Genomic DNA, 1,085,288 nt, shown 5'->3' on the forward strand with positions numbered 1-1,085,288 from the left:
CGCTGCGGAGCTGGTGTCAGCACCAGGAAAATGGAGGCACAGATGGAAGTGCCGGGCTGGGGCTGCTGGTTTTTATTCCGGCTGGGTGCGGTGGGCGCGGGGTGCGGGATGCTGTTGCCTGCCCCCAGCACGGCGGAGGCCCCGTGTCACCGGGGGCTCCTGCCCCTCCGCGGGGGCGGTGACCCTGGGCCAGCAGGTGGCACCTTTAACGGGGCGGGGGGGACACGGGACGGAAAAGGTTGTGGGACGCGCCTCGCCTTCAACAGTAACGTCGTGCAGGAGAGCGGCTTTATGGGGGGAGGGGGAAGGCAAAGGCGAGCTTCCAGCCGCGGGGCAAGCCAGCACCCCTTTTCCTGGGGACGGGGGGTTGGGGCTGCCAAACCCCCGCCAAAGGTCGCCTTCCCAAGGCGCGGCGAGCCGCCTCCTCCCGGCTCCCCGCCCGCTGCCGAGTAACCGCTGCAGGAGGAACGGGAGACACCGGGTAACGAGACCGCCCGCCCCGGGCTGCCCACGCGTGGGGCAGGGGCGGCCGCGGCCCCGCCCCCTCCTGGCGGCGGCGCGCGGGGGAGGCGGGGCTGCCGCGGCCCCCGCCCCCCGCCCCGCCTCCCGCCTCGCCGAGCGCAGCGCCCCGAGCATGGAGCCCGCCTGAGCCGCGCCGAGGGCTCCGGCAGCTGCTGCGGCGGCACAACATGGAGGCGGCCGCCCCGCCGCTCCCGCTGCTGCTGCTGCTGCGGCTCCTGGCCGCCTCGGTGCTGCGGTGCGAGCCGGGCTCGGCCGGCGGTAAGCGAGCGGCGGCGGCGGCGCGGGGCCCGGGGCGGCGGGGAGGCGAGCGCCCGGCGCCCTTTTGTTGTGGGACTTGGGCAAACTTTCCCCCGCGCTCCGCCGGGAGGGCTGCGGGGGGGCCGGGGGGCGCGCACATGGACGGGCCGGGGCGAGAGGCTGGCCGCGCCGGCTGCCTGCCCCCGCCGCCCCCCGCCCCCCGCGGCGAGTCCTCCTCGCCCGGTTCTGCTGGCGGGGGGCGCGGGAGGAGGCGGCCCGCCGCGGGGCTGGGGCGCGCTCCCCCGGGCGGCTCAGGTAAACGCGCACGGCCGCGCCGAGGGAGACAAAAGTCGCCCCCCCCGCCCCGTCCCCGCTCCCGCTCCCGTCCTTCCGCGGTCCCGGGCAGGGACTTCTCGGGGAGGCGGGTGTCGGGTGTCGCTCATCGAACTCTTGCCAGGGCTGGGGAGGGGGTGGGGTGGGGGGCAGGGTGTCCCCCCCGCCTCAGCTCCTCTTGAAGGCTGTAGGCGGCCCGTGGGTGCGGGGGTGGCGGCGCTGCGGCGGGAGGAACCGGCCCGGCCCGGGTGAGGGGTGCGGGGCCCGCTTGGGGCCCGGCGCGGCTGAGGGGCCCGGTTGCGTTCTTGCCCGGGGGAGGGGTGCGGGGGTCGAGTTGCGGGGCCCGGCCCGGGTGAGGGGTGCAGGCCTGGGGTGCGGACCCCGCTAACCCGCGCTCGGTCGGGGCACGGAGCCCGCCCTTTGCAACACCGTTTTGAAGTGAACGCGTTAATTCTTTAAAAGCACAAACGGCCCGTGGTGCGGCCCCAGCCCCGCCGCCCCCCCCCCCCCCCCCCCGCGCCTGTGTGGGACCGGGTGCTCGGGGAGCACCGGCCCGGCGCTGCGGCCGCTGGAGCTGCTGTGATGTTTGCGGCAGTTTGGCAGACTGGGCGGTGTGGCCAAGGCTGTCAGAACATCACCTCGGGGCCTCTTTTATTAGGCCACCCACCTTTTCAAACCGTTTGCAATTCTTAGGACTGTCATTTAGAGCAAGGGAACTGACTGTTTTCTGCTGGCATCGTCGTGCTGTAGGTTTAGTTGGCGCCCTGTGAAAGTGTGTATTATGTATTGCTTATTCTGTCAGGATTCTGTGAGAAAGATGCCCTTTGCGTCTCAGGAGGCACCTTCTCCGTGCGCATTGCCTCAGCCTTTTCAAAATGTTTCAGAAATCCTGAAGTGCATCTTGTTCCTTTCTGAACATTGACGTTTGTGTAAAGATGTTTGTGTTCCTACTTGACTGAAAGAAACTATATGTAACTTGGGGGGGGGGAGGATATCAACTTATAGGAGTCTTAAATGAGGAGAGAACAGCTGGTAGTGTTCCTTGAGGGTTTCCTTACATTTACTTAACAGCCTCCAACAGAAAGGAATAATTTTAAAAAGAGATAACTTTGCATTTGCAACTCTTAGGAAGATAAGAGTTCACAATGAAACTGAGGAATAAGTCATAACTTGGAGTTTTGGTTTTTCTTCACCTAACTTTAGAGACGGTGATTCTTTTAATATAGTGTATGTTCTGTATTGCTTTCCTTAACATGCATGGAAAAACTCTTCTACAAATGTGCCAGTTTCTAGCAATTAGCTAAAGAGTCTTGGTTATAAATCTTAATGACATTGCTTTTGTTCTGCCTACTTAGTAGGAAGGTATGTGATTCTTTTGTTAGGTTGGTCTGGATGGCACTTTCAAGGACAGCTCAACTGTCCCTTTAGAAGGAGCATGGGTGTACTACTATGAGAGGCTCTCCATGGGTTTAGTTCCATTCCTGAGAACCCCCACTCTGTAAGCAGATGCCTGACTTTAAGGGACTTTTACCTCTTAAAAGTATTTTGATGTGCTTATCTTACAAATATATAAATAAATCTCTGCAAGATTGGGGATGTGCTGGAACTGGAACTTCTGTGGTGTTAAAGCTTCTGCAAAGTTTGGCATGTTGTAATAGATCCTGAATACTTTGGCTGTGAACTGATTGTGCTGTGGAGCCAAGTCCTTGCTCTCTGTGTGGCGGTGTCAGGACCGGTTTTATTTATGTGGCTTGAAATAATGATAAACGTGTTTCAGATATGGAAGGACAGTCAAGTACAACCCATGGGGGCAAGACAAAATGATAGTTGCATTTGGTGCTTCCTTGAAGCAAGGAATCTCTTGCCTGTGCAAAGTATTCAGGAACAAGATGGTTATGATGACAGCATGTTTTTCTTTGAAAATATCATACGTTCTGAATGTTTAATACGGCACAGCAGGTTTTTTATGTGTGGCTCTTGAAACCTGGAAGTAGTTGAGATCATTCTTATTTAAGTTCATGTTTAAGAATAGTCTCAAGCAGGAGTTACTTTTAGTTAAACTCACAAAAGCTTGGTTAGCTGTACCTTGTCATGTACAAGAATGTTTCCCAAAATTGTGAGACTGTGTCTTAGATTTTTTAAATGGAATGACTATTTGCCTCATGTTAAGAAACACAAGATAAAGAAAGGTGAATAGAGGAGTGTGGCAGGATGGTTACAAAAGTTTGAAGCTGGGGGTGCAGCATGAAATAAAAAATACATTTGAGCACAACCCTAAAATGACTTTTAATTCCTGCCGTTTTGCCTGAGATAACCTAAAGCTAATGAAACTTATCACTGTTTAAATGTAGAATGTAGCAGGAAAGAACACTTGTTAATTTTATGACGGGGAAATGTGCTATGTAGGAGTCCTCAACTGCATTTCAGTGCCATTTCAGTCAGTCCGTCATTGATTTAGGGGGCTATTTTCCTAGTAACTACTACTAGCATGATGTGAGGGTCTGTCACAAAGTATGGTCATAAATCCTCTTGAAATAGTGAGGAAATACTGAAACTCCAAACTGAAGTTTAAATCGATACTTTCAAAGCACAGAACCTTCTCTTCCCAGGAAAAGGACCACGGCTTTAACTGTCTTTTAGGTATGGTATGTGAATTCGTTTGTTAGTATTTAATTTTAAATCAGTTAGTTTCATTTTAAATTAGTTTTAAAGCACACAGAGATGCTTTAAAATTACCCCTAGAGTAGATATGTCTGTAAGACATAAATCAGCATAACACAGAAAGTCAGTACTTTGGAAGAGTGTGAATGTATTTAATCAATAGCCTGATGTAAATTCCACCATTGCCTCATGCTGTTTCTGAACCTTTTTTTTTTTAATCTTGGCTGCTTTAACTTTTATCTTAAGGGTTGGTTTTTTTTTTTTTTTACTTGTTTATAAGGTAGTAGTTAATAAAATAAGCCGTGGTTTTTGTTGCAGCTGTAAATTTTCTCGGTGCTGCATGTTTCTTGAATAACACAAGCCAAGGTAACTTTTTAGGAAACACAAGGATTGTTTCTGGGAGCAGTGCTCTGGGATAACAATCCTGTTACCCTTTATTGTTATGGTAAGGTCTGGCAGCATAACAACAAATAAAGGTTACAAAACCTCTCCTGGAATATAGATGCATGTGACTTAATAAAGAAGGTCTAACGTAGGTTTGCTCCTATTTAAAATTTAGTCAGTGACGTAGTTAAAAGTAGTTTTCTCTTTTGTCAAAGCAGAAAGAAATGTCACTATTTGTGGTGCTCAAAAATAGCTTTAATGACCAGGTTTAGTTTCATGTTAGATCAGTATTTTTTGTGAACATACTGTATTGTATGAAAAGAACCTGCCATCTTGAGGTTGAGAACAATAAGTAAGTTTAAGTTCCTTGTTAGAAAGAAGCTATTGTAGGTAACTCTATTTCTCTTCATTCTAAGGAATCCTTTCAAGTTTTCCTTACATCTTTAACCCAAGAGCTATTAAAGATGCAAAATGTTTGCCTTTTGTAAGTTCAGTATTTCTTGTGGGGGTTGATATGGCTGAAAAAACATCACCACTAAGGAACACTTGATGGAAATAGTTGTTATATTCTGCTCCAGGCCTTTGTGAAGAACTCAGATATTGACCTGAGCCTTGAGAGAAGAACACAGTAGAATAAGTACACATACACACCCCCCACCCCCACCCCCCAGTTTATGGCACAGGCCAGCAACGATGCAATTTGACTGTGCACAAAGGAGTCGACATTTTGTTTAGCGATTTGGAGGCTTGTGAATTATTCTCCTTTTTCACTATGTTGCTTTCCAACAGGACATGTCCAAGAACACTGCAAGTTCACTGAGGGCAGGAGCAAATCATTAGGGTATTGGCTGCGGACGCTGGCTGGCCAAAGCCACGTGCTGTTTTGGATTCTTGGGACTTCCTTGAAGAAGTCAAAGATGTGCCATCTCCTGACAGCCCACAGCTGGAACTTCTGAGCTGGATAAAATACTTCTGGATAGTCCTACCCCCGTTAAGTTAGCCCATGGAAGATCTCATGATAACGCCAAAGGATATTTTGAGCAGTTCTTGAGATTTTGGGTGATTAAACAGTTGTGGTGAGAGGAGGAGAGAAATTGGGAAATATGTCCCACAAAGTATTGTTCAGTACAGGTTTTTGTTAGGAGTCTGTGGGCCAACAATTCTTTTGGTTCCCTCTCCCTTTCAGAAAAATCAGAATGTGAAGCTCACCAGTGTTTCATCTTTGTGGTTTCTGTTTACTAAAAATTGAAAATGCCTCTTAAGCCACAACATTCTACTGAGAAGCTCCGAAGAGTGTGAAGAATGCACGGTGATGGGTTGGTAAGGGGGTTGAGGGTCCATGTAATAAAGAGGATTTTTAATTTAGCTGTTGTTTCCTTGACTCTTGCTTGACTCGCGCTTTGCCTGCCAGCATAGGCAGATGTGAGGGGTCATTCTGTATTGAATGTTAAATCCATGGGCGACTTTTGGAAGGATGCCAGTAAATAGGCACACGCTTGATTTAAATTGCTTCATTTGCTGGATGGTAAAAAGGGTTAAAGCAACCAAACCCAATAAATACTTTATAGGAGTGTGTTGTGTTGATTAGCTTAATAGGGACAGTCTGCTGGGAGAAGGAATGTCTTGATTGTGAATCAGCTGCAGAATTGTCTTCATTTCACAGTACGAAGGTTTATTGCTCTTGCAATAAACAGCACTGACAGCAGATGCAGTACTAAGTTCCTGGTGTGATTGTCAATGGTCCGAGAACCTCCCTGCTTAATGTCCCTGCTTAATAACATAATAGCTGTTGAATACTCTTTGGCACTTTGGCTTTCTGAAGTGTGGTATGTGTGTTAGCTTATTCTGAATATTCTGCTAACATAGCATCTATGATTTATCTTTTATACTTAAGGACGTTGAACTTGCCCAGTGTAGGTTGACTTCCTTTAAGCAGTACTAGCAGTCTTTGTGGCAGGCAGAATCAAGGGTTTTGGCCTCTGGTTGGTTGGTCGATGAAACTATGAAGCGTGCTGTTCCTGAGCTAGGGTGAAAAATGATGCAATTGGAGAAACGAAGTTGCAAGTGTGTTTGGTTATAACTCTCCCCTCTGCTATGAAAAGCGGAATTTCTGTCTTCTGTGTGGTTCCACAAAGGGCTTGGTTTTCAGTTTTTTCTCATGGGTTCTTATTAAAAGGGCACGTGGTGCCCTGTGAAAGTGCAGTGCTCTGAATTTGGTGGTTGCGTCCTTCTTACGGGATCCCTGTTGGCCTGAGTTTTGTCTGCGAGGGAGAGGAATGCCCAAGTTCCTTACCTTGACATCTCTTTGCCTTGGGATTTGACAACATGTTGTGATTCCCGAGGTTCTCTGTTGTCCTTCCTTCAGGTTGCTTTGAGCGTATATTGACTTTAATTTCAGTGTGTTGTTGCATTAAACGTGATTCATTAAACATTTATTAATAATTCTTTCTGGAAGTGGCTCGTTACATGTAGTAGTCAAGTTGATAAATTGGCCCTGTGGGACTCTTGATGCTCAGCCTGCAAGAATTAGATCGGAGGTAGGAGGTGGCAGTAAGCGACGACAGGAGTTTGACCTCTTCTTTCTGCGGTGTTTAAGAGTCCAAACAAAAACCAGAGTGTGAGCAAGTGTTGTCTGCTTTGTGTTTCTAAACGTCTTGGTGGATGAGGAGGAGTTGTGGATTGAGTGGACCTGCTTAGTGAATTTCTTGGTTTTGGGGTTTGGGGATCAAATAGTATTACTGTAATGTGATTTTGTAGATGCTCTTTTTCTTTTCTGCTATTCAGTGCTGGGTTTAACTGAATCCAAAAGGAAAAGGAGTGGAGCATCTGAGAAAATGTGATGAAAATGTACAGTGCTGCTATAATCTATGGGTTATGGATATGTCATTTGAGAAGTTTTATTGAATACCGTATGTACTTACGGCTTAAGCCATATACTTCGGGTTTTGAATTAGGCACAGATTATGCTGAATGGCAGTAATGCACTTAAATCCTTGTCAATAATTTCAGCATATCTTCTGTGGAAATTCCAGTTTTACTTGGATTCTGGATTCATGGATGCGTTGTCCAGTCCTTGTATTTTTTTTTCATTCATTTTGCATGAACGCATTCTTTTCTGTTTTTCCAAATTAAAACTATTCTAGCTGGACTTCAGAAGGGAAAAAAAAAAGTTTAGAAGAGCAGATTTTTTTTTTTTTTTTAATGCAAAACTTCAGTATGGCTGTCAAGAAGGTGGGAGTGTTTCCTTTTACATCTTTATAAATTGAGAGGGAGACATACCCCTAAGCCTGCCGTGTGTACATATCTTTATGTGAATTAAATAGCCAACAGCACAAGTGACAGTGTTTCTTGTGGATCAACCAAAACAAAATGCTTTTGTGAGAGTTGTCCTGACCTACAGCTGCACACCGTTATGCCACACTTATGCCATTCTTTTTTCTCTAGATAAGTCTTAAATAAAGATTTGCATGTGGCCTTGCTGTAAGAGTTGATATGCTTTTTCAGTGGACTCGCTATGACAGTGGCAGTCAGAAGTACCCTGTTTCTGTTTTGTATGTGCTCCTGAAGTAAAGATCTGGATTGTGCATGGTGTAGGTAAGTGTTCTGCAGGTTTCCCACTGTGATGCATCTCTGGGAGCTTTCTGGAGTAGTTGGCTTGTGCCACCTGAAGCTTTATATCTGTGTAGTGTGGATTTTTGTTTGTTTGGGTTTTTTTCTTGTTTCTCAGACTTCCTAAATAACGTATTCTTTACGTCTGGTTCTTCAGGTAAGACTGAAGGGTATGTTTTGTGACACTAAGTGGTCTGCCATCTACTTTCTTGTTAGGAGGTTTTGCTCTTTCTTGCACCCTGTGGGATGCCTGGGCACTTTGTCAGGTCCTTTCCATCAGCCCATCATTTCTAGGGTGCTATGTAAGCCATAGCATATTCCTGCGTAACCAGATTTTGTCTGACGAGGCTGTTGAGGGTCACATTTTAGAAAAACTTCTAACCTGGCTTCTCTAGCTTTAGTTTTAAAAATGGTACATACCTGATATGAGGCAATGTGAAAGGCCTTCTGTCTTTATTATTATTATTGTTCAAGGATTATGTCCAAATAACTGGTAAGGAACGGTTTCTACAAGGTCTTGAGCAGATAGAAAAATAAGTTTTCTGGGGCAAAGGATGGTTGCTTTGAAAGAACAATCACAAACAAAGCCATGGCATTTGCAATAACCTAGGAAGTCTTGCTGCTGTGTATCCATCTTCAAATACCGTTTTTAGTTCAATCACTTAGACCAGTGTATTGGTGACGCCATGAAAATATATACTGAAATAGAAGTATATGTGTATCTGGTTTACACTTCGTTATGGAGGAAGAGGAAAAAGCAAGAGTTTGGCTCTTGGAGAACAAGCTGTCCTGGCTGATGACAGTGAATAATTCAAGGAGGAGAAGGAATGAAATGTTATCAGATTTATTCTTTGACGTATCACTATAGGGGATGTCAATACATCGTACTTAAGGTTCTTTCTTAGCACTTCTACCTTAATACAAAAGCAAGAATACTGTTTCTTGAACTCGTCAAAGCAGCAGAATTTAAAAACCAAAATCTTACTCTTTGTTTTATAGAAAGTGTCACCTTTGACCACTGAATCATAAATTACCCAGTGTTAGGTCTATATTGATCACTACTTATATCGTGCATATAGTTTAAAGGAGCTTTGGAGGCTTTAATTTACATAACTAGTTATTTAAAATGAAGTGTGGCTGACTTACGAATTCTGTCCCATTTAAGGAAGGTCATTCATGGCCACCAAGTTCCCTGTTTTCTCTGTCACACTTTGTTTTCATTTCAGTCATTGAAAAATTTCTGGTTCTAGAACAATTGAGAAGCTCAGAATAGATTGCCTGCCTTATAGGAATGAATTTTGACATAAAATATGATATAAATAGTCTTTCTCTTTGGATATTTCTCTGATTGCTTCCCCTGCTTGAGAGTTGGCAGCTTGAAAGTATAATGCGTTTAACTTTTTTTTTTTTATTATTTTTTTTTATTTCTAGGGGCAAAAGTTTTTAGCCTCAGAAATCTGTACTGGTGACTTACCTGGATATGTCTTTTGCAAAAGATATGAAAGCAAATTAAACTGATGCGTTAGTATTCATGTTCTCAGGTCAGAGCCAGGAGGATGAAAGTGCACATGGGTAGCATTTTCCACTTAGAAGGTCTGCCCTGCTGTGGGCGATTAAAATTAAAAAAAAACCAACTATACGTTAGCTGCATCTTCAAAAGCTGAGTAAAAGAACTCTGTAGTTACAGAGAATTTTTGTCTGTCTGGGGTTTAATAGCGTATTTTTTACTGTCTGGATGAAGTTGACTATTACTTACCCACGTTCTAAAATTCAAGTTTGCAGGTGTTCAGGTGCTGGGAAGGGTATACCCAGAGTTACACATCTGGACTGACTTAGGCAAGCTGCATAGTGAGAGTTAGGTAGGGTGTGGCTAATGCAGGCAAAACTATAGTGAAGCCTCAAGAAATTGGACTTTAATCATTGGCCCCAAAAACCTGTATGAACCTGGATTTTCATCTCGTCTAATATTTCTTCAACACCCACCCCACCTTGAGCCACAAAACCCTACTACGCTCTGTGTCAGCTGTGACTTTGGAATCTGTGCACAGGAGGAGGTGGTTTTCTGTGATGCCATTTAAAAAGGTGTATTTTTTGGTTGCGTAAGTCAGGTATGGTGACTACCAGAAGGAACCACGCATCCTGTAAAGAGTGGGGGAATATTCCCTGAGGCTTCTTTTGAACAGAGTAAATGAACTCTTAAGGGAGCTCAAAACTTAAGTTTCTGTGAACATCGTAGCTAATGGTAAAATTGGGAGAAATGCTGATGTGTGCGCAAAAATTTAAGCGCGTGTTGGATGATATTTGCAGTAAATAAACCATTATCTGCAGGTGTTCTGTAAGAGTTGCAGACAGATAACTGAGGTGAGCTCGGTAGCTTGTGTGCAGAACTAATCCATACCATTCAAACTTTGAATGGTGTGCTTGACACTTAGTAAGTGTATTAACAGGCTGCTGCTAGATCTTATTTGCCTAATAAACTTTGACAAACAGGTTCTACGGATGGTTAATGTTCGGAGGAATTGCTTTCTGTTCACAGCCAGTTTCTGGCCAAAAATGTGATCTGGGTTCTGATTGATTTTCTAAAATGTTTTTATGGCTGTGGTCATTCTGCTTGTTATGATCACATCTGGTTGCAGCTGAAAAATGAAATGCTCAGCTATGAAGATTATTAGTTTAAATTTAAAGAGAAGAGAGTTGACCACGGAGTTATCCTGGCTACTCTTGAACTCCATTCCTCTGTCAAAGCAACAGAAAACAATGTGTTTGTCAGGATTTGGGGGGGGGGGTGGTAATCCTACTACTTGAAAGAACCCTGGATGGTTGTGACAAAATCCCTGTGTTAAATGCCTGTTAATGCCAAGGTCATTCTGCTGTTTGCAAATTTTAGTGTTTTTTTAAAGAGTCTTCAAGACATTAGTGAAAAGTGAAGCCAGGTTGCATGAGCCAGAGAACTGGAAAATGCCTGGATTTTACTTAGTGACTGGTAGTTCCTTACTGATTAAATATGCTACTAGGCCATTCACTTTACTGGATCAAAGACAGATTTGCTCGTAGATCATGGAGTGCTGACCTAGGCAGAAGTAATCCAGAAGTAACCTCTTACTAGCTAGGTTATGCTGAAGTATGTACATGTGGAAGGGTGCGAGAGATGGTTTTTTTTTTTTGGGGGGGGGGGGGGGGGGGGGAGGGCAGTATTCCATATAGATATGTGCGTGTGTATATAATACGTATGAATGTTCTTATGTGCTTAAACACTTGGTTAACCAGTTTCTCCTGCTCTTCCCCCCCCTTTTCATTCTAATGATTGTGTTATTCAATAATCTTCCATCTCTGAAAAAAAACCCTGCTTTTTATGTAAACACCTGATGTTAGATCTCAATACATAATTTTAAGGAGGAAAGTTTCACAGTTGCTAGGTATGGGACTTGGATTTGGTTTTGGTGGTGTTACTGAAGCATGCCCTTACATCTGTGAACTCTTGTTTTTCATCTGAGAAAAGGTGACAGGGAACCTGTTTGATTCTATTGCATTACTCTCGCAATGACTGGTGTTTCGTTAGAAAGGAAGCTGCAAGCTAACAGAATGATAGGTACAAGCTAATAGAATGATAGGTAAAGTATCCCTGAAAAGGTAGGGTGATGTGTATTTTATTAATCAAAATTGTATGCCTGATCAATTTTGTGCACCTAAACCTTTGATCTTGAATAACCGCTTTCCCATACCATTTGCAGGCTTTATTTTACAATTTCTGCATGTTGTGGCCTTCTCCCGTGTTGGTAGTATGTCTTCTCATCTTGAAAGCTCTTCTTTTGTTTTTACCTGCTTGCTTTGTGTTGTGTTTCCCCCCTCCACGTCTGAAGAACCAAGATTGTTAAAGGCTGGAATGTCTGTAGGTGGGTAATTAAAAACAGTGGTCAAGAGAGCTGTTGGAAACTTGTTGGGTTACTTCTCTAAGTAGGATGATGAGGCAGCATCATTGAATGGAAGGGGGAAAAAAACCCAACAAAAACAACCCAGACAACAACAAAAAAAACCCAATCCCAAACCACCCTCCTATTTCTGGCAGTTTGAGGAGGCTGTCTGCTATCCCCTTAGTGTGTGGCTCCACGAACACTGTCTGCCCATGCCAGAATTGGTAAAACTGGAGAAGCTGCGACTCGGGCTGTGTTTGAGGTTTGCTGCTTGGCATTCAGCCTAGTGCACAATGGAGAGAAGATGAGCAGGTAGAAGTACTTTCCGCTTGTGACCTCTGTTCCATATCATCCCTCAACTTGCACGGTGCAAATTAAGGTCTGCATTGTTATCTGCAAAAGACTTAAGTGAGCTGGGATTCATTTACCTTGGGGATTACCACCTTGACACATCTAGCCATTCTCCATCCTGCTACAGTAATTACAGCTTATGGAAAATAACTCTGGTTGCTGATCCCCAGGGTGTGGATCTCCTGGCATCTGGAGATAGAACACATCTGGTGCTGGTCCTCAGAGGCAGAATTCAGCCAGCCCAAAGCTTATTGCATGTGGGGAATGATGCAAGTGACTTGTTTTCTCTGAACAATGGCTATGGGATCTTTGTGAGCATTGGCCTCTCGCCTGGTTATTCTGAGTTGGTTTTTTTTTTTGGTCGTTCCCCCCGCCTCCCCCCTTCCAAGGAAGTCTGTGTGCAGGGAGGGAGGATGTGGAGTACTGGAAGTTCTCGATACAGCTGACTCAGTTCTCCAGGCTGTACTTGCTCCTTGAGACTCGTGCTCTTGCGTGTACAGAATGCATGTGTAAAAGCTGCTGTGCCCATCCAGGAGGCACTTGGTAGATCAGGTAAAGATTCTGGCTGGCTTTTTTGTGCTTTTCCTCGGGTTCTGTGGAGTCAGTGTTGCAGGGACATGGAAGAAACTTTTTTCCAAAAGGAGATGTACTGCAGTGCCCAACTCTGAGGAGTGTTCTTGGGACTTGTTCATATCACCTTCCTCGTACAGATTATAAGGCTCTTGTAGGGTAAAAAAACTTGAGGGTTTTTTTGAGATTTTAAAACCTACCAGCTATTCTACAATTGGTTCCCCAAGGGTGCTTGTATTTTGGAATGGTTTCCCCAAGAAGATCTGTTGTGGAATACTTTGTTACAGTCCTTTCTCAGTCTCATCCATGGAGCTCATTTCCTCCTGGATGGATTTGGGACTGTGTAACAGGCTCATGTTACTGACTCTGAGCATCTGCTCGTCACGTCTTGATATAAACTGATCCATTATCATGGTGGTTTATAACATGACACCTGTCCATATGCTTGTTGACAGCTTGTTAGGACCTTCTTGTCCACTAATGCTAGTTTCTGAGGGAGAATGCCTTCTTTTAGGTATTCCTGCTCTTAACATGTTGCCAAGAGCCTACGAGAACATTTCGAGTCTTGTGGCAAGCCTGTCTTCCAGATGTGTTCTTGGCCCTTGATTGGCAATGAGCCACAGGTAGGTCGGAGGACCTCTTGGAATGGACGACAAGAAAAGTAACGATCTGCTTGGGAGCCTGCAATGCAGGACAGGTACCCTCAAACCGGTGTACTGCTATGGGGTAGGAATTTGTTCTTTTACTTGCAAATTCTGCTGTACTTTTTTAATTGCTGGTAAATTCTCCAACTGTTTAGTTCCCTGGCCATTAATTGGGAGGAAACTGCTTTACACATTCTTTCCTATGCTCATTTTGAGACTCGAGAAGCAGTTCTTTTTATATATATATTTATTTTTTTTTAATAAAGAAAATCTTGGTCTGTGTTGGAAACTAAAATGACTTCAGGTCTGTCTTCCCTGCTGTGTGACTGTCACTGCTGTCGCAAACCACTGTGTTGACAGGAACTCATCACTGGCTCAGTAAAGCTTCATAGCAATCAAGAGACTATGTACCAGTGCTAATGAAAAGCCTGTGCGTGGTTTCTGGAGGCTTGGGCATCAACAGGCACGTGGAGGGGTTGCAGGGATAAAAATATAACTTGTCAGCTGCTGTGCTCTGAATTACAGCTGCATGCAATGCTTTTTCTTGTATAACTTAACTGCCACTTTATTGTGAGGCAGAAGGAATATACTAAATTCTACAAAACCCTCCTGTTTTTCTGCAGGAACTAGAATTTTGATAACTTTTTTCTTTTAAACTGAAACGTTTGTATGCAAGAATAGAGCTGTCAAGCACAGTGGGAGATGGGTAAGCATTATGTGCACACACTGATGAGTGCAAAAAGAAACTTTAGCACCAGTTTGTTATTATAAAGTCTGAACTAATGTTGGCTGTTTATAAAAAGGAATGGACTTTGCAGGGTTATTTTCCTATTTAAATGTCAGGACGCTGGGAACAAATTACTGTGAGTGTTTGAGTAAGTTGTGTTTACTTAGTGTGCTTGGCAACGTTTCTTTCAATGAAAGTTTTAATTTTTAAGCCATTCAAGTTCAATTTCAAAAAAGTGGCCTTCATCAGCAAGGTAAGATGGCTGGAAAAAAAAAATCAGTGGGTTTTTTTTTTTGCAGTTAGTGTTGTGTACGTTGGCAGTTGTCAGATCACTGTTGTGTATGTGGCCAGAAGTTAGTGTGTTTTATTATATTTATTTAGAAAGACTTGGAAGCATGAAACGGTAATTTATTCAAAGTCCTGTCATAAGTATTGCTTATTCCTAAGAGGATCATTTTTGCTGGGAAAACATTAACAAATAGATCAGTCTACAGCTGATAGCGTTTTGTGCCTTTCTCCCACGTTTGGCTGAGCAGGTGCCAAATGTACCATCGGACTCTTCTGCTGGATACTGCAGATCTTCCAGCTTCAACTCCACCTGTTGCACTGGCTTCAGCAGTGCAGCGGCAAAACAGTGATGATTTCAGAATTCTGCCCGCTGTCTGAAATGGCATGGAACTTCCTGGTTCTGAGAGCTGTAAATTCATGTTAAAAAACAAGAATCCCTAAAACTTGTCTATTAGCAACCTCAAAGCATGTCTTTCCGTACAGTTGTAAAATTGGCACTAACAAAAAAGGTGTTATTTGAATAGTATGCAAAAGTTTACATGCAAACCCCCAATAGCCCCAATTTTGGTTTATCTGCAGCTTACTGTTTAGATTATAACTACTCCCCCCCCCCCGAGGCTGATTTGTTACTTAAATTGAACTCAGGAGAAGTTGGTTTTGGGTTGACTGGTTCCCCCCCCCTTTTTTAGTAGTTTTAGTTTTTCTTTGTAAACAATATTTAGGCACAGGACTGCAAATGAAGTTGCAACTGTGTTATGCCTTTCAGTGGATTTATTAATTTTAAGCGTTCTAGAGTTTGCTGGCAACCTTTTCGTAACTAATGGTATCGCTTTAAGCCTGAACAAAAAGGAATTTGTTTGCAAACACCTGCTGTAGATTAGGAAGAGACTGTGTTTCAAAGAGAGTGTTTTGGCCAGTGTTTTTAGTTGAAGCAGCAGTCACCTTCCATACCATGCCACAGCCAGGGACAGCACAAAAATGCGTGGCCAAGTAGTAAACTAGGTTAGAGGACTGGGCTGAAAGTAACCTCCTTAGTTACCTTTTGTTTTGTAGGAACTCTTTTTCCTTGCTCAATTATTTATTATTTCATTTTTTTCTCTCCTCTCCCCTCCCTCATCAAATGTGTTATTACTAAATACCTGCATCAGTGAGGAGAAAGAGAGAGTCTGCTATATGATATAGGGTAAAATATGATTTTAAATCAGTTTTTCTCTAGTCTAATAAAACTGTTGATACTGCAAGATCAAGGATTTGATGGGTCTAACATATTCAGCTTTGAAAGAAGGATGCCATATGTTTCTGTGCAATTCAGATGTTATGCAGCCTATGATGGTGTGTTCTCTGTATTATTTTATTTTTTTTAATAAATAAAATCTAAACTCCAGTGTGTTACTTTTGCAAGTCTTTAATTGTGCTGCACCTCATTAGTGACAAAAATAGCATCTTGGAGAATCTTCTGAGCAGCAGAGCATGTGTTCGTATTTATAATGTGATGTGATAGAGGGTTAATTGTATGGATTAAGTGTTCTGTAGGAGTAGATAGATGTTTTCTCCTTTGATGTGCTGTTTTGCGGTGTCCTTGGACATTATTGCAAGAGATGAAATTTTCAGGTGGAAAGCTTCCACTTCAGAAGTGTTTGGTGTCACTTCATGTCAATTCTTGTTATCTTACTAAGTGTGTGTATATATGTGTATATATAAAGATACCCTGCATTCTAGGGTTTTATAAAAGAAACAACATGATGCTGTAATCAGTGGAGTACATTCTTGAGAGGTTTTGGAATGCCCTAGTGTTCTGCAAGTTGAGTTGATGATTTTCACATGTTGATAACATAGGGGAAATAAAGCCCACCTTCTCGCTTCAGAGCCTCCTGGTGCAATTACTGAGAAGTAGTAGCGGATGGATGATAATGACTTCTAGTTACCGGCTCCTCAGTGACTTTTCTAAAATGAGTTGGGTTTGAATCTCATTTGTGCTGAGTATGTGTATCGCACAGTGCTGCTCTACATTGCAAGTATTAGGCACAGCAGAGGGGACAAAACCCCTGAATTGTCCCTCAAAAGTGAATTACTTTGTCACCCAGGTGAGGTCTGTTGATGGCAAGGTTGACCCATGTTGCACGTGGCAATTAATAGAAGACTGACATGAACAGGGGGTTCCAGATTTCAGGTCCCTTTTTAAAGGAGAAAGAAGTCTTTGTTTTTATTTGTGTCTTCTGTAGTTAATTTCTGCACTAGATGAGCTTGATAAAGGAGTTACCTGTTTCCATTTTGTACTACTTTTATTGTAATGTTATAATGCCTTCTGTAAGTAGAAAGTAAAGGTTGCCTTAAGTCTGAGTAAGTATTTAGTTACAAAGTAAGGTGCCCAAGTTTGGTATAGAAGTGAAAGGCTTCTGTCAGCTATGCTTCAAGTTAGTGCTGCTTTGGTGTGGGTTTGGGGTTTTTGTTGGTTGGCTTTTTTGGTTGTTTTGGAGGAGAGAGCTTTTCGTAAGAAGCAAGTGCTTTTGTGGTCTAGTTTACATCTAGTTTTTAGAAAAGGTAGGTTTTTCTTCTAGTTTAACAATACTCTGGTTGTTCAGCCTTCTCTTTCAGTCAGTGCTTCAAAGGCTAGGTGGATGTGGGCACTGTGTTCAATTTTCTTGCAATTCACTAATGAAATTTAAGATTCCTTCTGTTTGTTTCTTAAACTGTTCACATAAGACTTGGAGCATAATATATATATGTATGTTAAAGGAAGACTTCCATCTTTAGTATGTAGGAAAAACAGCCTTTGCGTGTAAATGTGGATTAAATTGGGTTCGTAAACCCCTGTGATACAGAAGCAGGCACCTACCCTCTTAAAGTATTAGTCATTATTGTTCATACCTGGAAGAAGTCACTTAAATGCACATGTTCATATCTTGCATGTATTTCATGTAACAGTTTGCTGCAGGGTCTTCACAAAAAGTTAAAATGCCATTTCTAATTGCTGTTGGAGTGCTAGTGTCTGGCATGTTGAATGTGCCACATTTGTCATGTTTCTGGATTGGAAATGTGGTTTTAGGCTGTGTGTCGTAGCTTTTCATATTAACATTTGTATTTTGCAGTGTTTTTAATAAGTAGAAAAAATGCATATGTATAATAGGGAGGGCAGAGTCCAGGACACGCAAACTCCAAAACAGTCTGCAAGAAGTGGAAACAGAAAAGGTGTAAACATTGGTTGTAATAAGCTTACTGTGCTTAGAAGGCGTTCTCCAGAGAGGGCACACATGGCACTAATACTCAGTCCAGCTATGAATGTGTTAAATGCTGGGCAGTGCGTTGCAGTAGTGAATGCATTTTGCCTTGGTCAGGCTCCCAGTCTGGCTCCTGAAGGACGGCAATATTTATTTCTTTTTCTCAACTCTATCATAGGATTGGGATAGTTGTTTGGAGTATCATTACATCTGAAATGCCCTGGATGTTTTCCAGACTCAAAGGGGAGAAGGCTTCCTGCTCTGGAAGGTCTGGGTTGTGTCTTCATTGCTGAAACAGGTGTAATTACTGTACTGATCTTGCCATCTTGACGTAAAAATCCAGATAGAGTCAGTGCAGCTCCCTGCAGCTGATGAAATCTCAGGTGAGGAGTGAAATGATGACTCTGACATTCTCCTTGATGTAAAAGTTTCCTTTTCTGTGCTGGCATTTCTACATTGAAATGGCTATCTCAATGTAATAATTACACCTTTCTCTTTAGCAGTGAGGACACAGCCAAATGAAGGGCGGAGGAAGGATAATCGGATCAGTGATGTCCACACATAGCTTGAGTTAGTTTTGTTTTAGTATAAACAAATGCACTTCGTTCTACCCTCCATGATGCTGCTTCCTTCTGTAACGCTAATAGGCTTGTACCCTTCCTTCTGCAGAAATAAGGGGTAGGTTTTGGACAAAATTATATAAATTAAAACCCCCATGAATATATTGTCACTGGTGTTCTATAAGCAATTTTAGAATTTCTATGGTTTTGATTTATATGTGGGGAAAAATGTGTGCATTCCTGCTTTACTGTCTACCCTTCCGGCAGTGTGCTGCTTATACTTGTGGCCCTCTGATTTTGGAGATGAGCTATGTGTCTTTTGACTCATAGAAATGGCAGCTAGGATTTCCTTTGAACTGGCACTGTGGTGTTTGTGTCTTTTTTTAATTTTTCTTCTTTTTTTCCTCCTTCCCCCCCCCCCCCCCCCCTTTTTTTTTTTTTCTTCTGTATTTGAACCATTTGCACTGTAGCGTAGCCCTGGAATTACTTCTTTTGGCACTTAAATTTGCTGAATGGAGAAGATGGAAAAAACATTTAGTCACACTTCTCAAGATGTGTTGTATATCAAGAGTCTAGTGGGCTGCCAAAGGGATGGGAGAGTTGGGGTGGCTGAGATAGTTTCTGAACTGTTTGCCATAGTAAGATGTATGCCTTTTTTTTTAACTCCTAAAATTTCTAAGGTAGCTTGACAGTATAAAAAGTTTCTAAGTTACTCTCTCTGGGAAGAAGCACTGGTTATGGTTCCACTTAGCATGCTGGGTTTGCTCCTTGACTCTGCCATGGACATGCTGGATGTGCTGGCCACGGGCGAGACCCTTAAGTCTGTGGGCTTCTTTTCATTCTTTGCCTTGTGTATTTAGCAGCAAATTCTTCAGGTGTGACAGTCCTTCACAGTGGGTCTTTCAGGTGCAGATCTCAATTCTGGCTTCTGTGTGTTACTGTAATGTGAATGATGACAGTTCGTGTTGTGTAAAGCTTGCAGCCCCTCCCCCCCCATTTAATTTGTAGGGAACAGATTGGCTTCCTTCTGATTTTGGACCCCTTTTTATGAGGAACTGAAAGCTTTTTAGACATTTCCTTTTTTGTTTGGGAAAGGCAGATATGTGTTGGGTTAAAACAATGATTAGGTGTGGCTGTTTGTACAGGCAGGGAAACCATGGGTAGTAGAAAACTGAAGAATTTAAGTCTTAAGAGTGAACTGAGAAGAAACGAATAATAGGGTTTGTTTTGTTTTGCTTTGACCTGCTGCTGAAGTTGAGGTGCACCGTAATTTTCTAGTACTTCTACTTTGTGTTTCTCCAATATGAGAGTTTTTGACAACGTTGTGGCAGCTTCTCTTGCATATGCGTTGCAGTTAATTTCTTATGCCAGTGGGATGTTACTGAGACTCAAACGAAAATTTCAAGAGGTTAGTAAGCCTAACTCAAAGATGACTGATAATTTGTTGTAGCTCTGCATGAAAATATTTTGAAATCTTAAATTTGTGGGTGGCTAGGTCTACGCTGAAAGCATATGAGTAAAGCAAATATATACATGCCACTGTATTATATCTTTAAACACAAAACCACCTTTAAAGTTTTCCTTCCCCTGGGCATCATGTGTGCAAGATCCAGCAGCACAGAGACAGTGCTCTGCAAGTCCCCAGCCAGACAGTACGCTGGCTGCAGCTGAGCTGGGCAAAGAAGTTGCCTTAGCGGTTTTTTTTTTGTTTTTGGTTTTTTTTTTTTTTAATCTGTTTGCCTTTTTAAAGTGAGATCCTTTTGAGGGGATCGGCTCAGGGAAAGCAGCATGTGTGCAGTCATGCTGGCAGATCTCAGGGCACTAACGAGGCTCAGCTTCAGGCAGAACAAAACACACCTGAGCCAGCCCAATACAAAGGGCATATTTACATCAGGATCCCTCCTAACACAGTGTAGCTGGTGCTTGATTTGCACGGTGTATGGTTTGGCCTGGAACACTGCGTTTGTTGGGGGGAAGGTACTGCACCCTCTGCTGCTCCAGGAGTTTGGGGGCACCTCCAGCTGCTCTGCCTTTGGCAGTCCTACACCCTTCCCTCAGTGCAGAGCATCACTACTTCTTTAACGTTGTTTTTAGTCTCCTTTATTGGGATCTTTATCCTTGATTACGTATCACGCTATCACATATGTGCATATCATGCAATACTGCAAACACCAGAATTCCAACAGGCACCAAGGAGAGTGACCCAGTTAATAACCTGAGCAGTACCTGGTCAGCTGCAAAACCAACAGAACCAAAAATGTTAAACAGCTGCTATGTAACTCACCTTTTAAGGCCCCAAATTTCCATTCTCTCCCAGATTTTCTTCAGTTTAAAATAATTATCTAGACTCAAAACCTTTTCCAAGAAAGCAAATGAGGCATTCTGGGGCTGAATTCCAAACCCCATTTCCCTTCTTGCATACACAAGCTACCAGCCTATAAAAATAGGTACACGGAGTCTGATACAGCCTGCTTTCTTTTCAGTATTACCAACCCAGGTCCAAATGTGGAGAGCCTCTTTTGTTCTGGAACTTTGGTAGTGACAACTGTTTTTTTTCTGGAAGTGTCCTTAAATTTCACATTGTGGAGGGATGAATAGCGTGGATGATTATTTTATGTTTCTTCAGCTAGGCTGGCATGTGTACTTTATCGTGCTCTGTTAGGGACCCTTAGCACACTTTGATAAAGGAAAGAACAATTTTTGCCAGTTTATGGTCTTCACTAATTTGAGATACAGCAGAATTATGAACAAGCCACATGCACTTCCAATTTAAAGGGGAAATAATTTTATGGCGAAAACGTCATTCAAGCTCTTTTCCATCAGTCACATACTGCCAAATCTTACTGTGGTACTAAGGGTCCTTGGGACCTAGTAAATACAGTCACCAGTAGACAACCTTACCAGAAAGTTTTTGGACCCAGGGATAAAAATGTATTGCAGTTGCAGGTGATGGCTGTCAGGTAAATGATAATAGAATGTGGTCTGCCCTCTAAAGCAAGAATATCATCAGTTGATGAGCAATATTCACTTAGCTGCTGTACTTGGACAGATCAATTCGAGCTAACAATGTGCTTTGCAGGTATGTGAACTGCAATGCCATTAAAGATAATGCTGGCATTGATTTGTATTCACAGCAGAGTGCAGGCATGCCCCAAAGAGTGTAGGATCCTATTCCATTATGTCCATAACAATCATACACTGATCACCAAAGACACATGAAATCAATTTATCAAAACAGCTGCATCTAGTGGTGTCATGAAACCTCTTTAGTTAACACTTCAGACCTTGGACGAGTTGAATCTTTGACTCAATTTGCAATGTACTGTGATCATTTTAACCCAAAAATAAAGCAAGTCAGATTTATTTTCTTTTTCCTGACCCTTGGCTGACTTCTGACAAAAAAATGGACAAAAAGTTAGTGAAATCCTGAACATGCTCTCTCTTCCAGCAAATCCACTGTTTTTGAACAGATGTTTGAGAAAAAGCTGAATTATCAGAAGTGCCATGTCTTTGCCTCCACAATACTGAAAAACAGATTTTCTGCTCTCTTGTTTATTCTTCTTCTATAAATCTTCCTTCCTGAATTTCCGGCAGGACAAACACTCCAGATAACTTGCAGGACAATTGCTGACCTTAGAGAGACAAAAGTAGCCATAAGGAATGAATTTAGATTAATCAATGTTCTTGGCTAAGGCAGAGCCATCTCCAGCAAGGAGTGATTTGCAGAGGTTGGAGCAGAGTACTGTATGTATGTGCTACACTGGAGGAGGCAAATTAAGTATTATCAGCTATATAAATACAGGCACAATATTATAGATTCAGTTATCTTAAATAATCCTTTTCACCTCATCATCTTTTTTGCTATCCTTCCTAACAAGCTGTCACAAACCCAAAAGTTTGAATATTTGGAAGACAGTCATGGGACTTGCATAAAAGTCAGAAGTCCTGTTCACAACCTGGAACTAAAAACTTCTCTCAGCTTTACGCCTTCTAAAGCCCAGTATCATGTGGCAGGTTCCCTGCAACAAGATGGTTTTATTTGGGAAGATTTTTAGCTGTTAGAAGAAAACCATGTCAGATTGTGGCACCTATGTTTGAGCCTTCCACATCTGACTTGACTGCACTTTTGTTCCAGTGAACAATGTCTGCCAGCAGCTGAATCTAGTACATGCTATTTCTGGGTAGTTTTCTGTATTTTAGAAATATATTACATTTTCAAGGGTACATATCGTATGTTTGGAGATAGAAGTGAAATGTCTTTTTCCAGCTTTCCCAAGATTTGTGTGTTTTGGAGTTAACGTAACATCTGGAAATGGAACCAGAAATTGGAAACAATTCAGATCAGAAACAAGCATACCTTTGTCAAGCCTATATTTGTTCAAGTCCTGGAGAAAATTTGCAAGCCAAATTTTCCAGATTATGTAGCGCCACTGTTTTATTTGTTAAAAGTTTGGAACCATCATCGCTGCATGATCTACTATTATTGGCCAGACAGCTGTCTGCCAAACCAAGGAGGAGTAAAATAAACTGAAAAAAAACCCCCAACAAAACCAAACCCAGAAAAGAACCTTGCTCCCATTGGCATCCAAAATCTAAAAAGGGGACACTGCAGGGTTTTTTTTTTTTTTCCATTCATGGATTGACCTGAACTGTTAATCACAAAAGCCACGTTTAGACGTTCAGGGAAGTCACCATTTTGTCTGCATTCTTCTAAACCAGTTTATGCAGAAGTAGGACAAATCTTCAGTTTCCTTTGCAGTTTCAAAACTCCACCGAGCAGAGCAAAGAGGTGGGGGGAAAATCCATGCCTACTTCATCTAAAATAACAGCAGTAAAATTATTGCCATGTACTCTGCATCACAGAATGTGAAACATCCAAGTATGTGTTTTTCCTGCCACATCCCCCATCCCTATTTTTAAGCACTGCCTTTGCCCTTACCCATTTTGGCAAAGCCCAACGGCAATACCATGTAAGAGATCACTTCAATGCCACTTCTGCTTATTCTAAAAGCAGAAAATACCAGAAATCTCAATGGACAGGCTGTTTCCAATTTTTGTGGGTACAAGTGGAGTGCCATGTTAATTCTCACAAAGAAAACCATCACAAGTCAGCTGACAGATAGCTCCAGTGTGGTTTGAATACGGTAAATGCTGTGACAGAATTGCAACTAGTATTAGACAAAGCAAAAGTTTGTACTTTAAAGAATCTTTAATCAAAATAGAAACCTTCTCACTGACAAGACAATGAAAGTGTTTGGGATTACTGAATCAGTGCAAAGAGGAGTGATATTTGAACAGGGTGGTTTGGTAGAATGGAAATCAAATCCTCGTTCTGCCAAGCTCCTTCCTGGTACTGCCACCCCACAAACATCCATTTCTAACTCTGCTGTCTGGGTCCAACGTAGGTACACAGTCTGGTAAGGAATTCATGCATAATCCACCTCCTTGCAAAGAGAGGGTGACGGGGTGGATGTTGCTGGCACGGTGCGCACGGACGCCACTACTCGCATCGAGTTGAAGCCATCCATTCATCCACCTCGGAGTAGGTCAATGCAAACATGCTGTCTGAGCAGGCAATAAACACATTTGTGTTTCAGTTAACCAGCCAAGATGTGCAACAGGCTGAGGAGAGAAGTAAAGTATTTTTGTTTAGTATCTGAACAGCTATGGGTAACACAAGTCGGAGTATTTATTTAGCAGACGCTGTGAGTAGTGCTGCAGTGGTGATGCCAGTGCATTCTCAGAAAAGGGCCGTGGACGGACCTGCCTTTGACCTTAATGTGCCTGCCATAAGCAGCTGTATTTGTATGATATCTTCGTGGTGACTTGCCTCAGGATGTGGTCCTCAGAGACTTCTGAACTGAGGTGGGGTTGCTGCCGGCTTTTTCGTGAGAGAGACTATAAAACAATACTCCTTTTCCCCTAGCGCAAGTAATTTGTCATTAAAGATTGCCTGTCCAATTAGTTTTTTGGATACGGGGTTGCAAATTGTTAAGTGCTTACAACATCTTTCAGTCTTACGGACAGCAGTGTGAGGACCATAGCTTTGTATAGCTGGGGAGGGTGGTCTGTGATGGATCTGGAAGAGTTTGCACATTGCATGAGGCTTGTGACAGCTTTCTTTGTGTCACACCGTTCTTAATTTAACGTAGATGAGATCTGAAGGCTGGCTGTGGTGCTGGTTGGTGGGTCACCCACTGCTGTCCAGTTCCTCCTATTGCTCTGCCCAGTTGTTCTTAAAGAGTAGGAAGGTTTTCACCTGCCTTGTGGGGTTACTGTCTAGACTTGGACTGGGATTTTCAGTGGACCTTGGGGGCTTTGGCTATCATCACTGAAGTCTGATGGAAGCTCAGTGCAGGTTCTGATCTCCACCTGGCACTGAACTCAGAAGTCAATTTAAGACTGGAGGATGCGCAGCTCAACAGCAGTTTTCAAAGTGCTCCTTTTCAAAGCTTGTTGTTGGTGTCTCTCTGGAGCCAAAATGCCCTAATCCCCAACGGACGGTAGACTTGTGTTTAAGCTGTCGTGTGCGTTGTGGTTCTTGAGTAGCAAATTGCAGCAGAATCCTCAGAAGAATAAGCAAAGCGTTGTGAACTGTATACTGCTTTGGGGAAAATCCCGTGTATATTTTAACCTCTGTAAAATGCTGGGGTGGGAACTCGAGGTCAGGAAGAGGTGGGGGTTCAGACTGCAGAGATACTATCTGTTTAGCATCAGCGAGTCAGGATCGCATGAGGCTGCAGTCCTCACAACTGTTTGGCTGAGCACCAGTTGCGCATTGCACAGGGAGGGATTGCCAAGAGCTAGTTTTGCAATAATGTTTAGAAATTTCCTCTAACAAAACAGACCAGATGAAAATTACTTTATGCTCTAGTGAATCTGTGTTCTCTTCTAAATAAAATGGTTAAAGTGCTTGCAAATCTTATCTAATGAGTATCTCAGCAACTTTAAGTACGTGTCCCCAAATCATGGCTAATATTCTGGGTTTTGTTTAGTTTTTCAGCGGCTCTCTAAATACGTTCTGTGTGCTGCTTGGTGGTCCGTGTAGTGTTGGCTGCTTGCATGGACTTGGCTGTCCTCCTTTCCAGCTGCTAAACTGTGTTAAAAGAAGATGAAATATGCTGTTCCATGGAACCAATTCCAGTATTTGCTACAGGGGTATTAAGGACAGTCTGAGAGAGCCGTAGCCTGGTGCACCAGGAGGGGAGTTCATGTGGTGTGCTTAATGGGTGGTCTGTGGGAAAAGACAGAAAAGTTTGACGAACCCTCCTTTAAAATAATGTGTCCGTAGAAAAGGGATCTTGAACACACGTAGCTTGCTTCCAGCTTCTGCAGAGATGGAGGTACACTAAATTATGCACACTGAGTCCATTAACTTGGCTTTTCTGGTATGTGAAGATTTTTGCTTGAAGTAGGTAATGTAGCTAGAAGCAGGACAAAACAATAATGAGTGAGTTCACAGTGGGCTGTTGGAGAGTTTTAAGACGTTTTATTGCCATCCCAGACAATCTGAACAAATCCTAAATGTCATAATTTGCATAAAGCACCTTTGCTGGACTTCTTCAGAGCATGCTCTTTAAAGAGACGCTTTGGCATCTCATGACCAAGGGAAATGAACAAATGCAGTCCAATGAAGATGAAATGGTATATAATCAGTGCTATATTTTGTTGTTACTGCTAACATTACGATTTAAAAACCGTAGGCTGCCAAACAAAACCAACAGTCTGAAGTAAATCTCCTGTCTTCCTGAAACCCTGTCATTATTGGAGGGGAGCCCTACACAATCTAGAAAATATCACAAGATCCTCAAAAAGCTTACTGCTTGTTTATTTAAAAAAATAAAAGGTAGCTAGAAGTTTATCTAGCAATATTTTAATGTTAGTATTTGATAAAGCTACTAAATTCATCTGCTTCAGGAGGGCAACAGAAACAGTGATGTATTGTGTTACTGGCAGAGTTTGTAAAACTGTTTTGTGTAAAACCAAACATAAACACAAGCAACCCCACACCCTTGTAATCAAGATTTTCAGTGAAACGGTATGGGAGGAGTTCAGGCCACTGAGCTGTTTGGGTTTTTTTGTCTTCGATTTCAAGACATGCAGGTGAAACTCTTGCCGAGGCAGGAGCTAATTGTACGAAAGCCATACTTGGGGAATAGCTATCCAGCTGCTATTAAAAATCACCTGTTACAAGCAATTCTGCAGCTTCTGTAGCGTGCTCCACTACCTTCAGAGCACATTTCTCTCTGCATCATCTCTGTATCCTCTTCTGTATCGAGGAAACCACAAAGCCTGACCTGATCTAATTTCTGGCTGGGAATCTATGCTCTTCAGCCTCTCTTAACAGCGTTTACAGGTTGGACTGTTGTTTTACTCTTCTGTATCTCACTGCTTTCCCAGCTCCTCGCCTAGATATTTTCTAAGCCCATTTAAGATTTTTTTTTAATATACTTTTCTATGGAGCCTTTCCAGCTTGCCGCTGGTAAACCAGATGTCATTTAAACTTATATCATGTATTTACATTAACCCCACTCCCTACCCCCAGTATTTGTGGTTAAAGCCATGTCAGTTCTTGTAGGTACATTGATGGGTAAACAGCCTTCCTTTCACTGTAGCCTGATGGCAAATAAATCACTGAGATCCTGGCCGTCTTCTGTTATTCAGCTGTGATGCTCAAGATAATACTTAGCTCATATAAAGAAAACTGGCACCAAATATATTTCATAATATTGGATGCTAGTGTGGATTGCATTGCTTTGCACTGGTTTATGCCTGGTGTGACTGTGTAAGCAATTTAATATATAGTCTGGTAAGGAGTAAAATTTACAAAAATTGACTGACATCTGTTGCACACAATGTGTATAAATGTGGGATATTCTTAGTGGTGTAAAATAACATTTCTGTCTTCTGTTGAATTTCAGACCTTGATTCTACCTAAAATATGAGAAAATTGGTATGATATGATGTGATAAAATGGATTTGATAAAATGGAAATGAATCCTTCTCGCTTGGTAACCAGAATGCTTTCTTTCATGGTTTGGAGAGGGAGGTTACTGTCTAGCTGGAAGGTTAGAGGAATGGGATGGAATTTGGGGAAGCAGTATATTTTCCTTTTAAGGTAGCAGAATAAACCAACCATCCCTGAGTAGCCGTTCCTTCACAGCTCACTGACCCACGCTCACTCCCAGATTCACAGAGAGAAGCCTTAGCTGTGTCAGGAAAAGTTGAGTGCATCGTGGAGCCTTCTGCTGAAAGATCTTCAAGTGCCTTGCTCAAGCATGACTAGGCTTCACGGCAGCCCTTTGAGATAATTAACAGCAGAAGGAAGGGTATGTTTGTAGTGAGTGGAATGATTTTTACAAATCATTGGGCTGAAGCACCTGCTCAAGGTCACTAAGGGGCTATATGTGGGAGTGAAACCAAGGAGCCTGATTTTTTTCAGTCCTGTGCTCTACAAACTGCTACCACCTACCTCTGTGTTGCAGCAGGAATATTCTACAATTCAGTAATTAACACTGGGAATTCACCTTATCTACAATAACATGTTTTCAGGATGAAAGCAATAGCACTCTATTCTTTGGAGGACTGTACCTGGCAAGTTTAAACTCGGGTTGAGTATGTGCAGTTAGTACAGGAAGATCAACATTTATCTGTCTTTGAAGTTGGTGATTTCAGATTCTCTGCAGCAGCAGCTGCCAGTAAAAAGGACCAGGGTCCAGAATGCCAAGCTTAGAGTATTTAAGAAAGAAGCATTTTTTTTCCCTGCTAAATATGTAACAGTTGCATTGACAGAGTAAAATAAACTTAAGTGTCTGTGGGATTTGTACATGCTACATTCCCTTCTTGCCTAGCAAGGTGTCAGGCTGTTTTTTTCTTTTTTTTCAGTTGTGCTTGACTTTAGGAGATAGGTTTGGCTAAACTCTTGATTACCTTCCTTTCTCGTCCGTGCCTGAATCTCTCTCCTTTTTACCTTCTTTCTTGTGTTTTTATGGCTCCGGTAGTGCCTGTGTGTTCTGGCACGTGAGCTCCCTGCTGCCACCAGCTGCTGTCTCCCTCCCCTTGAGCTAAGCCATGAAAAATGGGGATGACGCCCAAAGGGTGACAGCATGTGGAATAACTGCCTTCCCTAAATGTTTGGAAGGAGCCTTATGCTACACATCAAAGGTCTAAGTCGTCTTATGCTCCAAAAGGGTTAGAGCTGGATGAGAGGGATCACGTTGTGCTGTAGAAAGGGCTTCTCTGGTGAATTTATGGCTGCTAGGACCCTACCTAGATGGTCTTGTTTCTGCATAGCAGCTAATTGAAGTGTAGGAGGCTGGTGCTTACTCCCTGTCCTGTCTTAGAGTTTCCGTAAGACTGTACATCTTTGGGTGCAGAAGTTTTGACATGTTTGTTTTTTACCATCTTGTGCGCCTGCAGCAGGGACTGGGGGAGTTGTTTTTGTTCCTTGGTAATGAATGTTTTTGCGGTTTGGGACATTGACTGCAGCAAGAATTATATGCTGTTCTCTCAGTCCAGCAGTACAGATGGCCTAACCACAGAAGTCCCCAATGCATTTGTCCTGTTAAGGATTGAAATAATATTTAAAATGTAAGTTGTTGCACATACTGTAATTTTGGATGGCTATTTTAGCTTGTATGCTTATTAAAATGAGATCTTCATTTTATATGGCGTACTAGGCTCCCAAAATCCTTGGTCGCTTTTCTTAAAAGCACAGTTAAACCTTTCCATGACCTTTAGCCTAGTTAACTGGTTTAAGAATTGTTCAGTAAGGCTTTTCTCCTGTGCTATACATAGGATTTGTGTGTGTTCTGCACTTCTGGTGCTTCCAAGAGAAGGAATCATGCACGTGCCCCAGTATTCTTGTGTCTTTTTATTTCGGCCTTAAGGGGAAGGATACAAAATGTAGGCATGTCAACAAGTATGAAGCAGTAGTATAAATATAACTTTTTAAAACCCACTTGCTCAGCTTGTCTTAGAACTGTTGCAGCTTTGCAGCTAACCAGCAACTGATGACAAATGCTCCGTTGACTATATTTCACGATCATCTTAGTCTTAATATCTAAATGAATTGAGCCTTGTCAAAGTGGTTTTCAGAACTGTTACTGAAACTAATAACAAAGATCGTATAGTGCAATTTTTAGTTGTTTGTCCCATGTCACTTTGCTGGGGCTAATGGGTGTCCATGAAACACTTCATAAAATTGAAGTGCTGTAGATGGGATTGGTACAATTAAAACAAGAAATGAAAGTTAATGGCTGGATTCAGAAGCAACACACTGGCCTGTTCTGTTGGAAGGTGATTACGGCTGGGCAGATGGCAGTAGATGTGCCACACTTTATAGAGCTCATGTTTTCAACAGAGGTGGATGGAAGGCAGAGAAAAAGAAGGATTATTACTGCCTTTTTATGTGTGGTGAAGTGCAGAGGAACCTAAGCTTCAGTGCATTTAAAAAAAAAATGCTTTTTTGTATAGCTTATGAATGTGACAGAGATGGTGGTAAGGGAACTGGTAGATGTGCTAAAACTGATCCTGTTTATCATTCATTTAGCTGATGACTATATATAAAGTGTACAAATCCTCCAGCACAAGACAGCTTTCCTGATGTAAGTATAGCAATGAAAATTCAGTAATTAAATGCAGACAAGGAAGAGAAGATTTGCCCAAGAGCCTTCAGGAGATCAAGAGCAAAGCTGGAAGCTGAGCCCATGCTTGATTCCTAACCAGCTTGATCAGGAGTGTTTGCTTTTCTCCAGTTCATACGCTGATGAGAAGTTCTGTTCACACACTGTTGTGCAATAAGCCTCCTGTAGGTAGTGTGTTTTCCAGTTAGCAAAAAGCCACTGGAAAACTGGTGGATTTTTCAACAGAAATAATACATCTTTCTAGAATGAAGTCTTGTTGGTCAAGTACTGCATGATCCAAATGAGATCGTAGACTTCTTGCAGCAATTCTGTAACTCTCTACAGTTCAGGCTGTTACCTGTTTAGAGTTCATTTGATAATTTGTGAGATTTCAGGTTCTTTTTTTGCTTTGTCAGAGAACTGTGAACTCCAGCTATGTACAGAGGTTTTAAATATTGCCTATTATGGAAAAATATGAACTGTTCTAATTTTACTGAAGAAGAATATGGCGCTTTTTTTTTTTTTTTTTTTTGTAACTACGTTGAAATGTCGTCCTTTCAATTGGGTGGTAATAGACTGGATATAAACAGTTTGTCCTCCACATTCATCCTGTTGCTGTTTATTCTTTTCTCTTTTAAAAATAGAAGCTGGTGTTTCCCTTTTCAAGCAATTCACAGTTGTCCGGGGCATTGCTGATCGAAACAGAGCATAATGCTAAGTGTTCCTTTGAGAGTCTCCTTACTTTCTAACCATGGAATAACTTCTCAAGCAAGGGATATTGCCTCTTGTGGTGTAACAGATAAGCTCATTTGAAAGTCAACGGTAATCAAAGTTGTCACTAGTTTTTTCGGGTCTCCCCCCAGCCCTCTCCTCAGAAACCGCTGGTCACTGGCCTCCCAGTTTGCCTTGTCAGGCACTGTGCAGCAAAGAATTAAATGCACTAAGGATAAGAATGTTCTCTGGACCTTCAAGCCCAGTTCAGGACTGAGAAGACAGCATGATTGGAAAGGAGATTAGTCTGCATGTTCTTGGAAATGAACCCTTGATTCTACATACACGTGGGAGTCAAAATAAATCAACTTGCACTGTGCATCAGTGGGATGATCTTGAATCTCTAGGATGGTTTGTTGCTGGCACAGCAAATCAGGTTTTGATCAGTGCCATTTGTTTTGTTGCTTTTTGAGCTTTCTTTGTTTCTCGTTCTAACAGCTTTAAAAACCCCTTGGTTATAATCACAGAGCGTGACTGTGTCTTTTGAATGGCTAAACTGTTGAGTTTAGTAATTCTGTGAAACTACATGCCATGCGTCTGTCCTTCTGGAAAGACATCTGCTTTCTTGGTTGCTGCTTACTAACTGGGAAAGTGGGAAATTTGAAAAGTTCTGTGACCTTTTCTTGGGACATCTTGGAGGTTGTGTTTAGTCAAAGCTGCAGTGATACCAGAGCTAGCTTTGCCTGCTGGAGAGCCATCACATTCTGATCTGATGTGATAAATGCAAGGCCATGGAAACAAAGCATTTAGCTGCACTTCTGACTTTTGAGTTAAGTTGGGAGACAGTGTGTTTCTTCAGCAGCATTCCAGTCAAGAATCAGTGTTGAGAACCAGTTACTTGTTTTGATCACTGGGGTTTTTTTGTTGGGTTTTTGTTTCTCATACCAGTAATGCTCCAAAAGGGCTGTGCAACCATTTTTTATAAAATTTGGACTGAATGAAATAGGCTGGTGTGGAGGAGCAGAGAAGTGAATGTGGTTTTCAGAGTCAGAGTTCTGCCTTACCTCTTTATTTTATCCAAAGAAAATGGAATACTCATTTGTTCTCAAGAGGGATAAACTCTGGCCATTTTCAGTAATCAATCAGTTTACATCAGTGTATAAACGCAGTATCATTTTAACATAATTGCAAGTAGGGCAGTGTGATTTCCCCGCTGGGTGTTCGTAGCCAACACAATGCGGCTGCACTTCAATCAGGACAACTCTGAAGCACAGAAGTGACAGAGAACAGAGTGGTTAGTGTGTTATCTGTATGCTGTTGCCCTACTGTGTGCATCAGTGGGGAAGAAATCTCTTGAAAGGGATGGGGAGCTGGGATAATATTGATACTGATTGGATTAGACATTGTTCATGTCTGATCTTTAGTTAAGAAGCTGTTGAGCCACTCTGCTGTTGATCGGACTTGATATTTCAGGTTCCTTTTTTCTTTGTAGTAGTATTAATAATGGCCTTAGCATGGAAATGTCTAGATGAAAATCCATCTATTCATATCGCTCAAAACACATTTTTGGGACAATATTTTTTTAAAAATTTGTAAGTCGACATTTTAGAGCTTTGATCTTTGCCTGGACCTGGGGCTGGTTTTGTGAGGCAGTGTGTCTAACTTGAGCAGCTCTCTGCCCCAATGAACTTGTGACTTAATCAGAGCCCGCTAACATCAAACTTTCCAAGTGCTCAGATGGTTTGGTACAGTGCCACTTAAAATAGACATGGTTATGGGGAACCAATGAGTTGCAGAGAAGAAAACAAGCACTTTGCATTCTAGACATTTTTTCTTCTGTTTTCAATAACTAACCTGTCAGGCTTTTGTGATTCCATTTCAAGTGTTTTTAAAGATGACAGAGAGGAGGACTTGGCAAGTTAGGAAATGAGATAGGAGTGATACTGAGACATCATTTATTAATAAATAATTCTCTTCAAGCTGTATAAACTTCCTTGAATTAAATATTGCAGAAAACAAAGATACTACATTTTCAGTGAAACATTCATGATAACAATTGTCTGTGCCTTTGCTGTCTGAGATCCACCAGCTGATTTAAATTGTCTTTATTACTTTCATCAGCGTAGACTTCCTCCAAAAAGAAAAATCAAGCCATCTCTTTCCTGACTTGGGGCGGGCGGGCTATGCAGAATAATGATAAAAACACTGAGTTTGTATGTGTGTTTTTAAGCTCAGCTGAAGCAGAGTTGTAGATTGTAGCTGAGGTCCTTACAACACGTAAGCCGTTGCCAGAGGAGTGCTTCGCTTTGTCCCGTGCAGTGGCACACACTGCAGCGAGCGTGTAGCTGGAGCCAGAGTTCGTGAACAAGACACCAGCGTGTGGCAGGGCTGCAACTTGGACCTTGTGTCAACTGTTGTCTTTTAAAAGTGCAGGAGGAATTGAGTTGGAAAGACACTATCGAGAGCTAGCTCTCATATTTTGTATACAGTAAGATGAATTCAGAACTGAAGGTGTATATATCACCGGCTTGAGGCAATAGAAGATGAAGCAACATGCTGCTCTGTTCTGTGTGTTGTTCTTTGAGTTGAGTGGCAAGTGTTTAGACCTCTGCTGAGCGTGCATTGGAAGCAGCAGCAGCAAGAGGAGAGACTGTGTATGAAGCTAGGTGTCGGTCATAAGGTTGGGGTAGAACTCTGGCAGCTGCCGCTAGAGTTAGAGCTGGGGGGAGGAGTGGTGGGGATGCAGGGGCTCGAGGTGACAGACAGTAGGGGCAAATGGTAATAGCTGTTCGTTTGATAACACAAGATCTCTACCAGACTTTGGCAATCAGGGGAAAAGCTGAGGGACCTCCATCACTTCCAGCATCTAGTGGCTTTTCCTGAAATACTGGCATTCTCCTTAGCTGCCAGTGACGTTCACAGCTGTGGACAGTATGGTGGCATCATTGTACTTGGCCGCTGCCTTCCCAGCCATCTCTGCCGATAACTGTTTTTCTTGCTTACCGCTGGATGAAGAAGCAAGCCTGCAATTTCAGAAGAGAAATGAAGTGGTTAATTTGGCCATCAGGCTGGCTGGTATGGTTGGGAAGGAAGGTTCTGCACTATGTCTACTTAATATTCTTTTCTGGAAGAAGCAGTTGGGTCGAATCATGGCTTTGTCTCTGACCAGATCATGCCTCCTCCCGCCATGGTGGGTCCTTCGGAGGATTTTTACAATCTCCCGCTGCTAGGGTTTTGTAATATTTTGTGTGGGGAGCTGAAGGACGAGTTGTAGGGCTCAGACCTTCACACCTTTCTCTCCCTCTCAGAGCGTGGAGAGACAGTCTCAATTGCAAGCACAGATTTATCTCTCTGAGTATAATGGCAGGTGAGATGTGGTGTGACAGAAAAGTCATCTTGTCCTTGCTAAGATCTCTGCCGGTGTTACTGCTGTTTCTGTATGTCTTACTGTCAGATCCAACTCAACGAGGTTAATTTCCTTGCCTTCTGTGAGTCTGTCTCCCATCTCCTTTCTGTCTGAATGCCAGCACCATCCACCAAGGTCATGTCATTGTCCAACTGAACCTTGCACACAAGAGCTCGAGAACTCGTGCAGGTACTGCTGGGCTATCTCTACGGCCGTCGTTTTGACTTGTCTTTAGAGCTTTCCATCCCTTTTGCATCAATCGTAAGTTAGCTCCCCTTTGGAAGCCTATTCCCAGTCATTCAGCACTAGGACACCAGCTTCCACCACCCCCTTAGAGCTTCAAACAGCAAGAACCTTTCTGCTTTTGCTCTGGCTGCCTGTTCCAGCTAATGGTAGTCCCCACAAACTTCCACGACACACATCATCATCCCCCTTCAAGCTCTTTCTTGAGTTTCTCTCTCGTGGTGGTGGTGCAGGGGAGAAGACAGTAGTTCAGAACCTCTGTCATGGTTTTTGCTATCTGGGAGGGCTCTGGGTAGGAGCATTTCAGGGTGTTGTCTCTAGCACTGTTAGCTTCCAGCCCGCTACTAAAAAGCGTCAGAACTTGCTGTCTGTGTGTTGTTACTACTTCAGCTGGTGAGCCAAGGTTTTAAGCCATGAAGGTGTAATTTGTTCTAAACCCAGGTTGTCAGAAGGTACTGTTGAAGGAAGGGCCTCAGTTTGGACTCTTTAACTGTTGAAGATGCTATCCATATGCCATAGATACAGAATTGAGCCTGCTCTTCCCTCTGGCTTTTACTCCTTCATCTGACATGTGGAAGGAAGAGGGTTTTATGTAGTGTGCGTTTTTCTCTCGTGTGAAACTTCTACGTTCCTTCTGCTGTGCTGCCTGCCCTGCTGATGTGGGTAAAGAGATCCTCCTCTGCTATGTTCATGTGCAGCGCTTTTACATCTGTAGATGCCAATAATACTAACATGTTTTCATTTTTTCCTTCTGTAGCATCTCCCTTTCTGCTTTTTGCCAACCGGCGGGATGTTCGACTGGTGGATGCTGGAGGCACGAAGCTGGAGTCCACTGTGGTGGTCAGTGGTTTAGAGGATGCTGCTGCGGTTGACTTCCAGTATTCGCAAGGCATCGTTTTCTGGACAGATGTGAGTGAAGAAGCCATCAAGCAAACTTACATTAACCAAACTGGGAATGTGGTGCAGAATGTCATCATTTCTGGTCTGGTTTCCCCGGATGGCCTGGCATGTGATTGGATTGGGAAAAAACTTTACTGGACGGATTCAGAAACCAATAGGATAGAAGTAGCTAATCTCAATGGAACATCTAGAAAAGTCCTCTTCTGGCAAGACCTTGATCAGCCCAGGGCAATAGCTTTGGATCCTGCTCATGGGTAAATATTAATTTGACTTAAATGCTTAAATGGATACAGTGGTGATTTATGTTGAGGTTTTAGTTCTGAAAAAGAAACATAGCCTTTTGTTTCGGTTTACATTTTCCCAAGGTATTTTTCTCGAGATCCGTAGCTGAACATATGTTTGAGCTTAAATATTTCGTGGCAAGAAATGACAGCCCAGACTTAGAGCCAAAAAGAAAAATACAGCTGTTCTTAGGTGCCAAGCCAAATATTCAACCCGTATGATTGCTTAACTTATTCCATTGCACTTCTGAAAAGTAATTAATTTTCCAAGCCTTTTATATTGTTGTTCTCTCAGTTATCTTGTCTGGTAAGTTAATTTTCATTTGATATGTGATGTCTATTTAATGTATCTAGACAGCGAGGTGTGTAAATCTGCATGAGTCAAAACAGGAATTCCCACTTGCTATGCTGTGGTAAACAAAATCAGGGTATTTTTAAAGTGGTGATGTTGAATAATCATGTCTGTGCCAGCAAGCAAAAGAATCCAGGTGAAACCGGGGCTCTGAATGCTGTAAGGTGGCCAGGTTAGGAAGTAGTAGGGGAACAGGCTGGGTGTGTCACTTCTAGTGCTCTTGAAAGCTGCTGTTTTCACAATGCTTTCGCAGGGATCACTTTATCTTCCTCTTCTGTACAGGATGTGCATGTAGGTTTCTTATCAATAAGAAAAATCTGTCATCAGCTCACATTTTCACTGAGTCCAGCCTCTTTTGCAAATGGTTGCTGAGTTAATGCAAGGGCTTAGGATAAATCGCAAATATAAAGTAGTTTGCGGTTTAACCTGCACCGGGAGATGGACAGTCTCTTGAGAAACCACCTTCTTCAGGTGTGTGAGAAGTGAAAATTGAAACCAAGCAACAGAGAGCAACTTCAGATTGCCATGTCAGCAACTGCCATGCTACAGACTGGAGCTTCGTTGGGTTGTTTTTGCAGTGGTTCCTGCGTAAGGCTTCCCAGATGAATGCGAAGAATGATGGGTACATTTACGGTTAATACATAAAGGAGTGTCCTGGCTTCAGCTGGGATAGAGTTAATTTTTTTTCCTAGTAGCTGGTACAGCGCTGTGTTTTGGATTTAGTACGAGAATAATGTTGCGAACACACTGATGTTTTAGTTGTTGCTAAGTCGTGCTTACCCTGAGTCAAGGACTTTTCAGTTTCTCACGCTCTGCCAGTGAGGAGGCGCACAAGGAGCGGGCAGGGGACACAGCCAGGACTCCTAGCTGACTCGAACTAGCCAAAGGGATATTCCGTACCGTAGAACATCATGCTCCATAGATAAAGCTGGGGGGGGGGGGGGATTGGCCAGGGCTGGCCGATCGCTGCTTGGGAACTGGCTGGGCATCGGTCCGTGGGTAATGAGCAGTTGTATTGTGCGTCACTTGTCTGTCTTGGGTTTTGTTGTCTCCCTTTTCATTACAGTTATTCTTACTGTGAAAATGTGTGTACCCAAAGAAACGAAATCCTTAGGTTTTCTGACATGTCAAATGCTGGAGCTGCCTGTATCCACCACTAACTGGTGGAAAGGTATAGTTGTCTTCAGTAAAAGGGAAAGTGGAGTGACTTTTTGGACCAGAGGACTTTTCCAGAGGGGACGGTGTCCATTTAATCCTGACTTCACTACAGATGCCTTTAGGTGAAAGGCGTTCTTCGCATAGCAAATTGCTGTTTGGAATGATTTTAAATAAATTAGCAGGAATCCTGTGTGTATCCTGACAGCAAGTAATCTATGCAGAATTCATCAATGCGGAAGATTAACTGTAGATCTAGAGTTCATTAGTATAATTTAGAGAGGGAATATGATGTTTAATTGAGTATTTTATAATGTGGTAGATCGGAGAGTGGAATGGCACTTTGCATGGAATATCAGGCGGGCCAAGCTGGTATCTCGAAGTGGATGCAGTTCCTTGCCTTTAGACTGGTTTCTTTATGGTAGCTTAAATATTGGTTGTGGCGATACATTTCATGCCGTATTATGTGTGTGCTTTTTGACTCTCCTGTTCTGCAAAACTAAAGGGGTTAACTGGGGATTTCTGGTAGTGTATCGCTTCTGCACTACAGGAATTGTGAAATTATTATTTTTAATGAAAATAATTAGTTGATTAGAACAACTGGGTGAGAAATTATTGTTGGTACGGGTCAAAAGGAGAGCTTTTTCAAAATCATCAGTGGTGATGGTGAAGTTGTGTTTCTGCAGACCTAATCCTTGTTTGTGTTTGGAAGGAGATGGGATGCAGGAATCGTTTATTTTGCTTGACTGTGAGAGGCAGTTCTTTGCAGCAGTGCTCTGTGCAGAACAGATGTGTACCATTTCTTAAATATACACAAAATCCAGTAAGCATAACAACAGAAGGCACCCTTCTGGTGTATGCTGGGTATCCTCCCTTGGGTTTGCCTTTCTGTACGTCTGTGGTAGCCTATTCTTTCTTGGAGGACTTCTCTGCTTATAAATATCTTGCATTTAGTCCTCCAGGGAAAGTGTGCGAGTAGGAACAGTTACTGGGGAACGGGCAAATACAAGGAACAAGATGTATTTGCCAAAAATGTAGGTGTCTGCGTGTGAGCTGGTCACCTTGAGACTTTCTGGTATTGATCAACACAATTGCTTGAGAGGAGGAGAGAATGACAGTTGTTCTGACTTTTGCTCAGATCAGTTCCTTGGGTTGCCGGTGCTGCTGTCCTGAACATCAGTTCAGGCTACAGTTGAGTTTGCTTCCAGTGGGAGCAGCAGCTTTATGTGAAACACTGCAATCGGTTTTAACTTGTGGCAGACATTTCTAATGCTTAGCCTGTTTGATTTGTGTATTAATCCAATGCAACAAAGCAACAGAAATAAATGGTCTGTGAAAGTGCATTATGAAGATAACACGTGTCCTTTGTAATTAACCAATTCATTCCCACTATGGCATATTAAAATCAGCCTCCACAGAGCTGGTCTTCTGGGTAAAAGTGACAAAGTCCAGTATTGCAGAAGGGTCCTATTGAATTAAAGGCAGGTTTGCCCAAATAACTGGCTAATGTAGTAAACTTAATAAACCAGAAAATCATACATTATGTATATTTGTGGGATAAAACATTCAAAATCAATTTTTGCCTTTACAACCACTTCATTTCATGTGGTAGTTCTGCAATGTTTCGTGGGTGCATCTATGAAGTAGTGATCATGATACTTGCTTTAGGCACAGCAGGCTCTGGGTTTGAGCACCCCTAGAATCTGTCGTTCCTTGTTTACTGGTGTTTTCTGGGGAAGGAAGGTGGATGACAGGGGGGGGGAAAAAGGAACTTTCTAGTACCTTTTCATTTGTCTTTTTTGTTAATAAGTTTTTGTGAGCTGTTGGCTAATGCAGTTGCTACAACTGACAGTGAGAATTTGTGCTAAAAATCAGGTTAATTAGAGTACTTGAGTAAGTTTGGGGGGGTGTTTTTTTTATGGATCATGAAATGTGATTAAATTTAGACTAGGGTTCTTAGAACTGGTCGATGCAGTCTTTTAAGTTACTAGACATTTGCTTTCAGTCAGAAGTCACGTTCCATAGATGTGACTTTGCCCTTTTAGCAGTTTCTTCTAGAGAAGTGGGGAGAAGCTTAGAAAATAAGGCAGAAAACTTCATTAGGTATAGGCCAGTCAACTTCAGTCTCCAGAAGAAAAATGGGACAACTAAACAGTTTGTAAATGCCTATCTAATACTAGTAGTACTCAAACGTGGGTTTGTCAGGAATGCTCTATCTCAAACAAGTCCCAGTTTCCTTCTGTTGACAAAATAACGTGTCCTTGTGCAGATTTGTGACGCTTTCTCTTGGCTTTAGTAAGGCTGTTCTGCAGAGATGGATGGAGGATTCCATGTTGCGGTGTTCACAGTGCGATGTTATGCCCAGTCTGTCGTTTTATTCCATTTTGAATGTGATTCTTCAAGGCATAGACTAGTTGAAGATAATAGAGGAGGACATATTGAATCTACAGCGATCATCTCTCAGGAACGTCACAGGCGTTATGACCAAGCCTTAGGGTGCAGGAGATGGGCTAGTTGACTTCTAGAGAATCCTTTCGAAGCCCGTTTTTCTGTGATTTCCAGCTGACATTCAAAAGTATGAGGGTTTTTTTGGGGGGACACGTTTTGGCGAGCGTGCAGAATAGTAAACGGGATGTTTTTGTCATAATGGCATTTTTAGAGAACTTCATCATTTCCACACTCAACCTACCTTCTTTAAAGGCAATGCTTATCTGAAGGTTATAACTTGAAAGAGAGATGCCCTTGTCATCTCCCCAACATTTGTTCAGAGCATTTCTAAAATTTCTTTCTTTTAAGGCAAGATGTGAGAGACTGTTGGAGATCATCTGTGGGTCTCTACTCTTCCCAGGGCTAGTGAAAGTCATTAATTGCACAGATTTTCTGATGCTCTAAGGCAGCATCATAATTAACAGGCAGCTGCTTAATATGTACCATGGCATTCTTTCCCATATACCTTAAAGCTTTCTTGCTGGATCCGCTATATATTCTAGGCAACAAAGGAAGCAGATTAAGTGGTAAACCAACTATTCTGCTTCCCTGAAATTGCAGATAAACTAAGCAGACAGAGGAGAGTACAAAACATGTTTCAGCAATTTCACTGTCATTTTGCTTCAAACATCCGGATCCCAGACCTGGTGTAGGTTATGTGAAGCTGAGTTTATTTCATGAAAGACATTAGACTGAAATTCTTGGCACTGTTTTGGAGAACATTAGCATTTGTGCATGTTCTTGCTAGGTGGACCGCTGATGCGAGATTCAGTAGTGTTGGTGTTTTAGTGAGTCTGAGTTTGCAGCTTTTGCGTAAGTGTTTCTGTATTTTCAGGACAGCAGCTTCTAACAAAACTTAAGTTAGCGTATGAAAGATTTTACTCATGCCCAACTAAAGGCATAGTTTAAATTCTGTGCTATGCACTGAAAAGAACCTAAATATCATGAACATTGTGTGAAGAAGCAGGAATGCATTTCAGAAACGAGTCCTTATCTTTGTTGAGGCAAGCAAACTGCAGTTTCCTGAAAATAAATTTTCAAAAGAATGTGTGAGTGCATAGCCAAAACAAATGAATAAATTCTCAGTCCTGTAGGCAGGGTTTTAGATCTGAACAGCCTAGAATGCGTGTTGGCAAGGGTCATTAAATCTAGGCTCTCTTAGTTCTCAAGGCTTGCTGCCTTCCAACTTGTAACACAGGGCTCCGCTTCTGAGAAGCTGTAGCATATCCATAATCCTTATATCTGATTTTCAGCACTAAGTGCTTAAGGAAGTTCACATTCTTAAAGCCTACATTGTATTAGAAACATCTACTGCGGTTAATATAAATCTTGAATTTGTTCCTAGTTGTGTGATAGCTGCTGTGATATCTTCTGGAGCAAGGTTACTGTTCCAGTCTGTGCTGTGTGTTCTGCACCTTGGCTTCTTCAGCAGACAGTACCGCTTGAGAAGTTTCTGCCCACCCTGTTTGCTGAAGCGTGAAGAGCTGCATCAGACATCTGTGAAACGGTTATTTTAAAGGAAAATAAAATATTGCCTCCAAGAAAACCATGGTGTCTTGTGAGGTGTTTTGTATGTATATAGCAGCAGTCTTCACTTGGTGTAGTCACTGGGGTGGTTGAACTGGCCACACCTGAGCTGGCGTGCTGACTCAGGTGGGATCTGGAGGAAGGATGTTCATGGAGGAGAAAAGTGAAGACCTTTGGATGGGTTTGACTGGCTGAAGGGAAGCTGCAAACCTCTTTCTGCATTTCTTCCCTCATTTTAGTTCTTAAAATGTCTTTTGTGAGGTGGTGTGTGTCTGTTGGGCAGTGGCAGTGCCAGAAGACTTAGTGCAGGACCTGACTTTTGTGGAGCAGTCTTCCCCTTTTGGAACAGCGGGGCTTTGGGGGAAGGATATAAGATGCAAATTGGAAAACATCAATTAAAAAAATTAAGTACAAAGGGTAAAGCTATTAATCAGCAGTTTTAGCATTCTGCAGAATGGCCTTTAGAGGTTAAAACAAATCTAACTGGGTTCTGCAGAAAATGCGTGCCATAGCCCTGCCTAACTGTCGCTTCTGGTTGCTTATGGCAAGTTAGCCAAAATCTGCAAGCAAAGACTGTCATTGACCTAAGGTGTATTTGGCACTGAAGGAAGGAAAAGATGGGATGACTAAATGTGGCAAGTGAGATATTAAAAAATGCATTTAGAAGGGACAGCTATCAAGACTAGAAAGCTCTCAGTTCAGAGTCTAACATTCAAAGCTTCAGACGTGCCTAGTTGTTAATCCAGTGCGTCCTCAGTGTCACAGCAAACCCCTGAACCAGACCTATAGCATCTCACAGCTGTGTTTATAGCAGCACTTAAATAAAGCTGCTGTCGTGTTCACTGCCGATTCACCAGGACCTCGGTCCCACCCAACAGCATGTTGTGTACATAAGGTTACTGAATGTGTAACATTAAGGTTAAGCGCGTTGGCTTTCCGTGTGGAGATCACGGGGACTGTATGCTGCAGCCTGGTCGGTATGCACTGCAGTAGAGTGAGGCTTTAAATAGTCTGATATAAAGGACTATGAATGGTGAAATGTTTTTAAGAGTGTATCATCTGATCTTATCTCCTCTGGAATAGTTGAGAGGAAGGGGAATATTAAATAAAAACTTAACTGTTGCAAATACCAGAGAAGAAAAACACCACACACAGTATGGGTAAAGATTATGCTTTTTAGCAACTCTTAGTCACTCATGGCTACTTAGTTAAAATGCAGAAGATGCCCTGGTTCTGTGTGAAACATGATTATTGCTGCCTTGAAAGGTAACAATTACTTTATATCCTCTGTGTCTCTATTTAGTAATTAATTTCAAGTCTATAATTATTTTGAAGCTTTTGGTTAATTGTTTGAAACACTGGAATGAGAATGAATATACGAGTAGCACAGTTCTTTTCTTAGAATGTAAGAAAAGTACTCAAACATAAAAATGTCTTGTAAGTCATATCCAGTATCTTGGTATGGCTGTGGTTTCTGGGAGCTGGAAAGCTGTTGATATGTGGCCAAATAGCTGCAAATAGTCTCATGCATGAGAAACTTGAAGTTCTTGTGGGCAGCATTACTTACTTTAGTTTTGAGATGGATGCCCTTGATGGTGACAGCCTTTCCATAAATGTTTCATTGGTCTCTTTTGCTTGTTTCTCCCTTTTCCAGCTCATAGACATGACCACAGGGCACAAATTATTTAAAGACCATTTGCTTCGTTTGAGTGCAGAGCTGCCTGTTCAGAGATGGCAGAAAAAAGTGATTTACTCCCTCCCAGCTGAAATCACATGGGGAAGAGGTGGAAATGTGTAGACTTCCTTAATAACCCAGTTGAACCCACTGCCCTGCTAGCTCTTTTTGTGTTGCAAGTTCTGTGATTCCTCATACCCTGAGTCCCAGAGACAGGCTTTTTTGCCCTCTACACGTTTAGTCCTCCAAAGTAGTTTGGGAATCATGGTAATTCTTATGTTTTTAATTTCTACACCGTGTCTTAAGGGAACAGCAGGACGGCTTTGGCTGTCTCAGTGCCAGCGTGGGTTGCATTTGTTTCTCAGGTGAAGTCAGGAATGTGGCTTTGGTCTTGTAGCTTTGGCTCGGCCAAACTGGTGGTGGAAGTTGAGATTCTCTTTCATTAGAGCACTTGATGGGTGCAGTTTACCGCTGCACAGAGGCAGTGTGGATATCATGGCATATACGGCGTGTTGGTCTGGTTGGACTGGCACCAGTCTGTTTGTCATGAATGGGTGACTTTGGTTTAACTCAAAACACATTTCTAATTTTTTCATAAAAACCCAAAGTGAACTGTACATAACTATAAGCTGAAGTCAGGATTTTTCACACATAGCCTGTGGAATGTGTGCTTGAAAGGATTTGTTTGTTAAATTGTGTTTAAGGTGATAAGCGAGAAAATGAAACGCTGAGATTGCATGCCTTGACAAAGCAGTGGCTGGCGTTTGAGTGTACTGTTTTCTCAAACTGCATCGGCACGCTGAAATAGAGAAAAAGACCTCATGAGGTACTTTCCCTACCTCATTTTCTGCGACTTCCCTGACCACCCTAGAGAGGTGGTATATCATCCTGAGTTGCTTGTGGGGGGCTTTCAACACAAAATAATTTCTTGATATATATAGTATTTCTTCATCTCTTCTCAGAAGTGTCTGAGAAGAAAAAGTTAATGTTGTGTTGTCTTTTGTACCTTATCTAGTTACCATGAGGAGCAGTTGCGAGGGCTCATTTTGTCGTCTTATGGTTGTTTCTGTAGAGATTTTGCATACAAATATGCTGGAAATTCTTTTAGAGGGAAAGAGCATGTGCAACTCTTCCTCCCGCCCCATCCTACCAGCGCAGTTTCTTTTTCTCAACAGATCGGAGGTATTTGCGGTAATATTGCATTCCAAGCTGAAAATTCTCTTCCTAACCCCTTGAGTAGTGTTGCGGGTATCTCCTTACTGCTGTCCTCCTTCTGTAACTTTGTGTGTTTGGAAATCTTCTTGAATCCCTCTCTCGGAGGATTCTTCAGCTTCACGGTATCACATAACCTGGCTTTACCACAGGCTAGTGAAGCTGCATTGAATGTCTGCTTGTTTACCTTGGAGAAATCACTCGGTTGTCTTCTTCCCGTATGGGTGAGCAAGGTGCTCTGTCGTTGCAACCATTTCAATGCAATAATATTTGAGCATCCATCAGTTGACAGGCAGTTACGTTTTTCCTCTTTGCTTTCAGTTCCTAATTGGTATACCAGACCTATATGTAATGTATACAGTTTAAAACAATAAACCTGTCAGAATAAAAGATATTGTAGGAAAACGGTAGTGGAGAAGGGTAGTTCTGGGTGGTTTTGTTGGCTTTGCTTTAAATACATGTCTTTGAACTAGGTGTGATTAGTTGTGATGGTTACCTGCTGTGGCATATCTTTGGGTTTGATGTAAGGTTTTTTGTCAAGAACATCCAGGTCTTGTGGTTTCAGTGCTTGAAAAATTAACAAAAGAGGTAATTTGAGTAGGTAATTTGCAGCTTAATGATATGCAAGATAGCCGTTCTTTTCCCTTCTGTAAACAATTGGTGCTATTTAATTTTGCAGTTGTGTTTTTGTAACTTTAGAGGTGGGATGGGGGAAATAAGTCTTAAATGTGCAGGAATCTAAACTTCATAGCAATTTCCTGTAAACTCCTGTTTTGTGCCCTGGGCTTGTAAAAGTTCAAGAACATTGTTGAAATTGGAGAAGCTTGTGCTGATTTACATCATCTGTACAACTGGCCCCTTTTGTGTAAGCATGTTATGTAAGGGTTGGCAACCGTACCGCATTTTGGGAGGTGGAAAAAGCATTTGGGCAGTGTTGTCCACATTTTATTCCGTCCGTGATACCTTCCAGCTCAGATGGCTGAGCGGCTGCTCTTTGAGGGCACGGACGTGATTTCTAATCTTTGCAAAAATGATGACAAGAGAGATGAAGCGCCAGGAAATAAGAAATGACCTGCGGCTTTAAAACTGAGGGGAAATATGGCCTTCATCCTGTTTTTGCTCCTGCACCTGGAATTTTAAAATGAGTTAAGCAAGGGGTGGGAGAAAAGAAGAGAAAAAAAAAAAAGACTGTTGTGGTGCAGTTTACCAACTTGAAAATGTGTTTATTTTTGCAAGGTGGCTTTCAGTCTCGTTCTTCTGATAATGCTGAAGCATCATTTTTAAGGCCTGATTCAATGTGGTAATTAAGTACATGCGATAAGCACAGTGAGTTTCTGACTGCAGTTGAAGTGCGTTTGTTTAATTGCCTCCTGGCTGGAAAGCTTGGTAGCGAAGCCAGCAGCTGCTGTGCTTACTAACAGTAGTAAATGAATTTCACAAACTGTTGAGCTCGGTACTTCTAGCTACTGGATGATGGACTGTGTGGACTGTTAGTGGTTGTGTGTTGACAAAGTAGTATACGTTTGCATCTTCTCCCTGATGAAGCTTTGGCTTTTGCTGTGCTTTTTTCCTGCTGGTTTCTTTGGTGTAGTAAAGTGCAATTCAGTTTAGGGACAGAATTAGTGCAATTGTTGCAAAATTATTATTAGATGTTAATCACTTCTCTCCCTTGCTCCCCCTTCTTTTTTGCTTTGAAAGTCTGGAGTTAAAGGTTAAAACCCAGTAAGAAAGAAGATGCTTAAGCATCTCTGAAGAATTGAATAAAGTAACCCAAGAGTTTTTCCCAGGGCTGCTTTTTGTTCAGTTCTTCTCTAGTGCTGCTTGATTAGGTTTTTGAAGAGTATCGATTTGTGATAGTTGCTTGGCAGGGATTTTTTTTGTCGTTGCTTGTTTTGTTTATTAGCTCATTAGGAATTGACGTTTTCATTTTCATTTATAGCTTTAGTAGTTTTACACTTTTATTGACCTGTTGCAACACAGGTGGGATACAAAATTCCTGGCATGCCAAATCTCGGTCCTAAATATGTGATCAATCTAATGTGTACCAAGATACCAGATACTTGTTTTGATATTTTTAGCTCCTTACGGTTGTTACTGTATGCCCTGGATCAGGGCTATTTAAAACCATTACAGTTAAAAACACCACCCCCCGCAAAATCAACCGAACAAGAAACTACCTAAATAGGTGCATTAGGATCTTCATTAGTGTTCGTTGTGTATCTTTTCAACAGGCTTCCAAAAGAGCACAGGTGTAATAGCACAGGCAGTACTGGATTGAGATTCTTTGCATAGTCTACTGAATTTTCCCTGAAACATTATCTGGGCTAAACAGCCACATTTTTAATTAGCCACATTTTTAATAGTGACATGAAAATGATAGGGGTTGCTAATGTACTGAATGCCAGCAAAAAAGTTTCTATTTGAAAAACAAGCAAAAAAAAAATCAATCCCGAACTGTCAGCTGTCCCAGAAACATTGGTGATGCCTAGACTGTTTGCCAGCGCTTGGTTTTTGTTGAGGTCAGTAAGAAATGTGGACTACTGAGCATGTGTGGTTTTGTTTTTATTTTAAAAAAAGGCCCCTTTTTTTTTTCTCTTTTTTTTTTATTCAGAAATAATGTGTCAGTTACCACTCCACATTCTTGAACTAGGTAATCTTGACAGGTTTAAAGTCTATTAATTAAAGTGAATTTAAATCAGGTTGATTTAAATAACTTCCTGACATATAAACTGTTAAGGTGTGAAGACTGTTTTTTTTCTCTAAGAAACTACTTTGAGCTTTTTGCCATTTTCTCCCCCTGCCCAAAAAGCCCCAGCCAAAAATATCTGCTGTTTGTGTAAGAACTGACCCTGTGTCCTGAGGGCATTTGGAAAATATGTGAAGTGTAAGACATAATGGCTACTACTGGACATAACTAAAATACTTAATTTCTCCGCTGCTTTTCCTGTATGGCGCTTTCTCTTACGAACCTGGCTAATGCAAGCAGCTTGCTGTAGTTCTTACAGAAGGCATTTTTGTAAACATTATTTCAAGGGTAGGTATGAAGTCTTTGCCTTTCTCTTGATGACTAATCACATCAAGGAAGCTGCTTCCCCTGAAAGGTTTCTCTTGTGGTGTTACTGTGCCAGTTCGGTTTGCAGTGCTGCTTTAGCTAAGCTTGTGTCACTCCATAATAATTGTGCATTTTTATTATTTTTTTCCTCTAGGATTTATAACTCGGCCAAAAAAATCCTGGTTTCAGCTGAATCTCAGTGTAGGTGTCTCAGCCAGGACGCTGTTTGTATTTAATTTGGGTTGTACTAGCTTTGTCACTCAAAATAAAATAAATAAATAAATAAAATCAAAAAGTTAAAAAAAGGAAAGCTTACACTTTGTGCGTTCTTGAAAATCCCAGACCGGCTTGCATTTAAACGATGGCATTTTGTGGCCTGTTAGAGTCTGATGGCCAATGCTGTGTTGTGCCTCGTGTCGAACGAAAAATACATCAAACCAGCCTAGATGTTAACAGTTGGAGAAAGAGGGATGAGGAGAAGTGTCCTAGCTAATTGTAGAGTCCAAGGCCCTAATTTCTAAGTGACTTATGTAGGGGGCAGTTGGAGAGCAATGCCATTTTCTCGGGGGAAGTTTCCTAGGTGACTTCAGCTGTGTGGCTGCTGCCTTTATTGTCCCTTCTGCTGAAGCACCACTGCTATGGGACCATTGGTCAGACTGGTCATTTGCTAAGATAACTGAAAGTTTTGGTTGGTTTGTTGGTGGTTTTTTTGGGGCTTTTTGTTTGTTTGGTTTTATTTTGTGTTTTTTTTCTTGTAGGGTGCTCTATCAGCAGCAGGAGTAGGGGCAGAACTGCTCCATTTGGCAGCAGCATGTTTTTTAAATAGGCTCACCTAGACCAGAGGCTCCCTGTTCTGCTGCAGAAACAGCTGGTCTCCTACAGTGATATCCAAACTCCCGGCCTCTTGATGTGTTAAGAGATCCCCAAACCAGAGCAGATTTTGTGTAATTCATGGCAATTCAGCACCTGCTGCCTGCCAAAAGGGTAGAAACCTGTTGGAAAAGGGGAGGAGGTTAAATGGAGACAAGAATTGCTTTTGCCTTTCTGTTGCCTGGCATGCTTTCCTGTGATGGACCATGGGGGTGCTTTGTGGCACATGGAGGGAACGAAACCATTATTTCAGTAGGTGCTTGATTACTGCAGAGTTGTGATATATTCTGAAAAGTTCACCAGGAAGATCAGCTTTATGGTACGGCATTGCAGAGATGCCTACAATCAGGGTGAGGTGGTGACAGGGTAATAATAGTCTTTTATATGTTGCATTTAAAAGTCCAGCTGGGAGAGAAGTGCTTTGAAAGAGCTCTGTCTGCGTTCAGATCATTCTGCATGTTGTCTAAATGCACCTTCATCCTGCTAGCCTTCCTTTGCGGTACAGTTACGTTGCTAATACTGTGTAGCCTTAGACCTTTGAATGATACGGGCATTGATGGGGACTGAGGTTGGTACCTGTTAAAGAGTGAAAATGTCAGGATATCATTTTCCTGTGGCAAATTAATGTGTGTAGTTGAAAGTACTCCTTTTGTTCAGCCGTCTCTGTGTGGCCAAGGAGAAACACACATCACGGATGAAATTAGGCAACAGGTTTTTTTTGAGGGGAGAGGCTCTTGAGCTGAAGCTCCTTTAACAGCATAGAAAAGCCGTGAGGGCCCCTTGGCTTACAGACTTCTCTTCACCCCCCCCCCCCCCCCCCCCCCCCCTTTTCTTCATCTGAATGCTTTGAGCTTCAGGGCAGGCTGCAATTTTAATGGGAGGCTTGAGGAGAGGAATTTTGCTCAAGGGTAATTTTGGGGATATTTTTTCATCCTTTTCATGTTAACCTGCTTTTAAGGTTTAATTGGTTGTAGTTAGTTTTGTCTCCTTTGTTTTTGCTTTTAAATAACTGTTGTGGGATTTCAGATTTTGGTCTAAGCTCATTTTTAACCTGTATTTATATAGCTCAGTGTGTGTATATATATATATATGATTAAGTGTGGGACTGTCAGCCATATATATATATATATATATATGTATATATGTATATATATATATATATATGTATACAGCCCAAAGTCACCTTTAATGGCCAGGTTTTTAGGTTTTTCTTAATTCAACAGTCCATCCTTTGTCCATCTTCATTGCTGTAGAGGTGGCTCAAGGCATCGTTTGAATGCTTCAGGTTAGTGCAGGTAAGCCGGATCAGAAAACGTGATTTGACCTGACCAAAACTGAGTATTTGACCTGATCAGTTTCACAGTCTGATCCACCAGCTGGTTGTGTAGACAGTTTCTTTTATGTCTGATTTTCTCTGGCTTCCGTTGTTTGTCAATAGCTGCTTCCCCACACAGTTTGAGCTGCCACAAATTACAGCCTGACTTGTTAAGGAAAACCAAAATTAGCAGCAATTTACATTCATAGGTTGTCCTGTGAACTGGGGCAGCTCAGCTACTGCTGCTGCTTTTTCAGGAGCAGTCAGTCTGTCCTGGCTGCTGGAGCTGAGACCTTTTGGGGAAGGCATCTGGAGACATGAGTCTGCTGCGGCCTCTCTGAGGTTGAGCTGTCTCAGGAGCCTGAGGACTCATCTGCATGGAATCTTTACCATTTCAACTAGAAAACTCCTTGCTTTACCCTCCTGCACTGAAGTGTATGTGTATTGTGATAAAAGTGATTCATTTCCATCTGTCTATTTGTCTATATTGATAGACACACATATATATGTATCAGTGGGATATGAACAGTGTGATCAGAATGGTCCAAATAGATGCTGTGACTGCACTGGAACTGGAGGTGCGGCTGAATCAGGTGCGGTATGCACATGGAGGTCAGAGCATTTTCAGCCTAAGTGAGTTGCGATGGACGTGCTGGCAGTAACCGTACGGGAGCATCTTCTGTGGCAGAGGGGAGAACATCCTGCTTAGGAACATGATGGCAATTACAAATGTAGTCCCTGCTTTGTTCCTAAAGTAGACAGCATTCTCCTTCGTAAAATAAACTGTTAAGCTTTTTCCCTCCGTGCGTGTTCACGGTGCACGTTTACTTCCTTTGTGGTTCCTGGCGTGGTTGCACAGCCAGTGCTGTCGTGTTCAGGGGACCTGAGGGTCTGAGATCATCCAGGTTATGAAGAGTCTGGCTAAGCAAGGGCTCTGCAAGACTGAATAGATGCCTCTTTACCATGCTTTGCTGGAGCTCCAGTGGTAGCAGGACTTAAGTTAGGGGTAGCTCAGCATTTACTCAGCTGGTGCCCATCCAGCACTGCTGTTGATCTAATATAGCGGTGAGTGTCCAGTGCACAGACACCTCGTTTTGTTTGGAGGGCTCACTCAGGTCAAAGGCTTCCTGACACTGCCCATGCCAGGAATGGCTGTATTGGCCTTGGGAAGGCAACATCGTTTCTCTGACTGGCCTGAGGTAGCTGTGCAAGGGGCGTTTGCACCCCTGGCATGCCAAATTTGCAACCTGGATGTATTACGCTGGGTAGCATTTACCAGCTGGGAACTGACTGGCCTCTTCTGATCAGACAATTTCTCTCCTAACTGTACAGTCTCAGCTTTTTATGCAGATGTTGTGCGATTTGACACGTTTTGATCTGGTCCTTTCCAACTGGTAAGTGCTGTTAATGTGTCTGTTCAGGCTGTTTAAGTTGCCCATAGGTGGAGGGACCAGGAAACCGGGACATGGATGGGAGGGGGGGAAAAGCATCCAAATATTTAATCCGATGTCACTCTAGGTCTGCACTGACTCATGCTTGCTTTATTGAAGAAACAAACTTCAGGGCACTTGATTTATTCTTTTCTGTTTACAGACTGCAAGAGGAAGGTCTGCTTGGGTAGGTCATGAGTTGCTTCAGAATGTGATTTAGGATATTAACTTGAAATAACTGTTCACACGAGGGTGATGCTCAGTTGTAAATGCATATGGCAATCAGGTGCTGCCCGGTGGTGAAAGAGAATGGTGATACATTATACAGAGGCGGTGCTTGTGGGAGATGCTCTCATGCAGATGCTCTCTCATGTTTTGCACCCTTTGGAACTGTGGTTTGATTTATGCTAATAAGTATGTTGATCAGTATGGTAAAGTTTTGGGAATATACATTTGTGTGTATACACCACTCTATGTATATACATTTATGGGCTTTGCGAATTGCTGCTGTCCCTTCTGTTCCTAAAGCTAACCAGCATGTATTGTCATTTAATTTGTGTGCATCTCTGCTTCCTTTTTCAGCTACATGTATTGGACTGACTGGGGTGAAACTCCCAGAATAGAACGGGCAGGAATGGACAGCAGCACGCGAAAAATAATTGTCGATTCAGATATTTATTGGCCCAATGGACTCACGATAGATCTGGATGAGCAGAAACTTTACTGGGCTGATGCAAAACTGAGTTTCATTCACAGGGCAAATCTGGATGGTTCCTTCAGGTAAGTTTCCTTTAGTCAGTGATATGGTGTGTGTTATTTCTTGCCTCCTGCATTCATTTTGAATTGAGGCATTTTTTCTCAGTAACCTAGAATAATGCCAAAACTTACTGTTCTTTTTTAAATGCAATTGTTAATAGCCTTGCAAAAAGTAAAATAGTCTCAGATCCTATAAAACTGGTTTTAAAAGTAAGACTATTTATATCGGTATTTTACTATGGACTGTTAAGATTCTGTGTTCTGGTCTGGTGTTGGTTTTCAGATAGTTGAAAATGACATTTTCATTTCCATTATTGCATAACATTTTGAAAGTCTTGTGTTATGAAATCATTTTGCTTTGGTAAGAAGTTGGAGTTGAGTTTTACGCTTATCTGTGGAATAGAGTAACATGCGCGCACATACACATACCCTCCCCCAAAACCACTGCATTTTCCATGGTGTTTTTCAATTTTTTTCAATATATATATTTTTTTTTTACCAAGGCGCATTCTGTGCCTAATTTTCACACTCATAAAAGAGGAATAACAATATTGACATCCTTTAGAAAACACTCTTAAGTTCCTTTGAGAGCACTATACAAGAGCTAGATAATGGTGGCATTGTAGTAAGTGACAAGTGCTGACTGGCAGTCAGAAGTACAGACAAGGGAAAAGGCCGTTACGGAAGGGAGTGGTAGCTCAAAGGCTGGGTGCAGGTTTGTAGACAGAAAGAAAGTGCTCTCTCAAAATTCAGAGTCTAAGAGAGATTTTCATACAATAAGACATGAATATATTTCTCCGCTTTAGGGGCAAGCGGCAGAGGGTAAGGTTTGCAGGCTGATTCTGCAGTTACGCACATACAAATTTATAAACTTTACACGCATGTCTGTGTAAAAACTTAAAGCTGTAATTGGTAAGTAAAATTTATTTTGCTCTTTTTAAGGCAGAGGAATGCCACTTGAAAGGGAGCAAGCCTTTGAATACGCTAATTCCAGCAATCTGTCCAAATTACTTTGTGATAATTAATGCGTGTCCACAACCTCCCAAGCAGTTTTCTCTTGAACCATAAATGAAACAGTATTTTAGGAAAAAAATAGTTTTGCATTAAAAAAAAAAAAAAAAAGGCAGCTCACTGGTGTACACTTCTTACATATTTTACTCAAGGTGTAAATGGGACACTCGAGGTCAGGATACTCCAATGCAGGGTGCAGTCTGGAAGTTCCTTGTGTCAAACAGCACATGGACTTTTAGGCTTCGTCCGGTATAATAGCTTGATGTCAATTAGCTGTGTATAATTTATATTGTTACCGTATGATAAAGCTTCCTTCTTAAAATGTTAGACATATTAATAAAACACCATGAATATTGATCTTAATTTAAACTCCATTAAAATGAAATTTTTATTCTTTTTTTCCCCTTCCACTGATCAATGTTGAAGCAGAGATCTGTGAAGCCAGGACTCTTAGGTGCTGGTGTCAAGGTAGACTTCAATAATGGTTCAAACTAGATAATAACTTTGGGGGTTCCTTAAAGGTAGAGCAAAGTGAGTTTCACTCAGACTTGTCAGTAAAGAAATCTTAAGGTGTTTCAAATGTTTCTACCCCTCCCATCCCGGAATTACTTCAAAATTAAAAAAAAAAAAAAAAAAAAAAAAGGAAATGTGCATTCTGCATGGTGGATTAATGTTACTGGAGCAATCTGCCTGTTGGATCTTAGTGGGAAACAGCTGCTACAATACGAGGATACAGCCAGTGCTTTACTACTAAAGAAGCAACAGAAAAAGTAAGAGTGGAAAGAGAAGTGAAATCAGTATTTCTGTTTATCGTGTTTTGTGGTGAGAGAAGTAGTGATAATTTGAAGGTCAGAAATTTTAGAGCAGATTCAGTTTTACCTCTAGAACAGAAAGAATAATAACTTTGTTTTCTTTTCCCCACGTGACCTGCTTTGTACATGTATATGCAAGTACTTGTTTGCATGTGTCAGTCTGTTTTAAACTTGTCCGTGTTTGAATACATATAAAGAATTTTGGGGGTGCTTTTTATATTCCCCCAACCCTGGAAAATGCAAATGCTACCTATGCTGCTCAAAATGAAATAGAATCCTTCCCCTGCCAAGTGTTAGCTGTTGTTGTTGGTTTTTTTCTTTAATCTCTTCAGTGGAAACAATTGAACTGCAGATCTGAATATAGGTATAACAAAAATGTATCCCTCACTTTCCTTCAGGATGATGCTGAGACTTCAGCTTTCTTAAAGTTGTACGGTGAAAAATGTTGAATACTGGTTTGCTGTGTCAGGACAATGGTCTGGAAGGTGTGTGTAAGCTTTTGTGTTTGTGCATACACAAAATGCATGAATTTTGTGAAAACTGTGTTCATATTGTTTTGACTGAGGAACTGTCAAGTAAGTTTTGACTGACTTAGTGTGTGTCTGCAAACTACTGAATCTAAATTATACAAATTTATTGCAGTATGTATACATTGAGGATCATACGAGTTTAGAAAATGTGTTGGATATGTCATGTGTTTTGTGACTTTGAGTTCAGCTAGTAACCTATATGGAAATGTATGCATCCCCAGAAGAGGTGTGGCTGAATGAGGTCAATAGTAAACATCTGAAATGTTTCTGATTTTTATTAATTATAAGTATTCAGTCTTAGAAAAAATATAACTGACTCTTGCTCTGCATTTAAAAAGGTAATCTGAAAAATATTTGTTTCTGCTGGTAAGTTAAGAGGGGTGATTTAAAGAGACACTCAGGTTGTTTCTTTTTTTTTTTTTTTTACTGCTACAAGAAAGGACTGAGTGCAGCTGAAGTCCTGGGCAAAGATGACATATACTGCATAGGGGGATAAAACCAGTAAGGTTTTTATTGGAGGAGCACTCTTCAGACCTGTATTTCCTCCAAAAGGGAGTTGAGTTTTGGGTATTTGCACAGACCTGTTAAGGAACTTTGGTGTGGCCTTTCAGAAATCAGCGTGCAGCTAAATTGGATACTGTGTCGCTATAAACCCCAGAAAATTTGTCTCCTTATTGCTGTGAACGGGCAAAGTCTTGTTGTACATTTTTCAGTCTGTCACTTTTATCACCAGGTGAATCTCTTGCTCCAGTGAATTGGTTAAAAGACGACGATTCCTTATATGAGTTTCTACAACGGCAGGTTTTGCTCTGTGTGCTAACAAGTGGAAGCAATGCAGTTTTAATCCTTGCTCTCCCTCTTTCGTTTAGGCAAAAAGTTGTTGAAGGTAGCCTTACCCATCCCTTTGCACTGACGTTGTCCGGGGACACTTTGTATTGGACAGACTGGCAAACGCGCTCCATTCATGCCTGTAACAAAAGGACAGGAGAGAAAAGGAGAGAAATACTGTCTGCCCTATATTCACCGATGGACATCCAGGTCTTAAGTCCAGACCGGCAGCCATACTGTATGTTTTACTTTTCCCTGAAACTTTTTTGTGTGACTGTTACTTATCAGGAAAAATGTTAAATCATAAAAATGGTTAGTGTGAAGTCGTAAAGGTCTTAAACACTTGTCAGGGGATGGGTTGCTGAGGGTCTGAGTACCCAAATCCTGTTGTAACTGTCTTTGAAAATTGGTATGAGCTCACTCATCATCCCAGTTGGTAACAAAATCCAAAATCCAGGGCAGTACTTCACTGACATCTTTTGGAATATCTAACTGAGAATGATAAAGACTCACCTGGCATCTTCTTAACATGATTATTTTAAAGACAATTGAAAAAAATGCCTATCATTAGGGTTTGGGTTTTTTTAATAAGTAGAATTACCACAAAATATGTTGTACCTAGAAGTGTGATTTTTGCAGTCCAGACTTGGATCATGTTTATCCCCAATATGTAACAAATAGTTTATGAATGTTTCAGTGTGGAAAGGATTTAGTTCTGAGCTTTTATATGAATCATATACATGCCTCTTTTTTTAAGTATGATGCTGCTTCAAAGGAAGGCTGGCGTAGAGAATTGAGAATTGAATGAGGCTGTATATATTTTGTATATGCTTGTGACTCCTTGTGACAGTTGGTCTAGGGGTTTTTTTAGGATTGTGAGAATAGGACTTAAAAGCAATGGTGTGGAAATGTATGTAATTGAGCAGCTATGGGAAGAATCATCTCTGGCCTAGCAGAGAGACTCATGCCATTTGGATCGGCTTCTTTATTTATGCCAACTGTAAAGTCTGATTCCCTAAAGGTAATGTTTGTTAAACAAATTCCAGTAAAGCTTATAGGATGTCAGTGAACACGCTTGAAAGCAAAAGGAGTTCGGAGATCATCTTGATGATGAAACCTGGGCAAGTTTTTTTTCATTGAGGTTGTTGGGTATGCACAGCACCCTGGTTTATCTCACAGCTCCAGAGAAGAGTTTGTCTGTGCTGAATTCTTGTCATTGCTTTTAGCTCAGGGAATGTCCCAGCCTTGGGTCATAGTATTTCTGGGTCAGTCTCAAAGAAAATACGGCACATAGGGAAATAGCATATGCTTAAAATAGCTCAGATGCTGTTGACTTCATTAAGATCAGGCTTGTATTCCTTCCTCTCCCTTTTTTTCCTCTTTGTGACCATCAGTGTAAGTAAAACAAGCCAAATTAGCGGGAAATTTTGTGGTTTTGTATTAAAGCAGTTTAGATGCTTATTCAAACTGTGACGGATTTCAGAGAGATCTTGCAGAACTTGCAATATTTTTAAATCTTTCCTAACAGCTGGCAATATTCCCCATAATTATTTATGCTTAGAGTTTCATCTCCTGCTGCCACTTTTTCCCCCATGTAAATGAGATAGGTGCATTCAGTTGTTGTGTGTCTGTCCCTGTTCTGTGCCGTGTGTCCCATCCCCCCATTTTTTTTGTTTATTTTCTGATTTTCAAAATCACTGACTTTACATGTTGCTCCTCTGGATTTCCTGATGCTTCAGGGATATGTCTTGCTGTGAAAGCTTTGCAGTAGAAAAAATAATTTCCAACATGTGACACTAATGTAGGAACTGTACAAATTGTTAGGTTTTCCTTTATTTCATAGAACTGGTCCCCCCAACCCCCACCATCATCCCAGCCCTGTTTTTTCATGATGCTCAGCAGACCCGGCATCCACAAAGTAACTGATGTCCAAAGCTCTTAGCTGTGTTCAGCTTTAGAAACATTGAAAGAACTGTACAGTGAGAATGTGCTGAGCTGTCATCTCTTTCAAAATCAGCTTTTGCATGCATCTCAGATCAGGTGCCCCTAGAAGGAAGACGCCGGGGAGGGGGAAATCAAATACTTTGTACTGCGGTTCCTCTGTCTTATAGCATGAAAGCTTGTGCCAGTCAGTTGGGATCTAGAACTTCTTCCTCATGGCTTTAGGGGTTCTAGAAAAATGAAAATAAATCTGTTTGGTTTCTTGAAGTTCACACTCCATGTGAAGAAAACAACGGTGGTTGCTCCCATCTGTGTCTGCTGTCTCCAAGAGACCCCTTCTACAGCTGTGCCTGTCCCACTGGTGTGCAGCTAGAAGACGATGGCAGGACATGCAAATCAGGTAGGAGCTTGGCTTTTCTACAGTCACAGTGTTGAGTTGGTTTGGGTTTGCTGCTTAGAAGTTGAACCTTGAAGAAGTGAGTTGAGAGGAACTACCTGATACGCTGAAATCTCACTCTTGTCCTGATGAAGATGGCAGAAATTGTGCACCCAAATCTTCTGCCCAGCTACCAGAGGTGGTGATTTTTATGAACTAAAGTAATCCCTTGCATCAGAAATCAGACAATTTTGACTGCATTTTGTGTTTTTGACTGTATTTTGTGTTGCCAGTTCTCTGTAGGAATGAAGTAGTATGTGAAGCCCATTGCAGAAGAATTTTATTAGAAGTAGGCTGTTGTAGGACGTCTTTCGATTTGGACAGTGGACCATGGACAGGCGTCTCCTCCCTCTCATTCATAACCCAGTAGTGGTCAATGATGCAGTAGTGGTGGCTGAGCTGTTGCCTTTCAGTTGCATCTCAAAATTAGCAATATGCTCGAGACACGTTCTGTATACAGATATGCCAAGAATTTGTTCAAGGCCATGTCCACGTGCCCATGCACTATTTTAGAGATAACCTAGTGACTTGCCCCTGCTTTGATTAGTTTTATAATAATCTGTACAGAAAAATTCAAAGTAAAGATTTAAACTAAAAATACTGTTTCTCTGGCTCTGAAGATTAATTATCCCTTTGTGTCCCTTTGGGCTGCTCTGTCGGAAGGATTTATGAGAAAATTGCACCAGGAATATTTCTTCCTGGGTCTAGTTTGTGGTTTTTGGACATTAATTTTAAAAAGTGAGGCAAAGCTTTGTGTGAAAAGGTTTATAAAGTTTGCTGCTTGAGATAATTGAGCTAGAGAAAAAAAAATGTTCTGGGTGGTTTTTCCATGTCACTGAGAAGTAGGAGGAGAGGCTTGTGTATTACCAGTAGAAGCTGTTTAGAGAACAGCTAGACTGTATGCTTTAGTTGAAAAGTATAACTAGATGTGTAGTTTGTGTCTGTAAGCTGAGTGACTCCAGTGGCGTACTTTGAAAGCTTGGTTTTATCATTGATCAGGAAGCCTCTTTTAAAAATGCATCTTACCAAAGCAGGTAGTTAACACTGATACGGCAGTAGGACACTTGGAGGTGAGGTTCTGGAGAATGTTCTGCTGACGGACTGAAAGACACTCTACTGCCTGTCTCCGATGCGTTTTCAACAAGTCTAGTCAAAGAGTATAGTTATTTTCTGATGTGGCTTGATTCCTCCGAGTCCTAAAGCAAGCATAATAGGTTCTTTTCATTTGTGAACTTGAAGCAGAATTTGAACACTGAACCTCCAGGGTTTAAGGGCCAGCTTTATTAGCTCATCCTGCTGCAATTGAAAGGCTTATAAGGTAGTTCTTGCAGCTGCTGAAAGACCTTTCTCTTTCCTCCTTCCAGCTTTGGAAAGTTTCCCTTTCACAGCTTTTAAAAAAACATTGCTGAATGCCCAGGACAACCTTTTTAGACGTTCATATTGACCTCATGTTTTTGGCAGTGGGAATGAAGGTCAGCCTGCTTTTGGCGTTTTGGCAGATAGCGCAAGCAGGAGTGACTGCTTATACTGTGCTTTCACCTTTCCATTGTCAGGCCAGACAATCTGTCAAGGGTGTTCTGTCAAAGGAGGGCAAAAAAGTGGGATGGGAACAGGAAATCTTGCTTTGCATAAGAATGTGGCCTTTTGGTTCACTTTTATGGATTATTTCTTTCCCAAGCTCCACATCTTTTGTTGTCCTGTCTGCCTTATGCCAACATCCATGTCCTTCTTTTTCCCCTCTTATTAATTAACTCCTTGGTTGCAAGGAACTGACTTTTTGTTCTTGGCAAAAGTCCTTTGTAGTAGAGTTGTATCAGGAACTACGGATACAACAGTGTTGACCACCTCTCCATTTTGTTCCCTGTTGGCTTGGGCAGAAGTGCAGAAGTACAAAGTCACTTGGGCACATCGGCTTCTTTGACATTCGGCTTTTAAGGGAATTACACAGATGCTGCTGGGGATTTGTCTGCAAGACCAAAAAGCATTCTGTTCTCAAAAACCTGTGTCCACTTGAGGAGTTTACTGGTGCAGATGTAACTATGTCATGTTACTGTGTATCTCTGTCAGAAAGTATTCCCGTGCAGAAAAGCCCTGAGGCTCTTAGACTGTTTCGGCTCTCTTGGATATTGAAGAATACATATATTGGTAACGTACAGGTATGAGAGCTCTTTACAAAGAGTGTTGGATAGCAGTGAGCCTAGGAAATTAAGAAAACATGAATTCAAGGATAGGCTGTGCCACTGTTTGCTTTGCTGTAGGTTATGTCTGTATGCATTGAAACTCTGAAACTGGATGTTTACACTTCTTCTAAACATGTAACTGTCAATATGCTGAAGCTGTAAGTATTGTGTTTATGTTCAAAGGATTGTTCATTATTCTGTAGTTTTGGCTTTTAGTGTTGATTCATTCTTGCTTTCTCTCTGGTTCTAAGCAGTTGCTCTGAATAAATTAAAAAAAAATGAGCTCTACAGTAGATATTCATCACTAATAATGGATATTAAATATATGGATAGGTTGCAGCTGGCATCAAGGGTAAGTTCCTTGCTGGGAAAGTGTACTTGTTTTGTGCAGGTAGATGTTTTGTGTTGCTTTCCTCCAGGTGTGTGATATTAAGTCTTTTTTCCTCTGTTGGCTGTGAAAATGCTCTGGACTTGCTTGAAGTTCCCCTATAAACAAGCAAGAGGGGTCATAAATTTGGAAAGTAAATCAGCTGCAGCTGCCCGTGTACTCTTAGCAAAGTGTACATTCAAGCTATGGTCTTCGGAATTCCTTAAGAAGTTGTGTTGGACCACTACTGTCTTGGTGGATGTGTCCAAATCCACAGTTTTAGATGGGTATCCGAACCCAGCCTTGCCTGTGTAGAAGATAATGAAGTCACAGATTGTAGTGCCCATCAGAGCCCGATGGCTCAGGCCTGAAGGGCTTTGTGGAGGGTGGCCTGGTCAGTAGTCATTCTTGGTACCTTGTAACTTCCAGGAATGACTAACCTCTGAAATTTCATGTTTCAAAGCAGAGCTTCCTTTCTTAGACCAGGTGGCTTGCTTTATTTGTGGTTTTATTGTGGGGTTTTTTGTTGTTTTGGTTTGGAGGTTTTTTGTTTGGGATGGTGGTTTTTTTTGAAAGTGGTTGTGGTTTTTTTTTTTTTTTGCTTGTTTGTTTGTTTGAAAGTCTTCTCTAAGCCTACTTGAGCAGTGGCATGAATGTTTGAGAAAGGAACGAAGGTTTGGTTGCAGTCGTTTAAAAGGGATATGTAATTCTACTAATTAGCCCTTTATTCATGCAGTCATAAAATTGTAAGGCTGCTTTAGTTAATCTTCAGTTTCATGCTTTAGATGCTTTCTGATGCAAATAATCAAAGTCTTTAAGACCACAGTAAAAATTGTGTTCCATGCGTATTTTCAGGGAAGATTGGACCGATCAGCAATGGACAAACAAATAGGTTGGTTTAGAAAGCAGAGCAAAAGTGTGGCAATTCTAAAAGCTTGGGGACCTCCTTTCAGTCATTTTGCTGGCTTAGGGCTGTCCTGAGGTTGGTGTTTCTCTCTTTGTTTAAGGATCACGTTAATGTTCTTGATGGACAGAATTATTTTGATTCATGAGTCTTTTGTTTGTCTGTGAGGGCTCCTTTCAGGAAGCTGTTCCTTCGCCTTCGGTCCTGAGGTTCCTTTCCTAGCACTTAGGGAGTTCTGTTGTTGGGCTAGTAGTAGTTTGAAGCGTTGTGAGAAAGATAAATGAGTTAATAGCTAGTGTCACATCTCCGACAGCAAACCATTTGAACCTTTCTTACCTAGCAAGGCAGTCTTCGGGTGACAGCTGCATTTCATCTTCTTCGAGCAGCTTCTCCTTCCTCGTGCTTCTCATTCTTGCTTTCCTTGGTGCACAGTGAGTAACAGGAATTTATCTGTTTCTGTCTACAGCTCTGGTGCACTTTCGGTATAGTTTGCAAGACTTAATGTATTTCCACAAGGGCAAATTGGAGCCAGGATCTTCCCATCCTCTTGTGCTTTCATGGAGCAGGCTTTGCTCTGCTGGTGAAGGTGCAGTCTTGAAATGTGGGATGATTCCCCCTGCTTTTTCCTTCCCTCTTTGCCTTGACCATGTGGTTCGGTTTAATCACATTCAAGCAAATCTAGAGGTTTGTTGTACATCTCATCAGCTAATTGTGAGTAACCCCTGATCCCAGCTTCTCGTACAACAGCCGTCTGTATGCAGCCTTCTAAGATTGAGCCGGTTTCTGTGAACAGCATTCAGCAGCCTGTTTCTCTTATGTTTCTGGAAAATATATAATTTTTTTCTGCTCTATTCACTGTTGCTGGCATACAGCTATTGCTGCAGGCCATCTAAAAGAATGTCAAAAGCCTCATCTTTCTTCTTAGAAGTGGATGTATTTCGCTGTAAGTGGTCACTCCGATTTCTGAAGTTCCCTCTCCTGTTAGTGTTTCGTTCCCAAAGGATCTTACTTTCATAGCACATCATTTTCCGATATCATGGTAACAAGTAAGACAATTAGATATGAAGAAAGAATTTTAAAACTTATCATCCATGGCTAATACCACAAAATATTTTGAGTGAAAGCTCAAATACTCTCCATCTCGCCCTCCCAAGTTTTTACTAGCTTGGCTCTGTAGCTATGGAGCTGTAATAAGTAGGATAAACTAGGACTTCCATGAATGTTCTTTTTTATTTTATATTTTTTAACTTCAGCAAGGGCACTCAGAGCTATGCAATGTCAGAAATAGTCCAGATCCATGCAGGTTCTGGAAGCTGCATACCCTAAGGTTTAAAAAACTATTTTCCAGTTTTGTTTCTCATTAAATGTAATGCTTTGCTGCAGTATATGGATAAAATATTTCAGTAAAAGCTACAGAATTTTACTCTGCTCATTACAAAGCTTCACTGCAGCACTTTCACTTGGCCTTGGCAAGTGATCCATTTTTTTTGATCCATTTTGATCCATTTTACTAAAATCACTGTACTGGTTTGGACTGGGATGGAGTTAATTTTCTTCATAGCAGCTGGTAAGGTGCTATGTATTGGATTTGTGACCAAAACAGTGTCGATGCCACAGGGATTTTTTTAGTGAGTGCTGAACAGTGCTTGCAGTGTCCGGGCTTTGTTCCTTACCCAGCGCGGCCAGCGAGCAGGCTGGGGGGCATAGGGAGTCGGGAGGGGACACGGCCAGGACAGCTGACCCCAGCTGCCCAAGGGATATTCCAGACCATACAGCATCATGCCCAGCACATAAAGCTGAGGTAAAGAAGGGGGAAGGGAGGGCAATTTACATTACAGCATTTGACTTCCCAAATTTTGACTTCCCAATTGGAGCCCTGCTTCTCTGGCATGGCCAAACACCTGCCTGCCCGTGGGAGGTGCTGAATGAATTCCTTGTTTTGCTTTGCTTGCTCGTACAGCTTTACCTGTTAAACTGTCTTTCAACCCATGAGTTTTCTCCCTTTTACCCTTCCCGTCCTCCCCCATCCTGCTGTGGGGAGCAAGTGGGTGGCTGCATGGGGCTGGGCTGCCCACCAGGGTTAAACCATGACCATTGTGCAAACAGTAGCTCTGTTTTCTTGATCTTCTCTGGAGTTTAGAGGGGAAGCTATTAATTTCTGTAAAGTCTTCCTTTTAATTTTGCATTCTGTGTTTTGCTCTCTAATATAAGGGAAATTCCCCGATGATATTTTATCTGTTCATTATGTGCTGGGTGATTTCTCTGTTTCCTCTGTAAACTGTGGCAGATGTGCTTTGAATAAATCAGACATTCCTGAGCGTTACACGCATTTATTATATTTAAATTCCTCTCCAGTGAAATTTAAGTCTCCATTAAGAGGAGTCCTTTTGTGCTTGCTTCCCCAGAGAAACCTCAAATTTCCCCTGTGCATTTCTGTAGGCATTGTCTACACTGAAATCTCTTGGAGACTTAATTTTACGCTGATTTATTTTCTTTCTATTTGTTGGGAAAGATGATGAGTCTGTTCCTGTTCTTGTACTTCAAGATGAGAGACCTCTTGGTAGGAAGGCACGTGGGTGGTTGAGATATAGGTGTATTTGCATGCCATGCAAACCATAGGTGACAAATGTGACATCAAGTGCAACTTAAGCAAGTATTTGGCAGGGGGAAGCGTTTAGTGGCAAACTGCATCAGCAGTCTTCCGTCATAGCTAGACTACTCCTATTTTCTAGTACTAAATCCAGGCTGTGATCGTTAACACCAGCAAGGGCTTGATGTCCATCTATACGAGATGTCCCTACTCTGCCCACGACCTCCAAGTCTGCCATACTGGGGAAAATGCTCTTGGTATTTTGACACTTGCACAAAGGAGCAATACCTGGAACCAAGGGCAGTGCCAGCTAAAGTGCATTCTTTAATGTGCTGAGCATTGCTCAGTATAGATTTAAGTCAAGGAGCACCTGGATGATGCTCTTACTCCTATGGTTTACTTTTAGGTAGTCCTGCAAGGAATAAGGAGTTGGTCTCGATGATCCTTACAGGTCCCTTCCAACTTGAGATATTCTCTGTGTTTAAGTAGACTGAGCACGCCATCTGCAGCAAGGGCTATAAAAAAGTTAAATGATTTTCTGCAATAACTAAGACAAGGAATTTGGCTGAAAAAGCAACGATATAGTAACAGTACCTTAGCTTCTGCTTACCTTGGTATTACTGCTGAACTAGGAAAATGTAAATGCCCATATCCTGCAGGCAGCTTTGTGAGCTTGGTGCCATATTTGCAATGCTCAGTAACAGATTACTTCTATCAGGAGTCTCCCTAAAGGCTGTGTAAAAAGATTCAGCTGGTTAATATGCTAAGGATAACTGTCCGAGATAACATTTAGTCCTACTAGTGACTTGCTTTAAGATTTGACAGAGGGGAAAGTTTAAAGCAGAAATGAAGGAGGTTTGGTTATTTGCATTCCTCTAAAGAGCAGTACCTGTTAGGTACTGCGGCTGAATACAGATAGAGAAAGTCCTCTGATACGATGGCAAGTGCCTGCTTGGTCCCCTACACAGATAAATGACACTACTTTGGTTGTTAACACATCTTTTTTCTTCTGTGACTTCTTGTTCTTTCTGGTTTCCTCTTCTCAGGTGCTTTTAGATGTATTCATACATAAATGTGAGATTTTAAAAAGGCTTTCAAGTTTAAATTTGTCATTCTTAAGCTGGAGATAATCTCAGGGTGAGTTGATAAATCTGAAACGTGATTTGTCCGTTTCATGATGGCAGTTAAACCTGGCCCTACCCAGATCCCAGGAAGGCTCCTGTAGGTTTCCCTGGGACCAGGGTTTGCATCTGAGATCATCTCTAGGTATTGCTTGATGCCCTTTAACAACCCTGAAGTGTTTGTAATCGTTATTTTATATTTTAAATTCCTTACATCATCTGGAACGAAGAGGGATCAGCCATATTGTCTTGGAATAAATCGGCTTACAAGTTAGGGTATGAATGTTTGTTAATTGTTTGGTTGTTTTTTTTAAATGTATACACTTAGTGGGTGCTGTAAACGCTCAAGTGCAGGAACTTGTAGCGTTTGTATGTCACAGGTTACCTGTGAATGGCCTGCTGTAGTTGGCAGGTTTGACGTTGAAACAGGTTCCTGAATTCTCAGTTACATCAGTGGCTTCTTTACCCCAGCAAATCTGCCCTTACAGAAGAGAGGGTTTATCCTACTTGAGATGTGGAAATTAAACTTACTGTACATCAGTGTGAGCATCTCTTAAAGCCAGCATAAGAGCACTGCCACCTCTTTAAATGTAGTATGAGTCAAACTAAAAAAGTTAACTCATTTTCAGAACCTTCTTTTAGTTAAGCAGTAGCAGAGCGTTGGTTGTTTTAAAGCACTAACAAGGAGGATTTCTTCCCTCTTCTGCTTCTCCTGCCTCCCCCAAATGGGTGATGGGTACTTTCTAGAAATCTGCTTCCTTTAAGGTATCTCAGTCTAGGTGTTTAACTAGCCAGTTGGTTCTGCAGTAATCTTGTCCCTGATGTGTCAGAATGTAAGTGGTCATTTGAGATATGGCATGTTGACCTCAACTCGCCAGAGGTGCGTTTCTCCAGTTGGTGACTTTTTTTGCCTGAAAGTGGGGGAACTTTGGCCGTTGAGTCAATCTGACATGGTGGTAGGAGCTGTAGGGTTTCTGCTGGGAAGTTATGACAGCTACAGTTTCACAAATGAACTAGGAAATTCTGTTTTCTCAAATGAAAACCAGAATTTTATAAATTTTTTTTGTTATAATTGGAAAAGGTGGCACTAGCTTCAGGCATTTGAAGAGTCAGCTTCCTTTATTTATCCTTGCTCATGTTGTTGAAGCAGTTAATCAGGGTTGGGTAATATTCCCAGTGTCTCGTTTCTCCTTGCCATTCTTCACAATGCAAAGCAGAAAACAATGTTTTTGGAACCTGCTGGCTAATGCCACAGGGCTCTTATTGTTTTGTATGCAGGAGATAGAAGAGTACTGAAGGAAGAAGTGTTAAAGCCCTTCTTTCTCCTCTCTTGTGTGTTTCTTTATGCACATGGTGTGTTTTGAAAGTTTTGTGTCTGCAGTTCCTTGGCTCAGTAATCATCAACTTACTTGAGCAACTAAGCCTCCAAGCAAGACAAGCAGGCAGATGAATACCTCCATTGCAAAGTATTTCTTCTCATGCAATTTCACCACCAGAGAAGAAGGTCCCTTTGCTAACACATCTTTCTGATTAATAAAGAGAAACTGTATGGACTAATCCAGAATTTCTGATTAAGTAGATCAACTGCTAATTAGAGATGAACAGCCTCTTTGCAAAAGGGAAGGGTTAGGGAGACATTTGTTGTTTGGGATAATTGCTGTTAATCAGCTCTTTCAAGTACCTGTGAAAGCTTCAGCGGGCATTCTGTGAATAACCTAAAATAACTTTCAGACAGAGTCTTCTAGCACCTGGAAGATGCTGGGAGAGAAATCTTGTATATCAGTAGATAATCTGACGATGATCTAGCATTGATTTGGGGCTGTATTGGGAAGGAGCACTCAAGTCCCAGTTTGTCACGAGGAAAAAAAACAAAAGGAAAATTCTATTTTACCTTATTTCCTAGAGCCTTGACAGCTGCCTGCATGCCTGGCTGTGCCCCTTGCCCACTCTGTGATTGAAATGCAACTGCGGAAAACAACAATCTTTTGGTTGCAAGATGCTTTTGACTTCATAGATGTCTTCTGTCCTGTGCCTGATGTCTGACTACCATAGGCAGATGTTATCCAGAAATTCTGGAGGACTTTTTCCTCATTCCCCCCTCCCTCCTATGCTCCCAAAGGTATATCACGCTTCCTTTGCTTATCAAGGAATTGTTGATGTCATGTTTTTCTTTGTTAGGCTGAGTTGGGGCTTCTTAAAGATTAATGTGATCCTTCTCTCAAGGGGGAATTTGTGTAATTGGCATCTTCCTCAATGCCTGCAACCACGTTAGTTCCTTAATCATAGTGATGTCTTCCCTCCAGCCAGCAGATGATCTGCTGAAAGGATCTGGGGGTGTTTTGCAGTAGGTGAGAGGGGAAGTTTGGATAACAGATCAAATGTACGAGTAGTCTACAGTGGTTCCTGCAAGGTGAGGAATTATCCAGATTCCAGACTATGAAAGTGAGCTGCCGTGGGCTGAAGGAGGAAATAGCATTTCACTCTGCGTTGGGACCCAGGTTATACACTTACCCCAAACACGTTCTCTTGATTCTTTAGCACTAAAGCAATGGGCTAGGGTGTTATTTGCTCAGTAGCAGATACTATTAGGGAAACTATATTTCACTGAGATACCTTTGCGATACACCGGGCAGGGCTGTGAAAACTGTTCAGGAATGGATACTTGACAATCTAGGAAATCTAGAGGCTACTGTTTCTATTTCTACTCTATTTTATAAAAATTTCATGAGTGATTTTTTTCTTTCATTCATGTGTAGATCTTGTTTGTTCTGAGTCTCGCTTTTGTTAGCGTTATGTTTATGATTTTATTTGATCTGTATGAAAACATTACAGTACTTTCTATTCACAGCAACTTTTATCCTCCTAAATGGGGAGCACTTTGTGTAGCAACGAAATGAAATGGCCTTGTTTATAATTTCATTGGATGAAAGCCATTAGAAACATGCTGTAAGGAAGAAACCTTGAAGGGAGCGAGGAGCGGTCTGGAAGATCTGCCATACCGTCTTCTAGCTCTGTTGTCAGTGGTTTTGCTGGGATAGTGAATGAAACTTTCTTTTTGGGCTTTGGTGCATGTTTCAGATTGATGACTACTTTCCAGGACTCTGAAACACTGTCTAGTTAGAGATGGTAACTAGCTCATTTCGTGTGTGGTTAGGAGGTTTGGGGTTTGTGTGTGTGCGTATACGAAGGAAAAAGCGACGCTCTCCCTTTCCAGCCCTGTTGAGTCTCTGGATTGATTCTGGTTTTAAGCTGCAGGAGAACCACACCCTGGGTCTGCGCTGGAAAGGTTCGTGTGTAAACTTCGTTATCTTGTGTTCACCATGGGCTAGGTACACGCATGGAGCTACCAAGACCCAGGGATGACTCGTTAAGCTGTGTAGTTTGACCGCCTCTTCAAACGTTGGGTGGCTGAGCTCTATTTTACTGCATTGGTACAGCAACAAGAAGGTTGAAGGCGTTCCCTAGATTTGCAAACCCTAATTTACAGTTGTTAATAACTTTTTTTTTCCATGATGTTTACCCTTTGGCAGATGATTGTGTTAGCTCAGAATTGGATTTTCTGTGGCTCCATCATACTTGGAGCACAATAAATAACGGTTAAACTTCAAAGCTTTATACAGCTATCAGCCTCAGAGGGGGCCTGTGGGATGTAAAGTATTTATTTCTCTTTGTGTAAAGGAGTGCAGCAGTGCAGGGAAACTAGTATGGTCAGGGTCTCATGGTGGGTAGGAAATGTCTGCAATTAGAAATCAACAGAAGTGGGATTGTAGAAAGACTATGGTAAGTGTATTTCTTATTATATATGTTAAGTATATTTCTGTTCAGTATTTTTTTTTTTTAAATATTAATTGTGTATCTTGTTGGGTTGTAGTGAATTTTTGATGATTGTCCGTGTAATTGAAGGTGTCACCGCCAAAACTCTGTTTAAAAGAAACTAGGTGGAAAAATGGCTGTCACATCTAAAGTCAGGGATGCCTTACTCTGAGCCACTGGGGTTGTGTGTCTCCAACAGAGAATAGGTGCATTTAAACTCAAAACCCACGCTTTGCAAGGAAATACCAGAATCGAAAGACTGTACCCTTTTTCTAGCGGTGGAGATTTCTGACAGACTTTTTCTTGGCCCATCCTTTTTCCTATGGCTTGCAATGAACTGTTAGTAAGAATTCTGTGCAAAGGAATGTTTGGGGCTTGCTTTTTTTTTGGTGGTTTTTTTTTTTTTTTTTTTTTTGATAAAAAGTAGAAGCTGAGACTATGATATCTGTAAGCTAACATTCAGATTTACTGTTTCCAACTTTCTCTTTCTTTAAGGCCCAGACAGTACAGACAGACCTCAGAGGGGCAAGGGGTAAGAGTTAGTTGTTCAGGTGCTGTGGGTGAAACCTGTGTGTAAGGGCAGGTTCTTTGCTGGGTACAGTGACAGCCAGACAGTTGTGCTGCTCCGATTCTGGTTACTACCAATGCAGTTACAACTGTTATTTTATACTAATGCCGTTTTGAGTAAGTCTTCGTAAGAGTTATCTAGTCCTCTGTCAGTAGTAACTTTACAAAGCTTTGTGCTCACCACCGTAGTACTGGTTATGTACAAACTTAAGGTGGCTCACAGAAACTCAGTCCTAAATCAGAGCAGGGTAACGATGACCTCTGTGTTGCTGGACTTTCTCTGGAAGAAACATGACTTTTGTCTTAGGCAGCTGTTTTGCTGATGATCTTATCGGCTGTGGCTGTATGAGTGTGTCAAAACTGAATTGTAGGGGTTTTTTTTTCCTGGTTCAGGCAAAGTAACTGTTAAAAGTCTGCTACTGAGATAATGGAAGAAACAGTAGACAATAGCTTTTCGCTGCAACGCACAGACAGATGTGATGTAATTTATGAGTTACGTGAGTGCCCTGGTATTTCCTTTCTTTGTGACAAGTGTTAGTTTTCCCTATGCCTGCTTACCTTTCAATTAAATCAAGTCCTGCCTGAATGTGGGCACTCAAAACGTTCTTTCAAAGAAACCTTTCCTGTTTCTATCGTGCTGGTTGGGTACTCCTGTGCAACTCTTGGTATTAAATTGGTAAACCTGGTGTGTGTTGCGTGCTCTCCCCAGTCGGCAGCGTCAAGTACATCGCCAGCTTTCCCCAGCCCACCGCCATCACACAGTACCAAGCGGTGCGCTCTCCCTCTCAGACTGGAAGATAAATAAAGACCTGAACTGAGACACATAGTGCGTGTTGCAGCTGGCTCTGTGAAGGTACCCAAGGAAAATATATAAAAAGAATTTCCATTTATTTCTAGGTATGACAAAAATTTGATTCAACTCCTTAAAGATTTTTATTTTCTATGGATGTTGAATAGCCGGAATGTGGTTTTACCGAGTGTTGTTGATTTAAACCTTCCATAGTGAGTTTCATTACATCATTTTTCCTGTGGGGTGAAGAGCAGCTAATGCTAAACCCTTGTGCAAGATACTGTAATTGTCAAGAATATTGGCAAGCTTATTAAACAGCATGGCCACATTGCCTGTTTTCATACACTCCATACAGAATAATGAAGTCGTCCCTGTGTCTTGTTCCCCCCCTTTTTGCCATACACTGAAACTTTGCCAGGTGATTCGCTATTACAGCAACTAGCAAAATCCCTTGCTTTTCTGATAAATCTTTTTCGTTTATCAAGAGTGCTGAGATAGCTGTACTCAAACAGCTTGTAAGAGAGTTGCCTGCAGTCAAAGTACTTCTAACGCACTCTTTTCAAAAAGTGCTTACTGTTTTGTTCTTCGGAGAAGAGCTAAACGCTTTCCCATTTTTTTTTCCAGTTTATCTGATTTTTTCACCACAAATATAGAGATTTCCAAAGTTGCCTGTAAATAGACTGGAGTCTATACATGCAGATGCATGCACATGCACATACATAAAACTGGGGGAAGAGTCCCACAATGGAGCATTGTTCTAACCTAATTAGCAGACAGACAAATGGGAAAGGAATAGCGTGGTGTTTTCTGGCATAGATTAGCAGAGGCAGCCACTGCAGTCTACATTTGTTTAGGTTGGGTGAATAAATTGGAGCATTTGTTACTGTATTATAGATGTCTTGTCACTTGTCAAATGTGAAGTGGGCCAAGGGAAGAATAAAAAAGGCTCTTGACAAGCTGGTGAGATGGCCTGCTTCACTGCTGTCAGCTCTGATTGCGGTTAATTTTTCAAATAGAATACAGTTGCCATTTCCAGCACTGAAGCATGAATTTTTAATAACGAGAGCACAAACCAACCAAATCACAGCGAACACTGTACCTAGCGTGGATATTAAAAATAATTGATTACTGGGTATGGGAGGAAAGCGTCACATGCGGGAGCAGGAAAAAAAAAAGTCTCTTAACCTGTTTCTATAGGATTTCTTGATTACAAAGGGAGTGAGAATAACTGTGTTGAATGGTATTATTGTTTTCTGTTCTGTTTGTTTTTTAAATTCAGATATTGTTCTGCATGTTAACCAGAACAGTTCATCGGCTTTTATGGATATTAGACCTACTGAAAAGTTCTGTGGAAAGTCTGCAGAAAGCTTCTGCTGAATAAAAAAAAAAAAGACTAGAGAAAAATAAACAGTTCAAAGTTTAAACCAGTTGGAAAAATAAAACGATGATTTGAACTTGGGTCTTAAAATGCTTTCTAAATGGTAACCTTAGAGGGACCTAATTCCTTCTGTTTTTCTGATCTATGGTTTGTATAGAGGACTTTACATAAACTTCTGCAGAAGCGTTTGGTGGCTGCAGTTGTGATGTTGGAATAGCTTGCATTCCCCGCTCCCCCCCAAAAAAGGCTTTTGTTCATTGTATGGTGTTATATGTGACCATGTTATAACAGTTAGCAATTCTGCTGGGAATCTCTTTATCATGTGATTACAAAAATGACTGCGGCGAGAGAGGTTTTTTGAAGACGAATTTAATTAAATAAATGCCACAGCACTTTAGCACTAGGGAAATAGCTGGCTGTAACGTATTAGGTTCTAGGGTATCTCGGATAGCGCTAGGCAAGTCACAGCATAACACTCCTGTAGCCTTGAAAACATTCCTAGCAACATTAATAATCAAAATACCTTCGTGATACAGATAAAAATAATGAGCCAGACAAGCGTGTTTGTCCAGGTTTTTAGAGAGAACCAATGTCAAGTTCTCATGTCTCAGCGGTGTGTTCAGAGCCTGCTGCCAGCTCTTTTTTCCCCTAATAGAAATTTGTTAATATGAGTCAAATACGGTTATAACCAACACTGATTTTAAGTTATGTGTTAATAAAAGCCAGGATTTTTGAACTTATCAAAACCTACCCGTGATAATGATCTTTTACCCAACGTTCAAGCGGGGGGCAGAGTGTGGTGAAATATACTGTGAGAACATTTTCTCTGTTCACATGTTTTTTTTAATGTCTAAAGATGTAGATGCATGTCTGTCAAGAGTCTCATTGTGTGATCATTTGACTTAGTTTTAAGCATCTCTACAGCAGAAATCGCCGAGCAGCCAGAACTTGGCTACAGACCAAGTAGCTCATTGCCCTTATTTCTTTTTCCCATAAGTCTCAGTTAGAAGTATGTTAGAAATTAGAAGAATTTCTCAGGAAACATCTAGTTCAACTACCAGCAAACTGTCCCTGTTGTCAGCTGACGTGCAGATTTTTACTTTTTTCTGGTCTGCTAGGTCATCTTCTCCCTGTTTGTTTTTAGCCATGTATGTCCGTGGGACAGAACTAAGGTTGGGAATATTTCTGCAGTAGCGTTTGCCTGCAGAATAAGCCAGAGCAGCTGAATATGTCAGAAACAGGATTATTTTCTTCCCCTTGCAAGAAGGTCGTATTCCTGTAATTGCTGGTTCAAGGGGTCCTGGCTGTCCTGTTCCTGCTCAAAATACTCTTTTGTATGCAAGTGAATGTGTGCTAATACACACGGGCGAACGCGTGGCAGAGCTGGGTGAGATAAAATCGAGTGCGATCCTTGCTGCTGTGAGGAACTGCAGACTGGTTTGGTATTGCTGTATTACTTGTGGCTTTTAGGGGAGTATTGAGCGTCTTTCAGCCTGTTGCCTAGCCAGCATCTCTAGGTATAATTTAGGGCTTAGGCTGCTGGTTCCTTCCTCTGGTACTTTCAACTCTGACCTTGTTCACAGTGAACCAAGGTGAAGCTGCAATCAGTTGTGTGAAGAGGGAAAATGTATGCATCTGATTCTTATCTGTCTGTTCCCATGCAATGATGATTGTAATGTTGGTTGCCTGAGAAATACATGTAATATTGGTAATTGCTCTGTTATCACTTGCTAGGCATTTATTTGATGCTCCTCTACTTCACGCTACTCCCACTTTAATATTAAGATTATGATTTCAGACACATTAATATAGTAGAAATCCAGAAGTTAAGATGGATATGAAAGAGTGCTGTGGGTGGCTGAGCAGCTGCTGTGCTGCTCACTTTTTGAGACAGTTGAGCTAAAATAATTTAAAATTAATTTATGATTTTAAACTTTTCTGTGTCTGTAGAGCACTTGGATGACCAGATGCATCCTGCTTTCTGTGTTGAGTTTCGAGGCCTGAATTTTTACTTAACTTGCACTAAACAAGGTTTTATTTTGACTCCAAGTGGAATATTTCAGAAACACAGAAGCAAGACATAAAACTTTGTTGTTTTTGCAATAAACAATTTTTGCAATAAAACAGTTGTAGATCGGTGTCCTGGTGTGCAGGTGCTCTCTGTAACAGTGATTCCCCCCCTTTGGCTTTTAAGGTGAGATTTTAATTTGCATTAGAATATCAAACGTTTTCTGTGTGTTTGAATGTATTAAGAAATAGGAAATTTTGGAAATTTTTCCTGTAAGGAGGCTCTGTGGTGGTGGACAATCTGTGTTGTTGGAGGTAATATGGAGGTAACATTAATCCATATATAACGTTACCTGGGTTCCTTCTCATTTCTGCTGCTGTCAAGCTAACTGGACAAACCAGTGTCTGTCTGGTGACACTGTAAGTTCTTCGGAGATGGTAAAGTTGGAAAAAACCAAGTATGTGTAATACTTAGCACCATGGGACTTAGTACCTGTTAAGTTCTTCCAGCAAAATGTCAACACGATTAAGTTAACGAAACAGAAGTGATCTAAAAGCCTTCCTATTTGAACAGGCTCCATAAAAATGCCATTTTTAGCACTGCACAGTTTTGAATGCAACCCTTTTACTGTTTTGAAGATCCTCCCTTCCTGCTTGAAGTGGATTCTCTGCATATTGTCTTGGTTTTGACCTGTTTCCTAAGCAAGAGGTGTCAGTGTAGCCCCAAGGCTGCTGTTCCTGGGGTAATCCGTGATGCAGAGAGCAAGAACAGAGTCACAGGCGACGGGCTGCTTCTGTTCCCAGAGAGCTCTTTAAAATAGCTGCCTGGGCACATCCCGCATGCGATGTACTCTTGAGTGGTTACAGTGGAGGGGTTGACAGTGTCACCTTTCGTTCATGCTGTTTGCCGTTAGATGTAGTTAATATTTCAAGGATGTTTTTTTCAGAATATACATCTAGCAAAGAAGCATGGTAGAAGAGGAGGTATAAGCTGTGTATTGGCCTTCTGTCCACCGTGGTCTTTTTTTAAGAAAGCAGTCGATTGATTGATTTTTCACTGCTTAGGAAGTAAACCCACACTTTTAACCTCAATGATTCTGTGATTCTGTTGCCTTAAAATTAGTTTTGCGTCAGCTTTGGCCAGATGAGAAATACTTGCAGTAGTTGCAGTTTGCTTTCTTGTTGGGCTGTCTGGAGCAAATCATTAATGTAATTTGTTTACAAAATTCTCAAGTCTTCTGTTTGCCCTTGTCATTTATTAAGTAGGGCTTTTGCGTGAAAACCGCATCTAATGCACTGATACAGCTAGTGGGAAACTGGGCTGAGCTGGGGGATTCTATATACCGTGATGAAATATTTGGGCCTACCCCTACCAAATTGTTGAATTTAATTTTTTTTTAGGTTCTAGATCGAGATTGCTATGTTCCATATTAGCTTAGGAGGCTGGGAGAAGGATGTTGTCATTGTGAAATAAGAGTGCCAGCACAAGTAGCTAGTTGAGAAGAACTGATGAGGAATAAGTCCCTGCTCACAGAAGTCTGTATTTCAGTGAAAGCTTGATGGCGTTTTCTTAAGGAAATCTCTTCTTGTGACAGTGGCAGCTCACAGCCTGCTGGGCTGTATTGAAGTGTTTGCATCCATAGCAAAGGAAATGATACACCGTGAATGGTTTTCTCCCCAGGTGCTGAAGAAGTCTTGCTGCTCGCCAGAAGGACTGACTTGAGGAGGATTTCCCTGGACATGCCGGATTTCACTGACATTATTCTGCAGATAGACAATATCAGACATGCAATTGCCATAGACTACGATCCTGTGGAAGGCTACATCTACTGGACTGACGATGATGTCCGGGCAATTCGTCGGGCGTACCTTGATGGCTCTGGAGCACAGACTTTGGTAACCACAGAAATCAACCATCCAGATGGTATTGCTGTGGATTGGGTGGCAAGGAACCTGTACTGGACTGATACTGGAACAGACCGCATTGAAGTGACACGGTTGAATGGGACCTCGAGAAAGATTCTTATCTCAGAAAACCTAGACGAACCTCGAGCAATAGTGCTCAATCCTGTAATGGGGTAAGTTTTGTGTTTATTGGCAGTCCTGTGATAGGTCTTTGGATCCAGGTTATGGTCTCCTGAAACTGAAAATCTGCGGATTGTGAGACAATGTGTGTATTATTTGTCAAATGTTCTGGAAATAACTGGCTTTTCCTTGCTTCATCCCTTTAATGCTGTGCATGTAAAAGGTAATTTCTAAATACAGTGTTCTCCAGTGAACCTATACATAGTGTGTGTGGTTGAATTTTCTTTTTTCTGCTTCTTCAGTGTTATCATAACTATGAAAGAACTGGGCCACTGCACATTTCTAATAGTTTAGTTTATTTAATGCTTAAACTTTGTATTGTCATCACTGATTACAGTTTGAGTTGACTTGTTCGCTGCGGTTGAGGAAGCAGAAAGTTAGGAAGTTCTTTCAGAAGAAGAACAGATCTTGGCACTATTTTGTCTTGCATGTCTTGCATTGACTGTTTCTCCTCTTTGTTTTTTACAGCTATATGTATTGGACAGACTGGGGGGAAAGTCCAAAGATAGAATGTGCTTATTTGGACGGCTCAGAAAGACGAGTTCTGGTGAATACGTCCCTAGGTTGGCCTAATGGCTTGGCACTGGATCTTGAGAAAGACAAGCTTTACTGGGGAGATGCAAAAACAGATAAAATTGAGGTGAGTAGTAGAGCCATACTTGGGTGCATTCTTAGAAAACGAGTGAGTGCTGTTCTCAGGTGCTGCTTTGTGTCTTGGATACATTTACCCATTTTTTGAGGAGTCAGTTGTTTCATTAATACTAACATGATGTTTAGCGTAACAAGACATACTTGAGTAGAAAGGAAATATATTCATGTGGTTCAGAAAACTTTTGCAAGAAGTGTTATGTTTGTTATGTCTCCGTTGCTACAAGTGTAATTTAATTGCTTGAAATCTCAAGTTTTACCTGAGGCTTTTGCAACAAATTGGGACACTCAGGTGCAACCTCTTGAAAAGATGTTTTGACTTGTCTGTGGTGCTTGGAACTAGTATCTTAGGATTGCTGCGTGCAAAAGACTTGATGCAAGGTTCGTGTACAGAAGGTGGATGTGGGGCTCTAGAGAGCTGTGTTTCAGGACCTTAATCTTTATGTGGTGTCCAGATGCATGGGCAAGAAGTAATTTTTAATGTACCACCTAGACATCTCGAAATTTCAGAAAAATCCTCTTCACAATGTTGTATAAACATTTATGAAAATGTTTCATATTCTTAGTTGTTGAAAGAATGCCTGATAGAACATGGTGTGATTCTCCTATGCCCCGTTTCTTTGGGGAAGAATTTTCTTGAACATGTGAAGGATTCATCCTGTGTACCTATTGCTCAAACAGTAGACGAAGTTGGACAAACTTTCTGCTCATTTATTATGATGTGCTCCCGGGAGTAAGGTAGTGAAGTGTCTCTGGAGATTCCCTGCTTTACATTTTACATATGGCCAAAGCAGACAGCTGTACTGGTCTAGTCATAGACATTGACAATTGTACTGGGGAGGCCCGAGACGTTTCGAGAGACGTTCATCTAAAGGAGATGCCTTCCCCCCCCCCCCCCATTGTTTTTGCATTAGTATCCCGTGATTAAATCTTAATCTAAAAGAATAATTGTACTGCCACAGAAGTGAAACAAGTCTTAGCAGAGAACTTGAGTCGCAAAGTAGTTTCACTCCGAGCAGAAAGTGGTAAATAACTGAAAGAGAGTGGAGGTTTGGGGCAAGGTTTTTTTGGGCTTCTGAGCATGCCTTCATGAGATTCTGAGGCTTCAGTGAATTATTAACAACAGTATTCAACTGAGAGGAAATTCAACAAATTGATAGAGCTTGAAAATGGGATGTAGAAGGGCAGATGGGTTTTGTGTAATCTTAAGAATATGGAACAGTCATTTTATACGTATGTTGTGGATGTGTCCGTGGGGTTGCTGAAGGCCTGTATATAGTAGTGGGCTTGCTTGCATGAGTGTGTCCGTTTAATTTGAGACAGCTGAGGATATGGATAGAGAATATGGATACAGCCAGATGTGGTGAGGAAGTCTCAGTTGCTTAAGATCCTGTTGTGTTCCCCTCCACCCTCAATGCTTAGTTTTTAAATGAAATAGTTAAGTAGTGCATCTGGTTACTGGCCAGTTGTGTTCATATTTCTATGAAGGAAAAACTGGGTTTTGAACCTCAGTCTAAAGTTGTTATAGAAGGTTATGATTAACCCCAGGGTTTGGATGAAAACATGAGACGTGACCTGAGATCATGCAAATTCAAAAGTTCCTACTCTGTTATCTTTAGACCATTACATTTCTCAGCCAGACAAATGCTCTTTTTAAATATCTTGAGCTCCAGGTGACTGGTGACCATAGGTCCCTTGATCTGGTTGTGGTACATTCTTAGTGTGAAGTAGTTGTTTATCTTCCACAAAGATGTTGGTAGAACAGTTGAAGAATTAAAGGTGCTAAATAATTAGTTCTGAGTATTTTAATTTGAAGAGAATTCTCCAAGGAATTTGAATGAGCTTCAAAGTAAGATGAGGGGAATAGCTAGCTAATTGAAATCTATTCATAAAACCAATTATCAAACCAGAATGTGATGTGAGACTAAAACACTCCAAAAAAGGTTTTTTCTCTTTAAAACAATAATTAAAAATTTTCTTCCTACGTGTAAGATAGTTTGCTGAAGTCATGTTTTGACTATACTGTTACAACCGTCTATTTCTGTACTAATACCGAAGAAAAGCAATATGGAAACTTTTCACTTGGTGATGGCCTGTGAAGCTGACTGAGTTTTCACGTCGTTTGGGGGAGTAGCAGATGAAGTATTTTTAATTAAATCGATTTTGAGGAACGGCTGTGCTCTCTAGAGGTTTTGCCCTCAGGAAGAGGGGAAGCAAGAATGTCTGCTAGCTCCAGAAATGTAACTTCAGTGTTTGGCAGTAGCTGAGTACTGGGCTTAATGACTGTTGGAGAGATCCTGTCCCCCCTTACCTTGCAGCCTGCAGGACATGGAAAATTCCAGATGCCACCTTTTATAGCTGGGACCATAGCTGTGCAATGTGTTTCACGGGTTTAAGCAGTCCATTCGGTCTGTCTCACTTCATTGTAAGGCAGTGAAGCCAGTGATGCTGTTTAGTTTGGCATTAAAGTTTAGGAAAATCAGGGAAGCCAAAGTAAGGGCTTTTTATTCCCTCAGTTTTTCTTTTGCTTATTGTACTTACCTCTTTTGGTTCTGCACTGTTTGCAAAAGTAGAGAGAAGAGGGTGGTTCACTTGGTCCTGCACACAGATGACGTTCTTTATGTGAAGTGCATTGTGGCATCTGTAGATATGTTGATTCCTATATATTGTGCAACCCTGTTTTCATTGTTAGCACAAAGAATGAAATCTCCATGCTCCTAGCAATGAATTCTGTATTTTCTTAGATTAAAACAAGTGTAAATATTCTCATTTTAAGTTGTCCACACACCCTTCCCCCCCCCCTTTTTTTTTCTCTTTTTAGCACTTTTTCTCTTTATGCTTGGAGTTTACTTTTCTTATCTCACAGACAGACTCCTTCTGAGGCTGTATTTACAAATATCTGAATAGGCCCATTTAAGATATGATGGGGGGGGGGGGGGCGGGAAATCATGTGTGTTTCCCACAGATCTGAATCATGCTGTGGAGGAGTCTGTCATGGTCTGTTTTGGACTAGCATGAGTTAAAACAGCACTGGCACGTTATCAGTAGAAAAGGCTCTTAGTCATCTATTGCAGAACTTTCATTAGAAAACGATCTCCAATTTCCAGTTTGGAAGATGTGCTGGACACGTTTGTATATTCTGCTCACTTGGGAAAGAGCTGTGTGACTTAACCAGCCACTGGCACGGCTCAGATACTGGCCAGTTTGAGATCGGGCTGTAATAGAGCTTCTTTTCATTAATACTCCTCTACAAGATGAAAAAAGTGTGCTAAGAAAATATTTTAGAATGGAAGCAAATTGATCCGATGGATTGTATTTCATGTTTGCTGCTCATCTTGCTGTATCTGTAACCTAACAGTCCTTTCTGCAAGTTTTCACCGTTGGAGAGGTTCTGTTGATACCCTAGGTTGTCCCAGTAAGCCATGGTTTGTGCTGCTCTGCTGGCCCGAGCACGTGTGAAACCTCGCTGTACAGTGTACGAGGCAGGGCATTTCCACTCCTGCTTGCTGTTGGAGTTACTCAGCGTGAACTCATTCTCTCATGCGTGTTCCGTTGCCAAGAGCATGCCATTTCAGTGCCTTGCCAACGCAGCTGGTGTCCCGTTGATTTGTTCGGTATGTGTGTGTATGTCTGTTGCATCCACAGCTTGTCAGGAGCAAAAACCAGCTGACTGCAAGTTGAAGACACCCGGTTGTATTTTATGTTATATTTGACCTAGCTGAGCATTAGGATTTTTCTCTTTCCCAGTAGGCACCTGAAACTACCTTTAAACATGTTACTGGATAAATGTGGTTTGTTAACACCAAGAACCGGCATAGGTGGGATAGTAGATAGTAAGCTGTAGCTCTGATTTGTAACTCAATAGATGGGGGGGGGTGGGGGGGAAAGGCCGATGAAGTTTTGGGTGGTTTACTCTGTTGCTGCACTGCCAGGAGATTCATCTCAATGCTTCGTCTGAAAGGACATTCATGCGTATGACTGCATCAAGGACATTCAGGGTTGTGTTGAGCACGCTTGGAGGAGGAAGACTTCAGCCAACTGGAGGGCCCCTGCGTGGTCCAGAAAGTGGCACTCTGCTGCAGAAGGCAAAGGTGGCACGTGGGTGGCTGCGTGCTGCCTTGTACGTGCTGAAGGTGCGAGGCCAAAGAGCTGTTAGATGATAGTGGAGCAGGGCAGTGGCTGGGCCAATATATTGCTCTGCACTGGGGAGTTGCATCCTCTACTCCCATCAGTGTCATTTTAGGGCAATTAGTTTCTCTTGGGCTTTTGCGCTGTTGTCACTTGGCAGTTTTCTCATCTGAAAACTGCAGTCCCAGACTTCCTGAAGCAGCTAGAAATTTTCCAGATGCCAGAGATCTGCAGAAGGCATAAGGTAAAGGAGAAATTCCCATCTCCACTCTTTTCCTCTATCCATCTACTTTCACGGGCCTCAGAATGTCCCGGCTCACCGTGTAGAAACTGCAAAGTAGAATAAACCGCAACCATTATCTCTCATACTGAGCAGAGCATGGTTGGACTTAAAGCTTGTTGAGAAGGAAGTATTAAGGCTGATGCCCAGCCATGTAAAAAGTGCTGTGTGGGCTCCTCTGTAGCTTTCTACAAACTGCTTGTAGACGAGAATTGCTTTCACTGCAGAGCGTGCCTTCAGCTGCTTTCCATGTAGGAAAAAAAAAAAACCAAGAGTGAATATAGCTTGTGCATATTTGTGCGTATCTCTGCTTGGTATTCTGCTCTGGTTTCTGGTATTTTACATCTGCAGGGAGTCATCTTACTCTCTCTGGGACGGCCTGTTCATAAACGAAGTTCTTAAACAGTGCCTGAACTTTGTACAGCTTGGAAATTTGATAAGCTGAAGACATCTGTCCTGGTTTTGCTGGGCCTGGGGTTTGAAACGTCCTGTAAATGTCTCTGGTATGGCTTGTTTGTTTGTTTGGGGGTGCGGGGTGGCTTTGTTTGGTTTTGGTAACACATTTTGACATTACTTTTGGGGTGCGCTCTTCCGCAACGAGAAAAGAAATGCTGCAGAGGTGTCGAGGGGACCGAGCAGCGTCCTATACCAGGAGAGTGCCTTCTTATTTATGCGTGTAAAACTTCACGGGGTGAGAACAGCAGTTACCCTTTCCTGGCCAAACCCCTTCCCTAACCTTCCCATCTGCAGCGCTCAGCTGCGACACAAAGGGCTCAGTCACTTCACAAGCCGTTTGCATCCTGTAGAAACCATTTGGCAAGGCTCGTCAAAATTTTGCGTGACAGGAGCCTATGGGGCTTTCACTGCAAATTTGGCACCCTGTGGTAACATTGTTCCCAGCTTTTTTATTTTATTTTATTTTATTTTATTTTATTTTATTTTTTTAATTGGTTTGGCAAAGTATACAGCAAGGAAAAATATGTAGCACATTTTGAGTCGTGTCTGTCGAAATCGTGTGTTTGTCCGCAGGGCTTCAGCTATGAGTAAGGGGCATGGATTAATCCAACTGAACGGTGGATTTTACTGACAGAGAAAAGGTACTTTCCAGGAACGAACAGCAGATTAATAAGGATTACAGGGTTCCAGCAGAGAGAGAAGCAAAGACCCAATGGCATCCACGTGTAGAGTTTCCTAATTCTCCTTAAAAACAATTTTGTGGTTAGCCAGGTTTTCCCATGTATTATTTCTTCAGCATTTGCTTAAAGTGCCTAAGGTATAATTGCATAATGAGCAATTACTGAATTCTCAGGTGCCTGTTATTATGTATGCGTTCTACTTAAGTTTGTGCAATATTCTTGGAATAAATGTTACGTAGACTATCCCTTCTGGCAGCTTCCCCGCACCCCCCACCCCCACCCCTCCCCTCCCCTTTATTGACAAATGTCCTTCATTTGTCTTTGCAGAAGACATAATTATGTACAGTAATTCTTTGCAAGTTCGTAGGGTGTTTAAGTTTAAAGTGTAAGTCAGCACCAGGTGACGACCCTCAAAAAATTTTCCAGGATGCAGTTATGTGGCTGTCCTTGAAATTTAAGGAAACAACCTTTATAATTAGTTTGTTGTTGATTACGTTCTGCATAAATAGTGTAAAACGACATTTGGAACAATTTGCAACTGAAGTGGGAGTAGGCTTTGCAGAAGTCACTTGTACTGGGGAGAAAAACTAACACCTAAACTAATTTAAGGCTGCTTTTTTCTGAACAAGTCCCAAGTATATTTCACATATTACACTTTGCTTTCCAGTTGTTTGACCTAAAAAATGCAATATTTAATTTATACATGAGACATTTTCTCGTAACCGATAATTTCTCTGTGTGTTTCTTCGCATTGGCATTTTTTCACTGAAGGATTAGCAAGATTATGTAGTGTAATAAACTACTTGGGAGATATTCTGGACTGATTTATGGAAACAGGCAAATCTCACAGAGAGAACAACTAATTTAAACTTATTGCCACATGCTAATTAGATATTAAATAAACAAAGCATAATTTTTCTATAAATGTATTTCAGAAGACCCGTTTTATATTAATGTAAATAATCCTTACACTGCATATTTGTATTAACGTGTGAGAACAGAAAAGCGAAATGGATATAGAGATAAGAAATATGGATCTTCTTGATCTAAAGAATAGATACCAATCTAGGTAGACAGCTGCAGTAATAAACCGCTTAAATCAATAGTAGTGAGGGAGACTTAATTTCAGTGACTTTTTTTTTTGGAAACTTCTCAGTTTGATTTGATTTAGAACTGTGGCAGAGAAATGTCAGCTAATGTGATTGTTTGGAAAGTTATTGCAGCTTATACTATGGTCCCTAGATAAGGCACATATACGCTATATCCTATGCTTTTTGCTCCTGATGCATTTGTAAATTATATCCTTTCTAGATGCAAGTGCTGCATACCTAGAGTGATACATATCATGTTATGTTGACACATAATATGTTAATATTGAATAGCACATGTCAGAATTGGGCTGGCAAACTATGCATACATCCCTGCCGTTCCTATAGCTCTTTTCAGCGTATTCCTGCGACCCGGGCTGCTCCTTTGAATGCTGCCATTTGTGCCACTTCCAGTTTTTTCTTTTTGCGACGTACCACTCTCCTGCTTAGGATTAAGCTGAGTTGTTGGGGGAGTGACACATGTACGTGTTTGTGGCCGTTGGGTATGTTTTTTGTTGGAGGTTGTGTATGTGGTTTGTGAGCATTCCATACCACTGTGCTTTTATTCTAAATAGCCTCTGTGTTGCTGTGTGTTCTGCTTGAAGAACCAGCAAGCGTGAATGCTGGTGTAGGTGGCTGGGTGGGTTTATTTAACTGACAGGAGCTGCTCAGCAAATACTGTTGGGTGAGAGCTGTATTTGTAGCAGTGTCCAAAGACCGGGCATGTAACTATCTTCTAAGGTTTTGAAGGGGAATAATCTCTAGCAGTGAGCTTGGGACCAGATTTTTACTGAAAGCCGGATAATTGTTGTAGAATGGATAGGAGGAGTCATTTGGAGGAAGAAGTGTATTAAAATGTTGTCACAGAGTTCTGGCAGTTCTTGGACTTTGTTAAGATCGGTGACAAATTAGTTATGATGGCTTTTCCCAGAGGGGACACTGCTGGGATGGAGCACGGGCTTTCTTGAGGGGGAAGAGAGCTGTGTCTGACTTCAGTGCTTTAACGATGACAATTATAAATATCTGTGGAGGGCTGCATGGAGAATAAACCAGGTCCTCAGTAATTCTACAAAATTATATAAAGCCTGGCACGGTCCTTCAGTGAGAAGGGGGTGTGCACCTTCAGGAGGAGGAAGGAGACTTGTCAGCTGGGGAAGAGGGTCCTTTATTCTCTCCTCTTCAGGAATGTCCACTCACATCTGCCTGTTGGCTGCGTTGTGCTTGCACCATCAGACTCATCACCAGGTGTGGAGCCAAGAATAAGCACCCCAGTTCAGAGTTAGTGGCGTCTCAACCGCCTTATGTCTAAACTCAAGCAAAGCAGCATATTAAAATAGTAGATGGAAATATAGCACTCCGCAGTAAAAAAAAACAAAAGGGAGTGATTATGAGCAGGAACCTTGGCTCTATTGACTTTTTTTTAAAATAAAACAGAAAACAGCATCATGTTTTCTGTTTTGGCTGAAAGAATCTAGAATTTTCTGCTCAGGCATATTTAAAATGATCTTTCTTTCTTCAATTAGTTTGCTACCATAGAAATGATGTTGCAGTCGGTCCAGCCTTGTACATGCCAGCCTGCAGCGGGGAGCGGAGACCGCTGACACGACATAGGAACATCTGTAATGTTCAACAGACTGCTGAGTGATTTCAGATCCTAATGGTTTCTTATGAATTTAAATTCTTCTGGCTGTGTTACATTTCTAAACCCTCAACTCCGGTTCAGGATTTCCTGGTGTGAGACCACCTCTTTCTGGAGCGCAGAAATACAGCCAGCCTCTACCGGCTAGTACACAATGTCCATCGCCTGTTCAGGAGCAGAGAGCCTTCTAGCTCCACTCTTGTAATTACAAGATCAGGTTGTCTATATTTTGCTTACTGCTTAATTAGGCATTTCAGTACGTTATTTTATGCCTTGCACCCCATGGGTTTTGTTTGCTTTTAAGAGGGCTGTTAGCAAGTGTGGGAGCTGCTGAGGAAAGTCAGACTCAGGTTCACAAAATGAGATGCTTTGGCTGATCAGAACGTAAGTGTTGCACCTCTCTGCTCTGAGCTATGCAGTAAGGAGGTACTCACAGAGCAGGAGACTCGTTGGCCGAAGGGTAGAAGATAAACTTACCTAGGTGAATTCCCTGCTGTCCCTTTGTGTCCTTTACAGCATTCTGAGTTCGCTGCCAGGTGAACTTGCATCTGAGCCCTGAGCAAGAGGAAGGTTTGACAATGTTGAAGAGGAAAGTGTTTGGTGTAAGGGACACATCTGAAACTCAGCCAGTTCCATCCTGTGTTCAGCAGTGCTCTTGGAGATACATATAATTTTCCAGTCTTCAGCAGTCTTGAGTAAAACTTTTTCTGCCATTCTGGATGGGTTGGGATGGGGGGTGCCTCTGCAGGTGGGTGATGACCCAGCCTCAATTAGTCTTGTCTTTATCACCTTTCGGCTGAAATGCAGCAGCCCGGTAGGCAGGGGTATGGAGGCTTCAGTCCTCAAGGCAAACATTATGGACCAAAGCTATTGTACCGTGTCTCCTCAGCAGCACATGATGCCGTGAGCACATTCTTAGTTCTTTTAAGCTGAGATTTCCCCGATAACCTCAAATCAAATTCAAAACTCCAGTTCTCTTCTTCACAGTCTAGGCCATGCATATGGAAAAGATAGCTACATGTCTGAAGCGAAGACTGCTGTCTGGGGTACTTGGGCAGAAATGGATTTTCCACAATAAAGGCAAATCTTTTCTGTAGTAAAGAGAATTTTTTCGTAAGGGTTGTGCTGAGGTACTGGATTAACCTCTCCTCCTCCTCCCTTTTCCCAATTTCCAGGAACTAAAAAACATTGAAAAGTTCAGTGCTCTCTGTTCCAAGATCATAGTAGTTGACCTTGCCTTTAGCGTCATAAATTACCAGAGTTGTTTGTAAAGAAGCAGAGCCAAACCAGCCTTGCAGCAAACCCCCATTGTGTGGAAGCAGTCGCAGCGTGGGCTTCTTGTCCCAAGTAGAGGATACAGGAGATGGTGCAGCCCGTGTTAGCCATGCCGCTTCATGCACTAGGAGAAAACCCTCAAATAATGATTTGATTGAATGACCCTCCCTTGGAATGCTCTTGATCAGGGATTCTCCTAAACTTTTATACGCCCAACTTGATACTGCATCCATTAGCTTCAGAGTGAAAAAATCTGCAAATACTGGCAGCTGACAGTTTAGATATCCCTTTGAGTCTTTACGCAGTGGAATTTGTAGCAGTATGAGCTTATTTTCATCTACAACCATTCATGATTTATTAGGGTTGCTGTATAGTCATAAAGACCTCTAAATCTTGTTGATTTTCAAGGGACTAAATTGTTTTGTACTACTTTTTAAAAGGGGTGACTTAAAAAGCGAGCAGCTGACAGACAGCTTCTAAATTTGGTCTTTGTGAAGTGCTCAGGAATTACTTCTGTATGTGCAGCTTTTGCTATATTTATCAAGAGGAAATCCTGAGGATGTATTAAACTACAAAGCTGAAGAATTATTTGAGTTTTACATGCTTGAGGCTCTCCTTTCTCCCTGAAGAATTGTTTTAGGCTATGTGATATCAAATCACCCTTTTCCGCTTGCTAGGGAGAGAATTCTGCTTTACTTCCCTTGCTGGGATCAGCTTCCTGTATTTAAAAGAGGGATTTTGTATTTAGCAGTCCGAAGGCTTCTGTGCCTATGAAGTGTGGAAATGGGCCCCCCTTTATGAGAACCTGATGTCTTTTCTGGCGCAAATAAGTATTTCTTTTTCCAGTTCCTGAGAAAAAGGTGGCTTCTGTGGAAGCTGGAGTCACGTGGAGCTCTTTGTCAGACTGGCAGGTAGGATAGCTAAGAGAGTTTTTAACTCGGTAACCTTCTCAAAGTTACTTGCCAGTAGAATTTTCCTTCAACGCTATTCCCCTTTTTGCTTTTGTTTTCCTACTTTCTCCTGTTCTCTCCCAAGCCTAACACTGAGCTTTGACATACAGCTTACCTCTGACCTAGAGGGAATGTGGTTTGTGCTGCCCAGGAGATGCGATCCCGTTAATATTGTCCTACGGCGCTGTCGAAAGAGCCTTGTTTCCCCGATGCTTGGGGGACAGTTGTGTCAGTGGGCACAGCGTACCCTGTCAGGCACATTGGTTTGTCACCGTAAGCTGAGAACTCTCTTTTCACTGGGAAGAAGTCCTTCCCCAGCTCTTTCTTATTTTCCTATGGCTGTTTGGAAGGGAAGTATTGGAGATACTTGACCTTTCGGTGTCTGGAACTCTCCTTCCCGTATGTGATCCTTTAAACACACTGGGGAGGATGCTGCACCCTTCTTGGTGTTTAGTGACCTTAGGTGCGAGCTTTTTAAGTCATCTCTTTTAAAAAGCCAAAACACCACAGAAGAATTAGAAAATGAAGAAACAAACCACCAACACAAATTCTATCCACCTTTTATTTCAGCTCTGTTAGGTTTTTTCAGGGTTCTGCGTTGGGATTTCACAGCACCACAGAAGACAATTTTGGAACGCGTGAGCTGGATTGTTGTGAGCGATGCTGGCAGGGCAGGTGGTGGTACCAAGTGTGCTGGTGTGAACCGGGATGCTGTCAGAAAACAGGCGACCTGACATGGTGGGCTGGCCTGGTGGGGTTCCTCTGTTTCTGAAGAACTCACGCTAAAAATAGAGGTGTAGAACTTGGTTTTCACGCCACATCTTATTAGTGAAATTTTGCAAGCTGGCCATACTGTTTTTAGACTGGTATCATCTGGCCCTAACAAGAAAGAAACCTAACAGACATACATGACAGCCACCACCAGCCTACCCTAGCTGTCCCAAGACTGTCTGCAACGGTGGGAATTTTTTCTGAGAAATGTCGGTAGCGTAGATGAGACAGACCAAAGGTTTTTGTGTCTATTTAGCCTTTCTAAAAATTCTTCAGTGCGCTGACGGGATAGCAGTCACTCAAAGGAAGACTTCCTTTGCTTGGCTTGATTGACCAGAGTCATTCTGTGGGAAAGGATGCTAACTTATTCTAAACTGAAGGTGACCCTTGCCTTTTTGTGAGCAATAAAGACATAATAGAGGCCCAGTTAGGGTTCAGCAGAACCCCCACAGCCATCTGCACACTTCATTGGCAGAAGTGGCTTTCACTTGAACTTGCATTTGACAAGTGTTTTCTGTCTCTTTCTCATTCAGAAGGGTCCTTCAAAGCCAAGTAATTGAAATGCTTTCACCCCTCGCTCCTTTTCCTCCTTCCCCCAGACTCGCTGAAATTGCAGGGCAACTGGTATTCAGTGTTAATGAGTAAAAATGCATGCACTTCCAAAGCTCACACTTTTTTTCCTTCCCATAAGGAAGGTTCTAAAAAACCCCCCTCTTTTCCACACTGTCCAGCACCAGCTTTATGAAGGAGAAGTTGGGGGGAAAAAAAAGTTTCTGTTGGCATTGCTGTTTCTCTCGCTCCCTCCTCCCCCCTCCCCCCCCCCCCCCCCCCTTTTTTTTTTTTTTTTTTTTTTTTAAATCGGGCTGGACTTTTTGAAATGAAACACAAATCAGGTCTCTGGAATAAAAGGTGGCGAGTATGCCTTGTGGCATTTGGAATGAGACTATTCACTGCCTGAATGACTATAAATAGAAAGCAAGGAGCTGCGTATTTCTCACTTCAGACTCCCTGCAAAGAAGCGCCCTTCCCAGTTAAAGGGTGACTTTTTGAAAGAAACCTTGTTCCCTGTGCTGAATTGAACTGCTCCAGGAATTCTTCTCCTTGCAGCTTGCATAAAAAGGCATTAATCTCTAATTTATTTCTCCTTTTAAAAGGTAGTGTCTTCCATCATAAATGTATATTCGTAGCCATGTCACCAAAGATGCCCATCTTGTCTGCACAGAGTTGCATGTAAAAAAAAATAAATTTCTGAGTGCAGAGCAAACATTGTTCTCAGCAATTTTTGTGCCTGAAAGCTTTCTTTTTGGCTCTGGGCCAGCTGTCGGCTTCCTTTTTATCTGGTATTCATTCTTCAGTGAGAAGGCTAAATTAGCAGCACTCGGGGGTTTTGGGGGTTTCTTTTTTTTTTTATTTTATTTTTTTTTTTATAGGGACTAAGGAACAGAATGGGAATTGTGATTGATTTTTTTATAATAAAAGATTTGATTCTTCCAACACACTTGTGATGTTGCCGACGGTAAGAACCCCAATAGCTTACTGTTGCAGTTCTGCAGACAATTTGTTTGGCTGATTTGGCTGTTAAAAAATGCTCATAAATCTCCCGTGTTGTGCAGTTATGCAAATGTAGTGCAATCATTTTTCTTTCACCTCCCCTTTTCAGAAGGGCTGTAGCATAGTAGATGGGAGGAAAGTGTTTGAGGGGTTTGTGGGTTGGCAATGTTAAAGATCCTAGCAGTCAAACTGTTGGATTGGGGTTTTTTTCTCTTTTTTTTTTTTCCCCCTTTTTTCCTTTTATTCACCCGCTCCCTTCTCCCTCCCCTTCCCCTTTTTGCCTCCCCTTCCCCTTTTCCCCTCCTAACACAGTGGTGTTTTGTGTGGTGTTATTTTGAAAGCTGCTTCTAATTTTCTCCTCAGACCTTTTGTTTCACATTTTTTTTTCTGCCTTCAAAAAGCTAGCAAGGGCAGCCTTCTTCACAGAATCTTATTTTCACTGTTCATAGTTTCTAAATAATGTAAAGTCTATAGATTCCTTGCATTGCTCTTTCCATAACTGTTGGATTCCTAGTTGTGTGGGTTGTGGGTTTTTTGTTTGTTTGTTTGACAGAGGAATTAAAAGGTTGACAAATGCCCACTGTGATTTTTTTAAGCTTAGCCAGTGCGGGGTTTGCAGTGTTTTTTGCATTAGTGCTAATGTAAAAACGAGAGCAACAGCGAACGGACAGGAAATAAAGGAAGTAATATAAGGTTGCTGTTCGTATTTCTAATAAAAGGGGGGGAAAGCAGGAAAAGTTATGTGCTCTTCAGCAAGCCCAGGAAAGCAGGTTTTAAGAGGTTGCCAAGCAGGCTAAGGAGAGAAGAGATTTTATGATGGTCGGTGTCACTCTTAATAGGATTTTTCATAGCTGGAAACTTAGTAGAAAAATGTATTTGAGTCGGTCGTTTCCTTCTCTTGATCCTGACTATTGGAACATCTTGATTATCCTTGTCATTTTCCATTTTGTCCGTGTGCTAGTTTCTGTCTGGGGCGCCACATGTTTCCCTTGTCACCTTTGTGTGATGACTTCACCTTCGACGGGCCCCTGCTGCCCGTTGCCATTTGCAGCTAGCGTAGGTATTCCTGTCCTTTGCCCGTTCCCTCGGGAGCCTCATGTGAGCCATTGTACGAGCACGTGGGGCTCTTTTTCATCTTGCCTGGTCTCCAGTGACTTTTGTCCACATTTAAAGCCACTTTGTAGATGTCATCTACCATCCACTCACAGCTGTAAAATTCGCCTGCTGCTATTTCCATCTTAGCTCATATTTTTACAGTAATTTTTTTTTTCCTGGCTCTTAATTTATAGTGAATTTGCTTCATGGGATGTTTTACCTTTATAAATCTCCTTGAGCAGAGCTCTTAGTTTAGACAGACAAGTAATTGCTCTGATTATATATTGCCAGTCATTAATCTAAGTTGCTTTTGAGTTCTTCACTTGACTTAAATTTTCTTTCTAGCTTAAAAAAACCCGACACATGCATTTTTTCTTAAATATTGCATTGGCTTATTTTTAATTATTTTGCCCACTAGTTCATGATTATATGAAATTTGGGGTTCATGTGCTTTTTAAAGTTATCAGTAAGATCTTTTTGTATATAGTTTTTATATAATATATATCAAAATATTAAACATACATATCCTGTTGAAGAGTAAAATGTTACAATTTGTAAAATGGGTGGCAAGCACAAAGTGCACCTTTCTTCTAGCTAAGGGTCTGGTTTTACTCCCTGTTAAAATATCAAACATTTTTGGCTAATTTAAGGCAAGATGAAATTTTCCAGGAAGGACATCATTAGAACCTGGTTAGTTGCTTCTGACACAAAACTCTCCTCCTTTTTGAATTATTCTATGTATTATTAACATTTTAGTCCATTGTGGTGTAACCCCAGCCAGTGGCTCAGCCCCACGCAGCTGCCGGCTCCCTTGCTCGTGGTGGACGTGGGAGAATCGGAAAGGTAAAAGTGAGAAGACTCATGGGTGGAGAGGAGGACAGTTCAACAGGTACAGCAGAAGCTGTACATGCGAGCAAAGCAAAACAAGGAGTTCAGTCCCCACTGCCCACGGGCAGGCACGTGTTCAGCCATCTCCAGGGGAGCCGGGCTCCACCACACCTAACGGTGACTTGGGAAGATGAATGCCATAACGGCAGGTGTCCCCCTTCTTCTCCCAGCTGGTGTTGGTGAGCATGACATCATCTGATATGCAATATCCCCTGGGTCAGCTGGGGCCAGCTGTGTCCCCTCCTGACTCCTTGTGCCCCCCAGCCTGCTCGCTGGTGGGGAGCAGAAAAGGACTTGACCCTTGTAAGTGGTGCCCAGCAGCAATGAAGACATCCCTGCGTTATCAACGCTGTTTTCAGCACAAATCCAAACCCCCACACTAGCAACTGAGAAGAAAGGTAACTCTATCCCAGCCAAAACCAGCACAGTCTTACTCTCGGTGCCTGACAACCCCGTTGCTCTTGCCCAGCAGGTGAAGCCCAGGAGAGCCCCTCTGCTTTAGAAACCACTAGTCCTGAGAGCTGTGTACTGGGAGAGCCGGCAGGTGAGATGGACCTCTAGGAGAGCACAGCTGGTTGTTGCTTCCCTCCCCTGGGGTTTCTCCTTATCAAGCTGGTTAAAGCAGCATGGCTGTAGAGCCAGCTGCTCTGTCGTCATCTTCCGTTCCTATCGCAAGTCCTGGTTTAGCCCCAAGCAGTTAGATAGAGGTACATGAGGAACGTCCCACTCAAACCTCTTGTTTCTTGAAAACATCTCAGAATGGATCTTCAGTGTATCAGGTAGTTACGAAGAGTTAACAAACTCAATGCATTAATTTCACCAGTGTTTGTGGTGAAAGATTTGCTTTGGTTTGTGGCCTCCCTCCCCTTACGTAGCAATAAGGAAAGTTTTACAGGTTGTGCTCAAAGAGTGTGGGTAGTCAATCTTCTGGTTTACCTTCTCGGCTTCATAGAATCACAGAATCATTTAGGTTGGAAAAGACCATGAAGATCATCAAGTCCAACCGATAACCCAGGGCTGCCAAGTCCGTCCCTAAACCATGTCCCTCAGCACCGCATCTACATGTTTTTTGAACACTTCCAGGGATGGTGACTCCACCACCTCCCCGGGCAGCCTGTTCCAGGGCTTGACCGCCCTTTCAGTGAAGAAATTTTTCCTAATATCCAACCTAAACCTGCCCTGGTGCCACTTGAGACTGTTTCCTTTTGTCCTGTCGCTTGTTACTTGGGAGAAAAGACCGACCCCCACCTGCCTGCAGCCCTTGTCAGGCAGCTGTAGGGAGCGATAAGGTATTCCCCACCCCCACCCTCCCCCCAAGTCTTCTCCAGACTCAACACCCCCAGTTCCCTCAGCCGCTCCTCACAAGACCTGTTCTCCAGCCCCTTCCCCAGCTCCATTGCCCGTCTCTGGACGCGCTCCAGCACCTCAGTGTCTGTCTTGCAGTGAGGGGCCCAAAACTGAACCCAGGATTCGAGGTGCGGCCTCACCAGTGCTGAGCACAGGGGCACGGTCGCTGCCCTGGTCCTGCTGGCCACGCTGTTACTGTTACAAGCCAGGATACTGTTGGCCACCATGGCCACCTGGGCACACTGCTGGCTCATGTTCAGCTGGCTGTTCACCAGCACCCCCAGGTCCTTTCCCACCAGGCAGCTTCCCAGCCGCTCTGCCCCAAGCCTGTAGCGCTGTGTGGGGTTGCTGTGACCCAAGAGCAGGACCCAGCACTTCTCCTGGTTGAACCCCATACTATTGGCCTTGGCCCATCGGCCCAGCCTGCCCAGACCCCCCTGCAGAGCCTGCCTGCCTCCAGCAAGTGTCATCTGCAAAGGTACCGAGGGAGCACTCGATCCCCTCGCCCAGATCATCGATAAAGGCATTAAGCAGGACCGGCCCCAGCACCGAGCCCTGGGGACGCCGCTTGTGCCCGGTGCCAGCGGGGTGTAACTCCATTCCCCGCCGCGCTCTGGGCTCGGTGTCCAGCCAGCTTCCAGCCCAGCGCAGAGCACACCCCTCCCAGCCATTCCTCTCTGCTCTTGTCGTAGAAGTTTTTCCTAACCCAGAAGCAATGGATGTTTGTCTCATCCAAATTCCGTGCTATGTGCGAACAATAATACCTATGTAAGTGCTTTTTCCAGTGATGTGAGAAATAGCTTTTACTTTGATACTGCTTTTACTGGACTCTTCTGTATGTTCCTTTTGTTTTTTCTTCGCTTATATCAGTCTAACCTCACGACGTGGCATTATTGTGAACTCTCATGGCTCAGGACTCCAGGCGCATGCCTGTAGGGGTCAGATTTCTGTATAACTGAGAAGACCTATTCACCTTGGCCACATCTGGAGGCATGACACTGAATCAGTGGTCTGAGGTGGTGCAGGAGATCCTTTCTTAAGAGGTACTTGGTGTGCCTAGTGTATATGTGCAGAGTCGTAAGGATCTGGGGTTAGGAAGTATTCTCTAGAACTTGCTGTCCAGCCTGATAAATGATGCTCTTACTCTTACTGCTGTCTAGAAGTGGGTGCCGTGTGTCTTTGTGGCTGCATTGGTGTCGTCTACTTCTCATGTGGCATGCTGATTAGTCATCTTCAGCGCAGCTAAAGGGAGCTCAGTATGGAGACGTGTATGAATTTAAGTAGACCCTCTTTTCTTAAAGAGGTTTGAGATTGAATTCTACGAACCATTTAATGAGTTGGTGATTTTAGGGGGGGTGTGGTGTGGTGTTTTTTCTTTGGAAGGCAAAGCAGTTACGTTTCTTTTTGGCAAAAGTAGTTCTCAACTTTCCACTGATAATTGGTGTCATCATATAGCAGCACAGGATAATCTACATATTCTCTGTTCTCATTGTATAACAGTCTCGGAACACTGGATTTGCTGGTGCAGATTCATACTTGCTGGAAATAATACAACTGCCCAAGTCTGTTGTCAGAACGGAATATTACTGGGTGGCATATTATTAAATTAATAAAAATGCTTAAAAGAGAAGCTGCAACCAGCAGCTGAATGTAGAGCCGGTACTACCTGCGTGTAGCAACATGAAGCGGGACCTGGACTGAAAGCAGAGAATGTACGTCTTTGTTAAAGTGTAACTGAAATATTTGTCATGAGCATTAAAATGAGAATCGCTTGGGTTTGTTTACACAGTTCTCACAAAAATAATGTCAGCTTAAGCAAATTTTCGACACCCAACTTGTTTGTACCTGTGACAGCTTGTGTAGAAATCACTGCAGCTGGGAAATCTCATGCCTGTGATTTTATGCTTAGATTGGAAGTTACTCCTGGAGACGGTGCCGTGCTTCAGAGGTACTGTTCTCGCCAGTGCCAAGTGGTACAAGACATACTTTGCCCTGCTCAACTCCTGCTCTGAAATGGCAAGGGCCAGCCTAAGGTATTATCTTAGTGATTCAGAAATGTTGGGCACAAGATGAGTGAGCAATTAATGCCAGGTTCCATGGGGAATCTGGGAGGTGACAGAGGTCAGAACCAGGACATTCTGAGGATTCTTCCGGAGTAGTAATTACAAAACTCCTGGGTTTGGTTTTGGGTTTTGGTTTGGTGGTTTTTTTGTTTTGTTGTTTGTTGTTTTTTTTTTTTAAAGGCTGCTTGCGTTCTGATGGCCCAGCAGAGGTTTGGTAAGGCCCAGCCTGGGGCTTGCTCCCCGAGGGACTAACTGTATTTTGCAGCAGCTTTCCAAGAGCATCCAGTGCGGCGGTGGAACATAAGTACTTTTCTTTTAGAGAAGGATTAAACTCCATGCCACCCACTTCTAGAAAGTTGAAGATCTCTTGTAGGTAGGGGAGCATCATTACCCTTCACGTTACAGGTGATGAAATTGAGACACGTTTCAGTGAAGTGAACTGCCTAGAGGCGGTTGGATTTGGGACTCGGGCCAGGTCTAAGAGTTGGGAGGGTGAGGAGTGTGGAAGGAGTCATGCCCCTCAGCCTTTGCTACAGCTGGGAAGGTCATTTGCTCAGAGTGCTTATGTCACCCAGAGAACACCAGCACTCTCTCCTTCAGTGTAAGTTCCTCTGCTAGTGGGCGTTTCTGGCAGAGTTTTACTGGGGAAATCTTCCAGAATAAAGTAGATCCCCAGGGGACAGAAGGAGGTGGTACTCGTACTGACTTGCTGCAAGACCTTGGGTTGGGTGTTTCAGTGTCATGTGCCCCTGCAATGGAGGTAGGTTAGTGTTTTCCAGCTTGTTGAAGCATTACTAATTTAAGGTTTGTAAAATGCTACATAAATGCAAACTTACTGATGCCAGGAAATGGGGAAATTCAAGGCATCTTTGCGGAGTGCCGCTGCCTCTCCTTTGGCCTCTGCTCTTTCCTCCCTATGGTTTGTCTTATGGTTTTAATGTTCTGTTCTCGTGAATCCGCCTTTGAGGATTCAGTGGCAGACCAAATGTCAAAATTCTTGGTACAAGCATTTGCCTTTCAGCTTGTTTTATCAACAGGCTTCTGGCATGGCCATACAGGCAGCAAAAGGAACATCTCCTCCTTGTCTTTTGACACTTTGCATCCGTACTGTTATGGAGTGGGGGTCTGGACACTGCGTATGGTGCTTATGCATTAACAGGATCTCCTTTTAGAGTGAGCTTAATGCCCTCACAACAGTTGTACCTTGTCTGTCACCTGGTTGTGCCTGGACGGTTCACAGGGAGGAAGAATCCCATTTGTTCCACAGAACCAGTGCACTTGATGCCACCCTTGTGCAGTCAAGAGCTTCTCAACCATGTTTCTTGTTGTCTTCTATATCTGAGACGGGAAGGAGCTACAAGATAACTGGCCTTTTTTACCTTCCTTTTCATGGTTACCAATAACTAAGTATGGAAATCGATGCTGGCTGTTAACCATTTTTAAGAACAAAGTAAAGGTTGCATCAGTTTGTGCCTTCATCACCTGTCCTCTGGCTTTTGCGAGTTTGAACTTGTGATTGTAATAGGGCACCCGGTAACACAGGGCAGCTTTGTCAACGCAAAGTTAAAGTTGATTTTGTTGGTGAATGTCCCGGCTTGCTTAAATCTTGTGAAAGAAGTTGAAAACGCATAGCAAATGTTTTTCAAAAGAGAAAAGATTTGCCAGTGAGGTTTGGGAGGCGAAAGATGGGGTGAGATCAAAAGATAATTTGCTGCTACAGACTGATAATAAAACACAAATCATTTGGTTTTGGAGCAACAGACTAAGTTTTTAAACATGTCAGCTCAATTGAATCTCCAAAGTGGAGTGGGATGTCTTATGCTATGAATGAATGAATGCTGGAACAGCTGAGGTAATTTATTTTTCTCTGAATTAAACTTGGTACAAATGTGCTTTGTTTTTCGGTGCTGAAGCAAGCATTTCAGGAGAGGCATAGACAGAGTGAAGACGTCCGATGTATCTATATACTGACATTTGACAAGTTTATGTCGGCAGATGAGGCTCAGACAGTTTATTCTGGTAACGTCCAGGTCTTTGCCCTTGAGTTCCTGAGCAACTAATCCATTGGTAAATCAACTTGAGAACCGCTGTCTTCTTCAGCCTTGGTGCTTTAACGTAAGTGGACTCGAGTTTCTCCGTTAGAGACCCCAGCAAAGAGTGAAATGAAATTCATTTCAATATGTTGTCAGATTTCTTCTGCTTTGAAGGGGTGAGTACTAGACAAGCCAAAGGCATGTTGCTTGTCAGCTTCTCACCCTGGTATCTTTCCAAATAAGTTGGTGAAAGTTTTCACCCTAGCTTTTTGCAAGGTTTTTTTTTTCTCCATGTTGGACTGGTTTGGACAGTGTCCTTAGGGAACCAACAGAGTAGGCAGTGCTAGCTGTTCACGGTCAAGGGGCAGGTAAAGGTCTCTTGTGTTGAATATACACTTGGAACTCACACATGGGCATTAAGATACAGGCAGTGGAAGGTCATGGGAAGTCTCCCAGTTCTGATCAAACCAGCTCCAGCTTCCTTTTTGAGAGGAAATTCCTCTGAGTATCTAATAGTTTACTATAGAACAGCTGCATAGTCCAGGCAGTTCCAAAATTTGAAGTCTTTTTTTGTATGGAAATGACCAATTCTTTTAAAAAAAGACTTGGGATTGGCTGTACTGAACAAATTCACCACAGGCAGTGTTTGGGTGAATTAGTTGATTTTTTTAACTCACAATTGGCATAAAATTGACAAATATTAACGCTGTGATCCCAGTCAGGAAACTGCCTTATCCCTAATACAAACAAACCAACCAACCTTCCCTCTATACAGAGAAACCTCTCAGACGATAAGCCATCAAGTCTAAATATGGTCCCAAATTTAAACAGGAAACTGATATTTTTGTAGTCACAGTGGCTGCCTCCTCCCATGTCCTCAGGCTCAAAAAAAGCATGTTTCCAGTAGACATACGGAACAGCTGTTAGAAATGCTGTTCTTTTATGTCAGCCCAGTAACTCAGAGTAGAAAATTAATTATTTTGTTCTGGTTTGGATTGCTGTCTCTGGCTTTCAGCCTTGTTTAATAAAGTCAGGGGGAGAGGTCCTCCGTGACCCTGTACCTCTGGTGATGCACGGGGTTCTCTGCAGCGTCCGTGTGACCTGGCCTCAGACCATTCTCTGTAACAGGTGAGACCCTGTGTGCTCAGCTGGGGTTATGGCAGTGCCAGGCATGCCCCAGGCTGGGTGTGTGTCCACCTGCCCTTACCCTCTGCTCCAGGGAGGTGCAGCGCCACCTCATCTTGGTCAGTTGGGTCATAGGAGAATGATAGCTTAGTCCTGTCCAGCAGCAGTGCTGGGAGATTTTATGCAGATGGAGTTTGCATTCTTCAAATAAATGAGCAATTGCAGCAGCTTTCTTAGCATCTGAAGAGTGCTTAGAATATGTGCCACTCTGGGTCAGAGAAAAGCTCCAGTTTTCTCCCACACCGGTGAGTGCAAAGTAGTTCTGGTGGCCCGGAGCATCCAGGTTCTCTGTGTATGAACTATGAGCCCTCTTCCTTCTGTAGTTCTGCAGTGAATCTGCAGTGAAAAGTCTGTAAAAGTGCCTTTTCTACCAGATCTGGAGTGTCGTAACGCTGTCATTATCCTTCCCTTCCACTTTCACCCTCATAATTTGTTCCGCTAGAACATTACAATAATCATAAGCAATTAAATCAGTCAAAACAAAACACTGAATAAATATGTTGAGACAAAGATATACCCCAAACAGAAGTTTCATTCTGAAAAGGAAGCTCCAGAGAGTCCACAAAGTACTCGGGAAAGTTCTTGCATTCCAAGTGGTCAGATACTGTAATTTTAAAAGATCCTCATCTTAAAATTAAGTGTTTAAATGAGGCTAAGAGGAATTGTTGAAACTGAAATGATAAAAGCCCCTGGAGCACTCTCAAAATGGCAACTGGGAGGCAAAACTCACTTTGGCAAGAGAGATTTATTTTCCAGGCTTTCTTGCAGTAAAAGTTGGTACTCAGGTTTTAATTTACAGTGAAGTGAGCTGTGCCAGAAACTTCGTTTAACGATGGGTTTTTTTGGTTTGGTTTTTTTTTCCCCCCAGAACAGTCATCTCCGTCTTGGGTACTAAGTACTTGACCTTGGACATCAGCAATGAGATACCATTTTTCTGCATTGTAGAGGTGCAGTTTCATTCTTGCCTCTGGCTTAAATACCTAATTTCAGGAGTCTGTAATAATTTGTACGTGGACGTCGAGCTTCTGAAGGGACAGAACTGTAGTGCTGTAGTTTGTGGTCTCAGCATTTGGAAGTAGGAGGAGTAACGGGAGCCATACGTATTCCCCTGGTTATTTGTATTCCCTTTCAAAATGTCTGCAGCCAAACCTTCCACTCAACTTCAGTCGTTCTGCCGCCTTATCCACTGCCTGTCAGGGGTGTGAAAATGACGGATCCTTATTTCTGGTAGTTCCTGTGTGTTTTTTCAAATTGTGTGGGTGGCAGCGTCAGTCTGGAGGCAGCAGTGGGTCCTGTGACTCTACTAATGCTGCGTTAACCATCCGTGTGGCCTACAGCAGTGCGTGGCAGTGGCCTCACTCAGTTTCCTTGCGTGCGAGGTGGGGAGGACTGATAGCATTCTCTACAAAGCATCTGAATCCGTGGATGGAAAGAGCTGAAAGAGCCTAAGCACTGTAGTTTGCGAGTGGAAAATTGACCTCTAGTTAGCCTCCCCCTTCTTCTAAGTATACACTCTGTGTGTTTGATAGTGGAAATCTAATCCTTTGGGAAGCCCAGATTCCTTTTAACAGCTCTGATATGTATAAATAAAAACATATTCCTCATTACAAACAACATCAAAGCAATCGCAATATGGATTAAAATACACCCCCCTCTCCATACTAATATGCAGCAACGCAGAGTTCAAATGAAGCCATTAGCAGTATCTGCAAGTATTTGGCAAAAGCAACCACACTTGTGTAGCTACAGGCGATGAAAGTCCCTACTACGAAAAGGGAGGGACAGGGGGAGTAGCCTGCATTGATCTAATTAGTCAATGAGGCACAAAGTATGTAAAATCTCATTATATATCTCCAGGACAATTTGGCTGCAGAAGTGAAGAATATGTAACTGATTTGTCCATGGGTGGATTATTCACGTCTTTGAATCTTCCAACAGGAAACAGGATTTCTGAAAACATATTAGAAACACACACACAGGCACTTCCACGCACACACACAAATATATATGTGTGCATATCTGTCCGTGTTTGTACATATGCACACGCATACATGTAGCCAGACCCTGAAACTCTTCCTCGGCCCTTACTCAAGGTGTGCTTTCATGAGAAAGTTCCTGACGGGGACAAAGTGAAGATTATTTTTTTGATTCCCGATGAAGACTGTGAATCTTGCTAATGCCAGTCACAGCCTGAAAACAGCGTGTGGCTGTTCCAGTATTACTAAACCCAGACTATGGGTTTGTCCCATTGCCCCAGGCACTGCAGCTCATGCGTGAAACAGCTCTTCTCCCTAAAGAAGATCTGCTTAAAAGTGGGGACTCTAAAATGACTCTTTATAACTTGCCTTTTGCCCTTTTCTTTTAAGCCTGTCAGGGTTTTATGTTACATTTTAAAATTTTCTCTGAAACCCAGAACATGAAACATTCATATTAGAATTTAAGCCAAGACTCCCACCCAGTCAGTGTCTCTCAAGAGCTGAAGATTTAAGTAAAATGCCAAATATAAGTTACAACACACACCCCCTAAAAAAACCCCAACAAAACAACAACCCAACAACCAAAACCACAACACCCAAGGAGCCACCCACCAAGCCCCAAAGCCAAATAGACAAAGCAAAAGGGGAGAGGGAGAGACAGAAGCACTGAAATGAAGAGACTAGTTCAGTCTTGCAGGTGGCCAGTAGCAGGGGAAAAAAAAAAAAAAAGGAAGAAGGCTTCCCACTCTAGCATCCCATTTCTTCCACACGTGGAGTAAAACAGAACGTTTGTGAGCCTCCAGAGGTTGATAGAATCAGGAGGGATGGGATTTGGAGCAAGCGGTGAGTGTTATCACTGCAGGTGCAATTAGCGATTTAGCTCTTGTTTGCAGGTTTCTTTAATAAATATTTAATGTTGGCTGTGTTCCAACCGCGTTCTGTTCTGCCCTTTCCTCCACTTTTCCATGCTGACAGGATCATTTCTTTAATCCCCTTCTTGAAGAAGTTGTTCTCATTCTTTAATTTAGATGTTAAAACCTGTGTTGTCCTAGTCAGGTTCTTCTTTATCAGAACAAAGCAGGGGTCATTCTTCTTCCTTGCTTGCTTTCTCAGCTTTCCAGTGCGTCTCTTAAATATGGGGAATTTGGATGTATCTGACATGCTTCCCCTTTTGTCCTTGATTTCTACCTACCCTGCTTCAATAAACAAACATTCTGCAAGTGACATAGCAGCGCCCTGGGAAATTGGGGGGTTTTGTTCCCTTTTTGATAAGTGAAGACCAAGGGCAGAAACTTCCCCCAGTCCCCAGCTCACAGGTAGGTCGGGCGCTGATGATTTCAGTTCCGTGCTGCAGGATCGGGGGACACGTTAGTGGTCTCGGCAGCGGTGTGTGCAGGCATCCTGGGAAGCAGAAGAGGGAATTATGCATGTTTAAAGTGCGTTTCATCACAATTTATGAAAGAACTCTCAGAAAAATTACGAACACTGTCATTTCCTTGCTCCAGCTACACGAAGCTTGCCTCCCCAGCTGCTCTGGGTGCCTGTCCTCTGAGCAGACAGGAACCTTCCAGCTTAGAGAGTACGTACAGCCTCTGTGTTACTGATCCTCGCCCTTGTCGGTTAAAGATGGCCTTACCTTTCCCACCAGGTCGGTAAACTATTTTCAGAGAAGCAGACCCTTTTTGTCCTGTTACACAGCCCATTCTTCGGGAGATGGCATCTTCTGAAAGGCAGCTCCAGTAGGTGTACTGGTCCCCAAACTAGGCAGAACTGGAGCTGCCTAGCATATGGCAGTCTGCCTTCTCTGCCCCAGCCAGACTAGTGCGCTCATTTTTGTTGGCTGCCGTCGCATCTGTCGCTCTGGTTCTGCTTTGCTTCCCTACATTGAGCTCTGCTAGGACACAAGTTCTCCACCCAACAACTTATTTAACTCTAGTTGAGGAGGTAATGTCGATCCTGGTCACATCAGAAGTGACTTGATGAAGAGGAGAAATATCTTGTAGCTCTCAGAAATTGAGGTGAGCACAGTCAGATCCCACAGTTCTGACTGGGTGTTTCTTGCAGTAAACTGGCAAAAAAACCCTCTTTACTCCCCAAAAGAAGCAGCACCTATCTGCTGGTCCCTCTAAGAGACTACAAACTAAACAGGTCCCATCTTGAGCTTTTCCTGAGCCATGATGGCAGCTTGCCATGTTAGAAGCTAGAAGAGAAGGGAACTGTGTTGCTCGGGTTTAAATTTGAGCCTGGATCTGCAGAAAGAAAAAAGAATTAAGTATCTGTGCCACTGACAACAGCACCAAACTACCCAGGGGTTGGTTATTGATGCTTTGCAGCTGTGGTGGGGATTTTCTGCTCTATGGGGAAGGACACACCAGGACACAGAGGAACTGCAGTGCAAGATATTTCCTGTTTTCTGGGACTAAATCCCTGGTTGGCAGTTGCCATGTCACCCGTGCCTACCTGCAGGTTGTTCCCATGTGACGTGGGACAGCCATGTTTCAAATGCATTTACTAGCAGAAAGCATCTTAAGTGTCTGCTCCCACACACGTGTGGCTCTAATTGTTCGTTCCTTCTGAACATAAAGGTCAGCTTCCTCTTTCCAAAATTCAGATTGAAGTTAAGTATCACGGTGGAAATGACTTACGCTGGCTTTTTTCCGTCTGTGTCAGAGTAGAAATCTGTCAGGTGCTCTCTGGCTTGCAGCTCCCCATTGTCATTGTTCTATCAGTGATGGTGAAGACTTCAGCGGTGGAAAATACTGCTTCAGGTAAAGGTAATTGCTGGAAGCCTACATGATAGGGTGACTCCTTTTTTAAGAAGGAATTCTGATGTTGACGTGTATCACTGTTGAAGCTTACATCACAGATTAATTACTGATAACTTGTTTTCTCTCTGTAAGTGGTGCTAAGCAGAACTATACCAAGATGCAGCTGACTGTAGGTTTTTTTACTTCCCATAGGGTATTGGAGGCTTTAGAAACTGGATTTTATCCTTAGCTATTTAGAGAAGGTTGCTTTTTTTTTTTTTTTCTCTTCCTTCTCCCCAGAGAGCCGTCTGAATGGTTTGTCTGATTAGAGAATGCCTTCATGGCCACTTTATTGCACTTTAGAGTGTGTGGGTTTTGGGTTTGCAGCTATTTGGTTTTGTAGCTCTTTCAGAGTGTTTTGCAATGGAGTGGTAAGCCACTACTGGCAAAATGGTGTACAGAAATTAATCCCTTTTAGCTAATTATAAATAAATAATAATAAATAAATAAATAACCCCACGAAAAACAGATGTGCGGGTGGACATCCAAGGACTTAGCTTTTTGATGAGCCTTGTCTCATCCCTGAAACTCTCGCATATTTCATCCTGTGCATTCCACTGAACGGTACAGCAACCTTAAAGCCAGAAGCGCTGTGCAAGGTATGAGATCAAAAGGACAGCTGGAGCTAAAGCAGGAATGCTGACCCCTTTTTGGAACAGGGTAGAATCCTTCACAAGTGTTGGAGCCCTGCGCTTTGAGCCAAACTTGACATCTAACTTTAGAAAAGAGGTTGAATATTTGTGTCCATCGAAGCTGAACCCAGGTCTTTTTGCAGGCCTGCAGACTCGGTGCAGATTGTCATGAAAACAAAAATGCACGGGCAGTTCCTGAGGTTGCTAAACGAGTGGTTACTGCCATGTGGGGTTGGCAGAGATCTCTGGTAAAGGGAAGAGGGGGTGGCTCCACAGCCTGGTAATGTATTTCAGCTGGTACTGGGAGCCTTATACCTCGAGCGCCGCAGGTGGCATGTTTCCTGAGCGGTGGACCTTGGCCAGCATTCTCTGGAGCTGGACTTGACCCTTGCGTGAGAGGCTGGAGGGGATGATTTATGTGCATAAAGTATGAATGCGGCACGGCGTCTCGTTCTGAGTAGCTGATGTGCTTTTGCAGCAGACTCCTTAAATGAAAAGGCAGAAGGTAGCTGAAACAGACTGTCTAGCCTTTTTATGAGCTGCTTTGTTTTAGAGTTGGCTGAAGCAACGAGTGGAATATTAGCTGTGGTATGTTGAGGAAGGCTGTATCTTAGCTAAACCGAAAAAAGGAGCTGGGATAATCACTCAGTACAGTTTACAAAGCGAACATGGCAAGCGCAACGCCAAAATCAGATGTTACACTGGTGGGTTTTTTTAGTATGTTTGTTCCCTTGTAAAAAACAGACCTCTTCTTAGAGGAGAAACACTTCTGCGTTGTACACAAGTGCATGCATAAAGTGAGCCTGCAGAGACTGGGGAAAAGAAGTTCTGTCTTGCAGTGAACAGGGCACTGGGAGCCACTGAAACCATGGTCTTGTGTTAGCCAGCATCCTCCAGCATCAGTCGGGTGCTTGTTCTATCATCCGGATCACAGGGCATCTCAGTCACGTGCTTCCATTAACCACAAGCTCTAAGAAGGGCAAACTTACAGTATGCAAGTGCTTTCCTGAAATTAATAAATGCTAAGAGGGGGGGCAGTGATATATCTGAGAAATTTTGTTTAGTTAATAGCCTGTTCTCTGAGCTGCCAAAAGCTGGGTCTGATACCCATGTCTCTAACAAAGATCAAGTCTCCTGAGCCCACGCGGTGCTAAGAGGAGCATGTTTGGGTTTCTCTTTGGTACCAATCTGTTGTTTCAAGAGGTTTTTCATTACAATGGCAAAATGACTTTTAGATCCAGGGCATCATTGGTATGAGATACCCTGCTAGTCTGACACATGGCACACAGGTCTGCCCAGCTACATCAGTAAATCCTGACATTTTCCCAATGTGATAAAGGCGAGTTTTTTAATTTAATGGGACATAAATCTGACAAAAAGGAAGTCTTGATTAAATACTGCAGAGGTTCTGCCTCTTCTACTACTAATTGGCTCATCGAGTGTATGAAAAGGTCAGGCACCGTGAAGGAAAAAAAGATTTCACAAGTGGGTGTGTCATCTATTATGGGATTATTACTTCAAAATACGCGTACAAACACGATCTAGAAAGGTGCAGCTTCTGGCTACGTATGAGGGACTTTACACCTATGGGATGGTAATAACCTATCGATAGCAAAACCAAACAGATGTAGTACATTGTTAACAATACATATGTTTTAAACAATGCCCAGAAATGTATCTGAAATCTAATTTTACCTTATAAAACTAGGGTTTAGAAGATTTTTTTAATCTATAAGAAAAAATTAACTTAACTTACCAAGGTGCAGCTTCTTTTTTTTTTTAATTGTTATTAAGCTAATAAATCAATGTTAAGAAAAAGAAAATGCAGAGAAATTTGCTGTTGTTGTCGTTATGGTTATGTTTGAGGCTTATTAACATAATCGCACCAAAACTGGGATTGAAGTTTCTTGTTTTATGGCAGCCTTGCGGTTCTCAGTTGCCACCACAGCTGGTTGCCTGTTCACAATGCATTCCATATGAGCTGGAGACCACAACGTGGAGGGCTTTAAAGGGTGCAGGCTGGAGTACAAATAATGGAGGTGGGAAGCACTCCTCTCTGCTTGTTTTTTAGAATAAAGAGGCTTCAAAAGAGAGCCGTCACACAGAATCACAGAATGGTTGAGCTGGGAAGGGACCTCTGGAGGTCGTCGTGTCCAGCCCCCATGCTCAAGTAGGGCCACCTGGAGCTGGTTTCCCAGGACAGTGACTTTTTGGTTGCACAGGACTAGATGACTTCTGAATACCTCCAAGGATGGAGACTCCACAGCCACTCTCTGGGCAGCCTGTGCTTGTATACCCTCGCAGTGAAAAAGTATTTCCTGATGTTCAAAGGGAACCTTCTGTGTTTCCATTTGTGCCCACTGCCTCTGGTCCTGTCACGGGGTACCACTGAAAAGAGCCTGGCTCCATCTTTTTTACAGCCTTCCTGCACATACATTCACGATGTTTCCCCCTGAGCCTTCTCTTGCCCAGGCTGAACAGGCCCAGCTCTCTCAGCCTGTCCTCCTAAGAGAGATGCTCCAGTCCCTTCATCACCTTTGTAGTCCGTTGTGGACTCACAGGGACATACCCACATCTCTCTGGTGCTGAGGAGCCAGGAACTGGACGCAGCGCTCCAGGTGCAGCCTCACCAGTGCTGAGCAGAGGAGAAGGATCACCTTCTTCCACCTGCTGGCCACACACCTCCTAGGGCAGCCCAGAATACCTTCTTTGCAGCGAGGTCACGTTGCTGGCTCACGTGTCCGGCAGGTCCCCGAGGTCCTTTTTGACCAAGCTGGGTGGCCCCCAGCATGTGTAGGTGCTGTGATGGTCCTTTCCAGGTGCGGGACTTCGCAGTCCTCCCTGTTGAGCTTTGTGCGGTTCCTCTTTGTGCGGAGCCTCTTTCTGCAGCCATCACGTACAACCTTGGAATGAACATCCAAACACAATTTAGTTTCAGCAAAGGGATCACAGGATTGGCAGAAGGTGTTGAAGAAACTGTAGGTGATACGTTGGTATGTGCGATGGAGAATTGTGTTTAAGGTAACACGGGGGTCACCATGTCATTGCGTTACTGCAGAAAAGGCTAAATAGAAGAGTAGTATTATGTGTGCTTCAGGTTCTGTATGACTGTTTTGTCCAAGAAAATAAAGAAAAATATATTTATATGATGTAGAGTGCATTACACCCCCAAAAATAAACTAGTGGTCAATATAGATGTAGTTCTTTCCTGTATTTCTAGCAATTTAAGCAGTTCACAGCACCCGTTTTTTTTGACAGGCTGAAGCTGGAACACAGGAGCTGAGTGTGCCATTCACGTGTCTCAGAGTGGTTCGCTCTTAGGTTTCCTTGCTACCTACAGCTTTAAGGTGTTTCTTCAGCTGGACATTAATCCCACAGGTCACCCGGCACATACCTCCTGGGGCAGGCAGGAGTGCCCTGCTCCGCACGCATCGCCCAGAGCACGCAGCGCTGGTGTCAATTCCTTCCTCCGGCAGCGGTGGGAAGGCAGCACGTGGTGTGGTATAAAACTCCCTGATCCAAACCTAGCTCTTCAGTGCGTTCTGGCTAAAATTGGTGGGGAAAAAACTGGCTTTGCTTCAGGTGGCCATAGCAGTTGTGATTTGGAGATGAAAGTCTTCAGATTTACGCTGAAGCGTTGAGATTGGTTTGAGTCAGCACGATAGCTGAGAGGAGAGGAAAAGAAGTTGGTTTTACCCTGGATCAAATCCTTGGTCTGGCTGAACGTACCGGCACAGAAATGCATCTGCTGGTGTAGAAGCAAATGAAAATGAGCTGCAAAGGCTCATGTAGGAGAGGTTCTGGGACCATCTCTTCCAGAGCCTTAAAATGGTCATGGAGTTGCAGGGCTGTTGTGTAACAAAATTGCAGTTCAGAGAGGTAAATGAGCATCTTAAACCTTTACCTCTGGCTTCCGTTTTCTGTTACATGAGACAAGCATTCACCTGAGGGAGAAAAGAGCTAACCCTTCTCATGGGATCCCCATCAAACGGCACTCGCTTTTGTAGCTCTTGGTGCAAAGCAAGAGGAGAACCGGATTGAAGAACTTCTTCCTAGGAAGCACGTCAAATAGTTTTGTGCTGGTAGCATGAGACCAGGAGAACCAGCGTTCTGCCTTCACGTACCTCTGAAAGAAGTAAGCAAAGGGAACTGGAGATCTTAATACACGTTTCTAGGGGTACTAACTTGAGAAGAAACAATACCATTTGAATTACCATACGTCAGTTTTTCTCGCCTGGAAAATGGTAAGGTTTTTATTTTTATATAAAAATATTTTCAGAAAACATTGTTGAGTTATGTGGCTGCTTTCACAGAAGCAGCTTTTAGATTCATTTCCCAGTAGAACATGATTTCTTTTCTAAGATTAGCTACCTGCTTCCTAAATGGACTTCCACGAATACCCCTGCAACGTATTTCAGTTGCGCCACTGACCTTGTCTGAGCTGAGAATGGGCTTCTCTCTAATTCCTTGTTGCAAAAATGAAAAAAAAGTTTGTATTGCCTTCATTCGCTGCACTGAGATGAGCTGCTGCTTTCTTTTTGAAGCCTTAGCGGAGGCAAGGCTGACGTCGGTTGGGACCGAGCCCGGGAGAGGTGAACACTTCTGTGTTAATCAACCATGATCAGGAGTGATCCAGCCCTCCCCACAGAACGACTTATTATAGTGTCCATCCCTCCAGACCAGATCAACGTTTTAGAGCTTGAGGAACCAGCCTGGCAGTTAAATTAGCTGGGGATTTCTATGAAATGTTAGTAAAGGCTGTCATTTCCCAATTAAAGCTAAATCCCTGATCTCATTCAGGTTAATGGACAAGACCGGCAAAATAGCCTGAGTTTAAAACAGCCTCACGCTTTTTTGACTTGCTATAGTTTATGATTTTGAGTACGTGAAATTTGACTATTTTAACAAGGTTAAAATTGTTATCTGTAATGTACATTGAATAAATTGCCTTTAGGATTAAATCGAATTAGCATGGGTTTTTTGCAAACCTTTGTGGCTTGAATCCTTGTTCAGAAATAGCCTTTTTTTGGTGATTGTTCACTATTTTTGTTTCAAAATAAGTGTTTATTTCAGGAATTTCATGCAGAATTTTAGATTTTTTGTGTGTTTTCATAGGCAGCTTACCAATGATTCCTTTAAACTGTTTTTATTGTTGTCAGAAATTCCAGCAGGTTTAAATAAAGCTTAGGCATGTGTTTCTGGTTAATTTGTAAGCTTTCTTTAGGAATATTGGAAAGTAGACCGATAATATGGCTGCAAATATTTTTGTTTCATTTAGAATACATGCTTTTATGCTGCTTAAAAAAACAAAAAAGCAAGCAGTGTAGTGGCATATATACCTAAAGATACTCACACAAACAAGGGCTGTAGTAGGGCTATGCCTTTATGTTACGGTAACAGATAAAATTTGCATCGAAGTCGAATGCTGTTGTGCTCGCTGCTGTACGTGCGTATCATATTTAGCAGAGTGCGTCCAAAGCCTTTGATATTGTACAGGATTTGCATTTGTCTCCGGTTCTCCCTTCCTTTCCACCTCTTTTTTTGTGTGTTTATTTGAAAGGATTATGAACCAGAAATGTCACGTCCAGTCTGGATGCAAACTCTGCCTACTACTGAGAGACGCATCTTTGGGTTTGCATTTATCAGTCCCAGCTACCGATCTCTTTTCTTGTACTTGAGAGTTGCATTGTTTGAAGAGGCATTAATAAAATCTTAGCCAGGAGAAGTGTGTGCAGCTGGTTATCTTGTGTGAGCCCTCTCTTTTATTTGAGAGCGTGAGCACTGCTGAAATCATACTTGAGCTCAGGGCAGAGAGGATTCTGCTTTGGAGATTCTTCCCTTCCTAATCAGGATCACTTTGCTCAGATGATAATTTCTAGTCTTTCGAAGTCAACTTTTACTTCTTGTCCTTTCCTATTACATTATTGAGTTAGAATTTATAAAAGGGCATCTGGGGTCAGGCCAAAGTCCGCATATCCCTGTGTCTGACGCCAGCGGCGAGCCAAAGCAGCTATCTACAGGACAGGGAAAGCTGGGTGCGCAGACACTCTTCACCTGAACTACTCTCTCATCTTTCAAATATTTTGAAGCTCCAGGGTTTTCCCATGACATGGCAGGGCAACGTTTGATCCATATAGTTTTGGGTGCCTGGGAGCTAAGAGTTCAGTGACCAGCATTTCTGTGTTTGCCCGTTAGCTACGTTAAAATGGCCTGTTGGAGGGCGGTATTCGTGGCTCTCGTTAAACACTTAATTTTTTGATCTACTACTCCATCACTGTTCTAGCCTGTTGGGCTGCCAGTTGCTTGGGTTGCAGTTGCTTGTATGCTACAGAAACAACTATTTTAGAAATAACCATACTTCTGAAAACAAGCCCTCCAATCCAAAACCATAAAAATGCAGTTACTGCTGTGTCATCGTCCTTTTCTTGTAAGCCCAGTCTCCTGTAACATCAGGTTCCAGTTGTGCTGGCCTTCAGAGAGGGAAATGCTGTCATTAATGATTATTTTTTTTATTTATAATTCAAATTCATATAGATCTCCCTCTCCACCCCTTTAAAATTGAATCCTGTTTTTCTGCTGAACCTTTCTAGGCTTACAAGCACCCCTTGCAATCTCTGTTTGGAAAGATGAGGTTTTGCCCCAGTCCGATGTTTACAAGGTCAAGGGAATACGGGGCAGAAGGAGAAATCTTGGCGTGCAAGCAGGTGGAACCCTTGCCTCCCCTGCAAGTTTAGGCTGAAAAAACTGTGCTCTTTTCCCCTGTCATCAGGCTCCTCACGTTTCACAGATAATTTGAAAGTGAGCCTGGAGTTTTGGATTTCAGTTGTGGTGGGAGAGAGTCATTAGTGGGCAAATTACAGGTGAGAGGTGGTGGTGGGTCAGTTGTTACTACTTGGCGCTGCAGACATGTCCTGCGGGTGACTCGGTCGCCTGTGCAGATTGTGTTTGGCCCCTTGGACCTGGGATCAAGTGTCTTCAAATAGTGCTGGTTTCACATTAAATATGAGCTTTTGGGGCATTAGCATAGGAATAAGAGAGCACAAGCTTTATTATTTGTTTCTAATTAACTGTCAGCCCTCCAAGGTAAAATTACCAACTATATAACATACCAGTCTTCAATTATTTAATGTATGTATTATTTTAGGATATGTCCTCCAATTAATTTTAAGTATCAAGTCGCTCCTGTTTCAGAAGGAAATAACTTCTTTTGTTACCCGGTGAGGCACATTAGAAAGACATACTTTCCCCGTGGGTCTACTACCTCGCTGAAGATGGTGTTACACCAGTTCTTTGCACCAGTGCCTGCAGGCGGTCCCTGCCCTCCCTCTCTCATAGCATCCCCCTGCTCTGTTCTGGCTGGCACCACAGTCTGCAGCCACGTGGAAAACCAGAGCAGGGAGCAGATCCAGCTGAAAAATAACCAGCCAAAAAGGTTTAGATTTTTCAGTCTGATACGTTTTCTACCACACAAGTAGTTGTGCTGACATGGCAAGAAGGTGTCAGTGTGAATAGGGGAATGGGGTGCCAGAGGCTCTGCTCGAACTGGCCTGAGCAGCACTGCCTGCCAAATTTTAAGCTGCGCTCTGAAAGATGTATCAGCTTGGCTCCACTTTTTGGTATTGAGAAGCAGTTTGAGCAGACAAGGCAGGGTTCAGAAAGAGGAAGGCTTTTTATCCATGTTATGCACGTGGAGAAATAATGTTTGGAGAGATTTGGTGACCTGCTTGAGGTTACACGCTGGGATCCGTATTTGCCTGATGTCTGAGCCGTAAAACCAAACCATCCCCCCAATACCCATGTTAACTGCTCAGCCTTCAATAGAAGGGGCTCTCTGGTACTTTTGGAGTTCTTAATTATGATCTTAGACCAGCCTGGTAAAGGCAGAGAAGAAGCTTGCAAGCTGCAGTTGACTGTAGCTGACTTCCTGAAGACGTGGTGTATGTCTGCTCTCCTAAATACACCTCTTTTTTTTTTTTTTCCTTATACCGGGGTACAGGGAATCATACCCTAAAGTATCTGTCTTGTAGGTCAAAAGGACATCCTAAATTTCAGCTAAACTCTTGTCTCCACTATTTCATATTGGTTTGATGTAGGAAGCTCTTGATGAACGACCTTACTTAGATCTACTCTCAGGAGCCTTCTATACATTTCTGAGCTTCCGAACATCCTCTGAGGGTCTGTCTGTCCTGCCAGGCTTGGGCCTGAGAAGGAAAGGTAGCTTTATTTGAAAACTGATCAGGATTGTGCTTTGTTTTGCCTTTTTAACCATTTGCAGGGACTGGAGACCACCTGGTGACTACATTTTGTTGGTAAACTGAACGTTCCGTGCGTAACTTACCAATACTAATAGTGTCTCAAATAAGTATAATTGATAGTATTGCTTACCCCAAGTAATAGTGGAGTGTGAGCATCTTACCAAGGCAGGAGGAGTCTTGCCGTGCTCTGCTCCTTCAGCAGATACATCTCAGCTGCGAGAGGGCTTGCAGGTGTCAGAGCTTGCTGTGCCGAGGTACCTGGCTTAGTGCTGCAGGAGCTGGTGATATAGTTGTGTTCGCACCGTTTCTTAGCCAGGGCTCCGTCCAGCTGTTGATGCTCCAGCTGGCTGTGGACAGCCTAGGTTAGGTTTCTGGGCATGGCTTTTACTTGTGCCTTGTTGACGTACACCCTACACAGTGGTGGGTAAGACTGGATTGATTGGATTAGTCTAATGCAGCGTTTCTAGAAATGGTACCAAATAGAAGGGAATTGTGATCAGAATCTGCTGTTTGCTTGGCCCAGGAGCCTTCGTGAGATCAGGAACTGAATGAGTATTTGTATATGCTTACAGGAGTCCTTAGACTTTCATTGCCTCCCTCTAAGGAGGATTGTATGCCCACTGCCTTTGGTTGCATTTGTATTGGATTCGTTTTTCATCTGTCTCCCTCTGATAGCAATAATTGTTTAATGAGAGAACTTTGATTCAATTTCTGACTAAGGGAAGTACATGAGACTTGGCTAATCCATTATTAAGTGAGGATAAAGCATCCATTCTAGTGCTGTGGAATAGATGGACGTTTCAACTTGATCTAGAGTCTATTCTTTCAACCTTCGACTTCAGTGGAATTTCCGTATGACACTTTTGGTGACTTGGAGCGTAAGGGTTTCGTTGTCTGGCTCTCTGAAGCGTTGTACTTGCTTGTCACAGGATGAGGAGGATGTGAAGGGCTACAAGTGGCTTCTGTTAATTGCACTGTGGTGAGGTTAAAAAAATGAAAATGTTATGATTCCCCAAGGCAAGACTAAGAAGGCTGAGTTCTGAGCAAGAGGTCCCACTGTGCTGGACAAAACACTTCTACCTTAGTCTTAGTTTACTGTGGACAGAGGTTGATGGCATGAGACCCGGCACTGGGTGTAAAATGCTAGAAAGACCCCAAGAGGGGGTCATGGCTAGGCTGGTGTTTCTCAATCACTTGTTCTTGGACCTCTCATTGTATGTAAAATAAAAGATGATTTAAAAAAAAAAAAAAAAGGCCACGTATATTTGGGTAAACAAACAAAAAGGAGAAAAATAGGAGTAGTAAACACTACACCTAACTTAATTTTTACTTCATTGCAAGTCTGTGTGAGCATGATAACATTGGACAGGGGGCAAGTCTTTCCTTGGGAAACGTTGACCAGCAGTGGTGCCGTTTCCTACTGCAAGTAGCTGCTATTCTTGACATCCTTTTGACTTTTTAAGGAATTGTAGTTGGCTACTGAAATTGCTGCTTCATTTTTTGGACTCAAAAGTTTACCAATCAATCTCATTATTTTTTTGTCTTTCCTTCATGTTGTACGTATAGTTTATAAACGTGCTTGCAGTACCGGCTTCATCAGCAGGAGGATAACACAGTAAATATTTGTATGATGTGCTATTTCCACAGATGTTTAGCAGTCTTTAGAGTTGGGAATATGTTTGGATCTGGAAAGGAGAAGGTAAAGATCTTACAAGATTATTGATATCCCTTTGAAGAAAAGGGAAATCAGGAGAGAAGTGAGAAAATGAAGATGTGTGCATTGTAAAAATATTATTATATAAGAAATTTAGATTCTTCTTCACCTGTCCCAGACTAGTTAACTAGAAGTTGAAAAGGTGTATTGTTTTCATAATGGAGGTTAGCTAAAATTCAGAGGTGTCGCATGCCCCTTTGAACTTAACTCATGGTGGTCAGCACCACAGAATGAAAAAAGCATTTGCAGAAGGTAAAATTCCCCTGAAGTGTATCAAATAAGCAACTTCTACCTAAAAATAAAACTGAAGTATTAATTCAGTAGATCCTCTATGCTTTAGGATCTAGCCAACAGTTGCCATAAATTATTTTGAGAATGTTTGTGTTTAATTTTTTCCCCTTTTAAGGAGTTTCGAAGCATGCCGTCATGTCCCTGCTTATGAGAGATAAGTTGCAGAATTGACCAGCTGCACCCTTAATCCTTTGATATCCTGTAAGCAGAACAAAGTTCTGGAAATGTCAGGCTGATGTAACTCATCTGGAGAACATTAACTGCTCCTAGATGAGGTTTATAAATAAGCGGGTTCAAAATCACAATCATGTTAACACAACCTTTCCAACAAGAAGAAATTCATCCATCGATCTGTGTCTGTTAGAGCTTATTACATGTGTTCGTGTTTTGAAAAGTCTGTCTGAAAGTGCAACACTGTCTCTGGAACTAATAAGATTTTGTGAAGTCCTAGGAGAGAATCAGGGGTGGTGGTGATTTGATCTGGAAAAATATGAACAGATCAACACTGCAAATAAATAACCACTTCACATGGTGATAATATGAGCAGAAGGATAAGAACGTATTTTGTTTATATTAATCCCAGAGAAAGTGGGAGATCGCTATAAACTCCTGCTTTTCATAATGTAAATTTATACTCTGTTGCATTTGGCATCTCTGTAGATGGCTGGTTCAGGGTTTTTTTAACAAGTCACTACTTAACCGTCTTACGTTAATTTGTAAGCGTAGATTTTTATTTGTGTGAAACAGAACAAATTGATAAAGAAAACGTGCTAGAGTCGTTGCATCTGGAACAAACAGCTTTGGAGCATCCCGCCAGGAAGCCGACATTGCGAGGTTGTTGAGAATTGTGTGTGTGGGGGGGAGACTATCAGGAAAAGTTTGAGCGTGGGCTCTTTTACCAGGCTCTTAGAGAAAGGAAAAGAACATGTAAGAAAAGGGGGGTGGTGTGTCACCGTGTATTTGCAAACAGCAAACGGTTACCCACAGTTCAGAAATTTGTTTAATTCATGATACTGTAGAAATTCATTCTCCGTGCTCTCGTGGTTCGTGGCTTATTCTAAATGTAGGTGGGTGCTTATAGTTTGCAGTTGGCCCTGAACACTAACGCCTAAGCAATGTGAGAGTTCAGAAAACAATAACAAAAATGTACATCAACATCAAAACCTACCTGAAATGAGGATGATCTGAAAGAAGAGCTACAATAGTACATGTAGGATTAATCCATGAAATGTAATGACAGTAGAAACCTCATGAGTTTTGTTTATGAAGCAGCTTTTACCAGGTAGCCTAGATATTGCCAAGGTGGATAGAAATTACTGACAACACCGAGGAACTGCTTTCGAAATTCTCGAGTGTTATTCAACTGTTTGAGGCAACAGATTGTTGAGAGACTCAAGCAGTATTTTTCTTTTTATTTTGTGGAAATTGGCCAGATATGTCTGTTGTCCATCCATCCCCACCCTTTTTTGATATGTGGGTTCTGGTACTGTTTGTCTTAATGTTATTCTCCTTTCTGCTTACCAGTGTCTGCCAATACATGCCTGGCATTAAGCCCCTTCAGACCAGGAAAAAAAAAAAAAAAAAAAGTTTGCTTTTATCCCAAAGCATTGATGAAAGGTGGTTGTGTTTCAGCTGTTGGAAATGTTAATGAATAGCTTATACTCAGCTGAATATAGGCTGTGGTACAGACTGCTCACAGCTGCTTCGCTCTTCTGGGGCAGGCTTCTTTACTCTCCAGAATTTTCCACTTCTCTTTTTTTTGTCTCTTTCTTTCCCTGTTGACGGCCACTCATGTCCTTTGTCTCACAAGTTCTTTCTCCAGCCAAAGACGACTGGGCATTGTTCACTCAAGATGCCTTTTCAGAGTCTTCTGGTGAGAATCGATAAAAGCCATTCACAGAGTCACAGGCTGGTTGAGGTTGGAAGGAACCTCTGGAGATCATCTGGTCCAACCCTCCTGCTCAAGCTGGGCCACCTATGGCCAGTTGCCCAGGCTTTTGAGTATCCCCAAGGATGGAGACTCCACAGCTTCCCTGGGTAACCTGTCCCGGTGCTTGGTCACCCTCACAGCAAAAGACTCTCCTCTCCAGCAGGGGAAGAGGAGTAGATCCACAGGAGAAGAGTCATAGACCCACAGGCCTACCACTCTCCCAGTAATGGAGAGTCTCCCAACAATACAGCAGTCCTGTTGTTTTACCATTGCCAGCCTGCCATGTCTCCTTCCTGCTCATGCAGTGATTTAGCTCAGCCCCCCAGGAATGATTTTCCATTTGACTTCACCACTGACGACATCCATTTGTCTGTAGCAACTGAACAAATTCTGTTTTATCTTAATGAATTAAATATAGGAGCAAGGCATCTTGAGTTCTCTTTGTTGTTCTGTCAAAAGACATCCTATATATATGCTGAATAGTTGTTTTTTTCACAGATGCACCTGAAATATAACTTGACTACATGAATCACACTGATGTGTAGAATTTAATTGCATTGTTTTACTTTAATCTTCTTCAAAGAGCTGAGAGCTTTTGAGTGTTATATTTGGAAATATTTATTAAATCATTTTGCATACACTGCAGCAGCATCTAAAAAAAAAAAAATAATCACACCTTATCACCTTATTGTGTTTTTTGTGTAGTTCAGTTCATTAAGGCGTTTGATGTTGATTCCATTTTGTCCACAACAGATTTTAGCCGAGCTTGGCGATGCCTCATTAGGAGATTTGTCATTGAAGTCTTAAGACTAATCAGGGGCTTTTAGTGTGTGCCTCTGTTCAAGGGGGGCTTCAGTGTTTTGTGTGGAAGGCACGGCAGATTTAGTGTTGCATTTGTCCTTCGACCCAAGTCGAGATCCATTTACCAGTTGCAGAAAGAGAACGAAAACCCTGAGTAGAAAAAAGCCTGTTCTGGTCTCTGTGCTAAATGCTAAGGAATGCACCGTAACGGCTTCCCTTCGGCTGCAGTCAACAGGCGACGCACCGTTTCAGATGTGGAATGATGGGTTAATACGGTATTTAATTAGCTGAGCCATTTTAATGAAAGGAGTTGTGCTTTTGGCCAGATTGTGAGGCCTGTTTGTAGATGTTTATTTTGCATCTTCATGGTTTCAGTTAATACGCTAGAGTAGAGGTGGGTCCCCGCGAGGATGGATGGCAGCAAAATTTGAGGTGGAGTTTGGTACGTGCCTGTTGAACCGCATGTGACGGCGGGTGGCGCAGGCTTTGCCCCGGCTGCCACTAGAAGGTGGCGTCACACTTAATTAGTGTGTCCTGCCTGCTGCCACCAATTAGCTACTGCTGAGGGGGCTTGATAATAGCCCACGGCACGGGAGGATCCTCCAAGTCAGAGCTGTCCTCCTGCATCCCAGGGAAGCCTGCTTGGATTCATAGGAGTTCTGCCCACAGGACCAGGGGGAGGGATGGTTGGGAGAGGGCAAGCAAACGCTTACTCCATCACCTTCTTAGCCAAAATATAAGCCATTAAGCGTTTTATTGCTGTCTGATCCCAGCATTTTGGATCTCCGTCCCCACTGTGCTTGAACAGTCGTATAATGTAGGAAGGCGGCTGTCAGGTCTCCCCGGAGCCTTCTCTGCTCCAGGCTGGACAGCCCCAGCTCTCCCAGCTGCCCTCACCGAGCGGGGCTCCAGCCTCTGCCCATCTCTGTGGCCCCTCTGGCCCCGCTCCAACAGGCCCATGTCTCTCCTGTGCTGAGGACCCCAGAGCTGGACGCAGCGCTGCAGGGGGGTCTCACCAGAGCGGAGAGGAGGGGCAGCATCCCCCCCTCGCCCTGCTGCCCACGCTGCTGGTGACGCAGCCCAGGGCGCGGGTGGCTTTCTGGGCTGCGAGCGCACGTTGCTGGCTCACGCCCAGTTTCCACCCACCAGCACCCCCAAGTCCCTCTCCGCAGGGCTGCTCTCCATCCTTCACCCAGTATCCATACTGGGGGCTGCCCCGACCCCGGTGCAGGGCCTGGCACTTGGCTTTGCTGAACTTCATGAGGTTCATAAAGTTCAATGGCTTGGAGTCATCTGCAACGATCCACAGAGGCACATGGAATTGAAATAATGGGTGTTCCTGCATCCTTGGATCCAGCCTTCATCTGGTGTGACTTAGTCAGCACCTCTTGTGTTTGGACCATTCCACTGCTCGTCTGCAACAGTAGTTGGAAACGTGGCTGCTCGATGCCCACCCTGCTCGCCCTGTTGTGAAAGAAATGGCATCTTGGTGACTTGGTGTGGCACCACTGTGGTCGTCCAAAACCTAAGTATGCATCGTGAACTTTTGAACCTGTAGTATCGCCTGTGGGATTGATGCTGTTTTAAATTAGCGAGCATTTGGGGGTTGCCTGGACATGATGTAATGAGATAATTGCAGAACCATTTGGCTTTTAGCTGCAAACATAGCCTTTTTTTTTTTTCTTTTAATGTACTCTGTTTAGCTTAACAAAATAAAAAGACATTAATTTTCAGTGTCTGCTACTTCATCAAGTAGTAGAAGAACCATAGGTTGATGGGCTGAGGCAAAACGTAGTTTTCAGGAATTCTGGTGGTGGTTTTGACTGTGTCCAGCAGGAGGCTTTTTGTGGCAGGAATCCAGAGGTTTACATTGTAGCATGAGTTCAAATCCACCGGAGGTGCTCGGTGGTCTTAAAGTTCTGGTGAAGTTGTTCTCCTCCGCTGCTGAAGACTTCCACGCTGCAGCGTGCCAGGACGGACCATGTTGCAGTGGTGGTTCCTGTGTGCGGCACAGGTGGGTACGGAGGCACCGCTCGCCCCCGCGGTTTGGCTGGTGATGGCTGGGAGGTCTAGCGTGTGTCCCATGCTGTGGTGGGCTGACCATGGCTGGGTGCTGGGTGCCCACCCAGCCGCTCTGTCACTGCCCTCGGCTGGGCAGGGCAGGGGAAATACAGTGGGTGACGAGAAGGGGAGATCGCTGAGCAACTACCGTCACGGGCAAAACGGAGTCTGCTCAGAGAAATTAATTTATTGCCAATCAATTCAGAGTAGGGTAATGAGAAACCTAAATGTTAAAACACCTTCCCCCCACCCCTCCCTTCGTCCCAGGCTCAGCTCCACTCCTGATTTCTCCCCCTCCTCCCGCAGCAACGCAGGGGAACAGGGAAGGGGGGTCGTGGTCGGCTCATCACACGTGCCTTTGCCGCTCATTCCTCCTCTCTCTGCCCCTGCTCCAGCGGGGGGCCCTCCCCTGGGAGACAGTTCTCCACGAATTTCTCCAGCCTGGCTCCTTCCCACGGGCTGAGGTTCCGCACAAACTGCTTGTGACCCACAGGGTCCCCACGTGTCCCCAGCCCGGGCTCCTCTCCCCGTGGGGCCACAGATCCTGCCAGTGCCATGGAAGAAATGCACGTTCTTTTCACAAATTTGTAAAGTTTGATAAGATTTCAAAGCGGAGATTTCATTTTTTAATTTATTTGGGTAGCTACCGTGGATGTGCATGAACATGCTGAAATTCACATGTTAATTTAGTCAGAGGTAGAAATTGTTGTTGGTCACGTTACAAAAAGACATTATAGGTGCTTTGCTGCTTACCACGTATGGATGGAGCCGTACAACGTACGGTTTTATAATATCTGCATTAAAAAGTGGTAAAACTGATGGTTCATTTTGACAGCCCACAATATTGTTAGTCATTAAATGGTTTAATATTACGTTGCGTTTTAAGTTATAGACTTTTAAAATAAGAAATAAATATTGCTTAAATACTTAAGAGTTTAAGTGCCAGGGGAACGCAGTGCTGAAATGACCAGAGCTGTCTTTAAATCACAAGAAAACAGAAGCATTGCATGGTGAAGGCAACGCAATCATCTACAAGGTACAGGCGAAGTATTTTGAGTCTGGAAAAACAAATATTTTCTAAATAATAATAGAGATGAGACTTCTTAAAAACTCACAAGCCGTGGGAGCCTAAATTAAAGCACAGCAGTTGTCCACTGGTGAAGCATTTCTAGCAACAAGTGGAGATTTGCTTGAATCACAGTGGAAAATAAATTGTCTTAAGTTGTGGTCTTTTGTTTTGGTTTTAATATGATACTGAACTTGATGCTGCTCACTGCATGAATTTTCATGTAACACCTTAAAAATATTGTGGTTATATTGCGGCTACCAGTTGCAAGAAGGAGGATGGGGAGGAATCTGGGGATTTGTCAGATAAATATTTTGCCTGAGTCCTATAAATGTACGCCCTTTGCCATGGGTAAGGGATGTCTGGATGATTGAAAGGATGCTGGCAGTTCGTGTAGTAGGTGGAGGTGACTTTAGGCACGTGGCGTGGGGAATTGTATGTGGACGTCTTGATTCCCTGTCTTGCCCAACGATCAGGGTCAGACTATATGACAAAGCAGTATATGACAAAGCAGGGTAGCACGAGATCATTGCAGTAATTGGTTATGAAATAATTAACCAATAGCACACACACACACACGTATTATATATATGTATGTATGTATGTATCTGTGGGGCTTATCCCATCTCCAGTGTTCTCCAATATTATTTTGCTTTCTCTGCAGTTTTAGGAATACAAGTTAATATGTCGATAAGTCAGTATTTATTCCACATCTTAAAGACCTTGTGAGAAAAACTTACCTCTTTCATGGTAAAAAAACCCCAAAATTTCAGGACGTGCAGATTCTACATGACCTTGTTACGGCCTGAAGGAGTTCTGATGGCCTCTCTTCCCTGCGATTGAACGCCAAAGGTCACTCCAAAGTGTCACCCCCTTGTTTCTGGGGAGAGAGTTCAGTAGTGAGACCAAGACATGAATGGAAATTAAAAATCTCCTGAAGCTCACTCTCACCCCCAAAACCACTCCTGTTGTGGTGGTCTTTGCAGATTTGAACTGATGCAAGTTAAATTCATGCTGCTTAGGATTTTCAGTGGAGAAGGGGTGAGAGAATCCGCTTTCAGTCTTGTCATTCCAATATATTTCTCTTTCAACAATCCTAGAGGTACGTTTTTCTGAAGAAGCATGCTGTGGATTTCAGGAGGTTCTTGCATAAAAATAGAGAAGTTTTCAAAATATGCTTGATGCTGCCATTTTACTTGTACCTGCATTAGAAAAGATTATTTTTTTCCTTTTTTTTTTTTTTTTCCCCCCTCTCATGCTTCCCACAGGTCATCAATGTTGATGGAACAATGAGGAAAACCCTTCTAGAAGATAAGCTTCCACATATATTCGGGTTCACGCTGCTGGGAGATTACATCTACTGGACCGACTGGCAGCGGCGAAGTATTGAAAGAGTTCACAAGATAAAGGCTAGCAGAGACATCATTATCGATCAGCTGCCAGATTTAATGGGCCTTAAAGCAACAAGTGTTACCAAAGTGTTTGGTAAGCATGAGGAGTCACAGGATGGACTTGCAGTAGTTTCTAGATGAGCTTGCTTTCATTAAGCAACTCTTGATTGCTTGTAATGAGAATAACTATGGTCTCCTGTGTTTGCATCATTTTAAAGGGAAACTGCACTTAATATAGAGTTGGGAAAATACTGTGCTGCAAAAGGAATAATGGGCTTCCGGTTTTTAGTGGCATTTGGCATGTCTTCCACAGCTTCCACTACACTCTTTAAATTTTTGCGAGGAGAGTTTTATTCCTGCCCCCAATCTATAGGAGTCCTTACTTCTGGTGCTTACAGAACTGCTCAATTTTCTGCTGCTCTTTTCTTCCAGAACAAAGTCCCAGTGATGTTCAGTTACCAAAATGCTCTTTGCTATGTCGGGTGGTATAGGCAGAGTTAGTGGCTATTACGACATTGCCTCCGAGAACGTGACACTTGAATATTCAACTTTTAACACCTAAATTGTGCTTAAATCTAACAGTTGAAGTGTGCCCCTTAGCATGGGATCAGCAGGTGGAGCTCGGGGTTCTTCCACCGCGTCCGCTGGAAGGTGCAGGCAGTGTTTAGGCCCTGCCGGCGTTCTGCAGCGGCGTACGTCGCAGGACCTCCTGGCTTCAGCAGTAACTCGTGAGAGGCACGTGTTCACCACGTGTCTGTCTGCTGCCTGCAACACTGGAGCCTGGGCACAGCAGTGAACAGATTCGTTGGTCAACTATTAAAATTACTGAGAGTAGGTGCAACAGAATCACGTGAAGTAGGTTGACACGTTACCCCCTGCCAATACACAGATCTCCAGCCTTTCAGGAAGCTTTACTTGAAGGATAATCAAGTCCTCAAGCTGCAAGTTACAGCAGCAGTCTGAACTAAGCATGCCCTAAAAAAGGGAAAATGAAAAGAAACCTGGTTGAGACTGATCTTGGAGATTTTTTTGTGTGGCAACAGTCTAAAAATACCTAAATCTTTGGTTCCAGCAAATGGAGGGAGGCACTCATTTATCTTCTGGTCCTTACTTTCCCCTGCAGATTCCCTCCCCATCTGGTCATGGTTGTTCGCATGGAAAAATAAGTGTGGGATTGTGGTGGTCTTGTCGAAGCTGCTTCTGCTAAGGAACCTTCTCAGCTTTAAACTAAACAGCTGGGAAAGAACTGCAGTTGTCCAGCTCTTTTCTCACCATTTTGTATCATTGAATATTCGTAAAACTGGTCATTTCAAAGAGATACAATGATGGGGTATTTGGCCAAAAATAACCAGACTGAACATGTGTGTAATTATGTGCCTTCAGTGAAGGAATTTAATCTTTGGGGAAACTGGGAGGATATGTTTGTAGCTGTTATTTGTACTACAGGAGGGATAGGGCCAGCTTCCTAATCCGTTGGTAGCGGGAAAGAAACAGTTTTGAATGTTTGGGGTTTTTCAGAATTCTCTGCTGAGAACATAGTGTTAACTTATTTTGAAAAAATTATAATTACACTGTTTCCACCTAGCCTCTCCCCCCTCCCCTTTCCCCCCTACCTCCACAGTGCACCAATATCTGTTGTGTTTTGGGTTTTTTTTAAGGAACTAATTCATGTGCAGAGAACAACGGAGGCTGCAGCCATCTGTGTTTCTTTACACCCCAGGAGGCCAGGTGTGCCTGTCCCATTGGCCTTGAGCTGCTGAGTGACATGAAGACTTGCATCATTCCTGAAGCCTTCTTAGTTTTCACAAGCAGAGCAGCAATTCATAGGATTTCCCTTGAAACCAACAATAACGATGTTGCTATTCCTCTGACTGGAGTCAAAGAAGCATCTGCCCTGGATTTTGATGTCTCTGATAACCGAATCTATTGGACTGATGTTAGTTTGAAGGTATTACTGATGTGTGAATTCCCTGAATATAAAGCCACAGAGCAGTTGCTTTGATCTAACAAAGGTCTCTGTTACACGATCTGTCCTGCAGTTGCTAATGTTGTTATTGAATTGCGTCCAAGGAGACTCTTGGAGATGGAGACAGTTGCATTGTTGAATGCACAGTTGGGTGACAGGCATCTTCCCGCTTCAAATAAAAATCCAAAGCGGTGTCTGCTCATACCGAATGCCTAAGTCTTGGATGCTGCATGTGTTGCATCCATATATGTATCCGTTGTAGAAAAGCTGTTTGCATGTCACATGGCAGAGTAAACGTCGAGCTTGGCAACCCACTGAGCTCTCTAGTCTCTTCCAGTTTTGACTTGGAAGGCAATTTTACTCAATAGCAACATTTGGCAAGTGAACTTCAGATTGGTTGTCGTCGGTCTGTGGCTCCAGCTTGGCAGAGGAAAGGCCAGGGAACTTGTCCAGTCCCCTCCACGCTGTGAGAAGCCCCCACCTGCCCCCAGTTCTGTCTCAGTGTTCCCCGGAGTTTGACATTTCCCGTGACGTGCTTGGTTCCCATCCAGGTGCATGCTAAAGCACGTTCAGTGTTCATCAGCGTCACTTTGCTTTTTCAAGTGAATTAAGTAATGGTAGAAAATGACACATTTCACTTCTGGAGCTGAATTCCTCTGTTTAGCATCTTAATAGGTTTTCCAAGAGCAATCAAAGTTTCCTTGCCAGTGTGCCTGAGCCATAATAGGGAAAAGCTCGCCCCTGGTGCCTGCAGGGCACGTGCACTTTCCATAGCCTCTCTGCGAAGGCTAATGAGCGTCGTGCTTCAGCATTACCAGTGCTGCTGGCGCTGGGGATACCTTGCCTTCAGGAACAGTGCCAGTGCAATAAATTAGCGTACTGCAGACACAGTTGCTAAATAAATCTCACGCAAGAACGTGGAGAGCTGGAGCTGTGGTCGTCTTAACCATTTGTAGTGGGAAATGTGTTATGTCACTGGCAGCAGTGTGTAGATCTCTGGGCAGAACTGGAGAACATTTTACTTGCTTGTGACCTCCTGAATTATCCACGGTCTGTATTTTCACATGTGTCTCAGTGTATGTTTCGGCACGTCTGGGTTTTCATTTCCCCCTGCCCCCCCACCTCCCGCAGCAGGTAGGGTACCTTCCGAGCCCATGGGCATCTCCCTTTCCTTTGGTGACCACCACTGCCCTCACCTCTTTGTGCCTCTGGTTATGCGAGGACTTGTTTTCCAAAAGGGATTATACTTCTGAGGTGTGGGTTATACCTGTAAAAATATACTACATGATTTCTGGTTTTGACGTTGTCCTGTAAAAATAGAAAATCTCATATCTAAATTAAATAATAAATAAAATATGTACATATGTAAAATATATTTCTAAAGAAATACAAATTATAAAATATATATTTTTATATATGTAAAATGTATTTCTAAAGAAATACAAATCATAAAATATATATTTATATATATGTAAAATATATTTCTAAAGAAATACCAATTATAAAATATATATTTCTATATAAGTAAAATAATAAGATCGTTTATCAAATTATTAAGAAATTAATAGCTGGAATATTAGCAGGCACGTGGAGTGGTCGCTTAGTGTTGGTAGCAAGGGTGGGTAATTGTTCGTTGGTCCTGGACGTTACCGGTGATTTATCAGGGGTTGTTTCAGTGCTCCTTTTTAGGGGTGGCTTCCTTATGTACAGAATATCTACACAGTCCTTGTATGTGTTTTCTTCCCAACACGCTTGCTGAGTGCGCATAACTCAAATGTAGGTGGGATCAGCAAACTTGCTCCAGGTGACTGATCATGAGAAACAATTTCATTCAGATTTCTCTGAATCGAGATGTGTTTCTGAGACTTAAAACATTACAACAAATAAAGAAATTTTTTAAAAGCAAGCTTTTTTGTGTGCAAATAGAGGAGAGGGAGAAAGGGCAAGGAAGAATCTGCAGATACATAGTGCTTTCTGAAAATCGTACTCTTTTAAGATGTCTTGGACTGGTCATCAGAAACTGCTACCTTTCTGAAAATTCAGGTCTTTTTATCCGGTGGATTGCTATATCTTTTTTTTTGACAACAGAAATATATTTAAAAAACGTAATGCTAGCTGATTTTTTTCTTACTCGTTTCTGTTTGCACACTAAACTTCATAATGATTATTCCTTTTATTTCAGTGGGTTGTCCGTAAACGCTCTAATATTTTCACACACTTGTTTTCCAGACCATAAGCCGAGCTTTCATGAATGGGAGCTCTGTTGAACATGTGATTGAGTTTGGGCTGGATTATCCTGAGGGAATGGCTGTAGACTGGATGGGAAAGAACCTCTACTGGGCAGATACTGGAACGAATCGCATTGAAGTGGCCCGTCTGGATGGGCAGTACAGGCAGGTCCTGGTGTGGAAGGACTTGGACAACCCAAGGTCTCTGGCTCTTGATCCTACCAAAGGGTAAGGGACAGTGGCGTTCGTCCGAGCTTTGTGTGCGTGTTCTTGTACGTGACAAGCCAATGGGCAGTTTGTATAGCCCCATTTCTCCAGCGTCTTCCCAAAGATAAGTGCTCCACAACCCTGTGGTTACAATGAAAAATTAAGAATTGCCAATCATATTTTTCTGCCTTTGTCTAAAAAAGGAGTACTGTGATACTGCACATAACCACATGCATTATCCCTATTTTTTCCTTTTAAAGAACTGAAAATAAATTTAGAAAAATTAAGGCGTGCAGCTGAACACAGTCTTGCCTACTGATGTACTCTTCTTGTTCTTCTCGTGGCAGATACATGTACTGGACTGAGTGGGGAGGCAAACCGAGGATTGTGCGAGCCTACATGGACGGAACAAACAGCATCACTTTGGTGGACAAAGTGGGTCGTGCCAATGACCTCACTATTGATTATGCGGACCAAAGGCTATATTGGACTGACTTAGACACAAGCATGATTGAGTCATCAAATATGCTAGGTAATCTAGTGTTAATTACGCCAGCCAGTACAGAAATAGGCATTGGCCGTAGTAAAACGATTGAATAATATGAAATTGGAATAATATAATCGATATTAAATCCGTATTTTTTAATGAGAATAAATTGAGAATTAAATGTTTAGGGAGATTAAAATAAACTTCCTAAATTAATAACCGTATGATGATTTATGAAGATGGTGAGAAATGTTCTAATTCCTCTGTATTGATATGAAACAGGCCATGTTTTACCAAAGCAGAGGTGACCGCTGAGTTTCTCAAGGTGGGAACAACTTAGAGGTCCGCTGTAAAGCACCCCTGACTTTTCAGTCTAGACATTAATTTTCTCCTGAAGTATTATCTCTGTCTCCAGCTTCAGGAAAGTTGTATTAGTTCAAAACCAAAACACTGCTTGTGTTTCCTGCACTCTGAAAGGCGGTGCAGCTACTTCTGCAGCGTATCCTAATGTGTTTTGGGCACAACTCTACACGTTTTCATATCTTCCATTGGCATTTTTTTATATGTACAAGGGGTGTGCTAGGATTCACTAACATTCACGGTGGTATTGACATGGTAAGTAACTGGGCAAAAGAAGGGAGTTGTGTTTACTGCAGATGACGTAGAGCTTTTGTGTCATCCAGATGTTTTGCAAATGTTAAATGGTCTTAAAGGTTTTAGTTGGCGCAGATAGGAATTCCTTCTTGAGAAAGCAGGGTTTGCGTGAGTTTCCAAATGCCACGCAGTGAATCGATGATAGGATCAGAAATGGAATCCAGAAGTTCCTGACCTGACATCCTATCCCTGTTCCATTTCCAAGGAGAGACCTCTGTGAGATGGGAATTAATGCCTCTGGAATTCCAGTGTAAAAATCAAGGTTTATGTGGCAGAACATATGGTATATAAGCAAACTCTTACAGGATTGTTACAGCAATGCTCTGATTGATGATATGTGCCATTTCCCTGCAAGTTTTTTGGGGTTTGGTTTGGTTTGTTTTTTTTAATCTGTGAAAGCTACCATTAGGGTGAGAAAAATTTTTTTACGGTGTTACTGTCTGTCCATATCTTCAGAATATAGAGAACCTACTAAGCTCAGGAAAACAGGAAGTGTGATACAGTTTTGGATTCTGAGGCTATCACTGATTTTTCATTTCTCGTATTTGTTGCTTTGGGATGACAACCAGTGAATGAATGGTTAGAAATTGCGGTAAGATTGTTTCTGTGTCTAGAGCTGGGATTTTTCCCTCCAAAGTGCCTGGTCTATCAAAGCTCTCGCTAAGCTGCTGCATTATGCTTAGGAGAAACCAAATAGCCAGAGGCGAGCTTGAACTAGAAACTGATTGTGGCATTGAGAAGAAATGCAATATTTAAATCATCTGTGGTAAATCAAACTGGTTCTAAAGCTGAACCTACTGTTAAGATGTATTTGTGGTGCGGAAGCAGAAGGACGAGTGCTGAAGACAGTGTTGTATGCTGTCTTTTTAGTTGGCAGATTTTTACGAAGACTCAGGCAGACTCCAAGCAGGTGGGCTTGTTGGGAAAGGAGATGCTGCTGGGCTTGGCCTGCATTGGGCAGTTGCCAGGAGAGGTCTGAATGTGCATGGCTGATCGAAGCGTCTGCCCCACCAGCAAGGAACAGAACACTCGAAGTGGATGAATGAATGCTGTCCCAGCTTAATCTTGGGCGTTATAAATGTTACCTGGCAGGAAAAAAATCACTCTATAGGGAGATTTTCCTGCATCTGCCAACTGTCAGAATTCAATTAGACAGCTTATCTGCTTTCTTCGAAAGAACCTATACCCTGAATTCATCACTGTGGACCAGAATTGCTCTAAGAAGTACCTGAGAGTGTGCAGGATATCTGTGCCCCTAACCTGGACACTTTAGGTGCCTAAAAGTAGTTGGGAAGGTTGCCTCTATCCAGATTTCGTTCTGGTGGCTTATAGGGAAATGACTTCATGTTCTAGTTTTTGGGGTTTTCATTCCCTCTGCAGTAGTCTTGGCTAAATGGGACAGGGCACGATGGAAAGTAGAGCAGGGGAATCTGAACGAGGCGTTCTGTAGAATCTAGCGTTGGACATTTGTTTGAGGCAGAAGGGGATGATGCTGATGAAGGCTACATCTTCATTTCATGTAAAGTGGCAGAGATTCGTAGTTTTGTACTTGAAAACATTTAGGAAGGTGATTTACAATAAGACTTTATCTACTTTAGTGTATTGCATCTCTGGCGCAGGCCATCTAACGTTCTAGAAGGTGTTAAATCTGCTATGAATGTTGCTAACTGAGCCACCGAACGTGGGAGTATTAGGACTGCTGCCAGACAAATGGTTTCCTAATCTCTTGGGGGAGCTGACTGTTGAATTGCACTGCAAAACGTTTGTGTTTCTTGAGTGAAACACCCTGATTTCTCATAGCTGTGTCACTGTGAATCTCAAGTTTGCTGTACGTTGTTGCTTTCGTGTATATTAATTGGGTTTTTTACTGGCCTAAGTGATTCCTGGAGCTGATGGTATTCTTGAATATGTTTTCCAATATCTATTTGGGCTGATAAGCATGAGACATACAGAGTATTTATTATTTAAACGACGATACACTGGCACAGTTTCAAATTGCTTAATAGGCAAGAGGGTATCAGGGTGAGTTTTTTGAATGCATCTGTTTAGATTACCTTGTGAGCATAATGAATTAATAATGAATTCCATGGTGCTGACTTGAGAAATGAGGTTTTATTTTAAAAAGAGAAGAAACTTTTTCTTGGTGCCAGTCACACTCTTCATTTCATGACTTGGGAATTGTCCTTTAGTTGATAACCCTTATTTTTGCAGGACAAGAACGCGAAATCATAGCAGATGATCTACCTCATCCATTCGGATTAACCCAATACAGCGATTACATCTACTGGACAGACTGGAATCTTCACAGTATAGAAAGAGCAGACAAGACCAGTGGGAAGAACAGGACACTTATCCAGGGCCATCTGGATTTTGTGATGGATATACTGGTCTTCCATTCTTCACGTCAGGACGGCTTGAATGATTGTGTGCAGAACAATGGCCATTGCGGTCACTTGTGCCTTGCCATACCGAATGGGTTTAGGTGTGGCTGTGCTGCTCATTATACCTTGGATCCCAACAGCCGGAACTGTAGTTGTAAGCCTCTTGGTTTGCTATTCTATTCTTCAGCGCTTGTGGCTCCCGGGTGCTTGTGATCCCTTTCAGAACAAAGAGGGAAGGGGTATCACAAGTCCATTTCAATGGTTCTGGCTTTAAAGGTGACCTTTAAATTTGAGGACGGAGGATGGAGTTTTACACCCGTTTTTGTGACATGCATTAGGGCTGACGATTTGTATTTCAAATCTTAGAAATAACAGCGCTGTCAAGTCTAGTCTTTTTTGGTTTACTGGGCTTTCTAGGTGATCCAGCTGATTGAAACTTTCCCAATCCTTACCTAAGTGTGTAGGTGGGTGGCAGAGAAATTCTAAACAAAAAATATCTTTTTCTCTGAAGTGTTTAATGAAGTCAGCATCCCAAATAGTGCAGTGGCACTTGCAATTCCTGCGTTTTTCCCCTGCCTGTGATGATACAGGCCTGCCGGGTCACTCGTCCGTTAAGAATTTAAGTTTCTAGTAAAAACAGCAGATGAATGGAAAATGGACTGTTGACTTGAAAAAATAAACCAACAAAGCTTCAGGTATCCTGGCACAGTAGCATATAAGGAAATTTTAACTGGATGAAAGGATGGGCTTAGGAAAGGCAGGTCCTGCTTGACTGACCTGATCTCCTTCTGTGACAAGATGACCCGCTTAGTGGACGAGGGAAAGGCTGTGGATGTTGCCTGTCTGGACCTTAGTAAAGCCTTCGGCACCGTCTCCCACAGCATCTCCTGGAGAAAGTGGCTGCTCATGGCTTGGGCAGGTGTACTCTACACTGGGTGAAAAACTGAACGCAGTTACACCCTGCTGGCACCGGGCACAAGCGGCGTCCCCAGGGCTCGGTGCTGGGGCCGGTCCTGCTTAATGCCTTTATCGATGATCTGGGCGAGGGGATCGAGTGCTCCCTCGGTACCTTTGCAGATGACACCGAGCTGGGGGGTTGTTGATCCGCTGGAGGGAGGCAGGCTCTGCGGAGGGATGTGGTTTAGTGGTGAAATTGGCAGTGCTGGGTTAATGGTTGGACTCCATGATCATAAAAGTCTTTTCCAACCTAAATGGTTCTGTGATAATACAGGAAAACCTGTGACTGTGTATTGCCACTGTCACTGATGTTACTTAAATTCCACATGAGGAACATAGTTACTTTATAACATGAAAAAGGAATACTTCCTGGGTGGGAGTGTGCCCGCTTACCCTCCAGAAGTACACAAAGACACATTTTCAACGTAAAAGCAAAAATCTCCGATTATGAATGACTTTATTTTTCATTGTGACTATAATTGTCCCTCTGGGATTTTGTCCTACATATTGTCTTCTGTGTGAATGTATTTTTGACCGTGTGAGTTGCATTTTCTTACGCATTCCGTTTCGGCTTGTTTCAGCACCTGCCAGCTTCCTGTTGTTTAGCCAAAAATCTGCAATCAGCCGGATGATCCCAGATGATCAACAAAGCCCAGACATCATCCTGCCCATGCACGGTCTGAGGAATGTCAAAGCTATTGATTATGATCCCTTAGATAAATTGATCTACTGGGTGGATGGACGTCAGAATATTATAAAAAGAGCCAAAGACGATGGCACACAGGCAAGTTTATACGGTGCATATGGGTTTGTATCTGTCTTGTAGTGTGCTTTGTACTTTACGCTTGACTTTCCTCTTCTGCCCCCTGTACCAAGGAATCATCGGTTTAAACTTTACTCTTGCCAGTACTTCTTCATGTATATTCTATTTATACGTGAAAATTACTGAAGGCTTTTAGGGTAGTGGTTTTAATTTATACACAAAGAAATATCATAGAATGTAGCACCTCATATGTATCTGAAACTGCAAGCCTTGAATTGCAGTCTTAGGAATGGGCACTGAAGTGAGGCAGACTCACTGTTCATACTCAGGAGAGATAAATTGTATTCTAAAATCAATATTGTGCATGCCAGTCGTGTGGTGATATTGTCATCATTGTAAAGCGCTCTCAAAATGAAAACTCTCAGCTGTCCAAGCTGTAGTTAAGCCCTGAGTGAATGTAGGGTTGATTGCTTTACCAGATAGGGATAGGCTCATCCACATGCTTAATTGTTTTACAGGGTTGGGGACGTTATTCTTTTATGCTAGTTATTCACACAACAGTGGAAAGAAGTGTACTGTTCTTCCCGGCAGTGCTATGTGTTAACATAGCTGAACTCCCAGGTCAAGATAACAGACTCTTTAAGAACTGTGGTTTGAATAAGAATATAAAATGAAATGGAGAATGGCCAAGGTGTATTTTCCTAGAGCTGGGGCAGTCCTATCTAAATGATACGACGTGGTATCAGTGGAAATGGACAGGTCTGTTCATGCATCAAGGCACTCAGATTTTATTGTTTCCTTTAAAGGAAGAGATGACGATTTTATTTTTTTGCCATTTCTTTTAAGATTGGGAGGAGGCATGTTGGGATGAGCAGCTAGCTGGGTTGTGGATGAATTTTGAAGAAGTTTTGCTCTTGCTCTTTGGGATTATGCTAGGTGCTAATTGTTGTAATCTAGCTTCTCTTTGGTACTTGCTAGGTGCAAATTGCAATGGAGATTCATTTGCTCTGTGTTTTTCTCTACCTTGGTCACACAGCTTTGAAGATGCAGATCCCCGACAAATTTTGACTTCCCAATTTTCACTAACTGTATTTACTTACTTTTGCTAAATTGTGCTGTTTGCAAATGATGCATATGAATTTCGTACCTGGGTAATGCTACCTTTGATTTCAGGAGAAGAATTATTTCTTTTTATTTCTAGGCATGCTGTCAAGACAAAATAGGGATAAAAGCTTGTATATCACTATGCAGAACTTGGATGCTTTAAACCAAATTGTGGAAATACAACTTTCACAAGGAATGCTCTGTTGGGTAATTAATTTGACTTAAGCTGAGCATGGAACGGTGTCTTCAGCTTTCTTGACCTGTGGGAGCTTTTTCTGGTGCTGTTTTTGTGTTTGGATGGGGAGCACTGCATTAGGACACTTAAAGAAGCCACCGCTTTCCCCTCACTGTTATCATGTCACCAGAAGAGTCACCTCTGAGGGCTGCTTTGATGCTGGAAGTCCTGCCAGCAGTATTGTATTCCTGCCCCAATGGCACTGGTATTGGCTGTATGCTAGTGGAGCCTGTGTCATGTGAAACAAACAGAAATAGTATTTTACTTCAGAGGTTTTTTCGTATGCTCTAGTGCTCTTCACAGAAGTACCGAAGTCTATGTTAGTATTCAACATAGAGTTAAAAAGTGTAGTAAATAGCGTGTTAGTTAGATTGGATGGGGTTGAGGGTGATGATTCTGTGAAGTTGGCCGTAGTGTCAGGGTTCGTAAGGGCCATCATACAGACAGGAGGGTGACAGCAAGGGAACGTTGTTCTTATGGGTACGAGGCAGAGCTATAGCCGTCTGACATGCAGGCAAACAGAACCTAGTTTCATTAAAATATTTTAGTTTTTAAGAGAAGCCAGGACTTAAAGAAAATCAGTACCTACTACACTACAAATAATAAAGCAGGGAGACTTCGGCCAGAGGCAGAGATTTGTTCAGCTGCCTGTGTAACAGTGCAGGGCTGGCCCCAAGGCTGCCTTCTGTCTTGCATTGTTTCATTCAAGATGGTTCCATGCATAAACATTCGCTATTGTTTTCTTCCATCTCCTGCTAATGAATTCTACTTACAGGAGGTGCCACAACTGCTTTCTGGGGAGTTTTGCATAATCTTAACAAATTTTGTCCAGATGTTTTTCCTCTGATTCACAGTTCGAATCAAATCTTTTTTTTATTGAGCTTTATCGTATTTCTTGTATCGGTTGTTTCCTTGTGGGGAGGTTTAGGTGTTTCTGGACCGTCAGGTAAACCATGCTTTCAGTGTTCTTCAGTCCGTAAGCAGAATAATGACTGGAAATGGTTTCCTATATGTTGCCTTGCAGCCCTTCACGGTCATGAGTACTCCAAACCAAAGCCAGAACCCAGAGAAGCAGCCACATGATCTCAGCATCGATATATACAGCCATACCTTGTACTGGACCTGTGAGGCCACAAATTCAGTCAACGTCCACAGGCTGAACGGCGAGTCAATCGGGATGGTGCTGCGAGGGGATCACGACAAGCCCAGAGCCATTGTAGTGAACGCAGAGCGAGGGTGAGGTTCCTTCCTGTACCTTGTACAGAGCGCTCTTGCAATGTGTGTCAGCTATGCGTGTGAATCAAATTTTTGCAGATTTGATTGTTCAGGATGTAGGTGACTGCTTGTCCGATTCTGGCTTTTAAAGGTATCCAGCTTTCTCTTGCTGTTCTCTCCTTTGCTGCCTCCTCTGGTGTGCCGATGAGGTGTTCCCACAGCCATGTGGTTGGTTGTCGTGAAGATCTAACCCAGGCAGTGAATGCAAAGCAAAACCAACTTGTCCTGTGTGCTGTTTGAGTACACAGCCCCGCCAGCTAAGAGGAAAACCAAGAGAGTTTGCACTGTGCTTATATCAGCTGGGGATCTGGCTCATAAATGTTTGGACATCATAAAATAAATGTTTCCAGGATAAAAAAAAAGGAATCTCTCATATGACACAACTATTCCTGATGATGTAATAGTATAAAGTTAAAAAAAATAAAAACAAACCCCTTATGTCCTATACATTTTTAAGTTAGTTCTGCCTTGAGTATCTCAAAAACGTCTGAAATGAATTAGAACAGATAGGATGTACTAGAGTGATTTCCCACAGGAAGAAAACATGTTGTTTTGCTGCAAAGCAGTTTTTGGTTAGATTCAGCAGACCCCGTCTCCACTTGAGGTGGTTAGTAGCTTCATTCTTAGAGGTCAAAGATGGTCCTTTACTGTTCTCTTTAGTAAGTTAGATGCTTAAATCCCAATTTACTACTAAGTGGCTTACCATGTGCTTGACAGATGTCAAATTACAGTATTTCGTAACTGTGTGGATACAGTAGTACCCAGAGACTCTTATCTGGAGCATGTATTGGATTGGTATTTTATACAACACTCAGTGTACTTTGCACAGTACAAAAGCTGCTGTGGGGAGAGGAGGATTAGAGGAAAGATTCTAATCTCATTGGGACTAAGTCACTTGGACATAGTTTGTATTTATAAAAGCTTATCTGCTTTCTCCATTAAAATAGGAGTTTGGGTTTGTTGATCTCTAAAACTCTCAACTTCTCTAGTCAGGTTTTCAAATGATTGCAAGATAAATCTGTTTTTAAATTAAAGGAGAAAAAGATGGGGGAGAGACCGTGCCTGAACACTGTGACTACCTGGGAGAGCTGTATGAGTGATCCGTGTACTGAGCTTCTGCCTTAGTTCCAGAAGTTCTCCCTCCCACCTCTCCCTTCTGCCTTTCCTTGTTGCACCGCTGTGAAAGGCTGTGAGCAGCGTAGCCCCCTGCATTTCGGGAGTTTGCCCGTGTTACCCTCCAGTGACAAAACAGTGCCCTTTTCCCTGAGGGAGCTCTCAGTTCATCAGCTGGGTGCACAAGCCCCTATTTTCTCTGTGCAGAGGGAGGGCAGAGGCTGAGACAGCAGGGTACGTGCCATCCTCGGTGGTTCTTCCTTCTCTGATCTTTGCTCCTCTCAGGTTTCATAGGCCCTCCCGGGTTCTGTAGGACCTTCTGCTTGCTGAGAAAGAAGTTAACCCGGAAGGAGAGGAGGTGACGGTTAGTGCTGCTCGTCAGAAAGAGCCGCTGGGCTTTGATTCACAGGTGGGGCCAGGGATAGCTGCAGGACGGCTGTGCTGGGCTCTTACAGCCGCCCCCTCCGCCGCAGGACCGGTGCCGAGGTCTGAGGTGTTCCATGGCCCGGTGTGTGAAGGACAAATGCCGTTAATGCCAGGCTATCTCAATATGCCAGTTAGCAAATGTCTGGGGCTCTGCAGCTGACCGATCTGGATCTTTGCAGCTGGGAGCAGCAGCCAGCGCGGTCATCCCTGTGTAAGCCATTCCCAGTGCCCACGCAGAACGTGCGTGCCTCCCTTCCGAAGCTCTCCGTTAAGCAGCTGGTATCTTTGTTCTCAGGTACATGTACTTCACCAACATGCAGGAGCGAGCTCCCAAGATTGAGCGTGCGGCCCTGGATGGCACAGAGAGAGAAGTGCTTTTTACAACTGGCTTGATCCGACCGGTAGCACTGGTGATTGACAACAAACTTGGAAAGCTTTTCTGGGTGGATGCAGATCTGAAGCGCATCGAAAGCTGTGACTTGTCAGGTATGTGGTATGCACGTATTAAACGTCTGGAGCGCAATATGTGTATGTATAGGACCTCATTCCCTCTTTGATGCTGACCCCAGTAGCTTCCATCTCCGCTGCTGCCAGTTCTGTGTAGGCAGTCACAGATAACAATTGCTGGTGGGCTTCCATCTTTGATGTGATCGGAATAAACGTGTCTGTAATGATTGGCACCTTCCAAGAGAGCCATTTGACTTCTGCTATGTTCTGAAAGCAGCTCTTGAAAGAGCACATATAAGTAGGTGTTGCCAGTCATGGAACCCTTAAATCACCTCCCCCCTGCCCTTTTTTTTCCCTTATGATTCGAAAAGTTTGCCCAGCTCATCAATTTTTCTTTCTCTAGAGTTTACAGCTTAGTAAATCAAGGTAGCTTGAAAAACAAACAGAAGGAGGGGGAAGGAGGAGAAGAAGGAAGAAGGCGGAGAAGGGCAAAACAGTGGACAGAGGTCAATTCAGTGCAGTTTTTCTGTATGAGTAAAATAAAGCGTTACTCCATGGCCATAGCAATAGCATCAGCATCACGTGGATCTTGGAGCACGCTGTTCATCACTGACGTTTAAAAGCACTTGGTGCTAAAGAAGTGCAGAAATGGGCTCGCTTATCTGGTGAGCGGTGTGGCGTAGAGGATCCGGTGGCCCTACTTTCTGACTCATGACTCATTCTCTCATTGTCATCATCTGTGTATCAAGAAATGAAACTCCTAAAGGAAGGGCAGAGAGAAGCAGCCTAGCATGAGGGGGTGGAAGCTGGGCTGTTCGAGTGATTGGCATCTGCCGTAAAAGGTTTTTGGTGGCTCCTTTCTTCAGGCCATCTAGTCACATCCTTCCCCTGTGTTGTAGCGAGGCAATGAACTAAAATGGGAGAAAACTGTTCACTTTTTTACGAGGACGGTTTGGTTTTGAGCACCTAAAACTGACTCAAGGTCAGACTCGGGTCTCTTCTGCCAGAGAGGGGATAAAAACATGAAGCTGAGGCTGGGACGGCAAAGCAGCCAGTGTCTTTCATCCGTTTCCAAACTGGATAGGGGAGTATTGTCAAACTGCCTGTCTAGCCACAAAATGTCCCATCCAGGACAGGTGTCAGAGGACTTACAAGAATTTGTAGGAGAAAAGAAGATAGGAGGGAGACAAGATTTGACCTATGAAACAACCCATGTTTGAGAAGAGAAGACCGACATAGTAGGATACATAACAGAAAACGCATCAGAGATACTGAGGTGTTGTCTAGTGATGAAAGGAGAAGTGCTGTAGGAGCAAATGCAAAAGTAAAATGACAGGACCAAAAAGGTTCATGTCACGCAGATGTTGTGGCTGAAGTGGTATCCACAAACGCAAGAGAGAGGAGAGGCACTAAACACAATTATGTGGAAATCATATGGTTTGGGAGAGGGGGGTGTACCAGGGACGAGTTAAATGAATTGATCCCTCTCTCCCTTCTCAATAACTAGTGCTGCTACTGATAAAAGGGTGGCCCCCGCGTAATAGGAAGCCGCATTACTTAACGAAGCTGTAGCATACCGTGGCCCTGGCTATGCCTGGGTCTTCTACTTTGTATGTACATCATCATCCTTTTAGATTTAGCACACGTGCCAGGCTGTGACTCAGCAGATGGGCACGGGCAGGGGCCGGGTGCTTCTCGCTTTCATGGTACAGGTCGGAAAATGGACGGTGTTCTCCCACAGTACAGCACAAAATGCAGAGGAGTCTGTTTATTACTGCTTTAGAGCTAAGTCCCGAATGACTAAGACCTGACAGTAGGACTTAGGTAAACATATATGAGTAAATCAGCAGCTAGGCCATCACGTGGTGGTAGCCGTGTCCTGTGATTGCATCTTCCTTTGCATTCTTCCTTTCTGTGACAGTAAAACTCCACGTAAGCATGTGTTTGCATACTGGATATTTATTTTAATCTGATTCTTTGGATCTTTTTACAGGGGAAACTCAACTTTTTGTGTTTAAAATTGAACCAAAGCTTTTAGTGTGTGTTTGATGGGGTCACAGCTAAAGATTCAGACCCTATGGGTAAGATGGATGCAGGGGGAAGCTACAGGATTAGCAGAAAACAATGTTTATTAGCTAGCAGACATGTATCCTGTAGCCAGAAAACTGTGGTTGGATTTGATCCAGCTGAGCTGTAATTTGATTCACAGAGCTGTTGATTTTTTAAATGAGTTAACAGCATTTTTTTAAAAAAAAAATATTTTACAGTCTTGCATCACAACTTCAGAAGAAATTTGGCAGCCAAACTTATGTTGGGTTTAATTAGTTCCTCTAAAAAGTATTTTTCCGAGCAAAACACTTTAAAATGGGCATATATTAGCAAAAGGATTTTAGCATAAGCTGAGGCTGCTGCATAAAATGGCCCAAAATTGTGTCTAGCATCCTTCATGCCAGTTAGACTGGTCTAGACAACCTTATTCCCCCGTAGAACTGGGGACGTGACGTGGTCATGGAGGTTTCTGAAGCTTGCGCTACACCCTGATTAACAGCATCCTGCTAAATCATGGAATAAACTGGGATGTCCAATGCCTAACTTTCAGAGGGGGATGAAAACTATAAACCAGACTGATGGTTTTCTTTATGAGGTTCTTGAATTTTTCTGTTGGAGTTGTTGATGCTTTTTAGACGTTCATAAACCATTTGCAAATAGCTTGTCTGCCACCCCAGTCAATTAAAAAGTAGTGGTTTATATTATTGTTGGAGTGACTGGAAAAAGCATAAAATTGCTGTGGTGAAAACATGCTTTGTTTTCAATTAGACTTTAAATAGAGGAATTGTGTGTCCTTCCAGCTTAATGTTCTTCACATTTAACTACACATTTCCCTCTTGAAAAGACTATACATCTGTTTCATTCTGGGTATCAGAGTATTTAATTACTATGGGAATTCAACACTTCTCCACTTGTAACATGTTTTCTTTTTTTCTTACCATATCTGTTGAAAATAGTTTATTTATTCAGATGGAATTTTTCATTTTGATCATTCTTCTGAACAGCAATTTAATGGTGTCATCCAGTGCTGTGTGCCCTTTGCCTCTCCTTTTAAAATTATTCATTTAGGACTGTTACTTAGTCGAGATCAAATCCAATGTACTTATAGTAGAGATTAATCACCTTATCCAGTGCTGCCTCCAGCAGCTTCCCGAATCACCAATGTTCAGCTTTTTGCAGATGAAGGGGGGGGAGGAAAGATGATGCTTGATGTACACCCCCAGCACCCATTACCTGGAGCCTGGTTTAGGCCTGGATTTGGGAGGCTGCTCAAACAGGCTAGGATTCTAGCAGGACTGCTCACTTGTGAGTGTCCCCCGACACTTCAGGTATTCCCGATTTCAGAATGCCTTCAGGATATCCTTCGGGAAACCAGTTTACCTTTTATTTCTAAATGGATGAGCAACGTAGCACTTAAAAAACATAATGAAAGCAGAAGGAGCTTTCTTGATACCGAGTTGAAATGAGGCTTTCGTATTCTTGTGGTATCTTGAATGCAGCTGAAAACTGTGCTTTTGGGTCAAAATGTGAGGCTTAGTCTGGCAAAAGAACAGTCGTCTTTGAAAATGCGATGACACTGAAGTTATTAAGAGCTCAAGGTTCTCAGCAGGTTGCCGGGCAAATGACCAAAGCGCCCTGTGCTTTGTTCACCGAGAACCTTATGTCAAAATGTTTCCTGGTGTTTCGAAATGTTAAGACCTGTTTAGGAGAAGACAGAGAGCATCTCAGGAACTGCGCTGCTGGAGTAGTACTGAGGGCCAGGTTTAGTGCCCACGTAGTGAAATCCGTGTAGGAGCCTCTATTCTGTTCTGTTGCTCTTCGCAAGAGTAAAATCCAGCGGTACCTTGGAAGCGTGTCCAATAATAGACACATCAGATTACAGCCAGGACTGTACTGTCACATACAGTTCATGCGTGTTTCTTCCGAAAATGGAATGAAACAAAGACGTCTTCCTCATTGGTTTGGAAACAAAAAGAAACTCAGGGCTAAAGAACTAAAACCCAATTGTAAGTCCAAGAATTTCGGATCTCTCTACAACTCAATTTGATTTGAATGCATGCTGGTTGTCATAACAGTCAAGCAAGAGTCGTTGCAGGTGGTGATCTTATGTGCAAAACTAATAGAATCTGTTATTGAAATAAATGTTACATTCTTATGCTTGGCTGAGCTCTACATAATTTATGCGGCAAATTAGTTGAATTCAGCGCTCATAGCATTTTTATAAGGTACTCAGATTCTATAATTAATTTTGTGTAGATAGTCAAAACTTAAGTTTTTTAAATGCAAGCAGACATAAGGTCTTTATTCCAAAATGACATAAGAGAGCAGAAGCACCAAGTTATGAATTTAGTTTGATCTCTCATTCTTAAAATCAAATATATCCAGTATACATAGGCATACACAGGCTCAAAATGGTTTCTTAATAGAATAATTTGAATCTCTTGTACACCGTAGACAGGCATAACAAGCAACAATTAAATGCCACTAAGTGTACGGTAGTGCACAGTAGAAGACTGCAAGTGATTAAAGTTAAAAGCAGTCATAAATGCAATTTTTCTTAACCTGATTTTTACACGTTGGCTGAGAGCAGATTTGTACACATTTATGTAGAGCAGGAAACCTGACCGTTGGGTAGTGTTTCTGTTTAAGAGCGTACTGATTTGCTTGGAGTTTGGGTTTTCTGGTTGGTTACTGAAGAAAAAAGAGAAGGTGAAGAAAATGTGAAGCTGTTAAAATACGAGCTTTTGTTTTGTGATCATGTCTCGGTGGTTGTGCTGTAGCATATGAAAGGGTTTGTGTACTTGCCTCTTGCTTTGCATGTTGAATGTTTTATTTGAGTAATGACAGTGGAGCTAATTGGTTGTATTTCACTCTAGCTTGTAGATTCCAACAAAATGTACTGCTCGGTGTATGAATGTGTTGTAAAAAATCTGGCGCAAAGAGCTGAGTCTCTGTGGGTGACACGGGTTTTTTGGGACTGGACGCAGTTACACGTAACAGCGGGTGTCAGCTCGAGGCTGATCACGGCTGGCTGGCTGGCCAGTGTGTGTGTGTGTGGGGGGGGGGGGGGGGGGGGGGCTGTGTGCCATACTGTGTTTGCTTGCCTTTGTGACATGGCAGCTGGCTGCATTTACCTGAGATGAGGCTGAACCAGCAGAGCCTTGGTCTGCATCGACAAATAAAGCCAGTGACCTTACAGCTAACTATGTTCAGGGTTGGGTTTGGTTTGGGTTTGGTTGGGTTTCTTTTTTTAAGAAATGAGTTAAAAGTCGACCGACGTGAAACTGTTCTGGTTTTTTTTGATCTCAGGTGCTAACCGTGTGACCCTGGAGGACTCCAACATCCTTCAGCCGATGGGACTCACTGTGCTGGGGAATCACTTGTACTGGATTGATCGTCAGCAGCAGATGATTGAGAGAGTGGAGAAAATGAACGGGTACAAAAGGACTAGAATTCAAGGCCGCATTGCTCACCTGACAGGCATTCATGCTGTGGAAGAGCTTGATATGGAGGAATTCTGTGAGTTTCTTTGGATAATGTGATGTCTCTCGATTTTGGCCACTGTCTCTCAAAGTCCTCAACCAGCTAAATAGTGTAATAACATTGCCTAGTGGGCTTCAAGTAAGCCATGGAGTACTTCCAGCTTGGCCAGTCGGGATACTAGAAGAGGAGGAGAAACAAGTTCCTTGTTCTTGTCGAGGAGTATTTCTGCAGAGCTAGAACATGTGATTTTGTGGCACTTAGTTACCTGCTTTGTTCAAGCTCACGTGATACTGAATTTGCTGTAAAAGCTACTTATTATTATGGTGGTTAATTTTTAAGTACAGCCCAGTAATAAGACTTGGAAAAACCTTTAAAAAGAATGAAAAGGATTGTACTTACCTCTTCTCCAGGTCTGAAACCCCAGTGTGAAGCATGACTGGTTTGCCTCAGCACAGTCAATGATGTAAAAGTCTCCAGGGAGAATGGGCAGGAAGCTCCTACAGTGAATTATTGTGGATGTGGAATTTCTCTCCCATCAGAGGTGGACCCATTTTAGGTGCTGCCTTCTGAAAGGGGTCATGCATACAGGACCTGTTTTTTCTGAATTGGTGGCCCAAGTGTAGTCTGAGGGAGAGTGCAAAAAACTCTTAAAAGTAGTCACTCCTCAAAGTGACAACACTACAGCTCCTCCTGCTCAACAAGAATATAAAAGAACGTAAAAGCACAAAGAAGAGGTGGGAAACAGAGGGCTGATGACAGTGGCCTCTCTAAACTTTGTTGCCTGTGATGAGTTGTCTTCTATAGGGAGGGTACATTTGTGTAAAATGCTTTCATTTTCACAAAAAAATACTCCACAACCCTCTGTGCCCTGTACATTAGTTTCTGTGATAGCGGAGAGTATTTTCAAACTTGCATATGTGGGCAAGCTGTTTAAAATAAGGTAGCAGAAGTATTTAAACTGTAGTAGATTCTATGTGCTGATCCTCATCCAGATGTTCTTTTTTCTTTCGCAATACCCAGTTTTTCTTCTTCTCTGCCATTTCTTGTATTTTTAGTGTGTTTCAAAGGTAATACTGAACAATGCAAAAATAATTTTGTCTTTAATTCTTAGCACTGTTAAAAAAAGAGATTATATCTCATCTGTGCTTTAAAATTATTTTTTTTTTTATGGCAAGAGTACTGTTTCTTTTAAGTCATGCTGAAAGGAACCACCTTTTGCAGCTGAAAACTGTCCTACATAGGTGACTTCTGTTACAACGGGGGAGTAAAAATACATATGTACATCTGTGCATGCCCGCACAAGTATACATGCATGCACTTTTTCTGCTAGCAACCCACGCCTCAAACAGTAGCGTGTCCAACACTGTATTAAGTTAATTAATTTGTTAAAGGTGGAAGCAGGTTGCTGAGAAGCCTGGTCAGATCGAGAACAACTTTGGCACAGAAACTATGACATCCATACCGTTTCTTTCCTGATGACATTCTTGGTCTTTACCAGTAGTAAAGAATTGTTCAGCAGCATCACAAATATCACGGGCTATAGCCCCACAGATTGCTCCAGCAAGTGCTCAGCTGTCAGCTTGAACGAGCAGGCAGGAGACTGGGTCTGTTCTGACTCTGGGCTGGGGTCCTCACAGTGACCTCACTTCTCTGCACCTGTTTCTTACCCACCTAATATGCATTTAGAGTGATTCTATTAGGAGCTCTCAGGTATTCAGTGCTTCTGGGTAACTAATTTGGGAACACATCAATGTAGCTTCCTATCTTAAAAAAAATAAGTAAATCAATTGTGCGTGCTTATATATCATATATTATGATATAATATTATATATTCTTGTGAGAACAGTGAAGTGGAGGGACTAGATATTACAAGCTCTTTAAGGTTGAAGGAGAATTCCTGAGGGTTTGGGGGGCTGGCATTCTGCAGTGACGTGTTAATTCTTCATGCCTGGCTACCCTAGAAATGTAGTTGAGATGTCTAGGTACCGCTGTACATGCAACCTTCTCCAATCTGTCTTCTCATCCCTCCTCACCTGAGGTCTCAAATTCTTTTTAGAACTCCTTTAAAGGTCTCCATATCACTGTGACTGAGAGAAATATATTCCTCATGAAATAGTGAATCAGCTTTTGAGCACTGAACTGAAAGATCCTACATTTATCTTCCAGTTAGTTCGTAGCGAAATCCTGGTTACTCGAACAGAAATGGTTTGTGAGTGTGGTTTTGTGAGTTTGCCTTAGCTAGGGGTAGTTATGATTTCTTTTATGCTGTTGAATATTCTTTCTCCTGTGTTTCTCCAGCTGTGCATCCATGCTCCCGTGACAATGGTGGGTGTTCACATATCTGCATTGCCAAAGGGGATGGGACTCCAAGGTGTTCATGCCCCGAGCACCTTGTGCTTCTACAGAACCTCTTAACATGCGGAGGTGAGTTCTGTTTAACAGTACTGCTCGGCAGGTTACATCAAAAAAGATGGGGGTCAAGGTTGCATTCCAAGGCAAAATGTGGATTTACACAGTGTTTTCCTACACATGGTGTGTTGCATCATGTGTTAAATTGACCTTTGCTTCTTCTACCAGCTGTTTTCTGCTTCAGTTTCTGGACATATGTGACCTTTCATTGCAAGCCAAATATTTTTGTTTGACCTTAAAATACTTGCATCTTCTACTGAGATTTTTGTAATTGTATGATGTGACAGCTTTAAACAAATGCTTGTAAGATGATGGTGAATCAACCCGTGATGACCTAGCAGCAGAAATTGTGCGTATGATTTCCACAGTGTGATACTCCAGTCTTTCAGATGAATTTGGCCTCATAATGTGAAACACTGGACTGCCTGGGTAGGGAATGTAGGCCAAAAGCTCCATTGCAATCATTTTTAATTGAGGTAGCTCTCCTTTTTCCACATGGTAGACTTTTCCTTTAGACTTCCCTTTTACAATCCTACGATTTTTGAAAATTGTTACATTACACTTGCAGAGGAGGTTACAAACAAAACAAAACCCCATTGTTTCTTTTTGGAAGGCATCATATCTTAAATCATTTGGCTCTGTTGGTCCTCTTGACTTCCTTTTATGTATTCATTTTGCTGTGGGTTTCATTTTCTGGCTGAACTTTGACCTCCCATGGGACAGTCATTGCCATTATAAACTGTTTTCTTTCCCATGACCACAACACGCTATGTGGTTTTAGAGTAGTGGTGGTTACATCTGCGGGGGGGGGGAAATGAATCTACTTATATTTCTTGCTGCACTGTTGTTGCACAACGTGGCCAACAAGAGATTCTTATGTCTCACTCCTTTGTTATCTTTAGCTATAAATCTAAAAATTAAGGGGCCTCCATTTCAGTGTCTGGGGTTTTTTTTATTCTAATCCTTCACTAAGCTTGCAACAACTTTTTAACCTATTTTGTCTGCCATAGTAGCTGCCAATAGCCTGCTTCAAAATAGATTAATAGCTGTTTTGGCTGGAGAACATTTGTCTGTGTACCCTTATGAATGCTCTTGACAAGTTTTAAAATGCAAACTTCTGCCTGCCAAGTGCAACCATAATGCAAGATTAAATGAGGTTCTAAATGCAGTAGTAGTATTCTGTCTGTTGAATTATCTCAACAGCACACTTGTATCAAAATTTAATTCAAAAATTGTCTTAGTATGTGTATCTAGCGTCCTTATCTTAACCTACAGCTGTCAGGTCACTGGCTACATTTGTAATTCTTATATTGCTACACCAAATAATCATAAATCAGAAAGTTAAAAATTGTTAAGTTTTAAAAAATCAAATGCATTTAGATTTTTATTTGCATTTTGTTTGTCAAGCTCTTGATTATATTTGAGTCACATTCTTGAACACTTCTCCTTAAGGAAGGAAGGACAGCAGTACTTAAAAATGGTTTGCATGTATTTGCATAGCTCTAGGATCTGTAACACCACCTTCAGGAGAAGAATACTCGCACAAAAGTTGTGTCATTCATTACAACTGAGCAGTTTTCCTTATGCTGGGTTGTGAAGTCCACTCCTGAGCCTGAACATTAATAAAAGCTCACTGGATTTCCAGAGGAGTGTTACTACCCAGAGCACACCTCCAGCTTGCTCAATATTGTGCTCGTAGACAGGGTGCTGCGGTCATACACACGTGGTACTCTGTTAATCCAGGTGGTAAAGCATCTACTTAGGGCATTAGCTGGCAACAGCAGCTGTGGGGACTCATGTCTGCTTCTGTAAACCGATAGAATTACCTTACAGGGATTTGACCCATCAACTTTCGAAATCAGTGGAAATGTATCCGTTTGCTGCAGCGGTATTTTGGGATGGCCCCCTCATTTCAAACATAACTGCTACTGATAGCAACTGAAGGGACTTAGATGTTGACTCTTTCTTTGATACTAATGGTGAAAAACTGTGCGCTAATCTGCTATGTGTAAGAATTAAAAGCATTTTTTTTAATAGATTCTTGATCTGGATTGTCTTTGTCTTTTGACATTCTGAAGAAAGCAGCTATGGATGGCTTACTACAGCGTAATTGTTGCATCTCCACTTGAGGTTGTAGCTGCTTAACGCTATCAGTGTGTAACTGCAATTTGCGCCACAGTATGGATGTGGGATGGATTGATGCCAGGATCTTGGGGTCCACAAAAAGTCAAATTTGAAGGAAGTCCCAGCTTTCTTAGGTAGAACAAACACAGAAACGCACAAGGTGCAGTGTTCCGTCTCTGCCCACAGTGACAGTGTCAGCTCAGGGCAGGCCGGCAGTGCTCCTCAGACTGCTCCGAACCGCCGCTGACCTGCAGCCCGGAGACTTCCCAGCAGGAGGGCTTAGCTTAATGTTTAACAGGCCTTTAGAGATATTTCTTCTCTATTCATATTTTTCAATTCATATCTGACTTGGAAATTCCTTTGTGGAGAAACCACTGGAAAAACAGAAAATCAGATATCATAGAAGCAGATGCTGTATGTTTTAGGTGTATTCATTGCCAATTAAAATGTACCAGGTTATTTTAGGAAGTATTGTTCCAGGCTAATGTGACTGCAGGGATTAGAATTGTGAAGAATGTGGTTTGCAATCAGAAATTGAGTATGCATTTTAATTTATGTGTATGACAGTGTCTTCCAAAAGGTGGATGTTAGAGCCGAAGTATTTGTAATTCCTGGCCTTAGTTCAGTGCTCTCCTGCTGGAGCAAGCTTCTTCAGTCAGCATGCATCCAGGTTTTGTTACGAAGTTGGCAAAATCCCATTCCCTATGCAAAATCATGTTTTCCTCTTTGCTAGAATCTTAAGTCACAGAAGAACTTTAGTCCAGACATAAATGTGTTTTTCTTGAAAAAGTCGGTCACATTTTTACTCTGTTGTAAGAGCTAAAATTGAATATACGGATCTGATTTGTTTTCTCTTTCTCCAGAACCTCCAACTTGTTCCCCAGACCAGTTTACTTGTGCAACTGGAGAGATTGACTGTATCCCAATGGCATGGCGATGTGACGGATTTCCAGAGTGTGATGACCAGAGTGATGAAGATAGTTGCCCCATATGCTCTGCATCCCAGTTCCAGTGTGAGAAAGGGCAGTGTATCGATGCACACTTGCGATGTAATGGAGAAATTGACTGCCAAGATAAATCAGATGAAGCAGATTGTGATAGTAAGATTAATTTTCCTGAACTCCTGGTTCTAACATAAGCATCCATTTGGGATTCTAACTGTTCTTGAGATAACTGTAGATATAGATATATGATTTTTAGTTCCAAATGGGGAAGAACAGCCTTAACCATAAGCCTAACTAAGCTGAGTAGGATGTATAACAACAAGAAGGAAGAATCAGAGGAACGCAGGCTTGCGCTTTACCCACAGCAGCCAAGCAGGTGTTCTGGTGCCTATCTAGTCATAATATAAAATGCACTGTGGCTTCATCTCTCACTTCTTTTGGTTTTCTTAAGATGCTCGAATGCTCCCACGCAAGCAGTACTCAATCTTTTCTTTCTTTCTGTGCAGCAATTTGTCTGCCCAATCAATTCCGATGTGCAAGCGGCCAGTGCATCCTCCTGAAGCAACAGTGTGACTCCTTTCCGGATTGCATTGACGGTTCCGATGAGCTTATGTGTGGTGAGATGCCTTTCCTTGAGATGCAAGTGCTGTGCTCAGGCGTAATGTCCCGTGTCCCTCTGCGGAGCCCCAGTCTTTGCATAGTAATACTCTTTCAGGGAAGCCCAGTGAATCTCTCGCAGGTGTATTTGGCTGCTAGATGCAGTCATGCTCTTCCATTGGTGTGTGCAGCAAAAGAGCACGAGCTTGCAGCATGGTGTAGCAAATCTGCAGCGCTGCCATTGCAGGTACTGCAGGAGCAGCAGTGGTGAAGATGAGCTGAATTCCCAGTGTTACTTCAAGCTAGTTCTAAAATGCTGTGTGGGATACAAGACTGCCTTGTTTAGGTGGGCTCCAGATCTGTATGCCCAGGGGGACCCAATTCTGCTATGCTCAGTACCTTGGAACTTGCAGAGCTGCTGCTAAGCTTGGGGTGGCTTTTAAAAATGCACGGCCCTATCCACTGCAATTAGAGGATCAAGCTGGAGGGTAATTATGTGGAGGAACTAGCATGCAATGAGCAAGTGTCCACAAGAGACCACAAGCTGGTCTCCTAAAGTGCAGTTACGAAAGGAATATAAGGAAAGACCTTGATTTTTCTGGGCAAAATGTTACTTTGAATTCTCACGGCAGGAGGTATATGCGGATTACAGGCATGCTGGTGGCAGTTGCTCTGTTGGTCCTTAGTGGGGTCTGTCGTTTTGCAGTCCAAAGGGGACAATAAAATTCACTCACTCGTGCTCTGCTTGCAATTTCCCTCTTTTTGCACCATCAGGATGACTAGTACATGAAGTTTTCAGGCAACGGGGTAGATAAAGGGAGCATTTAGTAACTCACAAGTGGTTTAGCAAAATAATTGGAAAACAGCATTTTAGAACAAAAGCAATGAGATGTGCTGATCTGTTGGTAATTCATTGGGGAAAAAATACCTTGTGTTGGGTTGGTGTAGAGAAATGCTGCACTTTGCTTAATAACGTTGCCTACAGGATCTTGGCTAATTGTGAGGGGTTTAATATCTTACAAGTCTTGTCAGGTTTTGAAGCACCAGTTGTCAGAAGCTGTGCCATTGCTGGAGTGAGAGACGGGGGCACAAGGTCTGGTCAGGTTAACCTTGTTTCTTCCTTCCGTCCTCATGGGGGTACAGCAAGGAAAAGTGTATTTCATGAGTAAGAGTGGTGAGAGGAGCCCAAGTGGTGAATGGAAGAAAAGGCTAAAAGAATGGCAACAAAGACTGTTAGCAATCCTGTTGTAGGTTTCAGACTGAATGTGCTTCTCATGGTTCTCCCGCATCTTCCGTTTATCTCTCAGCTCTCACCCAGTTCCTCCAATTCCCTGGATAATGCAGAGCCACTTCTTCCATTTTCCTATTTTATTTTCTTTGTGCATTTGGCAAATTTTGGTGCTGCCAAGTTAATGCAGCTGTTTTCTGTTTGCACTTTGGGTCCAGTCCTGCAATTAGGTCTTAACTGATTTAAATGTGTCTTTATGTAGACATAAGACTGTCTCCTCTGGAGTCTCTTTGTGGAGCAGAGATTTCTGTGGTTTCTTGCTTGACTGAGGGAAAGAACTCAAGTAGGGAATAAAAATGATTGCTACCTTCTAGATAAGGATCTTGCATTCAAAAGAAGCTAGGTTTAACCAAAATGAGAATTGTGTGTTTAAAATTACCTAATTTGGAAACGTTTTAACTTTGGCTTTGCTTTTTTCCAGTATCGTATCAGAACTAATCTGACTGTTTGAAAGTTAGGGCCTTAGCTGACATAAAAGCTGTCATGCACTAATAAGTGTGAAAATCAGATAAAAACTAAAGATGATAAAAAATTTGATAAAGACAAAAATGGATTCTTGATGCTGAACTGTTAAGAGTTTATTGGTAGATCTTTGTATTTCCTTTATCTTCTCAAATTTCAGTTGTTTTTCATTCCCTTCCACTGAAGGGAATGAAATCAGAACCACTGGAGAAAAATTCTATGAAGTGAAGGCTTGAATCTTACATGAACCATTTCACTTCCTACAACTTCATTAAGGGGGGAAGAGGTCTGACTGTGTAAAATTGGCTTTGGCCAAGTTTACTTTTTTTTTTTTTTTCGCTTTATGAACACATATGTTTGTGTATGTAAAAAAGTAAAATTATAAATGTTGTGTGAATCACATGGAAAAAATCAGTCATTTTCACTGAGGAATGTCACATAGGCAAAAGCCATAGAGGTGTTGGGTTTATTTGGCAAGAATTTTGAATGTGTTACCCATAATCAGGGGGAGGTACGATACGTAGCTTGTCTCAAATACTGCAGCACCTGTTATTATTTAACATTGGGCTATATAGGAGGAAAATAAATAAGAAATAAAGTATTTGATATATTCTGGATTGTCTTCCTTTCAATTTGTAAGGATTTATTTTTAGAAAGCAACTCATATTTTAGGAAGGAGAAGTGTTCTATTTTAAGGCCTATATTAGCTGGGAAGACATCCACTGTTTAATACGATCTTAGTAAAATCTTCCAATTTCTTGATGTTATTGCTAGCCCAAATGGCTTGTGAGAGAGCAGATTCCTCTCTGATTAAGGACTTTGTGTTTATAAGTGTCCTATATACTTAACCCGTAGACTTTGGGAGGGAAGAAAAGTAAAACTTTCCAGACCGTTGTTACATAAAGATGATCAGTAATCCTGTTACAAGATGAATTGCTAGACAGACAGATCCTTGGTAATGCTGCTTGATGGGGGAAAGAGGAGGTATGAAGTTTTGTGCATAGAATCAGACTATATGGAGTTATAGATGCCTGAGTTTGATGCAGATACTTTCAAAACTGTGGATGATGATGAGCTGACTGTCCCGCTGCATGAGCTCTAGCACAGCAACATACATACTGCCCCACATTTAATGACGTTCTTTATTTTTTCTCCTCTCTTTCCAGAAAAAACAAAGCCAGCCTCAGATGAGTCACAGCCACACAGTAGTGCCATCGGTCCTGTCATTGGTATAATACTGTCCCTTTTTGTCATGGGAGGAATGTACTTTGTTTGCCAGCGAGTGGTGTGCCAGCGCTATGCCGGGCCCAATAGTCCTTTTCCACATGAGTATGTCAGTGGCACCCCTCATGTCCCTCTTAATTTTATTGCTCCGGGAAGTTCTCAACACGGCACTTTTACTGGTAAGGACGATAAGGACCTTGCGTCTAATCGGTACCGTTACATTGCCTGGATTTGGAGTTTTACAGGTTATTAAGAGTGCTGGATGCGGAGTTTTCAAAGAGCAGAAATTAGATGGTGTTGATCTGCTCAGTGGTTTTGGTATAAATCTGTCATTTTGGATCAAATATGCAAAAACTATTAGCTACATTCCATTAGGCATCTTGCCAGATTTTCAAAAGTGGTTTTTGTGCTAGGCTGCATCTGCATAGATATCTATCTTTCTGATAGAAAATCTACAGTATTTTGCCAGTGAAAGCATGGTCTTTAAATAGGTTACTTCTGGTGTATGTAATAAAGCCTGGGTTTTGAACAGTACTTCTTACCTAAGGCCTGCAAAATACTATGAAGAGTAGTGAACCACGTGCAGTATTGGAAACTCAGAAAGCATGTGCCACTCAGCATTCTAGTGAGAGCTCTGCTGAGCTGCTCTGTGTCTTGTACTCAGGTGTCCTTGTGTCTGTCCTATCCATCAAAGGTCTTTAGACAGTTTTCTCCTGTCCGCTCAGGACAGGTTTTTCCACAGTGGAAGGAAGCAGAAGTGAAGCAGCTTAGTTTACTATGATACAGAAAAGCAGGAGATAAACCTCCCTCACCAAAGTTAGAACAGCAAATGGGGAAGAACACAAGCAGTCTGGCTTTGGTTTTGTAGTCGCTGCTCATTGCCTGAAGCGTAATGAAAACATCCCCTTTGGTTTAGCCCATCTCTGAGAGAGCTTTCCTGTTTGCTTTTGGACACAGTATTCTCTCTGTGTCTCAGTCCTTCATCTGTAAAACAGCAAACTTCTCTACCTCACAAAGGGCTCAAAGCATCCATCCGGAGAAGTGCATGCAGCTCCAACGCTAAGATTGAAGGAGGACTTGAAGTACACATAAAAGCATAAAAGGATATTCAGCTAATACATAAGAACCCAGAAACCTGATACAGACATCAAAGTAAACACTTAAATGATGTACCTCAAATTATTTTACAAATGTAAAATACACTTTTCATAGAAGAAATAGCAAATTCTTGACTACAAAGCCCTGAGAAGAAAGAATATCTCTTCGTATTGTTTAGGAAGCTGGAAAGTAAATGTTTGCCTGTAAACCTGCTGGACAGGGTCAGAATACAAGAAATTCATACTTTGGAGTGATAGGAGTCTGCTTTTCATGTCAGCTGAAAATAAGACAGATGATAACTTAAAGACAAATGAAAAGATGTGGCACTTCTTCATATTAAACACATTTTTAAGATGTGCTCATTGTTGTTTTCTTCTAGCCATGACTTTGAAGACAGCCGGATACAACTTAGATTTAGCCTTTCTTGCACTTTAATGACTTTGGTCAGCTGTTCCTGATTAAATTATGTTTTCATGGTTATCAAGAGGTTTTTGTGGTAGGAAATAAAATTTGAGGATGAAATCATTGCAGGTAAAACCTTTGAAGTGGTGTTTTAAATTGGACTTCACACTAAAGCTTTTGTAATTAAAGCAAGTATCGGTAGGTTTCATCTGTACCTCTGTAGGTGTTAAACTAAGCTGTCATTCTGATTCTCATTCGTATTTGTTTGGTTTTTCAAATCCAGAGTGCTGTGACAGGTTACAACAGCTGAAAATACTACCATTGATGTTAATTCTAAAGAAAAGACACAGGTTCCTAATACCGTGGCATTTCCAAAAAAGATAAATAGTTGTGAATGATGATTACAAATAAAGTCACTCTGCTTGTATTGAATGTTTCCTGCATCTGAAAAATTTCTGAAACCTTCCCAAACTAAACTTTTCCATTAGCACTGAATAGTCTGACAGGAAGAAGCTGAAAATGTATTGTCTGATTTAAGTGTATATTGGAGTAAAACAGATGGAGGAATGTTGTCTTCCCTTTTCCTGTCACCTAGGTTTCTTTCCCTTTGTCTCTGCTGATTTTCAGTTTAAGCAGTGATTTTTTTTTTCATTAAAACTGAATATTTTTTTTTGCTGCTGTTTGTGTACTTGCAATTGAATTTCTTTGGATGGAAATGAAATTTTTTGAGGTCTCTAGCTTGTTTGTCTTGGGCAGTATATAACATTTGTTTTGCAAATGTCTGAGTTTGTTTAATTGGAAAATTTCTTAATTAACAGTTTGAGTGAAAAGTTTGTTTCAGCTGTTCTGGAGATTCCTTTCTCAGCAGACTGTGAGAGCAGGTTGCGAGTTCAGTGCTGCAGTGAGACAATAGGTGGTCTGGGGGTGAGAAGATAAGTTTACAAAATGTGTTGCTCCTTGTAATCCAGAAGTTTTTACATAAAACACTGTTCCCAAAGTGACAAGCAGTAGCATTGCACGGGTTTGCCAAGCTGTGGATTTGTTTTCTGTTTTGCATTGGTAGATAAAATTGTGGTTTACGTAACTTTGTTTTCCTCTCTGTCTCACTGCAGGCATCTCTTGTGGAAAGTCCATGATTAGCTCCATGAGTCTCATGGGAGGAAGCAGTGGTGCCCCCTTATATGACAGAAACCATGTTACTGGAGCCTCTTCAAGTAGTTCATCCAGCACTAAAGCCACTTTCTACCCACAGGTAATGTCTTGAAAATACACCTCTCTGTTAAGTATCTCCCAGTTCTGAAGGAAAGAAAGATGAAAATGTATGTTACTGAATAGAGTGTTAATAACGGTTGGTCTTGGGTGTTAATAGTTTATGATATACAGGCCAAGTTGGACACATCACAAAATCACTTTGTTGTAGTCCATCAAGATTACACAATGCTTTATGATGTCTAAAATGTTTTGTTATTAGAGTGATACTCAGCTGGGTTGTTCCTGGGTACTTCTGTTCTTCTGTCTTGACTCCCTTGGAGATGCCACCTCCTTTGTTCTTTGTAAACTCTGATGTCAGTGGCCCAGTGATATTTTGCACTGCATAATGCTGCAGGCACACATGGAATAAAAAGACAAACAAGATGTGACAGGACTGGAATGCAGACGCCTAAGAAATAAGCTCAGCTTGCTGTTTAGATGAAGTGTCAATTGTTATTTCAGAAAACCAAGTGCGTGCACTGGGAGAAAACATTGGTACCCGGCAGAGGTTGCTCTGCTTGGGTTTTTTCAGCTGTAATTTAGCTTCGTTTCTGGCTTTAATTGTTGGAAGTGACAGAATTTTAGTCCCCTTATCAAGAGCTTCATGAATTCAAAGATGTATACTAAAAATGGCCATGATTCTCTAAGAATATGTAGGAGAGACTGTTTGCCAGCATTTTGTCATATGAGTTTTCTCCCATAGTGTTTCTGAGCAATACATACGTTCATTCTTCTGTTCACACAAGCTTGCAGAGTCAATCTGCTGGCTAGTGAGGCAATTCTTCTGTAGTATTTAATCAGGAGACCACATACTGTGTGGGTATATATGCATTTGTGTTAACATATAAACCGTTATGCTACGTATGGGCATTTTGATTTGTGTTTGACCAGTGACAAATGTGCCCTCTCTCCCCTTGAGGAGGACAAAGATGAAAAAGAGAGGCTTGTGGGCTTATCTATTGGTAAGGTAAAATCGGTTACCTGTTCCTCGCATTACTTTCTCAATGAAGCCATCAGGAAGCTAGTCACAGCTAGCAGATGTTTGGAACTCAGCAGCCCTCCTAATTTAGCTTGTCCCGTGCTTCACCGGTGTCTCTGTAACACGCTGAACAATGTCATGCTGGTACCTGATTGATGGGTCAGTGCCACACTAAAATGGATGAACAGAAAAAACTTAGCTGAATTTATATAAAAAACCCTTACTTAAATAAGTCTTGAAAGAGGCCCAAGAGCTGATCTGCCTGTGCCATTCTGTATCTGTGTCAGCCAAAAGATCAACTCTTCTGCTGGACTTCTGGCATAAGCTAATCTGGGAATTCTTCATCCACACTTCCCATTCCAGGCTATGTCAGTCAGAACCTGCAGGGGTGATGCCAGCCTTTCCTTCCCGAAGGACGTGCTGGATTCTTAGAAGAAAGCTGTTGCAAGGGCTTAGTAACGTGACAGTTACTGCTTAATCCAAATATTTGGGTCAGTTCTACCTGGTAGCTCATTATGCAGCTTTAGGTTAATAATAAAAAGGAGAGATCTGAGCATGGAGTTGTGTTGCCTTTTTTGTTTTGTTTTGCTTAACGTAGTTGTACTGAGAGATGGTCCAGTGAATAGAGGCTAGGAAGGAATTGGTATTGGTGGAGTTAGGCCGGTTATACCTGAGAGTCTGGCCACGGGCATCCTGGCTGACACTGGTATTTTAATCTGAACGTTAAGTGGTGTTGATGCAGTTCAGGGTGCTAGTAGAAGAGAATCCAGAAGCAGCATGCAGTGCTCCTCCAAGGAAGAGGATTTCTGGAAGATACTCTTAGGGCAATTACTTACCGTTCCCCACAGCTAGCAATGAGTGATATTCAAGCTTGTCTCACCTCACATGAATCTGAATGCAGGGCTTGTTAGTGTTTGTACTAATGAGCTCAACTCAGTGGCCGAGGATCATTTTGCTAGGCGCTGCGCAGTGAAGTTCAAACCAATGATCTCCACTGCCGTGATTTTACAGTAGTATTATGAGGGAAGAGCAGGGGCAGAGGAAGGATACTATCATGGTCGCTGTGGCAGGCCATGGCTTGGCAGAATGCCCAGGACAGGCTGTGTACAAGATGCTGACATCAGTAGCAAGGCCCTACCATCAAGGGCAATGCTGTAATTTTCCACGCTGGAAGGGATGAAGTGCTCTTCTTGTTTTTAGGCCGATATCCTGCCGGCCATGTCAGGGGTTCTGCTTCCTGCTAGGGGAAGAATCCTAAAGGATTCTGAAGCATAATAAACTGTTTTCCTAGCACGAGGGTTACCAGCCACCGTGTATATGCACACACAGGCTAGGGCAGGCTATAACAATTTTGTAGCTCTTAGGCTCTTTGCATTGTGAACTGTGCCAAAGTGACATGTTTACAGAACAGCAGTAAAAAGGTAGTATTCAGGGAAGCATGGAGTTGTATTAGTTACAGTAAAGGAACTTTGGCCTCCTGACCCTACTGTTGACTGGGAGTATGTTTAGGGGCTGGAACAGACAGTTTCCCATTAGCATCTGCTGAGGCTGATATTGGTCGTTATGTCCAAGGAAGTGCACTGAGATTCAGCAAAACTGGCTCTAATTTCCAGCTTTACCCCAACCTTCCAGCGTGATAACAGATGCAGCAAGGAAGAAAATTCCCTGTACTGTGAGAGCTTTGAAGGCCTGCAGTGTAAGTAAGCCCAGTGTAAAGTCTCATAATAAACTTCTGTGATCTTTGAAAATATATTAACCCACCCAAGTGGCAAGGAGAGGAAACTAAAATAAGGATGAGTGACAAGCTGAAGGTGTAAATATTTTCAAAATAATTAGAGTTGTATTATTAACCCAGACTTTTGCACTGCTTTTTCCTGTTCTTCCTAGATTTTGAACCCACCTCCTTCCCCAGCTACCGATCGCTCCCTGTATAATGCGGAGATGTTTTATTCCTCAAACATTCCTTCAACCACGAGATCTTACAGGTACAGCTCAGATAAGAAGGTTTGACAAATCTTCTATTGATTTGGCCTTTCGTTTTGGATCTTAAGCAAAATGTTCTTGTTCCACTTTACCTTGTTTAAAAAAACTCTTTCCCTCTCTTAATAAATGACCATGCAAATGGGGGTTATGCCAGGTTTGATGTTAAGCATTGACTTTTTGTTCTTACTTTTGTACAACAGGGTTTAGCACCTTTCAATACAGTGTTGCTGTGTAACAATGCAATATATATAGGTTATATTACTATGTAACAGTCACTTAGCATCCTCTATAGAGAAGGTTCCTGTTTTCTCTTCAGTTCCTCAAGCTTATCATAAAACCCTTTGATGAGTCAACCTATCTGTTAGTGACGAGGCTAAATGGTCATGGTGGTCTCCTCTGGCTGGTCAGGGGCTGGAAGAAAGCACGGCCAGCTGAGGGTAGTTGTGCCGTTCAGATTTAACACAGTTCAGGTACTTTTTTGTTGGGTTCCTATGAAAACCTGAATTAAGGCTCATATAGTATTAATGAGCAGGCATCTTGACCAAGGACACAGAGCTGTTCATTTTCGTATCACTCTCTTTGTCTTTCTTTTTCCCCCCAATTAATGCATGTGCTTTTTGTTTTGGTTTGGTTTTTTTGCAGGCCATACCTTATACGAGGGATAGCTCCACCCACAACCCCATGCAGCACAGATGTTTGTGACAGTGACTATACTACTAGTCGATGGAAGGCCAACAAATACTATATAGATTTAAATTCAGACTCAGACCCTTATCCCCCTCCACCCACGCCTCGCAGTCAGTACATGTCGGCAGAAGAAAGTTGCCCTCCGTCTCCTGCCACGGAACGAAGCTATTTTCACCTCTATCCCCCTCCACCCTCTCCTTGTACAGATTCCTCGTGACCTCAACAGAAGGAACTTTTCCTGTAAATATTTTAAAATATGAACAGATTTAAAATATATATTTTATGATTTAAAAATAAATCGGGGTGGGAATTCAAAAAAGAAATGTGAATAAAAATGGGTGGGAGGGACGGGGCTGTGAAAAATTGTACAGAGGAAGAATATTTATAAAATTGATTTTTTTAACTTAATTTCCATTCTTTTGTGCCATATTTGCCTTTTTGAAGTCATGAAAATGACTCGGTCTCCAAAGGATTTGGGGAGGGAATGTTGAGCCTTTTTGCATTTTTAAGTCACCTTTTTACATGCAAAGTGTATGTAATTCTTTCTGTTAATGTGAGACGAGAAAGCGAAGTGGCTTGTGGGAGAAGTCTAAAGAAAGATGTAAGTTTATTTGCAGACAAGAAAAGCGTGTTTAAATACCACTGTCAGTATCTCATCCCTTCACCACCACTGGGAGAAAATGTGCAAAGATCGCAACCCGTAGATGTTCCTGTTGGCACGTAAGCTGAATGCTTCCCGGCAGAACTTGTGTGCTGAGACCTGGATTTCAAACCTCCCTCTCCATTTGCTTAGCGTTGAACTGGAACAACACTTCTTTTGTCCAAATCTTCCAGCTTAGCTAGGCCCACAGGCACCATGCTCCGCTTCATGTCAGTGCCGCTCTGCCCATGGCCAGTTCTGGAACCGATTCAAGAAATAACCAGCCCTGAAGAACTTGGTTTAGCTCCAGTCAGTTCCCCACTTGACTGGGTGAATGGTAGCAGAAGCAGTTGTATTGACCTGTGGTCAGACTCACCATTTTAATTGCGATGAAACCAAGCTTCTTCGTCCTTCCTTGTGAGGCTTTGATGACTGGGAAGATGCTGTCAGCTCCTTCTCAAAATGCAGTGCTAGTTCTCTTTTCCCCAAGTCCAGTAATTCACTGTGCCAGGTCTCTGAGATCTTCACCTGTGTTGATTTGATCAGAGAATTGCTTCATCTCTAATGTTTGTTTTCCAAAGTGGAATGATATTGGAATCACTTGTATACCTTTAAATGAGGAAAGTTCTTTGGTTTTTAATCAGTGTTTGTAGAAAATGGTGTCTGCATAGCTCAAAACAAAAACATCTGCCATTCAAACAGTTTAGTCATATCTCATAAAAATTCAAACAAAATTAGTTCAGGTTTAGAAATAGACAGAAAATCACGGGGGAGGAAGGAAAGGAGACAAATACTTCTTTCTAATTGTGTTGCAATGAAAAAGATAAACTCTCATGCAAACTGCTGTAACCTAGGGACATCATGATCAGCAAAGTATTTATGTTCCAACTCCTACCCAAAAAAAACGCTTTGGGGTGGGGGGCTAGGATCAGTCCCTTTCAAAATACAGAAGGTAAATTTGTGCTTTGATGGCTCTCTTGCTGTAACAAAAGGGATTGTGTATTGTATGGCACTTTATAAATTCAGCTCTGGTGATGATGATGTGAGTGCCTGCTTGGGACATCTGAGGGAGGTTCTGCATATGCAGAGTGACTCACACCTGTTTTCTGTATTCTGCAGCTGCTGAATAATAGATGTGCTGAGCCTTTGATAGCCTTAATATTGGTGGTAACAATGAAAACTTTTTTCTTGTTTGAACTTAAATTGTACTTGATTTGGGGTCTTTTTAACAAGTTCTTTGAGAGCACATCAGAGGAACCCTACAACTCTGGGTTAGAGGTTTTTGTTGTGGTGGTGGAGGGGTTAGGACCACAGTGTTCTGATCCAGTTTGTGTTTTCAGATTTATTAGTCCAGATCTGTTCTTTCTATCTATATTGGTCAAGGATAGGATTTGTATTGTCGCAGGTGTGTTACTAAAACTCTTAAAGTAGCTTTTATTACTGTCATGTCTAAATTTTCACTTGACAGATTGAGCACAAAGAAGATGCCCACTGGTTTTCTTGGAGAAAGATTATAGAATTGGAGAGTACAGCACTGGAGTTTAAGAGTAGGTTCTTTCCCAATGCCCTATCAACATTAGTAGTTCTGTAGTATGCTAAGAGGGACAAGGTTATATTTACTCTTGGAGTGTCTTGGCAGATCTCTGAACAAGTGTTAATGGTTTGGTGAAACAAAGCAATTGTCAGGTGATCATGTTTCAGTGAACTAAATCAGGAATATAGATCCACAGGATATTTTATGTACCACGTCAATCATATAAAGGAGTACTTGTTCTGCATTACAGCAGTTGGTAGTCCAGTTTCATATCATATGTCATTTTGTGCCTGATAACTATTCACCATTTATAATGAATTCATTAGTTTAGTTGTTTCATGTTACAGTTCTAGCTTAGAGACATACTACATTAATTTTCCTGTATAACTGTAATGCAAAATTACATTGATTATTTTTTTTCCCATTAAACCACTGTTCTTTTTTAAGAGCCACAACTATAACAACCCTAACCACTTCATCTGAAAACTTGTATCCTATTACAAAGTTTGGGGTTGAGTCCAAGAAAATTAGCATTCTTGCTGAGAGCTAAACTGTCTTAAGAGTCAAATTCTTTTGGAGCTTAGGTATTCAGAAGGAAGGAACCACTTGCTGAATGGGGTGGATTAAACAGAGCCTCATACTGCAGATGTTTGGTGAGAAATTGCCTCTTCTGAGGCACTTAAAGTTTGGTGGTCAGAATCTAAGCCCCACATTGCTCCACAATACCGACTTTAAAACTAAAAAGAATTTCTATACAAATTTAGCATCTTAAGATTTAAATACTAAATATCATTTTTGTTTGCTGTAGACTATATACTTTAAAGCATTACTGCACTCCTGGTGCTAGAGAAGACCAGAAAGAAAATTTGACTGACAGGAGCTACTTGTCTCCAGAAATATCCTCAGTGTGCTCTTAGTGGTTTCCATCCTGTAAACTTTCAGGCTAAAACATAAAAAACAGTTGCTATTTTTGTCTAGATCAGGATGGGAGAAAGAGTTGCAGGGGTTTAGTGAATGCATATGACAAGTTGTGGCAGTTTGGGGCTGAATGGAAAATAAGTGGAGGTTTTGGTGAGGTTTAGGCATAGTTTCAATAGTGCAGAAGTTTTCTATGAGAAAGCTGACTGAAATATTAGAAGAGTTCTCCCCTGAGAAGCTGCAGGGGGATGCATGTGATTGGACTACCTGTGTGAGCTTGTGAGTACTTGAATCGGTGTTTTCAATCATGTTTTCCAAGCCCATTATGACTGCATATTAGCACTTGAAAGAGCTCAGGGTGTAATATAGAACTGTGTCTGAAGAGCAGCTAGTAATAGGCAAATGATATGGTTGATTTTGTGTTACATTTAAAGGACAGATGTCCTAGCAGAGAGCAGCTTACCGGCTTCCAGCACAGTCATGAAAGCAGCTACTCGGGTCATCTTCTCATCTGTAGAATTTGTCCTCTCTGCAGGACAGATGTAGCAGCGGTGTGAAGCTGTAAGGTAAATGGACAAGTTGTGATCTTTGACAGCAGTATTCTTTAATTTCAAGTAAATGTTTTGTGTAAATTATAGCTTGACTTTACTTCAGCTAGACTGGTCAACAGCCAGTGCACCCTGAAATTTGCAATGGAAGTAGTTAATTTGTTTGATGTTGCTGGATGATTTTGAGGAAACTTTGTTAGCACTATCCCAACGGTCTTACTGGTTCCGTTTTCTTCTGTCTGGACAGATCACTAAAGAGCACTTGGGCTACAATTAAGCTAAATCTGTATGTATGACAAAAAATGTTTCCTTTAGGATAGTGTCATAGTACAAAATGCCTCATGTCTAAAAATGAGACTGTGCCATTATTGGCGTGTTCTAAAGAGAAAGGTAGAAATGAGAGGAAACAAGTTTCTATTGGAATGATGGGTTTGATTTTCTGTAATAAACCTTCATCTCTCTAGTTTGAAAAGGGCGCAAGCACTTCCCTAAAAGTTCTGATTCTTTTCAAAGTAACAACAAAACAGTTTCTTCCCTCAACACCTGTTCTGCACACCTAGAATGGGCCTTCTGGAAATCTCCGGGCCTATTTATCCTAGATCTATTTTCCATCTGATATCTAGAAGATAAGATGCTAGATGTAGGACTCGTCACGTTCTCCCTATTTTTATGCCAACTGGTGCCTCTTGGATTCTGGGGCTTTTGAAATATTGAAGCTCTGTGCACAGCAGTGAAAAAGGATTTGGAAGCAGGAGCATTCAGTAAGGGCTGGTCACACCAGGCTGATGTGCCAGCAACAAGGACGTTCCTCCATTGCCTGCAGGGTCAGATCCCTTTGCTAGGAAGAGCTCCTCTGCTACCCTTCATCAGAGCCTCTGGAGCATGTTGTACTACTTTATGAGTATGGTCAGTCACACTTCACAGAAGTTGTGTGTCCTTGTTTGCTTCGTTTTCGGAAGCAGATCTTTTCTGATGTCAGACATTTTGTTGGGGTAATACGTTGAGCTGGTCCAAATGAGTAGCTGTGCCTATAATTGTACTACAAGTGATAGCCATTAATGTCAGGAAATGAAAACAGAAGGCAAGCATGTTCCCAGTAATTAATAACACACGAGAGTGCCTGGCATGGAGCCCTGAATTAGAAGTAACACTTTTGCTGTTACGGTGCTGAAGGACATTTTATAAATGTCCATGTTTGGACAGAGCCTTAGACAAGCCACAGTCAAAGATGACAGTTGTTTACAGATCAGTTATTCAGTTGTTTCTATGTTTTTATTATGCCTTCATTATGAATTATGAGTCCAGTCCTCACGATAAATTGGGTTGTCTCTAGAAGATTCAGGGAAGGCCAAATCCTAAGTTCTGAGAGGTATCCTGGTTTTGCTGCTGTTCCCTTAGGTATTGCAGCACTTTATGTTCATCATTAAATGTAGAAAAACCCCTTTCTACAGCTATTGTAAGTTTAGCTAAACAGCATAAGGTATTTACCACACGTTAAAAGAAATATTAATATACATAGATAATTTCAATCCTGTCAAGTCTTCTAGCTCTCTTTCCTGAGAACACTTACTCTAGTTTTTGTAAAGGGTATTTTTCTTTAATTTGCTTGAGGTTGCCAACTACACTGTGGGCCTTTCCACATAAGATTGTACTCCCTGGAGGGAAAAAAGGAAAAATTGGTTTTAGATCAATGTTAAGCATGCTGATAGGAATGATGGAAACCAGTCTGATACAAATGGCTTCTGCATTCCACAACAAAATACTTCAAAGTGCCATGTCCTGACATACTGACAGTGCTCCCGGCCTCCCATGACAGCAAGCTGCCACGTCCTGGCTGTTCCCAGCGTGAACCACGGCCCTTGTCGCAGCCCACCTCTGGAGTCAGGGGCTGGGTTCTCTCCAGCCAACACAGAACCCTGGTGGATGGAAGACCACAATGGCAATTCCTAAATGAGTCATTTTATATTGATAAAATACGTGCATACAGTGTGCTTAGAAGGACTTTTCAGAGGGGAAAAGCAAGTTTGGCAGCTACAGTAAGTGACAGACGAATTCACTGGCGTTCACATTTTGAAAAGCAAGTACTCCTGTTGATGCACCTTTCTCTAAATACGAATGTCGCTATTCCTGTGGCAGCATTCCCAGGGTCGCTCTTTTTGACAGAGGGAGCAATATTCCAGTTTGATTTGTACAGAGATCCTGCACTAAGTAAGTAAGTACAGAAGTATTTTGGTTGCAACTACAAATACAATATTTGTAAATGGAATTCATCAGCCTGTGGAGATAAAACAAAAGCTGCTGAAAATGGGAGGACTGCTTTGCTGTTTTATGCGAAATTCGGAGGGCGTCACACACAAAACCCTTAACCCAGACTGCTTTCTTACTTACCTAATTGTATCGCAATTGCTGCTATTGTAAATGTACGTGAGTATACAAAGAGTACCAAGAATTTTTATGATAAAACCCCCACACAATCTTTTTTATATTAAAATGTGTATTCTGCAAACAGCCTAATAATTACAGCTTTATATTTTGTATCATTTTGTAGCATTTATTACTACAAAAGACAACCAAACCCAATACTTCAGTGCCTTGTGTATTTTAAACACTTCGGCATATTAACTGGGGAAAAAGAAAAGCCTTAATTCACAAGTGCCCTCAAGAATCATATGTAGGTTTTACTCCACTGGTTTTAACAAAGCTTTGTATCATTTTTAGGGTTCTCTTCAGTTAAAATACATCATCCACAAGTTTTGGAACTAACTGAAGGCAGACAACTTCTGAATTTTTTTAAAGCATGCATCTCTTGAATTCATAATATATTGCAATTTCTCTCAAATGCATTATTTCAAGTGAAGTTTGATTTATATATTCTTACCTATTTCAACAGAAACCTGTCAAAAATACCTAATATTAGAAAAAAAAATAATGCCAGTAACCAATGCTTATGTATTTGGGGATTAAATTGATGCTATTATCAGATTGTCACTACAGTACTTCTCATTAAAGCCATTAAATCTTTCTTGTGTTACAGAAAGTCTTTACCAATTATTTTTCCAAGCATGGCCTTCTAGCATACAAACAAACTTGGTAATACTGACCTAAGAAAAACTTCTTTGAGGCTTTCATCACTTCAGGCCTTTATATGTTAACAGTTTTCTGGACATGAAACTGCAATGTTTCTTTATGTTAACAAAACCAAAGTCTTGTTTGAAGTAACTGGTATTTTGTATAAATATCTGTACAGATAACAGACTCTGCATTGGTACTATAGATTATGTGGATTTTGTTTTATAATAAATACTTTTAAAAGATTTGATTAGCAGCCCTTTTTATGAGCGAAGCTGTTTCATCATGTACAGTAGAGACAACCAGCCAGTATCACAATTGTTTTAGATACTATTTAAGATAAGGGTAGTGTTGCTGTCTCCTTGTTTTTAACGTTAAAATATTCGACAGCAAGAGCAATGAGGTGAACAGGTTGATTGGAAAATGGATCGCCTTTAAAATTGCAATTGTTAGCTAGCTATAGAACTTACCACAAGTTTGTCAGCATTATGAATTTATCAAAAATATTACACTGCATAAGAATAATCTCTGTGTTTTGACTAGACTAGATCAGATCCGTTTGGTTTTGGTTTTTTTTTAATTGTATGGTATCTTAAATTGATGCTATAGGATGTCAAAGTAAATCTTTTAACTAATGACTGTTTTATGGTGAACATACTTGAAAATTAGTCCCATTGAGTCTAGTTTGGTCTTGATTTCTGCAGTCAGTATTGGTGGTCTCAGATTTGTGAAATTTACCGTATTAACCTGAAAGTCAAAATAATCTTTAGTTGAGATATTCTTTCTCCTGCACGCTGGTTAGATGAAACTCAGAATGAAGGAAGTCTTTCTGAGCAGTCGTTAGCAGTCCTGGTGATGCCCAGTTCCATTTATTTGGATTTTTCCAGGGCAGAAAAAAAATACAGCATACGAACTCAGGAGACACGCTTCTGTTTCCTACAAAGCTATTTCAGGTTTTGTATTGTACTGAACCAGAAAACATTCACAAAAAATTTCCTCTTAGCCACACTACCCTTGCTTAATATGCTTGATGCTTAATATAAATGGACCCTGGACCAGCCATGTGATGACTGCCTAACCCTAGTGATTTATTCTATTACTATGATTAAGATACCGTTGTAATTTGAGGAAAAATACTGAAGGATCTGGACTTCTGGTGTGGTGCACAGCCTGGAAGAGGCCATCCATCATCCTATTGTGTTAGAAAAGTTGGACCAAATCACCCAAAAAACCAGAAAGCTTTTTAAGCTATCCAATGGCATGGAGTGGCCCCACTCTTCCTTCCAGACCTCCTAGCTGTGGCTGGGCTTTCACACCTGAGAAGATGCACAAGGTCTTCATTTCCTGGAGTGGACCCTGCCTGACATGGTGGCTGGTTGCGGGTAGGTGTTTGACACATGTATCTCACACAAGGCATACAGATTTCCTCATGGCATTCATACCTATCATTCCTCCTCCCCTGGTGCCTGAATCACAGATGTTTCAGGGTCTCTCTTGAAAGTGGAGGAGACAGTATTTTTTTTTTTTCCTCCAGAAAACCTTGCTCAGCTGTCTGACTAGATCTTTGTAGTCTTACACTCCCACAGCTTACAGATTCCTTAATTGGGAAATACAGTTCTGTTATATCATTTGTCCCAATGAAATCTGAACTATGTTCCCAGGACCAAACCTGTGCTCACAGGGAAGAATACCTAATCCTAAATCCACTGGTCCTGATCTTTCACAAAACTGCCTCTGCTGTTTACTGTCCAGGGCAGGGCAGGTCAAGGTGTTTGGCTGATTCACTGCAACATCACTGTGGATTCAAGTGGGTAACAAATTGCATCTGGATATGCTAGGAAGTGGCTGAAGTGGTCAAAATGTGTTCTGCCAGAGCGTGGGTGACCCACAGCAGTGCTGAGGAAAAGCCTGATCCCAAATTACACAGGTATCTGGATCTCTTTCCATAGTTCATGCCAGTCCCAAAGCAACTAAGAATGAAATGCTGCTGAACAGAGCAGTGTTGAAGCTATGTTATAGACCCTAAAAAGGTAATTAATTAAGCATGAGTGTGGTGGGTTGACCTTGACTGGATGCCAGGTACCCACCAAGCCACTCTATCACTCCCCCTACTCAGCAGGACAGTGGGGAGAAAATGAGATGGAAAAAAACAGTCATAGGTGAAGATAAAGGCAGTTTAATGAAGCAAAAGCAAAGGTTGTGCTCCCAGAAGCAAAGGAAAACAAAAGATTAATTCTCTACTTCCCTTCAGCAGGCGATGTCCGGCCACTTTCTGGGAAGCAGGGCTTTAGTATGTGTAGCGGTTGTTCTGGAAGACAAACATTGTAAATAACGAATGCCCTCTCCTTCCTCCTCCTTTCTCTTAGCTTTTATTGCTGAGCAGATATCTTGCAGTATGGAATATTCCTTTGGTCAGTTTGGGTCAGCTGTCCTGGCTATGTCCTCTCCCAAGATCTTGCCCGTCCCCAGCCTACTGGGGTGGGGGGAGTGTTGGAGAGACGTCCCCGATGCTGTGCCAGCAGCCAGGACGCTGGCTGTTACCTGCACCTTTCTGCTAGCAATACAGAGCTGTGAGGGCAGCGATGGGGAAAATTAGCCCCATCTCAGCCAGACCCAATACAGCGAGGTAAGTGTGGCCACCTGCTGCCAAAAAGCCCACGCAGACTTACAAGAAGTTCTTCATGTGAAAATAATGCTTTTTAGGCCAGGTATTTCCGAGGTACATTTCACCTGGGGCAGGGATGCTCTGAGGAGGTAAGTGGGAGGCCAGGGGATGGGGGTGCGACCTTCTAGGCAGCGCATGTTGCTGTGGACAGCAGGGTGGAGGGAAGGCGGTGAAGGGTGCGTGCTCTACAGCTTCCACAATAGCAACTGACCCCGGCAGGCTGCCCACAGCCCTGCGTACCACAACCTTTCTCTGAAGAGTCCAGGTGGTTGCTGGAATCTGCTCGGAAAGCACAGATAGGAACTGCGCTGGTATGCGCAGGAGCCAATGCTGTTGTGGTTTTAGGCAGTATGAAAGGGACCCTGCCTATAATTAAGATTGGAGACAAAGCTAGTGTTTGGGAAATGAAGGCTTGATGAGCCAGGCCAATTGCTGGACTCTGAATATATTGCAGAAATGAGATGAGGATAGTAACTGCAAGGGGTAGTGCCAGATCAGCTGGCTAAGATCATAGCTGCAGTGACAATTAGGACAAGAAATTTACTTGTGTCTGCCCGGTTTGGGTTTTTGGTGCATTCCTCATGGAACACAAGAATTGGAAGAGGGGTGGCAGGGGCAGGATAAGGTCTTGAATTTCCTCTTACAATTAGTGATTGGTCTCGTGCCTGTAATTAACATGAATAGTAGGCTTGAGGCTAGAGTTGGCTTTTGGGATAGGAAGATACCAACAGCTTACACATATTCTGGACAGCCTGCTAAGACAGGATCTGGGCTTGCCCTAATTGAGGTTAATGCCTTCTGTTACAATTTCCTGAAGGGAGAACTACTTTGAGAATAAATCTGATTTAAGGGACAGCAACAGCTTTAACAATCTATTACTTGGGGAGCAATGTTTGTTATTGAACTTTGCATGGCCTAGAAGGGTATGAGAAGGACTCATGAGAACATGGCAAATGCTTTCTCTTGTATTTTAATTTAGCTCATTAGGCTATCATTACAGGTTTGATTAAGGCTTAATTCTTAGACTCTCACACTCACTTTTTTAGAGATCTGAATTCCTCCTAAGTTGTAGGGCAATAGATTTATTGTTTACATTCATTTTACTGTAGCCATTTAGTGACACCAGTCACTAAAATTTAGAAGCATTCAAACAGGAATCTGGAAATCTCAGGCTCCAGAAGTTACAGTCCCTAGATGATACGCCTGCAGCATTAGGAAGGGTCGGTATCCTTGCCTTCTCTTTTCTATAGTAGGTTATAATATAAAAAGCCCATTTGTGTATTAGGAACAACAGTGGCAAACGTTCAGTTGCTAGGTTCCCTGAAGCTAGAATTGGGAGAAATGCTCATGTTGGTGAGATTGTGCCCTCAGCTTCTCTTGTACAGATGTGTATCCTTTGCCTGTAATTACAGGGAATTGAGCATGTTTAGGGATTAAAAGAATAAACCTGTTTGATTCAGCAGAATCCTGGAGCCATGAAGGGTGCTGACTGATAGTGGCAAGTAACTAGCCTAGCCCTACACTAACCTAACTACTGAGAACTGATCACAGCCGGGGGGGGGGGGGGGGGGGAGGAAACAAAAACCAACCCACCCACCCACCCACAAAAACCCACCAAACACCACAAGAAAATAGCTCCCATTCAGTTCAATCCTTCTTTTTAACTCCTGATATACTACAGGAGCCAGCAATAAACTGAAACCCAGGTGTTCTACATTTCTCAACCTGAACACTAACCCTGTCCCTTGCAGGAAGGCTGATGAGGGATCCTGGCAGAGAGGGGAACATCTCATAGGCTGTAGCCCTCATCCTTGCCCCTTTTCTCTGCACTTCTGGAAGGTTTATCCAGGAAATATTGAAGTATAAAGTTACGGGAGAAGTATGCAGGCTTCAGAGGACCTGTTTGTGACACAGTTCTACCCAGCTCCTGGGGAACAATGTTTCCTGTGTCTGTTCACATATAGCATTCATCCCACAGGTAGAATTAAATAGGGTTAGGGAAAGTTCAAAGTTTGGGAATCCAAAATAGTGTACTGCTGCGTCTGTACAGGATCAGGCAGTACACTTTAGACTAGACTGAATGGGAACCCACTTCCTACTAGTAGACCTGCTTGTAGGCTCAGACCTGAAAAATCAGGAATTGATGATGAAAGAGATTGAGGAGTATGTGCATTCTGGAGCCCACTGTCCTAACCTGGGCCTTGTGAGAGACAGTGTTCAGCTGGGACAAGTATTTTTTCTCTTTTTGTAAGTTGATATCTTTTTATCCACCTACAACTAAGGCTAGGTTTTGTGAACGGAGCACTTGAAGAGTCTAGTTTATTTCCGGATCCTGCTGGATTTCTAGAGATGCAACCAACAAGGAAACACTTGGAATCCTTGGGACCCTGTCTTCAATCTTGCTCCAGAAGTGCTCCTCAGAGGTCAGAGATTGTAAAGACAGCAACAGATGTAGGGACAAAATCTTCTCAGTCTTACAACAGGAGATTAGATTTCATTGCCCTAACTTCAGTAATACTTATGATTGCAGTTAAGGCTGCGGAAGAAGGACGTGAAGAGGTATAGGATGGTTTTCCAGCTTGCTCACAAAACAACGAAGGCGGCAGGTGTGAAAGGGACATCTTTTTTCTGAATTCTACTAAAAGGTAATTTTTCCTCTGGTTAAAGAAAAAATAAGTGATGGTAGTTTTAAAAGGAATTTTCACTTCCTTCTTATGTTCTGTGTCATTCAAGGTTGTTTCAAACCCTTTGAATTACTTTTGAAGATGGATTAGTGATTTATTTATTTATTTTAATTGGAGTGGCATATTCTCTCCCACATTCTTATGTAAACCACTTTGATTTTAGGAACCTGTCAAATTTTATTTCTTAAGATTTACAACCAGAAAGGATTATTCTGCAGCCTGTAACGTAAAAGATCAGACAATTCATACTTCCCTACCACATGCATGAAACATCCATCTTCCAAGAATCAATCTTTGGTATCTAGAAAGCCTGAAATCCTCAGTATTACCAACAGTTTGTCTCATTTAAGTGAAGCAGCTTAGTTGGAATCAGCCTAAGTTGTATATAGCTGGCCTCTTGCCTTGTTTGTCCCCTTTCCATCTTTGTTACAGAGCCAGTGTCTATCAGTGAAGTGGCACTGAAAGTCTGTCTGGTAAGCTTTGACATGGTAACACTGAGTTCTCAGTATTAAAGATCGTCTGTTTTCTAAAGGTCTCAGTGCATCTCTGATTTAATAGAAAAAAGATTAAGGATTTGTGAGAATAATGGAGTAAGGGAGAACTGACTGTAGAACAAAGCCTAAGGAGAAGACATGATCGAAAAGGATAAGGAAAGACCCTGGGTGTCCATAAGACAGGTTCCTCAAAGACCAGTCAGGTAAGTCAACAGGCTGCAGAGAGCAGACAGTCCCTCAAGAAAGGCAAATAACACCCGTCTGAGATCAAAGCCTGCAGTTACGGCAGAATTGTTCGCTAAAAAAGACCTAACTTCTCCCATTTCAAAGACTGGGATCACGCAGCCAAAATACCAACTTAAATCTGCTTACAAGCATTTAACATTTTAGATAGCGAGCTTCTTAGTAGAGTGATTTCTTCCTCTCCATCTTTGAAAGAACACTCACAGATTAACATTATTCTGGAGTAAAAATAGCTTGTATCTCCTCAGAAGTCAATTGTTCTAACACCAAATGATGTAAGGTCTCTAGGTATCAGCAATATTTGGAGTTACAGAGATGAGAATCTAGATTTGGGTTTTTAAAATTGCCATCATGAAAACCGATGCTTGGAGATAGAAAAGTTACTTAAAAGGCTGGGGAGGGGGATGAAACTTGAGTAGGAAAGAACAATTTTATTTTTTTTTTCTTTTTAACAAAAAATGAAGTTACAGGCATCAAAAGGGCAAAACCTATCTAGGTCAGAAGACTACAGCCACCCACCCATGGAACAAATGTGGTAGTTCAGCAGGTGTAGGAGATCTGGCCTGAGCCGTGTACAGGTATACAGAGATTCAATGACTTGCCCAAGTTCAGATAAAAGAGGAAGAACTGGAAGAGAATCTAATCTCCAGGGTCCTGGTGCAGAAACAAAATTGTTTCTCCTTTTGCTTAAAGGTTGCATCAGCCTTGTTTGAAGGACCATTTCATATTGGCACAAGCAGCAGAGGTAAACTTGTGATGACCACAGAAGGCGTCCACTGGTGGGATTTAAACCCCAAAAGTTGTTCCAAGTGATCTTTGATAAAACTTCCAGTGTGGCTTTCAGTCTGGAGGACAGTGGGAGGAAACTAGCTGTGTGAACTCCTAGGAGATGTCAACAACTGTCAGTGGGAGTCCAACTTAAAGTGGAAATTTCATCAATAAATTCTGTAAATCTTTAAACATCACAAGACATGGGAGGTTCGAAATACATCACCCTTTAAAGTCTCAGCTGCAGTGGGACAGATATATTCAAAGGTCAGTGCACAGCTTTTCTCCTGCCTGGCTGTGACACCTGGTGGCATCTGTGGATATTGTGCAGGTTTTTTCCTTCCTAAAGTTAGCCAATCAGAATGAAGAATTTCCCCCTTCTATTAGGGAAGTGTAGGAGTAATTTTGTTTGTTTATATTTTAGCTTTTTTGTTTGCTGTTCTCACTATCTGTAATCAAAGCTGTGAGGGGCAGCTAAGCCCTCTGCTCATTATCTGGCTGCTTAGGTACCTAAAAAACAACAAAAAGGAGTTAACGGCAGTTTAATTTCTCCTACCAGTCTTATGTGTGTTAACACTACTTAGGACAAACCAGTAGGACATTTCAGAGAGCAGAAACTGCTCTTTGAGCATTCAGTACCATTTGGTAGCACTGCAAGCTGAGACCGTGTGGGTTTTTTTCATTTTGCAGTTGATCTGGATCTGTGACCTTACTTCACAGGTTGCAGCACTCCTGTGTTTCTGCTGGCCCTTCTTCCCTTCATCTGACAGGGAGACAGGGCAGACCGCCTTTATCTGTACACCGGGACTGGTCCCAGAGACCCTCCCCTTTAAGCTCAAGGCCACCAACACAGATGCTGGCCTTTTCTTCCTAGGGCTAGCTCTCCATCTGCGCCCTCCTCAGAAGCAGCAGGATCCAGCTGGCACAGGCAGGTTGGGCATCAAGGATGCACCTACTTAAGGAAAAGCAGCATAGAGATCATTTGTGATGCCAAGGTGCCAGTTTTAGGTGACTTCTATTATAAAACAACTGCAGTGACCAAAGATGGTTGGACCCTGAGGATTTCAGGTTAACAATTACCAAGAATAAACTACCATGCCTCCAGTGTAGCAGACAGCTACTCACTTAAAAGTGTTTGCCTCTCCGTTTAGGCCAGTACTTTGAGTTGGGCATACAAGCAGACTAACATGGGACAGCAGGAGCAACAAGTGTTATTAGAGCCGACTCTTGACTCCTACTGCCTTTCTCATGGTACTACTGGGCATTTTTTTCTTGCTGTTTCACGAGATCCTGGCATTTACAGGACACCCATGACAAAAACCATCAATAAATACTTCAGAGTTTAACACTAACCAAAGCCACAAGGTGGCACAGTCAGTCACCTGTCGTGAAGCATTGCTCACCAAACTTCATTTCCTAAAGGAAATGCAGCTCCAGGGCTGCCCTTTTCAACGGGGAATTACCTTCTCTCCTCCCCTTGAACTAGGTTTCATAGAGTAAACACTAATAGTGGGTGGAGCTTTTCTCAGAGTGAGATTTTTATTAAAACATAAAGCCCTACCATGGAAATAATTACATGGCAATAAACATTTTGCTGCTATTGCTAATTTTCCTCAGCCCTAGAAAATCTGTAACAGTAAATCCCCCTTTTTTTGCTGGTGGAAGGGGCATCTCTGCTAGGCAGCTTTATCTGTGTAGCTATAGCAGCAATTTGGCCCCTGACTTCAGCTTTAATATCATGAGACCTGTGCAGGTCTTTAGAACTAAGTTAATCAATCTGTCTCCTTCTTTTTCTTCTTTGGAGGGAAACATGGAAGGTATGGAAATCCAGAGATGAGAATCGGGAAAAGGCAAATGCCCAGAAGGATCAAAGCATCTTTTGGGAAAAAAAAGAGGCTGTCCTTACATGCTTGCAGAGACACCTGCATGGAGCAGGAGCATGGGGAGGATTTAGCATCATCAGGAAGAAACAATACAGCAGAGAATCATCAGCATGCCTATCTTTCCCTCTGTTCTTCTCACCAACCATAGGGTAAGTGCAGATACTTGGAGCTACTTTTGCTAGCAGGCTGCTTGCTGTCTGACAGCAGGTGGAAATAATTTCTCTCGTGTAGACTGTTTTTGCTTATCTCTAACAGCAAATACACCAGTGCTCAACCTGCCCACAGACAGCCTGTTCCTTTGGCCTGAAGCAGCCCATGTTTTGCTGTTCACTTCTAACAGAAAGACACCCAGGAATGATGTGTCTCTTGACAGGTGCTCGGTGTTTAAACAGTTCTGACAACTGATCCATTGGTGGTGTTCAAAATAGATATCTGACTGTACGTAGATAAATATACACACACATTTGCTTCCCTGTCCCTTTTTTGAGGTTATATATACAATATCTCTACATATATTGTATCTCTCTAGATATACATTTATAATTTCTACATATGCTTAGATGTGAGTACTTGGGAATCCTGGGGAATAAACTAAATACCCTTGACTCTGTCCAATTGAAACCCACTCCTGCATGTACACCAAGCCAGATTCCCAGGAACAAAAAAAAAATAAATGGACATTTATTCCTTTGTCCATCACTTCTGTACTGTCCCTTTTTTGAGCTTTGCTCCATGCCATAGGCTTAAAGGGCTGTGCTGGGCTTCCTGTCCTTTGTGAAGGCTTCATGCATGAGGCAGATCAAACCTGAGGGACAGGAGTATGATTCTGTGGGGACCCAAGGCTGCAGCAGGAGCTGGCAGAGCTGGGGAGAGCCAAACTCAGGGCTGGGTGCTTGCAAATAGCCTGTCCACGCAAAGCCTGCTCTAGACTGTGCTGTTTATCATGCAGTTGTGTAAGCCCAGAGTTTATTTCAAGAAGAATGACATCAAATTTCTGGAGCTGCTTTGTTTCTCCTGTCCAGAGGGCAGGGATTTGCTTTGAGTGGCCTTTCTTTTTCTAATAAGGAAATAACTGGAGAGTTCCTCCTCCTTGTATAGGAAATCAGAACTTGAAATGCCTGTGAACTCACACCCCATACATGAAGCATATGGGGATGCAGCGTCCAACTCACTACTTACATGAAAACTCATAAGTAATCAGAGCCCAGTGCCTACTCCTGGTCCCTATTGTTATTTCCTTCTGTATGCTGTGTGGGCTTTCACCACCAAACCTCACCCAAGATCTAGAAAGCAACAGCAGTGTGTCAGCAGGGGCAAATTCCAATGGCAAAATCGGTAGTTCTCACTCCATCCCACAAGCTGAGGTGCCTCAGCACCTTCATCTGGGCTGCTTCAAGGGGAAACACTACCCTTCCCCTGCTGTTGGACCATCACTAACAAGATGAGGCAGAACTTTCAGCCAGAATTGACCTTTTCAGTGGCAAATTGAAGTTATGGTAAAAAAATTAGTGAAAGGGCATCTCTACTGCATTCGTTCTTTCCCAATCCTCGTGTATCTTTCCCTGCCCCCCAGTCTGAGACAGAGCACTTACATTCTTGATCCAAACATGCCACCTGCTGTTTATCAGAAGGGAGATACTGTATAGTCAATAAAGCCAGTGCATAAATTAACCAAACTAGAAGCATACATTATATAGACAATAAAGCCAGTGCAAAATTAACAAAACTAGAAGTACATTTGCATTGCAAAACCAGCCAAAGGAACTGGGTACCACAAGTTAAAGTCTGCTTTCCACCACTGTGCAAGTCACCCTGCAACACCATGCTCTTGACCTGTAAATGCTGTGGGGCGGCAAGGCCAGAGCCTGGACAACCTTACGGACTACCACCACACCGCCCAGAGCCAAGGCACCTAACTGGCACTGCCTGAAAAAGCTGCAACACAAGCCAACACCACTGCTGCCTCCTGCTAAGGGTTTCTAACACAGGGCATGGAAGGAGCTAGCAGGGACAGGAGAAACTGTTGCTGGATTGCAAGGCAACACCCAAGGGCTGCTTCATAAGCACGGTGATAGCAGAGGAGGCCTTAGGGAGGAAGCAGTGCCTCTGTAAAAGGGAAAATGCTGAATGGAGAGACTAACATACTTTAACTTCTGGTCAGCACCGAAGTGGTCAGGCAGTTGGACTAGACAATTGTTGTAGGTCCCACCCAACTGAACTATTCTGTTCTATTCATAAGAAGCAGGATGAATATTTGGTTTTTACCCCACGGGTGCTGCTGACCAGATCACTGCTGAGCAAACGCAGCATCCCTGTTCAGCATGGGGAAAGGGTGCCCAGGAAGTCTGTGGGGAAGCAAGTCTCTCTCAACACTGGGCCCAGGAACCTCTGCTCAGGCAGAGGCTGTCTGAGGGTCAGGGGTTTATCTGAACGAGGCAAGGAGAGCCCCTTCCCTCATTCCCAGGCTGCAGCCCTCTGTTCCTCCAGTTCCTCTGCCACCTCTCCTAACAGGCAATGGCTTTGGTGCAGGGGGTCTGGGTGGTGAAGGAGGGAGGGAGCAGCAAGGCCCTCCCTGCAATGCTCTCCCAGTCTGGTGGGCAGCCAGGTGAGCCCCAGGGCTCCCACCTTGTTGCTGCAGCCCTATCACTGCTCCTGGCTGAGCTGGGCCCAGGAGGGACCAACGGCTGTTGTCCAGATCCCCCAGGAAACTTGTCCAGTGATGCTGCAGAGAGCAGCAGGAGGTCTAGCTGGGTCAAGGTGCCTCAGGACTTTCCAGCTGGTACCTGGTTCCTGATGGCTTTGGGGATGCTTCTGGGGTAATCTTCTGTGGCACAGAGGCAGAACCACAACCCTCTTTGATGTCCTGTGTGCACCCCACTTCAGCACTGCCTCCTGGATGATCTGCCTGTTGTTGCAGAGGGGTGCCCCCAGTCCTACAGCAGTCTGCAGGACAGCCACAGCTTCCAGGAAGGGCTGGGAGAGAGCAGATGCTCTGCAGAGAGGGAGGGAGGGAATAAGGGGTTAAGGGAAAGAGGGAGGGATGGGCTACAGTTAGCAGATGTCCAGGGCTGAAAAGTAGGTCACCTATTTCTGCCTGAGGTGAGGGGGAAGAGGTGGGGGTGGATTTGAAAATCGACACTCCATCAATGCATAAACAAAGCCAAGTAATACAGCAAGGAATAAAACTGAGCTTCAGAAGCCTGACAGAAAACCTGCAAGTGCACACAGCTCCTCTAACGCACGTACACATCTACTAATTAAGACTGTCTAATTAAAAAAATGTATTTTACCTGCATATACATATATAGGCACATAAGAGGAAAGGTTAATGAAAAGAAGTAAAATTAAAAAAAGAGTTTCAAAACCTACAAACCCAAGAAAAGCAGAAATTCTCTTATTACCCATGTACAAGGCTGGGACAGATATGAACTTCATTCCAGGTTTTTCTCAGCATCCTTAGGCACATTACTTAGGCCTAGACTCTCAAGGCTAAGTACTAATTCCTGTTGATGCTTTTGTGAGTCCTTGAAGGACAGATGTTTGCAAATACGACTGAGGTTGTGGTCCTTGGTGTGCCTGTGTCTCTCAATATAAAAAGGGTTAAATAGCATCACCCAAGCAGGTCATGAGGTCTCTGCAAGGCATTCCCTATCTCAGAAGTTGAAAGACAGGAACAGTTAATTGCAATAATGTACACTTTTTAGGTCCCTAATCCCTTTGACTGGCATTCCTCACATTTGCATACATGTACCATGTTATGGGGGCAGCAGCTCAGGAGAGATGGGAAGACAGGGAGACAAGATTAAGTTAGGTGGGTTTCTCTGGCCAGGTCGGGGTAGAGTCATTCAGTAAGTATTTATAATCATTAATTTATTCAGAAAAAATAAATTTTAGGACTGAGTCTGATTTACATAAAAGCAGCCTCTAGCACATAGCAATGATTCCTAACACCTAACACCACATTATCACCAAAGGATGAGATACTCGATTCACTGCAACACAAAAGATCTTCCAGGTAAAAAAAAAAAAAAAAAAAAAAAACCCACAAAAAAAACCCCCTCTCATTACTTTGTACCATTTCTTCAGAAAACAGAATATTTCTTAACTTCCACAGATTTTTAAAAGCAGCCTGGGCATTAACGACAAACTTCTGAAATATGTTAAATGCTGCAGAAGACATGTGAGTGAGGTTTTTTGTTTGTTGGGGTGAGGGGGTAGTGTTACAGAACGGTTATCAGGTACCCTTTAGAGCTCTGCTGCAGAATGTTCCAAGCCTATTTTTTTCACACCAATAGCCAAATAACTCTTGGGAAAGAAGCTGTCAGATTAAATCCTCAAACACAAGGGATTAAATCCACTACCTAAAGCCTAGACTGAGGTGGGGGGCAGGGGAAGTGTTTCACATTTGATACAAGTCAATTCCTTACTGAGATCAGTTGAGTTTGGAGATACTTAGATATTTGCTCATGCGAATCTCAAGCAGGGGCTGGAAAATTACCCCTTGCATTCTGGTGTCTGTCTCGATCTATCCCAAGGCTAACTCCAGCTCTCTTCAGCCTGGACATGGCATCCTTTGCGTGCCTGTGCCTCTTTCCTAACCTAAAAAGGGTTAAATAGCATTGCCCAAGTGGGTCAGGAGGTCTCTCCAAGGCATTTCTTACCTCAAAGGTTGGAACTACCTGTAAAGTTAATTGCAATCACTTACACTTTTTAGGAGCCTAATCCCTTTGACCTGACACTTCTCATGTTTACATACATGTACATTACTATCAGGGCAGCAGATTCGGAGAGACAGGAAGAAAAAGGGCCTGAGACAGAGAAAGCACCTCCATTTTCCTAGAAGTACAGTGAACATAATTTCTTCACCTTGTTTTTCCTGTAGTTATTCAATCATTTTAGCTACCAAAAGATGGGCTAGCCGATCTTAGCAGTCCTTTCTGGCCTTCAAACAGGAAAACATCTTCTCTTTCCTCTGGTGCTTCCTACCCAGTAGAACAAGGGGGTAAAATCAGAGTTTGGCTCTTTATTTCAAGGTTGCAGTACTTAAACTCTGTACAAGTTTAAGTTTACATCTTGAACGATTTGAGGAATGACACACCCTCTTCTGTGGTGGAAAGAAAGAGAAGGGAGAGGAAAGCTGAAAGCAAAAATAAATTGCAACTGCTGCTTAAGACGCGCACCTGATGAGATGACTGTTCCCTATGTTCACAAGTTTGCTCAGGTAATTCAGCTTGTTTCTATTATCTCTTTCAGTCCTGTGCTACAGTTCCAGAGAAATGTGAACTCCATAGTTACTAGGCAGCTACATCTTGGCTGGTTGGGAAATGACACATGATACATGCACTTTGCACACTTGGAAAGCACGTTAATTTTCCTAGGAGAAGTGCCACGAAGGTAATTTCTCTAACTTGTTTTTCCTCTGTGCTAGTTTAATCAGCTTAGCTATTAAAAGATAACATGGGTTTAGGACTATCATTAGCCCAAAGTGGTCATGTGGTTATGCTGGTAATTAGCACTGCTGTTGAACTCAGTGTTACAGTTTTTTTAATCGGTAACTACATAACAAAACCAGTACCCACCGCACATCTAAGGAGGAATTAACACTCTCACTCCCTGAATCTGTATTCAGTTGTTTGTTTAGCAGCTTTCTTCCCTTTTTTCTCCTCTGTTATACTAGCATCTATATCCAAAGCATTTAACTGCTTGAAATGGGATTAAGACACTCCAGTCTAAAACTGCAATCCTGCAATCCTCCTGCTCAGCTGCTCTGCAAGCTCTAAGGTCTCAGAAATCCCTGGGAGGTCTCCGAGAGGGCCAAGCAGCTCACATCCAAATCGTGATGCAGAAACTCTGTATTGCTTGTCCTGTGTCCCCAAGAGTTCAGTTTGGTCAGCATCCAAAGTCCTAGGCATGCTTCCAGGATACTGGACTCTTCACAACTCACAGTCCCTGACTATATTTTCTTTTGAAGTACAGCCAGAGGGAGAAGAAATTGAGATGGGTGCTCCTTACATACAACAGCCTAGGGCTTAGCCCACTTAATGAGGCTGCAGGATACCAAGCTCCCATTCCCTTCTTTGCCTGTGGAAATTTCAACCTGCACTTCCCAAGTGTATCTATAACCACCAGATTACAAGGTTTCCTGGGGTGGTAACATGCTGCCAACCTCTCCTCAGGCCAGTAGGACCTGACAAAGGTGAGTGCTGCTGTAGTGCAGTCATCAAAGGCAACTTCTCTGTGTCTGCTTTGGGTGCTGCAAGTGTGTTTTGTCTGGTGTTTCCTGGATATTTAATTAACTGCTGCTCACCTTTACCTCTAGACTTCAGTTTGAGTCTCAGATGTTTTTTTTGGAAACTATACCTCATTATTTTTTCTGCTTACGGTACAACTTGTTTTATTATTAGAACATTATTTTGTTTTGATATTAATAATTGATGTAACCAGGTCTTCCCCTGTTCCCCATGATTTCTAATTAACAGCGTTATGTTTGGATGGGAGAAAAAATGTAAACATCCAACCCTTTTATCTGGACAAAAAGAACACAGGTCATTGCTCAAGGGAAACCACCCTGACATATACATGGGATCAGTGGTAGCACCAGGGAGCAATGTTCAGGATCAGCAGGCTTCCATTCCTGCATCTATTTCACCACATCATAAGGTACAAGGAGTCTCCATCCATTTCACCACATCATAAGGTACAAGGAGTCTCCAACAAACTATGTCGAGTTGCCTTGTGGTGCATATAACCATGTTTCCTACTTGTGCAATACAGGCAGTAAAGAACACATATACATATGTGCATATGACACAGCATGGAAACACTAAGATACCTCAGAGAGCTCAAACCATTTTAAAGGACCGTATACTACACACGTGGCAATAGGAGAGTCAAGCCCAACAGATTCCTCACAGCTCTTTACTACAGTCAAATTCACTGTTCTTAACACATCGTGCAAGCCCTTAAACTTACTAGATAGAAGACATTGCAGTCTCTGGTCCTCTGAGGATTTTCTACATGCGGATAAAACATACTGATACTTGCAGGCATTTCTCAGTGGCAACGTAATTGCTGTCCATCTGAGCGCAGCTAGAGAAGGGGGTGAAACACAAGTTTGAACAGCCCTTTAGCTCCTGGTTTAGGGGTTTCTTGCCTCTGTGGAGATGACAGTCCTGTTTTGTAGCTCAGTAGTTTTTCCTGTATTCTTCACAGGTAACAAACATTGTATCTATTTCCTCTCCTACAGGGCTCACTGGAAGACTTTGATGCTAAAACAGGGATTTGTTTCTCCTAATACACTTGTGAATCTTTTTCACTCTCTCCTGCCAAAGCAGCCCCCTTGATCACCGCAATGCTTTTTTGAGAGAGAGGCAGCCAGCACTTTCTACTTCCACATGTGCTGCTCATCTATGAGAAAGTTTCCTCCCTACCCTGAGCCCATGCAATAAATTCCTCTTGATGACTTCACAGCATTTGGAGCCTTAAGGAGAATCTGCCTCAAGCTCATTTATCCTCTCAATAAATCTCAACTGCCAGCTTCACCAGTCCTTCAGTGATTTCCAGTCTTTCTGTTTGCAAAACCACCTAAAGAGAGGGCATACGTTCCCACCCACCTTATGCAGGCAACACAGCCTTGTCCAGTCACATCCCAGATGCAAGGAACCTGTAATTCCTGTAGGTTATTTTCTTTTTAGCTTCCTTCCACACCAATCTCTTTGTAATTAGGCTTTACTGCCTCAGGAGTCTCCTCGCTGCTGCTCCCTTACTTGTTCCTCAAAACTGCCTTTTTCTATCCCCAGACCCAACATCTCCTCTAAGGAGGAACAGCACAGAGCTCACGTTAGTGAGTCCAGTTGAGCTCACTAGGGATGTGCTCAGTGCCTTGCCCATACCACTGACACACCTCACACTCCAGCGTACTCGGAGAAACTGTGAGACCCATCCTGCCAAGACAGGCAGTTGTCCTGTGGGGCCACCCAGCAGGCTCACACAGCCCATCAGTCTGCATGCTGCGCCCACACTGCGTGCCTTGCTGGTAGATCACCAGAGTTAACAAGTTATGTTTGATTTCTGCTCTGGGGGATGTGACATGATTGCTAGTGCCGGACAGGTGGGAGAAAGCATGTGATGAGAGAGGAGGATGACCAATACTGATATAAATCCTTCCATGGTGATTGAAGGGGGATGGCTAAAGCACTCAAGGTTCAGGTGAAAATCAAATGAGTTGGTGCCAAAGCTTCTCTCCTTGTGTTACTCTTTCCAGCAGGACCAGGGGATGGTGTGGAAGTCCCACCCTACTCCCCAGCAGTTTTGCCTTAGAAATGCTAATAAGGAAGTGCTGGGAATGAGATAAAAAAACTGAATTTGAATGTTTTGTTTCAACTAAATGGATTAACTTGTGGGTTTGGTACAGCCAAACATCACATCTACCCTCAGGAGTATAACCATGAAGTCATTGTTCAGAAATTCTCCTCTCTTCTTAAAACTACTTAGTTTTCACAGTTCTAATAAGATGTTGGGCTAATATTAAGTCATTAAAATTCTTTAAAGGGCTTTATTCTTTCCTGAACTATGAGGGGGATAAAGGATTTTGTAAGGGCTATGGTTAAATCAGAGGTGTTTGTGTCTCAGCTGACCTTATTCTACAAACACTCATTTTGTGTTAATGCAGCTGAGTACTCTGGTGCAAGGCACCCAATTGTCCCACTTTTTCTAGGTCTGTTTCTTAAGTGTAACTTGTCAGTGCTCAGAAGAGTTAACTACAATCAGATTAAAACCAGTTTAGACTCTGGCTTCATTTTATGCCTGAGGTGCTTAAACAGCCAGATGTCACCAGTGAAAAGGTTTGACTCCAGACCTGACCACAGGTGCTCTCACTGCCTTGCAGGTGCTGGTGTTTCATTCCTGCTCCTGCAGGGAAACTCAAATCTGCAAGCCGGGCAAACTGGAAGCAAATAATTCTTCATAAGGTCCCTCAGCTAGGTGCTTCCCTGCCCTGGAGGGGCAAAGGGAAAGCAGCACATTGGTAGGGACAGGACCATGGTCATTCTGGCAGAGCTGAAGCAGTAGCACACCCCACATGCTCACAGTCTCACATGGCTATGCAGACGCAGCTATGGTGAAATGCTGCTGAAAGGGTACAGACCTGCCTCCTCTGCTCTGGTGTCACATCTAGCAATTGCCGAGCCACGGGATGAGCTGGCTGGGCAGGCTATGCCACTGCTTGGGAAGACAAACTTGTTCTCCAAGGTGTGGCAGAACTGCTGAGCCACAGTAGCCCCTAGCAAATGCTCCCCCTGGCACCTGTGCAGTGGGGCCCACCAGCTTCAGGAGGTGGTAGCAGCTACAGCTGAGTGGTTAACGGTGCACAGTGAGGAAACATGCTCAGCATTGGTTGATGGGGTGATGGTGACCGAGCAGGCTGGTTTGGTTTTTTTTTTTATTTGCACACACTTAATGTTGAGGAAGTGACTGACTCAAATGCCTAGAGGAACCCGTCAGAGGTGGCTGTCTCTGGAAGTGTCCCAGGCAGCAGCCATCACAAAATTGAGATACTGACATTTACAATACTAGCAACAACCCACTTAGTAAAACACTATCAAGCTTCTGGTCACAGACCATGCCTATAAGTTCTCCGTTTCCCTGCCAGCAATTAAATACTACAGCCATCCAAAGCAAGCTAGGGTGGTGGTTTTTTTCTGATTTGCCTGTAAACATAGGTATAGGAATGGTGTGGAGATCTTCAGATTTGCACACAAGTCCCAGGCATAAAGGACTGGGATTTCAGTATCTTGCCTCTGGTTCAGCTTGCCCTGTGACATCTGGCAAGCCACATAACCTCCTCACTTCCCCTACCTGTTTAGCAGTGCTCTAAGATCCTCCTTGTAGACATGAAGTGTTCCTACCTTGAGGTAGTAGCACCCTAGCATTATCAACTTATACGGTAATGGTACTGTCACCTGGACAGCTGTAGTTTTAAAAAAATAATTACACAAAATTAAGATTTAGAAATATATTGACAGGAATTCCATAAGATGAAAACAGTGCCTGTCATATCCCAAACTTTTCCAGAATTGAGATGGCGGTGATAATGCCCTTGAAAATCAGGTGTGTGCCAGTACACACATCATCCTGTCCCTTCTGAGTTGAGATATATTGCTTATATCCAAGCCACACTTGCTCAGGACACAGGATGTGTCAACAGCAGCACAGTTTACCACTACTTTGTTGTGAAGACAAGCTTTATGCTTAGGCAAACTACGCTAGGTAGTTAACTATGTCACTGTAGTAGCTGTTCTACACTCAAACTATTAATCCCCTCTCCAGACACTGCCTGAGGTTATAATCTCATCATCCTTTTAACAATCTAGTTGCTTGTCCTGAGAAAGCTACTTAACATTGTACTCACATTTATCCATTATTTAAACCCATAGACCATTCTTTCCTGTTATCCCCCTGCTCACAGTTTCCACTGTAACATCCTTCGTACAGACTATCGCTGACAACTGGCAGTACAACCAGAACTGCCTCGATACACTTTATATTGTGAAATCTCCATTTGCTGCAATCAGTGCAGGTACTCACTGCTAGAACAGGCAAGTAGTATGACATAAAAAAAAAACAAAAAACCAAAAACCAGACACAGTGAAAGAAAAGAAAAAGGAGATAGCTAAATAAATGTGGAACAAATACAGTCTAGCAAGGTTTCTGGACTGAGCACCAGCTGAAATAATGAAAAAAGAAACAACCTCCCATTTCATGTTGATTGTTTTGAGGATAAACTTTTTTTTTTGGTACATTTTACTAAATAAATCTGCTTGCATGAGAAAGAAAACAAAAACAGGCTTTATACTCAGAGACCTAACTGTGCAACTCTGTGGATCAGCAAATACATTTCATGCTGCTGCATTTTTACCATGTGTTTGCAACACATTAAGATCACATGCGTTCATAATTGCTGCAGCTCCACTAACTTACTCAGGCAGAATAAGATGATCATGTGTCTGAGCTGGCAGCCAACAATCTTCTTCTAATGGAAGCAACCCACTGGGCCCACAGCTTGGGGGGGGCTTCTGTTCACAGAGGTTTTGTGAAATAAGGGTGTGCCATCATATGCTGAAGGGTAACATGAGCAAGGATGGCTTTTAGTAGGTAAAGCATACTGTCACTCAGTCTTTGGGAGAACCAGTAATGCCTACAGAAAGCACAGGAACCAAAGCTTGGTCAACTGGTAGGAAAGACATAGGAACAAAAAGAATACTGTCCAGCCTTTTATGCAATGGGCATTATGTAACCAAGCACCTGAGCAGCTGGCACGAGTTTCTGCCTGGACAAAGCACAAAGGCCAGGACATGTTAGCCTTTTGGCAGCTATTATAAATCTGATAGCTACCTTTTCCTTAGAAGCGTGCATCTTACCCTACCCTTCTGTATTTAAAGTGATAAAAAACAGAGGAACCCCAGGCAGCCTATATCCTACTTCAAAGTTTCTGAACACAATAGCAGTGTGAAGTGTAAGACATGGACTCCCTCTGATCTGCAGGGATCAGTCCTTACTCTGAAAAGGAATGTACACACAGAAGGATAAGCACAGATTTACCTATTACATCTTCCCTCTGTCCACAAAACAACTTGAAGATGTTTTATGCAGAGACAGGCAAAAGACCCTACTTTTGTAGCCCAAGATTTGAGCCCATTTCTAGCTTGACCTGTTGTTTCTCTCCTGAAAGAGACATTGCTTGCTGCAGCAGCACCCTCAATATTTATGTCTCTTTGCAATATCAATAATTTTGTTTTAATGGGCTGAGTTGGTCATTGATTTGTAGTAAGATGTAAGTACAGCTGTACTGAGCTTAACTTTGTATGTCAGATGAGCGTGAAAGATGTGAAGATACATTATTCAAAGTGGAGTTGCTTTATCCTAGACTGCTGATTCATGATGAAGTAAAAAAAAAAAAAAGTATTGTTTTCCCCTTCCTTTGGTATACAAAATAAACCCAGTGATCTGTGCTACCCTTCAGTTTTCATGTGTTCTACATGAGGTGCCCTACTCTACCTCTAAGCTATCTCTTCAGCTCTGTTGTTTCTTCCCCCATTGTAAATAAATAAGTCATTGCCTTAACCATAATATACCTGTTTCTTTTTTTAAACATATTGTGACCAGTAACTTTCAAAACAAATATACATAGATACAATATATTTATATAATTATGTATAGAAAACATACAAAAAGAAAAATCACCTCACGTATGATTCATACTAACTCATAATAAAACAGAGCTCTCTGCCACCATTCACAGGAAGCACATGGTGCCCTCATGATGGGCAAGGCAAACACTAGCAGGATGGAAGATGGAAGATCAGCTCTGGCGAGCCATGAGTGCACATACCCCCTCCTTCAGCTACTTGCTTTCACACGTTGATGAAGAGCCACTAACAGCAGCACGCTGCCCTGGTGCCACAGCGCCCTGATGGAGCAAGCCTCGAGAAAGGGGGTGTTTTACAAGTTGATGTCAATTGATAAGAAAAGCAGGCTTTCCTGGCTCTGCTACTGTATTGGGAAGAGACACTGAGAAGCTGGGAGGTGCGGGAGCTGGGACTGGGGGCCGAGCTGTGTGCCTTTGCTGTAGGTGATTCCGTGCTCTGCGCAGCGGCCCTTCCATGCACCCCTGCTCACAGGCAGGCAGCCATTTTGTATGCATAAACATCATCACCTCAACTCTTTCAAAAATACCCAAACACACAAAATGTCAAGGGCAGAACTGCCATGCTGGGCCAGGCAGGGGTGATCAGGCCCAGCTGAGCCCCTTCCCTTCCAGGAAAACTGAGGTGCATCCAGGGAGGAGGAATAGAAACAGCCCCAGGGAGCAGCTGGCATTTTTGGCACCCGGTGTCTTGTGGGGGCCGCCTCTGGTGAGCACACCCCCTCTCTCCCTCCCTCCCTCCCTCCCCAGCTCTTCAAGAGCCACACACAGTGAAAAAACAGTCCAAACCACACTGAAACCAGACAACCCCCCAGTGAACCCAGGCAAAAGCACACTACAGACAGATGGGACAGTTGGTTACCTGACAGTTGCCCTGCTCCCACAGGGGAAGCGCTGCTGACCATGGCGGGTGGTGGCCTCTGGGGACAGGGCTGTCGCCCTGCCAGCGGCATTTCAGAACTCAGTGCTGCTCTGAGGGGTGAAGGGGCAGGAACTGCAGGGGTCACCACCACCTCAGGTGAAGCCGATTTGGGAGCCTTTGTGAGGGAAGACCCCAGGTGACCTGGCTGGCCACAACGTGTTCCCGCCTCTGAGACACAGATGGCAAATCACTGCATCTCAAGCCGGTTTTTTGCCAGCTGTGGGGCAAAAGAGTCTGCCTGTGCAGCTCTCCGTGACCTCAGCTTCACAAGCAGAGGTCCTCGCCAGAAGCACTTGGCCAAGCAGGCACTGGGAAGCTGCCGCCTCTGCCCGCAGCACAGTGGGCAGCAGGCAGGAAGGGTTGCCAGGGCCGGGGCACAGCACCTCCCCTGCTTTCCACACACGTTTATACTGGTACACTGGGGTTAAAATATACTGCCAGTTCTTGGGTGGAGCTGGAAGTCCCACGGGAGTTGAAAAAAAAAGACAGGCCCTACTCGTGGAGGGCAAGGGGGGGGATCGATCTTACGACCTCCCGCACATTGAGCGAGGGCGCTGCCGAATGAGCTAATTCCCCGCCACACCAGTGCCGCCCCCACACCCCCTCCGGGCGCGCCACCGACTTGTTGTCAGGCAGTTTGGCGCCCGTGTCCACCCTGGGGGGCGTGGCCCCGCGCCCTGACCAATGGTGAGGCGCAGGGGGTAAGGCTACGGGGAGATAGCCACCGCAGGCGCCCACCCCTCCCGCCGTGGCCTCCTGCCGGGTCTGAGCGCCTCAGCTCTGGATTGGACTGAAAGGGTTATTTTTAAAAGGAACCTGCTTTTTCTATTGGGCGAGGCAAACGCCTGTCAGGCTGACGTTTCGTTGTTGCTGAGCGGGGAAGGTGGGAAGCAAGATGCACCCGCCCCATGCGATGATTGGTCAAGAAGAAGCCCAGAGCCCTCCTCCACCCCCGCTCGACCCTGTTGCAGTGGCGTAGCGGGGTGACTGACACCCGCCAGAACGCCAGTGAGACGCCGCGCTCCGCACACCGCCCAATAGAAAAGGCGCAACCGAGGAGGGGGGGTGGTGCCGGGGCGGTATGATTGGCAGGCGGGGTGGAGGGAGAGGAGGGCTCGCAGGAGCTGATATGTCCGCCATCTTGGAGCGTCGGTGATGGTGGCAAGCGGTGGCTTTCCCGCCTGAGCGGAGGCAGCCTGGGGCCTGTGGTGGGGGGACGCGCTTCCCGAGGTATGGGCGGTATAATGGCGAGCTCTACCTGCCGCCGCTCCCAGTGGACGGGCGCTCCGGCAGCGGCTCTTCCGCGGTGGCGCGGGACTGGCGCCTGCTCCCCTCGGCGCTGGGGGCTCCGGGCGCTCCTCACGCGCCGCCGGGCCGGAGCCTGGCGGGGCCGCTGGGGCCTGGCGCGTGCGGCGGGCGCCCCCGCGCCCCGCGGAGCCTGGCGCGCCCGGACCAGGCGCGGCGAGCCACGGCGCGGCCGCGGGGTGCCGCGGGCCTGGGCGCGGCGGGGAAGGCCCGGTCCGCCCGCCGCTTCTTTCTTCCCGTAGCCGTGACACCGGTTCCTTCAGCAGCCGACCCGGGGCTGCTCCATGGCGTCCGGGGCGCCTCATGCCGCGCGGGGGGGCCGGCCGGCCGTTCCTCGGGCGCGGAGCGCTGGCGGCCTGGTGCGGAGCGGGCCGGGGCGCGGTGGGCGGCGCATTGTTCCCGGCGAACCGGCGGGGTTCTGAGCGGGGTGAAGTGTTTTATCTAAACGGGGGACGCTGCCTGCCCGGCTCCTTCCCTTGGCAGCCGCTTGTGCTGTAACTTACAGAACTTTATTACTCTTCTAGCTTCACTCTTATTTCTCGCATAATAAAACAGATAAGCCTTGCTGATAGCTGATTTTGTTTTCCTACTTTAAAATTAGTGCCTCACTGTTCCTGTGAGGACGCTGCCTTTTTTTGGTGTTTGGTGTTTTGTTTTGTTTTTTGTTGGAGGGTGTAGGTGTAGTGCGTTGTTTTTGTGTTTTTTGATGTTGTTTGTGTGGTTTTTTTTTTTAATAAGGCAGCTTCTTTCACTTAGAATTTTTTAACAGTGTAGCAGTGTTTGGGTAAACTTTAACTGCTGTTAAATATACTTGGCAAAATCTGACTTTGAACCTGCCAGTTCTTTTGGGTTTGTTTTGCTTTAGTTGCTTAGAGCCTCTGAAAAGTGTAAGAGGGAATTAGTGTTACAGTCTTGTGTCTTGTACAATATAACTGCAATTGAGGCTAAAGATAATCTCTGTCAGGATAGATGTTATTTAAGTTAGAACAGTAGGATACTTTGAATAGGTGTGTTGCTATTTTAGAAAAGTGTTCTGAGTATAAGAGTACAGAAAACTTATGAATGGGTGGATAGCTCTAGGAAGTGTTCCCTGTAAGGTGGTGACAACTTAAAAATGAAAAGTTGTGTTACTGCTAGTGATGTTACTTAGGTTTCAAATCTCATTCAGTGGAAGGAGCCTAAACGTACAGTAGCAATGTGATGTGTGTTGGGTTTGGTTTGGGGCTTGGTTTTGGTGATTGGGTTTTTTTGTATTTTAACTGATTAATATTAATCTGGGTTAAGAACTCCAGATAGTCTATAAAGTAGCTTGTGAGCTGCACAAATACATGTGTGCTTTTTTTTTTTGCGTGCTGAAAGCTGGAAAGTCTGCCCATTTCAGTGTTCCAAATAGATTACTGCAGTGTGTGTTTTCAGTATAACATACATTCTAGTAAGAGTCTGTGATTACTTAGTTCTGTGTTATTTATTTATGTTTTGAGCAGTGAGGTATGGACTAAGTGTAGCTTACAAGAGCCTTTATTATACAAATATAAAGGAACGCTACAGAATTATCTTTTAATATATAACTTGTTGATGAGACTACACAAATGTGGTATCCACTCTGCATGTTTATTTCTTGACAGTTTGTAGCTCTAAGTACTCACTTAAGTTCACTTTAGTTAAGTTTCCTACATCTGTGATACTGCTTGAACATAGGTGATACTTATTTTTCTATGTGAAAAGCAGAATGCATATTTAGTGTTGAGTTCTGTATTTTTTGAGTTACTGAAGGAACTTATCATCTAATAATACTGGAACATTTTGTTTTGGCCTGAACAGCCGAAGAGGTCTGTTTACAATGAACTTAAGGAAAACACTGAGCTAAAGTGAAAGTTGTAGTTCAGAAATTCAAGAAAAGCAGCCTGTTTAACAGGAATTTATAGCTTCTTTGCAAGCAAGTTAGATTTATATCTGCTGTGACTGTAATATCTTTGGATTCTTCTAAATATAAATCGATAGCCATTATTGCTCCCTTATGGAATTAAAGGTACTAAATAGTTTGTGTGTCTCTTCACAACACTGCCTGCAAACTGTTCGCTCTGATTCTGTTGACTTGCTGAAGTGGGAAAATGTGACTGTTTCCTTGAGAACCCTTCTCTCTTGCACCTAACAGGTGATGCTATATAGCCTGTATACCCATCAGATGATTTTCTAAGAGTGAAATTCGAGTGAATTAATAGAATGGAATCTGAATGTAACAGTATTAAACCATGAAATCTTGTGTGTAGTTTTTAGTATTAGCAGATTGTTAGAGATTGAAGTCTATTGCTGTGGCTCAAGAGCTTTGCTTCTCTACTCAGGTTAAGCTTGAAATGCATGTACTATGAAATGCTAAAGAGCTGGCTCAAAAGCAACCAGTATGGGATTGAAACAGTCAGGAGGGAGAAATGCTTTGAAGAACTGTCGGGTCCACTCTCCCTCCATTGATACCCTCTTTTTGCCTGAGTGCTCAAAAATCCTTGAAATACTTGACTCTGCAGTTGGTTAAGATCACTCTATATCAGTATATTGAAATAAGACTTTTTCTAGCTTCAGTGTTCCAGCATACTGTGCAACGCCTTTGTAGATTGGAGGCTTGCATATTCACTTCTCAGATATAGCTGGGTTAATTTATGGCCTTTGGAAGTTATGATGGAAACCATGGCTTTTTGGCTTGGGCGAAGAAGTACTAGTATGAGCGTAGTGATCAGTTTCTGTAGTAAGGTAGGATCTGAAGTGTATATTGTCTGCCATCTAAATTTGGCTCTCATAGTAGCACCGTCATCTGTGACCCTTAAGATCGCTGTGTAGCCTATGTTATTTTGTATGCCAGGTTTACGAATAGCATTTTATCTCAAAGTAGACACCACATCCAAATTCCAGAAGACCAGGTGCCTGGTTGGATTATCCTAAGAGCAAGATGTGGAGCCATTGTTTTTGGCAAAACTTTCCACAATAATAAAACAAGTAGAGATAAATGAGAATATCTTGCTTGTGTCCTTTTGTCACGTTGGAGGAAGAGAGCAAAGAACTTGGGGAAACTAGTGATCATGTTTGATCCTAATATTGTCAGGGTGGGAAGAAAGCCTGAAAGATCAATCAGAAAATACAGAGAGAATATGAACATAATGTTGAAGGCTTTGTGTAGCTTGGTTAACTGTTTTTGTGGTATGTCAGGGTGCCAGCATCTGTTTTAGAAACGTTACGCTACTAAGCAACCAAAGTAAAACGTTTTTCTACTTTTGGATATTATATGCAGCTGTATAGCTAGTTTGGGATACTTCTTGGGAAATGGGATAGACTGAATTGATAGGATTGGGAAGACATTTGGTATAAGCAACAGCTTGCTTGTTTATGGAACAGTTCTTCACACAATATCGGGGAAAAATCTGTTACTGTAAAATACAAGATACTTCATGACCTGTGTTCATTTAATATCTTCAAACATACTTCTTGGCACTTGATGGGAGTGATATATGTGATTTGGAGTGGATGAAAAAGTTCCTGACTAACCCTTTGACTGTTCGTTCTTCTCGCCGTTACTCTGTACGGTCATCCCCTAATCCTGTTAAATGGGTGTATCTTTTTCTCCTCCATGGGACTTGAAAACTCAGAATGCTCAGTGACAAGTTCTGTGCAATGTGTTGCATGCCACCAGTAGAGAAGAATACCAGAAGAACCTCAGCGTACTACTGCATGGAACTGTGAAGCTGTAATACAATCTACTGAAGTGATACATGTTGTTAGGCATGTTGGCAAAGTGGTTAAGATCACCTAGGAAATTCGTAGTGAGGGTTTGGTTAAAGATGCGAAGGTAGGCAGAACTGAGTAAAAGATGTGTATGTATGCACAAGCGGAAACTGCCCCATAGTGAGATTTGAGGGTTAGTTAGTTTTTCTTAAAGGAGGTTTTTGAGAACACTTCTATTTTATTGTGAATTACTCGATGCAAAGCATTATATACGGTCTTAAGATGAGCATCTGCAAGGAGATGGAGCATATGGCCTAGGGGGCACGTCCTGTGTCTGCTGGGTCCCCTGGAAAATAAGCACTGAAAGACCACGGGCCAGCTCTGTGCCAAAAGATACTTTTAAACATGAAGAAAATTCTGAAGCCTTTTTATGATGATCAAGCAGGTCCTGAGTGAGGCTTGTGAAAGGGCCGTGTGATTTCCCATTTGGTGACAAAACATACTTGGGACTGAGGATGGAAACTTCCAATTTTTTGTAGTAAAAACTAGTAACTTGTTTCTGAGATTGAGTATGTTCTAGAATATAACAGTTCCAGTACTGAAAGCATTCTTGTTGTTAGTTTGTATCAAGTGAATCCCAGGCTGCTTTTGTCCCTGCTAGCCAGTAGCACAGTCTGCACCTTCAATGACCATAGGCAGAATTTCTAACTGGATCTGAGTATGTAAAGTAAGATTCTATTGTGCAGACTAACTTCTGCTAGTAGCAGAGAGAAAGATGCTTTCTGCAAATGTAATGCTTTTCTAGAAGAGTGAAGAGTGAGACCCTAGTCCCCAGTTAGGTGATTGATGCACATTCCTCACTTGTAGTGCCCTAATTCATGGATAAATCAAAGCAAGTTAATAAAAATTTCAAGCAGTGCTTTATACAGTGGGTGTAGGAATGCTAGTACAGATGTGATTACATTTTTTTTCTTCTTCATTTTACTGTAACTGGTTTGAGTTGGCTGAGTTGGAGCATAAAGCAAAGAGGTAATAGCCATTGCTAAAGGCTTGGTTTGTGACAAAGTGGTATTACTTCAATGTTACTTGCATTGTGAAAGGAGTATCAGCTGCTGTCTCCACAGGGCAGACTTTTTTCATCTTTAGGAGTGGTTATATAGTTAGTGTTTCCCATAGCATTGCATTTTTACTGTTTCTATTTGCTGTTATTTTGTGTAAGTGTAGTGGAAAAAGTCTTGTGGTTTTGTGTAGGGTTTTTTCAGTAGGGCAGAAATTATAGGTAAGGTCTTAAATGAAAAAAACTTTCTGTGAAACACACTGTAGCTTTACCTTTAAAGCAGACATAGGGCTCTCTTCATATTCTGTTCTTACTTACCATGTACAGTCTCCAATCTAAAGAGTTCAACTAGAAATTTTAGAACTGCTTTGAACTACACTAATTTGCATTACTACTTCTGTTACTGGTCTGACAGACTTGCTAGGTATCCAACTATACCTATGGAAGCTAACTCTATTAGAAAACAATTAGTAGATTACATCGTTTCAGAAGTTTAGCTGCTGTCACCAAACATCTTGGAAAAAGGATGGGAAGTCTAGGGACAGCTAAAACAAAGCTGTAGTGGTGGCAGGAACAGACCCACATCTGAGTGGGTGGGTTGCGTCTACAGGAAACCACCTTCCATGTCATGTTGATACTGGTCAGCATGCATTCCAGATGGAAGGTCAGTGTGAAAAATGCAACAGCATAGGGGTTTTGTTCCCATCTTCCATGTTAGCATTTGTGCTCTTTCTGGCTCTTACAAGGTTTGTTACTGCTCATGGCAATTCTGAGGGCTAACAGCATTTTGGTGAATGTTTGGGGTCCCGTCCCCCCCACCTGTGAGTGACAGCTGTAGAAGTTAGACTGAACTGGCTGTGAAGTCAGTTCTTCCTTTTGGCTGTGACAAGCAAGCATTCATCAAAGGACCCTTCTATGTGTGTACTTGATGCAGATAATGGGCTCTTTGTTACAGTGACATGCTTACATTTAATGTAAAAAGGTATTGTACACTGAAACTGTATTTAGATGAAATTTGTCTGATGGAGGAGATGGTAAAGATAACATTTGTGAGGTCTGCATTTCTTAATGGTCAACATAAAAAACTTAGATGTGTCTCTTCATGCTGCTTGCCTTTCTTGTAGTGATTAGTGTGCTGGTTTTGTTTTAACAAGTGGTGCTTCAAAAAAGGGAATGGAGGAAGATTTAAAGGCAATGCAGGTAGAAATCCAGTAGTTGATGAAAGGTGGTGTAAGATCACTGCACAGCTTGTTGAGATCTGCAGGTTATAATTGCTGTCGTGGCTGTGAGTTGATAATAGCATTTGGTGCTTAATTTTAATTAACTGTTAGATACTTGCAAAACTTCACAATTCCTTCTGACATGACTGAGTCCTTCCTGTTGCTTTACTAGTGGTGTTACTGGATGCCCTTTCCTCATTTAAAAGGGATCTACTTTGCCATCAGGTTATGAAGCTGTGTCTGCAATTCTGTAGCTTTATTGGGTTTTTTTGGGGGGGGGGAGGGGGGGGGGCTAAGACTCTCTTCTAGAGTCACTTATAATCCAAAAGCTTAAAAAAATTTGCTGTGAAGACCAGTAATGTGTGATTGGGGACTGAACTTGCAACTTTGTCTCAACCCATTATAAGTGTTTGATTGCTTTTATTTCTCAGTGGCTGTGCCAGGTACGGTTGTCTTAATGATTTCAGTCATAGATAGGCACACTGATGTGGTTTTGTTTTTTTTTTGTGGCTGGCTGTTCTAGTATCCTCTCCTGCTGTATTTCAGTATTCTTTAATTTGTTTTGAGAGCCAAAAAAACCCTAAATGAACCTTGCCATGGCTGCAGTGTACCAGCCACACTTGGATTGGATAGTCTGCTTCAAAAATGCAATTTATAAATACAAATTAGTCCCTAACTCTCCAGTTGCTGAATAGTTGCCTGGATTTGAGTTGAAAAGATAGGTGGGCTTTTTTTGTCTGCCTTCAATATCCTGAATCTCTTACATATATGTGTGTCTGTGAAAAAAGATTCAAAGTCTGAAAAAACGCACAGGTTGTTTGGTACCTTTTGTAATATAGGAAACACCTGTTGGATGTTTTGTCTTTTTTCATTATAGGAAACTGGCTTCCTTTTAGGGCATAACAGAAAGCAATGATGTTAATGCTTATAGAGTAGCTTTTTTAAATTTGCTGGTCCAATCCTTCTCTTATTTGGACATGGGAGTTCTGAAGTTTTGCTTGCATTCCTCAGAAGGATATGCTAGCCATAAAGCTGAAGACAAGAATGCAGTGGGGTTGCTTTTTTCCCTCCCATGTTGAAATCGTAGCCCCATGCAGTAAAGAACAACATTATTAATTAATAAAATAGAAACTTTTTAGCTATGATACTGGTCTCACCCGTATCAGAGGGAGGGATTAAAGATCATCTCAATGTCTATAACTTTTTTTAAATTTATTGGAGACTGTAAAGATTATATGTGAACGTTAAGGTCTTCTCTGGAAATGTGAGTTGGTAACTCTGATATTACATAGTGGAAATACTAAGCAGAGGAACGAAAGTAGAAATGATAAATGTGTTTGACTGCTAAATGGATTCTTTTTTTAGAGAGAGAAAATGATCTCAAATTTTTTATTATAGAAAAAACTGCAAGCAGCAGACAGTGAATGCATCCCCCTCCAAACTAAAAGCAAACTGGCAGTTGAAAATAAAGAAGGGAAAGTTGGAGAAGGAAAGAGATCAAGCTATTTTTTTAATGGCAATTAAACCGCCTGTGAAGTTTTGTTTCCAGACTTCCAAGCATTTCAAACTAATTTAATTTCTATGCCACTTGCCACAGCAGTGGCTTGACTCTATGGGCTGATAATAAGACTTGACAAAATTTGTGTGGAACCCTTAATATTACTTAAAAGGATAGAAGACTTTTAGTAAGCTGATCTCTACATGTCTGCTCTGCAGGGTATTGCTGTTTAGGGCTATATCATGTAAATGCTGTTAGAAATACTTCATAATTTTAAGTTCTGAGCTAGCATTTTAAATTACTTGCTTTCTTTGAAACTTTATTCTTCAGATCCCTTGAGTAGACATACAGCACAGAAGTATCAATGTAGTTTTTAGTAACTAAGTATCAGTGCAGTTTTGGTAACTATTTGTCTTGCATTTGGAATAATTATAACATTATTACTTTAGCAGTTCCTAGTTAGTAAAGTAAAACTTCTTGGTGGGAGTTCAGACCCCTTGCAGTGGGAGAATACTGTTGGCAGATGTATTGATAGCTAGAGAAGAGACTTGTAGGAAGGAATGGATGCTAGAAGTATTTTGGTGTATTACTGTGATGTAGCCCTGTCTTGAAAGGGCGTGAAGAAATTGAGAGAGGAAGCATAGCCAGTCGAAATAATGGCTATTCCAAAATGACATTGGCATGTTGTTTGGCTTTTTAAAACTCTGTTTGCATGTGTATATTGGTGCACTTACAATATTGCACAGCTGATGATCACTTCAGTGTAAAGACTTAGAATATGAAAGTAATCTCCCTTTGAAAACAGCATTTCTTAAGAAAACTACTGAATCTTTGAGGCAGATTTGCCCAGTAGTTTGTCACTTGCAACTATGATAGCTTTGGAAGAGGCTGTATAACAAATGTACTCCTTTTCTGATACTCCAGAGAGAAGCATTGAAGTAAACTTGAAAAAGATTATTTTGAAGATTACAGAGAAAACAGAGTAGGTTTGACGTTTCCATATAAAACTTTGGCTTTTCCTTCATAAGTAGGGCACATGTTGCATTTGGAAGAAGGCGGCTTACTCTGTAGGCAGTCTTGATTTTTCTAGTGTTGTCCATCAAAATAGAAGAGTTCTGTGGTGTAGGCATATTTCTGTTCAGTGGAGGCACCACAGGCAGCTCTGCCTTAAAAACACAGTATAACTGCAATATGCATGGCTTGTAAAAGTACGACATAGCAAAACTGATTACAGGCATGACTTGCTCCGTAACATACATTGCCTGGGGCATGGGGGAAGGAGGAAGAAAGATAATATTAACTTAATAGTCACTTCAGACTTTACCTGCAAAATGCCTTCTCAGTAATCTTTCATTATTTTGCTGGGTTTCTAATTTCTCTTCCAGAACTTTTTTGCACATAACAAAATTAAGATTTATAGTCATTTATTAAACTTATGTAGGTGAGACTTGGGTGAAATCTTCTCATTTAAAGCAATTTTTTCTTAGTTTTATAAGCAGAGTCTCTCAGAAAAGCTGGTCATTCCTCTATCTGTATTTTCACTATGTAATGCTAAGGTGCTCAGTGTTTAAATAATATGGGGCAGGGGGCTTTCTAGCACTTGATTACCAAAAATGGTGGGGAAATGCTTGTGGAGGATACTGAATCTCTATTCAGTTGTCTTAGCCCTTGATAAGGTAACCCAACTGTTTGGCATTCAGTTCTTAATTGACATTCCGTATGTATTAAAATATTGTTCTCTTTTAATTACTTAACTTCATCCTCAGGATATCTGCAGAGTTGGGGAAAAGTTGTATAGGTTATTGTCCCAAATATATGGATTATGTTCTGTGAAGGAAAGGAGGGCTCAACTACAGCCGTAACATCACCACTAAACTAGGGAAGATTCCAGATGGCACTAAAGCATTTGTCTAAATGCAGATACCAACATTTATGGTATAATAAGTATGGTAAAGTGGCATAATTTCCCTTGTGTCCAGGTGCTGCTGCTGTGTTTTATTTCTCTTGCTTGACACTGGAATAACTTTCCTACTTTTGTGCTAGGGCTTGCACTGATAAATGTGAAAATTAAGGGAATGTAGAAGTAAGTAGAGATGGGGTTTATGCTTTGTAGCAACCGAAGTCAGATTAATTATTTTTCCCCAAGAGTAAATCAAAATAAAAGATGAATTTTAACCTGCTTAAAGATTAAAATAAGAAATACCTTCATTTTTTCTTTTTGTGCTGGCAAGCCTGCACACTCTTTGAAGAGATTCCAACTTCTAGTTTGAAACACAAAATGTGTTTGTGATACTGTCATGTTAGGGGAGTATTCATCTGTGTATGCATGCAGGGTGGGTTGATCAGTTCTGTCGGTTTTTGCAGGATACGGTAGCAGAGAAATCATGGGTAGTATACTTAGTGTCTCAGTTCTTGATATCCTAATTAAAAGGGCAGTCTCGCCTGACATATTGAAAATGTGCAGCTGTCAAAACTTATTTTAATTGCTCTGTAAACCTGAGTATGAAGAAAAGCAGGAAGATAACCTTGTCCACAGCCTTGAACCAGTGAAGTTCAGGCAACCCTCAATGAAGATGCAGGTTACCTGAATAAAAGGACCAGGGAACCTCTAATGAAAGTGAAGAGTCAAGCAAGAAGTGACCAACAGCTTTGAATTTAATTTTGGAGTTGCTATCTTAACACAAGTGGCCACTCTAATTCTGGCAGCAGCTATAGCTGAGTGGAGCTTCAGGAGGCAAAACATTGGCAGGCTCCTAGGGGCTGCTGGCTTCTGTTTCTGAACTGCTAATGTTCTTAAGTACTTCTTTTAACAAGAGTAAGGTTTTTGCATACAAAAGAAAGCTCATGACAGACATGAATGTACTGTCTATACAGAAAGAACACTCTGGTATCCTGGTTAGAGGTTGCCAAAGTAAGCAGCTTTCTCCTACCTCCATATATTTTCATGCACACCAAAATTTGATATACAACCAACTTCCAAGGTCTAACCAGCTAGGTAAAAAGGAGGATGAACTTGTTCAGCTGAACAGTTAAAGGTTGATCAGAGAAAATGGATATGGTTACATGATAACTACAGTGCCTTTCTAGAAATGTCCAAGCCAGTTATGCCTATATGGTTTTGTTTAGTGTGCCATGCCAAGTAGAGATTTGCGTTCAAAATCCATGTGGCCGGTTGGCTTGCTGTTGTACTCAGGTTAATTAAGGGAAGTGAGAGACGGGGCAGAGTAGCTGTGAACAGCAAAGTGTCCGATACTAGAAGGCAACACAGCTGTAGCACTGCTTCTGGTATGACCTTAGGGGACTCTATCATGCTATTACCAAATACTGGTAGGCGTGTTAAAAACGGTAGTCTTCTCACCTCTTGCCTGCTATTTTTCACTAGTGTCCAGTCGAGGTGGGCAGAGTGGGGCAGGTTGAGCGAAATGCTAAAAATTGAAGCTGTGGTTCAAGTCATGCAAAGCACCAGTGCAGCCATGGTAACTATATCTCTGATCTGATGGTAGTGTCTTGAAAAAAAATATTCAAACCCACACACTTTTTGAGAGTACTAACTGGAACAGAATAGAATATAAATGCTTAAGAAAAAGAAACCCCTGCTAAAATTCATACATCTAACCTTAAAGCTGTCATGTTAAGTTCAACTAGTTTTTCCTTAAATGTTCGGACACAAAAAGAAAACTGTACTGCTGAAGCAGTCAGCATTGCTGATTTATACATTTCCAGAGCAGTAGTACAGGAATTCAGGACTCATTTACACTTGCAGATTATCAGGTGGTTGAGCCAATTGTGGATTTGTCCAAATTCATCTTGTCTTGTTATTTATCATCGGATTCAGTAGAACTTTTACTCTGCATTTAGGCTTAAGGTGATGTGATTTGGGGCAAAGATGGAAGAGACAGATTCTGGTTGCCCTGTCCCTCTTGGTGTATTCCCTCGTCCTTGGCCACGCTGGCTGTGGTGATTGGCAGACCCTTTGAGCTGCTTCAGCATGGGGACTTGGCAGAAACTCCTTCCCCTCATCCACCAACTGCATGTCACTTCAAGTACATTTGTCACTAGGAAATGACTTGGCAGAAGTTTGACCAGTGTCAGGGAGCCAACAGGGGGAGACTGCACAGCAAGGGGTAGTGCAGAGCTGCTTTGCGTATAGCCTCCTATAGCACTCCTGTCAGACTGGATGGCATTTCAATCCTGGTTCTCATTCTGAGCGCAGATGGTGCTGTTTCAGGATACAAATGTGCCCTCTAAGCAAGGTGCTTGGAACAGATAGCCAGAGCATTCAGAGTTCAAGTCTTAGCGTAAGTGAGCCACTTCTACAGTGTGTAAAAGTTGACTTGTCACACGGATTTTATAATAAAATTCACTAGTTCACAAATTAGAATCCTGGACTGGATCTAGATCAGATGCATGGTTTTCTCTGCCCTTCAGCTGTCTCCACCCTACCGAATTAGTGGTGGTAGACAACATTTTAAGGCCAAGTTTCTTTTCTTTGAAGACCATCTCTTCAAGGGGTTGCTTAAATAAAAGTTTTTGGGAAGAGATGTTCCTCATTAACTTCTGTAGTTAAGCCCAGAGTGTTCTAAGAACATGTTATTATTTCTGTCTTTCCTACTAGACATTTGGAGAGGTGCAGTAAGGACCAGTGATGAATCTTAAATCATTCCAGTGCTCTGCCTTGAGCCTTAACATTAAATGGTTATGTATTGCTAGACTGTAACTTCACTGGGGACTCTTTCTGGGCCATTAAGCCAGTAGAAAAAAAAAGTGTGTGTGTGGTTTTTTTGTTTTTTGTTTTTTGTTTTTTTTTTTACTTAAGCACAGTGTTGTATAAAAACACTTGTGCTTGTTTTGAGTACAGTATGGCCCAAAGAGGGAATAGAAGTAAACAATGTAGTGGCTTATATTTTCCATTATTAATTGCAGTCCAGGCACCTTTATTGTCCCTGAAGAGATGCTAGTGTTTTGCTAGTGGCTTTGTCAAACTGATTGCCCCCATGGTGGGGGTGTGTGGGCTACAAAGTGAAACTGGAATTTTTTCATGGAGGTTTTTTACATTGAAAAACCCCCTCATCTTGTGTAGCAGCTTTATTTCAGTTACATTAGTTCATATAACTTACTGTTTTGAATGCATTGAATGAATTACTGTATGAGCAGCGCTATTCAGTAGCTTGTAGCCCTTGTACTTTTTTTACCAGGATGCACAAATGTTGCATTGGTTTCTAAAAGGAGAGACACCTGTTTAGTTTCAGTGCTTAGGCCGGCCGATAGTGATGCATGGGAATGGTTTTAAAGCAGATGTGTCCCTGTCCATGCAGCAATAATAAAATTTGTTTAGTCTTGTTTATGGCAGCTGATCACATAGTGGTTAACTTTTCTATTAAAAAGAAGCGTGAATGAAGTTCATCAGGTAATACTTTAGAACCAGGTTTACCATGCTGTTGCACATCATGTGAAGATGGGTGCTGTGCTGGATAGTTGTGCCTTGCTTTATTTTTCTGGTATATTGGATAAACATGTGAACATGGATATGTTCTAGTGATAATGAGCTGTCAGTTTTATATTTGAATGTAGTATGTGTACATGACAATACTTCCATCCTGCCTGGTCCCACTTGGCCTTGACAGGAGTACCATGTTGGTGTGGCTGATCTGTTGCTGGATATAAGCCATCCCTGGATGTAGGAAAGCCAGATTTAAATAGACTTGAATGTCATCCAGTCAGTTAATTCTTTTTTTTTTATTATTTTAAGGAAAGAACTCCTGTTGGTGTGGTTTTCCCCCCCCCCCCCCCGCCTCCATTATCCATACTGCAGTCCCTTTCAGTACCTCATCTGTGCTGCAGAGAGGAACAGTCTGACCCAATATACCATCTGTACCACTGAGTGGAAGTCATTCTTCTTCTAGATTCTGAGGTAGACTGAAAAAGTCCTGATTGACCAGAGCAGGCTTCTGGTGGAACAGCCTTCCCAGGGTATGCTGTAATACTTGCTCTGTTAGTGTCTTGTTAATTTTGATTACACTGTAGTGTGTTTATTATCCTACTGTATTTAATTCAGAAGCTGGCTGTTCTGGTGCTAAACAATGGGATTTAGACACTGAAGTTTTCTTTTCAAAAAGAAAGAGGAATAGAAATGTCAGAAAGACATCCTTGTAAGGGGATGAATAATAGTGGCTTTCATTTGGGCAGTTTAACTGGCAATCAAAATATCTATGAACAGTATCTTTAAGAATTTGTAAACTCTTCTGAAAGTGCATTAAGCTAAGCAGGCTTCCTGTTTTGCTTCCGCATGACATCATTGAGGAAGTAATGTTCTCTCCCTTCTTGGAGCAATATTTCTGAACGTAGGTGTGCATTTGAAATGCAGAAATGATAACCGATGAAACTTCAGTAAACTAAACTAAGTCCAGGTCGAGTACACTTGTTTACTTTTTCAGCTCCAGTTAGTCACTTGACTCACAAAGGGTTGACACATCTACCAGACATGCAGACCTGAAGGTCTATGGATGAAAACACATGTGACCTTTGAAAGTACTACGGCCAATCAATGTATTACATTGACCTTCAGTTCACGTATATGTTGGTTATTAAAACAGCCTTAGAGAAAGTTGTATTTAGTGTTTGTGTGCATTAAGGCTTGAAGCCTTTGTGCCGTTGTGAGTAAAACGCAGATGTGGTGGCTTTTGGTTCCAGAACTGTTGGAGATAACATGATATTTCAAGCCACAAAAGTTACTAGCCCTAAGAAAGCTAAGAAAAAACACTTTCATTGAGTGATTGCTTAACTAGAATGCCAGAGTTGCTTTTCATCTGAGAGGTATTTATTTGTAGTATATATCTTTTGGTTGACAGAGGCATTAGGTTATCTGCAAAGATCAAGAAACAGCATTGAAGACACAGCTTATCTTTAACATGGGAGGTGTAAAGTTAAATTGTTCTTCTCTTTAGCAGAATACCTGAAATGCATTTGAGGTGCATGATTTGGCGGGTTTTTTTAGCTGACAATATGTTTGCGACATACTGATAGCAGAGCTTTTCAGCCAAATACTAGGTAGTCACTGTCATGAGTTAACATACTACTGTATTTGCAACCCTTCTTAGTTGCTAGTACTTCTACTTTTTTTTTCCATGAACAATATTACCCATGTTTCCAAATGAAACAAAAGTCTGGTCTTGCTTGAAATCTGTGTTACAAAGCAAACTAAAAAAGCCCTTTAACTGATGGAAAGGGAAGGTGAATTTTTTGTATTGGAAATTCATCTTAGAACTACTAGAAACAGCTACATCAGAAAGAAGCATCAATTGATAGGATGCTTTTTTCTTGCCTATTTGGTGTTGACCAAAGCACAGGCAGGTAAGTGTCACTTGGAAGTCAGTTATGGATACCTCATTAAACTCTTTAATGTTTCTTTGGTTTATATTGAAAGAATTACACTGTTGAAAGCAGAGGTTGTCTTAGCCATGAAATTTAGGTGACAGAATACAGTCTTAAAACAGCTGGTTGCTTTGTAAGTCTGTATGTGGACTGTGTCATTTTTTTCAAGTTAAACTGATTTCAGGTTGAAACTGGCTGAATTGTTCATACAGACTTACGCCAAAATAACTGGCATTCTTAATGCTGTACATTTATTTCTGTGCAGGTTTGTGGATAAATCAGGTGTTAATACAATGAGAATAATTATGAGGATAGAAAAAGACTGCTGCAGAAAACTAGTAATGGATGTTTCAGGTCTTCTGGATCTGAAGGTGTTACTTCATATGACATTGCTAATAGTTTGTAAAAAAGAAGTCTGCATTTGTATTAAGTTCCACAGTCAAGTGCAGATTCTAAAGTCAGTTTTATTTCAGCGAGGCAAAGAAATTTCTTCCTTTATCTCCCAAAAGTAAAGGGGGGTGTTTGTTTAAAGTTGGTTTAAAAGTCTTTCAGATGACAAGCTGCTTTTGAATTTATTCTCAAGAGTATGCTGCACCCAGCAGACACTTTTCTTCCTAGCATGTTGTTTCCTTCTTCAGTTCGTATGTCTTATTCCTTGCAAAGCAATGCTTAGTATTTGTGCAGTTATTATAAATAGTTTAGCTATTTAGTAGAACGTGTTACCAGTATTAAATTATAAAATGTTTTTTTTGTCGTTGTAGGAAGAAATCTGCTTCATCTAATTCAATCCTAATTCAGTCCTGCTAATCTGCTAATACTGTAGATTGAAAGATTTTTTTGCTGTTGCCAGGATACCCTGTAATGGGCAAGAAGCCTGAGAAAATAGAAATCGTTCTGTTTTTTTAACTTTTAAAAAATTTTTGTTTAACAGGTAAGAAACTATTAAACTTCACCTACAGCAGTAGTTTTAGCTTCTGCATCTATAAAGCCTTATCTTAAGTGGTTCCTGAATGTGTTAAGTTTTTCATGTCCCTGATGTCCACTAAAGACTTATTTACCTGATTTCTGTAGGTTCAGATTTACCACCTTCTAAGCTGCTTTTCCTTCTGCAGTTCAGACTTTGTGTGGCCGTTTCTTCCCTTCTCTTGCAGCTTTTTTCTGACTGCTTTCTAGCTGGTTGTTTTGGCCGTTTCTTCCCTTCTCTTGCAGCTTTTTTCTGACTGCTTTCTAGCTGGTTGTTTCTGTCTTTTAACCCACCCTGCTGTTGCACTATCTTCTTTCTCTGCCCCACTTTGTTCTTACAATGAGAATCAAGGGTCATCTAGACACACTGTTGTGGTTATTCTATTTGTTTTACAGGGAGCATGTTTTAAAGTGTTTTGGTTTTGTGCCAGGAGGTGTATCTGCTGCCCAGCCTCCAATTCTTTGGAAGAGTTTCAAAGCAAATGTGTTCATGAACTGACATATATTAGGTATGAATGATGTTTAGCATTATAGGTTATTACATTGAAATATGGTAATACTGCCTTCTGCAACTGAACCTTTGATACTAAACTGCATGCTTCCGTTTAAAATTCTCTTCTGGGTAGCTATGCATTGTTTACCTAAATTTTTTGTATTATTATGGAACAGTCTGCTTTTCTCAGTACATGGGATATCTTCTTTTCAGTTTTGAAGATAACTGAGAGAACTTAAAATATGAAGAATCTGTAGGAATTCTGTGACCAATTAATATTTTAAATGTGTAAATGTAAATCCACTTTAACAGCCAAAATAGAAAAGGATTTGTCTTTCCTACTTGAGCGGGGGAGATGAATGTCTAACTCCTAATTATTGTAGGTACTAGAGTTGTGTATTTATTAATACTTATTAACCTGTGGGTTGAGATAGAGTTTAGGAGTTTACAAGGATACACCTGTTGCTTGGTATAAAATTGCTCTTGTAACTTCATTGCAAACTAGATTTCAGCTGGTTTTTGTATGTTTGCTGGATGGTTATGACCTTGAATTTTGAGGGATTGGTGTCTTTCAGTAAACATTAATTAGTTTTGACTTGCGTACTTCAGTGTGTCAAAGCAATTGATCATTGGGGCATTCACTCATAATGAAGGGGGATTATATGTGCACATGATGGATATAATCTATATAATGTAAAAAAATGATGTATTTATAGTTCTGATGTAGGTAAAAGTGCAGCTAGTGTGTATAAATAAGGGAAGCTAGTGTGATAAGTAAAGGTCAAAGTGGTTTCACTTCTGTCTCAGTTGTCAGCTGTTCTGCAACCTGCTTCTTCCCTTGCCAGATAGGGGAGTGGAAGTCCCTATTTATTAGATAATTTGCTGCATTAGGAGGAGGTGGCAGTAGCTGTTAGAGGATGTTATGGAAACTCCTGTGTCCTCATACAGTTTTCTGACACCTTTCTCTCCCAGTCAAGAAAGGACTGCTACCTGGGGTCTTTTGCCTGCATTTCACTGGGGTATGTAGTTGCCCTCTGAAAGTATAGGAGTTAGCTGAGGCGAGGAGCGTATGTGCCGTAAATGAGTGTAACGGCTGGAAGGAATTGTATCTGTAGTACAAGCTTAAATTGTACAATAGGCCGTGAACATGCTGAATTGTTTGTCTTGTATTCAAAACATGTGGTTACCCAGGAATTCTTGGCATTTGGGAGAAGGTGCAGTGTTTTGGTTTTTTGGTATGTAAGTGAAATTTTACCTGCAAATAGTTCAAAACACTGAAATGTTGCTTAGGTTAATTATGAGGAGTGCTCCCCCACAGTTCTTGAATCTTACAAATTAATGATAATAAGCATCTAGATGCCCTGCTGGCGGAGAAGGAAGGTGAGGCTAGCCTGTGCAAGGTTTCCCAGCACTCTGTGAAAGAGTTGGTTGGTTTTGTTTCCCTTCCAGTATCTTTTCCAGTTTGCTGTGTCCTCTTGTAAATGGAATAGGACTGTGCGCAGTATTTGAAATATGGGTGCAATATGTATTGAATTGTTGAGGTAAAGGTGTTTGTAGTTTGTGTTCTGTTTTGTTCTTTCTAGTTTCAAAAGGTCTGTTGGCTCCCTCCTCCACAAAGTTTCTTGGAAACTTCACTAACTTATGAAAGTCTAAATGTTAGTCTAAGTAGTGGAGTATTTCTCAAAAAATGATTTCCACTAGGGTTCACATCTGAGGCCTAAGCAGTCTGTTCTGATACTGAAGAGACCACTACATTTTACTTGGTGTTCACATGAGATTTTTACCCTATATAAAGTGAACCTTGCATTTTGTTTAAGAAATGGAAACTGTGCCATGAAAACTCTCCTGTATTACTGTTTTTTTTAATTTGTGGTTACTGGCTTTAATGTAATGTATTTAAAGCTAGGGACTTGGAACAATAGCTTGTATCTTTCAAGCTAATAACAGAACAAACCTCACTGCTTTAGTTGAAAATAGAGGTTATTGGGTAAGTATGGTCTTTATTGTACTCAAAGTATTTAGAAATAAAACTGAAGAATAGTTAAGAGCAGAGTTTTGAACGCTATTTAAAACCCATACTATTCTAATGGGATAGAAGACAAAGAATTCTGTAATGTTTTTTCTCCCTGAACTTTCAGTGTAGAAGCAGCAGTGTAAGTGCATTGCCATATAGGAGGGATTACTTCTTGCATTCTTAAAGTGGAGAATTCAGTTATGGCATAACTGTGTATTGCTATAAATTAACATTATTTTACAGCAAAGGACTGTTTTGGTCCAGATAAACAAGCTACAAGTTCAGTTGCTGTACTGTTTTTCTTCAAATTGCCCTTGATTCCAGACTAAATGCATAAATGCTCAATTTTCCCACTTAATAGGTTCTGGGATATTTAACGCCTTGAGGAATTGTGCCCCAGCCTGCAAAGGACAGGCAGTTGTAGACACCAGGTTTACAAGGAGTGATGCTCTGGCAGTGAAATAGGCTGTTTAAAAAGTAGCCACTGGAATATCTTTTCTGTCAGCTTGAGTGACTGGTAATTCTGTTTAGCACTAAAATTTTTCCAGATATGCACTCAGGCTTAGCTTTGTTTTCCATTATCAGTGTCAGAATAAGCACTTTTAAATGCTAGCATGGTGTCTAATTACTGTCCGTTGTTTGGAGAAAGGAGAGAAAAAAAACCCACCCCCAACCCCCGAACTGGAAACTAACTAAATGTGGCTAGGGACTAACTGCGGTTATGGGAAACTGGTGGAGGGCATGCTTAGTGTTTTGAAGAAATCACTGAATGCATTTAAAGGTGTTAATGTTGGTAGATTCTCTTTTAATGATAAAAGCATAAGAATTTATCTTCATTACTTTGTCTTCTCCAAACCTACCTACCTACTTAGTTTTCAGAAGGCAATGGATTATTTGCTTTGGAAATGCTTTTATCATTAAGAAATATGACCTTGAAAGCCTGTGGTGGCACCGTAGACTCCTTTGGTGGCTGCTCTCCTTGCATCCAACAACTAAGCTGTCTTTTGCTAGTTGCTATACAGGAATTGTAAAAACCTGTTTTGCTGAAGCAGTCTACATAATTTAGGATGTATTTCAATCATGGAAAAGTTGTTGGTGTACAAGTAACTTGGTTTTTTTTTCATCTGTGCATTTGACCCCTATAGTGAGAAAACATGATGGTACATAACTTCCAATTTTCTTTTAGTTTATAATGCAGTTCTTGTTATAACTCTCTATGTAGCGTTTCTCACTTTCATATATTACAGAATCTTCAGCTTGACACTGTTAAACTTTTTAAAAAATTTCTCTTGCTTGAAAAATGAAACTGGGTATTGCTGTACAATCTGTGAAGTTCCTACTGGAAGCTCTGTGTATGTGCTTTGACCATCCAGTTGTCAGGTAACAGCCTTCAGCTGGTTCGCTGAGGCCCTTCCAGTTTGCTTTCTGCACTGGTCTGGATCCCTGTATCTGCTTGTAGCTACCAATACTCAACTGTTAGGAAGAAGTGTGAGGTACCAGGTTGAAAGTACCTCCTTGCAAAGTATGTTTCTCATGTTTTGCTGAAGCGTGATGCTTAGAAGTTAAACTTAAATGAGCCGCTTATGTGTAATAGTTTTCATATTTATTAAAGGGACTTCTCGATGCTTGAATGTAACAACTGTTTTTTAAAAGGTTCAGTATAGGAGGCGTTGTCTGAAATGAAGCTTGTTTGACTGGAATTCACGTTTTTGTCCTGTAGCTTGAAAACTTGAATGTCTCTTATCTGCTAAAGGTGTTTGACAGCTACATGTCCAGTCAAAGCTACAGAGAAACTTACTGATACACTTGTTACCAATTTTTTTTTTTGATGGAGATGGCAGTTAAGCATTTGGTCTTTAGAAAGAACCACATAGTAGTTACTGTTAAACAAAATACACAGTGTAGTTTTCTTCAGCTGTAGTAGGCGAATAGACTTCAGATGTTTTTCTGGTCTGAAAGGATAGCTTCACAGCTTTATTTCTTCCCTTTAGCAAACAATTTAAGTGAGGATTTCATTACCTGTATCTCAGAGCAGTTGATAGGCCTCTTTGTTTTGATGGACTGCTTGCTTTCTGTTCACATTTGCGTTAAAAGTTTACTGTATGGAATGTTATTTCAGCTTTCATTCAGAGAAGAATCTGTTAACAATATTAACCAAGAAGACAAAGCAATGTGTTTCTGAAAGCTAGGTGTTCCTTAGGATCTTGAATTGTCCTAACTTGTACATGAGCAAGCTGATGTAAACTTTCAGAAGTACTAAATTTACATGAATTGGTAGTCTTAGTCTTGCTTTCTGGGAACTTTCAGAGATTATGGAAAGCTAACTCAAGTTACAAAAGACAGTCAAATATCTGCAGCAGCTTTACCAACTTTTAACACATTTTTTTCTTTCCATATCTGAGTGTGTTCAGTATTATCTTGGATCATTCTGCTTCTTCTGGTATCTAATCTTGAGTGTGTCGTGTATTTGGCAGTCTTTTGCATTCAATCCAAATGTTGTGATTTTTCTGCCTATATTGGCAATGGAGTTGAACATTGGGACTAACGCAACCCAGTTGACCTGCGGAATTTATCATAAATTTGCAGATAGTGAAATATTGGGAGGAGTACTCCTGATCTGTGGACGTAAAGTGTAATTCTGACAGTGTTAGTGGGACTGAAATGTGAAAAAAAATATGAAAATAATTCAAAACTTCAGAATGGGTAGGTTTTGGGAGGGAGGATAGAACAGTAGACTGTGGGAAAAATAACAATAGCTTCTTGTTTTTAAACCTTCAATTCAGGACTATGGTAGGCTGATTCTAGATTATCACCAGTGATAAAGCCTAAGAAAATTCTCTTCTCTTCAGGGTTCCTGGACTTCCTCTTTGGCACGTTTTATGTTGTTTATTTTTCCTTACTTCAAAGGACCTGGGCTCCTGTTGAAAAGTGATGGAATAATCTCTGGCCGCCACCTGACATGTTGAGGGAGCACCCCCTAAAAGAGCTTGCCTGGGCGACAGTTTGTGAAATAACACAGTAACATGTTTGCAGTAGTATGCCTTTTTTTTTTTTTTGATGCTATTTTCCGTTGTTGAATTTCTCTTGAAATAAGTAACTGAGAAATATGTTGAAGCTACTGAAATGAGCTTTAATCGCTGCAGAGGGATTTACATCTGGAATTAGCATTGATTGTGGTTACTTGCAACGATGCTCCTTTCACTAACTGGGGCAAGGGGAGGGATTTGATCTACTTTGTAGAGGCTTAAAAAAAAATAAATCCTTTGACTTTAACAATGCACTAGTTTCACTTGCTTACAGTAAGTCTGTTTGTAGCCTGAATACCCACAAGCTGGTATTTTCAATAACTTTGTATAAGCTAATTTGTGAGATCAAGTCTTTTGAACCCTGCTTGTAAGTTTACTAATACTTTTAGTATAAAAGATTGTTTTTCTGTTTAACCACTTAATCCTTGTATAGGATCTCAGATGATTATAAGTACTGATACCGCAATTAAAATTTTCTGTACCTTTTCCGATATGGGAGTCAAACAGAATCAGAAAGCTGTGTAATCTGGGGGCAGTTACGTATGCTTACAACTTCTGACAACTCCATAATGAGTATACCAGGCTTTTCGATATTTAGGCCAAATACTGGAAGTCTTGCTAATGGAGAGTCATAAGGGTTCTGCTGGATCCTTGGACTTGTATCTGTTTTCTAAAAACTGCTCAAGTACTAAATTTGACACTTCACCATTCTAAGTAGCTGTAGTTGCATGCTGAATCCATTTTAACTTGGAAATAAATGTTTAAAGCTGTCTACCACCTCAGTTTGCATAAGAATTAGATGTTTTGGTGATTTTAGGTCTTTATAAGAGTGTATGTCAAAAGCATAGTTTGATTATTGTCTTTAAGCTTGCTCCTGCATACAGCCTGCAGCTTACAGATATTTTCTTGCTGAAACGGTAAAATTCACCTACATTCTCTGCAGTAACTACATGTCCTCACAGCTGATGTTGCTAATGTACAGCAGCAATGTATTGAATTAATCCTTCACACTTGGAAGGCAGTTACTAAAGGAGCAAAAGGAGTGTTTCTTTCCTTATTTGAATGAGTACTGCTCAAACCGTGCTGCTTCCAATTGTAAGGAAGGAAAAGTTTCTTACTGTTCTCCACTATCTGTAGTATCTCTTTCAATCCACTTGAATTCTACATTGCTATAAGACCAGCTGATACTATGCCAGAGGTTAAATGTCATGTAAAAGCCCTGTTCTGGAGAGGGGGGAGTGGAGCAAATACCCGTATTGAGCTTAATGAGAGGTGAAAGCAGGAGTTTATTGGATCTATTGTAGGCTGAATCTTTTCTGCTGGCACAGTTGTCTCAGTAGCAGCTGCTTGCAAAGGTGTCTTGAGGCAACAGCGTTAACATGGAGGTGCTGTAGCATTTTGTAAGGGGAGATGAAGTTGCTCATCCTTACGCATTTGTTACGGCCTGTTACAGTATTTCAGTGGTTGGGGCCACTGCCCTTTCACATCTTAGTGTAAGATATTTTATTGTCCCTTGTTCTTCCTCCTGTGTTGAGTTTATGGAGGGAGGTACAGTGAGAGAGTAGGTCCAGTGTTGAAATTGGCTCCAGCACTTTGTTGCCTGCAAGTTAAAATTACTAAAATTCCTCTACCTTCATAGGCATTTTCTTCAATGGTAGAGGTGGTACTCTAGTGCATTAATGCAGTGCCCGTTTTATCTTCCCTAGCTCTTAATTGCTGAGCAAGTTGTTCTGAATCCAAGACACAGTGGATAGATTAAAAATAGAAGTTGGGAAGAGTGAATTCAGTAAATTGGAAATCAAAGTTACCCTTTTTCTTTAGTGGAGATTAGCATGTTCCTTTCATGTAAGTAAAACCCTGGAGCTGCCTAACTTAATCTTTGGAAGATAGAATATTGGCTATTGCTAAAGGTACAAAAATTACTACATAGTATTCAGTCATCTTTAATCAAGCCTGATTTTGTAACTCTTTTGATCATCAGCATCTACTGTTGTCTCGTGAGTTCTAGAAAATGTCTGTGTGCAGATACTTCTGGGCTTAAAAGCTATGAAGTACTACTATGAAGTGATACTACAAATAATACTACTGCTTAAATAGATTTGTAAACTTAATGCTTTATGTGTATTCTTCTTATCCAGACCAGCATGTTTTGGAAATTTGATCTCCATTCGTCATCCCACATAGATACACTTCTAGAGAGAGAAGATGTAACACTGAAGGAATTGATGGATGAAGAAGATGTTCTGCAAGAGTGCAAGGCTCAGAATCGCAAACTTATAGAGTTTCTGCTGAAGTCAGAATGTTTGGAAGACTTAGTTTCATTTATAATTGAAGAGCCACCTCAAGACATGGATGAAAAAATTCGATATAAGTAGGAAAACTCTTGGGGGTGGGGGAAATTTGGGAAGGTGGAAAGAAGGGTAACTTCAGTTAATTTGATAGTGTGTTTTGAATCCCTGCATGCTGGTGTGTAGTACAATACTGGTATCTTTATAGAGTAAGTTTGTCGTCAGTGGGCTTTGTAGAACTTTTAAATAAATCGTTCTATGTATTTGCATATTTTCGAAACGAAAGCCTCTTACCTACAAATGCTTCCAAACCCCAGTTGCTGTTTAAAGGACGCTTAAAAAAAATAATCAGAACTCATATGAAGAATCTTGTAGTTGTGTTTCGTAAGAAAATAGTTGAATGAAAAACCTTATTTGGGTAGTACAGTTAGTTAAGTGCTTAGCTTTTATTGATGACCGGTACGATGTTTTGAAGATGCTTATTCAAAAGCATATGTAGCACTCCTTGAAAGAATGTACTTAATGTCTTAATTGCTGGTGTTTTCCTTTGTAGACCTAGAACTGAAAGAATTTGGTATGGCCATGAGTTCAGCTACCTTGCTGGGAAGGTTCAAACTCAAAAGTCAACCTAGCAATTCATATAAAAGCACTTCTGCCATTTTTGGCCTACTTTAAAGTTGCCCATGCAGAAGGCTGCTTTTTTTCTTAAAACAGTATGTTAAAAAAAAGTGAAATAAGCTATACTCTTAGTTGCAGCACTTAATTTCTGGTAAACCAAACCTCCTCCTGTAAGTGTTACTAGTAGAGTTTGTAACTGAAGCATCTTTCACTTGGAGTAAGCTGCTGATGCTGTCAGTTAACTTTAGTGTGAGTGTGTGATAGTGCTGTCAAGTGCAGGAAATTACTGGTCTTGATGACACCTTGGTTTAATTACTCAGTGTTCTGAACTGTAGTACTGCTTCATGACACTGAGTCAGAAATAGCTAGTTTTGCAGGCTTTGTCAGACTTAGCTTACTGAGTTTCTACATAATTGAGATATATATATATATATATATATAAATAATCCTAAAGCTATTCCTTTGACCTTTTTAACATAATCAGTGTTACGTTAGAAAGGGGCAAACACACTGCTCCTTCCCCAGTATTGGTGCAGTACTATCAGTCTGCTTAATTTCTTGGTAATTAACTTTTTTTCCCTTCAGAAAATGAAGTGGCTTCTGAAATGAGATCGGTATTTGAACAGATGGATTTAACAATAGATCTTAAAATAAAAGCATGCCCTTTCTTTTCCTCACTTCCCTAGTGTTGTCCCGTTGGCCTACTCTGATCTTCAGTAGCATTTCTTAAGTGAAGAAACAGAGCTTGTAGGCTAAATGTGCAATTATGTTACCTTGCAATAGTTTGCCACTTTAATTAGTGCAGACCAACCCTGCTTGAAAACTTGGTCAAAAGCCTTACCAGGTTTTGAATTCAGAGCTGGAAATATGACAGCTTTGAAGTATAAGTGGTGGATAATTTTATTTTCTTTTCCCCAGGTATCCAAACATATCCTGTGAGCTGCTTACATCGGATGTCTCACAGATCAACGATAGGCTGGGAGAAGAAGAATCCTTACTTATGAAACTGTACAGCTTCCTCTTAAATGAATCTCCTCTAAACCCTTTACTGGCCAGTTTCTTCAGCAAGGTGCTAAGTATTCTTATAAGCAGAAAACCAGAACAGGTAAATATTTACAAGCTTTCCAGTGTAACAAGTGTTCTAATAAAGTTGTACTACTTAGTAGTGCTGCTTTAAGACTGTGTGTTTGAGGGGTAGCAGCAGGGTCAAAAAAGTGTTCCAACTTCCATACTAGCTGAAGATGCTAACTTCTTTTACGGTATGCACATGATTAAGAAATAATCTGGATGAGTAACATGTATTTGGTTCAGATTTGCCTCTGAGCTATTTGTGCGATCAGTGTGTGTGTTTACTTTTTGGCTTAGCTTAGTTCAGTATGTTATGTGGCGATATTTGCATTAATTGCTGTTAGAGGTGAAGGTAGCTGAATTGAATCAGTGGGAGTGGGTCCGATTTGGTGTGAAGAATTCTTACTAAATAAGACCAGACATATTGAGTCCTTGTTCAGAAACATTGTTGTAGTCTCTTCATGTGGCCCAGTCCTGCCATCAGCTGCAATGACTGGTGCTCATACCTGGATGAATTAAGTTTTGACTGTTTTGTATCTTTAATAGAAACAAATACAGAGCTTGCTTGATTATGTTAAAGTTTTGCTGTGTTGAGCTTTGCTCACTAAGCAGGAATGAGAGTAATTCATACCAAAAGGAAAACTGACTGTGCATTGGGGTATAAGTAGTTCATGGTCAGCAAGCTGGGTGTGGAAGGAGGACCAAGACATACCGCATATAGTATGAATCTGTTCTGTGCCACTTTTGCTACTCTACACGTGTGTATTATTTTATCTCACCTTGTACTGCAGCTTTAAGTGGCAAAAGCATTTAAGATGTTCTCGTTTACTTTCTCAGTTTGGTAGGAGAGAGAACCAAAACTGGTTGGTGTGATTTACCATGTAAAATCCAGATAAGCAAATGTAAACTGGCTTCTTAATTTCTAGATTGTGGATTTTTTAAAGAGGAAGCATGATTTTGTAGACCTCATTATTAAGCACATAGGGACCTCTGCAATCATGGACTTGTTGCTCAGACTACTGACTTGCATAGAACCTCCACAGCCCCGGCAAGAAGTGTTAAATGTAAGTAAAATGTCTTGAAAGACTTTGGTTTGATGTGTGAACTGTAAAGTGGCTTATCTTCTGCTGGTTTTACAAAGCTTATTTCTTAGACGTGTGGGGTTCTTTCTGCTTCAAGCTGCCAATACTTTGGTTCTAAGCTGTCCCCACAAATGCTCTGGCTCCACTACAAGAGTGGCTAGTCTCTTCCTCTCGTCTTCAGTATCTAATTTAACACTGCTAGATGCAGTTTTAAAAATGTTTTGGACCTTACTGAACACTTTTTGGCATCAGAAAGTTTATTTTAAAATTATACATAAGGCTTTCTTTTTTACAGTTGCTCAGAAACAGTGATTTTACTTTTTTCCTGTCTTCTGAAGTATTGTTAGTCCTTTTTTAGAAATATCAACAGTATGACTTGTGATAATTGTCAAACAACTAGTTTTGGTTAGTTTCTATCCATTTAGTTTGTTCACTTGGATGACATTGTTACTAACGCCCACAAAAACTTTTCAGTGGCTAAATGAGGAGAGAATTATCCAGCGGCTTGTGGAAATAGTACATCCATCTCAAGATGAAGATGTAAGTATTGGTCTGACACTGTTCTGGGTCTGTCTGTTCAGCAAGTTGTACAACGTAATGTGAAAACTTCTTAGTTTCACTGTTTTCTGCTTGCTCATTTCAGCAGTTTAGGTGTGGATCATTTGAGGGAGGATGTATAGGGTTTTTTCACCCACTGCCCCCCGCCCCCATCAGATCCTGGTCAAAGCTTTATGCATGTGCAGTGCTGTTTGAAGATTAAACTCTAGTGTTTTGCTATCTTAATACTGGAAATAGATTCTTGCCCCATGCATCAAGGGTTTTTTGTCTTGTTGAGTCTTAATTATGGCATGAAGCTATTGCTTGAATATTTTGGGGTAGGAGAGACTCTTTCGGAGTTGAATCTTTCACGGTTTTTCATTGAAGAATTAGTCCAGTATGTTATTACTTTACAGTGAAAAGCTATGTTTTTCTGTTCCAGAGGCATTCAAATGCATCACAGTCACTCTGTGAAATTATTCGTCTAAGCAGAGATCAGATGTTACAAGTACAGAACAGTTCAGAACCAGATCCACTGCTTGCCAGTCTAGAGAAGTAAGTTGGTTTGAATTTCTGATTTTATTTTCAGTTCATAAAAATTATGGGGTTTAACTTTTGACCTTGAAAACCTTTAGAAATGGAGAGCCCCGCTTTTCAGGTGAATTTTCTTGGCTACCTGTCATCTGTGTGATTTAAAATAAATACTTTAAAAAAATATTAATAAAAATACTCTGCAAGTAAGGAGAGTCCACATGGAGGACTTCATGGGGGGGAGGGTGGGGATTGTCTCATTAAAATATTTCCTGCGCTGCCAAGTGGGATCAGATGTGTAGAGGTCAGTTTGATACTGTGCAGTGTACGCATGGGAGACTTTGGCTTTGATCACTTACTTGTTTTCAGTTAATCTAGGTGTGTGTTTCTGCCAGAGGAGGTGCTTCTGTATTCTCTTTTGGTTATAGGTTTTAGGCTTGTGTGGCTGTTCCGGCAAGCTGAATTGGGTTTTTGATCTGGCTTTTCCAACCTAAATGATTCTGTGATCTTAATAGGAGAATATCATTGTGGCAGTGAGGATGGGAGTGATTGTCCTAGCGGTACCTGCTAGCTTGAAATAGCTACTGGCTTTCTTTTTATTATCCCTTTATTAATTTTACATAGGTAAATGGTAGCTACTTCTGTTAACAGCTCTGTCTTGAAGTAGTGTTGTATCTGATACCAATGCTTTTCTTTTCAGACAAGAAATCATAGAGCAGCTGCTGTCTAATATTTTTCATAAAGAAAAAAATGAATCTGCAATAGTCAGTGCAATCCAAATACTCTTGACCTTACTTGAGACACGACGACAGACGTAAGTCTTTTATTTGGCTTAAATTATGCCTGTGTAATTTAATTAAACTACTGCTCAACATTACCAAGTGTCTTCCGTACGCTTATGACTGAACTACTTCTGTGGTCTGTCGTGTAAGTAGAAGGAAACTAAGTGATTGCAGTTGGCATTGCTACAATTTCACCAAGTGACTGGTCTTTTCTGCAGGCCAGTTAACTGTCATGTGACAGATCAGACTAACTGCATTTCATCAATTTGTTTCTGCATACAAGGAATAGAGTAAATATGTACAGTGCAACGAATGGGTTCTAGCTTTTTAAATTCAGAGTTTTATTACAACTTCATTTTGAGAAACCGCTGAACAGATCTCTGGTACATTCAACTTGTTTGTTCAGGATAGATGAATGAAGCTCTTGATCTGCTTCAAAAGAGGAAAAAACAGCTGTAGTGTTTAATCTCAAAACTATATCAGTGATTTCAAGCACAATAAACCAAAAAATACTAGAGATGGTGTTTAGAAAAGTCTTGCTCAACCATTAATTCACACTTAATTTGTATTTGTAACGTGATCTTTTTGCTGGCCTCCTCTTTTCACGTGCCTTCAGAACTGTGACACTCTCAAAATCATACCTTAAAGATGCTTTACAATTAGTTTTGATATTAATTATCAGATTTTGCTTGTGTGTGTTAGATTTGAAGGCCATATAGAGATCTGTCCTCCAGGCATGAGCAATTCAACATATTCAGTCAACAAAAGTGTTTTAGAAGCCATAAAAGCACGACTTTCATCCTTCCATGAACTCTTACTTGAGCCTCCAAAAGTAAGTGAAACCTAACTTTACCAAATTAATTGAAACAAGACTGTTGCTATATGACTGTATTTTAGGCAGGTTATAACAACAGACAAAATGCAGTTTGACAACGTCTGGGCAAGTACCCAGCCTCCTTCCCAGCCTCTTGTGAGCTTTGCTGCTCATTAGTGTCCCTGAACCAATGTGTTGTGCTACTTGATAGGGTTTTCCAGCTTAAACTTTGTTTAATTGGCAGAATAGCCTTGAAGCAATTCATACTTTTTGAAAGCAATGAAAAGGGATTTGCTAAATATTCTTAGGGTGGGTCCTCTCTCCCCCCACCCCCACCCCCACCCCGCTTGGAAATCCTGGCAGAATAGGAAACACAGACTATGGATGCTTCAGTTGTCTGGAACTTCAGCATGGCCCACGTTTCTCTAGACTTGCCCAGGACACAAGTAGACCAGCTCCACAGCATGCACCTGGCACTCCAGGCATGTTAAATTCTTTGGGCTTTTCAACTGATTTAAGCAACTTACCTGTGTCAGGCTGTTGCAAAAAGATAAATAGAAGATGTATAAATAGGGGGGTTACCTATGATCCTTTCATATTTTTCCACTCAAATTTTCACTGGCAGAATTTCAGCTGGGGCGCTGCACCCTGAACAGAGTGCCATGGTCCATAAGAAAGAAGGACCTGTGGGCCAAAGTGGAAATAAAGACCTGAGGTGTATGAAATACCAGATGTGTAGGGAGTTAAGGTGGTGTTACAGTGTATTTTAGCTGGGAGAAGATGAGACCTCAGGATTTCCAAATGCAGAAAGATAATGCAAAGAAACTCTTTTGCTTATTGCAACAATGTGGCAAGGTACAGGTCTATATTACAGTAAAAGCAGGGTCACAGAGGGTACTTGAGTATTTTCTGATGATTAGACATACTTAGCATTTGAGTAAGTCATCTAGTGGAGTTAGAGTTACTGAATCTGATCGTTTTAAGCACTAGTTAAATGACCATCCTTAGATCATTGCTTTATGTAAGGAATGGAGAAATGAGCTAGCAGGTTGTCACTTATCTTTTCTGATGCAAGGGTGGTGCTGGTCAGGCAAAAGTGACATTCAGTGTTACAGAAGGCAGTAGTGGTCTCTTCATGAAAACCTGTTTGTGCCTTAAGGTTGGAAGACATTTTCATTATGAATTCTCCTGCTCCTAGCATATTTGCTACTAGATTTTTAGCTTTTACAGTAGCTAACACAAGATTTCTCTTATTGGCTGGCACTTAGTTACGTGACATCAGTTCCAATTTGTTAACCAGCTAAAATTAGAATAAGATACTAGAGAAGCCTGTTGCTTAATGAAGTTGTTTTCAGGTACGTGAAGGTCGGGTGGTTGAGGCATTAAATATTTAGAAACTGTCTACCTAGCTGTTTTGTGTATATTGGAACAATGTAGACTATGGCTGGCTTCACCAGGGAGAAGCACTTCCCAAGTAGTATCTCCTGATTAATTTCAAGATTGGGTAGAATGCGCATCTACTTTGAGGTCCTGTCTGTAGTTAACCATCGGTTTTTACAATGTCACTGGTTTCGTGTGGCTGTTTTTATTATTTCCTGTCTATGGAGTTAAAATAAGCTATAGTGTTCAGAACTGAAAATTGCTTTTTTGCACAGTGAAGGTAAGACTGCTGCTCAAGGATTGATTGTATTGTATTTTTAAGCACTGCTCTTACCATTGTGCATAGTAATGAGCTGGTTTTTAAAAGCTTATTTTATGTATTTTAATGGGGTCTGTTATATCCTTGTTTCATTTTCAGAAAGGTGTCATGAAGACAACTTGGGGTGTATTGGATCCACCTGTGGGAAACACGCGTTTAAACGTGATTAGATTAATATCTAGCCTTTTACAGACGAATACAAGCAGTGTGAATCAGGAGCTTATAGAGCTTAACAGCATAGGAGTAATACTGGTAAGAAGTTTATGCTGCTGCCTTTATTTTTAGGGATTGTTATTAAGATCTTGTCAGGTTTTTTCTGTCACTGCAGAAAATTTGTCGTGTATTTCCTACCTTAACTTTTTTGCATATCTGTGGTGTGGCTTCTGTTGCACTGTTTAAGAACTTTTAGCATTGGGCTTTGTTGACTTCAGACTATCAATTTAACAGTATTTTCCTCTGCTCGCTGGTTTCTTTCTTATTTACACCTCTAGAAATACATGAAGTGGTTTTCTGAACAAGCTTATTTTTTCATCTGTATGTTCTCAAGTATTCAGCTGTGTTCAAGGCTTTCCCGCTGTTTTCATTCTTTTCCCAAGTTGTTCCTTTAAAACCCCTTTGTCTCTCATGTGGTACACCAAATGGTATCTCGGTACTGGCCTATAAAGGGGCAGTTATTCTTGGTAGCTCGTGTGCCTTCAAACACCTGAAAGCAAAATGTTGCACAACAAACTTTCAGTTGACTCTCTGCTTTTTGCTAATGTGGAATGTATACTTCGAGTGTTTCCTGCCTCGTATTTCAACTATAGTAGGACATACTCTTTGTGTTTAGCTTGACCAAAAAAAATTCAAGTATCGGTTAAAAAATAACTATCAAAACATGAGGGAACTTACACTGCAGTTTCCGAGTACAACACAAAGCTTCTGCTTCTAAGAAGGCGGTTGCAAACTTGAAGTATAAATATTTTCTCTGCCCTAAATTCTGTTAGTCTAAAAGCCCTTTTTCCTTTGACTAATCAATGCAGCTGCATTTGTAATATCTTCATCTCAGTTTCTCTGCACAACTTGGGTTTGCAGATACCTGTTTTCATACAAGTTAGCACCTAACCTCACTGTAACTGAAGTTTTTTCTGGATGTGTTGTCCAAGGGAACGTACGTGCTATGAACACTGGCATATTCTTAAGTATATTGTTTTGTAAACTAAATCCCATGAATTTTGAACATGCTTTTCTGTTGCCGGTTTTACATACGGAGGAAAAGTTATTACAGCCGTATAAACTTACCGGTGCTTTGTGCTGTTTGCTGAAACAGCACATGCTTTACTGTGCGTACTTAACTTAGGAAAAGCAGCTGTCTAGTTCTGGTAGAGTATCTTTACGGGAGGATGTCATTAGAAGGAAAACTGAAGATCTTTAGCTGGTTTTTGAATGAGACTTAAATTATTTAATACTGTTCCAATCACTGCACTCATTTCCATAACTAATTTCATTTTACCAGTGACAGCAATCATTTGAATTTTGCAGTAAGTAGTCTAAAAACTCAACATAAAGCTTAAAAAAAAGTCTTTACTGTGTTTAAAAGGAAAAACGTGGAGAACTGGGAACATGACTAAATGACTAAACATATCCAAACTCATTATTTTTCTCTACTGTGTAAGGCATTTAATCTTAAACTGCAGCTAGATTATCTGGGGTAGCATGCTGTAATAGAATAAAATTAGTAGATGACTGGTTCAAAACAGGTCAATACGACTTTGTAAGGAATCTCACGGAAATGAGGAGCACAGTATAATGGTATTGTAGATGCTAGAAGGTAAAGTGGAAAAAGAAACATGTCAAGGGCTACTGAGGTCATAAATAACCCTTCTGACTCTGGGACCCTCTGGGCTGTAGCTGGCGGAAAGAGTGGAAGTGGGGAGTGTCGTTCCTCCCTTTGTCCTTTGAAAGTGTGTTATTGTTTACCCCCAGGATAAATCCAGTTACAGCTGAGTTCTTGTTCTGATCCAGTATGATAGTGTGGTGCTTGTGTTCAGGTAACAGCCAGCACAAGAATTAACTTTTTTGTAGGTCACAAATTTTGCTTGCACAGTAATACTTATTGTAAAACTCAAAGAATTTATTCTAGCGTGGTCATTAAGATAACTTGTTGGGGTGAGTCTACTGGTTATGTTTAATGAAACATCCTTGGTTTCTGTAAACCTTGTTGAATTTGTTTTTCAGGACATGTTCTTTAAGTATACGTGGAACAACTTCTTGCATACTCAAGTAGAAATCTGTATTGCATTGATTCTTGCAAGTCCTCTTGAAAGCACAGAAAATGGCACAATTACAGATCAGGATTCCACTGGGGACAATCTCTTACTGAAGCATGTAAGTTGTGGGGTTTTTGGGAATCTCCTGAGTTCTCCTGTGTTCAGGCTATCGTAGCAGTTACTCTTACATAAAGTATACCCCAATTTTACTTGAGTTATGTGTATGATGAACAAGAATTTTTTTTTTTTTAAGTTTTGTTGTCCCAAAGTGAGCACGCGTGCAGAGCTGCAAGTATTTAGTTTCCTTGAAGTTGTTCCTCTTAAGTATTAAAATTGCATTGTTAAGAATTAAAATTGCTATTTCAATAGCGTCATGCTACTACAACTCAGCAGCTATAAGGAGAAGTAGAATTAATACAGGTTTAGCTTTTAGGTTTCTGGTTGGGATCTGACTGCTGCTTCTGAACTTTAAACCCTTTAATAATGAAAGGACTTATCCTGAACCTGGAACTGGTTGTCTTGTAAGACTTTAGTATTTGTTAGAATCAATTGTAAAATGAGTAAGTGTTCCACTTTACTGCTGCTAAGCATGTTTTGCTTCTTTGACAGCTCTTCCTTAAGTGCCAATTAATAGAACGAATACTTGAAGCATGGGAGATGAATGAGAAGAAACAGTGAGTAACTAGTTTTCTCATTCCCTGCAATTACCTGCATAAGACTTGAATTGTGAAATGAATGTATGGCCAATTCGTAACTCATCTGACCAGTCCTAAAAACACATCTATGTTAATATTTGGATTAAAGTGCTCTCTTGTACTGCTTTTGGTAGCATTCTAATGCTTTTTCTCATGACTATTTGAGAATACAGTAGTTTGTCACTCTTGCCATGTATAAGATATTACTGTGATCTTTGAAGTCTACCCATCATCAAGTACAGAAACATACCCTAAGTTTTGAGAGGACAGGCAGTACTTCTCTCCAGTAAGCAACGGAAAACTTAGGAACACATCAAGGCACGTTACGTACTGGGGAGCAACAGACTCCTAAGTAGTAAAAGCCAAGTCCGCAGCACGGACTAACTTTTTAAAGTGTGTGTGTTTGTGAAAGGATGGAAATTTCAGAAGCTAACATTATCTGTATTCACAACAAGAGCAAAAAAAAGTCAGTCTTCACCTGGGGTGGTAAAACAGCTTTCAGAAAGCTCCTTTGGCTCAGGAGATACTGAACAGTAAATGTTAGCTCTGACCTGTCAAAATACTGAGTTAGGTGACTTGAGATAGTGTTGCTGGTTTGCTAGTGTGTTATTTGAGACAGTTCTACTCCCCAGAATACTCCTCTTCCTATTTGTTGTGAATCAGGTAGTAAATATGTGGCTAATGTAACTGACCTGAAAATAAGGGTGTTGAAGTAGGTGAAGAGGATGGTATGAAGCAAGGGAATGTGGCTTAATTTATTAACTATAGAAAACATGTGTTCCCAAATGTGTTCTATCATATTCTCCTGAGGTTAGAGAACTGCCAAGTTTAACAGGATCTAGACTCTCATAGGAGAGACGTATGGAAGGCTATTTCCGTAGATCCAACCTAAAACTATTCTTTGGTTGGATAAGAATGTTTTTGATCAAGTGCTTATTATATGGGTGAATTAGACATGTAGTGTCACATTTGCAAATACTAATATGGAAAATATTGTAGTAAACCTCAGATGGTGCTTTTATCTGGAAAGAATTGATTTTTATTGGCGAGAAACAATCAGGCTAAGTAATTCACCCCTTAATCCAATTTTTTGTGGGTATGACTCCAAATATAAAAGATAAGTCTTTAAGATAAAAATACTTTTACCTTCGCTGCTTCAGGAAATGGAGTTTTCTAAAATGCTTTCTGCTGGTAAAAACCTGACATAGTAAAAAGCTGTTTGATGCAGTGGGATTAATAAGTGTTTGCTAACAGAGGATACAATCATATTCTAGACTTTCTGGCTAGGCAGTGACTATTCAATTCACTTTGTCAAATACAAATGTTCTTTATGGTATATCCTGTATTAGAAATAACCTTTGCCATCATCATGTGTTGCTTGTTTTGAATGGACTTGTTGCTTAAGCAGTCAAGGAAACAAGACTGGAATCTCTTTGTCAATTTGTTCCTGTGAGCAATGTGATACTGTTTCATTCGTGACATCTAGCACTGATATAATTTTAGTTACCTCTGTGTGAGATGGTGATGATGGTGGTGGAAGATCAAGTAATGTGATTTGTGTTTGCATAGCATAAGCTACTTGCTGAACTGCTGCCAATTTACAAAAAATTCAGTCATGGGGTTTTTGTCTAGCCAATTGAGTGGGTCTTACTTGATTTTTATCTTATTTTATATTAAAAGCACATAACCTTGAAAAGCTGACGCGCAAATATCTGGTTAACTTGCAGCTAAATGCTAGAAATTCAGTCCAGGTTGGAGCTCTCACTTTAGCTCTTTGGTCAGATCTAGAACAGTTCCAGTTGATCATAGCAACTCCTAAGTACTCTAAAAACTGGTAGCTCCTGTTTCTACAAAGCAGTTCTGTTATATCTTTGTATGCAAGGAAAAAAAAAAATAAATCTTTGAATTGCCTTGTAATTGTATCTTTGGTGTTCACTTAAATGTCACTCCTAAACGTCAGGAAAGCAATGATCCTAACTTAAATTTCAGTTGTTCATGCCATTTCAGCTCTGTATGCTAAATGTAATGTTAAGAAACTCTGCAATAGTAGAGCGTGCTTAGGATTTAAGAATTTAACTTTTGATCATATGCTCAAAGCTCTGAGAGACCATTCAGTGTAATTTGAGTTTTGAGAAATGCTCTCAGCAACAGAAATTTCCTAAAAATTGTGGATCTGTTAATTTTGTCATTATCTTGGTAATGCTGTATGCTTTTCTTTCTACCCACACACACAAATGTGAAAGCAGAAATAACCTGTTCAGAAACTCTGCACTTCCTTCTTGGTAGTTTACATGCTTGTTAAGTCTTTGAAGCTGGCTCAATGTAGCCAAACCAGTTGGATTCTTAAATTCTTGAGTATTTTTGTGAACCTCTTGGTTTTAGGATGCAAGTGTTCTGCTTAAGAACACCTACTCTATTTGTCTTCTCTAACTTCTTGACTCTGGCAGGTTTTATAACGAAATATGATAGCACAGTTGCTCTGAGTGCAGGCAGTTAAATTCCTTTTGTTTCTTGCAGGGCTGAAGGAGGAAGACGGCATGGCTATATGGGTCATCTGACAAGGATAGCAAACTGTATTGTGCATAGTACAGATAAGGGGCCAAACAGTACGCTAGTACAACAGCTCATTAAAGGTAATGTTAATGGTCTTAAGTTTGCCTAATGGCTTTCTTTACCAAATTCTGAGGAAATGAATTTGCAGAAAGTTCAGTAAAGGCCAGTGTGAGGTCTTGCACCTAGGGAGGAACAACCTTATGCAGTAAGACTAGGGCTGGTGACCTGCAGGAAGGCAGCTCTGCAGAGAAAGGCTGGGAGTTCTGGTGGGCAGCAAGTTGCCCATGGGCCAGCAGGGCATGCCCATGTGGCCAAGGTGGCCAGTGGGATCCTGAGGGGCATCAGGAGCGTGGCCAGCAGGTCGAGGGGGGTGATCCTTCCCCTCTGCTCTCCCCTGGTGAGGCCACATCTGGGTGCCACGTCCAGTGCTGGGCTCCCCAGTTCCAGAGGGACAAGGAACTGCTGGAGAGGGGCTGGCAGAGGATGCAGAGATGAGGGGATGGAGCATCTCCCTTATGGTGAAGGGCTGAGGGAGTGTCATGGTTTAACCCCGGCTGGCAACCAAGCACCACGCAGCCACTTGCTCACACCACCCCCGCCCCCACCCAGAGGGATGGGAAGGAGGATTGGAAAGCAATGTGAAACTCAGGGGTTGAGATAAGAACAATTTAATAGGTAGAGCAAAACCCGCACACACAAGCAAAGCAAGGAATTCGTTCCCTACCTCCCACGGGCAGGCAGGTGTTCAGCCATCCCCAGGGCAGCAGGGCTCCATGCGTAATGGTTACTCGGGAAGACAAAGGCCATAATGCCAGATGTCTCCCCCTTCCTCCTTCTTCCCCCAGTTTATATACTCAGCATGATGTCATATGGTGTGGAATATCCCTTTGGCTAGTCTGGGTCAGCTGTCCTGGCTGGGTCCCCTCCTGATTTCTTGTGCCCCCCAGCCCTCTGGCTGGCAGGGCCCAAGAAACTGGAAAGTCCTTCACTTAGTATAAACACCACCCAGCAACAACCAAAAACATCAGTGTGCTATCAGCGTTGTTCTCGCATCAAAGCCAAAACACAGCACTGCACCAGCTACTAAGAATAAAATAATCTCTGTCCCAGCTGAAAGCAGGACAGAGCGCTGGGCCTGCCCAGCCTGGGGAAGGGAAGGCTGAGAGGGGGTCTCATCGATGCACACACATCTCTCCAGGGCGAGTGCTGAGAGGACAGGGCCAGGCTCTTTGCAGCGGTGCCCAGCAATAGGATGAGGGGCAGTGGGCACAGACTGAAACACAAGAAGTTCCTTCTGAATCAGAGGAAAGAATTCTTTACCTTGTGGGTGATGGAGCACTGAAACAGGCTGCCTGGAGAGGCTGTGGAGTCTCCTTCCCTGGAGACATTCAAAACCTGCCTAGATGTGACTCTGTAGCCTGCTCTAGGTGAACCTGCCTTAGCAGGGGGCTTGGGCTAGGCTATCTCCAGAGGTCCCTTCCAACCCTGACCATTTGTGGTTCTGTAAATCAAACTTAAATTAAAAGGTAGCTGTTGGATAAAAGAAGAAAATATTATTGATGTATTCAATTTAAAACCTACCATCCTTAAACCTTTGCTGAAGTCTCTCTGAAATAAATGTGAAAAGATACATACCTGCTTAATTTGGACTTGTTTGGTAGATGGAGTAATCATGGATTTAGGAGGGATGTGTATGCTCTTTGCAGTACTTCTGGTAGAGCAGAAGAGAACAATTAAAAACTAAGTGATGCTCTGTTGTCAATAGTATCAAATTGGGATTTTTTTGTTTCCTGTGCTAGAGCTTCCTGAGGAGGTCAGAGAGCGATGGGAGACATTCTGCACAAGCTCGTTAGGAGAGACTAACAAGAGGAATACAGTGGACCTGGTAAGTAGCAGTGGGTAAGGTAGCAAAATTGTTGCAGTTTACTTGGGCCCTTGTTTCTTGTCAGCAGCACAGCCAGTCTTCCCAACTACGATGTTCTTGTGTTAGTAGGTGCGTCTAGCTGCTGAGCTGTGGAACTAGAAATTCTTTAGTTTACACTTCAGCTAAAGCCATATCATTAATATCTTGTACGGGATTCTTGCAGTAGTTCAGTTTGTATAGCTCATCCCAGATGATCATCAAGAAGGAAGATTTCTTTACAACCTCAAGTTGGTGTCTTTGAAAGCTCCTGTCTGCTTGAAAACTGCAAACTAAAACTGCAGGAGGTGGTGTTAGTTGCTCTATCTACTGCATGTAAATAAGCATATACGTTTAATGGGAGAATGCTACCTGCATCCCACTGCACGTGTTAGTGACGTTGCCTAAGTAACTTTGTGGGCTTTGTAGTGCACATGTGCTATTTCTCCTGCACACAGCAGTAGTGGTAATAGTTATGGAAAAGAAGCTTTAAACTTAAGTAGAAGTATGAAGAGGTTTTGTGCAATCATGAGCAACATGCAGTTTAAGAGTAATCACTGGGAGACTTTAATAAGCAGAGACTGTTTCCAATGTCAAGGACGGTTAATGAATTTGAATATACCTGTCTTCTCCAGGAATGCTTTGCACGTGGCTTCATTAGCTTCATTCCTATATTAATTGGGTTGTAAGGCTGATAGATGGTTAAATTTACTATTTCAACATAATATAGCAACTGGAACATAGTGCTAACATGATGTGTGTGGCAACAGAAGCGATAGGAGATTAATCTGGAACTGTGCAACTTGTGGGCAAGACCAAATCATGTACAAATAGTAGTTTTTCCATGAGGCTCTGAATGCAAATTTGTTCATAGTGCTTGCACAATAGTGTGTTCCTCTTGTTAGAAACTACTTCTTGGTCAAGAGCAAGAGAAGAGTCATCTAAAGAGGTGGAATTTTAAGGTGATTTTTAACTTTGTAAGATAATTAGCTCTCTAGATACACGGTCATTTACTTGGATGTACTTGATGTAACAACAGTAAAAACTTCATTTAAAACATCTCCAAACTCAACAATACTCAGATGAATAGAAATAAGGATTATTAAAACAAATTCTTATATCTAAAATGCCATCTGGAAAATACTGTGTCTTTGAATATCTAAACCTATAGACTTTGTTCCTGCTTGCATGATCAAGTCTCATGAGCCTTGGATTAGTAGAATGATAAACAGTAGTGGGTAGTACGGTGTGGCGTAGGAGATACTAAAAGACAGATCTCTTGGAAAACTCAGCTTGTTGTTTTACTGAGTCAAGTTTAAGTTATGGTTATTGTATGGATATGTCCTGAAAGCATAACCCCACAGTACTTGCAGTTATACTGTCCCGTATTTTCTTGCTTTTGATCTGTGCTTTGGTCTCCACAGACCTGTTCTCTCTATCTGGAAACCTGGACAGTTTGGTATGTTGGAGAGTTTGAGCTCTTCTGTAAGCTGATGAAAGCATCCTGGGTTAAAACAGCTTACCAGAACTAATGTTTATACCTGAAAAATTATATACCTTTTTTAAAGTGTGGGTGTTCGATATCCTAAGCACACCTTTCTTAATATATGGCTAATCTATAGAAAATTTATTGCTGGGTAGATGAGCAGACTTATTTACGTGGTTCATGGTTTTTCTGTCCTAAGCAAGCTGCTGTTGAGCAGGATCTAGTCATGGGTGACAAAATAGTTGAGCGCCCGGTTCCTGACCTGAATGACAGAACTGTGGTTTACTGTTACACTTTATCATCTTCAGTCAACTTACTGGATTTGCTAAGCTGAGATGATCTGGTCTTTATGTGTATGCATACTCTTAGGATGTGAAGGTCATTAAAAAAAATGTAAATAAGTTAGCTGTGTGAAGGCTGTGGAAATAACTGATCTTGTGAGTACTTCCAATGCTTCAGTCATTTGGTGCTCAGCAAAGCTCTTTTACTGTAACAGAGCAAGGTGTGGGTCCTGGGCTCTCATGTGTTATTGAACTGCTGCTGCTGCCATGAGACTATTCTTTGTCAGTTTTACATCAGGGATGTTGATTGTAAATGTGTCAACACTCTATTCCTTTCGTTCTTTTTCTCCTTTTCTGTCTTTCAAAAACGTTCTTGGTATGTTTTGTAAAACAACATTCACGGCAGACTTGGAGGTAAGCATGTAGCAGAACTATCTCAGTTTCCCCAAAACACTTTAGAGACTTCACAGGAAGCTTATTTTTGTTTTTATACTGCTAATTGTCCTTTTAGTAGAAGGCAGGCAGTACTTGGCTAAGCTTTACCCGCTTACATTTACCTAGCTGAAGATTAAACAAGTGTGGAGTAATTGTTCATTTTCTCTTTAGACAGGGCGCATTAATGATGCTAGTACTGTGAAGAATGCTATACAATTTATGTTAGATTTGTACAGGAGACTTTATGACTTCAAATGTATCTTTGTGGCATCCTTCCAATACTAGTAATGATATTAAATGTTCATGAGGTATACTTAAAGACCAGGTGAGGATAATAAGCCACCACTAAGCCTAAAAGTAAGTCTAGAGGACTAATCATTCACGGTTGCCTTAAAAATCACCATGTAGTTCCTTTCTCTTCAGAAGATTCTTCTCAGTGTTACCAGGAAATGAGGCAAAAAAGCCACGTATTAGATAGAATGAATTATTTGTGACAAGTGCCTGTGCCACGTGTGGGTGTTCGAAAGCAACTGTTCTCAATAGGGAGAGCTTTAAGTAAAGAACTAATTGCTGCAATTTTCAGTGGTCACTCCCACTCCCTTCCCTGGCACAACTCTGCTATTTATTAGGGAGGAGTAGCGCTAGTTCCTCCTTCCAGGTTTATGCTTTAACTACAGCGGCTGTCAGAAAACAAGAGCAGTTACTTGGGCCTTGTGTCCTGTTGGCTCCGAAACAGAGAGTTTGGGGCGGAAGATGCTATGTCTAGTTAAGAGTCCTGGGCTTGTTTCTGGTACAGCAGTAAGGGCAGGATTTCTACTGAGGATTAACCTGTTCATTAGTAGTAACCAAAGCTAAATAATTTTGGGTTTGGGTGTCCTTTTCACAACAAGTTGTAGTTGTAAATGATTAAGTATACTAACTTCCGTTGTTTCAAACTATGCCCACATGAAAGGGGGTGGTGTGTAGGGCTGCACGGGCTGTGATACGGAGTGCGGAGTGCCTTGTAACTACGGCATGCCTTGTGGCTACGTCGAAGCATTGTTGTGGCTTAACCCCAGCCGGCGACCAAGCACCACGCAGCCACTTGCTCACTCCCCCTCACCCAGAGGGGTGGGAAGGAGGATTGGAAAGCAATGTGAAACTCAGGGGTTGAGATAAGAACAATTTAATAGGTAGAGCAAAACCCGCACACACAAGCAAAGCAAGGAATTCGTTCCCTACCTCCCACGGGCAGGCAGGTGTTCAGCCATCCCCAGGGCAGCAGGGCTCCATGCGTAATGGTTACTCGGGAAGACAAAGGCCATAATGCCAGATGTCTCCCCCTTCCTCCTTCTTCCCCCAGTTTATATACTCAGCATGATGTCATATGGTGTGGAATATCCCTTTGGCTAGTCTGGGTCAGCTGTCCTGGCTGGGTCCCCTCCTGATTTCTTGTGCCCCCCAGCCCTCTGGCTGGCAGGGCCCAAGAAACTGGAAAGTCCTTCACTTAGTATAAACACCACCCAGCAACAACCAAAAACATCAGTGTGCTATCAGCGTTGTTCTCTCATCAAAGCCAAAACACAGCACTGCACCAGCTACTAAGAATAAAATAATCTCTGTCCCAGCTGAAAGCAGGACAAGCATGCAGGCTTTGCGAGAATGTTTTCATAAATATACAGTGAGTTACAGTGAGCACACTAACCTTCAATGGAGTTGGTCTGTCATTTGATATACATTATCTGATGTCTTCCATCAGTATGTCATTGGACTTCTCCAGACACAACAAGCCCAGAGAGAGAATTTGGTTTATTACTATTTTTCCCACTTGCTGACAGCTTTAGTGTTAATGGGTCAGGTTTCCTTCAGAAATTCAATAACTTTAAGTCGGGGCACTTCTGGTATGCAAAGTGCAGTGCAGGACTGAATGGTAGATGTACAAGAATAAAGCAGTTCCAGTTTTTTTTTTTTAACTCTTACACCAACAGAAGAAAAAGCATAAAAGCACAACATACCTGAGGTAACGGCTTTAATTTCTCTTGCACATGTGTCCCGACTGTAGCACAGAAATGTGGCAGTCTTGTATGAAGCCTTATATGCGTTTCTGTACTCCTTTTGTATAGACTTTTTTTTTAAGAAAACACAAGGAATTCACGAACTGCTTGACTTCACTTGAGAATATGTAACATGGAATTGTAGGAGTGTGTAGAATAATGCAATATATTATCGTATAGTAAAAATTGTCATTTGTAGGTTTGCTTTATACTAGTGATCCTTCATAGAATAGGTCTTAAGGGTCAGCTGTTGCTACTGTTATTAACTAATTGCTGTCTCAGCTAAAATTACTTTGGAGTGCTGTACCGATTGAAGATGAGTACTTCCAAGAGCACGTTGCTTAGATGGTAGTCACTGAACAAACTAGTGCCACTAGTTCTATGTCAGATAATAAAATAATAAAAAAAAAATCTTCTTTCAAGCTAATGTTTTAAACAGCAGTTGCTGTGGCAACGACTCCATGTTTGCTTCCGCAAGTACACGTTGGTTATGGATTTCTGAAGTTTAATTCTTTTGTCTTTTTGTAAATCCTGTAGATCTACTTAGACAGTTTTCCTTGAATTTTTTAATATATTTTATATATGGGAAAGGAGGAGGATCTCTGTAAATAACATAGTGTTTTGGTGACAACTGATTCGCTTGCTATTTGATATGTTCCATGCAGTACAAAGACATGACATGAGTTTAGTCTCATGTTTGAGACAACTGTCAGCTGTAAGACTGGCTTTTCTGTGTTAAATAGTCATTCTGCAGTGGCCAAAAGCCTTGGCTTTTTTGGGGTATCTAATGCTCGTGCATATGTTAATGCTATTGAAATACTCCAGGGAATTTTATGTGGTATAGCAGTCGGGGAAATCTAAAAATAAATCAGTTTCTTGTTTTGATATGAAACTGAAGATCCAGGCAGATAATGCCAGTACACTCATCATATACTATGCAAATGACTGAATTCCTTTGTATAGGTTACTACCTGCCACATTCATTCTTCCAGTGATGATGAAATTGACTTTAAAGAAACTGGCTTCTCACAGGATTCTTCTTTGCAGCAGGTGAGTTGAATTCTTTAAACAGCATAATTTACTTTTTCTGTACATATAAATACAATTTTTTTAAAAAAAGCAGCAGAGCTTGTATTTCTATGGCAAGCAAATACAAACCTAGAAATTTTAGAATAAAACTTAGGCGTGTGCATGCACACAACTGCCTTATCAAACCCACAGGTATGGCTTTTTAACGAGTCATGCTATCTTGGTGTGCCTTCCAGTTTTTGGTCTTTGATCATTCTGTGTATGTCACTATACCCAAGAGCATGTTTTATGTGCCAGATGTCTGACTAAGTTGAACGCAGTTTCTGTGTTAACTTTAGTTCTTACTAGATACTGCGTTTGAAATGGTGGCTTCTAATTGTGTTCTCTGGCAAGTGTGAATTGCTATGAAAGCAAATAAGAGTTTGTTTGGTTTTGCTAATAGATTTTTTTTTTTAATGTTGACCCTTATTTTGATGAGGAAACAAGGATGATTCGTTACTTATAGTTTTTGGCAAAATATCAAATTCTACGGCTGTCACAACAATACATAGAGCTAAGTATGGCCCTGTGACAGGTTGTACCCAGCAGTTCAAATGTTTTTAACTTTATAGACCCTTAATACCTGACAAGTGTGCATAGCCAGATCTTCCTGAAATAAATTTCCAATGAACTTGGTCACTCATTTTTAAATTCAGTGTATGCTTTTGACAACTCATTTGTGAGTGTTTCGAAGATAATTATCAATTGGTTTAATGAGAGAAAAAAAAGGTGAATGTCTAGAGAATTTTCAGATCAACCAGACTGAAACCTTCAGTCAAAGCTGTGTCCACCTTGACATTTCAATGCTTTCATAGCTGACTAATTGATAACGATACAGTGTTTAAATCGCTATAGTATTAGAATATCTTTGCAGTGACTGATTATGGCGAACGTTGGTGCCATTTTAAAGAACAGTGACAGCATCTCTGTAATAGTACTGTCCTACCTGCAATATGTGTATCTTCTAGTTCTTTCACTGGTGGTGGAAGTGGGAGCCATGCAGCGCAAGACTGCCAGTAGATCCCTTATACAGAACACATTATTTACCTGGGTTATTAAAACCCTGATAAATCTTCCAGCTCACACACTAGATAATCTTAAGACTGGCTTTGTTACTTTATGCGTCTTCTATAGCTCTTACTTATGGTAATTGTTTGTTGAAGTTGAAAATGTGGGTGGTGGCTTAAGTTCTAAGAATATGATGCATTTCTATCTGATTCAGTGATTTTGTGCATGTAAAGTACACCTGAATACAAACTCTAAGTAAGCTGGGTGCTATCTAGTAGCAGCTCTAGTGAGAAAGTAAGATCTTTAAATATCTCTGCTCTTCTAATGCATCCCCCCCTTAGTGACCTGCTGTGCTTAGGCGATCCCTGGGTACTTGATCTGTAGAAATGTGGTTTAGTGCTGTTTCTTTCAAGTTTGTCACAATTTTCTTAATCTTTTTGTTATTTCACTAGCTTAGCTTGGGGAGAAAATACCTTTTAAAGTAATCTTCTGAGGAAAGCATACTAGACAAGATAAATCACTTGGAGGGAATGCTTTGAAGTTACTCAAAGCATTCTCCAGCTGCACACTTTTAATTCATAAAGGTGTCTCTGGCTTCAGCTAGAATACCCTGTTCTAGATCAATAGTTAAAGAAGGGAACAAAGTTATTTTCCAAAAGTAGAGGGTGGACCCATTAGGAATTCGGAGGAGGGAGGAAAATACTAAGGAACCTATTCCTCTTTGATTTATTTTTGCCAAATTTAATTCTGCTTGTGCTATGACTTCTTTCTTCTGGCACCCAAATACAGTTCAATACTATGTTCTTCTAATGAAGACCCTTTGTTCCAGAAGGGAAAATTTCTTTTCCCCCACCAGCCTTTTTCACAGAAATGCTTTTTTATGAAAGTTTGAGTAACACTTCAAAACTGAAACGTTTTGAAAAAGTGTTCTGTCACCTGGGCCTGGGTTGTAAGGTTTCTTGTGCCAGCAGTACTTAATCTGCTCTCTTGCTGTGGCTCTGGAAACTTTCCCTTCGGGAAGGCATTGTTTCATTCTCTGCCAGCTTAGTACCACTTTTTGTCTCTTTAAGCATACTGGAAGTACTAGAGACTGGCATAAAACTGTCTAGGGTCTGAGAGATGCTAGCAATTTAACTGCATTTTATATACTTTTTGCAGAAAATTTTGAGGTAGAGATAAGATTTCACACTAGTTTCATAACTAGCTGATGTCACAAACCTCCTGTCTTTTCTGTTTATTTTGGCAAGTGGTGTTCTTAATGGTTGCACCTTTTGTAAAACAGGAGGAGTCTGTTTACTTCAGTTTTTTTTCTTTTCATGAAGTTAATTCACTAATGTCTTTCAGTCACATCTGCATTTTAATATCTGTAATAGTGGAAATACTTTACAGGAAAGGAGAGCTCGGTAGCCGTTGTAAAGCAGAGTTAATTGTTTCATAGGGAGGACAGTCAGTACTTGATTGTCTACCTGTGTAATGTTGATATACTAATTGTGTTGGTATCAAATCCTAAAGTTTCTCAGAACTATCTATCAGATTTTAGAACTTAGAATCAAAATGCAAAACAGTTTTTGCTTTGGCCTGGCTTAGCATAGTGACCGTATCAGTCAGAGGGTTTTTTAGACCCATTTCCAGCCCTGATACTGTCTTGTCATATACCTCATCCTTCTGCATCTCCTTTTTTCTCCAGTTTTCATAATGCCTTAATCCAGACTTGCTGCTTTGACCATTCTCTTCTTGTTTGCTTTCCATATTCACTTGTTCAGCTTTATCACCTTCCTCAAAGGTTTTGTCTGTATAGTGTGTCCCTTTAGCTACTTGGGCAAGAAACCAAGGGAGTTGACATGACAGCTGTTTCCTGGAGTATCTTGGCTTTTTTTTGATTTTACACAGGGAAATGACACTATCAAAAGTCCCTAGAGAATGTGTGGTAGTTTAATTATAGTCCCAGGAAATAAGAGACAAAACCTGTTTTTATGGATGGAAGAATGTGTATATATTAATATGTATGTATTAATGTGTATATACCCATCTGCTGGCAGTTGACACTGGCATGTTCATTTAAAAATCAAAAAAAAAAAAAAAGCACAGTTGAGTCAGTGACACTGCATTGAGATGGAATATGTTGAATAGTTCCTTCTTCTAGATGTTGAATACATGCTGCTGGTATGTGTGCCTGAGACTAGTATTTCTAGTGATAACTACATGATAAATATGCAACTGTGCTTCAGTATCTATATATAACGTACTTTTCTGGTTCTTATAACTTATAATTTCCTGTTAGTTTGTATAAAGACAGCTTTTTCTTTTAATTAGTATACTGTGGTGTTTCACCGTTTCTGTGGGGTGCATTTGGAAGGGTGCTGATTAACACGTGCTTAAACTAGAGGTTTAACTTTCTTATTGAGAGCTGCTATTAAACTGGCTTTCAGGTCAGTACATGTAAACAGGTGTGCAGTCAGTGTTACCATTTAAAAGTCAGAGGTTAAGACAAATCCTTTCCCTGTCCTTTATGTTTAAATTAGTCTTTTGTTTCTTTGGAGCAAAATGGGCAAATAGGATTTAGAGTATTATTAGAATCATTATATCACTGTCGTTGGTCCTGGGGTTGCCAGGCCTTTTCTGATTATCAGATGCAACAAATGACGTCCAATTTTATTGACCAGTTTGGCTTCAACGATGAGAAGTTTGCTGATCAAGATGACATCGGCAAGTGAGTATAACATTATACTGGCTTTGAATATAATCTCAGGCATTTCCTTATTGTGCATTTCACTGTGGTTTTGCTGATGCTAAGTACAAGCCTTTACTGATGTGAGGCAGTTGCCAGTCACGTGTCTTTTTGTACCATCTATGTGCATTGATAGAAACCTCCCTTTACAGTTCCTAGGGGAAAGCAACAGCTTATCTTCCGTTTCTAACGTCCTGGTTGTGCCAACATGAGAACGCAGTGCTTGGAATGAATAACTAAATTGTAACTCTGCTTTTGAAAGCTGTGTCTGTCCAATGACATGGCATTGCTGGGAGTGCTTTCACTTTCCCTGTGCCTCAAAGTGATTTCCTCCCCCGCCCCTCACTGAATCTATGTACCAGACCAGATGAATAGCCCTATTTTTAAGTTTTCCTGGAAAAGATGACAGGAACAACATGTCTGTGACTGTACTTTTCTGTAGGGCACAGTAAAAGGAAGGGCATCATAAATCTACCTTTGTTTTCAAGGTTAAGGTAGTTAAGATGCATTTCAACAAATAGGGTAAGTGATGAGGAAATGAGAACAGTCTCGGTCAGATTTAAAAAAAAAAAAACAAAAAAAAACCCACACCACTGAAAAAAACCCACCCCAAACACAACAAAAACACTCCATGCACCATACCCAAACTGATCGCTTCAGTTTGAAGTAAACTGATGCCATAATGGAAAAGGGAACAATGGGAGTTCTTGCTAAGAATCAATTTGATCTTGATTTTTGTAAGAATTCATGGCTTGGGATGTGGAACCATGCAGATAAAGTAATGAGTGTTACTTGAAGATGGTTTCTAGAAGGGCAAAAGACAGTAAAACGTGTTGGTGCTCTTCTGTAAGATGTTAAGTGATAGTTGATCGAAGCTTGACTGAAGCTGCCTTTTTACCCCACGTAATCTGCTGAGATTATAGATTAAGGTAGGAGAGTGGAAGCAACTGAGGTTACTCGCTAACTTTCTTAGAAGCAAGTGGATTTTGGCAAGGATAGATGTCGAAATTCCTTTAAAAATCATGCCTTTGGTAGTGTACAGTCTTGGTGGAAAGATGACTACTTGTGTAAGCAGATCTCTTGAGATTTGTGATAGATATACTGATAAATTGAATTAAGATGTAGACAAAATTACTTTGAAGCTATGGCTTTTGTGTAAGAATCAATTGCAGTTTAAATTACCTGCTTACTGTTGTGCAGTAATACGGTCACACTTAGAACTAATGTTCCTGTAGACCACTTACCTTGCTCCCTGCTTCGAAATGCAGTGAGGGTTAGAGGAAAAGTAGTACATGCTCTGCTGAATGCACTGCTATATGTGGCTAGAGAAAGAATGTATTAACTCTTCTGAAAGTCTGGAAGAATTTCCCATCTTTTCCTCCCCTCTCTTTTTGCTTCCCCTGGAGATTTAGTTTGCCTAATGCTATTTTTAGTCTAAGACACGTTTGTAATTACTTCAATGAAACTGCTTGATAGCTTAATATGTGAAGATGTGTAAAGCCTAATTAGCGTATAGTTTGGGAAAAAACCTTCAGTGACTGGTTTAAAAAAAAAAGATTACTTTTTTCTTTAGGAAGCAGAAGTTGATATTATGCTTTTTGCTTTCTCTTTTCCTGTTGAGAAGGTCTTTGTGTAGAGTGGTGAAATCAGAAGGTGTAAGAATTGCTAACACAGATCTCTGCAGGATTTTGAGCTGCATCATGGTACACCAGTCAGATTAGGCGTTGTTTAGGCCTAGTTTTTTTTCCTACAGTATTTGAGGTTTGCGTATATCTGCTCAGTTATGCTTCCTTAGGCTTGATGCATCTTCACAGTTAACTATGGAGTAGAGACAATATTGTTCTGTATTTTCATTGAAAATATTTCACAGTAAGAAAAATCACGTGAATGCCAGGCCTCCTTAATGTGGAATTTGACTGTTTTATGCTGGAAACTACTTTGTTTTTTAATCTTACGTTTTTGAATTACTGGAAAATGAGAAACATAAGAGAAATGAAATGTCTTCATGACACAATACAACATCTTGTTTTATTGCATACATCTGTATTTTGTTGTAGTGTTTCTTTTGATCGGGTCTCAGACATCAACTTTACCCTCAATACGAATGAAAGTGTAAGTATGTGTTCTTGTACCATCGGAAAAATTGCTGTCTTTGAAACTTCGGCATGATCTCAGAGTTTTGGTGGTGGTTGTTACATCTACTCCTCTGATGTGTAATCTTTAGAGAAGAACTACTCTACCTTGTTCCTGTATCATGAGATTTTTTTTCTAATTGGAAGACACCGTTGTTCTTTGACCAGTATTAAACAGAATTGCTTCTAATTTATATGGCCAGGTTCAAGAACAGGTTTGGATCTGACCTGTGTGTATTGCACACTTGTGTTTTATGGGTAGAAACTATTTCAGTCTTGCAACGAGATTGTGGTGACAGGGAAGTAAGGACAGTCTTTAACCCTAGATGTTACTTGTCAGTTGAGCTGAAACGAACCTCACTAAGGAAAATAAAGCTGGAGCACTTGGTGGTCTGAAAAGCTCTTCAGTGTCATTCCTGCATGCCATCCTTAAACGCGATGGAAACTCCTAGCCGTTCTTTGTCAGCCCACTCGGCTTGTTAGCAGCTGAGGAAAACAAGCACTGAGTAAAACAAGAACTGAGTATTTCCTTGATAAGCTTTAAGTTGTTAAGATATTATGGTTTTCTGCTGCTTTTAGAGAATTATTTCCCACACACACACACACACGCTGGTTTAAGATTCTATTCAGAATAGTCATGTATTTCCAAAATGTTTACTGATGTAACTAGGACGATTAATCATAAATACAGATTTTATACTTTTGCTGTGTTTAGGGCAATATAGCCTTGTTTGAGGCATGCTGTAAGGAGCGGATACAGCAGTTTGATGATGGTGGCTCTGATGAAGAAGACATTTGGGAAGAAAAACATATTGCCTTTACACCAGAGTCCCAGAGGCGTTCCAGGTAGGAAATGCGGTTTTCATCCAAGTAGCGGTATAGTGAGCCCTCAGTACTGAGCCCATGTCTTCTGCTTCAGGCTGACTGTTAGTACAGGCTGTCCAGCATAACTGGCAATTTCCATTCTGTGGAGAAATGAGTAGGGGCATGGCTGTAGTGTCTGTCATCCCATAATCTGCAGAAGATGGCAACAGCTCTCCTGCCTACTCGGCTTTTTCTGCACTTGAGCTTTTGTAGCTTACTCTTTTCCCGATGCTTACTCTTTTCCTCTGCTTTTAAACCTGCTCAGCCATTCTTCCCTTGGGCAAGGCAGTCCGGCTCCACACCTCTGTAGACCTTGTTGTGCTCTCTACAGTACCAGTGTGGCTGTGGGGAAAACTGCACAGGGAGCTGCTCTGAGGGGAAGGGCCATCTGGTCCCCAAAACTCTCAGGGCTGTGCTTGGTGCTGAACTTTGTCCCAGGGTAGTCTTGGTTTCTCTGACCTTCTTGTGGCTTGAGTCACAAACTTGATCGCTTCTTCCCTTCCAACCTTCAAAATGCTTGTTGCTAATACCTTCTGTACAAACAATTATTTTGCCTGATGGTGTTGTGGTTACTTAATGGGATGTGTTTCAGGGATAGCCTTACCTTCTTACAACACCTTGGGGTTTTTTGTTAGTTGCACTTACCAGGAAGGGAGAGGTGCCCATAGGGTTTAAAGCGTGTATGTAGTTAGAAGATGGACTGGAATACTGTTGGGGAGATTACTTTAAAATAGGCTTGTTGCTGGGGTTTAATATAAATCAAGTTCTGTCTTGTTAAATCAGTGTTGAAGAGTTTGTATTTCAGCACTTCCGTTTAGTGTGAAGAGACCAAATAGGCCAGCAATCTCTGTACGCAAATCTGATTCCTTACTTTCCTTTTTTGCTCCCTTTTGCATGTCAAGAATAAAACTAATTTTTGTCTCTTGCCTGCAGATGGGGGGGAAGAGATAGCCTCTTTACATGATCAAGTGAGAAACCTTAAACCTTGGGGTTTTGAGAGCAATGAGAATACTAACAGCCAACAAATTATACCTCAGTTAATCCAACAGAAATGATAGCTGTTGTAATTCTCTGTAGCCTCAAACTCTCCAGTATTGTGCCCAGGGTCTGACACTGAACACAGAATGTAAACTATCTCTTTGTATTTTAAGTTCGGGCAGTACAGACAGTGAAGAAAGCACGGATTCTGAAGAAGAGGATGGAACAAAACAAGACTTGTTTGAATCTCACACCAATACAGAGGACAAAATGGAAGTAGACTTAAGTGAACGTACGTAGCATCTTTCCAGCTGCTTTGAGTTATAGGAAGGCGTTAGATCTAGCAGTCTTATTTTGTAGGAGTTCTCTTCATTTACTATTTTTATTCCAACTGTCTTAATAAAGTAGTCTTTCTCACTGTAAAGACTGCTTGCCACAGAGCATGCAAATAAATGTTGGGAAGTTAGAATTCCTTACGTGTCTTGAGTTAAGTTACTTAATCTCTCTAAAATTCATGTTTCTACTTTTCAAGAGGAAAAAAAAGGAAGAGGAATCAGAAAGGGAAGGATGCAATGTAATAATATATACATCTTGAATGCCTGCAAAAGTAATAGGTGGTTAATCTCCGAATCTAAAATATGGTTATTTTTACTGGAAGCCTTTCAGACCACATTTTCAACTAACAATGCTCTTGTTTTAAAAGAAGAAAGCAAAGAAGCCAGGTGAATTTGCATTGGTCTGGTTTCATGTGTGAATAAAAGATGTGCATCAGTAGACTCTTACGTGGAGGCGTAACTGATGTAATTGGTTTAAAAATTTTCACGTTCAAGTCACAGTAGACTAAACTGGCTTTAGTTAAACTAAAGTGGCAATATCTGTAGGTAAAAGCCCTGTGTTATCTAGACTGTAAGGAATTACATTAAAATAGAAGAAGTTAAGGGTTTTCTTTTCTTTTGTCAGATTGGTGTCGTTGGCATCTGTGTGTCAAACAAGTTTTGATCCATGTGGGTCTCCTCCCATATCTGCCTGGGTTGGAATTTCTAATTGCTAGTCAGAGCTTCCTTTTCAGCCTGTTTTTTTGTATGTAAGTGTTAATGAAAAACGTATTTCCCTTGGGTAGGTGAAGTATTTTGAATTGACCTATCCTAAATTAGATGCTGTTAAGTCACAGTTGCTCTAAAATTTAAAATCCTGATAAATATTTTAAGTTGTAAAAAGCCTTAAACTTTTCTGAAACTTAGCAGTGGTGTTAGTGCATGAGAACTTTAGACTGCCCATACCTTAGTTGACATGCTCCTTTTCTGTGTTCAGAAAAATGTGCATAGGAAACTGAAAAAGGGATTAAAATTCTTTTAAGTTTTTTTTTACTATTGTAGAAATTAGTCTTGAAAAAATAAAAACATTATGTTTGTTTAAAGAATGAAGCGGGATTGTGCTTGTGATGTAGTATGGTTTGTTGTTTTTGTTCTTCAGATTTTTTTTTATTATTATTAGCAGGATACTTGAGTTACTGTTTTTAAAATTCTGCTTTACTAGCAGAATTTCTGGTTTAGGGAATGCTTTTGTTTTTTTAACAGTTTATAGAGGATTCTTCCGCATGTGCTTTAAAGTCTAGTTATGAATTTTTATACTTTTTGGAATGTACATGTAGAGAATCAGTGCGTTAGGCATATGTGCACTTGTGTTCTTTTATTTAGATTTGTTCCTAATGAACTTGTTGATGGTTTTTCAGCACCGAACTGGTCAGCTAACTTTGATGTACCCATGGAGACGGCACATGGTGCCAATCTGGATTCTGTTGGGTCTGATGTGTGGAGTACGGAAGAACCTATGCCGGCAAAAGAAACTGGCTGGGCTTCCTTTTCTGAGTTCACGTCCTCTTTGAGGTAAGAATGTTGCAATTCAGGACAACCTTTGTTTCCTTTACCCAAGACTGTTGGTATTGTTCTGATGGAATAAAAAGTGTAGTGTCAAAAGGCCCCCCCCCCCAGTGTTTTATAACAGCATGTCTGTATGATCTATGTCATAGCAGGCTTCTGTAGGATGGATGGACCCTAGTGTGTCGTTGGCTTAGAGGGTGTTTGAAGAATAATTGCATTTTTTAATATTGTCGTGACCAGGATTTGGGCAGTGATTTTTCTTATTTTTGTAGTGTAGACTGAACCTAGCGAAGAGTTGAATTCATCAACTGTTGAATTTAAAGGTCGTAATGTCTATGACGTTTCTGTTTCATGGATGTTATAAAACAAGTGGGTTTGGCGCTTTGTGAGTTTTTTGAAAACTCACATGGTTATGTAGCTGTGATATCTAGGTTAGGTAGTTCTGTGCTATTTTGAGAATGCCAGAAGTACAGCTCCCTTTCTTGGCTTGAATGCTACACGAAAAAATAGCTGAAGTCTTCTGTGTAAGTACCTAATTGTATAGATGTAAATTCTGAGTTGCCAAATACTAGCAGTCAAGAACTGATTCATTCTTCAGTCAGACTCTTCCTTTTATACATCTGGCTTTCAGTTGTCTGTCTGGCGCTAAACAGCTTGGGTATAAAGTACAGTTTTTCCAACACAAACCAGCATATTGTTTCATGCTTGAGGCAGATAAGTTGATGATAATTACGGGTTTAGAAAATGAAGACTTGGAGTTGCCACATTAGTGGGTAGAAAAGACATAAATGGTGAGAAGTGAAAAAGCTCAGAACTAAACCCATGTAGTTATACTGTATATACAACTAAGTAGTAAAGTCACTTCTGTAGTCGATGGTGAGGACTGCGTTGGCGGTCTCAGCAGGGAACCATTTTTCAAGTTGCAAAGAGTGCATTTACAAAGTCAGTTAATGTCGGAAGCGGAAGGAGCCAGGGGTACTCGTATGCCTGATTTACGAGGGACATGTCCACTACTACTTGTAATCAAACCAAATAAAACAAGTAAATATAAACCCACCACCAACAGTTCTGGTGGATTTTGCATCACTAAACTGTTTAGCGTGTCTTCCAAGACTCCTACAAATAAGCCTGCTGTCATTCAGGTTTCAGTAGACTTCTAGGCCATTTAGCTTTGCTACAGAACTAAAAATCCTGTTGTAAGAACATTTCATTCTGCTATTCAGAAACGTTACTGAAGCTTTTTTACTTTGTATTTGAAGCTCAAAGGATTCCTTAAGAAGTAACTCTCCTGTGGAAATGGAAACAAACACAGACCCAGTTGATCCCTTGAGTGCAAATGTAACTGCTCTTGCAACACAGCTGGAGAGTAAGTACGCTGCATTCAGAAATGCAAACAAATGGCTTTTAATAGTTTTACCTGAGAAAGATCTCCCTGAACTTGAAAATTCAGGTTTCCAGAGACCTCATCTGGCTTGCTCTGTTCTGCCAGGTAATGAAAATGATTTGTCAAAAGAATGTGTGCACTACTATAGTTTTCTATTTAAAACAGGGGGCAGCATTATCATTAGCTCTGAAAAGCGGGCGCATCGTGAAGAGAAAAGCATTATAAGGAAGCCAAGTGTGTTCTGTTAGAGGAGCCACACCTGTGGCAACGCTTTGCTGAGCTGGTTTAGCCTCCAGCCTCTTCTGATGCGGCCATAGGCCAGTAGCCTCAACATGTTCAGATTTTCCCCTTCTGCTCATTCCTTTCCAAGTCACCTTCACTATGCATGCGCTAATTCTTTCTTCTACATGTATGAACTGAATAAATGCCAAAGGTGCTAATTAGCTCTTTGTATATACAATTAACAGACAGAACAAGAAGTGCGGAGAAGTCCAGGGAGAATGGACTTCCCAAAGGCTTGTCTGTACTTGGAAACTTACTGTCAAGTTTTTGTGCTCTGTGGGCTTGTGTTATAAACTTGACTGTACAGAAAAAGCAATATGTGACAGTAATCGGACTGAAGTCTTGTTCAGGCAAGCCTGATGCAGTAACCATTGTCAATCTAAACCACCGTGTGGCTTGCAAATGGAAAAAAAAATTGGAGAACGTGACTTTTCCTTAAGCCGTCTGTAAGAAGCGGTTACGCTCTGTATGTATGTATAGTGGGCATCGCGGCAAGGTGTCTTTGCAAAAGTGTGCGCAAAACTGCGGCAATAGCGTGGTGGTTGTATTGGCTGGTATGCTTGCTCATGGAGTTCAAATGTAAGCAGCCGTGTGCTCACTCTCTTCTGTATATCTAGCCCCAGGTAGCGTTGCTATGGAGGCCAGCTCTGATGGGGAGGACGATGCAGAAAATGCGGACAAGGTAACGGAAACGGTGATGAACGGCAGCATGAAGGAGACGCTGAGCCTTACCGTAGATGCTAAAACTGAAACGGCTGTGTTCAAAAGGTGAGAATACCAGTTGTCTTCCCACCCTTGTAAAATAAGCACTGTTGATGGAACACTGTCGTCAGAGTTCTTTGCAAGTGACAGTTCCTGGGAACTTAAACTAGAAACCTTCTTCCAAAGTCATTGTTTCGAAATTTTACTTCCAGTTAGTTACCGTGACATACAACTTCGCATATGAGCCTGCCTTTCAGCAGAGGATTATTAGTGGAAGACTGGCGCGATAACTTTTGACCCGGATGCGCATTATTATGTATTTTTAATGTACAGTTATTCTTTACTGTACAGTTAATTGCATGTCAAAGCTAAGCTTTTTAGATTTTGCACAGAATTGTTAGATTCGGGTTGGAATTCCATCCCTCATCCAGGATGGTGGAGGACAGGAGGTGAGGGCCAGCCAGGCACTGCTCTTGGGAATAATTCGTCCGACACTTGGGGTGATCACTCTTGGTGGTATGAATGAGGGAGTCGGATCTGTTCTGGACTACAGGTGGCACACAGCATCCTAGAATAGCCAGAAGAACAAACTCCTTAATGTTGTTACCTTCTGATACCGTGTGTTTGACTGGGGAATAGCTGTCTTTCAGTATGGTTACATTCCATATTGCATACATCAACACCGTAACCCTTTTATAGGGATAAAGCACACTTCCATTTCATCTACTTCAGATCTCGTCTACTGAGATCTTGGTGTACTGTATTTAGTATCAAGTGTTTACGCAGGGAAGTTAAGGGCTACAAACAGTCTGACCTGCAAAAATAATTCTGGGTTTATTAACGGAAGCTGGTGTGTGTTCTCTTTCCCCCACCCCCCTCCCCCACCATCTTGACAAAGCAGAACATCCTAAACATCGTACTGGCATTTTGACATGCAACTCTCTTATTATTCTTTTAGAAGAATTTTCTAGTGTCTGTCACTGTTCTAACTTTGAATATTGAAAAGAATTGGCCGTGTATCTTGGAAATTGCTTAAAAAAAAAAAATCCCCGTCCATTTCAGTAGGAAAAGCTTTCCTGTGTTAGTCCTTTCGCTGCTCTTTTAAATTCGTTCTGCTTTGTCCTGTTAGTGGTAGAGTAGGTAAGTGCTCTTCATTTTGGATGGTTTGGAAATTGAAACGTAACAGCTTTCAGTCACTCTTGCTTCCATCCTTTTGGGTATCGAAGCAATAATTAACAACTCTGATCGCTTTCGGCACCTGACCTCTGATGTTCAGTAGGGAGGAGGGAGCATTTGGGACTGCACAGCACTTGTGAATCAAGCGGCACGGTTAGAGGAACTGAGCCAAAGCAGCGCAGAGCAGGATTGGGACTCGGTGCAGACTGCTGTGGCGTGGAAACCACAGTGCCTTGCTGACCCAGGAAGTGATGCAGCTCCTCTCCAGTTTATTCTGTATTTTGGGGAATGCTTTTACATGGTCTGCGCTCCTGTTGTGTTAACGTTTACAGTTGGATTTAGTTATCCACAGTGGTCTTACGTTTCTCCTTACACTGCTGTAGTTCACATGCGCTTGAAAATTCTGTGACTTCTGATACCGGTACGAAAGCTAGTAAGAGGCAGCAGCATGTGGCGGAGGTTCCTGCCCGCCTTCAGGGAGTTACCTGCTTGAGCTGTGGAGTAAGTACCTCAGTTCTTGTAGTTAAAAGGGCACAGAGGTGCGAAGGGACACAGTATCGTAGAATCGCCCAGGTCAGAAGGGTCTTCAGAGATCATCTGGTCCAGTTTTTTGTGGGAATGAGGTTACCTAGCACTCTGGCCAGTCACATCTTAGAAACCGCTTAGCAGTGGGGGTGCTGGGATCTCGATTTAGACGGGGGAGATTAAGGAAGTAGAGGAGGAGGCTGAAAGGTGAGGTCTTTAATGCAGAGGCTGTTCTACTCTGATAAAGGTGTGTGGCCTCATACTGAGTCACTGCTCACGCAGGTGTCTTAAAGCCAATTCTTAAATGTGCCAAAACGACAAATGGGAGAGTAAAGTAGTAATTCCTTTGGAATAAATACCTAAAGCAATGCTGGGGAAAAAAAAGGTCTGGATTAAGGGACATTTAGAGTAGTGAGAGGAGGTCCTACTCTGCCCTGTATACCTGGCGAAGTGGATTCTTCCAGACCTAAGTTTCATATAGTCCGCTGCCAGTGGAAAACTGACGGTGGCGAAGTCGGCATTGAGGGGAGGAAGACCATCAGAAGCGCAGTGTTGAATTTTTGAAGAACTGTGAAGGACAAAAATGTGGTTTCTGAACTTAGTTCAAAACTGAGAATGAGAAGGGAAGAATGACAGCAGAGACTGCCCCTTTTACACATTTAAAACATTAGAAGGCCAGTTCTGATTGTGATGGTGACTATTTTATTTTGAACTAATACAGAGAGCATCAAGGCAAATGAGATGTGGAGATCAGGTGAGGAAAACTGGATCTTGGTGAGCGATGGCAATGCAAAAGCCATTATTTTTAGAGGCTCTGCAGATATAAGGAGGCATGGGGCGAAAGAGAAGGATTTGTTGAAATGTAACGGATCCATTGAAAGATGGACTGTAAAAATGGGAAGAAAAATCAGCAGTGGCTTTAAAATGTTCCTGACTTCTTGGATAGATTTGTTGCCAAAGAGGTGCAAGATGTTTGTCTGCTTCAAAGCTACCTTATAACTATCTCTTGCAGGTATATGGTCAAATTTGTATTCCGGTGCACTCATGGTGGTGTGGCTGAGGTGGGAGAGGGTGGAATAGAGAGGCAGAAAAGCTTTAATTTGGAGGCAAACAAGTATTTGTTCACCAATGACTTTTGAGGCTGCCTAGTTATGTGGTAATGTCTTACGCAGTGAGTGTACTGCTCTTCCACCAACCTATGGTTTTGTCTGAGACGAAGTTCATGAAGTAGATTGGGCTGCAGTCTTAGTCCTGCGGAACCCACACATTGTATTTCACTGTGGAGTTATGAGGGAGTTCAATAAAAACGGTGGTGAGTTTATGATTCTGCTGATGTTTCATGGACAGACTATTAATGCCAGTTTCTGAGGAATCTTGAACTTCTCTTATACTTTCTTCCATTTTTGCATACTTCTGGCTTCAGAGTGTTGAAATCCTATCGGTATGTATAGTCGAGGATCATGACTGTGATTGTTACCACTCCAGGCATCACACGCATTCCTTATTTCCTTTCCGATCTTATTTGTAACCACTGTGTTTCCTGCTCTTTTACCCAGTTGAGTTTTATGGGATGTAACCACCGGTGCATTATTAGGCATTTGTGAAGTCTAGAGCCATGTGCTTGATCTTCATGTTGCAATCATAACTTAAAATCCATTTGCATGTGAAATATGGACCCATCCCCGTTTTCTCCTGTTGCTTGAAATTTCACTGTAAGTAAGCTTAAGAATTAAATAACTTCTTTGCTTTTTTCTTTTCAAGTGAGGAAGGAAAACTGTCTACCTCACAGGATGCTTCTTGTAAATATGTAGTAGAAGAGAATGCAGAGGTTGCAGAAGAGGCTCCTTCAGCTCTGCAGCCTGCTAACAGCAGTCCAGAACAGAGGTAACTGCGTTCAAGGATGCTTTCAATCCTCTAAATAGCAGTTTGCGTGTTTTCCTAATTGGATTGATCTGAAGAGATTAATGAATTCCAGTTATCGGGTCTGCGTTCAGATCAATCAAAACATGTGCTTGCATCTGTTTTTTAAAATTCAAACAAGTTACGGTTTCTGTTGATTCTAAGACCGAGTTGTCAAAAACTTATTTGCCTTTACTACTTGTCTTGCCAGGTGTTGTAAAATACTCCCTTTGTTTTGTAATATGTCATCAAGCTAGAGTAGTGAATTGATACGCTTACAAAAACGATGATTAAAAAAAAAAGTTAGGGGAATAAGTTTGTCCTGCACACTTACGTAAGTTGGGTCTACCAGTTTTTCATTGTGTACTGCAGAACTGTTCGTAGGGCGTCCGCTAGTGCAGTTGTACAGAAGGGAAATGGTGTCTTAAGTCACGCTGGATTGATTGTGAATCTGTTACTACTTGCACTCTTGTCTTCATCTGGTATTAATCTGAATGCTTGCAGATTTGGAGATCTTTTCGAAGTACATAAATAATTCGCTTCAAATAAAACTTGCCTGAAATACGGAGCAGCCTGGATTGCTCAGCATGCTTACTGGAGGAAATGAGGCATTTTTCCTTAGCAGCTTGGCTACTAGCGCAGTGTTGGAGACTAGTAATTCAAGATTCAGTTGAGGGAAGAGCTACTAAAGCAAGCTGCTTTTGCATAAATTTGTTTCTTTTAAATTGTCAGGTAGTGCTGCTTTCTCAAAAAAAAAAAAAAAAAAAAAAAGGCATTTCGACAGTATTTCTCCTGTTTCATTTCCTGCTAAAGTACTTGTTTGGGGCTTTTTTTTTTTTGCCTCCCAAGTTACATTGGTGTAGCAACATGCACAATCAACTCTTGTCTAGTATGGCTTCACCGGAATGAAATGCATGTAGGGTGACATAAATCACCAAATGTTAGAAATGCTTAATGCAGATGTCTCCCATCAGCTGGGTTCCAGACTTGAATCGGAGGATTCTTCTTGATCTTAAAAGTCCAAAACCAATGAAGAGCTTAAAGTAGGTGAGAAGATTTCCACCTTTGAAGGCAGTAGTCAGTGAAGCCCTTGTCTAGAACTGAAGCGTTCGTAAGTGCTTTAAGATCAATGCCTAGGCAAGAGTTCACTGGTTTCCTAGCAGAACCGATGGCTTGTTGAACATCAGGTCCAACCTCACCGGCTCGCTTCTCGGTGTGACAGCTAAGGGTGGGTTGCTGCCATTCCCTTTTCCAGACTTAATTCAAGGGTGCCCAGAAGAACTGTGCTGTCTCAAAGAAAATCCCTGTAAAAGGACAACCTAAGTCTGTATTTACTAAACACTGAGTTAATCAGTAGGGTCTGCTCCCCTTCCTGCAGAGCAGGGCTTGGGTGGGCAGTGCTGTGTATGCTGCCTTCCTGTGTGGGGAGCAGAGTGTGTTCCGAATGGGAGCATGTTCTGAAGAGGGCGAGAGGATTTTGCTTAATTAAAAGGAATTCCAGGAGTCACTTTTGCCTTGCAGTATAAACAGGGCTCTGATTCTGAAAACCAGAATTCAGACTGTGTACACACACACACATACTTTCTGAATCTGTATTAAACTAGTTTTAATAGTTTAAAAGCTGTTGGGTTTCTTGACTTTAATAGATTTTAAACTATAATTGGAGAAAGGTGGTATTCCTCACACGAATCCTGTGGAAAAAGTAATAATTCTTTTTATAAGAATTTATATATATATTTTTATAAGCTATAATACATTAATAAACCACTTTGTGGGTGCTATTGAAGACAAAACTGAAATGCTTTTCCAAGGAAAGACTGAGTATAGCTCTGCGCCCAGCACCCAGCGCTGCCGCTGCGTGTCCTGATCGCAGCGTATGCAGACTAAGAAGGATGCAAGCATGTTTGATAAATTTAGATTCTGGTTTTCAGACTTGTTTGAGCTAGAATGTCTTAACCTCTGTGGTACTGGGTGCTACGCTAAAACACGGCTGCCTTTTCCTGTAAGCCAGAACCTTCTGCTCTGCATAAATCCCATGAATTTAATCAAGAAGTGGCTTCTCATCGGGAAAAACCCAATCGTCTATGCTGTAGTTCCTGGGTTTCCCCCTTTAAGTGTCTTTCACAGCCTCTTCTTTCCCTGGAGGTACCGGGTTTTATCCCAACAGTGTTTTTAATGCCGGTAAGCGTTGAACTGCAGGGAAGGCTCTGGGTACCAGGCGGTTGCCTGTTCGGTAATGATGCTTGTCAAAGCCAACAGAGGGCTCCGGCAGCTCGCCGTTGGTGGTCCGGGACATCGGAGGAGCTCCTTCCACTGCCTCCGGCTGGCTTCAGCCAAGCTCGGCACTTTCTCTAAAGGTGGCTGTCACAGCAGATCCTCGTATAAGCGCAGTGTAAATGTCAAGATAAACCTAATTGTGCTTCTGGGGCTCCATGCATGTATGACTAGTGGGAGGAGTCCCCTAGGTAGGTCTTTGGCTGGTGGCCAGCAGCAGTCATCTCTGCCAGGAGCCCTCTTCTGTCACGGATTTTTTTTTTTTCCCCACTTAATAAGTGACTTACTGCCGTGTGACCTGTCAGGCTTGCTCTCCAATGCAGCGCTTGTTTCTTACCTTCCAGGTTGCTCTAAAAAGTGTTTGATTTAGTCTAGTGGTGTCTGTCTTTTGTCTAATGTGTACGTATTTTTTTTAAAAAGTGTTTTTAGAGCTTAGCAGCCAAAGCCTTAGCTAGGGGACTCCTGCTGGTCATGTGCATGTAGAGCACGGACCCAAGAGTGGCTTCTCTGTGATGTACACCATCAGAGAACAGGAGTTACAGGTAACGTTTCTCATGTGTAGTTCCAAACAGTGTTTATATTCTTTAAGGGAATCTTCAAATGTGCTCAGACTCGCACTGAATGGAAGTTGAGATATTTTTTTTTTGTCACTTGCAATTCTTAACGTTCTCGTGCTCCACTGATTTGATCTCTACATGTGTTAGTCCTGAGCAATTGAGCCTGTGTTTACTCTAAAGTTCTTACCTAGAAATGTATATACGTTGCTGTTTTCACTTTTGCAGGTTTGCTCCTTATTTCCCTCCATGCTTCCAGACCTTTTCATGCTAATGGACTGACATCAAAGTATTGGTGAAATGGCAGTTTGTAATTAGATTAGTAACTAAAGTAGTTTTTTTAAGACACTGCTGTTTTTTCCTGTTGCGTCTTAGCTGATGCACCCTTAAATACTCCTGGCATCACATTTTGCCTCACAGAGTGAGATTTGGAGAGGCATCAGAAATGCACTTCTTATTGGTGATTCTCCTGGGGTGATACCACATCTCTCTGGATCACTTAGTAGCTCACTTAATACAGATCAAACACTCCTCAGCCGTGTGGTCAGTTAAAGTGCCATGCTTGATTAGACAATAAGGACTCCAGAAAATAAATGGGATGAGCCTGTTACAGCTTGTATCTCCTCTCTTCGACTCTGGGGTCGTGCTGTACAGGACCTGGGGTTGTTGGTTTTCTGGGTGCGTGTTGTGGTGGTGTGTGGGTTTTTGTTTGGGTGTGTGGTTTTTTGTTGGTGGTTTGTTTCGGTTTTTTTTTTTTTTTGCACCTACCCGAATTTGGGTTTTACCCTTTGTGTTTCTTGTCTCCTTACGTGTCTCTTTTTGGCCTCTTAGGACTGATCAACACACCCATTTAGGAGAGGCGTCTGTTAATGGCCCTGTATGATATGTGATGTCTGCTACCTTGGCTGAAGAAAATGAACTGATATCCAGGTGTTTGAGTGTTTCTTGAGGATTTCATCTAGACCCTGTTGAAGCCAGTCACTGCTGCACTAATTTCGCAAGGGATCAGGACCAGCAACATTTATATTCTAGATTTTAAGACATTGTACAGAAATTCATAAGTGTAAAAATATTGCACATTGAGAAATACCAATAATTTTTGCGTATGTTTATATTGTATTGTTCTAAATAATGGGTGGCCTGTGAAATAAGATCCTGCTACCCATGTAATGATGATAGTAGTGTTACTATAGTTAAAATGGCTGTAAGAATAGTTTTATAAAAAAGTGAATACACAAATCTAATGTATTTGAGACATAACTATTTGATGATTAGTGTGACCAAAGTATTTAGCAGTTTTCATACATTTTTCACCTTGTAAAAAGAAAAGAAAAAAATGAATTCATGTTTCTTCTGAAACTGAAATGCCCTATAAATGTTATTTTGGTTGGTTTAGCTTACAAAAGTGATTTAAATAAGAATTTTTTGGTGTTCAACATTTTACAACAGGTTTTTTAATTGGTAATTGTTTTTTCTGTATTGTTCAAAACGGATCAAAAAATGTAAGTCTATTGGTAGAGATTTTAAGTATTTATTGCTACAACTTAGTTGACAAATTGATGTTCCTGTAAAGCCATATGTTCTGTTAAGTCTTGTTTGCTTGAAACAATACCTTCCAGGTGAAACACTAGACTATTTGAAGTGCACATGGCTTGTTGTGTTTAAGTGATTCACCTGCCTTTTAACCCATTCACCAAGATTTAGCTTAATACCGAGCATTATACAATGGAACATTTCAGAACAATCTGCGTATTTAAAACGCTATAATCCTTTTAGACAAGTCAAGTAAATGAAATGCCCGTGCTGCTAATGTAATTACAGTACCTGCATTTTAAAAGTACATAGTGTTTTTAATACAAACTTTGGCAGCAGAGCATGTTAATTGTTACTTTCACTGTACTGATCTGTGTGAGGCTTTCATTTGTATGTTCGAAACCAGTTTTTTCACAGCTGGTTTGTGTATATATATATAGTGATTATGGAAACTAATTCTGTGTAATTTATAATTTTCTATGTCAGTGTAAAATTCCAACAGCCTTCTCAAACAGAAGCAATATACTGTATATTGCCACAGCGTCTGGTGAAAGGGTTAAAGTACTTCACCTCCTGCACTTTTAGGTGCATATCCATTTTTGTTTCTGTAATAGTTACACTCATTTATTTTTTACATCCTATGTTTTCCTGACCAGTATTTAAAGCCAAAAGGATACTCTAAACAATGGCCAATGATTTATTTTAGAAGGCGTCCCAAGCAACGTGCCTAAACATTACATTGCATACAGAAATAAAAAAACCCGACACGTACAATGGCATTGCCCTTATTGCTTCCTCTCTTGCATCTTCTGCAGCAAATCTCAGTGGCGTTCATCATTGCGAATTGTTACGGACTGATCTGTGGTCTTGAAAACTGAGGGAGGGGGAAAACCACAGTATTGTAGCTGGAGTTGGTAGCTACTCTTGCCCTTTTATTTGTACTTTGTAAATGCTGGAATCCAGGGGGTTTCTAGGTTGTTCAGTTCAACATTGCTTCTGAATCAGCTTGACCAAAAAGAGTTTGCATATTAGCTTTAAGGCTGGCGGCTGTCCTCTTCCCATGTTCTGATCTGTTAATGAACAAGCAGCTGTGGAAAGAAACCCACATGCTTCAATACATGAATTGCAATCCAAGTAGAAATGCCAAATACAGGAGAGCAGCGTGCTGGCTTACATTAGTTTGATGTTTCTAAGGAATAAAACTTTTGTCCTTTCCAGCAGAGCTTTGTCCCTTGCTGACAAGTTGAATTAACAAGCTACGTAGCCGTGAAGGAGATACTGGCAGCAAAGCAGTTGAAACTACTTCAGCCCTGTTGCCGGCAGTTTGGCAAAGTCCTCTAGCAGTTGCCCTTCCTTCTGTTAATGACCTGTCGCAGCGGTCCCCAGCCCCTTCACACCGAGCTCAAAACTGAAGAGCAGTGTTTTGTCTCCCCTCCATCCCTGATGGGTGGGATCAGTTGAGTGGAGGTATGGGAGGTGATCAGCAGAATTAACCCCTCGGTGTAGTTTGCCGTTTAATTAAAGGGGGGTGGTAGAGCTAAGCTAGGCTGGCTTACCTAATGCTGACGCCGGATTTAAGGGCTCTTCCCTGTTGCTGTGTTTAGTGTTAACAGCTTGTCTGGGAGGCGAGTTAAGCCCGGGATTTGACGGAGACGTGATGTAGTGTCAGCTTGTGCTGGGGAGGCGTAGGGTTTGTTTTACCCATGAACTGTAATACGTGTCCAAGGAATCCTGAACTTGAAGGGAAGGCTTCGGAGGTGTGTTTCTGGGGGGAGCGTATGGGCGCGTGTACACACCCACACACCTTTAGCTGTATTTTCCCAGCGCTGCTCACATAGGCTTACGAAGGTTTGAACACACTAGGAGAGTTCCTCTGAGTGGCTGCGTTGCCCAACCTGTTTAATCAAATTTAATTGTCGTGAAGTGGAGTTTGTCACCTCTGTTAAGAGATGGACTGAACTAATATCCTTGTACAGCTTTGACTTCCTGCAGTGCATTTAGCAGCAGTGAGGATGAAATAAGCGTGCTTTGAATGTCCTGCACTATCTGCGTTGCCACGTTTCACAGAGCTCTTTCAAAGGGCTAAAGGCTCAGTCACTTGAAACTGAGGAATAGTGATGTCAGTTGATAGCAAAGGGCAATGGATGTAACCCTTCGGACTGCTCTGGTAAAGGATTTTTACTCGAGCAACGGTGTGTTGCACAAGTGGCTGGACCAGCAGGATGTGCAGTAGCTTGCTGCCTCGTCAGGCCTCTGCGTTACCTGGCAGAGTGGATGAATCGCACCTTCTCGGCTCGTTAAACCCATTATTTTTAAGTGTAAGCCTTGTACTAGATTTTCTAGGAAGACTAAGTTAAATTATAAGCTGTGGTCTTGACTGTTTTTAGGAAAGCCTTCCCTCTGTTCAGTGAGTTGTCAGGTGCTTGCTGAGAAGAACGCAGGATAGTTGAAACAATCTCCTAAGCGTTGTAACTGCAACCCTGTGTGACCGTGCTCTTGACTGGAACCTCCCTTTGTGCTCCTGGTCAGCCTCCTCGCTACCTCTGGGAAACAGTGCGTTCGTGCTGATGCCTGCATACTCCTGTGGGAACTTGCTATGATACTAATTCTGCGCGTGAAATCCACTGAGGAGTTATGAAAGACTTACAAGGAAGATAAATCAGGTCGTTACTATTGTTCATTATGAACCTATTTTTCTGTTGTAATTAGCTTTAAATTTGTTTTCAGACATGCATCTTACACAGTTATATCAGGAAGTATTTATTGTATATAACTGATGGCTCTATTAATATACTTGAACAATCACTTCTGACTGTCTCAGAATAAATAGTGCTTTCTCCGGTGTAGTAGAAGTGCTTCAAGTTTCGTTATGAAAGTGTCTGTGTTGTTTCCCAAACCAGGATGGAGGATGGCAGTTACTGCAGCAGCAAGCCTTTTTTGGTTTTAACTTCTGTCTTTCTGCAGCTTACTTCCTAACAGGTAAGGATTTGGCATCCTTCTGTTCCATTATTATTTGAATATGTAAGGTTACAGCGTGGAGGAAGACTAAGGCAATAAAATAAAAAAATTAAAATACTCTTAGCATAAATACAGAGGCATCTTCCTACCTGCTTTTCATGAAATCTTTTGGACTTGCCCAGACCTGGCTTGGCTTTCTGGTTCAGATTGTTCCCAGCCTGTGATTTGCCCTGTGCTTAGCCTTGGCTAATGACTCGTGTGTAATTACGCTTCTCTTAACGATACCTCAGGGAAGTCGGCGTATGCTTCTTACTCTTCTGCTATAAGCTGAAGCAGTAATGACAAGTGAACTTTACGCTGTGTTTTGCTAGTAGTGTCTTTCAGAATTTCTCTCTCGTAGACGAATCTGGCCTTAGTGTTTGATGCATCTTTTTTCCTTGGAGAGGAGAACTTTTTCTGCATTTTTCTTCTGTAAATCGGTAAGTACCTTGCAAAATGCAGTAGGATTCCCTTCAGTGCATCTTTCTGGCTGTAGCTGAAGTACTGCAATTCTGATTCTAGGCCCTTCTGTAGCAGTGTTTTCCTTTCTCCCTCTGGATCTATGGTGTGGGTGTTCTCTGTGTCCCAAAACATGGATTCTGAAGGCTGTAACTGGGATCGTCTGTTGGCGTAGGGTCATCCAGAGAGCCAGATCTTGCCTAGTTGAATAGTTCTGTCGCTCGTCTCTCACGAGATTCACCTTGCGTTTTTGCTCAGGTAAAGTTTATCTGGTTGACTTACTGCTTCAGCCTGTGGATGATAATTAGGTAGGTTGGTGATTGATTCTCAAGGCACAACACTTATTTTTTTTCCCATGGAGCCTGGACCTGTTCCAGATCTGTTGCAACTGCTTTTGAGCTCCGCTATGTGCTGTCCTTCCCGTCTGTCTGAACTGGGGGAGGGTTCTTCCCCTCTTACCTACGCCAGCGTATGTCAGATGTTGTCACTTTTGTCTTGGGTCATAGACTAGCCTGGTTCTTTTGTCAGGGCACCAAGGCTGAATGTGTACACCGCAAATAAAACATGTGTTTCCTTACACCAAACAGAATTAAGTGTTTAGAAAATCCCTCTGCTTTCATTTTTAAATGAAAGACAGGAGCTGCTGACTGCCTTTTACGGTTCTTCTATCAGACAGTGGCATCAGATGGCTAAGATAAACCTAGAGACTGCTAAAGCTCAGGTGACATTGTTTCTGTCTTTGCTCTCCAGGGCACCTTTCCTGCTGCACCTTTACAGAAGCGCTTGTTAACGCCGTGTCGGTTAAAAAGGCTTGTGCTGTCGGCGGTGCTAAACCCTTGTTCCGACGCGTGCTTTGGGCTTTGCAGCGAGCCGTGGTGGACTGTGCACGTTCACCAGCCAGCACTCCGATGAGAAGAGGTAGTAGCTGGGGCTTGGTGGGGCCTGGCCCTTCGCCGCGCTCCCTTCAGAATTAAGCGGCTTGGGAAGATAACGGGGCTGAGGAAGGTTTTGTTGTGCCGGTACTGTGCGTGTCGAGTTTGAAGTACTAGTCTTGAAGACAAGTCTTTGAACTCGGGAACCGGTGGGTGGCTTCCTTGTAACCACATTGTTTTAAAGTGTTATTTACGTGATTCCTACGTAATGCACATTGATTGCTATATGTAGGCACCCAAGACAATTTTTAACTAAGCCGTATAAATATATAGGTAGCTCCACACTTGCGTGCATGCACATCAGTGGGTAGGGAATGTTCTTTTAACATAGCTAGCTGCAGTGTATGTGGTGCATTTCCTAAACGCGCTGAACTGTAGAATAGTAAGAAGAAAGAGGTACCTGGGCATATGGTACAGCCCATTCTGAAACACTTCAGTAAACAGAAAATGTTTTTAAGCTCCCGGCTCTGCGCGCGTAGACACGATCAGTGGTCTCCATCCAGCTGAGCGGAGTTTGGTGAGATTGGTGAAGGCCAACTTCAGCTTGTGTCAAAGATTCCTCTGCGTCTTGTCGCAGTCCAGCTACTTGAGGCATTTGAGCCTTTTTGCTGACAGGTTTATAGCTTCCCAGAAACCGAGGCAAGAATTCGTATTTGTGATCGTTGAATCGGCGCTCTCTGCTTCCTCCAAAAGTGGTTCATCCGTGAACTTGCACTGATGCTGTTAATCTGTTATATATATATGATAAAAATATATTATTTTATATATATATATTTATATATATATAACTGCTGTGGTTCTGCATGATGCATTAAATTCTCCTCGATGCAGTGGTGACAGGTGAACACTGCTACTTCTGACAGACTTCACTGCGTGTTGTCCTAACAAAAAGGCTTTGTTAACCTCAGAGTGGAAAGGGTAATGGGGAAAGAACTTTTTTTTTTTTTTTTTTTTTTATAAACAATGTATGGCTTCGTGTGCTACAAACCTCTAAGAATGTTTCAGAAACTCAACAATAAGCATAAGCTTTTCTGTTAGCTACAGTTTTTCCGTTGAGGAGGAATGAAGGTAATGATGTTTACTACTAAGCTGACACGCATCTATTAGGTCTTCAGCTTACTGTCTGTGAGGATTGCTCACTGCTTTTCTGCGAGGGAATTGATGAAACACCACAGTAACTATACCGCATGTATAGTACCTGGACTCTGAAACAGCTCTTACTCCAAGAAGTGAAGGAGCGAGCAGAATCTGTGTCCTTTAATACCCTTTAATAATAAGGGAGTTGTATCCCCTTTGCGTTAACAGCTTCATCATCAGGGTAATTTCTTGCAGAACTTAAGCAAAAGGAACAGTGCTAGAGATGAAGGGGGGTGGGGGTGGGGTTGTACGCTCAAAACCCGGCAGTTACAAATGAGGTGACAGAGAAATTATTCCAATTTTGAACTCTTTTTACAGTACAAGTAGCCCTTGCTTTCTGTGCATTCTATACGCAAGAATCGCGGCAGCATTGTATTTGGCATTCTCTTTTGCCAGATGTCTCATGGAAGATTTCACAGAAGTGAGATCTGGGGCCATGCAAAGTTAGAACTGCAAAAATCACATACTCGAGACAGGTATTTATGAAGTAAATGTTCCCTTTTCATAGCTGGTAGAAGCTCAACAGAGCTGAAAGCTGACAAGTACAAGCATGTGTGTCTGAAGCAGGAGGACGCGATTCAGAACATCTCTTCTGCAGCTCTGTGTGACAATAAAGAAGGAAAAGCTGGACAATTTAATATAAGAAAAGTTTTTAAAACTCTTTACAAAGAAGTATGCCAGAATTATCTTACTAGTGTATTAAAAAAAAAAAACTCAAAACCAATAAAAATTGCCAGTCTTGGCTGTAGTACTGGAATTCTGTCAGGGAATTCGTAATGTTCCCCATGCCCTTAAAATAAATCTCTAACAAGTCACTAAACTGAGATTTAGCCAGAACTGGTCACTTTTGCATTTTCTACAGCAAATGTTTCACCAACACGTTTGAATTGAAGACCAAGATAACACTTTTTTTGTCAATTACTGGTGGTGTGTTGTTGGCCTAAGACTAGCGTTACTAGTTGGTGTAAGACTAGGTTGCGTTTTTAGCATCTAAAACTTAATTAGCTGTACCCATCTATTAATACCTTCTCATATTTCTTTAGTCTGAAAGAAGTGACTTGTTTTTTGTATTTGAGAAGGCAGCGTTCCTGAGCTGCAATAGGTAGATCCAGAGTGTTCCTCTAGAGGAGCCTGCCTCTCCAGTGATTGTCGGGAAAGCCCAGGGAAATAGCTGCCTCATTTAGCCATATAGTTAATTAACTAAAACTGAATGGTACAGGTAGGCCTTTATCATAAACAGTTTGGGTCTTCTTTCCCTAAAATACCCCTTACTCCCACTGCATCAGCCTTTTATGATAGACTGACTTGGTATCTGTGTTGGGGAAGGGGAAAGAGACCAGCTTCACAGTTACACTTGCAAATTTCTTGCTTACTAGTCAGAAGAATAAATAGAAATAAAATTTACGTGATGTTCTTTGACATTAGACAGCAGTTACATAGGCAGCAGTGTATTGTGTTTCTTAGGCAGGTCAACTTGCGGCTTACTGGTTGACTTACCTGGCAGAGCAGTAAATGATGTAAAATCCAAAGTGAAGACAAGAACCATAAAGCTTTTGAATGACAAAAAGACAAATCTTCAAACCGAGAAGGGTACCGTGAAGAAGCAGTGACAAGAAAAATGCTAAGGAATTAAGTAACTTGTGACTTCAAGTGGCACCATACAAATCAAGTGCCTCAGATGCGCATAAATTCTGATCAGTAATTTTAAAAACGTGAATTTAAAAGTGTGTTCCATTGCTATCGTCGGGGCTAGCTCTCTAGGGTGCAACCCCATTTGTAACACTGTCTCACAGACTTGTGAGGCATGGCTTCCCTATAACTGTCCATGTTTGCCAAAAAGATCGTATTTGTTGACTTATTTTCTAATTTTATTCCTTTCTACAATCCACGTTTGCTTGTTACTAGCTTGGTCTCTTTAAAAACACCTAAAAATAGGCCTTACATTTTTAATTTTCTACTTCTCTAGTACAAAGCAGCATTTATCATCTAGTACCAAGAACAGTTATTCTCTATCCTGCCCTGGATTGGCAGCACTGATGTCAGGACTTCTCCCTTGCGTGAGCCTCTGGGAGGCGAGCACAACGATGTGAGCATCGCTGTACTGGCCGCTGCAGAGCCTCCACCCAAAATCCCCGAGGGCAAACACAAGAAACTTATTTTATTGCTGTCCCTCCTTTGGTTGCAAGCTAAAATGGTTTCTCCTCAGAAGCAGCTCATGAGGTCTCAGTATCTTTTTTTGTGGTTGCATCATACTTCATCATACCCACTCACTCCATCTCTTTTCAGAAGCATTTTGTGACTCACGTGGCAGGACACAACCCCCCTGTTGCTGCACCGGCCATGTGTGGTGGTCTGCTGCTGTGACCGAGGTGGCCCAGCACCGACACTTGGGTTCTGAAGCCTTCGGTTCTGGAACTTTCTTGCCACGCTGCTGCACCCAGTCATCCACACGCTAGGAGTCCTGACGGCGCGCCCTGGGCAGAGTTTGTCGGTAGCTGGGCTCTCTGTATTGGATAGAAAGGATGAACCATTTTTTATTGGTGGTGATGACCTCTAAAATCAGACACATAGTACTCCTGGGTATACACACGTAAAAGCTTGGGGCTTTTTTTTAGCGATTTCACAGACGTGGGTTAGTGATTTCATGTGCACAAGCAGACAGGGTGACTGTTTCTTACAAACGCACGTGCTGCTGCCATTACAAAGGAGTTGGGTACTTGTAAAGCTATCTCAGCTGTCCAAAATTAAACATCTCCAGAGTCTGTTTGGGCCACTTTGGCTGCTCAGAAACGGGAACGTTTTGCCAACTAAGCTATCTAAAAGTTAAAGAAAATTTTCTGAAATTACAAGTTAAGAGAAAAGCATACGTAAAAGAGAGCCGATATGGTAACGGTTCTCCAAGCTCACAAACGAGTTGCTCAGATCTTTTAGATGACACGGCAAAGTGTGTGTTGCCAGCCGATGCAGTGAAAGTGAATACCTGCAGCTCTAGGTACGATTTCAGATTTGTATCTTTGATTCTTACTGGATCGCTCTCAAAAAAACAACAAGCCAAAACCATTTGTGGTCTATGTATGCAAAAACAATCAAAGAAATTGAATCGTATTAAGAATTTGATGCTTTGATATGAGCAAGGATCAGGCTTTTTATATCTTTACAATTAAGTTATTTTGTGAAACGTAAGACTATTCTGTGAAAGAGTGAGGGCACTGACATTAATGTCACATTAGCCACAGAGGTGGGTCATAGTGATGTATGTCATTCATATGAGTGCTTTCATGGCAAATTCCAAAATGACGAGGATTTTAACGAGCTGATTTGGAACTTAGTCTTAGAAAATGAAGAATGATGAAAAAAAAGTCATGATGTGATCAGACTCTGAAATGGCCTAATAAAAAATTGTGAGCAACCAGGTAATTTTTTGAGTGATAGACACATACCTGAAACACAATGTGGGAAAAGCTAAATTGCTGTAAAACAAAAAGGGGTCACCAGAGTTGCTGAAAGCAGATGTTCCCTTTATTTTTATCTGTGCATCTCTGTGTGTAAGTTGGGATCAGTCGGTTTGCCTTTACTGATCTTGAGATGATACGATAGCTTTGTGCTTTCACGTAGTCAGCGAAGCTGTGAGGCATAAGGCCAAACATCAGCTGAATATAAATCAGTAATTCCAAATGTCTGGATAAAAGCAAACTGAGTGGTGTAGTAAACAGAGTAACACATGAAATAGTTACTCCGTCCAGCATGGGCAAAAAGCCTCAGCGGGAGAACTTGGGAACACCTTTTATGCTTCTAGAAGAATGTACCCATTTAGACAGAGAACATAGACACGTGAACCAGAGAGGTCTAGTAAATGTAACTTACGTAAAATACTTGTAGAGATTATTGGTTAGCTGTTGGAAAAGTGAAGGGAGAAGGAAATCTTCAAATAGGAAAGAAAACAAAGTAGTAAAATGTGGTCTTTAAAGCTGCATTTTCAGCCACTTGATTCTTGATAATTTAACGTCTGCCCTTTTGGACTGACACAGCAAATAACTGTTGCTCTACTTACAGCTAAGAAATTGGCTATGATAAATGGTGCAAAAGCCTGGATAGTTTATCTTCCTGATAATAATTTCTTGCAAATTCCCAAAACAAATACAAAATGGATCTTCTGACTCATCTGTTTTACTGTGAAATACAACTTGCAGTCAGTCTAAATTGATTAGATGAATGTTCTGTTGCAAATAATCTACATCCTGTTGAAGGGGCTATTGGACTATATGCAAAAGCAATGCGGATTTATTAATTTAGCAGAAATCAAACACTTATTTCAGAATAAGTGACTTGGAAATGCTTCATTACTTCAAGAGGGATGTAGAGGTGCTGGAGCGTGTCCAGAGAAGGGCGATGGAGCCGGGGAAGGGGCTGGAGCACAGCTAGTGTGAAGAGCAGCTGAGGGCACTGGGGGTGTTGAGTCTGGAGGAGACTGGGGGGGGGGACACACACCTTACTGCTTTCTACAACTACCTGGAAGGTTGCAGGCAGGTGGGGGTCGGTCTCTTCTCCCAGGTAACAAGTGACAGGACAAGAGGAAACAGCCTCAAGCTATGCCAGGGGAGATTTAGATTGGATATTGGGAGAAATTCCTTTACTGAAGGGTTGGTCAAGCCCTGGCCCAGGCTGCCCGGGGAGGTGGTGGAGTCACCATCCCTGGAGGGGTTTAAAAACTGCGTAGCCATGGTGCCTTGGGACGTGGTTTAGGGATGGACTTGGCAGCCCTGGGTTAACAGGTGGACTTGGTGATCTCAGAGGTCTTTTCCAACCTAAATGATTCTGTGATATCTTGTTCTCTATTGTGCAGTTCTTTGTTTGAAAAAGAAAATCAACTTTTCTATTATCTATTGTAGTAAAAGAATCTCTGATATAATAATATAGGAAAGAACACCAATGCAGACAACAGACAAGTGATTCAAAACAGATGTGAAATTCCCTCCATGTAGAAAATTATAGGCACTGGTGATGACATTAGATGCATATGACTAATCACAGTTAATGCTTGCTGTTGCCAATTAGCTTTATTAGCACAAGCAATTTGAGCACAGGATGACATTACTTTAATTACTGTAAGCAGCTTGTTCATTTATTGAGTAGTATGCATTTAGAAAAGGGTTATTCTATCTGCAAATTAATCATAACCCTTTTATCATTAGAATTCAGGAACACTGAGGAACAAAGACTTTACCATGCAAATAGAAAAAAATGGGTGATGAAAGTCTGGCAGTAATTTTAGTATTTTACTATTTTATTTTTTGATAAAAAAAGACAAAAGCTATTGTATGATTCCTGTCTGAAAGCTGTACATGAGTGAGACAAAATTGCTACCATTAGAGTTCAGGCGCAAGACATTATGACCATTAGGTGGTAGCAATGCAAAAAAAAAGTAATCTTGTGAAGGTGTACAGTAAAAAGAAGGCTAAAGGTATCTAGAAAAATCAACAACCCACACTCCAAGCTGCACAGGAAACAGAACTTATTTTTCCTTCTTTATCATATGAAGATATGTTTGTTGGTCTGTGGCACAGGTATCAGTTTTTCACACAAATTCACATATGAGAATACAATCTTCGAAGAGTTAAATACGCATAATTTCATTAGCAAAATGCAGAAAGAGTCATTGTGCCAGTATGTTTACTCAGAATGCTATAGCAAATGAAACAAGCTGCAACTGTGAGCTTATTTCATTTGCACCACCATGCTGGCTCACAAAACTATTGCTGCAGAAATGTCAGATTCATGTTGATGTTTTGGAAACAAGAATTCAAAATAAGGTTTTCTTTTCTTTGTGGGTTTCTCCTAAGTCTTTGTTACATACCAGAAATTGTTAGTTCATAATTCAAAAGATCAAACTTATTTTTTCTATATTTTAAGTCTGTAGATAATTTGGGCTTGAATCAGGCATCGTATTCTCCTGATATATTTTACAATAGCTATTTGCAATTTTTCTTTTCAGCCATCTGTTGCAAATCTTGTTTTGAACAAGATATCCACTGTTCAAAACTGAATGTTTGTCTTTATAAAAAAGTGACAGTCTTTAGCAGTTGTTGACTTCTGCGCTATTGTTATTCTTCTCTTTTGTTCATCCAGAATTCCTGTAGAAGCCACAGTGCTAGAAAAAGTAGCCCGTCTGTGGCTTGTCTTACGTGGGCTCCTGTGGCAAGGCTGTGGACTCTGCTGTACGCAGGCTTTTAGGGAGTGTGAATCCCTGCTGTGGGGTAAAAATAGTTCGTAAAGGCCAGCAAGGCTGGTAACGCTGGCTTGCCCTTGGCAGCACAACCAGCTAAGGCTGCTGAGACGCTGGACAAAGTTGCACAGAGATGTGGAAGTGTCAGGTTGGACAGAGGAAGGTGTCCCTGCCCGGGGCAGGGGTGGTTGGAGCTAGGTGTTCTTGAAAGGTCCTCTCGAACCCAAACCACTCTGTGATTTGATGAATCAAAGGTTCATCCCTGTCTCCTTTTGCATGTAAGCTGTTTCTGGAAGTCTCCTTCTCCTTAAGGTAATACACGTGCCTTGCAGGCGTCTAAGCAACTTCAATGTTAAATGATTTTACTAAGCACAATGTTGGCTAAGGCAGGTTGGGTGACTTAACGCTTCGGTTTCCCTGTTGCCTGCGGCCACGAACGTTCCGTGAACTGTCCTTAAAATGAAGGCATACACAGGCCACACCACCGTTGTGTGCTGCATCAGCTGTGTTCAGTGTCCTGTCTCCATCTTGCAGTCCCAGGACATCTGCAGCTGGCTTCTGACAAAACTGGGTTTGCCAGCCTAAGTTTCTTTTCAGTAGCGTAGACGGCTTGCTTATACTGGGATGAGAGTTTAACTCTCCTGATGTACCTCTGTCCACAGAAGAAGAATTTTGCTGGTAGAGCATACTGGTAGTGTGTACTGCTGCCCTTTGCTGTAAGCCGTTACACTAAGCAGGCTGATCAATCATCGCCCGAAGGATCTAGCCTTCAAGCCTACCTTTGACAACAGTCATCAATGACAGAACATGAATTGTTTAAAATACACTTAATTTTTTTCAAACTTACCATAGTTGAAAAATATCTTCTTTCTCCATAATCTTAGTATCATTTTCCATGTGTGATTCAATTCAAGTCTGCAGCGTGCACAAACTCCTATAAAGTATCTCCCTGAAAAACAACAAACCCTTAATTCTCTTCTAGCTTTACAACCATTTTCTACTTCCCTGGATGCATTCAGCATTCAAAAGCTTTGTAAATACAGAGGTTGCATCCGAGTTCTTTGGGCAGCATGCTCTGCACTTCCAGAACGCCAAAGGTGTCGATACTGAAACTGCTGAAGGCAGGGGGGCAGTAGGTTTGAAGCGTGCAGGCTTCATGGCAAGCACCTTAGTAGCCCCAGCATCTGAATCAACCGAAGAAGATACACTTCAAGTAGAATTCAGATATGCTGCCCCAAAATAAACACAATAAAAGAATTTAAATTATTAAATGGCTGTATGAATGTTCAGCTTTGTGATGTTTTTGATCTCATACTGTATTTTGTTTGTTGTCTTCTTGGCATGGAATGAACTTTTTTTCTTCTTTCTGGAGCAACAGTTGTCCATGGCAGACTGTCACAGCTTATTCCCCGGATGACGACAGTTCTGTTCAGAATGGAGCTCCCTTCTGACTCCTGTGCTGACGGTGATGCTGCGGAGCTCTCTAGCAATACACACACACGTATGAAAGGGCAGAGGTATGTATATAGGCAGCAATGGTCCAAGGGAAATCTTAGGACTTCAGAAAATGAGAGCATTTGGCAACTTGTGTCTGGCTTGTGTGGTGCTTCCTGATTTTTTTATGTTTGTTTTAGGGGGGAGGATTTTTTTTGGTTGTTGTTCATTAAGGTTACAATTTGAAAGTTTCTTTCCTTTGGGTGCAATATTGGCTGAAAAGTTATGGTGCTTGTCAAAGACTGGGATTACAGCATCATTCTGTAAGAACGTCATTAAAATAGTTGGGAGACAGGGATGAGATTATCCCTTTAGCGTGCAAATACCTACATTTTCATTCAACAAAAAAAATTACTATCAATAATACTTTTCACATTTCCATCTATGTGATACAACCACTACAGAAGTAATATATGTCGATGTGCAATTGACATGTAATATTTCTTTATTATTATGATATACTAAATTGCCAGGCATTGTTACGGAGAGTACCCTGCTGTAATTAATATTTACCTACATCCTAGGAATAACTATAGTTTATGAAGATAAACCCACAGAGTGGAAGGCATTGCCAGAAGTTTTATTTAAGTACTCTATCCCTTTTTCTAGAAGCTGTTTCCGGGGAGTAGGAAGTATCTGTGAGGGCTGAGGACCGGGCAGCAGGCCTAGTTCTTCGACATCCATCCTGCATTCAGGACAATGCAAAGATTAACGTTCTTGTTAATTAAATTATTGGCCGCCTTTTTTTTATTGCATCTATATATGCTGTGTAACTTTGAGTAAGTGAAAGTGTAGCCGTAAAAAATGTTTCTGGGAAACTTGGCATCATTCATTGAAATGTCTGTAAGTCTTTAGGACATAACTACGGAATAAAAGGAAAATTTACAGCTACAGCAGAATAGGAAATTGGGTATCCAGAGCACGTTTGTCACAGATGACAGCTAAACAAAAAGGCAGGCTAGGTCAGGATATGACCTGCAGTCTGGAAAGTGCTGGAATCAGCTGAGGAAAAAGGCAGGCAGGCAGGCAGGAAAGAGGGAAGGGAGGAAGAGAGGAATGCAGGAAGCCACTTGTATCATCTTAAAGTCAAGGATGGCAATCCGCTGGATTCTGGCAATCGCTTTTAAAAAAAGGAGTACCACTAGGATCCCTTTTTTTTTTTTTCTTCTTAAGAATTACCTGAGCCCAAAATACTGTGTTTTCATCCTTAAGCCAGGTGGTGGAAGTACACTCATTTGATAAACTATTTAAAGAAATACATATTTAGTATTGACTGAAAGGCAACAGACACAACACAACCTATTTACCAGTTTTACAGAACTTCAACAGAGGTAGCCAGGCCCTTTGGTCTTTAAGCGATCATCACCTAAAGGGGCTGACAAGGCTGGAGAGGGACCTTTTACAAGGGCAGGTAGTGACAGGACAAGGGGTAACAGTTTTAAACTGAAAGAGGGCGGATTTACATTAGATATTAGGAAGAAATAGCTCCCTGTGAGGGTGACGAGACACTGGCCCAGGCTGCCCAGAGCAGCTGTGGGTGCCCCATCCCTGGCAGTGCCCAAGGCCAGGCTGGACGGGGCTGGGAGCAACCTGGGCTGGTGGGAGGGGGCCCTGCCCGTGGTGAGGGGGTGGGACTGGGTGATCTTTAAGGTCCCTTCCGACCTAAATTGTTCTGTGATTTTGTGATCACACACAGAAGAATCATTGCCTGGTTCTGTGGACGCAGTTCTGCTAGAAGAGGTGAATTGTAAATGCTAGCAAAAAGCTGTAGCAGCAGTTGGGTTGCTAAGCATTTAAGAACTGTCCTGGGGGGTGGGGGTGGTACTAAAAATCAGATACACATCACATAGGGTCACGAACTGGAGGAAAGAGTCTTACCAGCCTACAAAAAAAAAAAAAAAAAATCAGGTTTGGAGAGGGAATAATGACCAACTAGCAGCCATCAATAGCATGGAACTGGTCACTGGACAACTGCTCATCACGAGCTGCAAGAAGTAGCTCAGGATCAGAGCCACAACATTTTCTCTAATTGCATAAGCCGTCCAACAGGCATGCCATGAAATGGAGGATACTGAGGCTGGAATAATTGCATTTCCAGATTTCTGTGTGAACAGATCTGGGACTAGGCACAACAGTGTTGGGGATGGGCGTTAGCAGAGCTGAGCCTTAAAGCTGTCGTCTGTTACTTTTTCTGTACCTGAATGGCAGACATACGTCATGGAACAGTACCAACGCTGTAGATTTTTCTCTCTGCTGAAGCTCACTCATGGAAAACGGAGATCAAGCTAAGCCATCACCTTGGTCAGTAGTATTTCTTACAGGCTAATGTGGATGGACAATATTGCCTCTTAGAACTGATAGCAGCGAGGAGTCAGCCTGGTTTGTGTTACAAATTGCAGGAATTCAGATGAAGACAAAGGAGAGTTCAGTACTGGTGCCAAGGATTGCTCACTTTTACGTCCCAAGATATTTCTCAAAAATGTATTGCTGGATGTATACCAAAGACATTTTAATTATTTCCTGGGATTTACAGCACCTGAAGGGCATCTGAATCCAAATCCTTACTTATACAACACAAAGAGTGAAAACGAACCTCTGTGATAGGAATATGCCCGTAACAGAATGGGCAAAGCTTGAAGACGTGTATAGGAAACGGGAAAGTCACCAAGCAAAAGACAAAATTAAAAATCAAAACTGGGAAAGAAATTACATCTAGCAAAAAATTATAGAGTAGGAGAAAACTGGCATGGGAGACAAGCTAGAGGCTTGCTGTCAATTTTGTAGGAGAAAAGATGGTAAAAACAAAAGGTGTAGGGTGAAGGCAGTTTTAAGGGAAAGTCTGGAATGCAGCCGAATGCCTGACTCAGGACCCTACAGCCTGCACAATGGCTGTTATTCGGAGCACGTGGAGAGGCACAGCTTCACACCTAACCCCCACCGCTAAGGTAAAAAAGCTACTGCTCTGCCTGCTGGAGAGCGGATACGCATCCAGCAGGCACGTGAAAGGGGCAGCTCATGCAGGTGTGCTCCTGAATGAGCTGTTCTGTGTGCCTGCACTCATCGCACAAATACACCATCCACGTCTGTGTTGTGCTCAAGGGCCAGTCTGAGTAATTAGCGTCTATCCCACTTTTTCTGCACAGTTTCTACTCAGATATAGTTGTTGATAGTATAATTAAGAGTATGAAACGATGTGCATTTATGCATGTGCTGCATCGAAGTGAAGGGCATGGTTGAAAAACTGAATACAATTTATAACATGTAACTACATGGGGAACTGGATCCCCACTGGGTTTGCCACCTTAAAAAGCTCTGCAGCGGGGAAAAGTGAGGAAGAACGGGAGGATCTCACCATCGCCTTCCTTCCAAAGCCCTGCTTAGGGAAGGAACAGCAATCACTTGGTTTTGCTTAGACCTGACTGTAATAGTTGTAAATTACATGAACTATAAATGCTGATCAGTGTTACAAGGTAAAACTGCTTGGAGAGGTTTCCTAAATCAGGTTGGATATATGTTGAAGGTTTGGATTTTTTTTAGTCTCACCCTGACTAATTACAGAACCACAAACAATAAGCACCACAAATTTATGTAGACATAACAGTACAGGCAAATGGAGACAGAAGAGGCTAAATTAGAATTTACAGGTAATCACATATTAAGGTATCCAAATACAGAGTTAGAACCCGAAATTTAGGGTGTGGGTTTGGTTTTTTGGGTTTTTTTTTTTGTTGTTTTTTTGGGTTTTTTTGTTTTTAGTTTAAGATTTAAACACTGCTTAATAAATAAGGAAGCTTGGCAGTTAACACCTCCCCATACTGCATTTTGTATAAGGGCGATGCTTATTTAAAAAGAACTGCTGTATGACTGGGACAACAGTTCCACACCCCCCACCCCTAACCAGCGTTAATACAGTCTTGGTCCAAGTCCTGCTGAATTCCCTCGAGCTTTATGAACAGTTTCATTGGCAGGGCAGGGTTGAGGGGTGGAAAGGGAAAAGTTCAAAACAAATACAAGATGGGAAAAAAAAAAAAAAAAAAAAGCGAGGAACCGGAACTCTTTCAGCAAAATTCAATATGGAGAATATCCAAGGAACCTGACTAAGCAACAAAACAGTGTCTGGAAAACAGAACAATAAGGATACGTGGAAGTGCACACAAACAAATGTAATTCACATTGCTTACAGTGGAATTATTTTGCTGATGAGAAGACTGTTTTACTATTTAATATTTTTCTGAATAGTTTACGAATTAGTACTTTCTTTAAAAATGCTATCTTGAGAAAAGATGAGTCTGCTTCTTTATAGCCCTGAATGACTCACAAGGCTTCATGGCTGACACCAATTGCATTTTAAAGGTCTTCATTTACAGAAGCTAATAAAAAATATTTTGGACACCTCTAAATATTGAAATGGCTTTCAAAGCATTAAAATTTCCCTAAATATCACATACATTATTCAAATATGAGTTAATGCAGGAATAAAATGCAAATAAAATAAGCAAGCTAACCATAAATATACACAAAATGAGTAAATTTCATTTATATAAACTATGAATGTCATTTCTAACTGTAGGCCATACAGTGATAGCTGACAGAAAAAATGTGATGCTCTTCAGAGATATGGTAACAATTTCTGAAACCAAGAGCAAGATCTCAGTGGTGACAGAAAGCATGGAAAAGAAATTATCTAGCCATGTCTAATTCTTGAGGTTCGGATCAGAAAAAAGTAGAACTTCCACTTCAAAGGGTTTTTTTCTCAATCTTCAAAAACTGCAGTCGTTACTAGTACTACGCACACAGGATCTATAGGACCTTTGCAATAAAAGAAACTTAACTATAATACATAGCAAGTTATGCTGGTTTATGATTCTTCCAGCATTTTCTGTTTCATTAGCTGACTTGTTTATACCTGGGTTACAAGTGAAAAAGGGAAACATCGTATTTAGCAAGCACAGTTTGAAATTTGAAACCAAGTTCATAAACAATTAATTGAAACCTTAGGACAAGACAAAATCAGGTTTTTCTACATCATGGTTAGTTTATTTTGTTAACAAGCCGATTTTGCTCATGTTGAAAAATTAGGATTTAATCAAGAGTGACATTCTTCAGAATTAGTTTGCAAAGGTGTTACTTCTTGTTGCAGTTTCAGTTAACTTGCATGGTAAATCAATAAAATAAGGAAAAAATAATCAGTTATAATGTCAAATCAAAGACATACAAGCCATTCAACAGACAGGACTGATCATTCTTTCCTTCTGTTCCTCTTCTTGAGGTGTTTCGATTTTTCCCTGTGAAAACCTGGCACGTCGGTTTATCTGAAGAGGTGCAAACGAAAAGCATGGCTCATTTTTACTTTGCAGCTAGGTCAAAGAAAGTTCTCCGACACATTCAGATGTCTGCTGCTAAAGGCGGCAGCAAAAGCATTTGCATCATTTCCCCACATTATACAATGAAATCTTCCAACCACTTAGCTCCAAGTTCAGCTCTTAAAATGCCAAGGATTTCAGCAAGCCTTTACCCGCCGTTTGCCAGTGGGACTCTAGGTACTGTTTTAATGTTAATACCTAAAACTTGAAAGATCATAACCTGAACTGTGAAAATACCCTTTGCAGATTTCTTACTTCGTTCCACTCATCATCTTTTTCCCCATTAAGCTGAGGTCCAATTTCATCAGTGAGAACAAATGCCTACTTACAAAACATACAGTCTACTTCCTACAGCAGTTGACTGCTGTACTAATTATTATTTACATATATATATATATATAAAATTCTATGTATTACCAACAGGGTAATATACAGGACCAGAACGTCAATTCCCAGCAGAAATTTTTGAAAGCAGGCCACATTTATGTGAACTAAACAAACTTTCTGACCAAGTCATTTTGGAAGCCTGTGCAGACAGTCTGCCGCACCAGTCAGATATTAAGAATAAATGAACATATTGAAAATATATTGAAGTTGGGGACAGCTGTCCCTGCTGTGTCCCCTCACAACTTCTTGTACACCCCCATGGGGCACCGTGAGAAGTAAAGCCTTGATGCTGTGCAAACGCTGTTTAGCAAGAGCTGAAACATTGGTGTGTTACCAACCCTATGAACCGCTGCAAAGAAAATTAAATCTATGCCAGCCAAAACCAGGACACTGATAAAGGTGAAACAAGTCACAGCAGGCTACTGAACGCTGGTGGAGCACTGAAATCCTCCCCTTATAAACAAGCACTGTATTCTCATTTTCCTTCGAGTAACGAGATTTAGCATGTTGGAAGACAGAATTTTGACCATTTGGTAAATAACTTCCCATGCCCACAGTGTAGGTGTTTACACAACAACTAGTTGTTCCAAGTTGCCATTATAGTTGAAAGACAGCTCATCAATGGAGTCCAGAAAACGACCTATCTCACCTTAAAATTAGCTACAGGTAGCCGTAGTTGCACTCTTAAGTTCCAACAGCCCACGCTGTCTCTTGACTCTAACGGAGCTAATATAACTGACTAGCTCACGTGCAGCCGCCTAAAAGTAAGGAAGCAAAATAAATCCTACCCCCATTTTTTTCCACATATTTTGACAAAGGAAATTTTAAAATGTATTTTGCTTTAGCCTAGAAAGACGTTTACAAGTAAAAAGAGATTTTTTTTCATTCCCCCCCCCCCATGAATCCACCTTTCTCAGTTAGCTGTTGTTTCTAATGAAAATACTCTATAAAATCTTTTAAATCCCCAGTAATTTAAAACTTCCTTTTGGGAGAACACTCCCCTTCCCATAGAATAACATCTTGTAACTCGGGCATCTGTCAAAGTGTGTAGTTTTTCAGTATTGTACTGGGGCTTTGATTATGAAACACTTCCTTTTCGCCTTCACCAGGGTCTGCATTTACGACTTTCAAGGACTAGAATAAGGTAAGACATTTTGATTAGCACATGCCAGACGGGGAAGCAAGGCTCTATTTTTATGCATGTGTGCGTATCTTTACCCGGTAGTGGAGGCAGTCCTTTTGGCTACCCACGCTATTTCCTCTGTTTGTTAAATTGTAACACAAGGGTCATGCCAGATTCTTCAGCTACTGGTATCAATTCTTTTTACAAAGATTTATTCATGCTACCCAGGACATATAGAGAAAAATAAACTGGAAACAGTGTAATTACCCCTATTGTCATCATGCTAGCAAAATCTGCCTTAACACAAGTGTTTACTACAGAAACGTTGATGAAAGTGCTTGTTTTCTTCTTGAAGTGCTAAATGCACACAGTTTACTTTTTCAAGACAGTAGATATCTAATGAAAAACAGGCATAAGCATTTTAACAGTCTATAATGTTTCTTTGTTTTTTCAGTATATACAAAGCTTATTTGATAAATATTATTCAATTATACAAGAAAACTAGTAAACTAGCTGTCTGCCAGGCATATTTCTGCTTTTTTTCTGGCTTATTTAATTTGCTTTATTTGATTATTTAGGGAAAATGGAGCCTGTAAATTTTCAGTAATAATTGAACTGCTGTGGTGTAAGAAAGAAAGAGAAAGAAGGAATAAACACAGAGAGAAGTATCTCACCACTGAATTAATCTGAAGGAAAACTACCGATTTGTTTTACCTCAGCATTTGTACATTTAGAGGATTAAAATTTCAGATGAAGGATGATTTTTTTGTATTCTATATAAAAAGAAAAAAGTACAATGAGGTACTAGTTAAAAAGTACAGGCAGAAGTTAAAAGAAAGTAAGAGAACATACTTACATGAACATAGGAAATTCAGTCTGGACTGATCTATAGACTTAATGCAAGTATTACAGATCTTTAATGCTGAAGATTTTGCAAGTAGATTAGAAAAAAAGATAACATTAGCAATTGCATCGTGTATGATACCTTTAGTATCACATATATACGCATATAGTGTAGTTTTCAACCACACATGAGAAAATACGCATACTTAGGTGTATCATAATAGATCTAAAAAAGGTAAATGCAGGAAACGTTTGCAACATGCAGCTATTAAAACCAAGGAAGGGCATAATAAGGATTTCCTTCAGTTTCTTGTATGCCTCTGAATTATCCGTACTGTCAGTTGGTTTGATAACTAAGCCGATAATGTTAAAAGCTGAATGAATATTCACTGTATATCTGACTGGATCAGTAGGACTTAATTGCTGCTTGTAAGTGACAGCAGTGACCACCCTTCCCAAAGAAGGAAATGGGGTGCTCTCATTAAAAATATCCCTTAAAACAACCTGAGTCTGCTTCCTTGGGTTTTGCTTTGTGGAATCTTCTCATACTGAAGCAAGGATTGATTGGCAAGAAAACAACATTTCTCAGAACAAAATACTACATAGGAAATCTTTTTGTCTTAAACAATTAGTTGGATTAGTGTTGTAAGTACAAGAAACTGTAAATACTCTGTGTTGAAGAGAAGGACAGATGGACTCCAGTGAGGAAAGTTTAGAGAACAGATTGGGGAAGAGCTAGAAACATAACTTCTTCCCATTAAATGTATCATTAGCAAAGGTTTAAACTATACCTCCTGCAATTTTATTAGTAATGATAAGCAAACTAAAATAATGATAGAAACTAATAGATCTAAAATGGAGAGATCATGTAGTTGAAGTGCTACTCTTCTGGAGTATTAAGTGTACCTGCATTATTCCTGGCATGTTCACTGAACCCATTCTCTAGAGAAGCCGCCACATTAATCCTCTACCATTGTATTTCTTATTACATTCTTTTTCTAACCATATAGTTAGAAAGTTTTTCCGAACAACTAACCTCAACACATTTTCTTGCATATTAATCCAGCTCTATCTTCTTCTACCCTCATTAGGTATGGATAACAACTGATCACCATTTTCTAACTTTTTTTATTGTTTGACAAATTGTCATCACGGCTGGAATTATTTGCCAGTAATGTAGGTCCCTACAGGTGAGCTACATGTTAAAGGTTCTGTAACAATCAATGGACAGGTAGCCAAAAGAGTCACTGGAATCTAGACCGCCACTCAACTAACAACATGTAGGTACTTAATTATCTAAAGTGGAGTCATTCTTGACCATATCGATTCCCTCTCCACCGACTATCACGGGAGCTTGACACCTTACACATAACTTGCTAGAGCCAAGAAGCTGAATCCCATCCCATGTGTCCCTCTTCTTCATTCTCAAGCTTTTTCTTGTGGGGTGGGGATTACCTCAACCCTGTATTTATTTTCTGTAAATAGGAAACCTGGGGGCCAAGAAGCACTGCTAAGGAACCGAAAGGAGTTTGGTAGGAAGTAGCGCCCCTCCACAGCCGTGCACACCTGCCAGAGAGAATGCTGTTCTCTGCCCGCCCCGATTTATTTCCATTTTGCCAGGACTATTGAGGGATTCTTGGGGATTTTTTTCATTTGCTTGTTTTTAAAGCTAGTATTTCAGCAGGTTGTGTGAGCCCTCTCTGCACCTTAATGGCCTTTCATTTGTGGTTTTAGCTTGCCAAGAAACCTTCAGCCTTCTCTTATTGCCCCAAAATGCAAATAGCCTGGCTATTTGCATATTCTAAATCCCAGTCTAAATTAAGAGCATGAACTCCCTCTGTAGACAGTGGAAACAACAGGCAGTTTACAGGGCAAAAAATCTGCACACAAACAGCATGTAAACTGTTTTTGTTATACTGAATTCATAAATACTCGTTTTCCAGCAATACACCACCATTGCACAGGCATCTTATTTAGCTTATCTTGTGCATGACGTCATCGGCATTTTTGTTCTGCAAAGCTGTGGAAAAGGTCAGATACAGCACAGACATACCGACTTTTCTCCCCCTTATTCCAACGAAAATACTAAAACACATTAACGAAAGATTTTCAAATAAAAAAAATGCCAATACACCCACATTTGTATGTCAGAAAATATTGATGGAAAGTAGGATCTTGAGAGATGTTAAGCACTTCTAATTCCACTGAGAATCAGAAATGTTGTGAATGTTCAGCACACATCAGGATCTCGCTATATATCCGTCCAAATACAACAGAAGTTTTGCCTTCATATGAATCACAGGTGTGAGCAAAGATAACTTTAATTTTTAGCTTCACGCAATCTCTTCCAAACTGTATGTCTCAACATGTCATAACATTCTTGTTTTCTATCAGAGCTGAAATTCCACATTGGAAAGCTGGACCACTGAGAATTGTTTTTAGCCTGAGATCAAATTATTTTGGTCTTGGAGGGGGTTTTTTTTGCTTGTTTTGGTTTTTGGAATGTTGGGGTTTTTTTTCTTGGGGAGAACAACTTCTGCCTCATAGTTACTACTAGTGTATTCTTATCACCAGGGCATCAGGTGAAAAAGACTTCTAGAGAAGAACAAAAGAAAGGTTTTTCCCTATTTATTCTTCTGTTGGGAAGATGTGGGAGAAAGTCTGTTCAGCTAGCACTGCCCGTCTGCCTTGCAAGAGATCAAATGTGCTCAAGCCATTCCATTTCTGGAATACAGTGCAAAACACCACATTTTCCCTAACCTGTTTTCAAATTACAGTGAGCCTGTAAGATGGAATGGGTTATTTCTTATCAAAGCAGAAAAAGACTAATTGGGTGCATTTACAGTAGGATAATGAAGGCTGTGTAATATCATCCTCTTAATGCCATTTTGTGTTTTAACAAAATAAAAACCAGTAACAGCAAAGATACAAAATTGTATTTTGTAACCGAGTATCTATCTTTTAACATTCCGCCTAATTGTCTTATACTTTAATGAACTTAATATAAAAATATTTTTGGAAAGTATTTGATGTAAGTATTATTCTGTAGCTCCTTTCTGCATTACTACGGATGTATTTTATGTCTGAAATGCCTACTTGTGAGGCTTTTTGTGTTACAATATTGCAACATACTTGTTAATGAAGCAATTGGCATTGTGTCCCGTTAAAAAATAAAAGCCATGAAAGCACTGACCTCTTTTCCTACGGGTCCCCTTATTTTAGTACACATAATTTGATGACTCACTTATTGTAATTTAGAAATAAGATTTTAAGTGGATAATAGAACATAGAACAGCCCAGGTTGGAAGGGACCTTCAAAAATCATCTGGTTCAACCTGTTATCTAGCACCCCGTCCACTCGAGACTTCAAAACCTCAGTGATGGGGACTCCACTAAGTCCCTGGGAGACTGACGGTTTCACTGCCGAATATTTCTTTTATCAAGATGAAACCTCTCCCAGTGCAGCTTGTACCCTTTGCCCCTTGTCCTCTCCACGTGGCTCCTTGTGAAGAGACAGCCTCCACCCTCTTTGTAGCTGCCTTTTAGGTACTGGAAAGCTGTGATGAGATCCCCCCGAGCCTTCTCTTCTCCAGGGTGAAAAGACCTAACTCCTTCAGTCCCTCCTCACAGAACAGGTTCTCCAGCTCTTCGATCCTCTTTGTGGCCCTCCTTTGGACCCTCTCCAGCCTGTGTCTTTTTTGAATTGCACAGACTAGGACTGGGCACAGTACTCCAGGTGTGACCTGACAAACGCTGGCTAGACCAGGATGATCACAACTCTGTTTCTGCTAGTAGAATGCATCTGTAGTAGATGCATCTGTGTAGAGCTATTAACACATGTACCCTCAGTAATAAAAATAAGAAACAATATAATAGGCATCATTTCACACTAGGCAGGAGGTTGAGGCAAAATACTTCAGATCTCTGTTGCCTATAAATAAGAAAAGCTTCTCAGCTTTTGGCAACGTTAGAAGTTGCTCACCAGGAGACAGGTAACTGTCATCAGCAGCTCCTCACATCATTTCTCATCAGTGGGTAAGCAGTAATTCCTCCTGAGATCTTGCAGGAGCAGAAACAGCTCCCTTGCATTTGGTAGGTGTGAGCTTCCACTGAGCTGACCGTTCAAAAGAGGAGGTAATTGGTGACTTAGGAATTAAATGGAAACATAAGCCAAGAACCAACCTCCTTCAGGCAAGCATCAGAACTTGGGAAAAGAGCCTCTGCATTTACAAGTCCTGGACCTGCCCTCTGAGTCAGAGGTTCCCAGCTGTGCAGGACTCTGCCAGAGTTGCTGCTTCCCAAAAAGCTGAGCTCTAACCTCATCAGGAGCTGAAAGCCAAGCTCTGTTGCCTCTTACAGAGCTGAGGTACGTATTTGCTTCTGAGAGAGGCGGCGGCTGCAAAGCCATCCTCCTCCTTGGCCCACGGAAAATATTGCTGGAGCCGTGGGTCTCCTGGAATTTCAATGAGGCTTTGGCGTGTAGCCACTCTGCCCGAAGAGCCGTGGACTGGGGAGGCGTAAGACTAGAAATGGCAGTAGGGTGTGCAGTCTGTATTGATCCACTACTAGCAGAACTGGACACCCTTGCAAATGGTATTTCTTAGATTATTTCAAATCCTCAGTGCTTTTCTCAGATAAACCCTCATCAAGAGGACCTCTGCTTTAACCAGACTTGTTTCGGATATGAAGCTGATCTGATTGTACTGGCTAGCAACCTGTCCTTGATACAATTAGCCATTAGGTTAACATCTAACCAAATAGCACAGATACATTATTCTCCTGTCAGTTTTACAAAGCAAGAATCAAAACAAAGTGTTCTTTATAATTTCTCACAACTCTGATGGGTATATTAATCAACTTTCAGAATTTTTCTCTGAAGATTTTACTCTGTTTTTTCCTTTTTTATACACAACTAGTCTAAAAAATCAATGTGCTGCTTGAACCAAAAAACATTTTTAAAAGATGTAAGATGATCTAACATGTGGTAGTCACAGTTTTGTTACAGTGTTATATGTTGTGTGAATAATAGCTCTGGCAGCAGACATTGATGTAATAACAGGAAATTATTAGTTGATATCAGTGTAATTCAGAACAGAAAACAGCCCTTCATTCAGAAGGTATCTATAATATTTAGCTCTGTTTGATACTGAGCTGCAGGTGGTAAAAATGGCCGAAAGATTCACTCAGTGAAAATTGCCTACATTGTACAGAAATTACAAAATGGGAAAATGATAGAGAACAATAGCAAAGAATTTTGAAGGATGAAGAAAATGACTCTTCTCTTACTACTTTTATTAAAAGGAAAAAAAAATGTTCTCTGTTCTACATCCATTAAAGAAGAAACAAGTTCTACATATATAAGGGAAAAAATAATCAAGAGGTTTCTCGAAGACTTAAAGAGCAAACTACTTTCAAAATTCTAGTTGCATGTTAAAGTTCTGTCATCTTCAGATAAATGCAGTGTCATCTTCAAATGATCTCTGCTTACCTTAACACTGAGCAGCTGACATGCAAGTATTTAAGGGTGGGGTGATAATGTTGAACAGAAAGAAAAACCCTAAGTAACTTTTCAACTCTGTGACAGTGTACTCATGTAAATATCACCAAAACAGCATTAAATCTTTAGATCAGTGAAGCAATCCACAGCCTTGTTAGCAACTGGAACGTCTCATTGCTTCTGGATACTCAGATCTGTCCCTGTCCATACTCTGTTCCAAAGAAGTTTGTGCCTTTCCCACCCAGAATTAGGTTTAGCCACAGAAAACCTTGCATTTTGTCATCTCCATGCTCAATTATGGTAAATCTCCATATTCGAGGTTAAAACACTGATCTCAAAAATCTAAAATTGTTTCCAGTGCAGGAAAAACAGAAACACGTTACTGGTGTCACTGATAAATACTGAATCAGACTCAAAGATGGACATCTTCAACTAGTTAGCTGGATGATAACAGTCCCCCAATAAAGCATTTGCTTTCTGTAACGTCGGTGTTTCAGTGGAATTACTCCAATGTACAGGAGACAAATTTTCCTGGTAACTTATATCTCAAGCCTAGAATTCACTGCCGTTGCTCATATAATATCCAAAGATTTTCTGTATGTACTTGAGGATGGTCTTAAACAACATATGCATAGTGATTTTAACTGGGAAGCAGGAACAAACCCCACCTATTTTTCATGCAGATGGACATGACTCTGTGAATGGAGTGGGGTTTAATATTCGATTTTAATATTCATTGGTAAGTTGCTGAAACCAAACCCGGCTATGCAACTTCAACACAGAAATTGCAGAAACACCTTTTCCTGCTTTATTCATTACCTCTCAGTAAGCTTGATCATGAAGGGAGCCACTGTACCTCCAGACCCTTCCAAAATATACTGCAAAATCCACTTTAATTCATTTTTTTTCCCTGAATATTATACAAAGTAGCCATTCTTGGTGGTTTGTGGCTTTTGTTAAATAAAAATAAAATAGGCTATCCTATCTCATTAATTGTATATAATGGAAATTTCTACCATTAAACACATAGTAGAATCCTTAGGATTTACTACTTGTTCTCAGAATTAAATCTCCAGTGACAAAAATGCAATTAATTTTCCCTCCAAGCCCAATGTTCTTATTTGTTTAGTCCACATTATCATTTCCTTAAAAACTCAAAACTTTTTACTCTGGCTGAAAATGGTATTCTCTCTTGTGCTTTCATTTTATTATTATGAAATGCAGTTACAATTACAGACCAGAGTACATGCTGTTGTGTGAGACAGCCAATGATAATCTTGTCACGTATCAATTTAGAGGCATTAGAGACAGTTTTGTTATAAATGCTTATTGTTCTTTTGACTTGAGCAAATTTCAGATGAACTTCACTGTGAGTTTGTCTGATGGTGAACCTCTCGTGAGGACTAGGCATAACCTAACAGCCACTGCAAATTGCGTTAAGCCTTGACAATTAGCCAAACAACAAATGAATCAATGGAGGAATGAGTACATTGAAGGGTCACCTCAATAAGAAAATAAACCATGTAGTCACAGAGATGGCCATTTTTCAAGCTAAGCTAGAAAAGGCGGCTTCAGACTAATTCTAATTCTTCTGTCTGAGCAGTGCGATTTAAAATTCCTATGGAATAAAAAACGAGTAATAGCATTCTTGACAAGGAAAATTGAGGGAATGAGAGCATCAATTGTAAGAATGACTGATAAAATTATTTAATTGACACTAACCTAAAGATAGATTTAGGCACAAAGTATGATGGGCAAGTGATGGATTAAGCCTTTGAGTATAGAAAGAGGCTTTATTTTGCATCTGACTCTAGCTGAGATGAAGAGATCATTTTACTAGTCATTTGACAAGGAGATGCAAGTATTGTGGGGAAAAATTGGAAGAGAGATTGCAGGTTAAAATACACCTTTTCAAACACTTTTAACAAGAACCTGAAGAACAAACTGCAGTCAAAGATAACAGAACTTACACATTTTTGTAATATTGCTTGAATACAAATTTTGACATCTCTTGATATAACTTCAGTGGTTTTGAGTAACACAAAAAAACCCATTTTGTGTCACAGAGAAGCTTCAAGTTTCAAAAATGACTTTTGGGGAGCTATCAGTTGAAAGCTAGGATATTTCAGCCAGAAATGCATTTTTGGTAAGGTAAAGGGAAACAACACTTTGCAAAAATCATATTGCTATTTTCCAGATCTGTCTGGTCTGAATTGTGAGGATCATGCAGTGGCTGACAGAACATCCTCAGCAAATGACACAAAGCATCAGATGAAATCTGCAAAGTTGAGCTTCCCGTTTGTGCACATTAGCATTTAAGAACTGTATAAAATAAACTTCATTCAAGCAGTTTTAGATCAGAGAACCTACAACACGTCCAGACACCCTACTGCTCCTGACAAAAGGGGGTAGGAAAGAGACCTACAAGACAGAGCCCCTGCTTCTAGCCTGGATTAAGAACCTTACGCTACATTAAAGAAAAAAAAAAATCGTTTGCTTTTAAACTGGTGCATGATATGTGTATTGCATCGATCCATAGCCATGTCGGCTCTCCATTCAAGCTCACATACACACTGTGTGAAAGTTTGCAGACAACCTTAAGCAGCTTCAGAAAATGGAGCTGGAAGCACAGCTTAGTCTGTGCAACTTCTGTGATGTTTTTCCTACTGAAAGGTGGATCTGAGGGACTTGTAGTGAATAAACTCAGAGAAAATACAATTTGGTGGGGAATCTCTGCCTTGTAATTCAATGTTGCACATCCCAATGCCAGCTGTAACCACAGCTAAGGTAAGTAAATAAGTGAAACTTCACGGCTGTAAATTAACAAACAGGTAGTTTGAAAAAGGGGCTAGTCTAATCGCTGGGGAGAGGTACATCCCTAGCCTTTCACACATAACCTTAAAAAAAGAAAGGCCAATAAAGAAAAGAAAAGAAAGCGCAAAAAAAAATAAGGGGGGAAGCGCAGGAAAGGAAGGGCAAAAAAAAGAGAGAGAGAGAAAGGAAGGGCAAAAAAAAGAGAAAGGAAAGGCAAAAAAAGAGAGAGAGAGAAAGGAAGGGCAAAAAAAGAGAGAGAGAGAAAGGAAGGGCAAAAAAAGAGAGAGAGAGAAAGGAAGGGCAAAAAAAGAGAGAGAGAGAAAGGAAGGGCAAAAAAAAGAGAGAGAGAGAAAGGAAGGGCAAAAAAAAGAGAGAGAGAGAAAGGAAGGGCAAAAAAAAAGAGAGAGAGAAAGGAAGGGCAAAAAAAAAGAGAGAGAGAAAGGAAGGGCAAAAAAAAAGAGAGAGAAAGGAAGGGCAAAAAAAAAGAGAGAGAAAGGAAGGGCAAAAAAAAAGAGAGAGAAAGGAAGGGCAAAAAAAAAGAGAGAAAGAAAGGAAGGGGAGAAAAAAGAGAGAAAGAGAAAGGAAGGGGGGAAAAAGAGAGAAAGAGAAAGGAAGGGGGAAAAAAGAGAGAAAGACAAAGGAAGGGGGAAAAAGAGAGAAAGAGAAAGGAAGGGGAAAAAAGAGAGAAAGAGAAAGGAAGGGGGAAAAAAGAGAGAAAGAGAAAGGAAGGGGGAAAAAAGAGAGAAAGAGAAAGGAAGGGGGAAAAAAGAGAGAAAGAGAAAGGAAGGGGGAAAAAAGAGAGAGAGAGAAAGGAAGGGGGAAAAAGAGAGAGAGAGAAAGGAAGGGGGGAAAAAGAGAGAGAGAGAAAGGAAGGGGGGAAAAAGAGAGAGAGAGAAAGGAAGGGGGGAAAAAGAGAGAGAGAGAAAGGAAGGGGGGGGGAAAGAGAGAGAGAGAAAGGAAAAAAAAGGAGAAAGGAAGGGAAAAAAGTGCTATCTCGGATAGAAAGCAGCAGGGGAGTACAGTAACAGGGGTTTAACTCGGCTCCTTCGGCTGCGGTGCTGGAGCGAAGGGCACGACTCCAAGGGACTGCAAGGGGGGCTCCAGGGCCGGCAGGCACAGCGGGGGTCTCAGCCCTCACCGTTCCCAAACACAAAGCCCGCACCACACCAGCCGCACTTGGCTCCGCTCCCGTACCTGAGTGCCTGAAGTGACGCGTGTCCGCCTCAGGGCGCTTTATCCCGGCCGAGACCCTGCAGGCGCAGGGGGAGGCACCGCCAGCACCCCCGGCGGCACGGCGCGGCACGGCCCCGGCCATTACCGGTGCGCCCGCGGCGGCCCCCCCGTACCTCTAATGGAATCGCTGGAAGTTCACCCCTCCTCACGCGGCGGGCCGGCGGGGGGGAGCTGCCCGCCCCCGGCCCCTCCCGCGCGGTGCTGCCGCAGCCCATAAAGAGCGGAGCGCAGGGCGGCCGGGCAGCTCTGCCTCGCGGCCATGCACTGAGGGACGGGCCGCCCGCCGCCGTGGGACCGGACCGGACCTCAGAGCGCAGGCTCCTCACGGCGCCGCGGGGCGCGCGCGTCTCCTCACGGCGCCTCCCGCGTCCCGCCGCCTCCCGCGTCCCGCCGCCGGCCCCGCGCGCGGCAGTGGCGCCCCGGCTGAAGGTACGGCCCGGTGGCGGGGCCGGGGGCTGCCGGCGGAGGGCAGCGCGGTAACGGAGGCCGTTTGCCGTCTCTTTGCAGATGCAGAGGTGCGCTGGCTTCCTCCTGCTGTCTGCCGTCTGCTGCGCCGCCCTGTCGGAAACGCTGGGGCTGGTTCTCTCGGTGAGTAGCGGGCTGACCCCGGCCCCCTGCGGCGAGCCCCGGGCGGTGAGGGGGGGGGGGGTTAGTTACAAACCTGGGGGGCTGTCACAAGCTGCCCGGTCACAAATAAGGTGGCCGAGGGGGGAAGAAGAGCGTCTCGCTCATAGACCCAAAGCTGGCGCGGGAAAGGGACGCGTGGGCTCTTGTAGAGAGGTGGGTAGGTAAGTGCAAGCAATTAAAAGAAAACACTGCTCTTTAATAAGGTGGTGGTCAGGTTGTGATAGTAAGGTGGAGTGTAAAGCCAACATCTCTGCCTCCAAAGTGCGATTTGCAGTTTCCCTTATATATGAACTCTTCAGATAGAAGGGATGTCAGCAGCGGAACTACTGGCTTAGGCAGAGAGAATTCCCCTTTAATATTTGCTTCAATATTACTGGCTTTCATTTTTTACAATATTGCTTCATTTCAAGCCTTTAGAAGATGCTTTCTGCTAAGAGAAAGTATGTTTGGGTGCTGTTAGCTTGGGCTTCAGAAAGCACAGTGTAGTTTGTGCAATAACACACTTGCATTATTTAAGGCAAAAGAAAAAAGGGGCTGGACTTTGAACAGTGCTGGTTACCTACTTGGGCCACGTAAGTCAAGCACTTTTTTAAATTTCTCATTATTTCAAAATGCAGAAAGCTTTTTTTCTTTTCTTGTAAACCAGTCTGCTGTAGTGTGCTAGGCACTTCTCTGATGTAATTCTGTCTAAACCTGCAAGACTGAACATTCTCCCAAACGAGTTTCTTTAGCTATTTGTTACATGCCTACTATATAATTGCGTTGTCTTAGACTGTAACTGTTATTTTCTAAAGCAGAATCGTGGTGAGGCTTTATATCCGCAAGCACATCTGGTCATGTTCTGCTTTCAAACTGTAACTTTCATATGACAAATACTTTCCCCCCCTCTGGTAGTGTTACAAAAGGTTATAATGCCTTAGATACCAAGAGAAGAATAATGTAATGTGACATTTTGGCACTTCTCAATGTATTTCAGGTTACACCTTTAAATCTATTTGAAAATGGCTTTGCTCCCTGGCTTTATTGTAGTACTTTTTTTTTTTTTTTTTTCCGAATAAAACAAAATCAATTAAAATAATAACATGCAAACTAATGACTGTAAACATTAATGGTTCACTGTGTGAAAAGTATTTAATGTACAGGTGTTCAAAGTATAGGAACACACTGGTTTACAAAGTGGAAAATCACAAATGTAGATTATAAGAAAAGTGAAATGCAGTGATAAGCTGTCTGTTGTCTGTACTCTTACTACTATTTCTTGTTAACATAATAATACTCATTATCAATGTTTCTTTGTTTTCAGTCTTGGTAATAGATGACAAATACTACAGATGCTTACTGTAATTCTATTTAACCTTAAGGATACCTAAATAAAAAATAATGCATCTTAAATGTATTAACTGGTTCTGTAAATGTCTGGAAGTATATTTGCCCTGAAGCATAGCGAACCAAATTGGTGAAGATACTGTGGGGAAATGTACTTGTGCCATTTTATCTAAGACTGGATAATAGGAATCATCCTTTGCTGCAGGTTGTATTATCAGCTTTTACTGATAAAGGAATAGCCCTTTGCAAGGGGGACAGAAGAGGCAGCAGGGGTATGTAAGATAGTTTACACGAATAGTTTTTTGGAGGCTGTTTGCAGTTTTCCTTTAAGCAAACTAATTGGCAACATTTTCTAAAACCAGAAAAAAAAATAGTAGTAAAAACAGCTTCCCAAATTATAAGCGGATGTACAAACTTACATTTTCTTTGACTTCCTCTGAATTCAGTAAAAGCTTCAGCAAGTATGTTGTACAGGACTGGATCTGTAAATGCCGTAAATCCTAAGTGCAAATTCAGAAGAAAAGTTATTTAGCAACACGTTAGTTGCTTCTCTGTCATTTTGTATATCAAAAGTGCCCTTCATGGTCTTATCTTTGAAAACTATGAAAAGCAAGCAATATACAAAGGTTAAGTCAATTAACTCCTCTGATTTTTAATTTATTTATCAGATGCAGTAGATAACCACAGATCTTTTAATGAGAAACATGGTTTCACTGGTAAACGTGAAATACAGCCTGATGAGGATATTAAAGCAGGTAATGAAATTCTGAAAGCCGGTGTTGTTGGTCTGAGGGGGTTTTTTTTCTGTTTAGCAATTTATTTTGTTATTGAGTTAATTACCTAGATACAAGGCTATTCCTGCACTTCAACAGAAATCCTAGTAAACATATGAAAGGAAGAAGAATTCAATTTGGCCATTCAGTGTACTCTGTATACACAGTCATAAAGTTTAAAACATCTTGGTGCCTAGGGAAGAGTACCATAATTATGTTGTTTTAAAAGTATAATAGATCATATTGCTTTGAATAAACCTAGCTTTTTTTTTTCCATAGGGCATATATGTATTTCAAATGTCACCCTAGACAATCAAGAGTTCCTTCTTTGCAGCAAAGAAGTGAGCCCCTAAAGGAATCTTTCAGTAGGGAAAGCTATAGAAATTGGCAAATATTTTTTTTTTTCTATTCGGATACTCCAGAGCTGAAACTAGACCTCAGAAGTTTATGGCACTGTTTGTAAGAGTCTTTAGTATTAAAAAAAATAATGAAATTCCATGTTAAGTCTTGCAGTATTTCCCATATTTAAGCAAGATAGATTATCTTCATTAAAAGTCTCAGCCCCAGAGCTCTCACAGGCTATTGTAAATCCACCCAGCACCATGCAAATGTAACTAACACTAAATAAGTTCATAAATAAAGGAAATGTGGTTAATTACAATTTCATGGACATAATTACTTTGTAAATAGAACAGTAACGTTAATACATTTCTTAGTTGTTACATTCTCAGAAAGGCTGCCAGTTTAGTCCTGATGGTGTAGTTACATAGTGAGGTTTTGTGTGGGTGGTTGTTTTTTGGGGGGCTTGTTGAGTTTTTGTTTGTGGGGCTTTTTTGTGGTTGGTGTGGTGGTCCCCCTGCCCCTTTCTTTAAAATAACCTACCTCCTCAAACAGTGGTGTAGAAATAGTATTTTGCTAGTTAGAAACAATGTGAAATTAAGACTTTTGTAATCTAACAATGAGGCTCACATTGTATCAAATGCATTGCCGGTTGTGGGTATAACACTGGGTCATCTACAGGAATATGATTTTTAAGAGTTATGGAACTCTTTTGTCTGGTAATGCTGCACCTTCACCATTACAAGTAAACCCAACCAAACCCCTCTGGAGGGGGTCTGAAAATTATGTAACTGCCTCTGTTCCAAACCTAATCTTAGAAGCTCTTCTTTCATCAAAAGTTATTTATAGAGTTTATAATAACTTATTTATAAAGTTTCTAATAAAGTTCCTATCCAAAGGAGATCTGATTATAGAAAATGAAGAAGGTAGTCGGAATTCTTATTTTAATTGAAAATGAAGGAATCTTTTAAGTTCTGATTATTTACAGAAGTATCTTAAAATGGCAATATACTTACGTATTATTGTGAAAATTCATGCAAAGGACTGCTTTCTCTCCTTGAAGGAATGCTGCAAAATTCACAAGCTCTCTAGATAACTAGATGAACTTGTAAGCTGTATTAGTTACATAACACTGGGTCCAGGAGGATAAAAACCCAAACCAACCCATGAGCATAATTAGGAAAATCTTTAGAGTCTGCAAGTAATTGGCTATACAGATTTAAGGTCAACATATCAGAGTATATAGAAATATACATGTATGGTATGCTCAGGTCACTAAAGAAAAATACTTATCTAATAAATATAACATTTGTAATAAAATCTGGATCAATAAACTACTAATATAATAATGATTAATCATAACAAATCTGTAACAGGTTAGGTGGGAATAAAATTTTGTTTTCATTAATTTAATTAACACAAGTATTATTAATCTAAGTAATAACAGCATCTTTGCTGGAAGACAGGATTTTTAGATGTAAATTTCTTAAATGCTGACACTAAATACCGGAAACCTCTGTGTCCCTTACAACTCCTCATCAATATTCTTTTAATTTGTGCTACAGAGCTCAGTCTGCCGCCTTACCTGTATGCCACTAGAGGCATAAATATTCTCTTTGATCGTGGAAGAAGTCCCCCCAAACACCTGCTGCAAAGTCAGTCTTCAAGGCTGTGTTCTGAGATTAAATGTCCCTATGATAACATTAAGGGACAGTGTTTTCAATGATGTAATAATGGGTTGCTAGTCAGATACTGGTGCTTATCTGTTCTGGATGCAGAGAACTGAAAATCTTAGGGAAATTGCCTACCACTCTCCATCCTGTTGATAAAAAGCAAGATATGTCTGTGGGGCTTTTCTTTTTTTATTTATTTATTTTTATTTAAAAAAGACACACAAAGTGTACTTCTCAGCCTCCTAAAGTGCAATAACAAGCTCCCGGGGAGCTTGATAAATTGGGCCACTTAAAAAGCATCAAAAGGCCTACTTCCACAAGATCAGATCAGTATGTTTTATTAGAGATACAGGCAAAAACATACCTTTCTGAGCTTTTAGTGAAGTCCCAGGCCTAGCTTTTAGGCAACGTATCACTTCTGTATCACTTGAGCGCTTTATTTGGAACAAAGTCAGGCCACTTGGAGAACTTTTAACTGTTTTGCAAAGCTGTTGAACTTATTTGCCAAATTTGCCTTTGCCTTCAACCTCAGGCTAGTGGATACAAAGCAGAGAGCTGAGAACAGAGGATAACTCATCTGCAGCAGAACTGTGACCATTAAGGTGTCAAAGCAGCTCCTATGCAGCAATAGCTACGCAGCTGGGCCACTTTGATCCTGAGAACTGGACTTGCCTACCTTACACCGGCTTTGCTCTTCCATGAAAAAAGATTTTCCATTAATGATTTTAAAGAAAAAGTTCAAATAGCTTTGAGTACTCTCTACTACATAAGCTCTACTCTATACATATACATATACTCTACTACATGCAATAGATTTTTATACCTCATTAATGTTAAGTAACAACCAACTTGTTTTATAGGGGATCTTGGAAGACCGCTGGCTGATGAAAACATTGTGCGCACAGTAATTGAATTTTTGACTTACTTGCATCTTAAAGGTTAGTGAACACCTTTTCATCTGTCACTTTCTGGTGTGAAATTTACTGAGAAGATAGGACTATCCTTGAAGGTACAAGTCAGTGACAGATTTGAGCATGCAAGACTTTGAACAATATTTCTGGTGGGGGGAAGGAACTGTCAATTCCATTTTAGTGCGCTTGGGGAATAGGCCTGATTTAGAGACTGCAGGTAGTCCTGCCAAACTGCAGATGATGGATGTCCAACACAGCAGGGTTCTAATACCATTGGATTACTCCAGGCACTGTGAAAATAATAACAGCTGCTACTAGAATTGTATGGATCCAGCTTTTAGAAGAATTGAAAACAAACTATATACAGTCTGATTACATGGGAGTTCATTTAAACCAATTCAATAACAAATAAGACCTCAGTTTAATGACAAGAACTGTTGGTTGAAATTCTGAGACACTTGTTAGCGCCAAAGAACTACATCTCCCTTTCTGCATACCTTCAACAATAAAGTCACATCATAAATTGCAACACTAAGCTGAATGTTGGCAAATAGCTCAAAATGCTGCTAGTAAAAACTCTGCAGTCTCAAAATTGTGACAAGAACTGTAAAACTGAGCTTACAGCTGATTCTGTAAGAACGGTAATTTTATTATAGCATTAGGTAAAGAAGAAATCTGGCTGCTTCTGAGTTAGGCTTTTTAAAAAAAACCAACCACTACCACAATTCCAAGTTTTTATAAACCTCTTCAGCCCTTCTAAACTGTCTACAAAGTGGTCAAAACCATAATATGTACCTGAGAAGAAAACAACAGAAGGAAGACGGTTATTTTTACTGCAAATGTTTGAGGAATCCTCTGTCTCAGAAAGCAGGCAACTCAACAAATCTATATTCATACCTTTGTATACATCAAATTATAAGCAATTTTGTGGCAAGTGTATGCTGTGGAATAGTAACAAAGAACTGTGTGTGACATTTGTATTTTGATTTAATTATTAAAAGAGACTTTCAAGAGATCTATTCATTTTCTGCATATCTAGGAAACAAAATTCAAAATCCCTTTGGCATCATCTTCTGAATGGTTTGTATCCACTCAAGCAAAATAATTCTCACCACTGAAAATAGCAACCCAGAGCTTATTGAGTCAACTTTGTGTTTGAAACAAATTCTTTATGGTTAGTACTAAGGTGCAGAGATAAATATATATTTAAAGTAGATTATTAGCATGTGTATTTACTCTGGCCAAAGTAGTAGCTTGCTGCTTGTGCCACTGTGAAGAAGGAGCCCTGAACACTCCTTTACCCTAGGAACCAAAAACTGGGTGCAACAGAAAGGGTGTGAAACACGCTGAGCTCAAGCATGATGAGTAGACTAAGAGCTGCTAAGTTAGGCAAGAAAATTAAAATGCATCTTGTAGAAATATAAGTTACTGCTTCCCTGGGACAAATGAGCAAAAAAGGCTGTATTGTAACACTATGTAACAAGTCCTTGTTTAGGACAGTGATGGTATCATTTGTTATTATAAAAAGGAATCTCTAGATCATATAAAATGTTTTTTCCCTGAGATTGATGTACTCCCAGGTTTCAAAAGACATCTAGATCATACTATCCCTTAACAATATTTATTGGCAAGGCCTAATACAAGCTCTTAGACAAAATCAGAGCTGTAGATTTAGATGGGGGAAAAACATACTTTATGGTAGGAATGTTTAACGTTTTTGCCACATTAAAGATATTGGTTTAGGTATGTTCCTGACTCCTGCTCATAGGATTCAGATTCAGGGAATGGCTATTCAGGTTAGACATACATGTCAATCTGCAAGATAAAGTGAATATTTTAACTGTTCAGTAATATCTTGGCAATAACTAAAAGTGGCCTTCAGCTCTTTCTCTTGAAAAGTGTTTCCTCCAACTTTAAAGGCTTTTCATATAGAGCAGGCTGTAGCGTGGCAGCCATAATTGCATAATATTAAAATTTTTGAGATGCTGGGTTCTAGTAAAGTTAATTGACATAATAAAATTGATATAATTTCACTGTCATTCTGTCACTGCTGTTTCTAAAGTGGTGAAATTATAGTAGGGTGGTATTAACACTCACAAGAAAAAACCAATAGTTCATAAAATAGCATATGAAAAGTTCAACGATTTGATCTCACAGTTAAGAGAAGAAAAATATGGAAATGTATACTACTGAAATTGGATTTCATTATTTGCTACGAATAATATGCATAATGACACATGTGTTAATTCTCTTGGTTTTTACCTTTTTGCAGAGGTGGGAGCACTTGACAAACTACCTTCACCAGACGAAATGAACCAGTCTTGAAGAAGAATGCATTTTTATTTGGTTGTAGTGTAGATTTAGATTGAATTCTAAACAAAAGATCCAAATGGGCTGAAGATGAGAAGGATTGTTTGCATTAATCTGATAAATGGTAAACAGCATTCTGCCCTCTATTGGTTGTTTTTTGTTTGTTTGGTTGGTTTTTTTTTTGTTTGGGGTTTTTTTTTTCCCTCTCCTGTGATGTTACAGTGTAAAGCTTTGCCTTGGTAAAACTTTTCTGTAGGTATATGATAAAATAAAAATAAAGAGCAACTACATTGTTTCATTTTAAAATTATAATACATACCAGCACACAATACATCCTATACAAACCCAGGTTAAATTGTAAGATTTCACTGTATCTGTACTCTGCACAATTGCAGTAAAATAAAACATAAATGCTACATATTAGGTACTTCAGCTAACTGAGAAAAAGCACAGTGACTTCAAACTGCTGCCATACTTTTTAGTCTTTTTAGGTCACAGATCTGTTTGTACTGCTGCACTTCATGAAAGCCTTACCTCCTGTTCATATTTTCACAGACATGAAATAAACTCATGTTCATTTTAAATTTTGTATGCTTTACCTGTAATACAGCTGCCCACTGAGTGAAGCATACCTTCATGCGCTACACATTTAACTGTTCCGTACAAGCGGTAGGTTTACACAAATCCTCTGTGTAGAGTTCCTACTCCTATGTTGTCAAGAATACTGGATCTGTATTCTTTAATGAAGAAACTCTCCTGTCTGCTCCAAGATTTAAAAAGTATTTTATGAGATGCTTTAGTGAGAGTCTGGCAAAATGCTTGGATATATGCTTAATCCCTAGGGAAAAGCTTTAATGCACTGGGACCAGAATGAGGAGAATGAGGAAAGGTTTAAGAGGAAAATCCTAGAGTGAGGAAAGGTTTGAGCCTTTCCTTTTGGAAAGGCTTCTCATATTCAGATAACTTTCACTCTCTGCATAGTGCAATGAACTACCATCCTTTCAAAATGATGCTGTGCACTAGTGCACACAAATTGACAGGTTATTACGCGGCCTGTTTCTCACTTTTAGCATGGCAGTGTACATGCTAGGTGCCAAGCCACTAGTGTCTGGTTTGAACCCCCAGGGCTATCTCACCTTGTCAATCAGCCTGTGCTCTTCCTCTGGTCATAACTCAGCCTCTGATCTAATAATGCCTGATGTTCACTTTCCAAAGCATACAAAATATACTTTTTGTCAGACCCAATGAACTTTTGAGCAAGCCCTTCAGACAATGTTTTATCGTTCTTTTCTCTTTTTTTTTTTGAGTAATAAAAAAGTATACACTGCTAATATACATGCTGCTAGTTCAACATTATTTCGTAAATTTATGGGCTTCCAAAAATGTGAAAGAAAAAAAAAAAAAAGACTGAAATTTAACTTCTGTACATTAGTATAGTTCAGTAATTCCAAACTCTCATTTTCACTAGTAATGCCTGTATTTCCCATCACAAACTTGAAGCAGAGCTCTAAAATTAAGAGGCATTCTTTCACTGAATTCCATGGGCTTTGGTTCCTTGACTGCTAAGAACTACTACCCATCTGCAGAGCTCAGTAACAAGCCATCTGCCTAGGGCAAAACAGCTGAATCTATGATCAAATAAAAAGAATGTAAACTTAGCATTGATTTTTTTTCTTTTGAAATAGGATAAGAAATTGACTTCAAAATCAGAAAACAGTTATTACTTAGATCAAATTAGCACATTGTCAGCTCATTAAAGTTGAAATGGCCTTGCTAGACTGTTTATTTGAAATTCTGAAATTTGAGATTATTTGAAATACTGAAAACCTCACAGGATCAAGTTCCCTGGAAGATTTATATCTCTGTCTAAGCAGGGAGGCCCACAAGTTTTTATTGTGCTGCACTTCTGTATGCATATATTATCAAAAACACAAAGGGTCATTATAATCTAATTATCAAAAGCAGTCCACATACTTTCACTTGATAATTACTGCATTCAAACACGTACTGGTAATATTTCAAAATACAGAGAGGTAAAATTTTTGGACTGTTTCTTCACCCTCTACAGCTCTTACCTTTGCAAAAACAAAGGGGCAAAACAAAATAAAGGGGCATTCTCCTGGATCAATTTCAGTAACGTTCTTACTTTATTTAAAGCATGTGTGACATCTCAGACATAAATTCTGCAAATATTTGGAATGACATCTCCATAATCAGCCCCTCAGACAAATACCTGATAAAAGATGGCCTTTAAGCCACAATGTGAAAGCAATCCGTTTCAACGGGGCAAAGAGACAATAAAAAGATGTGACAAGTTTCAGTAGAAAATTTTTAAAAATCCCTATTTCCTCCTCATCGTTTCGTTTATTTGTTAATTTGCATACATTGTATCCCACTTTTGTGTAAGATTAGATCAAATATATATCTGCACTAAAGACAAAATCCAAAGTCTATTAGAAAAAACTTTTTTGCAAAGTTTGCCAGTGATATGAAATTACCCAGCATACAAGTTTAATTCTGACAATGGAGAGAAGGCTTGCATGATGCTGAACGACTGGACAATAAAATGGCAGATGAAATTAAATGCTGATGCAAGCAAAGTAATATACACAGCAAAAACCAACTCTAATTTTGCGTACACATAATGATGGTCTTAAATTATCTATGGAAAAATAGCTTAGACTCATTGCACACAGTCCTCTAAAAAACGTCATTTTAAACCTCAGCAGCAGTTAGAAAGGCAAATGGAGTGTTAGGAATTATAATAAAAGTAGCCAAAACCAAACCAGAAAACATCATTATGCCACCATACACCCAACTTTGAACCAGCTGCAGTCCTGGTCAGCTCATTGTAAAAACTAAGCACTGTAGAACCAGAAAAGTTATAGAGAAAAGTGACAAATACCTTCAGCAACAGGGAACGAATTCTATACACAGAGAGACTAAGCAGATTGTGACTTAGCTAGGGAAAGAGGCTAGGAAGGAGAGAGATGACAGTCTTAAATGCCGTGGCAAAAGTGCTTAGTGAATTCACTTCTTGTAACCCAGGATTTAATGATTACCCAATAAAATGATCAAGTAATATATTTAAACCCCACCCCCAGAAAAAGTCCTTTTCCATACATCTCATGATGAAATTGTGGCACTGACAGGCACAGGACATTATGGAGGCTATAGGTGCCAAAGGGGAACAGTTATATTCACAGAAGAAAAGTCCTTCAAGGTCCAGATGAAACCACTACCTCAAAAAGTCCAATTAAATTGTTTCTTAGAACAGATTACGGACATGTGTGCACAGAGCTATAAAGCAACCCTTACAACCTGATCCATAATTCAGCAATTAATTAAGACAGGGCTTCCTCACCTGCACAGCACCTGATGCCAATTTACAAAAGAAAGTTGGAAATGACACATTTTTGGCTAAAATTTGCAGCAATTAATACTACCCACAACCAAAAAGGTATAATTTTATACAGTGCTTCACCTGCCAGGTAATCTCACTACGACTTTTTTAAATGCAGATCAATTCAGCACAAAAGAGGGAGTTTCTGGTGGCACGGCTGACATAAAGCAGTCTAACCAATTTAGGAAGTCATTAGCCAGCTGACAGGATACAAGTAGCTTCCCACCTGTCTACTTACGTAAAGGTCAACCTCCAAAATTAACATAAAAGAATTGGGTACAACTCAGAATACTGATGACATTTGAGGGGGGTTGATATAATTCTGCTTTCAAATTTAATGTTATCATAGCTAAAACCACTACAGCCCTTCTTGCTGAACTAGTGCACTCCCTAAGGTAACAGAGGAGCTTGGTGTGAGTTAGTTTACAAAAGATTCTGACAATTTCTTAGCTTTTCAAGAGGCATGATATGAGATAGTATATGAAGCGACACATGAATAACTCACAGAAAAAGTGATGAAAATTTTATACATGATTAAAGAAAAAGCAACAAGTTAGAAATGGATACCAGAAATACTTTGTAATTGGTCCAGGATACAAATTACCTCAGAAGATCTCTAAGGCATATATAGGATTAAAAGAAAGTTTAGAACTGAGTTTTATTAGCAGAACAAATGATTTTTCACCTATTAACAAAGTACATTAACACTGCAGTGCTTCTGTTACTACTTTGTGTTCTATGATTTATTTTTAAATAAACACAAATAATGATTCTGATCCTTAATTTTGTGAGGACTGAGCATGACATGGGCCAGCCATAGGAAACTGCAACTCACAGATCACTCTAGTACTTACATTCGGTAGTTGGGGGTAGTTGGGGGTATACAAATGCCAGTTGCTAAGATTTTTAATACCTGATAGCACAGGGTATTTGTCAATTCATGTGCCACACAGCATCTCCCAGAAACAAGCTTTAAAAAGCCAGAGTTGAGCTGTAGATGAGAATTATCTCCTTGCTTCTAAGGCACTACATTATTCCCAAATACTTGATCAAATCCCCTTGACATTCGACTCCCATATGTTCCATTATCTGTGGTATTTCTAATTGAATTGATCTCCACAGATTTTCCACTAATTAAGTACATATAAATCATACAAACTTTCTGTGTGCGGGGAGACGAGTCTCATATGGAAGGGCTGTCCAAGGGGAAATTCTAAAATACCAGAATACAATCTCTCTCAAACCAGAATAAAATGTTACCATTCAGTTTGCAATTTTTTTTCCTTTGATACATTTTCTAATATAAATTTTGACTATTTATGATTTTAAAATGCTTAAATAACTCATATATATATATATATAAACAACTCATATAAATATATAAAAAAATAACTTAAGTCATTCAGAATGAATTGCTTCCATAATTTCCCCTTCAGAATGTTTATAATGTCTTATGTTTCCTTGAAATCATTTATGGCATTAAACGTCACTCTATCAGAAAATAATTGATCTGATCTGATGAATGTTATGGCTATTATTTACATTTATCAATATTAAAGGTGGTATTTCTTGACCAGATTTTAAACTGAGGCTCTGATTATTTCCATCAACATAAGTTCCTATGTCGTATTTGTAGAATGCGTATTCTTTGCTTACTATTTATTCAGATGTCAGTGCAGGGGAAATCACACCCCGCTTCCCCAAGCCCTTCCTGCAGTTTCATAGGGTTTCCTATCCTTCTTGAACTCCTAATTTAAAAGATCATAGATTTAGGAATCATTAGCTTTCTGGTGGTTTTCACATCTACTATTCTCTGCAGCTATTAAAACTCTACTCAAAGTAGTCTGCAAAGATTGGTGTGAGAATTTGAAGCATCTCTTCAAAACAGTTTGGGGACACTTCTGTTGGGTAACTTCTTTTAGGAGTCTTCACAGAAGCCTTAGGTACTTGAACTAAAGAGGGCAGCTCTCTAAGTGAAGGTCTGAATCATCTTCTGCTCTCTGCTAGCTAGAGAGCAAGCCCCAGCTCTGAACCTGGAGTAACCTTTCAAATTAGGTATTTTGGTTTGCTGCTTCAAATCAAGCAGAATGAACACAGGCCCTAAGACTTTGAGAACGTGGGAGCAGACAGGAAAAATAACCATGTTTTTACAGCTGTTACATTTTTGCACCACTTTTCAGATCACAGTTTTACAAATTCCGCCTGCTTGGCTTTCATGCTGGTTACATACTTAGTCACTGTTTCGAGATACAAGTCTTCAAAGACAACGTGAGGGCCAAATCCTGACCTATGAAACACAGTATAGTGGTACTGATGACCTTGAAAGTAAGTTTCTTTGTATCAGTTAAGATCTGACCTTCTCCAGTGGGACAACATTATAAAAAAACCCCTCATTTTAATAATATCAGCTTTTATGCTAAATATAATTTCAGAAATAAAAGCTACAGTCACCCTTATTCCATAAAAAATACTCATCCTTCCCACCTGCTGCAAAGTACATTGTTCATTAAATCCTTCTGTCGCTTTGCTTTTTTTCCCCAAAATATTTACATTTTTCACTGCCTTTTTGTCCATTTTTGTTGAATTCCTTTTTCAGTGCACAGTACAGACACTATTTTACCTCTCACCACAGTCCTGAAACATCCATTTCCAAATCTCAGTTTGATTAAACATAATAGTTTTGTTGTGTTAATCATTACTCTGGTATTCCTCTCCCCACTCTAGCTATCTATTAGCATAAAACACAGTAATTACCAATAATTCATATTTGTAACAGTGTTGACAAGCCAGATATTCTTGGCTGGGTAAAGGGAAACAGATGTAACACATTTTTTTCCCTTCTACGATCTGTAGTAGGTATTGTGCATATGCATTATTTTTTGCCTCAGCCAGACTGAAAGGATGCTTTCCTTTTGGGGGAAAAAATATCCTTTTTACCACACTACCTTTTGTGAATTCAGAGTGGAATCGCATCTGTGGACAGACTTGAGATATATTTTTCAGAAGAATCAAAGCAATAACAGATTCTAATCCCCTATTTTCAAAAGTGATTTAAGGACAGGTTTTTGGAGGCATTAATTTATTTCGAGATGCAGAAACACACTTTGCTGGATTTATGGGAGCATGCAAGGATGTCAGATGTTGAACTACCAACAAGATTTGAAATTTTAATTATTTCTATGCAATACCTGAACCATTATTAAAGCAAGAACTTGTGTACACTTACAAAACCAATGCAATACTCATCTGAATCTTAGGATGCCAAAATACATTCGAAGCCCTGGCCACTTATAGGTGAAAGCCTGGAGAACACTACTAACTTGTGCTAGCAAAAATTGGTCTTTGTTAATACTAGTTTACATATTCCTAAGCACAAATGTGATGTTAGCCAGCAAATAAAACAATGTCACCAACATCTCAAGGTCAAAAAACTGCTAGAAAAATGTAAAGGTAAATACATAGCTACGTTGTAAGTACAGGCTCTGGAGCCACGTGTAACATGGGTTATATCCTTTGCTTAGACGACACAGAACACCCTGCACCAGCAAATACCGCCTGTCAAGCGTGCGCAAGCTATGACAGTGTCTGGGTCCCTGCAGCTGAAACCTGACAGAGGCTTGGCTGGATGGATTTTATGATGCAGACATCACCTAAATTCCCTCTGAAAGATTATAAGACTTTGGCACCATAACGCTTAAAATTGTGCTAGAAAATGGGACTTGTACCTCCTTCTGAAAACTGTACCCTTATGCTATGCAATCTCGGAAAAATTTCTGCAAAACTTCCAAATCAGTTTAGAATTAGTAATAATAAAAACACATAAAACTTTAAAACTATGGCTTGCAGCAGGAAAGGCCTTTCTTTACAAGAAGGAACAGATAAATAAAAACATGAACACTGAATATACGTTCATGTTATGACAAAAGCCAGAAAGCCCTGAATGCACAGCCCTGTGTATGCAAACCCTTCATCCTTACCTGTTATCATGGCACTTCCCTTCTGAGCTCCCTAGTGAAACTTCCAAGCAAAATCACAACCAGAGGGGCCACGTCCTGTATGTTCTCCAGGATCATTTTCTGTTCGGTTGCACCAGCCCTGAAGCAATAACAGCAGTTAGGGTTCTAACTCAGCCGCAAGTTGCTCACACATCTTAACACCATTGCAGGTACAAAGCTTTAAAAGTTTCGAAGGCTGCATGATTTTTGTTGACTTGCTAAATTAGGAATTCTTAATTGTAAAAGACCTTGGTAGAATTGGAATTATAGCCTCATAGAATATTTTGAGTTGGAAGGGATCCATAAGGATCACCAAGTCCAACTCCCTGCTCCTCACAGGACTAACTAAAACTAAACCGTATGACTAAGAGCATCAAACAGACACTCCTGGAACTCAGACGGGCTCGGTGCCCTGACCACCTCCCTGGAGAGCCTGTTCCAGTGGCCAGCCACATTTTCAGTGAAGAACTTTTTCCTAATGTCCAGTCTGAACCTCCCCTGGCACAGCTTCGTTCCATTCCCTCCATTCCTATCGCGGGTCACCAGAGAGGGGAGACCAGCACCTCCCACCCCCCTGCGCCCGCCTGAACAAGTTGTAGACTGCAATGAGAGGAGGCCACCCCTCGGCCTTCCCCTCTCCAAGCTGAACGAACCAAATGCCCTCAGCTGCTCCTTACAAGTCGTGCCCTCGCTGGGGCTGCTCTCCAGCCTCTCGTCCCCTGGGTTGTATGGACAGCCAGGGTTCCCCATCCCAGCTGCAGAACCTGGCACTTGCTCCTGTTACGTTCTGTACGGCTGGTGCCTGCCCAGCTCTCTGTCTATCCAGGTCTCTCTGTAGGCCTCTCTACCCTTGAGGGAGTCCACAGCTCCTCCTCATTTAGGATCATCAGCAAAGTTACTTCAGGTACGTTTGACTCCTGCGTCCAGGTCCTCCACAAAAACATTCAAGAGCGCTGGCTCCAAAATGGGCCCTGGGAGCCTCGCTGGTGACTGGCTGCCAGGCCGGTGTAACCCCATCTGTTAATGACCCTTGGAACCTGACCCGTCAGCCACTTGCTCCCCCAGCACATTATGGACTTGTCCAGCCGTGTGCTGGGCAGTTTGTCCAGAAGGATGCTGTGAAGACCCTTGGAAGCTTTGCTAAACCCCCAAACCCCACATCTACTGGCTTCTCTTCATCAGCCAGGTGGGTGACCTTGTCATAAAAGGAAATCAAGGTAGTTTAAACAGGATTTTCCCCTCATGAACCGGTGCTGGCCGTGACCAGTGACTGAATTGCCTCTCAATTGTTTTTCAATAACTCCCAGAATAACCTTCTCCATGATTTTGTCAGGCACTGACGCGAGACTGACAGGCCTGTAGTTACCAGGGTCTCCCTTCTTGCCCTTCTTGAAAACTGGGATAACATTTGCCAGCTTCCGGTTGACCGGGACCTCCCCAGATTCCCCAGACCACTGAGAAGTAACGGAGAGGTGTTCCGTGATAACATCTGCCATCTCTTTTAGTATCCTGGGGTGAATCCCACCGGGCCCCGTAGCAGCATAGTGTACCTCCAGCAGCAGCAGCAAGCCTCAAACCAGTTCAGAGTCAGCTGGGAGTTTATCATCCCCCCAGTCAGAGCCTTCCAGCGCAGGGCTCTGGGGGTCCCAGGGCCATTTATCGGTGTTAAAGACAGAGGTGAAGGCGGCATTGAACGTCCCTGCTTTGTCTTTGTCCCTGTTTGTGAGGAGCCCTTTTTGCTGTCCTTCAGTGCTGGCTAGCTTGAACTGCAAAACACCATCTCTGTAGTCCTCCCATGTCACTCGTCCTTGCTTCCAATGTCCATACACTTTCCTTTTCTACCTCAGTTCTAGAAGAAGATCCCTGCTCAGCCAAACCAGCCTTCTGCCCACTTGCTTGGTAGCTTAACTATTGCTGAGCTAGAATGCCACTGCCTGGCACGGTACAAACTGAAATCATTCGTTGGATTCTGGGAAACAACATGGACTTCTAGTAGTTGAAACACCAGCCTGAAGTGGTAATGTAAGAGCAGATGTTCGAACAACTGTTAAATAGGATGACTTCATGTTGCTATTTGGATTATTTGTTTCTTTGGGGGTTCCTCAACAGAGGCAGGCCACTTTTGGGAACTGGTTGATTTGGGGGAATCAACAGCAGTAGGTGGTCATGCATATAGTTTCTGGATGTTTTTTTCAATGACAAAGTTACATATAGTTTTTAAATGGCAAGATTTGTGAGTAAGTGTATATCAGCAGGGACTCAACCTTGTGCTAACCTCAGGGCTGACAATTTTTTTTAAGTGAGCAAAGGAGAAATCTTGAAGATTGATGCTGGTGTTGGAGAGATACATAGTGAGTGCAGCTACTAAACATGTGTCAAGAGATGGTTTCTATGGCTCTAACAAGCAAGAAGATGGGCTCTGATAACTCTTTCTTGTAGCTTTGGTAGTTGCAGCTTTATTAATTTATACAAGAAAAAAGAAGAAATCTAAGGATAAATTCTAGAAAAGACATTTTTATTCAGAAGCCAGTTCTTACATGACAAGAAGTTATTCTGTCATTGTATCCTTTCCTAACATAAATAATCAAGCCACCCAATCTACCCAGGAAATACCAGAAATTCCTGACAGAGGGACTTCTTTTCCCACTTGCAAGTCCAATAATTCTTCAGTTCATAGAGTTGTTGGACAGGAAAAAAATGCAAGAGGTCATCTAAATCATTCTCTGGTTCACAGCCAGGCCAGCTGCTCACAAACCGTACCTGAAGAGTGCTTGTGTTTAAGACCTCCAGGTCTCCATGATCCCTCCAACCAACTAGTCAGTGAGCACTTCACTGTCCTCTACTGTTAGAAAGCATTTCCTGATAGAGAATTGAAAATTTCTTTCTGCCTTTTCTGCCAAGCACTTACTCTATTGACCATGGACACGGGAATAATTTATCCTTTTGCTGTTATTAAACCGGTATGTTTCAAGACAGAGACACTACACCCTCTCTTACAACCCTTTCGGATTCTTTTCCTGAAGGTAAACTACCCACAACTTGCTAAGCTTTGAGGGAAACATGGTAAGGGTTTCCAGAAGAAAAGATTCAAGTATTTGCAGGATCAAGGTTTATAGCTATTTTTTCTGTTAAAGAAATGGTTTTGATTTTAAAATAATATGCAGAACATATTAGGGTTGTTTGTTCTTAATGCTTCAGTTCTTTAATTCTTGTGCATCCAGGTGAAAGCAAAGGACACCATAAAGCAGAGAAGGCTGCCCATTTAGAAGACTGCTGTATACGCAAGTCCTATTCTTCTGAGCGTAATGATAGACAGCCTAAATGGCCACAAGGTGGTAATAGTGCTCTATATGAAAGAAAAAGCACGAGTACATTTAACAAATTTAAATCCATACAAATGTCTGATTTACCTAGACTCACAATTACAACAAAAAGTAGAGCCTTCAGAAATGAGGAAGCGAAAACAACTAATAAAACACTGTGTGCTGGCTAAAAGAGAGAAATGCAGTGGCTAAATGATACATACAGTAAAATGTTATTTAAAAAATGTCCTTGTATTAGCATGACAAAAATCAAGAACATCATTGGAGTAAAGCCAGGTAATAAAACACACAAGAGTCTTGTGGAGTGGTTGTCTGGATGCTTTACCAACGTTTTAGTGAGAGGTAACGGGGAAAAAACACTCATGAGTTTTACACTATGAATAGGGAAGATTACAGTACAGTCCTCTCTTTGGAAATCAATCTTGTCAAGAAGTAATAGGACAGCTTCCAAAGTATGTCTTTCCATTAGTGCAAATTTCACATTGCAAAGAAGTTTTCCTGTAAATCTGTCATCAAATGACTGCATAAGAATATTTCCTTTATCTTAGTTATCTGAGGGAGCTACACTATCTTGCTAGTCAGAGCACCAGCTTAAATACAGAAAAAGGAATCACACAGAGAAAATAAAAATTATTCCTTTTCTGGATCTGACAAGTGTCACACTAAGTGACTGTGATCATTATTAATGTCGAGATAGTTGCAACAGCTTGGAGCTGTAAATGCCAATATCACTTTGGAGGCAACTGCCCATTTAGAGGTGGGCTCCTTTGCAAGGTCAACGTAAAATCTTATATGTGGAACTTCGGGGGTCACTGTCACAGATGCTACAAGGGAAGAAATAACTGCTCAGGAATGTACAATTTCCAGGACCGTGCTGAAACAAGATTTCAACAGAGACATTCCAATACTGAAAATGCATTTGTATTTCATTAAAACAACAACAAAAAAAAGTGTAGTACATGGCAGAGAACAGTCACAAGCCTCCAAAGTGGTAAGTGAGCATGGTCTGGGAAGGAAAGGGAAAACATGCATCTGCTTTCTACCCCTGTGTTTCTCATTACTTAGCTACTTGCAACCAAATCTTATTCAGAGCCAAACAGCATCCCATAAGCTACTGTGCTAGCTCACCTGAACTGCTCTGGGGTTCCCCTCTCTCTGAAAACGTCGTGAGTGCAGCCAACAACCCCAGGCTGCATCTGAACAGGGCAGTCTATTGGCAGCTGAATGTGGGGCTGGTGATTGGGATCAGACAGAGCACCTCTGCATTTAGGCAACATTTTTATGACAGTCAGACCCTTGGCACTTGTTCTCTGGATTCTGTGGCTTACTGTTCTCCATACTAAGGATTGCCAGACTTGCTTTCGTGGACTAACACCACAGATACTGACCAAGGTTCACAGCTGAGTGTTTGCAATAAAAGGCTTGTTTCAGGGACCCAGTCTGCACACACTGCTCTCTGGTAACCACTGATCTGCAAGAAGATTTGGGGTTGCAGATAGGTTTCAAAAGGGAATTACTATATCAATGCTCAGAGCATACAGAGCTATATAAAACAAGGTGGTTTTGAAGATATGAAAACCAGGGATGTCCGCAAGAGAGGATATCCCAGTGTGGACAGACCTGGCCTGTATTGCTCTGGGGTGTTAGGAGTTCCAGAGCAGGACTGACGCATGATGAAATAAGGAGACAGGATAGATGTGATACTGCTGCAGACAGACACACTACAGCTCTGTCCCAGCTGAATCTAGCATTACTTTCCTATCTGCAGAAAGTGGGTTTGACACATTATCGAGGAAAAAGGAGGGATGAAAGAGTTTGGTCTCTAAAAGTGCCTTTAAATGCTTTCTCAAAAAAATTAGTTACGAATAACAGTAACATGACACTTGTAATCACACAGCATGAACATCACTTTCAGTATGGTAGGTAACTGTACTTAAAAAGAAATTATGAGCTTTGAAAACAAAGACAGAGAAATAACATGGGCCACTGTACCATTAACTTACATAACTAGTGAAAATAAGCAGAAAACATGCCACCTGAAATTTCATTCAAGCTATGGATTGTTGATCTCTTAAGTGCAAACCTAGACCTAAATCTACCCACTAGCCAGAAGCACAAACTACTGTTTGACTTAGAGATCTTTCTTAACAACCCTTTCTCTAGTACCCCACTGATTGCAGTGGGCTGTTTGATGTCTGCAAAGAAAGTTAGGACTACTCATTGAATGTGAAGAATCATAGTCACTACTGTTATAGGTACAGGTCTCAGAAAAGGCAATCTCAGCACAGAGTCCAAAGAAGAAGCAGGGATCAAGAGGTCCTCGCTCATTTTAACAGGTGATCCTGCAGGTCTCATTTATGAATCTGGAAGCTGCATGATTGCAGTCAGTGCCAGGAAACTATAAGGCAAAGATGCCAGGCTTTAGCTTTTGTGTTTTGGTCTGACCTTTTCTGGCTGTGTCTCAAGGCTTCATAAATCCTCTAATTTAGTGATTAAGACATGATGTGACTGTAGCATTCAGACAGCACACAGGTCATAACCAAACAGAGCCAAGAGATAAAGATCATCCTGCTTGCTTACTCACGACAGCCTAATGCCTTAAAGACATACTGGTGACTCCGAGTTACCTGACCTGGAACAAGTACACTCTCACTTTTAGAGGCCTCAAACCTGAAATACATGATATCAGACACTGGTTGTACAAAAACCTGATGGAGCTAAAGGAGGGAAAGGCTTCTGAAGAGTAATTTTTCTGTACTTCAAATCACAGAGGGATACTGACCCCCAAAACTGTGGTAGAATAGTGGAGGGAATGACAATCAGAAATTCATCAAGAGCGAATTAAGTCAATCACAATCAGAGATACTGGTAAAAGAGACAGACAGGTTTATATACTGTGATTTGTTATATGTAAGAAAAGAACTATCTAAAGCAAATCCTGACTATGAGATTTCATCCTAGTTGCTTAGTGCAACTTTCATCCAAAGAAAAGAAAAATTAATGACTCGTCATTGAGTGAGATCATAAACACAGAGTTACTTTCTCTCACCTGAGAGAAAAGAAACCCATCAGTTTTATGTCGCTATATTTACCTATCCTAGCAAGGCAATATTAAGTAGCAGCCTTTGATTCAAGGCTGCTGCTTATGTCACCCGCCAAGTGAAACTGCAAAGGAAAGCAAAGCCTGCATAGACATTTCATTCCAAAAATATAGTCAGTCTTTGGAACTGTATCGCCATACCTTGAGGGGACACCAGTTTTTCCAAATCTTTGGGATGCTATCATTAGTTTTGTTGTTTCTAGCATGCTGTTTAAAGTTCTGGGTACTGAAGTCATATGACAGTGTGAGAATTTCATCCTGTAATAATAAATAATGCAAAATCTTTGTAATCTTAGTGGTCAGAAGAAAAAAAAAAAAAGCATACTTTCAGTGCTCAAGAGCACTAGAAAATATTCCAATATATATATATATTATTTTAAGACAAATGTATTAATTTAGAGAGCTTGAAATATGCATACTTGGATTTGGAGACTGTATCAGTCCTGGGAAGAAGTCAATTGTCTGATCATTCAGATAAATCAACAGAAACATGTTTTTAAAAAATTGTGTGTGTCTATGGACTCCAAAGAACACATTGGTGTTAAAGCTGTGTGGGAATTTCCAGAAGATGGAGGCGTGTTATATTTATGCAGAATAAAGGCTACGAAACACATAAAATGACACTTCAATTCCAATCATGCAGCTCAGCAATTATTCTGCAGGGAAACACTTTTATTACTAGGTTTACTGACCATAAGCTGATACTTGAAAAAACAGTATTGCAATTTAAAATTTATTTCAGATCAATGGAGACAACCATGTGGGAATTTGGATCTGTAATTCTCCCATTCCACTCAAAAACCGCTATCCATGGCAGATTTTGCAGCCTACAGTGTTCTACACGGGCTGTTCTGTGTGAAAAATGGAAAATAATGAATTTAAATTTTATCAGAGTGAATCATTCATCACTTCTGAGTCCAGACTTGGAAATCATCCCTGTAAAGTCAAGGCACTATTTGCACAATTAGAGATGAGCCCCACTAAAAGTATCAGAATCAGGCCTTTTGTCCTTGACCAAGTGAAGTAGAATGATTGCATCAATTGTCTGTGATAATTAGATGATTGAATCATGTGAACAATAGTTCACTCGTCTTCTAGCTATCTAATTCATGGTTAATGAGTGCTCTTCATGCACTGTTCACCATAAGGACTCAAGTCATAAATCACTCCCTATTCATGCAGGAGTTCAGTCTGAAGAAACAGACTATGTAATGATGTGATTTTGATGCTTGTCATCTCTTCAGAAGGTAGCAGGTCAGTGGAAAAAAAAATCATACTACCTTGCTCCACAGCAATTTCCTTTTGTCTTGGTACCAAGAGATTCCCACTTCAGTGTAAAACAGGAGAACGCCTAGTCCACATTTCCACAAGACTTTCTGGTATTTTCCCCTCCTCTCCTTAAAAAGAGTTCACATATATTTTTTTATCTTCAATCATATTTTTCTCGTTTAAGATTTAATCATCATTCTGTAACTTCATTGTTTCCCTTCTCCTGACCTCACTGACCCATTTAACGATCTTAGTTGGAACCACTCTAAGGTTTACCGTACCTCTCTCTGTAAAAGAGGTAACGATGCAGTAGCCTTCATGCAGGTGAACAGGGAGAAACTAGATTACCTATGGGGTGCCCAACACTTGGATTTAGACTTCATGACTGATTCTCAGAACAACCTCCTCTCATTCTCACCAGAGCCATTGCAGCATGTACAAGAACCTATCATTTCTCACAGATCCCAGGATATGTAATATCAAGTATTCAGAGTAACGCACTGTAAAAAAATAAACAATAAAACAGCTTTTAGAATAAAGAATAAAACGGCTTTTAGATAGGCCAAGGCCAAGTCAGACATGGGCAATGAGCATGCAGAATTGCACAGCAAGGTTAAAGGGTTTGCTTTCGGGGATGGTAGAAATGGGCCCACCACATTCAGTTCTTTGCTATCACTGTTAACCAGTTTATATAAACCCTTTCCTACACAGCAAAGTATCAGGTGCTTGTTAATAAGATGGATTTTTTCCTAGTGTATGGAGACACTGTTGGGGTAAGTAAAATCTTGTCATGTTGCAAAATTACTCACTTTCCAACAGCTCTGTGATGGAGAAGCAAGGGCAGGCCAAGCCTCAGGGGAATCCAGCTGGGAGCTGAGGGTGATGAGGCAGCAGGCAGCAGCAGTGTCCACACTGAAAACAGCACAGTCCCGCAGTACCTGAGCAAGAAAGGCAGGGAAGGTACAGTGAAGGCAACCAGGTTCAGCCAACAGTCCACACTGCCAGGCAAGCTCAGAGCAATGAAGCAGGTCTGAGATCAAGCCAGGAAGTCAGGATCATGTGTCAAAATCAGGGCCTGTATCAGCCAGGCATAGGAATGGCTCGAACAGAGATTACGCAAAGATGATGCATGAGAGCCTCAGCTGAAAAGCTACTACAGAGCAAAGAGTACCTGCCCCACATTTAGGCTGCTTTCAGCCCAAACAGCCAAATCCACAGGGTAAGGGGTGTGCGCTTTGAACCCTGACACTCCGAAAGCATCTTGACCTCCTGTTGTACTCCAGTTTGTCTGCACTATACAGTGAAGTGCTGTGCAGAGACACCTGCTCCTCACAGGTGAATTGGCCCTGCTGCTCAGCCCGAGGGGTTCAGTGTGCTAAGCAGCACGAAGTAGAATGAGCATGCCCCAGGAAGCAGTGCTGTACACAGATGAACGCAGAATCTAGATGGATAGAGCTGCCTACATATTATTCCTCACTACGGCTATACATACTCAGGATAGGTTACCTGGGAAAGGTTAAATCAAACAACAGCTCTGCAGAGTTCAGTCCAGACGTGACATTTCTGACAGACACCAAAGGGGATGTGGGTGCTCTCAGCTCTTTCTTTATAAAAGCATATGCTGCATAGGCAAAAGCTGTGCCTTTCTTCTGCACAGTGAATACATTTGTTATTGTGTTACATTATGCTATTAGAGTTTTTATATAGTCCCTCAATTGTCATCACAGTACAGATGTTCTGAAGTAGCTAGTTCACAGAAACCAACCTAAAAAGTTACATCTTCCTTTGTCATAACTCATCTGATGTTCCTTTTTGGATTCATCATAGAAAGATAATCAAAATCCTTTCAATCCAGCATTAAGAGTATCAAAAGAGGACTAACCTGAACAAGGCAGAAAAGAATTTATGAGTGGATACCGGGGAAAATCCTGCCAATTTCCTTTAACAATTAGGCTACTATTAGTGTGTGGGGTGCACGGATGTGAATAGGATTCAATTTTTAATAAATTATCAAAGCTTTGACTAAAATGATATTAAGGGAGCTTGCTTGGGCAAATTGTTACAGATTGCTACAGTTTGTTTAGAAAAAGATGGGGAAAAAAAGAGGTTTTGGACTGTTTGTAACAGCAGTGTATTTATTCTGTCCTGAACCGCGTGAGGAGGTGAGTGGAAAACTTGTTTAAAACATGCATAGGAAGATAAAAGGAGCAGTGATATGACAGGATACTTATTCAAAAACTCTTGCTCAGGGAGAGGGGGCTTTCTGCAGTACCACACTGTGGTGGGTTGACCTTGGCTGGCTGCCAGGTGCCCACCAAGTTGCTCTATCCTTTCCCCTTCTCATAAGGCTGGAAGAGAAAAACAGGATGAAAAGCTTGTGGGTCGATAAGGATAGGGACACCACTCCCCCGTTATCATCACAGGTAAAACAGACTTGGCTTAGAGAAATTAACTTATTGCCAACCAATCAGAGTAGGATAATGAGAAATACGAATAAATCTAAAATCCCCTTCACCCACCCCTCCCTTCTTCCCAGGTCCTACTTCACTCTCAGCTCTTCTGCCTCCTCCCCCCAACAGCAGTGCAGGGGTGGGGAGTGGGGGTTGTGGACAGCTCGTAATGCTTTGCCTCTGCACCTCCTTCCTCCTCATACTCTTCAGCATGGGGGTTCCTCCGTGTCAAGTGGGGGAGCCCAAGCTCCCCATGCCAAGGAGGCATTCCTTCAGGAATGGACTGCTCAGCAAGGGTCCCCCATGGGGTCATATCTTTCCTGTTGGCCCCTTTAGGTACCGGGAGGCTGCAGTAAGGTCTCCCCGGAGCCTTCTCTGCTCCAGGCTGAACAGCCCCAGCTCTCCCAGCTGCCCTCACAGAGCGGGGCTCCAGCCTCTGCCCATCTCTGTGGCCCCTCTGGACTTGCTCCAGCAGTTCCATGTCCTCCTTGTGCTGGGGGGAGCCCAGAGCTGGACGCAGCACTGCAGGGGGGGTGTGTGTGTCTTATGGGAGTGGAGGGGCAGCATCCCCCCCTCGCCCTGCTGCCCACGCTGCTGGTGACGCAGCCCAGGGCACGGTTGGCTTCCTGGGCTGTGAGCGCACGTTGCTGAGCCCTGTTGAGCTTCTCATCCACCAGCACCCCCAAGTCCTTCTCCTCAGGCTGCTCTCCATCCATACTCTGCCTAGTTTGTATGGATACCAGGGGCTGCCCCATCCCAGGTGCAGGACCTTGCACTTGGCCTTGTCGAATTTCACGACGTTTGCTCAGGCCCACCTCTCAAGCCTGTCAAGGTCCCTCTGGATGGCATCCCTTCCCTCCAGTGGGGGTTCAATGGTACTTCAAGTGTTTACTCTTTGTTTGAAGGGATAAGTTGAAAGTTCCATACTTGTTGGGGTTTTTTCCTTGCACAGTTTTCCATAAATACCTGCAACTAGCCATTGTAAAACACATCTTGCGTGCAAGATGGATGACTCAGAATTGCTGCCCTGAGAATACAAGAGTCAAAGTTTTGCATGAAATATAAAAGCAACTCTGATTTAAGTTCAGCAATTTGCGTATGTTTAAGGTAGTACTTGTAGTTGCAAAGAAAACACCTTAATCTACATAACTTTAAAATTTTAAGGTAAGAGGTGAAGCCATAAAGCAATCAGATATTTTCAAATTAAATCATTGGTTTGAAGCAGTAAATAGTTGTACATTTGTTGTACAACTCTACACATTCGTCTTGGAACAGTTTCAGTAAGTTATTTATCACACAGTGGATAATAACTCTGAGACTATAATTGAGCACATGTAATAAAGAAAATGATTTGGTTAAAGCTAAAAAGCACTATAATTACTGGAACACAAAATTAACATCAGCTGTAATTTGCTAAAATACTACCAGTTTGAGAATGAAAGAACACATGTATCGATACATTTAGTCTTTGAACAGATACAGATTTGAAAATAACACTCCCCTGCCTCACAAGAAATTATATTTAAACCGTCTTTCTGCTGCATAGGGATATATCCGCCCGTAATTTCTGGACCTGGAGAACGGATGAGAGAGCCAGCAAAAGAAAAGGAACAGACAGCTAGCTCAAGTCCACATTTCAAGAGTCTCTATGTGGAAGTTCAAGAAACCTGTTGGTTGCTAAACACAAACTCTGGGGCAGTTCACTGAGTTCTATCCAGGTCATGTGGACACAAAAGCCACTGACTCAGCCGCAGAGTAGGGGCACAGGTGCTACTGAAGTTTCTGGGTTGGCACCCCTCTGCTTGCAGCTGCAGTGAACTCTACTTGCTGAATCTGCTTACCTCATCTCTCTCTCTCCTTCATTGTCCTGAACAATGGGATCCAATACAGGCAAAAGACAGTGCTGAGCAGAGAAATGCCTAAATACCAAGCACATCGAGACTTCATGTAGTTTCTCTATCTGTATCTAGTCACAAACACACTGAATCTCTAAGTTCATTGTTGATGAGCTACTGCTTGGTAACACAGCTTCTGAGATCCTAGGGCTCTATCTCAGCATTGGTTTCCCAAAGGCACAGAACGGGTTACTTCAATACTGTGTGCAACTCAAAATTTAGACCAAAAATTGGCCTGTCTTCCCTTTAATCTTTCTGACCTTTCCTAAATTCCATTTAACTACAACAGGAACTTGCAACTCTGAAAAAGGAACACAAAACCAGATTATATCTTCTTATAATAAAAACAGGTCTTCAAACAATTTTGGTACCACAAAAAGTTAAAAAGAGGGAATTGAAACTTACATCCATCGGGAAGCCCTTTGTAAGGTCAGAAAGTGCCCTTCCTGTAAATGAGGCATAGGCAATGGTGTTTAACATCTGGAGAACTGGAGAAAAAAGATGTTCATGCAGTCATAAACAAATCTTATTCTTTCAGGCTGTGCTTCTAAATACACTGAACAGCAAAGCAGAAATCTTGGAGATACTATAGCTTCCTTGTCCCTTAGTTGTATTTTACTCTGGACGAAATATTTTGCTATAAATTTTAGCTTCATTTTCATATATGTGTGTACAAAAAAAGGACCTTTTCTTCTGTGGTTGAAACACATTTTAATTTTGGAGTGTTCTGTATGAGTAAGATGTTAAATAACGTTTTGCTTTTTTTTCATCTCATTGTTATTAAATCTAGAAATCATAACAATAACAGTGCAGTTACCATTATTGATCCTATGTGATCAGTGGGGCCACTTTTAACAGGAACAAGCTACTTTCCTAATGAATTCTACCATCATAATAGTCACTGAAATATATACAGTCATTGCTTTTGCAATGAAATTATTAAAGGCCTGAAACAGGAATATTAAAAAAGTGACCTAAGAATGTATTTTTATATAACAAGCCAGGGAGTAATATAAACATAAATAATGGCTGCAATGAATGCATGGAAAAATACTTGAAAGTAAAATAAATTCTTTACAGATACATGAACGCTATGACACTGCGTAACTTACAGAAACTGAAAATAAGAACATGACAGAAAAACACACACATAATAAATGGAGTCAGTTAAGAAAGGAGACTTTTTTCAAAAAATCTTCTTACAGTCTGTTGTTTGTTTTTGTAGAAGACAGGACTGATGATGAAGATTACATGTGTGCACCTCCTACTAAGAATGCCTGACATTTAGTCAACTTCTGTGTTGTGGGTTTTTTCTTTCAGGTACAGGTTGTTTCCAGATCTCCTGGGGCCAACTACCATTAACTACTCTGATATAAAAGAGCCTGACACATAATTTTCTAGCTTTAATCACAAAAGAAAGTGAATACTTTATACCTAATTCTCACAAACTAATCTGCATGCAAACATTGTTGGCTATAAGACAGATGCCTGGAAAGGACCACGATCAACTGAACCAAGATTTGTATTATTTCATGATCTTCAGCTACCTGAAACTTTTACTTGCAAAGAGCTGAAAGCAAATCTTTGACGGTATTTTGATGATAGATGGGAGTAACAGCAGATGTGACAGAATGGTAAAGACTACAGTGTATGCATGCAGCTGTTTATCATATCACTGCTCCTTTGTGCTAAGTGTATCAGGAAAAAAATATAATTACTGTTTTTTTCTTTCAGAAAACTAACATTGCTGTGCTTTATGGCTGTGCCATCTTCATGGGTTTTGTTATAGTTGAAACCAGGCGCGCTCCAAAGGTAAACATTGTGTTAAAAATGTCATTATCATATGAAAGCGTTCATTTCTGGTGAAATAATACCTACTTTCTCTCTGTAACTCACAGAGTAAAGCCATACTGAGAAGCTGGGGCCCACAATCAATGCTATACCTCAAAAGATGTTGTAAGTTATATTAAAAAACTTCTCCTATAAACAAGGAAGATCTATACTTATTTGGACTAAGATGTTAAAAACATTAATAGATATTTAAACTACACAGAAAAACAAAGCATGTTAATAAAATTGGTTATGATATGACAGCTGTGCTAAATGAAGTAATGCAAATCAATAAATTATATCAGGAAATAGCCATAAGAAAGTTCTGTTAAGCATATTTGTATTATGTATAATATCTTTTAGCAAAATTTTTTTTATGTTTATGGCATAATACTTTATTCAGGTACACATTTATTTCACATGTGTTTCTCACAGAGAAACTGTCCAGCAGTATTTGCACGATTACAGGTTTCTTAATTCATGCGGTAGTTTGATGGCACATGGTTAAAACATACCTTTTATCTTATATTTCTGCTTGTATTCAAGCTTTCAAAAATCAACAAACATAACGACCTGTCCTTCTACCTGCAAACTGAACTATGCATCTTATTGCAGGGTTTTAAACTCCAGTTCTGATGATTTTTAGGGCTAGCTAGTAAATAGGTGGTTTACTTTTTGCTGATACTAGAGGAATCTACATGGTATGCAATCACCTTATTAGATTAAATAACTGGAAAAAGACAAGCGCTTGTGAGTAATGATTGTGGAACGTGAAGTTTGCTTCTGTTTAACAACAGAATGTCACTGAGTAGGCAGCCCCTCTACAAGTATCTTTGAAAACAAGACATTTGAATTAATAAGGTACTTAACAGAGAAGGGTACACCTACTCAGTGTCTTCAGATATTTTTTAGGTGGCATTTGCTCTAGAGGTTGTGGAGTACATCTGGCCTACTCCTGCCTTAAAGATTTAGGTGCAGTATCTCAGGAACAATTTAAAAGAGTGATTGATGAGCCATGAGTCATTGCTATAATCCTATATGCCCTCTGGTATCTAATTTCTGAAGTCAGTCTTGCCCAAGAAGTTTTATTGTAGGTTGAGACATTACTAGAATGATCTTGGAGGGGTTCAACTTGAAATCAAAATATTCTGGAGGTGCATACACAACAGGCCTGAGGTGAATTTAACCAGTCACAGGTTTATTCTTCAAAATAGGATAAACTTTGGCTAGCACTGAGATGTCATTATTGCTGTATTTCAGTTGCCCCTCTCTCATTGAAACAGTGAAAGGCAAGATGAGTAGCAAATGATTCTTCCACAGTTATTCCAGGTGCCAGAGTAGCTTTACGGAATTGCAGCAAGTTATATCTTCTCCACACTTTCGAATCTATGCTGGTAGAAAACTAGTGCAGGCCAACAGCAGCGAGTCCATACTCAAAGGAAGAAGAAGACAGACTAAAAACTACTTTTGCTTTTCTAGTCTATCTAGTTTGCATTAGATTTGCTGCTGAACCCCAGCATTGGGCCCACTGAAACAAAACAGTGAAGGCCGTGATGTAAAATCTTGTCACACTCATGTCTTGGAATAAAAGGACCATGCTTGAAGAAGTACAACCATATAGACTTCTCCAGCAATATTAGTACTTCTTTCCTAGTGTAAGTAGTTCTAACTCCATGGGATTATTTAAACTACAGAGGATCCATTCCTTAGTTTGGCACACCAACTGACATCTAACAGAAAACAGGTGGAGGACAGGACTTTTCTCTCTCTTTTGAGGACTGCCTGTTACTGCTTTTGACAGTATGTACATCTTAATAGGCTTCTTAACAAGACACAAGAAAAAAGATAGGCAATGAAATGAGGCTGGATTAATCATATGAAAATGTGAAAAAAATACAAATTTGGACAGCTTCCTACTGAAGTTGCTTTCCATTGTCTTCAGTCCTGTTGGTATGTAGCAGAAAAATAAGTATTTTCTTCCTTAATTTCTCTTCTTGCAAAATAGATATTTTTAAAGTTGTTACTCTGATCCCATAAGATTTCTCATTTCTAGACATTTTAAAGGAACTGCTTTGCTCACCATAAATATTGTTAACAAATGGAAGCTATACACAACATTTACTTAGGCCCTTGCATCAAAGGGACTTAGCTTAACCTGACACTTGACTTTCTCATACTCTGCTATGTTAATTGAACAATCCATACTCAGTTCCTGGGTTTTGCCTTTGTAATTAAAGCAATTTGGAGCACCATATTATCCTTATCAGTTTTATATATCATCTATTGCAAGAAATATACCACAAGTGAACATTTCTTTCCTCCTCCAGGGCCATCAGCTTGCACTCAGCAATTCAAACATGGCACATTAATGCAACACATTTTCATCAGCCCACACTCAAACACTAACTGCCACTCTGACATGACCTATTAGCACCCTCTGGCTATGAATTTTGACAATCCATAATACCTGTGAAGACACTGGCTTTTCAGTATCCCTTCTAGACTATCTAGTATTGAACTACTTGCTGAGATTACAGCCTGTCTGTTCTTCCTCAGCTGTTGTATTAAACATCTAACATTGTATTAAAGAAAATGAAATGTCAGTTTTCCCTCAAAGACACAACGAAAGGTGAAAATTTGAACACAAATCAAATTATATAGCATGCAGACTAATTAGAAGCCGACCCTGGTATTCAGGAGGTTTGCCATATGAACAAAGGCATACTTATTTACTTCAGTATAAAAATAAATCCATACCAGCATCTCCAGACAATTCAATTCAAAGAAAAGTGCACCTTCTGCATAATAATTCTACTTCAAAGACAAACATCTACTACTTTCAAAACACAGAACACAATCTCATTCACCTATTTCAAATACATTTCCTCTATACTTGTTAAGGGATCTAAATGCAAAAGACCTTTTTTTCCCCTTTATGGACTAGGAATTTGTAGCTTCAAACTATGATTTTGTTTCCATGCTCCTTTTTTCAGATATGAAAACTTCTCCTATGCCATACAGAATCATAGCATGGTTTGGGTTGGAAGGGACCTTAAAGATCACCCAGTTACACCCCCCTGCCACGGGCAGGGCCCCCTCCCACCAGCCCAGGTTGCCCCCAGCCCCGTCCAGCCTGGCTTTGGGCACTGCCAGGGATGGGGCACCCACAGCTGCTCTGGGCAGCCTGGGCCAGCACCTTGCCGCCCTCATGGGGAAGAATTTCTTCCTAATACCTGATGTAAATCCGCCCTCTTTCAGTTTAAAGCCATCCCCCTTGTCCCGTCGCTACCTGCCCTTGTAAAAAGCCCCTCTCCAGCTTTTCTGTCGGCCCCTTTAGGTGCTGGAAGGCGGCTGTCAGGTCTCCCCGGAGCCTTCTCTGCTCCAGGCTGAACAGCCCCAGCTCTCCCAGCTGCCCTCACAGAGCGGGGCTCCAGCCCTCTGACCATCTTCATGGCCTCCTCTGGACTTGCTCCAACAAGTCCATGTTCTTCTTATGTTCAATAATATAATTATACCTTAATGTTTCTCTTGTTACAAAGAATTGAGGCATTACATTGCCTTTTACCAGCTTTCTAGCTAGGATAGAATACAGAGGGATGTGTTTCTAGCTACAGTAATTACCTTAATTTCGTAGGAACATAAGATTGCTGTGTAATCGGCTATTACTAATGCAATTACTCTGAAGAAATGGCTCACAAAGAGACGTGTCAGGGGTGCTTCTACATCAGCACAGATTGAAGTAATTTAATAATGAGTCATATTTGGTCTCTGAAGTGGGTAATACTGAATGCCAAATATCCACACTATAATGAAGATTTATGAAAGCATTATTTGTGATATTCTTATAGGATGGCTACTGGATTTTGCAAATTTACCATATACCTCTTCTTTTCCCAAGCATGTTAGCAGTATTTCTTAGTTTATGTTATAGTCGAGGACCCAGCTGGGATCAGAGGCCCGTTCTATTAGGTACCTGCTCAGGGTCTGATACTCCTTATGCTTTCTAAAGGCCTGACTCAGAGCTTGCTGAAGTAAATGGAGAGTCTTTGGATGGGTTATGGACTGAGCACTAAATAACTGGCAGACTAAAGGAAAACAGGGGAGAAGGAGGTGTCTGTCATCCCACTTCCAAGAGTCCTAATACAAAAAGGTCTTTGACAACATGCATGACTTTATTATGCAGTATTCACTCAAATATTTTCCTGAATCACGACCATGGAAATTCAGTGAATCTCTCAGCCAGGAAGCATGTAGCAGAGCTAAGATATGAATGAACTCAGGCCTCTGAAGTCCCCCTTTAGTTCCTTAGCTACAAACTACATAATTTCTGTAAACAGGGCATTGACTATGACTGTAAAAAAAAAAAAAGAACTATAATGAGTAAACAACGTAAAGTATGCCACAGCAGGCTGCCATACTGCATCAGTTGGAATGAAGACCATTTGTCTACAGTTCCCTATGTGCTCTGTTAATTGATCACAGGTAGCTCTACCAAATGAGCTGGCTTACCATTGCTTTACACCAGAAGCAGAAATACCAACATGCCCAAAGCACCGAACATACGGAGATCTGTCACTACCTCAGGTATAGTAATTTTTTTTCTATTCTATTTTTTATCCCTGCAACTGAAAAATGTAAACCAAAATCACCTAAACACAGGGTTTAAATGATGACAGTAGAGTTTTCTCATCCAATAAGAAATGACTGCTACCACTATCAATCAGTGCAGTAAAACAGAACGCAATGGATATATAATAATTTTATGTCAGTACAAAGTTCATCACTTTCAGTAATACTCATTAATTGTTAAGGTATGCATACAGAAAGCCAGACCTGGCCAGGGTTAACCCAACCCAATGGAAAGGAATAAATCAGCTGGCCAAACTTAATCTGGGGCTAAATTAATATGACAGTTAACAGGAGAAATTTCTAGATATAAAATACTGAAAAGGCAGTACCCAGAACTCCCTTTGGGTGAAGACTGTAAAGACAGTGAAAAAGGCATGTGTTGACTTACTGGGGTCACTGACAAAGGCTGAAACTACCAAACAAGGATGCACCTCTCTGCTCCTCAAACAAAAAAACAAAACTCAAACCCCAAAGCCTAATAGAACTGGGAACAATGGTAGAAGTGTAAAATGGGGACGAGCTGTTTATCTAAGAGGGAGAAAAAGGGGTACCTGCTTTACAGGTCTCTGCCTAATGAACAGAACCTGGAGCAGCCCAGTAAACCTGTTGTTCTGACCCTACGCTCAGGACCCCAAGGCACCAACAGATTCTGCAACCTCTTCCTCTGCCTGTAGGGGTCTGGCTGCCTGGGCTGGAGGCCAGCTCTGATACAGCGCAGCTGTAGCCTTGGATCAGACTTGTGTGAGAAGGAGCTGCAAGAAGTCTTGTTGAGGACCTCCCCCCTTCACTCATGAGCTGCATTTAAGCTTAGGCCTTGCTCCCTGCTGAGCTACTTCCTAGGTATATCTGCGCCTGGTTATACACCCTGCTGATCCTCACTGATTTCAGTTCTTGGTTTGACGTTGTATTTAACTTGTCATTATGGACTTGTCTGGCAACAAGCAGACTGTAGGGTGATTTCATTACAATCAGCCGAGCTCTTCTGTTCTTCTTGCTCAGGCACCATGCACTTCATTGACGTGGAATTTAGGCACACAGGGTCGGATCTTCAAACCCAGTCCTTTGTTGATGATAAGCAACATCTGTGTCCAGTTTAGAAGGGACTACAGAACATCTACTTCACATGCCCCAAACACTTCCCACCACTTTCTTGTATATTTCACACATGACTCAGGAGATTCAAAACAATACTGTGCTACAGAAAGAATCAGAAACTAAGAGCATCAACATCAAGGAGATCTAGATGATGCTTATAGAGGATCCTAAAAAAATTCTCTACCTCATGTAGTTGAAAATTCTTTCATGATCCCAAAGTAAGTTTGATCATTTCACACCTGAGCATTGAAACAGGGCAACTGAATATCTCTGGGAAGACAGACACACACTGCCTGCATTTTGCCTCAGCATCTGTTGCTGTTCAGTACTTCGGGGTTCTCAGAATGACATATCAAGGAGAAGAAATATTTTTCTGGGTACCAATAGGTGACTAGCAAAAGCCCTGAAGTATGAGATTCATGAAAGGAAAATATGGTATAATCTACTGTCTTTCCTTTCAAAATCCCTTGAATATGACAATATATAGGCACCCAAAGCCTTGTACCACAGACCTTGTACCTTGATGTCTCCAGGAAATCTGTTTTCTTTACGTAATTTTTGAAGTTCCATTTTTAAATAGGTTCCTTGCTCACACTATCCTATCTGGAAGAACATTTCAGAACCTTACTCTTTGAATGGCTAGGAAAAGTTACTTTCCATTCCAGATTTAAGTGATAGGTATACTTTAACAGCTTCTATCCCTCTTCGATATATATTCCCTGAATTTATTTAATAAAGAGGAATTTTATTTCCTTTTAGCCTAGACTAAATCAAACTCCTTTGTTCTCTCCATCTGAAGACATTCCATTCTCTCATTCATCCCAGGAGCCTTTCTGAGAACTGCATCTGTTCCAAATTAAGGTTATATTTCTTGAACACAGATGACCAGAACTGTACACAATATTCTAAATGAAGATTTAGCAGCATTGTATGAAATAATATAAATATTTCCCTCTCTCTACTAAAAATATCTTTTCCAATATTCACTAGAACAGTATTAACATTAGCATTTCATAGCTATATGAAATGAATAAATACTGGTAGCTTAGAGTCATCTTTTGATTCACCATATAATTCTCATCTTTCTTTTTTCCTCCCCTAGCCTCAAACTGATGCAAAACAAACTGAGAATTAGAAGCTATTTCTTACACCTTGCTACTTTGCTCCAGCTGACATTCTTTCAAAGGTGTGTCATACCTCCATTTGCTTTCATGTTCCTCTGCATCCTGCTCTCTATTAAATTTGGGGCTCTTTTGACATTTACCCCTTTCTTGTTCTGTCCATATATGTCAGCTTCTCAAATGGACCAAGTAGTCTAAAAAAGAGAAGGGGTCTCCAGTCAGAATGTTTTACAAATTTTTATATCTGTACATTGAAAGGGAAACATTTAATTCCCAAGAACAGCTGACTAAATTTGATGACAACTGCTTTAATCAAACAGGGACAGACTCCAAACCTAACTAACAGGGAACGCATCGAATAGCAACTTTCAATTTTTATGTAAAGATTGTGTTTCGCTTCTCTCATCCAACATGTGAGAAACTGAATTTCTCATATACATATATATATATATATATTACAAAAGAAATATTCTGTACCAATCCATACCTCTAAATAAGATCTCACACACTACATTACAATATCCTTCAGCTGAACAACATGATTATGAGCCAAGAGAGTCCTCTTAGAAGTGTCTGGACTGCTAAATTTCAGAGACCTTTCTGAAATATTTTAATGTGTTGACCCCTGGTCTCTGCGCTGAAGATCTTGACAGTTTACCAAGCCTTCAGAGTACTGTCTGATATACCCGTAGGTAAAAAACTGAAACAAATAAATAAAAAAGACATTTTATGAGAAAGTTTGCTTTAAGTCACTTTGCAATTGTACCCATCAAAATAATCTCTACCTTCACCTGTTTTTAAAAGATGACTATTGTTATTTTCAGATGAGACTGACACACTGCCAGTTTCAAAAAGGTCTTCGTGTTTTATCGGCAAGATTAAATTTTAAATAGTTCACGCAGTTATGAATCCATGGGTTTGCTTGTTTTTTTATTCCTGCTTGTTTCGTCAGAAACATGTATATTGTGCATTTCTGATATATAATTTCATATTTAGAAATCGAACAAATTATAAAATACTATAAAAAAAAGAGATACATTACCAAGAACATCACAACAGGTGATACAAGGAGAGCTATCCATGCTTCATCTCTTACCTATCTCTTCCTTGTTATTCATTTATTTGCTGGGGCCAAAGTTTCTTTTGTTAGATGAAGCAGCAGTGACTGAAGGCAAATCAACTTAGTTCTTCTCGTTCATGTAAAGCCATTTGAAGAAGTTCCATGCATTACTATCTAATTTCTAAGATCCTTATATGAAACAAAAAGGCAAATTATCAACTTATTTGAAAAGCTGTTTTCCCTCTAATACAGTACCCACGTGTTCTGATTCTGTTCAGTTGAATTTTTTCTTCCCAGTCTTTCCTGTACAGCTGTCAACCCCTTGACCTACTCAGGACTGGATTTCTGGTGCCCTTTCCCCCCAGTTTTCACCTTTGCTATAAAAGCAAACCTTTCTCTGGTACAAAAAGGACTACTTAGTTAAGAAAACCGATACGTATTTCCTACTTAAATGTTTCAGGAAGAAATCTGTGGCTGTGTCCATGCTGTTCTCAAATAATTCCATCACTGACTGCAAAAAGCATTACTTGTAAGACCACAAAGCTAGTTTTAGCTTTCTTTATTGAATACATAACCCTCTTTGACAGTTTTTCTGTTTGTTAACAATTATAGAAATTGCTTCTGCTAGGCTTGTCTATTACATTACATATAACCAGCTACTGCTTTGTATTTATTTTTTGTTTTCAGAATATAATTACAATCCTAGTCACCACAGAGGCTGGGAGTGTTTTTACAGACTGATTTTATAGCATCTGTAATATAAAAAAATATTAACTCAAACCAGGTTTACCTCTCTATAATTAAAAAGATAATTATATTTCAGCTCTTTGCATCTAGTAATTGCTTTTTTGTTGGTTCTGTGTAAACTCTTACTGATTCTAGTGCCTTGTATTTTTTTTCAATTGATATTAATCTCATTCATGCCCATCTCATTTATACGGTGACTTAAAAATTTTATGCAGAACAAGCAGAAACCTTCCCTCAAGGTTTCTTAGCTAGCAACCTGGGTGAAAGTCTTAGCATTTTATACATCATTTTTATCAGAGGCAAAAGCCTGGGCATGTTACTCAAAGCCGTAGTTCACATCTTCATTTATTTCCCTTCTTATGCTATTTGTATCTCTCCCCTGTACTCCTACCCTTTACTTTTGATGGTAGAATTTTCTTATCTTTCCCACTCTAATTCCATTTTAAGTGTCTGTATTATTTCTTTAAAATTTTCCCTGTTAATTTTTTCCTTTTTCTTTATTATTTTTCAACCTCTTGACTAGTCAAAATGTTATGATTTTTCCTCCTGATGGTTTTTTCCCCATCATTTGAGCTCACCCCTCTTTTACGCTTAATAACTTGTCATTTTATATTATGGCATTGCCTCCCTGTTGTGTATATTCAAATTAAGATCCATCTGAAGATGCGACTCTATTACACTACATTAAGTTTTTCAAGGATTCTAATAGTTCCTCTTACAATGTATTTAACTTTTTCTACTCCTCTCCATAATTTTTAATTTTATTTTGCATTTCTATTCCTAATTGCTATTTTTAATCTATACTTTCATCACTGGTCCTAACCCAAGTTTCTTGTTTATTAGGGTTAATCATACTGAACCTCACTTCCACTGGGAATTTTAGTGAGTTTATTTCTGAGATCTGATTTCAAGGCATGATTTAGCAATAAAGACTGGTTTCTTATCTTCTTCAAGCTTTGCTTCCTTATGGAGTGTCTACTGACTCTACAGCCCTTGTGTGCTCTTCTGATTTATGACCTCACAGTAACTCTATCTGGGGACAAATACTTTTTAAGATAAAGCCTTTATGTTGGTATTAATTCCAAATCCAAGAGAAATCATCTTAGCAATTGAAGGACCCAAAAGGGGTGAAATGTACCGATGGTGCCATTATCACTTACAGAGCACTTTGAGAATCCATTTTCTCCTGTGACCTTCAGCAGTCTCCAGCAGCAGTTGTTAAAAACAAAGATGTAAAATGCAATACTTTCACAGATCAACCACCACTAAAAAAAACGCCCTCCCTCTTATTAAAGAAAATTTTTAAATAGCATGCAGTCTTACCTGCTGTTCTGGCAAGAATTTTTCATGAATCAACAGGACATAGAGAATATTTTTTTAAAATATAAATGCCAAAAACATCTAAGCACATATTATTAACTTAGCATAGATTTTTTCCAGAATCTACATGACATGGAGAATATCTTTATTTTTTTTAAGCATAAGCGCCAAAAATATCTAAGCATGTATTATTAACTTGGCACAAAATGTCTAAAAACAAAGACCATTTTTATATAATCTGTCAATTCATTTAGATGACAATTAAAAAAAAAATTTCTTTCCCAGAAACATGGCAGCAAATAGGTTACTTCTGTTACAGAAAATGAAATCTACTATCCCAACAGTGAGAATGAGAAGAGAAAAAAATGTCACAGAGAAAACGTCCACATAAGAAAAACGAATAATTAAACAAATGCTACACCAGGCTTTAAAGGAAACTGGATTGCAAATGTAGGATTCAGCAAATTTCAATCCTAAACCCTACGTACATAAAAGATTTTCCCATCACAAACTCTAGCACTTTACAATAGGAGTAAAAAGGAGGTCATCTTCCTCCTACTCTTTATGAGGCTCATCTGCCTAACAAATCTGACGTTGAACAAAGTCTAGTGTGGGTTTTTTTCCCCAAAGTAAATACCAAACCTACTGACAACACTGCTCTGTTTTCCAAAAATGGTAGACCTGCAGACACAAAAAATAAGTTACCAAAACAGAGAAGAATCAAAGCTAAACTTAGTCACCTTGCCTACTACCACTGAAAATAGAACTGTTTCACAATTCATAAAATAACCAAACTAAGACAGCAAATTCTTACTGCATCTCAACTCACATAAACATCCAATAAAGTAATTTAAAGATAAATTTACTTTTTATAAGAGTGTAGGTAAAGACTGAGAACCAGCTCAGAAAGCCCTAACTACAGAGAAAACCTGTTCTAGTAGGAAACTTACTTAGCAGCTTACTACAGTATTAAGTTACTTGGAAAAATGCTGGATGTGGTGCTAGTTTCACTTACACCAGCATAATTCAGAAGGAATTCAGCTGAACTGAATGAAATTATTCCTATGAAAGATCAAAGAAAGATCATTAAGCAGCAAAATTGTGGAGACTATGGCAACATATCAATATTAATAGTTATTGGCTTTATATTACATTGAATATTATTCAAATTTCAGTCCTTTAGATTTTAATTATGTACGTAGGATCTGGGATAAGCATCTCCCAAATTCCTCCATGATCACACGCTCAGCTAGACAGACAGAATAATTTCTATTTTCTGCCTCTTCAGCTTGCACCAGGAGACAAGAACATACTGCTTTCACTTCTTCCCAAGATATACGTACAGCTGGTTGCCTGACCGGGGGAAAAGAAAGGAAATACCTCCATTTTAAATACAGAAAATAATTTAAAAGACAAATTGTGAAACTCAGTTAAGAGCTGGAATGCACAAAGCTGAATCCAAGTAGCTGCACTGTTACTGTAAGATACATCCTTTTAGGAATTTCATTCTTCTACACTGAATAGCTTGTGCTTGTAACAGATTGCTTCTGAGATTTTCTATTTTATCACACAGGAGACTGTTCACACAATGTAATCGATCTATGAAAATGCTGCCCAACAGGTGCAGACAGAGAAAGTTTATACAAGTCTCTTCCTGCCTCAAGTACAAGGAAATGTGTTAAAAAGGCTTAGCCAAGGTCGAGGAAGTATGAAATGTAAATTCAGTTTACTCCTGTTGAAGGAAACAGCACCAAGTCCCTCAAGGATCCCTGAATGGCACCTTAGCAGCTTTGCATTGAACAAACTCTTGAAACTACTAGCTGTTAACATCATAACTCATTCTACTATATTAATAATGTAACTCAACCTCCTGTGTGATTCAAGCAAAAGCATAACTTGGCATGATCTACCCCATCAATACACTACCAAGACCAGAGATTACTAAAATATTTTTTAAATAGATCATCAGAAAGTATTTTAAAAACAAAATTAAGATAAGAATTTCAAGGTTGATGCAAAGGAGCGAAGAAATGATGTATGCAAACTCTAAGTTTTAGAGCCTAGAGTAAAGCTCCCTAAAATCAACTAAGAGGTGGTTTAATGAATTTTAATTATTAACAGCTCTTTCTATTTAGTAGGCAAATGACTATAAACCAACCAAAACCAAAGGTTAGGCTACTACTATATTAGAAATTATTACAACATCAGGATAGTACAACCACCTTAGACTATTTCACAATCCAAATTGCTAACACAACTAAAATTGAGAGGAGGTGGATCAAAGGAAGAAGAGATGGGAAAGAAGCAGTGATGCAAACATGCTTATTAATTGAATATCACAAACATATCAACAACATAATTTTCTTATCAGTTCTTTGGTCAAGGTTTTATTAGAAATGAATGCTTGAACATAGAAAAATTTAAGAACAGAGAAACTGAAGGAACAAGATAAAGTAGCTAAGGGGAAAAATGTTGAGAGAATGAAATATATCATCGATACATAAATAACTGCTGTTTTGTAAGTAGAACTAATACATATATCCTTAAACTCTGTACACTACATCCTTAATGGATAGTTATAGGCCATCCTTTGGATATTTTTTCATTTATAGAAACAGGATGGCAAATGCTATGTGAAGTGATGCCTTGTATACAAGCCATCTGTCATTCTAGTCATTATTTCTTAAATAACTATGATAATGGTAACATGAAAAATGAATGAAGTCAGACCAATGAATTATGCATTTCTATTTCCAAATATTCACCTGTCTGTCTTCAATTTTGGTAACGTTTTGAATGTTGATGTTAAAACTGGGCTGTTTCCTTCATTATATCTAATGTCCACGTAGTTTAGCATATTCAGCTGGGGTTTCTCATCTGGACTTTCTTCATAATTTTTGCAACCAATGCATTTGCAAATAGAGGAACACATAATTTTAGCCTGAAAATATAGAATATTTAGAATAAAAATTGTATAAATCTTAAATTAAACATACATTTGAGCAACCATTCCAACTATATCACTAGGGACTTATTCTAGCTGTGCTGATCTTGGCTAGTTCCCGAGTGAGACCATCAGTATGAAAAGAGTAAGGAAGCAGGAGGTTGATGCTCTGTACATCAACAAATCACTTCTCCCCTCAATTTTTGGATAACTTGGCAAGATAAAAAAATACCACAGATGCAAAGAAACTACCAGGATTAGAAGAAAACCATTCCTCATTTCTTGTGGAGCAAGGCATTGGCCAAGAGCTCCTGATGCTGAAATTTAGCTGACCAACTTCAGACAAATTCAGTTCTTTAAAGACATTACAACAAAGAGACTGTGCTCCTATGCTGAAAATTTATGGTGAAAAATGCAAAGAAAAAGTGATTATTTTTAGAAACTACCAGTTGCAGAATATACTCAACATTAAGGTAGTAACTGATAAGAGGAAAGTTCAAAGTTCACCTGACTCACCTCAAAGCACTCACAATAATTCTTGAGGCATTCTGAGCGCTTGCAATTACATCCTCTGTTATGGTGAAGTTTCATTTCTCCTAGTTTACTTTTCCCAATCTTTGGTAAGAAAGCTTCTGGGTTTCTATCAAGACAGGCCTAAAACAAGAATTGCTAGATTATGACAAGTTCAAAGAAGTGGTTTTAAACACCTGAATGACTGTGACCCAATGTTTAACAAAGAAGTTCTTACTTCCCACTCTCATTATTGGTGGTATGAAGCCCAAGGATAAAGGAGTCTTTCATGACATATGAGAGCAGGAATTTAAAGATTCCAGAACATTAAGCTGACTTGGCTCTACCACAGAAAGCAATTTACATTGTTTCTATGGAATAACATAAATAACCCATCAGCTATTCTCTTGGAGCTTGTTTTCTTTCACTGCTGATACTACTTTCACCAGAAATAAAAAATTACCAGTGAAGAAAAAACCCTTGCATACATAGTTACATACATCTCAGAATTTTGAAACTTGTTTTATTAGTGGCCCAATAGAAAGTCCATTCACTGAAATCAGCATTGGATTGCAACAGCAGATTTTCATTAGGTCCCAAGACCTCGCAATGCCACAGACTACTAAAAGGCAGGTTAAAGGGGTTATATATGCCCTTTATGTACAATATTATGGATAGCACAGGTATGCTTTCATCAGTGACAAACAAGATCTATCACGCTCTACCAGGTGCTATCTACAGCAGTGAAAGGAGTGCTTAGACATCAACAACCCCATCAGCTGAACCACAGACAAGCATCTGATTTTAAAACTGGCTGTTGCATATTGACAGCAAAAAATGCTGTGGCTTGACCGGTTGGATGTGGCAAAGCTCTAACTTTAATTAGATCAATGTCTTGTACAAGACAATTTTATTATTATTATGTGAATGATACAAAAAGAGTTCTGGAGAGTTGTATACAAGCAGCAGAAAGCCATTAATATATATCCTTAAAGCATCAGCAGTAGAATAAGACTTTTCACTATCACTTTAAAACTTAGATAACATAACATGCATATGAGATCAAATTATTGCTCAGATTGTGCAGTTTGATATACACACAAAAATTAGGCCACATGTTGTTCTCTATTCTACTAATAAAATCAGTCTCCAAATGTAGAAGCAACCTGCTTCTCACTAGTGCAGGGTTCAGTGTCACTGTCATGAGAGCCAACTTGGCATCGCTGCATGGGTCAGCCAGAAAGACTAACACAGACAACTGCAGAAGATCTGTCAATGAGAGTAATAATTTAGATAGTAATAATTTGTTTTCCTTTAACTACTGTCTGACTTTGGGATACAAAAAATTTTCCTTCAAGTGAAAAAGTCTTCCAAAATTAAATTCAGGTTTGAATACTTCTTTCTAAGAATAAGAGTTATCATTCAGTTAACCCATCGCTGGTTTTAATTCAAAGTATCAGAAGGTCCATAAAAGGAAGGAAAGAAGAATAATACAGAAGCAACACTTAGCTTTATTTAGATTAAAAAAAACATATTCCAAATACTATAACTAGTGGAAAAAAACAATACTGCTGTATTTTCATACGTGAAGCTGATACTAATGTGTACTATACTTTTTTTTCTTTTTTTACCTTAATGGCTTTCGATCGCTCAGTTTCATGAAGTTGATTGTTGTAACAATTATTGCAGTTGCAGTTGTTGCAAAAATCACTACTGGCAAAGCAATCACAATATCTATGATTAACACGTAAAATAACATAAGAAATGAAAAGAGTAACTGGTTTAAGAGTAAATTTTTTAATTAAATCCTACTTCTAGGCAGAATTTCCTGTTTCTACTCATAAATGTTTCTTCCTTTGTAATTTAATCACATCCTAACCTAGACAAAGAGCTTCTCTCTCTTTCTTACATTTTGTAAAATACATCCAGTCCATCAATGACTCAAATCAAAAATGTGTATACATCTCTGTGCATATTGATTATATATGTAAGCAGCAGCAAGACAGAGAAATTATATTTTAGTATACAGCATTTGCATTCTACATAGGATTTTCCAGATAGGATCTGAACAATTCTTCTAGCTTCTTTTTATTTTTCATACTTCGGATTATATTCAGTCATCTACACCTCTGCATCAAAATTCCAGCTTGTGTGACACTAGTTTACAACAACTGTGGATCTTTTTAACTCCATAACAGACGAGCAATTTTTGACATGTATGTGCGGTTCATTTTAAAGCACAAATTTCTTGTATGTTTGTCTTTTCATCTATACACTGTTACTAGCATTTTATTAAATATTGATAAATGATTACTTACAATTTAAGACACTGAGATTTTGCACAGTTACACGGTTTCTTAGGCTTTATAATCCCTGAACCAAAAGGCAAGCTACACAGGTTGAAAAAAGAAAAAAAATCAGAAGAAAATATGCAAATACAACTAAAATGAAAACTAATTTTTCTATAGTTTTGAAACGATAAATACTGATTTTAATTTTTTGCGCTACTTAATAAGTGTTGCCTTACAGCATGCATGAGAAAAAGGATAAGCAATGTGTAACCTCCCTCTACCCACCAGCTGTCACCTACTTGGGACAGGTCTGCCCTTAGTCATATAACCTGTGCAGGGCTGTGCAGCTACAAAGCACTCTCACCTTTCACACTGGGGTTGCAGCTGCCTCTTCCTTAAAAATGATCTACAATTAAATATAATTAAAATAATTCCATTAGTGTTAGAAATACAGGCTAAACACCTACTAATTTGATTTGGAAATATATCAATTAACTCCGAAAATTAAATGCTTTTTCAGGCAAACTGACAGCACCGTTGCATTGATCCTAAGAAAACCTGAAACCACACTACGTAGTTTTGACTACCAGCAACTGGCATCATGATACCAAGATACATACACAATGTGTTCTTACCGAACAGCATTTTTGTTACAAGAGAGAAGCAGCTATGCAACACGAAAACGTCTAGGAGTCATTGCCAGTTTAAAATTCAGAAGTCATCATGGATGTAAGATATTCCACGCATCTTACCCCTCTGAGGTCATTCTCACTGGCCTGTGCAGATTTGATTGTAGATGGAACATGGCAGTGCTAGCTGCTGGTTGTAACGGTCCACTTTCACACTGTCCAAGACAAAATGGATATGTCCTGTTTATGTTAACTTCTAAAAAATACGCTTGTAAGTTAACAGATAAAAAGTAACAAAGAAAATGTTTCAGGATAATCTAATTACTAAGGTTACTGATAAAAACTCACGGAAGTAGAAAGTGAGAAATGAAAATGGCATGCATCTTTTCTCGGAAACCGTTCAGTATGTCAGGAATCTCATTTCTCCCAGTACAAAGAACCAAGAACAGCTTTCAGTGTTGCAGTGTTGGCACACTATTTTCAATTTACAGATCATTCCAGATTCAGTTGCTTTTAATTCCAGTAGTCAGTTGAAACTGGTTAGTGACTTCATGATTTAAATATCTGCAGTATCACATCTAATTTGTTGAAGTCTAAGCAAAATTTTAGAAAAAGAATCAGTCCACAGGCCAAGAAAACACACTGCAGATCTGTTGTCTCTTCAGACACATGATTAATAAGGGCCTGGTTTTCGAGAGAGACAAGGGAATAACAATTAGGATTACACTGATATTACCAGTAATGGAAGGACAGTGAATAATTGTAAACCACTGTTATTGTAACAGGTGATGAATCTAGGTGACCATAAAGAAGAGGAAAATGAACATATTTAAAGCAAGAGAAGAAATCTAGGAAACAACTAATTTGGGATAAAGTTAGGGAAGAATTACAAGCCTCACTGCTCCAGAACGTTTAGGCACCAATTTGCAGATACACTGCCTCTAGAGATGAAAGACTCCCTAGGTTGTTGTTTGATCTCACCCTGGGGTATTTTCTTCCTTTTTTTATCACAGTGGCTGCTATCCACAAACCATTTGCTGTGTTTGTACCCACATGACATATGCACTTCACACAAATCAGAAGTTAACTATAAAAAATTTGCAGTGATTTTTACTACCAACTCTGTTGGAAGTAACACATAAGACAACAAGCATCTTCAGATTTTTAGTCTTCTGTTCAATTTTCATCCAAAAAAGAAAAAATCAACAACATTTATAAAGACTTAATGACTGTTAAATCCTAATCAAGAGAAAAAGGTGAAAAAAAAATCCTACTGGGGGAAAATATACCGCTTCTTATGGTAAAAATCAGTGTGCTCTCCTTCACCCCAGAAAAATCTTAAAATGGTTCTCACAATAGCATAATCTATATATTACCAAATTCAAGGTTTCAAAACTGGAATATATTTTTCTTACGGAAATCTGTATCTTTAATTTTGGTATTACTTCTAGAAGATGTTGAAATCAGAAACCTTTATATGCATAAAGTATACTAAGTGCAGAACTAATCTGTCCAAACTAGCTAAATTGTTACTTCCCCGCATAGAATTAACAACCCATTTTAAGAAAAGGAAAAAGAGCGTATATTGTACTTAACAAGTTTAAAGGCTAAAGCTTCTTTACCTCTTGTTCATTCAGAACCGGTTCACCTGGAACAGGCAAAAACTGCTCCAGTACAGCTGTTACAGGGTTGTCCACATCTGAAAAGGCAACATTTACCTGAAGACAGCAGAACTACTCACAATGTATAAAGTTTAATTTATCCATAAGTATTTATTGAATTAAGCATACAGGCAAACTGGTATCTTAATTTGTTAATAAAAAAAATCACCTGGGGCTGGCTGTCCTCTGTCAGCACTTTCTCCTACAATTCAGTTTTTAATTCAGGCTTACTCTGCAGTAAATAGTGTCAATGAAGTACCTAGAAGTTTTCTCTCTAGAAATGTTTTTCTCATTGCAAAATAAGAATAAAAACCTGAATACACAAAAATACCCATGAGAGAAGAACCCACCACCAATTTGTCAGCTAGGAATTTGAACATAGATTGTTTACTCTAAGACATCAAGGACAGTCAAATTCAAATGCCATAGACTTAAAATATTTTGCTAAAATATGAAAACTGTGAGAAACAACTAAATCTATTTGTCCCGAGTTCTTAGTTTACAAATTTCCAGAGTTCTGAGAGCACATTTGGAACGGAAGTCTTTAGCTTATGAAAAAAGTTACTAAAAACCATGGAGAAAACAACAGGTGTAAGAGTAAGCGTAAGTCCTGGTGAAGAACTGCATATAAATACATGAGCATCCTAGCCTACGTAAAAAAAAGTAAACATCAGTCACAGTAAGATTACAAGATAAATCTTATACCTGTACTTACTTACTTCACATCTAAAAAAAAGGAAAAAAGAAAAAAAGAAAAGAAAAAAAAAAAGGGAGCCAACAGACAGCTTAATTAAAAAGTGGAAGAGATTAGTCCCTACAAACTTTTAGATGTAATTTCTGGACCTAATTCTTTTACTTCCTATGAAAGACAAGTAAACCAGAAAAAAGCTCAAGCAAATAACTAAAAAAGATATGTTAGCACACTTTTCCTCAGCCTTTTTTCCCCTGCTATTACAGTGAAGGAATGAGAATTTGAATTCTATAAAGGAACATGGCCTTTAACTTGAATGTGCCTGGTTTACTCTTCTGATGGCTTCTGACAAATACAAGTAAACAGGTTCCATAGCTGGAGCACCTGCTGAGAGATGCTCACACTCAGCACCTATTGGTATTGAGAGCAATACCTGTGTTTGCATGGTGCCTAATATTAAAAGGCTTTGCTTTCACATTGCCATCAAAATTCACCACTGTAATAAAATTATAATAATAAATAACAAAAAAAAAGTTAATAACGTTTTTGAGGAAGCTATAGTTAGGTAAAGATTTATTTAAATTAAACTACACTTGAATACTTAGTTGCTGCTCAGATGAAAATGTTTTGCTCCATCTAAATAGCATTAACTTTAGGGCCTCAGAAACCACTTTAAAAACTGATGACATTTCAAGTTCACATAATAATGTAAGTACTCGTGAGACATTCTGAATCCCAAGGCTAAAGCACACCCATTGCCCTCACGGCTGCTCTTCATTTCTAGAGACACAGTGACACCTGGTGGCAAGATGGGGTAAATGCAAATGGATGCGGGTGCTTAAGCTAAATGTGCTTTAAATATATGGAAATTAATCTGTGTATAGAGTTTCAATAAATTCATCATATCCATTACATCATTCTTATTATACCGAAGCGCCTAGCAATTTTTCAGTTATAAAATAAAGTAAAATGATAACTGGTATTAGCTACATCAGCTTCGGCTCATCTCCCCGCGTTGCTGCTTAAGAACGTAAACACGTGGAGTTGCACGTTAACAATCTGTGATACACTATCTGACAGACTAGAGACAATTTTCGGTTTTATTGTACCTGATTGAAGATAATTACGTTGGTCATGGTGATGAACAGGTTTTAGTTCTTGTGTACCACAACTATTTACATGGAGTATTTTAGTACCTCCTTCCAACTGACAGATAACCTGCAATGAAAACTAATGATTACCTTTCATCTAAGAAATTGTAATTCTAAGCACATAGATATAAAGGTTTTCATAAGAGTACCACCTGTCTTATAAAGCGTTATAATCACAGACTGGAATCTCTCAAACAAATGGATCATTACGCATTAAGATGTTTGCTTTTTGACCCTTAATTTTAATTAATTTTGGAAGCAGCTATTGAGATCTAAAAAAAGTAGCTCCTCAGCCTAGGTGATGTGGATTCCTGATTCTCTAAATTGCTCCATGGGGCTTTGTAGAGCATATACTAGCTATTTACTAGTGTGCTGGCTTCAGATTCAGTTCCCTAACCAGAATATGTCATTGTACATGTTTCATTTTATTTATTTAGCTGTGATTTTAAATCAAGACTTCTCCTCTGGATGAAGAAAGGGACTGACTTATTATTCTTGATACACCACTTACTAAGTGGGACTTCCTGCTGCTAGTGTGGTACAAATAATTTAATTTTCTCTAGCATATAATTTTGCTGTCAATTACAGGATATAATTACCATAGGATTGGAATCATTTCTCTGTGAACATCTGGATTCCTCTGCTACATTGTGCAACGCCACTACCTTGCAGCCAGACTCACCAACATTTGGACTCTGAAAAATTGCTCTGTCTTGGTGATTCTCGATAACATTACTAACTGCCTCTCTTACCTCAGCCTGAAATATAAGTTTTAAATCTTAACAGGCATGCTTTAAAATCTACTTTAAATTCCAAGCAAATGCAACAAATTAGAATATTCATCTGCATAAATCATATATTCTAAAGCAAGCATTGTTTTCAAATGTAATACTGAGAACAGTTAATTTACTCCACAATAGCAGCAAGATTTTTGCTTATATATCAAGTAAAAATATTCCTGAAGAATAACAATGAACAGTAACATACTTCACAGTAACAATGGTGTTCAGTGTCTCCAACATCATGAAGCATCAACTCATTTCTAAATTGCCTTGGAGAAGTTAGGCAACAGTCACAGCAAATTATGCGAACCAAGAATTAATCCTGAAATGTATAAATTCGCTGGGGATCATTGGGATTTAATCTAAGTAAGAAGTACTCATCTGAGACCAGACTGCAAATCCAGTTATAACTATAAATCAGATTGTTCCAAAATAAATTTTTGTTATGGTGATCAACTAGTGTGTGTCATGGCACTCCATCACAGATGTGGTGCTGCTTGCATTTGTTGAAAACCGATTTACCACCTGTCTTGCTGATCCTTTAACTTATTACAGTGTCATCTTCGCATAAGTCACACTTCCAGATGAAGCTTTGCCCTCTCAGTACACACTTTAAAACACCGAATGGATAACCTTGAAAAACCTGGCTACAAAATCCCAGTAATTTTCAGACATCTCCCTTTCATGAAATACCTGAATTTCTATAGTTAGTCTAGTACATATCTAGGAAATTATATTTGAAAAATTGAAGCATTTTAAGAGAATCATTAAGTTGCAAAAAACATCTCTCCATAGAAGGAAGGCTAATGTTAAAGCCAGATTTTCAGCCTCAGCTCTGTTCCTGCACGTGGGTAACAGCTAAAATACATAACTGCTGTTTGAGGGTATGTGGCAGAGTCCCACTGGGCAGTTTGTGTTCAGGTGGCCTTAGGAGAAGCTCCCTCCCTAACTGGCCTGAAATGGAACCAGAATGTGCAGGTGGCAAACAGGAGCCACCTAGACTTGAGCCAATAGGAACAGAAACAGGAGAAAAATCCAGATGCTAATCTTCCTTCCTCCACAATGTAGCAGCGTAGGAAATCTACAAAGCAACACTTTTCTTTCCCTCTTTTTTGGAGCAGATCAGATAGGACAGTGTTTGAAAGAACCTTTCACCCTCTAGCACTCAGAATAAATCTCATTTTAGACATTCAACACTCACACAGATTCTTCCAATAATAATAAAATCTTGTATGCATACTTACTATTTTGTCATAGACAGAAGCACTAGTCTGAGGTAGGCCACAGGCACCACTGGAAGATTCTAGTACATAAAATAAAGCACGTTTTATTTACAAAAGATCAAGCGTTCTATATCAAGAACTCCTTTACAGCATCATTAGAAGAGATTTTGATGTCACTACAGCATTACATTCTGGTGAAAAAAATGTTTCATATTCTTTTCTAACAGACTTGCTGGAAAAAACAAACTTCAGTTTGCGCCTTTTTGATATCTTTAAAAGGTTTATTGTGCCCATTTGGTAAAATTCATTTAGCTTCAAAATAAACTGCCTTGTAAGATCAAATCCAGCAGTCAGGGTAACCCTGAGCAGGACTGTGAACAGGTTATGGGCAGAACACAACTGTTCACGTGCTTACTGTCATCAGCAGTACCAGTGCTAACCACCTAACTTTCATAACCTGTGGTCAAACTTTGAAGTGAAATAAAAACATGGTTAAACTCAAAAAAAAAAATTTTAAAAAAATTTAATTGTGCTGCAAGGAGTATCTTCTTCACAGTCCCCTGAAGGAATCTGGAGATGATATGAGAGGAAAGGAAACTCAAAAGTAAGACTGAACTGTGACTGAAGCAACATGAACATACCTGAACAGAGGTCCATTCTCCTTTCAAACATTCTTAGTTACATTAACATTATCAAAAAAGGTTCACACTGCAATTTGCCAAATCCAGAATATTTTTTTTTTAGCTATTTAACACCTTCCCTTATAAGAGGAGACAAAAAAAAAGATCCCCCTCAATTACTTGGGGCGCTTACATTTAAGCAATTCGTCACATTTTGTAACTGTATAGTACTGTTTTGGATTCCTTTAAATCGATCATAACAAATAGATTCATTCTCACCTGCAACTGGAAGTGGGAATGACCTGAATACCTGAAGAAAGAATGTTTTATTTACAACTATTTTATGCATTAAACTATTCACTTTTAAAAAGCCAAATAAATAAACAAAAAACTGACCTAAAGTAACCTTAAAAATGGGGTTATTTACAGTTTCATACAATGACATAATTAAGCACAGAAATGCTGCAGCCTATTCAGCATTACCAGACGCTGTTATCTACCTTGAACAATATTTCTGCTTTTTCTGCTCAACATGTACCTGTTGTTCAGATCTAATGCATTTACAACTATAACGGCATCATATTTAATACCTACATTTATATTTTCAAAACCAAACCAAATGAATGGAAAATGGAGCAAAACCAAAAACCAATGAATTTGTAGTTTCAAATGAGAATTAAGTTTGATTTAGCTAGACAACCTGCTCGCACTGTGCACTGTTCTTCCTCTTAATATAGACAGCAGTTTAGGAGGGTAAACAACAATCCGCTTTACTTCAATATAACCTGATTGGAATTTTGTTCTAATACCTTCGAGAAACAGGGTAGATTAAAGAAACATGCCAATTTAGTGCAATAAACTGTAAGGACACTAGGAAGAGAGCTGGTCAGCAATATTTTTTTCTAAATCTCATTTTTATCTCCCTGTACAGAGACTAACAAATTTTCATTATCTTCAACTGCACTTTGAATAAAGCAATTGTTACACCTTAATCACATCTTTATCTTCTAGAGCCTTTTGCATCTTATTAATGGTTCAAAAGACTGACAGTTAAAATTCTTAAAGAACTACTGGTAATACTGAACATGTGTGTAAACAACTTTCCAAGCCAGAGATACTTTTAAACTATAACCGTAACCTGAAATCAGAAAGAAAACCAAAACACCTAAGGTAATTGTCACAGTAGACCTCAAGCATTTCAGGATGAGATGCCAGTGGGAAACACACTGGGCTGGGTAGTGTCAGCAGTGATTTCTGTGACAGAAGGTTTCCTGCGCAGACAGCCCCCCAGCTGCCCCCTGGCTTCAGCCTGGCACCTCAGTGGGATACCACAAAGGGAAATCAGACCTTGTTTTCAACCAAGCGATTTTTTGTGAGTTCTAGGGGCTTTAAAAAAATTATTTTAATTTTTGTATCTGAGAATAGCATGGTTTATCAAAAAATTCAACTGTTATGCTTACTTACTTCAACATAGCTTCTCAAAGGAAACCTCAGTGCCCATCTAGAAACAGCCACAGTGTAAACTTAAAATTTCAAGATTTCTTCCCTGATATTCTACATCCATAAACAAAGACGCAAGGACACATAAGTATTCTACATATGAATAGTCTGCATTAAGCAGATGGATTTGGTCCTGTGAGCATCACAAGAAATGTTATGCTGTGTACTTTTCTAGATAGTAATTGATCCAACACAGAAAACATAACTTCAAACTGTACAGAAAAAGCTGCCAAACGTACTAAGCAATAGGAAACCCTTCTCTCCTACACAACTACTTTTGCCATGGAGATTTAACAATACAGGCTACAGTTTACTGCTGTGAATAAATAACTTTTTAACTCCTTTTGACTAAAAAAAAATATGATTACAAGTATGTCACCTGTGGAACTAAAGAACAAAACTTAACATCCTATTTTTATGTACTTTGCACAATTATCTAATAGTTGCTAATACAAATGGTAGTATTTAAAAACATAGTGGGTATATTTTTGACATGGTAAGATTTTTGTTAATGATCAAAATAACTACCCAGCTATTTATAAATATGGCTTATAACATGGACAAAAAAGAACAGCAGTCAGAACCGTATGTTCACACTGCATGCTATTTCTGGCAATGTACAACATTTATTTCTCTGTTTGCTACTAAGTTTTTTCTAGTATAAAATTTATGACATAACTTTAAATGTTATGTGAATCCCATGGAAATGTTATGTGGCAATTCCCCACATTTATGTCACAATATATAAAAATTTCTGTTTCACTTAATCTTACTGGTACTGTTCTGACATTTTGATTGACTGTTCCTTCTGGAGAGAAAACGCTTGACGTTGGACCACTGCAATTTTTAAGCTGCATTGCTACAGAAGAAAGGAGGTGGACACCATCTGAAGGCAGATAAGGTGAATGCATGTGATAAGCTTCTTCTGGAAAACCTAATTCCTTGTATTGTTCAAAATCTTCACCATTGCAGCTGTTGTTTCCATGTGGGTGGGGTTCCAGTTTTACTATGGTATTTTGCTTGTCAATGGTAAATGGATACTTGAAGTGATCTAACGAAGTCTCCTCTGCTTTTACAGTGCATAAACGATTGTCTTGCCTAGAGAGCAATCCTCCTTCATTGGGATTATTAATTACTGCAGTTTCCAGATTGAAGTTTTCAGAACAAACAGGTCTATTTTGATTAAATGTTTCAGTTACAAGACCGCTATCAATTACTGATCCTGTATCAAGCAATATCTGATTCTCCATAGTCGTGGACCGTCAGCTGCTTCGTATTTACTTTTTTCATTGAAGATAAATAAATTTTCTGTTTCGCTATTCTTCCGAACAGTTTCTCTATCTAGAAGTGAATGAAATAGTCTTAGCCAAACACGTATCTATAATACTGAAGTTTAACCCAACTAACATGTAACTATGAAACTTAAAAACATAATGCTGGAAGAGGTTGCTGGGGTTCTGAATCTAGCTTATAGAAAACACAGGCCACCATGCCAACACAAAACTAGCTGCTTTTACCTTAAGAACACATTATTTGTTAACTCTTAATAATGTTAACAGCATCCAGACTTCCGAAGTTTTGCTACTCAGCCTTAGTAGTCAAAAAAAGCAATCAAATTTGACTTAGTACACTTATTAGGCAGCTATAATTACACTGTTTGAAGTTTGTGTCAGCAAGTAGCACGTTAAGACTGAACCTTATCTGTACTTTCCACGTCGCTGCTGCCAGTTACCAACCACACAAGCCAAAGCACCTCTACCCACATGATCGCCAGGCCAGCATTGAAAAGACATAAGCCAAGATGCACCTGCGCTGCCATCACTATTATTTCTGCACTTAGAGTAAGGCAATGTGGGGAGGGCCAAGCGACCCGTGTCCCCCTGACTGGACTGGGAGCCATCGAGGGCCAAGCACCCCTCATCCCCCTGAGTGGACTGGAAACCATCGAGGGCCGAGCAACCCGCGTCCCCCTGACTTGTCTGGGAACTGTTACCGGCTCTGAGGCGCCGCGGGGCAAGGTAGGGAGACCCCCCTGCCCCGGAGCCCGGCCCACCCCCCCCACCACCACCCCGCTTTCCCGGGCAGGGGCAGGCGGCCAGGCCGCACCTGCAGCCCGCGCCCCCTCCCTCAGGCGCCGCCGCGGCCGTTGGCACTGGGAGCGCGCCAGAGCGCCGCCCGCCCCGCTCCCCCTCCTCCCCCCCGCCCCCCCCGGCAGCCTGGGCGCCGCCGCGCTTCTCCCCTCCGTTTATGTGTCAAGCATAATTTCCCCTTGGAAATCACCTCGAGTTACAAAGAGGCAAAGATTAACCCGGTCCCTGGCACCGAGTAAGGGGCGATTTGTTACAAGCCGTGTGGAAGAGCGGTAAGGCCGACGCTAGAGGGCTGTGGGTGGTTCGGGGGTCCCCAGCACAAGGGGCACAGGGAACCACCGGAGGGGGTCCAGCAAAAGGCCGTGGTGATGAGGAAGGGCCCTGGAGACGATGAAGGAAGGGCCCGAAGCACATCTCCTGTGAGGAAAGGAGGCCTGTTGAGCCTGGAGCCATAAAGTGGAAGGGAAAATGCAAAGGAGACGGAGCCTGGCTCTTTCCAAAACTAGTCCCCAGTTTTAATGCCATTTCAAAGGAGTCTGCAGGTACTGGGAATCTTCAGATAAAGCAAATAACATTATAACAACGTTAACTTTCTGTGCCCACACTAGTTCTCCACTGCCTTACCATTCACATTCTATGGGTTATTCACTGTAAAGATCAAACCAGCGCTACCCACTAGCTTGCAGACGGTTTCACAGAAACATCCCAGCAGTTATTTGGATCTCAGGAATAAAGCTCATCTAAAGCAAACCCTAAGTTGTTTCTTCTTTCTACTGAACCTGAAAAAGAAAAATTCTTCATTATCACATTCCTTATGAACTAGCAAGACATGTATAAAACACTGCTAAATAGTCTGCTACTGCCATTCCTAACTGGATTTAATAGCAATGATTTCACAAGTCCAGAAACAGCAGCAAGGGAGATGGGAAGAAGATACAAAAGATATTAAACATTGTACTAAAGTAGTGGTAATTGTGAAATTTTATTTTATTTTTTGAAATCACAGAAGAGGGTAGAAAATAGAGACAAACTATTGAATGTAAATAACCAACCATAGATGCAGAGTAAATGAACAAGATTTTAAAAAAATATCTAGCTTAAATTAATATCTTTTATATGAGAAAACAATTGGTACAAGGGCTGAATTAGAACCACAATTTTCAGTCAGACACACACTTCCTTAGTCCCTCAAAAAAACCCAAGCCTTAAAAGAATATTTAGTTTGGAATGGTGTTAATGCTGGACAATGGTTGCCTCTAATTTGCCACTGGACAATGGTTGCCACTTAATGCTCTTCTAATTTCTGGCATGAAATAGCTGAGATAAGTAATTTGGAATATGTACACTTGAGGTATTCCATCAGTTCCACACTGCTGTTTATTAAACAGGTCAATTCACCATCATCCAACCTGACTTCTACTACCTACTCGACCCTTCGATCTCTTAAACCAGTAACTAAATGATTCAAGGTTTTAGTAACAAATTAATAATTTTCCTGGAATATGAACATTTTACCTTGTAATAAAGAACAGTGTACTAGATGGTTCATTCATATCTAGGTAATTTCAGTTACATTCCTAAGGCTTTTCAGGAAAAAAGCAAGCAGTTTTACTGTATGTACAGAATATTGAATATCAAGATTTAAATTAATTATTTATTAATAACCTACATTCACTGTGGATTTTCAAGATTTACATCCAAAAGGCATATTTTATTTACATGCTGTTGACATTTTAACAAAAATGAAATAAAATCTTATCTGTTTAGTAGTTATGATCTATCCCAAATTAAAAAAGGTACATTTAACACCACAAAAATGTTTAAAACATTTACAATAAAAAAACAGCTTTCTGTGCCAATTATACTTACTCTCTAAGAATGTAAAATTGCATTGATAACTGCAGTAACTACAATTAGACTTGAAACATTTAAAACCTGAGAGTCAAATCTAAACATTTTTCGTTCTAAAGAAAATCCTACAAGCCAATATGCCCCAATTAGTTAATTTAAGCACAGACTGGTCAGTGGTCAATAAAAGAAAAACTAAACAGTGCATTATTTCTGCAGCTCCAAAAGACTAGATCAGTATAAAATTGTTGCAGTATGATAAATGACAGGCCTGCCACCTGCAGTAAGGCTTATTTCAAAGTGTTCCTTTCCCACATACCGTACTCTAATCAAATGCTGAGTGTCTTTGGCCAATTTCTGTGAGTGCTCCTACATTTATTTAAGCATGCATTTGCTTAAGAATGCATGTGGGAGCTTTGAGGTTTCCCCCTTCGAATGCACATACACATGTGTTTTAATAGCTAGATCAGAGTAAAAACAACATGAAGAGGCATAGAAAGTTAGAAATACTGGCCAGAAAACATTCAAAGTTTAATGGGAAGTATTCGATCGACCCCAAAGGACTTTTTAAAATCAGCATAGCTCTGGAGCAGCATTCACTGTATTACTAGACACCATGTACCTTACGTTTAAAAAAAAAATAAATTGCTGTGCTAACAGGTTCACTTTAATGCACTGCAGAATGTAAGAAGTAACCACACCTGTAAAGCCTGGGGAAGAGAAGCATCACGCACAAGGTTACTCTTTGTAGTAGCCATTTTATTTCTGCACTTGGAAACATGCTCCTTTTTGAGTGAAATAGCTCCCCCCCCCCCGATCCTTCAGAAACTGTGCTTGACCAAGAGCATCTCCCAAAAGGGGTTTGAGAAGGCCAGGATTTTCCCATTCTGGAGCTATTTTCCACAGCTTTAATAGTTTGCCTCTCTCACACAGATGGTTGGCAATGTAGTAGCGGTCCTTCCAGGCTGAAAGCAGGCAAACTGCAACTCAGCAGCCACCGCAGGCAGCCTTGCTTCATAGACTATCCAACAGGTTGCATTTAACTGAGACCCAGAAACTCAAATGACCGCCAATACCATTCACCAAAAGAAACACATGAGCATCTGTAGCTCTGCAACAAAGTTACTCCTGCATTTGGTAGGGACTCATCTTTGCCATTTAAGATGGGAACATTTCTCCTTAGAGCTTTAAACCTAACTGCACCATATGGCAACATATTGAAGTCTACTTCTGCAACATCAACCTAACAATTTGAAAACTAGATCTTCATTACTACTACTTCACCTCCTTTACCACTAAGACAATGTAAAACCAACTCCCAGCATAAGATTTTTTCCTGGGTTTAGGATCTTTCTTTTTCTAAGGCACTCTCATGAACAAGCACACAGGTCCATTTCTTTATGTGGAAATAAAGTCAATGATGTGGGCAAACATGCTTGTAAGTAGTAAGAAAAATGTGATACCTGCTAGTTAGGTGACACCCAATGTAGCACTACCCAATGGTGGTTGCTGGTTTTTCTTAAAAAAAAATATTCCACTATTTGATATGTTACAGTGTGTTATATCAGGGAATTATTGGGGTTTTTTTATGTTTTACAGCAATTACCTTTTAAAAAGCCAAAAGAAGCGATGAAGGTATAACAGCTACAAGTTTTGTCATTCATTGACATAAAGCAGCAGATACATTGAAGAAGATTCTGCTATTAATACATAGCAAATTGAACTTTCTCTAGTATTTGAGTTTAAAGACTGTGTGCTTTATCCCTTTGATTCTGGAATACAAGTAGACTAATTTTAAGTAAAAAAAGAGCAAGCATATACAAATTAAGAGAAAACTGCAGGAGTTACAATATACATGGCTTCATGCAATGATACTATACTTCATCCCTAAAAACATACAAGATTCCAAGTCATCCTTTGTGGAAATGAACTCTTTAAAACTACTGAAAAAAGTATGAAACATTCAATACACTGCTAAGGTTTTCATAGGTGATCAAGATGATGTTGACTTAATTTCTTCGCCAGCTACTGTTTGACAAACCTTGCTCTCATTCACTGTGCAGAAGAGTTCTCATCCCGACAACAGGAGATTGCTTGGTACCAATAAGGCAATTTACTTGGTACAGTTTTTACTAAGGTTAAATAAACCCATGATGTCAACCATTGCTTTTTGGATGTTTTTTCCAAAACGATGAGAATCCTTTAAAAAAAACAAAAAACAAAACCAAAGACTTACACTGTCAATCAACAGTTAACTTTTATGCAAAAGGAGGAACCTTTTAACATCTTGTAATTTTAGAGGTTACAGAATTAGGGCACGTATTTCACCATAAAATGAGGAATTTAAACCACAAAAGTTTTAATGTTATACACATTAATCCAGTTTTATGCTATTACTAAGTAGTTCTTCATTATGCATTTACTTTCCTACAGACAGAACTGAGATCATCTCCTTTTGAGATCAGATTAATCTATAGCTTTCTGTTACTTTAAAACAGCTGGATTTTGGTACTGTTTTTTTTAATATAAGATTTTGCAAAAGCTAATTTTCAGAAAACAAAAGAATGTTCAGAATGTGTATGACTAATTATGTAGAAGTACTGAAAGAACAGGAAAACATTTTGTATCTGAGCTCCCATCAGCCACCTGAATCGTTTGCCACTGAAAAATTATATGAAATACTGAAAATGAAAATTTAATTGTAAACAAACTATGACCTTGTTCTGTCCATTTTAAGTGTCAGATGAATGGAAGTACAAGGAAGAAATTAAGATTACATATATAAATAATTAGCTACATTACAGGACCTACTGCGAAGACCCTACTAATATCAAGGCCATGCACATGAAATGCTGCTTTTTCTGTATGGACCTTTGACTTGACTAATAGGTAAAAAACAGGGAAATTTAAAGTACAAGCTAACAGGCACCTGAAGAACAATCTGAACGATGAAAAAAACTAAGTTTTATTTCCTAATCTTTAATGATTAACCAAAGGTACCAAGATCTCTCGGGCAAGTTAAGGTCAAAAGAAGAAAAATAGTTCAGCAATGTAATCCTGAGCAAACTCAGTATGTTTAATGAAGTCATAAAAATCTAAATGGGAAGGATGAATTTGAAGCTCACTTAAAGCATGCCTCTGCAATGGCAGGATATTGAATTCATAGCATCTACTACATTCTGATAAATTTTTGATTAATTATGTTTCTCAAGCACAGATTACAATTTATGGGCCAGCTTCTTTCAGTATTATCTAAATCAAGAAGATTTAAAGAACATCGAGCGTACATTTTACAATGTCTTTACAACTGCAGCCAGAGACAAATCAAAGCAAAACTGTAATAACAAAAAGCAGGAGACAGCCATCTTACTGTTTATGGGACAGGTAAGAGTCATTTTACATGAGTTCCAGGGAACTACACATGTAAAGATGACCTTGGGCCATATGCTTTCACTATGCTTGAAATCATAAGTAAAATAGAACGCTGCTTCCTTGGTTTGTAAAGCTATTAAATGTATGGAAGAAGAGGAAAAAAACCCCCAAACAAAACCACGTATGCTGAGAAAAAAACCACCCCACATTATAACTGTATGTTGAAAATCGTACTAAATTTTTTTAGACAATGAGCAGAACAGTTTTATAAAGCAGATATCAAAAGAGATTTATTAGACCATAGGAAAGGACTGACTCTTACCGTCTCAGAACAAGATATTTTGCTGGAGACATGGAAATGAATGGAATTTTCATCCAAGATAATATAAGAAACACCATAACCATCATCAGCCACCTAAGGGAAGACAGAAGAGAAAAACAAGTTCTAAACCTTTCTTTTTCCTTCCATTTCCGAATTATCTTATATGTAATTATGCAATTCTTACCATACACTTTTAAAAATCAGCTGCAATTTCTCCTTGAGCAAAATTTAAGCTCCCACATTTAATGCATCATTTCTGAAGACTGATTCCGCTTAAAGAAACAGTTCTAGTCTCATCTGAAGTGCATGGAATTAATGTTTTCTAAATATGCACTAAGTCTGAATAGTGTCTGTAATATTTCCCAGCTCTAGTATTTTTAAGTAGAATGACTGTTTAAAGACCTTCTTCTATCGAGGTCTGGTCCTAAGCAGCTATACAGCTTCAGTGCTTAAGTAGAAAGGAATAAAATAGTTCAGTTGTATGCTTAAACATCCTGTTTCATGGGATCACTCTGCGGATGTAAACACACACAGAACATAAATATTGAGTAAACAAACCTTGTGTTATGAAAACTTGCCCAAAAGCAAAGTCATCTGACTCTACAGCAAAGATACAATTTTGAAGACCTATATCACGAGCAGAGCTCTGGTCTGGTTTCAACATCAGCAGCATTAACTGTCCCAAGCCTCAGTTTGATGTTACATTTAAAGTGTGCGTAGTAAAATGACTGTCCTACTGCCACCCTCCTTCATCTCTTTCTTAGAGGATCACAGCCTTCAAGCTCTTTGCTGCCACTGCTGCTAAGCAGCCCAATAGCAATTTCTCCATTAGTGTTACAGGGCTACATTCTACAGAATGCTTAAAAAAAAACAACCCAAAACCCAAACCAAACCCCCAAACCAACAAACACACACACGGAAAGCCTTATGTACTGAATCTCTGGGCTACTTCAGCAAGCCAAAGGACAGTTTTTGTAAGGATACAAGACATGATGAAAAGAAATGTAAGCAGGGTTATTTGGAGAGGCAGACAACTGAAGGAAGGAAATTAAAGGAATGAAAAAATAATAAGAAGGAGCAGTTAAAGTAGCATTAGAAAAAAACAAAAAAAAAAAAAGGAAAAAAGCATTAGAAATTCCTGCAGCCAAAACCCTATTTTATTGTCAGACCACACCTTTTGGGGGGTTCTACATACAGGCTTTACAATCTGCTGGAGCAAGCCAGTTTTTCATGAATGAGCAACACTGCAATAGCTAGACTTCCTTGATACTGCAATTTAAACTCATTCCAATTTCAATAACTACCAAAAGCTGTATCAGAAACACAAATAAATTAATAGCCACAAAACCCCAACTTCCACTTGACAAACCAGTCAAAATAAACTGTACTTGTCATCCTAATTTCTGTATGGCAAAGAGCAGCGCTGTGATCCCTCTCATTGTTCTTTCGCTGGAAACAGATTAACCTAGTGTATAGCCCCATAAAGTCTGCCTGCCCGATCTTGTTAACAACAATATCATCGTCAATGTTCATGTTCAAATCCCAGTAAAATACTACAGCAAGTAAAATCTCTAACAATACACTAGTTCCTTGAAAGGTTACAGAAGCTGTAGAGCATGGTTTTATTCTTGACTCTAGCCACTGTTCACACTTCGGAAGGCAAGCAGAACACTGTGAGCAGCTTAATTTGGAGGAAAGCACAGACATTTTTTTAATTAATCAGGAACTATAAAGAACAAGGACAATTACTTTTACAAATCGCAATCTTAAAATCTAGTTTAAGTAATAAGGCATTTGTCACTGTAATAATAGCCTGATGTACACAAGCTCTGGGCACAGGTAATGTGATAAAAGCCCCCACTTTATTAGATTTCTCTGCCATGAAGCCATGTACCACATTTGACAACTGTGTATTTCCTTAAGAATAATTTATTCTTGCAGCAGGATATGAGAAAAAGGAGATATAGATTTTTCTGAGCACATCCGCATCATGGGAAAGCATTAGATGCATGCATTTAAAAGCACGTGTTGCACCTTTGATGTGCAACATTAAGGTACTACAGATTTGAAATTTTTAGACTCATTTTAAAAAGGTACCTATATTTAGCAAACATACCGGTCCAAACCCTCCACCACAGGATAACATCTCAGGGTTCTTCTTTAGATCAATATGTTGCTGTGGTGTTTGACTCGTTGACAGCCTCCAAGGCTCTGACAAAACCTTTAGACACGAAAGAGATGCAAACAAGTATAACACACTGTTTAATAACATGCAAACTTTCTCAAAAACTAGCCAAGGTAAGTTAGAAAGCACTCAATAAAGCAATACTAAGGATAAGTCCAGTTCCTATTTCAATGGAATAAACAATTAAGAAGGTTAAAAGAAACAGCTAAACTTGTCCTGATGTGCAAACCATTAACATATGAGGTCACAACATCAATTCCTCAAAGAGAATAAAAGTTCTTCCTATAGAAATGCTATTTCAAAATAGATTAACCTAGTCTATAATGTGGTGAATTCTGCATAACAAGTCTTGTCAACAACAAGATCATTAATGGCCATATTCAAATCCCAGTAAGATACTACATCAAGTTAAAAGCTTGTAAAAACCTCTAACAATGCACTAGTCTCTTGAAAGTCTGCAGAAGCTGTAGAAAGTTGTTTTACTCTTCACTTAGCCACTACTCATATTTAGGGGGGCAAGCAGACAAATGCAAGTAGCTTAATTTGAAGACAAACTGGAACACACTTTTTTATTAATCAGAAAGCATGAACAAGTGCAATATAATTACTTCGATAAAACCCAATTTAAAACCTAGGTTAAGTAATAAAGCATTTGTCACTGTAATAAACAGTGACATTAATGTTGTGCATTAAAAAACAAATTGCAGTATACAGCTCCTTTGACTTGCAGTAACTTAAAAAGAAAGTGATTTTGTTAACAGTGCAAAAAAATTCTTGAGAGAAAACTCACAGGCTCTGTTGTGCTGTCTTGAAAAATATGCAAAAACCACTAACAACCAGTATTTTTTTATAGTACTGACTATATCTCTCTTATAATGCTTAATAACACGTATTACACTACAAAGCTCACAGAAAGCGTTACTGTAGGTATATTATTAAGTGTATACATAAAGCAAAATGAAAGTAATTTGCAATCTACCTGCAGATGTTAGGCAAAGCTAGCTAAACTTTTACATTTTTTCTTAGGAAAACCAGATTTCTACAAGTACACAGGCAGATATCACAAAACACTAAAAAAAGGATTATTATTGATAACTGTTAATTACAGTAAAAAGTCACTTACTTCCTTTAGGAAAGGAGAATCTACAGCAAGGTACTTGGACACAACATAAAGGCAGAACAGATGGCGGTCAATGCCAGCACCAGTCATGGCAAGACGATACAAGTGCTGATGTTTGGCAGCAGCAATTCGAAAGAACTTCAGCTTATTTTCACTCTAACAATTTAAAACAGGTGAAGAAAAATCAGTTAAGTAAACTGGGTTGAGGATGGAGGTGAAGAAACTGATGTACAGCAACGGTTCTCAAGCCTAAAGCACTTAAGACAATGCACGCAACTAACACCAAATACTAGTATCCTCCATTTTTTTCAGCTTCATGTATTTAACTTCAGGTATTAGCAAGTGTCAGCTATTACCTGCTATAAACAGTGCATAATGAGAACAATGTGATCTAACCCCATAAACAAACATGATTACAACTCAAGTTTACTACATTGTTGTATAGTTTCTAGACACACTGGTCTTAAAAGGTTTGAAGTGTAAATCTCAACATGATTTAAGAAAAGGTGGAACTGCAACAGCCATTTTAGAAGGCAAACTGACAAAACTGCAAGTATTGGGGTCCATGAACGCTGGTCATTTTTTAAAAGCCTTCTTTAAGAGCTCAGGAGCGGGCAATTCCAAAGTGTTGGAAGGACAGCAAAAAGGGCTCCTCACAAACAGGGACAAAGACAAAGTAGGGACGTTCAATGCCGCCTTCACCTCTGTCTTTAACACCAATAAATGGCCCTGGGACCCCCAGAGCCCTGCGCTGGAAGACTCTGACTGGGGGGATGATAAACTCCCAGCTGACTCTGAACTGGTTTGAGGCTTGCTGCTGCTGCTGGAGGTACACTATGCTGCTACGGGGCCCGGTGGGATTCACCCCAGGATACTAAAAGAGATGGCAGATGTTATCACGGAACACCTCTCCGTTACTTCTCAGTGGTCTGGGGAATCTGGGGAGGTCCCGGTCAACCGGAAGCTGGCAAATGTTATCCCAGTTTTCAAGAAGGGCAAGAAGGGAGACCCTGGTAACTACAGGCCTGTCAGTCTCGCGTCAGTGCCTGACAAAATCATGGAGAAGGTTATTCTGGGAGTTATTGAAAAACAATTGAGAGGCAATTCAGTCACTGGTCACGGCCAGCACCGGTTCATGAGGGGAAAATCCTGTTTAAACTACCTTGATTTCCTTTTATGACAAGGTCACCCACCTGGCTGATGAAGAGAAGCCAGTAGATGTGGGGTTTGGGGGTTTAGCAAAGCTTCCAAGGGTCTTCACAGCATCCTTCTGGACAAACTGCCCAGCACACGGCTGGACAAGTCCATAATGTGCTGGGGGAGCAAGTGGCTGACGGGTCAGGTTCCAAGGGTCATTAACAGATGGGGTTACACCGGCCTGGCAGCCAGTCACCAGCGAGGCTCCCAGGGCCCATTTTGGAGCCAGCGCTCTTGAATGTTTTTGTGGAGGACCTGGACGCAGGAGTCAAACGTACCTGAAGTAACTTTGCTGATGTTCCTAAATGAGGAGGAGCTGTGGACTCCCTCAAGGGTAGAGAGGCCTGCAGAGAGACCTGGATAGACAGAGAGCTGGGCAGGCACCAGCCGTACAGAACGTAACAGGAGCAAGTGCCAGGTTCTGCAGCTGGGATGGGGAACCCTGGCTGTCCATACAACCCAGGGGACGAGAGGCTGGAGAGCAGCCCCAGCGAGGGCACGACTTGTAAGGAGCAGCTGAGGGCATTTGGTTCGTTCAGCTTGGAGAGGGGAAGGCCGAGGGGTGGCCTCCTCTCATTGCAGTCTACAACTTGTTCGGGCGGGCGCAGGGGGGTGGGAGGTGCTGGTCTCCCCTCTCTGGTGACCCGTGATAGGAATGGAGGGAATGGAACAAAGCTGTGCCAGGGGAGGTTCAGACTGGACATGAGGAAAAAGTTCTTCACTGAAAATGTGGCTGGCCACTGGAACAGGCTCTCCAGGGAGGTGGTCAGGGCACCGAGCCCGTCTGAGTTCCAGGAGTGTCTGTTTGATGCTCTTAGTCATACGGTTTAGTTTTAGTTAGTCCTGTGAGGAGCAGGGAGTTGGACTTGGTGATCCTTATGGATCCCTTCCAACTCAAAATATTCTATGAGGCCATGAACACGATGAATGTTGCAAGGGCAGAAAGAGTGTGTCTGTTCAAAACATGACAAATACCCTGTTAAGATTTTATAATGTGGAATGCAACACACTGAGTATATGGCAATTTGTCTCTTTTTATCTCCAGCGTCACTTCATTTTACACCATTTAACTGGGACAAAGTGAGCAGCCTGTTTGCCTCCAGCATGAGAAACTAATAAATCACTAGTAGTCATGCTAGGCATGCCTACTATTGGCAGTCAGGAGCAAAGCTTTGTGGATAGTCCACGGAGGATAGAAGTGCTCAGCAAAAATTCTAAGGAAAAAGCTTGAGAATAGTAGAAGCAAGGAGTAAAGGCAGGCAACTCTTACTAAAATAATATATAGATGTCTATAATATAACCTTCATGACACACAAAACCTAAAAATTTCATTATGAAGTCAGAGTTCCTCTGCTCTGTGGCCGATCATTCCAGATGAAGGGCGGTAATGAATCAACAAGTCTAAAAGAATCCTGTTTGTAGTAGCCATAAAAAAAAAATAAATATGTGAGCAGAACGAAGCCTGAGATATATAGATAAATACATACATATGATCTTGTCATGTATGGGCCTTCTTATTCCTTCAATATATACGTTAATGTTAACTGCAGAGATGTAATAGCTGTAACGTCAGAAATAGGTGCTATGCCAAAATTACTTTCTATACACAGGGTAGTTGTATATAGTAAGCTGTGGCACATTATGTATCACATGTCAACACAGCTGGATTTTCACTTGCACTGGTCTGATCACAGCTGCCAGCAGAGCACACTGAGAAATCCAAAGGGATTTTACATACACAGAACTTCCAGAAAGAGGAGGGAGAAAAAAGTATCTCTCTTTCTCTGTGCACCTGTTTTCTTGAAGTAACATTTAATCATAGAATCATGGGGTTCTTTCTTTCTAAAGAACAAACCTCAACTGTTCATGTGCTTAGACCTCTTTGCCCTAAGATGTGATCAACTAAAACTTTTCTGAATGACCCATTATGTAACTTTTAAAGCTTTTCCAAACGAAAAAATAAGCTCCCAAGTAAGCAAGCTGTTTCAGGCTTCTCACTATTTCCTTCCTTACCTATTCTACTTACCAGCAGAAAATGTTTCCCTAATGTGTTTCTTTCTGAAATTTAAGTCTATTACTTCTTGGGACAGAGGACAGATTGTTCCCATCATCTCTGCACCAGCCTTTTTATCCTCTTGAGCACAACCTGACTCCCAACCTCTTCCAGTGTTCTTTCTTCTTTAGACTAGGCAAGAATAATTAAGTTCAAACTCTCCTCACAGATCCTCTTAAGAGGTTTATAACCATCCTTCTTGCTCTTCTTTAAACTCTTTCCAGTCCATCCATACCTCAAATGTGGTATCCAAAACTGCACACATCACCCTAGCTAATGCTGCACTAGAAAAGAAGTGCAGTAACAAAAGACTATTAAAAATTAAAGGGCAAGACTAAAGCGAGTGCTCCAGTTTTCCCAGTGGTATGGCACTGAATGTCAGTGTTCAGTTACTGATTGTTACAGTCCATCTTTTTCATGAGAACTTCTACCTGTGCAGCTGTTACTCAGGCCTGGATGCAAAACCTTTAGTACATTCATATTTAAGAAAAAAATCTGCTTTTCCAGTGAAACCTGTAATTATTTATTTCATCAACTGTATCTGCGAAAACTGTGGCTAGCGGTGAATTAAAGAACAAAGAGCCCTCACGACAACTGTCCTCCACCCTTCCATTTTGACAGCAAACATTTTGACCAGTACTGTCCAAGATTTCCAAGCCAAGAAGTTTTCCCCTAGGCCATGCTTCCTTTGTTTACTAATCAGAACATTACAAGAAAGATTAAAAAGCCCACCGAAGTCAACATAGAAGAGCAACTACTTATTTCCTGAGAATAACACTTGCTTCCCTATCAGGAAGGAAAGCCTAACTAGTATGACCTTATTTGATTTACAAATCTATGCTTGAGTTCTAGAAGTTACAAAAATTTCACAAGCCATCTCAGTTTTCTGAAGCTTAGGAACTGTAAGAAATGGCATATTTAGCTAAGTTACTGCCGTTCTCTTTTGGTATAGCCTTGGATTTCTACCATATTGACAGAAAATGTGGACAATTACCTTATGCTGCACCTCATTCCTAAAAAACAAAGGCATCACTCTAAGCGTTTAAAAAATAATTTGGGAACTTTTACAGATATCTAGTGATAACTCACATGCCTTATGGATTGTATAAGGCAACAACAACATGAACTTACACTTTCGGTTGGGTCTTCCATGGTTCGAACAAAATTACATGATTCAACAGTACACGAACGAACAGTTTCAGTCCTGCCTTCTCTGAACAAGCGTGTCATAGAGGCTTCATATGTTAAAGAAAATTTTCCCATGTCCTTGAAAAGGGAAAAATAAGAATTTAAAGGTTTAGACAGACTTAGTCCCACTTTCTTAATCAACAGTTCAAGGTAAGCACACAGGATATGAATCACTCCACAAATTAAACTCAGCATTAAGTCTTTAGTAGCCCACCATTAGCAGTCTTACCTAAAGAAAAAAGTCAAACAAGATGAGAGGCTGGATTTGACAAATGCTAATAGAACAACCAGGCTCACAAGCACTTCCCTCTGCATTTTATATTCGGTCGCCTTCAGCTTATAAACAGAAGCTGATTCAAAGACTATCAGAAAACTATTTCAGTGGCTTCCTAATTAACACAGCTGTGGTAAGCAATCGAGAAAACTAATATCCTTGAAAGTATTTTTAATTAAAAGTTTAATAGCATGGAGGTGCATGCCAGCGTGGGGATTTTCAAGAGTGTGAGAACTGAAAATAGTCTGCAAAATCCAGAAAGCAGGGCTTCTGTATTTCCTGTAGATGTGCACAATCTACAGATTAAAGGTTGCCAAATGATAGAAGTTTATCTAACACCTTCACAGCTCTACCTGTCTAAAATACACATCAGAACAGATCGTGAAAGTCTGTTCAGTTTTAGATTGAGGATGGGTGTTCAAAATAGAGGAGCTAGGTAAGTAACTAGAGTATTTGCCATGTAGCTAGCCTAAACAAAGGTAAGAAGGACTGTAGGTGCTGAAAACAGCAAGGAAATCTGGATGCTTTGAAAAAACATTTGGAATCACTTTTCTTTAAAAAAAAAAAAAAAAAAAAAAAAGAACGCTATTTCAACCGTGACAGCTAGAAGCCAAAATGAAAAACATGCATGTTGCTACACTGGTGTTTTCTGAAAGCACATTATAGAAAAGGTGAACTAATAGAAGAAAACACAGGTAGGCCTTTCAGTTAATCCTGTTTGGGAGTGTTCATGACCACTGAATTAAGGGTGACCCCAAACTGAAAGTGTAACATCATTTAGAGTGTAACATTGGCTACTAGAAGTTTCATGGCTACTTCTTTCAAGTCCAAAATGCCCAGGGATAGACCAACTAAGCAGAAGAGAAAAAAAAGTTACACGGGTGTCAATACACCAAGCTTTGGACAATTAATTTCTAGCTAGTAATTTCCATTGAATGTCTTTAATAACTTTGCACAAGGAGTCAAAGATCACTCTAAAGTAGTTTACACAGTCACGTTTTAATTACAAACATGCTATACCAAATTCAACGAGATTCTATAAGCCAGAAACAGTCTGTTCTTCTTACCCGATAGTGAGCAAGCTGCAGGGCGAGCTGCACGAAGGCATCAGGGCTGGTTTTTGCTTTCTTTATCAATCCCTTCCCAAAAGCATCAAAGAAAAATGAGTAGAAGTCCACATCATCTGCTAAAGCTATGGCAGTGCTCAGAGACCTCTCAATCACTTCTTGACACTAAAATAAATAAATAAATAAATGCATATATGCCTATACATACATTCGATGGCATTCGAGAACTGTTGAAAAAGTGCAAGTATTTTTAATTGATAAATAAGAAATGTTGTCTTTATGCATGCCAGAAACATCATTATCTAAACAAACTCCCTTTGGAGAAAGAGAAGCTATGTTTGCCAAAAAGTTAAAGTTTTAAGCCAATACACATCTGGAGTCCAAAAATTATATTTAAAAAGACCCACCAGCATTAAGACCATTCAGATCACTTGAACATACCAGAATGATCCACAGAGAAAGAATGGCAATAGCTGTGTGGCTTCCAATCTGTCATACATGTTTAATTAAACATATCACCAACCATCACCTTTTTATTCAAAATTAAAATCTAAATAGGCGGTGGCAGTTTCTCTTGAACTCAGGCAAAACTATCAAATCTTATTAGACATGTATGCAGAATTTTGAACACAAAAAAGACAGCCAGTCTCCAGGAAGTGTTACACAAAGGCACTTGTTGTGACAACAGTAATGAAACCCCAGCAACATAAACTTTATTTGAATACAGTTACTATTTAAATTAGGTGGTCACTTATTTTAATATAGTTGATAATTAAAATAAGTGCCCACTTATTTTCTTGGTTGCCAACCAAGAAAGTTTCTAATAAAAAAATTGGCATTTCCTGGCCAGAATTTTTTAAGAATGATGTTAGAAAACCCTGATATCTTTTTAAGTAAACTGAGTAATGTCCACACATGAAATACACGTCTTACAGGACTCAAAGAAATTTTAAGCTGATTTATAGGGTTATCAATAATTACTTAAATGATTTGACACTGAGGAAGAGGAGCATCTTCCTCAAATCACTAGCTGTTCTGTACTTACTTCTGCTGGGATTTCCCACTGTAGTTTGGTAGGAATAGGAATATTTTGATTGATATCTCCTTTGCAATGCCCATCTTCCGAATAGCCCAGTTCAAGGTACTCAGTTGCCATGACATTCTGCAAAAAATGACACTTCATCAGAATTACAACACATTACATATTGCTGTGGAATTAGGGTTTCATTGTGAAAGCAATATAAGCCATTTTCAGTACACAGTGAAATAAATATACAATCCATTTCTAAATACTGAAAGGGCCTGCCAGCGAAGCCCTCTGTTTTACTTGTGTTCTGAGTGGGAAGAATACCAGATATGCACAAACATCTACTCAATTACACTCAAAATGCACCACGTTTTGTTAGGTGCTACTGAATTAATCAAAACGTTTCAATTAAAAACGCACCTCAAACTTAGTAATAGTAAAAACTACTCAGCCTTAGATTTCACAACCTTTGTTCAATTTAGGTTCTAGAGAATTTCTTCGAGTTTGTTATTTGTCAAAACTTGTTCATCAAGAAACAGTTTATTTCAGAGTAACTGCACATCCCTGCATGAATGTAATCATTTTAAAGATTCGTATCCCACTCAAAATTGCCATTTATTTTATACGTGCACTAGAGCTCTTGGGTGGGGAAGTAGACTGTTTTCAAGATGAACAGAGCATGAACCACAGACAAAAAAAAAGGCTCTGTCTTACAAGATTTCAAACATCCTCCTCAGTGTAAAGAAAAAAAACCCAAAACCAACCCAAAACAAACAAAACACCCAAACAAAAACCAACCCAGAATTATCAACAGATTGGAATCTGCTCAATATGGAAAGAAAAAATTGACAAAAATCTTTTGCGTATTCTACATATATATTTCTGATCTCTTAATTTAATTTTTTCACTTAGTAGTCAGAACATGCCATTTATGAAATAAAGTTTAATCCATTTTATTCTAAAAATAGACAGTCTATAAAGAGCTAACAACAACAGGTCATTTTTTAAGAAATTAAATCCTGCTTAGTTTATTTTAGTCATCTTAATTCTTAGCAGAAAAATGAACCAACTAATAGTAAACACAGAGATATGAACTAAAGCATATAACATTATTCAATAAAAGAAAACAAAGTAACTTTGCCATTGAGCTAGTCCAAGCTGCGCTGTCAAGTCAACCTCAAATCAACTTGGCCTTCTTTCTTCCCTGGTTAGAGAATGCAATGAGTATTTTTTGTTCTTACGCACATGGAAACTTTCGTACAATAAAATAAGGAAGTTACTTGGGGCACCAGTCAGACCTGAGACCCATTTGCACAAATATATAATGAAACCAGAATTAGCTAAAGTTTATGAAATAGTTTTGAGTTATTAAGTTATGCAACTGTTCATGGCTTTACGCTTTAAAAAGAAGAAAAAAATCAAGTAGGATTCCAAGTAATAAATTAAGCTTATGATGAACAGACCTGACAAAAAGTCCATTTATTCCATTCATTTCAAATAAATACAAGAGATAATTGAAACAGCGTTTCAATCTGCATCTCGCCAAACAATAGCTTAAAGGAAAAGGCAAACTCTGTACCATTTCTTTAAATTTTGAAATTAAGTGCGACTCTTATAGCACAAGAAAGCTTAAGTGCTTCAAAGGCATATATACATATATATGCAAAATAAAAGAGTCAACCTATTGATTTAGAATATTATGAACAAGGTAGATGGGAGCTGTATCATTTTTCTCTGAAGTCATCCATGCTCATTAAAAATGCAACAAAGACATTAAATTTAAAGGACAGCAACTTTTAAGTAAGGGTTTGCTGTTTGGTTGGTTGGGTTTGGGTGTTTTTTTTAATTCTACAGTCGCTGTGGGAACAGGCCCATAATCACTCATCAGAAACATGAATGCAAGAGATTGAAAGTAGCTGCTGAACTTCAGGACTGTTGCACGGACCGTATCACATTATCTTCTGCATTAACTTTTTGCACTAAACACCTACCTCCCACAGGTGTCCAACAATAGGAGCATCTGCCCAAGAATGTTCTGCATTCAGACCTATTCTGCCATTTTTGAATACTATCAGAGTGAATGTTTTGTCAAACCACCTACAAAAGAAATTAAGATCTCCTTATGATTTTGTACATTTCAAAAGCATTTTTATTATTGTAACTTCATCTCTCTCAAAAATTCCAGTACTAGTTCTCAGTGTCTTTTTAAAAAAAAAAAAAAAAAAAAAGTATATTTAAATAAAAAGACATAAATTTGAACCTCATGAAATTCAACAAGGCCAAGCATGCAAGGTCCTGCACCTGAGTCAGGGCAATCCCCAGTACCAACAGACCGGGGGACGAACAGATTGAGCAGCCCTTGCTGAGAAGGACTTGGGAGCACTGGTTGATAAAAAACTGGATATGAGCTGGCAACGTGTGCTTGCAGCCCAGAAATCCAATCATATCCTTGGCTGCATGAGCAGCAGTGTGCCTGGCAGGTTGAAGAGAGGTTGTTCTCACCCTCTACTTTGTTCTTATGAGATTCCACCTGGAGTACCGCATCCAGCCCTGAGGTCCCCGGTACAAGATGGATGTGGACCCGTTAGAGTGAGTCCAAGGAAGTACCATGAAAATAGAGGGCTGGAATGCCTCTCCCATGAGGAAAGGCTGAGAGTTAGGGTTGTTCAGTCTGGAGAAGAGTTTGCAGCCTTTCAATACATAAAGAAGGTTTAGAAAACTGAAAAAGGCTTTTTACTACAGCCCATACCGATAGGGCAAGGGGCAATGGTTATAAACAGAGAAAAGGTAGTTTTAGATTCACCACAAGGGAGAAATAATTTTTACGATGAGGGTAGTGAGGCACTGGGACAGGTTTGCCAGAGAAGCTGTGGGTGCCCCATCATTGGGAGCGTGCAAAGTCAGGTTGGAAAGGACTTTCAGCAATCTGATGTAGTTGAAAGATGTCCTGCCTGTGGCAAGGTGGGTGGACTAGATTATCTTTGAAGGTCCCTTCCAACCCAAACCATTCTGTGATTCCATGAAATTCATCAGCTTAAATCACTCATTCATATGTATTAGTGTAACTCTAAAAAAGAAAAGGTGTTTTCCACAGAATCAATACTGTACCTGTCATAACATCTGCCATGTATTAAGGATTTTGCATATGCATCCAGTGACTTGACCGGATCGTCTTTCCTGTACCCTTGCTCAATGTCATCCAATGTCACAAAAAATGCTGCTTTCTCAACAGCATCTAAGGACTGCTTGTTCTTTCCACGGCTAAAATAAGCCTGTCGAGCTTTAGCCCATGGCACTCTGCAAAAAGAATTTGGGTTACAGCCAGATTATGTGATTTTGTCAATGTTTTATCACCCTTAAAGATCACTGAAACATTCCTCCTTTTATCGAATTTGAAGCAACTACTTTCACTGCATTTAAACTACATCTGCAGTGAAAAGTTCTGAAAACACACATACAATGTAACCCTAGGAACCAATTTAACATATCATCACGTGTGAAGCTTAAGCCTCAGAAATCCAACATTTCTGCAGCATGAAATACTTACAGCATAGATCATCTGTGTTTATAACTGAACAAAAGAAAATATCTATTATATGGAAAAAGAATATAGTAATAATAATGAAAACAATCAACAGATCTCTATGTCCATTACTGTAACATCCAAATCTAAGAGTCTGGACAGTTGTCAATAAAAAGTTCCATGGTAAAGGTCTGAAACAGATCTGAAGTTAAAGAAGTCCTAGACATTGTAATTTCTGTATGATTGTGCCACAAGTATTTAGACATTTATGTGGTTTTCCCAATTTAAAAAGTTTGTTTTAAAGAAGAAATTGAGAAAAAGGATGGACTGCTAATAAGAAAGTATATTAAAATCCACAGCTCTTTCTCTCCCTTACCCAGAGACAACTAGACAGATTGAACTAAGTTTGTCACAATTTAATTGAATTAAATGATTTTGCACCTGTAACTGAGTACACACTGCTTTATTTTGTAGGTGCACATCATGAATATGGAGTAACACTTACTGAATTCACTTTCTCAACCTAAATTGTTAAGACATTCTTTAAAATGACAGCAAACCCCAGAGTAGATATAAAACTCAAATTGTTCAATGTTTAAATCTGTAAAGCTTCCAACTCCCACTCTTACGATAAACCACAAATAAAACAAACTTCTCCAGCTAGGTACGGGTAACCTGTATAAAGGGTTGCCACTGCAAAATTACTTTTAACTCTGCCTAGTCAGAAACGACTGAAAAGCTGTTACATGATACTAACATAGAACATCAGTGATCAAGCTGAAAGCAACAGACCACAGACCATTTTAAAATTCCAAAGCCAGTATTCAAATTATGTTACACAAATATTTCTAAACGTTAAAATGAATTAACAAAAAATAATAACCAACATACCTATCTCCTGCAGTAAGAGCTGCTAGTTTCTCTTCACCAGCCTGAGGTTCTGAATCATCATTAAGAATTCTTTGAATCTGCTGTTCAATTTCTCGGGGTTTCAACAGTCTACCATCGTGGTACAGCCACACTTTGAAGTAACGGCCCTTATGATACACAACAATGTGTTTGCTGTCTTTCACATGCTGGAGAACATCTAGAATTGCAATCACTTATATGAAAACAAAGCTGAAGTCTCAAAACACTAAATAATATCAAATGCCTACTGCATGCACTACCAGTTAGCCACAGCTTATCTATTTTAACAAAGCAATAAACAGTGTGGAATAAAACGCTCACCCATGTTATTTCAGCACGGATTTCTGCATGAAACAGTCAAAATATCCAGATTTGATAGTCATTTGCATGTTCAGCACTACCAGTTTCCACACTGGAAGCCAATATTAAGCAACTGAATCTATTTCTGCATCTGAAAAGTGAGCGCTAGTAGTGTAGTCTGACTGAGCAGTCATCAAAAGAACACACTAGATGAATCTGAGGAAGGGTACTTCTAAATCATCCGCATTCAAGTGCGAGACCACTCACGGTACAATCTGCAGGGAGCCTTAAGAAAGACCAAATTTAGTACCATAAGCTTTTGTTCACATTTATCCTGGTAGATGCACAGTGAATACTCCATCTATGGCCAAAAAGTAGTGTTGTGGAAGTCAGCAAAGCAGAAACCTAAGCCACAAATTTTTCCTCACTTCATTACTTAATGGCTCAATTGGGGTAAGTCTGAACTTAAGTCACGAGGGCATCGTATCAAACTGCAGATGAAAGTCTCTACAGCAGCCAGGAAAACCCCTCAACTGATGAAAACTGTTAATTGAATTCCCTCACTACCCCAAAGAACTGATATATTCCTATTAATTTGAAACAGCCCATTACAGAGATGGTAAGAAAGATGTCAAAAATGAGGGCTGAGCCTAAAAGTCACGAGTCTGAAAGATCTGAGGAACATTTTACCAGGGAAGAGTTCTATACTTTGGGTGCTCTCAGCTACCCATAAAGTTTTGGTAGGTATGCTCCACCTACTGATCAGGAACAGCTTTATGCTAATGGTGCCTCTGGGCCATCCACTTTGCAAGTCTGCCAAAGATAGGATGCCTGTGGGGAAAGTGCTAGGATTGGCAGAAGCATCACTCCAACTGTCAAGTTCATTAATACAGTGGGTTGTGAATTAAGAAGAAACCCCAGAGAGGTGGAAAAGGCGCAGCAAAGTAATCAGCTAGTGAGGTAACGTTTTTTCTATAATCCTGACCTGAGTCAGGACACCCCAAGTATTTGTCTCATGTACATGATGCGTGTGTACAAAAGACAACCCCTCTTCAGTGTAAAAAGCAAAAGCGAGATCATTAGTCATCTACATCAACAACTGACGTGACAACAGTCAGTTGCTGAGCCCTGGCAATTACCTTTCAGTCACCTTACTTATGGACCTAAACACAGATTTATGCACCTGGAGTACAGATTTTTTTTTTAATACAAAAAAATCCTTCCTTTTTCTTGCCACTCCAAGAAGCCATTTATGTACAACTGAAGATGCATGTAACATGCTGCATGGATTTCCTATTAAAAAACAAACGGGAATGGAAAGACATAAAGGCTCTTCCCTGCTTAAAAGAAGTGATTCACTTCATAGTGTGTTTTGTTAAAAGACCCAAAGATTAAACAACTGCTCAAGTGAAAGGATACTGTATCTGTTAAGATTTTACTAGCAATTAATATGAAGATATGCCAAAGAATTTTCTTTTTTTTTTTTTTTAAATATGCTGCTCCTGTAGGAATTGTAACATAAATAAAATAATTGAAATCAGGCTGCAAGAAATCAAGCTACTCATGAGAACCTGGGAAAAATATAACTCACTTATCTACATAAGAAATATCAAAAATTTAGAAAAATACAAACAATGAAAAACATAAAAAGTAAAACAGGAAAAGTGAAGTGTTTAGGAGGAAAATAAGGTAGTGTTATGATGCTGACTGTACTTTAATTTGAAAAACTTTAAGTAGGAGAAACTGAGGAGAACTAATAAGATATACAGGATATATTTTAATCAGGTGTTACAGTTAGAATGGGCCACTTCCACAATTCTGCGAAAAACTCATTTTACACTAAGGGAACACCAAATTAAAAGCTAAATGCAAACAGTTCACACCTTTTACTTTATTGAGGACAGGGAAGGGGCAAGGGTTGCACTCTCAGTACTTGAATTATTCTAAATAGCAATAGCTCATACACTACAGTTGTCTATTAATAGAGATTTTAAAACTTGCTAGTTTACTTGAGGTACTGGTTCATGCTCAGGAAGTAATCACATCAGGGATATGTTTTTCTCCATTTTGCAGATAAAGGAAGCTGAGGCATAGCTGGGAAATAATTTCTCAATAATCTACTAAAGGCCAGCAGCGGAAGTGCGAGTAAAATCCTTATCTGACCCAAGCACCTACTGCTTTATCCACTAGCCAATGCCAGTTCCCCCCCTTATTCAACTTCATACAATAAAGCAAGCGTCAAACCTCCAGCAGGGAAGAGCAGGCACTTACTGGCACCTATTTAGAATCTCTTAGGTTTTTATTCTGTAGTTGAGTGGGACTAACATGCTTAAAGGCAGCTTGAAACGTAAGAGTGAGTTACGGATATCAAAGTTAAAAAAAAAAAAAAAAATATCCTGTCTTCAAGTGACAGCCTATACATACATTCCCAATGGAAGTGACTAAGCAATAACCCCTTGCATTCCGAATTCCTAGTGATTGTCCTCTGCACCAATCATGACTGTTAGGATAACTCTGCCAAATCCTGTATTTCATTCTGGTGTTAACAATGCAGTGTGGGATACACATTTGAACTCAGTTCTAAAAGGTTCTTCAGCATATAACCAGATCAAAGATGCTTAGATACAGCTTAAGCTTTTGTAGATAACACAACAACAGATGCCTCCACTTACATTTGCTGGGAAATTATTACTTCTCAAAGAATGAGAAAATGGATAGCAACATTTTCTTACACCTGTTGACTACAAATGTTAGTATTTCTAGATGCGCTCTGCCTCCTTTTAAAGTGGGGGGGGGGAACAAGCTAAGAAGCCACTTAATTTTAAAGATCATAAAAACCAGCTTGAGCCTGGAAAAATTTAGGCTACGCTAATGGAGATCTTTGGAGGCTACCTTGGGGAGAAACACATGATGAACATAGGGATACATTACTTTAAGAAAATCAATACCATACAGAGAAAAATCAGCTTCAAGATCTTGGATAACGTATTGACCATCAAAAAAATATGATATTTTTATGTTGAGATACAACAACAATTCAGTCAGTTGCAAGTCTCTGATAAAGTGAAATGCTTTTATGTCTGTAGACAGTGTTAATGAATGCATGCAATGAGAGCGTATGTACACCTACAGTGAGAAAGCATATATGAACTATCACTTATAGACACAATTTTTTTTGCCTGAGCTAATGTGATTGCTTATGATCATGTAAACATATCCTTAGTCTCCAACAACAAGCAGAAGCTGCAAGAACACTCAGGTGAAAATGACCCTGCTATATGCCACCAGGTATACCCCTCCATTCAACATTAAGATGTGGAAACATAGCTCAGGATAACCAGACCATTGCTGGGAGTTAGGGCAGGGCAGAAACTAACCAAACCCAGTTACAGAGAAAGTTTTGGACACAGTCCTTATGACAGGTGATTTCACTTAGCTGCTGTCTTACAGTGCATACAAAAGGTCAAGGTAACAGTAGCTATGAAAACCTTGAGAGAACTAAGACAGTACCTGCCTCTGAACCAGGTGAACAACTAGTGTTAAATGTATGTTCATACTGAGAAGAACACATTGGGATGTTAGGACTCATAAGCTGAAAAAGGGAAAGCCAAGCCAGCAAAAGATTTTAAAATGGTTGAGATAAGAGAACACAAGATCTACAAAGATAAAATCAAGGATATCAAAGGATCCTGAAAGAGTAGAATGGAAAAAGGTAAAGGTTATTTGTACATTAAAAGCACAGGGCAGACAACAGGTTCTTGAAAGTAGTTCTTAAATTTAAGGAAGGCAGAAAAAACACTGCAGAAGTCTAAAAATCACCCTAAAAGGGAAAACATCTATGCATTCTATAGCAATTAATTACTTCCCGAGTACTAGAACACAGTATTGGAGTGTCATTGTGTCTGTCAAATCCTTACCTGGAAAAACAGGATTTTAGCAGAAAATACCCCAAAACCTGAATCCCATCAAAACGTTTATTCTCCTTGGCTGGCCCTGCTTACCTGATTCCACTCCTGGGATACGCGAGGTATTAAACATCCGTTCCCACTGAGCTGAGCAGAGTGGAACAGTAGATCCCATCAGAAGAATCTGTGTCACAAATGTTCATTAAAATTTAGTTTTGCATATACAATTAGCAAATTAAAAAAGAAAGAAAAAAAAGATGATCTGGTTAAAGACAGGCTGTAGAACAGTAATATTTATAATACCTCAGCTCAGGTTCCACCCCTGCCCTGCCCTGTTCATTGTCTTTCCTTGAACTACATGTGGAAGATTCCACTGACATTTCAGTAACTGTATTTTTTTCCTCTCCTACCAAAAGCCCACCCTTCAGAAGGGATCACTGAAGCTAGCTAGCATCTGAAATCCATAGAGCTCTCAATGCCCAGTCTAGATACAAAACTTAAACATGCAGTATGCACTACCCCTTAATTTCTTCTTCTAAAGCTATTTCTGGCTGTGTAGGAACAAAAGTTCACATTCCTCAGATTTGTAACTACATACAACTAACCACATCCCTGCCATGACTTTTGACAAAACTGCTTAATTATTTCAATATTTGTTTGCTACAACAGTCAGTCACTGGACAGAACAAACTCTGAATGGTATTCACATTGCCTATCTTCGCTACCTAGAAATTAGTGCAACACGAAACTTTACCATCTATACAGAGGCTGCCACTGTCCCACCTACCCCTGTACTCACTCTACACGATGCCACAGATTTTTCAGACTTCAGTGGCTCAAAGGTACCATTACATGCTTCGCATATACCAACAGCATCTGCTATACAGAATACTTAAACATATGCAAGTACAAGCCTCTATTTGTCTTTTGGCCAAACACACACGTTCATTTCAAATACTGCAATTAGTTGGCATGAGATAACCAAGATGTTTGGGACCACATATTTAGTTACATCTTACATGTAGTTCTGACAATAACACATTCCTCTGCTCTCCCCTTCTGAAAACTTATCAGCTTCTTACAGACTGGAAAAAGATCAAAAGCCATTTAAACTGATATACATACTGGCTTGATTTCTTGCCTGTCCAGTTTTTTCCGATAGAGAAGGATGGCATGGATAACATTACCAGCTCTAGCTGCTTGCAGGGTTGTGGGAGATAAATAAAGGAAGTCCTATAAAGTACGTAAGAATCATAAGTTAATGATTACCAGACTACATTTTAAAAGAATACTGACAGTAACTTCTCATCCATATTCTTCAAGTTTATTCTGGTCAGGATAGAAAATGCATTAAAACATACAAAGTGCACTAGTGCAGTGAGTTGGTGTCTTGAAACTTAATTTCTTTAGCAGTAACAACCTCCTTAAAAAGCATCAGTCTTAAAACATACATGATAGCTGTTAATCAGCCCAGTAGAAAAGACAATGCTACTTAAAACTTGAATCCAAGACTACTGCATTTCCTCTTTTTGCATTTAATTTTAGGGTCTTTTACAATTTCATTTCCCATACCAACATTTGCGAATAGGAGCACACACCTTGTTGAATTTTGTTACCCAAGAAGTTTTACATAGAGCTTCTGAAAGATTGTTTGTTGCAGTAAAAACAAAACCGTAAGTCATTACTGCATGAGTGTCCTCAGTGGCAGATGTGCTAAGTTTATTATTAAGATAGCACTGTACTTGAAGACATTGGCTACAGGTTATACTAGAAGAAAAACAAAGGTCACAGTGGCAATGGATTTCTGAACAGAAGGATATAATGAACTTTTACATAGAGCTTTTGAAAGATAGTTTTGTGTTTATTGCAACAAGCAAAGTCATTACTGCATGAGTGTGCCTCAGTGGCAGATGTGCTAACTTTATTATTAGGGTAGCACCATACTTGAAGATACTGGCCGCAGGTTATACTAGAAGAAAGAAAAACAAAGGTCACATACTCTGTAGCAATGGATTTCTAAAAAGAAAGGTATCATGAAGATACCTGGCAAAAAATGTACAGTGCTTTTTTGACACACAAGGAGTTTATAGTATTTACTTACCATTGCAAAATAGTTACTATTAACCATAATTGGTCCACGTCCTCTAAGGTAGATATATTCTTCCCACCAATCACTAACCTGTAGCAGGAAGGAAAACAAATGCAGTAAGATCTCATGATTTCCACAGTTTGTTTTCTGTGTTAATGACTCCACAACATTCCATACAGAAGCAGGAAGGAAACGGCTAGCTTGCCCCCCTAATTAAAAACAACCAAAAAAACCCACCTAACTTGTGTTAGTCTTTAGGGAAAACAGGAAAAGAAAAAAAAAAATGATGAGACAAATTAAATTCAGCTATAGCTCTGATAATCTTCTGAAGAAGTCATCATCATCAGATGATAATACTTAAAATACCAGATCTCCTGCATGTTTTGCAGCCTTTGCCAGGAAAGCTTAGGCTACCGGGTACACCTATATGTTAGATAATATATCAGGGAAGAATTATATTACAGTTCTCACTATGACGTTGGAGTTTTGTTTTTACCAAAAAGAAAACCCAACAACAAGAAACTAACACCACCACCCAAAATTCTTGTTACAATTCTTTATTCCTCTTCTATATGCTTTAGCTGTTCTATATAAAAACGTTGTCTTACATTACCCTTTACAACTACCTGGGTAGCCAGGCCCATTGTTGAGTAATCAAGCTTAACAAGCAATCACAACAGCAAAAGCCAAATCACCTGCTCCAGAATAAGAAAACAAAACAAGGATTCATTCTTTCAAGTTCCATTCACCACACTGTTCATTTACCAAATCACACAAATTATTTCTGTGCAAATCAGGTGACCTCCCATGCACTTTACAAAAATATTAGTCAGTTGCCTTTTTACATTTAAGGAAGAATAAAAGTTAAGCCAAAACCCGCATAAGGGAACATATTAAGTTATGACATTTGAATGATTGAGCCTCCTATTTATCTACTCACATAGTTTGTGGCCCACCAGGATTTTAGCTTCAAATACCACTGAAGCCTTGGTCCCAAATTAAATGCAAAATCTTTGGCAAGACCCTCCATTCTTCTGAACTCTTCATCATCCATAAGTGGCCGAACTGATTCCAGATACTAGAATATAGGAAAAAAATCAGCATCAGTGTAGTAACTAATATGTAGCTTCTTGACATTCCCACACAAGGCATTTGAAGAGTAGACAAAGATTATCCAGACACAATTCATAACTATGCTGTTAAAATAAAGAGTATACACTATTCTAAACACCCATCTTCAAACTACAAAAATGAGATCTTTTTTTCAAGACATTTGTCAGCAAAACACAAGTGGAAGAGGTTACTTTTCTAAGGATACATCTTCCACTCAAAAGGAACTTTTTTCCACACACTGCTCCTTCAGTATCAGGCAGGCAGATTTTTCTCATCTCTAAAAAACAAATCTTCGGTTTCTGCGACTACTGTCCTACTTCACACTTTGCAATAACGTTTTGTGTCATAAAACACACATTTATATATTCAAGCTGTGGAAGATAACAAAACCAGCATGTTTCAAAAGCCCTGGAAATTATACTTTGCCATACAGTCCTACATAAACAGACATAACGTCATCCAATCCAAATTACGATGGCTTCAAATTACCACTAACTTTTCAAACTGTCACCAGTTTCACTGGTTTGTCACAGCCTTTACTTTAATTTCTACGTAGAAGTTTTAACCCATTAAACCATATTAATGCCACCACGCAACACTACTTACAAGACATAGCAAACACACCCACAATGGCATCCAAATAGGGATTCAATGTTACTGAAGGAAACTAATTAATGAATGTACACACCCTATTGACTGTGTCATTAACAGCTGGAACTGGCAATCGTGGTAAAGATGTCTGGAAACTGTACAACATGGGTTTACGTCCTGAGAAGAGTTTTACAAGTGCCTGAGCAAAAACAAAATACACACCACAAATTACTACATTCAACAAAAGAAAAACGACAGAGTAATGAAGTGTAACGTAACTCAGTTCTTTTCACTGGTAAATTATACTGCACTAACTTTAGCAATGTATTGTTTATCACCATTTCACAAATAAAAAAGGCACTGACATAAACTAACTTCCTAAAGGTTAAACAACATGTCAGTGGAAGGGAAAGACCGTCATAGCCGTTCTTGACTTCCCAGACAAGCTTCTAGTTACTAGGCAATGTTGTTTATTAATGGCACACCTTGATCTCAACAGAAAATACAGACAGTTACTCAGCACTTTTTTTCTTCATACATTTCCCTCCGCAAAGATTAAAAAAATAAGTCTACCAGTTGATCTTTTACTATATAGTAGATATTACTGTATCTACTATATCTCTATAGTGTTTCAGAACAGGAATCATTATCAAGCCCGTCACTCAGCTAAGGATCCCAGATAATTATAGCCACCTTTAAAAATAGTAACTATGCTTTGGAATCATGGTTCAATATTTTCCAAAGTTACAGCTCCACATCAATACTGTTACTGATGTTACAGAGAGTCTTTTCAAGCATGAGTCTGCATGATTTGAACATACCAAATTGTGCAAGCATGCCAGTGTTATACGCAGTGCTTGTGTTACAAGAAAACAGCCATGAAACAAAAAAGCTAGGTATGACAGTTCCCACCTTAGCTTCAGATATTACAGCATCTCCTGTTTTCTATGGGAGACTGAAAACAGAAGCAGCATTTCTGTCTACAACTGTTTCTCAGCTGCAACATGCACTAGGCTGGAAGTCTAGACCATGCAACTTCCAGGCTACACATGAAAGGATTTTGACATTATCACTCTATTTCAGCATGAAAGTAAGGTCAAATATTACACCGACAATCCAGTGGAACCTTTATTATCAAAGTCCACTCCAGGTCCAATATACTATACCATAGATTGCATGCAGGCCAATAGATTAAAGACAGAAGATAACAGAGGATGTAATTTCAACAATAAATTCCTAGAACTTCTCCTGTCTCTGCCCCCCGGCAACCGATAAAATGCCTTGTTAAAATGTAGTTTCCTCTTCCCCCTACCCCCACCCCACAATTGCCTTGGTCAGTACAGCTTAGAGGAGGTTGTTTTAGGCAGGAAAAATCTGCTAAGAATTGCAGAGTATTACCAGCAACAAAGACCACCCTGCAAATCGATCTCTATCAGAGTTGTCAGAGGTACGTGGATGCACCACAGTGATCAGCCCAATGAAATTCAGGTGTGCTTCATGACAAGAGAAATTTGAAGCCAGGCAAGTAAAAAAAAAAAAACAACGAAACAAAACAAAACAAAAACCTCAGCTTTTTATAAGAAAATCTAATTCCATACTTGGAGGCAATTTTATTCCAGAACTCTTAAGCCAGGAAAGGCTGAACTTATCTTCAGAGTACCTGCTCAACCGACAGAGACAGCAAACATCTCACAGTATTTATCTCTTAGGTAAACTTGTAGTAGAGAATTTATAACAGTTTAAGACCATTCAAGTGATCTGATGGACACGCATACTTAATTACATCTCTGATTTCATATGCAGATGCAGCAAGTGATCTCATTCTAGCATGCGTTGCATCTGTTCACAGATTATTATTTTTAACTTACTTTTTAAAACTGCAACTAATACTTGGATTTTTCCCCTAATCCTGTTACAGAAAATTTAACTTTAGAAGATGAAGTATGTTCATTACAAGTGCCACCAGGCTCTCAACCAGCCTGAAAATCACTTTGTACTGTGATTGAAATCAGAGCTCAGGTTTTTGATCTATGTGACTATTTAAACAGAAGACAGTATATTCATGACAGCATTTTTCATGCAACAGCATAAAAAACATCCAAGGAAAACCCCTTCAGAAAATTACACATATTAAAAGGATAATAAAAATATAGATAGCTAAGTAAAGTTGACACTGTTTTACTAAGGAAACCGCTCTTCTCTTTTCTTGGGACTGGCTAAAGAACGAACAAGTTATTGAAATAGAGCTTCACATTAAGTATGGATGAGTCTCTGTTGGGCATACACCTCTATAGTGTTTCGTATTTTAAAACATATATCATACACAAAATATAATGCACAACAAAATACATATGCAACATAGAATAGACAAATATTTATAAATACAATACACAACAAAGCATGGTAAGTAGCATTACAGTTCATACTGTTTGAGGTTGATAAGGCAATATTAACAGCTTTTAATTATCTATCTGGTAGGACATGCTGAAAACCCAGACAGCTACAGCTTCAAGCAATTGACAGAAAGCCTTACCATTCAGAGCCTGTACTGTACAAATTCGAGTCATGAGGCTCCTGATACCGCTTCCAGGAGAAACTATCAATCAGAAATTTGATTTGTAACAGATGAATATTAAATTCTATTTTAGTGTACCATTCTGGAAACCTGTTCTTGAACATACTTCATAATAAATCATGAAATGTTGTTAGTCTAACACAAATTAGTTAATTTTTTGAGGCTGCAGAGACTAATTTTACCCTATAGGGAACTGAAGTGACAACTTCTACAATATGGGCAAAAGTGACTCAAAACAACAGAGTCCAAGTAACAAAAACCCACTTCATCTCTTGGAGCACCTGTCCTCACTTTATACCTATCACATCCTTTAAGGATCCTTTTCCATAGCACGAAAATAATCAACAGGAGCCAGATCACTCTCATCCTTACATGAAAACTGCATGACAAGCTACCTTATTTACACTGTTTGTCCAACTCATTTTGGAGGCATATCACTAAATCAATGGAAAGGACGTTCAATATCATTTCTTCAAGCATAAGATTAATTTTAGAGTAGAGCACCCAACATTTCAACAAAGATTTTGGGTAGCACTTTCTGGGGAGGACAGCAGTTCTTTGGTACTGCAGTCCAAGTTCTTTAAGCTGTACTTGCATACAGAGAAAAAGTAGGTATTTGAGTCACACAGTCCCAAGGCATTAGCAAATTTAGAAGTTATTCTTGAAGCGTTTACTCTTACTTCTACAAGGCCATCCTGTATAGTTTAATTATAGCATCAGAAGGATGACAGTTATTAGTAGAAATATCTACCTAAGAGCTTCCTGTCCCATGACACAGAAAACACAAGCAAGGAAAAACCTACAAAGTTTTCTTTCAGGGCTTTGAATATAGATCAGCTAGAAGTTAAGATGAAACAGGAAGACAATATATCCTTACCATCCAAAACTTGGTGCCTGCAGAAAGTTTGCCATGTTCAGCAAACATCCAACCGTGATAGGAAAGCAACATTTTTAGAGAGTAGCGCATCGTGACAATAAGGGCAACCCAAAGCCCTGTGCCAAAAAGTACTCCGCTCACAATGTTCTGTGTTTGGTTTGACATATAGCCGCTGTTTAAAACAAAAGCCAGCATATGCCAGTTAATGTCAGTTTAAGTTCTAAAGAGAACGTAATATTGCAAACTTAAGTCTAAAAGTAATTACACAAGCTTCATTCCAGTTTAGCCCTTTTTCATAAACTCTTTTCCAAACACCCTCTCATGCAGCAACGTCAAAGGCCACAGAAGTTGCCCAATGTGCTTCCCAAATACTCAGAAAACAATGTAGTAATACTTGTCTAACAACCTACCCTACCTCTTTCATACATCTGCTTAATTGAGGTTACTCTGTCACAACCATACTGTTCAAAACCTGATACACTTTAACAGGATTAGCTTTAAAAGTAGCTACAAATAAAACTGATTTCCTTTAGAGGAACAGTAACTTTTCAGTCTACTTACGTTGTATCAAGTGTTCGGTTGATTTTAGCTATTATTCCTAAAGAAGGATCAATTTTGGCATACATTGTTGACATCACACCCACAACTACAATAAGCCAGCTAGATGGGCTAGCAGGATAAACGCCAGTGATAATTCCATTCTGGAAAGAAAAGCCTTCACATAATTTTTTCATACCAAAGTGGTTGACTTCATATTACCATGGAAAGAAACACAAATCAACACATTTAAGTCAAGATTATCCAACATTTTCTTATGTATGCTTAACTCAGGAGTACGGGATGGATTTAGTTAAGTTTGACAGCTACAGAAAATCATCACAATGATATCAAGAATTAAAGGCACTTAAAGTTTTTTTGTAGACAACGTTGAGCCTGCTGCCAGTATTACTAAAAATACTGAAATCAGCAGACAGCTTTGGAACAAACGACCCTTCAATAATACCCACCCACACTGAGTTCGGCCTCTCTAAATGAATACATGGCAAAAATATTTTATTGAACAAGACACTGAAAACTGGAATCAAGGGGGGTTTATATCATGTAACTAGTCCTTCTCATAGTTTTATAAAATATTATTGACTACTGTTAAAAATGAGGTTTTGACAGAGGTATTGAAGATAGCTTGTACCTTAGCTAGTTTGCTACTAATAAAATAGATATTTACCATTTCTGATCCCATGAACAAAACAAATTCACAACAATCTGCATCAAATACTTCATCAGAAACATTACAACTTAGCATAACTTGTACAAGACATGTTCAGGTAACTTTTTGAAAACAGCAAACATTCTACTTAATTTGAAAATTTAATTTTGGCAAAGAATATATAAAAACCAAGAGTGTAGTCTTTTACCACTAAGTGATATGACATTAAAAATCACCACTAGTTATATTTCTGACTAGTGCTAAAAGATTACATAATCATACGATGCGTTATGAAGACAATGAAGGAAATTAAACCAACTGTTAATTCCAATGTCTGTTTCATCTTGCTTCCATGGAATAAATCAAAAAGATGTATCCTTTCAGTCTTTACAGCATCACCCAGTGCTACCTTCCTCAGCATCCCTTGTCTCAACTAAAACCCACAGAAGTCTTTCACAATAAGGAACTTTGCCACAATGGGGAAAAAAAGTTTTCCCTGGACAAAACTTGAATAAATCTATAAAATATTACATTGGACTTGACTGATTTAAAATACCTTGAATCTGATGAACTTTTTCTTCCATGAATGGACACCAGATAAGTAAATTTGTTTGAGTGCCTCATGGCTCATTCGCAGGTCAATCCCATCTGGAGTTACTGTAAATTGAAAAGCTACTGCTTGATGAGCTTCTGCCATTTTCAGAGAGAATTCTGTCAAAAAGCAAAGTTAAAAAATTATTTCCTTTTTGTTCAAAGGAACTAGGAGATAGTCCATTTCTAGCAAGGTATTTTCTACATAGTAATTTTGGGAAATATTTCAAAGTATGCCAAATTTACGTATGATACTTGCCTCTTCCTTACAGGCTACGCTTGCACTTCAGTCTGAGCGTCTGGTATGTTAATTAAGGTATCTCCTCTAACCACAACAGCTGAAAATGGAAGCAAAACACTCTCATGTAACTTAGGCCCTTTGGCAGTACTGTAGCAAGCTGAGTATCATACATACATGCAATATATAAAAATTCAAAGCAGAGCAGAAAATTAAATCTGTTAACATTTAGAAAAGCATACTGCAGGTATATCACTCTGTAATGATAAAGGAGGTCCAGAAAGTGTTTTGTTCATCATTTTGAATCAAAAGGTATTTAAAGTCTTCACCTCTGCTAGCAAAGCTGCTTCTGACCATATCTCCCTCTGAATTTTTTTTTTCGTATCTTAATTTCAAGATGATTAGCCACAGCAATAAGGCACTACAGCCCGTGTGGCTCCAAGTTCCGACTGGCAAACAATTGCAAAAATCAAAACTAAGCAGAGCTGAGGAAACCAAACCTTCACATAAACAAACATGAAATTAAGAGCAAGTTTAATTGAACTGCAGCTCAGTTTAACTACTCAAATAAGTATCAACAACAGTTCCAATATAAACAAAATACCATCATAATGGGCAGGTATAACAGGCTCAAATAAAAACATTGTGGCATTTAAAACAGAAATATCACTGTGATTCTATTTACATATTAATGTCTTGACTCCTGTCTGAGGATACAGGCAATTCAAATTGAACTGTATGCTCTTATTTACCAGCTCATCTTCATAGCTTCTTTCTTTCTGTAATCAGCATTTCTATATAAATATCTCGGAAGTTACTCCTACTTATCATTACCTCAGACTAATGTTGTTAGAGCACCTACAATCAGAACATACATTTTTGCAGATAGGCTGCAGAATGTGTAACATTGAAATGGTCCGAACTACATATTCCCGAGGAGACCACCATGGTTCCAAAGTCTTTTGTCCACATTCATTTATTAGTTTACTAAAACTTCTGCGCATAATCCTAAAAACAACCCTCAGAAGTGTGGCAAAAAAGTAGAGGAATCCACAATCCCATCTGTAGGTCAGGTTTCAAGGGCAAGCTTTAATTTCATGTTTTTACTAGGACAACAGGCAATGATATCAATACCAAGCGCTTTAAGGTGGCACTGGCATTTGTTTAAGCAAAATCAAAAGAAAGTACAACTACTTCATGCCTTTGGAATCGTAAAAGCTGAAAATGTACACATCTTTTGCAAACCTGAAGCTTAGACTTCGTAATTAAATTCTGGTAGACATTTATCCTCTGTTTGAACAGCATGTGAGGGCTAACCAGTGCAGTTTAGCTGGGTACTTCAAAAGCAGTTTATTACAACTGTAGTGCTGCTCCTCTAGTCTGTAAATATTTTACTATGTCAAAGTCATCTGGAGCACAAAGAAGGGGCACAAAGGCGTATGAGTAGACAACTAGGGAATATAAGCCCTGGGAAGGTTGCAGTAATGGCAGGCTTAGGAAATAAATACACCCTATAGGGAAAGGAGCATTAGGCAGAGATGAACAAGGCTTAAGAAATAAATACAGACTATAGGAAGAGAAGGAGCATTAGGCAGAGGTGAATAGAACTGCTGTTGTGCAGTATCTAGTAGGGTTGCTGACCAATAGGTAGTGACTGTTTGCAATATTTAAAGCGCCTACCTCTAGACCAGCCTGCAATGATCAACCTCTGCAATACAGCTACTGCTACAGTGGCTGATGGTAATTCACAGATCTTCCAAATCCATCAGCCACTACTCAGGTTTTAAAGGCTGAGTCCTGGGTAACTCAGCCTTCTGGGTTACTGGAAGAGTAGCTAAAGCTCACAGTGTTATACTGATAGTGTGCAATTTGACCTATGTACCTACAGTGTCTGATTAGGACAACAAAGAAATCAGATCAGCTTTGATCACTGGTTTCAAAACCTTTAACACAAGCCCCATATGCCCTAGGAACAACTGCAATTTGTAGTACTTAATGACTCAGTGACTAACAACTGTTTATTCACCGGGGCCTTGCTGTAGACAAGTATCAGGAAGTCAAAGTCAGCTGTCCATTCATTCATTCAAATCGTGCATCACCAAGCCATAAAACAGGCAGCAGTAATACATGCTGTACCCTGGACTCAACAGCATTTGCAAAAGGGGAAACCACTCAAAGTTAAGAATCCATCAAACGTTTAGCAGTACTATTAAGACCAGGATTGGGAAAAAAAAACAAAAACAAAACAACAAAAAACACAAACAAAACAACTATAGCCTCATATAAAGAATCAGGCACCTACATTTGTCTCATAAAGGGCCAAGAGGTTTTCGAGTTCATTCATGGAATTTTGTATTCTGGAATGCTAGTGTCTGAACTACCAGGTCAACTAATTTCTATTTCTCTTCAACTCCCCCGTGATTTCTCAGCCTGGGAATTTGTAACTATTCTCTCTTCTCTGTTTCTGAAGTAAAATTATTTCAGAAACCCTTCCCTCTTTAGGCACAAGCATTTTTACTGTCCAAGGCATAAAAAGATTATAAATAGCATTAATCAAAACAGTCAACCTGATATTTTAATGAATTAATAACTTGGCACGATCACGAAATTAAATAAGCTTCACTAAGGAAAATATTCCTTATTCTCAAATGAAGAAATATTAATCCAGCAAGAATGAATTCTGAATCAAGCAAACAAGCCCTGAAACCAAAGAGAAGTCTAGTTCTAGGACCGTATTACTTAATCCTAAGATGTAAAACAAATTATTTGTTTCCTTTCATATCCTTTTCCTTTACTTAAGAAAACTGTAAGCCTTTAAGGCTGTTTGGAGTGATGATGGCTGAACACCAAAGACTTCCTGAAGTCCCTTTCTTTGAACACTTATTTTCCTCCTTAAAGGCCAATTTAATCATAAGCTGCTGTACACTTCCCCTCCTTTGCATTCCTCTGCTGTCACGTGCTCGCTAGCAAAGTAGGTAAAAGGGCACAGGCCAGCGGAGCATGCGTAAAACTCATAAACTTGACTGCCAATGTTAGTAAGGCAGCACCTCCATCAATCAGCTAACACACACTGAAGCAATAACTTCTTCTAACTTCAGGCATTTCGGTCAGCAAAACATTTCTGTAAAGCATATACTAATTAATCTTTCCCAACAGAGAGCCTTAAACAACAGCTTTTTACTTTCTTAGCAGTTTGGCCAAGTCTTACTTAAAGGGATGGGGGGGAAGAGCAGAATAATTTCTAAAAGTAATCTGAAATGACTATTTTCATTCCTTTCAGTGTTCTCCCAAAATACTGATGTCTTAAAAAACATACTTTGTTTTGTGGTTTTGTTTTTTTTCTTTTAAAGGCAAAAAGCTGCCTGCTCATTGCTCTTTTCAGGTTTTACTTCAATTCAAACATGCTAGAACAGCTGCAGATGTTTCTCCTCTTTCCTCTTTCTCCCCTTCCCTTCTCATACCTCTGCTTGAGCCAACCAAAACGTACCACAATGTTTTTCCATTGTTATAAACAAGCACTGCTAGGTTGGATGTCACTTCTAAGTCAATAAAACACACAGCACACTAGGAGGCCTAAGCCCCAGTAGACATGAAGGTCTGAAAAACCATGCTGCTATGCCTACTATTCATAAAGTGTCCTCAGATTGTCCTTCCTGCAGTTTCAGAATATTTACACTACAAAGACCAAGGTTTAACTCCAACTGCTCGCAGACCTTATGATTTCAGGTTGCAAACACCGAACAGTCAACTCTGTATTAGGGCTTACATGTTCCTACAGCCACAGAAGGAGATGAGGGCCTCAGCTCTGTAAATCTAAAGCTAAAAGAGATCCCATGTGCAGGATTCTTCTATTTAGTCAGGCATGCAAGAAGTCAGTTGTGGTTGGTAAAGTCTCTCTGAAGCACATAATGCAGAGCACAACGTCTAAAAGACAGTGAAAGAATTAACATGCGCATCTTAAAAAGCACCAAGCCACAATACAAGAGTTAAAAGTATTACAGTATTGCACAAAACAAGGTACTAATTCCTGAAGCAGTTACTTTTGGAAATGCTGTTGAGTATGAACCTTGATTTCATGAGCTCTATATGGATAAAATGATAGTGCTAAAAAAAAAAAAAGTTAAAGTTACCACCTCTACCTCAAAAAAAGCAACTCCTCTGCTCTAAGGGGATGTCACCTCTTACCTCAGAACTCATCTTAGCCCATACATTACTTGGCTCATGCAATCCATTTCCCCCCCCCCCCCCCCCCCTTCATGTCCTATTCCTCTTGGAATAGGGAAAACCCTGCCATTTCTCCTTGGCAGGAGTCCAAACATCCACTGGAAAGAGACATACTATTTAAATGTAGTTTTCACATCTATAGCTCCTTTTCCTGCAAAGGAAGCAAGTTAATAAATGCAGAGGAAAACTGGAGAGAAGTATTCACATGACCATGAATAGCTAAAACCTTGGTGAAAGACTTAATTCTATGACTCTCGCTTGCCAGCTACCCCAACAATTTAGTTCAATGCTCTCCTCACAGATTTCTGACATCTATTTATAGATTAGCTCTTGTATACAGGGCATACACCTGTCAGTAACCAAACTAAGCTCACAAAACAATTCTCTCCTATTATTCTGCTGCGACAATCAAAGGTTGACAGTTTTTTTGGTAAAGCAGTGACTACTGCATGCAGTTTCTCCAAGTACATTGCTACATACCACCCCACAGCACTCAAACCGCAGGTTATTCATAGATGGACAGACTTGCAGCATTACATGTCCCTATGCTAAAAGCTAGAACATGATGCATCTTGAAGTATGATGGCAGTTCTGAATTCAGAGGCGCCTGGAAGCCCTCATAACTTCATGCACAGGCATGGTACCAACAATAAAGCAATGAGAAGCACCTTATCACATAGGTAGTGTCTCCGACTCCTGCCAAGTTCCTTCCAGCACGTAAAAAAACCCAACAAAACATCCACAAAACAAAAAACCTCACACAAAACAACCACCAAAAACCTCAACAACCAGAAACCTGACCTTGAAGAATTCATCGCTACTTTCTTAAAATAAACTAACAACTTGAAAATTTAGCTTACTGCTAAGGTTTCAAATAGAAATAGAGACTGGTGAGAAGAGTGTGATACTAAATCATTTACAATTACATTGTTTAAAGAAGTTTTCAAGATGGAATGTTGAGAGCTACCAGTTGAAAGTATATCAAACCAAATTTTAGTTAGGAAATAAGATTCCCATTTAAAGCTGGACACCTTGAACTCTGAAGGTCTTGCAAAACCAGGCAAGTGCCCCAATGTCTTTGTCTGTCCCCAAAACAGGTGGGTTTTTTTTCCAAAGAGAAGCAGGGCAAGGGGGAATTCCATTTCTATCAACAAGCAAAGGTATTAAGAATTACTGTTTGAATGTTAAAAGCAGACATACAGAACAGGAAAAAATTCCGGAGCTCTCAAGTTCTCTTAAAAGACTTAATTCTGAAACTTAAGTATTGGAACCATTGAAGAAGTTTTCTGCAGTATGTCATTGTCCACACATCAGATCTCCCTTCAGGAAATCAGTTTGCTTCAGCTTTTGGAAGAAAACAGACATTCAAAAAGTTTCATTTCTATGTTCATTTGTTAACGTATTTTGACACTTGAGGATAGACCACCAAATTCCATCAGTCTGAGGACAGACTTAACGAAATCAGAGTCAGTAATAAAACACTAGAACACCTGCACTGTGTTTGTGCTGAGACAGTGATCAAGTATCAAGTATTTTCTCTCAGCTTTTGACGTTATTACTATAGAAATTTGCATCTTCTACTCTCCTAGAAAGCCAAAACTATGAATGCATTGTTTTACACAGATTAATGAATAATTGTTGATGCTCAAATCTGTTGATTTCACACCAGATACTAAACTAAAAGCAAGAGAATTCCAAACACCAAGATGTGCACCCAAGTCTCTTCATGCATTATTCTGAATTTTAAATTGCTGTTACTGATGCTCCCGTCAGTACAAGCCTTCAGTACCACATACACAAAGTAATTCCGACCACCCTATGGCAGCTAATTTTGCTTAGAAAGTGCGCTTGCGATGAAGTGGTAGGTAGTGAAGTACAGCAAAGCCAGTGCCAACATCCTAAAATAACTTGCTAGCACGTCAATTTACTTCCACGCTTTGCCACCAGCTACGGTTTAATGGCAACACTGATCTGTACAGCCATCCCAGAAGTAGATGCAATCTACAGATAATCAAGGTTGCTTGATTTTTTGGGGTTTGTTGACAAAGACTCATGCAAATATGGTTCTTCAAACCAAAAAGTGTACTAAACACTTATATCAAGCGGCAAGATATCATCTTACACAAATGGAAAGGGTTAGAGTCTTTAAAAAAATTTTTTTAAGAGTAGTTGTCTTTGTAACATTCATCAAGTCTTCACCTGTCTGAATTCTGCAGAGGCTCTGAAGCCTATCAATTTGACACCCTTCCAGATGTTTGATGCACAAGCAGTAGCTGTAAATCATATTTTAAAAGTTGAAGACAGTAAAAAAGAACCAAACTGCAGATGGATTTACAGGTACAGGGACTGAAACAGACAGGAGCGGCTAGGGATAGACCAGAGGATTTCACTGCCATCCAGACGGACCTTGACAGGCTGGAGAAATAGGCAGGCTGAAACATTATTCAGTTCAACAAAGAACTGGAAAGTCCTGCACCATACACCAGTACACACTGGAGACTGACTGGCTGGAGAGCAGCTTCACACAAGCCAGCAAGATGTCCTTGCCGCAAAGGCGGCTAACAGAATCCCGGGGTGCACTAGGAGGAATGTTGCCACCAGGTTGAGGGAGGTGACTCTTCCCTTCCGCTCAGCACTGGTGAGGCTCCATCTTGAATACTGTGTCCAGTACTGGGCTCCCCAGTAAGAGAAATGAAACTACTAGAGAGAGAGTCTAGTGAAGAGCCACTAGGAGGATTAAGGGCTTGAGGCATCAAACCTATATTTTTTTTTACACAGTTTGAACAGTATACATAGCAGAGATGCTTTAGGAAATTTAATGTAGCAGTTTTCATAATAGATCTGCTTCAAAAAATAAACTTACTTTACAACAGTTAAGGCCTGAACAAGAAATCCTGTGCTTCAATTGCTTTAAATGAATGGCACACCTTGGAAGCCAAACTGGTAGTAGCAGTCAGACATTCAAAAGGAGCTAATTTTCTGCAACTGACAAAAATGTACTGTTAGTTTGGAGGGGAAAAGAGGGTAGATTTTGCAGCAGTAGAATTTTTACAGATTTTGCATAAACTTTTCAGACAATGATTCATCTGAATTTTTTAACATTGTTCTGGTAATGTTGCTCTCACTGAAGAGCACTAGTATGTCATTATACAAGGTTTTTAAATGTACACTGGTATTTTAAATACCAATACACCGTCCAATGAGACTCTGCTAGTCTTAAGGCAGCAGGTAGATTTCGGGAGCTGAACTTAAGTGCCACGTATACTGCAGTGACACAGTGGGAAACAGTACAAACTCCTGATAAAAAATAAGCCCTTGGAATTGAATGTTACAGGTATACATGTCTATCTAGAGGAAACATTGACCTTTCCTATCAAATTAAGAAAGCCCATATTATCAACAATAAACCAAGTGTGACTTCAGTTAAGTGTTTTCATGAAGTTTTCTATAAATGCAATAGTTCCACACACTCAAGTATATGCTGTACAGCAGCATCCAGCACTGACTCAGGAACTCAAGGTCCCATCCACTCTTACGTGAGTGACTGCTTCCCCACCACTATCTGACATAGATACCAGAATTCTGCCTAATGCTAGCGGGTCAATTCAGTAAGGCAGCTAACCAGAGAATGCTAGAAGGATGCCAAAAACACTTTCCGTCATGTTCATCTGGTGGTCCTTTGATACACAGCTAAAACTAAAGCTAAAGCTTTTGCTTTAACAGAAATCCAAACAAAGATCAAAGTTGTCTAGAGTTCTATGCCTTTGAAAGCACATTAAGGTTTTGATTGAAAAAAATTTGATTGAAAGTAAGCAGTATAAAAGACCTCTCTCCTGTTCCGTTTCTTGCATATTCTACCAGCTAATGTCACATTCCTGCAGCGTATACTGCTCTTCTGTAAAAAGGAAACAAGATATCAAAGCCTCAGAAAGAGTAGAGAGCTTATTCATCGTTCATGTGATATTCTGCAAGGTACTGACTTCTGAACCTGCTATAAAGATGAACCAGATACTGTTCTTGAGAATTTCTATTTCTAAATAGCTTCCTTGCATACTAACTTTCAATAACATCTAAACATGCTTCAGCATATCAAAAGACACTGATACTTGCTGGTCTCAAGTCTTAACAATAACTCAGCTACCTTATAATGACTAATAATGTTCTACAGACACAAAATCATTAAGACAAATCTGAGAGGAGTGAAGCCAAATCATTTCTGTGCGATAGCCACGTGGATTAAATTCACACAACAGGGCTTCTCAGATGAACCTAATGACTACGACATAGAAATAAAAGAGAAACCAAAGAACAGCTCTCCTTTAAAACTTGAATTAATATACCATTCATTCAATTATAATCTCTTCTGACAAACACAAAGTTAAACGGACAGGTTCTCTCATGCCATTTTAGTTGTGACTGACACATGCTAAAACCAGTTTAAGCCTCCTAAAAGCCGAACCTGTTGTTCACGAGGCAGTTCCCTCTCATATGGTCTCCAAAGTAAAATTACTATGCCACGACTGAAGCAGCTTGAAGAGACAGAAGCCTCTCCTCCAACAGCCGCCATTTGACATTAAATTTCAAGTTCTTGTCTTTGGTTACTGCTAATCATCAGCTCCAATCTTTCCCAGCCTCACCTGCAACTGACAGCTGTGGTCCTTTGGAACTGCAAATGTCTTAAAGGATTCCTCACATCTGAAAAAATGAACAAATCCTGTGGTTCAAGCCAAGGTGGTGAACTGAATACAAGTATTTACCCAGGTACAGCAACACTGGGACCTACTGCAAACTTCACCCACAGCAGACAGTTGGAAATCAGAACAACTACAGGGTTTGCAGTAACTTGCTGTCCCACTAACAAACGTACCAACTTGTGTCCTGTCCTCAGCAATTTTCCAAGATCACCTGTGGGTGAATATCAGCTAGCCTCTGCAGGCACTTCCTTTGGAATCTTGGGCCAATCTCTTTATCCCCTTCCCAAGGGGTAAGCTGGAACAACAGGTATGTATGGAAGTGAAGAGAGAAAACAAACAGACTAATGAAATAAACATAAGTATACCTGAACAGCTGTCTTCCTTCAACAGCAGACTTGAGATCTAGTTGTCACACAGAGATCTTCTGTCCTGCAAGCTCACTGCTGCTGGGATCTTGAATAGGTTAGGACACACTGAGAGACAGATTCATTTCAATGCTGCTAGCTCCTAACAGACATTACACTACCGCAATGGCAAGCAGTCAGTTGTAGCTCTGAAACAGAAAGAAAAACAGTTTGAGCTTTGATTCACACACAGCTTTCAGCTGCTCAGAAGGGACTGGATCAGACTGGAACCATTTTAGAAAAACCGATGGCAATGGAAAGATTAGTCACAAACAGCAGTCTGAAACACTTTTTTCCGTTACACTGGGTGAATGTATTATCTGCATCTATGTCTTCATTTAACAGGTCTGAGATGGCAAAGAACTGTGGAGCAAAAGAAAGTTCCTTTGCTACCCACTGAGTCCTTTCTGAGGGCTCAAACTAGCAATTGCTAACTAGTGTGATAAACATGGTGATCTCAGGGGAGAAACTCCAACGCTAGTTTCAGCTTAAGACATCCAAGTGTTTTCCTGCAGGCTTTTAACTGCCTTACACTCAACACAGGTGCCATCAAGATTTCTTGGAGAGATATTCACCGAACAGGCTGTTTTCTCTGGCACTTCCAGAAGAAAAGCCACAGTGAGTTGTCTTCTCACCTGATCAAACTGGCAACAGCCAGGCAGAGAAGTAGAGCAGACCAGCTCTAGCAGACGACATGCTAATTACTAGGCTAACAGTAAGGAATATTAATCTCTACAGTTTCTGGATCATACAGCCTCTCTCCTCTTCCAAACAGCATGCTTCTCTAAAAGATGGTTCCCAAAAGGTACACTTCCAAAAAAAACCCAAACAAAACAGTGACGTGTATCCACAACTGTAATCAAAACAGAAACATTTACAACTGTCATTATTTACAGTTATTTCCCTTATACAGGGTAGGACACACTATACTGTTCCTAGACCTTTTAGAGTATTCTAGTTTCTACTGCAATACATGTTATATTGTAACTTCCCCACAAGCTACCTCCTCTGACCTTCTAGAAATTCAGAATAAGCTTGCTGAGTAAGAGACAAGCATACAAAACTAAAACACTGCACCGTTATCATACCATGCAGAAAACTCCCCACCCCCCAAAAACTAGGCTCTAGATCTGGGTCATTTCTTTTTAACACTGCTATAAAAGACATACACCTAGGCATTTAGATTATACAGGTTTTATCCTTCTCCCTCCCTTTGCACTAATGAGATTCTATGTTCATGCAGTAAAGAAGAACTATAATCTTCTCTGTAACAACAAACATTTCTGGAATGGCAGGACTCTTATGAGGCATGCAAGATGTCACATCGTAGGACTCAAGATCCTGGAAGATGGAAACAATGTTTGGTGGCTGAAGGCAAACTGAATGGATTGCTCTCTCGGTAGTTCAATGATCATTTACTGTACAAGGATGAAAGACCCGAACAAGGTCTTTCAGCCTGTTTAAGGTCGAAAGACTGAAGAACCAGTTCCAAACATTTTGCAAATATTTAAATTGACCATCCAAACTAAAGTTAACCTAGGCATAGAAAAAGAGGGATGATTTTCAGTCGTTTAGAGCTTGTTTTTCTGAACATGCGGAGTTCAGGACTGTGATGCAGCACGCTGCAGGACAAAGACAATAGGGCTGGAATATAAAATAAATCACAGGTTTGGGGTTTTCTTGTTTGTTTGTTGGGTTTTTGTTTTTTTTTTTTTAATGCAAGCATTCATTGAAGTCGCTTTTTACCCAGGATTTCCCAAAAGCAGTCGGGCTGGGGGTCCGACATTGCGAGCCGCCCGCGGGCAGAAACACACACACCCACCCCCCCCAGCCAGGCGCCCATCGCCCCACACCTCGCATCCGTTTGCGTTTGCGGGTGCTGCCCCCGCCGCGGGGTCAGAAGGCGGGAGGCGCGGGGCACCCCCGGCGCCCGCCCCCCCGCGCGCCCACGTGACCGCTCCCGGGAAGTGGGTGAAAGGTCGCGCCGCCGCAGCGCCGCGCAGGCCAGCGGCAGCGCGGAGGCGGGGGCGGCCCTGCCGGGAAGGCGCTGCCCGCCCCGCGCTAGGGCTGCCGTAGAGGAAGGCAAAGCGATGAAGGCAGCAGAGTGTATGGCAGAGGTAGCAGAGAAAAGGGGCGTATTCGCTTGTGCAGCTCGGCGGTTTCTGTTCTGCTTCTCCGGGCTAAAGAGCCTCGGCTGTTTGATGTCCCGGTTTTCTTTACCCAAAAGTAACGTTTTCTTCCTGGAAGAAGCTCTTGAAGCAAGGCTACAACACCTCAAAACTCTAAACAGCCCTCAGATCAACTTCTCTTTCACAGCAAGTCACGGCTATGACAGAGCCCCAATACCTGCATAATCATGCTAAATTACATTTATACAGATCCACACCACACTCACCTACGTTATCGCCTGTGCCACTACAAATTAATAATTACCACTTTATATCGATAGGCTTACAACAGGAAGAGAACCTGCCAATTACCACTGAGGACTACAATACTTTTTTTTATATAACACCCGTTCATAATGGTCAGAAATCACATAGCACAGCTTGTAGATCTGGAAATTGAAGAGGTCAGACACTCAGGAAAATGTAATTGTTTAAGGAAAGGAAAACAAAAGGATGAGACCTTCCTCGTTCTCAGTGCTTACATTCCTATAAACTGTGATAAGGAAGCGAGCAGGTTTCTGAACAGTAATCTTTGCTAAACTTGCAATTTCAATACAATTGTCCTTTAAGTGCTGACAAATTGCCAGGTAAGAGGAAGAATGAGATATTTGTCTTGATCCTGCTTTGCACCTTTCTCTTTCCAAAAAAAGCTGCTTCCCATTACAGTTCCATCAACACTAGTATAGAACTGTTATAACCAGAGTCATATTTTAGTTCGATTTTTTTTTTTCTGGCCTCGACCAGAAAACATAGCACAAAACACGAAAGCTGTACGAAAATGAGGCAAGAAAATGAAAGTTCCAAGATGCTGCAACGATCTTAACCTTTTGCAACAAGTCTGATCTGCATCCTCATTCGGTAAACCTGCCAGGCCATGAACAAAGCGTAACGTTTTCCATCTGTGTTTATCTCAAGAGCAGTTTGCAGGGACTGCGGCTGCTATAGGTGTCACCGCCTGCAGTCACACGAGCACAGGGACTAGTGTCTCACACGCACCGGTCAGGACGTAGGCGCCCCGACCCCACCGCCACAGCCGGGGCTCGTACCGCCGGTGGGTCGGTGCAGCGGGTCACCCAAGCCACCGTGCTTCAGGCGGCGTAGCTGCAGCGAGCGCCCCCGTGTCACTGCGTGCCACCGCTCCCCGCCGCCACCCCCGCCCCGCTCTGCGGCACTACCGAACCCCGAGGCCGGGGACAGACGCCAGCGGGACGCCGCGGGCACCGTGCCTTCCCGGGGCGCTCCCGGCCCCCTCCGGCCGCCCCCCCCGGCGGCTGCACCCTTCCCTCCAGCCCCGCGCAGGGGGCAGCACCCACCGCACTCGCACATTTACCACAGAACTTCGCGCTCGCCCAATGAAAATAATTATTAAGCTAAAAACAGACCGAGCGAGCCCGGTCTCGCCGTCCCTCAGCGCCCAGGCGCAGGGTGGCGGGGAAGGGGCGGAGCGGCAGCCCGCAGTGAATCAGCCGGACACGGAGGAAACCACGGCCCGTCGCTGCCCCCTACCCCGTTCCCCCGGAGCCCCCCGCCTGCAGACGGCGGAGCTAAGCCGAGCCGCGCTGGGAAAGCCGGCGATGGAGGACTTGCGCCCCGCAGCCGCCCGCCGCCACCCACCTGCCGAGAGAATGGCGGTAACCGGCGCTCAGGCGGGGCGGGCCGGGCCGGAGCGAGCAGAGCGGCGAGTGAGGCGCGGCCGCTCCCTCGCGCAGCCTGCCAGAGCCGGGCTTGCCGCCCGCGCCCCCATTGGCTGTCGGCGGAAGGGGGGCGGGGCCGGGACGGGGCCGCAGGAGCGGCCCGTGTGGGCGGAACGGAGGCGGGAAGGGAGGTGGGCTCTGATAGGCGGGGAGGGCGGGGCGCGCTGCGTGATTGGTGGGGAGCCCGGGGCGGGGCCGAGGGGCGTCTTGCGGGGAGCTGAGGGGATGTGGGCTGGGGGCTGCGGGAGTGGGCTGGGACGCGGGCGCCGTGGGGAAGGGGGCTCCGGGGCTGCGAGGAGAGGCCCTGGGGGTGCAAATGTGTGGGGGGAAAGGTGCACGGTGGGAAACGGGGCGCGGGGGGGCTCTGCTTGGTGGCGCCGTGAAGGGGCTGCCGAGAAAAAACGACTTTACGAACAGCTTTCGGTCCCCCTTCTGTGTGGGAGCCCTAGGCGATGGCTCCTTCAAGAGCTCCTTCAAGATGGGCTCTGGCAAGGCTGAGAGTCAGGTGTCAGCGCAGGTGCGGAGCGGCAGGGTTGGTGGGGCTGGGAAGGGGTTTCCAAGGGGAGGTGAGGCCCGACGATGACTCTCACTCCTGGCCCCCTCTGCAAGGGAGCCCTCACTGGCGCCTTTCTGTCGAACCTGGGCTCTGGCTACAGTGAGGCGACAGGCGAGCGAGGTTCTTAGGGGGCAGCACAAATGCAGAGCTCCCGTGTTGGTGGGGCTGGGTTGGGGCTGCCCAGGGAAGGTGTGGGCCAGCAACAGCTTTCAGTGCTAGCCCCTCAGCAGGGGAACCCTGAGCTGGAGGTTCGGGGTGCAGCCGTGGAGCCAAGACAGCCTCCCTGGGAAGGCCCAGCCAGTCTGCTCTGCTCCAGCAGATACTGGGATTTGAAGGAAATGAGTACACTCAATACATGTCAGCAAAAATAATTCTATTCTTTAAAAAAATGCAGAATCATGCAAGTAATTCAAATGAAAGCATGCATGTTAGTCTCTGGGCAGAATGGCACTCAGCTGGAAATGAGTAATTTTTAATAAAAAATTTTAATGGGCTGGTCACTTTCAAGAGCTCACAGCTTGAATATCTGATGCTCTGTTTAATTTCAGTATGATAACAGCAGGAAGACTGCTCTGTCCCAAAAGGAGGTCATGGCCTGTCAGACTGCAGCGGTGCCAGTATGAAGTCTCTTCTTTGAGCTAGTACGCGTTGGGATTCATCCATTTTTCCTTTGTGGGCAGACCCACCCAGCCACACACTCCTGCCTGCTGCAATTTCCTGGATGTGTCTGAAGGCTCCAAAAGACACAAACATATGACCAAATCCAGAAGCACGGACACTACAGACACTAAGGCTCTCCCTTACCCTTAAGGTCATGCAATGTCAATGGAAAGAAAACCCCACTTCTGGTCAGAATTTTCCCTTCTAGTGTTCTGTGCCTAATGATGCAATTTTAAGATGTTATTGTTTCAGAAGGACACATAGAAGAAAGCAAGAGAAGGAGGAGGAAAAGAAGAGGGATTTAGGTCTGTTAGTATTAGCAAGGGGAGAAACAGGACAAAAGAATAAATCAATACAAACCCAGCTACATGCCCACATTTGGTAGCATTCACATTTACATATTTTTAGCAATAGCAGATAGGAATTAATTTGTAAAGTTGCAAGAAGGTAATTAATAGCTTAAAAAGAAAAAAACATCTGCAAGTTTTTCATCATGCACAAAGGCAACCTAAAATGTCTTGTCAGGTCTTGAGTTTTATCTTCCAGGTACCTTTTACCTTTCAAATATTGAAAAAATAAACCAAATCTGCTCGTGTTTGTTTTACCAGGAGTTTCATCCATATCTTAATTCCCCAGCCAACATTTTCATCTACACAGCAAATCAGTCAGAGGGGAACACGTGTTGGTGTTAATTGCTTTGATTTCCCAATAATTGTGCAAGCATTCATGAATTAGGGAGCACCCAGATAGAGTGCTTACTTTAACATAACTTCCAAACCCCCTGCAGCTAACCTTAGTAAAGACATGACAAGTATTGCGTTAGGTACGGCTGTAATTATTGTAACTTAGCCAAACCTGACATGGCTCTATTTAGCTGGCAAATGTAAACCTTACAGAAGGAAATCCTGTGAGCAGCTCCCAGTGGTCCTGACGCTGACACCTAGGTCAGGCTCCATTCATGCATTAACCCACAAGGAGCAAGTTAGATGCTTCTGTGAGACCATCCTGTGTGTGTCTTCACTGTGCCAAAGTGCTCTGTCTTCTCTGATAACCATGTTTCTTCAGCTAGGGGTGTAGGGTGATTCTGCCTCTCATGGCTGTAACTGCAGTTATCTGCAGGCCTGCAGTGTGGCCTGTGCTTCTGTAGCAAAGTTGCACAGCTCAGCAAAAGTCAGTCAATTTTTCTTCTGTAAATTATGTATTTTTAATTTTGAAAAAATTATGAGTACGATCAGCACAGAGAACATGTGCTTGGTGCTGTAAGACCTCCCTAGTAGATTAATTTTGACTCTTGTAATCCAAAGAAATCAAACTAATCAATGACAGGCCACATTTATCTGTACTGCAGCAGACTGAAATAATGTCAGTTTACCACGATGGATATGTAGCTCTTGGATTAAATACATTTGGTTATCTTACCCCAGGCATTCAAGACTTCCTGGCTTCTGTACATGCAGCACAGCTTATCTGTAGCAGCTTTTCTTAACCGCTACACCAATCTTTCGTTATATTTACACTTGTCTATTTTTGAACAGATTTTAATGATGACAAACTACTATGGCTTTAACATGGATCTGGTCTGGAAACCTGGCTATCTCCAGTGAAATTTTGTGTTGTTCTGTTTTGGTGTATATTTTTGAATTAATTTGGTTTCTCAAGTTGCTTAAGTCACGCAGTTTTAATATAGACAAGCAATTCTCTTTGTTGTCTTGAAACAGAATTATTCTGCTTATTGAAATTGAATTATTCAAGACCTTCAGAGCACAAATTTACCGGGTGCAGTCTTAGTTGCTTGGGCAGATATTTTCCCAGTCTGCTTGCTAGTCAAAACACCACTGCAGTTTCATTTTAAACAGAACCAAGACCATTTGGGTTTTTTCCTTCCTGTTATCTCCCATGATACTTGAAAATGAAGGTTTCCACTTCATAGTTAGGATGTAAGCACAGGGCAAGTCAGTGTCTCAGACCAACTTACTGTTGATAGCCTGAGTGGCAAACCAAATCTGTTGTAAGTGAAGTGTAGAACAGCCCCATAATGTAACTTTTTGTAGGTAAGTGTGTGCAGGGCACCTTCCCATGGCACCTGAACAAGGTGAGCAAGACAGGTCTGGTGACAACAAACAGGGTTGGCCAGATCATTAGATCTTCAGTGATGAGGCAAGTCCAGGATTGTCAAGCTGGAAAACTGTCGGGATTAGGGTTTGGATCAGCAGGGAGCACAGCCAAGTGCAAGACAGCTGCAGGAAGGCACCGAGGGTGAGAACCTCAGCTTAAAAGCTACTCCAAAGCGAAGCGGGGAGCCCCACTGGGACCTTGCAGCGCAGCTTCCCCCAACAGCTCATTTCAAGACACCTGCACCCAGTGTCTAAACAGGCCCAGAGGTCTGGCAGCCAAAAGCCCAGGAGGGGTGGAGGGCAGATAACCCCAGGGCCTCGACAGCGTACACACATACACGTGTGCAGACTCACAAAATGACCACATTTACCTTTCTGCGAGATGATGCAGGAAAAGTGAAGATCCTTCCAAAATGCAGTGTCCAAAAGGGTATGGGATTTTTAGTCAAGGGCAAGATGTTGCAAAACTGCGTAGTGCGCATTACTGATGAGTGAAAATCACTGAGTGATTTCACATACCACGAATAATGCCCACACCTTGCCTCCTTTTCTTAGGTGTTCCAGACCACTCCTGTTTCCCAAGCCCTCACTGCTATGATTCAATCGTCTCAGCCACCGGTGTTATACCAAGCAATACCGAGCTCTGCCAGCACAGTTATGTCTCAGACTTTGATCCGGCTTGACCTTTGTTCATTCTTAAATACTTTCTCGTGATGATACAGTAGCAATTCAATATATATTTAACCAGAACAGAATGAGTTGCTATGTCTTGCCCTGCTTTTTTTAGACCAGATAAAATGGATATTACTAACCTCACTTGACTGAGTTGTCAACAGGTTTGTCACCCCATCCTGTGGCAGCCAGAGCTAGCAGAGAACATACAGTGAGCATCTGTGAGACATTTTGGGAAAAGAAATATGCCCCTCTTCTAAGCAATATCCTTTTTAGAACTGATTATTCACTTTCAGTGTCTTAATGAGTGTTTTGTGTTTGAATTCATTGATTAAGGAATTGCAGAATGATCACTCAAAACATGTTACAGGTTTTGCTCAGCGTTTATAAATCGAAAGCAAGTGAACTTTTTCAGTGCTCTGTCAAACTAGCTAGACTTTACGATCTCCTTGGAAAGTGAACACTTGTAGATGCCATCTAGCCAGTACGTAATGCATTATTGCTTCAGAAATGACACAATGACAAATTTGCAGGTGGTGAAAACCCACCTAAATTCCATAGATCTGATCTAAGAATTCTCCGTGGCCAGGGTTATGCTCCCAGGGCCTGGTATTACTATTTTGTACCCCTGAGAGAGTCTTACCTATTGTAACATCACCTCCAAAGAGAGGACCAGGGGACCAAGTGAACACAAGCACTGATCAATATCCATTGAGATGAGGATAGGTATAGATCTAATACGCTGCTGACCAAAACGTCCATAAATTTAGCAGGTGACCTAAGTTTTTCCGGAAAAGTTAAATTTATAGCCAAGTAATTCTGGATAAATCCTACTGAGATTTTCTAAAAGTGCCTGAGCATCTGTGGCAGAAAAGTCCAAAAGAAATTAAATGACATCTGCGTACTCAAAACACCGCATTTTAAACAATTCACTGTCTTTCCAAATTATTTTTGATACATATTGACCAGTAAGAGCCAAATGAATAGTACTGCCATGGCATACAGATGAGATTGCCCAGCAAGTGATGGATATGCCCCACACACAGATTTTTAGATCTCCTGGTTTTAGTTTCTCTCCTGATGTTTCACTTCTTTTCTCTTACTTTGTATGTTTATGACTCCTGGCTTTGTCTTTCACAGTCACATTGGGTGAGGAATATGGATCTCCCTATGCCATCCTGGATGTGAGAAGGTGGATGACATCCCATGTATGAAGGACATTACTTAAGCCTCGCAGCATGTGCCTAAGGTTATGTTAACAGTAGCAAAATGGATCCTGGCCAAGCTTTGAAAGGGAAGTATGGAGCAGGGAGTTTTCTAAGGTAAGGGAACAAGTCAAAAATACAATACTAAAGGTCATGGTATGTTAGAAAAAGCCACAGTGAATGTCGCAACCTAATAGTGCTTGTGTTTGTGACACTCCCTAAACTCTGCAAAAGAAAGAAAACTCTCTGACCTGAAAATACACACCATAATTTCTAGCATAGAGTAGAGGTTTCTTTAGAGAGCATTTGGAAGGTTATTTAGAGGCTGGTTTGTTCATATTACGGAATCTAGGAGATACTTTTGGGAAGACACTGTTACATCCATTTATAAAATATTTTTTTTTATTGTCAATAGAAAATCTGTCCCTCAGACCAACAGTAGCTCACAAATTGATAGCATTGTTTTCCTGAACAGTTTCAAATTCAAGGCATAACTAAAGGGGTTAAGTACTGCAGATTGTTTTGCTCTTTGGGCATCAGATACTGTATGTACTACTTCCTATTGCAATCTACCAGATGGAAGCAGAGCTGTTTGTTTACTACCCACACAGGCCTGCAAGGGCAACGGTATTAACTAGCTGTGTTTATTTGATTTCTAGTATAACAATTATGTGCCTTACAGTAATTCTTAGACTGTGTGCAGAGATTGAAGGAGATGGAACTGCTGTTTAGAGGCTAAGCCTAAAATGAAGGAAGTGAGTTCAATTCCTTGCTACTCTAGGGACAAAGTGAGGTCCTCAATGGTGGTCATCGTTCAAGACAAGCAGAGTACGTGGGAAGTCCATGCAGAAACCAATCTGTGCAGGTGGGGAGTTAGGAGGAGAAACTTCCCTTAATTTCACGTGATTTTGCCATTTTAGACAGAATGCAAAATGCACAGGAAAGACTACATGCCTCCTCCAGCTGAGAGGATTGGAAGATTCCCCTTCCACTTCTTTCATATCTTTTGAACAAATAAAATATAACTCCAAAGCATCGCAACGCTCACTAGAACTGCTGTCGGTTACGTAGCATTGCTGTGTCAGTGTAGACTTTTCCCTTCAAATGCCAGCAGTTCATCCATAGGTGACTGAAGCACATCCACACTTCATGATGGCATTTTACTTATTAATTGTCATGTTCACTCAGATATGCCTTCTTTAGTGACAAGTACAGCTGTGTGACGACATATTCTTCCATTCTGCCTAGTGCTTTGTGATTTTCTTGCTCTACATTTCAGAGTATCTCCCAGAAAACACAGGGAATTTGGGTCAGACCAACCCTGCCCTTCTTCTCTTGGCATCTAGTATCAGTGCCAGAGCTATTTCCAAAGCGAGCCAGATGAAGTATCCAGTGCTGAACACCATAGCCACAGCAATCAAAATGAGATCCATAGTGCTACTTTTTACAAAGACTTCCTTACCACCATTTCAGGAAAGAAAAGGATATTGTAACTACGCAACATCCTGAAAGAGGACTCATTTTCATTGTAACGTTCATGCCCATGTGTCTGTGCTGTAGTTGCTCCCTTATCAACACCAGCAGATTTCCATAAACAGACTGCAATATGAGCTCAGTTTCATAGACTTTGTTTCAGATGTATAATGCATAACCAAGAGATTTGAAGGCCCTGTAGTCTGCAGCATATGCAAGTCTCGTCTTCAGTCAAAGCTGAGTGCACACTCACAATTAAAATCTACCTTTGTACCTTTTCTATTTAATTTCCTTATCTTTCTATATCTGCAGCCATAATAAAGCATAATTTATTTGCAATGTGTTTCCTTTAGTTTCTGTAGTACAGCCAACTCAAGTGAGGCAGAGTGCTGAGTGAGTAAAAAGAGGAAAAAAATCCTCCAGGAACTGGAGCAGGACAGGAGAAAGCAAGTGTGAAGCTTGGGCATGGACAACGATTGCACTGGAAGAAAAGCAGTTTCCAATCTCCCTGCATAGCTATACTGCACATCCAGGTTACTGATGCGACTCCTCACCTGCAGCAGTGGTGTGCAGGCTGCTGCTGGGGGCAGGTCCTCTATGGCATGGTGCTCTGTGTGTCATCCTTGCTACAGTTGCTGGGCCTCAGCACCCTCCGCACCCTCAGCACCTGATCATCTTCCTCATCAGATACTCTGGTATGCTTGTGTGCTTGCTGTGGCAGCAAATATCACAGCTCTTCTGTGGATTCATGGTGCTAACCCTTGCATAAAGATATTTAGTTCCTCACTCTGCCTGTATGAATTCTGTTGCAGGATTCTGGGCATCCACTTTCTTCCCCTTCAGCTCCTGCTGTGCCCTGTTGCCTTTGCTGGCCCTGATGACACTTGGAATCTTCTTGCATCCTTACCGGGAAGAGATGAAACATGCATTTAAAAGGCAAGCAAACATTGCCATAACCTCTCAAGTGGTCTCTAGGAACACTGTGGGGGTAAGGGGGGAAGCACAGACATCAAAGCAGTGCCAGATATTCATAAATAGTACCCAAATTGGGCAGTACCCACAGTTATGCTGAGATTTTTTAACTGCCCAAGACAGCTATGATGCAGTGGGAACATTCTGATACCAGCCCTGGTTCTCCAAGAGTGAAGCAGCACAGGGTGATGAACCAGTTAGCAGACTGTCCAATACTGTGCTTTAAATACAGGGTTACAAAGATGGATCCCAACTATAAAGTTCAAAGCTGCAGCTGCAAAACCAGGATCTTAGTTAATGTTCATAAATGTTTAAATTAGAAGCCCAAATTTTCCATTCATCTGCCATGAAACCTCTGTCGTCAAGCTAGGGGTTTGGAGGTTTTTTTGCCTTTTTTTTTCCCCATCAGAAACTGATGTCAACACCAACAAAGTCAATGGCCAGTTTTTACCACTAATGCCTTACTAGGGAGGAAAATTATTTAAAGACTGGAGAACTGCCAGGTTCAAAAGCTAGTTAGGTAATTGTTTTATTCTACAGTTTTCTGTTCTCCTGTTCCATTTATTCTCCTCCCTGCATGAGGAAGCCCCTTCCAGAACAAGCCATTTGTCACGTTGATCTTTCTTCCTCACTTAATTGGCAAAACTTATTGCCTTTATATATTTATAATTTAATATTTCCTGAGCACATTGATGTATCTACATATATAAAGGCAAAGCAAGTCTGGAAAATATGCTTTACACTTGGTGCAGTGGAGTTTATGGCACTCTTCACCTAAATATAAGCAGGTTAAAGATTGGCTCTGTGGGTAAGTAGCTAAGAAAATCACTACAATATTTTTCAGTTTCTGGAGAAATTGAAGCATTTAGTCATGTTTAACAGAGACCATCCTAATAAGCAATAAAAATTGTTACAGACAGCAAAATGTTTGACTAACCTATTTACCAACATTAACTTCAGCTCCTATCAAGGTGGGCAGCAGAAAGTAAACCAAGCAGCGCACAGGTACTTTTGTCCTGTTTGGCTGACTCTTTGTAGTGATGTAAGCATGCAGCGGACTTTGTCCATATTTTTGACTGAATAGTTAAATTCAGTGTAATTCTGCTCAGTTTTGTGGTTGTACAGCAAGGACAAGTTCTACCCATACATATCTAAAACATACATCACAACCACATGAAGAGCTGAGAACAGATAAGAAAAGGTGCCTGGAAGCACAGTTTGCCGAAGTATTTCGCAAACAAGTTTTCCAGGACCTAAAAAAAAATAATACACATGACTTTGTGGGCTATTTACTAACCTGTAGGCAGGTCAGCTTCCTTGCCATATCTGCCAGGCTGCCTCTCAAAATGCTGGCAGCCAGGGAATGACTATTGCAAAGCCCCACGTTCTACCTGCTGGAGCTTTACACTCCTGTTGTCTGTAAGTCTAAGGCTACTTTGCATTTGTGCCTGGTAAGCTAATGAGTTTAAGAATTACATGGACGACCTGCTGGCTGACTAGAATACCACTACCTAGAAATATGTTCCTGCAGTTTAATGAAGGAAGAGAAGGATCATGGGAAAAATAGCTAAGACAAGAAAGCCATCAGTATGTGGAATTATTAAAAGCATCTAGGGCTGAAAAGTCTCCGTGTTCTGTATGACAGTATAGGATGAACTAACTGGTCAGAGAAGGAACTGAAATTGCACCTCTCCTTCAAAGACTATACTTTTCTGAATGATTTAAAATGAATAGTGAGGAAAAGCAATATTGTGAAACATCACGGAGTGCAAGGGGAGACTGCTTTCTTCCAAAGCTCATGAAAACAGTAAACAGTTGTTTCTCAGGATATAGTAATGCAGGCCTAATGTTTGTAGCAAAGTGTTAGTGATTGCCAGTAAGTGATTTTATGTGACTTTCCTAGGAAGCTAATACGATTTGAATCATGAACTTGATGCAGGCAGATTTTGGTTTTTGAAACAAATACATGAAAATGACTTTGTGGAGAGAATACCCGTGGGAAAATCACATGCCCTAGAATAATGCCATTTGTAAAAGGCCATAATAATTGGTCCCTAATAGATGTCCTTATTTTCATGAACACTGAATTTGATTCAGTATCTCAAAATGATCTTAACTTCGAAGGCTTGGTGAGGTATTGCATTGCTTCACATTAGGTCCTTAGTGTGCAAATATCAGCTGCATACACTACTGAACAAGCACTTTGTGCAACACGTTCGGAACCTAAACGAAAAAAATAATTCCTTCGGTAGAAAACAGGGCTTACTGCCCTCGTGTGGCGATTGCTAAAATTAAAAAAAAAAAAAAAAAAAAAGAAAAAAACCCAAGACCTTGGAATACTTATGCCTCGGGATTTAACCTAACGTAACTACCAAGAACAGGCACAGAGCGCAGACTGCGCATTTTTCTTGTGAGACTTTCTCATCTTTGAAGCAGCCGTGACTTGTCATACCCCAGCACTTGACCAGATGACCCAGCCATCTTATATTTTCCGCCTATTCCTTCCAAGTGTGAGAAGGTGGTTTAGCTCTTCTGTTTGGAAACAGGAAGTTATGGATTCATTTTTTCATCCTGTAATTTTTGTGACTGATCTTTTTTTATTTCTTATCTTTCTCAGGAGCATAGGATTACTTGCATGGAGGTCAGTGGTCTTCTTAAAAACGCAGCATGAAATGTGTTTCGATAGTTTTTGGTTACTGCATTTGAGAAATTAGCTAAATGCAGAGTTTTTCTACATACTTTCTCAGAGTGTACTTCTATGAAGCCCCTTTGAAAGTCTGTTTGTTTTTATCTTCGTAAAAACTCTCAGACACTGCAGGCTCCTCACAGATATCTCGCCCCTCTCGTGGGATTTGAGCTGGACATAGCTTCCAAAAAGAGAAGTGTGCAGTTTTGCTGGGCTTCTTCTGAAAGTGTGCAAAATGCATGAATATAGATGCAAATATAATTGGACTGTTTGGAGATTAGCTAACATCACTCACCCTTACATCACTAGCTTTTGCAGAGGAGCTGCTGGCTCTATCCATCACTACTTTTCAGCAGCTATAATAATAATGCAACACAGATGAACTTGCACAATCTCTGGGGTTTTTTTTCCACAGGGTACATGCCTTCATAATCCTCCTCTAATGCCTGGTGATTACACTGATAACATTATTAGCCCTGCCAGCTCATGACGGACCTTCCCACATTTAACTGCAGCCTTCAAATGGCAATGTCACTCTCTGCTGTAACGAGGTGCCAGCATTGCATGGAAGGCCATTACTCACCGAAGATGTCCTTGCCTGGAGTTTCGTGTGTAGGATGCTGTCAGTTGGCCACGCTCCTTGTTTGAACCGGGCATGTTAATTAATGTATATGATACATGCAGGTGTATGTGACATGCATACGGCAGTATATCTGCAGGGTAAATATCAGATATATGACCTGACTTTACTGGGAAAATTTAGACGTGTTCTCTGTTCCTGCCCTTCCCTCCCAGACATTCTTGCTGCAGTCAAGAGACAGTGGAGACCTTTGAATCTGCCTTTAAAAACAAGTGCTGGGGACAAATAGAGTGAGTCTTTCTCAAACAGCCTCTCCTTTCAAAAGAAGGCCACAGGCATGAAAACACTTGGCACCCTTGCCCAAAATGGACTCTTGAACTGGACAAAATATATGGTTTGAGGTTTAGCAACTTATTTATTTCTCTCTGTAAATACTGGTGCTAGGACACTATCACCTACTCTGGTGTTTACACTCCAGCCTGCTGACAGACAAGGTGGACAAACGTGGCTCAAACACATCTTGTTCAGCAGAATCCCACCAAATACTAACCAGACGTGGTGGAAATGGTTTAATAACTGATCATGTTGTTCACACGAACCAAAAGAAGAAGAAAACCAAGCAACATGCTTGGTTGCTAGCACTAGTAGAGAGAGCATCCTTGCTGGTGCCCCAGGTCTCAGGGGCTCTCCAGGGTGGCACAGGATTTTCGCTTGGCCCCAGACCTTAGTCTGCGCTGGTTAAGCAGGGCACTGATGGTTTCGTGTACATGGGGAGTTTATGATTTCTACCATGGAAGGAGAAAGCGCAGGTTATTCAGCAGGCTAAAGTGGGAAGTGTAATAAAAAGAAGGGGACGTAAAACCAAGGATGTGTTTTTTAGGCCCAGCAACCCAGCTTAATGAAAATTCTTCATCATCCAGGCAGTTGCCCCAACTAAATCTGCCATCGAGACAAGTTCATCTTACTTTATGGTGGCTCTCTGACAGTTGGCTAAGTCTGATCCCAGGTCCCTCTCTGTGAGCAGTGGCAACATATCCTCTTCCAGGCAGCTGAAGCACAGCCCATGGGCATTGCCATCACTCCAGGGCTAAGAAAGGAGCCCACAGCACTATCTTACACTTAGGTAATTCTTAGACACCTAAAACTAAATGAGATGGATTCCTCTGCAAATAAGTTGGTCCAGTGATGTTTATTTACAGCCAGCTCCCATTGATGACCACCGTACTGTACAGTTAACACCATTTCTTCCAATGTGAATGAAGTGTGAGGCTGGGGGAGTTAGAGCTACAAATCTGGTCCCCTGACTAGAATCTGTGTTGTATCTGTATAGCAACTGGAACAATGAAACATTTAATTTGAAAAGGAAGCGATACAAAACATGAACTTGAAAGGGAAGTATTTTAACTTAATGAAGCAAGACAGTTGCTGTGACTTATTTTAGCGTCATCAGAAATGACAGGGCGTCCCAAGAGATACAGGCACTTTGAAATCCAACCCAGTTCACTTATTTCTCTTGGTTACAGCCACAGCGTGACAATGCCTGGAAGCCTAGGGTAAACTTTTCACGTGACACACTCTATGACAGGCATTGGCTTGCTGGGGGAAGAAGCTGCAGAAAGATTTGTGCCCACACTGAGACTGCTAATTTAGCCTGCTGAGATCCTGATTGCCTTGACTATTTCAAGTGGCTCATTCAAGCCCATGCACGCTCTTCTAGGCTACAGCTCGTAGCACACACACCCCCTATAAGAATCTGCAGCGTTTCAGTAAAATTACTAGTTGCACTTGTTGCACCTGCATCCTGGGTACATTTAAATAAACATCGTCCTGGCTGAACTTTGGGGCAGGCCCTCACCATTTGTAATGATGGATCCTTATCGAGAACAGAACCAAAGTGCAGATCCTCCCTCTTCCCAAGAAAGGTCACTACCCTGAGATGTGGAGTCCCTGGCTTCAATCCAGCAAAGCACTTGAACCATTTACGTGTGCATTTGGTGACAGCGTGCATGGGCTCGAAGACGAACCTCCGTTTCGATAGCTGCTGGAGAGTACACCAAGTCTGTAACATGCTGTGTCATATGCAACACCAAGAGCAGCGTTAGTACAAAATACGGTATTGGAACTTCTCACTTTTCAGGTTTTCAGGCCTTCCATCTAAGTGACAGTGCTGAACCTTATCAGTGCTCAAACAACTACATTCAGCAGTGATTTTTATATTAAAGTCTGGTTTTGCAGTCTAGGTTGTTCCACAGCCACAGCGAATGGGACCTGGGGTTCAACTTCCAAGACCTCTAATCCCACTAACGGGAGTGACAAATAGGACAGAAATGTTGAAGAATATGTATTTTTGGTGCATGTTCGGTATTTGAAATCCATTCTCTGCTAGATGCCACCACCAGTTGAATTTCAGAAATCATTTTCACAAAAATATAGATATTTAAGATACATGAATAAGGAGTAACACAGTGTGAAGTACAGAACAAGTTGCTGTGAGACATGCAGACTCAGCACCAAAGGCACAAAATCGTACAGGAATCTCCTGTAACTGAGAACTTATTAAACTAAGGTGTGCTTATGGACTACAGGGGTTGGTTAGGTATCTACTTCCTGAAAGTTCTTAAGTGTTCCCAGAAATATTCAGTTCACTTTAACTGAACAAAGTTGACTATAACACAGAAAAATCCCACAGGTCAAAGACAAAACCTGGCAAGGTTTAAAAAAGGGGAGAACAACACTGGTACGTGAAGTAAATCTCTAGAGCAAACTTCCGGGACAATCTCAAGTTGTGATTTATTTGCTGCATGCCTGGCTTGTCTTCACAAGCAGCCCAAGCTCTTGGTGCTTTCTATTCAACAACCTTGTCCTGTGAAAACTCCATTGCGCTTGGATAAATTGGAAGCTCAGACAGAAGGGGAGACTTTAGAAAGCAAGCTAAAGAAAACAAGGGAATTGTGAGCACAACAGCAAAGTCTGGACACCTGGATGCCCTAGAAAATGATGGAAAGAAAAGAAGACAATTGCAAGCAGAACTGGAAAGTCTGTAGAACCAGATGAACTGGGATAAACTGGAAACCCAAGTACAGAGGGACATGCTGGAGATCCAGGTACGTGCAGTTAGGAAGCTAGGGCGTAGCGTCTGTACTGGACAATGGAGCCATGGGGGTCATGTACTTACCTAGCCCAGCAAATACTAGGATGGAATCAGCTGGGATTCCTCTACCCACCTATGAACTGAATGTCCATGTGAGGACAAAAATGGTGCAGCACCCCCCATACGCTCCTTGCGCAGAAGGTGGCGGACTTGTCTTGGCAGCTCAAGCTGCAGGAAGCTGACACTGGCAGCAGCAGCTGTTGCCACATGCTGAGAGGAGTGCAAGGCTTGGGAGGTCCCCAGGGGTGACTGAGGAGGTTTCTGGGCCCCAAGCACCCTAGGGCTGTATGTGTGTAGGGACCAATCAGGGACAGGTGAGAACTGAGCGGTGCCGGGGGCCCCCATGGCCAGTTCAGACCATGGAAGGTGCATAGAAGTGGCCCCTAGGAAGAGGCAGTGGCCAGGAGCGCTGTGGGGAGGACATGGCATCAGCAGTTTGCACAGGTTGTGTGTGAGATCTCTTTGATAATACAATTAGATTCCTACCCAACTTTTACAGCAAAAGTATCCAAATATATGATTTGTTGGAAGGTAAAACTTCCGTGATGATGGGAGAACTACTCTTTTGTGATTCGTACTATGACTGCAAAAATGTTGCGATGGCTCCCGTTGTTTTGGGCACCCTGCGTTAGATCCAGCTAAAGCTTCCTTTGGCATTGGAACAGCTAAGGAACCACAGGAGCAACGGGCATTCTCAGGGGTGTCAGCAATGGGCCTGCACGGGTCTGCTCCAGGGGTATCTGCATCGATTAGCCACGGGCTGGTAGCCCAGCATGTGGAAGACTGCAGTATTTCCTTACATCATAAATTGGGGCGGTGGGGGGGTCGGGGGAACCCACCCTGTGCACAGTGCATCACTGGTCTCTGCTGAGATCTTGGCCTAAGGGTCAGGGCTTCCAAACTCTTAATTCTGGAACATTGTGCTAATATCCCTAAATATGTTCTGCAAAATTGAATTGACAGAAAATGGGGAATTCAGTTTGTGTTGCAGAATGTGCCTGTTGATACCCCACTGGCCAAGTGTCACAGCTGCACTAGCCCAAAGCGGTGTCTGATCTGTATACTACTACAAACTCGGGTTTGAACCCCCACCTGTCCAGCATATGACAGACTCTCTTCAGGGCCCACCAGTGTTGTCCGCCTGGATTCTTCCAAGCACCCTCTGAGGCCATTCAGCATCCTCCTGGTGCCTCCCTGTGGGATCTGGGGGCTCCCAGTGCCTTTCAGTGCACTCCAGTGGCTTCTGAGTACGCTTGGTGCTGGCAGAGTGTTGTGGGTTTCTGTGCATCTGAGGGTCCCCCTGAATCCCTTTTCCTATAGCACCCGTTTCCTTTCTGTGCTGTCTATGGTCATCTGAATATCTCCCATCCTGGATTTAGATCCACAATGGATCTAAATTGTGGACAATTTAGGGATGTGGGATTCCCAGGTGACAAGGTACTTGGGCATGGTGCCCAAGCGTGGCAGCAGCACCGTGCGGAAGAGGCGATGGGCAGTCGTGTGGGTGAGCACAGAGGGCAGGAGCTCACTCGAGGAAGGTGGTGCAGGGGGGTGGGGGATGTCAGCAGCTCTGGAGGACGCTTCTGCAGGGTGCAGTCAGTGTAGCAGTGTGCTGTGAATGCTGTGCCTGTGAGCCAGCTCGGGCTGGAAGGGGATGGAGCGGGGCTGTGCAGATGCTGACGCTCTAGAGAACAGAACTGTGTCCAGGTTCCGCTGCTGTTTGGAGAGGGGGGGCTGCCTTTCAAAGCTTCAGATTTAATTTTTTGTTTGTGACGGCTGTGGGTGAGATAATAACAAAGCAACCTTGTTCAAGGGGGTTTTAGCAGGCAGGGAGGTCAGGGTCTGTGTAAGTCCAGGACATTTTTCCCTTGGGGATATGCTGACATCCGAACACTGGAGTAGTTTGGCTTTACCAGGATGAAGGGTGTATGCACTGTTGTGGGGGGAGGAAGAGCAGCGGGCTGTCAGGTTTTGGAGGGGATGGGGATGTTCACAGTGTGCTGAGGGCACCAGGGCTGAGAAAATGCCCGCAAAGAGCCCCGGCCTCCGCTGCACCTCTTGAGGCGTCTTTCACATCACTACTGTGGCACTCTGCCACCCGGCTGTGATCCTAAAGCTGACGGGAGGGCAGAATAAAGGTGCACCGGCACGGCACGGCACAGCCTGGCAGCAAGCAGGGCCGCCTGACCTCCCTGGGCCAGCCCGCGGGGGTGCTGGGTGCCCGTTGCCCAAGGCTGGGCGCATGGAGGCACCCGGGCTCTGGGCCCTACCTCCAGCAGGCACTGCGCCCTCCGGCCACACCGCTCCTCTAGCCTCACCAGCCGCTCTGCTGCGTCTCCTACCTTTGGGTCTTGTCTCTCATACAGCAGACAGCCCAAAAGAGCCCCGATACGTTATCCTCTGTCTAGGATGTTATCAAGGAGTGGTGAATTCTCTTCCTCTCACTGTTACAGGGAAGGACTTGGCTGTCTTTTGGGGAGATGTTCAGAGGTAGCCAAGGGGAAATGCAGTGTCCTGAAAAAGATCTGGGAGATTGGGTTAGGTAATTTAACGGTTCCCCAGGCTTTAAACTCTCTACTCAGGAGCACATCTGCCATCAGTTGTCAGGGTTTACGGAGGATCAGTATTAGATCCCCAGTGATGCCCGACTGCTATTCAAACTGAAGTTGCCGTGTTCTGTTTGGATCAAGCTCTAGCTCTGGCTGCAAGGTCAAGGGAGAGCTGGGGGACAGGTCCGGAACATCACGGCTCACACACTGAAGCTCTGTTGCAACACGCATGCTCCAAAGCCACTGAATATGCTGCCTGCAGACAGCAGGGATGTGCAGGTAAGCCCTTCTTTTAAGAAAGGGAAACAGGATGGAGAATAGAAAACTGGATCTTAAGCTTTCTTATTGCCTTCCCTGCTCACCCAAGTGACTTTCTGGATAAAGCAGCTGTCGCTGTTGGACAGGAGCTTTGGCAAGGCCAAGGTAAGCTTTCTAGCCGATAGCAATACCTCATGACAGAAACCATAAGGATGTAGTTACAGTGTAAATAAGGGAAAACAGCTGTAGCTGTAAAAAAACATCTTAAAGAGTGGTGGGGAAAGCCACTCGTCAGGGAGAGCACAGGGCCTCGGTCATCAGTGCTTTGTCACATTAGGAAGCTGAAGATCATAGTCTAGAGAGCTACTCTGTGAGCATGCAAGAAACCACTGGTAGGAATGGCTCCAGGGGAAGGATGTCACCCCAGGCTGAGGTAGAGCTCTTGCACCGTGAAGGCTGGGCTGTTTCTCTCTCGGCATCTAAGTATTTTCATCTGCTGAAATTCACAGGCCACAAATAAGCCCAGCGAGACTTGTGTTAATACCTGTTTGAAGTTACCCCTTCTCCGTTACTAGCAGAGCTTGGACCTGAATGACCGACAAAGCAGGCGGTGCAGCCCTCCTGAACAGACAGCCGCTGGATCGATACATGGAGCAGGCAGAGCACTAACCCCTGGAGACTTACGTGGGCTTCGGTACGATCAGGAAAAGAGGGGCAGTGGCACTACTAATGGTGTAGAGACCCTGCGCAGCAGGAAAAGTTCTTGACCCTTAAAAATGAAGTAATTTGACAGTAACTGTATTGTAACCCTTTTGCTCCTGACCTCTTCTACCAGCATGAAGGCACAGGTGAGCTAGTGCTACCCACAGCGCTCTCCAATTTAGACCCGAATGGAGCCTGTTTGGGATTTAACTGAACATTAGAAAACAGCCTAAGCATTCGAGAAGACTCCACTTTAGAATTCAGTAGGGTTTATTCTACAAATCTTAGATCAATGCCAATGATACAAGTTTTATGAATTCTCATTAAAAATACAAGTCAGTATAAAGATTCCAATAGTAATATAATGCATGATGATTCTGTTTCAAAACTTAAGGAATGAATCTGGGTTTTGGACCATGCTACAGAAAAGGGGAACACAATGTAGAAAGAATATTTAGTTTACCTCCCTTACTCCAGGAGGGGCCTGTGCCTTATTGCCACAATACCTGAAAAAGCAATATGAAGTGCATAGCAGCCTTGCCTGCTCTAGGCAAAACTGGTGAATTTAATATCATAGTCCTCTTCCCGTCCCCAGTCCTATTAATTAAGGTACATTTTGATAGCCTGATATCGCTATAATAACTTAAAGCTATTGCAACACCATCCCCCATAATGACTATAAACAACAGTCCTTTGAACTGTAAAATGCTCTTATAGCGCACTGAAACTTTGCCACCACGCTAGCCGTTTTGCCCAGTCTTTCCAGGAACACTAAAATACTGATTCAAATCAAAGGTGAATTAGTTCCCCATTTGAAACTCTCATGTCTATGATTTTTTTTTTTTTTAATGAAGTCTCAGTGCAGCCTAATACTTAAATATGTTGTTCATAGCATCAGGCACAGTTAAGAGTATAAATCAGACATTTTCTTGAACCCAGCCCTCTGATATGATGAAAGGTGTTACAGCTTTCACTAAACAGTTGAAATTTGGCCACAAAATTGCTAGATCAAATGCTTTGGAGTGGGGGAAGACCAAAACTACCCTTTCTTTCAGGGAGCTGCCTGCGCTTACAAGAGGATTAGGCTTAATAAAGCCATACCCTACGCCTACATTTTAGGAAAAGTTTATCACAAGAGGTAACTCTTGACAAGATGTGCACCTCATCCCCCAAATGCTGTATGTACGGCTGTTGATTCCTAATGACATTTTCACCCTGCCAAAAATAACGGGTGTCTCTCTTACTGAGCCCAGTCATTTCTTGTAGCAGAACCACATTAACATCACGGAGCAGGTATCATGCATCTATCTGCGAAAGCAGACAGGGAAACTAGACTTAACAATACACATACATTTCCAAACAGAATTTTGGTGCAGACAGTGACATTTTAACTGAAACTCAGCTTTTAACAACATGTTAGCATAATACAAAAATTTAAAAAAAAAAAAAAAAAGGGGGGGGGGGGGGCAGGGAAAGCTGCTGACTTCCATGCACCAGTGAAAGAAATAAACCCTCTTGCATAAATGGAGCAGCAGCACAGAACAAGCACAGACTTGGCTATACAAATACATCTTTTCTTCTGTAGGAATTTGCCAGAATTATCCACCCAACATCACACTGTCATGTCTCAGCACCATGCCACCGGCGGGAAAACCTAGCATCAGGCCATCATGCAGGCAAATGGGAATTTCTTCTGCCGTTCTGAACATGGCTGTGCTTGCTTTGAATACGTATCATCACTCTGATTTGTCTTTGTAGTAAATGCATCTTAAACTCTTAACAGTCACGTTTAGTCAGAAGTAAAAAAAAAGTTCAGCAGCCCATACCAGGCTTCAGTACAGTCAAGATGACTACAAAATACAAGGATGTCATTAAACTGCATATATTATAGAGAACAGGTTTACTTTGCATTTAAGTCACATTTAATACAAGTTGGTCTGAAACTGTGAACGGATTCTATTTGGAACAAAGTATGGCACAGATTCCCAATATCTATGGACACTGTCAATAATACGTTTTTCTCTTTGCAATGATTATCAATTCGCCAAAAATAGTGTAACAGTCCAAAGGGAAGAGTGAAGGAAAACAGATTTAGGAGAAGAAATAAAAAGTGTCTAAGAATTGAAAATAAATGACTTCTTTTGTAAGAAACTTTATTTAAATTCATTTTTAAAAATGCATTCTCTCCTCAGAACAAATGCCACCGTAAAAAAGAAGATTGCAGTAGCACACACTTGCACTCAAAGGAAAACATGCAAAACTGATGGCTGAAAAAATTCTGCATAAAACTCCAAGACTTCAGCCAAAAGTTTGCCCCCGCGTGCCTTTAGCGGCCCCGGACCAGAAACAGCTTTCAGTGCAATGTCTCTTGCTTCCAATTGGTGGGAAAACATATGGCAGAAGCTTGTCTTCCGACAGTTACACTCTCCCAGATGTTTGAAGCAAAAACAGTCTCGGCTATATTTTAAAATATCACTGTTAAACTGTTGCAGAAAGTACAAACAGAATTCAATAAAACGTCAGAATCCAGTGAAGAAAAACTTTTGAGTTCTACCCTGTGCCATACACTTCTTTAAAAAAAAATTAGACAGAAAAACAGATTTTATTAATACACCCTCTTTAAATTTATTTCTGAAAGCAGCTCTTTATGCAAATCAAAAGCAGTTCCTGAGTAACTGCAGTAAACAGTGTCTTTTAAATATTTTTGCACCTCAGCTCTTCTGTTTTGGTTCTTCCTTGTTTTTCTCCCTAGTTTTCAAGTTTAATTTCAGTTCTTTTTCAGAAATGTGCAAGTTGAATTAGCATCGTTTCCAGAAGTCCACAGCTTGCAGGTCTTCCTGCAACAACTATAAGATCTGCACATACGCTAGGTTGTACTCCTATACCTATTGCAGATTTTGCTCTCAAACCTGTACAGCATGCATTTTCACGTCTTCTTCAGCATACGCCGGGACTGCCATGTATGGAACTTATTGTAGGCCGTCTGCAGCATCTCTTCTATATGACTTACCAACTGCAACATTAAAAGGGAGAAAAAAAAAAAAAAAAAAAAAAAAAAAATCACTTTCCCAGCTACTGGAAAACAGATCCCCTCCCCTCCCTTCAATCTGCTATTCAATTGGATTCTTCCTTTTATTCACTAGGAGTCACCTCACTAAAATCAGAGGCATACCAGATCAAGAAACAAAGAAATAACTTAAGGACCCTGAGGCTCTGCTGCAAAGTGTCTGGAGAGGGAGCAGTTCAGAGGGTTACTAAGCTGAGAAGGTCACAGGGGACGCCACTCGATTGTGCCCTCTGTTCCAGTACTTGGTCTGTGACCACTTCAAGTCTGACATGGTGGGAGGCAGTTTGGAAGTTGTTAAAGTTCCACTTCATGGTGGAAGTGAAAAATGAAACATGACTTCCCTTTTTTGTTGTCTCACTCAGGTAATTTCAAATTACAGTTCTTGACAGTAATTCTGTTACAAACCCTGCCTTGTGAAACAGCGATTCTGGTATTAGCAAGTTACAGAGGGAGAGACGACATGCTTAACTGTGTACCCCGCTCCCCTCTGCCCATTTCCTAGTTAACCAACAAAAAAGCCCTAGGATAAGAATTCACAAAGCTACCATCCTCTGAGAATTACGATTCAAATTATTAGTATTGCACCCACATAATTAAAGAGATTTTTTTTCCCCCTTACATTTGTGCTTAAATACTGTCTCCGAATCTTTTCTTGGAATGGGCAGAGCTTTGTAACCTGAAATCTTTCCAAGTTGCTCCTCATTTTCACAACCTGAGAGAGACAAAAACCAGTATTACAATCACTTGCACCTAAGTTTCACTTCCTTTAATAAATTGTTCTCCAACAAAACACCTTGGAACTAACTCTGGGGACTACTTTAAGTATGTCTAGTTTGAGAAAGGAAAGTTATTAAAGTATCAGTCTCTAATGATTCCTGAGTGCGGTTTACTTTTGAGGGAAGTGCAATATGACCGAACATGCAGTATGCCACTATGATCACTATTCATTTGTCAGTAAATACTATAGATGCAATATTCACAAAAACATCTTTTTTTTTTTTTTTTTTGCTTCAGGCAAGGACTGTACCAAGGACTTTCAGGCCACGTTTTGCAGCAGAAAATCCAACATATCTGACTGTGATTTTTTTTACCTTTGTGATCCATGCGAGAAAGAAAAGCAACAGGAAAAAAAAGTTACAATCATATACCTGGTTGTAGACAGACGCATCTTCTTGAAGAACACTTTGCTCTAAATAACAGTGTACGTTTTGAAGCTACGATTGACTGATTTTTGCAATGGATAGAATAAGGCAAACTGTAACTGTCACTGCAGAGATTATGTCTTGGAGTTGGGGAAAGGGGGCTTTAGTCTGTGTTTTACACTGACAATGAGAAATCTGCAGCTGGAATATAGCTGACCATTCTGATCAAAACTACCTTACAGCGACTGCTCCTGAAGGGGATTAACAAGCAGGGAGGGACAAGGATGATTTAACCAACAGCATGAGCAGAATTGCTGAAAAAGTAGTGTTTTACATTGTTTTGTGACCTTCAGTTCTACAGATGAGTAAGCACTGGACTGATTTAAAGCAGGTGTATTAGTTCTATACTCAAGTTAACGACAAACATTCTAAACCATGATCCAGCCACATCACAACCAGGGCCTCACTAGGCGGCTCCACCTTACCTTCTCTTCTAGGAATGGCGTGTTAACAGGAAAGCAGGACCAGAAGTGTCGTAGCAGTTCCCCTACTGCCACATACAAGTGTTTTAGTTCAGACTGAACGTCATTTGGCACCATCTCTGCAAGAGGAAAAAGCTTTTGTCACATCACTCAAAACTACCGTATGAAAAATGACAACGTAAGGCTGACGAATGTATATTCAGCCAATACACGTTTCTACTAGAATCCCAGAAAGGTCGGCTGGGGGGGTGGAACACGGAGGTGCCTCCCTCCTGAAGGAGGACTGTCAGCAGTATTAGATCAGGTCAGCCGCTACTTACAGCTACATACGTGGAAGCTTCTATATTTTATAGAGAGACTATGCCAGGCAAAGAACGGACACCAACTTAATCCATACTAGAAGCAGCGTATTTGTGGTGTTCTAGCAGTGTGGCAGCACTGCTTCTGGGACCAGCACCTTGTTCTCTCAACAGCACAGCGCTAAATATTGTGTGGTGGATACTGCAAGCTTATCCCTCTCTCTTACGCTGGCAACGAGAATACAGCCACAGCATGCAGAAGGTGAAAAATGCAGGCAGAAACAACGAACTGTATCCCAGATACTCTTAAAGAAGAAAGGGCGTCAAGGTTCAAGAACAGGGAAGGAACGACAATCATAAAATCCAAAGACAAAAAGCGCCAAGAGGTCATTAAGGATGAGAGGAGCACAACAAACTGAATAGTGGGTAGCCACTCTAGGATGAGACTGTTTGAAAAACAAACAAATTAAAAAAAAACCCACCACCCAACCAAAAAACCAAAACAAAACCAACAAGAACAGCAGTGGCCGGGGTGTAGCACTCAGTATGTCAAATGGGATGGGTAGGAAAGCCTCAGTCCTGCCTGCCGACTCCTTTTCTCTCAGTACTACTCAGCTATCTACATTAGTTCATGCTGCTCTTCAGACCACAGAACAAGCCAAACTGTTATAAACCCTGCCTTGTGAGAACAGGGATTCATCTGCTGCGAGACTGAAGAGAAGTGAACTTAAACTGGCAGGAATGTGCCAACAGGAAAGGGGTGGTTGAACGGAGGTGTGAGAAGGAAGGGTAGTCTGTTTTGCCCTTGCAGTCTACCAGAAAGCTGTCCTTTTCCACAGCGGCAAGCTGTGGATCTTAAAGGCAGGCTGCAGAAAACCTAGTTCCAGACAATTATCTAGACCTCATCTCCTTAAAGCTTTCCCAGAGTACGCCTTTATTTTCTGAAATCCAGAAGGAAAAAAAAAAAAACCCAAACCACCCCAATCAGAAAAATGCTGAACAAGCAAAACCCATGATCTGTAACAGGACTTGGTATCAAGCACATCCTTCATCACTTGCTCTGCAAAACTTTTCTCATTCATTTGCCTCAGCACTGGTGCAGCCAGTGCCACCCTCACGGTGTGGCTGGGTCGCTCTTTTTTTGCTGCTGTAACTCAGTATTACTCCAGCTACATGTTTCCATAAATTTCCTTCATCATTGAAACATATTCTAAGAGACAGATGAAAGAGCAAGCCAGGTACTGCTGTATAATGCAGTAAGATACAACTGAAGTATTATATATCCTAAATCCTTACGGTTTATGGCTTGCTGTGTTCCACCCTGCATAAGTGCTCCTCCAGGTGACAGGACTGCAATAGTGCTAGTAGCATCACCACTTGAAAGAACCTGAAGGGAGAGAGGGAGCAAATATCTCAGATCACTTCTTCCAACAAAATCTTTTTAACCTAAGTTGTATTTGAACTCCAATGGCAAAGACACAGTTGAGCAGATACAAGGGAAGTTCTGATGAAGACTCTGCTCCTCTCCAGAATTAGATACAGTGCCTTTAAGTGCTATAGCTTACGTTTTCACTGAAAGCTTTCCAATTAATTACGGCCAAACAAACTTCTTCTTTACCTGGTACAGGAACTGGCTGTGCAGCTACTTTAAAGTGAGACAGAGAACTACTGTACAGAAATGTGGCACATTCACAGTTGTGGCTGCTTTATACTTAGGGCCAAATCTAGGTTTACTAACAGAGGAAGTTCAGATACTAGCTGGGGAGACTGGCTACACAGCTACGCTGCCCTCCAGTTGCCAAGACAGAGCTTCTGTGCAGCCCACAGTGAGATCTACACCCTGCCTAAGTGTGCTTAGGACCAAAAGACCTGTTCAGTTATAAACCTGCTTACTGGGGCCTCCTCAGATCACTACATCCTGAATTTCAGGGTGCGGCATCAATAATACTGGTCTGTGCTTCAGGTTGCACAGCCATCCTGCTTTACTACTTCATACTTTTACCATTTCCTCAACAGAACATGGTAACAGTAGAATATAACTCTGAGTATCAGCAATGACTCAGTTGACTATTGTTTAGTTTGTAAACACAACAGCTCAAAAGGTATTGCCTGAAGTTGTAAAATAAACTGAATAACAGAAAACTATTGGAGATAATTAAGTTCACTCTCAAAAATTAAAATTCCAGTAGACATGAGACACAAAATTATATAGAGAGCAAGATGCTAACATCAAGAAGGGAATTTTTTTGAATGTTCTTTCATACCTGAGTTAGTTTGGGTACATATGCTTCCATTTCTTGCTTAATACTATTAAAAGAATTAATTATATCCTGACTGGTTGCATATTGCTGTGATTGAATTGGAGTTGGACCATGATAATACCTGTGAAGTGAGAAAAGAGAAAAGTGTATTAATATGAACAGTTGTTCAGATGTTTCCAATTATAGACGCTTTGCAACTGTTGACACTATCTAAATCTTATTTACTGACGCAGTAAGTGCGCTGCCGCATGGGAAGAGGTTGGATTAGGGATGGTATGGCAGCAAACTAAGAGAAAAGCTTCTATTGTTGAATCTGTGAGCATCATTTTGCTAATGAGAAGCTATCTGTGCCACCTAGTTCTGGGAATATCTCTAGAATGGAAGAATTCACTCCACTTCTGATTGAAACTAAGCTAAATTAAGTTAGGTGCACACTTAGAATCGTTCTCTTCCCTGTGGTCTCACTCCTTTTCTGAAATTACATCTACTTATTTTGAAGTTACAAAAATACTAGACCAGGGAACAGTCCAAACTATCCCGACTGCACTTTTTTTTGCCTGGGAGCGGACTTTCCTCAGAATCATCTATTTCCACATGTAACACATTTTTCCACTGTAAGCTGCAACAAAGTGGTGAACTGTGAATACAGGTCTGTTTGACTTCCACAGAAATGACACGTCAAAGCCCTTCAGCTAGGCTTACCAAAACTTACCTTGCTGAAAAGCAAGATGAAATCAAAATACAAATATAAATGGGAATTATTTGGAAGCTGGTTTATGCAGGAGGTCATGTTAGGTTCCTAAACGTAGCCTAAACACACTTGAGTGTGGCACAGTAGAGACTAAATCATCCAAATCAAAAATTCTGTGCAGGCTGTGATGAGAGACCTGCTGGACTGAACATACTGACATAGCTGCGTGCATTTTGTTAACTTACCTATCGGACTTCTTTAAGTTTAGTGCAATAGTTTTAGTGCTATTATTCTTTGCTAAATCTTCATATTCAATGGACTCCTGCAGTTTCACCTAAAGTAAGTCAAATAATTACAAACATTACTAATGAGGACACAATTCAATGCATCTAGCGCTTTTTTTTCAGTTCACTGAGTGAGCAGAAGGGTTACTAAAACCTTTAGAAAGAGGAAAGTGTGGAACGGTTCACGTCTCCCTCCAGAGGGAGCAGTGCCCAATACTTTTTAAAATGTGCAATTTGGAAGTCTCGGCACTACTGCTTTTTCTGCAGATTCTGGCCAAAACTTGCAGTCTCTGCCACATCCAAAAAGTGTTCTGCTATACATAGATCATTCTTTGTACTCTCTATTTATGTCCATCCATATCCAGACTGGCAGAAAACAGATTTCATAGCTGGCGTACTGGAGCGTAAGACCAAAACCACAGTAATTACCCAAGCTATCTGATGACAGCAGAGCTAGAGCATCAGCGGTGAGAGGTTACAGCACAGTGATACCAGACTTTGTACAATGAGAAAACTACTTCTGAAGTCTCCTACTCTCATGCTATTCTCTCCCTTCTCTCTTCATCGCATTTATTCTAGACCTGGTATATAATTTTCTCCACAGTAGAAATTGCAGCTTTTCAGGAAAGTCAAAGCTGTTGACTACCTCCACATTAAACAACATGTGTATTCTACAACCTTTTCTCGCAATATATGCAGGTTTCGAGTCCCCTTAGCATTTTCTATTTAGGCTGGCAACTCTTGCAAGAGTATTCAATTCAGCTGCAGTTTTGTAGCAGTATCTCTTCCACTTTGTGAGCTCTATGGTTAGTCTAGAACAGGCTGCTGCCCTGTATTTCAGAGCACCAGGCAGCACTATGCTTTCAGCTTAACCCCACTTCAGCTTCTGACCTCAAGATGAAGGATGCCAGGTGCCAGTTTGTCATCTCCTCTACAGACAATACACTTGATAGGTCAATACTGGTGCTTGAACACCAATATCCCTTTCAGATGGATGTTCTCTACAAGTTTTCAGGCATTTGGAGGAAAAAGAAGGGGGGGGCAGGCAGGGGGCAAAAAATAAAACTAGACTGAAAGGAAAGAAGCAGATTTCTGGGTCCAATCAGAAGCATGTTGGAAATTTTTATTTTCACTGAGCACTACTGAAGAGATAAACAGAGCAGTTCATCAATGTGTAATTTATTTGTGGTTAATAAAGAGGTACAAAGCCTCTGACAGGCCCTCAGCTTTGCTCAGAAGTATATAGAATGAGAACCTAAGTATCACTTCAGATGCATCATAAAACAAGTAAGGAACTTTCAGCAATCTTTTGAGAGACAGAGCTTCCAGTTCCATTCAATTAGAATTGCATCAGCTAACTTTATACCTTTTTCAGTGGTGGCTGAAAGAAATCTGAATCCCTGGAGTTTCCATCCGTACTGCTGGTCTCACTGTAATGGTCATTTTGTGCTTCTCTTAAAATAGAGAAACAGCATTAAGAAGAATTCACCTCACAGGAAACATAAGATACAAGCTAGAGACAAAGTAAATACATCCGTTTCAAAAACTTTATATGCACGTTCACATACTGTACGTCAACTTTTTTCCCCTCACATCTTCATTTCTAGCAGTTGACCTAGATAGAAGGAACCAACTCCTCAAATAACTGTGTTTGTCAAGGAGGAAATTCGACAGCAGGGGAGGGTGCTTCCCCCTCTCTTCAGAAAGATCAGCTTGCCAACGACTCCAGTGGGACACAGCGAAATCATGACTACATTAGAAACACTTTGCATACACGCTTACGCCAATCAGGTGTTAGCAAAACGACGGGAGCCCTGAGATACTACTGTTTCAGAATGAGAGCTATTGTTTGGTCTCTTTCTGTACTGAGAAACAGAAACACACATTACCCAGCAGAGATTGTTTAAGGTCCAGTGTTCGATTTGTGCAAGACTGAAGAACATCACGAGGGAGCGCAGCTACGCAGAAGAAAGTATTTAACTCAGATCTCTCACGCTTAAGGCCTGTAGGATTTGGGTAGAGTAGCAATCCTTTGGTGGTTCTCTAGAAACCAGTCGTAAAGCAGACTTCACATCAAACCCATTTCATATTTCTTTTAAGAAGTTTCATTTGTAAAGTTCACTGTAAATATATGGGACGGCCCGATACATTTTATTTTTGGATCAGGGGCAGGGTACTGCACCAGAGGAATCTTTCATTTGATCCACTTTGCTTCCTCATGTACCTAAGCATGCACCCTACTACAGGAAGCCCCAGCGGACCTGCTCCTGGAAGGCAGGCAACACGAACTGCCTGCACCACACCTCACCTCCACACGGCCAACAGAACACTGCTGCTGCAGCCTTCACCAGGGCCGGAGAGCTAAGGCAGAAACAGCCTTGCCTTTACCTGCTTTGTATGATCACTCAGCTAAAAATAGCATTTTTCATCTCAGGCAGCTCTGAAGAACTTTCATAAAGTAAAATGGAACCTAAAGGTATTTTCCTTTCCAGAACAAAATATTTCATTCATAAAAAATTTAAAAAAAAAAAAAAAAAGTTGAATGAGTAATTGAAGATGTATTTTTATTTTGGAAATTCCTTAAATTTGTTACAAAAAAGCTTTTGCACAACACTGAAACTTACTGTTTCCTGAGGCCAGCTGCAAGGACCATGGCACTGTGATGATTAAAGCGTTTTATAATGGCAGCGTTGCTACTTTCTCTGGCAGATTTTGAGGTGTTTGATGTAGAGGCCACAGAAGCAACACCATAGCCCTACGAAGAAAACAACATTAGCTACCTCCTGCCCAAAACCAGAAGGACAATTCCCTGTTTTCCATTGAGTCAGGAAGCCTGCCACCTCCTCTGAACTCTAATGAGAGCTACTGCATCATCACCTGAAGCAGTATTTTCCTACCCTGCCCCACCATTACCTTATGTACTTCAAAATAATCTCCACAGACTGTTTTATTCTGCTAACCCCTGGCAGTTTAGAGGTGTCTGAGAGAAGAAAAAAAATTTGTAACAGATCACTTACTTTGTAAGACCATGATCTGTTATAAGTAAAAAGAGAACTGGCTTTAAAAAAAATTTAAACAGATGGCCATTGATGGCAAGGAAGAGCCAGCAATTGTTGCACTGACCTCTTTTTAACGTCTGGTGGGACACCAGCAGCCCACAGGCTACATGACACCGGTCAGAAGGATGTGATACCAGTAGGAATTCAAAACACCTCAAGCCTTAATGTCAGCAGTGTCCCCAGTTACCAGGTCACTGAAGGCAACTCACTTGACCCCACATGCAGTTTCACGCTTGCAACTGCAAACCTCAAAAGCAAACCAGTGCATGCCTCAGATGTACCTATCCTGAACTCCTAGTCCACTTTCAGACTCTTGGCTTCATATTTCACTCACAAAAAAAACCCCAAAAAACAAACAACCCCAAAAGTTTAAGTTAAATCAACAGCAGGAAAGTGCATCTTTTTGTAGTTATTTTAACAGAAGGATCCACTTTCTCCTTACACAAAACTAAGCTCAGGGTGGGTGTTTGTTTTTTCTTTTTGCCAACTACTTACTTCATCTAATGTCTTATCTTCCAAAGCTGTTAAATCTATCAGGGGGTTTTTTACTCCTTGAGACACCATTGTTTTCAGCCCTGTATGGAACAGAAAAACACAAGAAAAACTGTATCTAAACAAATAGAAATAACTGTGGAATAAATAGATTTAAGCTTTAAAAGGAGCAGACAAAGGTTCTGCAGATGCCCAAGTACCACCGTGACTAAAACTTTCAACCCTTTTCAAATTACCATTTAAAATAAGCAATAAACTTGGAAAGTTATTGTAAAAGATCACTCTATGTGGATAACTGGCTAGCTGAAAAGGGTCACATAGACATAGTCCAGCTGGCTGAACAAAAATGCACATCGCTCTCAGCTTATCTGAAGTAAAGCAAAATACACTGTCTTTGGCTGTCCTTGTTACACAATAACAGGAAGATTTTGGTGGGAAAAGAATGTTGCAGGTGGGAACAGATAACTACAGGAGAGAAACAAGGGGCAGGCTTGGTATTTAGGCAACTAACCAATAATGAGCTTAACTTTTGTAATATGTATGAGCTAATTATAAGAAGGCATAAAAGGTGACTGTAAGAGACAATAAACGAAGTCTGCTGATCACTCATATTGAGTGACTGTGTCTTCCCTCCGTCGCAACAACTCTACTCATTAGTGCAGTCTTCATCAGCTTCTACACGTCACTGAATATTGTTTGGTAAAAAAGAAATGAAAATTTAAGATGCAGTTACATTAGCAGTATTAGTGGGAGCCGGGAAGCCGTAATTGTGCGCTGCTTTTAATTTTGGCGCTGTTTTTCTGCCCTGTCTTGAGTCGAATGGCAATTTATCTGATGATAGCTTGTGAAGTGTTGTGGATTCCTAATAGAATGCTTTCATTAGAATACATATTAAAGAATAGTGTTAAGTGATCTCAGCCCTCCACACTTCTGTATCATCACAAACCTATCTCAAAAGTTCAATAAAAACTCAAGTTAGGTAGTATTTAAGATTTCACATTAAACATGTTGACAGAGAACAGGGATGGCAACTCCTCTGGAAAATCTTAAACAAGATCCATATCAGTCTATTACTGAAAACTGATCCATAACAAAAACTATACCTGTTGTAAATTACGCACTAACCACAACATGAAGCTTCATGTAAACAAAGTTATTCCATAGTAATAATAACATAGCATAATCAATCTAGCATGACAGCATATTATGGAATTTATCACAGATTTGTTATTGCATGGGTTGCAATAAAGCTTATTCCTAGTGCTACCACCTCCCAAAGGCTAATTTATTTCAAGAAACGCACTCACTATGAACCATGCCAAGAACAGTAAAGCTATAGCTAATTTTCAATGACAAAGTGTAGCTTTCACTTTACAGTTTGACAAACAAGATGCTGAGTAAACAAACATAAGCAACTTCAGCTCTGACTTCAGCTTTGCTAGGTTTACTACATATACATCTTGAGTGTTGTGCTCTATGATGTAACTAAGACCGTAGCATGGCCTAGTGCAGAAACAAAATCAAAAAGCTTACCTTTTTCATCCAGTTTGGCACATTCCGCAAAGAGGTCTTTTGAGCCTGTATTGAGCCTGTCCCGATGGAAATAATGAGACTGAAAAAATCGTGTCCAGAATTCCTTCTCTGTCATGTTATGTGGAACATTTTCTGCATATTTCATTTTTACTGTGAAGAGAAAACATAATGATTACAAACTGTTCCTCAAATCTTAACATGGTATTTTACGTTAAAATGTCCTTGCTTGCTGCCTTGCTTTCTAACGCCGCCTTCATTCATGTTGACGTAAAGGAATGCAGTAGCTAAGCAAGAGCAAACAGGTACTCCTTTATGCCCTGCAATGCTAGCCACTGCTTTGAAAAGAAATGCATGTAACAGTGGTCTGAATACTCTAATTTGAATTGCACACACACACACACAAGAAGTCTGATTTGCCAGAGTTCTTGTTATTCTCAGAATGAATCTAGTCTTCTTAACTAGGGGCCAAAATTAACTAGTGTCAGTGTTCAATACAGTGCAGAGGCATGACGAAAATCAGATTCTTTTCCTCTCAAAGGTGATTTCATGAAAAGTAACAATTAATCAAAATGCTGAGTAGTATCTATCAAGTATCTACACACAAATATATTAAAAAAAAAAAGGGGGGGGGGGGGGGCTGTCAATGTAACAAGTTACAACGTTTTCATTTCAAAAGTCTGTTTTAACACATGCTTCTTCCCATCCCTCAAATGAGGCCAGGAAAGAAATCCAGAAGACTGAAGATAGGGTCTTGTATAATTCCAGGCTCAGACTAACATTCTAGTCTTCCCACAGAAAGATAATAAACCCTAAATCTTAAATACATCTATTTGTTATGTAAAGTACTATTCTTACCTGCAGGATATGTTCGGAATATGGATTCAATGATATCTGAAGTCAAATTATACCTCAGACCATTGCAGCCATCTGTTTGAGGCCGTACATCAGCCTAAGAAAAAGCACAGGGGGAGGAAAACCAGTCATGTCTGAATGCCTTCTGTAACTGAAGAAGGAAAAGATCTGGCATCTTGCAATCAAATTCTGCTGCAGAGAAAACAAGCTTCTCGTTCCAATAATCCATGGCATATTTGATCATAAATAGGTATTTTTAGAATGAGAATTGAAAGAGCATGCATTACTTGCTTTATTATACTCGCCACTTCAAGGAAGATACAACAAGTAGACTGTAAGCTTTAGAAGATGGAAAGCAAAGACCACTGTAAGTCAAAAGCTGTGCTTAGTTTAATATATCCTTGTTTCAAAGTAAAAATAGGCATGTTTACTGTATACGCCTAATCTTTTATTGCTTGTTCAACAATTCAGTTAGTGAATAATCAGCGATGACAATGAAATGACAGAAAAGGATTTATGGCTCTTATACCTTATTTCCTTACACAGTAAAAGCATCTCAGTATAACTGGTAAATAACATTGAACTTAAAAATTGAGCGTAAGCGTTAGTCAGAACTTGCAAGTTAAATCTCAGTGATCTCTTTGTGAAGTTCTGGAGCAAGCAAGTGCTCAGTCCAATTCTCAGCAACAGGAAGAAGTGTATGATCGCATATGCGGCATTCTTTTCCTCATCGTCCTATACACCCAAATTCTAGCTTTTGTACCGCCTTCTTCATTCTGAGCAGGGTCGGACAGTTACTTAACTGGGAAGTAGGGCACAAATACCTGAAATTTTCTTCTTCACAAATACAGAGTGCCACAACCAGTTATTTTAAGAAAGCTTCAGTTTTGAAGGTTTAGGGGTTTTTGGTTTGTGGTGGTGGGTTTTTTCAATGTTAAATTGTAAGAATAATGGGAGACAGGGAATCAGAGCAAACAAGGTCATTTGGTAACTGGTTTGGTCTTTCTAGGGGGGGAAAGCAAGTGTTTGTACAGTGGCTAAGTCATAAACCAATTCCCACCTCCTCTTCCCCTCCCAAACTCTTGATGTGTGTACAGTCATTACCAAGGTGGAAATGGGATTCCAGCTAAAGAGTCATAATTGGTATGAATTTTGTTGCAGAAGCAGAAATGTGTCTCTGTGGGAGGAACCTGGATCGTATCTAGATTACTTTTAGACTGCACTCATATGGAAGCATGGTTTCTGCAAATGGTTAACAATTGAAAGCTGGGGAAAGAGAGAGATAAAACAAGCCTTCAGATACACATGTTGTTCTTCAAGTAGCTGAAAGCATGTACTGGTTTTAAAAAATTGCAAGGGAATACAACCTTTTGCATGGAAAGTCTTGCAGCTTCACCTATGCATGTCAATGCTGCAACAGATACCCTTTTTAACTTACTGAGTTAATACACTGTAATCTAGTGACTGTAAGTTTGCCATTATTCCTGTTTTACGGAAAGTAGAGCAGCAGTATAAACATCAGCCTACTGTTAATATGAACTTTGAGCATCTTACATTGACAAAATTTTGAGGTTGCAGATTTGCGTAAAACCTTTGCTTTCTGCTCCTCTGCCCTGCCCCCTGTACACTTGCCATAGTCTAACTAGCACGTGGACAGATGTTAAGCTGAGGAACCAGGAAAGAACAGCATCAAACTATATGGGAATAAAGTACATGAGCAAACTCTCCCCAATTTGTTTGCCTAAAATCCTTTTAAGTTAGAAGCTCAACATACCAGAAATGCTGCAGAGATGCCCACATCCTGCTTACTAGGTGCTGCTGAATTATCCCCTGCATTCAGGCTTAGACGGTTGGCCCAGAATTCTTCAGCGCTGATTACTTGGCTCACAACAAGGTCTTTATAGAGCTGAAACAAAACAGGATCTTCTTGCAGCATTCTGGTAAAAGAATGTATTAAATAGAATTGAAATGCTGCAGAATAAATCACTAGGATTTCCATAAACAACGTGAGATCACAAAAGGAACAGAAACCAACTTTTCTTTCAAAATGCTGTGCATTTCTTAAAAAGATTGTCTAAACAACCAACCTCAATAGCTGTATTTGTCTCAAAAGACTTACAAAATGACTAAACAAAAAGTTTAAGGAATAGCATTAAATGCTAGAAAACAGCAATGCCTAAGAAAAAGCTAATGTGGGATTAACGTCTTGCCCTAAAATAGTCTGTTGTGCTCTCGTGTCTTTGCACATCCAGGACTGGAGTCTCCTGAACTGTAAAAGCACAATGAATTTTCTTGAACTTCCGTAACAAATGTCTCATGGGGCAGGAAGGAGATTTCAGCATTATTCAATTCCTGTTAAAGATCTTAAAATTCAGTAGTTATGGGTCTCTGTTCTAGTGCAGAATAGATTACAAAATAGGCATGGGATAAGATACCTTGAAACACACGTTACCTTGAGCTGTTTGTTCATTTATGTTTCTGCTGGTGACAGTAGGATCTTCATCCCTTAACTATCACATGCAGCACAAGCGCTACAGAAACGTTCAGTGTCACCACTTCCACCAGGGAATAACATTTACAAAAATTATCATCCAAATAGCAACTATCAACCTCACTATCCAACATGCAAAGAATGTATGCACCTGAAACTTCAGTTAATTAATGTTTAAGCAGCTTTCCATATAGCTGTGTACCTAATTTGAAATCCACTAGGCTATTCTCAGGGAAACGCACACACAAGTTCACAATCTGCCAATAACCTCAACAATCTAGCATGTACTTCAGTCTTGGATCATTTGCAAACAAGCAAAACAAAAAAAAAAGAATCTTATAAATACACAGTACACGGTCTAGGGAAGAACACAGATAAACTGCATTCTGGCCTGAATGAAAGTCTGTAGCTGCTCTAAGGATGAAGTAGGATGAAGTGGAAGTGAAAACTTTGTGGTAGGGCAACCCCATTATGTTTTAACCACCAAGTTTTTTCCTGTTTTGCTTCTTGGTACAAATATGGATTAGTGGCAATTCTTACAAACTTGTGCAGCAGAAAGCAGTCTGTCATTTTAATTATTCCATTAAAACCTGCAGGTTTGGTATATACCTGACCCCCACCTCTCAAAAAATGGAGGAAGTGCCACAGGGACTCTGGATGTAGCACCCTTCCAGAACAGGTGGAAACTTTTTTTTTTTTTTTGCCTCATCTGTTGCAAATTAAGCTAATGAAGCCCCATCACTAGACTTGGACTTACAATAATCAAAAGAACACTATGACTGATTCTGGCTTTTCTGTAACTAGAAAAGCTCTTAATGCCACAAGGCATAATACAGTAAAACTCCATTTAAGGATACAAAGACTCAAAGCTAAGACTGCCCACATACTCAGTATTAATACCGTTAGAAATACAGCACACAGCATAAACAAACAAGTATGGTAACAGTGCCAAAGCAGCTTGCACTGCTGTAGACCTTAGTGGTCACTGCAGTACTGGAAGCAGTTAATCCTGGATGTGTCAGAGCTCTAGCACAAGGGCTCTTGCCCTTCTGCTGGGAAATCTCCTTGTGAAGATCCAATCTGCCCAATGAGGCAACGCTCCTATGTTTTGAAAAAAATCTACCTTTAACTTACCTAAGTTCAAAGCTAGAACAGTCTTTGGAAACAGAAGCTAGTAGATACAGGATTCACAGCAGATGCTAGAATGAAGTGAAACTCATCTGGGGGGATGAAGAGAAGGGCGCCCTATGGCTCCAAGGACCGGTTTAACACAGATATTTTAAAGGAATGAAAGCATATCTCAAAATCCCTTTTGGGAAGAGGGCTTAGGTCCTGAACATCTTCTCAAAGCATTTTTTAGAATAAACATCCTGTATTCCAAATAACAAACTATTGCATCTCACTTGAGATGCATGAAAATACCTAGCAATTTAGAAGAGTATATAAAACACCAGGAAAGATTTGAGGGGGAAGAGGTTACACAGGAAGGGAAAAAAAACACCACAACCCACACCCCCCCAAAAAGAAAAAAAAAAAAAAAAATGAATCAAGGAAGGTGAGAACTTCTTGAAAAGAAAAAAAAATATCTTTCAAGCAGCTTCTATAACTGATACATACATACTTAAGAAGACTAAAGAGACAGACTGCCAGTTGGGTGCTTTCATCTCATATCCATGGATAACAAAGACTGGGTGGCAGCTGGGCTGGCTGCCTTTACACCTCAAGAACGTGTCACTCAGAACACAAGTACAGTCTCAACATGTTACAGTTACGTAAGTCTCAAGGAACTGCCTCTAAACTGAAAGTGGAGAGATTTTTACTAGGGAAACACATGTATATCACCAACGATGTTGAAATAACAACTGTTAGCAGAAATACACTACAGTTAGGTAACAATTAAAAAAAGAAAACAAAAACCCCAAGAAACCAACAAAAAAAACCCCTTAAGGCTTCTTTGCCTTTACCTGTTCTTCTCCTCAAGTTCTTTATTAGCTTTCCTTTTGAACTTGGGCAACAGTTGTTGAAGAAGATCCTTTACTGCATCTCGCTCCTTCACTGCTGTGCTTTCATTGGAGAAGTGAAAGTTGGTTGTGTCCCCTGCGTGCAATACTAGCTGAAGCTGAATTTTAGCTTTACCTTCTGGACTGATTTTCTGGCCTAGATTACACAGAGAGTATTAATTAGCAACAGACAGTAAGCTTATACAAGAAACTCTCTACCCTAGAGTATTTGCTTATAAGTGGTTAGCCTCATCATCCCATTTTATCATTATCCTGTGTGTGATTTTCAGCCATGAAAGGGGAACACACTGTCTTCCCCTTAAATTGGTTTGAAGCCTCCACTTTGTTCTCTCTAAAACACAGACACCAGTAGCCTGTTGCTCAGTATCCTTCAGCTACTGCTCAGCAGACCTGATTCATCCTTGCATTCCCCACATCCTCTATTAGAAAACTGCTGCAAATTAGATTGTCATCACCTGGGCACTTTAACCTGGTACCGATCCAGGCTGCTGCCAGAAGGTGACAACCTCAATCCCCCTTTCCACTTCTTCCTGCTGCCTTTCTCGTACAACTGTCAGTGCCCCTGCAGCAAGCTGAACCAAGGAACTGATCCACTGAAAAGGAACCCCCTTCTGTTTTCCAGCCAGACCAGTTCCCACAGAAGAGTGGTAAGAAAGCAGATGCAGGCTGGGGGAACAGCAAAGGTACGCTGGTTTCAGGTGGTGTGGGCAAGCACATTTAGCCACTAGTACTCCTAAAGTCGATCACCAGTGCCTCCAAGGTGCTATTACACCCCATGACTCATAAGAAAAACCTAACTCCTGCTTCTTTTCTTGTAACCAGAGGGAGCAGAAGCTAGAACGAATACGTTTATGGACTGTTCAGCTATACTGACTTCAGTGGAGCAGTGCAAATGGCACTAACCTAGCTTTGAATCTTACCCCTTTCTCCAGTGCAAGTGGGAGACGGGAACCAGATGTCATCACTAAATCATCATCTCCATTGTAAAATTACAAGTACCACCCCCCCACCCCCCATTTTATTTTTTATTTTAGATGACATAAAAGAGCATCTTTCATCGAAGTTACAAAGGCTTGTACGTGTAAATAGTTAAAATATAAGCTCTGCTTAATTGTAAGTAAATAGCTAAATAAAACCTTCATGAAATTGGTAATTATAGGTGAACAGAGCTTTTAAACGCCTTATCACAGCGTATCGGTTCTGATCCATCACACACTTTTGACTATGCTGCAGTACTCATATGTGACTTTAATCAGCAATAATCACAAAACCTTTACCAAGTGACGTATACAACCTTCTTTTTATTCCTTCTTTGGCATTACAGCACATGGAATATGAGCACTAACTAGAGCCAGAAAGACAGCATGCTACAGACATCTACTGTTTAGTTCTGACTTGCGAGTACTCTGCTGTTGCAACAGCAAACACTTATTCAGAATGTTACTAGTTAGGCCAAACTACAGAAGCTAGTGCTTCTGAAGCTATGGTCTGCTGGATGAAAATAAAAAGCGAGGTTCCTTTTATATGAAAATTGAAACAGCTTTAGATGCATAGTTTAATAGATGACATGCCAGGTAGTCTCTGTGTCAGATCCTGAAAATCCTACACTCTTCCTCAGCCGTCCTCCCACAACGGCATGGCATAGATCATTTTTCTGTTCGATTCATTGCAGAAGTTTACGAGAAGTTAATAGTAAATGCAGTCTAACTTAAACATCTGAAGACTACAGAAGTTCTGCAGTGGCATCCTTAATAAACTGGTGACACTTCACTATGGTCCTGATCCTACATAAGATAACCAGCTCAAAGATCCAGACCCCTGCAACCTTCCCAACTTACCTATGAGTGTCTTATGGCAAATAACCTTTGGGTTGTATTTAAATGTTTATCGAAATACGGCTTACTGAAGCTGGAATAGGAAAAGCATTCACTTACATTTTATGTCTGCATACATATGGCTGACTGTGAAACGGTCTTTGCCTTCGGGTGCCCATGCTATCCTTTCAGCCATAAGGTAGAGAGCTCCATCCTGCTTCTTCTGACGTACCTTCTTTACGATCAGTAACACTTCTTCAGATGACGTTGCCATTGTGGTTATAAGGAACTATTAAAAACATGCAGTTGAGCTGATCAGTATAATTATTTTTGCAGTAACTCTTTCACTACTCCTATCTACATCAAAGTATTACAACCCATATTTACTTATTAACGCCCACATTCTTGAAACATTCCAGATAAACGTGGTCCCCTCTGTCAGTGCAATCAGCGAATTTACTTACAGAAAGTACCAAAATAATTCATCTATTTAGACTGCTGATACTGCTTCTGCTCCAGTAAAAGACCCGCAAATCTTACATTTAAACTGATAACCAAACTTTCTTGTTTTAATGTTCCTTTACTGGCTTTTTTTCCAAGTTCAGAAAAATACGGAATCCAAGCAATGACAAATTCCAAATCTCCTCTGGCATTTGGCAGCCATTCTCTCCTTCAGTGCGAATGGCAGATGTTAAGTCATTTCAGAAAAGGGAAGGATACAAGGTATGTGAAAAATCACGGATTTTCAGTTGTTGGTGCTAGATACAGTAGCCCAGTTACACTCCTGTTCTTATTGTGGTGGTTTTCGCCCAAGCCTTGAACAATGTTTTTTACACTCAATTCCAGCTGGCCAGTTTCCTGTCCCTCTCCCGCAAAGTCCAAGGGACTAATGCTATAGTACTTCAATACAATGGCAATCTTGTCAGCAGTCTCACATCAACAAGCCTTTTGATACTTGCTGCATTCTTCTCCCCAGCAGTCACTACCATTCCCCTCTACAGGTTCACCCTACAGCCTTAAATGTCTGAAGAGATTAAGGAAGCTGCAAGTATGACTACGTTCTACCAACAGACTGTTGTCCACCTGTCACGAAATTAAAACTTTGATATATTTGCCATCAATGTGTAGTCTGTCCAATTGCTGTATTTTGTACATCATAAACTTCACTATTGATATGTAGAATAGTATTTTCAAATGCCGATATGCATGTTTCACATGTTTTAGAATAGCTGTAATATTTGCTGGGGCCATAGCAACCTGTATCAGCTGTCACACTAATAGTAGGTATCACAAAATGGTAATTCTAAGCATTTAAATTCACATTCATATTCTTTTCTAAAAAAACCCCCAGCATCAAGATAGGATATTTCACTCTGATAATCTGGACAGTAGCATAGCATTCTCTTCAGCAAAACTCTTACAAGCCCATCTCCAAAATGAGTTAACGAAAATACTAAACGGAAAGACTTAATGGAAAAAGGGCTCTGCACTTAAGCTTTTCATTTCAGTCATCCAAAGCTTGGCCAAAAACTTCAGTGATGCTGAGCTGAACGTGGGGTTTCACATCAGCACCACTGCAGCAGTCACTGGAACACGCTGTGCCACATTGAGAGCAGCCCTGCTAATACTTCTCTCCCAAAGAAAACTGCATGGCATGATTTCAGGACCGTTTCCTAGCATAATCCATTACAGTCTCCCCAGCAGCAGCATTATTCTCTTTCACTGCTATCCGCACTACCATTTTATGCAGTTTCCTGTTGCAGGTCTGTAGTCTCTCATCAGCACCTTATCCTTACCGGAAAAAGGCAGCTGGCCACAGACTCACTAGAAACCTCAACACATGCAAGACTAAGGATTTTGACTTTCCCCCGCCCCCTTCATTACTTTACAGTCCTTTAAGGTCATTATCATCCAATGCAGTAAAGACAAAGCCACAGAATGCAAAGGAATTAAACCTGTACTGAACAGAAAGAAAAAGGCAGGCATCTCCATAGCCAGGCTCATTCTGATGCAAGATGCTTTGCTTTTCTACCACGGTGTTTCACCCACCTACAACCAGTCTTTCAACTATGGAAGAAAATGATCAGCAGCTAGCAACTTCTGCTTTACAACCGCAGCGTTTCTAGCACAGTGCCCTGCAGTGTGCAAACTGTGAATGCACAATTATCCCACAAGTGGCTCATTCTACCTTCTGGGAGGGTGAACACACTAGCTCACTGCTGTTCTTATTTATGTCATTGCTGTGCTTCCTTTTTCATGCAGTGATTTACGGTGGCAGTAGGATGATACAACTCACAGGCACAGCAAGCAATACCCAAAATGGAGAAAACCTCGAGCTGCCTTTTGAACAGTAAATCAGAAAGAATAAAAAAATATTAATTATCAGGATTTAGGAAAGTTACCATCTTCCACTAATGAAAGCAAGATGGCTTCTTGTTACAAGAAGTACAGGACAAATTCTAAAATAGAAATCTCGCCTAGCTGCTAGAAAAGCATGAGGATGGACTCCTACAGACTGCAGAGGGGAAGGCTACGTCCTCGCTATGCACACACAGTATACAAGTAATTTTCTTTTCTTTTTGGAACACTTAAGGCTTACTCTACAGAAAGGTAAGAGCCATCAATGATCTGTGCCTGCCCAAATCTCATAACCTCTATATTTAACAACTGAAGTTTCCAGGAATCGGTACTGCAGATGATGACACGGCTGCTCAAAGGGACAAGAACTGCAACATGCATGCGGCGAAATTCTGTTATTTTACAGCTTTAAACGATAATTTTAATCTGCTGCTAAAAGAAACAGCATCAGAGTTCTTCAGCTGCAGATTTTGGAAGACAGATATTTCTCTGGTTCAAGTATCTTCCAGAACAGGAAGGTCAGGCATGGTTTATTTTAAATTCTTCAGCAGCAGAGCTTTTGAAGTGATGGTTAGTATTTCCGAGAAGCATTTTGATCCATCAGTAGCACTAACGCACAGGGTATGACCTGCCATCAGGCCTGTCTTGAGGATGGGAATTTCAGCTGCAGTTTACAACTGGAAAGGTCTATCAGGAAGCTTCAGTGATGGCATTAAAAAAAAAAAAAAGTCCTGTTCTCTTATCCACCTATAACCCCTCCCAGCTCTGTGGGAGTGAACGCAGCTTCTGGAAATGCCATCAAATTCCAACAGCTATCCTTCCTCCCACACAGCAACTCTTCCTAACCACCTTATAAAACCAAGTGCCTCTCCGCTCCGCACACCGCCTGCCCCGAAGGCTCTCCGTTACCTGCACATCGCTCCAGTCTCTTCCCATGGGGTTGGCCAAGTTCTGAGGAGAAATGCGGGAAACCCTCCCACATGCCACTAGCCCCGGCCGGGTGCGGGGCTGGCAGAGCCGCTGCAGGCCCTGCCGCCAGCCCCCCGCAGCGGGGCAGCCCCCCGAGGGGCAGCGCCAGAGCCGGCAGCGGCGGCGGCACAGCGGGGAGCTGCGACAAGTGCCACCTGCCCGGGCCGCCGCCGAGCTGAGGGGACCCACCGCACGGCCCTCAGCCCGCCGCCAGGCTCGGCCCGGCCCAGCCTTCCCCTGCCCGGCTCCGGGGGCCCCGGCCCGCTACTGCCAGGGCCCCCCTTTGTCTGCGGCCCGACCCCGGCACCCAGCCCTGGGGTGAAGCCCGGCGCCCCCCTCCCCGGGGGGTGCGGACCGGCGGCTGCCGCCGCGCCTCTCGCCACCTCCCCTCCCGGCCCCGCCGCCGTTACACGCCCGCCGGCTGCGAGGGGGCAGGGGCGGGGAGCGGGAGGCCAAAGGCCACGGCGGCAGCGCGCCCCGCTCCCGCTCCCCCGCCGCCCCCGCGGAGGGAATCACTGGGGCGGCGCGGCCGGGAGGCGGATCGGGCCCCGCCGTCGTCCCCCCCGGTACAGGCACAGTCGCCTCCGCCGCCTCCCCGTCCGCCGCGGCGCCGGGCTCCTTACCGTGCGGGCGGCGGCGACGGCTCCAGGCTGCTGCCGGCGGGAGGGGCCCGGGGCGGGAGCGGGCGCTACGGGGGTCGGGCCGCCGCCGGGGCCATGGGGCGGGCAGGGGGCGGGCACGTGACCGGAACAAGCCGCGGGGCGGGCGGGGGAAGAGGACGGGAGGGGGGGACGGCGCCCGCCTCACGTGACAGGGGAACGGGCCGCCGCCGAGCCTCCCCAGCGGTCACGTGGTGCGGGCCGGCTCCCCTCCCGCCCCCTCCCCGCTCACGTGACGGCCCCTCCCCCGTCGCCATGACAGTAGCGGGCGGAGGGGGGAGCAACGGGGCGGTTAAACGGCGCCGCCGCCCTCCACCCCCACCGCCCGCCTATCCCCGCCGCCCCCCGGCCCTCCCGGTCCCCCGCCGTCACCCGGCCCCGCGGGCCCCGTTCGGCGCCCGCCATCGGCCCCAGCAGGCCCGGCTGCTCCGCTCCCAGGTCGGCGGCGCCGCCGCCACCGCGCCGCGGGGGAGGGGCCTCCCCTCAGCAACGGCCCGCTGGCGGGAGGGGGGCGCCGCGCGTCAGCGTCACGTGGCCGGGGCAGGCGGGCGGGTGCGCGTGACGCAGCTTCCTCCGGCACCGGCGCGTCCGGCGTGACGCTGCACGGAGGGGCCGCGCGCCCCGCCCCGCCCGCCCTCGCTCGCTCTCGCGGCGCGCCGGGGGCGGGGCCAGCGGCCTGAGGCGCCCGCACCGGGGCTGAGGCGGCGGCCGGTGGAGAGCGGCTCTTCTCGGCTGTTCGTCTGCCCGGGGTTCGGCGCCTTACCCGCCGGCCGGGGGCTGCGCTGTGCTCGTCCGGGAGGGTCTGGGCTCGGCTCTCGCCGCCGGGGGCAGGTCGGTGCCCGGCAGCGGTGAGTGCCAGTGGGAGGGGAGGCCGGCGCGGCCCCGGGGAGCCGTGGCCGGCCCTGTGGTTTCCCCAGTGCCGGTTCGGGACGCGCGGAGCGCTGGTGTCTCCCGCCGGGGCGGGACGCGCTCGATTTGCTGCTGCTGGTGCGCGCAGGGTCCGGTGCGCGCGGGGCCGGCCGGTTCTGGGGGAGCGGGCGCGGCTGTGCCCGGCCCTTGTGGTGCTCCGCGTACCTCGGCGGAACCCCGGCGGGTCGGCCGCCGTTCTCCTCAGCGGGGGGCCGGCCCGGGGCAGCGTGCTGGGTAGGCCGGCCGCCCGGTTCCCCAGGGCAGGCTGCCGGGGCAGGGGGTCCCGGGGGCTGCCCAGGTGATATGCCGCCTGCCGCAGGGCACAGCACGTCACACGGGCCTTGGGGTGACCTTCTGCACCAAATACTCTGATCTAGAACAGAACAATCCTTTTGTCAGTCCTCTGAGGCGTTCTATCTTTATCTCTCGGTGGAGTCGTTCTCAACTCCCAAACAAAACAAAAAAAATCCAGGGTTTTTAAGACATTTGAGAAAGCTGAAATAATTTTTACCCTCTCTGGCTAAACATCTATCTTCCCTTTTCCTAGTTCCTGGTGAGAGTAAGCGTTCCCTTGTAAGGAAATGTGACGCTGTCTCTGGGAGGGAGTAAATTAATCAGATTGCATGCTGAACATTATTTAGAAAATCAGAGACTTGAGTGTGGAGCGTAACAGGCTGTGGGGTTTTTTAAGCAACATGGGTTTAAACTTTAAACATTCCTCCACAGCAGGTTCTTTTAAAGTATGTGCTGTTTAGGAAAAACATGTGAGGTTGCATCTTTGATAACTATTTAATTCCTTTTTTTTTTAATGCTGTATTATCTATCTTGTGTGCTGAAAAGGGGGTATTGTGGAAAGGAGAGTTTATACGTGTTTATGTATAGTTGTATTAAAAATGCACAAATGCAGGCAGTTCTAACTTTGGTATCAGTTGAGGATAATACTCCTTGAATTTAGTTTTGGGGGAGATGATGATGATGTAGGTATAAAACACTAATGCTAAATGTTAACCATGAGAAAATTGGTTTCAAATCAAATATGCATGTTGTGGGGAGAAGTGCATTTTACCATAAACCAAGGCTTTTTCCATAGGTAGACGGAACTTGTTTTATAGGTGATGCAAATAGTTCTTGTAGCTATAATTCAACTGTTTCCAAGGGTGGTATCTGATAGGTTAAGTTTTCTGAAATAAACTTCAACAAAAACTTCTCATGAATGAAGCAGGGGTCTAATTTTGCAGCCCTTGGGCCTTTTTAGCAAATTTAAATCTGATGTTCTTTGAACAGGAAGAAGTTCAGGATTTCTTTAAGTGCAGGAAAACAGATGTAATAGTAAAAAGTGAACTGATCAAGAACTTACTTTATTTTTGGCAGGTACAGCTAAAAGCTGAAGCCATAATGCACCCGTGAGCGAGTAGCGCCAGTAATGTACATCAATGGCTTCTGTGCCAGTAATTCCAGACTCTTACAACCATGTGCTGGCAGAGTTTGAATGTTTGGATCCATTGCTTTCTGCACTCAGGTTGGATTCTTGTCGTCTGAAGGTGAGTTTGTGGTGTTTGGTTTTTTTTGTGGGATGTTGGTTTTGTTTTTTTAAATTCTACTAATGACATTATTTGGTTTATTATCTGATTAACTCACAGGACTCATTCTTTTTGGGTGTGTGCATGCTAGCTTGTTGGGGGGGAACACTTTGGGAAGAAGAAGCAGTGAAGACAAAGGATCCTATTACTCTATATGTGCATTTTCTGAATGCAGCTGTGGGATAAATAATACAGACTTAGACGGTTGCTGTCTTACACTGTTTGCTTGAAGCACAGAGAGTCCAATTCTAGTATCTCTGACTGTGCTGCCAGTGTTTCAGGAGGGGTACACACAGCTGGCCAACAATGAAGCCTTTAAAAAAAACATAATAATTTAAGAAAAAGATCCTGTTGTTAGTACTTAGTAGCAGCTGTGTTGTGCATTATGGTTTTTATTCTTTCAGTGCACGTGTATAGCTGTGTCGAAGAGATGGCTAGCTCTGGGCAGTTCGGGAGGAGGACTGAATCTTATACAGAAAGATGGTTGGAAGCAAAGACTCTTTCTCACTCATAAGGTAAGGGTAAAGAATCCTTTAAAAAAATTTCCAGGGAAAATGGGACTGCAGAAGAGAGATTGTTTCAGGTTGACTTTTATTAAGAGTCAACAGGCGTTTTCAGCTTGCTGAATTGTCCAAGTAAGGTGAAGTTTTGGACAGCTCCATTTGAAAAACGGTTGTGGTACTGGAGTGTATCCCCAGAGTGTGTGGTGTCATAGATTTCATGAGGTGTGAAAGAAATTGCTTGAGGGGGTCAGGCCTTTGTTTTTCAAATTCTTTTAACAGCAGCAACAAAGTCACCTGAATCTTTAAGAACGAGAAGAAAACTTTGAATATGAAGCCAGAGCAACTCCCGTGTAGATAACTACCAGTGTTTGAATGTCCACACTATGAACTACCTGGATAAGCAAAGGGAAGATAAGCTGGCTTGCCTTTGTTGAAAGAGATCATGTAGCAGGGATTACTGTTTTTACAGCCAGATGCTATTTCCTTCATTTCTCTTGATGTTGTCAGCTGCATCTTTTTAGAGTAAGCTCACTGTTTGTAAAAAAACAAAAAACAAAAAACAAAAAAACCAAAAAACCCCCACACAAACAAAAAAACAACAAAAAAAAACCCCACTGAAGAAACCACATCACAGCAAAGTGATAGCAGCTGTTGATGTGAATCTGGTTTATGTCTTAAAAGATAAAAGTTGCATAGTGGTGAAGGCAGTACAAGAACAACTTTCACCTGCGCTTACTCCCATCCTTGCTTTCAGGAAGGTGCCATTTCCCGGGTTGCCTGTTGTTTGCATGATGAAGACTATGTTGCTGTTGCCACCAGGTGAGTGATGCACTCACAAACCTAAATGCTGGATAAACATTTTAAAGTAGCTTCAAAGGTTCAGATTTGAACATCTGCTGAGAACTTGGAGTTGGGCAAGGTATTAACCAGTAGAGGCCCCTACGGAATAATTGTCTGCACAGACAGCTTGTGTAAATTTTTTTTCTGGAATAATTGTTCCAGAATAAGTATCATTTCTGTAACAGAACATCTATGGGAGAGCTAATGCATATGATGTTATGACGATAAATGTGTTTCTGAGACCTTTCAGCATCAAAAGAAGTATCTTCATTAACTTGCCAGAGTGAGATTGGTAGTTAATACCACTTAGGTTGTTCAAAATCCATTTGGATGCTTGTTTTTCTGCATCCTCACTGCAATTCCAGTAATTGAGAGCACCCTTCCAAACAAAACTACTGGTGCATCGTAATGCAAGGAAGGACACATTCTTCTTCAGAATGAAGAACGTGAAACTTCTTGAAAGCATGCAACCTCAAACACAACCAACTCTGAAATGTACTACTTTGCTTAGATTTTCTGCTTCTTTGGAGCAATGCATCTTTATCACTGATAAAACCTTAGAAAACTTACTCTCAAATTGTGTTTTCTTTTTTCAATTGTTGCAGCCAAGGTCTTGTAGTAGTCTGGGAGCTGAATCAGGAGCGTCGTGGGAAGCCAGAACGCATTTATGTTTCCTCTGAGCATAAGGGCAGAAAAATCACAGCTCTATGTTGGGATACAGCTGCCCTTCGTGTTTTTGTAGGAGATCATGTGGGAAAAGTATCAGCCATCAAGATTAACACATCGAAACAAGGGAAGGTAAAATGTCACATACTTTGTTTGAGATGAAGAGGTTCACAGGGGATGTGTGGAATCTTTTTCTTTAGTAAAGCAAAGCAGAGGAGGACTTGCCAGCTGATGAAGTTCTGGTAGCTTTGACTGCTGGGATGAAGAAACAGTCTCTTGACACAACGATAGAAATCCTGATCTGAGAACCTCTCTCATCCCCTATTTTAGCTATTTTAGTAATGCAACATAAAAATGCTTTCAAACATACAGAATTAAAAACTGGCCGAGCTTCTTCCTCTTGGAATTTACAAGTATCCAGGGCCAGGGTCTTGGTGGTTTGGAGCCTGTTGGAGTCCACGGGCTCCAACTGCAGGTTCAGCTGTGTGTTTTAGTCCTCAGCTGAGCTGTCAGTCTGAGAAAGGCCATCCCAGACTCTGGGTTTGCTTGGCTCTGTCTGGGTGCTCTCGTTCTTAAAGTTAGTTCTTAGTTAAAATAAATGGTAGGTGTACATCAAGCTTTCATCCATTACATTTTGCGCAAAGGACACATGTGTAAATGATATCAGCCTGATTTCTAGTCCTTGAGTGTTCCTTAACTTTTTACCATTAGTAGGTTCTTTCCTTCTCTTTTTAATCTGTGAGAAGGAGCACAGCCTGGAAATAGGTGTCTTCCTCCAGGTCCTTTCTCACCCTTATGAAAGATTTTGACAGAAAATTGACTTTAAAGTAGCAAGACTATTGCATGTAAAGAAATATGTGGCTAATAGAAGGTCAGTCTATTATTTTAAATTCAGACAAAATATGTAAATATCTATAATGAAAAAAGAAAAAAAAAATGAAAACCAGATGATGTTACAAGTACTTGACAAGACATGGCCTTGGGAGAGAGAATAGACACCATAAATGTGTCAAGCTGGGACATAACAAGATAAGCTCAAGGAGAACCAAATGCTTAATGAGATCAAACAGAAAATTACTCAAACTGTGTGTAAGCTGTCCTAATTAGTACACTAAAAGATCCACCCTGGAGCAAAGGAAGCCCCCTACTAACAAAGCCCCCTCCCCTCAGAACAGGAGATGAAAGGAAAGAACACTGTGCCTTTAAATGGAGGAGAGGCTGGTAAGAACCAATGAGAAACATAATTGCAAACAATTGTTCAAAAGTATCTAAAATATATTACCCTGTGTTAAGAGATGTGCTAGCTTTGTGGATTTACCATCTAGCACCCCTCATGCAATGATGCATGCAGACATGCAATAAATAGATCTCTTGGCTTTGTGTGTGAGATGGGCTGTTTTTATACCAGGTAAGGAGCATTTGTACGACAACAGAAAGAGCAAAAAATTCAACTGCGGAAAGAAAGGGAAAATGAGAGAAGGGCAAGGACCATGGAATATGTTTCTGCTCTGCCTGTTAAAGGAATTGGGCTGTAGAATCTCTCATCTAATGCGTTGTCACATTCCTAACAAAAAAAACAGCTTTAAGCTGTCAAAAATGGTGACTGTCTGCTGGAAATTGGAGTGCAGTTCTCAGTAGCTTCTTCTTCATAGGAAGTCCGTCTGTCTGTCACTTTGTTCTGCCACCCATGCAAACTGAGACATTTGCATAATAAATAGCATTTGGGTAATTTGCTGCAGGGTAATGGAGAAAGTGAGTTTATGTAAACCACCTACATCAGATGGTTTAAAGTGGTGTAGTGTTTTTTGTATCAAGTAATCCCTCAGGTGTCTCTCCATAAAACTGTTTGCTGGCTGAAAGTACCCATGGGGAGAATTGAGAGGATTGACAAAAGTACAAAGCTTACAAAAGCAAAAGTAAACCCCCCTCTTAATATTACAGAAAACACACCCTTTTTATAAAGAAATGTCAGGATGCTACAGGGATAAGATGATTTTTTTTTCTTAAATCTTCAACAATGGTTTTGTGAAAAGGAGGATTAAGTCTTCTATGCCTCTAAGCATTGAAACCTTGTTTTGTGAAAGAGAAGAAACCAACTGTTCTGTTTTATGCTCTGTATTTGTAGCATATATGAGTCTTTTCTGGATTTTGCAATCTTAAGTTAATGAAAGAATCTTTACTTTGAACTGATGACCAGTATGTTTTCTTTTTTTTCCTTTCTAACTGTAGGCTGCTGCTACTTTTGTGATGTTTCCTGTTCAGATTATAACCACTGTAGATTCTCGGGTTGTTCAGCTTGATTATTTGGATGGAAGACTGCTCATATCTTCACTTACACGCACGTATTTGTGTGACACAGAGAGGTAAGTTACGTTTTACTCGTAAAATATTGGGCTTTACTGAGTCACACAGAGGTTTTTGAAGTGACGTCTGGAAATCGTACAGTCCAATATTCCTGCTCGAAGGAGAGTTGTGTAGAGTAGATTGTGTGGGACTGTTCCCAGTTAGGTTCTGAGGATCTCCAAGGATGGAGACTCGACAAACTCTCTGGGCAACGTTTGCCAGTGGTTCACCACCCTCACAATAATAGAGCTTTTTGTTATGTTGAAATGGAATTTCCTGTATTTCCATTTGTGCCCATTGCTGCTTGTCCTTTCACTGGGCACCACTGGGAGTAGTCTGGCTCTCTCTTTTTACTCCCTCATCCGGTATTGATACATGTGGGATCAGATGGATTCCCTTCTGAGCCTTCTCTGTTCCAGGCTGACCAGCCCAGCTCTCTCAGCCTTTTACAGGACAGGTGCTGTGATCCCTTAGTCATTTTTGTGGCCTGTTGTTGGAGCTGCTCCAGTATGTCCCTGTCTGTCTCTTACTGGGGAGCCTGGGACTGGACCCAGCACCTAGATATCTCGCTAGTGCTGTGAAGAGGGGAAAGACCATCGCCTTTGACCTGCTGGCAGCGCTTTTAATGCAGCCCACGAGGCTGTTGGCTGCCTTTGCCAAAAGGGTTTGTTGCTGCCTCATGGTCAGCTGCTTGCTCACCAGGACCCCTGGGCCCTTCTCTACAAAACTGCTTTCCAGCCAGTTGGCCTGTACTGGTGCCTGGGGTTGTTCCTCCCTCAGTGCAGGACTTCATGTTTATTGATGTCTGTTATCTAGCCCATGCTCCCTCAGTTTGTCTGTGAAGACGTTAGCAGGGGCGATGTCAAAAGCCTTACTGAAGTCAAGGTAAAGAACATCCACTGCTGTCATCTGTCAAGCTAGTCAGTCTGTGGTAGAGGGCTGTTAACGTGCTTTCCCCTTCATAAATCCATGCTGACTATTCATAATGACAGTCTTATCTTTTTAGGGGTTGGAAATGGTTTCTGGGATCACTTTTGCACAATCACCTTTCCCTTACCAAGTTATTTCTGCACCTCGTATTTTATAAACTTTATGCAGGCTTTATAATATGCGTTACAGATATTATTATATTTAAGCACCAAGTCCAATTGAGCAACTAGGATTTAGTATTTTTATTCTTCAAGAAAAGCATAAATTAATTAGAGCCTTTACTAATGCTGCCTTGAGTATGTTTTGGGTTTTTTTCCCCCACTAGAGAGAAGTTCTGGAAAATTGGTAATAAGGAGAGAGATGGAGAATTTGGAGCATGTTTCTTCCCTGTTGGAAAAAACAGTGGGAATCAGCAGCCATTAATATATTGTGCTCGTCCTGGCTCAAGGATGTGGGAGGTGAACTTTGACGGGGAAGTGCAAAGCACACATCAGTTCAAGCATCTGCTCTCATCACCGCCTCTCCCTGTTGTTTCTCTCAGGTAGAAGCATGAGTGTTATCTGTGATAAACTTGCTTGGGGCTTCTAGACTAGCTGAAAAGAACTGCATTAAGGCTGAGAAGATTAAATAAACTCCTAGTGCAGTCAAATGTTAATCCTAGCTGTCATCTTAATAAGTTTTCCTCTAATAACAGAAGCCAGTAGTTATCAAAAATGCCTTGCTTCTGTGGTATGTCTGTGTGACTGACAATGAATGCTGCTGTCATAAGACTCTATTTAAGCCAGCCTTGTATTTAAGGGGTTAAGAATATTATGTTAATAAAGTGACATTATTGTAGTTATGCTTGTAATGGATAATAATTTATTTTACAGGCAGGATCCTCATTATACTAGTTCCAGCTGCGCTCCACAATCTTTATCTTTCCCCAAGCTACTGTATTTGACGTGAGTATTTGTCAGCGTAGCTTCCTGTTGATAAAGTAGACTTAAAAATAAAGAAGTTGTATATTCTCCTAATTTATATTACCAACTTCTTTTTGCCTAAGAGTTTTCCAAGTATCATGCTAAACAGCTGTCTCACTTCTTGCTTGCTATAGTTAAGCCAGAGCCATCCCTGCATATTTACAGCAACTACCACAATTAACTGTTGCGCCATTAACATCTGCTTTGCTTGCAGTGAGCACTGTGTGATGACCTGGACAGAAAGAGGCATATATATTTTTCTTCCACAAAGTGTTCAAGTCTTACTCTGGAGTGAAGTAAAAGGTAAACTTTTAAGAATCTTTGGTTTGTAATGTTGTCTGTTACGTTTGTCACTTCTGAAGCCCTTGCCTAACATGGAGGCTTTTCCAGCTCACTTTCTGTAGCTGGATTGCAGAACATTGATCAGAAAACCTTTTCCTTTTCATCTGCCAGGTATATCCTTGAATATTAACTCTCTCCCTGCCTTCTCCAGTCATCCTCTCTCTCCAGACTTCTGAATACATGCTTGAGAAACAAAACATTGTGTAGAGTGGATTGTAAAATATGGTAGTAATCAAATAGTGAGAGGTAGTAACCTTCAATGTTAGTGGGGTAAAACCTGCGCTATTCTTTTCTCATTTCTGTTTATTCAGGTTTGTCATGTGTCCTGTGAAGGATAATCTAGCTGCTGAAAGCTTAAAACCTGTTTTTTTTTCTAACACCTGTCTAAATAGGAGCTAGGGGATGTACTTATTTGACAGAAGAGTGAACCCTCATAAACGGTTTTGTGTGTATGGTTATAAGCATAGTCCTAGAATGGTTAGTCATTGTCAATCTTTCCTTTCCCCTTCTCTCCTCAGCTTTTGGCGTTAAGTTTCCAATGACTGTCACAGAGTGTTTGCATACAGCATAACTATTTCATTTGGCTGAAAGGTCAAAGCGTTTTTCTACCATCTAGCAAATGTTCTCCTACTGTTTCAAAGCTAACAATGATGTATTTCTCATCTTTATCAGTCTTTAGTTTTTCACGCCTGTTCAGAAGAAAAGGAAATTTCAATAACTTGAGTGAACTTCTTGAATACTTTCCAGAAACACAACTCTGGAAAGTTTTGATACCTCATCCATGCTTTATAGTTGTTAGATGCTAGCTTCAGTGGTTGTTTTCCCTGTTCTACTTCTGTTACAGCGTATTAGGCTTTTGCATGCATTTGCAGTCAGGTGGGAAAGAAGTTTTCACCTTCTTTCAGGAACAGAAAGGAATGTTGACTAATGATTTCAGTCTTTTAGGTATTTCTGTGCATCTGGTTTTGCAGATATTCAGGATATTGCAGTTTACAAAAGTGAGTTGTTCTGTCTCCATACAAATGGAAAAGTTGGACACCTCTCCCTTCTGCTGGTAGACCGCTGCATAGACCGTCTGATAAGAAGAGGGTTCTGGAGCCTTGCTGCCAGGGTCTGTTGCCTCTTCCAAAATTCAATTATTTCTTGCAGAGTAAGTAAATACCTCTTTGTAAGTGAGCAATGCAACTTCGCTGTTTCCTGTCCCCCTCTTCCATTAAATTCCATGGGTTTCTGAGACGCATATTCTTGGGAGTTTTTAAAAAGTCTTCTAAACGTTATACTTCTAGGATTAAAATTAGCCTGCATATATGGTACCTTTTGCTTTTCACATGTGCATTAGAAATAATAATGCTTCTGTTTCACTGTGTACTTTCAGGCAAGAAAAAATTTGTCTTTAGACAAGCTGGAGCACTTGAAGTCTCAGCTGGATGCCTCAACTCAGCAAGATCTCATGACACAACTGGAAGAACTAATTTCTAAGTTGGAACCTATGGATTCTGCATGCAGCAGTAGAAGGAGTAGTATTTCATCTCATGTATGTGTACTGGTAGTGCCAAAAATGATACCTGCAGTTTTTATCTTTGAGGCTTAAAATCACCTCGTTGCACACTTTGAAGATGAGACTTTAGTTTTACCATGTCCACTATGGCTGATAATGCTACTTGGTAAAATTAGGTGGGGTATAGAGACATAAAGTACTACTACTTGCTTTCTTCAGGCTCTTGGACCTCTGCCTTTTTTCCGTACTTTTTTTGTGTCTAATGATTGAGATGTGGATAACGGTTGATGTGAAGAAGGCTTTCTCCACAGATGTGTCGGTGTCTCAATAAGCTTCAGTAAAGGTCATCTTGATTGCTACTGTAGTTTTATGTGGTGAAAACTGAACATCTGAATGCTCAGAAATAACCTAGCCCTGTTCAGAAAAAGATTTTCCACTCTATGAAGCTCAACCAGAAAGCTCTAAGGAAAGAAAAAACCCAAAGCATATTTCTAATACTCGTTTACATGTACAGCTGCTTGGTATTGTCTTGGCTTCCCAGCAGCTTTTCAAGAAAGGGGAAATATTTCGTAGTTAATGCAGTATCAGTTGCTGCTTTCACTCTAACAATGTTTAAAAAGTAAAGGTTAAAAAAACAAACTAATGTAAATTTCATCTTGATATGGTAGACAAGTATTTTCCTTAGGAGATGGGAAAGTAAACTACATAGACTGACCATGAGGAAAAGAATGTACATGTATCCTGGATCTAAATAGTTGTGCAGGGTCTGTGGTTAACCAGCAAAAAGAGTATGGACTCTTGGGTACAAAGGGGTGAAGCGACAGTCTCAGATGCAGGACTAAAGCAGAGATGGTTTTTATCTGGTACTAGGTACACCAGTTGTTCCACAGGCTGCTTTCCTAAAAGCAATTGCAGCATATACATCTTTATGAAGTCACTGGACTGCACATTTGCTGGTATCTGTGTACTTTTCTGTTCTGGATATGTCAAAAAATGCTGTTACGTGGGTTTTTCCAGACAGTGAATTTTGGAGTGCTGTGAGGTTATTTGTATGGGTATGATTGTTTAGTTCATTGCAGGAAGTTTAACAAGGAAGTACAACTCATGCAACATCTAACTCCCCTCGCTTGTCTGACAGGAAAGCTTCAGTGTCTTAGACTCTGGAATATATCGTGTTATCAGTCGAAGAGGCAGTCAGTCAGATGAAGATTCATGTTCTCTCCACAGCCAAACTTTCTCAGAAGATGAGAGACTTAAAGAATTTCCTGCCCACCAGGAAGATGAGCAAGTAGAACTTGGTAATGTGTCTTAATGAAAATATGTTGTTCAGATGCATTTTTTTCTTATATTTTTTCTACAAGAATTTGGTTGGGTTGGCTCAGTGCTCTTATTTTCCACTATCAAGTTACCCATGGTTAAGTCCTCTAATTTGATCAGTGGGAGCACAATCACCCCACCTTTGAGTCAAACTCCTTCTTGAAACATTGGAGTATTATGCTGGCTCCGCAGAAGTTCAAGCTTAAAAGCAAACAAAACCCAGAGCAGCAAAACAAAATGTCTGGAGGGCTTTTACCAAGCTAGGACTTCACTCAAGCCCCCCCCCCCCCCCCCCCCGCCCCCATGTGCAATTCTGTATTAATGCTAGGATTCTCTCAGCTGATGATGCCAGTTAATTGAGCTTCAAATGAGATTTGTTTGCTGCTGCTATACTTCCAGTAATACCTGTTCTAGGAAAGATGTTCCTAATCTTGATTCTGGCTTTATATGTCTTCAGCAGCAACCAGTAGGCTTATGATGTGTTTTCAACTTTCTTGCAGGGTTTCATTCTCTTAAGCGTATATACATTAGCACGGGGATGATAGAGCTGTTAACAACTAACACTGAGGTCATCCAGGGAACATTTTTATTTCCTAACAAATACCTGTCACTGGATGAAAGCTTAAGTGAGACAATAATAGGTCCTGTTCTCTGCACTGGTTGGGATCAGGAAGGGATGCAGAAATCCAGGATGATGAGAAGCTGGCTTAGTTCCAGGTATGGTAGAGAGGCTTTCCAGTAGAAAGGCTGCTTTTTAGCTTTTGCATAGACTAGATGCCAGTTGAGGATGGAGAGTATTTTGATGCTTTGGAGAAAACCACAGTGGGGAAGAAGAGTCTAGGAATTAGTATTTGCTCCCCTATTTAGTAGGACAACACTACTGATGACTAAGCCACATGCTGTTTGTAGCACCTAATGTTTATATGTGCGTCTTTACCTACATCACCATAAAAACAAGAAGTGAGCAGACTTGGAAGGAAGTGTATCATTTCCAATATTAAAACTCTGAAGTGAAGGGAAGTAGGTCTTGAATGTCAGAAGATAAAAAAGTTCTATCTGTTCAACAAGAGATAACCAATTTACTGATTATTTCAAAATAGAGAAGTTCTAGATGCTTCTTGAAGCATGTGTACTTAACTTGGTATTTAAGAGAAATGGACTTTGTGTTTCCCTGCTCACATTTGTAAGATGTCATAAATTTTTTAGGTTTCTAATCTGCGTAATGAACAAAAGCAGCCTTATTTACAAGCAATCATAAAATCAATTGTGACCTTTAGGCACTATCTAGAGAGACTGTGGATTCTGAGTGTAGGGTTTCTGTAACAGCACAGCATCTTTTCCTCTCAACAGTGCAGATAGTGCTGACTTGCAAAATGCAGTGATCCTTACTTGAAAGGATTCTTTTTTCTTATTTACGTCACTTAAAGATACAGTATGCATTTGTACCTGGAAATGATTACTCAAAACACATTGCAGATAGTTAGGGATATAAGAGTGAAAAGGAAATAGTCACTGTCTCTGTATTTCCTGTGATTCTTATCAGAAGCCAGTTCAATTATACTTTTAAGTCCATTCAAATAAAAGGGTGATTTATGCCTTAACCATGGTTTATATGTTTCTGTATCTTCATGTGTGCTTTAGACTTCAGGAAATCATGCAATATAAAATGATGTATGCCACAGTACCTAATTTTCCTAGATGTTAAAGTAACTGTCAGTGGATTAAATCAAGGTGTTTGGCCCCTAAATGGACTGTGAGTCTACTTTTAGAAGATAGTTTTCATACAGTTGTTGATCACCATTTGCCTTGTTACAGAGCCAAAAGACTATGAGCAAAACAGAATTATTAGGTTCAAAGTCAGTAATGAAATGGCCCTTGAAACCAAGTGGCACTTCCTTGGCTCCCCACATTCTTGAAAATTGAGCAGAAAAATATTGCTTGCAGGTTATCCATTAATGAATTAGTGACTTAGAGTTTGTTTCACTGTTCCATTTTTGCCAGGCCACTGTTTCATGACTCTTTATTTCAATTCCATTTGTTAGACAACGTATCTCATGCATCTGTGACGGTTGAGGCTGACCGGAATGAGACATTTCTCCCATTCAGTATTCCTTTGTCATTTCGTTCCCCATCTCCTCTCGTCTCTCTCCAAGCTGTCAAAGAAAGGTAAAAGTTGCAGCAGGTTCATTCATCCATTACATCTTTCCCTTTTCTGTCCTCTGAATTTGTAGCATTGTCTGGTTTAGTTCATACTCTGTGCTGCAAAAACGTAACATCTGAACTGAAATGCTGGAGATTCAGTTAAGTTTGCTAGGCAATTTAAAGCTTCCATCTTGACTCTAATGAAGACACGAAGAGCTGCTGTTAACTTCAGTGGAGCCAAGACTTCTGCCTCAGTTTTTAAGTGGCTAAGAATGCTTAACATTTGCCCTGTAAGCTGCAGTTGTGGTTTGTATTCAAAGCAAACTGCCTGAATATTGTTTTGGAATCTTGTTTTTCTGGTCCTTAGATTTCTGAAGAATGAGTGAAGGCTTCCTATGTTGCTTGGGAACAGACAGTAGAATATTCAAAGCATGCTAGATATTGTTAAAAAACACTTGCAAAGTGTACAGTGTGGTCTGCCATCTCCCCACACACACCTTCCAGTTGAATGTAATCAATTCCCCAAGTGTTTATGGAATAATGGTAGCTTATACCTGCTGCAAGTAAATATGGTCCGTTTTATGCAGAAATCAAATCGGTATTTTAAAACTCCCTTTGAAAACAGGGACACACAAACACAAATGTAAAGGAATGGTGTTAAATACTTGAAAATTTGGAAAAAATTGTGTATGTTAGTTTCTTGTCTATAATGTTGCTGGCCCATAACAATGGTCTGAAAAATTGTGTAGCCTTCCCTTGATCACTTCGGTATGTGAATAATGTCCTGCCACAAAAAATTGTAGCTGATATCATGAATAACCCTCAGAATTACATGCAACGTTTTGAATTATTTATAAACCATAAGGAGTTTTTAGGACTTCGCTAGTAATAAGTGTTACTTGAAAATTTAGTTCTCATTATTAGTAGAATTTGCTGCATTAAATTTATAATTAAATAAAATACTATCATATTTACAGTTAACTTTTAAAAGCTTACCTTTAATCCTTCCATACATCAAAGTCCAATTGTTTTGCTACATTTGAATCTTTTCTCTTTTCTGCCGCAACTTTCAACTTTTGCTTCAACCTCGGTATAGTAAAAGATGCTATATTCTCTGGAGAGCGAGTAAAAGGGTTGCTTTTTTCTTTTTTTCATGATGCTTTCAAACTAGTTCTTGGCCAGAAAGCAAGAAGCTGATTTTCTTTTCAACTCCTGCTGACATGGTTTTCTTGATGGCAGTGGTAGAAATAATTGGGGTTTGGTATGTTCACTGGGCTTTCTCTTCTGTAAAGTATCCGAAGGGATAGAGACTGATGAAATGAAAAGGACATTTTTAACGAACTTTGTAATCTGAAGAATTAATTTGGAGTATCGTAAAGTCATTTTTTCCCACCAGGGAAGGACATAATTTCCTAATTATGTGTTCTGGTTTTAAGCTTTCAAATGCAGTGTAGCCAGCCTGCATTTATTTGCCTACAAATACTTGTCAAAATCTAAGTGTTAATGTTAGTGTGTGCTCCTGTTACTCCAGCAGCAAAAAACCCAAGTCTTAAAGGCTTCAGGTTTTTATTCTGTACTGAAAGTATGGACCATGACTGAAGTATGAATTTTGAGCAGCTGCTTAGTGAGTTTTGCTCTGATTGGCCATTGCTGCTTTCATGCTTTTCTCAAAAGTTCTTCAGGTTATGGAGTTTTCAGAAATCATGGCTTGAATGGAAAGAAAGTACTAGATTTGTTCAGTTTTTAACTTCTAACCTTAAACGTTTGAACTTCTGACTCCTAGTGTTTCCAGCTTTGTACGCAAAACTACTGAAAAGATTGGCACACTTCATATAAGTCCTGATACTAGAGGGAGGCAAGAAGTAAAGGATGATGAGCAGCTGCAGGAGTTGACTGTTAACCTGGCAGCATCTCCCCAGGAAGAAAAAGAGTGAGTGCAAAATCATATTTTCTTAGCAATTGCATTTGCTGAATGTTCTGAGGATAACAACCTAAAGAAAAATGACTGTTTCAAGTGGAATGAGGAGCTCAGCATTAGTTTTTTTCTAGCTGTCTTCATTACTATGGTGAGTGTCACTGGTTCTCCCTGACTCCTTCCCTAAAAGCTGATGAGGCAATGAACAATTCTGGGTGGTGGAGCATGCAGTCTCCACAGCTCTGTAATGCCTGAAGAGCAAGGATGTAGCGTATTCCACAGGTCTCACATAGTGTGTCTGCGATGCTTGCTATAGTTATGGACAGGAGCCCAACAGTTCACTTTCTTGCTTGCTGAGTAAACACTATTATCTCCCTAAAAATATTATTTTATTTTTTTTTCTTTTGGGTTGTGTGGGTTACGTGTGCCTGGGGGGGGTGTTGGTTGTTTGTTTGTTTGTTTGTTTGTTTTATTAATAGAAGCAATAAAACATGGAACAACTTCAATGGTTGTCCATTTACTACAGAGGTAAGTTACTTCATATTCCAGTGTCTTGCTAATTTAACATATTTTTTTCCCAGTACCTGCAGAAATCTACTGTAGTTGGAGTAGAAGCCATTATAAAAGGTCACAAAGTAGTACTACTGGTTGCTCTTCATGCCCAGTTAATCTATAATTTCTGCTGAACTGTTCCTTCTTTAGAAATGAAAGCTTTGTATTTTTTTTTAATAAAGGAATTGATGTTGTTTCCTCACAGATTTGAGGAAATTTGTGAGGAAATCCGCATGTAAACTAAAGGTAATACCGCAGATAAGGCTAAAATGAATGTTTTTTTCTAGGTTAGAACCACAGAGCTGCCAGCTTCCAGAGGAAGACTGTCTAGGAGATCTCAAGGCTGCAACAGCAGAAGCTATGTAAGCAGGGAAACTTTTTAGTGTATAGATTATTGGGCTTTGGTAGAAAAAATTACATTTATTGTTATTATTCTTCTTTATGTACATGTAAAAGCAATGCTCTGAATATCTACTAACATGATCTGAAAAGGATCTCGTCTGGTTAATGATTTGATTCCCATATTTAAAACCAAGCAAAATCAACTAAGAGCTTATTTAGGTACTTTAGCATTACCCTTTTGTCCTAATTACAGGCATAGTTTTAAAACAAACAAAATAATACACACCCCCTAAAACTACCTAACAAATAAAATTCCATTCTGAAAGTAATCTTGGGGAACTCTGATTGTACTAAGATCAAATGTAGACAGCATTAGTAGTCTAAATTCCATTTACGCTCAAAACCACAAAAACCAGCCTGACCGTAAGTCAAGTTCAGGAGTATACTTCTGAGTTGCACAAGACATACATAATACTTCTCTTGTGGCGTCTTATAACTCTTAAGCAACTTAGCAAAGTTCTTTTTTTATGCTGCAGAGCCAAACTCCAGGATCCCCTGGTTTTGTTAGAACCACCGTGTATGAGGAGGGTTTTACGGGAATGGCTAGTCCATCTAGAAGAAAAGTTTGGCAGCAAAGAGCCTTCAGCTTCCCCTATTAAGAAAAGCAAGACTGTGTGCGCTGAAGAACAGGGGGCAGTCCTGGAGGAAAACCTACAATTGGATCCAACTCATGAAGACTCAGTAGACAAAGAACATGGTAGTATCGTGGAAGACTGCACTAAAAAGGAAAATACTGATGAAACCTGTGAAAGCAAAACCACATGTGAAAATAGTACTGACTTGAAGGGACCTTTGGACTGCGGCTTTCAAGTGTCTTCTCCATGTGTCATAGAAGTGGATGTTCAGAAAGATCTCGTTGAATTGACAACACTGTGTTTTGAGCTGTGTGTCTTTACTTGTGGAAATGGTGATGCTGAGGAAAGCTCTGATGGAAGTCTGCCACTAGCAGCTTCGTCGACCTTGGCTTGTAGGTTTATGCGAAGCTACTTCTTTCTTTTGGATTTAAAAAGACTAAAGCAGTGTATTATAACCATGTATGCAACCAGTCCTAATGTGTGGGAAACGTACATTGCAGGACTAAAAGGTAACTAATGAAAAATTTATTACTAGGAAACTGAAAGTAAGATTGGGGAAAAAAAAAGGAAAAAAACTTGAAGACCCTCAGTTTTGTGTCTGCAAATTCTGCTTCTGCAGGTGTAGTGTGGGAGGGGGAGGATGGTTGGTGTCTGGGAGTTTTTGTTCCGTTTTTGGGTGGGTTAGTTGGTTTTCCCACAAAGGCTAATTCAGGAAGAACTGCTGGCTCCTTGGAGAGACTGTTCCTCCCGTCCCCCCAGCTTTGCAATTCTGATCCTTTGATTTGTATGGAGTTTGATTGAACACTGTAGTGATTACAGACCAGATCTATTTAAAAACATATATATTACTTCAGAGAGCAAAAGCATCATAATTGGAATCGTATGTGTATAGAAACAAGGCAAAAGCTATTCAGTATTTGCACTGGAAACAGAAGATTTGACTTGTAGAGAAATGTGGTTAATGTGAAACAAAACTGAATGGTGGTTCCATGCAAATGACTGACTTGTGATCACTTCAGACTTCCTTTTTCCACAGAAATACTTTTTGATCTTTTTGGTGCCTCTTTAGCCTTACTGAACTAAAGCTTCCCAATTATGTTGGAGAACAGAACTTCATCTGTTCCGTGCGTTCAGCTTCTGCTTTATGCATTTCTTTTTAAGAATGAATTAAAGTCTTAGCATTGACTTGGTGTCAACAGAGAGTAGTCAAACAACAGAATCTTGCTTTGAGTGTTGGTACATGGCATTTGGGGTTTTGGGGATCTGTTTGGATTTTGAATCTTACTTGAATTTTGGGAATCGCTCATTTGGATTCTAAGAGCCTTAGAAGTGAAAGTAATATATGCGTTCCTAGTTTGTCCTCAGTTGGACAGCACTTGGGCCTGTAGGTTAGTACTCACATTTCATCAGGATCGATGTTTGTGTTGAATTCTGCATTCTGTGAAGTCAGTGCCCAAGCTGAAGGTTTTATTTATTAATAGAAGCAAATAGTAATATATGAAAACTGATGCAGATCTGCATTGTATTCAGCAAACCGTATCTCCTGCAGTGGGCTATCTTTTTTTTTCACAAGAGGAAAAATCACCTCCTCAGAAGTGTAAAGAAAAGGAGAATAGATCAAGAATATTATTCCATGCCTTAGCTGTATCGTTTTATAACTGTAATTTGCTGTAAGTACAGATTAGTGATGTTGATGTCTATGAAATGAGAAGTAGGATCTGTTCACTTGTCACTACCGTTAGCTGCAGAGTTCCATGAAATTAGTGGTAACTCTTGTCCTTACACTTAACAACAGCTGTCTGTGAGTGTTAAAAGAAATAATTGCTCCTATCTTGTAACTTATGTGATGATTTATTTTTAGAACTAACTTGTCACAGTCCAGTGGCTTTAGCAATGGAAAGTGAAGATATGTTGAAAATGCTGAAACAGCTGCATGACCTGGGGCCTTGGGATGATAGCCCGCTGTTATTGGTACATGCTCAAAGGTTTGTAGCCTAGTCCTTGGTTTTTTCTCTTCAGTGTTGTTAACTTGCTACCAGGACTTGGTTCACTTAATGTTTCATAAAGCTTTCTGAGAATCTTGTAAAGAGATCACCTTTCAGTACTCTCTTGAACTTGCAAGAGATCTTGGAAAAAAGGTAGTTTTGCTGTTTAATACTGAAAACAGTTTTTATCCTCTCTTTCCAGGCTTTATGAAAAATTTGGGGAAACAGCCCTTCGGCCCTTGATCAAGTTCCACCCCTCTATTTTGCCTTCTGATATCAAACAGCTTTGCAGGAATGATCCAGCTCACTTTTTAGCATATTTAGATAGTCTGGTGAAATCAAAGCCAGAGGATAAAAGGTAAAGAGAATATAGGCTGTCTTTTATCTGTCTGCTTTCTTCAAAGTGCAGCTGTGTGCAGATTTTTTGTTTTGGCTTTTGCGGGCTTTTTGTACTGTTTCTATATCTATCTGCTTGGTGTTCTTTAGCATTAAGTTCCAACTCAGTCTCCCTGTTTTAGCTGGTCTCAGACTGGATTTTGTTTGTTAGATGCTAGTTTTAGAAGGGTTTTTCGAATTAATACTTTTAAGTGGAACTGACTATTTTTGTTGCTGTGCCTGCAGTTCAGTATACCAAGGTTAGATAACTTTAAAAAAAAAAAAAAAAAAAAAAAAAAACCAAAACAAAACTGTGAGAACCCAGCCTGCAAACTTGACAGTTTTCTGTGATCCTTCAGTTTCTAGAAACAGAAATCATTCTAGGCTTTGCAATACTTAATTTTAAGCCTTTTTTTTTTTTTTTTTTCCTTTCGTCCACACACCATCTCTGCTTCTCCATGTGTGGTATATTTAAAACTGGTAGGTTTTTTTGTGTGTTTCATTTTCTAGGTCATCTCTCCTTAGATCTCTTCTGCAGCCTGAATCTGTACGACTGGATTGGTTGTGTTTGGCAGTTTCTCATGATGCACCACAAAGAGCAAATACTGTGGATGCAGAAGGAAATCCCAGGTAAAGTAGGGTTCACCCAAAATCCTGAGTGCAGCAAAAAGCTTTAACGGGTCTGTAGGCTTTTGGCTTAGATTTTGTGTGACAGTTGGGATGTCACTGAGTCCTTGGTGCAATTTTGCATATTGCAGAGTTCAGCAGAAGCAATCAAAGGGTTAAGTAACTTAATCTGTAGTGCTTTCCAGAGTGATGGCTCTACTGAGACTGCACACAGTGTTTCATTTGTTTTTCCTTCTCTTGTTTCATAAGCCTTTCCTGTTGAAGAAGTTCTGAAGAAAATCATTGGTGCTTTAAAACTGAATTTCTCATCTTCTAGGCCACGATCGCATTTGTTTACTTGGGGCTACAGCCAGCTCATTTTGCTTTTGATTAAACTCCCAGCTGACTTTGTTACAAAAGAGAAGATGGCTGACATCTGTAAATCACACGGGTAAGAAGAAAACTTGGTGATTCTTGGTTAGTAGGTATTCTGACCCCAAAAGGATGGAAGTGAAAATGACCCATCTGCTGCTTACTTGGACAGGCTTTATTTTAAAACCTTTCCTGTTTTGAGGATGAGTATTGAGTGTCTGATGTAATGTACCAAGTACCCATTTTGATTAAGGGGTATTCCCTGTGTCCCCATTCCACAGTGATTTCTGGCATTCAAGAAATTCAGTTGCTTCTGATCGTTTAAATGAATATTTAATTATTGTTGACTTCAGTTTAGACTGAGTATTTGATTCCTGGAAATCTTTACTCTTTCATTCTAGATTTTGGCCTGGGTATCTTTTTCTCTGTCTGGAGCTGGATAGAAGAGCAGAAGCCTTTACTAATATTGCTCATTTGGATGATTTGAGCCTGTTGAATGGAGAAGATGGTTAGTGAGTCTTAAGCTGTGTAAACACGTTTCTGTAATTCAGGAGCTGCCCTTATTATATACTGATTTGTCCAAAGTTGAGTTGAACTTCCGTTTCTTAAGTCTTTTGGTAGCACTAACTGTGTGCAGTGCAGCACATTTGAAACAATAAAAGGGGGTTAGGCTCTTGTATCTTCACATTGTGCTTTGTGAAATCTGTTGTGCTAGAAGGTGCTTAAAAATTCAAGAATGTAGGTTTGTTTAACAGTTGGGAGTAAAAGCTAAACTTGGTGTTGCAGGTAGAGGAATAGCTAGCCTGCCTGCACACATACAAAGTTACAATGAGCAAAGCATTGTACCGTATGGCAGAACTTAGAATTCCTAGTAGCCCTAAGAAGGACAAAACATTTCTTTCTCTCTTTACTTAATCCAAAGCCTTAAATAGTGAACTGTTGTGAAGCTTTGTGTAGATCACCACCAAATTTTTACACTGAGTCTGTCATAGCAGTACACTTCTGTATACAATTTGCTTGTTGATGCTTGGTTTTCTTAAATCTCCACAGAGGAAACCAGAATAGCTAGCTTCCCTTTTAAGTACAGATCTATTTGAAATAGTAGGCTTAGAATAACCCTTGTTTTACAAATAATGTAACAAACTCATTTTACATCTAGGTTCCATTCCAGAGACCATAGAAGAATGGAAGTTTCTTCTGCATCTTGCACAAAAACACAGCACAGCTTTCCACCACCATGACTCACAGAATGGGAATGCTGTCAGCAATGGTAGTCTGAGCTGCCCAGATTGCATCACCGTGGAAAACGTAGCACTCTTACTGGCCAAGGCTATTGGCCCAAATCGTGCCTTGCCTCTCCTGCAGGAGTGTGGCTTGATGCTAGAATTGTCTGAGAGGTTTACTGGTGTCTGCGAGATACTGAGAATTGCTGAGAAAAGGCAAAGGTAAGATGGAACCTCAACAGGAGATCCACAGTATTCATTTTGGATCTTCTTGGTACTTTAAACTTTCTTTTCAGTTCATAAAAAGAAAAAGTACTTCACACTTTTACCTCAGATTTTAAACTCAACTAAAAGCTCTTCCATTATTTAAGAGCTATGTATTGTGCAATATATGCATTATTTTAAAATGGAAAGTGGGGAAACAGGAAATCATACATTAATGATGTATGTGAAGGAGATTCTCTGAAGGAGATAATGTATCTTGCTGAGTCCTGCACAAACTTTGATCTCTCCTATCCCTTCCAGAGGAGGCATGCGTGGTGATGTCATGATATTACTTCTGAAATACAGTATCATTTTTGACAAAGTTTTCTTTAAAAATCAAACCTAAGTTCTGTTGTTCTTTCTATTGTTAGCTTTTTCTACTGTTTGACTACTTTTTTTTTTTTTCCCTCCCTCCCCTTTGCTTTAATTACAGAGCGCTGATTCAGTCCATGTTGGAAAGGTGTGACCGGTTTTTGTGGTCTCAGCAAGCATAGAAAACAACTTGGAAAACCTTGGGACCATTTTTTACTATAATGTTTGTATATTAAAGTGCCTCTCAAACATAACAGACTCTTAAAGAAATGAACTGTCTAAAAGTTCAGTTATATTAAGCCAGTCTCTATCTGGCAGGTATCTGACCAGGAACTGTTGACAATTCTTCCTTATTCCTTTGGAGATGAGTTTTGAACTGTAGAACTTAAATCCAGACAATCCAGTATTTATCGGGATGTTAAGCTGATATGTATCTGAAGTGAAAATTCCTGAATTTATTTTCCAAGTCAATATGACTTAAGTGTTAAGGGTATGAGCCCCCAGGTATTAAATTATGGTATTTAAGATGTTTGTTGCACACATAAGAAGCCATTCCTCAGAAATATCTAAGCCTGTACTTGTTTAGTTTTCCTGTAAATAACATCAACTTTTTCAAATTACTGTAGAAGTGCTTTGTACGATACCTTTTATTTTCTCTCTTAAATTACATCACCTGGTCTTGCACATTTGAAATGCATTAATCAAGCCAAGTCTTAAAATGGGAGGGAAATACTTTCAAGAGTGGATTAATGGTTAAGAAGGCTGACAAACAACAGAAATTGTTACATGAACTCACTGTTAAACTGTAACTGTGGTACTTCTAAATTGCCATGACTGTAGATATCAGTTGTAATATTTCAACAAACCTTCAGAACAGTGGGATTCCTATAATCATAGAACTGTTTAGTTGGGAAAAGACCTCTTAAGTTCATTAAGTCCAACCATAAACCTACCACTGCCAAGTCCACCACTAAACCATATCCCCAAGCGCCACGTCTGCGCAGCTTTTAAATACCTCCAGGGATGGTGACTCCACCACCTCCCCAGGCAGCCTGTGCCAGGGCTTGACCGCCCTTTCAGTGAGGAAATTTTTTCCCAATATCCAACCTAAACCTGCCCTGGTGCCAGTTGAGGCCATTTTCTCTCGTCCTGTCGCTCGTTACCTGGGAAGAGAGACCGACCCCCGCCTGTCCACAGCCTCCTGTCAGGGAGCCGTAGAGAGCGATCGTCTGCCCCGAGCCTCCTTTTCTCCAGACTCAACACCCCCAGTTCCCTCAGCCGCTCCTCACAAGACCTGCCCTCCAGACCCCTCACCAGCTCTGTTGCCCGTCTCTGGACGCGCTCCAGCACCTCAGTGTCTGTCTTGCAGTGAGGGGCCCAAAACTGAACCCAGGATTCGAGGTGCGGCCTCACCAGTGCTGAGCACAGGGGCACGGTCGCTGCCCTGGTCCTGCTGGCCACGCTGTTACTGTTACAAGCCAGGATACTGTTGGCCACCATGGTCCTGCTGGCCACGCTATTACTGTTACAAGCCAGGATACTGTTGGCCACCATGGCCACCTGGGCACACTGCTGGCTCATGTTCAGCCGGCCACCAGCCAGCACTCTGAAGTCCTTTCCCACCAGGCAGCTTCCCAGCCGCTCTGCCCCAAGCCTGTAGCGCTGTGTGGGGTTGTTGTGACCCAAGTTCAGGATCCAGCACTTCTCCTGGCTGAACCTCATACAATTGGCCTCAGCCCAGCCTGCCCAGACCCCTCTGCAGAGCCTGCCTGCCTCCAGCAGATCAACACATCCCCCAACTTGGTGCTGCAAACATACTGAGGGTGCACTCGATCCCTTCATCCACATCATTGATAAAGATACTAAGCAGGACCGGCCCCAGCACTGAGCCCTGGGGACGCCGCTTGTGCCTGGTGCCAGCGGGGTGTAACTCCATTCCCCGCCGTGCCTTGGGCTGGGCCAGCCAGCTGCTTACCCAGCAAAACAAACACCCCTCCAAGCCATAAGCAGTCAGTTTCTCCAGTATGCTGTGGGAAACAGTTGTCTGCGAAACGCTTTACTAAAGTTCAGGTAAACTGGTAATTCCACAAGGAATTTTGACATTGTGGAAGGGGAGGAGGGCTGCATGTCTTATTTTAATAATCTTTTTTTTTTTTTTAATAGCTGAAGGTTTAGAGAGGTGTTTTTAGATGGATGCTGTCAAGGAAGAAGTCCCTTTAAATATCTGCTAGAATATGAAGATTGATAAAATCACTTGGATTTTATCTCTCATTACAGAACTATGCTTCGTACCGGTGCTCTTCCTGCATGTGATGTTTTTGAACAAGTTTCTTTTTAGGCTTCTTAGTTTCAGCCCTCTTCACTGTCAGACACTCACATTTTTAGTAGAAGGTCACAGCATCTGGTCAGTATTTGATTTTCACAAATATTATTTAAAGAAAAAATTAACACATGCATTGAAACTAAATTTTATGAAAATCTGTAATTTTATCATTAAATTACTTGAAAATATTTCTTTATATAGCATCTTTTTATGTAGTCTTTGCAGCTTTGTGCTGGAAAATAATGCTTTTTGGCAAAATAGGACTTAATACAGCTTTCAGACTTTTGAGGGGTGCAGTCTGACTCTACATCTCAATTGCAAGAAAGACTTTATTGTGGAGCGTTGGTTACTTCGCTAGAGGAAATGAAGTTACAGGGAGACAATTAATGGTAGGCTTTCAGCTGTTAATAGTGTCACTTGTGAAACAGCTAATATAGTAGTACGTCTAAAAAAGAAAATGTTAAATCCTTTAGGGTTTAGACCTTGACATCAGAAACACCCCAAGGCCTTACAGTAAAACTTGGAATAGGAGCCAGGCTGCTGCAGCGTGTGATGAGGTTACACGGATGCCGTGGCGCTGGTGCCTGTTCTCTTGCCTGCCCAGTGAGCATGCTGCTACCTCAGTGGCTGTTGCATTTAACTAACTCCATTTTGTACAGTGTGTCAGTGTAGTATAGCTTCAGCTGAGTACTTGTGTTGCCCATCTTAGAGGAAGTTGGCTGACTTTCCTGGGATGTACCTGCCTTATATCTGTATGTAACAGTTCCATTTTATACGCTCTGTGTGTTTTGTGTACACAACAGTGTGTGTCTTGCTTCAGTGGGACTTTTGTATGCTTGGTTAACTTTGACTGAGGGCTGGGGCTTTTTTGGGTGGTTCTGTTTTGGTTTGGTTTTTTTTTTTTTTGCAATAAATCATAACTTTCCATTCAGAATTGTTGGGGTTTTTTTTAATTTTGTGTTGGAACAGTTACGTAGCTAACATAATGGGAAGTGTTTGTTCAAATTTGGTGTCTAAAGTGAGCTTGTGTTGATGGTTTCAATTCATTTGGCTGTCAATAAAGAGTAAGAATTTACTCTTTGAAGACTTGGAAAATCAGTTTCTTGTTCTTGATCTGTGTGTTTTCATCTCGTATGGGTAAGGTGAAGGGACTGTGAAAAGAAATGGTGCCCTGTTCAGAAGTCACAGCTGTAGAGAGCAATGCTGTCATCCTAAAGCTACAGCCCCTGCCAGCTCCTGTCAGCCAGCTCAGCGTGCACTGCTAATACTTTAAGCCAACCAGTGCTGAAGCAGATGAGCTGTGGCTCATCTTTGGTTTTGGTGACTGTTGGAAAGGGAAAAGCAGAGGTGAATAAAGGGGGCTCTGCCCGGAGCAACTTTAAATGGAAGCTGTGGTGGTGGTGGTTGGGTGGCTTTTCCAAAAAATATATATAAAAGCTTCATCCCTGCCTCAACTATTTAACTGTTAAAATCATAATAAAAACCTATGGGGAAAGCAATGTTATTTAAAATAAATATTTGCATATGCAGTCTGTTTCTTGAAGAGGGGCCAAGTTTGCAGTCATTCTACGCGTCTATAAGCCTGAGGCCAATGCTAGTAAATATTCCATATACCAGCGTGGCAAAACTCCTGAGGTGAACTATTGCTTGTGTAAACTTAGATAAGGTGCTGTTGCTTCCCAGAGTAAGGAATTACTGGATCTATTATTGTGCCTAAGCTGGGAATTCACCTCATCCCCTTTCTCAATCTGAGACTTAGATTACAAAATGTCTACATTGCAGAATGTTTGCAGGGTGTAGCTTGCATTTATAGGTATTTAGAACTACAGGGCAACCATTTTGAGGTTGCTTTTTATCCTAACTACATCAGAATGTACAAACCCAGAAAACAATCTTCCAGGTGCCTCTGTACGTGTATGTTTACCCAGCGTGCGTGTGCAGCCTGTGTTTTAGTGCTAGGCCAGAAAGGAATATTCTGTTCAAACCCTTCAGCACACTCGGGGGCAGCTTGCCTGTTTCTGTTGCAAAAGCAACAGTTTTGGCTGCAGCTTGTTTCCGTGGGCCAAGGGCTGTGACCTGGAAAGCAGGCCAAGAGGGTATGGGAAATTAGTGCTCAGGCTGTTAGCTGCCCTCCTTGTCGGAGACAAGTCAAGGGGCTGCAATCCAAGAGGTTCTAAAGATCCCCTCCAGCACCTACCTTCTTGCAATTATCCTCACGCCTGTGCTTTTTGCAGAAAATTTTGGTTTGAAAAGAGTGTAAAACACAGCAGACCACAGCGGAAGACTCACAGATATCCTCTGTGGCCCAAAATGTTTGAACTCTTGTAGGGAAAAGTTCTGCTAAGTCACTTTTGAAGGTAATGCTCTGTTCTAGGTCCCTGGGCACAACGGCATGTTAGTGAGCCTGTACCCCAACTTACAGGGATAATTTTCCAGTCTTTTTTTTTCTTTTTTCTTTTAAATCGAAACCAAAACGGTGACAGACAGGGCTACTTGTGGCCAGCAGAGAAGGCACTTGAGCTGACAAGTACTCTAAAGGTGTAAGTCATCACTAGGATGCAGAGTTGCAGCAAAACACGGTCTCTGCAGTTACTGAGCTGTTAAGTATCAGGTTCAGGGGTGGCAGGGGACAAAATCATGTGTCTCACCCCCTGATTTTTGGAAGGTTTCCTTGTCCATTAGGTTAGGGTTTAGATTCTCATCTCAAATTGTTCTGTTCAGAGATGCAGTTTGCTAAAGAATATCTGTCCTGCCATGCCAGGCCTGTCTGTGGAAAATGTCTCGTCTTCCCTTAAGCTAAATTCTTTGAAGTTCAGTGATGCCCAAGGAAGTTAGCTGCTGGCATTTGTTATTGCACCTCTTTTATCTCATGCCTCTGCCCTTCAGCTCTAGTGGCTGTTTCAAGCGACAGAGTTGTGAATGAGGTGTCTACGCATACCTCTTCTGCAAAGAATTTAAAGAAGCTCTCTTAGACTTGTTAAGTTATGTAAGAGACCACTCAATGGGGAGACATTCTGCATGTTCATTCTGCAGTGCATCTGCACTCAAACCTAGAGCTTTCTGCAGGGATAACAGTTGTGTCAGTTGTTAACAAAGGGAAGCATGCAGGCTTCTATGCAGAGAGAGCACAGTGGGTGCTGAAGCTGTGAACCATGCCAAAAGGGCCTGACAGTTAATATATTGATCTTAAAATCTAGTAGATTTGTATCCGTATGGATCTGAACTTCTCCTTAGGTAAAATGTTTATTGCTGCATCAAAAACTCTCCTTAGTTTAGCCCACTTGAGCCCCACTGAGCCGCTGTTGCAGCGGGAGGGCTGGAAGTCCCTCAAGAAGGATCTGTGAGAGCAAGCAAAGGCAGGATGAAGCAGCCATTCACACCCTCGTATGTGCAAAGTATGACCAGCAGGGATGGAGGTGTACGCAGTTTGCTTTGCAATGGAGTTAAGAGCAGTGCTTCAAGTTTTCCATTCCATCAACTCTGGAATCCATCTTGTCATCCCAGCATGCATGGAAATTTCATTTAGCAGTTCTTGCAGCCAACCTGGTAATGCAGCTGTCCATTCCTTATGCACTGGCACAGACCTGACTTTTTGTTTCAACATACAGTGTGGGCTGTCGGCTACCTTCTCCTCCAAGCTCTGTCCAGCACAAGAGCCGAACAAAAGTGTCACCCTGAAACCAGCTATAACACTTCAAGTGTGCAAAACACTTCAGTCTTCTAGGCAGTTTCTCACAGCCTGCTTGTTCTGAGGAGCAAATAGTCTCATGGACAGCTGAGGAAGCACCACATACTTTCTAAACAATTCCGTAACAGGAGCAATGAACTTTCAGTAAGGACAAGGACAGGCTTACCGTAATGCTTTCTGTGTTGGAAGTGGAGTGGTGGTGGGGAATTCCCAGAAATGGATATCCTTTCCAGGTTCCTGTTTTGAGGGGTTTGAATTGCTTATAAATACCCTCTCTGAGCCTGAGAGCAGAAAAGACAAGCTCCATCTCCTTTGGCTTTGCCTTTTTTCAGCGGTGAGTGATACTCTGAGCTATATGTGAGCTGTATGTGATAGGTTTAGCTGGCGTTCAGGAGCAGGACTAATGCTTTAGCACGTGGGGCTTCCCTGTACTTACGATAGCCGCAGCAGGGAATGCTAAAATGCAGGTTTCTCGAGTCCATCTGCCTCTGTTGCTGAGTGCTTGGCTAAGCTTGTGGTCAGGCAGAGGGTGTCACTCCTTGTGGAGGGAGAAGCGGGCTCCTGGGCTACAGCCATCAGCGCTGGGGCAGCTGCCCGGGCACAGCTATGGGTGTGATGGGTGCCCTGTCGGCAGTCTCTCAGAGGTGATCCAGAGCTGCTCATCTCTCTTGATTGTCTTGCAGCTCCGTGTCAGGCTCGGGCTGGGAACCATGAGGCTCTGTGTCTGCCTTGTGTTGCTCTCCTTTATTGTATGCGCAAATGCTGACATACCAGGAATACGCGAAAGTGGACGATTTGTCTGGGATGCAGTGGGAGGTAAGCCGCTGTTAGCTTTCCCTCAGGAACCCCCTCCCCGAGCACAGGTTACTGGTGGTATGGACGCAGCCCTCGGAGCTGGGGGGTCCGCTGCTCCCCGTGAGGGACCTCACTGTGTCCTGCTGCTGGAAGAGGGCCTTGATCAGCCCCTGTCGGCCCCTCCCGTGGGCTCAGCCCTGTGCAAGGGCTGATGTGGGGAAGCACCTCCCGGTGTTACTGCTCCTTGGGCCTTCCAGCTCCTGGCTGAAATGGTGCTTGACTCTTTCTGGGATGACTCTTTAGTCATCACCTCTGTTTCTCTTCTTTCTTCAGGGGCATGGGATATGTACAGGGCATACCGGGACATGCGCGAAGCAAATTATATAGGTGCTGACAAATATTTCCATGCTCGTGGGAATTATGAAGCTGCCCAAAGAGGACCTGGTGGTGCTTGGGCTGCTAGAGTGATCAGGTAATGGATGCTATTTGACTTGTTAACAATGAGTAGCTAGGGATCCAGCATTCTGGTGGGAGTGAAGTCCTTTTTCTTGTACCGAGCTTTTGGCCTAGAAGGGCAGTGGTGGGGGAGCCGTTTGTGTCTGAGCAGCCTGTCGCTGTAGGAATGGTGCCTCTCCTCCCACATCAGTGTGAGCCTTTCCTCTTATCCTCCTGAGGAGGCAGATTCCCTGCCTCTCCGTTCCTGGCGATAAGGAGCTCTCCCTGTAACAGTTCTGGATTCCACAGTGGTTCCCAGACAACTGAATCTCACCCCGAGGAGTCCTGTGGAAAAGTTAGTTTTGCAGGAGTGAGGAAACCAACACCGAGTGGAGTTAAATGCTGCTTAGTTCAGGTGGCCTTTTCTCCTCCTGCTAGCGATGCCCGGGAGAAATGGCAAAGCGACTTGAGCGGCCGAGGCGCAGAGGACACCCAGGCGGACCAGGAGGCGAACAAGTGGGGCAGGAGCGGCGGGGACCCCAACCGCTACCGGCCCGCCGGGCTGCCCAGCAAGTACTGACGCTGCTCCGCTGCGACACCTCCCCCGTGCAGTCGAATAAAGGAATTCTGCCGAACGCTGCTCGCCTGGCTGCTGGCTGTGCTCCCGGGGGGACTGCGGCCGGGCGGGGCGGGGGGCTTGCGGGCCCGGCAGCCCAGGGGGGTCCGCAGCGGCTGCCGAGATCCATGGGCTCCCCGCCGGCAGGGGGCGCGGGGGGGCGCCGCGGGGCGCCGCTCTGGCCGCCGCCTCGTTGGTGCCGGGGAGGCGGTGGGCCGCCATGGACCGTAACCCGTCGCCGCCCTCCAGCGAGGCGGAGGAAGAGGAGGGTGACGCGGTGGGGAACACGGTGTACAGCAAGCACTGGCTGTTCAGCATCCTCAGCCGCCTCATCGAGGTGCGGGGCTGGAGGGGGCGGGGGAGCACCGGGAGGGAAGAGGCGGGCGGGCCCGGTGAGCGCCCAGCGCCTCACGGCTGGCGGGCCCGGTAGGATCCCAGCGCCTCACGGGGGGCGGGAGCGCCCTGAGGGAGGAGGCGGGCGGGCCCGGTGAGCGCCCAGCGCCTCAGGGCGGGCGGGAGCACCGGGAAGGAGGGAAGATGCGGGCGGGCCCGGTAGGTTCCCAGCGCCTCACGGCTGGCGGGCCCGGTGAGCGCCCAGCGCCTCAGGGGGGCGGGAGCGCCGTGAGGGAGGGAAGATGCGGGCGGGCCCGGTAGGTTCCCAACTCCTCACGGGGGGCGGGAGCGCTCTGAGGGGAGGCGGGCGGCCCGGTGAGCGCCCTGAGAGAAGATGCGGGCGGGCCCGGTAGGTTCCCAGCGCCTCACGGGGGGCGGGAGCGCCGTGAGGGAGGGAAGAGGCGGGCGGGCCCGGTGAGCGCCCAGTGCCTCACGGCTGCTGGGGGCCGCTCCCGGGGCCGCTCGGCACGCTGAGTTCCTGCTTGTGTGTGTTTGTTTTGACGCTGTGACAAGCGACAGGTGGTTGTTAGCGTTTGATGGCATCTGTCGGTGGTAGCTCACGTAACGCCGTACCCCTGTGTGCCCCCCACCCCTTCGCACCAGGTTATTAGCCCCGAGAAGACAGAGCCCACTGTAAGCCCCGAGGAAACCCAGACGGAGCTGGACGAAGAGATGGAGAATGACATTTGCAAAGTGTGGGACATGTCCATGGATGAGGTAGGAGCGGTGTGTGGGAATTGGACCCAGAGGGTGGTTCACAGCTACGGGCATTTCTGCCCTGTGTGTTGTCAGGATCCTTCTGGAAGCGGGCGAAGACACAGAATTATGTGGACTCGGTCAGCTTCTGGTTGTACTGATTACTCTATGGTTTGGCTGACAGTGCCCTGAGAGTCCTTAGGCAGGGCAGGTGTGGTGAATTGGCATCACGCAGGCACATCAGGAAGGCTACCTTTCAAAATGAGCAAGAATGTTGTGTGCACTCTTAAGCCTGGACTAGTTTGCAAAAGCACTCCTAGCTGCTGGGCCCCATGCTGCTGCTTGAGGATGTAAAGCAGAACAGTGTATGAATGTAAAAGAAACGAGGTGGTCTGCCCGACCGTCCCTCCAGCTGGCTGAAGGATTGTGGGGTGCTGTTGCTTTGAGTCAGCTGACACTAATGGGGCCGTATGCACACCTGTTGGTTTTCTGTATTATATGCAGGAGGTGAACCAAAGCTCAGAGTTACTAGAAGACAGCACCTTAGCTATAGCTGAATTTAACCCAGGTGCATAGCCTGTATCTTCAGCAGTTTGATTATGGAGATAATATTGATGCCATCTCTAAATAGGCATATTTCCCTCTAGCATTTGTAATGCATCCTGGTGGGAAGTGTAGTTTTCTCTGATAGATCAACAACCTTTTAAAGTTTAGCTACAGACCTGCAGTCAATGTCACATAGCTTTTTTGGTATTTTTCTCAACATTCTCAAATTGCTGGAACAAATATTCAAGTAAGAGGTATTTTTTTATTGCTACTATTATATTCCTTGGCTGTTTATTTAGGTATTTTAAATAAACATAGAAGATGTGTCCTTTACTTCCCAAATAGAGAACTAATCTTGTGTTTCAGTGTGGTAAAATGAGGAGATTTTTTCTTTTCATAGAATGGTCGACTTGTAGAATCATAGAATGGTTGGTTGGAAGGCGCCTTAAAGATCACCCAGTTCCAGCCCCCTGCCATGGGCAGGGATGTCTTCAACTACATCAGGTTGCTCAGAGCCCCATCCAGCCTGGCCTTGAACACTGCCAGGGATGGGGCACCCACAGCTGCTCTGGGCAGCCTGTACCAGTGCCTCACCACCCTCACAGTAAAGAATTTCTTCCTAATATCTAATGTAAATCCACCCTCTCTTAGTTTAAAACCGTTTCCTCTTGACCTGTCACTACATGGCCTTGTAAAAAGCCCCTCTCCAGCTTTCCTGTCGGCCCCTTTAGGTACTGGGAGGCTGCTGTAAGGTCTCCCTGGAGCCTTCTCTTCTCGAGGCTGAACAACCCCAACTCTCTCAGCCTATCTTCACAGCAGAGGTGCTCCAGCCCTCTGACCATCTTAGTGGCCTCCTCTGGACTTCCTCCAGCAGTTCTTTGTCCTGCCTGTGCTGGGAGCCCCAGAGCAGTAATACAGGTGGGGTCTCAGGAGAGCCGACTAGAGGGGGAGAATCACCTCCTTCAGCCTGCTAGCCCACAATTCTTTTGATGCAGCCCAGGATTCGGTTGGCTTTCTGGGCTGCAAGTGCACATTTCCAGGCCATATTGAGCTTCTTAACCACCAACACCCCCACTTCCTTCTCCTCAGGGCTGCTCTTGTTCTTTCTCCGTACAGCCTGTATTTGTGCTTGGGATGGCCCCCACCCACAGGCATGACCTCACACTTGGCTGTGTTGAACTTCACAAGGTTTGCACAGGCCTACCTCAAGCCTGTCAAGGTCCTTCTGGATGGCATCCCTTCCCTCCAGCATGCTGACCTCACCACACAGGTTGGTGTCATTGGCAGACTTGCTGAGGGTGCAGTCGATCCCATGCCTGTGTTGCCAACAAAAATGTTGAGGAGCGCTGGTGCCAGTAGCGACCCCTGAGGAATGCCACTTGTCACTGGTCTCCGCTTGGAGCTGGTGACCACAACTCTTTGAGTGTGATCATCTAGCCAGTGCCTTATCCACCCAGCAGTCCATCTGTCATATCCATGTGTATCCAGTTTAGAGATGAGGATGTTGTGCAGGATAGTGTCAGATGCTTTGTACAAGTCCAGGTAGGTGACATCAGTTGCTCTTCCCTCATTGACCAACGCTGTAACCCCATCACAGAAGGCCACTAAATTTGTCAGGTGCAATTTGCCCTTAGTGAAGCCATGTTGGCTGTCACCAATCACCTCCTTATTTTCCCTGTGCCTTAGCACAGATTCCAGGAGGATCTGCTCCATGATTTTTGCCAGGGACAGAGGTGAGTCTGACCAGCCTGCAGTTTCCTGGGTCTTACTTATTTCCTTTTTTAAAACTGGGGGTTAAATTTCCTCTTTTCCAATCAGTGGGAACTACAGTGGATTGCCATGACTTATCAAATATGATGGATAGTGGCTTAGCCACTTACATTCGCCAGTTCTGTCAGTACTCATGGATGCATCTTATCAGGTCCCATGGACTTGTGCACCTTCAGGTTTCTTAGATGGTCTCAGGCGATCCTTTCCTACAGTGAGCAGTTCATTCTCCCAGTCCCTGCCTTTGCCTTCTGCGACTTGGGCAGTGTGGCCAGAGCACTTGCTGTTGAAGACCGAGGCAGAAAAGTCATTGAGTACATCAGCCTTCTCCATGTCCTGGATAACTAGGTCTCCCATTTTCTTCTGGAGAGTGCCCACATTTTCCCTAGTCTTCCTTTTATCACCAGTGTACCTATAGAAGCATTCCTTGTTGCCCTTGGCATCCCTGGCCAGCTTTAATTCTATCAGTCTGATAGAATTAATAAATCTGGTCCCTGGCTATGTGGACAGTTTCTCTGTATTCATCCCAGCTACCTGTCCTTGCTTTCACCCTTTGTGTTTGATTTTGTCCAGGAGCTCCTTGTTCATCCATGCAGGCCTCCTGGGGTTTTGCCCAACTTCTTTGTTGGGATGCATCCCTCCTGAGCTTGGAGGAGGTGATCCTTGAATATCAGCCAGCTTTCTTGGGCCTCTTTTCCCTCCAGGGCTCTATCCCATGGCATCCTACCAAGCAGATCCCTGAAGAGGCCTGTCCTTGTTTTGGTTGGGATAGAGTTACTTTTTCTTCTCAGTAACTGGTACAGTGCTGTGTTTTGGATGTGGTGTGAGAATCATGTTGATAACACACTGATATTTTCAGTAGTGTTTATACTAAGTCAAGGACTTTTCCGTTTCTGAGACCCTGCCGGTGAGAGGGCTGGAGTGGCAGGCATAAGAAGCTGGGAGGGGACACAGCCAGGACAGCTGACCCAAACTAGCCAAAGGGATATTCCATACCAGTATATAAACTGGGGGGAGTTGGCTGGGGCCAGCCATCACTGCTTAGGGACTGGCTTGGCATCAGTCAGCAGGGGGTGAGCAATTGTATTGTGCATCACTTGGGGTTTTTTCCCCTTCCCTTTGGATTTTATTCCTCTCCCCTTCTCTCTCTCCTTTTCGTTATTGTTATTTTTATTTTATTTTATGTCAATTATTAAATTGTTTTTATCTCAGCCTTTGAGTTTTACCTTTTTCCCAGTTCTCCTCCCCAGTGCTGCTGAGGGGATGGCGAGTGAGACGTGAGCGAGCAGCTGCGTAGTACTTAGTTGCTGGCTGGGGTTAAACCATGACAAGGCCAAAGTCAGCTCTCCTGAAGTCCAGGGTAGCGATCTCGCTGTGCACCCTCCTCACTGCCCTAAGGATCTTGAACTCCACCATTTTGTGGTCACTGCAGCCAAGGCTGTCCTTGAGCTTCACATTCCCCACCAGCCCCTTCTTGTTGGTGAGAACAAGGTCCAGCATGGCACCTCTCCTCGTTGGCTGCTCTAGCATTTGGAGAAGGAAGTTATTGTCCATGTGTTCCAGGAATCTCCTGGATTGCCTATGCCCTGCTGTGTCCCTCTAACGGATATCGGGGTGGTTGCAGTCCCCCATGAGGACCAGGGCTTGTGAACATGAGGCAGCTCCTGTCTGCCTCCAGAAGGCCTCATTCGCTCCATCTGCCTGGTTGGGCTGGCTGTAGTGGACCCCCACTGTAATAGCACGTGTCCCTGCCCTCCCTTTAACCCTGACCATTTGTGTGGTCTGATCAGGGGCTAATGGTAATCCTTTCCTTTGTTTCTTTTTGTATGTCAGGGTGATGCCACTGAAAACACGTATTGGCTGGACTCTGACTTAGTGTCTCTGAGCCTCTGTTGAGACCGAAAAAGAAACTAAGTGTGACTTTGGGGCTCATTGTATAGCAAATCACTGGCATCCTGAATCACTACAGGGGCTTGCTGATCTTTCATTGAAAAACAAGGAGTGTTGGTATTAACCGATCTCTTGTAGTGAGTTTGACATCTCTTTGGTTCAGTCCTTGTGCTTTGAGAACAAATTTGATTTTGTGTTTTGGTAATTGTAGAGGTCCATTTACTTGGCCATTCGTTTCTTCCACAGGATGTCGCTTTATTTCTTCAGGAGTTCAACGCCCCCGATATATTCATGGGAGTTTTTGCCAAGTCAAAATGTCCTCGCCTTACTGTAAGTAGGAGCTGTCAAAAAGCCGTCACATATTAATAGCAATAGTAGATAGCTCTGTACATGGGTTTGCACGTATCTCTCTCATTCTGTCGCATGTTTGAATACATTAGGGGAACAAGGAGAAAGCGCAAAATCAAATTTTGAGATGCTTTTTCGTAGTGTTTTTAATAGTCTAGTCAGTAACTATTTCAGTGATGTTGAAGCTGATATATGTCATTAATGATGAAGGACTAAGTTTATCAAACCTTGTTATAAGGCTTGTTATAAAACCCCGTAAAGACTGGCCTTTTTTTTTCTCATTACTTATTTCATGATTACTGAACAGAAATGTCATGAATTTTGTTTAGTCAGACATACCAAAGTGTGGTGGGTTGACCTTGGCTGGAGGCCAGGTGCCCACCAAACTGCTTTATCACTCTGCCCCTCCTCAGCTGGACAGCAGGAGAAAAAGATGACAAAAGGCTTATGAGTTGAGATAGGGGCAGGGAGATCACTCAGCAATTACTATCATGGGCAAAACAGACTTGACTTGGGGAAATTAGTTTGATTTATTACTAATCAAATCAGAGTAGGGTAATGAGAAATAAAACCTGAATCTTAAAATGCCTTCTGCCCACCCCTCCCTTCTTCCCAGGCTCAACTTCACTCCTAATTTCTCTGTCTCCTCCCCTGAGTGGCGCAGGGGGACAGGGAATGGGAGTTATGGTTGGTTCATCACACGCTGTCTCTGCCACTCATTCCTCCTCACTCTCTGCCCCTGTTCCAGTGTGGTGTCCTTCCCATGGGGCACAGCCCCTCAGACACAGACCATTTTGTGTGAGTCCCCGCAGGGTCACAAGCCTTGCCAGCAGCCCTGCCCCAGCCCAGGCTCCAATCCCCGTGGGACCATTGGATGGGGATCTGCTCCACTGTGAATCTCCATGGGCCGAGGGGGACAGCCTGCCTTGCCATGGGCTTCCCCTCGGGTTGCCAGGGAATCTGCTCTGGCACCTGGAGATACTCCTGCACTGACCTGGGTGTCTACAGGGCTGTTGCTCTTACATAGTCTCACTCCTCTCTCTGGCTGCAGTTGCTGTTGTGGTGGTTTTTTGCCCCTTTTTAAACATGTTGTCCCAGGGGCGCTACCGCCATCACTGGGCTTAGTGATGGCTTAGCCTTGGCCAGCAGTGGGTCTGTTTAAGAGCCAGCTGGCATTGGCTCCATTGGACATGGTGGAAACTTCTGGCAGCTTCTCACAGAAACCACCCCTGTATCTGCCCTGCTACAAAACTTTGCCATGCAAACGCAATACAAAAGCTAATCTTGGCAGTTAAGAACTCCTAGACACCAATGTGTAATACTTTTTTGTTTGTTTGTTTTTCCTTCTTCCTTTGTTTTGATGTCATTGCTTTGCAGCTATACTGTAATTCAGTATAGGTTTTCAAAGGTATTCAGTGTTGGTATGACTTCCCTTTCTCTGAAGTTACCGGACACTTTACTTCAGGAGATCAGTAGAAACACACAGTTGAAAGTTCAGTACTTTATCTTTTGAAGAGACAACCAAAATATGGAAGCGAGTGCAAATTGTCCGTCACAGCTGCTTTCTTGAAATAGTGTCTTCTAGAGTGTCTGCTGTAATGTAGCAGAGGTAATAGCATGTTAATTATTAAGAAAATAATCTTGAACAGCCAGAGTTGATTACAAACTTTAAATTGCTGAAAATGAATGATTCCCAGGGCATTCTCTGTTAGCACGAGTTACCCGCAGGTATTTCAGAGCTCTTATAGAAGTATGCATCCTTTCAATGATTGTTTAGCTGTGAACATCCTAATGGGATGCACTGCTTTTGGCTTTGTTTTGGTTTGGTGGTTTGTTTTTGGTTTGGTTGGTTTTTTAGATCTCTGCAATCAGAAAATGGGCTTTGCTGGAAGCTTGTATTAAGACCCGTTTCTTTTGGCAGGAGATGAATATCTGTGAGGGTTACACTTACATGGCAATAGTTTTGTTCTTGAGATTCTTTACTGTTTTAATAATAGGGATGCCAGATTAGCTTCGAAACAGTATATGTAGAATATGCAAGCAAAGTTGATTTCAAGATATATTTGCTTTTATGGAACACCTTAGCACCTAAATATCTGAATAGTACCTGTCATGAGTATATTTCAACCTAGTCTAATAGCATTCTGTAGAAAAATCAGTATCTCTGTCCTGAAATTGGTGGGTCATAAGAACTTGGAGACCAAACTGGAAAATGTCTGAAAATTTCTTACTTTTGTCTTACGGGTGTGGAAATAAAATTGTGAACTACGTTGCAGTTGCCTCATTATACTGTATTTTGGCTTTTCAGGAAATCTGTGTGGGAATATTAGGAAATATGGCCTGTTTCCAAGACATATGCATGTCCATTAGTAAAGATGAGAATCTTGGGTAAGTGCGTATGTGCTTTATACACTCACGACTACTGCTCTTCTGGACTCAAAATCATGAAATAGATGTTCAGAAGGAACTAAGTTTGCCTGCCATGCCTCATCTTCATTCACACCTTTCTGGCTGACTGTATGTGTGGGAAGTGTTCAGTGAAGGAAAGAAACAATACAGAGCACAGTTATTTTTGTTTTTTTCATCACCCAAGTTCTTGAATCTTTTATTTCTAAGTTTGGCAATCTTGAAACACTGGAAATGCATGCACAGTCAGAAGAAGCTGGTTTTAATCTCAGAACATGGCTACAGTTATGAAATCAACCTTTTTATAATTATTGTCTTAAGCAAAGATAGATTTTATTAACTTTTATTTTGCATTTTCTCCTTAAAGCCAAGTGTTACTGCAACGTTTGTGTGATTCAGACTCCCCGACTCTTCTGGAAACGAGCAGGTAGGACATCTCAGAAATTTATGCATCATTAGTGTAGTTCTGCTATGTTCTGAGGCCTGGGAAGAAAACTGACAAGTGGGTTCACTGTTTTATTATCCTTTCTTTTCCTGTCCTTTTTATCATTTCCACATAGTTCTGGAATCAGTTCGCTGTGAGCTAACTTCCTGTTTCTGTCACATCATTCTCATTATTTTGGATTTACACTTGTACAATTAAAATGAATGAATTGGCTTCTGATTTGTTTAATGGGCAATTCTTGTCTAGGTTGTTGTTAACTTGCCTCTCCCAGCCTGAGGTTGCTAATGTCTGGGTTGAGAGAATCCGAGAAAACCCTTCCGTGTATGACTGTGTGTGCTTTATCATGTCCAGCTCTACAAATGGTAAGTTGCCAAAACAAGTTGGGAATTGGTGGGTGTTTGCAGAAAAAAATGAGAACTGAAGTATGCCATTTCAAAGACAAATATTTTCAATTGGAAGTACAGAATTGCTCTAAAATAAAGCAAACCTCATGAATTTAAAGGTTGCCAAAATAAACCTGTTCTGCCTTTGCAGGTTTATAAATGTATGTAAAACCAACCAGAAAAGTGGCCACAGTAGAAGAAAGCTTTGTGGGGGAGTCAAAATAAGTTGAATAGAAAAAATTGTTATTTGGCACAGCAAGGGAAAGGAATAGTCCTCATTCAGGCCTATACACGTGTTATTTTTGGTCCTTGAAACAAGACCTCATTTACATATTTTTTTTTCAAATCAGATAGGTATTTTCCATTTCTAAAAAAAAACATTCTTGTGGAATGCGAACTGGAGGAATGATTCAGTTATTCTGAACGGCAGCTGAATACTGCACAGGGTTTGCATATGCAGTCAGTAGCACACAAATCTCTCTTAGCACTAATTTAGTAAAAAACACACTAAGCACCTATTAATGGAAATATTTTGAATAGCATTTACGTTTCACGTCCGACTCAATTGTAATAGCAGTTATGATTTGTCTAGGAATCCTAATAATTTAGCTTTTTCAACTTGGTTGGGTGTCTGGGTTTTTTTAATGACAGTGCTCAAAATTCCTGCTCTGTCCAATTAAAATCACAGATCTACTTCAGTGAAATGCAGATTGGCAGATGTAAGGTTAGCAGAGTGCTGCATGTTTAGGGACAAATCTTAGAAAGTTTCATTTCAGAAGCAGAAGATGAGACTTTTCAGGAATGTGAAGTCTCTTTGCAGAATAAAGTTTGTGCTTCATAAGTGGCATGATAAAGTGTCGGTGGCCTTTCGAACAACCCGGTTTATCAAGCTCTTCACCTGATCTATGCCACAAAAAGGAATTAAACATATTAACCCTTAGTAGGTCATGAACGAAACTAACATATTTCAGCACTGCATTTACTCTGAATATTTCTATATATTAGCATTTTGTGAGCTAAGTTTTGCTCTTCAGTTTTAGTCTTGTTGAAATTTATACGTTCTCTCTTGTGCAGTTGAATTGCTGGTAAAAGTGGGTGAAGTGGTGGACAAACTCTTTGATCTAGATGAAGAGCTAATGTTAAACTGGATTAAAAATGGTACTTGTCGGTCTGTGGGACCATCTGTAGATGATTCCCCTGAAGAACTTCCAGATTTCAAGATTGTGCCTTGTATACTTGAAGCAGCCAAACAAGTCCGGTATGTCAGATTTCTTTTTGGTTTCATGGTTGGGGAGACTCCTCTTAACCTTGTTGAGACCTGTGTCTGAACATTTTAATTTCAGTGGGAGCTGCATAGTTTGACGGACCACTAGAATACATTTTGCTGTACTTGTAATTTGAAATGAGTCAACTAGTTTGTTAGCAAAGAGAGTGGCAGTGATTGCTGATAGTCTTCTGTGTGTCCAGAACACACAGAATATAAACTCAGCAATCAGATCTTTAATAAGTCTTTGGTTTTTGTTTGTTTTGTGTAGATCAGATAATCCGGAAGGACTTGATGTTTATATGCATATCTTGCAGCTTCTGACCACGGTGGATGAGGGTATTCAGGCTATTGGTAAGACACTTGATGGCACCAAGAACGGCAGTAACGTCTGGATCATCAGATATTTAATGGGGAGAAAAATAATTCATGTACCTAGAATAAATTTGTTGGGTTGGTGGGTTCTCTTTATTTCTTTCTCAAGTGCAGGCTCCTGATGGAGGAAAAGAGACTTGGAGTTTGCTTTATGACCTCGTTTGCCATGAACTTTGCCAGCCAGATGACCCACCGATCATTGTGCAGGAGCAGAAGACTGTGTTGGCCTCTATTTTGTCCGTGCTGTCTGCTATGTTTGCTTCACAGACAGAACAAGAATACACCAAGATGAGGAAAAGCAAGTTGTGCTTTTTTCTGGGTTTTTTGTTTGTTTTTTTTTAAGTTATTTTCACAGTTGACTTTGTGTACATGAGGTGAAAGGTGATTAATTTATTACTGTTTATTAGAGATCGGTTCAGAACACAGAATTCAGTTACATGTTTGAATACCGTAAGACTTTTTACTGGTGACTCTTAAAAATCACAGCTAGCTCAAAGTTCAGTTACTGGATATCTCTGAAGAGTTACAGTAATAGAATTTACAGATTCTGTTCAGTCTTCTGCACTGGGTAAATTAATGAAAATTGCACAATTCATCTTTGCTAAAATACGAGGTCTTGATAGTAATACTTTTGTTTTTTAGTAGAGGGAGATTCTGCACTTTCTTAAATCCTTCTTTATCACTTGTTACTTTTCAGTCCATTGACAAGTCTTTAGAATTAAAAAGCCTGCCTTGGGAAGGTCAGAGTCATCTGCAGCAGAAAGATGTTATATTGGTTTGGTTTATCAGATAGGATATCTGGATGCAAATTTGACATACCAGCCTCTCGTGAGACATTTTCCTTCTCATGTTTCTTACCACTGGCATATACTTTCTATAGATACAGGGTAACTTGCAGAAAAAATGGTTTGGGTTTTAGATTACATTTCCATTGCTACTTGCTCCTTTAAAACAGTCTTTGACAAAACAACACTGTCAGAATGTACATACCTAGAGCTTTTGTGTGAAATCTGGCAGTGTTTTCAGAATTCTCACACCTTGAAAGGATGGAGAAGAATTTTGAGTGTTAAACTTCCATTTTCTTGTTACTTTGTTAGATATGCCTCTGATTGGGAGCTTGATTCGTATCTTACAATACATGGAGGGCTGTGGGAAGAGAGCTGTTGATAACTCAAAGGAATCCGAACAAGAAGACACTGGAGGGGCTGATATTAATGAGGAAGATTTCCATTTAAAAATTTTGAAGGATATTTGCTGTGAATTACTTTCCAATATGCTTCAAGAACTGACAAAGGTAAGAATAAACAAAATTCTAAGAGAGGGATTTCTGCAGAACAGGTAAGAAAACAGACATTGCTATTAATGTGGTCATCTTTCTGTGTCAGTGAAGGTGCATGCTGGACATTCATTAGAGAATCAATCAGAAATTGAGTAGCAACATGTGTGTTAGATGGCAGGGAGAGATTTTCTGAGGTGTGTGCCTCCAGGGTCAAGATTCTGTGTGATAAATTCTTTAGGTGTATGTCACCATTTCTTTTGAATGAAAGCCAATTTATTTAAGAAAACAAAAGAATATTAATATATGAACTCACCTTCTTAGCTGGGCTCCCTTATTAGGGGAGCATTCAGATTAAAAGACTTGTGTGTGAGCTTTCACACTGTTATGTATTAGCTACATCTGGCATTCGCTGAGAACTGTAAGTTCTGGTTGTTTTACCCATTTTTGAGAACAAAGTGCATACTGCAGACAGTGCAGAAAGTTTTGAGTTGGTTCTTCAACAGCTGTTCATGATGTGCAAGCTGTATTTCTCATTTTATTTTCCAGGAAAATACATTAGAAGGACTACACCAGGGACATTTAAATGAACAGACATGTTCCTGTGCATTTCAGAACCTCTTACCTCTGTATTTTGCATCAGTGAGTATGTTGCAAGGTCTTTAATATAGCTGAAAAAATACTATTCAGGTGGCAAGACCTTTGAGAGTCAGAGACAGAAATAGGTCAGAATTGCTCAGACACAGGTAATACGCCATTCCAGACAGTCTTTACTCTGTCTGTTCTGGCTTACTTCAGCCAGAGCTTTGCCTAAATCATCAGCTGATATAAGGATCAAACTGTGCTGAGATGAGTGGATGTCTGCAAATTTATGATAGTTGAAAATGTGTCCTGTATATTTTTATAGAATAATTACTCTAAAGATTTTTCATAGGGAGCTTTTCTTTATGTACTTTTAATCAATAAAATAAGCATTTGGGGAAGGTGATAATGTTTCAGAATTGAGGCCAACTGAAACGGTGGGGATTAGGAGAAAGGTATGTACAGTGTTGTCTGCTGCTGGTGGGCAGGTACAGAAGTAGAAAGGCCCCCTATACCAAGCGTAGGAATTCTGTGTTCCGTGCAAGCTGTTTTGTTTTGTTATTTTCTTTTTGTGTGTGCGTGTGTTTATGATTTCATTTCTAGGTGGAGAGTTTCCTTGAAGTTCTGCGTGAGGCTGATCAGACACTTGCTGACAATTTAGAAAAATGTTTCCCAAGCCTGAAGGTTCATGCCTGAGAATATACATGAAATATTTTCCTTCTTTGGAGTGAAGATTTTTGACTGTTTCATTACAGTGTTTCAGAAATCAGGTTCAGAAAATGCAGGAGAACGAGGCAACCTCCTTACCAACAGGTGGCTTTTAAGAAATTTTCCAGGTTAATCTGATCTGCCTGGGGAAGGAAATTGGTGTAAATTCAGTTCTGCATCTTCCATCCTGTTGGCTCTGGTGATGAGAGACTGTTGATTTCTAATTGCTTCTCTGCAGTGTAGTTTTCTTGGAAAAACTCTTGATTCTGTCCTTTTCAATTTAAGTTGAAACAGCAAAATCAATGAAATGCACTAAATAGTTTTTTATGATGCTGGTTTCTTCCACTTTGCTGTTGGCAAAAAGAGGATTGATCAATAGGAAATCCCAGATGTCCTCTGCCTGAAGACCTTCAAGTACCTGATAAAAACAGAGTTAAATTACACAGTTGTTTGTGTTTGGTTTTGGTTTTTTTTCTCTTTGAGATTGTATGAGTACCTTGAGCAGGTATGGCAACAGAAACGTTTCATCCTGCTTCTTTAAAATCTTCATACTTCTTACACTGAAGTGTCTTCTGCACCTCAGCTCTGAGTTGTGGCGTCTAGGTCCTGTGCAGTTTAAAGGATTTGAGAGCATGGTTACCAGTGGTCTGTGCTGCAGCTTCCAACCATTGCAGCCAGTTATCCAGAGTTAGAGTTGCAGGGCAGGTTTGGATTTTATTTGTGGCATACTTGCAAACTTTCTGCTTTTGTAAAGCAGTCTCCGCTTCCTTTTAGGAATGTAATGTGTATCGGACCGTTCTTTCCTCATTTGTGTGTCTTAAGAATTATCTGTGAATGACATTAGAAATGCCGTGTTAGCCTTGCTTTTTCAGGGGACCTTGAGGTGTTAGGTCACTTACAGTAAATTCAGTCTTCTAAAAATCCCCTTTTTAATTTCATTATGTTTTAACTGCATTAGATTTTTAGATCATGTGCCTGCATGCAGTACAGCTAACATATTCAGTGTCTGAAAAGACAGTATAACAACACATCAGCTTCACTGTTCTTATAAATGAGAGTAAAAAACAATTGGTCTTTGTTAGGTTTGAGATGTAAAAGAAAATGGGAACCAGAGCATAGAGAATAACTTTCTACTATATACACACATTCCCTGGCTCTCCAGGTTTTTATAGACTTTAAGTATTGTGCTGGGCCATGTTTTGTTTGCCTCGAGTTACCTATACATGTGGTAAAATACGGTATGTGTATATGTATATAGCTTTCTCATCCAAACTTCCAGTTCTCAAAAACTGTGCAATTTAATCATTCCCTTGGGCTGCCAGCAGCATCTTGGTTGTCAGCAGGGGATTTGAAATTACAGATATCTGACTTGTGTCACCAAAAAGAATTGTCATGGTTTCTATCAGTTTTTGTATGCTATGTTTATTGGAGAAAGCTGGTAACTGTGAATAGGATGACAGCATTTTTCATACTACTTTGACAGTTTTGGGATATTTTCTTAAACCTATAGATTTGTAATAAACTTTCTTTTAAAAAAACCCTGTACGCTCTCCTTCATTCTAAGTGTCAGTTAGACTTGTTTTCTGAGCCACTGGAAATCTCTGTTACTCTGAAATATGTCATTTGTCAGAGGAAAATTGAACCTCTTTGTAATGTCTCAATGTCCTGTAAAATACGTTGTTGATCACTGGATATTCATTTGGACTCTCTTTGGCTTTCTTTGCTTAGTCATTTTTATGGTCTGGAAGTTAATCTGTCTTTCATGTAGTTGTTAACATTTTTCTGAGCTTAATTTGTCCCCAGATGTATTCTAAGTATCTCCGTGATAGCCCACTATAGTTAGAATTATTTCTGGTTTGTGTCTCTTGAAATTTGTTGGAGTCATTGAAATTTTGTAGTAGTTGTTTAATGTAACATACAAAAACCCTGAGACAGGATCTGTTGTTTTATTTTGTTCCTTGTTCTTTCCAATACGCAAATACCCAGTATTGCTGCTTAATTGTTAAATGTGGTATCACTAATTACAGTGAGTAGATGAGATATATAATTTCCCTGATATAATTGTTGCCTAAGTGGGATGATACCCAATGCCTGTCGTGCTAGAAAAAATGGCCAGTGGCAGTAAGTGGGAAAAGAGCTGGGTCTCATCCTGCAAGAAGCTGTAGAAATGGGTCAGTCAGCCTTGCTTCAGCAGAATGCTAGTTAGGTGTGCTGGGTGTTTTTATCCTTGGTAAGCCTGGTGAAATGGAGACTGAATTCCCCCTTTACCCCGCCGAACCGCTGCCTTTGTGCAGGCTGCGCTGCGTTGGCTTTGGGAGCCAGAGGCTGGTGTCAAATGGAATGCGAGCTAACCCTGCGGTGGGTTTGGCGTTCGCGTCACGGGAGAAAGGTGCGGTTGAACGTGGTGCGCCTGTATTTCAGCACCTTGCCAGCAGGGATCTCCCTTAGCCTGTGCTTCATGAGCATCATGTGCCTGGGTTTTTGGTAGTGTTGGGGGTTTTTTGAGGGGCAGGGTTGGGGGTGTGTTTGGGTTTAGGGTTCTTTGGTGTTGGTTTTTTTTTTTTGTTGTTTTTTTTTTTTTGTTCCCTCCCCTAGCCATTCTCTGACACCAGCTGGCAAGCCAGATCTCTCGGGGCCAGTTGATGCAGAATGGACATCTATCTACAAGTAGCTTTCTTCCAGACCAAAGATCTGATTACCTCCGTAACATCCTCCTTTGGGGAAAAATCAGAAGTACTTGTCACTGCTTTGTGCAGAGGTCTGAATAAAATGTGGGTGTCTGAAGCATTGAACTAAAGTAACCGGAACTGGGTCCTGCTCAGCCAGGGCTGGATGTGAACTGTGGCATGAGAACACCTAGAAAATAAGGGGCAGAAATCGTACTGGAAGGCCTAATTTTAAATTAGGCTTAATAGATCCATCTAATTTCATTCAAAGACAGGATTCTAACTTTCTTTTGACTCGCACTTTATGTACGTTTGGCATCTTTAATCCCAATAGTAACTTTTTCCTGCAGGGGCAAAGCCCATAAAACCAAAGACACTGGATATGTGGGGAAAACCCCAATGATATTAGAGCGCTTCATCTGCTCCCTTGATGTGAGGAGGTGGTTGCTGCTTTTGATAGCCTAATGCTTGCCCAGCGTTCATGTCACAAACCTGTCCTTTCTGTTATAAACCTAATGTGCTGGGGAGTTCTTTTCTATGCTTCCCCATATTCAGGTCACGCTGCTTTCTTAATTTTCTGTCATTGATTTTTTTAGTTCGTATTTTCTTCCAACTGCCATGGTGATTCCTTTTTCTGTAAGATTATATGTTAGAGTTGACCTGTAACAACTGTATAACTACCTTTTCCTGTAACTAAGCTGACTGCAAAAAAAAAAAAACGATTTAAAAACCCCCTGTATTTGTAAGTCAACTATCTTTGTAGTTTGTTACACCGGTATGAAAAGGTACGGAAACATTACTATGGTTGTGCTTGTTTGTTGTGAAAATCTGTCCTCTTTCCAACAGCCTTATTTTGGCTGTTACTGAGCGTTACAAAAGCAGCAGCATCTCTGTTACCTTTTCCACTCAAGAATTTGCTTTTGTTTCTAGAGCAGAGCCTCTTGGTCACAGCAGTTCCTTAGCATATCCTTTATTTTCCCCTCAAAATTAAATGTTGTTCGTTCTTCCTTTTTAATGCTTGCAGTTTACTTTTGGTTTTTTTGGTTGTTCTAGAAAATGATGAAATTCATGTGCTGTGACAAACTCAATGAGAAAGGAAGAACCTGCTACACCTGAGGCAAGTACGTCTGCTGTAATATATACAATTTCTCAAAAATCATGTGAAGGCAAATAAAAGCAGTGAGCAGCTGTGCGTTTGCTCCCCATTTACTCATGGCCATGTGCGTCAGTCATGCAGTTGGCGTGCCCCTCAGTTGGAGCCGACAAGGCGTGTGCTAAGTGAATCTGACATCACGAGGCTGGTAAAATAAACCAGGTTATTTCCAACAGCTACTGATGGAGGTTTAGCAATGGGAAATATTTCTCCTATTCCTCCTTCTATTTGCCTGTTTACCTCTTTTAAAAAAAAAAAATGGTTTCATAATGCAAGGAGCTGACATCTAAGATTGGTAAGAGAAGGGGTTTGCATCTGAGTTGTTACTGTGAAGAAAATTAACAAACCAAGGGAAAATCCACTGGGGGGGTTCTGTTTGCTTTCGTTTTTCCAGTTCATGTTTTCGGGGGTTAGCTGTATGTCTTAATGACTTCTCAGAGAAGTCCGAGAGCTGAATTTTTTACAAAGACTAGTGTAAAGAAGAATGCTTGACAAAGTGACAGCGGTAGGATGCTGTGAAGTAAGGCAGTACTACTGGAGAAAGAAAAAGAGGTGAAGAAGGGATACTGGAGAAAGAAAGAAAACAGGAAAAAACCTGGAAGAATTGTGACAAAAGGGATAGATAGTGAGTAAGTGTGATATTGAAGGAGAAAAGCATTAAGTATCAGTTAACAGTGTTGGCATTCTAGGTCTGTCCAGGTGGAATAGCTTATGTGTGGTCACATATCAAAAAGGTGTAATGTTGATTATGTTTTCTATTTTCAAAGCTGAATCTCCTTTGTAGTTTTTCTTGCTCTTAAGGTGAAGGTAGGGTCTTAAAAAGCGCAGCGGGTGGGCAAACCAATATTGCTTGATATTTAAAATTTTCTTTAGTTATTATTCACCACCCCATTTTAGCAGGCTGGCTGAGGCACCAGGGAGCTGTTTCACGATGGGGGTGAGGCAGTTTCAGGTGTTGCACGCCCTTGCCTTGCACGGGGCTTGGACCTGCCGGAGGTGAGAAGTGATGGCAGAATCCTGAAGGGCTGGTGCTTGTGTTGCACAGTGGCCTGAGATGAGCACAGCTGACCGCAGTGTGCTCCTGGTTCAGAGAACTGGTTAGGTAATGAGGGGGAGGGGCCTGCTTGATGCCTGCATATTTTTACTCAAGGAGAACAAAATCCTGCTCAGTCTGTAATAGCGATCGGTATGAGTAAGAATCTACAACCTTGAATTTGACTTGAGCATTTTTATATGAAAACTATATATATATATATGAATTTTTATATGAATCTTTTCATTTCCCTAAAATGAAAAAATTGTGTGATTAATGTATTCTGTTAGTAGTGAGATTAAAATCCAAGCCTTGGTGTAACAGTCGTACATCCATAGTAGTTTCTTCATATGTGTGGAGTAGGCATGGTGACTGACTGCATGTTTGCACCTCTAATAACTGAAGTGCCATGTTGCTGACACTTCCCCAATTTATGTCACTTTATCCAGTTCCCAAGGAAACCTTAGAAAAGCAAATGGACCCTGATATTCTGTGTTGCAATGGTGACAGTTATTTATTCTGTGTTTTAGTTATGCAAAGCCCATTTTAATTTTGCGGTGAGCTTGTATCAATATTATTTTTGTTGTCATGCACATTGTTTTTGGTGACAGCTCTGTTTAAAGAAGTTGTAACTTTAACAAGCCATCTGTTAACCTTATGTAGAAAGGAAACGCTTTTGTCAATTACTCTAATGAAATCACAAAAATCATTTCCTGGTTTCCAGTTGTAGACCAGTCATCCTATCTTCTGTCAATAGGAGGATATTGAAACACAAAGGAAAATACGTGTGCACTTCTATCCTGCCCTGCAATATCGCTACAGTGTTGCATTTTAGTGCAGCAAATTGTAATTGGCCAGTGATGTCATAAGGTTTTCTTTTCCATTAAAAATTCTCTGTAGCGAACAAACTCTCTTTATTCAATATCAGAGAGCTTCCTCATTAGTCGGGTAGGAAAACTGCACACAGGAACCATGGGAAGACATTTTGAGTTTATGGCAGCTTGATAAGTAAAGATATTGATTTCATGAATTAAGAGAGTAGGAAGGAAAGAGAAACACTTCAGCTTAGATGGGAATAAACAAAATTGTAGAAATAACTCCATTTTGTTGCTTGGGATGAGGCCATTAGAATGGCTGAATGGAAAAAGGAGAAACAGGGTAGAAAAGGCTGGAGTAGTGAGAAAGGGAAAAATGAATGGTGAAAACACGGAAGAGCAAGGAAGGGCTCTGACACTGTGAGCTTTTTAGAAGGAAGACTTTTAAGAGGGATTGAAAGAAACATGGGAAATTGCCTGTGAGCTGGCAAATAACATGGGTCCACGAAAAGTCTCCAAGGGACCCAAATGTGTTGGCACTGTGCAGTGTGAGCTGTTCATGTGGCAAAGTCCGAAGCCCAAACAAAGAGAAGATTTGTCCTTTTCCTCCTCTTGGAGAGGTTCTGACAACTCCTAAAAGGAGGTGGGAGATAGATGCAGAAGATACCGGCGTGGAGTTATTCTGGAGCAAGTTTGGGGTTGCCCAGGCTGATTCCTGCACTGGGCATGTGTTTGTGGGACAAACCCAGCAAAAGCGGCTGCGTGTAGCCCCAAGACGCAAACTTTTTGTAGCCTTTCTGCTCCTCCAGCCTTTCTGGATGCTGGAGTAGGTGGGTAAGGACAGTGTCCAGCACTGCATTGGGGCAGCATCAGCATCTGTGTGAGCGCATCTTGGAGCCCACCCAGCTCGCTTCCCTCTTGACCAGGGCTCTCAGTGATGAACTTGGGGATTAGATTCAATTGTTCATTGCAGTGTTGTCACTAACTTTCATGAATGGATCTAGAGCCAACCCTCGAGGTGGAAGTGTTGAAAATAATCACAGCTCTGCTCCACAGCTGCCATCTTCTGCATTAGAAGAGCTCTTAATCCTGCAGTACCCTCTGTGTGGTAGGCTTAGTTTTGGTCCATGGTGTAAAGGCTGAGCGTGCTTTTTTGGAAGCACTTGCTGAACGCAGCACAGCATGATGTGGGTGCCCTCACAGGGTAGAGCAACTGCTGTCATGATTTAATTAACTAGTTGTTCTGCTGATCCCCGAGTTTACTCAGGCTTGAAAGAAGTAAACTTAATTAAATTAAACAAAGCTTTTTCCTTCCCACACATCCTCTGGGCCCTTTGGTTTCTTCCGAGAGATAACAAAAAGCTTATAAATAACAGGTGCAGTCTGTTGTTGTTGACCTGTTGCAGAAGGCTAGCAGGAGAGAGATTATGCACAGGTGCAGTATGTGCATAGCATCAGAGGAAGAGGGGTTTTAAATGTTTGGTTTGGGTTTTTTTTAATTTAAATTCCTGTGTTAGGTTGGCAAAAGGATAAAAACGTTGAGGTTTCAGTGTTGCCTGTTGCAGGTCAAGATAATTTTGACAAGAAGTAATGTTCGAGTTGAAACCTTATCAAAACAGAGGGAAGAGATAAAAGAGGTTTGAATTCAGTTCTCAGCTTATCCAAAGGCTTTCTGTATTGAACCGCCTTAAGCTGCGTAACCCCTTTGCTGCCTTGCCATGTGATTCAGCAGCAGAGCTGGATTAAGTGTTTTCTGCCAGCCAGAAGGGACTGCCTGTTCAGTTGTACTGCTCAACCGTCTGCCTGCGCGTTTTCGAGAGCACGGTCACAAACTGAAAGCAGTTTCTTTGTCAGGGCACAGGTGGAGCATGTTGTGTTAAAAGCCCATCATTGTCCAAACGTGGCCTCTTCCTCCTCTCCAGTGGAGCTTCCCTTGACTGCAGTTTACGCCTGCCCTCTCCTAACACTGCATCTTCTTTGCTAGTCTTGAGAATGTGCTGGAGAGGTTTATAGAGGGAGATGTAATCACAGGAAAGGCAATTCCCTTTTATTCTACTACATGCATTTATGTCATGTTTTGTCATTTGCCAATGATACAGCGTGTGTCTATGCAGATGTCGGTTATGGAGGGCTATGCCCTATTTACCAGCAAATCCCTGATAACTACTTTTACCAAGTGCTTTTTCAGGTGAATTTGCACCTGCCTATCAGGAAATTCATTCTAGAATTCTTGACTGCTTGTACTAACAAGGTAAGAAAAAGTGGGTGGGGTGAAAAAGCTTAATAAAAGCAGGAAATACCGAATCTATTTAATCCCCTTTGTCCTCTGGAGCAATTCTCCCATCAATTGAAAACAAAGTTGATCAAACACAATCTGTTCTTGCCTAAAAACAGGTTTTAAAATAAGCAAATATTTTGCCGAGGTAGTTTGCCAGATATTAAAAATTAGCTTGACTAATCCAGAATGAACTTTTTTTCATCTTTTCTTTCTAAAAATTAGTACTGTCTTTTCCCATCCCTAGTACTTTTCCATTTAATTCCTAAAAGCGCCGTGAGTAGATGGAAGGTTAGTTCACTACGTACACTGGTGTGAACTGTACCAAGCTCTGCTTGCACAAATGCGTCTTCCTTACATCTTCCTTAACCTGTTCTGGTCTCGGCTCGCATCCTTTTGTCAATATTCAGTTACACATCTGCTCACAGTTTGCCACCTTAATCTTTTATCCATTATCCTGGTTACTGTTTAGCTAATGCTTTTAGCCTTGAATATTCTTATAATGTTGTATTTCTCTGAAACAAAATTTGGTACCAAGCGTTACTAAAAGCAAAGCCCTCTAATCAGGCAGATGAAACTCATTAGCGTTACATTTCAAGGAGCCTTTCTTTGATGCAAACTAATTAATTTTGCTCCATTGCAAAATTGTCCTAACTATAATGGGAGCTAAAATCTAATAAGATAAAAGAAACTCAGAGGGGGGAAAACATGTCTGTCATGAGAACACAGCGAGATGAACAGCTTTTGCCAGTCTTGGAAATGATGATGTCTTTTACAGCTCTGAGGCTGAATGTTCTGCAATTGCTGGCGTGTTTAAAGTCCCTACTGTGAATTGATGGATTGACATTGCTTGCTGGTTTTCATCCTTACAGCGGAAAGTAACTATGATTTAATTTACTTTGTTCATTTGTTCATGCTGACCAGTGGTCAGTGTTAGCTCCTGGACCAGAAGCTGCCCTCGTTACCGAAATCTCAGGATAAAGAACTTATCAACACCAATGTGATGCAGATAAGCAGACACTTTTTTATTAATGGCCGGGTGCGTGAGTGAGTCCTCTCACTGTCAATGCACACCAAGTTTCAAAGTCATATACCTTATATAGAAATCATCCATACATATTCATTAAATATTCATGCATAAACATAGTATTTCCCAAAAATCATTAACGTGCTCTCCTCCCATATCCAATTCTGCGCAGTAAAGGTTAGAAAGGTCTGGAAATGGGTCTGGGGTATTATTTGGGTAGGTGGTACATGAGTCGGTGGTCGCAATCTCCCCCTGCCGGAATTACCTTTTACTTAAGGTAACTGTTTCTTGGCAGGTGACTACAAGTTGCTTCACTTGACTCTCCCCAGTTCCCATTAATTCTACATTTTGACATTTTAGTACATTCTCCTAGGTTACATATAAACAGTCATCTTGAATCTTAAGTCTGTTATCTAAGTTCTAAACATTCCTACTAGGTGATTTTGACCAATTCCTCCGGCCTTGGTACTGGGCTGTACAGAGGATTTCATAGCAGCTGTTGCTGTACAAATACAAATTTCATTAAAATATTTCTTATAACTCTATATTCCTATTAGAATAACTCTATAAATTCTATAAAATCAAATGTGTTTCTACAAAATCAAATGTGGTTAATTGATTCTAACTAATAACAAATCTGTAACACCCTCAGCAGCCTGTTTTGCCATGTGAGCACCAGGATTTCAGCAGATGGGGCGGTGTGTCAGTGTGTCTGAAGTCTTCAAGCTGAGAACGGTCCTCCAAGCTCATTTCACTTTGAAACACTATGGGATGTAACAGATTGACTAGGAACGAAAAACTGGCCACATCCTCCGTTTCGGAAAGACTGATCGTCTCCAGTGTGGAGGTAAAACAGGTAGAAAACCCCTGCTGTAACAGGCAGACCCAGTGTCTTCTGTGGTTGGTTGGACTTCTAGAGTCAGCTCTTGATTTCCCTTGGCCTTGCTGTTTTCCCGTGTGTGAAATACATTGAATGTAGTCTTTTGGCTTCTTATGTTCAACAAATCTAGTGTCATACACTCCCTAGATGTATGTGAATATGGTAGAGGCTGGTTCCTGGCGCACGCTTGTGTAAGGCTCTGCCTGAAAAGCTCTTGTTCTCTTTTCTGAGTGGATCAAAGTCGGCTGAATCGCTTTCTGAGCTGCACTTACTCATATCATTAGCAAGTACAAAGCTTTCTCCTTTGTTTAGCTTGTTCCACCTCACTTTGAATACAAAATATGCTGCTGTTAGACTAATTAGGGCAACAGGCTGAAGTTAACAAAGAGTCACTTCTATTGGCAAGCTTATTTATGCATTTGACTATTTTGCTTTGTGTTTGCCTATGATGTGAAAGAACTGGATAATTCTTGAGGTTTTTAAATAGAAATGATAATGCAGTAGAAATAGTACTAACAGAGTGGTTCCTCAGTTAATGGAGTCCACTTCTACGCACTTTCTGCTTAAGGGATGCAGAAGTATCTGGGTCTGGTCAGAAGTAATCCCTGGTTTTGGGATCCCATGTTACTCTGAATGCCGAGAGTGGCTGTTTTCAGTGCTGGTGGCTGAGGTTGCCTGTGGCTCTCAGACACTGTTCTCTTTTTGAATGCTTTGCCTTTCATGTTCAAGTTAAGCATTTTGCGCCCTGTACTCTGAGCTCCCTGCAGCTGACAGCAAGGGCAGCTTTGGTGCCAGAGCCCTCAGCACCAAGCAGCTTCTTAGCCTCTCTCCCCTTGCCCGGGCTGTGGGGCCGATGGCCCGGAGCGGTGCTGTGCAGCTGTGTAACCTCAGCTCAGGCTGCTGTCAAAACGTCAGCTGTCAGCCTGCCCTTCACCCCTGCCTGAGCTACGCGGCGGGTACGCTGTGCCTGCTCATGTCCCTCACTCAGCCCGGCTTGATGACTTGACTTCCCAGCTTGACCTCAGACCTGCCTACCACTGGGGACTTGTCCGGAGATGTGCTGGCTGTGCCCGGGTGCCACCCCTGGGCAGCCCTGCCTCCCCTTGCTGGGCCGCAGCCCCGCTGCCCACCTGCCCCGCCGTCATCTTCGTACACGCAGCCGTGAGCAGGGCTGCAGGATCCTGCAGCAGGAGGGAGGTGGATGTGTGACCTTCTGCTTTACCATCTGGGTAAGCGTTCGACCATCCTGCCGGGAGGGCAGGAGTGGTGCACAAGCCCGAGCAGAACGGTGTTTGTGAGACTCAGGCTGTGCTAATGGAAGTGCAGTATTTCCTTGTCCTCTCTAAGCTGCACTGTGTTTCCAGGCAGTGGGTAGTTTGTCAAGCTTTCTGCTTGGCTTTCCCCACCCTGGCTGATACTTGTTGCTGGACTAAGTCCCGATTACTGCAGTAACACAAGGAAATTTTGCTGATTGGTGCAGGACCAGAGCTCTGCGGCTTCCTGCAGCTTTAACTTGAGGTGACTTGGCCAACGCTGGGCATGTAAGACAAAAAAAAGTTGCAGTTGACACTTCTGTACCCACTAATTCCAGAGTAGCTGGAGCAAAGAGCTCTTTCAGGACTTTGGTTCCCAGTCAGACAGCAGTTTCGCTTGAAATGCAGCTGATAATAAATTTGTTGTGTTGTGAAAACCCATCAGAGGATGATTTCTCCCTTGCCTCTGCAGCATCTTCACTAACCTTTCGTAAAAAGCTTGCAAAAGTGTTGCTAGGAAGAAGTACACCTTGTTTGCTCTGAGCAGCATGTCACTCATGATTTTATCTAGCTTTTATGAAAACAAAAATATTACCTGCCTCAGGTGAAAGGGCTAATATTATTTCTTTAAACAATCCAAAGCAAATATACGAGCAGTGAATGGTTGTTGGCTGGATGTGCTACAGTAGATTTACACAGCATCTCTGGCTTTTCAAAATAAGCGTGCTTTTGAAGGCTATTGATACTTCAGCTGGCTGAATCATGGAGTGGGTAATTTGCCTGATTGGTTCTTGCACTTCTCATTGGAAAAAGATATTTGTAAATGTTTTCAAAAATAGCGTAATTTAAATTCCCCTTCTGTTGGTTATTAACTGCTTGTGAATCAAATACTTCGTAATTCAGCAACTATTCAGAAATGTGGGGAGTTAACTGATTGTGAAACCACCCTCGTGGGGATGTGGTCTTCTTCCTAGTAGCTGAGGTATTGCACCGAGACTTCTAGGTGTTTCTCTGGGTACAGAGCATGACACTGTTGTGGCCTCACGCTGGTGAAAGGTGGGGTGAATAGCCCTGGGAAGTGTTTGCTGGAAGAATGGTAGTTCACAGGAGAAGGGAGCAAACGGAAGAACTCCTTTGTTGAAAGTCATGGATTTGAGATCTGTACATTTTCAGAAAATTTGAAAAGCTTTTGGATTTGGAGCTGTTCAACTCCCAGCGTTTAAGTAAATGACCTAAACCACAATGATAGGATATCTCCTTTGAGAGTAGTCAAGGGTTGAGAGAATGAAGATTAAAAAGGGAATGGAAGCAAATGCTGCTGCTTTGGTGGTGTTACAATCAATGCTGTATAAATCTTAAAAATCAGGAGATGAAAATGAGAGTTTCAGACTAGCAGCTTTTCAGGCAACAGTATATGAAGGCACCCATATGATGGAAGCAGAATACAGGGAAGATCTGTAAAACGTGTACTGGAAAACAAGCTGTTCAGAGGGCTGTATGATGTTCATCTTCACTCTTGTCTGCAGCTTCCATAGTGCTTGCCTAAGTGCCATGCAATTCTTAAAGGCATAACTTGTCTGCAGCAATTAATTAACAGAAAGGCAGAGGGCTGTGATTAGAATTTGCAGTGGTCTATTCTGGAGAAGGTAATTACCATTAGAGCAGATTTAGTATTAAGTCGTATTAAAGCTGTTTTGTTTAGGGATTTAACGCCTCATACCTTTTTCTGACAAAAGCTTTAAGTGGCCGCGTTGCCTCAGGCAGTTGCTCCTGGTCGGAAAGGCAGATGGCTGGGCCAGATGAAGTCCAAGGGACTGCGAGGAGGTTTACAACCCAGAAGCGATGTTGTGAAATCACCTCATTGGAGATTAGAGCACTTTCTCCTCCCACATGGGGAGAAGGGGTAATTCACACTGATGACCTTGATGGGATTGAGAAGACTTCAGGGTTGACAGATTCTCTCCTTCGGTCTTGCTGTGTTCAGATAGTTAATCTTATCTTTCAGCAGAAGACTATGGCCCTGCAGGTCATTCCTAACCTGCCTTTCCATGTTCTTGCCTCATCAGTTGTCACCAGTTGAACAAAATCACTCTCAGACTCTGTCTCTCATGCAGTGCAGGAAGCACTTGGGAGCCCCTGTACTACACTGATTTTTCTTTTTTCTGGTTTTTTGGGGGTTGGTTTGGGTTTTTGTTTGTTTGTTTGTTTGTTTGTTTTTGGCAGAGCAGCTTCCTCCAAGTGTTGGTGGATATAAGACTCGTGCTGTGTCTGGAAAGATGTGCCAAGTTAGTTGAGTCCCTACATACTTTACCCCTATGACCTGTGGAGAGCAAAATTTCCCAGAGTTGCGAGGAAGAGGAGATATAGGGTGGAAGGTTTATGTTGTTCTGTTTCACAGACAGCAAAAAGTGAGTCCCTTTACTGTGTGGCTCTCTAGGGAGGGGTAGATCTAGAAGTTTGACTGTTTTTAATCCTTTTCAGCCTAAAAAATTCCAGAGCTTTATCTACAAATATGTGCCCACAAGTGTCTGGTTGCATACTCTGCTGTCAAGTTCCTGCTTTGAAGAATAAAACAGAACCCCCCAAAAAACTAGAGAAGAAGAGTCACCTCTGAGTTAGCAGCTGGGAGGCAGGAATAGAGCTGTGGCCTCCTCTGGAGACACTTTATGTTCCTGGAGCTACTCCAGCAAAGGGCCCAGAAAACACGGGACTTCTCAGTCTGACACTACCCTCTTAATTGCATCTGGAGGCTGCTGAGAAGAGGATTCATTTAACGAGGAATTAGGAGGGAGTAACGTAACTGAAAGTCAGCTCTTGCAGCCTTCATGGTGAGTGCTATCACAATTGCTCTGTGCCGGTGCAACAGGTTTCGTGGCAGCTGCACGTGGCAAAGCGATGTTTTGCAAAACGCACGGGCAGCTTGACCCACTTTGGAGCAGGGTCAGACCTGTACTCAATCCTCAGGTGCTGATAATCTGTCTGGAGGGCTCTGTCTGTATGACAGGCTGTACGTGAGAAATCTCCCGTGGGCTTTAAATAATAATAAAAAAGTCACTGTATTGCCTCATCTCTCATGAGATAAGGAGAGGCCTGTTTCCCTATGGTGTTGATGCCCCAGGTTGTTCTTCACAGCTCCTTCTCACCTCAAAGTCTATGTGGCCTCCTGATGTCCCACTGGAAACTTTTGGCCTCTGCCTGAGTGCTCTGGCAGACCAGCTCTGTGACAATTCAGACATTTTCTGGGTCAGCCTTTGCGTCCTTTCCCAGAAGGAGCGGAGCAGCACCTGTGAACGGTGCTGGCCCATTTGCGTTGCAATCCATAGCTGACTGCTCGTAGTTTTGCTGTGTCATATTGCGATTTTCTGTGGTGAGGGCCCCAAACCACTGTTCTTAAATGGTAAGATATGCAGCCAGCTTTTGGGACAAGATAGAAGTGTCCCACCGTCTGTGAGAACCCAAAGCAGCAGTTGTGCTCGTGACAGAGTGATGGTTTTCTTAAACCCTGCAACCCAAAAACTGTCAAGATTCAGCTTTTGGATGAAACTTTTTAAACAGTTCTCCTGTAAAACCATCTGCAGATTCACAGGAGCTGGAAACCCTGCGTGAAGGGGAGCAGAGCAGGCTCCAGCGAGCACCCAGTGAAAACAGGCTGTAATCCAGTCAGTTCATGCTTTGTGGTTCTGCTTTTTCAGACTACAGGGCATTGGCTGTGGTGAACAAGCACTTCTTACTAAACCAGTGAATTGGCTTTAATCTGCTCCCCAAAATTCTGGGCCGCTCCTCTTAGCTCTTTATGTAACTAATTTCATATTAGGTTAAATTTCCTTGGCTGTTACCGTACTGCTTGCGTTGTATTAGCAGCTGTAGGCCAAGCTGGCTACAGGCTCTGAAGTGTCAGGTATGAGGAGGGGGATGACAGTGTCCCGGAAAGCTCCTGCTCAAATTGGAAGTGACAGGGGTAGGATGGGAGGCAGGAGCACTCCTGTTTGTCAGACTGGGGCCTCGGAGGCGGGAAGTGCCTCTGGCATAGCTGGCAGCTCAGTTTGTACCCCTTCCATGGCTCCTGTGTGCCATGAAGCTCGTGTGCTTCTACTGAGCTCAGCTTCACCGTCTTGTGTCCCCTTGGACCGTCCTGTGCCCTTCCCTGTGCTTCGTGCCTTGAGGTACCCATGGGTGCTTACCAAACCACTGCTTCTGTTGTCTCCTGGGGAGAGAGGCTCCAAAGCAGGTTTTCACAAGCGTTTGAGTGACTAACTCTTCTTTGATCATCTTTACAGGTCTGGGCTGTAGGGGAGGACGTCCATGTCCTTTACCACTAGAATAATCTATATGTAGACACCAAGAAGAAACTCCTTTTCTGACTGTATCTTGTGAAAGCTTATAGCCTTTGAAGGAGAGGGCAAGATAGGTCTGAGTAAAAGTAAAAAAAACCCAGGAAGATAAAAACCCCCAAATCCTTCATTCACAACTAAAGTAACCTGAACTCAGCAGTTTTCTGACACCTGAGGAAGTGTGAGTGGGAGCTGTATCTTGAGTTTTCTTTCAAATTTTATCCAGGATGAGCACAACACTTTAACAGAAAAGAAAGCACGGGAATTTCACCCTGGTTGCTATCAGGGAGTACTGGAAACCCAGCCTGAGCCCAGATTTCCAAATAAAAGACGCTTACCTGCAATGGGTGAGCTTCTGGAGGGCTACCTAGGGAGTAATTAAAAAACATAATTATATGCAGAACGACATGTTAGTTCTTATTATTGCTGCATTTGAGCTGGGGAATACTGATAGCTTAGTCATATTCTGTCATAAATATCTTACTGTGCCTGTGTTTACAGATTCTTTATTAACATCAGGCTCTCATATGCTTAAGATTCTGCGTAAAGATCCTATGAATTGTTTGCTTTTTGAGTCAGCTCTGATGGGGAGATCTATTCTGCAAGAAGGAAGTGAAATGTCTGTTGTAGAGCCTAAGACATACGGTGAACAGATACTGTGTTTTCTTCACGGAGGGAAAAATTGAAGCATCTGCTCACGAAATATATGTCATTAGCAAACTGGAACAAACAGGCTTTTCTTAACACTTGACAGCCATGGTCTCGCAATCCCGTGCTGTGTGTGACGGGCAGAGCCAGTCACCCTCGGGTCTCTGAGAAACAGGATTGTTTGAAGTTCAGTGTCTTCTAGGAAGATGGAAGACACTGCTATCATGGGCGATGCCAGTGCAAGCATGATGGCGTCTGCCTCAGCTGCACGTTCGCCGGCGTATTGGCTTCATCAGCGTAATTTATCATTTGCGTTACACCAGTGTCTGAGAGATCCAGCTGGAATCAAAGTTTCAGTATTTTAGGCACTGAAGGGAAAAATACTGGAGAAATTTTAAGACGCTTTGAATACATTAGGGTAAAACTGGTCGCTGGTTTTGAGCATTTCTTTGAAAGGTCAGTTTGTTAGGAACAAAATGAAAACCCAGAATGTGTGTTTTCGGACAGCCCCGTCCCCACCACAAAATAATCAATCTCTCCTCGCATTCCCTGATTCCTCTCGCAGACCCCTAAAGCCTCCCAGGGAATAGGTTCCTGGGGAACGCTTTGCCTCTCCTGCTGTGTGCCACACATCCCCTTAACGCTGCTGCCGAGCGTGCCCTGAGACGGGATGCTGAGGACGGGGCGTATTGGGGTCTAAAAAGCATGACAGCTTCTAAAATGGAACGTGTGTCTGGCTCTGCACAGAAGGTGAATGACGCTGTGTATAAGAGATGAAGACAGATAGTGTCCCGACAGCTGAAACGTAGCGATTCTTGCTGTACGCGCAGGGTTTACCGTGCGGCCGTGCGGGGATTGCGAGCCCCGTTTCCCTGCGCGGCGGCCCGGGGCAGCGCCCGCTCCCCGTGGCTTACGCCACCCCCTCCGGGGCAACCCGTGTCCTTCACCCCCCCACCCCGTGACTGCGGGGCGCCCCCCAGCCGCCCGGGCGCCGCTTCGGCCCCGCTCCTCCCCGCGCCTCCCCCCTACGGCTGGGGGCGGCTCCGGCCCCTTCATAAGGCGGCGGGCCCGGCCACGCACCGGCGGCACGGCCATGCAGCCCGCGGCGCGGCGGGGGGCCCCGCCGGAGGCGGCCGGCCAGGTGAGGGGCTCGGCGGGATGGGGGGTGCGTGGCCCCGGGGGCTTGCGGAGCGGTGGCGCCGGGCTGAGGGGACCGCGCTGCCTGCGCACGGCGGCGGGATAAAGAAGCGATTCGAAGTGGAAGGCGAGCGGGTGAAGTGACGGCGGCACGGGAGCCCCTGCGGTGCAGCCCCGCGGGGGGGGCGCGGGGGGTGTCCTGGGGTGCCCCGGGGTCGGGCAGGGCCGGCGCGGGGGGCTGCGGGCACCGGCGCTGCGCCCTTCGTGCAGCCGGTGACATTGCCGGTGAGAACACGAACGCTGGCTGTCCCGGGGTGAAGTGTCACAAAAAAAAGATGGGCTTGGCGTGTCCCTCACATCTTCGGACGGTAAATGAGCTCCGCAGCGCAGGTTCGGGGCTGGTGCCCGAGGAGCGAGGCGAGGGGGACCCTCGGTGCGGCTGGAATGCCGCCGTAAGGCGGCACCTAGCCTGGGACACTCGTAAGATCGTGTCCCCATCCTTTCCTACTGAGTGTGTCAAAAGAAAGTAAGCGGCTACTTGAAGAGGGAGTAGGATATAAAATGCCTGTAGGGACTTTTTATCAAGTACAATTAATCTGCATCAAACACTTTTTGTTAAAAGATTGTTTTTAGTCTTTCATTTACAGCTCCCTAAATGTAATTTCCTTTAGCTGAGTATCTTTGGATAATTTTACATCTGTGCTATCCATTCATATAAAGAATTAAAGCACAAAATATGCACCCTCAAATATCTGTCTGACAGGGAATGTTCTGTGGGGAGGGGGAGAAGGAGGAGGTGATGGCTACAGGCTCCAAAGGGAGCGATCTTCAACCAGGAGACACCTAGATATCTCCAGAAGTGTGTTAGACTGTCCTTGTATTTGTGTATTTTCATGAAGACTTGAGTAATGATTTGCATCATTAATAACAAGCATCAATAGAATATTAATATGCACACTCCCCCCAAAAAACCCACCTCAAATGTCTTACTGTGCAAAGGACAAATCTAATCAGATTTGATGAGAGCTGAGTTCCTGATACAGAATAAAACAAAAGTGAAGGTGCAACTGTTGAAGGAGGGGGATTGATTTTGCATCACTCTTTTGTCTTGCACCAAAACTTAATGCTGTGTTTTTGCAGACCTGCCTTCAGTCCATTTTTTAATTGAAAGTGAAAGATTAACTTTGGTTTAGGGTTAAAGATATAAGTGGTGTTCGCTTGGCATTGTAGGCATCTGAATTAGTCTTCTGCAACTTTTTCAAATTCTTAAGTTACAGGTCTTTTTTAGAACTTAATGTAAGGACATACTGCATTTTGTTGTATTTTCTTCGCTGGTCTCTGCCATGTTACTTTTATGAATGTAGGCACCCGATGCGTTGTCACCACAACGTTAGCTGAACTAGCAAAATAAAAAATAAGAACATGAGTCTTCAACGCATTCCGTTTGTCCTAGCTGTGCACCTTATAATATCGCATGCAAGTATGCCAAATCTCATAAGCTGATCTTAAGTCAATGATCCTGAATGTGGAATTAAGCCAACGTGCTGCATAAAAGCCACATATATCAAACAGCCCAACAGTTTTTGCCTTCAGAGAACACCGTCTAACTCTGCTTGTAACGGGGACTTCTCTGCATCCAGCTTCTTCTACAGCAGTGGCATCTGAATAGGATCTGGCTTACACAAATGGCAATCTCTGCACTCAAGAAAATGACCAATAACCTATACGTAATTGTGGAGTTATTAGATTTTTCTTTTCTGCTTGGAGCACCCTTGGCCAGTGCCTGTTCCTAGCCCTTGTGATCCTGATGTGACACTCTGAAGCGAGCTGTGAAACCTGCAGGCTGCTCAGCGGAGCCTGGATTGGGCCCCATCACTCACTTTTAGCTGGGAATCTGATGTCTGGACTCAAGCTGACGGACATCAGTGCCTTTGCTGGATGAGAAACAGTGTGATGGACTGACACTGTTGTCCAGGCTCATCATGTAGTGACAACTCATTAGAGGTGGGAATCCGGTCAGAAATCCAGCTCTTTCCAGGGGCATCAGTGGGTTTGGAGCAAGACCTCTCCTGTGGGGTGCCACCTCAGCACCCCAAAGAGCTCACGTCTAGTAACCTTCTTGAAACCTTTCTTAGGGCAGCATCAAATATTGGCTTTGCTGTAAACCACTCAATTTCAAATGAAACCAATTTCACTATTTTGTTAGGCAGATTACCTTCTTAACCTGAAAGAAGGTTTGATAAAAGATAGGTAAAATCTGGTTTTTTATTTTTAAATGAATCTATTATAGATAGGAATACTTAGCTGTTCAGCATAATCCATTTTAAAGAGGTGGAAACTGGAGAGACTGTGGAAGGGAATCAATGGAACTGCTGCATTTTGAGTGCATTTTTATTTTTGCTCTTTCCATTCTCAAAAATATCACCAAATGATTGTATCTTTAAAAGCTGTGTCAGATGAAAAAGGCATTGCAAACAGCAGTAACATGCCTTTGTTGTTCCTCTCCTGTTTCTCACTGGCTCCTTCAGAAACTTCACCTTTTTTGTTCCTTTTTGCAAGGTTTGAAGACATGAGAGACGCAGCCTCTGCTTCTAAGCCTTGTATTTTTTCTTTACTTTGCGTTTTCCACATTCTAAGTAGTTTTGATGTTCTCTTTCTTTATGGCCTGGCTACATGTAACTAAGAATATGGTCTGTGATATCCAGTGATTTCAACACAGGAGTGTGATCACTAGTAAAAGGTACAAACCCACCTAGTTCTGCATTGTGTGATGTTTGACATTTTTTTTGGTGTGTGATTTGGGTGATTATGATAAGGGTTTGGCATGTGAACTGGGGGACCTGACAGATGGAATAGCTTGGTTGTGGTTCATCAGGGTGGGACTGTTTCTGTAGTCAAGAGGTTGTGGTCAGCGTAACATTTTAATGCCTTAGGTTTTGTCTCCTTTAACTGTAAAGCACTGCTTTTACAGAGATATAGTGAGAGGAAGACCGTAATTTTTCAGTTCTGATCTACTAAATCCTGATCCATCTTTTCCTACCTATATCCAACAGGTTTTGGATTATTCCCTTTACCAATGTTCATTGAATTTGCTAACAAGTATTTTGTTCAGCTTACTATTTCTGCTAACGTCTTATAGCTCCCCCCCTCCCCGAAATACCAACGCTAATTGTAAACTATACGTTGAAAAACATCTTCTGCATCCTAGAGAATGACTAAAGATGTCTATAAAATCAGTCAACTGAAAAAAAGAAATCTCGGTATTTCATCCTCAGCTCTCACAGATTCTAAGTGTGCCTAACTCCGTGCCTGTTATTGTGTAATGATTTAATTGGCACCTTTCCTTTTGTCCTTTTGATCCATCAAAGCACAGTATTACCCCAAGACCAACTGAGGTGTAAAGTGTTACACTTTTTGCACTGCTAGCCATTTGAAATAACCACCCCTTGTTATTTGTTTGCATTTAGTTAAATAAATCAAACTACATGATGATTGATGATAATAAAGAGAATGAAGACCACGCGTCTGAAAGAGGAGGAACAGCCATCATTTTTTCCTTGAAGAATGAAGTAGGGGGACTTGTAAAAGCATTAAAACTCTTTCAGGTAATAATCATTGCTACAGCAGCTCTGTGTTTTTAAGTTTTAAGGGTGGTTTTGGAACACGCTAGAATTAATCACACCCATTTATTAAGGTTGTGATTCCTAACCTGGCTCCCATTTTGCACCCAAAATTACCCACGAAGGCAAATTTATGCTTCAGAAAGTAGATGCAGGTTGGCTAGAAATCTTCACAAAATGCATCATCTGCACGGACTAAAGACTGAGAGAGTTTTGTCTTTTCCCCTCATGAAAAGGGCATTGGCCCTCATTGTTTCTGCTGCCTGTAAGAGGTGTCTGAAGCTCCTGCTGATGGCAGGTAGGTGCTTGGGCTGCTGACCTGCACTGGGCTGAGGCCAGTGCCTGTGTCACCCTGCCTAGCCAGACTGAGGGTGACGAGGAATTGCAATTGCACACCTGCCCTCCTCCGAGTACTGGGCAGGCATTGTACAAAGGGCACGTGCAGTGCCACCCTGCTCTGTCGTCTGGCCCTGCGTGTCTTAACCTGGCGTTTTCTCTGTGTTCCTGATACAAGACATATGATTAAATCATTTTTTCAAATAACATAAAAGTGCAATTTATGCCCTGAAAACTACTGCTTTTAAATCCCTCACTTGCTTGTGAGATAATTACGTGGTGATTTGATTGGCATTTTGGTGAATTTCCCCAGACCAGTTGCTAACCAGCTTCCTATGGGGGTGATGAAAGAAAAAGGTCTATGAATTTAAATCTCACTGTGTCTTTCTGTGCTTCCTGAATGTAAAGGAAATTGAAAGAACACAGGTTGTCTTTCATTTTCTTCTGAATGGGAGGCTTTTAAAAATCAAACCATGCCCTTCCCCCTCCAATAATCAAGAGATCCAATGAACTAAAATAGCTTCACAAAGGTGGTAAGTAGTCCGTGGCAGTAGAATATTACCTTGAAAAACAGATTTTAGATTTAGGCAATCTGTTTGAAAACATTCCTTCTTGCAAAACAGGAGAAGCATGTAAATCTGGTACACATTGAGTCACGGAAGTCCAAGAGACGAAATTCTGAATTTGAGATCTTTGTGGACTGTGACAGTAACAGGGAACAACTGAATGAGATGTTCCAGCTCCTGAAATCCCACGTCAACGTTGTCTCCATGAACCCGACAGAGCATTTCAATGTCCAGCAAGATGGTAAGTACAAAAGGCATTTCTGATGAAAATGTACTTCCCGATGTGTTGATTTGAGATCTTTTCATGGTGTCCACATCTGCATTTGTGAGGGGTTTCCAGCCAGCAGCTGCCAGGTTTGTGCTTCCCTGTTGTGAGTGTAGGCTGGTTGATACGAGCAGGGCTGCATTGGCTGGTGTCTCCTGGGAAGACAGGCTGTTTCAGGGTGCAGATTGCCTGTCTGTTGTCTGTGCTCCCGTCCCTTCTCCGTACAGCACAGGTGGCGTCGATGGGAATCCCTGCACCCATGCAGGCCAGTGCGACCAAGGTCTGGATGCAGGGCTTGGCTGGGGACTGTACAGTGTGGGGACAGAGGTGGTAACACCTGCTGGATCCCAGTTCAGTTCAGGTACTGGTAAGAGTAGGAGATGCATTCTGCACTATCCCCATGTAGCTCTTGATTTAAATCTTTTAAAACCAGTTTTCATCATAACCAGTTACTTACATTAGTGTGGAAGCGGTGCTTTTTAACTTTAGGATGCTTCACATGCCATTTACCTTTGCCTCTAGTTAGAGCCATAAAGTTCAGGGCAGCAGGAGATTGGTCCCAGGTATTTCTCAGCCACTGTGCTTGGCACAGGCTGGCAACTAGGGGCAAGTGATCTGGTGTTCTTGGATGAAAACGGCTTACTGTGGCCCTAAATAAGGGGAATGTCAATACAGACACCTGCCCTGTCCGTTTTAAGAAAACTGGAGAACATCAGGGCAGAAACCCAGTGTATTTGCAGCTCTACCAAGAGCTTGGCTAAAGACTCTCCTAGAGTAAAACCAGAAATAGTCAATAGCAAAACTGCAATGAAGCATCTCTCTGAAGCTGCAGGGCCTCCTTCTCCACCTTCCCTCACAAACTGTCAGCAAAGCTGGGTGCTTCTGAGGTCCATGACCGCAGAGTAACGTTTATTTCCCGTGGTCATTAAAACAGGACGGGAGGACTCAGACCTGCTTCCGCTCTGCCCAGGAAGCACGGGCAGATCACTTACCTGCTCCTTTGGGAGCACGGGCAGATCACTTACCTGCTCCTTTGGGAGCACGGGCAGATCACTTACCTGCTCCTTTGCACGCTTTGAGCCTTAGAGGATTCACAGCAGCGCCTCAGTGGGAGCCTCTAGATGCTACCCTAACAGTAAGAACAGTTAAGGGCCACAGAAAACCCATATTAACTGTTTCCTCCCCAGATGCTTTGAAGCTGGCTGTGCTCCGTAGGCAGCCTGTGGCAGTGACAGAGGAGGAAGTGTGAGCTGTAGGCTGGTGCCAGATAGGCAGTGGACTCCCTTGTCTTATTCATGCCCTTCTAATTTATAGATTTCACTTGTAACCACCATAGCCATACTTGAAAGTAGCATTTCCTCCCTCAGCATGCTCGGCGTTATTAATAACTTTGTGGATTCCATGCATTCCCTAGACATGGAGAATGTTCCCTGGTTTCCAAAGAAGATCTCAGATTTGGATAAGTGTGCAAACCGAGTGCTGATGTACGGGTCTGATTTGGATGCTGACCATCCAGTAAGTATTTTTTCCTCCGTACACCCAATCCTTAATGAAAACATACTTTGTGGAGCTTACTTTAAAAAATTGCAGCTTTTCCTCCTCCCTCTCCTTCCTCTCAACCGTGTCTCTGTGGGTCTAAGCACCTTCTCTTGGGGGTGTCACGTCTTTTTCCTAGTTCAGGGAAGGCCATTACTGGATTCAGCTGCCACACCTTTCTGCAAGGATTACTCGTGCGAGGACTCCAGGTCTGGGCCACGAGTGGTCGCATACAAATAAAAAAAAAAAAAAAAAAAAGAAGTGCTGTTCTGAAGGCCGGCTTTGTTCCTCCTCTTTCTTTCTTCCTTCCTTCCTATAATTGGAGCAAACAAATTGGTACTTGGGCAGTGCAAATGGGTAATTTGTTCTGTAATTTAGAATAATCAAGCAAGTAACAAAGTTTGTATAAATATTGATATGACTAAATGAATCCTTGTCTACTGAATGTATAGTTGCATACATAAACCCGCTGATTCTTACTTCAAATTGGAATATTTGTTTAAGTCACAGGTATTACATGTTTCAGACTACAGCCATGAGGTTCCTGCCCTGTCCTTTCATTCTTACACAGCGTACTTTTGTATTTCCCAACTGAAGAAATTTCAGGTGTCTTGTTTTAAATTATTTACCACAGCTTGAAAACTCATTAACTTTGTTTTTTCTCCTTCCTCCCACCAGGGTTTCAAAGACAATGTCTATCGCAAGAGGAGAAAGTATTTTGCAGACCTGGCTATGAACTACAAACAGTAAGCTTGACTTTTTCGGGAATAAGCCTTCTGGGTGCCTTGAAATAACAGCAGAGTGGACTGGCAGGAGCTTACCTTCCCTGGGCTCGGATCGCACTGAGACATGCTTGGCTCGGGAATCAGAGCCAAGGGGGTAAACCAAAGAGAGATATAAGACAAGATTAAAAGGTAGATCTAGGTCATTTACAGCTCCGTAGGCCTGTGATCAGTCTGAGGCTGTGGTTGCTCAGCCATTACGGCATCTGCAGCAGCGCCGATCCTCAGATGGGCAGCGATGCCAGCGTGGGCTTCCTGCAGCGTGGGGCATTTGTGCTCTGTGGTCCCTCCCCACCTCTCTGGAAACGGGTGCAACAGAGGAAGAGGGTGGACAACGCATACTGCACAGCTGCCTGTGCCAAGGCGTACTGGCTTGACTAGGGCAGATTGGTCTTTGCGAAGGAGAGGGAGGGGAGGCAAAACCCGCTGACCACCGAGCGTAAACTCTCTGGGCAACTGTTAGTACTTCCGTGTTCTTTCCTGGTTCAAACTAGTGCATGTGATGTATAGATAAGAAGTTTTCTGTGAACAGAAGCTCTTCAAGTTTCTTGCTTGGGGGAGGGAGCTCTTAAAGGAGTAAGAGTTTCATAGCCCAGTGCTGTAAATTCTTTCTAAATATGACTTCCATGTTGCTGTTGCCTGCTTGAATTTTGATGCCGAGTTCCTCAGTTGGAAATTACCTAGAAATGGTGGGTATCTAGAGGTGTATTGCACGGTGTATCAATGCAACTGGTTACCACAGCACAGAGCTGGTTACTAACAGAGATTCCCTTGGGAAAGAAAGCATTTGCCACGCTAGTTGCCTGGCTGGCAGTGGAAGCTCAGTGTAACACTCCCATTGCTTTCAGAGGACTTTAGGTCACATCCTTGCTATAATCCACTTTAATATGATCCTGAGGGCTGACTAGGAGAGATGGACTACACTTAATATGTTCAGACAGATGCTTGTCTACTCTGCATAGAACTATGATTTGTACCGAATGTGGGTATTTAGCTGCTTCTACACAAAGGAGTTGTTAATTTAAGGAATTCTTTTTTTCTAAAACAAATCAAAGAGGTAGTAGAAAGTAATTGCAGACAGTGAAGTCTAGGGAAAAAAGATGCGTTCTGAGCTCCTGAAGCTGTAAAGGTTGTGCAGGTACTTTACATGTTACTCTCAAAGAAACTGTTTACAGAACCAAAGATTTCAGGCTCCAGTGAGGTCAATGCAAAGATTTTTGTCAGTTGGTTTAGGTGGAAGAGAGAGCAGGCCCTTAGACTGAAAGCTGGCCAGGGCATAGACCAGATCTCACTGTGTATTTGGCAGTGTCTGATGTGCCCTGACCAGGTTTCACAGCCGTATAGGTGTTTAATAATAGTAGGTAAATGAGTCGCCTGTTACTAACCATTTATTAAGGAATGCCCTTTCTCCCTCTTCTCCTTGTAGTGGTGACCCAATTCCCAAGATTGAATTCACCGACGAGGAGATTGAGACTTGGGGGACTGTATATCGAGAGCTTAACAAGCTTTACCCAACTCATGCCTGCAGAGAGTACCTTAAAAACTTACCCTTGCTCACCAAATACTGTGGGTACAGGGAAGACAATATCCCCCAGCTGGAAGATGTGTCCCGCTTCCTGAAAGGTAACATGCTAATTTTCATACACAAAGAGGAATAAGGTCCATTGCAAACCACGCTGCTATTTTGTGGGCACAAGAAAACATCCTTGGTCGCTTTTGCTTGTATTGGTTCTGGCCTTTTGGCCATCCCTGTTTGTAATGTATTGTGCTTTGAGTATATCCAAACAGCAACATTTGAGGGGCAATGCTTAAAGAGACCGTTAGGATTGGGTAAAGAGATTTTTATTTATTTGAATTATATATTTAAAGCTGTACTGTGTTGGCTTTAGACAGGGAATCATAGGAAGTCCGCAGACACAGAGGTAGGTAGTGCTGTGGCTTTTACCCCAGCTGTAGCAGGAAAGGTGATAAAGTTGTGTAATTCTACACTGATGTACAATTTCTCCATTTCTTTTCAGAGCGCACAGGTTTTACCATTCGCCCCGTTGCTGGATATCTGTCACCCAGAGACTTCTTGGCAGGATTAGCCTTTAGAGTTTTTCACTGCACTCAATATGTTAGACACAGCTCGGACCCTCTCTATACGCCAGAGCCGTGAGTCATTTAATCTTGGTGTAGAAATTTGTGAGAGAGAGGGAATTTTGAATCTCACTGCCCAGTGCCAAGCTACTTAAAACCTGTTGAAGAACACGAGTAAGATAACTTACTTTTAAGGTGTTGAAGACTCAGCCTTTGCGCTGAATGTAACGAAGTTTTAGCATGCTCAAGTGCCACCTTCATAAGCACAGGATTTTTGAAGTACAGCATGTTACTGGAGAGCTCTTACTGATGTCATTGTGCACAGAGTTAATCTGATATTCAATTGCATTATAAGTGTGGAGCTCAGATCTTAATTTTAGACAGCTTCATTTGAAAATCTAAGTTTAAGTACTTATGTAGAATTGTTATGACCTGCTCAGTTGCTTTCAGCTAAACATGATTGACAATCTTCTGCCTTTTGTATATTAAAGAGTTTAATGCAAGGTATTGTATCTGTTCAGTGGTGCTTCTTCTTCACTCTACCACAAAGACAGATCATGAGATTTCTTATTTTGTATCTTTTTCCAGTGATACATGCCATGAGCTCCTAGGCCACGTCCCTCTTTTGGCTGAACCCAGTTTTGCCCAGTTCTCCCAGGAAATTGGTCTTGCGTCACTTGGAGCATCAGATGAGGCTATCCAAAAATTGGCAACAGTGAGTGTTTGAGTGCCTGGTGATGCCACTGAAAGCTTCATGCTTTGCTAGGCTAATCCTACATCATCGAATAAATCTGGAGCTTCATGTCAACATCAGCCACACCAGCTGCTAGATCCATGTGTTTCACTGGTCCTTGGCTTTCAGGTCATATAACCGTTCTCCATGCTAGGATAAAAATACATTTTAAGGTTGATGTGATTGGTATTTTTCTTCACTTGGCTGTCAAGCATCTATCTTCTGGTGGTAGATCACTTCTTCCAGATTGAAATTCTGTGGTCTATTCCTTCCAAACAAGATCTTCTTTTGGGAATACAATTCAATGATTTTAAAAGTAATCTTATTTCTTTAATGCGTAGAATGAATTGCAATGATATGGTGCTTTCATTGAATGTGGTAAGCACTAGATGTGTGGTAAGCACATTAGATACTTTTCAGCCAAGAAATTCACATAATATAAATTAATCTTATTTTCTGGATATCAGTTTCTGGATGCTTTGGCAAAAATAGTTTAAGATGAAAATTCAATTTAGATGAAAAAGAATTGATGCCAGTTATGAAAGAACTTGTTTGCTTGTTGTTTTTTTTTTTAAATTTACACACACACCTCCCCCCCCCGGTGTAGCTAGTGGTAAAATTTCTACTACCAGCAGTGAGAGCAGCACTAAGCCATCTATGAAAGTAGCGTTCCTCCCCATATACCTGCCAAAATCCTGAAATCCAGCAAACTTAACATCTTTAATTTTACAAGCCACTAAGCAAATGAGAGACAAACTGTAGTGGGCTGATGTTTTCACTCAGAGGTCATCTTCATCTAGTGTTTCTTTTAAGCTGAAGCATGTCATGTCATGACAGTAATTCTTATAACAGATTTACATCTGGGTGTTGCTACTGACATTCTCAGCTTCTAACCTAGCTGGGTGATCTATAATATCAATGTTTCTTGTGAGAAACATGCAATCCTGTGGTTCTTCACCCTTCCATTCTGGCTTCCCTCCTCTTTAAGTATCTGAGAATAACTGCATGATGATTGATATTTGCAACCATTTCACACTACCTACAGACAAAAGTGCCCCTGTCTAGTTCACCACAGCATCTTTGCTGAAGACTGAATAATTTTACTCCCTTCTGTGTTTCAGTGCTACTTCTTTACTGTAGAGTTTGGTTTGTGCAAGCAAGAGGGACAGCTACGAGTTTATGGGGCTGGCTTGCTCTCTTCGATTAGTGAGCTCACGGTAAGAATATCTACTGCTTATTTACCTCTCTTCTTTGTACCCGATTGTTATTGTCACTGTTTTGCCCTGGTTCTTATGAAGTATAATTCTAAATTCACTGTGGCAATAATTACTGGACAGTTCCTTTTGGGTGTATGCTGAGCAGCTCCCATGTCTTTCGCAGGAATCATTACATAGTTGGTATTTCTTAGCGTTAGGTTCCAAGTAACTGTTTTCAGAATAAAGCTCTACTGGTTTAACCAGATTCTGAAAATACTGCTTTTCTTTACACATGAGCCTCGTGCCTGAGGAATCCCTTTTTTCACCCAGGTTGGCAGAATATGACCGTTCAGAGTTATTCCATTCAATAAGTTTTAACCACTGTTCAACAGCAGATAAAAGATTTTAAGAAACAATGCACTAAATATCGTTTCACTTCATCTTTTTTTATTCACTTTACCTCATGCCATCTTCTTTGTGGATTCTTTGGGTGATGATGTCCCTCTGACACATGATAACACATTATATTACCAGCACTCACTCTCTGGCAGTGCCAAAGTCAAGCCTTTTGATCCGAAGGTCACCTGCAAGCAAGAATGCCTCATTACAACTTTCCAGGAGGTTTACTTTGTTTCTGAAAGTTTTGAAGAAGCAAAGGAAAAGATGAGGTACAGATTTTTCCCCCTGTTTTATAAAAGCGGGTTTGATTTCATGCATCTTTCTGTAGCAGCACCAAACCCTTTTATTCTTATCACAGTTTTATAATTGTCTTTCATGGGGTTGCAAAGCCGAGATTTGTATTCGCTTGGTCTTCCAGGTACTGGGTGGGAAAGACGATGAACCGTATAACAATTACAACTATTTTTAAGAAAGTAATCAGTTTAGAAAAGTGGCTATTGAAGCTGACTGCATACAGAAGATGCATTTGTGGTTTATAACTACCTCTCTTTTTTGTTTTAACTTGAACAGAGAGTTTGCAAAAACCATCAAGCGCCCATTTGGTGTGAAGTACAATCCATATACTCAAAGTGTGCAGATCCTGAAAGACACAAAGAGCATCGCCAGCGTGGTGAACGAGCTACGTCACGAGCTGGACATTGTCAGCGATGCCCTCAGCAAGATGGGCAAGCAGCTGGAAGTTTAACGCCCCTGTCAGCAGTGTGGTGCACTTGGCAACTTTTTTCTTTTCCCTACTGATTTCTTTCTAGGAATGTAATGTGTTGTGTGCAGAACTCTCTCCTTTATAAATGGAAGAGTGAATGGCCCATAAGGATAACAACTTTATCTTGTTTCTGTGTGAAGTCCCTTAAAGAACGTATTCCTCCATGCCCCTTGGATAAAAAAGGCTGGAGTTGCCTTTGAGAAGCTGGTGGGGGAGTAGAGAAATTGCTAGACTGGAGCAAAAGTGTGGTCAGTGGATTAGGGCTGGGGTCAGATGCTGCAGGAGATGGCTTCTGAGGCAATAACGGAGTAATTTGCCATAGGAAAATGTCTGTTTCTGACTCTAGTAGTCTATGCTACTAATTTTATAGCATTGCGGACTTCATAGCGTGGAAGCGATAGTAACCAGTGCCTCTAAGTCTGTGCTACTGAGTTTAAAACTTGAATGATTACAATGCAGGCATCAGGACACAAATAGCTGCAGGCTCACCATGATTAAATTGAGGGGTCAAATTGGGCTTTCAAAGGGGTCATTCTTGCCCCCAAAGAACTGCACATGTGCCATTTGGCATGCTTCTAGTATAAGGCAGAGATACAGAGCTGTTGCATGAAATCCCAATCCTGTTTATTTTAAAAGATTTACTATTGGCTCAGTGTGTCAGGTTTTTTGTTCTTGACCTTGATATTGCCCCCAAGGGAAGATCTTTCTTTACAGAAATACCATTTGCCTTTTTCCTGATTGAATTAATTTAGCAAAAAAGTATAGCAAGCTGTCAGGTACTGATTTGGCACAAAGCTTAAAACCGCTTCCAAATTACAATTTAATATTTGAAATAGTTTCATTGGTTCTAAAAGAACACCAAAGTTTAACGTAACAGCCAAAGGTCATAGTCTAGTCTGCTTTTCGTAAGAGTAAGCATCCTATTGATTGCTCAGTCACTTTATTGACCTGCACAAAGATGTATTTTGTTTCTTCTTTACTAGGCCTGAACACCTTCCTTCCCTATCAAGCGAAAGATAACTAGAAGGTCCCAGCATTTCATAGGAATTCCCCGGCTGTGAATGCAACAAGCTACCTTGTAGCATAAAATATATATAATTCCAAAGAGCACTTTACAAGTGGTGGGAAGCACTATCCTGCTGAATTGTCCGTGTCACCTAGTAGCAAACTTCCCTGTTTCCAGGGCTCCATGATTTCAAGTATCCTGCACAGCTGCACAAAGCTGTGCCAGCTGCTGTTTCTGCCGCCCCTGCCCACGAAATGCGTAGAAGATACACGAGACACTTGAGTGGAAGATCTGTGATGTGTTTAATAGCATGCTAGGCACTGATTCTTCATAGGCAGAGCTTATCGGGAAATCCGGAATTTGTAGCTGTGCAGCTCACTGGAAAAAACGATTGAAATCTTAAATACACTGGAAATAGTAGCCCAGGATTTTGAGAGCTTGAAAGGACTTTCATCAACCTTTTGTGCTTGAAAATCAGTTTGAGTTTTGTATGCTTTCTAGTAGGCCACATCTACTCCATAAGCAATCGCTGGCTCAATCTTTCCAAGTGTATTCACTGTTTAAATCAATCTACATATTTTTTTCTGTGACTATTAACCCACTATAACCTTTTTATTATTTAAAGAACATGTAAGATGTAGAAATAATGGTCTACGACATTTATGGCTTACATTACACTTCAAAATAGATTTTAGGAGCTTTGTCATTCTAAAGAAGAAACCTCACACGCATATAGTAAGGGAGGATCTATTTTGTCTGCTTCTGTGATAACAGTTAATATTCAGCTGCATTTTTATAAATGTTGAGATTATTATGTTGTTGAAAAACACATAGATCTGTGTTACTTCAAACCTTTATCTCAACTATGTATGCGTTTCAAGTAGGAAACCTTATACTTGATAAATTAGCACCTAATTTTGAACACTTTGGAAAAACAGCAATTGTATCTTTATTTGCACTTGTGTAGCAAAAAGATTTAAGTAAACTGCTGGAAGTAATAGGGAGATCATTTCCACAGCATTAGTAACACATATGCTTGGCTTCACACATCCAAACCTTCTGGCTATGTAGAACAGTAATAACTTAAATATTTTAAACTATTACGGAGGCTTTAAATGTCAATGAAATAAATGACTTTTTGGTAATTATTAGAAGAAAAAACCCCAACCCTTGACTTCAGCACTGTAGCAATAAACATGAAGCACTCACTTCTGACCAAGGGTTTGTATGTTTGATGTTACGGTTCAGATACTCCGCATATGTGACTTACAGTTCTGAGTGGAATTATGTGTGTGTTTGAGGGGTGGCTTGTCTTCCCCTCATTTTTTAAAGGCTTTGCCTTTTTTCCCCTGTCGAAAGGGGTGAGTTGAGGAGGAGTTCGGCCGGCCTGGGCCCTGGGGGGTGCCCCCCTGCTGTCAGCCCAGCAGGACCGGGCACTGCAGGACCAGGCAGTGGGGCTTTTGGGGAGGTCCTTGGTGGAAGCCGAAACCTTTTGCCACAGGTGCCCCCGAGGGTTGTGGCGGGGGCCGGCCGGCGGCTCCTTGCCCTTTCCCGCTCCTGGCACAGCCCTCCTCAGGCGACGTCGTGTGATGGCTGCCCTGAGGTGCCAGCCACCCTGAGGTGACAGCGGCCCTGAGGTGATGGCTGCCTGGTGGCCGCCCTGAGGTGACGGCCGTCCTGAGGTGAGGGCTGCCCTGAGGTGACGGCCGCCCTGAGGTGAGGGCTGCCTGGCGGCCACCCCGTGAGATGACGGCCGCCCTGAGGTAACTGCCGCGCTCCCCACAGAGCCCCGGGCGCGGCGGCGCGGTGTGAGGCGGGGCCCGCCGGAGCCCGCCCCCGGCCCGCCTCTTCCTCCTCGGCCTGCGGCGCGGCGGGAAGGGCTGCCGGCCGCCGGCCCCATGGAGCCCGTGCTCTTCGCGTGGGTAAGCAGGTGCTCGGCACTGTGAGGGAGACCGGGGGGAGCCGGGGCCTCCTTCTGCCCCGCAGGCGCTCGGTCCCCGGGGGCGACGGGCGGGACGCGGAGCCCAGCTGCTCGCCCTCCAGTGGGCTGCTGCAGGGGTCGGGGGGGCCGGGGCCGTGCGCGTTGCCCCGGGGAAGGGCGGACCAAGGTTCCCCCTCCCAGAAAAAAACCCCGGCAGAATAAAGCTGTGGTAAAGTTGTGGCGAGTTGCCCTTATCGCGGTTCACGGACCCCCTGTTCCTGGCGAGGCGGCGGGAAGCCGGGGGCCGGCAGGGTCGGCGGCCCCGCGCTGAGGGGGCGGCCCCGGGCCGGGCTGTGTCCCGCTGCGGCCGGGGCCCAGCACCCCGCGCTTCGACAGAAATAGCGCTTTTATTTATTTATTTTCCATGATTTAGCAGAACTGTGATTTTACCTGGGGAGCAAAGGAGGTCCTAGAGCCATTAAATGGGCATCTCCCCTCCTTGGGAGCTCGTTTTGCTCTGTGGCGGTCGTGTCTGGTAAAAATAACCTGTCAGCCTTGGAAGTGGAGCTGGGGCAGGCCCCTGGGGCTCTCAGTTCCTCAGGCACCTGTTTTCTTTCTGCACCTTATCTCAGCTTGCCTGCTTTTGAAGACTTGAAAATTCATTGCAAGTTATAGGCTAAAATGAGAGCTTGTGACATACCTTCTCAAAAGAATTATGTCGGTGAAGTAGTAACACTCTAGAAGTGTCTGCTGGTAGTAGTGGCTGTGAGACAGTTCGATCTGCCTGTTGAGCTCAAATCCTGACACCTCATCCACCTGTTAACTATGGGATGAGGCGAGCAGCTTTAGCTTTAGTTTAAAATGCCGTTGTTTTTGTAGGTACAAAATGGTTTTTTTGTTAAATATGTCCTTGTAAGATACACCAGGTGCTCCATCTTGGGGGGGGGGGGGGGGGCGGGCACAAGTGAGGTAGGGAAGGCCCCCCTGGGGATCACTAGCTGGGAGCAGCGTGGATGTTGAGTGTTGCTGTTACTGCAGTGTGTGGGCTACAGAATTTACTGAACCCACCTTTGTGAATTAAAGTTGCTGTTCAAACAGTTGGATGCTTAATAGAGCTTAAATTGGCTAAGAAAATCCCTGACGCCCTTACCATGTTGTTAGCGTTTGCTTTCTAGGATTAGTTTAGTGGCTATAGTTTTATACTTATAAATTTATAGTAACTATAATTGGTATGTTTTCATTTTGACCGCTTTAAGTTAAAAAACTTAGATAATGAGGGATAAGTGTTTCTGCTTTACTTGTTTAGGTTCCAGAACAAGGTTATGTGTCTTTCTGATCTCGTTTTGGACATGGACTGCCAGAAAGCATTGGCATGAATACGATCTTAGTGATGAGCGGGAATCTGCTAGTAATCATCCTGATAACTCTTAGTGTGCAGTTAGTCTTACTCCAGGATATATTCCAGTATGTTTCTTAAAATACTGGAGTTGCAAAGGCAGTCTTAATGACAGGAAATTTAGGATAGTCCTGGTCTGTAATTCTAGGGGTCCTGTGTGACAGCAGTAAGAATGAAGATTGCCATTTTGGGGGATTTTCAGGGGCAAATACTGGCAGGTTAACCTGTGACCTAAGAGCTTGTTTGCTCTTAGGAGCAGATGTGCATCTTTTTTTGTTCTTAAAAAATGTGTTATTTTTCTCTGTGTATTTGAAGGGTGCAAACAGCTATGGACAACTTGGTCTTGGTCATAAAGAGGATGTGCTGGTACCTCAGTCACTGAAAGATGTTTCCTGCAAATGTCAAGACGTTAAAAGCATTACTGGAGGAGGGGGACATTCTGCAGTTATCACTGGTAAAAACATTGCACTTTGTAAGGAGTGTGTGACTTCTAAACACTTTTTTTTTTTCCGCGTTTCCCTGTTGATTTGATGCTGCCACCTATCTGTGGCTTGTGTTTCTGAGCAAGTACGAGTCTTAATTGCGAAACAGGTTCCTCTTGTGCCAATTAACTCAGTATTTTGGGAAATTTCCCGGTTTGTGTATCTTGTGTGGTTACTGTATGGCTATGTGAGGGCTGTTTCTTAACCTGTTTCATATAGCAGCTTTTCATACAAAGCGGTCAGTTTTTCTGTATTGAGGATGGGAGGGTGGGACAGAGGGAGGAATCAGGTGGCAGGCTGTTCAATCTTGAGAAGTTTTAAGGTATGGAGCAAAAATAGCATCTGGTTTTGTAAGGTATGCTGTATGCCATAACTTATTATGGGAAAGGAGGGATACAGACAGATGTGAATATGATAAAAAAAAAGGCTTCATCTTGCATCTTAGTGAGAGGTGCCTGTCTTACCATATGGATTGTCTCCCTTGACAAACCTAATTCTCCATAGCTGTACTTAATCAGAGATGTTTCTGATGCATCAGAAATAATTTTCTCTTTCTTTTTACTTGATTGCAGCGCCTAAAATAACACGCAATCGCTGTCCTTCTTTGACACAGGATCTCATGGATGTACACTTATCTCTTTAGTCTGTGAAGTACAACATGATTTTTTTGTTGTTGTTGTTTTTTGTTTTGCTTTTTTTTCTTTCAGGTTCAGGAGGACTCTTTGTATGTGGCCATAACAAAGATGGGCAGTTGGGATTGAATCACACAGAGGATGTACTGTGTTTTACTTTGTGCACTGCCCTGTCTGGCTTTTGTGTAAAACAAGTTGCCTGTGGCTGGGATTTTACAATCATATTAGTAGGTAAGTTTGTCCCTGTGAGCTGAATAAATAACTTGATGGTAGAGAGCATGCTGAAAGTTCCACATTACTCTTGCTTGTGTGATACATAGGTGCTCGCAGGTTTTAAGCTACTTGCCTTGCAAACTAAATTGCTCCATGTTCCTTGTATCCGAGCGAACTTCAGACCTTTATTGAACATGGTGTGGAAGACCAGAAGCCTATAGCCTCAGGAGCTTTGGGACAGGACACATTAGGTCCTTTTTTGAGCTACTTGGCTGTGGTACTTTGCTTGTTAGAATGTAACATTGGTTTGCTTTTGCTTAGGGATTTACTGATTGGGCTCTAATGCTTCATTTTGCAGGATCTGGTCTAGTTCTGTCCTGTGGGTCTAACAATTTTGGACAATTAGGAGTTCCTCAAATTTCAGGTCCGTGCTTGATTCCACAAAAGATTGAGGTAAACATGTAAAAGGAATTGTGCTTTAGAGCTCTGTGCTTCATATTGTTTCCAGTAACTTATGAAGGTCACCTGACCTCAGTGGGCTTTAAAGCCAGGCTTTTCAACTCTTTTTATAAAGCCTGTTACAGTAAACTTAAAAAGTAAAGGACTAAAAATGGTCATTGACCCAGAAATGAGGAGGTAAGGCTGCTTTTCTTGTTGTGTGCAGTTGCTCACTTCTAGAAGAAAGTTTATCTCTCTCACTATGGCTTATAGTGTTTCGTAATGTATTTTGGTAACATCTGCAGAATGAGCCTGATGCTCAGGTGATGTAAAAGTGATCCTAAAGGCAGTGAAACTCCAGATTTACTCCAGCTGAAGTTTTGCCTCAAGTTGGTAAGATACTAGATAATTTTGCTATGTGAAGGGTATGTGCATTCACTGTACCTTGTCAGGCATTTGTGCTTAATAGTTCAAAACAACAATAATCCACCCCTGAAAAAATCAAGCTGCATGATGGAGTTCAACGAAGTTAACTATGCCATTTCTTTTGATCTATTGCTCTTGTCACACCAGAAGCACAGTTCTGTGTTTTTAAGCATGTGTTGGGTTTTGGAGTGTATTTATGACTTGGAGTTTCTTCCCCCAAAACAAGGACTGTGATAGTATTTCTTGGCTGTAAAAACAGTTAGATAAATATAAGCTTGGTCACCCCCAAAATAATAGTGGTGTGAGAAAGTATGTAGCTGCAGGAAAGCTAGACCTCAGAGAATACGTTTTAATTTTATCAGTTTTGAGATTAAAATTATTTTTACTTTTTCATGTAAAGGAACTGACAAGTACATTGACTTGCTTATCTGACCGCCAGTATCATGTTTCCAAGGAAATAGGATGAAAAAGTTAGATAACAATTTCCCTGTGGTCTGGTACCTTCAGTTGTAAATGCTAAAGGCTGGACTCGGACTCATGTCGTTCTTGTAAGCCATGTGGAAATGTGTGGTGATGTTTGCAGGTGAGGCCCTGCTGAGTCTTGAGTGGGGAGCTCGGAACAGCTCCAAATTAATTGCTTTACAATGTTTTAACTGGTAGGTACTGAGGCTTCTGTAACATCAGAAAAGCTTTCCTGTTGTTGGCTGTAAGCTTAACAGTTTAAACAAATTTCTCACAAGAGTTCTAATTAATCCCTAATTTACACTGTATTTTCTTATTTAGCGAACAGTAATGAAATTCTTTTCCATCCATGTGACCTCTTATGTCTAATGAAAGCAGTAACTTCAGAGCAGGAAGGGTTCTCGGACAAGAAATTTAGCTTCATGACTCCTGCCAGATACTCCTTTGTTGCTTTGTTAATGTAGGAGTAGGAGGACAGCTGGTAACCCCTGTTCACTAGGGGTTACCTAGGTTAACTCATCTGATGTTTCTTGGGAGCACCATTCCAGTATGGTGCCTTAGAAAGGCTGGTATTGACAGTGCTAACTTGAGTCTGGCTCCTCCCTGACCATGTACACCATGCATTCATTTGGGGTGTTTTCTCTTTTGCTTTGTATCCTGTTAAATGCTTGAGCTTGACGCCATCTATTTTAAATAGCGTTACATCTGTGAGAAGAAGTGCCAGAATTGAAGTACCTTGTGCAAACTTAACTTGCTAATTTTATGCATGCATGACTTGCTCATGCGGAAGAAGACTGTACCATATTGGGCAGCCTTTAGGGTGTAGGTGGTACTATTGGTGGTATTGTCTGTGATTGCAGGACTTGGTAAGACTGAACAGCTTGATGGAACTTTTATTACTGCTTGTCACCAGTATTTGTTATGGAGGTTCTGGTGTAATTCTTGAGGAACACGGAGTTTATATGTATTGCCAAGGTTCCATCTTTCATGTGAAGATTTTGACTGTGACTTTTGTTTTATTGCCACAAAGCTGTACATCCAGTTGCTTTGCTTGATTTTTTTTTTTTTATTATTTATTTTTGTTGGCCCAAGTTTACTTCCTTTGTGATACAGAATGTTGATATGCATTGTGACATGCAGGCTGGAATTGAGAGCTATTTTTGTAGTGTTCCACTTCTGTTGGTATATTTTGCTTTTAGAGGCACTAAATGCAAAAAGCAACTAAAATATATTTTTCTTTTATTTGAGTAGTCTCTCAAAGAGAAGGTGGTGGATGTTGCTGCAGGACTGAGACATGCCCTTGCTGCTACAGGTAAATCTGTCATAATTTTAGTATCATTTTGGTAACAAATGAAATGGATTTTTAATGGCTTGGAGGGGGAGAGGGAGGGAAACGAGATGAAATTTATCTTAGCTTCTCTTTATTTTAAATATCACAGGGAAAGTACTCCTGAAAGTCTTGTACTAAGATGTTGGTACAAATTAACGTGAATAATAAACACACTAGAAACGTCTTCCTGCAGTTGGTGGTGAAGAATCATTCTCCAGGAATTCAGAGGGAGAGTTAATTAACAAAGTCAAAAACTTACTGTTTTGTTTTCTCCCGTTCTGAAACAAAACATGATGAGTGTTTTTCTGGAAAAAAATTCTGGTCAATCAAAATACGTTCTTAGGATTTTTAATTCATTATAATATGCAAAATAATGGATTTAGATTTGTATAAGATACTTCAAAATGGAACTGCACATGAAATGGGCTTTTTTAATGATGAATTTGACACCTAGAAAAATCACAAGAATGAAACTTTTATTGGGGAGGAGAATCTACTTGGAGTTAATTTCATTCACACACCTTTGAAAATCATGTCCTCTTGATTCTTTCTCCCACTGTCTTCTGTGTGTGTATCTGGGAGTGTCATAATGTCTAAATATTTTTCCTGGTATTCTTAGAGACTTTGAGTTTGTTTATGGAATAACTAGAAATCAAAACCTTCCAATTGACATGGTTGTGTTTAAAATTGAGGAATAGCAAACTACATGTGCTTTTTTATTTTGCTTAGTTTTGCATGAACTTTAGTATGGCTTCCAGGTAGTGGAGTCTAGCTGAAGATGCAAAGGAGACGCTTGGAAGAAGAGTGGGATCTCTGGTGCTTGTGTGAATACTGGGAATTAAGCTTCCCTGAGCTCTGCACTCAGTGAACATCTTGATTCAGAGCTAGGTGAAGTTTATGAAAGCTCCTGAGGAAAGGACAAGTGACTGCAGTCCCTCTCTGCTGGACTGCACAAACAAATTAGCATGCAGAGAAAGTACAATAAACTTACAGTAATAAATACATTGTGTCCAGTCCTGAGGTGTTAGAGCTATGGGTCTTCTGTCACTGAGTCCTCAATAACATCCTAATATAGGCCTCAGAGCTGAGACAGGTTGCTTAGTATCATCTTTATTTTCTTCCATGTATTGTAAGACTGCTTGTTTGTTGCTTGATGACTTCATAAGGCTTATCTGTATGTTTTTGGCATAAAGGTCTTTTAAAAGTATTAATTTGAATCAGTGAAAACGAAATGTATGTACCTTTAAAACTTATTAATGAGTTAAGTGATTTTGTTGGTGGTTGATGTTTTAATCTCTTCTATCTGTGTTTACTCTGGAAAGAGAGCGGTTTGGTTCTTCAGTGGGGCACTGGCATGGCGTCTCAGGCAAAGCGTGCAAACCAAGGAAAAACCCTCCCTCTGTTCTTGACAGCAAAGGAACCCTGCAAAGTAACAGGTATTTCAGGAATCTGATTCCTTCGTAAAGGTGGGTAGAGCAGAAATGTGATTTGGAGTGATATGTAGCATCCTCTTTATTATAAAGCCACTTGTTATTATCAACATGTAGTGCAGCATCTGAAGGACAGAATGGGCCTGCAAGGTCATAAGCTGTGGGGGAAAATGATAGTCTTGCAATGTCGATGGCCCAAAAGCAAAGGCTTTTCTTAAAAAATTCTTCATCATCCTGTTACAGTTGTGTGCATGTCTATGCATGAAATGGTACCTGCTGTACAAATTTTATGAGATTAATTTTTCTGTAGGCCTGGAAGATGTGAAGGTGAAGACAGTTGCTGCAAGCTCCTATCATTCGGTGTTACTCACAGGTAGGCCTTGGGTACAGAAGTGAAAGTCCTTATCTGAGCCTATAAAGGTTTTATGCTTTGGAAACATTTTGGTTAATTTTGGTGAGACCAGTAAAATGTGATCTGACTTAGTACTGGTTAATTGTTCAGTAATAGTTTTGGATTCTGAGAACTTTTCTTTTTCTTAAGAGCTAGATTCCTGTTTTCAGTTCTGTGAATCCTGTGTGTTTTTTCTTGGGGTCACGTGTGACTTAGAGCCCAGACCCTTACGTACTCATAAGGGCTTTATTTAATGGTTAGAAACTCTGAAAGGATTTGTGGAGGCACATGGTTGGGTAAGTCTCTATATTGCAGATTGGGTAGCTCTGGATGGTTGAGTGCTGGAACCAGTGCAACCCTTTGTCCATGGAGAAAGGGTATGTTCGCTGGGTGTCCCAGGAAGGGCTGCTGTGGCTCTCCTGCTTCTGCTATGTGAGCTAATGCCTTTGCACAGCGCTCTGCTGTGCAGTGACGTGAGGTGGTCTGGAGCTATCTTAGGTGGCTCTAATATAACAGCGTGCAGATCTGTGTGCGGTAGTGTAAGAGCAGAAGGCTTATTTAAAGCAGTAGGAAGTTGCTTTAATCACTTAGGCACTTCCATAATGTCTAGCATTTGTTCTTTGATCTTTAGGTAGTGCTCCCATGCTGGAGAATTAGTATCCACTAATGAAAGCCTAATAAAGACTTTTTTTTTTTTTAAACAGACTGAGAGAAGGGGAAACAGAATAGCTTTTCATGCTGTAATCTTACAGTTTTGAAGTGTGGAAAATATATTGAACCTTATGAAGATAAGTCTTTGCCAATCTTCATAGGAACAAGTTCTTAGCAAATATGCAGCCATCTGGTACCTCTGTCATCATTAAAGGAGTATTTGCTTATGCAGATCTACAGAGATTTAGTTGTATAGGGAGATGATCCAAAATGTAAATTATATTGAATTCTGAAATGCAAAGTGTGTGTGTGATTAGTGAAGAACAACTGTAAGGACAAACAGGGTCTACTTTACCTGATTAGCACTCTGTATTCAGAGAGTGAACAGATTATTCTGTCATGCTTTTGCTTGTTATTTAAGAGAGTAGTCTATTTGGCAGCAGGGGTACCAAGATTAACAAAGTACATGTCAAAGGCTTTAATAATGTGATGCTGCTGCTGCCCTTCATCCTGCAAGATACTTGTTATTGCTTAAAATACGTTGTGTTTTAAAGATAATCGATACAGGAAAGATACTGCTGCAGGGTGTAGTATGTAAATGGGGATTCTTTTTTTCTAGGAATCTTTCATGCTGTGATACCATTTTCTTTGGCTCTGTTTCATGAGCCACCTGCTGGTATGATACCAAACACCTGCAGTCAGGCAGGCTTTTGATACAACTGTGGAAGTGGGTTGCTGCAAACATAACTGGTGGCTTCTTTATATAAAAGGATGGTAGTCTACCTGTATCCAAACTGGTCTGAACCCTCCAGTGATGGGAATATGGTGCTAAGTCTTAGTGTCTTAAGTTTTTGTTAAAACCTACTGAAGAAATGAGATGAGGGTTGAGCATGTGACATTTCCCAGGATAAAGCAAACTCAGCTGGAGAAGAAAAGGAGGTGACAGAGGCAGTGCATATTAGTTGTGGAAACAAGAGTGACAAACGATGTTTTACTTTGTTGAAACAAGCTGTTTCTGTCACCTCTTCACCTCTCCCCTCCTTTTTTTGGTCTCTCTCTCTCCAGAAGTTGTATGTATTTCATTCTGGGAAAGAATTTATCAATTTTAGTGGAGAATTCGAATGAAACAGTTGCTTTATTTGTTTTTAATTTTCATTTCAGTCGTGTTGTTTTAATGAGGAGTGCATGAAGTCCTGTGGATGGCTGTCAGTAATATGTAACTTGACAAATACTGGCTTCCCCTCACCCCCCTTCTATCTTTTTGCCAGCATGTGTATGGTGGAATTTTCCTGGTTTGTTCTTTCTGTTACTGTTGCCAAACTTGGGTTATTAAATATATTGTAGCCTAAGTCCTACTTCCCTGCCTGCCCCCCCCTCCCCCTGCCAAAGATTAACTTCTGTCATGGTGCTTGTGCTGGCCTGAGAGTTCCAGGAGCCTCGAGTGTTGCGGACATGTGCTCTGAACAATTCCATGTTGCAAATTGTATGGCTTCTGGTCTTCTTGGGCCCATGATTATGTACTTTGTGTGTGTAAGACTTATTTCTTACGCTTGCAGCTTGTATAGGGTGGCAAAGGACTTCAGGAGGCCTGATGCAGCTTGTGTTCTATTGAGTGTTTCTTGTGGATTATATTTTTTTTTTTAACATGGAGGCCTAGAACCTGGGCAGAATGTCATCTGAACAGTCATCTTGTTACTGTCAATTCGTTGTTAGGCTGTGAGCAACTCCAACATGCACCAGAGAAAGGTACAAAGCAATGTGGATGTTCCTGTAAATACAATTATACCTGTGGGTGGAATTTTGGAGTGTGCACTTGCTCAAATGCTTATTCTAGAAAAGGAGTGGGGAAAACAAGCGGTTACTTACAGAAGTCTCTCACTAGTTGTCTAGCACTGTTTTGAGGCATGATAATATTTTTAATTTTGCCTTGTGTGGCAGGGTGGTACCTGCTTTGGTTGCATGTTCATGGCTGTGTCTCCAATTCGTCTAGGAAGTGACTGTGCAAGGTGAGGCAGGGAGCATTAAACTGTCCCTGCTTTAGGGATTTACTGAATTAGCTCAAGCTGAAGAAGACGGGAGATTTACGAGCAGAGTTAGGAGTTTGTAGCTCTTGTAGAGAGGCTGGAAGACTGTAAAGCAAAGCAGGAGCAGCCAGCCAGGCTTTGAAGAGTCCCAGGTACTGGAGGGGAGTTAAATTATTTGCTGCAATTCAGAAAGTTGTTTACTGGACTGAATCAAAGCTTTGGGGTGGAGGTGAAAGCTGGCCTGCAAGAACAGTGTGGGCTGAGAGGGGCTGCTCAGTGAGTGTCCCCAGGATGCTTTGATTTTTTTATTTTTATTTTGTCTCAGAAAAGTCGACTACTGTGGTTAGTTTTCTAATAAAAACTGGCCTTTGCTATAAACGTCTTTCAGTCCTCTTTGAGAGGCTCGCAGTAGAAATGAAGTCTAGGCAGTCTGACCTGAATGAAAGCTCTGGTTGTTTCAGGAGTCGGTGTAGCCCTCAAAACAGGTCGTTAGGCCCTTGGTTTCTGATATCGTAGTTACAGTGTGCATGCCCGTGGTAAAGAATGGTAGGAGAAAGCATACCGTGAAAACACAATGTGAATGAAGCCTTGTTCTTTCCTCAACATCACTGAGTTGAGACAGAGCCTGTATCTGGTGGTGTTCTATGTATATCACTGTCAACAAATTTTACTTCTCTGTCTATTGTAGATGAAGGACACCTGTATGTCTGGGGTAGCAACAAACATGGGCAGCTAGTGAGCAAAGAGATCTTTCTTACTGAGCCCAAGAAGATTGAGACTCATTTTTTCTCGCATGAAAAGATTGGAGCAGTTTGGAGTGGCTGGACCCACTTGGTGGCACAAACAGGTAGGATACTTAAAAAGCAGTAACATGGCACCAAAACAGTAAATTGCCTTTATTTCACGTATAGAGTGTTCTTTCTCATTAATAGTGGTTGGATGCACAGTTTTGCCATTTCACCAGAGCAGTGGTTGTCTCTTGAAAATGGTGAGGACAGACATCCTTTGGCTTCTGTCCCTGAAGTATTGTGCTTGTAGATGAGAGGGCCTAGCATCTTCGTAAATGCAGTAGCACCTACGTGTATACACCAGAAGGATGCAGCTTCTCTGCATCATCAGGTTACTGGTATACCAGAATATAGATGAGCCTCTAAAGATCATTCTGCAGGGTGAGTTATGACATCTTCTTGGAGAGAAAAGAATTTGGTGGAAAACTTCCTTCAGAAAATAGGGAGTTAGGAAAATATGGCTGCAGCTTTCAAGATATGGGACGGTATTTGGCAGGAAGATACGGGCAAACTCTCAGGGCACAGGAATTTGGGGGGTGGGGAAGATAATCCTGAGCAAGTGCCTGTCTGAAAGGCATGGGGGCATAGTAAGTATCATTCCTAGGTTACCTGAGTGTTAGCTATGGATCTTAAGAACAGTGTAGCAGAGAACCCTCTGCTTCTGCCATCCCATCTGAGATAACCTGGTCTCATTGCAAGTGAAACAAATTACATGGTTTTGCACAACTGTACTGACATTTCTGTACTTCAGGAGTGAGCCTAGCTTTTTTTTTGTGTGCTGCTCTTTACTAAATGTTTTAGGCACAAATGAAATGATGTGTTCAGAAGAAAGTCAATAAACTAAAATAAGCAGGCTTGTATGTGTGTGTTTGTGGTCAAACCTAGAAAATGTTTAGAAAAGACTGGTAAAAAGAGATATCATTAGACTTGAAAAGCTCTCCCTGAAGATGGAACGAAAGAAGATTAAATGTTGAAGCTGTACCAGTGAGGACAGCATGAACGCTTGACACATGTGGAGGGCTGTAGGGTTAGATTCTTAGAAGAGACAAGAGGAAGGTTACGTAGTAATGACACTCGTGTGCAAAAGGGTGATCGATCTGATGAAAGTCATCTGAATGCATTTGTATTGTTGCTCTGTTGTGAAATGCGAAGGCAGGAGAGAAAGGTATATGAGTTGGAAAGGTAAGACAGGCATCAAACTATTTTTTGGTGTTCACGTGTGAATAGTCTGTGCTATTCACTTCTGTTGCATTGTGGTGTGATAGTTAAGACTAACAAGAGGATGGAAGTCTTCCACAGAACAAACAAAACAGCAAGAGTTATATTAGCAGGGGTAGCTTACATGCATTTCTACTTTTGCTTTGTATAAACTGCCAGGTGAGGAAATGAAGAGCAGATGAGAGCATTTTGCCTAGGGTCACACTGGAGATTGCAGAGCCTATTGGTCTTTTGGCATGTGGCCTGTTTGTTAGGAAAACTGCAAAAGGGGCCACAGATGTGTTGTTGCTGATATTCACTGGGTTCTGAAGGTATGGGTACTGGTTCAAGGAGTGCTTAGCCTTCAGCATGGATAGTTTTATTTAGATAGAGTTCTTACATGCCCAGGGATCAGCATGTGCTTAAGGGTTCTATTAAATTTGTGCTGTAAATCCTGAAATGGTTATGCAGTAATGTCCCTTGCTTTGTGAGAAAAGTGTCGTTTTAATTACGATATACTGTGAGCTCTTGGTGCTAGATATTGGAGGGGTGTCATGCATAACTAGAAAAACAAATCAGTTGTGTTCTGTTTCATAGCATTCATTGTTTGACATCAAAGTATATGAAAGAAATGTCATGTAAAAACTTGTGTTACTCTAGTTGCTCTCTTAGCTATTTAAAGGAAATGTTTAACTCTGCCTTTTAGAGGATGCTGTACTGAATTTCAGAGCTGTAATCGATGCTATGTGCTGCTTCAAAACTTTTCAGGTGGAGTAAAGGAATTTATCTCAATGTATTATTCTTGAATAAAGTGCTTAGTGTCATTCTCACTGGAACAGAAATGGTAGAAAAAAAGACATTAGTCAGGATAACTTCATGTTGACAAGACTCTTCAAAAATTGTTTGCATTGCTTCACTATTTCTTAATAATGCATACCGACGAAGTAAAACTTCCCCAAAGTTTTGGTAACCTTACTGTTTCATTTAGTTGATAGTAATCCATGGCCATTACAGCACTGACGTGAGTATTTTAGTAGGTGATTTTTAACAAGAAGAAAAAGAAGTGTCTAGTGACTAGCAGGGATATTCCACACCCCCCCCACACCCCCCCCCCCATTAATGTTTGAAAGGAACTTAAATAAAAATGAGCTGACTTTTTATATCTGCATTAGAAAACTGGCCAAGCGATGCAGTGGCATAAGTTATTGCTGAAACTGAATTTTATGTATTTAGAATTTTAAATCTCTTTAAGGTTCAGGTCCATTGACTTTCAATCATCCAGAATAAGATTTTGAATGGCCTTTGGCAGCCTCTAGATACCAGTCAGAATCTCATGGGATTTTCAAGAGTTGCTCAACTACTAGACATAGTGTGAGCCAAACACTTAACTGTTTCTGAAAGATCACTCACTGCCTGTGATTAAACTTGCAGCTAAATAACTGAAAAATGCAGCCTACTTGAAAACTTTTTCTTGCATGCAGTTCTCCCTCTGTTATTTTTACCTCTTCCTAGCAAAGGAGGAAATGCTGTTTCAGCTTCCTGGTGCTGAAGTCATGTAAACCAGTAGTCTCCAGACTCTATTGATTGTGCAGCCCTATTAGTAAAATTTTTTTTGAGCATGCACACCTAATATATTTGTACTTATTCCTGCTCTCCAGTGGATTGTCTTACATGTCCCCTGGGCTGCATGCACTCCGCTTTGGAGACTACTGATATAAACAATTCCTGCTCACTTTACTCTGGAGAATTACACAGTTAGTGGGAACAAAATGGAGTGATTTTTGGACACAGGAAAAAGGAAGGGATATTGTATGATGCTTCTCTCTGTTCCTACCTTCCACAGTGAACATACTTTGGAAAGACATTGCAGTGTATAGGGATTTTGCTGTGTGAAAGGATGGGTAATATTTTTAATTAATGGTTTCCCCGTGATGCAAAAATTAATGGTTTTAACATATATTTAACATATATTTTACTGTATCTGAAGTCTAGTGTTGTGTTCTGCACAGAAGGTAGTGGAATTTTAAGAGGCCATTGCAAATACTTAGAGTTCTGTTCGGATTTTTTTTCCCAGAACATTAATCCTGGTCAGAGTAGTAATAATAAAACATTCTTAACTGCAGCTGTCTTGACAGTAAATTAAAACTTTTCTAATTGGAAAGACTCAGGAAGAAACTGGATGGATAAAAGCTGGACACTGTTCATGCATAAAATCACAAATTCTGCCATTTCAAAATGACATTTTGATCTTTATCTGCCAGATAAGCAGTGCTTGACTGCAGAACTAATGAACACTGGGAAGTAAATGAGACAGTGATGATGTTAAAAGCAACCATCTGGAGGAGTAGTGGGCAGTTTCATGGATGCAGTGGCTTGACACTTTTAAAGTCATTCAAAGCAAGTTATCAATTTTTTTATCAGAAAAGAAGGAACAGAGCATAAATATTTTCCTCTTCTGTGTTAACTTTTCCTCTTACATAAACTAGCCTGTTTACAAGACTTGCTTTGTTTTTCCTTCATTCTGTTGGCAAAATTTTGCGTTGTAACTTAAGCAAAAGGCCCATCTTCATTTCTTCCCCACGCTCCTTTAAAGGGATTCTAATTGCACCTGAAATCACTTTAATACCTGCATCTCTTTCATATATTATATTCTCCTTCATTCAGCAGCTGTTTTGGAAGTCCTGTTTCCTGTCACTTCCCTTTACAGTCTGGCCAACTCCTTTCATTTGCTGCTATTTCTATCAAAGCAGTTCGGATTCAGGAAGTTAATTCCCCAGAAATGAATTGCTTGACTTAAAGACGTTAAAGAACGTTTTCATAGGATGTTGTGGTTTTCATCCTCATCAGCTACAATTCTTTATTCTTTTTGATCATAGAGATGTCTTTTGGACTATTCCCATTGTACATAACCGTACTGTAAAATAACTCACAAAATCCTTCAAGGCAGGCAACTACTTCTTTTTCTGCCTTGATTACTTATTCCTACAGAGGAAAGAAACCCAGTTAAGCTTTGCAGCACCACTAGTACACTTTCAAAATAAGTTACGTTATTTCGTTACTAGTGATGGTCCTTGTCAATGATGGTTAATCCAGAAAGATGAAGATTGAGCGACCCTGGTTGTTTTTTGATCAGGTCTCTGATGATAAGATGGGAACTTGTTAGTGTCTTTGGTTTGGTTACTATTTTCTGTATGAATGCTTGTATCAAGTGACTTTCAGGCATGCTTTTTGATTACGGCAGGGCAGTACTGTTATTGCTCTGTGTGAAGGGCAGACCAGGTGGATTCTTCTGGCCTTGGACTCCAAGTGCAAGCATTATTCTCCTCAGGCCACTGCTCTGTAGAATGGTTTGCTTCCTTTCCAGCACTCCACTTAATGGCACAAGGAGCACCACTGCAGTAGAGGTGATATTATTTTTGAATAATAAGAAGCAGCTGTCTTGCATCGCTCTGCTTAACAATGTCAACTTTAATTTGTGGTACTTCTCAAGTTGCTACAAACCCTTTGAGGGTAACTACTGAAAGAGAAGTTATTACTTAGATCGTTTCAAAGAGAGCTAAGTTGTGGCCTGTAATGCTAGAGATGTAAATTAGGCTACTTGGAGAAATGATAGAACTGATCTGACTTGAAGGCAAATCTAAATATAGCAGGAGAAGGTCTTTTAAAGGCTTAGAGGAAAATCGCCAATTTCAATTCAAAACAAGTTATTTTCTTTTTAACTGGGTTGCCTAATAAATAAAGTTTTTCTGGCCTGTTTTATTATCTATTTATTTATTTATTTATATATATTTATTTATTTATATATTATATATAATATCTATTTATTATCTATTTATTATCTTTATTCACTAATCTATTTTTCATGTACCGACACATGAAATTATGCCTTGCTTAAGCTCAGATGAAGAATTCCGAGCTCTTTTGTCCAGAAGGAGGTACCTTAAAAACGCAGTTAAAATGGTATTTCTGCTGCCTATGCAAAACTGCCTACAGCTAAAAAGGCCTTGGAAGAACAAAATGCCGTGACATAGTTTGAATAATATTCTGAATCGCCCTTCCAAACGTGCATCTGGATTTGTGCGCCTTGCAGTGTCCCTGGACACGTCAGACCCTTCAGGGTGGTTTTGTGGGGGTTAGATGACCACAGACCGAGGTGGTAAGGCAGAACCCAGCTCCTGGTGGTGCCCCCGCAGCAGACAGACCGTTGTCGTCCCCCGTCCCGTCCCCCGTGTCCCGTTCCCCCCCCCCCCCCCGCCTCCCGAGCGCTGGGCCGGCCGCAGCGCCGCTCCGGAGCGGCTGGCCCGGGGGCGACCTGCCGGCGGGGCGGGCCCGGCGGGTGGGGTGGGGGCTGCAGTCCCGCTTCGGCCCGCTAGGGGGCCTCGGCCGCTCGTTTGAGTCGGGGTCCGGCTACCGCCGCATGCCGGCTCCGCTCGCCTCACCTCCCGCTTGCCAGCAGCTCCCTAGGACAGCAAATACTCGTTATTTATTTTTTTTTTTTTTTTAATGCTTGTCTGTGATACCGATAAGGCATCTTTTTTATGGGGACTTCCCTCTTTTTACCTACTATAGCTGACAGTCAAACAAGTTTGATGAAACTGGAGCCCCTGAGATTCTTTTTAACGTGAGGTAGCTGTGTTCTGTGTGGTACGATGCTGGGTTTTGGGAAATGGGCTAAATCAAAACCTGCAAATTGGTAGGAATCCCTCAACCCCTGTGAAGGGGAACCTGCAAAATGAGTGTTTAAGAAAGAAAAGCCTTTGTTCATCTGCCTCAGGCTAAGTAAAATCTAACTAAAATCTGGTAAATGCATTTGATTTTCTGTGGTCTTGGTTTTATGTGTTTGTGGTGTCTGGTTGTTCTTCCCTCCTTCTTACAATGCTGTAGCTTGGTGTTACGAAGCAGTGGGAGCTTAAGCTTCAGAGCCTTCCTGTTACGTTCCCTGTTGTCATAATAAATCCTGTCAGTATTGTGCATGGTAAGAGTAAGCAACAAAGAATATCAGTTGAACATGCATAGATTTTAAAGCAGAAATATCTGCTATGGGGCAGATCATACGAATTATTCCAAAGTATACTGTTGAATTCAGACTGTATGCCCCAGTGCAAAGCTCAGTAATGTTTGCTTGACCAAAGCGTAACCTCTAGAAGACATACACCTGATGGTAGTGTTGTGGGTTGTTTTTTTCCCTTCTTTTTTTAAAAGATGCTTGGTTGCAGGTGACTGCATTGGAGTGCCGCTGGAACCACTGTAGTTACGTGGTTTGCACTTACACTGGGGTGGGTGGGCAAGCCAGTATTCTTCTGACTTTGGTCCAAGCAGATGTGGCAGCTCTGCTAGGATACTTTGAGAGTGGAAGATTTGCCTCTGCTGTCGATGCTTTATTCTAATGCTGAGAGGCGAGCTTAAGACTACAAAGAAAAATAGCAAAGTGAACAGGAGAGGCAAGGAGAAAGCTGAGTTGAAATAATGAATAGAATCTAACTGGAAAATGTTGCCACCGTTGAGCCCTTGTGGCACTTCATGTATTTGTTCTAGGGCTTCTTAGGAGCACTTACAGAACCCAAGTGGGAAGGTCTATTCATTACCAAAATTGCTCAAGTTAGAAGGAGCAGAATGTAACTTTGGCCCCTGAAAACTGTGAAGCTTGAGGGAGGGAGAAGTAGTAGATCATGAAATAAGTTTTCAGTGCATATATTGGGTGTGTTTTCCGTTGTCATCACTTTCTAAGTTTACACTGGTGATGTGGTTAGCTTACAACATCTGCATCTCACAGTCTGATAGTGGAATATTTGGTTACATGAAAGAAATGACTTCAGCTGCATCTGTTTTTCACTGGCAAGTTTTAAAACCTCAGGGCCTATCATGCAGGTCTTGCATCTGATTATAAAGGGTAGAGCGTGGAAAGAGGAGAGAAAGAAATGCACAAGCTTCTTTAATTCAGAAATTAAAGGTTTGCAGAAATTACTATGGGATCTGTGGGAAACTTAGTGTACAATAACAGGATTAAAGATTCTAGATGTGTATGGAAATTGCCTTATTTTCTGCATTGTCTTCAAAGCTGGCTTCTTGTTCCATCACATCTCTCACTGCTGTTTCAATTTTCATGATGATAATTTTTGAGCAAAGTTTGTACAAGCCACTGAAGTAGGGGTTGATGGGAACTGTGCAGTATGTTACTCAAGAAATCTGTTCCTGTGTGGCAGCCTGCTGGGGGACAGGGAATGTACTAGCTCTTCCAAGATTTGGGATGAAATTTGTGGCAGATTTGCACCCTGTGGATACTCTGGAAACTGTAAGGTGTCTGGGAGAGCACGTGTCTAAAATAAAAATGAGCATTCGCTTAACATTGTATGGATACATACAAGAATTTACAGGTGTGGAATTGGTGTTTAAGTCTGTTCAAGATGTTCGACATAGCTTAATCTTAGGTGTGTTGAGTTCACATTCTGATACGGATTTATTTTATGTTTTTTCTATAGAGACACGTAAGTAAGTACTTAAGCTCTGCAAAATACATGTGTAAAACTACAAAGTGTTCTGGAAATTTGTGGTAATATAATATTTGTTTTCTGTGAATACATCGATGTGAGGAGTTGATTTTTATTAAGTAATTTGTATGAAAGGAATCTCTTCTTTGGACAGAAAGTCCCTTTCCAGTCATGAATCATCCAATTAATGCAAAAGCTTTGGGGAAGACACAGTAATGCTGATCAATCGGTGCATAAATGTTTTTATTTGTTCTCAAGCACTACAGTTTGGGCAGCCTTGTGGTACCTTTTTCTTCCTGTTTGAGGAGAGAATGTCCTCACTAGAAGGAGCTCCTCTTTAGGTTAATGCTGTGCTTTTGAGAGCTTTGAAGGCAGATGTCCAGATTCCTTATACAGTCTTCAACCATTTCTATAGCAATCCAGAATTCTGCTCTGCTGAGATCTGGTTTCTGTTGTTGCAGTTTGGTTGAGTCTGCTTTGTCTACAGGAAGAGTTACATTAAATCCTCTTTACTCTTTGCTGGTGGGAACAAACCTTGATTTCCCCCTCCCTTCTTCCTGAGCTGGGGAGATTCCATGGCATCATTCTTTCATAGGTGCCCGGGAAATACGGCCAAGAATGAAAAGCATTAGTGACGTATGGAAGCTCAGTTTTCCTGTTTCTGGCATCACTTTCCCTGCTTTTTGTTCGACCGTGACACAGCCTGTATCCCTGTAGCCCCAGCCTGGAGGGAGTTGTCGAGGCCTGTTGTGTACAGATTCAGCCAGTCCTCAGGAGGGAACCCTCAGTGGAAGGGAAGACTGTTGCAGAGATTAACTTTGGAAACGTGCTGTTATGGAGTCGGGCTGCAACGTCCCCCTTTCCTCAGTATTTATCAATGTTTAACCTCCTTGCCTTCAGCAAGTTACAGTAAGATCCTTTGCCTCCTCTGTGATCTTGTGCTGTTGGGCTGTCTAGATGGAACATTTTCGTTTTAATTGAAGGACCTGTTAGAATATGCTGTGCTTTACTTGGCCTTGGCAGTTGGGCTGGAGGTTGAGCAGGTACCCTGGCCTGGAAAAATGTCAGTACTATCTTTGTACTCTGGTGGGTGAGGTTTATTGTGTTTTCATGTGAGTCAATCTCCTTTCTTTACTTGTTTTGGACCTTATTTTGTTCATGGGATCAGAGAGATGGTCATTCTGGTAGAATAAGTCAAGAATTAACTGAAGTAGAATATACTGGAGAGGAAAAACCAAGGAAACCTAGAAAACCTGAGCTAGTGACCTGAAGAGCCTTATTCCTCAGCAATTTATGAAGTTTACCATGTTGTTATCTGTTCCTGGGGTTTTGGTGGGAATTCTTTCTTCAAGCTGCAAGGAACTGAAATTTGCAGACAGTTTATGGAAGGTATCTTCAAGTGAGACTTAAGCAGCCAAATCCTATACCATTTTGTCTTTGGGAAGGATCGGGGAGGGGCGGGGTTGTGTGTGTAATCTTGTCAGGGCTACTATAGAAGATTATTCTTTTAACTGCCAGATTGACACTGAATCTCAGGGAAGATTTTCTGCCAGCAGATAGATCTCAGTAAGTGGTGGTTCTTCTGTGTGTGCTCTTTTGAGGCACAGCAGGTTTTTGTCTCCGGCAGCTATGGCTCACCAGCACAACGGGAGCCTTGTATTACATCCTACTCTGTATCAGCCCCTGTTGTTTAGTTCTGTCTTACAACACAAACATGTTTCTTATATATTTTGTTCTTCCTTTAACAAGAATTGAATAAACAAAACCTGTGGGCTGACTCTGGCTTATAGAGTCTCTTGTTTTTCCTTGCTTTTCAGTTTCAGCTTTTGTTACCAAGTTAATGTATTTATAGCTCACTGAACATTAAGTCACCCTGGATTTTATCTTCAAAATTGTATGGATTTGAGTTCTAGATAGCTCTAAATAGCTAGAAGGGGTTGGCAATTTCTTTGGTTTCATGGTCTGGCATAATTCCTTGACTTTATTTTTAAAGTTACAAAGTTAGAGAGTGTGTGTGTCTGTATATTGCTTTGTGATTCTACACTCCTATTTCTGCTGCTCCCTGCTGGGAGTTACTTCTATATGACTTTGGTAAAAGTCTGGAATAAATTCTTTCTATGGATGGTTGCGGAGGAGGTGAGGTTCGATTTGATCTAAAGGTACATTCTGAAAAGTTAGTATGAAGTGTTCGAAGTTCATATACAAAGATTTCTCACAAAAGCTTGCTAACAATATCTTTTGAGTAATTGTGTTGTTTCTTTGGTCCCTATCCCTGTTCTTACCAACTTTCAGTTGGTCAGTAAGTAGTTGTGCATGCCATGCCATATTATATCTTTTGTATGTCAAGAGAGAGGTATCAGGAAGATGCTAAACTGTCACTAATTTTGATGGAAGCTATTCATTGTAAAATAGAAATATTAGTGATCGGCATTAAGGACAAAGAAAACTATCTCAATATTTACTTGAAATTCCCCTTTGTAAGCTATACTGCGAGTACATTAGCAAATGGAGACTCGGGTGGTCTACGGAGAGTAGGATTTAAATGGATTTTTGTTAAATTTAGCTCATGATAAATGCTGAACGTTTTTAGGAAGAATTGTGAAACGGGAGGGAAACAGCTATGACAAACTTCGCAGATATTTTCTGCTCATCTTATGTGTGTGGCAGCCCATAGAATGCCCCTCCCCCAGTAGCAGGGGAAGACACAGTGCATAGGGCTAGCCTGTCCAGATTCCCTGGCTATGACATGCTTTTATGCTTGCTTAGTCCTGTCGAGATGTGTTTTACTAAGCACTCCATGATAGGACAAGTTGGGAGAATGAGTCAGCTGTCATTCAACTTTACACTCTGGGGCTTTTCAAGCATAGACCACATGTGTGGGAAGAGGGGCTATAATATATTGATTTTCTCTTCTTTTTTTTTTTTTTTTTTTAATATCCTTTCCTTTGCTGTTGGAAGTAGTGATGTTGTGGACCTAAGTAATATGAGTGTCTGTCCTAACTGGAAGGAACTTTGCCCTTTAAAAAGCTTTCAGAAAAATGAACCTTTAAAACGTGGATGTGGTATAGATTTTGTTCAGATCATTAGTGTGTGAGATAAGGGATTCATTACTCTCTCTATTCCACCCCTCACCCCCCTTGTTTTTTTTTTTTTTTGGGTTTCTGTGGTTGAATTGCTGCAGTTTATGGCTAGCCATATATTTAGCAAACGTAATAAACAAGGTTGGATACATTAGCAAGTATGTGGAAGATTATAGAGAATAAAGTTCTAACGGGACCTCACCAACAACATATGATGGCGCTAAGCAGTGAAGGATACCAAGAAAAACAGGCTGAGAACTGTAGATTAAGTTGAATTTATGAAAGAATACGAAAGCTAAAAGGGAAACCTCTCATCCCTGGCTGTTGGAAGACAGGCTTAACTGATCACGAAAAGGTAATTACTTGTTTGACAGTGGCTTTGGTTGCCTGTACTCCCGACCATTCCTATCAGGAAAGCAAAAAATCTCTTCATAGTTATGTGCAGGCTGTGTCTGGGTTCTGTTTCTGCTGAAAGGCTTTCACCTGGACTCTCTTGGCAGTGGTAGCTTCCTTTTGTGTTACGAAGCAATACCTTCTTACGGTGCTTGTATACAGGAGACCTGTAAACGGGGTGCTGTTCTGTTTTCAATATGCTGTACCACTAGAACCAATTTAAAAGAAGTTGTAGTTTTTCGGGGCTGAGAAGGGCAGCTAGTTAGCTAGGAGATCTTTCTTGAGTTTTTCAATTACTCATTCTTTTTCCCTTAAAGCAAATTAAATTGTTGAAATCATGATGATGATAATTCTCTTGGCCACGCTTACCTTTTCACAGCCATTGTGTAACCAGGGTACAAAGCTGACACAAATTTCCTTTGAAGAGGAGGAATCGGACCAGAAGTGTCCTTGTCTTTCTGGTTCTTCTGTGTACCTGTAGCTGGAACTTTTGGCACCGAGACACTTGCTCTCTCATTAAACTATTTCTGTTTTCCTGTGTTAAACCATTTCTCCTGAATCATACTGAAATCACTTCACTTGCATTATACTAACGTCTCAGTCCTGTTTGAAGCGGAAAAGAAGCAAAGGTAAAGGCAAGAGAAAATCAACACTAACTTCTGTCATAAGCAGCCTCCAGCTTCCACATTCATTGATATTACTAGAAAAAGATCCAAATGTGGAATAAGTAACTTGCAAGACTGCTGTTGTTTGGTTGCTGCTCTGACAGACTGGGCCAGAGATTGTATAACTTGAGTCATGTCCTTTCTGCCTCTCAGCTTTTGATTCAACTTACAGACTCTGGTGTGTTGTGGGTCCCAGCAGCCATCCACAGTGATGCTTCTTTATCAGACTCTGTTATTCAGCAAAAAGCTGAATAGGTTCCTCCCTACATCCTCTTTCAGCTGGGAGATCTGGAAAAAATGGCTATTTAATTGAGGGTTGAATGTTATTACATCACATGACATAGTTGCACATAATGGAATGGTGATAGGATTGATTGAAATTTTGGCAACTCAAACCCCTTAGTAGTGTAAAGAATTGATGTGAAACAGGCAAACGGTGAGAGTTTGCACTTGAGAAATTTTGCAGTTAGGCAAAGTGGATAGAAGGTGGTCTCGGACAAACAGTTCAAATACTTAGTAAGTGTATTGTGAGCTTTGCGCTCACTTTGCATAGAATAAAAAGCTGGAAGTTGAAACCAATCATTACATAATAGTTAACTAATCGGTATGGCAACTAGTGGCTAAACACAATGTATATTTAATCTCCCCTCAGTTTTGTTGGTCTTTGGACATGTGTACAATAGCTATCGCATTTTCAAATAATTTTATTTGAAGCACTTACTAAGCTCAAGTTCTGAAAGAAGCTGCCTATGTATACATGGTCTGTGCAGGTACATGCATTGATCTAGAGATCTCATTTAACCCTAGCAGCCTTTTAAGACTGTTAAATACTCCTTTTCATAACCTTTGAATGACATTTCCTGATTAGTAATTGAGTATTCAGGCTTTATGCTCACTAATGAATCTTACTATTTGAACACAAAAGAGCTTAGTGGCAATTGAGTGCTTCTGCAAAACAGTGCCTTTTGGGACTTTTTTTTCTTAAAAAACAGAAAGCAAACAGGAAAAATCCCATATCTGGCTTCTTCTTTTCTGGTTACCTTGAAGTACTTTTCAAAAAGTGAAGTTGAGGTAAGATGTTACAAGATACAGGGGAGATATCAACAGCTGTGAATTTTGAGTACCAGATTTATAGTCTTGTAGAAGGGCTTTTTCCCCTTCTTTGATACTTGGGAAGTATGAGATCTGCCAGGAGATTTTATCCACTTGTTTTATTTGGTAGGCTGGTGGCCTTTATTCTTTGAATCGTTCCACTTGTGAGGAGCCATAAAACAATCTTGTAACACAAGTCTGATGAAAAATTTCAGTTGGTCATATGTACTTGTTACATAGGGTTTACATAGTTTGAGTGCTAGGAATGACTCTAACATGAAGTTGTATCTCTGTCTTAAAGTATCTGCAATGGGGTATTTTCTAGTACGTGGGGGTTTTGTGTATTTTTAAGCATTCAGCTGACTTAGCCGGATTTTTGAGTGCTCTGAAAATACTGTGACTGACATCTATGTTTTAGCACTTAAGCCTAGTACATGCACAAGTGTGGTTAGCAACTGATACCCTTTAACATTTGTTGTGTTTCTTAAGCAAAAGCAGTTTTCTGGTTTTTTTCTCTGCTGTTCTGTGGCTTGACTTCCTTAAATAAAAGATTAATGATTTTTTAATACAGCCCATGAAAAATACTGCTTTGCTTGTAAATATTGTTGAAATCAAACCTTATGATTAATTCCTCCTATATAGTAGGAATGTATATAGGGTTTGTTTGACTTTGAATTATGTTGGTGTTGATCTCCAGATCTGTTCTTGTTTTGGCAGTATATTTTGGATACTCATTTTTTTACTAATTAAATGCATGGAAGCACAGAGGGCGCCAACACCATGTAGCAAGGTCAGCCTGCTACCTGGACAAACTTGCAGCCAAGAGCTGAAGATGGCCAAGCCAACAAACTTGGAAGTCCTGTAAACCGGAACAGTTGTCAGTGGGCAGTGGAGGTACCTGCGCGGACCTGGAGCCAGCCCCCAGCAGCTGTGCAGCAAGCTTTTGTTGGTAGGTGAGGCTCAGGCTCGATATTACTGAAGAACAAACCAAACCTACCCCAAGGAAAATTTTAAAGGGGAATTTGCAGGCTTTTTCACACAGTTGTGTGGGTTTTTAAGTCCCCTTCTGTATAGGAGGAGAAGGAGCTTTTCCAAGCCTAATTGGTGAAGTTCAGGTGCAGCTCCCTCTGATTTTTGTAGTTGCTGTCTGAACTTAAGTGCAAAGGCTGTCTCTCAGTGTAGGTACATATATTCGGTGTGGATCCCAAAGATCAGAGATCTGCATATGAAGGGGAATTGCATTTATCTGTGTCCCTTAGGATGCACTCAAAGTTTTGGGTATGTTCTGCTGGATTTAAGAGCTTGCTTGGCTCAGGTCTGCTTTATTCTCTGCCCAATATTATGAGGAACACAGTATATAATAATAATAAAATAATCACGGTAACTTTCAGTTTACTTTTTTGGGACAAAGACCTGGATGATAAGAAGGTATTAGCATCTGATTGATGCAGAAGATAAACCCTAGGAGTGGTGGCATTTCCTTAGGTAATCATTCTCACTTGTACTCAGTGTCATTTAATTAAAAGAAAAATTGTATAAAACATTGTGAAGGCAAAGATTTATTCAGGGACAGTGTTTTATGTCAGCTTTATTAAGATCTTTTTATCACGAATATAGAAAATGTTATTTTTCTAGAATTTCTAAGAACTTACCTTTACAAAGCCACCCCAAAAAATATGTATAGAAACTCCTTTAGGGAGTATGTCTTCTTACTTGTCCTTCCCACCCCAAAATAGCAAGCAAATTGAAAATCAGTTTGGTTTTTTTTCATCTTGAGTTTTGGACTTTATAACAGCCAATGGTGGTTTTGTAGGAATTTGCCTGCACACAAACATCATCTTTCAGGCTTGTCCCTGGGAGTGACGCAGTTGACTAGAGCTGAATTAGTTCATTTGAAAGAAAATGGATGATGGAACTGCCAGAAGAGAAGGTCAGGCTATGGGGACACTATAAGGGTGGCAGTGTGGATTACTAGAAGTTCATCTGGTTTGAAGAATCATCCTGGCAAGTCACAGAGCACATAGAAGGGTGTTAAATCCTTTTGTGTTTGTCTCCTCTTGCTTGCTCACTTTGCTAGAGACTAAAAAAAGCCACCACCAAACAAAGCCAAAACATCATGAGCATGCACACAGGCAGAAGCTGATAGTTGAAATGTGACAAACAGCTGATGTGTCTGATTTTAAAATCTAGGGTGGTTTGTTTAGGGTAGTTGTTGGAGCAGTGTTAGTCAAAATCGTGTTGCTCCATGCCCTTGGGATTCAAGTCTTTGTCGTGAGCTGATCCTCTGTAGACACAAACTTGACATGTAAAATCGTTTTCTGAGTGTCTGATTTTTAAGCTTTTCACTTTGGAGCAAAGAAATTATTCTTCCCCACCTGGCCGCCTGCTTTAGAGCAGGAGAAAACGTATGGTATATTTACTAGCTGTCCTATCTTACTGTATTCTGTGAAGCATGAACGGGAGGGTACTGCTTCTTTCAGTCAACATTCTTTTTAATGTCAGGGAAAAGAAGGCCGTGAAAAGCCAGGAACTTTTTGTTCTTATCTTCATTGCTGTTTCCTCCTGACTCCTAAGGATAAAAGTAGAAAAGTTATCTTCTTATTTCTTCCCTCTCTTGCTTTCAAACCTAAACCCCCTCTTATTAACAGGCAGCATAGCACAGCACATCAATACTTAGATTACAATGCTGTTCCTGTACACGCTTGGGTAATTCTTAAACAGATGTGCTGGCACTGCAAGCAAATACAGATGCTATAGCTATACAGAGGTGGTTGTGCACAGCTATCGCATCATTTAGTGATTATTTACTTTTGATGTTTACCAAAAGTAAAGAATTAAAGATGTAAATAGATCACTAGTATAATTCCCTCTTCGCAGGGAATTTCAGATTTCCTTACAGGAGGGACTTGCATAGCATTCATTGTATTTACGTAGGAAGTAACACTTGTAAAATGTTTCGAAATTTGTAGACTTCCAAATCGCAACTTTCGCCTCGTACTCTGTGTTCTGTAGCTTTGAAATGCTGAAAATGTCTCACAGTCAGTCTCTTAATATACAAATTCTAACGAGTTAGAGGTCTGAACTGGAATGAGAAGGCAGGAGTCAAAGGGAACTCTGCTAGCTCGATAGCATGCTCTTCTATAGATGATGGAATTTTTTCAGGGCATAAATGTCATTTAGATACTTTCACGACTATGCAGCTATTTATACCTTTGTCCCCTCTTTCCCTGCAGTCTCCTTGATGTTAAGCGTCTTGCCCGTACATTGTTTAAAATGGCATCTTGTGGGTTTTTGTTGTCCATCCGTGTCCCCCATCCCCCTTAAAGTCAGTCTTTCTTTGGGGGTAGGAAAGAATGGGGATAAAATACCTCATCACTCATTATTTATCTCTTGAGTTCAAAGGGCATGAATTTTCCTTCCCATCCTCGTTTAGACTGTTTTGTTCCTCGTGTCAGTGAGAATGTTGCAGTTACAGCTGCTTGCTATTTGAGGTGATCACATTAGTCAATTGTAGTTGCTGTTCTAATGGTTCTGACTCTGAAAAAGTGGGGTGATCTCCTGGGAGGCTCTGGAGGTGCCATTGTTGGTTTTGTGATACTGTTCTGTTCATTGTACTTTATTTCTTAAGAACACCACATAGAGTTGAACTCCATTGGATGTAGAACTCGGCTGCTTGTGGAGCTGTTGAGAAAATTAAAGCCACTTAGCAAGTCTTGGAATTGGTCATCTAACACTTCATTTTAGTAATGCTGCTTCTTCCTTTGTAGATGTTGTGACTCTTACTCTTCATAATCATGAGTGCCTGAGGCTTGTTATCTAATGAAATCTCTGTGCAAATGGTCCCTGAATATTTGTTCTTGGGAATGCGTATTGTGAGCAACAGCAAAAAAAGCCCAGTTGTTCAGACTGCCATTCCAGAGCATTTCTTATGATATTTCTGTGTCTGTCTTTCGACAAGGTAAATATTAATGCTGGGAACTTAATTACCTTCATTTTATCTCTTGTAGACAGATGCCTGTTCCTTCTTAGGCTCAGATGACAATGGGATATTGAGCATAGCAGGATCACTTGCATTTTCCAAATTAGACAGATTCACAAATGTTTGCAAGATTGGTGCTATAGGTAATGATTTCCATAAAATAATCTAGAAAACATGAATATATTGTAATTCGTAATCTCTGAATAAGATTTTCTGTAGCACTGTACTGTGTTAAATCAAATGAAATGAGACCTGGACCTTGCCTTAAAGGGGATAAACGCCTGAGCATTCTGTTCACAGACAGAATAGGAAATAAGACACAAGAAAGTAATTGTGAACAAATACAAGCATATGCCTTGTATTCTAATAGTTCAAGGGTGTTACAGCTTCAAAATGGTGTCCAGAAAGAATTGACTAACTGCTTAGAGAGAAATATCTATTCAGCTTTCTGGGGAATGTTAGAGGAAGAGATGCTCAACTGCAGAAGAAAGGAAATTCCAGGTTAGGGAGGCCTGTATGGAAGAAAGTGTATAACAGTGCAGAAGGGCATGGAGATATAAATATAGAATGTCAGTAGAAGTGTGTGACTCATACTGCTGTAGTAGCATAGTGCAGAATTTATTTGCAGAAGTACAGAACAAAAACCCTATGGTATGCTATGATGCATTTGCAGATAGTTTTCCATGGCTGGTTAATGTTTTATGCATCCTGCTTTTTTAGAGACATCACTAAACTGTGCTTTGATTTTCTTTTTATTTTTTTTTCTTTCTTCTTGTTAGGACTTTGTTTTTAGATTAAGAGTTAAGTCCTCTATTGAACCTTGAATTGCAGCAGTTCTGTTTGCTGGGTAGGAATTAGTTAGATTTGTTTCTAATCATGTAACTAAATTTAGCCAGCAATCTGCATTTTAAGGCATTGCTATTAAAAGTCTAAAAGTGAGATATGTATCGCAGTTTGAATTTAAAATGAGCCAGAGGCACAGCTGGTGAGGCAGTGATGACTCTCTAATCATGAGTGGAAAGAAATGAGAAGGGAATTTTCTCATCTTGCACGTTGAATGCAAAGCGTGATAGATTCTTCAGCATTGATTCCTGCCCCCACCCCTCTTCCCCAGCTTTGTTTCATGGTTGCATGGACTTCATGACATCCTCCTGCATTTTATTTTTTGAGCCAAGTTCATATATGTGTTTGATATCAGCAGTATGAACACAACTTTACAAGCATTTAACTTACATTTAAATTTTTCTTTCAGTTTGTTCAGAGCTTTGTATGGAACTTCATGTTTCCAGCCTCCTAAAAGCAAAACAGCTGTTATTCCTCTAAAACCCAAACCCACAGGCAGGACTTTCCAGGTACCTGGAGAGTTGTGGAATTTGCCATACTCACAAGTTATTTCTGTCCAATCTTTCAAAGCAGTGAAGCATGCTATTAAGTGTGTGAATAATCCCATTAACTGAATGTTGCCCGTCTTGAAACATAACTTGGTATAGATATGGAAACAAAAAAGAAAAAGCGTTACCTGTTTTTTAATGAATGAAAGTTAAAGCTGTTTAGATGTTTGATGGTGTTAACAGTCTGATAAAGATGGATCTGTTGGTAAAGCGCACGATAACTTGCAGTTTCACATGATGTACTGACTTTATCTCTAGCCTATCATACAGAATATTAAATTGACTTAATACAGCACTGCCTTTAGCAATATTTGCTGTTGCCAGCTCCCAGTTCCCAAGAGTGTTCTTCAGCCAGGTCAATTCCTTGGCTTGGGTTACTTTCCCTGTCACAAATAGTTTTAGCACAATGAAGACTGGTGGCCTAGGAATGGGAACAACTATTTGGGTCTGAAGTTTTTCAGGCTGTCTTGGTTGTTGCTGAAGGAATTCTCAGTCTGCGCTTTGAACATTTTAGTCAGTGCTAAAAGGCAGTCACAGTCCTGGTGTCTTCTCTTGGAGGGTCTCCCACATCCTCATGGCTTTACCTGCCTCAGCAAGTATTTTCCATTACATCACATTATCATACAGGTAACTGGATTTTTAATGTTTTGATGTCTCCAGGAGGTTCTGAAAGAAGAATGGATGATGCAGCTGTATCCCTTATGCTCTATCTGTTTACGTTAATGTCATGCAACAGAGTTCCCCCTGGTTGGATGAATTTTCTTTTGTGATGCATAATTTTCTAGGTTGATTTCTTAAATTTCCTTTTTTTTTTTTTTTTTTTAGCAGTAGGAACGGGTCACAGAAGCCAGTTGTTTGCTGGATCATAGATAAGCCACTGATTGCAGTGGTGTGAAATCCCTTAGGCGTCTTGTTCATCTGTCTTGCACATGTGCTTGTTATTAAATTGGTCACCAGATTTGGGGACATCAGATGTAGCTCAGAATTGCAGAAAATTTTGGCTCACTTGAGTATAGGTGGTATAACTGACAAATCAATAGCTATTGCAGGACGACTGGTGATGCCTTTATGGTTCTTTTCCTGTGGCATTTGTGGCCTTTTGTTGCAGGTTTAATCCTATTTACAGGGTGCTCGAAAACCCTTGTGAACTACTGCATGTTGAGTAGGTGCTTTGTGGACTGTTCTGAGCTAGCTATGTATTGCAACCTGTGACAGCAGAAGGCTGAAAATGGCAACTGAAATGATTTCTAGTTTTCTGTTGCTAACATCCCTGAAATATCCCTGCTTTATCTGAACTTTCCTGAGGAGGCATGACCTCAATACTATGCATAAATTTGTGTTTAAGTGAGTACCTTTTTAATAGCTATTATAAATGACTATGGAAAAAAATAATTGGGAGCATACCCTATTATGTAAAGTTGCAGAAGTCTGTAAGGAGGTCACAGAAAATGTGTTAAGAGATGTGGGTACCTCTCACAAACGGAACTCCTGTGTAAGAGGATGAAGGGGCCATTTAAACCTTTGTCAGAGCAGATAATCCTGTTTTGTACTGACACCGTGCACAGGTACAGATGTTACGCAGATGAAGAAGTTTCTTGGAATGGTTAAAAGACATCAGTGATTGCTCTGAAGGACAACAGAGATCTGTGGTTGGGGGAGAAGCATTGTTTTGCCTTGTGTGGGGCAGGGAGGAGGCAGAGGCAGCCTCTGTCAATTTTTAATACCTGCTCCTGTGAATTTTCATGTGAAAGGAGGCATTAGGACTTTTATATAAAGCTTCCTATTTCAAGTCTGAATGAGATTAAGCATTCAGTGCGAATATCCAGAGTTCATTTGAAAAGTAATTGTTAATGCAACCATGAACTGAGATAGCCAAGATGAACTCTTTCATCTAGTATTTATGAAAGGATAGTTCCGAGCTTGCCTGGATACCAAATAGAAACTTCAAGGAGATAACAGTAGTGCAGTCATGATATTATCTTCAAACAGGAAAATTGATATAAAGATGTATCTGAATCTAGTGAAAATAAGTACACTTTAATGTTGCTATTTTTTGTGTTCTACTGAGAAACCAACCTGTTTCTAAAACTAAAAAGCATTTTTTCTAAATTGTTAATTTAATTCCCTCCAAATACTTAGGTGGCTGAGCAGATTAAGAAAGTGGTAAGACGGGAAAAATGACATGCTCTATAGCCTCAGCAGCACCATAAAGCAGCACAGTAAGAGCTACAGTGTCAGACAGGAAGCAACTAAAGCGTTTCATGCAATGCTGCTGGATTTGCGATACTCCAAAGGTTGTGAACTTGTAATTCTAAGGCCATTCTCAACCGCCTACGCCTTGTGATAGCATAAGGACAGAATCACGATGTGAAGAAAACACAGAGTAGCCTTTCTGATGGTGGACTGCTAGTGCAGTACTGCAAGCACTTCAATACTTACCTACTCTCATCCGTATTCTGAGGGGCATGAGAATGTGTTTCAGATTATGTGCTGCTGTATGTACGCTGAGGCAGATTGCTGTGTTTACAGTTCAGAAAGCAGGAGGAAACTAGGTCTGTATGACCATGTAAAATCTCAAATGGTGTAACATACTATTGTATGTGCTGTTTACTTAAAGCGCTGTTGGGAAGGTTTTCCTAAAAATCTTCTGACCTCTGTCCTTCTAGCTCTCAGAACTCCTGTACTGTGTTTCATTCAGGTTGGACGCTGGAATGACACAATGTACATCAATTATATCTGTTACTCCTGAATACCAAATGGTATTGGGCCCTCTGGCCTTTGTTTGATGTAGCATTTGTCTGCTGAAAAGAGGAAGAGTTGCAATGAAGTAATTTGGGACAATGTGGATATTCACAGTTGAGGAGTTTGCTTTTTGGAACTGGAGCCACTGTGCTCAGAACATGGCAGGATCAAGGTCTTAGGAAGCATTGTTAGTATCTTAGAAGAACTGGAAAAGCTTTCCACCATTGTATGCTTCTTTCTTTCACACAAATTGTAGAAACACCTCCTGCCTTTTGTGCCCTTTTACTGTATAGAGTCTGGTATGAAATATCTCATTTTCTGATGCCTCAGCCACTTCCATGGTTGATGTACTCTGTCCAGTTGACTCATCGCTGTGTATGTTTTCTTGACTTCTAATTAAATTCTGTTCTATTCTAATATTAGACCAACACTCCTTGTTATATCACCCCTCATTCTTAAGTAATTCATCCTCCAACCTCCTTACTCTGTGTGACTAATGTCTTTTTCTCAAATATTCTTAGAACATTTTAAAATACCATCTATATTATAAGCAGCACAGTAGCAATATTTCTCATTACAATTGCTTAACACTTTCTGTCATAACTCAGTGCTTTCTGTTGCTTAGGATTTTGACAAGACTTTAACCTTTTTGGCGGAATTTTCCATGCATTGATGTTTGCCTTGGTCTGAAATTTCCACTTGAGACTTGATTTTGTTGTTGTTTTGTTTGTTGAAAATATAATCAGTATTTCATAGAGAAGATACTTCTAAATCAACTTCTGTTGTTAGGTTCTCTCACAGAAAAGACAGATTAAAGTATCCTAGGAAGTGTTTGGCTGAAAAATAGGAATGATTGCCCATTAGCAGGAGATAGAGCTTGGGGAAGGGGAATGCTCACTAAACAGGAGCAGGTCTGGGCAATGAATTTCTGCTGATTAGAAGTGAGAACTGAATCCGTGAGCACTGAGAAGGAACTGGCTGCTTACCTAATATTTGGGCATTCAAGAAGTTCATCCTAAAAGCAAAAGTTAATTTATCTGGCTTTAATGGATGTTCTCTGCTTGCCTACAAATAACCACCTGAAACTTTTTTCCTTTTTGCCACTATAAAGGAAATAAGTTTATTACAATTATTTCTGTTTGTAAACAGAAACAGCTTATGTTCTCCTAAAGCTTGTTTAGTTTTGCATGTGTAAGAAATTCTGTGCTTGCTTGTCCAGTGGAAGAAAATAGAATCTGTGGATGGAAGATGTTTTGTTGCAGCTAAGCAATATTGCTGTCTGGTTTTAATCCTTCATATATGCTTGCATTCCTCATTTACACTGAATTTACTGAAATAATTTGCAATAAGAGATGAACATGCTTCAATGCCTTTGTACAGCTGAGTAAAACCACTGGGATCATACTGTTTCCAGTTCTATTACTTCCATCTCAGCTTGGTTTTACTGTTGAAATTTCAGTGTAGGGCCTCAAAAATGGATGCGGTAACAGAATTGCAGAGTGAACGTTAAGATCATCAATATCCCCAGTGTAGAAGAAAAAAAGACCAAACTTGTATGGACACTGGCACATGGAAAAGATACTTGATAGTGGAGAGAGGAGCTTTTCCCCGTCATGGATAAAGGCACAATCACCAGCTGATAGCAACTGTAGTTAGACAAATTAATCCTGTTGCAGATGATGAACTTGCTACCCCTTAATTCACAAGGGGAAATAATGTATGCAGTTTACTTTGACTTCAGGGTAGTTGGTTGTGGTGTCTTGCTCTGGTCTTACAGTTGGGGAAGCTGTAGATGACTGCACTTTTCTCCACCTCTCACAGGCCTTTGGCAGAGGGGAACATAATTGCTTGCTTTACACAGAACTTCCTCTAGCAGTTTGTCATCAAGATGGTGATTGTGTCAGCTGCTCCCTGGTTTCTGCTGGTCACTGGCAGGGTGGGAAGACTATGATCTTGGTAACTAGTCAGGTGTGTGTCAGGATTTCAGATTGTCTTCATCTGAACCCAGATACCAGCAGCAGACAAGACTTGAGACAAGGTGCAGTGGTACCCTGATGTGATGATGCAAAGGATCATTTTTGTTATATGAGGGGCTGTTGTTTCTTGTTCATGTCTGAGTGCAGACTGAGCACCATATTGGGCTGGAGAATTCTGCCCCTGACCTCCCCCCCCCCCCCCCAGAAGTCAGACTTGAGAGGAGCTTCTACAGCCCATGTGTACAGGATAGTGCTAGTCTGCATATGAGGATCTGTGTCTGTATTACCAAAGATACTGCTTGCTTTTCCAGAGGCCTTGTGGGTTGCTGATGGTTTTGCCAGTGGCATTTGATCCTGTTTTAGCTTCTGAGAGCTGAAATGCTTTAGTTAAATTATGGTCCTTGGGATCAATACAGCAATGTCTGGGTAGTGCTTGAGAGCCTGTGGTATATTAATGATCTAACTGGACTTTAAATTTCATAAAACTCAGCTTCAGTTCTTGTAGTTGATACAAAATAGAGCAGCCTGCCTGTCCTTTTTCAGCCCACTCATAGGGTTCTGGATAGGCGCAGTAACCTGGTGTGATATAAAAGCCTGAAGCTTAGTCTACATTTACATTTGCTATGTAACATACTGATGTAGGAGTCTCCTTGCAACATTTTTGCCGCTGCAGATGTTGTTAGCAGAGATCTATACAAATTACAAAGTAAATACGCTACCTCTAGAACAAGCATGTTTTTTAAACTGTAAACTGTTTTTTTAATCTGTGTAAGATACACTGGTGTTTCTCTTAATGAAACTTGTTATAATGCTTTAACCTAACAAAATGCAACTACTATGTTGAAAGACCTCACTTGTATTGAAAGTAGTGTATGACTGGTTTCAACTTTTCCCTGAATTGCTAGGAAGTTCCAAAGGAAGAAAATCATTGTGCCCCTGAGAGAAAAGGACAACTAATTTTATCATTTAATTCAGGGGAAGCATTATCAGTGAACTGAGAGAACACACCTGAAAAACTTCCAGTGATCAGAGTAAAAACTACCACTGCTGGCAGATTTCCAAGGGAAATGCATATACTTCTCATGTATTCAAATCTATGAAGTTAGTTTCCAGTTTCTGAGATGCATTGTCAGCTTAAACTCTGCAAACCAGCAGCGCTCACCTGGGTCTCCTTCAAGACAATTTAACAGCGCCCAAAGGAAAAGGAAGGTGTTCAGATTTCGGAAGGTTTGTGTTATGGGATGTGTTAAGAAAACCATCAGCTGTCATCTTTGGGCGATGTGACCAGTACCGCCTGCTCCCAGCCCCTCTATGGGATATGCCTGTACTGACTGACAAGGGGAGAAGTGCGTGTGTTTAAGCTGTCTTGCTTCACTTGATGGTGTTTTCCTCAGAGTCACTTAATTTGGCTTGTGACTTGGTGACTTGAGTTGAGTTCTGGAGAGGAGATTGAGGCTTGGCTGTAGTGCATCTGTAACTCAAGGTCATTGCAGGCTTCCTTCTAGGTTGGAAAGTGGGTTGCTGCTTTGCGTTAAAACAGAGTTGAGAACATAGTGTTACGCTGTGTGTATATAACATTTTTAATTGGGAGTCCAGAAAGGGACAGCTTTTCATCACTTACCTGCAGAGATTTCATTAAGAAAATAAAGCTGTCACTTAGTATGATTTCATAATTATTATTTTTTTTAATATTGGGAACTGAAGGTAAAAGGATTGCTTTATGGATGTTACCCATATTTGAGAGTGGACTTCTGGGTGTCAGTCCCACTGCAGTGAACCTGGTAGAATATGTGGAGGGAAGGATGATCCATATACTGCTGATTTCATTTAGTTACTTGCCTTGGCCAACATGTGATTCCTGTGAAAAGAAACTGGTGCAATTCCAATGCTTAATGACAGCTGTGGTGGTCCTGACTAACTGGTTTCTGTCCTGAGGGCTGTTACTTTGCTCACGGGAGCTGTGACAGAAGATAACTTTTATCAGGAAAACATAAACTGTATGTTAAATACAGGACGTGTGATGGATGTCTCAATGGCAAAGACTGGGAATAGAGAAGAATCTTTTATGTTTCAGAATAAGCTGTTTTGTGTGCTTCTGTAAGCTAAAAATATGCCCTTTGTATAACTAAAGTATATATTTTGTGCAGAATGTCCAGGTTAAGCCCCTTTACTGACGTGGTTTCATTTATAGCCCAGGTCACCCTACAGCTGTTGTTCTGCCAGAAAACACGTTAATGAGGTTTGAGTAACTGCATAGAAGTACATCGTAATATGTCTTTAGGTAGTTTTAATTTTTTTCTTCTGTTTCCATAAGTAGTTTTCACTAGGTTTTTGGAGGTTTAGATAAGATGTATTACGAAGTGTTCTAGTTGTCAGTTGGTATCCAGATGTTCCTGGAACCTGGTAAATATGTAATCTTGAAATGTCTTTTGTGTTTAGATACTGGCAAGGTATTCACCTGGGGCAGAGCGGACTATGGGCAACTTGGAAGGCATGTAGTGGTTCCCGATGGGCAGGAGGCATGCACAGCATCTGAACAGCACTTGGAGCTGTTGGGTAACATCCCTGTTTCAGTGCCTTGCCTAAATGGAGCATCTCAGGTAAAGATGAAAATTACTGCTTTTTTCCCAGGGTGGTGGGTTTTTTTGTGTGTGTACATGTGCATTAAAACAATCAGTACAATTTCCTAACAGAACGCTTTCAAATGCTGCAGTACAAGCCCTTGCTGCTCTTCCTGTGAGCTCATAATATGATTAAATTTTTTCAAATTTCTTAAAAGGCTTTTGCATTCAGGAACTGATTTTTCATTGGTGGAACCAGACTTACCATTAGCAGTAGCTGCCAAGTTCTCTCAGCTCCCAGCGTGTGCAAGAGATTGTTGCATCTGCAACACAGCCTAACGTATGAGGTGGCACCCCGTCCAGCTGCAGCACTACTTTTGTCTGAAGCCCTCTGTAACAGTTTAGCCAGTGGCCTTTCTCTAGCTGGTCAGTGCTACAGCCTCTCGCTCAGGGTCTCTAAGCATATAAAGAGTATTTCTCTACCTTATAACATCCTTGAGTGGTGTTGAAGGTTTTTTCATATGGCTAATTTGATACAAAATTATTTATCCTCAAGCGTAAAGATGATCAGAAAGAAAACTTTACTCAGGTTTGCTGTAGTCTAACAGAACATGCAACCTGTACTACCTGTACAAACAGTTTTCTTGGCTTTTTAGTGGCTATAGCAGCACATGGCACTTGGCTGGCAATGTGTGTGGGTCCCAGCTGAGCAGATAACCAGACAAAAGGTATGCATCTCCCTGGGGGGTAGCTGGCTGGTAGCTTCCAGTCAAAATGGAAGTATAAGCTGACAGTTTCAGCTGCAATGTCCGTACTGCACCTCTGCCTCCTGGTAGTCTCCCATGGTGAGACTTTTGTTAGAAGAGTTAGCCTCTGCCCTTTCTCGCTGTCAGTGTTCTGTGGTTGTGCACGCTCACAGCTGTGAAGCGGAGCATCAGAGCCCAGGATGCTGCACTGAAGAATAATTTGTTTAGTCAGTGTTGACTCCACTGAGCCTCAAACAGCTTTCTTAGTAATTTTGAGATGGGTGCCCCTGCTTTTGTTGTTAGATATCTATAGAGAACACCATTGTTGAATCTGTTTCACGCTGTTTTTCCATCTGTGCTTTGGGCAATGCTTCAAGTACGTAATTTTGTTTTTTCTTGTACAGTACAAAGCTAAGGCAGCTGTAGATTTTGCACAGGGGAACTTATGCTTGGCAGAATGAGTGATCCATGAAAGTGAAGGGATGCATTCAGAGATATTCCTTGAAAAGGAAGAGGAAACAATCTTTTTGTTCTGCTGCCCTCAGCACTGTTCCCCCTTATAGACCTATGAGAGACCTGGTTTGAGTGATTAGCGATGGCAGTGTCCTGGAGCAGACATCGTTCTTTGCAGAGCTAACAAGAAGATGATTTAAGAAGATTGTGATCAACAGCTAGCACCTTTTGTACCCTAAGAGGAGCTGTGTTGATGAGAAAAGGAAAAAGCAGATAAGAGCCTAAATTGCTTCACTTTCAAGATTACAAAATAATGCCGGAGCTAGATTTTAGACTTAAACATGCATTAAACTGCAGTATGTAGGCTATGTAGAGGGCAAGCTGTTTTTTGTTTACACACAAGCTATCCCTTTTTCCATTGGTGGTCATGTGGAGACAAGGTTTGATTTGAGAGCTCAATTAAAAGGAATATAAAGAAGATGAGTTCTTTTCCATGTTTCCCTTGAATTAACAATTCCAATTTACATGTTCAATGCAGAGAGCCAGTGTAACAGTTAAGGATTACAACTAATGATTTTTATCTATGGTCTATTTTTGTAAATTGCTTTTCATGATTCAGCTGAATTTTTGGCAAAGTTGTGGTCTGCTGATTGCCTCTGCACTTCAGTTAATATTGTTAAAACCAGAGCTGAGAAACTAATCTAAGGATTAGAGGACAGTGTAAAAGACACACTAGTTTACCTCAAGGACAGCACAGTAGATTTAACTTCCTGTGCTGCTCCTTGTGTCCATGCCCATGATTTCCCTGCTTTCTCCACCAAAGACCAGGGATTCTCCTTTCTTTGTGCTGAAATAGATACGTCTGTGTCTGTCTATTACTCAAAAACCTGATTTTGGAAGTGTTGAGTGATCCATTGTGAATTTGACTTATTTCCCAAACACTTTTGGAAACGTTGACCTTGAGAAACGTGAGCGCTTCTTTCTTTCAACTGGAAGAGTGGAAGAACAAAAGCCTGAGTTTTAGATAATTGCCTACTAATCTGAGTATGTCTTCCTGGCAGTTTTAAAAGGGTGCGGGGACATCAGGTTCCTGGAGTCTCATGTGTTTAAACTTTTTGAATTATGTGACTGCAGGTCTATTTATTATTTTCTTCTCAGTGCTTTGGTGCATAACCACCATGGAATAGGATGAGGCACTGAAAAGGAACTTTAGGCTGTAGCTGAAGTCAGTTGTGCAAGACATTATGCATGCAGTGCTCTTGTGTTGTGGGGTGTCCTTGATTGGACCTCTTCAGAACATCTGACTCATATGCTGCCTGATGCGCATTCATATCCACTGCTCTTCAGATGAAAGGACAATTAAATACAAATGGCCTGAAAGATGATGAGCCTTTGTATTTAGCAAATGCTACAAAGACCTGGTTTAATGTTTCCTCCTTGTCAAAAATGCTTTTCCAGTCCGTTTGATATTTTTGTTTTTAATAGCTATTTTTTTACTGTTTGTGGTATGTTCAGCATGTCATTCACGTTGCAGCAAACATTTGCTGCAGCAATAAACAAGTGAGAAGTCACTGTGCAGTGCTGAACGTTTCTTGCTAAACGGGATGGAAGGGCGGGCTACAGTCGTTCTGGATATGCAGCACTGCTCATGTGGAGCCATGTTTTCATCATATCCTTTCTCTACTTAAAACAGGCTGTGCTAGATTACAGTTTTCTCAGGAGGGATCTCTGAAATTTCAGTTAGGAAATAAAAAAAATATCTGTGCCACACTGACAGTTTTCGGTTTTCTTGGGCTTAATTCCTTCCTCAGTTTTACCATCACCCAGCTTAAATCTTGATGATGGATCTAGAGGCCAATTGTTTCAGGGAATTGAAAATAACTGATGGACTTGTGATGACCTGTATCTGCTGTGTTTATCCCGATCCTGTTGTGGCCCGTAATTCCAGAGTGTATGTTTATCCCAGCGTGTATGTTTGTCCTGTGCAATATAGACTGGCTTGGATCCTTTGCGCATGGTTCCTTTTTTCAGGGAATGCCATCATGAATACACATGCTCTCATGGCCCTTTGACTGCAAAGTATATTGCTGCTTTTTTCCATGGTGGTTACAGTAACATCACTGTTACCGCTTTTGTTTAAACGTTGCAAAGATAGCTTTGTTTTTAGTATATTCTTGGGTTTCCCCCCCCTCCCCCATGTTGCAAAATATTAAGCATCTACCTACAAGACAAATCTATCTGCTATGATGATATAGTTGATTGTTATATGTCTGATAGGCTAAAGTATAAGCATTGTTACTACCTTAACATATAGACACAGTAATGGAAATTGTTGAAACGTTGAAAATGGAACCTTTTGGATTAAAAAAAATTGTGATTGTTTTTATATTTTTTGACTTGGTGAAAATTATTAGAGGCCTCTTTGTAAGTAAAGCTGTCGTTGAGACTTTAAAGGGTATTTAAAGAAATAACCTGATAGTATTAAAGCATATACATCATCTCTGTGCTATGTGCATGGCTTGTATACTTAGTTATTTGTTGGTACTGTAAATATTTGTGGCTATGTTTTTTATTTTGAATGCTCAAAACAAAAGGCTTTTATTTTGCTGGGGGAGAAACAACAAACTGAAGTTTCCTAAACCAGAGTTTACTGCTCAGTTTGAGAATATATGTGTAGTAACTGATTCAATAAGCTGCTTAAAAACCCCATTTTGAATATTAGGGAAAGAGGTAAATGCAAAAAAAAAAAAAAAAAAATTCCCCCTACTTTTCCAAGCTCAATAATTTTTAGATAATCTAAGGATATAGTTCAATAGAAGTGGTGGTGTGAAAAATGAAGTTTCAGTAAACTCTGTTCCTTGTTCTTTGATTTGCCAGCTTGCCTCCAAACTCATAACTGCCACAGAAACAGATGTGGGCCCTGGAAAAACTTATAGTAAAAGGTGGTTTTTACTTAGCAATGCTTACAGCTGACAATGAAAACAAGCAGGGCATGGGAGTGGAAACGGAGAAAGGACATAGCTTCAGGTGCAACAGCAAGGCAGCTGTAAAGCTGAGAAGGCAACCTACATAATACATATTCCACTCCAGCCCTTTACTCGTTAAGCTTTCTCTCTTGTGATATGGTGAGAAGCGAAAGTTACCTGATATCTGCATGCTCCAAACAGGTCGGATTACTAGTTGTGTTATATTTCAGTTAGTATGTGTGGCTTTCCCTGGATGTTTGTTTAATGTTGTTACATCTGTCCATCTAGTGATCCTTCATGAGGAGAGACCCCCATAGAAGGAGAGGTTAAAGGCCAACTCATTTTTTACTGAGGGGTTTCTGAGGTCCTTCTGGACCAATTAGTTAAAAATATTCTCATTTTTAAGTTGAAGTGATGTGGAGTTTCTTGCTTGGTAAGCAAGTAGTGCAGTGGGGGTTTTTTTGTCATGAATTGGTGTCTTTAACAAGTTGGTCTTGATCTGTGTTCTTTGAGAAATGGCATTGTTGAATTTTCCTTCGTTGGTGCAGGTTGGTTTTGTTACGCTGTTTTAGAGATGCAGGGATAAAAATGGTAATGTAGAGATGGCCCTTTAATATTCTTGCAAGAGTGGAAATCAAGTTCTTGGCTTATTAATTTTAAGTGACAGTCAGGAAAAAGGGCATGGAGAAGTGGGTTCTGGGTAAAATTCTGTGCAAATGAGAATTTGCAATTAAGGATGAAAATGGAGGCCAAATTGTTGAAATTATCACTGGGGGGGAAAAAACCCAAACAGGATGTATTAGAGGAATGAAACTGCAGTCTGCATACAAAATACATAAAGTCAGTGTTAGATGAGGTGCGTTTGTGTGATCTGCACGCCCTGTGTAGGAGAGTAACACTGATCTTGGCAATGCTGCAAGAATATTGAGAGGAGTTTACAGTTATATTGCAGGCAATGAGGAGGCAGGATTTACTACTTAGATCAGTTGGTTCTCCCTGTCATTCTCCGAGCAAGAAGCTGAGAGCCGTAACAAACTTGAAGTTCAAATGCAACGTTTTGGCTAGGTAGCAGTTCTGTTTATTCTGTGCTTTTCTTATCCCATTAAGACATGACCATGGCTTGTAAAGACTAGCTTACGGCCTGGGTAGAGAGATTCTGGAAATTAGGAATACCATGTGTTAAGCAACGGAAGTTACTCGGGAAATATTAGGCTGCTCCATGAAAACCATAACCTAGCTGTAATTTTGTGGTAAATGATTTGGTGAAGTGAAGCTCAACTATTTAACACTAGGTGAAAGGGTGGGGATCTTTGCTTTCCTCTTCTCCTTGTGGTTATAAGCAGAGCCTAGATCACCCAACGTCTAGGTGTGTAATTTTTGGCAAGCAAAGAGGAGATGATGTTGGTTCCCAGCACCTATACCAATTTCTCTGCTGCTGGCATTGCAAAAGGGGAAATGGGAAATCAAATTCACACCAAGCAAATAACAAAGGAGAGCTCCTGCACTGCCTTTGCATGCCAGACAACATGTGATGTGTGACTACAAGCTAGAGGTTTTCCAGTTATCACTTTTGCAGATGAGGGTTGGCTTAAAATGACCAAAATGGCTCTGCTGGGGTTGTGCTGTAGCACTGAGGTGGCAGCCAGGGGTCAGGCTGCTTCGTAGTCTGTATGGGAGACCAGCAAAGGTTGATGTGCCTCCAGCATGGGTGAAGTAGGAGAGGACTGACATGGCATCAAGTCAGGAGTTGGTGACCCACCCAGCATGTGATGGATGGGATGTTATAAATGTGAGTGTGGGCAAAGCCTTAATCTTTATAATTCATAAATTCATTTTCCACCTGATAGTGTGTTGCAGTTCGAATTCCAAATTAATCCTTCACTAAAACTACTTGCAGCAGTAGCCATAGCTTGTGCAGGCGTGCATCAGCTGACCAAATTGGCAAATGTGTTTAATGAGTCTGTTAGTAGAAAAATGACTAAGTTACCTTGTTTGTGACTCTGACCTGCATATGCTCATGCTATGTTCTTTAAATTAAAAATACTGACCGGGTCCCATTCTTCTGCATGGCTTGTTCTAATAACAGTGCACCATGACTGCAACTCACCCTGAACTCAGAGACAACTTCTAATCCAGCTCAGTACTCCTCTGAAATATTTCTTTGCACCAACAAATGCCATGAACATTCACTGGTGTCATTCACATGCATGATGTAGTAAATGCCTGCTAATTATCTATGGGAAATGCTGCAAAATAACTAAAAAAATGTACTTGGTGTTAAGGCAAATTCTGTGTGAACAGCCACCTTGGAAGGTGACCACCATTAGTGCAGAAATCCAGTTCAGCCTCACTGACATGGTTTCGGTTCCCTTGTTTATCCATGAGGAGCCTAAACAGAAAGGCTTCAATGTAAAATGTAAAAGGTATCTGTCCTACTTTAAGGTCAGCCAAGCCTAGCCCAGGGGTATGTGCATGGGTATGTTCCAAATCCAAGTGAAAATATGGTTGGAAGCAAGAAGCTGGTGGAAAAGGCCCTAAAGCATGCAGGTTTTCATTCTCAATTTGTCATTAGAACTGTTAGAGGGAAGGGATGAACAAATCAATGCAGGCTAGAATGAGAGAAAATCAATAAGAAACTGCAGTGAACTGGAACAAAGCTATCAATTTACCACATTCTCTGCAAAAAAATCTTATCTGTACCTCCTCTTATGGATGGAAAAATAATGCAACAATGATGATTTGGGGCAAGATTAATTGTTTTTTACCTGGCTCACCCTGGAACTTCAGCTCGAGAAAGTTCTGGTTACACATTTTGGTGTAAGCGCTACTTATGTTTTCTTTTTCTGTTGTGTTGCTGAATTTTATTGGCAGGTTCTGTTACAGTGGAATCTTAAAAGAAGAAAAGTAGTCGAGGAGAAATACATCATTTAAGTTACCCCCGTAGGAATTTGACGGAATACTCTCTGTAATTGTTTACTTTTGGGTATTAGTAGAAGTGACTTAATTAGTGCTTCATTGTTTTGCTGTCAACTTTTTTTAAGAAGAGTGTTACTCCTTAATAGGTAGTATGCTTGATGTAGCTGGGAAATACACTGGGCTACTGAGTAGCATACTACAGATACATGAGGTGGGAGAGATCTTTGTGGTTCCAACGCTGCCTGTTTATTGAGTTGTTCCACTGGGCCTTTCAAACTCATTTGTCACTGTGGGGCCATAAACTCACCAAGGCAGTGCTGTTCTGGCCAGCACACAGACTGCTTCTCCCTGCTTTTAATTTAAAGAGTCTGGATTTGCCTTGAACTTGGGTTATGCTTGTAGTTTTATGCTAGTGATGGTGTTTGTTTTCATTTGTCTGATCTCTCCAGCTTTCACTTATCAGTGAGTTATTTAAGCTGTGAGCTCTGTCAGTCTTTCTGGCCTTTGTGCTTATGTTGTAAGTTACTGTAAAGCTACTGTTTAACAGAAGATTCGGAAAAGAGAGAAACTCATGTTTCTGCTGTGATGCTTAAAAGCTGTTGCTATGCCATGGCACACACCAAGTTTCAGAGACTGAGTTACTGGGTCACCTCCTAAATGACAGGTACCTGTTTGTCCTCCTGCCTGACAGCTCATCTCCTTTGTCTGTTGGCTGCCTTGCCTCCTGATTTAAACTGAGGTTGTCAAAGGTAGAAGCTACCTCTGAACTCTGTGTCTGTTTTCTATGTGGTCTAACATCACCTGTGCCTTTGCCCCAGCATTCCACCAACAGAACTTGTTCGTGAAAGGGGGAGGAAAAGAAGTAGTAAAAATGCTGCATCTGATCCTTTGAGGACAAAAATGCTGAACTGTCTCCTGTTTTAAAACCTGCCTAAGGGTTTATTCTTAGTCTCCTGGCAGTTGATTGCTGAGGGCTCTGTAAATTCAGTGGATATTGTGTATAATTACATACCAGCAAAGATTGCTAAGACCTATGCTCCTGTTGATGTCTTTCAGATGTTTATTTTAATCATAGAAAAAGCAAATAAAAACTCTATAAAGAAATTTTTTTTCTTTATCAGGGAGAAAAAGATTTTGATAGTTCCTTAGAGGTATGGTTCTGAAAATGTCACCTCCTACATGTTGCTACTTTAGCTCCCATTTTCCCATTCCTCCTCCTCTTCCCAGGTGTAGAGTGAAAGTAAACAGTCCCTTCCTTGGTACCAAGTGCTTAGGGAGCCAGTAAGGAGTTCTTACGGTGTGATCGTTTTTCCAGCACATTGTTTGACATACTATTTGTGCTCTTAAGTGTTACATTAACAAGCATTAAATAGCCAGTTTTCCTACTGGTAATGGCTTCAGTGGAAATCCCTTTTGTCCAGTTTTTTTAAGTTGCAAAGGTTTGCCTGCAGCTTCTGCTGTTAGTTGACTTCGTACTTTGAAAGTGTGAACCCATTCAAAGCCTTAAAACTCTGAGACCTTGGTTTATTTCTCTAGATAGAAAAAGAGAAAAAAACCCCAAAAAGCTAGCCAGGCTCAGTGGGAGCTCACAAGAGACTGGCGGGGGAAGGGGGAATGAAAACCATCTAAAAAAACCTGATCTGACAGATTCCAGCCACTTTAATCCAGACAGAGATACTATGGTGTCTAACATTTGATTAAGTGCTGTGGCAGGATACCTTGCAGGTGTATATAACTGTGCAATTCCTTTATTGCTTTTGTATATGCCAAGATGAGGTACTTGGGTGTTTTTAAGTTCTTTGTTCTCTGTAAAGATGCAAACATAGGATATGACTTATAATTATTGAATCTTACTTCCTTCTCTTGTCTTCTCTGTTTGGTCCCCTATTTTGATTTTTCATGGTTTTCTGGTGTGGTTGATTGCTGCTGCTGCTTTTTTTTTTTTTTTTTTAAGTGTCTGAATGGAGGAAAACCCTTTTTCTTTGATTGTTTTGGGAAAGGGTTTTTGACTTCAATGCACAAAAATAAATTCCAGAAATAGCAAACAGTTGATTTTTTTTCATTGACTTCTTGATCTGTTGCTGCTCCCTTTTTAGCATTTAACCACTACAAAGAAAAGATGAAGGTATCCTGATTTTCCTAAAGGTGCATTACTCACTGTGGTAATGCAGCTAAAAAGAAAAAAGGAGCAGCCAATGTTTGAGCAAATAGCTGTGTATTTATAAAAATATAGACAATAATTGGCCTACAGTTATAAAAAAAAAACTTCATGGATTTTGGGAGTGAAGTTACAAGGAGGAAGTTTTTGAGGAAATAAGAATGGGAAGTGAGATAGAAAGCATGACAAAGTTTTTAATTACTGTGGCTGTTTCAAATTCTTGGTTTAAATGCATTTCTTCCTTACCGTGAAAACTGCATAGAGAGATGACTCTTCTCCAGTGCATGTCAGTGAAGTCTTTGCAGTTCGCTCAGTGGATTGAATCATTGAGGCTGCTGCAGTACAGGGAACTACAGGCCTGTCAGCCTGACCTCAGTGCCAGGGAAGGTTCTGGAGCAGACCATCCTGAGTACCATCATGTGGCACGTGCGGGACAGCCGGGGGGTCAGGCCCAGCCAGCACAGGTTTAGGAAAGGCAGTTCCTCCTTGAGGAACCTGATCTCCTTCTATGCCAAGGTGACCTGCCCAGTGGACGAGGGAAAGGCTGTGGATGTTGCCTGTCTGGACCTTAGTAAAGCCTTCGGCACCGTCTCCCACAGCATCTCCTGGAGAAAGCGGCTGCCCACGGCTGGGAGGGGTGTGCTCTGCGCTGGGTTGGAAGCTGGCTGGACACCGAGCCCAGAGCGCGGCGGGGAATGGAGTTACACCCCGCTGGCACCGGGCACAAGCGGCGTCCCCAGGGCTCGGTGCTGGGGCCGGTCCTGCTTAATGCCTTTATCGATGATCTGGGCGAGGGGATCGAGTGCTCCCTCGATACGTTTGTGGATGACACCGAGCTGGGGGGTTGTTGATCTGCCGGAGGCCAGGCAGGCTCTGCGGAGGAGTCTGGGCAGGCTGGGCCGATGGGCCAAGGCCAATTTTATGGGGTTCAACCAGGAGAAGTGCCGGGTCCTGCTCTTGGGTCACAACAACCTCATGCAACGCTATGGGCTTGGGGCAGAGCGGCTGGGAAGCACCAGGGGGTGCTGGTTGATGGCTGGCTGAACATGAGCCAGCAGCGTGCTGAGGTGTCCAGCAGCACCCTGGCTTGTAACAGAAGTAGTGTGGTCAGCAGGACAAGGGCAGTGATTGTCCTCCTGTAGTTGGCACTGGTGAGGCTACACCTTGAATATTCTGTTTGATTTTTGGGCCCCTCACTTCAAGAGGCATGTTACAGGTGCTGGAGCATGTCCAGAGAAGGGCAACGGAGCTGGTGAAGGGTCTAGAGAACAAGTGGTATAAAGGGTGACTGAGGGAACTGGGGTTGTTGGGTCTGGAGGAGGCTCGGGGGGACGTTATCGCTCCCTACAGCTATGTGACAGGAGGCTGCAGGCAGGTGGGGGTCAGTCTTTTCTCCCAAGTCACAAGCGACAGGACAAGAGGAAACAACCTCAAGTTACGCCAGGGAGGTTTAGGCTGGTTATTGGGAAAATAATTTTCACTGAAAGGGTGGTCAAGCACTGGAACAGGCTGCCCGGGGAGATGGTAGAATCACCATCCCTGGAGTTTTTTCAAAAACTGTGTAGATGCGGTGCTGAGGGACATGGTTTAGGGATGGACTTGACAGCCCTGGGTTAACGGTTGGATTTGATGATCTCAATTGTCTTTTCCATCCTAAATGATTCTATGATTCTGTGATGCCAGCAAGCAGAAGCTTTTCACTTGGCTGCATACAAGCATGCTATCAAGCAACGTTTGTGGCACTATATGAGCCTTTAAGCCCTGCTATTTGCCTTTACCTGGCAGGAAGAATAGTTTGGCCTCTGCCGTTGTACTTGAGGTGCCAAGTTCAACGCATCAGACTGGTGAGCAATGTTCTGTAGTTGCTTTCGTGCTATCAGAATGCCTTGAAAACTCAGTGGATGAGAAATGTAAGTGAAATTAATGTGTTTGCTGGAAGGCAGAGGTATCGCCTTGATTCTTCATCTTCTGTGGTTGTCAAATAAATGCACAAGCTGTGCAAAATCAGCTTCTTAATCTGGTCCAGTTTGCAGTTTAGCATACAGCTGTGGTTCGTGACGGTGCTTTGGGGCCTGCACAAAGGTACAAGTGGTAGAAGTGTTTCTGAATTGGAAGTCTGGAAAGCTCTACAGTTATTTCGCATGCTGACTGGTGGCAGCTTGGTCAGATACACAGGATTCATGCACTGTGTCACTGCAATTTATCACTGATGGCACTGAGACTACCTGGCTTAATACACTGTGTGATCTGTAATGGATTCTGCTGTGGATTTGTAAGGCAAATCTTTCTTAGCACCTTACATTTAAAAAAGTTGGCAAATCATTTTCACCTGAAGTGGTCTGTCTTGAATATTGGTATGAAGAACTGATTTGGGTCCGAAGCCTTTATTTTACCCTACCCTTTGTTTCAAGTTCTTGAATGGATTGTTGGACAAGGACAGCATTTATTAAAAGAATTCTTATTTCCAACGCTGATATGGGTATTTGAGAGTATGTGTCTTGTTATCAGTGATCTTACAATGAGCTAGTAGGTGTCAACTTGTCTTTTAAAAATTTAAATTTGTCATTTTGAAAGGATTACTTGGAAACTGCATGCAAGTTTCCTAAGAATACACAGACTGATTTTTGGTTCACAGTGAATCTAATGTTTTCATTGGGAATGCAAGTCACAGGTTGTAGTGGGAGGGGATGTTGTCAGTCTTCAGAAAACAAAATTCATGATCTTATCTTTTGCTGGCACCTGTTGTGGTTAGCTTCTTCTGTTTTTAAAGAATGCGAAATATTATTTCGTTGTTATTACACCATGTGGAAATAGAAGTAACTTTAATTGTGAAAATGGAAATCTGTGATGACAGTCACTTTTTAAGTTTCACTGCATATCTCCAACACTTCTTCCTATTTGATATTGCTGATTCTACTCAGTATTTGTGTGTGGAACCTCCATTACACAGAGTTTGAGGCTAAGAAAAGTGGAGACTTGTAGAAATGCATTTACATGGTCAGGTGTAAGACTTCCCATGGAGCTTTTTTTTTGTTCAGTTTAGATACTAGATCAAACCCTCTAAAAATATAGTGTTGAGGTTTGCAGCTTCAGAAAATGAGAGAATACTAGGAGCAGAGTAATAGAAGGCGCCCTTTTGGTTCAGCAGTTGGCATTGTCTTACAGGATTAGTTTGCTGTCTGTGGTTTTCCTTGCCACAGCAAGTCTGAAATCCAGAGTGCTTGGAGGGGCATGAAAAGGAAAATGCTTATATCTTTTTACTTAAAAAGATTAAGATGGAATTTGTGAATTACAGTGATGCTATTAAATTATCTTAAGATACAATTGTTTTAGCTTAGCTGAGAAGCTGTTCAGAAATACGAAGTAGGCTATGATGTAAATTTAATGTCTTTCGTGTTGGAGAGACAACGTGTCCCACCCCCACCTCCTCAACAAATGAGGACAGTAAAGTATCCTGTTTGCTTTTCTGCATGGTACCTGGAGACATCTGCCGTGTCTTGTGGCCAAATGAGTTAGGAGTGCACCAAGACTGACGGTGTTCGGGGTCTTTAAAGATGACTGGTTTTGCATGCGAGGCCTCCATTTGCAGTCAGATTGGCAGAAAGCCAGTGAGAAAAGAGCATTTATTCACTTGTGTTGAGTTCGTGCTCAGCTTGACATGCCACAGAGGTCTAATGAAGTAATTTTGTCTGAGGACTTCAAATTTAGTGATGCTAAGTACGTGAGGGACTACTGACGTACCACTACTGAAATTAAATGTATGTTCTGGATTGCCCTTTCAACCTTTTTTTTCCCCTTTACTCTTCCCTTTACTATTTACTTACTGACAGCTCCTTTTAGATACCCGTGTTACTACATGGATTTCAAATGATGCTGCTGCTTACTGTCTTTTTCGCAACAGGTAACATGCTTCAGAAACATCTCTTCGCATTCGGTGAGACTGCATGTGCTTTCTCGTTGAGTCCTCTGACTGACAGAAACACTTTGCTTTTTCTTTTGTTATTATGGGTGTAAGCACTCTGTTTTGATAAGTTTGAGAAATCAGAACCAAATTCTGAAATCCTTTTATTCATGTTAGATAAGTGCAATTCGCTGTGATACACTAGTATTGTATGCTTATACATTTGCTGAGAGAAATGTATAATATACCAAATAATACTCATGCTTGGAATCCATCTACCTTTCTTATTTTCTTTTGTGTTCAATACTATATCTTGGCTGTTATTCAGGGAGAAAAATAATCAAAAATGATTAAAAAACTTGGAATGATGATGCTAAATTAGTCATGTTTGTGCTAACAAAAATGAATCTGAATTCTGGATTTGCTGTTCAGTGAGGCTATTTTAATGTTGTTCACTTAGTAATTTTTAATTAAATTAATGGTAAAACAGATGTTAGAAGTAGTAAAATTACAGGTGTTGTGCTTGTGGTGTTATATGTAATTTAGATATACCTAGGTATAATTTAAGAGGAGTACTTTAATTTTAGAGAACTGGTATTGGAAAACCCATGGCTGTTAAATTTGTTGGAGTTGCACCTCCCAACAATTCAGGTAATTTGCTTTCACTCCTAATTTATTTAACAAATATCTCTCATGCAGGATCATAATCATTACACGTGCCTTAGCTGAAGCTTCCTGGTGAGATACTTGGCTTCTGTGCTCTTTACCCTGTTTCTTTCTCTTGCTGTCTTGCCCAAGAGAGTTGTTCTTGTGTAGACCTACTGAGAGCCATCTGGTGTGACTGCTGGGATGCCAGTGCTGCACACCTAAACAAGCCTGTCACACTTTTCACGTTTGTCGTAGCGCTGGACCTGCGTCTGTGAGAGATGGTCTGCAGAGACAGCTTTGTTACCTGTTTTTAAAATGTGTGTTTGGTCATAAACTTTTGAGTACTTCATTGCGTTATTTCTCAGAGAAAAGACTTTCTCCAAACTCTGGGGAAAAGGAGTGCTCACGTGGCTATAAGCAGGTATCCTTAGCATTTGAAAGTTCTTTAAGGTCTGTAGCCTGTTCGGACCTTCTTGGGAATAGCATTTGGGCCTGCTAATCACTATTTCAAGGACACTTTGGTTTTTTTCTGTGTACTATTCATCCTCCTGGTTTTGGAGAGAAGAAACTTCTGAACTGCAGAAACCTGAAGGTATGGCTTTTTATCCATCCTTTTTTTTCATTTAAGGACAATACCTCAAGGTGAGATGCAGTAGCGCTTTATTTCCCCTGGATCAGTGTCAAACTTTTTAGCTGAATTTTGGAGCTGACCTGCCTGATCTTTAAATAATCTCTTCCTTCCCTTGGCAATGTAGCAGCACACTTCCCCCACTCCCCCCACCAGCAGATTCTGTTGCCAGAGTTGCTGAAATGAGTAAAAGACTTAGTGGTCAATAGTTGTGTTCTACACCACCTTCTCAAGAAAAAATCCAAATGTTTCTCTCCAGTCTTTCTGTCTGAAGTAAGGCTCTTCAAATCTGGCATTACTGGATGGAGATGTGTGAAGAATTGAAGACCAGCACATTGCCAATCATAGCAAGGCAAACTCCATGATCCTGGGAGAGCAAAAGGAATGCACCAGTGGTTTTAGACGACTATACAAAATTATTTTATTAGCTGAGTGTGCAGTAAGCCCAACTGCATCTTCCCATCTAGAAGCTGCAAAGAATCTGTTATTCTTATTTCATTGCCATGCTAAAATCAGAAAGCATTGTGCACCTGCCTTCTGCCCTGAGTCCTGTCCTGGTGGGCAGGGTTTTCAAACGGTCTTTGCAGGTGAGCTCTCTTGGAACAGCAGCATAGCTCAAAGCATGTCTTAAGAAAACAGCTTACACAAGAAAGAGGGGTAACTACCCCATGTAGTTAAATAGAAGCAAGCAGCAACACTTAGGTCTCTGATGGACAGAGTAAAATAAAAGGGATAAGAAAAAAACAGCAAGTGTTCCTATGTGTAGTATAACTCTTCATAGTAAATCTTCTGTATAGAATCCTTTGCTATTTGTTTGCAGACAACCCAGCTCTATAGTACTCTTGACTGGAGACCCAAAATGCAGCAGGAGTTTCTGGGTCGAGTCCAGTGTTGAGGTAGAGAGGTGTGCTGGAGTCGGTGGAGCTCTACAGTATCCAGTGGAGTTGTCCTCCACGTTGTAAAGCCATGTGATCGCTCCATTTCTGGTGACACTCATAAATTAGTGATATAAAAGCTGTATATCAGATTCATTTAAAGTAGTGATGATGGGGATCATCTGTGGGAGGCTGAGTACTGTGTGTGTTAAGACAAGCATTTTTGGAAAGTCTTGTGATAATTTTGCATGTTTTTTTAATATATCTTGAAATCTCGTTTTTGAAATATATTGAAAACCTGAAGTTTCAGGTTTTAATACCGAAGTGAAATAGCAAGATTGCAGTCCTGTGTTGTCTATTAAGAAAACCCCAAATAACTCTTGTTTTTAAACTACCTTCGCAATACTGTTGCAGCTTCAACCAAGTTTGTGAAATGTTTTTGGATAATAATATTCTAGGTGTCATTTCAGAAACACCTAGTTTTATGTTTAGCTATGCAGAGTATGCTTGATTAGGTCTATTGATTTGAGAAGTAAGGAAAAGCTGAAGATGATTGTGTAACAAATTCTAACTCAATGCAAATGTTTTTAAGCAATTAAACATTTACAAGCAAGAATAAGCGTATTGGCTTTGTCTCTAAGGAATAAGTCAATTGTCTAGTAACATGGTCAGTGAAATGGTGAGAGAAGTAAACGTTTGTTGTCTGTCTTTATGTAGTTGAACACAAAAAATGAAGACAGTTTTAAAATGTGCTGCTGTATTGCTATGTGTATGTCTTGTTGCAGCTTACAGTTCACGTGGTATGGTGTGAGTTATTAACAGCTGCTCGGGCTAACATGTTTTTTTTTTTGCATTGGATTTGAGAAATCTTCTGGAATTGGGCCAGAAAGCTATGCATTCCAATAAATGACTAAAAGTGAAATTATGTCTAAATGACTCTTTCACGAAGCCACTGGAATATGTGTTATCATAGTGACTGAAAAATTACTTAATCATTTCAGAGAGCTGTATTTTAGTTAATGTAACCCTCTTTGTTCTAATACTGGTTTGGTCTCTGATCTATTTGATTCAGTAAGTATTTGAAGTTTGAATTTCCCATGACCTATGTCATGTTAATGTGTCTTTAATGCTTGGAAAGTGTAATTTGTTCTTGTGAAGGTTTGCAGAGTAATAGCACATAGTTCCTTAGAGAAGAGTGAACTTGAACAGCAGTATTATGAACCTAACCCAGGATATTTTAATGTTGCTGTAGCTGCTGTGTATGAAGGCAGCATAGCATTTTCTGTTTGGCTGCTCAAATGTATTAATTTGCCACTCAGGAGAGAAACTTCTGTCTTAGCCTTCTTGTCTGTTTGAATTGGCTTTATTTTGAAACAGTGACCAAAATGAACCATTCCTCCTTAAACTGTAGATGTGTTCTGCCCTTGAGTGGTGCCGATGATGTTGAAATGTAAGATGGGTTGTTCTGCATAAATACTTACAGAAAAGCAAACTTACCTCAGAAAAATCAGAATTCAAAAGTCCACTTCTGATCACATGATTGTGGTTTCTTTGGAGACAACATATTTGTTTTAAGAGCTGAAAGTTTTTTTTATTGTTGGTTTTTTTTTTTCCTGAGGTGGTAACTGTCTCAGTACCTTGTTTACTGTTTACTGGAATTAAAACCTCATAATTAAGATCTTATTAGGCTTATTCAGCATGGAGAACAGAAGATTTCAAGGGCACATGGCAGCAACCTTCCAGTACTTACAAGGAGTTTCATCAAGAAGATGGAATTGGGCAGGAGGACGAGAAACAAAGGACACAAATTATAATGCAAGGTGCAGATTTCATGTAAGGAAAACATTTTTCACTGTGAGGCAATCAAGCAGTGGACAGGCTGCCCAGGGAGGTTGTACCATTTCTGTTCTTACAAAACTGAAGAGACTCGTCTGGATAAAGCCCAAGCAATCTGGTCAAGTCTCAGCTGATCTAGCTGTAAGCAGGAGGTTAGACTAGAAACCTCCTGAGGTCCTATCAAACCTGAATTATTCTGTGATCCTATAATCTTGTTTCTGCCCTCAGAACTGTTTCCACACATGCTCAAAATTCAGAATTCTGAAGCTTCAGCCCAGTGCTGTGATATAACAAGCTGTCAGAGGGATGAGTTTTCAAGTTACTTGTTAAAATGCACTGGGCAAGGCTCAAATCAAGTTCAGTTTGCCGAAGCGGTGCTTCTTACTAGGAAGGCAACCAAGGAGAGAGAAGGAGATTAAAGAAATCATGCTGTTTTTTTCCTGTCAGCTAGAATACATGTTTTGGGTATAGCAAAATGTATAGAAGCATTGCGTAAGTAGTTTAGAGCTCTCGGTGTGCCCCTCTGGATAAAACAGAGTGCTTGCACTACTCCAATAGGGTAGAAGCTGGCATCTTCTTTCCAGTACTGGCTTGTGGAGAGGAAGACTGTAACTGAAATAGCAACTTGGAAAAAACTGCTTCATGGTTCAGCGGTTCTTTGTTGTTACATTGTTTTAGCCCAGAAGCACTAAAATTAGCTGTCCTCTCCTCTTTGTTCTTGTTTTCTTCATGCTCCAAAGTTCGCCGAGTAGTAAATGTGTTCAGAAGCAGCTCTGCAGTTTAACTCTCCATACATTGAAGATCAGAGCCCTTGATCTGGATGCTAAAAATGACAGTTTGATTTTCAGGGTTTGTTCTGCTGTTTCTCTAGTTATGTGCAATTTTCTAGGATAAATTGCACTTTGGTCATATTGGTTTATGCTGGCAGTTTTGCTCTGAATTTATAAGAATAATTTTAATGCTGTGCCCTTCTCACTGTCCTCTGTTTTCTTTTGAGTAGTAATAGATGTACACTCTGTGTGACAGTTATGCTATTGACATTAGTTCACTAAAAGCAGAGATGCTGCTCTTCAGAAAATTAAAAAATCCGATGTCTGCAACGTTGTGTTCTTCTGCAAGGGTCAACAGAAAACTGAAAGGAGACAGAGTTGCTTAGAGGTGACACAGATATGACTTTGTAATTGCTAAAATGCTTCTCGGAAAAGACTGTCCTGATGCATAAGAATAATTTTTATTTTAGCGTTTTTTCTAAGATACAGTATTATCATCTAGAATCACATATGCTGTCTGCAGGTTTTTGTAAGCATCTTTGCTTGTTGAAGAAGTTCCCTTTATTTTTATTCTTTCTCAGAGTGGTACATGTGAACCTGTAAACACAAAGCTGATTTTTTCACCTCAGTTACTCTTGACATGTTAAGTCAGCTTGATCCAAAGATAACTGTGCTAGAAATAAGGCTTTTGTTTTTCATTTATTTATTTTCTAATTATGCCTGGACTTTCTGTTTTGGGTTTGAATTAAGGCCTCGCAATCAATTTTGTGGAAAACCAGGGTATAGTCAAAGATTTTACTTTTCTTTGAAATCTGCAGGACCAGCTACAAGGAGCCTTTCCCGTTCTTTCTAAAAGCAGCAATGCTGCTGCTGTTATAAACGATGTTGCTTGTGGGTCTAGTTTTGGCATGATGAAATCAGTGGAGTTTGAAGAGCTCATCATGTATAGTTGATATTTACTTTTATTTCTGAATATTTAATTTCCACCTGCAGAAGAGGATAAGAAATGGAAGTGCACTTGATAGTTTTTTCTTATGGCAGGTAAAGCACTTTTGTGGGGGCACTTGGGTACTTTGTGTGAGCGGTGGTATGAAAGTGACTGGAATAGAATTTGTGCTGTGGAAGGTTACAAAATAAAGCTCAAGGAAGCCAAGTCTGATTAATGATGCAGATTATTGGTGTTGAATAGAAGAATCTCATTTTCTTGGCGTTTCTAGTCTGTAGCAATTTAAAATAAGTTGTCTTTAGTTTGTGTTCTCCCGGTGGCTTGGGAGGCCTAGAATACGATCTTCTTACACTTGACAGGGCACAGATGCAAACAAAAATACTATTTCTTAGGGTCTACAGGCGAAGCATATAGAGATGCTTGCAGGCAGGGCATGGGAAGGAAACAACACCATTGCCGTTTAGCATGGTTTGCATTCTACATGAGGTGTGCATTATTGCCTCCTTTTTCCCCCCCCTGTTTGTAGGTATCGTAACAGTGGTAAAATTTTAGGAGAAGTATTTTCATGTTTGAGTGTATATAGAAGGCTTTAAAAAAAACTGGGTAGTGTTTTGGTTGAAACATGGGTAGGTAGAGGGAGGGTCTAACTACTGTGTGTGTGTAGAGTAAGTGTCAGTCTTGAGGTGGGCTCACTGTTGGTGAGGATACCGTCCTGTGGTTCTGACTAGGGAGACAGCTTTATTGAAGACTGATGTAGTAAGGTCAGCATCACTTCCAGGTGTGGGAAGTCCTCGTTGTTGATTCTTTCAGTGCTGGTAGCACAGATGGTGACTGCTGGTGTTGCATGCTCTGAAGCCAGTTAGAAATCTGAACAGCTCTAAGCCCTGAAGTGATACATCCTACACATGCAGCCGGAAATCTGAAGGCAGTGAAAGGGTGCCACAGAGGAGTGAGATTGTTTGAAGTGTTTGAAAAAGTTTGAGATTGTTAAAAGGCAAAAATAGTGTGAAAGGACTTTTATGGATGCATCGGACATGTAATTCCCCATGATAATTATTTATCTGAATTTCTGTATAACAGCAATACACCAGTTTGGGACAAGTAAGAATGTGCAAAATTGCTATCTTTTCATATGTAAAATCTAGCACTACAAAGGCTGTCTCTTACAGGTTCGTAACTTTTCCAGAGTTCTCTGTAGCTGCTGGAGCTCGAGCGGGTTGATACTTGTAGTTAGTAATATCATTATGTGTGTAAGAACTGTGGGATGGGCAAAGGAGAAACACTAAAAAAAACCCCAAATTTTTTAGTATGTAAAAAGTATTTTAGAAATCACACTAGTTACCTAAAAGCTTTAAAACCAATAATTATTCATGTAGAGATGGTAATTCTTGGTGGCTACCAACATGATCTAATTTCACATTGAGTTCAAAGTATGCATGTCTTTCTAATGCTGAATGAAATTTGCAGAGAGTTGTTGATATCTCTGCAGTATATGTAAGGTACCTTTGAAATACATAATATTGATAAGTTTGGCAGGATTTATAAACTTTTCTGGTGCTGATAAAACAGTCATTCTTTCCTGTTCCAAGAGGAAGTCCAAAAATAAGCACCTCAATTTATGATAAATAACCTGTGCATTAGATGTTTTGAAGGCTCTTGAGTTAAAAATGCTTGAAATATTTAGATCAGGCTTGTTTTGAGATATGATGTGCCAAAATAGTGGGAAAATTTTGACAATGGTATTGCACTTTTTCGTTCTTTCAGTCATAGCACTGAACAGACCTGTACTCAGTTATCCTCCTGGCCCTTCTTTGAACCTACTGCTTGGTAAGGGTAGCTGTAGAAGGAGGGGGAAAAAATTGTTGAAAGGACTGTTTTGTATCTGTCCCCCTAAAAGCTTGCACATCTGAGTTAATTTTCCTTGTAACAGTAGTACTGCAGCTCTGTAGGAGCATGCTGTGGTTGGGAGCCTCTCTGGCAGCTTGCTTTCGCATCTGCAGCTTGGCTTGTTTCATGCACAAACAATTCTGCTGAAAATTATCTGGGCATAAGGGTGTCGGCATTTTAGTTGCTGCTGTTCTAGAAAAGGAGTCACAAGCTGGGAAAAGGAAAAGTTTTCCAGTGGCAGCTTTATTAGATGCTATGGCTGTAAAAAAAACAAACCCCAAACTCCTCCAGAGGGAAATGTCTTTAGAAACCTGCAGAAATTTTCTGCGGAGTTGCATGCTAAGTTTCTGGTAGGGAGTCCTAGATGGCAAGCTTTCACTCTTACAGTTTGATTGTCAGTGAGTTCTGCTCACCTTTATATATGGCTGACAGGTAATAAAATTAGACAGCTTTTCACCATTCTGTCCTCAACCAGAAACTGAGAAACAAAACTGAAATGAAGCTCTAAGGATAAGACACCGTCACTTCTTCGTAAGTGATTTTACACCCAAAGTCAGCGTTCAGAATTTTGACACCCTGACCAGGGATGGTTCTGTTCTCTTGCACAAATATGCTGTGAGTCTGATCCTGGAGGGCAGCAAATTTGTTCTGTTATGGGAAGGCAGGTTTATAGCAGTGCAGTTCTGAAATCAGAAATATGCTATGAGGCTGGGAGTCAACTTGAAGGCAGAGCATCATGTCCTCCCTGAAAAGTTATAAACACATCCGCTGGGTGAACTAAAAATGTGTATTTGATAGGCAGCTTTTGGTTTGGAAAACTAACATGGGTATTGAGTGAGTTTTTGTGGTTTGTGTTGCATCGCTTGTCAAGTGGTATTGGTTATACAAGTATCATTCTAGTGCTCCGCTGTCCCGAGAAGAAAGAAAAGAGGAATTTAAGGCGTGTGTGAACTTTCCTGTCTCACTGTCAGTTCTCATCACTTGCTAAGAGAGGATGACTCGGCAAGCTACAGAACCCCTTATTAAGGACTTGGATTTTTGAGCTGTGTACTTCTAAAGATGCTATCGCCTATCCTCTGAAGTTTGAGACTAGTGCATACTGCTCAAATTGGTAGCTAGACTGTCTGGGTGACATCCTCAGCCGTGCTGCAGTCCGCTTTGAATTGAGAGAGCTGGAGCAGTTTTGAGCATCCCCAAAAGCCCTGAGTTTGACTGCAGGCTGGAGGGGGGACCCCTGAGAGCCCCAGGCTCTGGGGTACAGAGGTCAGTGCTGCCATCAGGAAGGCCTCTGGCATGCAAAGCTCGGGGGACTGTGAGGCTGGTCTGGGGTATGTCTGTGTGCTGTTATCCTAGGAAAAGGATGGGGAGAAGCAGCACAGATCAGTTTGTGCTGAGGTCCGTGCTAATCGAGTGAGGGATGTGCTGACGTCGGAGCTAGCTGGAGCGGAGCCAGGTCTCTGCGAGGCTCTGAGGGCTCCTGAGCTCCAGTACGGAGCTACAGTAACGCAGCACAAGCTTCCAGGCTGCGCTGGGCTGGCGTGTGATCTCGGTGTGTGGGGGTCAGTCTGTGCCTCTTTGCGCAGGCCTGCTCTGTGGCTGTGGCCAGCACCCAAACCAGGTGGTTTGACAGCAGCCTGGCTATCCTGCGCTACACAGTCACCCCTGTGACTGCAGTGCAGACGTTTGCAGGGTTCTGCTCCGGGGTGGGGGTGGGGGTTTGGCCTCTGCAACCAAGATTTGGAGGGTGCAGAAGCTGAATAAAGTTGTGCTTGGGCTGCAGCTTTTGCTCCGCACCTCTCAGAGCACCAAAATAAAATCTCTCCTCCTCATATCCACAAAAAGCTCTGGAGAACCAAAATTGGATGAGAAACAGAACAACCTAATGCATTCTGAGAAAGAAATTAAGACAACTGTTAGAAATAGTGTTTTATGCCTCTAAACTATTTATAGTGTAGTCATGATGTCTCCAAAGAGAGCAATACTATATCACCAACATTTGATAGTGGTGCTTTGAATAGAGAACAGAATGCAAGACAGTACAGATGGCTGACAGACTGCAGCAAATTCCAGCTAATGAAGAAATGCAGTATGTTTGTTTACATGCAAGTTGAAACAGTTGGCTGTTAAAATTGGTTTTAAATCCAGCTCTGAGCTGTGTAAACATAGATCACCCTTATACAACTAATAATAATAAAATACATTTTTGCATTTTTAATAAAATGCTTCCCTTTCAACGTTATTGCTGCAGTTTGATAACTTGGCTGTTCTGTATTCAATGATCTTCAGTCCACGTGCAAATTAATGCTGTGAGAAACAGCACCAGTTTACTGAGTGAATTTATATATAGCTTCAAATCATGAATCTATATCCATGAGGTGTAGTTTTTATGATTATGTTCTGGGAAAGAGATATGGTTTGGGTAAATTTTGTAATGCCGTGGACATATAATTCAAACAGAGGAAACAGTGAAGAGCCGGGCACTCTGCTGAACTACTTCATCCAGTGGACTGGGTTATAATTTTGCTAGCAGTTTACATTGTCAGTTATCGGGGAGGGGGGAGCAGGCTGAGTCATGAATTTTACCAGTGAATTTCTGATCATAGTAGTTGTCTCCCTGCCTCCTTTAAAAAGTGGTAATTTTGAGCCAGCAAATCTGTTGTTATTTAATATTAGCACAGTGATGCCATACAGTAAGAATACTGCAATCTCTTGTGTATCAGGGAGAGACAGAAAGAATAAAATGAGGAATTATTAATACACTATTTTCTGTAATATATTTCCGAAGTGCATGATTTGCTTGTCAGAGTATTTCCGAGAATAAGTGCCATTTTAGTAGGGCAGCATTCATCTCATTTGCTATCGTGTTTAGAAGTATTATATGTATTATAGAGAAATGTTAAAATTCCGGAGCACGTTTCAGGAAGATGTTTCAAATGTAACTTATTTGCTTCTTGTTTTCCTTGCTGATGAGTGTTTAGCATGCATTTGCTGGTAAGCATTATCTGAAAAGGCAGCTGTAGCTTGCTCTTCAGCAGCAGGCAAACAGGCAGTTGTTCTGCAGTTGACCACAGTGTACCAGGAGTTGCCTGTTAACGGGGAGAAAGCAGTAAATAGGATGGGTTGATGTTTTGTCCTTTACCGTGACATTTAAAAATCTTACAATGCAAGTAATGTACTGCCATTGTCAAAGTATTGTGTGGCTGCAGAAGGCTAGAGAAGTCACTCTGTTCTGTGGTTGGCTTTAAGGAGCATATACGTGCCTGTCTGTCCAAATGGCAATCCTCTCGCGTGGGCTATATAGAGCGAGACCAAAAGGTTCTCTCTGATGTATACACACGTATATGCATATAGTTTATGCTGATGAGGTGGGTTTTTCACTTCACAGATTGTAGTGTGATGGACAGTTGCTGATTCATGGAGAAAAACAATCTTCCTGCCAAGAACTGGAAATCTGCCATGATGCTAAATGATCTGAGATCCCACTCCCATGGGCATGTGTGGATTTGCAAATCAACCAGGAGTCAGCCTACTAAACACAGTAACATTGAAAGTAACCATTGAAACCAATGTGTCTTTTTGTGGGTTTTCTCCTCCTCTGACTCCATACTCTGGGACTAAGAAGCAATTTAATGATTGCATCTTAGATTATACACCCCTAAGTGCTTGCTTGATTTGTCAGGTATCTATTAGTTACATAGTTTTCTCTGTAAACCAGAATCTGTTCTACTTTGACTGACAGAACTTTTTTTTAACAGATGTTCAAGGAGTAACAATTCAGATGAGAGCCTTGGATTCCTCGAGAGCTTTTGTTTGATTAAAAAACAAAACCAAAGCCAACAATAACAATTGCTGTTGAGAAGGAAAGACATCATAGCAGGGTTCAATGAATGTTTGGATGCTAATATTGAGAATTTCCAAGTTCACATAGACAAAGTATGCAAAAGTCTATAGTGTCTTGAAACGATATAAACTTTTATGGACCCTAAAAATAGGATTTGTAGTTTATTCTGTAACTTACCAGTGAGAGTTTCTGTTATGTGTTTATGAAACACCTGTCACTGGAGCGGGCTGATCCTGTATAGTAATTAATTTGCTTTTCCTAAACCCCCAGGCCTCACTAAGTATTCTTCGCTTGAATTGAGTAGACATGAGGTTAGAGAAGTGACTTGCAAAGGTCTAGGTGTAGTTTTGTGGTCTATGGCTCAGTAAGCCAAAATTGAATGAGATGTGAAATTTAATCCTGGGGGAAAAATTGTCAAGAGGATCTCTGCTTTGCCAGACTCTGCCCTGGGACTGCCCTGAGCATGATACTGTTATCTCTTTAATAAAGAGTAAGGCAGCAAAATAACCTCTTAGTTTTGTTATGGAGGTTTGTCCACAGGTAGCAACAAAGAAGCTATGTACCTCCTAAATACCTTCTTCGCTAGGTCCCTGTGAGCTGCGGTAGATCTGTCCTACCTGTGTCCTTCCTAAGGAGTCCTGTTTGAATTCTGTCTGCTTGTCTCTGGTTTAAATGTGAAATACTTGGTGTGAGTGAAGAGTATGTTATCTAGCCCAAGGCTGAGGATTCTAGTCTAAGAGACAGGCTGCTTATTGTTGCTGGTGGTATAGGTCACTGATGGATAAAAGGTAAAGTCTATAGTATGTTTACAATGTTGAGTTTCTTCTCTCCACACAGCTGCTAGTCTAAGGGTGCTGCTTTATGTAAGCTGTGCTTCTTGCAGAGTTCCTTAGTCATAAAAATGCAAGTCTGGATTGCATCTTCCATCTGAAGATGAGAGGTCCTCCTTGGGTCAAGGTAATGAGTGATGAAATATAATTACCTTGTACATTATTATAATGACTCATATATTTGGAGGTGCCTGTGGTATGAAATTTGGATGAATTGCACATTCTGATGGATGTTTAATTTTGTTTTCTCTTGCTGTTGGCTGGTGTCTCCCCGCTTAATGGATAATCAGACGACTTGTTGCAGAGATTTTACATAAGCACTTTGGGGTCCATTTTTGGGAATCTTTAGTTAATCCAGTAAATTAGGGTGATTATGATAGTGAAAGTGCAAAAAACTGTCAGTTTGTGCAGCATGTGCCAAGCTACAAGAACTTTTTAGTAATAGTTCTCGTTCCCCAGCAAAACTGGCCATATTGCACGTGAATAAACTCCTGCAAAGGCTTGAATCTGTGGTTGTCTGCAGTGTACGCTGGGACTCCTTTGTGAAGAACTGTTGCTTGTGCTCCTTCCCTTACACAATATTCTCTGTGATCCACGTCTGAAAGACATTTGTTGCCCCAGTGTGTCTTTTATGAACCATTTGATATTGCCGTATTTAATTTTCCACTGCTGTGTTTCTTTTATGTATCATCAATGCTAAACACAAGTTTGTGCTGTTTTTAGAATGTTTCAAATTCGGTGTTTCTAATCTTAAGATGAATAGTTTTAAATGTTTTGGTGTAGTGATTCTGAATAAACTCTCAAAACTTGTTTTTGATAAGGACCTGAGTTTTGCAAATACAAAAACATTCCACTGAATAGAAACAGTGTCTTGCCAAAGAGAGAGTTGGTAAGACCCTTACATATTTCGTATCACAGTGTTTTCTACATGCAAAATATTGGCAACACACTTCACGTGCATATGGTGCGCCTGCATTGGCTGTGCTCACTACAGAACTCTACAGTTACCTTAAGTGCCCACAAAGGAAGTATAGGTTCACCATATGGTGAATTACTACCATATGACCTATGAGCTTGGCAATTGGGTTTTTTAACTGAGGCCCAGGTTGTGGCCATTTGTTACAGTATTTCCCTATAAAGGAAGAGAAATGACTGGGGTTTTGTTGTTGTTGTTGTTGCTGGGTTTTTTGTTGTGTGGGTTTTTTTCTTCTTTTCTAATAAATGGAATATGATCAACCTTCAATTACTTGGGCTCAGAGATATCCACATATTAGATCTCAACTTCAGAGCCAGAACAGTCCCAGCTGTCTGTTATAATGGTGAATGTCCCAAACCAAATTTTACCCTCACATGTGTATGTGCAAGTAAAATCTGAAGTGAATTGCAGGTGGCTGTGTCTGAAGGGGGAGGTTAGTTCTAGTCCATGTAAGAAGGTAATTTTATTAGCTATAGTGAGATTAAGTTTACAGTCTTGCTGGACATTAAGGTGTGGAGTCCTCCTTTAGTAAGGAATAAATGACAGTGGGAGGAATTGTGGCAGGTTTTAAGTGGTGCAAGTTGTGAGATTGATTAGATAATCCTGAGAAAAGGTGCTAGCTCTAATAGCTTTCTCCTTTTGCAGGCCCTGAGTAGAAAAGATCTTTTGGATTTACTTTATGCCTAGCAGATTTGGTAGATTTAAAATAAGAAGCCATCTTTTAAATATCTGATTTTTAAAAAACCACAACACTTTTTTTGTTGTTGTTGCATTTGACGTAAGTTTATGAAAATGACTTCAGTTTAATTAGGCTTCGTTGATACAGTACTTTTCCACTGAATTTACTAGGAGCTTGCGAATGTGTTGTAACGAACTGCACTGCAGGCTGCAGTATCTGATTGTCATGCCAGGAGCATCACTAGCGTAGAGCTAAATAGAGATTGGTGAGGAAAGTGGGTCAGGAAACAGGCTTACTGTACCTGCAGAGACTGCAGAGTGCAGTAGCAGGGGAGCAGAGTGTCCACGGCATGGCACTGTCTTACAAAACATGAAGAGGAGACTGGCTGAGGATGTGGTTATGATAGTGGGCTTGTCTGGGAGCTAGAGATGCTGCTGCTCCTTTTATTCTCCCTTCTCTCCCCCATACACTCACTTGTTTTCCTGGGCAGTTTTAGCAATGCCCATTTTACTTTTTCTTTCTCTGCACAAAGATGTCTGCAAAAACATTGTTTTACCTTTAGAGCTCAAAACCCTCCTGTCCTGTGAGATAGAGTGCTAGAGACATGCTTGCTGTTTCGTGTGAGACGGTGTTAAATGGTGCGAAGGAATCTTTCAGACACTTGTCAGATGCAGGAGAGAAAAAGGCACGTAGCGTGCTGCTCTGTAGACCTTGGCGAGGTTGTTTAAAAAGGCTTTTCTGAGCATATCTTGCTTCACTTGCAAATCTAGTCTTGCTGGTGGTGATATTCAGAATGAAATTACAGTATGGACTGAAAAGGAGCAATAAAAAACAAAGCATCTCTAAGCAACCAGTGGGACCTGCCAAAATTACCCAAAAAGTGGAAACCACATAGATTGAATGACAAACATGGAAGAAGGGAAGAACAAAAATCCCAAAAGAGTGGTTATAAGAATTTCTCAAGTGAAGAGGGAATGGTGAAAGGAATCAAAAAAAGATAATTTTAAAGTTCTTCTGTTTCCCCTGCTGCCTGCCTTTGTCTCTGTGGAGCTTAATTACTTTGGCTCAAAATACCCCCTTTTATGTCTTTCAGCGTACTGTTTGCTCTGTCATGGCTGTAAGAGATCTAAATCAGGGGGCATTATTTGAATAGAAAAAACCAAATGCATATTTTATCCTTAGGCATAATTTTTTTGATTATATTTGGTTTGTGCAGGAAGGAATACCTTTCATTTTGTTTTGTTCTTGATATTTACTTGAGACCTAAGAGTAGGAAGGACAGACAGATAGTTGTTATTCAGTTGGGAAAGGTCCATACTAAAAGGGAGTGTTTTTCAGAAATCTTTTGGAGCATGAATCCATTATATATTAATACAGAAAAAGGAAGAGGATTGGGTTCATAGGCCTTCAGGCTTCAGGTGCCAAAGCTTGCAAGGTTCCTATGTTCTCAGCTTCCACTGCATTGGTGGAGGGTATAAATCCAAACACTTGTTGACTTAAGTGTAAGGATTGCCATTGATTAGCTTAAAATAAAAAAATGGAGGATAAAGAAGGTAGCTTATGACTTGCTTTTCTGTCTGCCTTTAAGCTTTTGATCTCTGAGACGTGATGAAAGAGGGAGACGGGACACTTGCAGCCATTTTGTGCTAAGAAAAGCAGAACAATGCAGAGGGCATGTTCATATAACTTCAATCTACTTTGATCAATTTTGGCTTGAATTGTTATGCAGAAGTAATGCATCCACACTAGTACAGCATGAAGACAGGGCAACAGGGCAAGAGACTACTCTGCCAGTAACTCATCGTGACTGCAGGCAAATCAGTTGTGTGGAGTGCTTAGACCGCTGAAGAGTCTGTGTATTATTTTGAGATGCATGTAGAATGCTATTGAAAAAATGCTTTTGAAAACAAGGCTTTGGTTTGTAAGCAACTTGGATACTCAAAAAAAGCCATCCTCAGTGCCATAACTCCCAGGCTTTGTAATACATGAATGGTAACATTAATAGCATTTTGAAGACTGGAGAACAAATGCCTCAGACTGAGACACCTTCATAGTGGCATAAACACTCTAAGGAACTGAATATATAAAAAATCATGGGAACAGTCCTACTGTGATAATTTGGCAGAGTAATCAAAACCCCCCCCCCAAAAACCCCCAAAAAACAAAAAAAACCGAACTCCCTTCCCAACCATGGTCATTGCAGATAAATCTGATGAATTTCCCAGTGCAGATTACTGAAACGGGCAATGCTCTGTGTCAGTGCTGCTTTACAGAACCAGCTGCTTTGGGACTTGATTAAACATCTCACGGTTCACATTCTGCCCTGCTTTCACGTATTGCGTTAAACAGATTTTTCTAACCTATCTGATTCTGCATTTATATTGTGCTGTAAGCTATTCCAGCTCACAAGCCTCGAAACAGCAAGCATGAACACAGTGGGGTAAGCAAGTGCATGCTGACTGTGGCAATGACAGCATTCCCTGGCTTTCACTCTAGAGGGAAATGACTTCACCTCCAGAAGACAATTTACAGCATGTACCACAGGCACTGGACAAGATCACATAGTGTGTTACGTGCTATTTATGCTTAAACACCAAGTAACGGTATTACTAAGCCGTCAAGGCTGCTCTTCTTAGTTCCTGTTTTGTTTTGCTTTTAATTGTGGATGGGGAGTTAATGTGGTAACCAAAGCAGAAGGTGAGACTGCATGTGGTCTTTGCCCACTTTCTGGACTTTGGCTGCTTGTCCTGTCTTGTTCCTGAGGCCTGTGTTGTGTCACTCATTAAGCAGAGTTTTTCCTGAGCGGTGTTGTGCTTATCATGATTACTAGCTTGGTCAAACACTTCTGAACAGAAGTTTTGGTTTAAAATACCGCTGTTATAATGGAGGCACCCAAATCCCATCACACTTGCGCAGTGCGTTGTTGACAGTCTGGATAAGAATGAGCAGGTAGTAGCCCAGGTTTTTAAAACTCTGGCTTAAATCATACTCCATTGTACTCCTTTAGACACTTAAAGAAGCTGATTTTTAAGGATGCTGCTTGTCTTGCGATTTCCACTTACCATCATTTCTAGAAGTAGGCTATTTGAGCTCCTGGATATGTTATTTAACTGTGTTAAATTTTAATCAGACCTCATTTAAAAAAAAATAATCATCTTTGGCTCTGGCTCTGGAAAGACTAGATCCCTTGACAATACTGCAGGCAGACCTGTAGAACAACTCTGTATCTTTTGAGACGTGGGGTTTTGGTGGTTTGGTGTGGGGTTTTTGTTTTTAATTGATATCTCCAGGCTTGCCATGGAGGTGAGTGGTGTGTTCATCTTGTTGGGTCCTGACTGCTCGTGGGTGTTGCCCATAAGGAGAGAGACTGACTGATCCTCTGGCTTTCCTTTTGGCAACCTGCTGCAAGGTTGCACATCTGGAGCTGAAGCTTGAGGCTGCATAGCATGCCTCAGTTGCTGCATCTGGGTCTCCTGAGGCTCAGCCACCAGCCCTTAGGAGAAACCTAGGCTTCATTGAAATGTGCTGCCTGGGACTGGGGTGACAAAGATTGCATAATACAGATGTGAATGTAAGAATGATGATACACCCTTCTGATTGCTGAGAGAAATGCTCTCGGTAGTCTTTCATATATTAGTGTGCCACAAGAACTTGCCTTATACAATAAATTTTCAGATTCATTTTATCTAAAAAAACCCCAAACAAAACAAAGCCAAAGACTTTCGATGTCTGGCTTTGGAAATTCTTCTGCTAAAGCCAACTGTAAACTCAAGATTTTTAGTTTAAAGACTGTGCTTGCATGCTGGATTATGCAGATTCCTTCCTTGCTTTCCTTATTGTAGTAGAAAATGGGTTTTTCACAGAATTTATCTTATTTTTATCTTTTTTAATTACAAAAATATCAATTTATTAACTGCTGTCTTTCAGTTTAAAAAGGTACAATATTGGTGACTTAAAGACCACCCCCAAAAACTTAAAAAATCCAAGCTAAAAATAGAAATCCCTCAAGAAATTTCGTATCAGTTTGAAATCAGAGATGCAAACCCTTGTTCTCAGCAAAAACTTGTCTTAAGTTTGCCAACCACAACACTGTGCTGGCCAAGAATATCTTTCAACTTTAGTTACTAATGGAGATGATGGTGTTCCCAGTGCTTCGGACGTTCTGTACTTGGTGTTGCTGACCTTGCAGCGAAAAGAGTCTGAAAAGCTGTATGGTCAATCTCAAATTTTTCTAATGTAATTCCTAATTTGAGGCCCTATGGACATAGAATTTCTCCCACAACTAACATTCAATTTCTAATGTAATTCCTAATTTGAGGCCCTATGGACATAGAATTTCTCCCACAACTAACATTCAATTTCTAATGTAATTCCTAATTTGAGGCCCTATGGACATAGAATTTCTCCCACAACTAACATTCAACTCTTTCCCCTGTGATTTTGGATGAGAACTCTTACTCTTCAAAACACTTGTGTTAAGTTGTATCAGCAGTACTTGATCACCTTTTCATTTGGACACTTTATTAACAAGTAGGTGGCTTTCACAGATCGTGGGACAGTTGCGTTGTTAGACTACATTTTCCCTTGTGCCTTGTGTGCTACCACTTCTGATTACTTGACTTGTGTCCTTAATATCCTTATCGTTGTTTTAAATTCTACTACCCTTATGCTCAACCCTGGTGCTATAAATATGTGAGTAGGAGTGGCAGACTTCTGTTACAAGCTAACATTTCTCTTCCTTGTATTTTGCTTTTAGGATGTGTGTTTGAGTGATGAGGAACATTGTCTTATTTAGACAAGAGGCAAAAGACTTCCAGACAGTCCTAAACCTTGGTCAGAAGTTCAGCTAGGAGAAGGGATTCAAGCTACGACTTCTTTTCTCTCAGAAGAAAAGAGTTTTTAATACACCCAGATTTAAATGCAGTCGATAACTTAATATGCAAATCCCTTGTTTAATGATTTTGCATTTATTGTTAATACTCTACAGAATTTGAAATAAGGTAAGGCTATTCCTGTTACAATTGGAAATCACAACAATCCTTTCAAATTGAGTTAGTTCTGCAGAGGTGTTGATGATAAGAAATGATGAGTTGGTTTTCTTTTTTTTCCTTCCCCACAAATTGAATTTGTATTTTTCTCGTGCTCCTGGTGTAAAGGCCACTGTAAATGCACATAACAAAAGGCTACCGTCTTCCCCTTCTCCCAGCCCTGCCGAGAGTTAGCTTCTGCCCACATCACACAGTTTTTGCTTTGTCTCCTCCCAGTTTCATTCGTTAAAGATGTCTTCCATTGTCAGAGGTAGGTTATTTTTTCCATGGTAAGCCTTAAGTCAAAATCTCAGTGTCTGTGATTTTTAAAACGGCAACAGAAACAAACCAAGCTATCCTGAAGCTTTGTATTTGATTTTATACTGAGCTCATTTTTGACAATGCACAAAAACTTGCAGATAGCAAAGAAGTGGAAACACAAACATGATCCTTTAACAAAGGTTGTTAATAACCACGTTTCAAATATTGATGTTGCAAATAGCTCATTTAAAATTCATTCAACAGCTTATGGGTTGGTTTTTTTTTTTTTGCTTGTTTGGGTTTTTTTCAGGTCTGATTTTTTGGTTTGGTGTTCCCCCCCCCAAACTGGGTGAAACATTGTCAGTTTGGAGAAGCTTGTGAGATGGGTGAAGTGGTGATCGTGAGAAGATACTTTGCGAAGAGGGACCCTGGAGGTTGCTGCCTTTGATGTAGACTGGAATTGCAAGTGAATTATAAGGCCTCAATCAAAACAACTGGCAGTTTTGAAAGTGGGTATTACTTCAGCATAATTTTCTGGAATGATAATGAAAAAGCCTTAAACCTTACCACCTCTTCACCTCTATCTCTGTAAATGGCTGAAAACATTAAAAAATGTTTGGTTCCATAAAAAAAAATATAAAAAAGCAATGTTATTAAGCAATTGATTAGGTCCTTTGGAATGCATGTTTAGAAATTAATCGCTCCTGATCTGGATAAGTGGTTCTTTGGTGACCACCGTGACACTGCCCCAGTGCCTTGGATGGAGATGCGTAAGAAGCTGGGCTGGTGGATTTCCACAGCCATGGAGCACAGGCACCAGCCTGGCTGGTTTACCTGAGCTAATGCTGCACTCTGGCTGATCTGGGACAAGAGCTGCTGCCTTTGAATTGCAGTCCCAGGCATTTTCTGTGAGATCATCCTTCCCTTTTGCATGAAGTTCTTGCTCCTTTGGTTTGGAGCATCCCAAGAAAGCTGGTTTGACATGAGAAATTATAGAATGTGGACACCTGTCTGATTTATCCCAGGAGAGTCTGGAATAGTTACTCTTGTTAGGCAGCTCTGAGGGCTGGGGATCTGTTGCAGAACCCACTTTGAAAGACACCAGGAAAAGCAACAAGCTACATCTTTTAAGAGAAAGAAAATAGTAATTCTTTCCTAAATTCCCCAGAAAGCTCCTGCCAGCTAGGTGAAGAGAGGCTCTTAAAGCAGTTGTTTTGTGTGTCCTTTTCTAGAGTTGCTTCTGAATTTTGGTTCTATCTGATGCTGCTGTGTATGTCAAGTTTTTAAATGCACAGGGACAAGTGTGATTATCTAGTGACATTTCTTAATTCGAACTGGAGACTTTCACCCATATTATTCCTGCAACAGAAATAGGTTGGTTTGTTTTAAGTGATGGCATCTCCTTTTGGGTACCCAGTCATGACTTTATATGGTGGAGAATTTGGTTTGCTTCTGTTTAAATTACTGCAGTAGCTCCTTTTGTCTTATGTTTGCCTGTTCTGCCAGAGGTAAAGTTAGTATCTATTTTGCAATATCCTTTATTAGCAGAGGGCTAAGAAATCTGAAGGTTTTCTACAACTCATCAGAGCTAACATAATTCTTTTCCCCAAACTGTCAAGATTGGGATGTATAATTGCGTCTCTACAGCTCTCAATAGCAGACGGTTTCTGATCTGCTTGTCTTCTACTGGAGCCTGAAGCATTCTTTTCTGATGAAGCTATCTGGTATGGTGTGACAGCCGTTTGGTTGGAACTATATATATATATATACACACTCAGCGCTGAAATTATCTATTGTCATCAAGGTGTATTTCAAGAACATACTGTTGTCTTTATGGATAGCAAGGCATAAATTTAGAAACAGTCCCATTAAATTTGATTAGTTTTGGTTCTTTGCCAACTTCTTCCTTTGGGGATATTTGTGTCCTGTGGACAAGTTGTGAAACAGTTCTGTCTTGCTGTTTGATTATGGGGGAGTTACTTTTGCGGCTCTCTAGTCAAAAGAGATTGTGTGTCAAAAACTTGAAAAGGCCGAAGTTTAAAATTTTTTCCTCCTTGAAGTAGAAAGAGCTGTTGAGGAAGTCTTTTCTTGAGTGGTGTTCGGTTTATGTTCTGAACAAGCCCTTATTTTTTATTTGTTGTTTGGGAGTGACAATTAATCACAGCTTAAATGTTTGTGAGAGAAGCATCTGGGGGGGGGGGGGGGGAATTAACGTGTTTTTTCTTTATCTGAAAAACCTGGGGGATCAAATGAAACAAGGTAAAACTAACTCATTGGTGATGTTTAAACTTGCAAATTACTCAAGTGATTTTTTTTTTTGTCACCAATTCTTTTTCAAGGCATATGCTGCACCATGTATTTTCACTGCCTTATAATGGCACTAGAAGGATAAAAGTATGTGTAAAAATAAGCATGTAAAAATAATTTTTATTTTTCACTTTGGATGTTTTTTTGAGGTGGTGATCGGTATTAGGAACTTAAGTCTCATTGCAGAGAAAAATTGTTGCAGAGACATGCTGTAGATCTTTATTTAAAGCTAGTAGTTTTTAAGAAAACAAACGAAAGACTAAAGAACATTTGATTACAACAGATCAGTTTTATTCTGTTGTGAGGTGACAATCCATTAGCTTGCAAGCTGTTGCTGTCAGATGGTGTGCTGGGTGGCTTAAGAGCCCAGTTCCCTGGTAGATGTGTGGACTGCCGTATTCTTCCGTACGGTGTGGCCATCGCATCGTTTCATGCAGGCATGTTCGAGACAGATGCAAGATGTTGTCTCATCCATACAGATCTTTGTGCTAAGTGGTAATCTGAAAGTAACCTTAGTAGAAAGCCAGAAGCTTTACTGAAACATTTCCCTGTGATGCTGTTGCTAGGGCAACTGTGTCTCTTGTGTGTGTGCACTGTGTGCCTTTAGCAGAGTCTGGCTCCTGGATACTGCAGTGAGGAAAAGCATTGCCTTGAATGTGCCTCCCTTCCCCCACCTTTGGTAGATCTGAAGGCAGCAAAGGCTGATAAGGCCTCCCTTATCAAACTCATCCTTCCTATTTTTCTTTTTGGTTTGCTACTAGTTTAGGCATCTTAATAAGACAGAATCGTGCTGAAAATGAAAGGGATGCTGATGTCTTGCTGCAGCTCAGACTCTCTGTTGCTTTGTAGTGATAATCCAGGATGATTTGCAGAGGCAGGTGGCAACGTAACAGTAGGGCAGGCTATGTCCTGCTTCTTGCTCTGCAGAGGGAGAGGAGCCTTTTTTCTGTGGCAGTGAGGCGGCAGTGATGAGCAGTGGAAGAAGACTGGAAAAGATGTATGCTGCACAGTGGGGGAGTGCTCGGAAAAGGAGCACACAAGGGATGCCAGAAAGGTGGGCTGAATAGACAGTTAATCAGCAGGAGCCCTAATCCATGCCCCTGGGCAGTGAGCTGGCTGGCTGTTCTTGATGTGAAACCATAAAATGGCAACATTTTCTTAATTATTATTATCATTAAGCACCTCCTTCATATTGAGCATCTGCTTGATGGTGCTGTTTCTGCTACTCTAAGAGGGTGCTGGGGGGTGTCTCCATCAACCAGAATCCCCTTCTGCAATTTCATCTGAATAAGGATGTGGGGGTTTTTCCCCTTCGTGTATATTCTGCAGAACAGCTTGAGGTATGTGCACTCCTATTCTGCGCTGGCTGTTTTTTAGTGGCAGATGACTGAGGTAGACCAATATTGTGCATTTAAAAAGGCCGGAGAAGCAAAAAAATTCATTGATGTGGAAGTGGGAAATAATTTTCTGTAATTAATCTAAAATGTATTAGGTTGATGAAATGAATTTCAGATTCAGCATTTCCTTTCCTCCATTGCACTGTCTTCCTGTGGGAACATGCAGACTCAGTAGGCTGGTCAGCCCCTCTCACCATGGATAACAAACATGTCCTGCTTTGTAAGTGAATGTGAGAGAGTCATATGCCTCAGTTTGATGTAAGCTTTCACCTCCCCTACGTTCTGTAGTTCACATTGGGCTTTAAAAATTATGTATGAATCAAGAAGGCCCAGTTCTTACTGCTGGCTACTGGGTTAATATTGCTGAATCCTAGAATAGGGCTCTGTATATTTTGATCTGTAGGTTATCTGAGTGAGAGAATGAAGGTGACATGAGGAAATGCAAGCAACATGCCAAACAATGAAGCTGTGCTTGGACAGCATCTGAATGGAAGCCAGGGAAATAATTTTAATGCATTTGCCTAGCTACTCATTTTTTTCCCTCCAAAAGAGTCTTTTGTTATCCAAGTGTATTTTTAGTCTTTTTTTCAATCTGGTCAACATTTCATTCATGTTTGTGTTGAATACATTGTTCCTTCAGTTTTCAAGAGACTGACGCCCGTAGAGATGGAAACAATTTCCTTAATTGCTGAGGGGAATGTTATTACCCTTCATGCTGACCTGAAAGAACCTTTTTCTTCAGGCAGTCTCATGAACAATTTAGCCTTTGATGTTTCTTAGCTCCCTTTCAGTCAAGAAAGGGATCTTGTCTAGAAAAGCATGTGGGGAATCATTCCTTTAAAAATTATTTCAAGAAGCATGATTTGTGCACTCTGTAGATCATAGTCATATACTTAATTTTTTTTCTTTTTAAAGGTGCAACGTGGTTCTGAGCTTGTTCTTATTTCTGTTTGTTTTAAAATTAGCAGTGCCTTCTGCACTCAGGAAGGTCCAAAATAGAAACTAAGCTTCTAAGTATGGGCTTATATACGTTCCTAATAATGATAGATTTAAGGATATGCTAAATATGTTCCTCTGTATGGGTAAATTAGCAGTTGTACTCTGGTTTCTTCTGCATACAAGATTTGTTGGTCTTTAATGGGGGGGAGGAAGGAAAAATGGGGCAACATTATATGCAGAGTTTTAAAAAGCCTGATAATTTTCAAAGGTATGAGGGAAAAAGAAATGGTAACAGCATGGCAGGCATGCTGTATAGATGCCTGCTCCATTAGGAGGAAGGAGCTTCAATCTGGAGCGGATAGTGGTGAGGCTGGGCAAAGGATGAAATGCTAAAGCCTCTGTGGTCAGTGGACACTGAAGAGAATATGATCTCCAGCTAGTACTCTGTGTCTGGGAATAGTATGTTGGCCAGAGAGTCCTGAAGTCCAGAAGGGCAAAAACTTTGGCTACTGGCAGAATCAGACACTTGTGATGTTTGCCAACGAGTAAGTGTCATGTATCAGTATGAGTATATACATTTCATGTCCTCCACAGGATGCTTCAGCAGTAGTTGTCAATCTTTCATGCACAGTGACCTTCACTGTGAGAGTAAAGCACGCCTGAGGTTGATGGCCTGAAAGCTCAAGGTAGATGAAGTAGGTTTTATCTGTTATGCAGTGATGCTTCAGTTTCATCAGGTTTGAGAATATCCAGGAAGGGTTTTCCTTGTTGTTGTTGTCGTTGTTAGCTGGGCTGCATATGTTGCTTTAGGTTAAATGAGTTCACCAGGCTTCTGAAAGGTTCTGAAATAGGGAGAATTGTTGCCTTTAACTTCCATCTAAAGAGGGATGCCGCTTTGAATTACTAATGCATGAGGGGTGGGTGTGTTTTGTAATTAGTGAAGTCTGGTGGGCTGCTGACTTTAATATAACCTGTAGTACTTTACATCTGTTGCAAAAATGCTGCTACTTCAATAAAAGATGTTAAAACTCCATTCCTAAGAGATTCTATAATTTTGTATTCTACCTAGTGGCATAGACTTGTGTCAGGTGAAGGTGGAATTTTAAAAATGCATATTATTTAAGCAATATTTTATAAATGGAAAAGAAAACAGAAATCTTCTAAAAGGATTTCTGATCAGTGTATTTCACAGTGACTCTCTAGATGTATTAATTAAAGAACGTGTTCCTGTCTTCAGGAGTTATTTTTAAGTGTTGATTCTTTTTTGTAATGAGAATATAGCACCGCTCATAAAATGTTGGTTGAAAAATGGTCTTGTCTCTCTTGATGATTCCTGTGCGCTGTTACAGAGCCACCCTGTGAGAATGAAATGAAAAATGTGATTTAGAAGTAGGAGGATGGGAGCCTGACTTCTGTGCGTGTGGGAATGTTGTAATCTCACAGAGTAGCAGGAAGATAGATGAACTAATGCAGGAAGTCACCAACAGTGCTTCTGGGCTCCACGCCTTGTTTAGGTTAGTCAACTCCCTTGTAGTCTGTATCAAAGAATAAAATACTCTTCTTGAAACAGTGTTGCAACAAAATATTTCAGTATGAACCTTATGGAAAAATTGTGTGATTGCAACGTTAATGTGTATGGCTACAATTTATTTAGGAAGAGTCGAGTAGGCTCATAGGAGTGAAAGGGGCATTTTATATTACAAGCTGCATTAGCTGTTCCTCAGCTAATTATCCAACTTGATAATTCCAACATTATCAAGTTGGAAATAAAGAGGTCTTAAGGAGGGGTGTCCAACAAGTGGGAATTCCCTGAAACAAAACATAGGGCACTGATTGCAGCCTGCCCCGAGCTGCTACATCACAGGATGACCAGCTCCATTAATAGGGATAGGAGAAGAGCTGGGATAATGTCGGTAAATTTGCCTCAAAGGTGAATACAGGAGACTCTGCACTGTCAATACTGAAATTTCTTAAATATGTCTATTGGCAAAGCATCAAACCTTGGCAAGGCAGATTTTACATTAGTAGTAATTTCTATTTTTCATTTGGGGAAAAAGCATAAGTATTGTTCAGTGATGAGATTACGTTCTCTGTACCAGCATTTAGTCAGCCTCTAGAGGTAGAATTTTAAAAATCAAGGCTGAAATGTTTCCATTGCAGAGTTTTAAGAGAGATGGCCAAAGTGCTCTCTAGGTTGTTGATGTTGGTGATATTTTTTTTTTTCCGGAACATCAGGGAAGTTTTAGGAGACTGGTTGAAAGACAATGCCTTGCCAATATTTTAAAAGGTTGAACAAGAGGACTGAAATAATTATAGGCCTGTCAGCCTGGCATTTGCCTTGGCCAAAATAATGGCATGGCTGACATGAATTTTGATCAATAAAGGTTTAAAGGATGATAATATAGTTGCTTGCAGTGAGTATGTGGCTATGGAAAATATATCTTGTCAAACTAATGTGATACCTTTTTTTTTTTTTCTTATCAGATGAAAGTTTGATAAATGTGTCAGTGTCAAAGGCTGATGTAACATACTTAGATTTTCAGATGGCAGTGTAATATATTTGGATTTCTGTTTACGCAGTTGACTAGACAGTGCATGACATTCTGGTCAGGAAGTTATAAAGATACAAAATGACAGTAACAACCAGGAAAAAATGAAAAAGCCATTAAAAAATTATAAACTGGCTGCAAGAGGGCTTAGAAATATCACTGTAAACTGAAGTCTTTATTAAATATGTGTGTTCCTAATAGAGTCATTAGTATTAAAAAAACCCCAAAACCACACCACCAAGAAAACTGGGCTGTTTGTTTGCTTTGGGAGGGCAGCTGCAAGGCAATTTCTGTGGTTTAGCCCTAACCAGCAACTCAGCCCCACACAGGCGCTCGCTCACTCCCCCTCCAGTGGGATGGGTTAGAGAAGCAGAAGGGTTAAAGCAAGAAAGCTTGTGGGTAGAGAGGAAAACAGCTTAATTGTGAAGGTAAAAGCCATGCATGCAAGCAAAGCAAAACAAGGAATTCATTCGTGTTCAGCCACCTCCAGGGAAGCAGGGCTCCAGCATGCCTAACATTACTTGGGAAGACAGATGCCATCCCTCCAGATGTCACCCCTCCCTTTCTTCTTCTTCTCCCAGTGTTATATACTGAGCATGACATCGTATGGTCTGGAATATCCCTTGGGTCAGTTGGGGCCAGCTGTCCTGGCTGTGTCCCATCCTGACTCCTTGTGTCCCCCAGCCTGCTTGCTGGACACAGCCCCATATCACTACTGTGAAGAAAATTAACTCTATCCCAGCCAAAACCAGCACAGCAGGTCAGCTTTGCCAAATGTAAGGTCACATACATATTGGGAGCAAGAATGCAGGTTGTAGCAACAGGAGGAGAGATTCACCTCTTCCCAGGCAGGAGAATCTTTGGAATATGCGAGGACTGGGGTGGACATCATCTGAGTTTAGTTTGTGGTGTTATGGTATGTACCAGAAAGGTTAATTCTGTTCTCAAGTGTCTGAACTAGTTGAGTGAGTGTCAGGAAGGTGGGCGGGGGGCATCAGCCTCTGCTGCTTTTATATTGTGTCCAGTATTGGATTGATGTGAACAATTCAAGAACAGCAAGAAGAAACAGCGTGAAACCTATGAAAAAAGATTAAAACATTGGAGAAAAACCAGAAACTTGAGCTCAAATATGGAAGGAATGTAATCTAGCCTCAGGAAGTTAAGGCCTAAGGCTTGTCTTGATTTGTATTGAAAAGTAATTAAAGGAGGAATAGATACAATGGACTCACAACGTGAATGAGTAAGAAGATCAAGACAGAGAAGGGGGAGCTCATATATACACAGAGTAATCAAAATCATGGGAAGTTGTTCTGGGTGCTTAGAGTTTTGATTTTGGGGAATTTTGTTTGTTTGTTTTAAATAGATGGAAATATCTAAATCAAAATATCCTGTATTTAAAAAAGTGTCTCTTCTAGATGAGACATGTTTTCTTCACATTAGAAAACCAACAGATGTGCGACTGTCTCCTCTTTGTCATGGTAGATTTTTAAGTTAACGTTTCAGTAAGACCTGTAACGCTTTGTGTGCAAAGTAAATCAGCTCTCATGTCTTTCCTTTGGTGAAGCAGGATATCTCAGCATGACAGAGAAGAGTTTTGCTTCTAGGGGGGAAAAAAAGAAAGAAAGAAAGAAAGAAAAATATAATGACGTGTCATCCCCTTATTGCTTACTTGGTTCCAAAATACTTTTTTTGGGGTGGGACAGGGATGGAGGGACAGATGGGACAGTGTTGCTTCAGTCTGTCATAGTGCCGTGGAGCCTTCTTAGCAGAATCTCTTCTATCCTAGTAGTATGAGAAGAGAATGGGCATGATGGAATTAGGTTGCTGGATAGGGTAGTAGTGAGTTGAGATGAAGTTGTCTTCCAAGGATGAAGAGGAGTCATTTTGCTATTGCTAGGAACAGTCATATAAATAACTCCTAACTAGGATTTTGTATAAGGTTTGATTTTGATATACTGGTACTCTGTTATTGTTTCCTCTGTTTTGAGGAATAGGTAATTTGGTCTTTGGCAGGATTGGGGCTTGTTTTCACATGTTCCTATTGCTTTTGTTAGGTCAAGATGTGGTTTTTCTTTTTATGCGTACTCGTCCCTTTCTCCTGATAGTAACAGAATTAAACTATATAATGTAATTACATCTGCATGAAAAGATGACGGTATCATTTCCCTCTCTAAACCAGTCTAATTTCTTGCTTTCTGTGTTGCTGTTATACATTGAACGGAGATTTCTGGTGAGTTGTCCACAGTGATGCTAGACAGTTCCCCTGAGAGGTTCCAGCTAATTTAGAATCTAGCTGTATATGTGAACAGTCTAGATTTATTCTTTTTGGTATCCAGAAAGATTTATTATGCTGTACCTGACCACAGTACATTTTATCTGTCTAAGTCTTGCCTGTTTATCAAGTTGTATTAGCTTCTTCTGGAGTTTTGATGCGTTCACAACCCCTTAATTTCAGGAACCCTAAATGAGTTCTCATTGCAGGACCTTCACTGTCCATCTTATTTCCTTTGTAGGTGGTTTTCAATAATGTGTGTGATGTCTTTAATGCAGACAGAGCAAGGAATTCCATTAGGTTGAAAATAGGACCCCTCCTCAAAAAACAAGGATTGCGATATAGTAAATGACATGTTTGCAGTCAGTGTGCAAGTGGGTGTGAGCAATGAAAGCTTATACAAATTTGTTCTATTAAAGCTGGTTTTTATTCCAGAAGGTATAGCTGTATCTCTGGCAGTATTTGGAAATAAAAGGAAGAAATAATTACTGGTCATAAGTCCCTGGCAGCAAATGCATCCATCTATAATTGTAGTAGGGAGACCAGAATAAAATTCTGGTGAGTGGTGGTAGTTCACAGATTAAGATACTTACTTGTTCATGCCGATTAGGCGCTGTCATGCAATAATGCTGTAATAGGTTTATTCACTTAACTTTAAGAAAATGTAAAAATACAGATTTTGTGTGGACTTAAGGCAACAGGTTCTTAGAAATTTAAGCTTGTTAGTTTTGATAGGGTCTCATACAGAAGAAAAATGTTTGCCAGACCTTTTTGCCAAAATGCCATATTTGAGTTTAGCTGTCATAACCACAGTTCTTCAGAAACTGAGCTTCATGTGTCTCAGACTGTTTGTGGGGTTTTATCTCTGTTCCTTTCGTTGTGGTAGAAAACTCCTGACTTGTGGGAGTGGGCTTATTAGAACAAGTGCATTCTCAATTTGTTAACGGTTCCAAGACTATAGTCTATTTATACTGTAACTGGTTAAAGCCTTTACACTTAACAGTTCTGCAGCAACACCTTATCTGCTGGCTTCTTAATCAAGGAAGTATTTGCTCCTGAGAAAGACCAACTTGGTTTTTAGCCTGTGGAGGCATAAAAAAAATTGCTAGTGAGTGCTTAGTGCTCCTGTGGCATCAACTGCAGATGAGCAGTGTTGGTTGATATCCATTCCCAGTGAAGGATTACTGAGCAGAGGGTGTTACTGCACAAGATTTTCGGGAGGAAACGTTGTTTCCTTTTGTTTGCCTCTAGGCGCTGGCCACAACATACATAGGCAAGTTCTGTGGATAAATTAGTATGCGTTTAGTTGGTATTGTGAAACCATTCTTTCCACAATTAGACTTGAATGGTATTGTAGTGGTTATATTATCTGTTTCGTTCTTTCAAACTTCAAAAATGCTGTTGTTTAGAAATTGGACAAGAAAAATTGTTCCATAATGTGAATTAAATGACCAGTCTGTGCATCCCTTGACTTGTGAGGTGGGACACATCTCTTGGCTTATTCTGCCTCTGCAGCATTTGGTCCACTGGCAAGAACTGGGAGCCTTTGAAGCTGAGCAGGCTGATGTGCTCCCTGAGAAAAGAAGAGAAGAAAAGGTCATTCGAAACTGTGCTAGTACTGGTGTGAAAGAACCATACCTCAAAAGTAACGAAGACTGAAAGACAGAAGGGGGTGGATGTTGTGTGAGAGAGATGGTGGATAATAGAAATCTCTTGTAATTGGGCAGCTGCTAGGTCAAAATAAACTGGAATGAATGTGTGGTTTTAAAGAATAAACTAGCAGAGATGAATGAATTGTTCTGCTGAATGTGAATAGCTGGAGGTCTGTTGGTGGGCTGCCTGGCTCGCCTGGTGTTGGCCAGGAGCAGTTTATTTACCAGCCTTGGCAAGAACAGATCTGTTCTGACCTCACTTCAGTGGAGCAACAGTAAGGATCTGTGACTCTCTTCGGTCTACTCTTGTCCTGCAGGGGCCAGGGCAGCAACCGTGCCCCTGTGCTCAGCACTGGTGAGGCCGCACCTCGAATCCTGGGTTCAGTTTTGGGCCCCTCACTGCAAGACAGACACTGAGGTGCTGGAGCGCGTCCAGAGATGGGCAACAGAGCTGGTGAGGGGTCTGGAGGGCAGGTCTTGTGAGGAGCGGCTGAGGGAACGGGGGTTGTTCAGCCTGGAGAAAAGGAGGCTTGGGGCAGACGATTGCTCTCTACGGCTCCCTGACAGGAGGCTGTGGACAGGCGGGGGTCGGTCTCTCTTCCCAGGTAACGAGCGACAGGACGAGAGGAAATGGCCTCAACTGGCACCAGGGCAGGTTTAGGTTGGATATTGGGAAAAGTTTCCTCACTGAAAGGGTGGTCAAGCCCTGGCACAGGCTGCCCGGGGAGGTGGTGGAGTCACCATCCCTGGAGGTATTTAAAAGCTGCGCAGACGTGGCGCTTGGGGATATGGTTTAGTGGTGGGCTTGGCAGTGGTAGGTTTATGGTTGGATTCAATGATCTTAGAGGTCCTTTCCCAACTAAGCAATTCTGTGATTCTATAATTTAGCTTTTTAATAAAAATGCCTTTTTATCAGCTGTGTAGAATCGCTTCAGATAGTTTTTCCCCCTAATTCTCCTTTTGTGACTCTGATTAAGGCTCAGTCTCTTTTTCAGTCCTTAGAAATGGTATCCTTATTTATCAAGAAGAGGTTTTCTTTTCATTTTTGCATCGGGGTCTTAGAAGTTTACACTTTATTTATTTCCAGCAAGTTTGCTGCAGGGAGCTGTACTGTTACTAAGTGGTGCAGAAACAGAGAATCCAATGTTGAAGAGCAGAGTTACATGACGCCCTAAAGGCATAAGCACCATTTATATGGAGAGGTAAAGGAGCGGACAGTCAGCAAAATTCAGGGCTTGATGTTTTATACAAGGCTAACCCTTATGGAAGCTGCATGCTGGCAGCTCTGCTGGAGAGTAAATGAACCACGAAAATTCTGTCCTCAAGCTGAGGTAGTTGGTGTACGAAAAATGTTTCGATTTTGGTTTTTTTTTTTCCCCTCTAATGTTTATTTTGTCATATTTTAGGAGGATTTAACGTGCTGGTGTTTTTTGACGACAAATTAATTTGATAACATCTTTATTTTTACGTGCATGTATGTGGGCGGGAGACAGACAGTGAAGATTGTGCCGGAATCAGGCAAAGATTTACATTCTTGAACAGCTGATAGTTACCTTAATACTTCTCAAAGGCATTGAGTCCAGTGAAGGACGTTTCAAATGATATTATGCAGTAGTGGTTCTGTATTTCCAGTAACCTGCTCATTTGTTTCAAAAAACGTAAAATGTTTTGGAGATTAAGTAGGTTTTTTTTATTCTCTTCAGTGACAGTGTATTTGTGTACTGCCAGTTTATGCAAGTAACAGTCCTCACTGAGGTCAACAGGGCTAGCAGCAAAATGGAAGGTCAGTCCAGTTGTGCATCAGTGTTTACTTGAATGTTTAGTAATTCATCTGAAAATTAGTCTTCCCGCATCCTGATGCTGGGTGTTGAATAACTGAGACATTCAAAATTCTATCGTAAATTGGGATTTATTACTGGAAGAAGCACTTTTAAATAAGAGAAGTATTCTTTAATGACATCATCGATTATATTCTTTTGGTAATACTTCCAGGTGTTTCGGATGCAATTTTAAAGCAAGGATAGCGTAGGTGAAAAGCATGGAAAAGAAAAAAATACTATAAGGATGTTCCAAAAGCCCCCATATGCTAGAAATCAAGAGGTATAGGGCATCAACAATGTTGGGCATCAACAATGTCAGGTCTCACACTGGTGGGGCCAGTTCCCTCTGGGCAGTGGGGCTGGACCACCGGGCTCGTCAAGTGATGGCCTCTTGTCTTGCAGCGGTATGGCCCCATGCTACAGCACTTACCTCCTTTAAGAGGGTCTTCTAGGGACAGTGTCAGCCTGTTCACAATACCTAAATAGAATACCCAGTCAATTGTTTGAGGGTATGAACTTTGTAAGAATGCTATTTTTTCCTTCAGTTCTACAAAAATGCAAGGCTTTGTGCTATTGTGTAATCTTGCAGACTGTGTGTGCCGAGTTCTCTGCATTAATTTTTTTATGTAAAAGAACTGTAGTGAGATTGCTTGTAATAATACCGCAGTTTAGGGGAGAGCTCAGTTCCCAGGGGAGCTGAGTTCCCCCAATATGTACATTTGACTGCTTGTGATTCTCTCCAGCTTTACTGAATATTCCAGAAAATATTCCAAATGCATTAAAAACGATGGACTGTTTTGCCACAAGGAGAGATGTGAAGCCCAGATTCTGTTGAAAACCTTAAAACTGCAGTTGTACGTCCACAGAAGGACCTTGGAAATAGTTGTTAAGTAGAATTCGATGTTTTGTTGCCAAATAATACTTGCTGTCATGACTTTTATTCTGAACCTATAAAATGTTGGATAATGATGTGTACTTCGACAGAATGTTTGCCTGCAATCATTGTTTAATAGAACCATTCATTTCATTAAGTTCACAGTACCAGAAATTAGCACATTCAGATAGGTAATGATGACATTTATGTGCTGTAATAAACACTTAACTTTTTGCTGTTTGCATGTAAAATAACATAGGAACAAAAGGCAGATACTAAGTTTTTTTGGCATGCTTGCAAGCTACAATTTTTGACCTGAAAATATCAGAATAATCTGATGGTAAGGATGTGTGTGTTGATGGTACAGTCAGATCAGTGTATAAAGAGATTTTTAAACTTTTTTTTTTCTATTGCCTTGCTTTCTTTCATTTCTTCTGTCGAAGTGGTGTTTGTGGCCTCAAATAAAGGGCAGACTAGTTGTACTCCCCAAAGCAAGCCCAAATAGATTGTCAGGTATTCATCTTAGTGCTTCTTATTTAACTTAGGAGAGACGGGCACTGAAACTGAAAGGAGCTGGTAATTTTGGATGAAATAAACTAAACCAAAATAATTTTGAGAAAAATGGTGAAGAACTTCCCTTGGGTAAAACTGAATGGGGAGTTTGTTACAGGAAACAAACTGGGATTGAATTACTGTGACTTGTTTAATTTTAAAAATGATGAAAGGATAAACAAGAATTGGTTTGTGGTTCAGGTCTTGATTGCAGAAATGGAAAATTTTGCCAGACTGAGGCTGAGGGATATGAAAGTGACAGAGCTTGATTTTCCTGGAACTAAAGATGCTAATGCTTCCTGAACCCCAAGGAAGAAAGGGGGCTGTCTGGAGAAGGATACGTGAACTAATTGAAAAATCTTCAGACAACAGAGAAGAACCAGTTGACCTTGCTGACTTGTAAAGATTTTATCACTCTTGTCTAGGCTACATTTTTGTCATTTTACTAAAAAGTAATCCCATTGTCTGTTCTTACTGGGATCTCAGCAACTTCTGTATTGTCCCAGAGTCATCTGATGAAGAGGATTTTTTGTTGGTGGACATGGATCTTATTTGTCTTGACATCTCCATCCATCCTTAATTTGAGGCGCACAGTACATATCTAAGTTTTTCAATATGACCACACTTGTCTTATAAGTAGACTTTGTGGGTGCACACGAGTTGCTGTGATATAAACATTCCATGGAAATGTTGACTGCTTTAACAGTTACCTCTTTTCCTCTGTTTACTTTCATCCCCTATGCCTGATCTCTTTAATGATAGCTTTATGCGGTTGTGGTGCTTCCTACCTGATACTAAAAGTTTGTCTGGGTTTTGGTATGTGTGTTGGGTTTTTTTGTGTGTGTATTTTTCTTTGTGTGTTTTGGTGGGCTTTTTGCTTTGAAACGAACAACTGTTTCCATCTCTCAGAGGCACTTGGGACCCAAGCTGCACAGTTGAATCAGAGAAGTATAACTATGCTCTGTTAGCTGCAAGAAGCTGTTCCTGGAGGAGTCGATAGATAGCATAGCTGTTTTTCATGTATGTTTAAGTGTCAGAGAGAGGGAATGCATGCAGAAACTTACACTGGCATGGAGGGTGTAAAGGCAAGCCCTTGGGTTTGGCCAGCTGGCTCTTTGGTGACTGTAAGAAAGACAACTGCCATGCCAGGATTGTCAGTGATTGGAGATGGGACTCTGAAACAGTGAGTGGAGAATCAAGGGAAGTGCTGCATGGGGGAAAAAGCGTTTTGTGTCTTGCCTTACAAGTGAGGAGGCTTGGGATTAGTTTCAGGCAGGGCGGGCATAAATCATACCTCTGGAAGCTATAGAGAGCTATAAAATCTGTGTTTTGAAAGCTTACTGTATCCTGCCAAGGTCTTAATGCTTCCTCTCTTCCTCTGTGCCTGCAAAGGTCCGCTGACATGGCACGTTAGCTTTTGGTCAGGTGTGTATTGAGGAGGAACGTTTTCTTCTGGACTTTAGTACACAGGCTTCAGTTTAAATTCTGTTGCAATTTTTCTTGCTGTAGCAGAAAGCAAAACTGTATACAAACCAAAAAGCCACTCATTCAACAACAAAAAGTCCACCTTAATAGAAAATTAGATTATTAGACTGACGAATGTAAAATTTCTAGTGCGCTATAGGACACTGGGCCTCTCATTTTTCAACTGATACAGCCAACAGCTAGGAATAGATTAAATGTGCTGCTCTTGGTGAGGTTGCACTGGTTTGCTGCTATGTGTCGCATTAAACTGCACTTAATCTTGTGCTTGCCAAGGAATGTGACTAGGTTAGCAGGTTGCTTTCTTATCAGTCAGGAGTCAAATGATCCAGAAGAAGAACACAGAGTTCCCAGTGAAGGCTTATTGGAAGCAGGACAACTTTGCTAATTAGATTTCTTTTAATTTTATTTTATTTTTTCACATCAATAGAATTCTACATAGAAATGTAGTTGGGCAGAGTGTGTCAAACAGTACAAATCATTGTTACGATGCATTAATCAAGGGCATGGAAGAACAGCTCTGGGAGAGAAGATTCCACTGTCTTATGTAAGCTTTGATCTGCAGTCCCTTGGTCACCTCGTCTCCTTCCATTAGGGCTTCTGATCCCAGAAGGAATAAAATTTGCTACCTTCTGGCCCTGGCTATTTCCTTACAGTGAAATTTGCCAAAAGATGTAGATGGCATGGCTAAAGTCCTGAATAAAAGTACTTATGTGCACACCCTTTTAATGGTCTCCTTCCCTTGCGCACCCCCCCCCCCCCCCAAAAAAAAAAAAAAAAAAAAAGTGCTATGTTTTTGTGCAATTAAAGCGTTAGAATCTGGATACAACTTAAATGTTGTATCTGTATCTTCAGTCATCCTTGGAAATCTATTTTGTATGTCATGCTTTTATCTTTGAGAAGTGATAGAAGCCTCCATATCCTTGAATACTTTGGGACATAATTGCCCTGTAGGAATGAACATGCACTTGTAGGGCAGTGAACCAAAAAATGGCACTGAGGTTCTTTTGTTGTTCTAGCTAAGCATCCCGATGTTTGGATGCTTGTGACTTTTCATTCTGCAATCCCGCTTGTTCTGCAGTTCTGACTTGATCTTTTTCCTGATGGGTTGCACAACAGATCCTCAGTGCCAGCCCTGGGAGTTCAGACAGAAAAGAAAGAATAGCCTTGTGGTCAAGCTACTAGCCTGAAACTTGGGGGTTTTTATACACTTTGTCAGACTTGCTCTGTTATAGTGGTCGGAAGTCCCTTAGGGGATGGCTGACAAAAGTTATGTTGTCCCTTTTGAAATCAATGGGAGGTTGTATGTCTAAATATCCGCATGCATGTTGTATGTATGTATGTTTACTGTTTCCAAAGGAGAGAACAATACTTGCCTCGTAGGACTGTGGGGGAGCAATGGGAGGGATAGCTCTTCTTCAGGAAGATCTCTATCCCCGATATAAATGGAGGTGCTCCCTATTTACCCTCACCTTCCTCCCTGATAATATCTTCTAGAGTAGGTAACCTCTTCCTAATGTGCATACATAAATGTTTTTATATATTTATATGCACCATATATATAGGAATGTATATGTAACATACAAAACATTATTATTTATATACTTAATATAGTATTTTTAATATATGAAGTATTTTCATCTTAAGTGAAATACTTCATTTTGTGTAACCCACTGCTTTTACATTCAATCAGTTAATTCTTGTTAGGGCTGGGGCATAAGCATATCTGCAAGCTGCAGAAATATGTTGGTGTTTTGTCCAGAGCTAGTGGTTGCTGTGCGAAGGTCTTTCCTCACCGTCCATGCAACTGATGTCCTGACTACTTAGGATTCATAAAAAGTTGGTCCCACAGCTGCTTCTCACCACAGGTCTTAAAGCTGGATGGATGGATCTGAACTGCAACCATTGCTAGGTAGAAGACAGCTTGCTAGCACACGATTTAAGGGGAGAAACAAACCATTTACATATAGTTGAAAGGGCGCAGATAATAAGGTAAGTTCTGAGTAATATGGTCCCTAAGCATTCTTTTCCTGCCTCATGGGTGTTTGTAAAGTGCTTTGAGATCATTTATGTAAACATCACAATATCCTTGCACAACTCCGCTCAAATCTTCCTCCAAACAGTGAAGAAACTTCAATATGAATTGTTTCTGTGTAGAGGGTCATGTTCCTTAGGCTCATAGAAGGCTTCGCTGTCTAGCAGTCACTCTGATTTGTCTTTAGTGAGGCTTTTTTTCCCTTCAATTAAAACAGAATGTAAAAATATTGCCCAATTAGAAAGTATTATTGTGTGTTTATGAGTACCCTTGAATGTACTTATCCACTGGGAGCACGCAGATGTCTGTTGGAATTTAATTCCTCTGCAGCATGTTGGGGGTGGGGACAGAAGAGAAGTAGCCAGAAAATCATGGTTGCTGCAGTAAATACCAGACTTCTCCCAGTGACCTGCTCTGACTGCACAGCTTCTTACATCTAATGTAAGCATAAAACATCTGTTCAGCAAGGCTGTTTTCTGACTGGTCTGTATTTGTACCAGCAAATTATGCATTCTTGGCTGATTGTTGCCTGTTGTGGGGAGTGATGAAGAAAAGGGGGTGTCACATTTTAAAGCTTATTGTAAAAAAGCTGTTATGAAATAGCTGCAAGGCAGTGCTTGCTTATTAAGCAGTGGCAACCTTGTTTCCCCTCTGAGCTCCCAGTCACAGGTGTGCAGGCCAGCCGGGATGCTGTGGATGCTGTGGGTGGATGGTGTGGCCTAGGGCAAACCCCACGGACAGGGAAGGAGGTTCTTGTTTCAGACAGCTACCTTCAGACTGCCCGAAGGACGTGTTTTCTCTGGGGATTCCTACCAAGTCAGCCTGTTTCAGGTGGTGACACCCTGCGATAAGGCAAAGGTGTGAGCCTTGTGCTCTCGATCTCGGGAATTCTTCTTTGGAGCACAGTACTGCTGCTGGTGCGTGTCCTGGCTATGGGCTGTGGAAGGTGAATCCAGGGCACCACCTTTGGCAGCTTGTGGTTGTCTTTGATTTCAGGCATTGTTAAGCAAAGCTGGCACTTCCACTGAGGGGGCTTTTACCAGACGGAAAGGTGTGCAGCAGCACTAGTAATTTGTGCTTTGCAGTAGCTACAGAGCTGCAGCGAGTGCATCTGCACGCTGTGCTGGTGCTGAGCACCTGTCGTGGGGGAAACTGGCAAGTCTAGATGATGGAGCAATTCCTGGTCCGGTTGTACCCAGTGTGGTTTGATTGACTCCCTTACAACCTGATAAGCTGGCTAAGGGGTGGCTGTGAATGGTGGGCAGAGTCACAGCTACATGAATAGAGTACAAGGCTGTTGGAGGTCACCAGCATTCTTTTAGCTACTGACAGAGTAGTGCAGGAAGAAGATGCTTCCTTGTCAGGGGATGTTTTACATTCTAAACAATACCTTGTTTGGGTGGGGGTTTTTTTTGGGTGAGTTTTTTTTTTTTAATGTAGTGTTTCTGAGGGGCATCCTGGCAATAAGTGTCAGCCACCAGCCTGAGCAGTTCTTTTGTACAAATGCTTTTGAATCTGTGCCTTGTGCCTGTGTTAGTGTATTTTCTGGAGAAGTAACAGAGATTGGATTATTCACACCTCAGATAAAATTTATTTTATTAGCAGCAGCTTCAGTATCTCCAATTTTCAGCACTTAGTGAAGATGCAGAATTTGCTTTTTTTTTTTTTGCTAGGAAGCCTTTGCCTGTGTTTCCTTGCGTGGATCTTGTTTCCATGGCATCAACCTTTAAGCTCGAGAAGCATAGGTGGAAGCATTAGCCAGTGAATAGGCATTAGGAACCAGCCCTGCTCCAGTGTAGGGCTCTGACTTGTGGTGAGGATAATGATACAGGGTGTGATGATGATTTATGCATGTAAACAGTCAGGGCTTAACACTTTGTCTGTCTGCAATATTGTGGAATAGAAGACTTGATGCAGTCCTGCTAAGTGCTCTTGTAAAATCATTGCTTTTCCTGCTGCTTTGTCTTGATTTTTCTGAAGATGAGGCTGTGCTGGAGTGTGCTGTGACTTGAATTATTTTTCTTGCCCCTTTTTCCCAAATGCTTTAATGTCTTGGCTAAGCACCTCTGTCCTAAAGAGTCTGTTTTGTCTTCCTTACCATTATTGTGTTGGAATGGCATTGACAAAATATTTTCATGTCATAGTTACGGTGCAGGTACATTACGAGTAGTGGTGATTGCAGTGTTTATTTGTAACGCAATTGCTCAAGCTAGTCTGTGTGTCAGTCTTGGGTTTCTCTTTTCCAGTAAATGCTCAAGCACAGTGAGCTGAGTACAAGGACTGTTTTGTTAATTCTGTAGTTTTATGTTATGCAGACATTGAGGTGACTGTAGCAGTTTTTTCTGGCCGTGAAAACTATAAAGGTATGCATGCATAAAACCATATAAAATTTTGATGGTATGGACGTCTCTTTTTTTATTATTATTGAGCATACACTTCTCTTTGATATTCTGTCATTGAAAATGTACTTTTAAGAAGCAGAACAACATGCTTATTAATTTTCTCCAGCTCAGTAGTAAGTGTAATGGGCAAGTAGGTGCAAGACAATGAACCAGATACAGGATTTTGGGGGGATCACTTGTCCTGAAGTTTTAAATCAAAACACATTTAGCAGAATAACCTTGTGTAAGATGATGTCTGTATTACATCAGACAATTATACCAGCACTGACATTGCAAAAAAATTCAATGGGACAGACAAGCCCTTGCAGTAGGGCAGCAGGCTGTTCTCGGTGCTTGTGTTGTCACCATTTGTGAAGAACTTGTGAAAGCTTAATGAATGATATATGCCAAAGCAACTTAAACATCTGACATGTTCACAGCAGCTGCAAAGGGCTGCAAAGAATAAAGAAAAATACACTTTGAGTTTGCTTTGAAAAGAAATTCATAGCTGATTTCCATCACAAATGAGCCTGGGAGAAAACATTTGCAGTGGTTTCTTTGGTTTTTTTCTCCGCAGCTTTTAAAAATTAAACCTGCCTGCTGCTAATAGAAGAGTTGAGTACTATGGTATTTTTTTGTGCATTCCAGGCAAATGACCATAGGGATCATATCAATGCAGGTTTATCGCGCTGAGCCTGTATACTGTGAAGTTCTTCAGGGATCAGCTGGAAAAACAGTATAGATAAGAGGAGTGGAGATCTTCATCACGCTTTTGATTCCCAGCTGCCTCTGTATGGCTCTGATCTTGCAAAAGTTTAATCTGCATTTCCTCTACGCCCATGAATAGTCTTGCTGGATCCAGTGGATGTTGCCAAGGGGGTGATGTTTTTGCAGAATTGTGGCCAGTCTTACTCCTAAGGATTGAAATGTCAGTGGTGAATGCATTTTGAAAAGAAATGCCTGTTTATTAACAAAACCAACAAACAAACATAACCCCCTGCCACTAAGCCCTTAGGTGAGATTACAAATGAAATTTTGTTTAAAAGCGAGAGCACTTCAACCTTGATTTTTGCATCCTACAAACAGTAGCTGTTTGTTTCAGGTTAATTTTTAATTTGCTGTCATAATAGTGGTTGTTTTCCTACTGGTAAGCGGGTTCTCTTTTATTCATTCATACTTCTTTTCCAGATCGCATGTGGCTCAGAGCATAATCTGGCAGTGGTTGGTAAGTATCTTGATTTTATATTAAATCCTCTCACCTCTTTTTCATTTGTAAGTAGCACAAGATGAAAAAAACCCGTGCACATCAAACATATTGAGCGATTGAGGGCATGGTGTGCAGCTGAAAGGAGGAAAGTAACATAAATGTGGAGGAAAGAAGAGGAGAAACTGGTAGCGTAAGTGGTGATGGTGAGAAGGTGCCCTTGTAGACTAGCTGCTGTAAGGAGGGGAGGGGCTGATGGGTGTAATAGCAAAATACACTTGCAAAGTGCTACAGCCTGTTTCGGAATAGAACCATCGCAAGAATTCAAGCTGCAGATTCAGAGTAGCACCTAAGCTTGAAGCTGGTCAAAAGTGTCTTTAACATGGGAACTTTCAATGAAAAAAAATAAAATATCCTACATCTTTTGTTGTTCAAAATGTCAGTCAGCGATAGTCAGGTTCCTTAGTGCACCTTAGTATAATGCAGCTGTTGTAATAATGATGGAAGTACTAGGAAGCTAATGTCAGTGGAAAAATTGAATTATGTGTACTAATTCCAAGAACAAGCAGATTCTTGCTTTTTTGTGATGAATCAATAATTAAAGTTTGATACATGATTGTTATTATACATATATATGATATATATTATATCATATATATGATATATATTATATCACATATATGATGTTTATAATTACAAGTTTAAGAACATTTTAAACTGTAGATTTTCAGGTGTTATATAAAGGAGGTCAGCATAATTATCCCCATTAATACACAGGATGAGAGAAGAAAGGAATTCTATGCTAATCAGAACTGGAAGTGAAGCAGTCTTCTAACTTTCAGTCCAGCACTCCATCCACATAGATATTTTTGATTGCCATGACTGCGTTGAGGTGTTGAGTGAAGAATTTTCTTCTGTGGTGTGATGGTTGTGGAGAAAGCATCTATTCGGTATCCAACCTGCATTCCATCTCCTAATTTTTAAAGGAATTTATTTTAGCTTTGTGTCTTATCAGTTTCTTTAAGTGGCCACAGAGGTGGTGTTCTGTGTACGTAATATATTTCCATAGGTACTGTAGTATATTTTCTAATTATCCTTCTAGAATTAAACCTTGTAGCGAACTTGTTAAGTTCTACTTAATCTATGGTTGGCTTAAAGAAAAGATTTCCCCTTTATATTCTCCCTACTTGTTCAGTATCACATGCCTGTATTAATTGTCAGGCTGGTGCTTCTGAATGTCAACTAAAGAGCAATCTAAAGAATCACATTGTGTTTCTCGCTGAACTGATGAAGTAAAAGTGTACCGCTAGCAGATTCCTCCGGTGTGCGCCGGTGTGCGTGAAAGGAAAGCATTGGGTTTGAACAACCTTCTCTCTCCTTATGTCCTTTTAAGCTTTCTGCCTTCTAGGCAGAAATCTCTGGCAAAAATGGGTAGGGGAAAGAAATTCTAGAAGTTACAATAAACTAAGAACTTTGCATATGTGAAGAACATCATATGCCTGTCTAAGCTGTATGCTACGCTCATTGAATTCCATAGGAAATTTATCAGTGCTGGAAGCTAGTAGATTTTTATTTTAAGGACAAGAGAGATGTGATGTTACTTTTTTTTTTTTTTTAACTAAAGAACTGTGATAGATTTTATTCCTGGAATGAATTTTTACATGTGCTTTTAAAAAGTTGACTTTTTAGAACATTTTGTGGTAGGATTTCTCTGATCACTTGTCACTCTTAGTTCAGAGCTGTCAACTGTTATATTCCTTAAAGATATCACACAGATTTCTGTAAATATGTCTACGTGATTGTACAATTTTCCAATAACTTATCATTCAAGTAGAGTTTATTTAGGACAACTATATCACCAGTTTCCTTCTTAAATAGTAAATGCTTGGATGATTGGCTTCTAGACTAGAATAGCTCAAGTTCAATATGAAAGGTAAACTGTAAAGCAAATCTTTGACAGTATAACATTCAAGTCACTCTTTCCGGTTGTATATACAGATGTTTCTATTTAAAAGATCATGCAACAAAAAAGCACAAACATTTTTAAGACAGAGAGGCTAGATTTAGGATTCATTTCACAAATGCTGAAGCTGTTCCAGTCATCTTGCTGAGGGTACCAACTGATTTGTAGGGCTAACAAGCAAGTTTTTCATGTTGCTTTATATAGTCTGCATCCATTTGTATGGTTCAGTTATTTGAATTCTTTTTCCTTGCTTTCTTCTACTGAAGTCAGTACAAAATTTGGCTGTTCTCTTCACTGTGATGGCACCGAGTCTTTTCCCATGGGTAAATTTGTAAGAAATTCAGTGTTTGTTCGATCATGAAGCAAAAGTTTGATATAAAGGAAAAGGAGGTATGGAATGTCCCCAAATATAGCTGCATTTCTAAGTTAAAAGTAATAATTAGTATATGAAAAAGTGAAAACGCCTTCACTTTTAGCTCTTGGTAAAAACACTTACATTTTTGTTCTGGTTTGATGTTGTCCTGTGACGCTAATTCTAAAATTTGCATGTATTTTAATATTTTTCGTTTTTTTATGACCTTTCACTTGAAAGTCCCTGCCTAAATCTTTCACTTTTGACCTCAACCAAGGATTAAGCATCATGGGAACCAGCCTATTTTTGATAAGAAAACCTGAATAGTTATTAAGTAAATGTTGTATAACATATCTGAAAAACATCTTCCAACACTGAAAACTGTGTTTGTACTTACTGAGCACAAAAAAGGCTGGCTTCTCAACCCGAGTGTGATAGCCGCACTGTGTAGCACTGAACTTCATGATACTAAGACAGAATCTTTGAGTGACTGAAATACATAATGGAACGAAATCACTGCGACAAAGTTGAGCTTTTCCAGCTCTGGGGGTCTATAGTGTTTTGAACACGGAAAAAGTAAGGAGGTTTAATTCTTACCTTGAAAAGCATGTGATTAAAAATTATTTTTATAGAGAAGGCTCTTATAAGGTTCCTGCCCACTTCCCACTAAGACTTTGATGCTTGTTTTGTTAAAAACAGACTACTTATCCTTTAAAACAACGCTCAGCATGTCATGTGCAGCTCATGCAATGCTACAACTTAAACAATCAAACAATTTTAACTATGCAGAAGTAGAGTTGCTCTAAAACATATGCATGCATGTCTTGGTCTTGACTGTCCTGCAGCCACAGGGCGCAGAACAGAATGCCTTGAAGAGCCTCCAAATGGAAACGTCTCATTTTAGTAAAAGTTAAACCCAGGAATTTTATTGAAGCCCCCTTGAAGTAGTAAAAAAAAAAAAAAAGTAAAGCATTACAAGGATGACACTTCTGTAGTGTTGCTTTTTGGTCTTACTTGTAGTCATTTTCTCAACCTGTATAAACCAATAAAAATCTTCTGAAAGATAGATACTGGAGGATGTGTAGGGAGTATTTTAAAACAGTTTTAAAAGCTTCAGTTGCAGTCCTTCTTTAAAGCAGACTTCAAAGGGGAATTTGGGTCCCCTTGGCTGTGTGTTTATTAGAGCAGTTACCTGGTCTGTGCGTGCTTTGCAGTAGTGCAGTGACTGACCCTAACTCTAATTGGTGATTTTTTTGCTAACGTAATGGGTACCTTAGACACTTTAAATGTTTTTGTGTGTTTGGAAGAGAGAGACATGGACCTTTCAAGTAAACATTCTCTGGTATGGTGGTTTGAAAGGAAAAAGTGTTTGGATGTGTGGCTGCTTCAACAAGTCCAAATAGCTTTTCCTTGTGCTTTCAGCCAGGGTGGTCAATTCTGGCTGCTGCGCAGGGCTATGTTGTTTTTCTTGTGTGGAGGATAAAAAACCTTTTTCAGTGAGATAGTTCACAAATCTTGGCTGTAATACTGTTGTGTAGTGACCCACACCGCAGAGGCACTGTGGGTGCAGGGGACAGTGGTACAGCAGCGTTCACAAGAAGAAATTGGGCTTTGTAATCAGTTTTGGGCTTTATGCAGTTATTCCCTTGATACTTGTTTCTCTGTCTTTTAGACTTTCTTCGGGTTAGCTACTTAGCACTGCTTTTTCCCTGTGAGTCATGGTAGTGGAGAGGGTACTGTGGAATTAATGTTACAACAAAAAACCCCAAACCAAAATGTCCATGCTGACCGCCCAACCATAAGCGTGTTTCGCACATGGAAGCACAAGTGACATATGAGGAGACGAATCCCTGTCTGATAATGTTGAGCCCCATTTCAGCATGTTAAATGCAACAGCATTTTCATACGTTTTTGAAGTCACTTCCCGACTTTCTGATAAATAATAGGCCCTCCCAAAAAAGGGTTAGTTTTGTCTCCTGCTACCTTTTTTGTTTGCTGTATTTTAGAACGTGTGATATGTTTGAAGATTCTGTCTTCTCTGTGGCTCATGTGCAACCATTGCTGTAAGTATCACGACATAAGCATTCACATCCTTCTGAAGCTGCAATTCATCCAGTCGGAGAGTAAACAGTGATACTAGATTAGATGGAAGAATAGTCTTTGTAGAGGAAATTAGGATAAAACATCCCTCCACTCAAATGGCAGGTCACGCTTCAAATGCTGTGAACTAAAGCGTGCAGTAGTGTTAGAGGCGCAGAAAAAGAATTATTATTCCATGATCTGTAAAAAATTTGCTCTTTATGTTCTTATACTGGAAGAACATAGCAATTATGAGCTGGAAAACAAATGTGATGAAAGTGATCCCAAACCTAGGAAGCTGGTGGTAGACATCCTAAAATGGTCATGGTGTTAATGGCACCCCAAACACGTTGGTGCCATGTTTTGTAATAAGGAAGCTGAAGGGTTTTTATGGGGAGCCACTACCTCTTAATTAACAAGGACGTGTTCTTTTAGTGAAGTTCATGATTCCAACCAAATTATTGTATAAAGCATCAGTTGAAGAAGTGCTGTAACAGATTATGAAAGGCATATTTTTATGGCAGAGTGAGCACCAATGGGGAGAGGAAACTGCAGGCTGATGGATGGATCTCTCCGTTATGCTGACAGTGTTATTTAGATGTTTGCAGCAGCCCTACGAAGCGGCAGACGTAGTCATGTGTCTGACATTTGGTGCCGGGGGACTCGGCAGCCTGTCATAAAGAGAAAAAATCATGAATTCTCTCTCTTGATTTTCATATTGCTGTAGTATCTGGAGGAATCTTCAGCTTACGCAGTGGAGGGCACTGGTGTTCAGCAAGGAGCCTGGGGCTGCTAGTCAATTGCTTTATTTATTATTCATGAAAACTCCCAGTGCGGCCAGGGCCTCTATTGTAAAGGTTTCCTGGCAGACCAGCATGGAGTCATGTTGCAACATGCTGACTCTTTGCATTGCAACACTAGTCTCATTCTCTGCTTATTAAAGGGCACCTGGCAGGACTTTGAGTAACCATCACTGTTGTCATTTTCATGGGCGTTATGTGTCGGCCTTCTAAATTTGTTCTCTGGCACAGCCATTTTGTATGTCATGTAGCTCTTAACGTGGCTTCGACTGTTAAATAGCTCTTTGGAATATAAACTGCTTTGGTTATATTCGTTGTAAAAAAAGCAGCCTTGCTCCTATCGTTAACTGAGCACCTGTGTCTGAGTGCTTCCTACATAGCGAGATACAGATCTGACATCACAGGTTTCCTGTCATGGTTAGATACAGTGAACCCTAACAGTGCTCTTCAGATGTCTTTTTACTTTGTGTTTCTTTTCCGCAGACTGTTTCATGCTCCAGGCAAACTAATTCTTTCTCTGGTAAGATAGAAGCTGAAAGTTAATTCCAGATGTCTGAGGTTTTGGGTGTTTTTGTTTTCAGCAAGTTACCCTCGCAAAATCTGATCCTCTGATGTCTCTGAGCTTCTTTTGGAAGGCCAAGCTGCCAACTGTTTTATGAATTTGTGAGTGCAAGGTGATCAGGAGAGAAATGAGGGAATGCTAATTTGAGCATTTGGAAAAGTCTCTTGATGGGGGCTAAAAAAAGTTTTGTATCAGCCATATTGTCTAAAGCCAGTGGGCCACTGGTTATAGGAAAGGGAGGATATTTTTCTGTGAAAACCTGACTACATCCACAAGAAAAAAATGGTTTGTGTTGACCTCCTAGAAAGAAACTCCAGAGTCAGAGAATTAGATCTGGTGTACTGCATCTTCTTTGAAATGCAGTCTAGATTTTACAGCTACCTTCCAGGCCTTGTCACTGTATTGATGCATGTTTGGGGCAATTGGACTCTGCAGAATGCTTTGTTCATCTTCCTCTTTTCTCTGTGTGGCTTGTCAATTTAGATTGTGAAGTCTTCGGAATTAAGAATACTTCTTAGTGTGTTTTAGCACTGCCTAACACAATGGGACCTGATTTTTTTTTTTTTTTCCTAATACTGAGTCACAACTAATAATAGTTGCAATTACTTTCCTTCCCCTCAGAGAGGCAATTTTAAAATATATTTAATCTTGGCCTTTGTGTCTTTATCTTAATTTATATCATTTAGCATATAAACAGGTAATAATGCAGTGCTTGTCATATTGTTTAGTGTGGTTTCCTGTCATTAACAGATACAGAGCTAGTTAGGCTCTTAAGATACAGGCTGTTATTTTTTTAAAAAGCTCACAGTTCTTGAAAAAAAATTTCATTGAACTTTATGTATCACTGTGGTGTCAGCTTATAGTTTGTCTGCAGTTGAGCTTTTGTGCACTTACTGTCATTGTTTCCTGCGAGAGACCATATCACGTCTACAGGAATAATTCTGCTGCGTCAAGAACCCTACAAAAGATGGTAAGAGGCAAGCATGCAATATTAACCTCTGGTGACAGCTGAAACCATCAAGCTGAAACTGTGAGTGGCAGTTAGGGGAGATAATTGTCATAGGAAGCTAGCAAACAACCAGCAAATGCTATCAAGCAAGAATGCTGCTTGAAGCAGAAAGCGTGGAGAGCTCTTGCTTGCAGGTATGGATGAAAAGGAAAAGTGATTCCACCTGGTTTTAGAAAACTATAGCGGATGAGAAGACTTAAGAGTAAGGAGCTGCAGTACAGATGCATGCAATCCTTTGTTAGAGGGTTCACTGCATGGATACTAAGTATTCAGAAAACAGATTTTATCATTTGTGTACTCGCAGGCTTTAAGTGGAGCAATTACTTCAAAGTAGAAGAAAAATATACACAACATATCTAAGGCATATTTATCTTAATTTTTAAGAAAGTCAACAGGAGTAATAAAAATAGTCACCCTTGCTCACCAAAGAGAGATTAAACGTTTGTTTGCTATAAAATGAAATAAAAGGAGGGACAAATGTCTAGCTTCAGGGAGTCATTTAGAGCATGTAGGAGAGATGCTCACCAAAGTAAAAGCCACAAGGCTTTTACTGCACAAAGCAGCTGGAAGCACTTGGAAGTGCAACAAATTAAGGTTTCTGTACTGTCCTGTGCAGTGATGCCTAAGTAAATGATGCTGGTGATTCTGGGTTCTGTACATGTAACAACCTCAACATTTAAAACTTCCAACTATACCACTGAGAAGAAATTTTGCAATGTGACAGGAGGAAAAGGTGATGTATATTTAGAAAGCAGGCATGAGTTGTGCCCTCCAGGAGTGAATATCTTGCTGTACAAACTTAGGTTGACACCCACATTCACTATCCAGCTCCTTTATGGAGCACTAAGAAGTTTTTCTGCCAGTGCACAAATAAATATGTGTAACCTAGATTACTTAGTTATACTTTATAAGTTAATCATCTCTGAGGCTTTTTTCCTTCTGGTATTTATTTGCGTGTGTCTTACCAACACCATCTTTAGTACTCTAGGTAGCTTTCTGCTTAATAAAAAAACTCTGAAGTAGGAATTTTTTGAACTTTTGAGGTTGGCATGACCATGAGTTGGGGGTTTCCACAAATGCATGTTTCAAAGTTGTCTTTGCCTGGTTTTTGGATTTTACGATGTGTTTTGGTCACTTTCTTCAACTGCTCTGTCTTAGTTATGAAGGTTAGAAAAATCTTTTGAAAACTAAAGCTGAAGGCAGAGATGCTGACAGTGACATAGGTCTGAGACATGATGCTGTAAGGATGCACATGAAATATTGCAAGGCTGGTGATGGAATGGAGACGCTTCTGGGACAATACAGGTATTCCTCACATGGCTGTAATTGGGCAGGACTGAGCACATGCATCAAAGTGGGCTTCTTAAAGCTTTTGTAAACCAAGGTGGATGGGGAATTGTTCTTCCACCTTTCCATAAGGGCAGATCCTCTTTTCCCACTGTAGGAATTAGGACTTTGAACTTGAAGGTAGTAGAAATCGTAGTGAAGCAAATCTGGAGGTATTAGCTGGCAAGCAAGATTATTTTACTTACTAATAACAAAGAAGAAACCATTTAAACTTGCAAGCCTGTAGCAAACTTTCAGGGTAAAAATAATAGCCTTTTATAAAAAAACATTTGCTTTAGAGAGGTGAATATTTAAAAAAATATTAGGGCAGAAAAGTCAACCAGAGATGAAAAGTTGGCATATTTGTAAAAACTACCCTTTACTTGTCCTTGCTTTTTGAACTTGTTTCACTCCTTTATGGAAGGGAGGTAACAAAGTAATTAACATAAAAAATGCTTTTGAGATTGGTTTCACTATTTTCTGTGCGTTTTGCCAGAGCCTCTGAGGAGCAACCAGGCTAAACTGGGACTTTTATATTTCTGAGAAATGTCTCCGCCTCATTTTATTTTTAGATTGTTGGGCTTATTTGAAAAGTGAGAAAGCGAGGAGGACTGAAAGCTATACTGAGCAGGGCTTTAAGAGACATTTAACGCAGCACACATAACATTTCTTGTGGAGCAGTGAGAAGGGTTGATATATTCGTGCTGATCAAGTAAATCAAACGGGAATCAGGTCAAACATGTTATAGTTGTTTATGGCATGGTTTCAAACATAACTGTAGTTAGCAGGAGGCTGAATGAAGTGAGAGACTACTGCTATGTTTAAATGCTATGCTACGTGAGCGTGAGGAACCAAGTGCCTCTTACCTGTGTATTTGATTGTGATAGCTGTAAATGTGCTAAAGATGATAGCACACCTGTCAGTGTTCTTACAAACAAATAAACCCAACCAACAACAAGAGCAGCAACCCAACCCCCCCACCCCCCCAAACTGTAGTGATTTTAAAAAACAGTATGCTAAGTCCTCCTTGATAGATTTTTTTTTTTTTTTTTTTTTTTTTTTTTTGTGTGTGTGTGTCAGATGAGACAGTGACGTTTACACTAGCTTATAGTGTTCTGGCCTATATACTCCTGCCCTCTACAAATCTAGTGGAATAATTACCTTGACAAGAAAAATATGATGTATTGATTCTGGCTTAAATATTCCTTGTATATATTATAGCATTGATTTGCTAAATTAAATGTTTTCTAGGAAGGCCTTCATGTGATGCCAGGAATCCATGTTATGGACTTAGCACTCTTCTCTCTCCCTTCTGTGTGGATTTAGCAGCATCTTGTATTCTTGTTCTGCAGCCTTGTATTGGAACAAATTGCTAGATTACTATAAAGTGATTATGAAGGGGAGGGCTAGCACAAGACAATGGGTGGAAGAGGTGAAACTACCCTATCAGCTGGGACAAAATCCAATGCTTAACTCCGTACTTACACATAGGGAATATTCACTTGCTGTTTGTTTTTCTGGGGGCTGTTCTGCGAATGTGAGGTTAACACCCAGGGAGCCTGGCAACGATATTTGCTCTTTTGTACACCTTTTTTTGAAATGTCTTCAGCCAGCTCATGTGATGCTGTACCACAGTGAAATTTCTGATGCTTATACCAGCTGTGAGAGTGACCTCCAGTGTTCCCTATGGCCCTTCCTTTGGCCTTCCCAGACCTGTGTTCCTCTGAGGAACCTAGCAAAATGTAGCAGATTATTAGAGTTTTGATATTATGTGACCTGCAGTGCTAGTGACTTAAAAATCTGTAAGCTGTTCACAAATCTCCTCTTATTCCTTGTAAAAGAGAATCAGGGTCTCCTGTATCCCCCATAGTACCACTGCCAATGAGATGTTTTGTAGTGCAAGACAATCCTTTTCTGATTAATGAAGAATATACATGCCTAGAAGTTTGCGGTTTCTGTTTGTTCTCAGTAGGAAAGAATTTCTGTCACTCATGAACTTTGAATAGAAAGGATTCTGAATTTGATGAGTTTTGGTCTTTTTTCCTTGTGGATGATGCTTAGAACAACACTTTAATAAAACATGGGTAAATTCTTCTATTAGGATACATCATTAATCATCTTCTCTTTCCCTTGTTTAGAAATTTTGCTATTAAATTTTGAAAATATTTAACCCATTGTGACCTTGGTGACAAACTTGAGTTGCCAAGAGAATGAACAAGCAAGCAGATGCTTTGCTGTGAATATCGAAGGTATTGAACTGGAGGTTGTCTTCTCCGTGCCTTTGGTTTTCAGTGACACCAGCTGCTGTCTTGCTGAGTTGGGACATCTCAGATAATGGGCAAGATGACAAGCAGCAGAAATCCATATAATAGTTTAATTCTGAGTAGGGAACTCACTTGGCTTGAAAGGTACGTATGCTTTGGCTTACAAACTTCCTATTTTTTTCCCTGGACTGTTTCTCCCTGCGTGCTTTCTCTTGTACTGTGGGTGGCTTGGTGTTTTTTTGTTGGTTTTTTTTTCCAGTTCCAAACATTTCAAGGTATTTTAAAATTGAATGAGATGAAAGGTTTATCTCTTAAAGCCCTGCAACTTCTAAAAGAACACATGGGGCACTTAGTGTGTGATGTGTCAATGGTGAAAGATGTATGTATGCTCGAAGGGTAAGGGATGTTTTGCAGTGTAGCCTGTGGAATTTCATTGTATGAAGAGTATCTTGGTAGCTGCCAATGTGTATTTTTTTGTGCTACTGATTTAATGCTTACGTGCAACTCCTGGAAAATAAATCGTTCCCTAGTTTTGATAGGAATAATTCATAATTTGTTATTGTTCCCTGCTGATGTAATACAGTGAATCACATCCGTGACCTTTATTTCAAGGGGAATTCTGTAACTGAGCCCTCCAAATGGGATTATTTCAGAAATTGGTTGCGTATGAAATAATCATGTTAATGTGTGCTTTGCATTGGATGTGCAGGATGATGTGTTATGTGTGACAAATCTGTAGCACTCACTGGTTCTCTGTGACATAGACCCAGTGCATGGGTCATGTGGACCTTTTCCTAGAAGTAGATGTTGGCTTAGGCAAGAAAAGTAAGTACTTTGTTATTCTTGTACAGAGGAGGGGAAGTCTCACTAGTGTCTGTGCTCTACCATGAGTACCTGAGAAGCTCTTGAGACGTCCCTCTCCATCTGATTTGTGGTCACCGAATGTGACTTCAGTCTCCTCTACTACAGGACCTCTGGGGTAGTGGAAGGATTCATACTGAAGGCAACTTTTAGACATGATTATTTAACCTGGAGTCTTCCTTTATTCCCAGTAGTCCAATTCTCCTGTTCCTCTTCTATAGAGGAAGGCCAGGCAGGAACAAGGCAGCGGCGAGTCTCCCTGTGCCAGAATGGAGACTAATCAGGGTTGTTTAATTTTTTTACTAATACTAATGGAGTAATCAGGGTTGTTAGTCAATGCTGCTTTTTTGAGTGCACCTGGCCAGTCATAACCTGAATGCTCATGTGGAGTTTTTCTGTAGGCTCAAAAGAGAAAAAATGTTAAAGGTATCAGGACTGGGTTTGATATCCTTGCTGTCCTTGCTGTTCTAAGCCCACTCACCCTATTTTTAATTTTTTTTTCTTTTCTTGGCCATGAGACTTGTTTTACCAGCTACTAATGAAAGGAGGCAGGAATCCAAATGTATTCTGCTTACATGCAAGTCTTGTGTTGCCTGCCATTAACAGCAGGAATCGTATGATTCTTCGCTGTCATGCAGAGGTCACTTTGATTCCTTCAGTCTCAATAGTATACTGTTGATGAAGTTAACTGCAAGGCAAGATTCTTCCTAGGTAAATTCTGGTTACCTTAAAATTTAAAAAAGCCTGAATGCTACTGTATAGCCCTTGTAGATTTGTTGAATAAAGAAGCAGACGCTTTCATTTTTTTTTTTTTTAAGCACTGTAGTAAAGAAATCTTGTTCTGTTGACTCAGCATGAGTCTTGTGTAATACTTCTCTGTCTGCTTGGATCCTCCTCCTTCTCCCATCTGCCACCTTCTCACTCTAAGGAAAGGAAACTCCATTCTGTCAAAGCAAAGTGCCAATGAAAAATGGGGAAAGACTTAAGAACAGCTTCTGGATGAGACCATTCACCGAAACCAAATATAATCACAGCTCACTATGGTTTTGCCCTGTGTACCTAGCAGAGGGTTAAGGCTAACACATAGTAAGATGTGGTCTCCCCAGTGAAGGATGTGCAGCTCAAAAAGGTAAAAGAAAAAAGAGGAAGCAGACAGGCAGAATCACTTACTAATTCCTGTGATTGGTGCTCTATGGCAACATGTTCCTTGCAAGGAAAATAGCATAAATACCTGTTAAGCAAAGGGATTCCCCAGCAAGCAAATAAAAGCCAGGAAACAAACAGGAGCGTGGGATTTTTGGGTATTTTTACTCTCTAGGTAATTAGGGTAGCTACCATTAAAGTATCATAATTGAAACAGATGCTGTAGAACTCTTCTGAAGTATGAGATGTACCTCATTTTGAAGTATCTCCCTTCAGAGGCTGTGTATTTCTGTATGTTTACAGTTAGTGGCTTGCTTACGCTTTTTGAAGCTGTTGCTTTCTAACTTTAAGGATTATTTCCCTCTTTAAAGATCTTTTGGTTGCTTCTGCCTGATGCTGACTTGCGAATTCAGTGTGAGCAGTTAAAGCCTAAGAACAATAAACTTGTATTATTACAGAGACTTTGTGCATTCATGTAAGTCCCCAGGACTGGAGCTCAAAGCTGGTAATTGTCTTGTCTGGAAATGAATATGCTGGGTTTCACCCTAATGCTTAGGTCCACACCTGGTGATCTCTGTCCATAAAAGTTAAGGATTAGAAAATTTTAGGACTGTGTCTGATAGTTCAGCTTGAGATATCAAAATACAGCAGTGCAGTCACCTACAGTAAATGTGCTTATGCTTTCTTTGTGCCTGGAATTTGGTTGGGAAATAGTTGGATATTTGGGGCAAGGGCAGCAGAAGTCAACAGGATTTTGTCTGCTGGAGATGCTGTGCCTGAATTAAGTGTGGTGGGTCTGAGGGAACTAAAACGGTGAGGATCTGCTTGAGTCACCATGTCACACTCCCTGTTGCTGTGGGTACTCCATCTTGCTCTCATCACACATTTGTTGTGGTCCGTGTGGCAGTGAATTAGATGGATTTCATTTCCTCTGTTACTAGTGTGTTCTAGGTCTACACACCTTGGCTGGCTGAAAGCTTGTTTTACTGTCCAGGGTAAAGTTTTAGGTTACGTGCTTCTCCTACCAACACTAAAACCTAATCAGAAATTATACAGGTGAGAATTCTGTAGAACTTGTCTGAAGTGCAGTTTCTCTGCTTTATCCAGCGGGGTGACTTGTTTTCTTGTGTACTGGCTCCACAGAAATAAAAGCTAGGCATTAAGCAAGTATTTTGTCCTGTGGTGAGCTGGTTCCCAGTCTGTTATATATCACTGTGAAATAGTCTACTAAGCCACGTTAGAGTTGGATAGAAGAATCAAGCTTGTAGTCAAATTTGAATAATGTTGTAAGCTGTTAAACACCTGGCCAAGACAGTAAAATGCTGATGGTGCTACAGTACTGCAAAGCTGTAACTTGATGAGTAAATGCCTTTTGTAGTTTAATACGCCCCCATCTGGTGTTCTGTACATGACGTCCAGAAATGAAAGGCACTTCTAGATGCAGAAGTTCAAAAAACAAGGTGTTTTTCCCCTTAATTTAAGCAAGCTTATGTTAAATGGAAATTGCTTCCATCTAATTAAATTTTTCCCCCTCAGCTTGGGGTACATCTAACAGGTACATTCTGTATCCCTAAATATAGAGAAACTACGCTGAAGGAAATTGCTGACAAAACAATGCAAAAACATGTGGTACATTAGTATGCAATGGGAAAGTTAAGTTTGGATTGCATGGTGCGATGATATGTCTGTGGTTTTTTAATTTTTTTTTGGAAGCTGCTCCGTGGCTCAGAAGAGCTGGAGTTCAGCTATTACATTGTCCCTAGCAAAAGCAATAGCTAAAAAGCCCCCGTGGAACTCTTTCCAAATCAGTCTTTCTGGAAATGAAATTCACTCACTTCTAACCTAGTAGGTTGCCATCAGCAATTCATAACTGTAAGTATAACTGTAAGGCTTGATCTCTTTCAAAACTCATGAACCTGTGACTGGCAGCTTAAAAACATGGATGGTTGTTAGTTGTCTTACTGCTCTGGAATGTTGCTGGTGTACGTTTTCATGGTAACTGAGGTGCGTGACACTTGAGTGGAATCTGAGTGATTTCAGCCAAGTTTTTTAGAGTTACAGATTATTCATTTTTTGTACACACATCTTTGGGGGCCCAACTTCTTCAGTTCCTAAGGCAGTCTGAATTCCATCACAGTGGATGATAATTAGGCTTGTTATGGTGCAACATGTTGATTGCTTGCTTTGGTATTCCTTTTCAAATTTTTGCTGTTTTCATATTCTGGTGATGGAGGATGATTACATGGTAAAACTCCTCAACTGCTTCTTACTTTCAGATTGTGGCCCCTTCATTACAGAATTGTAAAATATTTATGATAATTCTAATGTCAAAACCAGACAGTTTTGACTGTCTGGGCAGTTGCCTTATTACTTTAACCCCGAGAGGAAATAACTGGATCATTTTGTGGATGTGCTTGATGTATTGACCCAGATTTGTGGGCCATCTACATACATCTCTGTATGTGTACAAAGGTGTGAAAAAAGATGTACATGAATAACTTTTGGATGTCATTTATCTCTTTCATTTGTGTTCCAAGACGCCAGTGCAACAACTTAGTTTTTTTTTCTCTTAATGCTACAATAATTTAAAATAGTGAATTAATGTGAATTAAAATCATGTTAATTCCCCTTTTAATGGAAGGCCAAGCAGTGGCTGTTAGTCTAGAATATAGTTGAAAGTATGAGTATTCTGGGTCTAGTTCTGAGATTCCACCAATTTGTAGCTGTTTTAAAGAGGGGGTAAAATAGCTTTTAGTTGTCTGACTCCCTATTGCTCTTGATCAGAAGGGTCTTGAGGGATCCTCGAAGTAAGAGAGATTTTAGAGTCCTTTCTTAGTGTTGGACTCTAAAGGAACTGCTAAATAACTTCAACCTCCCTGTACTCTTTAATCTTGGTGCTACTTATGCACCCTGCTCACCAAAAAGTCTGGAGTGTAGCTGTATTCGATGCTCTTCCGAGTTTTGTCAGTTGTGATTCACTGTTGAAAAGTTCCATGCATTATTCTGTGTATGCTGGCTGGACAGAGCAACAGAGAAATGACAGGGAAGTTCATACTGGTGTTGGTAAGAAACTGTTCAGTGACAAATGAGCTGCAGCAAGATGGGTCACTTCTGAATAGAGGGGGAGCAGATCTTCTGCAGGGCACTATAGAACGGTCTTGAGGTTCTGATTAAGGAGGGCGATAGCCTTTATGGAAGGCATAAGATGACCCATTTGATTACTTCAGTAAAAGATAAGCTGAGCTTTTGATCTGGATGTTAAGCAATTAATTTATTTTTGTGAGGGTAATAGTAGTAATCGAGCATTCCGTTAAAACTCATCTTGTCTGCCGCTTGTGAATTTGGTGTCGTCTTCTCTGCGACCTTGTTTGTGTTTTCCCCAAACTCTTTTAGTTTTATATTAGCATTGTTTGGATGCCTTCTTAAACCTGAGCGTCTCTTGCTGTTCAGGATCATTTGTGGTTCTTTTCCAGATGTAGATTGGCACTTCACATAGAATATTTAGCCATGTTGTTATTATGATAAAGCAAAGTAATCTTAAGGGAAGCCTCAGCTTTTCTGTCATGCTTTGCTGCTGCTGCTGTTCTTTATGATAATCAAACTGGAACGACTGGCTGTCTTGTGCAAGTCAATGCCCAACAAAAAGAGGATGGGGTCTGTAGTTATTGGGAGTAGTGGATGTTTCTTCAGAGTACCGCAGGCTGCGTTGCACAAAAGGAGCAGTGGTCTGTGATTAAGTAAAAGACTTCAGCCTTCAGCACGCACAAATCTTCTGTCTTCATTCAGTCTGTCTTCATTCAGTGGGTTGGTTCAGAACAGCAGCAACAAAGGAGAAGGGGGAAACAGGTTTGTAAAAAGCACAAGATTGCTTTACTTTTCTGATATACCAGCAACACATTTCTCCTGCTATCTTTGTCACATGAAGTTGAAGTAAGCATCATAAAGATGACCAAGAAGAGGGAAATACACTGGCTTTGTGTCTGAAACATGTAAAAACTTTGTGTAAATGTGAGAGCTGAAAACAGCGCTTTTTTCTGGGTAAAGAGGTGGAACGTGTAATTTCCAAGAGGCAGATACTTTGCGTATCGCTGCCAGATTCAAGACAAATAGCTGAAGTGACATAGAGAGGTTTCCGGCATGCATTTTATAATCCTGAGAATGAGGAACATTTACATGAGCACTTAAGCAGTGTATGCAAATCCTGGTTATTCTCCAGCCCTTCAAATCCATTCTTGCATAGCTTCTTGCTTCTGGGACGGCCATACCCAAATGTGAACTAGCAAATGAGTGACACGGACTACACCAAAAGTGTAGTGCCTTAAATGTTGTCTTAAACCAAGGCTCTCCTTCAACCCTGAATGTGTAATAAGTGGATTTCGGTGATAATCCTGCTTATTTTTGACCTGGTTTAGAAGTATTTCTGCTCTTCAAATGCTATATTGAAGTGCAGTGGTGAAACTAAAAAGGTGAAATATGTTACAGTGGCCAGAACATCCTCTCAGAAGTGACTGTGAAAAACTGCTTCAGTGGCAAGTTTTGATTTGATCATCCGTGTTATGCTGTGGTCCAAATGCCAGTTCCTGTGTTGTCCTGGATGTAGCAATATCCAAAACCCAGTGTTGTTTCATGTTTACAGTTTGTATTTATGATTTCAGTTTAGATTGAGTCTGGGTGCAAACCTTGCACTGGGTTTGCTCCCTGCACAGAAGGTATAGCCTCAGGGGTTAGTGCAGCCCTGAAGGTTACCATCGTTGGCTGCAGGGCAGCAGGAGAATTTCCACTCCGCAATCCATAGCCCTGTCTGTGTCTGGGCTCTTCACAGACCTGGCAGGCATCCAGTTTGAAGGGGCACGTTGTCAATGGCCGCTCCTCAGCTATGTCTGAATATTCAAGCCTTTGCTAGGGTGTAATGCCACATAAGATGATTAAACGTACCTGTGAGTGTGTAGATCAACTTAAGCTATGCCTGATGCTTTTCTGTTTAACAGCATGTAATTCTGTGTATTTTGGAAACATGTTTATCCAAAGGCCTCCAGAGATGCTTTTCATGGCTGTATGCGGATAATTGGAGGTTGGCTGTTTTCCTGCTCCTGGATGTCAGGTAGCCTTTCAGTGAACTTGGCCCTTTCATTGGTGTCTGTTCCCTGTGGCACAGTGGTGGGAAGCTGTAGCTCAGAATTTGGAAATTTCTGTCACACTGATGACTTTTTACCATGCCAAGGATTGATTTAAGAGACCTGGCTTGCAGCCCCAAGAGGCAGAACTGACCTTGGATTACCCGAGGTTTGATTATGTGGCTAATTAGTAATAGAGAAAATCTGACAAATATGTGACTAATGCACTGGGATTCATGTAATGAAAGTAGCACCTTCTATTTCCAAATAGCTCTCTTGCAACATCTAGCTACATAGCTACTACTGCTGTTTTGTCAATGAAGCAAGCAAATTCCTTCAGCAGTCTCTGTGCATGTTCATCACCCTGTGTTTGGCTCACAAAACAAGAATTATATTTAGTGGTTTTATAGACAACATAACAGCAAAAATGCATGTGGTCCATAGGTAATAATGCTGCTACACTAGATAAAATGTAATTTGTCGTTCTTGCAGAAGTCTCCTTCTCTGTGGACTGAAAGTATCTTGTAAATGGTGGGGTTTGCCAGGAAGTAACCAGAAGCAGGAGAGTAAATTCTACAGTAATGCTGTTCCATTCCTTATTGACCATGTCTTTCTGAAGTCATGAGAGGGCAATGATGGGGTATAATTGTGATACCTGATAAAATAATTTCATTTGGTCAGGGTGAGAAACAATTTTTAGGAGCGGAAAATTCTACTTTAAGTGATTGCACTGCTTGCAGTTAACAAGGAATTCATCCTAAAGAGCCAAATAAGCATACTGTTTTGTCGTGGCTAGTCAGATTTTCCATGTAAATTTAAAAGGAGGGTAATTTTCTTGTTTCTATTTTAGAATGATCCTTATTCTGCCTTTATAATTTTGTCCGTTTCCTCATTAGCACTCCTTTCAGAGACCAAACATGTCAACAGTGACACCATTATCAGCCTGAAATAAATGAACAAACATTCTCATCTTCACTTGCAGTTTGCCGATGACAGCTATTTTAAATTTTGCAGCTGCTGGAGACTAAGGCAAATGAAATGGATTTGCAACTGATGATTTGGCACCTATATCATACAGCTAGTTTACAAGTGTTCTCATAGGTGTTAGGAAATGTAGGGGTTGCCAAGGGGTCTCTTCACTGAAGTAGTGCTTCTGGAGAGAGAGAATGAGGCAAAACACTGATAACAGAAGGAGGTATCCTGCTGGTTTAGCATTTGTTTGCAGATGTTCAAAATGGAGTGTGAGTTGGCAGCAAATTATTTTTTCACCAAGTGTGAATATGAGCTGACAGCCTCATGCATGTTTCTGTAGATTCTGAGCAGTGCTGGTTCCAGGAGGTCCTCAACCTCGAGGATTTTTCTTTCCTGGAAGAGCAGGTGGTGAGACTTTTTGGCCACAGGGAGCAACTTCTGTTCTTCCCAGCCTTGACCCCTGTTTCAAAATCAGCTTCACAACTCAAGAGTTGAAGATCAAACTACAGAATACCCAAGTGCTGCAGTGACCTGTGCCTGGGTTTACACGGACATTCAGGCAGGTCAGCTTAGGTGCCCACTACTTGTAAAAGTAACCAAGTGTGGAAGGCACCATGGGGTGTGGGTGTAAAAACACCTGACCGAGTTAGGTACCCACATGCCATTTCATCTAACCCGAGTGCTTGTTCAGGTCTCAGAGTGCTTCTTTTGTCTCTGTGCCAATATTTCTGTAATTTGCAATTCACTGGGATAGAAGTTAAGATATGCTAGTTCATTTAATTAGTACCTCTGAGTGGTGTGGGCTTAATAGATGGTGGTAACAGTCCTAAATTTTCTTAGGTGCTGAAACACAAAATTCTCGATTCTGCAGCTCCCCATAGTCAGAAGACAGTGGCATGCAGAGTTCAGCCTAAACAATTAACTGGTTGAATTTTTAAATGGTAAATTGTAGGTTTGGGGCTGAAATATATTTTGAAAAATCTTACTTAGTTTCATTTTGTCTTTGAGCTTTAGCCCAAAATGGATTACATATTTCCTACTATTTCCCCAAAAATTCAGCGGCAGTGGTGCATGTGTTGTTTCCACTCCAGGCACTTGGCAAGTGGCACAGATTTTATCTTAATGATCCATAAAGAACAGTTTAGCTATCTGTTGGAAGACTTCAGAACTTTGTAAACTATCATCCTTGGTTTTGCTTTGGCAAGTACTCAGTTGGTTTGCAAACTTATGCTGAATTTTGACATGCAACATGTGATAACTGTAGTCAAGAAGGTTCAGATACGTCCACACTGCTGACCATACTGTTAATTAGGTAGTTAAATACCTGTGCAAATGATCTCTTAGCTTCATGTGCTATGATTGTAGAAAAGTGGCTCAAGTAGTTTATTTTTGCTTGTATTGAGCATCATTGCTTGAGTACTGTTATTATCTTGCTTAACTAACAGGAATGTCAGCTAAGTTAGTATATCTGACCCGCTGAATAATCTATTATTTGACCTTAGAGTATTTTGATTGTATCTCTGAGAATAGTCTTTTCTATAAATGGGACTTCTAATAGAGAAAGGTGCTGTACAGCAGAAATATTACTGGGACAGTTCAAAAAGAATGATGTAACCTATCTTTGAAGTGCAGAGACTGCATTAAAAGTGTTCCAACTTAAGTCTCTTTTTTCAGTCTCATAAGAAATAAAAAGGCAGTTACTGCTATAGCGTCTCGGAGGATCTAAAGGTCTAAGAGAACATCCTGTTGAGAGGACTCATTAGTTATGCAGGCTAAAACTGTGAAACATATTTACTCTCATAAAAAGCAATGAGGAGTCCATGTCTTGACTCTGTAAATAACTTAATAGCCACCTCTTGCATTCTGGTGACTAACAGGCCTTTCAGAAAAGAACGTTCCTTTAAGAGCTGTCCACATATGCCAGGTATTTCCAGTGTGTCACCTGTACCCTATGACTTGATGATACTGAAATGGGTAATATACCTTTGAGAAAAATATATATCAATATATATTCACCTTGACTTAGTAGCTAGAAATAAGAAAATATTATCTTTTTATTATGATTATTATTTTTTAATCCATAGTAAAACCCTAGCAAGATGTTGAAAATCTGGAGCTCAGGATTATCAGAGAGGCAGACCCAGGCTGCTTTGCTGTATGTATTCTGTGAGTCTTCAAGTAATGGGAAATTGCACCCTAGCTGGCAAGGCCGGTTCCCTCTTCCTTCTCTGAGCACACTTCATATACTGCTGCTAAGAGGCTGTGTGATTCCCCTTGCAGTGATGGGCTGCATTTATTTCAGCTGGGGAGGACATGGGTTTCTCACAAGTTGTGACCCACAGTGCCTCTGAACATCTCAGTAAATGACACCTGCTGAAATTCAGGCAAAGCTGAAACTGTTTTGTCCCCTGAAGATGTTGGATTTTCTCTCTGAACAATAAACCCTCGATTTGGCAGATGTTGTCTTTAGAATAGCAGGATTGGTTTCATAACCAAATAACAATAAAGTTAAGTTAATGAGGCCACGAATCATTTGAATAGTTCAGCTCTGTGTGCATCTGCTGCATATTAAGAAATTCCCAACAGAATTTGCAGTGATTTAAGCAAAAACCTGACACCGAGTAACTCGGTTGTCTTTGATCTTTGTGTTTGGTTTTTGGTGGTGTGTGCTTAAGATTGGGAAGCTGTTGGAGTAATGAAATGAAGATGTGATAATAGCCCTGGGTAGCATGCTTATCCTCGTCTTTTTCTGTCTACCTCAAAGTAGCAAGGACATAACATATTCTGTGTTTGCTCAGTATTAAGCACGAAGTGGTCGATAATACCTATTTCAGTCTCCTGCTTAGGATGCTGTAATAAGTTCTTGCTCTGTCAAATTCATGCCGTCGTCGTCTTCTCTCTCTTAAGTAGTGTTGTGTTTGGTCTAGATTTGCGAGCTGGCTTCATGGTATGATAATCTTGAGATGCTTTGGATTAAGAATTACAAATACAGGGGCTTGGCCTTTTGAAAGAAGGTTTTGTCTTTTTAACTCGGAAAATTTTGACTCGTTCACTGTCTCCTGCTTTCTTAGACTTATCTCGGTGAGGGGGCTTAATGAGAGAGATTTGGCTGTTGTTCCTGTTAGATATTTTGTCGATAGAGATCATTAGGGCTGCTATTCCATCACTTGTAATATTGAATGCCTTTGAAAACATATTTTGCAAGAAAAACATATTGTAAGTATGGGCAAATGGGAAGCCAAGCCAAGTATTTATATGTTTATATTCACAATGCAATATAAATAATTGGGTTTGGGCTGAAACTGCATTGCAGAAAATATTTCACTCCTTCTAGGCAAAATGATTTGTGTCTGTCTTTTTATCCATATGAGAAGACTGGCTGCATCCCTGGCAGTGAATAACTTAACCTACTTAGTGTTTTGTGTGTAGGCAGCATGCAGTTCTGTGAGATTGTAGTGGGCAATGAAGCAGCAGAATTCAATTTGCAGCAGTGACCTAAGAGGGACTATTTTTAGTAATAAAATAGGTCAGGGGATGTGGTATTGCAGACTGATAAATGAGCAGACTTCCCCTTCACTTGTGGGGCTTGTTTTTGTTCCCCAATCTAAAAGCTCTGTGGGAGGGGGAAATGAGATTCAATACTGTCACGTGATTAGTGTTAGAATTATTTTTATTGTGAAGCAATCTCAGGAAAAGTACTAAGCTTTATTTCAGTGAAGAAACAATATTAACTAACTACTTTGCTTAGGGATTCATGAAAGGCAAAACCAACTAGGGAGCAGGGTGTTTTGAAGCCATTGCTCACAGCTGGTTTTAGCACTGCTGGGGATCTTATGTTGCAGTGTTGTCCGTGTGACAAATACTTCTTGCACTCTTTTTGTTTCTATTCTACTAGCAGTTCTTAAACGCTTTTTTAGCTTGTTTCTGTTAACGGTTTTCTTTCTCTGTGATTTATGCAGATGAGTGCTTCCTCTCAGGGTGTCAAAGATGAAGCGTGGCTTTATTCTGTTCCCTTGAGTTTATGGGCACTTGGAGAAAGCTTGCGAAGGACCTGTTCGGCCAGTTCTTGTGATGCAGAGCAGTCCAAGTCTCTTTTTGGTGTTAGATTACTTGTCCTTGGTATTTTCTCGCTTCTCTGGAACCTGGAAAGCACCTCTTACCAGTTTGCTGACACAAACTGGTGTTAATTAGCAGTGTGGCAAAGTCCCTATAAGCTCTAGTCACAGAGCAGTGTGTGTTGATGCCGTCTAAACAGCAGAAAAACCGTAGCTTTGGCCCTAAAGCCTTTTTTTCACTTTGGAAAAAGAATGCTTAGCAGGAGGCAGCCATCTCCCCTCCTGGCTGTAGCAGGATCTGTATTACTGTGTCACATCATGTAACAAAGTACAGTTGTGGGATGCTTAGGCTGTTGCTGAAGCTATCTTCAGGAGTTAATGAGCCCTAATGAGCCCTGGTGAGATGCACTGGGGTGCCCAATTCTCCTGCTTTGAAACTAAGCAGATACTTCCCCAGGGGCTGCTTAATGTTGTGTGAATGCACATGCCTGTGCTGGTACTCATTTGTCCATCCCTGCCTTACGCTGTGCTGTGAAGCACAGATATGGTTGTATGACACGGGAGGGAGATGCCCTTAAAATTTCACTTGCTTTATCTCCTGTTCTAGCAAAGTGTGTTTAATATTCTGACCTGTCTAGTTAGGACTATGCTGGAGTACCATCTAGCAGAGTTTTTATGGTGCTTAAAAATCGTTGAATAATATCACTTTGATATCATATTTATAAGGAAATTAAGCTAAGCAGTAATCGCTAGCATAAAAATTGTAAGCTCAGAATATTCTTGGCCCCCTTTTTTTTTAAGATTGCAGTTATTTGTGTGTCATTCTCTAGAATAAAAAAGGTTAATAAACAGCTAAGTAATTTGCATTTCTGACTTCTGTCTTTTTCTACAGAGGAGCTCTGTTTCTGTATTGTAAATAAGCACTGCATACCTCAGATAACCCATAAAGAGCCATGTCACTTGATACTTGAAATGCATGTTAAAAAAAAAAAAAAAAAGAGGAAAAAAAAAAAAAGACTTCCAGTGTGATCAATACAGCAGAGATATTCTCAGCAACAGTAAGAAACTTGAGGGGGCTTTTGAGTATGTTCTGTAATAAGTGTAATTTAATGTGCTTCTAAGGGACATCTTTTAGTAAGAATACACTATCTTGCACTTTCTACAGAAATGGACAATGATTTTTCTTTTTACTTTTTTCTTTTTTTTTCCCCTCATTAACCTGGTTTTGCAAAAGAAACCTTGACGTTATCATTGAATATAAAGTCAGTCTTTCTGTCCACCTTACTCATCGTGGGAGCTGGCATTTCATGCCAATTCACAGTCTGTTCACTGCAGGCAAGTGAGCCAACTCAGAGGAGCAGAACACACCAAGCCAGGAGCTCATTTGTTAGGTGTGCAAGGGGAGAAATCCACAAATACAGCTTTTCTTCTTGAAGAGTTTCTAACACCAGAGTCCACGCTCCTATCTTCACCCACCCTGTAGATTACTGGCCTGACCAGTATCTGATGTGCTATGCTATGTTCCCGAATGTAAATATCATAAAATCGAAAGCGTGCACTCAAAAGGTAGCTGGGCCCATCTTTTTGTTACTAGCATTTAATGGTGTTTTTAGCAGAAGTCTTTTGCTCTCCATTAGAAACTAATTTATTTTAATTAGATTTTGAGAACTCTTGCTTTTCTTTATTTCCTTGTGTTTTCTCAGCATGACTAAATGAAAAACCAGTCTGTGCCAAAATAATAAGTTGGGAAGATGGCTTGCTTTCTCTACTGTGAAATCATGTTTAGTGCGGGTGTTCCTAGTCAGATTGTGTGTTGTGTGTTACAGTGGCTTGCTCTGGAAATTATTTTCTGCTTATTGCAGGGGTATGGAGGCTGGCAGGGAGAGATGAACTGCAATGTCTGACAATACGACAGTAGAAGGTTTGGTGGGAGAGTTAGTGATTCTGTGACAATGCTTGGTGTCTCTTCAGATTATGAGTAATTCCAGCTTCTTTCTGCTTTATAAACAGGTGTGAAGTACAGTTTTAAATTTTGAATTGTCTCCTTTAACCGTGTGGTTCCTGTACACAGGAAACAAAACTGGCCATGAGGTGGGCTTTTTGGCCCGATATAAAAGGGAATACCTTTGTGGCAGAGGTGGGTTTTTTTGTGTGTTTTTCTTTTTAACCCAGATACACATGCTTGCAAACCATGCTAACGATGCTGCCAGCTGCCCACCCAGCCACCTTCTGCTTCCCCCCACGCCTCAACAGGATGGGGAGAAAAAATGAGATGAAAGAGCTCGTGTGTTGATGTCAAGATGAGGAGACCACTCTCCAGTTACCATCACGGACAAATCAGACTTGGCTTAGGGGAAACTAATGTAATTGTTGCCAGTTAAAATAGTGCTGGATGGTGAGAAACAAAGGCAAAACCTAAACCATCTCCCACCCCCACCCCTTTTCACCCCAAGCTCAACTTGCACCTTCATTCCCAACTGCTCTGCTGGATGGGGGCAGGGGGATGGAGAGTGGGGCTGAGTAAGGGTCCCTCTGCCCTCCCTCCTCCTCACGCCTGTGCCCACAGCCTGAGAGGAATGGCCGCTCTGGCAGCCAGGGTCCCTCTGCCCTCCCTCCTCCTCACCCTGTCTGGGCAGCCTGAGGGGAATGGCTGGCCCTCCTCTCCGGAGGGAAATGGCAGCTACGGCAGCCTGAGCCCCTCCGGCCTGGCAGCTGGCCATGCAGTCCCTCACACCTCATCCCTCACTCCTCGCTGCTGGTGCATGGCTGTGCGCCCTGTCCGGAGTGCACCTTCCCCGGCTGCCGCCTGCGGGCTGGGCTGGGCGGGCGCTGAGGGAGCGGCCGGAACCGGCTGGAACCGGCTGGCCCCTCTCCTCAGAGCGGCTGCTCCCGCCAAAACCCAGGCACAGGGGCAGCTCCCTGAAGCTCTGAGACACCAGCAACCGCAAGAGGTAAGAGAGGCGGTGTTTGAGGTGCAGTTATGTGGATCTTTAGAAGGGTGACGGTGTTTGAGGTGCGGTTTTGTAGATCTTTAGAAGGGTGGCACGATGGTTTAACCCCGGCTGGTAACAGAGTGCCACACAGCAGCTCGCTCGCCCCCCTGCCCCCAGAGGGATGGGGATGAGAATCGCAAAGTAATGTAAAACCTGAGGGCTGGGAAAAGAACAATTTAGTAATTGAAATAAAATAGACTTAAACTAATAATAATAGATCTAATGAAAGGGAGAGAGAAGGGGAGAGGAATGAAATCTAAAAGGAAGGGAGAAAAGGAAACAAGTGATGCATGGTGCAGCTGCTCACCCCCCACTCACTAATGCCCACCCAGTCCCAGCCAAACTCATTTGAAAAAATGGAGATAATGATACATGATCTCCTTTGGGGGCTTCAGGGGGGAGCATATATATTCATCAACCCCAAACTTCTAATCTACACTCCCCAAAGTAAGCTTTTCATGGGAAATTTCTGGACTGGCCTTGACCTGGATTGTGTAAAAGTTGCTGTGTGATTTGCTCTGACTTTATGCTGTTCAAAATAAAACCCCTGGCTTTCTGTATTATAGAAAAGCTTTTCTGCTTTTCTAGATGTCTTTCCAGCCAAAAAGCTGAGTGAAAAAAATAAGACTTTTGTCATCACCGAAAATCCCAGGCCTCTTTGAGCATAAGGCCTTCCCAGAATAAGTAGCTCCAAAGTTTACTGGAACAATGTGATTGTAATGCAGAGGCAGAAAACAGGGTTTTCACACTAGGTATGTCCAAAGCCAGTTTGTACTTCAACAGCCTTTCCCCCCCACCACCCCCTTCCACTTTATGTGCATGCATACAGATTTGAGCAGTGGGGAAACTGAGGCATGGAAAGAGGATGAGATCTACATATGTCACCTATTGGTAGCTCAGCAGGAATGCCAGGAATAAAAAACATGTCTCTGAGTTTCAGGTCAAGTGACAAATAAAACTTTGCTCCCTGCCTCTCCCTTATTTGCTGCTTTTTCAGCTGTTTTGTGTAGTGACTGCCCATATTTACTGGGATGCCTGTGTCCTAGCCCTCTCCCTCATAATATGGTCACAGGCAGGTGAATGGTCAGAGGAGGGAGGAAGCACAATGTGGCATGAACAGTGGATTCAGAGCATTGCTGGTAGTGTGAGAGGACCTGCAACATTAATATGCTAGCTGGAAAATACAAAATGTATCTCTGTTTCTCCTTTAGGCTCCGATTCTTCTCAGGGCAAAGTGATGCCTGCAAATAAGTGTTTCTGGTGTTGCATGTCCCTCCTAGGTATATTGCCTGAAGGAGGCACTTGTCTGAGAAAGACATGAATAGCGTGTGGCTGCAAGCGGTAGCGGACTCTGTCCTCCCAGCAAAGTCACAGTGTCCTGAGGGGACCCGTATAACTGATGTTTTTTGCTGTGTCTAAACTAAGAAATTCTGTTGTGAACTCCAAGGCAGATGTAGGTGGATTTGCTTGTTCTGAAGGCATTTTGGAGAACAGCTGCACCTAGGGTGAGGGCAGATCGTTGTTTCTGCTGCATGGGGAGCAGGCTGCCTGCAACTGTGCAACTGTTGCTAGGGTCAAAATATACAGGGCAAATTCTACTGGAGCAGTAAGCTAATTGACTTGCCTAACGTAAGTGTTTTACAAAATAATCACTGTTGGGGGTTTCCCTCCCTTCCCCCACCTCTAGTTATATTTCATTACTTTTAATTCCTACTGTTCTGATCTGGCCTGATGAATTGAGGTTGTTAGGGCTTTTTTGAACAAAAGTAGTACTTTGTGCTTTAGTGGACTCTTCCTGCTCTCTTGCCTGCTGCCCTGCTGATCTGCAGGGCCTACCAGAGCTAGCAGGAGCCAGGCCCAGTGCTCCAAGCTGCCATTCACCATCCTCCCAGGAGAAGTTTGAATTAGAAAAGGGAAAAGCTGTTTTTGTGTTTTAACTTAATTGATGAGTATTGGGAGTTTTTCCAGTGTATGTGAAGTTGCCTTGCTGCTACTTTAATGTGTGTAGTTAATGTCTGGGTTTTATTGTGGGTCTGCTGATTTATCTGTTTCAAGATACCTGGAAATTTTTTTGTTTCAAAATCTATCTTATGTCTTCAGGCCAAAATTCATGTCAGTAATATCACAGGCAAGATTTTAAAAGACTCCGTGGGGTGCTGCGTTTGCATTTAGACCTGATTTTTGATCACTTGATGCTCAAATTCACATACCCCTGAGTGTACCTGCTACACATGACGTTATACTCCAGTACAGATATGTCCCCTTTATAGTTCTTATGTCTGGGCTTCTTGGGGCAGAGAGCATGCGCGCCGCCCCCAACCCCACCCCCCTGTATTTGTACAGGGCCTATTGTGGTAGGGTCCTGGTTCACGTTTGTGTTTGTAGGTGCTGGCGTGCGGTACTAATAAATGTTGGATAAGTGTGGACTGAAAAAGTTGATTGCAGCAGTATATGCATGCAGGTGAAAACCACCTTTTGAAAATTTGGCTCAGAAATGATGTATCACTTACAAATGAGAGTACATGTGCATTTTGTTGCATGCAGGGAAGGTTTTGGCTATTGCTGAAGCTGTTTGGGAGGAGGAAAATTGGTTTTATTCCCAGGTTTGGAGGTGACTCTGAAGGATTTATGTCAAATTTAAGATCTTGCTGTGCAGAGACTTCGATTAAGATGTTCACTCAGGAATCATAGCTGCAATATTGTAATTGGAGGCAGGGTTTTGATCATGAGTCACCTTGTAGGGGCTGTCCTCACTGCCCTCCTTGAGAAAGTGGAGGTCTGGAAGAGAGGAATTTGTGTGCCCTTTCATTACCAAGCTGGCAGTAGAAATTGGCACTAGCTAAACCCTGCTGTTGGAAAAGGCCTGGAGAATCAGCACAGTCCTTTATGCTCAGTTGGTGCTAGTTTAGGTCACAGGTGTGTAGAATTTGTATCCAAAGGGAAAAAAGCAGAACAGTAAACATGATTTCAGCAGGAAGGAGTGTGGTAGAAACAAGAAGGCCAGGGTCTGTCAGGCAGCTTTGTTCTTCGGTGGAGCCCTGGATTCCAAAAGTTTTGAGTGGGAACGTTGTGGGAACATCACTTGCAGCTTGCAGAGAATCCAGTCTTACTAGGGGAACAGTCTTGGCTTTTGCCTCTTCTACCTAAATTTGATGATGGGTTTCTATGAAGAGCGCACACACCTCCTGCACTGAAGGATGCAGTTGCAGAGTTCAACAGAAGCAGTATCTGGATGTTGCTAATTTTTTGGTAAAAACTGGATGAAAATGAAGTAACTGTTGGGGCATATCAGGTCAGCTTTAGGGAGAAAGATGCTTGCAACTGAAAGGCAAAGGAAGCTTGACTCATTTTTTTCAGTCAAGTCAGCTAGTTCAAGCTGCTGTTTCTTTTCTCAATAGTCCCTTGCTTTGAGCTTCTCCAGCATTACTGTCTTTTAATTTAGTCCATTGTTGCATGTCACATTAATAGACAGTTTGAAAATTTTCATTTACTTTGACAAAACTTTAAGAAGTTATCTTTGAGTCTATAACCCAAGGGATCCCTGGGGATCCCTGATGGAAAGAAAGTGAGAGAGCTTCAGGCAGTGATAACTTCCTCAACGTCTGGTGTCTGTTTTTACCAAGTTTAACCAACATAGGGGAGAGCTAGGACCCTTTCTGGAAAGTTAGTTATCCATGCACTAACGACTTGCTGAATATTTGCAGGCTTTTTTTGACTCATAAAGTTATCTTCTGATATTAATTTCATTCAGAATTAGAAACCTGGAAAGAACAATATGTTCTTAAACAGTGTTCTTGAAGGACACTTAAATAACATTAAACTACATTGTAAATGGTTAAGAATTAAAGAAAAAAAAATTGGTAATGTAGGCCTTGAGCAAAGTGCAATATAAGAAGCACTGAAAAATGTTTCTCTGCATTATTAAGAGAGTCTAGTTTGCTGGTTTGATTTATTGGCTGGCTGAATGAATTCATTAATTGTGTGTGACTACTTTTGCTTTTAGTTGGTCATTTTTCATTTCAGATTTAATTACTGGATGAGCTTTTCCTAGGGATGTTCTTATCATCCAAAATTAAATACATGAAAATATTAGGGAGCCTCAGCCCTCCTTTTTGATATTTTTCATGCTATGATTTTACAAACTGCAGAAAAATTCACTTAGGCCGCAATAATCTAGGTTTTCTCTGCATGTGCTCATTACTTGGACACAAAAAGATTTCTTCTTATTGCAATATATGCCATATTCCATGTAATGTTTTTCAAAATAGTGGTGTGGAACCAGAAAACCTCTTTTTTAATTACATGGTGAAGAATGAGGCAGAGACTTGTTTCTGAAACATTTTGAATGTATACAAAGCACTTAACAGTCAAACACCATTGTAACTGCATTTGTTGAATGAGGGGTCTAGATATGCAGATCAGTGAGAGGTAAGGATAGATAACATTTTTAAGAAATCAAATGACTTAGGAGAGATGCTGAACATCTTGGCTTGTAGTTTGAACACTGTTTTTTATAGGAAAGACTCATTTCCTGGACAGCTTGCAAACAGTATGGTCTGCAAACACTCCTCTCTTAAGGATCTTTATGCTTTCAGCTGTGTGAAGAAGCAGCGCTTAAAGCAGTGTTTAATACCTCTGTTGCCTACCGCTGAAGATGCTGTTCCAGGGTATGGTCAGTGGAGCAGAACTCTGTGGCCTTGCTGGTCCTTCTAGCCAGCGGGCAGTGGTCCCTGGATGGGCTCTGGGTCTGTAAGAACAATGCTGTGGGTATAGCCCTTAGGAATTTATTTCATTCTGAAGTATGCTTCTAAAAGTGAGAAGAAAAGAGAGTACAGAAATTCTTATGTGCTTCCTTTTCTTTCTTAGCCCCTGTCTTTGGGTTGTGCATCTGCAAGTAGAAGGCAGAGCTGTTTAACAGACTTGTAAGACTACAGAATGAGGACTATGTCATATGTCATCCCTTCTCTCCCCCTCCATTTTGGCTTATGCTAACCCCTGATACTGTCATTGTGTAGCGGATGGGTGGGTGAATCCCCAAGTCAACTTCGTAGCTGAAAAGGCTACTGTGCTATTTTGAGAAGTGGGTTCTTGCTTGTGGGCTCTGACACTTCCAGTATTACTTAACGTGTTTTCTGTGAGAACAATCTCTGCCTATGTGAAACAAAATAAAGGTGTTGTGAGGAAAGGTGGATGAAGGAACTCTTACCCTCCCATAAACATATGGATGTGATGGGCAGGAGCTTGGGTAGGAAGCATTGGTCCTGCCAGCTGACCTGGTTCTATTCCATGCCAGCAAGCTGTAATTTGTAATCTCTCATGATCCCTCTTACACGTTTTGGTTTTTTTTTTTTTTCCTCTACTTTCTACCCTATTGATCCGTATCTGCAATGTCAAACTAATTTACACCTGCTGTCCAAAATTGGAATAACGGCCCATGTGCCTCTTTGTCAGTCTCTCTACGAATACCGACTGTAGAGAGCGCCCTCTAGTGAAATAAGATTATTGCTGTAGATACGCGTGTCTACGGATAGTTTACAGAAGAAAAAACTGTAGCAAAAAGTGTGAGATTTGCATATTGCTTTGTTTCTAAAGACTTTGTCTGATGATTTGTAGTATTTTAAAACTTTCAGGTACATTAACTTTTACCTTGGTAATCATATACTTGGATAACAAAACATAGCAAAGACACATAAAGGTTGAAACTGATCTGAACCTAGCTGATAAATACAGTGACAATGCCATCCTATTTTTATCCAGAGTTTCATCCCACTCCAGGATCTAAGTGACCTTCACTCCATAATTTAGAAGGCATACTAATTTGGAGAGAGGCAGGAATGACTTTCACTGGTGTAGGACTAATCAGACTGCGTTTGAGTCAAACCAGTTGTCCTCCGAGCAAATAGATGTATGAAAAGTTAGTTTCAGCAGATGAGCTTAGCAGTTGGCCTTGAAGACAGTGATATTTGTCCTGTTTCTGGATGAGAGGATTAAGGCTGGAAATATAAAAGCTTCTTTTGGGGGGCATGTTTAGCATGTATGTGAGTATGTATGTGTGCATGCATATAACTTACACAGGTGCATACATGCACACAAGAAGGCTCAGATTCATGAGATCTAGGATGTAATTTCTGGTTTTTTATTAGTATTTGTTCAGCTTCATATCTGAATACTCTGCTGTTCCTAACTGTCTTTTCTCTGTCTAACCTGAGATGAGATCTTAATTGCAACATATGAGGTCCCTGTGGCCCCTTGATGCCTCTGGCTTGGAGCAGTGCTGGAGCGTAGCAGCAAGGGATGGATGTCCCTGCTGTTCCCCAGCTGCTGCCTTAGTTACCCTGGCCTCTGGCTGTTTTTTTGCTGAGAAGTGTTTGGTTGCTGGTTTGGGGTGAACTAGAAGGATACTAGTAAAAGAACATGGCTTTCAGTCCAGGGAAGACAGAATATGAGAAATTTGGACATTCATCATTTTCTGCAGCTCAGTCTTGATATGACCTCACTTGCCCTTAGCAACCAAAAGCCCTGTTTAATGCCTTTTATTTTCCACTATTCTCCTAGCAGCTGTCTTGACCCCCTGAAGAGTATCAGCCACCTTCCTAAGGACTCAAGAACACAGATTAAATTATCTCAGTTCTAGGTGATGTATTTGTACAGTGAGGTGCTTGACTGCCTTAGGAACATCTGTAGAAACTTGGACATCTTTAAGGATATGGGGGTCCTGCAGCCAGAATGTGGTGAGTCAGCACTAAGGATAGCAGAGGTTTAGTTACTTCCTCCACTGCAATTGCAGCATGTCACTACATACATTCTCCTCCTGTTCAGTAGGTTCTGATGTAAGTTACTTCAGTATTTATGTAGTTGGGAGCTGTCTGTAATTTTGGACTGCTTATGAGGCTTTTTTCTTAATATCGTCATACTAGAGGGACTGCAGAAATGGTAAAGATGTAGGTCTTGGAATAATGCCTTGACTTCTAGGGTGTGTAGTGATGTCAGGAGAGCTGTGCCCCCTTGAAGTCAGTGTACTGTAAGGAAAAAGATGACAGGGAAAAACAGGACAGATTCTCTTCACAATTGCCAAAATCAGTGAAGAACAGGGCTTTCAAAAATATTTGCCATATAAGGAATAGTTTTGGAGCTACTTTGGATTGTTTCTGGCTAACTTATCACCTAATCCTGTGTGAAAAAGGGAGAGAGACTGGGCTCAACTTCAATTCCTTTGCATAGAGGGGTAACTTAATGACAGTGTGCTTTGTGTTTGTGGGAGGTAAGCCAGATTTATCATGTTGGGTTTTTTGTAATTGAAATTTCTGCTATGGTCTCTCTTTATCCACTCCAAAAAAAATGAGTAGCCTTTATTAAAAACAAAACAAACAAACAGAAATCCCCTGCTCCATGTTGAAAATGATACATTTTAGAAAGAACTCATGTTTCTACTCCTCTTTCTATTCCTTTGTTCCAATATTGTGTTTATTCAAGTAGAAGGAAGTTCCTAGGCAAGCCAGATATTGTGATGGCTTTGTGTTGCTGTTACTGGATTTCACTCCAGGAAAACTGCTGACACAAGGATCTATCCCTTCTGTAGGCAGGTAGGAACACACAAGCCACATGCCGACTGCTCCAGGAGGGCTGGGTTACAGCCAGTGCTGCTCAGTGGTGAGTCCAGGATGTTGACAGCCTATGGGACAAGATGAGAACGAGCTCTGATCTTGTGTTCCCAAAGCTCAGGGCAGAGCTTGCTTCATCTGGGGAACTTCTGCAGAGTGACAGGAGGACCTAAGGGAGGAGGATCAAAGAGGAGTTGAGACCATTACCTAAAATTACCTTAGATTTTTAATTATGGAAATTTTAGGGTGGCGATTTCCATGAAATTTCCATGAAAAAAGAAACTATACTATTAACAATCTCTTAATCGTTAAAACCACGTTAAAATGTGGTGACCACTTGTGGGATTCTCTGCATCTATACAGAGATAGGTTTAAAATCTCTAAGAAATTTTTTTGCAAACCTGTAAGTAAGGCTAAACTATGGAGTGTCCCCAGTGTGGAAGCCCGTTCGTTCTATGCTCATCGTAACAGTTAAAGCTCTGTCCTGCCCGTTTGTAATTTTTAAACGGGGGCTGCACCACACTTTCAAATGCTTAGGTTATAGGTTCCCATGCAATTTTCATAAAAAATCCTGTCAACACGCAAAGGCCTGTTCAGGGTGCTGCAGGTGAGTTAGCAGCAGTCAGGTTTTGTTTGGGAGCACAATGCTACAACATCTGCAGATGGTGAAGCAGCAAATGATACCACTCAGGAGTCAGAACAAATAGCTCACGAACAGGAGTCGATCCCTCCACTGTGCAGTCAGCTTGATCAAGTAGAATAGTTGCTGCCAACAGCAGTTAAAAATGGGTGATGAAGGTTTAACGCAGTGTGGCCTTCCACTCTATCCTGAAAGTGTGTTGAGGGGAAAGGAGAGGGAAAAGAGAATTGCCTTCAAGTCAGCTGAAATAAGCTATGTGTCTTTGAATTGACAAAAGCTCAACATCTGAGATACAACACGGAGCAGTAACAATGAAATATCCCAAGTTAACACTTGCAGGGCATTAACAATACTGAGTGCCTGCTCAGTAATTGCACTGAGTCTCACAATTGATTTTCTTTATGTGAACCTAAATATTTTAACTGTATCACTTCATTTTCCTACCAGTCTTGAATCTGAAACTTAGGAGCATTTTCTACTCTTTCACACAATCTCTTAGGAGATTAATGGCCACAGCATATTGATCATCACTGTTTCATTGGGACTTGCCTCTTCTCTCTTGTTCTGCTCCTTCTTGGGCAGCTTTCATCATGTTCATGCAGCCAGGTTAGTGGTCCAGGAACCCAGTACAAGTTCCTAGAGAAGCCTCCTAGGTTTTTACAGGTCTCAAGTAGTTACCCAATATGACTGAATGTTGCTGTATCTCCAAGACCAAATATGCCTCCTTAATTGAAAATGGTGGCTTTGACTGGATGGGAATAACAAGTGAACAAAATAATAATGAAAACTCATGCTACCATTACAAGTAGCTCCCTGTTTACAAGCTGAGCTTTATTCTTTCATCAGGTGGTGGTTCTCAGAAGTCACGAACAGTTTTGGAAATCCCTTGGGTTTTGGTTACAAGTGTTAGTAATGGGCAATGAAGGTACCTGATTTCAGGGAGTAGGAGGGGCCTATCCTAAAGGTGTAATCCTTTAACGAGCCTCAAACTGAGCACCAAGAAATAGCTAGTTAATTTTTAAATGTTCACTTGACCCTGGCTGCATCTAATTCTGAACTCAAATGAGGCATTTATCTATGTACTGTTTTTCATGCACACGTGAATCAACACAAGTTTTATTTTTGCATGCATGTAGACCACTGAACGGTCACACTTCCTCATGGGGATGAATTATTACACATTCCCAGCAAACTGTATTCTAGTTCCTTTTCCCGTGTTTAGTTATGGTGTTTCTGTTTCCAAAGACACTAATGAAGATAAAGAGGTTTTTCCTTCTGTTTTATAAGTGGAATGGTTTCCATTTCCAATGTGGCTCACTTACTAATATGATACACTTTGAGGACAATAGCTTTTCTTCGTTTCCATTTCAGTTAGTTTCATGGGCTAATGTAACTGGTGTATTTATAGGTAAGGTAATATTTTAAATGGCCCATAAGGAGATTACATTAATGATTTTTTAGCATATGAATCCCCTTTTTCTGGTTTTCATTTTGAAATGGTACTTGTGCTTGCAAACCCTTAGTTGCCAATTTTGGTTTCAGGATTTGTATAAATGTGAAGTGTGCTTCTTTGGTTACTTAACTGTGAAGGCTAACTTTCTAGCTCAGATTCAAAACAGTTTATCCAAGGAAAAAAAATATCCCTTGTTATCTTGCCACTGTCTGTAGGCCTCATTAGTTCTCTGTGTATGTAGCAGCTCTGCGTTTGGTAAGATGTTCCTGAGTGACTGGTTTGTCGAGGAAAAAAATGCTGCTTGAAAATATTCTGTGTATGTAAAGAAAGATTTTCCTGAAAATCCAAAGGCAAACTCAAACCTGTCTAAAATGAGACTAGGAAGCTAGCAAAGAAGATTGACAAAAGGCTCAGAGGGTGTGGAGGTTGCAGAAGCCAGACCTTAGTTTTGTAGAGACTTTTCTATACTGCCAAAAGGAAAAAAGCAGGAGCATGATTGTTTCTATTTGGCCTCTTTTTAAAAGAGACTTCTTTGGGAACCGATTCTGACACACATTTAAAGTGAAACTTGCTCTCTCAAGCTCATGGCAGAACAAAGGCCAACAGAAGTAATTACTGAATTCTTGAGATTCAACTCTTGGAGAAATTGCCAAAGTTAGCAAGGGTGGTAGATTTAATTGCTTGTCAGGGTTATAGGGGTGCTTCTCAGATTGGAAGGCTGGAATTCAATTTAGAGTGATGCAGAATGTTACCTTGCAAAACTTTCACTAAAAATTACTGATAGGCATGTGAGGATATGGCTCATGAACAGCCTCCCTGCCTTGTCAATGGGGAGTCAAATTTAGCATGTTGGTTGCAAAATGTAGGTGTTCAGGTAGAAATCGGGCTGCCAGGGAAGGGTGCAGGATGATTGTATTTTACCACATGTTATGATAATATTTGATGGTAATCACTTTGGCTAAATCCTTCAGATATAAAGGACAAATGATCACTCCATCCTAATGGACTTGCAGAGGAAACAAATGGGAACGGCGATGGAGGAGTATGGAAGTCCTTCACGTTCCTGCCCACTGGCCACTGGGAGGGCAGTGTGAGGCCTGGGGGAAGGAGTGTGTCGTGGTGGCTTTTTTTTTCCTTTTTCGGAGGACCCCGGGGTTGTGTTTTGTGCCCCAGCATACCAGAGAATATCCCAGCTGTTGGTAGGGTGGGGTGAAGTTGAAGGACTAGGTTGTCTAGTGTGTCTCACTGTTCAGAAGCTGAGATGATATCTGCATTTAGTAGAGTCCTCTCTATTCAGTTACAGCTGTAATTCCTGGTTTTCAGTTTTTCCTCTGTGCTTTCCATGTTAAATTACCCTTGCCCTTGAAATTTCTTGAATGGGTAGCCATTTTTGTCTTCTTCCTTCTTTGGAAAGGTTATCGTTCCTCATTAGCTCTCTCAAGCTAGCTTCTAGCTTGTATGCAGGGCACCTTGCTAGATTGCTGTAAATTTTTTACAAGACCACCGCTGTTTTCTGTGAGCCAGAAAAGTGTAAATAACTAAACAGGACTCTTCAAAGATTCTCTGTTAACGTCTGACTTGACAGGTTGTTTTTGGTTTTTTCTCTTACCATCATTTTTACCTTTCATGTTGTGCTTCTCTGCTTTCAGATTTTGTTTGGAGACCCTCTCATTTCCCCCTTAGAAATCTGATTCACTTAGACAACCCTAAACAAGGAAACACCTGACCTGCAATTGCCTGTATTTAGAGATATGGTTGTGTTTATCAAATCTAGCCAACCCTACTTTCTCTGGTATTTTTCCTTTCCTTCCTCTGTCTCTTCAGATTTGCTATCATCAAGAGTTTTTAAAATACATTCACATTTTAGGCTTAAATAAAAACTTAGATTAACTACCATTTAATTAAGATAACATCATCAGGATAATTAAACTTCCTAAGATGGAACAACTAAGCCCTTGTGATTTACAGCCTATGCCTTGTGATTTTTTGTTCTTTGCTGTGTACCCGTGCGTTGAGTGACATCAGCTTTGAGAGGGCACACTGCTAAATGCCGTGCCTGATCACAGCGCAACCACCAGCCTGGCTTAGTGGTGGGAGAGACATGGGGCTGGGCTGGCTGAGGCTGAAGGCTCTCAAGGCAGAGGTGATGGTGGCAGAGGGAAGTATCCTGAAGAGTCTTGCACACTCCTTTTATGAAGAATATGCTGCAAGATCTGACCAGAACTTCGGTGTGCAATGAACTGTTTTGGGGTTCCTTGCGGATGCAGTGCTTTTGCCTAGGAGTGCACAGGGATGACATGCTCTGACCATCCCAGCTGGCTGGGAGACTGCCCTGCCTTTGATGTCCTTGTCACCTTTCAGCTGTAATGCAAATGATGGGAAGTAGCAGGGTGTGGAATGGGCCATGCACAGAAACTGCCAGCTGCCAACTCCATAACACAGCTCTTCCAGGGTAGCTCACCTGGGCTGCAGGTTGCTCTCTGCATTGCACTTTCACAGCATTTTGAAGTGGATTTGAGGGTTGAACGTCATTGTCAGGCCTGTTGGGATGTAGGAGAGCGCTTTAGAACATAGGAATGGGGTTGAGCATCTCTGTATCTCTGATGCAAGAGAATCTTCTGTAGCTGGGGTAAAACTTGGCTGCATGGGACACAGTGCACAGTGCTTTTTTGGGGCTACCGTAAGCTGTGAGCTAAAGGCTCATAAATGTTGTTATTTTCCAGTCTGGCTGTCAAGGAAAAAAAAAAAAAAAAGAAAATGTGCCTTATATTTTATTTGTGTTGCTTCCTAAGCTCCTAAAGAGCTCTTTGGATACCTCCATTTTGAGTTCAGCAAGGTTACCTATGCAGAAGAAAACACAACTTTGTATGCATTCCACAGAGATTCGCTCCTGGCAGACTTTGAAACCACTTATTAAAATAAGTATTTCCGCACTTGTAACTAATTGTATAGGAAACAGACTTTAGTTAGCAAATGTGTTTTTATGAGGACAAGCTGATTCATACTTTTCTTTCTACTTCATAATCTATGCAGATGAAAATTACTCTTATCCTTTCTCTGAAGCTCTTTTAGAAATCTTTTCTAGTCAGATAAAATAATTTTATTCAAAAGTAAGAGTAAATTGAGTCAGTGGCTTAAAAATTAATAAATCTTGAATAAAATGTTGCATGAGGAAATGAAAAACCAAGATTCGTAAGAATTATTTTGCTAATAGAGTGGCTAAGGGTTGGCTGATTGAAAAATTCTGTATTTTAAATTAAAAATATTCATTTAAATACATTAGCCATAGAAGAAATGGTTAGGCAGATGGATGTTTAGTGTATGTGGATTGGATTTTTCTGGAGTTCTTGATTTAGCAGATGTACAGATGAAGTCTGTAAGATGATAGTGCTGAGCCAAGGCAAAGTTGCTGAGTACAGTGCTTTTCTTTTTAACTTATGACTCATGGGTGAATCTAAACTAGAACTATGTTTAATATTAATAGGAAATTCAAAAGACTGCTTTCATGGTAGACACTGGAAATACATCTTTGGATGATCTTAAAACAAGTTTTCTTTCCTCCTCGTAGTTCTCTGGACATTCAAACAAAATACATTTTGTAGTGGAAAGGTAACTTTAAAACAGACTTGACACAGTGTACCATATTTTTGGCATCCTTGTATGTAATCAACAACTTGCTGCATTTGCTTTGGTTGCCTCATCATACCCAGTTCCCACCAGTTCTTCAGTATTCAGTGCCAGGTAGGAATTTTAGTTTGCGTTTCCAAATCCTCAGCATGTTTTTTGTTCCACTGGGCAAAAGTCTCCCTGCTTAGGTCAATACTTTACCTCTCTGTGCTGCTCTGTCCTCAGCAGCCTGCAATGCCTTCATACCCTGAGAGGTGCTGAACGCTTAGGGGTAGTGCAAACAAGGCAACTCTCATCTGTCTGGCTGTTTGTAAAGCACTCCCAGCTGGGTACAGTCAGTGCTACTCTGTGTTGTGTTCATCTGTGCTTGTTCTAGATAACTCTGATACTGCTGCATGCTTGTTCTTTGCAGGAAAATAGTAGAAATTCCCATGAGCAGATCTGCAAGTTATCAGAGTGGTACCTGGACAGGGCAGTAATTGTTTTGAGTAAGCTTTTCTGTTCCAGCTCTTTTCATTGCTGGGGAAGTAAAATTGAGGAGAGTATAATGGAAGGTTTGGGTTTTCTATTAAGGTTCTTGTTTGGAGCTGGCATGTAAAGATGCAGTTTTAGCTGTTTGGAATAATTAACTGCCGAAACATAGGGGTGGTATTTGTGGTTAAGGAGCTGTGACTTGATAGCTTTTTTTTATTGCCTCCTTCCATGAGGAAGCTAATCTCAGTAGCTAAACTAAAACAAGGCCAGGACTGAAACCCTAGCTGTACTGCAGCTTTTTCATTAAGATCCATTCACCCAAATTTGATGAGCTTCTAAAATAATCCTGATGCGTTCTGGAATTTGCTGTGCAGGCTCCATCAGTGCCTTTGAGAAGGAGATGAGGTCTGCAATGTTTCCAGAGCTCTGCCAATGCAGTCTGTGTAACAGCTTTGTTGAAGTCATTCAGGTACCTGAGCAGAGCTGGTTCCAAGCAGGTATAAGTAGAATTCAAGGACAGAATATGAGTGCATCCTGAGCCCTTGTAACTGGTGACTTGAGCTGATAACTACTAAACAGCAAGTTTTAGGGAGTGGTAGTTGCTGTTAATTATTATTACTTCTGTTGTTGTTACTTTATGTAGTTTTTCGCAGCAAAAGGCTGCAACTCCCTCCCAGAGTCCTGTGCAAGAGTTGGGATGTATTGATGCCCTCCTGCAGTCCCTGCAAAATGCAGCAGCTGATACGCTTCAGCTGTGAGCACCTCAGGCTTGTGCAAGGTGTGTTTGTGCCTAAAGCATTTGGTGTTACCTGTTTGGGGAGCATGTGTAAGTGGCACAGTTCGCTTGACACCAAGAGTTGGTTCTGAGACAGGGAGGTATAACGGGAGAAGAGCGCTTTCTGTGAAGATGCTTCCTCAGGCTAAACAAATGCTATCCTGTGTACTTCACAGCTGAGGCTTAAAATAGAGATAATAAGTTGATACATGTTGTGTTTTGTTTTTAAGCTGGTCTTCAGTCTCCAGATTGGCTTTTAAGTATCTTGTTGCTATGGAGAAAGAACAACTCCTATGCAGTGGGTGCGGAGAGCAGCACTCCTCACAGCATGGTGTGGTGCTGCCTCTTCATCCTGTAGCTTTTTTTCCCAAGGAAATAATGGCTGTTACTGGTATGCTGCCGTTTGATCTTGTCTGTACTTGTGATTGACTTCCTTCTCCCTTTCCCTGTTGCCCTTTATGAATGGCTTTTCACCATCTCTGATTTTATCTGTTTCTCCTCTGCCTTTTTTCTCATTGAGGGCTCCCTTCACTTCCAAATGAAAATTAGGCTGTTAGAGAGATGATAAGGCTATGCTCTCAGATCATTTCTTTTCTGTATTTGTGGTCAGTGAGAGGTACCAGATTTGCAGTAGGTACAGCAAAATATTTTGCTACCAATACATCAATTTCTCTCTCTTCCTTTTTCTAAAGTAAAGGAGCCTGGACTCTGGTACTACATATACAGCAGAGAAAAGGCTGTTTCTGGAGATTGCAGCAATGTTATGCATCGGTTGGTGAGCCCTTACTGCAACAGAGAGAGTATATGTCTTGACATCCAGGCATGTCAATAGCTGTACATGTCTGTTGTTTGTGTAGCTTTGTTCCATGTAGTTTCCCTCACCTTGGGCTCGGTTCCCAGCCAATGCAGGCTGCAATGCAGTTTGCACACAGGTCATATCTCCAATGATGAGATGATGTCTGTGCTTGGGGGAGTGAGGAGAAAGGCCAGGCCAGTGTATGGGTAGGGAATACAAATGTATAGACCAATGTACCCTATTGTCCTTGAATGTCAAGGGAAGCAGCAGGCTTTGTCAGGTCTGATGTGTCAGAGCCCTGGAGCTGTAGATTCAGATGCGTTTCTGAAGCTGAATTACTGAGTGCTTTTGTTTGTACTCTTTTCCTCCTCTGCTACTAACTGCAAGACCAGTTACGAAAAAAAAAATGGTATTTTAATTGAAGATATACAAATGAGCAGGGAAAACTTGGAATGAACCAGAGGAAATGCTGTGAAAGCAAATTCACCTCTTTTGCTGCTGGTTGCTTGATAGCTAGAGACTGTTCCAGTTATTTTGAAAGGGCTCAGCTCCCACTGGGGCTTTCAAGTGAAGAGGCCATTTTTTCAAGGCCATCTGCTTAGCTTCTGGGTGCTGCTAATTTCTGGAGACCTCTTGAAATGTAGAAATCTTGTTGTCTACTTCTTTTTTAATGAGAATGCCATGTGCATACCAGATTGACCCCAATTTTTCTCTTGATTTCCCTTTAATTTACTATATTAAATTGAATCTGTCTGTTTTCTGAATTATCTCTGATCCCCTGCAGTGTGAAGAAAGCCTGCTCATCTCCTGCTGCTGCTCTTAGCTGATATTATGTTGTTAAACTTCTGCTTGCTCATTGTCAGTCCTGTGCATGTCTGCCTCGAGCAAGCAAGGTCTAATTGGGAAGCTGCTCTGGCTGCCCCTAATCCTTCAGTGCTTGTATTTGTCTGCCTCCCCTTGTGTTGTCTTGTCTCCTTTGGGTTTGGCCATCTTGGATTATATTTCTTCACGTTCTCTGTGTAGCCCCAAAGCAGTTCCAAGACTGAGGCTCGAATTTACCATAGAAAGGTAAGTTAGGAACGGCAGCAACGCCTGGAGCATAAGACAGTGCACAAGGCAGCAAAAGATCCTGTGGTAAACTAGCTCTCTGGAGAAACATGACACTGTTCTCGAAGTGATCTCCACTTGGTCTGAGCCTTCTGGCAACCCACCCCTTATGTCAGTGTGGAGTGCAGTGGCTTTCTTTGCTGTATTAATGTGAAAGTGGATTCTGAATTAATAATGATCAGCTTTTGCCATTATTATTCAGTTACATTCTACTAATGTGTATTTGGAACACAGGGCAGGACAATGTCTGGTATTCCTGCCAGCGTCCTTTTGATACTACCAAAAGAGAAATAGTGTTGGTAACGTTCTGGTATGACCTTTAGGTCACAATAAATTGGGACTGCATGAGCTGTCTGCTATCATGGTCAGTTTAGGAGCTGAGAGCTCAGTGATCAAAATGTAAAATGTGCCAGTGCAGTCTTGGAGGCTTTGCCAGGTTTCTCTGCTTATGCTTCTATGCTGATACTTCCACAAATTGCTGGGCTACTTTTTTTGGGAAACGACCTGCTTGTTCCTGAAACAGTTATATTCAGTGATGCCTCCAATGAGCAGAGTCCACTACTTGACTCTTTACAAAGCTGGAAAGGGAGAAGGGAAGAGGAAGAATTCACAGTTTAGCTGTCAAATAGTAGCTGCTAGAAAAGGAACTGCATACGTAGGAAAATTTTTGTTCTGCATTTGAGCAGACTTAAGTACTCCAGAACTAACCTTAGAAAAAAGGTGTATATATACATAGCATAAAAATAATTGGTGTATTTCTGTAAAAAAACAGAAACCTGCTTATCTGATGAAGGGAATTATGGAATGCAAATGCTAATCTGGCAAGATCAACCCAAACATGAGGCTGGAGGTTGTCAGGCCCTTTTGTTCCTGGGAAACAAATTGACATGATAAAATTGAGCCTAAAATGGCACAGATAATGCAGCTGTGAAGAATTTCTAGTTTCTTTTAAGGTAAATAAGATGCTATACCAAGGAATAACAGTTTGATAAATCAATATTTTGATTTAAACCTATATATATGTGTGTGTGTGTTTTGTATATGTGTGTATGTATGGACGAGTTAGCAGGTTATCCCTTTTGAACTTGTTCCTTTTCCTGTTTGAGATGACAGAGATGTTTGTTACTGTGTTTCGCAGGTGCCAGTCCCAAGGTCTTCATGGGACCTACATATGTGTTGTGATGTGTGCTGGCAGCTTGGTCACCAGATGTTTTTTCTCTTAGGATCACAGCTTGAGCAATAAGGTCATGAAGGGCCTGCTGTACCCTGAGTGATGGACAGAGCACCAAGGCCAGAGCTTCCCTAGAGCACCAGGCCAGAGCTTCCCCACACACATGTGCGTAAGCTAGTTAAGCTGGAGAAAGCAAACTGTATCCTATCATACAGTAAAGTCTGGGATTGTTCCTCCATGAGAGCCCAGGAGATGATTCTCTAGGCTATTTGTAATGGTACCAAATCCCTTTTAACTCACTTAACAATTAATTACTGAATTGGGTAAAGGGCAAATGGCTTATTTTGACAAGGACTGTAGCCTTTATTTCTGTGGGTTTTCCTCTCTCTCAACATAAACTCATTTTTACAGACTTGCATGTTTGTAAATTGCATTTGTTTAGCAAATACATACAGTGTAAGCTGCAGCAGTTTCATCATCAGTGGGCAGCCTGTAATTGGGAAGAGAAGGAAAATACCTTGAAGGACTGTCTTCTAGTGGTTCTTTGCTGGTGCATTTTGAGGCCATAACCTGATGGCTCAGCAGCTAGTGGGCTTGGTCCCTCATGCCGTGGTCTGTGTCAGCAGGGTGTTTAATATGACAGGACTTTTTGTGATACGAGCTGCTGACTTCTGGGACTACCAAACAGATGGTGACTACGTGAGAACACATGTAAGTGGCTGACACTGTAGATCTTGTTTTCCCCAGTTGTCGCACTGTTCAGGATGCAGTGTTTAAGACCAGAATCAGCATAAAGGTTTCTTTCCTTAAGAAAGAAAGGTAAAATAACCACTCCCAAACCAAATCCAAACACACTGAGGCCTCATGGTTCCAATGCCCTGAGCTATAGGGAGCTTGTCAAATCTTCCTGTTTGCCAAGTCTGCCAGATTTGAGAGAAGGCAAAAACAACACTGCAGAGTTTTGTTGCCTGGGTGGAGTTAAGTGGTATGGCACTATTGCATTATATTACTATAAGCAGTAAACAAATGTGAATCTGTGTGAAAAGAGTACTTTGAAAATGAAAATGAAGACAAAGGGGCCCGATGTGTATATATAAATGAGTTTGCTATTTCTTACATTTTCCAGCAAGGATAAAGGAAATGGCAGTATAGTGTCTCCTCATGATCATTTGAAAGCTGCACTGTACTGTTGGGATTCCTCTCTGGCAATCTTTTCTTACTCAAGTGACTGAAATCTGTCAAATTCCAATAGAAAGAAACAGAACTTGATTTCAAAGTGTGCTGTCGACCTTCTTCCAAGATGGATCTCAGAATAGATCAACCTTCTGACGTTTGTTCTTATATCAGCATATCTGTAGCTTGTGGAAATTTAAATATTAAGGCGTAACATCTGAATCATAGCAACCTTTCAGTGTCCAATGAGAAAGCCAATCTGCCTGGTTCATGTGGTACGTTTTACTCCATCTGCAGAAATTAGCTTTGCCTGTGTTTTTTAAATAAAAAAAAAAAAAGCTGAAAACCCAACCTGCTGCAATACAATTTGGGAGCTGGCTAGTATGTAGGATTTTTTTGCAGAGTCACATTGAGTTTCTCAGCAAAGAAAGAGGATTGTTGTCTGCAGAGAAGTGCTGGTGGAGGAAAAGCAAGATCCTATGAGCCTGGAAAAATGGGAAATTTGGTAGAGATGAACAAACATTAAGCTGCCTGACATTATGCAGTTGGACCCAGCAGTTTCTCTGCATACAGTGCCTGGTGCAGAGTGTATCATAGCAGTGCAGTAAGTTCAAGGGATAAGAGTAGTGTAGTTGTGAGCATTCAAGCACAGACCTGGAGCAGGTAATCTCCAAAGGTCCAGCCTAAATTATTCCATGTCCTGAGGCTGTTTTCTGTCTGGGATCCATGAAAATTCTGAACAAAAGTTGGCTTTAAAATACAGACATAGAAAAAAGGAGAACAGTGAGGCCACATGCTGGCTCTTAGGCAGTAAAAGCCATATGAATTAGCTAAAATATCATGACTAAAATGAAGCTTTCCTGAGGAAGGAGGCATGGGGCACTCTGCTCCAAATGTCACTGTCAATCTCTCTTCTCTGTAAGCTGTTTGTCTCCAAAATTTTCTGTTGAAAGCCAGAGCTAGTGCTGTTGCATCTGAAGCATTTGGTTTATGATTGGTAACTGTGGCTGAGACTCAGGAGAGAGATGCCTGGATGGAAGGACATTTGAAAATCATTTCGTAGCCAGCACAGATGCCCAGGGAGCAGCCAAGCCCTTAAAACTAACATGAATGAAACGCTGTGCTGTTAACCCTCTGAGCTGGTATTGCTCAGGGGGGAATGATATTGCTGAGTTCTTGGGTTTTTCTATTGCTGAAGGGGTAAATTAACCTACTTCTTTAGCAAAATACTCAGAGATTTGATTGTATTTTACCCTGCGCATAAAACTGGATAGTAATTGTTTTCAGGGCTTTTTTTGCCTGATTGGGGAAGGAACAATATCTGTGTGGCTTGTGTGAATCTTTCCAGACAGTGTGTGACACTGTCCCAACCTGCTGTCCCTAGTATAAGATGTCTCCTAAGAGAAGGTAGTTACATAATGCTGGCATTGTATGACATGAGGTTTGTAGTGTGAGTAAATATCTATTTAGTGGTAAGCAAATAAGTCCTTTTAAATATCACAGTGGATACCATAGGGGAAGAAACATTTGCATTGAAAATAAAAGCAACGGGAAAATGTTCCAGCCTTTAAAAAACATAATCAAGATTTTAAAAAAACTTTTTTGTCATTTCACTCTTCTCTTAAAAAAAAATGCTGACTATTCCGTGATACATAAAAAATATGTCTATACGCAAAACCAGGACTATTTAGGATGGAAAAATCAAAACAATTTTACATCCTTCAAATTCCTGGATAAATATATTCTAGCAAGTTTATTCTGAGGAATTTTAATGGAATACATTTTTATGAGCCCAGATGAAATAAGATTTACGAAGTTAAATTGTCCTCACTCACTGTCCCTCTGATATTATATGTTCTGTTACAAAAAAAAAAGAAAAAAAAATCAGAAAGGATTTCTGAATGTGCTAAGCATTCCCAAGGTGGGCAAAGTGCAATTACTTATCTTTTTGGAAATACTGGTGCTATAAGGTTTTGTATTTTTTCAAATACTTTAGTGTTCTCATGAAAAATGGAAGTATCTCCAACTTCAGCTGCGAACTGAAGCTATGTATATAGTTACTGCGTAATGCCTACGCAGTGGGATCCTGGTTTGGAGGAAGGTTGTGCCTGCAATTATGATGTCTTCATATTAATTACAAAGCCAGGAAGAGGAAATGAGAGTGTTGTTCCTCTTCTTTGAGGAAATCGGTGTATTTCAAGTTTAATTTAAAAATAACAAACATCTTTAATCTTGTACAGTTGAACAGAGGATTTGTGTCAGGGTTTTTCTAGACAACTTCAAGCCTGAATAAACCAGCCAGTAAGAGAGACTGCCATACTCTTGAAAGTGCTGGTGTACTCTGGGAGCAGAGCGTGGAAAATCACCCCCACTCTAAACCTCTGAAGCTGAAACCAGATAAGTGTGTCCTCTTTAAAGGACATATTGCCACTGTTATCACTCATATCTCTTCTGACGTTAGTATTTCTAATCTTCAGATTCAAGATCTCAGTACAGTAAAGATTTGTGGTTGGTAGGATAGGATTTGATTTTCTTTCTGTCAGAATGGACCACTAGAGTTTTTCTGCCAGGAATACTGAAACAGAAATATTGTACACATTAATAGAAATGGAAATTAAAAAAAAATAATCACTTATGACTACTGTCCTGGTTTTGGCTGGGATAGTTAATTTTCTTCCTAGTAGCTGGTACAGTGCTGTGTTTTGGATTTAGGATGGGAATAATGTTGATAACACCCTGATGTTTTAGTTGTTGTTGATCAGTGTGTACACCAAGTCAGGGACTTCTCAGCTTCTCGTACTGCCCTGCCAGCAAGGAGGATGGGGTGCACAAGAAGTTGAGAAGGGACACGGCCAGGACAGCTGGTCCAAACTGGCCCAAGGGGTATTCTGTACATAGGATGTCAGGCTGAACAAAAAAGCTAGGGGGGGAGTTGGCCAGGGGGTGGCAGCCCACTGTTTCTGGACTGGCTTGGACATCAGTCAGTGGGTGGTGAGCAATTGTATTGTGCATCACTTAATCACTTATTTTGTGTATTCTTTCATCATTATTTTCTCTTCCTTTTCTGTCCTGTTAAACTTGTCTTTATCTCAACCCACGAGTTTGGTTTTTTTTTTGGTTTTTTTGTTGTTTTTTTTTTAGTTCTTTCCCCCATCCCACTGGAGGGGAGTGAGCGAGTGGCTCTGGAGTATTTAGTTACCTGCTGGGTTAAACCACAATTACATTAAAAAAAGCACAACCAGAACTGCCATGCACCTCTTTTGTTCACAGTATGGATTTCTTGTCTTTTCAGCTTTGCTTTACTGTTATGTGATCCAGAATACAAAGCTTGTTAACTGTTTATTAGCATGCTCTGATATCTTAACATTGTACTTCGTTATTTATAAAGAATGAGTTAATAGATTAGTAAATAGTGTTAACAAAGCCTTGCTTATTGGTTTCCCAAGGTAATGACAAATAGGTGTACCAACATAATTAACTGTACAGATAATGAATGGCTGCATGTTTGGAGCCGGACTAGCGGCTGTTGTAATGGTGAAGGAAGTGGAGTTTTGCCAGCAAATAACTTGGCCTGTTTTCTGTTTGTCTGGAAATGCATTTTTTTCTTCCTAAGCCCCAGTGTTTTAGAAGGTCTGTCTGCAGGTAAAGCATAGTAAGATGGAAACTATCATTTCTAGGAAATAGCTTCTCTACCTGAACATCTGCTGATGAGTGGTATCTCCAGTACTGGGGTGATTGTCACATTATCAGTGGGCATATCCCTCAGCGATGGCCTTAAGCCCATATTTGCGGCGAATGAAGAGATGGGACGCAGCTTGATGCAAGCAAGTTGTCCATTTATTAGTGATTTTCTTACAAATATATATGTTTCTACCTTCTACATATTACACACTGATTGGTTAAATCTTAAGCGTAAAAAACACTGATTGGTTGATATTTAAGGCACACCGTTAGAACAATAGGAACTTACTAGTTTATCTTGACATAGCAATAATTTCTATTCCAAAGTTAGGGAGTTTCTTTCTGCGCGGCTTTCTTGATTACATATTGGCGCCATCTGTTCCCTTATCTGGCTACTTGTTTCTCTGTCCGTCTGGTTGCCTCCTCAACTGTAACGGCTCAGGGGTCTGCAGTTAGCTTGTTCCTTTGTTCCCAGGGCTTGTGCCCTACAAGTTCTAACAAGTCTCTATTTATCAGGCTATCAGTACTTGGACTGTTGTCCTTGAGGCCTTGTCCTACACATATTAGCCGAAGAGTTAATTTGCTTTGTTAGTTTGTTTTTTGAAGGGGGAGAAATAGCGCACCAATTGGTAAATTAAACCCCACATTCCTACATGCACAAGACTTTAAATTGGGAAGCTAGTATCTGTGGCTGGGTGGAATAATCATTTTAAGTAGCTGAACTAGATTAAGTGTATGTTGACATTTTTGTTTGTGCATAAATTCATTCTTAATGTTGTAGGGCATAGTTGGATGCAGGGAACATTAAAAGAGCTTGACAATGTCAGAAGCAAGATTCTGGTGTCAAACAGGAGGTGAAATTAACTTTATTCTAATTATTGATTAAAGTTTTATTAGCAGACTTTAAAGATATTGGTTGGGCAGCTCTTCAGGGATGAGCAACCTAAACATGTGTCTTCCTGTTTCCATAGCAACACATCTTTTTCATCCTTTCCAGGCAGCCTAGATTGCATTTTGAACTGCAAGAGTATTAGATTCCGAAGAGCTATATTAGCAGCTCAGTAGTTTTCCCTAAACCTTACTATTAAAATATTTTTGTTTTGGTTGATCATTAGAACAAAAAAGTGGTTAAGATTATTGTGCTTTTTTAGCAAAATAAATCATGTCAGCAGAGCTAAAAATGAGAAATAATTGGCAACCAGGATGAAGTGTTTTGGTCCGATTCATTGTCTGCTAAAGTATCTATTCCTGTGACCACACAAATGCGCTTTGTCAGTAAGGTCAAGATTTTAGCAGGAATAGTTCTCGGTCCAGTGGTTATTGTAAACATCTTTTTTTATGTTTTTAATTCATATTGTTTGAGCTGTTGGAGAGTGTTGAAGTAATGTAGTAAAGGTTAAGGTTATAAATGGTGGCTATTAGCAAGGATCAAATCTCCACACTGTGGATCAGGGCCTTGGAAGCATGTTTAGAGATGGCATTTTCAAGCTCAACATAAGCAATTTGGTAGTTTTCCAGTATACTTGAGGCCATTTCAGACTGGGATTTTCATATTTTGCTGCAAGCTTGAAACTGTTTTATTGGATTTGGAATGTCAAACTTGTCTATCAAGTCACAGATTTCTAAGACTGGGACAGAGCATCCCAGTATCATTTTCACACAGTTCTCAGCTGCTGTGAGCACAGGAAACTCCTTTTAAAAGTGTATCCTTTGGATAGAGAAATATCTTTTAGAAAGATGCATCTTTTTTCTTGCCTGTGAGAAATGAATAATTCAGTATATCCCTATGCAAATGTTTATTACTCTCTATGAAAAAAAATGTGTGCACCTTATTTCTTCTCACCATTTATGTAGTGTCACTTTCCCAATGATGAATCTTTGTCAAACATAGCAATGTGCTACAGTGTTTCCTGAGCTGATTGCATGCATATCTTCTGGTTTGGCATTGTGGAGGCTCAAATTACTGTTTAAATTATGTTTTAAAATGCTATTTTAATGTTACCACTATACAGTAAAAGAAGCAAATTACCATGGGGGAAGTATTTAAGCAATGCATAAAGATGCAGATCACCACAATATTTTCCTTTGGCCTTCAGGATGTTTAATTTTCTGTTTCTCCATTTGTATAAATTTTTCCATGAGGTTGTGTGAGGCATGTCAATAAAGACTGAGAACTTTGACGGTAGTGGTCGCTATAGTTACATGGTGCAACTGTTAGCCTCCTGCACAGAAAGTAAACCACCTGCAATTCCATAAAATCCTTTATTGGCAGAGAGAGATTGAAAGAGACAGTACTGGTGTGCAGGTACAGAGCAAATTCTAGGTTGCTCTGATATCCTTGCAGCTAATGCTGTCTTTATTCCAAGGTCTGCAGAAATGCTTTATGCATGAGAACAGCATGGAAAGGGGACAAAAGACATTTTTATTTGGAGTAAAAAGGTGCTGGATGCAGAAAATGGAAGCTAAGAAATAAGTACCAAAAGGAACCAAAAAGAATCTGAGTTCATAGCATAACAGCTCCAGGAAAAGAGGGACTAAATTGCCTTTTAAAGCCTTCTGAGTTGTACCCTTCCATGCAGACAGAAATGCGATGCCCACAGAATGCTGCTATTCTCCTGCCTCTGGAATTCAGTATTTAACTTAATCCTCAGAGTCTGTACAGCACACATGTTGAAATCAACACTGACTCTTAGGAATCGTTTTTTGACTCAATGGATTTCATATGTGTTCAGGAACCCTAAAATGGCTCTTGACATGGCTTCTCTGTACTGAACTTCTGAATTCTACTTTCATTACATATTTTCTTTTCTATATGACCATTCATTTAAGGATTTGTTATGAATTACTGCTACAAACCATAGACATTTAAAATCTTCCCTGGGATGGACAAATGTCTCTGGTCGGTAGATCAGGAAACAAAAGCACTGAGGAGCATTTTCCTATTTCCTGTGGAATCACTCTGTAAAGCAGGCCTATAAAAAGTCACCTTTACCTTCATGGTTCCCTTCCTTGAGTTCTTTTTATGACTGAATACAGTAGAACAGGTTTATTTCATATCAGTCACCATCTGAGAAAGGACAGTTAAGTGAGTGCATGATGTATGATGTTACGTTAAATGTGAATGTTCAGTTTTCAAGTATGTTCTAAATGTACAGATGAGCCAAGATTGCAAGACCCAATAATGCCTCCACTGGTTTTACTCACTTTTTTCTTAAATTCCAGGCTTACAGAGCAATGTGAATCTAATCCCATGGATGATTAAATAAACCAGGGATTTTTAGAGTTGTTTTCATTATTTATTTTCATTACACAACATCCACAGGCTCAAGGAGTTCAGACCACGTAGTAGAGGACGTGGTGAAAGATGTCCCCTGGCCTAAAGAGGTAACAATATAAATAGCTAGAATAGGCAAGATGAGGTCAGAGAGAAAATGTAGAAACAGCAGAACTGGTGAGTAGCCGTTGGCCATTAATGCGGGCAGCACGCAGCGGTTTAGTCCCCTGCTGTCTACTTGTGGTGGTTTCTGCCATTTCTCGAGAGGGAAGGTCTGACCAGATCACTTCAGAGCTCAGGAAGGAGGATTATATTTTTGCTTTGTGCGGGGTAATTCTCCCTTTTATAATGAGAAGGTTTAGAGTCACAGAGCTAAGAGGAGCAAAGCGCTAGTAATGTAAACTGATAGCTGGAAATGAAGGAATTATTCATGAGTTAGGCTTTTGCGCTCAACTGCAGTCAAACCTTTTTCCTCATGGCTTCTTTTCTCACTTCAAGGGGAAGCAATTGGTCCCCTTGCCATTCCCATCAAACCTTGCCTTCACTCCTTAAATCCTGTTAAGACCTTTGCTGATTCTGAGTTGGAGAAGCAGCTTTGAATCCATTCATGTAGTCAGCCTGAAGGAGAACTGGTTACCTAATCACATTGTCAGCTAAGTAATTTTTGCACCTCCTGGGACTTGGGTCTAACCAGTGCATACTGACATGAGGCCGAACTTGACTTACATTGCCTTGTGGGTGGAAAGTTGTGGTCAGTATCATGTTAGTCAAATGAAATTTTCAGAAGTAGAATTATGCTTTGGAATGAAAACAGAGTCATTGTTTAATTGTTCTCTGGAGAGCTAAAAAAATTCTCAGTAGCAAAAGCATCCAGAAACCATCTCTTGTAGAGAGAGAAATAAATTTTTGCCTGCAAGAGCTTTGGGAACTTTCTAAAACAAACAAAAAAACCCCAGCCAAACAAAAAGCTGCACAACCGAATTAAAAAAAAAAAAAAAAAAAAGGACATAAAGTGGTGTGGGAACTGTAGACTAATTAATTAGAATGATCTCCTATGAAATTTCTGAAAAAGATAGCCTTTCATGCTGGAAAGTAGACAGTTCCATCAGCAACCTTTCAGCGTGACACATTGAATAGGAGAGGTGGTGTTGAAAATCAGAGCCGCTGAAATTAGCGGAACCATGTTTCAACAGAGTGATTTAAAGACAGTTCTAAACAATGAAGAGCTGCTACTCAGACATAAAAATGATTCCTGTTTCCAAAGAAATTACTGAAGTGTAATGTTTTTCCTTCATAGTAATAGGTGTTCTCATGCAGAAATTAGGAACAAACATAATCCATCAGGTAGCTGAATAAACCTATGAAGTCCCTTTTAAATTTAATCATACACAACTGCCTTTGAATAAAGACGTTACTACTTTTCCTATCTAGTTGATAGGAAAGGAAGTTTTAGGTGGTCTAATTGCTTCTTTCCTTTCCTTTCCTTTCTAGTTGAAGCAACTAGATACCAAAGATGCAGTAAAGCTATAGAGCATGGTGTTTACCCAAGGCAGTGCTGATCATCATGCTATAGAAGGTTTTGTTTATACAGCTTCTTGAGTTGTCTGTGTATACGTGGCATTTTGGAAGATTAGTTTACATCTGTCTTCTCAAATTTGATTAAACTTTTTTGGGGACACTTGAAATCTCGGTGGGTTTCTGATTTGGTGTTTGAAGTATCTGATTTTTCAGAAAGCTCGATATCTTCTGACAACAAGTTTATAAATATAAAGCAGCTTGGGCTGGGCAGCTAGGGCAAGATTTGTCTGCCTTGGTTTTTAACTGAGCTAGTCAGATGTCTTGTAGGGTGAAGAGGAAGAGATGGGTAAAAGGGCGGTAGAAGGATTCTTCTGACTTCAGGTATTTGCCTTCAATAAGGTGAACCCCACCCTGAAAGTGCCTGTTTGTCACGAGTATGAAATGAATTAGGTGCCTAGGTGGAGGATGGATATGTGCATATGTATGTACATACATGTGAATAGATGCACCATAGATGTTTTGGGCTTAGGCAAATTGAATCCCACTTACAGAAACTGAGGCACTCAAATCAAGCGTGATCAACTGCAGAGGGATGTGTGCAGAAAAAAACCCTGTATTGTGCATTGCTACTAATGCAAGGTCCAAAAGCACAAAATCTGTTAAGCAAAGAGTTCTGTAAAAGGTAGCCAGGCCTGAGGCAGGCATTGCTGACTGTGAGGGGTGATGGAGTGACATGTGAGCAGGTGGCAAATGGGCAGTGCATCTTTCAGTTGCAAAGTTATGTCACTTCACAGCTGAAAACAGCTTTTTACACTTTGGACTTAACTCTCTGTAACAGCCAAGATGCTGGCTGCTACATCTGCCTATGCAGATACTAGATAAGTCTCTTCTGTTTTCTCTGCAAGATGTATAATTATAAGTATGTTTTCTGTAGAATACATGTCTGCATGTGTGTACACATACATACAAATATTTTACGAACACAAATTTGAAGTGTAGTATTGCCAGTTGTGTTGTAATTCTTCTTCCTCTCTTTTTTTGGACAATAAATTGATGAAGAGAAAGGGTGGCTGTGGCCATCCTAAAATACCTTGACCTTGTTTGTTCTTGTATCCTTTGTAGTATTTTTAAATAACAATTATGGTCTTTATTTTTAACCTTTCTGTATCAAAAGTTATATGGAGAGCTTTAAAATGCTGTTAATAATAATTTAAAAAGGCTCTAATTTAGGGAAAGCTAGCATTTTTAAGTGTGTGAATTATTTGGGAACATGAGTCATCTCTGCAAAGTTGGCTGGAAACTGCAAGTTCTTACTTTTTTCTTTGTCTATTCCTGGGTAGATTTAAGAGGCCTCCAAAGTCAAGAGAATGGCATATTGGTTCACGCATGAATAGAGATAGTTCTTTTTGTAAGTGATCTTGAAGAGCAAAGGTGTCTTGGCTGAACTGTACAACAAATATTTTCATTATTGGTGTTCAGCAGGCTCTTAAGTTGTCACAAGACCTTTGAAGCAGAAAACAGTTTTAAAGTTATTTAAGGAGACATCTCAACATTGTCTTTTGTCATCTACATATTTGGTTTTTCTGTTTACCAGCAATTTAAAGAGTAAGTTCAGTTTCTCTCATATTCCTGTTGCATGTTTGTATACTACTTTATATAGCATTCATTTGTGTTTGTTATATATATATAGTCTTGTGGACATGCAAGCGTAGTATGTTTGTTTTTCTTGCTGCAAACTGAAGCTTGGTGTTTCACCAGAAGTTAGGGCTGATTTGGTTTTAGTCTTTTACTCTGTTCTCTCAGTAGTATTATCCATAGCTTAAGTCTTTCATGCTATTATTTTTTCTTTGGGAGTAATGATAAATATTTGCCATAGTGCCAAATGTGGCCTTAAAAGCTAGCTATTTATTTTCTGTCTAGTTTACTTTCTAGGTTGCTTTCTATAGGTGCTTCTGCTTTGTGATTAGCCTAGTGCCAACTGTAAGATGGAAGAAACTGGCTTTCTGCGTGGACACAGGAAAGAACAGCGAGGCTAATGCATGAAGGAAGCCCCATATTTCCAGTGTTTCTGCTTCCTCCAAAGTGAGGAGGGATGAAGCTCTTGAATTCTTAATGTGGTCAAATATTCTTTCAGAGGTAGAGTTGGGGTTTATTTGGGTGTTTAGGTTTTGGGGTTTTTTTCTGAAGAATATTTTGTTACCCTAGATCTCTGGCAGATACAGTCCTTCCAAAATGGTGCCAGATACTCTGGTCTTGATTCCAGCTAGTTTCTTCTCCCTGAGGTTATGCAGAGAATCAGATGGGACAGCACCAAACAGCATCTCAGGGACCCAGCTTGCATTGTCCATTCTGGTCCTCTGACCTTCTGGTGCTGGCATGGTGCCTCTGAATCTCTCTGTCCATCAGCTGTTCTTCCTGTCACTCTGCCAAAGACAGATTTTACTTTCCAGCCTCAGATCCATGCACCTGATGCATGAATGCTGTTTTCACTGTGGCTGTTGTGCTACGATCCAAAAAAATTGTGCTACAGCAGAAACTTTCAGAAAATATCTCTGCAGTATTAAATTGCAGGAGGTTTTCATCTTGGGATTATTTTGTGCTTGGCTTCTTCCAGGGACTGACTTGATACATTCCCCCTACTTAAGGAGATGCCCCCCATTCAGAATTTACGTGCATCCTATACTGATGGAGGCCAAGTGATGAGTTGTCCCCAAAATGTACCTTGAACCCTGTGTGGCAGAGATGTTGTTTGCTGTTCCTAATCAGAACAGCTGAAATGGTGTCACTTGGCAGCCAGTGGCATCCCAGATTCTGCCTGCATTTCTTTTCCAGTCTTGCTCACGTCTTGGGAAGACGAGGCAAGAGTGGTGTGAAGAGTAAGCGTATGGGCATCTGACCCACAGGGGAGGCTGAAGTAGGAAAGTGGAGAAGCCATGCTGCAGCAGGGTTATTCCCTGACTAAATGACCTGAGCTTCTAAAAGGTGTGTTTGCACACCCATATGTACACAGTTCCGCTTCAGGAATTGCTTGAAAGGCTTGTGTTTTGCCAGGTCAGTGTTGAAACTCAACAATGTTTTCAGGTTGTTGGTTTTTTTTTTTTTTTTTTTTTAACAAGAATTAGGGGTTTATAATTGAATAGTTTAGTGAATGAAAGTAAAAAAGAATAGAGTGAAATTTGTCCATACAGATATAAAAGGTAAAAGTTAGTGAGGTGTGCTTTACAACTTGCCTAAAATCTCTCTTCTGCACCAGAAAAATACATATGTCAAAATGTGTTTTTATCTAAGCAAACTAGTCTTTGCTTTTAACAGATATTGATGGCAGAACTCTTCCTTTGCTTAATATCAACAAGCGATTCCTTCAGACTTCACTCAACAGTCATGTATGGTTTTGAACTGAAGTCTGGAGAAATGGATCCAATCCTGCCTTCTGGGCACACACTTTTTTTTGAAGCTGTCCACTTTGATTCTCTTCCTGACCATTTTTAATTCTTATGGTATGGTGCTTATTTTTAATTATACCTAGCAAAATCTATTCTCCCACTACTACTTATATATCCAGTATTGATCATTTGCTTATTTTTTCCCAGAACACTTACTAAAATATAAAATATTGTTCTAAAAGTACAGCTAAAAAAATAGAGGTGTTATTTCTAAAGTCCTGGTCTTCCTGGCTATTGGTTAGTTGGGAAAGGAAATTTGTGTCTCCCTGCTGGTAAACGTTTGGCTTATTACTTTGCATGAATATCTTGACTGGATAATATAGCTAAAGTTTCTGATCTTTTCCTAATTCTTAAGGAATGAGAAGAGCTAGAACAATTCAGTTCTACTTTACAGTAGACCCTGAGAACCCTCTCTGAAATCAGAGAAAAAGCTTAGGCATGTAGTAGACGGCACTAAGGGTGCAGTTTGCGGTGGTATTACTTTGCAGTTTGTTTAGCTTTTTGTTGTTTTGGTTTTGTTTTGTGGGTTTTTGAAAGGTTTTTTCTTCAGTGTTCAGCTGCTGTTTTATTTGCAATTGAACATTTAACATAAGCCCAGCCCTGCAGAGTCAATGTAGGGTAAAAGCATTGTTTGTCCCTTTGAGCAAATGTGATTTACCTTTGGTGCACACACTTGAAGTAAACCTCTTTGAGGTCTGTGTTTGAAGTCTGTATTGTGGGATTTTTTTACGTTTTTTTTTACTTTCATCTTTTGTCACAGCTTGTCAACTGTGTCTCTTCTTTGAAAAGGATGGCATTCATTCACAGAACGATGTTATATGAGATGGAGGGGAATGATGGGTTTAAGTGGCAGCAATGTTAACATGGGGATGTTACCAAGTAATTTAGTTTTTGCTCTTTTTCTGAGTGTTCAAATGACCCAATCATTGGTGTATCTGAGTAGATCTCGAGTTACCCCATTTTGACGCCAACACAGTGGCGAGTATAAGGATTCCTATCACAATAGGCATATCCTGGTTTTGGTTGGGGTAGAGTTAATTTCTTCTTAGTAGCTGGTGCAGTGCTGTGTTTTTGATGTGAGAACTATGTGTTTTGGTGATTTGGTGTGAGAATAAAGTTGATAACACACTGATTTTTTTTAGTTGTTGCTAAGTTACGTTTATACTATGTCAAGGACTTTTCAGGAGGAGGAAGGGGGGGACATTTGGAGTGATGGTGTTTGTCATCCCAAGTCACAGTTGGGTGTGGTGGAGCCCTGCTTTCCTGGAGATGGCTGAACACTTGCCCGCCCATGGGAACTGGTGAATGAAGTCCTTGTTTTGCTTTGCTTGCATGTGTGGTTTTTGCTTTAACAGTTAAACTGTCTTTAATTCAAACCGTGAGTTGTCTCACTTCTACTCTTCTGATCCTCTCCCCCCATCCTGACATGGTGAGGGTGAGCAAGTGGCTGTGTGGTGCTTAGCTGCTGGCTGGGGTTAAACCACATCAAGGCACAAAAACTGAGACAGACAGACAAGGCACATGACCCATGGGAGTTTTATTAGATGTGCGCTTGCACTACAGTACAGTGTGGTATAGGCACACTTGAACCAGATACAAGTAGGTTAACTCAAGTACAACGGTTGCAGCACAGAGGAAACATAATCCACAAATCCTGCCCAGAAGGGAGGGTTAGTTCATCCTGAACTCTTTCCGACTACAGCTATGCTATAGCTTTTATCAAGCTAGGTATTTTAAAGCTCTCATGGGTACACATGTACTGCAGTGCTGTGACTGTTAAAACTGCACTGCGACGCTTGCAGGGGAGCCATCATCTGAGCCATTGTGTTATGCTAAGATTACAACTTGAAACTTTGCAAAGTAAGGCATCCTAATAACGTCATTGCTGAGTTGGAATTACTTTTGTTCTGAGGCAATGTTTGTGTAGCTGTGAGAAAATATACTAGTTCAGTCGGAAAGAAGGAAACCAAGAAACTCTGACTTTGTTTCTTTGATTTTTCTCCTTGCATTTCTAACACTTCAGCTTATGACTTCCGGACTTCAGATTGCTTGTTAAGCATGGGAAAAAAGCCCTCACTTTAATATCAACAAATGGGTTTTTTTAGGCTTCACTCAACAGTAATGCACATTCATATGATTTGTCTTGAAACTTGACCAAAAGCAGCTTTGCAATTGGTAAGGGAAAATGGAAGGGGAAAAGGCCAAACTAAAGCCCATTTAAAACACAAAGCTATTTTACAGAAGATGTCCATATGGAAGGGTTACACGTTTCACTACTTGGTTCTGAGTTAGAGAATTGTGTTCTGCAGAAAAGGACACCTTCAGAGATAAACCCCAGAATGCTCACTTTTGTTCAGTGCAAACAGCCCTTCAGAGGAAGAGAATAGCAGTCAGGTAAGAAGACATTGTAGGTAAATGTGACCATATGGAATATCTTCTTACCTTTTGTTGAATCGTAAGTATTTTTAAGAAGCTGCCAAGGACTGACAGCCATATAGAGCCTGGTCTGCATGATCACCATAAAACTACGTACTTGTAAATAGACCAATGTATGATACAAAGAGTTACTTTATAAAATGTGTTAAGCACCGAAGCGTTTCCAAAATATTCTTTTCCAACCTAGCTGCTCTTTGAGGAGAGAGTTCCCGAGAGCCCAGTGGGGTCTCTTGTTTCTGACTTGAGCCAACGAAGTAGGAGGAAGCACCATTTCATCTGCATGCTGCTGCTCATCTTGCCATCTGTACCTTCTCTTGCTCTATGATTTGCTTAGTGCTTTGGAAGCTACATGTAGTACTGTAATGCAGTTTGAGGGGTTTGTCAGATTCCTGCTTCTGCATTCATCACTGAACTTTTCCTAGGCCTGTGCTGAAGGTGGCCTTCAATTCTGGGTCTTGAATATGATGTTCTAGGTCAGAATGAATCGCAGCTGTCCCCTCTTTTTCTTTCTGTAATCATTGAGATCAGTTTAAAGTGTATGTATGTTTGAAATGGTAATGCTTTATAGCCAGAATACCATGGGTGCAAATGGCCACGGCACCATATGGTCCCATGGGACACTTGAATGACTCCCACCCTTCTATGTGTGCTTTGACATACAGCTTCAATTTATTTTGCATGGACGACCTCTTACTAAGCACTTAGTATAAGGTTATTTTTTTATGTTCTGTTTCATACCATACAGAGAATCATGAGACTGCAGTCTCTGGCTCTGTGATGAGATCTTGATTGTCTAGTTTTGGTCATACAAAGTTAAAGCACTGTGACACATTTAATGCCTGTCATCTTGAGAGGCAGGGCTGTAAGTTCTGAATGAATGTCACTTTCTGCCATGCCTGATATTCTGATGGAGCAGACATTGGTGCCATGTTAAGAGCCTGAAGACAAATCTCTCCATTAACTAATTCCTGTCAGGTGTTTTTGTCCTGTACTTGAGAGCAAAATTTAAAGATTTTCTTGTCTTCTACAGGTGTAAAAAAAAGCATCTTTAATGCTTAATCCTCTCTGCACTGCAGCTGCTTCATGAATGATATAATCCTCATGTATTGTCAGTGGACCAGATACGTTCAGTCTTGCACAAAGTCGTGAGCCCAGGTTTTGTTCTGTGTTGAGTTGGAGATGCTTTCCTGTTGGGAAAGAATTGACATGTTTGAGTAAAACCAAAAGGAAAACCTTGTGCAGCACCCATGAGCTTTAGCCATGTTAAGTACTATTTGTGTTTCCCTGTGGAAACAGAAATGTGAACAGTTAATCCTTGTGACAGATTTGCTGCGTGTAGGTAGCAACGAGAGAAAGCAAACATCACCATCTTACAGGACTTCAGTTTTGCCACAGAAGCTGTAAAGGTGCAGCAGCCCAGCAGCAGCCCAAGAAATCTGTAGTTGCAAGTATGTTGTTTTTAAATCCTAGGAAATAGTTTTGTGAATTTCTTCCTCATGTTTTTGTCTTCAAAATGGCAAATGAGAAGGAAAAATGAAGTCATGAACTAGCCTGAATGGCAACCTAAACCATGGCTTGTTTGGTATAACATGGAATGATTCTTTTAAATAGATGCATATTAATTTGTGGTGTGAGCCATTCAGCTTCTGCTTTGAAGTGCCTTGTGAGAAAAGAACAAAATTTCTGTTGTTAGCAAGACAGCAGTACCTCTAGTGAACAGGCTTAGTTGTTTGCCTGATGCTTAAAAGACTGCATAGGAAAATGCACAGCAAGTTTGCATGAAACTGCTAAGGCTTTTCTTGGTAACTGCTGTTTTTACTGTATCTTTCCCTACTTTTCTGCATGGCTGTATGTTGGACTCCCTTCCCACGTGCAGTTTTCAGACCATGCCAGGTGTGCTACACTGCCCTTCACTGCATGCTTGGAAATTATATTATCATAAACATGATTCTTTCCCCTTCCCATTGTGTAACTCATCTATTTATATGCTATGGAAATGAGGACAGAAGAGATTAGATGTGCTCTGTACTGCTCTTCTGTTTGCCATTTGTGGGATAGTCACTGATATTGCAGGAGAAACTAGAAATTAGACTTTCCCAAATGAAATTAATTTCAAAGATGTGTGTGTAGCCTTATTGCTTCATGTTACAGTACTCCACATACCACTGGCTCCCTGTGCTGTACTAGGCATGTTGTATACTCAAGCTGATTTTCTGACTCTCTTCAGTAGTTGGTTGTATATTGTAATTGGGTATTTTGACAGTTGGCCTTGAGGCCCTGACCCAGTTTGAAGTCCCCGCTGTATTACACAATATGTAAGTATAGGCAGAGAGAAGGTCCAACTAAGAAGACAGTACTTCTGCTGTAAAAAAACACGAGTAGTAGCTGTTTGAGGCCATTGGAAGTTGTTCTTTCCAGGTACCAGGATGAACCACAGACACATGACCTGAAGTCATCAGATTTTTCACTTGTGTAAAACTGCTGCTGAGGAGGGGACTGTGTGACCTAGGTCCACTGCCTGGGGAGAGCTGCTAATGATGTAAAGTTGGAGTGAGGACAGGTTGTTGACTGGAGGCTAACTTTGAAATCAGCATGTCTTTAGCACTATGACTTTGTACTTGATATCAAAAATGTATGTTGTTTCCTATCTGTATCTTGTATTAGCACTGCAATGCCTGTGGTTTTTTGTATCCAGCTTACTCAGTGTAAAGTCAGATACACGTTTCTAAGGATTGTGGTCCCAAGCAACTCCAGCAGCAAGTGGATGGGCTGTCTGGTGCACATGACAGCTTACTTTAAAATGTGGGTATAGATGTAGCTGCATAATGAAACTGGCACTATATGAATAAAAAATTAGTTGTTTTCTGCTTTTGGAAGTACCATATAATGTCTCAGGATCATGTTATGTTATATTCCACTTCCCAAACTTTGCCTTTAATATTTTGCCAAATACTTAACTTCCCTTCTAAGTTACTAATACGTTTTCATGTTTATCTGCAGAAAACAATTGGTATCAACCCTGTTTCATATATTCTAAAACAGCAAATCTTTTGTGCTAGTGACAGAATTGTTGCTAACAAAATTACAAAAGTTTAGAGGGATATTTCTTTGTTCCTTTTATTTTACATGACGCTCTGGGTTGTCAAATGTCCTGAAAAAACAGGAAGACTTGTTCACTTGGCAGTTTACAACTCCTCGGGAGAAGTATGATCTGAATCTCCTTCTGTGTAGCGTTACATTGTTCCCTGTGGGCTTTTAAATGCTTTCAAGTAGTCAAGGGGAGATAGCTGAGATAGCTGAATTTTGTTCATCTGCTGGCTCTGATGCTGTTTAAAGTCATGTGACTTGTCCTGAGCTGATTTCTTGCCTACTCTAAGTTCATCTATAAGCACCTGTAGAGTAGCACTGATTTAAGGTTAAAAAAAAATAGAGCTATTGTGGAGTAGTGCTAAGAGCACAGAGCCTATACAACAGAGCTGTACTAAAACATTTTAATGGATCCTTAAAATATGAAGCTGTCTGATGAATAGCTTAACTTCAAGACACTTGGCTTGTCTTTAAAGCCAGTTTCTGTGTGTTTGTGCAGTTGGAAGAGTGGGAGAGGAGAAGCAGAAAAGAAACAAGCTTTTAAAGGTTTCGGTGATAAGCCTCTAGGGCACAGGCTGGTTTAGAAAGCAGACTGTTTGTAGCCTGAAACTAGACTGCAGTGATATTTCTAGCTTCCTTTTTTTCCAGTTTTCCTTCCTTTACCTTCAGATCAATTGTAAGGATATAATATATCCTCATATACCTGTCTTGAGCTGTTTGAAACTGATATGCCTAGTCTAAGACAATCATTTGGTCTCCCTCGATAGTCACCAGTGAGAGAGATTTGATTTTGACACCAGTCTTTAAGTAAGATGAATTGCCTGTTGGAGAGATATAGACGACTGCATTGGTTCTTGAGGAAAACTAAAGGATAACGATCTATAGCTAATTTGTGGCTGAAGTTAAGTGCGGTGAATCTCGCCCAGACCCAGAGCATCTTATTTGCTAATATTGATTCTTCTCATCTGAGGAACAGAGTACTCAGCAATGAGGAGCAACTCTGAATAATCCTCTACTTTCCCCACAGTCCTGTCCTCTGTGTGTGATTGTGAACTCCAGTGAAATTCTCTTGTGGTTATGCTGCATTGCCATGTGAGTCCTGTGGTTTCATTTGTACTTCAAGTATTTATGTTTTAAAAGGGAAAAGGTGAATGCAATGTTTTAAGCTGTTTCATTTAACCAGTGACACAGAGCAACTTTCCCTCCTTGCCTCACCATACACAAATCATTTGGTTTGAGAACAAGCTACAGTGCTTGTTTTAAATATAGTTAGAGACAATTGGTAGCTGCATTAATACACATCATTCTAATGGTCTTTCAGCCTGGAAGACCTGGTACAGGCATAAAAATTGAGTTTTCTTGTGAAAGCCTGTAAGGCTGTTGGGGCTGCGTTGAGGTTATCAGCCATAAACTGTGAATAGAAGCAATCAAAAAGAAAACAAGCAAAAATAAAAAAGTGTGTGTGTGTGGAATGTGAGGGAAGGAAAGAGAATTTAAATGAAGTCGTGCCTTTTGTCCAGAGGCTAGCCATTAGTCCCCCTTAATGAAGGCCTTTCCTTAACTCTGCATACATTCCTTCTATGTCATGTTTTTTTTAATAGTTGCTTCATTATCTTCAGCCTTCATTGACTTACACGTCTATGCCAGTGACTCACATAGCTGCTTGTTCTCTCCTGGCCGGTGTCACCACAGTCATTTAGCTCAGCCCTCCTCCAAGTTTTGTTAATATATTATTACCAAAAAATAGACTCTGTGTTTTCTGCAAATTCTGTTTTCTCTGACACAAATCTAGCATCTGATTTCTTGTAAATGTACAAACCTTTCTTTAGGTCTTCTGCAGGCAGATGTGGTTTAATATACCTTTTATTTTCACAACAATAGTTCTCTGCCTTTTAGCTTTCCTGACCTGACTGGTGATGAGAATAATTTTTGTGGCCTGTCATTCTGTATCTGTCAGCTGCTCTTTCATCCCTTCAGGTTTCTGCCTGGCTTTTCATAGATGTACAAGACATTTTTGTATAAGACCATTCATAAATCCTAGTTCCTATTTTTCTTTTGCCGCTTTTTACTCTTGGCCCATTTCAGTAACCTTGGAGCTCACTGCAGTCATGTAGAAAGATTTGTTTGGTGGCCTTTCTGCATGCTTGGAGAAGTAAAAGCTGGAAAAGACTCTGATCCTTATTTTACGGGAGATGTTCTGGTCTGGGGGTTTCCTAGCTTTTAAATTTTTCTGTGATATTTTTTCAGATGATGTTTGACTAGATATATTTATCAATTTGAGAGGTTAATGTCCTACTGTACTGTTTCTTTGAATATTTATTATGCCATTAATGTTCCATCAAGCAGCTTGTAATTCAAGGTGACCAAAACCTTTCTGGCTTCCTCTCTCTTGTCCTGGTGGGATGGCATGGAAAAAAAAAATTGCTTTATTCAGATGTAGTGACTTTCCATACAAACATGCAAGTTGTTGTATTAGTTGGTAGTGGTCTAGTAACAAAAAGCTCGCCACAGTCATCTTCATGTAAAGACATTATATACCCTTTTCATTAAACTTGGAAGTTTTCCTACTGCAACTAGGTTTATTCTGCAGGTTTCATGTATTGACTGTGCAAAAGAATGCCTTTTTGTAGGTGCATCTGGCTTTTGTGCTTTGAATTTTGTTCCCTGAATAATTGTTCTGTGATGATGTGTCTTTAGTCTCAGTTTGTGATGTCTTTTTCCCACTTGCTAAATATTTACATAACTATTTTTACCTGCAACTTTTAAAAAAAAATAAAATCCAATTAACCTCTTAGATGTTCTGATCTGTTGATAATTAGATGGGATATGTTGCGTGTTTACTACTTGGTACTTTCCTGCAGTACATGTATGTGCATTTGTGATGTAGGTTGGGCTGTTAATATTGTGCATCCATAGTCATGAGAAAATCTGCTGCCTTCTATGAGAAAAATAACACAACTGCTGTATTAGGTGAGATGTTTATAGCCTACTGTGATAATCTAGTGACATTTTGTTGGGTTCTATTGCCTTAAAAGATTGTCAAGACAACTAGAAGTCATTGTTTAAATACATCTGGTTTCAGTAATGTTTACACTTAATGACAGAAGAGAACTTTAATATACTAATATGTAAAGAAAACAGATGACAATGAAATGTTACTGGAGTTGCAGGAGAGAAAGATGGTCCTGCTAGCTTTGCAATAATCTGTTTCTGAATTTTCACAAATTTAATTTAGAATTATGATTGGGATTAGATTTTTGTGAATTCTGGCACTTTTCTTCTCATTATTTGGACTCCAGAGTAGTACTTCATGCTGTTATACCTGCTGCTTTTCAAAAATAACAATGGCATCAGAAACGTGATTATATTGCAGGATGGCTTTCTTTTTTATTACAGATACACACGGGCAGTCTGTGACAACCAAATAAAGAAAAGAAAATAAGGAAAAAGAAGAAACATCTCTTGTAATTCAGAATAAGAGGGGTTTTTTTGTGGATTTTTTGTTGCCAGCCATTTATAGAACAAAATTTACATACTGTGCTTCAAGAAAGAGTACTATGATGTAATAATAATAATACTACACTGGTGGTGATTTGGGATATAAATGAGTAGATGCTACAAAAAATAAATAATAATGAGGGAAGATCAGGACAGTAAAAGCAGTGAAATGATGTCAAAGCAAGCAGAAGAGGTAGGATGATTAAGAGTAAGGCGAGTTGTCAGAGACTTGTATTTAAAGGAAAAAGATGAGACGAACTTGTAAGTAGGAATGAAATGCAATTTGGCCGCTCTGCGACTCTGTGTTCCCTAGTCCTACAGGGAACGCTGTGAGTGACTGAATTCATTGGGCTTGGTTTGTGATAGTTTTGCTTACTAGGGGGAACTTGAAAGACATGGATTCCACGTCATTCGGGGGATGCGGATTTCTGTGGGCTCTGTATAAATACTGAGTATCACATGAAAGTGATTTCCGAATGTCTTTGTATTTTAATCTCTATTATGTAGGTAACAATATGAAACAAGGTGGAGAATAATTGATTTGGGTTTATTTACATTTTCAAAAATATGTAAATATTTTTGAAAATAAATTTTCAAAACCAAACCTGCTCCCCAAAACTAGCAAAAGCTCTTGTGTTTGTTTCTGTGGTCTTTATTATGTATTTTGTATCCTCTCTTTCAGGTGGCCAGTGCTTCTCTTGGGGATGGAACGAACATGGGATGTGTGGTGATGGTACAGAAGCAAATGTTCATGTCCCAAAGCCAGTCAAAGCTCTTGGTTACACAAACCAGATGTTAATTGGATGTGGGGCAGGACACTCCATGGCCCTTTGTCAAACTCCATATTAGACTCAGCACACCTGAAATCATAGCATCATGGATGGGGGTGGACATCTTCGGACTGCATAGCTCGGAAGTGCTGCAAGAGGACTGACCATGATTAACACAGTAGTTGGAAAGTGCAAAAGATTTTTTTTCCTAAGACTAAAAGGCATGAGTATGCATGGAAGACCATAATTTAAAAATTGTTTCATGAGTCCTTTTCACAGAAATTGACTTTCTTACCCACAGATAGAATGACAAACAATTTGCCTTACTGCAATACTGTTGAAGAAAGAATGACTTTTTCTTGTTCTTCTGAGAAGTCTTTGAGGAAGAAAGCAATTGCTTAATTGCTTATCATTGGTGTATAAATTCAGTCTGAGGAAATGGTCTGAGAAGGTGGAGACATAGGGCCTCCTCTGGTCTTTTATTATTGTATCTTTATGTCATGATGAGCATGTGTTGCACCTGCCAGTTCCTACTGAATGAAGTTGTGAGCTCCCAGCATCACAGAAAATCCAGTTTGTGTCACAGAAATGCCAGTAAACATTAACAGATACATAGACAAATTTTAAACAGAAGATTAGGACTTAAAAGGCAGCTGGCAAAAGAGGAAAATGAGCCCCTTCTCAACTAGCTATATCTTGATTAAACTGTGAAAGGAACATTATTTCTGAGGAATTATCTTCTGTGCCAGGCATCAGTTTATTCCAGATTTACAGGGATGCAGGTCCGCATAAATTATCATCAACTTGTAAATCAAGTGTGAGATTTCTGAAGCTGCTGCTTAGGGAAGAAGTTCTAAGAGCCCTTGGAAACAATAGAAAAGTTCTTGTCAAAGGGTGTAAGTCAGTTGTAGCTGTTGATCCAACGTAGCTCCTGTGCTTCTAGCTGCCTTTGAATAGGAAGACATCAAAATCTAAACAGGAAGTTTTACAAGTTCTCCAGCCTGAGGCAGACCAGAGCGCTGCTGATAATTTCATGTTAGTTCTCACATCTGTTTCACAGCCAAGCTATGTTCAGACTGTTCCCACAGTACTTGTTTCAGGTGAGTGCTTAGTGGAGAATTAGGCCTAACACTTGTTGTGGTAGGAGAAATGAAAAAGTATAAATTATCTTCAGATATTAGCTGCCTATGTTGAGCAGAATTTTGGAAGCTACTTAAACTGCTTTCCGTACAAATACAGTGGATGCTGTTGAACTGGATGTTTACCACCCACGATAGTTACATTTGCTGTGGTATTGATGTATTTCAAGCTCTAAATATAGAGCGTACTACTGTGTGGTAAGTGCACCTTTTAATGAGACCTACTGTTGCTAAACAGTGGTTTAATTTTTAAAGCAGGCTTGCCAAGGAAGAAGCCTTATAGAATTACCAAAATACTCAGAGAAGGGCTCTTAGCAAATAGGATGGGAAGACTTTCTAATGATGTATCAGCTTACATGTGAGGCGGGGAGAGGGGGGGAATTAAGGTGGTGATATGGGCTGTAAGAGTTTTCCCCCCTTGAGTTTACAGCACTTATAGTTCAAGGCTAAATATTCAAAGACGTTTTCTTTTTCTACTCAATGGATGAGACACTTGAACTGAATCTGAAGCTGATTATAACAACTATATAACAGATGCTGAAAGAATCTGTTGGAATAATTAAATGGGTCCTCTGCAAAAAGTACAGACCTTAGACTTCTTGTTTGGTTTGGTTTGTTGTGTTTTGTTGGTTGTTTTTTTAATCCATGGGTTGGTTATGGTTCTTCGTGGCAATACGCTATTCCAGGCTGTGACCTCTTGCATGTTCTACTTGTCTAAGTTGCTATTTATTGACTCTCTTCAATACCATTTCCTAGATACCACAGCCTATCATGTGCACTGAATAGTTTCTCACAGCTTTTTTGGCAGTTCTGCCTGAGGTTTCTACCTTTGTTTTCCTCCAAATTCTGTGTACCAAATAAACATGTTACATTGTTTCAGTAATCACACACACTTAAGTAATTCTGTTCCTTGATTAATCACATCTAGTATGTGTTTCTTGATGATTCACATCTAGTATGTGGGCTGTGTAACATAGGGGTTATTGTACTGAGCTTATTTTGTCTGTGTATGCTGTTGCTGCAGTTCATTTCAGAGGAATCCAACAAATAATGTAATGAATAAATGTGACTTGGTTATTTGAAATGTTCACTTTTTCACATCTGTAACACAAACACCCTTTTGGCAACTCAAAGATTGATTTGGGGTGATAAGAAGGAAAGGAGTACTTTGGTTTGTTCTGGTCCTGATCTCATGTTTCATATCTGCATCTGATCTTCATCCTTGAAAGGGTGAGAACTGCATTTTCTGTCCTTTGTCTTGCCTATATAGATTGAAAACTTTGGGAAGTGATGACTTATCTTGAGAGCCTGACATTACTAATTGCTTTGTCATCGCTCAGGTCTTCTAGATGTTGCTGTAGTATGAGGAGTGAATAGTAATTCATTGTAGATGGTACATGGTTGAATGTCAAAAACAAGTTGTTGCTCATTCATTCGGAAATGAACACCCTGTTTTGTATGTCAGTGTGCTTTGTTTGCAGAATAAAACATTGTACAAAATCAGCAAAGGCTTTCTACTGTATGGAAGGGAGCACACAGTGAAAAAAACCTCCTAATCGAGTGAAGAAGACCCCTTCCTTGCTGTTGTCCAGAGCGCAGTGGTTGTTGCCTGTTGGTGTCCTGATGGAGAAAGCCAGTCTCTGCAAGGCAAAATGCAGAGCCAGTGTGCTATGCCCAATGCTTCTGCAGTGCATGCAGACAGACTTCTTTATGCAGGTCTTCAGTGCTAAAGAAAGCAAGCCTTTTACGTAAGCACATTCAGATGCAAATAAACTGACAAGGTTTGTAAAGTGTAACACTGGCACAAGGTAGGCAAGTGTCTGTGCAGCTGCTTTCCCCTCCTGTTTTCTGAAAATAAGCAAACCTGTCAATGAGCTGACATTCATGAAGGGGAAAAGGTGAACTTAATATCACAGCTTTACTGGAGAACAATTTGTGAACTGTTGATCCTTCAGTCCAGAGAGCTTTCAGGCTCTTGGGTGGAGGGGGAGAAGGAAGCTGTTGTGTGTATGTCCGTTGTTTGAGGCCCTAGGAGATCTGCAGTTGTTACTCATGCAACCTCTGTGTGCACCTGTGCAAGACACTCCTGTTGCATTTTAAAGAATGTTGGTAGGAAGATGTATGCCTTGTCAGAAGTTTGTCTCTTGGAGGATTTGTTTAGGCCACTTGGCAGTCACTGATATTATTTGACTTTGTTTAGCATTCCTGAGTGACTTGATGCTTTTCTGCGTATAATGTCGGACCCTGTATTTGAAGAGTGTTCGTTTGAAGGAAAACTTCAGTCCTGCCTTTCTTCCCATTTGCCCAGTCACCACATCTTATATGACACTGGCTTCCCTCCCTTGTCTGCATGTTGTCAGTCCTGTTGGTGACTAGTTCTTGCCATCTTCAACTGCCATAAAGGTCACTTGTGCGTGAGTGACAAGAGGTTTTGTCTGGCTACGTGGTCAACACAGAGAAATTGAGGGAGAGGGGAAGAATGTAATTTGATTTTGGTTTATATGACATTTTTTGAGTTGTAAGACTTGAGGATGGAAAACAGACAAAGGGGATCACTTTGAATGTATGGGAGAAAGGTGACCACTGAAAAATACTTAAATGAATGGCAGTAGAGAGCCTGACACAGTCAGTTCAGACCTAGGGGAAAAGGAGGACAGAGGGGGAAGACAGATTCAAGGTACAGGTCCTGAAGACTGAAAAGTCACACAGGGATAGCAGCATTCCAACCTGCTGGTGTGGTGGGAGTGAGATGACAGACAAGCTATTCCATTTCTTGGATGTTATTGTTCCCCGTTTTCCACGGTTTATTAATAATATGAATTATTGACCTGAAATGGGTTTTCTTTTTCACTCATAGTACGTCTTGAAACTTCCAGTTGTCTGCAGTTGCAACAGCAACATCTGTCCTTGCCTTCCAGTCTTCAGATCAGGCCTGTGACCTAGTTCAGCACTTACTCAAATACTCGCTATTTTTTTTCCATTGAATTCCATGAACTCTGGATCTGATTTAAATGACTTAAGTAATTTTGGGACTTCCACTTTTCCCCTGTATTAGAAATGAAGATGATGACAGATCTTTGTCACTGAAATTGCGATGTTATGTTTTCACCAGAAGTCTCTTGTATTCTCTAACAATTTTGCTATTTTTACAGCATTTGGCAAGTCTTGTGCTTTTTCTTTTAGCTAGATATTTTGTTAAAAAAGGCTCCAGAATTTTTCATCAGTATTTGAGTCATCCTTGTGGTATTTACTACCAGCTTATAGTTCAGAGCAGCTGAAAATTCTGTAAGGGGAGAAGAAAATACTGAAGTGGAAAATGTAAGTCCCAAAGGCTGAGAATGGATGCAATCTGTGGTAGAGAATCACCTTGTGTGGTTTTGATTGCACTTAAAAACGTGCACAGTAGAAAAGTGGAGCTTACACTGAATTTGCCGAAAACTAGCTGACACAAAAATAATTGAACATTTGAACTTTTGACTTACCAATATCTTGATTTACGTGCAAGAAAAGAGGTAGTACATGCTTTGTCTTTTCTTTTAGCTTTTGTGCTGTGCTTAGTTCCTGATAAATGCTGGTCTTAGATGTTTTGCTCCATGTTAGAAAGAATGATTTAATTGAATTAAAATGCTTTGGTTGTATGGAAATGACCACCTGTTGGACAAATGTCCTAAAAAATAACTGTAAAGGGAGGTGTTTACCATACGTGCCTTTGAAGTTAATTTGGAGAAACTGCGTGTGTAAAGCCACTGTTATTTTGTAACCCACTCAGGCTTTGAAGGGACTGAAGTATGGCATGTTCTTTAGCTGTTTGTGCAATTCATTGATTCTTCCATCAGTTGTCTCTGCATTCAACATGTTTTTAATGCAGGGGCAGTTTTTACTTATCAATGCCTCTGTAGAACATGGAGAGTATGTGACTGAAAATATTCACAAATGACTATGGTCTCTGTATTTCAGTCATGACCGGGATGAACTACCTGTCATCTTGTGGGAGAGTGAGGAAGCATAAATTTGGAGTACTGGGAGAACACATTTTTCCGTTTGATTATAAATAAAAGCAACAAAGTAATTATTCCTAAATAAAAGCTTACTGTGAGAAAATTCAGAGGTGACATGTATTTTTCAGAACTTTCTCAGGCATTTTTATTTTCTGACATGTCAGATTTCTATGCATTTTCAGATGAGCCTTTGCAGGTTGCAAGGAAGTGGAGTCTGAGTGCAATTCTTGTGTTGGCTAGCCTCTCAACTACTTTTAATCTTTCTCATCTATTTCTGGGCTGCTCTGCCTATGGGCCGCCTTGTTATTCAGGTACAATGCAGTCTTGGGGGAGTTCTGTCTACAGGGTTTGGGATCAAGACTTTCAGTGGAAATTGCAGAATTTCAATTCAATATGATTCCAGTACCCACCCACCCCCCATTGTTATAATCTTTTAAGTGTGTGTGAGCACTTTGCTATAAGACTCTGCATTTTTGCATTTTTTAATATTTAGAAGTGGGGCCAAGCATTGGGAGACTTTTAAGATTCTGACATGATTTTAGCTTTTTGCTGCAAACATCAAATGAATTTAGCTTTTGTTTTGTTTTTACTGATTTTAATGCATGAAGACATGTGGTACATAAATTCAGGCAGCAGAGTTGCCAATCAGTAATGAAGATGCTCTGTCATTTTAACTGTGTGGGTGCTTAATCATTTCCCATAATAATCCTCTGCTTTAAAGTACAAAATAAAAGGGATTCCTACAGAGGCATTATGCTCCTCTGCAGACAAGGAAACATGGCATCTTTTAAATAATGTTGAAACGCTTCTTTCCTCTGGTACCTTAATTCTGAGTAGATAGATTATAATAACTATTCCTACTTAAATACTGCTTTTCCTCCTTTGACCTCACAATGCTTAAAAAGGGGATAATGTCACAGAAACAGAAGCTGAGACAAAACACTGAAATGCCTCGACCAAGGCAACCCAGCACATCCAGATCAGAGCCAAGAACAGAATTCCCATCTCCCGAGTCCCAGGCCAAGGCTCTACCTTCTAGGCTAGTGGTCCTTGATTTTTTTTATTTTTTTTTTTATTAGGTAAGCCTCACTCTACTACTTTACCTCCCTCCTTACTCCTCTTTCTCCCTCACCACTGCTTGCTGTTTCCTTATATGCTCCCCTCCCTCCTACTTGCATAATTAATTTTCCAGACTCATCCTGTGTCCTCATTTCCCGCCTGGTGTGCTACTGGTGCCTCTTCTCCAGTCACCCGCTTGCATCACCACCACCACCACCACAAAGCATGGCTCCTACTGAGCTTCTTTGCTTGGTGTCAAGCCACATGTGTCCTTTCCATGCTGGTGTGACTCACGGGCAGCAGCCTCTGCTTAGGCTGTTTTGTCCCTGCTAAGCCCTTTGGGTCAAGAAGCTGTGCAGGTACCTTAGAGTGATATCTCAGTTAACACAAATGCACTGCTTTGCCTTTTGCTGACTAAGGAATCTCTAACCTGTGCTCCACGTGCAGTAGAGAAACCAATGGAAGCCTTGGAGCATGTGCTTTTAATCTTTGGTACCTGGAGATGTTTGGACCTATATCTTGCATAAAGTTTTTTAAATGCTCAGTTGACTGCTGGGGGTTGAAAACTTGGCTTTGTCAGCCTGAACCAGGAAAATATATCTTTCCACTGGGGGCAGATGAATGTGCTTAGTTTTAAAGCGTGTGCTTTTCAGATAAGGAAAGAAAGTCAAGAGATGCAGTTCTGGATCCATTTTTAACTTGAAGTTCAATTAGAATTCAAATATTGTTCTTGATTGCAAATAAGCATTTATATTCCCCGAAGAGAGAAATGTAGCACCTACAGTCCTAGGTGAATGCAGAGGCTTTGGGACTTCTGAACAGACAGGTATTTTATGCCAAACTGACTTAAAAATAACCTGCATGATTTAAGCATATTTACATAAAGCAAAGTTAGTTTGTGTGTGAGCTCAGAGAGTTAAGTTGCTTCCAGGATATATATGGAAAGCAGATAGGTAGGCTGCCTAGTTTTGAAACTTGAAAAGGATATGTGAAGTAACATGGTAATAACTGCACTTGTTTTTTCTTCAGGGTATCTTTTTTTTCTGAGCACTGTCCTCTGTTCCTTTCTGAATGCCCTTGTCTTAGCCCTGCTTGCTCTCTTCTGTACTTCAGTCTGCTCATTTGTCCTGGCAGCCATTTGTTTCAGTGATGTATTTTCTTTTTGGCCCTGAAACTTTAAGGAGAGAGAAGGCAATTTATGTGAAAAATCACTTTATCCAGATTAATGACTGCTGCGCTTGACTGTTATCACAGCGTTATTAGCTAGAATTTTTTGCTGGAGTGAGAGAACAGAAACCACTGCTCGGATCCTTGCTGTCTGAAATTGTAGTTGTGGAGACACATCAGGCTGGTCCAGGAAAAAACAAGTACATTCAGTCAGAGGAAAAGCTATATATGTAGAAGGTGTGGTTGAGATGTGCTTTTAATGTTAGCAAGTAATAACTGACTAATTGTCAGTGGGTTCAGATGAAGAACCAGCATTGGGTCATGTAGCTTGGGGTCTGTTGCCAAAAGCTGAGTTTGCAGAGGAAGAAACCTGGATGTTCATTTCCAGCAGGAAACAAGCAGAGTATAACTGAACTACAGAATGTGCTCTTACGATGGTGTGAAGTCAGAAGGAGTTGGTGGCATTACTGCAAGCCTGAGGTCAGAATCTAGCCACATGTATGGCTTTAATGCTTTAATCAAGATAACAGACCTCCTGTGGTGGGAGTGGGCAGGCTTGAAGGAATTAATGTTTTAATCATAACAGCTGTGTGAAAGCTCCTTAAAGATAAGTCAGCTGGTGTGATGTGGTAAATTTCTGTTAGGATTCAGTGTCAGGATTTGGTGCAACAGCTCCTGAAATTTTCCAATTGTTTCCCTCTTTCCCTGTGTTCTCAGAGGTGCCACTGTTGTGCGAGGGGAACTCTGGGGTCAAACAGACCTTAAGCTTTAGAGCATCTCCTGAAGGGTGGTGGATGGGAAGCACTGTTCTGCTTCTGAAATGTTTATAGAAGTCACCCTAAACACATGGTTACCTCAAACCAGAATAAGCTGAGAGGAGTACCTAAATGAAAATGGGTCTGGTAGATGTAAAAGGAGCACAGAATGACAATTGCCTTAGGGCATGTGTACCCAAACGGTTAGCTAAGGCTCATATATATGCAAAATGCAGTGGCAGGGGAAGACCTATGTGGGATATACAGGGCTGAACTGTGAGTGTTCCTTATGGTGATGGAGAGTTTGAGCAGTCTTCGTGCTGGGCAAGTGAGTTAGTGTTAAATAAAAAATGGGGTGGATAAATCTACTTTTGCATTCATAACGCATTATAAGAGAAAAACATTAGGCGATTTTTGGATCCTGGATTAACCTGAATCTTACCTCTGAAGATAAGAGATTGCCCATTTATCAGCTGAGAATCACAGCATAGAAACAGTGGGAGAAAAATAGTTCTTGTGTGAGTGGATAGTCAACTGAGGTAGAAATCAAATACGTAATGCTACATCAGGGACTACAAAGGGGTTTTCTAATTACATACAAATTCAGATTATCAGCCTTTCCTCTATTCCTAAAACAAAGCTTGAGGTCCTCCGTGATTTTCCTTTTGGAGTAGAGTTCTGTGAAGACAAGGTCCAGAGGCAGTGGTTTGTTTTTGGTTTTTTTTTTTTTTTACAGTTTAGCACTTACCGGAGCCCTGAATGTTTCTTCTGCTTTTGGGGTTTAATTTCTACTTCCTCCAGACCATAGGGATACCATTCCTTTACATTTCCACTCTTATCAGCAGTCGCAGATGCCATAGCTTGCCTAGAAGGTTGCCAGCTCTTTCGAAGTTCCTCCCACGAGGATGAAGGTGTATCCTTCCTTATAGAAGTACTTTACCAAAAATGCTTCCGCAACTAGAATGCTGTTGACACATAGTCCATAGTTGTAACTTGCAGCATCTAAAATCAAATTTAATTCCATTGTGTTTCTTGGTTCTTACTGTTGCATGTTTTGTGTGGAAAATAAGGTGCAATTTGGACACCTGGATTTCTTTCAGTTTCGTGTCAGGCTGACTGCTGTGGCTCAGTGAAGGACGGGGCCCAAAGAAGTAAGAAAAACTGAATTCATTTAATCAGCTAAAAAGACAAACTTTTATTGTTTTTCAGGAGGGAAAAGGAAGATACCTAGATAATTAGAGGGTTTTTAGTCTTCCCTCGTAAAATTACTAATGGTGTGAATTCTTCAGACATCAGTTGTATCAAGTGTTTGCAGGCTTCATTTATTATCTACTAACCAAAATTAGCATTGTAGAACCAAAGCAATACCAAGCTTTTCTCCTACATTTCTGTTGAGAACACTGTATTTATTCAAGATTTTAGAAGCAAGTCTCTGGAAACCCCTGATTGCTTCAGAAAAGGATTCCCCTTTACACTATACAGCAGGCACTGAAACCATGATACAAAATTTATTTCATGCTAGAATTGTTTTGCATAACATTGTGCATGCATTTTACTCAGTACTAAATTGCATACAATGCTGTTGTCTTGTTTCTTAAACTTTGAGACCATTTATACTTGAGTATTTTCCTGATTTTTGTACTATAAGTCCCAGTTTTAAAATAACACCTCTTTGTTTAAAATTCATACTGATTACTTAATATGAACAATTTATGAAGGGTTTTTACGTTGGATCTATACATCGATAAAATACAACATAACCAGAGCTGGAAAATTAACCAGCTGTTACTGTCAGGTCCGAAGGAAGGTCCCATGTGTCACAAGCATGCCAACAAAAACAGACAGGAAAAAGTTTTTCTTATTTTTATACACTTCTAGCTGGATTAAAAGTTCTTGATTTCCATGTCGGTGTGATGAACTGTGAAGGCGTGGTCAATATGACCGATGACTGCCTGATTGCACTTTTTAAAACCATTACTCTGTATCTTGTATACAAAAAGAAGCGATCCATAGCAAAGAAATGTACAGTTTTATAATGTTTTACATTTTGGCTACAACAATGTATGTAAAAGTAAAGAGCTTTGAAAGAAAATATATAACTTTGCTTTTTTTTTTTCCTCCTTAATCATACATTTGCAGTGTTTCTTGTTGGGTTTTTTTTTGGTTTTTTTTTTGGTTTTTAATTTTTGTCTTCATGCAATTCATGCTATGGAACAAAAAAATAGATTAAAAAAAAAATCTTCTACAGTTTTGTTACATTTTGGCCGTAGAAAAAGCCTGCATCTCTAGTACAACTCCAAAACCACGAAGAATCATCCATAAAACCTGCATGGAGCGAGTTAACTTTGTCCAAATGAGAAGGTCTTCTATGCCTGCACAGTTCCACACAGATGTTTATTAGCCATCAATGTTCATCTCCATCTTGCCTTGTCAGGTCACTCTGACTGCCTCTGTTGGCATATATTTAGCAATGACTGGACTTTCTTTGCAAAGATCTGCATGTAAAGAATACAATCAGTACTTGAGCTTCTTCCCTGTGCTTCTCACATCAAGCTTGGCATCTTAGTTTTAAAGGAAGGAGGAAAAGGTGAAATAGCTACATGCAGAGGCAGCCATATTCTTCTTCAACAGGATTTTTTTTTCCCATGCAGTCAGCCAGACTGAGACCTCTCTACAGTGTGTCTGAGTATTGCTTTCAGCTTAAAATAGGTGCCCATGCAAAGTTTCATCCTACTGTGCTTGTTTGCTCAAACTCCTGCAGGGTTCCTATGGCTCAAAAATATCCTGAGAAAAGCAAAATCTTCCATCGTTGGCATGTTTCAGCATTGACTAAATGCCTAACCCATTCCATACAGAGCCAGTAGATCCACCATCAGCCAAAATAAGCATATGCTAGCAGGATGCACCAGGAAGGAAACTAGCTGGTGCATCTACCCTTCATCCTAGGTACTGATACCATGCAGCATGTATGGCCCACCAGTACTACGTAAATGCCTGCCTATTGTCATCTGGGTGCTATTTTGGAGTGTTGTCACCTAGCATCAATAGTAACACTGTTCCCAGCAGGTGCTACTGTGAGACATTGCATCTTCAGACTTAGTCACCTGGATTATATGCAACATAGCATAGGCTAATTGAAAATAAAGCTTTTTAGACCATTCTCTGCTACTGATCCATGCTACAAAATAGATGGGATGGGAGACCAAGAACGTCTCACTGGACTAGGAGAGCTGTAGGGCGCAGACACTGAGGATAATCCTATCGCTTTTCCACTTATGCCAGCTATGCTGTTAAGGCTCCGTGACATTTCGTAACCTTCATTTAAAAGAAAAATGCAAAGTACAGCATTGGATCAATGACAGAATGGACTAAGAATGAGGTCAACATTGTAGCCAGTTCATTAGCATCTGCATGCACAGACATGCCGAGAGTAGTATCACTTGCAACATGACTCAGAAGGCCATTGAAGTACAGAACAAGTTTTAAAAAAATAAATATATATGTAAATAAAAAAATCATTGTTTCTCAAGGATGGTCAGGCTATGTAATTGATCCTAAAGGCAGCAAGATGGTTGTACCCTAAAAAAAAAAAAAAGTCAGTGGGAGGGTTTTTCTATGTCTCTGTCATACACTCACGCATACCTCTCCTTTCCACTTCATGCATTTTGACCTCAGACAAAACTGGTATCTTTGGGGGCAGGAGGGGGAAAAGGCAGCAGAATCCATGGAATTTATTGTGTTGCTATAGAGATACTACTCCTTTGTTCTCAGCATTAAAAGAAAAAAAAAAAACCCAACAACAAAACAAGAAAACCCAAATAACCAAAATTGCATGCATTGTTTCCCTCCCTCCCTCCCACGCATCTTTTTCAGACATGCACGTAGACAGCTTAGCAAGTGTACAAAGAGTTGCACAAACTATGGATGAAATTCTGTTGGAACAACAATTAAGATGCTCTCAACGTGTTTCAAACAGGCCAACAATATGCTGACATATATTACTCTTTAGCCAACCAGCCTCTGTTTCATTCAGTAATGAGAGGCGGTTGCAGTGCATCGTGAAAACCATACATTCCTCATCCCAAAGGATGTGCCATTTGGAGTGTTCCCCTGATCCACTGGAACCACCCAAACTCGCCCAGGCTGAATGAACACGGCCAATGCTTATCCAATACAGAATCAAGTAAAACACTTTGCTACAAAGGTAAATTTTAAAGGATATACTTTCATATGAAAGTCTTGTGGTCCAACTATATCTTTGTTGATGATAAGCTTTAAACTTATAAATACATACACTATCTATAACTGGCATTTACTATAACTATTGCCCATCATACAATGGCACATGGGAATTCTATTCTCCATACTCAGTGTATGGTTACATCATACAATCTTCGCATTTTTAAAATATTGACTATATCATATACTATATACAGTACACCAGTGATAAACACTGATTTGAAGAGAGATTTCTTTTCCAATTTTCCCATTCCTTATCAACTTTGATGCATATACATGTAATTAATTTTGCTTTGTATGGTTTCCTCATGTTAAAATTATTTAAACAAAACAGCCTATTTTAAGAAGGGAAGGTTTTTTTCATTTTATTTTACTTCTGTTGCTAAAGAAATTAATCTGACCATTAGCAAACTAAAATGCAGTTACTTCTGAGAGATCTGTAGCTGTCAGAAGTCTGAGAAACTAACTAGTCATGATTTATTTATGAAAATGATTTTAAATGGATTATTTTCCAATTATAAGACACCTGTGCTAACAGATGTTCTTGTATGCCTTGCTTTCTCTGTTGAACTAAACAGCTATGAATATCCAAATAATTTGTTTTAATGTTCTGTTAAGGTATCTGAATACTCATTTCGTATTTCTTGAGGATGTTTTGCTTTTGTGTTTTATTTTTTCTGTCTGCCACCTCCAAGTCTGTGCTCCTCAGAGTCTGGTAAGATCTGTGAGCTTTCCAAGTGGCAAACCTTCATTGCTACAAAATGTTAATTGGCCTCTCCTTGGAGGATGAAGTAGTTTAAAGACATTGTAGAGCATCCTCCACTAAAGCTTACTGCACCAGCTGGGGTGGAAGGCTTGACTGCCTAGCATAGCTGCATGGGGTAGTTACAGCTCCTCAGGCTTTTCTTTCTGAAAGAAATAGGTTAGAAACTCCAAATGCAGACATCAGGTGGTGGTTTCCAGCCCAAACGTGCATCCCTACAGCAAGCGCACTATTGCGTGCTACAGCTGACTTTCTCTTATTTATTTAAAACGGTTGCTAACTACATGGTTAGAGGACCCCAGCTACATACCCTTTCTTATTCCTCCATCAGGCGGGCAGGGATATTCCCCGGTTGATAAGAGGAAGCAGGGTCCATATCTCTCCCGAGTGCCAGAGCGGGTAAAGGGCAGGCCCTCATCAGGCGTAATAGCCTGGTCTATGTGGGGACAGTCTTCGTTTGCCAGCGCCGCCTTGGCCACCTCACCATTCAGTTTCGAATCTTCAAACATATAAGCAGAAGGCTATTGAAACACTATGCACTGTTTATTAGAGTTCCAGCTGCAAATTAAGGGTTCACAGCTAAAGAGTTCTATAGCGACACTGTAAAAGGTAGCACATCTGTCCTAGACACTGCGTTCATGTGCACTGCACCAAAACAAAATAAAATAAAGTCTGTTAAGTGGGAGGAGAAACAAAACGTGATCATGTTAGGTGTAACAGCAGCCACCTGTACTTCCACACAGAGGGGCAGTTTCAGAAACGGGTGTACATTGGTTCCTAGTCCTGTGAGCAGAAGACTGCAGTTAGAAATCAGGTTATGTTTTTGCATGACATCGGATGGTGCATGAATGACCTGTTTGTCATGAAGCCTACTGTCGCTCAGAGCTTTGGAGAGGCAGTGGACTGTGAGTTGTGTTTTAGTATTTGAGTATATTCTGTTTGTGCTGATTTATACCTGTGTGCAATATTACTGAGGGGAAAATTCCTGCTTTTCCCCTCCCCAAAATTTACCCAGATTGTTTTATAGCATTTCCAGTATGAGTCGTGCAGAATGGCTGTACACATTTTAGACACACAGAGCACATTACGTATGAAAATATGACAGCAAAATGTGGTTTTTTAAAAAAAGCAATCCATTTTCTGATGTTCTCTGAAACACATACAGTATTTGCAATGCCAGCACAGGACGCTACATATAGAAAACACTACAGCAGGCCATGAATTTGGAAAATAGAGTAAAATTTACTCTCAGCTGAAAACAATGAAAATAGGTTTTCAGATTTGCCCAGTTTGCCCCACACATTCCCATGAGGATAGACTGAGAATAGCATGTTTTCTCTGTGTGACTTGTTTTATATTTATAAAACAATTTAAAGTGCTATTTAGTGTAGGATTTATTTTAGGGTTTTAAAGTGCGAATTAACGTATTGAGAATATACTCGAAATATGGCACAGCTCAATATGAAGAAGCTGAGTATTTTGGTTGAAAGGAGGAAAAAACAGTCAAAACGTGCTTTCTGAAGTTTCACAAATACTGAGATATGTTAACTGAGTGGTACTGGCAGCATCCTACACCTCGGTTGCACAATGCTTATTACCTAGACACTGTAAGGGAACGGATGGTCCTGCAAGTCTCTAAGGAAAGACAGACTCAACGGATAGACTTCATTTCAGTGCATCTTCCAGATTCGCGTGTTAACTTGTTCTGAATGCCACGTGATACTGTAATTTACTTTTCAATGGTTTTGAAGCCAAGTAATAAAACAAGCCCAAAAGAAAAAATATGTTAGGTAGGGTTTGGAGATGTGATTCTCATCCTCTGGTTTCAGATGGACGACGTAGATGAGTACTGGGCAAAAGCCTTTTCAAGTTCTATTTGTTGCTTTGCACACACACACGCACACACACACACACACACAGAGAGATGTATATGACACATACTGTGCATCTATTCATGCACCAGTAGTTGCATTCTATGCATTCTATGCCTTTACTTCTCTGTTATTTATGTGTCACTGGTTTGTCACACCATAAACAGTCTTTTCTGCAGATCTCACCTCTGCCTCCTTTCATTTCCATGCAGTAGCAGCCAATTATTTTCCCAAAGAGGGAGACAGTAATATTTTGTTTTTAAATAATTAGGTCTTTCAATACATTTTAAAAAATGGCAAAAGCTATAGATGCATTTTAATACTTGTAGTCACTAATTTCAATAGGATTCTAAAGTTTTAAGGTTTCAGAGTTGCAATTCCTTTCTGTTCACAATACTTACTGCTATTTAATTCCACTCTTTACACAAAAACCTGGCACAGCTGCCATAGTAACTGTGACATTGCAGGTACTGAGCTAAAAATCACTTAACTGTATCTGGGAAGAGCTGCTGCTGTCTTCATGGGGATGAGCAAAGAACTGAGCTTCTTTATAAGCCTCTACTACTACAATCTGATGACTCTAATCCTGAAATGAGGGAGGCAGCTATGTCAGCAGAGCTCTGCATTGACAGCTCTGAGACTCCCACTGCTACACCTGAGCCTGGGTTTGCAAACTAAATTGTTAGTGATGGAGAGGGCACTGGTCCATTTCTGGAGCTCAAAACACCGCTGAGCACAGTGGTTGTGCGTGGGTCAGGCTGCTTACTGGTAACAGCCATTGATCCTTTTGGAAACAGCTTGCAGGCTCTGTTGTGCTTGAATGACGAAAAAATTGACCTTCTTGAAATTAATGTCTGAAATTGCATTATATATCCCTAGCAACTTGAGCTGGAACTTGCTCTCACAGCCTTCTCAGGCTCCCTTAGCACTGATGAATTTTTCTCTATACTTGTTGAAAATCCACAACCTTGTTATTTTATTTCTATTTGATAGGAAGATAACAGATTAGCTGGAGATGTGGACAAATCACTGAACTGTCCTACTAATGTTCCTTGAATATTCCATGTGTGGGCTGTGCCTTAGGGATCCCATTCTGGATAGCAATGCTAATCCACAATGACAGTTTTGCTAAGTATTTAGGAAGCAGAGAAATTAGCAGCATAGAAGACTGCATCTATTGCTGGTGTATAAGTGTTAAGTAGGCTAGCTGTGTTACAAACCACTGTCTGCAGCACCTAATTCTCTGAAGGAAGGACTCGACAATCACATGATATCTGATATGTAATTACTCTGTCATGGGAATAAAGAAAACATCACTGGCATCATCAGCCCACAGTCAGAAGTTCCCATTGTTTTCATTAGCAGATCTACACGTGGAACCATTTCGGGAATGAGGTCTAAAGATGGAATGAAATGATGTTATTTTAGGTTGAGTTCTCAAGTCTCATGTTTGCTTTTTCCAAGACTGACCTTGGGTTTGACAGCACTCCAGATAGAGCAAACTACTGAAACCATTACTGTGTGGTAACTACCAGTCTAGTTATACCAATTACAACTACTTCTAGGTGCTTATAACTTCCAAGGCTTGATTCTGGCCTACCAAATTCCCATGAGTCTTTCCATCCCTGCTAACAGAATCTGAATTAGGCTTGCACAGCATTTTTTTGTTCTTTAAGTTCTGTTTCATGCAGAAAAGTCAATGTTATCATCTGTTTTGCAGATGGGTAAACACTACCATGCAGTGAAGTGACCTGCCCACTGCTATGTAAGAAGTTATTTACAACAAAATCTTCTGACTCTCAGCTTGGCAAATTATCTCCAAAATTGTCATATCTGTGAACACCTAGTTAACTACACCAGCTTTAAACATTCTCCTGCAGAGATTTGACTGAGAGGCTAAAGAAAGTATTCAGCAGGTCTCCCGGGTGAGTAGTTTGTTTCACAGCTACCTCTTCTTTGTGGTTTCTGCTTTCTTTTTTCCCCCATCTCATCTATCTACATTTGCAGAAAAGTACAATTAAAATGCCTTGGGTGTTTCCAAGCAAACACTAAATTTCAATATGGGGAGGAGGGATTCTGAAAAAAAAAAAAAAAAAAAAAAAAGGCTTAGGAGGACTGCTGGATTTTGTGTTAGTATATTCTGCTTATTGTGGAGAAGCACAGTAGAGACTGCTCATGTACTTGCTGCATGGCTCATCTCTTTTGTCATAGCAAATGGTTGCACACTGGCATAGTGACTTACCCAATGCTGCTAGTTTTGATTATATGGTGGTCTGACCCTGAATATCCACCTATTCGAACTGCACCTTAAGTTCAGAGTATCAGTGGACATAATTACTGATATATGCATTGACCTCAATCTATGCTTGGAAATGTACAGAAGTGGTTCTCATACTGGGGAAGTCATCCCAGTCCTCTTCCCTTAGGCAAACACTGCCTTTCTCCAGCAGCGTCCAAGAAACAAGTTTCTGGTCTACCCTTCTTACCTTGGACGTCTTTAGAAATTGTGTGTGGGTCAGGGGTGGTCCCAATCCACACTGCTTCCTCTTAGGGTTGTAGCTGCCCCCCCTCCTTTGTCTCCCATGTGTCTAAAGAGCTGTGAAGTGGTCACTTGCCCCAAAGACTGGATGAGTTGAAAGGCACTCTCAGGGTGGACCATTTTCAGTCCTTATGGGATTGGAAAGCCAATGCCTTTTCCAGTCCTTATAGGAACTTCTGTAAGTCGTAACCACTTTGGCTGAAACAGGGCTGAGAAAAACTCCGCAACTGATAGCATGGTATCCATGCATATTTACCCAGGAGTCAATATCTGGCTTCACGAACCATGCCAGATTCTTTGACATTGTGCTAAAGAAGATGGGGTCTTCTCAGCCCTAGATCACAAACACAGCAATTAAGAGACATAGTGCTGTTCCCTTTGGTCACAACTAGGTCACTGGCAATCTCTTCCAGGAGAACACAGACTCTCTTCCCCTTTGCTACCCTTGTTTAAGGATTAAAAGAGACAAGGACCCAGCTTGAGTACCTACAACTTCCTTGAGTAGCCATGTGCCATTCCACAAAGGTTCAAGGGAATTCAGGGTTCTGCAGCCCTGTTACAAGGGTAGGGGTTGACACGGAGGAAGGAGGTAGGAGCAGTTGAATGCAAAACAGGGCCAGAACTGAGAACGGAAATTGCTTGAAAGATGAGCTCTAGAACAAGTTCTGTGCATTTCTGACATATAAACTATTTTCTGAAATGTTGATTTCTACACCAAAGTAGAACTTTCATTTTTATTTTGCAAGAACATACAGGATATTGGTCTGAAATTGCAGAGAAACTTCTTGTTGTACTTCTCTTTGTAGCTTTTGTTATTATTTGGGATAATTTTGATTCATTGGTACATCTAATGGTTAACAGTTGGACTTGATGATCTTAATGTTCTTTTCCAACCTAAATGATTCTATGAAGGTATTCCTACTGGGGAAACCTTGTCTGACTAAAGTTGCATTCCACATCACCACCCCCTGTACACCCAAAAATTAATCTACAGCTTGTCTAGATCTTGACTGCTCTTATAGTCCTGATCCCAAACCTGGATTGCCATTGTTATGGTCTGTGGGTAGTCCCAATCCTGACTAATTGAGAATGTTCTTCAGTTCTCAGTCAAAGCTTGAGGGTCATTTTCATTTGCTCATTTTAAACCCCTGTTGCTAACTCTAACATGCGCAGTAGATGCCTGAAGTCTCTTCTGAAGAAGGATCTTTGTGAGGTCCCTCACAGCAGAGACCTTTAATCCAACTGGATCCCTGAAGGAAGTAATGGTATGTTGTCTATTGAGTGAATTAAGTACTATTCTATTTTTTCAGTCCTTTTGCACTTGTCTGGTGATGTAAAAGGACTATTAATGTGGCAAACATTAGTTGTCTTATACTATGCTGGCAACAGGAAACTCTCTTGGTATTTTGGTTTTCCCTGGCTCTTGTGCTATTGACAGAAGGTACAGGAACAGAGGTGGCATGGGCAGGGTGAGGGTGGAGAACAGCTGTGCTTTAGCTTTTCTTAGCTACAAGCCTATTAACTGGAAGTAGGAAGCAGAGCAGCTGTGAGGCTGCTGTAGTTGCTGCAGGAGGACACAATTTCACAGCTGTCTATTCTAGAGAAAATGCAAAGATTTTACATTCCTTTTTGCATCTTATTTTTGCAGCATCACTTTTGTCTGGTACTTCTTGTGCTAAGCCAGTGATTGTGATGAAGTTAAGAATATGCATTCAAGTATTCAAACACATTTACTCTGATTTGTGGAAGGGTTAAGAGCTGCTCATCATCTGAAAATACCCATTCGCTTTGTATCTCTAGATTTCACTTCCCTAGTGAGCCGTCTAGGGAAGATGCCCCACTGGACCTGTTGTTCACAAACAGAGAAGGACTTGTGGGTGGTGTGATGGAGGCCGTCTTGGGCACAGCAATCATGAAATGCAAGAGGTTTTGACTCGTGGAGAAGTAAGGTGGGGTGTCAGTAAAACCACTGCTGTGGACTTCCAGAGGGCTGACCTTAGCCTGTTTAAGAGCCGGGTTGACAGAGTCCCTTGGGAAGCAGTCCTGAAGGGCAAGTGAGTCCAGGGAGGCTGGACATTCTTCATGAAGGAAGTCTTAAAGGCACAGGAGCAGGTCATCCCTATGTGCCACAAGATGAGCTGGCAGGGAAGAAGACCAGCCTGACTGAACAGAGAGCTTTGGCTGGAACTCAGGGCAAAAAAAAGAGAGCATATGACCTTTGGAAGAAGGGGCAGGTAGCTCTGGAGGACTACAAGGATGTCATGGGGTTATGCAGGGAGAAAATTAGAAGGGCCAAAACCCAGCTGGAAATTAATCTGGCTACTGCCGTGAAAGATAATAAAAAATGTTTCTATAAATACATTAGCAGCAGAAGGAGGGCCGAGGAGAATCTCCATCCTTTGTTGGATGTAGGGGGGAAACATAGTGAGAAAGGTTGAGGAAAAGACTGAGGTCTTCTTTGCCTCAGTCTTCAATAATAAGACCGATTGTTCTGCAGGTACCTGGCCTCCTGAGCTGGAAGACAGGGATGGGGAGCAGAGTGAAGCCCCCATAATCCAAGGGGAAATTATTAGCACCCCGCTACACTGCTTAGACACACACAAGACTATGGGGCTGGATGGGATCCACCCAAGGGTACTGAGAGATCTGGCAGAAGAGCTCACCAAACCACTTCCAATCATTTATCAGCAGTCTGGGCTAACTGGGGAGGTCCCAGAAGACTGGAGGTTGGCAAAGGTGATGGTCCTGTACCACAAGGGCAGGAAAGAGGACCTGGGGAACTACAGGCCTGTCAGCCTGACCTCAGTGCCAGGGAAGGTTCTGGAGCAGACCATCCTGAGCACCATCACGCGGCACGTGCAGGACAGCCGGGGGGTCAGGCCCAGCCAGCACAGGTTTAGGAAAGGCAGTTCCTCCTTGAGGAACCTGATCTCCTTCTATGCCAAGGTGACCTGCCCAGTGGACGAGGGAAAGGCTGTGGATGTTGCCTGTCTGGACCTTAGTAAAGCCTTCGGCACCGTCTCCCACAGCATCTCCTGGAGAAAGCGGCTGCCCACGGCTGGGAGGGGTGTGCTCTGCGCTGGGCTGGAAGCTGGCTGGACACCGAGCCCAGAGCGCGGCAGGGAATGGAGTTACACCCCGCTGGCACCGGGCACAAGCGGCGTCCCCAGGGCTCGGTGCTGGGGCCGGTCCTGCTTAATGCCTTTATCGATGATCTGGGCGAGGGGATCGAGTGCACCCTCGGTACCTTTGCAGATGACACTTGCTGGAGGCAGGCAGGCTCTGCAGGGGGGTCTGGGCAGGCTGGGCCGATGGGCCAAGGCCAATAGTATGGGGTTCAACCAGGAGAAGTGCTGGGTCCTGCTCTTGGGTCACAGCAACCCCACACAGCGCTCCAGGCTTGGGGCAGAGCGGCTGGGAAGCTGCCTGGTGGGAAAGGACCTGGGGGTGCTGGTGAACAGCCAGCTGAACATGAGCCAGCAGTGTGCCCAGGTGGCCATGGTGGCCAACAGTATCCTGGCTTCTATCCAAAACAATGTGGCCAGCAGGACCAGGGCAGTGATTGTCCCCTGTACTCGGCACTGATGAGGCCGCACATTGAATCCTGGGTTCAGTTTTGGGCCCCTCACTGCAAGAAAGACATTGAGGTGCTGGAGTGTGTCCAGAGATGGGCAATGAAGGTAATCAAAGGTCTACAGAGCTGGTCTTGTGAGGAGCAGCTGAGGGAACAGGGGTTGTTCAACCTGGAGAAAAGGAGGCTCAGCAGGCAACTTACTGCTCTCTACAATTACCTGAGGTTGTAGCCAGGTGGGGGTCGGTCTCTTCTCCCAGGTACTAAGTGACAGGGCAAGAAGAAACAGCCTCAGGTTGCACCAGGGGAGGTTTAGATTGGATGTTAGGAAAGATTTCTTCACTGAAAGCGTGGCCAAGTATTGGAACAGGCTGCCCAGGGAGGTGATGGGGTCACCATCCCTGGAGGTGTTTAGAAAATGCATGGATGTGGTGCTTAGGGACATGATTTAGGACTTGGCAGCCCTGGGTTAATGGTGGGACCCAGTGCTTAAGGTCTTTTCCAACCTAAAAAATTCTATGATTCTATGATTTCTTTCCAAAATGTTCCATGGAAAGGAAATATTTAGAGTTCAATTCCCTACACTCTTGAGTCTTTAATTCAAATTTCACTCCTGTTAGCAGGTTGTTTCTGTTTTAGTTGTCTGGATAGTGTTTACTGCCCATTAATATTCATTGGCCACTCATCAATTACATCAGTATAAATCACTTTATTTCTTTGCACTAGACTCCATCTAAACTCTGGTGTGCTTCTTCACTGATTAAGGGAGGGTCAGAGCATAATAGCAAGTCTGAAATTAAAGGAACTTTGCACTGAGAAAAATACACGCTTTTCTTGAGTTAGTACATGGCTATAGTGATTTCAGAGGTAACATATTCTTAATTGTCAGTAAATTCTAAGATTAGTAGAAATAAGCTTCCTGCTGTCCCTCTAGAAAATTATCAGAAATGCCTATCAGCTATTTTTTATCATTCTTCTGAAGTAGTGTTTGGGGGTAATTGGCGGAGATTGTAAACAAAATACTTTGCACAGGACCTGATTCAGCAAAGTAACAGTTACACTTCTGTGCCAGACCATCTTCGGCTACAGAAATCAATTTCTATGGGCTCCAGAGCCTCATGCAGGATTTAGAAACATGGCTCCCATGGGTAGGGGCTCATTTTTGTTGTTGTTAAATCAGGTCCTTAGAGTGAAAGGGATATAACTATATTAAATTAGAAAAAGAATTATGGAGAAGATATATTAAACCACAGACAAAGGATGATGAAATGATGAAATTACAGTTTGGAGAGTATGGAAGGAAGTATAGCATAGAGAAGAACAGCATAGAAAATATGGGTTTAAACTTATGAAAATGAGTAACGATGCGTCAGCATGGGCATCACTGGATTTCAAAATGGCAGTGAAAAAAATCCTAAATTGGTAGGCTTTGGAATTTTTTCTGCTGGAGAGTAATGAAAATTAATTTTTCCAATGCAGACTATCTGAAAAAAAAAGAAGGCAATTTAACTAAGTAGGTCTATTGTCATACCAAGTACTTACTCTTTGCATTAATACCTCGCATCAGGTTTTGTGTCACAACCTCAGTGAAGTTACCTATAGTCTGTGACATTCCTTGTTCTTTTGCATTAAAGAACTGTATTGTAATCTCCTCGGCTGCCCAACATGGAGCTCAGGTTGATGGGAATTGGAGAAAAACTTCACAGAATAAAATGTGACAGTCTGTAACATACACAAGTTGCAAGCAACGTACAGTAATAACAAGTAAATGTTAACAAACAGAGCGAAAGAGAGAAAGAGAAAAAGAGAGAGAAAATGTGAAGAACATGTAAAAGAATTAAGATTCCTATATAACAACTCAGCTTTAGTTCCCCCAATGTTCTAAGGCCATTAAAATAAAAATCTTTATTAGTTCTAGGTATCTTTATTAAAGTTTCCTGATTTTATTATTACTGAATATTTTGAAAGTTGCTACGAAGCTCTACTGAGTAGATACCACACTGATGGACTTTACAGTGGCATGAGAGCAGAATTTAGTATGCTACATGAATACCCAGAATCCTTCCGACCCAACCTACCTCTTCAACATTTACTCACCACCGTGTTGACCTGTGTCCCTCCAGGAATCCGTGTCCCCCAGTAAAGGCACTCCAGTGACGGTGGTGACCGCCTCTGCCAGTACTAACTGGCCAACATAGTAACGTCACTCCCAGAGAATATCACCTTTGAGAGGTACTACTTCTTGAAGTGAGGTGACAGTATGTTGGCTGCCTACCTACTGGTATCGCTAGAGGAAATACAGGAGTTCTAGTTAAGTAGATCCAGTGCATCTTGCTAGTGCAGATATTATTGGATATGTGCTTAATGCAGTGCTGAGAACTGTTGCTCCTGGAAGTGCTGCATTGCAAAGAGCTGTGGAAGATCTCTCCTAGTTTTATCCTGACATTTCTGGGGCTTCACTTATACCCATCCTGGACTTCTGAGAGTCTCACTAATACCATATTTTGTAGAGTGCAGTGGGTTGTTGACAGGTCAGGTAGAGATTGCAGGAAAATGCAGTCAGGTGAGTCATGCTACAATCTTATATTACCGCTCTGACTGAGAAATACAGTATGATGATCTGTACAGTATGGAAGGTGTCTGAGACATGGAGCATGGATGAATACAAAGAACAATGACAGCAGGAATGGTAGATTGCTTGTTATTTTGGCTTTGTGCTTGTAAACATAAAAGCAAGTAACGGAAAGGCTTGGAGAAAATTTCCAGCAAGTACAGAGTAAGAGGGATGTAAGCAAGTGGACTGGGCACAGAACTGGGACCTCGCACCCTAAACCCTGTTGCCCCTGGCCTTTTGTAATAAGGGCTGAATCATCCCATCTATCTAGTTCTACTGCAGCAGAGATTTACTTCTTGCACAGAGGTGCCTTTTGTTGTATCTGCCCTGCAAACACCAGTCATACTCCCAGTCCAGCAAAAGAGAGAGATGCCACAAGTCGTCTTTTGTGTCCCAGGAATGCATTCTGCACTGGATGGCCAGGGAGCTGCAGTGGCAGGCATGCGCAGGCAAGGGGATTTACCGTATTTACATCTGCCTTGTGCTGGAGGGTTGGCGCAGGTTGGCCTTATTTGGCTGGAGTGCTTGTATCTGTGTTTTCCCATCACTAAAAGTGCCTTGTGCCCATTCAGTTATTAAGGCATGAAAAGTCCTAAGATTTATTCTTTAGTTCTGTGACTGTTTTTCAGCTTAGTGCAGTCCTGCCCTTATACACACTCATCCCTGCCTGTGGCCAGACCACAGGGGGCTCTGTGGGAGATTTATTATTTTTTTTTAATATCGCACATAGGGCCAGAGAAAAGCAGGAAACCCAAAGCGCTCTGCTTGAATTCATAGTTCCTCCTTTTTGATTTCAAATGACTTGGTATAAAGGGTGTTATTTTTTACTCAAATTCTAAAGTAAACAAGCACCGTAGTACAAGTGACACCCACCGGTTGTATCTCTACAAGATATGACAGGTGAATAATTGTACAACAAAGTATTACATTATATAGTTACAAATTCTGCTTTGCATGTGATCCACTATCATACGCAAATATCACAAAGCTATAAGATTGCAGAAATGCCACGTGGGGCAGGGGGCAAGGAATAGATCCAAATTGCTTCCACCTAACTGTAGGCGCTTCACTGAGCATCTTAAGTTAGAGCTGCAGTCACCTGAGATCACTTATGGAGAAAGTCACCTCCAGAGAGCAATTCAGATCATAAATGAGTGAATTACTCTCCAAGACTGCCTGTCTCTTCTTTCAGTGTAAGGGGGACTTCAGGCAAATGCATCTTATGTTAAATGAGAAGACCTGAGTGTTATTCCTTTTATTTTGGGCTGTTACAATTTCTACATTAGATCCAGAGGACTTTATCTTCAGTGATACTGAGATGTGATCATCACCTCATTTTCTATTTTGGAGTGATGAATTTTGGACTTTTAAAGGCTAGGAAGGCTAAGTATAGGGAGGAAAGAAGTATCATCTCCCTATTACCTTTTCCACTGCCTTTTTAGTATTTTTTATGTCCAACATGTTTAAACATCAAAGTTTTTTGAGCTGAAACAGACCTAAACTCTTGGCAGTTACATTGCTGTCTACTGTCCATCTTACAGAGAAGGCCAAAGGTTTTATGACGCTAAAATTAGATGGTTTTTTTTTTAATGTTCAGAGGCATGTGATCAAAGAATTTGCTTCCCTGTGGCTTGAAAGACCACCACAGTAGCTACATACCTATGGCTTTAACAATGCTTTGATATTCATAAAAGTCACTGAAGTTCACAAACCACAGTGAGATGTTAGGCAGCATAATGGGCCTGTGACAAGAACTGCCAAGAGTCCCCAGCTCCCACTGAGCATTGGCGCTGGAATTACAGTGCTCAGCACACTTCTGACGTTAGAACCGGTGTGTTGCACAAGGAATACAGGTTATTTAGGTTATGGCGACAGAAGGGATGAAAAATTAAACCCTGAGTAAAGAGCGGCTCCTTCAGAAAGCATGAGTGATAAAGCTGAAATGTAATTCCACATTATTTCTTTAAAAGGAGATCAGCTCTCTCTCAGGAAATTGGATTGAAATGATAGGTTCCTAATGTCACAGCTTGCTCTAGTTCATCTGACCATGGAACACACTGGAGTCACTGTAACTGTGTAGTTCCCCTCTGTCGGTGATAGACTTGGATTGCTTTAACTATTCAGACATGGGGATAGACAAGGAGTGGGTTATGGAAAATTGTTTTGTGGGCAGGTAAGTAAAACAACCACAGAAGTTTTTCTGAAGCTAAAGACTGTATTAGCAATGACAGACGTTTTCCCTTTCCTCTTAGCTGCTTGAATTCTAATAATATGTCTTCCATATTTTACAGCTATGCAATGAGTAAAGAATTTTGTCATCAGTACACCATGAAAAAGGCTGGAAAATACATTTGTATGAAGATACAGTATCCTTAGAGTATAGCTTAAGTGAAGCTGCATGCAGAGGGGATCAGAGAGGTGAGAAACTCTTATTTTGGCCATATTAAAGTCAATATAAGCACTGTTTGTGCTGGTGTTGTAAATGTGTATATGAAAACAATAAAAGGTTGGGGTAGACCTCTGAACAAACCCAAAATAACGCATCACCTGTGCTTATGTATTATGGATGCATTCTTAAGACCACTGTGGCACCAGACAGTACTGTAGACATCAAATGAAGTTATGAATTCCATTCATATTCTAAATTTCTTTTACAGTGTTGGAAAATGACATTTACCACTTCATCCTATGGCAACTTTAAGATTTAACTGTGCAGTCAACCTATCCTTCAGGTAAGCAAACAGCTCGCACAAGAGAGGGTCTGAAGAGCTGAGTAACGCTTTCAAAATCAAACTGAGTGCTTTATTTTGCATGTTTTGAGGTTTTCTTACAACCTCGTACCTTAAAGTATTTTTCACTACGTGTACTGAGATAAATTACTTATACCTGTAGGAGAGTGTGTGGTTTTGGACAAATTAATTGGTTGAAACTGGTTTTTTCTGTTTTGCTTCTGTTTGAAGCAAATTTTGCTTTGCTTTTTTGCTATTTTGCTTTTGTTATGATACCGACTGTTTGGAATACTCAGAAGCCTTTAGATAAAAGACACTGCAGCACAGCAAACTATGGTTGACTGATGCTTGTTTAGTAATGTTCAACTAGTGGCTTTTCCACAGGCCTTTCAAGTGATCATGTTTAATTAAACTAAGCCCTGTGTCAAATGAAAATACCGGAGATTACTTCCATTTTCTCTTTGCTGTCTACTTAGTCTATCAGGTATTTGATTGTAATATAGCAGTTGTCACATATTCAATGGTAAAATGAAGCCCTGATCTTGAACGGGGCCTGTAAACAACACTGCAACATAACAAAGTTAATAGTTTGACGTGGGGATGCTAGAACTTCGTTTGTGTGTTTTAAGTGGGGACACTGTGTCTTCTGTAGTCTGAGATATCCCTGAATCAAGGAGTTTTAGTCCAACTGGTCAGGTGAGATCTGCTGCTTTGTATCAGACCCAGTTCCTCCAGGCACTATATAAGCAGTATCTTGAGAATTTACAGGCATCAGAAACTGCTTTGAAGAAGACTTTTCGCATAGAGGAAATCTCTGCTTTCTTGATACTGCTGGTAAAGGCCTGCCTGTAGCAGTAGCTCTGCCATCCTCTACTCAGAAGTGCCTTTCCTCCCCTTCTGCTGGCTTCCCAGCCACCCATGGATGGGATTGGATGGGATGGAGAGCAGAAGGGGTTGCTGCAGGAAGAGGAGGCATGGTAGAATCCAAGTCTGACATTCAAATTAAAATCAAGTGCTGTTATTTAAAGATACCCTCCTGCCACGTGTAGATTAGCCCAGGACTGAGCTGCTGAGAGTATTGGGGACAATCTAACAATGTAATTCAAACCTAACAGAATTTAAATGCAAACCATCTTTGCTTTGCCTGCAAATGACCATAGCATCATTGGCAGCAGCTGTGCAGCCTGTAGGCTAAGTCTGCTGTTTGCGTGGCGGTGCCAGGGAGGTGTTCCTTAGCCCGAGAGGAGGCACTGAGCCGTGGCTGTGCAGAGCCCTCCGCAGAGTCCCCTTGGCCCTGTGTGGATGGACCAAGAACAGCTGTGAACTGCTGACTTGGTGCATCAGAGGGCTAGGGAGAGAGGGTCATATGTGGAACTATTTCATGCTCATCATGGTTTTGTGAAGTGTTTAATCATTCCACCACACGTAATAGATGGAATGAATAACTTCATGTGATGTGCTTTACACCTGAGCAGCTCAACAGGCTTTTTTTGGAATAGTGTACATCGCATGACCTTATATCAGCTAGACACTGCCACATCGAAGCTTTACAGTTAAAAATGACAGAAATATCTTGGACAACTCGGGCATTATTTTAGAACGTTAGGCACCCAGTCTGTGTTCCTAGTACAGTGTTAACTGGTTGTTTACAGTTAGGTGCTGTTAACCAATCCAACTATTTTACAGTATGGGAAACATTTGCTGTTTGCAGGTCTCTGCTTTCATATAATGTGCAGGTTATAGTTTCAGGAACAAGTCAGTGCCTATGAATGCTTCATATTACATAAGTGAACCTCAACATCCAAGGCAATGCAAATCTTGTTTTAACAGTTCAGTTCTGATCTTGCTTATTATTTCTTAATTTTCTCTAGCACACGTACAGATCTTTCCCTGTTAGGAAGCTAAGAGATGCAGGCAGTATTTTTTGCTGCTAGTGGTGCATAATAATCTGAAACACAACTCCAGCAACAGTGTTACCAAGTCCATTTTGTTCACTGAAGTATACTTCTGTGCTTTGTTACTTCTTAAAATATATATGTTTGTATATGTATAAAAATAGTCTCTCTTAATTATTGCAGAAATAGATAAGTTGCTGTTACTATCAATACTTCATGGATATTGTGGTAACAGCTGATTTTAGAGCACTGATGGTGGCAAAACAGTTCCACATTGAACCAAAATTACACGTATTCTCAGGATACCAGTGTGGAATTGCACTGAACTCGTAGAGTTCTTAGTCCTCTAGTTTCCAGAGAGGACCAGGGTAGGTAATGGGAGGAACTTTATAAAGCAAGGGATTTCTGAGAAGAAAGTCACTCTGTAACTGACTGCAAAAGTACTCGAGTGTCTGGCATCTCTTGCACATTACAATTGGGTAGTTGGCATATTGCTTACAGTAGGAGACACACTGTATTGTTTGTGCCCTCTTTCCCTCTTGATACGTGATGCCAAAAAGACATCGACTTATGAGAAAGTTTGCTGCTTGGACATGAGTTGTGATAAGCATTTGCAACCTGAGGGGAATGGATGATAAAACCATACGCTTATGCACCAAAGATACAATAGGAAAGAGACAGTCTATCAGTCACGTGAATTGTGATTGGCCTGTTGCAATGGAATAGCCTTTAACCCAAAAAAAAGCTATTTACCTTCTCAATGGATTTTACATAGTTGCACAAAAGGGAAAAGAAATAAGAAAAGAAGAGAATAGAAAAGAGAAAGGTTCCCACCAGCTCCTCCCCTCCAAAATTAGCATTGGCATTGGTGAAATCACACACAAAGGAAAGTCTCACTTTCTTTGTGCCTCTCACAATGACATCGACATGCATGGCTATGAGATGACGAGAGAATACCTCACTCACAATGAGTAACAAATTAGAATTCTCTTCAAAGTAAAAAAATGACAACACAAGACCATCATAGCTATATGCTAGCTCTTTCAAAATATCTCTTTTTGACTAGATGTCAGTTAAAATCACTTGACTGGCAATCTGTTCTATCTAATACAACACAGGGGGGTATTCTGAATAGGCTGAAGAATGTCCACTATGCAACTTGGCTGTAACATCTGCCAGAAATGCAGTTGTCTTTGTTTTCAACATGGTTATCTACTTTGAAATTACTCCATAGAATAAATAGTGATATTCCATGGGTAGAGGTAGATTATGGGGTTTAAATAATCGAATTGGAGCCCCGTAACTTCATGTGCTATAGGAGGATTCTCATAAAACTGAGATATTCCCATAATTAACCACTAGCCATGGGATATTATAATATATTCCATGGTGACTAGTATTTTTTCCATTTCTGTCCCCCCTCCCAGTAGAATTAGTATGATTAATTTTGGTCTGGTTTCACCTATTGCTAACATGAATCAGTATAAATAAAAATAAGAATACCATATTATGAGGCGATCACTGTTTAGGCCAGACTGGCCCGTAATGACCAGTCAGACCTTTTCCAGTTGGCCTTTGCTGCTAGAAGGTTGAAAGAGCTGTAACTCACCAACCCATACTTGCAAAAGGAGCATGTTTTAGAAAATGTGGTTCAAAACTCTTGATAGTTCTAAATGCTAAATTCTAGTGGAATATTATAGAATAGATTGATTTGCATGCCATGGAATAAACATCCTTACATCTAGTCTTGTCTCAGAGTGAGTCATTTTGCATTAGTGTCAAGAATTTGAGCTGTTGTTCTACTTTGCAGTTAATCATCAGAAAGAGACGGGATTGTCTCATGAATATGCATGATGGTATAGTTGTCCCTTCACCTTACTAGGCACCTAGTTTCTGTAATGAGATGTACAATATCTGCCATTTAAAACAGCTGAAAGGTCCCAAATGGGAACAAACGAGAAAGCATCTGGCTGTTTCAAATTCCAGCCCTGTTTTGTCAGAAAACTCTGTAATTGCTGAGTACTTGGCTCCTACTCTGCTCTACGAAGCATTCAGCTCTCAGGAGCCTCTGAGATGCATTACACAGTCCAGCAACATAGCTGTAGAACTCTCAAAATTCTTCCACTAGATGTAACAGCTTTTCAAAATATCTTGAGACTTGTATGCCCTTAACCAGGACCAAAGTTTGGGCTCCTAGAGCGTGCTCTCATCCTTAGTTTTGCTGATCAGCCTCCACTGTACCATTTGTCCCTGCAACCTAGACTTCACACATATTATTCACTGTGTGATGGTGGGACTAGAATGGATAAATGTGCTACCCATTGCTATAAGAAAGCAGTCTGGCTGAATCTTAAATCACTACGCGGGATGGAGGTTAACGGTCAGATGGACATTCCTCTAAGAGGTTTCCTACCTGCTCTGTTAATTTCTAAAATTTCTTCTTGGGCCAGTGGGCAAGTGTCGCTCTGAGTACTGTGGTGTGGAGAGTTTACGACAGATTTACAATAATTGGGGGATCCCAGCTGGGGTGGCCTCGGGATATGCTTCTTTTTTTTCTTTGGTAGCTTCTGCTTAGCCATAGCTAAGGAGTAATACATTCCGAAATTGTTCACAATGACAGGGACAGGCATGGCAATGGTCAGCACACCGGCGAGAGCACAGAGGGCCCCCACCAGCATGCCTGACCAAGTCTGAGGATACATGTCTCCGTAGCCCAGGGTCGTCATGGTGACAACAGCCCACCAAAAGCCGATGGGGATATTTTTAAAGTGTGTGTGTTCACTGGCACTAGGGTCATTTGGTTTAGCACCTATTCTCTCGGCATAATAGATCATCGTGGCAAAGATTAAGACGCCCAATGCCAAAAATATGATGAGCAGCAAGAATTCGTTTGTGCTGGCACGGAGGGTGTGTCCCAAGACCCGCAACCCAACGAAGTGGCGGGTCAGCTTGAAAATTCGCAGGATTCGCACGAAACGGACTACGCGGAGGAAGCCCAGGACATCCTTAGCAGCTTTGGAAGACAGGCCACTGAGTCCAACCTCTAGATAGAAAGGCAGTATGGCCACAAAGTCAATGATGTTCAAAGAGTTTTTGATAAATTCCACCTTGTTTGGGCAGAAAGTGACTCTCATCAAGAACTCAAATGTAAACCAGACCACACAGACACCTTCGATGTAGGTGAGAAAGGCTTCAGTCTCTGCTTCCCTGTAGTGCCGCACCTGGGTGTCATTCCCGATGAATTCAGTTTCTGTCTTGTTCACAATGGGGTTAAATCTCTCATGGGTCTCGAGGCAGAATGTGGTGATGGAGACCAGAATGAAGAAGAGGGAGGCAAATGCCACATACTGTGGAAAGAAAGAAATGAGAGAAATGTTAAACAGTAGGTTAAGTATAGGGGCTTTGATTCTGAAACACCAGGGAGAGACAAGAGCTTATTAAAACTAAAGATAATGCCACATATTCTTCCTGTGGGCTTAAGATGCCAAGTCTCACCTGCAAAGACATCCTAATGTTCAAACTTGGAGAGCAATATATAAGTACGTGCTAACTGTCCATTCCTATACAGGTAGCACTTTAGTGCGAGTGTAAATTTAATTTACATTTAAAATATAAAGCATTTAAATCTCAGAGCTTTCTGTGGGATTTAAGGTTTAAGGACATACTGAAATTCTGCTTTCCTGAACTTGGTCTCTTTTTACTTCCTGGTCTTAAAAGACAGAGCACACCTTCTAGGACAATTGTCATGCAAGAGTCTTTTTGCAGCATTATGGCAGTGATATGGTGGCTGCTTCCTGCTCCCAGCTTAGTGACAGTTGTGTTTCAGATCTCAGTAAGGTGCTAGTAAATACCAGTGGCAGTCTCGGGTGGGCTGTACACCAAGGAGCAGAGTCCTGCTTGGCATTGTCAGACTTTCTAGCCAAATCCCAGGCACAGGTTGAGGAACAGTCACATATCAAACCGAGCTCTCCTAGAGGAAACATCTCTGTTCTCAGTTCCCTTCTCTAGGAATTTTGGCAGCGGGGGAACATGGGGACAGGGAAGGGAAGAAGGAGGTTTCAAGTAAGCCTCTCAGCTGATCCAAAAGGAGGCAGATCGACTGGATTTTTCCAGACAAGGTTTTCTTGAAGAGATTCTAATCACAATGTAAGTCGTGTACCAGAACTATATGAATCTTTTTGAAGTCTGTGGCATTACAATTTGGTTAATCAAGTTACAGTGAAGGTAGTAGCAGCCCCCAAAGTCAATGAATGTTTCTCTTGGGAGTATTTGCCTCTTCTGCTTTGGTTTGTGCTTTTCATAGAATCGCAGAATAGTTTGGGTAGGAAGGGACCTTTAAAGGCCATAGGCAAAGACATCTTCAACTACATCAGGTTGCTGAGCCCCATCCAATCTGAGCTTGAACGTTTCCAGGGATGGGGCATCTACCACCCCTCTGGGCAACCTATACCAGTGTTTCACCACGCTCACTGTAAAAAAATTCTTTCTTATATCTAGTCTGAATCTGCCCTCTTATAGTTTAAAACCATTACCCCTTTTCCTGTTGCAGCAGGCCCTGCTAACAAGTCTGTCCCCATCTTTCTTATAAGCCCCCTTTAAGTATTGCAAGGCCACAGTAAGGTCTCCCCAGAGCCTTCTCTTCTCCAGGCTGAACAACCCCGACTCTCAGCTTTTCTTAGGCTTTCCTCAGCCTAAGAGAGATCTCTTTATTGTAGTCCAGAATAACTGAGGGGTCAGTCAGACCAAAATTCACAACTCTTGTAACCACAGTTCCTCTGCTCAGTCCTTCTTTAATCAATTAAATAGTTTGCATATATCTAAGAAGTCTCTTTGTGTGGTGGAGTGGTACATAATGATAATACCTCGTTCCATTTCACTCCCTACATCTGTTATCTTCCTGTTTGTCTTGTGTGTCACCTTGACAAGAGGTGTCACATAAGGTATTATTTCACTTCAAGTGTGAGCAATGGTGGCAATTAAAATACTAAAATATTCCTGTAGTGTCCTGTTATTCATAATGTCCCTTTTTCAGCAGTGTAGCCAAAATAGGGGTTAAAAAGAGCTAGTTTCTTCTAATTGCCTTTTGCCAGTAAATGCAGTGCAATAATCTAACCAAAACTGCTGCCAAAGGAGTAGACCAGTCAAAAATATCCTATGCTTCAAGCTACCAAAGCTCTCCTGCAATCAAGAAGTTTCTCCTGTCTGCTTTCCTGGGTAGACCTAGTGCAGAATTACGCTTGACTTTCCATATTAGCAAACAAAGTCAAAAGCAAGGATGTGCCAGAGTTTGAAGTGAATAGTTGAATAGAATACAGAGAAACTGGCTGAGAATAAAACCAGAGAATCGTTTAGGTCGGAAGGGCCCTCTGGAGGTCATTTGGTACAACTTCAAAGTTGGACCGGGTTGCTTATGGTCTTCACTGCTCCAGGTCTGACTTATCTCCAAGGCTGGAGCTCCCACAGCTGCTCTGGGCAGCCTTCGTCAGTCTTTAGCCAGTAAAAGCAAATAAGCTTGGAAGGATACAGAAGCAAACAAACTCCTCTGCTTTTCAAATTCTTTTTTTTTTTTGCCAAAAAGATCAGACCGTAGGCCTTGTCACAGGTTTAAAAAAAACCTGGTACCTTCCTCTAAATGGTTGAGGCTGTCAGCATTGTTATGTGATGATCTAATATACGTGCTGATATGTGCTAAAATCAGTGTCTAACATAAATAGTTGTCTGGAATATAAACAATCTGGAGGTTAGGGAAATTGAGAAGCAGGCCGGTGGGTATCTTTTTCTCAGTTTCTCCTGTTAAGCAGAGAAGTTTCTTCATGCACAGTTTCTCCATCTGTAAAATAGGTTAAAAAAATACCAGCTGGTGTTTGTCATGTGCTTGGTGATCCTAGATAAACTTGTACAGGTCCTATATACTTTCATTTTAATGTTACTGACTTCAGTATATCAAATCTCCCTGAAAAATCAGCGGAAGAGTCTTTTAAGTGGTCAGTCCGTTTTTGTATGATGTTGTTAACACTCAGAGCTTGATTAAGTAGAGGTTAAAGCAAGAAAGAGAAAGCATCTTGCACCGAAATTAAGGCAAGTGTTCCTAGCAGCCTCAGCATGTCTGCTCTATTTCAGCCTGGATCAGATTTTTACCATAGAGTCATGGAGCCCTGAGAATTCAGGCTGCAGGAGGAAATGCTGACACTTTATTAAGTCAGGTAGCACTCACAGATAAGAAGCACAGAGGGGAATAAAACCATTTTGCATTTTAAGGGGTCTGTGAAGAAGGCCCCCTTCTTCATGCTGACTCAAAATGCAGTTCTCTTTGTCTATATGAATATATTTTCTGAGTGAGATTTTTCTGCTTACAACAACCTTCAGGCTGACCTTGCATAGCAAATATCTTGAAAAGTGATGTTTTGCTCTATTAAAGGGAAGAAATAACTGATTCTGACAGGGCATTTAAGTTCTCTGCAGTGGTACATGCTAGCAGTGTTATCAGTGGGGAACATCACACCTATGATCTCTCTTGCTGTTAGCCCTTGTGTGTGCACACTGGCTTCAGAGGGGAATTGAGAACTTTCAGTCCCCCGTTCAGCAGAGCAGGAAGCACCTGCTAAATGAACGTGAAGTGTTTGCTGCCTTCTGTCTGTATTTAACAACATCCAGAGCCCTTTCCCAGGGATGGGTGTGTTCTTGGATGCTTTGCAGCTTTGGAAGTGTGGGTCTGCTTTCAAGATTTCATAAAACCATGTCTGAGCAGTGGTATTGACAGGAAGAATCCCAGAATTTCTTGTCCAATTTAATGGATTTTTTTCTCTCTTGAATTACTGTCTAATCCTAAAAGATATTTTATATTTGGGAAGCAAAAATGCTCCTTAGTCATTCCATGCTTCAATATTGAAAGGCTCTTGGTTTTTATTTTAGAAGAAAGTCTGCACAGACTGAAAGGAGAGGACAACGCAGAGCAGCCTTTTAATAAAGGTCCCATTACAGCTCCCCAGTCTTTTGGCTGCTCCAAGTGCTGAAATGCCTGAGAATCAGGCCTTACAATTTGTTCACCGGCACCCATCTCTGATAGATTTATCACCTGCAGCGCTTGAAATGCAGAAATTTAGCAGCTTGCTACAAATGAATGCATAACATATCATTGGCATAAATTTATATTTGTGATCCCAAATTTATATTGCCACCACCTATTTTTTTCTTCTGAATATTTTTCTTTGTTAATTATCTGATAGAAGATCTAGCAAGCTATAAGCAAAATGCAGAAGCACCAAATTCAGTGAGTACATTTTTCTAAGGAGACCAGCATTCATTCATGCCAAAGGGGTTGCAAAAAGAGCTTTCTGGCCCACCGTCAGCTATCATGCCTAACATGATGACTTGTCAAGTCTAGAGATAAGGAATGCTGGTAAAATCTAGTGAAGACTATAGGACTCATATGTGTTCTACCATCTTTGAAAATAAGGCTGTCTCTTTTTATTTCACTAATAACGGCCTGAACACTAATCAAACCAATGGATTGCTCTTGTATTATTTAGTGGTTCTTTATCTTACATTTTACAACACGATTTATCTTCTTCCTAGGATCTGAATGGGCTGGGGGAAAGGAGTGAGGATTTTACAAAATGATGTCACATGCTATTGAGTTACATAATGGCAGCTAAAATTTTCTATAATTAAAGAAAATACTTAGGTGAAGTGTTTGAAGTGATCAAAACTCTTTTATCTGCTTTGACACATGTGAGTGATTCCTATTTCACTAGAGATGCTGCTGCCATTGCTTTTTTCTGGCTTTAATACCAACAAAGAATAATCTCAGATTGTCCAAAACTGCAGAGGATGTAAGAGAAGACAGAGAGGCAATTTTAAAAGGGGATATTTTGATTAAATAAGTTACATTAAAAAGTCTTCATTCTAGAAAGAGAAGAAATTACAGTCCTGCAAAATTTCTGTTAATAACAGATATATTTTATTAAGGTTATTTTGAAAGAGTCTAAAAGACATCATGCCCATAAGTGGAGGATTTCATAACCTAATTTATATTGTCTCTGATTAAATCTGTCTAACTCTCTATCTTAAAGGCCTGCTTCTCCCTGCTTCTTCACTGCCCTATGTCTAACCTAGCAATTTTTGCCAGTGCAGTGTGAATATGAAGTACCAATTAATGCAGAATAGTAGTGTTTCACATTCAGCTTTGCATAGCTGTGAAAGGAGCAAGGTAACAGAGTCTGACCTAGCCTCTCATGAGTAATAAGCCAGTATCTTTCCACTCAGCATGGAAAGAAAACAGAAGTCCAACAGCCTTTAAAACACAAATAAGCCTTCTAATACATGAGGATTAGGAGGCTAGGTTCACTCAGGAAAAAGGTCTAAGGGTTGGACCAGACAGTATCAAGTACACAGGTGTGGCAGTTTACTTCTGGGAATCAGTTTTTAAAACAGCATTTTACCTTGCATTTCTGAGATAGTTCTGGTATTGGGGATAAGAAATCTTTTTTAGGCTTTGTTTTAAACAAATAAGCTCAGTAACCCACTAGAATTCATTGATACAGCTCCTGGAATTGTCAGGCTTCAATGCAGATGGGCAGTGAACATAGGGACAGCAATCAGATAACTGAGAGTCTTTTCCAGCCTTCACCATTGATATATATACGTTTGTAGCCTTCAAGCATGTGTGCCTGCATCTTTTGCACCATCTTTTGTCTACTTTTTTTTTTTTTTTTCTGAGATAGTAAACTTTGTGGGGCTTGGGACTTTCTGCCAATTTATGTCTGTCCAGTGTCCGGCCCAATGTGTGTCTGGAGTGGGGACCTGGGAAGGGGAGACCTTGGCTGAGTCTTTGGTAAGAGAAACACCATTCTTGGACCATAGACAAGCAGAAAAGTGGAAGCAAGCTTTTGCAAGTCAAGTTTCAGTAATTTCAGTGTTTGTTTTCTAGGAAATAGCTGTCTACATGACACACCATTCATAATTCATTCCAGATCACACGTTCAGAGCGAGTTAGCAAAAGTTGCATGCCACAGACGGGTGCTCTTCCCCTTTGATACTGCTCAGAATCATTTAACAATCCTGACTCAAGCTAGATGGGAGAAAAGAAACTCTCAGAGAGGATTTTCCAGCCTCTCCTTTTGCAACTGCTAACAGAACTATTTAAAATGTGATTCTTAATTCCTGTCCTTTTGCAGGGAAATTCAGGAAATTCTGCCCTTCCCTGAACCTCCAGATGAAAGGCAGAGGAACATGGCATTTTGTTTGAACTACATCTGTTGAAACATCAGGAAATTTTCTATAGAAGTGGCACCCTCTCTTTCTACTGATCTATTCTGGTGAGTTTTGCTTTTAATGACAAAAATATTTAAATCACTACACCTTAACACTCCTGGTCCTGTTGAACCAACAAAGTACAAGAGCTAAGCAGTTGTCGTCTTAGTCTGTATGAGCAGGGCCTCTGAGCAGCATGAGATTTGCTGCTTCTCTCATAGGCGAGCCCAGGGCTTGCCAAGAGGGAAATGGGAAATGAGAGCACTCTCACCATACATCTCTGTCTCCAAAGGAGAAATGGTGGAGCTATTAGTGCTGTGGGGCTTCCAGAAAAGTATGTTATGACTCTAGTGAGATCCAGTATGTTGGGGTTGTTTTTTTCTTTGGGGATCGGTTCTGGGGAGGGAAGGGGAGGGAGGTGGTGGAGGAGCAGGCAGGGAGAGTGATAAGAATGTCTTAAGTCTGGCAATTTTTTAGTAAATTGGTAATTTAGTAAACTGGTAAGTGCTGCATATCTTGCAGGAACAAGCTAGGCGCCAAAGAGTTTCAGATCAGTGCTGACAACCCATGAGTTGGTTTTCTACAAAACATCAGTAACTCAAATACACCCAGAGCCCATGCTTTTTGCTAGACCTGCATAAAACCCCATAATTTCCATTCACAAGGCATCTCTTCAGGTACTCTACCAGCTTCTTGAGGTTTGTTTCTGAAAACTATTACACCTGCATGAAGCTGCCAACATTTGCCTACCTGTGATTTGAATCACAAAGCTTTGCCTACTTTTTATTTTAATCTGAAAACTGTACTTTAACCACTCTTGATTTAAAACTTGGTGCACGTATCACCAAAACATTTAACAACTGAGACAAATCTTTTTGCTGCAGCTCAGCCAAAGTATGGGTTAAATGAAAGCTGCTTTAAAATACTTAGCTTTATAACTGCTTGATTATTTGTCAAGACCCATTTTCCAGGCTTTCTTAGAGCTATGGACCCTGGTTCAAACAAATGACTCATTTTGGATGTGCAAGTAATTCTGCTGAATTTTAGAAAGAAGTACTGAATCTGTATAACTGATCAAATGATTAAATGTAGGCACATGATACTAGCAACCAGGTAGTGCTGTGGAAGTGAGCAGGAGGTAGGACTGTCAAAAAGCAAGCTCTGCCATATTTCATTAAGAATCCTAATGTAAGATGATTTGAGATCCTTTGAGCAATGATTATGAAACTGAAATTATTTGCAAGGGAGAAAATCCAGTTCTGCTTTTGTAGGTGTGATATGAGTATATGAGGGCACAATCAGATGTTACCACCAGGCTCTTCTTTGTGAAGGGAAAGATGACGATCTTGGCAGTCTGTCTTCTCTCAGTGAGATGGTAAGACAATCAATAGAGAAGCTAATCTCAGCAAACGTGCTGGTTCACTCACAAGATTACTGAAATTCTTGTTTCTTAGCAGAGGCAAATGGAAGAAGCAGGCTCGCAGATAGACAAAGCTTGCTCCAGAGTCAGATAAAAAGTCCACTAGCAGCTCATGGATGAAATGATTATGTAATGCCAAAAAAGTATATGACAGCTTGCAAAAAAATCTTGGAATGCTTAGTGGCACGCAGACATGAAACAGCGTGTTAAAAAAAATGTGCAGTCATCTGTGGAAAATATGCTTAAGTTATTCGGTGTTGACATTGCAATAAATAAATTAGAAGCAGATCTCTCAAATGTTAGTCCTAGCAGGCAGCCGTGTGCTTTGACAAGGTAGTTACTTGGATAAGCAAGACTGCATCAGAACTGGAGGTGTGGTATGTACAGTATTTGTGACCACATGGCAGCCAGCCGGTCACCAGGCAAAGGTTGGAGTGGTTCTTTGTAGGTCATGGGCAAGTTTTCCAGTTTCATCTCAGATAAATTAAGTCTTGTGATTGAATAAGAACATTGTAACAGAAGAGATGTGAATTTATTTTGCAAGCTTCCTTGCTACTCCCTAGTCTGGCTGGTAGTGAGAACTATATGGAGACAGTATGGTGGGAGTAAGAAGTGTTTCATACTGCTCAGCACCAGCTCAATGGCAAATTCTTATCATAACATATTCCTGATCCAAAAGGGCCCCAAGACTTCTGCAGCTAGGTATATGGGACACTGCAGAAGGAGCGGTAAGTGTGAAAGTAAGCCTCCATCTATTTGTGGGACTGAGCAAATGTGCATGGATAGGGATCTCCAAATGTCATTCCCCTGTCCCAAAGCACATAAATAAATATCATATATAAATATCATAAATATCAGGGACATAAATAGTCCCTGATCTATTCCTGAAAGACAGCTATATTGACTGTTATTAAGGACCTTCAATGGTGAATATTGTAGAAATTATGCAGGAAATTTATCCCAGTGCTTCACCATATTTTATCTGTATTTTTTTCTTCCTAATGCCTAACCTAAATCATCTTTGCTACTTCTTAAGCTTACTCACTTTTGTCCTATCCATCACACACAGCTAAGCATTTAGAAATTTGCAGATGTTTTCCTTCTTTTGTAAGCTAACAATCACTAAACATTCAAATGTTCCATGAGTCCTAGATTCCTGTTTTCATATGCTCATGCTTTTGCTGCATAAATGCAATATGATTATTAATCGCATTTTCAGATGATGCCACACACTTTTATGCTGTCAGTTCTGTCAAATGCTCTAGAATTAAAGAAACTGAGAGAGTCATGTAACATCTCATACACTGGAACATAAACTAGCACATGACAAATAAAACCAGGGAACTTTAATTGCCCATTATTGTTAGGTTTTTCAGTCTTTTTCTGTTAGGCAGTAGGTAACATTTTTTGGAGTCTGCACACTTTCTGTTCTGAACTGAAAAGGAGAGTTTTGTAGCTATGACTGGTGGCAGTGTCATGCGTTAGGATTTTCAGGATCTCACCTCAACCACCTTTGTTCTGGATGCTATTTTATCTCCTGAGAAAATCACACTTCCTTCCTCTCTAACTTCCTGCCAATCTATTTTTCCCCCTTTTTGTTAGAGCTTCTGCACTGTGACTTGCCCAAAGGTGGCTTAATTCACATGCTCATGCTTATAAGGAGTACAGCCTCTCTCAAACCTACTTTTAGAGTGGTGCTAGAAACCTTTCACAGAGCAGGAGGCATATTTCTGTAGCCTTTCAGGGCCCACCCTCAGTGGGGTTTGACTCACCAACCTCAGCTGCTCACCAGCACCCAAGGAATGAAATTGTTCCAAGTCTGAAGCTGGCAGAGGGTGCCTGGTGGTTTCTAGCTCTATTTTAAAGAGCATGCCCTGCTTGCTTATTTTTTTGCAGGAGGAAACACTCCAATGTGTGGAAGTATTGAGGACAAAACTCCACAAGGAAACACCTGAAATACATGGCGAGGCTTTGTCTTGAATACTGAACTCCCTCATCTAACATACAAGGCTGAGGTTTCTCCCTGTTTTTTAAGCCAAGATACTTGGAGTGTGTTACAGATCCTGTTTGTATTCAGAAAATAATGTTTCTGCTTCAAGACCAATTAAAATAAGCAGCTGTCAAGTCTTTAGTAGTTTAAACTGTGGGTAGGCTGGCTATCTAACCGCCCTTGGACAGGGTGGGAAATCTACTTGCACAGCTTCCACATGCACTCACCAATAGCTGGTACAGCGTGTCAGTCAATAGGGTGCTGGAAGCCCCTACATAGGACTAAGGGGAAGCCTCCAGGGATGAGCAGTTTGGGTCTGCAGTGCCTGTGATGGTGGGGTCCTTAATCCAATTTCTCTCCCAAAGCAATATTGTCGCAAAAGTAATTGTGATAGAACTCCTCTTTGAAGACACAGACCAACATTTCTCATATTTGACCATGGATTTTTGGAACCTTAGTTTCTGACCACTCCATGAGAGATACTCCAAAGACCTTTAAATTCCAGGAGCAGCTGTTTGCCCTCTGATAGTTAGGCTGAGCACCTCAGAACTGAGGCACTCAAAATAACTCTTCACTCTGAAAAATCTGAAGCCCTGGAATCCCTTTAGTGCCTCTAAATGTTGAGCTCAGGATTTCCTATTTTCACTGCAGTTTATGTGGATGGATGTCATCACTGCGTAGTCCCTGAAAAGTCAGGCTTCTAAACAAGGTGGCTGAAAATGAGGTTAAAGCCCAGGCATTTCAGTGACTGCTTCATTGTAGTTAATTTCACATTATTCAGTGAAAACGTTTATTTCACTAACTTTTTTGTTTTCCAGATTATAACTAGCAGTGTGTTGTAGATGCTTTTCTTCCTATAGTGTTCATTTAGCTTAAGCCATTGGTACCAGTTTGTGCTTTTAAAGCATTATGGCCGGAGTTCTTCCCTTACTGTTGTGCAGTGTATAGCAGAAAAGCCTGGCCTAAATATGTTACAAAACAGTGAGACCTTTTGTGCCTTTACTCTAAAAAACCTAAATATCAGATATCTGAATGATCTGGTCCCATCACTTTGGTCAGTTGTTATAAAAGAATAAGAAACTCCAACAACTGTTAAAGCCAATGAGAAAATATTTTAGAAAGCAAAGAATGTTTTCGTCCCCCAGTTAGGAAGAGTCTATTGCACAGCTTAATTTGTGCAAGGATAATACACAGGATGGGAGCATCTTCACCCATACAGAATCTCCACTGACAACAGTCTTTACCAATACTAGGTTTTTACTGGCTATGAGCCATTTTAGATACCCAAATTAGTGACAAAATAACTTGTAAAACTGTGTTTGTAGCTTTCAGGGGCAGCTTCCAAAGTAGCCTTTGTTATATAGTCTGTCTTGGCTCAGACCAACAAGATTGAGGGTATTGGACTCGGTGAGCACTGACTTTTTTAAAGAGCAAGTTCTCAGTAACTGTTACGTTGCTCACAACACAAGATCTCTCGCCCTAGGAATGGTAATCCATATATTCACGGTGATACCCCAAAATATAGAATTCTTCCACAGTGCTAGTCCCACAAGCAGCTGAAGAGTTTCAAAATTCACCTGCTGTGGCAGAATAGCTGCAAATCTCCACTCAATAATAAAATCCTAAGTATCTATGAAGGTGTGTCACCAATGGTGAATAAAGAGAATCAATCTTTTTATATATACTTATGTATAGAATAAGATTAATATATAAATATAATTATAGATACAGACACATATATTTGCATGCGTATTGGTTATAACTGTATTCTGGTACAATACTATATGGTATATAGTGTATACTACATATAATGATCTCTGCTATTTTTATAATACAGATACAACGATACATCATACCTCATACTATTATATAATATGTATAAAACCTATAATACACTAAATTACACACAGAAATATGTTAAATATAAATACATGTTTATATATTAGATATCTAATACCTGTCTCGAGGGCTGTGGGGATGCCTGGCTGTAGCCTGCAGAACTGGCAAAGGGTCCCATTCTCCCCTCGTGTGCACAGCCCTGCAGGGCAGGTACCACAGGGGTGGACTTGGATTAAGAAGAACCCCCTTGAATAGGAGGGAGCTGCCACCCAGAAGAAGACAGGCTGCTTGCGGGGACCAGAGGCCTTACAGAAATGGCCTCAGTGTCATGGCATCTCTGCAGCCTCAGATCCCTCCTGTGACTCTTTCTTCAGCACTGTGTTTCCAGGGCTGTTCCTCTCTTAAACAAGGAGAGGAAGGGCTCTTCCTAGCCCTTGACTCCTGTCCTGTGTTGCTTTTCCTTCTGCTAGCCACAGCCCTTCTCCTCTCTTCCAGATCTGCCAGGGCTGCTCCTCCCAGGCAGAGAGGCATCATGCTGGGGACACCACTCTCTGGCAGGAGGCTTTACCAGGAGAACAGACTCAGGGCCAGCCAAGAGGATCCCCTGCCTCACTCCCAGCACTCGGGGTGCAGCATGGGCTTCCAGGTATTTTGCTCTGTAAAGTAACTATGTCATGGACAGGAAGTTTGCTTCTAGTGTCTGAGTGCAGGCTGAGCTCCAGTGAAGCATTGCTGTGTAAGATGCACTGATTCCTATTCCAAAAACTGAACACAAGCCCTCTGCAGCACAAATTCTTGCCTCAGCTTTTATTGCTAATAATTTCCCCATGTGGAGTTCTGCTTCATTTGTTCCCAGGTACAAGATGTATATTTGCTGTAGTCTCCTACATATGGATCCCTTCTCTGCCTTCTTAAATTTACCATGCCAGTAAATGAAGGGGCTGTGGTGGGGATGCCTGGCATTTCATCACCCTCTTTGGTCAACATCAGTTCTGCTGTCTCTGAAAAAGGAGAGTGTTTATGCCTGTGTTTCTGTGGCTCAGCTCTTAAATGTGCCAGCAGTAAACAGTTGGAGCCCTAAGGTGGCCATTTTGTGCCAGTCTCCTGTTCAGGTGGTCACACACTTTGCTTTCCCAATATTTTTTTTTTTATTATTATTATTATTCCCCTCCCCACCCCCCTTATGTCTGATAGGAAATAACTTGTTTTCTTCATGAAGAGATTCCACTATTTTGTAGGCAAGTATATATATGATATTTAGGGAAAGCTGTCTTTCTTTCAATAGCGAGCACCTTAGGCTGTTTTAAGTATCCAGGGTGTCTTCTTCAACTCTTTGAAGACTCTCTGTATCTTTGCCTTAAGAAATTATTGTTCCCATATGTGAAAAAGAAGGAAAATGTCCTTTTGCTGTGGAGCTTGATAAACACTAGTTGTTTCCTATTTTCGAGGGTGCCCTGCAAATCATGTGCCTGTCTAGGACTTCCAGTCATTACATACTGACTGTACCCAATCTAGCTACACTAGTGCATACCTAGAGACATAAAAAAAACACCTCTGTGCTTATATGCAGGAGAACAATTGGGGGAAAGAAAAAAAAAAAAAAAAGGTCTTAGTTACGTTTTTAAGCCTAAATTGATAAGTCATGTATAACACCTGTGATACTAACCTGGCTATCAGTGACTACCCCTCCCATAAGTCAGTTCAGTGTTAGCAGCTGTGAAGGTCTTGCAAAGAGTGGATTTGAAGGGGTATTGCTGCAGAGCTGGTTGTACAGCATTGTTGTCTTGCTCACAGCAGTTCAAAAGGGCTCCCAACAGCCCTTTACAGGTAGCTACTGTGAGAGCCACCAGCTCATCTGGTGCTAGGGAGCTGCAATAAGTATCTTCCTCTGTTAATCCCTTTTAATTGAGGTGGTAAAAGGCTCAGTGCTACTGAGAAAAAGATTTTTAAACACCTGCTAAGAGGTATATTGCGTAAGCAACAAGTAAACACTTTCAAATACAACTTCTCATGCAGTCAGGATTGAAAGATGGAAAGATTAGTAAAGGAACACAAGGTAAGTCATAGCCTGAACCTAAAGGAAAACTGTTTTCCTCATAAGATGAAAGGAATTTGCAGTATTTTAAGAGGTTTTCTAGCAGTATTATGCAACCGTGTTTAGCTTTCATCCTGCAGTACACTCAATACCTTGTGGGATAATAGGGTCTTCTCATCTTTCATTGTTTGCTGTATACTGGCTGTATCCTCTGTGGTGGTTTTGCATTTCTTTTGTTTACTCAAGTGTACATACAGGTATGATGTGAGCTGTGGTTGAAGAACTGATTTAGTTTCTGAATTCTGTCTTCCAAAATAAAGGAAATATCCTACATTTGCAGTAGCTTTGTTTGAATATTGTGCATCTACCTGCACTACAGAGAGCCTGAAATATTGCACAGGATTTAACAGCGTGGAACTCTTTATGCCTTGAAAGTGCTGATGAAATGTTAATATAGGCATCAACCTCTGCAACTGTTTTGTAAGGCAAAACTAGTAGACACTACTTCTGTTCCATAGACAAGGTGATTGTGAGGCTCCACAGTTACAGCCTATATTTCTCAAGCATGTTGTTTTAACTTTGACTACACAGCTACCAGTATTGATGTCTAATTGATTTGATTGACGCCCCCCAATATTGGCAAATGGGGCAAACTAATTTTTGTTCAAAACATGTCTTTATATCCAGACTTCCACAGGGATGGGTAGCACTGTCAGATTCTGAATGCTGAGCTGTTGTTAGGATGCTGTGTCTGTTGGCCAAGATCCAGTCCCCCAGAACCTGTTTGCAGAGTTCAGAGCCATCCAATGGTGAAATTCCAGCTCAGTCTTTCAGCCATGCTTTTCCTTTTAACCTTGCGGTGTAGTGAGTCCCAACACAGAGCAAATGTAGGGAGAAGGGTGTGTGTGAGGATGTGTAAAGGGTGGGGGTCAGTGCTGTAGATTTGTGTAGGCTCCGAGTTTTGTTTTTCTTTATGCAACCGTGCTACACCAATACCTCTAGAAATGGTGAGAACTTTTTCACTACCCTTTCTAGTTAACTTCAATACTTTGTCATGAGACTCTGAAGTCCTTAACCCTAAGATTTCTTACCAGATATTTTAACAGGATCAGACTGCCAGCTTATGAAAATCTGGCCCTTGAAAATCTGGCCCTTGAGATTTTGGTTTGGCTACTCATTAACTGTGAATCACCAGAAATCACTAATCACTTTTGGAAATCTTCCCTAGCAAGTATTGCCATATAATAGGCACAAAACTGCATAGAAAATTAAGAGAAAATGGGTAAAATGAACTGACATTGGACATACATTGATTCCAAGAAAGTAGTTTCTGCGAACATCTGGATGAGTTGTATTTTCTCTCCTGAATGTAAGACAAACTGCTGTCAAAGCCTTGCTTAAAGAAGAGCTTGGGTAAACGGTTACATGCAAAAGTCTGTTAAGAAATAAGGCCTTTAAAAATAAGGAGTGGTCCATGATGCTGACTTGTTGGAAGAAAGCAATTGATAGAATTGTGGGTAGTAAGTAAGGTGAATACAGTCAGCTACAGAAAATGTAGAGATAGGGTGAGAGGGGGCTGGTGGTGCAGTCAAAAAAGAGAGGAGAAGGCCGAGACTTGTGTTCAAGCTAGATACTCTGTTAGCTGCCAAGGCGGGAAACTAGCGTTCACTCCAGAGGGGTTATTTCTACCCACTCCATTTCTCAAGCGATTTGTGTCCTGCCACAGGTCTGCTCAGGGCATGCACTTTGTGCGGGTGTGGTAGGAAAGCACAAGAAACTGCTTCCCAGGCAGGAAAAGTTAAAGATGATTAAAAGTAGAGCTAGTTGGATAATTCGAAGGTGCCAAAATAAGTTTATGATTTTTTTAAAAAAATATTCTTTCTCAATCAGAGCTTGAAGTATGTTTATATTTGACTTGCAGTATAACTTCAATGAGGAGAAAGAGACAGCTTCCCATTGTGACCTCTTCCTTGAATGCCCTGTGCTTCAGAATAAGGTGCACAATTTTCTGGAAAGGTGGAAAAGTTCTTTTCTCATTTTGATGCATTAGGTGCAAGCAACTTCCTTAAACACATTACTTGTAACTTAGCAACATAAATGCCCCTCTAACCTCAGGATAATTCAGGGGAACCTTGATGCGAGTGTAGTAGGTTGTTTCCTGCATCGAGCTGTCCTTTCTAGACTATAGGAAGCCTATCTTGGGTGCTGTCTGGAGTTGGGGGAGCTGAGTGCTCCCCCTGTCGCCACCTCCTTTGTCTCAGAAACAAGAACCCAGAGTTTCCGACTCTCTCTGTGGGTGGGGTGGTTTTTTGGTGTTCCCCCCCTCGCCCGCTCCCATGTTTCACTAATCAATCCAGGCAGCTGCCCTGCTGTGGGGAACCTTAATTCACAGAGAAATTGCAACATGGTAGGAATCCATTTCTGTACTGTTTCTTCTTGTAAGCAGTAGAGCTGTTTTTTGATGTAGAATGTTGTGTTGAATACGTGATGATCAAGCTCTTCGTGACAGTCCATCAATGAGCTAAAGATTAGCAGCAGAAAAATTAGCCTAGTCTTAACCTGGCCTTGTGGGCTGAGAAAATTAGCTTTTTACCGACTTTTTGTCTCAATGTAAGTGTTGACATAGTACTAGCATTTTTTTTTTCCTTTTCAAAATAGTCACAAAAGTTGGAGTGAGGAGTTGCAAGGCCGTATTTTAAAGGAGCTGTAGCCATGGCAACTGAGGTACCTTCAGTTACCAAGGTAACAAATGCAGCTCAACTGCCTTGCTGTAAAGCCAGACAAATTTTACTCGTGATCTGTTGATTTTAGGATGCTTTATGAATTGTTGAGCTATTTTAGGCACTTAAATCCATAAATCAAAATGTCTGTTAAAACGACCAATACACTGTACTATTTATGAATTATTCACCCCATTCTTATTTCAGCAGCTGGATTTTTTTCCCCTATCAATGTATCTAGGCTTTTGCCACTCCTAGATTTTCTTGTTTATTGTTTAGAAAACAGTTCTTCTGTCTGAAGTAGATGATTCATATTATTTCTGGTTGTAAATCTGAATCATTGGAGAAACCCTAGCCCCCTCCCCATAGCCCTCACTCCAGTGCTGCAGTCTCTAAATGGAGCTTCATGTACTTCTGCCCTGAAACCACACAATACGTTTTGCTAAAAATTTGCTAATGAATTAAATCAATACAATTTGGAATGAGTTCCATCTCAAACAATCAATACAGGCCCAGTGATGTACAACAGGCAGGCAGGTAAATTGGTCTAAATAAATTTACAATTGATTTTACTTTTAAAACCAAATTAGGACATTTATAGTCTTACCAAATAAGATCAACTGCGACTTATGCAAACAAGCTTATTCCTAGGTTTGTCTTTTCTAATATAGTGGTGGACCTGGTACTATGTATAGCTCAGTAACTTTTATTCCTGGGATAATATGCATAACCTCTTGGCCCAAAGGTGTGGTTTGCCTATCGTCAAAACGGGTCATGTTTATTCGGGGTTTTCCTTTATGTGGTAGCCTGTGCTCATTAATGAACACTTAAAAATTGCATAATTCAGTGTTATTTATGCAATAGGTTTACACACCTGTGGTCTGGATGTACAGTGTAGGTCCTGGCCTACCTCCTGACCATGGCTCTGGCAGCACTGCTAGCTTGAGTGAGCGCACCAGTGCTGTGTCCCTCTGCTTTCCTCTCCCCCATCTGTACTCTCCATTTTGCAGACTTTGCAGCTGGCTTACATGCACAAGGGAAAGCAGACCTTTGTAGGAGAACAGTTTTTTGTCCAAGTGGAGCATTGTGCTGAGGCTCTGAGCTGCTTAACTCTGGAAGGAGGAGGTACTGGAACATGCAGTCCGTCATCAGAGCTGCATGTGCATAGAGACCTTGGGTCTGGGAGGAGCATAGACATGACATTGTGCCCAGTCGTATGATCTGCCGTTCCTAATCTGCTCATTTGGAGGTATTTCCCCTGCACAGATGACTCATTCAGGGACATGCAGTGGGTGTATCACTTGGAGGGGAGCAACATCTACCTCTTCAGAAATATGCAGTGCCTGCTGCTTTCATTTTTAGCATTTATAGCCACGTTGTTTCAATAGTTATGCTAAAGCTTACAGTCTGAAAACAAGTAAGATTCTGAGTTACTGAAAAGCTGAGTTGTAGAAAGTTCCCTCAGATCTGTTTATTTTAAGTAGTGGTGTCAGCAATGGTGTAAGACTGGCAAGGCTAAGAAGCTGCATGTAAACCACCATAGATATTTAGACAGATATCATGGGATTTAACACAGCCATTGGATTTTGAAGGTGCTTGACTTATTTTCCTTTTACAACATATGCGTGCTTATAAACGTGACATTACGGTCCTGTCGGTGTTCTTGTGTAATGACCATTAGCATGAGTCATTCTTCTTGCTGCTTGCTCAGAAAATCCTATTAATTCTTCACATGCATACACAACTCCCATTAGTATTAAAGACGAGCAAATCACTTAATGGGTGTTGATTTAACCCTAGGTTTTTGGCATATCAGATCAGACATCATTCTTACAAATCTCACAAGTAAGACACTAAAAGGAATATTTTGAACATCCTGCTGCAACTGGGAGGCCTTTCCAGTGTTACTGAGGGTTTTAAAAAGGATGAACTTATCTTCATTTAAGGGAGAATTTCAGAGTGGGATTTTAAAAAAAATAAATTATTTTTTTTAGCCTCATCATGCTCTTTCATCCTATTATTCCTATTTACACACCCTTTGTTTTGTTCAGCTTTTCCCTCCTTGGTCGAAGTGTCCTTCAGGTCATTGCAGGCTACTTTTCTACCTCTTTAGTTGCTTAGCAAAGACGGATATATTGGGTTGGTTCAATCTGTCATCTTAGTTTCACTTATTCCAGGCTGCAGAGGTATCTTTTGGTTTTAGTGATGATTGCCTAAAAAATAAGTATGGGGAATGCTGGGATCTCTTCAAAGCTCAGTTTAGATCAGAATATTTTCAATTTGGATATTAACCCTTTCACTGATATTTGAGTTAAAGCTTAAATGTTACTGTCGTTATAGATGGGGATAATTTTGCATTGCGTTTAAATTGATAACATGTTATAAGGGTTTTACTTCTCAATACCACCGTTTAAAAAATCTCATTAGGCTGGCAGTTTGTCTGCCTTTCAAACCTACTCAACAAGCAGCTCAAGTACAAGATGTTCTTGTCTGCTGCAGCTGACAGATAGGCTGCACTTACCCAGCCCTCCCCATTGCCTGCCAGACAGGGAACTGTATCAAGATAGTTGAGCTGCCTGAACAGAAAGAATATCTAGATCAGTTCGGTGGCTTATGAATCCAGGAAGTATCGTGCAATGCCTTTGTTAGTGTCATGCTCTTATAAGTGGACTGGAATTTCTGACTTGCTCTCTAGGATTAAATATTTTCAACACTGACTAGAGGGTTTCTTTTCCCAGCTCTTATTTAAGTTTAGTGGTAGCCACGTGGCTGAACTTCCCTCTCTGGGCTTTGAAAATGCCAACTGACATTGTTACTTGGGAACGTAAAAATGAGTATTACTTTCTAAAATAGAAAGTAGTAAGGTCAAAGCCGGGGAAGCAGAGAGGTGTTACTTTGTAACACCTGCCTTTGTATTTTTCCAAAAAAGCCCATACAGTGGAAGGTGGTATGTCAGCAACTATGAAAAAGAGAGGTTAACTGCCCGTCTCCTGCTGAAAGGCAGCACTGGAGTTGCCTTCCACTCCTGCCACAATTAATCTCATAACTGTTGCGTTTTCTAAGTTATAAATGCCGGTTGGGTTGACTCTTGAGGCCACAGTATTGTAAGCAGAAATTCAGATAAAGACTTTTATCATAACTTTCTAGTATTTGGCAAAAATGCTAGGGGTGGAAAACAACGCAGATAGCTAGAGCATGTTGGCTAATGGTGAAGAATGATGGCTGTGAGAGCTGGAAACCCACCTTCCTTGATGTGCTGTAAATAGATGATCTTAGTCTCTGCTTGACATTGCCATGGCTGCCATATTTTGACCCTCTAAATCCCTTCTCTTTATTTGATTTGTATGTGCGGTTAGTTTCTGCATTCTGGGATACCTTTCTCATCTGTGGATGTATGTGTGAAAGGGGAGGAGTATTTGTTCATAGGTCCTTCGGCTGTTTCAAGTACAAAAATAGACTGGAGCCTTCTGAGAAAGCAGTAAATTCTTCTTACAATACCAGGGACATGTATCGCCGGGTTAAAAAGGGGGGCTGATGCAAAGCTAGTCTGTATCTTGGAAGATAAAATCTTTTTGCTTGCCACCACTCTGAAAAAGATTGCTATTGTGAGGAAGCAAAGAAATACAAAATGGGGAGAAGGTGGTGTGCCTAAATGGCTTATAGTGGGTAGTTTTAAAATAAGGCATCACTTTCATTCCAGCAAATGAATTGACAGAAGCTGTTGTTAGGTTTTTCTGACAGCCTTTTTTCCTGTGCACTGCAGCACAAATACTAAATTCTCTAAATTGCTCTCAGCAGGGGCTTCACCAGTACTGCGGTGACTGTATGTCCTGTAGGAATACCTGCTGTAGCTCTGGGCTGGCTGGTTTGGAGGGTAGGTTAGCAGCACAGCCCAAGCGTGCCAGCTTGCCAGAGATGTTAATGTGTGTACTGTGGCCAAAGCTTAAGGTGTGATTTTTACTGATAAGAGCAAGTGCTTTAAGGCGTGGGGTGTTTCTATAGGTTGAGTGCAAGACTACGCTTTCAATTCTCATTTCTCAAAACCAGTTTCCCATTCCTCTTATTCTATGATTTTATCCTGTACATCTAAGTTGAGGAGCAGTGTGTGTGTAAGTGGGAAGGAGCAAGTGATGAAAACAAGGAAACATGACGCTGCACTAATTAGTTCTGTGCTGCTTGGCAACAAATAAATACTACTTGGGAGCAACAGGAGTAGGACTGAAAGGAAAAGCAGGTAGCTGAACTGAGGTTTTGACATTTTTTGTCTTTATCTGCGCTGTTCTCCTTACTCTTGTTTTTTTTAAACTCATAAATGGAAGAACAAGGAACTGAGTGAGATTATTCCCTATCCTGGCGTGTTTTCTTTGACAACATATAATTTCCAAATAGTATATGCTCAGTAGTATACTAAATCTTGTGCATTGAGCACACAGGTGTGTGCTGAGATGTGGTTTTCCTTTCCAGAATGTTGGAGATGTCTAGATGCAGATTACTTCATTAGTGTGATAGAGTTTTGCTTGTCTTTGGTTACCCAACTCTGTTTGTTTGCTTGTTTTCTTTTCATTTTCCCAGTAAAGTTTATTAGGTAAATCTATATTCTTATTCACCTTGCTCAGAGAGAGCTTTTTGCAGAGCTTCCAGTGAAAGAGGAAAACTTGCTGTGTTTCTTCTCCCTGAAATCAGCAAGGTCAGGCTAGAAGTAACCAGGTGCTGTGGCACTGGGAAAAGAGCTGGAAATTAAATATAATTATTTTGGATATAACTTGCTTGAAAAGAGAGGTTGTCCAAGTAGAAAGCATATTAAAATAAGGTCTTCACCACCATTTCACATAATCATCTCGAATGTGCCACTGAGACTTAGAGGATTGCAGAGAACCCCTGCGGCCAGGTTGGCACCCAATGGCATCTGCCTTGGTCACTGGAATGCCCTGAGCTGGTCTTCAGCCTACCACCCCTGTGGTGCCCCAGCGAAGGATGCGGCCGGCTCTCCCTTCACACCCCTCGCCCTCAGCCGCTCCAGTTGTTCCTCACACCATGGAATTAGATTAGTCAGTTTTACGCCTTTAACTGTTTGCCAGTGACACTTTAATTTTCAGTCTGCTAAAAACCTCCTGCAGAAGGTAGGCTTCTGGCAGTTTTTGATATTAATGCTTTGTAGAAATGTCTGAGGCTGCCTACCAGATGTCAGAAAATAGTGGCTTTTTTTATCCATTATCATGGGCTTTGTTGTTTTAAATAAAAGGAAAAAGCGTGTGGGGCAGGGTTATGTTTCTGCAAAAAGAACATCAAATGCAAAACAACTACACTGAAGTTAAAGAAAAGCTACTAGTGGCTGGAAAACAATGCATTAGTGAGGAAAACAAAGCATTCCTGAAAGCTTGTTAGACCGCGTTAGGTTTTGGTATTTGGTGATCTTTAGAAATCAGTATTTCAGTTGCAAGGCCACATTAACAGCATAGGTAGTAGAAGCAACTCCACTGGATTTGATGCTTCTGGACCTTTTTCCTGCTGGCACAGAAGGTCACTCTTGCTGCTGGTTTCTGTACCCAGAGCAAGGTGTAATGAGGCAGCAGGATTCCTGAGTAAAAGCCCAACTCGAGGCACTGTGTCTGAAAGTCCAGCAGTAGTGCATGTGGATTTATATTAATGAGGCCTATTACTCTGCCTCTTGTCTGGCATGCTGTTAGGTAGGCTCTGATCTGCTCGCACAAACCTCAGTCCAGTGGAACTGATTTCTACAGTATTGAGTCAAATTGCAGAACTGGCCTCCCAGTTTCAAGTAATAACTTTCTGTACTTGATTACTTGTAGGCTTTTGACTTAATTTAGGAGGGAGAATTGCAGGTAGCTGGAGAGGGGAGAAGAAAAACACAGTATTCTGCTCCTTCTTCCCTAGAAATCAGTGGCAAAGATTAATAGCTTTTTGTTAAACAGCTTTTCACATCAGCATATCTCAAAATGATTTACAAAAGAGCTAGGCTGACATTAATTCCCCTTTTGTGGATGGGGACAACTGAGCTGCAGAGATGAAATTGGTTTTGTTCACTAGTGAAGTGTTCATGCTTCTAGGAAATAAATAAATTCAACCCAGAACTTAGTGTGGAACATAGATATGACAAAAGTGTCCCTTGAAAGCAGGTATTGCTTTTAAGCTACAATGTCAGTGAGCATTCAGGCATGACTAAACATGATTCATTAAGTCTGTTTCTTTGAAAATTCTGTTAAGATAGAGGTTGTAAATGGGGCAGGAGCCCGCCAATTTCTAAGTAGTGGAGGACTATGGCTTATGATGCTTCTGTTCATTTGCTGCATTAATGGTACAGCTTAATGGGACAGTAAAAGAAAATGTGAACATCAGTCTTTAGCAGCTTTAGCCTCTTAGACATGTTTTGAATCCAGGGCTATTCAGAAAATAAAGTTGTGTAGTCATACCATGCCATTTTTAAATTAGAACAAAAACAGTCTTATGTACCTCCAAAGATGTTCTCTCTCCAAAAAACAGATAGGGCTTGCTGGATTATTTTTCCCTGACTCATTATGTAAAGAACTGGTGAGACTGGTAAAAGGTACAGGCTTTAGGTCACAATCTCATTTGTAGTCTTGTAACTTATTTAAAAGAATATACTTGTGCAATGAATTTGGTCAAGACATAGCTTTGTTTTTTATCCTCATTATGATCCTAAATCAAACAGATTTCAGGAAAGCACTTTATTGGGTTTAAGGCCACATTCAGGCTGTAGCTCTCAACTGTGAGCTTGAAATTATGTACAGTGTGTGGTTTTTCTCCCCAATGTCCACATCAGACCAAATTATGGTGACGACAGATGTTGGCCAGATAACAGGAATATCACAATTGAAGGTAATTTAGCCCCACAGGAAATCAATTCCCAAGTAGCTATTAGTGAGCGGTGAGACTGGTGGGAGAGCAAGGACGAACTGTACGTGCATATGCTGTGTTTGCAGTTCTGCTCACTGGCTTTATTCTGGGAAAATTCAAGTTTTTCTAGTATGCAGAATAGATTTTATGGAAATAGTTAAAGACTTTGCAAACTGGATGATCACAATTTTCTTGGCAGGCTGTCCTTTTAGCTTGGGCATCAAGATATTCATAATAGACTTCTTTGTCACAGAGGATTATATTTGCAAAACAGTGCTTTTTTTTTTTTTGTTTTGTTTTGTTTTACCCGGGAAGAGAAGTAATTTCCTCCTAAAATGGCTGAAGAAAAAACATTATGGAGTTTGTCTGCTTATTGCACAAGACTACATGGTTAGAAGCACACAAGGACAATTTAAGGAGTGCTTTATTTTGTGGTCAACTTATTCCTATTCACAAGGGATAATAAGAAACCCATGTATACGACTACTTTTGCAATTTATCAGTATATATTTTTTTTAATTGCATCCCAGGAGAGATGACTTTACTCTGAAGTGACTTGCCTGAGTGAAATAAGAAGCTTCTTGCAGAATCAGGAGCTACATACAAGTCCTTGGAGTTCAGTGCTTCAGCTGAGAGACTACTATTTTTGTCATGTTTTCCTCCTTTCAGAGAAAACATCCACCTAGGCCAGAATCATGCTGCTGTTGAAATAGGTAAATATTCTGTGGCTTGTTTCACTGTGTAGGAAATTCAGGTTCTGGTGTCAGTGGTGCAGTGAATTCTGTGCTCTGTCCAAAGCTCTTTGCGGTCACTAGAACAGTCGCGAACCTTTCATTGTTGAGCCAGGCTCACTCATAAAAACTCAGTCTATAGCTTTTCTCTTTCTCAGTTTCTTGTAATGTGTTTGACACCGAGTTTGCAGCGGCGCATGGCAAGTTTATCCTTTTTAACTGTAACCAATTAACTACACTTTGTAGCAGCTGTTGGAGAGACACTTTTGTGTAATGCATTGGGTGCGTGCTGGTGATGAATGAAAAGTTCGGGTAATTCATTTGGGATAAACCTGTGCTCTAGAATAGACCCAAAGCTCTTGCATCTGCAAAGGTGGCAGGGAGCTCTGCAGACCCTGCGTCCATCTGTGGAAATGGAAATTCGGCATCCTGCTGGATGTGAATGCCATTTGTCATTCTTTTGGGTAGCCTAGCAAGAGATTACAGAGGTATCCTTCTGAACCACTACCCAAACCTAGCAGTCTGGTCAGTTCCCTCCCTTGTGAAGAGCAGCTGTCAAGTATTTGGTTTTACCAGGCCTGAGAACTAGAACATCAAATAAGTCCTGGTTTCATTCTGTCTCCACTGCCTCATTTTGCCAGGGAATACGCTCTCAAATATATATAGCCAGCCAGAAATACAGACTTTTCATGGTAGGGAAATACCTGTCCTTTTAAACTAGATTCCTGACTCTCATGCTGTGGGTCTCCTGAGGGCAGAACATGATGTCCCATATTTATAAGGGACTGCCAAGAGGCACCATCAGTGAGGCAGGCAGTGGAATTCTTGGGCATGCTCAGGAGCGGGTAATACTGGTGGTGGAGGAAAGCGGCCAGCTCCTGGTGGGAGGGAGGTGGGGAGTTGGCAGTTGTTGATTTTTGCAGAGAGAGAGAGGCAGTTAAAGAAAAGATAGGTATACAATACACGCTAACCAAGTCCCACTTCACGATTTGTATAGCAAGTTGGCATTGTTGACTTCAGCTTCAAAATATTGGATATCCTAAGTTTGTAGGTCTGTGCAACAAAGATACGCGTACATTCCTTTGTTGTCCTCCATTTTATGCTGAACTATATATCCTTGAGAGAACAAATGCTGCAACAGCAGGTTTATAGTGTCATTCAGACATGTTTTGGTTACGCATGCAAAGTCCAAGGCCTTTTTCTTTATTAGGTTACAGCTGGCATTAGTTTTTCACTAGTCAAACTGGGGCATTTGACAGCAGGTAGCAGAAGGCAGAAACTTCAAAGCTAATACTTTGCCTGTGTACCGATCATCTCAGTAAACTGGGAGAAATGTCTAAGCTTAATAGCTCTGCCTGAGCTCATGTAGCCTTTTGCACTGATCTTCTGCTGATCAATGCAAGTCAACTCTCCTGTCTGTTACCAGGAGAAGTCCTGTGTTTTCCCAGCATGCTGTAGCCTTGTTAATCCTTGTTAAATTGGAATTGGTGATGGTATGAGGAGGAGGGGTCATTGCAACGGGACCAGAACTGCTGCAATTGTAAGCAAAAATGAATATTTGAGAGTGGAAGCAGCAACCCCTCAGAAGTCGTTGCACCTCTCAGGCCCCATCTCTCAACACAGAGGTTTGGCCACCTACTTCTCATTTGAGAAGTTCCACAACTTCTCATTTGAAATGCCTTCTGCCTGGCAGCATCCACCTTCTCCCAGCATCCTGTACATTTGCCGATACAGTCACAGCACAGTAATGTCAGAAGTTCTGCACTGGATAAATTGTGTGACTCCATTTGACAAAAATGTTCTCTATTTTTCCTTGAAGCCACAGCAGAATTTCTAGCGATGTGAGTTCAGCACGGGAACAACCAAGAGCTAGAGGGGCTCAGCATGGAATTGGAGTGGTGATTTCTGTGCAGCATATGGTTGGGGAGCAGCAGGGAAAGGTGGGCTATCTGTGAACATACTCTGGAGCATGGGGATACACAAGTGAATTGGAGTATAAATAAGTGGTGAGACACATCCCATTTGCTTATTTGTTTTTCTTATAGCTAGAAAAGCTGCATTATCTTTTCATGTGAGTCTTATATTTGTTCTCAGTTCAGCTTCTTGACAGGAAGATGAACCATGGCTGGATTGTGTTTTGCTCAGGGCTGTGTAACTCTGAACAATGCCACCACATTCAAGCACTGTGGTGTGCACACCTGGCAGCCCATGTAGCATGCTTGTGGTGTTCTTCAAAAAGTTGTTTTCTGCTGCTGAGCTATAGTGTAGCACCCTCTTCACATGTAATAAAGCAGTGGGCCAATTAAAATGGGAAGTAATCTCACCAAATAGTGAAATAATAAAAAAACAAGCCAGCTTGCTAGAGAAATCTACAGTAAAGAAATTGCCACCTGGTAACTCTGGAGAGAAGTCTTCCGTGTATGTACTAATTTTCTCTTCCTCCTCACTTTCCTGTTTTTGATTATGATGGGGAGCACCCACAGCAGACCATTCATGTACTATGGAGCATTTAGTTTTATTTGAGGATGCTTAAGGAGCTTTATTTTTCCAAGAGCTTTTGTGTGTTGTGTTATGTTAGGTGAAAACAATCCTTATGCAGCCCATTACAAAAAACAAACAGACAGCAAAACAAAGCTTTCATCCTTTCTGCATCTTTATAGATTGGCAAGACATTGTAAGGATCCAGTTGGGTATCGCGGCAGTGAAGCTGCTCTGCATTTTAGTGCTTCCTATGCTCAAAGCAATTTACATGGGTAAGTGAGCATGGACCAAGCGATCCTTACAATTTACTTCTGACATTGCTGGAGAAGAACTGTTACCTTATTTAACAGACCAGGAAAAAGAAATAGATGCAACACTGAACCCTGGGTTAAGGGAAAAACAAGAGAATCAGCTCATCTTCTGTTGCTTCAGACAGCCTTGCCTTTAATTTCAGTTCCTGGTTTTAAAACCATAGAGCTGCATTTAGTCACAGACAACCAGATAATAGCAAAACACTTTTGGACCAGCTAAAATCACAAAAAAAAAATCCAAAACAGTTTCTTAGAAAAAGGAAACATCCCAAAAAGTAATGACAGAAGTCACAGAAAGTGATGAATTCGTGTGCCTTACACAGTCTGCAATAAAAACAACTCTGTGAGTGTTCTGTTAATGTCATGCCCTGTAAAACTAGAAGCTCTGAAAGACCCACAAGGGGTGTCTTGTGGCCTGGCCTGCACAAGTTACACTGTCTCTATAATTACAGTTTCTTCCTTCAGATTGGGCACTTTGAACATGTATTAAGTGTGCTGCCAAAGTGCAAACTGTGACCTGTTTGTAAGTTATTTTCTGGCTTGCTAAAGGAGTCATCTTGGCAGGAGCTTGTAAGTGTTGCTTATCCTGTTGAGATTCCATTTCCTGGACCCTTACAGCTGGAATTGCTTTTACAAACCAGCCATTTTCCTCAGCTAGCACTGCTGCATTATAATGTGCTTGCCTTGCTCCAGGAAGATACTTTTCTAGTGTAAAATGAAGTTTAGGTGACAGGCTTTCATGACTTCTTCCCTCCCCCCCCCCCCCCCCCCGTTGCTAGTAGCTGGCATTTTAAGCTTTTATTTTTCATCATTAAATTTGCATCATCCACTAGAACTTAAGTATTGATGGATGAGCTACTGCAAGTACTCTGTTGGCCAGGCTGCTCAAGCATGTCATCATCTACATACATACTGCTAGGTGCTGCACTCCACACGTGCCCCCCTGCATTTAAATTAATTTTGCCCTCCAGTTGTTGTTATTATTCTGGAAAACCAATGAAGACAAAGTGTATTAAGACTATTGCTAGGATCAACCGCAAATTTCCTTTGTTATTGACAAAACAACTGCTAGTACTTAGTAAATGCACATGGTGATAAACCCTGGCAGGAAGAATATCTCTAGAGAGATGAGTTGGAAGAGAAGCCCAGAAAAGCAAAAAGGTGTGCTGTGCTCAGGCAGCAGGAGGTTAATGGCAGAACCTGCTGGTCTCCTGACCTGGCAGGACAAGAAATTAGATGTCTGGAATGGATTCAGTTAACAGAAGTTGCACTATTTTTTAAAAATTTGCTGTCATGAAACTAGGATTTAATCTGAGGTAATGTGGCTTTTTGTGCAGAAAGGAGGGAGAGTTATAAATAACAATTTCTTGCATTATACTGCACCTTCTCTCCATGGATATTGAAGCACTTGACGGATTAATTAAGACACAGCACTCTCATAGGAGATGATCCATAGTGCATTAGAAGCTGTTGAGTTACCAAAACCCTTGTGACTTTTGCCTGTCATCTGAGCAGCTCTAGGTGGCTGGGTGCACCCTTAACCCATTGCAAAGAAGGGTCCGCTGGCATAAATCCACTTGATTATATTTTAATGACGGTGACATGCTAAGCTGTGGTAATATAGATGGTTTGGAGGCACATTTGGATAATCACGCTGCAACAAGGCTCCCTTTTCCAGAGGGAAATGGTGGATGCCAAGCAACTAAAGGCCGTATTCTAAAATGAGTTTATCTCTGGTTTTGGTCTGGCCAAATTTTAAGGTTGCACCCAGAACACTAGGGGGTACTCTTAGCTTTTCTCCTGCAGTGGAAGCTGAGGTTTTGCTGCTCCCAGTTGTTCACGATGAGTAATTCAGAACATTCTGGCTTTGACCAAATTTACAGGTGGTGACAACTCTAGAAATAGAAAAAAAATTTGAGGGTGTTAGCTGCAGGAGCTGGGATTTTTGTAAGTGAACCGAAGTGGATTAGGAACCCAGAAGTCTTCCCAGCTACATGGGATGGGGCATGTGATTCTGAAGATTCCTTGCAAAATTTGACTCTGTATAACTATGCAAGATGCAAATGGATGCATTCAGGTGTTTTGAAATAATGACTGAAATCTAATCTGAGTAGCCAGTCATGCATTTTATTCTCCTCTATCTGCACTTGCCTTCTGTGGCAGACTACAAACAGCTACTTCTTGGATGTAATTTTCTAAAGGTTCTGCGAGAAAACCAGGCTGGGAATAGCACCAGCAGACAGAAACGTCAGACGTCCCCTCCAGCCTGTAGTGAAAGACTGAGTGACTTACCAACATGGGATTCCAGTTTCCCATGAAAGGATACCTGCTGTGCACCAAAAAAAAAAAAAAAAAGAGGATGCAGGGGAAGCACAGTTCGCCTGGGTAGATGATGGTCAGCATTACTGGGAGTTTGCGTGTGCATTAGAGGGAAAGTGTGTCCTAAGGTCTCCAGAGCTGTCACAAAGGAAGTGTCAGGGTGCCCAGGCAAGCAGAATACACAGAAGGGGATCTGCAGGGCTGCTGCTCCGGCATAACGGTTGACTGGAGTTGTCAGTTTGGTGTAATGTGATGTATGCATTAAAAAAAAAAAAAAAAAAAAAAAAAAAAAAAGAAGAAGAAGAAAAAAAAAAACCCCACAACACAAAACCTCCATAAAGCCCCTGTCAGCAGCAAACACTTCTAAACACTTCTCTTTAAGCCTTGTACACAATCTGTGACGCAACTGTTTATACTTTTAATGCCAGCACGTCATCCCCTCTCCTTGCTGCTCATGCCCCCTTCTTTCCTGTCCCCTTGGCCGTGTCCATGGAGAACAGCACTCCCAACTGGCTTGCATCTGTCAGATTTTCCTGTCCTGGACTCCCCCTTCCCTTTCTGCCATTTGTTTGAGTTTTGATCCAGGGCAGTTGGAAGCCTTGCCCCCTCACATGCCATTTCAAAGTGCCAGGGACATAAGATATGCTGCAGGCGTAGGGTATGATCCAAAGGCATTTGGGCTTTTGGATCAAATCTTTGTGTTTTAAAAACTGGCAGCAAGGCTGGGGACTCTGTGGTGAGCAAGTGTGGCTTCAGGTCACTGGTACTTGTTTTTGTGAAGTATAGTCCATGTAGCTTGTGATAGCAACAATCTCTCAGGCATATTGGGTTTTTCGAGGAGAATGGAGAAAGAAGACTTTTTAAATAAAACATTTTCTCCCTCTTTGTCCTTTTTCTTAACAAATTTTGTGTTGCAGGCAGGAGAAAAAATTAGCATCCAAATTACAGCCAGGCCAATGCAGCTGCTTTAGCAGGATGAATAAAATAAGGAGCAAGAGCCAGGAGCCTTGGGGCTCTGAGACTTGAGAGCTCCCTCTGAACATGCTGTTCCTTTGTCTTCCTCCAGGTCCTTCCTTATCACAGTCCTCTTTTCTTCTCAACTCCTTACACTTTTGCTTATTAGGAAATGGTTCTTGCTCCTATTATTTCAAAATATGGCCAGTGACCTTTCTCAGGCTTTTCTAGGAGTTTCCCACAGAGGAGAGGTCTCCTTGCTGTGGCATGATGAGCCAAAATGCAGAGATGAGATGAGCAGCCCCCGGGGCAGCCTGCCTGTCCTTGTCACTGTGAAGTGGGACTGGGCATACTTAATTTCTGTCTCCCCTCCCCAGCCCTGCTGGGATGGCATGGCAGAGCTCACTAATATCCTTAGGGGATAGGATTACATTAACAGGACTCCTGGGAATTTCAAGCATCCCCTCTGTGCTGTAGCAAACCTGTAGCAGTGTGCTGTGGGGCAGCCTGGGGTCAGCTGTGGTTTAGAAACAGCTCTGAGAGCATCCTGGCTACTGTAAAGCAGCACGAGTTGTCTGTGGGGCCATTCCCTCTAGTATCCCCAAATCCAAGCAGCTGCTACTGTTTGTGTTCTTCAGGACAGATAGAAGAGCCTCTTTCTTCTTAATTACATTTAATCAATGTAAGAAAAACAAAAGTAGGCAGGATACCCTCTGGCTTGGCTCAGGAATTTTGCAGCCAGGCTCTCTGCTGCAGTTCTGTCCCTTTCTCCAAATCTGTCCCAACTGTAATATGCAGTATTTTCCCCTTCCCCTCTTGACTTTTGTGTGGATTGTGATGGTAGCAGGCTTTACAATACTTAAAAAAAAATCTTTCCTCCCTTTTCCTTCCTATCCCTATGATTTTTATTCCAACAACTAGCTTAACAAAGACCTCCAAATCTGGGGTTCCTGAAGGAGTACTGAAGGAAGCCAGTTGTATTTTTTCTTGTATGGTAAGGCTGTCTAGTTTTATTCATTTTTCCGTTAGCTGAAGCCCCAAAATAGACCAAATAATTTAAAATAAATAAATCTTGAATCAAATCATAAAATTATCATGGATAGATATTTGGCATAGGCTATCCACATCAAACAAAGATAACGAATCAGAAAAAAAGAAGAGAAAGTAATTGCTTTCATTTGTCTCTGCTATTCATATGAATGTCACAGATTAATACATTTTACAGGATTTGGAAGGCTTTCAAAAGTCAGTATTGCAGTGGGATCATCCCTATAGCAATATCTCAAAACAGCTGTTACTAGAGAGTGGATGAATAATGTGAAGCATGTTTTCTAATTAGCTTCAAGTTTATCTCTGTTCTACCTAACACCTCTGATATTCCATCTCAGCATTAAATGCTTCCTCAGCCTGATAAGGGCAGAAGAACTGAGCAGTTGCTTATCTACTGAACACAGTTTGGACTTAAACTCTTCTTCTTTCCTATATTTATAGTAACTCTTTTCACATAATTAGCAGATCTGTTTCATTTTGGGAGTAGATTTTCATATTCAGTTGCCTAAAGCTCTTGCAGGGGAATACGAACATACAGTTGCTTTCCCAAAACTGACGTCTGCTCAGGCAATGCAAGGACTTGAATGTTCAGCTATGCTTTTGCATTCTCAGCTCCCTTGCAAGCACAGATCCTATTTTTACATGTAAAAGTTAGTTTGGTGTATTAAAACAATAGACATTAAAGCTTAGCACCGACAACTAAATTCTCTTTAAAAGACATTGTTGCCAACCATATGGAAGTCATTGAGAATTGTCCAGTAATGCTACATGACAGCCCCTTCCACTTCCAACAAAATGGTTGTGAAGCAGAAGCCCATTTGTAAAACTGCTGCAGTACAGCTAAGAGACCAAGACTTGTGAACTGGATTTTACACACAGCAAGATGAGGCACTCAGCTGACAGAAGGAATATGTATGGTGCTTGCAAAAATTTCAGGTTCACCTTGCTTTGAATTGTCATGCTGGGCATACAGAATGAATAAGGATTTTTTGCAGCTTTTGGCCAAAATTCATGCCTTATTAATGGTGGAAATATTGCACTTCAGTATGCAAATTAGAGACCAGTGCAAGTCATTTCAGATGTAATTACTTTTTAGTGCATGTTTAGATTCTTGATTCCATATTATGAAGCTATCCTCCCTGGTAATAATGTGGTGTCTACCTCCATGATATTAATAAATGCACAGATATATTCTAGAGTATTAAACCAAGAATAGATACTTTTTTTGAAAAGCAGGTTCCCTTTTGAAAATCAAAAGCTCTTTTTTAACTTCAGGGAAATTGCTTATTTTTAAGCTTTTTTAAAAAATTGAAACATATATTGGAAGTTTTACTGAAAAGCGTGTTACTTACATAGAAAATTAGGCTGGTTCTTTTGCTATGAAACCAAATATGGGAAAGTCAGCATTTATTGTTACAGGCTTCCTTTTTCTGACCAAAGCCATTCTTCTTCCTATGTTTTCCTAGATTTGTAAGCTGTCATGAATGGCAATTTTAACATTGATGGAGTGTGTAGGGCATCTCTAAGTGACACCAATGTACCTTCATAATGAAATTGCTCCAAGGGCAAAGATTTCGAAATAGATTTGAGGACTTCATAATCTAAGCTGGGGTGTGGGTGGCTGGGAGTGGGTTATTTGTGGTAGCTTTGAGGTTTTGTGTCTGTGAGTGCAGCTCCGCAGCATTGACTTATACTGGCTGATGATCTGATTCTGTACATTTGAAGATTTACTTCTGGTAAAATCCTCATCCTTAGTCAAGCTCTCCTATTTTTGTAGTGTCCAGTGAGTAGGGTAGAAATGATTGTTTCCCTTCTGCTGCCTCTTTATTCTAGAATTTGGGTTTTTGGTAAATACCTAGCGGTCAGCATGTCTTACCCTGTATTTGTTATCCTCTTTCCTTCCTTACGCTTTCTTGGGTTCCCTCTGGTCTTTTGTGCCAGTCCCCTGGGTCCGCTAATGATAGCGTTGCTTTCCCTCAGTGTTCCCGGTCAGACTTCCCTGCTTTCTGCCTGCTTTGAGAAAGTGCTGCAGCAAAAGCTGTCCCTGCTGCTTAATACAAGGTTCAGTAGTACTGTGATTTCACCTGGCTTTCAACACCTAGTTAACAGTCTGCTAAATGCTTCAGAACATGTAATGTAAAACCCGTGCTGGCAGTACCGAGATGCCTTTCTAATTAGGAGCTGGGTGCTACGTTGGGCAGTCTTGTTGACAACAGAGAATGGATTTGAAAGTAAATATGTAACCTCCAAATTTTAGATGACATCTTGTACTCTACAGGAATATTAAGAATTCAGGCTAGCATTGATACCTTTCATCTTAACTGGAAGGTTTAATTCTTACAGTTCAGAATATACTTTTAAGTCCTTACGTGGATGTCATTGCTAGTATACTTAGAGGTAGGTTGTGTTTTGAAAAGTTTTTGATGTCAAGCCATTTTTCCAGGCTGAGGACAGAAATTCAATTACTTGTTTTGTCTCCAGAATGACTGCAATGACCTTGGTCATGAACCTCCCTAGAACAATGGAAATGAGTTCTTTAAACAAGGAAACAAACTTGAAGTCATCCTTCTCCTTATTCCCATGAGTTATCTGTCTACTCAAGGAAAGAACTGAGGAACAAGGAAAGTACCATTTCCATAAGTTCTTTTTTAAATATGGAAGTCTAAAGACAGCAGTAAGTAAATGAACTGAAATGAATGTTGTCCACTTATTCAGAGTTGCTGAAGTGTAAGATCAAGTCGAAGTAAAACTAGATTTTCTGATTCTTGGCCTTGTGATTTAATGACGAGATCTTGTTTCCCTGAAGTATGTAGAGTTTTCTTTAGATAAAGCATATCTGCTTCTGTGTACCTTAGAAAGAAAGATATATTCCAAATGCAACCATGTCTAGAATGTGAACCTGTGCTATTGTATTGAAGTCGTCCTGGGTCTGAAAAATGTTTGAGATGCCCAAATCACTGTGGCTTCTTTAAAAAAGCGCTCCATCCATTCCCGTACATGAAACGGATGTATTTTACAAAGACTACAACCCAGTCTTACTGTGCTGTCCTGTTCAAAGGAACTCTTAGGGCTGTGACTAGCTGCTATATACCTTTGAGTCTCCATCAGTACTGTCTTTAATATCTTCTTACATTTTTTGTGTGCATATGGGGGAAGTTCTCTTAGAAAAAAAACACAAAACAAACCCAAAACCCAAACAAAAAGACCAAACAAATAACCATAAACCAAAACACACCAAAAAACACTGGTTAGGTAATGTTTTTGTAAACTACCTTAGCTTAGGGCCCAAGAAGCAATGCCTAATGGCCTCTTCTATGCCACCCTCATTCTCACTTCCAAGATCCTTCTCCCTGCAAAAGCCTCTAATGAAGTAAGTACGTAGTGTCAGTCAAAGTGCTGGGCCAAGACTCAAATGATGTAAAGTTTTTTTCATAGCTCTGCAACAAACTTCCTTCTGGCAGTGTCTTGGTCTTTTTCAGTACTTTTTGGTAAAGTGCGATTCATACTACTCTGGTTTTCTTACTTATTGACACGCCTCACCAGACTGAACTGTAGATATAGTCCATGTCACTCTATGTCTTGCTATGCTTATTACTGCATCTATCATCTGTCTAGAGAAGACACTGTCAGTACTGAACACAGAAGCTAATAGTGTTGCCATTGCAATAAAATATCTCAGTCACGGTGGAGGGATAGGTTCCTGTTGTAAGCAGGGTTGATGGCGAGGGAGGAGGAAGCAGGCAAAGAGCTAGGGAAAGGCTCTGCTACCTGCAGATGGAAGTGAATTACATACTAGGAAGTTGTTTGTATCTGAAGTGTTTTGTTACACTTCCATGATACGTTATCATCAGCCCTCAAAAATAAAGTCCAGACCTTTCTTGCTTTAAATGCGTTGAGCTTTTAGGACAGATGCTCTTGCAAATTAAAACCAGTTGAAGAGAAAAGCTTAGGTCTGCTCTTGGCAGCAGGATTTCGGAAAGAACTCAGGTGCCTCTTCTAGCAAAAGGGGAACTAACGCCAAGACTTGCAACTGTGCTGTCATCAGTTTTTATATCCAGACAGTTTATGTGATACTCATTGTTCCTTCCCATTCACTATAGGGGAGAATCAATAATAATTGATATGTGTTAGTGCTTTCAAGCATTTTAAGGTTTTTTGCATATTGAATGACTAGGAAAGAAGGCTATTATCATAAACATCACCAATAAAACTGCCCATGTTTCTTGGACTGCTTCTAGGAGTTCTCTGTTTAAAAAAAAAACAACAAAACCAACAAAAAACAAAAATGCAAAAAAGCACAGTATGGCTCTGACAGTGACCTGTGATTTTTCCATTAGTGTAAGAATTTTATGAAATGATGCATCCATGAGAAGTAGATCCAACAGGTGAGTCACAAACAAAAAATTAAATGTTGGTGTTCCCCTGAAGAACAGCTACATTGGCTTTCAGCACAAGCTTTGTGTTTTCCTGCCTCCTTTTAGTCCTTTCCCTTTGCTATTGTGCTTGTGATCTTAGTATGAAACTATGCTCTACCATGGCTCTATATCATATGGGTTTGAGTAGAATTGTTTTCTTCAGTAGGTGAGGCAAACTGCTACATTTTTTGCTGGATATCTGCAGACTGCAGTGAAGGCAGAAGACTGGCTTCCTGCATGTTACAAATCAACCTAGTTCCTCTTTCTTCAGCAATCACAATATTTTTAACAAGAGTAAATGGCTTTTTCTCCTTATTTTTCTGTCATGAAAACTACTGAGTACCCAGCTACGCAATTGTCATGAAGGCTAAGCTCCTTATGTGGTTCTTGAAGTAAATCTAATGGTTTCAAGGAGAGGAAAATGTCTCCTCTATATTGTAATGTCTTGGTCTTTCTTTTTTACCCATGACTGTAAACAGATGATTTTTGCTCCTAATCAGTATTTTACAAGCTATGCTAGGAAACTGTTGACAAGAACATCATAAATTATCAATTTCATTAATGAAAGGAGTGTAAATGTCGATTTTTGGGAACAGTAACAACCAGGAGGCTGTCCTGATGTAGAGGGGTTCCAGCACACTGCTAACCTAAGTTTTTGGTTCAGGTATTTTGCTTAGGAAAACCAGCTGTTAATGGAATATTATCTGAGTCTGGGAAATGCCATGGGAATGGGAGGGAGTAAGAAAACATGCCTCCTTGGAATATTTTGCCTCTAAGAAATGCTCAAAACACAGGAGACCAAAGCTGCAATTGTAGTATTATTATTATTAAGATTATATTATAATACTATAATAATAACAACAGTATATTTTGCGTCTCATGTTCAGATGGCCTATTGCAGGTGGACTTCAGGTCCATCCAGTGTTTACACACAGAGAATTCTACCCGCTGGAGTGTGAAGCTTCTTTTGGAGATGTCTGTGTTCAGACTTAATTGGAAATTAGCTCCCTCCAAAGGGACCCTGGCATTGTTAAATTCAAGACACAGGCTTTTTGTTGAAAAGCTAAGGAAGGGTTCCTGAGAGGATTTTAAAGAACTGGTTTGAAGAAGAAAAAGGAGAATGCTTCATTGCTTCGTGACTAAGAAAATACAAGCCATTCTAGTTAAAAGGGAGAGGTGGAAGACAGAAGTAGAAAAAAAGACTGACGGGATGAAGAGCTTAGGAGAAACTGAGGACAGGCAAAGGTCTGAACCAGAGTCAGGGAAGCCTGTGCAGAGTGTGAGCAGGCTCAAAAGCAGGGGCAAAATAAGTGTCTTGGGAAAGAAAAAAAAGCTTGAATTTAGTGTTGCTAGTTGCCAGTGGAAAACAAAGGTATCTTAATGTGCAGGGCAGAAGAAAGGGGACTGAAGCAGTAGAATAAGACTTCTTAAAGAAGCAAGAATCAAGAGTGGAAGAGTGCAACGAAAATGACATCAAGACAGAGGAGCAGAATTTAATGAGAGACTGAGGAGATGAAGGGTAGGAGGTCAGAGAGGATATCCATGCTGTGGCAGACTTATCGTAAGAGCACTGGAGGGGTATTTGGAATAAAATGAAAATAGTGAAGTTGGCCAACAAAGCAGGATGTGACTCAGGGCATGGCTGGAGATAAAAGGAGAATGCTGGTGCATAGATTTGGGGGGAAAAATAAAAAGAAATAGGTTTAGGAAGCCAACCTAGTATGTTTGCCTCCCTTTTTCATGAGGCTTATGCTTAAGATTCGTGGGAAATTTGCATATATGATCCTAATCATTTGCATAAAGGTATAGATATGCATAAAACAGGAGAATGTAGAGAGTGGTGGAAAAGTCAAAAAATAAAACTCTCGAAGTTAGAACAGTGGGAGAAGGGAGGATAAGGATATAGAAGAACAAAACTGAAAATACATAACAGTTACTGAAATAGAGGTAGAAACCTTCAGAGTTGCACATCTTTTCCAGGTGTAATCATCTTCATGTAGATGTGAGCTGGCAAGGTACAAAATTATTGTAAATGATTCTAAAATGTGATTATCTTGACAGACTGATTATATTTGATTGTGTTGATTATGGCTATTAAAATAATTTCTCTCTGATGAAAAAATATATCCTCATAGTTTAATTGCAAAGTATCCAAAACGTAGATTTAACAAATTGTATGTGCCTTCTGCTTAAAAGTTACCTTTTAAATATGAGGAGCAGGGGGAACCAAACAGATGCAAAACGTGATTATTTTTTACAGGGTACTTTGAAGGAACTCTTTTCTGGAGAACTTGTGTTCTTCCATGCTCATCCCTGAACTAGTGTAGGCTACATATCATTCAGAGGAAACATTCTGCCATCATTTTAAATTAAATGCTTAGGTAGCTCGGGTGAGCCTTTTAAGTAGTTCTACCAGAAAAATATAAGTAATGTCGTGTTGTGGAATGTCTCATCTGAAAAGTGATCAAGGGAATAGTTAATCTCTCGTAGGAGGAAAGGGTGGCAAAGCTGGGGCCATTTAGCCTGGAGACGAGAAGGCCCAAGGGGGACGTTATTGATGTATATGAATACCTGAAGGGAAGACACAAAGAAGATGGAACCAGGCTCTTTTCAGTGGTCTGCAGTGACGGGGCAAGTGGCAGCGGGCACACGCTGAAGCACAGGTGAGGTTCCCTTTGTACACCAGGAAACACTTTTTTGTGAGGGGGTGACTGAGCACTGGATCAGGTTGCTGATAGGGGTTGTGGAGTCTCCCACATTGGAGATATTCAAAAGCCATCTCCAAGGAGACATTATAGCGGCCTTCCAGTACTTCAAGGGGACCTACAGGAAAGATGGGGAGGGATTCTTTATCAGGGAGTGTTGCAATAGGACGAGGGGTTGTTAATCTGAAAGGGGGAAGATTTAGATTAGATATTAGTATGAAATTCTTCCCTGTGAGGGTGGTGAGACACTGGCACAGGGTGCCCAGAGCAGCTGTGGGTGCCCCATCCCTGGCAGTGCCCAAGGCCAGGCTGGACGGGGCTGGGAGCAACCTCGTCTGGTGGAAGATGTCCCTGCCTGTGGCAGGGAGGTGGAACTAGGTGATCCTTAAGGTCCCTTCCAACCCAAAACATGCTATGATTCTGACTCCTGAAGTGCAAGTTTGGTCAGAGAGGCCAAATTAAATCCTTGTCATGAAGCATTCAATAAAAGTATAATTTTTTTGATCAAAATATTAATTGTAAAACTTAATACACATGGGTAATTATCAGCTAAGGAGCCATTAATTAGCATCCTATACCAGGTCTGGAGCTTTGCCACCCTTGGGACTCTGTTCATAGAAATGCTGCACTTATTTTTTTTTTTTAATGTAAAAACATGTAGGCCTCTGTTTAGAGATATCCAGACTCAAAATCCTTAATTGGATCCTAACTATATGGTACTGCAATTATTTCTCCCAGAAAAAGTATACAGGAGAGTTCAGTTGTCATTCATGGAAGAAAATTTCAAATTGCTGCAATTTTCCTGTATGAACCAAGAGCTTCAGTTTTATGAAAGTAATCCTTGATGGCTTCTAGCTTTTTCTGCCAGGCTTATTATTTTCTAATAGTGAATGTGTGTTTTTTTATTTATTTAACAGCCTCCCTTTTTACATGAGGCAGTGTGTGATTGTACCCAAGATCGAAGAAGCACTGGAGCTTTTTCATGAGTCCGGGATTTATGTTGCTTATGTCTTGAGCTCTTTGACTGAAGGCAAATGTATTTTTTTCAGAGAGTTTGAAAATCAGTGCTATTTTGCTGTGGTATCCAATGCATTCGTTCAGACTGAGCTGTGGATCTGTCATTTTGAAAGGCTCGTTGCCTTCTAAACTACTTGTATAAAATGAAAGATTTTTTCATTATATGTAGGTGTGCCTTAGTGCTGGAAATCATGTTGGCAGTTCATTCGGTGGCACTTTCTTCTAAAATCTGTACCCTGTATGTTGCCTCACTGGTCACCTCTGGAAGGGTAACTGAAGATAAAGATCTCACCCCGATTTCACAGTGGGTGAAATGTTTGGAAAGGGAGAGGGAATAGAAAGAATTCTCAGCTGAGTGTCTAAAATCTAGTCTCAAGCCTCAAGAAGCGAGTAGCATTTCCAGCTGTGTTGACTTTTGGACTCTGACCCGTTATTGGAGTCAGTATTTGTGCCTAACACCTCTGCAAGTCACCAGTGGTACAGATGTTCTGCCTTGGGCTCTTGGCTTTGAAAGACTTTTTGGTTTGATGGGAGGAGCTAAAAGAAGGAAAATGAGAAAAGAAAGTGCAAAAGAAAAGGCAGGGAAAATGATGACTTAAAAGAAATGAAAGTTGGGACAGGTATTTGGATTTCTTTGGGAAGAAAAATAAATGGCCTATGTACTAAAGCATGAAAATCTTTTTGTTGATTAAATACTCCAGGGCAAAGTTTACAGGAAGCGGGAGACAGTAGACAGAAGTCCTGAGTGCTTCTGTGATTCTTCTCCGTTCATGAATGTTTTCCCCTGTAATTTTGAAAGTTTACAGTATTTTGTGTGTGCATATCCAGTTTCAAAATGTGAAATGTGTCCAGGCGACTTCGGAACCTAAAACTAATTTCAAGAAGACGTGGCTATATTTCTCAGAATATCTGTGGGATTAGAGCTCTGTCACATTTTGGTAACTGGACTTCGACTCTTCCATTATTTCAGTGCTTCTAGAAAACATTCTAAATCTTTACAGAACTAAATTGCCATAATTTCCTCACAAATTTCTTTAAGAAAATGAAATAAAGTTTTTCTCCAAATATGGTTGCAGTTTTCCAGGGCCTGGAAATGACTGGGTTATGTAGAAGTTAATTTTTATTTGGATTAATCTGTTTTTGTTCAGAGATGATCCAGGGCAGCAGGGACTTAGTGGATTTCTATCCCCTCGGTTAGTGCCCTGTAATTAGGTCTATTTAGACTTCTGGAGTGTGAGAGTATAATTAAGAAGTACCTCAGTGGTTTCTTTAACTATTTCTTTCCCTTTCCTGCATAGACCTCTAATTCTTACTAAGTCACACATCTAGCTTGCTGAACTCCCTTGAGCCATAATTTAGTACTCAGTACATGTACACGTGGAGAATTATCTAAACCTATAAGCCATCTAGATCTGTTTTTTCCTGGAGGTTTGTGTTCCACTTCTTTGTTTTATGTGAGTTTTGAGTGTTGTACTTGGTGTATGTAATGGCACTTTCGAGGCCATGACCCAATGCATTTTCGTCAACTTTGTAAACAAAATATGCTTTTGAAAAAGGTCTGTCTGACTTCAAGACAAAATGTATGACAAGTTTCACTTTTTTCTTAAGCTGCTGAATGAGCAGAGGGCTGGAGGTCCTACAGTTATCATCAATGTTTTCCAGCTGTTGCTGTCTAGAGAGCTGCTTGCATAACCACATTTGTTAGGAAGTGCTGACAATCCTCTCTAACTCTACCTGGAATCCATAGGAGCAAAAAATGTGTGGCAGTTCAGCTGCTCAAACTCAGGCACCTTAATATATGTCACTTTGAAGACATTGTCAAAATGTTTTGTTTACAGTATCTTTTGCTTAGCTATTTAACGATGTGAGGTGAGAGGGTGAAGGGCACCACAAATACCTGTTTAGATCCATATTAGTTTGCATAGTGTCAGTTTAATGAGCACAATTAATAGTCTCATTTTTAAATAATTCAGACCTTCTCAGCAAGGGTTGCAGGCTACATGGAAAATTGTCCAAGCTTCTAAACAATTAGGACTTCCATGGGCGGCTAACTCCCTCCCATAAATTCAACAGACATAAAGATGAGTACTAATTAGAAAAAAGTATGTGCCAGATACTCAGCTGGTGGGAAGACCATTGTCTTCCCTGCAGTGCTGCCAGGTTTGCCGCCATCAGATGAGACTGACCAAATGGCCGAGAAGACAGTGCAGTGCATCTAGAAGATCAGTATAGGAGAGCCTAAACCTTGGGGATCACAAGTGAATACTAAATCTGGCAGGAAAGCTGCCTTCAGAACTTCATCAGAAATGGCTTGATCACTGTAATTATATATCCAAACCATCCAAGACACATCACAATGTGCAATAAATGACTGTAATCAGTGGTAGTAGGCAATGGAGGAGTAATTGGTGGTGCTGAGTATATGGTTACATAGCTCTTTCTTTTCTCCTCTACTTATAGGTTCAAGTTAATATTATACGTGTACCTTCCACGATCAAATTACCTGAACTAATAGGTAACATTTTCCTGATGAGCATTCATGAGCAGACTGTTGTTCTAAGGCAGACCTGAGACCATCAAATGTTTGCTAATAGAAAAGTTAATTTTGGAATGCAGTGTAGGTGTTTGTAACGTCTGTGTGTTCCCCTGACTAATGTCTTGTTGTCAGCTGATTCTCCATAGACTTGGGCAATTCATGTTTGTACCCTGAAGGACCGGCTGAGCAGACATACTCCAGCAGAAAACTGAACTTGGCTGCAATTTCTCTTTCATGGTATTGAAGTATCTTTAGGATGAAATCACCATGTGTGTCATCTTGTTCTCCTTATGCTGGAATTCTGTGCCATTGACAAGAGGGAGGGAAGGCTTTCGCTTCAGTCAGGCCGATCTTTGTCCTATAGCAGCTTTGCCTGAGAGAAGTTCCCTTTGATTCAGGGATTCAGTCTGAAATGCTATGGCTCACTAAACCATTTAAGCCACCACAAACTACCCCTTTGTCGTGTAGAGAACATTAAGCTTTATGACTTCTTACCAGCTGTGGGGAGCTTTGTATCTGTAGATCATGCCAGTCCCCTCTCTGTACCGAGATTTGCAGCCTTGAGTTCAGAAACCCATTTGGAAATGGCTGACATAAAACGTGAAGGACAATGACAGGCAACCGACACGTTTAAGTATTAACTTTAGTCTGTATCAGTATTATTTCACTGGGTTACTGATTATAAGGTGGTTATTTCCATACCTTTCACTAGGTATTTAAAGTGAGGGATGGAATGAAAGGTCCTCTCTAGGCACTGTTGTGTGGACTCTAGTCCTTTGAGTTTATGTATTCTACCATTTGTTTCTGCAGTTCAATGCCAACACTGCTTCACTTTTGCCCCTTTGAATGTGCAAAATTGCTTCCTTTCTAGTAGGTTCCCTTCCAGTAGATCAACCAATAATTTAATGGAAAATTTTGCTGCATTTCAGTAGACAAATGAGTACTGCATAGGCTCTATAAACAGCAGTCTGTTTTCCGCTGGATTTCCTCTGAGCTTTGTGTGTGTGACTTACTGACATCCGCAAGACTTCTCTTCTGCAGCGCATACTGTTAATCCTGGAGACAGAAGTGCTTTGGGCTGTACGATACTTTGGTGGGATGGAATTAGGAAATTACTTTAAATCAAGGAGTTAAAGCTTCCTTCTTATTCTTATTCCTCTCCCTTTCCTTTCCAAACCTCTCCTCCAGTGCTCTCAGGCGTTTGGAGACTTACCAGTCCCTGGGGGTCTCTGTGATCTGCTAAGCAGTGCTCACTTCTGCACCCATTTTAGGGAGGGACAAGGCATTCAGCTGGCTGTGGGGCAGCTCCCGTCCCCTACTGCGTGCGCTCCCACCCTTGTCGGGAGCCAGCAGTGGGGAGCTATTTACTACTCGCCCTTAATGCAGAAACTGCAGTTGCTGCTGAATTATGAGTTGAATGGCTGCCAGGGAAGAAACTTTCAGTCCCAGCTGGGACCTTACCCTCTAATCATGAAACCTGGTGTCTGTTTTTAGACTATTAAGTTTGTTAATAGCCAATTTCTATTAAATCACTGCTTTCCAGTACTATAGCTTTCAGGCAGTGTAAGTATCACACTCTCGAGCAGCTTTACTGCGAGTGTATTTTGAGTATTGTGCTCCAGTCAGGGCGTGTATTTGGGTATATCACCTGCTGTAGAGTGTGTATGGTTTTGTTCTGGCTCTCCATGGTCACTGAACAACTCGTCTTACAAATAAACTGATCTGTAGTTACCATGATTTTATATTTTGTCTGGTGCTGGTTTAAGGGAAAATTGTTGGCTACCATAAAAAAAATTCTGAAGAATTTTTCAAGTCATCTGTTTTTTACACATTTTAATGAATACTAAATCTAGTATAGATTCAGGTTTGGCAAGTTTACTGAAAAGACTCTGTACAATTAAGCACTGGTCAGGCATTAGAAGGAAAGCCTGGCCTGAGCTCTTTGAGGGGTTGCAGGCTTTGATTCATGTGCTTTCCACTGAAAATAACGTGAAGTGCTTAGATTCCTTGCAGTGCTTGAAAAATCATGCCTTGAAATTCTGCCCCACAGTGATACAAAAGCTTTCAGACAGCAGAGAGCCTGAATTCAATTTCCATATGCCACTGAATTACTGAAGAGTGTGGAAAATTGTTTGCCTAGGTATAGTGGCAATCCACAGTCAACAGGGAATTTGGAAACAGGCGATAAGACTTAAAAAAAAAAAAAAGACTGATGTAGAAAAATCAGTTGTTTCTTTGCTTTTGTTACAGTTTGTGTTGAAAGCATTTCACGCACGCATGCACATTTTCAGACAATGTAGAAATGATACAAGCCTATTCGGGTGATAAATTTGGCTTGTTAAAAGTTGCCGGTGATGCAGGAGGGGTGACTTGGAGTATCTGTTTAGTTCCTCGGTGGTCTGATCTGATGGGTCACCTCTGTTCTGCTCTGCTTTTTGTCTTCTGTCTGTCAGTTTACAAATGTAACAGCTGCTGGTAATGACCACCTCTAGCTGGTATTTGCGCAGTCTATCATAAAGGGTTGCCAACCTTGCTCTTGGGGCCTGTAGACATTTTGATACCAAAAATAATAGTCTTGACATTTTTCTTGTTCTGGGTGGTTGCATTTCTGCATTGAGAAAAGTAAGACTCCAAATGTTTGGTTTTTTGGTGTTTGGTTTGTTTTTTTTTTATTAGCTTTGCTTCATGACTGCTGATAGTGGTACCCTGCATGTACAAGTATTTTATATTATGAACTTTACTTAGTCATTAGAACTCTTCTTTTTTCCTCTACTGAGATACTAGAAATTTACCTTTTATGTAACATGAATGTTCCCAAATGTAGTTTACTACTGGTTTTCATACGGCTTTGCAATGGTTTTTTTTACACAGCTTTGCTTTTGCTATAGCAATTATTTTATCCAGATTTCAAATTAGCATGGCAGCAAAGTGGGACTATTTACTCTGTGTTAAATATCCTTATTTAAATGGTAGTGAAAGAGTCTGAAGCTTTTTCAAAATCCACACACTTAGTAGTTCTAGCAGTACAATATTTAAGTAAAACCAGAGATTACTGCAGAGTGATGAATTTTGAAAATGCATGTCATAGATTTGTAAGCTCAAAGTTAAGAACTAAAGTGAAAGTCTGATTTCCTTCTCCCCATCCAAAGCTCTTGAATCCAGCAGTTCCCACAGGAGCCTCTTAAAAACGTTTCCACTCATTCACTGGGTGCTGAACACTTCAGAAAATCAGGCCAGTTCCTTAGGTTTTCAAATATGGATTTAGGATCCTAAATATAAGCACGTTACTCAAAAAGAAATTGACTTCTCTTTATATAGATTGTGAAGCTACAATCAGATCCACTTGACTTATTCTATTTCCAGCTCTTATGGAAGCCAACAACAATTGTATTTAGTTCCTGCTTTATGTATAAAATGGTCCTTCCTTGCAGGTGAGTCTGTGTGACTCTGTAAGTGTCTCTGATTACTTGCCTTTCCTTATTAATCTAACAGACTATTTTTGCTTTAACTCCCAGCAATCTGGAAGAATACTTGAAATTCCTCAGCCCTGCTTATGTGCACAAAGCTGTATGTTCCTTCCAGATTCAACCTTATCAATATCCTTTCTCCAGGTTTATTCTTGCTGGTATGCCCTAAGAGGGAACGTGTGTTTCAAACCCTTCTATTCAAGTTACCTGAACTAAACCCAAGGTTTAACAGCAGGGCTGGCAGCCCCTTTCCACTACTCCAGAAGCAGCTCTCTGCTTTGTTCTCTATCCCAGCTCAAACCCCAGGCATCCACTTGGGCTGATGCTGAGCCCAGGAACTCCAATCAGGGTCGGGAAGAAAACCTTCTCTAGAAATGTTTTTAGCATCCTAACTGCTCCGTGGTCAGCCCCTTCCCAGCCCCACTCCTACTGTGGCCCTCAGCTCTATCTTTGATTCATATCTGAGAGGAAAATTACAATTCCCATAACATGTTACATACTTCCAGCAGGTTATTTTAATTCTTGAAGTAATTCTGTTTACTCTTGGGTGAGGTCCCCAGGGAGAGCTTTGTCCTAAATAGACAGAGTGACTGTGAGTAGCACAGTAGGTTCTGAAAGAACACACAGAAAATATGTAGTTAATAGTGTACTTAATCTCTAACCCTTACTATTAAAGCAGTGTTTTCTCCTGAATTGCTTCCACATAATTGATTTTTTCTTTTACGTAGGAGGGCAAAAACAAAGACTAATAAGAATGCCTGTCTTTTCTGTACTGCCTTTTATCCTAAAACCTCTATCTGCAAGAATTCTTTTGCCATAAATCAAAACATCTCTAAATCTACTCTGATTTATGTCAGCTGAGAATCCTACCGTAATAAATATAAAAACCATGTACAACATATGTGTATGAAATACATACACAAGTGAGTTTTCTCACCTCTGGAATCAAATGGAGTGAACATGGCATATGTTTAGCCACTGTAATTAAGACCTGAAAACAGTGAAGTATGCTTCGCATCTGAACAAACCTGCTGGAAGAGCTGAAGCGAACACGGTATAGTTAGAGGTACCCTACAGGAATCTGGCAGGAGCGTGGACACTGCACTCTGGACCTTTGAAAGTATGCAAGTCAAATAGCTAGGTGCTAATGGCCATCTGGGAATTCAGTTGGCAGAAAGGAGTAACGTGCTGGCACAGAGCTGTTGGAGCTGTTTGCTGCACTAGCTGTCCCACTGCTTTTCTGTGTACAGGAAAGCGAGGGTGCATGTGATGATAATCCTCTGTCAGTATAGACAGTATGCCATATCTCTTATTTCATGCTGCAGAAGCTTCTCCTGAGAGTGATCAGCCCTTCAAAATGAGAGGCATGCAGGTCCCTCTCCCCTGTGACTGCAGGAGGGCCAGCACAGCTGCAGTGAGAAGCTACCATGAGGTCTTCATTCAGGGCAAGTGACTGTTTCCTTCCTCAGCAGTTCCAAAGCAAACTGAATGACCCGGAGCTCAAGGATGGATGTGAAGTTGAGTCGCTGGAACAGAGTGCACTGGCAAAGCAATGCAGTGAAATCTATCACTGTGCCAAACTTCTGATAATTAAAATTTCATTGTAATGTACCGTGGGTTCCACCTCTTAATCTTCCAAATAGGAAGTGTCTCAAAAAAAAAAAAAAATTCTCTCCTTGCTGTCTGTTACATAAGTGGGTCTGTAAGATTTAAAACAAAATTAATAAGTTCCAAATTGTCCACTGAGTGCAAGTCGGCAGCTTCCCTTTAACTGTTTTATAGAGACATATGCCTCTTGGGATCACTCAGGAAGGAAATACTTTTTTTTAAAAAAAAAACTTTGCTCAAGGCCAATTTATCCCAAGCATTGAATCTGTTCAGCTGTAACTGCAAAAAGAACATTTCCCGACTGCCAACTTATAGTACTTCAACCGATGTACGCAGGGAAGAGGGCATCAGCATTTACCCAAAACTAGGCGTCCGTTTCTTCAGTTATGCTTTCACGCCTATCTTTTTGTTTTCACAAGGCAACTTCTGGCTTTCCATTAGTGAGAGGAAAAGAACTGGAATCCATGAGTCAAATTCTTAATCACTATAAATTACCATAGCTTCCTGGTTTTTCTCTTTGAATTTTCAGCTGGCTGTGCTGTATCGACCTCAGCCCTAGGTATCTTAACCGTAAGGTTACGGAAGTGATTTGTGAAGCTTTAAGCTTGTATCTCAATCCCTATTTGCTCCACTGCAGCGACAACAAGGGAATGGTTTCTAAGGGGGAATGTCAATGTTTCATTTCAGTTGGCTTAAAAACAAAGCTGGTTTCTTGAAGTGGGGGAATCTGCAACATAAAGGTGAAATTATGCATTTGTCTGTTGACTCATACTATTCCTACTAATGGAGCAATAAAAATAGTATTTTTGGTAGAGAGAATGTGGATTAGCAGTCTTAGAAGTAGGGATTTGTTAGGACTGTCAGTTGAGAGCTGTCTCTTTTCATTTCCTGCTCCACAGTCCTATCCTGAGGTATGATATGGAAGAGGGGAAGAAAAGTCTGCCTCCTACGTCTGATCCCTGGAGACAGCCCTCGGAACTGGAAGGCAGAGCTCAACAAGGGACCCTTGCTTTCTGCACCCTTGTGCACAAAGTATAGCTGGCAGGAGCTCAGTAGTGGCAGCGGTGGAGTGTTTGTGTCTGTCCTCCCAGACTAGGTGGCAACACTCAGGAATTTCCCATTGAAATAGATTTCAGTTAATTCAGTTTGCATGTTCTAGAAAATCTGATTGTTGTTCCTCTTTGTATTACTCCAGAAAATTTCCATTTCGTTGAAATATTTTAATCTTCTCTCAGAGAAACAGCAATTGAAGTATAGCACTTCTGTTCAAAATGAATTAGACTTTATACGGTAGAAGTTCAGTGCTTGGTGGGAGTTGTACTGGTACTTTACTTGACTCTTGCTTTTACAGGCTGCTTGGAGAGCTCACATTGTCTCCCACAACATACAACAGTCCCTCTTTAACCAAGCTGTCCCATGAGTTGATGTAATCCATATTAGTGTGTGCTCTCTCTCTGTTTGGGGCACAGAAAAATTGCTGTGTTCCAGCTTTACCAGCCCCTCTCCTTTGGATGCTGGGAGAGGAGGGCATGCCTCAAGTCCTCCCCATGTTTCTTGGTGTGTTCCTTCATTTAGACCGTAAGTATCAGACTAATGAATACATCTACTTGCCTTCCTCTTTCAGGGCAAGGACAAAAATGGTCCAAGAACGCTTTTTTGGTCATGGTTTGCCTTATGTTGCATTGTGTTCATTTTTACCAGTGTTTGCCATAGCACCCCTGGAGAGCAGATGGAGAACTGAATGCTGATGAAAAGGAGGAAGCAAAGAGGAGCACTGAGAGCAGGAACGTTTTTCCTGCCAGAGGTATTTCCTTCCTCTGGCTTTTTATTCAGTGCTAGATAATCATGCCCTTTGTACTGGCACGGGTGGTGGCAGCAGATGGACTGGTCATGGCAGCACACAAACTACAGCTGTTGGTATGTGGCAAGTGGGTTTGCTCTCATGCGTTATGACACAGCCAGCAACCAGCCTGCAAATAGCTGGATGCTGAGATTCTGCACAGCTGTTCTCTGAAGTTTTCAATACAATCTTTTCTTCAGAAGTGGGTGATCAGTGAGCAAGTTTTATTAAAAACATGCGTAGAATTATTACTGTAGTATTTTAATGTTACTTTCAGTTTGCAGTTATCCAGCACTTACAGTGTTTTTTTCATTTTTCTCTCTGCTCTGTTTGACACTGTTTATGTTCCCAGCTTGAGCCACAAAGTTGTTGTTGCACAAGACATTGGGAATGAATTTGACTCACTCAGCTGCTATCAGGAAAATTCAGTTAAAACTCAGTGTTAAACTTAACAGCATGCAATATATCCCACAGCTTCCCAGTAAAGGGTGCCTCCTAAAATCCTCTGAAATAGCTGCATTTTATTGGGTTAGAAGCTCCATTAATGACCCCCAGATCTAGCAGTTTCAGCGTTCTTATGGTGCTAACAGTACAGGAGCAGAGCTGCAGAAATGTTGCTGTAAATTCAGGAATGAAGCCATTTTGCAGGAATGGAGAATATATCTATTTCCCCTATAAATGTCTGCCTTTTCTCCCTTGGGTAAGTGTATAACCTCTTCTCACCTTACTGTTCGTTCTTTCTTTCACTTTGGCACTTTTGCCCCTGCCCTTATTTTGCTACATGATCAACTTTCACGACTGGCATGGATCAAGACGGGCCCCCACCCTCTGGCTGATAAAGCTGCTGCTTGATTGTAACCACGGGATTTTAGTCAAGGCAAATCTTGACAGCACATAGACTGTTTGGTGGGTGGCGGTGTAAAGATCTTGTAAATATGGTGAAAGTTCCACTCCAGAAAGAAAAGATATTAGTATTTTTTTTAAAAAACTTTGAGGCCGAGGATTTGTAATTCCTACGAGGGATCTCTCATTAGTGGAGAAAATGAGAACTGGGGATATTCTTCCGCAGACCTTAAAAGTAAAAATTGCAGCATGATGTAGAAATGATCTGATCTGGAGAGCAGAATGAGAGTAGCTCTCAGATATTTCTCCTATTCCAGAGGAAGACTAAAGCCAAATGTAGTTGACAAACTAGTGATTTTTGTCAGCTCCCCTGTTCCAAAGAGAGGGTCTTCCTCTGATCTCAACTCTGCCATTGAGTTTCAACCAAGTTGTATACTCCCTTTAGTAAAACTGGTATAATATCTCTAACTAGTCCCACAGGCTCTAATCACTTATTTAAATGTTTGGAAACAATTTAAGAATTTCAGCTGAATAATTTTACATAAATTGTCTTTTATCAAAGATTGTGTGCATACAGCCAACACTTCCCTCTCTATTCTTCCCCCTCTCTTTCTTACATCACTAGCATTTTTAAACGACAGGAAAGTCACAGTGAAAGAATCTAAATGAAAAGGGTTGCTTAAATAAGGCCCAGATTTAAGAAATAAACAAAAAGATCGAGTTGCATGCCCTGATCTTTCTTCCCCTCCATTTGTGTTTCTAACCCAAGTTAGCCTCTCCCCTGTCAACTCCATCTACATCTTTGAAAGCTACATTATGTTCTTCTCCTTTGTAGTATTTCATCTATAGATTCCTATTGCATATTAAAACTGCTGCTAATTTCAGCTTCAAGTTTATGATGTTATAAATGACAAGTGCTCTGTGCAGGGTACATCTGTAAGGATTGTCTTTCAAAAGATCTTTTCATTTGTATCAGAAACTCTTTGACATCTTAATTTTTTATTTTTTTTAAAAAAATTGTTTCTAGTTGGAGAATGGCTCTGAATGTTACATGAAAGGAGGAGCTGCTTGAAGGACAAAGCAAACCACTTTTTCCTTCACATTAGTTAAGGATCAATTATCAAAAGCTCTTCTCCATTATAAATCTGTGTCATAAGAAAGGAAATTAGGATAGTAATAGAAATTGTATTAGATTCTTTGAAGTGATGATATTCCATAGCAACTTCACAACCAGTCTAGTTGCAGTAACATTGATCTGTGAGAAATTACTAGCTCTAATTCAACAGAGATCTCCACTCAGAGGAGCAGTGATGTCCAGAACAGCACAAAATATACCCAGCTTTCTTATGCTGGTATCTTTCCTCAGTGCAGGGCACCGAGGAAACAATTGTCTTTTAAGATCAATGGTATTTGTGGAGGAAAAGTAGCTATTGATTGTTTGATCGTGTTAATTTGAAGGTCTTTTATTACCATACAAGTGGGGGGAAATGTCTCTGTGCTAGAACGCTATTCTCTGCAAGCAGTCCAGAGGCTGGGCAGCTGCATCTCCCTAAGAAACTAGACCTTAGAGGTTCATGTTTTCCACAAAGCCATACTCTGCCTGTGTTCCCCCGCTGTATTCTACTTGTCTAAATGGAAAAAACCCAAACCAACAAAAAATCAAACCAAAACCAAACCTCAAAACGCTCAGATTTCCAAAAGGCTGAAGCTGTGTACATTGGTAAGACAGTGCATCTCTGGAATAGCAACCCAGTGAGCCAAAGGTACCTTTTAACTACATCTACCTTCAGAAGAGCTGCCTGCTGCTTTCTCTGACCACCAATTACAAATTTTTATGCCTGCTTATTTGTACTGTCCTTCTTGCTATGTTTATATGTGAGGCGATACCAACACTTGTCCTTGTCCTCATATGTGAATGTCAAGATGAGGAAAGCAGGGAGGAACTCTATTTCTCGTGTGTCTGTGCCAACATATTGGACTGGTCCATGATTTTCTGATTTTAATGAGACTGGAACTCAGCCCAGACTCAGTCACTGCAGTGAATTTGGATGATTTTCCTTTCCTGCACATATTTTATTTTCTGTAACCCAGGAAAGTAGTTTAAATCACATCCAGTCATGCAACAGAATAATTTTATTCATGTGAAAACTTTCTCAGTTAGATGGGTGTGGAGACACCAAGCCTGATTTGTCATTCTTTCCATTTAGATCTTTAAGAAGGGAGATTTGGATGTTGTGACCCACACCTCCCTTTCTTAGGGGTCCTAAGCTAAGCCTTCATAGCTGAACACTGCTGAATCTCAGCAGTTCAAAACTGGAACTGAGTTTTCTGATAGAAACTCTTCTCCAGCAGTGCCCCCCTGAAGAAATATAACAGATCTTCAGCTGTTCCTAGGAGCAATGGTCAGTATATTGTCTCAGCATAAAGCGAAATGGCTCCTATCAATCTTAGGATCCTTAAAGAACAACTAAATGGAGCAGTGCAGAACACTTTCCCTTTCAGTGCCCATGTGAGCTTCTTCCATTATTATATCTCAGGCTCCTGCTGTTTTCCATTCAGGTTGCACCCTGTGAGCAGCACTTAGAACATGGAGCAAAACCAAATAATGACCTGACAGCAGTGGCTTCATACCAAATAGAAACACCAGGGCATAAACCAAGAGCCTCGTATTAGCTCATGCAATGTTTTAACTTCAGTGAGTTAGTCCAATGTCGGAGAGGGAGAATGCAAAACTATTTCCTTCTTAATTAAAAAGAAATGCGTTGCAAACACTGAAAGCATAAGGCCAGATCAAGAAACTACAAAATATTTCTTGAATAATGGTTTTGTTTCATTACATTAGCAAAGTTTTGAAATCAGATTTCAAGTCACTCTGTTGTTTCTGATTTTATCAAGGAGCTTGTACTCCAGCTGTACTGGAGCTTGTAATGAGCAGTTATTAGATCATCCTGTGCTGCTACTGAGATCTTTCTTCCAGAGTGATAACCAACTGTTTCTCACCATGAAAAGTAAAAAAAATAAAAGCTGAGGATTCTAGTGGGGGGTGGGATTTGGGTTGATGGGTTAGTTCTGGTTTTGGTGGTTTGTGGGTGGGTTTTTTTTTGGGGTGGTGGTTGGTGATTTTTTTTTCTAGGGGTTTTGTTTTGGTGGGATTTTTGGGGGATTTTTTTCAGCATTCACTGCATCGTCTTTTCTACCAGCATACCTTTTTCAGATATATTCAGCAAACAAAAAAGGTGCAGAGTTCTTCCAGAAAATAACTGTCATTAACGTACACATCCAGCAGCGCTCTCATGATGCTTGGTTTAAAGACTGCCCTAGAGTTCAGCAAGCTTTGTATCAGTCCTGAATGCAGTTGTATCAGACCAATTGCTCTGTGAAATCACAAGCTCAGTCATCTTGCTACTGCTTTTCTTTTTTTTTTTCTTAAAACTGCACAGGGTTTTCCCTGTCTTTATCTGTGTAGGGGCAGAGCGTACCTTTCTTATGGTGGTGGTATTCGTACGTGGCTGCTGCCTTCCTGCAGTCACCTGTGGATGCCGCAGAATGTCACTGGTAAAACCCTGAAGTCCAGGTTAGTTTCAGCCCCGTTTCAATGGACCTTGCTGTTGCTTAAATACAGAGAAAACCTGTAATATTTAAAATGCTTACAAGCCTTAGCTGTTCTAACGAGGGGGAAGTCACAGGGATAGCTATCCATGTTTTGTAGCAAGGAAGTCAAAGGGCAGAAATGAAAATGTCCTGGATTTCTGATTTGGATCACTTTTAATTTGTTTAAGAGACTTGAAGGCAGTCACAGTCAGGATTACAACTGCTACCTACCTACCGACAGCTCATGTAAAACTACATTTGCCAAAAGTTGTGGGGGTTTTGTGTGTGTGGGGTGTGTGTGTGTTTTAAACTGTTACCAGTTACACTTTTGTAAAAGCATATAAGAGAGTACTTCATCTTTGGACTTGGAATACAATCCCTGAATTCTTGGCTGAGCAGGACATCATGTGCTCGTCCTGCTCATTCTGTTGAAATCAGAAGGAAGGCTGTGTATACTCTTATGGCTGACAAGTATCTGCCATTAAGATTTGTGTTGGTCTCGCTCCACTGATGTTTAATAAATTAAGACATTTTATATTTTTAATTACCCAAGCATTTTGCAAATCTCATGTCTGTAGTAATATACTTGTTGGTGTTGATTGGTCAGTCGTTATCCTAATTTCCACTAATTTATTTCATGCTCAGTAGCAACACAAACTATGTTAATTTGCTGATGTTTTGTTATGTACTGAACACAGAATAAATATATTTCTCTTTTAAACTCTAGAAACACCTTCTTTGGACCTCATTTTCTCATTCTTACATAGAATTCCTTTGGTAGTAAATGGGAATTTCATGAAGAGACTTTTTATCAAATCTGGCTGTTAGATAACCTGGTTTCAGGGCTGCAGATGGACTCGCATAGTTAGGTTTTCATCTTTGGGACAAATTCCTTCATCGTCCTTTGCATGAGGTATTTGATTGACATGAATTCTGAGTAGTGGCAGTGTCAATTCTCCTTTTGCAAAGGACAATGAGAACCACACTGTCTAGATATACCATTGTAGGGAAAAAAAAAAAAAAGAAGAAATACTTTGGTAAAGGTTTTTTTGTATTCAGAAACTTCAGAAGAAATGGGGGTATTTAATTCTTAGTCCTTCATTTTTTTGGTGACTTTTTCTCCTTTATAAATTAGGAAAACAAATGTTTGGAAAATTTTACTGGAAAGAATACATAGAATAGAGGATACAAGTGTTATAATGTATGAAGACATGAGACAGGGATTATTGCCTGCTTTATTAAGTTTTTCAAGTTAGATTTCTTTCCCTTTCCCCCTCCCTTCCTGCTTTTCTGCAAAGTTCTAAGCTCTCGGGTTCTGGTCATCTCCTCTGCCTGACTTCTTATAACTATCAATGGAACAGTTTACTCTGAAAGTACTTTTTAGGCAATTAAGTTAGGCACATGTTTAAAGACATTGTTGGTTTAAGATGAAAATGGTCATCAGCTGTTAGAAACAAGTCCTTAAGCCTTTATTAGAATTCATAATTAATCTTCAGACTTGATGAGAAGGGAAATATTAATTGGGTTATTTTCTGCCAGGTCTTAAGTGGCTTTATTTTGTCTAAATCAAAGTAATTAAAAGAGACTAAAAATGTAAAGTTTATGCAGTAGGGAACTGCATCTAGGCAATTCTGGGCTGTCAAGCAAATGGCTTTCAAGCAGGAAGAGCATTCTTTTTGAAAGCCAAGAAAATATTACTGGTAGGATATTTCTCTTAATCTTTTTGGAATTGTAACAGGGATTTTTCCTTACCGTTTGAATGGCAGGTTTATCAAGTTTCCTACCAGATGCTGTTGTTAATTTCAGAGTCCTGATTGGGTTCAAAGTAAGTCTTGGTACTGATGCTGGATCAGGCTGGAAGGACTGTTTGCAATTCGAGTTTGATAGAAATTAAAATCCTGCCAGCTATGTTTTGTGTGTTAGAGCTTTGCCATAACTAAGCATAAATCTCTTAGATTCTTCAGTAAAAGCACATATGCTTCCTTCCAGTCTTAAATGTAGAACCTGGAAGCAAGATTATATTGGTTATAGACTTGAAATTGGAAATAAATGTCAAAGTTCCTTAAAAGTTAAATGATTTGGACTTCAGGTTCTACTCCATTTCTTTCTTTCTTTTTTTTTTTTTTTTTTTTTAAATTAAAGTGATGAAGTAAAAATACCTCATAAGGAAAAGATGGTTTCTTGTGCCAATTCACTTAATGCACAGTTAATATAACATTAGAATTAATGTAACACCGTGGATTTAAAGTGGTTTAATTGACTTGTAGACCCCACTGCTCACCTCATCCCTCTTCTGGGAGTACCTAGAAAATCTCGGGCTATCCTTAAGGCAGATCTTCTTCCTCCGTAACAGCCTTATCTCTAAGTCCTGAATGCTAAACGAAAAGGATTACTTTGGTTGTGCTTGGGAAGTAATTGACTAAAGATATGAAGTAATGATGGTGTATTAAAACATGTATCATGTTTAAATAGCACTTGTATGACTCCAAAGGGAAAAAATGGAAATGTAGAGTCATTCAAAGCCTATCTAGGGTTTATGATATCCTGTGCACTGTTTAAAAAGGTTTACATCTAATGGTTTGGCAAGGTAGGAGCGTATTGCAAATAAAACACTGTAGAGTGAGGGCTGGCTTTCTCCCAAAACCAATGGAGGGAAACAAAGCTTACATTTCAGGTTTTATAGTTGGTTAAAAGCAATAAATGTATAACAATGTTATTGCATTTCAGTGATTTTTATGGTGTTATAATATATTGAAATAATCTCATAAGCACAGGCAAGAACACCGATATTCCTGTGCCTAAGAATAAGCAGATAAGTGGTGTTGGCCATACTTCTGTGCTAGAAGTGAGGATGAAGTCTGCATTTTGTATGAAAAATATTGACCAGGTCACAACGAGAGTTTAGGCCTGTCACTAGCCTTGAATTTTCACCTCCTTACAAAGGAGCCACACCATTGTGCAATCCTTATGCACATTTAGAAATTAGCATCAAGACAAGAGGTGAATTGAAATGCTGCTTCAGCTTCAAATCATTGAGTGCTGTCATTGATTTCAGTGAAACCCATCTTTCGCTGTGGGCCTTCTGAAAGGGGGAAATCACTTGGTAAAATGAACGTAGCATGAACAGTCCTCTCTCAGTTGCCAAATGACAAAGGAATACAGTGAACTACAGGATCCTGAATGTGTGCCTTTGAAATCAAGAGTGCAGAACAGGATGCCACTTGAGGGAATGTTTCCTTTAATTTGGCTTTTAGGGCTCTTAGGGATGCAAGCTGGTATCTGGCTAAAAATGGACCAGTTGTTCAAAACTGTTGAGTATTTTCCCTTCTTACTGGGATCGGAAAATCATCTGAAATGCCTGTCACTGGCTTTTTAATGGGGAGAAGGGGCCCCATCCCAGGCTTTTGCCCTTTAACTAAAGTTATGATGCCTGAGGAGAACAGCCGTGTCTTTCAGAAGCTACAGGAAAGGTCAGTTTTAAGAGAATTATTACAGGCAATGGGTTTGGTTCCTGTGAGACTGGCAAGACAGCTGGGCACAGCTGGGCAGCCCCAGCTGTGGGGTGCGGGTGGGTGGGTAAGGCGGGGAGGACAGATGCATCTCAGCTAGGTGTGATGCACTCCTGCCAGAAGCAGGCTAAAAGGCTTCTGAGTTGTGTCTGACTGTTGGTGAGCGTGAGGGACAGGCTGATGGCTGCAGCGGTCTCAGCTCTTGGGAGGGTGGAGGCAGATGCCGAAAGCCTGCAGTGCCGTAGCGTGCAGCACCCTGCACCTGGGCCATCCGTGCCAGCAAGCAGCCAGCATAACGTTTTGTCCTGTGGGCCTAAAACTGGGCAGACTGAGAACTATGACACTTGAGGGCTGTTTCCAAAGAGCTGAGGGCTAATCCTTACTTGGATCACCAACATATAATTAAAGCAGTTTTCAAAATGAAAGAGAGATGCGTTGTCTCCCATTTCTGGGCACTGGTCCAGCTAAGCAAGAAGTCTATGTTTGATTCTGAAGAGTGAATAACTTTGATGCCCAGGTCATATGGGTTTAAGTTTTCTGAGCCCTTTGCTAGATTGGGGTCATTCCCTCCCCCCTCCCCTTCCTTCTCTCTTTAATTAGTGTAACTGCTTAGCAAAGATCTTTTCCATGACTTAGTGGTAAGTAGCCACTTTATATTTCCCTTTAAACATTTCCAAACTGATTTCTTTTCAAAGATCACTACCAATTAGCACTAATCTTCCTGTGGACATCGGCAGACTTCCAATACTTTCTGATGCTTATGGACTACATTGAACTTAAGCTAGTTTTAGAACTGCAAGACAAGGGACACAGGGTTGGGGTTGGGCTTTTGTGTAACATCACAGTTACGTATCTTTAATAACGATTCTTTGATACCAAAGGCATTTCATAGGGTCAGAGAGTTATTTCATTAGAATGAAATGGAGAGTACAGATAAGTCATTAAGTAGCCTGTAAATCCCCACTCTTGCGTGCAGACTTTTTTCCTTAGTAATTTATACTAAGCTTAGAATAATCCCTTTAGAATTTTAGGTACAGTAAACTAAACTTCACATTACAGTAGAGCTTTCAGATTGAACTTGGTAGAATTATGGTAGGGCTAAATCTGGCCAGCTCTGCTATGGATTCTCTGGCAGTAAGATATAAGAAGTGAAGGAGCAGGGAGATCGGTGGTTTGGTTTTGATCTCCTGGGACTCCCTGTAAATCAGTAAGGCAATAATCTAAAATTAAAGTGGTGACCATGGTAATAGCAGTGTGAGAACATACTTGGCTCCATTAACTCCTAATTCCAATCACTACGGAAGGGCTGAGACTGTAGTGTTTGCTCAAAACATTGTGAAATGCACTGTTGCATTTTCAGTTGTGTTTCGTGCCCAGCTGGTCCAGCCAACACCGTCAGTACTCACTGGTCCATGCTTGCCTGCCTACCTGGCTTTCCACCGGCTTTAAGTACCCAGAAGATCCATGCAGTACTGTAGAGTGGCAATTGTAAAATGAAGGTGATATGCCACAGCAGGGGAATTGCTGTCTACTTTTTTATTCCCAAAACATTGCTTCCTGTTAGATTCAAATGAAGAAAAGTCTTGCACCTAGGTCATTTCTTCTTCTTTTGTGTCAACAATCACCACTAATGTATTTTCAGGATTTTTGCCCCTTCACAAAGCAAGCTCAAAAAAAAAAAATAATTAAAAATGGTTTAACACTGAGCCCAGCAGCACAGCCCCTGATTTAGGTGTTCTCTGCAACACGTACAGGACTAAGAAATGTTTTGTGGCTGCAGTTTTCCTGTTTAGATGATCCTAGTGGGAATTCATCTGAGTTTAGCATGCTGTTTATCCTTGTGGCTGGAAAATATACTACCATGTTTTTCCATCCTCTCCCATCAATATAGTTGTTCTGGGGAGGCAGACACGTTCGAAGTGCCAGAGATGGTAGGAAAGCTGGACTGTCCATCCCCTTCATTTGGCTTGTGCTGGATGCAAAAAGCTTCCCTCTGCATCAGGCAGTCCCTGCGCTGCCAGATGCACTTTACATCTGCAGAGGAGCTGCAGGCTGGAGGCAGGAGGACTGTGTGGCTAGGGATACCTTGCGCGGGGACAGGCTACAAGACTTTTCCATTCCTCTCCTGTTATTCAGAGGAGGTTTGTGTAAATGAATTGGGTTTTGGAAGCAGTCTTGTTGCGCTGTTTCTCTCTGGGTTTGTTTTTTTCTAAGGAGGTTGAATAATTGTTAAACAAAACAGCCTCATTAAAGCAGAGCGAGACTAAACTAGCCCAGTTCATTCTGACTACCTTACATTTGTTAGCTATTTTTTCATTTTGGTTGTACGCAGTGTGTTTTGCTAGCATTATTTTTGTTTGGTGAAAGGGTAAGCAGGGGGGAAATGAACTCTCGCTGCATATATTTGGAAAGAAGGAAAACCGGCTGTGTGAGAGGGGGGGAAATATTTGAGCTATGGGCTTTTGAATGCTGCTGTAATATCTGGCTGCGTTTTGCCTTACATACCACAACACGAGACACCTGTTAGGATTCTCCTCACTAGTAAATGAAAGGTTTCCTGCTTCCTTGCAGGCTACCTCATTTTCTCCCAGCGGTTCATAAAGCTGTGGCATGTCAGAAAAAGCTCTTGATGTGGTGACTTGATTTTCCATTAAAAATTAATTGCTTCCTGTTTGATGAATGGTGATAAATAATGACCTTTGAAGTGTGCTGCAGTCTCAAGTATACTTAAAGCTCTTAGCCTTTGGTTGAATGAACTTTATGGGTATCTGCAAGTCATAGCTTCACAGAGGTGACACAGGTAAGAAAGCTTTCTGTTGTAAAGCACCGCACAGTAGCCAACAGTCTAGTTGCTAACTCTTAACCGTAAGTTTGAGTGACTTTAGCTAACAGGTTATATATACAAAAGCACCGTTGTTGTCCTACTCAAATTAGCGTCACACCAAGATCTGGTATCTGTTTTATTTCCTTCCATCCTACAAAATCTGAATTCAGTGCATTTTAGGAAAAAAAGAAAACCCAAATGCCAAACACAACAAAAACCTAATAACAGCAACAACAACAACAAAAAACCCAACCAGAAATCCCACAAAAATCACATGCTTAGCCTGGATGTTATTCTATGGGCAAATTAAAACACTCTCCAACCAATTTCGTTCAGTTAACTGGGGGAGCACACGTGTGACTTGAACACACAACTGAAAAAATTGCATGTACCATTTGGGCCTGCCCTTCTGTGCCCACTGTACTTAAAAGAACAGGCTCATGGTTTCCTATTCCTGTCAACTGCAGGAAAACTGCAAACAAATTCAGTTATGTCCTTTTCTTATATTTGGTGTGTTGCAAATTTTCTGCAACCTGTCCAGCAAATTCTGTCTACATCCATGCCTGTTCTTGTTGTCCTAAAATGGAGTTCTCAGCTGTTCCACATCATTCATTGCTATCAGCTCCTGCAGCTCCTGTCATTTGTGTCCTCTTCTGTGTATTTACTTTACTGATCTTTTTTTCAGACGGAATTTGAGTATTTCTGTTGAATTTATATCTCTTTGTAGCCCTTCTCATTCTCCTTGGTTTTTAATATTATTTTTGAAACACTGCAAAGCACTTTAATTAGTGTTTTCTAAAGAGTCCATATAAAACTGATTTCTTTTCTTAACTGGGCAATGTGCTCAAAAAGCAAAAAACTCTGTTCACCAGTTCTGCATTTCTCAGTTCTGTTCTCCCTGTCCAGCTCATTTTCTAGCATCGCTGAAAGCTCCACAAGCAGATGAAGTAGCAAATGCAAATGCAGAGTGCGGTATATCCCTAAGGAGACAATTGTCTTTAAGTGTCATAGTGGCAATGTCTTTTTTTCCCCTTAATTTCTTGTGTCTCTGGGTGGCATTGAAGAAAGTCAAACCTCTTCTGTTTGAAAGCAAATCAGCATCTTTTATGTAGAGAAAATGCGTGGTGGATCCCTATGCAATTTGCAGTAAGACTGCTGGGTTGTGTGCATATGAGGGCAGAGGGTAGACGGGGGAAAATCTGCATGTAGCACATCAAGTTATTATTTAAACAGTTCTGGCACAATCTGTCAAGGAAAGTAAGGTAAATCAGGGTGAAGGCAAAAACAATTGTGTAAGGTAGTTTATACAAAGCAGTTGCCATTATAAATAATAAAGCAAAAAGGCATCCTTTGGAAACTTTCCAATGCAATTTTACAAGTTCTGCCTTAAATAACCGACAATTTTGTAGTACTTTGTGTTCTCACTCATTGCTCTTCCTTTGCTATGGGAATCTCCACAAATACTTTTGGCTTCTTGGTTTGGATCATAAATCTAGATCTTTGTTTCTGGCTTTTGTTTGTTTGTTTTGCATCCCATATCCTAGTACCTAATCACTAAGGCTATATGCTCTTTATATATATATCTTGTCATCCAAGGCCAGAACCCTCCCAGCTAAACAGAAACCTGAAACCTTGGTCATCAGTATAGTGTTCTGCTGAACATCTTTGTTGCCAGAAATAAATACTTGCCAGGGTGAGACTGTGCTCTGACCAGTGTCCATCCACATGGGCAGAACAAGTAGATTACATGTCTTTAGTACACCTGAGGTGTGTGTTTGTTTCTGACCTGCCCACAAGAGCACGGGGTATCCTGCTGTGCCCTGGGTTTGCTCCATGATGGAGTGTGGGCAGAAGCAGCCTGAAGCAGTCTCCTTTTCTGATGGTGATTTCTGAGCACGAGAGACATGGACCATCAGCTAAACAGATTATGATAAGTCGTGGCAGCAGTCTGTTGCTAGCTGGCACTGGTCTGAGGGCCTTTCTTCCTTACCACACTCTGATAATATGAAGAAGAGGAGGCCAAGGATATTGTCTTGAAGGACTCTGGGGATGTTACCCTGATGCATGTTGTCATCTTCATAAATCACAAGAAACTGTGAAGAACATCTACATTTTAAGGAGGAGTTAGACTGCTAAGGGATTCTGAACGAGACCATCAGAAAACATTGGCACTAACTTGTCATTCAGTTTAGGAGCATGCAAATTATTAATATAGGCTTTAAAATCTCAGGCAAAATACTCAAGAAAATGATTCTTCCTGTCAGGAGTAGTTACAGAAATGCTGTCTCTGGTGGCCTAAATTCACTTGGTCAGAGAGAATGTTGCCAATTGCTGTATTTAGCATCAGTGCAGCATAAAAGTCCTGCTGTCCCAGACATCTGTCAATACCAGATGAATTGTTTGGTTAAGTATGGAGAACAGAATACAGGTGAGGTTGTTTCCGTTGCAGTCAATAATGAAATGCTTGCTGATCTCCAAGGGCAGTGTAATTAATATCTGGGGAAATGTTTAAACCTGTGGCATCTTGAAATATTCATTAGTATCTTGAAATGCCTGATTGTTTTGCAGATACCTTGCTTCTCCTTTCTGCTTGCAGTGGGATAATGGTCTGATTATTTAAGCCTGAAGAATGGCACAGATATTATCACTGTTTTAATTCTAGGACAAATATTAGCCAATCATAATTTAAAAGCATTTATCTCCTAAACCAAAGGGAAGGTGATGGTTTATGTACTCAAGCAATGAGATATGTTTCCCCTGTAATTGGATAAAAACAGGGAGCGCTGTTTCTCTTGATACAGTGAAACACTGGCCAAATAATTAGCAAATTGGTAGTTAACCTGCAAATTACATTTCTATTTGAAAAAGTTGTCTTAACTGCAGTAGAATCAGAGTTAGAAATTCATAAAAGAATGGATATTCATGTCTCTCCTTTGTTTAGAAAATATCAACTAGTGAAGTTGTTGTACAGTCAAAAAACTTAACCAGAGGATCATTTCTCAAAAGCAGAAATCTGTAATGGCATTTGTTAATTTAGGTACCAATTCCTCTTGAAATAATTCTTCATTATTTAATTTTGGGAAAGTTAAGCACCAAGTACTTTCAGAATGCTTTCAAACTCTCAGTATCCATCGGGTGCCTTAAGCATTGCCTTTCAGCATCCACCAGGTAACACGTTTCACGGAAATGGGTGCCTGAACTGAGCACTGAATTCTTCATTCAAAATCAGCCCTCTGGACATACAGACTGCTGACCATCCTTTTCCAAGGACATGGATAGGATCCTGGTTGCCTTCAAATATGGGGTTTTCTAAATATCCTGAGTAGGAACAAGCCCAAACTGAAAGTGGATTGGGCCCACTTTGTCCCTCTGAACTGACTGGGGAGATGATGCGACAGCACTGAGTGATGAAGGAGAAGCTACAGCGAGAAATGAAGGCTCTGTTAACATGTGGCAGTTGTGTCATTTTAATTGGTTAAAACAACGCTGATCCATGGGGGACATGTTTAGTGGGGCCTTTGGGACTCTGCTTTTTTCCTTCTTGCCTGTGCCATAGTGCTGGGCGGCCGCAGTGCCTCCGGTCTGAGGGCAGCTCTGGCTGACGGGGCTGTCCCCAGCGGAGCAGCTGTGGAGCTGGAAGAGAGGCTGCTGCCTGCCTCTCAAGGGCCATCTCCCCCCCCCCCCCCCCCCCGCAGGGTGCTTGCGGCTCTGTAGTGGTCTTGGTGGTGACAGCCTGATCCGACAGAGAGCAATGACAAATAGCCAGGAGGTGACGAGGCTAGCTCTTGCCTGTTGCAAAAGGAAACACTAAAAGCCAAAGAGCAGCGCTGCCTAGGAGGGCTCCCCTGTGAAAAGCTACTCGAGGTCTACCGCCACTTGGAAACTGAAGTAACGTAATATTAAGGGGTGTGCTGGACCAGGTGGAAATGCAGTTGTAGCACTGCCGAGTCTGAGTGCTCCAGGATGAGCTGGAAAACTCCATTACCCTGGCTCATGGGGACCACAGCCAAGTGGTCAGCTTTGCCATGGTCAGGTCTAATGGCAGAACTGGGGCTGAAGAGCAGAACAAGTACAATATATTGTTCTCGGGCCATTTTGTTTTCAGCCCTGTAACCAGTACATCAAGTGATGTCCATGAACAGCTCGATCTCGCTCCTGCTAGCAAAAATCTGTTACTGACTGCAGTGTGATTTGGCCTGCAGACTGGCTGGTGTATGTCAGCATAGTTCTGTGGGATGTTTGGTGTTGCTATTACCTTTCAGGTAAGAAAGTAATTTAGTTGAGAACGCTGTGGTTGCAGCAGCCTGAAAGCTCTGTGTTAAAGAGCACTCTTCAGAGCTGGACTGGGGGAAATGAATGACTGTGCCCCATTTTTTAAGCAGCCAGTCCTGTCTCCTAGCCAACACAAACACATTTCATAAAACATATGTGGATTGTGAGAAGCTGGTAGAAAACTAGTTCAGGAGTTTCCATCCCTGCAACTTGTTTGTCTTCCATTCTTCTGTTATTTTCATGACTAAACAAATCGGTCTGGATGCCTTAGCTTCTACTCAATGAAACTTCAGTACTCTGCAGGAATTCAGTAAACCAGAAACACAGCAATTCAGTAAACCAGAAACACAGCTTGGTGCTTGAGAAGTTGCTTCCATTTTGAGAATATGTTTCTAGAGAAGTAGGGTGTGAGTAGATGTGGGTAGTGAAAGAAATGGCACCAACCATTGCAGTCTTGATTTCTCAAGGCATTTCCTGAGTTATTTTAAAGGTTTTGCGTATGGTTACTGAAACCTTAACTCTGACTACAAACTGCCTTTTTAAATGAAAGCTATTAAGCCTGGTCCTCTTTATCACTTCACTTCAGTCACTTGAAGTGCTTGCACAGTTTTGGTGTTCTGACCTGAGTTTGCTCCCTGGGATTAACACACAATTTCTTCCATGAAAGCAGAAAAGAAAAAAGCTTTACCTGCTCTTATCTTTCATATCATGTCATCTTCTGTTTGCTTTGGTTTGCATGTGTACCTGTGTATATGTTTTATACGCTAGACTTCCATATTTTCTATTTTATCACTTTCATTGAGAGAGTTGACATCTGATTTTCTAGGCTGGACTAAAGAATGAATTTTCCCTGTATGGACAAAAATCAAATGGGTTTTATCCTAAATTAGAAGTTGCATTTACGTATTGGCAAAGTACGGCACATAAAGTACGTCATATAGGACATTTACTCAATGGCTTCCAAAATACAAGTAATAAATATTGTAGACATCAACAATTACCTTCCAGAAATTGTTTGTAAGCTGAGTCAAAAAAGTACGTATGTAAAAGAGACCCCAAGGTAGCTGTTGTTTACATGCTAGCAGTTTACACTGACTTCTGTGCTGCCACTTCTTTCTCTATGCAGTCAGTCGTTACCACAGAAACTGCAACAACACGTGGCACTGGGAGAGATAAAGCTCCTTCATTAAGAAAGACAATCACTAGCATAAAAATTGTCTTCATCTTATCCCTGCCGTTTGAAAGGTGTAAAACACTGGTATACCACGGTCTCATTGCATAGAATGTAAATTCAGCCTTTCATAGGGAAATGCTTTTGGTTACGCCCATCCGAACACCTTGGACAACGTAGGTTTTACTGAAAGCTTGTCTTTGGGCTGCTGTTGGGTTGGAAACAGCCCCACAATGTAGAGCTTGAATGGAGCATGGAAGAATTGGGACAAAATTAGCCACCACCTCCAGATACTCTTTAATGAATTAAGGGAAATGTGTTTTCATTTTTCCACAGGAGCTAAATAAATATGCTGTTGTGCAGGTCACTTCTGAACAGAGGGTTTGAAAATATCTGGACTCAGTTTCCGTGACAGTGCTGGTGGAGGTGAAAAGGACTTAATTTGCCTTTATCTTTTTTCTTAAGGCAGATCAAGAGGTTGGCTGCAGGCTAAAAACCCATTGGATTTGAGGGAATTTGTGGGTGCAGAGTTTGTAGTCAGGTTGTGTCTCCATGGCAATACAAGGGTAGACAGGGATTCTTCTGCCATCGTTTTGCATAGAACCAGCTGGACTTAGGGAATGGAGAAGTGAGCACAAATTATTAACCTCACCTGCTCAAGGCCCTTAAGAAAGGAAAGGAACAGACCTTCCTGCTCCCTAAACTCGGTACAGCTCCCTTTTCCTCTACATGAAACCCTGCCTTTAGTCTGTGACTGGAGGCTCCTCAAGAATGGACTTTTTAAGGCATTCCCTGTGGGATCCAGTCTGTCCTGGGATCTCAGAGCTTTCCCAAGCTGTAATTATGGATATCAATATGCAGGAACCACTTGCTACAGGAGCATCTCTATGTTATATTCCCACCTATGCTTTCGGTGCTTGCTGGCTTCCCTCATCTATTTGTAGCAAATGGTGGACACCAAATTTGCCTCAGAGGGTCTGATTCCCACTCGTATGACATGCAGGACGGAGCTGTGACACTGAGCATGAGCAGCGTTGGTGTGTGTACGTGCTTGTTGTCAGAGAGCACCAGCTTCGCCACTGAGGCATTAAAGATCACAGTTAAAACACAGGTAGCTTCAAGGAGCCAGTATTCTTTTTGGTTACCGTAAGGCAGTGGAAAAGCAGATTCTCACTATCAAGAGGGAGAAATGATAGTTTTCACTGTAATCTCTCTTAAGTATCCTGTGAGAGGTTGATGCTCTGCTTTAGGAAGTGGGTTTGAGGTAGCTCAACTTCTTTTTAGGAGATTGTTTAAGCCACACTTTAGCATGATATACTTGCGTGGATACCTACAAATTTAGGCAGGGCTCTACTCCTGAGCTGCTCTAGACCTGCCTGGTGTTGTTGTATAGCTTTAAATAAAGACATTGCCATCAATCAGCCTGTCACCTACCTTGCTACCCACTTGTATTAAATGATTTCACTATCAGCTAAGATGAAGCACACCAGTGAGTGGCATATTATAAGTGTCTAGAGAGATTAGACACTGAAATTAGATGGATAACATCCAGGCTGCTGCGCTGGATCCCTGAGCTCCCAGTATTGCAGATCCCAGTGTGTCCTGCTTCAGTCAGATGAAAACTAAAGCTGCGCTTCCTCATTCGTTTCCTTTAACAAAGGGTGCAAACCAGAGGTATGTAAAGTCAGTCTCCTGGGAAAGTCACAGTAATTGAGTGTACTATATAAGCAAGGTGGCATCTAAATCTTCTATAGAAATAGCATAGCATGTTACAGTATATGCCTGAATTCATCAGATGCCTTAGCAAGCTCTAACCCCTTTTGTTTTCAGTTTCTTAAACCAGTAGCTTCTCAATCTGTTTTTCCTTCGGGTGGTCCCTGACAAAAAATTATTGTAAATAGTAATACTCGAAGTATCGTTTAAAAACTGGGCAGCTAAGAGATCTGAAAGCTGAAGAGACCCAAGATGACAGCCATCCTTGGGGAAAGTATCTTTCTCCCTGGGAAAAATGATTTTAATATGTTGGAGTAGCATGGGATTTCAAATTGGATACTTGGGCACTAATGTCCTGCCTTAGTTTCTGTCACCTTATGATAGGAAAACATTCTGCTGAGGAAAAGGTACAGTATATAGGCAATAAAAGAAGATATAGCTACAGGTATTGAGAAATGGCATTTCAACGTCTGTTTCCACTGGTGGTGTCCTTTTCTTGCAGAGGGGCACAAACCTTGGAATATGGGAAGGGCAAACTGGGTTAATTGGTGGACGTTGTTATAGGAGGACAGAGCTGCCAGGGCTGCCCACGGAGCGTGGTAGACAACTACTTTATGAACACTTTAGAAATATTCAGAAATGTGTAGGGATTATTTAAGTATTCATAAGTCACACCTATAGAAACAAATAGTCTACTATCGGTTCATCTTTTCAGGGCTCAAAAAGAGTATGAAAACTTATTAAAAATCCCAGTAACTTTTATAAATCATAAAATGTAATGACTTAAGGTCCCAGAGGTTAATGCTGGGAGAGGATCTCTCCTCTATTTTATGTAGAAAGATGTCTTTTCTAGTCTCCAGCTAGGCTCCACATTTGTAGAAAAGAAGGAAATATTTCTCAGAGTTTAAATTTGTATATGAATGTATGTATCTATATAAATTAAGGTTCTTCTGCTCATAGTAATTACCACTGAAAACAATCTTAGTCTTCCTAGTGAAATAAGCCAGCATAGCAAGGCTGCCTTCTTTACTGGAGCCCCTGCGTGTTCCTCTAAGGCTGTGGTACACTTTTTAAACAATTTGGGGTTTTTTTGTGGGAACCTTGTGTGTGTTTTCATGGTAGAAAAGTTACTTTTTGTGAAATCTCTATATCTATCTATTCCTGAGCAGCAGTGTTTGGCAGTCTTGAAACAGAATTTAGATTTATGCTGATGGTGCCTTTAATTCATATGTTCTCTTAAAATCATTCCCTGTAATTTATGTTACAAAAGATTGGGAAAATACAGGTCCCCTTTCTTTGTATTCTGTCTTATTTGGGTGGAAGGTGGAAATAGATTCAAGATAAAAATTTCAGCCCCAACAAGATCACTGATAAGAATTTCAGCCTGGCTATACCAGCAAGCACAGAGTGGCAGGGGTCAACTATCAAACAAAACACAGCTACTCCAGAGTGCCTGGAGGAGAGCTGAGCAGCGCTTTACTGAAGAGACCCACCTTTGGAGTTTAAGGTAGTCAGAAAGTCATCGCTCAGACTGCTGTTCAGCAAGGAACTTCAGTGCTCCACGTGAGATGGCTGATTTCAATTGATTAACTGAAGTATTGCTAGAAACACAAACAGGAATGTGAAGGGATAAATTCCACACCTGTGGGATCTAAAATGGGACCCTTAGGCAATCCCAGGCACAGGCTGCTGAAGGAAGGTGTGGGAGTTCTGGTACTGTTTGGTATCCTTTGCTATGGGGTAGGAGATGTCTGACTATGATGGGGATTTTGCCGAGTGCCCCTGAGGTTCAGAGTAGAAATAACAATTTCAGTTGATCAGTGACAGCTCTGAGCTGAGCACCTTGCAAGCCAGCGTGGCCAAGTCACTAAGGGGAGCATCTGCAGAGGATGGCAAGGAGGGGAAGGTGGGAAGGGCAGCTGCTCTGTTGCTGCCAAGGAGAGGAGTGGAATGTTTCTGTGCTCCCCTCCCTTCTTGAAGGATTCCTCTCTCATTCAGATTCTCAAGCATGACCAGCTCTGTCGACTAATGTGGTGCAGCTTTTAATTTCGTGGCGATAGCAAAATATCCCCTCTCTCCCCTCTCAAAAGCTGGGTCTGGCTCCCCTTGCCTGGTCTCTTTCTCCTTGGAGGCTCCATTGGCTAGCAACTCTTGGCCTCCTCCTTGAGTGTGGTCAGGAGGGGATGGGAACAAGCCTCTGTCCCTGCCTGCATCTTGGTGGCACTCAGTGAGCCCAGTAAGACATTTCTTTGCTTTCTAGAGAACAAAGATCGATATTCAGAAAAGACGACCAAGACATTGTGGCAGATGCCAATCTGCCTGGAAAACACTGAGCCTTTCCTACCATTCTCAGGGAGAAGGAATACTAGGTTTTAGAGCAGCACCCACTGGAACTAAGCACGGGACAGGTGCTCCTGGATTTAGTATTATTGCTTTTGACCTGTTTAGACCTATTTACAATTATAAGTCTGGTGAAATCTGGGGTTTTTTTGAGTTTGGAGGTTTTTTTAAGGTGGGAGGCAAGATTCCTTTCTCATCTGTTAATGATTTCTTTTGAATAGCTTGAGAAAAAAGTGGGATCTTTCTGTGCCTCTATTCACACACTTTGTGAGAAAATTGGAGGAATGCTTGCGTATCTCACTAGAGGTACTGAAAGGATTAAGTCATTTTTGTGAAGTATTTTGAATTTCTGGAATGAGATGTTTTGGACAAGCAAAATATTTTTCTCTTTGCATAAATACTATACGGAGAAGTTGAACAGTGATACCTAAGATAATCTAAGTTTCATCTTAAACATTTATAAATCCTCCTCTCTTTTTTTGGCTGTTCTTATAGATCCTATTTCTGAAGATGCTCACTGTCAGCAACTCGTAGGCAAATCACTGGAATTCAGGGATGCTCAGCCCAGATGCCAATTACTTTATCACAATTCAGAATTTTTTCTTTGAGCTCCATGTAGAAGGCCAAATTCTCAACTGGAGTAAGTGCACGCAGCTCTGTTCAGCTGAACATCTCTATGCCTATTTGTATTAGCTAAAGGTCATGCCCATATCCTGACGTACAAATGTCTCAGTTTGCAGCGTGAAAGCTTTTGCTTTCTATTTTCCCAGTAGTAAAGATATACTGCAGAAGAAATAGGCTTCAAAATTCTGCCAGTCATCTGTAAAATGGCTTAGAGTTCATCCTATTCTGCTAATATATGGCAATTGTAGTACAGGGTCTGGTGAGGGAAATATTAACAGGAGTACACAGGAACAAATTCATAGTTGCCAACATCAGCAGAGGCAACTGGATGCTACTGCAGGGCTTACCTGGCATTATTTCAGAATAAAATCCTTGCTTTAGGGCTTTAACTCCTACTGACTGTCTGAAATGCAGCTGCTGTGCTGCTGAACTACCTGAAAAAAATCCTATCATACAGATAATTTCAGGTTGTCGGCAGTAAAAACAATAGCAGGCAAGGGGGCTACAAAGAATGGGTTAAATCACAGACTTCCTACCTCTTTAGTATTCTTGGATAATAATCCACCTACAGTGACTCTACACTGTGGGTAGAAAATGCCTACCTCTTTTTAAACATAATTTATGCACTCCTTTGCCTTTTGAAAAGGATAGACACCAGCCAGATAGAAGACTGCTTTGCTGCATTAGGGCTCAAAATTAACCATCAAAATGTGTGCCTGATGTGCAAGTCAATCTGCCAAGTCGTAAATGTTACAAACAGACATTTGATTACAGTGTGTATTTTTAAAGTATGCTTTTTGGCTATGTAGCTTTAGCAAATACCATTTCTTTCAGTCAGTGCTAAAAGGACAGGGATACGTATGCTGTTAACCTGGCACAATATGAAATCTGCCATAAACTGATTTCCCTGGAGGATTTCTTTCTGTAAGGGCTGTGTGCTATGAGGCAGTGTCTTCTGGATGATTCAAAGTGCCCTTGACTTGATCTGCAGTAAGCAGGAAGGAAAGTGCTTGATAGTTTCTTCTGTGATGCAGTGGTGGCATCTGAGGAGGCTGAGAAGTGTGAAGGAGACTTAAAAGGAAGCTCATTCCCTCCCCCCCCCCCCCCCCTTTTTTTTTCCTTTCTTTCTTCCCCCTTATGAGAAAAAAGTTCTTGGGCTTGGACCTGAAGGGGTTGGTTGGTGAGAGGTTTCTGTTTTTGAAGTAAAATCCAGACCGAGAAAATTCTATGGTGGTTGCATAAGTATTGAAATTACAACACTGCTAAAGCCTGAAAAGCAAGCAATAGACTGAGGCACATATTTCTAATATAATTTCTTTCTGACCTTATTTTTTTTGTTTTGCTTTGAGTTTTGATTAACTTCACAGTAATTATAATCAGTGACCACTGGGGAAGAAAGTTGAGGTTGGTTGGGGGGTTTTTTTGGTTAAAATCCCAGCAGCTTTCCCTCATTCTTCCATTTGGCTTACTGCAGAAAAAAAAACCACCCAGGGAGGTCAAATTTGACACTTTTGATCCCTTGGATTAGACAACAAGGATATAAGCAATTTCAGGCCATCCCTGTATGCCATGAAGAAACAAAACCATGGTAAATACGAACTAGAATTAATTCTTCAAAAGCAGTGCATTTTTTTTTTTTTGAGGAACACAGTGGCCCCTGAGTAATATCAAAGGCAACGAGCCATTTTCTGCTTGCCCATAGCAAGAATTACCAGACTATTACAGTGGAAGGTGGCACTAGCGAGTGAGCCTTGGGCCGTTCATGCATCTCCAACGCGCCCTGTGGACAGCATCCTAGGCAAAGGGTATTTTCAAAGAGATTGGTATCTTCAAAGCAGATGTGCAACTCTTGTATCATCTGCCTTGATCCTTGAGCCTTCAGGGGAATAACTAGGCTGCTCCCTGCCCCAACACAGTGCCAGGGACAGAAGAGGTCCAAGTGTCATTAGTCGCACATTCTGCTGTGTCTGTCCTGACTTCTTTGCCTCTCATCCTGATCTGTAATCGTATCTCTGCCGTTGCTGGCTGAATGTTTCCTCAGGAAGCGAACAGCTTATCTTCAGTACCTGTCCGGTGCCTTTGTGTCAGAGGTCTTACAAAGATGATCCCGGAGATGAAAGCCAACCCAGCTGAGAAAAAGGTGGCTGCCCCCAGTATGCTTTGTGCCTTGCTGCAATTGCTCGGAGAGCTTCAGCATATGTCAGGCTTCAGCATGTACAGCATCTGCTCTGGCATCGTATTCTGTAGGGTGTTGGTCTTCTTGGAAGAGACCCACTTTGCTAGACACAGCTCTCGGCTCATTCTTAGTCTGCCTGCTTTGGGAAGGCAACGTGTTTTCTGACAACAGCCAAGATGAAAATGAAGGGTTCGTTCTATTGTCACTTAGGGCTGATGTATAACCTGCTCCTTCAATTTGCAGTCTCTATTCAGAATGCACAGGCTATGGAGACAGCCGGTTAATTGGACTTAAACTATTTTCTGGCTTTATGAGGTTGATGCAAACTGGGGCCAGTTAAAATGTAGGGCCTGATTAAGTCTGCTAGTGCTTTGATTCTGTGTGTTTTGTTTTAAAATGTCAATTTGGGGATATATTTGTTCTATTTTAAAATTTTATCATTATTTAATTAAAAGTTATTTAGTAAATCCTTTATGCATATTCTACTGGGTGGGTCTTGCATTAATTTTTCACCTGAAAGAGCAAAAAGAATCTCAAGAAGTTTTAACTGTTGTTTAGAAAGGTTTTGTAGATAGTGTTAAATTTTCCTCAGTTTTACCTCCCTGATCCACAAGAGCTTTGCTTTCTCATTTCCTGTCAATCTTATTGAGGAATGCTGAATAATCAGAATGAATCAAAGATAAAATTGCACCCTCTGATTTATTTTGAGAACAACTTTAGTTCTTTCGATGTTGAAAAGATGTCCTCACTTCACCTGCTTAAAGCAAACACGATACTGGAAATTCATCTGGTACCTTGAATTTATCACCAAACTACTGCGCAAACGTTAATTAGTCTCCACAATACCCAGAAGAGGTAGGTAAATAATGTTTAATTATTCTGATTATAGATGTAAATCACTATCAAGAAGTGACTTGCCAGAGGTCACATTTGATGAGAGATCAAGATTTGCTTGTGCTTCCTACACCACTTCTGCCTCCTACCTTATCTCTCCTTGTTTCAGCTCCATCACTGTAGCGGCCACTGAATCTTAAACATATATTCATATTGGAGTCCTCAGTGAACAGAAGACATTAACACACCACATCTTTTCATTGGACAGCATATATTCTCAATTAAATATTGCCCATTTATTCTGGACCTTTTTTTACTTAACATCATCAAACAAGGGCAAAGTGGTGCTAATTGTCCCACGGATTTAATGCATGATGAGAATCACCCCCAGAGTAATACCTCCGGGGACTGCTGCTGAAACTTGCACGGTCTCTCTGACAGAACAAGAGCCTGTGGCTCCCCCTCACTTCCAGAAGTGCCTTATATATTTATTAGGCCAGTTGTTTTCTCCTGAAATCCCAGTTAGTCTTGGATCACAGCTGAAAGGGGTTTGTGTGTGTGGTGAAGACCATAATTCTTGTGCAGGATTCCTGAGAGGAAAAGCTGGTTTGGCTAGGTTGGAACAGTGAAATCTCTGCCCTAGAGCTCTTAAAGAGATGAGATTGGACTTCTTTTTTTTTTAATTTTTCCTCCTGCCAAGCTCTTGTGTCAGCTGTCAAGGTGTTTGACCTTCACAGGCCACAGAAAAAACCTGAGTGCATCAGAACATGCCATCCAAAATCCTCAAATGTCCTTACAGCAAAGGCTTCTCCAGGGCTAGCACTGACGGTAATACATGAGGATTTTCTTTGTGGAGCCTAACCCTTTTTTATTCTTCAGCAAGCTCGCGACAGCAAAATGTGCTCTTTTGACTACAGAATTTATTAATGCAAATTCCCTTCTTCTGGGCTCTTGTGAGGGCTGCTTTCTTGCTGGCTGCACATGCAGAATGTACTGGCATATTGCTAACTCATTTGAATTATTGTCAATAGGTTGTTCTCACCTTGCTGGAAAAAGATTTGCTGTAAGTTGCCACAGTCTGAGATGTCAAGAAGCTCTTGACAGTCTTGTTTCCCTGCTAGTAGGCTGGTGATTTGTCATCCTGCATTCCCTTTCCAGGTTCCCAACACTGTTTGTTCTTCAATGTCTAGTGAACATTGAGGGGTGAGACTTCCCTCTCCTCAGTGATTTGTTCTAACTCTTGAAGCCTCCTCCTCTCTCCTATTTACTGTTGCTACATCCAACTCCAAGCATTTTCCTCCTCATTGCTTACATTGGAACCACCTTTCTCTGTAGTTCCACCTAAAGAGTGTCCATCTCATGTGTGATGGTGACTGCAGTTCCTCCACTGCACAGCACCCTGTGCTCTACGAGCAGCAGATGAGTTATCCAACAAGAATTAAAATGATGTTTAAAAACCAGAATTGGTGCCACAGCCTCTGGGTGAAACGGGAACAATCAGAAGGACAAGATGTTGATCCTTCTAAAAGGAAGAGTGGTTTTGTGTCCAGAAAGGGCTAGAGAAGCACAGAGCCAGGCTGAGAATCATTTGAAAAAAAAAATTCATGAGCAAGACTCTATTTTTCTGATCTACATGGAAACCTGTTTTTATTCTCAACTGATTTAAAAACAAGAACAAAAAACCCCAAAAAACACCTCAAACAAGCTAAGAGACTGCAAGCAGATGAGTATTTCTAAATAATGGAAATTATAAAAGCAATTAAAAAAAAAAAAGAGACCCTTTTTTTCCTTGAAAACATTCAACAAAACCGGTCACATTTGTCCTACAGACTTCAGACGAGCAAGGCTTTTTCCTGATCTAAAGATTTTAGCAAATTTTTGTGCAGAAAAGTCTTTGCTTTTTACCTCTCTGTCATTCCCTCTTAAACTTTGCTGGTTTGTTCTTTCTTTCTGACTACCATTTCATTTTTTTCACTTTTTTTTATTAATAAGTGTGAGGGGAGAAGAAGAAACTAATACTGAGGAAAGAAAAACTTTGGGATTTTTCTCATGGAAAGAAGGGAGAAACTTAGAATAGAGCTCCTTTGAGAGGAGGGGGCAAAATGGGAGAAAAATATCTTTACTTCCCAAAAAGAAAATATATCTACACTTATTTGTCCAGCTCTAGATTGAAACTGCAGAATCCATATAATACTGTTGATGCTCCAAAACCTGTTTCTTAGCCAAAAAGTCTGTGTACTGTGAGATGACTCCCTAAAAATTTCCAAAACCACAAACCCCCCAAAATTCATCAACCTTTTCCCTCCCTTGCAACCCTCACAAGTAGCTGGATTTGAAGGACAAATAAGGCTGTGGAATAAATGTTGAAGAGGGGCTGGTGACATGCATGTTGGCCTTATATTTGCGTTGTCTCTTTCTATGTGTGTGTTTAAAAAATAAAATCACCACCTCAGCTTAATGGGAGATTCAAACCCACAAGTGACTAATTAGCATTTTGATGAAGGTAGGTGTATTTTAAGGAAAAAATGTTTTCTGCCCTAAGCTGCAAGCCTGTGGTGAGTTTTGTTAACTAGAAGAATTCATAATTTGGGCTAGTGAGTTGGCTTAAGGGCATTTTTGTGGCCTGTGGGCATTTTAATAGCAGGACTGTGGTAAGCACTTGTAGTGAGTCCTAGCAGGAATTATGCAGCATGTCATCTCAAAATTTTTCTTGATTACAGCTAGTATCATATGCAGTGCAGGTCGTGAATGAGAAGGTACTTTTTTCCATTTGTATCCAAATCTTTATTGATGTGCCTCTCAAAATACAGCTGCTGCTCTCTCAGTAAACATGGGACAGGGCTTGTGAATGTAGTTACCCCACATGAATTGTTTACTGTATTTTTCTGAATTTATTTCTGAGCCCTTTGCTATCTGTGTACATTACAGCTCTTGTAGGAAGATCTTTAGAGCAAACCACTGCTGAATCTGGACAGTCATGTACAAGGTCATAGTAGAAATCTCTCTTTGTTGTTGTTCTTTTGCTAAAGTTGTCAAAGTGAGGAGCAAGGGATGCCACAGAAAGGGCATCCTAAGTTTTGCAGTTACTAGAAATAATGATGTGCCCACAGCTACCCTAAGTGGAAATTACATCTGTTAGACTGGCATTGCTAAATAAAAAATAAAACCTGGCTGGCTATTGGGATGAACAATGCAATCAGATATCCTTGTGGCCAAAAAACCCCACCCCAGAACAAAACAGCTGCTGTTTCTAACATTCATGCCTAGGATCTCTGCTTAAATTTACTGCAGTTCTAGCACCTGTAAACCTGTACATCTTGCTTCTAAAATAGATGTAGGACAATCAGGATAAAAAGAGATTAGATGAAATTTCTTGCTAGTCTGAATTAGACCTTACTTCTGAAGCCAAAAGCAGGAAAAGCTTATATTTGCAAGAAACATCATAAAATCAAAGAGCAGTGTGTGTGGTGTTCTCAGCAGACATACAGCTACTATGAAATCCTACCTGGGTGAAGAGAGCACAAAAAAGTACTTCACATTGGTGCTCATAAAAACGGTATTTGAATGATCGAAACAAAAGCCTATGGACGCATAGTGCCCCTGTGCAGTATTCCATAAACACGCAGATCCAGGGAAGAGAGCAGATGCCTGCTTTACTCAGTTTTAATTCCTGTCTGATGGAGGTTGCGTCATATGAGTCTCTGCATAAGGGGACAAATGGCTTTAATTGCCTCATAGCAGAGTTCTCCACCTCCTAGCAGAATGAAAATAAGGATGACCTCCCCACATCCCTACATACAAAAGGTAACTTTACCCTATTCGCAAGAACCCAGCAGAAGCTTTGTGAATGTGCTCCCTTCCTTTGAATTTTCCTACAAGGTGACTTTCATCGTAATTGTCTTGAGTGTTTTGCACTTCAATAGTGAATATTTGTTTAAAATCTAATAATATTTTGTTTTAAAGTTTTTTCGTAAATGGTTAAGACTCACAGAACCTTCATGATGCAGGGAGATATTAGTACTGGCAGTCTCCTTATCACATGATGATAAATAGACACAAAGCTATCACAGCTGACATTTTAAAAAGTTTTCAGTACTTAGAACCTTTGGAGATCAACTTGAAGAGACCATCTGCAGCTGCCATTGACTTCAAAGGGAGCTATGAAAATCAGGATCTGATGCTGAAATTCCTGTTGTGACCTTCTTTGTGAGACCAACATTTATAGCTAAAGGGGAATTTTGCTACTGCAAGATGTCTAAGGCTTAGAGAGACCACGGATACAAGAGTTAGCCCAGTGTCTAAAACCTGCTTGTGGTTAGCTTGTTTTCAGCATGTCTTCAGATGCAGTAGTGGGCCTTTTGGATGCCAAACACAGAGTATTGAAAACACTATTCCTCTTGTTGCAAGACAGGAGTTTTAAAAAAATGTACATATTTAACTAGGAAATAGGCTGGAATGGTTTTCATGTAGCACAGAGAGAGAGAGAGAACAAGAGGCCTAGGAACACAGCTCCAAACTTCCTGGATTTTGCTCATGTTCCTGCCACGGTTCCCAGTAAGATTTCTTTCATCTACATTTGCTGTAGTTACTCCTTTCTTCCTTTCTAATAATTTAAGAGACAAGATGACAGAACAGATTAGAAAAATATCTATAAATAATACCGTACGTAAAGAGGCATTTACCCACCGAGTCTTAAAACTCATTCCCTGATTTGGTTCTATTTTTATAAGCTTCATCTTACTTGACACTGACAATGATTCATATAAATATTAAGTATTCATTTTTAATCCACTGCACATAAGTGAAGCTAAACCGTAGTGTTCTTCGGAGTTTCTACCCTGCAGGTCCTTACTTAGGATGGAAAGAAGGATAGGAGGGTTCGGTTCCTAAGTACTCCACAGTTTGGTCCTATATTAGATAGCCTAGATGAGGCATTTTTAATATTTTCAGTGACATTCATATTTCAAAGGGGGTTTTCATTGATTTTTTGCTTTTCTTCTGCAGGATATAAAAATAGGACGTGTTCCCCTGAATTAAAAGCTAAATCTGAAGGCTGCGGAACATAACATGATTTCTTATTTATACTTCTTTTTGTGTTGTGGCTATGTAGAACAACTCCATCACTATTCTTTTGCTGTCTTGTTTTTTAATTAAATCAGGTTTTATAATGTTTTTATTTATTGTCCTAATGTTTTGTTTTTTAGACTGCACAACAAAGCTATTTAAACAATGAAAGAAAATATTTTTTTCAATGTCACTTCTAAATTCTAATATAATTGTGTTTCTGTTATAGCAAGAGAAGATTTGATAACAGATGGTAAAACTGCCTCTGCTTCATTAGAGCCCCTGGCAAGACTCCTATATAAGGTAAATTACAATAAAGAGGGATATTTAACAATATACCCGGCACAGTTTCCAGTAAGATTTTGAGCTGGTATTATGTGTGTCATGAAGGCAGTGAATATAATAGCTAGAATGTTTATTGATCTCTTCTGTATTGGTTGTTAATACCAGAGCTAAAGCGTATGTGCCCTAATCCTGCAAAGACTTGTTGTAGTGCTTTTGCAAGTTAAATTTATCCTGGCAGTAGTTTAATTGAGATCGCTTTCCTTTAATGGTGATAATGCATTTTTATTAAAAAGAAATAAAATGTAAGTGATCAATTTCCATTTAAATTAAAATAATGTTTATGTTAAAATATTGATGAAAAGGCAGCCTTCAAAGATTTTAAGAATGCCTGTACTTATATGGTATGCCTGAAAGGTGACAGATTAGTAGCCCTGGGAAATTAAGTCTTTTCAAAACAAATTGTGAGATGTGTCCTTACGCTGACTTGGGAACTCACTTTTCAGTTTTGGCGGAACAGCTCAGGCTCTGGGGTGAAAAACTCCTGTCTTCTGTGTATCATCTCATACTTCTTTGTGCATTTTGTACATTCCTTCTACAAAGCAGCTGCACAGAGATTACTAAATCATTGCACGTGGCTCATCCTGGAGTCAACTGTATGATGATGACATACGGTTATTTCTTAAGAGGAACTGGCTTTGAACTAGTGTGTGGTTGAAAAAACCAAAGTAGCGTTGTCACACACTAAAGTGACGCTGTTTCTGACATTGTCACTACATACATACATGTATATATATATAAATATATATAGTTTTTTATATGTGCACATATATATGTATATAGTTTTCTGCTATTAATCTTGCTGAATTCAGTAGCCCAGAATTGCCACACAGGAACAGCTTCTTAGTTCCACGTTGTTGGGAAATGCTGCTTTGCCATGTACCCAGTATGTTGGTTCGTGAATTCTTCATGCCATGCAAACTAGATCGACTTCACTAACTACCTGGATTATGCAGCCATCTGAAGTCGGGAAGTCTCTTGAGCAGCGACAGATGAAAATTTGAAATTCAGCATTTGGAGGAAGGTACTAAGCCTGAAATTTCACATTCTAAGCAAAAAACCTGTAGCCACTGGGTTATTGCATTGGGGGAACTTTTTCACACGGCTGATATCTTGTTTTCATTTTAGCACATTTTTGAAAACAGCTTATATTCAGTGTGTATTTGGGAAGTACATTTAAAGGATTGTGCCTGTCAGTGAAGAAAAATTATGGGCATTAACAAGGCTTTGATATAAGGCAGTTGCCAACAATACTAAAGCAGTTCTGGGTAGAGGCAGAAACAATACTGTAGGCACTGGGAAATTTTAATCTGCATTTTAAAAAAATCACATGTGCAGGGTTAGTGTTTTGGGAGTTGTAAGTTTGAACTCACATGGCTACATCCTTTCAAGAGTCTGGCCTCAGAAATAAGGATGTGGGAACTGACTGCTAGATTTCCGTGACACAGGAGTGATGGAGAGATGGTGGGTGCCCAGCCCGGCTGTCTTTGCACTGGCTGGCACTGTTCATACCTATACCGCACCTTTTGAAGAATCATAGCTTTAGGTGATGATCTGCTCCAGTCCAGGTTGGCTTGGGAAACACTACATCTGAGTGCAAATTCTTACCAGAGATGCTTACTGTTAACTTGCTGGTTTTATGGTAATAGCATTTAGAGGTGTCAACAGGGATTATACCCCTGTTGTGCTAGTTACTGCAATAATGGCGTAGTAAGGGAGAGACAAAAAAATGCAAAGCCGGTAACCTGAGGAAAGTTGTTTTCCTCTTTTGAAAATGACATACTAAGATGAAATATCTTGTATGGTTCCACACACAGTGAAATTCATAGAAAATGAGGAGGGCTGAAGCATACCCAAATGACGTGGCTTAATGAGCTAATATAACGGCTTGTTCATATGCTTGTGCTATCACAAATGTTCATTTGCTGAGCTATATGAATATGGCCTGCCTTTGTACTACTGGCATGCTGTAGATGCTAGCTGAAACCCCTGAGAGGATTCTTCAGAGCTAACATATGCAAGCTAGTAGGGTGCACAAATAATGACTTTAGTCAGATCTGCTAACAAATGTTTGCTTGATAAGCTGCATTAATTCCGTTGCTTGCAATCATGTCTAAATCTCAGATTTGGGGGGTTTTGTTTGGTTTTTTGTTTGGTTGGTTTTGAGTTTTTGTTTTGTTTTGGTTTTTTGCTTTCTAGTAAATTCACACCATGTAGGTCTGTGTATATTTCTTTGGACATGTGTGGGTTGTTCTGAATGAATGTTAAAAAGCACCTAATAAAAGCAAAGGCTTACCCTGCTGTCCTAGCCAAGATACCCTTTGAGTACTGTATATGTGCAGTTTTAGGAGTTGCTGTCTCATGATAGTATATATGTGAAGATAAATTTGTGGTTTGGAGTTGAAGATGCTACAGAATTGCTATTGAATTTCAGACTTTTCATTTCCCTTTAGTCCATGTCACTGACACTAATGAGGTAAACAGAGCTGCTTTTCTTAGCAAAGCAGGTTCTCCAAAAGGTGTTTTCTTTAGAGCAATGAATGCACTTTTGCACTATTGATTTCCTGCTGCTTAGACAAAAACTAACATTTCAAGTAATGTATACAGTTTTGAAATTTACATTAGGTCTTTAATAAAAATCACTAGCATCTTTGGGACTTCTTGGTAGGATAAACACTGAACTCCTATCAGCTGAACACTACATTTCAATATTGCTTAAGCAAAATTCAGATCTAAGCTGATCTGCTACAGTCCCCAAAAAAGAAAACCAAACACCACCCCCAGCCACTGACTAAGTCTGGTATTGGTTGAGCTGTCATAGCACGGTTAGGTTGTTCTTGGTTTGTCCTTACAAGTGCTTTACTGAAAAAGCCTGAGTTAAAATCAGTTCTGCATTATGCGGGACACATTCCCAAGAAGTGCTAAGACGTACTGTCACTAGATTTCTTGCAAAACTCCACACTAGAAGCAATGGGGAGATCCGTGCTAAAAAAAGAAATGGGAATAGCACGATGTGGCTGATATCATGTCGTCTTGTTTTTAGAGTAGAGATCAGAGGCTGCTGTGAAGGCAAGCCCTTTTGCGTTGAGTGTTGTGGCAATTATACAATTGTCCTTGTCCTGAAAAATTTTGCCTGAAACAGGTCTGCCTGGGTCCCTGGCTGGATCGCACTCAAATCAGTGGTAGCTGTGGCAGTGGCCTTATGAGGTGGGGTGGGATTTTATGGTCAGTCTCTTGACTCCTTGCCTATGTCCTTTTCTGCTGTAAGACGTGACCTCCCTTCTGCTGGAGGTTGTAGGTGCTTGGCATTTTTAGGGGTTCCTCCCTATTCATTTTTTTTCCCAATCTCTTATCAAATTAGAAACACTGTCATTGAAGGTTATCATGTAATTAAAAACTGGATAAATCACAAAGCTGGCCTCCACCATCTATTACCTGTCAGTTGATCTGGCATAATGAAGACTGGAAGAATCCAAACTGAAATATAGAACAGGGTTGTTGGAATGAATTTTCAAAGCGAAATCTGCAGCTGAATTTCTGAGGCATGTCAAATAATAAGTAACCTGATCTGACCAGATCTTTCTGTATTTGAATAGGTAATGCAGGTAATTTTATAATGTGGGTTTTGGAGGGCAAAGGTGGGCAGCAATAGGGATTCTGCTGCAGTTGAAACAAGGAGCTATTACCCTGTTGGTGTATTTGTGTAAGTTTTTTTTTTTTTTTTTGTGAATGCTGAATAGATGATCCAGGAATTTCAGGAAAGAAGATGAATTTGGTTTGGTTGCGCAGACCAAAAGGCTTGTTTTAACTTGTATTTTATCTGGGAAACTGTAAGACTCAGCAGGAATAGGTTTTGCCTTTGTTATTTAAACCAAACAATCCATTTTGCTGCTTCTTCAAGGGGACATTCTTTCCCAGATTTTCAAGTCAAAAGCCAGTAGGCTATTTTCAACCATTTCATGGGGTCACAACACCACAACGGTCTTGACTGAACATTTTCTCAAAGTAAATCTCACAGCACTAAGATTTACTGCTGCTCCTGAAGTATCAACATAATTACGTAAGCGTGTGCCAGCAGCGTGTGCCTGTGTTGGTAGCTCATGTGCAGCACACACACATTGCTGGCTGGCTGCAGTGCACTGAAATCAGAGATTTATTGCATTTACAAAGAGCCGTTAAAATGCAATTTTAACTTCCTGTCATTAAAGGGTCTTATATCATAAGCAATCACTGCAAAAAAGCCTTGGACTGAGATTTATTCATAATTTGTATAGCCTGATTTATTAGAGACCCCATTATATCTTATAAATCATATCTGAAAGCAATGAAAATCAATTAGGGTCTGGTCCTTTCACCTTTACCTGTGTTGGGTAGTACCCTGCTCTCAGCCTTAAGGAAAGGGGGATGTTCCTGGAGTAAGCTATTGCTACAAGAGTAGGAGTGAAGACAGTAAAATCTGCGTCCTTACTGAGCACAGGAAAGAGATGTAAGAATTATTCTAGAAATGACAGCATTCAGTTTATATTCCAGGAGGAGGGAGTGGTTCTCTATAGATTCATAGATTTCTCTGATATCATCCGATCCAACACTCCTGTGTACCGTTTGGAGTGAATCACATATTTATGTAATGCAATATTCAGTAGAGAAAGCCAAGTCAGCCTTCTGATACTGTTCCTTCCTCAGATCAAATGCAGCACATAGTGACTGAGAAGCTAATTGTAATACAATTGCAAAGCTAACAAAATGGCTGTTCTGTTAGTCTTATCCCCCAAGAATGCAGTGAAATTTCATAAAATCAAGCCTATATAAAATGGAAACGCAGTTTTGCCATCTGTATTTGCATGAGAGAGAATGATGCACTTGATTGTCAATTAGGGGCCTAATTTCTCAGTCTCAATACCCCTGTTTGCCCTTTTGATTATGAAATGCAGCGCTTGGATGTGATTTGGTTGAACATTAATTGAAGTCATGTGGTTTGAATAGGGATGTATTCTATAGTCCTTTGCAGCAAAAAATGCCAGTAAGATCATGAAGAGCTTTGTCAGTAGTAGAACTTTGTTTTGATGCAGTGTGCTAAAGATGCTCGTGTCTTTAAATGATTATGAGAATATGTATTTGAATACATACGTAGCTAATAAATTACCAAGATCTGTGGCACTTCAGTGGTTTGGAATGGAAATATGCAATGCAGCTATTAAGAAAGCAGTAGACTGCAATTAGTCTGTTACCCTGAACCATACTGCAGGAAAATTCATTTCTAGCCCTGGAGTTGGTAGTAATTTTGGCACTGAATTTCAGTAACAGTAAGGCTGGGCCCTCTCTTGCTGATTTGCTAACATCTCTCCTTATGTTAAAAGAAAGGCAATATGCATAGGCTTTACTCAAGTACTACCATAAATATACACAGATCAGTCACGTATTTTTATAAATAAGAAGGATGAATACCATTGAATACTAGACTGCACAGCAGAAGGGAAAAGAAGATGGAAAAATAGTTTTTCTAGGTATAGTCTAATATGTCACATTTTTGTGAGCAGTTCTAAAGTAGAAATACTATAATTGATCCACAGATCTTTTTATCCTTTGTCTCATGATATACCAACAGAGAATACCAGTATTTTGTTGCTTTTTTCTGCCTAACCAAAACTAAAATAGCAAATGTCAGGAGAAGGGGAAAGAAAAAAACTGAAGGCACATAAGGATGGATTAAAGGGAGAAGGGACCAAATATCATACTGAAAGCAGTCACTAAATTCATATTGATTTCAGTGGCACCACGGTTACATTTTCAGAGGTATTTTGGGATGGTTTAAATTTGAAGTCCTTCCTCATATGGAAGTCCCACTCAGCATCGTAGGAGGTGGCAGTGATAGGAAGGCATGTATATGTGTATGCGTATGATGGTATGATCCATACAATCATAGCCTCGGCTAAATCAAGTAAATTTTGTAACCTAGAAACATTAAAATTAAGTAAGATTTTAAAAAAAAATTAAAATGGCAACAGATGCTGTTCTTTTTTAAGGTTTTAGAATAATAGAAATAAAATTGGAAATAGGCAAATGGATTAAAAAAACCCTTCCTTGAATTAAAACTGCTAAGTCTGTACTAGCCAGCCATAGATTTGTCAGGTAGATAACATCAACCCTCTCATCTCCTTGTAAGGTTGTGACTTCAAAGAGATTGTAAAATGTTCTGGGTAGACAGCGTATTTTCCTATGTGTTTCTGAGCAACTGAAACCAGTGAAGTCATGATTCTGCATGGCTGCTTTCTTTTTGTGCTTTTTTTTTTTTTTTTTTGTGGTGGTTTTAAAATATATTACCTCTGAAGTCAGAGGGACAATTCCCAGGAGTTATTTGTGAGTGTGCCTGCTCCCACCTTGGCTCATTTGATAGGGACTGAACGTGGGACTTGCTGTGAGTGGTGCACATTTGCTAGCTGGCATTGCAAAGGCTCCTTTGGGCAGGACGCAGAGTAGACCATACCATGCGTATTAATGGGTTATATAAGGATTTGCAGTAACATGTCCCTTGATGGGAGAAAATAGGAATAAAATGGGAATTTTAGGAACTGTATCAATAATGAATGGTAGTTAATAGAAGTCTGTCTGTAATTCCATTATACTACAAGTGCAGGGGAAACTTCATTTAATGTGGAAAGATTCTCATTTTTCCAGAACTGTAATGCAGTGTGCAGTTAAAATTAGGCTGTCTCGTTAATTGTCAAAGTATATGGCAAGAATTACTGCAGCCAGCTTCAGTGCAGGATGAGATGTGCCTCTGCAGGGGAGACATTGCAGAAAGGCCCAAGGTGGGAGGGCAGCTCCATCAGGGCCCCTTTGATGAAATCTGTCCCTGGGGAGAGGCGTGCTGTGGGTGGAGGAAGATGTGTGGGGCAGCTCTCCTCCATTCTCTCCCTATCTGCTTGCGCTCGGCAGGAGCTCCTGGAGCACTCTCCATGGAGCACTCCTCTGCAAAGTGCATCCCATGTCAGATGGCTGCAGAGTAAGCTCCCCCTGTGAAGGGTGACAAGTATCTGTTCCCACTCCCCGATACTTTCCCCAATTCCTGAGCTTAGCTGTACTGGGTCAGGGTAAAGGATGAGCAGAAATCATCCCACCACCCTCTCAGCCTTGGGACGGTATGCTTATTCAAGAACCAGGATCCCATAAGCCTTCTTGTACCTACATATAGAGAAAAATCGATTTAAATGAACACAGTGAGGTTGAAATGCTCTTGAATGTACAGAAGCAAGCTGGAAGAAATATCTGGGGAATACCTTTTTTCTCATCTCTTCCCCGCTATCCTTTTTCCTATCTCCTTCTCAGTGTCAGGAACTTGTCCTTCAAAAATCACCCACTGAGGAAAGCAGATTCTTCTGCAGGATGTGAAGGGAGAAGATGAGGGAAGGGGGAGTGAGAGTTTTGCCTTTCCTTTTTCAGATCAGAGCTATATAGTGTATGCCAGGATGGCAAATCAAGCTGTTGAGGACTTTCCATAGGACCCCAACCAGCTTTTTTATTTAAAAATAGTAAAAATGTTTATTTGGAAGGACTACAGAAGCTTTCCTGAGGGTTCGCTAATGAAGCTTAACTGTCCAATTTGAATGTGAGCACTAGCGCAGAATCTCAGCTGAAAGCTCCTAGTTCCCCCACACTGACTAACCTAGTGTGAATTAACACAAACACAACCTTACCCTGCTGGGGAGGAGGAGGAGGAAGGGGTAAAGGTGTTAGATACCTGCAGGCCAAATTCCCCAGAAAGTCAGCTGGAGCTTTGCTAGTGTAAGAACAGCATGACCAGACATAAACGTAAAGGGGAGAGGATGCTTAGCAAATATTTTTCACATGTTTGTGTACTGAGGGTCCTATGAAGTCTAATGAGTGCAGGAGGCAGGAACTCTATTACAGCGTAACTCTCAGATACGCTGCTTTAGTGTATCTGTAGCTGTTTCCCCCTTTGTGTCTACTTATGAAAAATAATTTTACACAGCTGCCTGATGGTGCAAAAAAGACAGTTCTAATAAGCTTTAAAGAAACATCTCACCGATTTAGGTGCACAACATCCAGTGACATGCAGTGATATTTAGCTGCCTGATCAGATGTTTTTGAAAATCCACCTGGATGCCTGTCTGTCTACGTTGGCAGCCAGTATCTCTGTAAATCTGATCTTTTTCACCTTATCTGTTACTCCATTTGGACCTCCAGGTCCCAGCCTTTGCCTCTGTCATGCAAATGTGAATTCTTTAAGTTACAGAGAAGTGCGACACGGATTTATCTTCCTAAAGGCAGGTGTCTAAGGCAATCTGTGATTTGAAACAAGCTACCTTTTCTTATTACAGGTTTAGAAGACCATGCAATTTTTGAAAGTGATTCATCTTTTTAGAAAGAACTACCTTATTAAATAAATTAAGTGTTTAGAAAACTAGAATTTTATTAAAATCAGCCACTATTGTTTTAACAAGAAACTGTAGACTATGTTGCACCTAAAGACAAATGAGTAGTGACTGGGAGCTTATGCTTTATCAAGGTAGGTTTAGAAATAGATAAAATTTGCAGATGTAGCTGATTTTGCCTGACATACACAAATGCTCTTCCAGTCTTCCTGGGCCACCTACAATGAGATCTGATGTCGTTTAGTGTGAGTTAGGTGCTGGTGAAGCAAAACAGTCAAATGTACTTGTATTTGTTAACAGTGCCCATCAAAGTGCTCTAAGAATGGCTAGATTTAAGAAATGCTGAGCTTTCCATAGATGGTTCCTAAACATTCACTGAATTAGCGGACCAGATATAGTCCAGAGAAATCTTGCTTTATTCAGATATGCAGGTTTTCATTTAATCTTAATATTCACATACTGTACTCTGTTTACTTGCCCCCAAGTGTAACAGTCTATTGGTTATGTAAACCGATGCTTACATTAAAATGTTATTTTTACATACATTTTGCTGCCGTCTGTAAACCCCAAACACATATATAATAACCACCATTACTAGAAGTCTGAGATCCAGTTAGGATGACAAAATTTTGTGATTTTTTTTTTTTGACAAAATGGCAATGTGAGTTTAAATTTTTGCATGACTGCAATACACAATTAAAAGTGAGGTAACAGTGGATTTGTTGCCTGACTCTATTAATGATTGCTTTAATATGCTATTCACTTGTTAATGATGCTATCAATTCTTTTGCTGTAAATTAGCTATTGTGAGTTTGAGGTCTTTTTGCAGTGTCTGTGTTAGGTTACAGGCGCATAAATCAAACTCCCATCTCTTTTTACATCCATAACCATAACATATGGCTTTTATTAGAAAATGTTAAGTGTCTTATAATGTCTTCTTAATGGACAGTGTTGTGCATGTGTTCATGATGAAAGCCATCTTCCTTCATGCAAAATATTAATGCATATGGCCTACGTCTCCACAGATACAAGTTAAAGAACCATATTTAACCCATGAAATATTCAGTATACACTTCAACTTTGCCCAGAATTCATGTCTCTAGTTTAACAATCCTTTAAGGAAAGAACAAGTTAGAGGTAAATCAGGGATTGAATTCTACCAGCTGTGCACATGTAATTGTGTATAAATGGTATAACAGCCACTGCCAAAAAATACCCCACCAAACCCAGATCACTTTATAAAATGCCTATTCCTAAACAAAAATGCCCAGAGAGAGTTAGACATATCCTCCTAGAATTCCAGCTTGTACATCACAAAGACTCTTAATATTGGTCACAGATTTTGGCCTCCGACCTAAAATATCTTAGTGCTTCCAAGGAAAAGGGTGTTTTAGCCTCTCTATCCTTTTCACTGGGACAGCATCATCCATTTGGCTTTTGGACCATTCCACAAAATCTTGGACAAGAGCATTGCTTTGACTTTAAATGTATTTTACTGACAGATTCCTGAGCACCAGAGAGGTCTATTCAAATCAACACCTGCTGATACTGGGCTTGATTAAAGGAAGCTAACTGAGCCTTTTGAAGGATACCCTCCAGCCTTCCTTCTCCATTTCCATGTTCCCTTGGCAGAAATCAGGGATGTGAAAGCTGCAATTCAACAGCATCATCCTTTCATCTCAGGGTAAATATTTTATTATTCCTTTAGCTCCCATGCTGTTTAAAGGAATTCATTTAAAATATTAACTTCTTTGTTCAGGGAGGAAGTCTCCAAAGGGTGTGCAAACAAGAATCTTTAGAAATGCACCAGTATATAACTCCAGGCTCTGCTCCAGCTTTCCCCATTCATTGTCTGCAGACCTGGCATCTCCCTGCTAGAGATCTCTGCTCAGACGGAAAGCCTCCAGCAGCTGCTGTTCCACCACCCATTCATGCATGACCAGCTTCCCTGTCCCTGCTCCTTGCATTTCCACCTCTCCTTCCTCCACCCGTCCAGTTTGCTCCCTAATCTGATCTCGGTTCTTTGATCCTCCTCAGGAACACTGATCATCCTCCCACACCAAAGCCCCATTCATCCCTACCGACGGCTGGCAGCAATTATACTGTAACAAAGGTACATCTAAGAGAGAGGAGTAAAACCTATCCAAACCAATTTCTTTGCAAAGGCACCATCCTTCATCTGTTTTCCTGCCTGTCAATATGGGTATCTTAGGGGTTAATCCTGCTGCTGTTCCTGAAGTAAAGGTTTTCTTTGTTTTTTACTTCAGGAGCAGAATCATGCCCTAATTAATGTAATTATCCTCATATGTAATAGCATGTAAGGTACCTGCTTGGAGGAGTCGGGTGACTAAGACCATCTTTATCCACAGCTATGCCGTGAACTGCACCAGAGTGCATTCCCTTTCCAAAACAACCGCAGGAACCAGGAGAGGAGGAGCTGTCCTTCAGTAGCCAGGCAAGAAACCTGTCGAACTGTGTCCCTTCTACATGAATGAACCCTCTCCTCTGATTAATGCTTTGCATTTCCCACAGGGGAAAAGACGGAGTGAGGGGGTAAGTGAGAAACTGAATTACCCATTCTCAGAGAGAGAAGCATGAACATAAATATTTAACAAGGTACATATGAGAAAAGAGAAAGGAACACACTCCCTTTCCAGTCCAGGCTGAGAAACTCTCTAAATCCCCTCGTCCCCCAGGGACTGCCTGCTCCCGTGGTCCTTTCTCCATCTCGTAAAGGGGAGAGAACCGTTAGCTCATAAGAGGGCTGGACAAAGTGTACTGGGGGGTGACTGACTGTAAAAATCTGTGCATGGAGGGAAATTACCTGGTATAATGGAGATCTCTCTGGCCTGTGCCTGGGACCCTGCCCCAGGCTGTGGGTTTTTGGGAGCCTGTTAGAAAATAAGGGTCTCTGGAAGCCCATACATGAGCACACGAGCTCATGCCTCCGTGTCCACTCGTGCCCCATGCATGGGACCCGCTTGAGAGTGTGAGTTATGTCCCCATGGCCCACGCATGATTTTTGTATGGCCACACACATGGATGGCTGCTCTGCTCTGACAGTGGAGGTAACCCTGACGATGCTGTGAGGAAGCAGGACTGAAGGGAGGCTCGAGTGTTTTGATGAGGGTGCCGATTGCATAGCTTACCCTTGCATATCTGGAGGAGTAGGGATCCTCAAAGAGCGCCCAGATGCGGGGCTGCCACCGTCTCCAGAAGCCCCCAGACCTGCCATCTGGGGAGTCACTAAGTGCTAGTCGTTTTGTCATCTCCAGCTCCTCTTCACCATCACCAGAGTCTCCGGTGCCATCTATGTCTCCGTCCTCAGCACTGCTATCCAGGGGCGCCCCACCAAAGCTGTCCAGAGCCTCTTCGGCGTCGCGGTGCTGCCGGTAGGTCATCCAACAGCAGGGCTCCACATCGGTCTCATCGATGCCCCAGAAGGCCAGCTCCTCCTCATACAGGGGCCCGCACACGTCCGCGGGGCAGTGCAGCTTGCCCGTGCGGTAGTAATTCAGGATGTGGGCGAAGACGCCCGGGTGCCGGTCAAAGAAAAACTCATCCGTGCGGGGGTCATAGTCGAAGTGGCTGTGGGCATCGGGTTCGGCGATCCAGGCCAGCCGAGTGCCGGGCAGGGTGCGCAGGGTGCTGCGGTAAGTCTGGTGCCTAGTCCCTCCCACGTTGATCACAATGCGGTCGCTCTCGTCGCCCTGGCCCATCTCGTCTCTTATTAGGCATGTCGCAGACTCATCCAAGCAAGCACGGCAGGCGGCAAGCCCGGCAAGGGACGGCTGCTCGGCGGCAGCCGGTGCCTAACCCGAGCCCCGATGCGGGCCCGCGGGGGGAAGGGACCCGGCCAGCACCGCTCCCCGGGGGCCGTGCCGAGGGAGGCGGGTGCCGGTGGCTCCCGGCGCTGCGCCGCCGCCGGCCGAAGTCAGGCGCTGGGGGGCCGCGGTAGCTGCAGCCGCGGCGGAGGGGCAGGGGCAGGGGGGGCCATGCCCCGGGAGTGCGGGCGCTGCGGTGCGGGGCGCGGGGACGTGCCGGAGGGGGAGGGCCCTTCCCTGGTTGGACGTGGCCAAAAGCACCGAGGGAAAAAAAAAAAAAAAAAAAAAAAAAGGGGGCGGTGGGGGTGGGGGGAGGAAAAATCGCGTCCCCGGCGCTGCCCGCAGGTGCTGGGGCTGCGGGGGCGCCGCGCTGCAGGCGGGGGGCGCCGGTGCCGGCTGCAGCCCCCCGGGTACGGCCGGGCTGTGCCCGCGCCTCGGCGGCGGTGCTGAACGGACAGCGCCGCCCTCCCGCCGCGCCGCGCTGCCGCCGGGCCGGGGGCGGGTGCGGGGAGCGCTGCCGGTGCGGGCGGCGGGACCCGCCGCGCTGCCGCTGCTCCGCCCGCTGCCGCCGCCGCTGCCGGGCGGCTCGGTGCAGCCCGCCCGCTCACCGGGCAGCGCCGCGCAGGCGCGCGCTCCCGCCCAGCCGCCGCTCGCCGGGTCCTAGCGCCGCCCGCGCCCCGAGGGCGCCGGCCCCGGCTCCCGCCCCTGTTACCGGTGCCGGACGGGGCGCCCTGTCCCGGTACCCCCGGCTGGCGGGGGAGCGCCCTCTCCTCCGCTCGCTTACCCCGCCACCGGCCTCCTCCCGTCCCCGCCGAAGGTGCCCCGCCGGAGGCCTCGCGTTCGCCGGTGCTGCCCCTCGCCCGCGCTGTGGCGGCCGGTCGCGGCGCTTCCGTCCCTCGCGGGCTGGGCCCCCTGCAGGGCAGCGTGCCAGCCCGCCCCGGGCACGGATCCCCCGTGCCCGCAGCCGGGTGCCCGGGGGCTGCGCTTCTTACCGCGCCTGGACGTGGCCCCACACACCTGCTTCGTGTCTCCATCTTTTCTGCTGTTTGTTCCCACTGTTCTCTTGTCGCTTCCCTGACACCTACCTGGGTCGGTAGGAGGCTGCAGCTTGCGTTTGTGTTGTTCATTCTTTTTTTATTCTCATTAATTCACAAGGAACGCCAAGGGAAGTTTTGTGTCTATGCAAAGACCGGTTCCTGCCCTGCGAGGAGCTCGAAGAACAGCAGGGAGACAGTTGTGTGGAAGGGAAGGAACAGAGGTATGTAGACATGTTCTTTATTTTGTTGCTGCCAACATCTTGGGAGGAGTGGGCTTATGAGAGAGCTTGGAAAGCTGAGCTGTCTTGGATGAATCATAGGAGGTCATGTCACGATGAGCGGATGAGGTGGAGAAACACCTGAGTGAAAGGTGTATGGCTGCTGGAGCACAGAAACAGTGGGAATAACGTGGTGCTCAACAGAAGAGTGTGGATCAGAGGAATGCACTTAGGCGGAGCCTCGAAGGAGGACAGAGATTTGGATGTGCCCGAACAGCAGGTGAAGAACAAGTGGAGGGCTGCCAAGGAGAGAGTGGTGTGGTCAGGTTTGTGAGAGGAGGTGTTTGGCCATCCAAAGCTTCCTTGGCTTGCAAAGAAATGTTGAATGTTTGGGATGCAGAGAAGAGAACAGTAGTTGTGGTGGGATGTACCAAAGAGGCCTGAATAGCAGATTTGCCTGTGAAAACGATGACAAACTCGTCTAGCAGGGAGTGGGGTAGAAGGAAGGCCCAGGAGCTGGGTGCTGCTGGTGTGTGACTCGTGGCAAAGGGCAGAAAAGATAGTGGAAATGAGGAGTATGTTACTGCTGTCAGCAACGAAAGAGAAAAGGGAAAGTGAGGCTAAACCAGGGCAACGCTGCACTTCACCTGGCATAAACTGGTATCAAAAACTGCAGGAAGAGGTGGCAGACAGCCACCTGAGGAGTGGGGTTGGATGGGGGCAAAAAGGCTGGTGGCAGAGGGAGAAATCTGAGAATCACAGGCACAGAAATGCTATCTAAAATCCTTCAGGATTGCCAGACAGAAGGCACAAAGGAGAAAAGGGCAGGTCTGTGAACCCAAGCCTGGTATTAAGAAAGGAAAAGAGGGTGATGACTCATTGGCAGAAATAATACAAGTGATAATTATATTGTAATTACTGTAAGGCACTACTTTTGATAGTGATAGATCCGGGGATCAATGGGAAAACACCGCAGGGTAGGTTCTGAGAGTTACAAAGGCTGAGGAAGGCAGGTGATCCTGGAAAGAGGTTTAAGGACCTGGGTGTGAATCCCAGGCCAGTGGGTCCCACTGGTCACATCTACAAGCTCTTTCCCAGCTCATTAGTTCCTGCTTCCCGTGTTACCTTACCCCACGCCAGTGATTCCTCTTTAGGAATTTCAGTATTGGGATCTAAGGTGACTGTGGGGGTGAAAGGGATACCTCACAGCTTCTGTTCCGGTTCCCCTACCTTTAGCAGTTTTAGTTTCCCTTGTCTGGGCGTCTGACGGAGGGTGGTACAGGACCTCAGAGGTTATCTGAAAGCGTATGTTAGAAGAAAAAGCTTGTTTAAAGACAGTTTTCATGGACTCGGGTGAGGAGGCCGCGGTGAAGTGATCTGTGAGGTTTCTTTGAAGATGCTAAGGCTGTAATTGATAAAGGAGCGTTGGTAGACACAGAAGAGTTGGGTATTTCAAAAGACAGATGAGAGGGCCCCAGATCAGAGGCTGATAGGCAAGCGGGGGCTGTGAGATCTGGAGTGAGATAGCTGCTGAAGTGAGAAGCTCTCTTAGAAATATAAATTGGAACATGATGTTTATACAATATTTTGGTGTGGAAAATGAAAGATAACATTATGTTTGAAGCTTAAAGTTTAAGAGGGAAAGTATTAGAAAATAATGTCTTTATTAAATGAGGCTCGTGGCACAAAATAGCTATATGTTAAGACACAAAGACTTTGCTTTGCACTGTAGATTACAGCATGATTTGCATTTGTGTAGTTATAGTTGATACCACCAGGTAGTTGCTGATTCACACAAAATGAACATTTTAAAGTCAGTCCAGCAGGTGCTACGTATCAGCAAAGTTTTGCTTTAAGCCTGCCATATAGCAATATAAAATTCCGGTGTAATTTTAAAAATTAGTTTTCTGTAATTGGAAGTGTTTGGACTAGGATGGACAAAACCAAATAATTTTCAAAGATCTAATTTGCAGATAAATAATTTCCACAGAAGTTTGGTTAACCCCAAACTGTACAGTGGCACTTCTGCCTCCTTAGTCACACTGAAAAGTAACGGTATTGTAAGGATTTTTTAGTTCTGGTTTATATTTGACATCTTTGAAGATTCTCTTTAGCTGCAGAATAACTGTCTGTGCAGACTTGACATCTCAAACTAGAAGCTTCCACCTTCAGGTGCTGGGCTGCTGAAGGACCTCCCCTCACTCTGCAAAGACTTCCAAGGCCATAATGAGATTCTGTAATCCCCTCTGTGTGTGAGATGAACGTGCAAACGAATTTGCCCCAATCAGATGTACTCACATCCAGTCTTTTTGGTTTCAGTCTGGCTGCGTGTCTCTTCTATGCCTTTAGACTCACCTTAGAGGCAATACAGTAATTTGCAGAAGGAGGATCATGTATTTGGTCACTCGTATAACACCATCGACTTCAGTGGAGTTAAAGAATGAACAAGTGAAAGCTTAGGTCCCTTGTCAGTGAACGGAGAGCAGTCTCTATACTTCCCTGATGGGTGGCTTCCCTGCACTGGAGGGAGAAGTTAGGCAGGGAGGACTTAATGTGAAGGTAGACATGTAAATCCAGGAATTACCTAGTTTTTCTGTGATATCTCTTGTCATTTAAGTAATTTACCTTACTAAGTTTGACTTGCTAAAAAGAGCTAAACCAGCTCTAAAAGCGCTGGGAGACCTCTGTGGGAGGCATGGATTTGGCAGATTGTTCAGACAGGTCACAGTCTGTTTGAAAAAGGATTTCTGGTGCAGCAGCAGCAGGCAATGTTATCAAAAATTCTTAAAATGCATTAAAAGACGTTAGTCTCGGAATTACATTTTGTTTCCTGGGCTGAGAGATTCTGATGATCGTCTGCCTTGAGCTGGGGCTGACCAAACCCTGGCACTGCTGGGGAAAACCAGCTGCAGAGTTTGGAAAGGCATTTCTGCAGGTCACCCTTGCGGGAGCCTTCAGGGAGACCAGGCTATGTGTGCACTTTGAGCAGTCCTGTTCAAGTCATTGGGTCTGCTTATAACCTTAGCTGTTCTTCTGGATCAACATTTTTAGTGGTGACAGTGGAAGAATAGCCTTAAGCCATAGACCTATTTTTTGTTTTTAAACTACTGTGTAACAGAAAAAGAGAGTGAGTCCCCTTACTAATTTTATCCGTTGTGTTAGGTCACCCCACTGCCTCCTGCATTCTGATGACACAGGACGAGTAAGTCCTTTTGTCTCTGTATCTGTTGTCTTGGGATCACCTTGGTTGCCTTATGCTTCAGCATCCCCAGGGTAATAATATATGATGAAAGGTAGGTTATCTTTCAGACAGCAGTCTAAATTCTGTCTACAAAGGAAAATATAGCTTGTGGGCTCACATGCTTTTCGTTTGTTATTCCCCCTGCTCTCTACTTACATTTTGGCCGAGAACTGCAGTGATTTCTAAGCTAACTCAAAGCAGCTTTGTTCTCAGTGTGGGAGATGGCTGAGCATATATTTCCTAATATTCCTAAAGTGATATTTTTCATAACTTTGGAGTGAAATTGTAACCTTTTTTTTTCTTCCTTTTTTTTTTTCTGGTATTTTGCAATGCCTGAATGCTATAATTCCGCTTGTGCTCCTTTATATTAAATTCATGACAACTCAACAGTGTTTCAATGCAGTTCTTTATCAGTTTTAGATTACATCATGCTGTGAATTGCTCTATCTGTTAATATTGATCCTTGTAAATCATTTGGTTTGAGGTCTTCAAATGGAAAGCTGTGATGCACTTCAGCATGTGGTATACTTGCTTTGTCCTTGAAAATCATTGAAAAACAAAGCAAGCTGCAATTGTATAGATGATATTACTTTTCTGAAAGGTTATATTTACCCCTTTGAACTGCCAATAGCTGGTCAAAAGCCTTCCATGGAAAGAATGAGAATGGAGAAGAAAATAGTTGGTTGGTGCTTGATGTTAAGTCTTAGAGGTGCTGCACGTCTGAAGAGCTGTGTAGCCCAAAGCCTGATCCAAAGAAGTCATGCCGCTTTTAATGAGAGTAGCCAGAGTAGCAGACATTATGACTGAATGCTAGTTCCTGTACTTTTACCTATCTAGATATTTTTTTCTTAATTACCTAAGTTTTGCTTGAATATGAACTTCCTTTTCTTCCATGTTCTTCAACTGTTGCATGGCTTTGCTGGGAGCTGAGAGACACTTGCTACCCTCTGCCTGCTGGGTTGCCTTTTGTTCGTCCATTTATAACAGGCTAACATTTGGCTGTGAGCAAAGGTTCTTTTTGTTTTGCAAATCCCTTTAGGATCCTTCAGAAAGTGCTGATGTAGAAACTTCACTGTTGCACAGATGCATATTGAACTGTGAGATAAGTGGAAGTTGCTCTGGAAACAAATGGAAGTAATGTTGTGATATGTTAGAGATTGTCATTGGTCTTTACTCACTCTGTTAACTAAGAGAAACTCCCACTCGAATCTCCTTGGTTTTGCTGAAAATTTATGGGAGATGGAACTGAGTAAATACGATGACTGAGATGGTGCACAGGAACAAGGCGAGGTGCTGGAAGGAGTGTTCTGCTTCTTGTTGAAGGACTAGGAGGGTTTCCAAACTGTCTTTCCTGGAGGGAAAGAGACAGTTGCTTCTTCCTGGCAAAAGGAGCAGTAAACATTGCAAATAACTGTTGGGTTGTCTGTCTTACACCCAGCACCTGCCTGAATCCAGCATGTAGGGTCAGGCTGGGTCAGGCACCGTGCTTCTCTTGGAGCACATATATTGATCTGAAGCGGTGTGAGTTTCTGGACATCCTTTAGTCAAGGCTGTAGTGAAAGCGTCAGGATTTGTCTTAGATGAGGTATTCCCCAAAACAGAAATAATTGCTCCTCAAGAAATCATGGGGCTAAGTCACTGCAAAATCTGCTTCAAGTAACTGAAATTGGGCATACAGCTTGGCTAATGTACACCTTTGTTACAATGTATAGTCATAGGAAGGGTATAGATTTGTCTCTTCTTGCTGATCTAGGCATGATCCAGCAAAAGAAGCAGCTGGTGACAAGGAAAATTCCACTTGTACAATTGCAAGATTGATGTCATGGGTAACAAAAACATGCTTATGGAAGCTGCGAAATATGCGTTACTGTGCACTGAGTGCAGTCATGCTGAAGACTGTAAATCTAAATTTCTGAAAGAGTAAATGAGCGCACGTAGATCTGAACTTTGTAACTCCTACCATGTACGATAACTAGAGTTTCAGAAATGGCTGTTTATTATTTGGCTTTATTTTATTAGATTATTTGGTCTGGGGAGTCCTAAAAGGTCCTTGACTTTCTGAGACTGGCCTAGTCAGCTTTTTCTAAAAACAAAACTCAAGTAATGCTGTCACTACGTTTTTAAAATCTCAGCCAATTTGCAGGTGCATGAACATAGCAACAGACACAAACACGTAGATACAGACATATGTATTTCACTTATACTATATACAGAATACAGAACAAGAGGTGCTAGTCTTTTCTTGAACAAGGCATGCAGCTCTTGGTGTCTCAAGCGTATCTCTTACAGTTAACCACAAAAAAAAAAAAATTAGGATCTTTTCCTGACTGAGGAGTACAGAGCACGCTCCGTTTTATACAATACATGTGCTTACCTATCAGCTGACTATTTCTCTAACACATCAAAATAATGAGAACATTTCTGCTCCTTTTTTTTCTTTAACTGAAATAAGAACTTTATTTTTGTTGAATGATTCACTTTCCACAACTGTTATTACTTCTCCAGCCTACTCTGAGTTTGCAATGCTGACTGAAATGTTCTCAGACAAGCAGATGGGAAAATGGTCTGTAAATCTTTATTGTTATAAACAGTTTGTAAGACTTCGGATGTTGAAAGGTAAGAGTAGTTCAAATAAATCTCAACAGTGCTGACTCAAAGGTGTAAAGCATTGCTTAAATCCCTTGATTAACCCAGCTTCTCAATATTTGACATGAATCAATAACTCTGAGGTGTCTTTGCTGTTCTCTAGCTTTGTAAATATTTACGCAGCCAGTCCCATGAAATATGACATTTAATCCCATTGAAATAATTCTTTGTATGCTGCATATGAAGAGGTATAAAGTATAATAGTTCCAGTGATGCTAGTTAAATAATTGGCACTAAGGATGAAATCTGCAGCATTTCTTTTGTCAGTAAGCAGGATTTATACAGTCTAAGTGTGAGTGAATGGAAAGCAAATCCCACCTTCTGTTGCAAATCTTGGGCCAGCTGCTCAGAACACAGATTTCCTGATCCTGGCTTGTGCCTGGCCCCGTGGCTCAGCATTAACAGCAGCCTTGTGTTCCAGTTAAATGAGGTGTTGAGAGCTAGATCAAGGCAATAGTGAAAGGATGGCACCTCTGTTAGCTTGTCCTCAGCCTTCCCTTTCTGGGATGCACTGTAATGAATGGTCTGTGCACACCAGGGAACAGAATGATGTTCTACCCAGAGTTTGCAGGATCTGGGAAAGCCTTCTGTAGGAATCTCAGTGCAAAAGGGTTGTACCAGCCCTCCAAATTGTGGCTGGGATTCCTGCTAACACACAAGATTGGCAGCAGGTTTGTGTTTGAACAGTTTAGCTTAAGAAGCACAGTGTGGTGTGCTTGTTCCTAAGACACCGCACTTTTAGTCATTGTTTACTGGTTCAGTCTGATTTAGCTGTGGATTCTGCCAGGTTTTGCAGTTGTATGCCTTGCCTCTAGGTATTCCAGAAGAAGAAGGGGTTAGGGAATAACGAGGAAGCAGAGAAAGATCATAGTGGCACAAGATATTCAGAGTTGGCCAACAAAAATTCAGAAGTGGGCTTTCCTTCAGATATGCTCTGCTCTCATGCAAAATTGGACCTTCCTGTGCTTCTAGGATGGATTCCTGTCCTATAAGAGAGCCTACAATAGTATGCTCATTGGCTTTCCTATGAAGGCGTGAGAGAAAAGGGGTGCCCAGTTCTCAAATCCATAAAAAGGGCCTTCTTTCTATGGAATTCTTCAGAGAGTAATAAAAAAATAAAATAAATTTCTACAAGTTCTTTTAAAATTGTTCTCTAGTTTATGGGCATCCTGCCTGTTCAAAAGTGGAGAAAGATTGCACTCCGTGTTACATATTTAAAAGTATTTTAGCTACTTACTTGCTCTATCATGCCAAACCCCTTAGGAAGCCTTCAGTATATGAAAAGTTCTTCATGCACAAGTACTGCAGTGGTGCTGCAGTTCCAGTTCTGTAGCCCAGTTTGACCAGTGCATAACCCAAGCAGAGCTGTATGCTCAAAAGGACAGTGCACCACAGAAAAGGTGATGTGGGAATTCGATGAAATTACTGTTAAATTTTCCTGAGTGTATGTTTATACAGCCCTTAGGAGGTGTTTTGGCCTGTGATTTGCCTAGCTATCCACAAATACATATAATTCTGCTTGAGACAAAATCCAGATGATTGTATTTGGATTGCTTAATAGATTCTTCTTTGGCTTTGTTTCCATGTTATGTTATATTGCTTGTCTTCCTGACTATTTCTCCCCTCCCAAGTGAAGACTGAGTAGGATCTGCCAAACACATATTTAGGGATGTACTTTGAGGTACTTTGGGAGAAAAAAATTACGTTTGTGCACCAAGGTTTGCATTTTCAGCCACACCTGTCTGAAGGCCCAAGACGTTTGAAGAGGATTTGGTCCGTTTGGAAATCAGGCTAGAGATGGTATATCAAAATATTAATTAAAACTTTCAGAGCTGAAAATATGAAACTAAGTATCTTAGTTAAGAAAAAGCAAAATCCTTTCGTTCATTCTGGCCAATTAATGTTAGTCTTTAGATAACAAGTTGACAAGTACATAAATAGCAGTGGGACAAATGTGCATAGACATTTGCTCATCCAGCCAGAGTTCCTGAAGTTCAGCTGCAAGTCTGGCAACATAACCACTGGTGTCTAAAATAGAAGATATGGAAATAGACATTTGTTTGTTTGTGGTGTGTTTTTTTTTAATCTCTCTACATTGTGTGGTTACCACAAAAACAAACAAAAAAAGGCCATGGGTAATGGTTGTGGTCATAAAGTGCTTGAAGGGCATATGCCTTTACTCACCACAAAAGAAAGGCATGTCAAAGATATGTTGCTTCAGCTAGAAAACATACATGCAGGAATTGCTACATACCTAGCAGCTGTGAGGATTAATGAAGTTATCTGATAAATCTTTTCTGTATCTCTTTTTAATAATAATTTGTACTTGAAAGAAGGTATAACATTTTGTCATCTACTTCTGAGGAATAGCTTTTTTTTTTTCCTTCTGCCTTTGATGGACAGCAGAACTCAGAATTCTTATTACAAAAAAAAGGCCAGAGAGCAGACGAGGTGAAGTGGCAGATTCAGGTAAAACATGAGCAGCCAGCTTACAACAAGCAAGTTCAGTGCGTGACAATCTTCCTGCTCTTCCCTAGGGACTAAGCAGAACCATTCAAGATGGAGCAGATGGAAACAGCTGCCAACAGATGAGCCCTGGAAAGGATTCAAGCCACAGTACTTGCTGGAACTTGGGAGTTCGTGATGGCCTGAGCTTACCCAACGACAGGTATCTAAGATTTGGAACCAGTCAGCTACCAGTCAGTTCTTAGCTATGAGGACAAAAAACCCCAACCCTGTTTGGAACAACAGAAATGTACAGGGCATTCTCTGAACAGGCCACCAGAGCTTATTTCTCAGAGAAGTCCTATAGTGAGAGGAATCTTTAAGATGTGGTTGCTTGTAGTACTAAAGAGAAAACAACACTGCTGATGTATTTTTCATGAATGTGCCTATCCCATAATTCATTCACTCAAAATGGTGGTTCCTCTTGACCTTGAGCTAAGATTTAACAGGTGGGGAAAAGATAAATTTAGGAAATCCAGTGATGCAATGCTGATACTTTTATGTCTTCTTGCATATTTCCTAGCATACCATGAAGAATAATAAATGGTGAAAGCTAAAGTGTCCTTGGCAAACAAACAAACAAAATAGCACCCTGTGATATTTTTACTTTTGCTTCCCCTCACCACACACACTTTTTACTCCCACAGAGCTTGAAATATTAACCCAGCATGTTAATTTGTTTCTTCCAGAGTTGCCCTGGCCATTGGATTTAACTTCTCTCTTGGAAGTACTTCAAACCAAATGGCTGGCTCCATCTCTAGCTTTGTTAATTAGGCACATTACTTTGTTGCTTTTTTCATATCGTTTAATGTAATTGGCATTTGTGAAGCTTTTGAAAGGCATGTTTGGGACTACATGTTGTGCAGCTGGCTTTAAACTGCAAGCTGTTTCAAGTGTCTAGTTCTGTAGAGGACAGCCTTTGAGAGCGTAGCGCATGTGTGCCCAGCACATACCACGCTTCCTTTCCAAAAGGAACAGTGACTGGTGTGGCAGATGTGCCTCCCTGCATACAGTTGTATTTCTATGGTATGTCTGTAATGGGAGCATCATCTGCCCCGTTTGAAGAACAGGACTCCCTCTACAAGCTGTTGTATGTTTTGCTCAAAGATGGTCTTCAGCCTAACCACCCTTAGGCAACCCATAGGGACACCTTGCCATATAGGCACAAAATCTCCTCGTTCTTCATATAGAAGTGCATCTTTAAAAGCCATGAATTTGGACTTGCTGGGCTAGGGGCGCCAGTTTTGTGTCAACTGCCAATAAGATTGATGACTTTACACTAGGTAAAATTTCAGCTCATTAATTTCATTTGTCTTAGTGTGAAATGATACTCTGTATCTGAACTGAGCAAGAGTTAGACATAAAAGTTCAGGAAAAAAGGTAAATACATAGGTAGTAAAGAATTTATTCCCGAGTCCTCTTTTTCATAGAAATGCTGCCCTCCAGTGGTCTGGCAAAAAAGCAAACATAGTGCTTATGGATTCCATAAGGGGATTTCCACTGCACTGCAGCAAGGAGCAATCACCTGTACCTCTTCGTGTCACAGGCACACGGGTTGGCTACACTCCAGCCTCAAGAAACCCGCAGGTGGCCTACACAAAGTAAAGACATTCGTAACAAAAAGGTATTGCTGTACCAGCACAGGCCCCCTGACTCTCTTCTCGAAACAACCGACTGAAAATAAATAACTCTTTCTCACAGATGGCAGGATCGTAATAGTCTGCCCCACAGCCACAGCTGAAAGCCCTGGCATCCCGTCATGGCAGCCAAGTGCATTTACTTTAGGATTCAGAAGCAAAGCATCAGTGTGAAAGGAAGGAATGTGGCATGGCCAAAGTGTAAGGTAAGACCTTTCGCTTGCTTACCTTTCCCTTGTGTGGCTTCAAATGATCTTTCCAAACATGCAGGATTGTTTCCGAGCTTGTCCTGTGCTACACCTGCATGTTAGGTGGGGGGTTACCATGCATGCCGAGATATTTGTGCCCTACTGAGGGATTTGGCCACCGGAGACTCGCATCATGGTCCCGCTGTCATCTCCTGCTCCTGTGCATCTGCCCACCTGACTTGTGGTAAGCAACCATGTCCCCCCCAAAACATCATGCGCAGCACAGGCCATGCACAGGCCTTCTGTTTTCTCTCCTCTTTTGTCTTTCTTTTTTTACTTAAAACAAAGGAAAATAGAGTGATACCCCAACATTTGTGCCATAAAAAAACCCCATACTATTCCTACATTTTTTTCTCTCTGTTTCTGTAGAGGGTTCTTGGTAGGGAAGAGCTTGGCTTTTCCAATATATTTTTCCTGCTGTTCCTAGTGTATGGGGCTGCAGCTGCTTATTTCTGCTGTTTCCCCACCAACAAATTTTCCATCACAGAAAGATGAGGAAAGGGAGCACTGAAGTCACCAGGAGAACATTTCAGCAAGAACGGCAGTTTCTGTCGTAGCCAGCAGATGTTGCTCTTGGACCAAAAACCGGCCCAAGGTCAGTTGGGGTGGGTGGGAAGGGCTGGACTTCGGAGGGTTTGAACAGTTCCAGGATTTTATCCAGATCTGGTCCCTTCAGGCTGGGAGACCCCCTTTTACAGCCATGGGCATGCAGCGCTAGGTGTCTGTGCTGAGACACACCTCTGAGGGCTCTGACTCCAGGCAAAAACCCAGCAGCACCCCAACCACGGTCACAGCCTCCCTGCGTCTTCTGATTAAGTGGGTTATCATCTGTCAGAGTTTTTAATTTTTTTTTTTTATAAACAGTGGAAAGCTTCACTTAATCTATTGTATTTGCCTCCCTATTGATGTATGCGGGGTGATCATCGAGTCTTACATAAAAATGGCATGCTTGTCGATGTTGCTAAGGTGCACGTAGAGAATAAAAGTTATTGGCATTATAGAAAGGAAATGTGAGTTCAGTGCCATGCTGACCGTATTATCGGGGAAATCCCGAGGTTTTCTGTCGCCCTGTGGTTATAGGGTAGGTCAGTTTTCACTATTCAACTTACAGCGTTAAGGCCTTTATTGAGAAATGCCTGTGCATGCGAAGGGTAGATTTCCGGGTCCACAGGGAAATTTTTGGGTTCCTTCTACTGGCCCATGTGGCTTTATGCCAGGCATGTTCCTAATTCCTGGTGGGACCTGGGTGGGAAAGTCACTACCTGGAGGCTCTTCAGTGTTAACACTAGCGACCATTCTCTCCCTCATTACTCCTGAAATCGAAGATACTGAAAGGAGAGCCATTGGTCTCCATTTATGACATTCCCAACTGTACGAAAAACCTTTTGATAAGGGAGCATGCTGCATAGATCAAGGAGAGAAAGTCATGAGCAACCGCTTTACTGGTAAACAAGTGATTTGAAAGGCCGACGGAGGGCAAGCTGAGAAGCATTAGTAAATTGCACTTAATGAGGTACTCGGGTACGCCTCACAAGATGATCTCTGGGACGTTTGGCGTGTGGGCCTGTTATCTCCATCCCACGCTCTCTCACACACACTGCATGCAGGGCATGTTGCCAAAGATTTGCACTCTGACTGTGGGAAGGCCATCTCACCTGCTGCTGGCGAAGCCGAGATTGCCACGTGCAAGTTACGCAAAAGGACCTTCACACCATCTCCTGCTGCCACAGGTCCCGTCAGCCACACAGTTTAGAAATGCTGTAGACTTTCAGCATTATTACAGGGGTAGTTTCTGGTCTAGATTTTCAAGGTGAGGTGAGCAGTAAAGCCTGCCAGCTTGTTCAGTGCGGTTGTGCCCAGGGGATCGGCACATCCGAGGGTTTAGTGGTAGAAATGGGTCAGTGAGCAGAGCACAAGCAAAGGGGCACAGCAAGGACTTGGTCATGGCTTTGCGCTGCCGCAGGAACACTATCACAGACAGTATTACATGCACTTAATTTATTTCTTTTTTTACTGTTCCTACTGAAGTTGGAAGTCTTGCCACTGATTTCAAGGAGCAGATTAATATTTTTTTAAACAAAAGGGAAATACTGATTTCTTCCCATTAACATTTGGGTGGTTTGAGGTACAAATGTTTGCTTGTCTGTTCAGTTTTGGATGTAGTTCTGAAGATGATAACACCATTTTTATGGATAAAAATGAGCAGGTTTTGCCCTTTGCACAATTTGATCCTTTCAGATATCTCTGCGAAATACAAGCTATAAATGAAAACTGTTTTTCCTTCTGCATTCAGTGGGGTTTTGTAAGGTCTTTGTCTTGCTTTTTAAAAGAGCAGCATCTGGTGAAAAGCAACTGCCAGCTTACTATTTCTTTAATATTTTTGGATACAGGTGATAAAATATTTTGAAAGGAAAAAATATACCAGGAATAGTTCATATATTTCTTTTACCTAAAACTGAATTTTCAGTATGTGAAAAACTTCTGTAGCAGCTTCAATGATAATGTGGGGAACAGCGTATAGCATTGTTATTTTTAAACCCAGGAAGTTTATTGTGCTTTTTTGTTGTGGAATACTAAAAGCAGAAAAAGAATCTTTTTCATTCTCATATTTGCCAATAACCTGATGAAAATCAAAATCAAAGCTCTTAGCATATATAAGTGAGGTATAAATTTATTCCTCTTCACTTTTTCCATAGTAATAGTTCAGATAAGATAAACTAATAATACTGGTTTTGTCATGCAGCCCCAATAGGGATTTCTTAAGTTATTAAATCAAACATTCCTGAGACACGCACTTAGATTTATGTTCAGAGACACCTACTTTCCTGTTTGTAGCTGTATGACTTTCCCCTTGGAGGTGGCATTCCACAGGAAACATCAGACGATGCTGGTACCTTTGGAGGCAAGCTCCAAACCCACGTTCAGGCAGGCTCTGTGCCGTCCTGCAAGGCAGCTTGGCGAAAGGCACGGTCTGGTTTGCAGTCCCCCCCCCAGTTTCTCCTAGGCTCTGCACGTCAGTGCAATCTGTGGGATTCAGATTTTTAAAATCAGACAGTATTTCTGTAGTTGCCCCCCATCCTGCAGAATATTGAGCCGGAACCCATGTGTTCCAGTTATAAATAGCCTGATGATTCCAGGCTCCTGCTGTGTGTTTGTAGCCCGTGGTGGAGTGTTTCTGTAGACCAAGCTAGACTGCAGTTTGTCTTGTAGGATCAGCCCTAACCATGTAAATACATCTTCAGGAGCCCAATTTTAGAACCAAAGTCTGTAGATGTTGGATCAGTCTTGTATTCCTCAGCTCTGCTTACGTTCCCTGCCGCTGTCAAAACTATACCAGAGCTCTGAATCCAAATATTTGCAGCTTCGAAATACTTGCCTACAGGCTGGGATATCCTTCTGTCAGTAACATGCCCTTCTCTGGATGCACAGGGGAGTAGAGTAACTCCAGGCATTTGTTTCAAATATGTTACCTTACAAATAGGAAACAATTGGACAGGAAACACATTTTCCTCATTTAAGTTCAAAAATACATATAGCTGTAATCTAAAATGTGTATTTATCAGTGCTGATGCCCTTTAGCCTTACTCCAGTGGATTTTTCTCACTGACATCAAAGCGAAAAAGGTGGGCTCTGCATAGGAAATCTGTGAATATTTTTTCTTGTTCGTCCATCTATTTTGGGATGTGCTAAATGCTTGTTCCCTGTTGTAACATTAACATCAGTATGTGGAAACTTGGGTTGCTAAAATAAATTGGTGAAATGCAATATACATGACTTCACATGGAACTGCACGTACATTGTTGAGCACGAGCACGCCGTGTCCGCTCCGCCGTGCCAGTTTTACAGCCAGGTGTGCCCTATTGTGTCCCGCCAAGTGGGGTGCTGTAGCGAGGCAGGCACGAACTGGGTGCTGCCACTACGATAGTCTCTATAGTGCCTGAGCTGGCAAAATATTTCTTGGTTGCCGTTTATGTGACACAACAATGGAGACTTTTACCAGCCTCAGAGCATGGGGATGGCAAGGGCTACAGTATTTCACAAAAGCATCTTTTGCATTGCGGGCCTGACCGAGCATTTGCTGGAGGCAATGAAAATTTTATTTGTTGCTGTGTGAGGCATTGATTTGTCTCTCGCTAGTTTTTGTAAGTCAGTGATACAGGCTTCAAACTAACCTGGGGCATTTTTCTGACCTTAGTAAAGACCCTCCTGATTCATGCCAGTATGAATTAGCGCATTCTCAAGTTCATTGAATGTTTATTTTTAATGGAAAAATGAAAGGGGTAAGCTCGATCTTTACAGGCTGGACTGTTTTCTGCCCACAGGGATATCAATGGGAGACCCTTACAAAGCTGGACTGTAATGAAGGCGTTGAGGGGCCAGTACTGCCTCAGAGCCCCCTCTGGTCTGCCCGAGCCTGGCCTGCTCCACAGAGCGGTCCTGTGCCTTGACACGGATTTATCATCCACCGTGATCACAAGTGCACAGAATGAGGAAGGAATCCCCACGGCTGCTACCTTCCCTGCCCTCTGGCTTTGGATAAAACAGCAAGCTCGGAGCTTCCCTCTGCCCCAGGAGGAAGGAGAAGCAAGTGCGTTGCTCTGCTCAACACAAGGCTGCTCACTCCTCTCCTCTCCGTGGAGCATTGATCTTCAAGGCCCTCGCAACTAAAGTGGGAGACATTCCCATGGAATTAGCTGTTCCTTCTTTCCTTTTCCTGCTTAAGAGGTAAGAGCCACACAAATTCCCTCTTTAATAGTCACCTAAGAGAAAATACAACTGATCTGTCATACAATTATTTAGAGCTAATGAGGATATCTAGGTTGAGGGGGTTTGTTTGGTTTGTTTCTTTTTTTTTTTTTTTGACTGTGCTGTTTAAACAAAAGCCCTAAAACACAGGGATACAAGAAATGGGTTGTTTCACATTGGCTGTAGCTGCAGGGTATTCTTGTCCAAACATACAGAAATGCCCTGACTGTTACTTACCAATGACAACCTGCTCAGGGCTTTACCATTTTTCGGTTTCATGGCAAACTTACAAGGTTACACATATATACTGAATGAAACATAGCTCACTGGTTATTTTTAGAGAGGCTTTAAACAAGAAGTAAATCCCTGGAGTAGTGCTGCCAGAGATGCGTAAAGTTCAAATCCAAATTAAAACTGCCTATCTTTGGCCTAAATTCCAACCTGAACTTGAGGAAAACTGTGATCTATACCTTGAACTTTATGACAAAAAATCCTTTGCGATTAGTTTCTAATACCTAAGAATATATAAACACAGTACAAACACTTGGAAATTAGAACTTGAATGAAAAATCTAAAGATTTGTCTGAGAATGTAGTACCTGGTCTTGTGAAACACCCTGGTATGCCTTTAAGTTTCGGTAGCTGCACTGGGATTTGGGGAGCCTAATTTATTGTGGTTCCTAGTTCTAATACATCTCTGTAAGGTGAAGTCCTATAATGTAATTGTAAACTTGGGGGGAAGAGAAACATGCTTATTTACCTTACAGATCTCTTCAATAATGAGCTGTGATGTGCAAGCCCTGGTTTAGAAATCACCAAGATATAATATGAAGAAAGTAGACCCCTTTTCAGCAACATATTTATGCAAAGTAGTTGAAAGTAGCACGGCTGAAGTATGTTCTTGATTTCTTTGCTGAATCAGAGCCTGTATCTTCTTCCTGCCAAGGCAGCGATCTTAACACCACTCCTAAATGCACTAGTAATTCTAGAAGCCCTAACGCAAGTCAAGATAACACCACAGATTTTATAAATAAGGGTCTTTATTTAGAATACTGTTGAAAACATTCTTGGCAACCACATCGTATAAATATATAAAGTTTGACACAACAAACCAAGCAATATTAAATATTTATTTTTTCCCTTTTTCATTGCTTTTAATTTTTGCGCTTTTTTTTTTTATTTTCCTCTTTTCCCCCCCTTTTTTTGCAAAGCAACTCTTATTTACAATTATACAAAAAGTTTTATAAAAATGGTCCACAACCTCATTTTGGCCAGAATAGGAGGAATAGGAAGGATCCTGTCATGCTGCTACTGTTGCAGATTTCTATTCTCCTCTGCATTCAAGAGCCAGGTTCCTATTCCCCCAAAGCCCAGATTAAACATTGGCCATTTCTTGGTATACAGTTTTATCTCTAGACATATTAAATAACTTTAGTTTAACAACCAATAAATAAACTATGTGTATTTTGAAGTAATACAGGTTTGAAAAGTTACATATTTGAAGGAATTTTGAGTGATATTTTGAAACTGGAACAAGTCTTAAGAAGTCTTTCCAGTCTTAGAAGGCAGGTCTTGGAGCATGGCTGAATGGAGAAATTTGTTTCCAGTGCAGTCCCAGCCCGGACCTGCCTTTATAGCACTTGGTAGATAGGGTTGCTGCTGCTGCTGCTGCTGTTATCCTGGGGAAGTGGGGTGCAGTTAGTGGGGGAAGGAATTTGGGCTCCACTATCACTCAGACTTGCTCCTTCTGGGGGGGAACAGGGACTCCCTTCAGCAACAGTTTCCACTGGAGGCAGTATAGGACATGTGGAGTTGTCTGTGGAAATCCTCTCTACAATGCTTGAAAGGCAATCGAGGCTGGAAACCCACAGAACTCTTCCCATGCTTTGGATCTGCAAAACAGACAAAAAGGTGCTTAGTTTGTCCACCGGGTACTTAATGTCAGCAGGATGTGGTTCTTCCATAAAACCCTGGCGAGTGGCTGACAGTATGTCTGTGAGCATTGAAAGATTCAGAGGAAATGAATATTGGTGAAGGTCACCAGTTATCAGAAAACGGGGACGGTAACTGAAAAATGGAAGAGAGACCTAATCAAAGTATGCTACTTTTGGGGCAGGGTGGATCCAGGGCTTCACGTCAGTCCACAGAAAGGGAAGGGAAGATTTGCAATCAACTGGCGATTTCTCCAGTTTGGATCAACGATAGGCAGAGTTAGAAGAGTCTTCATGCAAGACACAGGTAAATGCTGGAAGTTAGTTGCAGGGAGGAATATATTTTTATCCAGATATTACATTTGCAACATAGGAAATGCAGTTATAACACATCCCCATATTTGCAAATGCATCTAGAGGAAATCCAATGTTCTAGTAGCATCAACAGCGCACTGGCTGAAAAGGCAGGTTCCCCTTTCAGCCCAGCTGGGGTCAGCTCAACTGGAGACAGAGAAAATGCGGGGAAGTCCGCTGCATTGACTGCCTCTGTCTCCACGTTTCAAGCAGCCGTTCCAGCATATACTCACCATTCGGCGACTCTGTGTAGTAGCTGCTGTCATAGCTGTTTCTTCTGCGAGAGCTGCAAGGAGGCCCGCTGTACTCCATCTGGAAAGGAGAGCAATCTGAGTGAGGTCACTGGTTGGGGACTGCATTTACTGAAATCCCAGTAACTGTCCAATTTCCTATTTCAGTCCCTAGTCTGTGCCATCATTCCAGTCCTGGCTGAAATGCCATCAACTTGCCGTCTCTTTGAACAAGGCAGAACTTAACTTGGCTAGAAGGGGTTTCACCCCAGAATATTTTTATGTGGCACAGTTGTTCCAAAGGAAAACTACCATTGTTGTTGCAACGAATGCTGTAGCTTTACCAACGAGATGAGGCTTTCCAGCATTCCGATCAGATACTGCCCTACAAGTATCTTCAATTTTCAGTGGGGAGACCAAAAGGGGAACGAGCCTCTTCTTGATTGTCTACCTCTGTCCCTTTCCATTTCCTTTAGTTTCTCTTCCCATTTCCATTTTCTACAGAGAAAGCCCCCCCAAACACTGACCAATGTGTTTGTTTCCAATACCTTAATCTGCTGTGAAATTACTTTTTCTGACAAAAGAGAAAGGCTGTGTTTTGAGGAGTGATCATTGCTGTAAGTCTTCTCTCCAGTCTGCCAACTATCTCATAATCACAAATACTCAACTCAGTAATGATTATCCCCAACAGAGCATAGAAAACAAAAATAATGTCTTAAGGTGCTGTCAATATCCCATCCGTGACAGCTGTCCTGCACGCCAGTCACCACATCCCACCACCCCAGAGTCAGACCAGTCTGAGCCTATAGACCCTGTGAAAAGATGCAGCGATGAGACACCCTCCCTGGCACCCATCCTTCCACCCACTGCCCCCCATAATGTACAAACAGGACTGAAAGCCTGGGGTCTCCTTCCTGTTGCTGGTAAATGTTTACAGAGGGAATGAATTGAGAGGAGAAATGGAAAACCTTTTCCTTAAGGATCAAGAAAACGACCCCCGTTGCTTAGACCCTCCTCCTGTTATCATGATGAATGGCAGAAAACAAAACTCAATCAGTTCCCCCTGTAACTACAATGACCAAGGGGGACCTTCCTCTCTGCTGTCCTTAGAGGATGCAAAGGTAACTGTATAGCTAAAGATGGGAACAAAGGTGCCCCAGGAGCTATGGCAGCAGAGGCAGGGCTCAGACCTCACCATGCTCCCCAGGTACCCATCCCAGGCAGCTTCCCAAGGTGATCCCCCCAGCAGCTCTCCCCTGGCTCCCCAAGGACACAGGGGGACCTGCCTAACTTCTCATCCCAAGCAAAAAAAAAAAAAAAAGTGTGTAAGAGATTTTTCCCTCTTTCCCATAGATCCTGGCATGTGGGGACCCGACCTCCGTTTGCTGCTAGAGCTCATGGCACAAGAAAAAGACTGTCTTCTGCCTGGGGAGCTATGGAAGGCGGCTGCTATGGGAAAGGCAGGAGGAGGTGACTCGCCCTGCACAGGTTTGGACCGACAGCGTCCGGGGCACCTCAGTGGCAGGACGTCCTCCCTGGGGCACTCACCATGCCATCGGAGCAGTTGGAGCGGGGGCTGGAAGCATCCGATTCCCCACTGTAGTGCTCCAGCACCGGGTAATAAGCATCCTCCTGCTCCCCGCAGCAGTGCCTGCAGGCTCTCAATGTAGCGGATGGCGTTGCGCAGGGATCTCCACCTTGGGCAGGGCGCTGGTTGGGGTTGGTGGAGGTGCAGCGCTTGAGGGTCTCGAAGGCCTCGTTGACCTTGCTGAGCCGCCGCCGCTCCCTCATGGTGGCAGCCTTGCGGCGGTCGGCGTTGGTGGTCTTCCTCTTGCAAGCCTTGCAGGCCCAGAGCAGGCAGCGGCCGGCCTGGTGGTGCCCGCTGGGCGCACGGATGTGCTCCTCCTCGTGCGGGTGCCCGTGGTGGTGCCCGTGGTGGTGCGGGTGCTCCTCGGGCTTCAGCAGCCCCCCCACGTGCACCAGCCGTGGGTCCAGGTCCTCGAAGAAGTGCATGTCCGACGTGTTGAAGCACGGGTCATCGTAGAAGTCATCGGCGGCCGTGAAAGAGCAGAGGGAGCCCTCCGTCATCTCCATGGGGCCCAGTAAGTCCATGGGGGCGGATGTGGCGGCTGGGCCGGAGGGGACGAGGTGTGGGTGCGGGGGCTGAAGAGTGGGGGGCTTCGCTCGGGCTGTTGAGCGGCTGCTGCCCGCCCGGTGGGTGCGCGGAGCCGGGACCCTCGCAGCCGCTCCCAGGCGAGGCCACCAGCGCTGGCTGCAGCCGCCACCGACGCCCTCGCCAGCCGCGACGGTCCGGGAGCGCCGCTCGAGGCCGTATTTATGCCGGAGCCCCCCCAGCGCGGCGGGCCGGGCCGGGGCGGGGCGGGCAGGGGCCGCGGCCGCCCGAGCCCCCGGAGCGGGGGGGGGGCGCGGTGTCCCACGGGCGCGGGGCGCCGTCGGGGCGCGGCGGCGGGGCGCCGGGGCTGGTGCAGAGCGAGCGGCAGCCGCTGCCGGCGCTCGGCTCCATGGTGGTCGTCTGGTAGTTTGGGTTTTTTTTTTCCTTTTTTTTTTTTTTTTCCGCTTTAAGCAGCCCGCGCTGCCCGGCCAGTCAGCGAATGCAATGCTCCCCGGCGCCCCAGGTGCCGGCAGCCGCCGCCCGCCTGCCCCGGGGCCAGCGCTGCTGCCCGCTCTGCCCGCACCCGCGGCGGGGCCGCGCTCCCGCCCGGCGGCGTGAGGCGCTTGGCAGCGCGTCCAGGGCAGCGGCGCGGCGGGCTGTGCCCGGGGAGGAAACCCCCAGCCCCGGGACGGGTTTCTCCGCGCCGGCCGCGGCCGTGCGGCTCTGCGGCCACAGGGTAACTACCGCGGGGGGCGTTCGTGAGGGGGGACGGTGCGGGCGGCCACCTCAGGGCGGCGGCGAGGCGCTGTGGGCTGCGGGTGCGAGGGGACCAGCGGGACGCAAAGGCCGAGGCCGGCGGCGGCCGCGCTCAAAATGGCGGCCGCCGGGTGGCGCTGCGCTCGGCGGGAGGCGGCGGCGTGACATGGCGGCCTCTGGGGGGGGGGTAGCGTCCCGCCGCCCGGGCCCGCGCTTCCCGCCGCTGCCGCCGGGTCTGTGGGACGAGGAGCTGAGGGAGGGAGCGGGCCCGGCCAGGAGAGCCGTGCCTCTGCAGCCGGCTGCTCTCCCCCGGGGAAAAACACCTGCCAGCAGAAAAAGGGCGTGTGTGTGTCCGGGGCCCGCTGAAGTGCGGCGGCCTTCACCCCTCCCCGCCCCAGGAATTCGGGCGTCCCTGCCCACGGCTGACCCAGGTGCAGTTCAGAGATGCGTGCCGAGGAGGGGGTAATGTTCAGGAAGACTCAGGCGCGGTTATTGAAAGTATTTGACCTCAGAGCAAAAAGCAGTTTGGCGGGAGGGTGAGGGCCTGGCGCGCTGAGGTGCCCAGCTAGCGCCCGAGCAAGCTGCAGCCGCGTCTGTCCCGGCAAGTGCCTGATTGCCGGTGGGGCACGCGGTAATGGTTTAGTCGCGACTTACTGGAGGAGAGCTGAGGCCCGAGCTAAAGCTGTCACATCAGCAAATGGCTTTTCATATGAGCCCCGACATAGGAGTAAGGTCCTCTTTCAACTCAACCCTCTGTCTGCCTTTGTTCTGGATTCTTCTGGTGTTTGTTGTTTTGGAATGTGCTGGAACCTGGTGAAGCAGTGTTTGCTGCACGTGCTGTTGCACTGCAGCTGGGCTGCTCGCACAGCGAAGGAGTTATTTCAGGTAACTAGCAGTGGCAGAGTTTGCACCTTGGAGAAATGGGATGGGGTTTTGGTGATGCCTCTCAAGGGTGCTGGAGTTTTTACTCTGTGGAATATAATTTGAGATGAGAAATTAGTTTCTTTTTTCTGATGCGGAAGCGCTTCAGCAATTCAACTGTGTGATTTCATTGATTTGTGATTAAATTAGTTACGGGTATTTTTAATGTACTGTGAGCTAAAATTAATCTCCATTCTGCAATTATAAATGTTGGTGGAAATTTCAAATCATTCCAAATCAAAGGCAGAGCTCCGTCTTCAGTGCAGGCAAAGGGCAGACTGAAGAGACTCTGGAAAGGTAAAAAACCATCCATCAGTGATCCAGTCCCTGTGCCTATGTCTTCTCAGAGGGGCTATCATGACAGGGCCTTCTTTTGTTATGTGATCTGTTTTTTGCAAAAATTCCTAAGCTGACAGTCCCCGTTTCTACTTGCTTAAATGTCTTTGAGTACAGACAAAGATAAGAACTGTTAGTCATGTTCTGTCATATACCCAGATTTTTTTATGTAAAGAAAAAGGTATGTGTACTGGACTCTGTATTTGTTCTTTCACTGTATCCAGTGCTGAAAAGCGGTATGACCCAAGGAGATCAAGCTATTTGACCACCTTTACCCATTTAGAAGTGATCTCCCAGCTGTTCCTGAGAGGCAGAGGAGCAAACTTGTAGAAACACTTCACTGTTACTACAGAGGTTCTTTGATCCAGAAGTAATGAACATATATATGTATATATTTAATCTTTATTGAGCAGTTAAAAAAGTAAAAATAATTTGTATTCAAAATAGCACTAGGTATACAATAATGCATAGTAAGTATAAGTGAGAAATAGTTGTATGCTCTAACAACTGAACATGTAAAATTGGAATATCAAGGTTTGGTGCTGGCTGTGTGACCCACTCACAACACTTAAACTCTTTCACAGATTATTGGTTTAATTTGTGGAAAAGGTAATTTCATCTAATATTTAGTCAGTGTTGTAGTGTATTCCTGCCACTGCGTGTTTTCTAAGCTATGTTTGATTCCAGGAAAAGGCATTCTGGGAGTTGCGCGTATGGTCGTTACCTTGGGCAAAGTGGTAACAAGTGGTGAGACTTGAACAGGCAATACAAGGAGGCTGGCAGTAATTGCCCATGAATGTGCTTGAGTGCATGAATTCACCTAAGTGAAAAAGTCAGAAGGCGGCTGTGACCAGATCGTGAATTCTGCTCAGAGTGGTCTTCCAGTGAAGGTGCCCTTGAGGACTCCTTCCGTGCTGCTGCCACCAGAACACTCACTTTCCAGTATTACTGCCAAAGATGGGCTTGTCCAGGAAGATGTTGCCTTGTATTGCCTGGGGCCGAAAAAAGTCCTTGCAAAGAACAAATTTTGAGGTGCCCTTCTCAGTTTTGAGTGGCCACAGTGGAGAGGATGAAGGACAGCGTGATCTGCCCCTAAAGACTTAAGTGAATTCCTCACTCTGAGAGTAGGCAACCATAGATAGTGCTTATGGCAAGCATTTAGAAGTATGCCATTGTTAATACCCTGTTGGAAGCCTCTGTGGCTGTAACTCATAATTTCAGTAAGGATTAGGTCTCTCCAGAGCTTCCAGTTTGGATGCTGCGTTTAGGGTACTGTGCTGCTATAAGCTATTCAGAGCTGCCCCAGATTGTGTGTTTGGATGGTCTGGCATTGCTTTGACAGTGCAGATACGTAGTGTGTGTATGAACAAGCATTTAGCAGAGAATTTTGTAGTTTCTGTAAGTGGTGTTGCCCTTATACCTGTTGCACAGTCCATCTTCATCTCTTTTTTTCAGGGTGCAATTGAAAAGGAAGCTGGGAAGGCAGAGGCAGATAGATTGTAGTTCTACGCTGAGAAGCATGGACAGACTCATCCTGTACACAATAGACAGGTATTGTTAACAAACCTTGTGTGCCCCTCTCAGCAGAAGCAGCGTGTGGACAAGAAGAGCTTGTTATCCTGCAGTAACTGATTGATTTCTCTTCTCTTTTTCAGCGGATAGAGACGGGGAAAATGAGGTGGTGATGGTGAAATAGTGAAAAAACTGATGGTGAGTTTATCTCAGATTAACAGAATTGTCTCTTCAGGCCCAGAATGTGTTTTAGAGAAGGGAGAGAGAAAGATCTAAAATCTGAGAATGCGTGAATACATTTGGCTAGAAAGATGACTAAGAGAAGAGTCTGAGAAACACGCATGGCAGTATTTCAGAGAAAAAGAAAAGGCAAGTACGACTTGCTTTGAGAAACTTAAATGTTGGGTTCTTTGTTATGGTGGAATTCATTTAAGGGTAAAAAGACTCTCTTAAGTGCTGGAAAACCATGGAGGAGGCTGTACCTACATTTCCAGAAGGTCACCAACTCTTATTAAAGGAGACTTTTAGAGTAGGTCAGACATTACTAGTAGTACTTGAAGTACTTTATACGGCACTAGTCCATAATTCAGTTAGTAGCGTTGCGCTGTTTGTACTTAGTGAGCTATATTTTAATATGGAGAGGGATGGATTCCATTGGTCTTATTCATGTTGAGTTGCAGTCAGTGGAACTAATTGTTGAATAAGGTATGCTCAGCATGAGAATGGGTGATGGAATCTAGCCCAGATGGAAATATCTTTTAAACTACTGCTGTAGTAGAGGGCAGCCATCTCAACAGAGGCAAATCTAGTGTGTTGCTAGAAGCGCTTCAAGCTATTCTTGGGGCATGTTGCAGTATTTTTACAGATGAATACAGGGGTTGTTCTAATGTGATACCCCACACCCCCCCCAAGGTTGAATCACAGAAAGATTGGGAAGGAATCTGCATTGTAATTGTCTCTCCTGTGTTACAACACCCACAAAGTAGCTGGGCTAACACAGTTTTGCAGAAATCACTACTTAACTGCAGCTGTGTGTATAAATCAGTTTACTGAAAATCTTCTGTTGTGCAGTGTTCTTAATGCCATTTTCTGACATTTTCAATCTGTGGTCTACTCTTGAATCTTGTGCAGCTTTCTTAGTAGTAAAGTACTGGTGCAGTTTTGCACCTATATGCAGAAATCTCCTGGAGAAGAATACTAGCATGCCTAGTGATAAATTGAGGAATACAATGTAGATGCAAAGTACTGTTTTTAACATTGAACTGAATTTATTTTCAAGCATTAATAGGAGTACTGCTTACAGTATTACATGGAGGCATGAGATAGTCTTTCAATGAAGCACAGATAAAAGATACTGCATGTAATAGCAAAACCACCTAGCTGCAGGCTAGCCAGTTGCTCTTCTTAGGTGACCTTGGTTGCCAGTGTACAGAAAGAGAGGCAGTCCTGTAGGAGATGCATGGAAGGAATGTAGACACCTCTCACCTTTAACCAAGGTGGCTAAATTGAACAGCTTAGGTATGATGATAGCCCCCCTAACTGAACACTGCAAAACTAACAAGTGGCCACTTTCTATGATGCAATTCTAGTTAAGTGTGCTGCATTTTCGGTATTTTTATTCGTCTACGGAGGACCAAGATAGGGTATACAAGAAACAGTAGTAGTACCATAGTAGTACCATAATTTAGCTAGCTGAAATAGGGGTCTGTATAGCAATTTAAGCAACCATCCTATGTTTTCTGGACAGAGCCCTAGAGCTAGTGTCTTCAGTGACACTTGCAAAATACAAGAACCTGTGAAGATCACATTTAATGAGAACCCCAAATTTCTCTCTCAACTGCTTTCTGAGGATGACAAAAGCCAAATGGGCAAATAACTGTAGAGAAAACCAGCACATTGTCTTATTCCCACTGTTGAGGAAATGTTTGCATCCTTCATCGTGGAGAAGTGTACCACTAGAAATAGCTGGATGCTAAGTAAATTAGACTACTTATTTAAATTGCTACTATGATAGAAATAACAGAAGAAAACTTTGTTTTAAAGCAAGTATTTTAAAAATTTCATTATGTTAGTATACTTGTTAGTAATGTAAAATATCTGTTGGTAATATAAAAACATTTAATAATATAAAACTAAATCTTTGAATTTTCTGCTGCATAAACATTTCCTTGTACTAAAGTTGCATTTTGGTTGGTTTTTTTTTAAAAATAAAAGTTATATATACTGTTAAAAATAATTTGCACTAACTAATCCCATTAATCCTTTAAAACAGAGCCTTAAAAGCTTTTGGCTTCTATGAAGAATTGCATAGATGAAAGTGCAACTAATGACAACAGCCTAGGTAACTAGCCACCTTGCTATCATTTAAACAAATTAATGTTATGGGCTGGATTTTGAGCTGCGACTCTGTCACAGAGACAGGGTGTAAAGCAGGAGGAGCAATACAGCATAACTTCTGAGCTCTGGTCCCAAGTCCACCCTCCATACAGGTCTGCCTTGGGAGATGCTCTGTAGCTGCAACAGCCACAGCATTAAGGGCCCTCCCTGCCCTGCTTCACTTTTGCTCCTGTGCCATCGTTACACTGCGGCAGCATGGTGGTGCAGTGTATGGTTGCATATATTGGCCCTATGCTGTTTCTGTGCTGGGAAGATTCTCTCTGGGCTCGCTTCAGACCCTCTGCAGCTCCGGTACACTGCTGGAGAGGTGGGCAGGGGCTGCAGTGCTGACTGTAATCTGGCTCTATGCCTGTTCTGAACTCTTTCTGCAACCGGTCCATAAAGTAATCCCCAAGACTATTTCTGCCATCTTGGGAACAGTCAAGCCTGCGAGCATTGGTCAGCAGATCTCCCATCAGCTTGATCTTCTGGATTTTGGGCCCGATAAATTGTTTCTTGATGGTGTTTGCACTATGAGGATCTGCATTTTCAATACTCAGGGCATAAAGCTCTTCAAAGTATCTTGTCATTGTTTTCCACTGTACCATTGCTGTTTCCAGGGCTTTCATCAAACCGACTGCATACTCACAGTTTGGTTTCTAAAAACAAGAAGACAGAATTACGTTCATTCAGAAGAACAGCTCATCTTACTGTATTCATTGAGGGTTCCCTGCAATTTACCTGGTGCTCTAAACAGGATGTGCTAGGATTTTGGAACAGCTCCTTCTAGTTTGGAGCATCTGTTGTTTTCTTGCAGAGGTAGATGGCTGTAAACATACAGAAGTGGCAGAACTTTTGTTCTGTGACCAAGTACTTTTTCAAGAAACAGAGACTTAGATAGCAGCAGCTATGCCTGAAAAGTCCAGGAAACCTTAACACAGAATCGTAGAATGGTTTGGGTTGGAAGGGACCTTAAAGATCCTCTAGTTCTAATGGGCAGGGACACCTCCCACTAGACCAGGCTGCCCCGAGCCCCATCCAGCCTGGCCTTGAACACTGTCAGGGAGGGAGCATCATGTTCCAGTGTCTCACTACCCTCACAGTAAAGAATTTCTTCCTAATATCTAATCTAAATCTATCCTCTTTCAGCTTAAAACAGTTATCCCTCGTCCTATCACTGCACTCCATGATAAAAAGTCCCTCCCCATCTTTCCTATAGGCCCCCTTTAAGTACTGTAAGGCCACTGTAAGGTCTTTGCCAATTCAAACTGAGTATTTTAGAAAGTTTTTCAAAATGGCCTTTTTATTTTTACTTTCTACAGCTTAACAACTACTATGATAGTTTGGCCTATTTACAGAATACTAATTTGGTAGGGGAGAATCAGCCCTCCTTGGTCTTTAACAAATGAGGTAGGTTGATTTTTCCCCCTCCGATAACTGAGTTATTTCTTTGTATCTGTGCAAGCCTGAGTCAGATGTTTAGTTCTAATTCAGCCTTCAGCTGTGCTCCAGTAGGTCAACTACTACCCCAAGCTGGATGTTTCTCCTGCTTCCTTCCTCACAACCTTTCTTAGCTGCTCATGGCTTCTACGCTTCTATTTAGTTTCAGTGTGAAGAGACAAGTGGGCTGTTTCAACACAGTGCAAGGAGTCTCATAATCCGTTACAGCACACTGGAAACAGCAGTCTCCAGCTGAGCAAAAGAAAAAGGGCACCACTGCTCATATTCTTGTGGGCTAGAAAGCAACCACGTAGAGTTAGGACTGTATGCCTGACAGTGTCTAGGCGTCACGATTGAGAACAAAACCACGTACACTACTATGACAGGGAAATTATATCTGGAAATCTAATAGTGGATGAATGCACAGATTTGAAGTAGCAACAGCATAATGCAAGAGGAGTAATTGCTACGGATTGCAACTGCTTGAAAGCTTGTTGTATATTACTCACCTGGATGGTTTTAGAACAGTAATGGCCTCCTCTGTCTTGCTGATACTTCATCAAAGCTTCTGCAGCTTTTCTCTCTTCCAGAGCTTGATGTAAGAAGAACTTTGATACATTTGGTAGAGCCACGTGCGACTGATCGAAATTTTCACCCTAAGCACACAAAACACAAGTGTTAAGATTTGCTGGAGATGGAACCCACTTGTGGCAGAACATGGCTTTATCAGAACTCAGGAGACCCTTCTAATGGAAGCTGCTCTACCAGCACAATCACTTCGCAGACCTTAATCCAAATTTCTGCAATAAATGGAGTAAGTAGCTATGGTCTTAAATTAAATACCTCTGTCTCTATCCATCCAGTAGAACTCCATCTGTCCTTTGATACTGGATAGGTAACTGTAGTACTGATGTTTTCTCTCAGTAGCAGAGACAGATCCTCAGAATATTTTGAGTGGCTGGGGTTTGTGTGTATTTTCATTGTTGTGTGGCGTTTTTGTTCAGGTTTTTTGTTTGTTTTGTTCTTTAAATGTAGTCGCAGTACAGGGAACCTTAAGATTTATCCCTTCAGGTCAGCATTCCAGTGAAACGTTGCTTTCAAAGGTATGAGAAAAGATGAGGCAAATACCAAAAAGAGAACAAGCACAACTTTGCATCTACTTATCAGATTCTTTATGGATAATGTTATTCCAAAATAAAGAATACTGCTACTGATCTATACTGTATATACCTTTAAAATTGTATTTAGCTCATGCCTAGGAACACTTAAGTGTTAGGACCCCAAACCCGCTGCAGGCCTTGTTCTGTTCTGTATGAGAAAGTAACAACTTCAACCACGGCAATATTTAACTGTGCTAATGGATCTATCAGCTCTTACATTAGAAGAATTTTATCCATAGTGTTGCTATCCCATAAAGAGTGTATTAGAGGCAGGCAGCAAAGGAAAGCCACCAGGTTATACTAGTTTCAACACAAGCTCGGCACAGCTCCGATGTTGAGGGGAACGAGAGGCCGGCAGCAGGTGGGAAGATGCCAAGAATCACACTGCGGGAGCTACAGCATCTTGATCTGCTCTTTCCCTAAACACATATATGCGGTGTAGCACAGCTCTTGTCTCTCAGGCATACTCCGGATCAGAGTACTGCATGTCAGGCTGTTGGCTTGTAGTCTGCTCAGCTGGGTGAGGAACTAGCCCGTGTATTTTTAAAGTTTTTGTGCTTCTTACTGTCTTCCCCACTTTAACCTATTACCGTGCTTAAATATGAAATACTTGTATTTCATCTGTGTTGCTCTGTTTAGAAAAAACACAGAAGTTATATACACAATACACATTTATGTTTTTGTCTTATATTTATGGCTATCTGGGATATCCCAAACCTGTGACACATACCCGCGCGTGACCATCAACTATTCAAGAGAAAGTACGTACTGGAATGTTTTATTGAAAACATTCACTGCGGTATTTGCATAATCCTTTTCCTGAAGTTATTAATTCATGTTTCTGTTGACAGAAGAGTCAAGATTCTGCGTTTTATAACCAATTCCTCAGTGCAAGTATGCTGCATGACTTCAAGTAGAGCACTAGTTACCACACCTGCTCAACTGTTAAGGTAAATCTTTTCCATCAGTCACTGTTCAAGATGTTCACATTTCTAGGTTTGCTGTATGCACAGTCAATTTCTAATTGAGCTTTCTCCATCCCGCCTAGCTGCCAGTCACTAGTATCATTTTAAGCCACACGATTAACAAGTAGAGGTTTTACTGCATACTTAAATTTTTATTGGACTAATACTTGACACCAAGCTCGACCAAAAGATCTTTGGGGATTTATTGAATATAGTTTGTGGTGCTTCTCAGTGGATGCTTGGCATCAGAAGGGATGGCATGGATGATTTCTTGATTTTAATGGCTTTGTTAAAATATATGTTGCCTTAATATTTGATATGTAGCCAGACACTATGTTACATATCATGATACACGTTACACAGTATCAGAGAGTTTTTTTAGTTCATGTCTAACATTGCTGCCTGCGGAGCAAAAAACCTGAGGCAACAGCGATGTTCACAAGCTCCCTTCACCATTTAACCACACACGACTATTTTACATACAGAGTTTGGGAAAAAACCACGGAGGAGTTACAGCGCGGAGCCTTTGCTGCGCCTGCCCCTCTGCCCACAGGCATCACTCCCCGCGGGAATCGCCCCAGACGCCCGAGTTCCCGACGCACCGCCCGCTCATCCCGCACCTCCGTCCCTGCTTTTCCAGCCACGCCGGGGCGTGGGGCGGCAGCAGCCCGCCGGGAGCCCGGACGCCCCGCCACCCCGCCGCCCGCCCGGGCAGGGCGAGGGGACACCCGGCCGGGCGCTCGGCCGCCTGCCCGCCCGCCGCCGGTGCGGGTGCCTTACCAGCGCCTGCAGGCTGTAGGCGAGCTCCAGCAGCGCGCCCGTGACCCCGCAGAGGCCTTCCTCCACGGCGGGCGGGAAGCTCTGCCGCAGGCGGCTGCCGGGCAGCGGGCGGTGCGCCGGGCAGGCGGGCAGCGTGACGCGGGGCCGCTTGGAGCGCGGCTCGGCCATGGCGGGGGGCCGCCATGGGGCAGCGGGGCCGCCCCGCCGCGCCGCCTGATATAGGCCGGGCACCTGCGGCGCACCTCGCCGCGCCCGGCCGCGCCGCCCTCGGCCCGCCTCCCCGCGGGGCCTGCGGGGGGGGGGGAGCGGCGGGGGCCCGCCATGCGGCCGTGCGCCTGGGCGGGCGGTGGGCTGAGCCGCCGAGGCGCTGCGTTTCTGCGGCTTCTGTGAGGGAGGGTCGCCAGGGTGGGCCACGCATGGATAGCTCCTGATAGCGAGCCGCGAACGAAGGGCAGCGGGGCCGGGGGCGCGGGTGGGGCTGGCGGCCCTGGGGAGGGGGCGATCTGGGGGAACACCCGGGGAACTTGGCCGTGTGTCTGCACATGCCTTGGCCACGCGGTGAAGGCTTTATCTTTTCCGATTTGGCACTAGAAATGTTTCTGCCAAACTGTTCCTATCTAGACAGATTAACCCATCTTCGGTATTTGAGTAACTAGTAGTCCTTGATTTGTACAGCAGCTTCAAAATACATACATTTTGGACCTTTTCAGGTGCTTTGCCATATGGATGGCACTGTGCGTGTCACTGCTTGAGGATTTATTTACCTTTTAATAGATTCAAGCCAGTGGAGTGGAAGTATGAGTAATCTCAACACTTTTGGAGCTTGATAATTTTCTGTTCGGTGACTTTCTGTTCAGTAAGCCTAATGTTACGTGTTGTTCTGTGGAATATTTTTCTAGCGTATCACCCCACTCCCCCACAAACCCAGGATGCTAAGGGCACAATCGTTATTCCATTGCGTGTTTTAATTGTTATTGGATCTGACTACCTTGAGCAGAGCACACATCATTTGACAGTAGTCATGTAAAGTGTGAGATAATTGCCCATGAGAAGCAAACTTACTTCTGGTTTGGTGCCTCCATCTTGTATGCTATTCAGCCCTCTTTGTCGTAATAGTCCATTTTTTCGTTCCTCTGATTCTTCTGTAGTCAAGTTAAATTAGAAGTTTCGGCAAATAAAATGTAAAACGGTGTCCTAAGTTTACTTTTAAGAAAAGATTAAACATGCTTATTTTAAGCATTTGAGTAAAAACCGCACGTGAGTAAAGTATATTTATAAGTATATATATATTATATATATATAAAGGCTAAAGTACGTATCTAAATTCGTAAGTTAAAATATATTCATTGACAAGACAGTTCAACAACATTTGGCTTTGTTCTGAATTTGTCAATGGGGTCCTCTTTTTCACTGGGGCAGTAGGGACTTCTGCTGGGAAGCTGGACTTGTGACGGTTGCCTTTTAGCCCCCTCCGTTCCAAGGGTCTTTGTTTCAGCCTGTGAAATAGTTGCTGGCGTTGTATTTGAATGTTGTCTGCTCTGGAGACATTCAACACCTGCCTGGACACTACTCTGTGCAGCCCGCCTTTAGCGGGGGAGTGGGCTAGGTGGTCTCCAGAGGTCCCTTCCAACCCTGACCAGTCTGTGATTTGGGATTATTCCAGAATAATCCTTTGATTGCCTCAGAAGAGGAGGAACAAGGATGGTTATCTCTGTGTGTGTACGCATTGACATCCTAATCTAAATAGAATACTTGGACAGTCCAAATAATTTAAAGCATGATATCACAATAGAAAGCAAGTTAGCTGCTGTCTCTGTGGAAAAGTTTATGGTTGTATTTTGTTAGGTGGGCTTTCATGACAATAATTTCTGAGCATATGAGCTCATAGATGCTTGTATCTGTATTAATGGACTTCTGGTGCCTTGGAATTCATAATTAATTCCCATTTTAGTGATGGAGAACTAAGATGTGAAGATGTTTCTTAAGGCCACCTATGATTTATGAGGCTGATCTGAAAAATTACTGAATTTCCTTAATCTATACGTTCCTTAACCCCTCTTTTTATGGCAACACCATTCAATTTATTTTGCTCCATGCTTCATAGAACTAAAGGAAATGCACATCATTTTTACTGTATTCAAATGTGTTGTGGAAAAAAACCATTACAAAGTAACATAGGGGTTCTTGCTACATAGGGTGAGGTGGTGTCACATGCTGGTTGTGTCTGGACAGAGGAAAGTATCATCTGTTCCAGAAACTTCTGGTCTCAAATCTTGGTTTTCAAGATAGACTATCCTGGGGAACAAGCTCTTTGCTCAGCTTCTTGGTTACACAGTTTTAATGTGGCATAGAGTAAGTGCAGCTGCCTGCTATCAGGTAGGGTTGCTTTTAAGACATTACTTTTTTCCCCACCTGCCCTAAACTGAAGTCTTGAGGGTCTCTCCCAAACTGTAGGCTTCAGAAAATTTATTACCCACTTGGGGTAACGATATCTGTGTATGACTTTGATACAACAAGTGAACCTGGCTTAGATCCTCATTCCTACTAAGTCCTGAAGTACAAAGGTACTTTACAGATTTCCTCAGTGAACTGATGTTGGGGTGAAGGGGGTTGGGCACTGAGTGATCTTGCCTGAAGGAAAGCAAGAACAGATGGTTGTATGTGCAAGTCATTGCAAAAAGCGTTGCTGACATCTGTAGATGGGGTTGGTAACAGGATTGACCTGTTTATTTCCATAATTTAGGAATATTTAAATGCAATGTTAGGCACATGCTGTGATGAAAGAGGCCTTTATTAGTTTGTCTGATTTTGCATTATTTTGGTACAACACATTTTAAAGAGTTGAAACTGCATGGCAGAGTGGGAAGCCAAACAACTGCAGCATGGTATATAGAACTGCAATTAAAATTCCAGCAAAATAAGCTCTCTTACACGCCTCACTTCCCCCCTTTCTTTTTATTCTTCGGCAGAGTGCAGCAGAGAGGACTGTTATTGTCAGTGGGCTTTTAGCAATCATCTGAAAATATCCTTTCTGCTGAGACTGCAAACATTTAGGTATATCTGGCCATTTTCTGCCTCAGTTCTTTCTCATTTAAAGCTAGGCTTTTGAAACCAAACTTTTTAATCTGAAGCTGATCTTGTTTGTTCTGTAACCACAGGTAGCAACAGTTGTGGCTGTTGTTTCTATCCAGCTACCATCTCTTAGCTTCTTTCTAGATGTGACAGATCTTTCTTGTGCCTTGCAAATAGTGTGTCTATGCTGTCAAACTTTTTTCTTATGTGGTCATTCAGTGCCCCTCAATAGCTGTGACGAAAATGGAGGGCTCTTTGAGGAAAAAGTAATAAACAAATAAATGTATGATATGTATGCCTGTAAATTGGCCTTCTTGATTCATGGTTTTGTTCGTTATTAACTGAAACCTAAGCTCTGTCAGGAAGTGGAGATGATTCATACGAACACCCTTGAGTTCACAATTGCTTGTATTGGACTTGAAGTCATTTAATCCATTTTTCTGTATGCTTTTCCATTCTCAACAGGTGCTTCATTTTTAATATTTTAACTGATTCCACTCTTCTTTTATTTCCTTTTTATATGGAGGTAAAGCCAGCAAGACTTCTGAGTTGTTCTGTTTCCTTTTTGTACTGTATGACTCATAAAAGTTAAAAAAGCAGCCTGAAATTTGGGCGGTTACTACTTAAGTAAGCATAGAAAAATAACTTTTTTTAACTGTCTCACGGTAAAAGTAGTCATCAGCAAAACATGAGATGGCCCTGGAGTGACAATAGCACTGTGACCAGGCTGTGAGGTGGATGTTCTGGAAAATGCTTTTTGTCTGTATGCCACTGAGCAAATGGAAACATCCAGTTTGTTGTAGTGCTGTGAAATCAGCATGTTTTAGTGATACAAGAGAAGGATTTCCCAAAAGTAAAAATTAAAGCTTTTGACCTTTCAAGTCAGTCTTGATCTTGTTGGTATCAAACAGAGCAAACAGGAGCCTATTTTGGGGGGTTATAGGTACTGAAAATTACTATGCAGTGCCGAATCTACATGTATTTCATATACATTCTGTTTACTAAAATGGGGTACCAGAATGAAATCTTGTTTGTAAAATACTTGGATTAATTTTGGATCTGGAAGTAATAAGTGCCTATTTTTGGCACTCTCCTGAAATACTCCAAAACTTAGTTCCAAAACTTAGTTTTCCATTGCTTTCCTTTTCTAGAGAGTCAAAGACTTTCTTCCTCTCGTTGATAATTTTGTATTTGCAAATCATCCATTACCACAGTGTTTAAAGCCAGTTGAGATGTTTGAGGATGTTCTTCAGCATGTCTTTTTTTGCCTTCGTTCGGTTTTCCCACTTTACACCAGGAGCCTGACAATGTTGCGACACTTCACGCCTCTGATGCAACTTTTATCTCTGGCAGTTCAGTTCCATAGGCTTCCTTGACACGAGTCTGCATGGCACGGATATTGAGAAGTTGGCTTGTTTGTCTTTCTTCTCTTGCAGTGAAATTCTTCTTTAAGAAGCCTTCCAAACGCTGGATAATATAAACCATTGTGATGTATAGAGAGTTCTTTAAAACTTTACTGATTGAAATCTGTCCTTCAAAGGAGTATGCCCACAGCCTTCGGGCATACCTGTGCTGTGTCTAAAACAAACATAGAAGACAAGCTCGTAAGAGTTTCTGAAATACAAGCAAGCTTATCTTTGACCTTGTGTCACAGAACAAGTATAGAAGGGTTTCCTAATTCCTGCTGTTTTCTTCTCTGCAGTGTTTAAATTAGTTTATCTGTCATTAATGCTTGCTTTTACCATGGCACCCTTCCAGTAGCAGAAAGTTTGCTTCAGGTAGTGCTGTGAGGAGACAGGCAGCCTCAGCTCCTCCCAGCAGGGTGCTGCCAGGGCCAGGAGGGGCCCAGCACCCTGTAGCACCGCAGGGAGCCTCTGGGACCACTGTGGGTGATGCTCAGAGCTGCCCTGTGACCTTGGTGTTCGGGGCACATCCTGCCTGCATGGCTCCTGCCGGTCCCCAGGCACACCTCCCGTCTTTCTCTCCCCGCAGGCTCTTTCCAGCTGCTGCCACGACCCCCGGTGCTCAGGCAGACTCATCCTCTGCCTTTGCTCCCCCTCTCCCTTCTGCGGACCCCCGAGAAAGCTCCATGCCATCAGCAGGTTTGGGGGTTGTGTGTATGTGTGAGCTCTGCAGTCATGCCCGGCTGACATCACTGCATAGGTAGACTCTTCTCCTGCTTCAGCCTGGTTGACGTTTGACATCTTCAGCTTGCTGCAGCTCAAGTCAAGCTGCATATGGTTGTGTTTGAGTGTGTTTTCATACATGCGCGTAATACTGGGGCTGCGGGTAGTACTGCACTGTGGCCACTACTAACTTGCATCTAGGAGCCATGTACCACTATTTCTCTGAAGCATGTAGCACACTTTCCAAAGCGATTGTAAATGTTGATGATTCACCTGCAGCAAGTTGTTCTTCCCTAGCCTTTTCTCCTTGTATTTACAAACTTCCCAGGTGTGCTGGCTAGGCTTCTCAGCTTATCTGTGTCCTATTTAAGAGCCCTGCCTCTGCCAGTGCTCAGGAAGCCACCGTTTGGCTTGGCCCCGGGGACTGCCCGTGCTCCCTGCCTGGTGGCTGCAGAGGGCTGGCAGCCCAGCTCAGCCAGCTTCAGCCTGGTCAGCAGTGTTGGCCCTTCAGTCCCCACGTCTTCTCTTGTAAATACGTCTAAGCTTTAAGTGGACTATTAATTTCAGGTGGTACTGGCTGATACTAACCGTTTGATTTTTTTAAAGAGACAGTGCTTAGGAATAAGTTAGAATAAAATTCAGGGTTCCTCACCTGCCTCTGAGATTTTGCAATCATTATTTCAAGCCACATTTAAAAAAGCATAGGCCAGCAAAGTTAAGGCACATCTTTGCAATCTGTCCATGGCATATCATAAGTCCAGTCATTTATTATAGGTTGAAGTCACTGGGTCTCAGCCCTGGAGCAAATTTAAGGGCATTCTGTGGCATTTCTGAAAACATGTGGTGCACCCCAGGCAACACGTTGCATAAGAGGGTTGTACAATTCCAAACTGCCTGAAGTCTGCTACAATCTGTATACCTTGCCTTTCTGTTCTACCTTCCTTTCCACAGCTGTGGGTGAGAATCTGTACTCACTTTTGGACAAATGAGAAAATAAGACTTGATGTGTTGAAAAAGACAGTGCCTTTTTTTGTACAGTCTGCCATCTGAAATCAGTGACTGCAGGTAACGCCTTCCAGGCAGTATAAACTGTGCACTCAGTGCTCCACATGGCCCTTGAGGGAGCATCAGACCTACCTCTCTGAGGTGAGCAGGAGCAGATGTACTCTGTACATACTCAGAATATTTGGGCTAGCAGAAGTAAACTACAGGCAAGGGATGAAGATCCGGAAACCATTTATTGTCTTGCTGCTGTATGCCACTGATAATCAATGTTGATAGAGTCCTTGCTAGTACCAAGAGCACCTGCTTCTGAAGTACACGCATCCCTGGGAGTTAAATGATTTGACTGATGCCATTTGCTACTTGGCTTGAGAGGGAAGAGAGGAAAGCCACAGATGTGGTAAGAGGTGTGTGAAATGTTTGCAAGTCAAGAGGAAATGATTCTAAATGTTTTAGCTTCCGTAGTCACCAAAAAATAACGAATGAACCCTTTACACTGTTTTTGTTTGAAAGAGAATCATTTCAAAGTTTAAATGAAACTACTTGAGAAAAGAAATATGAAAAGATTCTTTATTTGAAACTTTAATGTGAACATTCATCAGCTGAATGTTGGTTTTATATTTTGTATTAATACGGAATCAGTGGTGGTGAAACAGAAAACAAGTGGATAATTTCAGTCAAACATCATTGACCTTAAAGGCTATGCTAAATTCCAATGAAGTAATTCCTCTTCGAGTTCCAGTCACAAATGACCTTTTATTGCTGCTTTCTGCTCAAAACACCTCTTTTAGGCCATCTACATTCTGCCCTTCATAGTGTAAGTGTTGTGATTCTCTAGGGCATCTCCTTCCCTATAATTTTCTGCCTAATTCCATTTTAATAGCCTTAAATACATTATAAAAAATCTGAGAATGGTAGGTGTTCGACTGTAGTCTGTTTGTTGACAGTATGTCCCAGCCAAAGTCTTCCATGCAGATTTGCAAGGATCTAACAAATTGTTTTCAATTTCAGCATCTTTATGCAGAGCACTTTTTGAATTGGGTGCTCCCCTGATTTCAATGGAATTGTGAGGTGTAACAGTGTGTTTGGCTTCTATCACTTAAGGCAGTCAGCACCATTAATCGATAATCTTGGACAGTGACTTACTCTGCTCTTTAGGACACAGTGGCATTAATCACAGTGATGCAGTGAAGTGCTTTATTTTTTGACTTTTAAACCACTAGCTCCAGTTGCTATCTTTTTGAGAATTTAGAAATTACTGTGCCGAGTATTTACAAATTTCACAGAACATTTTGTTCTCTGATTTAAATCCTGCATACCAAGCGCCTGCCTGGGGCAAAGACAAAAAAAGTTAGCTTTGATACTCCAAAACTGGTTGAATAAATCCTGTGCAGCTGGCCTGCGTGAAATGTGCCCAGTGACAGCAAGCTGCAGAGAGGATTCAGAGGGTTAGGAAGAGCTCTGTGCCTGTCAGACGCTGGGAGTGTTTTATTGCTTTTGGTGTGAAGGGCAGTAACGTGTAGGTATCCACAGAGCTCATTGTGAAGTGTGAAAAGTGGTGATTGCCAGGGGCTTCCCTCGGGCACATACGTGGACAACACTGATGCACAAGTGTGCAATATTGCCTTCTTTGCATGTTTCTACATGCTTTGATGTTTTCGAACTCTGGAACTGTGGTTAAAGCCTCAAATGGAATCCATGAGTCTGCAGCAGCTGAGAATATGTTTCCAGAGCTGGACATTCCTGTGTGGTTGTGTGAATGTCTCTTCATTGGTGAGGAAATGGTGGTGTCTAGCCTGTAGCGCAATGTTTGTCAAGGGAAATTCTCGGAGACTTGTTTAAATGGGCAAACCAACACAGTACAGTTTACATTTGTGTGTACTTGTGGATGAGATGCCAGTAACTGTTAGGGATGGGAGACTCTTTTCGCCCTGTGCTACTCCCACCACTAGCTCGGCTCCTTCAGCTGTCTCAACTTTGCTTCTTTTTGTAATATAACCCAGCTGAGACACAGTCCCAAGGGGAAAGTGACTTAAACATGTCTAAATCTTGGAAAGTCATTAATTAAACGATGTACGGTTCAGGAAAATAAATTTTGGAATACAAAGTTATGAAGGCTGTGATCAGTTCACACGGAACTTGTAGCAACATTATGTTTACCTTTAATAGTGCATCAACAGGAATTTGAAAAGTCTGCTGTTACGCTAGCAGGGTGCTTTTGGCAGTGCTCTGCGGTGGCCCCTTTGTGAATACAGCTCCATTCTCAGGCTCCAGAGAGCCTCCAGATTCTCTAGAAACGGGCACAAGAGTAACTGCAGGGAGTGGGACCAGATTTGTGGAACTGATCTTTGGAGCTCAGAATGGCAGGACTCAGAAAAGAAAAAAAATGTAGAGGCTTGCATTAATACAAGCATTTATCAGTAAACACTAAGATGGGCTTAAAAAAGAGATTTGTGTGCATTGGGTCATAAATCAATTTCTAGCAAAATGAGATGAAGAAGAAAATTTTCCTTGGAGCCAATTTGGCTAATGGCTGTTTCTGGCAGGGTTTTTTTGTCTCCTCCCACGTCATTTTGTCGTGGCCATACATTGAAATAATGCACTGGGCTATATGGACCACTGGCTTGAGGAAGTGCACGGCGATTTTTATGATGCTTGTGCTGAAAGACTTCTCTTACGGGACCTTGATGGGGTTTGATCTGATCTGTTCCAGAATGGGATCGCCCTTGTTCTTGTTGATGCATACTCATGATCTAGACTCCAGGACTCAAGCAGGACTGAGGGACATGTCAGGTGACGGTGTTACCTATGTAGACAAGGATGGTGAAGGCTTGTATGTGTAGCTTGTGACTTTGAACTGTTTGCCTTGAAGCAAGGGACAGGAGGGTTTCTTTCTTCAAAGGGTGATCAGTGCAGAGCAAAGGAAGGAGGTGGAAAATGAAAAAGAGAAGAGGAACAGCACTGAGAGTGCGCTGATTCTTTTACTGGTGTATATGAGCATTATTCCTATAACTTCAAGAGAGTACATGCTTTAACTGAGCGTGTACCAGCTGAGGACTTGGCCCATAATGTCCTTTATAAAGCTCTGATTCCTCCTCAAATAGTTTTTCCCTTCCTCTTCAAAGAGGCACCTGTTGTTGGTGGAGTTGGTGATGATACTGGATTAGTGCACATGCGGTCAGCCTGCTTGGCCTCAGCCCTTTGGACCCAAAATGAACTCCAGCTGCTGTTGCCCAGAGCAGGTGCTTCATCCAGCCCTAGCAGCTGTTTGGATGTACACTGTCATGGCCAAAAGGAGGGGGTAGGTCCCCTGAAGTACCCAGAGGAAGAGCTGATCAGCAAGAAGGAAGGAAAAGGGAGTATGCCACAAAGAGCTGATTTTTATGGCCAGCATTTAACAGACAAAAGTTGTTCTAGCATTTCCTTGTGGAAATGGGAAATAGTGGCTGTCACTCAGCATCCCACTGAGTCTGCACAGCACCATGGTGGATGATGGTGCCCAAAATGAAGCTGAGGAACAAGTAAAGACCAGCAGGGCCACGACAGAGACTTGATCTCTAAACTGTCAAACCTGTATTGTCAGTTAAAGATATGATATAGGTACGTGACGGTGTGTGAGAACTGCTGAGGGCTGGTAGTGTTTCACACTTGTTCAGTGTTTGGAGTCATTGGTTTAAAGCTTCAGTGAGCGCCCCAGCAAAAGCAAGATTAGGTGCAGGACAGTGTACAGGCTAATAGTCTGCTACGTGTGATAGCTTGGGCTTCACACTCAGGCTGCCAAAGCCAGCAGGAAGGGAAGAAATCAAAAGCAGAGATAAGCCGGGGTTATGAAGCAGCTGCAGGGGACAGTGTCAGGGAAATGGAGGGTGAGGAGACAATGTGGGGGCATATAGAGATGTGTGGATTGCTGGGAGGTAACAGCCGGAGTTTGAGGAGGAGGCACAGATAGCCCATGTCAGGCAGCCAAAGCAGCCCAAAGCAGCAGCAACCCAGAGTTAGAGTGGAGGGACAAGGATGCAGGTTTCTTGTGGTAAGGGAATCACAGCCTTCAAAGGGGCAGAAGGCAGCTTAGAGTAAGGGCAAGCAGGAGGTACTGGGGAGTGGCTTCCAGAGGAGGGAGTCTTACAGTATAAGCTGTTCCAAGTCATTCCTGTTTCTGGCCTTGCAACTAGTCCCTTCTAGCTTGTCTTCAACTTACATCCTTGGAGTGTTCTCTCATTGACCTGGGAGAGGTGTCTGTGCAGTCCTGCACGCTCTGATTATTCATGTGCAGCCAGTGACAGCCCTCCTACCCTCCCTTTCCACGAGCGTGCACTCTTTTGGCTGTGCCTGCATGCGTCACTGTCAGCATTAACACCGAATTTAATGTGACTCCTTAGGGTCCTGTCCTCTTGCCTATATTCACTAAAGTTAACAGAGTCCTTCCAGTTTCTCTGATAAACTGCATGTCCACTTTGTATCCCTACCCTGTGCATGATTTCAGTCATAGCCCAGCAGCCAGGCTTTTCGTTCTGTGTATCTTTGCTGATTGCTCAACCAAGAGCCCACTGAACCTCCATGAGGGCAAGGACATTTCCCTGTGTAGCTATAAAAGGATTATTCAGGCCATATTTTATTACAGCACAGCCTAAGAGCAGGAGAAAAACATGAATATTGGAGGCCTCTCTGTCAGGAAATGGGATTTCCACAGGTGCTCAGTTGCAAATGCTCTGCATGCTTCTAAGGCTTGGCACATGGCATCACTAAATCCTGATTCAGGATGCAAGAATGTCTCGTGACCCCTGCCACGTAAACTCGTGTCTGGCCATGTTTAGAAATCGGCCGTCAATGATGACAGTAGATGAGTATGGGTGAAATGAGCAGCTTGGCTTCAGCACTAAGAAAGACTTGTGAAACACTGTAAATAAAGATGTCTAATTCATATTTTGAATAATGAATATTACAACCTTTTCTGTAGCAAGTGGTAAGAAGCTGGTTCGTCTTTCTTCATCTCCTCACTGCCTTGCCAGGATTTGAAAGTATGACAAAGTATTTCATCCCTTTACAGGATTAGGTAAGATTGGTAACCATAATTCATGTATAGAATTACATAGAAATACTCTAGACAGCTAAATACATTGATTTAAATTAATCTATGTAGTGTCAGGGAAATTGTTTCCATTTGGTTTATCCGCATCTTGGATTGCTCAGGTTATTCAGTTGTTTGTTCTTTTGGACAAAAAAGTGCTTCTGCTGGTACAGGCCTGTACAATTTCTGTCCCGGTGTTGCTCTTCTGTCAAGTATTCCTCCTGTTCATACTGCTTCTGCATGAAAATTAAGGAATTAGACTTAGTTTCACCAGAAACTACATGAATGAAATTCTCCAGGCTGTTAAGGAAGTAGATGCATTAGAAATAGGGAGTTTCTGTGCTCACATCCCTTGGACGTGTCACTTACACATGGGAAGAAACATCATGCATGACTGCTACAAATGTGTGATGTAATCAGTGCAAGGGGAAAACATCCTCTGATGTGCTCCTGGTTACTGTCCCCGTGGTTTTGCCACTTCCAGTAAATTACAGTTCACTTGCGGTGGTGTGGGTTTATCAGCAATAGTTCCCCACTGTTGCCTTATCTGTCCAGTAGCATGGGTGGGTGATGCACACACCCGTAGCTGCCTCACTGGTGATGAAGTGACTTCATCCTCTGCACTTTGCTTCCTCGCCTTTCTTGCACTGTGGTGTGACTCCAGAACGATGGAAATGCAACTTTCTACTCATTTTGGAGTAGCACACTTTTTAAAAAAAACAAACCAAACGCCATTCTCGGAGTGGCCCAAGATCTGTATTTAAGTGTTGCAGCACGTTTATTGTTGTTTCCCAGAGATTTTTAACCACCTACATGCGGATAAGAGTTTTCTGAAGCATCTGTCTCTTGCTGATTTAAATGTAATTAGGTTCCAAGGAGCTTTGAGGATTTGCCATTCCCAAAAGGTGTGTTGCTATGTCCAGTGTCCTGTCTGGTGAGGAACAACAGGCTGAAGCACTTTGGGTGTAGTAAATCGTAATTCACTAATTGCTGGATTAAGACTAAGGAAATAAAGAGCTTTTTAGCAGGCCTCCATGTTTTGGGGATATAGAGAACAGGGGGGTTACTTTGTATGAGGTCCATGTTACGTTGTGCAGGAATTCCCAATTCAGGGTCAAAAATACTGAAAGTGCCCTTTCACCGTACAGCTGACGATTAGCTTGCTGCCAGTAGGAAAAACAGTCATTAAGTGGTGAGTGAAAGTAGCGTCAGAAACAGACCTTGACAGAGTGGTAACATACAGTTAGACCGAGTGACATTCTTCACACCTGCTGTGGTGCATAACGGTAGCTGGCTGACTTAACCCATGGCACTACAAGCAGAGCATTGTGCTGTGACACAGCCTGGACAGCGATTGAATTACACACCGATTAGGTCTTCGGCTTCTCTCTGTCAGTGTGGACAATGAAGAATCAGAGAAGTGGACATGAGAGCTTTAGCAGGCCTTGTGCTCTCGAACAGAGGAGGATTAGTTTGTAAATGGTAAATTGTGTTTGGGCCAGGAGTCGTAAAACTGAGCTCTTGCCCTTCTGCTGCCTCAAAGGCACAGGCTTTGCAGAAAACCCCTTCTCCCCCCTACTTGTACTGACTCCTGTGGTCAGGGGAAGGGTGGACGTGTGTAATCTGCTCCTCCTTTTCTCTGCCAAAGAAGGAAGACAACACCGGTACATTGGTACAAATTTTGTCCCTCACTGTCTCTTACTGTCTTTCCTTAGAAGGGACATGGGATTAAATTAATCAGTCTTCTGCCATTTCCACAGGGATGCAGATTTACCTCTCGCTGAGGTGCTGCTGGCTGGTTTACTGCCTGGTAGAGGTGTCTCTGAGACCTGATTTAACCTGAAGCATATACACTTTCTCGTGAGGTCCGCAACAGGGCTGAAGAATTGCAAATGTTGCATCCTTTCCCTCCTGTCATCTGCTTCCACACCACTGCAGTGCCTGTGCTGCTCCCTCAGCTCACTTGCCCTGAAACACTCCTTGTGGCGGAGGTTTGTGCTGAGCTGGTACACAGCAGACTTTGCTTTTGGTGCCAGTATCCCTTGTTGCAGTGTTGTTCACAAAGAAAAGGTTTATCCTCACCTTTATTCCACTGGGACCAGCTGCTCTACACACAGGAACAAAAAATGGCAAATCTTCTGTATCATCTTCCAGTTTTCAATTGAAGGTCTACATCACATAAACTTCTTGGGTTTTTTTGGAGAGGTAAAGCTTTGTCTTTTAAAAAAAACACCAACATGTTGAACCCAAGTTGAAGAAATAACTGCATCGTGTAGCTGATACAGTGCATGGGAGTACAAAGCATTCCCATTCCAGCTAGTCTTGTGCATCCACTCCCTGTAGCTATTAAATGTGATAGCTGTTAGGCATGAGTGTAGACCCGGAGATGGGCAGGAGCAGTTTGCCATGCAAACATTTATTTGATGGTCTCATCCTATTTTCTAGAACCAAAGATTTCATGGTGGTAAAGTGGACATCTGAAAGCATTGTAGGGATGCTGTAACTGCAGGTAACCTGAGTTTGGATTAGGCACATCTTATATATTGGGAGTCTGCTCATAAATAACAAGGTATATGATCAATGGAAATAAGACCTTCTTAATCGGTAACTACAAAAAAGAAAAGGATAGTCTGGAAAATCCAGTGATCTTTCAAATCATCTTAAGGCAGGTTGACCCCAAATCATGACAGTGAAATTCAATGGGGATGTTCCTGTTAGTGACCTAAGAGTATAGATGTGGTTGAATACATGGAAAACTGTTATCTTGCTCCAGTTATCTATATTACTGTAATAAATTATACAAACTCTCTCTCTCTACATACTGTATCTGTTTATAGTGTTGGCATTTATTTTGTTTTGAGCTGGGAAGCAGTCCAAGATGGTAAGAGGCTTTATACCATTTAAAAAGAACTGCTTGTGCTCCGGTTACTAGCTGGAACTGAGAAAAGATACTTGTGTTTCATAGTCCTGAACGCAGTAGCAGCTTTGCTATAGTAACACCAGGTCGGAGTAATTTGCTCATAAACTATCAGTTCCAGAAAACTCACAAATGTCTTGCACCCATTTTCTCTTTTATAGGTGGCAGATCCTTAGTACCTCCCAAAAATGCTCACAAGTCTGTAGGGTATTGAAGGCTTTGGTTTGGTTTGGTTTTTTTTTTAAAGCTCAGTAAAAAATTATGAATGAGATAAATTCAGCAGCTGCTCACATAGTTGCTACTGATAACTGATGGTTCGTTTTCAAAACTGGAAAATAAGAGCTATTATAAGTAGCCACTGTTGGTTTTAACACTATAGAATATTTCAAAGGTAAGTTTTAAAGAAAAAAAACCTGAAACAGTCATTCACTGGTGCTGATACAGGAATGACAGAGGTTAATACCACTGACATCATGTTGGAACTGTATAGCATTTTGTTAATGGTTATTAATGCCCTGCTGCTGGGAGACAGACAGTGCCAGCTGCCAGTTAGTGTGGTGCCGCTGCGGGTGTGCCTGGGCCTCTGCTCGGAAAGGAGGGGGGCATGAGGGAGGGGAGGGTCTGCTCCCTACCTACTCATCCCTCCCCTGAAACAGGAGGAGAGGAGATACTGAGAAAAGCTAGTTACGGCACCTTGCTGCTCTCTGCTGACTTCAGAACAGGTCTGGGAGAGTGAAGCAGGAGCAGCAAACATCTACAGAGCCACTTCCAGAAGGCACTGAGGACTTGTGTTCGGTTCAGATCTTCAGAACTGAACACATCCTTTGGAAGAAAACAGACAAACATGCGTAGAAATGATGCCAGTAGGCCGGGGGAAGAAGCCTAGATTAATGTAAGGAGAGCCTTAGAGCTTTGGAGTGCAGTGGGAAGAAGTCAGAGATGGTACAGGGTGAAGGAAAAAAGCCCTTAAGAGGAAGGGGAAGGAACTTTGTAATGGTAGAATGATGATGGATGTAGAGCAATTAGCTTTGACTACATCGTATTCATTGTACATCCAGATTTGTAGGTTTAGCTGCCTTGCTTGGGGCCAGCTATTACTTTGCGTAATGCTTTTGAATTTCATCTACCATAAGGGAATGAAACAGATACAGAAAGGTGCAGTATGTCAGTGTAGCATATCAAATTGAGAAAGGCATTTTTAGCAGTCTGTACTGAACACAGGTTTAAGTCAGCATTAGATTATTCCTTAAGTGTATTGTTGTTATGACAAATCTGAAAGGAGCTAAAAGCATTTCAGTAGATGAAAAAAGGAAACTTTCATTTCCTTTCCCACAGCCCAGACCCAAACTGGGATTGCCAGCCAGGTTTACACAGCCTGGCCCTGTACTGCACAAGCACCCTCTGGTGAATGCGAGTGGAACACGTGGAGATCAGTTGTGGGTCCTGCGGGAGGAACTGGCTCACCAGGCCTCTCCGAGGCACGCAGCTTCTAGAGCTTCTTAAATGCCGGTGTAACGTAACCTGAATGATACACGGAGATTGTTTAGCAAGGAAACGCCTTGTGGCCCAAGAACACTTTGATGGTAACTGCTGTCTGATGTGCCACACAGACTAGTGTGTTCTCTTTCATGCTAAGAAAAAGACAGTATATCACAACTTAAGATGAGTGTTTGCTTGCATGAACCTCAGGTTTGGGGACACAATTTCATTTTAAAACCCATTAATTTTGCACAGCCATTAATTACTAAAAATAAATTGAAATATCCGTGTAATATTGTATAAGTGCTCTACCATTATGTAGCTTAATACTTGAACACAGTGGTTTGTATGGACATTTTCTTTTCCCTGGCCACTTTTACAGACAGAGTTGCCCATCCGAACAGTTTTCAGTCAGTTGCCTTTTCTTCAGTGCAACATCCTGAGCTCAACTAGCAGGAGCAGCGGATCAAGGGGAGCAGTTATTCCCCTCCACGCAGCATTGTGAGAGACGGCATCTGAAGCGTGGTGTCTGGTTTTGGTCTGCCCTGTACGAGAGAGAGATTCTCATACTGGAACAGGCCACCAAGGTGAGGGGCTGTGATACACCAGGAGGGACCTGGGCTTGCGCAGCGTGGAGCAGTGCTGTCTCTCACTGTCAACAGCTACCTGCTGGCAGGGTGCGTGGGAGGTAGTCAGACTTGTCTTGGACAAGATGAGAGGCAAGAAGCCTGAGTTGGAGCAAGGGAAGTTTCAATAATATGCTAGAAGTATTCCCAAAGAACGTGCTAGGCTTTGGAGCAGGGGCCCAGAGCAGAGGTGGCATCTCTTGTCTTCGGAGCTGCTCAGGATCTGACTGTGCAAACCCTGAGCGACTTGGTCTAGCATGGCTCTACTGTAATCACTAGGCTGGAGACCGCTGGAGGTCCGTGCCAACTGGGATGTGCCTGTGGTTCTGTGGTAATACTTTGAAATCAAAAAGATAAATGGAACTATTAGCAGAGAGTATTTTTTCCTGTGTAATTCTTAGTGCCTTGAATTCCATGTAAATGGAGAGCTTCCTAATGGAGTTTACTTTGTAAGCAGTTGATCTGGCATAGAATAGATTTGGGCACGCACTGGCACGAAACAACAATTGCAAAGCCAATAATGCAACTACACGTACTTAATAGTTCTTTCATGTTTTTTTAAGCCCATTTCAGCTGCAGGCAATCTTCCATAGGAACTTTTCTGTGCCATCATAACTGTCATTAAATTGTTTGTCCAGTTTTAAGGATTTTCCTTAATGGTAGATAATTAAAATAGTTCATATTCTTTCTGGTAGCTCAGACTTGTAGAATTGTTAAAAAAATTGCAAGGAAAAAGTTGTGTAATTCCAAACACTACTCTCTTGAAGAACTTCAAAATGAAAGTAATGTTGGAATTCTGTATTTCTTCAAGAAAATAGACCCTTACTCATTAACTTCTAATCTTTGATTACCCTTTTACTCTGTCGGTAAATAATATTTAGAAGATTCTGACTGCAGGACCTGCAAACCCAAACCTGACTTTCATTTGCTTTTCAAATTTCTGCAAATCAAACAAAAGGAGAACAAATCTAGGGAAGTCTCCGCTCATCCCAGCATCGTGCCCTTTGGTGTAGCACAGCCCCCACAACCCAATATATTTCTGGGGTTTGCCTCTCTTGACATTTTTCTTTGGCAGAGGAGAAGAGAATTTGGCTTGGTAGTTCCCAGTAGAATATTTTGGGGTAATGAAACTTTTATTTTGCACGTTTACCTTTGCTTAAGTTGTTCAAGTAACTGTTGTATCACAGGTGGTACTGACACTAAAAAAAAGTAGCAAGGTCAAAAGATGCCAGTAGCAAAACTAGAGGAGCTTAGTACTTCAAAAAAAAAAAAAAAAAAAGCTCACATTTTTTGTGCTAATGTGCAAAGTCCTAAGCAGACTTAAAAAAAAAAATAACCTCAGGCCCAACAAACTATGTTGTTGGCTTTTCCATTGTTGGTCTTTGTGCCTTGAGCACAGACTCCAAAAATAGCCACCCCATCCCATGGTAGGAGCTGTTAACGCCCAACTACAGGTGATTCCTTTTATTCTCCTCCCCAAATGTCTCACAGGTCAGGTTCACCTGAACCTTCTCCACGTGGAAACCAGTTGGAGGCAACCCCCTGGCTGGGTCTTTCATCTCTCAATCAGTTCCAAGTCTGGTACTGTACCTGTAAAGGGGAATGGAGGGATCAGGGAGCAGGAACATGGCTGAGGGCTCTTTGCAAGGAGGTGAGACAGAGCTGCCCACGAGCTGTGGTGGCCAGTGTGAGAGCGCTGCAGCCGAGCAGCCCCCGCCTGCAGGTGTGGGCACTCGGGCAGGATTGCTGCAGCTGGGCTGGGGGCGCTGGGGGAAGGGAGAAGTACAGCAGCCTGCTGGGGAGAGCAGTAAGGGAAGATGGAGGCTTCTGGAAGGTGCGCTAGCTGAAGTGAGCTCTGCTGATCTGAAGGTTTTCATGGAGCAGTAATGAGCCTCTAAAAGGTACTTTAATCTTAAAGCGATAATCAAGGAGTAGAAGGTCATTTCTGAAGGATGAAGTGGCAGCATGGCTGGGGTGGGGGTTATCTTTGGGGTTGTGGGTTATCTTTGGGGTTGTGGGTTTGGGGTTTTTTTGAATGTAAGGAAACATGGTAACAGATTCTGATGCCTTTTATTGTGCCTGTCGTGTATGTAACTGACCACTGAAACTTGATTTATAGTTCTGGAATTGTAGCTGGTGAAAGGAGAGTTAAAAGTAATTTCCAGAATCCAATCTGGAACAGATTAGTGTCCTACAGAAGAGCAGTCAGATACGCTCTGGTGTGCTGAGACTTCGGTTCTTCTCCTGGGTCTTGCATTATGAGTCTGCTTAAAGTAGTTTGCAGCTTTCAAGTTCTGACCGTGTTAGCATTTCCTTCTGCCGGAGTGGCATGTGGCTGGAAGTTGATCATCCGTTAGTTGTGTGAACATGAACTGCTTATCTTGAAACCTGGGTAGAATGGGTGAAGTCGCGTGCCCCAGGCTGTCCTGACTGCCGTGTACAGAACGGAGCAGCCGGCTACTTCTGGCTGCGTCTTCTGAGCTGAATTTTGAGTCTGTTTATTGACCGGGGGGTTGGAGGTCTGCCTTCATTGAAAGAGAATAGGACTTCTGAGTTGGTCAAGGCAGCAAAAACTAGTGAAAGCTTCCTTGTGATGTGTTGTCACTTGTATACTCACTGTAGAGGTAAGTAACTCACTAACTTGAGGTCATGCATGTGAAGGTGACCTCTTCACTAGGTTTGCAAAAGCAGCAGCATAAAGCTCACTTAATTACTAAACAGACTTCTAGGAGTAAAGTCATCATACCTTTCTCCTAGAAACAGGTAGTATCCTAAATGGCTTCACTTAAGCAACTCCACGAGTATGAGAAATGCTGAGGAGAACTTGTTTTCTTGCTTTTCTTCCCCTTTCCTTAGAATGCTGTGAAGGATGTGCACTCCAGTTACTTCATGGAAGGTGTGTTAATTCAGCATAGGCTTTTCTATGAGAACAAGTTTACAGAGTTGTGTTGCCAAATTGGTATCAGAGGAAGGTATAACACATAAGGAAAAAATAAAGCTGAACACCTCTTAAAGTTGCAAAGCTGTTCACACTATGAAGGAAATGAGGGGCGCTTGCTTCATTGGGAGCTGAAGATGTGAAATAAATACCTTGCATGGAAAGGATCCAGCCGAGTACTGGACATGGGGCTTGGCTCCTGGGGAGGCAGACAGTGCTGCAAAGCTTGTTTTCTATAGGGGGGCACAGTACAGAGTGAATAGACTTGACATGAAAACTTCAGTCACGTGCCTCTGAAGGACATCTCTTCAACTTGTACCCATTATAACTAAAGTGGATTAAAAGGGGAGGAGTTGAAGGACTTCCTTCGCGTAGTTAAATATTTGGAAACAGTCAAGCGAATCGGATTTGCCCTACAAAAAGGATGGTGTAGTAAGTCAGACTCGCAGGCTAGCATGAGCATCTGCCTCTGAATGTGCACATATGCCATTGTCAAATTGCAGAACAGCGTTTATAACGATGGCGCAAGATTTTCGGTTAGTAAGGCTGAAGGAGGAGGGCAGCTCCTTGCCTTCACAGACTACTTGCTTTGTAAAAATAGAGGGCTTGGGTTGCACTGCCACAACCCGTGGTGATCGGCAGCGCTTCAGCCTGATCTATGAACTTAAAACACATTTGATCTGTATGATGGTGCTTACTGCCAGGTCCTGCCACTCCACCTGAATAACTATAACATGCTCATAAATCAGAAGAGAGCATTCCTCTGTGACACCATCCCAAATGCCCTACTGAGCCAAAGCCTGTGTTAGCCATCAATGCCTCTTACATAAACATGTCATACTTGAAAGTAGGGTCTTAGAAAAAGCACAAACAATATACGGCATAGAGGGGCCACACAAAGTCAAGAGCTTCTAAGTGGGGGGGAAGAGGAGGAGGAAAATGTCTTGATGCTAAGTGTATCCATACCAGGTACATGTGAAAAGAAAATGTCTAAGCCTAGGTTGTGTTCCTTTCCAAGTGAAATGTGGAAATGGTTGTCTTATTCCTTATACGACTTTGAAGTTAGGAGTCACAAGCAAAACAGTGGTGCAGGAAACTTTGACTCCCACGGCATTTGCTTCAGCCTGGTCAGTGACTCGACCCCTGTGCCTTGTGCATCGCTGTTCCTTGCTTAAAAAGACCTGCATGCTGGGTCTTTGTGCAAGATGAGTTGTTCTGATCTTAAAATGGTGTAGTTAAGAAGCATGAAGTATTTCTTTATGAGGACCACTTGAAACCCTCTGTCATGTGCCATGAGGTTGTGTATCGGATCTTGCAGTAGTCTGTGTATCTGATGAGGTAGGGGGGGAAAAAAAAAAGCAGCTGGTTTGCATTTGGTCCGCTGCAGAAAGCAGTGGCTCAGTTGTGTGTGTTCATTCAAAGCTACTTAGTAAGTTTTGCTTAAAGTCACCTCGTCCTCTGGTGCCAGCACTGTGGCTGGTTGTTCCCATCTGCCTGATCTTAATCCTTGCACAAGCTGATGCCAGTTGTAGGCATGGTGAGAGATACGTTAAGGAGCATCTTGGGCACACCTTTGTTAGAGCGCGCAGCTGACTGACTGGTAAGACACGTGTTTGTGTTGGTGCAGCCTTTGATCTGAATGGTAAGGAAAGTGCTCCCAACAGGAGCGGCTGGAACACACACAGCCAAAAGTGACACCGGGCTGTAAACAGTGGCTCCAGCCGCCCTTGTCAGATGGGTCACAAATCACGGGGGCTGACAGGTGCCTGTGCTGGTGTCCTGCACGCAGGGTGTGCCGTGGTGCGGAGCAGCAGGTAGGTAACCTGCCTGGTGGGTGGCCAGCTTGCGACTTCAGTACAAATAACTCGAATTCTCTGCCTAGAAGCAGGCTGTTGCACAAGTTGGTGCAGAAATAAAGTGTTTGCTTTTCTTTAAAGTGGGCTGACTGCCGCTTGTGCTCTGATTTCAGGGTGGGTTGGCAGCACCATGTAGCTGCACTGCAAAGGAGGGATTTATTCTGCATCTTAAAGCTGAGCTGCTCAGACAGGTCCAGCAGCCTTGGTCAGGCTAGTGTTTCTGTGTAAGCCATAAACTGCTATCTTGCAGTTTCCACCAGCATTCCCTCCAACGGGAAGTGTCTTTAAGCTTTTGCTGCTAACAAACTGGCATTAGTAGCTTGTAATTAGTAAAAAAATGTTACTAAACCCAGTTGTGCACTCTTAACAGTCATGATAACCTTGTAAGTCGTGTGAAGGCGAGTGCTTTTTGTGGAACACAAACCACCTTGCGGTTTCCCAGTTGCTCGTACTGGGATCTGCCTTCAGCACCCGGGTTTCTCCCACAAGGAGGGATGGCCAGCATGCAAGATGGAGGCAGTAAGCAGGCTTCGTCCCAGAGGGGCTTCAGGGTGCTTGGGCAGGGGCTTCTCTTGGAGATAACTGATCTCTCGCTGGCAGTAATTTCTCTTTTCTAAATGTCGCTGGAGGAACTGATGAGTGTTACCCTGCCATGGGAGCCTGCACCATCGTTCGTATTCGCGATTGTGATGACCTTTGAAAAATGCAGGCGGGAGAGATGACACAGTCTCTTGCCACTGCCTGCTTAGAACTGGGTTTTATTGCCTTACCCTCTGCCTGTATACATTAATTCCTGTGCTGCTCTTATCCCTTCACCACCTCCTTCGGTATATAATTTAAGGTCTTTAGGGCCTGATCCGAATGAGCCAACCTGGCGTAGCTGCTGTTTTCATCCGAACACCTTGTTCACGGTAACTGGAAGCAACTCTCGCCTCGCGTCGGCCATGTAGTGCCTTGTGGCAGGTCTGTGCTTCTGCCTCCCGGCCGGCAGTGACACAGGCACGCCTTGGGTCAGAGGGAACAGGCTGCTTCTGTGTGACTTTTTTTAGAACAAGGAGGCAAAGGCTGAAACAGCAGCAGCTCTGAACATGCGCTGCCCTTGGGAGAGGCTGCTCGCCGCTGCGCAGCTGTCGCAGTGGAGTGCCACATGTGCTGGGGCAGCGCTTGGCAGGCGGCGGCCCTGCCTGAAGTCAGCTTCTGTTTAGGTGGTGGGGTGGGTTTGGGGTTTGGTTTTTTTTTTCCAAGGGAGTCACTTGATAGGGTGTAATCCTGTAAGATGCTCGGCAGAGAAGCTGATACAGTAAAGTATTTCTGCAGATGCTTAATTTTCAGTGAATAAGTGGCCCTTTTATGTGGGTGGGAGCACTCATGCTTAAAGTTAAGCACGTGCTTAAGTGCTTTCTTGGATCAAGGCCAAAATGCTAATGTGCTGGAGGTTCCCCTGCTTTCTCAAGTAACAGGCAGTGTTTGGGACCTTCGTGTGGATCCCTGGGCCTGCAGGATTACTGAAATACACCCATGGCTGACAAGCATTAGACACTTAGGTTCTTAAACTTTCCATTTTCAGTGAAAACTTAATGAGTTTTTGCTATATTATGACTTACACTTTGTGTATGAGAAGAGTTCTTGACTAGGCCCACGGCAGACTTGAAGAAAAGCCTTTTTGCTGACTTCAAATTAGTTTTATTTAATAGGAAATTTTATTTTTCTGTTTGAGAAGAAAAAAAGCTTCCTGTAGCAACTTCTGCTCTGACCCCACTACCTTATCCTTCAGCTCCTCCAGCTACACTTCTGGAAGAAAATAAGCCTTTGACAGGCATTGAAGATGTTAAATGCAAACTCCTGGGCGTCTCTTGTGTGATGTTGCACTCACGGATAAGAGTCTGCTTTGATGACAGTGCTGGTAATGGCCCAAAGGACACGTGTTTGGGATGTGACCTTGGTGTGCACCTGTCTCGGGCAGGGGGCACTAGGTGTGCCCTGTGGCAGCCTCCTCGGTGGCTGTGCTAATCACCAAGAGTGACACTTGCCATGCCCAGCAGACTGAGGAACAAGGCCGGGTGTTGTGAGTCAAAATACACAGCTGCTTCTCAAATTATAATGCAAAGGGTCAGAGGTCAGTGCAGTAAAAGCAGATAAAATTATGCTTTCTACCACTGCCATGCCACATTGAAATAGTAAATCGTCTGTTTTATAGTGGGTCTGTCAAGCTGTTTGTCTCTACTATAGCAAACATAATTTTTTCAGATCAGTTGCTTTAAAAATAAAGGGTTTGTTTTCTAAATACGTTAAGAGTTTTCTTTCTATCCACTGTTGTTCTTTGCTGGAAAACAGAACTTTTTGAAGTGTTTTCTCGGTGTCTAAGCTTTGAGGCTTGGCAGCAGGGTGAGGGTGTGGGGCCAGCAGTGCTGCAGGGTTTGTCCCCTCCAGGTATGGTCTGTGTGGGCACGGAGCCTGCAGGCTCTCCCTCGGGTACATGGGACTTACAGTGAAGCTGCAGGCAGGTGGCTGTACATGTGATTGTAGAATCATTTAGGTTGGAAAAGACCTTTGAGATCATCAAGTCCAACCGTTAACCCAGGGCTGCCAAGTCCATCCCTAAACCATGTCACTCAGCCCCGCATCTACACGTTTTCTAAACGCCTCCATGGATGGCGATTCCTCCCCCTCCCTGGGCAGCCTGTTCCAGGGCTTGATCACCCTTTCAGTGCACAAGTTTTTTCCAATATCCAATCTAAACCTCCCCTGGTGTAAGTTGAGGCTGTTTCCTCATGTCCTGTCACTTAGTACTTGGGAGGAGAAACCAACCCCCACCTGCCTGCAGCCCCTGCCAGGTAGCTGTAGAGAGCAACAGGGTACCCCCAAGCCTCCTCCTCTCTCCAGACTCAACACCCCCAGTTCCCTCAGCCGCTCCTCACAGGACTTGTGCTCCAGCCCCTTCCCCAGCTCCGTTGCCCGTCTCTGGACACGCTGCAGCACCTCTACGTCCCTCCTGGAGTGAGGGGCCCAAACCCGAACCCAGGATTCGAGGTGCGGCCTCATCAGTGTGGAGTACAGGGGAACGGTCACTGCCCTGGTCCTGCTGGCCACGCTGTTTCTGCCTTGTGGCCTGCCTTGGCCACCTGGGCACACTGCTGGCTCATGTTCAGCTGGCTGTTCACCAGCACCCCCAGGTCCTTTCCCACCAGGCAGCTTCCCAGCCACTCTGCCCCAAGCCTGGAGCGCTGTGTGGGGTTGTTGTGACCCAAGAGCAGGACCCAGCACTTCTCCTGGTTGAACCCCATACTATTGGCCTTGGCCCATCGGCCCAGCCTGCCCAGACCCCTCCGCAGAGCCTGCCTGCCCTCTGGTGGGTCAACCCTCCCCCACTAGATGATGAGCCATCCAGGTTAATAACCTGGGCAATGATAGTGTCAGCCGTTTTGTGCATAGCTGCTGCTGTTTGTATTTAGCAATCAGGGCAGGTCTTTATCCTGTGTGCCGCATCTGTTCGCTTTTCTTGAAGTTGAATGTTTCTCGTCACACCTTCTGTTAATCTTTTGCCATCAGTAATAGTTTTCAAAGGAGCTGTGTAAGTGTTGCTGCCCTCTCTTCCAAACTCTGGACTGCAAGTCTCGGATGCTTTCCTCCAGAGTGGATGGTCCCAAGGACACTGAGCGACGTTCCTTGTTGATTTGAGGCGGTGCTCTGTGTCAGGGATCAGCATACTTCTGAACCCCTTGGCCTTAAGGGTTTGTCCAGGTGGACCTATTGAAGGATGTGAATTCTGGTCAGACTGCAGGTCCTACTTGGCCCTCAGAGGAGTTTTTTTGGGGGGTGAGACTTCTCGAGCTGTCATCCCCCACCACCGTAAGGCAGATGGGAATAGCTGGAGGTTGTGCAAAGTGCCCAGGGGAGCACTGATGCTTCCCCCAGGCAGTGGTACCCACCATAAAGCTGGTCATGAGCACGTCGGTGCGATGGTAAGGATGGCTGTTTCTTCCTGGCTGATCTCTGGGGTGGTGTGGGTACAGCCAGGAACACCGTTTGACATCAGCTTGGTAAACACATCTAGAACTGCTCATTCAGTTGCTCTGTACTTATTGGGAGGCTGAAAGGAAGAGCCTCTCTGGTGTCCTTTCCACTCTGGAATTTGTACAAGGGATGGGGCTTACAAGGGATGGGGCTTACAAGAAATTTGCTGAACAGAGTGAGAACCAGGCTGGAAAAAACATGAGGATTCAAACACATAGAGTATGTGATGCTCTCTCCAGCTTTGACTTTTTTTAGTTCCTTTTTATTGTGAATTGCTTGTTAATTTTTTGTTAAATTCTTTGACGATAACTGTGACCAAGAGAGGAATGCATTTGACAAGTGCAATAAAGCAACTGTTCCATGTTTATGGCAAGTGCTATACTTTTATGCTATTAATTCAAATTGCCTGGATTCTTATAAAACTGGAACAGGGTAGGATTACCTACCTTGCTGGAACACAGTTGAAATGGATCATACTACAAAGTAGTCCACGTCTTCATATCAAATTTTAGAGGAAATAATTGTGGAGTCATAGGGTAGGTATATGTCTCTAGAGCACACCTGGTTTAGATGAATTTTTGTATCCAGCAACGGCTGGAAGCCTCTACAGAGAAATAATAGAAAAATGCCATTAGTAAAATAGTCTAGTTCGGTGTGAAAAGAGTAACTGTCACACTGCGTGTGAGGGAACGGTACTTGCTAGGATACAGGTAACTTCAAAAATGCATTTGGCTGCAGTGCTGTAAATAAGCAGAGAAGGCACTGCTAGGTGAGCGCAGTAGTGCGTCCTCTTGGAAAAGTCTTGACTTCAGCTGTAGTATTTCTGTAATACTGTATGGTGAAGCTTCCTTTGAACAGACTTCTGCTGAAAACCTGAGGTGGGTAAATAATAGGGTTTTTTTTTTCTTCAGTTTGATGGCTGGGCGGGCAAGGAAAAAATATTTGGGGTCAGGCAAACTTCTTACAGCATGAAGAAAGCATTAATGTGTTCCAAGAACAAGACACTGTTTCAATTTCAAGGATTTTTAAAGTTATTTTCTAAATAAAAGCAAGACGTGTGGGTTTTTTGCAGGGTAGAATTCAGGAGTCATGTACAGCTGCGAGATGCCTGTGGGAGGGAGCGTGGGGGTCTCGGCCCCTTTACGTGTGGCCGGTAGGGTGAGCATGTGTGATACAGAGCTGCTTGCAGGCGTTGTGCTGTGAGCCTGGCAGAGCGCAAAAAGGGTCGAATTCAAGTTTCTGTATCCAGAAATGCTTCTAAGCACTGAATGAAGGGTATGAAGTAGAAAAGCTAACAGGAATGAGCATAGTGAACGGTACCTGAATTGCCATGCAGATGTAACTTCAAAATACAGTGTTTTCTGTAACACTGAGGGGCAGGAACGAGGATGGGGCAGGATGGGCACCCTGAAATACGGTGAGAAGGCTCTCCTAGTTAAACCTTGCCCAGCGTTACTGGAGTTTAGTACTAGTCAGTTCACATAAGTAAGTAACCAACTGGTGAATGGAAACACACTTAAGCATGCTTACATTTTCTTCAAAGCCTGGTCCTAAAGTTTTTTGGTACTGAAACAAAAGATCGGCTGCTCTGCTGTCGGTGTCTCCTGCCAGGGAAGGGCTGTGCTATGCTGTACTTGATCTGGGTGTCCGTGGGCGCTCTTGGTCACTTCTGATCAACGACTGCAACCCAATAGCCAGGGTTAAATCTTCAGCGTTTTGTTGAAGTGACTCTACTGAGAAGCATAGGGCTAGTCACCATGACAAGAATAGCTTGTAAGCATAAACTTTATTAGGATCTGAGTAGCACTTGGGTTTTGGAGGTGGCTGCTTGTGTGATGAAATGGCTAATCCCTCTTTTTGTCAGCTCCTCATCTTTCAGGGAAGCTTCTCTGCTTTGCTGTCTTAGTTCCCTTGTGGTGGCTGTGGGGCGCAACCTAGGTAGCTGCAGTGTCTAATGTGTTAGTCTCAGCTTTAAGTACCTACTAAGGAGTTACTATGCAAATGTATGGCTGGCTTCTTGGACTGTAGTGTTTGAGACTGAAGTGTCACTTAACAGTGAGGTCCACTGACCTCAGTGTCCACCTTGGGCAGATTATTTTTTTTATTGTCAGACTTCTGTTCTGGAAATGCAGATATGCTCCTTGCTGTCGCTCCCTCCAGTGACAGATACAAGGCAACCAAAAGGGACTTATTCAGCAAAAATTAATTTCAGAAGAGCTAATCGCTGAACAAGCAAATAGAGCTGGGAAGACAGTGTTAACATATCCTCATGTAGTTTGAGGCAACTTTCTCGTATTAACAAGTGCCAAATACTTTCACTTAGCATACTGTTCTTAGACTTCTGCATTTTATACGACTATCCTAATTGCTTCGGTGCCATGGCATCTGCTGAGGCCTTTAAGGTGACTTTTAACACTAGTGGCAGAGAGAACAATCCGTGGATGCCTTGAGGTCTGTGGCATGCGTCAGCATCGACCAGAGTGCGTCGTTCCCTGCCTGTCATGTTGATTTTCTCCTTGTGCGTGAGAAGCAGGCTTGTACTTGATGGTTTTACCTTACACCTATGTCATTTCTTCTGAAAGCAGTGTTCCTAGTAGCTATTTTATTCATCTAAGCAGTTACTAAAGAATCTTGTCTTCAAAGATTTGGGAAGGTAGAACTAGAAGAGTGAAGCTGTCTGCGACTTGGGCTGGCTTCCTCCCGTGTATGCCTTTCTTACGGTCCACTGTTAGATGCACTGTGGAGCCTGGGATGAGTAGGTCATAACATGCTATATGTTATTCTATAGCTAATGCCAACTGTAATTTCAAGTCCTCCACACTAATCTCTTCCCCTCGTGCATTATTTCCTTGTGCAGCATTAGCAGACCACATGCTGCTCCACTGTTGCTTCATGGATTTAGAAAATAAGCTACAGGCCCACAATGATGTAAAACATTAAATATCGTTTTAAGTATTGGAGGCGCCATCCTGCCTACACGGTACTTAGGGTGGGCAGCACGCCAGCACGTTTGCTGGCATTTGGCTGAGAACTGGAGCATGCCCGCTCACAGCGAACAAAGCAAAGCCCAGGACAATAAGGCAAGAATGATGACAGACAGAAAAGGGCTGGCTTATGGCTTGTGCTATTTGACCATAATACCAGCTGTGGAGACTATACTGTCTGGAGGGCTAAGAGTTTCTTTCTACACTCCTGCCTTACTGCCTGCACCTGCCCATCTGAGGGCAGGCAAGAATGAAAGGGCACTTTATGGATCTTTGAGGAGCTTGTCAGTTGGTTACTGCTCAGTGGGTTTGCACTAGCTGCTTAATACGTGCTCTTTCGCTCTCTGTGTTGCCAAATAACACTGGGCTGAACGTGTTTCTCCATGATTTTCTTCCCTCTTTCTCTTTGCGACAGCAAAAAGCCTGTGTGTACGCACCTGGGGAGAGCTGGGGAAGCCTGTGTGCACATGTGTGACTGACATGGCGGGAGACGCTGGTGGGTAGGAGCCATCACCATAAGCACGAGGATAACAATTTCACCCCATCGCGGGGAACGCTGTGTCAGAGCTCCTCTGTGTGTGTATGTGCAGAGAGCATAGGTGGGGTGGGATCTGCTGCACAGTTTTGGGAACAGCCTGTGGAAAGCTGTATGCAGATACCTCTGAGCTGTGCCTTTTCCGTCTGCTCCAGAGGAGTTAATTGCCTCTACAGCCCTTCCTGTGGAGCAGCTCATCTTCACTCTGTGCTAGTTACTCTGGATGGCCTGCAGGAAGCCCTGATGGGCTGCTCTTCAGACCCAGGCTTTCAGCATCAAATCCATGCCTAGGTCACCTTTTGGACCTGACCAGCTAGGCTTAATTTCCTTGTGTTGGCTTGGACCAAGGAGGTATGGGAAACATAGGGGGAGTCATCCTGTTTCCACATGGAAAAGCTGCAGTTGCATAATGTCAGCCTGCAGAACTGCAGAATCTCTGATGGTGGCAAGTGTGGGGTGTGCCACTGGTCACCACCCAAGCACAGCCTGCCTGCACGTTGGGCATAAACTGTGCTTGGGTTTTATGCTGCATCCACTGCCTAAGGACTGGTGACCTTGTCCTTACCTGGCGTGTTTCATTGGTTGGGAAACTAGCAGTCACCTTTAACTTCCTCACCACTAAATCAGCTCCTGTCTTTGCTTCCACATTGCTTGGGAGGCTGAGCACTTATGCTCTGTGAGGTGGTCCTGTGCTTCCAAATTCGTTGCACAGTGAGTGAGGTCTTAGAAGGCAAAGCTTCATCTACAGTTGGAAGTATCTACCCATGAACTACTTAATATAGTCAATATACTGCTCTCCGTGCAGAAGAGACAGGAGAAAAGGTTTGCCTGTGAACCTTATCAGTACTAATAAATGTGATATTAATGCGGCCAAAGGTATGGTCTACTTATATACCAACTCTTCTAATGTGTGTGAATGTGCTCATTTTTTGAGAAGTTACAAAGCCATGAGCTGTATGAACTTGGCTACCACGTACTTTGTAATGATTTACTTCTCCTTCTGTCTGTAGATCCTTCTAACACCAAATGGCACAAGAGCTTCAAAGACATACCACAACTTAAACCTCTCCTTCATGCTTTCACTTCCTTCAGCACCTTGCTGTGGCAAAGCCAGCTTGCCACTGGCTCTAGATTCAGGATTTTAAATAAGCAGATTCTAACAGTTCACGTTACCTGGCCCAGCTTGGCTAGAAGTAGGCACCTTGTCTCATTAGAAAAGCAGGCGTCTCTCTGCCACTGGACTTAGACCCCACGTTAGCCTCACAGTATTTCTCACTGCTCCCACCCCCCAAGTTACAGCTTATTTGGCCAAATCCATTAGTTCTTATTTTCACAAACCGCTGTGTCTCAGAGGGCTTCTGAACTGATTGTGTGACTGTAATATAGGTAAGGTGCCTGACCTAATTTTCATTAACTGGCACACATTACTTGCTGAAGTGGCTTCCCCTTCTAAGAGATGAAAGCGAGCCTCACAGAGTACTGATGTGCATGCAGTCTTGGAGCATTTATGGGACACTGATGAGACTCCTGAATTTTTCTCCCCAGATGCTGAAGTCTGTCTGCCTAGCCTCTTTCTTTTGGAGAGTTGCTGTAACTAGTTAAGTTGGAAGGTAAATAAATAAACAGAAATGCAACTTAGCTACAAATCCCTAAATTCAGTACTTTTTTCCCGCCCCCCCCCCCCCCCCCCCTTTTTTGTGTGTGTGTGTGTGTAACCTAGCTGACAGGATAAAATAGCGGATACATAATCACATCCACATCTGGCTGTCCCAGTGCATTGTTCCTTTCCTTGCTGGCCAGCAGCAGGCAACAGTCACCTGTTGCTTTCAGGTGCACAGTGGGTCTCTATCCTGAACCGCAGAGTTCAATGAGATTAGCTCTGAGTGTATACAGTAAGCTTGACAAAATGGAAAACAAAAGGAAGATCCTAGTAAAGTCTATATGTGTTGCCTATAAATGGAGAGTCACTCACCTTCTCTTCTTTCACTGAGCTGTAAGTAATCAAAAGATCTGTGTTTGGTTATTTCTGAAGAAGGTGCTCCCCCATTTAACTGCCTAGTGTATTTTGTTTCAGCCTGAGCATACATGCTTCGCTTCTGGTGTATTGGAAAAACGTGATCATGTGTAAAGCTCAAATTTATGTAGGAAAGACTTGAAGATGCACAAAATGATGATATTTCAGGGTAGGAGGGTCTTGTGAAATGGACTTAGGAAATTTTCATTTCATCAATGTAATTTTAATGTGGTTATCTCTTCCCCCCCCCCCCCCCCCCCCCGGTCTCATTTGCATGATAATGAGATGTTCTGTTCCACCAACAAAACGGAGCATTAACTTAGAGTACTGGATTACTCATAGCACAAACATGGCTGTTATGAGCAAACTCTCTGTTCTGCCAAGGTCAGTTTGTGGGGGTTGAGATGAAACTGTTTCCTAAACTGTGAAAGTGATCTTGGGTACCCAGCCTGCTGGAATGCCTGGAGTTTTTATGGATTCCTTCTCCTTTAAGCCCACTAGCAGGGTATCTGCTAATGCAGGCTCTCTTTTCTTGCCTGCATTTCTCTAATGAGGCTGGCTTTGACTCTTAATTTTGTTTCCTGACTTCTTGTTTGCCTTCAGAAGGAGCATTTATGGCAGCCTTTTCTGTAGATAACTAAGGCAAAAGGGACTTCAGCTACTGGAAAAGATGGATGTGATGCTCCTGTTGGGTGTGATAACAGACCCACAACAGGAGTTGGAAGGTGTCAGGTTATAATCGCATCTGCTCTCCTGGCACCTCAGAAAGGTGTTTTCTGCTGCCAGCAGATCAATGCACGCCTGCTGCTGCCCTGGCTGGGCGCCGCGCGTGCTGCTGTACAGGTGCAGCCTGTGGTGTTTCGCAGCCCCAGGGGAGGTGCAGTGGCCAGGCGTGGCACGGCCCGGGGACCCTCGCTGCCTGTGGGCTGACGGGCTCACGTAACTACCTGAAGCCTAGCCGAGAGGCAGATTTAAACCCAGCTAGCTTTACGCGTCTTTAATCTGGCTCACTTCTTAGCTGTGAACCCTGGGAAGGGCTGGTGAAAGGTCTCATGTTGTTCAGATGATGGAAAGAAAAGGTTGTAAAATAGGTGTCTGGCCTGGGGCTGAGGATTTGCAGCGGGCTTGCTCTTCTCTCCAGCTTCAGAGGAGGTATGCGCTTGCTGGTTCTGTGACCAGGCAGGCCGCAGTGGTGCCCGAAGGTTACCAGAAAGAGCGCTCCTGGGGCTGCCTGCTGAAGCACCAAATACCTTGCCCCTGCATCGGGCTGACTTTGCACTCTCCGATGCCTTTCATAGACTGCTGCTGGTCTGGCCCTGCTTACCCAGTGCTCCTGCAGGTGGCCACAGCCTCAGCCACAGCTTCGTTTCTGGTGGCTCGGAACGGAGCGTGCTGTGGGAAGGCTTTACGTTAGAAGCATGCTCCAAAATGGAGGTGTCAGAGTGGTTTAACTGCCTGAAGTGATGCGGTGACAAACCGTATCAGGCGTGTTCAAGCATTGGAACAGGCTGCCCGGGGAGGTGGCTGAATCACTGTCCCTGGAGGGGTTTAAAAAGCATGTAGATGCAGTGCTGAGGGACATGGTTTAGGGATGGACTTGGCAGCCCTGGGTTGACGGTTGGACTTGATGATCTTAAAGGTCTTTTCCAACCGAAATGACTCAATGATACCTGTTTATGAACATAATTTATGGAAGAGTGTAGAAGACTAATAGGATTAAGCTGATTAGCAGCTTTATCTTTCTAGGTGCTGCTTATGTACTGGTTTTCTCGATGTAATGTAACCCCTAAGGTCATTTAATGCCTCTCCTTGATGTTGGCCGGGAACTAGTCTGACTTAAATTCAGCACTTGCGTGTAACTATGGAGAGTTTGTATGCTTTAGGACAACACAAAACCAGTCTCTGCCTCTGCTGAAGCAGAGAGCTGTGCCGAGTGTACAAAGGTGGTCACACTGGTGGGGTGTGGGAGTTGACTAGAGTGAGCCTAGATGATGGAGGTAATGGTCCTTCAAGATCAGGACTCACCAGACCAGTCTTAAATTGATGGTAGTCTGAGAGGAACCCATTCTGTGCCCATGAGGATGAAGTTTGAAATAGATGCTCAGGGTGACGCGGAGCAATACTGCTTGATGAGTCAAACCCAGGTTATGTTCCCAAGTCTTCACTTACCTGCCTTCTGATTTTGGAAATTGTTCCCTCTCTGCTATACAGGATGTTCATTCAGGGCTTCAAATCTAAGTGACTTCTGACTGCTGGGATTACCAGGGTTTCACAGGGTAGCTGGCAGACTTGGACCCTGGGAAGCTCTGTCTTAGGGCAGGACCTGGAGATGAAAGTTCTGTGTAAGTACAGAAAACGGGACTAAATTTCAGTCAGACCTAGAAAGAAACAGCAGTAAGCAGAAAGATGTCTTCCCTCAGCTGAAGGAGTTCCTCTTTCCAGACCTGTGAGAGGACCTTGCCTGAACTCCCTGAACTTGCTTTAAAGGACAGCTGAGATCTCAAGTCGATCTTGGCTCTTGTGTGTTTACTGTGAACAGAAACGCAATGCACTGCAGCCTCACCCTAATTTTATCTGAATCAGCTGCCACTACTCTGGGGCAGAAGCAAGAAAAAACAAAATTAATATCTGAATAAACAGCCCATTAATTTGATGACAACTGTTGTTCTCCATGTCAGGGTCCAGAAAGCAGCCTGGGCAGTGAGCTAATGAGAACACCAGAGCTGTGCAGGCTTCGGGGAGGTGGGGGGTAGAGAAGAAAACAGAACAAACACTCTTTTTGTAGCTTGAAGCTAAGGGGGGATTCAGCCAAAGGTTAATTGCTTTCTACCCTAAAAAGCTGTGAAGTGTTGCTGTGTCGTGTCATACAGCTGCTTCGTCCCGGCCTCGGGGTGTCTGTTTCAGCAGTGGGTGGCATGAGCCAATATCCTTTTCTTAACTGTACGGGGGTGTTGCAAGGTCTCTTGAGTCAAGACTTCTAAAAATCTGGTAGAGCTTGGTTGGTGGTTTTTAGGATATTGCTGCAGCATGGAAGCAGTGGCAAAAATACCAAATGAGCAGCCCCTCTGTTTCCTTGCTTCTCCTTCACTGGCAAAAATGTGGAGAGGGGGCAAGTAGTAAATACTTGATGGATGAGTCCTGCATAGCTGGGAGGAGCTGGAGGCTGGAGGAAAGGGGCAGACTATCGCTCTGTTTGTGCAACAAGCATGTTTGCTGACTTCACTGCCAGTGGGCACCTGTTTTCGACTTCTGGGTGCTTGCTCAGAAATGGGGGTGCTGAGCTCACGTGTAAACCATATTCTTCCCCCTATCAGCCTCCTTCCATTGGAGGCTTGAGGTTCTGCAGTGGATAGCTAGTTGTAGTCACTCCCGAAGAAATGGTGAAAACATCAAAGCATTTGGAGCAAAATGACTGGGGGCAGTAACAGGCTGTGGGTGAGACCCGAGAGTAGCCCCAGCAATCCAGGCAGGACCCCCAGGCCTGCAGCTGCCGGCCGCACAGGAGAGGGGAGCGGAGCACATCTGCCATGCAACTGCATCTCTTGGCTGTTGTCTCCTAACAACATGGAAAGGAGGTGTGCATGCAGGACCTTTGTATGGCCACCCTTGTGGTGAGAGGCAGAGTCCTTTTGTTTTCCCACTTGTGCTCAACTTGGTTGCAGTAACTTGCTGCTTGCTCTTTAGTAGGATTTTTTTTTTAGGGGATGCAAGTTTGTTGTTTTCTCTGGCTCATGTTTAGGCTATTGAGTAAAAGGTAAGTCTGGAAGAAACTTCCAGAATGAGAGGACTGTAAGGTCATTTACAGAAGTCCTGGCTACCTAGTGATGGTGAGACCAAGGCACTGAATTGCAGGTCTCTAATGAGACCCTTTATGGTCCCATCATGGTCAGCTTGCTGTATAGCAGCCCAGGAGTGCTTACTGTGTCTGTATATTCTCATCTTTACTGGAACTCTACTTCTGGTGCATAAGTCTGGAATAATAAATCCCACAAGTTTCTAGGTACTTCAGTTTGAGACTTAAAATACTTGGGATAGACCTCCAGTTGTGCAGAGAAGACTGAACCTGCCATCTGTTGTGGTTCTTCCTATACCCTAGTGGCTGCTCTTGCTTGTCGTCAAGTATGGTCAAGAGACCCAGATCTAGGAGAATCTAATAGTAAACTTAATGTCACCTTTGTCTCTTAGCCAGTGTCTCTCTTTTGTGTCAACTTTTATGCTCAGATCTATTATTCCTAAGACTTTGGTTTGTTTTGGGTTGGTTTTTTTTTTTTTTTAGCAACTCTCATGTAGCTTTCACACTGTGCAGAACTTGAAGCAATGAAATAACTTTCTACTAGATGGGGGGTGTTGTGACAGCTTGGAAGTCTCCTGCTGGTTGGTGGGAAACCAAAATTCTCAAAATAACCCAGGAATCTGGAAAGGAGGAAAATTGCCCTGTTGTGCAGTCTCGTGGCCCTGACCAGGTTTCCTTGTCTGGAGATCATCATGTTGGAAGAGAATTGGAATATTTCATTTGGAAGGGACCTACAACAATTATCTAGTCCAACTCCAGTTGGTACTTGTGTGATTAGATGAAAGTGAATGGAAATGCTTCTGGTCTCTGACCAGTCTGTACAGTGGGTAAATTCCTGATTCTACTGTTTGTAGGTGAGGCTGAATATTGCAAATAATCCTGTTAATACCACTCCTGTGATCAGCTTGTCACCGTTTTTCCTGCTTGATCATTCTGCCTGTTTCCTTGTGAACATTATTTCTTTTTACTTGTGCTTTCAAAGTCTGGAGTAGTTCATGACCCCACACCTTAAGTTTATAATGTATAGGGTTTAAATTCATTACCTGTTTAAATTCATTACCTTAAAACCAGCTAGTGTTAAGACCACCTCTAATTGGATTCTGATGATTAAGTGGTGACTGGTCTAACACAGGATGGGAAAAGTTTACAAGTTTGGTCCATGCTGAAATCTGCCTGTTTTTAAAAATTACAAATTAAAAAAAAATTAATTTGTAAAACAGACGTTTCTAGCTCAGAACTGTATGCCTGAACTCCAATTAAGCTACAAAGCTGCCATGGATGGAGAGGATGCATTTGTAACAGCCCTTGTGCAAAAAGGATTTTAACTTCCACAGCCCTTGCTGAGTGGGTGTGAGCACAGTGGAAACACTGTGGTGTTTGCTGTGGTAGCTGCAAAGAGTAGCAACAGAAATGCTCTTCCTTGGAATGACTGGGACACACTTGCTCTGCTGCAGCAGCACCTGATTCCTGGCACTGTGTGCAATGGTGGCTGTTTTTTCTTGTGTGTCTATGTAGAAAGTAAAAGTCTGTGAAATCTTAATGTTCTCTCCTGGCTTCTGCATGGTCAGGGTAGCATCACTGAAAGCTGTTTTGCATGAAGTTCAGTGCAGGCATCCTATTCACTTTTGTTTCTGGTAACATTGTGGACTGTCATGTCCAATTGTAAAACCACCTAGCCTATTTTTGTACTCCCAACTTGTGCTTGAGCAAACGTGCTCATTTAATGCTGGAGCTTGACTGCTTTCAGTGCCCAGCTCGGGTAAGGAGGAGGGTTTTACCTCTGTGATTCTTACATTGAATGACAGGATGGTCTGAGAAAGCCCTGGAGGTTTTATTAGTGTCTCTTCCCATCTCAGTCATGTGTGTATGGCTCACCCTGCACTGCTGTGTGCCCAGTTTGGTTCCACCCAACTGCAAAAAGACAGTGTAGGATCACAGCACGGTTCCGGATAATCAAACTTTTTCCAGATTTAACGCCCTCTCAGTAAGTAGAAGATGCAGGCAATGGGGGAACTAAGCATAGGTGTGCTTTAGGCGCTCATTTGCCCTCCGTGTAGATGCCTCCCCCTCTTTCTGACAACGAAAGGACAGGCCCCGGTTGGTCTGCATCTAGAGAACAGTCTTAAATTGCGTGGTGCTCAGGCAGCTGATTGGATTTGGAACACAAACAGCCCTTAGTGTTTGGTAGGCTGGGTAAACCGCCACTGAGAAACTGCTGCTTACCTGACAGCAGCATGCGTTGCAGCCAGTGGTATGCCTGCCTCCTGACAACACAGAGCTGCTGTTCTTACTGCCTCGTGTATGTTACCCTGTTAAGCGCCCCAGAGAGCTGCCTTGGTGAGGGCTGGCCCTTTCTGGCTGGTGGGCGGAGGAAGGGCTGGGGGAGCTGGCGCTGGGCTCCGGTGGGAGTGCTCTTCAGCCCTCAGGGTGCTGTGGAGGAGCTGTCCTGGGGCCAAGCTCTCCCAAGCTTTCTGTCCTCAGGCTGGCACTTGTACTGCTCCCTACCTCTGTCCTGAAGGGAAGATAACGTGAAGAGGGGTCTGCAGTTTTGCCGCACGTAAAATGATTAAAGCGTCTTTTCAGTATGGTTTTGATGTATTCTGCTTTTGAAGTCTTCTACTGCAAACAGGATGATGTACTCTCTGCTTTTGGAGCTGGATATTACATACACAATAGGAAACCTTATGGTTTTCTAGAAGAAACTTGTCAGAGTCAGCAGGATGGCCTAAATTTTCAGAGAAAACTACAGCCTACATACCAATGGTAGGGATTTGCACAGTATCGCTCCTATTCTTTGGCCTACTGCCTTCTGATCTAACTGAAGGAGCTGAAGCTGACTTGTTAGTTTGCGACGTGGTCAGTGAACTCAGTATGACCGGGGAGAAGGTTTGTAGTTACTTACATGGTCTATTAGCAACACTTTGTATGAGTAAGGCGGTCGAATACTATTATGAGCTATCTGCCTGCATCTGCAGTTGCTCAGCAGCCTGAAAGTGCACTTTGAAGTCAGCTCTACCAGAGCTGACTTCATAGTAAGTTCTTTTTTTATTTTTTTTTTTTTTTTCCCCTATAACTATTGCACAAACTTAGCATCAGGTGCTCCACTGGATCTTGTCAGTGAAGCACACGGGAAGCCTGAAAGACTTTGCAGGGCCTGAGAGATCTCCAGGGTTGCTTTAGACTTCTGTGACTGTTTTGTGGGAAACAAGTCTTTCCTTGTTTTCTTTTTTTCCACTTGATAATAGTGTTAAACTCATTTTCTGCAAACTTGGTTTCAACTGGCTGGCTAATTTATACTGGAAGTAATTGGACACACCTAATGAAAAACATAGTGGAATTTTGCTATGAACTGCAATGTTCTCTTCAAGTCATTGGTCTCTTCCATTTCATAATTGCTGTAACAGCAGTTAGGTAACCCAATTTCTCCCCTTCCCTGCCAGTGACAAAAGCTTAAACCGAGTCTTTAGAAGTGTAACTCTTCTCTGAAGTTTCCTTAACAAAATGGCATTTGTTACTCTCTTAGTGTCTTGCTATGTAACATTAGGCTGCTGCTCAGCCTCCAGAGAGCTCTCCCGGGAATAGTTACCCGTGGCAAGGCACTTCAGGGCTACTGCTCATCAGAGGAGTCCAAGGGGATCATGGTGATCCTGTCTGACGGCAGTTGTCTTGTATAAAGACCATGTTCATCTCCTCAAACCCACAATATATTATGTGCTTATCTCATCATTCCATAATGGGATCATACCCAGAGCTGTAGTGTTTCTGGGCAGTAGCAGTACTGTGCTATTCTGGTGGCAGCTCTTCCTAGCGTGCTGCTAGCACGGCAGGTGCCACGTGTGTGGTGTATTGAGTTGTGTCCATCCCATCCCTCCCAGGGTTCACTGAATACCTCTTTTCTTGTACTTTGTGAAGGGATCTTAACCATGTAGACTTCTTCAGCCTTTTGCAAGGTTGTGGTAACGCATAGAAGCCCATGCATGGGTAGCTTTTGAGCACAGAAGGCACAACAGAGCTGTTAGTGAGCATGTTGCTGCCATCTACCAGCTAGCATAGGGAGTTCCTGCCCTGTGTGGTAGGTGCTGTGAGCCTTGCCCTAGCTCAGCGGGGATGTGTCTCTCTGCCTGGGCCTGTTCTCTGCACTGGGATCCCTCTTGCGATCTGCTGCCAGAAGAAAGTGTTTGTCCTGGTTACCTCGCGAAGGCTTATGAGCCTAGAGCACCTGAGTAGTCGGCCCAGAGCTGTCTGCTAGGGCTGTCTCCAAAACAACCTTTGCACTACTTCCTTCTCCAAGGCCTTGATGCCTCTCAAATGTCCATCGGTTCTTCCAAGCAGACAGAAGAATGTGAAGCACTGAGGAATTGCAGCTAGGTCTAACGTGGGCTTGCCAAGCAGCCAGGCCAAGTTACTTCAACATCTGCAAGTGTAACTGCAGCGCGTGTCTGGGGAAGAGCAAGAGCTGAGAAGCAATCCTGCAAATGCTCAGCATCTTGTGTTAGGCTGCAAACCCCTGCTCTTTCCGAAGCAAGGGCTCTAGGGCAGACCTACCGCTGAGGGGCTGCTAACAGCACCAACCCCTCAAAGACTTAGTGAGTGGCATTGCTTGTTAGCTCAGCAGTCTGTGCAGGGCTGACATCCTTGACCTTCTCCGACTGTCCTCTCTCTGCCAGTGTAGAGGTAATGCTTCCAAATAAAAACTTGATTTCTCCCTTCAGAGGTGTGAAATTGGGCCTTGATGGCCCTTCTCCATGTGGTTGGTATAGCCCTGAATGTTGCAGGCATTGCTGGCCTCCCAGGTCTTGAGACAGCTGAAGGGGCTTCTTGTCTCCATAATCGATCTCTTGAAGGAAACAGATGCCTCATCTCTTAATAGATAAACCAACTTCGCCTGTAGGTGCATGGGGAAAACAAAACAAAAAAAAAAAGCAGGCTGATGTGGTTCTAAGGTTTTTAAATAGTCACTGTTTAGCGTAACTTCTGTGGGGCAGACTTTATGTTAAAGGTTCTGTCCCAGAAGGCTTTTTAAGCTATCAGGAGGGCTGGAAGGTATTTGGGCTGCTCTTAACAAGAGCTTCTGTGCCATGTTTGGTCCAGCAGGGCTCTTAGCCCGTGTATGTGAGAATAGCTGTAATGATATGAATTATTTCTTGTGGAAACTTTTGCTATTGTGCTTAGTGGGTTTACAGGAGCTTTTTTTGGGTCTGCTTTTAATGTATTTGTGTTGGTGGGGATTCTAAGTGGAATTACATGCCCAGGCTTTCAGATAACTGCTGTAAATACACAGATCCACTCTAGTGTCTTACTTCACAGTAGCAGCTGCTGCAGTGTTACAGAAACTTCATAGCTTTGACTGCATCTTATTAGTTCAGCACACTATTAATATCCCAGCAGCTTTTTGTATTAATTTCCACACTTAATATTGGGTCTCCTTCCTTCTTCCCTGCACCCACCCTTCACACTCAGTAATTAAACTAAATTCATTTTGGGGCTGTTTCACTTAAGATGCCCTTGCTGCCCACACCAAAGAGGGAGCTGGACTGGAAGCAAAACAATTGTGCTAACAGTCACCAGGTATATTTAGTGGCAGTGTCATCTAACATGCATTTATTGCCCAGAAGTAGCATCTTTCCACTTCCATGTGGAGCATTTGTAGTGCTGGCAAAATCTTTCCCAAGAAACAGCTGCAGATTGGCTCTTGTCTATTTGAGGAAGGATCTGTCCTTAAATACTTAGTTGTTCTGCTTCCTAAAAATGGCATCAAGCACTTGGCAGTATCAGGATGGACTTGAAACTTTACTGAGATATATTGGCTTATATATTGAAATATATCTTGGTGTTGCACCAAGACCTAGTGAATCCTTGTCTCCCTCAGAGAAATGACTGCACAGGTACCAGCAAGAAAATCAGTGGGCGTAGGTACGTCCTGGGCAAGTCGCTGCGTGGGACTCGTAATGCAAATGGCAGTCTTCCCCTGGAAGGTTTTCAAACCAGGTATCACATTATTATGGTTAAGCAGCTCTGAAAAGGCTGCAAGACTGAGTGAGGCACAGGTCCTAGGTTGGGCAACTCACGAGGGAGAATAAGTGTTTTACCCCTTTGGTAAGTGCTTGCCACTGCTCCCCAGAGGTCAGAAAGTCAAAAAACCATGACGTACAGGAGCGGGGTTTTACCCCAGAGCCCAGGGGGGTTTCTCACCCCTGAGCTCTTGCTGTGACACCTTGCACAACTGAGAGCAGTGAGTTAATTCATGTGGTATCACCTTGAAACACTGGCTTAGGGCTATCTGAGGGTCTAGGACACTGAAATACCTTCCTGCCCAAAATAGTTTGAATTAGTTGATCTGCATGGCATGCTGCCAGCCTTCAAGGAGAACTGGGGAGGCCTGGCTACTGATCAGCAGTCTGGGCTGGGCAATAGGAAGTTATTAATAGCTGCTCTTCTATGGAAAGAATGAGTTTGGCTTAGATGTGATGCAAAGCCGCTAGCTGGTGCAGCAGGCGAATGCTGGAAGTCTTAATAAATGTTTATTAACACTCAAATGAGCAAGTTGTGCCCAATGGAGAGCTTTGAGCCCTGTGGCCTCCTGGTATTGGCTTTTGAATCTGAGTGGTGTGGTCAGGCTGTACAGGTGCAGGTCTGAAGAAGAGAGGCTGCCAGCTCTCCATCAGCCTCAGGGCGTGGTGGGTGTTTCTTCTGTTCCTTGTCAAGTTTAGGTTCCCTCAAGTTCCCTTATGCTCCTGCTCTCACCTCTAAGAGTCAGCTCTCTGTCTCTAAAGCAAATTGATTTAATGACAGAGAAGTAAGAAAGATGCTTTTCCACACGCTGAAATTTTAGGAAAGGAAGATTATCTGAAAAACCTAAACCTAAATGGGGCCAGTGTGGAACAAAGGGTGGAACAGACTTGGAGAAGTAGACAAATAAAAATTCCACTCTCGAGTGGAATGGCAATGAGAAACTCCTTACGGAAGATTTAGCTGGATCGAAGGTTGCAGTAATGCACACAAGTTTGATTGAACAGCTCTTCCAGGAGTCATGTATATCACTGCAGTGTGAATGTTGTAGCGTCTATGAATTTACTTCGCTCACTGAAAGAATATTAAAACTTAACACCATTCAAGGTCTGGAAAAGCCATTTTTTCTCAGCTAAAATGGGAGTCAAGTTTTCAAATTGCTTTGGACCTGGCTTGCGTACAACTTCCCCTGGGGTATGATGAGGAAAATGCCATAAGGTCTCTGTCCAGATAAAAATACACCTCAAAGTGTGTGGTCATGGCAGCCTCTTGTCCAGCTTTGGGGACAGCTGAAATTGGATGATGTTTCTGGTGTGCGGTAGCTAAAGCACATCCTGGTCCTCTGGGATGAGACCAGCTTGCAATGGAAGAAGAGGAGGTACCATAGCGCTTCACAGCAGGTGCTTGGTGAGTGTCTTGGTCATGAGCTATACCAACAGGTCTCTTTTAAATGGCTTTTGGGCAAACGACAATTGGAGTTGCTTTAATGATGTTATTGCAGGTTTCTGGGCTTGTTCTTGGGCCTGATTGGCATTGGCGTTTGGTTTGGGGATTTTTTTTGTAACGTGAAAGCTAGGAAAATAAAATGGTATTGTCTTCCATCTGAGGCTTGTAGTGTCCTTTGTATATCCTTCAGTTCCCTTCAGGAACAGCTACCGCTTGCAGGGAACTAAGGCAAGGCTCTGGCTTAATACATGGGGGTCTCCAAGCTGAGCCGAGTTTCACTGGGATTCGTGTTCCCTTGTAACAACTGCTGCTGCTTACAAGAGCTCTTACCTCCCAGAATAACCGTGGATCAAATTTTTTGTCCTCCCTGTCATCCTAAAGTTCATGCTTCTAATTGTCCTGCTTAGAAAGAGGGTTGCCCACAGAGGAGGAGGGGCAATGAACAAGAGCTGGTGGAATATCCATTATTTCTTATGAAAAGTATTTCTTATGAAAGTAGTTTTTGTCCTGACTCTTGTAGAGAAACTATTTTATTGGTGCTCATTGCCGATCTATGTTCTTGTCTGTTTGATTTCCGCTCTGGAAAACAGGTGTAGAGATGCTATAAGTAGCAAGAAGTCTAATGCATGCAGAGAGTTCCTCACAGACTCTAAATTACAGTTTTCCTTCCTGTGCCGCAACCTCAGGTCCCTGACCTGCAACTGCAGCATATTTTCTGTGACTAACAGCTGTAATTCCCTAATTATCATGCTCTGTTCTCCTGCTGTGCTGTAGATCTTGTTACCAAGGAAGCAAACCAAGTTTCTCCATTCCTACCCTTGCTCTGTATACTTCCAACTGTTTTAAATCCACCATTTGATGCAGCCCATAAAGACAAATGACTATCTCTTGTTTCAAATATTCGGTCTCCAGAACATACTATGTGTCTACATGCTGGAGAGGAAAAGGGCAAAATAAGTCTTTCTGGCCTTTCTTTCAGTGAAGGCAGCTGCTCCAAAGCTATTCCTAGGCTTAGAAAAAGTATCTTTATTAGCTGTAACCATCGTGTGCGGAGTGCTGGGCTAAAAGTGGTCTCGGACAGTGGGGCCAAGTAAATGGTACTTCTGTAAAGTGACTGGCAAGAGTTCTGTAAAACCCTGGGAAGCAAAGATGTGTGTTAAACTCCCAACAGCAAGCTGTGTATGTGTGGTGTAACTGGCATACAAGCCTTGCTGGCTGAGGGTGACTGACACAGTAATGGGGCCAACGGGGTCATTTTGGTTTTGCCCTCTCCGTTTCTGAGTTGGGGACAAATGATTGTGTGCCAGGTAGAAGCAAGAATAAACCTGTGCTAATCTAGATGATTAGAGCAATACAGCCAGAGTGTATCATGACAGATAAGCAACCAATTCAAATATCACAAATAAGTTAAGCAGCAGGAAAACCTTCTATTTTCTACAGAAAGCACAATTATTTAACCAATTAAGTACCCAAAAGTATACTTGTCTACTGTCACTGGATGATGCTCATCATCCTGCTGAAGGATGCTCATAGGTATCTCTAGACAATTGTCAGTTTGGACTCGACCAGTTGAACACAGCTGTGTCTATGACGCGTAAAGTCCCTGTTGCCCTTAGTGGGAGTCGGTGATCGAAGGAATGCTTTCCGTGGGCCCAGCCTCCAGTAATTAATATTTCATGTCTCACTCCAGAAATATCATTCATGTTGCAACTTGGATGATGTCTCCTAGGTCACAGGATAAAAATGACTGACTCCAGGGGGATTTGCTGCTTGAGTCTTCTGGCCATTAAGCTAAGATGGAGGAGGCTGCTCCTTCCTCTGGGTCACTGGTGTTAAATCCACAGGTGGGTTTAGAAAACATGACACCAAAGGGGGGCAATAAAGGAAACTTATCTGTTTGGCCTCCATCAGGGGAGAAGGACAGATGAAACAGAGCTGCCAAAGAAAAGGAGTAAGTTTAAACAATACAACAGATCTCCCTAGAAATAAGATTACGCAGCGCTGCTTTATCTACAGACTTCACAGGGGGCTTTACAGAGTGCATTTTGTAGCTGGCAAGCAGGGGTCAGGTGTGGATGCCCGTAAATCTATGCAGCCTGTTGTAGGTTTATCTGAGCTACAGAATAATGGTCAGAAGAACGAGATGACCTCTGAAGATGCTTTTGTTCAGTTTCTGTGACTCTAGTTTTGTGCTTAAGCATGTAGAAGTTGAGAATTATATACCTTAGCATATACATTTCAGAATATTTAGTGTAGCATGGAAACTTGCTTTTAAGGTGAACTAAACTCAAGGTTAGGCAATAGAGTCAAAGTGTTGTACTTCACAGAAGCTCAGGTGAGGGTGGTCGTAGCTCAGCAGGTGTTTTGACTTCATGGTGCTATACTGTAATTGTGCTATACTGTAACTGCCTAATCTATGCTAGCATGCAAAGTCTGAATAAAATTTAAAGTTGGGGTTTTTGTGAGAACTTAGTGTTTGATGTGATTATGGTTTCTCTGGCTGCTTGCTGAGTGTACGTGTCCATGTCTGTGAGGCTTCCTGGGAAGGCCGGTGGGCTGCAGTGGGCTTGCCTGAGTCTTAGGATGGGACAAGTCACCAGCGCATATTGTGTTACCTGTCACACATTGTGTGACCCGGCACCAGCAAGGGGTGCAGGTCCCCCTCACTCCTACCAGCAGTAGCATTCTTTCTCAGTGGTAACAAAATCCCTTCCAAAACAGGAGTTGGATGTGTAATTTAAACTGTTGTCGCTTATAACAAATGATCCAAGGTGTCTTTTCCCTTCGGTGTGGCCTGGGGAGAAACTGCCTTGTACCACTCCACTGCTAATACTCATTACATAGGTCGCAGTCCCTCAGAGAGGTATAGCTGGAGGCAGTCTCGTGTACTGAAGGTCTGTACCACTGATGTGGCAATTCTGAGTTGTTCATTGTGTATGGTTTTCATAAACTCTGCAGGTAGAGTTGTTGTCTTCCCCCACACTGAGCTCTCATGCTGGTTCCTCAAGCCACAAGTGAGTGGTTTCTTCCCCTCTGGAGTCCTTCAGCACTCGAAAGTCACTCTGTTCCCCAACAGCCATCCACCAGAGAGTGCACTTTCCTGTGTCTGACTCAATGAATAAATAGTTTAAAAAAAAAACAAAACAAAACAAACAACCAAGGGGGCATTCACCAGTATAAGACAATGAGTGAGTAACCTGATGAATGATCCTAGTAACATAACTAACATGCTATCTCACTTGGAAACTGCTTGTCTTAACATAAGCTTTATGAACCAGAATGGGTGTGATGGGTTTGACTGGTGTCTTACCGTAGTGGTCCCTTCTGTTGCATAAGCATTAACTGCCAAGTGCTATGGGTACTTTCTCTTCATAGTATTGTAACTGAAATGAATTTTAGCTAAGCAAAATGTAATGGTTTATTGAATTTTTTGTAATGTGGGTCTCAGATGCTAGAGGCAGAAACTGTCTGAGCACAGAGAGAGGGAAGCATCCAGATCTAGTAGTCCTAAACTCAGAAGTCTCCAGTGATGGTGTCCTGCAGCCCCAACTGGGAGGCAGCTCAGGGGTGCCTGGCTACGTACAGTACTTGATTGCAAGGACAGTGGGTCATGGCAGCGCTCAGGTCTCTACCCTAATGCAGAATATGCAGCAGCTTATAGCGCTTAATGACTTTGGTTTCTTAAAGTACAGGTTTCCACCACAGCAATCTGGTGCTTTACTCTGTCCAGGCTCAATGAAAACGCAGCTCTTGCTCTAAGCTTTGTTTATGTAACACCACCGGGAAGGGTTAAGATATAAGAAAGCTAGGTGTGCAGAGCATCTGCCTCCTACGAATGCATGTGCCCAGAGGGAGCAGAAAGATGTGTGACCATCAAAGCTATGCTTAGTAGCCAGGAGCACTGTCCTGCAGCATTCCTGCTAAGGCCCAATGACAGCTGAAACAAGCTGTGGCACGGGGGAGTTGGGTTACACAGAGAAGCAGGCTGACTGTCTCTCATGGCTGAGCATCTGCTGCGCCACAGCACGAGCACAGACTGAGTTGCTTGGGGCTACCTCCGACTTGCTTCTGTGGAGGTAACGTTAGCTGAAGGTGTTGGAGTGTGTGGCTGCTTGTCCTGAAAGGGGAGAGAGGATGTGTTGATAACCAGCTTGCCTAGATGAAATGCTTTACTTGAGAAAGAGTACTTGTACTGGGCCAATGAAATGAAGTTTTGACCAGAGTTATAACTTAAGTCAGCCAAACTGAAGCCCAAACCGCAGAAGGATGGTTGCTGTACTGTAATGCTGAGGTATAAAAGCTTATGTGGTTTGTGGGGTTTCGTTATTTTCTTCAGACAAGTGAAGTGGAGCAGATACATTCTAGTCATTGAAATGGACTGCAGTTACTAAATAATTGGGGGAAACAAGAGTCAGTCTCCAACTTCTACAGCCTTCTACTGCTCTGCTGTCCGAATGTATCTTTAGCACCGTGCCTGGCGTACACACTGGTATACCAACTCCAGCATTACCTCAAGTGATGCTTAAAAAGCACACTGGTATTGCTGAGGGTCACAGGGATAAATGCCTTGGGAAAGGGAAAAGGCTGAGGTAGTCAAAGGCACACGTTATGATTACTGTGTAGTTAAAGGCAAGGGGCACAGGAAAGGAGGACATCTGAGTGGTACTGGATGGATGCTGCTTTCTTAGGTCTCCTACTACGGGGTGATGTACTTTGCTTTGGCTTCCTCTCAGTCCCACCAGTGTAAGAAAGCTAAGTAGCTGGGAAACCTGAACTGTAAAAGCGATCCCTAATGCACAGTGGGGTTTGACAGGCAAGTGGCAGGGCAGGCTGCTGTCAGGGGACAGACTGGGAGTGTCTGTACAGCGTGTGGGCATGTTGTTTAAATAAAGTATCTGAGGTGAGTAGAGGGTCCAATAATATAATAATAAAGTAACAATGCGGGGGGTGGGGGGCACAGGGGTACAATGGCCATATATTGTGTGGTATGTGGCTGTGTGTGTTTAGGGGACTGGTATTGTGAGGTATGGTTTGTCATAAGCAGCTTGTATGTATGTTTCACATGTGTGTGGAGTGTCCTGTGTATACAACATGCATCTGTGCTATGTTATGTCTGTGGTGTATTTGTGTAGCACATGCGCTGTTGTGTAGGGCATAACATGTGGGATGATTCATGCCTGTGTGCAGCAAATGTTGTGGAGCCTCAGTGTGTAGTGCAAGTGTTTTGTGTATTATGGCACATGAATGTCATGTACCCACAAGCATCAGGGTGCATGTGTGTGTAGCGTGTGGCACACAGTGCACAACCCCCTTCTTTGTCACTCACCTGTGCATTGCATGATGCAGACAGGTCCTGTTTCCACTGTGTGTCACCAGTGTGCAGCATACATACACCTATTCTGTTTTCCCTGTGTGCGGTGCACAAGTGCTGTGCACTAGTGGGTTTTGGCTCCAGTGTGAGTGTTGTGTGTTCTGTGCCTCACGTGTGGCCTGCACAAGTGGTTGGTGTCTCACTTCTACAGCATGAGCAGTTTGTGCAGTGCATGAAGTGCATGGGTGCCACTACGGTTCCCCCCAGCTGCCCTCCAGCTTGCTCTGACAGATCGCATACCCCTCCCTCCTGCCAGCACAGGTGCTGTCATGGCTGGCTGCAGCTGTCTGGGGATGGAGTGCCCTGCTGGGGTGCCAGCCAGTCTGGCTGCTGTGCAACAGGAGTCTGCCTGCAGCTCCACTAGTGGTTTTTTTCAAGGCTGGAAGACTTGTGTGTGTCCCGCTCCCTGTCACTGCGCAGCACTGCCCTGCATGAACTGAAGCCCTGCTGAGGGAGGTGGAGGGGTAACGCTCCCTGGCACACAGCAGCAGGATTCTGCTACAGCAAGGCCCACCTGACCTGTCGGCCACGGTCCTGAAGGTGCAGGCAAGGCAGACTGCTCCTATGCAGCACCGCCATCGCAGCAGGAGAGATGCTGAGGGTGCAGGAACATGTCTTAAGTGTGGTGGGACAGAACTGTAGCCCCTGGGGCATTCTGCTTTTCATCCTCATGGCAGCACATCTTAAAAACCTAAATCCAAAGCAAGGTTAATGGTTGGAGACATTCCTCACTGCAACAATCTCCTTTTTGTCTAAGGGTATTGTCAGGCTGCTTGCCTGCTGGGGCAGAAGGCTTTAAAGCATCTGTGCTAGTTAAGGAACCAAAAACTCAATGGGGCTTTGGCTCCAGAGCTGTGTGGATGCTTTTAACTGTTTACCCTGTGTTCTCATGCAGTAAGTTGATGCAAACACAGAGGAAGATTGTGGGAAGGCATTAAGTGCTTGTTTTCAGCCCACTCACCTTAGTGTCCCAGTTCTGCTTTATACCACCTCATCAACAGGACCACAGCTCTTCTCTGTTTTTGCTGTTTTAACTTAGCTGAAAGAAAAGCATATATACATCATATCATGCTGAATGTTAGAAGTATTTGTTTTAATTTACAAAGCAGCTCTTTCACTTTCTTACTGGTAATGTGTATTTAAAATACACAATAATAAATAAATGAAGGAGGGACAAGGAGTGCAATTCATACCTCGCTTATTTACCATGTGGTAACTATTTCCTTCAAAGGTCTTCCAGTGTTTCACCATCCACCAGAAAAGGTTGATTTGGGCGGCTGGGCATGTGCAGAGAGGATTTCTTCAGCACAACTCCTGGGCTAGAGGCTGTGGGCTCAGCTGCTGCCTGAAACAAGCATCAGGCATTAGAAAAGCTGCAAAGCTTTGGCCCAGTGGCTGATGCCTCTTCTGCACCCATATAAAGCACATGACCCTTTCTCAACCTGGCAAGAAAGTCAAAGTCAGGCATTTGATTTTTAAATGGGGAACAAAATGAGGCTGAGGGGGAAGAGACGGCAGGAGTGGGGAGAGCTCCATTCCAGAGACACAACAGTTCCCACTGGCAGACTAGAGGTTTCCAGCCCCTACTCTGGGGCAAGGCTCTACCACCTCTGGGGACATGGCTCTTGCCACTCAGCTGAAGCCTGGGTCAATCATTTCTTCTTGTGGTTTATCCCATCCCAACGTGTTCCTTCCCCTGACCCAGTCTCAGGTATTAGGTCGACTGTTGTGCCTTGTAGCTGAAGCATATTCAGCACCTACTGAAACTGCTACAGCTATAAATACGAAAATGGTATCATATATACTTTATATCTATACATGTCAATATATGTTTTATATCTTCTTTGGTATAAAAGATCTTTGACGTATGAAAAAATGTGTGTAAGCTCCGTGGAGACCTCTGCCATAACCAGCTGACCATCCAATACTGCCCAAACAATCCTGTCACCCACAAATGCATGCAGCAACGTGTCACCCAAGCCAAGCCAACTGAAAAATCAGACACAAATTGTGCTGAGCATGGTCCTGCACACACGGCGAGTGCATGCCTACTACAGCTATGCTTGTTAGCCTGTTTCTTGGAAGCAAAAGCATAGGGTAAGTTACTGTGCAACATATGGTTTTTCATGAGAGGAAAGCATTCAAAATTTACAAGACAATTCTATAGCTGTAACAGGAGCTTCTACTGTACGTGCTTCTTATGGCCCCTTGTTACTAGGCTCATGCTATAGGGGCCTCACTGTTATCTGCAGAAGACTTCGTCTTGCTGGGCATTTTCTGCACCAAGCTTTGCATTCCTCCCTTTTTCCCCAACCGTCCTTCCCCAACAAAGGCTCTTTTTTCAGGAGAATTAAGGCGCAAATTGTCGTATCTGTTCCAATGGCAGAGTGTGTCAGTCTTATTTACTCTGTGAGGAGTACTGGCATTCATGGGATGCCAACAGCTGGATCTGAGCATTTCCTTCAATTGAACAGGTTTGCAGTCTTTCTGCGCTGAAGCAATTCTCCACATCACACAAGCCTGCATACCAGAATAAAATGAAAATTTAAGAGCACTGGCTAACAAGACCGAGAAGCTCATTGTTTAAACAAGAGGCCGATTGTCTGGGTACTCAAGTGCCCCATTCCTCCAACATTAAACCCACACGAGGGACAGCAGCCTAATCCACAGCTTGTTGCCAGGTGGTATAGAAATTAATCTTCCACTTACCCGGGCTATTAGTTGCGGTATTCATAAAGGTTTGCAACCCAATGAGGCAAGTGACTGAAATTTTCTTCTTGTCATGGAAGGGTCATGGCAATGTGGCAATGCCAAATATCAGCCTCTGGGAGTTTCTCCTGTGGTGAGGAAAGTGTGTACAACACATGCCCCAGGGAGACGGGGGGGGGAATGGCCCCCAGGACCTTCTGCTTCAACACGTGCAGCCCTGGGCTAACCACACAGCAAATATGTTGGAGAATAGGGGAGAGACTGGGAAAGCCCAGGCTCACAAAGGACCTGAGCAGAGTCCACCACAGCATGCAGGGCTGAGCAAGCTCTCTGTTTATGAGGAAAGGAACTGAACACTGATTTTTCTGACCTTTTAGCAACACCAAAACTCCCATTTCTAGTCTAACAGGACCCCTGGGAGTATCTTACAGGGACCCTTACGAGGTCTCCCAAAAGCTCAGAGACATGCTTTAGGTCTGCTTGCAAGGACATTCAGCTCAGGGTATTACAGGGTATTAGCAGAACAGAGAAAGCAAAGAAAGAGAGAAAGCAAAGAAATCCAGTCCTTTATTAGACTGCTGCTCCATTAAAGTCCAAGGAGGAAAGGTAAAATACTCAGCAGCAAGATGATCAAAACAGGGACAACTCAAGCTGGCCCACAAACATTTGGAAGGGTAAAGCCTTTTGGGTGTTTAGCACAATCACTTCCTGTCTTCATCTGCTCCCATTTCACTGCAGACCTAACTCTTTGCAAAGTGTTGCTAAAGCTTTTCACAACACCAAGATCGGTGTAGTTTGATGCAGGTAATATTTACAAATATTACAGCTGTTTTCCCTATTCTTCTCTAGTGTTTTCCCAGCATCTTACAATCCCATCTAGCTACAGTTTTTCTTACTGCCTGCTCCCTGACTTTCCTAACCCCAGGAGCTCACTCTCACTCCACAGGAGAATGGTAGCCTCTTCATTTGCCTTTGTGGTGACGGACCTACTTGATGTACAAACGGAAAAGTGAACGGTAAAGGCCAAGTGCAAGTCAGTCCCTTACCATGTGTTTGTGCATGACTCTGACTTGGTGCCCAGGTATGTCTCCAGGATGTCCTAGGTCATTCCTCAGCCCGGAGAATGCTCTGCAAAACACACCACCTTTTCCCAAAGGATAATGCCACAGTCCCCCTTCACTCCATATACGCCTCCTGTCTGTGTCCTTATGTGGCAGCAAGTTAACAGTTTACGTACTATCTTTTCCATGTCTGCTATCAAATTTCCAGCTACACCCAATTCTTATTTTTCCAGGGTTTAATTAGGCTAAAGGTCCAAGTTCTGCAAGATAATAGAACTGAACAAATCTAAAAGGCTTTAATGCAAATTTTTATGGACCCCATGAATAGCAGCAGAGCTAATGCAGAGCTTGGTCTTACAGGAATTTGAATCCAAATTATTTTTGTTCCTGGTTTGGCATGCTTTCTAAAACATACAGCCAATAATTCCACAGCCTCTGTCAAACTCCTTGCTATAAATAACAATTTACCATTGAAAAGAAATGTAAAGGGTCAGAGTTCTGCTTGGAGATTCACGTATCACCCACAAAAGGAATGTCCCAGCTTGTTAGGGTATTCCCAAAATGGGAAACAATGGGAAGAATTGAACAAATAAGGTGTTTTAATTCCTTCTGGTCCCATATCTTTACTTAATCCAGTGTTAATCCCACCTGCAAGCACTGCCCTAGGATGAGTCACTAGACAACCACACACCCAGACCCAGCCTCTAGCCTAAACCTGAAAGGCAGGGCAAAAAGCAGAAGCAAGTCTGCAGTCCCACTGCTAATGTCGGGCTTTAGCTGTCCCTAGATCTAGCCTTTGGTAACTCCTTCTTGAATCAAAACTAGCAAACCAGTTACAGGACCAGCTGGGGTCCTGGCAGTGGCAGCTACAAGGCTGGGTCTATTTAGCCAGACAGTGTATCCCTGACCAACACCGGGCATGATGAAGTATTTTTCTCTTCCTCGTCCAACTTTAAGTACAAGGATCGAAGAACTGAACGAACAGCCTTGGCTTTTCTGAGCTGGAGTCTCCATCGCAGCACTAACCACTGCCTTAATACGGCAGAAGTGTTTAGTTCAGTTTAGAAAAACCAAAACTTAACGCTGTCTCAAAGAGAAGCAGGTTCTTGAAAGTGCCGGTTCTCATCCTGCCTGTGCAGGACTATGTTCCCCCCCAATAAATGTGTGTGTTGACAGCTGTAAAGCTCGCTCCGATTCTACTCATAAAGCCGCAATCAGGAGACCTAGTCACAGTTATCATGGGTATTTCTGGCAAACGCTGAGCAGAAACGCATGTGTCTGCTAAAGCTGGACTTGTAGCTGCAAACATTTAAGAGATCCACTAGTTACGGAGGCTCAGCTACCTCTACTTTTCTGAAACAACCCTATTTCCCAACTTTGTTACTAATCCTAAAATGAACAGCAGCCTACCGGACAAGAGGGGCAGGCTGTGCATGGGACAGCTAATGTCTGCCCTCAAAGTGCCTGGCCAAAACTGGCCTAAGGCAGCAGATTTGGACCAGCTTTCATCTGAACCAGCCAGAAAAAACACCACCCTAAGCCTTGACCCAGTGAACGGAGCGTGCCAATTGTCTGGGACCTGCTCTGAAAGAGTAAGGTGGCATTTAGCAATTCCAACACCGGCTCTCATTTTGGGAGGAATAGCTTATCTAGGTCAAACAAACTCTCCGATTCCAAATGTAATTTCATCCCCACATGGTAACCACCACAGTGGTGCTTTTTCAATGCCTCCTGGCTGAAGATGTGGGATGTTGTACTCAGCTCTGCTGTCCCGTCTCCCTGTGATTAAAGTGGACTGTTAATAACGAGGCTTCTCTGTTTCCCAAATCAGACTTAAGCAAAGCTCCAACTCTAGACTTCACTGTAACAAAAGCAATACCAAGCATCAATGATTATTGCATCATAAGGTGAAGGCATTACATTAAAACAATACCAGTTCGCTCTAGAAGAATTACTGTTACCAAGTACACAAGTGACCTACTTTCTGGCCCGAGGAGAGCTCTTAACCAAAACCCCACTCTAAATCAAATTCAAGACAAACTGGAAAACTTTTCTCACTCTTACCTGATGAAAATGCAGAGAAAAGCACACACACACCCCCTAGACAGACACCTCATACCCTCTCTTTAAAACTAATTTGAGTTGTTAGCCTTCACTCAAATTGTAGTTACAAATATGACAATACATCCCAGACCATTGCTCAAAGTCTTAGTTTACAGTAAGTGTAGCCCAGACCCTCAGTCTGGAGCAGCAGTCATCTTGAGCAGATACCCATTCCCCCACAAGAACCACCTCCTAATCACAGTCTCTGATTTTTTCTGTCACAATTTTAATAGACACTGACTACCTAAGGAAGGATGACAGCTTCTTTGAACTAACAGTGCCCTCACTTGAGAGGGCATCAGTAGATTACAGAACGCTGGGGCTGTAACATCACTACAAGCTGTTTCCTCCTTGAAAAGTTTGTTACACATTATGAGAAAAGAATTTCATTTGATACTAAACTTTACTGGAAAGTATGTTTTTACAAGCACTGAAAAGTTAAATAAGTTGTCTCTGTATATATCAGAAATACATGATTACTAACTGAAATTTTACAGCCAGATCCAGTGTCTAGTCACCTCTGCTACCTTGTATCTCATGAAACATGTGACTGAGTTGTATTTCCCACCAGTGATTTGCTAATCTTTATACATAAAGCCTACTTTCTAGGAGCACTTTAAGATACTTGTACACTTCCACCACAGTCCTAAATTAGCCATGTGCTACTCTGTGCAGATGGAAATTGGGGTAGAAGTGTATGCAGTGGTTTACAGGAGACACAATCTTTATGAATAAAAGAACTAGCCACTCACGGGCTTTGTGCAGTCATTGATATTAAATACAACTGGACAGAGGGCTGTGTAATTTATATGTACAGCATTTTTCACACCGTGGTTAAGACGCAGCCCCGTGACTGCTGCAAGCACCACAATCCAGAGAAATAAGTCAAGCCAGATTCTGCCCCTTTAGAAATCCCCTTCCATAAATGTGAAACTTGTGGCCGTCTGTTCTGCACAAAACCAGCATCATTTGCTGGGTACACTGCCTCAGCACCCTGGAAATCCCAGCGTGGGAAGCATCTTCCCTCTTGCATCCTGCTATCATCCACTGAGCATCCTGCTGTCATCCACTGAGGGCCTCCCGCCCTTTTTTTCATCTTGCACAGCTCTCACTTCCCCACTGGCACTTCTGGCCATGCCTTCTAAAACACGGTTCCAGTCCTGCAAACATGAACTCCTGTCCGCACATATTTGGTCCACATGTGATGAGTTCAGCTAGAGCACTACCCTGCCACCACCCCAGCCAGAGCCCCCCCTTCTCTTTAAACTAGTTTTGAAAATGCAACAGCATCTCCCAAGCAAGCTCTCAGCTCTCCTCTAGCGAGAACAAATCAGAAAAATGTCTCAAACAGGCACCGTTACCTTTTTGTTCTGAGGGAAGAAAACCCACCAGATGGCCCATAACCCAACAGCTATCCAAAGGCACAAGTGCATCTGCCACTGATCCATTTGTGGACTCTGCAACACATTGTACAGGGACCCAGGGCATCAGGGCACCGCGAGGTGAAGGGTGGGAGCACTGAGGAGCAGGTCCCTCTACCTCCCCACAGCTCACCTCCCCATCTGTAACATGGGGCTTTTCCTTTGGGATAGGTGTTCACATGTAACACTGCGAGGCTGCAAGATGCTGAGCAACTTAGAGGATCACGTACAGTTCTCCTTTACAATCAGGGAAAAGAAGTGGCCAGCTGAGGGGGAGCAGGATTCCCCACTCCACTGGAGATACCTATTTCACTAAAACATACATCATTATGTCTGTCCACTGACTGCAGAAGAGGAGTAGCTCCAATGAGCCATCTCTTCAATGGTTTAGGAGAGTCCATCTCCCTCCTCCCCAAATGGGAAGCAGTATTTCAGTGCGACCTTTTAGCACTACAATAAGCTAAGTATCTATTAATAACTACTATAAGTTTACTATCCTCAAGTCCTAAGGCATTTGTGGAAGTGGACATGCATGAAATATTTACCATTGCTCTTTTTCATGTGAGAAAGAGCTCTTTATGTGACAAATCTGGAGATTAAGTGCTAGATACTGGCCATTCAGTGGGGATTGCCAGGGTAAAGCAGGATTCTGGTTTTCTCATAACGTATATAAGCTTGGGTATACTAGAAAAGAAATCGCATTTGGCAGAGCCTGTGCAGTCCTGTAGGAAGGAGGGGGGCAGGGGGCACACCATAACTGGCCCATCTTCAAGATTTTGCCCAACGACTAGACAGTGCATACTCATAGGTATATTACAAAGTCAACTACTAAATGGAAATGTTTTGTCTTAAAAGTGCAGAAGAGCTACAAAATCTCACTGGAGAATCTGCTCATAGCTGCTTTGGGCTGTTTAAGGTACACTTTTCTAGAAAAGAGCAGCATTTTCAGGACGCTACAATGAAAGATTGTAATGAAATACAATGAAATGAAAGAAATAAAAATGAAATGCCATTATTTTTTTAAAAGACTAGAGATTTCTTCTTGCAGTCGTTCTCCATTACAGAATATTCTCTATGTCCTTCATCAGTCTTGTGCTTGGTTACAGATGGAAAATATTAGCTCTGGTTTACAAAACATGGCCCCGTTTCCTGTAACATAGCACAGGTTGGACAAATCTGTCATTTGAGTAGTGTGTCTATTCTGTGGCCAATTCTGTAATCTACAAGCAATGTGATCCTAAACAAGGAATCTCATGTTAGCAGCCAAGATTGGAAAATCCCTGTTTAGTGTGATTGCTGCCAAAACCATCTCACTTGCTAAGGACAAACTCATTTTCAGTCTGCAGTGTGGGAGCTGTTGTTTTTCCTTTTAAGCTCTTTTATTTCTTAATCAAATAAAATATACTCCACTTTATAAGATGACACAACACACTTGATTTTAAAAAGCGCAAAACAGACTCAGGAAAAAGTTTAAGATACATTAAAAATACCAGACCGACTATAAAAAAGATTATTCTATTTTTAATACAATTTGAACAAATTTGTTTTGCAAATTTGAAGAGTTGTATTTCAGAACAAAAAGCAACAAGATTGTTGTTACAAATAACAGGAAAAGAGCAAGGGAGAGGAAAGAAAGGACATAAATCAAGGAAGATCTAGATACAGCTTTAAATGAGAACTTGACCTCAGTTTTCAAGGTGGATCAGGGTGATATAAATAATGGCAATGAAGATATGAGATGATCACAACTAAGATGGAAGCAAAACTCAAGAAATTTAATCTGTCCAGGTTGGTTGACACAGAATCGAAAGTAAGTCAGAAGAAACTACATGAAGTATTTATGATGTTTTCCAAGTCACAGGTGCTTCCAGCTGATCAAAAAGAATACAGTGCAAGAATATTGTGCTGATAATCAAGAATAGAGCTCAGATAAGTGACTCCAAGCAATTAGATGTAAGTATTTAATGCTTTTGAAGAAATCTTGAAGGAGAGAGACGCTTGACGAGACAAAGGGGAAAGCAAGTGTATAACATAGACCAACTTTCTAAGTATTGCATGTACCAAGTTATATGACTTTTTTTTTTCTAGAAAACTTTTATCAAAGAAAGCTGATGTAAGAGATCTCTCATGTTTGGACATTAATAAACCATTTGACAATGTGACACAGGAGAAACATTAATCTTCTTTTGTGTAAAGATTAGCAGAGGAACTATAAATTACCTGAGAAATTGAGCCAAGACAAAATAGAAATTAATATTTTTGAGAAGTGAAGTATCAGGTTAGGGAAAAATTACTAACAGAAATTGTCAAAGCCAGCTATGAGACAGACTTTTAAATATTTTCATTCACTATCTTGAGACAAAAATACAAAATCTTTCAATGAATTGAGTTGGAAAGCATTGCCAGCAGAAAGGAATTTGGAGGCTGTTATATACAAGGAACTGGCTGAACTTAAGAAAAGAAATGCAAGTGAGGGACAAGGAACTGGCTGAACTTAAGAAAAGAAATGTGAGGGTGACCTTTCCATAGCATAAAATGCCATGTTAGATGCACAAGACTAATTGCAAGGGTTTGATTTTACAATTCAATTGCTCATTAAAAGCTGCAAAGGATTGAGAAGCAGTTGTATGCCTGAGCTGCTCCTGCAATAACTATCAGCATCAATAGGATGCACTTCTGAAAATAGTGAACTGGTCTTACACTGTATCACAAGGAGTCCTCAGCCGACACAGGGAAGCGTTCATGCCAATGTGCAAGCGTCAACAATATCTCCTTCAGTGTATTGGGTATGGTTCAACTGTATTTAAAAAAGAGGAATTTCATGTGGAATATGTGCAGGGAAGGGTCACAAAAACCATCCTGAGCCAGACCTGGCCTCATTTGATATCACATGTACCTTTTTCCAGCGTTTGAATTCTTCCCTCTTTACCCTTCCAAATGCTCCTTCTGTAGTTTCCTATATGAAGAGCTTCTTTCTGTTTTAAAAAATGTGGGATGGGAGGTTCTGGGGGTTTTGTTTCGTTTGGGGTTTTTAAAGTTCACTAATGTTAATTTTTCTTGCCTTTTCACTCCTTGCAGAAATTTGAATTGGTACACATTACAGAATCTCACACCTTGCCAGCCTACTGAGCTCACGAGGGTTGATGGCTCATCTTAGGAGGTGAGCGGTCAGATAGGAGGAGGAGAAGGTTCACTGTCAGAGCAATCAACATCTGGAGCAGTTTTTTATTGAGAGATGTGTGAGCAAGACTCAGGGCTATAAGGGCAATCTTGGTAAGGATAGGAGAGGGACTGCCCACATTTCCCATGACAGAGGGCTGTACAGGACAGGAATCCTGATCTTCCGTGTTACTGACGTGGCATCCTCTGAGCACTGCAGTCCAGGCGCAATCATCAATGCCTGCCCAGCAGGTCTGTACTTTGCCACCTGCCTTCAAATGAAGGGTCACCCTGGTCCTGCCCAGTATGATAATGCAACACAGAAAAAAGTTGATTTTTAATTCTCGAAGCTGCCTCAACTCACAAGATTTTTCTCTCTTATCCAGCACACTTAATTACACTGAAGAAGTCCCTTTTAGCAAAACCACACTGCAGGCATTAGACCCATCTGTGCAATCACCCAGCAGTTCTCTGCATCTATCGCCCTTCATCTCTGTCATGGCGCAGCCTAGTCCAGAGCAGCTCCCACTGGGAAACACCGGTCCTGGAAGATGGGTATGGGAGCCTTGGGGAAATTTCCCTGGCCTCCTCAAGAGCTTCTCTCATCCCATGGATCTTCTCTAGCAGAGCGTGGGAGCTAATAATACCCCTCTGCTGCTGTTCCATAGCATTTCCTCCTCTTTATTTTAACTTCTACTGGTCACATTACCAGCTGCTCCTTTGCCTCTGCCGCATAACTGAATGTCAAAAGAAACCATAAATCAGCTTACGGCATTCATTGAATGGTGAAATTGGTGCTTTCTCCCCTTCTGAAGGACTAGAATTTTAATTTCAGCTTCTAAATATACTTTAAAATTTTATTATTTTAATTAACATTTAAAAAAAAAGATTTTTAAGAGACAACACAAATCCAGCTTGCCTTGGAGAAGGCATGTACTGAGATTTCCTCAAGAGTCACAGCCACTGATCAGCACAAGAGGAACAAAGACACAGATCCCAACCAGGGATGCACTGGGGACCACAGCCCTGTATGTGACATGCAAAACCCTTCCAGAGTGAAAACATGCTTATTGGGAGCTCGAGCTAATGAGTGGGATGGGCACAGGCATACTGGGACAAAACCTTGAGTCAAATCCTCTGTGTATCTCACCCTGACACTCCCCCTGTATCCCAAATCCCCACCTTTTTTAATTATTTTTTTTTGTTAGAGACTAAAAACAGCACACAGCTCACAGGTATGGGAAGCAACGTTCTGTGCCCACTGCATCCGTGTCTGACCAGAGTCCAAAGCCAAGAATCCTCAACACAAGACAGCCGTCAGGGAAACGAGGAATTTCCAAACAACCTTTGCGATCTGCTGTATGTTTTTCTTTCAATGGCTATTTCTAATAAAACATGTATCAATGCAGGTATTTTTTGCTTCCTAAGTGCAGCATCACACATTAAAACGGAACGAAGTATATGATTATGACTGTATGATATAACAATTTATTGCTACCAGATTGACAAATAGCTGTTATCTTAATATTTATATTAAAATCATTTGTCTAGATAGTTTCCTGAAATATTTTCTCAGCAACACTGATTAGATTTTAAGTATTAGATCAAAATAATGAATGATTGACCAGGGGGAAAAATTACAGCTAAACTTTTTTTTCATTTAGCAACTAATTTTGAACAACTGAAAATTAAGCTGCTTGCGTTCATCTAGGAAATACTAACAGGAGTAACTATTTGCTGTCTACTAGCACTCTGTCTTTAGTTTCACATGAATGATAATCCAGGCTGCTTTTGCCTTAGGAGCTGGGGGTTATGTTTCCCACTGACCTTCTACAGAGGCTTCCAAAAATAGGGAAGCAGGAGAGGGATGGCATCAAGCACCCATGGTGTGCAGGCAGTTCTTCCTGCTTTGCACCAGGGATGCAAAGGATTTCAGCTTTCCTTTTCTTGAATGCTTTTTCACCCTTTCGCTACAAAGATGACCATGAAAACACAAACTAATGGAAGTCAAATGCTTGCTGCCTTTTTTTTTTTTTCCCCTCTCGTCAAGACAGCTCGTGTCCTTTTCTAAAGAAACAATTTTAATATACTTCCACAAACACTCAGGAGCAACATATGAAGCTATCAACTATAAGATTTTTCTTTTTAAGTATTCACTTTCTCAAGGTACACAGAAATTTTTTTAAATGTAACAACTAAAAATCTAATTACGTGCATGGAATATGCAAGTGTAAAACAGAAGTGACTGATAGCATGCAGTGCTTTTTCCCCTCCCCGGCTTTGAAGAAGTAGAGAACAAACACCTGTGCAGCAAGGACAGTACAAAATGAACTAATATTGAACATAAAAGATTGCATGGTATCCCCTCTTCTACAGTTCTTTTCAGCTAGAAAGTTGTTCATTTTTATGAGTCTCAACCCTGTACTACTTGTTTTCTATTCTCAACCAAAAGACCAAATGGCACTACCTTTTTTTTGTTTTGTTTTTAAAAAATAAGCAAAACCACACAACTCCCTGTTACCATTCCTGAAAAGCAAATGCCTTTCACAAGAAATACTACAATAAATTCATCTTAGCAACTGATGCTCACAAATTTATTCCATATTTACTTTTGGGAATGAAAAGATGTGTCAGTCTTTGCCAGTACATTTTCCACTTATCACACACACTGCTCTACCACGTTTGTTTTCATTCCTGCAATATGCTTTTTGCTAAGCATAACAGACCTCTTTTCAGGAGAAAACATTAATTGTTTTAATTGTTTGGAAATTCAAACCATGCAGGTGTGAAAGGCTCCAGTGACTATTCCTCCAAGTGGTGTATGTTTCAGTGGTAAACCACCACTAATGATCTACACATAAATTACACTTCTCTCATTTAAAAAAAACCCAAAACACCAAAACAAAACAAAAAAACAACAACAACCCCCCCAAAACACGAATAATAAAAAAAAATCCTTCAGGGTTTTTGTGTAGCACTGCCACTTCTGACATTTTTATATGGCAAGTTTCATATTTTTATTTCCACAAAGAAAGCTTCACAAGCTATTTTACTCAAATACGTGCTTCTTTAAGACATTTCAGATTATAGACTCATTCTACCCATCAAATAATAGATTTAAATAACATAAGCATTAAGAGCACAAAAATAAGATTCAAGGCACTAAGAACTACTTAGAAGTCATAGTTCAGCTACAGTTCAGCGGTCTGTTGAAAACTTAGCAAATGCCTAAGTTGCTCAAAACTCTCGCTCTTACAGCCTAATTAAGCTGTGCATATGTCTTACCCTACAGACTCATGTAATAAAGCTATAAGCAATGCTGAAATCATCCCCACTGCAGGCTGGCTTGGCACAACAGATGCGCTACCTGAAAGAAACCTTGTCTGGAGATGACAAGGCATGCTCCACTCCCAAATGGGGGACATTTTAACCCTGCTGCCCATCACAAAACTCCTGAAGTTGAATTTGCATTACAGTGTTGAATTGCCCGACGGAGGCGCACACCGATCTACAGCTGATGAAGAAATCATTTATTCCTCCGAGTAAGGAAAAACAATGTCCTGAATACTGAAGGTCTAAATGCCACCCAAGGATACAGGATTTTAGAGAGTAACATGCAGGAGCTTTACCAAGAGTCCCACAGGAGTCACAAACCCAACAAAACAGAAGATTTCTTTGCACTGACAAGCCACAAAGAGGAGAGCTGACAAAAAACCCTTCCTCTGAGGCTCACTTGAGCAGCATCTCCATCCCCCCCTTTGCAAATACAGGTATCGGGGTTTCCTTTGCTGATACCATGATGGTACTAGATGGCATCGGGTACTTAGTTTACTATGGCTATACCAGTCTCTTGGGTGCTTATGAGCAAAAAGAATCAGAGGATCACAATCTACACACTTTTTATCCCCCCTCCTCCCGCTCCAAGCTGTGAACACAGAATATTAGAAAAAATCTATGAGATCAAGCTGGTTTTGTATCTAATAGACAGTTTCCATCCTTCTCACCTACTCCAAAAAATGTTGGAACCTCTTATTTTATAGACTAATTGAAGTGAAGCAGTTTTCTATTTTCTTGCTCAAATACTCAAACATTTTGGGTAACTAAAGTCGCATAGTTGGTAAATTTTATACCATTTTCCTTTAGAATTCCCCTAAAACTATTGCTACTTTTGAGGTTAAAGGGAATAAAAGTTTTTCTATTATTTATGGAAGTTATTTCTCAGTTACTGCTATCAAACTTGTATGTGCTCCCAAAGTGCAAGTTTTCCCAGTAAAAATGTGTACGCTAAGTAGTCTCTGAATTGTACCATGAGATGTTGATTAGACACAAGGCAAGCTGTACCAGTCTGGGTATGCAATAGAGGCTGCCACCTGGAAAAATGATAGTATTGTAAAGATGACAAGGAAGGCCTGAACCTTTGTTAATTAATTTACAAGTACATGCATAGATTCATATTACAGATAAATCTGCATTTAAATCACTACATTCATTTCAAGTTAATGTGAATATGCTTTCTCACCTGGTGTTCATCACAATTTCACAGAAGACTTTGCAGTTCTTCTGAGGAAGAAAAAAAAAATAGTCAAAGACTATTTTGGTTCAAATTATTTTCAAAGTATTTTGGCAAAACAGTTTTCTGCATTCGCTTGAGACTTGTTGGACACTGAGGTTGTACCAATTCCAATATGTTATCCAGATGTGGAAAGTGTCGGTACCAACAAGTTGCATGTAAACACCAGTGTGTGCAAAGGTATTTTAAGGTGATGAAAAAATCATCACTTCAAAATTAAAACTAATAGCAAATCTAATTAAATTAATTTTCTGTCTAAAACAATTCTGAAGATACAATATCAGGGCATGCAAGAATGCAGCTTTGGAAGAACCTTAATCCAAGCAGAGAATGAGACTCCCAGGGGATTTCTGCACGAAGTCACGGACAGGGTGCACAGAATAACTTCACATGTGCATGATCTCCACAAGTCAGTGAAGTAGTTGGCCTCGGTGTCATGAAGCCAGCAGAACTTGATTCAGGAATAGGCTTAACTGGCAGCATCTCACAAAGAATGTAGTCTGTATGTGTGGACAATGTCAAGAAACTACTAATTTTGTCATATTTTTATATAAGCAATCATCTGTACCTTTCTAAAAACAGAGCACCCAGACCACCCTGTTTCCTAACAGGCGGCAGAGGGACCTCCCGTCACACTGTACAGCTCCTGTGACAACATTCAACGAAAGGGTACTCTTAAGTGTAGAAAGAGTGAACAAGTTGCTGTCAATTTGTTAGTGGTACTACCCAACAGGACTCAGTGAAGGTCTTCTCCTAAAAAAGTTGCATAGTTTTAACTATGCATGTAGAGTTAACAGAAGCACAGCTGCTATCTATCCACTAGGAATCATTCCACCAACATAAGTCACCTTTTCAGTCCCCCAAGATCACTGCAGCAAGCTGGGTTTCCACCACCATCTTATGCTTTCACAGAATTTCACCAGCTTATGTCTTCCCATTACAGTGTTCTAAACATTTACCAGTAGTGACATTATTACAAAAAAAAAAAAAAAAAAAAAGAAAGGGCACTCCTTTTGCGTACATGGGTGCAGCACACAGTAAAACCCCGCAATGACAGTCTGGGTCCAGAACAGGTTAAAAGCTCTCATCTTTTTCTTCCAGGTCTCCTCAAACCTTTCACCCAAACAACTGCGCTGGGCCAAACCCTGCCCCACACCACCAGCTACATATCCAGTACATTGGTCCCAGGGCAGGGGGACCTCGCAAGCTGCAAACCATCACCAGCTGTCAACAGCCTCAGCAAATCTCACAGACATCTGTGGCTTATCAAGCCAGCAGCATTTTTCCTACATTAATCTCTGCTAGGCCTGCCCCAGCTTTCATTTCAAAAGACTTGGCATGGTATCCTCAAAAAAAAAAAAAATTCAAAAAATTGTTCGATTTCTTCAGATGCAGCTGGTTGGGAGGACCGCCTTTGAAATCGGAGCACGTCGCAGAGATGTCGATATGCTTATTGCAGGCAGCTTGCAGCACAGGGGACAGCACTAATGCCTGCAAAAGGCTTTTAGATGCTTCCCTTGGGTGAGCCCTCCCTTCCCTTGGGGGAGTCTGGGGAGGGCTTTCAGTACCTGTCATGGTGGGGAACTCATCCAGATACAGTGCCCTCGTGTTGAACACCCTCCTCTGTCCATCGGTTCCCCAACAGCTCTCAAAAACCAGCTGGGAGGGTTGCAGCACCCTGCTGGTGGTCACGAGTGATGTTGGTGCACACATTCACCAACACTGGCATTAGGGATGGTAGGCAAAGGCAACAGCCTTCACTGCTGATGTGATAAGAGCCCAGGAAACTGCCCCATCACACTGCATGTGTCCACCTTGGACCCCCCACCCTGCTGGTCATCCCCCTTCCCATGACCCTGCCCACAACATGGTCCCACATCCCCCTGGCTGTGCCCTGATGCTCAGGGACATCCCAGCTTCTGCACATAAGCTCCCAAGCACGCATCTCCTCACTGCCCTGGAGATGCTCCTGTTACCATTACACATCAGCTCATGTTCCACCACATTTTAAAAGGCAAAAAAATTCCACTTCGCCACTCTTACTAGACACTTCAGTTAACAGAGATTAATTGCAAGAGATTAAACTCCTATTTGGACCAGACAGCACCAACCTGACCACTTGCTTAGTAAAGCCCACGCTTTTCTCAGAGCTTCATGAAACAGTTTGCGTTAGATCCAAAGCATCTCTATAGACAAGCAACTAAGTTTTACTTTGTTCGTGCCTATTTGTAAATAATAGCCTGAAGGATCTCTTTTGACCTTTTCATAAAAATCTTAGGGCATAAGCAGTAATTAACATTCACTTTTAGTTAATATTTGCACAGCCAAGAAATATTAACACAACCTTATACACACAGAAGTCTAGCTGCCAGTGTCTCAGTTTACCTGGCACCTTCCAACACCCCTATGGTGTGCAGATGGGGCAGGTAGACCATCATCCTTACAGGTCTAAATGCACATGAGGAGGGATGGCTGTGCTCCACACAGATGAAACAAAAAAAAGAAAAAAAAAAGGACTAATGGTGTTTATAGTTACAGCCCGTCTTCAGCTCCAGCTGTCGCAAAGCAGAGTGACATAAAACATGTAAGTTGGTCATATTTCACAAGAGGATATCCATATGCTTTCATATTTTTGGAGTACTGTGTTCAGCTCTGGGGCCCCCAGCATAAGAAGGACATGGACCTGTTGGAGCAAGTCCAGAGAAGGGCAATGAAGATGGTCAGAGGGCTGGAGCCCCGCTCTGTGAGGGCAGCTGGGAGAGCTGGGGCTGTTCAGCCTGGAGCAGAGAAGGCTCCGGGGAGACCTGACAGCCGCCTTCCAGCACCTAAAGGGGCTGACAGGAAAGCTGGAGAGGGACTTTTTACAAGGGCAGGTAGTGGTAGCTGAAAGAGGTTAGATTTAGGTGAGATATCAGGAAAAAATTCTTACTGTGAGGATGGCGAGGCACCGGCCCAGGCTGCCCAGAGCAGCTGTGGATGCCCCATCCCTGGCAGTGTCCAAGGCAAGGCTGGACGGGGCTGGGGGCAACCTGGGCTGGTGGGAGGGGGCCCTGCCCATCAGGAGGGTTGGTACTAGATGATCTTTAAGGTCTTTTCCAACTCAAACCATTCTGTATCACTTTAAAAGTGTCAAAATATCTTCCTGTTTAGTGCCAGGAAAGGGTCAGAGCAGCATATTCAAAACTGAGCACTTAGTACCCATCACCACACCAACTCCTCTCTGCCGTGAGCTTCTCAAACTGAGTTATCAACTCAGATATCCTTCCCTCTTCAGCAAAGCAATGAATTCAAAAGCAGAAAACTTAACATAGAGTATGTGTGTATATATATATATACACACACACACCCCCCCACACACAAAAGAGTATCACTTAGTCCGAATCAAAATACATTTTAAAATTTAAGCCAAACATTATATCAGTCTTAACACACATCATCTTTTCTGGTCAAAAGAATGTTAAAATTTTAATTTCTAATTGCTCCAGAAATTCAACTAAACATCATTAGTATGTTCAAGAAAAGAACTGATAGCTCACTTATCTCTTTATAGTGGTCTACATACATTCAAAGAAAGATTTATTGCATTGTGGGTTTAAAATTGCTCACATTGAAGCAGCTTGGAAACAGCTTTCAGTATCAGTGGTGTCCAATGGCTCCATTAAATGAATGGGACACCAAGATGCTCAGGTCTTCACATAGGAAGAACTGTGACTAAACATGGACTAACTTAAGATGTCTTTTTATATAAAACTTTTCAGCAGATTCATCCTAGTTCTGAAGTAGCTGAACATTTGTAGCTCACTCAGTGCCTTGAGGCAGGGTTGTATTGAGAAGAGGTTGGAGTCCCATCAACTTTGACATAGGAAATTGTTACATTCAAAACGCAAGAATTTAATAAAACCCCGGGTTTATTAAGAGAACTGCAGAAACAGCCAACTGGTATCTCAGGGGAACTCTGGTCTAGGCTTAACTCAGCAGCAGTCAGAAAAATATAACTCTGCACCAATTATCTAAGGATTAATCAGAAGACAAAACAAATCTTCCTGCCAATCACATTTCTTTAAAAATTAGATTTTGATGTAACTAATGTGAAGAGGACTCAAAAAGACAAGGAACTTCAGGCCTCTACTCTGAGTTTACGGTGTCCCATCTCTTCTGAGAGACATTTCCAAAGCAGAAGCAAGCCTTGGGACACTGGGATGAGCACACCAGAGATCATGTACTCTTCTCCAAATTCCATAATGCAAAACCAAGTTTTCAGATCTGATAACTCTTGTGTTTCATTTTCAGTCATAGGGAAGAAAAAGTATTCATAAATTAAATATTTCCGTCCCTCAGCTAAATAGGTAGTTCCCTATGATAAACCCCAATAATCAATCTATTATTAAGAGACAACTTAGAAAAAATGACACCAAAATCAGTACAGTTACATTAATGCAAACAGCAAGCTCAACCATAATGAAGCCTTCACTCTACTCTTAACATTTGCCTTTCTCTGAGCTGCTGTAAATCTTTATAGAGACCCATATCTCCATATCCAGACTACCAGCTGGTACAAATTGACATAACACCACTGAGATCACCTTTACAATGCCAGGATTGTACCACCAGTTGTTTCTTGCTAGCTTTATCTTTAAAGGAAGTTGTGAGCATTGAAGAACATACAGTTTCACATTTAAAGCAAAGTGAAATGCAACTCCAGAGGCAATTGGGCTGCTCTTAACTGACAGATATTTTTTCTTTTCTCTTATACGTTTCATCCGTGCTACCTTATCTTGACCTATTTCTTTATCTCAAGGACTATTACTCCTGGTCTTTTGGTCTACTAAAGACTAGATTTCCATTCTTTCCAACATCCATATGTGTCCAACCACAGTGATCCATCATCTGTTTGCCATGAACTGCAGCTATTTCTATTTCTTAAATAGTCTTACCCTTGCAAAAAGGGGATGTTGCTTGGCTTACTCTTGTTGCAATAAGATATATAGATTATCTGTATATATATAAAGTACATATTTGGATGACATGTTATTTAGATTTTATTTCATCAAGTCTTCATGTAACTTGAGGATTTCAAACTGAAAGAGTATTGGCTGTTCAGGAGTTAAAAGCCTTCCCACTCACTGGCAGTTTCTGTCTCTCCATGCTCAGGCCACTGAGCACTGGCACAGCTATGACCTTGTCAGCCTTCCTCGGTGCTGCGGTTGTTTGCCTGCCACCAACTAAACCACAGAAAAAACAAACACGTTTCATGTACATCTCATCTGTTCTCAAGCTTGGTTTTAGGACATGTTTTAGTAGCTCTGCTTCTTGTTCATAATAGCTTTTCTACATAAATCAGTAGGGTTGTTAAGCTGTTAGGCGCATGCTTCCTCCAGGCTTCGAGTCAATTGATAACAGTTTTGGGCTTAATACAAGTGTTTGCTTTTATAGCAGTAACTTACAGCGCTCCTCGCTACATCCAACAACACTCTCCAACCCTAATGCACCCTCAGTACTCAGGAGCGCTTTATTGACATCATTACGTTACTCCTGATGTCACCAACAACCATTCCCACACAAAATCAATAGTTTCACATTTTCTTTAATTGTCCCAGGCCCATTAAAGCCTCTTTGCTATTCTTACCATTCTCAAGTCTATAAATCTTCTGTCTGCTTTTGCTTTTTGTGTCTCCCGTGTCCCACATATTTTTTTCAAAAGCTTAATTAAAAGCAGTAAAGAACAAGTTTTATTGTTAATTGCTCCCACCGCCACCCCAAAAAAAGTTCTCTTTCCCCACGTTATATTGCAAGAGACCTGGTATGCCCACTAAAACCAAGAACAGTGTGGGTCAACTTCAAAGGAGGCTTCTATTGCCACGCTAATTCCCTGTCACCTCAGAGACTTCATGTGCCAATTTCTTCAATAATTAGGCTCTGCTAGCAAAGAGGTGAAATTATTATTTTAATATTAGCCTTCCTTTTATCTTTGAAAAAAAGCATTTGTTTTGGCACTGTCAAGACAAACCTTAATAAACTGACTGGCAAACAGTATGTTTAGCAATGAAAATGATACCCAAGCAGGGATTATAACGTAAGCAATAAGAGAGAACAGAGAGATTTAGGAAAGGATGTGATTTATAATGACTTTAAGGAGGATAAGCTTCTACATCTGTGATTGCTTGATTCTATAATATTTTAATTGATTATCAGAGCTAACAGGTTTGTTTTTTCATGTGAATAAAATCTGTTTTACTTTAGCTTTCGTTTGCATTTATTTCACAGCCTATATTAACATGGATTTTTTTTCATAAATTTTGGCTCCACCATGTTGCACTCATTCCATAGGCTTAGAAACCTAAATTAGCTTGGGCTTGGGGAGGGAGCAGGAAAAGCTTGTGGTTACACCTGTTACTCCACACAGTAGTGGAAGGTTTTTGGGGGGATTTTAGACCAAGAACAGTATCACTCTGCACTGATTCACCATCCCGTTCTCTACTCTCTGCTGACAGGTCCCCCAGCAATTACCACTCTCTCTTTCAGGCCCATTTTCAGCCACGTTGACAAATTCACTGAAAAAACAACACAAAAACATATTCTCCCTGTAATTCAGGGAGGCACCTGAAGACATCCAATGTATGTTTTTTGTGTGCCGCTGAAGGCAGTAGGTCCTAAGCTGATAACTCATCCTCCATGCCTTTTGCTGGTTGTTCTGTATTTCTCTATATACTAACCATTCTCTCACCAACTCAAAATTCAGGGAAGACTTTAAGGTGCTGGTAAAAATGGACAGAAATGAACAGTGCCACTCAGACTGGACTGCTCTTGTACAAGTGGGTTTAACTTACATTTATGAAAAGGGTAGGATTTGGAAATATTTTCCTGAAAATTCTATTTATTATAGAATGTATTTTTTATAATTATTTACAAACAGGGTGCAGGAGTGAGGAGGGAGCACCACTGACTACAGGCTAGCATAGATAAAGTTTGTAGGTGTCTAGTGTTAGGCAAGATGAGTGCCATGCTCTGTCCTCGAAGTCAATGGAAAAGCTGATGAATTCACAATTAAATAATCCAAATTAAGTTCAGAATTAAGGACTTCTTTTCCCACCTGCACACTTCCCTGAGCTCTGTTGTTACTTCTGGATATGGCCAGAGGGCTGCTCAGCTCCAGCCCCTGCCTGGCAGATCAGCAACATGAATACTAGGCACCTGTTTCTAAGGCTTACAAGAAAATTGTTAGCTTTTTTACACTTCCCCAACCTTATTCAGCATTTGGAGATGGAGGCAATACATCAGTACAACTGTGGTTGGACCTGATCATATTAAAGGTCTTTTACAACCTAAATGATTCTATGATTCTACAGAGTTTTGGGGTTCCTGAAGGTACTGGTCAGGACATGATAAAACAAGTTCTGGGGCAGCCCCTGGGAAGGGGGCAGAAACAGGCAAAAGTTAAATGACTTCAAGCAAAAATAGTAGAAGCAGCAATTTACATATTTTCTGCCACCCAGTTAAAACAACTCTGTTGGCAATGGCTTTTAAATCTAAACAGCAACGACAATATGAAGACCTGATTTTAAGAGCTTTTATCTCCTTTCTCAAAAACGAAATTATTAATAGCACTACATTTGCATGAAAATCAGGTCATATTATATTATTCCTAGTTGGCTTTGCCAACCAAGATTTTAACAATTTTTTAATTCTCTTAAGACCTTTCAGAAACTTTTCAATGTAGTTTCTCAACAGAAAGCCCTAGAAGTCAAGAACTTTAGGAAGAATCTACTTCACTTGATTCAAGCACCTATGGGAGACTGGACTCATTTTTGGGGGAAGGAAAAAAAAATCAAGGTCTACACAGATGCTAAACTTTTTCTATGCATTGAGCAACACAGATATCCTGAATTAATAAGTTAAGTAAAATATAGGTTCAGGTCAAGAGGATTCTGATTTCTACGGCGAAAGCAAGAAAATCTGCTATATCTAAGCCTACAAATTATTTCAGTTACATTTGTACATGTAGACCAGCCTTTATATCCACCAACATTTCACAGAATAATTAAATACACTCTTAAAATTCAAAATTAAATGACTACTTACTTTACTCTCCCTACAAATCTTACAACTCTTATTGTGCAATTTCAAAGGAAAGCAAGTAAATCTTTACTTTTCAAGTCTGCATTTGAATGTGACTTGCATACATGCAAAACATTCACTTTTATTACAGCTGTTGAGGAAGAAAAAAAGAAGATCAGCCTTTAACTGGTCACTGCAGTGGATTTTTTAAGGGAGCAGATATCAAAATAAAATGGAGGTCATCCCTTAAAATGTTATGCACCTCAGAGTGAAATCTGTCCCTGTGAGAATCAGTAGGGGCTTTGCATGTTTCACCTATACGACACTTGCAGAGCACCTTGCTTCTGCCCCAAGGAAGACCTGTATTTTTAGCATACTGCAGTGCCAGTTTGATCTTTCAACACTTGATGGAGCAGTCTCCCTGGATTTCTGTTTTGCCTGAGTCCAGTCCCACTCCAGTCTACCTTCATGCTACCTCAGTCCGTCAGGCGTGTTTCCTACCAGCTTGCTCCCTCGGTTAGGAAGATGAGCCCAGAATGAAAGCCTCATGGAAAAGCATCCTACCAAGCATAACCTTACACAAAAAGGAAAGTCACAAGTTTAACATTCAATTCCCTACATTCATATCGCTAATTTTCAAAAATGCTGGATTCCTCTGTTGTTTAAGTAGAGGCATTACAACATATTCTGACTTGCGGAAAGAAAAATACATTAAGCTGGAATCTGGAGAACAAGCCTTAGGGCTCTGTTCTGGAACGTCTTCCAGAAAAGAAATTGGATGGCAGGCAGGCAGCATTGGGTACGGCCAGGTTCCTCTGAAGGAGACTGAAGTTTGCTCTTGCCCACTCCAGCATAAGAACAGACTTCAGCATGGGTTTCCCTGCTTATATTAACACTGTCAAAAATCCATTTTTCTCTCAGAGCAAACTTTACAGGAAAAAAACAAATTCACATAGACAGTTACAGAAATGGACCAAACTAATTGATGACATCTCAGCAATAGGACACCTCACATTTCTTATGAAATAACGTCTCCATTTTATTAAAGATATACAGTTACAAGCTAACATAGAAATAGGGATACAGGATGTTGTTGTGAAGGCTTAAAAAAAATCCTCTGTAATCAATATACTGGCAAATTACAACTTTAGCAGCAGCAGTTTGGTATCTGGCTTACTTCCTAATCCTTTAATCTTGTCTGCTACACCGAAACCAATACTGCCAACAAATGCCATACCCTAAAAGGTGGGTATTCTTGCATACTTTCCTATGCTTTGCATGATTAGAGCTTAAATCTACTCATCCCATTATCATTCAGGAAGTTTGCAATTTGGGCAAACAGTCAAGATTTCATGGTGACACTTGTGAACTGTAGTCTTTGGCTGAGAAGCATCCCTTTAAGCATATCAGGAGTCAAAGTTCTTTCTTCCCTTTTCTATTTGCAAATTTTAGCAGTCTCACTTTGTGAAAAGTGATTCTGTATTTTTAGTGGAAGGCTTTGTATGGCCCCAGTGGTAACTGCTAATAGAACTGATGCGGTGGGTGACCTACGGCTTGCAACTAAGCAGCCCAAAAACTGCAGAGACCCACATACAATGTTGCTTACTGATTGCCTGGATCTATTTTAAAGAAAGTTTCTTGTAGTCTTGTGCTGCAAGGTATCCATTACATATTTTAGTTAAGAGAAAGACATCCTAGGAAAAGGCTACTGTCAGTTCTCACCTCAGGAGATAAGCCAAGGCTTCTTATATTTCCAGTGGAGTTGACATTCAAAATGAAAACTAAGTCAGGGACAAAAAAAAAAAAAAAAAAAAAAAAAAAAAAGAAGTATCCCTAATACTGAGGTAGAGTTGCTGAACTTAAGAGTCTGTTAAAATAGAAGTCAGAAAGACTTCCTCCTATCAGTGTTTTAGCCTGACACCTTGGGCCAAGTCCCTGGCTGGTATAAGTCACGGTAGCTTTGCTGAAGTTGCTTCTATTTATAACAGATGGGGACCTGGCACTGCAGTCATGCAGAAGTTAAGAGCTGGTTTGTACGTGTGCAGTTCTTACTGAGTTCACAGCCAAGAAGAGTACAGAGGCAAACCCCACATACTATCATGGTGTCAAAAATCATTCCCTGCTTCTTCCCAAGCCACTGCAGTGAACTGTCCCAGCTAGTCTGGAGAAAAAATATTACTTCTTCCTTTACCTCTTTCTCCTACAGCCTCAGCACTACAGGTTTGCAAGGACACCTTGCAAACAATTTCTCTGTCTGAATGAAGGTTAGAAATTACTGTTGTCCAGGAAGATAGCTGAGTATCTGTTTTATCTTATATATGGTGTGACTAAGACAACAGGAGCATTTGTCCCCCATCACTCCAGGGCTTGACTGGGCACAGTATGATCTACTCCCCTTTTATTAAGCTGGAAAGCACCCTATAAACTTGCTAAGTTCATTTGCTTTGTTATTCAGCTTTGAAAAAAGAAAAACAGAAAGCCAAAACACCCAAACCAAAACCCATCATGTGTGGGAGCAACAGACCAATGAAGATTAAAGTAAGCAAAGGCAACTTTCTTCTCCCACCACTCTCCAAACCCCATCAGAACAGCAGCAAACAAACTCAGACCCTCAAAACTACTTGGCTTCAAGGGTTGCAGCACAACTAAACCCCAATACTGGGATCTGGAAGTGCACCCTGTCCTACCCTGCAGCAGGAGGGGAGCAATGCACAGGCCCTCTCCCTGAGACTGTACATACAACCATCCTAAAATTCCTGCTGTCATAACCCAGACTGAATTATTTCCAGCTTTACATCCTAACTTTTTACAGTACTTCTCCTGTGTTGTTAATGGATTTCCCTTTTCCAAGCTCATTATTGAGCAGACCTTATCTGAAAGGAGCTGCTGTCCCTTGAGAACATAGTGGAAAATATGAAATCACGACAGAAGTTATATCTGGAAACTTCACAGGTTATGAGCTGAAACTTTGTTATGGGAAATATGGTGCTTCTGTTCAGCAACCACCTCGTCAGAGTTAAATTTTTTTCTCAGAAGTCAAGTCTCACATTGCTATGTGACGAAAGTAAATAATGACTCATTAAATGATCCTAAGAAGAAAAACCGAAGGCTTGCTCCTCTCAAAGGTATTTGCACTGGGAAATCTGATAATGTCACCAACCACAGCAGCAAACATTACTCGAAGATTTTCTCTCTTAATTCAGCCAGCCAGCAGCATGCCGAAATCACTGCTCTACGTGGCTGTGCAGTCACCTTCACAACAAAGCCTTGTTTTTCCATCCCCAGACAAAGATCAATACAGAAAAAGTTCTATGTCGAAAAGGCCATGTGAAGAATTAGAAGCACTGCCACAGCTGGTCTTCTCAGTGCCAGGCACACTGCGCTTAAGAGAAATTCTTCCACTGGAAGGCTTACTTTAATTCTACTTAACTTTGATTAAATACTCTAAAAACATTTCCTTTAACAGCCATTACCATAGCACACGCAGCCCTTGTACCAAACTAAAAACTTGTGCAAGACTCAAAGACAAGAGGCAGATTTCATTTAACAAAAATAGGAAAGCAGGATACAGAAAGCGTGATATGGAAAGTCTGTGTGAAGTATCTAATAGTACACAGCAAACCCACCACGGAGCAGGACCTGAAGCCAACTCCAAAGGAATATTTAAAATTAAATATCCTATTCTTCCCCTCTATTTCACAGCAGTTAAGGCATCAGCCCCAGCACAGGTTAAGGAAACAATTAGTTCACTCCTCCTAAGTTACCTCATCCATAGTGAGTTGTCTTGGTTGGGGTTTTGGTGGGGAAGAGGGGAAGGTGAGTTGCTTTTCATTTGCAACACCACTTTGACACTATAAGGTCTCTGCAATACTATTCTTCTTAGCAACTTCTTCAGCACCCACAAGAATGGTGCCCTGACCTTGAGTAGAGACTACAGTGGCAAAAAGTCATATATATTAGGTTGAAAACTAGGTAAATTCTATTTAAAAACAAATTAGATCCTTTTATGCATTTCTGCACCTAAGATTTGAGGCATATATTCAGACCTGGAACTTTAGCTGGGTCATTGAAATGCAAAAAAACCCTAAACCCACAAATCAGACGTAGCTGTCTGCAGTAACGAGGGTACTCATATTTGCACCTTGACTCTCAACTCTACTGAGATTTACATATCTTTTTAATACATTTTCATCCAACTAAGAGTATATACAGTTAAGTAACATACGATCTTTCTACAATGCTTTTTTCACACTGTAGGTTTATAGCTACATTCCTCTTTCTTTTAATGGTCATATCTTTGGGCACGCTCCTTGGGTATGCATTGGCATCTCAGGGTGCTCCTTGTCACTAGCTGCCACTGCCAGGAGTGAAAGCCAGGAGGTCCCCACGCAATCCTGGCCATGCTTAGCCACAAGCCCAGGTACAACCCCAGCCCCAGCCTATCCTCCTGAAGTCAGCTTGGAATGCATTAACTTCGGAGCAGTGCTCATCGTCCTTCTCAGTCCTCATTAGACAACAGGATGGGGCTGTATCTCAGGGGAAAGAAGTCTGATACCCGCAACAGAGGAAGATACACACACCAGGAGAAGGATGGTGCTTTATGTGCAACACTGGGCTACTGGTTATTTTGAAATTAGTAGAGGCAGGTTGATCCTTTCCAAAAGCCTGCCGCACACTGCTCTGGGCCTGGATAACATTTCCAAAAGCAAAACCTCTGCCTTTATCCAACTCTCACAAAAAGCGAACTTTTGATATTTAGGACTGATAATCCTTAAGAAGGATCTTTTACATTCACATGCTTTAAGGTTCCAAAACTTTCTGAAAGATTTCAATTTCCATGCCCAAAAGTGATCTTGGACTGGTACTTTATTTTCTTTTCAGTACCAAACTGCTTGACCTATCTTCTCCCACAGTGCCTGACTGCCCTGTGGTCATTTACCATGTTTGTATGCTATGTTTACTGCAAGAGGCAGAGTGGTGGAGTTTTCCTTTGTTTATGCACATCCTCCTTAAGCCTTCCCTAATAATTCTAGAGATACTGAGAGAGCAGGTTTTGTATCTCCCTGTAAAGCCTTAGGTCTGCCATTTCTAAATAACTCCAGTAAGGAAAAAGCTATTGAATTTTAAGAGTTTCTGTTCAGCAAGCCCCATGGTGTCATACACAAAATAAGTTTTTCACCTTCTGGACCAAGCAACTGCTTGTCATTCCTACAAGGGCCTACAGTTTATTGCAACCTTTTCCTTAAGCCTACTCTCCTTTACAATCTCTGGATCACAAAAAAAACTTCTGATAATTAAAGTGACTAAATTCTGAATGTTGCCAATGTCAAGATCTTATGCTTAAACCAAGCTGCTGCTCTTTTACGGCTCCCTGGCACTTTCACAAGCTTTCTCACCACTGCAACTTCTTACACATATTAAGGCTCCAATCAACTACTGTCAGTACTGCAGACAACAGTAAGTACATCTTTTCATGTAAAACACTCTTACAATCTTTGTTGCTATCCTCTGTTTAGTGTGCAGGCTGTCATTTATATAGTGGAAATACTTTACAAGTATCGTTGGGTTTGAAGCAGTTCATTTTATGGCACTCCCACAGTCTCAGCAAATATATTTTACAAAAATCTGCATATGAAAAATTTAGATATTTTAGTCCCCTTCAAGTTGGATAAAACCACAACCTTTTCCTCATCAGTTATACACATAGGGTTTAAATACAAAATTGTGGGTACTGCTTAGCTCTGAATGTCTCTAAATCCTCTTCAATTTTCTCTTTTCTACTCCCCACTCCTTCTTCCCTATGATCCACCTCCTGCTTTCTCACATGTGTCTGACAATGCTCAGAATATTTTGCTAAGGGGAAAAAAAGGGGGGGAAAAAGGAAAAAAAAAGCAAAAAAAAAAGGCAAAAAAAGCCTTTTTTACAAAATTTTACTAAGATGCACTGAAAGCCAGGGCAGAATTCTCTCGATGTACAAGAGTCTTGTCTCCAAAGTCAGTATTTCTTATGAACAGCATATGCACGTCAAAATTAACAGGCTGTGCCCACATCCACATTCACGTCTCATTTCTAACTCAGCCCTTCCAGCCAGGTTAGCACAAGCTGGAGGGTGCTGTGCTTCCACCCCTGCACATGCAAAGTGATGTCAAGTACCTGCAGCTCACTCTCTGCACTGCAGCCATTTCAGAGCCAAAGCCCAAACCAAACCCTACCTGTTAGAGGACAACCTTGCCAGGAGAAAGGAATGGCTCTCACTTGCGAGAGCAGCAGGCACGGCCCCCCACGCTTGGTGGATACCACACACAGAATACCCTCCCTATAGCAACACCCAGGAACATTAAAACAGAGCCTCCGACCAAAGAAATTACTTGAGCTCTGGCGAGGTGCATGGTGACAATTACCTCCACCTGACAACCTGCTCCAGAGGACATCCTGCTGTATGAAGTTACATCAGCATGTACAGTTGAACCACTGTGGACTATTTAAGGAAAAAGCTAAAAGGAACAACGTAAATTCTCATCAGAGCTTGCTTTGGCTAGAAATATCTAGTCAGGAAAGGTTAGAAGAAAGCATGAGTCTGTCTCTGACAAAGACCCTACCAGAGTTGGTATTAAAGGTTAAATAACTGATCTTTCTGATAAGTAATCCCTAACTTTCATCTGCACGTGGCTGTTTGAGTGGATTTTTCCTGAGCAGCTCAGACATGCCCCCGCACTGCCCTTCTCCCAGTGAGCTGCCATCTACTGTGGCGTAAGGGAAACCAGCTCGGCCCACAGCAGGATGGAACTATTTTAAGTAATAGTGTCTGATACTAGAGGAGCATGAAATTCAGTCCTGTCATAGTTGAAATACCTAAACCCCCCTTAAGAAAAAAAAGCTATTGCAAAAACCCTCCCAGAGGCTTATAAACTGAACTCTGGAAATCGCTCCCACTTTGTAAGCCAGTAAAAGTTGAGTTTTATATCTTACAACTTATTATTGAAAAAATTAAACAAAATACATCTGACCACAGCAACAGTCACACAGTTTTATCTATCACTCAAGGACTGAGTTGTAGACATGAGTTTTCTTGCCTCTGTTCTAAGACGCAGTATTGTGTATACAAAAGCAGCCCACACAACGAGAATGTGTAGTTGGCAGTACTGCTGGCTGATTTATACAAGGCAGCAGAAGACACAGGGGAGAAAGTGCACTGTCACAATAAATACCTGTAGGCATACAGCCCTTCGCTTTCTAACACAAAAGCTAGGAGCAAAAAGTCCCATTGATTTGGCTTTAGCCAAACCCTAAAACATACAGGATTCAATCTAGAAAAATTAAACTCAACTAAAACCATAAAGAACGGAAGAATATGATCCATCATTATTCTTAATACTATCTTCATCATCCCACATAAGCAGTGAAAAAAACCCTATACCAAGAAGTGTTTAAAGCTTAAGTTTACTGATTTTTTAACAAATTTTCACTTCCCCAAAAGAGTGATTTGCTTAATTATCACAAACCCAGCACCCAAGTGCCCCCCAAAACAACAGACTTTTAACCCCCTCATCAACAGCTTTTCCACAGAGCCAGGAAAGTGAGGCATCTCCTGTCTGCCTGAAGGCAGAGACAGCCAGCCAAAAAGGAGGTGACCAGTGCCCTGGACCCCAAAGGAACCCTTTTGCATGGCACAAGGCCAGAGGAGCAGCTCCTGCCCTCGGCATTTGGGCATCTCTGCCCTAAGCTCCTGTGCGCTTAACCCATGTCATAAGCCCTGGGCTATGAGTTTTAGGAAGAGACCACCTCAAGCCCAAGGCAGGAAAAAACCCCAGGTTGTTTTTTTATTATTATTTTTTTTCTTTATACCTGGTCCTTTTCTCCAGCTTCATTCTTCCTGATCTAATAGACAAGTTTTGCTCCCTGTGTTATGGGTTATTGGCACACGCAGCCCTTGCTTAATAGCATGAGCAATCTTTACACTCTGTCCTAACCTACTAACTTCCTTAACAGATATACTAAAATATCTGATCAAATGCATTTCTCATTCACTGTAAATAAGTCATGTAAAAATATAACTGAAGTTTTTTTCAGAGCTTGTATTCAGCTAATGTTACTAATCATAATTTGCTGCACTTTTCTGTTGCAAGCAGAATGCTTGGTCAATGTAATTTGATAGTTGTGGAGGAAAGGGCAGGCCCTTCGCTGGGGTAGGTTGTCGGAAATCCACTGAAAAACACTGAATCATAGTGAGACACTAGCTGAGCATTTGCCCTTAAACACAGCCCTAGCCATGAGATGCAAAAATTATTTCACTGACTTGTATCTTTGCACGATACCCTTCCCCATCTTAATAATTATATATATATATATATATATATAAAAAAAAAGTGCACCAGCCAAATTTTGGCACATTGTAGAGAAGCAGCAGCATTGCCATGGCTCAACAGATATTTGGCAAACACGTTACAAGTGCAATTCAGAATAGGAGGGAAAGCTAGTCCTATCAGTGCACAGTAGACTTTTACTTCCATTTACAACCTGAGTTATCAATTAGTGGAAGAATAAACCTGAAAATTAGACAACCACTTTAGAAGTGAGGAACATCACTTCCTGGGATGCTTATTCCTCTACTGAAAAGCTTAGATGATGTCTAACACTCTGTTCAGAGTTGGAAGACGTGTTCACAAATGCAGTGGCAAAGGAGAAAGCACTGCTATAACTCCAGGTTGCCGAAACACTGGAATACTAATATGAAGATGTGAAAAATGTTACACACATGTAACGCTGCCTGTACCCACCACATTCAGGTGTCAAAGGCAAATGCAAAAATGTTGCCAGCAGAAAAGCTCCCAAGGCAAAATTTTAGCACAACAGTTAATGGTCATTCTGCTGTCCACATGCTGTGTGCAATATTTTTGGGACTTAATGGAGAAACAATTAATAACTGCACTTCAAAAGATCATGAAAGAGAAAGCCCTTCTTCAAAGCATAAAACAAGCTTCGAAATATACCTAAGTACTGGTGACACCTACCTATCCAATCAGGGATCAGGGGACTACTTTGCCAGATGCTGTACAGACACACTGTCCTTACATTTCTTGTGAATGAAGAAGCCCTGTTTAAAAAAGCAAGAGCAGCTGTTAAGCTGAACACTGGGGTCTTTGAAAGTTATGTGACATCTTTAGAAGGAAAAAACTATTAACTCTATCCACAGAAATGTGTTGCTTATGCAAGTGATTAAATAGAGAAAAGAGTTGAAGGATTTTTTTAACTGCTTACAGCATGACTAATGGGAGTCCTCTTTGGTTACTTTCCACTGAAACATCAGAGTGCAAAAATATTACCCACCTATTTAGTGTCTCTTGGAGTAACTCACTTTGGCTGTACCACACTGTAAATAATGATATTAGTGACAGGGAGGCAACTGCTCGAACACTAGCAGATCCCCAGCACTTCGCTTGTCTGGGCAAGCAAATGCTTCAACTCCTCGCATCTTTTAAAAAAGAGCAACTGTTGGCCACTAAATCTCAGGCTTATATTTTTGAGTTGTGTTTGATTTTGTTTTCTTGGTTTTGTTTTTTATTGTTGTTAGGTTTGAGTGGGTTTTTTAAACAATTTCTGCTTTTCAAGAATGCAGAGGGAAGCACAATCTCCCATAAAAGTTAGAGGTTTTAAATCGTTTACTTTTCCTTCTGCAGGATACCTCCTAGCTTTCTATTTGTGTTTTGTTTCATAACACACTTGCAACTGGATCATAGGTAGAAATAATTTATTACACCAACCCTGTAATGAGAAACCCTTCACAGGTTTGTTACTGTAAGCACAGCCAGGTCAAGTCCTATGAAACCAGGAAATGTTGAAAAAAACGTTTTAGAAACTGGCTCTATTGCTCACCATTTCTCTGACAATGGGAAGAAGAAAAAGGTTTTAAAGGTATCCTGCATAGCCCAGCACTCAGTGTGTTTAACTAAGAAATTACCCAAATTAAAACGAATAATGTTTTACTCATTTGCAAAGTTAACGCCTGGAAAGATATGTTCAGTGAGGGCTTTTAGGCCCCTTAGGGCATTGCTGTACTTCAGCTCTGAAGCACATAAGACATCTAGGACCTGCAGAGCACCTGGCAGCATTAATAGCACATGCACTTGTAGGCAACCCATTTTAATCGCACACTGCAGCAACCCTTGGGTGAAGCTGGATCGTCGTGAGCCAGAAGAGCACTCTGCAGCCAAACGCATTTAAAAGAGTTTCTCCTCTGGTTCTGCAAGTGTTTTTTTCTAACCATGCATGTAGCACAGGCTCCATAAAACCTGGACCTTTGGTGCTTTTTAAGTCTGTGTTTTATCTTACCTGTACCCATGATAAGTATAAGAAGTATAGAGAGCTACATAGAGCCACCGCTTTAGTTAGGGCTTGCATCCGTTAACTGCACCCACTACCCCAGGAAGAAGTAACTTGGTACAATTTCCACCCACCCCCCCCCCCCCCAGCATTCACAAACCAGAATTTCATAACAGGGACGTGGCTGTTTGCAAATGGATGATCTGCCAGGTCTAACAAAGGGACACAATCTGAATGTTATTATACGCCCCTCACTGGGGGCTTCACCACCAGCCAGCACTGTTCATCTTCCCTACTTGTACTTGCAAGCATTGCTAATTTCAGAAGGAAAAAAGACAACAAACCAAACCCCCAACAAAACACACAAACCCAAACACACATTTTCACCAGGTTGTGTGTTAACTGTTCCTTGAACTGCTAAATCTGGAATAACAGCCTTAGTCTAAGATCTGTTTAGAAGGGCTAATACACGTAATGGAAGTTTCTCCATCTGAAGTTTTAATTCATTCAAGAAAAAAACCACCACAAAATCAGCCAACAAACTTCTCATTCTCATTTCACATGTTTCCTTCAAGGAGGGGAAAAAAGTTGCCATGAATTGTTTTCAGCCCCATCCTTAAACACCAGGTTTCACTGTAAAGCCTTGTTCCAAGGCAAGGACTTGACCCTCTCAACAGCTCCTCATGCAGCACCACTGCCACTTTCCTCTTGCTCAGACTTTCAGAAATGCTTTGGTCTATACCACTGTCTGGAAGTAGCACTTCATGGAGCATCTAATATGCAATTATGGAAGGGATTTTTAAAGACCTAACAAATAAGGCATTTGTTAGGAACTGTTTCTGGGTTCCTGCCACTGGCTGTTTTCTCATTAACATCTAGAAATAGAGGGAAAGTGTTGGAAGACACAACAAAGCCTGTGATGGGAATTCTCATCCACAAGCTGGATCTGCTATCTCATAGAATCATTTTGGTGGGAAGGAACCTTTAAAGGTCATCTTGCCCAAACCCCCTGAGCAGGAACATCTTGAACTAGATCAGGTTTCTCAGAGCCCCATCCAACCTGAGCTTGAGTATTTCCAGGGATGGGGCAACTACCACCTCTCTGGGCAACCTCTTCCAGTGTCTCACCACCCTCGTCATAAAAAATTTCTTCCTTGTACCTAGTCTGAATCTACCCTCTTTCAGTTTAAAACCATTACCCCTTGTCCTTTTTCTTAACTTTATCTCATGCCAGAACATCAAGCCAACAGCATACGATGTTACTTCAGGGTCAGTTCATGCAAAAAAGCACCACCATGGCAACAAATATAATTTCACATAAACGCCACAGAAATGCCAGATAATACTGTGTTATTAGAAGCGGGTAGTCTCAAAAGCAGTGTTGAATACTGTCTATATCCTATGATCAGGATCAGTGCTAGAAACACACAGGTTGCCCATGCTCCAGCCATATGACACAAGGCAGAAAGTCAGCAAGAGGAAATGGTAGAAGTCAACAAATATTAAGTACTCTTAGAAAGGAAATAATGCAAGCCCCTGCTGGCAATTAGACTAGAAACCATAGCCTACTTGCGTTTCATTAGCAATATTTAGTATGGAACTACAAATGTTTTGTGTTGTGATTAAAATAATTCCAAATGAAGCCTTTTGCCCTCTTGAAAGTCAATGCTTCTAATAAAAAATTAGGTTTATATAGATTTATATTTAGTTTGAGGAAACTGCCTAGTGCTACAATATAACTGAACATACTACCTCAGTCACTGCTCACTATGAGAGCAACACCCCCACCCTGAAATCAACACACACGACAAAAAAAAAAATAAATTAGCTTCTATCCAAAGAAATTATCTTACCTTAGCAACAATTCACTCAAAGCCACATAATTCCCAGATCTCAACCTGAGATTGGTTTTATGAAATAAGTTCATAACTTTAGTTGGTATTAGTCTTTCAGAGAGAGAGAGAGGGAGAGATATTCAAACATTCACTTTCACCCTCAAGTAGAAGAAAGTGAATTATGGGAGAAGATTAAAAAGTGATCTGAGACTGCCCAGTTTCAGTTTTCATATTGAATTCAAGCTGCTACTTTTGTTGTATAAGAATCATTTACAAAAATTTGAGAAGCCCTTTAAAAGGCAGACTTAAGGTGCAGTTACTATTATCACACAGTATTATTGTTTCACAAGTGTACATTCATTTTTCCACTACCAAAGAGATTTTAGATATGGTGCCAATGTCCTTAACAATGTATCAATATTTATAAACAAATCTAATTGATTTGTTTAATCAAAGTTTGCTTTAAATATCTAAAGGGTGATGAAAAAGTTTTGAAAGCCAGGATAAGAACATAAACTAGGTTCCTTTTGACTACTACTAGAAAACACTGCAGTCTGAAGTGTCTCCATGCCTGCAGGATAAATTGAAAATAAATCCATTGGTTTCAGCCTAAACCATGCATCTCCTGCATTTCAAAAGTGACTCCCCCTAGTCAAGAGGAGTTAAACATTGAGGGGAGGGGTGTGGGGGGTGTGGTGTGGGGAGTCAGGCTCAGACCCATCTATCTAGCAAAGTGCAACACCAGTCCATGTCATCTTCTGGAAAAGTAACAGATATCTTTGCTAGGGCAAGGAGAGATCATGTTTCAGGGTCTGTAACTTGTGAAAGTATTGATCTTTCCTTACAGCTGAAGGAGGCAGGCTAACATTGAATGCCTTATTAAACATGGATGTCTTCTCCCTGACCCACAGGGACCCACAGCAGTTGCCCAGCTCTCCGTCTGCTCCAAGGCTGCAGCTCCCTCATGAGGCTGATGCCAAGATGGGGTAAAGATGAGGTTTTCCCTATGACTGGTGCTGCCCTATGCATCTTCCCAGGAAAAGCAATTCAACAATATATCAGCTTCCCTTTCCCCCCCAGAGATTCCTCTCCCCATAGCTGGTATGAGCGGTGGCAGTACAGACTGCATTCAGGTCCATAGCACCTTCCACAGTTTGATTTCACTGCAAGGAAATTTACTCCTCTCTCTTGCAACAGGACCAGGGAGATATTACACTACAGATAAATAATAAATGATTGAAACCATATGACACCTTCAACACTACTGATTTCCTCCACACATTGCCATCACTCACTTCGAGTAGAGACACTGGAAGTGCCACAGCCACATTTACACCACACAAAGCCACAAGACATCTTGTTAGGGAGACTGGTGATAGCCGTGAACTCTCTAGTCACTCACAAATCATTTCCACTACGCCACACTCCCGTAAGCCCCTGGCTGTGAGACGCTGCCACCCACGAAGCAGCATGGGCATTAATTAGTTCTGCCCCATACCTGGGGAGCACTGATAGCACAAGTCTGGCTTCCTGTGACAGGAACCACCAGCTGCTTTTTATTCAATGCTCACTGGGGGTCTGCTGGGCTATGCTGTATCTTCATATCCACCCTGTTCTGCCCTCAATGAGAGGGCACAACATGCTGCCCCAACAGCCAAAATGACTCTGCCATGACCTGATCTCCGTCCCCCTGCTCCGCAGGTGGTCCCGTGTAATCCTCAAAGATATTGAGGCACCATCTGCCAAGCAAAGCCACTTCTGCACTCTGCAGAGCTGGCTGTGCTGCAGCCAAGGCAGTCACCCCTGTTCCCCAGGAACATGCAACAAGCATGACAGAGTCCTTCCAGCAGCAAACATCTTCCCAAAACCCAAAGTGAGCAGTCCAATCTGACGACCTACACTGAAACCAATTATTTTCTCTCAGAGTTGTCATTTGTACTAGAGCAAAGCAAAGGCTAAGAAATATCTGTACAATACCCCTATTTGCCATGATGTGTGTATATAAACGTTTTGGGTATGAGGTCTTTGCACACAACGTAAACAATAATACAGAAGTAAAACCAGTGATTTCATTCATAGGGAAGAGTAAATGAAACAGGAGCAAAATCCACTGCATTTAGCAAACATTTAGAAAATAAACAGAATTACAAGCTTTTGGCAAAATGCATTGATCTTTTTTTCTTCCCTAAGTTTCTGAAAAATTTAGTTTGGCACCAAGTTTATAACATAACCCTGGTGGCCATATGTTAGGTGACATATGGAAGGCAGCCAACTTGGACCCAAGAGCATCTAATGTAGCTCTAAGGTAGAAAATTTCATTTTAAAAGTGTTATCTCCACAAAGTAGCTACAAGGATAGTAAATCTTTTATCCAGGTGAATGCAGAGGTTACTTAACTGGACATGCAAACACAATTAACAATGCACAATAATTCAACATCTTTTTTTCCACTCTTTTTATACTTGAGTCAACTAAGCAAAGGCTGTCTTTCCACAAAGTATTTTGTTAAGTTTCTGCCTTTTAACAGTGAAAGTTCCAGTAGAGAACTGAATGTGTGGACAGCTTTTATTTTGTTTTATAACTGTCAGGCAGACCATGAACCATCATATAGGACACGTTTTTTCCTGCATTCATGAGTCTGACATTTCTGCTGTACAACAGAGATTGGAACGCCAGCTCTCACGTAGCTGGAGGCATTAAAGGGAACAATGATCAAATAGGTGAATATAAAAAAAAAAACAGTTTGATTGAATACAATAGGAGCTTGACCCATGCATGTGAGTACATAGTGTAACTTTCTGTGCATAGCTTTTCACATCTTTTAACCATGCTGGAAGAAATTCAGAGACATACATATTCCAGCAGCTAAAGGGATACAGTGTCAATGTGCCTCTGTGTGCTTTTTAGCAAGTGAAGAGCACACTAGTATTTCTGCATAAATAGTCAAGAAAAGAAAGCACAAATTTTTAAAATTAATAGACTGATTTCAACAGGTGGAAAACATCAACATTACGTTACGACTTCTGTTGACAGATTAACCTTGAGTCTCAAGGGAACAGAGACTTCAACAACATAGGCTTTCACTTATGCACAAAGGCGTAGAAGATTACTCTCAACCTACCTGAGCATTTCTAAATGAGTGTTGAGCTACTTTACACCCCATTTGGGCATAGGAATAGTAATAAGATCATTCCACAACATAAAAATAAACATGTCTTATTTCAGCACAATTACCTGGAATAGTATAGAAGTAAGAAGAGCAGCTGATGTGAAAGCCCAGGAGATTATTACATCCTTTGGTTAAAAATATTGCAGACAGGCAAGCCTAACGCCAATCCCAAGTCATCACTGTGTGGTAGAGGTGGAACAGCAAAGATCACGCCAGCTCCTGCCACAAGCTGCCCAGGACTCCAGTCAAGTCATCCTGGCCATAGATCACCCACAGTAGCTCTTCAGGCAGCCACATACCCTGAACATCGATCATCTGCCACAGAGGTTAAACTGCCATTGGTAGAGGAGAAAAAGCAATGGGGCTTTTCAGGCACCACAGCAGGTAAGAGGACTTGAGCTCCTGAGATTTCTTCAGATGGCTGAAGTAAGAGAGGACTTGTTAGCAAGCGATTAAGCACTACTGCTCAAGGAAAGTACCATGCCATATGTGAGAAGTTTTAGGAGTATCCAGAAAGGCCAGCAGTGATTGTGCTTACATAAAGCATTATTAGATGTTGCCTGATTTCAAGCTATGAATAAACCAAGAGCTGCCACGTTAACTTCTGGGGTCACAATGCCAGACCAACCCAAGCCCAAGTAATGGCTAAATGTGACCGTATAAGCAGTATCCAGGACAATAACCAAGAATCATTTCCAAGAAGACAATGAGTATATAACTTCTTTGATTTCTGATTATTTTTAACAAAACCAGAAACAAATAACAAAGAAAAACCTATTTTTTCTCAGTAAAAATATCCTCAGTATTTGCTAATGCACAGTATTGCAATAATCATCTGTCATCTATCCTTATTTAAATAAGAGTGTAGTTATACCTCAAATTAACAGCACTGAATTGCAATGCCAGCTTAATTTTACTTCTCGTATATGTGCATCTTATTCCCAATAAGTGAGACTGTAGGCATATGCAGAGGGGAAAAACTAAAAAAAAACCAACAAAAAAACCTTGGACCCCAGACCCCAAATCTAGAGCACAGATCAAGTCAAGAGCATCAGTACTGATACAGCACTGCCTGATCCAAAAAACATCAACTGAAATAATGAAGAAGCCAAAAGGCATTACAACATGATTTCCCACCCCCCCACCCCCCCCCGTTACCCAAGTCTGTCAGGAACAGAGAAAGGGAAAGGAGTAGCTTTACCCAGTGCAGTGCACCTCTAGTTATTCCTCTAACTTGTGTGTTATAAAGAATTAGATTTGTTCCTCTTGATGTTAATCCTTAGAATATTGACTATGATGTATTTATTAAAAATTAACAATATTAAACATTACTTAAGCATTCATTTTCTAACATTAAAATCTGTATTATCTTTAATTTAATTTACCCAAAATAATAAAAAAGAGAGCCTTATTTTGGCAGTATAGCATACTTTGGAATAATTTAATTAATTTGAGTTTAGTAAAATTTGGAATCAAAGTACAGCTGTTGAGCCATAATGATTCGTGAATCCCTGGTATCATGCTGAAATCTTTTCCTTTCTCGCATTACTGCAAGATGGTCTGACATCTTTTTTTGGGGGGAAAGTTTAGAGAAACAGCATTGCAGTCAATTAATATTTGTCAAAAGTCTTACTGCTCTTTAAAGTATTGATAATCAGGACTGAAACATGCTGCCTTCCCTGGTCACACAGTTCAGTGATTTGCATGCCTCTTCTTATAGCGAGAGCCCACATGACAATTTCTACTACAAAAAATAAGCGTTGAAGGGGTATTTCACCACTCAACAGTCTGAGGTTGTTTTTCCCTCCTATTCAACATACTCAGTATCCACGTTTTTGTTGCTGTTTGCTTGTGGCTGATGAAGTTCAACCACACCAATAATAATTCACACTGGAAGTTAAAAATCACCCAAAACACACCCCACCACTGACCACCTCTGCTCTACGCTTTAATTCTCTCTGCACAACCCCTGTGTTACAACTGCAGGCAGAAATGCATTTCCTTTACAGCAGCTTTGAAACAGCCTTCACAGTTTATCTTTACGCTTAATTCTCCGCAGCTGTTGGGGATGGTGGCGGGCACCGGCCGCACACGGGACCCCGCCGCAGCACCCCTGCGCTGCAGAAGCATTTTGTCATTTCTGCCTTTCTCCCCCTAATCCCCTTTGCTGGCCACAATCCGACCAACGCCTTGCAAAAAAACAGATGGCAGTAACCGATATGGTCCATAATTGTGGCCAGTTAATAGCAGAGGATAAGAGTGAGATAAGGACCAAGCGCTGGTGGCCAGCTGCTGCTGAGTTAACCCTTCCCAGCATCGCCTTGGCGGGGCTCAGCTGCTTGCAAAATCCCCGGGATGAATTACAGTTATTTCCAGTTCCTCCTCTCTCCTTTTTGCCATTTCATTAATTTCAGGTCTTTCCTGCCTATTAGGATAATGAATTTAAAGCATGATTCTTCCCATCCACCTTCCAGTCAAGGATCTCAACAGCCCTGCTGTTACTGAATTTCTTAGTGGAGCAGGTAACCCTTGCTGGCGGAGGGCTAGAGGAGGGGAGAAGTTAAATGACTTCTGCAAAAGCTCAGGACCAGATTTACACAGGTATACACCCACCATAACCCAGTTTAAACAAAGGAGTTGTTCTGCGTTTCAGTCAGATTCAGCCCTCTAAGTAAGTATAAAGAGAAATTCCTTATCCCAAGCTCTGAATGTCAGACTGGAAAGAAAGAAATGAAAAATAAGCTTCAAAACAAAGATACAGGAAGCACAACCATTTAACGCAAAAGCAAGCTCCGTCCTAGGTCAAGTGATTGAGATATTGCAGCTTTGTTTTCTAGTCATGTATACCCACCCAATAAAAAAACCCCATACATCACTTCATGAGGTACTTATCGCACACTGCTCATGTTGTCAGCTTTTCACTCAAGGGAAGAAACCAACTACTGCTAAAATTTATTCAAAAAAATGTTTGTCTTGTCTATCTCCCATTTGAACTCCTGGTTGTTTTAAAGTGAAGGCATTTGGAGAAAAAAAAATTAAGCTCTAACTTAACACAGAATGGGGACAAGATGCTAAAATGCCATTCATATCAAAATATCTTTTTTTTAGCTTTCTGTGAAGGAGGAACATCTAACTTTACTTCAAAAGTATTTGGGAATTTCCAGTGTTACTGATCCAGATGATATGAACAGAAAAAGGTGAATTCAAATATGAGCATTTGCGGGTTTCTTACTAAAACAAAATGGTTTTAACAACTTGAAGTTTTGCTTAATAGAAAGTGTAATTATTTTTTTCTACTCTAAACTGAATGATTTTCAAACTCCCAAAATCCTATGTAAAACCCCAATATTTCTATTCTTCACCGAATCTGTGACAGCCCTCACTTGCTTATGCAAAAGGACAATACTGGCCACATTCAACAGGAAGCCTTCCTACATACAGCTCAGGGCAACCATAAACATGCACCAGAGGGCTATGGGTTTTATATTCTAGTTAAAAATATTCCTGCAAAAGAAGAAAAAAAAAAAGGAAGTAGATACGAAGTAATTTCGTCATATGACACAATACATCATTATTTTAGTCTAAAGCTTGTGGTATCAAACTTCTCCACCTTTTTTAGCAAAAGAGGCTGAATCACCATTGTCTTGTAGGCACCTTCCCAGTCCCACACCAGCTAGTACACTGGTGTGGGTGCATCTCTTAGGCAGCCAATGCTATTTTCAGTTATCTCAGCTCTGAATATACTTTAAAACAGAAAGGAATTAGAAAGTTCCTTTCCCCTCAACTATAAACACTAACAGATGAAGCCCTTCACATCCTCTCATATACTCTTATCTCCCTACAAACAAGTAGCACTTGCTGTTCTTGAGCATCAAGAGTAAGTAATATGCAAACATCAGCCCCTATGGACTTGCCATTTGTGGTTCTTTTGCACATATAAAGGCAGGTACAGTCTCCCATCTCAGCAATGCTGCATGCAGGGGCATATCCCATCCTCTGGACACCATGTCAGAATACCCATCACTAAAAACAACTTCAGTAGTTACAGCAGCAAGAAGTCACGGTGGGATCATGCTGTGCAGGTCAAATGCACAACAACCCAGACAGCACACACCACTGTAAAAAGTGTCGACTACAATTATATCTGCCATGTAACTAATATTCCACCAAATATTTTCATTCAACTCATGGAAAAACCTTTGAAACTATTTTAGAGACTTCAGCCTCTCCTGCTTAATAGGAAATTCCTTGAGGGTTTATCTCCGTTGTGTCTGCTTGAGAAGCAGAAAAATGATTTGTGCTAATGTAGACCTCTGATGAAGTCTGGGCATCATGTGCAAAGACAGCCAAACGGACCTAAAGTTTATCCTGGAAGACAAGTGGAAATGCAGAAATATATAACATTACATCTAGGGCAACACATAATACAAATACAGAAGCAGTTTTGCATCTCTTAAGATGTGTTCAAAAAACACAGCAGGCTTGGGTAACTCAACTGTTCTGTTTGTCAATCAGTAAGGAATTGAAGGTGTGATTGCATATACTATTTCCCCCTCAAATCTCTTCAGGCCACTCAGACTTCTGTAAAATGCAGCTTTTTCCTTCAGTTCACTTAGCCCAGAAGCAAGTTTGGCCTCTAGTGGTTAATTGCATTCTTTTCTATTTTCACTTTTACTTCTTTGTGGATAAAAGGTAACTGTCTCAGAGAACTGGGGTTGTCTTCTATTGATTAGCTAGATTTTTGTTAATGGTTTTATTGAGAATTGGTTCCCAGACAGTAATTTTTAAACCTGACACCTGCATTTTTGTTGGTCACTGCAACAGCACAACAGAAAAAGCATCTCCTTAAAACGACTGAGCTGAATTCTGCAGTGCCATAGAGGTATTTCTTGGGTAAAACATCCCAATGACTATGGCCTGAACCCCATGAAGCGTATGAAGATTTTGCCCAAGTACAGACTTTGGCGGGATTAAGCCAAGTATGAGCCACACCAGCAATGGGTGAGCAACCGTTACTTGATGCTGTATAGTGCAGGGATTGTAATGATTATACATTTTCTAATCCTGCTTCCTTCTGGCAAAACAATAGATTTACTGTGACTTTATAGCTACTGAATGTCAATCAGTCAGGTTTCCATCACCAGCATTCCTCCCTCACCGCTGACACGTTGCTTCCACTTGGCCATAAGCCGCACACTAAACCCTTTCGTGCTGTGGAGTTTGATTTAGGCAGGAGGAACAGCCCAGCTCACGTGCCCCTCTTGCAAGCGCAGAGGGCTGCAGTTGAACATCTTGTTTTTTCATTTGCTATAGACATTTGTTCTTGCAGCTGACCATGTGCAGGACAATTTGCTCATGTTCCAGAAAAGGACAGCTGCACCACAAATTACCTTAAACCTCCTTGCTCCAGGGATTATCTGGGTACAGTGAAGTGTGTGTATCCTAGGGCAGGGGTCTTTTCTTACTATAAACAGAGTTATTAACCTCTTATTTACCAGAAATGTTTATAAACTCAGAAAAGGAGACAATTTTGATATCACTAGTCACTTTTTTTTGCTTTTTTTTTTTTTTCTAATGGTCCATCAGTCTACACTTACAGGCTGGTTTCTTTGACTATTACTTTTAAAGTTTTCCCTCATGAATTACATCAGTTACTAGCTACTTGTACTTAGGGGACACTTCATGAGGCTGTGGGCACACAAGACTGGGGACTCTAGCCTCTCTTGGCCACATTTGCCTTTTTGGATGCTGCTACAGTAACCTCTCAGAGGTCTTCCACCACCCTTACTGGGCAATCTCTACAGTTATTATGCCAAGCACCAGTCTTGGGCTCTCAGCATACTTAATCTTGGCAGTCAGGAGCAGAAAGAGCATCATTAAAACTAAAGAGAATCCAAAGAAACATTTGCATCTCTAAATTCATAAGCATTACTTCAGCAACACTACAACTAGAGAAATAAATCTAAATGCGGGCAGGGAGAACTGTTACCAGCTGACCACTGTTCAGCCTTCAGGTGAGGAACCAGTCGAGAGACTGGCAAAGACAAAGCTATTGATACAGGTCCAATGAGACTACCAACTTTTCACAAATTAAGTAATAATGAAGACGTATCTATATGGACCATCAAGACATAACAGCATTCTGGCTATTTTAAATTCATTCTTTCAGTCTTCTATTTTTCTCCTTTTACGTTTTCCATTAACGCAAATACTTTCAATATAAAGAGGTTTTTTACAAGTGCTTCACATAGAAATGTTTAGCCTCCCCCTGGCTGAGATCAGTGTACCACCTCTAGACTTCTGCTTTAAAACCAATACCTGCACTTTGACACTGCAGCAAATTCTCTGTCCCTGCAAATAGCCTCCGAGAAGCCCTATCCATTTCCAACAGCAGAGGTCTTGGCTTACTCCCCTCAAAGTTCTTCCCTCTATTTAAAGCATCACAATAGATGAGAGGTTGACATATTTAGCACACACAAGCACACTTGTTTTATGAAACATCTATCTGCAAGTAATAAAGATATAGCAAGAATGACAGATCCAGAAAGGGAGCTTAATGGGACCCTTCAGAGTTCTTTATTTTAACATCAGCGATGCAAACATTTGTGCAACTAAAAATGTGTCTTCAGACTAACTTCAAACAGGAATGAAGTGGAAATTTCATGCATTATCTAACTCTTCATTTGCAACTGGATGCCAATTAAGAGGTTTGGAAACACATGTCAATCAAAAACCTGGACTATAAGAGATAACATGCAAATCAAAAAAAACACTGTGACCAATAACCGTTTCCTCAAAATCTTTTTTAAGAGTTACTGCTTTGTTAAGCACAGCTGTCCAGTTGCCACGGTGCTCCAGCAGACATGCCATTCAGCATGTTTAATAGGCCTGATGGCAGTATACTCTCATCACCAGCAGTTAGCAGCCTACCTCATGGCTTCAGCACATCGCTTAGGACTAAACAAGGTGCAGCACTACCTTTCACTCTGGTTCCCAGCTACTATGCCAGTTTGCAACAGGGAGGGGACCTGCCAACATGGCAGAAGGCACCACAAACCCAGAAGCCCTGACCCCTTTGTGGCGCTGCTGGCTTGATGGCAATTCTCAAATTATTTTTTTTTTTACAGTTTTCTCCTGAGTTGATCCAAAAGTCTTTCAAAATTTCTGTAAGCTGTAAAATTGAACATAAATTCATACCTGAGGCATCCCTCTTAGAGTGAATATTAATAAGTCAGACTTCTTAAAGACAGCTGGGATCTCATGTGTAGATCCAAGAAAGCACCAAATACAGGATATATTTAAGGAGTCATTTTTTATGTGCAGAAAAAACTCCAGCAATATCCTCAGCAAACTTAGAAATTAGATTCCAGCTGTCAAGGCAAAAACTAATAACAGCTTTTTTCTTGTTTGGTTGTTTTTTGTTAAAAAAAAGTTACTCAGCTTCTTACCTATGGAAAAAGCCCTGTAAAGTGGTTTCAATATTCTTAATCATAAGCTGCCCTGATAAAGGTACTATGACCCTCCATGTTCAATAGCATGATGTGATTTAGCAATACATTGGCTGTTATGTCTAAAGCCAAACTGTTCCTAGATGCAGTAATTCTGTATTTAATTTTTAGGCCACATTTCTATTCACAATACTTGGTAGCAACAAGTCTGAGCTATTCACACATATCTGATAGTTTCAAGATCTTATATAATAAAAGTAAGGATATCACTATATATTAATTCATCAAAGCTTTTGCAAGTACAAGCTGCAGCATCTTTCTAAGAAGTGTTCCCATTTGTTCCAAAACTTTCACTCTGATTCCAAGCAGCATTATCACTGTGATGCTTTTATCTAGCATGTATATTGTATTACACTTCTAGAAGTCAAGGGTCAGATATTGCTGGGAAAACTATGCAACACAAATTCCTGAAGTGTACAGCCCACAGCCACATCAAGACCAGTCTAAAAATAAGTCAATTTGCTCTGGTCCTGAAAGCAAAGTACCAACACCAGCTCCCTGAAACAATCTTCCTTCCACTGTTACCAAACAAGCCAGAATCACTATCTGTCAGAGAAAGAAATCCTGGAAGGAAGCACAAACCACTGCTGTTTGTTATCGTATTAAGTTATGAGCTTCAAGGGATATTTGAAAATAAAATGTCAGTGGTGCCTCTGAAATTAGATTCTCAGCCTGTTTTCATTTCATCACACACTGTCCTCCCTCTTAGCATCTGAGGCTGTCGGTAGTGTCTGTAGGCTACATATAAATCTCAGTCTTAAGAGATCACAAAAAACAATCCGTCAACCAAAGAGAACATAGACCAGATTATTATTTTTTTTAAAGAGACCAAGAAATGAACACATTTGTATTAGCATTCTTCACGTATTCATACGAGCTAGAGAAAAATCTCCAACTTTTCTCATCACTGCTTTCCACTACAGCATTTAGAGAAGTCCAGGACACTGGGAGCTGCCAGCCCTGCTAGACGTGCTTTGTAACAGCTTCCTTTTTACTGGAAAGTGCGGAACACCAGTATCTTGTGACCTGGTGCACAGGTATCTGCCACCCTTATAAAGCCAACTGCTTCCTTCTACCAGCAGAGCAGAGCACATCTGCAAGCAGATCAGGCTGTATCCTGTTCTGGTTTTTTCCTTTTTAAGCTTCCTTCTCCTCAGTGAAGTTTTGTTGGTCTAACATGGATCAGCCATTATTTGTCCACCAAAAAAGGTCTAATCTTTACTGATATAATACAAACAAGCATCTGGGGATGGGGATGAGAGTATCTGCAATCTGGCAATCCTTTTCCTAGTGGGTCAGACAATTAGAAAAAAAAAAAGTAAAAAAAAAAAAAAAGTAGTAGTATCTTTATATTATAATGGATACATTTGAACTGGAATCAGTAGGGACACAAAAAATAGTGTACTTTGTACCATTCATTTTCAGACTAAGTGTTTCTGAACACTACACTTAAAAAAAGACATGGTTCCACTAGTGCTAGAAATATTCACTGATCAGTTTTCCACAAGCCTGTGTGCTAGAAGAACCACGCATCTCGGGAAACAAGAGCATGAATTCTGTCAGCTGGAACATGTGACAGCATACTCTCGGTTTTCCTTGTCCCTCTGCTCCCCAAACAGCTGGCACAGACTCCCCTTTCCAGATATCTGTGTTTTCTTACAGGCTCCCAAAACCAGGGAGAGGGCTGGAATGCTCTCTCCTGCAAGACGGGAAAAGGCTGCATTTCTGCAGGGAACACAGCATTTCCTTCACCTGAGCCAGAAAGGGAGATGAGAGTTCAGTGGCTGCAGGGAAAAAAACGCTGTGCCTGAATGAGACTAGAAACCTAGTGACAGGAGTTTGGCTTCCTCAGAAAGTCTTACGGGGCGAGGAAGAGGGAGATGGAGATGAATTTTTGAAAATTTTTTTTTTTCTTTCCTAAAGACTTTGGAGGCAAGAAGAACAGTTTTCAACTGGGAAGCCAAAGAGCCTGAAGTTAATGCTTCAGGTGCATTTATTTCATTAATAGGCAGTTTCATATTTAGAGAGCAGAAGCTATAGGATGTATATTGACTTTTATTCCCAGGAAGGAGCCACACAGCATTATGATGTTGATAACCTGCACAGACAGGTACAGTGGAAAGCAGTGGTGGAGGCTCTTCAGATGTGTATCCACAGGGAGCAGAGTGTTCACAGGGTCCCCCACACTCCAAACGGAGCAGCCAACGGCAGAATTCACCCTTCTAATTTCCCTGTGGCCATAGCATCCACGTGATGCAGCAAAGCAGAAAAGATAGCACTTATCACTTCCAGCATAGCCGTTTGAAGACAGCCCTGAAGCACATCCTAAGGCCCATTTTGAAACACCTTTCGAAATGCAGTCACATTGCTGCTATGAGCTTCAGTCAGAACCCTCTTAACTATGGGGCCTTTATGCAAAGCATGTGAGATGCTGCCAGGCTGTTCAATGACAATAGGGCATCCCCAACTCTCACGGCGTATCCAGCACATTTCAACAAGACAGATCAACTGAGGCTTATTCTCCACAGCTTTCTAAGAGTTAACAAATCAAAGCCCACACTTCCGTAGTGTTAATTATATTGGTTTATATTAAAACAATAAAATACACCCCACTTGCTTTTTATGCCCTTTTGGTTTTACCCAACATGGGTTAGTTAAGGAAAGAAGATAGCATTAGTGAACTGAGCAACTGCAGGTTTTAAACAAATAAGGAACAAATCCATCCCAACTGGGATGCTTTTTCACCTACAGATATCAAATAAAGTGTTGGGGTTTTCTAAAGGATCCTTGGTTTTTATGTGGCAAATATAAAATGACAGCTGAACATCAGGAAAGCTGCACAGAGTAGACTATGGCTTTCCTGGCATCTTGTGTCAAGCTCCACACTGTCCTGTGACTGACCTACTACAAAGCATTTTAAACCACAGAAGATATTCCTACCTATACAACATTTCTCAGCTTGTATCTCCTTGCCATCATCAGGTCTAAAACAAAGATCCATTTTTAAGTGTCTAGACCCTCTGAAGAGGAAAAAAAAGAATAGGGTTGAAAGAGTTAAAGAGTTTATTGTGCTTTTACACATTTTAAGAGCTCATCTTTCAACAATGGCAGTAAAATCAGCATGTAGCCTTAATTTTCTATGGTTGAACCTTGAACGTGAATCATTATATTACAATGTACTTATTGATTTCAACAGGAAGAGGATTAAGCCCAGAAAATCAGGTTAGGAACCTGAAACGGGACTGAGGAAAATGGAATTTTTCTGGTACTAAACCCCTCTATGTTATGTAAAATACATTAGAATTTTAAATATGAGATTTTGCCATTTGGAAAATATCCTTAACATATCAAAACTCAGCAGAGATGTGACAAGATCAGTGAACTGAAAGTCTGGTTAGTAACTACTGCTTTAAATAAAAAAAAAAAACTATTACTACACATATTATACAATAATACCTGATTTTACTTACTGGCACAGACAGACACATATAAAATGAAAGGTGTTTTAATGGAATTTTCAACAGGTATAAAGAGAAAACATCTGTGACCGCTGAATGCTGCTTGTTGGCCACCAGTACCAGATTTTCATTGTGTGCATATATATAAAATGCCCATTCAGAGTACACACAGTGTATATACACACAAGCACAACCAGAACATTAAATAAGTGAAACCATTTTCAGCTACCAGTTTATTGGAAGTACCTGCCTAATTAGTCACAGGTGCTGGCACTTGCTCCTGCCCCTCTCTCCACCACGACTTAATTTGCTGGAGAGCAAGTAACACATTTCAGCTGCACATCCATTAACCCTCCATACATTATTATTATTATTTGCTAGAGCTGGTGGCAGCACCCCTGCTAAATAATTTACCCAGAACTCTCCCTTGTAAAAATCCTGATTTTGGAAGTTTACAGTTTTACAAGTAAATAATTTGGACGTTTTTTGTTTTTTGTAATGGACATACTCCTTTCTAAGTTTGCTGTGTGTGCTATTGAAGATCTCAGCTGAAACAGTTATTTGCTTGTCCCTACAATTAAGAGATATATATGTATGTGGAGTCGCTTGTCTGAAAGTTTTGAGTAATTATAAACTTTGGAACGGAAACATGCCAAGGACAAGCCTGAGCACAAAGATGGTCCCTTTAGCCTGCAAAAATTCACCTTGTTTGCTCAGGTATAGTTGTTTTCTCACAACCCACCTCAGCCACACTCCACCATATCCTGCACCTCATACATGCCAGCCGGACCATGAAGGGGAACTGCCTGAGAGGAAGAGAGGGAGATAGGCATGTTTGGGGCAGACAGAATAAGAGAAAGCTGGCAGTAACAAGGCAGGGTGCTCTGATAATTGAAAGCTTTTTCATTACCATCTGTATTGCCACAGCTTTCAGATACCCCACAAGGGAGATGACATAAAAAACTTAAAATAGAAAATATACCTTTTTATCCTATGTGTACATGACGGTGCAATGTGCCACTCTACCTTGTCTGTGCTTTTCTAATGCCTGCTGACAGTGGCAGTCCAGCCACCTGTGGACATGGCACACAGTTCTAGTAGATCCACTGCTTGCAGCAAGAGAACTCCAAAGTGGCTTGAATGCTGGTGCAGGCTGGCACCCTGGCAGTCCCCATGCACCTTTTATTCAAATGGTTAAGATGAAATTTTGCCCAAATTCCACATCCAGCAAACATTTCTTAAAATGCTCTGGATAAGGATTTTAGCACACAGACAACATTAGTAACTTATTTTAAAGAGTATGCTGCAAACACCTTCAACTACTCTGAACTCCAAATGACCTGGTAACAACACTCTGTAAGCAATGAGCAAGCCACACACTTCAGTGAGTAAGCATACAACTCATTGAAATGTCCAACTTCTCACACATACTTAAAGCAGAATCATTCTCTGTGTCAGAGAAAAGGGAAATTAATTTGTTAAACTTCAGCAGGAGGTTAGGGATGCTGGTAACACACGGGTGAAAATCACTTCTGTTGTACTATCTCATGTTTATTTGAAGCAGTTTTGGGCAAACACGTAAGGCCAATAAAATATTTTGGTCTGTGTGGGGAGGCTTGAAGCAGAATATGGAAGTATTGGAAGTGACAAACATTTCATCAAGCAAAAGGGAAAAAAAAAACAACAACCCACCAACCAACCAAAACTACACAAAAAACTACAACACAGCAAGGATGGGAAATTAATCTGAATTCAGAATCACAAGGCATCTCTCTCTCTCCACCTGCTCACCTCCCCAGCAGCCCCCAGCTACCTGCACACTGGTGCTGTTTGGTACCATCAGTGCTTTGATCTGCCCTCAGTGGATCACAGGTTCTTCTTTGTCACCACTGTGACTTGTGTACAGTTAACTGGCTTTCTACCAGCCCTCACACAAGGGTAGAAACAACTCTATTCACTTCCACTCCAGCAGTGCTTCACTGAAACTACAGATCAGGAGAAATAAATCTATGGCATACACATCACCTTAAAAAACACACAACGGGGGATGGTGCAAGCCCAGAGAAAGCCATACAACCAGGGCATTCCAAGTCACAAGACAAATGAAAGATTTCTTGTTAAGCTGCAAATCTCATAAAAGATTAGATGGCATGAAGTTGTTTAGGGTAACCTTCAGTCTAAGGTAAACCTGGGCAAATACTTTAATTCTGTTTTCAGTAATTCCATTTTAATGGAGTTAATTGCATGGCTGCTTGGGAATAAGCTCTTTGCACTGAATTCGAAGGTAAAAAATTGCCTTATGGAAATAAACAAGCACTTCCGCCAGCCACTTCCACCAAGCAACTTTCTGAGTCTTTGCAAAGTAAGACTAACAATGTAACCAACAAGAAGGGTTCTTTGGATTTGGGCTCTCCCAGCGTAACATGACATGTTTCCAAATCCCTAAGGCACCGTGTCTCTCCCAGGAGCTGACAGGATGTAGTACTGGAGGAACATCAGAGGCAGCAAGAGCCACGAGCACCCCAGCACCTCTATGCTAGCTCCAACATAGCCAGAACACAGCAGGGAATGGGTGTGGATCAGGAGTGTTAACACCCAAGTTAGGACACCCATTGTCAAAACGGAGCTTAATGTAGAGAGATATTCAAGCTCCACAAAGGTATCAACAGGTTACATTCAGGGCATCTTGTCTTTGAGCACAGCTAGCACGCACTACCCACCAGAGCATGGCTTCCACTCAAGGTAAAAGGCAGCAATAATGGAGTTTGCTACCAATTATTCAGTCATGCATGAAGTGGAGCATCTGAAAAATGTTGCTGCATTCTGGAAACATCATGCTCTTATTTGATATTGCTGTATAAGCATTAAACTATTTTGTTTTAAAAGCCATGGTAAATTTATGAATGAAACTGTGGAAGAGGGATTTAATAAGAGATCCATAGCAAGTGTTCAGTGGTCTGGATGTTGCCTGCCACCAGGGTAGCATGAAATCATTTGATAATTAGACCATGGCCACGCAGGATTAGCATACCATAAAAATATAGGGCTGCATTATTTTTATTTATATAACAGATGGATGTTTAAAAAGGTCGTGCATTTTTAACGAATGTAACGTCACGCCAGTGTTGACAGAAGATTTAGAAGTGCTACAATATGGCCAAATCTAAAGCCTAAAAATGCTACCTTCCCTTCCCCCCTCTCCTCCAGTTCATGGAGCCCAGAAACAAATGTGCAGTAGTGTTGTGAATTTCATTCCAGAGATCAGCTTAAGTACAGTATTTTTAGAGCACTAGATTATATTTTCTTTCATTTCATGTCCATCGTAGATAACTACAAGTCTCCTACTACGTGAGAGCCCTATACTCCTCCTTTAGCCCCATGACAAACAGATAAGAGAGAAGAGAAACTACTACTGAAAAACATGGTAAAGTGCTAAACCTAGACTTTTTAAAGCAAATCAATATTTGCAAGATTTTCCTGGTTTGCAGAATACTTCTTATTTAAAAAAAAAAAAACAAACAGGAGAGAGACCTGGTAATGAAGTACCAGTTCCCGATACTGTAACATCACAGAAATCACATTCTTGCATTAACTGTCATCTACAACTCTATTTTGGTGGGCAGCCCAAAGCTCCACAGCCAAGCTGTAACAGAGAATGAACCCTGTGGCCCCACACAGCCGCCACATCTCCATCACTGCCTACAGACAAATCCCAAACTGCAGCCCTGAGAAAGCAGGGACACAACCAGATATGAAGTAATTCGCAGAGCCAGACCCTTCATCAAACATCCCACAGGCATTTGCTAGGGAAAACAGCAGCAGCCTTCAGCCTCTGCCTTTTTGGCTTGCTCTGACCCTATTCTAGAATCACCAGGAAAACAGACGGCCAGTAGGAACTGAATACACATGGCAAACCTATATTAATACTACACCAAGGGCTGCACTCCAGCCCATTGCTATCAGCTTAACTAAAAAATATGTTGTTTTTCCTCCATTATCAAGGGAGGTTTTTTTCCCCCCTGCTCCCTCTCTAATGCTGAAAGTCACAACAGGCCCCTTAGGTAGTGATTCCCTGTATAACAACATCATCAGTCCAATTATTTTTTCTCAAAAATCTCATCCCTTATGTCCTTTCTCCCCCTCCTCCAAAGGGGAAGAGAAAACAATGAGGGTCAGGATCTAAAATACTGATAACTTCAGCAAAGTACTTGAAAATAAGGAGGTTGCCAGACAACCATTTTTAACATTTTAGGGATTTTAACCAAAAGAGGGTGGGGTTTTCCCCCACCACTTAAAGTTATCCCAAGCAGATACAATAGGCATTTATTTAAGCCAGCCCTTTTGTTAGCCCCAATTTTCTTCAAAACAGTTTTCATATGGAGTACTTGGGAGTTCCAGGAAAATATAAAGGAGGAGTGCAATATGAACTGGTTCTCCTTTCTCCACAGGGTTGGTCCCGCCCCAGGTGGTACCACTGCAATCCTGTCAGACTGGCAGTGGAAAAATCCTTTTAAACAACTACTATTTTAAACAATAGTGCTGGGAGAGGCCAAGGGGATTTCCAGGTATAGAGCTTAAAAGAAGTTGAGGTGAGGAGAAGCTTTCTACCAAACCAAGCATAAACACTGCATCAGCAAAATCTCCTTCCAGTGCACTCTAGCTGCCTGTGCAACATGGCCTTAAAAGAGGGTTATGGTGACCCTGTGTGTAACAATAAATAATACCAATAGCTAGGGCCTATTCCTCTCCCATAAACTGAAAACAACTTAACTGTGAAGCTGTGTGTTCCTCACATCCAATTGACCTGTGAAATTAATTGCGAGCAAATATCATTGAAATAATTTTTTTATGATTCATAAGAGATGGGAGATTTTGCTGTTACAGTGTTGGACAGCCCATTGGTATATTCGCTTCAAAACGCAAGTTTTGCATGCAGAGTTCTAAATCACCTTTCTTATTCAAAAACACTTTCCCCTTCTTGCAGCTTCCTGAGAAGCAAGAGGTTGGAAGGACAATGCTGGACTATACAAGCTACCATTCCAATACAAAATTATGATCTTCATGTGCTACTGACTGGGTTATCAAGTAACCTCTAATCAGTCCAGCAATATTTAACAAGGATGTTTTGCTTTAGCAAGCATGATCACTAAACAAAGTGATTGTGATACAGCTAACTTCTGCTGCCCACCAAAGTAGCTTTGCTTGGGGGGAGGGGCGGGCTGGGAGCAGGGATCAGAAGAAATATAGCAGCCACCTTCTGATAGGAAGTGGAGGAGCACATTATTAGTGATGGTCCTGTTTTACAATCAAAGGACACCACCCTGCATACAGCCAGGTTAGAGATCAGGCCTACTAGCCACATTGGTGCCCTCACCTCAGAAGGTTCTCCTCTGCTTTTTCCCTTATTTAGTAAAAAAATACATCAATGTGGCGCTCAATAGGGAATACGGTCCAGAAAAGACAGTTGGGGGATTAAGAAAGAGATCAAGAACAGGCATACTGTCAATATTAGACATTACTCCAGCTATTCTTCCTTTGATATTTCATGCTTAAGATCAGACTTTTACATTATTAATCAAAAACAAATTTTATTAAAGTGCTCTGCTATAATTTTTTTCTTTCCAATCTTCTACTACACAAGGCACATACTGGACAAATCTCACATATACAATTCATTAACTAATATCAGTCTGAAGAAAAACCAAACAACAAATCTGATGTTCTTTTCAAGTATATCAACTGAGGTCAGAATCTGCTCCTGGGCAATCATATTAAAATAATTAAAAAAAAAAAAAAAGCCAGTCAGGAAAGGCCTGTGCACTGAAAAGCCTCTCTGCTGCCTCAAGCTCAATTCTAGACACTTTAAAGAGCTAAAGCACAAAGATGTTTCATAGTTGGGTTTCATAACTCTTTGAAGAACTGCATTACCTTAAAGATCTTGGAAGCGAAAAGCTTAGAAAGCAAGATCATAAGTCACCTGCAAGACTCAAGCCAACACCTACACAACAAAAAGTCTGTAATACAGAATTATTTTAAAATTCACTCACCTTATAGGTCTTTTCCAGCTAATATAACACCTTGTCATGGCAATAAACGCACCACATATCCCCAAATTCAGTTCTGCTTTTCCATCTTGAAGATGTAGCTGGTGGCAAGGTTTTTCTTCAGCTCTAGAGATACAGGCAGAGTTTAGATATAACTGTCATATGAAATGAGTATACTTTAAGACATACAGGAAAAAAATGTACAAGACAAATTAAATTACATTCAGTTTCACGCAAATCAATTACCATTAATCACCTCCTATGAGGAGATCAGATAAATATGCCATATACAGTATCAGAGTAGGTGACACTTGATCCTGTTGATTTACCTTTAACCATTACAGGTGAATTTCATTCCAAATAATTTAACAGCCTAAACCCGAGGTGCCTAACCAAATCTTGCCATCCAGGTTCTCTCTATGGTGAAAAGGAAAGATGATACATCTGGAGGATGATTTATCACATCTGTCTTAGACACTTATTTTAGGATGGGATGAATCACTCTCTGGGTGCATCTCTCTTTCTTTGGTGATGAATGGAGCCTAGATATCTGAATTAACTCAGATGTCCATGTTTTAAATACTTAAAGTGAGCTGACATCATGATCAAAGCCTTGGTCAAAAGTCCATACAGAAAGCAGACCTGAGGGGTGGTAGTCTGTCAGGTGCTATTTCCAAAGAGGTTAGATGTCTTCATCACACTGAGAGGGAATTTTTCCAAGAAATTCACCATCTGCATAGCAGCTGTTACCTTATTTTATTTATTCATGGCTAGCCACTTGCACAGGGGAAAAAAGATGGTGGTGTGGGCAGAGAGAAGAGTGAAGATGAAATTTTGGGGATTATTTTGGTCTGACTTCATGGACAGCATATTTGAGAGGCCATCTGAGGAGATGCAGGTTATTTAACTTGTGGCTAATAGTTTGCATTAAACTGCAGACCAACAAATGTCAATAGTTCAGATTAATTTGCCAGACCACCAGCAGCACTATCACTAATTAGAGGAAGCATTACTCAGGAGGTTGTTATCCTGAGACCAGATCGAATCACAGAATCATTTAGGTTGGAAGAGACATTTGAGATCACCAAGTTAAACCATTAACCCAGGGCTGTGAAGTCTACCACTAAACCATGTCCCTAAGCACCACATCTATGCATTTTCTAAACACTTCCAGGGATGGTGATTCCACCACCTCCCTGGGCAGCCTGTTCCAATGCTTCATCACCCCTTCAGTGCAGAATTTTTTCCTAATATCCAATCTAAACCTTCCTTGATGCAACTTGAGGCTGTTTCCTCTTGTCATCTGGGAGAAGAGACTGACCCCCACTTGCCTATAACCTCCTTTCTGGTAGTTGCAAAGAGCAATAAGATCCCCCTGAGCCTCCTCCTCTCTAGACCAAACCACCCCATCATATACCAATAACCCAGACAGCAAGAGTTTAGATAGCACAACTGATACCATTACATTCCTTTTTAAAGGCCTTTCTTAATGGCCAATATCCATCATACTCAAGGCTCCAGCTGCCAAATCATTTATGTTTTCCTGCAAATCATGTCTGGGTAAGCTTGCTGGAGATAATGCAAGTAAAGTGTTTTTTAAAGGAGATAACAACGACCAATCAGCACCATAACAAACAAGCAATGTTTCCATACTCAAATCACTGAATATTTTATTCAAAGATGGAAAACAATCAAGCACCGGAAAGATTTTCAAGCCCAGTTCTAACAAGATACAATCCGATGATGCTTCTGTACCTCCATTAGGAATCACTTCTGTGGAGTAACTCCACATATCGTAGAATCATTTAGACTGAAGAAGACCTTCGAGATCAAGTACAACCATAAACCTAACACTGACAAGTCTACCACTAAACCATGTCACTAAGTGCCACGTCTACGTGTTTTTTAAATACCTCCAGGGATGGTGCTTCAACCACTTCCCTGGGCAACCTGTTCCAGTGCTTGACAACTCTTCCAGTGAAGAAATTTTTCCTAACAGGTAGTCTAAACCTTCTCTGGCATTCACCCTGCATAACTTCGCAACATCCTTGTAGTCCTCCAGAGTTGCCTGCTCCTTCTTCCAACAGTCATATACTCTCCTTTTTCCCCCCCAAGTTCCAGCCAAAGCTCCGTTCAGTCAGGCCAGACTTCTTCTCTACCAGCTCGTGTTTTGGCACATGGGGATGGCCTGTTCCTGCGCCTTTAGGACTTCTTGAAGAATGCCCAGCCTTTTTAGACACCTTTGCCCTTCAGGACTGCTTCCCAAGGGACTCTGTCAACCAGGCTTTTAAACAAGCCAAGGCTGGCCCCCTGGAAGTCCAAAGTAGTGATTCTACTGACCACCCTCCTCACTGTTCTGAGAATTGAAAACTCCATGATCACTATGCCTAAGATGTCCTCCAACCACCAGTCCTTCCCTGTTTGTAAACAACAGGTCCAGCAAGGCAACTCCCCTGGTTGGCTCACTGACCAGCTGTGTCCAGAAGTTATTTTACACACACTCCAGGAACCTCCCAAGTGGTTTCCTCTCCACTGACTTGTATTTCCAGGGAACATCCAGCAGGCTGAAGTCCCCACGGGAGCAAGGGCAAATACATGCAAACACATGAGGGGAACATGGCCCTCAAAGGTGGAGTAAAGTTTTGAAACTTGAGAAGAAATGTAACAGGCCTCAGTTTCAAGAGAGCCAGGGTTTCAAACCACAGCATTTTCATTCACTTAAACGAGTTATTTACTGTGATGTTAGAGATCAAGAAGAAAACTATTCCTGCCCACTTTACCATAGACCTATTTTCTGGCGCCCCTCTCCCCACTACTCAGTCTCTCATCTTCTGAAGAGGATTTTTCAAATTTGGTTTCTTTTATTGAGGATAAACGACTTCAGAACACACTCAGCCCTACAGAGCAGCAGCCATCAAACATCTGCCAGAAAACCAACAGCATTTGTTTGTTTGGAGGAATCACCTGAGCACCATTTTTTAATTTGATTTAAATTAATCAGCCTCTAGAAGTCCATTTCTGCAGATAGCCTTGAAGCCACAAAAGACAGGAAAATAAAGAGAACATTAATAGCTGTACTTTCCCCTAGCCCCCACCCCAGTTCCACATTCACAGGGGTGAGGTGGGCCAGCCAGGACCCCCCTCCCAGCAGGGCCTGAGGAGCTAACTCAACAAGGTTGCACAAACACAAAGGTTTTAAGACCACCAGCATTTTTATTTCTTTCTTTACTTCTTTCACCACTTGGAAGTCAGCTTTTACAGGCTACAAGATAACCTTTTCAAACCTTTCTCATAACCACACCGAGATAGGCATGAGGGAAAGATTAAACACCTCTGCCAGAGCCCCCGAGGCCACACACTTCCCACCCCTCATTTTAAAGCCCGCACGCCCTGTTCGAACCGGCCATTCCTCTCTTCTAAAGTAAAGCTGAGGAAAACTGCACTCACCACATGCTCGTAGTGCCTCCTCCATACTGCTTTTTATGCCCAGTGCCTCCGCTGCCTCACAGGAACAGGCTCCAGGTGATGCCCACCGGTTTGTCAGAGAGAGGGAGGGGCAGCCTCCTCTCAGGTCCGCAGCCCCCCTGAGGGGCGGCCTCTCCTAAAACGCTGCAGCCCCCTGAGGGGAGACCTCTCCTCAGGCCCCGAAGCCCCCCTCCAGCCCTACAGCCCCCCGAGGGGCGGCCTCCCCTCAGGCCCTGCAGCCCCCCGAGGGGCAGCCTCTCCTCAGGCCCCGCAGCCCCTTGAGGGACGGCAGGCGCGGCGCAGCTGCCCCTCCCGCGCAGCCCCCTCCCTGTGAGGAAGCAAGGCCTCCACACCTGAGGGGGCTCCACAAAACACTCCCCGGTATCTGGTAGACAGGATGCTTTTTTGTTCTCTTCGGCCACTAAAACCAGGTTTTTTTGTTGTTTTTCTTTCAGGTCCCTAGGAAATACTGTTCTACAAAGTACTACAAGAAATGTTGATCGAACTCTGTGAAGGATCCAGTCGCGATTTTGGTCAGAACTATGTGGTGCTGCTGCAACAGAGCAGCCCCAGCAGTGGAGCCGGGCCTGGCAGCAGCGGTTGTAGTTTCCCACCAGCAACTTGTTTGATGTGCTGAATGCAGGATGTAACTTTTGCCACAATAAGAACTTGCATAAAGGCTCCAGTATTTCATCAGCTCCAAGTGCATATACACCTTTACGGGTAACAGACACAAAGTTGTGATGGTAAAATGCATGTAATTCTAAAAAGCGTGGATTCAGTGTTGAATACCCTTCACCTTACACCAATCCAATCAAGCAAAAGACAACTTGGTAAAAAGAAAATAAAGTTGTTTTAGGACTCCGATGTTGTCGCAGTCCAAGTGCCCCTGAGTGTAGGGTCTCGGGCAGCCAGAGCTCACTGGGGTCCCTCCGGCCTCCAAAGACAGGGGCATACAAGTAAAGCAAAATCTTTTTCCAGCTGAGCTGCTTTGTGCAAACACAGCAAAAGGTAAATACACGTAAGGGCCCACACATTGCTTTGAACTAACCACAAACAGACATGCTAAGCATCCGTGAAGGAATTTGACACAGAGGCAGGGATAAAAGTAGCTTCTCCTGCCAAGCCGTAAGCAGTCTGGATCTTTCACTTTGTCCCAGCGTAAGCTTAATGTTTACAGGATCAGAAGTAGGGACTTAACAAGACATTTATTATTTTACTCCTGAAGTAGAAGCCACAGCAGTGTGTGATTACAGTTACTGGGTATGCTACAGTCTGCTTTCTACTGAAAGTATTTTTATATTAATATAGTATATTATATTTCACTGCCAGTATTAAGTTTGCTTTTCAACCACGAGCTGGAAGTTTGGATCTAGAATGTTCTTCAGAATAACTGCCTTGTGCTGCTGGAAGCAATGAGTGCTTTGCTGTTAGCTCAAGCAGTAAGAGGAGCATGTCACAGCCGAGGGAAGCAGGGCGGCTGGCCTAATTCCTGCTTTAATTTTGTCCCTCACGTTGGTGGTTGGCACTTCACAGCAGGCATCATCTTGCTCAAGAGCATAAGAAACAGCTCTTGTTATTAATTCCAACCCTCCAGGATGGCATCTGCCAGTCAGTACTAAGGGAGGCTGAACTTCACGTTTACAAATGCCAAAGCTTGAATTTTAGGCACTTGGGTTCAAGGATTTAGCTCTGCTCAACATCTTGTAAACAGCACTTTTTCTCTGCTCCTCAATCCATGGTTTTCCAAAGGATAAAATCCTTCCAAACTCAGTCCTTTCTTACTACTCAGAGGATGGCTTTGAACAAGGAACATGTCTTACTATAAGAGTAGGGACTACATAGTACACTTCGATCTTAATGACTTACCTGGCCCTAAGTACAAAGGGATAATCATTACTACACAACTATATTATAACAAAATGCCTACACTTACTCAAAACACTGTTTTGAGTAAATCATTGCAGTCAATCCTGAAGGACATTTTAGAAAAAGCTGCAGAAATTTATCCTTCTTTTTCTCCCTGTTTTTCCAGAACAAACAGCCTGACAGTGTCAAAAATGTGCTGTTATACTTTGATGAGCAACAGTTTCCCAATTTTTGTTTTAAATAAAGCGATGTAGTTGAATTTTACATTTCTGAGGATGAAAGTGAACTTTGATGGAATCAGAAAAAGATGTCGATTTTCAAAAATCCATACGCAGATCTTCCTTAATGTAGTATTAGATCATTAGTACTAGTGATAACAGCAAGTCCAAAAATTAACAAAAGGCACTGCTGAAAAAGAAATCGGTAAATACAGTGTTAAATCACATGAAGGTAAGCTGCTGTAACAACGATAGCAAAATTAATTGTAACAAAATAAGACTTCCTGTTGTTTATTAGATATTGTAAGAATGAAATGTACAGTATACAAAATTAATATTAAAAAGTTCACGATTGATTTTAACAACATATTTTTCTCGGGATCAACTGCAGACAAGCAGCTTTTTAAGAAGTTATGCTGAGATCTATTTTCTATTACAGGATCTCAAGTGTATCGCTATGTGCTATCTACATCTTTAATCTACAAATGAAAGCTACTAAATTTTTGATGAATCGTGGTGGCATTTGTTGGAAAAGAATAGTACAGCAACATTAGCTTAGAGGAGAAAAAAATTAGTTCATTACAACAAAATGTTAATTGTTCAAGTTCATAAGCAAAATTGCTTTTGAAATTTCAAACCTTACAATTGTACATTTTCAATATCAAACACCTGCCGGAAGAGGTTACATTCTACTATACTGGTGACAAAGATTTTCAGCTTTTTCTTTTAGACGGATACATAATCCTGGTTTTCTTGTTGCTAATGAATTTGCACATCTTTAGTGTTAAACAAAGTTCATTCTCCTAAAGAAACAGTTTAAGTACAGTGCATTTCATAAGCAGAATGTTTTCATTTAAGGTGTATCTATATAAAGGAATATAAAATGGTTTTCGTTTGTTAAATCTCTGTATTTTCAGTTTACATCACATTGTTTAGCAGATAGATAAACTACTAATGACTAATCTAGACAGCCTAAAAACAGTCTATTTGTTCCATACATTAAATGTTTGCCATAATGCTTTTCACTACAATATAAAATACATGAGAAAAATTGAAATTATTACCAGGGAATATTACATACAGTTATCTGTATTGGCAAAGCTTCCCTGATTAAAAAAAAAAAAAAAAAGAAATATATTTAATGTAATTTCTCATACGTGCTCTACTTTGCAATAGGAATATGATTTAAACTGAAAATTCTTCTCATCTTGTCCAAACAATTTTTCTTAATAGACACTGAATGTATTTGCCCAATTGAAATGCTTTCAAAATAGTGAACTGCTGTCAATGATTTTTCAACAGGAATGGGTGCCTGAGCACCCATATTTTGCCAGAGCAAAATAGTGTTCTTTCTCTTGAGGTGTTGCTAATGTGAATCACATTTTAAGTTGGCACATATCATAAGAACTATTAAAACAAGCCCTGTGAATGAACATGAAGACAAATCACAATACAAATGATGCAAAGCCATTTTAGAAGAGTCCAAAAATATTTTTACTCTTTTTTCTTTTAGCATTAAACCGGTAAAATTCAGTGGATTGGATGTTGTAGATTACCAGTCAATAAAGTATTCAAATTAGCTTATGCTGAGAACAGCTGGGCTTGCTGTTTTCTTTCCTTGTATGCTTTTTTTGTTTGTTTTTGTTTTTTTAAGACCATTGGCAAGAACAATCTGTAGGCTCCTGGATTGAATAGCTGACCCAGGTTGAATTACTGGTGCAATACAATTGCACAGTTCGTTTCTGCAGACCAAGTTCCCTACAGCATTTGCAGAATCTGGCATATGTGTTGATGTTGTAGTTGTAAATGCTTGCAGATGGGCACTTTCCATCACACGAAACAATGTTCACCTGGTAACAAACATGAAGCACAATCAGTAAATTGAAGCAGCTGGTAAATAAAGTTAGTTCTCAAGAAAGTCCAAAGACACTAGGCAACCAAATCCAATGGCAAAGCAATGAAAAAATTTGCAGGTATTGTCCCTAGCCCCTTATGAAATCCCACTATGCCCGAGCAATAAACTGAAGTATGCTGCCCAAATAGGTCTCAATTTTTATTTTACTGAGATTAATGATGAATTTCCTGTCAATTTTCAGTAACAAGATATTTGGGCTATTAACAGACACAAAGGAACAATTTCAGTTTTGAATTTTAACATATGCATAACAACCTTGGCTTGCACATAGCACTAAATGTTCTGTCCACAACTCTCTACAGTATTAATTTCAGTGATACACTGATGCAGGGTTGCTATACTGGTATCAGTAAGGAGAAATATAAAGAATCAATCCTTTGGAAAGCCAAGGGGAATTATTACTAATGACACCAAAACTGTAATACATACTGTAACAGAAACAGCCATATAAACTGACAATTTCTTCAAGTTTAATAGTCAGGATTTGCATTTGTGTTCAACGAGACACTGAGACTAAATTTCCTGGCTGCGTAACAGTTTACTCCACAGAATATACTCTGAGAGTCATTTTAGAGGTTACAGCTGTTTCCCTATAGTTTTTTATTACAGCTTTTCCAGACGCTTTCACACATCTCACATGAGATGTCTGTCTGCACCCTTGCTGAGGCTCACACTGCCTTACCACACCGCAGGACACCATTGGTGTCCTCCTACAGTAAATCCTTCAGTAGACACACAGAGAGTGCCTCATTCTTCCTACACATTTCACAGTATGCTGATGCTGCTGTCTAGAAAAACCACTTCAGGACCCAAGATTCCTTTCTTCATGAAGTTGGCATTTAAATACTCTCCCTAGACAGATGGAAAACTAACACTTCTGCAGTTGTTTTAACTGTAGTATATCACTGGCGAGATTCAGTTATGTCAAAATTAATTTGCATATCATAATTGCATTATAGAGTGAACCAAGACCTTGGATTTGCACTAAATCAGCATGTGCCTAAATGCATACAGAAGCAGGAGTTGCATCCCTCTTTTTCTTATTATTTGAAACGATGATTGCCGAGAACGTAGGGAAACATTAAAACATTGCTATGAAACACACAATCCTCTGTCTTGGTGAGAGAGAGATGCAGACAATAGCCTTGTAAAATTTGTGTTCTCTTTCTTCCTTCTTTTTATTTCTCATAATTTTTCCCTTCTATTAAAAGAAATTGTGATATTTACTTACTGGTGTGTTACTCCTGCAGTCATTCTTGCGGATAGTCATCCTAACAGTCACCTTTTTACAGAATTTTCCATCTTCCTTACCTGAAAAATGGGCATTGATTGAAAAATATTAGCTCAAAATTCTAAACGCTTCAGAAAAAAGAACATTCCTGAACATTTTATGGGGTCAAGAGACAAAAAGAAGAAAATCCCCAATATGTCATTGCATACACAAAACTTTGGCAAAGTGACATCAGCTATGCATTGTGCTGCTTTTAAAACTATTCTATTTCATGCATTAAAGCATCTGTCTCCTTATGTCTTCAATAACAGTTATAGAAGGTTCATTCTTTACTCAGAAGCCTTTTAAGGGTAAGTGAACTGTCTTTCAAAAAATTCTGTAAAACTGATCATCTGTTCCTGTGAGAAGGCTTGTTATAACCACATTAAATGGATTTTCTATGAAATAACTAACAAACTTTAATAGCAGCATTTGCATTCCAGTGGTGTAAGCAATGTTTAAAATTAACACTTAACAGCAGAATCTAACGAAGAATAAAGCTTTAGTGGGCTTTAGATTTCTGTATCTTTTTATTAAATAAGAAAAAGAACACCAGTTAACAAATTAAATTTTTTATTTACATTTTTTTTAGTGTTATTTCCACAATTTTTCTCACAGAAGTACGTACAAAGTATAAAGGTGAAATAAAAAAAGATAAAGAGAAATCATGAAATGAAATGAGGAGTTAAACAATTTAAGAAAGGAATTCTGATAATTTGAAGAAAAGCAAAGTTGTTCAGTATAAAGTTGAGTTGTTAGAGATCAGAAAGCACGGTATCTTCTTACGATGATCTTCTCTATGCTGAAGAAACCACATCACATTGCAGATCTGTAAGAGAAATGAACAGTCTATTCCATTATAACAGCTTCCACAGTTGCACAGCAGATTTTACACACCATGATGCAGTCCCACATGACTCTCCACTTACAGGGCTGCCTTTTCTTTCAGGCAAGAAATCCAAAGATGTTGGCAAAAGATGAATACTGTTAGCTCCAGAAAGACAAGGGCAATGAAAGACTCATTGGTTTGACTATACCTAATACTGCACTGCGACAGAGGTTTATTACATCTTTATGTGCAATGTCCAGTTCCCTGCTTTAATCACTGTCAAATCAGGTAATACTGCCTCTCAAACAGAAACATTTTTTATGTCGTTTTATGGGTGTTTTTTAAACATATAAGCCTGCTACTGTTTCTAGACATAGCAGAGGTGTCTAGAATATGAAAGAAAGGACAGCAACGAATCTTCTTAGAAGCAAATAAAAATCTACAATCGCAGATTACTTGCTACTTCTTGACTACCACTGAATTATATTTGCTTAGGGAAAAAGTTAATTGAGAAATGAAGAAAAATAAATTGTTTTTGAAAATAAGAAACTCACCATTTCATGTTTCTCACAGTCCTATTCATGTCCTTTCTTCTTTTACACTATACATGGTGTGTAGGATGGAGAATTCAGTACAGCTGTGGCTATGACTTCATCCAGGCTACAGTGAAAGTACATCACATCTCATAAAGAAATAAGTATATAATGTATTTCCATGCATGTTCTTTAATGTCCACTGCCTTTTAATGAGTTCTGCAACATAATATACTTTTCCATGAACAACCTTATAAAGCATGCCAGCATCTTGCATGTGTCATATTATAATGAGATTCTTTTTCACAGTCTGCGTTGCTGAAAATCCTTGCTTGGTTTTTGGGTTGACTCATAACACCGTTCATTTAAAGTGGTGTCGATATGAGAGTAATACAGATTTAAGTGTAGTACTCCTAGAGTCATGAGTGTAATAAAGAATGCGTCACTCAGTGTTGTACAAAATTATAGTCAACATCATTTGTCTTACAGAAATAGAGGTGTTTTCACAAAATAAATGCCAAAACAACTGCATTCATACCAAGTTACAATTAAAAAAAAAAAACCACAAACGTGCTCTATTGAAAAGAACAAAGACAGAGTAAACACAGGCTTGCTATTTTCAGTATACTGTCCTAACTATGGGTGGGAAAGAAATGACCTCTTTCTATTGTACATGGCACCAGAAGCAAAACTGTACAATACACCATCTGTGAAAGCATGGCTTACATAATAAGCATTAACACGCAAAGTCATTAGTCTCTATGTTCTACAGCACTGTAAACATAATGAAATTAGCTTATGTTTTTAAACGCAGCAATTTTACGCATGCAGCAAGCTAAAGACTATGCAAGTGCTTACTACCAACAGTACATTGTTGGCTAACAACAATGCACCGCCCACACAATGCAAAATGAAAAACGAAACAAAACCAAGACGTGAGGCACTCTGAACCGTAAGCAGTTACACTACACTGCAGCTTTTGGCGTAACTGGGTAACATGAGGCCTGATGCTCCTATCAGGGAGTACATTGTTGGAAATCAACAATGATGCTGTTTGGGTTGGTCCTACTTATTTCCAGGAAAATGTACCTGTGTTACAGCTAGCATAGGCTGTAGGAGTGACTGGGCTAACAGGGAATGGGAGGAGCACTGACACTGAAGAACCTGGTAAGAATATTACATTACATATTGAACAGAGTACATGTTACAGAGGATTTCCTATCTGTATGATACATATCTGAGTTAGTAATTTTTGGCATATTTGAGAAAAGAAATCCAATTTCAAACATCCATATATTACAGGATCACAGAATAGCTGAGACCGGAAGGGACCTCTGGAGGTCATCTGGTCCTACCCTGCCTGCTCAAGCAAGCATCACTGTGCCAGCAGCTCAGGATTGTGTCCAGGCATTACTTGCATTGCTAGGCCTAATGTCAAACCCAGGAAAAATCTGATCTACATGGGTAGAACTAAGACTATCTTGTACCCTAAATTTAAGTTGTCCTTTGGGGCTACAAGAAAGAAATAGTATAATTTCCTCTGAGCAGTTTTTGTAAAAACCCTCTAGGTTTTGATGGAATACCTGGGACTTAATTTTCAAATACTAATCAAGACTGAAAGCAAAAGTCCCAGTGGTTGCTAATGGTAAAGTACTTCAAAAGAAAACAAAAGTCTGATAATCCTTCTCATAAAACATCTCACACAGTTACAATTGCCTAATAGGTCTCATGCCACATTTGTTCAGAGTCTGAATGAACTTCATGATTCACTATATTGTCTATAAACTGATGTGCAATCAAAACTGTACAAAGCTACTTGTAAATGCATCTCGAGTCACTGGATTTTTGAAGGGTTCAATTTCACTTTGTAATGCATGCCCCAGATTAGTAAATTACTTTGTCTTAATTATTTAGGAGTGTGGTTATGATCTTTTTCTCTCAGTATAGTAGCACGATCTTCTGCCTTGCTGAAAAGCAGCATAATGGATTTTTAATGGTCTTAATAAATTGTTTGCTTAGAAGCTGGCATATATGGCTGCTAAGGCATTGAAGGGTAATGTCAGATAATCAAAAACGAATCTCAGAGAGTCTATGGAAAATCAGCTACAGAACTAGGACAAGTGCTTGAAACACAGGTCCATGAGAGTGAAAAAATATGAGGAGATATTACTATTCCCTTACAGTGATGCCCAGCAGGAAAAAAACAGATAAATCTTCCACTGTTTCAATAAACTTGGTACTACAAAATGTAATACATGATGAGTAACACCTCCCAGCTGGTAACATACGCCCCACTGCAGGAACTGTACACGTGGTACCATATCTGGTAGTCATGACTGTTCAGTTCCCATCCCACCCAGCAGGAAATACGTGCACTTTTCTCCAGTTCTCTCCCACACCTAAAGACATCTCCTGCTGTCTTTAGCTTTTATCATAGAATCATTTAGGTCAGAAAAGCCCTTTAAGATCATCAAGTCCAACCATTAACCAGGACTGCCAAATCCACCACTAAACCATGTCCCTAAGCACCGTATCTACATGTTTTTTAAACACTTCATTTTTAAAGATAATATGATACTGCCCAGTAGAAAATCTCCTTTACAATTCTTATAACATTGTTAGCTTCAAGTATTTGAGCTTAAATTCTTCAGGTTAGGTGTGTCTGCCTCAGGATAAGTTCTTCATGAAGTCAGCCGAAATATTTCAGCTATGTACCAGTGTGTTAAGAAAAAATGTACTTAGGTCTTGATTTCTATTAAAAATTAGAATATTTGGAACCTATTCCGTAGAGATTTCCACCCCACCCTGAGAACCTTTATTAGCTCTTATAGATGTCAAAACCTATCTTGGTAATGAAATAAGGGTATTTCTTTTTTAACTTAAGTTCTTTTAAAAGATCACAGAATCACAGACTGATCAGGGTTGGAAGGGACCTCTGGAGATCATCTACCAGGGGTCCTCAAACTACGGCCTGCAGGCTGGATACAGCCCCCCAGGGTCCTCAATCCGGCCCCTGGTATTTACAGAACCCCCCAGCTCCCCCCCCTGCACTGGGGGTTGGGGGGTGGGGGTGGGGAGCGGAAACAAGCAGCCACAGATGACTGCCTGCCACTTCATCCATGCGCCGGCCCCCTGCTTAAAAAGTTTGAGGACCCCTGAGCTAGTCCAATCCCCTGCTAAGGCAGATCACCTAGGGCAGGCTGCACAGAGTCACGTCCAGGCAGGTGTTTAATGTCTTTGAGAAGGAGACCCCACAGCCTCTCTGGGCAGCCCGTTCCAGTGCTCTGTCACCCTCAAGGTAAAGGAGTTCTGCCTCATATTCAGATGGGAGTTCCTGTGTTGCAGGCTGTGCCCGTTGCCCCTTGTCCTGTCACTGGGCACCGCTGCGAAGAGCCTGGCCCGTCCTGTCGGCACTCGCCCTGGAGAGATGTGTGTGCATCGATGAGATCCCCTCTCAGCCTTCCCTTCCCCAGGCTGGGCAGGCCCAGCCCTCCCAGCGTGTCCCCATACGGGAGATGCTCCATGCCCTCATCACCTCTGCAGCCTCTGCCAGCCCCTCTCCAGCAGCTCCCTGTCCCTCTGGAACTGGGGAGCCCAGCACTGGGCACAGCACCCCAGATGTCGCCTCACCAGGGCAGAGCAGAGGCGGGGGGAATCACCTCCCTTGACCTGCTGGCCATGCTTCTCCTCATGCACCCCAGGGTCCCACTGGCCCCTTGGCCAATATTGCCTGAAAGCTTCTGAACTATGTCTATTAATGGAACCTAAGACTATATTACAATCAGTTAATTATTTACAGCACTAACTTCCAAACTCCATTTTTACCAAATATGAAGACATAAATGTTGATGAAGCATGTTTTAAGGTGCCTTCCAAACACAATACCTTTTATACTCCTAAATGCAGTAACCGATATTTTACGGAGTTTTACATGAGAACTACAAAATACTCAAGATAATTTAAGTGATTTGGCCAGCCACAATCACTATCAGGGGAGTAAACCCTTCAATGTAAACTACTTTCTTCTGATTTAACTCCACTAGTTTCACTGGTATTCACATGATTAAAACTGGGAAAAGCATGGCCTTTGAAATCAGTGAATCAAGCCTTCATGCAGGGAAGAATCAACCTTATTTCTAAGGTAACAACAAATCAAACAGACTTGTGAGGCAGGAAGTATCATTAATCACTTACATGTTTTGCAGCATCCTTCTAAGAATGGCACAACATAGCCTCCAACCTGACCAAGAGAGAAATAAAGAGGAAAAAAACCTGATTTTTTTCAAGCATTCACTTCCATATGTCTGCACTATTAGAAATATCTGGGCAAAAAATGCAGGCACTGCAAGAATTTATAATTTCTGCCTTCTTGAGGTAAAAACGTTTTTTGTCTTTGTTAATCTTTTCATGCAAACATAAATCATAGCTGGAATGTAAACAATGTATTGAACACTGACCTTCACACATTCAGTTTCATTAAAGGGTGGGCAGCCAACTGAGGAGGAAACCAGAAGTGGTCCTATCGCTGTGTTAGTGCATTCATATCTGATGCAGTTTGAAATCCAAACAGCGCCAGGCTGTTAAAAGTTGTAAAACAAACTTTACACAGCAAGTCAGCAAAAACAGTATTATAAGTATTTATAATACAATTCAATTGAATGTGATCTTGTCTGACTTAAAAGTAATACCTATAGCAAAATATAATTTAGATGCATGTTTAAGTTCTGGTTCAGTACAAAACTCAGAAGTCCACTAAATATATAATGTTAAGCAGTTTATAAAATAGTAAAGTTGACTATAATTCTCTGATATATCAAAATCCCTTAATCTTTGTAGACAGCTACATGATTGACTCTCCAAGAAATTAATGCTTTGTGCATGCAAAAACTATTTCTAGTATTTGGCCAAATAAAGCTGCTCTTTGCACATTTTTTATGGCAATGTGTATACAATATTTCATAATTTTTTGTTTACTTCTACGTATTTTGAAGGAGTAAGACATGTATAAACTTACCTTAAAATTGGAAACTGTACCATTGCTGAAAGTGTGGAGGCAAGACAAGTTCTTACAGCTACCACAGCAAGTTGTTAAATCTTTTGGAGGCTGATAGACTTGGTTCTGCCAAAATCAAATACATAATTCCATGACTGAGACCATCTTGCAGCTCAACACTTTACTATTATAATTGGCAATTTTTTTTCAGTTATCTGATTTTAGGAATGTTTTTTAAATAACTTCCAAAACTGCATAACTTACATTTGTAAACACTGTACATTTATGAAGCTTTTATAAAATGTATTTGATCTTAATTGAATTAAATGGGGAGAACTTACAACTCTGAGAGAATCAACTGGTATTTCTACTACTTTCAAATGTAAGTCTGACAGCTTACTTCAAAAAACATTGAAATTTTGAGTTTTTACACAGTAGACATCAAGTAAGTACATAATTAGGAAAAGTAATCTATATAATATTCCCACGGTAACATATCTTTGTAAACAGACATGGTAACGTATACTTTGTAAACAGACAAGGTATCATTTGCTTATTTTATAAAGCTGTTTTCACTAAATTTAGAATTCTTCTTCTATTTATAGTTAATCTCTTCCCAATTCTTATTAATATGATGTCTGCCAGGAATTTGTACCAGTTTGTGCATAACGCAGCTGAAGTTATACAGGGATGCCAGATGGCAGCACGTTATTAGTCCAAGGTGGCAGTATACTATAAACATGAATTTGTATAAGATTTACATGCGGGAGAAAACAGGAAAGGGAGTGAGACTACTTTTATAAACTTCTATCAGAAGTACGGTAGCATATCATTAGAGGGACGTCTCAAGTTACGTCTTACTCTTATGACTGTAATCTACTCAACAAAACCCAAAAAATGCAACTAAGACCACCAGTCACAATATACATGGCTAAAAATCTGAATTTCTTACAGCTTGACACTTCACAGCACAGTCTATTAAAGACGTGTTTATTTGGTAGTATTTAGTGGAGGGATCAATCACATTTGTACAATAAGAAGTACGGCAAATGCCATCTGCACTGTGTTCCATGATTGTCTGTCCAGGAAGCAGCACACCTCTCTCTTGAGTCAGGCAAACTTTGTCTCTCACTACAAGAAAACACAAAAATAAACAGCATGCTCAGGACAATCAGGTTGGTATCAAAACTGTTAAAAAAATGTTTCAAACAGTAAAACAGGAATCGAAAATGCTACTTTATTTCTTTAAGAATTACAGGTCAGGTTTTTAAATATGAACTGCTAATAGTAGTCTAATGCTTCACCACAATTGCCAGGTTTTTTTTTCAAATATAACCGTGCATGAAATCTAAATAAATATATAATATTCTATTAGCTGCACCACCAAAATGACAGTGGTGGCTTACTCAACTGCTTTCTTTTGTAAGTCTACTTCAGAATGAGAAATGTACCTGTATTTCTCCCCACTAATTACTGAGGGCACAGAGGATAATTAGCTCAGAAGTATACATCTTTGCTGTAGAAATCTAGGTGAGGACAATCCCAACTCTGTGGCCAATGGCATACCCCACAGGAATAATTTTTTCCTGAGTTTTCCAAGACACTACTGGGCACGCTTTAAGATGAATTCTCATGGTGCTGAATGCTCCCCTTGATTTTGTAAAGCACATACTCATGTCTACTGGCTGCTGAGTAGTCCCATAATGGATTAACCAGGACTGTTCTTTATGTGGACATTGAGTGTGTGTTTTAGTTTCTTGCTGGAATCCTTACTCCAGCTCAGCAAAATGCGGGCTGTTTAGTCAACACCACCCAACTTTCCCAACACTCAGCTATTTCCCTGCACAAACCTCCCGCTAGAGGAACTAACAGAATACAAGGACAGGCCATAATCAACCAAATATTTAGTGAGGGGTCCTATTTTCTTGCCTTCTCTTACACTACTTGTGAATTACGTCAGTCAGTTCTTTCTTCCTCATTACCATTTTCAAACTGAACATCTGATCTATAATTTCTAATTTACCTTAGCACTTGAAACGGTATTTCTTTGAATTAAATTCTTTTCTGACTTACCACATTTGTACTTAACACAGTTACAGATATTTTCTGTACTGTTCTGAAACTGTTCATCTATCTGAAGTTTCTGCCCCTAAGTGTATAAAAGCAGAAAAAAAAAAGAAGTGAAATGACAGTGTTTTCTTATCTATATGATCTTTTTCTTTTAAACACCTTTCCTTCAGGATTTGAGTAACAGCATCTCTTCCCCCTAGAAACTTATTTTGAATCCACTTTCATCACCCACAGGGATATTTAATTTAGTAACGATAACCAAATGCAATTTTTTTTTTACACTTAAAAAACAGGAATGACTTAGGACAGAAAAGACTAAGGCAGGCCAATAATGAAATGCAATGCCTTGCCTTCGTACAGAAACCTCCACGCAGTGTGGAGTCCATTCTTTCGTGGAATAACTTAATAGATATAAATAGTATTACAATAGCACAGGTGTACTTTTAAATTTTGCCTTATATTGTCTATATGTATGGATATTAAGATTTTTCTCCCAGTTTCTAGTAAATTCTGATTCCTTATGCCCAAATACCTTCATCTATGAAATGAAAGTACTAACAACTACCTCGCAAAGCATTTTGAATTTCCTCTATAAAAAATGAGTACTATTTCCAGTTCCTTCCTAGGATTCCAAATTATAATTTTTTTATAATCCCACAGGAGTATTATTTTCTGGATAAAACAATGACAAGCAAGATCAAAGCATACCAAGTACTAACAGAGAACCTAACCCAGAAATGCTGATAAGCATTTTTGTAATGCAGAACAAGTCACAATGAAATACAGTTTAAAAGTTCTGTTTAGTCAGCAGTCTGAGTGCATGATATATGTTAATATATTCACTATAAAAAATAATATTAACAAAACAACGATGCTTTAAAGCATTTAGTTCTGAAACTTTAAAAAATAAATTTTATCCTCAGATGCATGAAAGCAGTTTCATGCTACAAATATTTCAGAGCATGATACAGTCATAAAAACCTCCAGAAATATAAATGTTGTGCAGCCATTTTATTCTGTGAGTTATTTAAACTTAACTGGCTTCTTAAAAATGGATAGATCTTCTTGTAAAACAATTTAAAAAAAAAAGAAAATGACATGGCGTTTCATATTTCACCAATAAAACTATTAGTAAGATTCTGATAAATAGATTTGTTAATAAATTAATAAAAGAATACTGACAAAGAAAATGAATTTCATACCAGTTCGCATTGAGGTTTGGGGATTGTTTCACACGCACATTCTAAAACAAAATACAATAACAGAAACAATAGTTTAGAAAGTTATATGCCATTTGCTTAAAACAGACCACCAAGTTCCAGATTTACAAGTCATCACTGAAGAACTTCTGCTGGTTTTTGAAATGTACCCATCTGGGGGGTCCAGAATTATGTTTCATTTCTATTCCATCCTGAAAACTAATACCAGCTTCTATGACCACCTTTACTTATCACAACAATTTACAGCTTTGTATCAAATGCAGTCCACCTGAACACGTTAAAAAAAAAAAAGCAGATGATTATTCAAGATGCTAGTCTCCTTGCAGTGATGACAATTATTATAATCAATATAAAGTATCAGAGAATGGTTTTTAAGATGTCAGAAAGAGATGTATGATATATGGCAAATTCCTGACCTGTGAACATAACCTTTTTTTTTTTTTTTAAAGCCATAAATAATTTACTAACTGTAGTGGGTTGACCCTGTCTGGATGCCAGGTGCCCACCAAAGCTGCTCTATCACTCTTCTCAGCTGAACAATGGAGAGAAAATGTAACACAAGGCTCGTGAGTCAAGATAAGGGCAGGGAGATCACTCACCCATTACCCTCATAGGCTAAACAGACTCGACTTGGGAAAATTAGTTTAATTTATTACCAATCAAATCAGAGTAGGATAACCAAATCTTCAACATGCATTTCTCCCCTCCCCTGCTCCCTTCTTCCCAGGCTGGGCTCAGCTCTGTTCCTAATTTTCTCTACTCCATCCCCGCCAGCAGCACAGGGAGACAGGGAATGGGGGTTACAGTCAGTCCATCACACGCTCTCTCTGCAGCATCTTCCTCCGCAGGGACAGTTCTCCACGAACTTATCCAATGTGAGTCCTTCCCACAGGCTGAGGTTCTTCACAAACTGCTCCACTGTGGGTCCTTCCCATAGGGTGCAGCCCCTCAGGCACAGCTCACTCCAGCGTGGGTCCCCACAGGGTCCCCAGCCCTGCCCACAGCCCTGCCCCAGCCCTGGCTCTTCTCCCCACAAGGCCCTGCCGGGAGCTGCTCCAGCACAGGCTGCCCACGGGGTCACAAACTCCTTTGGGCATCCCCCTGCCCTAGTGTGGGGTCCTCCACGGGCTTCGGGTGGGGATCTGCTCCACTGTGAACATCCATGGGCAGAGGGGGACAGCCTGCCTTGCCATGGGCTTCCCCACAGTCTGCCAGCGAACCTTTCCTCCGGCGCCTGGAGCTCCTCCTGCCTCCTGCACTGACCTGGAGGGCTGCAGGGATGTTGCTTTCACATAGTCTCACTCCTCTCTTCAGTTGCAGTTGCCCAATTGCAGAGCACTTTTCCCCCTTCTGAAATAAGCTGCCCCAGAGGTGCTACCACCATCACTGGTGGGGTTGGAGTGAGTCCCATCTTGAAGCCAGCTGGCATTGGCTCCATCAGACATCAGGGATGCTTCTAGCAGCTTCTCACAGAAGCCACTTCTGTAGCTGCCCCCTCCCCCCCGCCCCCCCCCCCAAAAAAAACCCAACAAAACAACAACAAACCTTGCTATACAAACTCAATACACTAACTCTTACAAAATTTTCAAGATGATAGGTCACTCAGTTTGGACAGGCAAATTCTACAGTATGCTATCACTCTTATGAAGCAAAACCCCCCAAAACAGACAGATAAAAAAATTTCTGTGCCATGAGATGACTTTTTGATACAATTTGTTCATGAGCAGATCACAATGGTATAACTGGCTGAAACCAGACTTTAACATAAAAGGCCAAAGCTGTTGTCAGTGTCTTATTGTCTAAGGCAACTAAAATGAAAATCAGTCATTTTACCACATATCCGAAAGGGACAGCACTTCTCCGGGCTCCATACCTCCACCAAAGACATGCCTAGCATACATTTGAATTCAGGACAACGATATATCTCACAAACTAAAATTAAAGAAAAGAAAGACCAATAAATACAAGGTTGTCACATTTTGACAAAGGGAAATATGAATCAAGATATAGTAAACTACTTATTTATAATAAATATATTTAGAAAACATCTTCTTTAAAAAGACTAATAATCAAAATTTAGTCACTATCCATCAGGTAATAGTAGCATGGAATATGACTACTCTAAGCAAATATTTAAAACAGTTTTAAAACTCCAGAACTTGGGGCCTGAAATTACTCATTTGTCTCCATGATACAGATATTCAGATAATGCTTTAGGGACATGAAGTTTTAAAAGTAAAGATTATTTGTTCAGAACTACAGATGATAACTTGCTTGTAAGCACAAGTGCAGCTGTATCTCTGATCCACCATTTTTTGGCACTGAACTTCCACACTACAAAATTTGACATGTTCTCTATTACTTAAAATACCAAAATCAAGTCAAACTTACTACACTGGTATGTAGGGCAACACCTTTCTGTAGTGTTGCCATCCACAATAAGAACTTCTCCTTCTTGACATTTGGGTATTTGATCAGAGCAAGCCCCGCATGCTGGAGAAAACAATTATTTAGATCTAAAACACAGGAAGAAATTTTACTGCTGCCTAAGAAACATGCCGATACATTTGTCAGATGCATATGAAAGAGAACAAAGATGTTCTGCACTCATTCTTTATAGTCCTTATACAAAAGGCTAATTCTCAGTGCAGCTTGCCTTTTCTTGTCCCCCTGATATAAAGAATGAATATATTGTGTATAGATCACAACAAACAGGATGTTCTCTCCCTTTCTCTTATGAAAAATTTTGCTAAATTTTCTCTCCTGCCAAGTCACCCTGTTGTTTTCAGGAATGCTCCTCTGCCCAAATTACGGGATATTTGATCCCCCATCAAGGGCATCATCTGTGATCCCAGTGGTATCCTCCCACCTGAACACATATGAAAACTACAATAGGTACTTTTCAATGTTTACAGTGCAAAGACTCATTTCAAAAAAGAGACAGAAGGATGCTGTGGGGACAGCAAGAAGAGTCAAACACAGCACGTCACTATCACATGATCCAAGTGATCCCCTGATTACTGTAAATAAAGAAGTGTAATTCAAATTTCCTATTAGCACTCAAATTTTTGCACATGGAAGCTAATCAAGACAACTACAGCCTTTGGTTCATAGATATCTATGTGCAAAAATAGAGTAGATTCAATTGGACCTCATTATCATGTTATTTTCATACAGAAAACACTTGTATGGTGAACATTGGAACTCCTATACTGATGCCAAAGTGCAATTTTTTTAGTGAATTAAGTCATTAAAGGCCAAACCCCAAAAGAACTGAACAAATTTGCATAATACTCTCATATGGGATATCTACCATTGAATAAGATGGGTCATAGCTGATATGATGGCATACAGGGAGCAAGAGCATACATAACTGCAGCCTTCTTTCAGATAAAATATTCATGCAGCTAGTCCATACACTGTACACGGACAGTCTCTCAAAGCCCCTCAACTCCCTCATCCATAGACTCTGCCACCACTCCTCTACACGACCCAAGAACACTACTCAGTTGCCCAAAGCTGTTTGGTGAGTCTTAGTGGTGGTTGTAATTTCTTTTGTTTTGTAAATTTAATGCCCATTTTTTTTAACCACTTTCAAGCTTTGCTATATTGGGAGAGCTAAAGAAAGTACAAGGAGCCTTAATTGGCAAGATAATAGTAGACATCATTGCATGTGCAAAAATAACCAGCCAGGATACTGTACCACATATATAGGAAATGCAGCAGGTACTCTCCACCCGAGCAGCAATTAGCGTTTGATCATCTCGACAGCTTGGCATCTGCTCCATTGGTTCACATTTTGCTGGATCACATTCTGAAAAAAGTACAACAGATGTATTTCTTTATATGATGTGCAGCATTCCTCCTCTGTTATGTTATATCCTTAAGAAATGGCAGTGCAGAGCAGAGAAATACTATGATGCTTCAGAAAAACTTTTAGTTGGTATTGCAAGAGAGCAGAGACATTCTTGCCTAACTGTTAAACACAAATCTCCATCACTCTGTCTGCTCACACTGAGGCACAGACCAACCCTGAGCTTTCAGATGAAACAGAATTTTGTAAATGGCCATACTAACAAGGGTGTCTACACTAACTTCCTTTTTGCTTCTAAGATGATCTATTTACTTTACAAAATGTCTTTTACAGGGTAAGCATTTTTACCTTTTCAAAAGAAACCTACCACAAACATAGCTGGGACAACAGGATTCTTCACTGTAGTAAGCGACCAGTTTTTCCAAGCCATTACACTCAGGAATTAGGGGTTCACAGAGGCTCCGATTACAAACTGTTACATAAAGGGAAAGAAAAAAAACCCTTCTAAGCTATGTTATGCATTTATAAGTTGAACAGAGCAGTGGTAAGCAGTATTTGCAGTTTGATACATCAAGTGTCCAAATAGCGACATGCATATGAAAACCACAACAAACTAGCAAAAAACACCTGAGGCAATATTCAGAAGTGTTTGGCATTTGCAACACTCCCCATGGAGGCAAAATTAAACTAGAGCTGAGTCCTTGTAACAATTAAAAAGAAATACAAAAAAATGCTGTGGAAAGTTCACTGGGTTATCAATGAAAACTACTTGCAAATTCTTTTCGAAGTTGGACTTTCTAAGCTAAATAAGGATTTTTTTAAAAAAAGCTTTTCTATCCTTTTTTTACTGCTCACTTTGTAAATTAGATAAACATCTGAACTTTTTTCTCATAATTAGTTAAATAATTTATTTGTATTTGGAAATTAACAATAAATCATTAGCCTGTACAGCTGAAAAACACAATTCACATCCAAATAAACACAGTTCTATTTCAGTCCTTACTACTCATGTCTCCTCCCTCTACCTCTCCCCCAAAACCTGCTAGATATTAAGCCAAATAGTACAAAGTTTCCAGTTTTCTACAAAATCTGTAAATTCAAAACAAAGTTATTTCCATTCACTTCAAAAATAAGGTGTGTAACAGGAAAAAAAAACACAGAGAAAAGTTATCTGCATATTCCTGGGGGCAGCATACGTAATCGTTACGGAATACTTACTACAGATCTTCTGGGGACAACATGTCTGATCACCAGGAACAAGCAAGGCCACTTCTGCAAATCGCTGACAGTCTAAATTGTGGATATCTGAACAGTTGTACTCCACTGGAATAATGGTCTCACTGTCAACACATGTTTGCATACAGCATCCACTCAAAGAAGTTTTCCAGATCTCACCTACTGCATGAGGTACTCCTGAGCTGTCTGTACAAGCTAGATCAAGACAACAGAAAAAGGAAGTAATTCCTTTTTACTTCAAATTTTGAACATTATTTTCTTCCATAGTGGGTGTGGAACTACAAAGTATAAAAATCCCAGAGTTTTAAAGGCATCACTTATTCCCATCACTCCACAAAAAACTGAAAAAGGCAGTCTGAGACTGAGTTTCTGTGGAAAGCAAAACACGCAATACCCTCCGGAGGATCAGGGCCTCCACTTTGTTTTGTGTCTCCACTGCAAAGCTAGTCCACTTAAAATCCCAATCCAGCCCTTTGTTTTTAAAGCAGTGATATGAAAAGTTGTTACTTTTGTATTTCATACATGGCAAAACTATTATTAATTTACACTGCTTTTTGAAATCAGCTTTATAATAAACTGTGTCTTTAAGGTTTGTGTTGTTAGTAGTAAGTACTGGTCCACAATTTGGTGTGCTCAGGCAGAACTGTAATGAAAATAAATATCAATGCTGTCAGAAAGAACATAGGATATATATATATATTATTGAAAACGTGTAAGTAACTGGCTGCGTACCTTTTGAATGCCATTTAGTATCAACAGGTTGGACCCTTGGCAAAGGGCTAGGTGGAAAGGAGGCCAACAGTAACATACTTGGAATGCTAGAATGCTTAAACATAAGCAAAAACTTCCATTTCGAAGAGCATCCTCCAACTGGAGGTGGTGAGCAAAATTGTATGTCACAAGGACATTTCCTGCTAGCTCACCTGTACAGTTAACGTTTACTGCATATTTAACAGTCCTCGACCAAATGACATACAGAACACACACGTCATCAGGCCAGAACTCAACTTATTACTTATGAAGTATCTGACCTTCAACTTGCAGGTAATAAAGAAGAAATCATATCCAAATATACCACATTTCTCTTCAGGAATACAGACAGCAGTGTGAGCTCGGTGAAGGATGGTCCCTCCAGCACAGATACAGCCTTCTGTCAACACCGAGCAGGAGTCTGAGTCCAGAGAAGCAACTGCATTATTCTGACAGCTATGTGGAACCTCACAGGCAGCTATACAAGCCTGATAGGAGAAGTTTTCAGAGCAGGGGAAGGCTAGGAAGGAAATAAACAAATCACTCATTCTGAAGTTGGAATCACATGAGGCAGTACCTAAGAGAAGACAGTGTTTTTCCTGTGCCTGCCAATTCAGTAGCATCTACCAACCTAAAACACTGGTACAGACCGGTTAGTTACATTCTATATGACAAATTCAAACCAAGGGAAGTTGCAAGAACTTTTATTTCTCCTCTTCTTGTAGTAACATTTTCATCAGGCTTCAGTTTGCATTTTGGCAGTAGAGATATCAAAGCATCCAACAGCGTTGACACAAAGGAACTTAACCTTCCAAGAACATTTGCAAATACTACACAGACTAATATTATAGCATTCTGAATCATTCTGTATACTTTGCAGTGGCTGAAGATACTGCAGTAGTTACTAAAGGACAAAGCTTTGTTAATTATAAAAATACATATGGAAAAGCAAATTCAGCATTGTTTTACATGGAATAACAAAGAACGAGATTAATTTGTTACTATATTTAATAGGTAGCCACATTAATTTAACTCAAAGAACAGAGCTAAATTTAACATTCTTTGTGCTAGTGATGTAAATTCATTGGCACTTTATAAGTCTATGCAGGAACAGACAAAAAAGCATCTAATTTTAATTTAAATTTTGCAGTTGAAAACTTAACATGATCTTTCATTGGTTTAAAACAGTGATTAAAACTGCATAAATATGGCAAACTGAGAATGAATAGAAATGCTAACAGTGTGGTTGTGTGAACTACCAAAATATATGATCCTCATCATGTAATGGTACCTAAATCATACAGCAGCACCATCTGGAATCACAGTAATGAGACGGAGTCCAATTCACAAAGGGACTGTGCTCAAAAACGAAGAGGGTTCCAGTTTAGAGTTAAGATTAATTGGGAGAGGAGGCTGATTTTATTCAGCTCCTCACTACTAAAAATGGCCACAATGCCCCACAGGAAATACCTATGAGAGCCCTGTAAATAGAGAATGTCAGGCTTTTAAAAATCAGCCTCCAGCACGGCAACACTCGGTGACCCACAAGGTTCAGGTGCGACTTTGTGTCTTTCCCAGCTAGGCACGAGCCGCCAGAGGTCACTGCGGTATAAGAGTGATGTGTCCCTTTGTGATGGCTGGCATACCTAACTGCAGTTACAGATATATTTTGTAAGACCTTTGTTTAAACAGTTATTTGCTACTGAAGTCCATATAAACTCAAGAATAAAATAAAAAAATAATTGACTGTTTTTAAACTTTAGGGTCCATGACTATTATTTGCAAGGCATTACAACATACCTGCATGAAGCCTGTACACATGTACCAATCTTTTGTACACATGTACTTAAATCTTTTAAAAAAGACATCCTTAGGATTTCTGTGTACAACGAGTTCTACTATATTTGGGTATCACACTTCATTAGTATGGCTTTCCCTTGTCAAGCACTGAAACCTCAGACCTCCCTACGTTATTACTGAATAGGACTTTTCCTAGGTGATCACTGACAGCATAAAGAGATGCTGCAATCCAAATTTTCTATTTACTGACAACTACAGATGCCGTTTGGCCTTATATTTCAGCATGTTGCTATGGGACATGTTTTCTGCCAGGACACTGGCTTTCAGGTTTTACTCCTTACTTTCCATCTCAAAGGTGTTTCAATTCTCTAATCCTCTCTCCAAAGACAGTTTTCTGCAGCTGCATCAAGCAGGTGCCACCAATTCAAAGTACTACAGAACTTTCTTTCTGTGGCTTCCTCCTTTCCACAGGCAATTCTGTTCTGTTTTGGTTTTATCAGTGTGAAGTGGCTCAGAGAAATGAACACTACATTGCAAGTGAGAAGATTTGACTTCTACAGTTCATTATAAGCCAGAGGCAGGCTTCTGAGTAAGGTTGTTTAACTTCCCTTTTCCATCTGTAAAATTGCTATAATGATCCTGATTTCTTTTGCATGCTGCTTTGAATTGTATTAAAAAAAAAAATGCTGAATTTATTATCTCAACAATGACTTCCAGAGTACACGAGGAGTCAAGGAGCACTGGTATTTTCAACTTACAGTAACTCTTATATTGGGCAAATTTTGTCTCTGTGAACATTAGAGGTACACATATATGCAGAATACTTACGGCAGTAATCTGAGCTCCTCCATTCTATACAAATATTAAATTTGTTGCACATTGCCACATAGGCAGCTAACGAAATGCATGGATTTCGAATGTACTCAGTGTCTCGAACCCATATATCACAGAACAGCTCAGGTGGAACCTAACAAAGAAAAAAACAAAAAAATATTACACCTTTATAGAGACCTTGCTAGGTAGGAAAAAGATTGACCTTTTTAAATATCAGCTAGAAACAGTGAAGCCGAATGGTCTTGGTTCACAGTAAAGCAAAGAGACCACCAGTCTTCACTGGTGTACAAAGAGAATCTACTACTATTTAAAAGTAAGGCTTCCTGAATGTTCACATCCTTATAGTCCTCGCTTTCACCTCTTATAAGTGCCAAGGCAAGAGGTAATATAGGTTTTCCAATAGAAGACATAATTACTTATTGTTCCTTGTTCTTCCTTACCTCTCTATTTTTGCCTATTTTTGGCCTCCTCTTCATGAAACTCAACAATAGACAAAAGGTGAAATGGTAAATGTACTCATATGATCACAAATACTTAATTTGCACACTGTGAGTTTGCTGTTTGCTTTAAGCAGTCTATTCCACCTCCTCATCTTTCTAAGCTGGAACTCCCTGTCTCTAGAGCTTTTTAGAATGCAAGCTCTTAGATTACCTATTGCAATTTGGAACCTGTTAAATTACTGAACACTTAAGGATTAATTAAATCCTAAAACTATTTTATTTTACTTTGCTCTACATCATATTGATACAACTGAATTAGCTGGGACTGGTTTGTTAATTCGATGGTATTGTCAAAACTAACAGAGATTGAATTCTGAAAGTATTAGTTGCTTATTGCAACACTCCTATCAAGCTGCCACACTCTTCAGTTACTTTTACCTTGCAACTGTAGATACAAAAAAGTAAGTATCTCATTCCATAGATGTGGTTACATGTAGTTTCACATTAATGAAATTGTCAAGTATACAAAATCATGTCAGAACTGCATCTCTTTTAAAATGTAAGCTTCTGAAATAGTTAACATACGTAAGGATGACAGCTGCTGAAGGTCTGGTTCAACACCATTCTTAAGCACTCTGAGCAGTCCATAACTGAGCAATTAGTTTCCCGATGCCTGTCTTCTCCAACATACTTTAACGTGTCTGGCACTTGCCAGCTGTCTATAAAAGTTGACGGAGCACTGCTCTTGCTTAAAACTGTCCTGTTGGGTAGCATCAGGTCATTTTCCAAGCTTCTATCACAAACCCCTGTGTATGACCAGAAGAAAAAAGCAGGTTAACACCACTTGGTTCATTCTGTAGTACGTTTGAAGTGGCACATTTGAACAAGTAAATAGCTTTTAAAAAACTTATACAGTGTGATCGTATCACAACTTACAACAGATGTAGAAAGTATTTGGGAGGATCAAAATACAAAAAATTCAGACAAATTAAACAAAGCAAAAGTAACGGTGCATCTATGAATGGAAATCTATTGCATATCAAAGAGCTGTTCAGAGTGCCCAGCTATGGCACACAAACTTCATTCAGTTGCACAAGCACTAAACAAAAATGTATTTTAAAAAAGGTTACAAAGCACCTCCACATATAGCAATAACTGAAAACTGTAAATGTGATCAGAAAAGGGAAACCCCATAAAATGCCAAGATGCTTATCTGTTACTGTACTGCAGAAATACTGTACTATCCTACTTATGGCCCTGAACAGTCTTAAGCACCTATTGGCTTAAAAGCTACCTTAAAAGTGCAGCTTTTAGCACTTCCATGTATACTTATATTACCCCTTAGCAGGGGAAAAAAACCCAACCCCAAACCCCACAACTTTTCTGTATTTGATTCTCAGAAGGCAGCAACACATTTTGTTTCTGTTTAAGGCAGCTGGCAATACTGAAACACTTTGGAGCAAAAAAAGGTATGCAACACATGGAGAGTGACTTCAGTCAACACAGAAGATGCAAGTATTACGGTAGTCCACTCGGGAGGGTCCTTTAAGAGTTGTGAAAAAGCAGAATGATGGATCAGTCCCCCATTCTTTCCTCCTGATTACAAAGTCTGAGGATTTTATATCAGACTTCTAGAACGTTTTCTTCTGAGAGCTCCACAAACGTGCATGGCAATTCTAAATTATAAAATCATAAAATCACAGAATCATTTGGGTTGGAAAAGACATTTGACATCATCAAGTCCGACCATTAATTCAGGGCTGCCAAGTCCATCACTTAACCATGTCCCTAAGCACCACATCTACACGTTTTTCTAAACACATCCAGGGATGGTATTCCACCTCCTCCACCAGATAACTAAGATTAGTTCTCTCAAGTTAACATCCCCTGTGAATCCTGACCTTTAGAAACTGAAAATAGCATATATTACTTCCTATCAGACAGATATCAAACACTAAATCTGTAAATAACCTTATTTGACATTATGGACTTATTCTTGTGTTACTTATTTGGGTTTGGTTACAGCAGTCATGCCTGTGATTCAAACAGCTTACAGTTAGAAGCATCATTATGGCTAAAAAGTGATTATGTGTATAGGTATCAAGCATCATTTCAACAATTAAAAAACTAATAATAATTTCATTTTAATAGTATCTTAAGACTTTGCAATGATCTACAATAACTCTTTTGGGCCAGATCCTGCAAAAAGTACTAGGAAAATGTGCCTCCCTAGCAAAGCATCTGAATGCCTTTATTTCTTGCACTACACTAGACTTACCACATAATCCCAAAGCTCTTGGTTCGCTGCTACTATTAAACTCAAAAATCATCACGCCTGTGTTGTGAAACCACTGAATTCTGATTTTTGTTGGGGTCTCAACTGCATACTTGAAGCCCGTATCCTCCACTTTGTATCCATATTTTCTAACAGTAGGCCAAGCAAATCTTGAATTTACTGTTATCTAAAATACACACAGAAAAGAGGTTAAATGTCAGGTACCAAGCGCTATAGGTAGAAATAAGACCTGATTCTCGACAGCTTAGGAATCTGGCTTGTAGTAACTAATTCCAAAAGGTCAGGCTCACTTCTGCAAAGATAATATAGGTACTAAAGAGACAGTTTATGTGCCTTGCCCTGGACTTGCCTCATTAACTGTCCTTGTACCACAGTTTGACTCTTTAAATTTACTAGCAGTTCACTAGATTACAAAGTCGGAACAATGAATGTGTCCTATTGTGTCCTACTCTAATCTTCAGTATCCACATAAGGAGGCAGTTGATTACAGAAGTAGAGATGCTATCTAAAATGCAAAGAAAACCAAACTCTCAGAATACTTACTTTTCTACTTAAACGATTGATCATAATTTGATTTGATACATAGGTTAGATTCAGCATTGCCAGGCACAAAGAAGTTGAATTTGAATTACTCTGTGGGGAAAGCAAAAATACATCAACTACAGTCATGATGTGCAAAATCATGATACATTAGCTACTTATTGGTTTTAGGTACCAGGATATTAAGGATTTTGGGGGGTATATTTTTTAGAGAGGAAAACTGATGCTGACTGCAGTTTCCAGCCTGGACTACAAAGTTCATCTAGGTAGAATTCTTGCAAAATAAACAAACAAAATATGATCTCACTGTGTTCAGCAACTCTGTTGTATCATCAATTTCAATCCTGAAATTACATTAGAAAAAAAGGTTTTCAGGTAAAAAGAATACAGCAGACTTGCTGTTCAGACACTTAAAGTATGAACCACATATCTGAAACAGAGTGAGAACAGGACTGGGCATGACAAATCCATATGATATATGTACTGTACACAAGTAATGGATCAGAAATATATGCATACTTCTTGAGCCACCAAGGTGCTGGGTGCTGAACAAAACAGAAAGCACTGAATACAACAGGAAAGCAAATCTGGAAGTCATAAACTGATCTGCTTTTTCACATCAAACATATTGAACTTCTGGAATCAAATTCCATAAGGTACTACCTGGGACCAAACTTTGTGATGGACATTTATATGGACATCAAAATTACGTAGCTTTCACAGAAGAGCCTGGAATTTAAAGAGCTTTGTAAAGGCTCACGAGAAATTAATTCTTCATGACACAGAGCCTATCTACACTACCCGTTAGGCGGGATACCCGTTAGGGTTTCTGTCTTCCCTTTCTGACACAAACATTTGCCCTTGTCAGAGACTTGGAATGCACAAGGTGCTTTAATTTATTCTGACATTTCTACAGTCTTTCATGGCTCTGAGGATTAGTGTTTCCAATGCAAATTTCTCCATAGGAACATAGATAAAAATCATGCATTGAAATACATTGGTGGTACACTGGTACACTATGGTGGTACTGATTACATGATAGCATTCACAGAAGTGACTAACGAATGTATATCCAACTTAGTCTCTCACCACCTTGTCTATTTTACACTTATAATAAGATAACATGGACCTACCTCTCACCTTCCAGCTGTTTCAGAATGAGCTGTGAATATAAAGTCAGGTGATAAAAGTCCTATACAATTCATGTGTTGTAAAATGTGTAAGAAGTGTTGTAAAATGCAAGTACAATTCATAGATGTTGCACAGAAATAAATAATTAACCACAACTATGTAGTATTACTTAGCCCCTTCTTTTAAGATATATCTTCTTAGCAGTACTGAACATCATTTGTTAGGTAATAATTAGTTACCGTTCTACAGTCAAGGATGTGGATAGTTATAGTTTCATCTTGAGTTTGACTAACAACGTAGGATGCTTCTTTGAATAAAGCCACATAATTTCCATCGTAGGTTACAATGCTCAGATCAGAGAAAATTGTGCAACGGCCTAAGAAAAATAAAAAGAAATTAAACATTTTTTCTAATGTATCTTAGAATGTCTGTAAATATTACAAAATATGAAGATAAACCAATCGGTTTTAGAAGATTAACTAGCTAACTAGATTTTCATATACACAGTGCACATTTTCCGCTATATTTGATACCGTTGCATCTCTGTGAATGGAGAGCAGAGCCAAATCTTGCATATTTCAGTGGGACCTGAAAGACCTGCAGACCTCCGCAGTCAGTTATTTTCTTACAGTTCTCACCAGCAAAGGTTACTGATTTTTTACAAACCCCAAACTAGCAAAAAACATGAATGACAGTGGATCATGCTGGATCCTTAGATCCCTTCCAGTCTTGTTCTGAAGGTGGGAGCTCACGTGGAATATTTCCTTCTTCGCAGTCTTATTGCTAAAGCTCTTGTTTCAAAGGGCTTGGAGTTCTACTCTTCAATTTATTTCAGATTCTAGACCATAAGTAGAAATTTGCATTGCTTATCTCTGCATCCTTTCTTTGCTACTATGGACTAAATTGAATTTTCTCTAAGGTTTCTATTATTCCTGCCCAATTCTAGGTAACTGGTGGGAGTAATTACAGTACAGCTATACTTTCAGAGTCCTCACACTGTTAAGAGTGCTAGTTCACAGAGTCTAGGGAATCTTCTCATACTGAAGTAGATATAAGATGAACCAAAAAATCCACTACTATATTGACTAGGTGTCCTCTGATTAGACAGAAAACAATATGGGTCTAAGTCAGACCTGGACACATCCACTGCAGACACCTAAAGCTGGGTAAAAGGAACATCCTACATTAAAGCAGCATTTTGATTTCATTACCCTGGACGTAGAACTAGAATTATGAATTGCATTAGACAACAAATAATCCGTAAAATATGCATCTTCTATTTCTACACCATGGTATAGAGGTGTCAGTTCTTAGCCTTCTTACACATGCATTAAATTGTTATCTAAATTCACTTCAAAAGCACACTTACTTACATGCACATTCCCACTTTGGGCAGCATTTGTCACCATTCATTTGAGTAGCAAAGCCTAAAACTCCACAGCTGGGTTGAGTTGCATTATATGGGCAGTTCTGTGACTTATTAACTTGGATCAGTTGTCCATCCAAGCAAATGTGTTTTATGCACTCGTTCTCTGTGATTGGCTAAGGCATATTTAATAAAAGACAGGTTACCATTCTTACCAAGCAAGTATCACTACATTGCAGAGTATTTGCTCAAAAAAGGGGCTCAGATTCTTTGGTACAGAATACTTATGAATCCCTGCGACGCTGACAGAAGCTACAAGTGAAAAGCTCCTTTGAAAACCTGACCGTTCTGAGAGCAGTTTAAAACTGCTGTCCTGTTGCAAAGCGGGGAACAGCGTTACTGAATTTTTAACTTTACGTTAAAAAAAAAGTTGAGAAGGAAAAGTATGGAAGAGCACAGGTAAGAATAATAACACAGATGTCTGGAAAGGTGTACTTTAAGGAGGGCAACGTGACAAAACCTGCCATTGAAAACTATGAAGCACCATATTTTGCCAAAACCCCATTCTTGTAGCATTCACAGTGGATTATAGCACTTATAAAAACCATTATGTGCAATGAAACCATCCAAAGCTTCAGATATAATTCAGAAAATAATAGAGCTCCCTGTCTGATACAGCTATTTTAAATCCTGAAGATCAAAGTATGGCTCACAATTATTTTTTTTATCAGTGTGTAGAAGTAACCAAGACACATTCAAAACCAGATAAATATTTATAGATACTCACTGTACAAGTCTGAGGAGTTGCTGTTTCTCTAGGCAGCATAAAAGCTGATGCCGGGGCTCCTGACACGGCTTCAGCTGTTGCCAGTCCATCAGAAAATGTTGTAGTCAAGCCATAAAGTGGTTTGGTAGATAAAGAGGGAAATGAGGAAACTGACGGAGCTGTTGTGTCATTTGGATGGTCAGATATCATTAGCAGTGAACTCACAGATGTTTGCATCTCAGATGATATTTCAAGTTTTGAAGTTTGAGTAGTACTGACTGATGATGCAGCTATAGAAGAAAGAGATTTTGGTTCAGAGGATGAACCTATAGAGGACAGTACTGATACACTTACATTAGAAGGAACTGCAGTTGTGTTTGTGAAATATGGAGAGTAAAATGTCTGAGGTGTTCCTGGAGTAGCACCCTGAGTATGGACAGCTTGGACTTTTGTTAATTCTGGCTTTTCAGATTTTACTGTATCAATGGGCACTGCTCCTTCTGCTTCTGAAGTAACTGAAAAAGAGGTGGGCTTCACAGAGCTTGTGATGGATTCTGCTACTACTTCTGCTTTGTCTGAAGTTGCTGATAAAATACTAACATTTTGCCCAGTACTGCTTATCAATGAAGAGGCTGAAGTTGCAGCTGATGAATGGGCCATATCTGACAATGCTGAACTTGCTAGAAACGTGGAACTGTAGGTGGTGGTTGAAAGTGTGACTTGCTTAGGCAACACCATAGTTTTCTCTGTACCACTTTTGCTTGTTGATGTGAATGGCCCACTCCTCATCGTGATGGGAATTTCAGTTGTTTCTGGTAAAGCTAATGAAGAGGTTGACTTAGATCCTGGTGAAGCCGTAGTTGTTTCAAGTGTTTGTCTTGAATCAAGCGATCCAGTAAATGAGGCCTGCCATGTGAATTTTAGACCAGTAGCTGCCTTTTGCGTGGAAAATGAAGGAAATGTTTCTTTTTTAATCATTGCTAAAGAAGAGGAAGGTGCAAACACTTCTGGTGAGGAAGGGAGAATACTTTTGCCAAAAATCAAGTCAGCTGTTGTTCTAGTTGGGACTACAGACTGCAAAAGGGTAGTCGTTCTTGATACATACGGTTGCATGACTGAATCAGTTAAATGCAACTCTTTTTCAGTTGGTAAAATAACTTGTGCAGGACCTGCTGAGGTAGGAAATATGCTTGATTGAGTGCCTTCAGGACGTGAGGTGATGAAGGGGTATGAGGAAGTCAATTCTACTGTAGCTTCAGTTGTGCTAAAGACACGTTGTGGGTGACCAGTGGATTTTGTTAGAGTTTCTGCAGGATACTGGTAGATTGGGGTAATGCTTTGGCTTGTCAGAGAAGACTCAGAACTCTGATAACCAAGTTCTATAGCCTTCTGAGTAGAAAAATGTGGTATAACCACGGCCTTTGTGGTCTGTACTGAAAGTTTATCTCCTGAAGATGCCTGCCAAGAGAAGGGGCCTACTGAGGATGGAGGAAAGGATGGTTGAGTTGTAGCTACTGTAAATTTTGCTGTATCTGTTATACTTTGGATTGTAGATTGCCATGTCGTAGAAACTAATTTAGTTTCTATTGGATATTTTGGTGTGGTGGTTACTTCTGGCATCATATGTGTTAAAGAAGGTGAAGAAACCAATTTATCTGCTAGATACTGAGACGTGGAGAAAGTGTAAGGAGGCTTTGTTACTGGAAGTACAACGGAAGGGGACAGAGTCGATTTTTCTTTGGCTGTCATTACTTTTTTGGTTGTTACGAGCTGACTGGTGAACTCAGAGGATGGAAAGAACGTGGCATGAGTGATATCTAAAATGGCTTTGCCTGGTGATCTGTAGTATGATACTGTTGTTATTGGACTTGATTGTTCTGTTAGGGTGGATAAAATAGAGAAAGTCAGAGCTGGAGAGGTCTTTTCTGTTGGTAACATAGATTTTGCTATAGTTGTTCTTGGATAGAAAGAGGTCATTTCATGGGAGGTAGGCATGGGACTGAGAGCTGTCAGTGATGCTTCTTTTCCATAGGAGGGTAGTGAAGGAAGAGAAATGTTTAAAGAGATTAGAGAACTTGATAGTGAAAAAGGGAAAGCAGATGGCTTTCTCGTAGAGGTGCTAGCAATTTTTTCCACTTGTGATTTATCAGGTTGTGTTGCCAACAATGTGGTTGCAGTTGCAGTAAGGAGAGTAAGCGGAGATCCAGTGATGGATGTTCTTTGAGCTGACTCTCTTTCTGTAGACATGAAAGGAACTGTGGTGGTTTCTTTCAATGAGACAGGGGGTTTCATTGCTGATGTGGCAACACTACCTGAATACGCTGAAGTGCTGGTCTTCGCTGTACTTGAAACCAGAGTTGACTTGTAGTCGGTAGATGTTCTTCCAGAAGACAAAGTTGACTTTGCTAATTCAAAAGGGGATGTTACCTCAACAGTCAAAGGTGTCACTCTGATAGTCTCAGCCGTAACAGGGTATTTAGTGTATAATGTAGTCAGGAACTCTGTTGTGTTTAGAACTGTGTATGAGGGATATCCTGTAGTTGAAACAGTTTTAAATGTTTTTTTTAATTCACCTGAAGCTGGAGAAGCAGGACTAGGAACAGACACTGAAGGCCTTTTTGTAGAAAAAGTAACAGATTTTTCAGTAGTAGAACTAGGATGCAGTGAATATGGAGGGAAATAGGAACTTGACATATGCTCCACATGAGATGTTGTTTTGGGAGTTTCCTTTTTATGAGTTGTGAATGATAACAAAGTTTTTTCTGATGATCTCTCTTGAGTCTGCAGAGTTATTGGAATTGTCGTCCTTGGACCTAAAGTTGTGCTGAAAGGTACCTCTGCAGTACCAGTCAGGTGTTGAACCGTTTCAATAGGAGATTTTGTAATTGTCATTCCTAATGAAATAGGTGGTGTGGATGTTGGTGAAAATGTGGTCTTCATGCTTTTTTCAGTCAAAACAGTTGCTGCTTTTGTTGTTGCTGAAGATGCTGGTTTTAAGAAAGTAGTGATCACAGGAGAAAATGATGTTACTGTAACATTAGCTGCTGTGGTAAAAGACTGTCCTATGCTTATTTTTGGCCCTTCTGAAGTTCCTGTTAAGTTTACTAGTGGTGTATATGAAGGCATGCCTGTGGGTGGTGACATAGAAAACCGGGGCAGATACGCAGTAGTTTTTTGTGTTATTGATTCAAATGCACTGGGTGTAAATGTTGTAAGTTCTTCTGGTTTTACTTGTGCTTCCTTCATGGGAAGTGTTCTTGTGGCTATTTCTGATATTTCCATTATTTTAGTTTTGACTGGCATTTCTGTTCTTCTGAGTGGTGTCCCAGTAGAAATAAGAGTAGCAATTGGTTTGCCTTCTGATTCTGTGCTTGTAGTCACCGCATGTGTAGCAGTTACAGACTGAGGTTCTGTGGTCTTCAATAGTTTAGTGGAACCACTACTGATCGGTTGTACCTTTGTGGGAATTTCTGAACTGAGAGTAGATGGAAACAATGGAGAAATGTCAACAGGAGAAGACAAGCTTACGTTAGATTTTGTTGCTTTGAACATTGCTATAGTACTTCTCCCAGACGTCATTGCTGTTGACTGTGAAGAAATGCTTGATGCTAAAGTTATGGTTGAAAGTGTTGTATTAGATGTAACAGCTGAAAAATCAGTTTTCCCTGTAGCTGCAGTGAGTTGCAATCGTGAAGCAAGTGTTGTTTCCATGTCCTTTGCTTCAGTTACAGGAAATGAAGTTACCACTTCACTGATCGCTGCCAAACTTGTACTTGATGTCATGCGTGAAACTGCTAGTGTTTGAATGCTGGGTAGCAAAGGTGGACTACCATCTGCAGGTTCAATGCCTGAAATCAGACACAAATAAATAAGCTGAAATGTATGGATAATTACAGCCATGAAGCTAGGAGAGTTATAGGTTAACTCATATAACTGACCTTTTCAATTGCCTTTAAACTTCCCAAATTCACAGACAAATTAAAAAAATAATTGATTTGCTCCACATCTAATGTTACTGAAATGCTTTATGAAGAACGACATCTATCTTAGTTGAAAATTTGTGTCAGATTTTTGGAGTGAAATTATTTTTAATAAAATGTATAATGATCTCAAGATTCATATAACTAAGATCATAGTTATACAACTTTAAGCCCCGATATTTGAAAGTTTGACTAAAGACCTAAGGAATTAATAAGCTAAGTATCATATATAACATATATAATTTTTCAAACATACAGTCTTCAAAATACACGCATCTTTGAGTGATTTCATCCAGCAACATATTCAGAGGACAGACAGGGATGCATCCTTCCACTCTAAAGAGAAAATAATTAGTATTAACCAGTTGAACAGTATATTCTGGATTGAGCATTTAATTTTAGAAAACCAGTATTTATAAAGTATTTTTAAGTAGACAGTCTTGTTCTATCTAAATCTTATCACTTCAGTGTATTCCTTCAAAATGTCATTGCCATGGCTTCCATTCTCACTCAGATCTAAGCTAAAGGATTAACTCTGCAATACTCAGCCTCTGAATTGAATGGTCGCAGGTTCAATAGTGAATGCTATCGCTTAAGAAATACCAAACATTTTTACAAAACAAAATCCAAAGGCCAGTTTTACCAGACTTAGCACAAATATCTATTGGGAGGAAAAGACAAGGACAAATATGGCTGTTGCAATGCCATAATGAAAAAGCAGGGGCACAACTATTTGAAACAAAGTTACAATCACCTCTCTATATTAGTATTCTCTAATGCCCCCACCCCCCAGCTTGGAAGTTACAAATATACTAGTCATTCCAGAACCTGACAATACTCACCCAGCAACTGAAATGTCACCTTCATGTAGCTGCCATAGCAGGTTTTATTTCATTTCTTTTCTCCTTTGCTTACCTCCTTATACAAGAATACAGTTCTGCTGTACTGAGCCTGCATCTGGTCACTCACATTCTTAATTGTGCTGTGTAAGTATATTACCCAAATTACATACTTTTCCATAAAACTACAGATACTTACTTTGGTACTGACTGACAGTTTTTTCCCAAAGGGTCCCTGCATGTCTTGAAACAAGGGCTTGTACAGGCATCATAATGCCATTCACATGCCGAATGGGATCGAAATTCAAATTTGACATCTGAAAAACAATAAAGATCTGTTATTCTCATGTACTTCTAGAAACACACACAGAAACGTATTACTAAGAGGCAATGCTTGAAGTTCACTGCAGCTTTAAATCTCTGTTTCTACCTGTATCCTCAACAAAAAAAAAAAAATCAGTAATATTATTTGAACTGCTGTGGTCTTTTAAACATAGAAAACCAGTTTAAGTTTATGCAGTGTATATTAAAGTGTGCTTGCTCTGCAGCTTGTATTACTCTTTGTAGTATAAAACATGACATTGAATTAGCCACATTTACTGTATATTACAATCACTTGAAAATAAAGCCAGATAAGTTAGATCTGTTGGTTTTAAGTTTTAAAAAAATATATCAACAATGAAACTATATCTTTGGTTATTCAAACAAAATGCAAAATTAAGATTATGTTGATCAGTAAAATTATTGTTATTATAATAAAAATTAAAAGCACTAGTCCAATACTCTGATACTCTTTATAACACAATCTATCATACCGGTTGTTTCTTTTGTGTGTAAAATTTCCTGTTATAGCATAAAGGTGTACATTACTTGCATGAGACAATTGAATTGTAAAAGCCAAAATAAACACCATTCCAAATACAGTAATCAGAAATTATGTCAATTCAGGCTCTTTAAAGCAATGTCTTAACAGTTGATTAAGATATATATATATATATAAGATAGCCACTCCAACAGAAATGCATTAAAACGTCAAAACATTCTGAATCTTTAATTCCAACTGCTCCTATAACGAACAAAGCAACTCAGATGAGACATGTAGTCTTGCAAAATTGAACTCAGAACTTACACTTCACCAGACAAAATAGTACCAATAATGAAACACTATGGCAACTTTTAAGGAAAACACAAAACCTCCAAACCCCCACAAAAGCAGCAAACAACACCCCCCATCCTCTCAAACTGCCTTTAGAGTATCTACTCAGTGTTTACTGAAAGACTTCAACTTCACATAATTGAAACCCAAAGTACAATTTCTGTAGAGGAAGAGTTAAACTCCAAAGTGAGATTAAATAGAAATAAGGATCCACTATACTTTGAGTGCTTATTAAACTATGCAGGAAATTTACAAACTTAATGTAAAGAAGAAATAGACTGAGCATAAAATCCGAGAGAAACAAGTTGGTGGCAGTCATCACATGGGTGATATATACTTGCATGTTTAAATGCAGTATCACCCTTTCTTTTTCACTACAACCCTGCCCCATCTGCACACAAAACAGCTTCCTGAACAACGCTAGTTTAGCCCAGTGGTTCTTCCAACACCTGCGTGACTTATGCAATATATCTGGATTTTAGTACCTGAACTATGACAGCCCAGCCCAGCTCCTTCCCATAGCAGGGCAGGACAGTGACACTTCCCTTCCATTTTTATGCCTCAGAAGACCACCATCACGACATGTTGGGTCCCCTCTAAACTGGTGAACCTGATCTTAGAGCTATGCTGTTCAGAGCCTGCAAAGAATAGCTGCTCTTAAACAATGTTTACATTAATGATCAGGAAGAAAATGCTTACTACTTAGTAAAAGTTTCCATTGTTTTGTCTTTTGGATTCTTTTTGCTTTTAAGTTTTGCTGGTCTTTGGCTGAGACACAGAGAGCAGCTCTTTTAAATCTTCTTGGAGACAATTTTTATGTGAAGATTTTAAGAAATTCTTCTTCCTGCAATTTAGGGACATCTGCACTTACAGGTAATTATCCCTCTGCCATTATTAACATCTAATGTTTTCTTAAATACAAATAATTCTCTTAAGTCAAAGGAATAAATCAAACTCAGAAAAAGAGTGTGTATGTTGCCATCTAGTGTTACCCTTTTTACACATCATTATCCAAGGAAGTAACTTGTCAATGATTTTGAAAACATGATTCTTATGACAGTAACAAATGCATTTATAAAGCTACATTCCCATACAAAAAAGCTAAGTACATGTCACTGAATTCTTCCGTGACCCCTTCTAGTGAAACCAACTTAAGTTGCTTAAATCTAATGGAGGAAGGGCCTTATTTCCATACATTTTGCTGACTGATGTATAAGGTTTTGTATGCGCTGACGGGTCAAGAGTCATAACATTTTAAAGACAAAAGAAGATTTATGACAGAAGGACAGAACATATCAGAGACCTGTTGGCACAGGCAGTCACCAGCAGTTGTAATAACCAGCAATAACAGTATATCCAAGTGGAATCTAGGAAATCTCATTCATCAGATTACCCTAGATTAAGTATGGAGACAGATCCATAACTTTTAACTCTTGCCACAAACCTCACCATTCATCACAGAAGTTTCAAACACAATAAAGGTACAAGCTTTGCATAAGGCATTCTGTAACCTAATGAAGAATGACAGGTTTTCAATTTAGCAGAACAGTGATCATGAATTAACACTTCCAAACACTGGGGTTAACATACCATCTCCCATTCGTCGAATAAACGTAGACTTTGATGAAATGATTGCCACGTTTTCCTCAATTTTTCCCACAGATAAAGTTCACAGATTTTGCTGGTATTGCATGCCTTAGTAGGAAACAAGGCAAATTTCTACATAAAGGCATAGCATTTGCTGAGTGGTTCATAAGCTCAGCTTTCAGTCAAGAACGAAGTCATGCTTGTCTGCAAATTTCATCTCTACTTTTGCAGAAAGAAGTATGGACAACAGGCGAATTCATGAACCTGGTCATAAAATTGTTTTCAAAGAAGAGCTGTAGAACCAGCGGACATTTAATTTTCTAGTCAAGGGATTTTAGGGAATGGAGTGTGCTGGGCCAGCTGTATTAGTTATTTTAGTGTGTAAATTACATAAAAGAACCGACCAAAATACAACAACAAGGGTTGAATATATGCATAATTGGTTTCCAATATATCAAAAGTTTTCAATATGTCTCAGTAAACCCATCGGATATAGTGAAATCTGTGCTATATTATGAATTATGGGGAAATGCCTTTCCAGCAGAATGTCAGTTCAGTCATTCATCATATTTAAAGTTTTCACTATTGGCAACATCACTTCTGGAATGCCTAAGCAGCCCAAGGACCAAGCCACTATTAAAAACAAAACAAAACAAAACAGAACAACAAAACAAAACAAACCCCAAAAAACCCCAAACCCAACCAAAAAACCTAACACAGAAAGATGCAGTTCCTGCTTAAAAAGCTTAGAGTAAATAGAGATTAGACAGAAAATGAAGGGGAGGAGAAACAGGCACAGAGTTTGGTTCTGAAGTAACATGAATTCAAAACTAAGCCAAGAGAACAATAAAGTATCTGTATACCTAGCTAAAATAATAGAATATTTTGCCTCTTTTTAGTACATCTGCATATTAACTACGACCCCAACACCCACAATTATTAGGGTATAAGGAAAAGCAGTTACAATGCGCTTTAAAGCCATTCAAGCCTTCCTTTCCCTAAACTGAGGGAATTAGTCCTTTCACCGTGTTTTAATTCTAGACATTCACTTCCATGCCAGACCAACCTCAGCTTTATTGTTACTACAACACTCCTGTTCCCTTGACAGAAACTACCACAGCTCAGAAACTCTGGATTTCACCAGTGTCATGGCACGAATGCTTTGTGCTAGCCAGGATGCTAACCAGTCATATCCACCACATGCTTCCCATTTTTTTAATACCTAAATTCCCCCTCCAACAACCAGTAATATGAGCTTACTGTACTCTGTGCAACAGTAGAGTTCACTCACAACAAAAGAATGATACACAGTTTACAGACAATGAGTCAAGCTTCTTATATGAGGCATGTGTTCCTCAAAAGGATTTGTCATGGCATTTGAAAATAACCATGTGTCTACTGGTGAAGTCTATCGGCATTTGTCTTTGGTTCAGTGACACAGCAAATCCTTTACAAAATGGTAATTTATGCCCTGGGTGACAGTCGCTCCAGTTGACATGCCAACTTAGTCCCCAGTTCTTTTACCTAACAAGATCTGAGCATACCAACATGCTACAGTACTGCAGAAAGCCTTTGTATGAACGCAGGTATACATGTTACCAAAGACAATATAATAAAAGATATTCCCCAGCTTCATTGATTTCTCGCTTGCTTGGACATCAGAGAAGCATTTTCTTCCCTTTAACTTAGGATTCTCATTCTCATGGCTTTCAGAAAAAAAAAAACCTGTCATAATAAGAACAGTTCCTACCATTTAATGAACAATTTTAATTTTTTTATCACTTACAGATCGTGGCATTCTGTTGAGTCAGAACAACCTTTCTTAGTAACTCAGCCACTTTTATGTGTGTTGACAATTCCTGCTGTTCACAAGTCCATCCTGCCTTTTTTTTTTTTTTTTTGTATGCTGACCTTTACCTCATAGGGACAAAATCTGCTATTGTAAGAATCTGCATATTATGAATAATTTCATTCTATGCTCAAAAAATGGACATTTACTTAAAAAAACCAACACTAAAATCTGAAATGTTCTGATGTTAATAAAAGCTAATGAAAAGAATGGTTTTTAAAATAACAAAAAAAATTAAGTATTTGGATTTTCATTCTCACCTGACACTTTTTTCTGTTTGCAACTTTTCCCAAAGATTTCAAAAAATCTAGTAGGAAAAAAGTTTGCTTTAGAATTAGGTCTATATATAACAGCAGCAAAACTCTGCTTAGTAACGTAGATTGCCTATCTCCTCAGTTACAAGTTTAGAAACATGAAATCCTATCTACCCACTTAACACACACAAACTAGTAACTCTGCCCATGACTTCTAAATTTCTGCAATGAGAAATGTAAACAAATATCACTAGAAAAATTGAACTTTGTGCCTAGCCAAAACATCACTGAAAACAAAGTATTATTATCTACCTCTTAAATACTTCTGTCTTAGTTTACTATTACCATGTTGGAGGAATATAATCTTGTTAACGCAACTATTTAATCTCCTCCTATTAATTCCATCAAAAATGGGAGATCAAATGTTTGTGGTATAAATAGGAGAGACATTATAATTCTACAGTAACCTCAGCCTGATTCCAAGAGTTACCAAGCAGATGTGTTCAGTGACATACCCAGGATTTGCAGGTACAACAGCAGTTGTTCAGCATTATCCAGTCCCAGGTCCCATGTCACAGTCTATTGGACTGGCAAAGCACGTAAGCTCAAATTAAACTTGAGAGCAACTCATTATGAGTAAAACAGGACATTACAGAAAATTAATTCTGCTGATGGAAATGGATAAGAGTAAGTTGAAGCTAAAACAGTCAACAAGATCATGTATAAATCTGACTAAAGGTTCAAGATGCTTTTATTTAAAATTAACTTCATTTTCAGTTTCATACTATGTTTTTGAATGTGTTTCAGTTAATTATGATACAAACATTAAAAGGAACCAAAAATCCTCTGTATCAAACATTGATAAATACCTCTGTGCAGTGTGCATACACTTAGTGCATCTTGAGATTTTAATTTTAGCTGACAGTTCCGAGACAGGCCTTGTATTTACCGCAAGTTAGCTATTAAAGCGTATAACTAACATTATTAAGAACTTTGCTGCAGAATTTATATAGGGCGAGTTACATTTTTATAATATATATAAACTAACTCACAGTGATCTTAAAAGGGTAAAGCATATTATAATAATTCTGTGAAAGGTAAAAGGTAACTAGCTTGAGCATGTTATTTTAAAAAAGGGTAAGAAACTTGCAGGTATATCCATAAAAAACACATAAATTCCCTACATCCATTAATTTCCCAACATTGTCAAATGTGAACTGATCACTCTTACATGACACCTCTGTTCTTGTCCATCTAAGCACATTCTTTCTTTTGACTGAATGCATACCAATCCACTGCTGGTAAAACTTCCTGCACAGAATACAAAATGTATTTTCTTCTGAGTGAGTATAATCTGAATATTCAAATTCAGTTATTAATTCAAACTCTCGAACATTGGCAGGAACAGGACAGCAGACAAATCTAAGTAGCATGAAAATAACCCAATTTAAAACTGAAGTGACTTCTCATGGAAAATACTCTGCAGTGTTAGCCTATCATATCTGTGCAATTTATAGTCAAAGTATTTCAGTGTGACAATATTTATTGCGATGAAACTGGAAAAAGTGACTCGTCAGCTGACTCTAAACAGACGTGTATCTATTGCTGTGGTGATCAGATCATTTAAAATTCTTCCTTTTGAATGTGCGTCAGAGAGCATGAAGAAGTCTCATGAGGAACTTTCTGGCCAAGGGGATTTACTGGGCCTATTATTCTGCTCCTGATATTTATCCTCTGATTCCGCAGGAATAGCTGTTCCCGGTTCGAGAGTTTCTGATCTAATATGCAAAGCATTTACAATAGTCAGCAAGAAATTCAATACGCTTTTGCCTGTGCACTCTGGAGCTGGTGTAACTTTTCCATTAACTTAAACAAATGCTGCTGTATTTTTAGACCATGTAATTACCCTACATCAGCAGGCTGGCCCTTGTGAAAGTGTGCTGGAGAAAGATTCGAGTCCTATGTTTCTCTGCTTATAAAATCTGAAACCCAAGCCCTCGGATGTGGTGATTAATGAAATGCCTCTTGATCATTTGATCTGATCCCACTTGCTGAGGTAAATTGTTTTAGTTTTCCATTGGCATAGATAGGATTTTTTGGTATAATGACTGGAGGGTAAAGACTTCACACTTGAAAAGACATACTACTCTGTGTTAATGGATGACCACTGAGAATTGGAACATGTTTTAACCTTCTTCATTCCTCCCTCAAAGATAAAAGACTAAGGAGATATTTTTGTTATGTCCAGAAAAAGTTCCTTGCTTGAAATGCTGTATGAACATCCTGGTAATAGCATTAGCTCTATAATTCTGCTGTTCAAAAACCTCAACAGCTCTGTGATTACAAGCATTTGTCAAGAGGCAACAGGCATTTGGCAATGACAAAATCTGTCATTTTTTCTGAAGTTGGAGTGTGCCAGTCAACAGCTGCATTAGGCTGTCAGCATAATGCACCGCAAAACATGGGCAGATTCACAATGCCACCATTAACACTTTAATTCAATGTTTTGATAACAAGAAGCTCCATGAGGCATACAGTTGGCCTCTTCTGTCATAGAAGTCACTGTCTACTTCAGATTTGTCTGTGCTGAGGTTCAACATGGTCACTCTAAAACATGGTCAGGCCGTGCTTCATGTTATAATATTTCATTTTCTTTCTTTGCTTTTAGAACAAACTTCAGTTTCAGAAAATGAGGAACTGATTTTAAAAAATGGTATTGCCAGGAATACCTGTTAAAATACTTCTGCTACCCAAATACACAAATTAAAAATGCATTTAAAACTACAGCACAATAAAAAGCTTTAGAACACAAACACTTGTAGTGATTTTGGAATTTTATATACCACACAAAGGCCAGTGGTTGCAGCAAGTAGTAGCTGTTGCTGAAGTTCATAAATAAAGTCATACAAATGCATTTGATGTATCTGATGTATCAAGACAAGCAGATGCTAAAGCAAATGGTAGTTTAATGAATAATCTGCTTTGCTTTATTTTATAGTCAATATGACTTCTTGCATCATGTACTTGACTTGTAAGGCCATCTTCATTTCAACACATAGTTCCCAAATGTATAAGAATATGTGAAAGCAGTTATTATTTCTTTTCCTTAATAATCTAAAAGAGGGAGCTTGATTAATTAGTTATTTTTTAATTTGTGGGGGTTTGTAGTCAGTTCTTGTAGAAGAAACTTCTGTATCCAGCTCCTACAAAGGGTCCTAAGAATATCTCCTGCATTTCTGATCCTTATCCCTCACTGGCATGGGACTGCTATTACAGGAATGGGAACGTCTCAAGTAGGTAGAAACACTCCCACTGCAGTCTACATTGTGTACTCAGGAGCTGTAGCTGTCCAAGAAACATTAGAGAAATGGACATCTAGATCCCCAACAAGAGGCATGTATCTCCATTTAGATGGTGCCTGAAACACAAGAGGCTAACATCCCAAAAGGCAGAGCCTCTGCGAGTGGATACGTGGATGAAGGTCGGGGTGCCTTTCAGGGGAAACATGAAGAAACAAGAAGAAGAGGTGTAATCTACAGGGAATGTCCTTAGCACTGGATGGCATGACCTCTGAGGAAGCCACAAAGCCTGCATTGAGAATGCACTGTACATGAAACTCTCTTGGCAGCTGTCAGAGGGAAAAGAGGAGAAAACATCACCCACAGACCTTAAGTTTTAGAGATACATTCAGTTCTTTGTGAATCCATTATTTATCAGCATGAATTTTCTACTGCTTTAGAATTTTCTTGCCACCTACAAAGCAAGTATTGCCCAGTAACTATACACTAAGCTATGTATTTCTAAGATCTGTTTGCAAATATAGCAAAGTTGTGTATTAGGCTATTTAATGGCTTTTGACAAGAAAACAGAATCTCATCCTTAACACAAAGCTCAGGGAAGAAGATTTTGAGACTGCATGTCACAGAAGACCCACAGATCCCAGTGATGTAGGGGAGAAGTAAACAATCTCATCATCTCTGAAAATATCAATATCATTTAGCCTGTATGTTTCACAGGGAGCAAGCTCCTGCTCATAAAATACAACTTTAACTACCTACCTACAAGTTTAAAAAGGGTTGACAGTCTGAACTCCTCTGAATGATGGTACTTCAAAAGGTCAACTGAAGAGGCTGAAATGTGGATGAAGTATCCTCGTTTTGCAAATGACTCAAAGGAACTGTATCCTGAAAGCCATGTATTCTTGTGAATGACAAATGTAGATCTGTTGTGAAACTCTTCGCTTTTTTTCCATTTAGAAAGAGCAAGGGTATTATTGGAGACTAACTGAAGAAAATAGTTCGGTCTCTCAGCTGTTTCAAATGAAATCAAGTTGGAATCTGAAAAAAAATCCCACACAGAACTCATTTACTTGATGATATATGCATAATAAACTAAACTCATTCTCATATTCTACTACTGATATAAGTAGCACAAACAATGAAAGGTAACTTTGGCATTATCAGTGAAAACAGCCTGAAACTTTTAAGAAAGTATACTATATAGAGATTTCAGAGTGCTAGATTCTGATGGATATTTAGTTTTCTAAATACCCTACAGATTTCAGCAAGAATACAAGCTGATAAACACATTTGCACACACCAGGATAAAGGAATACAGCCTTCACTAAGCCATTTATTAATAAATTTTTAAAACTTCATCTAATTAGCTTTACAAGTAACATTTGCCATCAGGATTTTATATCTTAAGAGCTCAGCCTTTCATTAAAAATAAATTACAAAAATGTATTTTGCATTCAGCTTTCTAAGCAGTCAGCTCTCCAGCTCTTCACCTGTTAGGAGCAAAGCCTGTTTTCTGGCAAATGTAGCCATGTGATACCTTACCCTGAAAACAGTACTGCTGATTTTCAAGCAAGCCTCTGTACAACCAATTGCAGAGTGGCAGATCTTGAGCCTGTTACAGGCATCTGTTGCTCACAGAATTACTTCATTCTATTTTGCTGTAAACTCTGCTATTCTCTTGAAAACAGCCATTAAACTACTGTAAAATCAACTAACCCTTTAGGCTTGGGTAGCATTTCTTGAAAAAAAAAATGCATAGGTATCTTGATTAAACAGATATACTATCTCACTCTGGTATAACACTTCTGGAAGACCAACTTGGTTTCTAAGCATAAAAAGTTCAATTAATCTGAAAAACATAGTGGCACTTGTGAATATCTTTTTATGAATCATCTGTAGCAAGCAGCTGTTCAATAAGTAAGAACAGACAGTGTGATTTATAATACTTGCCATACAGCCAATCAGTGCATCAATGCCCCAAAATCTCCATTGCCTACAATTTGTCTGAAACTGACAAAACACATCCATTTTTCTGAGGTACCAAAGAACCAAGAATTTGATCTAAATGAAGACATGGATATGAAAAACATTGTATTGATTGTACAAACTCTTCCATGGCCAAATGATGAAATGCCATTCACTCAAATGGGACTATAAGGCACAAATTCTAGTTGCCAGGTGGTTAAATGCTGAGCAAGAGGTTTTCATAAGTGAATAGAATAGTAGGACTGACCTTCCTTTTCCGAACCTAAATTGAACATAATGTACAAGTGTCTCAAAAATACAACTAATAAAAGAAATCTGGCCCTGGATCTTCTGTGATATGAGTTCCTGTGTCAGTTCTACAGACAGCAGTATTACTAAACAAATGCTTGTAATTTTTTCAACTGACCCATATCCCTTCTTTGACTACACAAAGACAACCACCTTTTGTATTGAGACTTAAGTGCTCTGTGGGGATTGAAGTTTTGTATGCACACAGTTCCAGCATTTAATCAATGTCATAAAGTGCTGAATATATTATTGTAAGCTTTCTCCACCTGTTTGAAGGTGTGCAAGGCTTCTTTCACCTACTAAATAAGCAACACATTCCTTCAGTAGAAACTTAAGTCACAACCTGAGGGAGACAAATTTGCAGTATAAACCGTTACACAGCTCAGGTTAGTACCATTAGGCATCTCTGTACAAGTGGGCAGATGAGTGCTGGTGGCAAAGCGAGTGAATTTGAGAGTATTTTTCTTGTATCATATCTCTTCCATACTTTTGCATGCCCCAGTTCCATCAGAGGCAGGGTGAGGGGAAAAACGCTTATCTGGAGCACTGGGCTACAACACCAGTTTGGTGCTACTGAAGAATGGGGCGGGTGGAGGAAAGGAAGCTGTGGCTTTTCAACTACAAAATGAAAATTTTGGCAGACAACATTACAGTGTACAGCTGACAGACAAAGAAAAGATCTTTTGACCAAGGTCTATTCTTAAATGTAGGCTTGTATTCAAGGGCAAAATTTGCTCTGCCTTATTTAAGCCTCTAGGTTACAGTGACTTTACCATGTGCTTTGGGCTTATAAAGTCCTGATGTCAGCATAAAGCTCACTGCGTGTCCAGGAACAATATCATCTTCTCTCACTGGGAAAACACCACCATCGACCAGTTTCACTGCCATTACAAACTTTCCATCCAAATAGCTGACCAGTTTGTATGGGCCCTTTCCCAGAGCTGTTGAGAAAAAAAATCAGAATTATTTTTCAAGACAAGTGTCACAAATGCTTGAGCTCTAAATATTGTGACACAGCACATAGTGAAAAACATCACTCTACTCTGAAAATAGCTCTAGGTGCCACGCACTGAAGTATGACAACCAAAACAAAGCCAAACTGTTTTAGAAAATACCTGTTCTGAGAACTGTCAAAAATAATTAGTTCCAATTTTCAAGATTCATTATTAGCTTTTTCTTTTCCTCCCTCTCATCTGCTTCAGTTTCATAGTTTATTAAAGTTAGCTGACCCCTTGGTTATTTGATTTAGAAGTAAAAAGTGTTCTACAAGACCACCCTGGAATCCTGGAATCTAAATTGTTTATTTGTATGGTTAACTGATTATACACTTCTTACTATTCTTTAAAACCTATTTTATTAGTGTCCAAAGTGTGAGGCATTTTTTCAGGGAATAAAAGTTTGTTGTCATCAAGTATGAAAGAACTCCTTGAACATTTTAGAAACAAACATAACCACTGGAAAGTGAAAAGAAGAAATCAGCATCATAACCACAGGAAAGGTCATATTTTACCTGTAAGCAAAAAAAAGCCAAAAGCATGTAAAGTTATCATTGCACAAATCTTACAATGTCGCACCTGCTCACTTAGTTCCAATTTCATTGCAGAAAAGTGTTTTAAAGTTTGTTTTAAATGTTATTTGAAATTACTTTTGTAACCTTCTCTGACAAAACCAGGCATTTTAGACCACACCTGAGCAATTCACCTCACTACCATTCTTCTCACAAGCCAAGACACAGCAAGCATACATCTAAGGTAGAAGTGTTCCAGAATTTCTCAGCTCATAGTTGCAACTAATACCATTGAACCTTAAAATCTGTTCCAACAAGTTTGCAGCCTGCCCTCATACTCTGGTTCCCTCTAATCTTAAAATTCATTAAGAGTTCTGAAGTCCTAAGGAGGCTGCGCTACAACCAGAGTTTTAGATTCTAATGGCATAAACAGGGGGTCAGTTAAGACACAAGCCCATGCCACGTACAGTGATTCTGGTTACCTTCAGTGCAGGGAGTTAAAAACATTTCATAAATTACTTAAAATATCCAGTGTTCTGGAAATGTTGCAAGGTGTATAATCTTGTATCTTAGGCCCATCCAAAACTTGAGAAACCACAGCTACCAGCTGAGAACTTTCCCTTACCAAAGACAAAAGGCTTCTGCTCCTGCTTCTAGTAGGACTGGAACTATTTCATTCTGTATTAAAACATAGAGTTACACAGAGAAAACCTCTCTCTGGTCTAAGACAGTTTCTTAACCTTCCTGTCTCCAAAATGAAGTAATTCTTGGGAATGCTACTATATTTGAGGTAGAGGAGAAAATTTTCAGCATAGAGATAATTTTTTTTCCCCTTTGGCAGCTCTGAAACACCTGAAGTTGAATACTGATAAGCTAGATTAGCAAGCAGAAGCAAGATACTTAGTGAGAAGTATACAACAACCATGTATATTACATGCACAATTCTCCACTATTTCAACTAATTTCTTACTGGGAATTCAGTAACAGGTAAAACTAGTAACACACTTTAAAAGTGTACGATGTTATCTAACTTCACTACTACCACAGAAGTTAGAGGCACTGCACTTTCAATCTGTTGCAACTGCAGTAAGATTACCTAGTATCAGACCATATTTTGTTTACAAAACAAACCAAACCAGAAAGTGAATGTAAACCTTCAATCAGCCCTTTTATTCTACTGGCCTTTATTTAAATTAATTTAAAGGCTGAAATACACAAAATCTTTTTAGCAGTCTGTATACAGAAAATTCAGAGCCTGTTCTAATTTAAACTCAGCCTCTGTCCAAGATCTTTCTGGGGGTGAGCTGCTGCACGGGGAGTCTAACAGAAGACCAAAATATCACAAACCATGTGGACAGATGGGCCTCTACACGAGCTTGACAAAAGGAGTTATAGAATAAATAGCCGGAGTCCTGAACATTCCCCACATCGATCTGGCTTGCAGTGCTTGTATGTATGCCACGTCTAACTATGCAGACACTCATAATGACACTTTAAAATAGTCTGAATACGGATTCCAGTCTTAACACAGCAGTACAGCACCACTGCGGATTCAAGGTTTACTCTAGCACCTTGTACAAGTTTCACACTTCTCAGAGCCATTCTCATGCAGCAGCAAGGCTTGTTGCTCAGGGACTTAAAGCTAGGTCAGACACCTAAACGGTGAGTTATTCCCCTTTTCCGCACTCAAATTGTAGTATTCTTAATCGTTAGCTCCATCTGGAGGCTGCACAGGAGATCACGGCTGGTTTAACAGACCCACTGGTTATCAGCTTTGAACTGCAGTATGCCTTAAGCAATTAGTGACATTAGTACTATTGAGTTGAATGGTCTATTAATTACTTAAAGATTTAATAGTTTAATCATTATCCATAAATGCAAAGAAAGTGAGTTAAACATGTATTCTTGGTTAAGGCCCAGGTATAAAAAAGACTGAAATTAAAAGCATTTCAAAAAGCAAAATAAAAATCTTGGCTATTTAAATAATATATCATTAAGAACCACTTTCATTAACACTTTTTATACATTTTTTATAACATTTTTATACAAAATACTAAGACTTACATAAAAACTCTAAAAATTCTATTGTTATTTTATCAGCTCCTTTAGGACTTACCTTTGTTGAAATATTCACAATCATAAGCTAAAAAATAAAAAGAAAAGAAATGCAGTTGCAGGTATTCTGCAGATAAACAGGTTTTCTATTACTCTTTACAATTAAGGGGTAAGCCAAATGCTTGGCCAAGATATATTATACACAAACATTTATTAAAAAAATATTGCCAAATATTTACTGCTTTAAATAAAATACTTATTAAAGCCACATTGATTTAAATAAAAATACTATTTTCTAGCAGGAAATACTAAGCTTACATACCTACAGCTGTCTTATTCTGACCTCTAGTGGTTAAGACTAAGCTTTGCTGTCTTTCCATACTCTCATTAAAACACACATACAATTTCCATCAAAAATTAAGAGTAACCCTCTTGCTCCATGGCAAATTTGCTGTGTGATTTTGAGCAAGCTGCATACTCTCTCTCTGTACAACTGCAAAATTAAAAAAATGTTTTGTTTTTTTCCATTCTTTCTATCTTGCCCTTTTTAGTCACGTCTCTGGGGAAATGACCATCTCCTGTTAGGCATCTGCACTGAGTGCCACAGAGAAAGGCCTCAGATTTTTTTACAGCTTCTAAGCATTGTTGAATAGGGATACTAAGGTGATGACTAAGTCCTGCTTACAAACCTAATTGTTTTTCTTCAGAAGACCTTTATATTTCATGCTTGCTCTAGGGGCAGTAGTAAGGCAGCTATGTTTCCTAGACCCCATTAAGAAGTGAAGTCCTGCTGAAGACAGAAATTACTTGAACTGTTAACTGTCACTTCGGTTTGAGGGATGCATGTCATATCATGATATAGACTTCCCATGACTTTTCCTTTCACATCATAGGACAAAGAATTAAATATAGAAGAGTACCACCCACAAATATAGAAAGAAGCATGTAATCCAGCTAGACCAAAATGAACATGGAGGGAGGGCAGTGAGAGGCACCCACTCATCTTCTTGCCAGTGTGGCTTAGTGATTTAATTCATGGCCCCAGGCAACTTAATGTGACTGATTTTTCAGGTCCTTGTCTCACAAATGCAGAGTGGCAATGCTAGTCAAAGCAAACTTACGACACACTCTCGGGGACCTCCAGTCTACAGCAACTCCATGCTGGCAGCACTGATGGGCGTATGCTGACACACTTGTACAGAAACACTCACAGTCACCTCCTTGGTTACAACCACATGTATCTGTCAAGCAGTTTGAGTAAAACCAGGTGACGTCAATCTGGAAATATAAATATCACTCATCAAAAAAATTCATACAGACACTGGCAACAATCACTTCCATACAAAGCTATGACTTTTTCAAAATTTAATATAGAAGACTTCAAATTATTAAAGATTTTAAATTAGATGTTTCCTGAAACACAAGAAAAGCAGTTTGTTAGAAAATATTCCAATATTAGAATGTTAGAAAATCTTGTACAGTACTTAGTAACACAATTAAATCAATGACCAGTTAAGAACATGCCCACTAAGATGTCAGTGTAAGTTTGTGTTTTGTATGGTCTTGTAATACTTAAAACATAATAAACTACAATGAAGTTTACGAAACAAGAGAAACTCCCTCTAAACTGAGCACAAATCAATAGATCTCAGAAATGTTAAGAAAGTTAGATATACATAACATGCAAGAAATAATAAAGCAGATGGAAAACTACTTTTCACATGAAAGTGGTTCATTCTCTTCGTATTATTAGAAATTTCACAGCAAATCTATGATTTTTCCCTTAGATTATTTTGAAGTCTTGTCTTAAGTGACAATTTTGAAGAAAACTGTCAATGCTAATTTGCTTATTGAACTGTTATACAGATACACAGACTTACAGTTGAGTAATACACACTTATGAGGAACTTAGTTGTTTGCTACCTACCTTATACAGTGGACTAAACCATACAATTTTAACATCAGCTTCCACTTTCTTCCAAAATAATATACAAAGCAACCCTGCAAGATTCCTCGTTGTCTTTCATATGAAATCTCCTTCCTCCCTAGGAATTATTCTGACACTTACATTCTTCAAGCCATAAACACAGTCTTAATACCTGAACATCCTGAGATATGTCATTTTCCATATAAGACCTAGGTCTGGAACTGATGCCAAAGCGTCTTACTATGCAGGTAGTCCAGTCAAACATTCACATTTTAGAACCAGAATAGGTATGGGTTAGACATTTTTGTGTTCTCTTTTGCTGCAGTAGCCAAAATTATCATGTTATAGAAGACAAGATGAAGATCTAAAGTGATGAAAGTTGAAGAGTAAAGTTTCTCTCTAGTGGTATGTTAATTTTCACATCTTTCTATACATGACCACAACTCACCACTGAATGGCAAGCTTCAAATGCTTCACTTAAAAGTATTCCACATTCCTTCTTCGCAAATGGCTCTCTAAGGGGGTTCAAACTGCATGGATTTCGAATGTCAGAGCTGTCAACACACTTAACCAGAAAGCAAAAACAAGATGAGAAACTTGTTTCATAATCACTTTGTTTTTGAACTTGCAAAGCGAAGTTTTGGTGTTGAGGTTTTTTAAAAGAAAGAAAAAGAGAGAGAGAGAGATATGTAAAACACAAAACAAATGCATCATTTATGAAACTAAAGCCAGACTAAGATACAGAATTAAAAGGGGATGCTAATCTGCAGAAAAGGATAAGTAACCAATCTGAAGAAATGTTTCATTTGTCTGAGGGCAGCAGAAAAACACATATGTATATACAGGTCTAAACAGAGCTGCCACGCAGCTTCTTACACCTGAACAGTCTAGCTTACATAAATGACAAACAATACTCAGACAACATGCATTAGAAGTGCCAGAAATCAGATCTTTTTACTCTACTAGGAAGGAACATTTCTGTGAATACCACCAGACACATAACATTAAAAAAATTCCATTTTTAACTTTTCAGCATATGGAAAGAATATTTTTCCTTTCCATTGCTATGGTTTCACAGTTAAATATTTTCCAGCTATTAAAGATCACCTAAACTGACAACACAGTCTAAAATGATCCCACAATTCTGCCATTATGTAAAAAATGACTACTTTACTGTTCAAATGTCTTCAAAACCACTTGTACATTCAGAATATTGTACAGCATTTTTCTCTACACTATAGTGCTGTGTAGAAAAAAAGACGATTACTTTCTTCTCCTTAATGGATCTGTGAGAACCATTGATATTGTCATTTGCATTGCTGCCTGCCTGACACTTCCAGGAACAAATTTCTGATTTCATTCTAGATACATGGTATGATGTAACAGCAAAAAAATCTACTAGCAAACACATTCTTTTACTATGTACCTCTACAGCTGTCCAGCTGTTTCCAAACTCTTGTGAGTTTGTTAATTCAAAATTATCTGGAGTCCTCAATTCATTTACTGTCTTCAAATCAAAATTTCCACATAATCCAGTCAATTTACTCTGGGAAAAAAAGATATAGATATATAGAAACATATTTCCACATGACACAAAACACTACCAGCCCATGACCATTTTCAAAATTTGCTTCTTAAGTACCTGTCTTTAGTTTCATAACTATGAATTTGTCAGGATTTGATCCTTTTCAGCTAAACTTCAGCCAAAACTGTTCAGCTCTTTGTGATACTGCAGCTATAGAAAATATTTTATTTTGACAATATCAATATTATTTCCTTTCAATTAAGCATCTCCAAGCCTTTGAGAAAGGAGCTGATCTTTTGTTCAGAGAAGTGACCTGTTTGCGAGCTACTTGCTTTTTTACGCTGCAGCAAAATAACACCTGCTCCACTTGTATAAGGAATGAGTGCTGAAGGACAATGTTGCCCCAAAGATATTTGTTTCTGTTGTTACAGAAATTAGACAGGAAACAGTAACTAAAAAAGGTAAATGAGAATGAATATTTTAATTGACAAGGTAGTTGAATGCTCCTCTCCTTGACTTTGCCACTGAGTTCTTCCATGATTTCTGACACATTGTCTATTCTCTGAATAATGACAATATGTCTTGCTTAACAAGACTTACATAAACATCTCAAAGAAATGGCAGTAAGAGTGTTGACTTGCATTTACCTGCCACTGATGACCCATCTGGACATGAACTGTTGTTCTCTGATCCCAAAGAATGGTGATGTCTTCATCAGGAAAATGAACAACAGTGAAAAACCCAGCTTTCCATAACTGCATTTTTTGTAGTTTGTCTATATAACTGGATAAGCTCTGTTCAAAACAAAACAAGGCAGCTTATAATGGAAGTAATGTCTTCACAAAATGTTCACTTGACAGGAAACGAAACACCTAAATAAAATGAGTAACACTGTTCTCAGACAGAAGTCCAAAAACTGACAGAAGGCCACAGCAGGCTAAATGCTTAAACAAAAGTAGTCTGGATGTTGATTGCCAACTGTGTTATATTTTTATGATTTTCCTATTTTAAAACTTGATTTTATATCAAATTTACAGGAGGAGTAATGGCAACTGCAGCAAATATTAAAATGTTTATGTCTCATTTGGGAAGCAAAAAAATTAGTCTTAAGGTTCCTGGTTATGATTTTCCCTTAGTTATACATGGTTGCACTTAGAAGGTCTTAAGCACGTGCTTTTTTTTGAGTATGGATAGGTATAAAGACACATGGAGCAACTTCTTGAGATAAGGAATTGTTGAAATATGTCTAGAGATTGCAATTTTATTTATGTAAGGCATTATTCTCTCCATCCAATAACAATCAGATTCCAAATTTTTTGTAGCATGGACTAAGATGTCTAGTGTCTAACTATACAATGCCTCATACAAAGAGACACAACTTCCTTTGTATGGCCAGTCTATAAACTATAGATAGTACTATTTATACTAAAATTACTGAAAATACTAAATATTTATAGCAATGGAGTTTGCCGTTACCAGGGACTGCAATTTATTTATTGTAATTGTATAGGAATATTCCTCCTATACGTTCCAGGCCAGACTAAACTCTTGGTTCTAATGGAATTAATAGCAAAACTTTCACTGACTTAAAACCACCTGGATTTTTCCTACGACACTAAACAGGAATGAAGTCTAAACAAAAGAGCTACAACCATTTCATCAAACATTCTTGTTAAATACAGATAAGATGTTGTTTAAGGTTTCCATTGAACAATCTAGATGTGATCAGCATTCAGGGTAAAGATATTTATGCTTCTGCTACTTAAGCGGTACAGTAAATTTTTGCTAACAACAGGAAAAAACATCCAGAGAAGAACATATGCTACCATTTGATCAGTGTTAAAGACTGAAACTTACTGGGTTTCCAGTTTCATCATCAAATATTAAAAAAGATTTTCCAACATTAATGAAAATGTTTTTTCTGCAAATTATTCCAGTATTAAAGCAGTTAATATTCTCTATAACAACAGAAAGACTGGTTGAAGAAGTACCCTGAAGAACAAGAACAAAAAAAAGGAATGGCCACTTTTAAATACACTAATATAAATATGCATCGTTACACAGTTTGATTAGCAGAAACCTCATTGTATAATTCTTACATAAGATTTTAAGTCTTAAGCAACAGCAAAGCTTAAAAAACAATATGTAAGACTCAGTAAAATGTACAGATATGAAATAAGTAGAAGGGTAGTTTTTAACAGGTAATTTTAAAATCCACTTTTAGAGAGGCTTTACAAAAAAAGTCTTACCTTAACCAGGTAAACCTTACAAGTTCCAACAAAGTCAAAAGTTAATCCATCAAATGTTCTGTAGTGCCGATCCCCATATGCAGTACACATTGATGGGCAAGGATGGAAGGTGCATTGAAATGATCCGTGCTGGCAAATGCTGAAAAAGTATGACCAGTAATGGTAATATCAACTGTCACAGACAAATGATTACAGCTGTTGCACTGACAAGCAAAAACAACCCCAAAATCCATGCAAGTATGGTGACTGTGGACAGAAGCATTTTGAAATGTTAACTAGAAGTAGCATATATAAATTGATTCTCTGGAGAGAAAAAAAAAAAGCAGCACATATTGAACTCATACAGTCTGTGTTTCTTCCTGTTAGAATGTATAGATTCTGGAAAATATCAACACTGAAAGGGCATTTCCTTTGTTGAAACAAAAAAACCAACATCATTTAACTCACATCAATAATATGCCACAAGGATAAAGCTTTCTTTTTCAGCTTCTCACAGAACATTTGTTTCTATATGAGCTGAATCTTGGAATCAACAAGCAATGTGTCCTATTATTACAGTCTTTATGCACGCTCTGCTTGAATGAGAATTTCATAGAAGTATAAAGGAAAAATTTCAGTAGCACCCTTTTGGTGCTTAGATCCCTTAAAAGAGTGTGTGTTGGGCTTTTCAGATGCCTAGGTATTCTCATTCCCAAACCATAGCCTAACAGTTTAGGGTCTTCCAGAATAGTTCAAGTTCTGTCTACAACCATCTTAAGCATCAGATTCTTTCATCACACATACACAAAGCAACTGTTCAGACCTTTCTGAATTACCTTCGCTTTCTAACTGCGTAACAGGGAGGCTTTGCAGTACTGAATACTATGTCTCTTTCCACATCACTCTCTTGCAATCTAAGTAACATTTTCAATGGACAGATTTTCATTTTCTGTACCCAGAAGTCATATTTAAAATGTTATTTTTCATGTTTCTAAATCACCTGGACACTTAAAAAACTTCCCTTGATAAAGACAGCAGAGCTGGTGCTCTGGCATGTCTTTACCACAGGTATATTTATAAATATAGGTTAAACTAAATACAGCAAATGATATAATTTCAGCACATATCTAAGTTTATTTTAAAAAACTGAATTTTGAATTTTCTGATGAAATGAATGCTTCACATTTTACAACTAAAGTACTAATATGACTTATGGAAATATTGGATAAATCACTAATGTTTGGCATCTCATATACTGAAGCACCAAGCAGTATGAAGTTTTTGCCAGTGTAACTTTTCCTTTTCTGTTCATACTGCTATCATGGTGTCAAGAACACCACTGTTTTCAAAAGAGCAGTAACTACCTAGAAAATTTAGACTGCTTCAGCTACTACTAGCATCATGTTTCCTTCTGTTTTCTCACCATTTAACTTGCACCAACCTGGTATCATTTTCCATATTTTCCAAGATTCTGCTTATCCCATCACTGATTTGGCCCACTGCTTGTGTTTTGTATAGCTACATATATAAATACACTAAGCATAGGGCTAAAATAAGTTAAAAGTATGGCATAAAAAGTGTTTGCTGTACCAAAGCACAAGTAGATAGCAGTAGGACTCACCCAGGCAATTCTAGGCACCTCAAAGCAGTAGCTAAGGCAGGAACCTAATCAAGTTGATGGAGAGAGGCAAATAGAAAAAAATCTATCTGGATTGAAAGACCAAGTGCTGCTTTTCATGCACTCTGTGAAACATTAGGTTTTATTTTTACTCTTGGCCTATTCAAATCCTCCTCCACATGCTGCTCTGTTAAGGGCTCATGCAGAAATGTTTCTTAACATGTAAGGAGTAGGGAGCTCCTTTGCACACTTTCTTAAATATTAACACATTTACAGTCAGAAAGAAGGGTTTAAGAGGTATGCAATGCCTTCAAAGTCCTCTGCACCAGTCTTGTTTCATACTAAGTAAACTAATACAGAATCTAGGGAGGCCTAGTCGAAAAAGCAAAGCTGCTAGCATCTTCCAAACTTTGACCAGCTTCTTAAAAAATGTATTTCCAAGAAGTATTTATTTAAGAACACAGAAGTTCCAGTTTAGGAGCCCACAGAGACTAACCAGCATTTACTCAATGGTGTCAATATATGACAGCAAACCAGCATAGTTAACTGCACCACCCATCTTACCTTCCACAGCAGAGCATCAAAATGCTGCTCTCATACTTTCCGTTAGTGTAATAACCTCTTGTGTTTAACCTTGCCAGCACATGCTAACAATTTCAGACAGTTGCACTGAAAACCAAACTTGGGAAACCTAGAACTGCAGTTCAGCCAGACCCGAGAGCTTGGGTTGAAAGTTCATGGCATTCCACTGGCAGTTTTGCCAATTTAAAAAGTTATTTTATTTACCATTTTACTGTTCAACAGACAAATCACATTAATATTTTTGTTGCTGACACAACAACAGCTATGAATAAGATGATAGTATCAACACACACTATTTCTGTGCGCTAAATAACACTAAAGTAATTATAACTGCTATGAATGCTTAAGTGGTTTTTTTTGCACAGGAGTACTCTCATGCTTTGCCTGTGCTGAGTCTGCACAGCTTGTTGCAGACTTCCCATTTGTCAGTGGACAACTGATCACCAAAAAGCCATTACCACTTTGCCTGTCTTTGCTTCTGGATATGGAAGACTAGAAAAGCCATCACAACCTTAAGGATTTGTACATGAATTAATGGTCCTGGCCTCAGAAAAAACAAGAGTGAAGGCTAAATATCCAGTGTCTTTCTGCCTGCACTGCTGCTGCCTTTGGTGAAGTCTCATACGTATTAAATGGGATATAATAGTCCTTTCTGATGCAAGCAATCCCACACCAGGTCCAATTGGAGAGGACTTTGGAAATAAAGGGCTGAACAACCCGGGTCGCTTTACCTGCCTGCCCAGTGGAGATGGCTTGTAAGTCCCTTCACCAGTCGACCAAAGGGCTACAAATATCTTCTAGAGCAGATATTGAGGACCTGACGAGAGGCAGAGGTAGGCAGTCAGCACAAGGCTGGAGGGGGCAACGACATCCAGACAAGGCACTGATTAGTGGTGACTGGACATGCCTTCACCATACTAGGCTATACTGAGCTGTGCAGGCCAGGAGCAGTAGTTTACCAGGTGACACCAGTTAAATGTTCCTGGTAAGCTAAAAGAGGTGACAAAAGGAAGGACTGCTCTGCTGAGAAGCTGGAGTATCTTGATGCTTGACAGTACAGCTGATTTTTCTGAGGCTCTAGTAAGACAAATAATGCTGCTTAGTGCCAGCTTGCAACATTCAACAATGGTAAAAGGAGAAAACAGGTGGGGACCATCAAGAAACAAGCTTGTTTCAGGATCATGCAGATGTGGTATATTTTCATATCTTAGCTCTTGTGAAGCTATTAAAATAGTGTACCATGCCCTACTGAGAGTGCCCAAGGAAACTTAGCAGAGTAACATAGCTATATAGGGTATACTGTGTTTACAACACTGGATAGTGAAAGGAATAGGTTTCTGCATGTATTTGAATGATCCTATCAATGCTTGTCTACTGGAACACTGCCTTTTAAAGCTGACCAATTCAGCAGTTATCTTATCCACACATGCAAAATTAGAACCAATTTATCTGTTACTATGCTCAGTATATGATGTTGCCCAATACTCGCCTTAACTTGTTATTGCAGTGGTTGTATACTTATGGCCACAGGGTTATGTTTTGGGTCCTTAGACTGCTCAGATTCAACACTAAATGTGAAAATGAATAAGTAAAAACCTTTTACAAATTTCACTCAGGTGTAATATTTGAAGGATTTTACCTGTACTTTAGGAACACTAGCCAAGGAATATTAATTTAGATTACCTTGATAATCAAAAAAGTGTTTTCTCTAAATGAAGGTTTTTAAAAAGAAAAGCAATAATTCCCAATCGCTGTTCTTTTGTTATGTAAAAGCTCCTTAAAACAACACACACACACCAAATGTCATTTTAATACCTCTTTGAACAAATATAAATACAAAATTAGGGTCGATGATTTACCAGAATTTACTGTGAAATTTATGATTAAAAACGATGAAAGAATAATCAATCCATAAATAAACCACTAAAATGCAACAACCCCCTAAATAGATCTCTGCTTACCATGTATGACAGGAAGAAATAACTTTGTCACCTGGAAAGTATTCCTTTCCTTTCCATGAACATGGACATTCATCTGCATCCAAGCACACATCCCCATGTTTAACAAGACTATGAAAAAAAAAAAAAATCAGCAGAATTATAACTGGCAACTAGGTAAGAAAGTATTTTTGTAAGCTTTTAAATTACTAGCATTAGTATTACTGAAAAACAAGTAATTTTTAAAATCTTCTGAAATTGAAAAGGCACAACTTCATTAATATTTATGAGTAATTTTGTAATTTCCTTTCATAGGTATCTGAGTATTTAATCTTTAGTAAGTACTGGCACTTTGGGCACTAGGCCCTTTAATCACTAACCCTGTGAAGATTCATTAACATACAAATTTTAAGGTCAGAGAAAACTAAGATTTTCTAGACCTCCTATAAATTTCACCAAATTTCTTGTAACTCAGGCAATTAACTTACATTTAACTAAAGCCAAGAGATCTTCCAAGAGACATGAGAGCCATCACGCTCCTTTGCTCTAGTGGTACCTGCTCTCACATCAAAAATCAGTAGTTTATTTATTCTTAGAACTTTTAAACAAGGATTTCTTCTTGTTCTCTTCCTCACCTGATTTAAAGAGCTTTCATTTTCTGCATAGTTTTCCTATAGCTGTAGTTATACTTCTTGCTCTGTTAACAATGTAATTAATATCGAAAGAGCTGTGCTGGTTGCATTAAATTATTTTGTATGTGTTTCTATATGACTGGCACCTTCATGCAAGCAATCACAAATATAGTTAACTTCATTGGCAGAAATATCCTTATGGCCTTCAAAGGAAGTTTTCATGGTAACACAGATAACCATATGCACAGCTGTTTACAGTTCAAGACTAATGCTATAAATTTGTGCATATAATCACAACTCCTAGAGTAACAGATAACAACTGAAAATGCAAAAAAAAAGAAGATTAAAAGATTCCATTAACTGAGATGGAACAGAGGACTTCTTGCCTGGTAAGATGAAACAAAGTAACCAGTCCACATTTTAAAGTAAAACATTTGTGACTTTTAATAATATCCAGAAAAAATGAAATAAAAGAGTTGGATGAAGATATCCTACAAATAAACCTCAGGAAATATACCAGTAATATTAAATGATTTCATTTAAAAAGCTATCTTTTCACTGACACCAAGAAAACTATTTCTTCCAAAGACGGATCTGTTTCAAAAAAATATTGTAATGCTATTGGATAGGCAAACAGATATCAATATAGAGCCTAAAGATCCAATAACAGATAGAACACCTTTGGTAACAAATCACTCTGCTGAATGAAAATTGTGAAACAAACTCCTGACAAGCTACAGCAGTGTCTTTCACTGTAACTACTGTAGCGCCAGCTTGTTGTGTACCTGTTCCTATACAGGATCCTGTTCAATACAAGATAAGAAGCTGGAGCAACTAACACGCTGGTTACATAGTAAAAGGATTGGTTACAGGCACCATGCAAGCTACAATTATTCTTGTTTCTAAATACTAAGTTTTGAAATGTATTTGTACTGGGAAATAAACAGTCTCTTAAAATGGAACTGTTGGACTGATAATATTTTTCTTTTTTAAGATAGTTTTGTTTAGAATTCCTGTACCTCTCTGTAATAATACAAATTCTATACAAGTCTTCCCGCGTTCCTAACAGTTTTCTGAAGAAAACAGATTTAGCATTTCTGATGTTTAGCGCTGTAATTTCAGCAAGACACCGCACCATGGACAAGAGATCATAGGTGTGAGGCACATTTATGACAAACAGGGTAATGACATTGTTTTGTTTCCCTGGCAGCTAAAAGGAAAGACTTCATCATTGCATTTATCATAGAACATTTTAATTACTCATATTAATGAACTGGTAACTTGTGTACTTGTACACTTCTTCAGTGACTTATTTATTAGATGGAAAATTACAGCTCTTTAGCTCTTCTTATTGGGAATGTGCAGACATCATAAAACTCCCTCCTCCATTAAACTGAAAAACTGTAGTTTTCCCCCAAAGTATGTGAAGTGTTCTTTGTAATTCAAGTATTGTGTCACTTGAAGACAATCAACTGAGACTGAAATTCCCACTGGTTTAAAGCTGCTCAGAACTGAACAGGGCACATTCAAACACAAAGACCATCACACTAACAAAGTAACACAAAATGCAATTTTCCCCTCACATTATTACCCTGGCTAAAACAAGTGATAACAGCTTTCTCTCTCTTAAAGCCAAGCAAACAGATAGATTTCAATGATCTAAGAATTCACCACAAATACCCTACAGAAAGGCCTTGCACAGATCCTCTTTGAAGTATCAGACATTTTTGTTGACACTTCTGCTTACAAAGAACTGCAAAGATACAAGGACAGCCATCACACTTCACCACAATGTCCAATTTCATTACCATCTCAATATTATCTATAGCTTTTTTCATTCACTTACACACAAATATGTAAATTGGTAACGGCATCATTAGGAGCAATGTGTCACCTATGAGCCAACAAACACTTCATTGCTTCTGCAAAGCCCACAGATCTGGACCAGAACACTAAAAAGTAACTCTCGCAGCTTACACCCAAGCAGTTTTCAACAGGTTGTGTATTGCACAGCTCTTTCCCCTCCCCTGGGCAACAGCCTATCACCAAATGATTTATGCAGCCACAAATACTTTTGCCCCAACAACAAATCTGCTCCCTGAAGGTTTCATAAATCTTCTAACAAAGGTCTGCAATAGAGTTTAAGGAAGTAAAAAGAATTAAATAAGCAGCAGGTAACATTTTTAATATCAGGATTCTACTATCACCCATGACTGCCTTAACCAGAAAACAGGATAAACATTTTTTAAAAAAATTGGGAGATGTGGATAACACTACTGTAACATATAATGGCTTCCTTGTAGTTAACTCAATGTCCAGACAGAGAAAGTTACTATAATTCTGCCGAGTATTTTCTTTCTTGTTTGGGGAGCTTTTTACAGTCCATCTCCCCCCAGTTTATTACAAATATTGAGTAATTTTGCAAAATGTTCGAAAAGTTTTTAGCATCCTTGCTGTGTCCCTGTAACCGTGAAGTGTCATGATTTTGACACTTCAACTGAATTATAGTGAGACACCCACACTTGTGCAGTTTCACTCTGTATTGGAACCCTGCTCTGCATTCAGCTCTACCATCAGCATTCTACTGGCGCTAAGCAAGGTGGGCCCTAGAAAAGAGAATACACAGAAACGCTAGTAGTGGCTTAAAGACCAAAGATACCTGCGTGTAAGAAAAACAAAAACAAGCAGAATGACAGGGATTCATCTAGATTCCCAAATTACACAGTATTATGCATATTATAACTTGGTTTGTCCATTGCATGTGTCTCCTCCGAACCCTCCTTGAACAAAAAGAATCTCTTGCCTTCACACAGCTTAAATTGATTGTGAAGAAGACAAAATTATCTTATAAGTGTAATACTCTGAACTGCATAAACCTTCATACAGCTTTTGCTGCCAACATCAGAACAAAGCAGGAGAGGGACTCTGTCTTGAGGCCTCTCCTTCTAAGTAGAAAAATAGTATTGGAATTAAGCAACGTGACTGAAAAAACAAGAGCAAAAAAACTTTTATTAGCCCCTTGCCCCCCATGTTCTCTTTTTTTAGTTTGTGTTGTAGGGAAGGAACATAAGAAGAGAGCAGGGACTGAAGACTGTCAGAAAAAAAAAAAAAAAAAAAAAAAAAAAAAAAAAAGAGTTTGAAGTAGAGGCCTCTTGTACCCTGCTTCCAGTCCCATCAGGGCTACAAGGTGAGGGTCATCTCGGAGAGCACCTGTAGCTCTCACAGCTGAAAAAGGAAGTGGCACACACTGCATCATCATCATCAAGTAGCACATAGCCCAAGGCAAGACTGAGGTAAAATACGGATGAGGTTTGTACTTTGTCCTAGCCTATTTCACAAATAAGTGTCGGACTGACACGGTATTGGTGTGATGGCTGATACCTTTCCATGTCACCTCAGCTCTACCTCATATCTACCAATGCTATTCCAGGGCTATGACTCAATTTTTTTCCAAGTTCAAATATTTTTAAATAAGCATACTGGATTAAAACCTCTCTCTGCATGCCCTCAAATAGTACCATTTTCTTCAAGGTCACTGTGAGTGCAATTCAGTGCTAAAAAAAAATCACATATGGTGGGACTCCATGGAAAAGTGAGATACAAAGAATCTACCATTTGTGAACAGCCAAGAGGATACTACTAGCTGTTCCTCATCGATCATCACTTGTTCTTCTGAAAAGAATTGTAGGCTTTGCAGGGGGTGAACTTTTTTATTAATTATGCTTTTGGGGAATGAATGTGTATGTGCAGATATATGTCAAAGTGTATTCCTGGTCTCTGAATTCTTAATCTCTACTGAAAGATGATAACTTATGTGCAGAGAACTAATGGTTTTATAGCTGAAGCAGTTTTCAACATGGAAGCTTATTCAACCAGAGCTGGTAGCTCAGTGTACTTACTCATCATTGCCAGTAAATACCACCAACCAGGTATTTTTTCCAGGCATATCAAGTACCTGCTTGAATTGTAGTGGAGATTAAAAATGAAGCAAAGCCCAATAAGATGGCTTGACTGATTCAAGATCCTCAACTCTTCCCAAAGAAACCCAGAAGTTAAATACTCCGTAACTACAGTAATGGTATTTTAGTATGAAATTTTTTCTGATTTAATGAACAAGTTTAAATAGATACTGCATTTTCATAACAAAAAGAATTTCAGAAAGTAACTCCAAATCTAACAGAAGTCTTCCCTCCAAAACCAAACGATGGAAAATTCAATGATTCTCTTCCTAAAAACAAGTGGGAAACCAGAAGGTAATATGAAAAGGTGCTCAAGAATCCGAATGATACTGGTGAACTTTTAACTGTGAATTGAATACAAGTACAGAAGGAGGGGCAGAGGGAAATATTTGTTTGCAGCTAGTGTAAACTAGAAAGTAGGAGAACATGAGGGTTTTGGAAGTGTTGCAAGAATATAAGGAGAACTGAAATATATCAAAGAGAGTAGCAAGTTTGAGGAGCAAAAGAGGATGGAAAAGAGCTGGAATGTCTTGTTATGGCCTTTGTATGGATGTACATTTACTCCTTGGAAATGAGCTCCAATCCCATACCTTTAGCATGCTGTAATTCTACAGCCATCAGAAATAAAAAAACAGCATAAACCCCAGTGTGGGTAAGTATTAGTTCCTCAAGCACCCAAATACAGGAAATGCTGATGCAGTCTAACAGAACTGAATTTTCCTGAGGAAACAGTAGAGTTCATAGCCACATGGAGGATAATTCTTATTCAACTAGAAAACATTAAAACTTCCTAACAGACCTCTCCAGAACTCTGCCTAAACCAGAAAAAGGAAAACATTAATAAAATAGTTAGTGTGATAGCAACAGCAGGGCCATCCAGGAGAGAGGTTTGAACAGAACACCATTTTTATTTTCATGCTAATAATAAATTCTGAGCTTTACTTAACCTGAGGAGCAATAGGTCTTTTGAAAACAGACACTAAACAAATACCAAAAAGGACAGGACTTTGAATTCACTTAAGGAGACAAATTTAAGACATGACACAGTTGATGTAATTATTTCTAATAAAAGTTAGTTTTCTAAAAATACTTGAATTTAATTTTCCCCCCATTATAGGTTTATTTGTCCATAGACACATTTATAAGACTACATAATTCATAGTTTTCTTTAAGCGAATTAGAAAGTGATGAGTTGGGTTTTTTTTAAGAAAACCTTTCAAGAATGTGTTTAAACTCCTTGCGTGTTATCTAATACAGTATGCACTGCAGAAATACAGTGAAAATCTAGAAGTTTTTGGAGGAAAAACCTCCAAATGCATGATATTTCTTTCTTAGTTACAAAACTTCATTACAACTACAGGATACTACAAGTTTCAGTTAACTGCATTCTCATAGGTCTATTTTACGAAAATAGAAGTGACAAAAAGAAACAAAAATTCTTATTAGGATAAATTGGCCCAGATTTAGTAGAGTCCAGGTTCAGCACAAGAAAGTATTCTCTATCATAGATAACAATTGTCTGCAGAGGTGAGGTCTTATCCTACCACACTAGAGAACTTTGTGTCCAGCCTGGAAAGGCCACATAACTCCTCCACATCACTTGTTCAAGAGAGAAACTGAGGTGGGTATTGGGACACTAACATCAAAACCCGGTTCCACAAATGTCCGTGATGTCTTAATGACTGTAACACAGTATGCCAACATCAAAGTGTTTGGAATCTGGAAAAAAAATTGCATATATTTTGGAACGAAGAAAATTAAAAACCCAGTTAACTTTTTCTGTTCTGTGAAGTGTCAGCCACAAGCCACATCTACAGAAATCCATGGCTGTAAAGTTGGTGAAATGAGACCTCAGCGTTTTGTGGGTTTTCTTATGTTTTTGGGGGGCAGTGAAAGAGAATTAATTACTCAATCACTACTGAAGGTTGTCATCTATATTTGTGCACCAAAAGACACAATTCTGTCGGTACTCACCCTGGTGGGCAGACACAACCTGAAACACAAGGAAGGTGTCCTGAGAAAGTGAGGTTTAGCAGCTGATTCTCACAAGTTCTCTCTCTGCTGAGTTCAGGATCAACTTGTGGATTACTGCAGTTAATATAAATCTGTCCAGCTGGGCAACTGTGTGCTGGGGGGAAAAAATTGACAAACACATCAGTCTTCACCTGAAATTTTGTATTCCATAAAGGTGTGCAATAGATTTAGTCTGAGAACACATAACACACAAGTGTAATGTCCGGTAATACCGTAACATCCAATTGTCTGTCTCTCCTGAAAGCAGTTAACTTCATAGAACCTCTATAAATCTCATACAAAATACTGCAATTATAATATTTGTTTAGTAAGGGACATTAATTTCTAAACAGTTAGCCATGAATCAGCCCTCCAAAACAGAAATGCAAAGTACTATCAATAGAAACAGAAATCGATGGAAAGCAAAAAATATCAAGAAAAGGTCTGTGAGCTAGATATGACTTCCCATGCTGGAGCCACTGGCTATGAACAAAACAACGCTACTGCACAACTGCTTTTGGGTTACACTGAGCATCATGTGTATACGTAGCAGAAATCTCCAAAGTGGTGGCAGTGTTTTAAAGTAGTTGTAGTTGATTGCTGGGGTTTTGTTCATTTGTTATTAGGGAGAAGTTCTGGATAATTTTCAAATCCTGCCACCTTCAAGTGCATGGGCAGATTTCTGCTAAAGGCAATTCTACAACTGAGATCTCAAGTCTTTTACTGAAGTAAAAGAAGCATCATACAAGAAGATGAACCATAATACTTAAAGACATATAAAATATAATTTGATAGAAAAAGCACTTTTAGATTCTTTTGCTTAAGTATGACAAAATACATATTTTTTCATATTTCAGTTACTTAGGGTTTGCAAAGGGAAAGAAAAAATATCTGTGAAAAATTACTGCCAGTCTTCAGTTCCTAAAATGATGTTTTATGGGCAAAGCTAATCTTTGTTCTGCTGAAGTTCTGCTGTTTGTCATGCAGCTAAGCTTATTTATATTAGCAGTCAAAAAAAACAATCAGTATTTTAAAGCACTGGGAAAAAAGTTGCTCAGATTTAACAGTATTTTGGACAGTTATGCTGCTGCTTTGCACCAGCCTTTCTTTCAATCACACAAATATTTAATTCCTGCATTATGGGTCTTCTCCTGCAAGTTATTAATTTATACATATTGCCTGATCTTCTACATCAGACGAGGGGTTCCACAGAGACTGGAGGATACATATTCATTGGACCTGAAGTATCTTTTCCCTTTCTACACTCACCTATTACGTTGTTATCACAATTCATTACTCCATCCCTGCAATGGCTGCAATAAAAATACATGAAGATGTAATGAGAGCCAGGAAGATCTAAAATACTAATGTTTTCTGTTTAATAATGAAGCATGCAGTATGATCCAATAAAAAAATAACTGTATAAATGTTTACACTGAACATTAGAACTGTAGATAAAGTGTGCATCACCTTAACATATAAAGAATATTAATTACACTTCAAACTTGTGCTTTCTGCATAATGTCACTATGAGTTAAAATGCCTGGGCTGCCATAAAAATACACACAGGAATACAACACTATACTTCTCCCAAAGACATCAGTGCAGTAAGAATAAACCAAGTCCTATGCAACAGAATCACCATTACCTAAAAGAAAAATGCAAAGAGCAATAGCAGCAAAATAAAACAAAACCCTAAGTTACAGCAAACTCTGGCTATGTACTCTTTTATGAACATTCTTAACGCAATTATAAATGCTCCATTTTCCTCACCATCAGCTTAGAATTCTGCTGAAAAGGAAGCTATTAGTTTATGTGAAAATCTTGACAATACCAACAGTTCTTAACTCATCCCACAGTTAAAGATAGAACCCCAACATTGAACATAAGATAATCACAAGCTATTACATCTGCAACAATTTTTTGTACTGGAGTGACCTTTCCACAAGCAGAACATAGTAACAGTAGCTTGATTACTGCCTTTTCTCAACCACTCCTAAGATGGATCATGAACAAACTATCCATCTAAAAACATCTCACAATATCATGAATTTCTATTTATTACAAAATTAATGTTTCAATTATTTTAGTGTTTTTGGCTCACAGGAGGAAACAGCAATGCAGTTGCTAATTTTTATCTTTATGCTGCCTCCCACTCATTTTGCTTCAGCAACGTGTTAGGAACCTGGAATAGCAACATAATGTGACTATCATCAGAGCCAACTAGAACTACAGGTCATAATGAAAACCTAAAATTAAAACAACTCTATGCTAATCAAGATTCAAAATAAAAATTTTAAGTTATTGTATCATAAAGTTGTATGTATACCCATTCACACAGGCAAAATACTACACAGACAGGAACACGCACAATATGTTTCCTCTACATGGCACAGGTTCAGCAAAGAAACAAGAAAAATCGCATAAAACTCAACCCTAACAAAATACTGTGTACAAGGAAGCACTGAGCAACATAACACTGTCTGCCTCTGTGTAATTCAAGCCAAAATAACCCCGTACTTTTGTAAAATGGTAGCAGATCTGATAGCAACTCACTGTGAGGGGAAAAAATGTAGCAGCATTGGCTTCGTTTCAGGTCCTGTGCTTCACTAGAGAACCTAAGCCCATGGAGTCCCAGCACTATACTCCCATTCTTTTGCATTGACTAAGACATCCCCAGTACTCTTGTTGCTGGTCAGCAGATTCAGAAACAAATTCTTTATGTGCTACAGCCACTCTGCTGTCATGTTTGGAGTTGTCTGTGTACCCCAAAGCACTGCAAGAGAAGTGCTGAAGGACTTCACAGCATAACTCAGCCAAGAGGCAAAGCAGTACCAAAGGGAATTGACAGAGAAGCAACTCAAATGCTGATATAACATCAGTATCACAATAAAAACTTTTTAAAGAACTGGTTGAAAACAGAGCAGAACGACTACTCTATAGACAAACATGAGAATAAATTCCAGTTTGACAGCAGGCATTCCAGAGGAAGCAGTTGAGGAAAAAAAGCATGGAAAGAGTATAATAAATACCATAATTGTTTCTAATAAAAACAGTGACAGATAAAGAAACCCCAATACATGGTGTGTATTTTTTCTCCAGTTTATCCACACATAGTCCTACATGATTCCTAATGTATTACTTCGCACAAGGCAATTCAGAGGAGCTACCAGTCCGCACCTCCATGTTTAAAATCCTTTTCTCCCAGCAGATCTGTATACAGCCTTGTTAAAATGCAGCAAGCAAAAGTTTTAACTAAATAGGAGATAACAGATGTCTCTGTTTTATTTTATCTTAAAGACTAGCAGTTGCACACCAGGAGATGTATTTTAATGAACACATTCACATAAAACATAAGCTGTCAGATCCCAAATAACTCCACTGAAATCAACAGAAAGATGATTTTCACCTATAGTCATTTGTAGAAAGAATGCATTTGTGGATGATCAGTGTGCATTCAGCCGTGTATCTACCACAGTGCTTAGCACAACTAGCTAAACGAGACCCTTGAGGAGGAGGATGGAAAGAAACAAATCAAAGAATCTACCAGGAGAAGCTACTTCCCATGACTGCCACTGCTGTCTGGCACATGCTCTGTGGACAAAAATACTCAGGAAGGCAGGCAACAGTGCATCCAGATTTTGCACAGCCCCATATGCAGAATGGGTTGCCTGGTACTCTCCGGAGAATCTGCTCTAAGGTAAAGATGAGCTAACTTGACAATTAAGATATAGATATATATAATGATCGGTATTTATGGACACTAGGCTGCTGATGAGAGTGAGAGTGAGAATTAGCGTGTTTACTAAGTGTCCCTATTGCAGTAGGTGCCTGACAATATTAAACTCTTATACAGCCCTTATAACAGATCGGTGTGATATTTTCATTTCTCACAGACATGGTTGGGTCTGTTCTGCGTTTAACAGTGCTGTAACAGATACAGGCAGCAATAGCTCAAACGTTACTTCGACAAAAAGAATTCTGAAAGCTCGTTTTTTTTACAGAACTTGTTGTCCACATTACTTAGCCTTCTCCACAAAGAAATGTTGAAAAGAATGCATCTGGCAAGAGACACAATAGTTTAACAAGTTTTTTCTTTAACTGCATGACTATAATGATGCAAATGGAAGAGCAAGAGGACAAGAACAAATGCCAAGTGCAAAGAACAATAACAGAGATGCTTATTTACCTTTGGCTGCAGCTCAGTTATTTGTGTTGTTTCTTAGTTGTTAAAGCCACATTGCTCTTTTATACTGATTCTATACTAGTGGAAGACAGATTCTTAATACTTCTTCATAAATGGATTTACAATCTGGTACAGGGAAGGAGAACAGCAATGAAGGTCTAGCTGAACAGTCTTGAATGGGCAGTCGGGAATGTCTGGGGTTTTTTGGAGCTTTCCACATTAGTATGAATCTACAAAATTCTAGTGGCTTTTTGCTCTACTTTGCACTTCAGTATATTGGATTATAAACACAGCAGCCTGAAAACCTAAGTTCTAGAGATACTGTCCAAACATGCATAGAAAACCAGTGTAGGTTTATTCTGTAAGTTTCATTTTAAAAAAACAAACAAACCACAAAACAAGAAAAACAACATTCACACATAACACAAACCCACAAGAGGCTAGCCAGAACAATTTGACGAAGCTTTTAAAGAGACACCATTTAGTCAGGTGAAAAACGTTTTGATTCTTACCATTTGCCCAAAGATGTCATAACATTTTCTCCAGGGGGATAGTCAATTCCTTGAAAATAACATGGGCATTCATTTCTGGAGTAAAGGAAAAACATGTAACTGATTAACTCAAACTGAAGGGAGAAAAAAATCCCCATTGACTGTCATTGCCGTTCAAAGTTCAATTGTTTGCTTTGTTGGTTTTGGTGAGTTTTTTTGGTTAATTGGGGGGCGGGGTGTGTTTTTTGTAATTTTTGTAAATTTTGTAAATTTTTGTAAAAAAAATTTAAATAAAAAAACCCCAACAACCAAGAAATTGATCTCAATACTGCCAAATAACTCAAGCACATTCCAAACCAAATCTATAACAAAGCAGAACGTCTACACAACAATGGACACCTTTTATATCTCTCATATGCCAAAAAACAGATAATATGTACCAACTAGTTTTGGTGATGTTGGATGAGTGTCAGTACTATAAAAGAGCTATTTCTGATCAACACACAGGTTCTGTAAAATTCTCAGATCCTGCCAAGTCTACAGAGCTATAAGACCTACAAGGTTACATGCTTATTAGTTTTTCGCTCTGACTTGTAAATGCAGTGGTGTAAAATAGTTGTGCGTGACTATCAGAATTGCAACTTACCTCTCTACACATCGTTCAGTCTTGGAATTCAAATACATTCCAGAGGGACAAGCACAGCCTTCAACACAATCACTGCTGCATGTCTCTGGCACAGACAGTGCTTGGCAGGTTCTGCCACAGATAGATCCACAAGTACTGTACTCCTTTGTATCGTCACACGAAAGAGCTGTCCAAATGCAACAAATCTCTCAAATTACAGTACGAGACACAAGTACCTCCCAACAGTTTTCAGATAAACATCTCTATTCTTTCATTCCCAATAACATTAAATTCCACTAAAATTGGTATCTTGGCACTACGCTGTGTAAACTACAAAGATGTAAATCCACAGTAATAACAAGTACAATGAAGTCTATGCAGTTAATCCAGATTTACACTGGGAAAACCTAACAGTTGAAGTTTTTTTCCCCTCTAAGTTTGAAAATGCTTGGCTCTTGTGCATGGGCTTTGGGAAAGGTACACCATCTAAAAACATTAAAAGCAATAAATAAAATGCGTTTACTTTGCAGAAGATGCACAACACCATCCAAAGTTTTCATATATATATATATATATATATATCCTATAAAACTCTACTTAAAAAAAGATTTGAAGTTCTTGAAATGCAAAAGATTTTTTAAATGCTACAAGCATGACTTTTTACAGATATTCTAACAAAACTATACTTGCTTCTAGAAAAATGAAATTAAATGTTTTGATTGATTCCTTCAGTCATAGCAGACACAGCCATTCATGCCATAATGACTGCAAGCAAGCCAGTCTTTTCAGATAAATATATATATATATATATATATACTGATACTGCAGCTTGAGATACTTAAGTTGGACCAACTTTCCAAAATCCTCTTTATCATACATGATGTGATGAAAACTACCAGATATTAAATTCTTGAATGTTCCTTAGAAAAGATTTTCAGCCTGGTTCATGGAGCCAAACCTACTGAAACATCAGGAGTGTCAGTTTAGGGTTGTGGGTTTTTTTATTTTGTAGGGTTTCTAATTCTATAGTTTAAAAAAAAAAATACATGATGGCACTAGACATCCTATCAACCTCAAAAAGTTCATATAAACTTAGGAATTCGGTATTATCCCACTCCTATACTTGTGAGGCTTTATAGAGCGTATAAACAGACATCACCTTTGGCTATCTCTATTCTTCCATTCCTTTTAAATTAAATACCAGTAATACCAATTCTCTGCACTTGTTTCAGCACTCTGTGTTTTTTATATCACTGACAGTATTGGAATAAGCTAACAGAGATTGTCAGACAGCAGAAGTTAAGAATAATCCAGCTAAAATCGTTAAATACATCACCATCTTTTTTCAACTCATTCATTTTAGGTATTAGATAATCCTAGCATCTACGAGGAAAGGAACAAATCTATTTACACAGTTCATGAATAATATCAACATGGGTATGAGATATGCAAAGCCATATTAGAGATACAGACATATTTTTACTTCTGTATACATTAGAAGCCCTCCAACTTAAAAAAATTGTCTTTGCAGTGTTTCTTAAGTCAAAAGACCTAAAGAAAGCCAACTATAAAGCAACAATCCTCTAAACACTGGTACTGATCCTGTCTTGACCAAAAAAAACCAAAAAACACCACCACACACACCCAAAAAAACCAAACAAAAACCCCTTTGTCCTGTACAGGAAAGATCGTGCTAGAATTAATCTTCTACTTATTTAAAGATTATATTGACTTAATTTTATTTTCTGATTGTCATTCTAAAGTCCTCAGACAGTAACTGTGTAGGACTAGAAGTGAAAGGGAACTCACCACAGTCTGGGACACCTCTTCTGAAATCTATAACAACTCCAAATCTTCGACAGTGATGAGCATAATGGGCCAGAGCAGAGCAAAAACAAATCTGTCCACATTTGCAAGTGTCTCTTCTGCATTGCTCAAAATAGGGAACAGGACTCAAATAGGGGTAGCATGGAGCAAAAAGTTCTTTTGTGAGGATGCTACAAGCTTCCGCTGCATAAGAGGCTATACAAATAACAGATTAAACACCATTTCAGTGAGGGAGTTTAGAAAGACTTGGAAAAAAAAGTGTCTTCGATACACTGCAACTGGTCCTGCTTATATACTATTGCCATATGTATCTTTTTATCTTTAATATCTATACAACTGTATGAAAGGACAGAATAGTTAGCTGCCCATAGTTTTGAACTTGTTCTGGGAATGATTTCAAGGCATTCAGAAAACTTTCCAACACACAAACAGCGCCTACATACAGTCTCCTGTCTTTAAATTGAGTCACGGATACAAGTTAAGCAACAGATTATACACACCAGCACCTTTCATAAATACACAGGATTACATCTCATCAGTGTAAGTCACTCTCAGTTATTACCTCAACAGGTCAGTATTTTAAAGAATAATCTGTTGCCCATTGTTACTGTCGCACAAGGCTGCAACGCACCCAGAGCTGCTAGCTGGGGGTAGCACAGAGGAGAACAAAGGCAGTATCAAATAGTTATGTAAGAAGCTCCAGACAGAGCACTCATCTGAATACATTAAATAATTGTGCAATAATGGTCAAAAAAAAATAATGCTATATTAGCACACCCAGAAAGAGATAAATTTGTTTTTCCCACAAAATAAGAGAGATGCATAAACAAGGACTTCAAAATTCCTTTTCCTGAATTTCTGACTTCCTGCACAGGCCACTTTTTTCTACATTCATGTCCAAACCCATTACCAAGAATGCACCTTCTTAGTGCTGCAAATGGCATAAATATTTCAAAGACAGGATGAAGTTGTACCAGGAGAAGTGTTGATTTCCTAGCACTGCTGAAATTACAGGCAAAACTTTAATAAATATTTTAATTCTGTATCTTGCCTAAAAGTGTGTAGAATCCAAGACAAGTAGTAGTTGGAACTGTGAAACAGATATAACTGATGACCTAAGTTCATCATTATTAAAGGATGTCTTAGTGATCATCTGTGGTTCTCATGGCATCAGCCACTAGCATCTTTCCCTTAACTGGACTCTTTCAGCTGAATCTAAAGGCTGGCAGTATGTAAGTATCTTTCAGCTATTCATTCTCCTCCACAGCAGACAGCTAAAACAGATATTTCATTTTGTCGGTATTTTTGAAAATGAATACCTCAATACTTTTGAGTTTCCATATTAACTAGCAGCATCACCAATACTAGACATACTACCAACCTTTAATGCATGTCTAACTTCACACATTGTAACTGCAAGCCAGCAACAAAAAGAAGGTATTTCAAGTGCCTCTGCAAATATCACAAAATATTTTAACAATTTACTACGTGATTTTTTAGGCACTGAACTCAACAAATGCTACCTGTAGGTATTAATTTTTTCCGTGGGTAGGACTGGTTATCTGATCCAACTAGGAAAATTGACACAGATACAAGCAGAAAGACATTCATCAATAACAATCGACCTTCACTGCCCACCTGCCTGCAGATGAATATCACAGGGATCCATTTGTGAACTATCATGCACAAGAACGCATGCTGAAGAAGTTTTCCATGTGTTTCCAAACAGCTCTGGAGTGCTTTCAGTTACTCCAACTGGAGATCTTTTACAAAAAAAAAAAAAAAAAACAAAACAAAAACATCAGTCACAAAAGATACAGTGAGTTTACAGAATGGTCTCAGTTCTACCACCCCCTTCAGCAGAGCTGATTCAAGCTCCCCTTCCGCTGTTCCATATTCTCATGCACTCTCCCATAAAGCACTGTCAGCTTAATTTTCAGGACTCTTCTGGAAAGGCCCAGAAGCAAAAGAGGAGATGTGCTCTGGAGCCATTAGATACTTTGTAAAGAAGGACAGATCAAAACAGATCAAGTTCCATTTTCACTAGAGAATAAGGGAGCCTCACTGCCCTGAAAGTCTGCGCTCTCCTTCCTATTCATAATTCTGCCTCCTCGGTGATACCTGATTAATTTTTATCTCTCCTCTACCTATATTTTCCTGTCTGTTCCTGGGTAGCTGACTTCCCAGGCTCTCTAGTCCCTAAAAGAAAGAGGAAGGAACAGAAATCCAAGGGTCCAGAGATGTAACTGTAAAAACAATTGCACAGATATCCATGAGGCTCAAGTAATGAGAGGGGAAGCAGAAGCTGACAGATAGACTTGGATCAAAATAGCCAAGGCACATTAATACTGCATAGGGAGAATGACGGAAACTGTGCGTTTAGATATGGGGTGTTACACTCCAGGGGAAAGATTGCATTAGGCACACAACCGGTAGGACTACTTCCAGTAAAGTAGCTGGGAGTAGAGGCATTGCAAAAGACACCACTGTCTATGGCAAGTTTCCCAAATCTGGTGTGGATCAGGTGTTTTGTGTGCATGTCAAGATGCTTGCACATTATGGTTTGTGTCATGCCTCACCACAATCTATAAATTCCTGTTGCTTAAGGGCTTCTTCACAAATATCAACTACTGAACAACTTCTCACTTAATGAGAGCAAGTCCAAAGACTATCAAGAACATACTACAAAACTTACCTGCTTCAGAAAGAAGTATTTTAAATAGTTTTACAAAACTATCTCCTCATTGAGATCCTGTCTATGTATTTGCTAGTCTAGTTATAAACAATATTCTGAGTATACTTCTTAATTTTTAAGATAGAAACTGTTAAAAAATCCACTAAAATATTTGTGTATGGTGTGTGTGTGTTTTTAAATGGCAACTATTACAGAAAGTTTTCCCATTTTTGTTAGTTTTGGTTTTTAAGGTTTCAATTGTTTTGAGAGAAAGAAATTCTCCTACTCTTCCCTCCTCTTCATCACAGAAAGGTCTGTCATGCTTTAAATTCATGTTCTTACTCTCCTGCTTCTATTAGGCTTCTCAGTCCTCTGGAAGTAAATTTATTCTTTAGTATCTGTAGGAAATATGCTGCAAAGAAGCTGGACAAACAGCAGTTTTGACTGTGGTGCTCAGGCAGCTCTGAACACCTCTCACTGCATCACAACAAAGCAAAACTCAGTCAACAGCCAATTCTGTTGCTGGCCTGCAGGCACTGCACAATGGAGGCTCTGTTAGAGAGAGCAGATTAGAACTTCCAGCAGAAAACAGGAGGTGGAAAGAGAGAAAGTCTTGCAGGGAGGAAGAAAGTCCGTCATATAGGCCACTCGATATTTTGGACAAAACTCTTCAGATAAACTAGCATTTATAAGTCATATGTATTTCACTGCATTTTTATATTAGAATATTTCAAGCAAAAGCTGGCTTGATATCCTATAGCTGAAGTTTCAGATTTTCTGTTAGCAATCTAAAACCTACTACCCATCTCACTAACACAAAACATCAAAATAAATTATTCTTGGTATCTATCCATTCAGCTTCAGTACACACTTGATCTACCACTCTAACTGCAGAGAACCAAATACTGGCAAATAGAAATCTTGCAGCTATTCATACAAAAAGTCATCCTCCATATTTCCATTGAAAGTTCCACAAAGGCCCGCAGTATCATCCTTCCACCGTCCATCCGCCTGAAGGTAAAGCCTCAGTCCTTCTCTGTCATATAGTATCTGTAATCCAATGTGTGTCTTTACTTGAAGAAATACAGAGGAGAGCTTCCGTATTTCAAATAACTCTGGCGAGTAAAAACAGAGATCATTGAAAGACAAAGGAAACCTGCCTGTAATTTACAGTTTTTTCTTATAATTTCACTGGTTTTGTTTTACATCATTTTTATGTAAGTTATTTTTTCCTATTAAGGAGCTAATTTCTTGTAATCATTGATTTCTCATGAAAGCTTAGACTAATTCAGACTTTGAAGAAGAAAACAAGACTCTTATGACAGTCACCACACTTTTTAAAAATGCATCCAGAGTTCACTGGAATATTCATAACTGTTAACTAAAAGCGAATCAATTTCAAGATACAAACATTGCAGACCACTTACCTTAGACACAACTGATCTTAAAACCAGCAACATGCTTCCTGTATGCAAGCCTCTTTTGGGCAATTCCCAAAGAGCCAAGGCTCCACAGTCAACAAATGTATTAATGATTTGCACATAAAGCTCTCATTAAAGTTAACATTGAAACTCGCAGAACACAGTCACATATTCATACACAGAATACTTGGTAATATCTTCCAGAGGGGGAGATTTAAAACTCATCAAAGCAAAAAGGAGAAGCAACAGAAGTTTTTTGTCTGAAAAATCTGTAGCTTATCTGTAAGGGGCAGGAGGGTGCCTCAAACACTTCACTTGAGTCACTTAGAAAAAAATGGAAAATAAATTATTCAATTTAAGAATCAGGGAAACTACTTTCCCCTTAGAAAAGAACTAACCTTGTAAGTGTGAGGGATGACATTTGGACTCATTAAGAGACATAGTCAATCTGAACATAAGAGACACTAGCCCAATAGAGCTACTGTACAACTCCTACCATTAGTGTAAAAAGTACATCAGCAGTTAATTTGTGAAACGTCATTAAAAACAAACAAAATTGACATTTACAATATACCACTTCACTATGTTAGCAATATTGACAGTATCACAACATACACATATGACATGAAAATATTGCTTTAGTACTTGATAGGAGTTAAATGCTTGTATATTATTCCTTACCATCTGCATAAGGCAGGTTAATTTTGTAATGGTCATAAACCAAAACATCTCCTGAATGAGTCAGAGTCACTTGCCTCTTGGGGTCTTGTGTAAGAATAAGACTGATTGATTGGATACACGATCCATCCTGGTTCTACAAGCAACACCAAAACAAATAAAAAAATTAAATAGGATGAATATTAAATAAGAGGGAAGTAAAGCTATAATTAGTGGGGAATTGAAAACTTTCAGTTCTATCTTTCTTCTTACCAAAATGCACTTGTAAAACATACCGCTGTAAAGGTGAGCAAGAAAGCTTAGTATTTTGAATAATTTCACACATATGTTTAAATATAACGCTAACCTGTTATGCAAATACACCTCAAAAGTGGCATTTGGAAAGAGAAATTTAAACAATTCTTACATAGCTAAGTACAAAGACACCTGCAGCTCCTGAGACCCCTTGATTAAAGAGCCACTGAGGCAGAGTTAATGCTCATAAACAAGGCTGCATTATCCACATAGCAATGCACAGAAATGTAAATTTGGACTTTAAAGTGTTCTGATATACCCAGTTTTTTTTAAAGCATATTTAAAATATAAAATTCTTTTAAAGGCAAGCAATAATGAAAGACAGAAACATTTTGTGAATCATTATTTAAAACAGCATTCAGGTTCATTATTTCTAGAGAGAAATTGTGGAGTATGTTCATAAATTCCCTGGATGAATTTTGATGAAAGGCAGGCAGCATTGTGACAGCTTACAATATCATAACATCCAACTCACCTGACTTGCTTATTGTTATTGTCATTGCTTATTCTTATTTCCATTTCAGTTAAGTCAAAACATCATACAGAAAAACACATGAATACTGCATTTCAGTCTAGATGAAACATACTCCAAAAAAAATAATCCTAGATCAACCTCATCTGCCTTACCAACACCCACCCTCTTCAGTGGCACTTAATTGTCAACATTACCAAAACCAGCAAATAGGCTGAAATCCAAAAAAACCAAATTGTTGAGCCTCATGTAATAAAGTTTCACAACATACAGCAGCTATATGGTCTACACAAGAAAATTTCACAACAGCTTACAGATCAAGAATTGAAGTTAAATGCTTTCATCAAAACAGAAGTCCACTATAGCATACTTGTTCTCCATTAATTAGGCTGGATTTTTTTTCCATTCAAGTAAGTCCTCAAACTGGCTGATACCTAAATGAAGTCCCAAACTATTTAACACTCCTGCATGTTTTACATAACTGTAGTGATCTTTGACTAAACACTATACCACACAGGTGAAAAGCAGGACAAGTGTGAAGGCTAATGAATATTGAATGTTTTCAACATAACACAGTAATAAATACACTTACACTAAATAATGTGGAAACTAGCCAAATGGATCATTAACCCTAGTTGGTTTCTGTCAAAGGTTTCCAGGCCGGGACTTCCACTTTTTAGAATAACTACTGATACTTTGGCTTTCAATGCCAATAGGGAAAGAATACTTACTAAAGAATGCTTATTAAGCACAGAAGGTTACCAGATTTTTCTTAGTCTGGTATGTATCACTACTCATTGTTTTAAAAAGAAAAATGCTCCATCACAGAGAATCAGGCAAAGGTGGATCAAGAGGTGATCTGAACTTTACCATGTCAGCTTTCTGTAATTCACCCTGCTACATGCTGAAAGGTATCAGAATCACAGGCCACCCTCTGCTTTCTCTTTGCCCTAGGAAGGAATCAAGTTTCGGCCAGTCCTGCTATATTCAAATCTTTTTATTATAGCTTCTGAGACATCAGCTTATTTACATTGGCTTAGCGTGGCTGGATAAAGTTAAGAGACTGCCTATTCCCTGCCATCTACAGAGAAAAGGGGAAAGCACTCAACTGCTTATTTCTGTTCAGCCTCCTTCATTGCAAGACCTTGGAATCATTTAAAAGGTATTCAAGAACAATGAAAAAATTTAGGTCTGGTCACTTCTGGCACGCTATCTGTTCATTTCACTCTCATCTTGATTATGCATCTTCAATGGTTCATAATGTCTTATATACCAAGACATGCAGACATGTCTGAAACCACTGGTCAAAGAGTAGCCTAGGTCTCACTGCAGGAAATTTCCCACTGATTGGATCTGGCACCGAGCTGTAGTCCAGAAACGTCCAGCAGAGGTGCAAGAGGCTCACTTTTCAGTCTCACTGCCTACAGTGAAGGCATAACTGATCATGAGATAGTAAAATGGTAAACAACTTCAGTGCTGAAAGAGTCACTGAACAAGATTTAGTTAAAATACCCCTACCTTTGGAGAGTCGCACTAACAGAAAAATTATACTGTGAATAGCACCATGCACAGTGCAAAGAGATCAGGATGTTCAGTTCAAAGATTTACACTTGTATCCAGCCCTCACTGATTTTCACTAGGACTTGCGTAATACAGGGCAAATGTTGTCCTACTCATTGAACGTAATTCCTAGAGCTGCAAGGATCTCTGAACACTATCGTGTGGCTTTAACAGATGCCGTCAGTCCTTCAAATACCATGGACACACAAGTACATACAGTAGTAAAGATTTAAAAACTACATTCAGAATTTTCCTGTCTCTAAATAATGGTGGTCTTTCACCAATAGTTTAAAGGAGAAAAATGAAACTTAGAAATAGCAAATTATAAAAATAACAAAGATATTTCATCAGCACAACCAGCTCTCCTGGACTGATAGTGAAGACAGACACCTGCACTGTGAAGCCATGTTCTCGTAGCTTGTTGCCTTGCCTCTTCACTAAGAAATTAGGTTTCTGCACATATAATTCAGCAACAGTGCATAGAAGATGACAATTTTATCAACCTTTTAAGGAGATGAAAATTAAATACCAGCTGATACACACAGAAGCCCAGAGCCAAGAGAACAACCCTTCATGGTATATACATTACTACACAATATTGACAAAAGCTTTATTATTCCTCCGTGCTGAAACTAAAGGAGAAATTCTGCCAGACAATATGCTCTGTTTCAATGAACTGTTTCTTTCACAGCACTGCCCCTGCCAACTTGCAGCAATTGTTTTCACAGGAATGGCCATTTCTCTCACTAGACACTTAAAAAAAATTTCTATATTCAGAAGACTTTCTCATCAAAAAGCCAGTGAGGCTGTCACTTGAAACTCAGATAAGGTTAAGCTGTGCTGATCACTTGACTGATTCTCCTTCCAAAAAATGCTTAAACAAAATTTCACATCGTTTTGAAATAACTTGTGACCTGATGACTGTTTATGTCACCAGCTGTAAGGCTCTAGATGACTGGATTCTTTGTGACTCAGAGAGCTAAAAATCTCCCCAGGTATTTTCTTTCTACATTTTTTAATCTGCTTGAAAGAGATGGGACTGATAAGTTGGGTTTTTTTAAAAAAAGCACATAAATCTCAAACCATCAAGAAATATGAGATTCTGCACTACAAATCTTTTAGCTTCCCATTTCAATTCATTAATTTTTATAAATGGGAAAAAGATAATGGATGGTGCCTAGGGAGCTGTAAAGCAGCTCTTTTGCCAAGTGGTACCAGCTAGCTGATAGTTAGGCACTTGAATAGTTGCACTGAAGCCTCACATTCTTGTGTTATAATACACAAACTGTTTCCACTACCCTCTTATGACTTGTACATTAATAATTAATTTAGCAGCACGTAGCCCTGAAACATACCATGTAAGTCTCTGATGTTCAGAATGCTTCACTCAAACCTCTGTAAAAGCCTATACCTATTAGGGACTGATCAGACTAGCTTTATTAAAGGCTAGGTGAAGTATGAAGCCCAACATGTAGTAAAAGCCAAGAGAATCTGTTTTTCACCTACAAAGCACTCCAACACAGACACACATTAGGCAAAGACCTTAAATCAGGGTGAAAATGATTTAAGAATTACTGCAAGGCTCTTGCCTTAATTTGATAATCATTTTCCCCAACGAAAGCATCACCACCACAACTAAAGCAAAAGGCATATTTCTGTCTGTTTTACACAGAGATAAATTCTGTAACACAAAAGGAACACACAATAGATATCCTGCACGTTACCATAGCAGATATTTGCTCCAGACCTCTCTTGTCCATTAATGGGGCTTTTCAACAGGTCTCACTGTGAGCTTCTGCAAGAAGTCAACCATGCTTCAACTTTCATTTGAAGAAAAAAGTTGCCTAGAGTGTTTCTTTGGGGATCATCCCCTTTGCTTACCTTCAACCACATAGTACAGAACACAGTTTCAATAAACAACCACCGTTCTCAAGCTTCTTGGACTCTGAGGAGTTCTGAGTGTTACGCTGAGCGCCCAGAGCTACACCTATGCTGAATGCCTATGTTTAAGTTTTGCTTCACAGCTATTCTATTTTTCTGCTCTTCTAGATCAGGGGTCCTCAAACTTTTTAAACAGGGGGTCGGCGTGCAGATGAAGTGGCAGGCAGTCATCTGCGGCTGCTTGGTTTCCCCCCCAACCCCCGGCGGGGCGGGGGGGGGGGGGGGGGGGGAGGGGGGCAGGGGGGGCGCACGCTGTAAATACCGGGGGCTGGATTGAGGACCCTGGGGGACTGTATCCTGCCTGTGGGCCGTAGTTTGTGGACCCCTGTTCTAGATGATGATACTGATTTAACTCTTCAGGATCCCAAGGTTAGAACATAACAAAGCCAGCTGAGGTCATTAAAATCAGAAGAAGCTAAGCCAAATATGCACATGAAGTGGGGAATTGTAGCAATAATCAGGTGTATCTTGAAACAGTCTCTACTTTCCTATAAACAGAAAATAATAAACTAGCAGGATCTGCAAATACTTCCCAACCCAAAGAATGATGCAAACAGAGGTTAAAGTCTAGAAGTTTTTTTGACGTACGTGTCTCATCAAGATCTCATTTCACAGCCCTCACTGTAACTCTTCTCCCTCAAAGAGCTAGAGGCTGTTATAGCGTAATAAAGCAGTCCTATTCACCACACAGGAATCTACTTCTTCAGCACCCTGTCACATACCTCACCTGATGTCCTGATACATTTGTCCTAGGAACCACAGAAGACATAGTGGGGTATATACTTGTGGATCATATACTTAACTGGTCTCTATCCAGTTAAGCTATTTTTCTTACCTCTCAGTTTTTATTACTGAGATGAGAAGAAGGGGACTTCATGCACTCAGTTTCCTATCTCTTACCTGGATTGCAAATAAATAATTTCTATTATAATAAACTTGTCAAGGCCACTTTAATATGACTGCCTTCTGCTTAAAGGTCTTCTTTGCCATTCAGAGTAGTTTGTTTTAGTGCACAAGGACAAGACTATTGAAACAGCATTTAGAAAGTGGCATGACAGCTTATATGACCACTTCTCTTCCCATGGAAATCTCAAGTGCATGAACAATAGAAGCTGCAGAGAAGAATGAATGTGCTCATCAGTGTAAAAGGACTTACAGAACCATACATTTCTTTAGAACAAAAAAGAAACAACTAGAATGAAGTGTAATTAATTACCGTCACTGAAGCAAAATTTAATGGTGCCACAACTGCTTTTACGTGAAGTACATAACTGCAACAATATGGAAGCTCATCCTCTTAAGAACTAAAATTTGGGCCTAATGATCTAGAAATACTCTAAATATACACTTCAAATATCAGTACAGTTGCTCCTACATAAAAATCCTTACACAAGACCATTGGAGACAACATACATCTGACAAAGATACGAAGTTTAACATCTTGCTGCTATGGCAAGTCCAGCAGCTTCGTAAGTAGACATCCATGGTAGCATTATGACCCTAATACAAATGTGGGCCAAATTCTGCCCTTAAGTGTACATGTAGAACTCATGAAAGTCAGTGAGAAAAGCCTAACTCCAGAAAACAGCTCAAGTCAGTCAACTACTCCTCTCATACCACCTATGTATGTTTAAGATCTTTTCTAACTTGTCTTAACTTCCCCAAAATCACAAGACCTATCAAGACTGTTATAATAATACATATTCAGAAATCCACATACACCACAACAAAGGAAAGTGAATGAGTCTTGGACGTAAAGCATATTAAATACTTTGTGACTTTTGTGTACAGTACCAGAAGCTTTCAAATATAAAGTAGGAGCACCCGTAGTATCAGCTACATATATACATATGCATGTTTGGCTGAAAGTAATTGTACAGGATGACATCTTAACAGTAATGCAGATGTATACATACACCTAAATCAGAAAGAGCTGTCCCAAAAGCTATCCAAAGCTGTTCATATCAGTGTAAGTGAATTTCAAGCCGAAAGAGAAATCTATATTCAGGGCACAAAACAAGTCATTCTTCCTTCAAGCAGTAGGCTTATTTTGTGCTGGCTGCAAATCCAGAAAGATATAGTCAGAAAGCTCAAGAAAAGTAAGCCATCATCCAGGGTTTGCTGCATGAACCACCACATGCTACTGAATGACCTCAGTGAACACTGAATCAGAACGCTAGTATAATCTTTCTTATTTATTGCAAGCAAACTTGAGAATGTACAAACAGACTTCCTCTGCACTGTTGTTCTTCAAGTACTTCATCATTAAGGAAAATTGTTCCTACTGATTAATTTTAATATGCTCAATTGCAGGTAGCTTTTTTTTTTTTTTTACTTCCCCCCCTCCAATTAATAAACCCTTCAGGATATAAATATTACAAGAAGGTTTTAAGCCTTACCTGTCCACAAGGAGCATTTTGCAAGGATATAGTAAATGCTCCAGATGTTCGGCTTTTTGCTAGAATATATTGGCAGGTAGCTTGGAAAGTGTATTTGCGCCCATCAAAGGTCGTGAAATGAATGTCTCCTGAAACTGAGCATTCAGCTGACAAACATAAATAACATATTAAAGTATGTCGAGTAGAAAAGACAGTGCACTCTCAACAGTTCTTACTGCTGTAGAGTTCATATACTCCATACATGTTATAATTTATACAATTGTATTCCTATAATAACCAGGTACTAGGAACACACTTAGGAACTGAACCCTATCCTTGCTTTTGTTAGGGAGTTTCTACCTGCTGCCAGGCCACCATACATAAACAATTTGTCACCCCAGAAGGAGGCAATGTGTGTGATCCTTACATTCTGGGTATTTAATTTGTGGATCTGAGATTATTTGCAGAAATGTTAAGCACTCCCACAGTTAACCGATAACTCTGAGACCAGTGCTTGAATCTACTGGCATCTATTAGAACCATGAGGTCATGGGTACCTTTAATGTGCAAAATCCTTTTGACCTTAATCTCTGTTGTTTAGCTGCTTATCTGAAGTGAGGAGAGTAAAACCCATTATTCCACAGGCACGTGAAAATTACTAACTGATATTTGTACAATACTGGGATACTATATCGCTAAGCAGCAGTACTGTGGAGAAAAAAAGAAAAGTAATCTAGCCATAAGTGTTTCAAGTGCAGATTGCAGAGGAAGCTTTAGTTGAATGATAAGAATGACCAGGTAGTGCCATCTACCAGAGACATTATGGTGATGTATAGAGGGGACGCATTACTACGCTGCATCGAAAAGCAGATGCCTGCTAGTCAGATGATCTTAGTATTTAATTTGTGTATATTGATGGGTTAATATGTAGAAAGTGAAAGAAATGCAAATTATAGATCTTAATATGATATTTCAGTATAACAGGAATATTTTACCCCAAGTAAAAATCCAGCTTTTAAATAGTTAAGTATTCAAGACTTCCACATACCCGGACACGTAAGATTTGTACAAATCCACTTTCCTCCAATGCAAGTGCTGAAATAAAACCCAAAAGGTTTCATAATTATTTTTTCTTTTTGTGTGTGTGTATGTGAAGCATATATGACTGTCCCTTCGTTATTCTTCCTGGATTCCTTCCCTATGAAATGAGCACCAAGTGTCTCCAGTCTCACAAAAGGGCTATCACAGTGACCAGAATGCCTGGATGGTGTGGCAAGAGCTTGTCACAAGACTATGACCAATTGGAAACTCATCCATGCACCCATTTCTTTCTTTTTCGCAACTTGATAACCATTATAAAAGGTAAGGATTATTAAAATTAAGAATAATTAACACAAGCAATTTGAATCTTACTACTTTAAAAAAAAGGCTCATCCATTTTCTTCAATTAAGTTGATCCAATAAAAGGTATTACTTCTTCCCAATGTATAAAATTAACTTAGAAATTCCCAAAACAGCAGCTTAGTGCCACAGTGACATTAGGTTGCATCCAGGTGAGACAACATAAACAAGGGGCAAAAAGTCAAAGTAATTCTCCTGATGACATTTTGCATTCCAGATACTTTTTAGTCTGAAGCAGAGTTCAGGGTGAAAAAAAGTGCTATTAAACATTACAGTATTCTCTGCAATATCTGTCATTTGCTCTTCTTACATTAATAGCTCTATAGTTTCTTTTATCTTTCCCTTCCTTGCATAACTTGTATGGAACAACAGTTTTTCTACATAGAAACAGTGAGGGCTTAACAACTTTATGCAAGGAAGTTCTCTTTTATGACCATGAAAGGATTAAGTCCACAGCATCAAAAGAAAAATTACTAACCAGTTATTACATTCCTCATAAACCACTGAACCCATTTCAAAGAAACTTCCATGGTAGTCACAAGGACAGTCTATAGGCTTGACGCACAATTCATTTTCATAAATTAAGCCTAGAAGAAATAAAACAACATGGAAAAATTGAAATATCTGTACAAATCACTGATGGAGCAGTAACAATTATACCCAAGAATACCACAAATGCTCATGTATGACAATAACACTCCAGACTATTTCGTAGTAATTTTTGCAGAACAAGTATGCATTTGAATTATATTAAATTAATTATATTACATGGACCAGGTGCCTAAACCACTTGAGACACACTAACAATAGTATGAATAACAATAATTTAATATTGAGGGACAGGGGAGGAAACCACCCATACAAAACCAAAAACAAACACACAAGCACCAATACATGCTGCTTTGAGCACCTTTCTATGTTTTAAGTTACTGTTTGGTCCTTATTTTACTGTAATGTTTTTTTGGGTTTTTTTTCTTAATTATTCCATTATTAGAAAGCCAGAGGCTAAAAGACTAGCCAATAAAACTTGAAGATCCATGGCATAACTTCCGCTATCCTGTTTTAAGTAGTTACGCATCCAAGAGAAGCCAGCAACAAGGGGAAAACCAAACACTAAAGTATATTTTGGTAATAAGGGTAAAGTTTTGCCATAGGTAACATCGGTAAATACTTCACTTGCCAGAACCATACAACAGAATAAGAATCTCAGTATCAAAAGCTGTTTCTGGCCACATGAATGAGTTTTAGTCATATCACACTTCTGAGCTCTCCTAAGCATCTGACCTTGCAAGCACTCTTCCAGGGAAAAAAAACCACCCCAAACCACACAGCAAAAAACCCCAAAACCTGAACCACCAAAATACCCCCTCTGACCCCCAAAACACTTAACCAATCAACCAAACAAAAAAAAACTAAAAATGAGCAGCAGCCACCAGAATCAGGAGGATGGCTGCCCTGTCAACAACAAAGCAAACCCCATTTTTTCACTCAGATTGTAGAGCTCTACAGCTAGAATGTGGATCTGTGATGAAACATATTCCTACTTGTTAGCGGGAAGAAAAGGCTTTTTTGGGTTACGAGGAAAACAAGATCATTCATCCACATTCTGTTGGCACTGCACTTACAAAGAGCTCCTGTGAATGCCTTAATCTAGCCAGGCCATATAGGTATGTAAACGGGAAGAACAGTAGAAAATGTTATGGAATCAAATAATATGTATTCGAGAAGCAAAATTTACCATCTGGACAGTAGCATCCATCAATGCAGGGAAGATCACTGTCAATGCACTGTGGTTGTTGATGACATGAAACAGGGCAACAGTTGATGCATTCATTGTAGGTCAAGGGTTCAGCACAAGTAATCACTAAAAAATAGGAACAGGTAGAGAAATGAAAAGCTATTGTACTACTGCCTCAGGGCTTATATAGATTGTACACATTTCTTTCAGGTATTTACTTTCTTGGTAAGCCAATTGAGTATCAGTTGTCTAGATCAATGAAACAATGGTTTTTATAACACATACACAATATACATATATTCACATTCTGGCCATTAAAGGTGCATTGAGAAGGAATAATCTTGAATTACACCAAGGGAGACTCAGGGAAACTTTCTCACAGCAGAGCTATTTAGATACTTAGACCAGCATAAGAAGTGGTAGAACATCAATTAATAAAAATTCTTGGAAACACAGGGGAAATGTGTCACGAATGACAAGGCAGTTTGGGTCCTGTGTTCCAGGCAGGTGGACAAATTAAATGGATCTCTTTCCAACTTACTTGCTGTGACTTCTAAGATGTGGACTTATGCAAGTGTAATTCAGATTTATTTTTAATGCTCATGACACACATTTCATGTATCAGAAAGCTATGAAGACTTTGACAATATTTGAAAGAGTAGCTCTGTGAAAAAACAAATGGTGAATCATCTTAAAGAATTTCTGATGTTTTAATAAGAAGGTTCTTAAAACATATTCTAAGAACCTTAGTTCTTTAAATACATTCAGTACAAATAAAAAAGAAATCCCACTGCATTTATGTAGCCTTGAGGTGAGTCCATAGTTATGCTTTCAGCTTTCATTAAGAACTATATGAGTTCAAAATGGGAGTAAAGACAAAGAAGTAAAAGTATGAAGGGCACCCTTTCCAAGACACAACCACTAAGCAGTATTTCCAAGTACAAAAGCATCTGCATACCACACTGCTGAAAGTGCATTCGCCATCCATGAAGCGGCTTTCCTGCTTGGGCGCATGCTCTGGCATATTCAGTTAATGCTCGACACCAAGTTGCATTATCAACTGCTGACCTTACACAAATAAAAATAGATATATTATTTTCCACCTACACTCAAACACGCAATCATAACCTCATGACTGCTCCTGCATTGCATACAACCAAGTTGTCTGAACCTGCTTTAATAAAGTTCTAAAGTACTGTGTTGTTTGGCTAGGTTAAAAGTAAGACATTCTGACATACCTGAAGACAAGTCATGAATGTATTTGAGATATGATGCTAATTTCCTGAATAAATCCATGAAAGCCAGAGACACAGCAGTATAAACAGACTTGAATCAAGGTCTTGATTTTTATAAAAGGAATAACATCCTTCTAGAAACTCACAAGAAGGAAGTGTAAGTTTTCTGCCAGTGAGGCACCATGGTATAAGAAATGGAAATTATCTTCGCCTGTCCTGCCTGTTAATTTAACTAGTTAAAATAAGGAGCGTAGCAGGTTGTGAAATGATAGCATAAATTCAAATACTCATCAAATTCCTCTTTTCCTTGGATTAACCTATGGCTTGTAGATGCCTAACTGGCCTATTCACTATTACTTTTCATTAAAGTTAGAAATATTAATGATGTTGCACATTCAAAATCATAATTGATGCCATACTCAAGTGAAGGTACACTAACAAATTATGGAAATATCTAGGCCTGATTTTGGTCATCCTTATATCAAAGAAAACAGGAACAATTCTGCAAAAAATTTCTGGCAGTAAAACTAGAACAAGTGAGAAAACTAAAATAATAAAAGAATGTTAGATAAAAATTAATATGCAGAAAAAGACACACATTCGTTCTGTTAACATCTACAATTCATTCTTATGATAGAAGGGCAATGTTTTTAAAATAGCTTTGGAATTACCCAAAAACAGTCACTTACATGCAAAGATCATTGGTGCAGCTTGCCATAAAAGGAAGAGGACTCACATATTCATGACATTGTTCAAACGGAGGATGTAACAGGATATTACACAAAGCGTATGCCCTCTGAAATTAATGAGATAGCTGTTGTGAAGAACAGGTTTTCAGAAATAAACCTAAGCAGAACAGAAGACTATGGAAAATCAGAACCGACATCTCAGACTGTGACTAGGAATCACTTTCCTCTCATCAGCTAGAGGCAGCGGCTAGCAACACACTGCTCTCCATGCCAGAGTATTCACAGCATCCACGTTCACACCAATGTTAGTAAAATACATCCCTTCCCGAAGAACATAGACCATGTTGCAGCTAAACCCAGGTGACCTGCAATAGTCTTAATTTCTGTTAAATTACACAGTGAAAGGCAAAAGAAATAGAACATGCCTGGTATCATCTTCAGTTTCAGAGCACTTCAGGGTCATATCTTGAAAACATTACTTAAAAGGAAAAACTACTTCAATGTGATGGACAAATTAACTGTGCCCTTATTCTATCTTTGCATGCCCACTCCTTTCTATCCTTCCTAAGGGATAGGAACTTCATGACTCTTCACTCATTTAGACCCAGATTAAAGCACTTCCATTGGTTGCCAAGCAGGCAATATTATATTTCAAAAGATTAAGAATTACATACAGAACGAAAGTGGGGGGGGAAAGGAGAGGACAGGGAAAGCTCTGCTGCAGCAATTATTTCACTCCATGTCTCCAAAGAGGAACTGCGAATATTTCCAGTCTTCTTCAAAGTGTTATGTTAAATTCTCACTCTAATTAGAACCACCAATTATTGTAATAATCCTTTTGTGTTGATCCAAACCTGTAGAGATTCATGGCTTTGTTTCAGACAGGGTGGTTCATTGAGAAGAGTTTTATCCCAACTGGGTGTTCCTTGTGGAGGATCCTCCTGCCAACTCTCTACAAATTCTGTTACATCGTCTGTCAGTTTTCCTAAATAAGAGAGAGACACAACAGAGTCACACAGTGACTTGGAAGAACAACAGCATTTCTGTAGGATTTCCCAGGGAAACATCTCAATAATCAAAACACCACATCAAGCAGAGAGCACCAAACCCTTCCTACAACTAGATGTCTAAAGACAACCTAGTCCTTTCAAGAAAGAAAAATACTTTTAAAAAGGACTAAAGTAGGAAGACTTTAGAATGGCAGAAAAAAGCTCACTCAGGTGATTCGGCAAGGAAGGGCTTTAAGGGAACAGGACTGCTCCTGCCACAGTTCTTGAATGGAAGAAAGTAAAGAAAAGCTGTAATAAACTGTGTATACGTAGGTCTGTGCTGCTACTTCATATGAAACTCCCAGCAGAAAGTCTAAAACACAAGAAAGATGAGGCATTCCTGGGTCGCTGCAATGGTACAAAATGATTGTCTACATTAACCAAGTTAAAGTGTGACTTTTCACATAAGCAGAAACATCCACACTAGTATTAAACTAGCTAGTGATGGCATTATCTGTCATAGACAAGTGGTGACATGGATTATTACTTGGGTTACCCACGAATGCATATCTTGCCATATCTTTATTAGTACTGCTTCCCAAGCTAACTGGATAAAGCCAGTATGCAGTGTATCAACTTGTGCTACAATCCCAGCTTTATGCAACTGAGATACCCAGAGAGAGGTGGCTGGATGGAGGCAAGTCTCTGAAGGCAACAAGGACAATGGGCTGTTGTTCCTGGTACTAATTTAAACACTCTGATTTAGCGAGCAAACTATTCAATGGGGGGAAGGACTGATAATAGTGCAGAGCCATTGCTTTCTGAAACAGAGTGGCACACGCAAACAACAAAGGAAACCTACCACAAACTCTGAGCTTTGAAGTAATACTCTATAGAAATATCCTAATTTTAAGAAGGAGCAAAGAGTTAAACAGTACAAAGCAATGATTTCCAGAGTTTTTTTATTGCCTAACCAAATATCTTTCAAGGGGCCTGATTTTTTTCCCCCTGGTTCTTTTCATTTTATAGATGTCTTTGTTCAGTATTTATTGAAAGCCAAGACTCTTGGGAGTTGGTATTGAAGGATGGCTGGTAACTACTGAAAATGTTAGCACAAATGGAATGCCAGATCAAACAAGATTTGGCAGTCTTCATTCATTTGATTTACTAATTAAAATTAATGATTTATTTCCAATAGCAGTATCTCAGGCTTCCACAGGCTGGAAAATTGCCAAAAGGGCAGTTAACAAGTAAAAGTAGATTTTAGCTTTCAGGTCCAGAGGAAACTGAAATATAAACATCATTGTAGATAATTGAGTAAGACAGCTTTTTAAAAATCTCCCAGAGCCCCACCTGTATAGAAATTGGCCCTCTTCATTAACAGTATCATCTACCAGAAGAACTTCCATATCATATTTTCCATTTCAGAAGTTGCCCTCCTTAAATGCAGTTAGCATTACAACTAAAAACTACGCAAAGTAATGTTTATTTCACCTGAAAAAATCTGTATTGCATGACAGGAAGTATATTTTAAATACTCACCATAACTAGTTTCGAGATCATCCTGCAGGATAGCATTATTATTTCCACACAGTCCATGTGTTTTGCCCAGATAGTCTGGTGCCATTTTGATGTACACTGCAGACATCCCATCCCAAACCAGACTAAAGGCATACTGGTGCCTGACTAGGAAGTATCCAGCTAGTTTTTGGATGTGTAAGTTTCCAATAATGTAAGGTAATTGTACTCTGAAATGACACAGAACCAAAAACAACTTCACATGAGAAAATGCCACTATTTCATGACTTCCTCATACATGTGAAAATCGCCAATATAAATACTGAGTAACTCCACTAAAATAAGAGGAAGTTGCAAATAACAGGAAAAAAAAAATCAAAGGATGTGTATCAATGTTTTTACTTAATACTATATACCACTCCTTTAGATATCACCTTCCTCAGACACTACTCTGTAGATGGAGAGTAATTATTACAGCCGTGGTCTGGATACTTTTTTTTACAGTACCAAAACCTAAGTGATCCAGTTTACATCTATTTTACCAAAGCAGTACTCAGATTAATTCCAGTGTAACCACAGCATTAGAAACATAAGTGCAATTACCCAGATCCTTTATAGGTGATTTCACTGCTCATCTTTATCTGTTCATCTCCAGAAAAGAATAAACTAATGGACCGTTTGCAGGAATAAGGAGAAGAGTAGCATTCAGGATCATTATTCACCTGCCAAATAAAATCACTAGTGTCAAAGTCAAGAGTTTCATCAAATTCTTTGTAATCCACACGTTACACAACTAATACTCCCAATCCCGCCCTCAGCATGTGAACAAGTAGTTTTATCCCACTCTTCCCTTCCCCAAAAAATGAGTACAAATAGCACTGTTCTGGGAGTGCTCTTTTCACAGCAGCAGCAGGCTTTGAAAGTACACACATCACTTCTTCCAACTATTTATATTTTGTGCTATAGTAACTGGTAGCCCACATCACATTGAAATTATATCTAGATTACATGCTAGAAGCCCATACTATTATCTCAAGTTATTTTTAACCTCTTAAAATTAATGCATCATTAGCATGTTCACCAACAGTTAAAAGGAATGTAGAAGTACAGTCCCCTACCTGTATGGAAAAACTCTGTTCATCTAATTCAGTGTGTCTCACAAGTGCATATGTAGATTTCCCAGAAAAATAATAATACAGTCCATCGAAAGTTTCAAAGTTATATTGACCCCACGTTCTGCATATATGATCTCTTTCAGCACCTGTGTTATACACTAATAAAAGGAGAGTCACTTCAGACATACTGCTGATTTTTTGAGTCAACATGTTGTTGAGATGTAGTAGTGTATGTGGTATGCTGAGAAATATCACCACAGAAAAGAAAGGAAGGGAAAAATAGTAGGGCACAAAGGAAACTTTAGGCATAGGGCAGTCATTCTTCTAGCTGTGAGAACCCAAGTACAATGCCAGAAACCCAGTTAGTTTTCTCTCTTTACACACCTGTCTGGCATCTTGGTCCAGTTGCATTAAATCGACTGCAGTTGCACAGCTCTCTGTAGACACACTCACCTCCATTAAAACATGTAAGTGAATCTGAGTAGATAAAACAAGACATGTTAAAAATAATTACAACAATTTTCATTCTTAAGACGCAATTCTGTCACCAAATGTAACTCCATGAATGACAGGAGATGCCAACATTAAGAGTCCAGGAGAATCCCACAAAGCTCTGCGAACAGGAAACATATGCCTAAGGATTCACATCAAGACAGACAACCAGATGAAATAAATCTGTGCACATTTAGAGTAGCCACATCAAAATGGTTGTGAAACCTGTTAGTCTGACATGTGTTTAGTCCCCTAAGCAATGAATAGAGGAAGTAAACAAGTATTACACAAACAGAAAAGCATGGTGCATGTATCCTTATATAAAAGACTGCTAGAAATAATGTTTTATGGGTATACCCTACCAGGACGAGAGCATACTACCCGAGAAATACAAATATTGAGATAGCAGCTGTAAATCTTTCAGCTGCCTGCCCTCCTTCCATTTTACAACTTTTAAGTATACCAGTCACACTTTCCACAAACACAGAGACCACTGCTTACTCTTGTAATTTTATTAGAGACAAACATTTAAGCAAAGAAAAATTTAATGCCCAAGTATAATGAGCCTACTGTACAGAAAGCAAGTTCCCTGACTCCCTCTTACTAACAGCTTTAAATACACGAAAACAATCCAAAAGCAAGCTGCACGTGGAGAGTATCCTGTGAACATATCCCAGCCAAAAGCAACTAAACCTCTTGCAAAAATCAGAAAGAGCATTTTCAACAAGATTATACACTCTCCAGCTTGCTTTGAAGCTCCTACTTCAGTTTGAACAAGACTTCCAAAAGCCTCTTAAAAAACTTCATCTGATTCACAAGTGTATCTACCACACAAATTGCTTTCAGATGTACACACCAAGTTAACTGTGCAACCAACGTTTAATTCACATGCAAACTCTTGTCAGAATTCATGGCTTAAATGCTGTTAAGACTTCTGCCTTTTGTGAGGCTACTGCAAACACCATCACCAACTGCTTTACTAAAGTGTGGTCAAGGTAGATGTTTAATGAGGAAAAAGGTCATTTTTAAAGTTCCTTCTGCTTTTTGAGACCCTAAAAACTTCAAAGAAATATGCTCTCTGCTCACAGCTAGCTATAATGTTAAAATGAGAAAGACTTCAAGAAATGTACAATGTAACATAATCTGGAAAAAAGAAAAAAGAAAAAAGAAAAAAGGAGCTTATGTGTTCATCTACTTCAGGCCACATGACTTTACAAAATACTACCTTCAGTTACAAGTTTACACAACCCTTGCTTACTGAGTTCTGCCAAAATTTGTCAGTGCAGTTTATTGGTGTTTATATGGCCATCTCCATTCACAAACCCATTATAAATATTAATTTCTTATATGAAAACTTTTGAAATATCCAAACAATTAATTTTGATGCCTTTGTTTTCAATACACCCCACCAAATACCCCCCAAAAAAGCCATGCTGGAGGCAAACAAAGTAAAAGAGAGCACTCCTTTGCCTAGCTAGCCCAAATATCTAACTCCTTTCTCTACCTGGCCAGCATAAACTCAATTTAAAAACTAATGCAAGCAAAACTTAAAAAGGTCCCTACTTACTCAGGCTAAGCCATCTCATTTACATACTCACAGTGACCAATCCTGTCACTAATGCAAAAGTCTTATTACTCTTGTCAAGCGAGGCAGACATTGATCCCTTTTCATCTTGAGTGTTGCGAGACCTGTGTAATCAGAGCTCAGGTCTCTGTTCTTTGCTTCTCTCAGATTATGCCCTATTGCTTGTCCAGTTACAATAATGTGCAATTAGACTGCAAGTCATGTTCCTCTCAGCTGCAGAGGAAGTTAGCCCCCTTTTGATGTTTCAGGTTGAATGATTCCCCTTTAAGCATAGCTCAGGTAACCTGCTTCAAGCCACATTCATTTGAATTGTGAACACAGGCAGCTGATATGGGGACCCTTACCGTCACCGGGAAGGATCTCCCTGGCTACCTTTTAGAGACAAAGGGTGCTAGTGAAATGTGAATTGGAAGTCAAATGACTCAATAATAAGCATTTTTTTTCTTTATGGAGTTATCTTTTGTCTGTGCATGTATGATTCTGAGAAAACATGATAAACATCACTTTTGTATTTGCTTATATCCTTTTTTACATGACTGTAGAGTATCTTCCCTTACACCATATGGAAAAGCTCTGTGTGCCAACATTAGTTATCCTTAACCAAGTAATGAGAAGAATACAGTGTTGATTCAGATTACACCTAGTGCTCTTACAACTGTAAATAACGTGGCCTCCTTTAACCATCCAATTCTACTCAATTAACACAGAAATATTTCCTCAGGCATCCAGGATAAACATCCTGTAACAAAGGGCTCACTGATTTGTCATTAAAGGAATATAAACTCCCTAGATAAGCTAACCTGTGTGATCACATCACAAGTTTAGGTCCCTCCTAGAGACATGAGAATCATTGTAACACCTACAAGAAAGAAAATAAACATCAGGAGTAAGTGAAGGTTAAAATTAGGGAAGGTTATGGAAGAATATTATGTCCTTTGTTTATCTGAAGGTGACCTCTATTAAAACATCCTTAGCTCCTCTCTTTCCTTTGACATTATGCCAATTGAGTGCATTGGGTTGGAATCTGTAATTGAAAACTGATGAGACTTTTCTAGCAGAAAGTGGTAGGCCTAAGTAACATGATTTGACTCATATAAGTAAAAATGGGATTTCTACCCAGCGATGCCATTAAAACCTGCAGGTCACTCTGAAAATGCCACCACTGTTGTCATGAAGCAACTTGTCTCAAATTCCTTTTTTATTGAACAGGGTGAAGACTTGGGATCATCTTACAACACGGGTCTGAATTCTTCTCTGCTGCTTTCACTACGTAAACACTAACCATCTGGTAATTACTGAAACAGCTGCAACCCCACTCAATATGTGGGCAGGGTTACTTTAGTCCCTTGGGCACATGGACTTCCATTTTAGTTCATCTTTCCTCTTAATTCTTCAGTGTCAGGCAGTGAGAGCCTTCAGGCCAGAGCTGGCACCCTATAAGCAGTAGCAGAACCTCATGCCCATTACTTATCACAGCCCTTGAAAGTGAGAGTGATCTAGCCTGTCTGCATTTCATTGCAAGTGTTTCTGGAGATCAATGTTCAAGCTTCACAGAAAGGACTACTGCTGTTGACCTCCAAAAAGGGATGCTTTAGTAGCATCATGTAGACCTGATAAGAAGTTGTTCCAAAATCCCTTTTGAAATACATACAAGGCCCACCCAAGTCTGGTCAGCCTTTCAAATGTTCTTCAGCTGGGTTCCAAGCACAAGTTCTGCCAATTTCATATGATAATTGTTCAAAGGCATCTTGCATCTTCAGCAAAATAAGCATTTACATAGATGCAATATATTTGGTGGTTTGTATCTATGATACAGTGCCCACTTATTTTATAATGCTTTCTTACATTCCTACTTCTTTGATGACTATTTAAGATCTGGAACTTATTTCAGTTGCAAATGAACTGTGTGTCCAGGTTTGCTCACCTATGATTTGTTCTTCTGGTGTTCTAACAAGTTGATTAGGAATGAAATAAGTATAGCTGAAAGTAATTATAATGTGAAGTCCTTCAGCATGAAGTGAGATACAGTCACGGAAGAACAGCTGTCCTCTTCAAGCACAAAGAGGTAACTGCAAAGAAAGCCTGGGTCTGTATCCCATACAAAGGTTAAGGTACTAAATCGAAGAGACATCTTTTAAAGTTTTTTCAGAAGTGAAAGCAATCCAACACATTCAAGAACATGTCTAACTAGTCAAATTACCATGCACATCAACTTTGAAATACTTTGTTTAAGGCAACATGTAAATCCAGATGCTCCAACTGAATTTTGGCCTCACTGTAATACACCATTATCGATACACTACTGATTCTTGAGGATTATGTGACTGATGCAGACCTTCTGTTAGTGTTTTTCTGTAAAATATTAAGCACTTCCTAGTGTTGAAATGCTGCATTTTATTACTGTTACTTAAAACACGGCATGAAAAATCTGTTTAATGCAAATCACCAAAGACAGGTTTCCTTTCAAGTTATTCATTATTAGATTCACTTGGACAGAGAAGCTGAAGTATGAAATATTAATTTAGAGGCCTAAAAGTGATAAAGTTTTACTTAAGCTAGGTAGGTTACAAGGTCCAGTCTGTTCGCTCATTTTGTACGATTCTGCCTATTTACCAATGTTGGCCCAAACAGCTTTAGAGCTCCACAGAGTCATTTACAGAAATAGACAAAAGACTTCATAGTTTTCAGGATTCTTTAAAAGATGGCACATTTTAAAAGTTCTATGCAAGTGTAGAAGAGAGGTCTGTCTCAAGGTTATCAAACTACAATCAACAAATTTTATTCTGAAATGGAGAAGTGAAAAAACAAAGCAGTTGAGGACACAAATTTGCAAGAAACATGAACTGGATCTACAGCCATGCATGAAATAGTAGAAGGTATGCTTAAAACTGAGTATTTAAACTTTGCTGTCAACATTCTTGATACTTTATATTTTGTAACTGTGTATAAGTTTCATTGCACACTCTCTCTAGAAAGCTTTCAGGTGTTGTTTTGATTATGGGAGAGCCAATACAACAAGTATTTCTTGCATTATCTTTTATCCTCCAACTTCATAGTCTTTGAAAGCATCCAGCTGTAAATGCACAAGTTCTCTGTGGCACACAGGCTGCAGCAGGATGCAATACAGCCTTGAAATGAGGACAAAGACCTCATGTAAGAATAAAATTTTCCTTTCTTGAGATTGAGGTGAATGAGTAGGATGTAATTTTAATCCTTCAATTCTAAGAGTCTTCCAGTTAGCTGCAGATTTTTTGCTCTGGTGCGTCTCTTGAAATCAGTCTTTGAGCACACATACTTCAAAGGACAAGCATCTCCTATAGTAGCAGGGACTTGAAACGTTACTCATGACTGTACAGCATTTCAACACAAGAAAATTTGAAGTGTTTAACCTGTTAGGAATTTTCGGCAGTAGTTTGAAACTTACTTCCAGAAATAATTTGTTTTGCCTGTCCCAGGTTCTTAAAATGCTTTAGTTCTGGAGTTTTTGCTTGGGGGTGGGGGGGGGTGGGGGTTGGTGGTTTTGGTTGGTTTGTTTCTTTTAACTTTGCATGAAAAACAGGTTTGCATGGAAGTAAGTTGCAAGTTTAACAGCTATGTAAACTACATGTTAACTGCTGTCAATTATTCTGATAAACATTTCAAACACAAATCCCATATTTCCTGGGTACAAAAAACTAGCAGAAGATTTTATCTCTTGTACTATTGAACTTTTTTGTTCCATTGACATATAAGACACAACCATCACTTTCTAAACCGCTTTCAGTTGACTAATACAATGCAAAGGTAAAGAGATCTATTGCACAATAAATAACACACCCACCGTATAAACTAACATGTTTTATGTGGAATTTTTATCTATATGGACAGAGCTACAGGAAGAAAAAAAATATTACTTCAACAAGAATTGACCACAATAGGATGAAATATAGATCTGTCATAAACATCGTTTTATAAGTATGACATAGAATAATTTTCATAGAGACATTACTGAACTAGAGAAAGCAGCTGACAACCTACCATGCTGGGTTTATTAACAACAACAACAACCCACAAATGAAGCATCTTTACTATTTCAAATATCCCCAGATTGGTGCAAATCATATTCCAAGGTCAGAGCTACAACAGCTTCTGTCTCTCTTCAAACAGGAAGGACCAAAATTAAACAATTCTTCTAAGCATTTAGAGCATGTTACTGAAACTCTTGCACAATGCAGATCAGGTTGTTCTTTTGTTTTGTTTTTAATGATGGATTCCATTTCCCACACAGAGTTCACTAGGATTTAAAAGGGAAACTTCCAAGTCTAGGTATTTCACTGTTTCAAGAGTTTAATAATCCTGATTTTATTTGCCTTCAACTGTGGGCAATCATTAATAATTTTTAAAGCATGTGTCCAACAACATTGTCTTACCAAAGCCAAGTACATCAGAAATGGAAAATCCTTATGAAATATCTTTGTCCCATAGAAATACAAGTTAGAAAGGAAACAGAAAGTTTGTCCTGTCAATCTGCAGAGGGTAATGAAACCTAATTCTTGTCATCATAAATACATCCTCCTTTAAAAGCTTAGACTTGTGATGAGTAGCATTAGATGCTTGCTACCCATTTAATTCTCCCTCTGGTATTTGTCCTTTCTTTTCTTAAATATTAAGGCTATTTAAGAATTAATAAATTTGCACATAAACCTTTTGCAAGAGATCTTAAACAGAAGTCTTGTAAAGGGTTTATATGCAAGTTTATTATTACACACTTTAGCAGAAGCACAATGCATCTTAGAAGCCTTCTCTAGCTGCTTGCTCTGGGGCAGAACATGAAATCCACTAGTCCCATTAAAGGAATTTCCACTTGTCAAAAAATAAACCTAGGAAACCAAACAATTATTATGGCCACAAATTTCTCAGCATGATCTATATATCGTCTCTATATCTGCTTTATTTGGTTAAAAAAAAAAAAATCAGAGCTAGGAAAATAAATACTTCTTGGTCAATAAGCTGGCACAACCCTCAAAAGCAGAGGGTTTTACTGGTATAGACAGCTACATTTGTAGAGCAATTTTATCATACACAATATGTAAATGATATTTTTCATACACTGGAGAGGTTCATAGGTTAGTTTTTGTTTGAGTAATATTACATTTCTCTAATCCCTTCCATTATTCCTCCACATTCAGCTACACATTTCTCAAAACGGTATGTATTAAATAAAGAAATTAAAAGCTTTTGGAGATGATACAACCCTAATCACAATTGATAGGAGTCTACACATCAGCCTTGCATTTTGTGGTATAAAGCCAGGGAATGCAAATCCAGACTATTCACTATTAGGTAGGTCCCACATCCAATGCAACCAATCAGGCTGACTGAAGAGAAACTAGGTTTCACTTCACTAACTAAAATTACTCTGAATTACTTTGCCTCTTGTTTCTCCTTTGTACAAGAAAAGCATGACACAGGCTGTACAGACGAGCTAACCCAGAGGATCCTTTACCCCTGAGCAAAGAGATTTAAGCCTGTCTACTTTGCTGCTGAAAACAGTATTATGCAAAAAAGCCAAGATGCAAATTCCTCAAGCAAATGCCCACCTCTGCAAGCTGGTGGCCAAGAGTACCTCACCTGGCTAACCTATAGATTACACACACAAAATGCATCCACAGATTACCTCAGCAAAAAAGTAACAAACAAAAAACCTTCAAGCAGAGAACAGATACAGGACATATAATCCAGTGGCATCTAGGCAGCAATCCACATCTTTAGGTATATCACTGCAAGAGCCATTTCCCTGCTGAAAGCTCTTTGTTCAAAGAACTGCAGTTACAGTCTTTCAAATGATCAAACCAGAACCCAGTGTAAACTTAAAGCTAGGTCAAATCCCATGATAAATTGTCATATTCCTGTAGTCCTTTGAGACCAGTCAAGGTACAGTCCCCTTACCCTGAAGGCCTGTATGAGCTTTTTTTTTCCTTCATAAAAATAAATAAATGATGCAGAATATAAAGGACAACTGAAGTTATTTCATGCAGAAACATAAGTAACTTACTAGATAGTCCACATCTCATACTGTGAAGTCTCCTGTTCTGAGATAAGGGTATCGTAGTAGATGAAGCATTATAAAATGCCATTCCAGGTTCCTTTCAGAAAGAACAAAGAAATCAGCAGCTATAACCAACACTTTAAAAATCTCTTCATAGTCTTATCAGTGACTTTACCATTTTTAGAAAGCTCACTCTTTCATATTGGCTTACTAAAAAGTTACCAAAAACCACCAAGTACAGTCACTCAAGACTCCAGTGAAGGAACATCAAAGTACGTGATATCTGAAGACAGCAGGCAGATTTTAAGCCAGTTAAGCCAAAAATGCCTAAAATGTCCAAACACTGTCCTCTGTGCCCTTCTCCATACTGCTTTTATTCTCAGTTACAGACTCTGTACCATCATGTGCATCTAACATAATTGTCAGTATAAACATTGTGCTATTTTGAAAATCCTTATCACTCAGTTACTTAAAATAATTCTAAAGTATATGCATGCATAAATCACTAAAAACCATCATAATAATTAACTAAATGTCTTGTAATGTCTTCAATTCACATGATTTTCCAACAACTTGATCAAAAAATCCAGCAAAATCAACATGGTTTGGGTGGTTAATTGTTTAAAAAAACCAACATATCATAAACACCCAGGCTAGTTTTCAAAATGTTTCCTACCATTTTCTCCCTAACTTGTCCTGTTGTTCTAACATCCAAAAATACAGGATGACAAACCAAAGCTTTCATTTTCTTGTATTTCCTTTCTCATAAGCACTTGTGCCTTCAACAGTCAGCACCAAGATAACTTGTTTTCTTGGGGTTTTCTTCTTGTTTTATTTTATGATTAATTAATATGTCTAATTAAATATTTTTATTTAAAATACGTATAAAAAATAATAAGAGTTTTCTTTTATTAATTCTAATTATTGTGGTGAATGAACCTTCCTTTTTCTCCAATAAATTGCCCTTTAGAAAGCCAGTGTTTTGGGTCTATTTGATTTTATAATCATTTCTATAAATTGATATGTGATGATACTTTGACTCCCTCCCCTCATTCTTGCCATATTCATCTATAAATACAACTTCCACTTCATTCTTCCATCCAGCAGTGGTGCCAGTCACAATCCCTCCACCTCTCCTTCCAAACCAAAATTATTTACACAGTTGCACATGTATAATTTCTGAACCAGAAATATACCAAGTCTCACCAGGGTAGCATAACAAGAACTCACATGAATACTTAGGAGGGGGTCACAAAACAACAGAACAACAGAAGAAAAAGAAAAAACAACAACAGGTTGGTTGTTAACAGCTTGAAAGTCAGTCACGATCACTAATCATTCAACAGAATCTAGGAAAATTGAACAGACAACATTTCACACTTTTACCCAAGTATGATGCATAGTCCAGTTATGTTTTGTGAACGTGAGTTCCTTCCCATCTTCTTCAAAGTGCAAGATTTTACCATTTAATAAATTTATTACTTTGTCTACCCCATTTACAGAGAAGTGGGACTAGGTATAAACCCAATTATTTACACAAAGAGGCACTGTAGATCAGATTTTGGAAATTGCTCTTTAAGATGCAGCTTTGAATGCTTAGGTTCAAGTAAACTTGTGAACAAAGACAAGCCATCTGAAAGCGAGCATTTTAATGATGGAAAGAAATAGGACAGCAGCTAGGCATGTATAATTTGTTTAATATTCCCCACATTTTTTCTTTGAGAGGAAACAATATCCAAGGCAATCTCTGTGTTACTCAGAAAGCAATTTCCATACAAGCTTTTGTAGAAAATATGCTTTAAGGAAATAATACTAACTTCTGGTTTTAATGTGAACAACCAGTCTTGTAAAATGCACTATCATGCTTAAGGGAAAGCAGTATCAGCACTGATCTATAAAGGCGCCTTTACCAGTTCTTCAAAACTGAAATACATTTCCTTAAAACAAAAAAAAAAAAGCCAGCAATATATCAAATCACAAAATCTTATTCAGCCTATATCATCTACTTGAGAAAAAAAAGAGGAGCAGACCTGCTTTGCCAAGTTACAAAAACCCATTGATATTTTGTCATGATGTGGTTTTATTGACATGCTCATGACACGTAGAAGTATATCTCCTAATTAGTATGTCTTTGTTAGAACTATGCAGCTCACTTTCTCTATAACCCCCTACCTTTTTTCTATAACTGCCTATATCTAGCGTAACATTTTTCTCAGTTTAATATGAACTTTTTGATCCTCAGAAGCCAATGACTTATAATGGAAAAAAGTTTTTCCTCCTAAAAGCAGTATCTACTTACATTTAGCTAGTTCACCTAATACAGTAACACGTATGTTACAGCCATTTCACATAATTTCTTCACTTCACCTCATGAAGAGCAGCAGCCATATCCTCCAAAATGTTCATTTCAGTGACACAATTACAGAAAGCAGTTTTCTTTAAGGAAAATTCAGTGACAAATACAATACCTGCTAATAAACAGCATTAGCTACAACATATGACATCTACAGTGATACAAATAACTGAGCAAAATATTTCCAAAATTTTATAAACACCACCAGCTATGTCTACATAATTGTATCTAAGGACTTGGTTATTGCCTTTAATTTTCATACCCTAGAACTTTATCGTTCAAATTTCTCAGTCCTGTGCACAATTCTGCAAAGTATTTTTAAAATAGCAGGTGTCTTCTGTGTTCTAAATACCTATTTAGACATTTGACTGAAAACTAATCTCAGAAGATATGCCATTAGCTAAGTCTTCATGGACATAAAATTCTGCAGGGGGATTAAGCATCATCGCTTAGTGTTGCTTTACGGCTTCCCCTTGAAGAAGCTTATTAAAAGCAAGAAGATGTAAAAATGCATTGTTGTTAGTTTTAGACAGTTCAAATGGCTAGAACAACTACTTTTCAGGTTCTTACCATTTGAAAGCTAATAGCGAATTGATATTTTTTTTTCCTTTCTCCGAAGAATATTTCTAACTGAAGATTTCTGCTCAGTAGGCTAGCACAAAAGGAAACAAAGCCTACTACTGTATCATAAATTCTTGGGGGGGAACCGCAATTTGCTCTTATCGGTGGGTGGCTGTAACCTGTTCGCAATTATGTGGCACATTTTTCTCTGCTCTGAGCTTTTCCCAGAAAGAGCAGAAAAAAAAGCAGAAAGGCAGGCAACCCCTCTGCAGAGCCACAAACCAGGGCCACAAAGCAAACTTTCCTTTTCCCACCCTCAAACAAGGGAGCGAGAACCACAAACCCTAATTACATTTCAGCAACACGCCATGAGCAATATAGTCGAGTTGCCAAGATAAACCGCATCCAAAAACCAGGACAGAGTTGTAGCGATCCGATACTACCAGCTCATTTACTTTTACCAAGTGAATGGGCTGCCACAAAGCTATTCCTGCTGGGTGAGCCAGGCCAGACCTCAGCTTACCTGGGAGCAAGGGTGCATCATACAACGTGTAACTATTTCTGGACAGCCGAATCTCTACATACAGCCTTCCCTCACTGCTTAAACACTTTAAACCCCAAGTTTCCTTTTGTACCTGTCTGACACTCCTCATGCCCAAGGTAAAACACACATTGAACGCTGTTCGAAGGGTAAGTGCTGAAGAATCAAGAGTAGAACAGCCATCAGAAATACTGACGGTATCACGGTAATATACAGATTTATTCAGGTAAGGTGACAGAAACACGTTATGCTGATGACAACCATAACACCCGTCCCTCAGACCGGCGCCGCCAGCCGCCCCTCAGAGGATCCCGCCACCAGCGTCGCAGCGCGGGAAACCCAGGCACCATCTTGGGCCGCGAGCGACGGCACCGCGCCGCCGCCTCAGCCCCGGTCGCGCTGCGGTGCGAGGAAGAGGCGGGAAGAGGCCGCTGAGGGAAAAGCCGCGCGTCCCGGCCGCCCCGGCCCGCCCGGCATCACAGCGCCCGGCCCGCGTCCCCTACCAGCGTCGCCGCGGCGAGGCCGTCTCCTCTCTGCTGTCCCGCGGCGCTGCTTGGGCTGAGGGCAGAAGAACAAGGCAGGGTTGGCTCGGCCCGGGCGGCCCACCCCGGCCCACCTCAGGGCTGCCGCCCGCCTGCTCGCGCACCGCGGCGGCGAGGAAAGAGCCCCACTGTCCCCAGGCTGGCTCTTACCTGGGGAGCGGCACGTCCCCGCCGGCGGGGAGCTGCGCCCAGGCGCCCCACGGAGACAGGGCTGGAAAGCAAAGGCGGCAGGTTAGTGATGGCCGGCACTGGCCTACCCTCCCTCCCTCCCCCGTGCCCTGCGCGGCGAGGAGGCTCACCCGACGGCAGCCAGGCGCACAGCAGCGCCCCGAGGAGGAGCCGGGCCTCCATACGGGCTCGCAGGCGGCAGTGGCTTCCTGCGGAGCTCCAGCCCTCAACGCTAACCGCTACCTGCGCCCTGAACTCATCCCACCCTCCCGGGCGGGGCGGCAGTGGGGTTTATCAGCCGCCCGCCCGCCCTCCGCCCCGGCCCTTCCCCGAGCCCCCGCCTCGGACGCCGCCCCTCGCTCTGCAGCGGGGCTCCCCGCAGCCCAACGACCACCGACCTCGCCAGCTCCGCACACGTTTATTGTCACTTTTCCGCCCTTCCGGGGTTTAAGAAACGATTAGTGTTACGGCTTCTTAGCAGGAGCTGAAACCGGGGCAGTTGTAAGACTGCGCCTCGCCCCTAAGGCGAACAAACCCGGGGCTTTGCTGCTAGGGCTGCTAGTGCTGTCCCACGACTCAAATGCCGGCTAGCAGCAAGCTGCCCGCTTGTGCTGAGGGGCAGCAGGCGCTGCTGATGCTTAACACGGGCTATTAGCTCCGACCCAGTCAAACAGGTGTCAGAACTTGACTAATGAAAGGCACGAGTAAGATATGAACCGAGTTCAGCGTGCAGCTAATGCGTGTGGATTACTTCCATAGCTTCTGAGAACTTTTTTTACTATAAATTCATGCTTTTGAATTTGTAGCTCTCTGTGGACCTTTTTCCAGGTGGTTTGGTTTTTTTGCTTTCTTTCTTTCTTGTATTAAATTTGCTATCTGTTTTACCTTCCTTCCATTATTTGTTTCTTTTTTTCCTCTTCCTGCCTCTGTTACCTTTCTTCTGTTCTATTCCCTTTCCCATCTGCTGCTGCCTCTCTCTGCATCAGTCTTCAGGTTTGTATATCTTATAACAGAAGCTTTAGAAGCTGCCCATACCAGGTGAGAAACTGTCTCCGATGAAAAGGGGCTTTTTCTGACTGCTTTGGGAAGTCTGTTAACAGTAAGTCATTAAAAAGATCCCTTTTCTGCCTTTGTAATTTGTCCCTGTGGATTGTATTTCTTGCTGCAACAAGTGTTTCATTTCTAATGAAATGATGGAAAACTAGCGATGTTTTTACTGAGAATTCTATTCTCTCCTGTAAATGCTGGAAGGAGAATGTGGATGAGGGAAAAGAAAGTGAGACAGAAGAGATAATAACTTCGGCACAACCTTTTCCCAACAACCCCAAACAGATTTTTAGAATTATGTGCTAGCCTCAGCCTGTACTCTGTACTCAGCCCATCTACTCTGAATGCACCATGCGCTTGGCTTTGGTGCACTTTCTCTGATCCAGGTTACATTAATGGAAGTAGAGAAAGTCGATCAAAAGCAACAGGAATCAGTTTACACAACACATATTTTAATGTATCTCTTTGCCTATGAAACGGGAACTATTCACTTTATTAATTTTCCCTTAATGCCACAGGTTGCAAACAATAACTGAAACTAGGTTTAAAGCCAATTGAGTTGCAATCTAATTTCTTGCTATGAAAGATTTCATTATTCCCAACTAATAAAGTCATAATTGTACCATCTTTTAATATGAAATATTTAAAACAATGGAAACTTCTGAATCATCTTGTAAATTTACTGATTATCAAATTTCCAGTTTTGGGGCATGGGATAGTTGTGTCAGTTTGTTTGCTTTGTATTTATGCACAGCCAAGCACAGGAATTCCTGTAACAGAGCAGACAGCCCACCAAGTTAATTAAATTTCCTGTGGTGTGTCATTTATCTGATGGTTCAGAGCAGTTTCACATCACCAAATGAAGTTAATTCCACAATATTTACTACATGGAGGAGCTTATGACTCCTGGAAAATTTATCTGTATGATAAAAAAATTACTTTCTTTCAAATGTAAGTAACTTTCAGCTTGTAAAAGATCTATTCCTATGAAGTCTTCTACAAGCAATTGATAGATAACATTGACTGTTCTATATGTAAATTTAAAGGAAACATACATAGTATGTTATGGATCCTTTAAATTTCATGTATCTCCTTCCTTCTCTTTTCAAAAATAAGTCAATTTTGTTTTGCATATGCAGGGGAGAAGTTCTATAGCTGTGTGTCTAATGCTTGGCTAGAATAGCTTTTCAGTATTGTGTGGTACTGGAACTTTGGTAGAAGACAAATGATTTGTGTACAGGTAGTTGCACTTGTAAGATAAAATTGTTTTCTGAAAACATGTTTTGTATTTGTACACAGGTTTAAAATGCATTCTTCTCTTATTCCTGACATCTGATATGAGAAATGGCTAATGTACATATCATTGAAATGTTCTCATACGGCAAAGCCATCTTCTGAGAGAGGTGAGAGAAATTTCTGAAGGAGTTGGTGTAGCTTACAATGGTTATCACACAGAAATAACAAAACAGCTTCCAGTTTGTACCTGGCAGTATGGAATTTCTTGATCATGCCTTTATATGTATTCATACAGGTTTCTATCCTACTGGAAGGAGGAGCAGGTAAGCTACCTGTGCTTCCGTAAACCCCATTCTCTCCAGAGTTATGGGGATTAGGCTGATTCTGCGGGGAGAGTAAAGGACATAGGTTAGCAGGTCTCCTGCGCTTGCTCACAGCCTTGATTACAGAAGTCTTTATTATTGTGTACTACAGCAGGGAAAGTGGGAGAAGAACCAGCCCAATACAAAATAACCTTAAAGAGATTAGTCTGAAATAGATTCTGTTGCAAGTGCTCTGAGCTTGGCTCTTAGGCAGTTACTTTCAGAAAGTATTTGTAAGCAACAATATTCTGTTAGTGGGAAAGGCTGGTGAAAATCAGACTTAGTGATAAGTCAGATTTACCCTGCTTATCTAAAAATAGAAAAAATGAGATTATTTGCAGTAGAGCAATTTATTGAAGAAAATTATTTTTTTTCCCTCCAGGTGTTAGTATGCTTTACATTTCACATCTTCGTGCTTTTTTTAACTAGTAGAGCTAGTGACATACATACCTACAGGTCCAAGAGAGAAGTTTGGATGCGAGCTCTGTGCTGTGTGAGAATCACCAGCTGTAATCTCAGGGAAAAGGCCAGGCAGGTAACGCATCGTGGGGCGGGGGCGGCTTTTCTGTTTTCTTTGACTTGTTCTTTCTTTTTTACTTAGACCTTAAACAACCAAAGCCTGGGGTGCCGCTGAAGCAGCGAGGCGGGGGCCGGCGGCCGGGGTGCAGGAGGCGGTGGCGGGCCAAGGGCGGCCGCACCTCCCACCGCCCCGGGGCGCGGCCTCGCCGCGCAGCCGCCCCGCGCCGCTCCACGCAGTATGGAGCGCCGTGTGGCTCGTGAGTTCCGCCACAAGGTAAGGGAGCGAGGCGGCGGGACGCGTCGACACCCGGGGCCACTGCGCGGGGCGAGCCCCGGCCGTGGGCAGAGCGGCGCTCCGGGGGCCTGCGGCGAGGCGAAGCGCCGGGCTGGGGCACGGCTGGTGGCAGCGGCACGGCCTGGAGCGCGCTGCCCGCGGCCGAGCGCTGCCTGGGCGCCAGGGAGCGACGGGCGAGGGGGAGGCTCGGGGGGAAAGCGGCTGTCAGCCTCCTGCGAGAGGGTGGCTGTAAAACTTAGAAACCCTTCAAAAGAGAGAGAGAGAAGAGGAAGGACATTTCCCGATGCATGAGCTTTTTCAGGGCTTCATACAACTTACTTTACTTTAACATCACGTAAAAAATGTTGTAGCCAGTTCAGAGAAGGTAAAAAAAAGTGCAGGTGCTGAAGTCCAGGCCCAGGCAGTTCGCATTTGTGCTCTTGCGTGGTGCCAGCAGTTGCTCGGAAGGCTTTAGTTCCACCTTAATACTCACTAGCGCAATTGTGCATGTGCAGTCATGTGCAAACGCGTTTGATACATGGAACAACTCAGTGTGCCTGGCAGGTCGTTTTGTCATTTACCCTGTTAAATAAGTGCTCAGCAGAGTTCCAAATAGTGTGAGCAAAGCAAGCTCCAAAACCTCTATTTAGGAAAAGGAGAGGAAGATTGGTTTACCCATTAAGAGGTGTCTTTGTATAGCCATTTAGGACTCTCTCAGACTAAGGTTTTCCAGTAGTTTTGTGGTTGGGGTTTTTTTGTGGAGGAGGTTGTGGTTGGTCTTGTATTGGGTTTGTGGGTTTTTTGTCAGCTAGGGAATGGAATTTCTTCAAAGTAGCATAATGTTGTGTTTTATAGAAGTATCACCTGGTAATAAACCCATTAACTGAAGAATTGTTAGTATGAAGTAGAGAGGCCACAAAAAACTACCTATATGACAAACTGAAGTTCATAACTATTAAGGACCTGGATGCTCTGTAGCATAGCCATCTAGCAAGTTATTTTTGCCTTGCTACCTATTATTGTATAACTCAACAGTGGGTTGTGCAACATATCTTTAAAGACTCTGGTTCCTAGGCAGATGGTTACCATCTTGAACTTTAAACCTTTTCCTTTTTATTGCTGCTATAATTCACAAATCTTTCTAGTCCCACCCCTGATAACGTAAGACTTATTGTCAGTGTTTCTTGGTGCCGGGTAAGTAAGGTGTGTATTTCCGTGGAAGCTTATCTGAGTTAGAGGATACTGAAACAGGTCTTTATTTTGTATCATCTTTCTTCTTTTGGCCTCTGTGGCAATTTTAATGTCTTGGATACTTATTTTTTCTGTATCAAATCAGTGAAGATTCTCAGCCACAGGATACGAGTTTCCTGTTTGCTACTTTGATATTATTTTTTTCTTGGCAATTATAGTCAGTTCTCTCTATCAACCAAGCAGCAATGCACCAATGCAAAATACGTAGTATATACAAATATATTGGCCAGTTCTTCCATTTTCTTCAATACTTTTTCAAAGGCTGCGTAGCTTAAATGGAATTTGATAATATTCTTTGAAAGCTGATAGATTGGGCTAGCGCTGTAGTAGTGCGCTACTGTAATCTGAACTTTTCCCACATGAAAAAGTGTGGCTTTTTTCCCCACAACTTTTATAGGAGTTTATTCGGTAGAATAGACTTGTTGCCAGATTTTATTTTTCTTTTATATGTAGGTGCAGTTTTTGTGATGACTCCTTACTAATTGCTATGAAAAACAGTGCAGTTTATATAGTGACAAATAGAGCATGAGCAACTCTTTATTTATGTTGTAGGACTGTAATTTATACAACTAATGTGAAGATACTCTTAAATGTCACAGAAAGGTTGAGGTTGGAAGTGACCTCTGGAGGTCACTTGCTCCGGATCCCCTGCTGAAGGAGGGCCACCTAGAGCAGGCTGCCCAGGACTACATCTAGATATTTTTTTAATATTCTTGGTTTAAAAGCTGTGAAATCATCTATCCCATACCTCTGCAGTTATTTTAGTTTCTCTCTGCTTTTCTAGAAAATATTCCTTGATCCAAGTTATACCATGTCACCACTTTTTTTTTTTGTTTTGTTTGAGTTTTTTTTTCCTTAACATGAAGGGGCATGATCTTTTAGGATTTATGAAATTATTCAGCTCTTAGAAGCTGTTGATAAGCCTAGGTCAAGTGTATGTCTACAGTAAGACTCCGTCCCAAGGAGTTAATGAATTAAGGAAACGGTGAAGAGATGCAGGTAGCTAAGATGAAGGGATAATTGGTGGAATTGAAGATAGCAGGAAAGAATGACCTAATTAGAGAGCTGGTACGTAGCTACCTAGCTGTAGAATTCTGAATATATAAGAAGTCACTTGGGTGTTTGTCAGAGGATGAGGAAGTTGCTAGTGCAGTGTGAGAAGTGCAGGAATCTAACAGAAAGACTGAATGTTTTCTGAGAAGAAATACCAGAATTTATATATGGTCCTCCAGTTCCTGAGAGAGAGTGGGGTTGTGTCCATCAGCTAACATATCGTGAGAAGAATGTAATGTTACTGGTTGCTTTCCCAATCAGGAGAAGAGGTGATGATGGTTTTGTTCTTTGCTGTGTATGATTGACGTGCTTAAACATTTAATGCTCCTTGAGACACCACTCATTCAGTACCTTAGTACCTTAGTTATCACTAGAGATTGAGTTTGGTGTACCAGAACTGATGCTGATTTATATGTTGTGTTTTTCCTGATGGGGAAGGGAAAAGTGGGTGTTGGACTTAGTTTTACTCCTTTTAAGGCAGACTTTTTTGTTTTGAAATTCACTGTGAATAAATTGGTTTACTCACTAGTATTATTATTGTCAAGCAGTCTTGTCCTGCACTGAGCTTTTTTGGCCTTCAGAATTTTTGGAAGTGTCTTTTTCCAAAGGAGACAAGTAATAGAAAACCACCTGTATGTGGTGTATTCCTGGCTTTAGAGAGACAAAAGGGACAAAGGGAATATGAAGCATGTATTTAGTTTAGAATATAATGCAAATCATTCCAAACCTAGAAAGAAAGGTTTCTTTAAGTATGCAAATTGGTCTTCAGACTTCATGTCACAGTAATACTAGCCTTTAGGTCAGATGTAAGTTGTTTTCCTAAACATTAAACTTGTCCAAATGTAAAACTATGTGATGTGACTTCGCACTGCAGGTAAGATCCCTGGCACTGAATATAAATCGAACTCCTTATATGAGAATTTTTGGATTTGGTTGAGGTTTTTTCTGCTTTATTTTAGTGTAGTTATCCAAGAGCAGGCACAGTAATATGACACTGGTTTAAGTAAACATACTATTAGTGGGGGAGGAAAGAATAACTAGCGAGTTCTATCAGTTAAGAGCTGGAGCAAAGAGGAGCAGAAGTGTAGCGGTTTCCATAATGTTATAAGTGAGACCCTGAAATCAGTGGTTTAGATGACAGAACGTAGATTATAATCATATCAGTGTTCTGGTTTTATCTGTGACAGCATGTGTTATATTAACGAATGGCCAAAAAGGTTTCTGAAAACATTTATTCAACAGTACAGTGATTATCAGGTAAGACAAATATGATCTTATTGTAATAGTGATGCTGCTGAGGGGAAATCTAGCATACAGAACGTTATCAGTATTTGCCACCTTGTCCAACTGTCATAATGCTAATTTTAGAAAGTCTTTTGTGAGGTAATGCTCTGTTGTAAAAATGTGTTTATCTTTAGGTGAGAAAAAAAGTCTTTCCCTGTTAAAATCTTTGCTGTATGGCTTAGGAATTTGTGAGAGTCTTGTATGTTCAACATTTGTGGTTATTTAGTCAGAGATTTATAATAATGTCCTTGGGTTTTCAGGTTAATCTACTAATTGACAATGAAGCGGAGAAGGATTACCTTTATGATGTGCTGCGGATGTACCACCAGTAAGATCTAGCTTTATATATGTTTGTGCAGAATTTTCTAATGTTTTTAAATTTAAAGAGAAAATATTCAAGATTTTAAGTGATCTTTTCTAGTATTATAAAGAAAGTAGCTGGAGTAATAGTTTTTATCCTGTGTAATGAAATCTTACACTTTCACAGCAGCAGACTTCCTAGCCTGCAGACAAGGAAGGAGCATGTCTGTAGTCACCCATAAAGTTCCTTTGGTTTTATGACCTGCCAGTTTTTTAAAGGATTTTGGTGGTTTCTTATGGGGGGCAAAAAAAAGCACCTGGATGATAAAACTGTTCTTGGGAAACATGACGAGCATTAATCAAATTCATTAATATTTCCAAATAATGCTTATTTATTTGCAAAACTTGATTGTTTTCACTGGTGTTTGCTGTTCAAGGGGTTTTGCTATTTAGATAAAAATTTATTTGCAACTGTTTTATCTGAAAGCTGAAGAAATTTAGTCTGGGAATCTGTTTGGCATGTTTAACAGCTCTGGCTTATTACAACATAATGGGGAAAAAATGGTAAGGCGATAGGCCTATTACCAATCCTTTTACTGAAATGATTTAAACCATGGTTGCTTAGGACCTGTATTGTTGTAAATGAGATCAGCCTCTAATCCATTGCTTTTCAAAGAAGATGAGAATATATTTTCCACTCATCATAGACAAGTGGCTCTGATAGGCATTGTTTCCATTCATTTTTTAATTAATAGTATCTCAGCTGAGTGAAATGTAGACGTTTCCATCTGATGTTTGCACTGAACTATAGTTATGGGTGTATTCAGCTGCATATCTGATTCAGTTTCACTCAGGTCTGTCTAATTGCTTCTCCATTCATAAAGCCTGTTGTTTGGAAAGCTGGTTGATTCAGTAGCTCTTAATTATTTAAAATCTTCTTCCAGTTACAAAATGAACAGTGCCTATAGTAACTTTTCTTCAATTTCCGAAATTGCAATGACTCCAGCAGTATTTCCGATGCCTCTGTGAACATGTTGATGTTCTATCACTATTTTGGAGTACATTATGAAGTATTCCAGGGCAAAAATACATGCAGTTGCTGTTGGAGTTAACATTTAATGTCTACTTCACTATGAATGGCGTTTCCAAAAGTATTTGACCTCAATCCCATGTAATGTGTCTCCTGATCTTTATTTTCATTGCACATGCCTCAGAAATATTGTATGCCAGGAAATGTAAATTATGAGAGAGGGAACAGCAAATAATACAGACAGAGTTTAACTTGATGTTGTGTAGGAACAGCCCCACTGAACCTTAGGGAGCTGGGCAGCAGAGTACATTTTCTAGACCCATAATTATCTCAGTGCTGGTCAGTATCAATAAGACTACTTTGCGTAGCTCTCAAACCAGATGTTGACATCAGTTTAACTTATGTAGCTGTTATTAATTGGTTCATGGGGGTTCAATTTATATTTGAAAAAAAAAATTTAAAGCTTAAAGCAAGTTTTTGCTCAAACTACTGAGTATTGTGATTTCCCACACGTATACACACATGCCCCGAGTCAAAAGTTTGTCAGTCCCCAAAGTTCAGGAAAGGAAGGAGCTTGTAGGCTAGATTCACTTAGAAAGATTCCTAACTAGTAAGGAAACAAAAATCTAGTAGGCAGGTGTATCTGATCTAGAAAGTTATTTCCAAATGGTTACATAAATCTTTTCAGGACTCTGAGAATGACATTAAAGGTGTCACCTGTAAAAGTGATGTGCATGACCTTAAAAGATACAGACAGTATATAGGAGATTTCAGTTATTTTGGAGAAGGTAGGTATTGTTCCTGTTTGCTTACAGAAGGCTTGCTTTCTCAGAGGCTGTTTTGCTTTGGTTAAACCAGTATCTGCATAAGTAACTTTTTTTTAGTAGGTTGAAGGGACACACAAGTATTGAAGCCACTTATATGGCAAGTTATTAAATGGTGATTTTTGTTGGGGTGTTGATTTACCTGTGCTTGTTTTGTCATTGTGTTTTTGTAGATCTATGAATCTCCCAGTGCTTGTGGGGGACCTAAAGCTCGTGATTAATGAACCGAGCAGATTGCCTCTATTTGATGCCATCCGCCCACTTATCCCATTAAAACACCAGGTGGAATATGATCAACTTACACCCAAAAGATCACGGTAAGAGAATGTAGAACAATGCAGCTAACTTAAATACAAGCAGGAAATACTGACTGAGTCTTCAGATAAGTTCTAAGTTAAATATCGACCACCTGTGTAGAGTAGGCATAGTTATTTCACTGTTGCTATATTTGCTAGAAGTACGGTTTTGAGCTACCTGAAACTGTTTGCCAGCTAGTTTAATCTTGGTAGGGGTAAAGGCTAAAGGAGTCAAAAATTATACTTTCCACTTGAAACAAACTTTTCTCATTTTTTCTGCATTTAATAATAATAAAAAACTCTTATAACTCTAACCCTCTAGAAGCAGACAGCTTCAACAGTTGCATATGTCTTTTCTTATGAAAAATATCTGTTGGCTTTAGCTAACACTCATCCATCCAAACTTCAGTCAGCTTGCTTTTTTTCATGCTTATATATTACAAGAGAAAAATAATGTGTAACTTTTACTATTGCCACAATGTGTTATGCATCTGAACAGTTAAGTATCTTCCATTTTTGCAGAAAGCTGAAAGAGGTGAGATTGGATCGTTTGCATCCTGAAGGACTTGGAATAAGTGTAAGAGGTGGAGTGGAATTTAGCTGTGGCCTCTTCATCTCCCAGTTAGTTAAAGGGGGACAGGCAGACAATGCTGGACTTCAGGTAAGAAAATTATATTAATGGCTGCTGTGCTACAAAAAGCTTTTTGTTACAATGTTAGGGCAGCAAGCAGTTAAAAATTTTTCTTTACTATTTAGAAACAGCAATTGCTAAGGTGCACTAAAGTGCTTTTTGTTGCTTGTAATAAAATACGTAGGTCAGTGCCATAGCAAATACCATTATACCAATGGTGAATCAAGTTATTAAAACTGTACTTTTCAACATTTTTGATAAGTAAACCGTTTTTTCATACTTGGGATATGATAATTTTTGAAGATAAAAGGGCTTTCTAGAGTGTTTATACTTCATGAGTAGCAACAGTCAAATATAAGCAGATGGAAAGAAAGATCTCAACTCTGTGGAAGAGAGTTTTAAGTTGCCAAATTCTGATTAAATGTAGAACAGCATATAAATACTAAAAATGTTAATTCTACCTTGTACAGATATAATTTGTGTAATTAAGTGTTTATTTGAACTTCATGTATAAATTATGGGAGGTTTTGGTTTATGCAATGCAAGTGCATGAAAGGGAGAAGCTATTTTTAATGATTTCCAATATCCTTTGTACTGCATAGAATTGCACTTTGAGTGATTAAATTTTATCTACATGAACTGTAACAAGGTTGGAAAAAGTAATTGGGTATAAAACCACATTTTTTTTCTAATCGGTACTTACGTGATTTGTGTTCATGAAGTTTTGAGTGCTTGGTTGGTTGGTTGTTTTAATATGTTGTTTCTTGCTCATACATATCTTGGTGAAGAAAGGAGTGAGCAATTGCTGTAGCAATCATCTGCATCTTGCTATGCTTTCAAAGCTGATAAGGTGTTTTAAAGGTCTGTTTCTCACTAGAAAGGCTGATAGGTCTGGGTAATTTTATTTTGTTGAGTGCAGATAGTTGCTGGAAGTATTGATGTTTAAGGATTATATTTAATACTAGTCAAGAATGTGTTAGAATGGCATGAATTATTACAGTGTTTAAACTAATGAGTTTTGTAGATACGCTTTAGGGTAACCCCACAACTCTCTTAGCTTAAAAAAACAAACAAACAAAAAAAACCCTTCTGTCAAAAAGACAATCCAAGTTAGGGTTCGGTGTTTGTATAGTTGATGCTGAGAACTTTCTAAAATTTAAATAAATGTCCCTCTCTCTGTTTGCATATATGCACATGCCCTTTTGTTTGCGCATTCGAACCTATATATCCCTTTCAGATACACCACTGAATTAGTCCCATCTTCTGGCAGCCTGCTCTGGACAGAAGCATGACTGGCTCACGGGATGCTTTTAGAAACTCCTTGGAACAAACCCACAATTTCAGGGAATATACCCCACAAATTCTGTATTTATTTAGAATTGAGAGAGTGGTATAGGACACTGCAAACACTGTGCTGAAAGTGTCAGTAGCCTACTTCTAAGCATGGGGGTTGCCAGTGGATAACTCTGGAAAAGGGCATTGATGCACCTTCCCAGGGTTTGCACTACAAAAGCTCCTAGTGATCAGCTCAGTAGAGATTCCAGCTGCATCCTTCCACCACTGGTAGGAAACTGAGAAAAAGTCAGACCAGTCAATTGTATGGCATTTGAAAACATCTCTTGAAAAATACTGGAAGGATTTAAAGATGCTGGGCAATAAAGGACTTGATGGCCACTGTCTTAAACTGTCATGCTAGTACATTCATCTTAATGCTGTGTTGCAGCTCTGCTCCTCTGCTTGTGGCAGACTAATGTTTTGACATGATTGGTAGATAAGGAGTTATGCTCAGTTGTTGTGCTGCTGTAGGGATGTCGATTTTAATTTTTCCTTGGTGCAGAAAAAGGCTCTCCTGGCTTTCTGTGACTGAGGCCATTGTACTACATGTTGGTGACAGTGAATGGGATTGTAAAGGATCTTTGGGCTCGGTTGTACAAATTTAACAACTCGGAACATAGTTGGAGTTTGGTAGAGAAAGTAGGGAAAATAAGGGGGAAATACACTTGAGACTGACTTTGTTAGGGTTAGATTCTATGTATTAATATGTGCAGATGGTGCTTTGCAGCTCTTGTAACTGTCTGACTTCCGTTTTTTGATGCCTGGTGTTAAAGCTCAGCCTGAAGTGCCTTCATAATAGGTGGCACCAGGTACTTTCGTAACCCAACTGAATAGCAAGAGCTGACAGGCAGTCCATTGTTCTAAATTGCTGTCTCACAGTAAAGCCAACTGCTTCTGAAATTTCACCCACCTGCTTTATTTAACTAAATCTCTACACATTTTCTATCTCAAAAATGCTGTCTGAGAAAGGTATAATGATCTTCTATTATACCATCACTTCTATGTCCTTCTGCTTTTTTAAAAAATTCCAATTCGTTTTGCGTGATTTCTCCTTGAAGTAGTTTCCAAGGTACTTTAAAATGACTGAATAATCATAAAGGCTTACTGAGACATTTGTAGTTTTGACTTTATTTTTTTTGACTACAGTTTCTCTAAAAGGCAGGTGTTTTGTCCTTTTATGAAGAAATGTACTATTCTTTTTTCCCCTTCTGCTTTCTGATACTTATGTCTGTGGGGATTCTGCTGAATACAAAGAGATGGAGATTGGTATGAATGATGAACATGGAAGAAGTATACAAAATGAGAAATTTGAAACATTCATGTTACGTAAAAACCCATCAGTTTCCTGGAAACTAAATATTGTGTTTCTTATGTTAAAAGTTACAAATAATAGGCATTTTTCCTGGGAAAATTTAGATTTGCAGCTATTTTTTGAAAGTCTGTCATCTCCCCGTTTGATAGGGAAAGTGGAAACAGTGATTATATAATAACAAAATAATTGCTACTGTTCTACTCTGCTCAATCCTGCAGACTTAATGCTGCTGATTCAGGAGGTTGGTATACAGTGATACTATTAATTACTTCAGTATATGGACACTTTTTTTTCAGGAAAACTGTTCAAGTGTCCTAAAGAGAAGCAATTTGTTACATGCCTATATGTCTCCTGTAGTTCAGCCTGGACTGGGTTATTTCTAATGCACCATCAGTCACATTGTCAGTAACATAAATGTCATTAGGATGACCAAAGATATTAGACTGTCTTTTCATCTTGTTTCTGAAGCTCAGCGAAGAGCAGTATTAAATATATCTATATGGGGAAAGCTCATTCCCATATGGGAGGAAAAAATAAAATACGCTCTTGGCTGCATTTATAACTTTGTAAGTGTGTTCCTTTTAGGGAGATGATACAATACCAACAGATGTGACTTGCTTAGTGAATGATGGCATCCTCAGAGCAACACTAGTTCTGCTGATGCAGAAGCGATATAGTGACTCACAAATGACTGCCATTTGCAGTCCTAAAACTGGGATGCTTCTGTGTGTTGAGGCATTGGAGGTAATAACAGTAGGTTAGGTTACCCTGTTAGAAAGCTGAGTCTGTGCAAACCCAGGCTCCCTGGTCTGTTATAGCCCACATAATGTGAAAGATGTGAGTAAAGGAGGGATCTTGAACTAAACCAAAAGCAAACAAAAAGCTCCACCACCACCAAATACAGAAGATCAACAAGAAGAGTCTAGGTAGATCAAATGAGGTTGAGATTGCATACTTACTTAGTTGTACACAAGCTTCTGGTATTTTTGCAATGAAATAATCCAGAGAGAGGCCAGAATGGGGAATAGAGGAAGATTTTTCAGCATTTTATTGTTGAGGAACTCAACCTGCCTTGGAAAAGTAGAGGTCACTTGCTTTCCCACAGTTTCTGAGAATCACCAGCAGAATCCTAAACAGGCGGAAAGTCTTGTTTTGTTTGGGTTTGTAGGGGATATTGTGTCTTTATGCTCAGTGCCACAAGTCTGACTCGTCTCTGAGCCATTTTGCTGCTTGGCAGTACAGTCACATTGCCACTGCTAATCCCAGTCTTAAAGATGCGTTATTTATGGTGGATTTTCTGAAGTGTAGAGGGCAATTGAACAGCTCTAGACTAAATTCTTGGTTTTGGGGTGGGGAACTAGCTTAGACTTTAGTGGCATATCTTTAGGGAAAAGAGGACTGCCAACAACAAGTTGGTTGAGTGAATGTTCTTTCATAGCGAGAGCTGTCAGGGCTGTGACACTAAACTGTAGACCCCATGTGTTTTTCTTTCTCTGATTCTGCATTTTTACCTCGGGTCATATGTTCGAAAGCCTTTAAGTACTGACCTATTTCTGCTCTTATTAAAGATCATGTTAAAAATCTGACTGGCTTAAATGAAAACTGTCAAGCTCCCAGGAGTGCTGCAGGTTGCACACAGGCCGTTGCCCCGGGTGAGGTTTTTGGATGTCCAGCAGGTGGAGCAGCAGCCCTGCTGGTTGGGGCTGGGGACCACCACGGTTGTGTTCTGCCTGTGCAAGCGTGTTCTCTCCAGCAGAACAGTCACATACTGCATTTTCTTTGCTTTCATAGTTTTCTGATGCTGTGTTGTGTAAGTTAAAAATCTTTAAGTTCAGCGGAGAGGAAACTGCGCTACGTGAGCTATGCTGGTGCAGTGGATGTGTTTGTAATGACTTCTACTGCAGAGAATGTGACACTTCCCAGAAGCAGAAAAGTTTGTGAAAGAAGTGAAGAAGACAAGTGGGTGGTTTCTTGTTTTGTTGGACTTTTGGTTTTGGTTCATTTTAGCTGAACAGTTCACAGTAGGAAGATTTGATAATACTTTCTACCTATGAAAAAAGGCAGAAAGGGATGACATGTCCAGTGTCCTGTCACCCAAGTGTCGACCTGTCACGATGTGTATTAATGTGACGGCCTCAAAGACACAGGCCAAACTGAGGAATTCCTACTTCCAGTTCTACTCTGTCCTCTCACATAAGTGGGGTGATGCAAATTTAGGCTTTTGGTGCTGACCTGTGCAGTGCCAGAGGAGGAGTCTCTAGCTGTGCCTACTTTTTCCCTAAAACTGTTGGTAACATACGAGGAAGCTAGTCCTCAGTGAGCTAAACTATGACTACTTTTTTTCAGGCACAGATGCTCCCGTCAAATTTGTGTGATGGAGAAAACAGCAGATGCACTGTAGGGTTTAGTCTGTACGGCCACAGTAGATCGTTTACTCGGTCTGAATAAGAGTGGTGGTGTTACCTTCTGTCCTTTCAGTGACAGTAAAGTTGGAAAGTTTCTATGGAGGAGACCAGAAGTATCTGGCTCAAAAAACCCCAAAACCCAAAAAACTGTTATATTTAACTCTGTGACCCATTTTTTTTATTAATATTTTTTATCTAAAGTGGCACAGTCTTAACAAATGTGTTAAAGATTACAATATTTATTGTAATACTGTTGTGAATATTACAATGAAGTCTTTAATCCTGTAAGTAGATAGGGGGTTTTGCACTAAGACATTTTTTTGGCACCACCTTAGTGGTTAGGGCAGAGTGAAGTTTCTCATCCCTGTCTCTTCCTGGTAGGTCTCCTGTGCCTCCTGCATTCTGGAAGAGCTAACTCTTCTGATCTTCTGCAGCAGCAGTTGAAAGTGTGTTCACAACTGATGGTACTGTGGTTCACAACTGGTGCACTGACAGTCCCAAAGAAAGTGGATGAAAGGGAAGTTTTCCCCAGATGAGAACTAGTATAGCCAGAGTCTTTACATTATCTTTTACCAAATGTGTTATGGTGAACCTACCTCTTCCCCTAAACTTTTTAGTCAATAAAGATGTTCGCCAAGACTGTAAAAAATCATGTTCTTAATTTGTAGTATAAGGACCTTTTCCAAACCTAAAGTGCAAGCACAGAGCCTGTGCTACAAAGTAATTGTAGATTATTATTTTTTGAATGAGCATGACAATGCATTCTACCTAAACTTTGTTGTTTAGGACTAGTTGCTTTAGCTTTGCTGAAACTTGAAATCAGCTTGATGTAGATACCAGAATGGAAAACTTAAGCCTAAACTGAAATTTGGCAGCTTGAAAGTGTGTCTTTAAGTCCAACATGTTAAGCTGAACATGGGTGTAGGGCAATCATTAACTGGCAAACATAACTACCAATGCTGCCATAAAACCAGACCTACTTGTGAGGAGGCACACAAAGTTTCATTGATCAATAACTGAGTCATATTCTGTTGATGTTAATGAGAAAAGTCCTGTTAGCTATCAGGTTGGCATTTTGATACATTTGTATGTAATAAATATTCACAGTAGTGCATAAGAAACTCTACTGGGGAGCAGTAAAGCCAAAGTATTTGACTTTGTTCTTGTGGAGATTAAAGTACAAAAGTATGAGGGTATTGTTTATGGTTTGTTGTTAAAGCCATTTCCTGGTAATCACTTGTATATCCTACTGTGCAGAGGATTGATTTGCATTGCCTGGTGGAAGAGAGTAAATGCCAGTTTTCACACAGTCGTGTCACGTGGTTCCCATTAGGTAAAAGTCTTTGCTTATGGTGCTCTAGTCAAGACCTGGCATTTTTCAGTGTTTTCCTGAGCAGCTAGTAAGTTACAACCTTAAATGAAGTGGACAATGTTCCCATCCCGATTCCTTCTCACTCTACCTGGCTAAGGGGATCATTAGGCAGAGTTCATAGAAACTTGGAAATTTCTAGTCTAGTCATCATCTCATAACAAATTTGGATTTATATTAGAGGAAGGGAAGCCTTTTGAAATACAAGCTTTTCAATGATGTGCTGTCATTTTATCACCAAATAAACACTAGCTCTGTTAGTTCTTTTGTGTATTCTGAAAAATAAGATTTGAAATTTTATAGAAGCAGCTGAAAGCTTATGGCACCCTGTCTGTTCTACAATAATAAATTGAATACTGCCAGGGAATATTCTTGGAGTGCTGTCATTTGGTTGCTGATAAATGTTAGTGTGGTCCCCAGTGTGGCCTCTGGTCTATGCCAGCAAGCATTATGCAGTTCAGGTGATAACACATGCCAGGGGTGGTTACTAGAGAGCAGGTTACACAAAGCCACCCTGCTCTGGAGGAATTGTCTTCAGTTGTAGAGAATGGTCTTTATCCTTAATTAATATACCAGGGCATACGTAGTTTCTGTGTAAAGCTGGCTTGGTTTTGGATCAGACAATGAGTCCTGGAGATAAATTGAGGGCACCATGCAATTTGTTTCTGCAGTCTTTTGCTTCCAGATACGTTACTTCTTTTTGGTGCAGTATACTAGTATAAAGATGCTGGAGGATAGTTTAGTGGATCTTGTATTTCTGCTGTCATTTTTTTGGTAAGAGTTTTGTAATAGATGTTTTTCTCTTGATTTTTTTTCAGAACAATATTGAACGGCTTTGAGGCAGGTGGTACAAACTGGCAACGAGGGTTATCTTTTACCTAGTATATACATAGTTACCTACTTTTTTTTTTTTTTTCCTCTGGAATACCTGTTTCTTTGCTTTTTTTTCTGTTAGTAAAACCCCTGAATCTTTCCCTGCACAACTGTGTGGAAAATTTCAGTTTTTCAGTCCATTGTATACCCACTTTGTGAGACAAAAGGCACATAGGTTTGGAAGATAATCAAAGAGGGACTGTATCTGTACAGAGAACCATAGCCAATCCTTCAGGGTGGGGGACAGGGCAAATTACTGCTCCTTTAAGTCGTTATCTTCATCAAAATTTGCCTTGGGGATAGTTTCGTTTCTTCTGTTCAGACTGCATGCTCTTGGTCTGTTCCGTAGCTGACTATGCTCCCTGTTACCCATGGAGCCCCAATAGCATATATACAGAGGCATGGGTAGCTTAGGAATAAGTGATAGAAGTGCCTTTTATCTGGTGGGTGCTTTCCTTCTGTGTTTCTGTTTCAAGTTTTCCTATTTCTTTCATCTCATACAACAGGGGGAATGCCACAGTGTAGGGGTCACAGTAGGGCAGTGGTACCATCTTCTCAACCATAGTATATGATGGGTTGCTGCTGTGAAACACTTCAAAATCTGTCACATGAATAGCATGCAATTTTGTAACTGATGTAGATGAGTCAAGAAGACTTAAGCTACTGCACCCCAGAATAAGCATTCATTCTGCTAGTACCTGACTTAGCATAATTAATCAGAGGTTGCACCTTAAAACAAGGTAAATTCCATTAAAAGAATACATTGTTCTGAATCAGAATCAGGCAAGGTAATGAGACCACGTTTAGTTTCCTATTGATCAAAACAGTTGAGAAGGTATTTCAGAGAACATGTGGTAAAAGCAATCTTAAACTGCTAAAGTATAAAGGAAGAAAAGCACTCCAAAATTATTGGACTGAAATACAGACACCTGTATTTAAGATAATCTGTGGGGTATAAGCCTGATGTGTAGAGACTAGATATATTTATAAAATTGCTGTTTGGCCATTAATCTGCCATTTTGGTTTTAAATATTAAGTTCAAACAAGTACAGGTAAATCTGAAATAAAAAAAGCATTCAGGACTCAACACGATCAAACCTTTGCATCAAAATGATTGCCAGATTGTGTCATTGCTTAAAAACCTTTTAACGTTAATTTATAATTTATTTATTCTTCTCCCTTTCATTTTTGAGGTTGGAGATGAGATAGTTCGTATAAATGGGTATTCCATTTCATCGTGCACACATGAAGAAGTCATAAACCTCATACGTACAAAGAAAATAGTGTCCATAAAAGTAAGACGTAAGTAACAAAAAATCACCCATATCACTAAAGTTTGCTTTTAATAGATTGATGGTGATCTGTAGAAAACATTACTTAACAGTATTTTTCTTTTTCAGATGTTGGCATGATACCTGTCAAAAGGTAATGATATTTAATTTGAAAACAAATCAGCTTATTAATTTTCACATACTCTCTTCAATATCCAAAGAACCTCTGTGTTTATCTGTATATTTGAAAATGTGTGAATGGGCATCTCCATAGCCGATGAAAATGTCATATCCTTTGTGATAAACAGGCAAATATCTTGTTTGATGACTCTGACTTATGCCAGTTGCCTACTTAAATGAACCATTTTCTATTTCCTCATCATTTGTGGATATTACCTGGAAATTTCCTTATCAATGCAACTAACTTAACAGAGAGCTTCACTGCTTCTCTATGTACGTAACACTCGAGGGTTGCGTCAGAGCTTAGAAAAATTTTAAATTATTGTCCTCTTCCAGTTTTTGTTGGACAGTTGAACATTTAAGTGGAATGTTTGAGAAATGTTAATGATGGGAGGTATCTTTCTGCATAGATGTTTGTATAAGCTGTACAAGTTGTTATGATTATTTTCACAGTCATTCTTAGTTTCCCAAAATTGTTTCATTTGAGATTTTCTCAAGTTTATGTTTGACTGGCTTTACTAGCCTAAATAGTTGTATGCTTGTTTGATGTTCTGTTTGAATTGCTAGAAAATAAACCAGTTGTTGTGAATCGTATCCAAAGGAACTTGTAGATGCAAAATAGGCCACATTCCAAAGTAGCTTTTTGAATACATTCACATTTGTTTTGTCACCATTATTTTAAACTACTTTTCCCTTCCAGTTCAGCAGATGAACCCCTTAAATGGCAATATGTGGACCAGTTTGTGTCAGACTCTGGGGTAAGAGATCAACATTTTTATAAAGATGTCTTTTGAGAAATCTGTAATGGTTCTGACCTTTTCACAGAAGTTATTGTGTGTATTTCTATGATGCAGTATCTTGTTACAAGCATTCTGGGAGAAACGTCTTTTAGGATATGAAATGATTCTAGAATCATTAGGTAAGGAAAGGGCAGGATCAGTTGAAATATCTTTTACTCTTAATTGGTGCTTTATTTTGCAGGGGCTTACTAACTTACCAGGCTATAATTCTGCAGTACAAATCTTTAACAGATTATTTGGCCTATCTTAGCTGTAATAGTGGAGGAATGACAGGTATGAATGCAATTGACTTCTGTGTCTTGCAGCAGTTAAAAGAGAGACCACAATTACCAGTCTTCTGCTTTCAGGAAGAAAGACTTAGTTATATAGCGAACGCTATCATGTATTTTTCCAGCCCTTTTGTCAGGGAACATCTAAATGATTATTTTGCCGTATCACTTTCCCTTAATTTTCCTTCACCCTTTTCTGAAGACAAAGTTTGACTATTTAAACAGTCTTCTCCAAACAGAAAGATAAGTTCAGTATTTTACCTCAACCATGCAAGCTCCACTGAAATGACTGTATTTAACATTCATCTCCAGTAGGACCTCAGAGGAATCTTATCTTGGTGTTGGCAAGGTCTGTTCTTGGCTTTGTGGAGTTTTATAGTAGTCTTGATATTTCAACACAAACTAACATATGCAGCATTTTTTAATCCCCCTCCAGGAAGGGAAGGGCAGTGTTGCTGGTCTTGCTTCTTCGGGAGGGAGAGACAATAAAGAGAAGAAAGTCTTCATTAGCTTGATTGGTACAAAAGGCATGGGATGCAGGTGGGTACATGTTTCCTATTTAATGTCAGTGGTTGAGTGGTTTAAGTGAGACATCCAAGGCAGTTATTTCCATCCTTCATTGATAGGTTATCAGGAAAATAGAGATCCACACTGGATCATAAAGGCAAATGGGAACAGGAAGATATCTGTGGCACACGTTATGTATTATTACACAAAGCATAAGTACCTGTGTTACAAGTTCTGACTTAAAACCAAAAAAAATCTTTTAAATTTAAAAATAAGAGCAGTTTTTGGATCTTCTAAATGCTGTTACGTTTTAAAATGCTTTGAAATGCTGTTATGTGATGTATCAATTCCAGCACTGTCCAGTGTCAGGTTCACTCCCTGAACTTGAGACTGCTTTCTGTGACCCTTTTCAGAGCTGAGAAGCCATCACACAGCTATATTGAGTTCCTAAAAGTAATGTTGAATTTTTAAGACTTCTAGAAATCTGAACAGCTACTTCTCAGACTCCTGTCCTGGCAGCTAGTTATGGAGGTTTTGAGGCAGAAGGGATAATTGTAGGATTTCTTATATATTTAGGAATATATAGTTGAAGTTATCAAGATAGAACTGCATGGAGTATTTTCTATAAGCGTAAGTGTTCTTTCGTATTATTTGCAAGATCTAAAGGTTTTTTTTTTAAAAAATATTATTTACAGACCTGGAGGGAACATTCAACATTACCTGCTGGATATGTTAGCTACAAAAATTATTCCCGTGTCTGGGCAGAGCTTAGATTGCCACTTAAAGTTTCCAGGCTAGATGTTGGCCCCCAGTTGAAATGTATTTCTTGCTTCTAATAAATAATTCTGAAAAATAACATTGTTTTATATGTATAGTGTACCACAGTTCAGTGAGTAAATATTCAAGCAATTAGTAATTACTCATTGTCACATGCTTGCTGTTGAATGTCATTAGTGTTCCAGTCCCTTGTACTGACCTACAGTGTCTACTGTATTAGTGTGAACATCTGAAGTAAAAACCAGGAGCTTGAATATTTTTCTTTTAGCTTTTTCTTAAATCACAGTTTAGTGGTCTAAAGGATACAGAAGTAGGATGATAAACATTGAGTGTGTACTGGCAGATTTCAGTGTTTGTTTCAAATTAGGCTAATACCACCAAAATATTTTTTAGTCAGAAATAAATTATGAGAAAACAACTAAGACATCTTACTGTATTACAGTCTATTATTCCACAAATATTGTCCTATGAATGTTTGTTTTTTGTATTACACCAGTATATCCAGTGGTCCAACACAAAAACCAGGCATTTTTATCAGCAATGTTAAGCCGGGCTCTCTTTCATCAGAGGTGGGCTTAGAGGTAAGTATGCCACCTTCCAAGGTAGGTACCACATGGAAATCTGGTTTGGTATTTCCTACTTCAAGGATTCTGGATCACTGAAGTCACTAGCTTTGGGGTTTTTTTTCCATGGGAGAGAAATACATTGTGGTTACATTTAAAATGATGTGAGTTTCTTAAATTTTAGCAATATGAGAGTGCCCACCTGGGTCAAACCAACAGTCCATCAAGCTCAGTATTAGGTCTCAAACAGTGGCAGTGGAAAATGTTAATATAGGAAAATGTGCAAGCCTGGCCAGTTTCCAGCCTGTTCCCTTTGTACGCTGCCTGTACCTATGATTATTGTATTAAGAATGTTAGAGAGTATATCTCTGTTTTCATTTAATAAATGTGCTAATCTAGTGTCTGTACTAAAATTTGGTTTAACTCCTCTAGGTTGGTGATCAGATTGTTGAGGTGAATGGAGTGGACTTTTCTAATGTGGATCATAAAGAGGTAAGATCAAGTTTTCCTAGTTCCCTGAACTTGTACTTGTCAGCTTATTACACATCTATCTGATTTTTCTGGCTGCAAAAAATGTGTTTTGATACCAGGCTACTTAACCAAAGAGGTTGTGTATTGAACATGGGAATTTGGAGATGGGAATACCTACTACCCTGTTTGGTTCAGGCAGGTCTTCTGGAAATTCCAGCCTTTACAACCAGCATCTTTCATCCTTTTATGACTTAATTTGGACTGACTTTTGTTTTGTTTTAATTTGCAGGCTGTTGGAGTGCTCAAAAGTAGTCGTACTTTGACTATCTCTGTGGTAGCAGGCGCTGTAAGTATATTTATAAAAGCAGAACATTTTGTGAAAATTACTGTGGGCAAATACATGGCAAAAATAAATAGAAAAGAAGTAAAGCTGTATTTTTTTATAATGTCTGTACCGCTAAATTCTGTTAAACCAGGGCAGTACTGAGTGGCTATTGATTATTTCATTGGTAACTATCAATGGTATTCTCAAAAAAAAACAGTTTCAGTGCAAAACCATTTCCTTGACCAGGAATGGCAGTTAAGTTTATTGTAATGGTTTCTCACGTTTGAGAGCTTCTGTTCTAATACATAGCTGCTTCTGCTGAAACGGGGAAAGTGAATTGGATTGGAATCAATTAATTTTTCGTCCTGTGTAGCTGATGTCTTAGTTTTATTCCAGATTAATCCCCTGTGTAACTGTTTATCTGATCTCTTTAGTGTATCAACACATTGAAAACTGTTCAGTTTTCCATTTCCACTGTTTTGTGGAACAGAACTACATGCCTTTGGGGCCTAATCTAAAGCCAGCTTGAAATTAATTGAATCTTCCCACTGGCGTCAGTTGACTTCCAATAAATGTTTTAATGTTTTGACTGCTTTAGTCCTTATTGTAAAATATATGGTTATGTACAAAAGGATACTCAAGTTCCATAGACTAATCAAAGATGGTATTTTCTGATTTCCTTGCAACTGAATTAAATAGGGAAAACAAGATTTAATAAATCATTTAAGCTACTTCCTCAGGGCTCATGTATACTGTGTAGCTATATTAAGGGATTCATGGTTTAATTAAACTAATCTAACAAAAGATACACTTGTCCAAAGGCGTTGTAGACATTGTATAAATAAATGCTCCAGACTACTTGATTAAGCTCCAGGAGCTCAACATCCTAAGGACTTAGTTTCAACACCCAGATATGTTACCAACGGTTAGAAAAGATGGGATCTACTCCAGCATGTACCACTGGGGCTGCATCCTTGAAATGGTGAATTGTTGCTTGGAACAGTTCTGCTCCACCCTTGACCTCGCATGTGTCTCCTTTCCTCAGTACACATCTTTGTACTGAAAAAGACATTGCAAAAGGAAACAGCTTCTCTACTCTTGTTTTTTTGGTCAGCAGAGATCATGGTGCAAAGGTATTCTTCACTGCCAGGTTTTGTTCTAGCTGTCTACTTGAGCCTTAGAGACATGAAAAATCCTGTCTTCTAATTAATATGAGATTTTAATTTCAGTAATGAAACTTAGATAAATGTTATCAAAGTGTTTGACAGATAGCACCATGGGAATATCTTTCTTGAGTAGAAAATAGTGCTCGTGTCTTAACTGTAAAGCAAATGAAACAGGAACAAAACCAACTGAAACTTATTAACTATGTAACCTTTTGGCAATGTATGTTCCCTGAATGGTGGTACATTTCCACAGCAGCCAGGCACAAGGGCATTAAAATGCAGTAACTGTGTAGTTGTCTTCCACACTGGGATTCATTCAGTGTGCTGTTCTCTAGCATTGTGTTGCTCAGATTTCAAGAGACAGTAATGTGGAGGTTTTTCTGGGTGACACACTGAGCATGTCTTTGGCATGACCCCTACACTGTTGTTGCTGACTTCAGTAGTTGCATGCCTCTTCTGAGGTGTTTGGTACGTAATAACTTTGAGACTGAAACTGGAGTAGCTCTTTGGAATTAAGTGGTCAGATCTTTCAGAAAGCATTGCTCAGAAAAAGTGATGCGAGGAGATGGCAGGTGTGCTAGTATGTAAGCTGTTCTGAATTATTTCCTAGAAGAACTACATTCATGAGACTTCCCACAACTGATTTGGGTGGTGATTGTGATTGCAGGGGAAGGAGCTGTTCATGACTGAAGAAGAAAGGCAGAGAGAAGCACGTCTCCGTGAGCAAGAACGCCAGGAGTTAATGCATCAGAAGCGACTGGCGCTGGAGACTAACAAAATCATCAAAGAGCAGCAAGAGAAAGAGAGATTGTAAGGACCCTGTATAGGACAGTCAGAAAAATTTAGCTTGGATTGGGAAAGGGCGTGGAAGACAGAAGCAACCATGAGAAGATTCCCAAGTTAGATTAACTTAATTTTGCTATTGCAGTCTCTGATCATGAATTCTTATCCTGAGGTGCTCTTGATGTTCTGAGTTTTTGAAGCTGATAGCATTCAAATATGTCTTGAGTAGAAGGGTCACTTAGTTCCCCAACTGTTATAACCCTATGATTCAGTATGATACTAGTTATTCTCCTGATGCCATTCCCTAATCCTTTATTTTTAGCAGCACAGTTAGAAATTTTATACTATTACAATACTACGCTATGGAACTGCCTCGGAAGGAGATAGCGACTTAGAGTTAAATGGTGATATGCTCTTATTATCCACATGGTCATGAACGTCCTCAGGGTTCCTGCACAAGTGTGTTGAACCCTTGGTATTGTAAAGATGACTTCTTAAAAGGAGCATTTTCCCCCAATGCAGATGTATTTACTCTCTATGTCTTTTACTAACGATATGGTGACACACTTTGTGGAAGTTCTTACTCGGAAAATACTATTTTTATCATGGTGTCCTGATTCTTCTTATTGTAGAAGAAAACTGGAGATTTCCCAGAAGGCTGCAGAGGAAGAAGAGAGATATCGAAGAGAAATAGAGCAGTAAGTAAAAACCTTACATCAGCAATATGCTGCCTGAAAAAAGGGTCCCTGTATATTAGATCTGGCTGAAAACATTATGCATGTTCTTTTCTAATAAAATCATATAATATTTCCATTTAGCTAAATGTAAGTTTGATGTATGTAAGTACACCGCAGTTATAGAATAGGAAACTGCGCTGAAAATCAGCAGCTGGAAAACATGAGGGTTATGGTGATAATAAATTCAATGTGAAATTGAAATTGAGTGCTTATTTTAAAAATGATGTATAGACAAACTCAAGATTAAGGAAGTTCGTGTCTCAGAACAGAACTGTTGTCACTAACCACTATGTTTAATGCTAACAGGAAAAAAGAAATGCATAGTGCAAGGAAATGGAACAGGGAGGAAATGGAAGAATGGCTAAAGAGCTGGAAAACACGCTTATATTCAGGGGCTTGATGACATACCCACTTAGCTTATATTTAAAACAAAACAAAAAAACCCAGAAGACAGGGTAGTTTGTTCATGATCTGTAAGAGTGTACAAACTGTGGAATTTAGCAGCCTTTTCAGTCTATCAGACACTTTGCAAAACGAAAGCTATGTAGATTTAGCCTAAAATAAGGACTATGTGATGCTAGTTGTCTTGAATAGAAATGTCAGTCATCATAAATTTTAAGTAGACTTTTCCTTTTCTAAGGAGATAATTAGTTAAATAAAAACTGTGGCACTGAAAGTAGGAGGTTCTATAACTGATTTTATTCAGAAAATCTGATTTTTATTATCACAGTTTATTCTGGTTTTAAAAATGTGTGATTCTAGAAACTAGACATATTCAAAGGTCATGTAATAAAGTCAGTACTATAAATGTAATTTAAGAATTTTTTTACATTTGGAACTTGAAAATTAACATGTTGTCACAGTAATGAAGTTCCCTTCTAAATGATGTTGCAAAAATGCACTAAAGATAATGTGAAATTGCACATCAGTTTGATGCAGCCTTTTAGAGCTAAGATTGACCCTGAAGTATTCAGCTTTGCAGCTTTGACATCTTAAACAGTTTTTAATTCATTTCATATTTCAATGTACCTGTATTAGCTAAAATTCTCTGATGGAAAAAGCACAGGAATTTCTTAACCTGCAAGGTGCAAAAAGGAATATATTTCACAGCTGTGTACAAAAGAAATAAAATATCTCCTGACAGTCCTGCGGTGGACTCTATCTCAGTGTGTAGATGAGTGCTCACCCATTTTCCTTTTCTAATTCCTTATTCTTTAAGGATTATTATTATTCCATGTTCTTTATTGTGGTATACTGTAGAAATTCCTGCAATAGCCATGGAAAGCTGCTATCAAAGCAGACTATCGCAGGTGAAGAATGATTCTGTTCTCCAAATACAGATTGCCTGTCTGTTATAATAGATGTTTGATATCTGCAGTATCCTCCTGAACTAAGTGTATCTGTACTTTCATGATTAGGCTGCCTTGAGGGCTGCTCATTGTGAGGTCTACTATGTCTTTGTACTTCCTTGCATAATTTCCAAGTGCAGCTCAGGCACTTGTTAAACTTTTCCATATTACAATCCAAACTGTTAAGTTAGTGTCTATCTCCTTGGTGTAGAGAAGGGAGGATGGTAGTCTATGAATGTATATTTAAAGCTTAGATTAAATGAGCAATTGGAGGCAGGCAGTTCCACTAAATATAATGCTTTCTTGTATGAACAATTTGTGAGGATGACCCTTTCCTCCGTTTTTAAAATCCTTTCTGCAGGAATTCCTTGTATAATTCACCATGCCCTTTATTAGTATCCTGCATACACTTTAGGAAGAAAATTCTAATGTGCCTAAATGGCAGATTCTTAACTCTGTGTACTTCAGGCTACATTGTAACACACCCCACCCTTATTTTTTTTTCCTTTTTTTACATTAAAATGAAATTTTAATGAAATTTTTTTTTTAGTTTACCTTAGCTAATTTAAAGATGCAAAAGATAATGCAAGTATAAATAACATCATATATATATAAGACCTGGTAAACCTCTGCACCATGTATCAGTTCACCAGTTCAAGGCAGCCTACGGCCAAGAATAGACCTTGGATCACTTAAAGGCACCATATATGAGCTACAAGCTATGAAGTTATATGGCAGTTCTCTTGTGACCTTGGGATTAGCTGAATTTTCCTTCATAATGTCCTTTTTTTGATCATGGTGCCTTCTAGGTCATTTGCTTGTTTTACGAAGCGTGACAATTTTGTAAATTATTTTCTTTTTTTCCTAGAATACTGAATTTATGTGGTTTGTGTCTCAACACTATTTAGCTGCTTTTGGGAAGAGTCACTTGTTAGTGTAACCCATAACTATGTGTTTAGGAAGCAATCATCAAAATGGAGATAAGATGTAGAAATAAGACGCGCACTTTTTAGGTATATTTTGCCATTGTAACATCTGATTTAGGCATTTGGTAGATGTTCTGCCACTTTGTATTTTAGTGAAAACTTTTTTTCTATATAGATACTCTCCAGTTCTAAAAATGACTCTGTAAGAGATGGTTTTTGGCTTCAGCTAAGATGACGGCCAGTATTGTAGTGTATCACTCCAGGCTTAGTATCTGTGCAGGTGTTTATATGACTGGCCTTAGAAATCTCAATATTAAATATTTTGCTCAGTTACATTGTATTTTAAAAATTATCTTAGTAGCTTAGTAAATGAAACTTAGGTTGATGAAAGGAATTCAGTTTGGGGAAAGAGGCAGTTTCTTATGCTTTGATATAAAGAGAAAAATGCAGACATGCTGAACACTAAATAATTGTAATGAATTTATATTGATACTGCTGGTTTTATATTCAAGAGTTCCTAGCTGCGTTTTTTTCCCTACAGGATAACAGCAGAGGAAGAGAAATTTAAAAAGGAATGGGAAGAAGACTGGGGTCCTAAAGAACCTCCCAAATCTCTAAAAACTGTAACTGCAGAAGTGCACTCTGCCCCTCGTTCCAAAAACAAAAGTAAGTAAGCAATTTTTATCTGCTTCCTAGGGAAAGTATGTTACAGACACATCACTGAGCTGTATGGAATATATAACCAATTTGTGCCCAAGGTAAGCGAGTTATCACTTGGTTATTTTCATGCTGAATGCGTATGGTAGATTAAATAGCTCTTATTTAACTAGCTTACAAACTCTATGTCCACTCAACCAGTCATGGGTTTTTTTAAGAAGCAGCAGCCACAGGAAAAAGAAAAAAAAAAAAATAAAGCTCACTAAGAAATTGTCTGAATTATCAGCCTCTTTAGCTTGGGGTTTTGATGCATGGCTTTCGATGTTGTTTCTGTTCAGTGTTTTGCCTGTCAGCCTTTTCACAGAGCAGTTCTTGCATCAGTAGACTTGAGCTGATTTCCACTATATGCCCAAATGGAAGTAGTGCTGCCTTTTTTATGTGATATGTCTATGTGGATAAGCTGATATTCAAATATAAGGTGTTATACATATGAGTGCTTTCATCTCAATGAAGAAAATATTATTTATAGTAATAAATACATTAAACAAATGCCCATGCATTTTGTTAACTGGCTTTTGTTACTTCTCTAAATAAAGGTATGAAGAAGGGGCAAAAGTTTTTGTGGTTTTGCTTTTATTTGGAATTAGCTTTGAGCTTTCTGAAATAATCATATCAGCAAATAATTTTACATTATTTTTGTATTTAAGAAGACATCTGGGGAGGTGAATTGTCTGAAGGTAGAAAACTAGTACTAGATTTGCAGTCTCATTTGGAGTGAATGAATGCACTTTGTACTGTTCCTGTTGTTACTTTTTTTTCTTCTCCCTTATTCTAAAGCATTGTATTATGGAGGGTGAGGATTATTGTTTTGAGTATTTTTTTCTTCTTCCCTCTAACTTGGCTTGGAGGAAATAAATTCAATGTTTAGTTTGCAGAAAAATCTAAATATCTTTTCCCTCATCTCTTCAGCACGACTTCAGTCCTTCCTTACTTTGACAGTCTCTGGGAGTGTGTTGAGGCTCCCTTGCTTCTATTCCATGAGGAAGAGTGAACAACTTAATATACTGAATGTCATAAAAAATGCAACAGAATTTATTGTTGCAAAACAGTGAGAAATGAAACAAAAAAGAGAAAAATCAAAGATTCTTATGATTCAGTGACTCTTTTTATGTGTTTCTCCTAGATCTTCTGGCAAATCTGTTTCTTGCCAGCATGTCTTCCACATCTAATTTATTCCTTCTCAGGCTAAAGTTTTCCACATCATTTTTCTGCATATAACTTTCTCCAGTTCATGTTCTTTTGACAATTATCTTGAAATGGTGGTGGTATGATGATGTTTACAACTGGTGCAAAAATAATCTTGCATGCTGACAGCTTGGGTAGCAAAGCATGTAAGCATGTACTAATTAAAAGCCTGCAACTGGAACTTTGGATTCAACTCCTAGTGACCTAATTGTGAGAAAGCTAGGCACTTTTCTAAGAATTTGCAAAATTCAGTCATCTGTCCATGAGTTGTTTTGTGTAGTAGCAGATCTGTTAAAATCTCAAATAGACAATCTGTCAGAGTGGAAAAAATCCTGCTTTCTCAAATGTGGATTACCTGTAGATTTTTGAACACCTTTTCCTTACTTTTTGTTTTTTATATTCCCCTCCTACTGTGATTTTCCTGTTCCCCTCCTACTATGATTTTCCTTACTGAATCTATTTCTTTTTCCTCCTTTGTCCTCCTTTTTCCTGTCTTTTTCCTCATGTCATCCATTGCAGCACATCTTTCATATACAGACTGTAGTCTGCACAGACTGAAAATTGATTTGATATCATTGGGCAGTCTGCTTCAGAATTAGTCGAGAGACTGAGGAGGTACTGTTTGTACACTGCAACTTTTCCGTGAAGAGTTTTCCTGAAGTGTAAGTCAGACTTAGTTGTCCAAAGGAATTTAAGATGCTTGGAGCTTAATTGGCAGCTAAGAAGCTAAATTGGAAGCTCCAGGTAGTATGTGAAGAGTGTATTAGAATGGTATTAGATGAAGGAAAAAGTAGAAAGTGCTTGTTGCCTATTCTAAGGGAGACCTGTGTCAGTTCCTAACCTGATTGCATTATTTTTTTTGTGACTTTGGGGAAGTCATTTAACTTTTCATGGATGAGAAACTGAGATGGGAAATATTTTTTCCTGCAGCCATCTTCTATCCCTTTAGTTTCATGATTCTTCAGGATAGCGTTTCCTCTGTGTAGCATTTATCCCAGTGACAGTGCAGTAGAAGGCTGATACTTATTTTTGAAGCCAAGATACCCCAAAACTGTTGATGATACAGGAAGTCACCACCTCTGCAGGCTTCCCTTCACAGCAGAACAGACTAATTGGCCACGTGCAGATCCTAACTGCTCTTTAGGGTTGGAGGAGTTGGAAATGGATTTGATTTAAGCAGGTCCTCACTTTTTTTCAATTATGCGGAAGGATAGCCCATTGCTAACTTCTTTTAATTTCATGGAAACTTCTAGTCGCACATTGCTGATCTCTCTTTCATGAGAACCTCTGTCACTTCTATCTCCTCACTCCTTTCCTCCTTTGTTTCTCTAGTAGATTTAAAGGGAGTTGCACATGACCAACTTGAAACAGATGACATGGATGAAGTGATCATGAAGCAGGACAAACAGGTTTGCGGCTCAGCCTTAACTTCCTATCCTGATGCAAATTCTTCCTGTGTTTCACTTCCTCCTGACAGTCAGTCTTGACACTGAACTGATCATTTGGGTTTGCTAGGGCAACATACGTGGTCCTTGGGTAAATGATGAAAGGTCGTGACACTGTTGCTGTCATTGCTTTCTAAAGATACCTTGATACAAATAAAATATATCAATCCTACAGAAAGATGGATTATAGAGAGTAGTGTGTGTTATCAGTGTTTCTTACGTAAAATTATGGTAACAGATTCTTTTGTATGTTTTCACTTAGCAATGTGGTTTTTAATATTTATGCACTTGGCTTGAAATATTTTATCCTAGGAAACAGAGCTTTTCTTGTCGCCGCAAACACCACTGTGTTCTGCCACAAGCTTGAATGAGTTTGAATACCTGTTTCATTTTAAGAATGATTGTTAAAATTAGTATAAGGTAGGACTCTGACCATAGAAATCTTAGCAGTACGTATGGCTGTATGGTTTTGTATGAAGATTACTTGTTGCATTTGCTTTATTTAACATAAAATGTATATCAATAATATATGGGTAACATGACTAAATGTATTAGCACAATTGATCAAGAAGTTGTCTAAGAATTTGTCAAGTAATACCGAACCTATGGTGTTGCACCTTCAGATACATGTAACTGACTACAATTTATCAGCCTGGATGGATCTGAATCCGAACAAGTCCTTGACTTTTCTGAAAAAAAACTACTTTTCCTTTACCTTTTGTAGCTTTTGGATGGTTTTATCGATATGAAGGAAAATTTCCCACAATCCGCAAGGTACAAGGTTTGATACGTAAATTTGCTGTGCATTTTAATTTTTTTTCTTGTTCTCTGTTATGATTAGACATTCTTTATAGTCAAACGTTTCTTTTAATGTGTGAAAAATTTAAGGTGTTTGAGGTGCATCTGCCTAGGAGTTTGTCCTTTTGAATACTCTGGACTTTTCAATTCTGTCAGCTGCAGCGGGAATTGTATGTCGATACTTTGCAGAAGCTGTTCAGTACAGGTGGGCAGCACGTGTCTGTGTTTTCCAAAAGTCCTCAGAATAATGTATTAAAAGGTACAGAGACAAAAACTGAATGGGAACCAAGTATGCAGTTCCCAGTTGCACCTTTGCAAATCTCCCAGTAAGGAGTGCTGAAGGCAAAAGGCTTTTAGGCATGTATGTGACAGAATGAGCAAAAAAACCCTGAAAAACTTTAAGCTTGATAGAGTAGTTTTATATCTGTAGAGCTGCGGCTTAAGTGTTGCAATTTCAAATGATAAGCATTTCAAATAATACTTTATTCCTGCTGTTGTTTTATTCTCTTTCTTTCAGTGTATGTTAGCCGTATTATAGGGGTTTTGTGGCTTTGTTTTGTGTGTTGTGGTGGTGGGGGTTTTGTGTGATGGCTGCTAGTACTTAACTGGGGTAGAAGCATCAAGAAGAGTTCATATGTCTCATCTGAGAACTCAGGGTGCCTGAGGAGGTCGGGGTTGTTGCAGGTTGACTTGCCAGATGTTACGTTTAGTAGACAGTATTAAATGTGTCTTCTAATTTGTTAGAGGATAAGATAACATGAGCAGTTTTTAAGGTAAAAAATAATTAGTCCTGAATAAAGCATACCAACAGAATTATATTAATGTTAAATTATTAGCATGAAAAGCTAGATTTAAGCTTTTTTTATTTGTCTCCAAAAACTATTCATTAAAAAAAAAAAATAATTCCCACCACCACTTAACCATGAAGCAATAGACAACATCCCACTGAACTCAGCAGTACTTTGATCAATTAACTGCTTGACTGGGAGAACTGGCTTTTGTAGCTGCCAGGGGAAATATCTGTTTTCCAAGGCTTTATTATCAATATTAAATGTAAAAGCTTGAAGGAAGATGTTTAATACTATTTAGGTGAAGCATGTTCATGCTTTGAATTCCCAAAACCACCATGAAATGGCAATAGCTGATAAAAATGAGCAGACCAAAATCCAACGTGAAGCATAGTCTCCCTGGGCACTGGTAGTACTTGACAATAAGTGGCCAGCTGCTCCTTCTTTTTACTTTTTCCATAAGTAAAAGGAGGAGATGAGCTTTCCAATATGAACTAGGCCCTACCAGTACAAGCAGGAGAGGGTAGCAGAAATGTGACATCGCTAAAGTAGAAATGAGCAGGGTGTAAAATTTTAGAATTGCTTTGTGCTGTATTAGTTCACTCATGTGACTAGATTTTATCCAGTGTTGGTAGGAGCTATTTGGTCTTCGTGATGCAGTGTTCTTTCCTGGGAGCAACTCCGTTTCTGTACTGATCTAAGCTTTTTCATTACAGTTGCTTATTTCGGTTATATTAAGGCATGTGATGCTGGTTCTAGGACATAGGCATGAAGATGTTTTATGCATAGAATATTCACATCTACCTATACATGAGCATCTGTCACCTGAAAGCAGTTGGTCTTCTATTTATATAAAAATGCTAGAAAGAGAAGTGGCAAATCAAGACCTACCCAAAACTTGTCTAAATATTCAAAGTGGGCCGGTGTGCCCTAATAATGTAACTTTGCAGAGGAGCAAAAATGTTGAACTGTCTAATCTTGTCCAACTTATGTGACTGTGCAGAGGCCCTCCAAATACGGCTTCATTTCCTACAAGTTGCTGGGGAAATGGACTTTAGATAGTCTTTTAGAAGACCACCCCGTACTTGCATAGACTGTAATTAAATTTTCAAGGCAGGCACTCATGTACTGAGCTTGAGGTTTGCAATGTTTGTAGCTGATGTAAAAATCTGTTTAACTAAAAAAGAAAAACAAAATCATCAAAACTTCCCAGAAAGGGAAAGAGCAAAAGAAGTCAAAAAGTGACAGTCTGTGTGAACAGAAGAAGAATAAAAAGGAAATGGAGTTTGAGCAAAAACTTGCCAAAGAGAAAGAAGGAATGTTGGAGAAAGAAAAACAACTGAAGATAAATCGTCTCGTGCAAGAGGTATGTTGTCTTCTCCTATCAAGTGCAAAATTATATTGAAAAAGTGAGCTGAATCTTTAGTGGAATTTTCTTAGCAAGACACTTGTTTAATTATGTCAAAGACAATGAAGTTTAAAAAATTGCTGTTTCACTGGAAAACTCTGTTCCCATGTTAGCTTGTTTCTACAGTCAGGTTTTGCCCAAATGAAGATACTTTTGCAGTTAATGAGTGTCCATGTGTAGTGATGAATTTATTGAAAGACAGCAACACAGGAAATCATTCTCAAGCTTAATTAGTTTTAAAGCTAGTTTAAATGGCATTTCATACTTTTGAAACATATTTATATTGTAACTATACCTAGAACTTTTTTTCATGCACTGATGTTATGGTTAAGGTATCTGAGACGGAACGAGAAGATCTGGAAGAATCAGAAAAGGTGCAGCACTGGGTGGAAAGACTTTGTCAGACACGTTTAGAACAGATTTCCTCTGTGGAGAATGAGTCTCCTGAGGTAAAATTCTGGCTTCTCCGTATGCTGCATGATCTCTAAATAACTCACTAGTCTCCTAAAAGTAACAGGTGCTTGCAGAGAAAAATCTGTCTTGATCTTTCCCTTAAAGCCTTCATTCTTGGAGGGGGGAAAAAAAGTCAGTAATTGTTGAATTACATTCTATAGCACTTTCTGTTCCAGTATTTTACAGAGGTTTTTTTTTTTACTATTTTAATGAACTGGCTTTATTTTGTCCTTTTAAAGTATATTGGCGCTGCAAAATTTTATTGGCTCATGAGCTGTTTGGGCTAGGTGGGACATACTACCAAGAAAAAAGCCTGAGACTAGAATACCCAGCCATATTTTTTAGTACCCCATGAAAATAAAAACATAATTGACAATGAGCTCTTGGATGCTTCCTTGTATTGCATGGAATAAAGGTACAGGTTAAGAAAACGTAAGAAACTCCCAAAGAATAGGGTTTGGTTTTGTATTATTAATTGTCCCCTTAAATGAAGGGAGTTGAAGATAGCGATTGTGCCTTAGAGCCTGATGGTTCTAGATGTGGAGTGAGGCTTTCCCACCGTCCTGCTGCTTTGGCTCTCTTCCAAGCACAGCTGCTTTCAAGAGGAACACTGCAATCTGCTGAACTCCCATGGGATCCCCGAGAAATTGCAGCCACAAAGGGGACCCTTGGGGAATGCTCTCGCATGAATTTCCTCCGGGTCAGTGTGGAGCAGCTCTGAAAAAGGCAGCTGGCCTGTTCTTGCTGGCCTCAGGTTCAGACCCGTGTGGCTCTTCGGTGCAGGTCTCTAGGACAGTGAAATGATTATGCTGAGTTTTCTCTTGCTACATTAAGTTGGCTGCCTGTGTTCTGCAGGATCTTTGTCCCACTTACTTTGTAAAGTGAGAGGGTATGTTACAGATGAAAATCACTGTTCTGTTTCCAGAACTCTACCCTTATTTAAGACAAGCATTCTGTGCTGTATTTGCTCCATCAATTCTTCTATTACATTATACATAAATATACTACTACAATTCTTTTACAAAACTCCCCCCCAAGCAGTTAAACTTGTACAAAATGCAAAACCAGAACGCTGCTGGGGGATAGGTACAGCTGAACAACATTCAGGTACTACAGGCTTGAACTGTTACTTGGGTACAAGAGCAGTCAAGATCTCTTGACCTCTGTCAAAGAAATACCTATTTTTTAGTACCAAGGGCGGGGGAGTATGGCAGATAAGGAGATCCCAAAGAATGTCTACAGAGATACCCGCTCAAAGGAAGTGTTGTTATATTAGACTGATGCATGTGTCTGTAAGACAGCTCATGCCTCAGCTGAGCCTACAAAATGGCTAAACACAAGAGTATCAACTGGATTGTCTTAAGTACATCAGTTCGAGCACTGGTAAAAGAAACATTAGCAATTCTAGCAGCAAATGTAGAATCCTTCACATATAGAAACTTACTTTTTGGGTGAGCTGCTTAGTTCGAACTCTGGAATTTGTTAGCCCCACAATGCATCTGGTGTTGATAAGCAGAAATTAGGAAGTCCAGAACCTCCTGAGGATCTGAATTTCATAGCACTTGAAAATTTTTGCTAGCTGTGTAAGCTTACTTCCAGCTCTTGTATTAATGTCTGGTTATGTTTACACCAGACTTTAGCCCCTTTCCCTTTTTTAATAGCATGGAATTTCAGGGCCTATCTTCAATTACTTTCTCTTTATATAATCACCTTTGCAAGGAGCGATTCTTGCTTTCTCTTCACAAGACTTAGAGGCAAGAGTTCTGTGATCTGTCCTGTCCTATGGTTTTACCTTCTGAAGTCTCCATGCAGTTAGGTGGGTTTTTTATGTGTTTGCTTTTTGGTTTTGGATGGGGGGGGAGGGGGGGGGGGGTTCGTTTGGGGTTTTTTTGTGTCATTCCCCCTGCCCCAACAGCCAAGGCTGCTGTCACAACACTTCTTGGGAATCCCAGGGAGTGCTTTTAAAAAGGCTTTTAGAGAAAAAGTGTATGTATATTCTGTGCGGGACAAGCCCAGAGCTTCCTGTGCAGGAGCAGTTAGGCTGAGCAATGTTTTAGGATTTGCCATTTATTTCTTCAGAGCTGTTGCAGGCAGATGAACTGTTAAGGCAGATTTCTGTTCTGTTGCACATAGCTGGCAAGTGGACGTCCTTCTGCTTCTCCTTCTGCCACATCAGTGCGGCGTTTTGCTGGTGGCCTGCAGCTTCATACCACAGATCTTGATGATATAAACTTAGATGAAGTTGACAAGCCTAAACAACGTGTGGCACCGCCTCCACTACCCCCACCCCCCCCCACTGTTACTCCAGCATCATCAGCTCATGCACTTCCTACATCAAATGTTCCACTTTCAAGAGGTCCAGCCCTGGCAGTAACACCAGCTTCCCAGGTGACCTCATGATCTGTTTGGATGCATGCACCTTTACCATTCCCCTGCCTGGCCTCCCTGCCCTGCTCCATCACCCACTTTATCCACTGGATCTACCCATCTGTCATATGCAATGTTAAAAAAAGGAATGAGGTAGTTTTGTAGTACTGAATGCAGTCTAGAAGTACTTTTTATTTTATTTTATTTTACATTTAAGTCAAGAGGTTTTGCTTTCTCCTCCCTACACACATAATCCTACCACATGCAGGTATCTAGGGCAGAATGTATCAGTTAAAAAGACAATTTGGACTTGAGTGTTTAAACATACATTAAAAATAAGCAATGGCAACAGCAGATTTAAGTCATAGTTAAATTTAAGAAAAATATTTGTGCAGTGAAAATGACTTGTGAAAGTGTTTGAAATATGTCATCAAATTGCTTTGTTAGGTGGACAAAGAAAATTAGCTTAAAATCAGAAAGTCAAACTTTTAAAACATCAACACTGTATAAATTACCAGTAAAATACTTATAAATGAGCAAGAGCTGGTAATCAGGTTTGACTTTTTTAGCCCACCCGAGTTCAAGATTTCTTTGAGAAAACATTCTGACTTTATCCTTATTTCAATCTCAGTCCAAAAGATGATCAAATGTAAGAAGTCTTGTGCCACAGCTCACCTGAGAAGTGGCAGCTGTTTCACCATAATTATCTTTGCTGAGCCCTGTATGGGATTAGTGTACTCGTTTTTGTGGCAGAAGGTTATTGTGTGTTTCAAACAGCAGAAGAGGATTCCGTATGGTCATTTCTTTCCTATTCATTTTTCTGCATGGATTGACTGACTGCATTGTTGGTGTTCATTTTTTTTGCATGTTTACTTGGAAATTCTAGGCTTTGCCTTTGCATGATTCTGGTTGGAGTGGGAAAGGATATGCAAGTTAATCACTTCTTGGGGGGGACTGGCAGATTATATCTAACATGAATAATTGCCCTAATGTGAACTATGACTCTCTTCTTATAAACTTAAGTAGACCTGTGATAGTGCTCGATCTATGTGGTTTGTATGTTTGAAGTGTCAAGAATATGCTAGATCCACTGAAATGGAGATGTCAGATGTTCTTATACGTAACAGGTTTTCCAAGTTACTTGCAAAATAAAAATGATGTAAAATGACACAAGTGTACAAAATACTAGCATTCAGAGGAGAAATACGTTCTCCTAATGTTAATAGAAATATTCAGATAGAAGAAGAAATACAGGAACTGCCATATTGGATCTGACCCCCAACACTTATATTGTATATGTGTTTCTGGCAGTTTTTCATTGCTAGATATGTTAAAGAGGTTAATAATTCAGGAAAAATACATCTGGTAACAACAACAACGATGTAGCCTTCAAAAATAAGTCGGTTTTCACTGAATATAATTAGTGTACGTGAGGAAAGATTAAACTTGTAGCAAAGTATTAATAATGAGCCAAAGCTGCTTTGTTTATACGTAGATAACTCAGTATTCCTGCTGTGGCTTCAGAAATGGAAGAAAAAGCAGAAGCTGGACAACTTATCCTTGCTGCTTTTTAACAAGTTGGTTTTTAACACCACAGATAAGAAGCAGCAGTGCACTTATTTGACTTCAGTGATTAAATATCTTGTGTTTACGCCTGCTAAAACCAAAAAAAAGAGAATTCTTGTCCCACAAGTTTACTTTTCTAATATTACTCAAACTGGTAAATCATCTCTATGTTGCTAAGTGGGATTTTTTTCCTAGATCATTTAAATTCAGCTCGAACAAATACTTGACAAGGAATTAAATCCTGTCAGTTACATTCTTGACAACTAACTATTAAAATACCTGGTATAAATGGATCTGTTTCTCCAAAGTATTGCTAGCTGTATGCTTTATATGAACCCAGTACTAAGTCTGCTACTGTTTAGGTTGTAAGAAGCACCTCCCACGTCGGCAAAGTATCTTCTGTGTCAAGCAATCCGCTGGTATGTCGTGTACCATTAATAATGGCTGTAGTTTTATGAACTTCCCATGTAATGCTAATGTCAAGGGTTTGACTCTGCGTGGTTGATTTATTTAAAATTCAGCACTTGCATTCATGTGTGTGGATCCATTGGTGTGTTACAAGATACCTAATACCAGGTAGTGGAAGTGACTATTAGTGGTCTGAGAACTTCATATTTCAACACTTCAGCAACACATGGTCCATGTTTGTGTGTTGTCTGCATGTCACGGAGCACAGACTTTGTTCTTCTGTCAAGACAGACAAAAGGAGCTAGGACCAAACTATATTTTAAATGTAACGGGTTCTAAGAAGTAAGCTTTCTTTTCAGAAGAAACATCTGTTTGATAACTCTTTGCCCTGATTTTGATTAAGTATGGCTGGATGTCAGGTTTCCCCATTCTGAGGCACTGTAGGAAAGACTGTCTGTAAATTGTGCAACTCTAGGAGGAATCATCCAGTTCCAGTGCAACTTAAACGGGTCAATATTTTTGAACCTGCTGATTCTTTTAAGATCAGAAAACTTAACAATACTATGTATTTTGTGGTGTGGAACAATGTTAGCTGAGGGATATCCACAGGGACTTAAAAGATCTGGTTCCAAAACTTTTTTTTTTTTAAATGGGGGCTGGGGAGACAAACAAAAAAAGCCCATGCCCAAAATTCCCCTACCAAGGAAAAAAAAAAAAAAAAAGTGGCTTAACCAATTTGCTGGAAGCCATTTAAATAATTTCAGAGGATACAGCTTGTACTATATGAGTGATATCTGGAATATATCACATTTCCTATGAGAAACATTGAAAAAAGTGTGCAGACAGTTGCTGGGATTAAGTCAGAAACTAAACCCATGGGGCTCAGTTTTGAACTCTTTTCTAGAATAAAACTATGATTGACGTCAGTGGGAATTTTGACTAAGTGTACAATGGGGTTAGTACATGCTGCATGATTATGTCTCAGATGTCTCTGGGTATCCACGCTTTGTAGAGTCAAGGGTAGGTAATTAGCGTAACTAACCCTTGCTCTGAAGTCAAGATAAGCTATCTTGAAATTCTCTGTGGAAAGCTGATCGCTGCAGTCCTGGTGAATTTCATCTTACAAGGTCTATTTAGCAATAGATTAGTTAAAATCTCATTTTCAGGTTCACTATGTTCTTACACTCAACTGTAGCATTTTTCTTCCCCCTGTAGTTTCTTATTCAGTTCATTGCCTTTATGGGATAAATGCCAAAAGCAGGGATGAGATTTTTCCATAATCTTGCTAGTGAAGTGAGGAGTTTAGGGAGAAAAGCTACGATTTGGATGCAAGAGAAATTATGTTTTGGTTTGTTGACTTTGTGAGTCTTAGTTAAAATAATTCTGTAAGCCTTTTGTTGTATTAGTGTCATTCAGTGCATTACCATAAACTGTTTGAATTGAAGCGTTCTTGGTGAAATGATGGATTTGCACGAACTACATTATGAATTGTAATTTTCTTTAAATTAACCCCATAGCAACTTGCTCCAAGTCCTCCTACTCAACGACATCCAGGGGTACCAATAGTCTCTAAACCAGTCATGCTGCATCCTGACCCAAACTTTATGGTCAGGCCAACAATTAAATCGGAAGCCCTGGTAAGCCTTTTGACGTTCTTCTTTTCCAGTGCTGTGTTACTGTGGGATTTGTTTATGACTTGTCCTCAAAGAATCAATGCTTGTTTCATTTTTTGCTAACTAAAATTCATGTAGATTTTCAAGTGATCACTAATGGTAAGTACAAAAGTGTATTTTATTCTCCCCCTCCTCCCCATGATCTAAAAGTCACTTGTAGTGACAGTTTTTGTACTGGGGTGCATAATTCCAGCGCAGTGTAGAGCCTTAGACTCTGTAGATCTTATTTTTCATTTATTCACATGCTGGTTTTTATTTCTATAAATTGTGAATTAATCTGACAGAAATGAAATAGTAAAAATTAATTGTACTGTATTTTTCCTATGTAAATGATCATGAACATACTTGAAATTAGATACATACTTCATCGTTTGATTTCTAGAGAAAACAACATATGGTGTTGTATCTTAGACACCAATATACTGGTTGTGCAGTGTTACTGCAAAGTTGACTCGCAATCAGATTCTTTTTTCTTTTTTCTTTTCCATTTCTTTTTCAGAGGTAAATGAAAAAAAATCATAGGCTAAATATTTTAGGACCAACCACATAGCGTGTTTGCGAATTGTGGTATATGAGGGAAGGTGAGCCAAGGCTTACAGAAAATAAAATAAATACTGTTCTGACAGCTGGTAACACCCAAGTGACAGCCCTGAAAATTTGTTTAAAGTAGCTGGTGGACCACTTAGTAGTATTTATTCTTTAGGGTCATCATGACTTAATGCTGTTAGAATTAGAGTTGTGTGTCTGTTATATGCATGTGTGTGGACATGCATGTATATATACATTTATATGAGCAAGGCAGTGTATTGCAACGTGAGCTTTCGAAGTGATAGAAAAAACATCACATTTGAATTTCATTTATTTAATTACAAGCTTATGCTATATCTGACAGTAAATGATGCGGACAGTATTCCTAGCTCTCTTTCATTAAAGTGCAATGGATTTTTTTGTCATTTTCTGCTTTAATAATTTAGATACTCTTATTCTTTTATTTTCCTAGTTACTTTTGAACAATTTTAAATGATACTTAGTAAGCAGTTTTTCCTACAGACATAGTCATCTTGAAAATTCTGTTTTTTAAATGGATTGAAATGGTAAATGAAATCAGTTTTTTTAAGTTGTTCAAGAGAAGGAAGGTACACAAGATAAAAATAAATGCAAAACCATCCAGTGCAGATATTTCCTTCAGTACTATGCATTGGAGTTTTCATTTTGATTGTGTTCAGTAATTCAGCATCTCTAAGGGATCTGAAATTCCTTAGGGGAGGAACAGACAGAGTAGAATCATATTTGCAGTTAATATAATCTCACTCTTGAAAATAAATACCTGGTGTGCAAATATAAACTAGTTTGCAAAATCGGTAATACCCTTATGTGTGATCAGACAGTCTTGGTACAAATTGAAAATATTGCTTGGGGTTTTTTGTTTGTTTGGTTTTATGTTACTGACTGCTGACAATTAGTTTGAGAAATTGGCAATAAGATCCACTTCCATGGGGAAATTTGTTATTATTTGTTAATTCATGCATGCACATTTTCCAGCTCACAAGTCTACTAAACTGTTTCAGGTGTCAATCATCCTGATTCCCAAACTACCTTAGTTGGAAGATCATAATTTCAGTGGGAGCAATATTCTGATAGGACTTTGGGGGAAATATCAGTCTACAAATTGGTTTTGTAGACCTGCTTCTTACTTCCATTTATGACTTAATGCAGTACAGAGTATTCTTCCTATTCTTCCATACTGCAATGAAGACCCAGTAGCATGTGGAGTGAGACTTGCATGGATACCAACGTAAAGATGGAGGCTACTTCTTTTAGTTAAAAAATGAAAAGGCCCACGTATGACAAAACAGACAAGGAGGTAACTGCCTACCTCCAGAAATGTCTAAGAATTCCAATTGGATTTCATGCGGAAGGAATGACTTTTTGTTTGCAGGGTGTGGGGGTGTGTATGTGTACTTAAAGTCAGCTGTTCAGATACAGGACCGGTTCAGCTTCTCTTAGCAAAGGGAAATATCATCAAAGGCAGAGTATCTTTTGCTATCCCATTTCTTGTCTTGCTAGATTTCACACATCTTCTAGAACTCCAGTCTTTAAGGCTTACTATGACATAATGGGTGTAACTTCTACTACCTTATTTTTATCTGAATTTAGCTGTCCTGAGTACCAAACTCTAGAAACGGGTCTTAATGAATTTATTTGATTCTAAACAGCTAATTAAGTGAGCCTATACCAGAGCAATTCACTAGTAGAGATTAAAAGCATGAACATAAGAATAGAATAAACATGTGTAAGAATGGGTCAAACGTTCCCATTACCTGGAAGGTAGTTGGGCCAGACAGGAGCAGCGAAGTCTGTATTGTGACTTAAGTCTTTATATTAATGAAATTCAGGTTAGAATTCCCAGGTCTTTTAGCAGTTTGTGAAAACTAAATTGTTCTCACTTTTATAAATAGGGAAACAATGGATGAGGATTAAACCTTGAGCGTGACCTTGAATGCTGGCGGGCTGGTCTGAGTCAAAATCAGTGTGAACTGTTTGTCTCTGCTGTATTAGAGTGAATTGGAATACACTCACGGCAAAGCTAATTAAATTTTGGCTCAGAGAACAGGAGATGATTGTTATGATTTAGTGGTGGGGTTTTCAGAGAAACAAAACCAACATGAACATTAGTCTCTGCTCTCCCAACTATCACAAGCATCCTGTTGTGTGAGTTAGAAGGCTTTGATGAGCTTGCTACTACTAAAGATTTTTCCTCCCTCATTCCTTTGTGGTTAGATGGCAGCATTTCTGAAAGAAAGAATGAATATTTAAGCTTTGCTCTAATTTTCAAGATTTGAAGCCTCATTATGCAGGACTGCAGTCAAGGGACCAGAGACAGGTGCTTAGGTACTATGTGGTAAGATGTGCGATGGCTGTTATTATTTGCCGTAGGTATATCAAAACCATGTCTGTTGAAAAGAAAATAAATTTGTTTTCTAAGTGACTACAGAGGGACTGAAGAGTTTTGTGGAAGGTCTTGCCAGACTTGCCCAAAAGTCCTTCAATACAAAAACTCATTCTTTGTATTAATTAAACGCAGACCAAAATCTTTAATTCAGGAACAGATATATTTTTCTAAGTAAGGATATGACTACAGGACACTGACAGAATCAGTAGTGAAACTGATATATAGTCATTTGTTTTAAAGCAAATTGAGTTTGGAAGTGTAAATACTGTAGTTTAGTCTGTAGAAAGTTTTTCTTGTTTCAGAAAACTTAAGTAGGTTACCAGACTTGATGAAGGGTTTTGAGTGGAGGCTGGAGAGGTGTGAGGAGTGGTTGGTGTGTGTGTGTGTGTGTGTATATATATAAAAAATTTTTTTAAAGGCCATTTTATTTTTGGAAATTTTTGTAACATAATAAGAGGTTCTGTATCTTAAGTGATTCCAAACTACAGTGTGCCATATTTTTAATGCACTGGAAGCAAAATAAGACCAGAATCAATATGGGATTAAAATCATTGAACCTTTACACAATAAAATAAAATTCAGCAGTTGTTAATCAATATTGTGAAATTACTTGTGGATACCCAAATCGAAGCAAGACTACTCAGAAATAAGTCAATTAAATTCAGGAGAAATTTTTCTTTAAGTAGAATGAGCTTATAATAATAATTGGTATTTAGGTCATATCCTCTTCGGGATGAGCTGAAATACACATATCTTTCAGCTTATCAGCTTCTTGGGGAATTAATAATGGAATTCACATTTCAATATAGGAAATTCCTGACAGAAGAGTAAATCTTAGATGTGTAACATACATTTATCATGACTTTTCAGTATTTTGGAAACTATTTGTCTTGTATTTTGTGCATTATTTTTTTCCCCAATTACTTTTTCAAAAATCACAGAGAAGAGACCCCATCACTATTGTGTAGAAATTAGGGATAAAAGGAGTCCTGGAAAATATTTTTAAGAAATCTTGTGGTATGGAAATGTGCATTATTTATGTAGATTCTCTAGAATTCTTTCCTCTTCATATTCAGTACTATTTCACTGTGTGTGCTCTCTTATTTTGAAACAGTATAGGGAACAAGCGCTAACAAGTGCAAGTGTGATTCAGTCCCTAGAAGAGCAAAAAGAGCAGTGATATTATTTGTGAGTAGGTCATACTTGTTTACAGCAAAAAGTTAATATCTGGTTTGGCAATTCTCTTTCTTTTGCAGCCACAAGAGATGTTTAAAAGGATGGTGGTTTACAATTCATCATTTAGATCTAACAAAAAACAAGTAAAATAACATTTTCCATGTTTTGTGTGGTACTTCTTGTTTTGACTGACCATGGATCTAAAACTTTCCTTTCTAATCCTGTTACTCAGTTTCTAAAACAGATGCAAGACAGTCCTAGTGCATGAAAACTGCTAGACTACATAAACTTTCAGTGTGTGCCTGTGGCTCCTGCTAGTCTAGACAGCTGAAGAGTGAGAGGATAGTAAATCCTTCAGATCGAACCATCTGTTACTACTTACATGGTTAGTGCAATCTTTAAGATAGTTGAACACTGATAACTGTTCTGATACTGACAATTTTATTTTTTACATTCCTGAGGTTTCCTTGTTTCTTCTAGTCTCCAGTTGCAATGCTTTCAGTAATAAGTTCTTTAACAAATAGAGCTATTATTGTAACCTAGTTATTGGTAGGAAACCAGAGGAATTGGTAGTGGAAAGCACTTATTCATACAGGCTTTCTGTATTATGTAGGATTTTTCTTCTGTGTTACTATTATTGCTTTCGTCTGTCACAGTAATGAAGTTTTCATCTCTTCCTCTTTGGTTGACTGGTGGTTCAACAGATGGTCCCTTGAGGAGGTGAACTGTGTGCTTAACTTCTCTGCTGCTGTTAAAATGTGATGGTTTCTGTGCAAAACACCTTTATTAGTGCAAGCTAAGTTAGATGCGTTGCCATGTTATATGAAAATGTTGGCACACAGTTGTGAGCTCACAGTATGAGGTTTTGAGTCGTAAATTCTTTTGATCAGTTACAGTGTAGATCTAGAAGGGAAAACTGGATTTGACTGAGATAGATCAAACTTCCAAGATTGTTCAGTTGCCATTCAGTATTAGTATGTTCTGTGTATATAACAGTACTGTTCTCGGCAAACCTGGTTTTGGGAAAATTTTGTTATATCTGATCATGTGTTTGTCTTTCAATTCTTTTTTGTTTATTTTATTTAGGTCTCAATTGCTGTTGACTCTTGATGCTAGTAACTTCAGTGAGCAGTACTGTCGGCTTAGGTGCTTGTGTTTTGGTTTGGGATTTTTTTTCTTTTTTTTTGACTAGTAACTTTACCTTTTATCTAAAACTCCAGGTGGATAATTGTTCCTGTGCAATCAAAGGTTTTAATGTTCCAGATTGTACTTTCATTCAGTCCTATGAATGTGATGGTTAAGAAAGGATTAGAATGATCTTACTCTTTCGCCTGAGATGTCCCGAGTGGTGGGGAGGGTAGGCTTAGCAGTGTGGTTTCCACTTAGTGTTCCTTGGTTCATTAATCCCTGCTTGGATACGGAGTGCACGCTCTGCACACTGAATCTGCAATGCCTGTGGCTGTGAAGATTTATTACAGTTCAGTGGATGTCTTCATTGTATTATAGCTGTATTTGCATGTCATTGGTTTTAGATCATATTGGTTCTTTGCTTGCAGGATTTTGTTGTGGGGTTGAGGTTGGTGTGGTTTATGTCCTGTTTAAAAATTATTTTCCCAGGAAAACTTTCTTCAAGGGCAACATCTGTTTTTCATGACGGCAACCTGAGACAAAGAAAGTTCACTGACTTCCCTTAGATTACATAGCGAATTAGAGACTTGGCTGAGATGGGAGTTCTTCCCTCTTAAGTTGCTTGCTCAAAGACTACAGATGTCTACTTCAGCCGTGATTCCAAAGGGCAATACAAATTCAGCTAATCAAGCTACTAGTTGTTTGGGCAGCTATCACTGTAAAATGATACCATTTAGTAGTATCATTACCTCTTACTCTTTAGTTAAAGTATTCATAAGATTAATATACTTTGTAAATGAATGAATGAATGATTGGGTTTTTTCCCCAGGCATGAAATTACTACCGTTGCTGAAGTATGTGATCAAATTCTTATTTATGCAGTTCCTCAAAGTTAGTAGTTCACAAATGTAATGCAACCCATAATTTAAATGCTAAACAAGGTCTCTCATGTTCCTCTATTCCTCTTGTGTTCCTGAAAGATGTTTCTAATGCGTATTTCCCTATGAAAAAAACCAAACACACCCTCCTGTGGCAGTAAGTAAAGTTCTGCAGTTGTGCCATGAAGATTTAGCTCTCTGGAGCTTGGGGAAACAAAGTTATGCTTCAACCCTTGCAAACATTTCTTCTCTCTCAGAAGAAACACAGAATGACAACGTGATTTGCTTAAGTTGGTCTTCTGAGCTCAGGGAAAAGGTGGAGAGAGAAAGCCCGCGGGAAAGCGTGGGTTCACGCTGTACAATTCAGTATGCCTGTGTGTAATGCCTGCCAATCCATACAGGAGTCACCGGCATCGCTCAGGGTCTGTGTAAGTGCTTAGACAAACAGGCAGCACTGTTGTACATTTGAGTGCCAGCTACTGCAGAGCTGTGTAGCAGTGCTCCCTGACTTTGTCAGAGCTGGTGAGATGTGACCCCATAGGGGTCATAGTCGTGTCAAAATCAGGCAACTGATATAGATGATAAAGATGGTAACAGGAGGAGGCATTAGTGTTTTCTGTTGCAACTTTGTCATTAGCAGCTAGACCTTAAAGTTACCAGAGGAACCTTAAGCTGTGCATTTGATTTTCAAGTGGAAAAAGGCTTAGCTGAGTCTGAGTGTGGAACAGGCTTTGTCATCATGTGGATTCAGTAGGAAAGAGGGCAATAATGAATATATCAAGCTTAATCACACACTGACCTGCTGGTCTGCATCAGATACTGGCTTGCCTGCTGCATCAGCAAAGAGTTGTGTGCTTCTCTGTTGTCCCATGTCACCAGGTTATTGCAGCTTGAAGCCACAAGAATGATAAAGCATTTAGGTGCCTCAGTAATGATTTCATTTTAAGTCCTGAAGTCCTTACTTTAACATGCATGACAAGTGCAGAGTTTTTATACATCTCCAGCATCGCACATACAGTCTTGCCCAGTATCTACTAATCCTTGAAATTACCACCCAAACACTGTTGATGCCTGCTTGCTGACTCAGGAGCTTTCATCTTTGCAGAAAAAGTAACTCCTGCTTTTGCCCTACAGTGTTGATCTGATAAGGGTCACGCACTGAGCTTTGAAAGTATAAGGAGATGTGGGTCCTCTCAAAGCTTAAATCTTGCTCTACTGAACTGTAGTATTGTCTTCCCCATTTCAGACATTCACTGCCAAAACTTTTCAGGCCTCCACAGAACCACATAAACCCAAAACTGATTGTTCTGCATTTGCTTGTGGTATGGAGCCAACTCCATGAAATTCTATTGGAAAGGAGGAGACAAGGGGGCTGGAAAAGGGTCCTACAACCCAGACAGCATGGAATATGGATGCTGACAGGTGAATTGGAGCCTGTCACATCTTGTGGTGTTGGTGCCCAACATGGTGATCGTCCCAAGAAAAGTTGCTTGGAATTCTGTGTGTTGCAGACCATACCTGGCCATGATGCTTTCAAGATTTGTTTTGGGTCTGTCAGGTGTAGAGAGGAGCTGTGGAGCTGACAGAGTGGTAAACTGTTCCTCAAAACTGTTCTGTAATATGACCAGCTCAAACCGCTGATCTGTCATAAGGTTTTAAAATGTCTTCTGACTGTCAGGATCTTTTGCTATTTTCTGTCTTCTTGACTATTTGCTGCCTTTCTGTGCTTTTCTTCATTTACTGTCTTTCATAGCTTACAGAATTATGTGCTGTCTCACTAAAATATAAAATGGAGTTTGTGTGCTAAGTGTGTGCATGAGCCTGATGTTTTTACAATAAAATATTGTTTTATTCTCAGGGCTTCCAGAAATATTTGGAAGATTTTGATCCATATTCAATGGTAAGGAGAGAATTCAAGTATGTCTTACTGTTTAATATGAAACATGCTAGAAAAAACACATCCTTTATTTTGAGGGCTGGGAGGGGTTAAGATTCTTGCTTGTTGGTTTGCTGGGGCTTGTTGATTTGTCTTTTTCTAGTCAGGTTGAAAAGGGAGTTTTCTTACAGGAAAACATGATTTGGTGTTCTGATCTTTCTCTAATGCTATTTTGAAGGAGGGAAAAGTTCCTCTTCTCCTATAAGCTACATAAATCAGCCTAATTCTTTTGTGTGTCCAAGGTGGAAATGACTAATCATTATATCTTTTCATAGTTTACCCCAGAGCAGATTATGGGAAAAGATGTGCGGCTGTTACGAATTAAAAAGGTAAATACTATATTTGAGTGGTTGCAGTTTAGAGGGTTCATGTAACCATTTCATGTACAGGCCTGTTTACTGGGAAGAAGGAAGGAGTAAGCTCCTGTTGATGGCAAAAATTAACGGCCTTTTCTGAACTAAAACTTTTTTTTTTTAACAGGAGGGATCATTAGACCTTGCAGTTGAAGGCGGAATTGATTCTCCAGTTGGAAAGATAGTGGTGTCTGCCATCTATGAGGGTGGTGCTGCAGACAAACATGGTGAGTAGCAATGGGGAATTTGAATGCTGCTGCTAAGTGGCTCCTTACGCTGACTGAGATGTTGGCTGACTTCGTAGCTGTGCCTGGTACTGACAGGCACACTTCAACTGTGCAGGGCAGCCAAGTTCTGTCTTAGCTTTAATGGCAGCTCAGAGAGTGGTGCTTGGTTTGAAGAGTGCTGCTTAAATTAACAATTAGGTAAAATTTATAGTGTTTAAGAAAAAATGGTCACTGCTGCTCTATTTTTATTATTAAAGAATTTTCAGTAATGTGGCCTGAAAAGTAGAACTGCTCTCTTAATAAGGACTCCCTTTTTTCCATACTGATACAAAAAAACCCCAAACTAACAGCCCCCCACCCTCACCCCACCCCATTCTCTGGTGTATTCTGTTAATTAAGGAAAGCAGAATATGGTCTCCATTATTTCACAATTTGCAAGCAAGAACATTTGTAGTATTTCCACATGCAAAGCAATTGCCTGACCACAGCTACTCTACGCTGCTTAGTTCTGTTCTTAATGCTACTTTCAGTAGTAATTTGTTTAATAAAAACCCTGGCTTTACTCCCAAAATCCCACTAAAGGCCAGAGTCTTCTGGCTAAGTTTAGCTCCCTGGAAGGCACAAGAATGTGCGTAGCAACACATCCGGGCTTTCCCCTGTTGGCCAGTATCTCTCATCCTTTCTGTGAGAACTCCAGCGATGACCAGGTAGACAGACAGGACGATATCTTATGTTGTCTTTGCTGACCTTGTCTCAACCTGCACCTCAGTTCAAGTCACTCTTGCTGTGAACACACCTCAACCAACCACTTGATCTCTCAAATGCTGTTTCTCTTTGACTATTCACTGTTGTGAGGGTCTCTGATAGCTAAGGCTGTCCCCTTACCAACTGTGTTTTCCCCTTCCTGGATTAGCAAGTCAAAATCAGTCCTAAGGACTAAACATTACACATGCTTTTGCAAAGAAACAGCAGGCCTGCAGGCTCTTGATAATTGCCACTTATACCTTCAGGGCTTCAAGTAATGCTGCCATTTTCATAGTAGTAACAGCCTACAATGAACATCAGTTTGTAAGCTGTATAGATGGATTACCCAAACAGGCAAACTGCTACTATGAAAATATTATTGAACTAGTTTCTTACTAGTCATGATCAATAAGAGGTTAGTGTGTCTTTTCCATGCCTAAAATTTTCTTTTGCTTTTGCCTGTATCAAGCTTTCTTGTCTGTGTCAATTTTTAGTGTAAGCCTTCACATCTAGTGAAGACACTTCTCATTATAGTGAGTACTACATAAATATGGGACAGAAAAGACTGACAGATTTTTGGGTTTATATGTCTGTATGCCATATTGGTCTTTTCACCAGGAGGCATAGTGAAAGGGGATGAAATACTAGCTGTAAATGGCAAGATATTAATGGACAGCAGGCTGGCAGAAGCACAGGCAACTCTAGCAAAAGCTTGGAACATGGGTGGGGTAAGTAACCTGGAATACTTCTTCATTCTACCTGTAATGCTCAGATGAGGTTGAGGTACACTTTTGTTTCATGACATTATCACATCAACATAAATAAGATTGAAAACATCAGAAGTAACAGGTATGTCATGTACTACCAAAGTGAGCTGAAATCTGCAGAAGATACTGGTATACAGCATCTCTGAAGATCATGCATGTAATTTACTGTAAAAGTTCACGGCATGTAGCCACATGTCAAGACTGGTATTTAAACACATTACTTTCTGAGTGTTTATAGTATATTTATCTGTAGAATCTCTCTTTGGTATTGAATATTACTTGCAAGCTGATTGGAAATTTATGATAATAGTTTATCTTATCTTGGATTTCTTAACGTACAAGTAACACTGCACTTTGGCTCCAGTGCGTGTTTTCTCAGCAGGAACTGTATTCATTGCTAAGATGACCAAATACAGGATAATTCGTAGAATTATTATTTTTAAAAGCTTGTTGCAAGACCAGTAGATTTTACTTCAGTTTCAGGACACAAGGAAAACAGCTCAATCTTGAAACGGTCTTCCTATAGAAGTCTTTCATAGAGATGTTTCTGCTTCTCCCTGTGGTTTACCAGGAATAGATTGCCTTCCTGATTCTCTATCTGATGGTGGTCCACTATAATCATCTCTAAAAGCAGGGTTTAGCAGCTCACGTTTGCCTGTGCGTTTCCTTTTCAGGATTGGATTGACTTAGTCATTGCGGCATCACCTCCAAAGGAATACGATGATGAAATGTAAGCGGCTAAATTTTATTTCTCTGGGGACTAAAAGGCTAGTAACAGTAGTCTACACAGATTGCTTTTTTTATCAGACATATTTCAAGTATTTACTTCTTGTGGATTACATACCCTTCTGCATCACATAGTTGCTAATTGGATAGTTATAAATAGCTATCGTTTATTACAGCAGTGGTTCCCAGACTTTTCAAAATGGCGATTCTCAGAATTGGTTGTACGTGACTACACACTCATACTTTCAGTTTAAAGTTTGAGGAAGGATTTGGGGGTCTGGTTTGTTTTTTAGAAATTACTTACTTCAGTTTGGAATATTTACTGTGGTCCCATGGATCATAATTTGGGGAAAAAAATGCCCATAAGCATTCTTCATCGCAACCAGATGTTTAATTCTGGTTTGTCTTGTTTTTAATTACTATCTTGTATTATATCTTGTATTTAAGTTACTATCCTTGTCTAAGCCAACTTAAGTGTAAAATTTTCAAAAGAGCCAAGTGATTTGGGTGTCTTGGCAATTTGGGATGTTCACAGAGTCTTTTTTTTAAAGATGATCAGCATAGGTGTGAAATGGAAGAATCCATGGCTTAAAGTGTTAACAGAGATATCAAGCTGATACAACTTGCTTTTCTTTGCACAGTTTTAAAAGCAAGACCAATGTTTTCTAGCTTGGCTGAAGGAAAAGATGTGAAGATATCCTTACTACCAAGTAAAATGGCAGAGGAAAGTTTTGTAGTCACAGTTAACCCGGATTCTTGTTCTATGTAGAATACTAGAGTATTAGTTGCTGTAAATTAGTATAGTTTTACTGGCTAACACCAACTGAAGATTGCTGTAAAACTGTGTTTTAATAGCTGTGCGTTAACTAACAAGCAAGGAAATAACTGTCACTTATTTTTGTTTTCATATCCTGTGTATTTAGCCCTACTATTCCCTCATCAACAGTCAGTCCTAACACACACAGAAAGGTTTTTGAAGGCAGTGCACCCGTGTACAGACAAGGGTATCTCCTGCAGCTGTAGCCACTGCAGTGTTCCCTCATGGTGAATAGACAGACCTGGGTTAACATGACTGTCCATTGTGAGGCTGCGTTATTTTTTCAGCATGTGCCTGCCTGTGCATTGCATGCCACGCTTGCTTTTTGTTCCTGGCGTGCTGGAGTGTTCTTTGGGCTTTTGCCATGCTTGTCCTATCAAAATATAAGTATTTAGTTTCTACTTTATAATGTCCCTTAGAGGTCCTCCACAGAATTGGTTTGTCATCTGCCAGACTATAAAATAAATAGGCCCTGCCTAAACAAGTAGGATTAATCTAATTTTTCGTATCTGTGGACTGCTGCTGTGGCTTTGAGAATTCTGAAGTATATAAGTAACTACAAATTAATTCCTTGTTAAGGCTTGTCCAAAGAACAAGTTTCCATTTATATTATATGACAGTGTGCCTGTAAACAAATATTTATGACTGTTTGGTTTTCACTGCAGCTTGCTTGTGTTAATTTGTTATTATACAAGGCGTTTGCCCCGAAATTATCCTTGTGTCACAAACTCAGTTTACTGTGTATGGTTTCTCTATGCTATAATTACTGTAAGTGCAGTCATAGATCTCTAGAAGAACCAAGGTAATGGTTGTTGCATGTGGGTATCTGTGGTCTTCTCGATTATTACTTAAAATACAAATAAAAATGACTAACTGAGATCCAGTTATATAAAATTATGCTTACCAGAAAGACTGAAAATTGCACTACAGCTAACAGCATCTGTTTCACTACCTTTTTTTTTTTTTATTACTTTCTGCAGGACTTTTTTTTAAAGAAGGCAACTCTGGAGAAATGAAGTCTTTCCTCTGCAGAAACCTGCTTCTCTGTAAATCAATAACCACATGAAATACATCTTTATTTGAAAGAAATATGAGCAATCAGGCCTGTAAGTTGAACTAGAGACTAATTTGAGTAATTCCAAATCATTCTGTAGACATACAGCAAGAAATTTTTGCAAGATCATTGAGGACTGCCAGTGAGCATAGTTTGGTCTGTGAGAACTGTTTTGTTGGGGTTTTTTGCTATTTTGGGGGGCCAAATTCTGAAAATTATCTTTCAATTTTCCTGGAAGTCGACACCAAAATAACAGACAAAGATAGAACACAGATGTCTGTTCCCACATGCAACACTTGTGATTACACATTCACAGGCCAGTTTGGGTGTGAAAAGGATTATATTTTTACTCTGTACATAGTGATTTTCCCTGGGCAAATGAGAATGTATATAGGTAACTTCTGTTCTCACTCTTCTTGTACTCTTTGGAGCTACATTCTTGTAGCTCTGTTAATGTACATTTCTGTTGCTTAGTTGTGAGTTGTTTTCAGTATGTAAAGCTGGGTGGTAGAAGAATCGGCAATACCAGGAGTGCTAGAATTATATGGAATAATCTTGGTGATGCTAATACAGTGTAAAGAATCTTCTCTACCAGCAATAGCTAGCAAGTAGTCCAGATAAAATCATTATGTGTAGTCACAGTTATACTACAGAGTATTTGTATTGGTGGCAAAAATTACTCCCCTTTATAGTCATGGGTGGAAAATGTGGGTGTGATTCACAGTCTGCAGTTATGTACTTGGTTCTCAGTGAGGCTGCATAGTGACTTCCTGCGCAGTTTAGTCATGTAAGTGTAACATTTTTTCTTTTGGTGACAATATGTCTTCTGTTGAGTAAATTCCTCAAGACCATAAAATCTCTACTAACCTGGCTTTACTAAATCTGCAACTGTAATCCTACTTATTTAATTTTTTTATATTATCACACTATCTCTGTAGAAGTGTCCTTGTCTTCCTTCCTTTCTTGCATCTGCCAGTTTGTATTCTGTTTTTTATATCTTGTTTAGATTTTTCTCACCTGTACTAATGAAAGCCAGTTTATAGTTCTTCGGCATATTGAATTCCCCCTGAAGTCTTCTTTCCTTTTCAAGTTCTGGAAACCCTCTTTTCTGTAACACAGAAAAACAACAGTGATGTTCCTGAGAACTCTGTGCTTATACAGAGATCATTACTTATGTTGACTTTGTTCATCTGCAGTATTGTTCCAGTATGCCAATTAATGTGTCTGGCAGGGTACACATATTAGAATGTTTAAAATCTTAACTCTTACAACCAATCTAGAAATAAAATTGCATTTGCCAAATGGAAGAAGTCTTGCTTCCTCTTTCTCTCTGGGTTTGTACATCATAGTAATAGTTAATCTGAAGTATACAGATTTCAGAGTTATCTTTAGTAACAGCCCATTTGCAACACAATGCCACCCTTGTGGAATTCAAAAGAAAATTCACTCTGCCCAGTAGGGAACTGTCACTCACCTGAGCTGCAGTCATCTTTTATTGAGGTTTTTATGGGCAAATCTGGTCATTCAGTAGTTGGCAAGCTACTGAGTGCAGCTGCTGCAGTTTATTTGTTTGCTGGGTCTTTGGGTGCATCTGCCCAGAGCTGTAGGCTTCCGAACCAGCTGACTAATCTAAAAATGCATCAAGATTAGCACCAGAGGGAAAATTGCAGCAGGATGTACTTCTCCTGTGGCTCTGGTTCCCAGTTGCCTACATACTGCAACCATCTGGACTGTATGACAATGCAGATAGATGAGCAATGCTATCAAATGTTCTCTTGAGGGAGGCTCTGATGCTGTGTACCAGCAGATACAGAACCACATTAATGCACCAGTAATAAACTTCAGCCTACAACCAGTGCTTGATTGTGTGCTGTCTTGGCACACAAAGAAACTTTAACACAGAAAACTTAAAGTTTAGATATTAGAAATATTTGTACTGGTGTTACTTTTTCAGAGACAAAAGAAGCACAGAAGACTGAGCTGGGAAATCTGTGGGAGTACCAACAGTTAAGTTGTAGCCTTGTTTCTTAGTCACAAAACTATCTTTCTTCTCCCCATCAACCCTGTTAACTTGATTTGCCTGGATACAACTTAAAATGCATGAGAGGCAGTTGAGGAAATAGTCTCATTACTTCGTGTATATTAAGAAAGTGTTACTGTGGGTGTTTAACCTGTGTTAGGATGGCAAAGTTGCTTTAGGTAACTTCTTAGAAGAAAAGGGGCTGACATTTCTGAAATCTTAAAATGATCTTAAGCCGTTTGTCAGGTAGTTTTTTACTTCATTTCTGGTTTTCATTGCCCTGGGACTAGATCACATTTGCCAGCTAATTCAAGGAGTTGGAGGATGCTATGAGAAAATAAGAGTTTTCAAGCAACTTCCCTTCCAGTTACTCTGGAGTGTGTGAGCAGAGCATCCCAAATGTAAATCTTTTAAACAGGCGTGCCCATTTGAGTTGCTACTGCATTGTTTTCTGGTGGCTGTAGTAGTCATTACATGTGCCCATGCCTCACCCCTGTTCAACCAAGCCAGCTGTGAAAAGATAACAGTGAGGGTAAATGGGACTTTCTCTCTTTTTCAGCCAGTGCTTAGTTTCCTTTGGGAGTGTGGAAACTCTGACCTGATGCACAAAACAGGAAGAAGTCCAAGTACTTCACTGACAGTGTCATGAACACTTCATACCGCTTTTAACATAAGATGTTGTTTTGTTTTTCATTCGCTGTAATCTCAGAGGGAGTATGTCTAGTTTCTCAGAGCTGTTTGTTTGGTTAGGACCGCTCAAACCCACTATCTCTCTCTATGGGATAATAACCCAGAGGAAAAGTTTCTCAGAACTGTTAACAATCATTTTTATTCTCTCAGGAATTTCTTGGCCGTGTTAGTCACAGCGTTGTCTTCAGCATACTCTCACAGTTGCTGAACTGGAGCATGAATTACATTAGAGACTTGCAACTTTCACATCTGCTCTGTGAGCCTGTGCGTGCCTGTGTGCAGGCAAAAAATGTGAATCCTTATGGATCAGAACCATGACGTGCATTTCAGGATGGGAAATACTGCTGTTTATTACTCATATGGATATTAGCATAGGGAAGTCTTTGATCTATTTATTACTGACATTTTACTACTTCAAGAACTCAATTATGAGTTTTTACTTATCATATGACCATGGCATCTTTTAAAACTTGTGTTTCAAAGAATTTATGTTTTTTTTCTTAAAAAAGCTCTATTGATCAAGAAATTTATATACATAAAGGAGGGGTGTATATGTGTACACACACCAATAAGATTTTTTTAATCAATTTCGTTTGAGTAGCATACATGTACAAAAAAATCTCAGCACTTCACAAATATGAAATATAACCTCTGAATATAAGTGAGTTGTTATAAACCCTATTGCCTTAGAAGCACAACTGAAAACCATGGTTTCATGTCAAAGGATGTATATCTTGTTGTAAGGAGCTTGGTATGCAATAGCTGATACATGTTCTCTGTATGTTGAATTTGAAGTAGGGGCAGACTCAGGGTAGCTGCTATGGAATTCTCAGCAACCTTTCATCAAACGTGGTATCTGTGCTGACACGATCAAACTGTCACCTTTACACCATCTGAGGACCAGGTCTAGTGTGGAAAAGCCAGTGTCTTACCTGTAAGGAGCTCACCCTTAGCATTATAAATCAGATGAGTCTAAAATCCCTTATTATCAATTTATGATAAGCTAATAAGTTTGATCCTGATACTGAGTGTGTCCTCCAGTAGTTTATCTGCCCATTTTGTCTTTTGCCATTGTTCTTGTTCTCAAAGGTTTTGTGGGTTTTTTTCTGACCTTCAGAAATCTCTGGAGCAGATTCCAAAATTCCCTTGTTGCAGACTTGAAATCTGAGGAAGCTCCAGGTGGGCTGCTCTCCAGTCATGCAAACAATTTCAATGGAGATTGGCTAGGATGCTTTCTTTCCTTCTTCCTAAGGCAGGCAGCAAAATGTTTGCCTCTGCTGGAATACTGGGGGCCTCTGCTGGAATACTTCTTCCTCTGTTACTAGACCTGTATTTGCTGTATTATTGGAAGAAACTGATATTAGTATAGCACTTTGGTGGGGCTCAGGATCTATCTGTAACATGGTAACGTGGGCTATTTTTGATCTTCACTGAAAGCATCTAAGATGAAAGAGGAGGTGGAAACAGACACAGGAAAAGCAATCAATAGGTTTCTGTTTTCTACAAACAAACTTTTTGAAATGTGAAGCGTGTTCAGCTTTAAGAGGATCATGGATTTCAGGTAAGAAAAAAAAAAGTTCTCTGGACTGTGATGCTTGATGTGTATGATAATTTCCAATGAAGATTTTGAAGTATTGTTGTAACAACCACTGGAAAGAAGTTTTAAGGAATTAATTTTGAACCAGTGTGTTGCAGACTAGCAGCTCTTGGATACTTAAGTCTGAATGTATGTTGTTGGACTCAGACTGTCAACATGGAAAAAAGAGTGGAGTCTGATGTACTGCAGATAGCTGCTTCATCCAGTATCACAAAACCTGCTGCATGATTAGCAGTGGATATCCCTTACACATCTGAAAGGTAATTGTGCTTGATAGAAGCTTCCCACTTATAAGGTAACCATAGACTAGAACAAGCAAGGCTCTGATCCAACGAAGCACTTAAGTACATCCTTAAATTTGAGCCTATGAGCCAGTCCAATTGACATAGGTTGAGTTCAATAATACTACTCAAGCTTAAGTACTTTGCTGGTCTGGGGCCTGAAGTCAAACTCTAAAGGCAAAGGATGCCTTAGCCCTGGAGATGTTGTTATGGAAAGCTGTTATTGTTAATGCTGAAGTTCTAGTATTCCTATTGAATTTCAGTTCCTTTTCATTTTCTGAAATAACCTTTAAAGGTTAATTTTTCCTGCCAGCCCCCACTGCCTATTTTCTTGGCTTGTCCTCCTCTTATCATTTCTCACCATTTCTCTTCCAGACATGAGCAGAACTCATTAGTCTTCCATAGTTATAACAGAATTTGTTTATATGGTGTTTAAAAGAAAGTCTGGGAGAGACCAAGACCCTCCCCACAGAAACTGAGTAAGCTAGAAACCAGACAGCTCTTTTGAGGACAAGGGCTTTTATAGGGAAGTGAGAGAAAAAGTTGCTAGTGGTTATTCTTTATGCAAAGATACCCCCCCAAAAAAAGGTTTCAAATCACTTTTCTCTGAGCTTTTGTTCTCTTCCCTCTGCCTTTCCCCTATGCATTTATTGGATGCTTTAGCAAGAGGGGGACTGAGACCCCATGTTTGTGCTGGCAACAGCTTGAGGCTTTTGAGCATTAATGTCGTTTGACAGAGAGAGGGTAACACTAGATAGAAAACATTTGATTAGAAACGCTGGGCACAAAATTAAGCTTTGATTAGAATCTTGTGATAAGTATTTCCTTGACAAGATGAAATAGTTTTTCAGTAGATTATAATTTTTCAAGTAACCTTTTTTTTTTGTTACCCTTCATCCCCCTCCCAGCATAAAACCTGACATTTTGAGACACCCAAGAATACTTTTGACCAGCAGCAATTCCAACAGCAAGGAAGCACAGAGGGAAAGAAGGAGAAAGAGATGCATGTTTCCATTTTGATTATTTGCAAAGAATTGTGATGAAGCAGATCTTTCAGTGTGAGGTATCAACCTGGTAGGACAGAAGAAATGCATACTGTTCCTTAGTGAAAATCAGGCAGCTCCACCTTGGTGCAAAGGAGTGACATGCATAGCAGGAGTCAAAAACTGAAGAGTTCTTCAAGCTGGGTAAGAATTCCGCTTCAGAGCAGTCATTTGTAACAGACATCAAGCCATTCACACAGAGACTGTAGCTGTTTAAGAGAATAGAAGGAACGGAGATGATTGATGTTTGTCCATTGTGCTCGTGACACCAGGTTGTTTTTAATTCACAAAGGGGAAGGCAGCTTCCCCATCACATATCTCATACATCTGGGTATGGGCAAGTTTTCTATTTTCAAATAAACCAGCATTGTTAAGTCAGTACATGTGGCATGCTGTGGTCTAAAAATCATGCACATTATCAAGACACAAATTCCAGATTGCGTGAAGGACAACAGAAACAAATCTGTTCTCCAACTAACATAAATTTCTCATCAATGATTTCAGTGTTAACAGGTGGGTACAACACATTTCATAACGTTGCTTTTCTTCTTGGAGTAGAAAATTTGATTGCAACAAATCTGTGTTAGAACTCATAGGACAGATTGAAATGGAGAGGGTGGGCATATTTTGTGGTCAGGTTTTTCACAGGGAAGTTATTTGAGTGTATTAAGTAGTCTGGCTTACTTGTAATGATTTGTCCTAGATGGTAGTTCTGCAGGAAAGCTCTGTGTAGGTGCATGTATGTTTTTTAAACTTTGTCAGTATTCATATTTCTATACCTCTAGCCAAACAGATGCAGAGACTTTTTTTTTTCTGTTGTGTTACTGAAGCACTTAATGAATTACATACCTTCTGAATTATAAGATTACCTGGTTGCCTTTTCTAATGGTATATTTAAACCTACATGTACATGAACAGATATGTTTAAAATACCATAGTAAATAGATGGAGAGAAGTGTCTAGACTTAAAAATGACACCAAGGGACAAAATGCTTACCCTTCTTTACACTAGGACAATGCAAGTGACTTTTATGCGAGGCATGTCACCATTTTCCTAGAAAGCATATTACACCTGAGGATTAAATCTCAACTATTCTTTATTATTGATCTAGTTTCTTAGTCATGGAGCAATGACCAGTATAGTCAGCCAATATAGTTCCCAATAGTGGAAGAGAACAGAGTTTTTATATAGCTCTAACATGATCCATTCCTTATCTTACAGTATCCTGAGCTTTCATGGCCCAAAACACAAGTAAATGGAGAAGTGGCCAGTGCTCTTTTATGATGTGGTGAAAAGAATAGGCTGTTCAGGATTTGTTAAAGAAGTCCTGGCCACTTTCAGGATTGGGAATATGTCGAAAGCAATCTTACTTTTTCTGCCCAGTTACTTCGAGCATGTGCTGAGGATGTGTCCCTGGCACATGTGAGAAAATCATCACTTGTCAGTGCTCTCCAGCTGGATGTGGTGGTTGTCTCCACTTCATTGCTGTTACACTGTAGATGAAAAACAGACAGCAGATGATGGTACATGAAAAACTTCCATGACTGAGCCTTGGCACTGGATAGCCCCCTTCACATTTGGACTGCTAAAATGCAGACATAGAGAAAGTTTCCACCAGCTTATATTGCCATCTTGCCACAGATGACAAATATAGCTTGGGGAAAGCATTCTGAGACAGGCTACCTACAACCATGAGAAAAATAGAATCAGGAATAATTCCATGTAGGAGGGAAGATTAGAGTCTGGGAATTGTACCCTGCATACCTGTAGTATTAAGTGTTCCTACTGAGGAGCTATGGACGTAGGTTTGAAAAGTACCTGGGACTGGATTAGGACATCAGTCTCCTACTAAGGAGACTCCACAAACTATTTCCTACAAACTAATTCCTGTATGTCTCTTTACTATGTTTTACAAACTGGTCTCATAGGCTGGGCCTGATTCCCGGTGTCTTGCATGTGCTGCGTGACGGTGTTGAGGATGTTCTGCTCCATAACTCTCCCCAGCACCAAGGTCACACTGACAGGGCTATAGTTCCCCAGATCCTCCTTCCTGCCCTTCTTGTAGATGGGCATCAAGTTTGCCAACCTCCAGTCTTCTGGGACCTCCCCAGTTAGCCGGGACAGCTGATAGATGTAGTATTTCATTTTAAATTCTGTTGGAAATAAATGTCTTCATTACTTTCAATGCATTTTTTTACCACACAAAGTTTAGAGGGATGCTGTAGCTATACAAAGCCCGTGTTTCTATCATGCACTCCTTGAAAAAAACAACTTGTAAATGCACTGTATAACACACTAAGACTAACCTGAATATTTACTACTCTCACCCACCCCTTATTTCAGCCACTTAAGGAATTCCTAGTTGTAAGAGTGGACTAAGAGTTCAAAGTATCAGGCAGGATCATTTCCTGAGGGTAGTCCTCTATGTTATTAGAGCATGAAGGACCTGTGGCATTAGTTTGAACAGCTGAGATTTCTTTGGCCTTCCTGACTGCCAAGGACAAACAATCTGTTGATGAGGGACTGGTAGCCTAGCCTGTCTCAGTGAAATCCATTTTCTGTGTACAAACATGACCACCACAGTGTTCTGTGCTGGGCAGTTGCTTTTGCTCCTATTTAGATTTCTCCCTTTTTCCTTTGTCCAAAAATACTAATTTAATGTGACCCAGACTTGTAAATAGTTTTAGCCCCCTTGATTCTGCATCATTTTGCCCAGCTTGAGTGGGTTTTTTTATAATGCATACTAATTTGAGGGTTTGGTATTTAGTTAGTCTTATTTATTCTTGTTATAAATTTGTGGGCAGGGTCTGTGGACACTTAAAAAAAAAAATTCTTGCTGTAGAGGGCAAAGAATAGTGCCATGTTTCATTACTGAGGAGAGTTGTGAAACTATCTTTTCCTCCCTTTTACAAAGCTACTTGATTCCTCCTGAATACTGACAGTATGAAAAATCCCCATCCAGGGTAAAGGACCTTTGGCTGGTTTGAAGGCTAAGGCTGTGAACCATCGGCCATAAGTGAGGACATTCAGGATTTACTGCTGCCAGGTAATAGTGGCACAGTCTACAGTTACTTCCATGCAAAGCTCCTACCTGTACAAATTGCTGTACACGAACAACACTGTTTGTCTGTAAGCAATAATGAGCCTCAGGTTAAAATCGTCTTGGAAAAAATGCAAACCAATAGGAAACAAAAATCCCACTGTCTAGGAGTTCCATTTCTAATTAGAAAATCAGTAAATTAATTTTCTTTACATTTGGTATGGGTATTGATTGTTTTAATTCCCTTGAGCCGCTGAAAACCCCAGATGTAGTCGGTATGTGGGCTGAACTCAAGAGGAAAGCCTCCTGAAATGGGCCTTTGACAATTAGTTAGTTATATGATAAATCACAACAGGGAATAAACAGTCTTGGCTATTCAGGATGGAGCTTTTTGTACATACTCAAGATTTGTGGGGGTTTTCTTAACAAATTCACAATGTGATCATTTTTGTCATTCTTTTAAGAGTTAGAATAAATGCCATATTGCAATCTATTAAACAGAAGAAAATTTTGTTTGCAAAACAATTTGCAAAATCTTGTTGAACTGTAACACCCTTTTTGTTAATTTTTTGTATAATTTTTTCAAATAGCGGCACAGGAAAAATACATTCCAAACCTAAGTCTGAATTGATAGCTTTGATTTTCTCCTTAATTGTGCTGATTTTACCCACTGTGGATGAATCGAGGCACAGCCTGCAACAATTCCCAGGTGGTGAAGAAACAAATCAACTAACTACAACTCTCTAGTGTACCTGAACAGAAAACTATTTTCTATTCTGAAAAGAAAAGATAGTAGCTCCATTTTGTTTCTAATAATCTTTAACAGGCAATTAAAATCTTAGTTTTCAGTCTCATTTCTGTTTTTTTGGAAGAATTCCTGGAAAGGCCAGTGACTGTTAGCCCTGTTATCTTATGTATGTATTTGTTAGTGTGTGTGATTGTTGTAGTATAAACAGGCAAAATAATCTTTTATATACAAAAGTCTATATACAAGGCAAACATCGTCAAGGCATTTACTTAACTGAATCAGTAACTAAAATAACATTTGCTGAAGAATACCACACTGAAGCCAGCACACGAGTTGTTTATTGGCATGAGTTAGTCCACAGCACTCAACTTACTCTCCTGAGGAAAACACAACACTTATAGTACAAGTACTACAAAGGCAATGCTCAAAATATTAACCATTTAAATGCTGGGAAATAAACTAAGGTACAATGTGATCAGTGAGATAATGTGGAGATTGTAAGAGTGCCTCTATGTACAAGGATAGTCAGGAGTGAATAGAAAGTTGGTTTAGGCCTGATTTTCCAAAATTATTGCCTCAGCATTTCTCAGCTCAACTTAAGATGTTTTCAGGTGTTGAGCACCAACCAAGCTAACTGAAGCTGGGGTAATAAACTCCCTTCCAAAATACATGCAGGCTGAATCAGAGCTGTAGGTGAAGTAAATAAGTGGGCAGGTTAAGAGGAAAAGCAAACCTTTTACCGGAGAGCTGGCTCTTCTTTGGGAATGAGAAGTGGGTGGCCGGAGGAGAGAGAACTGATGAGTGAAACAGTAACCCCTCTGCCTAGTTGTGAGTGAGATGGGGGGTATTGTCACTTGAGGAAAGCACCATACTTCAAGAACATTGTCCTCATTGTGAAAAATCCTGGTGATGCAGGAGGGCAGTGGAGTACCAGGTGTATCCTTAGGTCAGTCTAGTAAGGGCAACAGCCTGCAGCCCTGCAGTCAATTCACCATGCATTTTGCCAGGTATCACCAATGCACGATTGTTTGTTTAGCGCTTCAAAGGAAGGTGAGTAAAGAGCAAGCGCTTTTCCCCCAGGTTTCAAGTGCCGTGTGGTACTGCCAAGTCAGCATTGCTCCAGCTGTATTTGAACTAGGAAGCTAAAGTTCAATGGAGGAGCTAGTTCAAAGCAAGTGTAACTGCCTGAATGTTATGCTTCATGTTGGAAAATGTCCTTCATAAACCAACAGAATGATAGAGCTTATGTATGTAGCTGAAGCCACAAGATGCCTGAAGAGTAGTGTTCAAGGACTACAATAACATAGTGTGGCTTCCCCAGTCATAGGTAGAGGAGAATGGTGTTCCGTGAAGATAGAGTGAAGAAAAAGTGCTGTTAACCATTCCTTCTGTGTAAAATATGGGAAACAAACTGAACACTTGAATCACTAATATGTATGCCACTATTTTTTGGTGATGTAACAGTGGATGCAGAAGAGTGCCACAGAGTTCCATTGAAACTAATAACAGGAACACATTTAAAAATAAGCTGTTCTAATCTAAAACACTTCTCTGAGTATTTGCCTAAAGATGATTTTCCAACTAAGAGCTTGTATTTTGTTTCCGCTCTAAGATTAGATCTGCTTACTCATAAGTTCTTTCTTCATTTTTAATGAGGGACAGCAATTAAAAATTAATAAGGTTTATTTAGCCCAAACCAGCCATTTCTGTGAACCTTTGCACTATTATGCTTATTGCGCTATTTTTAATAGTAGCACCTTAGACAATTTTTACAAAGAAATTTCATTTGCTTTGTCAAATGATATCTTCTGTGAAATGACAGAATGGAGTTCTTTGTTTCACAAGAGTAAAACAACAGTTTCCTCTGGAGGTGATTTTCTTGAATTTTTTTCCTCTCAACCTTTCCCAGTATGCTTTTGAAAGAGATTGATAGTTTGCTCCCATTCATGTAAATTGCTTTTCCTCTCTACCTGCAAGAGTAGAATTCAAAGGGAAGCAAAAAGTCATATATCAGTACATCTTGTTTAGCAAATTTTAAATCACAATAAGGATTTGCTTTATTAGGGTTTTTTTCTGATTAAGATACTTGGTCCCATTAATGGGTTTAAAATACATAGGAAAGTGAAATTTTCCTGTTTGATGCCTAAACTCATATGCTTAACTAATTTTGAATGTGGTCTGTGGCTGTGTTCAGACTTTCAAAGTTTTATTTTTCTTTTGTATCTGTGTTTCTAGATGCATACATAAGCAAAAACCTGCAGAGTGATTCACAGTAGCAAAGCCTGTTTTTTAGGGATAGACCACTTCCTCTACATACTACTGTTGAGAGAGAGGTCAGTGCAAAGCAGCAGAGTAAGAGTAGGAAGAAACAAATGACAAAGGTAGAAAAGAAAAATGAAAACTTCCACATAAATTAGTATTTTTATCTGTTAAAAACAACTATCAGATTTAGAACTCTGAAGTGTCAATACTTTACTACAAATACCAAAACCTTCCTGTATCCTGTAGGCACACTGAAATTCCAAGGCAAGCATAAAAAGTGAATTTACCTTGGAGTAAAAATATTGCCCTTGTCTACCTGGAACTCAATGTCAAATGATCAAGGTGCTTCTGAAATATTTCCAGTCACCTATTGAATGTGTTGGTGGCTGCCAGGTTCTAACTTGACTTGTCATCTCTAGTAGATATGCCGAAAGGATGAAGCAGAAAACTGACTTCTTGTGATATGGAAATAGAAAAGAGTGAGGGGAAACAGGATCTAATGGGACTTCTGTAAGAAAATAGGTTGCATTTGCAAGACGCAGATAAACATAGTTTGTTGATTTCATGTTGTTCTTTGCCTTTTCCTTACTTTCAGAAGTATGGAAATTCTGTTCTCACAAAGCTTCACAAAAAGGCAGCTTTGAGAAAAACCCTATTCCTTTGTGAGCTGCTCCAAAACCCACTGGATGCAGGACTAGCAAAGAGTCTGGGCAAGTGGGTTCGATCTTTTGACACCATAGGCAATCATGTCTAAGCTTTTCAGAAAAGGATCAAACTCTGTTTTAGAATTGTTTTGTGAAGTTACAGAAAAGCTCTTTCACCATTTGTGAGTGAAAAAGAAATTGTCATTTGATGCTTTACTGAGCAAAACCAGTATTTGTCCAAATTCAACACTCTTGGTTTCATCGTTGCAGCATGGACAAAATCCTAGCATTCTTACTGGAAGTGTTTGTTTTTATAGAATTTGTGTGTATGCATGTGCCTGTTTATTGCTAAGATGCTCAACTTACAAATTTTAGTTTACCAAATGTTTTGATTTCTGTCAGTGTGGGTTTTTTCAGTACCTCATTAAGTAGTTAATTGTAATCCAAGACTCTTCCCCATTTAACTCGCCACATTTCTGTTCAGGTTGCCAACATGTTTCTTTCTTTAGCTTTGTGATGGGTGCACAACTGTTGTATGACCAGGACCGAGACCGTGAATTTCAAACCACCACATTAACTGTGTAATCTTGGCTGCATTTGGAAACCATTGAAAATATAAATTTCAAATTCCCAGCTATGAACACTCCTGATTGTTTGAGAAATATGTTTGTTTTTTTTTTTAAGATATTGTGATTGATACTTTGTAGTAAGGGAAGATGGTCTCAAGGTTCAGAGACCACGCAGAGGCTGTGGATGTATGCTCAGTTCCCAGATTCCTTTGGAGACTTTGGCAAACTTCAGTTTCTGCGTTTAGTTCTCTGGTCACAGTGACCGTGATGATGATTGCTCTCCCAGATCTCACCCCATGATTTCAGTCTCTAGAGTGCAAACTCCTAAGACTTCTTCGCTGCTGTTTCTTCATTTGTAACACAGAGCCCTTGTGGTACTCGCAGCCTCAGGAAATACTAAAATATAAATTATTTTAAAATTATCTGCATGTAAACTGCACATACTGTTTATTAAATAACTAATAGGATAACAGAGATGAGCTTAACCAGAAGCTCAGATGAATGCTGGGTTCTGTCCAAAACCTAAAATAATTATAGTCTTTCCACTGTGGGTATAACTAACATTTCAAAATACATATACACAGGATTTGGCTTGGGGTTTGTCGTTTAATTTTTATTCTTGACCACATTGCTGTAGCCCCAAAAGACCCTATATAAGAAATAATATGTAGCATGTGGAGAATTACTACTTCTTGCCTCCTGACAGCAAGATCAATAAAGGCAGCATGACAAAAGTAATTTTCGGATCTCTTAGTGGAGCTGTGTGTCCTAGAAAAAAATGTTCATTGTTATGCTGAGCATCCACAGCTTGTTTCTTAAAGGAAAAAAAGGAAATTTTTCATTTATGGGGGTAATTCCCTTAGAGGCATTTGTCCAACTTGGAGCTTTTGGATTTTGAAGAGTTAAGCCTGGATACACGGGCATTACTTGATTGCATTTCTGTTTGTAGCATGTGGCAAGTTGTATTAAATACTTAGCTAAGCCATGGATAAATGTGACTGGGAATAAAAGGAGCTTCAAGGCGAAGGTTTGGGTTACAAATCTTTATGTTGAGTATTACATCACTATGTACCAGAGATATTTGAATATCAGGCTTTGACTCAACCTGTGCTTGGAAGTGTACGCCGGGTGCAGACTTGTGATGCACATCACGTTTTATTTCTGCAGTATTATCCCCCAGCATGGAGGTATTTGATTAGAGTTTTTGTTTGGCTTTGGCTCAGATGAGCCTAACTTCTGCTTGGGACAAAAGGATTTGAAAAATTTGATATCTAGATTATTTTGGTATACAATTGCTTAGGGAGTGATGCAGAACCCAGGCGAATTAATGGTTTGATTCCCCCTGACTGCAGCAGTCAAGGGGTGTGTGGGGTGCGTGTGTGGTAGGCTTGAACTCATTTTAGAGGTAAAAAAAGGTAAAGCGTGTACATAATAGCTGCTTAGGATATGTTGAAGTCTCCTTTGAGGATAGAGTGCAGCTATTTACATGATTTAGTCTAACAATATC

General features: G+C 41.0%; 17 protein-coding genes and 5 long non-coding RNA genes across 60 annotated transcripts; 14 read left to right on the plus strand and 8 right to left on the minus strand.

Annotated features, from left to right (window-relative positions):
• Positions 1-593: 593 nt before the first annotated feature.
• On the plus strand, positions 594-161,551 carry LRP5 (LDL receptor related protein 5). The gene is made up of 23 exons (XM_055813999.1): positions 594-780; positions 34,757-35,153; positions 50,838-51,035; positions 54,234-54,430; positions 56,402-56,533; positions 73,968-74,364; positions 74,840-75,011; positions 119,250-119,466; positions 121,031-121,320; positions 123,568-123,794; positions 124,121-124,305; positions 127,126-127,449; positions 128,834-129,036; positions 131,379-131,590; positions 133,464-133,654; positions 138,974-139,183; positions 141,446-141,571; positions 144,544-144,780; positions 145,131-145,241; positions 148,138-148,374; positions 150,808-150,947; positions 153,813-153,910; positions 154,551-161,551. The coding sequence occupies exons 1-23, from the start codon at positions 690-692 to the stop codon at positions 154,810-154,812; spliced, it is 4,854 nt and encodes a 1,617-aa protein (XP_055669974.1). The 5' UTR covers positions 594-689; the 3' UTR covers positions 154,813-161,551.
• A 22,706-nt stretch (positions 161,552-184,257) lies between these two features.
• PPP6R3 (protein phosphatase 6 regulatory subunit 3) lies at positions 184,258-248,635 on the plus strand. 12 transcript variants are annotated; one of them, XM_013298263.3, is made up of 26 exons: positions 184,258-184,395; positions 200,089-200,258; positions 200,687-200,799; positions 205,705-205,832; positions 207,962-208,194; positions 209,648-209,834; positions 210,724-210,861; positions 211,354-211,419; positions 211,859-211,971; positions 212,648-212,761; positions 213,432-213,561; positions 215,342-215,494; positions 217,460-217,609; positions 218,101-218,165; positions 220,704-220,819; positions 222,539-222,624; positions 227,838-227,924; positions 231,563-231,660; positions 233,736-233,790; positions 234,526-234,656; positions 235,826-235,944; positions 237,385-237,538; positions 238,792-238,898; positions 239,816-239,966; positions 243,363-243,485; positions 247,160-248,635. In XM_013298263.3, the coding sequence occupies exons 4-26, from the start codon at positions 205,821-205,823 to the stop codon at positions 247,209-247,211; spliced, it is 2,640 nt and encodes an 879-aa protein (XP_013153717.1). In that variant the 5' UTR covers positions 184,258-184,395; positions 200,089-200,258; positions 200,687-200,799; positions 205,705-205,820; the 3' UTR covers positions 247,212-248,635. The 12 variants fall into 12 exon arrangements, with proteins under 12 accessions (XP_013153717.1, XP_055669574.1, XP_055669571.1 ...); XM_055813599.1 differs by lacking the exon at positions 205,705-205,832; XM_055813596.1 differs by lacking the exon at positions 200,687-200,799.
• On the minus strand, positions 248,538-306,519 carry LOC129785126 (uncharacterized). Its single transcript, XR_008748730.1, has 10 exons — positions 306,163-306,519; positions 302,222-304,889; positions 301,694-301,912; positions 300,285-300,401; positions 293,703-293,820; positions 289,228-289,297; positions 286,275-286,384; positions 283,014-283,120; positions 280,736-280,816; positions 248,538-260,558 (listed from the first exon to the last, which is right to left on the minus strand). It is a non-coding gene; the product is annotated as an uncharacterized LOC129785126 (long non-coding RNA).
• Positions 251,462-273,341, plus strand: LOC129785125 (uncharacterized). The gene is made up of 3 exons (XR_008748729.1): positions 251,462-251,575; positions 252,068-261,126; positions 267,963-273,341. It is a non-coding gene; the product is annotated as an uncharacterized LOC129785125 (long non-coding RNA).
• Positions 278,566-286,422, plus strand: GAL (galanin and GMAP prepropeptide). Its single transcript, XM_055813618.1, has 6 exons — positions 278,566-278,792; positions 278,871-278,951; positions 279,508-279,562; positions 280,985-281,071; positions 283,962-284,039; positions 286,285-286,422. Exons 2-6 carry the CDS (start codon positions 278,871-278,873, stop codon positions 286,335-286,337), a joined length of 354 nt encoding a protein of 117 aa, XP_055669593.1. The 5' UTR covers positions 278,566-278,792; the 3' UTR covers positions 286,338-286,422.
• Positions 306,520-318,793: 12,274 nt separating the features above from the next.
• TESMIN (testis expressed metallothionein like protein) lies at positions 318,794-329,956 on the minus strand. The gene is made up of 9 exons (XM_055813617.1): positions 329,463-329,956; positions 327,395-327,503; positions 325,556-325,632; positions 324,057-324,148; positions 323,669-323,710; positions 323,332-323,403; positions 322,645-322,726; positions 321,020-321,157; positions 318,794-320,500 (listed from the first exon to the last, which is right to left on the minus strand). The coding sequence occupies exons 4-9, from the start codon at positions 324,107-324,109 to the stop codon at positions 320,321-320,323; spliced, it is 567 nt and encodes a 188-aa protein (XP_055669592.1). The 5' UTR covers positions 324,110-324,148; positions 325,556-325,632; positions 327,395-327,503; positions 329,463-329,956; the 3' UTR covers positions 318,794-320,320.
• Positions 329,957-337,022: 7,066 nt separating this feature from the next.
• CPT1A (carnitine palmitoyltransferase 1A) lies at positions 337,023-380,467 on the minus strand. Of its 11 annotated transcripts, XM_055813606.1 has the most exons (24): positions 380,327-380,465; positions 376,506-376,693; positions 376,314-376,435; positions 376,084-376,141; positions 374,310-374,431; positions 367,244-367,322; positions 366,950-367,104; positions 365,748-365,887; positions 365,187-365,358; positions 361,832-361,933; positions 360,971-361,108; positions 360,043-360,120; positions 359,067-359,174; positions 358,038-358,125; positions 353,719-353,914; positions 352,413-352,601; positions 351,296-351,401; positions 349,323-349,439; positions 348,278-348,442; positions 346,880-347,014; positions 342,502-342,654; positions 341,310-341,414; positions 339,194-339,286; positions 337,023-337,699 (listed from the first exon to the last, which is right to left on the minus strand). In XM_055813606.1, exons 7-24 carry the CDS (start codon positions 367,088-367,090, stop codon positions 337,613-337,615), a joined length of 2,313 nt encoding a protein of 770 aa, XP_055669581.1. In that variant the 5' UTR covers positions 367,091-367,104; positions 367,244-367,322; positions 374,310-374,431; positions 376,084-376,141; positions 376,314-376,435; positions 376,506-376,693; positions 380,327-380,465; the 3' UTR covers positions 337,023-337,612. The 11 variants fall into 11 exon arrangements, with proteins under 11 accessions (XP_055669581.1, XP_055669585.1, XP_055669584.1 ...); XM_055813610.1 differs by lacking the exon at positions 376,314-376,435; XM_055813609.1 differs by lacking the exon at positions 376,084-376,141.
• A 340-nt stretch (positions 380,468-380,807) lies between these two features.
• LOC114011841 (uncharacterized) lies at positions 380,808-389,633 on the plus strand. Its single transcript, XR_008748809.1, has 3 exons — positions 380,808-381,810; positions 384,292-386,478; positions 387,440-389,633. It is a non-coding gene; the product is annotated as an uncharacterized LOC114011841 (long non-coding RNA).
• An 8,603-nt stretch (positions 389,634-398,236) lies between these two features.
• Positions 398,237-422,572, minus strand: GTF2H1 (general transcription factor IIH subunit 1). Of its 3 annotated transcripts, none has more exons than XM_055814323.1 (15): positions 422,423-422,572; positions 418,593-418,761; positions 416,602-416,794; positions 413,921-414,083; positions 412,150-412,243; positions 411,295-411,444; positions 409,765-409,844; positions 408,835-408,965; positions 407,577-407,664; positions 406,172-406,260; positions 405,239-405,356; positions 404,271-404,361; positions 402,679-402,794; positions 401,671-401,763; positions 398,237-400,997 (listed from the first exon to the last, which is right to left on the minus strand). In XM_055814323.1, exons 2-15 carry the CDS (start codon positions 418,744-418,746, stop codon positions 400,911-400,913), a joined length of 1,647 nt encoding a protein of 548 aa, XP_055670298.1. In that variant the 5' UTR covers positions 418,747-418,761; positions 422,423-422,572; the 3' UTR covers positions 398,237-400,910. The 3 variants fall into 3 exon arrangements, with proteins under 3 accessions (XP_055670298.1, XP_005236350.2, XP_055670299.1); XM_005236293.4 differs by lacking the exon at positions 422,423-422,572 and adding an exon at positions 421,740-421,955; XM_055814324.1 differs by lacking the exons at positions 406,172-406,260; positions 407,577-407,664; positions 422,423-422,572 and adding an exon at positions 421,740-421,963.
• A 355-nt stretch (positions 422,573-422,927) lies between these two features.
• On the plus strand, positions 422,928-448,321 carry HPS5 (HPS5 biogenesis of lysosomal organelles complex 2 subunit 2). 3 transcript variants are annotated; one of them, XM_055814320.1, is made up of 23 exons: positions 422,928-423,306; positions 424,739-424,908; positions 425,352-425,462; positions 426,205-426,269; positions 426,896-427,088; positions 429,186-429,319; positions 430,555-430,770; positions 431,102-431,173; positions 431,406-431,494; positions 432,505-432,683; positions 432,909-433,067; positions 434,170-434,329; positions 436,391-436,514; positions 438,274-438,420; positions 439,245-439,319; positions 439,836-440,443; positions 441,796-441,919; positions 442,122-442,277; positions 442,805-442,924; positions 443,238-443,351; positions 443,674-443,780; positions 444,432-444,717; positions 445,193-448,321. In XM_055814320.1, exons 2-23 carry the CDS (start codon positions 424,801-424,803, stop codon positions 445,251-445,253), a joined length of 3,408 nt encoding a protein of 1,135 aa, XP_055670295.1. In that variant the 5' UTR covers positions 422,928-423,306; positions 424,739-424,800; the 3' UTR covers positions 445,254-448,321. The 3 variants fall into 3 exon arrangements, with proteins under 3 accessions (XP_055670295.1, XP_055670294.1, XP_055670296.1); XM_055814319.1 differs by having other exon boundaries at positions 422,928-423,289; XM_055814321.1 differs by lacking the exons at positions 443,674-443,780; positions 444,432-444,717; positions 445,193-448,321 and having other exon boundaries at positions 422,928-423,289; positions 443,171-443,301.
• Positions 448,322-451,268: 2,947 nt separating this feature from the next.
• Positions 451,269-452,947, plus strand: LOC101915153 (serum amyloid A protein-like). The gene is made up of 4 exons (XM_005236291.3): positions 451,269-451,416; positions 451,766-451,898; positions 452,211-452,349; positions 452,751-452,947. The coding sequence occupies exons 2-4, from the start codon at positions 451,793-451,795 to the stop codon at positions 452,890-452,892; spliced, it is 387 nt and encodes a 128-aa protein (XP_005236348.2). The 5' UTR covers positions 451,269-451,416; positions 451,766-451,792; the 3' UTR covers positions 452,893-452,947.
• A 145-nt stretch (positions 452,948-453,092) lies between these two features.
• Positions 453,093-469,865, plus strand: SAAL1 (serum amyloid A like 1). Its single transcript, XM_055814326.1, has 12 exons — positions 453,093-453,265; positions 453,925-454,038; positions 458,467-458,550; positions 460,877-460,956; positions 461,342-461,401; positions 461,666-461,781; positions 462,877-463,060; positions 463,338-463,420; positions 463,551-463,739; positions 464,539-464,735; positions 465,267-465,359; positions 465,903-469,865. Exons 1-12 carry the CDS (start codon positions 453,149-453,151, stop codon positions 465,993-465,995), a joined length of 1,410 nt encoding a protein of 469 aa, XP_055670301.1. The 5' UTR covers positions 453,093-453,148; the 3' UTR covers positions 465,996-469,865.
• A 2,428-nt stretch (positions 469,866-472,293) lies between these two features.
• TPH1 (tryptophan hydroxylase 1) lies at positions 472,294-497,714 on the plus strand. Of its 3 annotated transcripts, XM_027784978.2 has the most exons (12): positions 472,294-474,827; positions 475,629-475,823; positions 486,693-486,830; positions 487,805-487,988; positions 489,427-489,527; positions 490,227-490,294; positions 491,757-491,953; positions 492,349-492,484; positions 492,998-493,124; positions 494,264-494,359; positions 494,873-495,006; positions 495,308-497,714. In XM_027784978.2, exons 2-12 carry the CDS (start codon positions 475,743-475,745, stop codon positions 495,480-495,482), a joined length of 1,437 nt encoding a protein of 478 aa, XP_027640779.1. In that variant the 5' UTR covers positions 472,294-474,827; positions 475,629-475,742; the 3' UTR covers positions 495,483-497,714. The 3 variants fall into 3 exon arrangements, with proteins under 3 accessions (XP_027640779.1, XP_055670300.1, XP_013153708.1); XM_055814325.1 differs by lacking the exons at positions 472,294-474,827; positions 475,629-475,823 and adding an exon at positions 483,126-483,229; XM_013298254.3 differs by lacking the exons at positions 472,294-474,827; positions 475,629-475,823 and adding an exon at positions 485,838-485,965.
• A 648-nt stretch (positions 497,715-498,362) lies between these two features.
• Positions 498,363-657,118, plus strand: SERGEF (secretion regulating guanine nucleotide exchange factor). 5 transcript variants are annotated; one of them, XM_055813841.1, is made up of 12 exons: positions 498,363-498,428; positions 500,139-500,277; positions 501,013-501,168; positions 501,509-501,603; positions 503,728-503,788; positions 505,129-505,242; positions 505,547-505,609; positions 508,991-509,149; positions 534,533-534,693; positions 588,447-588,483; positions 651,239-651,303; positions 654,392-654,528. In XM_055813841.1, exons 1-11 carry the CDS (start codon positions 498,405-498,407, stop codon positions 651,271-651,273), a joined length of 1,044 nt encoding a protein of 347 aa, XP_055669816.1. In that variant the 5' UTR covers positions 498,363-498,404; the 3' UTR covers positions 651,274-651,303; positions 654,392-654,528. The 5 variants fall into 5 exon arrangements, with proteins under 5 accessions (XP_055669816.1, XP_055669814.1, XP_055669815.1 ...); XM_055813839.1 differs by lacking the exon at positions 651,239-651,303 and having other exon boundaries at positions 654,392-657,118; XM_055813840.1 differs by lacking the exons at positions 588,447-588,483; positions 651,239-651,303 and having other exon boundaries at positions 654,392-657,118.
• On the minus strand, positions 645,606-776,156 carry KCNC1 (potassium voltage-gated channel subfamily C member 1). 4 transcript variants are annotated; one of them, XM_055813838.1, is made up of 4 exons: positions 775,230-776,156; positions 685,232-686,165; positions 667,910-668,098; positions 645,609-648,311 (listed from the first exon to the last, which is right to left on the minus strand). In XM_055813838.1, exons 1-4 carry the CDS (start codon positions 775,797-775,799, stop codon positions 648,130-648,132), a joined length of 1,875 nt encoding a protein of 624 aa, XP_055669813.1. In that variant the 5' UTR covers positions 775,800-776,156; the 3' UTR covers positions 645,609-648,129. The 4 variants fall into 4 exon arrangements, with proteins under 4 accessions (XP_055669812.1, XP_055669813.1, XP_005236345.1 ...); XM_005236288.4 differs by lacking the exon at positions 645,609-648,311 and adding an exon at positions 663,971-665,092; XM_013298244.3 differs by lacking the exon at positions 645,609-648,311 and adding an exon at positions 663,971-665,912.
• LOC129785132 (uncharacterized) lies at positions 775,356-788,031 on the plus strand. Its single transcript, XR_008748741.1, has 6 exons — positions 775,356-775,472; positions 777,060-777,162; positions 785,584-785,714; positions 787,253-787,394; positions 787,459-787,620; positions 787,924-788,031. It is a non-coding gene; the product is annotated as an uncharacterized LOC129785132 (long non-coding RNA).
• A 5,194-nt stretch (positions 788,032-793,225) lies between these two features.
• Positions 793,226-796,988, minus strand: MYOD1 (myogenic differentiation 1). Its single transcript, XM_005236287.3, is given in 6 exon segments — positions 793,226-794,046; positions 794,048-794,073; positions 794,700-794,778; positions 796,245-796,334; positions 796,336-796,401; positions 796,404-796,988. Coding segments are annotated over 6 exon segments (900 nt in total). The 5' UTR covers positions 796,809-796,988; the 3' UTR covers positions 793,226-793,812.
• Positions 796,989-802,539: 5,551 nt separating this feature from the next.
• LOC101920647 (ferritin light chain-like) lies at positions 802,540-807,326 on the minus strand. Its single transcript, XM_055814430.1, has 3 exons — positions 807,056-807,326; positions 804,660-804,806; positions 802,540-803,369 (listed from the first exon to the last, which is right to left on the minus strand). Exons 1-3 carry the CDS (start codon positions 807,221-807,223, stop codon positions 802,866-802,868), a joined length of 819 nt encoding a protein of 272 aa, XP_055670405.1. The 5' UTR covers positions 807,224-807,326; the 3' UTR covers positions 802,540-802,865.
• LOC129785179 (uncharacterized) lies at positions 804,814-866,310 on the plus strand. 2 transcript variants are annotated; one of them, XR_008748818.1, is made up of 4 exons: positions 804,814-804,964; positions 806,162-806,260; positions 850,664-850,778; positions 864,678-866,310. It is a non-coding gene; the product is annotated as an uncharacterized LOC129785179 (long non-coding RNA). The 2 variants fall into 2 exon arrangements; XR_008748819.1 differs by lacking the exon at positions 850,664-850,778.
• A 47,358-nt stretch (positions 866,311-913,668) lies between these two features.
• On the minus strand, positions 913,669-1,018,044 carry OTOG (otogelin). Its single transcript, XM_055814722.1, has 56 exons — positions 1,017,926-1,018,044; positions 1,017,777-1,017,837; positions 1,017,588-1,017,642; positions 1,013,636-1,013,726; positions 1,005,909-1,006,001; positions 1,005,528-1,005,682; positions 1,005,013-1,005,131; positions 1,004,434-1,004,639; positions 1,002,757-1,002,887; positions 1,001,903-1,002,009; positions 1,000,937-1,001,046; positions 999,979-1,000,104; positions 998,719-998,827; positions 997,888-997,934; positions 996,861-997,006; positions 990,198-990,330; positions 989,033-989,210; positions 987,060-987,184; positions 985,404-985,616; positions 983,616-983,781; positions 982,991-983,065; positions 979,562-979,605; positions 978,254-978,407; positions 971,713-971,820; positions 967,573-967,711; positions 967,181-967,315; positions 965,971-966,117; positions 965,225-965,344; positions 964,247-964,363; positions 962,993-963,149; positions 961,933-961,959; positions 959,083-959,250; positions 956,795-957,073; positions 948,090-948,207; positions 947,308-947,387; positions 943,093-946,919; positions 942,313-942,481; positions 941,179-941,315; positions 939,812-939,901; positions 939,251-939,434; positions 937,558-937,778; positions 936,527-936,665; positions 934,224-934,418; positions 933,131-933,343; positions 932,280-932,384; positions 931,802-931,912; positions 930,490-930,591; positions 929,932-930,030; positions 928,081-928,121; positions 926,882-926,957; positions 925,761-925,939; positions 924,830-924,934; positions 924,273-924,392; positions 924,010-924,055; positions 918,415-918,494; positions 913,669-917,118 (listed from the first exon to the last, which is right to left on the minus strand). The coding sequence occupies exons 1-56, from the start codon at positions 1,017,975-1,017,977 to the stop codon at positions 916,918-916,920; spliced, it is 10,731 nt and encodes a 3,576-aa protein (XP_055670697.1). The 5' UTR covers positions 1,017,978-1,018,044; the 3' UTR covers positions 913,669-916,917.
• A 2,693-nt stretch (positions 1,018,045-1,020,737) lies between these two features.
• On the plus strand, positions 1,020,738-1,072,187 carry USH1C (USH1 protein network component harmonin). Of its 4 annotated transcripts, none has more exons than XM_055814564.1 (21): positions 1,020,738-1,021,232; positions 1,025,081-1,025,148; positions 1,027,148-1,027,291; positions 1,027,793-1,027,931; positions 1,036,389-1,036,497; positions 1,036,596-1,036,620; positions 1,037,347-1,037,404; positions 1,038,152-1,038,255; positions 1,039,496-1,039,580; positions 1,039,995-1,040,054; positions 1,040,323-1,040,379; positions 1,042,192-1,042,334; positions 1,042,940-1,043,005; positions 1,045,861-1,045,985; positions 1,048,554-1,048,630; positions 1,066,121-1,066,162; positions 1,066,474-1,066,527; positions 1,066,679-1,066,778; positions 1,068,141-1,068,250; positions 1,068,964-1,069,019; positions 1,069,939-1,070,152. In XM_055814564.1, the coding sequence occupies exons 1-21, from the start codon at positions 1,021,197-1,021,199 to the stop codon at positions 1,070,036-1,070,038; spliced, it is 1,758 nt and encodes a 585-aa protein (XP_055670539.1). In that variant the 5' UTR covers positions 1,020,738-1,021,196; the 3' UTR covers positions 1,070,039-1,070,152. The 4 variants fall into 4 exon arrangements, with proteins under 4 accessions (XP_055670539.1, XP_055670538.1, XP_027640827.1 ...); XM_055814563.1 differs by lacking the exon at positions 1,020,738-1,021,232 and adding an exon at positions 1,024,379-1,024,793 and having other exon boundaries at positions 1,048,557-1,048,630; positions 1,069,939-1,070,156; XM_027785026.2 differs by lacking the exon at positions 1,020,738-1,021,232 and adding an exon at positions 1,024,388-1,024,793 and having other exon boundaries at positions 1,069,939-1,070,154.
• Positions 1,050,647-1,056,512, plus strand: LOC129785190 (harmonin-like). The gene is made up of 3 exons (XM_055814566.1): positions 1,050,647-1,051,618; positions 1,051,993-1,052,109; positions 1,054,247-1,056,512. Exons 1-3 carry the CDS (start codon positions 1,051,532-1,051,534, stop codon positions 1,054,511-1,054,513), a joined length of 471 nt encoding a protein of 156 aa, XP_055670541.1. The 5' UTR covers positions 1,050,647-1,051,531; the 3' UTR covers positions 1,054,514-1,056,512.
• Positions 1,072,188-1,085,288: the final 13,101 nt, after the last annotated feature.

This window comes from Falco peregrinus, chromosome 9 (genome assembly GCF_023634155.1).
Source record: "Falco peregrinus isolate bFalPer1 chromosome 9, bFalPer1.pri, whole genome shotgun sequence".
Lineage (NCBI taxonomy): Eukaryota > Metazoa > Chordata > Aves > Falconiformes > Falconidae > Falco > Falco peregrinus.

Excerpts from the sequence above, each read along its gene's own strand:
- USH1C (XM_027785026.2), top strand. The coding sequence starts at position 1,024,725 with ATGTGTTATATTAACGAATGGCCAAAAAGGTTTCTGAAAACATTTATT. Across the intron at positions 1,027,292-1,027,792 it reads CTTACACCCAAAAGATCACG|AAAGCTGAAAGAGGTGAGAT; the intron begins GTAAGAGAATGT and ends CCATTTTTGCAG. Across the intron at positions 1,066,779-1,068,140 it reads TGGTGCTGCAGACAAACATG|GAGGCATAGTGAAAGGGGAT; the intron begins GTGAGTAGCAAT and ends TCTTTTCACCAG.
- GTF2H1 (XM_005236293.4), bottom strand. The coding sequence starts at position 421,766 with ATGGGAAGAGACTGGAGCGATGTGCAG. Across the intron at positions 409,845-411,294 it reads TGCCAAACTGGATGAAAAAG|GGCTGAAAACAATGGTGTCT; the intron begins GTAAGCTTTTTG and ends TGTTCCATACAG. Across the intron at positions 404,362-405,238 it reads ATGTACCCAAACTAACTCAG|GTTCTTTCAAGTGGTGATGC; the intron begins GTATGAAAGAAC and ends CTCTCCCTTCAG.
- LOC129785190 (XM_055814566.1), top strand. The coding sequence starts at position 1,051,532 with ATGGAGTTTGAGCAAAAACTTGCCAAAGAGAAAGAAGGAATGTTGGAG. Across the intron at positions 1,051,619-1,051,992 it reads TAAATCGTCTCGTGCAAGAG|GTATCTGAGACGGAACGAGA; the intron begins GTATGTTGTCTT and ends GTTATGGTTAAG. Across the intron at positions 1,052,110-1,054,246 it reads TGGAGAATGAGTCTCCTGAG|CTGGCAAGTGGACGTCCTTC; the intron begins GTAAAATTCTGG and ends TGTTGCACATAG.
- LRP5 (XM_055813999.1), top strand. The coding sequence starts at position 690 with ATGGAGGCGGCCGCCCCGCCGCTCCCGCTGCTGCTGCTGCTGCGGCTC. Across the intron at positions 75,012-119,249 it reads CAAAAACAGATAAAATTGAG|GTCATCAATGTTGATGGAAC; the intron begins GTGAGTAGTAGA and ends TGCTTCCCACAG. Across the intron at positions 139,184-141,445 it reads GCTTGATATGGAGGAATTCT|CTGTGCATCCATGCTCCCGT; the intron begins GTGAGTTTCTTT and ends GTGTTTCTCCAG.
- LOC101915153 (XM_005236291.3), top strand. The coding sequence starts at position 451,793 with ATGAGGCTCTGTGTCTGCCTTGTGTTGCTCTCCTTTATTGTATGCGCA. Across the intron at positions 451,899-452,210 it reads TGTCTGGGATGCAGTGGGAG|GGGCATGGGATATGTACAGG; the intron begins GTAAGCCGCTGT and ends TTCTTTCTTCAG. Across the intron at positions 452,350-452,750 it reads TGGGCTGCTAGAGTGATCAG|CGATGCCCGGGAGAAATGGC; the intron begins GTAATGGATGCT and ends TCCTCCTGCTAG.
- OTOG (XM_055814722.1), bottom strand. The coding sequence starts at position 1,017,977 with ATGGAGGCCCGGCTCCTCCTCGGGGCGCTGCTGTGCGCCTGGCTGCCG. Across the intron at positions 934,419-936,526 it reads GAGGAGCTCAGATTACTGCC|CCTTCCCCTGCTCTGAAAAC; the intron begins GTAAGTATTCTG and ends TTTCCTTCCTAG. Across the intron at positions 925,940-926,881 it reads CTGTGTTAAGTACAAATGTG|TGAGAGACAAAGTTTGCCTG; the intron begins GTAAGTCAGAAA and ends GTTTTCTTGTAG.
- SAAL1 (XM_055814326.1), top strand. The coding sequence starts at position 453,149 with ATGGACCGTAACCCGTCGCCGCCCTCCAGCGAGGCGGAGGAAGAGGAG. Across the intron at positions 453,266-453,924 it reads TCCTCAGCCGCCTCATCGAG|GTTATTAGCCCCGAGAAGAC; the intron begins GTGCGGGGCTGG and ends CCTTCGCACCAG. Across the intron at positions 458,551-460,876 it reads CAAAATGTCCTCGCCTTACT|GAAATCTGTGTGGGAATATT; the intron begins GTAAGTAGGAGC and ends TTGGCTTTTCAG.
- TPH1 (XM_027784978.2), top strand. The coding sequence starts at position 475,743 with ATGGGATGTAACAGATTGACTAGGAACGAAAAACTGGCCACATCCTCC. Across the intron at positions 475,824-486,692 it reads TGATCGTCTCCAGTGTGGAG|TTAAATAAATCAAACTACAT; the intron begins GTAAAACAGGTA and ends GTTTGCATTTAG. Across the intron at positions 486,831-487,804 it reads AAGCATTAAAACTCTTTCAG|GAGAAGCATGTAAATCTGGT; the intron begins GTAATAATCATT and ends CTTGCAAAACAG.
- GAL (XM_055813618.1), top strand. The coding sequence starts at position 278,871 with ATGCAGAGGTGCGCTGGCTTCCTCCTGCTGTCTGCCGTCTGCTGCGCC. Across the intron at positions 278,952-279,507 it reads CGCTGGGGCTGGTTCTCTCG|GCAAAAGAAAAAAGGGGCTG; the intron begins GTGAGTAGCGGG and ends GCATTATTTAAG. Across the intron at positions 279,563-280,984 it reads TGGTTACCTACTTGGGCCAC|ATGCAGTAGATAACCACAGA; the intron begins GTAAGTCAAGCA and ends TTTATTTATCAG.
- PPP6R3 (XM_013298263.3), top strand. Across the intron at positions 218,166-220,703 it reads GAGATGAATGAGAAGAAACA|GGCTGAAGGAGGAAGACGGC; the intron begins GTGAGTAACTAG and ends TGTTTCTTGCAG. Across the intron at positions 220,820-222,538 it reads AGTACAACAGCTCATTAAAG|AGCTTCCTGAGGAGGTCAGA; the intron begins GTAATGTTAATG and ends TTCCTGTGCTAG.
- TESMIN (XM_055813617.1), bottom strand. The coding sequence starts at position 324,109 with ATGTTCCATCTACAATCAAATCTGCACAGGCCAGTGAGAATGACCTCA. Across the intron at positions 323,711-324,056 it reads GTGAGAATGACCTCAGAGGG|ATCATTTTTAAGGAAGAGGC; the intron begins GTAAGATGCGTG and ends ATTTAATTGTAG. Across the intron at positions 321,158-322,644 it reads AGCGATCGAAAGCCATTAAG|GCCTGTCTTGATAGAAACCC; the intron begins GTAAAAAAAGAA and ends TTCTTGTTTTAG.
- HPS5 (XM_055814320.1), top strand. The coding sequence starts at position 424,801 with ATGGCTTCTGTGCCAGTAATTCCAGACTCTTACAACCATGTGCTGGCA. Across the intron at positions 440,444-441,795 it reads GTACATTGCAGGACTAAAAG|AACTAACTTGTCACAGTCCA; the intron begins GTAACTAATGAA and ends ATTTATTTTTAG. Across the intron at positions 442,278-442,804 it reads TCAAAGCCAGAGGATAAAAG|GTCATCTCTCCTTAGATCTC; the intron begins GTAAAGAGAATA and ends TTCATTTTCTAG.
- LOC101920647 (XM_055814430.1), bottom strand. The coding sequence starts at position 807,223 with ATGGCCGAGCCGCGCTCCAAGCGGCCCCGCGTCACGCTGCCCGCCTGC. Across the intron at positions 804,807-807,055 it reads CCTACAGCCTGCAGGCGCTG|GGTGAAAATTTCGATCAGTC; the intron begins GTAAGGCACCCG and ends TTGTGTGCTTAG. Across the intron at positions 803,370-804,659 it reads ACTGTTCTAAAACCATCCAG|AAACCAAACTGTGAGTATGC; the intron begins GTGAGTAATATA and ends TCTTGTTTTTAG.
- SERGEF (XM_055813839.1), top strand. The coding sequence starts at position 498,405 with ATGGAGCCCGTGCTCTTCGCGTGG. Across the intron at positions 500,278-501,012 it reads ACATTCTGCAGTTATCACTG|GTTCAGGAGGACTCTTTGTA; the intron begins GTAAAAACATTG and ends TTTTTCTTTCAG. Across the intron at positions 505,243-505,546 it reads GGAACCCTGCAAAGTAACAG|GCCTGGAAGATGTGAAGGTG; the intron begins GTATTTCAGGAA and ends ATTTTTCTGTAG.
- CPT1A (XM_055813615.1), bottom strand. The coding sequence starts at position 367,090 with ATGGCAGAAGCTCATCAAGCAGTAGCTTTTCAATTTACAGTAACTCCA. Across the intron at positions 365,359-365,747 it reads AACCGAACACTTGATACAAC|CGGCTATATGTCAAACCAAA; the intron begins GTAAGTAGACTG and ends TGTTTTAAACAG. Across the intron at positions 347,015-348,277 it reads TGCAGCTTGCTCACTATCGG|GACATGGGAAAATTTTCTTT; the intron begins GTAAGAAGAACA and ends TCCCTTTTCAAG.
- KCNC1 (XM_055813838.1), bottom strand. The coding sequence starts at position 775,799 with ATGGGCCAGGGCGACGAGAGCGACCGCATTGTGATCAACGTGGGAGGG. Across the intron at positions 686,166-775,229 it reads ACTCCTCCAGATATGCAAGG|TATGTGGCATTTGCCTCCCT; the intron begins GTAAGCTATGCA and ends TTCTTTCCACAG. Across the intron at positions 648,312-667,909 it reads TGATGGAGGAATAAGAAAGG|GAAAGCATCTCCAACTCAAC; the intron begins GTATGTAGCTGG and ends CTTTCCCAACAG.